Below are 963,048 nucleotides of genomic sequence, written 5' to 3' on the forward strand. Positions count from 1 at the left end.
AGCAGATCATGTGATTAATGTACAAAGAAGATGACAATATGTTAAGGTAAATGAGGAGCCTGGGTTTTGGTAATACACAAAAAAAATATTTTGAAAAAAGAAATTGCATGTAGATTATAATATTTCGCAGGGATTCAAAAAATGCGCATCAGAGCTTCTCAGACCACCAATACAAGTATTGTGTTCTAATATGTGCAGCAGACCTGTTTCCCTCGGCCTCCCATCTGTGTAGTGGACTACATAAAAAGTGACCATTTCAAAAACCGGTTTCATGTCTAATCTTCTGTTTGTATTTTTTGTTGAACGTTGCCGTTTAGAATTAACGGTGAACCTGCCATGCTAATGTACTGCGTTTGTTGTGTAACTTGGGTACCAAAAGAGATGCTGCATATAAGTTATGAGAGAGAAGCACTGAACCTTCATAAATGATCATGAGATAAAGGAGTCCATACATTTAGACAACAAAAACAGACGTATCTACTTCATATAGAGCATTCAAGCAATGCATCAAAGTTAAACAGAATACAAAAGTAAAAAATCCCTAGTGACAATGGAGCTTTATTTAAAAAAAAAAAATATATATATATATATATATATTCCGTTTATCTAAAATACACTGCAATAGTATAAAATAAGACACATCGCACCTTATTTTATACTAATGCACAAAAGTAATATTTCCACAGAATGCAAGCAGTCTCACCTTGGAGCAGTGCTGGGCAAGGTAATCAAAATAATTACCAATGGGAAACTCCGTCTCTGGTGGAGTAATGTGGTCGTTAAAGGGATCCTATAGTACCAGGAAAACAAAATGTTTTTCTGGCACTGTAGGCTCCTGGAGTGCCCCTTCAGCTACTTACCTGAATCTGGCGCTGGGTCAGACTCCGCCCATGCTCCTTCCCCGCCATCAGCCGGTGGGGGAGACCTAATGCACATGTGCGGCAATGGCTGCACGTGCGCATTAGACCTCCCAATAGGAGAGAGCTTTATTCAAAAATCTGATGCTGGAGGTCCGTGAGGACGTTCAGCTTTAGATAACCAACCAAAGGTCAGTTTGGATTCAGGAAGACCTCTAGTGGCTGTCTGTTAGACCACCACAGAGGGCAGACTTAGAGCTGCATTGCTGCATTTACATTGCAGCACTAAGTGCAAAAGGGTTACAGCACTCAGACCACTTCAATTAGCTGAAGTGGTCTGGGTGCCTAGAGTGTCCTTTTAAGCACAGACATCAAATCTCAAAGAATGTAGGTTTTATTTAATACCTGACTTAAAAATAAATTAGTTTTTCCTTAAAGGGACACTCCAGGCACCCACTTCTGCCCATTGGAGTGGTCTGGGTGCCAACTCCCACTACCCTTAACCTCGCAATATAATTACCTTGCAGGGTTAAGTCCTCCCGTAGTGGCTGTCTACTAGACAGCCACTAGAGGGCACTTCCTGGTCCATAGCACAGGTTTTCTGTGCTATAGCATCGCTGGACGTCCTCACACTGTGTGAGAACCTCCAGCGTCGCTAAAATCCCCGTTGAAAAGCATTTTCAATGCTTTTCTATGGAGAGGTCTAATGCGCCTGTGCGGCATCCTCAGCCGGCGGACGGGATCAGTCTTCCCCCGCCGGCTGACGTAAAAAAGGGAAGGAGCAGCGACGTGGGACATGTCGCTGCCTCTGGTAAGTGACTGAAGGGGTTTTCACCCTTTCAGCAATGGGGGATGGGAGGTGAGAGGGGACATGCAGTGCCAGGCAAACGGGTTGTTTTCCTGGCACAGGAGAGTCCCTTTAAGTCAGATGTTTAAAATTTGTGAGCTTTCAAGATGGTGTTTAGTGAGAGAAGAGTTCACTGGATCTTGAATGTTTAGGTGAGTGCTGCTCTCTTAAACAATGCTATTTATATGATCTTTGGGTCAGTATTGGTATTGTGTGAATTACCATTTCCTGGTTTAGTCACTGAGAACAATGGCATCTACCATTAACTGCAGTCTTCCTGATTTTTTTTCTTTGACACTTTAAAATGATTGATATGCAATTTATAAATCCTTTTACAAAAACCTCATACAAATTATACAAAATGTGAATTTGCTTTTAATGTCTAATGGCGCTATTTGTTTCTGTGATGTTGATCGTTCTGAAGTGGATCCAGCAAAGTGTTTGGGTACCACAAGGACTTCTTCAGGGTAGGTCAATACTCCGTGAACTGCATATACTTTGTTCCTAAATTTAGGTCCAGTGGTACATACTTAAAGGTTTGCTGACCTACTGTAGTAATGTACGCTTTATTTTTATATCCTAAAATCTATACCTATACATTTATTTATTTTTCTTGGATTCTTACAGGGTTATTCACTTAAGTGAGATATTAAGGTGCATTCAAATTGCATTTTAAATCTAAAAAATTAAAATAGGAAAATTGGAAAAATTCTCTAAGGTAATTATGCTTTTAAATTCAGTTACTTTGGACTTAAATTTGACTCAAGATTTAAACTTCATGCAGGTTTCTGTATATGCCAGGCTACCTACAGCACATACAATAAGAATGTGGACTGTGTGATCATGTAAATCTTTTTGGCCTGCATTTTACTCCAGGGCCTGGGAGGATTGTCTTGGCGGCTCGTGGGCACAGTTTTGTCAGAAGAAATGGACGATCCTCTGCCCTAAAATGTACCTGATAATTTCTGAGCCTCCCCCTTGAACCAGTGGGGGATATCCTGGTCCCCACTGGTGCATTGCCCTGAACCTAACAGAGTATCCTCAAAAACACGAGAAGCTGACAAAATGAGGCCTACTTGCTAAAATGGCCGCCACGTATGCACACTTATATAAACACACAACCTTTATTTGATACAAAATTATGCTTACCTCTCCAACATATAATGGCACATGATGTAAAGATATGACAAAACAATGTGTCCAATTGTAAAATCGCTGATAAACATACATATCAATGTTGAAAGGACATTAAATAAAAAGGAAACAAGACAATTATTTATATATTTAAATATATTTATTATTTTTCCATAGAAATCTCAACTTAACAGTGCTCGCACTACTGCAAGGAATTCTGGGTAGACATATGCAAATGTGCTCAACAAAGAACCACTTTTATGCCTCATAATTCCACTTTATACATGGACTCCTAGGATTATGTGTCTGCTGTATACAACAGCTTTGAAACACAACTCAGGAAGAGGAGCAAAGCCAGTGAACCACTCATGGACAGCTCTTTTGTTGTTAATGCAACTCTTCAGCATGAGGTTGGCTACTGTCTGAATCCCTTACAGTAGTAAGAGCACTGTGAAAGTGAGATTTCTGCGGGAAAAGCAAGTCTTATGGCTTGACTGTTGTGTATTTGTGTTTAACAATGTATTAACTATCCACTTACTTCAGCTGGAAGGGGTTTTCATCCACACTTACCCCACCACCACCACAACTCTGTTGGTGAGTGTGTGTGTGTATGTATATATATATATATATATATATATATATATATACACACACACACACACGCATCATGTGAAAAAAATATTGTTGTAAACCCAAGTAAGCAGGGGAATCAGTAGTTCTCACAAGTTGCTCAGAAAGGCAAAAAACAATAAAAAAAAATAAAAATATATAAGAATAATGTAAATATGTTATTCATATATTTATAAAGGGTTCAGAATCCTTGCCTGGAAATTAGACTTGTGAGTTCAACTTTTGTGTCTGGAAAAGTATTTGAAAGGTTATTAAGGGATAATATTAAATATTCCTTGAAGAACGTGGTTATCCGCAAAAATCAGCATAGTTTTATGAAGCACAGGTCATGTCAATCAACCAACTTGATTGCATTCTATGAAGAAGTACCGTGTTTCTCCGAAAATAAGACCGGGTCTTATATTAATTTTAGTCACACAAAACACACTAGGGCTTATTTTCAGGGTAGGGCTTATTTATCTACGGTACCGGTATGTACATTGAACCCCCCCTTTAATTAATCCACCCCCTCTAATTAATCCACCCCCCCCTTTAATAAATCCACCACCCCCTTTAATTAATCCACACCCCCCTCTAAGTAATCCACCACCCCTTTAATTAATCCACCCCCTTTAATTAATTCACCCTCCCTCTAATTAATCCACCACCCCTTTAATTAATCCACCACCCCTTTAATTAATCCACCCTCCTTTAATTAATCCACCCCCTCTTTAATAAATCCACCCCTCTAATTAATCAACCCCATCTAATTAATCCACACACCCCCTCTAATTAATCCACATCCCCCTCTAATTAATCCACACACCCCCTCTAATTAATCCACACCCCCTCTAATTAATCCACCCTCCTTTAATTAATCCACCACCCCTTTAATTAATCCACCCTCTCTTTAATTAATTCACCCCCCTTTAATTAATTCACCCCTCCCCCTTTAATTCACCCCTCCCCCTTTAATTAAGTCCCAGGCATAAAATACCGGTATCTACTCACAGTTCAAAGAGTCCGACCACTGGGTGCCTCACCGCCCGGAATGGATCCTTCCGCTGAAGATCCGTGTAGGCAGACTGACGGCGCTGCGCACGTCGTCATCACGCTGCGCGATGCCGCGGCCCGCAACGCTCCTCCCCCTCCTCATAGAAGAAGGAAGTCCCGCCAAAGGTAAAATGCCTAGGTCTTATTTTCGGGGTAGGGCTTATATTGCAGCCCACCCCGAAAATTCGGCTAGGGCTTATTTTCGGGGTAGGTCCTATTTTCGGGGAAACACGGTAAGTAGAAGTATTGATCAGGGTGTTGCAGTGGAAGTGATCTACTTGGATTTTGACAAGGCATTTGATATGGTTTCTCACGATAGGTTAGTGTTCAAACTAAAATAAATTGGTCTAAATCAGTGATGGCGAACCTTTTTGAGCCCGAGTGCCAAAACCGCAATACATGCCAACTTTTATTTTCCTCAAAGTGCCAACATGGCAATTAAACCTGAATACTGAGGTTTAAGTTTAGAAAAAACAACTCATACAGTTGTCTAAACTAATTCTCCTCTTCTTTCCCCCCGGCATCTTCCCTTCTCTACCCACAGCATATCCCCTTCTCCCCCTAGCATCTCCTTCTCTCTCCCCAGATTCTCATCTTCCTTTCCCCTTCTCCCCCCAGAATTTCCTCCTCTTCGCCTCCAGATTCTCCTCTCCCTTTCTCCTCTCGGCATCTCCTCTTCTCCCCCAGATTCTCCTCTTCCTTTCCCTCAGATTCTCCTCCTCTTCTCCCCCCAACATCTCCTCCTCCTCTCCCTTTCTCCCCCAGCATCTCCTCCTCCTCTCCCTTTCTCCCCCCAGCATCTCCTCCTCCTCTTCTCTTCCCCCAGCTTCTCCTCTTCTCTCCCCCAGCATCATCTCCTCTTCTCTCCCCCAGCATCATCTCCTCTTCTCTCTCCCCAGCACCATCTCCTCTTCTCTCCCCCCCAGCATCATCTCCTCTTCTCTCACCCCAGCATCATCTCCTCTTCTCTCTCCCCAGCATCATCTCCTCTTCTCTCACCCCAGCATCATCTCCTCTTCTCTCACCCCCAGCATCATCTCCTCTTCTCTCACCCCAGCATCATCTCCTCTTCTCTCACCCCCAGCATAATCTCCTCTTCTCTCACCCCCAGCATAATCTCCTCTTCTCTCACCCCAGCATCATCTCCTATTCTCTCACCCCCAGCATCATTTCCTATTCTCTCCCCCAGCATCATTTCCTATTCTCTCCCCCAGCATCATTTCCTATTCTCTCCCCCAGCATCATTTCCTATTCTCTCCCCCAGCATCATTTCCTATTCTCTCCCCCCAGCATTATCTCCTCTTCTCTACCCCAGCACCATTTCCTCTTCTCTCCCCCATCATCTCCTCTTCTCCCCCCCAGCATCATCTCCTCTTCTCTCTCCCCCAGCATCATCTCCTCTTCTTTCACCCCAGCATCATCTCCTCTTCTCTCTCCCCAGCATCATCTCCTCTTCTCTCACCCCAGCATCATCTCCTCTTCTCTCACCCCCAGCATCATCTCCTCTTCTCTCACCCCAGCATCATTTCCTATTCTCTCCCCCAGCATCATTTCCTATTCTCTCCCCAGCATCATTTCCTATTCTCTCCCCCAGCATCATTTCCTATTCTCTCCCCCAGCATCATTTCCTATTCTCTCCCCCAGCATCATTTCCTATTCTCTCCCCCAGCATCATTTCCTATTCTCTCCCCCAGCATCATTTCCTATTCTCTCCCCCAGCATCATTTCCTATTCTCTCCCCCAGCATCATTTCCTATTCTCTCCCCCCAGCATTCTCCTCTTCTCTACCCCAGCACCATTTCCTCTTCTCTCCCCAGCATCATCTCCTCTTCTCTCTCCCCAGCATCATCTCCTCTTCTCTCCCCCATCATCTCCTTTTCTCCCCCCAGCATCATCTCCTCTTCTCTCTCCCCCAGCATCATCTCCTCTTCTCTCTCCCCCAGCATCATCTCCTCTTCTCTTCCCCCCCAGCATCATCTCCTCTTCTCTTCCCCCCAGCATCATCTCCTCTTCTCTTCCCCCCAGCATCATCTCCTCTTCTCTTCCCCCCAGCATCATCTCCTCTTCTCTTCCCCCCAGCATCATCTCCTCTTCTCTTCCCCTCAGCATCATCTCCTCTTCTCTTCCCCCCAGCATCATCTCCTCTTCTCTTCCCCCCAGCATCATCTCCTCTTCTCTTCCCCCAGCATCATCTCCTCTTCTCTTCCCCCCAGCATCATCTCCTCTTCTCTTCCCCCCAGCATCATCTCCTCTTCTCTTCCCCCCAGCATCATCTCCTCTTCTCTTCCCCCCAGCATCATCTCCTCTTCTCTTCCCCCCAGCATCTCTTCTCTTCCCCCCAGCATCTCTTCTCTCCCCCCCAGCATCTCTTCTCTCCCCGCAATATCTCCTCTTCTCTCCCCCCAGATTCGACTCTTCCTCTTCTCCCCCAGCATCTCCTCCTCCTCTCCCTTTTTCCCCCAGCATCTCCTCCTCCTCTCCCTTTTTCCCCCAGCATCTCCTCCTCCTCTCCCTTTTTCCCCCAGCATCTCCCAGAGGGAGCAGTGCTGGAACAGCATGTAAATAAGTGCTCCCTCGCAGCCCTCCATCCAGTGGCTTATTAAGGGGGGGGGGCGGTCCGCCCCGGGTGCCACTCAGCAGGGGGGTGCCAGGCTCTATACCTCCTGCTCTCCCACAGCTCCGGCAGACCGGCGCTCGGTTTGTGAGTCAGAGCACAAGGAGGGGATTCCCAGCCTGTGTTCTGACACACACTGAGCTGCAGGGAGGCTATTTCGGAGTGTACCAGCAGGGGGCGCAGAGCCAGGTTGCTCCCCCGCGGTCACTCTGTACAGATCCCCTGCACCTGCTGCCTGCCAGGGAAGGAGCTGCTGCCCCTGCACCCTCCTAAATGGTAAGTAACTATTATACCCCCCCCCCCCCAATTATACCACCACCCTCCCTGCCCTATACCCCATTGCCATTATAACCCCCCCTGCCATTATACCACCACCCTCCCTGCCAATATATACCCCCGCCATTATACTCCCACCTCACTGCCATTATAACCCCCCTGCCATTATAATCCCACCCCTCCTGCCCTATACCCCACCTCACTGCCATTATAACCCCAGAGCAGCCACCAAATGGTGAAACAGACCCTGCTGATCCTGCACCCTCCTAAATGGTAAGGTACTACTATACCCCCCCGCCCTATAACCCCCCCTGCCCTATATCCCCCACCCTCCGTGCCATTATACCCTCACCCTCCCTGCCCTATTCCCCCATGCAATATCACACACGAAGTCCCAGACCCCAATCTACTCCGACCCACCCAGGCACATACAACTGTTCCCCTACTGTCACATAGACACATTACACACAGGCTCACATTCACAAATTACATATGCAGTCACACACAATGCACATACATAAGCTGTCACAAACACATTTTTTTTACACAAGGGACAAGGACAGATATATTCTGGGAGGCAGTGAGGTTAGTGTGCGCCCTGCAGTGAACCGGCAGCTGGGATAAGATGGCATCGTCATCACTACTGGGAGCACAAGTGAGCTGTGCAGGAAGAGCGCCCAGCAGCAACCGTTAATCACCATGGGGAAGATCCAAGAGCAAGGTAGGGAAGCTGGGTGGACATCTTAATTACTAAATGTGTGTAAGAATATGATTTTTGTGTGTGTCTGTGATTGTGTGTATCTCTGTCGTTAAGTGTGTGTTTGGGATTGTGTGTCTGGGATTGTGTGTGTATTTATATACACACAACCACAGATGTACAAGTCTGTGTGTATATAAATGTGTATGTGTTTAGTAGATAGCTCTCTTATTTGGTGTCCTTAAATATGTCAATCCCACAGGATAACAAATACGGGAGTTATCTACTAAACAACTGAAAGATTAAAATTAAGTAAAAGGCTTTTACATTTTGGTCTTTTAGCAGTTTAGTAGATAATTCCCTAAATTAATGCTCTTATGTGAGATTTCCATATTTAAATATGCCAAATTAGGGTGTTCTTTAGATCTAAATATGGCAATCTCACATAGGGATATCAAATAGAGGAGTTATCTGCTAAACAAAGATCGAAGTTTAGAGGTGTCAGCCAGCGCAGAACAGGAAATCTGGGTGGCTAGTATGAATTATATGCAAATGTGTTGTCTGATTGTGTGTATATATTTGTGTATGTGCATACATCTTAGCATTTTGCCAACACTACACACAAGCACACCACTGCATTCAAACAACACTACAAACAAACAAACAAACCTTTAAAACATCACCATGTTTTTGATATAACCACACAACTGCCCTATACTGCCAACACTACACACAAATGCATGCCTGCATTCAAACGCCAACACTACACACCCCTACATCCACTCACACATTTTCCATACAAAAACTCATGCTTACATTTAGATGCACAAACACTGCTCAGTGCTACATTCATTGTAAAAAAAAATGTGGGTGTTTTTTTACATTTTAAGGGGGGGAGGGGGGTGCCATAAGGAGGATCCGCCCCGGGTGCCAAATGCTCTAGGTACGCCCCTGCCTCCATCCCACCCAGTGCCACCTTAACAACATTATGTGCCCCCAGGCAAAGCAGTGCACTGGTGCACTCTCTACACACAACTCACAGGAATATAGTGTTTGTGTGGTGTGTGGTGTGTGTGTATAGTGAATGCAGTGTGTTTGTGTGGTGTGTGTGTGTATAGTGAATGCAGTGTGTTTGTGTGGTGTGTGTGTGTATAGTGAATGCAGTGTGTTTGTGTGGTGTGTGTGTGTGTGTGTATAGTGAATGCAGTGTGTTTGTGTGGTGTGTGTGTGTGTGTGTATAGTGAATGCAGTGTGTTTGTGTGGTGTGTGTGTGTGTATAGTGAATGCAGTGTGTTTGTGTGGTGTGTGTGTGTATAGTGAATGCAGTGTGTTTGTGTGATGTGTGTGTATAGTGAATGCAGTGTGTTTGTGTGATGTGTGTGTGTATAGTGAATGCAGTGTGTGTGTGTGTGTATAGTGTGTTTATATACTGAATGCAGTGTGTTTTTATAATGCAGTGTGTGTTTCTGTAGGTATGTAATTTGAGGAAGGGGGGGGGGGGGGCATTTTTTATTTTCATTTTTTGTTGTTATATATAACAAAAAAAATGTATCCCCCCCCTCCCTGCTTGTTATTTGGCCAGGGAGGGGGGGATATAGTATTCCCTGGTGGTCCGATGGCATGGACTGTGCAGGGGGGTCCTGCAGGAAGCTCTTACTTATCTTCCCAGCAGCTCCCTTGTCTAAATCCCGCGGTTTGTGTAGTTGCCATGGTAACCTGGGTCAAAGCTCTGACGGCCGCGGGAAGGTAAGTAATGGGCCCAGCGGTCCTGGTATGTATTATCGGCAATATCTGTATCTCTATTTACCGATATTGACGAAAATACCGAATATCGGCCAGACCGATAATCGGTCGATCCCTAATATGTATATTTTTGTTGTAGTATCAGGATCCGTGGATTCAGAGTATGTTTAAATACATGTTTGGGTTTTTTTTGTTTGTTTTTTTTCAAATAGGGTTGTATTTATGTGTTTTTGTGTAGCATGGCAGTATGTATCTACAGTCACCAAAACAACTACAGCTTAATTTAGTTGTTCTGGTGTGTATAGTCAGTCTCTGCAGGCATTTTAATGTAAACCCTGCCTTTTCAGAGTAAAGTGCTTACATTGCTGACTAGGGACACCTCCAGTGGCAGTCACTCAGAAGGCCACTAGAGGCACTCCCTGGGTCAGTGATAGCACTGATGTTCAGTGTCTCCATGCTCTGCATGGAGGCGCTGAACTTTCCTACAGAGATGCATTGATTCAACACTTCTAATTGGCGTAAGCAGTGTTTTGCCATGCATGTGCATTAGCTTCCCAATGCTTTCCTATGAGAAAGCAATGGAAACGCTGAGATCTCAGCCAAGGGGGCAGAGCATGGGCTGAACCAGCGCCGGCTGAACTGGAATAAAGGTAAGTTTATTACCTTTTTAACCCCTTAAGGACACATGACATGTCTGACACGTCATAATTCCATTTTATTCCAGAAGTTTGGTCCTTAAGGGGTTAAGAGGGGAAATTATTTGCTGGTGACCTAAACTGTGTTTTTAATACTATAGGGTCAGAAATGCAAAGTTGTCTTCTGACCCTATAGTGTTCCTTTAAATGCATGTGTTTTTTTTTTTGTTGTTTTTTGTTTTTTATTCATTCTAGTATGTCCAGGACATCAGTTTGTATGCGGGGGCATATTTATTGAGAGTCGGTATTTGTGTGTAAATGCAAGACCAAATTAGTATGTAGTTGGTGTGTGAACCCAAGTTTTCATGTGTGGAAGGTCAGTGTACCTGAAAACAGGGTCATGTAGTGGTTATAGTGCGGAAAAGAGGTAATGGGGGCAATAGTGGGTGCAGGGGCTAATAGAAGCCATTAAGTGTTCAGGGGATGGATAGGGACTGTAATATGTTCAGAGAACAATGGAGGCTACAGGGGGTAATAGGAGCTTTAATATATGCAAGGGTTAATAGGGGCTGCAGTGAGTGCAGGGGGTAATAGTATCAGTAGAGCAAGCATGTCAAACTCGCGGCCCACAAGGACCATCTTTGCGGCCCGGCGAGCCGCGAGTAGGCACCTGCTTTCCCCTACTCTGCTAAAACTTACCTGGCCGGGGAGGAGGGCCAGCGAGGGAGCTTGGTGTTCCTGCTCCTCACTGCTCTCTCACAAGCAATAAAGAAAAGTGTGTCTGCGGGAGGATCAGATTTGGTAGAGGGGGGGGGTACTGTTTTTTTTTTTATACTGTACTTTTTAGAATAAACCTACGTTTCTATGAAAAGTTAAGTTTCTTTTGCGGCCCAAATAAACTTAAACCTTGTTTATGTGGCCCGTGCCAGACTATGAGTTTGACATGCCTGCTGTAGAGGGTAACAGGGGCTAAAGTCTGTGCAGGCAGTATAGGGGTTGTAGTTAGTGCAGTTGCTGTAGTGGGTGCAAGGGATAATAAGGCTTGTAATGGGTGAAGGGGTTAATAGGGGTTGTACTGGGTGCAGGGGGTAAAAGGGGTTGTATTTGGTGCAGAGGGTTGTTAGGGACTCTATTTTGTGTAGGGGATAATAGGAGTTGTAGTATGTGTAGGGAGTAATAGGGGTTGTAGTATGTGTAGGGAGTAATAGGGGTTGTAGTATGTGTAGGGAGTAATAGGGGTTGCAGTATGTGTAGGGGATGTAAAGGGTGGTAGTGGGTGATTAAGGTTTTAGTGGGTGTAGGGGGAGATGAAGAGGTGTAGGAAAAAGTGTGTCAAGTTTGTTCATCCACGAAAATGATGTGCCACTGAAGAAATGACTAAGCCTGTTCTAATGGGACTCTTATGTTACCCAATACGAATGGTCAGAGCTCTGCCCCACATAGCCTTTACCACAAGGCTGCTTAATTAAGTACACTACATGATTAGTTTGACAATTTGATATATGAATTTAAACTGCTGTTATAATCCCAAACTTGGATGTGTAAAGGACACAGCCCTCGTGACATTGTTACAGTTGACACACATATACATTCCTTTGGGACTTGTCAACCAACATTCACTTTCATTTTGAACAGTGTTCGCTTTAGCACGTACAAATTTGTCCCTCACGTTCCTGGATTTTTTATGTGCCATTAATTGAGCATTATTAAATACATTGCCCAATTCTTTATCAATACTCAAAATGTGCCAATGTTTTCTAACAATTCGTTGTATCTAATTAGATTTAGTAAAACGAAATTGAATACTGTTTTGCCCTGGCAATTTATTTGATGCAATACAATAAAAATACAAATGATTACAGTACAATACAATACAAATAGATTTAGACTATTATTCTGATAGAAGCCCTATTCCATTAAATATTGATATTCTAATAGAGCATATAGATCTTTAAATTCCACTTCTTCCTCTGCCAATTTTTAACAGTCCTCATCTCTCCATTTGTTGTGACAACACCCTGTCCTTTGCATCTTGTAGTACATCCAGTGGATAAATCTTCTCTCTAAAATCTATCATCAGTTTCCATGGTGGCCCCATCCGAAATAATCCTACTTGGGTCTGAACATTTGTGTAATATGGTAGTCTCACTGTTCAACCTGGGTGGATTAAATTATGAGATACAGAGATACAGCATTCCTATCTGTTGGCTTTGTGTATATGTCAAAATGGAACCTACCGTCTTTCTTCATAACCTATACACCCAGAACACGTATATAGTCGTTTGGTTGTATTCCATAGTAAATTTAATGGATGGATTTAGTTCATTCTTGAATGCACAGTGCATCATCCCTTCCACAAAACAAAAACATCTATAAAGCAAAGCCAAACCCCCACAAACCTAAAAAGGGGATGTACATAAACAGAGCAATTTTCAAAAAATAGCCATAAACAGATTGGCATACTATGGGGCCCTAATTGACCACCCTATCAGTGCCCTGTGACTGTCTATAGAAGTCTTTGTTACACAAAAATTTACTTTCATTAAGAACCACTTCCAAGAGATTGATGGCAAACTCGCAATGTGTATTACTCAACTCAATATTAGACAAATCATGCCTGACTGCGTGGACACCCCATCATGTGGGATAGAAATGTACAAGCTACAGACATGCATTGTGCGAAGATATGTTATGTTCCCTATCTCTTACAAATTGCGTAATTTATTAATATCAGCTGTATCCCTAATTTAGGACTGTGTACTCCGTACAAAATATTGTAACAACTAATCTAAAAAAAATAAAAGGGGTTGAAAAATAGAATCAACACCAGCAACAATGGGTCTCCCAGGAGGGTCCAATAGATTTTTATGAATATTGGGCAGACATAAAAAAAGTCATTGCAACCTTGTCATTTACTCAATAAAAAAAACAAAAAGTGTAAATTACAAATATATAAATACTCACGCACACATTTCTTTTTTTTAGTTATTTTATGTGTGCTAATATTGCCAATTGTACAACATTTTTCAAATTCACAAATGAAAGCAAATATGAGTCTTATGGGGAATAAAATGCCTGCCTCGATAATTTGCTCTAGCAATATATTGGAAAAATGTTGGTTATTAAGGACCCCATAGAGATATTCTCATTTTAGGACATAATACATATATGAAAGCACTTGGATTTTTACTTCACACACAAATGAAGGTCCTAATTAAATTTACTATTAATACCATGAGAACAAAAACAGCGATTGTAGCTCCAGAACACAAGTAAACTGGTATCTTTTGGCCTGGGGGTGTTATGAAAATCAATTGCAATTATTTTTTTTATTAGTTCTTTGGGGGGGGGGGGGGGGGGGGGATACAAAATCGTGGCAGGTCTCCCTCCCCTGGACTGCAGGCCTTAGTTTGCACATTGAACTACACTGACACACAATCTGCATACACTAATACAACGCATACACTACACTGACACACAATCTGCATACACTAATACAACGCATACACTACACTGACACACAATCTGCATACACTAATACAACGCATACACTACACTGACACACAATCTGCATACACTAATACAACGCATACACTACACTGACACACAATCTGCATACACTAATACAACACACACTACACTGACACACAATCTGCATTCACTATACACACAACATCCACTACACACACATTCTGCATTCACTATACTCACACTACATCCACCACACATTCAAACACAATGCATTCATTATGCACAGACACTGCACTAATACACACACACACACACACACTGCATCTAATACACACAGTACACAAACACACTCTGTATTCACTGTTCACACACTACAGCGACTGCACAAACATACACTACACAAACACACTCTGTATTCGCTATACACACACTACATACACTACAAAAACACACACTGCATCTAATAAACACTACACGCATTACACAAATGTAAAATCTGCATCCACTATACACATTGCATTCATTATACACTCACTCTGCATCCATTGCATGCATTCTAATTCTACATCCACTATACACACACCACATTCAGTCCTGCATCCTTGTGGGCGAACCCATAAAGAGCCCTGTGGGCGGAGTTGGGGGTGGGCCCCCGGGGCCCAGACCTTGAACTTTGTTAGGGGCCCCAAACTTTCTGATGACAGCCCTGCTGAGAAGCATCCAAGTGGGAGAAACCAGTAAACAAACTCACACAGTGCTGGGCTAGCAAAGTATTAGCCTCACTCCTGCAGACAATGCTATTTTCATTGTACAGCGCTACGGAATTTGTTGGCGCTATATAAATAATAAAATAATAATAATAATTTGTATATGGATAGTGGGAGGCTGCAGGTCACAATCCATGTATACTAGTAATCCAGGAGTCAATTGTCCCCTGCTCCCCTTGAATGGCCTCCCATGTATCAGAAAATACTTCATGGTGAAATGAGCAATGCCGTCAAAGATCTAGAGCAGATGTGTATATCAATACATTCAACAGAAAGTTTGTTAGCTAAACTTTTCCGAATATGGGATAGGATCCTCCTTTGACCCTAAAAACAACCTAAATTATTTCTGGAATTGATTCAAGAAGTTGCTAAAAAAAAATAAATAAAAAAAATTCTTAGAGATTCTGGTCTCATGATCTCTTCCTGCTTTTGCTGCACAGCTGTCGACTGCATATTCATGCTGCAAATCTCCTGTTAGCACTTCACAAAGGCTCTATATTGAATTACAATCTGGTGACTGTAGAGCCTATTGGCATACGCTGACCTCATTGTCATGTTTTTGAAACCACCTTTAGATAATGTGTGCTTTGTTACGTGGCATATTTTCTTGCTGGAAGTAGCCATTAGAAGATGAGTAGACTGACAATAAAGAGATGCACATGGCCAGAAACAATACACAGGTTGAAATTAGAATAATAGCCCATCTGAAAACATAGCTGACTTCAAAGCAAATATGAATTTTGCTTTGAGCTCCCAACAAGCAAATTAGTATATAATAATGTATATTGAAAATATTGGACATTTATGTATAAAATCACTTTAGTTTCTCTTTATGCAGCCCTAGTCACTCCTCACCTGGCATCAACATAACTTAATTTCCAATCAGATGGTAACTTACTTTAGAAGTTTATATCTCCTTCTCTGCAAATTGAATCACATATATTGATACCGGAGAAACTGACGGAAGCCAAGCACAGAGAGATGGACACAGGTTTCTTCAGGAAGGAAGAGATTCTTTATTGGATCACCGATCGGGACTCAGAGGGACTAACGTCACCAAAATACAGCAAGTTCTGAGCCCCGGACAATAGTGCAGGCTCCTTATATAGGCACATAACTCCTCCCATATTAAGCTCCACCTGCACATTCTCTTAACCAATCAACACAAATAAGAATTAACTTCCTGTTTGACCGCATGGCTTGTCCAGCACAATGGAGGAGGGGGAATACTACATCCTGTATTCTTGCACATGCTCCGTACACTACTGATCGTATCTTGCCTCGTGCAACCAACTGATCGATACGTCAGCATATGCACGTACACATGCCACGTGGTAATCTCGGCCTACTAAATTTATTTTTACCGAGATTCCACCACATTCCCCCCTTTGATGCCTCTTGATATTTTACAATTACTTGAGGCATCACTTAACCTTGGTTTGCATACACCGCAAGTTACCTTGAACCAGACCAGACTTATCTTATGATGTGAATCTTCAACACTCATCTTCCTGCATTGGTTCTCCCTGATCTAAAGCCTTATACTTATAAATCGCCATTATCTGTGCAGCAGCCTTCCTCTCTGCTATATTTCCTATCAGGCTTTGCACAGACCTAACTACTAAGGGTATAAGACACGGCAGGAGTAGACACAACATTAAAATCAGTAGGACTCCACCTACCACTGCCTTAAGCCCTCCAAACCACTCATACCAGCTACCAAACCAACTACTTGGATTATACCCTTTCCATACCTGAGTAGGCACATGCGCTAGTTTAACCATATGGCTAGTAAGCTCAGCTATTGCTTGCCCTTCGTCATCTATTTGAAGACAGCAATTGCTCAGGTTAAACTTCCCACATACACCTCCCTCTACTGCCAAAAGGTAATCCAAGGCTAATCTATTTTGGTAGACTGCTGTCCTCATCCTGGTGTTATGCTTCGCTAGAAGATTGAGCGCTTGTGATGTTTCGTTAGTGATAATCTCAACCACCGCCTGTAATCTTATAATACGGTTGAGCATATAAATAGGGGTTCTGTAACCAAAGGTACCATCCTCAGCCCACGTGGCTGGCCCATAATAATCTATGATACGCTGGGGAGGCCATTCATTATCTTCCCAGGTGCCTATCTCTATGGGTCCCCTTTTCTTCCTATGATTCACATCATACACTTTAACACCTAAAGTCTCACCTGTTTCAATCGGTAACAAGAAGAAGGATGGTTTGAGCATACCCAACACACATGCCCCTTCCCAGTCCTGTGGCAACTCCGAATAGGCTTTCTTACCACAGATCCAGTACAAATTTGCTGGGGCTCTCCAGGTAGATGTGATGAAAAAATCAAACCACACATCCTTTAAATTGGCGTATCTAGCAAACGGGTTAGATGGTTCTGAGACATTTGAAGCCGACCACCAAGTTGTATTCTTTGTATCATCATCATAAGCTTTTTGCCCTAGACAAGTTAATTCTCCTACAGAAGTATTATACATTATTCCTTTCCTTGCTATGCAAACATAACCTATGATGGAGGTCTTTAATCTCCACTCAGATTTACCTCTAACACTCATATGATAATCGGCTTGTGTAGATATTAGTTGGTCAACTGCCTCAGAACCGGACATTACCTCCTTTGCTTCCCAAGGCCATTGGTCTCCCATGTTAGTGCCTCCACACACATAGCAGTTGGTAACATTAAGACTACCGGCAATACTTTCGGCTAAATCGATGAACAGGTTTTTAGCACTATGGGGGATCTTATTATCTATACTCATCTCTTCATAAAAGGAATGGTATACTTGATGAGTTTGGGAGGATACCGTATCAGTCTCTATCCCTATAAACAATAATGTCCCAGGATCTAAACCCGTCCCGTATATTTGAAACCCAAATAAATTGCCATATTTGTCTAAGAACTTATCGGGGTTATTTATAAGTATATGGATGGGATTACATTCCATAGACCTACAATATGGGCTAGTCGGCAACTTAGTCACTATCATGTCTTTATCTACTGTCTGTCCCCAAGTCGCCCACCCCACACAAGACCAATATGGGCAAAAGTTATAGTCTTTATTTGGGCATCTAGGACTCACATATTTATTTTTACTACTGGGACAAATATATTTATCATTAGACCCATACGTCCTCTCCCATCTAAGATCCCCACATACATTCCACGGCTTTCTACCACTCGATATCGCTTTACACGCATCAAATAGCAGAACACCCGAAGAATGTACGGATTCTAACACCGTCTTATTAATTAGGGTCCCCTGAGGATCTCCATTCCTGAGAGTCAACCAAATTGTACGAGGTTGATACTCCGGACTGAAGCACTTAGGTTCTCCTACTCCTAAATGGCACACACTATAGTCTATATTTAAGTATCTACATCTCGATACATCTCCTTTACACTCGTATTGTGAATGCCAGATTAGGGTTTGGGAAATATGGTTACCTGTTCTCGTAGTCTTAATGCATACCTCACAGCTAGGAGTGTCGGTACCTCTACCTTCCTGAATATAAAAACACATATAAATAAACACTATCAAAAGCACATCTTTCGCCGTCATCCTCAGTCTTCGTCCGTGCGAAGGCGCCTCAGCTTCCAGGATGTGAGGGCTGCAGGGAATGGAGTTCTGCTCGTCTTCACAGGTGTCCCTTCGAGACTTTCCTGGCTTATATACTATGTGTTGGTAAGCGGACAGGCTTTATTATGGCCTTCTCACTCACGCACCAAATCCCAAAAATAATAAAATTTGTAATCCACAATAGTTCCTCGTTACTCCGACTGAGTAGTGCGTTTTAACCGGATCTTGCAGGGATTCTCTGGATCTGCTGTAACTTGCCAAGAATCGACTGCTGCTGGCTTAACCCTGGAGTGATGTATCCACGGAGTCACTTCGGCTACTTTTATCGCTGTAGGGGTAGACAAAAGAACAACATAAGGACCTCTCCACTTGGGCCCTAACGGTACATTATTCCACTCTTTAATCCACACTTGATCTCCTGGATGATAACTATGAACAGGGGGATAAATATTCACAGGTAATCTATCTTGTACCCATTTCTGTACCTCCTCCATAGTCTTACCCAACTCTACAACCTGCTGCCGGGTAATTCCTTCTCCCAACTGACTCAAATCCCCCCTTAAGTTACCAAGTACGGGAGGTGGTCGCCCATACATAATTTCAAAAGGAGAGAGGCCCATCCTTCTGGTAGGGGTACTGCGGATTCGCAATAGAGCTATGGGTAAGAGAACGTTCCACTTAAGTTGGGTTTCCTGACACATTTTAGCCAACTGGTTCTTTATAGTTCTATTCATTCTCTCTACCTTACCAGAACTCTGGGGTCTATATGCAGTATGAAGCCTCCACTTTATACCAAGCATATGAGTCAGTTGTTGTAGGCACTGATGAACAAAAGCTGGACCATTGTCCGATCCTATAGAACAGGGTAGTCCATATCGGGGTATTATTTCTCGTAGCAGGAATCTTACAACTTCTCCTGCTTTCTCTGTACGAGTAGGACATGCTTCTACCCAGCCTGAATAGGTGCACACAATTACCAGCAGGTAACGATGTCCACCCGATTTAGGCATCACTGTAAAGTCTATTTGTAGATCGGACATGGGGAGTCCCCCCATAAACTGGACTCCTGGTGGCTTTACTGGTCCTTGTCTTGCATTATTTTTAGCACACGTTACACATCTTCGTACAATGGCCTGAGTCAAGTTGGACAATCTTGGTATGTAGAAATGTTTTCTAAGAGATTCTTCAGTACTGTCTCTCCCAGAATGTGTCCCGTTATGATAATTTTGGACAATTTCTACCGCTAGTGATGCTGGTATGACTATTCTTCCATCTTCTAGCTGATACCACTTGTTCTCCAAATACTTTCCTGGTTCAGTCTTTAACCACTCCTCTTCTTGAGCTGTATAAACTGGAGTCCATTGGGACAGTGGAGTTGGTATAAGAGCAGCTATATGCCCCACATACTCCTGTCTTCCTGATTCAGCAGCACGCTTAGCTGCACTATCTGCCATCCGGTTTCCCTTGGTTACATCACCATCTCCTCTCAGATGCGCTCGACAATGTATGATACCGACTTCTTTCGGCTCCCACACTGCTTCCAATAGTTGTAGGATTTCAGCTGCGTACTTGATTTCTTTTCCTTCTGAATTCAGTAGTCCTCTTTCTTTATACAAAGCTCCGTGGGCATGAGTGGTTAAAAACGCATACTTAGAGTCCGTATAGATATTCACTCTTAAACCTTCAGCCAATTGTAACGCTCGTGTTAGTGCTATTAATTCTGCCTTTTGTGCTGATGTTCCTTTCGCCAGTGGCCGAGCTTCTATCACCTTGTCTATTGTTGTTACTGCATATCCTGCATAGCGGATCCCTTCTTTCACATAACTACTGCCGTCGGTATAATATTGAACATCGGGGTTCTGGATGGGAAAATCACGAAGATCTGGTCTACTTGAGAATACTTCATCCATTACTTCCAAACAATCATGTTGACTTTCAGTAGGTTGTGGCAAAAGGGTAGCTGGATTTAAGGTGTTTACAGTCTCTAAATGCACTCTTGGGTTTTCACACAACATTGCTTGATACTTGGTCATACGGCTGTTACTAAACCAATGATTTCCTTTGTAATCCAACAACCTCTGTACTGCATGTGGGACTCGTACATAAAGTTCTTGACCCAGAGTGAGTTTATCGGCTTCAGCTACTAGCAGGGCGGCTGCAGCTACTGCTCTTAGACAAAGTGGAAGTCCGCTGGCCACTGCATCCAATTGCTTAGACATGTAGGCAACAGGTCTTTGCCATGATCCCAAGTACTGTGTCAATACTCCCACAGCCATTCTTCTTTGCTCGTGTACATATAAGTAGAATGGTCGTGTGTGATCAGGTAGACCTAATGCTGGGGCACTCATCAAAGCCTTCTTCACATCTTCAAATGCCGTTTGCTGTTCTTGGGTCCATAAGAAGGGGTCGTGCTCTGTACCTTTGATAGCTGCGTACAGAGGTTTTGCCAGTATCGCATAGCTGGGAATCCATATCCTACAGAAGCCTGCTGCCCCCAAGAATTCTCACACTTGTCTTCTATTCTTGGGTATTGGTATTTGGCAGACAGCTTCTTTTCTCTCTGGCCCCATAATTCTTTGACCTTCAGAGATATGGAATCCCAGATATTTGACAGTTGGCAAACACAACTGAGCCTTCTTTCTAGACACCTTGTATCCTGCCTTCCAGAGAATGTGTAGTAGATCGTGCGTTGCTTGCTGACAGATTTCTTTTGTAACTGCTGCTATCAACAAGTCATCTACATATTGTAACAAGACACACTCTCCTGGGATGGACTCGAAATCCAGTAGATCTTGACTTAGGGCTGAACCAAATAGGGTAGGTGAATTTTTAAACCCTTGGGGCAGTCTTGTCCAAGTCATCTGGCGTTTTGAGCCCGTTACAGCGTTCTCCCATTGGAAAGCGAAAATACATTGACTTTCTGCGGCTATTCGGAGGCAAAAGAAGGCATCTTTGAGATCTAAGACTGTGAAGTAAGTAGCCCCGCCCGGAATTAAAGCAAGCAGGTTATATGGATTGGGTACAACTGGATGTATACTAACAACCGCATCATTGACTGCTCTCAAGTCCTGCACAGGTCGATACTCATCTGTACCGGGCTTTTGAACAGGCAGCAATGGGGTGTTCCAGGGGGAAGTACAGAATTTTAGGATACCATACCGTATGAACTTATCCAGATAGGATTGGATGTTCTTCTTAGCCTTCTGCGGGATGTGGTATTGTCTTAGGCTCACTGGATAAACCCCAAGTTTCAGTTCAATTTTTATAGGTGGAATATTGCGGGCCAGTCCTGGTGGGTTGTTCTCTGCCCAAACTCCTGGTATGTTAAATAATGTCTCATCACTCCTAGGGTTTTGGCTAGTCAACGCTGTATAAAGTCGCCACTCTTCTTCCTTTGGTACAGATAATGTCATGATACCTGAAGGTCCATTAAACTTTAAAGATGTTGTTCCATTTGGTAGGAACGTAATCTGCGCTTGTAATTTTGATAGCATATCACGTCCCAGCAATTGGACTGGACATTCAGGCATATAAAGGAATTGATGTTTTATTACGTGGCCTCCCAATGTACAGAGTCGACTTTTAAGAACCGTTTTTTCAGCACTTCTTCCAGTTGCTCCTATCACAGTAATAGTCCTTCCAGATGGAGGAGCAACTAGATTAGTCACCACTGAATGTTCAGCACCAGTGTCGATCATGAACGCACTCCTTTTCCCCCCTATTGATACATCGACCATAGGCTCCGCTCGACCAAGGGGGATGGAGCCCGGTCGGTATCAATAGTCCTCCATGACCGTGTCAGCCAATCCTACGAAGTCCCTACCTTCTCTATCGCGGGACCTTTGCGCTGCTGGAATATACCTGTCTTCCCTAACACTTCCTCTGTTCCCATTACTCCCTCTATAACCATTACTCCCTCCGGGGCCTCCTCTACCTCTCGCTCTGCCTCTAAAGTTTCCGTAGCCTGCCCTGGGTTGGTCTCTCTCGTACTGCTCTCTTTGCGGACATTCGTTCCTCCAATGCCCTTCTTCCTTGCAATACGCGCACTGATTCCTACTCAGAGGCTCCCTACTCCATCTACTATCGCCTCTATCTGGGCCCCGTCTATCTACGCCTGCGATCGCTACCGCTAGCATATCAGCCTTTTTACGCATCTTGCGCTCTTCCTCTTTCTTGCTTTCTGTTTCCCTATTCATATAAACCTTATTCGCTACCTCCATTAGTTGGGTGATTGACATACCTGCAAACCCTTCTAACTTTTGTAGCTTGCGCTTAATATCTCCGTAAGCTTTGCTGACAAAGGTGGAGTTCACCATTCGGGAATTGTCTGCGTCTTCCGGATTAAAGGGGGTATACAAGCGGTATGCCTCCAATAATCGGTCATAAAAGACACTGGGCGCTTCATCGCTTTTCTGAATCACCTCAACTGTCTTCGACATGTTAATAGCTTTCTTTCCTCCGGCTTTCATGCCAGCAATTATAGCGTCTCTATAGGCTCTGAGTTGAGCCATATCAGCACCATTTACGTTCCAATCGGGATCGGTGTTGGGATAATGTGTTGCGGCCCATGCTGATGGATTGGCTTGGTTTAAAGTACGGGCTTTATCCTCTAGTGCTTTAATGGCTGCTTGATTTATTCTTGTCCTTTCCTCATTGTTAAACAAAGTCATTAATAACTGCTGGCAATCAGCCCATGTCGGATTATGTGTCTGTACTATTGAGGTGAACAGATCAGTCATAGCTTGTGGTTTCTCAGTATACGAGGAATTGTGGGTCTTCCAGTTTAAAAGGTCGGTTGTCGTGAATGGGACGTATACAAAGACTGGGTCAGCATGTGCCATTTGGCCTGCGGCATCGATATAGGCTGGCCCAGGATTCAGACGAAGAGGCATCTGATAGTGTCTTAATTGTTGGGCACCGGTCAACTGTCGGGTCTGTATGGGGCTACGTGGAGGGGCGTCAGTCATAGGTTCCAGTCGGGGAGAAATAGGGTATGGGGATGTGGGAGCTTGGTTTTGGGAAAAGGTTGTAAATAGAACACTTCGAGTCGAGCTAGATGAAGCTTGACCGGAAGTCTGAAGTGGCGCCAAATCAGGATATTCGTTTTTAATGGGGGTTGGTTCTGATTCCGGAAGGGGAGATTTAGTACGAGGGGGGGTGGATCCTGTACTGGAGGAGGAAGCGGAAGTGGATGGGGGTAATGAGGGGAGGGCTGCAGGACTTCCTGCGTTTGCGTCACTTCCTCTTAACGGAAAGTAAGGGGGCGGCAAAGGGATCTCGGACTCAGGGGGCGTGTCCAAAATGGGCCTAACACCAGTCCTAGTGGACGAACAAGTCCTAGCTACCATGAGGCGACATTGCTCCTCGTGGCATGTCCGGAGCCATTTTGGCGAGTCATTTACGGCCTGTCTCCAACAATCAATATAAGGAAACTGGCCGTAAAGTTCAGGCCTACCTGATACAGCCACGTGTAAGCGCTGTACCAGAGTTGGATCCAAACTGCCACGTGGCGGCCATGCCGCAACCAAAGTAGGCCACTCCCTAGTACACAAAGTGACCAAACGTACAGGAGACATTTTAACCCCAAAATCACAAGTTTTGAATCCCTTTTTAAAATTCTTCACCATACAACCTAAGGGATCCGGGATCGTTGACTGCGACGCACCCATACTTAACAATGGAACGTCGTCGACAACGAATACTATACACGCGTACTATTCAACAGTCACACCCGGTTACCAAGTGAAACGTACACAATAACAATAAACACTCAGGGAATTCCCGTACACACACAGCTGTTACACCAGTCACTAGATAATCAATATTATGCCCTTTGGCGTAACTATACAGTCACCCACGCTATAATTCTCTATATACGAATTACCCGTCTATAACACACCCCAGTAACATCGTCTTTTACAAATAGCGGTTACAGTACGGTTAGCATAGGTCAAAGCACAAGTTAAGGTCACAATACAATTATTAGTGGTTATGGTGTTAAACATGCAATGGACGACAATGATTAGTACTTATATACAGTGTCAGTAAATATACAGGGTTATGGTACCGTGCACTATAATACAGCAACACACTATTAACACTCTCGCTAGACGGCTGAGCTCGCGCTATCTAACAAGATATACACTTTACTAAACAATCATTAACACATTTACAATTCCCAACTAAACTATTGGCCAGTACCTTGATGGACTACCTAAAACTATATACACCCGTTTTGGTTAGCCACACTGCCCGATCACCACATATAGCGAGCTAGAGAACCGAATTTACACAGGCGCCTCTTAGTCGCACTATCAAAAGTCTAGTGGGTTCCAAATTTACACGCCTTCCCACTTAGCCCAGATAGGTTGAGAGCTAGCGAACCGAATTTACACAGGCGCCGCTTAGTCTCCCGGTCCCTCCGACCTAGCGAACGTAATATACACCCTAGAACGCTAGTCTAGACAAGACACCGGTGTCCGGCTAGGGCTATTTACACCAGGACCCCGCCTGACTAACAAAATCAAACGGTCTGACTAAAGAGCGTTCGATCGAGCGGTGCGCCTTCGCTCCTTCCCTCCGACAGAGGGGGCAGATACACAGATTCAAAACCCCTTTGGGCCTACCGCACAATCGGTATACCCCTAGTGGGTCCTGCCGTCTAAAACAGCAGTTGTCTTACCTCCTCGTTCCTGACCCTGAGTTCACACTCATCGACGGGGACACCCCAGCACTTCTCACGTAGAGGCCGATGATCTCCTGGACAACAGACCAGTGGCGCCGAGACGAAGGGAGGTCCACGCAGAAGTTCAGGGGTGCAGCCAAAGAGAAGGTGGGCAAAGATAGACCGTCTCACGCCTCTGCCTCTCAGCTACCGTTGAACGATGAGCTTCCCGGCCAATGCACCAAATGATACCGGAGAAACTGACGGAAGCCAAGCACAGAGAGATGGACACAGGTTTCTTCAGGAAGGAAGAGATTCTTTATTGGATCACCGATCGGGACTCAGAGGGACTAACGTCACCAAAATACAGCAAGTTCTGAGCCCCGGACAATAGTGCAGGCTCCTTATATAGGCACATAACTCCTCCCATATTAAGCTCCACCCGCACATTCTCTTAACCAATCAACACAAATAAGAATTAACTTCCTGTTTGACCGCATGGCTTGTCCAGCACAATGGAGGAGGGGGAATACTACATCCTGTATTCTTGCACATGCTCCGTACACTACTGATCGTATCTTGCCTCGTGCAACCAACTGATCGATACGTCAGCATATGCACGTACACATGCCACGTGGTAATCTCGGCCTACTAAATTTATTTTTACCGAGATTCCACCACATTATGAGGCTCCTGAAGGGCCTAGAAAGTTATTAACAGACCAGCTGCTAATAAACTATAAATTAAACAGAATGTACAATACAGGATTAAATCTCTCTTTACAGGAAGTGTTTTAGCAGGTTGTGGAAACTACATGCAGGGAGGTGTGACTAAGTCATTTAACTCCTGAATGACAGAGAATTAAGCAGTGAGACTGCCGATCCATGATCTATACACCAAAACTGCTTCACCCTGGCGAGCAGGCGCCGCAAAATAAGTATGACAAACAAGAGAATAAAATAAGTCAATTTGAAAAAAAAAAAAACTGCTTCATTAATCTATAGTTGTTTTTTTGCCCATAGTGTCCCTTCACACCAAAATAAAATATAGCTGAAAAGACAATGACTGTCCAGTTTGCCTATTTTGTACTTTTTTTTTTTTTTTAGTCCTCTTGAAAGGTTTATCTTCTAAGACTATCCATAATTAAAAGGTCTGAAACTGTCCCGGAATGTAATTTTTTTTTTAGATTTGCTGTATTTGCGCATGACACTAGGATTTGGGAACTCAAATTCTGTCAGCATTTTTTTTTTATTGGATAAGCTAGGCTTTCAACCATGAAGTCTGAAAGTTGGCTATTCCACAGAAAGATAAGTCAGAAGATGCACTGAAAAGTCTTGTTTTTTTAGTTACTGTGTATCTATTACAAAAGAACACATGGAAAATATGCTACATTCAATCTTTTATTTTGATATCATACTAATCTCATACGACAGTTTTTGTTTAAACATCTATCATTACTTAGTCACTAAAAAAGGAAAAAGAAAGAAAATAAGAAAAGAGACTAGGGAGCTGATACAGCGCAAACCTCCTAAACGGGGGGTAACCCCTATAAATTTGGATATCCCACTTTTAATGTGAGCATTTACCCACTCAAGTCGGTTACAACGACAAACTGCAGTCAGGTCGAGACCCAGATGAGGACAACGAGCATGTAGATGAGCTTCCCTGAGACGGTTTCTGACCGTTTGTGCAGAAAGTATTTGGTTATGCAAACCGATTGTTGCAGCAGTTGTCCGAGTGGCTGGTCTCAGACTATCTTGGAGGTGAAGATGCTGGATGTGGAGGTCCTGGGCTGGTGTAGTTACACATGGTCTGCGGTTGTGAGGTCGGTTGAATGTACTGCCAAATTCTCTGAAATGCCTTTGGAGATGGTTTATGGTAGAAAAATGAACATTCAATTCACGAGCAACGGCTCTGGTGGACATTCCTGCAATCAGCATGCCAATTGCACGCTCCCTCAATACTTGTGACCTGTGTGGCATTGTGCTGTGTGATAAAACTGCAAGTTTTAGAGTGGCCAATTATTGTGGCCAGCCTAAGGCAATAATCATGCTGTCTAATCAGCATCTTGATAGGCCACACCTCTGAGGTGGATGAATTATCTCGGCAAAGGAGAAGTGCTCACTAACACAGATTTAGACAGATTTGTGAACAATATTTAAGAGAAATAGGCCTTTTGTGTACATAGAAAAAGTCTTAGATGTTTGAATTCAGCTCATGTAAAATGGGGGCAAAAACAAAAGTGTAGCGTTTATAATTGTCTTCAATATATATATATATATATATATATATATATATATATTGTGTGTGTATATATAACAATCATCTGGGGTGGCAAGACATAGCCTTACATATTATTGGTTAATTTATTTCTTGTTCTTATAGAAAAGTTGACTGACACAGACATGCTCACTGACACAGACATGCTCACCACAGAAAAGCTCACTGACACACACACACACACACACACACACACATGCTTCCAACAGACAAGCTCACTGACACACACATGCTCACCACAGACAAGCTCACTGACGCACACATGCTCACCACAGAAAAGCTCACTGACACACACACATGCTTCCAACAGACAAGCTCACTGACACACATGCTCACCACAGACAAGCTCACTGATGCACACATGCTCACCACACAAAAGCTCACTGACACACATACACATGCTTCCAACAGACAAGCTCACTGACACACACTCACGCACACTTCCAACAGACAAGCTCACTGACACACACACACACACGTTCACTACAGACAAACCCACTGACACACACATGCTCACTACAGACAAGCTCACTCACTAGCAGGCACACACACACAAGCTCATTCACTAGAAGGCACACACACACACACACAAGCTCACTGACAAAGCATGCACACACACACACAAGCGCACTCACTAACAGGTACACACACACACGCTCACTCACTAGCAGGCCCACACACACACACAGGTCATGTCAAACTAACTTGATTGCATTCTACGAAGAAGTAAGTAGAAGTATAGATCAGGGTGTTGCAGTGGATGTGATCTATTTGGATTTTGCCAAGGCATTTGACACAGTTCCACAAAATAGATTAGTGTTCAAACTCAAGTCTAGATGAAAATTCTTGTTCATAGGTAGAACATTGGCTTAAAAATAGAGTACAAAGAGTTGTCATTAATGGTAAATTTTGAAGCTGGACAGAGGTGGCAAGTGGTGTCCCTCAGGGTTCTGTTCTGGGACCCCTTCTATTTAACATGTTTATAAATGATCTTGGAAAAAAGCATTGAAAGTCATGTTTCAGGGTTTGCAGATGACACAAAACTCTGTAAAGTAATACAATGTGAGCACGATATTACCTTGCTGCCGAGTGATTTAGATAGACTGGGGGACTGGGCACTCAAATGGCAGATGAAATTTAATGTTGAAAAATGCAAAGTTATGCACTTCGGCGTAAAGAATGCACAAGCAACGTATACCCTTAATGGAAGCAAATTAGGGATAACAACACACGAAAAGGATTTGGGGATTGTTATAGACAACCAACTATGCAACAATGTGCAATGTCAATCAGCAGTGGCTAAGGCCAGTAAGGTATTGTCATGCATGAAATAGAGCATTCATTCTCTGGATGAGAATATCACTTTGCCTCTTTATAAATCACATATTGAATATGCTGTGCAATTTCGGGCACCTGTTCTAAAGAAGGATATTATGGCACTAGAAAAAGTGCAGAAGTGGGCTACAAAATTAATAAAAAGGAATGGAACGAATCAGCTATGAAGAAAGATTAACAAATTTAAACCTCTTTAGTTTAGAAAAACATTGCCTGAGAGGGGATATGATAACATTATACAAATATATTCGGGGGCCAATACAAACCATTGTGTGGAAATCTATTCACAAACCGGACTTTACGTAGGACATGAGGTCATGCATTTAGACTGCAAGAAACAAGATTTTGTCTAAGGCAAACAAAAGGTTTTTATTTACTGTAAGAACAATAAGGATGTGGAATTCTCTGCCTGAAGAAGTGGTTTTATCCATAAAGATGTTCAAACCGCAACTAAATGGATACTTGCAAAAACAGAATATTCATGGATATAATTTTTCAATGTAGGGTAATAGCTTCTTGATCTAATGATAAATCTGACTGTCATTCTGGGTTCAAGAAGAATTTTTATCCTAGTTTGTTGTAAAATTGGAAGTGCTTCAAATTGTGTTTTTAGGCCTTTTTTGGATCAACAGCTAAAAACAAATGTGAGGAAGGCTGAACTTGATGGACGCAAGTCTCTTTTCAGCTATGAAACACACACACACAAGCTCACTCACTAGCAGGCGAGTGAGTGAGCTTGTGTGTGTGCGTGCGCCTTTCTAGTGAGTGAGCGTGTGTGTGTGTGTGTGTATCTGCTGTTTGCCCAGCCCCATAGAAATGTCCCAGTATCCTGGTGGGCCAGTCCGTCCCTGCAAGTCACTTGCTGGAAGGTGTGACTAAGGCTGCATAATCAAAGTGATTTGACTTCTAAATGACAGAGAAGTGAGTGTCCCTATAGTGTCCCTTTAAGATTTAAATTTATTTGAATTTGGCGTTTAGTACACCATAAAATTTTTTACAAATAAATGAGCATGATCTAAAATAACAATTAAACCCTACTTGTGTTCATATAAAATGTATATAATATAATTCAATCAACTTACATGAAATAGATAAGCTTGCCTACTACTGGCTCAGCATGTTTGTAAGCCACTCTTGTTAGAATTATCTATCCGCTCCAACTTTCTGACATATTGACATACAACAGATGCCTACAAAACGTAATTACATGCTGGAGATTAACTTGGGTGTCATTAGCCCAGCAGTTAAATCTGTTCCTCAGCTCAGTGCATGGTCAGCGGAGGTGAAATGATGAGAGAAGGTTCAAAATACACAACCTTTATTTTATTTTTACTTGAAATATTTTATCTGTTTAGAATGTAACATAAATTATATTTAGCATATTAACAGTATTTTTATTGTGGCAATAGTGGCATGACATCTAAAATATGACTATACTAAATGTATATAGCGCTAACAAATTCTTCAACAGAGATACAAGTCACACACTCAGTCTAAAGCATCTCATAGTGTGCCATGCACATAATGACTTCATGGCTATAAAAGATTGAATGTAGCCAGCAAAGTGTTGTTGTTTTTTTAACCCCTTAAGGACCAAACTTCTGGAATAAAAGGGAATAATGACATGTCACACATGTCGTGTGTCCTTAAGGGGTTAATGTGCCTATTAATTAAAACTAATAAATCCGTTTGGGTTGAAATAAATTCCACATGTACATGCTGATGGAAACATTTCTCATATTAAAATGAGAATGGGCCCAAGATGTCTTGGAAACCTCAGCTCTAAAGGCAAATTGACATTAAAACAAAAGATATCTGAGTGGAACAGTTTATTTCAGTCTGTTAAATGTAAACTGCAGTAGCAAAGCAAAAATTAAAGGAACACTAACAATTTCATCTCACTTCATTGGCCAAAGTACCTGGAGTCCCCTGGTGCCATAATTCCTTTTAGTAATAAACCTCTTGTGAAAGTTAAACACTAAATAAGAGTCTCCAGCAGAGTCTCCTGCTAGCAAATATTCACATTTCATTTAATCATTCATATATATATATATAGGAAACATGGGGGGATGGTTGCACTCACCTAAACATGCTTAAATGGGGTGCTGCTGGGGGCCATATTATACAATAAATACACAAGATCCAGCGCACTCTCCTATCTACTATATATATATATTTACACTTTTTTTTTTTTTTTTTTACAGTTTTATGTTACGCCAAATGGCCATATTGTGTGAAGTCTACCACTACGTCACAGTAACCCAGTATTAGGGAGTCCTACACTAATTTTATCATGGGAGATAAAAATGCTAAATGCAATACTTACTGCTTACGTGGCCTCTAGAGACTCTTCTGAAATGTATGCTTTCCTGTGGTTACCTCCGAATGGGCACCCATAGTGGATGGGTGGGGTGGATTCCAAATATACACAGTGAAAAGGGAATTGGGACAACACCTGGAACATACATTTGTCAATAGTGGTGCTGCCCAAAATACTAAAATCAATATACAAAATGGCAACTATCAATATACAAAATACAGATAAAAGTATGGAGCAGACACACACACACAAAAAAATACAGTTTTTAATGGCTACTTAATATCACCAATCTTGGCAAAAAATATGGGGATTCAGTTATATAATATGGCCATATTGCGTTAAGCCCACAGTACATCACAGTACCCCAATAACGGGCACCCACAATGGATGGCCAACAATATGGCCTGGATTCCAAATATGATCATAAATAGCATACATTTGAGGAGAGTCTGTGAAACCCATGTAAGCAATAAGTATTGCAGTTAGCATGTTCATCTCCCATATTAAAATTAGTTTAGGACCCACCGATGTTGGGATACTGTGACATAGTGGTGAGCCTAACATAATATGGCCTATGATGTCGCTGAATCCCCAAATTTATAGATACAGTTGTGATCAAAATTATTCAACCCCCATTGAGAATCAGGTTTCCTGGGTAATCATGGCAGCATCGCTTATGGGTAGCTCTGCCTTCAGAACTAGGACATGGCAGGAAATTACATTCAAATGAGACAAAGCAGACAGATAAGAATTCTCCTATTTGAAAATTCTTTTTTTTTTTTTGGTCACCTTCCCATGTGTACCATGGGTCTCACAGACAAAGTTTTCCTCTTTTTGTCTAAAGATCACTGTAAACGGCCTGTTTAGAATAGGACTAACTGGGATAGGTTCAAATTTAGACATTTAAACTACTATATAGGAAATAATATACATTTCATCCAAGTCTGGTGCTCAGTTTTCGGAAGTATGAGTGAATCAGACCAATGGTAGAGTAAATAGAAGAGCTCTACATTCAGGGCAAATAATGGTAAGTCCTAATCTGATCCCCCATCTATGTGTGTCTACCTATTATGAAGCCCGTTTGAACTCCACCTGGACTCAAGAGACCTGGTTTAAACAGGAAAATAAACTAAATTCGAACACCAGAGAAGTAATAACCATTCACAAAGCTCCGAAGGTTTTTCTTCACAGATGGATGTCTATGGAACAAGGCAGTTGCAGCCTATGTATTAATCAGGGACACACACAAAAATGAAAACTCTCCTTTCAAAAATGAATCCCCTAATGAAACTTCCTCAGAAGCACCTGTTGGGTCTAAAAGCTCTTTATCTTCCAGGTATAGACAACACCATAGCAGATTATCTGAGCAGTGACACCATTCAACCAGGAGAATGGAGTCTACACCCAGAGGAATTTGGGATAATTACAAGGAGGTGGGGCAAATCAAAAGAATGCTCAAGTGCGGGCATTTTATTCTCTAACTCTAACATGATCCTCTTTTAGCAGGTCAAGACATGGGATTTCGATCTGGGGTATGTGTTCCCTCTCCTACCTATTATATCTCGTCTGCTGAAAAGTGGACAAGAAAACCCTGGGTCAAAATGGCCATATCCAGTCCATGGAAACTACATCTCAGAATAGACCTACTAGGCCAAGGCCTGGTACTTCATTCAAATCCATCTCAATGGAATCTGGGAGCATGGCTCTTGAAGGTCAACTTTACTAAAACAGGGCCTTTCGGAGAAAGTAATTGAAACTCATGAAAACAAGGGAAAATAATTTCATTCTTACTTCAGAATCTGAGAAACAGTCAAATTATGGGCTTATTCAAAATAATTTGACTCTAGTAATCCATCTCACATTCAAATCCTGGGATTTTTACAGTCAGGTCTAGATAAAGGACTGAGTTGAAGCACTCTTATAGTTCAGTCTTCAGCATAATCTGCTCTCTACAATACATCTTGGACTACACATCCTCTTATTTCAAGATTTATTTATTTTTATTTTTTTGTTATTATTCCCTTAGTGATCAGACCATTTTTCAATTATCTTACCGTTAAGGACCAGGGCTCTTTTTAAATTTCTGCAGTGTTTGTGTTCAGCTGTAATTGTCTTTTTTTTTTTTTTTTAATTCTTTATTTTTGCGTGCATGTGAGTTACAGTCGTTTTGTCAATGCCCCAACAGTAGTGACAAACATACGATTATACAAAGCGTAACATTTAGAGGCATTCGATTATAAAGCACATTTTTAAGTATGATGCGATTAATTGTCGAGGTTATATTTAGGTTATTCTGGTGACAGTATATGTAGTGTAGGCATAGTATACTTGTCAGTTAAACAGGCTAGTGTGGTTTGGCTAATTAGCTATAGTGTTAGTAAGGTCAGTGGTGTATCCTGGTTTTGTGCTGCCCTATGCAGAACAAAACTCAGGCACCCCCCCCCCCCCCCCCCCCACCCAACCTTTACCCCACCCCCAAGTTAAATTGTAACACTGATATCTGTCAGGAATCCCTGAATAACCCTTCACATGTATATATTTTTTAAGAGAAAACAACAAGATATTAAACTTGGGGTATTTTGACTCTTTTCATGCAACTATATTACCACCAATCTATGCCAAATTAAAAAAATAATAATAATAATTGGTGATTTTTTTGACACACAGAGCAATTTAAAAATACATGTACAGAGAACTTTAAGGGTTACTGCCTAAAAACACCCAAATATGTGTTCAGCAACATATCCTGAGTACAGTGATACCCCCCATGTATAAGTGTGTCAGGTTCTCTGGGGGCTAAAATACCTTATTTGGAGTGTGACCTTTCCAGTTTTCCAACTTGGAATTTTCACAGCTGGTCATCATGCACACATGTCCTATTTGGGACATTTTTGAAGCCGGCCAATGTACTTTACCCCCATCAAACCATATATTTTTGAAACGTAGACACCATAGGGTATTTCAAGTTGTGGTATTTTAACATTTTCTATGCACCAATTCTACCACCAGTCTTTGTCAAACTTTGGGTAGTCATTTTTTTGTGTTATTTTTCTCTCACATTGTACTTTAGGCATGTATTTTCAGTTCTTGTTATGTGTTACTGACAAAGAACACCCCAATATGTGTTCAGCAACATCTCCCGAGTACAACAGTGCCCCCAATGTACAGGTTTTATGGGTTTTTGCAATCTTACAGGAGTCAAATGTAGCGCTTTCCCTTTTTCCATGTTTGCAAATTGAAATTTGCCAGATTGGTTTGCTGGGCCTATGTTGCCTTTAAGACCGTATAGCAGCCCAGGAATGCAAATTAACCCCATCATGGCATACCATTTTAAAAAGTAGACAACCCACAGTATTAAAAATGTGGTATGTTCAGTCATTTGTAGTAGCCACGTAGTCACAAACACTGGCCAAAGTTAGCGTTTTTATTTTTTTTTCATTTTTTTAACAAAAAAACTGCACTTTTACTGGTGATTTCATCGTCGTGATAAGTTTTTCTGTTTTAAACACTCATATTTGTGTTCAGAGAAGTCTCCCGAGTATAACAATACCCCCCCATGTACAGGTTTTATGGTGTTTGGGAAAGTTACAGGGTCAATATAGGGCTTGCCCAATTCAGTTTGCCAGATTAGTTTGCTGGGTCTGTGTTGCCTTTTGAGACCATATGGTAGTCCAGGAATGTGAAATAACCCCATCACGGCATACCTTTTTCAAATGTAGACAACCCAGGGTATTCAAAATAGGGTATGTCCAGTCTTTTGTAGTAGCCACTTAGTCACAAACGATGGCCAAAGTTAGCGTTTTTATTAGTTTTTTTATAAATATTTTTTTCAATTTATATATAATATATATCCTAGCCATATCCATGGCAGCACAACGATGGGTAGCTCCTCCCTATCCCTAATTAGACAGGAACTAATTTTAAAAAATGGATAAGTACCTCCTCCTATCCCCTCCTCCCTCAGTCTTTTTGTTCCTGTCCTATCCCTATAGGACATGTGTTTTTTCCTTCTTTTTTTTTTTATATATCTTTTTTTTTTATTTTTTTATATTCTTTATTTTTGTAGTGCGCAAGTTAACAAACGGGCCCGTGGTGCCACAATAGCAGTCCAGGGTTCAACATACGTATACATGTACAAAGTGGCATAGAGAGATTCTGCACATTTTTTATTTGTACGAGTGTGAGTCGTGTGGCTGCCGCTCTAAGAGATTGTGCTTGCCTCACAGGGTGTGAGTTGGGTGTCTATAGTGACTAACAGTCCTATTGTGTGCTTAGTGCCAGTCTTGAACACCGGTTGCGTCTCGCGGGTAAAGCCTATGTACCTATGCTCGTGTTGCATGTCAAAGCCATGGTATCTGAGTGTGAGCCCTTTTGAGCTTCGGTGTGCGGTGAGTTTGGTCTGTCATTGGCACTAGAGGTGCAGCGCCTGGTGTAGGGGCTGCTTGCGCCGGTCAGCTGGAGGGTCGGTCGAGAACAAGTTGGGGGTCATGTAACCTGACTATGGGAATGGGTGTGCGCTGCTGGGTTGCTGAAACTAGAAAAACATCAACAGGGCTAATATAATTTGTCAAGGAGGGGTAACTTAGGGTAGTTGCATATAAATTTAAATAACATGGCAGTACTGAGAGTTCAGGTAGCCCCTTCTGGTCGTCGGGCCGTAGGGGACTGACGTGGGACGAACACGGTCACCTTCGCCGGATCCCAGTGTTGCTTTGCGGTGTCTCTTCTGTGAGGTTCGCCTGACGGCAGTGATTCTATCGGCAGTCCCAGTGTGCGCATTACGGCCGTTGCTTCAGCGATGTCGCGGACTGTATGTTGCGTTTCTCCTTGGAAGATCAGCAGGGTTCTCGTGTGCCGCCAGCGGTATTGTATGCCGTTCAGCCGGAGAATGGTGGTGCAGGGTCTAAGGGTTCTCCGCCACGCCAAGGTACCCCCCGACAGATCTGGGTAGAAGGTAAGCTGCATTCCTTCGAAGGTGTAGGGGTCTTTGTTCTTGAGGGCTACGAGCATTGCTGCCTTGTCCCGTTCACTGCGTAAGCGGACTATTAAGTCTCTTGGGGCCGTTGTTGTAGCCTGTGGTGCCTTCGGGATGCGGAAGCAGTCCTCCACGAACAGGGACTTAGCCTGTCTCGGGGGTAGTAGTACCGCTGCGAGGCGTCTCAGCATATGAGGCAACTCTTCAGATTGTATGGTTTCCGGGACCCCTCTAATTTTCAAGTTGCTTTTGCGTCTGGCATCCTCCATCGTTTCAAATCTGGCTTCATATAAGTCGTTTTGCCTTTTGAGCCCCAGTATGGTTTGTTGCATGGCTGTTATTTGCTGTGTATGTGCACCTGCAGTTGTTTCTACCGCACCCAGCCGGCCTGTCAGGCCCCGGAGGTCCGCACGCAGGTTCGCCATATCTGCCAGTATGGTTTGTTGCAAGCCTGCCAGTAGGTCCTTTAGCACCGCTGTTGTCACCGGATCCTTGTCTGGGCTGAGCGGTGTTACGGCTGGCGGTGGTCTCGCCGGCGCCATGTCCACCTCCTCGTCCAGCGATAGTTCGTCGGACAGGTCTGAATAGGCCCCGGAGTTGTCGGCCATATTGGGCCTGCTGGCCTGGTGAGCCTGTCGGAGGAGAATGCCGATATCCTGGCTAAGATGAGGCTTGTCGGCTTTTATTTTTTTATTTTTCCGACCCATGATGTGGTGTGGATCTCACTCCCGCCTCTTCAGTTTTCTCGATCGGGTTTTGCTTCGGTAAAATATCGAAACCTCTAGCCGTGTCCCGGAGCTCGGATACCATGCGGCCATTCAGTTCAGTTGCTTAGCCACGCCCCCCGTGTTTTTTCCTTCTAAGGATGAGCCTTCCACATCCAGTCGCCACTTCTCTGACCTCAGGAAGAGGGGGCGACTTTTCCAGTCCATGAGACTATAAAAGACCTCATCAAGGAGGAATGGTCCAGATTGGACAGAAAATCCTCCGCGAAAGGAAGATTTTCCAGACTGTATCCTTTTGAGGATGCTGCTGCTGAAGCGTGGGATTCCACTCCCAAGGTGGATACGGCCGTGGTTAGATTGGCCAAACGTACCACTTTGCCTGTTGATGATGCAGGTTCCTTCAAAGACCCTATGGACAGAAAGATGGACTTCAGTCTTTCCAAAGCATATGTGGCTTCAGGTACTGGCCTGCACCCAGCAGTGGCCCTTATGTCAGTATCCATATTAAGAATGGCAGGAGCCGTCCCTCCATACTGGACAGCCTGAAGGATCTGAAATTGGCTGTTGACTTCTCATCTGAGGCTGCGGCGGATCTGGTGAGGTCCTTAGCCAGAAATATGGCTCTTTCAGTTTCGGCCAGGAGAGCACTATGGCTCAGATCATGGTCTGCTTATGCCTCCTCCAGAAGCAGCTTGTGCTCCCTTCCTTTTCATGACAACATGTATTAAACGAGCAGCCGAAGGTAAAAAGGCCTTTCTGCCTCAAGACAACGTGTGGCATGGGAGGAATCCGTAAGCGACAACTGGGTTCTGGATATCTTCTAGAATTTTGCAAACACCCTCCTTCCAGTTCCTTCCAAATCACAAAGTGGCCGGGAGACAAAGTAGAAAGGCTTGCTCTCCAGGTCTTCTTCTCTACAAAAAGGAGGAGTCATTGTTCCAGTCCCGGAGTCAGAAAGGACTTACGGCTTCTATTCACACCTATTTCTGACCGGAAAATTTAAATGGGGGAAAAATTTATATAATTTCACATCCAGAACATGACATGTAATATTTCAACTAAAGAAATTGTACATAACAAATATGCAATTTATATTTGCATGAGTGTTATATATTAAGTGATCTTTTTATTTCAATATCTATATACTGTATTGATTATGCATTATTCATTGTTGAAATGTTGACAAAATATATATTATTATTACTGTAAAATAATAAAAAAACATTTGAAAGAATTTTCATAACATTCTCAGACAAGTCTTTTTGTACAGCTAGTTTTTTGTGATATGATGTGCTTTTTGTGCTGCTTTTTTGTTTGTTTACATTTCTGTATCAATGCTGAACAATAAAAAAAACTGGCTGAAAAAAACAAAACATTTTATTAAAATGACTATGGAGAAAAACATTTATGATCCAATATTTAATCATGCTTTTCTTAAAGAGGTATTAAATTCCTCTACAAAACAACACATCACACACATCTGCTCTTCTCCTTCTTCTCATGAATCTGATCAATAGGTTATTGGTTTAAGCTCATCCTTGGAAACCCCTTGATAGCTTGCTAGGTCTTCCTCATTCACTTTGTGTTTTTGTGCACAAGAAGAATAAATACAAATCATTGCATTTACCAGCTGTCAGAAGCAAGAATCTCGTAGGAAGAACTTGGCAGAAGAGAGATAAACCTGTGATCCCTGTCACTGTATAGAGATCTTTGGCTTTAACGTTTATTGTGTTTACGGTTAGAAAGAAAAAAATCTGTGAAAAGATGTATTTAAAATGTAATGTCTAATGTTTGTGAAAAATGAAATGTAGAGAGAAATAAATCTTAAATCATATGAACAGTAGATATGTGCACCAGTGAAATTTTTGTTTTGTACGAATTAATTAGTACAAAATAAAAACTGAATTTGTCCATTCTAAATTTTGTCCGTAAAACATTTGTTTTTGGATGAAATTCAGTAAAAAATAATTTGTTTTCGCCCATTGTTTTTGCCAATAACACTGCACATGTGCAAAAAAAAAAAGCAATGAGGGATCCGACAGCGCTACCAGCTCCCTCCTTGTAATAAATATTAAAGCGGCACTGTCATGCCGAACTTACCTTTCCCCAATCACTTCCTCTTATCTCCCTCTCTCTGGATCTGTTCTTCTTTACTTCCTATTTGCTCTAGCTTTCTTTAAAACATAAGACAAAGTAGGGACTATTTTGTCTTATGTATTTTTCCTATGCTTGACCAGCTTTGACCCAGGGGAGGAGCAAAGTCTGCTCCGTTTCCTGTGGTCAAAGAGAACGCCGGCGAATCTACCAAATTTCATCCTAAAAGAATTAGAACAGTTTGTCCATTTGTGTTAGGACGCAATTCGGGAGTTTTTGTTCGGATCAGAATTTCATTCAAATGAATGAAACTCCGATCCTATTCGTGCTGCGAGTAGATAGCTCCCTAATTCCCATGGTATTAGGGGGCTATCTACTAAAAGGCTGAAAGACTTAAATTGGTCTTTCCACTAAATGTACTAATACTAAGTAAAGAATACTTAGTATTAGTAATTAAGGGAGATTAAAATCTCCCTTCTGCCCCAACTTGCTATGTCGCGAGGAGGGGCATGTCTACTAAGCAGTGAGCAGCCAGTGGATTAGCATGTTCAACAAAAACAAAATTTGTGCAAGTTTCTCATGCCACTGTTTAACTCATATGTAACTTTATGTAAATGAACGCTGTTGTGGCGTATGACAATGCCCTGTAATCACCTGCACAACAAAAATAAAGAATTTTAAAAAAAAAGTAGGTAAACACCAGAAGTGCCCTGGCAGACCCACTCCCCTTCCCTATTATAAGTCAATGAGTCAAAATGCTTTTTGAATGTTTTCATTTCATTAATTTTTTTATAAACTGCAATAATTACCTTGCAGGGTTAAGTCCACCTCTAGTGGCTGTCTACTAGACAGCCACTAGAATGAACTTCCTGACTCATAGCACAGATTATCTGTGCTAGAGTGTCGCTGGACGTCCTCACACTGTGTGAGGACCTCCAGCGTTGCTCAATTCCCCATAGGAAAGCATTGAAAATCTTTTTCAATGCTTTCCTATGGGGAGACCTAATGCTCATGCGCGGCATTAACAGACACACACACTGTGGCAAACCTAGCCACTTCAGACTATGGAACTAGATCCCTAAAGGTTGTCCTACACACTGCTGATATATTGTATTTGAATGTACTTTGTATTCTGCCTTGAAATGTATGGTTACATGTATTCCTATGGTATTCGTACGCTAGCAGCCGAAAGCCGCTAGCATTTACATGGTCGTTTCACGAACAGCAACTTTACCGGCTGTTCGTGAAACGAATTAGGTACCGAACACAAGCCCACACACTTAGAGGCGTGTGGCACCAATTACCCGATTGCAACATTGTTGCAATCGGAAATTAAGTGGATTTTTAGGTGGCCGTCGTTCGACTACCGACCACGCGGCGGTCGGCCATCTTGGATCCTTTCTCTCCTCCAGCGGTGTTTGGTCGTCGAGTGCATGGAACTAAAAACGGCTACTCGACGACACGAACACCGCTGTACTTCCAGGCCGTTCGGGAGCTCCGGTCTTCTCCTATTGTGGGACCCATCGGTGTTCGGTACTTTTGAAACTAACTAAATAGATGAATGTATTTCGTGCGGCGTTCGGTTAGTTTAGCTGGGATCTGAGCGGTATTCACACGAAATGTACCCTCAGACCCCAGCTATCTACCGAATGCCTGTTTGTGCAAATAAGACAAATATTGTTAAAGTTATAGATTTAAATGTGTAATGCCGGTTTTGCTGCACGAGGGGATAATCCACTTAACGGTATATTTCAGTGGGAGTATCCCTCTCGTGCAGCGGTGCCTGATGGGAGAAATGTACCAAATGTTTTTCGTCCGGTTATTGGGAGAATTGGGGATATTGCCTTACTTTTCAGCGCTGACTGGGATTTACCTGTAATACCAGCGGAGATCGTGGATTCTAATATTGCACTCCGCTACACACACAATTTTTTTTTTTTTTAATATCACTCCACCCAGCCTCCCTACCTTTGGGAGTGCTAGCATGAAGTCTCTTTTTTTCCCTGCGGTCCAGTGGGGCTGCTGGGCTGAGCTGCTGTCGTGCAGTCCCTTGGGTCCAGTGGGGTTGCTGGGCTGAGTGGCTGGTATGCAGTCCCTGGCGTCCAGTGGGGCTGCTGGGCTGAGCTTCTGGCGTGCGGTTGGCGAGGGAGAAGTGATCTTCTTGCTCAGCTCCCTCACGCGCCTCTTAGTGGTGCCGGAGCCGGAGTGATGTCATATTCCGGCATCCGGCATCACTGCTGTGCACACTGTGATAATGGCTCCCGCGATAATTGAGCCGAGCAGGGGAGAGTGCTCCCTCGCCGCCATTTTGTTTCCCGAAATTTTAGCGGAATCCCATGTTCTCGCGGAACCCCAGGGTTTTGCGGAACACCAATTGCAAAACGCTGCCCTTATCCATAGTGAATTCAGAGTATAACATAAACTTACATTTATAAAATATACACCTGCAGTATTAAACCCAGGCATCATCCCTCTGTATTAAAAACTACATTCACAGCAATATCCCTACATGAATAGGGCATTAATGGGGCACTGTTCCAAATTATACAATGGGAGTTAATATTTCTCTGTAAGGGGGTTCAGAGCTATCAATACAATTGTGTCAAAATTATACCCAGGCTTTAGGTCCCCACTCCAGGGTTCAGCCCCAGTCATCCCACTCAAGCAACGCCTCTGCCTTTTTGTACAGTCAAGTAATATAATTGTTTTTGCAGACATTTTAAAAGAACATTGCTAGCTCCTAATACCTCCTCAAGGACTTATCATAGAACAATAACAGTTTACTTATCCCTTTAACTCAGTAAATAAAAACGTAAAACAAAAAAGGCACCACACGAATTTTTTATATGAAAAATGAAGCAAGTTAAACAAAGAATGTTGATCTGTGGTAGAAGAATATGCCTCCTAAACTTATAACAAGGGGTTTAAGATATCATGTTTATTGATAAAGGGTATTTTCGTGAAACACTCATTTTATATAATTTGAGACAATTTGAAGAAAACAGCAAGTATGAAAGTTGTGTTATCAGATGAATCCCTAAGAAAAATTTCAGAATTTGTATGGCTAAATAACCCCATGGAACAATGCACTGTACATCCAAACAGAAAAATGAAAACCATGGCCCGAAAACAATACAGAAAATGTGTGTATTATTCAGCTCTTGTATTACACAGCCTCAAGTGGGACGCTGCTATTTTGGGTGAACAGCATACAAGTGTTCCTTTTGTTCATTTACCCATAGAAGAATAACTAGCAGCAGATGCTGGAGCTACAATGTTAGTTATCTAGAGGGATGCATCTTGTAATTGATAATTAATGAATGTTCCAAACTAAACTTAAAAAAAAAAATGTTTATTCATTTTAATGTCAAAATACCTGAAACATATTTTTACAATGCCTCTGGGTGATAAATAAAAATAAACTTAATTTACTTAATCATATCTCAAAGTATTATTTGCTTAAAATGAAAAATTAGGCAGTATAAAATAAACTATGCATTGTATTCAAATATGACTGTGCTGCTGTTTCTGATGGGTATATATATAATTAATAAAAAATGTGTGTCCTATATTTTTATAAGTTGGTATTCACAAACAACTTGCCTGTATTCTACATATAGCATTCATCTGGAAAAAAAAAACCATCTCACCACTATAGAAATTTTAAATTGTATTACACACTCTGCAATACCGACATTTCTCTACCTATTTTGTAATATGCCAATTGTGGTTCCCTCAAAAGTTTTACAAGATATCTAAACCACTTTGTTCTTCTACATTTGGAAAAAATAACACCGTCTGTGGATTTCTGCAGAGACTTCTTGGCTCTTGGTGCAGCTTGGGTATATTGGAGTACATAACATAAATAAGTATTATATAACACCATCATTGGCAGAACTTATTTTTCTTTCTTCTGGTGGACGTCGACCTCTTTCTCTCTGGACAGCTATAGAATTGTCCCGCTTATGTCCATATTATTTACTACAGTTCCTTGCAAGCCATGGGTCCCTAACTGTTCCATCATATCCAAGAGTAACTGCTTACAAGAGACTTAAAGGGACTCTGTAGTCACCAGAACCACTACAGCTTAATGTAGTTGGCTCAGCGTGGTGTTTTGCTTCGCATGCACAATAGCCCCTTAATGCTTTCCTTTGGGAAAGCATTTGATTGGCTGAGATCATAACAATTTATGATCTCAGCCATATAGGCATAATCGACCACAGCAATGAAGAAAAGGTAATGTTAAAACCAGTTCACTTTAATATCAGGGGGCTAGGAACCTAAACAGCCACTCCAACACTATAGTGTTAAGAATACACTTTTCCCTTCAGTCTCGCCCAATTACTGGAGATGTGTAGGGAGAGTGTGATCGGCCAGCATATATAGTGGAATTGTCCACTTATCCAACCCTTCTGGCAGATTGTTGAGTCTCATAGCCCTTCCAATGCACCAGGTACTAATATTTTAAAGACCCGCCCTGATTTGCATTCAAAAACATTTGCTCCATGTACCTGAGGCACTTACTGATCGACACAAAGCTACTTATGCCTGCCCTCTGAAGACACTCTAAGAATAGAGGAGATTAAAACTGCCAAATGCCTGATAGCATGACTAGCAGATAATCGAGCCAAACACTTAGAACAATGTAAACACTGATGGGCATTATTACTGACAGTTGGGTCCGGTGAAATTCCGTTAGAACAAACCTCTGCCTTCTGTGTTACATTTAATATTCTTTGATTTGCTATGTAATGACCCAGCCTCTGTTCTTCTCCTATTTATTGTATTGTTGTTACCTCTAAAAAGATTCTAAAATACAAATGAAACAAGGACAATATGTTGTCCCCATAACAACAGACGGTGGAAATGACAGAGCTTGAGATACGAAGCTCCATGTTTTTTCATCTTGTCCCTATTTTGACTTAAGATATCTTTTGACTACGTAGACCTATTAATGAAATTCCAACACAATCTTTATGACAATTTCATAAACGTTGTATCTTTAAAAAACGAAATTTAGTGACAGAGCTGTGTTTAAGGTGATCATACCTACTGGGCAATTCCAGAGCATTCTGTATATAAGCAGCCATGAATGACTGCGTGACTCACATGCAAACCAGGATGGTGCACACATTAAATGAAATTCCTTATTAATCTATATGTGGATAATAATGAACTGTGAGGTGTTCATGTGCGTCATCCACGGTGACTGCCCAATCATAAGCATCTGTTTTATGCTTAAACCTACAGACCTCTAATGCAGAAATCAATTCAAGGTCTTTACAGCAAGGCACATGTTAATACATTTCCAAGTTTAAACCTATAGAAACCAGCAACCATGAAGCATGAATTACATTGCATTACGCTGAATATGTTTATTTATATTCTATCATGTATGTCTTGGGATATATTTATATGTTGTAGTATTTAACGTCATGCATATAAAGCGCATCACATTTTAATAAGCAGATCGCCTGAGTACTAAATATATTCATAACTATATTGAATGCTATGCAGCAGTCATTCTTTACATGAATAATGCATTTTCATAGTGGGATGATATTAACTATTGACACTGGTCAGCAGTTTTGTAGATTAGCAGAATATGTCCCTGTCAATTTAAATGTGCATATACCACACCGTACAAAGAAGGGAATGGCTTTTCAATACTCCAAAGGCTGAAACAGTTGTCACTCACCGCCTTTATGCTTTCTATACAGAAATGCTATGTGTGATTATCCTGTGTGACGGGGACCTGTAGAGAGCACTTAGCTATTTGACCACTTCGCAACAATAGACTAAATTGTTACTGTTGTGCACCGATTTTTATTTCATCACTTGATTTGAATGTTGGTATGCCTGTTTAAGAGCTAGTAGTCAAACCTCTACTTTTGTTGTGATTCCGGTAAAAAGGTGCTAATACAGGTAAAAGCAATTTGTTACAAGCATTCCAGTTTGATTACTAATACACCGCTGCCTCATGTTATTTTAAGTGACAAGCCAAGTTGCGGGCCCTTCTCCCACTGCCTGGGCTGGTTTGTTGTGGGACACCAGCGAACTGCCCCCAATAAAAAAAGATGTGAACGCATTATTAGACAAGATTGTGCACAGTCAGAACTAAGTGAAGGTGAATTGTTAGTGTAGAACCCACCTAAGAGGTTTGCCTTGATGTGGCAGGTGGGCTTACATCAAATGGCCATTGGAGTGGAACTAAAAACCTCCATTTATCAAAATATGCATACTGATTTGGGATAGTGCACAAGTAACTTTTATCTTTGGTTTTTATCATTTTGTAAGGATGCAGTTTTAAATCGGTATGCAGAATCCTCTTCAAACTCCGACTTGATGTGCCAGTGTGTTTATCTGAATGTGTGTATGTGCCAGTGTTTGTATCTGAGTGTATGCGTGTATGTGCCAGTGTGTGTATATGTGTGTGTGTGTGCCAGTACATGTATATGTGTGTCAAGGTGTGTATATGTGTCAGTTTGTATATCTGTGTGACAAGGTGTGTGCATGTGTCCGTGTGTTAATAGTGTGCTCAAATAGTAAAACTATATTGTTAAATAAATAGTTGTGTTCTGTAGTAATAAAATGTCATGTTCTTGTTCATACGTTTGTCTGTGCATATGTGTTTTTAGGACGCGCATTAGGGGCAAAGCGCGTGAGAGGGGAGCGTGTGGAGGGATAGGGGGGCGGGGCGCAGTGGCTGTTGAAGCCACCTCCCTGAATTTTGGGGTGTTGGGATGTCTGTGTGAATGTAGTTTTGAGTAATGTGATATGTGTGTGTAACTGTGTGTGATATGTAGCTGTGTATGGCTAGCACTGAGCAAAGTGTGTTTTTGTGTGTGGGTAGATGAGTGTGCAGGGTGTAAATACAATTTACAATAAACAAAATGTACAAAATTATTTTTTAACTGTCCTTGCTTACCTTAGGTAGAGGACACACTATTTTATATCCTGGTGGCCTAGTGAGTCAGTGTCTGGTCCCTGGTGGCCCAGTAGAGCTTGTAAAACTCCTCTCCTATTCCCCTGCCTACTCTTTTTCTCCCCCGTGTGACTCTCTGACAGTACGCAGGGTGGAAGTGAAGTGTATTCACTTCCTCCCAGCACAGTGATTGCACAGACCACTGCTGTATGGAAGGTGAAAGCAGCACAGTTTGGGACTCTTTCCAGGTATAAACATAGCTGCCCCCTGGCGGTCATCGTTAAAAATAAATGATCACTGTAAGAGGCCCACGTGAAGGGACCTTGAACACGGAAGCATGACAGGAGTTTTTTGGGCCCCCTCCCTGGAAGGGTGCTCTCAGGTCCCCTGAATTATATTTTGACTATGAATTTCCTCCTCATACCCCATCTTTACCAAAATCCACATTGTACTGAGGTGTTGGGGGATAAGAGTTGCTGGGGGGGGCTTTGGGGACTGAAACCACAGATGTCAGACTCTTCAGTCTCATAGTTCTACAGATAGTAGACAGGACAGTAGCATATTAGTTTGTTTAATGTAACTTTACCCAATACAGCAAAGATCACTGGTACAGTAGTCTGCAAAGCCTCTAGGGGGGAGGGGAAGGTGTTTCCCAGGTAACTGTTAATAGGGGTTGCTGAGGAGCTTTGCTGCACACCCTTCTATGAATAAGGAAGCATGACCTGCACTGAATACCTGGCTGAGAAGCATGTACCTGTGTTCGACTATACTTTCATTAAGGTCCTGCTGAGCATAAACAGCACACTGTTCATGGGTGGACATATCAAGAAATGGTTAGTGTAGGTTTATTTGAGTTTTCCCTTTGGGCTCAAGTCCCAGGCGTTTCTATAACCTACCAACACCCCTGGTTGGCACTATTAGAAATATCAGATAAATGTTTATTTCCTTCATGTTACAATTAAATTACATTTAATTACAGAATTCATTTATATCAAAGGTTCCATGTCTTCTATCTGTGTATTCCTCATGACCAATTTCTTTTATTGCTCCCACTACTGAGAACATAGATAGCTCAAGATGTTAAGAAGGGGGAATCTGCTTACCAGAGAAAGCCAAGAAGTGCAAGATTCCTATTATAAAGGCCATGCCCATTCTAGAAAAGAATGAGTTTGTCTATATTCCATAAGGGTCCAAGTCTCAGACGGAGAAGTCAAGGTAGATGCATTTACAGAGGAAGAACGGATGACAGGCACATTCATCAAATGCTGCAAATTGGATGTCAGAGCTTTCACTAAAGATAGATTTGGAGGAAATTCCAAATCAAGTAACCGACTGGTCAGGTGTTATGGGTTTCTTTTATGTCATTATTCGTTTTCTTATCTGTGATAATTCTAAACCTGTGAAAATGCAGAATAAACTTTTAAATGTTAAGGAAGGGTATGTAGATTTAAATGTCTTAAAAATACACATGTTGTTTTGGTATATTCTTATAAACATTTAAACAGAGCAAGCTATTCCGCAGCCCTGTACAATTATACAGTGGGGATATATAACAATTGTGACATTTTGGCTTTGATTTTGAAAATATGACTGATCATGCAAAAAAAATGTATTTTCTTGAAGGATAGTGATTATATGAAGCCATTTATTATTACATAGTTGTTTGGATCCTTATTAAATCATAATGATAACAGAAATCATGCAAATGGCCCTGATCAAAAGTTTACATACCCTTGAATGTTTGGCCTTGTTACAGACACACACAGGTTAAAATGGCAATTATAGGTTAATGTCCCACACCTGTGGCTTTTTAAATTGCAGTTACTGTATGTGTATAAATCGTCAATGAGTTTGTTAGCTCTCACGTGGATGCACTGAGTAGGCTATATACTGAGCCATCGGTAGCAGAAAAGAACTGCCAAAAGACCTGCGTAATAAAGTAATGGAACTTTATGGAGATATCCAAAGCCTTGAAAATGCCAGTCAGTACTGTTCAATCACCTATTAAGAAGTGGAAAATTCAGGGATCTCTTGATACCAAGCCAAGGTCAAGAAAGATTTCAGCCACAACTGCCAGAAGAATTGTTCAGGATACAAAGAAAAACCCACAGGTAACCTCAGGAGAAAAACAGGCTGCTCTGGAAAAAGACGGTGTGGTTGTTTCAAGGAACACCATACAGCGTTACTTGAAAAATTAGAGCTTTATGGCCAAGATGAAAGAAAGAAGCCTTTACTGCGCCAAATGCCACACAAAAAAGCCTGATTACAATATGCCTATGAAAATAATACCATCCCCACTGTGAAGCATGGTAGTGGTTGGGTGTGTGTGAGCTCTAAAGGCACAGGGAATCTTGTGAAAATTGGTGGCAAGATGAATGCAGCATGTTATCAGAAAATACTGGCAGACAAGTTGCATTCTTCTGCATGAAAGCTGCTCATGGGACAATCTTGGACTTTCCAGCATGACAGTGATACTAAGCACAAGACCAAGTTAATCCTCCAGTGGTTACAGCAGAAAAAGGTGAAGGTTCTGGAGTGGCCATCACAGTCTCCTGACCTTAATATCATCGAGCCACTCTGGGGAGATCTCAAACGTGCAGTTCACGCAAGACGACCCAAGACTTTGCATCACCTGAAGGCATTTTTCCAAGACGAATGGGCAGTTATACCACCTGCAAGAATTAGGAGCCTCAGAGACAACTATTACAAAATACTGCACACTGTCATTGATGATAAAGGGGACAATATACATTATTAAGAACCAAGGTTATGCATACTTTTGAACAGGGGTCATTTCATTTTTTTATTTGTTGACATGTGTTTTATTATTGTGCCATTCTGTTATAACCTACAGTTGAATCCAATAGGAAATAAAATAAATGTGCTTTATCTACTCACTCATCTTTTATTTTAACATGGTACATATATTACCAATTCTTTAAGGGTATGCAAACTTTTGAGCACAACTGTATATATATATATATATATATATATATCATATTAAATTTTTTTATTTATTTGTTTTTTTAATCCCTTAAGGACGGCGGGCGTTCTATGCCGTCCTTAAGAAACCGGCTCTAAACGCCGGAGGGCTGAATAGAACACCCAAACCGTCCTTTCTACTTCCCCGGTCGCCCAGGGAGTCCCCCTCCGTCCTCTTTGCCCCCCCTGGGCCATGTGATCGCGAGGTCCTTGCGAGGACCTCACGATCATAAGGACAGCATAGCCGTCCAAGGCATTGCCAGCAGGGGGACTGCCTATAATGACAGGTACTCCTCCTGCTGCCTGCAAAAAAATAATTAAAGTTTAAAACAGTGTAAAATTAAATAATATATACTTAGATCATCATAATATATATATGATCTAAGTATATATATACACATATACACACATACACATAAATACACATACACTGTCTACGTGTATTTTAATATTAATATATAGATAATTATAAATAAATATTAATATCAAAATACACGTACAATGATATTGATTAAATATATGTATAATTTTCATTATGTATATAAATATATATAATATAAAATAAATAAATCTGTAAATACATACAAAATTAATTAACATTAATTAAAACAATTAATTAACAATTAAAACATTAATAAAAAAATTATAAATAAATAAAAATATATATAGATTGGAACACACTAAAAACGGGTCTGGGGAAATGGACTCATTTCCCCGACATCACACCTAAGAACATCCTCAACTTACAATACACTCAAAGTCAACTGCTCCCCATGGTTTCGTAACGAGACATGTTCCTGAAAACCACGCACTACGCATACTTCACGCCACATCGACTGCATCTCATGGCAAGGAAGGACTCCTCTACCTGCTTTAAATGCACCCACAACAAAGCAGATATGTATCACTGTCTGTGGGAGTGTCCCATGATCCAGACCAAATGGAGAGAGGTTACACAATACTTAACGAACAACCAGCCGGGCAGTCCAACACTCACTTTTATTTATTCTTAACCAAACTCAAGTTCCTTTTTAAAATGGATTGGCTTTATACCCTAACCAACAAGGAACTTCTGGTAAAAAAAAAAAATTCTCACGTGGAAATGCTAAATTTCTACGCTAGACACCTACTTTTAATCTAGAATTAGAGCAACTTTGGAGTACACGGCATGGTTCTCGACCGAGGTGGTGGCGGGAAGGGATCCATTGGGCGTGCTACCCTGTGCCACTCATCCATAAATCTATATACGGCTCCTGGGGAGCGGGGATGTCCAGTGGACCGGTAATTGTAAATAGTTATTGCTTTGAAAAAATCTGAGGGGAGGAAGGGGGAAAAGGCAAACCTATATAGATTGAGGGGTCGCAGAACAATCAAAGCAAGGTAGACATAAAGAGCATACGATTATTAGATAAACATACCTAGAGCAAACCTACTAAATGTAGTAAAGCAGCTAAATTTTTATGACACCCAATACAAAATGTAATTCGGACATGTAACGCTGACTATATAATCACTCTTTCATTGCTCTACATGGTCCTCTACCAACTCTACACACACACACGGATGTTGATCACACCCCACGCACATGTCACATCCTATGATAAAAAACATGCTAACAAAGCCCCTGAATAACACTGCAACAAACACAACCTCACTCCTACACAACTTGTTGAAAGCAACACTCCCTAAGGTTATTTGTTTTCTGTTATTGTTCTTCTTTGACTATAAAAAACTAAACTCTGGCAGAGAGCGACCATGTCAACCACCACAACAAGAAGAAAAACCTCAATAAAATAACTCTCGACTTTCTTTTCCTTACTGTAATATATAATTGACATTTACTATCATATGTTTTACTTAAAGTGTATACAAAAGTTAGTAAATCGATTATAAAATAATCCAAATACTTTCATATCATTCTTTATAATAACAATAATAGAGCCAATGTATCATGATTCCCAACATTTCAAATCTAATAAGAGGGACACTTTAATTTTAGGGGTGTGAGTTGGGTGTGACCAGGCCGGGCTATGCTGAGACATTTTAAGCGACTTACTAAATACAGTTTATAAAACTAAAATGTAACAAGTTTTTATTTTTTAATTCTTTATTTCAGTTGTGCATAGCGATACAGTTAAGCCGATACAGTTAAGCCTGTAGCAAGGTGAATGGTTAGAGTTAGGACCCATCTAGGGGGGTCTGCCTTGATGTGGCAGGTGGGCTCAATCCTCTCATGGCCATTGGAGGTAACTAAAAGACCTCCATTTGTTTTAAAAATACATAGGGATAAAGGATAGAGCGCAAGTAACATGTTTTTCTTTGGTTTTTACTATGTATTGGGGCTGATGTGTACTGTAGTCATTGCAGCCGCCCAGTAGTGATGGGAGTTGAGCGCAGGACTTTTCTTTCTGCATTTGTAAGCCTGCAGTGCCACAACAGCAATGGCAGGCGCAATATAAAGCATAAACATGTGACAAATCAATTCAACTGCACATTTTTTAAGTATATAGTCAGGTTAAACTTGCATGTCCGAGTATTAGATACAATCCAGAACACATTCAGTAACTCAATAACAGTAACAGGCTTCTGCAGCGCTCGCTGAGTAAGAGCCTTCTGAGGGTGTGAATGTGGGGATGCTTCTTGATGAGCTGTGGCCCAGGGAGCGATCACCTCATGCCTCACAGCCAGATCATGTCGCGGGAATCAGTGCCACTGTAGAGGCTCCTGCCTCTGTCTCCACACCATCCACACTGCGACTCTCGCCCAGCTGAACGTAATACGGCTGTGCTTCGTGGTGGGTCAGGCTGGGGTGGTGTTACAGAGAGAGGTCTCATCGTCGCTGGAGTCGGACGTCTGTAAGCCAGCTAGGTTTGAGGGTGTCGGGCTGGATTCAGCTCCAGTAGGACCCCACACCCATAGGGAAGTCGAGTAGCCTCTATTGCAGCCTTGCTCACCGGAGCGGTAGGGGAGGTAAGCTGGAGTGAACACCTTTGTAAGCAGAGCCAAAAGGGTTGACAGACCTTCTCGAATTTAGCCTCGAAGGTCTCCCTCCATTACATACCCTCCACACCAGCTTGGGCTTGTTGCGGTTGAGGTTTTAGCGTGTCCGCCATCTTAGGTGACCAAACGGATATCCCCCGCCGGTCCAAGGGTGGGGAAACAGGGCTGCACAGACTTTTTTGACAGGCTTAAGCCCGGAGCCGGTAGATCAGCCACCTCTCCCATCCACTGGATTGTCGGCTTCAGCAGGCCTCAAGCTGAGGTATGGTATGCTTCCATCAGGGCATCCAGATTCAGGCTTAGTGTGTAGCAGTGTATAGTAAGGGCAATCCCAAAGTGGTCTAGGGTTGTGGCCTGCTGGATTAACCGAGGTATTTCCACAATTTTAGTTCAAGTTGGCAGGAGCTAGCAGAATACCTGTCTGGCCATCTTAATTGTCAGGCCCCGCCCACATCTATTATAGTTTTAAAACCCAATGTTGTGAGTTTTATCTCTGTGGAGCACTCAGACACATAAACAATATGGAACTCCTAGAAAAGAGGGACATTAGCATAGACAAGAGGGACAGTGGAATTGAGCCCATAATATTGACTGTCCCTCTTAAATAAGAACACTTGGGAGGTATGAGTAGTGAAATAAGATAGCTGTATCTTATGGAGAGCAAAAAAATAATCACAAGAGAGTGAATTTACATTTATTAATTTCCAGCAGTAATGGGGAAGGGCATATTGATTATCACTTAGGGTGATGCCTGCTTGATTTTTACTAGGGAACGTTCATGTAAATAACATTTTGTCTTTTTATTCTTCTTCTCTGATTCTTCGGATCAGTTCAAGTTTCATATTGTACCAAATGTCCAGCATTAGAGCTGTAGCTATAATTACAAATTGGTCATGGATTCAGCAGCAGATGTAAAGTATATTTTAAAGGATAGCAGGATTAAAAATATTTATTTCAAACTTGCACTGCCCCTCCATCTTAGTCTGTTCAAACACCTTTGGCAATAGATTAATCTTTCTAATCACTCGTTATGATGATAATGGTTATAGTCTCTTAGATAGAGAGGAGGGTAGAGTAAGGGACGCTGCCATTTGATTTATATCTGTGAATTGCTGGCCATATAAACACTCTGTCGTCTATGAAGAGGAATGTCACTGCTGAATTCTGAAGTGATGTCTGCAATTTGGGATTCTGTGGTAGCCAATTAATTTTATAGCTTAGTGGTTGTGTTATTCAAGGTCAAACAACTTGCAAAAAGGGGAAAATCTTTTGTTGGTGTGGGCCTGAACAAGTGAAAACGTGCATGATCAGGCTGCCAAGCTGCTATTGCAAACAATATACTTATTGTGTACTGTACTGAAATAACTATCAGGATGTGACATTGTTGTACATTTATGAAACATCTGTATTTATATATATTACTCAAGGATTTCATTTTGATTTTAACATGTTCAATGTAAGTATATCTATTTTCTTTTATGTAGCATACTGTTTGAAAACATACCTGTAACAACATATGTGCATCAATTTGACCACCGTCCTGGGTCCCTTGGTGCAAGTCCTGTAGATTCCATCTTAAAAACATAGCCCGCATCCGCCTCTTTCTTACGCAAGATGCTACTAAGGAGCTTGTCCGTGCTACAGTAATTTCCAGCATGGATTATTGTAACCCTCTCCTAATTGGTCTTCCCAAAAACATATTGCCCCGCTGGAGTCTGTAATGAATGCTGCCGCCAGACTGATTTTCCTCTCTAGTCGGTCCTCTCACACCTCACCCCTCTTGCCAGTTGTTACATTGGCTTCCTGTATTCTAATTCAAAGTGCTAACCCATACCTATAAAGCATTGACCAATTCTATCCCCTCTTATTTCTCTTCACAGATCCATAGGTATGCCCCTTATCGGTCTCTACGCTCCGCCCGTGAACTTCTCTTGTCCATTGCTCACATGCGTACGGCCAACTCATGCTTGCAGGACTTCTCGTGGGCGGCTCCCTTCCTATGGAATAGCCTGCCTACTGCCATCAGACTCTCCCCTAGTCTTCAATAATTTAAGAAGTGCCTTAAAACCCATCTCTTTATAAAAGCTTATGGCCTCCCAGAGTAACCTCTACCTCACATACCTGTCTCTTGATCTATCCTAAAGGGCAGCACTCTACTCTCTCCTCCAGCTTTGCTTCACTCCCACCTTATTTGATTGCTATTTCCGGTCCCATTGGGTTTTACACCCCACCTCCCTTAGACTGTAAGCTTGTTTGAGCAGGGTCCTCTTCAATCTATCGTTCCTGTAAGTTTTCTTGTAATTGTCCTATTTATAGTTAAATCCCCCCTCTTATAATATTGTAAAGCACTATGGAATCTGTTGGCGCTATATAAATGGCAATAATAATATAAGCCTATTTGCGTTTAATGAGAAACTCTGATACAAAAGTGGCGGACCACATACATTTTCCTGGGTCCCTTCACTCTGAATTTAACGTGAGTGCATCAATCCTATCATGAAGGAAGAGCCCTCACTCATATTATATAGACACAGCCACGTCAATCTCTAATACATAGGCACAGCCTTATATTCATTAGGTCGCACTCGTTTAATTCTGTAAAAAACAAACTTAAATGACAATAGGCACAACCTTCAGGCTTTTTTTATATATATATTAATTGGTTGGCATCCTGTCCATTGTCCAATGCACTGCACATGCATCAAATATGTAAATTTGAACAAGGGATTTGACCTACATACTGTTGCATGTCTATGGTCCAGTGTCATCTCTTCATGACCCTGATTCCTGTCCTGTTACTGAATTGGATATGTTTATTGACTCTGTTTTGTATTATTAAGATACCCATGTTTAGACCCTTGCTACTTATTTGCCCTAGTTCTCCTGTTCTTGTTTTGTGTACCAGACCCAACTTGTTCCTGATGTCAAGTTGTTTCAGTGTTCCTGTATCAGATCCAACCCTGGCTTCCACAACCTGGATTTGGGACACTTCCAGCATTGAGACCCACACAGGGGACTTTGAGCACCACACCAAGTGAACCTCCACTCCGCACCAGGCCTATAAGCTCCTGTACTCTTAGACTACCAAGACTGATACATAACTCACTGCAAGGGTATGACACTGGGGCCTCACGGGGCGTCGGCCGATCCTCAAGCCATATATGAGCTGCCACACCTGGAAAAGCGCCTGCTGCTTCCAGCCCATGGACTCAAGAAACACACTCATTAGAGTTCATTACAGACCTCAGCGAATCTACTGTTATGCATAAGTTTACTTCATGCACCACCGCTCACTAGGCCTTAGAAGCAAGGCAAGTGTCCTTGACCACTCATGGGATCCCAGGGGGGCACTATTCCACGTTAATGGACCATTGATCACACACTTAAATAAGCATACTTAATTTATTTAATCCTATTGTCAGTTTGCAAGACTTGTTTCCCTCCATGCTTAATGACCCAACAGGGGTAGTCTCCTGTCTTAGCCTGATACTTATCTCTCACCCAGACTAGCATATATATGTCAGGGACAGGGCCGGGCTGGCCCACCGGGATACTGGGAAATTTCCTGGTGGACCAGCACACTAGGGGGCCTGTGCGCGGCCGCCTAGTGTGCACCAGCCCGGGCCGCAATTACAGGGTGACCGGCAGAAGGGGATGTGCTCCCCTCCTGCTGGTCACAGAATGTAGCGTGGCCGAGCAGGCAGACCGGGTAGGGGAGCTTCTGTTCCCCTACCCGGTCTGACAGGAACCTGCAAGCGAGAACGCTCCTCCCGCGAGCAGGCAGGTTGGAGCGTTGCCGTTCGTTACCATGGCAACGCTCCGACCTGCCTGCTGCTCTCGCGGGAGGAGAGCGATGTCAGCCTGCAGCCAGAGGAGCTGCAGGCTGAACAGCATGCGCCACCACTGGACCACCAGGATTGAAGAGAAGCCGTTCCCCCTCTCCCCTGACCAAAGGTTACGGGGGAGGGGAGTAATATAAAGGTTTTTTTTTTATAAATATATCAATACCCCCCATACGCACACTACACTCCTCCCCCCCACCAACAGTACCCCTCCACACATAAACAGCACCCCTCCACACACACAGAACCCTCCACACACACAGAACCCCTTCACACATACAGAACCCTCCACATATAAACATCACCCCTCCACACTCACAGAACCCTCCACACATAAACATCACCCCTCCACGCACACAGAACCCCTTCACGCACACAGAACCCCTCCACGCACACAGAACCCCTTCACGCACACAGAACCCCTCCACACACACAGAACCCCTCCACACACACAGAACCCTCCACACATAAACATCACCCCTCCACACACACACAACCCCTCCACACATAAAGAACCCCTTCACGCACACAGAACCCCTCCACACACACAGAACCCTCCACACACACAGAACCCTCCACACACACAGAAGCCCTCCACGCACACAGAACACCGTCATGCACACAGAACCCCTTCACACACACAGAACCCCTCCACGCACACAGAACCCCTTCACGCACACAGAACCCCTCCACATACACAGAACCCCTCCACACACAGAACCCCTTCACGCACACAGAACCATTCCACACATAAACAGCACCCCTCCACGCACACAGGGGTGCTGTTTATGTGTGGAATGGTTCTGTGTGCGTGAATCCCTTCATGCACACAGAACCCCTCCACACACACCGAACCCCTTCACGCACACAGAACCTCTTCACACGTAAACAGCACCCCTCCACACACACAGAGCCCCTTCACACACACATAACCCCCCCCCCACACACAGAACCCCTTCACACACACACAGAACCCCTTCATGCACACAGAACCCCTTCACGCACACAAAACCCCTTCACGGACACAGAACCCCTCCACACATAAACAGCACCCCTCCACATACACAGAACCCCTCCACAAACACAGAACCCCTCCACGCACACAGAACCCCCTCCACGCACAAAGCACCCCTTTAGGCACACAGAACCCCTCCATGCACACAGACCCCCTCCATGCACACAGAACCCCTCCATGCACACAGAACCCCTTTACGCACACAGCACCCCTTTATGCACACAGCACCCCTTCACGCACACAGCACCCCTCCACACACAAATGGCACTCTCTCCACACACAAACGGCACTCTCTCCACACACACACACAGCACACACGCACTGTACCCCCCCACACACACTAAACCGCTACACACACTGCACCCCCTCCAAATACACACCGCACCCCCCACACACAGAACCCCTACACACACTGCACTCCCCACACACTGAACTCCTACACACACTGAACACACACACTGCACCCCTCACTGCAGTCTGTGTGTGTGCGTGTATTCACCAGTCTGTGCGCGTTCACCAGTCTGTGCGCATTCACCAGTCTGTGCACCAGTCTGCGCGCGGTTACCAGTCTGCGCGCGTTCACCAGTCTGCGTGCGTTCACCAGTCTGTGCGCGTGTGATCACCAGTCTGTGTGTATATTCCCCAGTCTCTATATGTGTGTATTCAGCAGCTTGTGTATATATTCAGCAGTCTCTATATTGTGTGTGTATTCAGCAGTCTGTGTGTGTTTTTTGCGGTTTGTGTGTATTCAGCGGTCTGTGTGTGTGTATTCAGCAGTCTGTCTGTGTGTGTAAGTATTGTATTTGTTGGAGGTACCAATAAATATAAGCCTAATTTTATTGATAATTTATATTTTTAATCCTTTGAGTGGTTGCGTAGTCAGGGCCCCACTGCATTGGTTTGCCCAGTGGGCTATTATGCTGTTACGATGGCCCTGGTCTAGGGTATGTGTGTGCTCTGATGATCATGCTCCTACAAAATGTAAATGAAAAGACACTCATTTGAGTACTAGGAAGGGCATAAGCTGTAACAGCCACTTCTGGCCAAGAAGAGGTTAAAGACTTATGTATTTCTCTGTTTTTTGGGGGTTTTGTTTGTGATTTTTGTAATGGGCAGTGGCGTACGTACCGCGGTCGCAGGGGTCGCAGCTGCGACCGGGCCCGGCACTCCAAGGGCCCCGGCCACCCTGCGGCCCCCCGCGACCGGGTAGCAGCTGCCACGCTTTGCGGCCCCGGCCCGTGCGGCAAACCGTGTGGCAAACCGCCGGGGCCGCATGTTAAGGGGTCCATCGGGTGGCCCATGCCGTCAGGGCCACTGTCAGGGCCACCCGATGGACATGGATTGTAAGGGGGCCCGGTCTGCGCTGGGCGCTTTAAGAGTGCGACCGGGCCGCCTGTGATGACATCATCACTGCTGGGAGGAAGTGACCGCACGTCACTCCTCCCAGCATACTGAGAGCCTGCGCGGGAGGAAACAGAAAGGAGGAGGGAGTCAGAGTGGGAACTCTGAATCCCATCAGGCTGAGCCACCACTGGACCCCAGGGAAAGTCACACATGGTAGGAAACATTTTGTGTATGTGTGTCTCTGTATGTCTTTGTGTCTGTGTGTATGTATGTCTGTGTCTCTGTATGTGTGTATGTCTGTGTCTCTGTATGTGTGTATGTATGTATGTGTCTCTGTGTCTCTGTATGTGTGTATGTATGTCTGTGTCTCTGTATGTGTGTATGTCTGTGTCTCTGTATGTGTGTATGTCTGTGGATCTGTGTGTGTATCTGTATGTATGTCTGTGTATGTATGTTTTTGTCTGTGTCTCTGTGTGTATCTGTATGTATGTCTGTGTATGTATGTTTGTGTCTGTGTCTCTGTATGTGTGTCTCTGTGTGTGTGTCTGTCTCTGTATGTGTGTATGTATGTGTGTCTGTCTCTGTTTATATGTGTGTGTGTGTGTATCCATATGTATGTCTGTGTCTCTGTGTGTGTGTATCCGTATGTATGTATGTGTCTCTGTGTCTCTGTGTGTATGTATGTCTGTGTCTTTTTCTCTGTATGTGTGTGTGTGTATCTGTATGTGTGTCTGTGTCTGTGTATGATTGTGTGTCTGTGTCTTTTTCTCTGTATGTGTGTGTGCGTGTGTGTGTATCTGTATGTATGTATGTTTGTGCCTGTGTCTCTGTATGATTGGGTGTCTGTGTCTCTGTATGTGTGTATGTGTGTGTCTGTCTCTGTATGTGTGTATCTGTATGTCTGTCTGTGTATGTATGTGTGTGTCTGTGTCTCTGTATGTGTCTGTGTGTGTCTCTGTATGTATGTGTCTGCGTGTGTGTCTCTGTATGTATGTATGTATGTGTCTGTCGGAGGTGTGTGTATGTGTTTGTGTCTGTATGTATGTATGTGTCGGGGGGGTGCCCACAGTCAGGGGGGAGAGGGTCAGGGTAGGGGGGGGCCCACGGATCAGTTTCGCACCAGGGCCCCATGGAGTGTGTGTACGCCACTGCTAATGGGTGTCCCATTTTTACATTTTCAAAATCTGGTCACCCTAGACACATGGAGGGCTGGGAGAGCTATAGGGACACATGGAGGACTGGGAGAGAGGGCTAATGGGACACATGAAGGGCTTGGGGGCTAATGGGACACATGTGGGGGCTACTGAGACACAAGGAGGGCTGGGGAGTAAAAAAGACACATGGAGGTGTGTGGAAAGAGACAGACGGATTGGGAAAGGGGAACAGGAGACACACAGAGGAGCTGAGGAAGACGAACAGGAGACACACAGAGGGAGTGGGGAAGAAGAGAATGAGACACACAGAGGGGCTGGGGCCTGGGAAAGAGACAAAAGGTCTGGGACTGGGAGACACGTGAAAGGGGATTGGGGGAGAAAGACAAACAAACTTCACTTGTGTCTCCTGCTCTCCCTGTAACTCAAAGTCGGCTGGTGAGAGAAAGACGTGATATTAAAGGGACACTATAGTCACCAGAACTACTACAGTTTAATGTATTGGTTATGGTGTCTATAGCCTGTCCCTGTAGGCTGAGCACTGTAAATGCTACCTTTTCATCTCTAGTGACAGTCACTCAGACGACCATGTGCAGCACCTATGTTGAGCATCTACACTCTCTGCATGGAGGTCCTGAAAGCTCCCTGTAGAGATGCAATGATGCAATGTATCTCTATGAGGAAATGCTGATTGGTGCGGTGAAGCACAGCGTTTTGCCACACATAGGCAATAGCCTCCCAATGCTTTCCTATGGGAGATCATCCAGTTGTCGGCCTAAGTGAAGAGCACACTCGTTACTTAAAAATGAGCAAGATAACATAATTTTTTTACTAATGTGCAATAGCATACATTCACAATTTCAATCCAAATAACCAAACATTTCTTAATATATCAAGGTAGTTGGACTGAAACATGGATTATATGCAAATGCACGTCTGCATCTGCATCTGCTTACAATAAATCTGCTCTGCTTTATTTTGAAGCCCTATAAGTGCTTTCTTTCATGTTTGAGTGATAGTTTTCAGTTTTTTTTCCCGGTTCCATATCTGCGCACTATGCTAGCGCGATGCATTACGGGGCTGGTATGGAATTTTTTTCGAGGGCTGCTTTTCATTCCCAGTCCGGCCCTGGTCAGGGAGCAAGCAGTTATTTAGCCTAAGCATGCCACTCTTCTGTTTCAATGTTTATGTTTTTATTTTTGTGACATATGTCTAGACCTTCTCGCAAGATAGCTAACTCATTCAACCTAGAAATACCTGACTAGCATGTTTTCATCTACATTTACCAAAAATGTGCAAGAAATCTGCATGCCGTGTATGTTATTATTTGGGTTTGTGCTACTGTCGTGGTATGACAAACCTGCTTTGTTCACTATTGGCACAATAAAATAAAGATTGACAAAACAAAATAAAAAAATGTCATTGACAGATAGGGGAGGGACCATATTTTTTTTATTTATTGACAGGTAGGGGAGGGACCATATTTTTAAAGGGCTTTACATTAAAATGTGCTAGCATTTCTCAGTCACAATGCACTGATTGAATTTAATGCTTTTTAATAAACATTTGTTTATACACACTTTAATACTAATACACTTTCTTTTTAATAATACATGCACAGGTGTATATACTGTGTGTATAAATACATGCACACATATAGGCATAGTACTACATATCACATGGATTGACTGAAACTACTTTTAATTAAAAATTTTCATCCTTTTAAGCACACACATTCCAACTGACCCATACACACATACATACTCGCCTCCGTGTCATTCATAAAATCATGACTTTACGTCATGTTAATAGTAAAATCTTGGAATTTTATTAAAGACACGGAGGCTCCTATTATGCTCTTTTAAAGCTGAGCTATAACCCTATCTGAGAAATGCTGTATAGGTTTAAAATAAAAATTCCAGAACGTGGACTCTGTAGACCAATCCGCGGCCTTCAAGATGTCTTCCAATCGACATCCTACTGCTGATGCTTTAGAGGCCATAGCGCCCCTGACAGAGTGTGGTGTGAAGACCGTGACATCTATCCCGGCCGAAGCTAACAACCACTTGATCCAACGGGCGAGAGTAGGTGTAGTTACAGGGAGATGTGGTTTCTTCAGTGAAATTAACAAAGGTCCGTCTTCAGACGAACGTAGAATAGAGGTGCGAGATTCGTATTCCTTTAAGCACAGCATCAGGCATAGACTGGGTTGATTCGGAATCCTTGGATAGAAAGCCTGTTTAGTTGCCGATTTTGTTCTCCGTGAGATATGAATGACACTCCTTCCGGAGTGAACACACAGGCTTGCCAGTCCAAAGTCCTCACGTCGGATACCCACTTACAGGATAGTAAACAGAATAGCAGAAGTAATTTAGCCGATAATTGTTTTAATGACAATTCTGTGTTAGAGGGCCATTCGTCTAGGAGCTTGAACACTATGTTGATGTCCCAAAAGGATCCATATCTAGGTTTAGGTGGACGTGAGAAGCGTACACCCTTAAGCAGGCGACAGACCAATGGATTCTGTCCGAGTGGTAAGCCGTCTACGACCTCATGACTAGCCGAGATGGCTGATCGGTACATGTTGACGGTACGGAAGGCCTTGCCTGATTCGAATAGGTGTGTCAGGAAATCCAGTACCGTTTTCACAGAGGTTGATACGGGATCCACCGATCTTTCCAGGCACCAATTGGACCATGTCCTCCATGCCACTGCATATGCGCGTCGAGTTCCCGGTGCCCAAGCGTTTGCCAGGAGTTGGGTAGTCGTTCTTGAAACCTCTATGATTTCTCAAGGTCCCCGGAAAGGAGCCACGCCATGAAGGAGGCCTTGTTCTATCAGGTTGTGGTTCTCCACATCCGGATTGGTTATCCGTGAGGGTTGATCCGGTAACAACCGTGGGCAATCGATCGCCATTTCCAGTAGGTGAGGAAACAAAGGTTGAGATCTCCAGCATGGTGTTATCAGGACCAACGTGCTCTTGTAGCGTCGGATGTACGCCAGAGTCCGAGCAATCAGGTTGAACGGAGGGAAAGCATATGCTCGTCCCTTGGTCCAGTCCTGGAGAAAAGCATCCGTAGCTATGGCTTCCGGGTCTGGTCGCCAACTGAAAAACTGAGGAAATTGAGTGTTCAGTCTGGATGCAAAAAGATCCACACTCAAAGGTCCCCATAACTGATCGATCTTGTAGAATACCGTCGGTTGAAGTCTCCAATCCCCCAGGTCTCTCAGGTATCGGGAGTTCCAGTCCGCGGTGTAATTGTCCAGTCCCGGTATGTGCTCCGCGGTTATCGACACATTGTTCTGTAAGCAAAAATGCCAGAAGTCTCGAGCCAAAATTGCTAAGATGCGTGACTTGGTACCTCCCAGATGGTTTATGTACCGGACTGCCGAGACGTAGTCTAACTTTAGAAGAATCGAGCATGAAATGCCCCTGGGCGAGAGGCTGCGGATGGCAAACGAGGCTGCCAGCAATTCCAGAGAATTTATGTGTAGGAACGATTCGTCTATTGACCATCTGCCTCCTGTGGATATAGAGCCACAACGCGCGCCCCAGCCATGTAAGCTTGCGTCCGACTCTATCACGAGATCCGGGGTGGGACCAAAGATCGCTCGTCCGTTCCACGCTTCCATGTGTGTTAACCAACAGTTCAGTTCTTCCATGGACTCTTCGTCCAAGATGACGGTGGTCTCGTACGACTGACCGTTCCTCAGGCAGGCCGCTTTCAGACGTTGAAGCGCTCGATAATGCAATGGTCCCGGAAAAATCGCCTGGATGGAGGCAGCTAGTAATCCGATCACTCGTGCTAGTTGTCTCAGCGAAATGTCTGGGCGGTTTAATAACTGTCTTATTTCCATTTTGATGTTGGACATCTTTTCTGTTGGGAGGCATAGAATTTGTCGGATGGAGTCGACTCGGAACCCCAGGAATACCATCTGTTGAGAGGGTTGTAGCACCAACTTTTCCCAATTCACCAGGAAACCGAGGTTTTGTAGGAGGTGAAGGGTCCATGATAGGTGAGTTAGTAATAGGCATTGTGTACCCGAGAGTATGAGGATATCGTCCAGATATATAATCAGACGAACCCCGTGTAATCTGAGAAAGGTAACCACTGGCTTCAGCACCTTGGTGAAGCACCAAGGGGCGGAGGACAGTCCAAAGGGAAGGCAGGTGAAACGCCATTTCTTTGTGTCCCACCGGAATTGTAGTAGATTCCTGTGCTCCGTCGCTATCGGGATTGTGAGGTACGCGTCCTGTAAATCGAGTTTCACCATCCAATCCAGGTCTCGGAGGCAGTGTATGCCCTCCATTTTGAAGTGCCGGTACTGGACAAAGGCATTGAGGGGTCGCAGGTTGATTACTGGGCGGACCCCTCCTCCTTTTTCGCACTAAGAACAGGTTGCTTACAAAACCTGGTGTATTTAGAGGGATTTCCTCTATCGCATTTTTGGTCTGCAGGACCAGGATCTCTGCGGATATGAGCTCGTGGTGTGATTTTGGCATATGAAGTACATGTGGTGGGGAGATCTGAAAGGGAAGACCTATTAATTCTAGGTGGTAACCCACTATAGTCTGTAACACCCATTTGTCGGATGTGATCAAGCGCCACGCCTGAGAGAATAAGGCCAGTCTGCTCCCCACATTTATATGGGAAAAATTGTACTAACCATAAGGGCGTTTTCCTGGGGATTTTCCTAGGGATGTTCCTCTGCCACCGTGGGCATTCCAAGAATGGTGTATAGGAACTCTCCTGACTCGGTCTCTGAGTGTTGAAGGAGCCTCTGCCCGGTCTGGAGAAACCTCGGGAATTGCGGCCGGATAGACGGCTCCTACCTCTACCGGCCCCACCGAAAACCTTTTGGCTGAAGACCCATTTGATGGACGATTGAGCTTTGTCCAGAGCCGTGAAGGTTTTCACGTATGAGCCCAGATCCTTTACGAAGGACTCACCGAATAGCAATCCTTTAGCTGAAGCCCCTGGTTCAGTGGATGCCATGCTAGCTAGTTTGGGCTTGATCTTCAGCAGGATAGCTTTCCTGCGCTCAGTAGACATGGCTGTATTGGCATTCCCGATCATACAAACTATGCATTGTAGCCAGCCAAATGCCACTTCAAAATCCAGGTTAGCCTCACCCGACTGAGCCGCTTCTAACAGCTCGTACAATTTAGTGACGGGACCCAGTGTGTCTAGGAACTTGTCCTGACAGTTACGGAGAGAATAGTCGAGTCCCCTTTTAGGTTTTCAGCCGGTCTTAGCCAGAAACTGGACTATCTGTGGGTCCACTTCAGGGGTCTTGGCCACTGCATCTGGTATAATGGGACGTGGACATTCCAACCTCAGTTTGTTACGGCCCTCCTGGGAGAGGGATTTACGTACCCTGAGGGCCATGGGAGAGGGATTTACGTACTGAGCGATATGCTCGGGAGGCTCCCATTCAGCGGAGCGCGGATGCCTTAAGTTGTCCGGGGTCAAACAAAAGTACCTCTTTGGGGTCGCGGGCAGCGTCCGACCCGAGCGCCTCTAGCTGTGTCGTGGCACGAGTTGGTGCCGATGGCAACTGTTTTCCTTGGAGGCTCTCGCTCTCTGAAAACTCATCCTCGTAAGGATCTGAGTAATGGTCATCTGACCCCTCATCCCCCTCGTTGTCTGAGTCAGACATAATATCATGGGCCTGCACCCATTTCCATTCTCTGGCTGCCGTATCCCGGCCAGTAGCTCTAATGCGCGGTTGTTGTGCGCCATCACCGACAGCCTGAGGCGTGTCAATCATTGCAGGGTTCACCTGCGCGGGGGGGGGGGTCTTGAGGATGTTTGCGCTTGCTAAGTGCTTTGCGTCCTAGTAACGCCCCTTCAGGGGTTGTCTGTGGTTGTGCAGGGGCAGCGTGAGGGTGGGCTTGCCTGAGAGCTTGAGTAATAGAATGTGAAATGGTCGAGGACATAGCCCCCATGGCTGATGAGGTGGCTTTAGTGATAGAGCTGGTCATAGTGGCGTCCAGTAGGCTCTGGAAGTCTTCTGAGCCTATGAGGCCAGGGTCAGTTTGGTGGTCAGGGCCAGATGTGTCCACAGAGGGACTAAGGTGGCCAGGGGTTGCATCACCAGCAGACTGCATGCTGTGAATTAGATGAGTGCAAGCAAAGAAAAAACAATAAAAATGACAAGCAGGGTTGATTAACCCTTAGCACAGGATAGGGAAACAGCAGGTGAGAAAATGGTCACAGGTTACCCGGTCCGGAGTGAAGCAGAGGGGTAATGAAGTGTGGTGACCGAGAAAAACTCTGACCCTGCCACAGTATGAGTGTGTAAAATGGCCGCCGGGATAGGGCAGCGTCAGAAACCAAAAAGATGGCCGCCACAAGCGTACCGCGCATGCGCGACGCTCGCGTTTGGCGCGAAAGTGAAAGTAATCCGCCGCGTGGCTGAGCAGCGCCGGCAGCGTGTATGAGCAGAGAGCCGGGAAACGAGCGAGGTAGAGTACTGATAAGTCCTCGCTGCGGATTCCCGGCCAGTAGAGCGAAACTAAGGTAGAATACAGTCAGGTAGCAGGAAGACTTTCACCCGGAGGTGGTGTGAGGGCAAAGACAACCTGCCCTGCAAGGCAAGTTGAGCAGGCAAAACTCAATGTGCAGACAGTAAAACAAACAAAATTAAGAAAAAAATATATGGATAGTATACAAAGATAACACAAGGTCAGTGGGAGCAACCATAAAAACCCCTGTGAATAGGGATAACATACAATGTCCCACAATAAATAGATCACATATGAGGAGCAAAAATAATGTACTTAGCTGGTCTGAGGGAGCAGCGAAGAAAGAGGAAGAGGAATGGAGTGCTACACCTTATATACTAAGGGGGTGGATACCATTGGTAGTACTATGAATATGCTAATGTTATGTTGTTTTTTTCTCTCTTCTTTGCATATATCTCTCTTCGCTGCTGAGGGAAATTAAAGAAAGAGAAGCATAATAGGAGCCTCCGTGTCTTTATTAAAATCATGGTCTCAGATTAAATCTCATGACGAAGTTGCCATTTGAAATGAAATCTTTATTATAATTTAGATAAGAATTGTAAAATAATGTGCCCCTCCAGAGAGGAGGCTCTAGGTCCTCCTCTCTCCAGAAAGCATCTAAATATAATTGTAATACTGTACAATTTCCAAAGAAATAAAAAAAAACATTAAATCATTTTGAAAAATCTTTTCCTACAACATTATGGATTATGGTTCACATCCCTCCTTCTCAAATTAAAGGGACACTTTAAGCACCAGAACTACTACAGCTTAATGCAGTGGTTTTGGTGGGAAAAGTCTGCCCAGTGTTCTTTACAATGTAAACAGTGTATGTTTCATAAACATTTTGTTAAAATTTACTAGCATTTCCTCTGACATCAGTCAGTTCAGGTCCTCTGTTTAGAAGACTGTAAGACATCGGAGTCCTTTATTTGTAAAGAACAAACTCTTATCCATCCACTGTTCATGTTAGTAATGAGATAATTAACCTTTTCTCTCTTGCTGGTACTGGTAGGGTAATTACCCTTTTCACTGTCAGTGATGAATATTGGACAATTGATCTTCAAGGTACTTTGCTACCAGTGCAATAGCGATATGCTGAGTAGAAATGTTCTTGCTAATTGTTGTAAGTAAGCCATTTCAGTAAAGTGTTGAGTTAAAAAAAAAACACAACTAAATACGATAATGCATTTCAGTTAATTAGATTATGTAACACTTTTAATGAAATGAAACAATATTTAGCAAATATTTTTTTTCCTCAAGATGTGAGATCATTACTGATGATCATTAATATAATATATTATTATTAATATAATATATGGAATAAAATCCCATTATCAATTAATGGTGGTAGCAGCAATAACAGTAACCTGACCATTAATACCCTTACCTAGAAAAACATACCGTAGGCAACAAAAGATAACTAATTATATATCTAATATATTAACGAAATAACATCTTGTTATTCAAATCAGATGTATCAGTGATTTATGTATCCTATTGCAGATTAAAGCATCAACTAAGAATTTCTCCTCATGAAATTTAGCCAATTAAAAATTAATTGCAAGACTTGTAAGTGCATAACGTATTTTGATACCTGCAAAATATGATGTCAAGTGAGATATATATTTTATTATTTGATGTTTGGCAAATCTCTCTTTAGGATAAGGATCTGCTTTGTGGCAAATCTTAACTATTTATTATATTTATTGATAGCAGCGTTTCCTGTATGTTTTGATAAATATCAATGAAACATGAAAATACTTCAATATGCTTTGGTACACACTTTAATGAATACGTATTAAAAGAAAACTATTTGGAAAATGAACCTGTAATGGTATGGAACCCAGTATTACATGTTCTATTCAAGGGAAATTTTATGATCTCCTGATCAGTTGATAGTGATAAAGAGGACCTCTTTGAATCGTGTCATTTGCCCTATGATAGTGCTAGTCCTGGTGTTCTGTATGATAACTTCCATGCCACTGCTCTAGAAAAAAAATTACAACAATTTAAGAAAAAATTGCAGATTAGGAATGCCTACAGGTACATCCAGAAAAGTGATAGCATTTTTTGCAGTCAGTCTAAGGACAGGACTAAGAAATGGTTATACAATAAAAAATCCAAAAAAATCCCAGGGCCCTATTTAGCCTTGTACTGTAGAGAACTCCAGATGGATGTTTTCCCCTTTTTCCCCAAGTAAGTAGCTCATGAAGCAGACATTAGGCTGTTATAGTAGACCGGCCAAAGATGGGGTACATTAACGTTGTGGCAGGCTTATGCAATGTATGATCATATAATGTAACTAAATCCTCATATGTATGAAATGGTTATAGGCATTTCTTTGCTCATAGTGACAGGGCATATCTCACTATGATCGGTTGCTGCCTGTATTTGGTCCACAAGCCCAACAAAAGAAGAAAGGGATGTTTCTTTGGTAAAGCTGAAATCAGAACGTTAACAGAGGAATATACTGTCACTTGAGATGCGGATTGACAATGTAAAAAGTTAAATAAAGAAATCAGACAAGACTCTGACTAAAACAACTAATGACACTGTAAGTGTTCTGCAGGCCAAAATAAAATGAATGTGATATTCAATATTAGTGCAGGGTATGTAGATAAAGCCAACATTCTTGCCACCAAATCCAGCTCGATACAACTTGTGGTGACACTCAAAATAAAACATAATTACATAGTAAAGATACAGGAAACACAACTATGAAAAGTGACTCTGATAAAAGGCTGGTCTGGGGAACATATAACATAAGAACTGTAAACATTCTATTTTGTCACGCTATGCAAATGATATGCAAACATATTGGTGACTAGGAACGTTCAACCAATGGAAAGTGTGACGAAGCTCGCTGTACCCCAGTTGGGTACCTCCACCAAGCTCGCTCCCTAGCTGAAACCTGGAAACCTGAAGCGCTTGTGCCCCAGTTGCCGCAGCTTGACTGGAGTCCTTCTGGAGCTTTTCCACTCGACCAGGCTGCAGCTCTCCTTCCAGGCAGGTATAGTCCCCTCTGGGTATATCGCTGCAGCCATTCTTCCAGGCAGATATCGTCCCCTCTGCCTATTCCGCTGCAGCCCTTCTTTCCGGCAGGTATCGTCCCCTCTGACACTTGCGGCTCTCAAGCCTAGTTTTTTTGAGTTGGGCCAGGGCCAGATTAAGAGCCCAGTGGGCCTGGTGCTAACAATTATGATGGGGCCTATATTACAGAAACGTATCGACCAAAAACACTAAAACAGTCATACCTCTCAAGAGTCATGTATCTGATGGAGTTGGTGTTGGAGGGAAACTCAAAGGATGCAGCTATAAGATCTCACTATTTACACAGATCAAAACGAATTAAAAAACAAAACATATTTCAAGCACACTGATTGCAATACAGCAATAAAACATTCCAGTTCCCACCATCCCTTCTGGCTTACCAACATCCCCAAAAGTCAACTCATCCACCTTAGAAGAAATTGTACCGATGATCAAACCTTTTTACAACAAGCTCACATTATGAAAAAACGTTACATAGAAAAAGGTTACAATATAGCCAAATTGGCAGTGATTGAACAAACTGTAATAAATAATGATAGATCTCTCCTTTTAACCCCTTAACGCCGTTATGGCGTGCTATGCCGTCACGGGTTAAGTGGGCTTTAACGCCGTTATGACGGCATAGCACGCCGTAACGGCTTGCAGCCCCAGGAGGTAAGTTATACTTACCTCCGCCGCGATCCGCTTCGGGAGGACTGCCTCACAGCCCAGGCAGCCCTCCCACGGCAAATCAGGCCCCCGGGGGCCATGTGATCGCTCTCAAAGAGCGATCACATGGCCCTCTATAGCTGGCTGTGGATATGCCAGCAGGGGGACTGTTTGAAATATCAGACAGTCCCCCTGCTGGTGGGAAGTATAAAAAAAAAATAAAAGACAAGTGTAAAAATAAATTAAATATATTTTTATATATATATAATATGTATATATATTATATATATAATATATATACATATTATATATATGTAACGTCATACAAAGTGTATTTTAATATTAATATAAGTATATATATTAATATTAAAATACACTTAGAATGACGTTACATATATATAATATGTATATATATTATATATATAATAGATGTACATATATATATTATATATAAATACGTATAATTAAAATAATAAATAAATTAAATAATAAAATAAATAAATAAAATATTGAAACAAAATTTAATATAAATTATATATGCATATGTAATTTCATTCTAACTGTATTTTGTTATTAATATATATATATCGGTAACAAAATACACTTAGACTGACATTCTATATATATCTATATATATATAAAATACAAATAACCGCAAATATATATATATAGATAAATACATATAATTACATAAAAGATTACATTAGTATACACGTAGAATTTAAATACCTATAAATGCATATATATTAAAATGCTACATGTATATTTAAATAATCTTTTAACGTAATTATGTGATTTGATTAATTAAAATTTGATTGACATGCCTGACAACACAGGGAGAAAGTGCAGAGAATTTAATTTGCAAGCACTATATTTGACCCTGTAACTCTCCAAGACACCATAAAACCTGTACATAGGGGGTACTGTTTTACTCGGGAGACTTCGCTGAACTCAAATATTCGTGTTTCAAACTGGTAAATTGTATTACAACGATGATATTTTAAGTAAAAGTGACGTTTTTTGCATTTTTTACAAACGAACGACACTTTTATGGACTATATTATGGTTGTAATATGTTTTACTGTTTTAAAACACTAATATTTGTGTTTAGTGAAGTCTCCCGAGAATAACAGTACCCCCCATATACAGGTTTTATGGTGTTTTGGAAAGTTAGAGAGTCACATATAAGGTTTGCATTTCATTTTTTTCACATTGAAATTTGCCAGATTGGTTATGTTGCCTTTGAGAGCGTATGGTAGCCCAGGAATGAGAATTACCCCCATGATGGCATACCATTTGCAAAAGTAGACAACCCGAGGTATTGCAAGTGGGGTATGTCCAGTCTTTCTTAGTAGCCACTTAGTCACAAACACTGGCCAAATATTCGTTTTTTTGCTTTTTTCACACAAAAACAAATATGAACGCTAACTTTGGCCAGTGTTTGTGACTAAGTGGCTACTAAAAAAGACTAAACATACCCCACTTTCAATACCTTGGCTTGTCTACTTTTTCAAATGGTATGCCATTATGGGGGTAATTCTCATTCCTGGGCTACCACACCGTCTCAAAGGTAACCAATCTGGCAAATTTCAATTTGAAAATGTAATGTTCTATATTTGACCCTGTAACTTTCCAAAACAACATAAAACCTGTTAATGGGGGGTACTGTTGTACTCGTGAGACATCGCTGATTACAAATATGTGCATTTTTTTGCAGTAAAACCTAACAGTATTATGACATTCACAGTTAAAATGTCAGACGGAAATGCAAATTTAAAAAAAAATCTTATTTTCTCACATTTTTTTTACTTTTATTCATAATAAATGATGTTCCATATATGAATAGTTAATGATAGATTAAAGCCCTGTTTCTCCTGAACAAAATGATATATAATAAGTGTGGGTGCATATAATTTGAAAGAGGGGAACTACGGGTGAACAGACATATAGCGCAAATTCCAGTTTTTGTTTACGTTTTGTTTTGATCAGAACGTGCACTATTGACTCCGTCCTGAAGGGGTTAAAAGAAAACAATAATCGACAATTAAAAAATAAACAAAATAGTCATAATAATACATTTCTATTTGCTTTCATAATACAATATAATGCTCAGGCTAAAAAAATTAAAGGGTTCTTCAGAAATATATCATCTTAAATATATATCTTTAAGAAATATTAAAAGATATCTTACCAAAATGTCCTACAGTTATATACAAAATAAACTAGCCCCTAGTCTTCTTCTTATTAATCCTCCCCTTCCAAACAACTTACTCCGTACCCCCATATGCAGATTTTTCCGTTGTAATCATTGTTCCACATGCAAGTTCCAAAAAAGAAAAATTGTACATTTTGTGGGTACTTATACCAAGAAAACATATAACATCAAAAAACACATCCAATGCTCTTCTACTTTTGTTTTAAATATTTTTTTATTGTTTTCACAATATAAATGCATGTATCAAACTGACTTTTAAAATAGAAAAGCAAATGATTGCCCACGCAGGGGCTTAAGCATTGGTTTACAACAGTGTAGACATTTGGTTGCCTGCGCAGAGGACAGTTTAGCTTAACTTTTTCGTTCACGGTACGTGGCTTTGTTTTAAATTGGTTTGATTGTCATCACATTCTGTTTGTGGAATTCAAACGCAGTATTGTAAAAGCATACGGTCGCCTACGCAGAGGCGGTAACTTCGAAACAAGAATATTGAACATGCGTATTTAGTTTAATTAAGTAGGTGCGTACTTCAAGATACATTAACTAGGTGGGTATAGCCCAAAGTAATATTTGTCTGTGTGGTTGTCCTGTTTTAATTGGTTTGCGTAGTTGTTTTGTGTTAGTTGGTTTGCACAGTTGTCTTGTGTTAACTGGTTTGTGTATATCGTTTTTTTTTTGTTTTTTTGTCCTCTGGTTTGGATAGTCGCCTCATGTTAGCTGGTTTGGGTGGGTGCCTTGTGGTAGCTAGCTAGCGGAGCGGCTTAGTGCTAGACGATACTTGTAGTAATCTTGGGTTGGTTAGTTTGTTGTGATTATGTGTGCTTGTCCCCTACGTGGTCCCGGCCTATATGTCGCCTTCAGTGGTTTTGGCGCCTGCCAGAGGTATCGCACGTTGTGTATCTGGTTTGAAATTGTACCCGGCTAGTCAGCAGGTGCGGCCAGTATGTTAGTATATCGTTTCTTGTGTCTAGGCGGTCTATGCTGACTGTTGTTCCGGTGTTAGCGGTTTCAACCGTTCTATATAGCTTGGGATAGTGGGAGCGTGTTTGTGGCTCAGTCCGTAGCGTCTGTTCTGAGTCTTGGTATGCTCGTAGGCAGTGCATGGGGTTGTGCTTTGGTTAAAATTGTAGGTTATGTTGTTAGTTGGGATCTGGTTTATGTTTGTATGTCTGTGTGCCTCCCTCTAGGGGTTGTGGTCGTGTTTGGTGTGGGTCTGGTATTTGTGTGGGGAGGACGGGAGGGTGGGGAAGAGGACGAGGGGAAGAGGAGGAGAGAGAGGAAGAAGAAGAAGAAGAGGAGTAAAAAAAAAAGGGGGGGGGGAGGGGCGGCTTGGCGGCAAGCGGGTATCTTAGTCAGCCGGTCTCTGTGTGTCTCCCATCTCTGTTCTGGGGATCTCCACTCCGCCGGTGCCCCAGATGGCTACCCCCCACCTGTTGCCCATGTGTTCCTCTCAGTGTTCAGATGTATTCAAGAGCGTCACAAAGTCATCCGAGGCGATGTGTCTTAGCCAGTAGAACCATCTTGTACGATATTTTTCTTTGGCGTTTGTAGTCGTTGCCTTCAGGTCCTCGAATCTCCGGGTGTCTTCCACCTCCTCCACCCAGCGCTTGAGTGAGGGGGTGCATGGTTGTCTCCAGAAGATTGGGACTGTTGCTTTCGCTGCATTGAGGAGCCTCGGTATCACTGATCGTTTGTATGCCGGTGTGGGTGTTGTGGTATGGTGTAGTAGAAATGGTGCCGGTGCCACTGGGATGTTTTCGTCTGTGGTTTCGTGAAGTACTCGGCCCACCGCTTCCCAGAACGGACGGATGAGGGAGCAGTCCCACCATAGGTGGAGGAACGATCCCGGCTCCTTTCCGCATCGCCAGCATGTGTTTGGTTTCGTGCTGTCTCTAGCATGTAGATTCGTTGGGGTGATGTACCATCTCGTAAAGACTTTATACGAATTTTCTTGGAGCCTCGCTGACCCTGGGGTCTTCTGGGTGAGTGTTATGATCTTATCCCAGTCTGCGTCCGTGAGCGTTACGTCTAGGTCTTCTTCCCAACGCCTAATGCACGGTGGCGCCAGTAGGTATCGTCCAGTCGTCAGTGTGGTGTAGATCTGGGAGATCGCTCTCAGTGGGGGTGCCTCCAACCGGCACATGGACTCAAACTCTGTACAATCCCGCGTGAGGCTCGGTCGTTGGGGGATCGAGCGTGCATATCTCTGCAGTTGTTCCCTTGCTATAGTGTGGAGGAAGGTATGCCTTTGGTCCGGAAACAGGTCCGCAAGTGGTTTTATAGAGCAAGGGGGCGTGAGTACGTCCATCATTCGGGGTATTGTGGTGTCGGTCCGCGGTCTCAGGGTGGGCCCCATGTCTCCCGCCGGGAACTCTGGGTTTCTCCTGAGTGGGAGTAGAGGGCTCGGGTGTGTTGTGAGGTAGTATTTGGGGCCGTTTTGGTGCCAAATGCGGAGGGTGGCTTTCACAAATGGGTTCGCGTGCGTGGTGCGTCGGCTCGCTTCTGGGGTGATCCACGGTAGGGCTCGGAGGTCGCAGTCGGAGCTATCTGCTTCAAGTCGAACCCATAGCTTATCTCTTGGTGCTGTCGACCAGCCGATGATTCGGGTGAGGTGGGTCGCAGTGTAATACTTCCTGAAGTCGGGAAGAGCCAGTCCCCCTTTGATTTTAGGGAGTGTTAACTGGGAGTGGGCTATTCGGGGGGCCCTGCCCTTCCAGATGAAGTGACGGACTGCCGCTTGGATGGACGTGAAAAAGCTCTTCGGCGCTGCGATTGGTATCGTCTGGAAGATGAAGAGGAATTTAGGGAGTAGGGTCATCTTCACCGCGTTGATGCAGCCTAGCCACGACATGTAGTAGGTATTCCAGGCCTGAAGTTCGGCCTGCGCGGTTTTGAGAAGTGGTAGGTAATTGTGTTGGTAGAGATCCGCTGGGTCTGGTGTGAGCCAGACCCCTAGGTATCTCATCTTGGTGGTGCACCAGCGGAAGGGAAAGCGGTGTCTGAGCGTCTGCGTTTGGGTGTGTCTAACATTAAGGTTTAAGATTTCTGATTTGCTGTAGTTGATGCGTAAGTTGGAGACCTTGCCGTATTTTTCGAATTCAGTTATGATCGTGTGGATTGTCGTGGCCGGTTGTTGTACAATGAAGAGCAGGTCATCCGCGTATGCCAGGACTTTGTGGTGTGATCGGCCTATACGGAGTCCACGGATCGCCTCGTTGCCTCTAATGTTGTTAAGGAATGGCTCCAGGGTTAGTGCAAAGAGCAGGGGGGATAAGGGGCACCCTTGGCGTGTTCCGTTGCGGATGTAGAACGGGTCTGTGAGGGCCCCGTTGATGCGGAGTCTAGCTGTCGGTGAACTGTAGAGCGCCTCTACCCATTGTATGTATTTGGGGCCGATGCCCAGGCTCCGGAGGGTTTCGAAGAGGAATTCCCAGTCCACCCTATCAAAAGCCTTTTCGGCATCCGTGGAGAGGATCAGGGTCTGTTGGTCAGATTGCGCTGCTACGGAGATCAGGTTTGTGGTGTAATCACCAAATTAATATAAATATTACACAAGGTTCGTCTACATTAAAAGGTATTTATTTAGAAGGCAACACACAATACTATAAATGTATAACACACAGCCCAGACCCACGGAGCAACAACCCTTTTAAATCTATCTATCTATATAGTAATCCCTTTCCCCACACGTTTGATCTCACCCACGGTTAGGCCTTCACATCTAGTAATGGCTCACTGCTGCAAGTCCAACATCACATCCACCAAGGAAGAAAAGGAAGCAATAGAGTATAACAGGGTTCACCAAGATAGCACGTGGCGTCTGCACACGTCTGCTCTGCAGCAGAGCCAAAAAGGAACAGAGAGAAATGAAGATAGAGAGGAGTGGCTATCTCTCTCCTGACTTGTAAAGGTATTGAATTACCTACTTAACATATCAAAGGGTAAAGCTTATCCCCCTGTAAGAAAGATCTACATGAACTTGATCACATGACCCCTGGTCACCATGTTAGTTTGATGACAGAATGTCACCACATTCCCTCACTTTTTCTTCTCTTATGTTGAGCACATTTAAAAATAATAATATTTCCCTTTTATCTATCTAAACTATGAGATCTGAAGTAGGAAAGGGGAGCACAGGAATTAGTGTGAGTGAGATGAGTAAGGTAAAAGAAAACAGTCAAATAGGGGTTGCATCACCCCACATTCCCCCACTTTTTCTTCATCTATGTTGCTCCGTTATCTAGTTATCCCTCTAGTACAAGAGAACCTAGTGGGAGCAAAAACCTGATATACAGGAGAAATTCAACCCACCGTCCCTCCGGAATAGTTCCCTCAGCGACATAAGTTCTCCTGTACTTTCCTATGGCTGTCAATTCACATTTTATACAAATTTGTCAAAAAAACAAAACAAACAAAAAAGAAATTTAGGTCAATGTGTGTGTGTGTGTGTGTGTTAAATATGTATGTATGTGCAATGTACTAGTGGCAGAGTTTGTAGAGTGTGTAGGACTGGATGTGATATTTGCGGAATTCCATATTCTTAATCCAGTTCCGACTCCTCCCAGAAGGGCTGCAAATATGTCCAGTTTTTCCTGACTCCCTGCTTTGCCTAAACCACTGCCGCCGTTGTTCCGGACACCTTGGAAGAATAGAAGGATTATTAAAATGTAGACTAATCTTTTTAAACTGACTCCCTTATTTGGAGTATCTTCTGCCCGCATTGCCTGTCTCCCATCCCTACTGTGATACAGCTTATACTTATCCATCCTGTAACAAGGATCCACCACAATCTTCTGTTGACACACATCATCATCCTAATGAAGCTTTGCCTTGCTCTGTGGGAACACTAGATCTCATCATTAGAAATGTATAGCTATATGGGAGACTGGAAAACTCAGAGAAAGAATCAAAACAAAAGAAAAACAAACATACATACAGATGTAGAGAGATACAAAAATTATGAGAGTTATTGATTGCTGGGACCCCCCAATTGAACAATCTTTTCCTCCTCTCTCATCTGTTCCCTCAGTGCTTTCACATCTGCCTCCAATCTTTCAGTCTGTCTCTTTAGGTCCCAGTAGTCTCTATTCCCTTCTTTATTCCTCCAATTATCCCAGTCCCGTCTATTGGTCTGATGCTCATCCCATCTATGGTTCCTTCTCCAATTATTCTCCCAATAACTGTTCCTGTTGTTTCTCCGTTTTTCTCCCCAATTGTGACTATCTGTCCTTTTTAGCCTCTCCCAGGTATTTTTATTATTCCAATTATTATTGATTACCTTAGGCCCCTCCCATCTATTTCTACAATTCTCTCCCATTACATTACTTCCATTAGCACTGTCCCTATTCCTATGGTCCCTCTGTGGATCTCTCCATCTTTTGTCAAAGTCCTGTTTTGGTCTCCAGTTCTCATTATCCCTCTTGTTCTGGGGTACATCCCACCTCTGGCTTCTCCATTTACCATTTATATCTCTACCAGAGTCAACCTTGAATGTTCTTATGGCTGAAACAGAGAAGGCCTGTTCTGAGGAAGGATGCTTGATCCACCAATTGTCAGCTCTAGTTAGTACCATTTCTAAGTCTGCTAATGTTGGATCAAAAAGCCTCACAAATTCTTGACACTCCCAGGGAAGGGCTTCCATTACTTTAGCAATGTGTTCTGGTGAGCCCAAGACCAGAGGCTGCTGAGGTTGGCGTAGCGTATACCAGAACAATATCCTTTGAGCTACCTCTCTAGGACCATCTGCTGGCCTCATCGTAATATTCGCAATTTCTTTCTCAATGCTGAGTAAATAGAAATTTGTTGCAGCAATTCTTCCTGCCTGATCAGACACACTGTTATTAAATCCAAATAGTCTGCTAGCCAAAGGACCCATAGCATATTCTAACAGTTCTGTCCATTCTTCTAAGTTAAGACCTCCTTTTTTCGCTCTATTTGCTCCCCTCATAAACCAATGTGTAAAGGTGTTAAAGTCGTCAGTTGGCATACTTCCCCACCATTTCTGGAAATTATCTTTGTCTGTGATTGACATAGTCCTTGTCTGTCTAGAGAAGCTAGTAGGCATTTCTCTTACATTAAAATGTTCAGTTATTATTATAGGGGCTTGTGGGACACAATTCACAATTGGCACATTTCCATTGTGTTTTGTTCCCACTACTGGTTCTTTAATAAAATAAGACTGGCCTGGGCATACTCTAGGAATCTCCTTATCCAATTTATTTCTGTTTTCTTTAATTTTCATTTTATATTCCATGACTAGGTCTTGGAGTTCAGTGATCTTAGCACTATATGCATCTCTCTGTTGTTCTATTTCTCTTAACTCCTTTTCCAACCCCTCAATCATTTTGTTTGTTCTTAGGGCAGCTATTTTAAAACAATCTCTTTCATCAAGAGCATCTTCCATTTTATTAGTGGTTACTAAATTAGCTTGCTGCAATTCGAGTACCATGCTTGCCAAACCCCTTATTGCAGCAACAACCGCTTGTGCCACCAAGCTTTTCCTTTTCTTAATATGGCACTTTTTATTAGTAACAATCTGTGTCAAAACATCCATAAAACCTTCATATTTTCCACAATTGGGGCCTGCTGGTTCTGGAAGCTCATATGGTCCATCATGTTTGTCAATGTCATTCTTGAAGTACTCTAGTACTTCTACAGAAAAATACTTAGTACCCAGAAATGACATTTTAAAACTGAGCTCTCCCTGAGTCTTTAAAACTGGCTCCAAAGAGATTAAACCATTTGAGAAACTTAATTACATTAACCTATTCAAACAAACTCTTGTCTTTTAAGAAAAAAAACTTCACAGTTTCAATACAACAAATGCCCACAGATAGCAAAACACAAAACCACCCTTCTGCAGGGCCGGCGCTACCATTAAGGCGGACTAGGCAGCCGCCTAGGGCGCCCCTTAGGAAGGGGCGCCACCAGGAGCGCCGGCCCCCCTAATGCTGCAGCCGCCCGAGCGCTCTGCAGAGAGCCTCAGGCAGCTGCAGCTTCGCCCGGGCTGGTGCGTCCATGAGGGCGCACCGCCCGGGCGCAGCATGAAGAGAGGAGCTGACAGGAGGGAAGCGCTCAGCGCTCCCTCCTGTCACTCCCTCACTGTAGCGGGGCCAGCCCTGTATGATCCGCCGGTACAGGGAGCATTTGTCTCCTGTACCCGGACGGACTAACAGGAAGTGAACACTGAGTGTTCACTTCCTTTTAGTCCGGCCGGGTACAGGAAACAAATGCTCCCTGTACCCGCGGACAGTACAGAGCTCGGCCACGCTACAACATAGGTAGGGGAGGGTGGGGGGAATAAAGGGGGGGGAAAGAAATAAATGGAGAGGGAGGGAGGGGGGGGAATAAAGGGAGGGGAGAGAAATAAATGGAGAGGGAGGGAGGGGGGGGGAAATAAATGGAGAGGGAGGGGGGGGGAAATAAATGGAGAGGGAGGGGGGAAATAAATGGAGAGGGAGGGAGGGGGGGGGAAATAAATGGAGAGGGAGGGGGGGGAATAAATGGAGAGGGAGGGAGGGGGGGAAATAAATGGAGAGAGAGTGGGGGGGAGGAGAAATAAATGGAGAGGGAGGGAGGGGGGAAACAAATGGAGAGGGAGGGGGGGAATAAATGGAGAGGGAGGGAGGGGGGGGGAATAAATGGAGAGGGAGGGAGGGGGGGGGAAATAAATGGAGAGAGAGTGGGGGGGGAGGAGAAATAAATGGAGAGGGAGGGGGGAGAAATAAATGGAGAGGGAGGGAGGGGGGGAAATAAATGGAGAGGGAGGGGGAGGAGAAATAAATGGAGAGAGTGGGGGGGAGGAGAAATAAATGGAGAGGGAGGGGGGGGAGAAATAAATGGAGAAGGAGGGAGGGGGGAAATAAATGGAGAGGGAGGGAGGGGGGGGAATAAATGGAGAGGGAGGGGGGGAATAAATGGAGAGGGAGGGAGGGGGGGAAATAAATGGAGAGAGAGTGGGGGGGGAGGAGAAATAAATGGAGAGGGAGGGGGGAGAAATAAATGGAGAGGGAGGGAGGGGGGGAAATAAATGGAGAGGGAGGGGGAGGAGAAATAAATGGAGAGAGTGGGGGGGAGGAGAAATAAATGGAGAGGGAGGGGGGGAGAAATAAATGGAGAGGGAGGGGGGAGAAATAAATGGACAGGGAGGGGGGGGAATAAATGGACAGGGAGAATAAATGGACAGGGAGGGGGGGAATAAATGGACAGGGAGGGGGGGAATAAATGGACAGGGAGAATAAATGGACAGGGAGGGGGGGGGAATAAATGGACAGGGGGGAATAAATGGACAGGGAGGGGGGGGAATAAATGGACAGGGAGGGGGGGGATAAGTGGACAGGGAGGGAGGGGAAGGGTGGACAGGGAGGGGGGGATACATGGACAGGGAGGGTGGGGGAATAAATGGACAGGCAGGGTGGGGGAATAAATTGAAAGGGAGGGGAAATAAATTGACAAGGTGGGGGGAAGTAATTGACAGGGAGTGGAATTGACGGGGTTAGGAGGGGGAATGAGAGTGGGGAGGGGAGAAGAGAGTGACAAGGGAGGGGGGAGAAGAGAGGGACACGCAGGGGAGAAGAGAGTGACAAGGGAGGGGGGAGAAGAGAGGGACAAGAGGGTGGAGAAGAGAGGGACAAGAGGGTGGAGAAGAGAGGGACAAGGGGGGAGAAGAGAGGGACAAGGGGGGGAGAGAAGAGAGGGACAAGGGGGGGAGAGAAGAGAGGGACAAGGGGGGGAGAGAAGAGAGGGACAAGGGGGGAGAGAGAAGAGAGTGACGAGGGAGGGAGAGGGGGAGAAGAGAGTGACAAGGGAGGAGGGAGAGATCGACGTCCATCACACACACACAATGCACCCCTTGCACACAGAAAAACACACAATGCATTACACACACAGACACACACACACAAGCAATTCAACCCTTACATACAATGCATCCCTTACACACACAGAAACACACAATGCATTCCTTACACACACTCAATGCACCCCTTACAGACGCACACACTGCATCCCGTACATACACAGAAACACACATTGCAGCCCTTACACATACAAACACAGATTCACACAATGCATTCCTTACACACATATCAGGACATCCCCTACTCCTGTGAACAAACTATTTGGTGGAACATGAAGGTGGACCCTGGGGCCCAGACCATGAGCTGTGTAAAGGGCCTTTAAAAAAATGGAGCTGCTTTCCGTTCTCCCAGAACACAAACAGCCTCCAGAGAGCCTGTTATACACTAGACGAGTGGAGCCAGACTGCAGCTAGAGCCCATCACCATCCTCATCTGATTGTAAGTAGGCAATCTAGTATATTATTCGTGGCACTAATCTCTAATTTACCTCACATTAAAGGGACACTTTAGTCCCCAGAACCACTGCAGCTTAATGTAGTGGTTCTGGTGTCTATAGCCTGTCCCTGCAGGCCTTTTAATGTAAACACGGCGGCACTGCAGCACTTGCGTTAGTTAACATGGGGCATTGTGATGTCATATGGGGGGGGGGGAGGGGCGGCAAACTTTACTTTTGCCTAGGGCGGCAAAAATCCTTGCACCGGCCCTGCCCTTCTGCCTTTGTTTAAGGGGAGGGGGTGGGTGGTTTACAAATAAACAGAATGATTTAAAGGAACTGGAAAAACAATCTAACATAGGCACACCTTTACTTTATTTACCTCAAATACAAACTGTTCATTTTCTATTAAACACACTCCAGTGTCACAATGCAAATTATATTTACCTTAGTATGGTGAAGGTAATACTTGCTAATTAACTTCACATGGAAGCCTATTATAATGCAGGGCTAGGCCTGTACTCTGATATTCAAAACACAACAAAACTCAACTTGGATATTTGAAACACACAAAAACTGTAATAATATATTCAAAATTGAGTCCTGATGCCCAAGCTTGTATATTAAAATGGAGGTCTGCACTAGGATACAAAAGAATCAAATCAGCATTCAAATACAAATCAAAGCCGCATGGAAGCCTTCTATAGTGTATTAAAATGCAGGGCTAGGCCTGTACTCTGATACCTCAACTCAGATATTTGAAACCCACAAAAACAACCTGTATTATACACCTTTGTTTTATGTATCAAAATAAGCCAGCACAATATAAAGAATTAAAAACAATGTATTCAAAATTGAGGCCTAATGCCTAAGCTAGTATATTAAAATAGAGGTCTGCACTAGGATACAAATAAGCTAGCACAATATAAAGTATTAAAACAATCTCAAATATTTGAAACACACAAAAAAACTAATATATTCAAAATTGAGGCCTAATGCCTAAGCTAGTATATTCACTAGGATACAAAGAAAAATCAAATCAGCATTCAAATGCAAAAATAGGCCGCATGGAAGCCTATTATAATGCAGGGCTAGGCCTGTACTCTGATAGCCAAAAACAAAAAAAAAACAATAAAACTCAATTCAGATATTTGAAACGCACAAAATATATTCAAAACTGAGGCCTGATGCCTAAGCTGGTACATTAAAATGGAGGCCTGAACTAGACTCCAACCACAATCAGCCCTTGATTTCCCTTGCAGAGGATAATTAAACAAAGTACTTTTTTTTTTTTTTTTTTCCTCCCCCCCAAAAAAAATAAATCTGACTATCTATTAATGTGTTATTACCTCATAAATAACCTTTTGTAGAAGTCTAAAATTCGTTGGTCGCCATATGTGGTGTAATCACCAAATTAATATAAATATTACACAAGGTTCGTCTACATTAAAAGGTATTTATTTAGAAGGCAACACACAATACTATAAATGTATAACACACATCCCAGACCCACGGAGCAACAACCCTTTTAAATCTATCTATCTATATAGTAATCCCTTTCCCCACACGTTTGATCTCACCCACGGTTAGGCCTTCACATCTAGTAATGGCTCACTGCTGCAAGTCCAACATCACATCCACCAAGGAAGAAAAGGAAGCAATAGAGTATAACAGGGTTCACCAAGATAGCACGTGGCGTCTGCACACGTCTGCTCTGCAGCAGAGCCAAAAAGGAACAGAGAGAAATGAAGATAGAGAGGAGTGGCTATCTCTCTCCTGACTTGTAAAGGTATTGAATTACCTACTTAACATATCAAAGGGTAAAGCTTATCCCCCTGTAAGAAAGATCTACATGAACTTGATCACATGACCCCTGGTCACCATGTTAGTTTGATGACAGAATGTCACCACATCCACAAGGTTCAGTGCCCGTATGGTGTTGTCTCGGACCTCTCTTCCGGGGATGAACCCAGTCTGGTCTGGGTGGACCAGGTCCGGGAGTAGTGGTGCCAATCGGTTGGCCAGCACGCTCGCCAAGAGTTTGACATCCACATCCAGGACCGATATCGGGCGGTAGCTTGCGCAGGATGTCAGGTCTTTACCCTCTTTCGGGAGGAGGGTGATGTTTGCTGCCGTGAATGGGGCTGAGGGGGTAGCGCCGTCTAGAATTGAGTTCAGAGCTGAATGTAGTTTCGGCAGGAGGTCTGGTAGGAAGGTTTTATAGTATTGTAGCGGCAGTCCGTCTGGTCCTGGTGCTTTCCCCGTCTTTGCTTTTTTGATCGCGTACGCCAGTTCTTCTACTGTTATAGGGGCCTCCAAGTCATCCCGGTTTGGGGTAGATAACTGTTTCAGTCCGGCTGCTTCAAGATATGCATGAATGGCCTCTGTCTTGCGGGGTTCCCTGTTAGCCTGTGCGTCACCTTGTAGATTGTAGAGGTCTTCGTAGTATTGGGTGAACGCCGCTGCGATCTGGTCCGGGAGATGGCACATTTGTTGGTCAGTGTTTTTAATCTTGGGGATATATAGGTGATTTCTGCGCTGTTTCAGCAGGTTTGCTAGGAGTCTGCTGCATTTGTTTCCGTGTTCATATACCAGATGTTGGAATTGTTGGAAGGAGCGTTGAATTGCTCGGTTCAGGTGTTCGGTGAGCTGGGTTCGCTTGAGAATCAGATTGCGGTATGTGGACGGGTCCATTGTCCGTTTGTGGTGGTATTCCAGGTCTGCTATGTCCTTGTTGAGGTATTTTTTATTTGTATGTTGTGTGCCTTTTTCAGTGTCGAGCAGTGCGCAATAAAATGTCCACGGAGTACTGCTTTGTGTGCCTCCCAGCACATCAGGGGCGTTGTGTCTTCGGTTTCGTTGTTGCGAAAGTAGTCTTGGATAGTTTGTTTTGTCGTTGTGACCAGGATTGGGTCTGCAAGGATCGATTCATTGAGGCGCCAAGAGATCTGGCGAGGTCGAAACAGGGGTGACTTGAGTCCTATCCGAATGGGGTTGTGGTCTGACCATGTCATGGGCAGAATTTCTGCTTCTATGAGGAGGGGTAGATCTCTTCTACTTTTGTGATGTATTTGCTACAATGTGGATGTGGAGCCCAATAAGTGGGTCGCACCACCCACAAGCTCCATGTTAGATTGTTAGAGCATTTTAACAATATTAGAAAGGGTACACTTGATCACAATGTTCCCAAACAGTGTAACTCCTGTGCTTCTTTTCGCTGGGATAGTTTGTTGGCATTCGGTATAGATCAAATTGATCTAGGTTGCAGGGGGGGGCAATAAACTACGGGAACTTATCCGACAGGAAGCTTTTTGGATTTATAATCTAAAAACTTTAAAACTAGGACTCAATGCAGAAATAGACCTTCAAGGTCTTATATGATATGTTCTTGTTCCTTTCAGTTCTCTATAAATGTCCTGTATAGCATTTGTATGTAATACTAAGAATATATCTATCTGATAATACTGTGTTGTCCAATATTTTATTCAACTTTATATATATATATATGTATATTTTATATATACACTCTTTTATTATTATTTTTTCATATTTTATATATTTTTCATATTTTTTTTTGCTAATATGCATACATATATATATACATTTTTCTATATATTTTTTTATTTATTTTTGTATATATACTTGTTTTTAATATACACACAGTAAATCAACTAGATCTATTATTGCCTTCCGATATCTCTGTTTTTTGAGCTGTATTGTGTCGTTATATGTTTAAGGCGACTGTTCACCTCTTATTCGATTTTTTTTCTTTAGATTTTGTGTGGTTTGCACCAACAACCGTACGGGCGGTGAATACTTTGATCTGAACGCTACAGTCAATTGAACCACTACGTCATCCATTCCGTTCCTGGCCGCATAGAATATACGTCCTTCCACAGTGGAACACACGCCATCAGGTGAAACTGATCGATTGGAATAGTCAACACTATAAGAAGTCCCCATTACAGTAAACTACTACAGATCCCTGAGGAAGTCCCCCATCGGATGAAACGCGTTGGACTCTATTAGTATTTTCATCATTGGAGACCTCCCACTCTCCTGGTTCGTTTAACCCCTGGTGGGGTGAAAAGCCTGATTCATCACGTTTGTGAGTTTTCTACCAACAGCACATATCCAGTTTTATTTTTACTGTATTACGCTATATTCTGTTTATTATTATCATAGATCTACATTTGATCTACTTATCCTGGTCTTTATTTCCAGGTGGTTCTTTTAAAGGAACACTATAGTCACCTAAATTACTTTAGCTAAATAAAGCAGTTTTAGTGTATAGATCATTCCCCTGCAATTTCACTGCTAAATTCACTGTCATTTAGGAGTTAAATCACTTTGTTTCTGTTTATGCAGCCCTAGCCACACCTCCCCTGGCTATGATTGACAGAGCCTGCATAAAAAAAACCCTGGTTTCACTTTCAAACAGATGTAATTTACCTTAAATAATTGTATCTTAATCTCTAAATTGAACTTTAATCACATACAGGAGGCTTTTGCAGGGTCTAGCAAGCTTTTAACATAGCAGGGGATAAGAAAATCTTAATTAAACAGAACTTGCAATAAAGAAAGCCTAAATAGGGCTCTCTTTACAGGAAGTGTTTCTCGAAGGCTGTGCAAGTCACATGCAGGGAGGTGTGACTAGGGTTCATAAACAAAGGGATTTAACTCCTAAATGACAGGGGATTGAGCAGTGAGGCTGCAGGGGCATGTTCTATACACCAAAACTGCTTCATTAAGCTAAAGTTGTTCAGGTGACTATAGTGTCCCTTTAATATTTATATACATATATTGGGAGTTTTTTCCCACTTTCTCTCTTATTTAGAAGGTGTAGCTGAGGCAGACAAGTCCTCTGACAGGTCCTCCAGGGGCGGAGGAGGCAAGGGCAGGTTGGCCAGGTCAGGGTATATAGGGGAAAATGTTTTTCTTATATATAGTCAAAACATATTTATGTCCACGCTTTGCAACATATAATAATCCAGTATCAGTCCTAATATTAATATTATTATTAATAATAATAATAATAATAATAATAATAATATTAAACTCTCATTCTCATGAATTAAATCAAAGATGTTTAAATCAGTTATATTCTGCTTTGAGTGCAGTTTCTAAGATGGGGAGGGGTCAGCTGGTATCACTTCTTCTGCACTGGGCCTAAAAAAACTCAAGCCATGGTAACCCCTTCAGTTCTGGACTCCCGCATTAAAGGATCAATATAGGGTCAGGAACACAAACATGTATTCCTGACCCTATAGATGTTAAATCCACCATCTAGCCCCCCCCCCCCCCCCCCCCTCGGGCCACTCATGTCTCCATAAATATAGCAAAATCTTACTTGCATTCAAGCCTGAAGCTGTAACTCTGCATGCTGTTTGCCTCAGAAAAACAAGCAGTCTGCTGACATCATCAGAAGTGGTAGTCTGATCCAATCACAGTGCTTCCCCATAGGATTGGCTGAGACTGTGAAGGAGGCAGATTGGGGCAGCCTTGGCCAATAGCATCTCCTCATAGAGATGAATTAAATCAATGAATCTCTATGAGGAAAGTTCAGTGTCTGCATGCAGAGGGAGGAGACACTGAATGTTTGGATGCATTTTAGGCAGCCATGACCCAGGAAGAATCTCTAACAGCCATTTAAGGAGTGGCCAGTGACGTTATCACTAGGCTGTAATGTAAACACTGCATTTTCTCTGAAAACACAGTGTTTACAGCAAAAAGCCTTAAGGTAATGATTCTACTCACTAGAACAAATTCAATAAGCTGTAGTTGTTCTGGTGACTATAGCAGTGGCTGATCCAGAGCCCGATCTTGGGAGGGGCACTTGTAGATTATTTAAAGAAATAATCCAGGCACAATAAACACTACATCTCAGTGTAGTAGTTGTGGCGCCAGTAGTGCCAGGATCCCATCCTAGAGTAAGTAGTCAAACCGTTTAAGAACAGTTTGACAACTTACCTGGGGTCTGCTGGGATATAGGGCATAGGAGCAGTGGTATCTGTTAGGGGTGAAGTGTGTGTGAAAGGTGCAGTGTGTGTGTGTGTGTGCAAGTGCGTCAGTGTATGTCAGGGTTGCAGTGTATGTGTTAGTGGGGAGTGTATGTGTGGGGCAGTGTGTGTATGGGGGCAGTGTTTGTAGTGTGTGTATGGGGGCAGTGTTTGTAGTGTGTGTATGGGGGCAGTGTTTGTGGGGCAGTGTGTGTAGTGTGTGTATGGGGGCAATGTTTGTGGGGCAGTGTGTGTAGTGTGTGTATGGGGGCAGTGTTTGTGGGGCAGTGTGTGTAGTGTGTGTATGGGGCAGTGTTTGTGGGGCAGTGTGTGTAGTGTGTATATGGGGGCAATGTTTGTGGGGCAGTGTGTGTAGTGTGTGTATGGGGGCAGTGTTTGTGGGGCAGTGTGTGTAGTGTGTGTATGGGGGCAGTGTTTGTGGGGCAGTGTGTGTAGTGTGTGTATGGGGGCAGTGTTTGTGGGGCAGTGTGTGTATGGGGGCAGTGTGTGTAGTGTGTGTATGGGGGCGGTGTTTGTGGGGCAGTGTGTGTAGTGTGTATATGGGGCAGTGTGTGTATGGGGTAGTGTGTGTATGGGGGCAGTGTTTGTGGGGAAGTGTGTGTAGTGTGTGTATGGGGGCAGTGTGTGTAGTGTGTGTATGGGGGCAGTGTTTGTGGGGCAGTGTGTGTAGTGTGTGTATGGGGTCAGTGTTTGTGGGGCAGTGTGTGTAGTGTGTGTATGGGGCAGTGTGTGTAGCGTGTCTATGGGGGCAGTGTGTGTATGGGGCAGTGTGTGAAGTGTGTGTATGGGGGCAGTGTTTGTGGGGCAGTGTGTGAAGTGTGTATGGGGCCAGTGTTTGTGGGGCAGTGTGTGTAGTGTGTGTATGGGGGCAGTGTTTGTGGGTCAGTGTGTGTATGGGGGCAGTGTGTGTAGTGTGTGTATGGGGGCAGTGTGTGTATGGGGCAGTGTGTGTAGTGTGTGTATGGTGCAGTGTGTGTATGGGGCAGTGTGTGTAGTGTGTGTATGGGGCAGTGTGTGTAGTGTGTGTATGGGGCAGTGTTTGTGGGGCAGTGTGTGTAGTGTTTGTATGGGGGCAGTGTTTGTGGGGCATTGTGTGTAGTGTGTGTATGGGGGAAGTGTTTGTGGGGCAGTGTGTGTAGTGTGTATGGGGCAGTGTTTGTGGGGCAGTGTGTGTAGTGTGTATGGGGGGCGGTGTGTGTGGGGCGGTATGTGTAGTGTGTGTATGGGGCAGTGTTTGTGGGGCAGTGGGTGTAGTGTGTGTATGGGGGCAGTGTGTGTATGGGGCAGTGTTTGTATGGGGGGAAGGAGGCTTTTTAATATTAAATTTTTTTATTTAATAAAATAAATATAGATACCTTACCTTTAATGGGAGGAGGGGGGACATTTCTGGATCCGTGGTGGTCCGGTGGGGATTGCCTGGTGGTCCCAGTGGTGGTGAGGTGAACTCCACCCCGCGCTCCAGGGCTAGAGTTCACTCTCGCAAGATTTGGAGCGTTGCCATGGTAACCGCGGCAACACTCCGTGCTTGTGAGAGTAGGACCCGGAGGAGCTGCAGGCTGAGCTCCTGGGTCCTCTCTCACCCCCTCCCTCCCCTGCCAGCTGCCAGCATAGTGCCTGCGGACCGGGAAGGAAGATCTCTGATCTCCCCGGTCTGCAGGCACATTACAGGGCGGCATTTGGAAAATGCCAGCCCTGCATTAGCCGTCAGGGAAGAATCTGGGGGGGGGGCAATTTCCCCGTTGCCCAACCCTGGACCCGCCACTGGACTATAGTGTCCCTTTAATTCATGTAGAACAAAGCAACCTCTCACAATTAATTTTTTTATGTTTAATTTTTTTTTTAGCACAAACTCATTGATTAACTGATCTTCAGGAAAATCAGCAATCAGGCTATATGCATTTTCAAATTATACAAGAAAATCAAAAATATCCACATCAATATCTGGGTTTAGTTTTTTTCAACATTTCAATGTCTGCAAAATCATTCCGTGTTAATTTTAATTAACCACATGATTTAATAATCACATGTCCATCAGCATCAAGGACAGGCAGACCAGGTTGGGCTCTGAGGGGCAAGATTTTAGCACCAGACCTAGCCCTAAGGTCATATCGGTGACTAGTGAAGGCTTTGGGGAACGTAAGGATGTATAACCGGGCAGCAGAGAAACAAAGGGGTCCCCTATAGGGGCAGCTCATATGGATCTGAAGGATCAACAAGTATGGGCTGTTTGGTGGTGGAAGATTTAGGGACTGAAGCCAGTGTGGAAAGCATCAAACGGCTTTCCTCTTCTGAACACTTCACCACTCTGGCTACTTTGTGACTACTTGCTGCCAGGCATCAATATAAGGGAACTGATCAAGATGACCTGGGGACCCAGTTACTAGAGCATGAACCTGAGCAATTAAATCCAAGTCCAAACTACCTTCAGAGGGCCAACCAGAACAAATAACGGGCCATTCCGGTTCACACAAAATGATCAACCGTTTAGGATCAACCGTTTAGGAACGCAGCACCCACGTCCAAAGATGCTGCACACCAACACTGTGGTAGGTGCTGGCGGCCATGTTGGCTGGTCTCATTTCATGAGCACGCTGCTTCGGTGGGGAGGAACGAGTCAGAGATCCCGCCGAGTACAGAAGTGGTGGAAGCTTCAGCTTTATCTCTTGTGTCTCTCCTGGCCCGGTGTTAGACACTACATTTCCTGCGGATTCTTGGCCCAAACCGATGGGAATGCGTCACCCACAGGATATGTGAGGGAGGGAGGGCAGGCACACTGCTAGATAACCGAGAGTTACCATCATGGAGGGAGGGGGCAGCTCTCTTTCCTTTAAGGGGTTAAACCGCTCTCAAATGGTTTAACACCAAAGGCTTCCTCCACCTCCAGATCTCCAGGTCGCTCAGTGGTACTCGGCTTCTGAAACAGAGTGTCAGGAAGTGCAGATTGACGTCAGGCATGGGTGCCGCTGATTGACTAGAGTGGTCAGTTGATGCTCTAAGCCAATCGCTAGTTCCTGATTCATAAAAATGTTTTACGTTTTTTATGAATGGGGAGCTACTGATTGACTTAGAGTGCCAGCTGACCAATCAGTGGCACCCCTACCCAGCAGTACTCTGTGCTTCCTGACACTCAGTAAATAAAAGTGAACACATTTACACTGATATTTTTTTTTTTTACCTGGGGAGATGAGAAGGTCCAAAGTTTCCCTGCCAGGCCCAGGATCCAAAGCCTTATGATGTGGTGTCCAGAATAAAGTGGAGGGTTCACTTCACTTGTCCTTCCTGCTCCAATCTCCTTTTCTTCTCCTTCATTTGACACAGTCTTCTTTTTCTTCTGACATTGTCTTCTCTTCTTCTCTGTCTTCATTGTCTTCCTTGGCTCCTTCTGCTCCTTTACCTTTCTGCTACTTTTGCGCCCTTCTGCTCCTTTCTCTTTGTGATCCCTTTCTGCTCCTTGCAGACACTTTCTGCTCCATCTCCTACTTTAGCTTTGTGCTCCTTGCTGCCCCTTTCTGCTCCTTGCTGTCTCCTCCTGTTCCTTTCTGCTCCATCTCCTACTTTACCTTTGTGCTCCTTCTGCCCCTTCTAGCTCATTGCTACCCTTTTCTGCTCCTTCTCCTACTTTACCTTTGTGCTCATTCTTATTCTTTCTGCTCCTTTATCTTTGTGCTCCTTCTGTTCCTTTCCTGCTCCTTGCAGACCCTTCCTTCTCTTTGCAGACACTTCCTCCTTCTTGCTGCCTGTTCCTGCTTCTTGCTGACCCTTCCTGCTCCTTGCTGACCCTTCCTGCTCATTTCTGCTCCTTATCCTACTTTACCTTTGTGCTCCTTCTGCCCCTTTCAGCTCATTGCTGACCCTTTCTGCTCCTTGATGTCCATTCCTGCTCATTTCTGTTCCTTCTCCTTTCTGCTCCTTCTCCTACTTTACCTTTGTGCTCCTTCTGTCCCTTCCTGCTTCTTGCTGCCCTTTCTAGCTCCTTGCTGACCCTTTTTGCTCCTTGTGTCCATTCCTGCTCCTTTGCTGCCCCATTCTGCACCTTCTCCTCCTTCACCGTTGTGTTCCTGCCCCTTCCAGCTCCTTGCTTGAGTATTGAGCCCCCTTACATGTGTCTCATTCTCTCCCACACCACTCCATGTGTCTTATTCTGTCCCCACAACCCCACCCTGTGTCTTTTTCTTCTCCCAGACCCTCCATGTTGTTCTTCCTTTGCAGCCCCTCGATGTGTCTTACCCTGCCCCCACCTAGGAAACAGCGTGTTTCGCCTATCAGGGCTTCTTCAAAATGGAATATTCCATTCTTCCAAATTGAATATTTTTTTGTGTATTTTACTATTAAAGATTTTTTGGTCACTTTACTTGTGCCAATCATCTTTTTATACACATTCTTCTGATTTTATTTCTACCTGGCATCTTATTTCCTGGACTCCAAGGAATCCTAGGTGGGGATCATACCACCCACGCTATCATCAAAGAGAAGTTAGCCTGCTCTTTGCTTGTGAGTACTATTTTATTTATCTTATCACTATTGTTTTAACTAGTGAGCACTATTAGTTGTCTCTTTCTACCCTTCTACCGAGTGTTGAACATACCCCTGACGGAAGAAGTCCGTTATATATCCCATAAGCGGGGATTGTACCACTGTACGCCCTTCAAACTAGAGCTAGCTAAAGCTCTTACAAATGTAAGTTTATTACCATCTCTCTTACCTATTGTACCCATTGGATTCTACTCATTACACTATTTGGATCCTTTTTATGCTTTGTCTTTTCATATGAGTGGATCTGCCCAGATAAAGACAGTGAGGACAATACTCCCGATCAAGCACGTTACCCTTTATTTGATCTAACTGAGATCATTCCATCTAGACTCTTCGGTCTGTTTCTTATTTATTATTTATTGATACTGGACTTTGGCGCAGCCCTTACCTCCTTTTTACTACTCCTTCTGTTTTTTAAAGGGTATTGAGGGATTCCCTTTTATTGGGTTGCGGCCCCTTTCTTATTTAGCCCTTACTCACCCCTCTTGTTACAAATACTATATCACATGCATTCCAAACACTTTCATGGAATACACAGACACACAAACAGATATACCTCACAGGTAAACACAGTTACAGTTGCACACTGCCAGAACCTCCCCTTCCCCCGCCCCAATCTGCAAAACAAACAAACTTAGACACAAACAATACTAAACACACACTTTCATATCTTAACCCCTTCAGGACCGCTGACGGTTCAGGACCGTCAGCGGTAAAACGTGCGTTTGGACCGCTGACGGTCCTGAACCGTCATAACGGTTTTGGGCTACTTACCTGATCGCCGTCGGTCCCACGGCGGCGATCAGCTCTCCTCCCGGTCCAGGGGGACTGCCTGTCTGCCCGGGCAGTCCCCCCTCGGCAGATCAGGACCCCACGGCCATGTGATCACTCGATCACATGACCGCAATAGGGGTCTTTGTATCTGCCTGCAGGGGGACTGTCTGTGCTGACAGGCAGTCTCCCTGCAAGTGTAAAATCATAAAATAAAGTTAAAAAAAAAAACAATCAGTGTAAAAAAAATTATAATATGTGTATATATATATGATATATATACATGTATTATATCTATATATATAATATATGTATATGTATCATATATAGAATGTCACACTAAGTGTATTTTTATATTTATATATACGTATATTAATATAAAAATACACTTATATTTAAATTACACACGAATATATACAATATATATAATAACTATATATATGGTATATATATATTATTATAAAATACAAATAATATGTTAATAAAAATAAATAACAAAAAATAAGAATAATTTTTAATAATTAAAAAAAAATTATATATATGTATTCAATTTTATTCTAACAGTATTTTGATATTGATATATATATATTTATATCAAAATACACTTAGAATGTAATGATATATATATCTATGTATAAATAAATAAATAAAAATAATACGAAATATACATATGTCCACATACAAAATTACATTAATAATTTCATAAATATACACGTAGACGTCAAATATATAAATATGTATATATATTAAAATTCTACGTGCATATTTATGTAATATTTTTACCTAATTAAGTAATTTTAATGATTGCAATTTGAGGGACCTGCCTGCCAACCCAGGCCAAAAGTCCAGATAATTTAATTTGCTAGCACTGTGCTTAACCCTGTAACTTTCTATGACACCCTAAATCCTGTACATGGGGGTACTGTTTTACTCGGGAGACTTCGCTGAACACAAATATTAGTGTTTCAAAACAGTAAAACATATCACAGCGATGATATTGTCAGTGAAAGTGAAGTTTTTTGCATTTTTCACACACAAACAGCTCTTTCACTGAGGATATTATTGCTGTGATATATTTTACTGTTCTGATACACTAATATTTGTGTTCAGCGAAGTCTCCTGAGTATAACAGTACCCCACATGTAGAGGTTTTATAGTGTTTTTGAAAGTTACAGGGTCAAATATAAGGCTTGATTTTTTTTATTGAAATTTGTCAGATTGGTTAGGTTGCCTTTGACAGCGTATGGTAGCCAAGGAATGAGAATTAGCCCCATGATGGCATACCATTTACAAAAGAAGACAACCCAAGGTATTGCAAATGGGGTATGTTCAGCCTTTTTTAGTAGCCACTTAGTCACAAACACCGGCCAAAGTTAGCGGTTTTTGCATTTTTAACACACAAACAAATATAAATGCTAACTTTGGCCAGTGTTTGTGACTAGGTGGCTACTAAAAAAGACTGGACATACCCCATTTTAAATACCCTGGGTTGTCTACTTTAAAAAATATGTACATGTTAGGTGTGTTTCGGGGATTTATGACAGATAACGGTGTAACAATGTCACTATTGATACATTTAAAATATATATATATTGAAACAGCAATTTCCTACTTGTATTTATAGGCCTATAACTTGCAAAAAAAAGCAATAAAGCATGTAAACACTGGGTGTTTTTAAACTCGGGACAAAATTTTGAATCTATTTAGCAGTTTTTTTCATTAGCTTTTGTAGATAAGTAAAAGATTTTTCAAGTAAAAGTCCAAAAACATGTTTTTTTTTTTATTTTTCACCATATTTCATTATTTTTTTTAAATACATATGACATAATATAAATACTGGTATGTAAAGAAAGCCCTTCTTGTCTTGAAAAAAACAATATATAACTTGTATGGGAACCGTAAATGAGAGAGCGGAAAATTACAGCTAAACACAAACACCACAAAAGTGTTAAAACTGCTCTGGTCCTTAACGTACAAACATCGCAAAAACAGGCCGGTCCTGAAGGGGTTAAATAGTAGAGATATTAGCAGGACTTTTTATGGACCTTAATGCTGTACTTTTGTGCATGAGCGTGAGTTCAGCAGTGATGTCTGCTCCTGGCACTGAAGCACCAAAAGCAGAAGACCACCAGCCAAAAGAAGATTAATATTCAATAATTAGCAGGGATCTACATGGAATAAACAGGCCATGCCAAAATAACTTACTTCCATGAAGAAGTTAGTAGTGTGATGGAAAGCACCTTGACCCAAGGCTCAAGCTACAGATGACCAGATGACCAGTCTGTTTTTATTAAATTCGCTAACTGAGATCATGATATGCTTTGAACTTTACCTTAATTTTAGTGTCTGACAAGTAAGCATAATTTCTTTACTTGTGTCAGGACTACAAGTTGATCCAGCACGCAGAACTGTGTCACACCTAGGACTAAGGATAACGTATAACCGGACCTTAGAATGGCCGGACTTAACGTATCCAAGAATAGTCAAGGAAGGAAGTCAGGAACACAGAATCAGACTCAAGGATGAGGGAAAGCCAAAAGTCAAGGATACCAGAATTCAGGGAAATCAAAACAAAGCCAAAGTCAAATACCAGAAAATCAAGATCAGGAACGCACTATCGCATTACCATCAAGATGAAATCAGGACAGGGCAATGAGCAAGAGGAGAATTGGGTTTAATTACCCCTCCTGTGGATCCAATTGGCTGTAACCGGCCTTTAACCCCAAAAGCAATTACCAGGTTTCCATGTGCATGATTGCGGCTCGGCACAACTTTTCCTGTCAGGACAGTAATGTTGCTCGGCACAACTTTTCCTGTCAGGCCATTAACCACATTTGTATGTGCGGTTGAATACGTGACAACTTGTGACATTCTGTGGTTTCGGAGGAGACGATTGCAGCTTTCACCCTCAGCCCCCCTTCTTATGTCCTTACTAACTTCATGTTTTTATATATAACTGTTGAAATTTGCTTAAGTCATAAAGCTATATAAACTTCGATTAAAAAGAGGAAGTAATCTTTGATTCACAAGTGTGTGGTGTGTCTGATTGCTTCACCGAGCACACGCTTGAACCAACAATTTGGCTTCCCCTGAACATATCTTTGGATTATTTATCCATGACAGTAGAAATATAGATCAGGGTGATGCAGTCAATGTGATCTATTTAGATTTTTCTAAGTTATTTGATACAGTTCCACACAAAAGACTACTATAAAAAATGAAATCAGTTGCTCAGAGGCGGCTCTCTAAATAGGCGATTTAGGCGGCTGCCTAAGGCCTCATGCTGGCTGGGGCCTTGCAGCCGCCTAAATCACCATAAGCTAGACTGACATGTCGGGTACTCAGTCCATGACCGAGGGTCTGACATCGGGAGGAGGCCCCGCGGCTTGCAAGGCCCCTTCAAGCAGTCTGCCCTGGGAGAAGAGTACCTACGGTCTGCAGCTCCACCGGGTGTGAGCTGCAGACTGTGAAGTGTCTCAAGACCTCCAACGCTCTGACTTCTGGAGATCACGTGATTCCTATAACATGGTCTGCTATTCAGCCCCCGGTCACATCCTCACTCAGTCCCCTATCAGCCCCCACTTATTCCCTTGTCACCCTCTCACTCTGTCCCCTTGTCACCCCTCACTTAGCCCCCTGTCACCCTCGCCTTACCTCACTGTGCCCCCGTCACCCCCTCACTCTGCCCCTGTCACTTAGCTCCCTCTCCTCCTCATTTAGCCCCCTGTCACCCCCTTACTCAGCCCCCTGTCACCCTCTCTTTCCATCACTGTGCCCCCTGTCACTCCCTCACTCAGCCCCCTGCCATCCCCTCACTCTGCCCACTGTAACCCCCTCACTCAGCCCCCTGTCACCCCCTCACTCTGCCCACTGTCACCCCTCCTTACCTCACTCTGCCCCCCGTCACCACCTCCTTCCCTCACACTTCCCACTGTCACCCTTCCTGCACCTAAAAGGTAGGAAACAGGAGGGTGACTTAAACACCTGTGTCTGTGTGTGTGTGTGTCTCTGTATGTATGTGTGTGTGTGTGTCTGTCTGTATGTATGTGTCTTGTGTGTGTGTGTGTATCTATGTGTGTGTGTCTCTGTATGTATGTGTCTGTCTGTATGTATGTGTGTCTGTCTGTATGTATGTGTATGCGCCTGTCTGTATGTATGTATGTGTCTTTGTATGTATGTGTGTCTTGTATGCGTGTGTGTGTGTGTCTGTATGTGTCTATGTGTGTATGTGTCTGTCTGTATGTATGTGTCTGTCTGTATGTATGTGTCTGTGTGTATGTATATGTCTCTGTGTGTATGTATATGTCTCTGTGTGTATGTTTGTGTGTCTGTATGTGTCTATGTGTATTTCTATCGGTGGATAGGGCATGGATCAGTTTCGCACCGGGGCCGCCTGGATTGTGTGTACGCCACTGCCCTAGGTGATAGCGATATCTAAAGTTGGAAGCATTACCATCAGCAAATGGTTACAACATTTTCGGTTTGTGATTGTATTGAAAACAATTATGCTATACCAACCGTTGTTCAGAAGCCATTACCAAAGAAACACGGATATTCGTGACCATCACAACATTGACCTTCACACACACAGACATATTCACTGACAGACACACACACACTCACTGACAGACAGACAGACACACACTGACTAACAAAAATACACACACAATGACAGACAGACAGACAGGCACACAAACACTGACAGACACACACACACACACTGACGGACACACACATTTTTGCACACACTAACAAATCATTTTATTTATTGCTCCCTACCTTTGGGAGCTGGTGTGGGGCCTCTCCCTGGGGTCCATCTTCACTTTGCAGGTCTCCCTCCTGCTACTCACTGCAACCTCACGTGCGCAATTTAGTGACGTCATATTCCGGCACTCGGCATCACTACAGAGGGCGCTCATGAGGGAGCAGTGAGGAACAGAAATACTGATCTCCTTCCCTCGTGGGTCGCGAGTTTGACATGCTTGATGTAGACTCTAACGCTCTCTTCAGGAGTCCAGCAATTACCATCTGCTGTTAAACATCCATTATCCTGTACATCCTTTGCTGTTTTATTATGTATCAGTAACTGTAAAAATAAACCTGAAGAAACCATAAGTCAGATTGCGTAATAGTATTTTTGGTTAATAAATACGTATATCAATCTGGCGAGCCTTTTACCCAAGAAGATTTACATAATAAGACTTTTTTCAATCAACCTGGAAAAAGACACATTTTTTAAAAAAAATTTTTATTACGCTTTACTTGAATATTGGACAGAAATCCAATATGTTTTGTAATCACCAGTTTCTGTAATACTTCATGTGTGGTGTGCTTGTTCTTCATGCACAAGAATCTATTCCCTTTGGCTAAACTACAGATTTTATTTCTCCAATCCATTTCTGGATAATTAAAATCCTCCATAATTACAACTTTGCATAGTTAAGAAGTCTTTTCCATTCGCTTCAGCAACTTTGCTTTTCAACCTCACCGATGTTTGGTGGCTTACAGCAAATACCTGCTAATTTTTTATAATGTTTGCTTTAAGTATTTTTTCCCCCTTCTCTGTGATTAATTTCCCTAAGCTTATTTTTATTCATGCAATCACTTCTTGTTTGCTGCCCTTGAAGAAAAGTACTTTCTTTAAAAGTAAGTATATGCGATCAGGCTTCTACAGTAATTAGATAGTCATACAGATGAGGAACAAGAAATGACATTTGAAGGGAATACGTTCACAAAGCTTATAAGATGCTTTTCTTAACCTTTCTTTGTTTGAAAGTGCATTCGTTTTAAATCTACGGTATGTGCCGAACCATGTAGATGGAGAAATGGACAGACAGAGAGAGAGGGATGGATGGGAATCCCTTTATACCCTTGCACCCTTAGCAATAGAGTATTGTTTTAAACAGAGTATGGGATGTGATCTATAAGAATCAGTGACCAGAAACTAAATTAGAGAGATTATAACAGGGATCCAGGCAGGGTACAACATACTTTCATCCACAATAAAGTACAAAAGGTTCTGAAATTGATTTCATAGCATATATGCTACAATTTGCCCAGGCACTACAGTTTTTCAAATATAAAAATAAATATTATATAGAGATCTCAATGGTAACTGAGATGACCTCTACATTTGCATAATCATCATCTGTATTTATTTGAGTGGTACAGTTAAAAGTGTGCAGTTTAGATTTACTGATGCATGGGTGCTACAGATTGGCTAAAGTGGTCAGTTGATGCTCTAAGCCAATCGCTAGTTCCCGGTTCATAAAAATGTTTTACTTTTTTATGAATGGGGAGCTACTGATTGGCTTAGAGTGCCAGCTGACCGCTCTAGCCAATCAGCGACACCCCTCCCCAGCGGCCCTCTGTGCTTTCTGACACTCAGTAAATAAAAGTGAACACATTAACACTGATATTTTTTTACCTGGGGAGATGAGAAGGTCCAAAGTTTCCCTGCCAGGCCCAGGTACCAAAGTCTTATGATGTGGTGTCCAGAATAAAGTGGAGGGTTCACTTCACTTGTCCTTCCTGCTCCAATCTCCTTTTCTTCTCCTTCATTTGACACAGTCTTCTTTTTCTTCTGACACTGTCTTCTCTCCTCCTTGGCTCCTTCTGCTCCTTTACCTTTCTGCTACTTTCTGCTTATTGTGCTCCCCCTTCTGCTCCTGTCTCTCTCTGATCTTTCTGCTCCTTGCAGACCCTTTCTGCTCCTTCTCCTACTTTACCTTTGTGCTCCTTCTGATTATTTCTGCTCCTTTACCTTTGTGCTCCTTCTGTCCCTTTCTGCTCCTTGCAGACCCTTCCTTCTCCTTACAGACCCTTCCTACTCCTTGCTGCCCCTTGCAGACCCTTCCTTCTCCTTGCAGACCCTTCCTGCTCCTTTCTGTTCCTTTGCCTACTTCACCTATGTGCTCCTTCTGTCCCTTCCTGCTCCTAGCTGCTATTTTCAGCTCCTTGCTGACCCTTTCTGCTCCTTCTACTTTACCTTTGTGCTGCTTTACCTTCCTGCTTCTTGCTGACCCTTCCTGCTCCTTGTTGACCTTTCCTTCTCCTTGCAGACCCTTCCATCTCCTTGCAGACCATTCCTTCTCCTTGCTGATCCTTCCTTCTCCTTGCTGACCCTTTGTGCTCCTTGCTGACCCTTCCTGCTCCTTGCTGCCCCTTCCTGCTCATTAGTGTTCCTTTGTGCTCTTTCTCCTCCTTTACCTGTTGTGGTCCTTGCTGTCCTTTCCAGATCCTTGCTGCCCCTCTCCTCATTTCTATTCCTTCTCCTTTCTGCTCATTCTCTTAGTTTACCTTCCCCATGCCTCACTTCGATGATCTGTAGGCTATCTCTACACCCCCATGCCTCACTTTGATGATCTGTAGGCTATCTCTGCCCCCCCCATGCCTCACTTCGATGATCTGTAGGCTATCTCTGCCCCCCCCATGCCTCACTTCGATGATCTGTAGGCTTTCTCTGCCCCCCAAATGCCTCACTTTGATGATCTGTAGGCTATCTCTGCCCCCCATATGCCTCGCTTCGATGATCTGTAGGCTCTCTCTGCCCCCCATATGCCTTGCTTCGATGATCTGTAGGCTCTCTCTGCCCCCCATATGCCTCGCTTCGATGATCTGTAGGCTCTCTCTGCCCCCCATATGCCTCGCTTCCCTGATCTGTAGGCTCTCTCTGCCCCCCATATGCCTCGCTTCCCTGATCTGTAGGCTCTCTCTGCCCCCCATATGCTTCACTTCCCTGATCTCTAGGCTATCTCTGCCCCCCCCATATGCCTTACTTCCCTGATCTCTAGGCTATCTCTGCCCCCCCCCCCCCATATGCCTCACTTCACTGATATCTAGGCTCTCTCTGCCCCTCCCCCCATATGCCTCACTTTACTGATATCTAGGCTCTCTCTGCCCCCCTCCCCCATATGCCTCACTTAACTGATATCTAGGCTATCTCTGCCCCCCCATATGCTTCACTCCCCTAATCTATAGGCTATCTCCCCCCATCCCTCACTTACCTCATCTGTAGGCTGTCTCTGCTGGCTGCATGTGTTGCTCCCCTGCGGATTCAGTCAGATAGAAGCAGGGATAAGATGCAGCTTCCTATCCCTGTCTCTCTCCATACACAGCCGGTATTGCACTGTATTTTCAATCTCACACGAAAATTAGCAGAACAAGCTGAAAAATGCAGGAGGGGGCCAGTGCCCCCCCTTGCCCCCTCCTGTGGATGCCCATTCCCCTCACATAAACACACTGCACCCCCACACACACACACACTGCACCCCCCCCACACACACACTGCACCTCTCACACGCACACTGGACCCCTCTCACAAACACAGCATCCCTCACACACACTACTCCCCCTCACACACACACACACACACACACAGCGTCCCTCACACAAACACACTACACCCCTCACACACACAGCACCCCTCCCACAAACACATAGCACCCCTCACACACACAGAACCCCTCAAACAAACACACTGCACCCCCTTACACACACACCGCACTCCCTCATATACACACACTGCACCCCCTCATATACACACACTGCACCCCTCACACAAACTCAGCATCCCTCACACACACTACACCCCCTCACACACACACACACACACACACACACACACATAGCAACCCTAAAACAAACACACTACACCCCTCTCATGCACACACACACACACACAGAACCCCTTGCACAAACACACTACACCCCTCTCATGCACACACACACACAACCCCTCGCACAAACACACTGCGCCCCCCACACACAAACACACAGCACCCCTCACACACACAGAACCCCTCACACAAATACACTGCACCCTACACACACAGAACCCCTCACACAAACACACTGCACCCCCTCACACAAACACTGTACCCTCTCAAACACACACTGTACCCCCTCAAACACACACTACACCCTCACACGCACTCTGGACCCCTCTCACAAACACAGCATCCCTCACACACACACACACACATAGCAACCCTGACACAAACACACTACACCCCTCACACACACACACAACTTATTGCACAAACACACTGCCCCACCCCACACACATCACCCCTAACACACACAAAACCCCTCACACAAACACACTGCACCCCCCCCCCACACACACACACACACTACACCCTTCACATGGAACGCGTAACACAAGCTCTGAAATTTTAGACACTCATCTCTCGCTCCTGCATCACACAAAGTTCCCGCTTTCAAAATATAAAAAGTCCATGACTAAATACCTGATCCCTGCCAGGTGGCAGTCGCTGAGTGTGCCTTCCCTGCAGCAATAGATGGAAAGAAACAAAATAGCCTACAAAGGCAACTGGTGAGTAGATGCATTCCACTTAGGCTCCCCTAAACCACAAATCACCTGATTTCTAACTCCTGGAATTTGCTCAGCTGTACTGGCCAAAGTCCTGCAAATCCAGTCCCATGACTGTTGGGTGACAGCATGCTCCCTCAGCCCCAGGATGCAACACAGCCGGATCCATCTACTTTATGTGTGCAATACCAGGACTGCTACCACAACCCCATACACATCTGTAGGGCTCCAAGTGCCAGGATTGCCACCACAACCACTTACACATCTATAGGGCTCCTAGTGCCCGGACTGCCACCACAACCACTTACTAGACATGTGCAATTCTAGTAAGTGGCTGTGGTGATATTCGGACATTAGGATGCTTACAAAGTGCCAAAGTTCCGAATTGCTGAAGTTCGGTAGTTCGGAAGTGCTGAACTGAACCAAATGCCATTGGTCCAAATTGCCGAAGCAGACACATTTTTTTACTTACCCGAATTTCCAAACTGTACCAGACCGAATTATTTGCCCATGCACATCCCTAATTGTTTCTGTTCCTAGTCCCCATTTAGTGTGCTCTTATTTGATTTTTCTGTATTGAACTTGGCTAGTCTTTGACTGAGTATTTCTGTTACCCTTACCTGGCTAGTTTATATGTCCTTCTGTTATTCCATTTTCCTGACTCCTGCTGGTTTTACAATTGGTCTTTCCATTACCCTGAGCTAGGCTAGTATTTGTCTATGATTTCTTCTTCTTTTGTAAATTTCTTTTCGGAAGTTTTGAGAGAACATTCTCTCTTTTTTGGTAAAATAAAAAAACAAGTCATCAAGGTATTCAATGAGACACGCAGGTCTTGGTAAGTTGATGAAAAGACATGAAACATAGAAACATAGAATGTGACGGCAGAAAAGAACCATTCGGCCCATCTAGTCTGCCCAATTTTCTTAATACTTTCATTAGTCCCTGGCCTTATCTTATAGTTAGGATAGCCTTATGCCTATCCCACGCATGCTTAAACTCCTTCACTGTGTGAGAGAGATACATAAGTAAATTTTCAGGTCTCCAAAAGGAAGAATAAGCACAAGAGACACACAGTACTCTAACTAAGTTCAGTTATGCTTATGTATAGTGTTGATGTAGAATTATTAAAAAACCTGTATTGAACCTGTGTTGAATTTTTGCACTAACTCCATTTTAACCCACATTACCTGACAGATCCTCCATTTTAAACTACATTACATGACAGAATTTCCTAACAGCATTTAGTGTAATGAATAGAGACTGTATTTTCTATAAAGACATGACTAACCCCGGAATTACTGAATCTCCTGTAACATGCAACAAAGTATAGCCAAGGCCATGGGAAGCTGGCCTAATGAAATGTTCTATTCATAAAAAGAACCCTGAACCTGACCACGAGTCTGACATCACTAACTACGCAAAATGACGCCCAAGCCCCCCTGCCCACCGAGTAAGCCTCGTGCTGGGTAAGATGGCGCTTGAGCCATCTGTCCACACCCGTGTCCAGAACAATACCACCTCCCGGTGGGAGGACACCTAGCTAACCACTTAGTTCTTGAGCCAATTAATAATATTGATGGGTGGACATTGACATAGCCACTTAACATTTAATCCAATTAATGATGTTTATTTACTGATATCTTGATATACAGTGATGATGTAATTTTGCTCTTATAAGGGTCTGCGAGCCCGCTTTTAATCAGATGCTAATAAATTTTCTCGAAGTTATTTTAACCTGAACTCCGTGTGTCAGTGTGAACTTACTTCTGCGTATACGCAATTTAATCATCTCAGATTTGGACAGGAACAGATAGATATTTAAACATATTTGTTTATTTCTAAATTAATCTACATCAGTGTCACAGTTGTATAACGTAAAAAAGATTTTTAAAGCATAGGTTAAAATAAACGTATAACTATATCAATGTGACTCTGTGCAGAAACCAGCAGCCATATATTATATCGTGTTTTAACCAAAAGGTTTGTCTCGAGAGCAGGCATGCCGTTATACATTTAGGTCCTCTGTTCTCAAATATGGATTCTCCCATTGCAGAGGGGAGGTAGCAGATCAGTCAATCCCCCATGAAAACCTGTGTCCACTCTCACTCCTGTCCCCGATCCCAGTGTTCCATGACTGTGGGTTAATTATTGTGAAGAAATGACTCTATTATCCGGTATTTCTGCATATTTCTTGCTTTTTCTGTTTATTTTCAATCGGCAGATGGGACTGACGAACAAAGACCACCCCTGGCTCACTTAACTTCAAAGCCGGCATCACTTTCACCCTCTACGTGTGCGGTCAGCGTTCGTACTGCCGAACGCCACGTGGCAGAGAAAACCGCGGCCATCTTTTTTTTTTCGGCAAACAAAGGGGACTTGGTCGTCGAGTGTCTGGAACTAAAATCGGACACTCGACTTCCCGAACACCGGTCTCAATCATACGAACGCTGGAACTATAGATACCGATTAGCTAGAAGAGCACTATTCGGTACAAATGTGCACACGAATGAGGGGAACAATCGCTGCTAGGAGCCAGGGGAATCCATTCGGTACTTTTATTAGTTTTTCTCCTTTTTCTAAAGTGACCGGCAAAACCACACGAACTTCTGGAACTATTTTGGGCAGCCCACCCACGGTGAACCGGTCACAAAGGACTTCCATGGTTTTTGCGAACCCCTGAACCGATCTGGGTGAAATTGGGATATGTTGGTCACCCAGATCGGGGCTATCAGGGGACATAGGATTTGTGGGGATACCCCATGTATAAAGGGGTGTTCCAGAAATTGGGGAAAACAGTGATTTTTCAGCCTGGAGATATTTAGGTTGTTACTGTATCAGACCTGATTATCTCCAGGACTAGGGGAGGGAATTATCTGTTTGTGTTGGGTGTGTTTTATATTTTTACTGTACAGGATTGGATAAATGTTACTCCTCCCTGTGGGATGTCCCCTTGCATGGGGACCTGCATAAAAAAGCCATGTATGGGAATAAAACTTAGTTCTACTTGTATCCTGATCCTGGACTGTGACTGTTATTTGGAATTCGTATGCTTTACCAAGGGAATTATCTTGTGAAGCTCTTTGTATTTCGTATGGATTTCGTTTCCTGTAACTACCGAACAGAGGTCTCTCTACATTAGACTCTGGCATTCCGGGAGGAAACTACCGAAAGAGGTTTGGCAAGACTTGGTTTCCTTACAACTGGTGGCAAGCGGAGGGATTCGAATCCCGAATGGACATTTCAAACCAAGCAAGGGAATGAATGGCTCAGCAGTACCAGCTACTTAAAAGAACCACACTAAAGGACTTACTGGAAGCTCGAGGCAGAGTGGCAAGTAACAAGACAAAAGCCACGTTAATTGCAGAATTAATACAGAGCGATAATACCAGTAATACAGAGATGGATCAAGAGGAAGAAACCGTGATGCAAAAGGACATCCGATGGATGATCAGTCTATTGGGACCCAACCCAACTACAGAGGCGGTTCTGCAGGTCATGGCACAAGCCAGACAATCGCAAAAAGAGCGAGAGGACCAGGACAGACCGTCACAGGGAGATTTACTACACTCCCCGGGAAGTACTGGGGAACTACCAAAGAAGGTAAATTAGGCAGCCTTTAAATCTTTTAATGACAATGAGATGGAAACTGACAGTTACTTACAAGACTTTGAACGTCAATGTGCACTGGAGGGATTAGACTCCACAAAATGGGCTGCAGTCATTAGCAGTAAATTGTCAGGTAGAGCAGCTGAAGTGCTGCGAGCAGTACCTGAGGGGGACATACATAATTATGAAAAGGTAAAAGACATTTTGTTGGCCAGATATGCTGTAACCCCGGAGGCATACCGGAAAAAGTTTAGAGATCTGAGGAAGACGGGGAGAGATTCCCATACGGAATGGGCTTTTCGGCTACACAGGGCGGCCCGTAATTGGATGAAGGGCTGCCAAGCAACCACCCTGGAGGATGCGTTGCAACTAATGTTATTGGAGCAATTTTTTAATCACACTGCAGAGGACATAAAAGACTGGGTTAAAGATAGAAAACCAAAAACTGTGGAGGAAGCTGCCAGGCTAGCGGACGAGTATCAGGATAACAGGAGGAAGGAGCAAGGGGCGAGCAGACCACCTTTTAAGCCTAATTACACGGCTCCAACAACCCCTACCCCTCCTAGACCCTCCATGAGTAACTCCTCACCGAACCCAGCAAGCACATCTCGACCCCCTGCAGTGTGCCATTATTGCAAGCAACCGGGACATTATAAGAATCAGTGCCCTCGCTTAAACCGGGGGAAGCTGGGAAAGGCAACCCCCACAACAACCCAGGTGCTCATTGTGTGCAACAAGAAAGCACAACCTATGTCCCTAACCAAGAAGAACAGTGGAGGTCAACGCGAGGTCAACCCAGTGCAAGCTGGGGGTGACAACCGGGACCACCACCGCCAATGGATTACCGTAGATGGCGTGGGGGCCCGGGCGCTGAGAGACTCTGGGGCTACTTTGACTGTGGTGCAACCTCACACGATCAGGGCGCAAGCTTGCACCGGACGCACAGTCGCTGTGAGGGTGGCTGGGGGCGCTATCCCCAAACTGCCCGCCGCTAATATCCTTGTCGATTGGGGTTCAGGGTCCAAACAGCTGGAGGTTGGGATTATGCAAGAACTACTCGCCGAGGTTTTGTTGGGGAATGATGTGGGATGCTTAACCTCTCAACTAGCCCGAGACACCCCTGCAGAGGCATACCCGGTTACCACCCGAGCTCAAGCCAGACTGGAAGCACCGCTGCACTCTGAGGAAAACCAGGTAGGAGTCGAAATACCCCCTTACCTGATCCCCCCTTTCCTTTTTGGGATACCCCCCAGGGGGTTGAACAAGAGCAGCGTACCGACCCCACATTAGAGGGATATAGGAAGGCAGTGGCCGTTACCCCAGGGAACAACCCGCACGAAAAGTTTGACCGGGGGGGTGGGACAGGGGGCCACCCAGGTCATCAAAAGACAGTTAATTGTACCGCGTAAATTCCGGGCTGAGTTGTTAAAACTCAGTCATGACATTCCCCTGGCAGGACATCTAGGGGTCAAAAAGACAAGGGACAGGTTAACCCAAACATTCTTCTGGCCCAGGGTCACCCAGGACCTCAAGTATTATTGCAGGACGTGCGACGTCTGTCAAAGGGTAGGGAAAAGGGGAGACCTTCGGAAGGCCAAACTCCACCCATTGCCCATTATAGAACAGCCCTTTCACCGAGTAGCGGTGGACTTAATAGGGCCCCTCAGCCGACCCAGCCAGTCGGGCAAAAAGTTCATACTAACGGTAGTCGACTACGCCACTAGATACCCGGAGGCAGTCGCCCTCACCAACATAGAGGCAGAGACCGTGGCAGAGGCCCTTGTTCAGATATTCACCCGGGTAGGTTTCCCACAGGAGATCCTATCCGATCGGGGAACTCAGTTCACGGCAACCCTGACACAACAATTGTGGCAGAGCTGTGGAGTGAAACCCCTGTTCAGCGCCCCGTATCATCCCCAGACTAACGGGCTCTGTGAACGTTTCAATGGCACTCTAAAACAGATGCTAAAAACCTTTACAGAGTCCCACAAGAATTGGGAAAAATTCCTTCCCCACCTTCTGTTTGCCTACCGTGAGGTGCCCCAGGCCTCCACTGGGTTTTCCCCCTTCGAACTCCTGTTCGGGAGAAAAGTTCGGGGCCCACTGGAGCTCGTACGGGAACACTGGGAGGGCAATACAGATGAGGGGGGAGTCCCTGTCGTCCAGTATGTTCTGGAGTTCCGGGACCGTCTGCGGGCTCTCACCGAATCTGTTCGGGAGAACCTGCAGACGGCCCAGGAGGACCAGAGGAAATGGTACGATAGGGGAGCCCGAGATAGAGTACTGGACATAGGGCAGAAGGTATTAGCTTTGAGACCAGTTAAAAAGGATAAGCTGCAAGCAGCCTGGCAGGGACCGTTTAAGGTAGTAGAACGGATTAGCGAGACTACCTACATCGTGAGCAAATGCTCAGATGAAAGGCTGACCAAAGCCTTCCATGTGAACATGCTCAAACCATATTTTGAGAGAACAGAGGATGTGGGCGCCGTGTGTGCCCCCGCCATGGAAGATAGTGAAGGACTACCCCTCCCTGATTTACTAGACACCGCCCCCTGTACTATTGACCAAGTAAGCTTGGGTCAAAATTTAAACCCCATAGAGAAGGGTGAGGCCACTCAACTGCTGCAGGGATACCGAGAGATGTTTTCAGCCACCCCAGGCTATACCTCCGCTGCGGTACACCGCGTGGAAACCCAGGGAGAGACGCCGCTACAGCAACAGCCATATCGGATTCCTGAGGCAGTGCGTGAGAGTATGCTCACCGAGTTAAGGGATATGTTACAGCTAGGGGTAATAGAACCCTCTCAAAGTCCTTGGGCCTCCTCGGTAGTACTAGTACCGAAGCGCGACGGCACCACGCGCTTCTGTGTAGACTATCGGAGGCTTAATGATCGTACCATAACAGACGCCTACCCCATGCCCAGAATAGATGAGCTCTTAGACCGTATGGCGGGGGGGAACTACTTGACTACCCTGGACCTGTGCAAAGGTTATTGGCAGATCCCCTCGGAGCCTGCGGCCATTCCCAAGTCGGCATTCGTCACCCCCTTTGGGTTATACCAATTCAAGGTTATGCCCTTTGGGATGAAGAATGCCCCGGCTACGTTTCAGAGGATGGCCGATAGGCTCCTGGAGGGGTTTCAGGACTTCGCATGCGCGTATCTAGATGATATTGCCATCTACAGCCGCACATGGGGAGACCATCTGGGTCATGTGTCCAGGGTACTCAAGCGAATCCACCTCGCAGGGCTCACATTGAAACCCGACAAATGTCACGTAGGCATGGCCGAGGTACAGTATCTCGGCCACAGGGTGGGCTCCGGTAGACAACGTCCAGAGCCAGCTAAGGTAGAGGCAATAGCTAACTGGCCCCAACCTCGTACCAAAACCCAGGTACTAGCCTTCTTACGGACGGCCGGTTATTATAGAAAGTTTGTCCCAGAGTACAGCGCCCTGGCCAAACCCCTCACCGATCATACCAAAAAGGCCCTTCCCAAACAGGTCTCCTGGACCCCAGAGTGCGCGGACGCTTTCCAGAAGCTTAAAGCGGCATTGAGTGAGGCTCCTGTGTTGGCAGCACCCGACCACACTAAACAATTTCTTGTACACACAGATGCCTCCATGTTTGGGCTGGGAGCCGTGCTAAGCCAAGTGGGAGCAGACGGCATGGAACACCCGGTGGCATACCTCAGCCGTAAACTTTTACCCCGAGAAGTCAGCTATGCCACCGTGGAAAAAGAATGTTTGGCTCTCGTGTGGGCACTCAAGAAGCTTCAGCCCTATTTGTACGGGCGGGCATTTACCCTTATGACTGACCACAACCCCCTGGTATGGCTTAACCGGGTAGCTGGTGACAATCCCAGGCTATTACGGTGGAGCCTAGCCCTCCAACCCTACAATTTTACCATGCAGTACCGGCCCGGCAAACAAAATGGTAATGCGGATTGCCTGTCACGCCAGACCGAACTGGACTCCTAAAAACCTACTTTCTCGGACATCCCCAAGCCAACCCGACAGGGTCTAGGCGGGTATGCCGACCTATGGACTTATAGGGGAGCAGTGTGAAGAAATGACTCTATTATCCGGTATTTCTGCATATTTCTTGCTTTTTCTGTTTATTTTCAATCGGCAGATGGGACTGCCGAACAATGACCACCCCTGGCTCACTTAACTTCAAAGCCGGCATCACTTTCATCCTCTACGTGTGCGGTCAGCGTTCGTACTGCCGAACGCCACGTGGCAGAGAAAACCACGGCCATCTTTTTTTTTCACCAAACAAAGGCAGCGGGACTTGGTCGTCGAGTGTCTGGAACTAAAATCGGACACTCGACTTCCCGAACACCGGTCTCAATCATACGAACGCTGGAACTATAGATACCGATTAGCTAGAAGAGCGCTATTCGGTACAAATGTGCACACGAATGAGGGGAACAATCGCTGCTAGGAGCCAGGGGAATCCATTCGGTACTTTTATTCGTTTTTCCCCTTTTTCTAAAGTGACCGGCAAAACCACACGAACTTCTGGAACTATTTTGGGCAGCCCACCCACGGTGAACCGGTCACAAAGGACTTCCATGGTTTTTGCGAACCCCTGAACCGATCTGGGTGAAATTGGGATATGTTGGTCACCCAGATCGGGGCTATCAGGGGACATAGGATTTGTGGGGATACCCCATGTATAAAGGGGTGTTCCAGAAATTGGGGAAAACAGTGATTTTTCAGCCTGGAGATAATTAGGTTGTTACTGTATCAGACCTGATTATCTCCAGGACTAGGGGAGGGAATTATCTGTTTGTGTTGGGTGTGTTTTATATTTTTACTGTACAGGATTGGATAAATGTTACTCCTCCCTGTGGGATGTCCCCTTGCATGGGGACCTGCATAAAAAGCCATGTATGTGAATAAAGCTTAGTTCTACTTGTATCCTGATCCTGGACTCTGACTGTTATTTGGAATTCGTATGCTTTACCAAGGGAATTATCTTGTGAAGCTGTTTGTATTTCGTATGGATTTCGTTTCCTGTAACTACCGAACAGAGGTCTCTCTACATTAGACTCTGGCATTCCGGGAGGAAACTACCGAAAGAGGTTTGGCTAGACTTGGTTTCCTTACAATTATTATATCCCAACTCTTGCAGAAGCTTCCCTAGGAAGGTCCTAGCCCCTGGCCCACACCATTTCATAACACATTTTTTGTAGTTTAAAGAAACATTACTTTGAGTATTTGTGCTGTGGAGCTTTGTTATACACTCAGACACACAAAAATATGGAGCTCCTAGAAAACAGGGACATTAGAAAAGGGGAACAAAGGGATTTTAGCCGAAATAGTAAGAGTTTGGAGGTATGGTAGGGACAGGGGTAAATTTATAGTCTGGTGTGCTTTAACATCCACAAATGTGCTTCCAAAAATATCCTGAGCAAACAGAAGAAAACCTTCCAGATTTTAGACTTAATGATACAATTAATGCAGGGGATGGATTCTCCTTTAAAAAAAAAAAAAAAAGTATTAAAAAAAATGTATTTAGCGAGGAGTTTTATTGGATCAGAAATGAAATTACTTTTTATTGTTTCCAGAACTTTTGTGCATAAGGAATCCAAAGCCAGCTTGTACATTGATATCCTGCCATTTCATTTTTTTAATGTTTAATCATTAATTTCTTTATTAAGTCTGCTGCAGTTGCTCCTAGTGCTTAAGGGTTAGAGGAAGTATATCAAATAATTGTATTAATATGTTTGCTCTAGCTATTTTTTTTTTCTGAGATTATAACCACAGCTATGGGAGTATCAATAGTTTGAATAGGGTGATCCCTAGAGGCGTAGCTACAAACCATGGGGCCCCAGTCTGAAAATTGCCCTGCCCCCCCACACCCCGGGGCACATTCCCCTGCACCCAGCCCCTCCAGTGTCTTATTCCACCCCCAGGTGTCCCATGTTTCTCATTCCCTCTCCCCAGCCCCTCCATGTATCTCATTCCCACCACCAGGCCCCTCATTCCCTCCCACCAAAAGCCCTTCCACGTGTCTTATTCCCTCCCCCCAGCGCCTCCATTTGTCCCATACCCTCCTCCCTCCCATTCCCTCCATGTGTCCCATTCCTCCCTCTCTCCCACCTTTCCCTCCATGTGTCCCTTTCCTCCCTACTTCTCTTCCCCCTCTCCTCTATTTGTCCCATTCCTCCCTCACTCCACCCTCCCCTTGATACACATACATGCATATGCATTTCTCCCTCTCTCCTCACTCCACTCCACATTTTTCTTTCCTCCCTCTCTCCCCACTCCCCTACATGTGTCCCATTCCTCAGTCTCTCGCCCCTCCCCTCCCCACCATGTGTCCCTTTCCTCTTTCTCTCCCTCATTCTCTCCCCCTTTCCCTCCATGTGTCCCTTTCCTCTCTCCCTCCTTCTCTCCCCCTTTCCTCCCTCTTTCGCCCCTCCCTTCCTGTACCTGGTTCGCCACGACTAATGAAGACTGCCTGATGCTAAGGAACAGATTTAAGATTATCTAACAATAGTTTAGGAGGATTTTTAGGGAGGCATCTCAATTGGACAAAACCACATATAATAGGAAATCAAAGCCCTATATTAAAAAGAAGAAGACAAAAGAGAAACATGGGAAAGCGAAGAGAAAGAAGGGGAGGCTGTCGAGTTAAGAGAAAAGAAAAGAGGGGGCGTGGCCGACTGCCGAGAGAAACAGACGTGAATGTGTGGAGCTCCGTACCGGCACAAACTAAAGTAAGCACTTACCCGACAACCGGCTCCCGAAATCGGCCACACACACACGCCACCCGCACAGAGACACAAATGGGGCGAAAAAATAAAAAAAGTCGCCAGCCAGAGACACCCAAAATGTCCGATATTAGGCTTTCATTTTCAAGGCCTACTCCACAGGCAGCCGCCAAGATGGCGGCCGCAGTCAGCAGCGAGGAGGAACATTCCCAAGATGAAAGGGAAAGCCTTACTTCACCCACAGCAGAGTCTGAACCCCCATGCCCTGACACAGAATCAGAGGCAGAATCATCCCCTGTCACAAAAAGAGACATTAGGGACCTCTTACAAGAAATGAGAGAGGTGTGGAAGGCTGATATACTAAGCACACAGAAAGAGGTGGGGGACATCCAGCAAAGGCTCACAGCACTGGAAACTAGAGAAAGAGCAAGGGACCAGCAGACACAAAACTCCCAAGACACAATGCTGACCCTCTCCTCACAGGTCCAGAAACTCACTCGGACTATCACCACAATGGAAGCTCGACACAGAAGGCGGAATATACGCCTCAGGGGGATACCGGACAATATAGAAGGAGAGCAATTAATACCCTACATCCACCGCCTATTGACTACAATGGGCCTTAAAGGAGGCACTGATCCCACAGCCATAGTATCAGCATTTCGTATCCGGAAGGCTGCAACGGCTCCCGAAAACGCAACCAGAGACACTATAGTAGTCACAAAGGACATGGTGACCCGCTCCGCAATTATGTCCCGTTCAAGAGTCCTGGGCACTGTGCAAATGGAAGGCAGCAAGGTGGCCCTCTATGGGGACTTACCATTCGCAGCACTCGCAGAACGGAGGCAGCTAGCTCCAGCGGCTAAACAACTACGAGACGCAGGAGTAAGATACAGGTGGGGAGCAGATGGATCCCTGGAGGTACCACGGGGAAACCAGACGCTCACCCTGACATCTAAAGACGACCAAAAGGAATTCCTTTGTCAGCTGCACCTCCCAGATCCTGACGGGCCAGACTCCGAAGAAAGAGACACAGTGTCGCAGCGTACTCCCAATAGTAATCTGGGTCCAGTGAAACATATGTACATATCGAAACTGACCAAGAGACGCTCTCAAACCTCACCACACAGCAGCTGCACGCATGCCCTCGGACCCCGCATGGATGACCAGCTGGGGCGCAAATAGTGCAAGAGCCGACACCGCCTGGACACTCACCTAATCTCCACTTAAACTTTTTCAAATGCACCCCCAACAGATGTTTGTTATTATTATTATAATCTGACGTAAAATATAGACTTAGTCATGTCGACACCCGTCATTCTATAGCACAGAAAATTTTAAGCTGTTGTTGTAATTTTACTGATGCTTAAATCTTACTATCACCTGTATATTATGGCAAAGCTATACCATGAATATCCAAACTCTAATAAAAACATAAATTGAAAGAAAAGAAAAGAGACAGAAAATTTAACCCATAGGGATTTTTAACTATGCAGGAATTAATCCAACATCAGACCAAATATCATTGTTAAATAAAGATCAATATTACTAGGAGAAAATCAATATTACTAAGAGAAACGATAACCTAAAGCCCTAAGAAAGACAGGCTCTAAAGGAGAACCCAAAATATAGTGATAAAACCTGCAGATAAGGGGAGTGGATTGTGACCCGTGAATATTACCTGAAAGAAGCATACTCCTTTTAAATGAGAAGACATATGTTCAATGAATGACAATCCTATCTCCATAATGCAGAAAACGCTAGAGGAATATTTGAAGGAAAGATTGGAATTGGGCATTATAAACAAAAAATAATATGATTTATTGAATATAAAGAATCCAGGGATGGCAAGCTTTTATTTTCTACCAAGATCCATAAAAGCCTCACTGAACCTCCAGGAAGACCTATTATTACTGGAATAGGCTCCCTGTTTAGAAAGTTATCTCAGTATTTAGATTGTATTCTTCAACCATTTGTTACCAGAACTAGGTCACATGGGGGGCGGGGCCTGACCATCATGGCCGAGAGACGTGTGCTTGGTGAGCTCCAAAATGGGATGTTGACCCCAAAAAAGCAACCAGCGAGCAAGCACATCGTACCTGACCGATGGGGAACACTCCCAGATGACTCCGGAGACCCGCCAGCCGACTTACAGCCGAGCACCGGTTCTGAGGCCTACCCTCGTGGGGGCACTCATGGGGGGAGGAAACGGCCGATCCTCCGCCCTGGGGCCACCGAATTCAAGCAAGCAGCCCGTTCCCCCCCCCTCTGGACCGGCGGGAGTCATCCCGGTCCCTGCTGGGGATACACAGACACATGAGAACGGTTCCCAGAGACACGCCGCAATCTCCCGCTCCTGGGCCGCATCCAATATTGCCGACGGAACGGAGAACTATCCCACAACGACTTGGGAAGCCAACTTTAACGCAGCCTTTAATAAGATCTGCGAGGCATTCTGGTGCCGGATCGCAGCACGAGCAGAGCATCAAACAGCAGCTCCCTTGGCGACTGGTTCCACTAAGCCAGAAGGCCCAGATACCCGCATGGACGAAGCCGCAGTCTCAGCCACCCACCCTTCTTCTGGGCTGGGTACTCACCTGGAGACAACCCTCCTACGCCAGCCATACACCCGGGGAGACTCGAAGTTACCCTGGGCACATGATCCTCCCAACGGGATCCATGGCAAGACGGCACGAGTTCCCTTTAAGGCCTCAGGCCGAAGACAAGTGGCAAGCAGACTCAGCAAGTCCAGAAACCACTGGAAGCAACCTGCAAACAAGTCAGCTGTCAGAATCTCTGCCAAGGAAGAACTACCGAGTATAGCACTGCTGCCTTTCAACCGTGAGTGGGTTACACAGGCTCCCTCCTCGCTGCCCGACAACAGAGCACCCCGAGACCATCGCGCTGCCTCGCCCTGCGGAGTGGGATAGAGACACTTACCAATGCCCATGCCCAGGTCCACAAGGACACTCGCTCAGCAACCAAGGACCTGCCTGGACCTGAGGGTCTTATCCATAATGGGTTACCCTTGTCTAACATGCTTATTAATCTAAGTTATCTCTTACTTACCTGTCAATCTAATATTGTGTCCTAACATGCAAACGCTTAGATATTAGTTTATCACTGTACTTACACACCTTTCTCAGTAATGTACCTAATAACACACACCCAGTAGCACCATGAAAGATGTATAAGCTATAGCAAACGAGTCACACACTAACACTAGCTATTATCACTTATCATTTATACTTGCACTCGAGTATGCCTCATTGCCTTTGCAACAGGCTTCCTACACTATGTGCCATGCTGAATAGTTTACGCCTGTTTTATCATAGTAAAGTGCAAATCTCCGTGGCGATGCCTTATGTCTATGCTAGTAATTATGCTACAGATTTAATCCCTTTGTTGACTAGTATTGCTATCTCCTACCTTGTTATTAACTACCTGATCACAAGACAATAGTTCGCCTTTCGTTAAGCCTGAATGTTTTAAAGTTAATAAATTGTGCAGATCCAGCCTATGCCATATATATGTCAAATACAAGTTGTCGGTACCTGCTATTGTGGCATTACCTGCATGTATGTAAACCTTTGCACGCAAAAAAAAAAAAAAAGAACATTTGAAAAAATACTGCTCATTTGTTGAAAATTTTAGAAGAGATTAAATGGAAGGAGTGCATGAGATTGGTACCATGTAACGTCAAAACCCTATCTACATACCTGTACAGATCATAGAAAGGGAAGGAGAGCCTGTAGGGAAATTTTGGAGAGAGGGTAAATACTACCTGGAACTACTATGTAGATTTCGTGATAGAAGGAATATGAGTGATTTTAACAATGTTTTTATGCTTGAAGATAACCATTTTATTTCAAAGGTTGTGACCACTATGTAAATGAGGTTTGCAGACACTTATGCCAAACTGTTCATGTCCAGATGGGAGGATGAATAAGTATGGGCAGAACATGGACGGAGTCAAACCTCATTACCTATAAGCGGTTTATAGATTATGTTTTTTATTTGGAATGGACTGGAAGAAGAACTGAAATGATTTTTAAATTATCTTAACTTGATCACTAGGAGGATTATACTTAAGGCCAAAAACAGCTGTGATAAAATTTAATTTTTAGATTTGGAGATTTTAGAGGGGCTCCTAATATGAAAACAACATTAGCTCCAAGTTTACCACCTGAGATACAGAGAAATATAAGCAACCCCTCGAAGATACCTTAAAAAAACAAATCCAAGAACGTGTACATATCATTAAAAGAGGGGGCTATGAAGGCCACAGTGTGTCAGCCCATTTCAGATTGAAGCACCACAAGGACCCCAAGTATCTATATTTTTTAGGGTAGAGAAAGTTAATAAGGATAAAAGAGGAGGCTATATCAAGAAATTGGCTATACAGGAGATCAAATGGATATTAGAATGGGAGCTTTGACACCCTTGCTCTGAATATCGATTTTGAACATGTCTACTTTTTAGGGTTCATATCCAGTTTTACATTATTTTAACAAGATTTTTACAAAATTAAAATTTTCATTTTTAAAAAAAAATGTTTTATTCATTTTTATTTAGTTTGTGATTCATAGTACATGACTATATTTTGACTGGTTATACGGAAGACATTATGGATCTAAGAACCTAGGCATGCCGTGATCGTAATAATTATTTTTGGGATAAATTGAATTTATGTTCTTTTTAATATCTCTTTTATATTGTTTTGTATTCTATGGTAGTTCAGTGTGTAAGGTAGTCCCCCTGAGGGAGTTCCATGTAAGGTTTTAATATGTATTTTTTCAGGTAGTAGTTTGCTAAATGGAAATAACTAATAAGGGTTATCCCTTTTTAATTCTAATTAAGGTCTTCCCAATAGGGAATTTAAAATTTAAAGGTAAATATGAGATAGACAGTACTCTTACTGTTAACCCTTTAGGAGGTTTGAAACCGCATATAATAGTGCCCATAAAAAAAGATATTTTAGAAATAAAACAGTTTAGAATGCAATACAGAAGTATCCAAATGTATCCCCTTGAAAATGATATACCGGTAACTGTTTTAAAGTGTAATGATCTTAGTAACAGTCTTGAGAATGGTGTAAGTACTTTAATGAACAGCCCAGAGATAAAATTTAAGGAGGCTAATTTATTGTGATATATTGCCTTTAACTATTTAATATATGAGATTTTAAAGGTTTCAATTATAAACATTGCGGAGATTGATTCAATTAAATAGAATAACATGTTTGCAATAATCGCATGAAGGGGAGGTATTTCAACAACCCAGCACCCATAGACTTTGAGAAAGCCGTGTCAGGCGAAATGTGTAAGTCACATGGTGCCTTTAACGTTGTGTGCTCTGCGTTCTGGGAGGAGGAGGATCAGGACAGAGCCCAGTGGATGGTGTGCCCAGCCATGATATTTGCATATCCATGAGCCAGCCGCAATAGACAGTCCGTCCTATTGAAGTTTGTTTTAACTACAAATAAAGTTTTATAGTTTGAAAGTGCCTGAGATTTGTGTGATTTATACTGTGAGGCCAGTCTGAGTCCAGGTGGATAGTTCACATAGGGAGGGGATACTGGCTTCTGTTATCCAACTGTGCTGCATGATCGCAGGCTGTTTATGTTTTAACCCTTAGGGTATAGTAGAGTGCACCTACGAGAATACTACATTTGTGAATTATACTGGGGGCAGTGATATGTGCCACCTGTAAAGGTGAGAGCACTCAGGGTTGCTGCAAGAAGGCCTGTTTATGGGAACAAAAACTGCAACGTTTTGGCCTAGAAGCTTGATAAAGGCCTCTATGTAGGCAGAAACGTTGCAGTTCTTGTTCTAATAAACCTCTAATATCAAAATACACTTACAATGATATTGATTAAATATATATATAATTTTCATTATATATATATTTATATATAATAAAAAATAAATAAATTTATAAATACGTTAAAAAGTAAAATGAAAAAATAAATAAAAATAAATACGGTAGATCAAAAATATATGTACATGCGTAATTTAGTTCTTTTTTTTTTGTCAATCTTTCTTTTATTGAGGCATGAGTTAAATAGGGTACAGAATAAAGAGTAGGGGATATACAGTGTTTGTACAGGATGGGATCGCTCTAACACAATAGTGATACCGGAGAAACTGACGGAAGCCAAGCACAGAGAGATGGACACAGGTTTCTTCAGGAAGGAAGAGATTCTTTATTGGATCACCGATCGGGACTCAGAGGGACTAATGTCACCAAAATACAGCAAGTTCTGAGCCCCGGACAATAGTGCAGGCTCCTTATATAGGCACATAACTCCTCCCATATTAAGCTCCACCCGCACATTCTCTTGACCAATCAATACAAATAAGAATTAACTTCCTGCTTGACCGCATGGCTTGTCCAGCACAATGGAGGAGGGGAATACTACATCCTGTATTCTTGCACATGCTCCGTACACTACTGATCGTATCTTGCCTCGTGCAACCAACTGATCGATACGTCAGCATATGCACGTACACATGCCACGTGGTAATCTCGGCCTACTAAATTTATTTTTACCGAGATTCCACCACATTCCCCCCCTTTGATGCCTCTTGATATTTCACAATTACTTGAGGCATCACTTAACCTTGGTTTGCATACACCGCAAGTTACCTTGAACCAGACCAGACTTATCTTATGATGTGAATCTTCAACACTCATCTTCCTGCATTGGTTCTCCCTGATCTAGAGCCTTGTATTTATAAATTGCCATTATCTGTGCAGCAGCCTTCCTCTCTGCTATATTTTCTATCAGGCTTTGCACAGACCTAACTACTAAGGGTATAAGACACGGCAGGAGTAGACACAACATTAAAATCAGTAGGACTCCACCTACCACTGCCTTAAGCCCTCCAAACCACTCATACCAGCTACCAAACCAACTGCTTGGATTATACCCTTACCATACCTGAGTAGGCACATGCGCTAGTTTAACCATATGGCTAGTAAGCTCAGCTATTGCTTGCCCTTCGTCATCTATTTGAAGACAGCAATTGCTCAGGTTAAACTTCCCACATACACCTCCCTCTACTGCCAAAAGGTAATCCAAGGCTAATCTATTTTGGTATACTGCTGTCCTCATCCTGGTATTATGCTTCGCTAGAAGATTGAGCGCTTGTGATGTCTCGTTAGTAATGATCTCAACCACCGCCTGTAATCTTATAATACGGTTGAGCATATAAATAGGGGTTCTATAACCAAAGGTACCATCCTCTGCCCACGTGGCTGGCCCATAATAATCTATAATACGCTGGGGAGGCCATTCATTATCTTCCCAGGCGCCTATCTCTATGGGTCCCCTTTTCTTCCTATGATTCACATCATACACTTTAACACCTAAAGTCTCACCTGTTTCAATAGGTAACAAGAAGAAGGATGGTAATATAATGTGGTTATCTAGTGTTTCCCACGTGCATTACCGCCACCGTTTAATATTGTTTTACTGAATTTCTACGCTAAGACGCCTAATCGGGACTGCACATTGCCCCAGGCGGGCACTGGCTGGACGGGACATTTACCACCTCGGATGGGACAACCGCCCCATACCTCCCATTGCTCCTACTCGGTGTCTGAATGTACAATGTGGCGAACATGTTTTATTCTAGGCCTGTTGACCACTTGCAATACCTTGCTCCTAAACATGATAACTGGCTGTCGACTAACAAAGCGATTGTTTAGCCAATATATATATAGTGTATAGCCTAATTGTACAATATGTTCCAAGCGAAACTTTTAATACAAACTGAGCTGACATTGCATGCCGCAAGGCGTTCTTAGATGCTCCTTTCTTTACCTGTACAGGTTGGTGCGGTGGCTTAAGAGGGACGTTTAAGCACGCTTTACTAACCATTTGCCCGTTTACTTTATGTTACTATAAATGACTATTCATCGTAGTTGAGATCATATTATATCAAAATGCCTTATAGTACTTGTTAACTTGTTAACGGATTTAAAACAACAGTTGCAATCAACTTGTTTTAGTATGTATACGAGCTGACTTTCGTTTACCTAAATATTACTTTACAAAAATTGTGCAGAACTTTCTTCATGCTACCCAAATGTTAAATACTCTGTTTATATGCTGGTCAAGCTGTTGGGGCTTGACGAGCCCACTTGTTATATTTTCATGCACGCAAAAATAAAGAATTTAAAAAAAAAAAAAAAAAAAAAGAAGAAGGATGGTTTGAGCATACCCAACACACATGCCCCTTCCCAGTCCTGTGGCAACTCCGAATAGGCTTTCTTACCACAGATCCAGTACAAATTTGCTGGGGCTCTCCAGTTAGATGTGATGGATAGATCAAACCACACATCCTTTAAATTGGCGTATCTAGCAAACGGGTTAGATGGTTCTGAGACATTTGAAGCCGACCACCAAGTTGTATTCTTTGTATCATCATCATAAGCTTTTTGCCCTAGACAAGTTAATTCTCCTACAGAAGTATTATACATCATTCCTTTCCTTGCTATGCAAACATAACCTATGATGGAGGTCTTTAATCTCCACTCAGATTTACCTCTAACACTCATATGATAATCGGCTTGTGTAGATATTAATTGGTCAACTGCCTCAGAACCGGACATTACCTCCTTTGCTTCCCAAGGCCATTGGTCTCCCATGTTAGTACCTCCACACACATAGCAGTTGGTAACATTAAGACTACCGGCAATACTTTCGGCTAAATCAATAAACAGTTTTTTTGCATTATGGGGGATCTTATTATCTATGCTCATCTCTTCATAAAAGGAATGGTATACTTGATGAGTTTGGGAGGATACCGTATCAGTCTCTATCCCTATAAACAATACTGTCCCAGGATCTAAACCCGTCCCATATATTTGAAACCCAAATAAATTACCATATTTATCTAAGAACTTGTCGGGGTTATTTATAAGTATATGGACTGGATTGCATTCCATAGACTTACAATATGGGCTGGTAGGCAACTTAGTCACAATCATGTCCTTGTCTACTGTCTGTCCCCAAGTTGCCCACCCCACACAAGACCAATATGGGCAAAAGTTATAATCTCTATTTGGGCATCTAGGACTCACATATTTATTTTTACTACTGGGACAAATATATTTATCGTTAGACCCATACGTCCTCTCCCATCTAAGATCCCCACATACATTCCACGGCTTTCTACCACTTGATATCGCCTTACACGCATCAAATAGCGGAACACCCGAAGAATGTACGGATTCTAATACCGTCTTATTAATTAGGGTCCCCTGAGGATCTCCATTCCTGAGAGTCAACCAAATTGTACGGGGTTGATACTCTGGACTGAAGCACTTAGGTTCTCCTACTCCTAAATGGCACACACTATATTCGATATTTAGGTATCTACATCTTGATACATCTCCTTTACACTCGTATTGTGAATGCCAAATTAGGGTTTGGGAAATATGGTTACCTGTTCTTGTAGTCTTAATGCATACCTCTGTCAGACCTTCCGGCATCCGTAATCCGGGGACTTCCGGGTAGACGGAGCGCGGCCACTCCCCCTCCTCTGACGCGGTCGCTCCCAGGATACTTAGGGAGACCGCGTCAACACCACAGTGCTGGATCAATTTGAAAGCCTCCCGCGAAAACTTCAACGCTACGTGCATCTGTGTTTACCTCTACTGTGTATCGGACCCGGACTGTTTATCGTTTACCTGCCTTCTCCTCTCCTCGACCACGGACTTGCCTTTGGATACTCTTTTGTCTGCAGCTACCTTAATCCTCTCTGAGAACAGATCTCACCAACTGGACTACCACCCCTACAAAGCTAAGTAGAACTCATCGGCCTAAACAGGATATAATTACCTTGCATCTCTGCTTACATTTTCTTCTCCCTGCTTCTCCATGCTTCTCCCTAACTAAATATTCTGCTGCAACTACCAGTTCTACATTGGAATCTCATCTCTGCTCGGACTAATAATTGCCTTAACCTAATCTCTCTGCAAATCCTGCTGCTGCTTATTTTTCTGACAAGGAATTAAAGAGACGGCTCAAGTTTAATATTACTTTAATTCAATTGTAACCATTTAATAAACATTTTCAGTTATCTGCAGTTGTGATCCATATTGTCAATAAGTGAACATTACAGATTGATCCAGCCTTCTCTAATGGATCCAGCAGATCTCACTTCTGAAATCACAAGATTAAACCAAAGAGTGGATACGCTTACTCAAGGCATGCAAGATCTACAGGTCACCAATGAACGAATCCTTACTTATGTAAGGGACTTGCAAACACATATTCCTCATACAGTTACACACTCGGCTAGTGACCCTGCTGTTTCCAACCCCGAAAAGTTTTCTGGAGACAGATCCCAATACAGAGAATTTATCAATTCCTGCAAATTGTTGATTGCCTTAAAACCTAGATCATATCCCACCGAAAGATCTAAGGTTTGTTCTGTTATTTCATTTTTAAGAGGTGAACCCATGGCCTGGGCTCATTCCTTTCTGGAAAATGATGACCCCATATTGGATTCTCTGGATGAATTCTTCGAAGCCATGTCTCTCCTTTACGAGGACCCTAATAAACAAGCAACTGCAGACTTAACCATTAGGACACTGCAGCAAAGAAACAGGCCTGTCGAAGATTATATTGCTGAATTCAAACGATGGGCACCAGAAACTCAGTGGAATGACATAACTCTACGTAACCAGTTCCGTATTGGGTTATCTGAAGCTGTCAAGGATGAGCTCTCCAGGACTGAACTACCTACTACACTGAATACTCTTATCCAATTGTCAATCAGCATTGACAGACGACTTAGGGAAAGAAAAGCTGAGAAATCACTCACTAGCTCCCTATGGAAAAAACCCTTCACTCCTTCAAGAGCACCGGAGAAACCTATAACTCCCACAGAACCTATGGAAATAGGGGTTTTGAGAAGTCCTCTTACTCCAGAAGAGAGAACCAGAAGAAGACAAATGAACCTCTGCATGTACTGTGCTTCACAAGAACATGTGGTCCCAGAATGTCCTCTATTGAAACGTCCTAGAGGCGGTAAGCATGGTTCTACCACGAATGTAATGAGTGTACTTCCTCCTAAAACAACCTCTCATTTCACCTCTGTTTCTCTCATATTACAGTGGGACAAAGAAAGGATTACTACTGATGCCATTATTGATTCCGGTGCTAATGGGGTGTTCCTGGACTCATCCTTCGTTACAAAAAATAAAATTCCTTGTGTTCAAAAACGAAATTCCGTCTCTGTCAGAGTTATTGATGGCTCCTTAATATCCTCGGGGCCCATTCGTTCTGAAACTATCCCTTTAAGAACTACTACTAATTATATTCATTCTGAATATCTTGTTTTTGATGTTATAAATTCTCCTCTTTATCCAATTATATTAGGAATCGACTGGTTACGGACTCACAACCCATATATTACATGGGCTCCTTTCTCTCTCACCTTTAACTCTGCATATTGTAAGGGAACATGTCTACAACACATCCCCATTTTACAAGTTACTGAAGAACCCCCCATACCTTCCATCTATTCTGAGTTCGCCGATGTATTCAGTAAAAAGGAAGCGGAGACACTTCCTCCTGTCAGGATCGGGACAGGGATCCAACACGCAGAGTACAAAGAGAGGAAAGGTACGTATACCGGGCCTTAGAATGGCCGGACTAACGTACCGAGAGTAATAGAGAATAGTCAGAGACAAGCCGAGGTCGAGGGAACGAGAAGACAGATAAGCGAGAGACAAGCCGGGTCAAGGGATAACAGAGAAGCAGGGTAGTACAACGAGCCGAGTCAAAACCAATAGAGCAAACAAGAATACCAGAGCGCTGAGTGACTAGACAAGCTAGAACCACGACAGGGCAATGAGCTGAAGTGAGAAGTAAGCTTAAATACCCTGGCTCTGGATGGTAATCACGCCTCTGACAAGTACCGATTGGATATCGGACACTTGAGTGACAGGTCGCTCGTGATAGCGTCATGACGTCACGTATTGAGCGTCCTGCTAGAAAAGGACGTGGATTCCTCGCGGCCGGTGTTTAAGTGACTGGATGAACCGCGAGGAACGGAGGAAACAGCTCGCCTGGACGGATAAACCACCAAGTCTCTACCTCCCTTAGAGGTAGAAGCCTCAGGTACCCTGACAGTACCCCCCCTCTCAGATACGCCCACCGGGCGGAATGAACCGGGGCGAGATGGGAAGCGGAGGTGAAATGCTCTGCGAAGGCGAGAAGCATGAACGTCCTCCTGAGGTACCCAACTCCTCTCCTCAGGACCATATCCCCTCCAGTTGACCAGATATTGCAATTTTCCCCTTGAAATTCTGGAGTCAATGATGGAGCTGACCTCGTACTCCTCCCGACCCTCCACCTGAACAGGACGAGGTGAGGAGACCTTAGAGGAGAATTTGTTGCAAATAAGAGGTTTCAACAAGGAGACATGAAAGGAGTTAGGAATGCGTAAGGCAGGTGGCAGAGCAAGGCGATACGCAACCGGATTGATACGAGTGAGAACCCTGTAAGGGCCTATGTAACGAGGAGCAAATTTCATAGATGGAACTTTTAGGCGAATATTCTTGGTACTCAACCATACCCTATCCCCAGGAACAAAAACAGGAGCCGCTCTTCTATGCTTGTCAGCGTGTTTCTTGAACAGCGAGGAACTATGTAATAGAATTTGCCGAGTCTGATCCCATAATTTCTTCAGGTTGGCGACATGATCATCAACCGACGGTATCCCCTGAGAAGAGGAAACCGAAGGAAAAATCGAAGGATGAAAGCCATAGTTCATGAAGAAAGGGCTAGAGCGAGTTGAATCGCAAACAAGGTTATTGTGTGCGAACTCCGCCCAAGGAATCAGACCGACCCAATCGTCCTGGTGTTCGGAAACAAAGCAACGTAGATACTGTTCGATCTTTTGATTAGTACGTTCAGCAGCTCCGTTAGACTGAGGGTGATAGGCAGAGGAGAAGTTCAATTTGATGCCCATTTGAGAACAAAAGGATCTCCAGAAACGTGAGACAAATTGAGAACCTCTATCAGAAACAATCTCTGAAGGAATCCCATGTAGGCGAAAAACCTCTCTCGCAAAAATCTCCGCCAATTCAGGAGAAGTCGGAAGTTTAGGTAATGGCACGAAATGGGCCATCTTAGTAAATCTATCCACCACCGTGAGAATAACAGTCTGTCTCTTGGAAGCAGGCAAATCAACGATAAAGTCTATGGACAAACAGGACCAAGGTTTCACAGGAATGTCCAAGGGGTGTAACAGGCCACATGGAGATGCATGAGGTAGTTTAGTCTTGGCACAAGTCTCACAAGCTGCGACGAACTCCTCAATATCTTTTCGAAGTGAAGGCCACCAGAAATCCTTGGATATCAGAGAGTATGTCTTGCGAATACCAGGATGACCAGCTAATTTACTTTCGTGAAAGCATTGTAAGAGCTCCAGTTGAAATTCAGGAGGAACAAAGTTTCTTCCCTCAGGAGTGTTTCCAGGAGCTAGATGTTGTGACTTCAAGATCTGGTCAAGTAGCGGAGAATGAATTTTGAGACTGGTATTAGCAATAATATTGCATTTGGGTACAATGGAGGACAACAGTGGTTCAACTGAGGCAGAGGGCTCATATTGGCGAGATAGCGCATCGGCTTTAGAATTCTTTGACCCAGGTCTGTAAGTCAGAACGTAATTGAAATGGGTAAGAAACAATGACCAACGAGCCTGCCTGGAGGACAGACGCTTGGCCTCTCCGATATAAGACAAGTTTTTGTGGTCTGTCAGAATGGTAACAGGATGTAAAGTACCTTCCAATAAATGTCTCCACTCTTTCAAAGCCTTGATAACCGCTAGTAATTCTCTGTCACCAATGTCATACCTGCTCTCAGTACCGGTCAATTTTTTAGAGAAAAATCCACATGGATGTAATGGTTTATCAACACCCAACCTTTGAGATAGGACAGCACCTAAACCAGTCTCTGATGCGTCTACCTCAAGTAGAAAAGGCAGAGAAGTGTCGGGGTGAACTAAAATTGGAGCGGAAGCGAAAAGCTCCTTGAGAGTTTTGAACGCCAGAAGAGCTTCAGTAGTCCAATTCTTAGTATCAGCCCCCTGTTTGGTCATGTTAGTGATAGGTGCGATAATGGAAGAATAGCCCTTAATAAAGCGCCTATAATAATTAGAAAAACCAATAAATCTCTGTACGGCTTTAAGACCTTTGGGTAAAGGCCACTCTAGAATGGATTGGAGCTTATCCGGATCCATCTTAAATCCCTCCCCCGAGATCACATAGCCGAGAAAGGTTACCTGGGTTTGATCAAAGCTACATTTCTCCAACTTGCAGTACAAGCCATGCTGGAGAAGCTTGTGCAAAACCCTCCTGACTTGCTTGTGATGAATCTCAATGTCACTAGAATGAATGAGTATATCATCTAGGTATACAATGACGCAATCTTGCTGAAATTCCCTAAGAACCTCATTTATCAGATCCTGGAATACAGCTGGTGCATTGCATAACCCAAAAGGCATAACAGTATATTCATAGTGACCATATCGAGTATTGAATGCCGTCATCCACTCATGTCCCTGCTGGATTCTCACCAAGTTATATGCCCCTCTGAGGTCTAACTTGGTGAAAATTGTAGAGCCCTTCAAACGATCGAAGAGTTCGGTAATCAAGGGGATTGGGTAGGCATTTTTAATGGTTATCTTATTTAGGCCTCGATAATCAATACAAGGTCTCAAAGAACCATCCTTCTTTTTAACAAAAAAAAATCCAGCCCCGGCAGGGGAGGAGGACCTTCTAATGAATCCCTTGTCTAAATTTTCGTGAATATACTCCTCTAGAACTGAGTTCTCTTTCGTAGATAACGGGTATACATGACCTCTGGGCGGCATGGTACCAGGGAGTAGGTTAATTTTGCAATCAAAGGACCTGTGTGGGGGTAAGGTATCGGCTTTCTTTTTGTCAAATACAGCCTTTAAATCTAGATACTGAGACGGAATTTGTGTCTCTGTAGGATTATCAGAGTTAGCCGCTGTATTGGTTAAGCCGAGAGGTGAGACTTTCCGCAAGCATTTCTCTTGACAATTCTGTCCCCACGAAACTATCTCCCCTGACTCCCAATTAATAATAGGGTTATGTCTCCTCAACCAGGAGTACCCCAGCACTATGGGAATAGACGGAGAAGAAATGAGCAGTAAGGATATGTCTTCTCTATGTAGGATGCCAACAGTTAAGTTAATCGGTATGGTCTCATGGAAAATAACAGGCTCAAGTAACGGTCTACCATCGATGGCCTCAACGGCCAGTGGTGTCTCCTTTAACTGGGATGGAATAGCATGCTTGGCAGCAAAACCCTGATCTATAAAGCTCTCAGCAGCTCCAGAATCGATTAGTGCCATAGTCTTAACTACTCCCTTCTCCCACTTTAAAGAAACGGGTAACAGAAGCCTGAGCTCTTTGTAGTTGTGAATAGAGGACAAAGTAGAAACACCCAAGGCCTGTCCTCTAGAGGAACTTAGGTGCGAGCGTTTCCCGAACGATTGGGACAGTTTAGGCGTAAATGACCCCTGACTCCACAATACATACATAAGCCCTCCCTTCTCCTGTACTGTCTCTCACTCTCTGTGAGATGAGTACTGCCTATCTGCATAGGTTCAGGAATACGTAAGTCCTCGAACTCAGAAATTTGAAAAGTAGGCGCTAGTTTAAAGGAGGGTCTACGGGTCCTATCTCGAGTGTTCAGCCTCTCTCTTAAGCGTTCATCAATACGAGATATAAAAGAAATTAAATCCTCCAAATTTTCAGGGAGTTCTCTAGTAGCGACCTCGTCAAGGATTACATCTGATAACCCATTCAGAAACACATCTATATAAGCCTGTTCGTTCCACTTAACTTCTGCCGCCAAGGACCTGAACTCTAGTGCATAATCCACAAGTGTTCGATTGTCTTGTCTAAGGCGCAACAGTAATCTAGCTGCATTGACCTTCCTACCAGGGGGGTCAAAAGTTCTTCTAAACGCAGCTACAAAGGCATTATAATTATAGACTAGTGGGTTATCATTCTCCCATAAAGGATTGGCCCATCTCAAAGCTTTTTCAATGAGTAGAGTGATAATAAATCCAACCTTCGCTCTATCAGTAGGGTAAGAGCGGGGTTGTAATTCGAAATGGATGCTAATCTGGTTTAGAAAGCCACGACACTTTTCCGGTGACCCGCCATAACGTACTGGTGGGGTAATACGGGAAGAAGCACCTACAGTGGCTACCTCTAGACCTGAGACTGCAGGAGAAATAGAAGGAGTACGTGTCTCCTCAGGTGGATTACTAGCACGAGACAAAAGTGCCTGTAGTGCTAAAGCCATCTGATCCATCCTATGCTCCATGGCGTCAAACCTGGGATCCGAAGAACCAAGCTGACTGTTTGTACCTGCAGGATCCATTGGCCCTGTCGTAATGTCAGGATCGGGACAGGGATCCAACACGCAGAGTACAAAGAGAGGAAAGGTACGTATACCGGGCCTTAGAATGGCCGGACTAACGTACCGAGAGTAATAGAGAATAGTCAGAGACAAGCCGAGGTCGAGGGAACGAGAAGACAGATAAGCGAGAGACAAGCCGGGTCAAGGGATAACAGAGAAGCAGGGTAGTACAACGAGCCGAGTCAAAACCAATAGAGCAAACAAGAATACCAGAGCGCTGAGTGACTAGACAAGCTAGAACCACGACAGGGCAATGAGCTGAAGTGAGAAGTAAGCTTAAATACCCTGGCTCTGGATGGTAATCACGCCTCTGACAAGTACCGATTGGATATCGGACACTTGAGTGACAGGTCGCTCGTGATAGCGTCATGACGTCACGTATTGAGCGTCCTGCTAGAAAAGGACTTGGATTCCTCGCGGCCGGTGTTTAAGTGACTGGATGAACCGCGAGGAACGGAGGAAACAGCTCGCCTGGACGGATAAACCACCAAGTCTCTACCTCCCTTAGAGGTAGAAGCCTCAGGTACCCTGACACCTCCTCATCGACCCTATGATTGTCCGATTGACCTTGTTCCTGGTGCTCCTATCCCTTTTGGACACATTTACCCTCTCTCTGAATCAGAGTTAAAAACCCTCAAGGAATACCTGGATGAGAACCTCCGTAAGGGGTTCATTAGACCTTCCTGTTCACCAGCCGCTTCCAGCATGTTTTTCGTAAGAAACAAGGACCAGACTATACGCCCAATCATCGACTACAGGTCATTAAATAAAATAACTATCAAGAATCGTTACCCTCTTCCCCTGATCAATGAGTTGATCGAAAGATTAAGAACAGCTACCATCTACACTAAACTTGACCTTCGTGGGGCATATAACCTTGTTAGAATCAAGGCCAATGATGAATAGAAAACGGCGTTCAGGACCCGATATGGCCTTTACGAATATCTTGTCATGCCCTTCGGGCTCCTTAACGCCCCTGCAACCTTTCAGCATTTCATAAACGATATCTTCAGAGATCTCCTAGATGTTTGTGTCATCATCTACTTAGATGATATTCTCATCTACTCCAACAACCTTGAGGAACACAGAAAACACGTGAGATGGGTATTATCCAGATTAAGAACACACAAATTATATGCAAAACCTGAAAAATGTATTTTTGAAGTCAATGAAATCACCTTTTTGGGATTCGTTATCTCCCCTCATTCAATAAGTATGGATACCTCCAAAATAGATTGTATTGTCAATTGGTCTACTCCTACTAATACTAAGGACTTACAAAGTTTTTTGGGATTTGCCAACTTCTACAGGAAGTTCATTAAAAATTACTCCAATGTAGCCCATCCGCTTAACCTGCTCAATAGCAGTAAACGTTCCTTTGCTTGGAACGAAAAGGCTCAAGCAGCCTTTGATGAATTAAAACGGAGATTTACAAGTGCTCCCATTCTCCAACTCCCTAATCCTGATTTTCTCTACGTCATGGAAACAGATGCTTCTGACACAGCGATCGGGGCTGTCCTTTCTCAACAACGATCGCCTCAAGATCCTCTCCATCCAGTGGCTTTTTTCTCACGATCTATGTCTCCTGCTGAACGAAATTATCCTATAGGAGAAAAAGAATTGTTAAGTATTAAAGCAGCATTCGAAAACTGGCGACACATACTGGAAGACACACGCACTCCTGTAATTGTTTACACTGACCACAGGAACCTTGAATATCTTCATTCTAACAAAACTCTCTCCGCCAGACAAGTAAGATGGAATCTTTTCTTTGCCCGATTCAATTTTCAAATTATCTACAGACCTGGATCCAGAAACAAAAAAGCAGATGCTCTGTCCAGAATTCACCAAGATCTTCCTGTGATTGGAACTCCCCCACCTAAAATCATTGGTATCATTTCGTCATTAATGGATGATATTAAACATCTTAAGGAAGAAGATCTTGAGCTTCCCAAACAAAAGAAACTATCAAAAAAGGACGGTCTCTACTACTTCAAAAACAGATTATACATTCCACCCTTGTTTAGGAATAAAATTCTCACCTTAATTCATGATTCCCCTCTGGCTGGTCATCCTGGTACAAGGAAAACACTGGAGCTGTCTAAAAGATATTACTGGTGGCCTCGCCAAGACAGAACCATAGAATCTTATGTCAAAACCTGTCCAACCTGTCTGAGATCAAAATCTGACCATCATCCACCATTCGGTCAACTATTAAGCCTACCAATTCCAGAAAGACCTTGGCAGTCCATTTCAATGGATTTCTTGGTAGAACTCCCTCCTTCGCAACATCATAACACCATTCTAGTCGTGGTAGACCGTTTCACCAAAATGTCCCATTTTATTCCTTTAAGAAAATTACCCTCTTCATCTGAACTTGCCAAAATATTAATCGACAACATAGTGAAACTCCATGGACTTCCTGAGGAAATCATTTCAGACAGGGGAACACAGTTCACCTCCAAATTCTGGAATGAGATGTGTTCCTCTCTCAGTATTCAATGTAAATTGTCTTCAGCCTATCATCCTCAAACCAACGGACAAACAGAGAGAGTTAACCAATGTGTTGAACAATATTTACGGTGTTATTGCTCTCACTTACAAGATGATTGGATCACATGGTTACCAATGGCAGAATTCTCATATAACAACTCTGTACACGCTAGCAGCAAAATGACACCATTCTTTTCAAATTTTGGATTCCATCCCTCTTCGTTTCCTGATCAAGGACTCCCTTCTTCTAATCCATACGTCTCCAACCACAATGCTTTCATGTCTGCCCTCTTCCTCAAGTTACGTGATAACCTCAAAAATGCATCATCTGCTCAGAAAAAGTTTTTCGATACTGGTAGACGACCTTCCCCTACTTACAACGTTGGTGATCTCGTATGGCTCTCTTCAAAGAACATTGTCACCAACCGTCCCTCAAAGAAACTGAGTTCTCTCTTCCTTGGCCCTTTTCGTATATTGTCTCTTATCAACGAAAACGTGGTCAGATTGAAACTTCCACCTACCATGAAACTTCATCCTGTCTTCCATGTGTCCTTGCTTAAACCACACCGCTCCGACCCTTTTTTGAGGGATGCTCTTACCACTCCTGATCCCATTCTGGTACAAGGTGAAGAGGAATACGAGGTCCAGAGGATCCTGGATTCGCGAATCCATCGTGGTTCCTTACAGTATCTTATCCGGTGGAAGGGCTACGGGGTTGACGAAGATTCCTGGGTGTCATCCTCCGCGGTACATGCTCGTCGACTCATCAACGCGTTCCATGCTCGCTACCCTTCCAGACCTCGTTGACAGCATCCGGTGGCTGCTTCTTATGGGGGGGGTTCTGTCAGACCTTCCGGCATCCGTAATCCGGGGACTTCCGGGTAGACGGAGCGCGGCCACTCCCCCTCCTCTGACGCGGTCGCTCCCAGGATACTTAGGGAGACCGCGTCAACACCACAGTGCTGGATCAATTTGAAAGCCTCCCGCGAAAACTTCAACGCTACGTGCATCTGTGTTTACCTCTACTGTGTATCGGACCCGGACTGTTTATCGTTTACCTGCCTTCTCCTCTCCTCGACCACGGACTTGCCTTTGGATACTCTTTTGTCTGCAGCTACCTTAATCCTCTCTGAGAACAGATCTCACCAACTGGACTACCACCCCTACAAAGCTAAGTAGAACTCATCGGCCTAAACAGGATATAATTACCTTGCATCTCTGCTTACATTTTCTTGCTTCTCCCTAACTAAATATTCTGCTGCAACTACCAGTTCTACATTGGAATCTCATCTCTGCTCGGACTAATAATTGCCTTAACCTAATCTCTCTGCAAATCCTGCTGCTGCTTATTTTTCTGACAAGGAATTAAAGAGACGGCTCAAGTTTAATATTACTTTAATTCAATTGTAACCATTTAATAAACATTTTCAGTTATCTGCAGTTGTGATCCATATTGTCAATAAGTGAACATTACAACCTCACAGCTAGGAGTGTCGGTACCTCTACCTTCCTGAATATAAAAATACACATAAATAAACATTATTAAGAACACATCTTTCGTCGTCATCCTCAGTCTTCGTCCGTGCGAAGGCACCTCAGCTTCCAGGATGTAAGGGCTGCAGGGAATGGAGTTCTGCTCGTCTTCACAGGAGTCCCTTCGAGACTTTTCCTGGCTTATATACTATACGTCGGTGAGCGGACAGGCTTTATTATGGCCCTCTCACTCACTTACCAAATCTCTGAAACAATAAAATTTGTAATCCACAAGGTTCCTCGTCACTCCTGAGTCGTGCGCTTTAACTGGATCTTGCAGGGATTCTCTGGATCTGCTGTAACTTGCCAAGAATCGACTGCTGCTGGTTTAACCCTGGAGTGATGTATCCACGGAGTCACTTCGGCTACTTTTATCGCTGTAGGGGTAGACAAAAGAACAACATAAGGACCTCTCCACTTGGGCCCTAACGGTACATTATTCCACTCTTTAATCCACACTTGGTCTCCTGGGTGGTAACTATGAACTGGGGGATAAATATTCACAGGTAATCTATCTTGTACCCATTTCTGTACCTCCTCCATAGTCTTACCCAACTCTACAACCTGCTGCCGGGTAATTCCTTCTCCCAACTGACTCAAATCCCCCCTTAAGTTACCAAGTACGGGAGGTGGTCGCCCATACAGGATTTCAAAAGGAGAGAGGCCCATCCTTCTGGTAGGTGTACTGCGGATTCGCAATAGAGCTATGGGTAAGAGAACGTTCCACTTAAGTTGGGTTTCCTGACACATTTTAGCCAACTGATTCTTAATAGTTCTATTCATTCTCTCTACCTTACCAGAACTCTGGGGTCTATATGCCGTATGAAGCCTCCACTTTATACCAAGCATATGAGTCAGTTGTTGTAGGCACTGATGAACAAAAGCTGGACCATTGTCCGATCCTATAGAGCAGGGTAGTCCATATCGGGGTATTATTTCTCGTAACAGGAATCTCACAACTTCTCCTGCTTTCTCTGTACGAGTAGGACATGCTTCTACCCAGCCTGAATAGGTGCACACAACCACCAGCAGGTAGCGATGTCCACCCGATTTAGGCATTACTGTATAGTCAATTTGTAAATCGGACATGGGGAGTCCCCCCGTAAACTGGACTCCTGGTGGCTTTACTGGTCCTTGTCTTGCATTATTTTTAGCACACGTTACACATCTTTGTACAATGGCCTGAGTCAAGTTGGACAATCTTGGTATGTAGAAATGTTTTCTGAGATATTCTTCTGTGCTGTCTCTCCCAGAATGTGTCCCGTTGTGATAGTTTTGGACAATTTCTACCGCTAGTGACGCTGGAATGACTATTCTTCCGTCTTCTAGCTGATACCATTTGTTCTCCAAATACTTTCCAGGTTCAGTCTTTAACCACTCCTCTTCTTGAGCTGTATAAACTGGAGTCCATTGAGACAGTGGAGTTGGTATAAGAGCAGCTATATGCCCCACATACTCCTGTCTTCCCGATTCAGCGGCACGCTTAGCTGCACTATCTGCCATCCGATTTCCTTTGGTTACATCACCATCTCCTCTCAGATGCGCTCGACAATGTATAATACCGACTTCTCTCGGTTCCCACACTGCTTCCAATAGTTGTAGGATTTCAGCTGCGTACTTGATTTCTTTGCCTTCTGAATTCAATAGTCCTCTTTCTTTATACAAAGCTCCGTGGGCATGAGTGGTTAAAAACGCATACTTGGAGTCCGTGTAGATGTTCACTCTTAAACCTTCAGCCAATTGTAACGCTCGTGTCAGTGCTATCAATTCTGCCTTTTGTGCTGATGTTCCTTTTGCCAGTGGCCGAGCTTCTATCACCTTGTCTATTGTTGTTACTGCATATCCTGCATAGCGGATCCCTTCTTTCACATAACTACTGCCCTCGGTGTAATATTGAACATCGGGGTTCTGGATGGGAAAATCACGAAGATCTGGTCTACTTGAAAATACTTCATCCATTACTTCCAAACAATCATGTTGACTTTCAGTAGGTTGTGGCAAAAGGGTAGCTGGATTTAGGGTGTTTACAGTCTCTAAATGCACTCTTGGGTTTTCACACAACATTGCTTGATACTTGGTCATACGGCTGTTACTAAACCAATGATTTCCTTTGTAATCCAACAACGTCTGTACTGCATGTGGGACTCGTACATAAAGTTCTTGACCCAGAGTGAGTTTATCGGCTTCAGCTACTAGCAGGGCGGCTGCAGCTACGGCTCTTAGACAAGGTGGAAGTCCGCTGGCCACTGCATCCAGTTGCTTAGACATGTAGGCAACAGGTCTTTGCCATGATCCCAAGTACTGTGTCAATACTCCCACAGCCATTCTTCTTTGCTCATGTACATACAGGTAGAATGGTCGTGTGTGATCAGGTAGACCTAATGCTGGGGCACTCATCAAAGCCTTCTTCACATCTTCAAATGCCGTTTGCTGTTCTTGAGTCCATAAGAAGGGGTCGTGCTCTGTACCTTTGATAGCGGCATACAGAGGTTTTGCCAGTATCGCGTAGCTGGGAATCCATATCCTACAGAAGCCTGCTGCCCCCAAGAATTCTCGCACTTGTCTTCTATTCTTGGGTATCGGTATTTGGCACACAGCTTCTTTTCTCTCTGGCCCCATAATTCTTTGACCTTCAGAGATATGGAATCCCAGATATTTGACAGTTGGCAAACACAACTGAGCCTTCTTTCTAGACACCTTGTATCCTGCCTTCCAGAGAATGTGTAGTAGATCGTGCGTTGCTTGCTGACAGATTTCCTTTGTAACTGCTGCTATCAACAAGTCATCTACATATTGTAACAATACACACTCTCCTGGGATGGACTCGAAATCCAATAAATCTTGACTTAGAGCTGAACCAAATAGGGTAGGTGAATTTTTAAACCCTTGGGGCAGTCTTGTCCAGGTCATTTGGCGTTTTGAGCCCGTTACAGCGTTTTCCCATTGGAAAGCGAAGATACATTGACTTTCTGCGGCAATTCGGAGGCAAAAGAAGGCATCTTTGAGGTCTAGGACTGTAAAGTAAGTAGCCCCGCCCGGAATTAAAGCAAGCAGGTTATATGGATTGGGCACAATTGGATGTATACTAACAACCGCATCATTGACTGCTCTCAAGTCCTGCACAGGTCGATACTCATCTGTACCGGGCTTTTGAACAGGCAGCAATGGGGTGTTCCAGGGGGAAGTACAGAATTTTAGGATACCATACCGTATGAACTTTTTTTTTTAAATTCTTTATTTTATTTGTGCTTGAAATGACAATAGACGTGCAAGGCCACAACAGCCGTTGCGAGCTTAACATTAGCAGTACAATTTGTGGCAGAATAGACAGCACATTTTTATACGTATAATGTGAGACTATTAAACTTTATGACATCCATAACGAGTGGTAAAATGCTGGAACATACGGTTAACAAACAATGATACTTCAGTATCTTATAAGTAGTAATACATGAGCCAATATATGTAATGAGCGAGTTATGGTACCTTAGTGGGCTATTGTTAATGATGGTTAGACCAGGCTGGAAATGCATATATTCTAATATAGTACGCTCGTGGTTGCGCACCTAAAAGTAAGCGTATAAGTGTAAGGTCGACAGGCCCTCGAGCTAGTTGCCATGGAGGTGGCCAGTAGTAAGCTGTCTATAAGCACAGCATGGTAAAAGGTTAGGACATATCGCTATCTCACTGATAAGAGGGCTAAGTACTAGATTTGAGTTCTCTTGCTTTAGTACTATGGCGGTATTGCGTTAATGTGAAACCCTACATTCTATAGTAATGGCACGGATATGCACAGGTTTAGCGTACAATATTCAAACAGTTCTAACGTAACCATGAAGGCTGCTCAATTAAAATAATATCACAAACTTTAACAACAGAGAATAAAGGAATGATGGTGGTTGCATGAGATCGTTAGGTTATCTATACTAGCAGAGGCGCGGTGTGTGAGCTCTTCATGTCAATTAACAGAAGGTGCCTGTATAGCGGGGCAGCTGTACCCTATCGTTGGGGTGGGGTAGTGTGTAGTCACCGGAGCATTATTATGATAAACAGTCTCATAAGGAAGAATCCCTAGAAGTAGTGGTCGGAATGAGCTAACCTGGTATTACTCGTTAAGGTGTGTATATAAGCTGAGCTTGCGTGTGTGGACGTCTGGTTTATGAAGCGGGCCGGTGTATTCCGTGTGGTGTCTCTAAGTAATAAAGTGTATGTATGTTTGCCCGCCGTGGGCGTGTTGTGTTCCGGACGGCTATTGATTTATTCCCCCTGATGTCTTGCCCTGCTCCTGTACCTAATGTGAGCTCTGTGTGAGCTAGCAGCTATATGAGGTTATAACATAGCAATAAACAAATAACATTAAAACTTGAAAATAAAAATATAACACAGGCATCTGAACACCTTTTAGCCCGTTGTTGGGCGGCACAAGTTCTTGGGTAAGTCTGTGGGTGTCGTGCTCGGAGGTGAGTGGCACTGACCGTCAATGCTCCGTCTAGGCATGTCCGTAAAGTTACCGGGAATCTCTCGCCTGATGGTGTGGGGTTCTGGTACGTGGGCAGTCCTTACCCCGCCTAAGCCAAATAGCCGCCAGCGAGGCCTAGGTTGTGCCGTCGTGTAAATTTAGCGTTGACGCCGGCTTCCGGGCCGATCAGGTCTTTACTGCAGGTATAGTAGGCCGACGTGGAGTTCACCCCGATTGGCTGGGAGCAATGGTGGTTGCTTTCGTGTGTCTATGAGGCCAATGTTCGTAAGTCATCTAGTCGCTTGGGGAAGGTGTTATCTCGTTCCGGGGAGTAGAGGCTGTCAGGTTCTCTGGGGAAGTGGGAACCCCTGAGAGTGTAGATGCTGAAGGTAGGTGCGGTTTGGTTATGATGTGGCATGGGTCGGAGAGGAGGCTTAGCCTAAGTTGTGACTGAGGCGTAGGTGATCGGTGTGGCGTTCCGCGGTATGAATGGAGCGCTCCTCTCCGGGTCCCAGGTGTGAGCCGGTGTGGTGGGGGCTCGGGGGTCCGCTTGTGTGATTGAGTCCTGAGGCAGGCCCAAGGTCTGTAAAAGAGCTGCTGCCTCCTGCGGGCCGTGAATTTGATGAGTGGTCGTGCCCTGCAGCACAAGGAGCGTATGGGAGGACCTCCATCGGTATTGTATATGGTGTCGCTGGAGCGTGGCGGTGAGAGGTCGGAGCGTTCTGCGCCAAGCCAGAATTCCAGCAGACAGGTCATTATAGAAGGTTAACTGTGCGTTTTCGAGTTTCATGGGGGTTTTCCCCCGGAGTGCAGTGAGGACTGCTGCTTTGTCTGACCCATTTTTAAAGGTGAGAATAGTGTCCCTTGTGGCTTTGTCCGGGGCCCCAGCGGATTTCGGGATCCGGAAGAGATCAACGGGTACAATAGGGTTGGTTTGGCCTGGGGGTAGTATGGTAGCCAGCAGGCGCTTGATCGTGTGTGGCAATTCTGTCTCTGGGAGCCCCACCGGTATCCCTCTGACTTTTATGTTACACCTTCTCCTCGTGTCTTCCTGTGCATCTAGGCGCCGTTCGAGCAGTCTGTTTTTGTGGCTTAAGTCTCTTATGTCATTTTGCATCGTGGCGATAGTTCGCTGGTATTCCTGAGTGGTGCCCTCCAGTACCGCCATGCGGCTCGTCAGGCCCTGCAGCTCGCCCCTGAGTGCGGTGACATCCGCCAGGATGTTGGTCTGCAAATCCGCTAGCAGAATTTTAAGCACCCCTGTGGTTACCAGATCAGCATCAGGATTTTTCTTGGGTTTGCCGGGTTTTGTCGTCGGCTTTGGGTCCGGGGCGCAACGGTATTCGTCTTCGGCCTCCTCCGAATAGTCTTCAGAAAAGTCTGAGCAGCCTCCATGGAGCGCCGCCATGTTGGAGTCGCTCGGGCCGCGTGCTTGCCGCCACATGTCCCCAATTGTGAGACCCGGGGCAGGTCTGTCCGAGAGTTGTTTTTTGTTTCTGCGTCCCATGGGTCTTTAGAGGTGCTCGCTAGTGGTTTGCGATTAAAAGGGGGTGATATTTTCTATAATTAGGCTTGTTATCGTCGATTTTGGCCCGGAGCTCTCGTGCTGTACGTCTGTTCTCCTCGGCAGTTAGGCTCCGCCATACCGTATGAACTTATCCAGATAAGATTGGATGTTCTTCTTAGCCTTCTGCGGGATGTGATATTGTCTTAGGCTCACTGGATAAACCCCAAGTTTTAGTTCGATTTTAATAGGTGGAATATTGCGGGCCAGTCCTGGTGGGTTGTTCTCTGCCCAAACTCCTGGTATGTTGAATAAGGACTCATCACTCCTAGGGTTTTGGCTAGTCAACGCTGTATAAAGTCGCCACTCTTCTTCCTTTGGTACGGATAATGTCATACCTGAAGGTCCATTAAACTTTAAGGATGTTGTTCCATTTGGTAGGAACGTAATCTGCGCTTGTAACTTAGATAGCATATCACGTCCTAGCAATTGGACTGGACATTCAGGCATATAAAGGAATTGATGTTTTACTACGTGGCCTCCCAATGTACAGAGTCGACTTTTAAGAACCGGTTTTGCAGCACTTCTTCCAGTTGCTCCTATTACAGTAATAGTCCTTCCAGATGGAGGAGCAACTAGGTCAGTCACCACCGAATGTTCAGCACAAGTGTCGATCATGAACGCACTCCTTTTTCCCCCTATTGATACATCGACCATAGGCTCCGCTCGACCAAGGGGGATGGAGCCCGGTCGGTATCAATAGTCCTCCATGACCGTGTCAGCCAATCCTACAAAGTCCCTACCTTCTCTATCGCGGGACCTTTGCGCTGCTGGATAGTACCTATCTTCCCTTACACTTCCTCTGTTCCCATTACTCCCTCTATTACCATTGCTCCCTCCGGGGCCTCCTCTACCTCTCGCTCTGCCTCTAAAGTTTCCGTAACCTGCCCTGGGTCTGTCTCTCTCATACTGTTCTCTTCGCGGACACTCACTCCTCCAATGCCCTTCTTCCCTACAGTATGCGCACTGATTTCTACTCAGAGGTTCCTCATTCCACTTACTATCGCCTCTATCTGGGCCCCGTCTATCTACGCCTGCGATCGCTACCACTAGCATATCTGCCTTTCTACGCATCTTGCGCTCTTCCTCTTTCTTAGTCTCTGTTTCCCTGTTCATGTATACTTTATTCGCTACCTCCATTAGTTGGGTGATAGACATTCCTGCAAACCCTTCTAACTTCTGTAGCTTGCGCTTAATATCTCCGTAAGCTTGGCTGACAAAGGCGGAGTTCACCATTCGGGAATTATCTGCGTCTTCCGGATTAAAGGGGGTATACAAGCGGTATGCCTCCAATAATCGGTCATAAAAGACACTGGGCGCTTCATCACTTTTCTGAATCACCTCAACTGTCTTCGACATGTTAATAGCTTTCTTTCCACCGGCTTTAATGCCAGCAATTAAAGCGTCTCTATAGGCTCTGAGTTCAACCATATCTGCACCATTTACATTCCAGTCGGGATCGGTGTTAGGATAATGTGTTGCGGCCCATGCTGCTGGATTGGCTTGATTCAAAGCACGGGCTCTATCCTCTAGCGCTTTAATGGCTGCTTGATTAATCCTTGTCCTTTCCTCATTATTAAACAAAGTCATTAATAACTGCTGGCAATCAGCCCATGTCGGGTTATGTGTCTGAACTATCGAGGTGAACAGATTGGTCATAGCTTGTGGTTTCTCAGTGTACGAGGAATTGTGGGTCTTCCAATTCAAGAGATCGGTAGTCGTGAACGGGACATATACGAAGACTGGGTCAGCATGTGCCATTTGACCTGCGGCATCGATATAGGCTGACCCGGGATTCAGACGAAGAGGCATCTGATAATGTTTTAATTGTTGGGTACCGGTCAGTTGTCGGGTTAGTATGGGGCTACGAGAAGGGGCGTCAGTTATGGGTTCCAGTCGGGGAGAAATAGGGCATGAGGATGTGGGAGCTTGATTTTGGGAAAAGTTAGTAAATAGAATACTCCCAGCCGAGCTAGAAGAAGCTTGACCGGAAGTTTGAAGTGGCGCCAAATCAGGATATTTAGATCTAACGGGGGTTGGTTCTGGTTCCGGAAGGGGAGGTTTAATACGAGGGGGGGTGGATTCTGTACTAGAGGAGGAAGCGGAAGTGGATGAGGGCAATGAGGGGAGGGGTATAGAACTTCCTGCATTCGCGTTACCTCTTCCTGTAGGGAAGTAAGGGGGCGGCAAAGGGATCTCGGACTCAGGGGGCGTGTCCAAAATGGGCCTAACCACAGTCCTAGTGGACAAACAAGTCCTGGCCACCATGAGGCGACATTGCTCCTCGTGGCATATCTGAATCCATTTTGGCGAGTCGTTTACGGCCTGTCTCCAACAATCAATATATGGAAACTGCCCGTAAAGTTCAGGCCTACCTGACACAGCCACGTGTACACGCTGTATCAGGGTTGGATCCAAACTACCACGTGGCGGCCATGCCGCAACCAAAGTAGGCCACTCCCTAGTGCACAAAGTAACCAAACGTACAGGAGACATTTTAACCCCAAAATCACATGTTTTGAATCCCTTTTTAAAATTCTTTACCATACAACCTAAGGGATCCGGAATCGTTGACTCCGACGCGCCCATACTTATCAATGGAACGTCGTTGACAACGAATACTATGCACACGTACTTTTCAACAGTCACACCCGTTTCCTCTGGCAACAGCACCACGTGGTACGGTTACCAAGTGAAACGTACACAATAACACAATAAACACTCAGGGAATTCCCGTACACACACAGCTGTTACACCAGTCACTAAATAATCAATATTATGCCCTTTGGCGAAACTATACAGTCACCCACGCTATAATTCTCTATATATGAATTACCCGTCTATAACACACCCCAGTAACATCGTCTTTTACAAATAGCGGTTACAGTACGGTTAGCATAGGTCAAAGCACAATTTACGGTCACAATACAATTATTAGTGGTTATGGTGTTAAACATGCAATGGACGACAGTGATTAGTACTTATATACAGTGTCAGTAAAATATACAGGGTTATGGTACCGTGCACTATGATACAGCAACACACTATTAACACTCTCGCTAGACGGCTGAGCTCGCGCTATCTAACAAGATATACACTTTACTAAACAATCTTTAACACATTTACAATTCCCAACTAAACTATTGGCCAGTTCCTTGATGGACTACCTAAAACTATCTACATCCGTTTTGGTTAGCCACACTGCCCAAGCACCACATATAGCGAGCTAGAGGACCGAATTTACACAGACGCCTCTTAGTCGATTACTATCAAAAATCTAGTGGGTTCCAAATTTACACGCCTTCCCACTTAGCCAAGATAGGTTGAGAGCTAGCGAACCGAATTTACACAGACGCCGCTTAGTCTCCCGGTCCCTCCGACCTAGCGAACAAAATATACACCCTAGAACGCTAGTCTAGACAAGACACCGGTGTCCGGCTAGGGCTATTTACACCAGAACCCCGCCTGACTAACCAAATCAAACGGTCTGACTAAAGAGCGTTCGATTGAGCGGTGCGCCTTCGCTCCTTCCCTCCGACAGAGGGGGCAGATTCCATACACAATTCAAACCCCTTATGGGCCTACCGCACAATCGGTATACCCCTAGTGGGTCTGCCGTCTAAAACAGCAGTTGTCTTACCTCCTCGTTCCTGAACCTGAGTTCACACTCATCGACGGGGACACCCCAGGACTTCTTACGTAGAGGCTGATGATCTCCTGGACAACAGACCAGTGGCGCCGAGACGAAGGGAGGTCCACGCAGAAGTTCAGGGGTGCAGCCGTAGAGAACGTGGGCAAAGATAGACCGTCTCACGCCTCTGCCTCTCAGCTACCGTTGAACGATGAGCTTCCTGGCCAATGCACCAAATGATACCGGAGAAACTGACGGAAGCCAAGCACAGAGAGATGGACACAGGTTTCTTCAGGAAGGAAGAGATTCTTTATTGGATCACCGATCGGGACTCATAGTGCAGGCTCCTTATATAGGCACATAACTCCTCCCATATTAAGCTCCACCCGCACATTCTCTTGACCAATCAATACAAATAAGAATTAACTTCCTGCTTGACCGCATGGCTTGTCCAGCACAATGGAGGAGGGGAATACTACATCCTGTATTCTTGCACATGCTCCGTACACTACTGATCGTATCTTGCCTCGTGCAACCAACTGATCGATACGTCAGCATATGCACGTACACATGCCACGTGGTAATCTCGGCCTACTAAATTTATTTTTACCGAGATTCCACCACAATAGTACATCTCCTACGAATAACAGCCTCATTTTATGTTTTATATTAAACAAGCTTTGCAGTAGATTAATAGCATGCATGAAGTAACAATTATAAAGGTATTTTACACTAAGCAATTGAATCATCAGGAGTTAAATGAAGTAAACAAAAGTAAAACTAATGAAAAACCCATCTGTGCTTGTTGTTGCTAGACTGGTCATGAAAGGTAGATAAATCTAAACACGTAGGTACACTCCAGTTGGCTCGTTGCTGTAATCGCTTTAGTGGTTGAAATGTTAGTTAAGGCATCGATTTAAACTCGCTAAGTTAGGATAGACAGATATCAGGTGATACATGGGTAAATAGCAAGCTAACAATGTAAGGGAACATATGAGTCAAAGAACGCGGAATGTGCTAGGCCAATGCATCAAGCTAAGTAAGATGAAATGGGAGCAGGTAGTCTAAACACACGCCTAATGAGTGTAGGCATAAATTACATTATACTAGATTCACAGCTCACAGGTTACAGGCTTTTCTACTTTGAGTTATACAAGTATGGTTGTAGTTAGTGCTAGTGGTTAGTGCTAAGCTTGACTGTGAAACAAATTAGCTTATATTAATTATGCGATAAATGATAAGTAAGAGTCCCAACATGTAAATTTGTGAAACTTATGTGCTAGTCCTCCGACCTGCCTGTGCCTCATGGTTGAGGGCCAGTGCATCGCTGGTGGGGCGGTTTCAGCCAATTCCCTGCTTGCAAGGGAGTGTAATGGCCGGAGAAAGCGCCTGACTGGGATCCGCTTTGGGCGTCGTTTTGTGTGGCGGTTCGGTCTCTTGGGCATGAGCTCTCAGGGGCGCATGAGTCTCTTGTGTGTTTTCCCCGCCCGGGGAGCGTTGACCTTCTTGAGGGATGCAGGGCTGCGAAGGGGTATGCTCTGCACGGGGGCAGGACGACTCACCGCTGGTCTAGGTCTGTGGTTGACATGTTTGCGTCGGGTCGACCGCTTCCTCCTTCCCTCCCTCTTAGCTTCACCAGAGCCCCGGTCGGGAGCCGCAGGTCTCAGCACGTCCTCTCTTTGGGTCACTGCTGGTGCGTTCTCCTCGTTAGTGCTTCCCTGGTGATATATTTTTGCCCAAAAGGCGGCAAATAGGCGATCCAGCCTTTCTTCAAGGGGCGGCAGCGGGTTACACGTGGTGACTTCCATGGCAGTCAGTGCTGTGCTGGCAGTGTTGCAGGCTTCGGTTACCGGGATATCCCTCACCGGCAGGGGGGGGGAGAGAGTGAACCGGGGAGACCTCCCGATTAGTGGGCTGCAGACAGCGTAGGGATCGGCCGCCTCCCCCGCCGTAGCTGAGCTCAGGTAGGCCTCAGTTCAATCCCCGGTTAGGAGCCGCTGGTCGCGGTCAGGAAGCTATGTTTTGTATCCTGCAGTCTAGGGCTACATACTCGATGTCTTTCAAACGTCGTTTTGCAGGGTTTTGCCCCAATTCTGGCTGGATATGAGCAGTTTTGCACGGAGCTCTTCTCCTGTGCGACCGCTCAGCATGGCTGCTTGGCTCCGCCGCGTAATTTAGTTCTAACTGTATTTTAAAATTAATATATATATATATTGATGTCAAAATACATGTAGAACAAAATAATATATATATCTATATACATAAGTATATACGTATATATCACTATGTATATACCTATATATAAATACAAATAATTGAAAAAAATTATATACATATATATATATATATACACATATATACACACACATATATATATATAATAATTCTACGTATATATTTACGTAATAATTTTACATAATTAGGTCATTTTATTAATTACAATTTGCAGGACCTGCCTGACCACCCAGGCCGAAACTTCAGGGAATTTAATTTTCTAGCACTATATTTAACCCTGTAACTTTCCAAGACACCATAAAACCTGTACATGGGGGTACTGTTTTACTCGGAAGACTTTGCTGAACACAAATATTAGTGTTTCAAAACAGTAAAATGTATTACAACGACGACATCGTCAGTGACAGTGACATTTTTTGCATTTTTCAAACACAAATGTCACTTACACTGACGATATTGTTGTGATACGTTTTACTGTTTTGAAACACTAATATTTGTGTTCAGCGAAGTCTCCCGAGTATAACAGTACCCCTCATGTACAGGTTTTATGGTGTTTTCAAAAGTTACAGAGTCAAATGTAAGGCTTGCGTTTCAGTTTTTTACATTAAAATTCTCCAGGTTGCCTTTGAGACCGTACGGTAGCCCAGGAATGAAAATGACCCCCATAATGGCATACAATTTGCAATAGTAGACAACCCAGGGTATTGCAAATACCATATGTTCAGTTTTTTTTAGTAGCCACTTAGTCACAAACACTGGCCAAAATTTGCGTTCAAATTAGGTTTTTGCATTTTCAAACTTTGGCCAGTGTTTGTGACCAAGTGGCTACTAAAAAAGACTGGGCATACTCCATTTGCAATACCTTGGGTTGTCTACTTTTGCAAATGGTATGCCATCATGGGGGTAATTCTTATTCCTGGGCTACCATATGCAGGGCCGGCGCGTCCATAAGGCGGCACAGGCGGCCGCCTTAGGGCGCACCGGCTCTGGGGGTGCAAGATTTCAGTGACCGGCAGGAGGGAAGCGCTCCCTCCTGCCAGGTCACCTTATGGACCCCCGGCGGGCGGCAGCGTTCTAATGAGAGGCGGCGAGGGAGCTCTAACCTGTCTGCTCTGCTCCCTTGCACGCCGTGTGCTGATTCTGCGGGAGCCGGAATATGACGTCATTTTCCGGCTCCCGGCATCAGCAGACAGCCCGCGAGGGAGCAGAGCAGACAGGTTAGAGCTCCCTCGCCGCCTCTCATTAGAACGCTGCCACCCGCCGCACTGAAGCCCCACTGGACCCCAGGGACACATCCACACCAGCTCTCCAGGTAGGGAGGCTGGGTGGATATTATTATTAATTTGTGTGTGTCTGAAAGTGTATGTGTGAGTGTGTGTCTGTGTTTGTGAGTGTGTGTGTCTGTGAGTGTGTGTCTGAAAGTATATGTGTGAGTGTGTGTTTGTCTGTGAGTGTGTGTGTCTGTGTGTGTGTGTCTGTGAGTGTGTGTGTATGTGTCTGTCAGTGTGTGTGTGTATGTGTTTGTCAGTGTGTGTGTGTATGTGTTTGTCTTTGTATGTGTTTGTCAGTGTGTGTGTGTATGTGTTTGTCAGTGTGTGTGTGTATGTGTTTGTCTTTGTATGTGTTTGTCAGTGTGTGTGTGTATGTGTTTGTCTTTGTATGTGTTTGTCTGTGAGTGTGTGTCTGTATATGTTTGTCTGTGAGTGTGTGTGTCTGTGTATGTGTGAGTGTGTGTATGTGTGTGTCTGTGTATGTGTTTGTCTGTGAGTGTTTCTGTGTGAGTGTGTGTGTGTGTATGTGTGTATGTGTCTGTGTGTGTCTGTGAATGATTGTATGAATGTGTGTGTCTGTCAGTGTATGAGTGTGTGTTTGTGAGTGTCTGTCAAATCAGTGAGAGTATGTTTGTGATTGTGTCTGTCAGTGACGTCTGTGTGTTTGTCATTGAGTGTGTGTGGCTGTTAGTGTGTATACACCACTGAGTGTAGCGTGGCGGAGCGGAGCGCAGTACAGGAGCTTCTATTTCCTGTACCTGGCCAGACTGAGAGGAGGTGCTCACTGAGAGAGCACTTCCTGTCAATCCAGCCAGGTACAGAAAACTGAAGCTCCTGTAGAGGGTCTGCTCCACAACGCTACAAGACAGGTAGGAGGCAACCCAGGAAGGGGAGTGTGACCGCTAAGAGGCTGGGGGGTGCACCAAGGGACAGAGAGGGGAGGGGAGAGAAAAACCAAGGGACAGGGAAAGGAGGGGGGAGGGGAGAGGAACACTAAGGGGAGGGGAAGAGGGAGGGGCTGGTTAGGAGGCACATAGGTGAAGATGTTCATTTTAGAGAGGGGGGGGCGGAAAAATGCATCTTCGCCTATGTACCCAAAAATCCTTGCACCGGCCCTGACCATATGGTCTCAAAGGCAATGTAACCAATCTGGCGAATTTCAATGTGAAAAAAATGAAATATGTAACACGCTATATTTGACCCTGTAACTTCCCAAAACACCATAAAATTTGTACATAGGGGGTACTGTTTTACATGTGAGACATCGCTGAAAACAAATATGTGTATGTTACTGCAGTAAAAGCAAACAGTATTTTGACATACTTAAATGTTAAACTGTCACGTAGAACTAAAAAAATTTAAAAAATAAATCTTATTTTCTCCCATTTTTTTATATATATATTTTTTCATATTAAATTATGTTCCATACCTAAATATTTGATGTTAAACGAAAGCCCTGTTTTCCCCTAAATAAAATGATATATAATACGTGTGGGTGCACATAATATGAAAGAGGTGAATTACGGTTGGACAGACATATAGCGCAAATGCCAGGTTTTGTTTACGTTTTGTTTTGATCACAACTTGTACATTTGGCTGCGGTCTTAAGGGGTTAAAAGACTGATCCGTACAGAGGTAGTGTATATGTTTACACATTGTTTTTTTACACACTGCTGGATTTTGTTTTGAATTATTTTGTTCATATGAATCTGCTTTGTAATAAATATTATTGGAAAACTACTTTTTGGATGAATGCACAAAGCCAGTAGTGGCACCCTTATGCTCAGTTTATCCACTTCTTTTTAGCATCCCTTTATATTGTATACATTTTACACTATGTGGATTTGAATTTATCTTTTTTAGAACCTGGGGGCTCTATCAACAGTATTTGTTTACAAAGTTTCCATAGTCTGTAAAGTATACTTGTTTGCACTATATCATTTAGAGGTGTTTGTGTAAATAGTTGTTCACAACAATTTTTTTATGTTTCTATATACACTGAACAAAATTATAAACGCAACACTTTGTTTTTGCCCCCATTTTTCATGAGCTGAACTCAAAGATCTTAGACTTTTTCTATGTACACAAAAGGCCTATATCTCTCAGATATTGTTCACAAATCTGCAAGAAACGGCTATCTCTAACCAGGGATAGTAAGTGATACTCTAAAGTGCCTAAGTGGTAGAAGCTGCTCAACACAAAAAAGTGGAATACCCTTAAGCCACAATACAATATAGATATAGAAGAAAAAGGTATAGGCTATATACCAACAAGTGGAGTGCTATTACAATATGAATAGTAAAAGGGGTACACTCACCCCATTCGATACAGTGACAATCTTGAAGTATACGCTTAGGTATGCATAAAAAGGGAAATACAAGGAAAAACAATATATAGTGCAGATGGTTTTCAAATGGAAATGAGTGATAATAGAAAATAATAGAACCACTCACATGGACTGGAGCCTATAAGATATTGGCTCCGTAAATGAATCCTTTTTGCTTTTTGGGCAGCAACACACCCCTTGTCCCGAATGATATTCCTCCAGGGATATACAACACGAAAGAGACAAACCAACTGAGTAGTACTGTATGAAGACGTAACCTTTGTTTTCCATCACATTTCTTTTGTTTCAGCCTGGACCTGCAGCAGTATTTCAAGTCTCTGACCTTTCTTGCAGTCCTACAAGTCCTTTCTAGCCATCAGGAACCACATTTGGGGAGTGCTATCCCAACTAAAATAGCACACTGTCAATCAACCTCAGAGCCGGGAATCCAGGGCTCTGTTAAAGGTGAGCATAACCATTACCACCAACACTATATTTACGTCTTCATACAGTACTACTCAGTTGGTTTGTCTCTTTCTTGTATATCAATAGTGCAAATGTTGCAACTGGAAGTCAAATTAACAGAGTAATTAAAAGATAACAAAAAAATTAACTAAATACAATCTGTGCAGCCCTAGTCTATTCAGCAAGATGATAAATCCTGAATGCAGTATACATTTTAATATATAAAAAATATACCTTAAAACTATAAAATGTATATGTAATAAAAAAAAAAAAAAGATTTATATAATATAAAAATGGGTCAATTCAAAATCGATTTTAGGGATACTTCAGCAATAATCTGCACACTGGGAGTAGACATTCTATTCTCCAGATGGACCCCATACATCGAACAAGACACGCTCCACTGCACATCAGGGAGATACATCTTCACAAAGGGCACCATCCACGACCAGAAATACACCTTCGCGAACATATATGCTCCAAACACAAAACAATACCACTTTCTCCGCAGGACCATGACAGCCCTGATGAGGTTCGCGGAGGGCTCCCTGATAGTGGGGGGGGCCTTAACCTCCCCCTGCATGACGGAGACACCTCAGCGACGCACACCCCGACACCCCCCGGCAGGCACGCAAGAACACTCCAACTACTCCACCACCACCAGCTCACAGACTGCTGGAGGGCAATGAATCCTGATATAAGGGACTACACGTTCTACTCCTCAACACACGCCACGTACACAAGGCTGGACTACTTCCTACTGCCATACCACAGCCTATCCCTCCTAGTAGAGGCAGAAATTCTACCAATGACCTGGTCGGACCACAACCCAGTTCGCATACGACTAAAATCCCCGCTATACAGGCCCCGCCAGGTTTCCTGGCGACTCAACGAGTCCATCTTAACAGATCCCACACTTGTGTCGAGGACCGTGCAGGTCATACAGGACTACTTCACCGCCAATGAAACTGAGGACACAACACCCCTGACGTGCTGGGAGGCACACAAGGCGGTCATACGGGGTCACTTCATCGCACATTGCTCGGCACTGAAGAAGACACACGTGAAAGCAGTTACGGACCTCAGCACAGACATAGCCCAACTGGAGAACCAAAACACAAACGGACACTGGATGCCTTGACCTACAGAGATCTCCTTCACAAACGCTCCCAACTTGCTGAGCACATGAACCGCTCCATCCAACGATCCTTCCAGCACTTCAGACACCTGGTGTACGAACACAGGAACAAGTGTAGCAGGCTACTCGCAAATCTACTGAAGCACCACAGGACACACCTCTACATCAACAAAATTAAAGACCCATCTCCCAGACCAGATCTCCACCACATTCCTCAACTACTACCGAAATCTATACAACATACGGCACGAATCACAGGACACCGTAGAAGCCCGCAGACACAATGTCATCCACGCATACATGGCATCAGCAGGGCTACGTCAACTAACAGACCCGGACCGCAAGCTTTTGGATGCACCCATCACCCCAGAGGAACTCTCGATTGCCATCAAAAAAACGCAGATGGGCAAGTCGCCAGGACCAGATGGCCTGCCGTTACAATACTACAAAACCTTCCAGTCCGAACTGCTTCCGAAACTACACAAGGCCCTGAACTCAATCCTTGAAGGGGCGACACCCTCAGCCCACTTCACGGCAGCAAACATCACGCTCCTCCTAAAAGAAGGCAAAGACCCAACATCATGCCAGAGCTACCGTCCGATCTCGGTCCTCGATGTCGATATCAAGCTGCTCGCCAGCGTGCTGGCCAACCGCCTAGCACCACTCCTGCCGGATCTGATACACCCTGATCAGACAGGGTTCATCCAAGGCAGGGAAGTCAGGTACAACACCATACGGGCAATGAACCTGATCTCCGTGGCTACACGGTCCACACAACCATCCCTGCTTCTATCGACAGAAAAAGCCTTTGACCAGGTAGACTGGAAATTCATGTTCGAGACCCTCCGGACCCTATGCATAGGGCCCAGATACATCCAATGGGTGGAGGCGCTATACACCGACCCGACGGCGAGGCTCCGAATCAATGGGGCACTTACAGACCCGTTCCAAATCAAAAAGGGACGCGTCAATGCTGCCCCCTGTCGCCCATACTGTTTGCACTCACACTAGAGCCCTTCCTCAACAAAATCTGAAGCAACGAGGCGATCCGAGGATTGATCATAGGCCAAACAAAACCACAAAGTTCTGGCCTATGCGGACGACCTTCTTTTCCTAGTACAGGAACCCACCAGATCGCTACTTGCAATCAGAACCGAATTCGAGACCTACAGCCAGATATCCAATCTGCGCATCAACGACACCAAATCCGACACTCACAAAAAAAATCGAACTTAGACAACGCTTCCCATTCCGGTGGTGCACGACCAAGATGAGATACCTGGGGGTGTGGCTCACGCAAGACACGGCGGACCTCTACACCCACAATTACTTACCACTTCTGTGGACAGCGCAGACAGAACTCCAAACATGGAGTACAACATACATCTCTTGGCTGGAACGCATAAACGCAGTGAAAATGACCCTGCTCCCCAAGTTCCTCTTCATCTTCCAAACGGTGCCCATAGAGGCACCAAAGTCATTCTTCACCACCATCCAAACTACAATCCGTAATTTCATATGGAAAGTGAAGTCTCCCCGAATCGCCCACTCCCAGCTGACTCTCCCCAAGCTCAAAGGGGGCCTGGCCCTCCCGGACCTTAGGAAATACCACCTAGCGACACACCTCACCCGAATAATCAACTGGTCGGTAAAAGTCAGGGACAAGCCTGGGTGCAACTAAAGGCGGACAGCACCAAATGCGACCTCACGATCCTACCCTGGATCATGAAAGAAGCCAGCAAACAACTTCAACACGCCAACCCATTCGTGAAGGCCACCCTACACATCTGGCACCAAAATGGCCCCAAACACTACCTTACGACCGACCCCAGCCCACTACTCCCCTTAACAGGCAACCCGGACTTCGACAGGGCTCAACCTCACGCACAGCAAATGGCAACACAACGCTCAGAATGATAGATATCATCTCACCCCTATTCATAATCTGCCTGATCGAGGCCATCTTCCCTGACCAGAGACACACTTTCGCACACACGCTGGTGAGGGAACAAATGTCCCACTATACACACTCCATCCCCCAACGCCCCTACCTGACGAGAAAGTCCACAGAGTTTGAAACCATATGTAGACAGGATGAAACCCCACCGAAAGCAATATCCCTGATTTACAATTCACTAGCAACGAACCGGTATCTCTTGGCCCCCCCATTCATCAGATGATGGGAAGAGGAACTTGAAGAAGAACTTACAGATGCGGACTGGTACAAAATCATCATGCACGTTCAAAAGACCCCGGGCTCAGCCAGACTCCAGGAAAACTCATACAAAATCCTCACACGATGGTATATAACCCCTGCCACCCTCCACACCCGAAACGATTCAGTGCTGGCCACATGCTTGCGATGCGGCGAGGAGGATGGTACTTTCCTCCACATTTGGTGGAACTGTGCCCTCATCCGACCGTTCTGGGAAGCGATACATCAAGTCATCCACGCAGTTACCGACGACACTTCACCCATGTCACCAGCCTTCTTCCTCCTACACCACACAACTATACCCACCCCGACCTAAAAAAAATCGGTGGTGCCACGATTACTCAATGCGGCAAAAGCAACTGTCCCCATATTCTGGAAACAACCACGTGCCCCCCCACTCAGAAGCTGGGTGGAGGAGGTGGAGGACACAAGAAAATTCGAGGACCTGAAAGCCACCACGGCAGCAGCAAAAGAAAAGCTCATGACCAGATGGTTCCACTGGATACGACACATCGCCACAGATGAGTTCCTACAATGCCTGAACTCACTCTAAACATGGGACACGCAACTACAAGACAACTGGCGCTTGCACCTGGGGCAGCCCCTGGGCTGGTCGCCCTCATCCATACCCCTACCCCCTTCCTCCACCCTTATTTATACATTTTTAATTTTTTTTCTCTTTCCTTTTCCCACTCCTCTACCCCTCCGCCCCCCCCACCCTCCCCCCCCCCCGGCGTGTGTCGACCACACACAACCCAATCACTGACTGACGGAACATGAACCACGCTACGGACCGGGCCCCGAAAGGCAACAAGGCAACAGCCCCGTACACGGAATGTGGTCCCACACAGACCTGCCCAACACGAGACCCCGACCGTAGCTCCACCGCCACACGACGACATAACCTCATGACCACACACTGTTTAAGAGAAGGTGGCAACACAAGATACTGCGACCAGCCTACCCGAGACGCCTGCCCCCACACGCCCCCCCCCAGCGCAACCGCTGGCGCTACCAGGCGCCGGAGGGCAGTAATGAGGGAAACACACACCCCACACGGAGCAAAGTCAAGCACGTGCACTGATCACGCAGCCACCAGCGACACCGGTTGGACAACAGCCGCCTCTCTAGGCCACCTACACAGAGAATAACATACACAGACACAACAGGCTTCGGGCACTCCAGTGACATGGGCGCACATACTGTATTCCATACCTATACTAAGAGCCTATGCACAGGCAACACAACACTTACCTACACACAAGACAAGTACCTACCAATACACCCGAACGAAACGAGAAACTACATTTAAAGCCTGACTTTGTGCCTCAGCGCCGGCAACGCTATGTCTCTCCTGAAGCAACTTCACCTACTTGTTTATACCTAGCACTGCATCGCTGGATGACAAAAAACAAGTATACTGTAATCTAGCCCAATGTCACAGCATGAAAGAAGTCAACTTGATATATTAAGCACATACCTGTTAAAAGTCCTTGAACCTAATGTAACTGCATATTTTATTTGAACGCCTCTGCGCAGGCAATCATTTGCTTCTCATTAAACAAAACTAACCACATGCTTGTACTTGCAACATAAAATAAAATAAAAAATGTAAAACAAAATCGATTTTCAAGCCATTTGGACTTAATGTATCAACCTCGAATAACCACTTGCTTTCCAGCTTGCTAAGTCTAAACACAACTTTATTACATGAGTTTGGATGTGAGGCAGTTGAACACTTTTAAAAGCAAATGACTTTGAAATGACACAGATCGATTTTATAATGAAGAGTATCAGGTAAATCTTGTGCAATAATTATTTTTAGTTTTAAGGAGAATTTTTCCTTCAGCTGATTGGGATTGCGATGAGAACCAAGTTTGCACATAGTTACGCCAATCTGTTTATGTCCTTTTGGGAGGAATCCTTCTTGGGCCCAGATGGCGTCTGGGTTGCAAACTTGGTTCTCTATCGCAGATATATTGATGATATTTTCTTTATTTGAAAGGGCAGTGTGCATCTATTACAAGAATTTTTTTTTTTTTTTTAATTCTTTATTTTTGCACACGATAGGTAAGGCAAGAGGAATACAACTGTGAGGCTTGCGCAGAAGCCGAAATACAAAGAACAATAGTGTAAACATGATAATTAACATCAGCACACCCGACAAGCCACTCTATACTTCCTGTATCACTTGCCTCCCATCGAGGATTTTTAATTTTTATAATTCTTCGTTTTTACACAAAATAGAAACAGCAAGATTTTAGTAATGTTTAGGCTTGCGCAGAAGCCCTCTTTGAAGAGAATCTTACAATGATGTAGTGAACATATGTACATATAAATAAGCCTCTCTTTGGTTTCCTCATTCCTTGCCACCTATCTAGGGTTTTATAATTATTCCAGGCTACGCAGCTGAATAAGGAGCTCTAACTCTGTATACGCTAGGTCTACCTTTAGGCATCCTCATTTCTCCGTTTGTTGGAACATGCCTGGGAGACAAGAAAAAATAATATAAAAAAAAATACTAAAAAGAATGAGACCTAAAAAAGAAGTATACCCCTTTATACTAAGGGGCCGAAGCCCATACAGGCCAGATCATGGCCTGAAATAGGACTAAACTAGAAGAAAGGAGAAAAGACTAGGAAAAGAAGAATAGGGAAAAAAAGGAAAAAGAGGAAAAGCAGATGGAGACAGGAAAAGAAAAAAAGAGGGGGGGGGCCTGGGGAGGGCCGGTCAAGGCCGACAGAGTCCAGGACACTGTCAGTATCCCGCGGCCCTGGTGTCCAGCTATTCACTCGTTCGTATCCCCTCAATCGCTACTGGAGCCCACCAGACTGTTATCCCATGGTTCCCAGGTCCTCTGAAAAGATATAGCCATCCCCTTCAATCTCGCGGTCAGGTCATCCATGACCCTGCCTTCCCGTATCCTGGATATGACCCCTCGGAACTCTGGTCCCTCGGGAGAGAGCCATGCCGTAGCTATCGCTCTGCGCGCACTTAGAGTGATCGTGTGCACCAGTTTCTGTTCTCTCTTCGTCCATCCCTCGATGGACCTGTTGAGTAGGTAGATCCACGGGTTCAGGACCAAAGGCTTACCGAACGGTTTGTTTCAATAGGTCTTCTACTGATTTCCAAAAACCTTGTATTTTCGGGCATTCCCACCACATGTGGATGTAAGTGCCTCTTAATCCGCATCCCCTCCAACAGTCGTCTGTGTCTACTTTCTGCATTTTGTGTAGAGTCACCGGTGTAGAATACCATCTGAACATGGTCTTCCACGCCTGTTCTTGCATCGTAACACAGATGGAAACGTTTCTGTTCGCTTCCCATATCTCCTGCCACTCTAGGCCTTCCAATTCCTCCCCCAAGTCTGCTTCCCATTTATCAGTGTATTTCAATCTGCCCCATTCCTTAGTTTCATTGCTAAGGTGGGCGTATAGAAGCGTGATCATGCCCTTGGGGGTGGTACCCTCTAGACATAATCTTTCGTAGAAAGACAGCTTACCCTGGGCAGCTGCTTTAATGCAGGGTCTCCTAGCGAAGTCTCGTCTCTGGATATAGCGAAAAATGTCCGCTGGGGTCAAGTGGTTGCCTTGCTGAAGTTCTTCGAATTGTATGAGTTCCCCGTTTTTATAAAGTTGGTGGATACGTTGTAATCCAGTCTTTTCTATGTTTCGGAAGTTTCTAGGGGACATCCCAGGAGGAAAATCTCTGTTCCTGAGTATCGGAGCCATAGGGGAGGGGGATGAAGTAAGCCCATATTTGACGCTGTTAGCATCCCATAGGCAAAGGGAATTAAGAATGGCCGGGCATGTTACCCTTATCATCTGCCTTTTGTCCTTCGGGACCCATAACGTAAACTGGGGGACATCTAGACCCACCATCATGGATTCTATCTCCACCCACCTTCTTTCCCCCATTGGGGAGTGCCACATGGCCACCTGGGTTAGCTGGGCTGCCAGGTAATAGAAGTACAGGTTCGGCAACCCTAGACCCCCTCTATCCTTTCTCCTATATAAGACTTGTCTGGCTATCCTATGTCTCTTATTTTGCCAGATAAAATCGCCTATCGCCCTCTGTAACGGCACCAGTTGAGATTTTGTGACTCGTACTGGCAGAGCCTGAAACAGGAATAGGAGACGGGGTAGAATGTTCATTTTCACAGAGTTAATACGCCCTATCCAGGAGATAGGGTTATCCGTCCACTTGTCTAGGTCCCCTATCAGCGACCGTAACATGGGTTCATAGTTATCTGCGTATAGCCTTCCGGGGTCTGCCGTTAGGTTAACGCCTAGATATTTTAAGGAGTTCGATTCCATCCGGATTTGATACCTTTCCTTTATCAGGGAGATATCAGCTACCGGTAACCCTATTGACATTGCACTGGATTTCTGGATATTCGCTCTGTACCCGGATAGTTCCCCGTAGACACGTATCTCTTCCTGTAATGCAGACAGGGACTCAATCGGGTTCGTGACTGTCAGAAGGATGTCGTCGGCATAGGCGTAGACTGTAAACTCCTTATCCCCCACTCTGACCCCTCTAATATTCGGACGTTTACGTATTGCCTGTAGTAAGGGTTCTAGAGCCAGCACGAATAGGAGGGGAGAGAGAGGGCACCCCTGTCTGGTTCCGTTGTGCAGCTGAAATGGGTGTAGTGGGGCCCCCGTAATCTGTATCTGAGCCCGTACGTTGTGATACATCGCTTTGGTGACTTGTATGTATTCTTCTGGGAAGCCAAGATGTTTCAATACTGAGAACAAGAATCGCCACCTGACCCTATCAAAGGCCTTCTCAGCGTCAATGGAGACCACTAGAGAAGGAACTCCGGTGGCCACTTGTTTCCAAATAAGGTCGACATTCCGCCTGGTGTTTTCGAATAATTGCCTTCCTGGAATGAATCCGACTTGGTCCGCATGTATAAGAGAGTTCAGAAGCGGATTCAACCTTTCCGCTTGTATCTTTGCCAATATTTTCAGGTCATGGTTTATTAACGATATAGGTCTGTAGTTTTCAGGATGGAGCGGGTCCCTCTCAGGTTTGGGCAGTAATACAATAGTGGCTAGTGCCATCTCCGGGCCTAGATGTTCCCCCTGTCTCAAACGGTTGAATAGTGCAGTCAAGTGAGGTACAAGCTCCTCTCTGAAGGTCTTATAGTATGACCCGTCGAAGCCGTCCGGTCCCGGCGCTTTGTTACCCTTCAGGCTCGAAATAGCGCTATCGACCTCATTCTCGCTGATTTCCGCCGCTAGATTAGCCGCTGCCTCTCCGGTCAATTTGGTCAGGCCGAGGTCTTCCAGATAGCGCAAGATGTCGCCCTCCCCCTGCTCCACCCGGGTGCTCTCATCTGGAGTATGATTGTATAGATGTTCGTAGAATTTCTCGAAAACCTGCGCGATTTCCGCCGGATTAGTTTTAGTCGTGCCGTCCGGGTGTCTAATGGCCGTGATGTGGGGCCGGGATTGCCTAGGCCGTAGCGTCCAAGCCAGCAGGGTGTCCATTTTGTTGGCTTTGTCAAAGAATGTGCGTTTCGACCACATCATAGATCTGGCCGTATCGTCCAGCAGTAGGGTACGTATGTTCCTCCTAACCGCCCCCAGCTGTTCGTGTGTCGCAACATCCGGTGCGGATTGGTGTTTCTGCTCTAGATTCCTCAGTTGTTTCAGTAGAGTGTCGAGCTGATGGTGCTTCAGTTTCTTCTTCCTTGTGGCCAATTTAATGAAATTCCCCCGTATCACTGCCTTATGCGCCGCCCATACTGTACTGATGCTCACGTCTGGGGTGATATTTGTGACAAAGTACTCTATTATGTCCTTCCGAATCTGTTCCATTATCCCAGTGTCCCTCAACAAAGATGCGTTTAGTCTCCAGGTCCAAGGGTTCGCTGCACGTAAGTTTCCAAGTGTAATGGAGACATCCGCGTGGTCCGACCAGGATATATTTCCAACCTCCGATCTAACTATCCTGGACAATCCCGTTGCATTGACCAGGAACAAGTCTATCCTGGAGTAGGTGCCATGGGGGGCCGAGTAGAACGTGTAATCCCGATCCATTGGGTGTTGCGCCCGCCAGACATCTACTAATCCTGTACCTGCAATAAATTCTTTCAGTATCCGGTCCTCCCCTCCCCTGTGACCTCGGGCCTCCGTCTCTCGAGCTCCTGTCTGTCGCCGGGCATGGGGTAGCATTAAAATCCCCCCCCATGAGAATCAGTCCATGAGGCAGCGCGGCTACCTTGCCTCTAATCACTTCCCAAAAAGCAGCGTCTGGCTTGTTCGGTGCGTAAATATTAATTAGATGGACGCAGTGTGAGTGTAAAGTGCCAGAAACAAATAGATAGCGTCCCTCCGGGTCGACGTCCTGAGTTGACACCTGGAAGGGGCAAGTACGTTTAATAACAATGGCCACTCCATTACGCTTACGATGTGATCTAGCTTCGAATGAACCCGTAAACGTATGGTCCCGAAGTCTAAAGGCAGCCTGTTTAGGGAGGTGTGTCTCTTGTAAGTAGGCTATTTCCGAGTTCATCCTCCTTAACTCCTTAAACAGGAGGCGCCGCTTCTTGGGGGCGTTCAGGCCCTTAACATTCAACGTGGTGACCTTGAGCTCCATCATGGAGTATGTTCAGCACTACAATGCTACTGATTCTCTGTATATGTCTGGTGAGCCCCAGCTGCGCCCCAGGGCCCTCACGAGGTACCAACCCCCTGAACGCCACCCCCAAGAGAAAGAATATGGGAGAAAAAGAGAGAGAGAAAGATAGGGAAGGAGGAGAAGAGAAAAAATATAATGGCATCTGGACTGAGCCGGATGCAACAGTGATTCTGGACTCACTAATCGCCAGAATATAGTGGGTAGCGCGTGCCCACGTCTCCGCCACGCTCAACGCAAGGAGGAAACTGAGGATCCCCAAAGCTCCTACTCCTACGCGCGCATCTAATATTATTTTGACCTCTAGGCTTCAAGGAGCCAATCCCCATCCCATCCGACGTGGCTACTCTCTACTGCGATAGTTGCTTAGGAAATTCCGGGGTACCAAAGCTCATAATCCCTACTCCCCATAGGGGGAATATAGGGGGATATGGAGGTGAGGTGGCTCTCCAGGCTCCACCTCCACTCCCACGCCTCTATACTCTGTCTCTCCTCACACCTATGGGGGCCACTAGACTCCCACTAGGCAGGTGGTGCGTTAAAGCGAGTAAGGCAGGCTAGGGTTCTAATCTTGTGCATTATCAGATATAACAGTAACAGTGACCATATGCGTGGCTTGAGTACAGTCAAATCAATTCTCTGTCATTAATACAAAAATGGCGGTATAACATAACCCAATAAACTCAGTGAAACAAATACCAAAATGATTTATATCAAGGCAACATTTTCGTTAGAACACATATTACCCAATTCGGGGCAGTGCCCCTATACCATTTTGAGGCGGCTAAGATCAGTGCCGTCCACCTTAATAGGGGTCCCAACAAATAACGTGTGCGTCAGGTCTCCAGTCCAGCCATGCAGGACCTCAGCAAGGGCTGTCATGAGTGTACAGGTGTCCCGCCTCCCAGTGGCCTCCCTTGGAACTGACCCACTCGTCTGAGGGCATCCCAAATCTCCCTTAAGAAACCAAAGGTGCTCCAGCTCAGGGCCGGGCAATAGGGCCTATAGCATCAGACGTTGGGATTAGGGGTGTCTCGGAGTCTAACTTGGAAATAATGGGTAGTAATATAAGGTTAACGCACATATTGGGTGATATATTGTAGGTTTCCACTCCCCTTTGACCCTGTCGGTGCTTAGGCTATGTGTATTTTGAAGCATAGGTAGTTCAAGGTTCTAAAGCCTGTCCTATCTGAGATGGGGTAAAATGGAGTGTCAACAAAATTCGCATATGCCCGTATAACTGCAATTTCAAAACAGTCGTGTGTCATCCCCCCACTAACGTAAGGTGCTACCTGTGGGCGCCCCTCCCTCCCCCCCCCCCCCCCCCGACAACAAAGCAATAGTATAACGTAGTGTTTTGTGTTCATATAAACATTTTATGAAGTAGAGCAGGGTTGCTTATCCCTTCACGGTCTGCGGTGCCTCTGGCAACATTCGTAATAGCGCTGTAAAGTATGTTTATTTTCATTTCGCAAATTGCTTTTTTCGTTTTTCGTATGTTTTTGTTGTTTTTTAATTTTGTCGTTTTTGTGTTTGTCACTTTTTTTATTTTTTAAAGTATTTATTATTATTTTCTCCCCCCCTCTCATGTTTCGTTTTTATGTGTGTTTTAAGGGTCGCCCAACAATGCTAACAAAGCTCAAAAACCCTGCGGGTATGCTAGGGTCCCAATCCACCCGGCTGCACTATTAACTATGGAGCTCTCATTCAAGGTGGGCGAAGGGTAGGAGCCTGCAAAGGCCGTGGCAGACATAAGGACCGCATCCCATGGGGGATCCACTATACAAAACTCGGGGATAAGAAAAGTATAAACAATAACAAAAAACTGCATAACAATGTCAATAGAAAGCTAAAGTCCCACATGGAGGGTCAGTCTATATGTAGCCCCATAGCTCGTGGTAGAGTGTCGGTACCCAGACCGGGCAGACCAAAACACGGGCAGTTTGGGCGGTATCCCCCCGTCCCCCCCACCCCAAATGATCACCACTCCAACGGCGCCACTGCAACCTGAGCAAGACCCCGTATGAAGGCAGTATATAACCTTAGTCCCACTGCAACCCATGTGTATAAGGAATGGAGGCTTCCACCCAGGCCTTCATGGCCAGTAGCCCCTGTGTCCGGATTTTACGAGGTGCATTACTGAGCAAAATCGGGTCGTGAAAAGGCTATGACCCGGGGCTGGAACAGGAGCACCCCCCCACGTATCCCCCTCCCAATAAAACATAACCATCCCTCGGTCACCCTTGGCGTGAGACCCCCTGGTGAGAATAGCATTCTGCGGCCCTATAATACGATACCCTCCGCAATTAGTTGTGTCCTCTCGGTCCTGACTCGCGCCACTCCGTCTGCAGCTGGGGAAGGCCCTCCGGATACATCGCTACGTTGGGGAGGTCGGGTGGCGGCTGGACGCCCAAACCACGGAGCAGTCGATGCGGATCACCTCCCGGGGACAGGATGGGCGCCCTGTCCCCACGGAACACCATTAATTTGAAGGGAAAACCCCAAGCGTATTTGATGCCGGCTCCTCTCAGGGCGTCAGTGATGGGGCGCCAGTCTCTCCTCCGTTGCAGCGTGGAGGGCGCCAGATCATGGTAGAGGGATATCACTCCCCCCGCATGTCTTATAGGCCCCTCATGGCATTTCTTCATTAGGGCCTCTTTAGTCCTGTAGTGCAGGAATCGGAGTATGACGTCTCTCGGGGCAGTTGAATCGTTCCTTTGGCTTCTCAGGGCCCTGTGTGCCCTTTCAATGTGCCAATGATCCTCTGGTAAATTCGGGAGTAATGGTTTGAGGATGGTGAGAACAAGCCCTTGCAGATCATCATCTGGGCCCTCAGGTAAGCCTCATAGGCGGAGGTTATTTCTCCGAGAGCGGTTCGCCATGTCCTCAATGGCTAGGTCCGTCTCAACCAGGTGCGCTGTTACCCGGTTCACCCGCTCAATCACGGCATTGTGGGCCAGCGTGATTGTCTCCATGCGGTCTTTGAGTCTGGCGGTGCGGTCTCCTAAGGCCCCAATCTCGGCCTGGAGAACCGCGGTGGACTTAGCTATTTCACCCGCCAGAAAGGCCTTCACCTCCGCTAGTTTCGCCAGGATGGTGTCTTGGCCCCTTGGGGATGCCTCCCTATCCGCACGAGGCGAAGACTGCGGTGACTGGTCGACGCCATCTTGGGTCCCTTGTCGGCCTAGCCTTTGCGCCGACATTAGGTCGAGGACTGTACCCCCGGATTCAGTGCCCCTCTTTGGTTGTTTCTTGGAGAGTCTCTTCTCCATGGCAGGGATTACCTTGGGGAGTTTTGCGGACAAAAAAGGTCGCTTTTGTAAGCTTTTTATGCGCGGTTGAGCGGAGCTCTAGTGAGACACGTCTAGTCTCATCGACGGTCAGACCACGCCCCCTATTACAAGAATTTTTAACGAGTCTTAATGATAAACAGAAAGGCATTATTTTAACTAGTGAATTTAATATGGTGCACTTTTTAGACTTGGAAATATAAGTAGAGGATCAATGCTTCAAAACAAAAAGGGTTTTCAAGAAAGTCAACGTCAATAGTTACATTAATGTGACAAGTTGTCATTTCCATCCATGGCTACACAATATACCAAAAGGTCAAAACATTAGAATGTGATGGAACTGCAGTGATCTGCAGCAATTTGAAGCCCAAGCTAACGTTTTGACAACCTTTTTTAAAGATAAGAATTATGACGTTGGCACCTTTGAAAAACATATATTGGAAGTACAGGCACTTAATAGAAATAACCTTTTGGTTTATAAAAAAGATGTTGTAAAGAACCAAGGTTTAGGAATTGGAAATAAAGGTATCTCTATCATTCTAGAATCTAGACTATAGTGAAGATGCCAAACAAATAAAATATATTACTAACTATATATTAATATATTAGTAACTAAAAAAGCTAAAATTTCTGGGGAAATTGTGTGAAGTGTTCTTGCCTCCACCAGTACTCTTCAACTGGAGTGGGTGGAGTAACTGTTATTATTTATTTATATAGCACATTTAATTGCAACGCTGTTGCCCAAAGTGCTTCACAGTTACATTAAAACATACAGTTATAAAAACATTAGCAGGTGTACAAAAGGCCTTGTCTATGACATCACTTGCTGCTCCAGCCTGGCACAGGTTAGAGTATTTTGGCGGTTGCCATCTTCGTCGTATTTTAAAAACATCCTACATCCTACAGTGAAGAGCTTTATATTGTGAGAATCACAAGACCCAGACCTACATTTTGATGCATAGTACGTCTCTGTATTATTAAAAATGAAGGCACAGTCGCAGTTTAGAAATTGCCCTTCAAATTTGAGCTGGCTAGAGTGCAGTTTCAATGAATGTCAGGGGACGGCGTGAGTTGCAAACAAATGGTCATATTGTGAAAACTATCAGGACGATGGCTTATCCGTGGACATGTTTAGTGGCAGCAGGGATAGCTGAAAGTTTTGATATAAGATTTGTGTAGGTGGGCTTGAAAATGAGGGAGTGGGGGGCGGGGCCTGACTTGCAAACAGAGCAGCCGCATGGTGGAGGAGCTCCCACCATACAAGCTACTTACAAGGGATAAACCCACAATTCGCAAGCTTGAAATGAAACCTGGGCATGCTACCCATGTGGGGGGCTTCCTGGTGAAGCATCCGATACCGGATTCGAGTGCATCCCGTAACCGAGAGGCCAAGGCGGCAAGCTACGGCCAGCGGCAGATGGGGCTGGGGGGAGACGGCTGCTCTCCTCACCCCTACACCGGAGGTGCAAAACTACTGCATACCCTTTCCCCCCCCTCAGGACCGGTGGGGGTGATCCCGGTCCAACCCCTCCAGGCAGCGGAGCTAAATCATGCACTGCAAGGGGAACCTCTCAGACAACATCTCACTACACGGGCCCACAAGATGGCGGACGCCACATGTGCCCACAATAGTCAAACAGAAAAGCAACACATACACGCTAAGCTTGATGCCTTACTCGAAGCATTTTGGGCGAAACTGGCGAGCACAGGCTGAAGAACCAGGGCACCCACCCAATAGAGAACCCGTGTATACCTACCAGAAACGCACGGGCTCCCGCCCGACAAGACCCACAAAATGGCGCTGGAGAAGGTGACCTCTCCCGCCTGCACATAAACGAGCAAGAATACACCGCGCAAGGAGGTCTGCCCGAAATAGGCCACGAGCCCCCAACAGAGCCGGCATGCACCCGAGACCCACGACACAATCGACTGAGCGCAAGTGCTCCACGGAGCTCAGAACCCGCCCGAAAATACGGAGGGCCCCAGAGTATCAGAGGGGAACACCACTCACCTGCGTCACCAGAACAGGCCTCCACCGCAACACGCTGACAAGCCAGCCGCTGAAAACGGTGACGCGGCAACTTGCTGTGACCCAGCGGGACTCTAACACCTCTCCTACAACTTTCCCTGTGTTGGGTGTGGGTTGATACTGGACTCACAAGATGGGAACCACAAAGGTACACATCCAGAACCTTTTCTACAACAGACACTGAACAGACCACGTTACAGCCTTCTAAATAGAGACTCACCAACAATGTATACAGCCATTATTCTCTCAGTATGCTTTACATAGATACATATCGCTGTAATACACACACCAAACACGCTTTCAAGCAGCCTATCACCCAGTCACATAGAGAAGCTGAGCCCGACTGCCTGGCACTCATGTACTGCACCGGCAAAGTTTATAACCTGTACATTAATCACTTTTCGAAGGCTATCTCGCAAATGCCGATACAACCGTTTTATTTGCAATGACCTCACTAACGTTTACAATCTGTCTTATATAAAAAATGTGCAACTGTATAATGTCACGACCATATCTGCATTAACCTGCCTGTGTCTGCTATCGTGGCACCACGGCCTGTTTGTAAAATCTATTGCACCAAAAATAAAGAATTAAAAAAAAGAAAAAAAGAAAATGAGGCAGTGGTGGCAGTTTAGAAATCATGTCCTGATTTTTCAGTTTTTGCCAGCTCCCACTCAATTTTTAAAAACATTTTTTTTATTAAGCAATTTTTATACACAAACATGCATGACATGTACATTGAATAAGACAGTTGGGGTGCGTCAATTGATAACAATTATCTGTTGTAACTCGGTGTTTAGGGCGTGTTACTGTTACCCTTAGGCTTGCTGAGAGCTGGACCGCTTAGTAGTCTGGATTCCTATTTGCTGAAGAGGGGAGAGCTGCTTTCCATAGTATTCCATATGAGTCCTGTAAGGGTAGAATAATCCCACTAGCTATAGCACAGCTAGGATACCTTTCTGCCCAAAAAACGAGTCGAGGCTGCGATTTGAGGGTCAAGTAAGAACTGAGGTCTGGAACACCCAGCCTGCTTTTTATTACAGTCAGGTACAAACAGACCCCACCCAGGGGGAGGTATAAAATAACCAATAACAGAATAGTACAGCCCCCTGGTGCCCTCCCCTCTGCTTGGGAGATAATTGAGTTTCCTACTGTATCTACTCAATTATCTCCAAGCTAAAACTTATACACTTTTATACATTTTTATAACTTTCTCATTTTATCTAGTACATTAATAAAACTTATATTTTTGTGAACAACATAAATTGTGGAACAACATACTCAAATTTCGTGGGAATCCGTCCAGTAGTTCCAGAGATATTAAAAAGTCTCTTTGGACCAACCGCACGCCTGTTTGCAAGCCCAGAAACAGTTCCACAGATTCAGGCGGTGTGGTCGGTCGATGTTTAGCCGGAAAATCGGTAAAGTTCCCTCCGAAGCCGGTGTTCGAATATTCAAACGCACTTCGGCTTTTGTCGAAGTGTCGAAGTAAATGCGGTTTAAACTTCCGCCACGGTCGCTAGTCGTGTGGTGATCTATTCCCATGAAAAAGACGACAAAGTTCCCTTCGAACGGTTGTTTCGAATGTTCGGCCGGGACTTAGTCTCCGGCTGTGGTGTCGAAGGATCGGGAAAGGTACAGGTTACCGCTGACCCCATTTGACTGTATTAAAATGGCCGCCGCCACGTGTTCGACTGTAATGGCGGCCGCTTCGACTACATCGGTGACTTCGACGGCTTCGGCACTTCGACGGTATTCGAAGTGCCAGTTAAAAGGTTGAGACGCTGCTCCCAAGTAATTAAAGGTACACAATTAAAACTAGTGTTTCTGTAACAGGGCGCAATCCCATTGCGCTTTTCATTGGTTCATTACATGTTGTGGCTTTTCCAAACTAAACCTTGGGGTGGGAAACTTGGTTAGGTGAGGGGGTGGGTGGGGAGGGGTGGGGTGGAGGGGGGGGGGGCGATGGTCCCCTGGGCTGTGAGCCTCTCCAGGAGTTACATAGGTTTGCTTTGTACCATTTTGGACCTTTTCTTCGTTTGATCTTTTGTTTTATTGGCCCTGCTACGGCTATGGAGGCCAGTTCTGTGTGTGATTCTGTTTAGGGAAAGGCCAATCTGAGGCTCAATGGTGGCCTAAGCCTTAGGTAAGCGAGTGCTCAGTGCCATCCCGCCACTTATATGCTTTGTCAATTTTTTTACTTCTTCCATTTTTGTTAATTTCTTTGCACAATTTACTTATGTGAGTGCGGCTGTCGGTGCTGTGGATGGGTCTAGTCTCTTGTTGGTCGGTGTGTTGGCTTTCATCGCCAAATCCCATTTTTCCCAGGCTATTCTCCATATCTTAGATTGTTGATTTGCTGCTATTCTTGCTGCGCATTCCAAAGTTTTATTCTGGTTCACCAGCTGTATGCATTCATGGAGTGTTGGGGGTTCAGTGTGACGCCACTTTCAGCTGATGAGTGTTAGGGCTGCTATGTTTATTTGGTATGTAATATATTCTATCTGTTTTGTCATTTTTTGGGGATATACGTGTAGGAGAAAAGTCTCCGGGGCTTGCGGCATGATGAGTCCCGTTATAGAAGTTACTAGATTGGCTATCTCCTGACAGTATTTTGATAGTTTTGGGCATCCCCACCAAGTGTGGCCATTCTAGTTTTGAACATTTTGCCATTCATTCCTATGGGACCAATTTCGCCACAAGAACGACGATATTCCGTGAACTATTCAGCGAAACGTTCCACAAAGTAATAGCAATCCAATCGGGAACAATCTGCACGGGGGAGGGGCTTGCCATCGCATGGCACCAGACGCCATTTCTACAGTCTCTCAACTGCAACCACTAAATCTGGGCAAAATCCCTGAAACGGGCACCCATCCAACCCTACAACCCACAGAGACGGGTTCAGAAAGACAAGAGGCACCGATAGATGCCGTTTTTACAACCGCAGAAGCTCCCTAAGCGGAAACGCAAAACCGGGGCCTACCTCACACCGACTATCCGGGACCTGGAGGAATTCCTGTTCCGACCACGGACAGAGAGAGAGGGGCACCCACTATTCCCCACACCCACGGAACCACCGGCTCTCACACCGGCAATGGGGCGAAGGTCCCAAAAACCTGCGGCTGACAGCAGAGACATAGGCGCGCTGCTGCAACGCCCGGCGCAGCCACGTCCTGCTCCCAGGCCCACATGAGACAACCGGGAGTCGGACCACACTCCCCATACAGAGCAGGGCAGCTCAGAGGCCCAGCTGGCCATGAAGACCACGCTGACACAGCAACCCGAAGCCCCAGACGACGCTGCACCTGCCACCAAAGGCGATCTCAAACTCCTACTCGCTGATATACACAGACCGGGTAACTGCCACAGAACATGACGTGGTGGAGGTCAAAACACACCTGACAACGCTGGAAGACCAGGTACAAAACATACAGCATCACCAAAAACTCATGGCACTTAAATTGGCGACCATAGAAGATCGACAAAGGTGAACACATATTAAAATTAGAGGAATCCCACAAGCAATTACAGCAGAAGAATTACCACACTACGCTAGGCGCCTCCTGACCAGCATACTCCCACACGCAACTGCTAAGAAACTCACCATAGATGGAGTCTATTGGCTCCCGACCTACACACACCTGAAATCACCAGCAGCTCGAGACGTCATCTTAAGATGCGTAACAGTACAGGACAAGCTCCATATCATGGCGGCGCTTAAAGATCACACACCGCTGTCCTTTGAAGACGCAGAATTTACATTCTACCAAGATCTATCTAGAGCCACACTACTGTGGCATAAGTCATATGGCCAAACTGCCACTCAGTTACGCGCTGCAGGTGTAGCCTACAGGTGGGGAGCAGGAGGCTCCATGGAAGTTACCCATGCAGGGACAACACAAGTCCTCACAACACCTGAGGAAGCAGCCAACTACCTGAAAACCATCGGCTTGTCGAACCAGAATCCGAAACGCCGCAGAGAGAACTGAGAAAACGCGATCGCCTCACCTCACGCCCCGGGAACAAGTGGACTGGGGTCTTAGGTTCCATGGACACTAACCCACTGGCAAAACCCAAGGTTGGACCATGTCGGACTATTTCCCACACTACCCTCACCCCAGTGAAGGAGAAACCGACAGAAGTTAACTTCACGTTTAATATTTTATGTTTATGATGCCTTTCATTATGATTTATTGTTTCTTCTCTGACTAACTCACAGACAGACACTCAGGTACCCAGACCCAGAATAGCACAAAGACCGGACAGCACCGATGATGCCCGAAGGCGAAATTAAACCCCACAAACACAAAGCCGTCACCCCCCCCCCCCGCTACCCACATGGTTAGGGGTAACCAACCTCAATGCCGAGGCAGAACAAGGCGAGACACCCCAAATGACAGCACAACCCAAGGCCCAAAACACCAGCACACAATGCCCATGCAACAGGCTTAATATACTCATAGCATGACAGATATAAGCATTGAAGCCTGAACACATACGACCATCCAAACACATCACTGATACAAGCCACCGTAAAGCTGTTAAGCCACCACGCCTGTCCGGCACGAATACCCTACCAAGTCCAGCTAGTCCCATAGTAGACAGCAACGAATCACACAGAATACATAGCCAAACATCACACAACGCTAAACTAACCTCACTCTGACTAACCTAACTGTTAAAATTTCCTGTTGTTCCTTATTGAAAAATTTGCTTTTTACCTCTATGCCATGTAACTACCTCTCTAAGCATATAATGGCAAAGACTGTCACCACTGGCACATACATGTTTGAAAAAGCTATGCACAACAAAATAAAAAAAAAAAAAAATAAATAAAAAGAACAATCTGCACGTTTCGGTATATTACGGTCTATGTAGTGTAAAAACTGTGGGAGGAGTTCGGGTGGTAAATTTGGCTATAATAATAATAATAATATATATGTGAGATAACATTAAGTGGTCTTGCTATGCAAGAACACGTAACAAATATTGGCATATTTTAAAAACAGACCTGAAATAGATTTTGGGAGATAAACCAAATGTATTGTATAGAGAAGCTACAAAGATGAAAACAAAATTAGTCAAAAGTTTCCTTAACCCCTTAGTGACCAGACTGTTTTTCAATTTTAAGGACCAGGGCTCTTTTTACATTTCTGCGGTGTTTGTATTTAGCTGTAATTTGCCTTTTGCTCATTTACTGTACCCACACATATTATATTCAATTTTTCTCGCCATTAAATGTTCTTTCTAAAGATAACATTATTTTCATCATATCATATAATATACTATCAAAAAATGCTAACATATGCTGGATGTAAAAAAACACACTTTTTTGAACTTTGACCCACCAAAATCTGTTACGCATCTACAACCGCCAAAAAACACGCTTGCTAAATACTAGGGCTGTAGGCTGTGGGCTGCGCGCTCGGAACTATGTTGTCCCCCATGTGCTTTTTATTACTTTTTAATTTACTTGCGGCAGCACATGGTTAACCCTCACAGCACTGAGGGTTTTAAAAAGGACACTATAGGCACCCAGACCAATTCAGCTCATTGAAATGGTCTGGGTGCGTATTCCCAGTTCCCTTAACCCTGCAATAGTAATTATGGCAGTTATTGAGAAACTGCAATAATTACTATGCAGGGTTAACTCTGCCTCTAGTGGGTGTCAACCAGTCAGCCACTAGAGAGACTTCCGGGTCGTTAGGCAGATTTTGGTCTGTGCATGCTGTGCATGAGTATGTCCAGTGTCATCCGAAACTCCATAGGAAAGCATTGTATAATACTTTCCTATGGAGGAAGTTCTAATGCAAGTGTGGCTGACGTCGGCGTGGGAGGAGCGCAGACGGAGTTCGAGCCAGCATCGAGGGACATCGGCACTGGATTTAGGTTATTAACCACTTCTGCATCATGGGGAAAGAATGGGGCACTATAGGGCCTGGAAAACAATTTTGTTTTCCTGACACTATAGATTCCCTTTAACTATTGCTATCAGTGGCAAGAAGGTGGTATTTGAAGCATTTCGATCTGTATTTCACTTGTCTGGCAGCGTTCGGAATGGCTGAATTCAGGACCTAATTAAAGCGGCATTTTCATGCCGAACGTACCTTATCGATATAGCGATATAGCGAGTAGAGGCATTCGGAGTCATATTGACCCCCATAGAGTGAGGGAGGACATGGGGGGCTTAGGAAGTGGTGGGGAGCACTGCTCCCTGCCACTTCTATCTTTACATTTTACAAGGAGGGAGCTGTGAACTGGTAGTTCCCGCCTTGTAATAAATTGAACTAACAATTATGGGGGGCGGGGCCTGACCAGCATGGCTGACAGACGTGTGTGTGGTGAGCTCCTCACACAAACCAAGCTAAACCGGGTACGAACAGAGATGGTACCCCAAAAACAGCAGCAAACGAGATTTCACACTGAAAATATCTGCTTGGGAGCACAAGCAGACGACTCCGGAGACTCGCCCGCCATCCTGAAGCCAAACGCTGTATTTGAGGCCTATTCAGGGAGAGGGACCCATGGGGGGGAGGAAACGGCCGATCCTCCAACCTGGGACCGCCAAGCAAATGCAAGCAACCCTTTCCCCCCCCATCTGGACCGGTGGGGGTAATCCCGTTCCCTGCTGAGGAAAAGAAAGCCGAGAGTATCCCACCAACACATGCCGCCGCTTCCTGCTCCTGTGCCGCAACCAGGGCTGGCCTTAGGTCATTAGGCGCCCTGTGTGACAAGGCTTCATGGCGCCCCCCCGCCCTCCCTCCCTCCCCACCATGTTGCCTGTATACAGTCACACACACAGGCACAGAGTCACACAGTTACAAGCAGACAGTCAGACACGCTCAGTTACAGGCAGACAGTCAGACACACACTCAGTTACAGGCAGACAGACAGTCACATAGGCAGGCAGTCACACAGACAGACAGTGACACACACACAAGCATGCAGACACACAGGAAGACAGTCACACACATGCAAGTAGACAGTCACACACAGGCAGGCGGGCAATCACACACACACACACAGGCAGGTAGTCACACAGACAGTCACACATACAGGCAGACAGTCACACACAAACAAACACACACACACAGGCAGACAGTCACACAGACAGACAGTCTCACACACAAACACAGGCATGCAGACACACAGGCAGACAGTCACACACGCAGGCATGCAGACACAGACAGTCACACACACACACAGGCATGCAGACACACAGACAGTCACACAGACAGTCTCACACACAGGCATGCAGACACACAGACAGTCTCTCTCACACACACACACACACACACACACACACACACACACACACACACACACACACACAGGCATGCAGACACACAGGCAGACAGTCACACAGACACTCTCACACAAACAGGCAGTCACACACACACACACACACACACACAGACAATATAGACTTACCTCTTTCCATTTTGGCTGGAAGGGGGAGTGGATGCACTAGGTTGTTGTCCTTCCTTCATCCTGTGCAGGGGCTTTGGGTATGTATTAGCTCCGCCTCCACCTTGCAACAAGCCCCGCCTCCGCTGGTCATTAAGCCCCGCCCCCGTTGCCGCAATGTTTTTTTTTTTTTGAGATCCGGGTGGAGAATAATTAATCCTCCACCCGGGTACCTGCTTTTCCTCCCCTGACACCGGCCATGTGCGAGCTGTGTCGGCTGTCAGGGCGCCCCCTGGTCCATGACGCCCTGTGCGGCCGCACAGCTCTCACACCCCTAAGGCCGGCCCTGGCCGCAACCAACATGGCCGATGGAGCAAGGGAACACCCTGAACTGACATTGGAAACTAAGTTTAATGCTGCCTTCGACAAGATATGTGCAGCGTTCTTGGGCCGGATTGCAGCCCGGGCAGAGCAAACGCAGCAGCCTATCACTCACACCGCACAGCCCCAGGCAGAAGTTCTATCAGCGACCAGCCCCACCGAACTAACAGACCCAGCCATGCGCATGGAGAATGCTGCAGTCTCTGCCGCATGCCCTTCTTCTGGCCGGACACTCACACGGAGGTACCTCTCCAATGCCAGCCATACACCCATGAATTTACCCCGGGGCTCACGACCCTCAAAATAGGATCCATGGCACGACGGCACGAGTCCTCTTTAAGGCCGCAGGCTGAAGACAGGTGGCACGCAGACTCCGCAAGCCCATGAGCAGCTGGAAACAACCCACGCCCAGGCCGGTCAAAAGACCTCCTGCCGCGGAAGAATGTGAGTGGAACGGACAGGGCCCCCCATCGCAGCTTGAGGACCTGGCCTCCCAAGACCACCGCGCTATCCCGCCAGGCGGAGTGGGCTGAAGACACTCACCAACGCCCTCACCTAGACCTGCACAGAAACACGCACTGTACCTAATAGCCTGATCAGAACTAGTGATGTTACTCGCAGCATATAACTTAACATAGCACTGTAAAGCCTTTGATTTATATTGTAAAAGTACCTTCATTACTACCCAGGCACTATAGTCATAGGGGAACTAGATATGTTTTGCAAGCATGAGATACCTCCCCAGCAAGCTACTTAACCCACTGTTTCCCCTACCTATTTATCTATTCGGTGGCTCTTAAATGTAAAAACGATGCAATATCCATCAGAACCTAATCTCTAAACCCAGCAGATATCTCACACTGCATATATATGAGTTTCACACCTAAGTCATGTTTAAGCCTGACAGCCACTACATATATGTGTACCATCCAGCACACAGGGTAGAATAAAATATTCTCTTATGCATGTTTATATCTTCACATGTTCACCTTGCTAACTATCTTACTTAACATACTTGCCTACCTAACTTGTGCTCCACTTCTCTAGCCTGTACCATTTCAAGATTTATATTACAGCATATAATGAAGCATGTCTCTTTAACACATAAAAAAGTGCAATTGTTTCTCATGTCATGGCACTGAATGCAAATGTTTGTCTACATTAAGCTTGTTGATGCTGTCGTGGCAATGCAAGCCTGTATGTTAATCTTTTGTTGCACACCAAAATAAAGATTTACAAAAAAAATTAATATATTGATAAAACATTATAAATTGAACTAACGAATGAACTCTGATATTCAGTGTTTGTTTGTTCGTCTGACATTTCTTTTCATTCATTCGTCTTTCTGACAAATGAATGAATAGATGAAATTTGAGATGACGTATCCCACAGGGACTTCATCTACCCCCACAAAGATGGCGGCACCCTGAATATAGGTCGGGGCACAAAATAAAGATAAAAAAATTGGTTGTTAGTGGGGCTTACGGGCATTTGGGGGTTACTAGAGGGTCAGTTAGATGTAGTGGAGTCGGGAGGGGGGGGGTAAAAAAAAACAAAAAAAAAACGGGATTCAGCCATGACAGTGCCACTTTAAAGCTCGTTTGGAGCCTGAATTGCAAAATTTGGATTTTGTTAATAGCGTAAACAATATACAGATTTTGCAGTCCAAATGACCCTGTACAGCACAGGATGTTTTTGCCCCATTTGGTACAAGGTCATTCAGACTTTAGTGAATAACCCTGTATGCCGAAACCGCCCCTTACTGCACACCTCCCACACCAACCAGGAGAATATTATTCTGGTCTATGGGGTTTGATATTATTAGTCTGGTTCACTGTTTAATGTTCAGAGCTTTTTTTTTATGGAAGAGCTGCACATCCCTGCTCAGATCTCTCCAGGTAAGAAATAGCCTGCCTTTCTCATGATGGGTGTGGGAGGCTGCATGCTGCAAGAAGAACGGGGACACAATTGATACAAAGCGTCGCAAACTAAGGGTAAAGGGCTGCTTGTTTGGCATGGTTCTTTATTTTTTTACTGACAACCGTCTCCATTCCACTCTCACACACATAAAAAATGTTTTCATACACTTTACTTGTGAACCTAAATAATGAGAAATATTTATGATAATGCCGCATAGAACTTAGAACCATTTCAAAACACACACAGTGCTTCCACGTGGTATCTGTGTGACAAGACTAGAGTCCCGCCCTCATGACGTCGGATAATCGCGCCTTAGCGACAGTGTCATGGCAGCTTCCTGAGGCAGGAAAGTAGCACATGTGTGTCGGTGAGTGCGCCCAGTTTAAAGGCTTGAACTGCGTTCGTGCTGTAAATAGAATAGTTTTGTTATTTTGGGTAAACGTGGCATATATGTGATGTTTTATCTAATTCCTGTGTAGTTGTCTTAGTCGTTTGGCATTAATCGGTCTTTGAATACCGCCGATTAGTGACAGTATTGTGCTAGGTATGTGACATTTCTTACATACATGCCAACATTGCCCATTGTAAAAGGACGACTCATGCTTTCGAGGCGATATAACTTTTTTTAATAACTTCCTGAAATATTCATCTTTTTTTTGCAGAATCCAAGACATCAACAGATCACCTACATCTCTCACCATTCTGTGACAGTCAGATATGTGTTAATCATTTCCAAACATCAAATTTGCTTTGTATGTAAACCTCAGGATGGAGAGTGCCCAATCATGTGAGATATATATATATATATATATATATATATATATATATATATCTCAACTTTGTTTATGTTATGGTGCTTAATAAAGCCGAATTGCTATTCTGTCATTGTGTTTTTAAGTACGTCTGTCAAACCATATACACAATGTACAATGTCAGGAAAATAAGTTCTGTGAAGAAACATAAAATTCATAAAATATGAATATACCTGGTCCTAAAAACTGACTTTCTCTGAGAAATATTTGGTCATAAACCCATTTCACTAGTTTTCCCGTGGCTACTAAAAGCTAGATATGTATTAATTTTAAGTATGTGGTTGAAATATAACTTTGAGTTACTGTTGGCATGTATGTAAAATGTTTAAGAGCCTTCTGCTGTATACCATATGCATTTGTTTTGGGGAGTGTTATTTACTAAACATTGGGTTTATTTAACAAATGATGTTCAAAAGATGAGTTATAGAGATTGTTTCCCCAACGTTTTCTAATTGGGCCTGATTTTTGCAAGCTATTATCTTTTTATTTTAATTTTATTTTTTAATAACTCCGATAAATAATTGACTGTAATTATATGTTAAGTACAGTTCTGTGTATTACATAAATTAAATTATATTTCAGGTCTTTCAGAATTATCATTAACACCCTGTGGTATCTGTCATAAACTACTTGTCAGCCCACATCTGAGGTAATTTTATCTGCTTATCTGCCTACTCATCTGGCTGCAATGTGGGCTTCTCTGGAGCATGATATATTGAGGGGCTTCCCAGTTACATTTCAAGAGGCAAGATCAGAGGCACCGATTAATGGAGGTGAGACAATATAAAAGTGCAAGTCACTGACAGAACAAATATACATAATATGTTCCCTGTTATTGTTGGTTTGTGATTGGTTAAGCAATGAACATATTAAAGAGCAAGATTATAAATGTTTCCAAATAAACCGCTATATGTGGTTGCTGAGATGGTAAACACTTCTTTAATCCCTTAAGGAAAAAGTCTGATGTTGCACAGTAGAAATCATGCAGTCTAGCATGGGTAGAGGTGATACAAGGAGCAGGTCGTTGTTAGCTGGAATAGATTTGTAGATCAGGGAGGACAGGAAGTCAGTGAGAAGCTGTGGATGGGGAAGCCAGTGAAGAGACTCTAATATCTCTATGCAGCGGATACAGAGTGACCGTCAGTATGGTGGATTAGCCTGGCAGAGGCATGAGAGAGGAAGGCCAGCTAGTATGTGGATGAGGTTGTGTTTTATTTTTTTTTTTGCCTTGAACAAAACTGTGCTTTCAGTATTATATCCAGATCTGTATATTTGAAATGGCTATCCCCTGTGATGGCTTTGTAATACTGTTCTTGTGCACTGTAGCTGGAGAGCCAAAACCATTTTTCCTTTCTTGGAATTAGCATTATTATTAATACATTTACATTTTTAGGCAAACTTGCTAAACTGGAAGAATGAGAAAAGTTGGTTATGTGTTCAGTTAAGTGTTTTTATTTTATTGATTTTTTTAGCCTAAAATTTGTAGTTAGGTTCTATTCTTCCAGCATAACTTCACTCCCATCCAGTTTTATTGATCAGAGGGAAAAATGCAAAGCTGTCACTATAGGTGAGTTGAAGAATTGAACTTAGCAGGTTATCTAGTAGTCGACACATCTTAAGTGCTACCTACAGCTCCTGCATGTCTGTATATTCTCAGAACTCTGAGAAGACATGCTATGCTGTATGGGATCATGCACGCACATTAGGTGCAGTAAAAGTGATCCCATCATTATGATAAAATACCCATTAAAAACTATGTTGGAATATCCATTGAAACTCACATAAGCGCCAGAGTACTATAGTGAGGGGTGGGAAATTGCAGCTAGAGGCAACTTGGGGTTTAAATTGTTGTTGCTTGGAGTGTCCCATTAAATCCTGAAAACCATATTGCAGATTCATGTTTTGCTTTTCAAACTGAGTAGTAGTCTATTCATACGTGCTAGTCACTGATGCTGAACAAAGATTAAGTCCAAGTATGGCAACTTGATTAATGGGTGAATAATGTAGCTTAGGTGCTGTCCATTAGACTTGTGTGTTCATTTGGCTATTGCAGCGAGCAGCAATAGTGAGCGAGGCATAAAATACTTTTATAAACACAACAAAGATGGGGGAAAAAACACCTAGTATACAGTCATTTATATTTTATATGTATACTAGGTGTTTTTTCCCATCTTTGTTGTGTTTATTTCTTGTAAGGTGTTTGTGAGGTACACCTGGGAACACTTTTAGTTTTTACGTAGTATATTATTCACTTTAGTGTATATACTTGTTTTGGTTTTCATAAAATACTTTTATACCACATTCATGCTTCCCCATGCCATGCCTCAAGTGGGGAATGTATGCTAAACAGTGAACAGCCTGTTATTTTTAAGGCACCATCCCCTTGTTTTAAATACCTGGTTGATATGCCACCACATTCAGCTTAGCAGGTCAGGGCATAAGGGAGGTCTTCACCCTCCATTATACTATTAGATGGGTCAAATTGACCTCCATTTTTTCCCTTTTCTTTACATTAATGTGACTGCTGTCTAGCAAGTGTTGGCCAGCCACACCATTGTTTGCCCTCACGCCATTGAAGGTTATTAACTATTTGTCTGGTTGCTAATGTTGCATGCAGGCCATAGATATTAATGGTTGGCCAAAATGTGTTGGTCAACCAAACCGACTAGATGTGATCAAAATTTTGTCAGACAATTTTTTTTGATGAATGAACGAAGACAACATGACTTTCCTTTTTAGCTCAGTGACGTCAACTCAAAGGAAAATCATCCTGCATTATAGTCATTGTAAAGGGCAAAACACCAAGGCTTTTAATTGCATTTCCCAACCCCCTGATGCAAAGTAAAGGATTAAAAAAAATAAACCAACATTTAAACACTTAGTTAATGCCAGCACTGAAGTCACTCTGTGCACTCCTCCATCAACGTCAGCCAATAGGGGTACCTAATGTGCATGCTTGGAGAGTGCTGCACGCTCATTAGGCTTTCCCTATAGGAAAGCATTAACTCAATGCTTTCCTGTGGGATTTTAGAAGACACTGCACATCAGACTCTGTGAAAGGCCAGGAAGCACCTCTAGTGGCTGTCGGGTAGACCCACACTAGAGGCTATCTTAACCTTGCAATGTAAACATTGTGGTTTCTCTGAAACTGCAAGGTTTGCAGCTGGTTTGGGTGCCTATAGTGTCCCTTTAAGGCACATGTGCAGTTTGATATGGATGGCCACTGTAAGTCACTCCAAGAGCATTTTAGGTTAATATAATTCAGAATTTTCTTTTATCTTTGCTTTTTAAAACTAGTGTTTGTATAATATACAGTTGTACGAATGGTTCAAGTGGTTTACGCAAATTCAACTATAAAGGAAACTTATAATTTCTTCAGTCTTAAAATTATTCAACCCCTTCATGGCAAGCATCTTAAGTAGTTAGTAGAGCACTCTTTTGCTTTTATGCCCTGCTACGAACTGGGTGCATAGCCAGACACCAGCTTCTGGCAGCGTGCCTGAGGAATCTTAGCCCATTGCTCATGAGCAGTGGCCTCCAGTTCAGTAATATTATTGGGTTTGCGTGCTGCAACCGCCTTCTTCTAATCTCAGCAGAGATTTTCTATGGGGTTCAAATCATGTGACTGTGATGACCACTGTAGAATTTTCCAGGACTCCTGCAACCAAGCCTTGGTGGAATTTGAGGAATGCTTGGGTTCATTGTCTTGTTGGAAAGTCCAGTGATGGCCAAGCTTCAACTTCCTCACAGCTGGCGTGACATTTTTTCCTAGAATTTCTTGATACTTAAAGGACCACTATAGTGCCAGGAAAACATACTCGTTTTCCTAGCACTATAGTGCCCTGAGGGTGCCCCCACCCTCAGGGCCCCCCTCCCGCCGGGCTGTAGGGAGTGGAAGGGGTTAAACTTACCTTTTTCTCCAGCGCCGGGCGGGGAGCTCTCCTCCTCTCCTCACTCTTCTTCAGTCACTGGCTGAATGCGCATGTGCGGCAAGAGCCGCGCGCACAATCAGCCAGTCCATAGGAAAGCATTTTCAATGCTTTTCTATGGACGCTGGCGTCTTCTCACTGTGAAAATCACAGTGAGAAACGCGGAAGCCCTCTAGCGGCTGTCAATGAGACAGCCACTAGAGGCTGGATTAAACCCATTATAAACATAGCAGTTTCTCTGAAACTGCTATGTTTATAGAAAAAAGGGTTAATCCTAGCTGGACCTGGCACCCACACCACTTCATTAAGCTGAAGTGGTCTGGGTGCCTATAATGGTCCTTTAAATGAATCCATCTTGTGTAACATATGCTACAGTTTTCCAGTGCCAGAGGTTGCAGAGCATCACCAAGCCACCACCATGCTTTACTGTAGGCAGTGTTTTTTTTTTTTTTTTTTTCCCAGTGTATGCTTCATTTTCTTGGGTCAGTAGTGGTGTATGTACTGGAATTCTGGCATGGATGCCTTCTGTGTTAAGTATGCACCTTACTGTGCTTACTGAAACCTTAGTGCATGTTGCCACCAAGTCTTGCTGCAGATCTTCTGCAGTCACTCAAGGGTTTTTCACAACTTGCCTTCTCAGATATCTTGTTGCTGTCATTGATAGCTTCCTTTTTCTGCCCCGTCCAGGTAGTGTAACCACTGTTCCTTCAACCTTGAACCTGCAAACTATGCTTCCAGTGGTTTTTCTAGGAACATTTTTTGTATCCTGTTCCTTGTTTGTGAAGGGCGATAATCTTTTCTCTTAAAGGACCACTCTAGGCACCCAGACCACTTCAGCTTAATGAAGTGGTCTGGGTGCCAGGTCCTTCTAGTGTTAACCCATTTTTTCATAAACATAGCAGTTTCAGAGAAACTACTATGTTTGTGAATGGGTTAAGCCTTCCCCTATTTCCTCTAGAGGCTGTCTCATTGACAGCCGCTAGAGGCGCTTGCGTGATTCTCACTGTGAAAATCACAGTGAGAGGACGCAAGTGTCCATAGGAAAGCATTATAAATGCTTTCCTATGTGACCGGCTGAATGCGCGCGCAGCTCTTGCCGCGCATGCGCATTCAGCCGACGGGGAGGAGAAGAGGAGAAGAGGAGGATCGGAGGAGGAGAGCTCTCCGCCCACCGCTGGAAAAAGGTAAGTTTTAAACACTTTCCCCTTTCCAGAGCCGTGCGGGAGGGGGTCCCTGAGGGTGGGGGCACCCTCAGGGCACTCTAGTGCCAGGAAAATGAGTATGTTTTCCTGGCACTAGAGTGGTCCTTTAATTTTGTGGACCACTCTTTTGACACTCCGCTAACCTCTAGCCAGTTCAGGTATTTCTAGTGTTCCAGCTCAAGCAACTAATGAAGCTCTTGGTTAGTTGCATCAGGTTTGCTGGAAACAGAACCTGTTTGACATATTTGTGCTGTTGTGAGGTATTCTATTCAGGGCCTTAAATAATTTTAAGACTGGGAAGTCATTATAAGTAGCATTTTCAGTTTGGGGAAACCACTTGAAGCATTCAGTGTGTTGAGCTCTTTCAATTGCTTTAGTTTGATTTGTTCATTGCAAACCACTGAGTGTACATTTTGATAAGCCTTTTTTTTTCAATGGGGATTGAATCATTTTAATTAGATTCTAAATTGAAGTGTTTGTTTCATCTTCTCTAATACTGTGCAAGAACTGTACTCTGCACAGTGTTGTCTACCAATCTGATACAGCAAGAGAATGAGACATAGCCAAATGTTTATTCTAGAGCTTTTAAGTGTGTTAAATTGTGCACTGTTATAAAAGCAATTATCACATCAATATTAATGTAACATAGCAAGTTCAATCTGTGTTTGATATTTGTTGTAGATTGCAGTCTTCTGGTATTGCAATTGTTGTACCTGTTTTTCACATTTTAAATTATAAAGCAAAAATCATCTGTATGCACTTTGTTAAAAGTTGTTTGTCAAAAGATTATAGGACTGGGTATCCAACTAAATAAAACGCTGTACTTTTTGATAAAGCAGATCTGTCACATTCTATAAAAGAATATTTTTTTTGAAAAATACTTTTATATAAAAGTAATTATTGCTTTACTATTTGATATGTATGGCTATGCATATTCTATAATGTCTGCTTACTAATTTTCTGAATTTACAGTATTATTTGGAACTGGTATTTCATTTATTAAAAAACGTCAAATGACCATTTAATTCCTGGTACCTAAGAGTATCCATGATTACCATTGTGTGAACCATATGGTTAGATTTGTTGGTGAGTTGATGAATGGATATTATAGGAATATATGTTAATGGATGATCAGGCTGCAGAGAGAACCTGGTCTCTGCAATGGAAAAGAAGTTTAAACACAAAACTAGTTTAATTATGGATCGGGCAAGTGTCTGTGTTGCATTCACATTCAATATGTTACTACATATTGAATCAGTGCTGCAGCTTGTTCATCTATATGGCACTATAGCCTTATAACAGGCATTGTACTGATAAAATGAAAAAGTGATGAAGGGGATCTGCAACATTTAGTACACCAAATGGATTATTTGCAGGCTGCTATAACCGCTTGTAAAGCACTGTACAGTGTAGTAGAAATAGAACTGTATCTACAGTATGGTGCAGTCTGCCCTCATACCAATATTAATTTTACATCTTTCTGGCCTTTTTGTGAAACTGTATTGCTTACTTGTGAAAATAAGCACATCGTTTAACCATTTTTATGTCTTTGCATTTGTTGTTGAATATATGTATTAAAAAATATCAAGCTTGCATATCTTAATATAGTTTTGATGTCGGCAAGCACTTTTAAAAAGTTGAGACATGTAGATGTGCAGCATGCTAAACCTTTGGAAGTGCTGTATGCTATTACAATTATTTTTTCTGGAGAAATTCACTTTCTAGAGTAGGTGTTTGACAATACAAACTGGGTGGATAAAATAAGAAAGGAGTGCAGATGGCATATAAAATGTTAAATTGTCATTCTATCTTTTTTTGTTTTTTTTTTTTGTTTCATTACTGTTATTTTAAAGAACATAATTCAAAATTAAAAAACAGGTAAATCCTGATCTTTGTTTCTTTTATTTGTCAAACACAAGCTCATTGATATTTGGGTAATCTATATTGTGGTTAATTCCACTTTATAGCACATAAGATGTATCTTAACCCCTTAAGTTTCAGAAATAAAATGGAATCGTGGCAGACTATTTCCGTCATGTGTCCTAAAGGGGTTAAACCCAAACTTCTGTTTTGCACAGAGTAGATAGATGCTTGTCTACAAAGGAGCAGAGCAGATCTTAGCTACCATAGAGAGAACTTTTTACTGCGCCGGGGAGATCTTCTTACCTATAGCTTGTTAAATCACCATTGAAGCATGAGGATTTGAGCAGAATTACTATATGAAAGTGTTCTATTCTTGAAATTCCCAGGCATTGAATTAAATCATAATTTGTTTTAATGCTAACGAATATAAATGTTACTAATATATGTCAGTACAGATATACCTATAGAATTAGGAGTATCTATCTAACAAATTATGTACAATAATAATAATATTATACACTGATAGTAAGTAAGAAATGGAAGAATTTGGGCTCTGAGGCGATACCCTTCAGTACCAGCTCTACAGGCTCATTCACTTCTTCTGTACTGCGAAAATACTTGAGTGCACATCGAAAGTTATAAAGCATGCACATTTTCAGAGAAACAAGGATTGTGACAGCTTAGCCGAGACCTGAAGTCACCTCAATGTACCTAATGGGAACACTGTAACAAAGTAATATACAATTATCCCTTCTCAGCAAAATTTAAACTAACATTTGTGATTGTCACAGCAAAAGTAAATACCATTCTTGGTTAATATTAGCCCGTGGGACCAGCCCTAAATATATGAAGGTGGATATATTGAAGTATAAATATGCTGTTTTTAAAAAAATAAAAAATTATTTATTTACAGATGACAATATTTGCTGACTATTATATTTATTTTGCTAAATATTCTTTTGAGAATTTGAATTTAAGCACAGACATTGTTTATTGAAATCTGATTTACTAAAAATACACCAAACTATTTTGTGATCGTAGAATGACTTACAGTGATAATATATAACAGCAGGTAGTTTTCAATTTTATTAAGACACGGAGGCGAGTATTATGCTGCACTCTTTCTTTATTTACCTCAGCAGCAAAGAAAAATAACATTAAATCAGTATAAAAGAAACCAGTAAATAACATGAGGTATATCTTCCTAGCAACAGGAACAGCCAATCAGCATCCTCTTTGTAGCATAATAGGCAGTGTCCAGTATACAACTTCCTCTTTCTTTGCTGCTACCTCAGTTAAATGACACTGGGTCCCATGGTTCTTAACTGTGGGATCTTTTACTTTACTTTATTCATATCATTACTGTGGTTAATATAGTTATTATAGTTATTACATTTTAATTGTAATATTTTCATGTTTATAAATATATTTAGTTACTTCATTCTAACTTAATTTGATGTATTTATTTCATTTGCTTCAGTTATATGCTTTATTGTATATCCTTTGATAATTTCTTTCCCCTCTGACCTCCCTGGCCCCAAAATTACCATCAATTGGGGCTCAGGGGCGTCTTATCCCCTGCACAGTGTTATGGTGCTGTTTTTTCCCTTCATTTATCTGTCTGGCTGCTGCTCTGCCACCAACTGCCAGAAATCCAAGTTGGGGTTTAGGTATAGTGGCAGCTCCAGTGTTTTTATATTACAATTGCTATTTTTTTTTCTTAATTTTTTCACTATTGTGAGTACTTTAACTTTCCTTTTGGTATTATTTTACTTTATTCATCCCCTTAGGTTTGTTTGTATATTTATGATGCAGCCTGACAGGATCTTTCTGGGTCTACAGCAAACATGCAGATTAATGTAGCAGCCACTCCAGGTATCTCTGGAGATGAGGCTGAATTTCTGCTTTACTGATCCTGCTGACATGCAGGCTTTAATTGACACTTCCATGGCAAAAGCAATGACAAGGCCCTGGTGTCAGGATGCAATGCCTCATATAAGGCTAAACACTCCTCCAAAACAATAGAGATGGACAGTACCATACCTGTCACGGATGGCGCGATTAATTTACCACCGCGCAAAAGAGCTACTAGTCGGGCAAAATCGACTAGACTTTGGAAAAGGGAAAAAGCCCAACTAAACTCTGAATCTGAGCTCGGTGATATTGAGGATGAGTTCCCTGAGTCCTATATGGAGGATTCAGAGGATATTTCTGATCCTGATTATGAAATTACTGATGAAGAGGATGCTAATCCCGTTTGGGATACATGTCCTGTTAAACCTACCAAGATTTAGGTAGATTATGTGGACTCAGGGACACCAATAGGATCTTGGACACTCAATGTGAACCCCTATTCGAACCTGATGACCTATGTCACCCACTGGTCTCCTCAGACCATGTAGCCAAGTATATTGCATCCAGAGTACGCAAGCCTTTTGAGAAGGCAAAGTGAAATAAATGGCGGGCTGAATGGCCATGCCGAACAGTCCCTGATGACTCATGTAAAACGCTATCAGTCGATCCTAAGATCATTCAAATCCTGAGTAAGACCGGATGGAAGCCATCTAAAGGCTTAGATTCTCATTGCAAAACGGTCGGGATAAAATCCTGGGCATCTTGGGCTCAGCAGCCAAGATCTTTGAAGCAGTAGAGGATGATCTAGAATTAGATTGCGCCATCTTAAGTGGTTAGATCCAGAGAGTGATTTAAGTTGGCAACGCCAACAATGCGGTTGTCACAGAACGCCACAAATTGATCTTGCTCAAGATTGAGCCCAAATGTTTAACTATGGCTCTGAACAAGCCAGATAACACAGGCAAAATGTTTTCTCTGTGGGGACAACTTTGTAAAATAATTGGGCTCCTTTGTCCGGCTAAACAAACAGAAGTTCTTTTAGACAGAACCAAGGCTCTTATACTTGCCGAGCCGATTTCTTTGAACAATGCACTATACCAACCTCCTTCCCACAAAGTGGTAGACCCTGGGTTGTTAGTGGCCTAAGAGGTGCTCCTAAGAAGTCTTCACAATTTCCATTCTTCCTTACTGATAGTGGGGGGCAGGCTCACACATTTTTCCCATGTATGATCCCTCATTTCATCAGATGCTTAGGTTCTTCACACTGTGAAAGGGTATTGCATAGACTTCCTTTCTCTACCTGTTCAATGTTCCCCATCAAGGGAAATTGTTTTTTCCCAATGAGACGCAGACTCAGTGGACAATCAATCGTAGAGATTGCGGCACAAACCCTGGGTTACGTAAGCAACCTTTTCTTGTTTCCCAGATTCGATGGCCAAATTGGATCTGCAGGATGCATATCTCACAGTGCCTATCCCAGTACAACATCAAGATCGGGAACTTCCTGCAATTTACATGGTAGGGCAGTAAATAGAGGTACAGGCGCCTCCCATGTGGACTGTCTTCGGCTCCATGGTGCTTCACCAAGCTCACGTCTTATAATATATTTAGACGGCATTTTCATTCTGGCTCAGTCTATTCAATTAATCCGGACATACCTTGCATGGACTTTGACTCTGTTAGAGAACCTAGGCTTCCTGATCAATTGGGAGAAATCCATTATCGTTCCCACGCAACAAATCAAATTTCTGGGTTATATTGGATTATTGTAGATTCTACCCTTCAAACTCTACACCTTCCGGTGGCAAAATTAGCCAATTAACGAGAAGGAGATAGGCGAACACTAGCAACCTCTCAACTCTCTCTCAAACAACTGTTGAGAATGTTAGGCCTTCTACCGGCATCTATACAGGCCATTTTTCCAGGTCTTCTTGGCTATCGAGCCCTACAACGATTACAAACTTTATCTCAAGGGCAGCGCATCATACACAGATATGGTAACTCTGGACTCAGAAGCGGAGGGTGAACACCAAGGGTGGCTACTTCACATAGAAGCTTGGAAAAAGCGCACCATATTTTGAACAGCTCCAGATTTGATAATCAAATCCGACGCAAGTTTGCACGGTTAGGGTGCTCAATGCGGAAATATTTCCACCAAGGGCAGATAATCAAACCTGGAATCGACACTCCATCAGTCCACAGTTTCTCCCCAACTCAAGCCCAATGCGCTGTCATTCTGAAGATGGACAACGTGTCAGCAGTCCGCTACATCAATCACTTGGAGGCACAAAATAAAAAATTCTGACCTACATGCCTCGTGATTGCTGGCAATTTTGCCTGAGACACAGCATTTCAGTCACGGCAGAATATATTCAAGGTCTCTCCAACACTACGGCAAACTGGTATTCACGCCAACTCAGAGATTCCAGCGACTGGCACTTGGATTCCATGGTCTTCCAAGACATCTGGAACCTATGTGGTCTATTGCAAATAGATCTTTTCGCTTCTCGTTTGAATGCTCAACTTTCCATTTTTTTCAGTTGGAGACCAGATCCGATAACACTTGCTATGAATGTTTTCTCCAAGGAATTACGATTTTTTGCGCTTTGCACTGATTCCCTGTTGCCGTTCCATCGATATCACCAGTCCGACACCTGGTGATCGTGGCTCCTCTATCGCCGTCCCAACCATAGTTCTCTCCTCTTACGAAGAGGGTTATCGACCTTCCATCTCTCAAGTGCCTTCTTCAGGATCGGGACGGTGTAACTCATCCCCTTGTTCTCCAAGGTCTCTTGCATCTCATAGTGTAGTCTATTTCAGGGAACCTTGGTCGGTCAAGGGAGTTTCGCAATCAACTCCCCAACTTATCAAGGGTGCACCCAACACGAGACAGGCTTATAAATCTGCTTGGAGCAGATGGCATAGTTGGTGCATGAAATTAAATTTAAATCCCATACCGGCTCCTTTTATGTCTGTCCTCCATTTTTCTGACTTCTATGATGAAGGTAAAGCCCATCGCACTGTGGACCTTACCGATCGTCCACTTCTGCTGGCCATCAAAGTTTCAATTGGACGCCTGTCGGTTGACATCCTGTCATATATTGACTTCTCTGAGGAATATGGTTTGCTCATCCACCCTTACCACGATACTCTGTCTTGTGGGACGTCTCTATTGTCTCGAATTTTTTTCTTGCAGGAGGTTTTTCTGACGTACGAACTCTTGAATTGGTTGCTCGTTCCTTTACTCCAGAAGGTGTCCTCTTTGACATTTCACGGAGGACAAAAACCTCCTCTAAAATCAATTCTACCCAGTTTTCCCTAATAGTTCTCTCCTTTGCCCTGTTGCATACTAATGGGTGTGTGAACATCGTTCCACTAAGTTACGGAATCCTTTGAAACAGGAACTCTTCATCTCCTTCCAAAAGTCGCATCGTCCTGTGTCTACTCTAGCCTGGTGGGTCAAATACGTTATGTCTCTAGCAGGTATTGATACCTAGGTGTCTGTGCCTCATTCGGTTCGATGGGCAATGGCTTCTAAGGCTTCCTCGATTGGTTGTCGCTTGGAGGATATTATGAGAGCGACTGGTCTTCGGAGTCTACATTCCATGATTTCTACTTTAGACCTATTCAACACTTCACTGGAGACATAATTTCACAGCTTTGAACTAGCATAATAGGAGCCTCCGTGTCTTAATAAAATTTACAGATTTTACTATTAACATGACGTAAAGTCATGATTTTATTAATGACACGGAGGCGAGTATTATCCCTCCCTCCCATCCCTGAAGGTTTGGTCTTCTCTGGGTAAGTTGACTTCACGGTAAGTCTTTTTTGATTACTGGGTTTTATCCTTGTAATGACAGTCAAGAGCTTAAGGTTTGACTAAACTGAATTTCATGTTATGTATATGTGTGTGTGTGTATATATATATATATATATATATATATATATATATATATATATATATATGATATTCCATGTAATGCGAATTTATGCATAAATCCAGTTTTATACTTGGATATTACCATATTCTCCTTTCTCTTCCAGCTTGACTTCGAGATCCAGTTTAAGGCTCGTATACCCTCTAATTGGAGCCCACTTTTTATTTGGATTTGTTGTCCTTGTTCGGGATCGCAAGAAAGAGGAAGTTGTATACTGGACACTGCCTATTATGCTACAAAGAGGATGCTGATTGGCTGTTCCTGTTGCTAGGAAGATATACCTCATGTTATTTACTGGTTTCTTTTATACTGATTTAATGTTATTTTTCTTTGCTGCTGAGGTAAATAAAGAAAGAGTGCAGCATAATACTCGCCTCCGTGTCATTAATAAAATCATGACCTTACGTCATGTTAATAGTAAAATCTGTAAATTATTTGCCTATGATGTCTGCTTGGGGCCATTACCAACAGATCTGACAACCTGCTTGCCATAGGTTGCTGCAACCTGGGCAAGTGGATACATTGAGTAAATTGTCCATTAAAATGGCAGAGGATAATATCATTGTGATTTTGAAATGCAAACCGATATCTACAGAATTGGTCTGTACAGATATAGAACATAGGCAAAGTGGCATTTACGCAACTTAAAATCCTGTATTTCCATGTTTGATGTAGTGAGAAAGCTACTTGCCTGATATGTGTCCTTCTGTAATAACTAATGTCCATCATCAGATATAGGTTGTCAAAAAAATCTCCAAACTTTGAACATCATCCCAAGCACAATTAAATCCATTAATTTAAAAAGTGCATAGGCTTTGATAAATCATTTTGCTCTGCCTAGCTAAGGCAGTCTACCAAACCCAAATAACTAACACTGTTAAAGGTAAACCGATAACTAGATACAGTCATTGTGTATATTAAATATACTAGCTTGTCTCAAATTTATTAATTCAAGACGATTATAGCCAGAAGGCAAAGATTAAAAATAATAATTTATTTGATCATAAAGTGCTTAATGGCTTAAAAACAGACCCTTATGGTAAGCAGCTGATACAGTTATATAAAGTGCACATTGCAAATCAGGGAAGTATTAAAAAGTGATCAATCTGCCACTGATATTAACTATCCCTTTGCATTACAGGTTAGAGGCACAATTGGTTATACAAACACTGTTGCTAGTAGTCCACTACCAGTTCAAAATAAAGTGCCAAGCAAATAAAGTGCATATAAACAAAATTCAAACTGCTAATACCAAATTTGCAGGGTCGAAGTACAGATGGGCTCTCCGCGTTTCGTCGGGGAACCGACTTCCTCAGGAGCTAACTTCTGTTGCCGTCTTACTCCTTTTAAACGTCAATCTTTGCGCCTCAAACTATGTCCGCGCATGCGTGGACCACTCTGAACGTAACGTCATAGGTCATGACGCATGTCCGTTGGCACCGCACATGCGCATAAACCATCGTGAAACGCAAACTAACTTTATTGACAATATGCGCACAGACAACATGGTGTCGGCAGTCTCGGCACGGCACGGAATGAGTACTGTGAGCTCACAGATCATGCTTAAAACAATACTAACATCAAAATTCTGATAACATTGTATGAATAGAGTTTTAATTAAAAAGAAAAAAATTATAGTGTTATTACTAAAAAGAGGTTAGGTAATGGGATGAAAATCATCTAAATGTATGTGTGCATGGAGGAGAAACCATTCATACATATAAATAGGACATGATATTGATACAAAGAATAGGAAATTCTAACATAGTATGCTTGTTGCTAACATCAAGCAAATTAGGAGGAATTTAAACCATTAATGGATACAAATATATATACATAGAGGAAAATTGTCAAATGTATATCACGAAGACGGAATTGGTTAAAACAAGTCATAAAAATGATATTCTAGATTGACTAAAACATAATGGGTCGTGAAAGAATGGACCAAACCCAGCTGCCCGGTAGGGAGGGCATTAGATAAGAAAAAGGCCTCAAGCAGGGCTGTCCAACCTGCGGCCCCCCAGATGTTGCTGAACTACAACTCCCATGATTCCCTGGCTATCTGTTTCATTGAAAGAATCATGGGAGTTGTAGTTCGGCAACATCTGGGGGGCCGCAGGTTGGACAGCCTGGCATAAAGCAAAAGGGTCTCTGAATGAAATGTGGAAATTGCAGCTGATATGGGAGAAACCCATGTGTCAACTATAACCCAGATGTAGGTCTTCATAGTGTGGAAAGAAGAGTTATTGCTTAAAGGGATACTATAGTAACCAAAACAATTTTATCTAAATTAACCAGTTTTTGTGTACAGATCATGCCTCTGCAATCTCACTGCTCCATTCTCTTCCATTTAGGAGTTAAAACAATTTTGTTTCTGTCTATGTTGCCCTAGCCACACTTCCCCCTGGCTGTGACTCACACATCCTGCATGAAAACAAATGGGTGGATTCATTTTCAATCACATGGTAACATACTTTAAAAGTGTTTCTCTCTCTGTAAATTTAACTTGCACAGTAGGCTCCTGCAGGGTATAGCAAGCTACTAACAGAGCAGGAGATAAGAAATCCAAAATTAAACCAAATTTGCAATAAAGGAAGTGTAAACAGTTGACTCTTTACATGAAGTGTTTAGAAAGGCTGTATAAGTCTCTTAATGGAAGAGAATTGTGCACTGAGACTACATGGGTATTATCTATACACCAAATCTGCTTCGTTAAACAGTGACTTTAGTGTCCCTTTAAACATTTTTTTTATTAAGTAATCTAAAAGGCCCAGAGGCAGCAACTATTGAGGAAGGTTTTCCAGTCTGATGACCAGCACTACCCATGATAGGCAGATTATATAAATTCTGTAGATCTGAATATCTGCCTTTTGTGAACACCTGTTGCAGAGATTTAACTTAAAATGCTCACTGTAACTCAAACTTACACTCCAGGAACCACAATAACCATCTAAATTGTTATGTTACATGGAGGTACTCCTATCTCAAGGGATATAAAATGTTCTTTAACAGTTTAACCCAGTGACGTATTTTCTGCGAGACAAGGCATTTGTCTTGGGTGGCACTTTCCAGTGGGCAGCAAAAAATGCCGTCCCCCCATATGCCCAGGCAAATACCTTGTTGGCCTGGTGACAGACGGCTAGCTGAGTTCCAATGCGTGCCGCAGAGTGATGCTTGGAGCCGAAATATGACATCCTATTCTGGCTCCCGGTATCACTCTGCGGCATGCGAGGGAGCTGAGCAGAGCGAGCTCACAAATCAGTGCTCCATCACCACCTGCCTTGGAATTCAGCTAGCTGCCCAACTGCCTACATGCTTGCCTCCCTCCCTGCCCAAGCAGCCTGGCCAGCAGCCCCACTGGACCCCAGGTAAAAATCCACCCAGCTCTCCCAAAGGTAGGGAGGCTGGGTGGATTTAAATTAAAATTAAAAAATAATCTGTGAATGTTGGGGGGGAGGGAGGGGAATGTGTGTGTCTGGCTGGCTGTCAGTGTGTCTGTGTGTAGCAGTGTTTGTCGGTGTCTGGCTGTCAGGGTGTGTCTGTCTTTGAGGGAGCTTGTGTGTCTGAGTGATTGCATGTGTCTGACAGTGAATGTGTGTGTCAGTGATTGTGTGTCTGTGAGTGAGTCAGTGATTGTGTGTCAGATTGTGTCAAATCAGTGTGTCTGTGAGTGTGTGTCTGTAAGTCAACTTGTGTGTTATTCTTTAACAGGAAGGGGTGGGGCAAATGTAAATTAGGGGCTGCCCGAGTTCCGTCATGCCTAGGTTAGCACCGATCCAAAATACACCACTGGTTTAACCCGAAAGTTGCTTTCAGTGGCCACTCCTCCCCTGACAGATCCGTCGCTGATTGGCTGAGAGCAGTCAGGTAACGCTTTCAGATCATCAGTTTCTCCCCATTCACTAAATTGGCTTGGAAATAAACATACCAATTCCAAGCCAGTTTAGTGAATGCGGAGTCGCTGAATGTCTGAGAGCGTCAGCTGACCGCTCTCAGGCAATCGGCGGCGCCTCTGCTAGGCGGCACTCCGCGCTTTCTCTAAGTGACAATTCAGAAGTAGATGCTGCCTGGGTGGTAGTGGAGGTGTCCGCTGGAGGCAGCTTAGGGTTTAAACCGTTCAAAAATTGTTTATCCCCTTGAGGTAAGAGGGCATTATTTAGATGTTGTTTTGGAGCCTAGGCTGTCTGTTTAAATTGCTCTCTCTTATTGCAGCCAAAGGTGGTTCAACAGAGTATTGACTTCAAAGATTATAAACGCCAACACATTTTTTTTTTCTTTTGCATCACAATAAAAAAATGTACCATTTAGAGGGACACTCCGGACCCATAAAGCACTTTAGTTTGATGAAGTGTTTTATGTGTGACGGTATGTTGTACAAAAAATGTATATTGCAATAGAAAATGGCAGTTTTATTAATTAACCTTGATCCAGCTTCATGGTTTGGCTAGCTCAGTGGAGCTAAACTCAAGATGCAGCAATTGCCCTGAGCACCTGCCTTGCACAGTCTTGTCATTGAGTTACATTGGGAAGTCTGTGATTGGACAGCCACAGAAAGTATGGGTGGGTTTAAAAATGGAGAGCTTGTAAAGGAGGCTGACAAAATCTGCAGCTTTTACAAGTTGTTTTTAGATATACCGCCTATGAAAAGGACAAGGGTTGGGTAGTATCTCCATGCAATGCGAACCATCTCCTGCCCAGTGGTATATAACCGAATGTTCACACAGTCGAGCAGCTATCGGAGCCAATAGCCTCTTTTCCAGCAGTACAGTAAAGGGTAAGTCGCTGTAGATTGCCACTGACCAGCCTTCAAACTGGAAATTCCCCATGTCCTTGGAATGAGCCAGGACGGCAGAACAAACTGCAACATCCCGGTGACCACAAACTTGTCTCTAAGTGCTCTTGCTGGTGCTGTTTTCTAAATTTTTATTTATTTATTTAGATCTATAATAAAAAAAAGACAAATCAAACATATTCATTGAATCAAACTATTACATTTGCATGTCTATTGTATCGCAAATATAGCCTAGAACTTTATATGTGTATACTCTGCAGTATTACCATGGTGTGTCTTAATATCATAAAATATTAATATCAATGCATAAACTACTACACATACAAAAAGAAAAAGATATGAGGATCTGGACAGGGGTTCCAGAAAAAAATACAAAATAACTTTGAAAAACATATTGTACTCACTTATGCAGCAAAAAGCCCCGAAAACAACACAGGGCTGTTGGTACTAATGACAAATAGTATACTTTTATATAAATATAAAATATGAGTATTAAGTCCACATATGATAAAGCATATCAGTATGAGGAACTGATTGCTAAAAAGATATATTGCAATATCACAGAAGCGCTTATAAATAGTGAAAAACAGCTGTAAATTTAAATAAAACTAATGAATCACATAATTCATACCGACCCAGTGTGTCTTGAAAGGCTTTTGCGAGACTAACCTGTCTATTACTCCATTCACTATTGCTTATATAATGCTTATCCAAATTACAGTCTGCAATGCAGTTAAAATCACCGCAGCATATAAAGGTTCCTTGAACAAGTGCATTTACTTTTTGTAGGATTTTATTCAGAAAATGTATTTGCTTCATATTTGGAGCATATATATTTAAAATAGAATATATTCTATCGTTGATTTTACAAACTACAAAGGAGAATCTACTCATCTCATCGCTCTGTTTGTATATAATCTCTATTTTTATGTTATTTAAGGCAAGAATGGCTACACCACATTCCTCCCCCCCGTCCCCTTTGGGATTAATGTCCTATAACAGTGTATTTTTTTATTAGGGATGCACCGAAATAAATTCTGGGCCGAAACCAAAAATTCAGGATGCCCTTGGCCGGAAACCGAAAATGACTTTTTTTTGTAACTATATATTACACAGTCTATGATGCCATGTAGTGTTATATTGTTTATCCCCCCCCCACACACAGACACTATACATATATATATATATTATATATCACACAGTATATTATGTTTACTGTGTGATATATTGTAATAATAAATATAATATACTGTGTGATTACATAGTAAAATATTGTATTTATTACTATATATTACATAGTATATTAGATATTACACATAGTATATGTATTACTATATATTATATAATATACTATACTGTGTAATACATAATATACTATACTGTACTCCCGGGATGGCTGCCCTACGAAAGCTTACTTCGGATTCAGTTATCAAGCCCCGCGGCCCGCCAGCCCTGTGCTCTCCCACACTCAACTTGTCCAGCCCTAGGCCGGGAGAGACACTTACCGCAACAGCCGCTGCCATCTTGGATCAACGTTTCCCTGCTGCCTTCAGCAGAAGTAAGTCCCTGACCTGTCCCTCCTATATAACACAATCATTCCTCCCTTGTGTATTGTGATCTCTGGATATTGTGCCCTCTCATACTGCTGGCTACTAACCGGGGGGTTGTAATTTTCTGAAGTTTTTTATTAATGACACGGAGGCGAGTATTATGCATTCTCTTTCTTTATTTTACTCCCAGCAGCAAGAAGGAAGTATGAGAGAATCATAGTAACACTGGCACCAATCAGCATCCAATATTGTCCATATGGGTGTGGTGCTCCTTGACTCCTCCTCTTTCTGTGTAGATCCCGAAGACCATTAATGTAGGGTCCAAAGTATTCCAACAAAAAACACAAACTCCCGAAACGAACACATATCCGGAAGTTTAACTAGGAACAACTTCAACCGCCAACTCTTGAAGATGTATTCAAGCTAAAAGAGAAGAAAATATATAATATCGAAAGCTTGCGACTGTTGGGTCACAACCATCAAACTCGTCAACCATGTTATTCAATCAATATAAGTATCCTATAAGTTATATTCATCGGATACCCTACTCACCTGCGAGTCGTGTGACATTTGTATCTACCATGTCGTGTCATCCAAAAGTTCCAATGAATGATCTGTAAATTAACCACCAACACGGGTAGGGTGGGTGGGAATAATACTCGCCTCCGTGTCATTAATAAAATCATGACTTTACGTCATGTTAATAGTAAAGCTGAGCAACCACCATACTGAAAATATGTTGCACCGGACGAAAATCGAAATTATGAAACGTTAGATTCATTTGACCATTCAGCCGCTCATAGCATGTCTTTCAATCTACAACATATCATGGAAGCCTAAGAAGCCATAGCCCCACGAATGAAGTGTGATGAAAAAAATTGAAGTGTCTATGCCTGCCACGGACAATAACCACTTGATCCAACGAGCTAAAGTAGGAGTAGATACTGGTAGATGTGTACTCGAAATAAGATGAATAATGGATGGAGTTGAACGGAGCGAGATTGTAAAGCACTCGTATTCTTTAAGACGTAACACTGGGCACAGGTTTGGGTTGTCTGGAAACGAATGGTAAAAAACCTCCTTAGTCGAGGATTTCGTCCTACGTGAAATATTAAAGGATACTCCGTTCGGAACAAAAAAGTGTGCTTGCCAGTCCAACGCTCTGACATCAGCAACACGTTTACATGAAAGTAAACAAAACAGCATCAACAGTTTGGCTGATAATTGTTTAAGAGAAAGTTTGTGATTCAAGGGCCAAGACTCGAGAAAACGAAAAATCATATCAACATCCCAAAAGGAAGAATATCGAGCCAGAGGGGGTTGTGCAAACCGAATGCCTTTGAGCAAACGACAGATGAGGGCATGTTTACCTATTGGAGTACCAAACCCATATGTCTCGCTGATATAGCTGATCTGTACAAAACTAGTAAAATCTATCAAAATAGAGATCAATACATGGTCAGACCATGAATTTCTTATATAAAATTTAAGGAAATGGGAAGAAATATTTTTCTCCATGGAAACTTAAGGATTCCTTATTAGCAAAAAAACAGAATATAGAATATATAAAAAATCTCTCTGAATTGTTTTTTGCTGAAAATCTTCCTGAAGCTACATCCAACCAAAATGTATGGTGTACATATAAAGCAGTTATTAGGGGTTATTTGATAAAACTTGCAAGTTATGAAAAAAAAACTGAGAGGGGCTCCATTATCAGAACTCTATTTACAATTATACAAACTTCAAGCTCAAAATAATAAGACATTTTCTCAGGATACAATACTTTTAATTAAAAAATATAAAAATATGATAAATCAAAAGATTCTTGAAAGAATCAAATTCAATTTCAAACGATTAAAAACTAAATTTTATTACCGGAGTAATAAAATAGATAAAATACTAACAAATCGACTTAAAAAACCCAAAATGGAGAATAAGATTTATAAAATTATCGAAGATGGAAAAGTTTTGTTGACCCCAGAAGATATAGGTAATTCATTCAAGAAGTATTACGAAAAGCTATATAACCTACATCATACACCTGCAGAACAGGCTATTGAGAAGTATTTACATAAAATAAAATTTCCTAAAATTACTCCACTCCAAAGAGAAAATCTAAATAAAAAAATATCACAGACAGAAGTAGAAGAAACCATAAATAATTTACAATCATCAAAAACACCTGGCCCTGATGTTTTTTCTAATTTATTTTTTAAAATATTTTAAAAAATTATAATACCTAATATAACTGCAACGTTTAACGAAATTGCCTCTTCAGGCAAAATAACATGAGAACTATTAAGAGCTAATATAAAGCCTATTTTGAAACCTAACAAAGTTCCAACAGAAATAACATTATAGGCCTATCTCTTTAATAAATATAGTTGTTAAATTATATGCTGCAATATTGGCTAATAGACTTAACTTATTACTTCCTGAACTGATACATAGAGATCAAATAGGGTTTGTTAAAGGTCGCCACGCTAGCGATAATTCTCGTAGAATCATTGATTCGTTTGAATATGCTCAATTAACAGAGACGCCCCTTCTGACCCTGTCGATTGATGCAGAAAAGGCTTTCGACAGGGTCGGATGGGGATATATGAATAGAGTTCTGACTGCATTTGGCTTGGAAGGTTGGATTGCACTTGCAATCAAGGCTCTTTACAAAAGTCCATCGGCAAGAATAATAGGATATGATATATGTTCAGAATGGTTCGATATTAACAACGGAACGAGGCAGGGGTGTCCATTATCGCCCCTGCTATACGTTCTCTCAATCGAACCATTCGCTATAACTATTAGAGAAAATTTAGGAATAAGAGGTATGATAATAGAAGAAGTAGAAGCAAAGATATGCCTTTATGCAGATGACGTATTAATCTCAATAACAGATCATGATATTTCACTTTCTAATTTAATGCAAGAGATTAAAAATTTTGGAGAGGTGTCAAATTATAAGATAAACTTACATAAAACCATAGCTTTAACAATTAATATAAATTCTCATATACTAGGTTCTCTTCAAGAGAAATATAACTTCCAGTGGACTAAAAAAGAGTTTCAATATTTAGGAATTATTATTACGGCAAATCCTCAAAATATAGTAGAGACTAATTTTTTAAAAATGTTAAAATACACCAATAAAACTCTAAAGGAATGGCGTCCTTTGGAGATTTCTTGGTGGGGAAGAGTCAACACAATAAAAGCATATGTTATCCCCAAATGGGCCTATCTTTTCAATATGATCCCATTGAAAGTTCCAAAACCTTGGCTAGACATGCTCCAACATTAATTTTCTAACTTTATTTGGAATGGGAAAACACCAAGAATAAAATCTCAAATGTTAACAAAAAAAATTAATCAAGGAGGAATGGCCTTCCCACTTATCAAAGATATATACAATATACAGTGCTAATATAGTTTCCCATATACATACATTTTATATTTCTGATTCAAAAAAACAACCCTGGTATCAGAATCAATAAGAACAAAAGAGAAGGATCTAGCGCTCCTGATTTGGGATGATAAGACTAATTATAATATTCATTTAATGCAATCTAACTCTATGATTGTATCGCATCTTATCGATGAATGGCAACAAATCAAAAAATCACTTAAGATATCAAAAAAGATAATTGAAGGAGCAAATATTCGGGCTATTGAAAGAGTTATTCCAGACATAAATCTCTCCAAATGGAGACTTGAGAAAGAGATCTATATTAAAGATCTCCTTCAAAACAACAAATTGCTGCCATTTAATAATCTTAAATCTAAGCTTAATCTCTCTGACATAGAAATCTTTTCTTATATGAGAGTAAGAGGATTTCTAAACGAGTCCTTATTAAGAAAGGATTGCAGTATTAATAACTTGGTTTATAGGATTTTTGATAAAAAGGAAACAAAATCAATATATTCTATTGCAACTGATTTGATTAGACACATTCACTCAGATACTTACCCCACAGCTAAAAAACAATGGGAAAAATATCTTAATATTAAATGATCTGATAAGGCTTGGTGCACACCTATGAAATTACTTAGAAAACATATACATTGTTTAAATTGAATTGAAACTTTTTTTTAAAGTTCTCCATAGGTGGTACCTAATACCAACAAGGTTGGCCAAAATATCTACATCTAATTCCTCCCTGTGTTGGAGATGTCTAACACATGAAGGAGATATGTTACATATTTGGTGGAGTTGTCCAAATATTTCCAGTTTTTGGGATTCAATATATAGTTTTTTTTAGAGTTTTTTAATATTAAAATAAAAAAATGCCCACAAGTAGGCCTACTTCATCTCAATTGGGATAGATTCCCCAAAGATCAATTAATATATATTTTTTTTAATTCTTTATTTTTGGCATATTTTGCATTGTTTTCAGTGTCATTGGGGTAGGGGTACAGAAGAAAACAAGGGAGTAAGGTTATTGTTACAGAGATCGCAAAGCTTATTTACCATGTGCATGACAGTCATACATAAGAGACAGGTTAGGTATGGTCTATCTTTGGTTACATTATCGGATGTTTGTTGGTACATTTGTACTCTGTATGTAACATTTGTTGCTGCTCTGAGTCTAAGGGTTAGGGAAGGGTACAGAAATAGAAAAGGAAGGGGATACGGGTGCCCTATTGATTTTGCTTTTATAATTACAGGTAAGTGAGGGTGTGGTAACAGGTGGGGAGTCACGGGGAGAGGTAGTGGGATATGTTGCACCCCTGAGCATCTATGCTTTACATTCTGAATAGTTTTCCTGTATAGTCGTACACTTGCCCGTCACATATGAAGTCATTATGCAGCTCTGTGATAGGTTTGGTCTTTCAACAGGGTGTTGATAAAGAGAGTTAGTATTAAGGAAAGGGGGAGTAGGAGGGACAGCGGAGAGATCTTGTTTGCCCCGGTGCGCGTCACAGTCAGTCAGTGTACGCCCGTTTGGTTTGTTGCGTCTCTGTGGATTCTAGGGGGTCATTGTTGCGTTCCGGGAGTAACTATCCGCTTATCACCCTCCCTCCTCCCCGCCTCCCTCTGCGAATCCCTGGGAAGATGTAGTCGGTCGTCGAGATCCGTGGTGTATGAGGTCTGTGTGATTGTATCATGGGGTCAATTATATACCTGGGTCTCAGGCGTCCTTTGTAGCTTGGATTCGCGTGTGTTCGGGCTTGTGTGTCGCGATGTAAAGGGGTATCTAATTGCATGAGCTTGGTGCAGGGGTGAGGTGGTGATGTTCTGGTTGGGGAATGGGTCTCTAGGGAGTTCTCTCCGGTGGAGGTCACTTTGGGTGGTTGGGTAGGGCGGAGCATGGCACGGGACCCCAGCCCGACGATCCCGGCGGGGTCAGGTGGAGGGTATGCTCTATAGGGACCCTATGTTTAGAGGGCCATCCTATTCGTGTGCTTTAGTGGGCCTATGTTCCAGGGGTGGCGGGTCCTTTGTTAGGTATGTTAGCATTACCAGGGTAGTGAGGTGTCTCCCTCGATCCATGGGTCCCAGATTTTGTGAAAACGTCTAGGTGTGTCATGGAGCAAGGACGTAAGTTTGTCCATTTGTATGTGATCTAGTATTTTCTTGGTGATGGTCGTCGGTGATGGGATTCGGGTGGTCGACCATAGTTCCGCTATTGCTCTCCTTGTTGCGAGGGCGATGCGGGCACTGAGTTTATTTTCTGCTCTGGTTAGGTCTTCTAAGGGTCTGGAGAGCAGTAGCGCCCATGGGTGTAGTGGGTACGGTTTGTGCAAGATTTTTGTCAATAGAGCAGTGATCTGTGTCCACAGGGGTTTGATCTTGGGGCATGTCCACCAGCAGTGGAGGAACGTCCCTTGTTCGCCGCACAGTTTCCAGCAAGTGTCGGGTGTTTTGTGTATAATTGCTAGGCGTTTGGGCGTAAGGTACCAGCGGAATAGCATCAAAGATCAATTAATATTGATCATCCATTCTTTTGTTGCATCGAAAATACTAATAGCAAGAACTTGGAAACAAACTACTACACCAGATATAAAAACAATTTATAGCTCAATTGTTGTTCCAGCTTGAGATGGAGAGAGGAGTTGCATGTTTAAATAATGATGGAAAATATATCCATAATTTTGATAACTTGATAAGAAAGATTAAAGAACGTTTTAAATGAATTTAGTTAATTTTTTCTGATATATTAGAAGATAAGGGTCCCTTTTTTCAATCTATAGATTCCAGCAAATAATTGTTAATGATTGTCATGTCTGTTATGTATGTTTTGTCATGTGTTAAGTCTTGTAATTGTTTATACGTATTTACATTGATGACAACAAATGTATATTTATGTATTTATGAATGTTTTTTGAAAAAGAAAAAAACACGGGAAAGAAAATATTCCAATAAAGAGAAAATTTATACTATAGTACGAAAGGCTTTTCCTTCTTTGAAGAGCAGAGTCAGAAATTGCAAGATTGATTTCACAGGAGCAGATGTGGGATCCACCGATCGTCCCACGCACCAATCAGTCCACTTTCTCCAAGCCGACCCATAGGCACGTCTGGCACCTGGTACCCAAGCTCCTGCCAAGAGACTGAGTGTCGTCTGCGAAACATCCTCGAGATTCCATGATCTCCTGATATGAGCCATGCCATCAGATGAAGTAGACCCTGGTCGATCAACTTGTGACTCCCTCCCTCTGGATTGGTCAGAAGGTAGGGCATGTCCAGCAATAAACGTGGGAAATCTATCGACATTTCCAATAATTGTGGAAATCAAGGTTGTGACCTTCATATCGGGGTTATCAGAAAGGTGGAAAAGCGTAATTCCTGCCCTTGGTCCAGTCTTGTAAGAATGCATCTGGGTCCGGTCTCCAACTGAAGAACTGAGGAAGTTGAGCATTCAGCCGAGACGCAAAGAGATCTATGTGGAAAGGCCCCCAAAGTCGAGAGACACATTGGAAAATCATTGGGTGGAGATGCCAATCCCCTGAGTCTCGAAGGTATCGAGAATTCCAATCCGCCATTGCATTGTCCTGCGATATATTCTGCTACTACTTATATGCTGTGTTTCAGACAATAATGCCAAAAATCTCGAGCCAATACTGCTAGAACTTTTGATTTCGTTCCTCCTAGGTGGTTGATATAATGCACCGCTAAGACGTTGTCCACCTTGATTAGGATAGAGCATGAGATGCCTGTGGGGTTCATGCTGCTAATGGTAAAGGATGCTGCTAACCGTTTTAGGCAGTTGATGTATAGCAACGTTTCTTCGTTGCACCATCTGCCACCGGTGGAAACTGACCTGCAATGCGCGCCCCAGTCTTTAAGCTGACGTCCAACTCTATGATCAGATGTGGCGTAGACCCAAATATTGCCCGTCTGTTCCACGCCTCCATGTGGGCTAGCCACCATGTCAACTCCTCTCTTTGGAGTCTTCGCCGGAGCGCAGATATGAGGCTTTGAGTCCTTGTAGGGCATGATAACGTAACGGGCCCGGGAAGATAGCTTGAATGGACAATGCCAATAGTCATATGATCCTCGTAAGTTGTATGAGGGAAATGGTCATACGATGCATAAGTCGTCTGATCTCTTTCTTGATCAAAATTAGGGATCGACCGATATTGATTTTTTAGAGCCGATACCGATACCGATATTCTGTGAACTTTCAGGCCGATAGCCGATATAATTTGCGATATTCTGTACATTTACCATTTTGGAAAATAAAAAACTATTTCTAAAAGGTAAATGCACAAAATATACATGCCACGTGTAGTGGATGCAGTGTGTTTAGACAGGGGAGCTGTGTATGTGTGTGTGTAGTGGATGCAGTGTGTGTAGTGGATGCAGTGTGTGTGTGTATATAATGCAGTGTGTTTGTATAGTGTGTGTGTATATAATGCAGTGTGTTTGTATAGTGTGTGTGTGTATATAATGCAGTGTGTTTGTATAGTGTGTGTGTGTATGATGCAGTGTGTTTGTATAGTGTGTGTGTATATGATGCAGTGTGTTTGTATAGTGTGTGTGTATATGATGCAGTGTGTTTGTATAGTGTGTGTGTATATGATGCAGTGTGTTTGTATAGTGTGTGTGTGTATGATGCAGTGTGTTTGTATAGTGTGTGTGTATATAATGCAGTGTGTTTGTATAGTGTGTGTGTGTATATGATGCAGTGTGTTTGTATAGTGTGTGTGTGTGTATGATGCAGTGTGTTTGTATAGTGTGTGTGTATATAATGCAGTGTGTTTGTATAGTGTGTGTGTATATAATGCAGTGTGTTTGTATAGTGTGTGTGTATATAATGCAGTGTGTTTGTATAGTGTGTGTGTGTATGATGCAGTGTGTTTGTATAGTGTGTGTGTATATGATGCAGTGTGTTTGTATAGTGTGTGTGTATATGATGCAGTGTGTTTGTATAGTGTGTGTGTATATGATGCAGTGTGTTTGTATAGTGTGTGTGTATATAATGCAGTGTGTTTGTATAGTGTGTGTGTGTGTGTGTATATAATGCAGTGTGTGTTTGTGCAGTGTGTATATAATGCAGTGTGTGTATATAATGCAGTGTGTGTTTGTATATAATGCAGTGTGTGTTTGTATAGTGTGTGTATATAATGCAGTGTGTGTTTGTATAGTGTGTGTGTATATAATGCAGTGTGTGTTTGTATAGTGTGTGTATATAATGCAGTGTGTGTTTGTATAGTGTGTGTGTATATAATGCAGTGTGTGTTTGTATAGTGTGTGTGTATATAATACAGTGTGTGTATATAATGCAGTGTGTGTGTATATAATGCAGTGTGTATATAATACAGTGTGTTTGTGTAGTGTGCATTATATATACACACTACATTATATATACACACACTATACAAACACACTGAATTATATACACAGTGTGTTTGTGTAGTGTATGTGTATAATAATAGTGTGTGTGTGAGGGGGCATTTTTTATTAAAAAATGTTTTTTAAATTTTTATATTATTTTTTTTTTTTATATATTTAATTATTATCATTTATTTTTTGTTGTCCCCCCTCCCTACTTGTTGCCTTGCCAGGGAGGGGGGATATGTTAATCCCTGGTGGTCCAGTGGCATTGGCTTAGCTGGGGGAGGGGAGGGGAGGGAAGTGGGGTGAGCAGCAAGCGTTTACTCACCTCCCAGCAGCTCCTCCAGCTCCCCAGTGTAAATCTCGCGAGACCCGCGGCCGTCAGAGCTGGCCGCGGGTCTCGCGAGATTTACACTGGGGAGCTGGAGGAGCTGCTGGGAGGTGAGTAAACGCTTGCTGCCCGACCCCCCCAGGACCGCCAGGCTTGTAATGAGCCTGGCGGTCCTGGGAGGTATTATCGGCAATATCGGTATCCCTATTGGCCGATACCGATATTGCCGAAAATACCGAATATCGGCCGATTATATCGGTAAAACCGATAATCGGTCGATCCCTAATCAAAATCCTTTTGTCTTTGGGTAGACACAACCTCTGTTGTACAGAGTCCACCTGAAATCCCAGAAATTCCCTGCATTGGGAGGGTAGCAGAACTGATTTCTCCCAATTCATCAAGAATCCTAAGTTTTGGAGAAAGTGGGTCGTCCAAGACGGGTGAACACATAGTTGGGATTTATACTGAAAAAGTAGAAGGATATCGTCCAGGTAAATTATTAATCTGACCCCTCGTGTGCGCAGAAAGGCAATCACCGGCTTCAGTACCTTTTGTGAAGCACCACGGAGCAGAGGACAAGCCAAATGGTAGACATACAAACCTCCACTTCATTCCTTGCCACTGAAACTGTAGTAGGTTTTGATGCGCTTCCGCAACAGGAATTGCCAGATAAGCATCCCGTAAATCTATTTTGACCGTCTAATCTGATGGTAGTAGGATGTCCTGAAGGCAATGTATAACCTCCATTTTCAAGTGGTGGTACTGGAAAAACGCATTTAGGACTCAGAGATTGATTACTGGGCCTACCCCGCCCCCTTTCTTGAGGACCAGAAACCGGTTGCTCACAAACCCTTCTGTGTCCCACTGGATTTGTCGAATAGCGTGTTTTGACGCCAAATCTGCAATCTCTGCCGAGATCATCATGTGGTGTCCGTCGGTCATGTTCAGCTCTCGAGGGAACTGCACCTGAATAGAGTGAGACTAGCTCCAATAGATACCCCTGTATTGTATTCAATATTTGAGGTTAAGAGTTTCCAAGCAACCTTTCGCTACTTTAAAATCGAAGTCGCTCTCACCCGATTAGGCGGATTCCACCAATTCATATAGCTGGGCCCCAGTGTGTCCAGGAACTTGTCCTGGCAGTTCCGAAGTGAAAAGTCTAAGCCTTTCCTCTGTTTCCAACCTGTCTTATTTCAAAATTGGACCAACTGAGGATCCACATCAGGGGTTTTCCTCACTGCGTCTGGAAGGATGGGCCGTGGGCATTCTGCCCGCCCCTCCTTGGATAAAGGTTTCTGCACTCCTAGCGTGAGGTATCTCGCGATGTGCTCAGGCTGCTCCCATTCCGCTGAGCAAGGCAGGGCCGTCTTTAACATTGATTGGACCCTGGGCAAGCATTTGCTTGGGCCCTCTGGATCCTGCCTCCCCCCCTACCCCCCCACCCCCACACTTTAACTCTCTGGCATGCAATCACGCCCTCCACCCCAACACAGTGGCAGAACTAATGTAGACAGGGCACTGGTGCAAGACATTGTTTTGAGCCTCCCCTCTAGCGCAAGAGCAGAGAAAAGATAGATCCTCATCTGTTGTACAATTCCCACGATGCTATGCCAGCTGGGGATCTACCATTTGGCCATTCTTGCAGGGCTGTATTTGTAAGCAGTGTTTGTGCATTTGAATGTGAGCATGTTGTTGTATACAGTATGTGTGTGCATGTAGGGTGTGGTATTGGTGTTTAAATGTAGGGATGTGTTTCTATATACTTTTTGAGTTTGAATTCAGGGGTGTGTTTGTATGTAATGTTTGCAGGGGTGTGTTTGCATGTTGTGTTTGATTGCCGTGATGTATGACATGCATTCACAGATATACATACACATTAGCACACCGATACATGCACACATCTGGACACATGCACACACTGACAAAGACTGGCGTATACACACACAGCCACATACATAAATACACGTTCACACACAGAGATAAAAACACTGGCACATCCACACACAGAGACACACACTGACACAGATATGTACACACACAAACACAGGTACACATGCAGGGGTGTATTTGCGTGCAGTGTTAATGTTGGAATGCAGGGTTGTATTTGTGTGCATTGTTAATGTTGAAATGCAGGGGTGTATTTGTGTGCAATGTTAGATGGGATGTATGCATTGCCACACGCATAGATACACACTTACACATACTGACATTCATATACACACACAGGTACAAATACACTGACACGCAGGTACACATACAAAGGGACACACAGGTACACATACACACAGATACACATAAACACTGACGCAAACACAGTGAGATACACACACACACACAAAGTGAGATACACACACACAGTGATACTGAGATACACACACAGTGAGATACACACACATACACATTCAGATACACACACATACACAGTCAGATACACACAGTCAGATATACACACACACACACACACACACACAATCAGACACACACACAAAAACAGATATATACACACACACACAGTGAGATACACACACAGTGAGATATACACACACACAGTCAGACACACACACACAGTCAGATATACACACATACAGTCAGATACACACACACACACAGTCAGATACACACACACACATACAGTCAGATACACACACAGTCAGATGCACAAACACACAGTTAGATATACACACACACACACACACACACACACAGTCAGATACACACACACACAGTCAGATACACACACACACACAGTCAGATACACACACACACACAGTCAGATACACACACACACACACAGTCAGATACACACACACACACAGTCAGATACACACACACACACAGTCAGATACACACACACACACAGTCAGATACACACACAGTCAGATACACACACAGTCAGATACACACACACACACACACACACAGTCAGATACACACACACAGTCAGATATACACACACACACACACACACACAGTCATATCAATTTACATAGTTTAGACACCCTCCTTACCTTTACAGAAGTGTGGCTTCCCTGGAGTCCAGTGGGAGCTGGATGGCTGAGATTGATGGGAGTCTTCTTCTTCTTCTTGGTCTGTACCTTCTCTCTTGGTCACCTTCTCTCCATGTATGCCTCCTCCTCCCAGCGGCACTTTGTTAATTGGGAGGAAGTGACCTCACAACACTTCCTCCCAGCAGGCAGGAAGACAGAGGCCCGGTCTGGAGCTCTCTTAAAGGGCTGGGGGCCCCTGATTACCTAACCTGCCGCAGCCCACCGGGATATTTCTCAGTATCCCGGTGGGCTGTTCAGACCTGGCTGTGGGCAGCTGCTTTGGGCCCCCCAGGAGCAAGAGGGCCCGGGGCAGCTGCCCCGTTTGCCCCTTGTTAAAGACGGCCCTGGAGCAAGGGTGTCGTAGATCATCTGGGTTAAACAACGGTTTACCCTGATGGTCCCGAAGATCGTTGCCCTCGCCCGATCCGGTAGGCTCAGTGCCCCGAGCCGTAACCGTCTGAGTCGCAGTGATTGCTTTCACATCAGACCCGGAATCGGAATTGTCCACACCATATTGATCCATAATTGAATCATCATACTCCTCCTCCAAACTCTGGTCTGAATCGGACGAGTCCTCATGGGCACGTGCCCGCTTCCATGATCTGGCCGATTTTGCCCGGCAAGGGACTCTATTGCGCGGTGGTATCGCGTCATCCTCGACAGCCTGAGGCGTGTCATTCAGTGCAGGCCGAACCTGCAGTTCTGGAGGGGAAATATGTTTGCTTTTAACCAAAGCTTTGCATCCCGGTTGCGCCACATTAGTGGTTCCCAGGTTTTGTGTGCCCTGAGGGCCACTACCCTGAGTCTGGAGCAATGCTTGAGTTATTGAGTGTGTGATAGAGGATAACATGACCCCTATCACGGAGGCCAAAGCCTTGTTGATGGATTGCGCCATGGTAGAATCGAGGAGGGATTGAAATTCCTCCAATGCCATGAGGCTGTCGTCATCTCTACACACTGAACCTGCCGTCATCACTGGGACACACTGAACCTGCAGGTCTCAGTCTGTTCCTGCATTTTAGCTTTAGCAATACTATTTGCCCATAGGGAAATATACCGTATATACTCGAGTATAAGCCGACCCGAATATAAGCCGAGGCCCCTAATTTTACCCCCAAAACCTGGGAAAACTTATTGACTCGAGTATAAGACTAGGGTGGGAAATGCAGCAGCTACTGGTAAATTTCTAAATAAAATTAGATCCTAAAAAAATTATATTAATTGAATATTTATTTACAGTGTGTGTATATAATGAATGCAGTGTGTGTGGGTGTATGAATGCAGTGTGTGTGGGTGTATGAATGCAGTGTGTGTGGGTGTGTGATGCAGAGCCTTGATGGGGGGGGTGGGTATTTTTATTATTATTTTTGAATTATTATAATTTTAATATTTATTTTTTGTTATATTAATATATATATTTTTTATTATAATTAATATTTTATTATTTATATTTTTATTTATTTTTTGTCCCCCCCCTCCCTGCTTGATACATGGCAGGGATGGGGGCTCTCACTCCCTGGTGGTCCAGTGGCATTGGCAGTTCAGGGGAGGGGGCTGGCAGAGAGCGTTTACTTACCGCTCCTGTCAGCTCCCTTCTCCTCCGCGCCGGTCCGGTCAGCTCCCTCTGCAAGTCCCAGTGTAAGTCTCGCAGCCGCACTATGACCCTGCGGCTCTCGCAAGACTTACACTGGGAGCTGACCGGACCGGCTCGAAGGAGAAGGGAGCTGACAGGAGCTGCTGTGAAGGTAAGTAACAGCTTCCTACCAGCCCCCCTCCTACACAGCCCCTTGTCTGTATTATGGCAATATAAACTGCCATAATACAGACATTGACTAGAGTATAAGTCGAGTTGGGGTTTTTCAGCACCAAAAATGTGCCGAAAAACTCGACTTATACTCGAGTATATACAGTACTCCCAATCACACTCAGGGTCAAAATTACTGGGCCCAATAAATCAATGCTACTAGCAGTAGCTCACTAGTTAAGAAAAACAGTACCTCAAGTGACCTGTTAGGGAAAAAATAATACTAGCTAAGGCTAAGAACAAATGGTGTCAGGATAGAGTAATCCTCCACACCAACACTTACAGTTTAAACAGCAATGAACAGCAATAATGCACAGTATGGTTCTGGGAGTGCGCCTGGAGGATAGGAAAGACCGTTATCCATCTTATATAGCGATCTTCAGAAATTTACCGCCGAAACCGCACTTAAAATGGCCACCGCAAGTAAAAATATACACACGCGGCGACATAAACCAAAAAGATGGCCGCTGCACCATCAATGAGGCTGACAGTGCAGGGAAGGTAAAGTGGGAAACAAATACCCAGAAGTATGGGCAGGAGGGAAAACAAGGGTCCCAGAGACCCCAATAGGCAGCACTCCCAGACACCAGCAGGACTTATAAACTATCTGAGCGATAAACATACATTATCACATAAATCTGCACAAAAAAGCACACATATATGTCTAACATTAAAGGAGTAGCAAGAGATAAAGTACTTATCTGAGGGAGCAGCAAGAAAGAGGAGGAGTCAAGGAGCACCACACCCATATGGACAATATTGGATGCCAGTGTTACCATGCTATCGTTATGTTTTTTCTATGATTCTCTCATACTTCCTTTTCTTGCTGCGGGGAGTAAAATAAAGAAAGCGAATGCATAATAGGAGCCTCCGTGTCTTTAATAAAATTGAGTATCTTTCTGACTTATCCAAATCACTCTCAGCTACTCCAATTGAGAGTTCAATAAAAACATGGCAACATTTCATTCTTCGTGTGTTATTAGTTTAAGCAGACTGTGATTGTCTATTGTTGTGACTTAGATGATGATCAGATCACATTTTATGACCAATTTGTGCAGAAATCCATATCATTCCAAAGGGTTCACATACTTTTTCTTGGAACTGTATATGAGTAACTATTTAGTGGATATGTCCCTTTTTTACTTTACTCCACTTTTTCTCCTAGTATACTATGACTCCTGGAATTCACAGCTTACAGTAGATTATGTATCTGGGTAATTACTTAGTGGATATAACCCTCTTTTCCTTCTCCAGTTTTTTTTCTCCCAGTGTTTTATGGCTTCTGCTTTTTACCCCTCTTTATAATTGTCAAGCATTGTATTTCTCTTCAAGTCTCACTGAATTTTTTTTTTTAATATTAAAAAAGAAGAGCTTCAGGTGTGTTACACCCCTCCCACCCAGTGAAACCACGCTCTCCAGCTTCACAGGCTTCCCCCTCGATCGATTCCACGTTCTGCTTGGTCTGCTCACTACCCCACAATACCTCTCATATCGCACTGGCTCTCACTTGCTTCGGGTGTCTGCTACTCTCACAGCCTACAGCCTGCTATCTGCTCAGCGTTTCCGCATGAGTTGCTTGAGACGAGCAGCCCCACCAGAATCTGACTCTCCGCCCCGAACGTCCTATGTCATCGTCCACGCAGGTTTGTGTAGTCTGAATGCGGTTGACAGCAACGTTGGGTCAGCGCCCCTCTTGAGGCCCAGTGAGGTGATAAACCTCTGGACAAAGGGCATCAGTACCTCTTCACCTATCTTCTTTGGAATGCCATGTAGGCAAATATTCTGATGTCTGTGGTGGGACTTTATTACGGAGACCACCCGGTTAAGCCTCTGTATTTTCTGAGCCAGGCTCTTCACCTTGGTGGCCTGCAGCAGTTTATCCCTGGTGCTCTCTCTGCACTCTAACGCTTGAACTTTTTGGCGGAGGATGCCCGGCTCCTCCTGAGTCTCCCTTGGGTCGGCTTTTCACACCTCCCGCAGGTCTGTCAGTAACCCTTTGATACCTCTTTTTGTGGAAGGAGAGGAGTCCTTGTCCAATTCAACCTCCTGGGAGTCTAAGTCCTGTCCTAAGTCCTCTAAGTCCTGGGGAGGTTAGTACTTCGACCTCTTCATAGGACTCCTCTGAGGCCTCTTCCTCCTCACGAGGTTCAGGCACCATCTAAGGAGGTGCCAGTGGAGTAGGCCTATCACACACAATCACACAAACAGCACCCTCACAAACACACAGCACACAAACAGCACCCTCAGACACAATCACACACACAGCACACTAACAGGACCCTAACAAACAAACACACACACACACAAACAGCACCCTCACACACACATCACACTAACAGCACCCTTACACAGACAGCACCATCACACACACACACACAGCATATATATATAAATGCATACATACATATACACGCGGAGTGTGTTTGTGCTTTAGGCTGCTCACGCCTATGACATGTGTCCTACATATAATTTGTCTTTTTTATTTTCTGAATGTAGGCATATTTCATACTTGTACAGAATAACGGTTAACTTTAATTAAATTGCCATTTTGTTATAAAATTGGCATTTTATCACGGTGACCTCAGTAGATAAAATGCCACATTCAATATGCTTTTTAAAACGTTTTCTGTGGAATGACATTTACTTTAGATTTAACAATGTCCTTTGTAAATGCAGAAATAATTGAAAGATCCTCTACAGAAACAGTCTGTGGAATCTGTGTAAATAGTCTGACCATCAGGAGATTAACAGGGAATGTCTGCCTTTGTATTAAAGTGTGTGCCTAATATCTATATCTGTATACATATACGGTTTTAAAAGATTCAAATGTTGCCTTCTTCTAAGCAGACAGTCTTTACAGATGAACTTTATTTATAAAATTTATTAGAATAAGGTTTGGACAGACACCCCATGATATAGGAGTTAAGCTTTGTTGTAATTGAATCACACGTACAAACTTGATACATCAAGCTGCATTGGCAATGAGGGACGATGGTCGCAAGTTGAAGGGTCAGGGATATACAAGCACGCCTCAAGATCGTTTTATTTTTTTTTTTCTTAGAAATAAATCAATGAATAACACGTGAAAAAAATGGAAGTTAGTGACCGCTTTTTATTGATTTCTTTTAATAAATGCAAATTCCAGGGTGTATGTGCCTACGGAGTGTAAAGTACCCTGGAATAACAGTGTGCTGTGTTATAAGACAGCTCCTCAGAGTTAACTAACTCTCCACTCTGGAAAGCCTGTGTTAATTTGGTCCAAGCTGAGTATGTTACATGTGCAAGTTGGACTGATTTATTTCTGTAGATTCCTGCACACAGCCTGGTTCACTATACGGTAAACCAAACTATGTGTAAAACTGGTATCAGCCACAATGACTGTCAAGCAGTTACAATCACCAGGATTTGAACACTACCTGGAGCATAAAATACTTATCCCATAAACCTCTGCTGCACAGGGAGTCTATAAGCTAAGAACAGATTCCAAAGACCAGAAGATGTTCTTGGTGGATGATTCTCTTCCTGGTTGGGTGGGTCTTCCTGCTACTGACAAGTGCTCTAGACCTCCCCTTTAATTTTTCTCCTGCTATTAAAATTGGTCATATATAATGGGGCAATGCAAAACTAAGGGCTTCTCTGATAACTTGAGCCTTTATGATGAACTTGTTTCTCTGTACCTCATTATCTGTCAAAGATTGTGCAGCTTGCTCACTTACTGCTAGTTTGAGACCACTTTAATACAGAACAATATAGCTTCCCGAGTTGACTCTTGCCTTAGGATGTGGCCACTTTATGTGCACTCAAATGGTCTAACATGATGTATAGCTGAAATGTTGCATGTCCCAGCTGTCACGATTGGTAGGGAACCTAACACACAGACAGGACACAACAGACAGAATTGCAATACCAGTCCTTAGAATGGACGGGCTATGCAAAAGAATAGTCAAAGCAAGCCAAGGTCAAAGGGAAATAGAGAGACGGAATACTAGGAAACAAGCAAAGGTAAGGGAGCAGAGAAAACAGAGCAAACGTAAGACAAGCCTGTAACGGACCGTTTCGCTCACAAGGGGATAAAAACCGTTTAGGCGATAATCCCCTTCCAGATAGACCAGCAGCTACTGCAATCACCAATCTCCCGAACTGTAAACTGCATGACTCTTCCAATTCCCGAACTGCACACACTTGAATTCCCCAATCTCCCGAACTGGAAATACACGAACACTGGAATAGCTGAACAGGAAAAGCATACAATCCGCTTACACTCCTGGCAATCAGCATACAATCCAATTCCCCCAAATACGAGACGACACTTCGGTTTGAGGGTCAAGCAGAATCTGAGGTGCTGGCACACCCAGCCTGGTTTTTATTACAGTCTCTTCAAATACAGGACCACCCACAGGGAGGTATAAAACAACCAATCACATCCCAGTTACATCCCGCATATTCCCTCCCCTTATCCTGAGAGGAAACTCAATTACACATACAGTTAAAACATACTTATTACCCAACTTTCATAACTCTAAAACCATACATCCAATTCACATAAATAATATTACATAGTAATTACATAGTACCGTATTTATTGGCGTATAACACACACCTTTTCTCCCTGAAAATAGGGGGGAAATGATGGGTGCGTGTTATACGCCGATATCCCATAATTACTTACCTGTCTTGAAGCGTGGGCCGGTGTTCAGCGCGCAACGCGGTACTGGAACGTCAATTTCAGGTTCCGGTTTCCGGCGGGACTGAAAGGAAGTGTGCACACTTCCTTTCAGTCCCGCCGGAAACTGGAACCTGAAATTGAAGTTCCTGTACTGCGGTGCGCGCTGTGAAGCCGGCCCATGCTTCAAGACAGGTAAGTAATTATGGGACAAGGGAAAGTGCACTATGGGAGGGGGTTGGGGGAGAATACTATGGAAGGGGGGGGGAGAATACTATGGGGAGGGGAGAATACTATGGAAAGGGGTGGGAGAATACTATGGAGGGGGGGGGACACTGGGATGAGGGGGGGAACACTATGGGAGGGGGTGGAGAATACTATGGAAAGGGGGGGGACACTTTGGGATGAGGAGGGGGGGGAATACTATGGGAGGGGGGGCAATTTCCTGGAATTTCCTTCTTAAAATGAGGTGCGTGTTATACGCCGGTGCGTGTTATACGCCGATAAATACGGTAATTAATAATTACATATTCACAATAAATCCATTCAGGGGAACAACATATCAAAAAATGGCATGAATCAGACCAGGGGTTCAGAAGTTAGTAAAATATCTTTTGGGCCCTGGCTGGCACATGGCTATCTGGCCCAGACCAGTTTCAGAGTCTTCTATCCTGGAGATAATTGAGAAGTAATTCAATTATCTACCAGGACAGAGACAAGACTCCATTATGCACATGGTGAGCACAAAGCATTAAAATACTATAAAACACACAAAGTCACATTTTATACATAAAACACAGACATGTCACATATCCCCAGATAGCTGGGATCTGAGCGCACAAAACTACCGAATAGCGCTCAGATCCTATTCACACAGTTCAATTGCCATGGAGCCGAAGTCTTTAACTACACGAATGGGCTCCATGGCATAGCTATCTGGGTTAACACATTCACATAAAGTCGGGTCCATAGTCCAAAGGCAAGAGGCAGGCAAGCAGCCCCCTCCAAGGACACGTGGCGAGGTCGGTTTCGCCACAAAGCCAAAGTTCGGTAACCAATTAATCAGACCGAGTATAACATGCTATTGGGCTAAACAAAGATCACAACAGGGTACTAAGGCAAGGGTGAGGTATTAACCACAACATGTGGGAGGTGTTTCTTCCCTCCCTTGTGGTCTCTGAGGTCATCACTGTGTACCGGGTCACATGACCGGGTCTGGCACACAAATAAGGATGCTGCTCTGGAGCATGCAGCGTCAGAAACACTGTCAGTCTGGAGCACGGCGGTGGGGACAGCCGCACACCGCGGACAGGGACCAGATGGCACCGCTTGCGGTGACGGTGGTAAGCAAGGTCGCCGCAAGCAGGGCGGAGGCAGGGGTCCTGACACCAACAGTCTGAGAACTTGGATAGATAACAAGGAAGATTAATTTCAAGTTAAAAGAACACTATGCACACCATGCAAACTTCTGCAAAATTAAGTTGTTATGGTTCCAGGAGGTCCCTGGCGCTGGCTCATCTTTAAGGGTTAATCCGTTCTCGTACAGTTTAACACCAAGGTCTGTGTTCCAGTGCCGGATCTCTCTGCCCCTCTGTCCTTCCATTTGCTGAAACCCTGGAAAACGTAAGCGTAGGGCTGATTGGCTGAGAGTGGTCAGCTGACAATCTCAGCTAATCACTTGCTCCACATTCATTAAAAAAAAAAGGTACATACTCATGTGGAGAGAGATCCTTCGCTAGAAGACCAGTCCTTAAAGGGATGGGATTTTTTTTTGGTCAAATCACTTGGAAACATTTTAACAAAAAAAATATGAGATCATAAAGAACTTTCACCCATAGATATTTACCATATAATATGTTGTACTTATTTTAGTGCTTTACATTTAAAATATTTTTTTATTTTTTTTTTGCATGTGTGTTCAGAGATTCTATTTAAAGAAAACCGTAATAGAAACTACTCAAGGTGACAATTTTCTTTTCATGCTTTTAGCAGTAAGCGAGTATATAAACCTTTAAAGTACTTCAAGGCATTCTTTATAGACACATTTTTCAGACCAAGCTGTCCAGGGTTTTTGTCATAACTGCACATATGAGTTCTTTGCTCACATTATTCCTCGATTCTATTAATATGTCAGTGTTATATTTATCATTCTGGTCCTTTAGACTTTCATATTGGAATAATGTATCTCTTGTGGGAGCATAAGAAGAATACATGATTAACACAAGACTTTGCTCAGATCCAATAACAAGAGGTCAGTGCGTGACACCCTCTAGGCTTTGATCTAATCTATGTACCATTAAGAGTTATAGACAATTCTATACATTTTTGCAGAAGTACAGCTGTATTGGCAGACATTTTAGGAATTTGCACAATTTATTTTAGAAATCTGCATGGCATACATTTCTATCTAATAATACATAAATAGATACAACATTAGGAAACGGTAGTAACATTATATGAACCTGTTTTAGACAAAACATCCCTCACCCCTCAACAATTAAAAAAAAAAAAAAAATATGTATTTACTACAGAAATGTAAAATATTTGTCCTGTTTCTGGTGAGTGAGGTAGAGAAGGGGCATGAAAACACTACTAGGAAATGAACCTCACAAACGACTGATCCATAGGGGAAATGTGTTGTGAGTATATAAATGGAAATCACAAGCTTATTACAAGTGGCAAGAGATTACCGTTACATATATCTCAGATAGAGGTGAATGTAGTGTGTTTGTTTGTTTGTTTCTTGCTTAATTAGCCATGAGACGGCATAAGGCTCTTTTCTCTTGCTGCTTAGATGGCCTCAGTCTTTGTAGAGTTGAGTTTAGGGATCGACCGATATTTTATTTTTTAGAGCCGATACCAATAATTTGTGAACTTTCAGGCCGATAGCCGACCGATATTCTGTTAATTTACCGTATTTTTTTTTCTATTTTATTTTTATTTTTTATTATTAAGTGGTAAATGCACAAAATATACATGCAAGTCAGATTATTTGTATGTTTAAAAGAATATTTATATATGTGTGTGTAGTGGATGCAGTGGGAGTATTTGATTAGTTAATGCAGTGTGTGTATGTATGTGTTTGTGTAGTGGATGCAATGTATGTGTGTTTGTGTAGTGGATTCAGTGTGGGTAGTGGATTGAGTGTGTGTTTGTGTGGTGGATGCAGTGTGTTTGTGTGTAAATATGTGCGGTAGGAACATATTCCTCCTCCCCACCCCTTATCTGTCTCTTAATGCCCCCCCATTCCCCCATTCCCCTGTTCCTCTCCCTTCTCTTTTAGTGCCCCTCCTACCCTATTGTTCATTTTCCCTTCCATCCCCTGTAATTTAGTGTCCTCCCTTAATGTTCCTCTCTCCCCATAGTGTTCTTCACACCCCTTCCCTGTCCCATAGTGTTCTTCTCACCCCCTTCCCTGTCCCATAGTGTTTATCTCACCCCCTTCCCTGTCCCATAGAGTTCTTCTCACCCCGTTCCCTGTCCCATAGTGTTCTTCTAACCCCCTTCCCTGTCCCCTAGTGTTCTTCACCCCCCTTCCCTGTCCCATAGTGTTCTTCACCCCCCTTCCCTGTCCCATAGTGTTCTTCACCCACCTTCCCTGTCCCATAGTGTTCCTTACCACTCCCTTCCCCCATAGTGTTCCTTACCACCCCCACCCCGTCCCACAGTGATAAACACCCCCCCTCCGTCCCATAGTGTCCCCCCCATCACCCCCCCATGCATAGTGCCCCTCTCTCTTTCCCCTCCTTGGTCCCCGCTCCACGGTGTGTCTCCTGGTAGCGTGGCCAAGCGGAGCAGTGCGCACCGCGGTACAGGAGATTCAGTCTCCTGTACCTGGCTGAACTGACAGGAAGTACTCTCTCAATGAGCACTTCCTTTCAGTCCGGCCAGGTACAGGAAACATAAGCACTGCTCCGCTCAGCCACACTACACAACGTACACTTCAGGTAGTGGCTGGCTGCTGCATATCCTCCCGTAGTCATCCGGCTCGGGGTGAAAGGGATTGCAGTGTCTGGATTCCACTGGTGCTGCTTCCTGGCTGGTGTCCCATCCCGGGGAGTTGTCAGGGCGATTGGAGGTAAGTTGAGTGCGGGCAGTAAGGCTTTCGAGAGGTTGTGGATCAGGTGCTTGGTCTCACCGTGTTGGATCATTAGGGCGTGAGTTAGTCGCCACTGGTACAGTATCTTCTGCTGTCTCAGTAGGGTGGTAAATTGCTTGAGCGATCTCCGCCAGGCTAGGGTGCTCCCTGAAAGGTCTGAGAAAAACATGAGACATGTCAAACTTATATGGCGTGTGGTCTCTGACAGCCGCCAGCACCGCTGCTTTGTCTTTTACCACTTTGCACCTGCAGGACCAAGTCTCTTGGCGCATTGTCTGGGGCACGTGGGGACTTCGGTACTCTGAAAAATCCATCGATCCCCACCATTTTGTCCTGTCTTGGGGCAAGTAAAGCTACCAATAAGCGCCTCAAGACATGTGGGATTGCACCATAGCCTGGCGGAGATGTTGGAGCCCCTTGACTGCTTTCTGCAACATGGCGATCTGTGATGCTTGTTCGCTGGATGTGGCCTCCACTGCCGTCAGCCTGCCTGATAGGCCCTGCAAATCTGCACTGAGTAATGCTACATCCGTCTGGATACTCTTCTGGAGGCCTGCAGAAGCAGTTTTAGCACTGCAGTAGACACCAGAGAGTTGTCTTGTCCAGTGTTCTTTGGTGCTGGGCATGGGTTACAGGGAGATCTTCCACCTCCTCTTCTGGGGACATGTCATCGGAGATTTCAGAGTAGGTCTCCTGGTAGTTGGCCATCTTAGGCTTTTCTGGTTTTATTTTCTTAGTTTTGCATCCCATTATGTTTCCCCTCACGCTTGGGTGTTTTCCTTGCCGTTTTTGTCCCTGTTTCAGGGTCCCTTAAGGGGTTCATACAATGTAATTGGTCAGAGCTCTGGATGTGTGCGGCCATTCAGCTCTGCTCCACACCTTAGCGTAAATCTTTTGACCAGAACTGAGGTCCAGAGAGCAGAAATGGCATTACCCACCCATAAACATCCGTTTTAGCTTGAAGAAAGTAATATCCTGTCCACTACAGACTCTCATGCAGGGAGGGGGTGGCACAATCAGAGAAGGCTGCCAGCAGCTGCCTGGATGCCTCTTTGCAGAGCTGCGCTTTCTCTCCCTGTCTCTCCCCTGCGCTGCTCTCTAGATCACCCTTGTATCTAAATGACTATACTTCCCCCATTGCGGTTGTCTTAATTTAATTGGAAATTAATATTCAGAGTGAGAATTTTAGTGGTCCACTGTCCAATTTTGAAACATTGCTATGGACAATGTTAGTGCGTTAAAGAAATGTGTAGAATTCATTCAAGGTTATTGGAAAAAGAACTGGATATTGCATGGTTATTTGTCTTGACCAATTTTTTGCTTCTGACAGTCTATTTAAATGCAAAAAAGATCTCTGCCTATAGCAGCGATAGAAGTAAAATATTGATTTTCACTTTCTAGTACAGCATTTTTTCATATAACAATTTTCCTTAAGTGACATCTTTTGTGTTAATGGAGGTGTCCATGTAAAATCTACTTACTGCATGTGTCACTTGCAAATTCATGTTTGTGTTCATTATTTTGTAGCTGCTAATAGGTTCATATCCAGTTCAGTGAAACTCTGTTTTTTCTATTGACAGAAATCAATTCCCTGCTCCAGCTGCTGTTTGAAGGCAATTTTGAAGGTGTTCTGCTTAGTCCATTAGTACAGGATATCTTTACAGCACCGGCCCCAGAGGAGAAGATTGATATTTACCTGGAAAGACAGATTTCTGCATTCCTGGATGCCCCGGCTGAGCTTTATAATGACAGGTGATTTGTTTTCTATAACCTCCAGTTTTAGAAATGTCCAGTGTTTGATATTAATTATCTCTCCATTCACTCTCATACATATATACCAGAAGGTAAACTTACCTATAGGCCTATACAGAACTTCATGGTGCTGCCAAGTTCAGCTGGCAAATTAATTACCTAGAATACATTCGGTGTGACAATAATTCATTATAAAAAAGCAAATATTCGCTACGGTGAACTCAAATTAATGAGTAACAACCACCATGATCAATTGCTCATGTTGCTGTGAGTCTTTGGGTTCTATTTTCATAATTTCTGTCAAACCAACTTGAATGCGTTTCACAAAAAATGGGGGTTTACCAAGACTCATAGCCTTGCCCCTCTTGATAATATGCAGTATTCAGTTCTGCATTATCTGATAAATGCTCTCCAACCTTGGATGGCAAAGACAAGCTGGGAGTGCTGGTGTCCAAAACCTGGGAGCCCTCCCAAAAATTTGGTGTCTCAGCGCCCATCTATCTTGATATATTCTGCCGGTAAAATGTGAGCAATTCTTAATTCAACATGGTATAGTCATTAAAACTGGGATGTACGAACTGCATACCTCCCTGCATTTTAAAAGGACAAAAAGTGACACTTTAATTTTATGGGTATGAGTGCGGGTGTGGCCAGGTGTGGGGCTGTTCTAAAAAAATATTAGGTAACAAAAATAACTAAGGACCAACAGATCTGAAACACGTTAAGAAAAACTTTATTCTCCCTACCTGTGTTTTGGACTGTGGTGCTTTAATAAACATTTTAATTTTCCTCATGGTGAGCACTTGTTTGACATTTTGTATATGGATTTATTTTACTTGTTATACACTTAGGCAACAATATGGAGCTGCTTTGAAATTAGGGATATTGGGAGAGAAATGGGAACATTTGGGAGGTATGGACTTGCGTGGCTACTTTTAAAATTCAACATAAATGTAAATTATATTTGATCAAGAGGAAAAACAAGTAGCACGAGAGGTGAGAATGGACAACAGCTCAATTAGCCTGCCCTTCGATTGGTCCCCGCTCAAATCTCAAGCTGGTTTTAGCTCAACTTGTGCCATTACAGAGAGAACATATCTGAAACTTATATCAGACTGGTCCCACCCGTATGGGTTGTCCAGCTCCGAAATGCCAGCAAGTTCCCTTTGCACGAGAGATACGGCAACCCCAGACAATCGTTTCAACCTTGTGAGGTATCATCAGTAAAGTATAGCCGTATAGTCCACGTCTGGATTGCCCTTTAAACTTAAGGAGAGAAAAACAAGTAGCACGAGAGCTTTCTGGCATTTCAGATCTGGACTGCCTGTACTGGTGGGACCAGTCTGATATGCTTCAGATATGTTCTCTCTGTAATGGCACTAGATGAGGTAAAACCAGCTTGAGATCTGAGTGGGGACCCACCAAAGGGCAGGCTAATTGAGCTGTTGTCTATTCTCACCTCTCTTGCTACTTGTTTTTCTGTTGATCAAACATAATTTACATTTAGATAATTTAAATCTTGTTTTTTTTCTCTCCTTATGTTTGATCAAGGTAGAATATATTTTATTGTCTTTTGTTTAGTTGCTGGAAATTTTTGGGATAGGTTCCGCACGTACAAACTTTCCATCTCTCTAATGCAATAAAAATAAAGTTTGCAGCTACCATATGTCTAGTCAGTTATAGAAAATGTATGTAGTTGTTTTCTTGGCAACTGCTGGGGTCTTGAATTATTTACTGGTTTGGACCATTCAATTTGTTTTGCATTGATCTTTTCCGATGCCTGACCGAACATTTGGATTTTTATATTTTAAAGAAACAGGGATACATTTAGATAACATAACAAAAAACATCTAATTGAGCTGTGTGGATTATTGCAATTTATTGCAAATCTACTTTTATGGATGAGCACCCTAAAGCAATTGTTGACAGAAACACAATGGCGTTGAATTAGCCATAGGCCATTTGGGTGGTTGAGCATCAAGTTGATAATAGTTTAAGGTGGCAACTTAATTGCAGAATATGGATATCTCTCTTTAGTGTGTATATTATCCAAATGCAGAAAAGAAAAAGCAAGGAAAGCAATTGATGCAGTATATCTCGGAAAGTTTAGAGCAAATAAATATATCAAATAGCTGTCCGCTCACCTTGCTTTGGAGCCCATACAAGACTGGCTCCAAGTTTGTGTATAAGTTGCCAAATATAGGGTAGCAATACCCACTTTGAGACCAAAACTGGATACAGGAAGGAATCACTGACCTTGAATAAAGTTTAACTTTTATTATAAAAAAAAAAAAAAAATTCAAATGAAATAAAATACATTTAAAATAAAAAATAGTCTTCTCAGTGTCCAACTCCTGACCTCGAGACACGTTTTGCCCTGTTAATAAAGCCTTTTCAATTTATGATACCCTAGTTAGCTTTTTATTGTTTACTCCAATCTGCTCGTCTCTTTAGGGGGTATGTTGCTGCCGGAGGTGATGTGTTACTCTTGGTAACTCCCCACGCTTAGAACCGATCTGAAAAAAGGCTCTTACCCACATATATTTATTTTAATATTCTTTATTTTACTTGTGCATGTGGTTACAAAACACACTTGCAACGCCACGATAGCGACTGCAAGCAATTCCATGACAATCATTGACATAGTTAAGAGGTTGCACATTTTGTATTTGAAATGTATAACAAGCAAGTAATGCGTAAAGTGATTAAAGAAAATAAGTACACATAGTAAAGCAGGGCGAATATGACTTCGGCGTAGTGCCTAATGTGTACTAAAAATGTGCTTTGGACATTAGCTTCACAACAACCGATTGATACCTGATGTGTGAGAGTTTAGTTTGCGCTTTTAGTGCGTGTGCCCTTAAGTGAGCCCCACTGTGTTTTTAGTGAGCTGTTCCAGGGGTTGTGCCCATAGTGTTTTTAGCTGCTTATCACTTTCACAACTAATAAAAATGTATAAGCGTCTATTGTATCAGATATGTATCAGTTTATTTCTTTTTTTTTTTTTTAAATACTTTATTTTTGCATCCTGTCGGACAAAGAGAAATGAAAACATTGCATAGGCTTACGCAGAAGCCATAAAATATATATAGACTTGTAGAAATAACAGCCATGAATTACTGTACATAAACTTCAAAGAAGAAAATGCCACTTGCGGCTTGATGTCATCACTGTCTCAGTCCACCAGGGGGTTTTGTCTTTTTATAAATCCGCAAGCTATCGTGGTGATGATACCATTCGAAGAAAGAAACAACCGTGTAACACAACATATTATACATAACTTCATGCATTGTAACCAAATAGGGTTGCCTCATCCCTTAGTAGAGGGGGTTTACCCTAGTGCACCTTGCCTTGCGCCTATCTTGTAGTGCGATTTATGTTTAAAGTGCGATTAGGGTCATGTTGCGTGGTAATACATCGTTGCTGTGTATTGGAAGTATAAAAAACTAAATGAGATTAAAAGTGGAGAGAGAAGAAAGAAGGGAAAGAGAAGAAAAGAAAGGGGGGGGGCAAGAAGGAAAGGGAGGGAGGGGGGGCACAGGGTACATGGGGAAAGTCGTATGCAACGTCTCAGAGCTGCTTGGCAATGATCGTATTTTTTATCGTTATGTGGTGTTTTAGGCGGTGACCGGGAGTACATAGCCGTGCCATGGTTCCCATACTCTGTCAAATTTCGGTGTGGTGCCTTTCAATCTGGCCGTCAGACTATCCATTAGGTGTACCTCTTTTATGTTGCCTATTACTCTCTGGGTGGTTGGTAAGTCTGTTTGGAGCCACGTTTGTGCCATCGATCTCCTGGCTGCCAGTGTAATTTTATGCAGTAATGTTTGTTCAACTCTTGTCCAATTGTCTACTGGTCTGTTCAGGAGGTATGTCCAAGGATTGAGGTCTGGTGCCTTATGGAATATTCCATTGACTAAATGATGGATTTTAGTCCAGAATGTCTGAGCTTTGGGGCAATCCCATCACATGTGGAGGTATGTACCCTTGTGTCCGCAATCCCTCCAACAGTCGTCAGTGGGTGTCTGGCCCATGTGGTGTAATGTGACTGGGGTGGTGTACCACCTGAACATTGTTTTGTAGGATTGCTCCTGCAGTGTGACACTTATAGATACTTTATGGTTGGCTTCCCATATGTCCCTCCATTCCTCCCCCTCTAGTACCTCTCCCAGGTCTCTTTCCCATGCCTCCGTATATGTCAGTGGTCCCCACTCTTTTGATTCCGAGCATATGTGTGCATACATGGTGGTAATTAAGCCTTTTCATGTATGCTCATTCAGACACATTCTTTCATAGAATGTTAGAGGGGTGGTCGCCGCCTGTCGAATGTCAGTCCGTTGGACGTAGTCTCTGATCTGCAAATAACGGAAGAAGTCTGCTGGGGTGAGGTGTGTTCGCTGTTGAAGTGTGTCAAAGGGGACTAGTTTCTTATGTTCATACATATGGCAGATTCTCTGTATACCTGCCGTCTCTATGTTAGCGAAATCCCTAGCCGCCATGCCTGGGGGGGAAGTCCCTGTTCCTCAGTACGGGGGTCATGGGTGAGTGCCTAGATGTCAAGTTATATTTATGGGCATACGAGTCCCATATGGTTAGGGAATTCAGTATTGCTGGGCAGGTCGTCCTCAGGATAGGCCTGGCTTCTTTGCGCACCCACAGGTGATACTGCGGGAGGTCGGCCCCTGTCATAAGCGACTCCAGGTCAACCCACCGTCTGGCCCCTAGGGGAGAATGCCACATAGCGATCTGTGCCAATTGCGCCGCCAGGTAGTAGGAGTAAAGGTGTGGCAGGCCCAGCCCTCCTCTCTGTTTCTGTCTATATAGCACATTTCTGGATATCCTGTGTCTGCGGTTGTGCCAGATGAAATCGCCTATTGCCTTCTGGAGGTGTGCCAGGTCTGATTTGAGTAGTCTGACAGGTAACGCCTGAAAGAGAAACAGTATTCTCGGTAGGATGTTCATTTTTACTGTGTGGATGCGCCCTATCCAGGAAATGGGTTTGTCTTGCCAATTGTCCATGTCATGTATGAGTGTCTTGATCAAATGGGTATAGTTCAGGTGATGTATATCTTTTGGGTCTGCAGGTAGGCGTACTCCCAGGTACTTAAGATGGTCACGTACTATCGGAATGTTGTGAGTTTCCTGTATGGTCTTTATGTCCTCTGGTGTCATGCCGAGCGGGAGGGCACTTGATTTATCCAGGTTCGCCTTGTAGCCGGAGAAGGCCCCGAACTGTGTCAGTAGGCCTCTGAGTGCCGCCATGGATGCTATGGGGTTCGTGAGGGTCAGCAAAACATCATCTGCGTAGGCGGAGGCGAGAAACTCTTGGCCCCCTACGTTGATCCCTGTAATCCGGGGGTGTCGTCGCATGGCTTGCATGAGCGGCTCAAGCGACAGCACAAATAGGAGGGGGGAGAGGGGGCAGCCTTGTCTGGTTCCGTTCTTCAGAAAAAAGGGTTGAGGTCCAGCTCCAGTCATCCTAATCTGCGCAGAGGCCTGATTGTACATGGCCCTGATTGATGTCACGTATCGTTCGGGGAAGTTCAGGTGTTTCAGTAGGTCGAAGAGGTACGGCCACTCGACCCTATCAAAGGCCTTCTCCGCGTCCAGCGAGACCAGTAGCGTGGGGGTGGTAGAGGCCCTCTGTCGCCATATTAAATTTATGTTTCTCCGGGTGTTTTCAAATAGCTGTCTGTCTGGTACGAACCCCACCTGGTCAGGGTGGATCAGAGTTTTCAACACTGGGTTCAACCGGTCCGCTAGTATCTTCGCCAGAATTTTAATATCTTGATTAATCAGCGAAATGGGCCTGTAGTTATCTGGGAGTAGTGGATCCTTGCCCGGTTTCTGGAGGAGAATTATGTTAGCAAGTGACATACTGCTTTCCGTGTTGCCGCCCTCCATGAGGTCGTTGAACACTCGCGCTAGATGTGGGGACATTTCCTCTTTAAAGGACTTGTAGTACGTCCCATCGAAGCCATCTGGTCCCAGTGCCTTGTTACCTTTCAGGCCTGCTATAGCCCTTTCTACTTCCTCCCTTGTTATAGCTTCTCCGAGGAGCTGTGCTGATGCCGTCGAGAGTTTTGGTAGGTCTAGGTCCCGCACAAAATTGTGCATTTGCCTGTCAGCTTCAGCCTGAGACGTTTGAGACCGGGGTGTGTGGTTGTACAGCTTCTTATAATAGTCGGTGAATACCTGTGCCACCTCTGCTGGGGTATTTTTTATCGTTCCGTCTCTGTGTTTAATCGCAGTGATTGGGGCCCGGTTTTGCCTTGGTCTCAGGGTCCTGGCTAATAAGGTGTCCATTTTGTTCGAGTGTTCATAATATGTTCTCTTGGTCCAATTAAGGGCCTTTATGGTGTCATCCATTAGTACAGTGGTCAAGGATCGCCTGATCTTTTGCACTTGCTCTGTGAGTTGGGGGGTTGGAACGGTTTTATGTCTCTGCTCTGCTTTCCTCAGTTCCCCCAGTAGTCTGTGCACCTCTTTGGCCTTGTGAGCTTTCTTCCTCGTTGCAAGTTTAATGCACGTGCCCCTGATCACAGCTTTATGGGCCGCCCACACCGTGGTGGAGGCAACATCCTCCGTTTCGTTTTCGTGAAAGTAGTTTTGTATGTCGGCGCGTATTTCAGCTTTGGAGTCCTCGTCGCGCAACAGATGTGGGCTCATCCTCCAGTTCCAAGGTGCTGCTGCGCACAGGTGGTCCAGCGTCAGGGTGACTTCGGCGTGGTCTGACCAAGTAATAGAACCTATTGCGGTCTCTTTTACCTTTGCCATGCTTGTATCGTTAACGAGGAAATAATCGATCCTCGAGTAGGTACCGTGTGGAGCGGAATAAAAGGTGTAGTCGAGTTCTCCGGGATGCTGGGCCCGCCACACGTCAATCAGGTTGGTGTTTTGGAGAAAGCCATGCAGCATTCTGTCCTGACCCCCCCTGCCCTGTGACCTCTGGGTGCCCGTCTTGGTGCTTCTGTCAGTTGCTGGGCACGGTGCGGCATTAAAGTCGCCCCCCATGATTAACATGCCGTACGGTAGGGCCTTAATTTTATCTGTCAATGTCTCCCAGAATTTTGCGTCCGGCGTGTTAGGGGCATACACATTGATTAAGTGTATTGAATGGGAGTACAGTGTCCCCGATAGTATGATGAACCTGCCGTCCGTGTCTATGTCTGTGGAACGTATTTGGATCGGGCACCTGTTGTGTATTAAGATAGCCACCCCGTTGTGTTTGCGGTGTGATCTAGCCTCGTAGGATATAGGGTAAGTATTGTCTCTAATGCGAAGCGTCGTGTTTTGCGAAATATGTGTCTCTTGAATGAGAGCTACGTCAGGATTGTGCCGTTTGATCTCTCTAAGCATAAGGCGTCTCTTTCTAGGGGCGTTCAAGCCTTTAACATTTATGGAAAGTAGTTTTAGAGCCATATCTGTTGCGGTGATTGCCGCTCGGAGCCTGGTAGTGGGTTCCCTATCCGACCGTCCCTAGCGCTATAGGATATATCGATCACTAGTGTCATAAGGAGAGCCTCCGCCTCTGAGACTATCGCATACCGGAGGGGGGGGGGCAGGAATGAGGGTACGTAGAGGGGGGAAAGAGGGACAAGGGTAAATAGAGAAGAGAAGAAAAAGGAAGAGAAAGGAAGAAAAATAAAAATAAAAAAAACTGGACTTACTAATCGCCAGTTCTATGTGGGGTGTCGTCCTCGCGTCCACAGATAGTACCCAGCCGGGTACCATACGGACTTCGGGTTACAAAGCCGTGGCAGGACCGCACCGCTTCCAATGCTGTATGTCAGTTCGATGATTGTAACTCTTTTACATGTAAATGCGTCCCAGGGAGGGACCAGGATATGTGATTCCGTAGGGCTGAAAGGCGAGGAGCCGCATCTCGGGGGGGGGGGGGGGGGGGGATCCGCACGTGTGAGGAGCGGAACAGTGATCTAGTGGTAACAATTACGTTTATCCAGTGGGGGAATGCTGTACTATCAATGTAAGCACTTGTATCTTAACTAGTTATTTAGTTAGTTATGGGGCTTAGTGGGCCATCCCTGCTAACACTTCCGGGTGGGGTAGATGTCTGCTGCGGGGCTGTGCCGCGAGTATTAGGAGGCAATCCACTGGGTTCACATGCAGGTGGGTCAAAAATATCGTGTACATGCACTCAACATAGGTATGGTACATACATTACTACCCTCATCCCAACACCATCCGAGCACCCCCTCCCTCTCCTCCGGGCCATAGGGCTAACTCCTAGGCTCGTTCACTTCAGTACCCCTATAGTTGTTCCAAGCTCAGCTGGGGGATGCCCTTTTCGTGGGGCGCACGGGCACAATATGGAGCGGAGGGGGAGGGTGAACTCCCTGCACGTGATCAAGGGCTCAGGGGGGGGGGGGGGGGAGGCTGTCGCGGGAAGCGGGGCGCCGACCCAGAAGCATTTGGGGTCACCCATTTGGGAAGCGCTGTACTTGCAGCATAATCATTTAAACATTGAGAAACCAATTTAGGCAATAAAAGATGGGAGATACCCTTAACCCTCCCCCAGGGTCGTCTACGCTGGCCAGTAGGCCAACCCTCCTTATACTCTTGGGTGGGGCGTTTGGCCACTACTGGGGCACCTAGTGTAGGTCCGTAGACCATGTGGCTTTCAAGCATGCAAATCCTAGTCAGCGAGTACATACATATATCAAAAATACGGTGCTTACATTGTCACCCCTAAACCCGTTCTTCCCGGCCACCCCCTCCCATACACCTGGGCCGGGTCCCGTCCGGGCCTCCCAGGGAGGTAGTCGCAGGTCGCGACCTCTCACTTATAATATGTAATATGTAATAGTGGGGGCTCTGTGGTTAACTGGGTCGAAGGTACTCAAGTCTACCTCGTAGTTTACCCCCCCCTTTTTTTTTTTTTTTTTTTTTTTTTTTGTTATGTGATCGTATAGTTTAAGAGAGAGACCGGGCCTGGGGTCTGGCAGCATGGCTATGGACTGGATCGACATAGAAACACATGGTATACGGGATATAATACTACTCAGAATTCTGGGCCATGATCAAAGACTAGTTCCCCAACACCCAATCTCGGCAAGTCTCAGACCCCCCTTTCCCCATCCCCCGCCCAAACAGTATTATTTTTATTATTATTATACGGGATGTCCAGTGCTCAGAGTCTAACCCCGGTTGTCTGCAAGTGTTCTCCCACACCCCTTGCTGGAATGTAATGTCCCGCTCCCCGTACCCCTCCCAAGTCAGCCGGCTTAATCCCCCCATCCAAACCCCCGTTGAACTGTTCATGGACAGTCACTATCCTTTGACATGTATTGTGCCCCTGTACCTCACTCTCCAACGGTATACCATTCTCTCGGTAGGGGCTGTAGGGCTCCAGACTCCGTTGCCATCTTGGGGATTCCCTCAGGGGCCGGCAATTCCATTGCTTGGAAGAAGGACCGTGCATCTGATCCTGGGTGAAGGACATGTGTTCTCCCCTCCTTGAATGCCAGCAGCTTGAAGGGGTATCCCCAGGCGTACCGGATACCCGCATCTCGTAGCGCCTCCGTAATGGGCCTCCAGTCTCTTCTCCTCTGTAGGGTAGTGGGCGCTAAGTCCTGAAATACAGATAAATCGGCCCCCTGGAAGGTGATTCGGGCCTCCCTGCTCTTCTTAAGGATGGCTTCTTTTGTTTGGTAATGCAGGAACCTTATAATAATGTCCCTGGGGTAGTTGGCATCCGGCCTCCTAGCTCGCAGAGCTCTGTGGGCTCTTTCAATATGCCATTGGTGTTCAGGGATGTCAGGCAGTAAGGGTTTCAGGATTGCAGAGACTATGGCCGCCACAGGGCCCTCTCCCGCGTTTTCTGGGAGGCCCCTCAGTCGTATATTATTGCGGCGTGATCTGTTCGCCATGTCCTCAATAGTCAATTCTGCTGCCTCCATCCTGGCTGTCAATTGGTTAATCTGCGTGATGGCCGTATTATGGGCCTTCGTCGTAGTTTCCAGCCTTGTTTCCAGCCTCGAGGTGCGGTCTCCCAGGGTCTGGATTTCATCCCGTAGCAGCTTGACGGCTCGGTCTATCTCACCGGCCAAGAACGATTTCACTTCGGCAAGCGAGGTGAGAATTTGGGCTGTGTCCGGAGTGCTCTGAGGACCCGCAGCATTGGTCCCGAGCGCTGGCTCCTCACCTCCCTCCTTCCCGCCACCGCCGCCATCTTGGCGATCTGGGGTCGCAGCTCGCGTGGCGAAGAATTCTGCCACGGATGTACCGGATTCCTGGCCCTTTTTTTGGTTCTTCTTCTGTTGTTGCCTCCTGTCCATCTCTGGGAGCAGAAAGAGTGTCTTATAATTGAGTTTGATCGAATTTAATAGCTAATGTTTGCTGGTTAGCGGTGCGGCGGAGCGGAGCTCTAGGCAAACACGTCCAGCTCGCTCCGTGTCCAAGCCACGCCCTCAGTTTATTTCTTTTATAACTTCAGTCATGGCTTGATAAATAAAACTCATCCACATCTTTCATACAGGTTCCAGATCTGCCATAGTTATGTATTGTTCCAAATTGTTCATAGTGTAAATGTGAGTTTTATATAAATAATAACTTGTTTTAATTCATTTATAGGCAATTGTTGGTGTTCCTGCTGGGTGTGGGCTCCCTTCATCTATTTGTTCAAAGTAACTGGACTGGGCCACCTGTCCATTCAGAACCACAAGATTTCTTACCTCTTCCTCTGTTTGAGACATATTCAGAGGTATGTTAACAATATAATTTTCACATGGCTTGCATATTACTTGTTTACTCGATTACATAACTAGCCTTTTTAGATGTTTAACTGCATTAAAAAATGTTTATGCACATAAAAGTTGTATTGTAATCCAACAGCATTAGTAATAAACATTTTATAAGGCCACGCAGGGCCGTTTAGAGATGTGCCAAATTAAGCTTGGATGCGCAGGTCAGACAGAAGACCTCAGAAACAATATGAGCAAAACATAAAACCAAAAAGAATAATAAAAAATAGCCATAAAACAAGACAACCAAACCGTGTGTTAGAGTACAGTTTACAGAGGTCATGATAAAATACATTAAACTTCCATGCTTTGCTTGCCCCTGTTTTATAAAGTGTTAATTGACAGAAATCTAACTTAAATTGGTATGTCTCAGCCTCCTCCCCAAAAGGCCCTTGTTATGAACACTCTCCAATATTTGAAGTATAAAGTCTTCGAATATTGGAGAGTATTCATGAAATGTCAAAATGAAGTAATATGGAGCCTTTGCTCCTCAGTGTTGGCTAAATATTCATGACCAGTGACCTGAGATCACTTCTAAACCTGTACTGTCCCAAGATCGTCATCCTGTTCCTCCCCCAGATTTCCCATCAAATGCCTGTATTTCACTAGTCTCTGAAAGTCAGCATGGGAAACAGTCATCCAGTCTATATAGTTCTTAGAACGTCCCTGAGCTGAAAATGTCAGTTCCTCCAATCGAAGTGCTCCGTTTTGTCAAACTACATTTTTTTATTTTAGTTATTATTTGTATTATTTTAAAAATCTTTATGTCCTTGACATAATTTCACACCAATTCCTTATATACAAGAAAACTCCCTGTCAGCTTACAGTTTATAAGCTACTAGGGAGCATAAGAAAAATACAGCAGTGTGTACACTTACTGATTACAAAACCCAGCAGCATGCATTTCCACAAGGTAAGATAAACTCTATTCCTATTTGTTGGTAACCAGGAAGCATGCATTCACTGAGCGTGGAACCATAGCAGAATGCACTGCTATAGTGTGGAAACCAACTTTAACGCAGGGATTAACACAGCATTGTGCAAGTTCTTCTGAGACAGAAATCAGTAGCATGATTTGTTCTGAATGGGAAACATAGCAAAGTGTAGTCCTAATGAGTGAGGAATTAAACAGCATATATTCCAGTAGTGTGGGGGATCCAGGTAATGGGTGGAAAATGCAGCATCATGTATTTATGATCAATGAGAAATCAAGCTTTGTGTATTCCTTATGAGTGAAGAACCCAGCAGCATTTCTTATTTCTTTTTTTAAAACAATCTTTATTTTAGTTTGAAATTTTTTCAAGAAATAGGATAGTGTATAATGTTACGTACATTGTTGCGTAATAGAGTGGTAAACCACAGTACAATCAGTTAATCGAGCGTCTCGTCACAAGGGTTTTGACCGTTCATCTGTCGAGGCTATATATTTTGTTAATCAGAGGTTTCCAGTTATTCGAGCAATCGCGTGTTTGGGTATCGCCTCACACCCAGCTCAACATAGTGATGAGGGCTGGCGGGTCCCGTCTGCAGTTCGTTAATGGCATTACCCTGCTTCCGAAAGTGGCTTTAAAGAAAGCAGTGATTTGGGTCTATTGGGGGAGGGCTGAAAAGAGAGAAGGGGAGGGAGGGGAAGGAGGAAATAGGACTGGTAAGGAGAAAGATGAGAAACAGACAAAAAAAGGGGGAGTGGATGGTGACAGTCAATCAGTCGTGTGTTGTCTCGGCCATATGGGGCGTGGCAGTTTGTCGTTTAACTAGCTACACTCCACTTTGAGATGTAATCTGTCCATGGGAACCTGGTTGTGGCACATTTGTCTGAGTGGCCTCTCAGAATTTCTGCACTGTAGATTTCCTCTACCTTCGTAACCCATTGCTGGAAGTTGGGGATACCCGACTGTTTCCAAAGGGAGGGGATCAAGGTCCTAGCTGCGGTGAGAAGGTGTTTAGTTAGTGATTTCTTATATGCCGCTAAACTCATGCTTGTGTGGTTCAAAAGCGTGGGGAGCGGCTGAAGGGGAAGATCTGATTCTGTGATCTTGCATATTGTGGTATGCACCATTTTCCAGAACGCTGCTATCTGTGGGCAGGTCCACCATATGTGAGTCTGACCCACATCTCCAGCAGGTTGCAGGGATATTGCCATTCATGACATCTGAAGTTCTATACCATCGTGTTAAGAGTGTGTAACTAGTCTCCTGGGATTTTGTGTTTATTGAGCTTTTGTGAGTCAGTATATATATCTTGTCCCCTCCTGGTCTGTGAGGCTCGTCCCAATCTCCTCCTCCCATCTAGAGGTGAATCTAGGAGGGGTCCTGTCTGTAACGAATTCATCCGCTTATGGTAATGTGTTTAATGGTATTTACCATCCTGATAGGAATAGTTGTGCCCATCTACAGCTGTGCGCCCGGTTACCTGATAAACCCAGCATGTCTAGGGACGCTGACAGCTGCGGATCTATGCCGCCTTATAGCCCCATGACCGCCCACGTTGATGTAACATTTTGGGGTCAAAGGCCGATTACAGCCAATCGGAATAACAGGAGGGTTATTTAAACTTATTTTTACATTCTCTCATTGCCCTGTCTGGGTTTCTGCCTGATGATGATCCAAGAGTGCGTTCCTGATCTTGATTTTTTTTGTATTTGACTTTGGCTTCGTTCTGACTTCCCTGATTTCTGGTATCCTTGACTTTTGGCTTTTTCACATCGCTGTGTCTGATTCTTTATCCCTGACCTCGGCAAGGATTCTGACTATTCTTGGATATGTTAAGTCCGGCCATTCTACGGTCCAGTTAGACGTTATCCTTAGTCCTAGGTGTAATACAATTCTGCGTGCGGGATCAATTAGTAATCCTGACACTGTCTACTCCGAGAAATATCATTGTATAGAGATGTCCCCTACACGAGCAGAACGCCTCAAATTGCATTTGTTGCTGGTGTATGAGGAATTTAAACCTGATGGATGAGTAGTAGGTTTGCAGTTGACAATATCAGAAGCGATCCATGCCACTAAGTGTAACCCCATATGTGTAAGTCGGGTCAGGGCTTGAGTTTTCCATTGGAGCACCAGGTTTGTAGACAGGTCCAACCAGCGACCTGGAACCCCCAAAGCGAGGTTCGGATTGTATAGTACCGGTAGCAGAGGTTTGGGGTTGGTGGTCAGCTGGAGTGTGTCGCGTACGGTGCACCAGATCTGGATGGTTGCGTCTATCAGCGGGTTATTGGTTTTCATCTGCGCAGTCGTCATCTCCCCCAGCCAAAGCTGGGATGGAAGTCGACTCCCAGCCTGCCCCATCTCTAGGCCCACCCATAGTTTCTCCGTTGGGCTGACGTGCCAATCTACTAGCCGGTTTAAGTGTGATGCTTGGTGCTACAATCTTATCGCGTGTAGACCCAGTCCTCCACCTGCTGCCTTGGGTAGCTCCAGCTGACTCTGCCATACCCGGATGTTTTCCCTATTCCAGATGAACCTCCTTATCGCCGTTGACAATGATTGAAAGAAGACTTGTGGAAGAACCATGGGTATAGTGTTGAAGAGGTACAGGAGACGGGGCAGTATGTTCATTTTCACCGCATTGATACGACCAAACCTGGAGACGTACAGGTTGGTCCAGGAGTGTAGGTCTTTTTGCTCTTATGATAGTAATGTCAGGAAGTTGTCATTTTTTTTTTTCCAATTTGAATGTTTTATTTCGTTTTGCGATATTAACATGGGGAAAGGGGGAGGGTTCAGAAGGAAAGAGGGGGTGGGGAGGTGGGGTATTGTCATTTATACAGTTTCAAGTCGCAGTATACAATCCTTAATGAATAGTCTATCACAGCTGGCGCTCCTGTTGGGGAGGCTTTAAAATTGTTCCAAGACCGTATCTGTTCCTCGTTATACATCAACTAGGTCTAACACATTCAAGCATATAGTAACATAGTAGTTTGTGTTTAATTTGCATTCAACTCAGATTAGTTATCCAATAAACCCCTTGTCTTGCCATGGTTTCCATGCTATGTCAAAGATTGCAGTGTGTTTGGCGGATAAAACAGAATTTTTTTCATATACGTAATATTGCTTAATCCCTTAAGGACCAAACTTCTGGAATAAAAGGGAATCATGACATGTCACATATGTCATGTGTCCTTAAGGGGTTAAGTTTATCCAGTAGTTGTGACACGGGTGGGCATTTAGGCTATTTCCAGTACATAGCTATCTGGTTCCTAGCCGCTAGTATAGAGAGAAGGAATGGTTGCCTGTGTGTGGCCTGTATGGTCTTGGGTAATTTCAAGAATAGACCAGATTGTACGTCTAAGGGAGGTAGGTCTGGATCCACTGCTCGGAATAGATCATTTACTGCGGACAACAGTGGTTGTAGGTCTTTACAGCCCCACCATATGTGGGTCATGTGACCTTCTGTTCCCCTGCATCTCCAGCAGCAACTGGATACTTTGGGGTATATTTTGTGTAATCTGCTAGGTGTTAAGTACCAGCAGTAGATCAATTTTTTGTGTGCTTCTACATGTGAGTGACATTGAGTCTGTCCCTTTAGAGCTGTAAGGGAACTGGTCCATTCTGCTTCGGACCATGTCACCCCTGTTTCAGTTGCCCATTGTGCCATATAGGAGAGTGCTGGGGGCGAGATGCCCTGTATAATGGTTTTGTAACATAAAGAGAGATCTTTAGGTTTGGTGGGCATTTTGCGGCACCTATCGTAGACCTCTAGAGCCTCAGTATGACCAGGATGGGACAAATCAGCCTGTGTGTATACATGTGTATGAATAATGCTTTTGAGCTGCAAGTACGAGAAAACGTAGGAATTCGGTAGACCAAATTGCTGTTGTAGCTCTGGGAAGGGGAGAACTTTGTTCTGGTGTAGCATGTAGGAAGTTGTTATTTTTAACTTCACGTCTGCAGACCAGTTCTAGATAAAGAACTCCTGATGTACCCAAACCTAGGTTTCACATTATACTCTTTAAAAAAAAAAAAAAAAAAATTGTTATTCCACTCTTAAAAAAAAAAAAACAAAAAAAAAAAACCTTTAAATGCCACATTGTTTGAAGATATGATTCTCCTCCATTGGCCTGTATTGAAATTGAGATGTTGGCCGTTTATACTCGACACACACAGCTCGCCTGCCAGCACGTAGGAGAGTGACAGTAAGTGTATGATATAGAGCCTAAAGGCGGCGATAAGTATATTTGATGACTTATTTGTTGTGGGAGATAGAACATCCCAGCACACAAACATGGTTTAGCGGGTCTCAGACCATGACGTTTGATTTCCATATGAACCCTGCTGGAATAAAACTGAATTAACCTTATCTGCAAAGTGAATGATCTCCCATTTTGATGAATGCTCAGTGCTTTTGATTACACTTAATTGAAACTTTGTATTAGTGAAATGAGAATGATTTATCACTTTGTTCTTGTGTATATCCACAAGGTCTCTTCTATCTAATTTATTCTGAGCAAGCTCTATCTACGTACTTTGTTTGCGAAGAGTGGCAAGTCCCCCTGTGAATAAACTATCTATAATAAACTGTAAAAATGTCTTTTGGATTAAAAATGAGGTATTTGAATGAGACAGGATAGATATAATCAGCCTTGCCTGAAACATTACATTTGCGTAATCTCCTATTCGGTACAATGGGTTATATGTTTAGCACGGACGTGCCATTTAATTATTTCATGCCGTTTGTGCTTTTGAAATAGCTGTGCCACGTGATAGGAATTTTATTAGCTTACAAACGTCTCCAAGCCGCATTGATGGGTAAAAGAGAGAGACAAAAACTCTTACTCCCCTCAAAATTTACAAATTATGACAATTTATGTGGTGGTAAATACATCCCATAGAATATATACAAATTTTAATAAGAAAAAAATATATTATTGGTTATTTTGCTTGCACTAAAAATAAACATACTTTGTTATAAAATGCTGCAATGTTAAAGGAACACTTAAGCTTCAGAAATACAAATCTGTATCCCCAACAGTAAAGTGCCTCTGTCCTTAGTTAAATACATGTTTGCCATAGCACTGTTCTTTTCTCCTCAGCTCCTCTCCCTCAATATCATTATTGGGAAAGGACTGCATTAAAATAGTAGCATGAGAGTAGTCTGTATGATATCCAGGAGAGTAGTCCGTGTGACAGCCAGGAGAGTAGTTGGTGTGACAAACGCTCCTTCCCACGTACAATTGCCACGGACTCCTGGATGATTGTAGAAGCCGGCCTCCTGCCCACCGACTATGGTCCAGGTCTGGGACACTGTTTGGGAGTTACTCTGCCCAGCCGCCATTAACAGCTGCCCTGGGTGCCCCTGGTTCGGCACTTTCCCTTAATGCGAATGGAACCGAAAGCTGACTCTCTAGCGGCCGTTCGCATGAACCAACACACACGAATAGTCCCAGCGGTACTTAGCTGCTACCGCTATGGAACTAAATTCGGCATGAGGATTTTGTGGGTTCTTGGTCACCTCAGCAGGATTTAGCCGCGAATGTTATGGAACTGTTTTCGGCATGAGGTGAGCGTGTTGTTCCCGGGCAACTTGGTTCGCGGTATTGAACAACTTTGAAATACTCCAGGAGAGCGCTTTTTGGAGGGAAGATACTTGAGACTAAGGGGAACAAATGCCAGGTGGAGCACACCGTATTGCGGCTGCAAGAGCTCCCGAAAGTTGACATGCAAAAGTACCATACACCCTGGAACTATTTTGGGCATAGGACCACGTGTGCGGCCTGTCAGAACTTTAACACGGTGGCGTTTACTCTACACTGCATGGATCTGAGTGCTATTTGTAGAACTTGGGCGCTCAGATCAGGGCTATTTAATGTACTTTTTGTGGGGTTATTTTATGTTTTTATTATGTTTTTGGGTATTTTTATGTTTGTTTGCCTCTCTGTTCCTTGGAGATAAATAGCTTACCGGTCTTTAACGCAATTATCTCCCAGACCCAGAGATTCCTGGGAGGGGCTTGTGGTGAAGACAATGGAGACCTCCTGCTGAGGTCTGTGTATCAAAGGCTTTGTTTGGATGCATTAAACCAGTTGTACTCCCAGAGCTATGTCTCATCTAGTTACTGGAAGGGGAAGGAATATAATCACTGCTCAGCACCTTGTTCCAGCTCATGGAGGATTCAGCGGGGAAAATCCTTTGTAAGGATTAGAGCTCCCAGTACTGTGTGTCGTCCTGTGAGCGAATACAGCTAGCCCCATCCTGTTCCAGGGCGGAAAAAAGGCTCCAGGAGGACCCCAGTTAAGCCACGGCGACTGGGGCAGAAGCACTGAGGTTTTCCCCTGTTCCAGCTAGGAAGCGGTTCTTGGCGGAGGTATCCAGCCGTGGTACAGGGAGCTCCGCTACAGTCGGTTCATCTCACTCACTAGGCAGCATTGGTTTTTCAAAACCTGATGTAATAACTGGCAATACCAAAAAAACTAAAGGACCACTATAGGCATCCAGAACACTTCAGCTTAATGAAGTGGTCTGGGTGCCAGGTCCATCTAGGGTTAACCCTGAAGCTGTAAACATAGCTGTAATCAGAGAAACTGCTATGTTTACATTAGAGTTAATCCAGCCTCTAGTGGCTGTCTCATTGACAGCCGCTAGAGGCGCTTCCGCACTTCTCACTGTGATTTTCACAGTGAGAAGACGCCAGCGTCCATAGGAAAGCATTGAGAATGCTTTCCTATGATACTGGCTGAATGCGCGTGTGGCTCTTGCCGCGCATGCACATTCAGCCGATGGCGGCAGAAGGAGGAGATTCCCCAGCGCCGAGGGAGCCCGGCGCTGGAAAAAGATAAGTGTTCAACCCCTTCCCCCAACTTCAGCCCGGGTGGAGGGGGGCCATGAGGGTGAGGGCACCCTCAGGGCACTATAGTGCCAGGAAAACGAGTTTTCCTGGCACCATAGTGGACCTTTAAGGTTAACATGTTAATGGTTGATTTGAATGCACAGGTACATAACTCCACTTCTTTATTTCATAAAATATGGGACACCTGGTCATAGTTTGCATCTGCCCCATGGGCCATCTCCCCCTTTTTTCTGTTTTTAATTTTTTCATTTTTTAGTAGTTTAATTTTTATTGTCTCTTTTGTGTTGGTCTCCTCTTTTTTCTTTGTTAAATTATAAAACATTACTCTTGACTGGAACATTCTTTTGTCACTACTACATGACATGTGTATATACATATCTTATTGCGTTAAACTCCTACTATTTGTATACCATCATTGCCTATCTGCCTGGTCATAAATAAATAAATTATGTAAATGTAAAGAAATTACTGGCAGATTATGTAGTTGGAGAATTTTAACCTTTTGTGAGTCTTATACTCTTTTTAATATATAATTAGATTAGTCTTAAATTTAATAAAATACATGAATTAGATTTGGGCGTAAATAATTGTTATGCAAATGTGTATATAATTTTCAATAGCAAATGCAGACCGCCATTGTAAAGTTGTGGTTCAGTAATGAGCCTGGGAGTGAATACATATAAACGTTGAGCACACTCTTTAAATCTCTCATCATGTTTAAATATTAGAATATATTTTTACATTGCTTTGCTAAGCCACCTAATGAACATGTATGCCAGCATTATCCATGTGGTATTGCTCAAAGTATTTTAAAGCAGAGCTGTTTGATCTGATTCTTTTTATATCAGCCTGATTGTCCCATCTCATGTTGTTGTAGTTATTGGTTTGGTTTTATATGTTGTCACCTTGCTTGGATTACAGTTTAAGCTCTTTTAGGAAAGTCATTTTCCAGAAATGAAACACGTAGCATGCTGCTTATATCTGAAACGCTTTGAGCTTTTTCAGTGTTCTGATGAAAAGCATGCCACCATAGTGTTAGCTACTAAATGGTAATGAGAGTGAGTTTCCTATAGAATTTTAATCTGAACTCCTGCCATTGGGCCAAGGGTTAATGTCGGTATTCATCCCTGTACATATTTTTCTTTCTTTTAAATTTGAGTATAGTATTTGAAAGAAGCTTTAACCAGAAATCGACAGACCTAGGACTACACGTTGGTCTGATCCTCCTCATTTCTTAACATTGTAAACCTTCATTTAACTCAAACTGTGCCCTTAGTGACGAGTAGCCCATGCATTCCACATACCACTAATTAGGTCCTTTGAGAAGGCAGTAGTAACGCATTATCTCAGTGGTAATAATTCTGCCTTCCTAATCTGTATTGTTTACGTAAAAGCCATCTGTCTATAATAAATGGTTATCTCTTAACTGACGTTATAGCTCTCCGTCATAGGTTGAAAAACTCTTACATGGTTATTTACTAAAGTGAGAATTCAAAGTGAATTTTAAATTTAAGGCCAGAGGAGCACAATGAAAGTGTTGCTGATTCATAGAATGTTTCCATTTAGCATTCTTTTATTTTTTTTACCTTGAATTTGAAATTCACCTTGGTTTATCACTTTACAGAATAACCCTGTGTATCAGAATGAACGTTATAATACCCTTTGTTTCATTCCCTTTGTTCGGCTGTCCATTCCCCCCCCCCCCCCTGTTCGTTTACCAAACCCCATCTGTGTGGTCCCTGGGTTTGCATCATTTAACAAATGACCACCCCTGGTTGTTAACCGCAAATTGCTTGTTAAAGGGAGTGTTTCCCCTGTGTGGCCGCCATTCGTATTACCGAACGCACGTGTGCAAACAAATGGCGGCCTTTTTGTCTCTCGAACGTGGGCAGTGGTACATGGTCGTCGACAACCTGGAACTAATTTCGGCTACTCTATGAACACCCGGTAAACTGATAACCGCTGCCATTCAACTTCCCGAAGCAGTAGGAGAACGGCGTTCGGGAGACCTGAACTACCGACCACGGGGAACATTTATATGCTAGCAGCCAGTGGGAGCCTTCGGCGACATTCGTCCCGAAAGAAGACCGGTTGAAGCTTAGATTTATCTGGAACTGTTTTGGGACTTCACCTCGTGGCCGACCGGTTAAAACTTAACTCGAATGGCGTTCCTAAACCACCGAATGGATCTGAGTGATATTTTGCCAAAGTTGACCCTCAGATCCCAGCTATTCGGTGAGGTAACTTTTGTGGGGTTCTGACATATTTAATGTGTTTTATGCTTTTTATAAATATGGTATATTTTCTGTACCTGAGAGATAATTTAATTAAAGAGTTGTTCTTACTCAATTATTTCTCGGGCACAGAGGAGGAACCTGTAAACTGTTTACTTGTCCCTTGTCCCCTCTCAGGTCCCCCTGGAAAAGGATTTAAGAAACCCATTAAATAAAAGCCAGCTGTGGCTGAATAAAGTTCAGTTGACTCCCAGAACTGTGTGTCGTCCAGTTACTGGGGGGATTTTGTCATGTAGATTGGATTGCTTCCTCAGCTACAAGTATTAAACAGCGGAGATAATTATGCTGAATATTGGAGCTCTGCTACATCCTGTTATACTAAAAACACAGTTTGTAATTATACCTGAGGGACCTGGCCCATGTAGGCCACTGGTAACACCCGCAAGGAAAAGTTATCCTGTAGAATTACAATCCATCAACAAAGTTGTATGCTTGTTTACAACTCCATGGCTTCAAGTTTTGGACAGAATATGCTTGCATTAAATAAACTTTGTTTTCCTAATCAATAATTGTATAGACTTTTTAAAAGTGGTAGGTAGATAATAGCAAAGTGAAAAGATGAGTATTAAAGTTTTAAAAGGACTCTAAACACACCCAGACTACTTCTTCTCAATAAAGTGGTCTGGCTGCTCTATTTATATTTAAGGTTAACATGCTTTTATTGGCAGTCAGGAAATCAGCCACTAGAGGCACTTCTTTTGCTATAACCAAGTAAAACTTTGTTATAGATCACATGCTGCTCCTAGAGCAGCATTTGATTGGCCATCCCATAGGGAAGCATTAAATTTGCTGAGATTATCAACATTGAGGTGGAGTGGCAGCGAGAAAACCAGTGCGGTAGGGCTCAAAAGTAATGTTCACCTTTCAAATCTTCAGACAGGAAGGGGGTGATACGTAGATGTTTGTAGTGTTCCTTTAATCTTTAACAAGGACTTTAAATTGACACCCTGGGCACAAATACTACATTGAGGCATTTGATAGGTTTGGGCTTTGTTAATATTCTATATATTTTTGTTTTTATTTTTTTATAGTTTGTGCACAATTTTTTTTTTTTTAAATTTTGCAGAATGCTGCACCATGTGTTTCATGTATAAATAGAGGCATAAATTTGTGGGATGAAAATATAATTTTGCCTGTTTATAAATCACGGATAAGACCACACCTTGAATATGCTGTGCAATTTTTGGTACCTGTTCTAAAGAAGGATATCATGGCACTATAAAAAGTGCAGAGACGAGCTACAAAATTTATAAAAATTTATTCGAGACTAGTACAAACCATTATCTGGAAATCTATTCATAAACAGGGCTGTACATAGGACACAAGGTCACACATTTAGGCTGGAAGAAAGGAGATTTCATCTAAGGCAAAGAAAAGTTGTTGTTGTTTTTTACAGTAAGAGTAATAAAGATATGGAATTCTCTGCCTGAAGAGGTGGTTTTATCAGAGTCCATACAGATTTTTAAACAGCAATTGGATAAATACTCGCAAAAACATAACATACAGGGATATCATTTCTAATTAGTGGAGTAATAGCTGCTTGATCCAAGGAGACATCTGACTGCTATTTTGGGGTCAAGAAGGAATTTTTTCCTAGCTTGTTGCAAAATTGGAAGCACTTCAGACTAGGTTATTTTCCCTTTTTTTGGATCAACAGCAAAAACATATGTGAGGAAGGCTGAACTTGATGGACGCAAGTCTCTTTTCAGCTGTAGCTATGTAATATGTCTTCTACTTTAGCTATGCCCTCTTATTCCAGAAAAAAAAGACTTCATTATCAAATGTATGCACACAGCTCAGCCATTGACAATACTCAGTGAACTGAACTACTAAGCAACCTGAATTAGAAGGAGAGGATACCCTGGGAGCTATAGAGTAGGAATATCTCTTCCTTTAGTTTGAAAATTAAAAGCGGCTCACTCAGTGATTCTAGGGTCTGAGTTGTGTACATACACTGATAAGGATGTCCTTTGGTTACCCAGAGTATCCCTTTAATGATATGCCTTTAATCTTTAATCTTACTTAAAAACTTGTGAAAATATGTGAGATTTTTTGTTTATTAGAATTATTTATTTTATAGTTTTCTAAGTTTGGAAGTAAAAAAAATAAAATGTCACATCTTATTTCTTGAAGGGTTACTCCAAGCATCATAACCACTCCACTACAGCATGCTATAGTGGCTTGGGTGCCAGGAGCACTCTGGCCCATTTGGTCCCTGCTGGGCAACTACTGTCCTCCTGTGGCCAGTAACGGCATCCAACTTCTGCAGCTCGTTCCTGATGGGATTACATTGACTGAGAGTATCAGCTGATCACTCTTGGCTAATTAATGCAATTCTGTGCATGCGAATATGCACAGCATGGACATTAGCCAGCCCGGAACTCTTGCTCTGTAACAACACCCCAATGACAGGGCTAGGTGGAATTACTCATCCAGCAGCAGAGGGGTTAAACTTAACTTGTTCAGAATTTCAAATGGATTATCTGCACATACAGACTCCAGTCACCATGACCACTTCAAAACACTGAAGTGGTCATGGTGCTTGGAGTAACCTTTTATAATGAGAAAGATCTAATCTATCTATTGGTATATTTTCAGGAAATGACTTGAATAAACATATTTCTGGAGTCAAAGTCACAAAAGCAGGAGTAATATCCCTGATCCGTGTACACATATATTGGGAGGATGCATGAGCATGTTTCCAATGCAGTGTCTATTCCAGCTGTGTTATACCCAAACACGCACTATTCAATAATGTAAAAATGCCCCCCTCCGCTCAAACAAAGCTAAAAAAGAATAGCTTACACAGTAATAAATCCTCATAGAAAATCTTGGTCAGGGGTTGGGAGTTTTCTACTCTCCTGAAGTTGTGGACTGTACCTCCCCTGATGCTTTGCCAGCATTATTATTTTATTATTTATATATGGTCTAGGTCAGGGATAGACAACCTTCGGCACTCCAGATGTTGTGGACTGCATCCCCATAATGCTCTTACACCCATATGCCTGGTCTAGGTAATCTTCATGGTAATTTAATAATCAGACAACATGGCATATTCATGACTTAACATTTGAATTCCTATATTGCTAGCCAGACCTTAAAAGTTACTCACCACTTCAGGTCATTGCTTACCAGGGGTGAGTTTCTACTCGCCAATGGCTAGTGGCAAGTTGTAGGAGCACATCGACTGGACTTTGTAATGCAGAAAAATATGATTTATTAAATCTACAATACACATACTGGTTAATGTTTCAGTCCTCGCAAAGACTTTTCTCAGTCCATGTATTATGTACGTATGTTTTTTGATTAAATAAATAATTTGTTCTGCATTGGAAAGTTAAGATATGAGTTGGCTGGATCTCAGCATTGTAGCCATATCTACTATGGTACGGTACCTCTGGGGGATATGTATGTGTGTGTGTGTGTGTGTATATAGGGATGTACACCTAAACACATTTTTTCTGTCCCTTTAAGTTTCATCAGCCAAGCAATTGGACAATTGCAAATGTTGTAGAGCAGCAGTGTTTTACAGCTTACATGATGAGATGATTGCAACTGATGTTCATGCCAAGTAATAAAGAAACATTAAAGGTACTTAACCTTGAAAGTAAACATTCCATTTCAGTGCATAAATGGAGTATTATTTCTTTTAAACAAGAGAGCGAGATGTAAGGTAGGATCACAGATTTGGGGATAATGTAGATTGTATTTTTTGATGAGTTTGGTAAAGTGTTGTAAAACATGAAAGGCATAGATTACTTAGATATGTCCTACGGGATGGATCCTTTCACTGTATGTCCAATGTAATTTCTGTTAGAAGATTATTGCTTGATAAATATTTTTTGAAGGAACAGGCAGTAAACAGAATATTTGTGAACACTGCTTGCTATTGTTTTTTTGTTTTGTTTTTTACATCATTATAACCCATAATATCCCAGTGCTGCAGAGATTTAGGTCCATGATTCAGTGGTGCATCACACTGTGCGTTTGGGATTTGAATAAATATATATATATATATTATATATATATATATATATATATATTATGTATACAGTCATCCTGGGGGAAAAAGTATACCCTCTTTGAATTGAATTGTATTGTATCTTTGAATTGTAAAACCACTTGTATGGTTTTACATATCTTTTTCATCCATTCTGTTGTAGATTTTCTGATGTTCTTTGAATCATTGTCCTGTTGTGTGACCCAGTTTAGCCAAGCTTTAGATGTCAGACAGATGGCCTCACATTTGACTCTAGAATACTTTGGTATACAGAAAAGTTAATTGTCGACTCAATTACTATAAACGTAGTTTTTCGCACATGGCTTTTTTTGTCAAATAAATCATGACACTGTGTAATATGTCACGTGTTGTTGTTTATCTAAGGTACAGATGATTGTTATAATGTACTTATATGTAAAACCATAGAATTCCAAGAGGTGTACTTTCTTTTTTACATGAAAGTGTGTGTGTGTGTGTGTGTGTGTTTGTGAGATTTTCCCACAAAAAGCTCACATTTGCAGTGTTGTTACTCCTGCAAGGGATTCTGTGTGGACATGTGCAAGTGATTTCAGCTAAGAACCAACTTTTTGCCTCATACATTTCACTTTATAAATAGATTCTTTGGAGTATGTGTCTGCTGTATATAAGATATTCTATACACAACTCAGGAAGAGGTGCAACACCAGATAACAACTCATAGACAGCTGTTTTCTTGTTAATACTACTCACCAGCATGAGGTCGGTTACTGGCTTGCTATTGAGACTTTGTGTTATGTGTGGAAAATAAATATATTGTTAAACACAGATCTGCACACACCAAACAGTGCTGTTATTACTGCAAGGAATTCTGGAAATATAGATTCATATGAAATCCACAAACTTTGCACTCCAACAAAAAAAAAATAGTTACCCGGTACTCAGCAACACTCAATATGGAAAAGCGGTATACCTGAACTCCAGGGTTTTCATCATATCTTCTTTATTTAGTATAAACCGATATAGATAGTCAACGTTTTGGTTCCAAGTGGGAACTTTCATCTGGACAACATACACACATATAGCAAAATTACAGGCTTCATAAAGGACAAAACATTCACTTACCAATTCACCTGTCTGTTAATTGAACAATTGACCGGCGTTCTTCGAGAGCCAGGAGGCATGTGTGGTGTAGCTGGAGATCCCTTCCCTGTCAACAAACGGGCTGCAGCCTTGCATGAATATCACGTGGGACCGCCATGTTTGGATGCCTGGTCGCTTATGGAAGCCACCGGAAGTCAAAACTCATCTCTCTGATTAAGGGACTGCCTGCAAATTGCCGCACATCAAAAATGCGTTTCCATACCTACCTGGGTTTGCCAGACCAGCTAACTTTAATATTGATCTGTAGAGAGAATCAAGCTTAGATTCTGATGCACAAATATCAATCTTTTACAGATGCATATATCATGCTAAGATATTTCCATAGTCTATTCAGGCTAATTCAAACTGTTATGGTTTCACCATCATTATGCCAATTTCCACAAATATTAAGTTCATTATAATATTAACCATGTATTCCAAAAATATTCAGTGCCATACAATATACATAAAATCCATGCTACATTCTGTTAATAGAGTGCACTATTATATTAAATTACGTTATCGTAAAAAATAAATAAAATTTATATGTGTGTATATGTGCGTGCTTTTTTTTTCATTTTGGATTGATGCAGGAGGTAAGAAAAGCTTTAATGAAGGCAGAGGTGGCTGTGCAGTAATGATACTGTGTGCGAATAGTTTCCCTTCGGCAGAATTATTCTGACAAAAAATTACAGGACCTTTTTCTGCATGTGTCATGTAAAGGAGCTATAATGCCTTTTCACATTGACCAAATAATAGCTCTTCAAGAGTTTCCAGGGAGGGTTTTCCTAGTGCTCGGAAATAGCTCATTTAAATGCGTTCGGCTTTGTAAAGAAACCGTTTTCTTCCACTGCATTTTTGAGCTATAATACCGATTTAATGAGGCATCGGTCAGCAGTGGGAATACCCACCATATTACGCAGCAGGAGAAATGCTTCAAGATACATTTTTAATGCACAGTGCAAGCTAAAATTAGAAGTCAGAGAAACATGCAACTGTTGAATAAAGAAAAGCAAAAAGGAATCAGTAAGGGTAATACAGTCAAAGACAAATCGTCAGGGACCAATGCCTTCTCATAGGACTAGCTAAATAGATGGTTAGAAATAATTAGCTTTGCGGCTGACCTGTTGGATAAAATATAGGTCTTGCAATAAATTAGCATGTGAAAAAAGATGGATATTAATGATAATACAGCTTGACACTATAAATAGAAATATATTCATTGAAATCACATGTGCTTATTTTTAAATAGAATATACAGTGAAATCAGACTGAATTGCCTCCCCAGATAGTAGATAAACAGTGTACATGTAAAATGGCTTTGCCAAGTTTTCTCTGTGGCAAATGGAAGGCAACAGACCCACCTAAAATATTTGAACATCATAATTCAGGATACACATTTCTTTTAGTTGAATTTAAAAACATATGTTAAATAATTATAAAAAAAAGTCAACATTTTTTATCGATCCAAAGTAGGAATATTGAAACATTTTATAAAAAGATTGGTGTTTTTTTTTTCTTGTTTATTTTATTTTTATTTTTACAGGTTTTTTTTTTTGTCATTGCTAGGCAGCCTGCAATTTTGTTACAGAGGCTTATGACTGTACACTGTTTGGGTAATCTATATGATTATGCATTCACATGATAACTTTGACATCATAAACATCTGATGGTCGCACAGTGTAAATTACTGAAATTCTAAACCTGCCCTTCCTACATTGAAAGTGCTAAATTGCAAACAGACCATGTAGCACCCTGGGAAATTTCCACTCATAATGACATCATTTACTTACCTCACAATCCACATATAGAAATACAGTGGGCACCAATTGACAAGGTTATATGTGTCTGTGTGAACAGACCAGTTACATCTTCTCGGCAGGGCTGTCATCAAAGAGGTAGGGAGAGAAACAAGTTATTGGTATTGTTTATTATGTAGTAGTTATTTTGATTGCTTTTTGCTTAGGCAGATCAATGGAAAAGTCTTAATTCAGTGAAATTGCAGTCACATTCCTTCCAACCTACATAACATGCAGGATCAGAAATCCTGAATTGGCATTGTTTAAGACAAATTAAGTAGGCATTTCATGCAGTATAATTTCTAGTTCCATTGTAAATTATTTACTAGTTATAGTTTTATGAATAAATGCCGGTGTACAATTTAATGTAAAGTGCCTTTAAGGAACCCAAGGCTTCATTTGTAATACTTAATTTTACTTTATACTTTATAGATAGCTTCAGATTTTACCGTTCTTTTAAACTATCCTTTCAGATCCTTGCTCCATCCCTAAAATTCTGGCTAGTTTTCATGTGATTTGACCAAAACTGGGGGTTTGCTGAAACTGCTGATTTTGAAGTTCTACTATTTGGATGGCATTTATCACCTGACTTACTAAGCCAATGAATGACCTTAAAATGAATGCCTATGGCACTACTAATATGTACGGGGAATGTCTATATTAGTAATTCCAGCATTTTAGTTTCACTAGTGTCAAGTATGCGGAGTGTTCATTTGACATGTGATGTATTTCACCAGGACTCTCCATCATAGTCCCCTGGCCCCTGACGAAGGTGCACTATCGAGGCACCGAAACGCTTGTCGGGTTTTTTCTTTCTACCTTTCATCTACTCTCACAGGGCACCCTATCACTATGTGCAGGCAACCAACAATCTAAGTATGGTTCTGCACATTAACACAATTTAATTCTTGTCTGTCCTTTTCCTCCTTATTGGTCTTGAACCTAGTCCAGGTGTGGAATATTCAATGCTTTTTGCAAAGGTTAGGGGGGGTAACAATAAAAGTGACTCTAAGTTCTGAGAGATCCTCTGACTTCACAGTTTAAAGTCTAACTAATTGTCACAAGTTCAGCCCCTTTTGTAACTAGTGGCAACTTAGAAACATTGTGTCAATTTTGTATTGTAGGAATAACTACATTATCTAGTCTACAGCCACACTGTGTGGTCTTTTGACTTAAAGGACCACTCTAAGCACCCAGACCACTTCAGCTTAATGAAGTGGTCTGGCTGCTAGGTCCAGCTAGGGTTAACCCATTTTTTTTTATAAACATAGCAGTTTCAGAGAAACTGCTATGTTTATTAATGGGTTAAGCCTTCCCCCAAATCCTCTAGTGGCTGTCTCATTGACAGCCGCTAGAGGTGCTTGCATGATTCTCACTGTGAAAATCACAGTGAGAGCACGCAAGCGTCCATAGGAAAGCATTGTATCGGAGGCAGAGATCTCCCCGCCCAGCGCTGGAAAAAGGTAAGTTTTTCCCCTTTTCCCCTTTCCAGAGCCGGGCGGGAGGGGGACCCTTAGGGTGGGGGCACCCTCAGGGCACTATAGTGCCAGGAAAACGAGTATGTTTTCCTGGCACTAGAGTGGTCCTTTAAGTTTCCACACAAGCGCATATCTCCACTCACCCCCATGGGTTTGCCTGTGTCCCCAGATCAACAAGGTAGCTCCTCTTTTCTTTACAAACATATTATTTAAGCTACCTATCTTTATGAGGGTATACAGATTGAACTGGTTCTCGACTAGGCTCTAGGCCTATAGGTGTATATATATATATATATATATATATATATATATATATATATATATATATATATATATATTTATTTTTTTTTTATATTTTTTTTCCAGACATTGACCCTGTAAATTAGAATTAAAGTCTGGAGTCTGAACTATCATAGGTATTCCCAGAGATTTTGGAGGTTAGCCATTTGGCTTCAGTGATTTTCTATCTGTTTTCGACTTTTTAGTTTGGGAGCACGTTTATGTACTGCCATTACTTCTTTATTTATTTTTTGCTTTCTTTGATGTATTATTATTTTCAATTCAATTAGATTTCCAGTTTATACTCTTGTGTCTGGATCTCCTATCCAGCAGTTTGAGTATTCTTTGCACTCTCCATCATAACCTTTCCAATTGCAAACACATAAGTGTTCTTAACAATAAATCTGTAAATTGTCACACAGTTGCTCTATGTATTAATTTTTTTTAAATTTCTCTTTTATTGAAGATTTTTCACAATAGGGAATACTGGAAGAAGAAAAGGGCTGTGGGGTCACATCACGCACATATTGATACAATGCAGACCAATAGTCTCTGTAATACAACAAAACCCTGAGATCTAGTACTGTCAGGATTACTGTTTGATCCAGCACGTAGAACTGTATAGCACAGATGACAAATAAGTAACGTATTACCGGTCCTTAGAATGGCCGGATTTAACGTACATAGAATAGTCAAAAATACTAGCTGAGGTCAGGGAACACAGAAAGAGACGCAGCGATGAGGAAAGCCAGGAGTCAGGATACCAGACTATAGAGAAGTCAATAAACAAAGCCAAAGTAGAAAAAACAGGTAGAAAACTATAAACAGGAACGCGCTCTCGGACAACCACAAGGGAAACCACGACAGGGCACTGATCAGGATGAGAACTGGGCCTAAATACCCCTCCTTTAGTTCTGATAGGCTGTAACCGGCCTTTGACCCCAAAGTCAGTTACCAGGTTTCATTTGCATAATTGCTGCTCAGCATTGACCCTTCTGTGGATTAGGTTGCTGCTCGACACAACTTTTCCTGTGTGGACAGTAAATGTCATTAACCACATTTCTATAAGTGGATGAATACGTGACATTACCCCCCACCTGCAGAACGCCCACCGGGCGGGCAGGACCAGGCTTGAGAGGAAATTTGGCGTGAAAAGCACGGATCTTACGGCCCGCATGCAGGTCAGGAGCCGAAACCCAAGAACGATCAGCAGGACCGTAACCTTTCCAAACAACCAAGTACTGTAAAGTGCTCCGAGAAAACCTAGAATAAACAATAGAAGATACCTCATACTCCTCCTGACCACCCACCACCACCGGAGGGGGAGGAACACAAGGAACAGTATATCTATTGCAGACAAGAGATTTGAGTAAGGACACATGAAAAGTGTTGGGAATCAGGAAGATGCAGGAAGAGCCAGAGAGTAAGACACTGGATTGATCCCACGAAGCACTCTATAGGGACCAAGGAATCCGGGGGCAAACTTCATGCTAGGGACCTTAAGCTTGATGTTGCGAGATGACAACCAAACCCGGTCCCCCACTTGGTACACTGGGTTGGCACTCCTACGCTTATCAGCAAAATGTTTGAAGCGTTCAGCAGCATCCCCTAAAGCAGTTTGAACCTTAACCCAGGTATCCCGAATGGAGGCCAGACGCTCATCCAGAGCAAGAATGGCAGAATCAGAAAATACCGCAGGGAGAACCGTAGGATGCATACCATTATTGACAAAGAATGAACTGTGCCCAGAGGAGTCATGAACAGCATTGTTTCTAGCGAACTCGGCCCACGGGAGTAGTTCGGACCAATTGTCCTGTGTGCTATTAATAAAACAACGCAAATAAACTTCTAATGACTGGTTAGCCCTCTCAGCTGTACCATTGGTCTGTGGATGGTAGGAGGAGGAGAAGGAGAGATCAATCCCCAATTGTTTACTGAACGCCCTCCAGAACCTGGACACAAACTGAGAGCCCCTATCAGACACAATATTGTGAGGGATGCCATGCAAACGGACAATTTCACGTATGAAAATTAGGACCAATTCTTGCGAAGATGGCAACTTCTTGAGCGGAATGAAGTGAGCCATCTTAGAAAATCGGTCTACAACCATGGGAATAGTAGTGAACCCAGCAGAACTAGGAAGCTCAACAATAAAGTCCATGGATAAGTGGGACCATGGAATCTCAGGAACAGGAAGAGGCTGCAACAGGCCACAAGGAAGTGCATGAGTCACCTTAGAAACTGCACACACAGAACATGCCTGCACATACTCCTTTACATCTTTCCTGAGTGAATCCCACCAAAATGATCTAGTGATCGCGGCAGTGGACTTATTGATACCCGGGTGTCCGGCAGTTATATTGTCATGGAACACTTTCATGATATTAACCCTTTCACATAGGGGAACGAACAGTTTCTCACACGGTTTACCACTGGGCGCCTGAGGCTGGGCCTCCAGTATTGTGCCAAGCAGTGGAGAAGACAGTGAGAGGACAGTAGTAGCAATAATACACTCTGGTGGAATAATAGGAGATGTCACCTGTTCCGGAGCTGACTCATTATCAAATTGCCTGGACAAGGCATCAGCCTTGGTATTTTTAGAACCAGGTCTATGAGGAGTAATGAGAAGTAATGAGGAAGTTAAAACGTGAAAGGAACAGTGACCATCTAGCCTGTCTGGAAGACAAACGTTTGGCATCCCCTATATATGCCAGGTTTTTGTGGTCGGTTATGATCAACAGGGGGTCCTTGGAACCCTCCAAAATATGTCGCCACTCTTTGAGGGCAATAATAATGGCAAACAGTTCTCTATTGCCAATATCATAGTTGCAGTCAGCAGGAGACATCTTTCTGAAGAAGTAGCCACAAGGATTCTCTGAGAGAGAACAGCCCCTACCCCTGTCTCGGATGCATCAACTTCCAATATAAAAGGTTTACTGATGTTGGGATGTTTTAGTATGTCCGCAGAGGCAAATCTTTGTTTAAGAGTCTCAAAAGCATTCACAGCCTCTTTGGACCATACCGTGCTACTAACCCCTTTGCGAGTCATATTAGTGATGGGGGCTATTACAGAAGAAAATCCCTTGATGAATCTTCTGTAATAGTTGGCAAAACCAATAAACCTTTGAATGGCTTTTAAACCAGAGGGTAATGGCCAGTGTAGTACAGCCTTTAGTTTTTTTAGGATCCATTTGAAATCCCGATGCAGAGATGTTGTAACCCAAAAAGTGGACTTCAGGCTGGTCAAATATGCACTTTTCTAATTTACAATAAAGTTTATTTTTCAACAACGTCTGCAGAACCTGTTTCACATGGGAGTGGTGAGTTTGAAGAACAGGGGAATACACCAAAATATCGTCCAAATAAACCAAGACAAATGAGTAAATTAATTCCCTGAGTACATCATTTATAAAGTCTTGGAATACGGCCGGGGCGTTGCATAAACCAAATGGCATTACCAGATATTCATAGTGTCCACTACGGGTATTAAATGCCGTCTTCTACTTATGATTCTCTTTAATTCTAACCAAATTGTAAGCGCTCCTAAGGTCAAGCTTAGTAAATACTTTAGCTCCCTGAAGTCTATCGAACAATTCGGAAATGAGTGGGATAGGGTATGCCTTTTTTACAGTGATTTTATTAAGTGCCCTGTAGTCTATGCAAGGGCGTAACTCACCACCCTTTTTCTCAACAAAAAAGAATCCTGCACCAGCTGGTGAGGATGACTTTCTTATGTGCCCTTTGCTCAAGTATTCTTTGATGTATTCCTCCATTATTTTACTCTCCTGTGGAGATAAGGCATAAACTGCCCCCTTGGGTGGCATAGCGCCTGGAAACAGGTTAATGGCACAGTCATATGCTCTGTGGGGAGGCAATACATCGGATTGAGCCTTGTTAAACACCTCCTGAAGTTCTCGGTATTGTATGGGAACTCCAGGAGTTTGGGGAGTGGTAGTGGGAAGGTCAATAGTATCCAATCTCTTTAGTACTGGTTTTATATATCTCCCCATACACTCTTTATCCCATTATAATATCTCCCCATTAGCCCAGTCAATATAGGGATTGTGCTTACTCAGCCACGGAAACCCTAATATGATGGGACATGATGGAGAAGTAATAACCTGAAACGTCATCTCCTCCCTATGGGAGGCCCCAATAGAGATCGTAATAGGGACAGTTTTGTGGGTTGTAAGCGGTTGTGTGAGTGGTCTACCATCAATAGCCTCTACAGCTAGCGGCGTAGGTCTCTCCCTGACCGGTATTTCATTACCCCTAATAAACTGGACATCAATAAAATTTCCAGCAACACCTGAGTCCATTAGGATATAAATGGTTAGATACATTTTTCATGGTTTACCCTATGCGAGGGTGTGTGCCCTGAATCTATTCTCAGTAAGTTGGTGTTCACCCATAGGTTATGTATCCGGGAACCCTGTGGGCTCTTTGTTTATAGTAGTGGTGGTGTGTGAGATGGGTGATGTGGTGGAAATGAAAGGAAAGTGAACATTGTACCCTGTCAAATCTATTTTGATCCTGAGTTCAGTTTATGAGGTATGGGCCCTCCAGGAAGCCAAGGAAGAGAATTGCTTTATTTTTCTTTCAAGTATTACATGATGAAAAAATGTATCCTTAAAGACCCCATCACATAATGAAACATTCTTTCCTTAGTCACTAGCAGAGGCTCTGACTGGATGATATCGTTGTGTCATATTTGCGTAATGCGAAGGACACCAATTAGGTATCCCTGCACAGCCGGGATCTGCATTAAACCTTGCACTAATAGCTGCATGAGAGGACATATCATTTATCAATCATTTTGTGACAGCCTATCACAATCCGATTCATTAGAAGAGAGGGAAGTGTATCCTGTCATTCTGCAATACTACAGCACAGGGAACTCACAGAAATATCTGTACTGTGGAAGGTTAGATGTACGTTTAGTGGCAGGTATAGAATAAGGGGTGTTTGATCAACATAGGGCTAGGGTGCATGGTTAGTGGAGTTTAAGGAGAGAAAAACAAGTAGAAAGAGAGGTAAGAACGGACAGCAGCTCAATTAGCCTGACCTTTGGTGGGTTCCTGCTCAGATCTCTAGCTGGTTTTAGCTCAACTTGTGCCATTACAAAGAGAACATACCTGAAGCAAATCAGACTGGCCACACCCATACGGGCAGTCCAGATCCGAAAAAAGTTCCCTCTGCACGAGAGATATGGGAACCCCAGACAATCGTTTCAACCTTGTAAGGTATCATCAGTGAGGTAAAGCCAATATCCCTCTGGGCACCGTGAGCAAGGGGTCCACGTCTGGATTGCCCTGTTAAATTTAAAGCGGCACTGTCATGCCGCTTACCTTTCTTTAATCGATTCCTCTTCTCTCCCTCTGTCAGGATCTGTTCTTTGTTTCTTCCTGTCTGCTCTAGTTTTCTTTAAAACATAAGACAAAGTAGGGACTATTTGTCTTATGGAGATTTCCTACGCCTGACCATCTCTGACCAGCGGAGGAGCAAAGTGTTCTTCATTTCCAGTGGTCAGAGAAATTTTCCACATTTCTTACCTTTCCTCCCTGTTCCTCCCTGTTCCCGTAATGCTTCCTTTAACTTTTCCCGAATGTCATTTAACTTAGACAGAAACTACCGAATTGCGTCCTAACAGAATGAGAACAGTTTGTTCATTCATGTTAGGTCGCAATTCGGAACTTTGTTCGGATCGGAATTTCATTAGAATGAATAAAACTCTGATCTGATTCGTGCCGCGGCTGCATCTTGCAGTCACTTAGTAGATAACTCCCTAATTCCCACGGTATTAGGGAGCTATCTACCAAAAGGCTGTAAGACCTAAATTGGTCTTTCAGCCAAATTTACTAATAGTAAAGATTACCAAGTATTAGTAAATTCGAGTAGGGGCATGTCTAGTAAACAGAGAGCATCCTGTGGCTGCTCACTATTAAAAACAAAGAACAAAAAAAAAAAACAGTACTCCACTCCCGAGCCCCCACCTGTGCCACACGGGTGGGGGGGATGACATATGACCTATTGAGCCACCCCTGAGCGGCGGGTGGGGGCCATAAAAACAATGACGGGGGGGACCTATTGTCCTGGCCCTGAGCACCAGGTGGGGGCCCTGAATGAGAATGGGGTGGGGGCACCTATTGTCCACCCCCCAGTCCCCACCCATCAGCGGTGGGTGGGGGGCCATAAAAACAATGAGGGGGGGCTATTGTCCTCTCCCCACCCCCCCACCCCTGAGTGGCGGGTGGGGGCCCCTGGCCTTTCCAAAGAACTTTCCCATGCTGTGTAAAATGACACAGAGCACTCTGGTTGAATTCCAAGCCAACCAATCAGAGTTTTCTGAGTCAAATTGCAGGGCGTGGGAAGGCCCTCAGTCTGTTTTTTTATTTTATTTTCTACAAGTTCGATGGGTATTATGGTTTTTAATTGGCCTTTTTTGGGGGGCTGAAAAATGAAGATTTTAGAAAAAAGACATCAAATGGTACGTTTATTTATTTTTTGTACAGGTACTTAGTAGTTTTATTCCCCCATCACTATTTTAGGGTGAGGGGGGTGGGTAGGTGTTTAATATTTTTTCTTTTTTTGGGTGGGGGACGGTAATTAGGGGCTTGGGGACCCCTAGTCACCTTGGGGGCGGGGGCATTTTCATTTAGGGCCCTCACCCGCCACTCAGGGGTGGGGGCTAGGGGGGGAGGACAATAGGTCCCCCCATACTCATTTAGGGCCTCCACCCACGGTGTCCCCCCTCTAACCACCCTCTCATCGTTTTTATGGACCCCACCCTCAGGGGTGTGTGCCGGGTGCAGAGAAAAAAAAACGTTTAAAACTAGGTAATATGGGGGACTTTGTGGCATTTGGGGGTGACTAAGGGGTCAATTAGATGTAGTGGAGTCGGGAGTGGGGGTTAAAAAAAACAAACAAAAAAAACACCTTCCCTTTTTTACAACAGTGAGCTATTCCGCGAGTAGGGGACTTCGGGAGATTTCAGTCTCCCTTATGCTATTATGGGGGTCATATTGACCCCCACAGAGTGAGGAAGGACATGGAGGGCTTAGGCAGTGGCAGCGAGCACTGCTCCCTGATGCTTCGATTTTTACATTTTACAAGGAGGGAGCTGCGCACCGGCAGCTCCCTCCTGGTAATAATCTGAACAAACAAACGAACACCGACATTCGGTGTTTGATCGTCTGACATTTCTATTCATTCATCTTTCTGTTGAATGAATGGATGAAATTCCCGTTCGCATGTCCAAGTGTTTAACTGGGCATGCGCAGTAATCTCACAGCGCTATCTAGTGTGGGCAGATGATGTTTCCCACAGGGCCTTAATCTACCGACACAAAGAAGGCGGCGCCCATGATCTAGGTCGTGGCAGAATTTTTTTTTAAAAAACTAGGTAATATGGGGGGCTTTGTGGCATTTGGGGGAGACTAAGGGGTGGGTCAATTAGATGTAGTGTCGGGAGGGGGGATAAAAAAAACAACAAAAAAAAAACGGGATTTGGCCATGACAGTGCCGCTTTAAGGAGAGAAAAACAAGTAGCAAGAGAGATGACAACAGCTCAATTAGCCTGCCCTTCGGTGGGTCCCTGGAGGAGTTTGTTAATGCTCAGCTGCTCTGTTCACCTAATGGGACTGTGTAGCCCCTTTAAATAAATATTTTTGTCTGTTTCATTCTGCAGGTTAATGTATGTTTTTTTTGCAGGCTTTTAGGTCCAATTTTTAGTAAGCAACCAAAGAACCCTTCTCCCCATCTCCCCACCATGAGACATACTCTTGAAAGTTTTACCGTCGTCATTGATAGTTTGACCAAACGTTGAAAGTAGTGGCGGATGTTTCATAGTACAGCTTCACTGCAGCAGGGAGTGTAACCCTGCTGGGAGGTTGTTTGCAAAAGGTAAAGATAAATATACTTGCATTTAATCAGGCCTGCGATTCATTTTGCTTAGAAAGATTCACATCCTGCGGCTTTTAAAATTGAGCGAAATGGCCAACTGTGAGTCAGATGGAGCTGCTTTAGTATTTCCAGTCTGTCTGCCAATACATCTTTTTCAGTTTCTTGCCAATACATCTTTTTCAGTTTCTGTATCGGTCAAATTGTTTGTTGATATTGCATGGAATATGGAAAAAATTATCATCTGTTATTAATTAATTTGTATTTCCCTTGGTAATTTACTGAAATTTATACCTGCTTTTAATACATGCTGAATACTTATTCCTATATTATAGTATCTTTGCTGTGTTTTCTGAAAATAAAGAAACTGATTCGCCTAGATTTTCGGTCAATTACTGTAATGACCTCTTCATACAGTTCCACAATACTGGGCCTTAAACCTTGTGTTTAGCTGTCTAGTCTTGATTACTGCCAATGCCGTACTTTGCATCCTAGGTTCCACTTCAGTGTAATTATTACATTACCAAGGCCAGGGGTAGGCAACCTTTTAGTAGTACTGTGCCAAAGCAAGGTCTTCAAGTTCCATGGTGTGTCAGTCCTGTTGCCGTATTCTGCTTGTGGTATTTATGGCTACTGCAGTTGTTTTGTAGTGCTGTATTTGTGCGTGTGTGGGCTGTTGTATTGTATATATTCAGCAGTAGTTTGCCGTATTGTGTATGATACCCATAAATGTGGGCAGTGTATAGGGGCTACTTCTGGAATTGTGTGGATGATATGTCACATTGTGTGTTTTTGTTTGTGTATATGTGGGGCTGTTTATGTAATTGCATGTCAGAAGCTGGTTGTGTGCGTGCATGTGTCAGTGGTGTTGTGTTTGTGTTAAATGTGTGTGGGCTATTTATTTTGTTTGTATGAGGAGGAGGAGGCGGCATGTTCTGCACCTCTGTGTATATCTAGCAGTGTGGGTGGCTTCCATGGGTTCCAATGTGGACAATGCAGACAAAGTGAAGGTCAAGGGCAGGAGCTGTGATAGCTGATGCAGGCTTCTCTACTCCAGTATGGAATCCCTTCAGAAGTGCTGGGAGGAGGTTTTCTGAGATTACTTTCACATAGTGTTGCAATGTGTAAATTGAGGATTGTCCCTCACCACCTACGATCACCACTCGATATGCACTAGCACATAGCTAAAATCCCACTGGGACTCCTGATAGATCAGAGCCTGTTTGGCAGCCTTGAATGCTGTGCAAAGGCAACTCAAATGCCATGTGTGGCACACGTGCCAAAGGTTGCTTACCACTGCCCTGGACATTGGAATTTAAAACCCATAGAGCTGGATATAATGTGTGCTAATATGCCAGCTAGAATACTGGACTTTACAAGAGATAAACAGTGCCAGAATATTTTGCAAGTTCCATATTATATTTAAGCAATATACCTACAGCAGAACTTGATGTCCAGCTTTTGAGTCATTATTTGTCGGAACAACTGAGATGCACCATGAAACAAACTTTTATTTTCTGCCACTCTCATTACAGAAACTCATGTCAGCTATTGTTCAGATAAACATGTATCCCCTATAAGATTTTGCACTGTAATTACCTTCTTGCCTACTATGCCAAATTAGGGGCTAATTAGCTCCTGGTCTCTAGCAGTAATCATATGCCACAGGTGAGTAATCTTAACGAAAATGTTTACAACTGAATGATAAGTGCTGTAGATCAATGCCACAGACCCCTTAGAGGATTTTTTAATAGACTTCTCTAAAATGATTGGAGGCACTAGGTAACAAGAACTAATGCTCATAAGCCAATTAGCAAATACCTTTTATATTAAAGGACCACTATAGTGCCAGGAAAACAAACTCGGGGAAACAAACTTTAGGTCCCCCCCTCCCGCTGGGCTGAAGGGGTTAAACACTTACCTTTCTCCAGCGCTGGGGAACTCTCCTCCCTCTCCCAACGTCGGCTTTGAATGCGCATGCGCGCCAAGAGTCGCACGCGCATTCAAACAGTCCATAGGAAAGCATTTCTCAATGCTTTCCTATGTACATCAGCGTCTTCTCACTGTGATTTTCACAGTGAGAAGCGCGGAAGCACCTCTAGCGGCTGTCAGTGAGACAGCCACTAGAGGCTGGAATAACCCTTTTGTAAACATAGCAGTTTCTCTGAAACTGCTATGTTTACAGCTGCAGGGTTAACACTAGATGGACCTGGCACCCAGGCCACTTCATTGAGCTGAAGATGTCTGGGTGCCTATAGTGGTCCTTTAAATACAGTGTATTCCAATGTCTATACCAGTACCTATTCAGAATAATTCATCCTTCAATTGAATGCCATGTCCATTGTTGCCTTTTGGTATCCCCAGCCTCCATATCATAGCCCCTCATAGATTGGACTATTTTACCCTTATTATTTCTTTTTGAAGTTAAACACTGTATCTTGTGTGTTGTTCTGCATCTAGAGACTATACATTATATTCCCACCTTTCTTCATAATCCACTCAAATACTTGATCCATTGTCACCTATGTGGTTGGCATAGATATTTTGTCATTCTATTCATACATTGTTTCTCTAAAAGAAAATGTAGTTCTGTGTATTTTCAGACTCTACCACCCTCTTTAAAATGCAGTACTTTATGTTTAAAGGACACTATAGTGTGAGGAATGCAAACCTGTATTGCTAATGCTTTGCTGTCCCCCTGTCCCTACTTTTGTGGCCCCCTCCCCCAAGGACTAAAGGGATAACCCTTTGTTCACTTATGGCTTTCATGAGCCGAGGCTCCTTCAGTGCAAGCAGGTCTCTTACTCCCGAGTAAGCTAATGTGCATACGCATGAATCAATGCTTTCCTATGGGGATGTGAAGACGTTAGATGTCCTCATGTTTCAGAGAGTAGAACTCTGCTAGGTACCAGGAAGCACCAGTTAGCCCTGCATATCTTTAAATTGCATGGTTAAACAGACAGAGACACTGCACCCAGACCAGTTTATTAAGATTGTGTGGTATGGGTGTAGCAAAATCCACCTGGCTGTCCAGCATATTTCACTTCCATTGTTTTCCCCATAGACTTTCGTGTGAATTACAACGTTCGTCTAATTATTCCCATAAACTGTGCTGAAATACTGTGCTTCATTGAATTGCCCATTGGAAAGCACAAACTCGTTGTTAAAGTCCCTGGGTGGCCGCCATTTCGGGAGCCGAACACGTGGCGGTGGCCATCTTAAACTCCCGAACAGCGGTGTTTTGCCGTCGAGTGTCTGGAACTAAAATCGGACCCTCGACTAAGCCTGAGACCTCCAGAGCTGATAGAAACTCCGGTAGTTTGAATCCCACGAACAACGGGATTCATCAGAATGCAAACACAGCTCTGGATGGCATTGAGTTCGGGACTTTTTAGCCACAAAAAAGAGACCGACCGCAAGGCGAAAACTCATGGAACTGTTTTTGGCTACTGTTGCCTGTGCGGTCGGTCAAAACTTTACACCTCCATAACTCCCGAGCCCCTGGTCCGATATAGGTGATTTTTGAGTATGTTGCTCACCCACCCTTATTTAGGGGTGTACCTTATGTATTTGGGGTACATCTAGAACTTGGGGGAAATTGTCTACCTTTTTAATTATGTTAAATGTTTATCTGAGGGGAGGAGATGTATGGGTTGTACCTTGTACCCGATTGGTTATTGTAATAATTATGGTGGGTGTCTCCCTTGCATGGGAGGATTGCATAAAAGCAGGGGTTGTGGGATTAAAGATCAGTTCTGCTCCTGATACTGTGTGTCGTTCAGTTATTGGGAAAGGTGATGGGATATTCTTGGATTATATTGCTGATTGTGCCTGCTACTCTATTGGATTTACTACTTGTTCCTGATCTATTCTAGGATACCAGCGGAAATAGGCTGTGGGAGACCAGCTCTCTGCTACACTGGGTATCTTTAGAGTCCCTTTAAGACATATTCTTCTCAGGTACCTTAGCTACCATGTTTTAACCCCTTAAGGACACATGATATGTCTAACATGTCATGATTCCCTTTTATTCCAGAAGTTTGGTCCTTAAGGGGTTAAGAGGCTTCCGAATGAGCGATTAGATAATCTTACATTAAAACACTTACTCATAAAGTGAAGATGAAAGTGGTTACTGGGGGAACAGAGGAATTATCCTCCCATCAATATCAGTCTGTAGGCACTGCACATTTTAGTATATGGCTGTATTCTGCTTGGTTCTGTGTAAAAAAATGGTTATTGAACATCTTTTTTCAGTTTTTTTTTTTTAACAAATCTGCTAACACGTAAACAAACTGGAATACTAATTTCATGATTATTTTGCATGTTAGTAATATTTTGATTTAAGTGTGTCTTTAGGTGATTAAATGCTGATGTATAAATACTAAACTCTGTCTGGGTTAGGCTGAATGTTAGAATGCTAGCATTCTTGCACTAGATTACACACTTGCTACAAAGATAAACATTTTGCCTTTACAATTTAGTAGTTGTATGTTGCATATAACATGATGCTTAAGATAAAATGATGCTGAAAATAACACTAAATAAAAACTCTACTTAATATAATGAATTCATATTCTGAAAAGAGAAGTGACTGTTCTAAGGTATTGTATTTCTTTTTTGGTGTATTATTATTGTTAGTTTTTTATTTTTCTGCAATCTTCTTCTGTGCTATAAATTCAGGACATTGCTTGAGGCACCACTCACATTTTATAGGAAGAGACAACTAGAGCTGGGTCTTCCCTCGGAAAACCTATTTTTATATGGCTGTGTTGATGCTTCAGGACACAAAGCAGGAGAGATAGAGGGGAGATGACTCGGGGAAACATGAGCAGAGAGAGGAGTCTTAATCCTCTTGGGTTGTTTTCAAATTAAAGAACAGAACTGCTTTCCAATGATTCTGATGCTATTATACGGTATGCATACATTTGCCTCTTTTCACCCAGAAGTCACCTACTTTCATGGAAGTTTTAAAGCACATTTATTTCAGCTTGAGCCTCAATGTGTAATGCAGAGTTTGTAAAATTCATAGTATTACAGCTGTTCCCATTCATTTACGAACTCTGAAACATGTTGATGACATGACACGACATGTTGATGACCTGTAGAAGAGCTTTACTGTCAAGTCCTTGGATAACCTGCTCGGGCATTCAGTGTCTTAGAACGCATTCCCATTGTGTGAGATTCTTTTCATGCTTTGTGAACAGAATGTATTTTTGCAGGTCCCCTAGTAACCTTGGGAGGTGTCATCCCCTCATTATCCTTTAGGGCCCCCACTCACCGTTCAGGGGTGGGGGCCATGGGGGGAGGACAATAGGTCCCCCCCTCATTGTTATTTATGGCCCCCACCCACCGCTCAGGTTTGGGGGCCAGGGGGGAGGACAATAGGTTTCCACCGCTCAGGGGTGGGGGCCGGGAGAGAGGACAATAGGTTTCCCTACTTTGTCCTTACTAGTCCCTACTTTGTCTTATGTTTTAAAGAAAACTAGAGCAGACAGGAAGAAATGAAGAACAGATCCTGACAGAGGGAGAGAAGAGGAATTGATTGGGGAATGGTAAGTTCGGCATGAACGTGCAGCTTTAAAGGCACACTATAGTCACCAGAACAACTACAGCTTATTGTATTTATCCTGGTGACTATAATCATTTCCTTCAGGATTTCTGCAATTAACACTGTTTGTTTCAGAGAAAAGGCAGTATTTACATTACATCCTAGGGATACTTCCACTGGCCACTCCCCAGATGGCTACTAGAGGTGCTTCCTTGAGCAGTGTTGCACATTACATTCAGTGTCTCCACCCTCTGCATGGAGGCACTGAACTTTCCTCTTAGAGATGCATTGATTTAATGCATCTCTATGAGGAGATGCTGATTGCCCAGGGCCATATTTGGCTTGTGTTGGCTCTGCCCCTGATCTGCCTCATTGTCAAGCTCAGCCAATTCAGTGCTTTCCTATGGAAAGGCATTGTGATTCGCTCAGATCAACACTTCTGATTATGTCAGTCAAGCAGGCAGATCAGGGGCAGAGCCAGCATCAGCAGCCTGGAATGAAAGTAAGATTTTACTATATTTAGGTGGGGCCAGGTGTGCTAGATAGTGGTTTTAATACTATAGAGTCAGGAGTACATGTTTGTGGCACTAACCCTATAGTAATCCTTTAAATTGGTAATTTATCGTATTGTGGACATTTTTGAATATTTGCGTAAAGCTTGCTGTATATGTTTACCTGCTTTGTATTTAATAAATGCGTTGGTGTTTAATCCTACCTGTGATGTCATTCCTGCTAATGTCATTAGTTTTAAAGACCATTCTGTACATTCTGCCTCTGACAGTGATCATTGTTTTCATTTTCACTGAGAAGATGTTTTGACTGCTCTGAGCACAGAGATGCTGTCAGAGCGGAGTTGCTGAAAGATCACAGTAGTGTATTGAAGATCTGCTACATCAATCACTCTTGAATAAGCGACAAAACATAAAGCAGATTATAGAAGGGGAAAGTACAGGATATACAGTGTTCACGGAAAAAAGTGTGCACCACAGCACTTGAACAACTGAAATAAAAATAATGAAATATTAATAACAGAAATAATTTCCCCCGTAAAGATACAACCTAGTATTAGGCACACAACTGAAAAAGAAGTGTCTTTGTTCTACCCTCTGCCATAACATCTCTATTGCATTTTTCTGCTTATGTAAAGCTCTGCGGAACATGTGGTTGTTTTATAATTACCAGTAATAATAATAATGTTTAGGAAGATCACTGGTAGATCCCATTTATATGTATCTGAAGAAATCCGATGGTGTTAAATCGTCCCTAGCCTGGATATCAGTGAAGGGGATGGGGTATGCCTCAGTGCAACTTTGGCTATTTGAGCTGCTAGGTAATAAATATGGTAATAAATATGGAGGTGAGGTAATCCCAATCCTCCTGCTAATTTAGGGTGATATAAGATATTACGTGCTACCCTGTGTTTCTTGTTTTGCTAAATGTACAGTGCCTTGGAAAAGTATTCACCCCATTGTCATTTTTCGTGTTTTGTTGCCTCACAACCTGGAATTAACATGGATTGTTTGAGGATTTGCATCATTTAATTTACAGAACATGCCCACAACTTTGAAGATGATTTTTTTAAAATTATTTTTTTATTTTGAAGCAAACAACAAATAGGACAAAATAACAGAAAAGGTAAATGGGCATAACTATTCACCCCCCCCTAAAGTCAATACTTTGTAGAGCCACCTTTTGCGGCAATCGCAGCTCCAAGTCGCTTTGGATAAGTCTCTATGAGCTTGCCACATTTTACCACTGGGGTTTTTGCCCATTCCTCCTTTCATAACTGCGCCAGCTCCTTAAAGTTAGATGGTTTGCGCTTGTGAACAGCAATCTTTAAGTCTGACCACAAATTTTCTATTGGATTGAGGTTTGGGCTTTGACTAGGCCATTCCAACACATTTACATGTTTCCCCTTAAACCACTCAAGTGTTGCTTTAGCAGTGTGTTTGAAGTCATTGTCCTGCTGGAAGGTGAACCTCTGTCCTAGCCTCAAACCACGCACAGAGTGATACAGGTTTTGCTAAAAAAATATCCCTGTATTTAGCACCATCCATCTTTCCCTCAACTCTGACCAGTCTCCCAGTCCCGGCTGCTGAAAAACATCGCCACGGCATGATGCTGCCACCACCATGTTTCACTATGGGGATGGAGTAATTTGGTTTATGTGATGTGTAGGGTTTGCACCAGACATAGCGTTTTCTTTGGCAGATAAGAAATGGGTTAGGCGCTCTCTATATAACAAAATGGCAGCAGTGAACCGTCAGGATTTCCCAATACCTGCTTTTAGTGAACTGAAATATAAAATAAGAAAAGTGGTACACCGCGCCAAAAAAGTGCTCGAGTGCAAATAAATATATTATACATACATATTCATCTTGATTCATATAGCATAATGAGATCCTCAAAGGAAACAAAGAAAAAAACAATAGGATAATAGTGCAATATGTCAAATTGTAAACACAAGTATATATAAAAAAAATTCCAGATAGAAGGCAAATTCATACTTTACAGAGCTACTAAGAGCTCTGCTGTATAGCACTTGGATGGTACAATCCCCGTTTTAGGATGTGTAGATGTTGGCTGTATGGAATATCCAGACTCAGCAACCAAATATAGGAAGAAAGAAAAAAATACAAAAACCAATGGTACAGTATAAACACCAGAATTGGGATATTAAAATGAAGATATCCTACTTACAGTATCCAGAGCAATGACTTGCTCCGGTATAGTTGGCTTGTGGTGGTATAATCCCCACCAAAGGATATAGGGATGTAACAGGAATCCAGCAGCACCAGGAAAAAAAAAGGATTGAATAAAAAGCTTGACTTTATTAATAAAAAAAAAATATAAAATAAAATGCAGCTTCCAGTGCTTCACTTGACGTGTTTCGCCCGAGTTTGGGCTTTATCAAAACTGTAGATATACTTAATATTCAACCAGACTTATTTAAGAAGACTCATTAATTGAATTCCTATCCGGTGTAGTGCTGTTCTTCCTGTTCTTCCATTTTCCGGTTCGGTCTCGGCGTCGCCCGGAAATGAAGCGCCGCGACTGCTGATGGCTGTTGGGATATGTAGTACATCATATACATTCAATATAGAGTTCGTCCAACTTCCTCATGGGTCGCGAGCGTCAACCGGAATTGGCGAGCCGCAGCAATTTCTGGGATCTGTAGTAATAGTCTCTCAAAGCAGCTATAATAATAGTAAAATGACAAAATGAAAAACGTAATAGCTGTCAGCTAATTGTTATAGTTCATACATTTAAAACAATATGGTACATATTGAAATAGATAATAAATTAAAAATAATTAATTAGGAAAAAATAATACCATTATCATTGTGGAGAATCTGGAAAATGCTCAGATACCTTTTCTCTTTTTTTCCCCTCAAACATTGTTATATTTGCATATAAAATAACAGCCATTTATAGTTTCAACAATAAAATCCCTCCATATTATTTGTATATAAATAACCATAAGGTGACATAAAGTGAATAAAAACATATATAGTATCTTATAAGAACATGCATGTTTAAAAATAACATGAGTAAATGAAATGAGCAGAAAGAAGATTGGAATAAACTTGCATTCAATATATAATAGATATTAATAAAAAAAATATATATATTAATAAATATTTAATTGGATACAAAATTAAATAAATATAAACCCTATATGGGGTACCAATTTAAAAGATAATAAAAACATTGGTAAAAATAACATTTTATAAAAAATATTTTCTATAAAAAATGTAAAAGGTCAAATTCAGCATTTAATCCTTTAGCGTGTAAAGTATCCAAATAGTACACCCATTCCATCTCTTTTTTGCCCAATCTTTTAATCATATCCCCACCTCTCCAATATTGAGACATCTTGGTAATGCCTATAAATTTCAACTCGTGGGAGTCATTATTATGAATTTCAAAGTGCTATGATACTAGGTGATTTTTGAAGCCTTTTTCAATGTTCCTACAATGTTCTCCTATTAGGGTTTTTAAAGCTCTTATCGTTCTTCCTACATATTGTAGGCCACAGGGGCACTCTAAAAGGTATATGACATTTTTACGCATACAAGTAATAGTGTCTTTAATTTCACAATTTCTATTGGTACTATTTGATTTAAAATTTAAGGTATGTATACCTGTGTTTTTGGTTTTCTTACAGGCTACACAGCTATTACATTTGAAAAATCCTTTTTTGTTTTTTAAAAAATTGTTAAGAATATTAGAGTTTTTTGGGGGCCTCGTAAAAATTTTTGTGAGTTGCATCTTTAGATTTGGGGCTCCCCTAAATATTATTTTAGGTTTATCTGGGATTATAGTCCCCAATAAATGATCTTCTTTTAATAGATGCCAATTTTTCTCGATTATCTTTTTGATTTCTTTGTTTTTGTTATAATCAAGGACTACTGGTAATACGAAATATTTTTCCTAATTTCTTGATTTTCCGTAGGTATTGCCTTTAACCCCTTAAGGACACATGACATGTGTGACATGTCATGATTCCCTTTTATTCCAGAAGTTTGGTCCTTAAGGGGTTAATTACCGTATATACTCGAGTATAAGCCGACCCGAATATAAGCCGAGGCCCCTAATTTTACCCCAAAAAACTGGGAAAACTTATTGACTCGAGTATAAGACTAGGGTGGGAAATGCAGCAGCTGCTGGTAAATTTCTAAATAAAATTAGATCCTTAAAAAATTATATTAATTGAATATTTATTTACAGTGTGTGTATATAATGAATGCAGTGTGTGTATGAGAATGCAGTGTGTGTATGAGAATGCAGTGTGTGTGTATGAGAATGCAGTGTGTGTGTATGAATGCAGTGTGTGTGTATGAGAATGCAGTGTGTGTGTATGAGAATGCAGTGTGTGTGTATGAGAATGCAGTGTGTGTGTATGAGAATGCAGTGTGTGTGTATGAGAATGCAGTGTGTGTGTATGAGAATGCAGTGTGTGTGTATGAGAATGCAGTGTGTGTGTATGAGAATGCAGTGTGTGTGTATGAGAATGCAGTGTGTGTGTATGAGAATGCAGTGTGTGTGTATGAGAATGCAGTGTGTGTGTATGAGAATGCAGTGTGTGTGTATGAGAATGCAGTGTGTGTATGAGTGCAGTGTGTGTATGAGTGCAGTGTGTGTATGAGTGCAGTGTGTGTATGAGTGCAGTGTGTGTATGAGTGCAGTGTGTGTATGAGTGCAGTGTGTGTATATGAATGCAGTGTGTGTATATGAATGCAGTGTGTGTGTGTATGAGAATGCTGTGTGTATGAGTGCAGTGTGTGTGTATGAGAATGCTGTGTATGAGAATGCTGTGTATGAGTGCAGTGTGTGTATGAGTGCAGTGTGTGTATGAGTGTAGTGTGTGTATGAGTGCAGTGTGTGTATGAGTGCAGTGTGTGTATGAGTGCAGTGTGTGTATGAGTGCAGTGTGTGTATGAGTGCAGTGTGTGTATGAGTGCAGTGTGTGTATGAGTGCAGTGTGTGTATGAATGCTGTGTGTATGAGTGCAGTGTGTGTGTATGAGAATGCTGTGTGTATGAGTGCAGTGTGTGTGTATGAATGCAGTGTGTGTGTATGAGTGCAGTGTGTGTGTGTATGAGTGCAGTGTGTGTGTGTATGAGTGCAGTGTGTGTGTGTGTGTATGAGTGCAGTGTGTGTGTATGAGAATGCTGTGTGTATGAATGCAGTGTGTGTGTGTATGAGTGCAGTGTGTGTGTGTATGAGTGCAGTGTGTGTGTATGAATGCAGTGTGTGTATGTGTGTGTGTAATGCAGAGTGTGATGCAGAGCCTTGGTGGGGGGTGGGCATTTTTATTTTTTATTATTTTAATATTTTTTTTGTTTCATTAAATTTTTTTATTATTATTATTTTTTTATTTTATTATAATTTTTTATTTAATTATTATTTTTATTTTATTATTTTTATTTTTTTTTATTATTATTGCTATATATACATTTTTTCGTCCCCCCTTCCTGCTTGCTAGCTGGCCAGGGAGGGGGGCTCTCCTTCCCTGGTGGTCCAGTGGATGGGCACTGTGTAGGAGGGGGCTGTGGGGGCTGCAGAGAGATGTTACTTACCTTTCCTGCAGCTCCTGTCAGCTCTCTCCTCCTCCGCCGGTCCGTTCAGCACCTCGGTCAGCTCCCAGTGTAAATCTCGCGAGAGAGCTGACAGGAGCTGCAGGAGAGGTAAGTAACGCTCTCTGCAGCCCCCACAGCCCCTGTCTGTATTATGGCAATGCAAATTGCCATAATACAGACTATTGACTCGAGTATAAGCCGAGTTGGGGTTTTTCAGCACAAAAAATGTGCTGAAAAACTCTGCTTATACTCGAGTATATACGGTAATTTTTCTCTATCTATCTTAGATACTCTCTCTATGGTTTCTTCTATAGTTTTTTTTATCATATCCTTTTTCAATAAATTTCTCTTTCATTTCTCTCGCCTGGATTTGAAAGATTCCTCCATCTGAACAGTTCCTCTTTAATCTTAAGAATTGGCTTTTAGGGATACTATTCAGCCAGCTTCTATGGTGGCAACTATCTATTTTAATAAAATCGTTCACATGGACCTTTTTTTAAAGTGCGTCTTAGTACATAGTCTATCGTCATTGATGTATATATCCAAATCAAGAAAAGTAACATTAGTATGACTAAAATCTGCTTTTAAAATAATACCATCGTCATTCTTATTTAGAAATTCTATAAATTGTTTGGAGTGGACCCTTCCATATAAACAGAAGGTTGTCTATATATCGGAAATAGTCAACCAGGTTTCCCACCCAGCCATGCCCCCTCCATACCATCCTTTCTTCCCACTCGTCATGAAGAGATTGGCATAGCTGGGTGCGAACCTGGTCCCCATAGCCGTCCCATTCCTTTGTACATATAGAGTCCTTGAACTAAAAATAATTATTATTCAGTATTAAATAAATCCCCTCAATTATGAAATCAATCTGTTCAGATTTCATCAGATTATTTCTTTCCAGAATTGTTTTTACAGCATAGCACCCTTTAGTATGTTGTATTATCGAATATAATGATTGAACATCACAGGTTAATATACATTGATCATCCCAATTAATTTTGTCTAGCTTATTTAACAAATCATTTTTTTCTTTCAGATAGGATTCATTTTTATGTATGACTGTAACATTATATCTATATATTCTGACAGGTTTGAGAGGATAGAATATATGCCGGATACTATTGGCCTCCCAGGAGGTTCTTCAGTGTCTTTATGTATTTTAGGCAAAAAATATATAACCAGTATTTTAGGAAACTTTTTGTTCAAATAATTATATTTGTCTGTGTTAAGAATCCTTTTATTTTTGCCATTAGTTAAAAAGCCTTCTAATAATATTTTAATATCTGGTGTAGGGTCTCTAGACAGCTTAGTATATGTAGTGCTATCATTTAGCTGTCTGAAAGCTTCTTTTTCATACATTTCTGCTGATAAAATAACCAGTCCTCCTGCCTTATCTGCCGGCTTGATTACAATTGTCTCATCCTTTTGTAATTCCTTTAAGCTATCCCTCTCTTTCTTTGTGAAATTATTCCTGTCTCTTTTATTTTTTATGTTAATATTTCTTATATTATGGGATACCTTTTTTTCGAACATATCAAGCGCACTAGCTTTAAAATGTGATGGATAAAATTTGGTATTATTTTAAAAAAAACTTTTTACATATATGTCATCTGTTGTGTTATTGGCTGTAATATCATTAGTATTACTATTTTTACCCATATAGAATCTCTTTAGGGTAGCGTTTCGTACAAATTTATTAATGTCTATGTATGCTAAAAATGGGTTAAATTATTTCGTAGGGGCATATTTTAATCCTTTATTCAATACTTTTCGTTGACTGTTAGTAAGAGGTTTACCAGATAAGTTAAAAATACCTGTATTTTGGAGCGTGGCTTGGACGTCGACCGGGATGGAAGCTTAAGCTGCGAGCTCCGCTCCACCGGTCCTTGCAAAGCCCTCCTAATTCGTTAATATAAGCCCTAATGGGACGGAACCGAAGGGGTGAACCTCCTATGACCCCCGGGGATCCCAATCGCAGCAGTCGCTGGGTCCGATGGACGAATTCCTACAAACGCCAGCAGACACATGCGGCGAGGCCAGAGGCCCCAAAATGGCGCCCACTCCCTCCGCATCCAGAGCTCCCTCTACCTCCACATTAGACGGCATCGGGGAAGAAATCCGCACTATAGCGGCCTCCATGGCTACGAAGGCAGACCTCCTGGTACTCACCACCACTATCCAGGATGCCCTGCGGGCTGAAATGGGCAGAATCCGGACAGAAGTGGCAGTGCAGGGTACTCGTGTCCAAGAGCTGGAATGCTCCCATGAGGCCTAAACTGCCAGAATGGCTTCGACAGACACAGCCGTAGCTAGACAGGGTGACCTGCTCCTGCAGCTCAGAAGAACGGTCGAAGATCTTGACAACCGCGGGCGCCGCTGCAACATCCGAGTACGCGGTATGCCAGAAGCAGAGGGCGAGGAAGAAGTCGAAACAGCGTTGACAGCCCTTTTCCGCCTGATTATGCCTGGTGACAACCCGCTGGAGATCAGGTATGACAGGGCACACAGGGCGCTTAGACCTCGATCCCTACAGGAAGGCCCAAGGGACATAATTTGTTGCTTGCATTCATTTGCCATAAAAGATGCCATCATGAAGGCGGCCAGATCCCAATACAGAGGGGCACATATATCATTATTTAACGACCTATCCCCGGTTAGCTTTACGGCCCATCACATCACTCCTACTGCAAACTAGAGGCTGACAGGGGGGTGGGGGGGGGGGGGGAGGAAAAACAAACAAACAAACATAAGAAACAAGTAGGGATGCTACCATAGGTACAATAGGGAGTTATACGATTCCCAAGGGACCCATAGAGATAACATATGTGGCTCACCCATGCCTGGATCCAAGTATAACACATATATTGGGGGACAGGGACATTCTGGCTGAACTTACTCGTTAGACCCAACCTGACTACCCATACAGACATGGGTTTGTACTTCTTCACGGCACAGCCCAAAGGGTGGGTTGGGGATACAAATGCTGCTTGGGGTCTGCTCCGGGGCAGGGAGGTGGTGAAGATTTGCTGGTGGGAAACGCTTGAGGGGGTGGCGGATATATAATACTGCTGGTTGTTACCAATATTGTCTATGTTTATACCCACAACGTTCAGTCTGTTATAATAATGTTTGACCCCCTGCATGTTTGTTCCTCCCACGACTAAACACACTTGGGCTAGGAACTGGTTGGAGCGGGGCGGACCGAATCCTGACTTATCCACGACACATAGGTCGCACCAATCCTGGATTAGACTCCGACCACAGCTCTATACTTTCACTTGCGCAAAACCCTCAGAGGAGCCACAGGCTCGTTCATTCACCGATCTGGTTATCGGGGTGACACCTGGCCACTCCTGCTGCAACGCAAGTGACCCTCCTTTTTCAGGAGACTCCGGGGTGATACTCTCCTCTCACCCCGCTGGGGACGTTCCCTAAAGGAGGGGCCGCCCGGCCCACCCGTATTTTATCTAACATAATCGACAAACTTACAATACCGACTCCATACACATACCTTCTCTACGTACACACACACGCGTTCACTCACACTTGCACCACCCCTTGCGGCTGCTGTACACATCCCGGCCTGACACAGATAACGAGGGAAGACGCCCCCACGGTGACCCGGACTTAGTCGGGAGCTCACGGGACATTCAGTTACCTAACCATACCTAGAACTGAGCAGGACGCACGGGATATTATACCTCATAGTAACACGTACGACCCCACTGGTCTGCACCATCGTCCCGGCTCACCGCCCTGCTCGGACGCTTCCCCTGCGGATCAGTGCGCACAGCCACGGAAGGAACTATGGCATACAGCCACTCTCCCCTGTCCGTCATGACCCTTAACTGCAGAGGCTTGAATATACCGGAACGCCGCTCTCACCTACTGAGAGTCCTGCGACAGAAACACATATCGATAGCGATGCTACAAGAGACCCACTTCAGGGAAGATGCGGCCCCCAAACTCCGAAGTGCTCACTACCCAGTGAACTACTGCAACAAACACCTGACAGCCTGTCGAGCGGGAGTCGCACTATTGCTTGCCGCAGACTTAGGCTTCCAGGAAATAGACAGACTGGCTGATGACCAGGGACGTTTCCTCTTCCTAAAAGGAGTAATAGCCGACAGAGTGTACACTCTTGCGACCATATATGTTCCCAATTCGAAGCAAGCACAATTCCTCCGAGGGACGCTGAATAAGCTGCACGGATTCTCGGAGGGAGCACTGATTGTGGGGGGGACTTTAACGCCCCTTTAGATCCTCTTATGGACTCATCCACTGGCCACAGCTGCCTCTCGCAATCTCGCATCAGGTCCATTCGCAAGTCGCTGGGGTAGATGGCGTTGGTTGACTGCTGGAGGACGATTCATCCCTCCGCCAGGGATTACACACATTACTCGGTAATACACAATCGCTACTCCCGAATAGACTACGTGCTCATCAAACAAGATGGACTCTCCCGCTTGCGGACGGCTTCTATAGAACCGTCCACGTGGTCGGATCATGGCTCGGTCCGGGTTGAACTGGAATCCCCGTTGCTTAAACCGGCAACCTGGACGTGGCGCCTGAACGAATTCCTGCTCCAGGATCCTGGGGTGAGAGGGGAGGTCTCACAGGCACTGGAAAACTACTTTGATGAAAACGGAACAGACGAGATATCTCCGGTGTCAGTGTGGGAAGCCCACAAGAGTGTTATACGCGGCACCCTTATCAGTATCGCAACACGCAAAAGGAAGGACTCGACCCGCGCGATGACAGACGTATACAAATCCATCAGCCTCGAAACCCAGCACAAACGTTCCCAACTAGCCGAGACTTATGGTGAACTGATGGAAGCCAGGCGAACTTTGAAGACCCTCCTCACACAACGATACCATCGCTCGCTCCAAAGATCGAAAACATTTTCTTACACCCATGCGAACAAAGGAGGGAAGTTCCTCGTCCGCCTCTTGAAAGGAGATACGCCACGCACACAAGTAAACAAAAATTATAATGCCCATCATCGGCCAGACTGTCTCCATACCCAGGAGAAATAGCAGGTGAATTTCGGGAATACTACAATTCCCTCTATAACCTTTGCCCGCCGGAGAATCCAGCGCAAAGACAAGAATCATCATTACACATACGGACATACCTACAAGATAACGTGTGGAAACGGGTGAACCCTGAAAAGCAGCAGCTATGCTCGATGAACTGATTGGTGCGGAGGACCTGGCCGCGGCACTAAAGGGCACGAAAACGGGACGAGCACCAGGACCGGATGGGTTTTCCACGGGGTACTACAAACATTTTGCTGCGATACTTATACCATGGCTAACAAAGGCTGTCAACAAAATCGCGGACGGAGGGCACTTCGGCATGGAATCCCTGGCGGCAACAATCACAGTCCTGCTCAAATCTGGAAAGGACCAGGAACAATGCGGCAGTTATCACCCGATATCTCTGCTGAATGTGGACACGAAGCTCCTGACTAAAGTGCTGGCAACTAGAATTCAACGGATACTACCGAGCGTTGTTCACGTGGACCAGACGGGGTTTATCCCCGGTGGAGAAGCACGAGACAGCACGTTACGCCTATTCTCTATACAACATCATACAGCACGGAAATTTCGAAACCACCTCCTGCTATTGTCCACAGATGCCATAAACACTCCGGTTTATGGGCATTGGGCAGAGAACCATGGTGTGGATTACTGCCCTATACAGCACACCAAGGGCGGCGGTATGCGTTAATGGATCATTGACTACAAGTTTCGGAATCGCAAATGGAACCAGACAGGGATGCCCCCTATCGTCTCTCCTGTTTGCACTCTCTTTGGAGCTGCTCCTACAGGCAATCCGAGACCGTCGAGACATACACGGCTACACTTGGCAGGACACGGAACATAAGGTGGCCGCATATGCGGACGACCTTCTGTTCTTTGTTTCCCAGCCTCGGATCACATTGCCTTATATACTCTCGGAGATGGACAGGTTCGGCCAAATCTCAGGGTTTAAGCTCAATCTAGCGAAATGTGAAGCACTGAACATCACTACGCCCACGGCATACTACGAATCCCTCGGCCCACTCTTTCCGTTCCGCTGGTTTACAGGAGCAATTAAATATCTCGGCATCTGGATCACCACGAATCCCCAAGAAATATACCGGCGCAAGTGCTCTCCCAAGGGCTCTCTACCTATTTCAGACTATACCGTTAGCTCTACCGGCAATATTCTTCTCGACCCTGAAATCAGAGGTCATCAAGTATGTATGGAGGGGTGAAAGATCCAGGATACGTCATGAAATACTATGCATGCCCAGACATAGGGGGGGCTTAGCTTTGCCCGTTTTGAAAAAATACCACCAGGCAGCGACGCTGCAACGAATTCTGGAGTGGCACGAGCTGGAGACGACCAAACAATGGGTGATGCTGGACCGGGAGGGGGATGCTGCAAAACTGAAGGCGGCAACCTGGAAAAGACGAGCAACAAGAGGCAACAGGTGAGGAGACGAAGACCCAGTAACACAAACACTTCTCACATGGGAAAATCTCAGGGAAACACCACAAGTCTCTCCGACTCCCTGCCCATTGCTACCGATTGCACACAACCCCAACATAGGAGGCGGATTACCGCCAGACGCCTGGACATTCCTAGGTGAAGCAGACTACATCCCAATACATAAGGTCACTCGGGACGGCGCCCTGAAGACTCTGGACGCACTATTGGAGTCACGTCCACGTTCGCACATGGCGGTTTTTCGATACATGCAACTGAAACATTATTATAACTCACTCCCACATAGGGAAAATTTACAAAGAGACCTAACATTGTACGAAAGCCTCTGCTCCCGTGGCACATCATTAGGGAAAGCTATCTCGAATCTCTACCAATATTTGCTGACCAGTCCCGCCTCAGAAAATAACACCTTCCAACGACACTGGGAACGGGCCATGGACAAAAAATTTACGTCGACACAATGGGACAAGGCCTTGATATGGCAACATAAAAGCTCCTCTAGCTCCCATTATCAAGAGGTGAACTATAAGCTACTCTCCATGTGGTACAGAACACCTGTACTACAACACAAGATTTTTCCCACTACACCACCAATGTGTTGGAGATGCCAGGAAGACAGGGGAACTTTGCAACACATATGGTGGGAATGCAAACACATTGTCCCATACTGGGGCCGAATCAAATCGGACATTCAAATAATCCTGGGAGATGACCTTGAATGGTCAGAAGAACTAGCCTTACTGCACATATCCACACAACCGTTGTCCACATACAAAAAATTTATCATGCGTCACCCGTCACCTATTAAACGCGGCCAAATCGCTCATACCGGTATACTGGAAGAAACCGGACATCCCCACACGGGAGGAATGGATCCACCGAGTCGAGGACATTAGGGCAGCTGAAGCACTGAAGGCGGAACTGGCGGGCAGGGAGGCACAATACGCTGAAGCCTGGGCACCGTGGTATACCTTCTGCGCGATGCCAGGGGGGGGGGGGGGGTGAGGGGAATTCGGAGCCGGGAGATGGTGCGAACTCCACAACATACCTGTGATATAAATTACACTCCGTACCAGCCCTCTGGTGTTCGCAGTTACAGGCGGTACCCCTAGTACTCCGCTCACAACTCACGCAACGACTGGGGGACAAACACTAAATTGACGAACATACAGACACACAAGACCCCCGCTTAATACGACAGCAAGTCCTAAACTTCAATAATTCCACAGGTAAGGGGGGACAAATCAGAATAGAGCCCACACTCTCCCAGAGGCCACAACAGGGGGAATGTTTGGCACACGTCGACATGTGGCGCACAACACAAATGCGAGAAGACACTGACGGACCGACCTACGAACGTGTACGGCAGCCTCAAGACACCACAACACATACACGTACAACGACACTTTACCCCCTCCCGAGGGAACTAGGAACACGCATGATCCGCGCCCCCCACTGACTCAGGCAGGGAGCTTAGCGGCTGTCCTCACCCATTACCTCCGTCATATCGCATCATGACAACGTAATATCTAGCCAGAGAAACAGCTTGGATGCTAGCTAACCTACCCAGCTCGAGAGGGAACCCGCAAACTAGAGGAGGGCACAAGCCTGACATGCTCACCCGAACAAGTACACCTCAGTAGAGATGTCACGACGAGCAAACCCGACTGCACTACGGACGGGGTTACCGTTCGCTAGGTCGGACCATGGGGGGTCCACTGACTGCGCTATAGCCTGGGCACTTACGGATCATATTCCATTGTTCTCCTCACCCCTACATTTTATACTTTACATTATACACACACGGCCCCTTGTTGGGCCACCACCCAACACAATGAATCATCGACAAATTTTGTAGATACTTACCGCTCGCAGAACCGCGTCCTTAGGGTATCTATGGGCGCTACTGTGTCCACATCGCTCTAGCTCTAATCGGATGCACTCAGCTCCATGATATATCGATACGACAACACTCTGCCACTCCCACTATGGGATATAAATACAACTGTACAATGTTACCTGTTATAAACTGGCTCAAGAAGCGTGCACACTTCCTTTCAGTCCCGCCGGAAACCGGAACCTGAAATTGAAGTTCCAATACCGCGGTGCGCGCTGAACACTGGCCCACGCTTCAAGACAGGTAAGTAAATATGGGACATGGGGAGGGAAAGTGCACTGGGGGAACACTATGGGAGGGGGTGTAGAATACTATGGGAGGGGGGGGAGAATACTATGGAAAGGGGGGGGAACACTATGGGATGAGGGTGGAGAATACTATGGGGGGGGGAGAATACTATGGATGGGTGGAGAATACTATGGAAAGGGGGGGGGGGGACACTATGGGAGGGGGGGGAATTTCCTGGAATTTCCTTCTTAAAATGAGGTGCGTGTTATACGCCGATAAATACGGTACTTTGTATCCTGACATTTCCGTAAGTTGTAAGAAGTGGGATCAGGGCCCGAATGGAGTCTAAAGGATTTGTTAGAGTAAGGAGGACATAGTCTGCATATCCTGACATGAATTGTTGGCCATAAATCATAGTATTGGCACACAGTGTTTTTTTTTTCTCTTTTTAATTCTTTGTTTAATGAATTTCATATTCTAAACAATCCAAACAACAAATTAAAGTCAGGATCAATGAATATTACAGAACAGTAATGAAAAGGACCCTAATATATGAAACATTGCCAGCTTCATCACTAATGATTGGGTATACATCAGCACTTGGGAATAACCCTGGTGTTGCTGCTATACTTTATTCAATATTACAAAACAGTATCTATACCTTGAGCCAAAACAGTAGGATATGGGATTGGAATAACGATGAAGTGTTGTAATCTGCAACCCTAAGAATATCCTTACCATATAGCTAGCATGTACAGAAAACACAGGTGGTAATGAAAAGGAATTCGCTTTATGAAGAATCAGCTGGGGAAGAGAAAACATGTCCATTGTTATGTTTTTAGACATACTGTGTGAGGTTCCACTGCAGCTTAGATTAAGTTTATTGATCTTGAAAAAAGCATTGTAATGTTTCAGTGTTTGCAGATGACACAAAACTCTGTAAAGTAATACAATGTGAGCAAGATATTACCTTGATGCAGAGAGATTTAGATAGACTGGGGCACTGGGCACTCAAATGGCAGATGGAATTTAATGTTGAAAAATGCAAAGTTATGCACTTCAGCGTAAAAAATGCACAAGCAACGTATACCCTTAATGGAAGCTAATTAGGGATAACAACACACGAAAAGGACTTGGGAATTGATATAGACAACCGGAGAGAAAAATAGGTAGCAAGAGAGGTGAGAACGGCAACAGCTCAATTAGCTTGCCCTTCGGTGGGTCCCCGCTCAGATCTCAAGTTGGTTTTAGCTCAACTTGTGCTATTACAGAGAGAACATCTCTGAAGCATATCAGACTGGTCCCACCCATACGGGCAGTCCAGATCCGAAAAGCCAGCAAGTTCCCTCTGCACGAGAGATACGGCAACCCCAGATGATTGTTTCAACCTTGTAAGGTATCATCAGTGAGGTATAGCCAATATCCTTCTAGACACCTTGAGCAAGGGGTCCACGTCTAGATTACCCTTTACACTTAAGGAGAGAAAAATAGGTAGCAAGACAGGTTGTTATAGACAACAAACTATTAAACATTGTGCAATGTCAATCAGCAGTGGCTAAGGCCAGTAAGGTATTGTCATGCATGAAAAAGGGCATTCATTCTCGGAATGAGAATATAATTTTGAGTCTTTATAAATCAGTGGTAAGGCCACATCTTGAATATACTGTTCAATTTTGGGCACCTGTTCTGAAGAAGAATATTATGACTCTAGAAAAAGTGTAGAGACGGGCTACAAAATTAATAAAAGGAATGGAACATATCAGCTATTAAGAAAGGCTAACAAATTTAAATCTCTTTAGTTTAGAAAAACGTCGCCTGAGACTGGATATGATAACATTATACAAATATATTCAGGGGCCAATACAAACCATTGTGTGGAAATCTATTCACAAGGTGACGAGGTCATGCGTTTAGACTGGAAGAAATAAGATTTCGTCTAAGGCAAAGAAAAGGGTTTTTTGCTGTAAGAACAATAAGGATGTGGAATTCTGTGCCTGAAGAAGTGGTTTTATCAGAGTCCATACAGATGTTCAAACAGCAACTAGATGCATACTTGCAAAAACATAATATTCAAGGATATAATTTTTCAATGCAGGGTAATAACTTCTTGATCCAAGGATAAATCTGACTGCTATTCTGGGGTCAAGAAGGAATTTTTTTTCCTAGTTTGTTGCAAAATTGGAAGTGCTTCAAACGTTGTTTTTTGTTTTTTTTGCCTTCTTTTGGATCAACCGCAAAAAAGCAAATGTGAGGAAGGCTGAACTTGATGGACGCAAATCTCTTTTCAGCTATCGAACTATTGAAGTTTCTTAAAATGGTTACACAGTTTAGAAATATGTTACTAGAAACTGTTGTTTTTTTATGGTGTATTGATAAGTAAAGAATTTTAATTTTTTAGGTGATCGGTACATTTTAATGAGATGTTATGGATGTGCGGGTTTATTGGGGAATGTTAGGTTTTAACTTAACAATGTAAATACATGTGGGAACTTTACAGTAATTACTTATTGAACAAGCAGTTACCGGTTAGTATTTATATTGTATCTGACACAACGAGTAACCAGTTCAGTGCCATTTCTAATGAGCTATGTATCTGTAAAAAAAAAAAACCAATATTGCTTATGTATATTTAGCTCACTCTTATTGCCAGAAAATTACCAAGAATCTCATTTAACAAATGTCCTGCTCGAGTGCCCAATATTGCACCTCGATAGAGGTGTTTTCACAGCTAGTGTTTTGCTTAATGAACACAATGCTACAAATAATGCCCCATGTTTACTCCAAATATCAATGTAATCACAGGAGGAGGAATTGTGATGCTAATGAGTCTTGTTTTTGGATTCTATCTGAAAGAGTTTTCAGAAAAAAAATAAAATTAAAGTGCTGATATCTATATGCTGATTCTTCATTATTTTCATTGAATGCTTGGAACCATGGTTAAGTATAGTCAAACATGAACCGGCTGCTGTTATTTGACGGCAACTCCAATAAACACACAACATGGTCCAAAAGCTGCTGGAGATGCATAGTTGACAATGTCCCTGTAAATCCATTTATATGATTTTAGGGCAGTCTGACCAGTCAGTGGCTATGTGGCCCCATGTGTAGCAAACTGCAATGCCCTACATGTACTAAATGTGTTCTGACACATTTCTATAATTGCTAGCATTATGTTTTTAACAATTTAATCTACACTATCTCAACTGTGTGATCGAACCAGACTGGCTAGCCTTTGCTATTTATGTTCATGAATGAGTTTTTGGTCGCCCATGACCCTGACGCTGATTCACTTTGTCTTTCATTGCACCACTGTTGATGGCCAATAACTACTGCATACTGGGAACACCCTACAAGACTTGCTGTTCTGAAGATGATCTGGCCCAATAGTCTACTCATTACTATTAGGCCCTTGTCATAGTTACTAAGATCTTTACGCTTGTCCATTTTTTCTTGCTTCCGAAACATGGAATTCAAGAACGCAGTCACTTGCTGCCTAATATACCCCTTGACAGATGCCATTGTAATGATATAATCAATATTATTCACTTCACCTGTCAGTGGTTTTAATGTTGCGACTGATTAGTGTGTATCTGCTTGGGTTCCCCATGACACCCAATAAAACTATAGAAGGGGCAAATGTTATGACCCGATCCAGAAGAAAAGAATAATAACTTGGGGTCCCCAAAAACCTATTCTAGTTACCTTTCCATTGTAGAAAGTTAAAAGGGACATTTTTAAGAACACTTTAAAGAACTTGATGACTGCTAACTGTACTGCAGGTAGGATGAATTTGACATTGATAATCAAAACTCTTAATTCCTCATTATAATGCACACAATGTAGGGGTGGTCTCTGAGCTTAATGTCAAACTTTTCCTAAAGGGTTTTCCATAACATTAAGAGACAAAACCAGGACAATATGAGCAGAATAATTACTACTATGCGTTTTAGTGATTAAAGAACCACTATAGGCACCCAGACCACTTCAGCTTAATTAAGTGGTCTGGGTGCCAGGTCCAGCTAGGTTTAACCATTCAGAGAAACTGCTATGTTTTATAATAGGGTTAATCCAGCCTCTAGTGGCTGTCTCATTGACAGCCGCTAGAGGCGCTTCTCACTGTGATTTTCACAGTGAGAAGACGCCAGCGTCCATAGGAAAGCATTGTGAATGCTTTCCTATGGACTGGCTGAATGTGCGCGCGGCTCATGCCGCTCATGCACATTCAGCCGAGGAGGAGGAGAGTCCCCCGCCCGGCGCTGGAGAAAGAGGTAAATTTAACCCTTTCCCCACCCTAGAGCCTGGCGGTAGCACCTCCTTAGGGCACTATAGTGCAAGGAAAACGAGTTGCTTTGAGTGCCCCTTATAGATTTGAGGACATTCACAAGTTATATATAACAGTATTACTGAGTAACAATCTATATTCTAGAGTGATGTGAAGCTTTCAGTGAATGGGTGAGCATAGCAAGTACCAGGCATTCTTTGTTTCAGCAATGAGAGAAAGCAATGTCCCTGCCATCTAAATGAGCTATTGCTGTGATTTATTCCTCTTGCTATGTCTGGTTGCAGCCAGGAATACATGGTGTGAAATGGTAAGCCAACGGCTACTGTTGAATATAAACTGCCTGCGTATCCTTTACAGAAATAATCTTTTCAAACCAAATGTAAAAGTCGCTTGTCTAAAATAAGATTTATTATTTCACAGCATGTAGTACATGGGGAAAAATACCTCTCAGTTTGTCCTATACATAAATTACTAGAGTGATTTCGCTCCCAAAAAAAAGCCTCCTCTTCCCTTGCTAACATTTCTTCAGGGACACACAATACCACAAGCTTGATTTGGACAATATTTATGCCTTGGCCAGGCGGAAACAACATGTCTCATATCTTTTTTTTTTTTTTTTCTTGTTGGGTTAGGAAATAGTCTATATACTGCTTTCCATTGCTGTCTTTACATTACTACTGTTTTCCTGCAGATGCACTTTATTACTCAAGTTTTAGTGGATTAAATGTTGTTTTTTTTGTTTCAGAGTAAAGCTGTCTGTGCAGCAATACTGAGCACACTTGTTCTTGATGGAGAATCTATCTACAGCCTGACAGCCAATCCAATTTTCTTGCTTCTGGCCAGAGTCATCCTCGTGACCCTAAGGAACAAACTTACAGTATTCCAGGTAAGACTTACATGTTATATATATATATATATATATATATATATATATATATATATATATATATATATACACACACACACACATCCATGTGCCATAATGCTCTCATCTGCCACAATGCTGGGAAGTCCCTGATCCTCTTTAACATGCCACTGTTGTACCCTTCCTAAAAAGTAAATTTGCAGTCTCCTTCATCTAACTACTGTCCCATATATGTACTCTCTTTCTCCTCAAAGAATGGAATGACTTGTCTGTAACCAACACGCTTTCTCAACTCTAACTCCCACCTTGACCTCCTTCTTTTCTCAATCTGACTTCTGCCCCATCCATTCTATTGAGGCTGCTCTGACTAAAGTAATGATCTAATCGAGGCTAAATCCAAAGGCCACTATTACATACTAATATGTCTGACCTCTCTGCTGCCTATGACACTGTTGATCGTGATCTTTCCATCCTTCGCCTTGTCACACTGTTTTTCTTGTGGGGTTTTTTTCCCATCTTTTTGTCCTCATTTCTATTATTTTTGCTTTATACTGCCTCTCTTTGCAGTATTATTTATTTTGGATTCCACTACCACCTTTATGCCGATAACACGCAGGTCTATCCTCTCCTTTCCTCTCCTGTTACCCCATAATACGTCACTGGCTGCCTCTCTTCCATATTCAATTGGATGTCCTCCCATTACTCAATCTCTCTAAAACTCAGCTTCTTATCTTCTTTAATTATAATACTAATCCTCCCTTGTTGCCTTCCCTAAAGAAGATGGCACACGCACCAGTTCATCCTTGTAAGCTCACTACCTTAGTGTTATCTTTGTTTCTGGCCTCACATTTACACCTCATAGCCAGTCTGTTGCCAATTTCACCTTAAAAACTTTGCACCGCTTCGCCCCTTTCTTTTAAGAGATGCTACTAAGGAGCTTGCTCAGTTTCTAGTAATTTATTGCATTACATTGGCTTCCTTACATTGGCTTCCTCAACTAACTATTGGTTCAGGTGTCTATTGCCTACGGTCTTAGCCTTGTAAACACTACCTTTTTAGAGAAAAGGCAGTGTTTACATTGCTGCCTAGTGACACCTCTAGTGGCAGTCACTCAGACGGCCATTAGGGGTTCTTCCACAGTGTGCAGTACTGGCATTCAGCATCTCTATGCTCTACATGGAGGCGCTTAACGTTCCCCATAGAGATACATTGATAGAATGCATCTTTATGAGGAGATGCTGATTGGCGCATTTCTTGTGTTTTGCCGCATCTAATCTGTAGCCTCCCAATGCTTTCTCTGAGATTATTAAGACACAGCGGCATGGCAGGATAGAAAAGGTATGTTTGCAATTGCATATCTTAGCATACACATATGGGGATTCAGTACACCATATGGTCATATTGTGTAAACTCCACCACTACGTCACAGTATCTCAAAACTGTTGGAAGCAGTTAAATTAATTAGCTTTTAAAATGCTGTGATTTTAAGTAACCTTGTAAGTTTTAAAACTGTATTTTTGTTTTTGTGCGTGCTGTACTTTTAATTGTATTTTGTATATACTTACAGCAGCACCAATACATAGAAATGCATGTTATGGGTGTGCCCCAATTCACATTTTTGTCCAGTTACCAGTTATAGCAATTTGGTTTAGCTGTTTTTTTATTTTTGTAGAATAGAGTGAATGCGTGGCTTTAATCATTGAACCATAATTTATGTTTAATATACAACTATCCCTGTCTACTAATAATTATGTTAGAAAGTGGGATAGCAATACATTGTTAAACTGATAACTGAAGAACAATGTAAACCAGTTATTAGCCTGTTTATGGTCTATCTGGGGAATCTGCATCTTGCACTATTTGTTACACATATCAACTTGAATCTTTCACAAGCTTAGTGTGTAGAGAGATTTTGATTTTAATATAATTAAGTACTCTCTCCTGCCACCAAGTGGTCAGGATCTGCATTATTATAAATACTGACAGTCAAGCTCTTGGGACTGAAGAACTTCATGTACATTACGTTAAAAAAAAAGAAAGAAAAATGAAATGCTAGTTGTCAACAACATTAGTTAGTATACCTAGAATAACGACGTATTAAAGCAAGAGCCACACTTTACAAGTAAGGTCTCTTTTAAAATGTAGAGCAAGAGAATATTCTTAAAAACTGTGAACCCCTGAACCGATCTGGGTGATTTTTGAATATGTTGGTCTCCAGATCAGGGATATCAGGGGATATAACGGTTGTGGTGTTTCCATGAGGTTTGAGGTACTTTCTGGGTTTTGTGGAAATGTGTGGGTTTTTTTTGGAGATAATTGAGTTTAGTATAGTGCTTAACGCAATTATCTCCCAGACACAAGGGAAGGATTATATTATTTTATGTAGGAGTGTCCTGGACCTGAGAGCCAATGTAACTGCAGAATGTATTTTGCCATTGTCCCCTCTGAGGTCCAGTGGAGAATGCCCCTGGAATATGTCACCGTAAACCCTGTACATCTGTAACTGCTTATAAACCGCCCAGTTTGCCTGAATAATATCATTCCTGTGGTACCCTTCATCTAGTCTAGGCTGATATTTGGGTATCCGTCTGATTTGCTTGGTGAATATACTTGGAATGCTGTGTTTTGTCTGGAAAACGTTCAAATCAACACCCGAACTGCGAGCTATAATCACTCAGCCTCTAGCAGTTCGGGAGGAAATGGATGAACGGGTATCTGAAATACCAGCGTTCGTTACAACTGGTGGCAATCCGCAGGATTCCTCTCCCGAGTGGATGTCCGGAACTGAAGGAAAAGTGCTACTACCGAAATGAACAACATTAAAAGACTTACTGGAAACTCGAAGCACAGTGGCAAGTAATAAGAGAAAAGCCATGTTAATCGACGAATTAATACAGAGCAACAGCGCCAGTAACATGGAAATGGAGCACCTGGAGGAAACATAATTTCAAAAGGACGTGAGATGAAGGCTCAGTATGTTTGGGCCCAATCCATCGCACGAGGTCATGCAACAGGTCATGGCGCAAGCCGGGGAGAAGCGGAGAGCTTGTGAGTCAAGAGCATGATCACTGCAAGGGGATTTGCTAGCATCCCCAGGATTTACAAATGGACAACTATGGAAGGTGAACTATGCCGCTTTCAAAGCATTAACTGACGGTGAAACGGATATCGACAGCTATTTACAGGTCTTTGAATGTCTGTTTGCTTTGGAGGCGCTAAAAAAGACTAATTGGGCTGCGGTTCTCAGCAGCAAACACTCCAGGTGGGCAGCCGAGGCTTATAGAACAGTACCTGATGAGGAGATACTGAACTATGAAAAGGTGAAGGAGATATTGTTGGCCAGATATGCGTCACACCAGAGGCTTACCGGAGAAAATGTCAGGGCCTCAGAAAAGGAGGAAGAGACTCCTATGCCGAATGAGCATTCCGCCTGCACCGCGCTGCATGAAATTGGATGTAGGGCTGGCGGCAACTTCGCTGGAGGATGCTTTACAGCTATTAATACTGGAGCAGTTCTTTGATCATACTCCAACCGAGATAAGAGACTGTGTGGGGGACCGTAAACCAAAGACAGTGGAGGAAGCAGCTAAATTGGCTGACAAGTACCAGGACGGCAGGCAACTAGATGGAACCCAGCGGAGGGCGACCCACTTTCAGGCCCTCATACAGGTACAGTCCGCACTACCACCACCCAGACCTGCTCCTTTAAACCCAGCACCTGTTCCAGCACCCACACAGCGTCCTGCCTTTGTAGGTCACATTTGCCAGCAGCCAGGGCATGTTAATAACAACTGCCCTAATCGGAACAGAGGAGGTTGGGAGAGATTAGCAGCTCAACCAACCAAGGCAGCCACCAATTGTTTCCACCAGGAGGCCCCCAGTAATACAGAGGCAAATCCAGTCCAGGCTGCAGGTGACAACAGAGAGCACCATCGACTGAATAGATGCACGGGGCTTAGAGACACAGACGCCACTCTCACCTTGATACAGCCGCACAAAGATCGTGCTCAAGCCCGCACTAACAAGACAGTAGCCGTAAGGGTGGCAGGAGGAGCCATCCATAAACTTCCCATTGCCCGGGTGCACCTCAACTGGGGCTCAGGAGACAAACATCTGGAGGTGGGCATAATGAAGAAGCTACCAGCCGAGGTGTTATTGGGGAATTACTTGGGCTGCCTAACTTCCCAGCTCACACACATCTACCCCGTACCAAGACCCAGGTACTAGAGGTCCTAGGGACAGCGGGCTACTACCGCAATTTTGTCCCAGAGTACAGTGCCCTGACCAAAAAGTCCCTTCCCCGACAGGTTGCATGGTCACCGGAGTGTGCGGCCGCTTTCCAGCAACTCAAAACGGCGAGGCACCTGTGTTGACCACCCCAAACCATAAACTAAAAAGTTTCTTGTCCACACAGATGCCTCCATTTTTGGGCTGGGAGCCGTGTTGAGCCAAGTGGGGGACAATGGGATGGAGCACCCGGTGGCATATCTCAGCCGGAAACTATTACCCAGAGAAGTCGGCTATGCCACCGTGGAGAAGGGATGCCTGGCTCTCGTGTGGGCATTAAAGAAATTGCAGCCTTACCTTTACAGTCGTCCCTTTACGTTAATGACAGATCATAACCCCTCATCTGGTTAAACCGAGTTGCTGGAGACAATCCCCGTTTTGCTACGCTGGAGCCTGGCCCTGCAACCCTACAATTTCACCATGCAGTTGATATAGATCCGATGTGATCTTTGGGATATTCAAGGGAGCCCATGGTGTTATTTCAAGTGCACTTGGAGAAGCGTTAATTAGACCATAGACACCTGTTGGTAATCAAAATAAGCCTCTGTCGTTTATCAGTATGTGTTTTTATACATTAAAAAGTAAGTGCTTACATGCAAATACTCGTAGGACAGTAATAGGAAGGGAGTGAAAGGAGTAATTACAGATAAGACATAGGGATGAACGTCACGTACATATAACAGATCAGTTCCGAGAAAGAGAAAGAACAGACTGATTAAGGAGAGACCGCTCAGGTGGGGGCTATCTGCTCCCGGAACTAGACATATATGGTCTTAAGTGTCGTTTTAAGCGTTTAAGGACCACTATAGGCATCCAGACCACTTCAGCTCAATTAAGTAGTCTGGGTGCCAGGTCCATCTAGGGTTAACCCTGCTGCTGTAAACATAGCAGTGTCAGAGTAGCTGCTATGTTTACAATAGGGTTAATCCAGCCTCTAGTGGCTGCCTCACTGACAGTCGCTAGAGGCGCTTCTGCGCTTCTCACTGTGAAAATCACAGTGAGAAGACGCTGACGTCCATAGGAATGCATTGAGAAATGCTTTCCTATGGACTGATTGAATGCGTGAGCGGCACTTGCTGCGCATGCGCATTCAGCGCTGATGTCGGAAGAGGTAGGAGAGTTCCCCAGCACAGAGGGAGCCTGGCGCTGGAGAACGGTAAGTGTTTAACCCCTCTTGAGCCCGGCGGAAGGGGGACCCTGAAGGTGTGGGGGGTTTGTTTTCCTGACACTATAGTGGTCCTTTAAGCATTTCCTGAGTCCAAGTAAGCCAATTTTAATATAGGATATCTAATATGACCTCTATAAGCTTGAACCTTGGAATCAAAGTAAATACTTTCACACAGTACATGCCAGGCAAACAGAACGGCAATGCTGATGGTTTATCACGACAAACCGAGCTGGAACCTTAATCGACTTCCCTGGACATCCCCAAGCCAGCCCGGCAGTGTCTAGGCGGGTATGACGACCATGGAACTAAGGGGGAGCAATGTGAAAAATCAACTCTTTGTATTCAGTTATTTAGATTTTTTCTTTGTTCGGTAGATAAAACTACCGTACATCAACCACCCCCTGGCTCATTAACTACAAAGAAGATTGCAAATTAAGTGCTCTCTCTGTGTGGCCGTCATTCGTATAGACAAATGTGCGGGAGAAAATGGTGGCTATCTTGGTCCCACGAAAGGAGGCAGCGGGACTTGGTCGTCGAGTGTCTAGAACAAAAGTCGGACGCTCAACTTCCCGAACGCCGGTCGATTTCGCGAACGCCTGCTTCTTTTCACCGACAAGCCAGGAGAGCGCTATTTGGTAGGTTTGTTCCCACGAACTAGGGGAACAATCGCTACCTATTAGCCAGGGGAACTGTTCGTGGATTTGTTTGGTTTTTAGACTTCCTGTAAGAGACCGACTGCACAGCAGGGAATGCCCCTGTACCGTAAATCCTGTACATTTGTAACTGCATATAAGCCGGCCTGTTGGCCTGAATAAAATCACTCCTGTTGTACCCTTCATCTAGTCTAGGCTGATATTTGGGTATCCGTCTGATTTGCTTGGTGAATATACTTGGAATGCTGTGTTTTGTCTGGAAAACGTTCAAATCAACACCCGAACTGCGAGCTATAATCACTCAGCTTCTAGCAGATCGTGCGTAAACGAATGGGTATCTGAAATACCAGCGTTCGTTACATGCATGTTTACCTATTTTTTCAAATTCTCCCTGTTTACATCACTATAAAAATAAATATAAAGATTATTTTCAGTATCTTAAATAAATTACTTTTTTTATTAAACACAAGTTGGGAAGAGAAAGAAAAGCAAATGACTTGCATAAACAGGTAATGTCACTCCACCCTCCCCCATTTTTTTTCTAATTAATACCCTCTTATGCCGTGTAGCACCTCTACTGTGCTACTGTCAGCCCCTCTATCCATCTCAGATCCATGATTTTCTTGGATGCCCCAGCTCCTCTCCTCGCTCTTCTCCTCGCTCCTCTCGAATTTCTTTACTTTGCCAGATATACCCTCAAATTCATCTTCTTTAAACATCTTTTAAAACCCACTTGTTCAGAGAAAACTGCTGCTTAACTACACCAAAACTCTGGTGTCCAGATTATGAAGGTGACCAGTTGCCTATCCTGGTTCTCATTGTTCAATTGGATAAATGCAATCTGTCTGTCACCTTCTGTCTTTCACCCCTAGCCACCGGCTAGATAATAACATTGAAAAAGCAGAGCCCTTTTTTGTAGTTGTCTCATATGTACATATTTCATATATTTATATGTCAGATTTTCTGCAACCCTCTTGTATTCTTCGGTTATCAGAATTTGCTGATGCTTGATATAAAACAATAAATAATACTAATAATAGATCTGGATCATTTCCCATATGAACTTATTTTTCCATTAAAGGGATATGATAGTCACCAGAACAACTACAGCTTATTGCATTTGTTCTGTTGAGTATAATTATTCCCTTCAAGCTTTATGCTGTAAACACTGAGACAATGCAGTGTTTAGATTACAGCCTAGTGATAACTCCACGGACCACTCCTAAGATGACTGCTAGAGGTGCTTTCTGGGGCAGTGTTGCACAGTGAGCAGCACTGCCATTCAGTGTCTACACCGTCTGCATGCAGACACTGAACTTTCCTCATAGAGATATATTGATTCAATTCATCACTATGAAGAGATGCTGATTGTCAGGACTGTGTTTGACTTGTGCTGGCTCTGCCTCCTTGACAGTCTCAGTCAATCCTATGGGGAAGCATTGTGATTGGCTCAGACAACCACTTCTGATGATGTCAGCAGACAGCAGGCAGGTCAATGGCAGACAGGGGCAGAGCCAGCAGCTGCAGACTTGAATACAATTAATATTTTACTATATTTAGGAGTCAAGGGGGTGCAAGCTGGGTTAGATGGTGGTTTTAACACTATAAGGTCAGGAATATGTGTTTGTGTTCCTGACCCTACAGTGTTCCTTTAAGAGCTGCGCACTTCCTTTTTATATCACTAAACTCAAGTTATCTCAAATGGACAACACTGCATATTCTAACATGATATATAAGCCATGGAATTTTCACTCTGTGCTTCAAATAAACACTCATAGTATTTATAGGATAATAAGCATTCAAGTTCAGGTAGTTATACCTGTAAAGGGTTATTCACAAAAGTGAGAACTGGCAGGAATTCAAAGCGAATCAATGGGGATAGCTTCATATGGATTCTAAATAATAATTTGTTTATTTTTTTTATGATCCATGTTGTGATCTTAAAATCTCACTACTGTGTCCACATTTGTGTGTAAAAATGTGGCATTACTGTTCAGGATTTAAAATTATGTTGCTACGTAAATCAAATGTGAAAGATTTAGAGTGTCCCATTAAACCTAGATGCAAAAAAATACTTACTCCCAGAGACCAAAAGAGCATCAGACGAGACTAATTTACGCATGTGAAAGATTAAAGATTTCCATTTGCTTTCATTTATTTTTTTTCACGCACCAAGCATTTTGGATTTAAGAGAAAAGTTAAACAGCCAGGCTTCTTAGAAATCTGCTCTCTTTGTAACATTTCTCTGCGATTTTGAATTCGAAAGGTTAAAGTGAAAAAATATATACATAAATAATTGTTACATTCTCTTTTTTCAAATGAATAACTACCTGAGTGTGAAAATGTCTTTAATTGTAAATAAATAATAAAAACTATTTTAAATTACTGGAGGCTTACTAAAACACCTTAAACATAAATTTTTAAAGCCTATTTAAAAAATTTAAATAAAAAATAAATAATTATGGTTAACGCAATAAATATAATAATGTTCCGGATGTCATGCTAATTCCCAGGAATGTGAAACAACCCCTCTATTCTCTCAGAAAACAGAAGCTAGCTGAGCTCTCGCTGCCAGTCCTGGTATCCCATAGTCAACTATGGGAAAACTTGCATACACACACACGCACGCACGCACTCTGGTATTTCCAAGGATTTCTTCTTTATTTGAAAGTTAATCCAGGTCAAAGTTTCAGCCCCTGAACTGTTCTTTCATCAGGACACACAAAAATAAAAAACATACTACAAAGTAAGAGGCTTTATATAGGACTGATATCCTATACACACTCACCAAATCATTCCATTCATTGATTGGCGTGATCCTGATACCACGGTGCATGTGCGCTATTCCAATGGTTACTCGCACGTCAGCGGTTTCGGCAAGGAACGATCCTCATGTCCGGCTATGACACATTACCAAGGAAACCACCAACGCATCGCGGCTATTGGCTATTCATCAGTGTTCTGTTGCTGTTGGGAGAATACCTCCTCTCAGCTGAGCTTGGTCTGCCCACCTCCAGACATGGGTTTAGGTGCGTTCCCATGGCTACCGGAATGCGCCGATCAGGGGAGGGATTTACATGTAAATCAATATTAAGTAGATATAATGTATGTCGCAAATTATTTCATAATCCACAAGGAGAACAAAGCAGAGTCATCCCATAAAATCACCTAGTCCAAATAAAGAGACATATTTGTTATGACAAAATCTAGCAAAACATATATAGTACTACTATCATATTGTCCATCTTGAACAATAAGTGTTTGAAAGTGCAAAAAATGTAGAGGAAGTGCTAGTTGTAATTAAAGTGCATGCATAATAATATACTCAGACTAGTTTGGAATCTCATATAAAGTGTATGATTGTATAAAGCGCATTTAAGCTTAAAGGAACACTATAGTCACCTAAATTACTTTAGCTAAATAAAGCAGTTTTAGTGTATAGATCATTCCCCTTCAATTTCACTGCTCAATTCACTGTCATTGAGGAGTTAAATCACTTTGTTTCTGTTTATGCAGCCCTAGCCACACCTCCCCTGGCTATGATTGACAGAGCCTGCATGAAAAAACAACTGGTTTCACTTTCAAACAGATGTAATTTACCTTAAATAATTGTATCTCAATCTCTAAATTGAACTTGAATCACATACAGGAGGCTCTTGCAGGGTCTAGCAAGCTATTAACATAGCAGGGGATAAGAAAATCTTAATTAAACAGAACTTGCAATAAAGAAAGCCTAAATAGGGCTCTCTTTACAGGAAGTGTTTATGGAAGGCTGTGCAAGTCACATGCAGGGGGTGTGACTAGGGTTCATAAACAAAGGGATTTAACTCCTAAATGGCAGAGGATTGAGGAGTGAGGCTGCAGGGGCATGTTCTATACACCAAAACTGCTTTATTAAGCTGAAGTTGTTCAGGTTGACTATAGTGTCCCTTTAAGTGCATATATAATAATATAATCAAAGATTACTATAAAGTATCATATAAAGTGTATGAAGATCCAAAGTGCATCTAAGCATAACTAAAGTGCACGTGAACAATCGATTAGAGACTGACTAACAGTCTCATATACAGCGTATGTATGTATTTATGTATATATATATATATATATATATATATATATGTATGTATGTATGTGTATATATATATATATATATATATATATTTAAAAAAAATTGGGCTTGCACTCACGGTCTTGTAGCGAGTAGTAGTAGCTTGCACTCACGGTCTTGTAGCGAGTAGTTTATTTGGCGTTATTCCATAAAATATAAAATCGATGTTTCTGCCCACGTTCTGGGCTTTCCTCAGATTTTTACTCATCCTGAGGAAAGCCCCCGAACGTGGGCTGAAACGTCGATTTTGTATTTTATGGAATAACTCCAGATACATTTTTCTACTACCCTCTACAAGATTGTGAGTGCAAGTCCAATTTTTACCTTATTTTTTTGATATTTTGGCTGTGGCTTTTTTAGCACCCGGCAACTACATTAAATGGGATAAATCAAAGAGCAAGGATTAACCTGCTTTTTTGTGTATGTATATATATATATATATATATATATATATATATATACACACACACACACACACACACACACACACATATATATAGTGAAAATAATGCCGTTAAAGGGACCTAGAGGTATCATAATAAACCTCAAATCAAAGATTTTTAAATGACTGTAGAACCCCATTGGCATTATTTCCCCCCTATTGCTGGCTTTGCCATTATATATCTGTTGTATTGAATAGAATTTTTAGGTTAGTGGTAATCATTTGTGTTCGGGTTCAGCAGCGGTAAATGGTTTGGGTTAAGGTATTGTTGGGATTTATGTTTAGTGTTAGTCTTATGTAAGGTATTAGATTAGTAGGAGCTAAAGTTGTGGGCTGCAAATATTTTGACTGCGGTTTTTAAAATGCCGTCAGGTGCCGCTCGGGAGTTTAACTCCTGCTAATCTCAGGCAGACTTGGAAAAGTACATCCTAATTCTGCTTGAGATTAGGGCTCTCAGACTGTATGGGAATGATTTGTGCATTAGTATCTCTTTACTACAGGGAATAATTGTGCAGATGACGGTGCAGCCCAGGATTCTAAAACGTGATCTGCTTGTTGAAATAATGTAAATAATATTTACTATAACTTTACTGACACTTAAAGAAAGCTCAGACCGCTTTGTATGACCGAATCACAGGAGTTTAAAGGGACACTATAGTCACCAGTGCAACTACATGTATTCCTGACCCTATAGTGTTAACACAACCATCTAGCCCCCCTGGGCCCCTCATGCCTCCATAAATATAGTAAAAAATCTTACTGTATTAAAGCCAGAAGCTGTAAATCTGCATGCTGTTTGCCTGCCTAAAAAAAAACAGTCTGCTGACATCAGCAGAAGTTGTAGCCTGATCCAATCACAATGCTTCCCCATAGGATTGGCGGAGACTGACAAAGAGGCAGATCAGGGGCAGAGCTAGCATGATTCAAACACAGCCCTGGCCAATCAGCATCTCCTCATAGAGATGAATTGAATCAATGAATCTCTATGAGGAAAGTTCAGTGTCTGCATGCAGTGGGAGGAGATATTGAATCACAGGATGCTCGTGCACAGCAGATCTGAGTGGATGGAGGCATATTATGCCTCCATCAACTCAGAAGTCCCTCTGGTTCACTCTCAGTTCCTAGCTTTCAATGTAAACACTGTATTTTCTCAGAACAACCTCATTAAGCTGAAGTTGTTCACGTGACTATAGTGTCCCTTTAAGATGTCAATAAATTTCAAATTTGTTCGGAGCTCTTTGATACATTCCATATTATTATTATTTAATATATATAAAAGTAGCTAAACTAGTAATTCTTTGTTAATACCTGCATACCAAAAAAGTGGAAAAATGATTCCTGTTGTTTTCAGTAGATACAGAGAATTTTACTAACTCCTTTAAAGACACTGCTAACATGGAATGTTCACCTTTTAATTCCCTAATCTCTATGGAGACATGCTGTCTGTAGATGAGTTAAACCGTACACATCCAACTATTGTCTCTGTAGACCAGGATCTTGTGATGACAGTATCCTTCGTGATTCTTAAGTATTTAAACATAGTAATGTTGAAATGCATAGTGGTGATGTATATACTCTTTATTTGCTGATTATTATTTAGCCGGAATATATCTATACATTTGTAATGGAAAAAACAAAAACAAATGGAAGGTAAGAGAGGTCATGAGTCCCGGTTGAAGTACTTGGCTCCTCACCACAATAGGTTCATTTGACATTCTTGAAAACACGTGGCATATCATTCTGTGTGACAGTGTAATGAATCTGCAATAGGAGCATGTCCCCATTTACATAAATATTAAAAGCTGGATTTTGCACATGTATGTTTATAGTTTATTAAGGCATAGTGCCTGGAAATATGTGAATCAATATCTCCCTGTAAAGACATTATGTACAATTGACATTTTCTAGGCATCCAGATCATCATAATTCAAGTAATGCTGAAAGCACATTTAAGGTGCTTGGAGACATAAGGATCACATTGAACCTTGTCAATGTTGAATACGTTTTTTAATTATGGATATTGTTGTTTCTTTTCCAGTTGGTACCATGGTGGACTCTAAGATGTGTGAACATTCATCAGCAGTTACTGGAAGAACGATCTCCCGAGCTGTGTGATATAGCTGTATCCTGTATAGATAAAGGTAGGATACCCTTCACAGGCCACCAGTTGCACTATTCTATAGGTTTTAATTTATTATACAATACATAGAACTCATCGTTACATGCTGGTTAGTACCAAACTGCAGCCTTACTGCCCTCCTAACTTACCATTTATTCAAGTATTTAGCAACTGAGCTGCAAAGATAACCCTTCAAGGGTTATTCCAATCACCATGATCACTTCTGCTTTTAGAAGTCGTCTTGGAGCAAGCAATCTGTATGTGCAGCATTTTAGCTTAAAAAGCTGCATATACAGAGATATTCGTAAATTTGTGCCAGAGAGCAATTATACATCCAGCACATGTGACTTAGTCAGACTGACAAATGTGAGCTATGTAAAAAACATAAATAAATAAAAGTCTGTCTGCATCGCACGCTGGCAACGATGTAATGAGCTCTTGTACTTCATGCACTCCTGCAGGGAGAAGTCTGTAGGACTGTCTGCATGAGGCTCATGCGCACACAGTCCAAATCACTTGCTGAATATTTTCATTTCCGCCTCCATTTTGCAACCTACCACCTTTATGTGCATCATCCTTCCCCTCTCTGCCTTACTACATTATATTTTGTGGTCCACCACACTCCTTGTCCACTTGTGTAGACACTTTGCTTGCAGGCACATGGTAGTGCTCCCTATTTCTGATAAAGAAGCATTAGATTCAATGATTCTCTATCACAATGATCTGAATTGAGTTATAGCATTGGATTCAGTGCTTTTCTGAAAGAAATATTGTTGTGGAGCCATGCGATTTCTGAAAATGTGTCCTCTATGAGAAAATGTCTCAGTGAGAAGCATTGAATTGGACAAAATTCATCACAACTGATGACTTCATTGGAAACGGGGGACGATTTTTAATATTATAATGTTCAATTTTAATTTGGTTTTGTGATTTTCCATTTACTGTAACATTTTATATGTTTAATCTTATATTTATTTTTTAAACTGTGGTTTTACTGTCAACATTTGCCCTCCTCCCTCTTGCCCATTTTATTAATTTGAATCACATGCTATAAAATCAGGTTGCACATAGCAAAACCGAAGAACACAGAGATTAGCATTACTGAGACATCTATCCTCTTGAGTCATTATTAAAGCAGATGGAGAGTTGAAGGTGACAGAGATAAACTAAGAGAAACATGATAAAAAATGTACGTCTCAGTCTGCTCAGAGAATGTGGGGAGTATTTATCATATACTGCTGCGTCTGCCTTACTAGAACAATATTTGGTGATGACTTGACTTGTTCTATAGATTACACTTGAATTACTAGCATCTTTTTTTCCTTTCTCTTTCCTCGAGATAATTATGTCCGGAGAAGCTTCTGAGATTTATCGTTCTATTTTCTAGGTTCTGGCAGATTTTTTTTGCCAGCTTTTCTGTAGAATAGTTCACAGTTCATTTTTCCTCCTTTCTTTTAGATGTGTAAATGCTGGCTCACAGCCAAGAACTTGGTTGTTCTGTGCGATGATTTGTTTTTCCTTTAGTGATAATTCTATCTTCCACATAGTTCTTGCTTGGTGTAGGGGGAATGGTATGATTAGAAAGGTAAAAAAAAAAAGTGTGGCGGCCACCCCGATGGGAAGAGGGGTTCCACCGCCAGAGATGTTCTTTTCACCCTGGTGGGAGGGATGTTGTAATGCAGAGCAGGAACAGCTCTTACAAGAGCTAGTGACACACAGCCTTTTATGACAATCCCCATGCAAGGGGCACTTCCACCTGGACCTGAGAGAAGACCACAGTAGAAACAAATACACAGTTACATTGGCTCTCAGATCCAGGACACTCCCATATATAATGAGACAATCCCTCCCCTGTGCTTGGGAGATAATTGAGTCATGAACTGTACTAACTCAATTATCTCCACGCCGAAAACACATATTTCAGCAGTACCCCTAAAACCCATGGAAACCCAACAAGAGTTATATCCCCTGATAGCCCCGATCTGGGTGACCAACATATCCAAAACTCACCCAGATCGGGTCAGGGGTTCGGTATGGTCATGGAGGTCTTTTTCGAGAATACTCAATATAACTCAATATAGTCCAAAATACCGAACGTAATAGTTTGTGGATAGATTCAGTCCCACCAAACACTGTTCAATTCCCATCGTTTAGCCGAACGTTGATGGAAGGGATGTTCTAGTGGTGTTCTCGTCGTCGAGTGTCCGATTTGGGTTCCAGGCACTTGATGACCAAATGCCGCTCTTTGTGTTTGCGGCTAAAGATGGCCGTTGCCACGTGTTCACATGTCGAACGGCGACCAGCCAGCCAATTGCTTAGAACGCTTGCTGTTTAGGAATGTTAATGAGGTGACGGGTTAATGAGTGGCACACTCCTCACACGGGTGGTCCGATTGTTCGGTAGTTCATTCGTTAGGGGAATGGAATAAAGTACAAAACGAAGGTGAATGAAATATCCCGAACACATAGGTGAATGAAACAAAAGGGATTACAATTCCAGAGACAGGGTGAACCATCACAAATAGTTTTTTCCTTGGTTGACGATAGTACACATTTGAAATCACATTTGTTTGTCCTAATGAGTCCTGGACAAAATTTGTGTACAATTTAAAAGCTAACTCTAAAGAGCCAAAAATTGCAATTGATACTATTTTTCTCCAAAATTCAAAGCACTATGTGTATTTTAAATTAGAAGTAAATTTATGTTTTTTTGTTTTCTAACATTTTCTAATAAGGTAACAGGTGTAACATATTTTACTTAGAAATCATAAATAAAAACATTTATGTATCTATTAATTCTATCAGTTGTTTTTACTTAATATATTAAAGGAACACTCCAAATGTTCAAAAGAAATACATTTGTTTTAACATTTGAGTGTTCCTTTTGTTATGTAGATTTAGGGTCCCATGTTATCCTCAAATAGAAATTACTTGCCTCTAATCTAATGTCGGTCATAGGGAAACGCTGTTATCCTACAGTGAATGCACATTTGCCACACTCCCCTGATAACATGATTCTAATAGAGAAGCACTCACTTCCACTTTGAATGGGCACTCAAAACATGTGAGGAACCACTCTCTCCCCCCACCCCTCCACTTCTCTCCTGACTGGAACATCGGCCTAGATTGATGTTCAGACCTCATATTATTATTATGTTGTTATTTATATAGCGCCATCAAATTCCGCAGCCCTTTACAATGGGTGGACGAACAGACATGTAGTTGTAACCAGACAAGTTTGACACACAGGAACAGAGGGGTTGAGGGCCCTGCTCAATGAGCTTACATGCGAGAGGGAGTGGGGTAAAGTGACACAAAAAGGTAAGGATAGTATTAGACTAGTGACAGTTGCAAAAGAGGAATCAGTCGGGAGCTATTAACAGTTTAATTGATATGCTTTTGTGAAGAAGTGGGTTTTTAATGATTTTTTTTGAAGGAGTGTAGACTGGGTGAGGATCTAATGGAGGAGAAAAGCGAGTTCCACAGGAACTGTGCAGCCCTTGAGAAATCTTGAAGGCGTGCATCAGTGGTGGGAGTACGGACAGAAGATAGACGTAAGTCTTCAGCAGATCGTAAGGGCCTAGACGGGACATACTTGTGTATTAGGGAGGATAGATAGGTGTGAGCAGCATTATGTAGAGATTTGAAAGCAAGAACCAGAATTTTAAATTTAGCCGTATATCTTATAGGAAGCCAATGTAGGGACTGACAGAAGGGTGAGGCGTGGGAGGTGCGGGCGGACAGGAAGATGAGCCTCACTGCCGAAATTCATTATGGGCTGTAACGGCGCAAGTTGGGAACACGTAAGACCACTGAGAAGCGGATTACAGTAGTCAAGGCGAGAAAGGACAGTGGAATGGACCAGCACCTTAGTTGCATCTGGCGTTAAGTAGGGTCAGATGCGCGCAATGTTTTTTAGATGGAAACGACAGGATTTGGCGATAGACTGAACATAAGGCTTGAAAGAGAGGTCGGAGTTAAAGAGAACACCTAGGCAGCGAGCCTGCGTGGTGGAGCTGATCATAGCACCGTTGACTTGGAGGGAGACAGACACAGGAGTAACAACACTTGAGGGAGGAAAGATCAGAATTTCAGTTTTGGTCAAGTTGAGTTTAAGGAAGTGGGCAGCCATCCAGTTAGAAATAGCAGAGAGGCAGTCAGAGACACTAGTCAAGAGGGATGGGGAGAGAACAGTAGAGGACAGGTAGATTTGCATGTCATCTGCATAGAAATGAAATTGGAAGCCAAATGAGCTAATGAGTTTACCAAGGGAGGCAGTATAGAAGGAGAACAGTAGGGGATCAAGGACTGAACCTTGGGGGACACCAACAGAGAGGAGTTGGGGAGAAGAAGAAGAGCCAGAGAAAGAAACACTGAAAGAGCGCTGGGAGATGTAGGAGGAGCACCAGGAGAGAGCAATATTTTGTAGACCGATATTGCGGAGGATGAGAAGAAGCAGTTGATGATCAACAGTGTCAAAAGCCGCAGACAGGTCAAGGAGAATTAGGATAGAGTAGTGACCACGAGATTTTGCAGCGAGTAGATCATTGGATACTTTCGTCAGTGCTGTTTCCACAGAGTGCTTAGCGCGGAAACCAGACTGAAGCGGGTCTAGCAGAGAGTTGGACTCGAGGAAGTCTGTCAATCTTGCATACACAATTCTTTCAAGGATCTTGGATGCAAAAGGCAGTAGCGAGATAGGACGCAGCAACAACATGACACCAATATCTTACATGGTGAGGGTATCCCCCCTCCCTCCAATGGGGTCTTAGGCCAAGTATGAACGCAACTAACTCACCAGGGATATAAAGCCTCAACTTGCCAGTAGCACCTGTCTTATAGCATTGTACTTTGTTGTGAACACATATATTCTATGTTACTACCTGAAAGATATTGCAAAGCATGACAAACATGTTAACGATATGTTCAACCAATGTGCATCCTTTCTCTTGCTGTATTGATTCCATAAAGTTCAATAAAAAATGTCAAAAAAATTATGTGAGGAAGAAAACTCTCTTAGCTATCTGAGTGACGGCAAGGAAGGTATAACTTGAGAGATTTATAAAAGCAAACTTAAATGGACTCTGTAGTTACCATAACAACTTCAGCCTAATGTAGTTGTACTGGTGAGTATAATCATTCTCTTCAGGCATTTTGATGTAAACACTGCCTGGGGGGGAGGATTTGCACTGGAAATAAGGTGAGTTTTAACCCCTTCTAATTTATTTCACACTATTTACCTGCCTTAAATGCCTTCTGACTTGTAGCTGCTACAATTTATTCTTTCATCTGAATGGGAAAAACAAGTGGATTTTCTAGGTCTGTATTGCCCCCTCTTGACTCTTCTTTTAGAGCAGATTATTTTAATTTGCAATGCTCTCTTAAATAAATCTTACAAAACCAGAACCAGTTTTGTGTTTCTCCAGGAAAACATTAGACAATTGGGCCCATTGTGCACTCTTAGGTGATTGTCATCTAATTTGCTCCCCTCATTCCATCCCAACCCCACCCTCCAACACTCCCTTAATCTGTGGAAGAAGTGACCCAGAATGATCTTAAACAAGTAGAAATTCGTTTTTTTCCACTGTCCCACTAACTGAAATTTGCTCAGGGCCAGGCATCTTTGCTTTCTACTGGTGGATTGCGAGTGGCAAAAAGGAGGTCCAGCAACTCACACTTTGAGGTTCTGCTTTGTCTTTTGAACTTCCTTAGTGGAGAACTATGATCTTACAGATTCTGAGATATACAGATCTCTTCCTCTTCTTTACTTTGTACACATTAATTTTCAAACGTGAAACATATTATACACTGATACACTTGTACAATGATCAACCACAACATACACAAAATATTAATACTTTTAAAGTTGATTTTATTTTTAAAATGCTATTATATTTTTTTAAAAAAGGAATACAATTAAATAAATAAACCTCAAAACAGCCTACCTTCTTCTTTAAAACTACATTATGATATGCTTGTCCTGGAAAGACCTTGGATAGTTGAGGTGTATGAGGTGTATCTAGCATTCCTTTGTTACACAACAGACTGTTGTGGTACATAATAGCTTATTGTCTGGGCATTAGTCCAAAATGTTTGAGGTAGGTCATGGCCCATGTCTGGCCAAACTACAAGAAATTAGAGGTAAGTAATTGTTGTATTTTTTATTTTTTGGCTTTTTGTCATGAACGAGTAGGAGCTGGAGTTAAATAAGTAAAGCAACCAAAAATTTAATAAGCACGCTGAATAGGACCTTGATTGATTCCATGAACATAACAATCAAGCCCAGATGAGTGTAGCCCTCTTTATAATGGATCATTTAAATTGTTTCCTAAATAATAATATAAAAAATGCATTTAACCTGTAGGATGTTGTTTTTCATGTCTTTGTCTTGTTTGATACATATATAATATAAAACAGTATTCATGTCCCAGTCCTCAAATTATCCTTTTAGACTATGTTAACAGTTTACTGTCTAGAGGTTTACAAGTTTCTACACTTAGTTTGAGTTCATACTCTGGTATCTCTCTTGAAGTAATTATAGATGAAATTCACTAATTTACTAAAGACCAAAGTTTAAAAAATTGGGCTAAGTATCAAATGTAATCAGTTCCAGTACCAGCCCACTCTACATATAAATAAAGGTGTCCCTGTATAATCTACCAGCGGGCACAAATAAAAACAGAGTTGAAGGTCAGGTTGACCCCCTAATAAGCAATTATGTGCCTGGCCTGCCACCTTTTCTGAGCATGTGCCAGGAGGTGAGGAATTAATATAATGTAAACATCCTCGGAATCTTGTAACAGCAGCAAACAGCTGGTATTTCTTTACTTAAAGGACCACTACAGTGCCAGGAAAACATACTCGTTTTCCTTGCACTATAGTACCCTGAGGGTGCCCCCACCCTCAGGGACCCCCTCCTGCCGGGCTGGATGAAGAGTAAAGGGTTAAAACGTACCTTTATTCCAGCGCCGGGCGGGGAGCTCTCCTCCTCTCCGCCTCCGATCCTCCCTTTCGGCTGAATGCGCATGCGCGGCAAGAGCTGCGCGTGCATTCAGCCGGTCGCATAGGAAAGCATTTACAATGCTTTCCTACGGACGCTTGCGTGCTCTCACTGTGATTTTCACAGTGAGAATCACGCAAGCGCCTCTAGCGGCTGTCAGTGAGACAGCCACTAGAGGATTTGGAGGCTGGATTAACCCTATTATAAACATAGCAGTTTCTCTGAAACTGCTATGTTTATAAAAAAAAAAAAAGGGTTAATCCTAGAGGGACCTGGCACCCAGACCACTTCATTAAGCTGAAGTGGTCTGGGTGCCTAGAGTAGTCCTTTAACCCATCCCACACTAAGTGTGCGGTAGCTCAATAAAGGAGAGCAAAGAAATAACTGGCTAACTGAAAACATTGACTAAACCATATAGTTTAGTCAATGCCCCCTATTAATTAGGTTGGAGGGTGGTCACCATCACTGGGAGTATATGTCTGGAGGGCTCTTATGTTCACCCTGTGCCCATTATTGCTACAGGGTGTGTATTGTAATGTTGTTTGTGGAATGGATTGTATAGTCTCCTATATGGGTGTGGGACATGTGCAGCGCCACCTGTTTGTTGAAAATTAGTCTGCATCAGTTATGTACAGTGCTACCTGTTGGTTGCAACAGCTACGTGCATTACCTGAATAGCAAGGCTCTGTGATATGCATATTCAGGTAGATTTGCTTATTATGTTTTATGCAGGCAGGAGACATGTTTCTTGTTAGTCTTTGTCTTCCACTCCTTTATAAGTATTGTATTGTATTATATGATTTCCCATATGATTTTATTATACATTTTGAATTGAGCATGCCATCATAAATGTAATGTAATGAAATATGAATAGGGGCTAGTCCTGAGTGTAAATAAATAATTGTGTGATAGGTACATTGAGAATTATGTATCCTGCCTGGTTTGTTCAGGGATTCCAGTAGTGTAGTTTTTGGACCTGCTTGCTGGTTGCACTAAGAAAGAGCTGGACCTGAGAGCTACAAGTGCCTTTGTGAAGGCAGTTCGAAGCAGGACATGCAGAGGGGTTGATACCTGCCTGGGAGAAACAGGCAAAAGGTTCCATACCTGCCTAGGAGATGGAGACCCTGGCAGAGGAGTCTATATCTGCCTGAGATGTGGAGGCACGAAGAGTAGTCCATACCTGCCATGGAGGACAAGCATTTCCGTAGGCCTGCCCAGCTGCAGTAGCTCTAGCTGCTGGCTTGAACCCTGGTCTTGGTCATGGTCTTCTCTGGTAGACCTACATCCCTGGTGGCTGTTGAAATTCACTTCACCACATGTCTGTTAAGGCAAACAGTATTGTTACTGGGTCAATTGTTTACTTGCTCCTTGTGCCCATTCTTGCCTTATTTAATGAATACAGAGTTTATTTTTATTTTTTACTTTTTTTATTCTGTAAAAACCTAGACCAACTAAATAGAAATTATAGAAACTTTTGACCATTGTGGATGAGAATGGCTTACTGACTGACTGTTCAGATGACCAATCTTTTACCCGATTGAATACCTTAGGAAAGTGTTCTGAAATCTCTGAGCCAGGCCTAAATGTTCACAAGTAGTTTCATATCACACTGATGGTCCCTTTGCTGAATGAAGGAGAATTCTTGCAACCAGTTTCAAACATCCAGTGGAATTTGTCCCCAGCAAAGTGAAGGTGGTTGCCGCAGCAAAGAAGCAGCCAGCTCCAATGCTCAAGATTTTGGAATGAGATGTTTCATGAATTGGAGTCCTTTTATCTATGGCATTGGACTATGGCCTTGATTTAGTAAGCTTTCCAAATGATTCAATACTGTTAGAAAAAATTGCCAAATGATTTATCTGCAGAAATCACAGTTAAAATGTCCATATCAGAAATGAGTATTTCATGAAGATTACATTCTGAAATACTCACATTTACTATGTAAGCATAAAGATAGAAGGTATGCAGTAGTTTATATCCTGAGTGGGGGTTAACCCCTAGTGAAATTAATTCACTAATAATGCACAAAAGTGTGAGGGGAACAGTAGAGAAACGGCTGTGACCAAATTATCCAACGATTTAATCGCTGCTAAATCTCGCGGCCATCACTCTATCCTAATTTTCCTTGATCTTTCTGCTGCCTTTGACACTGTTGATCATCAACAGCTTCTTTGCATTCTCCGTAATTTTGGTCTACGGGATACTGCTCTCTCCTGGTGCTCCTCCTACCTCTCCCAGCGCTCTTTCAGTGTTTCTTTCTCTGGCTCTGTCTCTTCCCCCCAACCACTCTCTGTCGGCGTCCCCCAAGGTTCTGTCCTTGGTCCCCTACTGTTATATACTATACTGCCTCCCTTGGTAAACTCATCAGCTCCTTTGACTTCCGTTATCATTTTTATGCGGATGACACGCAAATCTACCTGTCCTCTCCTGATCTCTCTCCACCCATCTTGACTTGTGTCTCTGACTGCCGGGAAATTAAGCTCTTTCTGTCAGGATCCTGCAGTCTTGCCTGAATCCTCCACAGACCACAATGTTGTATTCTCACACTTGCTTGAGAGCACAGCGCTGACGTCAACATCTGGCAAGTGAAGCGTCAGGAGTTTAAAAAAAGCGACAGGCAAGGGACAGGTTAAGGTAAGTAAATCCCACCTTTCCCTGCCCAATGACCTTTGGACTCCCAGCTGTGATTTTACTGTGGGGATTTTTGCAAATTATGCAAAGACCCCATATGGTGACATGGCCACTTTAAAGTCTATGTGAATTTTTTGTAGGTAAAGCATTTTAGATGTCTTTTTTTACATTAACTTTTTTTTGGTGCAAGGCTAAAAATACAGGTATATTGAGACATTTCAGCCAGAGTATATATAGTGTTAAATATTACAAGATGTTGCATGAAACGCAGAGAATACTGCAACTTTCATAAAAAAACATAGACTTAAACTTCACGTCACACAACCATATCTATGTGACTTGATAAAGGAATGCAAGGAGACATGGAAATGACAAGCTTGACTATTGTAATGTAATTTAGGCAAAAGAAACATTGTGCAAATATTTTAAAATGATAAAAAGAAGAAAGCAAATATATGCACTTAGAGTAAATTGTACTGCTTGTGAAGTGTAGTTGTATAACATTTCTAATAGCTGATACCACTGGCTAAGCAAGGTAGGTAGACAACTGTAGCCATTTAGTAAGAGCACTATAAAATTGGTTAAAATATCAGCCTATGCCAAGAGAGGGTGAGTCCCAGCAGCCGCCACAGTCAGCCACCCCAAGAAGGCTCTTTCACCTAGCCGGCAGACAGTCCGTTAACACTTGTCCCAGGATGGTAACTGCTGCATTTTTGTTGCAGCCCCATGGTTATGTCTACCCAGTGGTATAGTGTATAGGCCTCCGGGCCAAAGAGGCTGTATTTGGGTTTGTATGTCTTCTCCATAGTTAAGGTAAGTTGCGGCAAACATGGAAATCAGAGCGGTATGCAATAGTCATCCGCCTTACTGGCTTCTCTCGCCTACTGTTCCGTAGTGTTCCTCTGGGAAAGCGCTGGAACCAGCATTGTCGACTAGCAGGATGGCTCTGGGTGGCCGCGACTTGGCCTGTAGGAGCGGAGGCGAGTCTCCACTTTCAAAGCTTTCCCAGAATTGCATGCAAATGTATTTGAAAGCCACAAGGAACATTTCCGTATGATTAGATTGTTGCAAGTGGACACCTGTGAATGTAGGTCCCAGTGGGGTGGCCATTTTGATTGCTAGGTCCAAATAACTAGTTAGCTTGCAGTGTAGGCTGGATGACCACTGATGTATGCCAGTGGAGACCAGGATATCCTCCACTGATCCAAAGGTGGGGACAGGGCTTAAAAGTAGCTAGCGCCAAATCAAGGCAGAGGATAGTCCACCTCCCCTCCCTTGATTGTAACTGCAGTCAACAAGGCAGTCTCACAAAGGCCATGTCTGCCTGCTGCAGGCATATAAGTCTTGTTTGAGTAGCAGAAGGCAAGAATTTAGCCAAAAAGTGAGCTGCAATGTGAATGGATTTCCCAGAGGAGCTTCAGTACTATGCAACTGTCTCGGTTTGCTTTTTAGGCTCCACCCCCCCCCCCCCCCCCCCCAGTTTTTCAGAAAATATTTACTGTTTTGGAAAGCTTATTCAGTCGAGACCTATGTTTGTTAGTTGGACTACCTTCTTTGACATTGTGCTTGGTTACTGTTACACACTTTGCTTATTTACTGTACCTATGGTGACTGGTGAATTTGAGTTGAGTAGCATTTCAGATCACTGGGAAAGGTCCAATGAACTCAACGGGAAAGTGCCGCATTCAGAAGCTGCGATCCTGCTTGATCACTCTCGGCTTCGGATCACAGATGATTAAAACCAGTGTGACTGAAGTGTCGTAGTTCATATTTATGTCCAGTGCCACATGTGGCTTCAGTAAAAAAATAACGCTTTTCTTAACTTACTTAACATTCCCCTGCTATGATGCCAGTTTCTTCTTGGGAAACATAAGCTGGGAAAGGATCATGGGTATTGTAGACTTCTAACAATATATCAAAACCATCCGTGAAAGAGAGGAAATTGTATAGTGCAAAAATGTGTATTCAATTTTTGTGCTATTTTACCACAATTGTGGTTTGTTCCTGTTTGTTTTTGCTACTTAATTATAGCAATAATTAATGATCTGGTTTTCTTGAACGAGCATGTAGAACAGATGGGAAACAGGCAAACCATATGAAGCAATTTAAGACGGTAGAGGTATTTTCACCAGAGATTAAGAATATAGCCATGAATCTGTCTGTTTTTTTTTTTTTTACATTTTATTTATTTATTTATTTATTTATGGCAGTGCAATGATATGAATACATGCAACGTCAACATGAGACCAATACAAAGAAATATCAATGTGAGATATGTTATACATGTCAGAGCATTTGCTAATTTTTAACCCCTTAAGGACACATGATATGTGTGACATGTCATGATTCCCTTTTATTCCAGAAGTTTGGTCTTTAAGGGGTTAAAAATGGTAAGTTATTTGTATTTAATTTTTTTTAAATAACGCTTAAGCTAGGCCTATGCTATAGTAATTTAGTTTTTCAACATTCCCATTAACCCACCCTTGACCTCCGTAGCCTCAAAACTTCTTTCTATTACCTCCTCCCTTGGGCTTTCACAGTGGGTTAAGTATCCCACGTCTGAAGCTGGCAATACCCATGATCTTATTTTTTCAGATGCATGCACGGTCAGCCTAACCCCCTCAACTTGACCATCAGCAACTCTCAACTGTTGTCCGTTCTGAACTCTCATCCATACCTACATTTTCCTGTCCCTCTGTGGCTATCTTGTATAACGTTACGCTCACCTCTGCCGTGGATGCTGCAGCCCCGCTACAAACATGCACCTCAAGGAGGACGCGACTCCAACTGAACGCTGAGGTAACCTATCTGAATAGGTGATCCCGTTTAGCTGAACACTGCTGGAGGAAATCTCACACCATGTCTGGCTTTCTCCATGATAAATTAATCTTGCATTCTTATAGCGTCGCTAAACAATAATGCTTTTCCTTTCTTATTAGTTCATGCTGCCACAATCCCAGGTGTCTCTTTGATACATTCAACTCTCTCCTTCGCCCAGCTGCTGTCACCCCCCCAAACTAACTTTCAGCTGATAGCTTTGCATGCTACTTTACTGGCAAAATTAAACAGTTAAATGGACACACCAGACCCCTGAAGCACTTTAGCTTGCGGAAAAGCTTTATGTGTGAAGAGTGTGTCCTCTTTTTTTCATTTTGCAAAAAGTACAGCTTTCAATAGATATTTAAACTTTTAGAGATTATACTGGTTACACCCCCTGGCTTCTTAAGCAGATAACAAGTCCTGTTACTTCCTGGTTTGGTTAGCTTATTTGCAATGAATTAGAGATGCAGCAATTGCCCAGAGTCCTGCCTTAAGCTACATTGGGAAGTAACATAAATTATGAGCAAGGTTAGAAAAGGAGGGCTTAGATCTGCAGTTTTTGCAAGCTATTTTTAGATGTAACTCCAAGGAAAAATGCATAATTAAATGCATGTACTTTTTCATTTGAGGTATATCTACTAAACAGTGTTTTTATTTTTTTGTAAAGATGCCGTGGAGTGGCCCTTTAATGAAATAATTCTCACCCCTTCACTCCTCATTCTAATATCCACACCTGGACCGTACCTTCTCGACCCTTCAGGTCCCAAAACCACTTAAATCTGGCTTCTGCCCCCTCCATTCTACTAAAACCGTGCTGACTAAAGTTATAAATTACCTAATCACAGCTAAATCCAAAGGCCTCTACTCCATACTAATTATTCTTGAGCTGCCTTTGACACTGTTGATCATGTCTTCTTTCTCCAAGCTCTTCAATCCCTCGGTCTCTGTGACACTGTCCTCTCGTGGTTCTCCTACGATCTCTCTCCCAACGTTCACTCATTGTCTCCTTTTCTAATGACACCTCTTCCCCTTGTCCTGTCTTGGTTTGAGTGCTCCAAGGCTCTGTTCTTGATCCCTTTATGTTCTCTCCTTATACTTCATCTCTTGGCAAACTCATTCATTCCTTTAGATTCCGCTACCATCTGTATGCCGATGACACCCAGATATATCTCTCCTCCTGTGATCTCTCCCCCACTGTCCTACAATTTGTCATCACTTGCCTTTCTTCCATCTCTGACTGGAGTCTTCCCGCTTTCTGAAACTCGGTCTTTCTAAAACAGAGCTTCCTATTTTTCCTCCTCTTTCGCTTTCCCTGCAAGTTGATGGTACCTGCATCAGCCTGTCCTTGCAAGCTGTTATCTGTGATCCTGTCCTCTCCTTTGCACCTCATATTTAGTCTCTGTCAATTCCACCTTCGTGAATTTGCCAGTGTCTTCCCATTTATTATGCAAGAGGCTGCCAAGGAACTTGTTTGTGCTCTTGTAATTTCTCGCATGGATCACTGTAATTCTTTCCTAATAGGTTTCCCCAGCAGCCGTACTGCCCCACTACAATTTGTAAGGAATGATGTCGCCAGGCTGATTTTTCTCTCCTGTCGCTTCTCTCACATCTCACTCCTGTGTCGAATCTTACATTGACTTCCTGTATCCTGTAGGTGTCAATTCAAAATACTAACCCTTACCTATAAAGCTCTAAACAACTTTAGCTCCTGTTACATTTCTTCAGTGTTTCATAGGTATGCCCTTTCTCAGTCTCTCCTCTCTTCTGTGATCTTCTCTTTCTGGGTCACACTCCACACTCCCCTCCAATTCTGCTACTTCTCCACCTTGTTGTTTTCTGTTCCTCTTGATGCCCTTCCTTTTGTGTCTATATATTTCACTCTTCTAGACTGCAAGCTCGTCTGAGCATGGTTCTTATCTACCTGTAACACTCTGTAATTGTCTCATTTTTTTGTTTAATGTCCCCCTTTGATATTATTGTAAAGCGCTGTGGAATAAGTTGGCACTATATAAACACCAATGATAACTAGAAAAGCAAAAATTTCTGGGGAAATTGTGTAAAGTGTTCTTGCCTCCACCAGTAGTCTACAACTGGAGTGGGCGGAGTAACTGTTATTATTTATATAGCACATTTAATTGCAACGTTGTTGCCCAAAGTGCTTCACATCTACATTAAAACATACATTTATAAAACATTAGCAGGTGTACAAAAGGCCCTGTTTATGACATCACTTGCTGCTCCAGCTTGGCACAGGTCAGAGTATTTTGGCTGTTGCCATCTTCAAACGGTCGTTTTTTAAAAACTATACATCCTACAGCGAAGAGCTTTATATTGTGAGAATCACAAGACCCAGACCTACATTTCGATGCATAGTATGTCTCTCAAGTATTACAAATGAAGGCACAGTCGCAGTTTAGAAATCACCCTTTAAAATTTTAGCTAGCTAGAGTGGAGTTTCAATGAATGTCAATGGACGGCGTGAGTTGCAAACAAATGGTCATATTGTGAAAACTATCAGGACTATGGCTTAGCCGTAGACATTTCTACTGACAGCAGGGATAGCTGAACGTTTTGATATACGATTTGTGTAGGTGGGCTTGAAAATGAGGGAGTGGTGGCAGTTTAGAAATCATGTCCTGATTTTTCAGCTTTTGCCAGCTTCCACTCTAGTTTTGAACATTTTGCCATTCATTCCTATGGGACCAATTTTGCCACAAGAACGACGATATTCCGTGAACCATTCAACGAAACGTTCCACAAAGTGATGGCACACCAATCGTAAACAATCCGCACGTTTCGGAATATTACTGTCTATCTAGTGTAAAAACTATGGGAGGAGTTAGGGTGGTAAATTTGGCTATAATAAGAATAATAATACGTGAGATAACATTAAGTGGTCTTGCTATGCAAGAACACTTAACTAGAAAAGCTACAATTTCTGGGGAAATTGTGTGAAGTGTTCTTGCTTCCACCAGTAGTCTACAACTGGAGTGGGCGGAGTAACTGTTATTATTTATTTATATAGCACATTTAATTGCAATGTTGTTGCACAGTTACATTAACCCCTTAAGACCGCAGGACGTTCTATGCCGTCCTTATTTAGATGGCTCTAAAATCCGCAGGGCGGCATAGAACGTCCTGCGATCTTATGTACTTACCCGGTCGCCGGCGATCCCACGCCGGCGATCGCGTTATGGGGGACTTACCTGGGAGCCCAGGGAGTCCCCCTCCGTCCTCTTCGGCCCCCCAGGGCCATGTGATCGCGAGGTCCTTGCGAGGACCCCGCGATCACATGGACGGCATAGCCGTCCAAGGCAGTGCCAGCAGGGGGAGTGCCTGCTGTCTGAAATTCAAATAAAATCAGTTAAAACAGTGTAAAAATAAGATTATATATACTTAGATCATATATATATTTATTATATATATGATCTAAGTATATATATATACACATATACACATAAATATACATACACTGTCTACATGTATTTTAATATTAATATATACATAATTATATATATATTAATATCAAAATACACGTACAATGATATTGATTAAATATATATATAATTTTTATTATATACCGTATTTATCGGCGTATAACACGCACTTTTCCCCCCTGAAAATAGGGGAAAAATTGTGGGTGCGTGTTATACGCCGATATCCCATAATTACTTACCTGTCCTGAAGCGTGGGCCGGCTTCACAGCGCGCACCGCGGTACAGGAACTTTAATTTAAGGTTCCGGTTTCCGGCGGGACTGAAAGGAAGTGTGCACAATAGTGTGCACACTTCCTTTCAGTCCCGCCGGAAACCGGAACCTTAAATTAAAGTTCCTGTACCGTGGTGCGCGCTGTGAAGCCGGCCCACGCTTCAGGACAGGTAAGTAATTATGGGAGGGGAGGAAAGTACACTATGGGAGGGGAGGGGAAGTACACTATGGGAGGGGAGGGGAAGTACACTATGGGAGGGGAGGGGGGGGGAAGTACACTATGGGAGGGGAGGGGGGGGGGAAGTACACCATGGGAGGGGAGGGGAGGGGGGGAAAGTACACTATGGGAGGGGAGGGGGGGAAAGTACACTATGGGAGGGGAGGGGGGGAAAATACTATGGGAGAGGAGGGGGGGGAATACTATGGGAGAGGAGGGGGGGGAATACTATGGGAGGGGAGGGGGGGAGAATACTATAGGAGGGGAGGGGGGGAATACTATGGGAGGGGAGGGGGAAGAATACTATGGGAGGGGAGGGGGGGGAGAATACTATGGGAGGGGAGGGGGGGGACACTATGGGATGAGGGGGGAACACTATGGGACGAGGGGGGAACACTATGGGATGAGGGGGGAATACTATGGGATGAGGGGGGGGGGATTTCCTGGAATTTCTTTCTAAAATTGAGGTGCGTGTTATACGCCGGTGCGTGTTATACGCCGATAAATACGGTATATATTTATATTATAATAAAAAATAAATAAATATATAAATACGTTAAAAAATAAAATAAAAAAATAATACAAAATAAATAGATAAAAAATATATAAACATGCGTAATTTCATTCTAACTGTATTTTAAAATTAATATATATATATATTGATATCAAAATACATGTAGAACGAAATAATATATATATATCTATATACATAAGTATATACGTATATATCACTAAATATATACCTATATATAAATAAAAATAATAAAAAAAATTATACATATATATGCACACATATATATATATACACACCTATATATAATAATTCTACGCATATATTTATGTAATAATTTTACATAATTAGGTCATTTTATTAATTACAATTAGCGGGACCTGCCTGACAACCCACGCTGAAACTATAGGGAATTTAATTTGCTAGCACTATATTTAACCCTGTAACTTTCCAAGACACCATAAAACCTGTACATGGGGGGTACTGTTTTACTCGGAAGACTTCGCTGAACACAAATATTAGTGTTTCAAAACAGTAAAATATATTACAACGACGATATCGTCAGTGACAGTGACATTTTTTGCATTTTTCACACACAAATGGCACTTACACTGACGATATAATTGTTGTGATACGTTTTACTGTTTTGAAACACTAATATTTGTGTTCAGCGAAGTCTCCTGAGTATAACAGTACCCCTCATTTACAGGTTTTATGGTGTTTTCAAAAGTTACAGAGTCAAATATAAGGTTTGCGTTTCAGTTTTTTCACATTGAAATTCGCCAGGTTGCCTTTGAGACCGTATGGTAGCCCAGGAATGAAAATTATCCCCATGATGGCATACCATTTGCAATAGTAGACAACCCAGGGTATTGCAAATAGGGTATGTTTTTTTTTTTAGTAGCCACTTAGTCACAAACACTGGCCAAAATTTGCGTTCAAATTAGTTTTTTGCATTTTCAAATATTAACACTAACTTTGGCCAGTGTTTGTGACCAAGTGGCTACTAAAAAAGACTGGACATACTCCATTTGCAATACCTTGGGTTGTCTACTTTTGCAAATGGTATGCCATCATGGGGGTAATTCTTATTTCTGGGCTACCATATGGTCTCAAAGGCAACGTAACCAATCTGGCGAATTTCAATGTGAAAAAACTAAAATATGTAACGTGCTCTATTTGACCCTGTAACTTCCCAAAACACCATAAAACCTGTACATAGGGAGTACTGTTTTACACGTGAGACATCGCTGAATACAAATATGTGTATTGTATTGCAGTAAAAGCAAACAGTATTATGACATTCACAGTTAGAATGTCACGTAGAACTAAAAAAAATTAAAAAAATCTTATTTTCTCCCATTATTGTAATATTTTTTTCATATTAAATTATGTTCCATACCTAAATATTTGATGTTAAACGAAAGCCCTGTTTCCCCTGAATAAAATGATATATACTAAGTGTGGGTGCATTTAATATGAAAGAGGTGAATTACGGTTGGACAGACATGTAGCGCAAATGCCAGGTTTTGTTTACGTTTTTTTTGGATCACAACTTGTACATTTGGCTGCGGTCTTAAGGGGTTAAACCATACATTTATAAAAAATATTAGCAGGTGCAAAAGTCCCTGTCTATGACATCACGTGCTGCTGCAGCCTTGCACAGGTCAGAGTATTTTTGCGGTTGCCATCTTCAAACGGTCGTATTTTAAAAACTATAAATCCTACAGTGAAGAGCTTTATATTGTGAGAATCACAAGACCCAGACCTACATTTTGATGTATAGTATGTCTCTGAAATATTAACAATGAAGGCAGAGTCGCAGTTTAGAAATTGCCCTTCAAATGTGAGCTTTGCAGAGTGGAGTTTCAATGAATGTCAATGGACTGCGTGAGTTGCAAACAAAAACTATCAGGACTATGGCTTAGCTGTGGACATTTTTAGTGGCAGCAGGGATAGCTGAACATTTTGATATAAGATTTGTGTAGGTGGGCCTGAAAATGAGGGAGTGGTGGCAGTTTAGAAATCATGTCCTGATTTTTCAGCTTTTGCCAGCTCCCACTCTAGCTTTGCCATTCATTCCTATGGGACAAATTTCGCCACAAGAATGACGATATTCCGAGAACCATTCGGCGAAACGTTCCACAAAGTAATAGCAATCCGATCGGGAACAATCTGCACGTTTTTGTATATTTTTGTCTATGTAGTTTAAAAACTGTGGGAGGAGTTAGGGTGGCAAATTTGGCTATAATAATAATAATAATAATATATATGTGAGATAACAGTAAGTGGTCTTGCTATGCAAGAACACTTAATAACTAGAAAAGCTACAATTTCTTTGGAAATTGTGTGAAGTGTTCTTGCCTCCACCAGTAGTCTACAACTGGAGTGGGCGGAGTAACTGTTATTATTTATTTATATAGCACATTTAATTGCAACGTTGTTGCCCAAAGTGCTTCACAGCTACATTAAAACATACAGTTATAAAAACATTAGCAGGTGCAAAAGGCCCTGTCTATGACATCACTTGCTGCTGCAGCTTGGCACAGGTCAGAGTATTTTTGCGGTTGCCATCTTCAAACGGTCGTATTTTAAAAACTATAAATCCTACAGTGAAGAGCTTTATATTGTGAGAATCACAAGACCCAGACCCACATTTTGATGTATAGTATATCTCTGAGATATTAACAATGAAGGCACATTCGCAGATTAGAAATTGCCCTTCAAATGTGAGCTTTGCAGAGTGGAGTTTCAATGACTGTCAATGGACTGCATGAGTTGCAAACAAATGGTCATATTGTGAAAACTATCTTGACTATGGCTTAGCTGTGGACATTTTTAGTGGCAGCAGGGATAGCTGAAGGTTTTGATATAAGATTTGTGTAGGTGGGCCTGAAAATGAGGGAGTGGTGGCAGTTTAGAAATCATGTCTTGATTTTTCAGCTTTTGCCAGCTCCCACTCTAGCTTTGCCATTCATTCCTATGGGACAAATTTCGCCACAAGAACGACGATATTCCGAGAACCATTCGCCGAAACGTTCCACAAAGTAATAGCAATCCGATCGGGAACAATCTGCACGTTTTGGTATATTTTTGTCTATGTAGTGTAAAAACTGTGGGAGGAGTTAGGGTGGCAAATTTGGCTATAATAATAATAACTAGAAAAGCTACAATTTCTGGGGAAATTGTGTGAAGTGTTCTTGCCTCCACCAGTAGTCTACAACTGGAGTGGGCGGAGTAACTGTTATCATTTATATATCAAATTTAATTGCAACGTTGTTGCCCAAAGTGCTTCACAGTTACATTAAAACATACAGTTATAAAAACATTAGCAGGTGCAAAAGGCCCTGTCTATGACATCACCTGCTGCTGCAGCCTGTAACAGGTCAGAGTATTTCTGCTGTTGCCATCTTCAAACGGTCGTATTTTAAAAACTATAAATCCTACAGCGAAGAGCTTTATATTGTGAGAATCACAAGACACAGACCTACATTTTGATGTATAGTATTTCTCTGAGATATTAACAATGAAGGCACAGTCGCAGTTTAGAAATCGCCCTTCAAATGTGAGCTTTACAGAGTGGAGTTTCAATGAATGTCAATGGAAGGCGTGAGTTGCAAACAAATGGTCATATTGTGAAAACTATCAGGACTATGGCTTAGCCGTGGACATTTTTAGTGGCAGCAGGGATAGCTGAACGTTTTGATATAAGATTTGTGTAGGTGGGCTTGAAAATGAGGGAGTAGTGGCAGTTTAGAGAACCATTCAGCGAAACGTTCCACAAAGTAATAGCAACGCGATCGGGAACAATCTGCACGTTTTGGTAAATTTTTGTCTATGTAGTGTAAAAACTGTGGGAGGAGTTAGGGTGGCAAATTTGGCTATAATAATAATAATAATAATAATAATATATATGTGAGATAACATTAAGTGGTCTTGCTATGCAAGAACACTTAATAATAATAACAGCTATAAATCTGAAATACTGTGCTGCACTTGCCCTAATATGTATTCACCAGGTAAATTCAGCCTAAGCAATGGTCGTGTTAACAGTTGTAGGCTAGCTATTTTAAACTAGAGTGAGGCTGACAAAAGATAAAGCAATCTTAATACTGCTGTTTGAGCTACGTATCTAACTAGGCACAATAAAGTAAAAATAAAAGAAGAGTAGACTGGCATATTACATTGTAGAGTAATGCAGAATTGCAAATAACAGTCATAAGAATCTGTTTTAAAAGACCGCTGACCCTTCCATACCCAGTGGCATGGTGAAAGTCCCGTGAGACTCCCATATTGCAGAGAGGCTGTCAAAGTTGTGGATAGCAGACTGGATTGTAGTTGGCGGTACACCCATTGCCCTTCCCTGATTTATGTCCTGGGATGTCAGCTGTGTGCTGGGGGATGGCTGGCAGTGATAGGTGGATATCAGATTGTGTCTAGTGAAAGTGGGATGGCGGTATGGGGTGCCAACTGTGTACTGGTATAGGGGACGTGATGATGGCTTACAGTGATATAGGGGTTATCATAGTGTCTGTATTGGGAATGAGGAGGGTGGCATTCCAGTATGTAAGACGTTGATTGCCAGCTGTGTCCTGGTATGGGGGATGGCCGGCAGTGATAGGAGTGTATCACAGTGTCGTCCCTTCTGCAACACTGGCTGCCTGAATAAGTATAAGAAGGGTTAGTTGCCTGACACAGCCTGTGTTTTTCCTCACGTGGGGATTTGGGGGAGGAGGGGAGCAGGCGAGAATTTCTGCAGTTGTTGGTATTGCATGGGAGCTGTTCAGATCTCTGCACCTCATGGCTCTCTTATGCTGTTCAGTCACATTAAAGTTGGTTCACACAGGATGATGACATTTGTACACATAAAGCCCTGCTGTGAGCCTGCTGCAGATCTGAATGTCAGTGGAAGCCGCTCACGTTCTGCCACCTGGAAGTATCTTGGTACCTATTGTTTACAAACATTCAGAAATGCAGTATTGGTTAACTTTGTTCTTTTTTTATTTAGTTTGGTCTTTCAATTCACGCTTTGGTAGGTGCTTAACTGAGCACTTGAACTGTGGACCTACTTTGGTGTACCTTATTCTGCTCCTATTTGTTGTACTAAAAACTGTTGCATATCCAATGACATATAATATTGAATCATTGCTCATAGTTTCTTTGTAACCGGACCTGGTTCTGGTTTAGGGATTAAGATTGTAGTGCTGTTTCTCCTTCCTATGACTTTCACGATACCCATGTTAGTGGGTGAGACTGGGCATTTGCCGTTTACAGGAAGGGTGACTCTAGAGTCTAGAAGGTCGTTGTTAACAACACCTTGGAAACCTCTGTAGTCCTCCTAATGAAAGGGGGCAATACCCTCCTTTCCTCTGCTGGTCTTGTAAAACACCTTAGTGGGCCCATACCCATTGTTGTATAAAATTAAATGTTGTATCCCTTATCCAAACAAGCAGTATCTTTGGAGAGTCAACAATAATTGAGCTCATCGACCACTTTAACCAATTTGGATGAGATGGTATCCTACTGGTAACTGTTCCAGCTCATTTCTTGCTTATTATCACTGACCTATTTGGTATTATAAAACTTTTTTTTTGTTCTGTTTTGTTTCTGTTAGAAAATATAATATTGTGAATGTAACTGATTGAACATCACTATTGCACTTGTCAGTAACCCATGACTGTTTTAAAGCAGTTTTTTTTCTTCAAGCTTTTCTAATGACAACGAAAGATAGAAGGTACTAGTCCTAAAATCTTGAACATTAGGTATGCGTAAGTATATTATGTCCAATTAGGAACACAGGAAGCACATTCACTTCTAATTTCCAACAAGTGGCTCACTCTCCATTGTTGTGTCTATATTTATTGTGGACATCCTTTTACTTCTGTTTTAAAGAGACTGTTGGGCCATGTAATTACAACAATAGGTTTCTTAGGTAGTTATAGAGGAATGTCCTCTTTTTTTAAATTAATTTTTGAAATGGTTATTTCAAATTGTTTATATTTTCTTTTTATCTCCCACCCCCTCTCCCCAAACCTACTATACTCTAGTCTAGACTTTAAGACTAGTACCTTGTATCTTTCGATCCCTAATCTATATAACATAAGACAAAAAGGGCAGTTTAGGAATGAAGTACACATACATGTAGAGCATAAAAGGAGTAGGTACTCCTAATGTATTTTGGCCAGTATTGTGTTTATAAAGGTATTATACAGGTGGTTCATGATAATGTGTTTATTCTATTCAACATATCTATTAAAACATATCACCAGAGTATTTTATATGCGCTCTATTGTGCCTGTTAATGTTATGTATGGCTGTAGTAACCCCATGTGCTATCCTAATTTGACTTGTTCTATCAAACTGTTAGAAAACGCGTTTTACCATACAGTTCCAAGAGAAGGGAAGGGTGTTGGATGACAGACCTTTGGCTGGTCAGTGCTATGTAGCTGCAGGTTTGGCTGTAGGCACCAACATTTGAGTAGACAGATGGGTATGTTTTGGAATGCCTGAGCCTTGAAGCACAGTGTGAGGGAAAGTCACGGAATTATTAACAGCTTTGAATTGTGAGCTGTGTTCTATCTGTGGAAGTATTATTTCACGACCAGACCATTACCAACACTTCCTTTTAAATAATATATTGAGAATCGAGGTTTAACATATTCCATAGGGAAAATACTTGTGTGATATATATATATATATATATATATATATATATATATTTATTTATTTTTATTTATATTTATATTAAGATTAGTATTTATGGTACACCTGTATGTGTTAGTCACATGTTTAAAAAAAATCCATAATTATTTATACTACCTCTTTTTTTTGTCTTAAGGACCAGTCCTCACCCATGAAGCACTTCAGCTTGCTAAAGTGTTTTATAGGTAAGAAGCATCCTATTGTAATGGCACTTTATAAACTTCTTACTTCATTGAAAAATAGGCACTTTTACATCACAATTAGGAAATGCTTCCCTGGCTGTTAATCATACAGCATGGGAGGTTATATTTCTTTCTTTCCATTATTTAAGCTAAAATATGTGACAGGTGCGCTTTGCTAGAGCAATCCTACCTTCTCCCAAGAGTCACTGTGGGGGGAAGGAAACAAGTAAAGGAATAAATTAAGCTCTTGGGCGTTCCGACATTCACTGGTCTTATGATCTCAGCCAAAGTGAAGAACACACTCATAGCACTTCAAAATAAACAAGATAGCTTCATTTGTTTTTTACAGCTGTGCAATAGCATGCATTCACCATTTCAGTCCCATTACCAAACATTTCTTAATATGTCAAGGTAGTTGGACTGAAACGTTGGTTATATGCAAATGCACGTCTCCTTAAAATAAATTTAAGTCCAAAGCAGGTTCTGTCCACTTAAATATGTGAAAAGATGTCTCTGAATAAAAAGGTGCCCCAAGATGATAATTTTCGTTGGGAACGCCTATCAATTCCACCCCACAACAGATGGAGTCTCACAATGTGCTAAGGGTACAACAGAGATTCACCATCATTAACTGGCAGGACAAATAACCGTTGAAATGATACCTTAATCGAAAGCCGCAAAGCGATAGACAAGTGGAACGCATATGCGTTCCACTGTGATCCGAGGAGATCCCCATTGTTACGTACATCCGCCGGAAGCAAAGTGGAGTTAGCCTTTGAGTTTGACATGCTTGCTCTAGACAAAGACTGCCTGAATACTAGTAACTAAGCTAAAAAATAAACTGCAATAATTACCTTGCAGGGTTAACTCCACCACTAGTGGCTGTCTACTAGACAGCCACTAGAGGGAACTTCCTGATTTATAGCAAAGATTTTCTTTGCTAGAGCGTTGCTGGGCATCCTCACGCTATGTGAGGGACCTCCAGCGTCGCTCATTTCCCCATAGGAAAGCATTGAAAAGCTTTTTCAATGCTTTCCTATGGGGAGCGCTAATGCGCATGCGCGGCATTGCCACGCATGCGCATTAGGTCTCCCCGGCCGGTGGGATCAGTCTCGCCCACCGGCCGACAGAGTCATTAGGAGGAGCGGTGCGGAGGAGGAAGCAGCGACGAGGGATATCGTCGCTGCCTCAGGTAAGTTACTGAAGGGGTTTTCACCCCTTCAGCAACTGGAGATTGGGGGGTGGGGGTGGGAGGGAGAGGGAACCTGCAGTGCCAGGAAAACTGATTGTTTTCCTGGCACTGGAGTTTTTCTTTAAACAATAAATAGAATGATCCATGAATGACATTTGAAATAATAAATTATCAAGTTTATATTTTTAGTAATTTTATGGTGGTGATTTATCAAAGGCTATCACTTTGATAATCTCTTCAAGTTTAGAATATGTGAATTTTAAATATATTTAGCAGCAGTCTAAGTTCTATCATCTGCTCTGTAATTTTAATCTTGCACTAAATTGTCATTTTTTTACATTAAATCATACTACTTAATGTCTAAAAGAGGACAGTTTTAAAAGCACATTTAACACTTACTCAAATTTCTAAATATCTCTTTTCATGATCAGTGACATAATTTTAAAATCTAGACTTAATATGAAAAACATTTTCTGTGACACTTCCTAACCATGAAGCCAAGTTAAATAAGAATCATGTTGTCCCGTTTTGCCGGCACTTTGAACATGGTCCATGTTCTTATGGTATGTAGCTTGTTTATGTTAATAAATCACTTTAGAGTTATATTTCAGGCTGCAGAGACAAAGTACACTTATTGCATAGACAATCTGCAGCCATATCATGAGTGGGTTGGTTAGGTTGAAAATAACATTCCCAGGTCCCGTAATATACACTGGAATACCAGAAGGTGTTTTAGATACTGTCACAGCATATCAGCACACAGCAATATTCCAACACAAAAATAATTGTGAACAGTGGTTCAACCCAACAAACATATATTCATAGACTGAACAATTCTGGCACAATCACCATGGAGACCAATGAATACTCCTGCTAGTTGCTTAATTTCTATAACTTACCTCTTGTTTTGCTTTCAAACTCCCACTACTCCTGGGAGGCAGCAATGACCATACTAAACATCAGCCCCAGTTCATACAATAAAACCAAAGAAAAAAAGTTACTTGCAAGCTATTCCAAGCCCCTGTGCATATACATATATATATATATATATATATATATATATATATATATATATATATCAGCACACAGCAATATTCCAATATTTATATATTTAAATGTGATTCATATATATATGTAAGCTCTACAGGTGGGCTTACATCTAATGGCCATTGGAGTGGAACTAAAAACCTAATTTATATAAATATGCACAGGGATTTGCAATAGTGCGCAAGTTACTTTTTTCTTTGGTTTTGCCTCTTGTTTTTCCCTGTCTCAGTAAGCTTAAATGTTGGCCAATATACATTCATGAGCTATTTTGTTTTGTAAAATGAAATGTGTTGAATGGAGCTTAAAGGAGCACTATAGGGTCAGAAATACAAACATGTATTCCTAACCCTATAGTGTTAAAATTATCAGCTAGCCCCCCATGCCACCCTAAATATAGTAAACTCATATTTGTATTCAAGTCTGCAGCTGCTAGCTCTGCCCCTGTTTGCCTGTGAACTGCCTCTGTCTGCTGACATCATCAGAAGTGGTGGTCTGAGCCAATCACAATGCTTCCCCATAAGATTGGCTGAGACTGTCAAGGAGGCAGATCAGGGGCAGAACCAACACAAGGCAAACGCAGCCCTGGCCATTCAGCATCTCCTCATATAGATTTATTGAATCAATACATCTCTATGAGGAATGTTCAGTATCTGCATGCAGAGGGTGGAGACACTGAATGGCAGTGCTGCTTACTCTGCAGCACTGCCCAAGGAAGTACCTCAAGCAGCCATCAGAGGAATGGCCAGTTAAGTTATCACTAAGCTGTAATGTAAACACTGCATTTTCTCTGAAAAGACAGTGTTTACAGCAAAAAGCCTGAAGGGAATGATTCTACTCACCAGAACAAATGTAATAAGCTGTAGTTGTTCTAGTGACTATAGTGTCCCTGTAAACCTCCAACAACTTACTTTATTGTAGATACAAATATGATTGGTGTACTGTTTGTAATGCAGACAGTTTTAAAAAGTTCGGTCTATGTACGGTACCCCTTTTAACATAAAACACAGGATGAGAGTGATAAAGCATCCCTGTTTGATAAGGGTGTACATACCGTAACTTTTTTCTTTTTTACTTTATTAGTGATATTTTGTTCCTTAACAAGTTTTGCTGGAGGGCTTTTTTTTGTGCTAGGTGTACAGAATGAAGACCCTACAAATTCCTATGAAACTGAGGTAAATTATTTCCTTTTCTTTGAGAGAGAGGATTCATCCATGGGCACCCATGACTGTCTGAGTGATCGGGCTATTGGGAAACTTTAAACCCTTTCTTTATTGATAACAATAGTTGACATTATCACTCTTTTTCATTCCTAGCTTAAAATGACTTTAATTATGGATAATCTAGATACATTCCTTTTATTTTTTATTATGTTGTAGTGGAACCAAGTCCAGCTCTTCAATTCATCAGGATCCACTCCTCTCGTAGGGAAATGTCTCTTAAGGTCATAAAATATTGGTGGTTGTGCTCTGCAGACACGTGTATATATATAAAAAGGAAAACAATATACTGATGTAGACATGCCAAACATATGTAAGTGTGTAAGTGACAGACAAACTTGATCTCGTATCTGGCTTAACATTTTGGAATTGTCTGAACTGTTGACATGAAAAAGATTGTGGTTAGTTGAATTTCTGTTTGGGATTGTGCTGTGATTACATCATTTAAATGGAGCTAGTCTTCAACATCCTTGTCTTCCTATGTTATTGTAAGCTTATATCCCAGGGAGCCCAGCCAGTTTGCCCTAGTACAAACTAATTAAGGTGACTGCCATTCACTTCTTGTTTCCAGGTCTGCAAGTTCAAAATACATTCTCCCTCAAGGTAGTCTTAAAATAGGGACTTTCCTATGTTTTTTAATTCTAAAAATGTCTGGCATTGCTTCAGGAGAATTGGATCTGGCCTTCTAGCTATGGTTTAAATGAACTACGGTTATCATCCTGTGACTGACACTGATAAGAGTTGTAGTCCAGGCCACAGCTGCAAAGTTGTCTGACACCATATTAGAGTTGATTGTTTTTATTCATGTAAGCCGTGTGAGCACTGACATAAGGGGGCCATGTGTATAAGTAATTCAGAAAATGGCAGCTGACCTGGGTTAAGTGAAACATTTGTTGTGGAAGTTTAATCACCAGAAAGGAAATCATGGTTTTAGTTATGTCATCACTTGAAAAATGCTAATGCAACGTCTTATAGTCAGAGTTTGTTATTCTGCATATGTTTTTGGCTACATCTAAATCCCTGTATGTAAGCGTACATAACTTACAACAGACTTTTGTCTGTCTCATAGAAGTGGTCCGGGTTTACTGGTCCTGTCATTTTAACCCTGCCATGTAAAACATTGTAGTTTTGTAAAAACTGTAATGATTACATTACAGGGTTAAATATGTCTAGTGGCTGTCATCCAGCAGCCACTCAAAGTACTTCCTTTCCAGAACCCAGTGAAACTCAGTCCAGGAATCCAATGCTCTGATAGTAGCATTTGATTGGAGGAGTGCTGCGTTTTTCAATGCAACACTCCTTATATCCAATCCAACACTCCTTAATGAGAAGCATCGGCGTGTGAGGAGATTGCAGAAGAAAACTGCAGGCATGCTGACATCTTAGAAGGCAGAGCCGGCGGCTTCAGCAGAGGTGTCCCTGCCTCTGGAAGAAAGATAACCTTTATTGAACTAAATTATTATTATTTTTTTTTATTAGCACGGTGGTAGCAATGAGGATGGACAGAAGGAAACCTATAGTTATAAAAATGTTCCCTTTAAATATCTGTGATAAACAGACTATGATTTTATACAGAAATTCTGGTTTGTTAAAAGCTGGGAGTAAATAAATATATATTATTCTATTGAGAATGTTCATCATCCTGAAAAACAATATTCCAGTGGGTTGGTCACACACTCTTACCTTGTTACTGCTTGTAGAAATATATTCTCTGAATACAAGGAAGTCAAAACTTATGTAGTTAAACTGTCCAGTGTGTGAACAGATGGGGCAGCGAGATGATGTAGCGCGTGCGGCTGCGTCCTTCTGGTATGCGGCTGAGGGAGCGTTTGAGGGAGCCGACACTAAGAGAAGGGGAGACAACCCGACCTACCTGTTGTGCCACTCGGTGCCTGTTAGAGCCGCGGATAATTGACAGAGAGGTCCCGATGTTGCGCTGTGAAGAAGGGAGATGCAGGGAGCTACCGTATATACTCGTGTATGTCGATCTCATGTATAAGTCGAGTGCAGTTTTGTGACCAACAATTGTGAAATATGCTATGCCTCGTGGATAAGTCGAGGGTAAAACTTGGGGCTATGAAATTCTGTGATTTTTATAATTATATACACACACACACTGCATTATATACACACACTTATATAAACACACACTCTGCATTACACACACACTCATACAAACACAAACTCTGCATTATATACACACACACACACACACACTCATACAAACACACACTCTGCATTATATACGCACACTCTGTGTGTATATAATGCAGAGTGTTTGTATATAATGCAGATTGTGTGTGTGTGTGTTTGTATGCGTGCTTGTGTATAAAATGCAGTGTGTGTGTTTGTATGAGTGTGTGTGTATATAATGCAGTGTGTGTGTTTGTATGAGTGTGTGTGTGTATATAATGCATAGTGTGTGTGTGTATGAGTGTGTGTGTATATAATGCACAGTGTGTGCTTGTATGAGTGTGTGTGTATATAATGCAGATTGTGTGTGTGTGTATATAATGCAGTGTGTGTTTGTATGAGTGTGTGTATATAATGCAGAGTGATTGTGTTTGTATGAGTGTGTGTGTATATAGTGCAGAGTGTGTGTGTATGAGTGTGTGTGTATATAATGCAGAGTGTGTGTTTGTATGAGTGTGTGTGTATATAATGCAGAGTGTGTGTTTGTATGAGTGTGTGTATATAATGCAGAGTGTGTGTTTGTGTGTGTAGTATGTGAGAACTGGGTGGGGGAGGGCATCTTTATTATTTTTTTATTATTTAAATTTTTATTTTAATATTTCAAAAAAAAATATTTTAGTATTATTTTTTAATTTTAGTATTATTTTTTAATTTTAATAATTAATTATTTTTTTTATTATTTTATTTTATTTTCGTCCCCCCTCCCTGCTTGTTAGCTGGCCAGGGAGGGGGGCTCTCATTCCCTGGTGGTCCAGTGGTGTGCACTGTGTAGGAGGGGGCTGGCAGAGAGCTCTTACTTACCTTTCCTGCAATTCCTGTCAGCGCCCTTCTCTCACCTCCGGTCCTGTCAGCTCCCCTGTCAGCTCCACTGTAAGTCTCGCGGCTCTTGCTGACAGGGGGGCTGACCGGACCGGAGGTGAGAGAAGGAAGCTGACACGAGCTGCTGTAAAGGTAAGTAACAGCTTCATACCAGCCCCCAACAGGACCGCCGGGCTTGTAATGAGCCCGGTGGTCCTTGTCTGTATTATTACATTGTAAATTGCCATAATACTGACATTGACTCGAGTATAAGTCGAGTTGGGGTTTTTCAGCACAAAAAATGTGCTGAAAAACTCGACTTATACTCGAGTATATACGGTACTTCCCACGCTGGATAGAACATTAGCCAGCCACTTCACCGGACAAGAACCCAAGAGAGTCTTACCCCAATACAAGCAGAGCAAAGCTGACCCGGAGTGTACCTCCACAAGCTAAGTACCTAATAAATTACAAAACTGTTTGTACTAGCCTCTGCAGAATATATACAATCACTGGGCCTCCTAAAGAGTAGAGGACTTCTAGGAGAGAGGTGAAAACAACATATAAGCAGCATCAAAGGGCAATATAGGACTTAAAGATTACTTAACCCAATGTAATCTTTGTATACAGCATAGAATCAACTGACGTTGGTCAGTAGTAAATTGAATTAACGTGCCCTAAGGGTCTTTAAGCTTTTTTTTTCTTCTACTGATTCTCTTTCTTTTGTCGCATCATACCACCTTATACTTCTCCCATATTCCTGATTTTTAGCATGGTTAGTTTGGTTATTCCAATACCCCTCAAAGATAGGAATAAGGGAACATACAATAGAATAAAGAGATAAAACTTAATTGCAGAGGAGAAGTCTGGGACAAAGGTGAGGAGGGAGAAAAAAACGTAAAATAAAAAGATACTACACTAAAACCAAAAAAGCACTAGCCCAAAGGGCATACAATCTCAACTCTAGAAAGAGAAAAAAATAATTTAAAAAATGTCTACTAAAAAAACACAAAACGGCAAACTCATAAAAAAGGAAAAAAAGCCTTTCTTTCTTCTCACCAAACCCATCAGGTAATAAATCAAACCTGGAGGAATCTATTCTCTCCAATATCCCATCAGAGGGGCCACTAATAAAGGACAAACGGAGGAAAATCAAGAGGCAAGAGACGGAAGAAAATAATATGACCCCACCTACTTACACACTTACACAATTTGGAAAAGTTGAGAGAAGAAATCCAAGCTAATACTCTGGACATTAAGAAGGAACTACTGACTCTTAATCAATGATTCCAAGGAATAGAAGACAAACTAGACGGGCTGGAACACAAGGAAAAAGTCCACAAAGAAGAACATAAGGTGCTGGGAAAAAAGATGGCTGACATGGAGTACAAATTGATAGACCTAAAGGACCGGTCAAGACGGAACAATTTAAGAATCATCGGAACAAATAAATCCTAAAAATCTGGAGCCATACATAGAAGAATTTTTTAAGCATCTGAAAGTGGAATGGACCCCAGAATCCCTATGATGGAAAGATGCCACAGAGTGAATAAACCTTAGGGTGTCCCAGAACATCTAATAAGGAATAGTGAGTGCGCTTACAATAAATAAAATACAGTGTTAATCACACCTAAAAAATCTGAAGGGCATATAACACATTTGATTACAATGCAATAATACCAAAGTGCTATAGTGCTTTAAGAAATTTACACAATATGTGGAGTGCCAAAGTGCATATATGTGCAGACAAGGGATATCCAATATAAATAAAAAAAGGACTGATATACTTGCAGAGCTTCTGGAACAAATAATACACGGCTCTGTAATACAAATAATACAACACCTAGTGCAATATGTTTGTACAGTGCAAAATTAACAATAATCTCCCAAGAGATGTACTGATATGTTGCGCCTCTTCCAAAACTAAGACACACATTTTAAGAGCTATAAGAAGTAATGCTTGCGCAGAGGAATATGAAACACTGAAAATATTTCAGGATTTGTCATGGCAAACCTTTTCTGATGACACACTAATTCTAAGACAGAACAATATTAATTACAGATGGGGGTTCCCCATGAAAATTATTATATCACAAGAAGGGAAGACTACTTCCATTAATAGTGCAGAAGATCTGAAAGGCTGGTTAATTAAGAAGAAAATAGGAAGCAGCTTCAACCATTAGCCAACTAATAGCGAGGCCCCAAATATATAAAAGAAATGGACATCAGCCCCAATCAACCTCTTAAAGAGGTAAGAGGAAAAGAACCATATTTGGAATTAAGAGGGAAATAATACATGAATATATTTATTTTTATTTATTTTTTTGCTCTTTACCGACTTATAGAACAAGGGGATAAACGGGATAGTCAGGAAAATATACACAACACGTAAAGGGGGGGGGGGGGGGGGGGGAGAGAGATTATAGAGAAATGTAAATTAGATTAGAAACTTGATTAAGTAGACACTTAGCAAGGTAAGTTATGCACAAAGTGAAGGAAAATCACAGACGTAGAGGTTCACATTAATTAGAATGAAATAACATAATGTACACTAAAATTCAAATTAAAATAAAAGGAAGTCACAAAGTCATTGAAAGGTATACACACAAACAGGGAGGAAAGAAAAGGGTAAGGAAAAGTGTTAGGATTAAGAATAACACAAGTTTTTGCACAATGAACAAGAAATAGTGAGTTAATACACTTATTTAACGATTGATTCAACAAAAGCTGAAAGTTTGTGGGGTTTAGATTTATAGGGTCTAACTTTGTCCCTACTTCTTCCCATATTTGAACCCTATTTGTATTTCTGGTTGAGTTGTTTTTTCCCCCCTTTCTAGTGCTTGAAGGTAGGCTTGCCCTGGATCGTACACCCTCAGCATGCTTTTCCCACATGACATGTGGGACCTATATCTCAGTAATGTTTTGTATTACTCGATACTGTATATGGCGTTTTTTGTTTTTTTTGTCATACATCACGTTTGTCTTAGGTTGACACCATTGCTTGGGATCAACCCGTCTTATTGTTATATAATCACAAATAAAAAAGTTTATTTTTTATGACACTTTTGAAGCGATAGAGCCTCGAGAACACAAAAGAAAATGCAATTCTGATCTCAATAAATGCCCGGGGGATAAACACACCATGTGAAATAATTGTGGACTTCCTGATAAAATTGGGTACAAATTTGTGCCCTACAAGAAACCCACTGGATAAGATCTAATAAAAATATAATTAACTCATCAAGATAAGTGCGGCTCTAGAAAGAAAAAAAGAGGCATAGCATTTATGTTTGCAAAAAAAAATAAAAAATTAGACCCAGAATTACATTACAGTATTCTAATAATTCTGTGAAATAAACAATAAGCTATTCACATTCGTTAACATTTATGCACCAAATAAATCTACAATAAAATTTATCACAAATGTGTTTAAGAAAATAAAGCAGATTAAACAAGGGTTGGTACTAATTATGGGGAACTTTAATTGCGTAGTGGTTCCTTTGAAAGACAGAGCCAGAATGACAGAAAAATCTGAAAAACAAATGAAAACAGATTGCAAAATTTACTAAATAATTATAATCTAAGAGATATATGGAGAACATTTCATCCCTCTGACCTAGATTACACCTGCTATTCTAGAACATTCAATTCATACTCCAGAATTGACCTTATTCTGGGTATTGTGACCATGCTATATCTTGTTAAAAGAAGAGATACCGAATATAGCATGGTCAGACCATAGCCCAATCATGTTGGAATACAAAGATAATTTTGATACATTTCGTAAAGAGTGGCGTATAAAAGATTTTATATTACACAAAAAAACAATGTTGAAGAAATTAAAGGACCACTATAGGCACCCAGACCACTTCAGCTTAAAGGGACACTATAGTCACCTGAACAACATTAGCTTAATGAAGCAGTTTTGGTGTATAGAACATGCCCCTGCAACCTCACTGCTCAATCCTCTGCCATTTAGGAGTTAAATCCCTTTGTTTATGAACCCTAGTCACACCTCCCTGCATGTGACTTGCACAGCCTTCCATAAACACTTCCTGTAAAGGGAGCCCTATTTAGGCTTTCTTTATTGCAAGTTCTGTTTAATTAAGATTTTTTTATCCCTGCTATGTTGATAGCTTGCTAGACCCTGCCAGAGCCTCCTGTATGTGATTAAAGTTCAATTTAGAGATTGAGATACAATTATTTAAGGTAAATTACATCTGTTTGAAAGTGAAACCTGTTTTTTTTTTTCATGCAGGCTCTGTCAATCATCAGCTCTGTCAATAAATCAATCAGCCAGGGGAGGTGTGGCTAGGGCTGCATAAACAGAAACAAAGTGATTTAACTCCTAAATGACAGTGAATTGAGCAGTGAAATTGCAGGGGAACGATCTATACACTAAAACTGCTTTATTTAGCGAACGTAATTTAGGTGACTATAGTGTTCCTTTAATCTGGGTGCCTGGTCAAGCTAGGTTTAACCCTTTTTGCTGTAAACATAGCAGTTTTAGAGAAACTGCTATGTTAACCTATGGGTTAATCCAGCCTCTAGTGGCTGTCTCATTGACAGCCGCTAGAGGCGCTTCCACGCTTCTCACTGTGATTTTCACAGTGAGAAGACGCTTGCGTCCATAGGAAAGCATTGAGAATGCTTTCCTATGGACTGGCTGAATGTGCGCATTCAGCCGATGACGGAAGAAGAGGGAGGAGAGTCCCAGCGCTGAGGGAGCCCGGCACTGGAAAAAAGGTAAGGGATTAACCCCTTCCTCCCCCTTCAGCGCCACAGGAGTGGGGCCCTGTGGGTGGGGGCACCCTCAGGGCAATATAGAGCCAGGAAAACGAGAGTGTTTTCCTGGCACTATAGTGATCCTTTAAGAATATAACAAATCTTTTATTTTTAGAAAATAAAAACAAAGGTAAATCGGATATCACGGTCTGGAGCGCTTATAAAAGCATAGTTAGAGGGCACTTGATACAAATGGCAGCCACTGCAAATAAAAAATGATTACCGCCTCTCTTTAAACTATATATAACATTAAGCGAATATAAGAGGCAGAATAAAACAACACCTTCCACACAAATAGCAAGGAAGATTGCCGAAACAGATAAATATTCAGCTAATGAATAAAGCAACCTAACAGCTAGAAGCACTACAATCCAAGTGGTATCTAAAAGGTAACAAGCCAGAAACACTAATGTCTAATAAATAAAAAAGAGAAACATAAAAGAGTAATATTTAAAATAAAAATCAAAGAAACCTATTTAATGGCCCCAGAAAAAATAGGTAGAGCGTTTCAGAGATTTTTTTCAGAATCTATGTAACCTACCAGAAGAAATATTTGGCAGAGAAAAAGAGATTGAGGAATTCTTTGAAAACGTACCCATGCCAAAAATCCTACTCGACCAATTAAAGCTGATAAATCTGCTTATAACAGAAGTAGAGGTCAGTAAATCCATAGATAAGCTTAACATAAAGACTGCCCCAGGCCCAGATGGCTTCATAAATAAATTCTATAAACTAATGAAAGACCAACTAAAAAGGGAACTTACCACCATTTTCAACTATACAATGAAAACAGGAAGCTGTCCTGGGGAGTTGTTGAGAGCAAATTTTATCCCCATCCCAAAAGTAGATAAAGACTTAGAACTGATCTGCAATTATAGACCTATATTACTAATCAACACAGATATTAAAATATTATCTTCTATCCTTTCTGATAGATTAAAAATAGTCGTACCACAATTAATTAATAATGACCAAGTTCAATTCATACCAGGGAGGTCTTCAATCAACAATCTTAGAAAAATAATAAATACATTAGAAGAAATGGAGATTAATGGAACCCCTCTAATGTTACTGTCAATAGACACAGAGAAAGCATTTAACAGGGTTGGATGGGGTTATATGGTTGCCACTTTAAAACAATTTGGAATTACTGGATCAATATTAACGGGATGCTATAGTCACCAAAGCAACTTTGGTGTAATGAAGCAGTTGTGGTGTAGATATAATGCCCTCTGTCTTACTGCTCAATTCTCCACCATGTAGGAGTTAAATCACTTTGTTTATTCATCCCTAGGCAAACCTCCCTGCATGTGACTTACACAGCCCTCCTAAACACTTCCTGTAAAGAGTCATCTAATGTTTACACTTCTTTTATTGCAAATTCAGTTTAATCTAACATTTATCTCAAGTTTTGTTATTAGCTTGCTATATCCTGCAGAAGCCTCCTGTGTGTGATGAAAGTTCATTTTACATAGGAGGAGATAAACACTTTTACATTAAGTTATACCTGACTGAACAATTTTTTCATAAAGGCTTTGTCAGTCACAGCCAGGGGAGGTGTGGCTAGGGCTTCATAAACAGAAACAAAAGTGATGTAACACCTGAATGGCAGTAATTGAGCAGTGAAATTTCAGGGGCATGATCTATACACCAAAACTAATTCATTAAGCTAAAGTTGCTTTGTTGACTATAGTGTCCCTTTAATTGAAATAGGCTTTTATGAATTAATTTTATTTATTTTAATTTATCAATTTTATGCAATCTCCTCAACTCTTCAGTTTCTAATTTTTTATCAGCACAAGAATTAGAGGAGACACTCACAAGGGCCTTAAATGTACTCACACTTTTTATAGGAAGCCATGAAAGAGCAGCAGGCAGGGCAGCTGACAGTTTGAGACTTCAGAGCTGAAATTCATATAATTTTTTGCAACAACAACAAAATGTTTGCACATAAAGGCAAATACCATGAAATCAGCACTGAGGTTGTATCCTCACTCAAGGATCTGTTTTTATTTTCCTACATGTTTTCATTAAATGAGAGCTCTCAAGGGCCCACCTGCTTTGCTCTTTATGGCACCAATAAGTTTCCAGAATTACATGATAGATCATTGTGATAAATAAGGGATGCCAATTATGAGAAATAGCGGAGATTATTATTATTATTGCCATTTATATAGCGCCAACAGATTCCGTAGCGCTTTACAATATTATTAGAGGGGGATTTAACTATAAATAGGAGCTTGGTTGCTTCATCTAAGTGTTGCTTCTAAGTGTGTGTGTGGTTGGAGATATTCTGGAGATAAACTGGAGGTAATCCGAGGTATTCAGGAGGATAAATAAAAAGTTAAGGTTTGTTTGATTTAAATTATTCACCTCATTGGAATGGCAGACTTAGTTCAGTGTAATAGTTGCTTTGCATTTGTTTCACGTTCCACTTTTTGGAGGTTTGGTTGTTGTCTAATCTGTAGACAGTTTTCTATTTTGCGGCAGGAGATTGTATTTTTGAAGTCTGAGATTTGTAAATTATCTGGTAAACAAACTCAGGCTGGAACTTCTGCAAAGCCACTGCCGCAGAGAAATACTAGGAATGGCAGATGGATTACTGTAGGATCTGGTAGACTTGGAGTTGTGGATAAAAGGCATATTGCACAGTCTGTTGCTCTACATAATTCATTCTCTGCACTTTCAGAGTGTAGTGGTGTTGTGCAGAGAGGCACTGAGGCTAGTGGTGTTGTGCAGAGAGGCACTGAGGCTAGTGGTGTTGTGCAGAGAGGCACTGAGGCTAGTGGTGTTGTGCAGAGAGGCACTGAGGCTAGTGGTGTTGTGCAGAGAGGCACTGAGGCTAGTGGTGTTGTGAAGAGAGGCACTGAGGCTAGTGGTGTTGTGCAGAGAGGCACTGAGGCTAGTGGTGTTGTGCAGAGAGGCACTGAGGCTAGTGGTGTTGTGCAGAGAGGCACTGAGGCTAGTGGTGTTGTGCAGAGAGGCACTGAGGCTAGTGGTGTTGTGCAGAGAGGCACTGAGGCTAGTGGTGTTGTGCAGAGAGGCACTGAGGCTAGTGGTGTTGTGAAGAGAGGCACTGAGGCTAGTGGTGTTGTGAAGAGAGGCATTGAGGCTAGTGGTGTTGTGCAGAGAGGCTTGGTGAGGCCTAATAGAAAGCAGTTGTTGGTGGGGGATTCCATCATAAGAGGTGTGGAGATGGACAATGGTGGTCTTGTGAGGTGTCTTCCCGGAGCTACTGCTCACAGAGACAGGAGACGTATCGGTAATATTGTTAAGCAAGCAAAGCAGGAAGGGGAATTGGATGTACTTGTCCATTTAGGGACAAATGACTTGGCTTGCAATGAGGTTTCAGAGGTTAAGGAAGTTTTTAGTGTTTTTGCCAATGATATACGGCAGGTTGCTTCCACATTGTCATTCTCTGAAGTTCTGCCTGTGCATAACACTCAGAATGACAGGCGGATGCGTATTAGGGACTTTAACTTGTGGCTTGGTGAATGGTGTCGGGAGCAAGGATTTGGCTTTATTGCTCATGGTAGCTCTGTTTGGAATGGAAATAAACTGTACAAAAAAGATGGTTTGCATCTTTCTCAAAAGGGAACAAATGTTCTCAGTGAGCAGTTCAGAGGTTTTGCTAGGATGTATTTAAACTAGGAGGGGGGGGCAAAAGGGTGATAAAACATCAATCCAATTGTCCCCCAAAACAAGGACAGAAGGTGCCTGTAGCAAGTGTGTTAAAAAATGATAAGCTTAGAGTCATGTCTACAAATGCTCGCAGTTTAGGGAATAAGATCCATGAACTTGTGGCAATAATGGCAACTGATAGTGTAGATTTAGTCGCTGTTACTGAGACATGGTATAATGAGAAAAATGACTGGGACATAGCAATACCAGGGTACTCTTTATATAGAAAAGACAGGGAAGGCAAAAAAGGGGGAGGGGTGGCCCTGTATGTAAAGAATAGCATAAAAACTAGCCTAATAAAGGTTAGTGAGGCAAACATAGAGTCAGTTTGGGTTACGTTAGAATTTGGTAATCACACAGTAACTCGTGTAGGTGTGATTTATAGGCCCCCAGGACAAATTGAAGAGTTAGATAATCTACTAGTTGAAGAAATAGCTAAAATGACAATGAAGGGGGAAGTTATCATCATGGGTGACTTTAATCTTCCTGATATAAATTGGAAAACAAAAATAGCTACTTGTGCCAGGAGCACACATATTCTAAACTCCCTACTGGGATTGTCTCTAAAACAAGTCGTTGAGGAGCCAACTCGTAAAGAGGCCATACTAGATTTAGTGTTAACAAATGGAGATTTGGTATCAGATATTACTGTAGGTGAAAGTTTAGGATCCAGTGATCATCAGTCAGTGTGGTTTAATATAAGAACAGTGACTGAGTCACACCACACAAAAACAAAAGTTTTAGACTTTAGAAAAACAGACTTTTCCAAAATTAGAATATGTGTAAAGGAGTCATTATCAGACTGGAGCAATTTAAATGGAGTCCAAAAGAAATGGGATTATTTAAAAGTTGCACTACTGAAGGCAACAGAAAATTGCATTAGGCTTGTCAGTAAAAGCAAAAAATTCAAGAAACCACTGTGGTACTCCACAGATGTAGCCAAAATAGTAAAAAACAAAAAGTTAGCATTTAGTAATTATAAAAAAAACCCAGAGTGAGGAAGACAGAATGACCTATACGATTAGGCAGAAAGAGGCTAAGCAAGTTATAAGAGCTTCCAAATCACACACAGAAGAGAAAATAGCACAGTGTCAGGGTACCTGAGGCCTCTACCTCTAAGGGAGGTAGAGACTTGGTGGTTTATCCGTCCAGGCGAGCTGTTTCCTCCGTTCCTCGCGGTTCATCCAGCCACTTAAACACCGGCCGCGAGGAATCCACATCCTTTTCTAGCAGGACGCTCAATACGTGACGTCATGACGCTATCACGAGCGACCTGTCACTCAAGTGTCCGATATCCAATCGGCACTTGTCAGAGGCGTGCTTACCATCCGGAGCCAGGGTATTTAAGCTTACTTCTCTCTTCAGCTCATTGCCCTGTCGTGGTTCTAGCTTGTCTAGTCACTCAGTGCTCTGGTATTCTAGTTTGCTCTATTTGGTTTTGACTCGGCTTGTTGTACTTCCCTGCTTCTCTGTTCTCCCTTGACCCGGCTTGTCTCTCGCTTATCTGTCTTCCCGTTCCCTCGACCTCGGCTTGTCTCTGACTATTCTCTATTACTCTCGGTACGTTAGTCCGGCCATTCTAAGGCCCGGTATACGTACCTTTCCACTCTTTGTACTCTGCGTGTTGGATCCCTGTCCCGATCCTGACATTACGACAGGGCCAATGGATCCTGCAGGTACAAACAGTCAGCCTGGTTCTTCTGATCTCAGGTTTGACGCCATGGAGCATAGGATGGATCAGATGGCTCTAGCACTACAGGCACTTTTGTCTCGTGCTAGTAACCCACCTGAGGAGACACGTACTCCTTCTATTTCTCCTGCAGTCTCAGGTCTAGAGGTAGCCACTGTAGGTGCTTCTTCCCGTATTACCCCACCAGTACGTTATGGCGGGTCACCAGAGAAGTGCCGTGGTTTTCTGAACCAGATTAGCATCCATTTCGAATTACAACCCCGCTCTTATCCTACAGATAGAGCGAAGGTTGGATTTGTTATTACTTTACTCATTGAGAAAGCTCTGAGATGGGCCAATCCTTTATGGGAGAATGATAATCCACTAGTCTATAATTATAATGCCTTTGTAGCTGCGTTTAGAAGAACTTTTGACCCTCCTGGTAGAAAGGTCAATGCAGCTAGATTACTGTTGCGCCTTAGACAGGACAATCGAACACTTGTGGACTATGCACTAGAGTTCAGGTCCTTGGCGGCAGAAGTTAAGTGGAACGAACAGGCTTATATAGATGTGTTTCTGAATGGGTTATCAGATGTAATTCTTGACGAGGTCGCTACTAGAGAACTCCCTGAGAATTTGGAGGATTTAATTTCTTTTATATCTCGTATTGATGAACGCATAAGAGAGAGGCAGAACACTCGAGATAGGACCCGTAGACCCTCCTTTAAACTAGCGCCTACCTTTCAAAATTCTGAGTTCGAGGACTTACGTATTTCTGAACCTATGCAGATAGGCAGTACTCATCTCACAGAGAGAGAGAGACAGTACAGAAGAAGGGAGGGTTTATGTATGTATTGTGGAGTCAGAGGACATTTACACCTAAATTGTCCTAATCGTTCGGGAAACGCTCGCACCTAAGTTTCTCTAGAGGACAGGCCTTGGGTGTTTCTACTTTGTCCTCTATTCACAACTACAAAGAGTTCAGGCTTCTGTTACCCGTTTCTTTGAGGTGGGAGAAGGGAGTAGTAAAGACTATGGCACTAATCGATTCTGGAGCTGCTGAGAGCTTTATAGATCAGGGTTTTGTTGCCAAGCATGCTATCCCATCCCAGTTAAAAGAGACACCACTGGCTGTTGAGGCCATCGATGGTAGACCGTTACTTGAGCCTGTTATTTTCCATGAGACCATACCGATTAACTTAACTGTTGGCATCCTACATAAAGAGGATATATCCTTAATGCTCATTTCTTCTCCGTCTATTCCCATAGTCCTGGGGTACTCCTGGTTGAGGAAACACAACCCTATTATTAATTGGGAGTCAGGGGAGATAGTTTCGTGGGGAAAGAATTGTCAAGAAAAATGCTTGCGGAAGGTCTTACCTCTCGGATTAACTAACACATCGACTACCTCTGACAATCCTACAGAGACACAAATTCCGCCTCAGTATCTAGATTTAAAGGCAGTATTTGACAAAAAGAAAGCCGATACCTTACCCCCACACAGGTCCTTTGATTGCAAAATTAACCTACTCCCTGGTACCATGCCTCCCAGAGGTCATGTATACCCATTATCTACAAAAGAGAACTCAGTTCTAGAGGAGTATATTCACGAGAATTTAGACAAGGGATTCATCAGGAGGTCCTCCTCCCCTGCCGGGGCTGGATTTTTTTTTGTTAAAAAGAAAGATGGTTCTTTGAGACCTTGTATTGATTATCGAGGCTTGAATAAGATAACCATTAAAAATGCCTACCCGATTCCCTTGATCACCGAACTCTTCGATCGTTTGAAGGGCTCTACAATTTTCACCAAGTTAGACCTCAGAGGGGCATATAACTTGGTGAGAATCCAGCAGGGACATGAGTGGATGACGGCATTCAATACTCGATATGGTCACTATGAATATACTGTTATGCCTTTTGGGTTATGCAATGCGCCAGCTGTATTCCAGGATCTGATAAATGAGGTTCTTAGGGAATTTCAGCAAGATTGCGTCATTGTATACCTAGATGATATACTCATTCATTCTAGTGAGATTGAGACTCATCACAAGCAAGTCAGGAGGGTTTTGCACAAGCTTCTCCAGCATGGCTTGTACTGCAAGTTTGAGAAATGTAGCTTTGATCAAACCCAGGTAACCTTTCTCGGCTATGTGATCTCTGGGGAGGGATTTAAGATGGATCCGGATAAGCTCCAATCCATTCTAGAGTGGCCTTTACCCAAAGGTCTTAAAGCCGTACAGAGATTTATTGGTTTTTCTAATTATTATAGGCGCTTTATTAAGGGCTATTCTTCCATTATCGCACCTATCACTAATATGACCAAACAGGGGGCTGATACTAAGAATTGGACTACTGAAGCTCTCCTTGCGTTCAAAACTCTCAAGGAGCTTTTCGCTTCCGCTCCAATTTTAGTTCACCCCGACACTTCTCTGCCTTTTCTACTTGAGGTAGACGCATCAGAGACTGGTTTAGGTGCTGTCCTATCTCAAAGGTTGGGGGTTGATAAACCATTACATCCATGTGGATTTTTCTCTAAAAAATTGACCGGTACTGAAAGCAGATATGACATTGGTGACAGAGAATTACTAGCGGTTATCAAGGCTTTGAAAGAGTGGAGACATTTATTGGAAGGTACATTACATCCTGTTACCATTCTAACTGACCACAAAAATTTGTCTTATATCGGAGAGGCTAAGCGGTTGTCCTCCAGGCAGGCTCGTTGGTCGTTGTTTCTTACCCATTTCAACTACGTTCTGACTTACAGACCTGGGTCAAAGAATTCTAAAGCCGATGCGCTATCTCGCCAATATGAGCCCTCTGCTTCAGTTGAACCACTTATGTCCTCCATTGTACCCAAATGCAATATTATTGCTAATACCAGTCTCAAAATTCATTCTCCGCTACTTGACCAGATCTTGAAGTCACAACATCTAGCTCCCGGAAACACTCCTGAGGGAAGAAACTTTGTTCCTCCTGAACTTCAACTGGAGCTCTTACAATGTTTTCACGAAAGTAAAATAGCTGGTCATCCTGGTATTCGCAAGACATACTCTTTGATATCCAAGGATTTCTGGTGGCCTTCACTTCGAAAAGATATTGAGGAGTTCGTCGCAGCTTGTGAAACTTGTGCCAAGACTAAACTACCTCATGCATCTCCATGTGGCCTGTTACACCCCTTGGACATTCCTGAGAAACCTTGGTCCTGTTTGTCCATAGACTTTATCGTTGATTTGCCTGCTTCCAAGAGACAGACTGTTATTCTCACGGTGGTGGATAGATTTACTAAGATGGCTCATTTCGTGCCATTACCTAAACTTCCGACTTCTCCTGAATTGGCGGAGATTTTTGCAAGAGAGGTTTTTCGCCTACATGGGATTCCTTCGGAGATTGTTTCTGATAGAGGCTCTCAATTTGTCTCACGTTTCTGGAGATCCTTTTGTTCTCAAATGGGCATCAAATTGAACTTCTCCTCGGCCTATCACCCTCAGTCTAACGGAGCTGCTGAACGTACCAATCAAAAGATCGAACAGTATCTGCGTTGCTTTGTTTCCGAACACCAGGACGATTGGGTCGGTCTGATTCCTTGGGCGGAGTTCGCACACAATAACCTTGTTTGCGATTCAACTCGCTCTAGCCCTTTCTTCATGAACTATGGCTTTCATCCTTCGATTTTTCCTTCGTTTTCCTCTTCTCAGGGGATACCGTCGGTTGATGATCATGTCGCCAACCTGAAGAAATTATGGGATCAGACTCGGCAAATTCTGTTACATAGTTCCTCGTTGTTCAAGAAACACGCTGACAAGCATAGAAGAGCGGCTCCTGTTTTTGTTCCTGGGGATAGGGTATGGTTAAGTACTAAGAATATTCGACTAAAAGTTCCATCTATGAAATTTGCTCCTCGCTACATAGGCCCTTACAGGGTTCTCACTCGTATCAATCCGGTTGCGTATCGCCTTGCTCTGCCACCTGCCTTACGCATTCCTAACTCTTTTCATGTCTCCTTGTTGAAACCTCTTATTTGCAACAAATTCTCCTCTAAGGTCTCCTCGCCTCGTCCTGTTCAGGTGGAGGGTCGGGAGGAGTACGAGGTAAGCTCCATCGTTGATTCCAGAATTTCAAGGGGAAAATTGCAATATCTGGTCAACTGGAGGGGATATGGTCCTGAGGAGAGGAGTTGGGTACCTCAGGAGGACGTTCATGCTTCTCGCCTTCGCAGAGCATTTCACCTCCGCTTCCCATCTCGCCCCGGTTCCTTCCGCCCGGTGGGCGTATCTGAGAGGGGGGGTACTGTCAGGGTACCTGAGGCCTCTACCTCTAAGGGAGGTAGAGACTTGGTGGTTTATCCGTCCAGGCGAGCTGTTTCCTCCGTTCCTCGCGGTTCATCCAGCCACTTAAACACCGGCCGCGAGGAATCCACATCCTTTTCTAGCAGGACGCTCAATACGTGACGTCATGACGCTATCACGAGCGACCTGTCACTCAAGTGTCCGATATCCAATCGGCACTTGTCAGAGGCGTGCTTACCATCCGGAGCCAGGGTATTTAAGCTTACTTCTCTCTTCAGCTCATTGCCCTGTCGTGGTTCTAGCTTGTCTAGTCACTCAGTGCTCTGGTATTCTAGTTTGCTCTATTTGGTTTTGACTCGGCTTGTTGTACTTCCCTGCTTCTCTGTTCTCCCTTGACCCGGCTTGTCTCTCGCTTATCTGTCTTCCCGTTCCCTCGACCTCGGCTTGTCTCTGACTATTCTCTATTACTCTCGGTACGTTAGTCCGGCCATTCTAAGGCCCGGTATACGTACCTTTCCACTCTTTGTACTCTGCGTGTTGGATCCCTGTCCCGATCCTGACACACAGTCAGTAAAAAAGGGGGACAAAACCTTTTTTAGATACATAAATGAGAAAAGAAAAGTAAAACAAGGATTAGTTAGATTAAATACAAAAGAAGGAAGGTATGTAGATGAGGATAAAGGTCTAGCTGACTGCCTCAATGAATATTTTTGTTCGGTATTTACAGATGAAAATGAAGGAAAGGGACCTCAGTTAAGAAAAAGGATAAATGAGTCATTTATTACACGTGAGTTTACAGAGGAAGAGGTTCTATTTCAACTGTCAAAAGTAAAGACAAATAAGTCAATGGGACCTGATGGAATACACCCAAAGCTATTAAAAGAGCTTAGTGGTGTACTAGCAAAACCATTAACAGATTTATTTAACCAATCATTGATAACAGGAGTAGTCCCAGAAGATTGGAAGTTAGCGAATGTTGTGCCCATTCACAAGAAAGGTAATAGGGAGGAGTCGGGCAACTATAGGCCAGTAAGCCTAACTTCAGTAGTGGGGAAAGTGATGGAAACCATGTTAAAGGATAGGATTGTTGAACATCTAAAAACACATGGATTTCAAGATCAGAGACAACATGGGTTTACTTCAGGGAGATCATGCCAAACTAATCTTATTGATTTTTTTGATTGGGTAACTAAAATTATAGATCATGGTGGTGCAGTAGACATTGCTTACCTCGATTTCAGTAAGGCTTTTGACACTGTTGCACATAGAAGGCTTATCAACAAACTACAATCTTTGAGTTTGGATTCCAATATTGTTGAATGGGTAAGGCAGTGGCTGAGTGACAGGCAACAGAGGGTTGTAGTCAATGGAGTATATTCGAAGCTTGGGCTTGTCACCAGTGGGGTACCTCAGGGATCTGTACTTGGACCCATTCTCTTTAATATTTTTATTAGTGATATTGCAGAAGGTCTTGATGGTAAGGTGTGTCTTTTTGCGGATGATACTAAGATATGTAACAGGGTTGATGTTCCAGGAGGGATAAGCCAAATGGAAAATGATTTAGGTAGACTAGAAAAATGGTCAGAGTTGTGGCAACTGACATTTAATGTGGAGAAGTGCAAGATAATGCATCTTGGACGTAAAAACCCAAGGGCAGAGTACAGAATATTTGATAGAGTCCTAACCTCAACATCTGAGGAAAGGGATTTAGGGGTGATTATTTCTGAGGACTTAAAGGTAGGCAGACAATGTAATAGAGCAGCAGGAAATGCTAGCAGAATGCTTGGTTGTATAGGGAGAGGTATTAGCAGTAGAAAGAGGGAAGTGCTCATGCCATTGTACAGAACACTGGTGAGACCTCACTTGGAGTACTGTACACAGTACTGGAGACCCTATCTTCAGAAGGATATTGATACCTTAGAGAGAGTTCAAAGAAGGGCTACTAAACTGGTTCATGGATTGCAGGATAAAACTTACCAGGAAAGGTTAAAAGATCTTAACATGTATAGCATGGAGGAAAGACGAGACAGGGGGGATATGATAGAAACATTTAAATACATAAAGGGAATCAACACAGTAAAGGAGGAGACTATATTTAAAAGAAGAAAAACTACCACAACAAGAGGACATAGTCTTAAATTAGAGGGACAAAGGTTTAAAAATAATATCAGGAAGTATTACTTTACTGAGAGGGTAGTGGATGCATGGAATAGCCTTCCAGCTGAAGTGGTAGAGGTTAACACAGTAAAGGAGTTTAAGCATGCGTGGGATAGGCATAAGGCTATCCTAACTATAAGATAAGGCCAGGGACTAATGAAAGTATTTACAAAACTGGGCAGACTAGATGGGCCGAATGGTTCTTATCTGCCGTCACATTCTATGTTTCTATGTTTCTAATTACAAAAACTTACGGGAATAATAGGTTGAAGAGGACCCTGCTCAATCGAGCTTACATTCTATAGGAGGTGGGATGTAAAACACATTAGGACAGGATACGGGTTAGTTGTAGGTCACCGCTATAGATATTGACTTATATGTAATACTATTTTTTTTATTTTTTTTTGTCCCTTGTCTAATGATATTGACATGGTGGAAAGGGAATCGATTGAGACTTTGTTTAATATGTGTATTTTTATATGTTACAGCTTGATAGAACAACATACAGATACAGATGGCATCAGTGCTTGCTTCTATTTCCTCTCTTATGCCGACAACCAAAAATACAGCCCCCAAATTATCACAGAACTGGCACTTTTTATCCTCACACATAACTATTTCAGTTTTAACTATGAGGTTTACCTACAAACCATGTGCACTAAGATGGCACCCCAATATGCTAATCTGTTTATGGCAGATCTTGAACAGCGATTCCTAGAAATACAGCACACCAAACCATACTGATATTATCGCTATATCGATGATATCTTTATAATTTGGACTGAAAGTGAAGAAAAAACGATACAGTTCCATGACTCTTTTAACTCATTCCGTCCATCAATCAAACAAAAAAAATAATATTCCACTAGATCTGTGAATTTTCTGGACACCACTGTGACATGTTTTTTTACAACTTTATAGAAAGTAGACATGCCTTTTTATGTTCAAAAACAAAACAAAAAAACATTTCCGTTAATCTAGAATGCATGGGAAGGCATGTCCACATGCTGTGAGCATCATGACTGTTTGCTTTTTATGTACCAAGCAGTGTGCATTAAATACAAAAACAGTATGCGACGACCTAAGCCTTTGGAGACTGTATATGAGCGTTTTGACAATTTCCATAGACAGTGCTTAAAGGAACACTATAGTCACCTAAACAACTTTAGCTTAATGAAGCTGTTTTAGTGTATAGTAGATCATGCTTCTCGGGTTTCATTGCTCAATTCACTGCCATTTAGGAGTTAAATCACTTTGTTTTTGTTTATGCAGCCCTTGTCACACCTCCTCTGACTCTGATTGACACAGCCTTCATGGAAAAAAACTGCTTTCACTTTCATTCATATGTAATTTACCTTAAACAATTGTATCTCTTTCTCTGGAAATTAATCACATACAGGAGGCTCTTGCAGGGTCTAGCAAGCTATTAACATAGCAGGGGATAAGAAAAGCTAAATTAAACAGAACTTGCAATAAAGGAAGGATAAACTTTAGATGACTTTTTACAGGAAGTGTTTCGGAAGGCTGTGCAAGTCACATGCAGGAAGGTGTGACTAGGGTTCATAAATAGAGGGATTTAACTCCTAAATGGCAGAGAATTGAGCAGTGAGACTGCAGGGACATGATCTGTACACCAAAACTGCTTCATTAAGCTAAAGTTGTTTTGGTGACTATAGTGTCCCTTTAATAGAAAACTACGAGAGCTCTATCATCAGCTATACATTTGCATTTCCGTGCGTAATCCACATGACATATATAAGAATATTTGCACACTTAACCTAGAGTATTCAGTGTATTTTTTCTTTATTTAATTTTTTTCATATAAAATAGCTATATGATTTAGTACACCCATCATTATGGTGTTAATGTGTACTCATATATTCTAGATTATGTACTTCAATATACATGAAGTCAGTGTCTAATGGCCACTCATCTGCTTTTTCTTAAGTATTCCAGAATAAGTTTGTGTATTAAAAAATAAATACAATTATTTTCTTTGGCTTGCAGCCCATATGTCTTGACACTAACAATGATATCATCACAGCTGTATCAATTTAAATGCCTAGCGCCATAGTACGGTATATGTCTGCAAGGCTGGTATTAATTTTATTTCCACTTCATTTTTCAGAGACACATCCATAAAATGAAATAACGACAGCTCTCTCTCTCTCTAATATTTCTGAAGCCATACACCTATGCAATTAGTTTTTTTTCCTAAACCTCTTCCTTTATACTTATTTGTGGGCCTCAGGACCTGTGTGTGTTAAACCAAAATCTTTCTAAACTGATGTTGTTCACTCAGAACATAGAGGACTTGAGTCTGCACCTTTTCAGAATCCAGAATATGTTCAAATTGTACATAATGTACAACAATGTGCTCGTAATTATCTTTGCAATGCACCAGTGGCTAAACTAAAGGGTGAAAAATGTTTGGAAAAATATTTTCCGAATACAAGAAATAAAAAAATATTTATCGTTTCCAGTTAGGAGCATTCACGAGTTTATATATAAAATGAAAATATTAGAGGTGTAATATAATATGTTTTTCTCATTTGATACTTCAGATGCCAAGTGGCTCATCACTTTACTCTTATCAGTTGTTTTACCAGGGACAAATCACAGCAGACTAAAATGACTTGAGTGCCCTGCTAAGATGTAAGAATTGTTGTATTTTAGATTTTGCTGGTATAACCCTGAAGGATCTCTTGGTACTAAGGCCTCCCTATGAGTTGTATTGATTTATTGACTTTTGCTGTGGGCAGGTTAACTCATGAGTAATGTGTAAGTCAGTGGGAACAGAAGAAGGATATCTCAGCTGGAAAGAGAAGAACTTCACAATCAGTAGATTAGCCCACTGTTTACAGCTGCGTTTAGTCTGACTGGGAGAATTCAAAGTGAAGTTAGTAATGCCTTCAATTCCGCTACTCTGGCATTAAATTTGAAATTCACTTTGAATTCTCACTTTAATAAATAGGCATTTAAAGGAACACAATAGTATCAGGAATACAAATGTGGATTCCAGACACTATAGTTGTAACATCGCTATTTAGGGGGCTGGCCCCCTTTTCCCCTCTGTTAAAAAGGTGTTTTACTCTCCTTATTTCCAGCACCATGCCGGTCTCTGGTGGATGGCTAGCCCCTGCTCTACCTCCTTGGCGATCATATTTGATGATCTTAGCCAATCTAATGCTTTCCTATAGGAAACAGTTGTAGGCCGTTGTGCATGCGTAGCAAAATGCTGCGCTGTACTGTGCCAATCAACGTCTCCTACTAGAGATGCATTGAATCAATGCATCTCTGTGGGGAGTGTTGAGAGTCTCTGCTGAACGTCATTGTGCAGCACTGACTCAGGTGGCACCTCTACTGGCCATTGTAGTGATTGCCACTAGAGGTGTCCCTAGGGAGCAATGTTAACACTACCCTGTCTCTGAAGCAGCATGTATATCCTGGAGTCTCTGTTCCAGGCAGCAAACAGCAGACACTGGACAAGAGGTAGGGATGGGGGTTTTAGTAAAGGCAGAGTAAGGCTCCCATCAGGCATGCACATGTCGGCAGGTGCCTACTCTCCATCATGGGAAATACAGCCCTGGTTTGTCACACATTGTTGGTGGGCTTGAGGCACCTGCTTAAAAACTACTGCTCTGAGAGATTAATTTTTTTTGCCATTCTGAAAATGTATTTTCAATGAAAAACTAACTAACTAAGGAATTACATATTTATTTATTTTTATTCTTTTCTTTTTTTGTTTTTTAAAATAACTAACCTTTGTTCCCTTCTTCTTACAGTATGCATATTTAAATATTTAATACACATGGGCTAAAGCTTAGAAAATATGATCAGACACTGTTTAAATGTGTTTTGTTTTGACTAGGAATAATGGACCATATGTTTCTCATTTATTTATTAAATTATTATTTACTGGATAACTTGCTTTCATATTTTTTTTTCATAGTTCCAAAAATTGAGAACTTATTTATGGGAGAAGCTTCCAGAGGCTTGTACGTGCAACTATATCTTGAGTGTGGATACACATGTCTCTATTATTATGACTATAAAAAGGCGAAGGAGCATCTTCACAAAGCCCGAGACATGACTAATCTACAGGTTAATCTAACTGGTAAGTTGTTGTTATTTTAAAATTAAACAGTCACCTTTTTGTTTGTCACACAATGAGGAAGCACACTGCTATTATGGTGTATTTTTCTTTTTTTACATTATAATACAATTTGGGCGGGGGAGGAAAAGAAAATCCGAAATTAATGCAAAGCAGTGTGATCAGGTGGAAGCGTATATCATAGAAGATATAAACATTTCTGTGTCACTTGTACATACCCTAAAATGATGCTCCTATTAGAACATCTTGCACCTTTGACAATTATGTTATGCTTGTGATGGCTACTTTGTCAGTTGACTACCAAGGTGCATCTGAAACCCACTCATGGCCTTTTTACCCAAATGAGCCTGCATAGGAAAACAGAATTCTGGCACTGTGCATGATCCTTTGCTTCAATTATTCATATTAGAATTCAAGATTCATCATCCCTTAGACATTTCTGAATTCTATGCTTTAGCACAGATTAATTAATCAGTGGCTCAGTTATTTTCACTGATATGACTGGTAGGGATATTTTTCACCTGTTGGAGTAGAGATTCAAATGTATGTTCTACATTATTTAGCTACTTATGTTGGCATAAAACAATATTTGAGTTCTTGAAGGGTAAATGCCAATTCCATGGCAAGTACAACATTAAATGAAACACTGAAAATCACATACAACATTAAAGGGACACTATAGTAACTAAAACAACTTTAACTTAATAATGCAGTTGTGGTGTATTGGTCGTGCCCCTGCAGTCTCACTGCTCAATTCTTTGCAATTTAGGAGTTAAATCACTTTGTTTATGCAGCCGTAGTCCCTCCTCCCAGCATGTGACTTACACATCCTTTCCAGAAACTTCCTGTAAAGAGTCATTTAATGTTTACACTTCCTTTATTGTAAATTTCGTTTAATTTAGCATTTCTTTTCTCGTGCTTTGTTAATAGCTTAATTACAGTTCTATCTACAGAGCAGGAGATAAAAACTTTTAAGGCAAGTTACAACTGATTGAAAATTAAATAATTTTGTTTTCATAAAGGCTGCCTCAGTCTCAGCCAGGGGAGGTGTGGCTAGGGCTGCAAAAACAAAAGTGATTTAACTGTTAACTGTGAAGTAGCAGTGAAACTTCAGAGGCATGACATATACACAAAAGCAGCTTCACTAAGCTAAATTTGTTTTGGTGACTACAGTGTTGCTTTAAACAGATACTCCACTTCCAAAATGAATAATAAATACATACATAGATAAATTAAAAATCACTGTTTAGTAAAATTATTCTCAATTACATTTTTTTTTATTGGAGGGTGTTTTTAAAAGCAGCTTGCAAAAACTGCTACTTGTCTGCAGCCTTTGCAAGTCCTCCTATGCCTGACACTGGGCAGAGCAACCACCATCAAGCAGTGTATTTTCCCCAACTGTCACCAGTGACGGCTGCAGGAAATTTGATCTCAGTGCTTGACCTAAATGCTGTACTTGCGCGGATGAGCATGAGTACAATAGGATGACGACACGTGCCCATGTAAATAATAGGCAAATGTAATAATTGTCAAAGAATTGAGGCAAAGGCGGGCAATATTTTAAAAGTGAAAGTTACAGGATTTGGAGACCAACTGGATGTGAGGAGAAAAGTTAAGACCGGAGTCCAAAGTTACACCAAGGCAGTGAGCATGAGGTGTTGTGTTAATAGGTGTCCCAATGACATACATGAAGAGAGATGGAAATGTACTATTTGAGGTGAGGATAGACGAGATATTCAATTTTACAAATATTTAGTTTTATAAAAACTGGAAGAAACCTAGTTAGATTAGAGATGAAGAGAGCACGCTTGTGATGTGTTCCAGGATGGCAGGAGAGAGGTCAGGGGAAGAGAGATAAACCTGAGTATTGTCAGTATATATATATAACGAATAAAGAGGTGCACTCACAGGTCTTCTTCCAAACGTGAAGTTTATTCTGTTATTTCAAGGTTGTCCCAACGTTTTCAAGGTCCCTTGAACCTATATATATTTTGGATTTCAATGACATATATATATATATGTCATTGAAATCCAAAATAAATAAAATGAGGAGCACAAAATAGAGCCTTTAGGTACATCAACTAAGACGAGGAGTGGGGAGGAGGTGGCACCAGAAAAGGAGACACTAAAGGAGCATTCAGAACAATATGATAAAAACTAGGAATGTCAGTGTCTCACAGGCCAAGATTGTGAAGGGTTTTAAGGAGAAGAGAGTGGTCAAAAGCAGCAGAAAGGTTGAGAATGTTTTCATGCAATGCTACATTTTCTTTTAAATGTATATTAAAAATGTATCAATTTACAGTGGAAACAAAAACTTTGAAGGAGATTTATGAAGTGTTGTATTCTTAAAAGTGGGACAATCTCCATGGGGACCGGTGCAATGAGCACCACTTTTATATCTTTGCACAACCTTTTCTGAACATGATGAATATATCCTTTTATTTTTGTTTCTTCTCTTCCATTTACTATGTTTGGAGGCATTAATTGTCAGGGTGCCAAGATGGTTGTGCTCAGTTTAAGGATAGAGTTAAATTACCACGGTGTGTACTGCTACATTTAATTTGTCTTTTCAGACCATAAAAAGGTGCAAAAAGACTGCTTCATTGATGTAGGAGGGGCAGCAGCCTCCCAATTTTTATAGCCATAAATAGATAAATAAAAACAATCTATTGACATGATAAGGACTACTGATAAATGTGTGTTATATAAAATAGTATTCTGCAGTTTCCTCCATCTTTATTCATGGCTGGAGAGACTTTAGTGAGACTAATTTCATGTTAATGATTAACATTAATGCCTAATATTCTTGGTATATGCCCCACAGACATTCTTTGTTTACTATGACAGAATTTGTGACTTCACTCATTGACTTTGCATCGGGTCAGGCAGGGTTTAGGGCCCCACCAGATTTTGCCATCAACTGCCTCCGCTGCTTACACACGTTTGTTACATTTAGAAGTTGCTTTAAGAACAATATTAAAAATATTGGGACGTGAAGCTTACTCAGTTGTTTTTGAAAAATCTAACTATTAGTAATAGGGATGTGGCTTGAATAATCTCTTCAAATGTATGTATGGATATGCATTCTAGCATTGTTTATATAGCAATAAGTACAGTGTATATGTGTGTGTGTGTGTGTGTGTGTATGTATATATATATATATATATATATATATATATATATATATTTATTTTGTGATATGTCTTTGTTGTTGCCAAAACCATGCAGAGTATGTGTATAAGTGGTCCTTGGATGGGTTTCAGAATAGAATTGTGCACAGTTGATTGCTAAAGATAATATGTTTGTGGAGTTCTACAGTTCTAATGAACATAACCAATTCTATAGCCAAGACGTGGTGGTAAATCTTGTGATGTTCTGAATTAATTGAACATGGCAGAATTGAAAAGGAATGTCTGGGCTCTTTGCATTATGTTGTTCCAGAGCCTCCATGACTTAAAAGGCTTGGATTCCGATCTGTAAAACATTTTAAAGAAGTTTGAGGCAAAACACACAGTTAAAGGCATAGAGTTAGTGAAACTTCATATATTTCATATACTAGCGTACTGAAAGCTGATTCTGGGTTTTTCCCCTAATCTGATGTTTTTGGATTGGCATATGATGTTCTTAGTCCGTATTTCTCCTCCGCCACACATGATCATTCTTCTCTTTGTAGAGATATTTATTTTAGAAATGTCCTTTGATATAGTTCCAGAGCCTGAAAGTGATGGCCCATGACACTCAAGGCCAATGTAGAAATTAACAAAATAGACATAACATGATTAAACATAGTTTTCACCAACTATGGTGAAACTTATGGAACACAAGTCAATTCTAATAAATTCTTCCAGTAATCGTATCTATACTACATCCATACTTTTCTATACACATACTACAGTACTGTGAAACGGAGCAGTTAGTTTATACACAGTTATTTGTTACTGTAGCGATGACCATAATCAGGTTTTCAACATTTTTGGGAATTGTTACTGGCTTTCATCTTGGTTAGTAGCTTGGTAATTTCAATATGCCAAACATGGTAGGTGTAATTGTTCCAGATCCATTTTTGTATTAAAATCCATTTCTAGATTCAACCCTTTCCATGAATTGAAGTAGACAATTGGAACTTCTACTTAGCCTCATTTGAATAGCAGTCACATAAATAACACTGCCCTGGCGTACAATAAGGAATATGATAATGATTGTAAAGTATCATGTGTTTGCATTCTGCACTCTTGTTAAAGCGGCACTGTCATGCCGAATCCGTTTTTTTTTTTAAACCCCCCTCCCGCCTCCACTACATCCAATTGACCCCCTAGTCACCCCCAAATGCCCCTAAGCCCCCATATTACCTATTTTTTAATCTTTATTTTCTGCCCCGATCTATATTCAGGGCACCGCCATCTTTGTGTGGGTAGGTGAAGTCCCTGTGGGACACGTCATCTGCCCACACTAGATAGCACTGAGATTCCCGCACATGCCCAGTTAAACACCTGGACATGCGAACGGGAATTTCATCTATTCATTCATTCATCAGACAGACGAATGAAGGAATAGAATAATCAGACAAACAAACGAACACCGAATATCAGTGTTCGTCTGTTCGTTCAGTTTATTACAAGGAGGGAGCTACCGGCACGCAGCTCCCTCCTTGTAATATGTAAAAATAGAAGCGGCAGGGAGAAGTGCTCCCTGCCACTTCCTAAGCCCCCCAGGTCCCCCTCTCACTCTATGGGGGTCAATATGACCCCCATAATAGCACAAGGGAGATTAAAATCTCCCGAATGCCCCCACTCGCTATACCGCGAGTAGGGTCATGTCTACTAAACAGTGAGCAGCCTGTGGCTGCTCACTGTAAAATAAAATTACATAAATTACAATAAGGGGGGGGGCGGACCTATTGTCCTTCCCACCGCCCCCCACCCCTGAGCGGCGGATGGGGGCCATGAAGATAATGAGGGGGGACCTACTGTCCTCCCCCCCAGGCCCCCACCCCTGAGCGGCGGGTGGGGGCCATGAAGATAATGAGGGGGGGGACCTACTGTCCTCCCCCCCAGGCCCCCACCCCTGGGCGGCGGGTGGGGGCCATAATGATAATGGGGGGGAACCTACTGTCCTCCCCACCCCCGGGCGGCGGGTGGGGACCATAAAGATAATAAGGGGGGACCTACTGTCCTCTCCCCCCCGGCCCCCACCCCTGTGCGGAGGGTAGGGGCCATAATGAGGGGGGGGACCTACTGTCCTCCCCCTGGCCCCCACCCCTGAGCGGTGGGTGGGGACACTAAATAAATATGGGGGGGGGAACCTACTGTCCTCCCCCTGGCCCCCACCCCTGAGCGGTGGGTGCCCTAGATAAGAATGGTGGGGGGGACCTACCGTCCTCCCCCCCGGCCCCCACTCCTGAGCGGTGGGTGGGGGCTCTAAAAAAACAATAAGGGGGGGACCTACTGCCCCCCCCCCCCGGCCCCCATCCCTGAACAGAGGGTGGGGCCATAAATGACCCCCCCCCGAATCAAGGTGACTAGGGGTCCCATGCACCTAGTCACCCCCCCCCCCACCCTAATCAAACTATCCCCTACCTACCCCCCTCACCCTAAAAATAGTGAGGTGGGAATAAAATAACTAACCTGTAAAAAAAAATTAAACTTGCCATTTGACATCTTCTTTTTTCTAAATTCTTAATTTTTCAGCCCCCCAAAAAGGCCAAATAAAAAGCCATCATACCCGTAGAACTTAAATAAAATAAAAAACCCGAGCGCAAAAAAAAAAAACCTGACGAAAAAGAAAAAACCCCAGCGCAAAAAAAAATCCATCTTCACCCATGAAGGGCTCCGCGCAGACTGAGCTACACAGGGCGGGGGAAGGCTTATAAAGCCTTGCCCCGCCCTGCAATTAGGCTAAGAACACTCTGATTGGTGGGTTTAAGCCAATCAGAGTGCTCTTTGTCATTTTACACAGCGTGGGAAAGTTCTTTGGAATTTTCCCACACTGTGTAAAATGACACAGAGCACTGTGATTGGATGGCTTGAAAGCCATCCAATCACAGTGCTCTGTGTCATTTTACACAGCAAAGAAAAACGTTACCTGCGCTTTCTCCTTAATCCCTATGTATATTTAGACAAATGGAGGTCATTTAGTTGCTCCAATGGCCATTGGAGGGAATGCCCGCCTGCCAACGTCAAGGCAGACCCCCCTAAGCGGGTCCTAACACTGACCCTTCAGCCTGCTTCCTTGAGCTTCTGGCAAAGATATCTCTAATGAGACAGAAAGGGGTATTTTTTATATACACCCCTATACTTATTAACCCTTAATAGGGAACACATGGGATGGGTAGCAGCATTGTAACCAGGCTGTGTGATACAAAGTTCTTTGGAATTTCCCCACGCTGTGTAAAATGACACAGAGCACTGTGATTGGATGGATTTCAAGCCATCCAATCACAGTGCTCTGTCTCATTTTACACAGCGTGGGAAAGTCTTTGGAATTTTTCCACGCTGTGTAAAATGACACAGAGCACTGTGATTGGATGGCTTGAAATCCATCCAATCACAGTGCTCTGTGTCATTTTACACAGCGTGGGAATTATTTTGTAATAATTTCTTGTCCATTAGAGAGGTGGACCTGGTATATTTTACGGTCTGATGATAGAATAAAGAAATTCTTCTTGTATATCTCTTTATAAAATGTGATTCTTTGTTAAACTAATTTGCATATGCCCGCCCAGAATCCTTTGTGGTAGGAACAGCACTGCAGATTTGTGATTTCTGTGGGAAAAGCTAGTCTTATGGCTTGACTGGTGTGCAGATTTTTGTTTAACATTGTATTACGTAACTATCTGTATAATACAGTAGTCAACTGAATGAGCCTGTAAACGTAACATGCACAGCTGGAGCAGAAAGGGAAAGTTCATCCTAATTGAGGTTTGTATGATTCTTGGAACAGGCACAAAAAGTGCATACATCCCCTCCACTCCCTACCCTTGCCTCGCGCCAGCGCCCAAGGGGACTCGACTGACCCCCCCCCGACCAACAGGACTCGACTGACACCCCCCCCCCCCCCAACCAATAGGACTCGGAATGTACGTTAAGGGCCCCCACCCACACAAGACTAGCCTCCCGAGGCCTGAGCGCAGCCACGAGAGGGACCGATAGGCCCGCGCGAGTAGCATAGCGACACCAGACTCCACAGGCGGACATAAGCGGGTGGGAGACAGAGCGGGGAGAGACACACTCGCTGCACACAACTAGACAAGCGATAGGACATAGCCGGGCTCTAAAACTAGACGGACATCGGACGAGACCAGTGGGCCCCACCATAGTACTGATAGGATCACTCAGGGGGGTGACCCGTACAGGGACCCCTTACCCCCGGCCAAGACATAAGCGACGCAGGCAGCCCAAAGGTGGCTCTCTCCACCCAGGACGGCTCTGGGACGCTACGACACCCATCCCCAAGACACAGATGGTGGGAGACACTGCCCGTACATCAGGCCGACGAGGCCGTGACCCTAGGGAAAGTGACGCTCCACAGGGCAATCCCACCTACCACCCTCCCCCTAGGGGAACGGGCACGACCCACACCTCGAACCGAGGAACCACAACCCAACCGCACATCGAAATGCACCCCCCGGTCTGCCACCCCCCCGCCCAAGACCACGGGGCGGGTGTGGGGGCCGTGGGGTGGGCATTGGGAATAGTGACATCCTTAGTTGACCTCCAGGGGCCGACTCCACCAACCCACACGGACTCAATCACCTGCGGAGCCCCAACAATAGGCCAGTAACTCAACGGAGGGAATGATATGGGGGAAGGGTATACTAGATGGGGTCTTTAGCAAACCATTGTTATGTCAAAAAATGTTTGTACTGTTACCTAAACATAAAACTAAATAAAGAATGTCAAAAAAAAAAAAAAAAAGTGCATACATTTGGCCCAGTATTTTGAATGTATTCAACAGATAATGCAATAAATAAAATATGGCAAACAATTACATTAGAAATAAGTGCAAGAAAGCACAGAGGTTTGGGTGCTTAGATTGATCCTTTCAGTTTATATTTGTTGATATTTAATACAGGGCTCGACGACATCCCAGGTCGCCATGGCGACTAGGAATTTTGTCCTGGCTCCTGAAATTGGTCGGCCTGTTCCCTCCCTCCTCCCACAGGGGAATTGCAAGCTTGAAGGGCAGCATTTAAAGACTGCCAGCTTGCCGCCCACCCACATTGCGCAAAGCTGGTCCGCCCGCTCCCATTCCACAGAGTCGGCCTGGCCAGCATCCCTTAGAGCCGGCCTTCAGCTCGCCCCTTTACATAGAGCCGACTGACCGCCCTTTCCAATGCGCGCTGGGAAGGAAGTAATTACAGTTCCCTTCACTTCCTCCTGGGGCACAGATATCTGCACGGGGCTGAGGAGACAGGAGGAGGGGTAGTCTGGAACAGCGGCAGCTGCTCCCATCAGCCACAGCCAGCCTCCACTAACCTATTGTTATTTGCTCCTGCCCAGTCCCACTGGACCCCAGGGAAGCCACCCGCCTGAGCCCAAAAGGTAGGAAACAGGAGGGTGGCTAAAAAATGTGTATTTTCTTCTTTTTATTTGTGTGTGTATATCTGTTATGCCTGTTTGTCTGTGTGTATCTATGAAGCTAGTACGCTTAAAGCGGCACTGGCACCGTCTGAGGACTTTACATAATTGGAAAGACACGCAACAGTGACATCGCTTCTGGTTGTCTGGTGGCCACGGGGGCGGGAGGTGGGGAGCAGGGATAGGTGAGATTTATTTACCTGTACCTCGCAAGCATTACCATTGTCTTTGGGGGGGGGGCAGGGGAGGTGAGGGGGGGTTACACATAAAACATTATAAAGCTAATTATACATGGTGTCACAAATGTTACTAGGAAATCCTTCTTATCACTTATAATATGTCACACTACTGGGATTGCCCTTTACACTTTTTGAATCTTTAACTCACTTGGCATGTATCCGATTCATAACTATTTAATGCATCATTTTCATAAAACTTAGAAATCATTGCATATACCCTGTGAATAATCTTCTTGTCTGTAATATGTAAGGATTTTCATCTGCTTTGCTTTCTGGTTTGTTGTCCAATATTTATGGCAGTGAAAGAATGGGCCTTGTTTGCGATTGCATGTTAAGAGAAGTTCAAAAGCCTTGTGTTTAGGTTAGATGTGATTTTCCAATTGCAGGAAAATTATAAAATGTAATGTGCCAGGCACTGTACCTTTAATTCCTACGCTCTTCGAGCTGAGTGCTGTTACAGAATATATCCTATTATTGGCTCTGGCTACTTTCTAATATACACCGAAACTGTCATCACCAGTCTCTTCAAAACCACAGGTTCCTTCAATACATAGTTTGTTGAGTAGACAAATGTACAACTGGACTTCACATATTCACATAAGATAATTAAGCTACTATTTATTTAACCTACAAGTACAATTTATAATGTCAGAACAATCATCATCTTATGGAACTTGTTTGAAGAAAAAGCAGCCAGTTAATTTTCCATCATTATTGTGCCAACCAAGGGAGTCAGCGGTGTGTCTTGTATAGCGGTTACCATTTTATAGATTTTTAGCATCTCTGAGCCATGCTTCCTAAAACGTTCATACATTGATGGAATTCACACACACACATATTTACTTTTCATTATTTTTACATAATTTCATCCATTTATACTTTATAGCTAATTTCACCTTTTAATTTCCTATTCGCTTAACAATTCTGCAATTCTTTATTTTTTATTTTTTTATTAACATTATTGAATGTAGCAAAAGCTGTTATTGGACCAAGTACAACGTTCTTGTTCATTGTTGTTATGGAACACACTTTGAATGTACAAATGTTCCTTCTTAACATGCCAGACAGCTGATGAAGGGAGTCCTGTTTTATGCATGGTGATATGGAGAATTTATATGTTAATCCATTGGAAATGGTTAGACGTCTCCACTTTGGTCTAGTTAATGATTACTCAGTTATTCATTTATTCAACCTACCAAACATTCATTCACATGATGCATATTTCCAGTAAACCTTTTATTCTGCAGTTTGTGCTTCTTTCCACTTACACAAGACAAGGGTTTTATGCACATAATTTAACATAATATCATTAAGGAATCTATTCACTAAACTGCGAGTTCTGAGTTAAGAGTCAACTTGCAAAATTAAGGATAAAATGTCCAATTCAATCATGCTGGATTTTTTCCCAGCTCTGCTAGTTTGGCCTTTATTTTGCCTACACTTTCTTAAAGCCTTTTTAAACTACCAGTTTGGCACCATAACAACATCACCAAAATAAAGTTGTTATAGTGCCAGGAGGTCCATGGTGCTCCTTAAGGGTTTAACCCCAAAGTCTGTGTTCCAGCGCTGTATCTTCCTGCCTCTATGTTCTTCCATTTTCTCAAATGTGGAAATCTGGAAAGCTCTTTCAGAATCAGGCAGGGACACGCTCCATTGGCTCACAGCGGTCAGCTAGTGCTCTCAGCCAATAAGTTACTCCCCATCCATAAAGCTGTTTTTTTAGAGAAATGTATCTTTTTCAAGCCAGTTTTATAAATGGGGAGTCACTGATTTGTTGAGTGTCAGCTGACTGTTCTTAGCCAGTCAACGGCGCCGCTGCCCCATTCTACAAGAGCCTTCCAGTTTACCAATTTTAAGAAAACAGAAGGACAGAGTGGTAGGGAGATTTGGCGCTGGAACACAGACTTTGGGGTTCAAGAACAGTTTAACTCCGTAAGGCAGGGACAAATCAAAGGCAGTCCTGGTGCTTGGATGTTTATCAGCCCGTTCTGCACTCATTGAGGCGGCCGCAAGAGAACTGTAATCTTGTGCTGTTAGGTGATGTCTGGGCCAGTGTGACATCATATCCTGGTATCCCTGCAAGGCTTCAGAGGGAAAAGAGAAAGAAGATTACAGGATCATATAAGCCCCACTGGACCCCAGGGAAAGGATCCACCCCAGCTCTTTTAAAGTTAGGGAGGCTGGTTGGAGGTGATATAAAAATAAAATAATTATAATAGTTTCTGAGTATATGAGAAAATGTGTGTGTCTGCCTCTGAGTATGTCTGTTTAGGTGACCATTGTTTATGCTCCCCCTTTTTCCCACGCCATGCCGGTCTTGCTGTGGCTGGCCACATCTCCATGGCTAAGTTAATCAATTTTGATGTTCTAAGCAAATCCAATGCTTTCCCATAGGAAAACATTGGGAAGCTAAGGTGCTGCTCTGATCAGCATCTCCTTGTGGAGATGCTGAATGCCAGTGCTGTACAGATCTAATATAGGGAGCACCGTTTGATGGACTGCTACTAGACAGCAATATAGAAACTGCTTTTCTCTGCACGCACAGGCTTTAGACACCAGATCCACTACATTAAGCTGTTTACTATAGTGTTCTGGTGACTATAGTGTCCCTTTTTATATTTTTTGTTGTTGAAAATAATGCTTTGATAGTTTAATTAAAAAAAACTGGCTCCTATCATTTTTAGTTGGCTCCATGATTTAAAACAAATTTGTCAAGCCCTGCCTTAAGGTGAGCAAGCATCAGGGACCTTTTAACATTTTAAAATGTTAAACCCCCAACAGCTGTAACCTGGTATGAACATGGTTAAAGCAGCACTGTTACCCCCCTTTCTCCCCTCAATTCCAATCATGTCAACAGATGTACTGAGACAAAGTAGGGACTACTGTGTCTCAGTATTTTTCCTATGCTTGACTCTACCACCATGAAGAAGTGTCAGTTCCCCAGCCTCACCAGTGATGGCTGCAGGGAATTGGCTCTATCTATGGAGACTCCCACAGTCGCAGGAAATCCTCTATAGACCTCAATGCTGCATGCGGAAGAGTATAGTAGCCGTCATCGCTGAAGCACCAGGAGCAAAAGATGACCCACTGAAAGGGGATGGCGGTGCATGCAAGGGACAAAATAAGGTAAGTTAAATGAACCTTTGCATGTCCCCATTCAACCCCCTGCGGCATGTTATACAAAATCCCCAGGCTGTGACAGTTCAGCATTAAATCCCAGCTCACAGTGGGGACCCACTGTGAGACCCACGTACACCCAAACTTTCTGATGTGCTTTAGATGTGAAGAGTGCTTTTTTTTTTTTTTTTTTTTTTACAAAAAGTGCAGATATCAATAGAAAGGTTAATAAATTAACCTTGTTACACCCTCATGGCTGTCAAACAGACTACTGGTCCTGTTACTTCCTGGTTAGTTTAATTGGAAATAGGAAATTGCTCAGAGTACCTGCCTTGCAAAGATTTCTTATTGAGCTGCATAGGGAACTCTCTTGATTGGACAGCCACAGAATGTCTGGGCTGGCTTTGAAGATTAGACAAGACACAAGATCTAAGGTTTGACACTGTTTTTAGATATACCCCAAAGAGAAAATGCGTAATTAAAAGCATGCAAGTTTTCATTTAGGTATTTGACAGAGCTCCTGAACTCCGACTTAATATGTCTGCCCAGTTCACTTCCTTGCCACTCTCAGGGACCCTGAACCACTTCAGCCCCAGTTGCCGAGGTTTGACTGGGTCTCTCAGAGATTCTTCAACCCAACCAGGCTGCAGCTTACTCGTTCTAGGCAGGTGTCCTACCTTTGTCTCTTCAGTTCCTTTCCCAGGCCCACACCTCTTTCTGCACTGTGATCAGCAACTGCATTTACAAAGGCACTTGTGGCTCTCAGGTCTAGCTCTTTTGACTTTTCCTGGGATTCAGGGACCAAGCAGCCAGCCAACTGATCTGAAGACTCTGTTACTGGGATCCCTAAATAACAAACTAGGACACAGTTTCAAAAGGAACTAACACACAGTTCTCTATATTGGAAGAGGACAAGCATTTGGAGACTTGTCCTTAAACATGTGGGGACAAGCATTTAAAATACAAATATACAGAACATTGGGGAACAAGCAATTATAATTAATAGATGAACTATTTACTACAAGTAAATAAAATAAAAAATACATTAAAAAGCAACAATATATACATTTAATTAGGTAGCTGGTTGACCTAATTTGCATAACAGCATAATGTAAATGTACACACTTCCATTCAATCAGCAAAGGGCGCTCCAGAGTTCTAAAGCTACAATGAATAGTTTAAATTGCTTATTGCATCATAAGCCTATTTCAGAGGCTATTTGGACCAGACCAGTAGTTTGTTGGCAAGAGGCTGGCCTTCAAGCCTCTCCAAAAGGCCATAGCATGAGAGTTTCTGTCACAAGGTATATCTAAGCAGTGATTTAAAAAAAAAAAAAAAAAATAATGAAGGCAGTGGGGGTGTCCCTTTAATGCTATTTCATAAAAATCAACAGCTGTGTACTAGATCTTATTTGTAGAAGAACAAGCACCACATTCACTGTAAACTGAACTGGATTAAAAGAGCATCACGTATTAAAGATATTTGTGGTAGCCAATGCTTGAAGATCTATACACATTTTTATTGTCTACAGTCTGTGTTCTGTAGCAGAAAATCACACCTTTTTCAGTCTGCCTCACATAGTATGACACATTACTGCAGAAACTGCTCTGCTTTTGAAAGAAGTGTCTAGTGCCAGCTATTGTTTTACTGGATCTATGTGCTACAATGTTATTTGACACAATGTTTTTTGCTCCAACAACCAATCTTTGTTCTCTATACTCATTATTGTCTTTCCAATAAATAAATAAATATATAGAAATAAACAACAACAAAAAAGCAATATGATTCAGTTTTTGTAAAGCAAGAAACATATCCGTAACTGGATATTGTGCAATCTATTGTAGTAGTAAAAAACAAACAAACAGATGAATTCTGTGATGAATAGCATTGGTTGAACTTGGAAGTTTTTCTTCTAAACCTGGAATTCTATTTTTTTCTGGATAGTACACCTATTTTCTAGTTGGACAGTATCCGTAACGATATGGCTTTGGTGTGTAGAGGGAACAGATAAAGCCCTTACATGTTTTCATATTTCAAGGGCAGAATCACAAATAGGACTTGCTGACTCCAGTTTTAGCATTAGCAGTAAAATCCTTATTGATATATTTTCCCTATTGGCTCATATTCTTCAGCACTTTTATAGGGTTACTGTCACCTTCAAACCACTTTGCTTACTACAAAAGGGCTTACAAATAAAGAAAAGATGGCTTGTGTTAAACTGCTTTTAGTGTATGCTTTTGTGCACTAGTTATTTTTCATTTATCAACTACATTATCAATTAATAAGGCAAGGAGACATTTACAGAAAGATTTAGGTTTTTGATAAAGTACCAATATATTGCAGAAACCGCATACTAGTAAGAATATTTCTTGCTTGGTATGGCTGGAACAATACACTTGATTTACTAGTGTATGAGAAACAGTGTAAGGCATAACAAGTGCACTTTTTAAAAACTAAAATATTTGTGAGATGTTCAATTTGACTTAATCAACTAACTTGACAGATCCAGATTAGTAGGTTTACCAGTGTAAACCCTATACAATGGTGGGGATATAAAATCTACCACTTAGATGTATACATGCACACACTATACACTTTACTAGTCATGTCTCGCTTCTTTTTTTCTTAAAGGAATAAAAATGTGTGAATGCTTTTATAGAGCCCTTTCCTGCCTTGGATCCTCAGTCAGTGATGAGCCCTTGAGGGCTCACATGAATTAGGGATTATTCTAGCCTCGGTAAAGGGAATAATCTAAATTTTAGATAGGAGGCAAATATTTGTTTTACCTTCTTTACTGAAACCTCTAGCAGCAAATAAATAGTTAACAGAACTTTTCAAAACAACCAATCAGAACAAACTAACAGCAGTATAAAACCACTTAGGAAGACCCTCCCACTTCCTCTTTCTTTTATGAGGTCGAGCAGGAGAGCATGAAGACCAAACAAAACCAACTGTATCTAGCACACTCAGATGAGAAACCGCCATATCCAGAGCAACTTTAGATTACACTGTAAGGAAAAAGAAACAAGAAAAAAGTAAAAGTCAACTGCCAAAAAGAAACATAGTGAAAGTCAACTGCCAAAGCAGAATGTCACACCATGCACAATTAGTACATCAGTGGAATATGACATAATAAATAAATGCACACGGACAACAAAAATCGCAGTAACCATACATTACAAAAAATATAACAATAACCTGATTAACACAATAGCAAAAAACAAAACCAATTCCAGGGCGGGAAACCATAAGAGGAGAAATATTCGCCTCCTGTCTTTAATAAAATTTCGATTATTCCCTCACCGAGGCTAGAATAATCCCTAATTTTATGGCAAGACAGGAGACTTCATATTTGCAATTTTAACGCCCAGACATAAAGACAGAAGAAACATGAGATCGCGGACAGAAATAAAAAGTACAGAAAGTCATTCCCTAGACTAATCAGCGGCGCCAAGAATATCCGTAAGGCTTCTAGAGCTGCTGAAGCTGCAGCGCCCCGAACCGAATGCGCCCCAAAGGAACTCACCATGCCAGGCGATAAAATAATCTTTCAAATCCAACGAATGATCGTAGGTGCAGAGACAGCCCCAAAACGGTCGAACGTAGGAAATCAATAGCTGCCCATGGACATAATGAAGTCACAGAGAAATACGTCCATAGACAAAGTGCCACACAGAGATACAACACAGAAGACAAATTAGATTTTGTCCTGCGTGAGATAGAAACAGACACACCGTGAAAAAGATTCTATGTCAAAGGCACGGACATCCAAAACGCGACAAAAGGATACAAGACACAACAGCAGTGCCAGGTTAGCGGAAAGCTGGCGCAGAGACAAGTCCCCGTTATCAGGCCATTCCTCAAGGAAACGTAAAACAAGCAAGACATCCGAAAATGAGGAATAGTGAGGAGCAGGTCTAGAAAGGTGCACACCTCTGAGCAGTCTGCAGATCGAGGGGTCCCTACCAACACCGGAATCTTGAGAAGGTACATGAGCCGCCGAGATAGCCGATCGGAAAACATTAATAGTCCTATATGACTTACCCTGAGAAAACAATTCAGCCAAGAAGTTCAGAATGGCCATGATAGGGGCCATAAAGGGATCCAAATGTCTCTCAGACACCAGCCATGCCAGGATCGCCAGGCATGCAGATATGACTGTCTGGTACCAGGTTCCCAACATCCCAGAGTAACTCTCTAGCCGTAGTCAATAATCCCGACACATCCCATGAATCCCGAAAACGGTCCAGGCCACCAGGGACGATCCTCCAATATCAACGGATGTGGATTCCCTGCTGGATCCCGCAGGAGAAACTTGGAGACAGATAGCAGTAGCGGGTCTTTGCATGATAACTCCAACAGTAGAGGGAACCACGGTTGACTCCTCCACAGTGGCATGATCAGTACGATCAACACCCTCAGAAGCTTGATTCGATGTAACGTCCGGAGGCCTTATTTGAAGGAATGCGTCCATTGCCACCCTGAGGGAATCCGGAAGCCAGCTGAAGAACAATTACATCTGATGATTCGCCCTGGTCGCGAATAGATCCAGATGGAGAGGTCCAGCATTTGAAACACTGGAGGGTGAAGTTGCCAGTCACTGGCATCTCTCCAGTGTCAGGAAAACCAGTCCGCCACGAGATTATCTTGTCCCGGGAGATATTCTGCTTCAATAAACAACTTCCTGTCCAGACAGTAGTGGTAGAGGTCCATCGTGAGATTTGACAGAAGTTTGGAACGGGAACCTCCCAGCCAGTTTATGTAGTGGACAGCCGAGACGTTGTCCATGCGAAGAAGCAATGAGCAGCGACTCTTTCCTTTGGTGAAGCTGCAAATGGCAAAAGACCCTGCAATCAGCTCCAGACAGTTGATGTGAAGAACCTTTTCTTCCGGGGTGCAGAGTCCTCCAGTCAACACGCTATTGCAAGTAGCGCCCCAGCCTAGGCAGCTGGTGTCCGATTCCAGGACGAAGTCTGGCTTGGAGCCGAAGATTGCCCTGCCGTTCCAAGCCTCCATGTGTCAAAGCCACCAATCTAGTTCCAGATGGGCTTCGTCTGAGAGCAATACAACTTGGTCGTAGGAGTCGGATGAACGTAGCGAGCCTTCAGACATTGGAGAGCCCGGTAGTGCAGGAGTCCCGGGAAAATTGCTTGAATGGAGGAAGAAAGTAGACCTATTGTCCGAACCAGATCCCATAACATGGCCTTGGATTGCAGAGTAGGCGCCTAATGTCCTTCCTGATGGTGGCCACCGTGGATATCGGAAGGCAGAGCAGCGCCTGAACTGAATCTACCATAAAACCAAGAAACTAGATGATGGTGGATCTGAACCGTGAGGTAAGCGTCCTTCCAATCTAGACGCAAGAACCAGTCGTCCTCGTGGAGTAGATCCCCGGGGAGATGGTTGCCTTCCATCTTGAAATGTCGCTAGACGACATACGTGTTGAGGGCATGCAGATTGATTAAAGGGCGGAAATCCCCTGATTTCTTCCTCACCTGGAAGATATTGCTCAAGAAGCAAGGGGGGCCTGTCACCCTCTCCACCGCTCCCTTGTCCAATAGGGCGAGTATTTCCGAATGGACCAGATCGGATGCCTCTTTGTTCATACGAATAGGTCTTAGAGCAGAGGCCTGCTTCGGAGTTGCCCCGAAATTTATCCTGAATCCGGACACGATACGTACTGGTACCAGGATGAGGAGGAGGAGACGGACTCAGAGTTGCGGGTCCTGTTGCCCATGAAGGCAGCTCTGCTGGTGGCGCAGCCCCTGTGAAGACCAACCCTGGAGGAAAAACAGTCCCCGGAACGGAGACGTGAAGATGGAGACATGCCAATTCAATTCCTTCATGAAGGCATCTCGGAATAGCAGGCCCATGGCATCCAGGCCCAGCTCCTTAGTGGCTAAATCAGCTAATATGCTATCAAGTTTGTAAAGAGCCGCCTTGCGGCGTTTTAAGTTGAGGGCCAAAATGGCATTGTCCAGGAGACAGACAGGTCTTTGGGCCCACTCATGGAGGAGATGAGCAGCAATCGAAGATCCCCCTTGCAGGGCGTCATCTTCCATAAGGAAGATCTGGGTCAGTGGGCCGCTTATATTGAGAGTTTGTCCTGGGCGGAGCGCAGACCCTGTTCCAGGCCCTTGCGAGGATCCTTCCCAGACTTCATCATGAAGGTAGCAAACACCAGGTCAAAGTCAGGGGTAAAGGCCACCTTGTCCAGCAGTGTCGGGTGTGGACACTTGTCCGAAGTTTTGCTCTGACGTCTTTATCCAAGGGGCGGCAAGCCAGTAGCGAAGAAACTCTGCAATGTTGTCCAGGGATGCCCATTCCGCAGAGCAGGGGTGCTTGAGGAGGCATGGGTCGAAGAGCGGAAGACCCAAGGGGTCTAAGATCTCCCCGGGGTCGTCAGCATTAGCAGCAGAGGCTTTTTGCGAGCCGGTCAGAAGAGAGTCCAACACCGTCTCCCGCACATACCGGGAACTATGATCAGGAACACCTTCGCCGGGTGACGTGGCCCCTGAACCGCCAGCCCGGTATTCGTCCAGAATGTTGTAGCCTGGTTCTCCAGAGAATGCATCCCCATTCGGGCGGACCTGGACAACAGTTTCAGGACAGTAGGGGGAGGGGGTCACCCTCACTGTAAGAGTCACAGGACATGGGAGGCCCACCACCCAAACCACAATAGTGCCACTTGCACAGCATTATGGCCCTTTAGAGGGCAGTATAAGCAGGGACAGTGCCCCAGTAATGTAGAGGGGGACACCCTCTGTAATGATAGGGCTGTATGGGATGCTTGTCAGCCCACCTGAGGAGTAGTTTGTTACACCAGTTAGATATAGGTATGGAGCAGTCTGTATGTACTTTAATGCATGAAGTCCCCTGCAAGAAGGGGCAGCAACATCATACAGAGGGGGGCACAGGAAGGCTGGCTACATCGGCAGTAGACAGCAGGATAGCGGGGAGAGTGAGGCTGGACTGCCCGGAACGCACGGAGCCCATGTGGCTCCGAAAAAATGGCCACCGCAGCTCCAACAAAATGCCCGTAGCAGCCGCAAAAATCGAGCGCAGCCTACCGTGAGTTAAAAATGGCTCGGTAAGCGACCAAGGGCAGCAGCGAGCAGCTGGGTAGTGAGGGGAAGAGAGTAGGGGCGGTAGAGCCCAAGAGGGAAACCACCGGAACGCACAGTGCGAGGGCCGGCCAGCCGGCCAGGTGGGAAACCTCAGGGGAAATCCCAGGATGGTGTAACAGGGCAGAGCAAAAATCCACAACCCCTTAACAGGGAGCAGGACACCCACCCCACAGACAGCCAAGCAAATTCACATATACAGTATACATGTAAACACAGCAAGTAAGTACCATGCAAAAAAAACAACCCAGAGCAAAGACAACTCTGAGTTGGTGAGTGCTCACCTGGAGGCAGCAGCAAAGAAAGAGGAAGTGGGAGGGTCTACCTAAATGGTTTTATATACTCTTATGAAAAAACGATTAAAACTACGTTGGAATTTCCTTGAAATTCCAACACTATCCAAAGATGCCATACTACAAAGTAGGGGCTACTGAGAATCTCCTGGTCCATGGGCAGGGCCAATATATTTGAATTACCAGGCCCTAGAGACTAGGAATCTCCTGGGCCTTTAAAGGGACCAGTATATTAGAAAGAGCCCAGGAAACTGGGCATCCCCAGGGTCAAGGCAATAATAAAATCCCAGGAGATTGGGGACCACCAGAGTTCTTTAAGGTGGGCATGATTACAGGTGCCTAGAATTTTTAACATCTTCTGGATCACATATAATTACTCTTGGGGTAAGTATGCCATATGGACCAGTTTGCTTCCTACCTGCTATTATTTTTGGTCCAATTTTCATTATTTTTGTTTATTATATACATATAGAACACCAGTCAGCTCTCAGCTTGTTAGCATGCATAACTAGCTTTACATTGAGTTACTTTCCACTTCAGAATTGAAAAGAGTTAATTGTACCGGCATAACTCGTCTAGTGAATCTTAGTCTTAGGTGTGTAGCATTTACGCAAGAAAAGGGGATTCTTAAAGCCCTTGAAACCACAGTGCCATTTTGTAAATATAAATGGTGTCACTGTTTCTATCGTTTCATACAGCTAATCAGCTTAATAGTTACTTCTGTAAATAGCAATTTGATTGAATTTTGCAGCAATGCCAAAAAGGGAGAAAAAAAAGTTATTCGGCTGTAATAAATCAGTTCTGTAATAGAGCATGGATATCAATGTCATTTATGTCACCTGTCTTCCAATATTTCAAAGGTATTTTTTATTTTTTTTAAACTACATAACTACACCAAAATAAGCTTTATTTAATTTGTTTCTATATAGCTCCCTGTGTTTGAATCTATTTTTTATATTTTTTTTCAAGTGCACTTTACTTTTCAGAAAATACATAAGAAAAACTAGGGACAACATTTCTTTATGTATAGCAGTCAGATTAGCAAAACTTGACATTGGAGGGGGCTTAGAGCAAGGTTCTGTTTCAGTTGCCAATCAATTAACCCACAATCCATCAGTAGAATAAATCCCATAGAAGGATTGATTGTACTGCAGACATAGTGGGAAGAAGATAACAAAAGGTCTGCATCCATGGGTTAACCCCATACCACAGTTAAGGCTTTCTATGCATAACATGGGCTTTAAAGCCGTTGAGAATGCATAGAACGCTCCGGCCAATCAGCATCTCCTTATAGAGATACATTGAATCAATGCATCTCTATGAGGAAAGTTCAGTGTCTGCATGCAGAGGGTGGAGACACTGAATGGCAGTGCTGCTCATTGTGCAGCACTGCCCCAGGAAGCACCTCTAGCAGCCATCTGAGGGATGACCAGTGGGGTTATTACTAGGCTGCAATGTAAACACTGCATTTTCTCTGAAAAGACAGTATTTACATCAAAAAGCCTGAAGGTAATGATTCTACTCACCAGTACAAATGCTAAAAGCTGTAGGTGTTCTGGTGACTATAGTGTCACTTTAATATGATAGAGGTGAATTATGGTTGAACAGACATATAGCGCAAGTTCCAGGTTTAGTTTACGTTTTGATCAGAATGTGTACAATTGACTCCGTCCTTAAGGGATTAAGATCTGGCACATGAAAGAAAAGATTATAAATAAAGGTAAGTGTAAAAGGGTGAGTATTCAGATATAAGGCCATAAGGTAAGAAAAGACAAAAAGCATAAAAGGGCCGCTTTAAATTTGCTTAGATGTGAAATAAATGTATTTTTTCATATTTACTGGGGCTCTGCAGCCAATAATGTATAATTCCTACTTTACATCTAGCTGATGTACGGTTAAAGTTAGGAGGGTTAGTAACTACATCCAACTTTGTGTTCATTTTTGCCATATAGCATGGTGGTAATTGGCATCATCTCCTTATTCTGTATGGCAAATGTTTAAACCAAATGGCAGTTATGAGTCTGTTACAGTGACATTGTATAGCATGGAAACAGCCAAGAATCGCTAGTTTACCATGAGCTGTTTTAGGGGGAAATTCTAAGCATCGTAACTTTTGACTTTTTAACTTAGGGTTGACCAGTTGCCATTCACCACCTCTGCTACCTCAGCCAAAGAGCATGAAACACCTGATTATAAGCTTCCATTTGCTCTCTTGAGCTAAGTCCTACCTTTCTAGGGCTAGCTCAATGGCTGAGAGTGTCAGCTGATTGCAGTCAACAAATAAACGAAGTAATGCACTGCCAGATGTAACTTAGGCAGAGTGTCTGGCTCTCTGGCTGAGGTAGTGGAGACAGAGAATGGCAACCAGCAGACACCTGGCAAGAAATCAAACCCGGCATCATAACCATCACAGCACGCTGTAGTTGTTTTGGTGCTCAGATTGTCTACCAGCGTGTCTGTAACTGATTGCGACAAGCATAGAACCAAGCCTTTGTGTTTTGATATATTGCATTATGTTTAATTACACTCTGAGTGTTATTGATGCATAATATTTCACGATATTTACTGAGGGCTTATTGATTTTGCACTCATTACTTTCTCACATTATTTAAACATAACCATGCAAAGGGTTTGGACGGACACAAAGCTAAAATAGGGTTTATATATTTAATTGTACTTAAAAAGGGTCATCACCAGAACCTCTATGGTAAAAGGCTCCACATATTAGTGGTGCAAAGCAAGTGCATATTAAAAGAAAAGAAAGAAACCAAAACTCAAGCATTCCTTTTCACATAGTATTTTTGTGATGTCATAAGTGAAAATTCCCATTTAATGAAATATCCTTAATTTAATTGGACATTGATGATTTAATTTAGTGGCATATTATGTTCAAACCGGTTTACTTATAGGGATTCTATAGTGATTTTTTAACACTATAGGGCCCTCTGGTCTTTAACTGAGATCATATGTTTGTTACACAACTTAATTCTCTCTTTACCCTAATGGTTCTAAGCACTAGATTCGTAGGCCATATTGTTAAAGATACACTAACTGACCAAATTGGGGAAGGAGGAATGCAAATTACTGTTTAGTGTATATATACCCCGAATAAATGTATTCATTGGGGTTATATTGATACCGGGGAAACTGACGGAAGCCAAGCACAGAGAGATGGACACAGGTTTCTTCAGGAAGGAAGAGATTCTTTATTGGATCACCGATCGGGACTCAGAGGGACTAGTGTCACCAAAATACAGCAAGTTCTGAGCCCCGGACAATAGTGCAGGCTCCTTATATAGGCACATAACTCCTCCCATATTAAGCTCCACCCGCACATTCTCTTGACCAATCAATACAAATAAGAATTAACTTCCTGCTTGACCGCATGGCTTGTCCAGCACAATGGAGGAGGGGAATACTATATCCTGTATTCTTGCACATGCTCCGTACACTACTGATCGTATCTTGCCTCGTGCAACCAACTGATCAGATACGTCAGCATATGCACGTACACATGCCACGTGGTAATCTCGGCCTACTAAATTTATTTTTACCGAGATTCCACCACATTCCCCCCTTTGATGCCTCTTGATATTTCACAATTACTTGAGGCATCACTTAACCTTAGTTTGCATACACCGCAAGTTACCTTGAACCAGACCAGACTTATCTTATGATGTGAATCTTCAACACTCATCTTCCTGCATTGGTTCTCCCTGATCTAGAGCCTTATATTTATAAATTGCCATTATCTGTGCAGCAGCCTTCCTCTCTGCTATATTTTCTATCAGGCTTTGCACAGACCTAACTACTAAGGGTATAAGACACGGCAGGAGTAGACACAACATTAAAATCAGTAGGACTCCACCTACCACTGCCTTAAGCCCTCCAAACCACTCATACCAGCTACCAAACCAACTACTTGGATTATACCCTTTCCATACCTGAGTAGGCACATGCGCTAACCATATGGCTAGTAAGCTCAGCTATTGCTTGCCCTTCGTCGTCTATTTGAAGACAGCAATTGCTCAGGTTAAACTTCCCACATACACCTCCCTCTACTGCCAATAGGTAATCCAAGGCTAATCTATTTTGGTATACTGCTGTCCTCATCCTGGTATTATGCTTCGCTAGAAGATTGAGCGCTTGTGATGTCTCGTTAGTAATAATCTCAACCACTGCCTGTAATCTTATAATACGGTTGAGCATATAAATTGGGGTTCTATAACCAAAGGTACCGTCCTCTGCCCACGTGGCTGGCCCATAGTAATCTATAATACGCTGGGGAGGCCATTCATTATCTTCCCAGGCGCCTATCTCTATGGGTCCCCTTTTCTTCCTATGATTCACATCATACACTTTAACACCTAAAGTCTCACCTGTTTCAATAGGTAACAAGAAGAAGGATGGTTTGAGCATACCCAACACACATGCCCCTTCCCAGTCCTGTGGCAACTCCGAATAGGCTTTCTTACCACAGATCCAGTACAAATTTGCTGGGGCTCTCTAGGTAGATGTGATGGATAGATCAAACCACACATCCTTTAAATTGGCGTATTTAGCAAACGGGTTAGATGGTTCTGAGACATTTGAAGCCGACCACCAAGTTGTATTCTTTGTATCATCATCATAAGCTTTTTTGCCCTAGACAAGTTAATTCTCCTACAGAAGTATTATACATCATTCCTTTCCTCGCTATGCAAACATAACCTATGATGGAGGTCTTTAATCTCCACTTAGATTTACCTCTAACACTCATATGATAATCGGCTTGTGTAGATATTAATTGGTCAACTGCCTCAGAACCGGACATTACCTCCTTTGCTTCCCAAGGCCATTGGTCTCCCATGTTAGTACCTCCACACACATAGCAGTTGGTAACATTAAGACTACCGGCAATACTTTCGGCTAAATCAATGAACAGGTTTTTAGCATTATGGGGATCTTATTATCTATGCTCATCTCTTCATAAAAGGAATGGTATACTTGATGAGTTTGGGAGGATACCGTATCAGTCTCTATCCCTATAAACAATACTGTCCCAGGATCTAAACCCGTCCCATATATTTGAAACCCAAATAAATTACCATATTTATCTAAGAACTTGTCGGGGTTATTTATAAGTATATGGACTGGATTGCATTCCATAGACTTACAATATGGGCTGGTAGGCAACTTAGTCACAATCATGTCCTTGTCTACTGTCTGTCCCCAAGTTGCCCACCCCACACAAGACCAATATGGGCAAAAGTTATAATCTCTATTTGGGCATCTAGGACTCACATATTTATTTTTACTACTGGGACAAATATATTTATCGTTAGACCCATACGTCCTCTCCCATCTAAGATCCCCACATACATTCCACGGCTTTCTACCACTTGATATCGCCTTACACGCATCAAATAGCAGAACACCCGAAGAATGTACGGATTCTAATACCGTCTTATTAATTAGGGTCCCCTGAGGATCTCCATTCCTGAGAGTCAACCAAATTGTACGAGGTTGATACTCTGGACTGAAGCACTTAGGTTCTCCTACTCCTAAATGGCACACACTATATTCTATATTTAAGTATCTACATCTTGATACATCTCCTTTACACTCGTATTGCGAATGCCAAATTAGGGTTTGGGAAATATGGTTACCTGTTCTTGTAGTCTTAATGCATACCTCACAGCTAGGAGTGTTGGTACCTCTACCTTCCTGAATATAAAAATACACATATAAAAACATTATCATAAACACATCTTTCGTCGTCATCCTCAGTCTTCGTCCGTGCGAAGGCACCTCAGCTTCCAGGATGTAAGGGCTGCAGGGAATGGAGTTCTGCTCGTCTTCACAGGGGTCCCTTCGAGACTTTTCCTGGCTTATATACTATACGTCGGTGAGCGGACAGGCTTTTATATGGCCTTCTCACTCACTTACCAAATCTCTGAAACAATAAAATTTGTAATCCACAAAGTTCCTCGTCACTCCGACTGAGTCGTGCGCTTTAACCGGATCTTGCAGGGATTCTCTGGATCTGCTGTAACTTGCCAAGAATCGACTGCTGCTGGTTTAACCCTGGAGTGATGTATCCACGGAGTCACTTCGGCTACTTTTATCGCTCTAGGGGTAGACAAAAGAACAACATAAGGACCTCTCCACTTGGTCCTTAACCTTACATTATTCCACTCTTTAATCCACACTTGGTCTCCCGGGTGGTAACTATGAAGTGGGGGATAAATATTCACAGGTAATCTATCTTGTACCCATTTCTGTACCTCCTCCATAGTCTTACCCAACTCTACAACCTGCTGCCGGGTAATTCCTTCTCCCAACTGACTCAAATCCCCCCTTAAGTTACCAAGTACGGGAGGTGGTCGCCCATACATGATTTCAAAAGGAGAGAGGCCCATCCTTCTGGTAGGTGTACTGCGGATTCGCAATAGAGCTATGGGTAAGAGAACGTTCCACTTAAGTTGGGTTTCCTGACACATTTTAGCCAACTGATTCTTAATAGTTCTATTCATTCTCTCTACCTTACCAGAACTCTGGGGTCTATATGCCGTATGAAGCCTCCACTTTATACCAAGCATATGAGTCAGTTGTTGTAGGCACTGATGAACAAAAGCTGGACCATTGTCCGATCCTATAGAGCAGGGTAGTCCATATCGGGGTATTATTTCTCGTAGCAGGAATCTCACTACTTCTCCTGCTTTCTCTGTACGAGTAGGACATGCTTCTACCCAGCCTGAATAGGTACACACAACTACCAGCAGGTAGCGATGTCCACCCGATTTAGGCATCACTGTATAGTCAATTTGTAAATCGGACATGGGGAGTCCCCCCATAAACTGGACTCCTGGTGGCTTTACTGGTCCTTGCCTTGCATTATTCTTAGCACACGTTACACATCTTCGTACAATGGCCTGAGTCAAGTTGGACAATCTTGGTATGTAGAAATGTTTTCTGAGAGATTCTTCTGTGCTGTCTCTCCCAGAATGTGTCCCGTTGTGATAGTTTTGGACAATTTCTACCGCTAGTGATGCTGGAATGACTATTCTTCCATCTTCTAACTGATACCATTTGTTCTCCAAATACTTTCCAGGTTCAGTCTTTAACCACTCCTCTTCTTGAGCTGTATAAACTGGAGTCCATTGAGACAGTGGAGTTGGTATAAGAGCAGCTATATGCCCCACATACTCCTGTCTCCCCGATTCAGCGGCACGCTTAGCTGCACTATCTGCCATCCGATTTCCTTTGGTTACATCACCATCTCCTCTCAGATGCGCTCGACAATGTATAATACCGACTTCTCTCGGCTCCCACACTGCTTCCAATAGTTGTAGGATTTCGGCTGCGTACTTGATTTCTTTGCCTTCTGAATTCAATAGTCCTCTTTCTTTATACAAAGCTCCGTGGGCATGAGTGGTTAAAAACGCATACTTGGAGTCCGTGTAGATGTTCACTCTTAAACCTTCAGCCAATTGTAACGCTCGTGTCAGTGCTATCAATTCTGCCTTTTGTGCTGATGTTCCTTTTGCCAGTGGCCGAGCTTCTATCACCTTGTCTATCGTTGTTACTGCATATCCTGCATAGCGGATCCCTTCTTTCACATAACTACTGCCGTCGGTGTAATATTGAACATCGGGGTTCTGGATGGGAAAATCACGAAGATCGGGTCTACTTGAAAATACTTCATCCATTACTTCCAAACAATCATGTTGACTTTCAGTAGGTTGTGGCAAAAGGGTAGCTGGATTTAAGGTGTTTACAGTCTCTAAATGCACTCTTGGGTTTTCACACAACATTGCTTGATACTTGGTCATACGGCTGTTACTAAACCAATGATTTCCTTTGTAATCCAACAACGTCTGTACTGCATGTGGGACTCGTACATAAAGTTCTTGACCCAGAGTGAGTTTATCGGCTTCAGCTACTAGCAGGGCGGCTGCAGCTACGGCTCTTAGACAAGGTGGAAGTCCGCTGGCCACTGCATCCAGTTGCTTAGACATGTAGGCAACAGGTCTTTGCCATGATCCCAAGTACTGTGTCAAAACTCCCACAGCCATTCTTCTTTGCTCATGTACATACAGGTAGAATGGTCGTGTGTGATCAGGTAGACCTAATGCTGGGGCACTCATCAAAGCCTTCTTCACATCTTCAAATGCCGTTTGCTGTTCTTGAGTCCATAAGAAGGGGTCGTGCTCTGTACCTTTGATAGCTGCATACAGAGGTTTTGCCAGTATCGCGTAGCTGGGAATCCATATCCTACAGAAGCCTGCTGCCCCCAAGAATTCTCGCACTTGTCTTCTATTCTTGGGTATCGGTATTTGGCACACAGCTTCTTTTCTCTTTGGCCCCATAATTCTTTGACCTTCAGAGATATGGAATCCCAGATATTTGACAGTTGGCAAACACAACTGAGCCTTCTTTCTAGACACCTTGTATCCTGCCTTCCAGAGAATGTGTAGTAGATCGTGCGTTGCTTGCTGACATATTTCCTTTGTAACTGCTGCTATCAACAAGTCATCTACATATTGTAACAATACACACTCTCCTGGGATGGACTCGAAATCCAATAAATCTTGACTTAGAGCTGAACCAAATAGGGTAGGTGAATTTTTAAACCCTTGGGGCAGTCTTGTCCAGGTCATTTGGCGTTTCGAGCCCGTTACAGCGTTTTCCCATTGGAAAGCGAAGATACATTGACTTTCTGCGGCAATTCGGAGGCAAAAGAAGGCATCTTTGAGGTCTAAGACTGTAAAATAAGTAGCCCCGCCCGGAATTAAAGCAAGCAGGTTATATGGATTGGGTACAACTGGATGTATACTAACAACCGCATCATTGACTGCTCTCAAGTCCTGCACAGGTCGATACTCATCTGTTCCGGGCTTTTGAACAGGCAGCAATGGGGTGTTCCAGGGGGAAGTACAGAATTTTAGGATACCATACCGTATGAACTTATCCAGATAAGATTGGATGTTCTTCTTAGCCTTCTGCGGCATGTGATATTGTCTTAGGCTCACTGGATAGACCCCGGTTTTAGTTCGATTTTAATAGGTGGAATATTGCGGGCCAGTCCTGGTGGGTTGTTCTCTGCCCAAACTCCTGGTATGTTGAATAAGGACTCATCACTCCTAGGGTTTTGGCTAGTCAACGCTGTATAAAGTCGCCACTCTTCTTCCTTTGGTACGGATAATGTCATAATACCTGAAGGTCCATTAAACTTTAAGGATGTTGTTCCATTTGGTAGGAACGTAATCTGCGCTTGTAATTTAGATAGCATATCACGTCCCAGCAATTGGACTTGACATTCAGGCATATAAAGGAATTGATGTTTTACTACGTGGCCTCCCAATGTACAGAGTCGACTTTTAAGAACCGGTTTTTCAGCACTTCTTCCAGTTGCTCCTATTACAGTAATAGTTCTTCCAGATGGAGGAGCAACTAGATTAGTCACCACCCCTATTGATACATCGACCATAGGCTCCGCTCGACCAAGGGGGATGGAGCCCGGTCGGTATCAATAGTCCTCCATGACCGTGTCAGCCAATCCTACAAAGTCCCTACCTTCTCTATCGCGGGACCTTTGCGCTGCTGGAAAATACCTATCTTCCCTAACACCTCTGTTCCCATTGCTCCCTCTATTACCATTACTCCCTCCGGGGCCTCCTCTACCTCTCGCTCTGCCTCTAAAGTTTCCGTAACCTGCCCTGGGTTGGTCTCTCTCGTACTGCTCTCTTTGTGGACACTCGTTCCTCCAATGCCCTTCTTCCTTGCAATACGCGCACTGATTCCTACTCAAAGGCTCCCTATTCCATCTACTATCGCCTCTATCTGGGCCCCGTCTATCTACGCCTGCGATCGCTACCGCTAGCATATCAGCCTTTTTACGCATCTTGCGCTCTTCCTCTTTTTTACTTTTTATTTCCCTATTCATATACACTTTATTTGCTACCTCCATTAGTTGGGTGATAGACATTCCTGCAAACCCTTCTAACTTCTGTAGCTTGCGCTTAATATCTCCGTAAGCTTGGCTGACAAAGGCGGAGTTCACCATTCGGGAATTATCTGCGTCTTCCGGATTAAAGGGGGTATACAAGCGGTATGCCTCCAATAATCGGTCATAAAAGACACTGGGCGCTTCATCACTTTTCTGAATCACCTCAACTGTCTTCGACATGTTAATAGCTTTCTTTCCTCCGGCTTTCATGCCAGCAATTATAGCGTCTCTATAGGCTCTGAGTTGAACCATATCTGCACCATTTACATTCCAGTCGGGATCGGTGTTAGGATAATGTGTTGCGGCCCATGCTGCTGGATTGGCTTGATTCAAAGCACGGGCTCTATCCTCTAGCGCTTTATTGGCCGCTTGATTAATCCTTGTCCTTTCCTCATTATTAAACAAAGTCATTAATAACTGCTGGCAATCAGCCCATGTCGGATTATGTGTCTGAACTATCGAGGTGAACAGATTGGTCATAGCTTGTGGTTTCTCAGTGTACGAGGAATTGTGGGTCTTCCAATTCAAGAGATCGGTAGTCGTGAACGGGACATATACGAAGACTGGGTCAGCATGTGCCATTTGACCTGCGGCATCGATATAAGCTGACCCAGGATTCAGACGAAGAGGCATCTGATAATGTCTAAGTTGTTGGGTACCGGTCAGTTGTCGGGTTAGTATAGGGCTACGTGGAGGGGCGTCAGTTATGGGTTCCAGTCGGGGGGAAATAGGGCATGAGGATGTGGGAGCTTGATTTTGGGAAAAGTTAGTAAATAGAATACTCCCAGCCGAGCTAGAAGAAGCTTGACCGGAAGTTTGAAGTGGCGCCAAATCAGGATATTTAGATCTAACGGGGGTTGGTTCTGGTTCCGGAAGAGGAGGTTTAATACGAGGGGGGGGTGGATTCTGTACTAGATCAGGAAGCGGAAGTGGATGAGGGCAATGAGGGGAGGGGTATAGAACTTCCTGCATTCGCGTCATTTCCTCTTAAAGGGAAGTAAGGGGGCGGCAAAGGAATCTCGGACTCAGGGGGCGTGTCCAAAATGGGCCTAACCACAGTCCTAGTGGACAAACAAGTCCTGGCCACCATGAGGCGACATTGCTCCTCGTGGCATATCTGAATCCATTTTGGCGAGTCATTTACGGCCTGTCTCCAACAATCAATATATGGAAACTGCCCGTAAAGTTCAGGCCTACCTGATACAGCCACGTGTACGCGCTGTACCAGAGTTGGATCCAAACTACCACGTGGCGGCCATGCCGCAACCAAAGTAGGCCTCTCCCTAGTGCACAAAGTGACCAAACGTACAGGAGACATTTTAACCCCAAAATCACATGTTTTGAATCCCTTTTTAAAATTCTTTACCATACAACCTAAGGGATCCGGAATCGTTGACTCCGACGCGCCCATACTTATCAATGGAACGTCGTTGACAACGAATACTATGCACGCGTACTATTCAACAGTCACACCCGTTTCCTCTGGCAACAGCACCACGTGGTACGGTTACCAAGTGAAACGTACACAATAACACAATAAACACTCAGGGAATTCCCGTACACACACAGCTGTTACACCAGTCACTAAATAATCAATATTATGCCCTTTGGCGAAACTATACAGTCACCCACGCTATAATTCTCTATATACGAATTACCCGTCTATAACACACCCCAGTAACATCGTCTTTTACAAATAGCGGTTACAGTACGGTTAGCATAAGTCAAAGCACAATTTAAGGTCACAACACAATTATTAGTGGTTATGGTGTTAAACATGCAATGGACGACAATGATTAGTACTTATATACAGTGTCAGTAAATATACAGGGTTATGGTACCGTGCACTATGATACAGCAACACACTATTAACACTCTCGCTAGACGCCTTCCCACTTAGCCAAGATAGGTTGAGAGCTAGCGAACCGAATTTACACAGACGCCGCTTAGTCTCCCGGTCCCTCCGACCTAGCGAACGTAATATACACCCTAGAACGCTAGTCTAGACAAGACACCGGTGTCCGGCTAGGGCTATTTACACCAGAACCCCGCCTGACTAACCAAATCAAACGGTCTTACTAAAGAGCATTCGATTGAGCGGTGCGCCTTCGCTCCTTCCCTCCGACAGAGGGGGCAGATTCCATACACAATTCAAACCCCTTATGGGCCTACCGCACAATCGGTATACCCCTAGTGGGTCTGCCGTCTAAAACAGCAGTTGTCTTACCTCCTCGTTCCTGAACCTGAGTTCACACTCATCGACGGGGACACCCCAGCACTTCTTACGTAGAGGCCGATGATCTCCTGGACAACAGACCAGTGGCGCCAAGACGAAGGGAGGTCCACGCAGAAGTTCAGGGGTGCAGCCGTAGAGAACGTGGGCAAAGATAGACCGTCTCACGCCTCTGCCTCTCAGCTACCGTTGAACGATGAGCTTCCCCGCCCATGGCACCAAATGATACCGGGGAAACTGACGGAAGCCAAGCACAGAGAGATGGACACAGGTTTCTTCAGGAAGGAAGAGATTCTTTATTGGATCACCGATCGGGACTCAGAGGGACTAGTGTCACCAAAATACAGCAAGTTCTGAGCCCCGGACAATAGTGCAGGCTCCTTATATAGGCACATAACTCCTCCCATATTAAGCTCCACCCGCACATTCTCTTGACCAATCAATACAAATAAGAATTAACTTCCTGCTTGACCGCATGGCCTGTCCAGCACAATGGAGGAGGGGAATACTATATCCTGTATTCTTGCACATGCTCCGTACACTACTGATCGTATCTTGCCTCGTGCAACCAACTGATCGATACGTCAGCATATGCACGTACACATGCCACGTGGTAATCTCGGCCTACTAAATTTATTTTTACCGAGATTCCACCACAATATCTTTAAAAAAAAAAAAAGTGCTTGCAAAATCTGCAGTTCTTATGAACTGAATCCTTTGCAAGCCCTTCCTGTTTTCCCCAGAAGAGATGTGAAATTGTGATGTAATTCCAGTAAAATACAAGTTTAGCAGGCTAAGATTGCCACAAGGCATATGTATGTATATGTGTTTGTAGTATCAGTTAGTTAATAACACGTAGCTAAGATACTGTCATCACTGTACTGACCAGGTGCAGGAATGTAAGAACTGGAATTACGCGTCCCTCTCCTTTGTATCAGATGAGCCACGTGGTTAGACCGGATGGATGAGTTTAGACTCTATTCATTAAATAGGTTAAGGGTATGTGTGGGTGTAGTTAATTGTGGGAGGAGCTACAGTGCTATATAAGGAATGTACTCTATGTATTCAGTACTCAGACTTTGCTGTATTTTGGTGACGCTAGTCCCTCTGAGTCCCGATCGGTGATCCAATAAAGAATCTCTTCCTTCCTGAAGAAACCTGTGTCCATCTCTCTGTGCTTGGCTTCCGTCAGTTTCTCCGGTATCATTTGGTGCATTGGCCGGGAAGCTCATCGTTCAACGGTAGCTGAGAGGCAGAGGCGTGAGACGGTCTATCTTTGCCCACGTTCTCTACGGCTGCACCCCTGAACTTCTGCGTGGACCTCCCTTCGTCTCGGCGCCACTGGTCTGTTGTCCAGGAGATCATCGGCCTCTACGTGAGAAGTGCTGGGGTGTCCCCGTCGATGAGTGTGAACTCAGGTTCAGGAACGAGGAGGTAAGATAACTGCTGTTTTAGACGGCAGGACCCGCTAGGGGTATACCGATTGTGCGGTAGGCCCAAAGGGGTTTTTGAATCTGTATCTGCCCCCTCTGTCGGAGGGAAGGAGCGAAGGCGCACCGCTCGATCGAACGCTCTTTAGTCAGACCGTTTGATTTGGTTAGTCAGGCGGGGTCCTGGTGTAAGATAGCCCTAGCCGGACACCGGTGTCTTGTCTAGACTAGCGTTCTAGGGTGTATATTACGTTCGCTAGGTCGGAGGGACCGGGAGACTAAGCGGCGCCTGTGTAAATTCGGTTCGCTAGTTCTCATCCTATCTGGGCTAAGTGGGAAGGCGTGTAAATTTGGAACCCACTAGACTTTTGATAGTACGACTAAGAGGCGCCTGTGTAAATTCGGATCTCTAGCTCGTTGTATAGTGCGACTAAGAGGCGCCTGTGTAAATTCGGTTCTCTAGCTCGCTATGTATATGTGGTGATTGGGCAGTGTGGCTAACCAAAACGGGTGTATATAGTTTTAGGTAGTCCATTCAAGGTACTGGCCAATAGTTTAGTTGGGAATTGTAAATGTGTTAACGATTGTTTAGTAAAGTGTATATCTTGTTAGATAGCGCAAGCTCAGCCGTCTAGCGAGAGTGTTAATAGTGTGTTGCTGTATTATAGTGCACGGTACCATAACCCTGTATATTTACTGACATTATATAATAAGTACTAATCATTGTCGTCCATTGCATGTTTAACACCATAACCACTAATAATTGTATTGTGACCTTAACTTGTGCTTTGACCTATGCTAACTGTACTGTAACCGCTATTTGTAAAAGACGATGTTACTGGGGTGTGTTATAGACGGGTAATTCGTATATAGAGAATTATAGCGTGGGTGACTGTGTAGTTACGCCAAAGGGCATAATATTGATTATATAGTGACTGGTGTAGCAGCTGTGTGTGTATGGGAATTCCCTGAGTGTTTATTGTTATTGTGTACGTTTCACTTGGTAACCGTACCACGTGGTGCTGTTGCCAGAGGAAACGGGTGTGACTGTTGAATAGTACGCGTGTATAGTAATCGTTGTCGACGACGTTCCACTGTTAAATATGGGTGCGTCGCAGTCAACGATTCCGGATCCCTTAGGATGTATGGTTAAGAATTTTAAAAAGGGATTCAAAGTTTGTGATTTTGGGGTAAAGATGTCTCCTGTACGTTTGGTCACTTTGTGCACTAGGGAGTGGCCTACTTTGGTTGCGGCATGGCCGCCACGTGGCAGTTTGGATCCAACTCTGGTACAGCGCTTACACGTGGCTGTATCAGGTAGGCCTGAACTTTACGGCCAGTTTCCTTATATTGATTGTTGGAGACAGGCCGTAAATGACTCGCCAAAATGGCTCCGGACATGCCACGAGGAACAGTGTCGCCTCATGGTAGCTAGGACTTGTTCGTCCACTAGGGCTGGTGTTAGGCCCATTTTGGACACGCCCCCTGAGTCCGAGATCCCTTTGCCGCCCCCTTACTTTCCGGTAAGAGGAAGTGACGCAAATACAGGAAGTCCTGTAACCCTTCCCTCATTACCCTCATCCACTTCCGCTTCCTCCTCCAGTACAGGATCCACCCCCCCTCGTACTAAATCTCCCCTTCCGGAACCAGAACCCACCCCCATTAGAAACGAATATCCTGATTTGGCGCCACTTCAGACTTCCGGTCAAGCTTCATCTAGCTCGGCCCGAAGTGTTCTATTCACTACCTTTTCCCAAAACCAACCTCCCACATCCCCATACCCTATATCTCCCCGACCGGAACCCATGACTGACGCTTCCCTACGTAGCCCCATCCAAACCCGACAGTTGACTGGTGCCCAACAATTAAAGCACTATCAGATGCCTCTTCGCTTAAATCCCGGGTCAGCTTATATCGATGCCGCAGGTCAAATGGCACACGCTGACCCTGTCTTCGTATATGTCCCTTTCACCACTACCGACCTTTTAAACTGGAAGACCCATAATTCCTCGTATACTGAGAAACCACAAGCCATGACTGATCTGTTCACCTCAATAGTACAGACGCATAATCCGACATGGGCTGATTGCCAGCAGTTACTAATGACTTTATTTAACAATGAGGAAAGGACAAGAATAAATCAAGCAGCCATTAAAGCATTAGAGGATAGAGCCCGTGCTTTGAACCAAGCTAATCCAGCAGCATGGGCCGCAACACATTATCCCAACACTGATCCCGATTGGAACGTAAATGGTGCTGATATGGTTCAACTCAGAGCCTATAGAGACGCTATAATTGCTGGCATGAAAGCCGGAGGAAAGAAAGCCATTAACATGTCGAAGACAGTTGAGGTGATCCAGAAAAGCGATGAAGCGCCCAGTGTCTTTTATGACCGATTATTGGAGGCGTACCGCTTGTACACCCCCTTTAATCCGGAAGACGCAGACAATTCCCGAATGGTTAACTCTGCCTTTGTCAGCCAAGCTTACGGAGATATTAAGCGCAAGCTACAAAAGTTAGAAGGGTTTGCAGGTATGTCAATCTCCCAACTAATGGAGGTAGCTAATAAGGTCTATATGAATAGGGAAACAGAAAGCAAGAAAGAGGAGGAGCGCAAGATGCGTAAAAAGGCTGATATGCTAGCGGTAGCGATCGCAGGCGTAGATAAACGGGGCCCAGATAGAGGCAATAATAGATGGAGTAGGGAGCCTTTGAGTAGGGATCAGTGTGCGTATTGCAAGGAAGAAGGGCATTGGAGGAACGAATGTCCGCAAAGAGAGCAGTACGAGAGAGACCAACCCAGGGCAGGCTACGGAAACTTTAGAGGCAGAGCGAGAGGTAGAGGAGGTCCCGGAGGGAGTAATGGTTATAGAGGGAGTAATGGGAACAGAGGAAGTGTTAGGGAAGACAGATATATTCCAGCAGCGCAAAGGTCCCGCGATAGAGAAGGTAGGGACTTCGTAGGATTGGCTGACACGGTCATGGAGGACTATTGATACCGACCGGGCTCCATCCCCCTTGGTCGAGCGGAGCCTATGGTCGATGTATCAATAGGGGGGAAAAGGAGTGCGTTCATGATCGACACTGGTGCTGAACATTCAGTGGTGACTAATCTAGTTGCTCCTCCATCTGGAAGGACTATTACTGTGATAGGAGCAACTGGAAGAAGTGCTGAAAGACCGGTTCTTAAAAGTCGACTCTGTACATTGGGAGGCCACGTAGTAAAACACCAATTTCTTTATATGCCTGAATGTCCAGTCCAATTGCTGGGACGTGATATGCTATCCAAATTACAAGCGCAGATTACGTTCCTACCAGATGGAACAACATCTTTAAAGTTTAATGGACCTTCAGGTATTATGACTTTATCCATACCAAAGGAAGAAGAGTGGCGACTTTATACAGTGTTGACTAGCCAAAACCCTAGGAGTGATGAGACATTATTTAACATACCAGGAGTTTGGGCAGAGAACAACCTACCAGGACTGGCCCGCAATATTCCACCTATAAAAATTGAACTTAAACATGGGGTTTATCCAGTGAGCCTGAGACAATATCACATCCCGCAGAAGGCTAAGAAGAACATCCAATCCTATCTGGATAAGTTCATACGGTATGGTATCCTAAAATTCTGTACTTCCCCCTGGAACACCCCATTGCTGCCTGTTCAAAAGCCCGGCACAGATGAGTATCGACCTGTGCAGGACTTAAGAGCAGTCAATGATGCGGTTGTTAGCATACATCCAGTTGTACCCAATCCATATAACCTGCTTGCTTTAATTCCGGGCGGGGCTACTTACTTCACAGTCTTAGATCTCAAAGATGCCTTCTTTTGCCTCCGAATTGCCGCAGAAAGTCAATGTATTTTCGCTTTCCAATGGGAGAACGCTGTAACGGGCTCAAAACGCCAAATGACTTGGACAAGACTGCCCCAAGGGTTTAAAAATTCACCTACCCTATTTGGTTCAGCCCTAAGTCAAGATCTATTGGATTTCGAGTCCATCCCAGGAGAGTGTGTATTGTTACAATATGTAGATGACTTGTTGATAGCAGCAGTTACAAAAGAAATCTGTCAGCAAGCAACGCACGATCTACTACACATTCTCTGGAAGGCAGGATACAAGGTGTCTAGAAAGAAGGCTCAGTTGTGTTTGCCAACTGTCAAGTATCTAGGATTCCATATCTCTGAAGGTCAAAGAATTATGGGGCCAGAGAGAAAAGAAGCTGTCTGCCAAATACCAATACCCAAGAATAGAAGACAAGTGCGAGAATTCTTGGGGGCAGCAGGCTTCTGTAGGATATGGATTCCCAGCTATGCGATACTAGCAAAACCTCTGTACGCAGCTATCAAAGGTACAGAGCACGACCCCTTCTTATGGACCCAAGAACAGCAAACGGCATTTGAAGATGTGAAGAAGGCTTTGATGAGTGCCCCAGCATTAGGTCTACCTGATCACACACGACCATTCTACTTATATGTACACGAGCAAAGAAGAATGGCTGTGGGAGTATTGACACAGTACTTGGGATCATGGCAAAGACCTGTTGCCTACATGTCTAAGCAACTGGATGCAGTGGCCAGCGGACTTCCACCTTGTCTAAGAGCCGTAGCTGCAGCCGCCCTGCTAGTAGCTGAAGCCGATAAACTCACTCTGGGTCAAGAACTTTATGTACGAGTCCCACATGCAGTACAGACGTTGTTGGATTACAAAGGAAATCATTGGTTTAGTAATAGCCGTATGACCAAGTATCAAGCAATGTTGTGTGAAAACCCAAGAGTGCATTTAGAGACTGTAAACACCTTAAATCCAGCTACCCTTTTGCCACAACCTACTGAAAGTCAACATGATTGTTTGGAAGTAATGGATGAAGTATTCTCAAGTAGACCAGATCTTCGTGATTTTCCCATCCAGAACCCCGATGTTCAATATTACACCGACGGCAGTAGTTATGTGAAAGAAGGGATCCGCTATGCAGGATATGCAGTGACAACAATAGACAAGGTGATAGAAGCTCGGCCACTGGCGAAAGGAACATCAGCACAAAAGGCAGAATTAATAGCACTAACACGAGCGTTACAATTGGCTGAAGGTTTAAGAGTAAATATCTATACGGACTCTAAGTATGCGTTTTTAACCACTCATGCCCACGGAGCTTTGTATAAAGAAAGAGGACTACTGAATTCAGAAGGCAAAGAAATCAAGTACGCAGCTGAAATCCTACAACTATTGGAAGCAGTGTGGGAGCCGAAAGAAGTCGGTATCATACATTGTCGAGCGCATCTGAGAGGAGATGGTGATGTAACCAAGGGAAATCGGATGGCAGATAGTGCAGCTAAGCGTGCTGCTGAATCAGGAAGACAGGAGTATGTAGGGCATATAGCTGCTCTTATACCAACTCCACTGTCCCAATGGACTCCAGTTTATACAGCTCAAGAAGAGGAGTGGTTAAAGACTGAACCGGGAAAGTATCTGGAGAACAAGTGGTATCAGCTAGAAGATGGAAGAATAGTTATACCAGCATCGCTAGCGGTAGAAATTGTCCAAAATTATCACAACGGGACACATTCTGGGAGAGACAGTACTGAAGAATCTCTTAGAAAACATTTCTACATACCAAGATTGTCCAACTTGACTCAGGCCATTGTACGCAGATGTGTAACGTGTGCTAAGAATAATGCAAGACAAGGACCAGTAAAGCCACCAGGAGTTCAGTTTATGGGGGGACTCCCCATGTCCGATCTACAAATAGACTTTACAGTGATGCCTAAGTCGGGTGGACATCGTTACCTGCTGGTAATTGTGTGCACCTATTCAGGCTGGGTAGAAGCATGTCCTACTCGTACAGAGAAAGCAGGAGAAGTTGTGAGATTCCTGCTACGAGAAATAATACCCCGATATGGACTACCCTGTTCTATAGGATCGGACAATGGTCCAGCTTTTGTTCACCAGTGCCTACAACAACTGACTCATATGCTTGGTATAAAGTGGAGGCTTCATACTGCATATAGACCCCAGAGTTCTGGTAAGGTAGAGAGAATGAATAGAACTATAAAGAACCAGTTGGCTAAAATGTGTCAGGAAACCCAACTTAAGTGGAACGTTCTCTTACCTATAGCCTTATTGCGAATCCGCAGTACCCCTACCAGAAGGATGGGCCTCTCTCCTTTTGAAATCATGTATGGGCGACCACCTCCCGTACTTGGTAACTTAAGGGGGGACTTGAGTCAGTTGGGAGAAGGAATTACTCGGCAGCAGGTTGTAGAGTTGGGTAAGACTATGGAGGAGGTACAGAAATGGGTACAAGATAGATTACCTGTGAATATTTATCCCCCTGTTCATAGTTATCATCCAGGAGATAAAGTGTGGATTAAAGAGTGGAATAATGTACCGTTAGGGCCCAAGTGGAGAGGTCCTTATGTTGTTCTTTTGTCTACCCCTACAGCAATAAAAGTAGCAGAAGTGACTCCGTGGATACATCACTCCAGGGTTAAACCAGCAGCAGTCGATTCTTGGCAAGTTACAGCAGATCCAGAGAATCCCTGCAAGATCCGGTTAAAACGCACTACTCAGTCGGAGTAACGAGGAATTATTGTGGATTACAAATTTTATTGTTACAGGTGTGAGTGAGAAGGCCATAATAAAGCCTGTCCGCTTACCATCACATAGTGTATAAGCCAGGAAAGTCTCGAAGGGACACCTGTGAAGATGAGCAGAACTCCATTCCCTGCAGCCCCTCACATCCTGGAAGCTGAGGCGCCATCGCACGGACGAAGACTGAGGATGACGGCGAAAGATGTGCTTTTGATAGTGTTTATTTATATGTGTTTTTATATTCAGGAAGGTAGAGGTACCGACATTCCTAGCTGTGAGGTATGCATTAAGACTACGAGAACAGGTAACCATATTTCCCAAACCCTAATTTGGCATTCACAATACGAATGTAAAGGAGATGTATCGAGATGTAGATACTTAAATATAGATTATAGTGTGTGCCATTTAGGAGTAGGAGAACCTAAGTGCTTCAGTCCGGAGTATCAGCCTCGTACAATTTGGTTGACTCTCAGGAATGGAGATCCTCAGGGGACCCTAATTAATAAAACGGTGTTAGAATCCGTACATTCTTCGGGTGTTCTGCTATTTGATGCGTGTAAAGCGATATCGAGTGGTAGAAAGCCGTGGAATGTATGTGGGGATCTTAGATGGGAGAGGACGTATGGGTCTAACGATAAATATATTTGTCCCAGTAGCAAAAATAAATATGTAAGTCCTAGATGCCCAAATAAAGACTATAACTTTTGTCCATATTGGTCTTGTGTGGGGTGGGCAACTTGGGGACAGACAGTAGACAAAGACATGATAGTGACTAAGTTGCCGACTAGCCCTTATTGTAAGTCTATGGAATGCAACCCAGTCCATATACTCATTAATAACCCCGACAAGTTCTTAGATAAGTATGGAAATTTATTTGGGTTTCAAATATACGGGACGGGTTTAGATCCTGGGACATTATTGTTTATAGGAATAGAGACTGATACGGTATCCTCCCAGACTCATCAAGTATACCATTCCTTTTACGAAGAGATGAGTATAGATAATAAGATCCCCCATAATGCTAAAAACCTGTTCATCGATTTAGCTGAAAGTATTGCCGGTAGTCTTAATGTTACCAACTGCTATGTGTGTGGAGGTACTAACATGGGAGACCAATGGCCTTGGGAAGCAAAGGAGGTAATGTCCGGTTCTGAGGCAGTTGACCAATTAATATCTACACAAGCCGATTATCATATGAGTGTTAGAGGTAAATCTGAGTGGAGATTAAAGACCTCCATCATAGGTTATGTTTGCATAGCAAGGAAAGGAATAATGTATAACACTTCTGTAGGAGAGTTAACTTGTCTAGGGCAAAAAGCTTATGATGATGATACAAAGAATACAACTTGGTGGTCGGCTTCAAATGTCTCAGAACCATCAAACCCGTTTGCTAGATACGCCAATTTAAAGGATGTGTGGTTTGATCTATCCATCACATCTACCTGGAGAGCCCCAGCAAATTTGTACTGGATCTGTGGTAAGAAAGCCTATTCGGAGCTGCCACAGGACTGGGAAGGGGCATGTGTGTTGGGTATGCTCAAACCATCCTTCTTCTTGTTACCAATTGAAACAGGTGAGACTTTAGGTGTTAAAGTGTATGATGTGAATCATAGGAAGAAAAGGGGACCCATAGAGATAGGTACCTGGGAAGATAACGAATGGCCTCCCCAGCGTATCATAGATTATTATGGGCCAGCCACGTGGGCTGAGGATGGTACCTTTGGTTACAGAACCCCTATTTATATGCTCAACCGTATTATAAGATTACAGGCGGTGGTTGAGATTATCACAAATGAGACATCACAAGCGCTCAATCTTCTAGCGAAGCATAACACCAGGATGAGGACCGCAGTCTACCAAAATAGATTAGCCTTGGATTACCTTTTGGCAGTAGAGGGAGGTGTATGTGGGAAGTTTAACCTGAGCAATTGCTGTCTTCAAATAGATGACGAAGGGCAAGCAATAGCTGAGCTTACTAGCCATATGGTTAAACTAGCGCATGTGCCTACTCAGGTATGGAAAGGGTACAATCCAAGTAGTTGGTTTGGTAGCTGGTATGAGTGGTTTGGAGGGCTTAAGGCAGTGGTAGGTGGAGTCCTACTGATTTTACTGTTGTGTCTACTCCTACCGTGTCTTATACCCTTAGTAGTTAGGTCTGTGCAAAGCCTGATAGGAAGTATAGCAGAGAGGAAGGCTGCTGCACAGATAATGGCGATATATAAGTATAAGGCTCTAGATCAGGGAGAACCAATGCAGGAAGATGAGTGTTGAAAAGATTCACATCATAAGATAAGTCTGGTCTGGTTCATGGTAACCTGAGGTATATGCAAACCAAGGTTAAGTGATGCCTCAAGTAATTGTGAAATATCAGAGGCATCAAAGGGGGGAATGTGATGTAATTCCAGTAAAATACAAGTTTAGCAGGCTAAGATTGCCACAAGGCATATGTATGTATATGTGTTTGTAGTATCAGTTAGTTAATAACACGTAGCTAAGATACTGTCATCACTGTACTGACCAGGTGCAGGAATGTAAGAACTGGAATTACGCGTCCCTCTCCTTTGTATCAGATGAGCCACGTGGTTAGACCGGATGGATGAGTTTAGACTCTATTCATTAAATAGGTTAAGGGTATGTGTGGGTGTAGTTAATTGTGGGAGGAGCTACAGTGCTATATAAGGAATGTACTCTATGTATTCAGTACTCAGACTTTGCTGTATTTTGGTGACGCTAGTCCCTCTGAGTCCCGATCGGTGATCCAATAAAGAATCTCTTCCTTCCTGAAGAAACCTGTGTCCATCTCTCTGTGCTTGGCTTCCGTCAGTTTCTCCGGTATCAAAATAGCCAACTTCTCATTGAGAACCTTCCCTCCATAGAACGCGCCTGCTCCTTCCATGTGCTCAGTGGAACTAACTGATGCAGGAGACAAACCTCCCTTGCTGTCTGACAGCCAAGGGGGTGTTTAATTATAAATGAATTATAGAAATCAGCACTCTTATAAAGTGCCTTTGAAATAGGCTAATCCTCACCCATAAAGCACTTCAGCAAACTGAAGTACTTTATGGGTGTTAAACAAGCAGCAAGGTAAAAATCTGAAATAACATTGCAATATTTTCACAGCTTGTCAACATTTCTCTGTTGTAATCTTTACTGTCAGCATTTTTTCCAAAGAAATAAATAATTGTCAGCGTGTTTTCTTAACATGACCAGCACAGTGAACTTTTAGTGCTTTAAATGAAGTGTGAAAATAATTTATCAGTGATTTCTAGTAATATGACAACTAATTTGCAACAAAACATAGGCCAAAACATCATCTTTATGAGTAAAATCAAAACAAAAATCTCAGTCTTGGCTAAATTGGAGTTTTTTCCCCCCAACAGTTAGCAATTCGGTCAGTTTACTGTATAGTGAATGAACCTCTTTGTGTTCCTTAAAGAAGTCCACTTAAATGATGACAAACCCCTAATTTGAAATTGCAGAAATTAAGTTTAATAGACCTTACTGTGCCCTGCAGGAATGCCACTGCTGACTCTCTTATAAATCTGCTGGCGTAGGAGCAAAGGCTTGTGTTTGCTGATGCATTCCCTTCAAATAAAAAAAATCAACACGTCCACATATTTACTACGAGCTTCTCAATAACCTGGATTCACTAATCAGCTCAGTAGCTCCTAACCTCATTGGAGAGCCATTTGAGCGGTCTCTGATGGGCATAGTGATACATTAGTTTTACATTCTCCTGTCACAAAGTGTTTGCACCTGTCTGATCGTAATTAGTCAAGACAAATAGCACCATCAGCTGAATATGCTCGTTATGCTTATTTAATTTTTACTGTAGGTAGATGAAGATTTATAGACGTTACAGGGAAGAAAAGGGGTTTAGTTCTAGATCAGCAATACGAACGCTTGTATGAAGGTTTTGTGCACATGCTGTCCCTTGCAGTGTTCCTGATTTACCATTTCCTGTGCCAGACGGTTTTTGTCCAACTGAAGCAGCTGACGACTTCACATTTAAATCCTCACAATGTCGTGCAATGCTACTGAATTATGTGTCCTTTGTCCTTTCCTACTTCTGTGGGTATCGAGCAAGTCTGAGTCAAAGAGCTAATAGTTGATCTATGCATAGAAACATTCATTAAATTTTAGTGGTGATTGCTCTGCGTTTACCTAAAATGTTATTTGAGCATTTCTTCTTAAAGATAGAACCCTGTGCACTTTATGTGGCCTAATTATTTAACTCTGAGGTCTTACAACCACAGATGCTAATGCACTAAATGCAGAATATGGCAAGCTTTGCCACCCAATCCATCACTGAATAGAACGATAGGTACTTTCAACACTACCAATACAGCTACTGCTTTACTTGGTATCTTTATGTATCTTTCGGTAGCAGACATATATATGCATTTAATATCTTTAGCAACAAAATGAAATGTTACTAACAGCTACCTTACATCACGGTAATTCTCCATTAGCTGTGTTGTGTACTTAACAGTACGGCCAGTAGTGTACTGCACCAGAGTCTGAAATGTTCCATTTTTTTGAATAAAGAAATTGTCCAGCTGTTTCTCAGGCTTGGTGCTATATGTAGAAAGATATGTAAATCCCTTAAGGACTAATGATGGAATAATCAAATCACTATTCCGTCATTAAAGATCCATATTCAGAATGCAATGTCATTCTTACTTAGTGACCGGAGGGCTCTGCAGAGCTGCCAGTGCTAAACCTGGCACAAGGTCTTTAGGGACCAGATTTTGATGACTGCATGAAATGCCTCTGGGGTTTGGTTAAGAACAACAGAAAGTCATAGCTAGCAACACATTCAGTCTACATTGAAAGCGTCTGCAAGATTACATTGTTGTGTGTCATATTCTCAGTTATATTAGTTAGGAACTCTGTACAGATATTTGCTTGAGACAAGTTATCCTGAGCACTCCCAATTAAAACACAATAGTAATATTAACATGCTAAAGTGTATAGGGAGGCTATAATACTATATAAAGGTATTTGTAATTTCTTCCTCTTGCATTTTTGTGTGATTTTATTTCTTGTATCATGTCCTTTTCTGGCATCTGATGAATTAGTAATGGATACTTGCATTGGTTTATGACCTTTCATACAGCTATTCTCTTGTTTATATAATAGATATTTACTCCAGAGCCAGTGTGCATATTTATACATCATTGCTCATGTATTTTGTCTATTGCAATGCTCACCTTTCTAGTATATGCACACACATACATGTATGTATTTCTTGAAAAATGTGAAATGAAGATGCTGTCATGGATTTAGCACACACACACACACAGACGGAAATGTATGAAGACTATAGGGTCTGTAGTGTGCAGTATCTGTTCTGGTCACATGCAGTGACTAAGGATGAATTCAAAGCGTAATTTTGCACCTTCCATTCTCTCTTTGGTTATGGAGAGGTTAAGTATGTCTCGCTGGCGCCGGTTCTCTTCCCGTCTGTAGTAGATTGTTTTGTAGAAAAGCTTGATGCAGGGACTGCTCCCTGACAGCCAGAAATGAATGTGAAATGTGTCTTCATTTCCTCTAGGTGCTTTGGGAAAACGGACACGGTTTCAGGAAAACAACTTGGCTCAGCTTATTTTGGACGTGGAAAGGAAAGGGGACTCCTTCCTACGCAACGAACTGACGCCAGCCCCGACCCCTGCAGAGAGCTTGCCAAAGGTAGGAAAATCCATTTTTGCCTCCAGTCAATAATCCATTCATTACACTGCAAGTTGACTGCCATATTAAATGAGGTCTGAATAACATTTAACCATCAACTGTTTGTTGGATTACAACTCCTATCACCCATAACCATATGCTGGCTCTTTGTTATGTGTTGTGATCCAGTAATACACCCAGGGAACAGGTTCCTTTTCTGTAATAAGGAGTTCTCCAACCTTTTACCTGCTTATCTGTGTAATGACCATGTTTAATATTTATATTTCAGGACAGAATACATAGCTTTTATGTAAGCAACAAAATGTTATGATGTTAAAAATTGGTGTTTAGATATATGTGTGTATGCATCTAAATACAATTTAACGCAGAAAAGGAAATTGGTTGTAGACTGCAAATAGCACAGCGTCGAACTTCCCCAGACACAAAAGCCAGCCATAGGGATAGTGGCACTGATTCTCAAAGACACTTACAAGGAAGAATTACATTTTTTTTTTTTATCACAACAGAGCAATTTCTTATATCTAAATACTTGTGGATCAACTGCTGGTAACAGATGCCCTAAAACATTGCATATGTAATGTAACCCAACACTTGGTTAAAATAATAATATTTTAATGGGGATTTGAGGGATTGTCAAACTTTACTAAGACTATTTGTGCAAAAAATATTTGAAAGCTAAATTTGTATTATTAAATGTATCCATTTAAATGTATATAGGAGACTATAATATATATATATATATATATATATATATATATATACATATATACATATATATATATATTTATTATAGTCTCAGCTCTTTTGTGATAAGAAGTTATGTTCTGCTTGAATCTGTTTTCAAATATCAGTGAATAATAAGACTTCTACACGGTTGCTATGGTGAAAGAAGTGAAATTAATATTTTTGATATCTTCATTACTCCATGGTACACATTCTGCATCACCAACTGTGTGAAAGAAATACTTACAGACTTTTTTTTTTTTTTTGTGTATAGATTCATTTGCCAGTGCTTGAAGCCAACAGATAGTATGCAGTTCAGCACTCCTGGGTCTCTATATGTAAAACTTTTCTTTTATTTGTCAGCATATTAATTTGGAATTAAAATTTTCATCAGGACGTGATGAACGTTTAAATACTAAACTGAAGCAAACCCAGGAGTGCTAACTGTTTCTTTGATGAATCGTGTGTGTGTATACATGCATTTATATCCAGCCTTAGAAAGTGTGGGACGAAACCTCTATCCCTCTAGTCTTTTAAAGACTGGCAAGTAGTGTAATAACAGAAATTATGAGCCAGTATATAGATATATTGATTTATTTTATTAATGATGGACTTTTGTCACTTAAGAAAATACTAATCAATGCCATCATTCTAGTTTTGTTAAAGGGACACTATAGTCACCAGAACAACTACAGCTTATTTAATTTGTTCTGGTGAGAAGAATCATTACCTTTAGGCTTTTTGCTGTAAACACTGTCTTTTCAGAGAAAATGCAGTGTTTACATTACAGCCTAGTGATAACGTCACTGGCCACTCCTCAGATGGCTGTTAGAGATCCTTCCTGTGTCATGGCTGCCTAAAATGCATCCAAACATTCAGTGTCTCCTTCCTCTGCATGCAGACACTGAACTTTCCTCATAGAGATTCATTGATTCAATTCATCTCTATGAGGAGATGCTGATTAGCCAGGGCTTTGTTTGAATCATGCTGGCTCTGCCCCTGATCTGCCTCCTTGTCAGTCTCAGCCAATCCTATGGAGAAGCACTGTGATTGGATCAGTCCACCACTTCTGATGATGTCCGCAGACTGCTTGCTTTTCTGAGGCAAACAGCATGCAGATCTACAGCTTCAGGCTTGAATACAGTAAGATTTTGCTATATTTATGGAGGTATGAGGGATCCAGGGGGGCTAGATGGTGGTTTTAACACTATAGGGTCTGGAATACATGTTTGTGTTCCGGACCATATAGTGATCCTTTAAATATACTTTATAGTGTTTTCAAGTACAATGAAATGTAGTAAAGAAAGGGCAGGAAATCAACGTAAAAGCCTTCTGAAGAATAAACAAGCTTTGGAGAGCATATCTTCATGTTTTACTTTTAAAATTCAAGATGGGTGCAAATAAGCAAAATATAGTTGATATGCCTTTAATCAACCCCTGCACTGCACCGTGAAGCATCTACTAGGTGGTTCTGGAGACATTCATAAATGTGTATCTAGAGCCCCACAATGGCATTATTTTGGATTAGTACACAATACATTATACCTCTGCATTCATAAGCTTACACTGTATAGATAATAGAACAAAAATAGGTTGCACCTGAAAATAATGGTGTTAAAATCAGATTAAGAAGGCAATAGATAGGCAGTGAAAAATAGAAATACTAAAAGGCAATAAAGCAATAAAAGTCCCATAATTTTAAGCAGTAAAAACACAGATAAAAAGTTCCAGCTTTACGGTACAGTGAATAAAATTGAGACCTTATTTCAATGGCTCTATTTTGGGAATCAGGAAGGTGCTGTATTACACCAGAGCTGGTACTAGCTCTATAATATGTGAGTAGACTGATTACGTCTTGATACTACTTATTACCTGTTTGTAGCATACTACACCATTGTAGTTTTTTTTTTCTATTTCTTCTCTTTTTTTCCCTTTTTTGTCTCACGAGTTGAAGAAGCAACACCTTCCTGATTCCCAAAAGAGAGCCATTGAAATAAGGTCTCAATTTTATTCACTGTACCTCAAAGTTTAGACTTTTTTTTCTGTGTTTTTACTGCTTTAAATTATTGGACTTTTTTTTTGCTTTATTGCCTTTTAGTATTGGTATTTCTATTTGTAACTGTATTTTTATTGCCTTCTTAACCCCTTAAGGATTAAACTTCTGGAATAAAAGGGAATCATGACATGTCACACATGTCATGTATCCTTAAGGGGTTAAAGTGATTTTAACACCATTAATTTCAGGCACAACCTATTTTTGTTCTATTATCTATACTTGTTTGTGTGAGCCCCGTCGTTAGGTTTGCTGCCTTTTTTTACTAAAATAAATTTTTTGTTTGGTCAGTCAGCGCTGATCCACGTGTTTTATATTTTAAACACTAACTCTCCATCAAATAAAGCCTACATACACATTCATACTGACTCTTGACACACATATTAGCCTGCATACAACAAACAACTCTGCAAACATACACACTGACCGTCCATGCACATAAACCATGTAACCCTATGAATACTCTGTGCTGCATTAACCTTACATTTTCAGCCCTGTATAGATTTTATTTATCTCAAAATACAAAGTTTTTAATATTAATATATATATATTCTTAACCTAAAAAAAAAAAAAAAAAACTAGAATTTGCAATGTATGTTTGTTTCACCATAATTCAAGGGTTGCTCTTTATAGAGCACTATAGTGTTAGGAATACAAACCTATATACCTGATGCTAGAGTGCCCATCTTCCTTGTTAGATTCTGAGCCCCCATCAAGTATCTTGTGTTAAAACCTGTGTTTTTGTTTTTTGTTTCTACTGGCTGTCTGAAAGATGTTAACGGTGTTTATCTCACTGTTTGGAGGACAGTATGGGAGATTCTAACATCCTTATGGAGTTTATAATCATATATGTTACCTTCAAAGTGTTTGATTGTTAACACGCAAATATAGTGCCTCTGTTCATCAGTTAATTAATACTTTGGATATTATATGAAAGAAACACAAATTAGCGACACTACTGGCAGCTTAATAGTTAAGGAAAAATGAGGCTCTGCACTGAACATTTCATATAGAATGGAAGACAAGTTGAGCCAAGTGACTTGTCAAATGTCCCAATGGCTTTGTGTTACTTCAGTTTATCTGTGCTACTTCTCAAAGTGCATTTTGGGAACATCTTCTCCTTTATTGATAGATCTTCCCAGTCATTGGCTTGTGTCTGTGTGTTAACCCTGATAGCATTTCTCAGAGTACATACAGAACTGTTGGGAAAACTGGGTATAAGCTTCAGTGGATCAGAGTAAGCTGAGAAAATTGTTTTTAAATTGTCCGCGATTGCCATCTTATTCACACCATTACCAATCTTATTATAGAGGGATCATGTTGACTGAATTGCTGTAATTGGATTTTATACCTGTAAGCTTTGCATAATTCTCAGAAGATCTTTTAAATATGGAGCTATATTGTTCTGCTTGACCGTTGCAACCAGTGCTGTAGAACCTGTAAAGCCTAATGATTTCAGCACGTCATGTTCTTGATGTTCAGAATCAGCCGTGTTCCTCTGCTATATAGCATTGAGGCTCCCTGCAGCCAGTCACTCTGGGTAATGATATGCAGATTAGTGCTTGTAGACATTTTATTTATAACCTTTTATAGTAAGCATATCTAAGCCTATATTGATGACTGCTTGTGAACTGTATTTCCCACAATGCTCAGCCAGCTTTAGAATACTATTATACTTATTATGTAATCAAGAATATACAAAACACAACGAGGGGACCGGCTGGTTGTCTAAATAAAGATAAATATAAAGAAATATAGTGTAATACAGTTTTACAATATTAACACTGCGCAATATGAAATGCACTCACAGAATCTTGGACAGTTCAGGCATATATGGTGCCACCCCTGATGATATGAGGGGCTGGGGGAATCCCCTGGACACTTCCACTCAAAAATGCTGGACTCCGGGTGAAGGTATGAAAAAAGCGGCTTTAATTGGATAAAAATATATAAAATAAATAAATACAAATAGAGGTGGACACACATATATACAGACATACACACACACAAGACACATACATAAGACACACACAAGACATACATACAAAGACAAGACACACATATATACAGACATGCACACACACGACACATACATAAGACACACATACAGACACACACAAGACATACATACAAAGACACATACACAAACAAACACACATTATATTTAAGTCACCCTCCTGTTTCCTACCTTTAAAGTGCAGGAGGGTGACTTTCCCTGGGGTCCAGTGGTGGCTCAGGTGGATGGGAGTCAGAGTTCCCACTCTGACTCCCTCCTCCTCCTTCCTCCCGCGCGGCTTTAGTCGCTGTTACTGAGACATGGTATAATGAGAATAATGACTGGGACATAGCAATACCAGGGTACTCTTTATGTAGAAAAGACAGGGAAGGCAGGAAAGGGGGAGGGGTGGCCCTGTATGTGAAGGATAGCATAAAATCTGGCCTACTAAAAGTTAGTGAGGCGAACATAGAGTCCGTTTGGGTTACGTTAGAATTTGGTAATCACACAGTAACTCGTGTAGGTGTGATTTATAGGCCCCCAGGACAAATTGAAGAGTTAGATAATCTACTAGTTGAGGAAATAGCTAAAATGACAAAGAAGGTTGAAGTTATCATCATGGGTGACTTTAATCTTCCTGATGTGAATTGGAAAACAAAAATAGCTGCTTGTGCCAGGAGCACACATATTCTAAACTCCCTACTGGGAGTGTCTCTAAAACAAGTCGTTGAGGAGCCAACTCGTAAAGAGGCCATACTAGATTTAGTGTTAACAAATGGAGATTTGGTATCAGATATAACTGTAGGTGAAAGTTTAGGATCCAGTGATCATCAGTCAGTGTGGTTTAATATAAGAACAGTGACTGAGTCACACCACACAAAAACAAAAGTTTTAGACTTTAGAAAAACAGACTTTTCTACAATTAGAATATGTGTAAAGGAGTCATTATCAGACTGGAGCAATTTAAATGGAGTCCAAGAGAAATTGGATTATTTAAAAGTTGCACTACTGAAGGCAACAGAAAATTGCATTAGGCTTGTCAGTAAAAGCAGAAAAATTCAAGAAACCACTGTGGTACTCCGCAGATGTTGCCAAAATAGTAAAAAAACAAAAAGTTAGCATTCAGTAATTATAAAAAAAAAAACAGAGTGAGGAAGACAGAATGATCTATAAGATTAGGCAGAAAGAGGCTGAGCAAGTTATAAGAGCTTCCAAATCACACACAGAAGAGAAAATAGCACAGTCAGTAAAGAAGGGGGACAAAACTTTTTTTTAGATACATAAATGAGAAAAGAAAAGTAAAACAAGGATTAGTTAGATTAAAAACAAATGAAGGAAGGTATGTAGAAGAGGATAAAGGTCTAGCTGACTGCCTCAATTAATATTTTTGTTCCTGATTTACAGATGAAAATGAAAGAAAGGGACCTCAGTTAAAGGGACACTATAGTCACCTGAACAACTTCAGCTTAATGAGGTTGTTTAGGTGAGTGCTACAGCTACCCGGAGCCTTTTTCTTGTAAGCACTGTATTTTCTGAGAAAATGCAGTGTTTACATTAGAAGCTTGGAACACCTCTTGTTGCAGTCAATCAGACGGCCACCAGAGGGACTTCCGAGTTCAGAGGCCCTAAAAAGGCCTCTCGTCCGATGCATTCTGGGTGAATGCATCAGACGGGCTATCAGCACACAAAGCACTGTGAACGCGCTTTGTGTGCTGACAGCCTGTCAGCACTGCTGTGGGCGTGGCTTCAGCTGACAGCTGAAGCCCGAACCCACAGGGATGCTGTCCGGCCACAATAGTGGTTGAGGGGGGGGGGGGGGGAACCTACTCTCCCCCCCCCCCCCGGCCCCCACCCCTGAGCGGTGGGTGGGGGCCCTAAAAATAAGGGGGGCACATACTGCCCCCCCGGCCCCCACCCCTGTGCGGCGGGTGGGGGCCCTAAAATAATCAATAAGGGGGGACCTATTGTCCCCCCCCGGCCCCCACCCCTGTGCGGTGGGTGGGGGCCTTAAAATAAAAAATAAGGGGGGGACATACTGCCCCCCCGGCCCCCACCCATGTGCGGCGGGTGGGGGCCCTAAAATTCACAATAGGGAGGGGACCTACTGTCCCCCCCCCGGCCCCCACCCCTGTGCGGCGGGTGGGGGCCCTAAAATTCACAATAGGGGGGGGGGGCTACTGTCCCCCCCGGCCCCCACCCCTGTGCGGCGGGTGGGGGCCCTAAAATTCACAATAGGGAGGGGACCTACTGTCCCCCCCCGGCCCCCACCCCTGTGCGGCGGGTGGGGGCCCTAAAATTCACAATAAAGGGGGGGGGCTACTGTCCCCCCCCCCCGGCCCCCACCCCTGTGCGGCGGGTGGGGGCCCTAAAATAAAAAATAAGGGGGGGACCTACTGTCCCCCCCCCGGCCCCCACCCCTGAGCGGTGGGTGGGGGCCCTAAAATTCACAATAGGGAGGGGACCTACTGTCCCCCCCCCCGGCCCCCACCCCTGTGCGGCGGGTGGGGGCCCTAAAATTCACAATAAGGGGGGGGGACCTACTGCCCCCCCCCGGCCCCCACCCCTGAGCGGTGGGTGGGGGCCCTAAAATTATCAATAGGGGGGGACCTATTGTCCCCCCCCGGCCCCCACCCCTGAGCGGTGGGTGGGGGCCCTAAATACAAAGGGGGTGGGGACCCTAGTTAACCCTCTCCCCCCCACCCCCCCTCCCCAAAAAAAAACTTATCTCCCTACCTACCCCCCTCACCCTAAAAATAATGAGGGGGGACCCTTTAACTAAAAACCTGTAAAGAAAAAAAAAATAAGATAAAAACAACTTACCATTCGATGTTTTCTTTCTTCTAAAATCTTCTTTCTTCAGCCCCAAAAAAGGCCAAATAAAAATCCCTAATAACCGACGGAATAAAAAAAAAAAAAAAAAACCCGAGCGCAAAAAAAATAATCCATCTTCACCCATGGAGGGCTCCGCGCAGACTGAGCTCCGCAGGGCGGGGGAAGGCTTATAAAGCCTTGCCCCGCCCTGCAATTAGGCTAAGAACACTCTGATTGGTGGGTTTAAGCCAATCAGAGTGCTCTTTGTCATTTTACAAGCGTGGGAAAATTCCAAAGAACTTTCCCACGCTTGTAAAATGACAAAGAGCACTGTGATTGGATGGCTTGAAATCCATCCAATCACAGTGCTCTTTGTCATTTTACAAGCGTGGGAAAGTTCTTTGGAATTTTCCCACGCTTGTAAAATGACACAGAGCACTGTGATTGGATGGATTTCAAGCCATCCAATCACAGTGCTCTTTGTCATTTTACAAGCGTGGGAAAATTCCAAAGAACTTTCCCACGCTTGTAAAATGACACAGAGCACTGTGATTGGATGGCTTGAAATCCATCCAATCACAGTGCTCTGTGTCATTTTACAAGCGTGGGAAAATTCCAAAGAACTTTCCCACGCTTGTAAAATGACACAGAGCACTGTGATTGGATGGCTTTAAATCCATCCAATCACAGTGCTCTGTGTCATTTTACAAGCGTGGGAAAATTCCAAAGAACTTTCCCACGCTTGTAAAATGACAAAGAGCACTCTGATTGGCTTAAACCCACCAATCAGAGTGTTCTTAGCATAATTGCAGGGCGGGGCAAGGCTTTATAAGCCTTCCCCCGCCCTGCGGAGCTCAGTCTGCGCGGAGCCCTCCATGGGTGAAGATGGATTATTTTTTTTTGCGCTTTTTTTTTTTTTTTTTTTTTTTAATTGCGTCGGTTATTATGGATTTTTATTTGGCCTTTTTGGGGCTGAAGAAAGAAGATTTTAGAAGAAAGAAAACATCGAATGGTAAGTTGATTTTATCTCATTTTTTCTTTTTTTACAGGTTTTTAGTTAATGGTCCCCCCTCATTATTTTTAGGGTGAGGGGGGTAGGTAGGGAGATATTTTTTTGGGGGGGGGGAGAGGGTTAACTAGGGTCCCCCCCCCTTTGTATTTAGGGCCCCCACCCACCGCTCAGGGGTGGGGGCCGGGGGGGGACAATAGGTCCCCCCCTTATTGATAATTTTAGGGCCCCCACCCGCCGCTCAGGGGTGGGGGCCGGGGGGGGGACAGTAGGTCCCCCCCCCTTATTGATAATTTTAGGGCCCCCACCCGCCGCTCAGGGGTGGGGGCCGGGGGGGACAGTAGGTCCCCCCCTTATTGATAATTGTAGGGCCCCCACCCGCCGCTCAGGGGTGGGGGCCGGGGGGGGACAGTAGGTCCCCCCCTCATTGATCATTTTAGGGCCCCCACCCGCCGCACAGGGGTGGGGGCCGGGGGGGACAGTAGGTCCCCCCCTTATTGATAATTGTAGGGCCCCCACCCGCCGCTCAGGGGTGGGGGCCGGGGGGGGGACAGTAGGTCCCCCCCTCATTGATCATTTTAGGGCCCCCACCCGCCGCACAGGGGTGGGGGCCGGGGGGGACAGTAGGTCCCCCCCTTATTGATAATTGTAGGGCCCCCACCCGCCGCTCAGGGGTGGGGGCCGGGGGGGGACAGTAGGTCCCCCCCTCATTGATCATTTTAGGGCCCCCACCCGCCGCTCAGGGGTGGGGGCCGGGGGGGGGGGCAGTAAGTCCCCCCCCTCATTGATAATTTTAGGGCCCCCACCCGCCGCACAGGGGTGGGGGCCGGGGGGGACAGTAGGTCCCCCCCTTATTGATAATTGTAGGGCCCCCACCCGCCGCTCAGGGGTGGGGGCCGGGTGGGGACAGTAGGTACCCCCCTCATTGATAATTTTAGGGCCCCCACCCGCCGCACAGGGGTGGGGGCCAGGGGGGGTACAGTAGGTCCCCCCCCTTATTGATAATTATAGGGCCCCCACCCGCAGCACAGGGTTGGGGGCCGGGGGGGGGACAGTAGGTCCCCCCCCTTATTGATAATTTTAGAAAGCGAGCTGAGCTGTCAGTCAGACAGCTCAGCTCGCGAACGCGCATTCCGCGCACATGCGCGGTAAAGCGCTCAGGTTCTTCATAGGGCGGCATTCAATGCCGCTCTATGAAGAACGCGATTGGTCCAGCGCGAATCCGTCCCATTGGGCCCCGCGATTTCGTCATTTTGACGAAAAAGGGGGCGCGGCCTAGCGGGGAGCTCGGCGCTGGAACGGAGGTAAGTTTTTAATATATCATTGTATCAATGTATTTAATAAATGAAAGTACATATAAAAGCAAGAAGGAAGGCTGGGGGACCTGTCTTTCTTGCTTTTATATGGTGACTATAGAGTCCCTTTAAGAAAAAGGATAAATGAGTCATTTATTACACATGAGTTTACAGAGGAAGAGGTTCTATTTCAACTGTCAAAAGTAAAGACAAGTCAATGGGACCTGATGGAATACACCCAACGCTATTAAAAGAGCTTAGTGGTGTACTAACAAAACCATTAACAGATTTATTTAACCAATCATTGATAACAGGAGTAGTCCCAGAAGATTGGAAGTTGGCGAATGTTGTGACCATTCACAAGAAAGGTAATAGGGAGGAGTCGGGCAACTATAGGCCAGTAAGCCTTACTTCAGTAGTGGGGAAAGTGATGGAAACTATGTTAAAGGATAGGATTGTTGAACATCTAAAACACATGGATTTCAAGATCAGAGACAACATGGGTTTACTTCAGGGAGGTCATGCCAAACTAATCTTATTGATTTTTTTGATTGGGTAACTAAAATTATAGATCAGGGTGGTGCAGTAGACATTGCTTACCTAGATTTCAGTAAGACTTTTCACACTGTTGCACATAGAAGGCTTATCAATAAACTGCAATATTTAAATTTGGATTCCAATATTGTTGAATGGGTAAGGCAGTGGCTGAGTGACAGGCAACAGAGGGTTGTAATCAATGGAGTATATTCGAAGCTTGGGCTTGTCACCAGTGGGGTACTTGGACCCATTCTCTTTAATAGTTTTATTAGTGATATTGCAGAAGGTCTTGATGGTAAGGTATGTCTTTTTGCTGATGATACTAAGATATGTAACAGGGTTGATGTTCCAGGAGGGATAAGCCAAATGGCTAATGATTTAGGTAAATTAGAAAAATGGTCAGAGTTGTGGCAACTGACATTTAATGTGGATAAGTGCAAGATAATGCATCTTGAACGTAAAAACCCAAGGGCAGAGTACAGAATATTTGGAGTCCTAACCTCAACATCTGAGGAAAGGGATTTAGGGGTGATTATTTCTGATGACTTAAAGGTAGGCAGACAATGTAATAGAGCAGCAGGAAATGCAAGCAGAATGCTTGGTTGTATAGGGAGAGGTATTGGCAGTAGAAAGAGGGAAGTGCTCATGCCATTGTACAGAACACTGGTGAGACCTCACTTGGAGTATTGTACGCAGTACTGGAGACCGTATCTTCAGAAGGATATTGATACCTTAGAGAGAGTTCAGAGAAGGGCTACTAAACTGGTTCATGGATTGCAGGATAAAACTAACCAGGAAAGGTTAAAGGATCTTAACATGTGTAGCTTGGAGGAAAGACGAGACAGGGGGGATATGATAGAAACATTTAAATACATAAAGGGAATCAACACAGTAAAGGAGGAGACTATATTTAAAAGAAGAAAAACTACCACAACAAGTGGACATAGTCTTAAATTAGAGGGACAAAGGTTTAAAAATAATATCCGGAAGTATGACTTTACTGAGAGGGTAGTGGATGCATGGAATAGCCTTCCAGCTGAAGTGTTAGAGGTTAACACAGTAAAGGAGTTTAAGCATGCGTGGGATAGGCATAAGGCTATCCTAACTATAAGGCCAGGGACTAATGAAAGTATTTAGAAAACTGGGCAGACTAGATGGGCCCGGTTCTTATCTGCCGTCACATTCTATGATTCTATATAGCAAAACATATTATGCAAAACACTAGACTAAGATGCAATGTCTAATGGAGTCTCCACTGCAGTGGGAAAAACAGCAACTTCATAATAAATAACTTAATCATAGGCGTGCGCACGGGGTGTGCCTGGGCACACCCTAATCCCCGCGGCACGCCTATGGATTGAGTCCTGCAGGAACAGAGTTCCTGCACTTTTTTTGTGCAGGAACGCCGTTCCTGCAGGCACTCAGTGCCCCCCTTCCTCCCCCCATGTCCCCCCTGTCATGGATGGGAGGGGAGGGAGGCAAGAGGTTATGGACCCCGGTCGGCTCTCTCAATATCAGCGCGGGCGAGGTGCTGTGAGCCGCGCGCTGCTTGCTGATGCTGGGAGCCGGAATATGACGTCATATTCCGGCTCCCAGCTACAGCAGACAGCCCACGCGGCGAGAGGGAGCAGAGAGCTCACAGCTCCCTCGCCGCGGCTGATATTGAGAGAGCCGCCCGACCCACTGGACCCCAGGGACAAGTCCACGCCAGCACTCCAGGTAGGGAGGCTGGGTGGACATTTTTTTAATTAAAAAAATAATCATTTGTGTGTGTGTGAATGTGTGTGTGTGTCTGTGTGTGTGTGTCTGTGTGTGTGTGTGTCTGTGTGTGTGTGTGTGTGTGTCTGTTTGTGTGTGTGTGTCTTTGACTGTGTGTGTGTGTGTGTCTGTGTGTGTGTATGTGAATGTGTGTGTGTGTGTGTGTGTGTGTGTGTGAATGTGTGTGTGTATGTGAATATGTGTGTGTGTGTGTATGTGTGTGTGTATCTGTGAATGTGTGTCAGTGTATGTGAATATGTGTGTCTGTGAATGTGTGTGTCTATGAATGTATGAGTGTGTGTGTGTCTGTGAGTGTATGTGTGTGTGTTTGAGTATGCGTGTCAGTGTGTGTGTGTGTATATGTATATATATATATATATATATATATATATATATATACATACCCATATACATACACACACTGGAGTGTATATTATTTTTTTTGGGGGGTGGGAATCTTGGTTCCCACACTTTATTCCCCAGGACTTTATTCTCCCCTGTCGGCTCACGCAGAACCGGCGCTGAGTGTCGGCTCTGCTCTAAGCCTCCATGGGCCGGCGGGGAGATCAAAGATCTACCTCACCGGCCCACAGCAGCATGAAGGGAGGCAGGAGAGGACCCGGGGAGCTCTAGACAGCAGCTCCGCCAGGTTCCTCTGGCGAGATCTGAGCGTTGCCGCGGCAACGCTCAGATCTCACGAGAGTTAACTCTAGCCCTGCAGGCTAGAGTTCACTCTCCACTGGACCACCAGGGATGGCACATGGCAGCAAGGATCCCCCCTCCCTACATAAGGTAAGAAGGGAAGGGGGATATTTACTAATCTGCCCCCACCTCCACAATCTGTCCAAACATACAGCACACACAAACACACATACAGCACCCACACACAAAAAGCACCTACAGACATACAGCACTCTCACACAAACAGCACACACACAGCACCCTCACACACACAGTACACCCTCACAAACACACACAGCACCTTTACAAACACACAACACCCTCACACACAGCACACTAACACCCTCGCAAACACACACACACAAATAGCACCCTCAGAAATACACGACACCCACACACATCACACAAACAGCACCCTCACACACACAGCACCATCACACAAACAGCACCCTCACACAAACAGCACCTTCACACACACAGCACCATCACACAAACCGCACCCTAACACACACAGCACCCTCACACAGCACACTAACAGGACCCTAACACACACACACACACACACACACACAAACACCCTCACCCACATAGCACACTACCAGCACCCTCACACATTTATTTATTTATTTATTTATAAAATATTTTACCAGGAAAGATACATTGAGATTTCTCTCGTTTTCAAGTATGTCCTGGGTCCACAAATCATTGCATTGTTAATACATACACACACACAGCAGCACCCTTACACACACCACCCTCACACAGCACACTAACAGCACACACACACACACACACACACAGCAGTGTATGTATATATATGTGTGTGTGTATGTGTATATATATATATATATATATATATATATATATATATATATATATACATATACATGCGGCGTGTGTTTGTGCTTTAGGGTGCACACCCTAATGCAATAGGCTGCGCACGCCTATGAACTTAATGCGAGCAGATGAACATGGTGTGTTTGTTCCAATAATTGGGGGCTCAGTGATATAGCATCTGTACACAACCCAGTTGTATGTACCACTGATCTATAAGGATTAGATTTTTATAAATATTATATGACCACCACAATATTATATGACACTATAGGAACCCAGACCACTTAATCACATTGAAGTGGTATGGGTGCAGTGTCCTGTTTAGGTCCCCTAAATGATGCTGGATGTCCTCGCGGTCTGCATAAGGACATCCGTCTTCAGTGAAATCCCCATAGGAAAGTATTGATTCAACTTTGTATTCCTAACACTGTAGAATCCTTTTAATATGATTTATTGTTCAATGTGAATCCCTAATTGTACAGAAGGCAGGATGCAATTGTTTTAATATATATGCAAGTATGTATTATGCAGAATAGGATTATTTCAAGATATTTTATAGTGTATCCTTCACATTTATGGGTTTTTCTCTGAATTCACAAACATATTTTTCATCTTCAATATGCAAGAATAGATTTTGTCATTTTTATAACTGTATGAAATGATTGACGCTCCCCTAGTATGAATTGAGAAACATTTGGCAATGTATTTCATATTAACATTTTTGGAATGCATTCAAGAACTTAAAATGTACATAGTAAATGTATCTACCTAATAATACATAGCAGAGAAATAGAATGCTCTCTAAAATTAGTGACTGTTCTGACGTGTAAGACATATTTTTAAAATAAAGAGTAAAATAGCATAGAAGTCCTGCACCAAACACCATATATGCATTTTCAAAATTGTTTAACAGTATTTAAAGTGACATTGTAAGCACCACAACCAGTGCAGCTAATTAGAGTGGGTATGGTGTGAGAAATATTTGGGTACTGTCACGCTCTCTTTTCTTTTTTGTCATACTATTCTCATGGATTAAAAAAAAAAAGGGGGGACGGGGGGTCAGATGGCTGGCAGGAGTTACAAGGGAGGGTAAACGATACAAAAGCGGTACAGGGGTTAAAGGAACACTAAAATAGGGTCTGCTAGACGTTAGCTAGCACCCAAACTCTCTTTGTAAGTTGTAAAACCATTTTTGAATGGTTGACTACTTAGCTGGGGTCAGTCAGGCACAACTCCTTGTCTCCTGTACGAATTCCAGATAGCCAGGAGCTTCAGTTAGCGCTTCTGAGCTAATCTCTGCAGTACAGGCTTAGCTGATCAGCTGACATTGTTGGATGCAGTAAACACAACTTGATAAACAAACAAGTAATTCATAAGTTTCAGAGGGCAGTGAATGCAAGATTTTAAATACAGAGTGTAGGTAAAGACTTGATTGGGAAGGGCATTTGGGAATGTTGGTTCTTGAGTTGGAGATGAGAGGAGTATATTCACTTTATAGGTGATTTTTTTTATTTTTAGCATGGGTTTTAGATGAATTTTATAAAAAAAAAAAAAAATACTTTCTTTAGTGGTAGAAAGAGGATTCAGGCACTCCAAATACCTACAAATGTATTTATTGTAACAAGTGATTTCTAATACATACATTCGAAGATACTTGGAGTGCTTGGATCCTCTTTCTACCACTAACATCTACTCACTGGGGCTGGTTCTGGCTCTTGGTCCAGTTTACCACCAGGATCTTCACATGATTGGAGTGCGGTTTGTTTTTTTCTCTTTTTGCATATACCTTCATTAGTGTCATCTCCATCAGCAAACCCTGGATGGACCCTCCCACTTCCTCTTTCTGTGATAAGGAGGAGAGGAGAACATCCATAAACAGCACCCATATGAATCAACCGTACCAAAACAGAAACCATATAAAACGAATGATCTGGATCACATTGGAAGGAAAACAGAAAAACACATGACAGTAAACTGTAAGAAACACATTGTCACATTAACATAAAGACAGTCCATTTATCTAAATATACAAAATCTATATCAAAACATCTCAAGGGGGAAATTGTTACAATTGTTACAATTGTTACAATTGATGGACCTAGTAACTATGTTCAGAGAGCAATTTTCTCCTATCTTCAAATTAAATTGATACTACACGGCCAAACCCAGACTAGAGACCCACCAGGCACCATGACACCCTTTGAAAAAGCAAGTGTGGCCCATGCCACTCAAAAGGTGGTGATGCCTGCTATAACACCCTACTCAACCGCACCACAAACCCACCATATGCACATCAAACAGCCTGGCAGACGGACTTCCACTGCACATTTGATGAAAGCCACTGGCGACAGTCCTTTACAGCCCATAAAGGCAGGACAGCATGTGCCACACACGTAGAGCTAATCAGGAAAATAGGCTGCAGATGGTACATTGTGCCTGAAAGACTGGCACGCATATACCCTGGAACAACGGAAAGATGTTGGAGATGCAGCACAGACAAGGGTACAATGTACCACATCTGGTGGACATGCACACATCTCCAAACATACTGGCAAAGGGTAGAGAAACTAATCGCAGACCTATTACAGATCGCCTTCACACTTAGACCCGAACTCGGGCTATTATTCATGGGACTAGCGGAACTCCATATTAGTGTTTCATATCCTAATAGCAGCCACCACTTTAATAGCAAGATCATGGAGAGATGCGCATACCCCATCATGGAGCACCCCTTATACAGGAAATCACAGTCAACTTAGATTATGAACATATGTCAAGATCACATCTTAGATTGGGAAAAAATATCTTGGCCATCAAAAAGAAATGGGCACAGTATCTAGCACAACCCATGACTCGAATGGACGTTGTGGAAACAATTTCTAACACACTAAGGTCTTAAGCCACCCTTGCCAAGCACATTACCCATTGCTATCCATGAGGATCATACACACACACAATTTTTTTTTTTATTACAAAACCTCCAACCTGCAAACGCTCCCCCACAGTGGTAACCTACCGCACAGATCCCTAGTCTCATAACTCTTAGCTGATACCCACAGGTCTTGCAAGCTCACATTCTGTGATAACCCCATGTTGTATATAGTGTACATAGTTTCAGTTTACCTTACGGTAGGGGGACACAGGTTATTCCAAGGATCAATCAACAATAGATAGAAATGTCAAAACCTATAACTAGGTTCAGAGTCACATACAGTCATTAGTAACAGAAGTATTACTCCGCTCCACTCTTTATAGTACCCAACCGCAGGGACATAGCCACTTATCCACCATAATTTTATTGGGACAGGCCACATTAGTAGTTGACATGAAAGAAACCACCATGTAACACTTGAAGACCAGCTAGAGGGTGTACGCACCATGTAGAAGTTCTCCATTCCCTTTCCATTTGCCTCCTGTCTTTAATAAAATGTAGATTATTACTTTACCAAGGCTAGAATAATCTTCAGTTTTACAGCAAGACCAGAGGCACCCAGAAACAAACACAAACAAAGCATGAGAGCGAGAAAATAAATAAAACGTCCGATCAGTAGAATCTCAGGACCAAACTGCCGCAGATAAAATGCGGACTTCCTTTTCTAACAGGTGATGGAGGTAGTGTTGCAGAAACTGTGCATTGCGATTGCCAATTTGGTGGGAGCCTTGCCCTTGTTCAGAGAGGCGCTGTAACTATTTCATGGACGCTTGCGGGAGCAACCCGCATCAAAAGAGTGGTAGAATCCACCAGTCAGAGCCTCTGTGCCCTGGTATGTGGGGCTACATCAGATTGGAGTGCGACCAGCGCCTTAGGCAGAAAGTTATCCAAAGCTGCATATAACCGCTCTTGTAGGCCATGGGTACAGCAAATTTTGCTTCTTCAGCCATTCCCCTCAAGTGCAACTAAAGGACACGAAAACGGCAGTATTAGCAGTAAAGAGGTCACCCACCAGGCCAGGACAATAGCCAATGTGTGGGCTTTTGCAATAGAAAGGAATGAAGGGGATAGCCCTCTGCCCAAAATACTGAGGTCAGGGTTTACAGAATGGATCCCAAAGAGTTCTAAACCATGGAGGTGGTCACCCTCTACATAATTACATGCCTAGAGTAACTCCAATATAGGCCACCCAGACAGAGGGCAGGACCACGGATAATGGTAAATGTTGTCATCCAGAGAAAAAGGCAGGGCCAGTCAGGGGTCACTACTCAGAGGGCCAAAATGAGGGCAGGCCTCAGTGGGGCCTAGGCAAGAGGCACAACCCAGGGACCAGCCAGAGAAGGGACAGTACCCTACACCTTTGGGAAGAAAGAGAGACAGGGCATGAGAGGGGGTGTTTTGTCATCACTAATGACAAGCACGCCCCTCTCAAAGTGAGCATGTTGGTTCAACGCGCAGAGCCCCGCTGAAGAGCTCTGGCATTAGAAAAAGGCCCTGAATTTGTTCTGCGCAGCGCAAGCAAATTTAATAACATGTTTGCGCTGTGTTTGCTTTTAAATTGTCTCTGGTTTCTACACAAGTGGGATACCAGAGGACAAAAGGGCCAGGAAAGTGTATGGTGCATGTGTTTGGAGCCTGCTTGTGGGATTGCGTTAGAGTGTGGTGTGGTATTGTGTAAATAGGTCAATTTCATTTGTGTTTGTGGTGTAATATGTGTGGCTAGGGGCTGTAGAGAGTGTGTGTATAGAGGGCATAGTGTTATATGGGATGTAGCGAGTGTGTGCATATGGGCTGTAGTGTGTGTGTATAGGTGACGTAGTGTGTGTAGGGGTTTTAGAGATGGTGTGTTTAGAGAATGTTGTATGTGTTTGCTGACAAGGAATGTAGTGTGTGTGTAGGTGGTGCAGTGTGTATGTGTGTGTGTAGGAGATCTAGTGTGTAAAGGACCCAGAGTGTGTATAGGAGATTGTGTGTAGAGGATTAAGAGTGCATATAGGGTAAGGGATCTAGCGTTTATCTGGAGTGTAATGTGTGTAGTGGTGCAGTGTGAGGGGTGCTGTAGTGTGTGTGTGTGTTTTTATCTGCCGTCACATTCTAGGTTTCTAATTTTCTTTGTTAACTCATTGAGGGTTATTTTACATATTATATATATATATATGTGTGGGGGTGCGCTGTGTGTGTCTGGGGGTGCGCTGTGTGTGTCGTGGGGTGCGCTGTGTGTGTCTGGGGGTGCGCTGTGTGTGTCTGGGGGTGCGCTGTGTGTGTCTGGGAGTGCTGTGTGTGTTTGGGAGTGCTGTGTGTGTCTGGGAGTGCTGTGTGTGTGTCTGTACAGTAAATATGCAGTAAATACAGTAAATATGCAGCCAATACACAAATTCTAGAAATTAAAATCACCATCCGAGCAGGGACAAGTCTGTGAACTCTGAGGTCCAAAGCTGAAAGGGGGAGCAGGAAAACAAAAAAACATGTGATGAAGGATGTAGGGTCCAGTTAAGAGTTTTATATGTCTATCCTCATTCTGATTGGTTGTTTTCTTTTGAATATGTTGACTGTTTCTTTGCTGCTGGAGGTTTCTGTAAAGAAGGTATAAGCAAATAGGAAGCCTCCTGTTTTGCTGTTAAACTAGTTGTAAGACTCTTTATAGAGATGTTTTAGGTATTACTACAAGACTAAAAATGACAGAGAGAGCCAAGTGTTATGCGGATGTGAGTTCCAGTGATAAGAGCTCTGTGGGAAGTCTTGTAAACATTAGAAAGAGAAGGTGATAAGGCATAAGGAGCGATTTAAGCTATGGGAAGAATGTAAAGGCCACTTAGAGGAGCATTTTTCGATAAGGGTGAAATGTATAAGTGAGCAAAATCATACCGTGTTGCCATGAAATCTCTAATCAATATAAAGTGTAATTTACTAACAGATGTGGCATATATTTCATACTGTGTCAGAGCTAAAGTGTTTGTATAATTATTTTACCCAAAAAGGAAAAATACCAGTTCATGAGAATTGTTCTGAGTGTAAAAACTTGATGCGTGTAATGGAATTTTCCATTAATTTTGTAAGGGTGACATTGAAACTGCTATGCCGCCTCATACCAACTAAAAAAAAAAGACTTGCTTCTTCCTGGGGACTATAGGTCCTTTGTTGTGGATTTGAACTGGCCCCTACAGATCCTACAATGAGCTAGCAAGATGTAAAATAAAATTGCCGTTCTTATAAATGACAGGACATATTTATTAGCATTATCGTGAATTCCTATACACACATGCTTGTACTATATGTCTTTGCATGTGGGGTCAGTCCATAGGTAACACACTGTTGGGCTATGCTGTGTCTGTTATTGGCTATGTGGACGTTTCCTTTTCCTGTCTCAGTATTTTACCAGCAAGGTGTTGCCAATTGTTCTAGGAGAGGCCTTCTAGACCAGTTCAAGCTGGCTACCCTGCCACTCCTTTGTCATTGGCTGTAAATAATGTGCTCTGTTTATACCCTTTTATGTTTTATAAAAAAATAAACAAACCCCACAAAAATTATATTTACTGACAATGACAAAGTAGTGGCAGTGCAGCTGGTTTGGAGAACTATTTATCAATCCATCCAAGGTTTGGATGATACTGGTGAAGTACCACTGAAGAAACTTAGCCTGCGAGGCGAATGGTGCTATGGTGCCAGGTACTTTTGGTAATTCCTGGAGGTTCCTGGTGGCATGTAGTTGGGATGGAAGTGACAGAGCTTTCTCCCCAGTGCAGTGGAAACCTGTTTAAAAAAAATGTATTTTAGATGTTATTACAAGTGAAGTAACCCTGCGGAGCACACTACATTGGAACACACTCACTCCTATGGGAGCACCTTCTCTCTACTTGAAGAATGGCATAATTAACACCAACAACCTCCCCTCCCCCCCCCCATGGTTAGGAGTAATACACTCAATTGCATTCTCCCACACCTTACTATCCCACATCTGGGGCAGACTTCTTACCGAGGCTAACTAGGCCAACTGCCTATCAGCATTCCTCACAGAATGCAATTACAGTCCTACATGGACCTTAATATGTGTAGCGGCCCCTTTGGCATAGAGTAAATAACGAGAGGAGAGCTTCTGAAGGGTGCAGCACTTTTATTCTTTTGCATCAAAGTTGTGCAGGAGGGTTGAACACCACCAATGTTAATATCTTTAACAGCTTGAGCACCATGACCCATAAGCACCGTGAAAACTGTAAAATTACATAAAATACATTTGTTTACAGAGATCACTAAAAAGGGGGTTACAACAGAATTACAAATGTGGAGTTCAGTTGTCTGAACACAAATCTAAATTACATTAAACATCTAAGGAAACACACAGCACTCTCCTCCTGCAGTCACTTCATGTGACTTCAGCTGTTAGAGCAAATTGGGAAAGCTGCAAATCAGGCTAACACTTTCATTATTGGAGATTTGAATTACCCGGACTTAAATTGGGATAGAGTGACTAGTACTTCAGCAAGGGGAATCAGGTTTTTGAATGTGTTAAATGACACCTTTATGTCAGAAATGGTACAAGCACCAACTAGAAAGGATGCTTGTCTGGATCTCGTTATAACAAACAATTTTGATATTTTGACCAACATTCAAGTAGAGGAGCATTTGGGAAATAGTGATCACACTATATTTTTTTTAAAAGTACTTTAGTTCTGAAAAAAAATAAAAAAAATAAAGTTGTAGGTACCCTGGAAACAGAGATGGGACTATTAGCTAATGAAATTTTAAATAACTATTTTTCTTCAGTATATATGACTGAAGATCCTATGGCAAGAGATATACAAATGATTGCTGCAAAAAACTTACAGATAACTTGTGATTGGATGACTTGAGACAAGGTGCTACAGCAGTTAAAGAAAATTAATTTAAATTAAGTAAGTATTTGAAGGGCTATTAAAGGATAATATTCAGGAATTAATTGGCAAGAACTTTGTTATTAGCAATAATCAGCATGGTTTTATGAAACATAGGTCATGTCAAACTAACCTAATTGCATTCTACGAAGAAGTAAGTAGAAGTATAGATCAAAAATGTAATTTATTACAAAAATGTAATTTATTATTTGGCAATATTCCTGTTTAGTATGTTCATATTTTTAGTACTAGATTTTTACTAATCCTAGCTGTTGTGTACTGTCTGCGACCATCACGGTCATGCAGCTGTTGTAAGAACTGCCCCTTGGTTTAAAAGATTTATTGAACTTGGTAACTTCTATAATGTGTCATCAGAATATGACAGTTTAATGATGTTGAATTCATGGCTAATTTTTTTGACCATGTAGATTACATTGTGACTTTATTTTCACTAACAGAACCACGAGTTACAAGATGACACCGTCCTCAACAAAGTCAAGCTTGCAGATCCGGATCAGTTCCAGATGCCTGACCTGTGTGCAGAAGAACTGGCACTTGTACTTGGAATTTGGTAGGGAATAGTTTTGTAATACCCCTTATTTGCATGTTTTCTGAAGCATAACCCAAAATGTCAATGGCAGTATTGTACATATTGGAACCATGAGCAATTGGACTAAAACCTTGGCAAATTCTTTCTATTCACCTATTTTAAATGTTTACCTTCAACATAAGCGTGTGCACAGGGTGTGCCTGGGCACACCCTAATCCCCGCGGCCCGCACTATGTGCCTCTCTCCGTGGGCCAGTGATGGAGATCAAAGATCTTCCTCACCGACCCACAGGCAGGGTTGGAGGCAGGACAGGACCCAGGGAGCTCTTGCCAGCAGCTCCACTGGGTTCCTTTTGGGAGTTCGGAGCGTTGCCGCAGTTACCACAGCAACGCTCAGATCTCGCGAGAGTGAACTCTAGCCTGCGGGGCTAGAGTTCACTCTCCACTGGACCACCAGGGATGGCATGAGCACGGTCTCCCCTCCCTACATAAGGTAAGAAGGGAGGGGGGATATTAACTAAACGGCCCCCCACCTCCACACAATACACACACACAGCACCCTCACACACACAGCACACACACACTAACAGCACCCACACACATACACCACCTTTACACACACATACATCACCCTTACACACACAACACACACACATACATCACCCTTACACACACAGCACCCTTACACACACCCACACACATACATCTCACACACACACAGGGCCCACACACACCCTGGGCCCTTACACACAGCGCCTGCACACACACACAGCACCTTCACACACAGCGCCTACATACACACACAGCGTAGGCTGTGCACGCCTATGACCTTCATTCAAAGCCATATTGAAGTTACCCAGGGCCCTAGGCAGGATTCCAGATTGGGGCCCTCTCCTACAGCCCTGGTCTCTGTTCTGTGAATGGGTGTGTGCAGATGGTTGAGGTGTTTTGTCTGTGAAAATGTGCAGTGGCTGAGCGTTGTGTGCGCTGGTTGAATTGTATGTGTGTGGAAGATGCGGAGTTTGCCTGTGTGCTGGCTGGATTTCGTATATGACAATGAGTTAGCGCACGTGCGCTAACTCATTGTCAAATACATTGAAAATCTTATTTGTGTGTGACACACAGGGGAAGTTCTAGGATAGCAGCACATATTATAATTAAAAATTAAAGGTATAACACCTTGGATACATGAAAATTAAAGGCACAATACCCTGAATATATAACACTTAAAGGAAAAGCGCCTCAGATTAGTATCTATTTGGATTTCGTATATGGAGAAGTCTGAGTGTTGTTTGTGGAGGAGGCAGAGTTTGCCTGTGTGTGCTGGCTGAGTATGTTTAGAGCCTGAGCATGTTTTGGTGAGAGTTTGAGTGTGTGGATAGGGTTTTCCTACTTTCTGACTTTTTAACAGCCCTACTGTTCTCTATATCAGTCCACGTTTTTGTCTCCCTTTATCAGCCCCCACTTGTCTGCCCTCCAGTCTCTCTTCCTTTACTCACCCTCTGTTTCTCTCTTGTACTCCTCTTCCACTGGTTTGTCTTTCCTTTGACCTGTAATAAGCATTGCCAGACAGGATGATGCTGCTGCCTCTCCACCTCCTTTTCCTGTCCTGTAGACTCTTCATTAGCTTCTATGTGGTGCAGCTGCTGTGGAGGGGTTGATCTATGATGTAGTATTCTATGACCGAGCCCTCCACACTACGATCTCTTGCATAGGAACTAATTTGCAGCTATTCTGCACAGGGGGAAAGCTATTGCTGATACTTCTCAGCCTGTTGGCTTACAGGTATAGTTAGATGCTCTGAAGAACTATTGTGGGCCTGACTAGGAACATCTGCTAGGTACAGCCTATCTCAGCTCCACTGTCAGAGAGCTGAATTTCCAGACTTAGACAATGGGTCCACTGGGCTCTGTCTGAGTCTGGGCCCTTTGCGGCCCAGAGTAATCCGGCTCTGCCTTTAATAAATGAACAAATTATTCCAAGAGAAAGTGTTAGTCTCTTACTGTGTGTGAATGTTCGTTTTTCTTTTATTTCCAAAATTTGCCTTCTATATTGTTGTGTTTACAAAACAAATGTAGGTGGTATATCTAATAGTGACAAAGGTAAATTGCTCAAAAACACCCGTGTGGAATCCCCTATACCAACAATGAAATATACATACAATACAAACACAATGGATGGAGCAATTATAGTCCTCTCTTCTCAATACAACAGTTCTGTGGAGACAGAGAGGTACACACAATAGTGCAGATGGTTTTCAGTAAATATAAATGGTAGCAATATAAGGAAACACTCACAAAATTAGAGCCAATTATAAACCTGGCTCTGGTGTCAATGGCTTCAGGATCTTTCAGAGGTGATCCAAATCCCTCTGTAGATGATCTGGATATCCAAGGATGGCTTTGTTTCCCACCATAGACTGCAAGGGATTCAGCTTGGTTGAAAATAAAACGTAAATTTATTGGTACATAAAAAATGGAATATAACTTTAAAAGATAAGTGTAAGATAATAGCCAAAACGCGTTTCGCCTCTGTGGCTTCTTCAGTTGGCTGTATGCTAGTCTCTGTGTCCATGTTCATCTTTAAATGCTGGTTTTGCTGTCTTTTTGTTGGTGTAATTCCATTAGACCTAAGGGAAACATAACAAAAAAATATTCAGAAAATGGAAGCAAAATAAAGATCCCTTTTATATGTAACCATAGCGGAGACAATGCCAAAATATGAAATATTATTAAAAAATATTGGCCAATTTTACAAGAGGACCCCATTCTAAAACAGATCTTACCTCCCAAGCCGATGATAGTATATAGGGGATGTAAGTATTTAAAACAAATGGTAGTTAAAAGCAGTTTTAAGAACAAAAAAAATGAACATTTTTTAAATAAAAGCAAAGGTTTTTATGGCTGTGGATCCTGTTTAGCCTGTAGAGGGACTAACCAGGGTAAGAAACAAATCACTTCCTTCCATTACCAAAAAGATAAAATATTTACCATTAAAAATCAACTAACATGTTTTTCCAAAAACGTTATTTATATTCTTAGATGCCCTTGTGGCCATATATATGTAGGCAGAACAATCAGATGCCTGCATGTTAGAATTGCAGAGCACATAAGAAATATTAAAAAGGGTTTGGAAACACATAGCGTGTCGAATCACTTCAAAATACATCATAGTAGTGATCCAAAAAATTTTTTTTTGCGCTATTAAATTAGTACAAAAAGATTGGAGGGAAGGAGATTTTAACAGAAAAATAGGAGAAGAAGAGATGCAGTGTATTTATAATTTTAGGACATTAATCCCATATGGTCTTAATCAGGACTTTGAATTATGCCATTTTTTGTAGTTCTATATAGATCTTTAAAGTTTTACATAGATTTTAATATGAGATGATTTATTAATTTTAGATCATTACATAATATGCCTTTTATATCTGCTCATATTATCTACCCCCCTGGTTATAAGGGAATTCCTAAAAAATAATGCTATGTTATAAGATCAAAACTTACCACACTAATATGATTATAAAACTAAGTCACAGTACTATATTTATTATAGAATGAAAAGAGCACTGTCACTTTAAGAAATCTTAATGAAATTTGCATGGTCACTTTTTTGTATAGACTATGCACTGCCACTTTAAATATAACAATTACCTGTTAACAAACATTTTGTGATTTTATATTGATATGAGAAATGTCTTTCCTTTTTATACATATGTAATAGTGTGCCAACTTCACGGATAGAATATGGACATTTGTGGGTTAACCCACATAGACATTACTAAAGAATATTATAAGGGTGCTGCTCCTTCAGTGGAACGCATATTGCATATTGCGTTCCACTCACGATCGAAAAACGAAAGCAGGAAGTAAACATCAACGCCCAACGTGACCGGAAGCAGGAAGTAAGCCCCGGCCTGGAAATGGAATGCAAGGTGCGTTACAACAACAAAAAGACCGCAAAACCAGCATTTAAAGATGAACATGGACACAGAGACTAGCATACAGCCAACTGAAGAAGCCACAGAGGCGAAACACGTTTTTGGCTATTATCTTACACTTATCCTTTAAAGTTATATTCCATTTTTTATGTACCAATAAATTTAAGTTTTATTTTCAACCAAGCTGAATCCCTTGCAGTCTATGGTGGGAAACAAAGCCATCCTTGGATATCCGGATCATCTACAGAGGGATTTGGATCACCTCTGAAAGATCCTGAAGCCATTGACACCAGAGCCAGGTTTATAATTGGCTCTAATTTTGTGAGTGTTTCCTTATATTGCTACCATTTATATTTATTGAAAACCATCTGCACTATTGTGTGTACCTCTCTGTCTCCACAGAACTGTTGTATTGAGAAGAGAGGACTATAATTGCTCCATCCATTGTGTTTGTATTGTATATATTGTTGTGTTTAACCAGAAGTTAAAAGATTCCTAGCCAAGTACGTCTATATAATCTTGTAATACTACATCATGTGTCCAGTTGAACATGAAGAAATTAGTTCCTTCAGCATCTGCTGCATATATTTGTCTTTTTGCAAGTGCAATAGCAGGTGGGGCACTGAAAGCATTAGAAGCACATTTCACTGACAAAGTACTTTCCATAGCACATGTTATGGAAAAAAAAAGCACATGTTGTGACTTGACTTCCCGTTCAACTGATAGTGACTGGTGCATGTATTTACTTTTAATATATATATATTTTTTAAATGTATTAATTTTTCAACTTCATTTTTCAGAGATTAGATACAGTCTGGTTAAATAAAGGCTTCTTTAACCCCCTCAACACCAAAATCAAGTAAAATGGTTTTATTTTTAAATATTTTTAATTATAAAATCTTTTTCACTCACCATCAATAATACTTTAGTTATGATTACCAGCCTGTAAATGAACTAATTCCTCTGCCAGAAGCCACTATTCTCTGATATAACACCTGCAAACTTGTTGTGGATATCTGCTCACATATCTGCTTTCAAACAGTACAGGAAGTTTCAAAGGAACATTTTAGTTTTACAGTCAGGGAGGGTGATGGAGTGAATTAATCATTTCACTTTTAGCATTAGAATGGCAGTCCTGCATTTGAAAATGGCTGATTATTGCTTGAATATTGATTGCTATAGTAGTCTTAAATACCTTTTATTTTAGAAATATATGGAATGTATTTACTGTATATGGGCATTATGCCTGAGTAAGTTATATTGCTAGTAAAGCCTTCAGCCTTAGAAATACCTATAAGCAGGTTATGGGACTATTTTTTTAATTTATATATTTTTGTTACATCTTCTGTATGTAAATATGTTTTTGCTTTCATACTAACATTCCAGACCCAGTGAGAAATATTAGAAGATAAAATATATTATGTATTATTTAGAGCGTTTCATTTCTCAAATATAATGATGTGAAGTGAAGTGAAAAATAACACATTGTATAAATATACATGAACTAAAATGTTACATTTGTCTGCCAAGCAATCCATACATAGAATTGCTGTTATTATATGTTTATATACTAGCTATGTATCCATTGCTTCCAATAAATGTGATGCTAATATTTTTTTCATTCAAAAAGTGCTCAGTAGTGAATGGGTTAAGGCAGGGCTCGACAAATCCCTGGTGCCAGGTCGCCATGTTGACTAAATATTTTGTCCTGGCACCTTGAATTGGTCAACCAGTTCCCTCCTCCTCGTGTCTCAATCCCCATGCAGCTCTTTGTGCGCCAGGAGGAAGTGATGAGAACTGTAATTACTTCCTCCCGGGAACAGAAGCCATGCAGGGTAATGGCAAGCTGGTGTGGCAGGACACCAGGTAAAGACTATGCTCCCCGCATGCCTCCCACCCCAATGCCGCAGAGCCGCCAGCCCGTCCATTTTCCTGCCTGACCTCAGTGCTGGGTAGTAGTAATTACAGTTCCCTTAATTTCCTCCCGGCGCACAGAGAGCTGCATGTGGCTAGAGAGACATGAGGATGGGGAAGGAGGGCAGTCTGGAACAGTGTCAGCCCACTACCATCAGCCGCAGCCAGCTCCACTTACCTTATGTCACCTGCTGCTGCCCAGTCCTACTGGACCCCAGGGAAGCCAGTACCCTGAAACCAAAAGGTAGGAAACAGGAGGGTGGAAAAAAATATGTACTTTTGTGTGTTTGTGTATATGTCATGTGTGCATGTATGTATGTGTATTTGTCTTTGCGTATGTATGAATCTTTGTGTTTGTGTATGTATGTATATATATATATATTTGAGTGTATCAATAATAAATAATACTTTTTGAGTGTGTGAGAGAATGTGTGTCTGTGTTTGTGTTACTGTGTGTCTGTCTGTATCAGTGTGGTTGTGTGTGTTTGTCTGTGAGTGTGTCTCTATCTGCCACCATAGTTGGAATTATCATTTACCAATTAACATGTCCTCATAGAGATGCATTAAATCAATCAAAAACGGGGGCGGGGCCTGATTGTCATGGAGGACAGACGTGTTTCGCAGGAGCTCCTCCACAATCTTGGCATAGGAAGCGATAAACTGCCCCATTCAGCCTGATTTCTGGAGCCCACTCCGGCGCCTGACATTGCTGGGACCGGTGGTAGGGGTCGGTGACCGAGTGAAAGCCGGGCAACCACACTTGCAACAGCATGCGGCCTAGCATGCACTGGACGGGGGAGGCGGCCGCTCTCCCGCTCCGGGGACACTCAACGACTGCTATGGTAGAGGCCTCACGTGTCCCACCAGCACAAGCAGCGGCAAGAGCAAAGACAGACTCACGGGAGGATTATGCACGCACCCAGCCGAGGGTCTCCGGTAATCCTGGCAACCAACACCCAAGGGACTGTCCGGCCCCACGTGACAAGACCGGAGCCTGAAGGCATGAAGCACATCGCTAAGCTACCCACCCGCGAGCTCATCTGCCTGACCACACTGCCAGAACTCCGCTCTAGACCCGCAACCACGGCCTCCAGAACAGGCATCGGCTAGGTGCCTGTGGACTGCCTCACCATCCGGCTTCCAGCCATAGCCCTTGCTCACACCATGAGAATTTTACATCTGCACAGACGCTACCTTAACTCTGAGCTGAATTCTGACGCACCCAGCAAACATGGACTCAGATATCCTCCCAACACACTTTTTAAGGTTCATGGCGAGTCCCAAAATAATCAATAAGCTTCTACCACTCACATATGTTGTCACTGTAGTTGTCCTGCAATTAATTCCTGTGTATTTTATCTTGAGATATAGGCTTTGCTGGAATAACAAGGCTTAACTACTTTAGCATCTAGGTCTAGACATTAATCAAGGCTTGCCATACATACAGTTAAGAAACTCCCTAGCAATGGAGATTTAGCATGCCGTTACACCATAAGCCTAGGTTATTTCCATGTTATAAAAAGTGCATTATTATCATTGGTTATATAGCCAGCAGCATTAGCATACATGCAGACAGATGACCTAGATATGCATTACCCAACCTAGCATGTTTGTATAGTTATATTGTGTATATACCGTATATACTCGAGTATAAGCCGAGTTTTTCAGCACATTTTTTGTGCTGAAAAAACGGAACTCGGCTTATACTCGAGTCAATAGTCTGTATTATGGCAATTTGCATTGCCATAATACAGACTGAGGGAGAGGGGGCTGGCAGAGATCTTACTTACCTGTCCTGCAGCTCCTGTCAGCTCCCTTCTCCTCTGCGCCGTCCGTTCAGCACCTCAGTCAGCTCCCAGTGTAAATCTCGCGAGAGCCGCGGCTCTCGCGAGACTTACAGTGTGAGCTGACAGAAGAGCTGAACGGACGGCGCGGAGGAGGAGAGAGCTGACAGGAGCTGCAGGACGGGTAAGTAAGATCTCTGCCAGCCCCCTCTCCCCCCCCACTGAACTGCCAATGCTAGACCACCAGGGAAGGAGCCCCCCTCCCTGCCATGTATCAAGCAGGGAGGGGGGACGAAAATAAAAATAATAATTAAATAAAAAATAATAAGAAGAAATAATAATGAAAAAAATATATCAAAATAATAAAAAATAATAAATAAAATAATAAAATTGCCCACCCCCCCACCACTGCAACACACACACACACACACACACACACACACACACACACACTGCACTCATACACACACACACACTGCACTCATACACACACACACACTGCACTCATACACACACACACTGCACTCATACACACACACACTGCACTCATACACACACACTGCACTCATACACACACACACTGCACACATACACACACACACACACTGCACACATACACACACTGCACACATACACACACACACTGCACACATACGCACACACACTGCACACATACACACACACACTGCACACATACACACACAGCACTCATACACACGCTGCACTCATACACACGCTGCACTCATACACACGCTGCATTCATTATACACACACTGCACTCATACACACACACACACACTGCACACATACACACACACACACTGCACACATACACACACACTGCACACATACACTGTAAATAAATATTCAATTAATATAATTTTTTTAGGATCTAATTTTATTTAGAAATTTACCAGTAGCTGCTGCATTTCCCACCCTAGTCTTATACTCGAGTCAATAAGTTTTCCCAGTTTTTTGGGGTAAAATTAGGGGCCTCGGCTTATATTCGGGTCGGCTTATACTCGAGTATATACGGTAAGTTTATTCTCTAAGCTTTGTTAACAAACAGAGAAAACTAACTGTTAAATCCTTTACTCTAAAAAATAGTGCCTGACAAACAAATGTCACAACTCGTATTACATACTGTACTACTACATACCTTGCAATCACTGTTGTGGCGTAACAAAGCTGTCTGTTAATTTTGTGCACAACAAAAATAAAGAATTAAAAAAAAATAAAAAATAATCAAAAACATCTCTATGGGGAACATTCAGCGCGGATCACTGCTGATCTTCTCCCTGTGTAAAAAAATAAATAAAGTTAAAGTTAAATCCCCCTATCCCCTGCTTTAATAAAATTAACCCCTTCCCTGCCAATTAATCACTGACTACAGTGATCAATTGACAGGGACTACATTTTACTGTGATCTGATTTTTTTTTTTTTAACCCCTGAGGGTCAACTTTTATTTTTTGTAACCCTCAGGGGTTAATTTTATTAATTAAACTATATTACAATTATATATTTAGCTTGCTTGGGTGGGTGGAAGTTAGTGGGGAATTGGGGAATTTGTTGTTAGGCTAGCTAGGGGTTAACTTTAAAACAAGTTTTAAAAATAAAAAAAAAGTTTTAATAACTTTTTTTTTTTTTTTTAAAGTACAAAAAAATCATACCCCCTTTACACAATCCTAATAAAAAATGAACCCCTTCCCTGCCAGTTGATCTCTACATACAGTGATCAAAATACATATCACAGTATTATACTGTGATCCGATTTTTTTTTTTTTTTTTTAATCCCCTTAGGGTTAACTTGTTGTTTTTTTTTTTTTAACCTTCAGGGGTTCAATTTATTTAATTAATTTAAATATATTAAAATTATATATTTGCTAGCTGGGGTGGGTGGGAGTTATGGGAAATGGGGGAATTTACAGTTAGTGCTGCTTACTGCTAGGTAGGGGTTAACGATAAAAAAAAAATTTAAATCTGAAAAAAAAAGTTTAGGAAAGTTTTAAAAAAATTAATAAGCAAAAAAAAGTCAAAAAAAGTCAAAAAAAAGTAAAAAAAAATATGTTTTAAAATGCTCATTACCACTACACCTGGAACAAACTAGAGAAAAAATGATCCCACGCTAAGGTTCAAAATATACCTTTTGAATTACCCCAGGGTGTATTCTTTAATAAATAGTATGTGTTTGTGGGAAAGTTTGAATACTCAACCAGCTAAACTACTCCAAAATGAAACATGGACACAACGTAAAACTTAGAAAAAAAAATGGAATGGCTTTGTGTCAAATGTGCCCCTTCAACATCCACATATACCTGGCAAAGGTACATACAGGGGGTATTGCTGTACTCAGAAGACATAGCTGAGCAACATATGTAGTTGTGGCGAAACCAACCTCGCCACTGTGAACTGGGGAAGCCTGGTTGCTTGCCTGCTCCCTTTAGACTATGGCCCCTGTTCTTTTTCCCTGCAGAAAGGCTTGTTTGTGCCTTTCTGCGGACTGTTAAAGCCATGCTACCCCAGATAGCTATGCCGTGGAGTCCATGCCATGGAGCCATGCTTCATTTGGTCACAAAGGACTTCAATCTATCTTTTGAACCAATGGACCAATTTGGATGATTTTGACATATGTTTGTATTTGGAGTATGCTGATTCGGAAAATGTGAATGTGATGCATACTTTCAAAGTTATAAATATTGTGTAAAAACTGTATTCCTCTGCCTGTGATAATGAGATTACCCATTGTGTTCAGTAATCATATCACAGGCAGAGGGGATGATTTTGTGTGGGAGTGTCTGTGTGTATTGTACGGATTGATTGGTTGTTCTGTAAAACCCTGTGGGCTGTCCTATGTTTGTGTATTGGGAATAAAAGAGACTGTATGTGCCAGTACAGTCAGTTCCTGCTTAACCCTCAAAGTAAAGTGTCGTCTCATTCTTGGGGTGGATTTGATTGTATGCCGATTGCCAGGAGTGTAAGCTGTTCGTATGGCTTTTCCTGTTCGGCTGCTTCCAGTATTCGTGGGTCTCTTGTTCGGGAGTTGGTGAAATCGTGTAGTTTGCAGTTCGGGAGATGGGTGATTGCAGTAGCTGCTGGTCTATCTGAAAGGGGATTATCGCCTAAACGTTTTTTATCCCCTTGTGAGCGACACGGTCCGTTACAATTGGTGGCAAGAGGCGGGATCATTCCACAGCCCAGAAGGACTGCTACAGGGCAACACCATTCCTTGGATTACAAATTAAGGGCAACGCCAGTACCCGTACAGCGGCCCTATCTACAAAAGAAGCAACTTCAGGAGAACAAGGATGGCGCCCAGCTACACGCAGGAGGAGTTTGACAAAGAGCTGAGATCACGGCTGATTTTCCTCGGACCCAACCCCCCCGGAGAAATAAGTGCAGCCTGTGAGGAGACACGTGGCAGAGTACCTGCAGGCCAAAGCAGAGTGGGCACGTGGGTTGGCAGGGAGGGAGAGTCCCAAGCGGCAGTGTGGATCTCAGGGAGCTAGAGGTGCAGTCCTTCCTCCCCAGCGGCAGTGTGTACCCCAGGGAGCTGAAGGTGTTGTCCTTCCTCCCCAGCGGCAGTGTGTACCCCAGGGAGCTGAAGGTGCCGTCCTTCCTCCCCAGCGGCAGTGTTTACCCCAGGGAGCTGAAGGTGCCGTCCTTCCTCCCCAGCGGCAGAGTGTCCTGCAGGGAGCAGAGACAGTCAGTGTCGCACCGCAGCCCAAAATATTGAAAGGGGAGACAGTGGGTCCCCCTCTCCACCAGCAGAAAGAGTGTCAGGGAGAGGAGCGGGTTACCCCCTCTCCCCAGGGGCAGTCTACAGTTCAGAGAGAGGAGCTTGTTACACCCTCTCTCCAGCAGCAGCCTAACCCACCAAGGGGAGATGTTATGCCCCCCAACGGTGCAGATGGGACCGTAGTCTCTGTACTTGCAGCACAAGGGGTAAGGCCGGTCGGTCCTGTCCCCCAGCCACAGAGCGGTGTATCCAGAGGGGAGACAGTCGGTCTCCCCCACCCACAACCAGGCTCCAACCAGGCTACATCCGTCGTAGCGCTGGCACCAGGGCAGAGTACCGCCGGTCTCTGCCCACTCAGCAACCCACCAAGGCAGTCTACCAGTCCTCCGCACAGCCGTGGTGAGGCACCTGGACACGGACAAGTTGCTACTTTATCCAGGTGTAGTAACCAGTTATTGTGGGTGGGCTATACTGCCGTTTGTGCTTCGTGGGTGGGTTGCTGGACTAACCAGGGCACTGACCGGCAGGAGGTCAGATACCCTGTTCGTCTGGTTGGTAAAGGGAAGAAGTGTGGTGAAACCAACCTCGCCACTGTGAACTGGAGAAGCCTGGTTGCTCGCCTGCTCCCTTTAGATTATGGCCCCTGTTCTTTTTCCCTGCAGAAAGGCTGGTTTGTGTCTTTCTGCGGACTGTTAAAGCCATGCTACCCCAGATAGCTATGCCATGGAGCCCAACCGTATACTGAAAGACTGTATGAAAGACTTTGGCTCCATGGCGATTGAACTGTATGTATGTGATCTGAGCGCCATCCAGTAATAACGTGCGCTCAGATCTAAGCTATAGAATGTAGAATGTAGAATGTCTGTATTTTATGTATAAATGTAACCGTATTTTACGGTCTTTTTACTGCCATGTGCTTAATGGAGTTTTGCCTCTGTCCTTGGAGATAATTGGATTACTTCTCAATTATCTCCAGGATAGAAGACTCTGTGGAACTGGTTTGGGGCAGAAAAGCAATGCTTCATTTGGTCACAAATGACTTTGATCTATCTTTTGAACCAATGGACCACTTTGGATGATTTTTACATATGTTTGTATTTGGAGTATGCTGATTCGGAAAATGTAAGTTGTTGTAAGTATGTGAATGTGATGCATACTTTCAAAGTTATGAATATTGTGTAAAAACTGTATTCCTCTGCCTGTGATAATGAGATTACCTATTGCGTTCAGTAATCATATCACAGGCAGAGGGGAGGATTTTGTGTGGGAGTGTCTATGTGTATTGTACGGATTGATTGGTTGTTCTGTAAAACCCTGTGGGCTGTACTATGTTTGTGGATTGGGAATAAAAGAGACTGTATGTGCCGGTACAGTCAGTTCCTGCTTAACCCTCTGTCAGGGTACCTGAGGCCTCTACCTCTAAGGGAGGTAGAGACTTGGTGGTTTATCCGTCCAGGCGAGCTGTTTCCTCCGTTCCTCGCGGTTCATCCAGCCACTTAAACACCGGCCGCGAGGAATCCACGTCCTTTTCTAGCAGGACGCTCAATACGTGACGTCATGACGCTATCACGAGCGACCTGTCACTCAAGTGTCCGATATCCAATCGGCACTTGTCAGAGGCGTGCTTACCATCCGGAGCCAGGGTATTTAAGCTTACTTCTCTCTTCAGCTCATTGCCCTGTCGTGGTTCTAGCTTGTCTAGTCACTCAGTGCTCTGGTATTCTAGTTTGCTCTATTTGGTTTTGACTCGGCTTGTTGTACTTCCCTGCTTCTCTGTTCTCCCTTGACCCGGCTTGTCTCTCGCTTATCTGTCTTCCCGTTCCCTCGACCTCGGCTTGTCTCTGACTATTCTCTATTACTCTCGGTACGTTAGTCCGGCCATTCTAAGGCCCGGTATACGTACCTTTCCACTCTTTGTACTCTGCGTGTTGGATCCCTGTCCCGATCCTGACATTACGACAGGGCCAATGGATCCTGCAGGTACAAACAGTCAGCTTGGTTCTTCTGATCCCAGGTTTGACGCCATGGAGCATAGGATGGATCAGATGGCTCTAGCACTACAGGCACTTTTGTCTCGTGCTAGTAACCCACCTGAGGAGACACGTACTCCTTCTATTTCTCCTGCAGTCTCAGGTCTAGAGGTAGCCACTGTAGGTGCTTCTTCCCGTATTACCCCACCAGTACGTTATGGCGGGTCACCGGAGAAGTGCCGTGGTTTTCTGAACCAGATTAGCATCCATTTCGAATTACAACCCCGCTCTTATCCTACAGATAGAGCGAAGGTTGGATTTGTTATTACTTTACTCATTGAGAAAGCTCTGAGATGGGCCAATCCTTTATGGGAGAATGATAATCCACTAGTCTATAATTATAATGCCTTTGTAGCTGCGTTTAGAAGAACTTTTGACCCTCCTGGTAGAAAGGTCAATGCAGCTAGATTACTGTTGCGCCTTAGACAGGACAATCGAACACTTGTGGACTATGCACTAGAGTTCAGGTCCTTGGCGGCAGAAGTTAAGTGGAACGAACAGGCTTATATAGATGTGTTTCTGAATGGGTTATCAGATGTCATTCTTGACGAGGTCGCTACTAGAGAACTCCCTGAGAATTTGGAGGATTTAATTTCTTTTATATCTCGTATTGATGAACGCATAAGAGAGAGGCAGAACACTCGAGATAGGACCCGTAGACCCTCCTTTAAACTAGCGCCTACCTTTCAAAATTCTGAGTTCGAGGACTTACGTATTTCTGAACCTATGCAGATAGGCAGTACTCATCTCACAGAGAGAGAGAGACAGTACAGAAGAAGGGAGGGTTTATGTATGTATTGTGGAGTCAGAGGACATTTACGCCTAAATTGTCCTAATCGTTCGGGAAACGCTCGCACCTAAGTTTCTCTAGAGGACAGGCCTTGGGTGTTTCTACTTTGTCCTCTATTCACAACTACAAAGAGTTCAGGCTTCTGTTACCCGTTTCTTTGAGGTGGGAGAAGGGAGTAGTAAAGACTATGGCACTAATCGATTCTGGAGCTGCTGAGAGCTTTATAGATCAGGGTTTTGTTGCCAAGCATGCTATCCCATCCCAGTTAAAAGAGACACCACTGGCTGTTGAGGCCATCGATGGTAGACCGTTACTTGAGCCTGTTATTTTCCATGAGACCATACCGATTAACTTAACTGTTGGCATCCTACATAAAGAGGATATATCCTTAATGCTCATTTCTTCTCCGTCTATTCCCATAGTCCTGGGGTACTCCTGGTTGAGGAGACACAACCCTATTATTAATTGAGAGTCAGGGGAGATAGTTTCGTGGGGAAAGAATTGTCAAGAAAAATGCTTGCGGAAGGTCTTACCTCTCGGATTAACTAACACATCGACTACCTCTGACAATCCTACAGAGACACAAATTCCGCCTCAGTATCTAGATTTAAAGGCAGTATTTGACAAAAAGAAAGCCGATACCTTACCCCCTCACAGGTCCTTTGATTGCAAAATTAACCTACTCCCTGGTACCATGCCTCCCAGAGGTCATGTATACCCATTATCTACAAAAGAGAACTCAGTTCTAGAGGAGTATATTCACGAGAATTTAGACAAGGGATTCATCAGGAGGTCCTCCTCCCCTGCCGGGGCTGGATTTTTTTTTGTTAAAAAGAAAGATGGTTCTTTGAGACCTTGTATTGATTATCGAGGCTTGAATAAGATAACCATTAAAAATGCCTACCCGATTCCCTTGATCACCGAACTCTTCGATCGTTTGAAGGGCTCTACAATTTTCACCAAGTTAGACCTCAGAGGGGCATATAACTTGGTGAGAATCCAGCAGGGACATGAGTGGATGACGGCATTCAATACTCGATATGGTCACTATGAATATACTGTTATGCCTTTTGGGTTATGCAATGCGCCAGCTGTATTCCAGGATCTGATAAATGAGGTTCTTAGGGAATTTCAGCAAGATTGCGTCATTGTATACCTAGATGATATACTCATTCATTCTAGTGAGATTGAGACTCATCACAAGCAAGTCAGGAGGGTTTTGCACAAGCTTCTCCAGCATGGCTTGTACTGCAAGTTGGAGAAATGTAGCTTTGATCAAACCCAGGTAACCTTTCTCGGCTATGTGATCTCTGGGGAGGGATTTAAGATGGATCCGGATAAGCTCCAATCCATTCTAGAGTGGCCTTTACCCAAAGGTCTTAAAGCCGTACAGAGATTTATTGGTTTTTCTAATTATTATAGGCGCTTTATTAAGGGCTATTCCTCCATTATCGCACCTATCACTAATATGACCAAACAGGGGGCTGATACTAAGAATTGGACTACTGAAGCTCTCCTTGCGTTCAAAACTCTCAAGGAGCTTTTCGCTTCCGCTCCAATTTTAGTTCACCCCGACACTTCTCTGCCTTTTCTACTTGAGGTAGACGCATCAGAGACTGGTTTAGGTGCTGTCCTATCTCAAAGGTTGGGGGTTGATAAACCATTACATCCATGTGGATTTTTCTCTAAAAAATTGACCGGTACTGAAAGCAGATATGACATTGGTGACAGAGAATTACTAGCGGTTATCAAGGCTTTGAAAGAGTGGAGACATTTATTGGAAGGTACTTTACATCCTGTTACCATTCTAACTGACCACAAAAATTTGTCTTATATCGGAGAGGCTAAGCGGTTGTCCTCCAGGCAGGCTCGTTGGTCGTTGTTTCTTACCCATTTCAATTACGTTCTGACTTACAGACCTGGGTCAAAGAATTCTAAAGCCGATGCTCTATCTCGCCAATATGAGCCCTCTGCTTCAGTTGAACCACTTATGTCCTCCATTGTACCCAAATGCAATATTATTGCTAATACCAGTCTCAAAATTCATTCTCCGCTACTTGACCAGATCTTGAAGTCACAACATCTAGCTCCCGGAAACACTCCTGAGGGAAGAAACTTTGTTCCTCCTGAACTTCAACTGGAGCTCTTACAATGTTTTCACGAAAGTAAAATAGCTGGTCATCCTGGTATTCGCAAGACATACTCTTTGATATCCAAGGATTTCTGGTGGCCTTCACTTCGAAAAGATATTGAGGAGTTCGTCGCAGCTTGTGAAACTTGTGCCAAGACTAAACTACCTCATGCATCTCCATGTGGCCTGTTACACCCCTTGGACATTCCTGAGAAACCTTGGTCCTGTTTGTCCATAGACTTTATCGTTGATTTGCCTGCTTCCAAGAGACAGACTGTTATTCTCACGGTGGTGGATAGATTTACTAAGATGGCCCATTTCGTGCCATTACCTAAACTTCCGACTTCTCCTGAATTGGCGGAGATTTTTGCAAGAGAGGTTTTTCGCCTACATGGGATTCCTTCGGAGATTGTTTCTGATAGAGGCTCTCAATTTGTCTCACGTTTCTGGAGATCCTTTTGTTCTCAAATGGGCATCAAATTGAACTTCTCCTCGGCCTATCACCCTCAGTCTAACGGAGCTGCTGAACGTACCAATCAAAAGATCGAACAGTATCTGCGTTGCTTTGTTTCCGAACACCAGGACGATTGGGTCGGTCTGATTCCTTGGGCGGAGTTCGCACACAATAACCTTGTTTGCGATTCAACTCGCTCTAGCCCTTTCTTCATGAACTATGGCTTTCATCCTTCGATTTTTCCTTCGGTTTCCTCTTCTCAGGGGATACCGTCGGTTGATGATCATGTCGCCAACCTGAAGAAATTATGGGATCAGACTCGGCAAATTCTGTTACATAGTTCCTCGTTGTTCAAGAAACACGCTGACAAGCATAGAAGAGCGGCTCCTGTTTTTGTTCCTGGGGATAGGGTATGGTTAAGTACTAAGAATATTCGACTAAAAGTTCCATCTATGAAATTTGCTCCTCGCTACATAGGCCCTTACAGGGTTCTCACTCGTATCAATCCGGTTGCGTATCGCCTTGCTCTGCCACCTGCCTTACGCATTCCTAACTCTTTTCATGTCTCCTTGTTGAAACCTCTTATTTGCAACAAATTCTCCTCTAAGGTCTCCTCGCCTCGTCCTGTTCAGGTGGAGGGTCGGGAGGAGTACGAGGTCAGCTCCATCGTTGATTCCAGAATTTCAAGGGGAAAATTGCAATATCTGGTCAACTGGAGGGGATATGGTCCTGAGGAGAGGAGTTGGGTACCTCAGGAGGACGTTCATGCTTCTCGCCTTCGCAGAGCATTTCACCTCCGCTTCCCATCTCGCCCCGGTTCCTTCCGCCCGGTGGGCGTATCTGAGAGGGGGGGTACTGTCAGGGTACCTGAGGCCTCTACCTCTAAGGGAGGTAGAGACTTGGTGGTTTATCCGTCCAGGCGAGCTGTTTCCTCCGTTCCTCGCGGTTCATCCAGCCACTTAAACACCGGCCGCGAGGAATCCACGTCCTTTTCTAGCAGGACGCTCAATACGTGACGTCATGACGCTATCACGAGCGACCTGTCACTCAAGTGTCCGATATCCAATCGGCACTTGTCAGAGGCGTGCTTACCATCCGGAGCCAGGGTATTTAAGCTTACTTCTCTCTTCAGCTCATTGCCCTGTCGTGGTTCTAGCTTGTCTAGTCACTCAGTGCTCTGGTATTCTAGTTTGCTCTATTTGGTTTTGACTCGGCTTGTTGTACTTCCCTGCTTCTCTGTTCTCCCTTGACCCGGCTTGTCTCTCGCTTATCTGTCTTCCCGTTCCCTCGACCTCGGCTTGTCTCTGACTATTCTCTATTACTCTCGGTACGTTAGTCCGGCCATTCTAAGGCCCGGTATACGTACCTTTCCACTCTTTGTACTCTGCGTGTTGGATCCCTGTCCCGATCCTGACAACCTCAAAGTGAAGTGTCGTCTCATTCTTGGGGGAGGGGGGGGGGTGGTTTGATTGTATGCCGATTGCCAGGAGTGTAAGCTGTTCGTATGGCTTTTCCTGTTCGGCTGCTTCCAGTGTTCGTGGGTCTCTTGTTCGGGAGTTGGTGAATTTGTGTAGTTTGCCGTTCGGGAGATGGGTTATTGCAGTAGCTGCTGGTCTATCTGAAAGGGGATTATCGCCTAAATGTTTTTTATCCCCTTGTGAGCGAAACGGTCCGTTACAGTAGTATTATACAGTTGTAGCCCACATAAGGTTTGCAAAATATACTGTACAAACTCACTTTGTGGTATAAGCTAGCGGAAAATTGATCCCACGATGCCTTTTGAAATACCCTGGGATGTCTTCTCTAAGAAATGGTATGTCTTTATGGCGTAGTTGTAATATGTAGCCTGCTCAAGTGTTCCAAAGTGGGACACGGACGCATCAAAACCCTCCATGAAAATTCACACTTAAAAACCTGAACTTGTCACATCTCTTTTACAGCACTGTAACTTCACAAAATAGTGTCTAGGTCCTACATTGGGCACATTGTTTTACTCAGAAGATGTAACTGAGCATAATTTTGGGATTTTTATGACATTGGTACATATCAAGTGTAAGAAATACTCAGCAAAAATGCAACATATATGTATAAATGCCATGTCCCCCCCCCCCCCCCCCCCACCACAAACATTGACATAAATTGGTGAAAAAATAGTGACAAGTTAAGGCACAATATACACCATATAAGATACCCTGGGGTGTCTGTTTTAGCAAATGAAAGCCCTTTGTGGGGTTATTTGAACAGTCACACTACTATAATACCCTAAAATGAGACACAGGCCTGTCAAATCCATCTACGAAAATTCTTACTATAGAAACTGAAATAGCCATGTCTCTTATATAGCATTGCAGCTTTACAGAAAAGTGCCAAAGGCATACAATGGGGGTATCGTTATACTCAGCAGATGTAGCTGAACACAATATGGGGTTTTGGCAGGAATAGCACACACCAAGTTTACGAAATACACATTACAAAAACCTTGTTATATGTGTATATGCCATAATCGAGAAAAAACACAATTTTACTCCAATATTTAGCAGAGATTGGCGATGAAATGGCTACGTAAAAAGTGTCAAACTAACCTTAGGTAAATAGCTACTTTTGTGTGGCAATTGTGTTTTCTGTGATGGCTACTAAACCTACAAGAAAAACATACCAACTTTTAAAATTGTTGCAAATTGAAATTGTATTTTAGTCCTCGTATTTTGTGACCTGTAACTTTCAAAATAAGCTGAAATCCTATACATATGATGTACTCTATAAATCAAGACACATAAATGAATTTATTTTAAATTACTTTTTCTAAGCTGGACATATTATGCACACACTATTATTGCCAAAACTGTGGGGCCATTTTTTTTTTATTTTGTGTCAATTTTTTGGCTTTTTTTTTTTTTTTTTTTTTTTTTTTTTTTTTACAATTAATAAGAATGTATTTATGTATATGTTCTATCAAATTACAGCCCGGTTTGCCCTCTAAAAAACGATATATAATATGTGTTGGTGAAATAAATGACAGAGATGGAAATTGCGTTTGAACACAAACAGCAAAAATGGCTTGTGTCCTTAAGGGTAAGACAAGATTCTAAAGCTGTGTCCTTAACCCCTTAAGGACACATGACATGTGTGACATGTCATGATTCCCTTTTATTCCAGAAGTTTGGTCCTTAAGGGGTTAAGGGGTTAAGAATTGTATTTTTGTTGTTTGAAGAAAAAAAAAATGGTTCCTAACTTTTTTAGCTGGCTCCTAGATTGAAAGCAAATTTGTCAAGCGCTGGTTTAGAAGTACTGTATAGATTTGTAAATACTAAATAAGCAGAACATTCCATACTGGCACTTGCTTTTAATAAAGCAGAGCGTGATAATGGAGTTAAATATAATTGCTCCTTAAACGTTGAATTTGTATGTGATAACTCTACCTTTAAATATGTTCTTTTTAGTGGGCTGAAAGTCTAACATGCTGCTAACCGGGACATCTCTTTCACCCCGTTACTACCATTTCATTTTATTAGGTATCGGGCCTGACAGCTCTAGGGAATAGCGAACAACAAATAATGTGTTTTCCAGAGTACTAATCTGCTCAGCTGCGACCTTCCTTTTCCACAAGCCTTAAAATCTATGAAGTGTTAAAAGAGGAAAAATATAGCTATCTGTCCTGGGCGAAACATACGTTTTCTGTTCGGAGTTCCCTTTGATTTGAACTTTTCCATGTGTTCACTCAGATGGAATAACATGTGCCTTGGCAGGCTGTTAGGTGTGGATTTAATTATTTAGCCCCTAGTTATGTCATGCGTTCATTATCATGGTGACATATTAGGGTGCTCCGTTAATGCATTGTGTATATGTCAGGCAGAGGAATAAATTGATTACCTGCTCAAAGTAAAATTATTAAATGTTGACAGTCTATCCGTCCAACATAACAAGTCTATTGACATGTTGTTGTTTATTTTTTTATGAACTAATTTTATTGGAATAAAGAGAGTGTGTGGTGGATTTCACCAAACCTGTTCTAACACATTATGAAGAATATATTAATGGAATTGGTATTAGATTGTTGACATCCACTGTTATTGCCTTCTCCACCTATCCCCCTTGAAAGTATCACTAGCGATGTTCTACCAGTTGGTCCAGTTCCATTTCAGTTGTCACTCTGTGCCCGCAATGAGGCTGAGAGGAGCCTTAACTAAGGAATGGAACTCTGTCTGTTTTATAGCTGGGAGGGGTTACCAAGATTAGTTTTAAAAGTACATATTTCTCTTGAAATCAGCACTGGTTTAAAATAAGGCAATAGGGACAGCAAGCTGCACAGCTTTAAGGCCTTGGAGTGTTCCTTTAAGTAGAACCAACAGCAATCCATCAATGCATGAGTTTAACGCCTAACTACCTGGAAATCTAGACAGCTATGAAGTTTCTCTGCATGGTTTGTCTGTTCAGTTGATTCATACTCAAATAGCTTTCCCAGAAACGTACAATTGTAGCTGTGTAACTATGCCAAGCCTGCCATTTGTTGCTTTTTTTTGTTTGTTTGTTTCTTTCAATCAAAATTTTTATTGAGGCACAAAGTTGTCATTCAGAAAGCTACAGTTGCAGCATAATTTGAAACATAAATTCAAAGCGTAGGCTAGCATGACAAAACAATGCAGGACCTTAGCTATGGATAGATATACATATACATATAAATACATACATATAGATTATGGAGGCATTTATATAAAAAGGGGGCAAGGGACTAGGTAGAGATGTTAACACTGTAGGGTCAGGAACACGTCAGTTCTAAAAAAACATGCGGCAGTACTTATATAATACATACTTTCCGGGCTGTGCCCTCATCATTCATATTCTTTTTGAGATATGTTAGGAGTTCTAAAAACCATGCAGATTATGCAACTCTGCTTTATAGAGCTATGACGAATTTGAAAGTGCATAGGCATTGTTGATGTTGCTAACTGTGGGCATCATCAGAAAGTTGCTGGTTGACAAATTTATGTACAATAAAGCCAGGAAATAACCAAATACGCTTAGCTGTTTTTTGTAAGTTGCAATTTGGAAAATTTGACTAAATCCTTTTACTTGGTTGTAACAATAAAAACAATTGTCATGCATTCCTGTTTCACAGAAAACCACATCCGCATCTGATACAATTTATGGTAAAAATCAAAATAATATAACTCAATGTGCAATAATGTTATGTCTTGAAATGTATTGAATTAAAAATCAAATATAATTGTCATTAAAGGGACACTCCATACACCAACAATGTCTATATGTTTTAGGAATTGGGGCCCAGATAATGACTTCTAGCTTTTGCATGGTCATTTTTTTCAGTGAGGCAGTTGTTGATATCTCCAGGAAGCAAACTTAAGATTTCTGGAAGCTGTAACTCAGCTAATAGCTTTTGTTAGTAAGACTTTGATCTACAATGTATAGAAAATCCAAAGTCAGGACTTTGACAAGTGTCACAGATTCCAATTTGGCCCCCTTGAAGCACCTAGTTTCTTGCTTAGGATGAGATGTCCTGCATAATATCGCCCTATGGGGCAGAGAAGCAATTCCAAACTCCATTAACTTCAGGTACCTCTCCCATGTCTCCAATTTTACATTACACATCTTTCCTCGCAAGGAGTCTGGCCACTTCCTTTAGACGCAGTGGTGGCTGGTGAAGTTTGAATGATAGTTGATTGCTGCCCCCTGATTTTTTGGGATCTACCCACTTAACCTTCCATACGTGTTCAGAACCAACTGTATCTTCAGTTATGAATTAATAATCATGAAAAAAATATGTTGTGTTTTTTTTTTTTTTCTAACATACTCTTATCAGTAGTCTTTATGAAGACCATAAATTAGATTTTTTTTTTTTTAATGCAACAAAAACTGGGATGGGTGGCCGTATGGAGGATGAGAAGATCTCTTTTGATTTCAATGGGTGTGGGGGGCTTCATGCACATGGGATCCATTTCTGTTACATCTAGCTATGTAGGCTAGATGACAAACCAGCAGTGGCACACAACATGTGTACAAATAAATCATGCGTGTCTCCAGGGGAATGAAAGGGCTTGTAAAACTATAGTATCACCATCTATGTTTCTCAGGTCTTAGAGAATTACTGACACCATATGTTTCCTTAATGGAAATACATATGAACTCTTCTCTGGATGGAGATAATTGGAAAGCCAAAGCTAGCGTATCCAACTGTATGGTTCTCTATGAACAATTGTAGAAATATTATTAGTGAGGAATGTAATGCCTGTTAAAGTTATTTTTTAGTGGATACAATATTTCTGCTCTGTGCTGCGAGACTGGGTAAATTCAACAACTTTTGGTAGGAATGCTCGAGTGTTCAGGTTCTGTGTCAAAGATATGTTATAACAAATTTTATGCAAGCCAATTGATCTGTCTCAATTGAAATCTAACTAAACTGATTCTCTCACTATCACTCTAGCAATTAGTTGAGCCCTCACTGAATAGTGGAAAACACATTGATTTCCTACCCTGAAAGAGGTTCTTTTTAAAATCAGTGATACATGGTTGGCATTTCCAGCATCTAAACAGGGCAGCTAAAAATGTAACATAAACCGTGCCGGCAAAAAAAAATATTTTGCAATGACACTAGTGAGTGAAAATTTAGATGCTCCTTAGAGCATACAATCTCAGACAACATATCTTAGACCTTGTTATCTTGCTTTTTAATACCAAAAGTTTTCCAGTCTAGACATAATAATCCATTTGTCCGAATAAAATCAATTCATGGCAATTTTTTTATTGAATCGATTCCGAAAATTTATCGATTCCGAAAATTATTATAAAAAAAAAAAAATTAGAAAGGTTTTCCTGCAGTATGTATAATGCTTATTCTGCAGGTTTCTTCATTGCCTAATTACTTGATCTTATACACCTTCTTCTGTATGCTACCCCTTTCATGTGCTGCCCATCCATATATGTACGTGAAATGTGTCCCTGAAACCATGGTGGATATGGTAACCCTGCTCATAGATTAAACTAAATTAATTCATTTACTACCTGAATTTGTTCATCTTTTAACTACATTTTAATCATATATGAATGAAATTAACACATTTTCGGAATTGATTTGGCAATTGGCAGAAATGTTTTATTCAGATGAATTACCTGGTGCCTGGGATTTGTCAAGTCCTGCAGTATATATATATATATATATATATATATATATATATATATATATATATATAATATATATTTTATTTGTTCCTGTTCTCATTCACTCTGAACACAACTTCCCATTCCAGAATTATTACTCCGCAATTTCCTCTGAGGTCACAAATTCAAACACTGAACCTGTCTTGCTAGAGAAGAAGGATCTTCACACATGTAGTAGGAGCATGCAGGAACTTGCTCCAAGACGGATCTACACACTAGCTGAGAATTCTAGGTTGGAACCTCTGAACTCTTTTACGTAGAATCGACTGCTATCTCAACGGGGCAAGAAATGGTATATGAGGTTTTTCTAAAAACGCCATTTTAACATCCAGGACATAATGGATATAAATGAAAATATTTACGTCTTTAAGCCTTTATCATATACATTTCATTCTGTTTTGTTCATTTATATTACTCTTTTTTGAGCGATAGATATGAGTTTTGTTCGCTCATTCCTCTGTCATTTCAAGGGCTGATCGTAGCCCTTGACAATAAAAAGGACTCAGCCGTCTCACTGAATTTTTATTCTAGTCAGGTTATGGCACACAATAACATTTTAGAAACGGCTAGCGAACTGTCTTGACGTTGAGAGATGTGTTTGCTTTTTTGACATTGTTATCTTTGGCTTTGGCTGGGCATTAGAGTACGGTTTGCCTCCTGTTGGTGTTTGCAGACGGTGGCTGCTTTATGAAAATATGTACATAAGGTGAAATTTACAGTCTCATTTTTTCCATTGCAGATTAAGAAAACAAATGATTTTGTTATCAGTGCTTGGACAAGGATGCATGTCTTGTGCAGGCATATTGAGCTGTATGTATATGTATATATATATATAGATTCTAATTTTTTGTTCCTCTGTTGGAAAAATAGAAAGCGCATTCTTATGTATTTGTCCATAAATATGTGTTTAGAGGCAACTGTCCTATTTTGGTCAGGGCAGTCCTAAAAGGTGGATTTAACCCCTTAAGGACCAAACTTCTGGAATAAAAGGGAATCATGACGTGTCATACATGTCATGTGTCCTTAAGGGGTTAAAGGAACACTATAGCATTAGGAATTAAAATGTGTATTCCTAGCGCTATTGTACCCTTGTGGCCTTTGAGGTGGCTGCTCCCCACCTGCAGGAAGTCTTGGTCTTTCTGGCATGCCTTCTTGGCTGAAATCATTGATTTCAGTCAATCCTATGCTTTCCCATAGTAAAGCTTTGGGAGGCTATTGTGCATGTGCAGCAAAGCCATTGCTGCCCCAATCTACAAGTTTTATGGTCTCTCTACTAGTTTTAGTCAACTATTTCCTTGGAAGTGTCTCTAGTGGCTGTCTGACAGACATCCACAAGAGGCACTTAAACCCTGCAATGAAAGCATTGCCTGCAGAAGAGCATTTTATTTGGCTGTGTGGCTAAAATGTGGAGCACATGGCACCCAGTCCACTTTATTGAGGTGAAGTGGTCTAGGTGCCCATAAGGTCCCTTTAATTTCTCCTTGCTTAATCAGTGCTGTTGTGATGTTGCTGTGCATAGAAGCATCTGCACGTCCTATGGAATTACACCATTATGTCACCAGCTGTCTTGACCGATATCTTTACTTTGGCATCGCAATTGGATTTTCACACACCCATCAGTTCTCAGATGCCAAATTGCAGAGTATTGCAGCCTGGATTAACGTTATTTGGAACAAGGAGCTTTCTGGTTGCTTCATCAAGTGCAAATTGTTTCTGGACAAAATTAAATTTATGAGTCCGGTATCAACATATTATCATTCTGCTCAGGAATGCTTAAGCCTTGATAAAGGGACCACCCTCCAAAGTAACAGCAAGTTTCAAATGGCATGCATCGTTAGAGAGACATACTTTTGAAGCTGCATTCATTACAGCTCCGATCAGCATCATTACATTGCTAGTCATAAAAACTCTGGTTTCATCAGCAAGCAGGATCATTGCATCACTGATCATAATTGCCCTACATTCATTAGAGAGCAACTTAATTTGTGGATCATAATGTCCTTACATATGTTACAGTGGATTGTTCTTATAATACCAATTGGAGAGGGTTTCTGAAGTGTGACTGCAATGTAATCCAGTGTCCGTGCAGGTATAATGACACATCCCTAAAATCAGCAAGGATAGTCTTTTTATATTTACCAATCTGAACTCCTACTCAACATGTTTAGTTATGTAACCCTAAACTTGGAAACTAAATATAGCAAAAACTGTAACTTGCATCACTACCATCTAAAAAGATTTGCAATTATGTCCATGAAATCTTGTGTCTACCTTCCAATCAGTATAAATTGTCTCTTAAAGGGTTCTGTCTCCAGATTTCTCATTCTCTGTCAATTTAGTCAAGAAGAATAGTCAGATATGCAAAGCTGGTGGAAAATATCCCAAACTGCTCTGTTGTAATTGTAGCCAATGGTGGTTCTACCAAGTATTGACTGGGAGGTGAGTCAATACTTTATGCTGTCAACATATGTTTTTCGCTTTTCTTTCAAAATAAAAATTAAAGGGACACTATAGTCACAAGACCAACTACAGCTTTTAGTAGCCTCTGTGTTGTAAACATTGTCTTTTCAGAGAACATTACATTACAGCCTAAGGACACCTCCAGTGTTGATTCAATGCATCTCTATGAAGAGATGCTGATTGGCCAGGGTGGCGTTTGGCTCTGTCCCTGACCTGTCTCCTTGGCTGAGATCATCAGAATTGACAACCTCAGACAATCCAATGCTTTCCTATGCGAAAGCATTGTAATTGGCTGAGATCATCACTTTTGATGATGTCCAACAAGGAGTCAGAACAGGGGCAGAGACAACACCAGCCAACTGGAATAAATGTAAGATTTAACTATATTTAGCAGGGGGGAGGCAGGTGGTTAGATGGTGTTCGTAACACTATAGGTTTAGTTATACATGTTTATGTTCCTGACCCTATAATTTTCATCTAAGTTTCACCTTCAAAGTGTAATAGAAGTTGTTTAACTATAATGGTTAACGTCCCAGTAAAACACATATAAAGTTTTAAATCTGTCATATGCAGAAAAGTCCAAAGAGAGACATTCCTCTATTCTTTGTGCAGAAACAATTTAAATAAACAATACGTGCAGCTGTATTTGTTCAAATAATTTTTCTTTAGAACCCCATCTCAGAAATCTTTAGTAATCTCCTACTGTGCATATTCTCTTTTGGCTCGATATTTTCCAGCCCGAGAATCCTTTGAGTAGCCCGAGCTATTGTAGTGACGACAAAAAAGGCATCTTTATTTTCTTCTGCTAATAACGGAACAATGTCCGGTCAAATACAGAACAAGTACCTTTTTCAAGTAATTGTTCCTTGGGAAGAATGGCATTCAAGCTATCTGTGGGAATTTAGAGGTTGCCTGCAGATAACAAAGACTTCCACCAAAATCAAATCCATTTACTGTGGAGTTTTATATTACAAACCTTTAAAAATCGTAACTCCCTAATTTAACTTAAATTGATGTGGCGGAAATGGTAATGAAATGTTGCATTAAAGCAACCGAATCCCATTTATTAGCGTTTTTGAAAGCCACAGCGGTCAAATGCTTTAATGTGCCTCCAATTGTTTGACTTTGAGGAAAAAAAACAAACCATTCAAGATCTGTTCTGTCTTTAGATATTTTCTGAATAGATTAGCATTCAAATAGAATCTGGATCATTTTTAAATGAGTAACTTGGCATTTATAAGACTTAAATGAAAATAGATTAAATTTGTTGAACGTGTACAGCAGGAAAGACACTCAATTCTTTGTTTACTGTTCATAAATGTACAAAATTATTTATGAAAGCTGTATTGTAGCAGTTAGTTATACATTGTTTTGGATTCTACTTTCGTATATTTGTATAGAGCTACCAAGTATACTTGGCCTCTAAAGAGTTAAATGTTTAGCTGTAGTATAGTAAGTGTACTGATGCTCAGTGAATTGATTTCTCAAATAACAACTGACACTTTCCACTGACTAGATCTTTCTTGTCTTACCATATGTATAATGTCTAACCATACACCTAATGTTCCCACATTAATGTTCTTATAGTTCCTTTGCTAAATATTAATCTGTTCACTGATATTCTGTATGCTGTATGTTTTATCATTATAGAACTTTTGCCACCAGCTCTGATGTATTGCTAGAATATTGTTGGTGTCATCAACCCTAACCTGTATGACTTTGTCTCTTCTACTGTACCTTTGGTTTCCTGCCTCGATTTGCCATGTTAGTGTGTGGGAAAAATACTGCCCAACCTGCAGGACCAGTGACTGCTTCAAGTTAAGACTTCTGTTCTGCAAGTGACAGCATTAGGGTTAGTCTTCATCTGCAGCATGTGACCAGCTTACTGCTATGCTATCTACAACATTGAAGGATTAATGGCTATTGCTGAACCTCTGTCACCGGACTTGGCATTTGGCCTTTCTTAATGTGTTGGTTACGGACAAGTGTTTGCTTCAGACCTATATACTATATGTGACTGTATACTGATAAGTCTTCTTTTGGACTCTGGATCCTTTATCTATAACATGGATTGGATAGCACCTAAGACTATAGTTATATGAATCAGTTATATCAATGAGTGAGGATTGGCAGTCATCCACATGGCAATGGTTTGTCACATGCAGAACAGATTTTATTGTAATATTAGAAAGAATGATGGATTTTTACTTTATTTTATGTGAACCTAAAATGTATGGATAGGACTACATTTGAACAGAAAAATAACTAAAAAAACACAAACACAGACAAGGAGACTTAAATGGCATAGGGTATAAAAATGTCAATGATACGCAGTGTGGATTGTGATGTATAAGATTAGTGACTTTTTTGTGGTATTTTGTTGTTTGGTTATATGTGTTAAGCGTATTCATGAAAATGTCAGAAGGCAATGACAATATAGGGTGTTGTATTTTGACATTGTTGTAGACGATGAATAGCCACCCAGTGAATGTGATAGATATTTGTCTATCAAACCCCTATGTCATAAGCAAAAGTAGTATATCTTGACATGTCACTAGGACATTCTACAAAGAGTACAGTGGGTAATATGACAATTTTGGTTGTTTTGTAATTGTTTTTTTTGCTGGAAGTCATCATGGACCTTTCTGAACATACATAACGGTGTAATTTTCTGGAAAATTAGTGTCAGTGCAGGATTGGAAAACTGCTGTGTGGTTTAAATGTTATTGACACCACTAATTCTGTACCTGAATCAGGTGGGGTTAAAAAAAAAATAAGTGTTCACTTTGTTTTTGTGTCACAATAAAAATATTGGATTGATACTATTCATTAACATGCTACCACCAGCTGCATAGTGCTTCTGAAATACACATGCCAACACGTACACTCAGAACTTTAAATGTAGGCAGGCTACATTAGGTTTTCTTCTCAGTGGTGTGGTACAGCATGGGTGCCTCTTTGTAATAGCAAACAAGTTACATTACAGCAGCATCAATCTCTAAGATGTAGGCCCTGTACGATAGGATCACCGTGATAGTGATCCCTGACATTCCCAAGTGATGATGACAGCTTTGCCAGACGCTGATTGCAGCCATACCCCAATTGTAATGAATTGGCTAAAGACTGAAAGCCAGTTTAACATATGAGTGAGATAAGCAAATGTGACGTGCCCTTGAAGTTGAAAAATGAATAGTACTGCAAATGGGAAGTTGAATTTATTTTAATAGGAGAGGGTTGAGGGCCGTTTATGTAGTATTTATTTTGCCATTCATTTTAGCAAATTTTTATTTGCTTATCATATAGGTTTAACATATTCATGTTTTAATCAGCTTGCAGACTGCCTATTAGTACCAAGTATGTCCCCACAATGTTCTGTATAGAGCACAAATGTTGCTACAGTAATCTTTTATTACTTGTTTGTTTGTTACGTGGACGATTTTAACCTTGGCTACAAAAAAAAAATGCATTTTCTGCAGCCATACTTATACCCATTAGATTTCCTACCTTTACAAGTCAGTAAACCAAAGACAAAGATGCTCGGTGTCCTTTTTTTTGTGTATTATTGTCTCCTGCTAAAGCAGGTACTAACATTTTGTCCATCCACATTTCTTCGATAAGCCCATCACCATGATATACATACCAAAGAATGGCACATCATGCACTGTCTAACAAAAGCAGTTACAGTTCTTATTTTGTGTAGATGATTGTTGTCTTCCTCTGCATATTTATATCTGAGTCAGAAGTTCTATGAAGCTGAACAATTCTGACATCTATTGCATGCACTATTTGTATCAAGAAATAAAAGTCCAGTGAAACACATTTTTTGTAATGTTTCATAAAAACTCATAAGTGATCATTCCGCTCTAAAAAACATTAATGCAAATGAAGCCCCAGGACCACATGTTACACACCCTCTTATATTTATGGAACATTTAAATTCACGTCAGTGTTTTGCAGATTACACAAAATTAGATAAAGTCTAAGGTCCCACCATGAAAATAGGATTTTTCCTCTTTGAGAATCCCACCTTGAATACACAGTTTGATTTTGGGTACTTGATTTAATGACATTGTGAAACAGAACAAAAGATGTTGGTTATGGAGAAACATTAGAAATGTTGCGCGTGTTCACATAAAAAGAGAGAGAGAGAAAAAAGCACCTCAAAGGAATATACATGTCTAAATATATATAACGTGCCAGTACGAGCAATTCTTTGGTGACTTCTTCTAACATGACTGTACAAATAAGAATGTGGAGTAATTTGAGTGAAACAAAATAATCACCCATTTATCTCTTTCTTCAGATATTCTTATATTTTATATTTGTATTCCCTTATCATAAAGGTAAGTTATTTTAAATAAGCGCTCCACTGGGTTTGTTTGTTGTGATTCTTTTGTTTCACTCAAATTACTCCACATTCTTGCATGTATTTGTGTTGAGGTTAAAGGTACCGACACATGTGTTGAGCTGCTCATCCTAACTGGGTTCTGTATTTTATTTAATTTAAAGCGCCTTATATTTCACAGTTTATTTGTATTTACCATGACTGTACAAATGTCTAGAGGGCATCCAGTGAGACTTGAGAAATTGAGATTTAACCTGCAGCAAAGTAAGAACAATAAAGATATGGACTCACCTGCAAATAATTGCTTTATATATATATATATATATATATATATATATATTTCCCAAACTATTACTTATGTTACTTTAACAATGTCTTTAAAATAATTTTTTAAGGTCAAAATATACCAAACCACTTTAATATGCTGGTATTCTGTAATATCCTCAACCTCAGGGAAATTGGAGAACTACATTGAAATCAGTGGATCTTAACCTCTGAGTCAGGGCCCACAATTGGCTCAGCATAATATTTTAATAGGCACCATTTGCAGCAGGCATATATTATTTGTCAGGTTCCTGACAGCTGCCTACAATAAATTACTTACCAACAGCACTGCCTTTTCCAGTGTGGTGGAGACTCTTTTAACATCAGTGTGAAATGAATGCCTTTCACATATTTAATGTTGCTGAATATTTCATTATACTTGAAGAATGTCACTTAACTATTCTTGTATTTGAAGAATGGGTCACTAAGTACGTTATTTTGGTTCTCATCAAAAAAGACCACGCACCTAAACAGTTTGGAGTCTTGTTTCCTTTTTAATGTGCAGGACATTTTTCTGACAAATGCCTACCTCTACAATCTGTTAAAAAGGAGAGCAGTGAGGTGCCCACTGTGGATACCTCTCCATGATTGTTACCCACTTGTTTAGAGGGTTCTTAGTGCCTTTACTTTAGGGTGGGACATCAAGAAAATATACATTTTTCATCATGGCGGATAATTTACTCCTTAAAAGTACAAACATAAATCAACAATTCTGTATAAAAGATTAATTTTAACAGTAATAATAGCGATAGTAGACTTCTGATTCCATTGACCATGAAGTCTTTAATGAAAAAAGACAGAGCAGTTTTTGCGAAGTACTAAAATGCATTGCAGCCAAGAGACAACAGTTTGAGTTAGTCTGGCCAAATGTGTGTTTATTTTTTTGTGACTGAATAGTTCAATAAGAATAGCATGCAGTATGTGCCAAAGCTATGAAAAAGTCGGCTTTCACCTTTAGGACAAATTGCTATGATATGTGTTTTTTTTTTTTTTTTTTTTTCAAAAGCAAGGTCAAGCTGTGCAGATTTAACAACATGATTTATTTACTTAAAAAATTGAATGTGGCAAAAACTCAATTCTAGCCCATTTCCTCCAAGGGAATTTATAGTCCAGAAAAAAACATTTTTTTTGGGGGGGGGGGGGGGGGGACGGACGGACTATAGGTTTCCATTTTGGCCACTGTCCAACCCCCTTTGATGGTAGAAAAAAAGTTTAATAAAGTTGCTCACCTTATTTTAGTGCCAAAATTCTTCAGCTGCAGCTGCCTGGTCTGCTTTTGATGCCAACATATCTGCCAATGTCTTCTGTTATCTAGTCCAATTGGGTTGGAGATTCACGTGCAGCCAAATGCTGCGCTCCTCCAGTCAAATACTGTTATGAGCAGCATTTGCTTGCAGGACCAACTTTGACTCGCTCGGTTCTGGAGGAGGAAGTGCCTCTAGTGGCTGTCAGCAATACTCTTCAATGTAAACATTGCTGTGTACATTGATTTAATTTTGCAGGAACTTGCCAATGATTGGATGATAAAAAAAAAAATCAATTTCAAAATAGCACTGCTTGATGATTGGTCCATGACCAGCCTTTGTGTTTGCTGTACTGTAATTGTCTGAATTTGACACCGAGTGTGATTAACTAAATGACAGAATGTTGTTCAAACAACATTTGGCCATTGAGCCATTCAGTTATTCTGACGTTCAGAGAACAGCACTTTATCTTTCTTATTCTCACTAAATGACTGAAAACTATAATTTTCTGTCATTTTGTGATTCTTTCAAAACTGCATGCATATGTCTAATGGGCACATAAAGGGTTTCTGTGTAGTTCAGTTATAAGCTTTCTGCTGTACAACTTTGAGAATATCATGCCATCTTGCTCAGAAGCATTTTTGGAACAAAAAGGAAAACACTGCAGGATGGGTGACGGGGAGTGAAACCGTGGAATAAAACAAATTATGATTTACAAAAAAAAAAAAAAATAGAAAAGATAAATTAACACCCCACTGCAAGGATCCATGGATACTTAGTACTTCATAGGATAAAGGCCACAAATACGTAGTTTAACCCCTTAAGGACACATGGCATGTGTGACATGTCATGATTTCATTTTATTCCAGAAGTTTGGTCCTTAAGGGGTTAAAGGAACTCTCTTAGCACAAGAACTGGAAATATAGAATGTGGCGTATACTGCGCCCAAATATTATACGTACATACACCTCTGCGAGGAAAAGTTGGTAAAATACCTCGGAATAATAAAACAGAAAAAAATAATAGTGCAATACAGTATATAACAGTGCAAATATTTGTGCTAGGTAACTGTAGGAAAAACACTCACATACGGTAGAGCTATATAAGAGCTCTACTTTTTTCAGCGTGGACGGTATAATCCCCGTCTAAGGATGTAAGGTGGTGAAGATGGTACTGGTCCTCCAAATGCACAATGGGGATAAAAGAGAAAGAGACGCTCTGATAGTGTAGTAAGTACTATAAAATCAGGGTGGTAAGATAAAGTAATGTACTTACAATTTTTAGAGCAAGACTTGCTCTAGTTATCACAGCATGGGTGGTACTATCCCCACCTAAGGATATGATGGCACCAGGTAGTTTAACAGGACATAGAGGAATAATATATAAAATAATAAAAGAATAAATGTCTAAAAGTATAAAATAGACTATTTATTATAAAATATCACATATAAAAGTATAGGTACAAATGTCCAAAATATAAGGGGGTCCCACTTGACGCGTTTCGCCTCTCCAGAGGCTTTATCAAAAGTGTGGGGTGGTTTCCTCGATGTCCTGTATAAGTATGGGTGAGTTGATTGCAGAACGCTACCTGGTGGGTCTTTCTTCCGGTCTCGTGGTGCGTACCGGAAGTGATGTAGTCCATAGATGCTGGCCTTGATTTGCGTTTCATTGTGGACCGCACGCGTCACAACCGGAAGTGACGCGGGTGGTCAGAGTCTTTGCGGTCACATGACTTCTGTTTGGAACGCACGCAACGAAAAAAAGGCGTGCGTTGCGTTCCAAGAGTAAAAAGACCTATATCTCCCACATGTAAACATAGGGGGATAATAGAGAAAAACGGAATCAGTATAAATAAGCTAACCTGTGGCATAATGTAACATAAAGACAATATGGAGCATATTCTAAAAACATGGTCTAGGAAGAATCATGGATAAACATACCACTTTGCTCAGATATCTATTAGTGGATAAAACCATATAAATAAGTTATAAATATAATAGAGTTATTAGCAATAGACTCTGGCATTTTTAACATATATCCATAATCAAGAGGACAATATAGCAGCATATATACAGTGCAGATGGATATGTTATAATAAGAGCGGTGGGGATATATTAAACAAAGAAGCAAAGAAGGGTGGAGGCTAAAAAAAGCACATGTATAAAAATGGATGTAAAAAATGAATATATATATAAAAAAATGGATATATATATAAAAAAAAAAAGGGATGTTGATAATAGTAATATAGATAAAAAGTGGATAATTAGAAATGGGGGGAGTAAATGAATTAAATGACATATAGTAAAAAATGACTTTTAGTAAAAAAAGGGGGGGGATAATAAAATGGAATAGATGGGAATTTATAAAAAATTGTATAAATCAAATTCAATATTTAATCCTTTTGGGTGCAGGGTATCTAAATAGTATACCCATTTCATCTCCATCTTACCAATCTGTTTAATGTTATCGCCGCCTCTCCAGTGTTTATTGACAGTTGCAATACCCGTGAAAGTAAGTAATTTGGGGTTATTGTTATGCATGCAAAAGTGGGAGGCAAAATGTGGTATACGCCACATTCTATATTTTCTGTTTCACCAATACACAAGGTTTGGGAATCCTTGTATTGTATACAGCAGCCCCCATTGTTATCTTACGGTATAGTGAGCGCCTATAAAACCCTGTTTTTTCTTTGCACAAGAACTGCAGCTTATAGTGATTGTGGGTCAAAACAAAACTGTTCTGGCAGTTTTCTGAGAAAAGACAGTATTTGTAGTAAAAAAAAAAACACTTTTATAATATATATTTCTCTTTCTTCTTCTTGTTGGGTGGCTCGCTTTGATGTGAATATGCATATTTATTATAATTCTTCTGTGTGTGAGTTTGAAATATCAATACGCATCAGACTTAAAGGACCACTCTAGGCACCCAGACCACTTCAGCTTAATGAAGTCGTCTGGGTGCCAGGTCCAGCTACCTTTTACCCTTTTTTTTTATAAACATAGCAGTTTCAGAGAAACTGCTATGTTTATACTGAGGGTGGCGCTGGAGAAAGAGGTAAGTTTAACACCTTCCTCCCCCCAGAGCCCGGCGGGAGTGGGTCCCTGAGGGTGGGGGCACCCTCAGGGCACTCTAGTGCCAGGAAAACGAGTATGTTTTCCTGGCACTAGAGTGGTCCTTTAAGTTTTCTTTAGGTATACTCTTCTTAAATTGCTGATATATAATAAAGCATCAAAGGATGCTACAGGATGATGGATATTCAACAGCAGATGTTAATTGCTCAACTCAGGAAGGAAGCGATAGAGTCTTTTTCCTTAAAATCAGAGACATTCTTCAACCTACTTCCAACACTACAGTTAAATAAAGGATGTATATGATCAAACCTTTCTTTGTGTAGTTACACCAATCAAATAAGAATATTGATATGATTCCTGTTGGTCCAGAACCACGTTCCAGAATTCTCCACCATGTGACTTATTGATTCCATGTGTTATTTATGCTCAAGCCAGACACCTATAATCTAATGTGATTAGAATATGCAATATTTTACAATTCACATTGATGCCTCAGACAGCCACTAGAGGGGCTTACTGGTGCGATACGGACCATTGTTTAGTGTCATCATGCTTCAATGTATTTCTATGAAGATATGCTTATTAATAATGTGGCAATTTCTGCGTTTTCAAACTAGTTCCCCAATGTTTTACTATTGGGAAGAATTAGATTGGCTGAGATCACCAGAAATGTTCTGGGGAAATAAAGATAATGCCATTTATTGATTTTCCTACTGGTGGGGAGTGTTAGGAATACATGTTTGTATTCCTAACTTTATTATGTTCCTTGAAAGATTAACAAAACAGAATTCATGTCAGGACTGCAATTAGAAAGACATTTGTATCCCGTGCCTACAAACATACTCAGAACTGAAGTAAAAAGCACATCAAAGATTTACAAGTACTTTGGGGATATTATTTAAAGGAATACACCAATGATGAAAGAAAAAAAAATAGTAGATGCATGTATTCTTTTCTTAGCTTGCAATAGTTGCAGATCTGGTATCTGCAGCATCTACAAGCCACCCCCTCCTTCCCTGGCACAGACTTTCTCATCTGTGCTGGGGTATGAGCTATCAGAGGCGTATCGTCAAGAAGCCTTGTGAACCAGCTCCACATGTGTGTGGTTGTCCAATCACAGATTTCTTAGTGAGCTGTAATGCAGATCATTGAGTATTTTTACATGGCAAGCACTCGGGACTAGTGCCTGCCACTTGTCCTTCACTCCTGGGAGCTAAGCTAGCCAGAAGAGAACTGTTAATTAGACAGCCGGCGAGTTGAAACAGAATAGGATTTTAAAAGTGCAGATTTCTATGGAAATCTTTACGTTTATAACATGAGAAAAACAGGACACACTCTTCGCACATAAAGGACTTTGGCAAGCATATCGTGTTCCTTCTGGTATTTGTGTACATATTGCTCACATGATTATTACTTTAAAATTAGTTTATCCTGATGCATCATAATCTTTTTTTTCTTTTTTTTTTTTCTCTTCAAGTAATATATTGTGTGCTGTTATCAGCACAGATCACAGGAGACAAAATAACTTTCCTGTACAAGGGTATATACCAACTATATGTCATGCCATGCTGGCTTTTGGTGTGCCTCCAGCTCAGCTTATTTTTCAGTGGAGTTAGTCACTGAGCGTTGTATGTGCAGGGTACATTAGCATGGGGTGGGTTGATTAGGGAGGCAGTCACGTTTAAACGTTTATTTTTGCAACATCTACAGTATATCAATAAGGCCATAACCTATAAAGTGGATTACAATTATTTTAGTTCCATGTGTGTCCCTTTGATGTTAACATTATGTGTCCAGTTTTAGAGGGTTAGACCTCCCCACAGGAAAGCATTGAATCAATGCTTTCCTATGGGGAAAAACTGACGTGCAGAGCGTGAGGATGTCCTGCGCCAGATAATGGACCAAAAGTCTGCTTCGATTCAGGAAGAATTCTAGTGGCTGTCTGATAGACAGCCACTGAGCGAAGACTTAGAGATGCAATGTAAACATTGCAGTTTTCTGGAACTGCAATTTTTAACATTGCAGCACTAGGTGCAAAAGGGACACAGCACCCAGACCACTTCAATTAGCTAATGTAGTCTGGGTGCCTACAGTGTCACTTTAAGTGATTGTATTGTACTTTAGTCTTCTATATGCATTGTTTTAATTACTAATTTGTAAAGTTACACTTGTGCTACTGAATTAAGTAAAGTCACAGATGAAAAGGACAAGGGAGGTAAGAGTAGTACTGATGTAGATTAATTTAGAAATAAACAAATATGTTTAAATGTCTATCTGTTCCTGTCCAAATCTGAGATGATTAAATTGCGTATACGCAGAAGTAAGTTCACACTGACACATGGAGTTCAGGTTAAAAGCACTTCAGAAAATTTAATGGCATCTGGTTAGAAAACGGGTATGCAGACCCTTTTAAAGGCAAAATGACATCATCATTGAATATCAGATAATAACAAATAAACATCATTAATTGGATTAAATGTTAAGTGACTATATCAGTGTCCACCCATCAATATTATTAATTGGCTCAGGGATTTGAGTGACTAGCTAGGTGTCCTCCCACCGGGAGGTGGTATTGTTCTGGACACGGGTGTGGACAGAAGGCTCAAGCGACATCTTTCCCAGCATGAGGTTTACTCGGTGGAAAGGGGGGCTTGAGCGTCATTTTACACAGTCAGTGATGTCAGGTCTTGTGGTCAGGTGCAAGGTTCTCTTATGAATAGAACATTTCATTAGTACGGTATTCTCATGGCCTTCAAATTATACTATGTTGCAAGTTAAAGGAAATTCAGCAGTTCCTGGGTTAGTCATGTCTTTATAGAAAATACAGTCTCTGTTCATTGTGTTAAATGTTGCTGGGAAATTCTGTCATGTAATGTAGTTTAAAATGGAGGATCTGCCAGGTAATGAGGACAAAATGGAGGGCTTGTCACAGTGTGAGGTTAAAATGGAGTTAGTACAATAATTCAGTACAAGTTCAATAAAGATTTTTTAATAATTCTACATCAGTACCATCCAGGAGACCTATCCACTCAGTAGAAGCACAATGGTAAATGCACAATCAATTGCTGTTGCTAAATCTTGAACAGCCAATCTATATTTTAAAGCTGACCTCTGTTGATATAACTAATGCAATACGTATAAGGTTACTTGGTGCTTAGGTGTCACTTTAATATATTTGAAAGCCTCTTACATCCACCGTTTACAAATTACAGCCATTTATTCTTATGTCTGCAGTTCCCAAACTTGGCATGTCTTGCTACATTCCTTTTTAATGAAGACTAGATGGTTTGTATTTACAGAACAATTGCTAACAAGACAGAATTAAAATAATTGCATGTCATTAGAAGACTGAACACTGTTAAGAAGTCAGTTTAGCAAGAAATGCAAGATGATGCAATGTGCTAAAAGTAAACACGCAATGCATGTCTTGGGGAATTAACCATGCCGTTCTATTGAAGTCAATTTTTTAGAGGTAAATCTGAAAATGTAAAAAATCTGTTATATATGTCTTCTATTTATTATTGTATTGTCCAAATCAATTTTTTTTTTAACTGTTTTAGTATTAATCTTCCCTTTTGAGGGCATGTGCTCGTGATCTTGCTCAGATCACAGCACAGCGCATGTCATCACTGCTGGCATGTTGAGAGAGTGACGATTTGCATTGCTGTAGGACTTTTCACGAGGCTGGGAAGCAGGAGGTGGGTACTCTGTACTCAGTGGGCTTGGAGGTGTGGCTTGAAGCCACACTTTTACGTTTTCTAATTAGTGAAATAAAGAGTTTTGGATGGTAGTACTGGCGTTATAACAACTTCAATAAAAACACAAACAAGTAGTAAAACATAAAAAAAGAACAAAGGAAACATAAATATATAAAAATAGAATAAAAAAAAAATAAGATGATTTAAAGATTTTCTGTACCATATAACACACAGTAAATATGTTTTATTCACCAATATCATCTAATTGATTTCCTCAGCATACAGTTTCACAATTTTCCTCACCCATTATTATCTTGTCCTTTTATCCTTATTTCATTTTTTTTAACCCTTCCTTTTGAAAATATAATTCCCCAAGTATTATCATTTCACATAATTAAAAATAATTTATGTTGTAGTTGCAACATTAGTGATCATATATAGTGACAGTGTTTGTCTGAAGTCTACAGGAGATGAAGCTTTAGGTTGTGTATAAACGGATTAGTTTAAGAGTAACTCCAACCACCATGACCACTTCTGCTTTTAGAAGTGGTCATGGTGGTAGAAATCTGTATGTGCAGCGTTTCTGCTTTAAATTCTTCACATTCAGACATATTTGAACTTTTAAATAAGGGGCACCCCTGGCACACGTGACTTGTGTCAATTCTGTGCAAAACATATAAGCGTTGTTATTGCTTTAAAACTACCATAAATATATGGAATATAATTAGCTATTTCAGTCCCACCAACTTTTATTGAAACAGATCTTTGGATGTTTTTATTGTTTTAAATAAAGGGTAACTCACTATATAGTATTGTTTTATTTCACTTTCACTCTCATTGATTCTAATGTAGAATCAGTTTTAGTAAACATACCATTAATTTGAATTGATGGAATTAACTGCATTCTGCTATATTCAAGTGGATCTTGTGCCAGCAGTGAGATTTGTCTGAGAACAGCTCATGCTGAATGATAAGTAAATGTGTTGGCTATGAGCAAATAAAAAAAAAAACAGAAAGTGCTAAGGAAAGGGTTGGGTGGGGTTGCTTTGGGGGCTTATGCCTGCTCATCCCTTTGTATCTTTCAAGGACATTTGGATACATTGCAGTTCCAGTTGTTTGTGAATAATCCAGTTAACAAACATATAAAGAATGGGGGCGAATTACTAATTTATTTTTTAGACTCCAACAATACACTGATCATCCACATTGCTAAAACCACCTGCCAAATATTGTGTAGGTCCACCTTAAGCTGCCAAAACAGCTCTGATGCATCAAAGCATGAACTCCTCTGAACGTGCCCTGTGGTATCTGGCACTGACATTAGCAGCAGATCCTTTAAGTTCTGCAAGTTACAAGGTGGTGCCTTCATGAATTGAATTTGTTGTTCTAGCACATGCCATAGATGCTTAATTGGATTGAAATTTGGAGTGTGGCAGGTTTCATTATCCTGCTGAAAGAGGCCACTGCTCTCCAACAATCTCAAGGTAGGTGGTACGTGTCAAAGTTACATCCACATGAATGCCAGCAGAACATTGCCCAGAGCATAACACTTCCTCCGCTGGCCTTGCTTCTTCTGATTGTGCATCTTGCTGCCATCCCTTCCCTAGGAACATGACGCACATGCACACGGCTATCCACCCAATCTAAAACAAAAGTTGATTCATCAGACCAGGCTGCCTTCTTCCATTGCTCCATGGTCCAGTTCTGATGCTCACATCCCTAATGAAGGAGTTTTCAGCAATGAATGGGGTAATCATGGGCATCCTGACCAGTCTACAGCTATGAAGCAAACTGAGATGCACTGTGTTTTCTGACACTTTCGTATCATGGCCAGCATTACGTTTTTCAGCAATTTGAGCTACAGTAGCTCTTCTGTGTGATCGGATTAGACAGACTAGCCTTTTCTCCCCACGTGCATCAATGAGTATTGTGCACCTATGACCCTGACACTGGTTCACCGGTTGTCCTTCCTTGTACCACTTTTGGTAGGTACTAACAATTGCATACAAGGAACACCCCACAAGACTTGTCATTTTGGAGATTCTCTGACTCAGTTGTATAGCCATTTGTATATGGCCCTTGTCAAAGTCACTCAGATGAAATTCAAGAACTGACTGTTCACTTCTTGACAGGGCCATAGTAACAATATGATCAATGTTATTCACTTCACCTGTCAGTTTTAATTTTGTGACTGATCGGTGTACAGTTCATCTTGCTTTAACCAGACGTCTCTGAATTAGCTGTTTAATTACTCTGTTACACTTTGGTGTGATCCTGCTCCTCATGTTCTGATTCCAATTACTTTTTTACCAGTAAAGTTTTATCTTTTGCTCTCCTGCCCTTGTTCTTTCAGCAGTGAAATTAAATTCACATAGATCTCTATCTTATAACATATGTGCTCATAGTAGTGTATATGTCATTTGATTCCATCTCATGGCTTCTGTCTCCACAGACCTGTTTATTCTATAGTGACTGGATACCGGTCTCTTGTGCAGGTTTTTTTTTGTTTTGTTTTTATGAGGTTTTGTAACTGTTCAGGTGACTAAATCTTCTCAACAAGCTTAGAGCAGTCGTATATGCTCTTCAGGTTTGGCTTAATCTCGTGTATTCATTGTGTTTGGTTTCAGTTGGAGAAAAGGGAGTGCTGTGGCCAACACGGTTTCAAATAAGTGTTTAATAGTAATAAATGGGTGTACACTTACCTTCCACATTTATTCCCTGGACATTTTGGTTCAAAGGTTGATTGTTCCGCCAAAACCATAAATGCTCTGGCTTTAATTCCATGGCTATTGAACCTTCACGTTTGTGTAAAAGAGCTTTCTCAGCTGGGGCATTTGAAAATCTTCACACTCAAACCATTGCCTAGGTCCTCACTAGGATTCATCCTGTCTTTTGAGCTGTCTTTATGGAGTCTCAATCTGGTCCTTTTCTGAGTTTATGTACCTCTTCAACCTGACTCAAGATATAGATGTGCAACAGGAGCAGGTAAGTTTTTTTCCTCTGTTTACTCCAGTAAAGGCTGAAAGCACAAACACACTCTGTCGTCCATATGTATTTGGACGTTGATAATATTTTTGTGTATTTCGTACATTTCAACAAAATAAAAATTAAAGATGAACTATCGTCACCTTTTTGAGAACAGTTCCTCTTTTAGCAACATTCGTAAATGCTTTTAAAGACTCTACTGGAGTATGATTTGCAGCAGAAACGCATAAAATTACATTTATCTCATCCATCATTCTTTGTGATTGGCACCTCCATCTTCCCATATACACTAGGTTTTTGTTTTTTTACCCGTAATTACCAGAGTTTGCAAAGCTCTGCCATAACAGGAATGCATGTGATGTAAATACATATTCAAGATTTGGAGATATTTTAAATAGATTTACATTAGCAATGAATAAAATCTGATAATGCATTAGCAATGCCAAGAGGATACAATGCAGAGGACTAGCTGTAATTCTAACATATTTACATCCATCAGTTGTAACCCATAACCTATTTATTATTAGAAAGTTAGTAAGTCAAACTAATATGAAACAAAATGGTAACATTTATAACTTTGTTGTTACTTTGTGTTTGATGACTGCCTGAAGTCTGTGAGACACACACATCTCTAGACATTAAACCGGCACTGTCATGCCGAACTTACCTTTCATTAATCGATTCCTCTTCTCTCCCTCTGTCATGATCTGTTCTTCATTTCTTCCTGTCTGCTCTAGTTTTCTTTAAAACATAAGACAAGGTAGGGACTACGGCGGGTGGAGGCCCTAAATGAGAATGTGGGGGAGGGGGACCTACTGTCCCCTCCGCCCCCACCCCCCCTGCCCCAACCCGCCGCTCAGCCGCGGCGTGGGAAAGTTCTTTGGAATTTCCCCACGCTGGGTAAAATGACACAGGCGCGATTCAGTTTTGCCGGCGTTCAGTCTAAGGGACAAGACATTCAGGAAAATTGAAAGGAGGCTTTGTGGGAACATGGAGGATAGGTGAGCATTGTTGGAAAATTGCTCTGACCACTGGAAATGAAGCACACTTTGCTCCTGTGCTGGCCAGAAATGGTCAGGCGTAGGAAACCTCCATAAGACAGTCCCTACTTTGTCTTATATTTTAAAGAAAACTAGAGCAGACAGGAAGAAATGAAGAACAGATCATGAGAGAGGGAGAGAAGAGAAATCGATTAAAGAAAGGAAAGTTCGGCATGACAGTGCCACTTTAATGCACAATGCATATTTAGTGCATAGGCATAAATGTGCATGTTATGTCAGCGTTTGTGATTAACTGATGAAGTAAATCATAAAGCAGGAACAATTTGAAAGCATTACATTGGAGACAAAGAGGTATCTTTTAAACAAATTAGTATTTAAAAAAAAAAAAAAAATTAAGACGGCAGATGTTTGTTTTTTTTGTAAAAAAATCAATACAAATGTATAGCAATATGCATTCTTAAGTGTTAGTGGTTTAGATTTATCAAAATGTTCTGTTCTAAAAAGTAGTATAAAGTAGTGAATTGGGTTTTATCACCATAAAACCAGTGGTGCCAGCAGCTACATCTGACTCCTCCGCTTTTACTTTTTTGCACCACTTTTTTTTAGAACCGAACACTGATAACCACCATGATGACCATTTCATTGAGTTGAAGTGGTCATGTTGGTGGGGACTCTGTATATGCAGTGTTTCAGCTTAAAAACACTGTACATCTAGATATAATCACTTTTGTGCCGCTGGCTACTTGCACCCCTAGCACGTGTCGGACTGCCTGATATCAATTTAAAAATATTGTCTGTTGTCAGTGCTTACTCTCTCGGTGCATGTACCTATTCCTCATTCCCTCCCTCTGTGGTCTCTCTCCATAGCTGGAATATATTTTTTTTTTTTTTTTTTTTTTTTATTAAAGGAACACTATAGTCACCTAAATTACTTTAGCTAAATAAAGCAGTTTTAGTGTATAGATCATTCCCCTGCATTTCACTGCTCAATTCACTGCCATTTAGGAGTTAAATCACTTTGTTTCTGTTTATGCAGCACTAGCCACACCTCCCCTGGCTATGATTGACAGAGCCTGCATGAAAAAAAAAAAAAACAACTGGTTTCACTTTCAAACATGTAATTTACCTTAAATAATTGTATCTCAATCTCTAAATTGAAATTTAATCACATACAGGAGGCTCTTGCAGGGTCTAGCAAGCTATTAACATAGCAGGGGATAAGAAAATCTTAATTAAACAGAACTTGCAATAAAGAAAGCCTAAAAAGGGCTCTCTTTACAGGAAGTGTTTATGGAAGGCTGTGCAAGTCACATGCAGGGAGGTGTGACTAGGGTTCATAAACAAAGGGATTTAACTCCTAAATGGCAGAGGATTGAGCAGTGAGGCTGCAGGGGCATGTTCTATGCACCAAAACTGCTTCATTAAGCTAAAGTTGTTCAGGTGACTATAGTGTCCCTTTAATAATAATCCTGTGGTGGTATACCCACGAGTAGCTGGGTTTTCACCACCAAGTCCTTATTCCCTTGTGTTTATAGTCCAGAGTGATTAAGCTCCTTTCCGCTGTGTTTATAGCTGTCTCACCCACACACTAGCCGAGACATAGTGAAGGGTGAAGAATAACTGATTTTATTCTCACACTTTTATACCTGGAACCCCAACTCGAGGTCCTTAGTGAGAACAATAGAATTGCGACATACTCAGAGCCTTGGTGTCTGTACCTAAGTAGATTATTTAATTAGCGGGCAGACACCTTGGCACAAGGTTAATAAAACAAAGAAAAACGTAGGGCTCCCGTGCCCACATCTGTACAATGATGTCATCCCCGAGAAGCTCTCTTCTGAGCACTCGGATCGGAGGTGTCTAGCCCAAATGAGATGGAAGGTGAGGTTTTCAGTTGGCCACAATCATCCTCTGATCCGGTTCAGAGTAATTGGTAGAAATCGTTGGATGCCTCACCTCCTCTGTCACCCCTTCAAATAGCGCCCTGATTGGTGGCTTTGGGACAGAGCGCACCCATGTCAATGTTTCATCTGACCGCGGCAACTCCGGGATCCAATCAGGAGTTCCAGAAGGTTTGGGGGTAGCCCCCTGTCAGGCGCACAGTGTCTCAGCGGGCGCTCCTGGACCTCGTAGATGGACCGCTGGACTGGGGAGCAGGGCTGGAAGGGTAAATGATAGTAAAATGTGGCGGTTGGGAGACATGTACCAGTCCTAGGTGACCAGGCGGTCTGTCACATTTCGTCTTCCTCTCAACCTCCCCTTGCTGGCTCAAAGTGCGTTACTGTGCTTTGAGCCAGCAAAACTGTCTAATGAAATATTTCTCTATTAGAATCATTTGTTTGGACTTCCAAACTGCAGAGATGATGGAGGAGTGGAGATTAGGTCTGATAGTGCTGAGTTAAGTTTAAAATCTCTTTGCACTTTTTGAAAGTATTTGAGGGGGGGGGGGAGGGGAGGGGAGAGGGTTAATTTACTAATGCCCAACAAGGCAGTGTCATTTTAAAATTATGGTTGTAAACTATGATGTCTCGTATGCTTTCTATATGCAAACACTACATTCTTTTATAATTTTATTATAATTTTTCTTTGGATCTCAAGTAAGTACCAGAAACTGATGCATTTATGTAAAAACAGTGCTGACCATGGGCAACAAATACAGATGTTTAGCCTACAAGAGATAACATGATTATATTACACTTTGCATTACTACCAGCAGGTGTCACTAAGTGACAGTCACCCATGTTGTTTTAATCCCTGCTTCTTAATCATTGCTTATATGTATTTGACTGCCTTATATGCAGCTTTGCTTCCTTGCATTGCCTCATCTCCCCTCCTCCAGACGTGATCATGTCCTTGATATTGTTACCCATTTAAAATCTTTGAGCGTGCTTTAACCACTCCACTTGAATATGGTTGTTTTCTGCCAAACATTATTCGTAGCTTGCCACTGGATCTGCTTGTTTTGACATTGTTGTGATTGTTGTGAATTTTATTTACTAAACAATTATAAGTGCACTTGTTTCCCCCAGCGATTGTGTAGTTTTAGATACATTAATGCAAGAATCACAATGCTTAGGCTGAACGATTTAAACTTTTTTAAGAACCTTGTCTGAAAAGCAACATGTGCATTAACTGTGGACATATTTTACTTCATGCTTTACAATAATGACTTGGGATATCCAGGCAACCTCGGCAGATATCTTCCACCCCCTCTCCTTATTTTTTAGCATGTGAGCTGCTGGCTGCTCACTGTTTAGTAGACATGACCTTACCTGAGGCATAGTGGTTGTGAGCACTAATATCATGGTCTTATTAACACAGAGGCTTTTTAAAAAAATGTTTACAACGAATAGAGTTAGTAATTGGAAAAAGGTGATTAAAAGTCCTTTTGATGCACATTTATCTGTGATTTTATTTGTCAGCTGATCCATTTATCGAATTAAGCTGCTTGAATTTTGGCTAGCTTTAAACACGTCTTACCGAATTAATGATTGACACAATTACTGTGAAGTTCCACATCCATATTGACGTGCATGGGATTGTATTCTTTACTGGAACATGTTATTCTTATGACATCATTGTTTATTTCTTGTAGCCTAGTGACACTTTATTTTGTATGCTTATGTGTTTATGCATTTATAGCTCAACATATATATATAGATATATACACATGCATGTATATATGCAGCTGTTTTGTGTGCGTGTGAATAGATATGTTTATGCCTGGTGACAATGGTAAGTATAGTCCTCTATCTGACCTTATTCAAAGTGCAATATTTTCTATGGAATATATTTTATCTCCATTTATCACTGTGGAGTTGCTGTGTATTCTTGGTGATACAGCAAGTTGTCTCTTGCAATATTAAAGGGACACTGTATTAAAACATATTTTAGTTCATTCTGTTCCATTATCCACTCCTTATCAAGATGTATCCAGACCTTGGTTTAAAAAAAAAAAAAAAAAAAATTAAAAGTACTATTGAAGTTACCTTAATTCCAATACTCAAGACAGGCTGATCCTTCTACTCTTAATGCATCAATCATGATCAAGGGGCTTTTCAAAGAGAATCATTGTGGATGTACGGCACATGCGCGTCAGTCGCTAAACTTAGATTCTGAGTAAATATAAAGCCTGTTGACAAGAATAGAGCAACATGATTTTGAAAATTAAAAACAAAAAGAAAAGGCACATTCAGCTATAGTCAAAACTTTGACCTTTCAAATTTAGTTTTCAGTTTTGCTTTTTTCATAAACCTCATATGTGATCGATAGCTTGGTTTAAATTAGTGTTTCAGGGGTGATTTAAGTTAGTTATTTGGTGCGTTAAGACTTGAACAGGTGTAGATTTATGGCATAATTGTTTTGTTTTCTTTGGATATCTGTGTTAGTGCACTTACCAAAATGTAACTGGCAACACCTCTGTGGGATTTTTGTGCATGTCTCAGAGAGTTTCAAAGATGTAGAGGGCGAGATATGCACAGTGCATCTTCTAATCATTGCCCATTCAGTGAGTTTAATTACAAAATTCAAAATAGCCCCAGGTGACAATTTATAACTGTTTTATTGAGCAGTTATAAACTCAAGAAAGCATATGGAAAGCCTGAAGCTCCTTAGAGAATATTTACATAGTGAAAGGGTTACCGTGACCACTATGATCACTTTTGCTTTTAGAAGTGGTCATGGTGGTAGAAATCTGTATAAGCAGCGTTTCAGCGTAAAATGCTACACATACAGGGAAAAAAATGCTTTTTTTGTGCTAGGGAGTAGTTTCACCCCTGCACGTGTGACCTAGGAATCCCAGAACACTGTTTGGGGCTGCCTATTGTTTCATATGTGCACTGATCCAATCAAATGCTTCTCATTTAACCATGGAGAAGAAATACAAATAGGAGTGTTTTGTTATTTTCAGGGTTTAGAAATAGCTTGTCATTTCTAATATAACAATGGTAATATCTATGTCCACCACCACAGGAATCCATTTTATCAATGGAAGTTTGTGTCTAGTGTTCAGCTACCATGATGATGACATTTGGCAGTTGTAATTATTACATGCACTATTACTATCTAGCATACTACTTGGAGTTAGACACCTATACAAAGTCACAAACACAAGTGGTTATTTTTGAGAAAATGTTCATATTAACTTTAATAGAGATTCTTACCCCCAGATGTTTTCCTATGTCTTAGGGCCCTGTTCTTGAGCCTTACATTCCTGAATGTTAAAGAACCCTATAGGGTCAGAAACAAAAGCATGTGTTCCTGATCCTATAGTGTTATAATCACTATCTAGCCCCCCCCACCCCCTCTTAAATATAGTAAAATATTACCATTATTTAAATTGCTGAAGCTGGCTCTTCCCCTGATCTGCCCCCTTGGCTGACATCATCATAAGTGATGATCTGAGCCAATCTCAATGCCGTCCTATAGTAAAGCCTTGGCTTATTTTAGATTGCCATGGAGGTGGGACAGGGGGCGGAGCCAAACAGCCCTGGCCAATCAGCATCACCTCACAGAGATGCATTGCATCAGTGCATCATAATGAGGAAAGTTTGGTGTCAACATGCAGAGGGTGGAGATACTGAGTGTCTGTGCAACACTGCTCCAGGAAGCACCTCTAGTAGCGATTTGAGGAGTGGCCACTGGAGGTTTCCCTAGGCTGTAATGTAAACACTGCATTTTCTCTGAAAAAACTGTTTACTGCAAAAAGGCTGCAGAGACTGACTATACTCACCAGAACAAATACAATAAACTGTAGTTGTTCTGGTGATTATAGTGTCCCTTTAAAGTGGGACCTCGCTCTATCAGATTAGATTTGTTTTCTAAATGGAGAGTCTACTGTAAAATGTTAAATTGTAATACATTTTCTTTTCCCTTGCAGCATAGATCTCCAGAAGAATAACCCAGTGCACAAGTTAACAGAGGAAGAATTACTGGCTTTTACTTCAGTAAGTTCCTTATTATCTTTAATTTACTAAGATAGAAGTTCTACATTGTGTTGTTGTTTTTCTTCTTTTTTTAACTCAAGTCTGATTGTGGTTTTATATAGTATCACTACACATAAGGAAACATTTACTTAAAGGGACACTATAGTCACTATAGTTATACTTATCTATAGTCACCAGAACAACTACAGCTTATTGAATTTGTTCTGTTGAGTAGAATCATTACATTCAGGCTTTTTGCTGTAAACAATGTCTTTTCAGAGAAAATGCAGTGTTTACATTACAGCCTAGTGATAGCTTCACTGGCCACTCCTCAGATGGCTGTTAGAGATCCTTCCTGGGTCATGGCTGCCTAAAATGCATCCAAACATTCAGTATCCCCTCCCTCTGCATGCAGACACTGAAATTTCCTCATATAGATTCATTGATTCAATTCATCTCTATTAGGAGATGCTGATTGACCAGGGCTGTGTTTGAATCATGCTGGCTCTGCCCCTGAGCTGCCTCCTTGTCAGTCTCAGCCAGTCCTATGGGGAAGCATTGTGATTGGATCAGGCTACCACTTCTAATGATGTCAGCAGACTGCTTGTTTTTTTTAGGCAAACAGCATGCAGAGTGACAGCTTCAGGCTTGAATACAGTAAGATTTTGCTATATTTATGGAGACATGAGGGGCCCAGGAGGGCTAGATGGTGTTTTTAACACTATAGGGTCAGAAATACATGTTTGTGTTCCTGACCCTTTAGTGATCCTTTAAGTAGATCACATAGTTTAATTAATAGGGAAAGAAAACAACTTAATGTGGGACTGATATTAAGTTAAGTCATATTTGGATAAGGTAATAGCCTGCTTTGCATTTTTTTTTTTTTTTTGCCACGCTGAAGAATATCACATCATTCAGCCCACAGAGAAAATTAAAATTGGATTCACTTTAAAGAGCACTTTTATCACCTCCAAATACTTGGATGGCAAACTTTTCATTTTTCACATCTATACATTAGGATAGACAAATGACTAAAATGTATAGCTTAAAGTATTTATTTTCTTGAAGATTCCTTGCAGTAGTATCAACTGGATTGTGTATATGGCAAAATCCCATTAACTAGCTCTCAACTGCATGCCATTGTTATTGGTGGAAGCACACTGTTGTGCTTCCACCAATAATGCCTGTGTATCTGCAGTTTATCTGCCAATTGCTGCTTGGCTAGCACAGGGTATAGAAGGAATTTATTAGCTATAATTTACCACAGTGTTAGTTTTCATTGTCAGTTGTGTAACCTTTGTGTAACCTTTATCTTCACTTTTGCTGTTGAAATGAAAGCCCCGTTATTCTAGCTGATTTCGGATATAGACATACAGCAAGATGCTTTTCATAGGGCAGCTGTATTGGATTGTGTAATGAGAGACCTTTTAAACTCCAAACTCATAGTCATATGAGGATTTATTCACAGCTGAGTTCATTTTCACTTAACCATAATTTAGTATTTTGGAATATACCCTTTGGTTTGAATTTACAGGACTGCCACTACTGAATTTATGAGCAGCATCTTGAAACAGACCATATGTTCAAGACTCTGTGCTTCAAATAATGATTGTCTTATTGGATAACATCTCTAATATGTGTATAGAATTAACGTTGCAGTGATCGGAACCAACAGCTAGACTTCATAAACCAAGGGATATTGTTGTCTGTTTTATAAAGTCGCACTATAATGAATGATGGTGTAAATAGCGGTTTGCCTGGCTTGCTTATGATTGTTATGCAGATCATGATACTACAAAATAATGCCTGTTTAGTATAATTTTATAACCACATGAAATGTTTTTTTTCTTTAGCACAAGTTAGACATGTGCATGTGCATATATCTCTAGATAACTAAGTGTGTATTTATGAATGATTTTTAAATTTATGCCATCTAAACTAGGGATCGAACGATCTTGATATTTTTAGAGCCGATACCGATACCAATAATCTGTGAACTTTCAGGCTGATAGCCAATAACTTGCCGATATTCTGTACATTTAACTTTTTAAAAAAACTATTTCTACACAAGTGTACTGTTATCTGAACATGTTTATTATTTATTGTTTTGCAAATCTTTTTTCATTTTTTTATTAAGGTAAATGCACAAAATATACATGCCAGTCAGAATTTATGTTTGAAAGAATATGTGTGTGTGTAGTGGATGCAGTGAAAGTATTTGATTAGTGCAGGAGTGGAGTCATGGGGGTGGGGGATAAAAACCTACTAACAGATTAATTGATATGCTTTCTTGAAGAAGTGAGTTTTCAAAGATTTTTTGAGTGGAGACTAGGTGAAAGTCTTATGGAGAAGGGAAGGGAGTTCCACCGAAGAGGTGCAGCCCTGGAGAAATCTTAGAAGCGAGCATCAGAGGTGGGAGTACGGACAGAGGATAGACGTAGGTCTTTGGCAGAGCGTAGGGCCTCGACGGGACATACTTGTGTATTAGGGAGGATAGGTAGGTTGGAGCAGCATTATGTAGGGACTTGTAAGCAAGCACCAGAATTTTTAATTAAGCCGTATATCTAACTGGAAGCCAATGCAGGGACTGACAGAGCAGGGAGGCGTGGGAGGTTGTGAGCAGACAGGAAAACGAGCCTTGCCGCCGCATTCATTATAAATTGCAGAGGTGTAATCTGGGAACACGTAAAACCACTGAGAAGGGGATTCCAGTAGTCAAGGCGAGAGAGAACAACAGCATGGACCAGCACCTTAGCCGCATCTTGTGTTAAATAGGGGCAGATGTGCGCTATGTTTTTGAGATGGGAGCGACAGGATTTGACGATAGATTGGACATGAGGGTTGAAGGACAGGTAGGAGTCTAAAAGAACACCCAGGCAGCGAGCCTTCAAGGTAGAGGTGATAGTATCACCGTTGACTTGGAGGGAGACAGACACGGGAGTAGCAACACTTGAGGGAGTAAAGACTAGAAGTTTTGTTTTGGACAGGTTGAGTTTAACCCCTTAAGGACCAAACTTCTGGAATAAAATGGAATCATGACGTGTCACACACGTCATGTGTCCTTAAGGGGTTAAAGAAGTGAGCAGCTATCCAGTTGGAAATCGCAGAGAGGCAGTCAGAGACATGAGTCAAGATGGGCGGAGAGCCACCTACATCGCCCATTGCTCCACCTGGAAAAACTCTGCACGGATAGGCGTCACCTCACCTGGGGTCTCGAACCTATATGCCATGCTTCAAAACAACGGAGACAAAAAAACATTGGGTTTTACGGAACGATGGGAAAGGGACACGGACGTGGAGCTCACAGACAGCGAATGGGAAAAAAATATTCCAACTGACACACAAGGGGTCCATAAGCACCAAATTCCAAGAGTGTACCTACAAAGTTTTGACGCGCTGGTACAGGACACCAGATGTCCTACGGCACATACACGATTCGCTCCCAGGTGAATGCTGGCGGTGCGGCACAGAAGAGGGCACGGGAATACACATTTGGTGGAATTGCTCGCACATCATACCATATTGGCGAATGATTCACCAAACGATAAAAGAAATCACAGGAACAGAGGTCCCCTTCCAGCCACTACCAATGCTGCTAAACCATACCCACACGCCCCTGAAGGTTTACAAGAGAGGCCTTATCATACACCTGCTTACAGCGGCGAAAACACTCGTACCAACGATGTGGAAAAGCCCGACAGTACCCTCATTCCAACAATGGATTGATAGGGTGGAAGTGATCTACAATATGGAAATGATGACGGCCTCCCTGCAGGGACCTCAGACAAATGTGCCCTTACATGGTTCCCGTGGATGGACTACATATCTAAGAAAGCGGCGGGAGCCGACACGGGGGGGCTGGGGGGGGGGGCGCCACCGCGGCGGCACAATCCTACCCTACAGAAGTACACGCACCCACCAGAGCCAACACTCTCGACTAAACCCATAAGACCGGACACCTCCCACATCCCACCCCATCCCGATCCCTTCCCCAGGACTCACAGACGCCCGACAGAGGCTAGCTACTGAAAGGCACAGGAAAGACTTGACAAGACCCGAATCAGAATAGACACCCCTCGACAGTATAAAAAGGAGGGTGGACAGGTGGGGACTCGCAAGATATCCTTGGAGAATGGCGCCACAAATTAATCTTGCAAGGACTCCCCAGGGATGGGGAGAGAACGTTACCAAATACAGCAACCACCTACCTGAAATAGGACTGGGACAACCCAACACACGGGGAGAGACGACTAACACAGAAGAACACGACACGGACAGCCACCAAACTAGCGCTTACACAAACACTTCGGACACGATAATATACCACCGACCCTGTCACCCCCATCACAATTTGGAAAGCAACCAGCGAACACACGCAGACACGCAACGTGTACACAAAGCCACCAAATACAAGCAACACTGACGGTGACCAAAACCTGTCTGAACCGGACTTGACTCTGTCTAGGCATGCTATACAACACAAATAGACCAAGACAACATCACGCCCAGAATCCGTCCTAAAATCCACATACACCTAAATCTCAGTCACACACACTCAAAAAGCCACCGACACAACTAACGAAGGACCCAACTGGGGACAGGCACGCAAGAAGAAATAAGTACAATGTACCAACGACAAACGTAGAAACCTAACAAGGAAACCGACGTAGGTAACAGAGCTACAAACACCCCCCGGTAACACTAGATCACATCATAGCTAGACAAAGAGACCTAAGCTATCCTCAAACCTGAAGCCACCCACACAAATTGGGCTGGGGACATCTCAACACCCACCTGAGTTACCACCCCCCCAATCTCCCCAATAGTTGACACACATACGAATAAGCCAACAGGTGGGATACGGCTGATTCCACTCCTTATTAAATCCCATGGTGACAAAACCCTAATCTAGTAACTAAAAAATGATGTTATTTCCAGTGATCACAGCAAACAACCAATTGTATTGTTTCTCTATGCCTGCATCGACAACCTTGTTCAAAGTTACAACGCATAAACGATGTACCCTTACAACCACGAAAAATAAATAAATAAAGAATGTCAAAAAAAAAAAGATGGGCGGAGACAGATCAGGAGAGGGGACAGGTAGATTTGAGTGTCATTTGGATATAAATGATAACGGAAGCCAAAGGAGCTGATGAGTTTACCAAGGGAGGCAGTATATCTATAGAGAACAGTAGGGGACCAAGAACAGAAGCTTGGGGGATGCCAACAGAAAGTGGTTGGGGGGAAGAGGCAGAGTCAGAGAAAGAAACACTGAAAGAGCGCTGGGAGAGGTAGGAGGAGAACCAGGAGAGAGCAGTATCCCGTAGACCAAAATTACGGAGAATGCAAAGAAGCTGTTGATGATCAACAGTGTCTAAAGCAGCAGAAAGATCAAGGAGAATTAGGATAGAGTAATGTCCGCGAGATGTAGCAGTAATTAAATCGTTGGATACTTTCGTCACAGCCGTTTCGACAGAATGACCAGCGCGGAATCCAGACTGAAGGGGGTCAAGCAGATCACAACTCTCTCGAGGATCTTGGAGGCAAATGGCAGTAGTGATATAGGGCGGTAGTTGGATGGGGAGTTGGGGTCAAGGCTGGGCTTTTTCAGAATCAGGGTTACGGTTGCATGTTTGAAGGGTGAGGGAAATTTGCCAGAGGAAAGGGAGAGATTGAAAATTTTAGTAAGAGGAAGAGCAAGAGAGGGAAACAAGTTGCGGAAGAGATACAAGGGAATAGGATCGAGGTAACAGCTCGTGGGGCGACAGGACCGGAGCAGAGCAGAAACCTCTTCTACTGTAGCTGCTGCAAATGAGTGTAGAATGGTGGAGTTGGGTGATGTATTGGTTGGGGAAGGAGAGAAATTAAAGATCTCTTCTCTGATTGTAGAGATCTTTTCAGTTGAGATGCAACGTTTGTGGCGGACAAGGTGGTAGGAGGGGGAGTAAAAGGGCGAAGAAGAGCATCAAAAGTGTGAAATAGGTGTTTGGGTTGGTGGGACAGTGTACTTATGAGGGTGTTAAAGTAATTTACTTTTGCAGCGGAAAGAGCCAGGCTGTAGGAGTGCAGCATAAATGTATAGTGTAGGAAGTCAGAAGCAAAGTGAGACTTTCTCCAGCAGCGTTTAGCAGTTCTGGAACATTTTTGGAGGTAACGGGTCAGCTTGGTGTGCGAGGGTTGTAATTGGGGGCGCTTGCTGCGTTTAATTGTAAGAGGTGCCATGATGTCAAGTTGAAAGGAGAGAGCCGAGTTGTAGACTGTGTGTGTGTGTGTGTGTGTGTGTGTGTTGGTGTAGTGTGTATATAATGAATGCAGAGTGTGTGTTTGTGTAGTGCGTGTATAGTGAATGCAGTGTGTTTGTGTAGTGTGTTTATATAATGAATGCAGAGTGTGTGTGTAGTGTGTATAATAAATGCAGTGAGTGTTTGTGTAGTGTGTACATAATGAATGCAGAGTGTGTGTGTTTGTGTAGTGTGTATGTATAGTGAATGTAGTGTGTGGTGTGTATAGTGAATGTGGTGTGTGTATCGTGCATGCAGTGTGTGTGTGTAGTGTGCGTATCGTGAATGCAGTGTGTGTATATAATGAATGCAGAGTGTGTGTTTGTGTAGTGTGTGTATAGTGAATGAAGTGTGTTTGTGTAGTGTGTTTATATATTGCAGAGTGTGTATGTTTGTGTAGGTATGTAATGTGTGTAAAATAGGGAGAGGACAAAAAAGTGCAGTCACAAACTCTAAAGTTTATCACTAATACAATATTATCTGTGTTAGATTGTGTAGATTACATATTTTGTTTTTCACTCATGCTGACCATTTATACCTCTATGCAGGTTAACCTTTTAACCATTTTGTTTTGAATTCTCACTGCACATCAAAATAAAGAATTAAAAAAAATATATTAAAGAAAAATATGGGGGGGGGGGGGATTTTTATTTTCATTTTTTTAATTAAATATTTGTAAAAAAAAAATTAGTCCCCCCTCCCTGCTTCTTACTTGGCCAGGGAGGGGGATATAGCATTCCCTGGTGGTCCTGTGGCATGAACTGTGCAGTGGGGGCCTGCAGCAAGCTCTTTCCAGCAGCTCCCCAGTCTAAATCTCGTGGCTAGCGTGCTGCGCAGAGCGTTGCCATGGTAACCTGTGGCAACGCTCTGATGGTCACGGGACTCGCAAGATTTAGACAAGGGAGCTGCTGGGAAGGTAAGTAAGAGCTTGCTGTGGGCCCTCCAGGACCTGGTCTGTATTATCGGCAATATCGGTATCTCTATAGGCCGATACCGATATAAAAAAAATAAAAAAATTCGGAATATCAGCCGATAATATCGGCCAGAACGATAATCAGCCAATCCCTAATCTAAACTAATATCTATTTATATTGTGCTATTTTCTGCAAAGGGTATTTGAAGCACTTTACAATCTCAAAATTAACTGTATTGACAACTAACGAATAAACATCACAGTTACCTTTATTTTAATCGGTGGTAGGATGAGGAAATTTTAATTGTGTCTGCAGAGTAAATGCCACCGTAAGGTTCCACAGGAACGTTGCAGCCCTAGAAAAGTCTTGAAGGAGAGCATCAGAGGTTGGAGTACGGACAGAGGATAGACTTTGGCAGAGTGAAGGGGCATAGACAGGACATACTTGTTTGTGTATTAGGGAGGATATGTATGCTGGAGCAGCATTATGTAGAGTTTTGTAAGCAAGTACCAGAATTTTACATTAAGCCCTATATCTAATAGGTGGCCAATGTAGGGACAGAGGGAGGAGGTACGGGCGGACAGGAAGGTAAAACTCACCGCTGCATTCATTATAGACTGTAATGGGGAAAGTTGGGAACAAGATCACTAAGAAGCAGATTTCAATAGTCAAGGTGAGAGAGAACAACGGCATGTCTGGCATTAAGTAGGGGTGGGTGCCCGCTATGTTTTTGAGATGGAAATGGCAGGATTTGGCGATTGACTGGTCATGAGGGGTAAAGGAGAGATCAGAGTGAAAGAGAACACACAGGCAGCGAGCCTGCAAAGATGTAATGATAGCGCATTTGACTTGGGGGGAGACCGACACGGGAGTAACAACACTTAAGGGATTAAAGACTATAAGTTTTGTTTTTTACAGGTTGAGTTTAAGAAAGTGAGCAGCCATCCAATAGCAGAGAGGCAGTCAGAAACACGCGTCAAGAGGGGCGGAAAAAGATCAGGAGATTAGATATATTTGCGTGTCATTCGCAGAAATTATATTGGAAGCCAAAGGAGCTGATGAGTTTACCAAGGGAGGCAGTATAGATCGAGAACAGTAGGGGACCAAGGACAGAACCTTTGGGAAACACCAACAGAGAGGGGTTGGGGAGAAGATGCAGAGCCTGAAAAGAAACACTGAAAGAGTGCTCGGAGGTGTAGGAGGAGTACCAGGAGAGAGCAGTATCCGTAGACAGAGATTACGGAGGATGAGAAAAAGCTGTTGATGATCAACTGAGTCAAAAGCAGCAGATAGGTTAAGGGGAATTAGCTTAGAATAGTGACCGTGAGATTTAGCAACAATTAGATCATTGGTCACATCTGTTTCGACAGAGTAATGAGTGCAGAATGCAAACTGGAGAGTTGGATTCGAGAAAGCCTGTCAATCTCACAATCACAACTCTCTCAAGGATCTTGGAGGCAAATGGCAGTAATGAGATAGGGTGTTAGTTGGATGGGGAGTTAGAGTCAAGTTTGGGCTTTTTCAGAATCGGTATTGATACCGGAGAAACTGACGGAAGCAAAGCACAGAGAGATGGACACAGGTTTCTTCAGGAAGGAAGAGATTCTTTATTGGATCACCGATCGGGACTCAGAGGGACTAATGTCACCAAAATACAGCAAGTTCTGAGCCCCGGACAATAGTGCAGGCTCCTTATATAGGCACATAACTCCTCCCATATTAAGCTCCACCCGCACATTCTCTTGACCAATCAATACAAATAAGAATTAACTTCCTGCTTGACCGCATGGCCTGTCCAGCACAATGGAGGAGGGGAATACTATATCCTGTATTCTTGCACATGCTCCGTACACTACTGATCGTATCTTGCCTCGTGCAACCAACTGATCGATACGTCAGCATATGCACGTACACATGCCACGTGGTAATCTCGGCCTACTAAATTTATTTTTACCGAGATTCCACCACATTCCCCCCTTTGATGCCTCTTGATATTTCACAATTACTTGAGGCATCACTTAACCTTAGTTTGCATACACCGCAAGTTACCTTGAACCAGACCCGACTTAACTTATGATGTGAATCTTCAACACTCATCTTCCTGCATTGGTTCTCCCTGATCTAGAGCCTCATATTTATAAATTGCCATTATCTGTGCAGCAGCCTTCCTCTCTGCTATATTTTCTATCAGGCTTTGCACAGACCTAACTACTAAGGGTATAAGACACGGCAGGAGTAGACACAACATTAAAATCAGTAGGACTCCACCTACCACTGCCTTAAGCCCTCCAAACCACTCATACCAGCTACCAAACCAACTGCTTGGATTATACCCTTTCCATACCTGAGTAGGCACATGCGCTAGTTTAACCATATGGCTAGTAAGCTCAGCTATTGCTTGCCCTTCGTCATCTATTTGAAGGCAGCAATTGCTCAGGTTAAACTTCCCACATACACCTCCCTCTACTGCCAAAAGGTAATCCAAGGCTAATCTATTTTGGTATACTGCTGTCCTCATCCTGGTATTATGCTTCGCTAGAAGATTGAGCGCTTGTGATGTCTCGTTAGTAATAATCTCAACCACCGCCTGTAATCTTATAATACGGTTGAGCATATAAATAGGGGTTCTATAACCAAAGGTACCATCTTCTGCCCACGTGGCTGGCCCATAATAATCTATAATACGCTGGGGAGGCCATTCACTATCTTCCCAGGCGCCTATCTCTATGGGTCCCCTTTTCTTCCTATGATTCACATCATACACTTTAACACCTAAAGTCTCACCTGTTTCAATAGGTAACAAGAAGAAGGATGGTTTGAGCATACCCAACACACATGCCCCTTCCCAGTCCTGTGGCAACTCCGAATAGGCTTTCTTACCACAGATCCAGTACAAATTTGCTGGGGCTCTCCAGGTAGATGTGATGGATAGGTCAAACCACACATCCTTTAAATTGGCGTATCTAGCAAACGGGTTAGATGGTTCTGAGACATTTGAAGCCGACCACCAAGTTGTATTCTTTGTATCATCATCATAAGCTTTTTGCCCTAGACAAGTTAATTCTCCTACAGAAGTATTATACATTATTCCTTTCCTTGCTATGCAAACATAACCTATGATGGAGGTCTTTAATCTCCACTCAGATTTACCTCTAACACTCATATGATAATCGGCTTGTGTAGATATTAATTGGTCAACTGCCTCAGAACCGGACATTACCTCCTTTGCTTCCCAAGGCCATTGGTCTCCCATGTTAGTACCTCCACACACATAGCAGTTGGTAACATTAAGACTACCGGCAATACTTTCAGCTAAATCAATGAACAGGTTTTTAGCATTATGGGGGATCTTATTATCTATGCTCATCTCTTCATAAAAGGAATGGTATACTTGATGAGTTTGGGAGGATACCGTATCAGTCTCTATCCCTATAAACAATACTGTCCCAGGATCTAAACCCGTCCCATATATTTGAAACCCAAATAAATTACCATACTTGTCTAAGAACTTGTCGGGGTTATTTATAAGTATATGGACTGGATTGCATTCCATAGACTTACAATATGGGCTGGTAGGCAACTTAGTCACTATCATATCCTTGTCTACTGTCTGTCCCCAAGTTGCCCACCCCACACAAGACCAATATGGGCAAAAGTTATAATCTCTATTTGGGCATCTAGGACTCACATATTTATTTTTACTACTGGGACACATATATTTATCATTAGACCCATACGTCCTCTCCCATCTAAGATCCCCACATACATTCCACGGCTTTCTACCACTTGATATCGCCTTACACGCATCAAATAGCAAAACACCCGAAGAATATACGGATTCTAATACTGTTTTTTTAATTAGGGTCCCCTGAGGATCTCCATTCCTGAGAGTCAACCAAATTGTACGAGGTTGATACTCCGGACTGAAGCACTTAGGTTCTCCTACTCCTAAATGGCACACACTATATTCTATATTTAGGTATCTACATCTTGATACATCTCCTTTACACTCGTATTGTGAATGCCAAATTAGGGTTTGGGAAATATGGTTACCTGTTCTTGTAGTCTTAATGCATACCTCACAGCTAGGAGTGTCGGTACCTCTACCTTCCTGAATATAAAAATACACATAAATAAACATTATAAAGAACACATCTTTCGTCGTCATCCTTAGTCTTCGTCCGTGCGAAGGCACCTCAGCTTCCAGGATGTAAGGGCTGCAGGGAATGGAGTTCTGCTCGTCTTCACAGGAGTCCCTTCGAGACTTTCCCTGGCTTATACACTATACGTCGGTGGGCGGACAGGCTTTATTATGGCCTTCTCACTCACGCACCAAATCTCTGAAACAATAAAATTTTGTAATCCACAAAGTTCCTCGTTACTCCGACTGAGTTGTGCGTTTCAACCGGATCTTGCAGGGATTCTCTGGATCTGCTGTAACTTGCCAAGAATCGACTGCTGCTGGTTTAACCCTGGAGTGATGTATCCACGGAGTCACTTCGGCTACTTTTATCGCTGTAGGGGTAGACAAAAGAACAACATAAGGACCTCTCCACTTGGGCCCTAACGGTACATTATTCCACTCTTTAATCCACACTTGGTCTCCTGGATGGTAACTATGAACTGGGGGATAAATATTCACAGGTAATCTATCTTGTACCCATTTCTGTACCTCCTCCATAGTCTTACCCAACTCTACAACCTGCTGCCGGGTAATTCCTTCTCTCAACTTACTCAAGTCCCCCCTTAAGTTACCAAGTACGTGAGGTGGTCGCCCATACATGATTTCAAAAGGAGAGAGGCCCATCCTTCTGGTAGGGGTACTGCGGATTCGCAATAGAGCTATGGGTAAGAGAACGTTCCACTTAAGTTGGGTTTCCTGACACATTTTAGCCAACTGATTCTTAATAGTTCTATTCATTCTCTCTACCTTACCAGAACTCTGGGGTCTATATGCCGTATGAAGCCTCCACTTTATACCAAGCATATGAGTCAGTTGTTGTAGGCACTGATGAACAAAAGCTGGACCATTGTCCGATCCTATAGAGCAGGGTAGTCCATATCGGGGTATTATTTCTCGTAGCAGGAATCTCACAACTTCTCCTGCTTTCTCTGTACGAGTAGGACATGCTTCTAACCAGCCTGAATAGGTGCACACAATTACCAACAGGTAACGATGTCCACCCGATTTAGGCATCACTGTATAGTCAATTTGTAAATCGGACATGGGGAGTCCCCCCATAAACTGGACTCCTGGTGGCTTTACTGGTCCTTGCCTTGCATTATTTTTAGCACACGTTACACATCTTCGTACAATGGCCTGAGTCAAGTTGGACAATCTTGGTATGTAGAAATGTTTTCTGAGAGATTCTTCTGTGCTGTCTCTCCCAGAATGTGTCCCGTTGTGATAATTTTGGACAATTTCTACCGCTAGTGATGCTGGAATGACTATTCTTCCATCTTCTAACTGATACCATTTGTTCTCCAAATACTTTCCAGGTTCAGTCTTTAACCACTCCTCTTCTTGAGCTGTATAAACTGGAGTCCATTGAGACAGTGGAGTTGGTATAAGAGCAGCTATATGCCCCACATACTCTTGTCTTCCCGATTCAGCGGCACGCTTAGCTGCACTATCTGCCATCCGATTTCCTTTGGTTACATCACCATCTCCTCTCAGATGCGCTCGACAATGTATGATACCGACTTCTTTCGGCTCCCACACTGCTTCCAATAGTTGTAGGATTTCAGCTGCGTACTTGATTTCTTTGCCTTCTGAATTCAATAGTCCTCTTTCTTTATACAAAGCTCCGTGGGCATGAGTGGTTAAAAACGCATACTTGGAGTCCGTGTAGATGTTCACTCTTAAACCTTCAGCCAATTGTAACGCTCGTGTCAGTGCTATCAATTCTGCCTTTTGTGCTGATGTTCCTTTCGCCAGTGGCCGAGCTTCTATCACCTTGTCTATTGTTGTTACTGCATATCCTGCATAGCGGATCCCTTCTTTCACATAACTACTGCCGTCGGTGTAATATTGAACATCGGGGTTCTGGATGGGAAAATCACGAAGATCGGGTCTACTTGAAAATACTTCATCCATTACTTCCAAACAATCATGTTGACTTTCAGTAGGTTGTGGCAAAAGGGTAGCTGGATTTAAGGTGTTTACAGTCTCTAAATGCACTCTTGGGTTTTCACACAACATTGCTTGATACTTGGTCATACGGCTGTTACTAAACCAATGATTTCCTTTGTAATCCAACAACGTCTGTACCGCATGTGGGACTCGTACATAAAGTTCTTGACCCAGAGTGAGTTTATCGGCTTCAGCTACTAGCAGGGCGGCTGCAGCTACGGCTCTTAGACAAGGTGGAAGTCCGCTGGCCACTGCATCCAGTTGCTTAGACATGTAGGCAACAGGTCTTTGCCATGATCCCAAGTACTGTGTCAATACTCCCACAGCCATTCTTCTTTGCTCATGTACATACAGGTAGAATGGTCGTGTGTGATCAGGTAGACCTAATGCTGGGGCACTCATCAAAGCCTTCTTCACATCTTCAAATGCCGTTTGCTGTTCTTGAGTCCATAAGAAGGGGTCGTGCTCTGTACCTTTGATAGCTGCATACAGAGGTTTTGCCAGTATCGCGTAGCTGGGAATCCATATCCTACAGAAGCCTGCTGCCCCCAAGAATTCTCGCACTTGTCTTCTATTCTTGGGTATCGGTATTTGGCACACAGCTTCTTTTCTCTCTGGCCCCATAATTCTTTGACCTTCAGAGATATGGAATCCCAGATATTTGACAGTTGGCAAACACAACTGAGCCTTCTTTCTAGACACCTTGTATCCTGCCTTCCAGAGAATGTGTAGTAGATCGTGCGTTGCTTGCTGACATATTTCCTTTGTAACTGCTGCTATCAACAAGTCATCTACATACTGTAACAATACACACTCTCCTGGGATGGACTCGAAATCCAGTAGATCTTGACTTAGAGCTGAACCAAATAGGGTAGGTGAATTTTTAAACCCTTGGGGCAGTCTTGTCCAGGTCATTTGGCGTTTTGAGCCTGTTACAGCGTTTTCCCATTGGAAAGCGAAGATACATTGGCTTTCTGCGGCAATTCGGAGGCATTAGAAGGCATCTTTGAGGTCTAAGACTGTAAAGTATGTAGCCCCGCCCGGAATTAAAGCAAGCAGGTTATATGGATTGGGTACAACTGGATGTATACTAACAACCGCATCATTGACTGCTCTCAAGTCCTGTACAGGTCGATACTCATCTGTACCGGGCTTTTGAACAGGCAGCAATGGGGTGTTCCAGGGGGAACTACAGAATTTTAGGATACCATACCGTATGAACTTATCCAGATAAGATTGGATGTTCTTCTTAGCCTTCTGCGGGATGTGATATTGTCTTAGGCTCGCTGGATAAACCCCAAGTTTTAGTTCAATTTTAATAGGTGGAATATTGCAGGCCAGTCCTGGTGGGTTGTTCTCTGCCCAAACTCCTGGTATGTTGAATAAGGACTCATCACTCCTAGGGTTTTGGCTAGTCAACGCTGTATAAAGTCGCCACTCTTCTTCCTTTGGTACGGATAATGTCATAATACCTGAAGGTCCATTAAACTTTAAGGATGTTGTTCCATTTGGTAGGAACGTAATCTGCGCTTGTAATTTAGATAGCATATCACGTCCCAGCAATTGGACTGGACATTCAGGCATATAAAGGAATTGATGTTTTACTACGTGGCCTCCCAATGTACAGAGTCGACTTTTAAGAACCGGTTTTTCAGCACTTCTTCCAGTTGCTCCTATTACAGTAATAGTCCTTCCAGATGGAGGAGCAACTAGATTAGTCACCACTGAATGTTCAGCACCAGTGTCGATCATGAACGCACTCCTTTTTCCCCCTATTGATACATCGACCATAGGCTCCGCTCGACCAAGGGGGATGGAGCCCGGTCGGTATCAATAGTCCTCCATGACCGTGTCAGCCAATCCTACAAAGTCCCTACCTTCTCTATCGCGGGACCTTTGCGCTGCTGGAAAATACCTATCTTCCCTAACACTTCCTCTGTTCCCATTGCTCCCTCTATTACCATTACTCCCTCCGGGGCCTCCTCTACCTCTCGCTCTGCCTCTAAAGTTTCCATAACCTGTCCTAGGTCTGTCTCTCTCATACTGTTCTCTTCGCGGACACTCATTTCTCCAATGCCCTTCTTCCCTACAGTATGCGCACTGATTTCTACTTAGAGGTTCCTCATTCCACTTACTATCGCCTCTATCTGGGCCCCGTCTATCTACGCCTGCGATCGCTACCGCTAGCATATCTGCCTTTCTACGCATCTTGCGCTCTTCCTCTTTCTTACTTTCTGTTTCCCTGTTCATATACACCTTATTCGCTACCTCCATTAGTTGGGTGATAGACATACCTGCAAACCCTTCTAACTTCTGTAGCTTGCGCTTAATATCTCCGTAAGCTTGGCTGACAAAGGCGGAGTTCACCATTCGGGAATTATCTGCGTCTTCCGGATTAAAGGGGGTATACAAGCGGTATGCCTCCAATAATCGGTCATAAAAGACACTGGGCGCTTCATCACTTTTCTGAATCACCTCAACTGTCTTCGACATATTAATGGCTTTCTTTCCTCCGGCTTTCATGCCAGCAATTATAGCGTCTCTATAGGCTCTGAGTTGAACCATATCAGCACCATTTACATTCCAGTCGGGATCGGTGTTAGGATAATGTGTTGCGGCCCATGCTGCTGGATTGGCTTGATTCAAAGCACGGGCTCTATCCTCTAGCGCTTTAATGGCCGCTTGATTAATCCTTGTCCTTTCCTCATTATTGAACAAAGTCATTAATAACTGCTGGCAATCAGCCCATGTCGCGTTATGTGTCTGAACTATCGAGGTGAACAGATCGGTCATAGCTTGTGGTTTCTCAGTATACGAGGAATTGTGGGTCTTCCAATTCAAGAGATCGGTAGTCGTGAAAGGGACATATACGAAGACTGGGTCAGCATGTGCCATTTGACCTGCGGCATTGATATAGGCTGACCCGGGATTCAGACGAAGAGGCATCTGATAATGTTTTAATTGTTGGGTACCGGTCAGTTGTCGGGTTAGTATGGGGCTACGTAGAGGGGCGTCAGTTAGAGGTTCCGGTCGGGGGGTAATAAAACATGAGGATGTGGGAACTTGGTTTTGGGAAAAGTTAGTAAATAGAACACTTCGAGCCGAGCTAGAAGAAGCTTGACCGGAAGTCTGAAGTGGCGCCAAATCAGGATATTCAGATCTAATGGGGGTTGGTTCTGGTTCCGGAAGGGGAGATTTAGTACGAGAGGGGGTGGATTCTGTACTGGAGGAGGAAGCGGAAGTGGATGGGGGCAATGGGGGAAGGGGTGCAGGACTTCCTGCATTCGCGTCACTTCCTCTTAAAGGAAAGTAAGGGGGCGGCAAAGGGATCTCGGACTCAGGGGGCGTGTCCAAAATGGGCCTAACACCAGTCCTAGTGGACAAACAAGTCCTAGCCACCATGAGGCGACATTGCTCCTCGTGGCATGTCTGAATCCATTTTGGCGAGTCATTTACGGCCTGTCTCCAACAATCAATATAAGGAAACTGCCCGTAAAGTTCAGGCCTTCCCGATACAGCCACGTGTAAGCGCTGTACCAGAGTTGGATCCAAACTGCCACGTGGCGGCCATGCCGCAACCAAAGTAGGCCACTCCCTAGTACACAAAGTGACCAAACGTACAGGAGACATTTTAACCCCAAAATCACATGTTTTGAATCCCTTTTTAAAATTCTTCACCATACAACCTAAGGGATCCGGAATCGTTGACTCCGACGCGCCCATACTTATCAATGGAACGTCGTTGACAACGAATACTATGCACGTGTACTATTCAACAATCACACCCGTTTCCTCTGGCAACAGCACCACGTGGTACAGTTACCAAGTGAAACGTACACAATAACACAATAAACACTCAGGGAATTCCCGTACACACACAGCTGTTACACCAGTCACTAGATAATCAATATTATGCCCTTTGGCAAAACTATACAGTCACCCACGCTATAATTCTCTATATATGAATTACCCGTCTATAACACACCCCAGTAACATCGTCTTTTACAAATAGCGGTTACAGTACGGTTAGCATAGGTCAAAGCACAATTTAAGGTCACAATACAATTATTAGTGGTTATGGTGTTAAACATGCAATAGACGACAATGATTAGTACTTATATACAGTGTCAGTAAATATACAGGGTTATGGTACCGTGCACTATGATACAGCAACACACTATTAACACTCTCGCTAGACGGCTGAGCTCGCGCTATCTAACAAGATATACACTTTACTAAACAATCTTTAACACATTTACAATTCCCAACTAAACTATTGGCCAGTACCTTGAATGGACTTTCTAAAACTATCTACATCCGTTTTGGTTAGCCACACTGCCCAAGCACCACATATAGCGAGCTAAAGGACCGAATTTACACAGACGCCTCTTAGTCGATTACTATCAAAAATCTAGTGGGTTCCAAATTTACACGCCTTCCCACTTAGCCAAGATAGGTTGAGAGCTAGCGAACCGAATTTACACAGACGCCGCTTAGTCTCCCGGTCCCTCCGACCTAGCGAACAAAATATACACCCTAGAACGCTAGTCTAGACAAGACACCGGTGTCCGGCTAGGGCTATTTACACCAGAACCCCGCCTGACTAACAAAATCAAACGGTCTGACTAAAGAGCGTTCGATCGAGCGGTGCGCCTTCGCTCCTTCCCTCCGACAGAGGGGGCAGATTCCATACACAAATAACCCCTTATGGGCCTACCGCACAATCGGTATACCCCTAGTGGGTCTGCCGTCTAAAACAGCAGTTGTCTTACCTCCTCGTTCCTGAACCTGAGTTCACACTCATCGACGGGGACACCCCAGCACTTCTTCCGTAGAGGCCGATGATCTCCTGGACAACAGACCAGTGGCGCCGAGACGAAGGGAGGTCCACGCAGAAGTTCAGGGGTGCAGCCGTAGAGAACGTGGGCAAAGATAGACCGTCTCACGCCTCTGCCTCTCAGCTACCGTTGAACGATGAGCTTCCCGGCCAATGCACCAAATGATACCGGAGAAACTGACGGAAGCAAAGCACAGAGAGATGGACACAGGTTTCTTCAGGAAGGAAGAGATTCTTTATTGGATCACCGATCGGGACTCAGAGGGACTAATGTCACCAAAATACAGCAAGTTCTGAGCCCCGGACAATAGTGCAGGCTCCTTATATAGGCACATAACTCCTCCCATATTAAGCTCCACCCGCACATTCTCTTGACCAATCAATACAAATAAGAATTAACTTCCTGCTTGACCGCATGGCCTGTCCAGCACAATGGAGGAGGGGAATACTATATCCTGTATTCTTGCACATGCTCCGTACACTACTGATCGTATCTTGCCTCGTGCAACCAACTGATCGATACGTCAGCATATGCACGTACACATGCCACGTGGTAATCTCGGCCTACTAAATTTATTTTTACCGAGATTCCACCACAGTATTACAGTTGCCTGTTTGATTACTATAACTGTATTTACCTTACCAGTGATTTGCTTATCTCCTCTTTACTCTTATTCCTGTCTGTATGTGAGATTCATGTTTTATTCTATTTATTATCATCTTGACTAGCTTTAAGTGAGTTTTGAATGTTCACCTTGTCATAGGGGTTTTCTTCACCAACATAAATATCCAGCTTAGGTTTGCCTCTTCTCTGATATCCTATACGACCCGTCTGCTCTTTCATAAGTTTGTTCTTACAATCAGGTCGGTCCTGTACTTTCAGTAGCTGCCATGCATTGCCTAACACCACAATGCTAAAGTGTGTGCTTTTGCCAGCAACGTGCTCAGTAACATGTGCTTCAGTTGACAGTGCGTGTTTATTCATTATTTGTAATAGTGCTGCAGAATATTTTATCACTTTGTAGATAAAACATAGCAGTAATATACACACACATTTTATGCTTTAGTTCCTTGTGTGTTGAGATAAAGAAAATAACACTTCCTGCTCAAGAAATATTGATTATTGAGATACAATCTGCGGTTATTGCTGTGTATTCTAACTCTTAGAGAAAAAGGAAATTGAATTTGGAAAAATATCCTTTTTGAAAAATAGTTTTCGATCGTGGCCTCTGTCTGTATGCCGATAGGCTTTGTATTATCATGGCACATAATTTTTAGTTGCTGCCGAAGCAGATTTCTGCCCCCCCCCCCCCCCCCTTATGAGTAATGTGATAAGTGTAATTTCTTATTGCACTAATCCGGAAACTTCAGTGAATCATTGTAAAAATAACCTATATTGTTTTACATGGACTCCCTGCCTATAAACTCCATAGTTTGTTTAATATCATAGAGTCTATCTGCGTAGTTTCCCCTGGGCCAGCCAAGTCTAACCAGTTATCACAAGCAATTCCATTTCCCTTTATTGTTGCTGATGTGTAAATTTTTCCTTTTTGTACAGGTGTTTGCTTAAATTTTTTATGTATAATTGCATTTGGCCACACATTAATGCTGATTTGTGAATGTTCTAGTGGACCAACTTTTGTTGGAAAAAACATTACAAGCTTTTGCAAAGGTTTATGAATCATTTTTAAATGAGCTTTCATGATAATTATTTTAGTTTATAATGAAAGTAGTGATGAGATTATTTTGTGTTCGTAGCAACTCGGCTAAAAGTAAGAAAAATCATGAGTCGTTGAAAAAAACAAAAAAAAAATCTCATTTTTTGCTACCTTGTAAAAATCATTTATGTACAAAAGAAACAGTATTTTATGTCCTGAGCACTCTCACAACAGGTGGCTGCACTGATACACCAAAGGCCAAGGCTGGACATTTCCTGCCATAGCCACCCAGGCAAATTTACCTCTATATCTCTTAGTTATACAGTATATAGAACAGGTGATTGCAGAGGAGAACAATAGGCCAGCATTTATGGAAAATGAAGAAAAGAAGCCTAGTTTTCAGGTACAAGAAATGTATAATGTATAATAATAGGTATATAATTGTAAATGTTAGATAGCTACACCAACAGTGAAGGAAAAGTTTCCTAGATCCATCGCCACCATTTATGCTGTATATTGAACACAAAGCACATTAAAAGAATATTTTTTTTATTGATGTTTTCAAAGTAAATTTACTGAGGAATAATACAAATGGTGGCATGTTTGATGCACTATATCCAGTGGTGAAGCTTGTAAAGACTAATAGATTAGATGTGTTTCATTCAGTTTTCACACACACAAAATGAATAAATACATTTAAAGTTTATTTATGCATATTACTTTATGCAGGAAAATGAACTATTCTCTAGTTATTATCTCCACGTTTGTGAATCACCCTCTCAATTCAATATTAAAAGAACACTCCAAGCACCATAACCACTACAGCTCACTATAGTGGTTACGGTGCCAGGAGTGCCCTGGTGCCCATCCTCCCATTGTAAGTAGTAAAACCTATTTAAAATGGTATGACCTCTTTACTGAGGTCTACTTGGTGCTTTCCACACCTCTACTACAGCTACAGGAGAGCCAAACCTTCCATTAGCTCTAACATTCACTCTCTTCATTCAAATTCAAGCCAGTGCACCAGGCTTAGCTCAGACAGTTTCAAGCTCTGTGGTAGCTGTTGTGGAGGCAAGGAGTAGCACTTCAGGTCAAAGCAGATTGACTACGTGCAATCGGAGGCACCAGTGCATTCCTGGAACAATTACCACTACAGGATTCTGTAGTGGTTATGGGGCTTGGAATGTTCCTTTAACCCCATTCAGCCTTTTAACAGGCATGCCGTATATGATGTGGGCATGTTCTTTACCAGCCATGATAATTGTAGAAGGAATGTCTTGGAAAGTGGAGGAATCTTTTCCTAGCATTAGGATCCTAGCATTCTGTAGTGGTTATGGGGTTTGGAATGTTCCTTTAACCCCATTCAGCCTTTTTACAGGCATGCCGTATATGATGTGGGCATGTTCTTTACCAACCATGATAATTGTAGAAGGAATGTCTTGGAAAGTGGAGGAATCTTTTCCTAGCATTTTTTTTAATGCCTCTTTAAATATGCATTTAGAAATAAATGGAATCAAGAAGAATCTGCTAATGTGTTAAATCTAGAACAAGAGGTCAATATTTCAATGGTGGGTAAACTGGATAGCTGTGTGTGTGAGCAGTCATCTTTTCAGCCTACATGTGGATTGCCAAATCTGCAGGCTGGTTAGATGGTTGTCATACATCCACCTGACACCAGCTGTGATCTCCGAATGTTATGAAGTGAACGGCAGCAAAATATGAGAGCCTACAGAATAGGTTATACTGAATTTACTGTGCTTTGGGGATAGGTTGGATAAACATGAAATGTGATTAAATTTTTTTCCCTTCATTTTAATGTACTTTTTTGTGCAGTCTATTTAAATAACTATGATATGGATGGATCCCAAGTTATTTAAATTGACTCACCTATTGGCACATGTTAGTGTGCGGGCAAGTGATGCTGGTTTTGTCTTTTAAAATTTTCAGAACAGCTACTTGAAAAAGGGTCATATTGTCAACCTGTTATTACTAGAGTACTTAAACTGGGTTATCAACAGAATAGAATATGGGCAATGGATCAATGCAATTAATTTAGTTCTCTATAAAAGCATCTTAATTAAAGCATTATACTATCAGTGACTGTAAAAGGGTGTTAGAAAACCTATCTTTAGGCATACTTTTATATGATTTTTTAAGGTGTCCATGTCTCTTTGTATATACAACAAATGTGACAATATGTATGACCTATAAAAAAAAAATATATTTTTTATGCTAAATGTAATCTGTACTCTTCATCCTGTTAAAGCATATCCAGCTGTGTTCTATCAATATAATTTTTAGAAATGTGCTTTAATGGTGCATGTATTAGGTGTATGCTATAAAATGGAAAGGATGGATTGTGTAACAGAGAACATGCATGATTGATGGGGCCAATGAAAAAGCATTGTCAATATGTAAAGTTTTCCGTTTTGAAGGGATGACTCACACACAGTGACGTCAGGACTGTGGGGTGAAACAGGTCAGCATTGAAGGTTCTTATAGGACCTTAAGTACCTATGGGACCTACGCCCATAGGTACTTAAGATGTTCTCCACACCACCAAAATAAATTGGGTAAGGAGTAATTCCAACTTTTGAGTGGATTCCAGAAAAGTTAATTGCCTCTGATTTATCGGCATTCAGCTTATAATTGCTCGATTCTCTGTATATGCGAATGTCACTGAGAAAATTTGGGAGAGAAACTGCTGCTCTATGTTAAAAAAAAAAAAAAAAAAAAAAATCATTGTCATATGCCAAGATTTTTTGTTTAACTCCTGCATGGGGAACCCACAAACAGCTGGGTTAGATCTAATCTCCTCCGGAAAAGGTTCTAAAGTTAGTACAAACAGCAATGGAGGCAGTGGGCATCCCTGCCATGTGCAATTCATTATGTTTACTATATTATTGTGAGGACTCCATTGATCCATACAATAGCTGTCTGGACTGTGTGCAAAGCTTGAACTTATTTACAATAGTTTTCACTCAATCCAATCTTACTAAGGGTCAGATGCATAAACATCCAGTCCACCCGGTCAAAAGCATTCTCCGCAACAGTAGAAATGCGGACCAATGGGTCCTTGGCTCCTGGTTTAAGATGTTAGCACCCAGTTGTGTCGACTAAAATCGACTGGAGATTTAGTTGACTAAAATCGACTGGAGATTTAGTCGACTAAAACTAGACAATTCAGATGACTAAAATACAGCTAAAACTAAAATTACTTTTTAGTCAAAAGACTATGACTAAAACTAAATTACAATTTGCAGCCAAAATTAACACTGGTTTGGCATATTAAAATGTATTGCTTTCACTTCTTAAGCAAGTCCCTCTATCTTTAGCCCTTTTCAACTTTGTGAATAAGTAAGTCACTTCCTATTTTTGCTGCAGAGAAGGGCAAATATAAATTTACATTTATTAGTACAATATATACTGTCTGTCAATATATACTGTTTACATGAAAATGCCTGAAGGCAATGATTATACTCATCAGAACAACTACATTAAGCTGTAGTTGTTCTGGTGACTATAGTGTCCCTTTAAATATAAATACATATCACAGACATCCTAATGTGAGTAATGTTGACCCACTTTCTCTACTCTTTGTGTGCTTTGCCATATTCAACTGTTGTATACCAGTAGTTTTTAGTAAGCTTTACATTAACTCTGGTGGTTGTGAAACTTGTGTATTAATACAGGTTTCAACTATATTGATAATTTGAAAATGTAGGTTGGGTATTAGACATTTATAATTTAGTTACGTACAAACACTGAACATATCAATTATAACTTTTTTCTCCTAACCCGTAGTTAGTGTGAGGGCATCCTTTAAAAAAAAAAAAAAAAGAAAATGTCGAAATTTTTCTCCTGTCTGTTTTTATTCCCAGTATGTCACTAAATATTTAAAGCTGTGTACCATAGAGCTAAGGGAACAATTTTACAATGCAGATAGAGAGCTACATTAAATGCAAAACCTGTTGTGTGCCCCTTCCAGCTTGTAAAACGGTTTTGCTTCCTTGCTTTTATAGGCTATGGCCCCAGCCTGCTATTCTGGATGAAATAACACCCATCCCTTAAATAGCTGTAGCTCAATGGGGGAAACAACCAATATCACACCAAATTATTTTTTTTCATACATATGTTATTAAACTATTTTTTTTATTTTTTTATTATAAAGCCTTTTTTTCCCCCTCTCTGTCTAAATAGACATCTACTTGACCTGACCCATAAAATAATTTAAGGCCTCGAGCTCTGGACATAGACATGTTTATTCACCAAACTCTGACTTTTTGCAAATTAAAAGAACTGATCTGGAAAAATGTAAAAAAAATAAATCCTACTCTGCTATACAGAGTGTTATACAATGTTTTTCCATTCAGATTTAATTAGTAAATAAGCCTAAAGGTCTCACCCTCTGACCCCCTATAGTGTGTGTAATATATGTGTGTAGTATGTATGTGTATGTATAGACTGTGTGATGGGCATGCAGTCCGGCTGTCTATTGGTTGGGTATAATGTTTGTGAAGTTTGTGAAATTTTCTGGCTGTGTTTAGTGCGTGATGTTTGTTGGCTGTGTGTAATACCGGTTTGATATGTGAGATGTTTGCTGGCTGAGTTTCATGCTTACTAACTGTGTAATGTGGGTGTGATGTTTTCTGGCTGTGTCTAGTTGCTGGCAGCGTGCAATGTGTATGATGTGTCCTGGTATTGGGTAATTTGTGTGGTGTTTGTTGGCTGTGTGTATTGTGTGTTGTGTTTTGCCGCCGTCCTGCTTAGTTTTCTGTAGGGGGTGTGGCTATGATCCCTGGTGGTCATTTGGGGATTAAAGTATCTGGTGGTCCACTGTTGGAACATGTTGTCGTGCCAGTGTACACAGTACAGCTCTCAAGGAATGCAGCTGGCTGGACTCCCAACCTGTACTCTTAGTCATTAGTGAGCATCTGCGAGGGAGAAATTACTGGGCAAATATAGTCTTTCTGCTTTAGCCATCTCCCCCTCCCCCCACAGCAAGGCTTAAAGTAGAAAAATCTGTCTGCCGGTGCCTGGAAATACATGTCCTGGACATCTCACTACTATGGCTCCTTGTCTCCTCTCCCAGCATAAGCACCCTGAATACTATGAACCGGAACATTGTAAAATGCCAGATACGCACTCTTGGAATTCAGCACTACCGTAGACAAGCCATGTGGAACTGTTTCTCATACTGGCTTTCAGCCATAGGCAGTCAACACTTATATCGGGGGATGTTTCCACTATGATCCTTGGATCAGGGCACTAATTTGCCAGATTGAGCAAAAGGGGACAAGCTATCCTGGAATGCCATATTTGCGGGGGTTCCTAAATGTTCTTTGTGTGTTTTTTTTCGTGTCAGCCGCCTATGTGTCTGGGAGTTAATTAACTTAGCAGTGTTTAATCAGATCACCTCCCAGACACAGAGGTGCATGGGCGAGTTTACTATTGGTCATGTTACCGACCCCATGCTGTGGTTCTGGGTATAAATTTGTGTGTGAGTCTATAATAAAGGATCCTTGTTTTCACCCTTCACCAAGTCTTGACTGATGTTTGGGTGGATATGCTATCATCCCTGAAGACTTTGCTGGATCAGGAGGCTGTCTAACAGAGATACTCAGCTGGATTATCAGGGTTCCGCCACATTGGGCGATAGGAATTTCATATCCTTGTATGTGTACAGAGCAATCCAGTGCCTCTGGGGGTACGCAAAAGAAATCGGCAATAGCGGCGGTGCCTGCCCATGCACTCAGGCGCTTTAATAGCGTGACCGGGCCCTTTCTAACCTGCTCGGAGAGCTGGGAGGAAGTGAGTGAGGCGGGCACTTCCTCCCAGCTCAAAGAGAACCTGCCGCATGGGATCTGCGAGAGGGAGGGTGAGGAGCAACAAGACCATCACACCCATCAGCCCCAGGCATGGAAGCCACCCTCTAGCACCTAGAAGGTAAGAAACTGGAGGGTGGCTAGAATTGTAGCTTGTGTGTCTGTGTGTATGTATCAGTTTGTGTGTGTCTGTATGTGTCAGTGTGTGTGTATCTGTCTGTCAGTGTGTGTGTGTATATCTGTATGTCTGTCAATGTGTGTCAGTATGTGTATCTGTATGTGTGAGTGTGTGATTGTTTGGATCTATTTGTCTGTACATCTGTATATGTGTCAGTGTGTGTATCAGTGTCTGTGCAACTGTATGTGTGTCTGCGCATTTGCATGTGTTTCATTGTTTGTATATGTGTGTCTGTGTACCTACATGTATGTCTGTACATGCATGTGTGTCAATGTTTGGATCTGTGTGTGTATGTATCTGCAGGTGTGTCAGTGTGTGTATCTGTGTGAGTGTGTCATTGTTTGAATATGTGTGTAATTGTTTGCACCAGTGTGTCTGTGTATCTGCATTTGTGTCATTGTTTGCATCTGTGTGGCAGTGTTTGTATCTGTGTGTCTGTACATCTGTATGTGTGGCAGTTGATGCATCTTTATGTAAGTGTGTGTGTGTGTGTGTATATCTGTATGTGTGGCAGTGTTTGTATTTGTATGTATGTCTGTATCTGCATGTGTGGCAGGGTTTGTATTTGTATGTGTCAGGATATGTATTAATGTGTTTGTGCAACTGTATGTGTTGGCAGTGTTTGAATCTGTGTATTTGTATGTGTATCAGTGTTTGTATCTGTGTACCTGCATGTTTGTCAGTATGTGTATCAGTGTGTCTGTGCATCTGTATGTGTCAGCGTTTGTATCTGTGTCTCTGTATCTGCATGTGTTTGAGTGTTGGTATCTCTATCTGTGTGAGTGTCATTACTTGGATCTTTGTGTCTGTACATCTGTATCTGTGTCAGTGTGTATCTGTGCAACTGTATGTGTGTCAGTGTTTGTATCTATGTATCTGTCCATCAGTATAATTATTTGTATCTGTGTCTTTGTGTGATTTTCTGTGATTATTTGCATGTGTGTCAGTGTGTATATCTGTATCTCTGTGAGTGTGTCTTTGCGTGATATCAGTGTCTTTGCATGATGTTGTGTGTCTGTATCTGTATTGGTATTTGTATATGTGTATCTGCATTTGTGTCAGTGTGTCTATCTGCACAGTGAGAAGCAGTGAGAGCCTGGGGCAGAGGAGGAGCAGGGGGAGCCTGGGGCAGAGGAGGAGCAGGGGGAGCCTGGGGCAGAGGAGGAGCAGGGGGAGCCTGGGGCAGAGGAGGAGCAGGGAGAGCCTGCGGCAGAGGAGAAGCAGGGAGAGCCTGGGGCAGAGGAGACGCAGAGGGGGTATGGGGCAGAGGAGAAGCAGACGGAGCTTATAGCAGAAAAACAGATGAGTCTGGGGCAGAGAAAAGCATATACATTTGAAATAACAGCAACTATATTAATAACAAACATTTTGCTAATATGAAGGGGACAATTTAAAGAAATGGGCTGCTCAAGGGGTACTCAAGTGAATAAAGGTTGGGAACTACTGATCTAGAGGAATGTGAAGTCTCAATTAGTACAAAGCTGCCCAATGCCTGTTGGTGTATGAGGTAATTCCCTGTCTAGAGGCCAGCCTTTTAGATTGATGAGCTGACACATAACGTTTAGTAGTTGTGCATTTGGAATGAAATGGCCTTTGTGTATAAAGAAACAGGCTCCAAGGGGGGTGTGAGTACATGTTGTAGAACTTCGCGTGTACACAGCAACCACTTGATTATTCAGACATTTCACTAAGTAGGTGGGATTCCACCACTTGACAGAGGAAGAAGGAAATCATTCTAGGACTCTTGTCCAAATATCTTATTCTGCAAGATCAGAAATATTCTTGTATTCTTTCCAGAAAGCAAATGTATTTTGTTCATACTTTATTGTAATGTTGCGTGTATTAAAGTATGTACAAATAAGTGTAAAATAAATATGGCCACCATGTAGAACTTCAACTCCTATGATGCTTTGCCAGCCGGAAGGAGTGGGAATAGCATGTGTAACGAGTTTGGATCTACCTTTTGAATATACAGAGTTTAGATTGTATTAGTGCATATACAATTTTTTTGCATTGTATGGTTTTTAAACAATTGGAATCTACCCTTTCGCTATCCTTGATTTGAAATTGTATTATACCATGTAGGTCACTCTCAATCTTCTGTATCATTTTTCTTTCTTTTTATACTTTTCTTGCTTTTCATGTTATGTGCTGTGATTACAAAATACAAAAAATGATACATACTTTACCAAGCATATGAAAAAAAAAAAGCTCATTATCTCAGTTGACACTTGGTTTAGTGCTCTGTAATCCCCTAAAATTGCAGTATGAAAATAAGATTCATTATGAAAAGAAAGAGAAAGGGTGGGGGAATCGACAATTCTAACTCAGTGCACAGATATTTTTTAAATTAGAAAACTTAATCTACATCATGGTCCTACTTAGCCATGTAATCATTTTGACAAATGCCAGACTGTAGTCTTTGGGCTGCCCTGAATAATATCACTGGATGCCTCATTCTCCTTTCTCCCCATGGTTGATGCCAAAATGGTTTAGGTGTGCTTTATATACTTCTCTGCTTTAAAAAAAAAAAACAAAATAAAAAGGAACATGTCTAGAGGACTAACAGTACCAAGACCGTACAGTATTTACTAATTGGCAGTACTAAATCTAAATGGAGCTTTTTATAAACCAGCATGAAGTGACACCATAGCATTGGAAGGTTGTTGCTTTGACCTTGGAATCTGTCCAAAAAAAAACACCCATAGATGCATTTAATTCACTGGCTTTTCAGTCATCCCTTCCGTATGTTTTGCTTGACTTGCCCTTTCTCATTTGTAATGAGCATTAAAGTTTTCCAAGAGTTGCAACTGACAACAGTAGTAATCCTTACCCATCCATCAAAATTCTTGATGATTTTATGTAATTAATCCCTTCCCGACCGCGGACGGAAATTTTCAGTCAACCTTGCCCTTCAGTTAAGGACCGTTGACGTAAAATTTCCGTCATTTACTAAAGTTAACCCCAGATCGCTGCGATCGCGGGGTTAACGGTGCTCTGGTCTGCCTCTGTATTAGAGGCAGACCGGGAGCTCCCGATCTCGCTGCCCCTGCAGCAGTGCTCGCTCTGACAAGCTGTCAGAGCGAGCACATGTGCTGTATATACTTACCTTCCGCCTCCCTGCACTTCCGGGTTCTGTGTGAAGTGCAGGGAGACTGATCAGTGCTGCTGATCTTCTCCCTGTGTTAAAAAAAAAAAGTTAAATCCCACCCCCCTTTCCCCTGCTTTAATAAAATTAACTCCTTCCCTACCAATTGATCACTGAGTACAGTGATCAATTGGCAGGGTATACATTTTAATGTCAACTGATTATTTTTTTTCATTTTTTATTTTATTTTTTATTTTAACCCCTGAGGGTTAATTATTATTTATTTATTTTTACCCTCAGGGGTTCAATTTAATATATATATAGCCCTTGTGTGACAGGTACCCTCCAGGCTTGTGGTGGCAGGTACATTTGACCGGCTAGTGGTGTGGAACTTGAAATATTAGGATATATATGAGCTTCAGTAAAGATATGCAAGTAGAAATGGTTATTATTTGATGGCAATTGAATTGTTAATTGCATAGTATATAATTCCAGAGGTTTTGCTTCTTCTGGGAAAGTTATTTATTTATTCAAATCTTCCAACAGAGTGAACCCGGCAGATTGCTATATATATTTTTGTTTTAACCTGCTGAATAATAAAAGTGTACAAACTGTAATACAAGTCTATATATCATGGCCTTTATGCGCTGTGCCCTTGTTTAAAAACTCTGTTTTTATTTGTGAATATTATTACCATGTATCATTATCAAGTCTGTAATATTGTAATGTGTGTTTTTTCTTGTTTTTTTTTGTTTTCTTGCTAATGCTATAATAAAATAAATAATTGAGTGTGTGTATGTTTTTTATTAGGTGTATGTTGTTTTGACATGTGTTATTGCAAGGCTTTTTGCATTATGAATTGTGTAAAATACTTTAACAACCATATTAATATACTATGTATTAAGTTTTAATTGATTTAGCCGTATAAGGTATTTAAGCTATGCATTAGAAGTATGTTTTCTTATGCAATTAATTATAATTATATATTTTTGTATTGTATATTATTACATCTATACTAATATCATGTGTAAACATTAGATTTGTGTCCTGCATAATGCAGCTCATGACCTTATGGCAGTTGTGCGGAATAGAAATTCCGTTTGGCAATTAATTAAAACTAAAGTTGTGCATTCCATTCGTAGGTATGTAAATATATATATATTTTTAATTAAAATGATGTTTGTAAACTAGTAATGAAGGTTAACAAAAAATAAATAGGTTAACGTTGGAAATTGTTCTCTTCTTGACTGTGCTTTAGTCCAAACAGGGTTGGAAACCAGTGTCTGAGGACTGTATGAACTGTTCATTGTTCCCTCTCGTGTGTATTTCACTGCATATAGTTATTAATGATTTTTCACTGTTACAATCAACTTATGTTCTGTATTATAATATTATTCTAATGTGTCATGTTTGCTCTGTGTCCTCTAAGGATTGAGTGGTACGTTCACATCAAGGTATATTTCTTTATATACCATAAATTAACCATTACTATGTATTCTGTTGGTAGTATTTGTGGCCTATGTCAAAACTATGTATTGACATTGATTTTTGTCAGCTGGGAGTTTAAAGGATCACTATAGTGTCAGGAAAACATTGAAAATGTCCATAGGAAAGCATTTCTATAGATGTTTTGCTTGCTCAATGCGATTTTCACATTGATCGTCGTAGATGCGCCTCTAGCGGCTGTCAGGAAGACAGCCACTGGAGGCTGGATTAACCCTGCAACGTAAACATAGCAGTTTCTCTGAAACTGCTATGTTTAAAGCTGCAGGGTTAAAACCTGGCACCCAGACCACTTCATTGAGCTGAAGTGGTCTAGGTGACTATAGTGGTCCTTTAGTTTAGTTTTTGTAAGCTGAATATCCTGTGTGGTTTGGGAAGTATCTCAGTTCTGTTTGTTGGTTGTTTCTTGAACATAAGTCAGTATGATGGGACAACATTTGGTTGCTTAGTAACCAATATTGAAAACAAATTGTGAGGTCATCAGAATCTGACCATGTCATAGTGTAATTGCAGGGAGTGTAACTTGTGTTCATTGAGCTGTTCTTGACTCGAAGATGAAAAATTAGAAATTATCACCTGAAGTGTGTCAGATTGAAACTATATAAGTAAATTCTCTTATATTTAGTTAGCAGTTGGAGATAATGTGATTTTGTATAGGAATTCTGGTGTTTAAGTATTTTATACAGTGGCAACATATCCTACTGAGCTTTAGAATTGTACTTTGGGGATATACATAATAACATTTAAATGACCATTTACTATTGACAGATACAAGAGGAAAATAAGTCCTTGTTAAAATGAGCTTAAAATAGTTTAATGGTAATTTTTCCGTTATTGATGTCTGAAATATTTTATTTAAAAAGTGTTGCATCTCGTCACTAACTTCAAACAAACGCGTGAGTCATAAAATACATAGTGATTGTCACACGGCCGAACCAGGGCGCCCGAACAATGCGGATATATTAAAGGTAATTAAGACTCTTGCCAGGTCTCCCTCCGCTCTCCACATGACACTGCCTGAAGCCGTGTTGGCATTCCTATGAATGCCGGCCACTTTCAAGGGCTGCAATTTAAAGGCACAGCCTCTAATTTTGATGCTGGTGACATGGACGTGCACACGCGTTTTGGTGTCACAAGGTACCTGTTACGAATGGGAGCTCTTTTTGGGCTATTTAAACTCACTTGTTCATTTGTTTGATGCCCTTTCGTGGTGTCCATTTGTTTGGTTAATCCGAGAGCACGTTTATATTCTTGTATTTCTGACAATTTGACCTTGGCTTATCTTTTACTATTCTCCCTTCTGATTGTCCTTGACCACTGGCTTTTCCCAACGTTTATTCTGACTTCTGTATCCCTGACCGTGGCTTGTCTTGTATTATTCTTTTTTGCTTTTAATCCGGACATTCGAAGGTCCGGTAATGCACTTTCTGTTCTTCGAGTATTTACTTCCCTTATCTTTGCCTGCTGGATCCTTTCTGTTCGTGACAATAATATACTATAAAAAGCCATCAAGTAGAAGACAAACCAACATTAGTAAGTCACTTTTAGTTATGCCCCAAAAAGAAAAAAAAATAGTTTTAGACTTTTTGAATAGTATTTACGTTTCTCCCTGGATCAAGAAGCTATAATTAATTATGGCCATATTACCTAAGATAGTTCGATGTCTGCAAAAACAATTATCTGGGCAATTTTAAAGACATTTATTGAATTTGATCCAGGTATAGAACTGAAGGTATGTGATGGTCAGTTCAAATGCATGATATGAAGACTGTCAACACTTTGACAAAGCCAGTCCTACAAAAGAATAAGAATTTAAACATAAAATACATTTAAAAAAAAATGTTTGTTTAGGTTTTCTCTGTTTGTATGTTTTAAAAAGTTAAAAGCAGACTCTTAAAAGGACTGAGCCAAATGTACATGTTGTGATCAAAACAAAATGTAAACAAAACCTGGAATTTGACTATATGTTTGTTCAACCGTAATTCACCTCTTTCATATTAAGTGCACCCACACTTTTTATATATTATTTTATTCAGGAGCAACAGGGCTTTCATTTAACATCAAATATTTAGCTATGAAACATAATTTAATATGAATAAAATATAAAAAAATGGGAACAAATAAGAAATGTGGTTATTTTTTTTAGTTCTACATGACATTTTAACTGTGAATGTCATAATACTGTTTGCTTTACAGCAATAAAATACACATATTTGTATTCAGCATTGTCTCACGTGTAAAACAGTACCCCCTATGTACAGGTTTTATGGTGTTTTGGGAAGTTACAGGGTCAAATATACATGTTACAATTTTCTTTTTTTTCACATTGAAATTTGCCAGATTGGTTACATTGCCTTTGAGACCGTATGCTAGCCCAGGAATGAGAATTACCCCCATGATGGCATACCATTTGCAATAGTAGATAACCCAAGGTATTGCAAATGGGGTATGTCCAGTCTTTTTTTTAGTAGCCACTTGGTCACAAGCACTGGCCAAGTTAGTGTTAATATTTGTGTGTGAAAACTGCAAAAAACTAATGTGAACGCCAATTTTGGCCAGTTTTTCGCCGACGACCGGGTAAGTACAGCAGTATATAAAAAGTAGGAAGTACACTCACATTTGCAAGAGCTATAACCAGCTCTGGAGTGGAAGGCGTACAGCGGTATAATCCCTGCTTATGAGATATGCAGGAAAAGTACCTCCGTCAATGCAGTCTGGATATCCAGGGCTCCAAAATAGGATAAAAAGACAATGATAGTGCTCTCAATATGATAAAATATGGTATAGGAATTTAGTTCATTTACATCCTAGATTGTCATCTAATTATGTAGATATATTTTTGGTTATATAGGAGGCAGGGACAGAGGAGATGCTTGAATTATTACACTAAAGTAGCACTAACATTCATTTATTTTATTTTTTTTTTTTAAAAAAAGGAAAGTATTTCCACTCATTTATAATGATTATCCAAAAGTGATATGCAAAGTAGTGCGTAAATATGTATAAAAAGATCATACTACATCCCAAAACCAGAACGTAATAATATCAGAACTATGGGTGAAAGTGGCAAGACTGTGATTTGTTTTACTAAATTGTGAGTTAGAACATGTGCCAACTCTGTGTTCAATCTGGCTTTATTTGTTTTAGAGCTTTGATGTCCAAAAGAATGTTTAAACACAAGCAGTTTTGTAAAAAAACACAACAAAAAAAAACTAAATAATAAGCTCAGTGAAATCATAAAACTGATTTTAGATTCCTCCCATGTGAAATGTTTCATTAAACCACTGTATAATGTTTACAATTTATGTAAAATTGTGGCACGCAAAGGCTCTATCATATAATATATTTTACACTTTGTTGGGCAGTTTACGGTGGTTAATGAGTAAATGTTTATTTGTAGTTGTGTTTTGGAATTGGAAATATTTCTGGCAGTTATTTATTTTTCTATTGAGGCATCACTTCAATCAGAAGGAAGAAACGTTTTTAAAAAGCTGTCACTACTAACATAATTCCTTAACAGCATTTTCTGTGCATGTTGTGTGTATCTGTGAGAAATATACCGTACCAAAAGAGATTGACACAGCTCATGGGAGTAAAATTAAAAATAGCACATGTTAATGTTTTTGACTTTCTTATTCATAGATTTTATTTTATACCTGTGGACTAATTTTAGCTGGGTAGCGAAATCTAAAACGGTATAGACTTAATTATCAAGATACAGCACACTTTATGAGAAAAGTCCAAGCAGGGGCGGACTGACCACTCGGGCATATCGGTCATGGACCGAGGGCCCGAGGCAGCCAGGGGCCCGGCAGCACAGCCATGCTCCAGCTGGAGAGATCAGAGATCTCTCCAACTGGAACGGTAAAAAATAACAAATATAATTTCCTTTATTAGGTTGCTGGGGCCCCTGATGCAGCGCAGGGCCCCAGCAACCTACCGCTTTGTAAATCACCCCCCCTCACCCGAGACCTGGCAGCTTCACCAGCTCTCTGCTAGGTCTCCTCTTTCCTGTCCCGCGCGCTCTGTGTGATGAGGAGAGGCGGAGCCAGGAAGTGACATCACTTCCTGTATTCTCCTCTCACACAGAGATCACAGCCAGCAGGGGAAGGAGCAGCAGCCTGGGAGAGAAGAGGGAGGAGAGAGACAGGAGGAGAGAGACAGGTAGGCACTAATCACCCCCCCCCCCCCTGTCACTGTCACCCCCCTCTGTCACTAGTCACCCCCCCTCTGTCACTAGTCACCCCCCTCTGTCACTAGTCACCCCCCCTGTCACAGGTCACCCCCCCCCCCCCCCTGTCACTGGTCACCCCCCCCCTGTCACTGGTCACCCCCCCTCTGTCACTAGTCACCCCCCCTCTGTCACTAGTCACCCCCCCTCTGTCACTAGTCACCCCCCCTCTGTCACTAGTCACCCCCCCTCTGTCACTAGTCACCCCCCTCTGTCACTAGTCACTCCCCTCTGTCACTAGTCACCCCCCTCTGTCACTAGTCACCCCCCCTCTGTCACTAGTCACCCCCCCTCTGTCACTGTCACCCCCTCTGTCACTGTCACCCCCTCTGTCACTGTCACCCCCTCTGTCACTGTCACCCCCTCTGTCACTGTCACCCATCCCTCTGTCACTGTCACCCATCCCTCTGTCACTGTCACCCATCCCTCTGTCACTGTCACCCATCCCTCTGTCACTGTCACCCCCCCTCACTGTCACCCCCCCTCACTGTCACCCATCCCTGTCACTGTCACCCATCCCTGTCACTGTCACCCATCCCTGTCACTTGTCACCCCCCCTCTGTCACTTGTCACCCCCCCTCTGTCACTTGTCACCCCCCCTCTGTCACTTGTCACCCCCCCTGTCACTTGTCACCCCCCCCTGTCACTTGTCACCCCCCCTCTGTCACTTGTCACCCCCCCTCTCACTGGTCACCCCCCCCCCTCTGTCACTAGTCACCCCCCCCTCTGTCACTAGTCATCCCCTCCCTCTGTCACTAGTCATCCCCTCCCTCTGTCACTAGTCACCCCCTCCCTCTGTCACTAGTCACCCCCTCCCTCTGTCACCAGTCACCCCCTCCCTCTGTCACCAGTCACCCCCTCCCTCTGTCACCGTGTCACCCCCTCCCTCTGTCACCGTGTCACCCCCTCCCTCTGTCACCGTGTCACCCCCTCCCTCTGTCACCGTGTCACCCCCTCCCTCTGTCACCGTGTCACCCCCTCCCTCTGTCACCGTGTCACCCCCTCCCTCTGTCACCGTGTCACCCCCTCCCTCTGTCACCGTGTCACCCCCTCCCTCTGTCACCGTGTCACCCCCTCCCTCTGTCACCGTGTCACCCCCTCCCTCTGTCACCGTGTCACCCCCTCCCTCTGTCACCGTGTCACCCCCTCCCTCTGTCACCGTGTCACCCCCTCTCTCTGTCACCGTGTCACCCCCTCCCTCACTGCCACAAGTCACCACTCCCTCCGTCACTGTGTCACTAATCGCTCACTCCCTCCCTCCGTCACTGTGTCACTAATCGCTCACTCCCTCCCTCCGTCACTGTGTCACTAATCGCTCACTCCCTCCCTCCGTCACTGTGTCACTAATCGCTCACTCCCTCCCTCCGTCACTGTGTCACTAATCACTCCCTCCCTGTGTCACTGTGTCACCCCCACCCTCCCTCTGTCACTGTGTCACTAGTCACCCCTCCCTCTGTCATTGTGTCACCCCCTCCCTCTGTCATTAGTCACCCCTTCCTTCCCTCCCTCTGTCCTTAGTCACCCCCTCCCTCTGTCCTTAGTCACCCCCTCCCTCTGTCCTTAGTCACCCCCTCCCTCTGTCACTAGTCACCCCATCCCTCCCTCTGTCACTAGTCACCCCATCCCTCACACACTCTGTCACCTGTCACATATGCATTCACACTGACACTATATACAAAAAAGCACATGTAGTCATCCAGACATGCACAAGTGCATTCACACGGACTCAAATACAAACATGCATTAATACACAGGTCTTCACAATATACACATCCAAAGGAATGCTGTATTATATGAGAGTTGTATTTAAAGGGACACTATAGTCACCCAGACCACTTCAGCTCAATGAAGTGGTCTGGGTGCCAGGTCCCTCAGGTTTTAACCCTTCAGATGTAAACATAGCAGTTTCAGAGAAACTGCTATGTTTACTTAGCAGGGTTAATCAAACCTCTAGTGGGTGTCATCCTGACGTGCAGAACGTCTATAGGAAAGCATTGAGAAATGCTTTCCTATGGACTGTTTGAAAGCGCGCTTGCCGCGCATGCGCATTTCGCTCCACTTGTGAGCTGACGTCGGCGGGGGAGGACAGGTCACCAGCGCCGAGGGGGCCCGGTGCTGGATAAAGGTAAGCTGCTGAAGGGGTTTTAACCCCTTCAGCGCAACGGGAGGGGGACCCTGAGGGTGGGAGCACCCTTAGGGCACTATAGTGTCAGGAAAACAGCAGTTTTCCTGACACTATAGTGATCCTTTAACATTTATTTAATGCACATATATTTGAACATTCAAAGGGCCTGCGATCTAATTTTGCCCGGGGGCCCCAAAGGCTCTCAGTCCGCCCCTGAGTCCAAGTGTTACATATTACCCTCTGGGCAGTGCAGAGAACATCTGCTTTACAGGCATGCAGCATATGTCGGTGTGCAAGAACATGTACATATCCATAATTCTTGGAATATATTTGAAATGAGTCATGTTTTGTTTTTTTGTTTTGTTTACATATAAGTAGATCTTTCTTTCTCTATATACATATGTCAATGATTCTGAATCTTGACAAGCTTTGTGGCCCCAGACCAACGGCAAGAATTTATTATATTTTTGTTCTTCAAGCACAATTTTAGTGCTTTAATTTTGCCAAGAAAATAGGTGAGCTAGATTATATATATATATCTGTTGCTAAGATTATTTAGAACACTCGCTAGCTTTAGGGAGCCCAAGTCATTTTGGCACATATAGCCTGTCAGCACAACCCCCAATATCTGCTGCCTGTCTGTCCTCTCAGTCTTTTCCGTCTTGTCCTCTGGTTCTTTTCCACAATGACTCTGTCATTTTGCCCCATAAAACCTGCAGCACATTTGCACACACATGTTTTTGTCTGAAAGTGCTTGTCGCTAACAGCTGCAGTACATCACATTCATTGTAACTTCACATGAGATGTTTCACTGTAATTTAATTACAACATGATAGAATGACATCACTTAATGTACCCAGCATGTTGTGCATTTTGCCATTTTACATTTGTAAGTCATGTCACACATTACTGGAACACTGATCTCTTCATTAGGTTCATCAAATTTAAAGTGTAAATCAAAAGCAGCGTTTCAAAGTGGTCATAGTGCTTGGAGTCTATATGTGCAGTGATTTCAGTACGACCTTTCTCGGCGCTGGGTTGCTGCTCCACCTCTTCCGATGTCACTCTACTTGTGTGCTGCACGAATTAGGCCCCCAATAGGAAAGCATTGAATAAATGCTTTCCTATGGGGAAATAGCGGGCACTGACATCCAACGTCCGTTAGTAGGCCAAAAGTCCAGTAACATTCCGGAAGTACCCCTAGAGGCTTAGTGCTGCATTGTAAACATTTCTCTAAAACTGCAATGTTTTACATCGCACCACTAAGTGCAATAGGTACACTGTACACAGAGCCAGACCACTTAAATCCCTCTCCACATCAGCAGAGGGAATCTTTCTGATACTATTGTAGGTTTAGGATTAATATTAGGTTTAGCATATTATTTTTAGACTGGCGCTGAAGTAAACTTTAGGGTTAAACTGTTCGAGAATGGTTTAGCCCCTGAAGGTGAAAGGACACACGGGGGCCTCCTGGCACCATAACAACTTCATGTAGATAAAGTTGTTTTGGTGCCTGGAGTGCCTCTTTAAGTGTTTAAGATGCATTCATTTTGCACACATTATTATTGCCAAAACTGTAAAAAAAAAAAAAAAAAAGTGTTTTTTTTTTGTTTCGTTTTTGTTTTCATTTTTGTGTATTTTTTTTTCTAATGAATGTGAATTTATACATGTACATATCACTTCAGATTAAAGTCCCTTTTTCCTAGGGGCAGGGCCAAGCAGCCGAGTTGAACGGTTGCTCTTAAGTGGGCTCTAAACAACAGGCACTAATATATATCTTTGTGAGTCTTAATACCACAACTTGGGGTGTTCCCAACAGAAAGAAGTCTAATGGGTCTCAAAACTAAATAGCAAAAATCGGAAAAGCCAAGGATGGACTAAATATTGGGTACTTAATGCGGCAGCCGCAGAGCGAGGCAGGGCCCAAGATGGCTGCCTACACCTTGGCCTATTCTGAATTTTCAGATGATCTGTCCCCTGAGCAGGACCTAGAGGATCCCCCATCTATACAACCTCCGGCTCCTGGCCTTCAGGTACATATACCGCTCCAGTGACTACTGCATTGCAGCAAACACTACTAGTTTACCTCCAAAAAACTATCCAGCCAAATGTGGCATCGTTCCCCCCAACATACAAGGCCTGTGGGGCAGACTGGCAGTGGTGGAGAATACCTCCAGCGATCAAGCATTATAGATCACGTCTCTACAGATGGCTATCAAGGGGCTCCAACAATAGAGCGAGATAAATGACTGTCGCTTGTCTGCCATTGAAGATTTGAGGCTCAAAAATAATAGAAAAGTTCTGGGCCTAAAAGTCCAGCCATTCTAAGGCCCGGTTATATGTTTTGTTCCTTGCTGTCCTAAACTCTGTTGGGGTATTACACCGTGACACCAGAGTGGGAAAGATAAGGGCGCGGTTCTGGCTGCAGTAAGGGTGCACTCCCATCTTAAGTTTTAAGATATGTCGCTTACCTTCTTTGCGGACCCCTCTGGGAGTACATTGGCTTGGCGAAGGTCTCTGCTGCTAGTCACTTCCCTCCTCAGACAGCAGAGCTGACCCTCTACCGCTGGCTGCTGACCCACGCATTGCTGGTCCTCCAGGGCAAAAACAAGCACCATGTCCATAATGTTCGGAGGCAATGGCACTGTTGGCCACATTGTACCTACCTTGGGACTCCCTGACAAAGACTGGTCATGGGATGGCAAACTGGAGACAATCAAGCCTCTTTCATCCCATGTCTGCAGTGGAGGCCTATGCCGCAGCTACTACTTGACTCGCCTATTAGGACTGCCTATACTCACTTAAAGCGGCACTGTCATGCCGAACTTAACTTTCTTTAATCGCTTCCTCTTCTCTCCCTCTGTCATGATCTGTTCTACATTTGTTCCTGTCTGCTCTAGTTTTATTTTTTTATAAGACCATCTCTGACCAGTGAAGGAGCAAAGTGTGCTCCGTTTCCAGTGGTCAGAGAAATTTTCCCACAATTCTCACCTGTCCTCCGTGTTCTCGCGATGCCTCATTTCTGTATTCCCAAACGCCGTCAAAACTACCGGATTTCGTCCTAACAGAATGAGAGCAATTCGTCCATTCGTGTTAGGACGAAATTCGGGACGTTGTTCGATTCAAAATTTCATTTGAATGAATGAAATTCCGAACCCATCGCGACTGCATGTTGCAGCCACTTAGTAGATAGCTCCCTAATTCCCACGGTATCAGGGGGTTATCTACGTAAAGGTAAAAATTACTTGGTATTAGTAATTAATCTGCCCCTACTCACTATATAGCGAGTAGTGGCATGTCTAGAAAACAGTGAGCAGTCTGTGGCTGCTCACTGTTGCAAAAAAATAAAATAAAAAATAAAACCCTCCCCCCAATAAATTGCCCAATAATGGGGCATCTCTTAACTAGCCTGGGGGGGACATAGTGTCTCCCCCGAGCTCCCACCAATGCCCCGCGAGTGGGGTCTATTCAAGTAAACGGGGGCATAGGGTCCACCTTGGCCCCCACCCATGATTTGCGGCTGGGTGCCCTAAATGAAAATGGGGTGGGGGGGGGTGGGAGGACCTATTGTCCTCCGTCTTCTGAGCGGTGGGTGGGGGCCCTAAATGAAAATGAGAGAGAGTTATGAGTCAACTCAATCAGAGAGTTATGAGTCAAATTACACAGCATGGGAACATTCCAAAGAACTTCCCCACGCTGTGTAAAATTACTCAGAACACTCTGATTGGTTTGATTTCAAGCTAACCAATCAGAGTGCTGTGACAGGTAAATATAGAGACTTACCTGTCAGTCTCTTCATTTACCTGTCAGAGCACTCTGATTGGTTGGCTTGGAATCAACCAGAGTCCTCTAAGCCTAATTGCAGGCAAGGGAAGGCTCTATAAGCCATTCCCCACCCTCCAGAACTCTGCGCGGTGCCCTTGCTGGGTGAAGATGGATTACTTTTTTTAGCGTCAGCTTTTTTGTTTTATATTCAAAGTTCGACGGGTATTAAGGATTTTTATTTGGTCTTTTCTGGGGCTGAAAAAAAAAAGAATTAAGAAAAAAGAAGACCTCAAATGGCAAGTTATTTTTTTATTTACAGGGATTTAGTTTTCTCGTTCCCCCCTCTCTATTTTTAGGGTGAGGGGTTAGGTAGGAATTTATTTAAAAAAAAATTGATGAGGGGTTGTCTAGGGGCTTGGGGACCCCTAGTTACCTGGGAGGGGGATTACATTTAGCCTCCACCCGTCGCCAATGGATGAGGGCGGGGGGGGAGGACAATAGGTCCCCCCTGCTTATTGTTATTTAGGGCCCCCACCCGCGGCTCAGGGGTGGGGGCCGGGGGGAGGACAATAAGTTCCCCCCCTTTTCATATGGGGCCCCCACCCGCCACTAATGAGTGGGGACTGTGGGGAGGACAATAGGTCCCTCCCTCTCGCTTATTGTAATTTAGGGCCCCCACCTGCCGCTCATGGGTGGGGGCTGGGGGGAGGACACAAGTTTCCCCCCCATTTTAATTTAGGGCCCCCACCCACCGCTCATGGTCCCCCACGCTAATTAATAGATGCCCCACCATGGGGCCGTTTGTTAGAGAGGGGGGGGCGTTTTTCTTTTGTTTGTTTTTTTACAATAGTGAGCAGCGACATAGCGAGTAGGGGGGCATTCGGAATATTTCAGTCTCCCTTATGTTAATATGGGGTCATATTGACCCCTGTAGATTAAGGGAGGACATGGGAGGCTTAGGATTGCTCCCTGCCGCTTCTATTTTTCCATATTACAAAGAGGGAGCTGCGCGCTTGTAGCTCCCTCCTTGTAATAAACCGAACGAAGAGGTCTTCGTTCATTCGTTTGAAATTTCGATTCATTTGTCTTTCTGATGAATGAATGAATATATGAAATTCCCGTTTGCATGCCCAAGTGTTTAACTGGGCATGCGCAGGAATTTCATAGCGCTATCTAGTGTGCGCAGATGACGTGTCCTACAGGGACTTCATCTAACCACACAAAGGTTGCGGCGCCTAGGACCGGGCAGAAAAAAAGATTAAAAAAATAGGTTATATGGGGGGCTTAGGGGCATTTGGGAATAACTAGGGAGGCAATTAGATTTAGTGGAGTCTGGAGGGGGGGTTAAAAAAAACTGGATTCGGCCATGACAGTGCCACTTTAAAGTGGCCTTGTACTAGCTTACTACACTCCTGGATCATTTTATAGTTTGTTTTACTGTTTCGTTATTTTGTTTTTAGTTGATTTGGCACACTAATTTGAAGCTACACAAGCCATCAGCTTGATTTGTTATTAGAACCAAACATATACCCCCTGCCTTTAGATGGCATAGCAAGTATGTTATTTCTCAAAGATTACCCTCTAAGGGGGTAACACATATATTTTTAACATACATCCTGCATCTACCAATGTTTATAGTATCACCCCTTGTTTCAGATTGCTGTCCATCCAGAGTTCAGCGTGGCCTGTGCTTTCTTAGATGTATATTGTTTAACCTTGTATGCAGCGTAAAATTACAAAACCTCAATTCACAGCATGTCAGGCAGGTGTGGACTCGATATTGGCTATCGTAAATATTGTTGAGTTGATATATGAGCCTAATCATACCTCTACACGTTTTTACAAATAACGAAGAATATAAAAAACAAAAAAAGAAAGTATATATTATGTGATGGTGCAATAAATGAGAGCTGAAAATTGAGTTTGAAAACAAACATAGCGGGGCGGGCTACCAATTGACACCGATGCCCCACGATGGAGTGTACTTGATGCCCTTCAGATGTGTCACTACACAATCGGAGTAGAACCACCGGAAGCTCAAGATGACTCCTCTCTACACAGCCCACACCCACAGCCTGGGTGTTAGTCTGGCTGCGTGGTGGCAGACTCATGTCAATGTGATGGGATTGAGCCTTGCTGGTGGAGGGGAATGAGTGGTCTCTATGTGGGGAATGGGGGTGTCTCTTCATGCCTAACTTGCTTTTACCTTGTTTATTTTATTATTTTTTAGTCATGCTCCTCTGACTAGCTAAACATCTGGATGGGCACAGTGTTCTTTAGCAACCATAGCAAGTCTTCTTCTGATCTGTAGCCTTCTGTTTATTATCTCGTATGCCATATTGTCTAAAGCATTTATCTCTATACTTCAAGCCACACTGTGTAGTACATATGACATAAGCGACTTATCTTTTCATAGAAGAAATGTGCTATGACCTTGAATGCCATTTTTTTCGATGTATATGTGGCTAGCATTACCTGTTGTGGCATTGCCAGCCTGTCTGTAATACCTATGCACAATTAAAATGGAGAATAAAAACAAAAATAGGTCCCCTCTCCCTTCCAACCCCCATCCCAAGTTGCTGAAGGGGTTCAAACCCCTTCAGTGACTTACCTGTATCCAGCGCTGATGTCCCTCGGCGCTGGTTCAGGGTCCGCCCACGCTCCTCCCCCACCGACGTCATCCGGCGGGGAGACCTATTGAGCATGCGCGGCCACCGGCGGGGGAGATCCTAATGCGCATGCGCGGCAATGCCGCGCACGTGCATTAGACCTCCCCATAGGAAAGCATTGAAAAATGCTTTCAGTGCTTTCCTATGGGGATTTCAGTGACGCTGGAGGTCCTCGCATAGCGTGAGGATGTCCAGCGACGCTATAGCACACTTTTCTTGTGCTATAAACACGGAAGTGCCCTCTAGTGGCTGTCTAGTAGACAGCCACTAGAGGAGGAGTTAAACCTGCAAGGTAAATATTGCAGTTTATGAAAACTGCAATAATTACACTTGCAGGGTTAAGGGTAGTGGGAGTTGGCACCCAGACCAACCACTCCAATGGGCAGAAGTGGTCTGGGTGCCTGGAGTGTCCCTTTAAGTATAAAACTGGCTAAATGAAGCTTGGGACTTATGGGGTTAAAATTTACTGGGTAGTCCTGTTTCAAAGGAATATTACAGATCACTGTAGTTCAAGCAGTGACCTATCCTTTTTATTACATACTAACTATTTTGAAGTGGAGACATTCAATTATGGAAGTTATCATGTTGTATTTCCAGTACATGATACCGAGCATAGTAAGTTCTGTTTCATCATGAAGACCGCAATGAGTGACGGATGATGGCAGGGTGTTCCCTTTTAAACTTCCCCAGGGCAATACTTTGCATGGTTATAAGCCTCCTCTTTCATATTGAGATAAATAGGCAGTGCCATGAATCTTCATGCTCTGTACCCACTTGCCTGCTTATTGCTCTTGTCAGTGTTTTCCTTAACGTGTGGGAGGACAAGATGCTTTGTGATTGCATTGCTGGCCTCCAAAAAGAGAACAACAGCTTGACTTTTATAGTGCCACAAGATCTAATAAATTACATTACAGTGCTTTGCGGTAACATGGGCTGCATAATAATTGATAGGCTGAGGTCTGACTTAATTGGCTTTCCAGCAGTACTAGAGTTCAAAGCATATTTATAGTATAGGATTTTAATCAATACATTGTCCTACCATGTACAGAGTTGCATTAACTTGCAAAGTTACAAAATGTATAATTATCCAGTTGCATGTTTCACATTCATTTATTGAACCACTCACTTCCTTGGTGTTTTTTCTATTTTTTTATTTTTTTTTATTTTTTTAATACATTAAGTTTATTTTCTTCTAAACTGGGTCATATTATCCACTAGGAAAAGACAGTCCTATATATGAAGAAACCCCATGGTTACATTGCACATATTTGCAGGCTAAAATGTATGCATATTTCGAAAGTTAAATACAGTCAGTCATGGGCTTATTGTAGTTTACACTTAAACGGATACTAAACGGATACTATAGTCACCAGAACAATTACATAGATTCAATGCATTTATAGGGGGAGATGCTGATTGGCATAGCGTTTCACAATGCTTTCCTTTGGGAAAATATTGGTTTTAGCTGAAATGTATAATTTGATGATCTCAGCCAAGAAGAGCGGGCGTGGGGCCAGCCGTGAGGAGACCTGCACGACACTGGAAAAAAAGTAAGTAAAGGGGGGCCGGACCTAAACGACCATTTTAAACCTATAGTGTTAGGAATACACTACAAAAGATGCTCAAACTACTGGAAGAGTATCAGCTGGAAATCCAGTTACATAAGAAGTAATATATGATGAATGAATGAAGCGGTATAGGTAAATTAGTCCCAAAATAAATGGTCAGAAATGGATCAAGAATTAGGTTCCCCAACACCATCTCTAGGTAGTTGGTACACGTCCAAATGACATCCACATGAATGCCAGGACCCAAGGATTCCTGTTTTTTCAGCAACTTGAGCTACAGTTGCTCTTCCCTTTCCACATGCAGCCATGACCCTGACGACGGTTTACTGGTTGTCCTTACACCATTTTTGGTAGGTACTAACCTCGGCCTACCAGGAACACCCCACAAGACTTGCAATTTTGAAGATGCTTTGACCCAGTCGTAAAGCCATCACTATTTGACTCTTAACAAGAAACATAACAGAAGTGGCGCTAAAGAATCAGATAGGTGGATGGTGCAGCCAAAACCAAGTATATCACCACTATATATACTTAAAAAATCATGTACAACCAAAAAAAAAAAAGTTAAAGCGCACACACACACCAGACAGGAGTGATTACCTGAAATATGGCAAATAGGTATCTCCTCCTTTATACACAATAATTAGATTCACTTATGGAAAATCCCTATACAAAAAATATAAACACAGAGAAGGACATAGTGCAACCTGTATATTATATATGATACAGAGGGAAATTCTGAGATGGAATCACTCACACTTTTATGAGCCGTTTAAAAGTAGGCTCAGGACTTATGCAGCTTTCATGTCACTTAAATGGGACATGCACATTTCCTTGAATCCTCAGGCCGGTTCCCCTTAGGTCTCAATGATCATCAAGTTTGGAGTCAGGAGTCAGGAGCCAGGAGTGTCAGGATAAGTAATTTATTTTAACAAATAGTTAAAAGATAAGTAATAAAAAGCAATATTGCACACACAACGCGTTTCAACCAACTGTCTGTGGTCTTCCTCAGGTGCTCTTCTAAATTACAATGGATATACCACAACTTATATAGGGGGTAGTATTACAGACTTAATTGCTGAATTAACAACACTTGTATAAGTAATTAGCCTTATATGGTCCGGACCGGATGTGGTCTGCCACCTCCAATATGGCTCCACATCCGGTTCGGAAGGACACACAAATAAATCCAATAATACATAAATAACAACGAAACAACGTATAGATAATATATATCCTCCTCCCATCATAGTCAACATACATGATATGATAGAATCATGTGTGACTACGAAAATGGGGGTATTTTAAGTCCTTTCGGTGCTCCGTTGCGTCACTTCCGGTGACGCGTCCAACAATGGAGTCCGTCCGTCGCGTCACTTCCGGTGACGCATATAGCAGCAGAAACCGTCCACGTCACTTTCGGTTTCGTAATCGGACGACGAAAACTCTCTTCCCTCTTCTAAGAATGTAGGGATGTCCATTTTCAAATTGAGGGCAAGGTGGCCATCTTAAGAGTGGGCAAGCAGTCCTCATATACATATAATTCGCAGGGCAAATATTGCATACAAGTGGAAAAAAGCAAAACAAAAAATACATATTAATTACATCATCCAGCATAAATTAAGATAAATGTATCTCTTATGTAGCTCACTAATATAAATGGTAGGGAAACTACATTATTATAAAGTGCATAAACTTAAAATGCTTGATGGACCCGGTACAGAGTCACTATACAAGGATACTAAAATTCCATATTTATAAAAAACAGCTGTCCAGCAATTTCTTGATCCCAACCGACAAGACCAAAAAATTTGACTCTTGTCAAAGTCACTCAGATCTTTTCGCTTGCCCCCTTTTCCTGCTTCCAACACATGAAATTCAAGAACGGATTGATCACTTGCATCTTAACATATCCCACCCTGTGACAGGGGCCCTTGTAATGATATAAGCAATATTAATAACTACACTTGTCAGTGGTTTTTAATGCTGTGGCTGATCAGTGTAGAATTTTTGCTCTATTTTCTGCCGTAATACAGTTCCTTCTAACTCCGGTGACGCATATAGCAGCAGAAACCGTGGACTTTTTCCACCTTACCTTTCCAAATCATTAAGATGATTTTGTTGTCATGTTTGTTTGTTTTTATCTGTTAAACAAAATTTGGCTCTGCAGTGGAGTTCGGATTTTTTTTTTTTTTTTTACACACTAGGTATTTACAAACACTCAGAATTGACAGCCCAGTCTGCTAATGAAACTGTAGGGCCCTATGACAAATATGGGGAGCATAGGAGTTATGTCTTCTCCCACCAAATTTAGCAAAATTATAAGTACTGCCTCATTAATCTACATATTTTGCCTGTGTGGTTTTTTTTTTTGGTTCATGATTTTATGATGTATTTCTTTTATTTGGGGGGGGGGGGGGGGGAGAGGGTGAACCCTGCGAATTACATACTTTTTTTTCTATATCTTTTTTCTTAACTTTCAATTCACTCTTTCGTCTTTTTGTAAATGGGCTGATTTTATGTGTACCTTGTTTTGAGTGGTCTAAATTTCTTAGGTAACCCTTCCTGTAGACTGAGGTCAATTTTGATTTGCTACTTTGATGCTGCTATGTCCTATGTACTTTATTGAGCCTTATTATGTGTTGCTTTTGTTTAGATTTGTTTCTATATTTTAATGTATTTCCACAAAATTCCAATAAATTAGGTTAAAAATATATACCGGTATATATATATATTTTTTTAATTCTTTATTTTTGCAGTGCGTGAGTTTACAACAATTGCTCGTAAGGTACCCCAAAGGTGATCCTCGAGCACATTTCAAACATTATAACGTCAAGGTACAATACAATACTAGCACAATTTTTATATATATGTATACGGTTAAGTCTGGTAATAAACAGCCTGTGGAAAATTAGCTTAGCCTCTGCTGTGACATAGCGGTTACAGTGTATGATCTTATGATTAATTTGAGAGTTGGCAAACACCTACTGATGTGTATACTGTCCGTCTGGTGTACTGACGGGTAAGCCCTCGGTTCCTCCAAAGATTTTAAGCAGGTTGGGCCGCCATAGCATTCCCCATTGATTAGTAAAACAGTGCCTATCGATGTAGCCGTTACTCGGCAATAAATGACGAACTATATACATGTTAAACACAATTGGTAGACAGACAGTTCTAACTAGGCAGAAGAGTAAATACCGTAGTGTAGCGATTACATGACACCTCGTGGGGAGACATGCCGAGGAGAGCCCCGTTGTAGTAATGGGCTTGCGGTGGGTGTATACAAACAAAACAAGCCTTTCGAGGATTACTGGCTACGTTGCCATGCTTGGCCTTATGTTAATACAGCCGATACTACTTTTAGATTCTCAGGGGGGTCAACAAGGCTTAATAAAATAAAATACAATTTGAGAAAGTCAAATTGTGCTGGTACAATAAAGGAATATACAGTTGTGGGTGCAATCAAAACAAAGTGTTATTTTTACGAATCAGGTTAGGTATTATTAGCTCGATTGGAGCATACTAGAGAGTGGATTGGGTCCTGTGGCCCATGCCTGGTATACTATGGAGCCGACTAAAAAGAAACTAATTCCAAGCTAATGGGGTAGTGTAACTATAGAAAAATAAAATGGGAATGCAATACTTAGATATGAGTCCCCTTTTTTGTCGTGTGGGAATCGTCCATAAGTATTCTGTGGCCAGGGTGCCGGTATCTGGTATAGGTGAGCTGAGTTGGCCGGTTCCGTACACCGTAAGTAAAAGTTCCCGTTAGTGGGGCAACAAGTGGTGGGAGAGCAGTTCCATGGTAAATGGTGGGTCAGAGCGTTGTCTCGGCTCCAGTGGCAGAGGCTTGAGTATTATACTTCCGTGTGCTCTGGGTATTGGGCGCACTGTCAGTTCGGGTCCAACATGAGGGACGGGGTCCAGGTGTGCTGGGGGCCAGGGGTTTTTAAGGTGCATCCCGGTTTTGCCGGATTGGTCTTCTGTGTTCAGGACGCGGCTTCAGTCCGAGAGGTGTGGGCCTTGACCCTGGGTACAAAGTCCCGTGTGGCTTCGGGATTCCAGCCGTGTGGGTTCGTGGACGTAACAAGTCCAGTGGCAGTCCCAGCGCCTGCAGGTGATGTGCTGCTTCTGGCAGGTCATGAATGGTGAGGACCGTTTCCCTGTGCGGTATTATAAGTGCCCGGGCTTGGCTCCAGCGGTAGCTGATATTCTTCTCACGTAGTTGGGAGGTGAGGGGTCGGAGAGACCGCCTCCAAGCGAGGGTTCCCCCGGATAAATCCGCGAAGAAGGTTAGAGCCATTCCCTCGAAGTTGTATGGGGTATGTCCCCTGGTGGCCGCCAGCACGGCTGCTTTGTCCTTAATGCTTTGGAACTGGAGCACTATGTCGCCCGGTGCTGCAGGTGGTGCTTTGGCAGGTGTTGGGAGACGGAATATTCCCTCGATTTGTGTCGCTTTGGCTTGCTTCGGCACAAGTATGGCCGTCAGGAGTCGCCTGGCAAAATGTGGGAGTTCGTCTGGCGGTACCGACATCCCCACTCCCCTGATTTTTAGGTTTTTCTGCTGGCGTTTGTCTTCTAGCGTATCAAACTTTATCTCTTGGTTGCGGCTCTGTTGTGTGAGCTCTTCAACTTTCTGCCTCAGTTCTGAGATTTGTGTTGTGTGGGTCTGAGTCGTAGTTTCCATCTCACCGAGACGGTCTGTCAGTCCCCGCAGGTCTTGTCGGAGCAAGGCCACATCCGCCGAGATTTTCGAGTGGAAGTCTGCCATGATCTCCCTGATGGCTGCCAGTGTCACTGGAGCGACATCGGGTGCCTTGAGTGGGGGCTCCGTCCTCGTTGTTGGCTGCCGCTTTGTTGCCTGTATGTGGTCTCCGTCCTCTTCATCCGAGACTCCGTTGGAGAAGTCGGAGCAGCCTCCATGAAGGGACGCCATTGCGGCATCCTGGGCGCCTCGTGCTTGCGGCCATAGGTCCCCGATACTTCGCCCCTGTTGGGGTCTGTCGGGTTTTAGTCTTTTTGTCTTCTTGCCCATTTAAGCTATATTAGGGTCTTTTGGGTGCCCTTAGTCTCGGTTTTTGGGGGTTTAATCTCGTTGTTTCGCCGGAGCTCTGAGGCCATGCGACTATCCGCTCCAGTGGTTAGGCCACGCCCCCCACCGGTATATATATATTATTGGATGAAGTTGTCCTTTACCTACTAGTCCTCAAATTCCAGTGACAACTTCACGCTTTTACAAACATTCTGAGGCTAAGTATATGTAGTGCTTTTATTTCTTCCCCATAATAGGTAACTATGATATACTGTCTGTAGCCTTCTCCCTCTATAATAATATGTTTTGTAGTAATTTTATTTTAAGCTTTTGAAAAGCAATGGCAATTATATATCTTCTCTACTGTCATAAGGGTGTGTGTTTGATATAATTTGATTTTCTCCTACAAAACAGATGCGCTTTCCTTTTTGGGGGATTTTCTAGTAATCATGTTGCAGTGACATAACTATCCAAATTTATCTCTTAGTGACCTAAGTGTCTTTTTTTTTTTTTTTGGTTTTTGTTCTGAGTCTGCATTTTAAAAGTGCATACTGCTGTACGTATGACTCTTTGTCCCATGGGAATTATAATGCAAGGAACAGTTGACACCCTCGGAAGGGCAGTGAAAATCCCTTAACGGAAACCACCCATTGAAAATGAACATATTTGACTGCCAAGATTTCTCTTTATTGTAGATGACAGATAAATTGCAGTACAATGCAGATAAATATAGTTTAGCATGATCAGTCACGTGAGGGCTCCACTAACTGTGAAATTCTGTATTATGCTTCTTGCTCTACTTCTATAGCTGAAAGGTTAATAAAGACAGTGTTTAAGTGTTAGAAGCTGTATACATGTAGGCATTGGGAATATTGCAATAAGGGTATGCCATATTTTCTGACTGTTTGACTGGCATTTGTTTGGCATACTTGTATTAAAATATTGTTGATGCAACATTCAAGCAACCATCCGCACACTAAAGACTAGAGAAAAAAGTTACTTGCGCACTATCCAAAATCCCTGTGCACACTTAAAGAACTAGGGATTTTTTGTTTTTGTATCACTTCAGTGGCCATTTAAGTATAAGCTCACCTGCCTCATCAAGGCAAAACCTCTTATGTGAGTCCTACACTAACAATTCAGCTTGTTTTGCTGTACACGCACGATCATTTAAAGGTCAGTCTAGACACCATAACCACTGTAGCACAGTTATAGAAACTTGGCAATATGCATTTATTATATTTATTTATTAATATAAATGTATACGTTTTGGCAGCAATATTCCTTAAATGCTGGTATAATATTTCAGTTTCAGCATTTTGCATTAATCATTCTGCTCTTTAAAGAGTGTTTGTGAATTAATTGGAAAATGGCTATTTTAAAATGCCTTTACATTTTTATTTATTTATTTATTTTAACTTATTTTGAAGAGATACTCTACCATATTCAGTAATCAATAATCCGTACATATTACAGCTGTTGATGTGCAGTTATTAAGCGGTTTGACATTAAAAAAAAAATTGAATTTCCTGCACCCTGAGCCCATCACTGTCTTCAACATTGCTATGAGGTAATTCCTCCTTATTCTGAGTGCTGGTCTATAGCAGGTGTCAGCTGCCCTAAATAGCTACAGTACTTTCTCTTTCTGTGTGGCTGAATCACAAAAAATGGTTGCCTTACTACAGTCTTGCTTTTCTTTATCATTTATTCAAATAGCTTAAATATCCGTAATGGATGTTACCATCTTTTTACCTTAAAATTGATAAGTATGTCAATCATGTACTGGTACATTAAACAGCGTGTCATTTGTGTGCAGACTATTTATACCTCCATCAGGGTTATTCACTCAAGTCAGACCTGGAAGCATAGTAAATTTGGAGAACTCTACTTCAGGTATTGTTGCCTAAGATTCGTAACTCACTTACATTCCTGAAAATTCTCATGTTAGTGAATAACCGTTATTTATCAGCTCACAATTTGTAGTTGACTCTAAAGCATATTTTTCTCTTTCTGAATGTTAGCAATACAGCAGTATTTATGGTATGGAAGATGTATTATGAAACTTAAATATAGGTTCTTGGAACCTGTCCGGATACCGAAAGATTCTCAGCAAGATCTAAATCAGCAACCTAACAAAGGGATAGTTGGAAGTCAGGCGTATTACTGGACCTTAGAGTGGCTCAGCCTAACACTTAATTATTAATAAGAAATATTAGCACAAAATGCAGGCAGGGATTAAACAAGCAAAAGGATGAACCCTGTCTGATATATAGAACACAGAAGTATGCCAATCCAGAGTCCGGGACAAAGCATAGTCTGGAACACTGGAATAAATTCAGTCCAGAATGTATCCAAGTCAGGTACACAGAAACAATAGTCAGGGACAGCAAAACAATAACCAAAACATAATGCATTGAGAAATCAAAACGGCACTGGTCCAAATGTTGGAAGTGTTTCATTAAGACACAGCCCATGGATCATCTTTACATCAATTTTGTTCAGCCGCAGTGCATCAGATAGGACACAAACTAATTCGATTTTATTAAGACACAGAGGCTCCTATTATGCTGCACTCTTTCTTTATTTCCCTCAGTACCAAAGGAAACTTTAACAATGAAATTAACACAGGAAACCGTCAGTAACATATTTCTTCCATGGCAACCAACAGCCAATCAGGTTCCACTCTCCAGCATAATAGGCGGCATTCCCTGAACTATTTCCTCTTTCTTTGCTGCTCCCTTAGTTAAGTACACTGATCCCATAATTTCTTAACTGTGGGATTGTTATCTTATATATTTATACTTATATATTTATGTTTATATATATATATATATATATATACACATTATTATTGTTTTATTATTTATATAGCGCCAACAAATTCTGTAGCGCTGTACAATGGGTACATAAATATACAGGCAGCCCCTGCACTCCAACAAAAAGAAAAAGTCAAAACCTGGTGCTCTGGTGGCTCAATAATTAATAAAGAAAAGTACCGGCACTCATGGATTTTCCAGAAGTTACATCTCCATTTATTATGGAAGGTTAATTGACGTTTCAGCTCCTCTAGGTAACTTTCATCAGGACACAAAACCTGTATAATTTTGTCTTATAGTTGGTTATATACTTTTGTCTTTGGTTTAAATTTCGTTTGATTGCATTTATGTTATGATTATTTTTTGTGTAAATACATTTCTATGGTACTTTTCCCCTCCCGGTTCCCTTCCCAGTTCCCTTCCTATTTTTTTTTGCATCTGCGGACATGTAGGGGCTCTAAGACGTCTCAGTCTCTAGGTCCATTGCACAGGCTATGGTATCTGCTATGGGTGCTATGTGTCGACTTCTATGTCGCATACTATTGCCCTGGCACTCTTACAAGCCCAACAGTCTGCACAGCAGACGGGTATGTCAACTGAATCTACTCTGACACCGGCCTCTCAAGGCTGTAAGGCTAGGACCAAGACCAAACATTCCTCCAAAACTGTATTGACTAACAGTCTGTCTACTGTCACAGATGGCGCTCAACCACCACCGCGCAAAAGAGACACTAGCTGGGCAAAATCGGCTAGATTATGGAAACGGGCAAGAGCCCAGCTTGATTTGTCTGATTCAGAGCTCAGAGATATTGAGGAAGAAATGGACAAGTCCGATAAGGACGTCTCAGATGGTCAGTCCGAATCAGGTGCGATTGGTGGGGCATCCCTGCTACGATGTCAGGGGGCCAGGTAAGTCTGTTGGGGTCTGGTGACGACTCTAGGATCCTGGATCCTTTGGGTTTACCCCTTTTTGACCCAGACGAGCTTAGACATCCGCGTTCAGCGGAATGGTGTCCTTCTGACCATGTGGCGAAATATATTGCTTCCAGAGTACATAAGCCCTTGGATAATGCTACTCAAAATAAACTACAGGCAGAATGCCCCCATCCCACTGTCCCAGATGACGCATTTAAAACGCCCATTGTTGATCCCAAAATTGCCCAATTCCTAGTGTGGAAGCCTAGAAAGGGCCTAGATTTTGCTTTAACTAATTGTCAAGACAAGGTCTTGGACATTTTGGGCCCTACTGCAAAAATCTTTGATGCTGTCGAAGACGAACGGATCTAGATAGGGATATTATCCGTTGTTGGATCCAAATGATAATTTGCCTAGTAGGCAACGTAAACTCAGCGCTGGCTACCGAGCGCTGCAAGTCCATCTTGCTGAAAATCGAACCAAAGCTGGTAATCTAGCTATTAATGAGCCAGGTGCCCAGGCTAAAGGGCTGTTATTTGGTGACTCTTTTGTGGAAGAGTTGGGGTCTTTTGTGCTCACCTTCACGGCTTTAGATAAAGCCCAAAGCAACATGTGCAAAATCTTTCACCAAAAGATTTATGCCGGAAGAGGAAGGAGCCATCTGTCCGGCCGTATTCAGAGAGGTTCGTATAGGCAGAACCGAGGCTCCTATTTAGGACGAGCTGGCTTTCAGGAGCCAAGGACCGCGCCAGCGTTTTTCCCACAAAGAGGCAGACCCTGGGTCACAAGGGGCAGCCGAGGAGCTTCTTCTGGACGACGACCTTATGGTAAGTGTCTACTCTCCCCTTTCTTCCCTTCAGGTTGTGGGGGACAGACTCTTACATTTTCTCATGTGTGGTCGCATCTGACGTCAGTTGCTTGGGTCCTTCAAGCTGTAACAGGTTATTGCATTGATTTTGTTTCACACCCGATCCAAATCTTCCCTCCCAGAGAGATTGTTTTTTCCAAACACGATACTCTCCTTGTATCCAAGGGAATTCACAAATTGATGCGCAAACAAGCCATCACAGAGATCCCAACCAATACACTGGGTTATGTCCGCAATCTCTTCCTGGTACCCAAAAAAGGCTGAGGGGTGAGACCAGTCATACATTTAAAACAGTTACGTGTCCTATCACCACTTCAAAATGGAAGGCATACACTGCCGATGCGACTTACTACAACCAGCAGACTGGATGGCCAAATTAGACTTACAAGACGCATACCTCATGGTCCCTATAGTGGAATGACACCAAATTTTTCTCCAAATCACGTGGCAAGGAAGGAAATGGAGGTTCACATGCCTCCCGTTCGGCCTGTCATCAACCCCGTGGTTGCTCTGCTACGAAGTTGAGGCAGTCGACTAATCATCTATCTGGACGATATTCTCCTTCTAGCCCAGTCTGCCAACCTTCTCCACACACACCTGAAGTGGACTTTGGCATTACTGCATATCGAATTCCTGGGACTAGTGATCGATTCAACCTCACAGGCAATACATCTTCCAGTCTCAAAATTGCTAAATATCAAAAAAGAAATCAGATGCACGTTGGCCATTCCCCAGCTCTCCTTCAAACACTTGGCACAAGTCATCGGACTCCTGGCAGCTTCTATCCAGGCCATATTCCCAGGCCCGCTCCACTACCGAGCTTTTCAATGGTTACAAGTCTCTTACCTCAGAGGCAGGGCATCCTACGAAGACATGGTGACATTAGACAAAGAGGCCTCTCTGAAACTGTTTTCAGCTGCAGGGTTAAAACTAGGGGGACCTGGCACCCAGACCACTTTATTGAGCTGAAGTGGTCTGGGTGCCTATAGTGGTCCTTTAATTCAACCTATTTTATTTATTTATAATACAAATTAAGTCACGTTGGCTACTTTACAAATGAGTGAGTGTTTTTTTAAGCACATTGAACTATAAAGTATGGGCCTTCTTTCTTGCCTTACATTTGTGTCCTACATGGTTAACACGACTTCTGAAAGTTTCCCAAAAAGCAAACAATTGATTGTAGTGGAAAACGAATGCTAGTATCAACATCCTTTGTAAGTGAACTCTGTTGTTATGTTTTCATTTTGCATGTCAGACTTCTCACAAACAGTTCATAAAATGCAAATATTAATTTACTTTAGTGGAAAGAATTTTGTCCAGTGAGATATTTTGGAGTTCTGGTGTGTGACTAAATAAACATAATAGAGGATACAACCTTTATTTGTAGGTTACTCAAACCATTTTTATTTATTACACATGAGCATAGTTTGTGATTCTAGAAAGGTTTCCAACGTGTATATGATCTCAGACTAGCAAACAGGGAGCAGAGTATTTCCAATAAAGGAATGATCAATGATAAAATGTTATCCAGGTATCGACTGCGTGAACCTAGCCCAAGCAAAGAAGCAACATATAAGAACTACAAAGTTTAATCAATATATATACTGTTAATTTATCAAGAATAATGCTTAGATTACATTTTATTACATACCACCTTGAACCTTGTAATACATCTATTTTTGGCTGACAGATCCACTTTAAAAGCTCCTTTGGTTTTTAATGCATATTGTTTAACACATGAAAATTTGTTAGTTTTTTTTTTTTTTCTTAAAGCAAAAAAAAAACTAACAAGAAAAACACAACTTATTATGTGCTGATTGACAAAGTATTAAAACGACTTTTCTTCTCACTGGTGGTCAGACCTGATAGACATTTGTCAAGACACACATTTTGTAAATTAATGACATGGACTCTAAACTCTCAGATCTTTTTTCTTGTGTAGGAGCTTTCCTCTCTTTGGTCTGTAATAGTTTTAGAAATATACATGGTTAAAATAATCATGAAATTTAAACAAAGTGACATTCATTGAAAAAAACTGTATGGGTATGCGGGTATGCATTAATGAATACCTGAACTCAAACCGGATATGTACCATTTGTTATGTACTTTGATAGTCTTTCTTTAGGTTATGTTGTAACCGTCTTAGGTTTGCAAGATGATGCAATCAGACTTAGATTGCTGAATGTATATTACTACACAGCAGCAGTGGATTCAATGACATATGACACACAAAACCTGCTTAACTAATAATTTTCACTTTCTGAACACCTCCTTCTAAACCTGCTGGCATCATAATCTACTAAAAGGTGTGAATTAAAAAGGAGCTGTATTACCTCAAAAAACATGGATTTCCCTTAAATTAGCACACTTGGCAAGTTCTGGCTATCTCAGAAAATGTTTTAGGATTTGTCTGTATTGACTATTGATTAGAGTTGGAGAATTGTTTCGGACAGAACTGCAATTTGTCCAAATTCTGGACGATAGGGTGATCAGAAGAAATTTTATTTCCGAGATACCATGTGCCAAAATCTCACGGGAAACATGTTTAGTTAATTTGTTGATTCTGAGTGACGTTCCATGCACCAAAAAGAAAAAGAAAATTCACGTATTTTCTATTACATGAGCCCTGCTGCCACTAAGGCATAATTGTGGTTTTTTTTTTGTATGTTTGTTTGTTTTCCACACTGAAGGATGGTCACTAATGTTCCAGACTGGATTTGTGGGAATGCTTTGTTATTATCAGGGTGGAAAGGGTGAGTGTGTGGTCAAATGCCAATATACCTTTTCCTTTCAATTTTGGATAAATCCCCTAATTTTAACTTGAAATTACTCCTGCTCTCAATTTTTCAATAATACAAGATAAGAAAAGGAAAGAGATTACAATTAAAAGGGATACTCTAGGCATCAAATAACGTTTCCTTAAAGGAATACAAATGTGTATTCCTGACACTATAGTGTTTAACTATTGAGGTCCTCAGGCCACCTCTGATCTCAGTAAAAGGTATTTAAACTTACCCTTTTTTCCCACACAGCACCAGTCTTTAAGGACCTTTTCATAGACAATACAATCGCAATTAATTCTATAGCACCAACATATTACGCATGTTAGATATACTTGCATTTTACACTATATCATTGCAACCTCCATCAGTTAACTTGTTAAAGAGAAAATATGCAAACGTATATGATGGATTACCACCATCAAGGAGTTAGATCTTCCATACTTTATCTTAAGGCATGTTAAAAGGGCTGCCATCAGGGGGTGACACACTAATAGGGCCCATCGGGTGGCCCAAGCATTTAGGACCACCCAATGGGCCCTATATCTTTAAGGTCCCGGTCAGTGCAAGGTAATAGCGCGACCAGGCCTCTTTAAAAGAAACACAAGTACTGCTGGGAGGAAGTGACGGAAGGTAACTTCCTCCCAGCTCACTCCGCGTGGGAGGGAGGAGAAGCAGCGTGGAGGCCGTGAAGAGGGAGAGCTGCAACGACTCCCATCAACCCCAGTCACCCTCCTGCAATGAAAAGAAACAGGAGGGAGGCTGAAAAATTAGCTGTGTGTGTTAGTATGTATGTATGTATGTATGTATGTATGTATGTATGTCTGTCTGTGTGCATGTCTGTATGTATGTATGTCAGAATGTATGTGTGTCTGTCAGTATGTATGTGTCTATATGTATGTGTATATATGTCGGTATGTATGTATGTCAGTATGTGTGTGTGTGTGTGTCTGTATGTATGTTAGCATGTGTCTGTAAATGTGTGTATGTGTGTCAGTATGTATGCCTTTGTGTGTATATTTGTGTCTTTGTATCTGTGTCCTTTTGTAGCAGTGTGTGTGTTTTTGTCTGTGTGTGTATTCCTGTGGGTGGGAATTGGAGGCTGGCCCTGAGGGTGGGATTTTCAGGCTGGCGGGCCTCCGGGAACCAAGACCGTGAGCTGTTTTAGGGGCACCAAAATTTCTGGTGGCGGCCCTGCATGTTAAGATTGATCATTAGACTGTCTTTCGCCCAGGTCACCATTCATCTGTAACTTTAGTTCAGTAAAAGTTTAACAATAATGCACATGTAAAAAGGCATATAGGCTGAATGTTTTTTTAACCCCTTAAGGACCAAACTTCTGGAATAAAAGGGAATTATGACATGTCATGTGTCCTTAAGGGCTTAAGGGCTTAAATGAGTATCACATTGTTATTTTTATATAGAAAACACTTAAAAATTACCATATTTGCTGAAATCCTATTTATTATAGTTTGAATTCTCTTGTGTCATTTTTAAATGGCCATCTATCACTATTAAAGGGAAACTATAGTGTTTGTTTTCCTGGCACTATAGCTTCCCCCTCCCGCGGCACTGAAGGGGTTATTAACCCCTACAGTCACTTACCTGGGTCCAGCGCCGATGTCCCTTGGCGCTTGCTCAGGTCCACACACGTTCCTCCCCCGCCGACATCCGCTGGCGGGGGAGACCTAATGCGCATGCGCATTAAATGCTTTCCTATGGGGAAAATCGGACGCTGGAGGTCATCGTACATCAGATAACGGACCAAAAGTCCATTTCAATTCTGGAAGTCCCTCTAGTGGCTGTCTCGTAGATCGCCACTAAAGGAGGAGTTAACCCTCAGAGGTAATTATTGCAGTTTATGAAAACTGCAATAATTACCACTGCAGGGTTAAGGGTGATGGCAGTTTGCACCCAGACCACTCCAATGAGCTGAAGTGGTCTGGGTACTTACAGCTTCCCTTTAAGAAAAGAAGAAGAAAAAAAAATCTAGTCCAGGACAACACACTGAATGATCACAGTGAACAATTTTTGCCCATTTGGGGAATTTTACCTTAAAAACAAGTCTCTCCTGTCATTAGTCCAGTTTTCTTCTCAAGTACAGTTAATTTGTATCCAGCCTGTCTCATATAATTCATTGGCAAATATGTTTCCTTTCTATATATTATCACATTGTTGTATGGTATACATGCACATGGTTTTATTTATGAATATTTATTACCCCTTATCATATTTATTCTGCACAAAACACAAGAGCAATCTCATAAAAATATTAACTTATTAAACTTCTCACAATACATCCCCCTGGATCTATGACATGGTAGAGCCTCCACCCCCTCTCCACACACACAAACAATACCTTAAATCTAAGATATCTGCAATGCAACATAGATATGGCAAATACAGTTCCATCAGCATAAAACAACACAAATGCTGATCTTGCTGCAAAGAACATCTCTCATGTCTTGGATTCCCGTGTGCCTTTATCTTGTAATGACAGTGGGTGGAAGATTTGTCGTTCTGCTCTAAATAGTTTTTTTCTTCAAATTTCCTACTATGTGCTTCGTTTGGGCCTTGGATAAACACATTGTAGTTTAAAAGTGATTTAATGTGCCACAAATTAATTTGACTCCTTGCAGCTTAATGCCCATCAAAGATGAAAGCTGTCTACTACCTTCATATAGTACTCATCCAGTCACTGTGAAAATGGCATTTCTGGTGGTTTACTTTGCCATCCATAATTTCCCCCCACTAGAACTATTCATTGCCTTGGTCGGCAGGTTCTGGATTACACTTTATCTGTGGTCTGTGGATATAGTAACATACCATTAATAAATGTTTTTCATGTTGATGTTACTGTAACACAGGATTACATTCGAATTTTCTTTATTTCTGTTGGACCACCATTAATTAATTCATAAATGTAATTATGCTATCTATTTGCAGTGCTTGCTTTCACAACCCAAATTCTGGGCTCTCCAGACCACTGCACTAATTCTTAGGACCAAATTAGAGAAAGGAAGTTCCCGGCGTGTTGAAAGAGCCATGATGCAAACCCAGGTAAGATTTTCATTGTAATGTTTTAATTGCATGAGACCATTTATATGTTTATTACACAAATAAAGGGATAACAAATCAGTTTTACCAGTTTTAGATTGGAACTTTTTCTACACAGTTTTTTGTGAACAAATTATAAAAATATATTAAAGTTATGTCTGAAGTCACATCAATGTACCGTATATACTCGAGTATAAGCCGAGTTTTTCAGCCCATTTTTTGGGCTGAAAAACCCCAACTCGGCTTATACTCGAGTCAAGGTCTGTATTATGGCAATTTGCATTGCCATAATACAGACCGGGGGAGAGGGGGGCTGGCAGAGCTGTACTTACCTGTTCTGCAGCTCCTGTCAGCTCTCTCCTCCTCCGCGCCGTCCGTTCAGCACCTCGGTCAGCTCCCAGTGTAAATCTCGCGAGAGCCGCGGCTCTCGCGAGACTTACAGTGTGAGCTGATAGAAGGAGCTGCACGGACGGCGCAGAGGAGGAGAGAGCTGACAGGAGCTGCAGAACAGGTAAGTACAGCTCTGCCAGCCCCCCTCTCCCCCCCACTGAACTGCCACTGGACCACCAGGGAAGGAGAGCCCCCCTCCCTGCCATGTATCAAGCAGGGAGGGGGGACGAAAAAAAAATAAAATAAGAAATAATAATAATAAAAAAAAATAATAATAATAAAAAAAATAATAAAAAAAAGGGGGTATAAGGACCACTGTGGGAGGGGGGGGGGGGTATAATGACCACTATTGGAGGGAGGGGGTGGGATAAGGACCACTATGGGAGGGAGGGGGGTATAAGGACCGCTATGGGAGGGAGGGGGGGGATAAGGACCACTATTGGAGGGAGGGGGTGGGATAAGGACCACTATGGGAGGGAGGGGGGTATAAGGACCGCTATGGGAGGGAGGGGGGATAAGGACCACTATGGGAGGGAGGGGGGGGATAAGGACCACTATGGGAGGGAGGGGGGGGATAAGGACCACTATGGGAGGGAAGGGGGGGATAAGGACCACTATGGGAGGGAAGGGGGGGATAAGGACCACTATGGGAGGGAGGGGGAGGATAAGGACCACTATACCACTATGGAAGGGAGGGGGGGATGAGGACCACTATCGGAGGCAGGGGGGTGGGATAAGGACCACTATGGGAGGGAGGGGGGGAGAAAAGGAACACTATGGGAGGGAGGGGGGGATAAGGACCACTATGGGAGGAAGGGAGGGGGGGGATAAGGACCACTATGGGAGGGAGGGGGATAAGGACCACTATGGGAGGGGGGGGGGATGAGGACCACTAGGGGAGGGAGGGGGGGATAAGGACCACTAGGGGAGGGGAGGGGGAAGTAAGGACCACTAGGGGAGGGGAGGGGGAAGTAAGGACCACTAGGGGAGGGGTGAGTCAGGACCACTGGGGGAGGGGGGTGAAGGAACACGGGGGTGGGGAGGTAAGGACCACTGAGGGAGGAGGAGGGGAGGTCAGGACATATGGGGGGGGCAAATATCCTTGCACCGGCCCTGCACACACTGCATTCATACACTGCATTCATACACACACTGCATTCATACACACACTGCACTCATACACACACACTGCATTCATACACACACACACTGCATTCATACACACACACTGCATTCATACACACACACACTGCACTCATACACACGCTGCACTCATACACACACACGCTGCACTCATACAGACACTGCACTCATACACACACGCTGCACTCATACACACACACGCTGCACTCATACGCACACACTGCATTCATTATACACACACTGTAAATAAATATTCAATTAATATATTTTTTTTAGGATCTAATTTTATTTAGAAATTTACCAGTAGCTGCTGCATTTCCCACCCTAGTCTTATACTCGAGTCAATAAGTTTTCCCAGTTTTTTGGGGAAAAATTAGGGGCCTCGGCTTATATTCGGGTCGGCTTATACTCTAGTATATACGGTATATCTGCATCCTTTTATTCTAATCTAGATAGCTTGGAACATTAAACATCAACTACAACTTGCCTTTTCTAGTGGTTGCAACTCCTTAACACACCAAATTAACCGTTTATATTTAAAGGTATTTCTGAACAGCAAATTATGAATGAATGAAGCCTCACGCTACATCTCCTTTATTGCACTGCAAATGTGTGTTTAGCCCTACAGTTTACACCTGTGTATATTATCAACACTAACTTGAACTGTAAAATGCCTCGAGGGATTTTCTTCTTCTTCTTCAATATAATGTTTTTATGTTTGTTTTATTGTACATCAAATAGTGATCCTTTTGTAGAGTAGCTTTGACAGGTTGTACAGAGAGCTTTGGGAAGTGACATTTTATACTGTACATGATGATATCACTTACTATGGTAATGTCAGGTTACTGAATGATCCTCAGCAAGGTGTAATTTAGCAACCTAACCAAATGGCAAAGAGGGAAAGGATAAACCGGTTTATTGACAGACCTTAGATTGGCCAAACTTAATATTCAGGGATGGGGAATTCCTATCGCCCAACGCCAAGAAGAGGCAGTTTTGCACTCCGAGCAAGTAGCAAGCGCACACATGGCACACACATACTAGAAGCATACTAACACACACCAGACAAACTACACACTGCCAGCACACTATAAGGGAGGACAGAGGGAGAAATGCTCTAGGTAGTGGACCCAGTATTTCTAATTAAAATTATTTGTGGTTGTGGGTCATGGCAAGTAGTTCATGAGAGACAAGTGGATTGTGTTACCACTTTAGTCCTGCAGACAAGTGATTTTTAAAATGTCTACACCCCTGACATTAGAATAGTGTAATATCCTATATACTATGTAACAGGAAAAATCTGCACTAATATTTTTTATTATTTTTTTTAATCCTTTATTTTTGACTCAGGTCATGGTCTCAGCATGAAAAAGTTAAATGTCACAGAAGAAAAAAAACATATGCATTTCATAAAACATTTGCAATAATGCATAACAGACATGTAAACTCGCATGTAGTGGCCTTGGGGCATAAGCTAAGGGAATATTATTTTGGGTAGTGTGAGTCCGTGCTTATTCGGAAACCTGGTGTGCCTGGAGGTATGGTCTTATAGCCGATGGGTCCGGCGTCGCTAAGGGCTTTTAGGCTGATTGTGCTACTAACATAACGAGGATGGTATGGCGTGTAATGAATGCAGTGTGTGTGTGTGTTTGTGTAGTGTGTATATAATGCAGAGTGTGTGTGTGTTTGTGTAGTGTGTATATAATGCAGAGTTTGTGTAGTGTGTATATAATGCAGAGTGTGTGTTTGTGTATTGTGTATATAATGCAGTGTGTGTGTGTGTGTGTGTGTGTGTGTGTGTTTGTGAAGGGATGTAATTTGTGTATAATGGGGGGGGCATTTTTTTTAAAAAAATAAAAATGTAATATTGATGTGTTGTTTTGGGTTTTTTTTTGTCCCTCCTCCCTGTTTTATACTTGGCCAGGGAGGGGGGTTTAGCAGTCCCTGGTGGTCCAGTGGCATGTACTGGGCAGTGGGGGCCTGCAGCAAGCTCTTACTTACCTTTCCTGCATCTCCCTTCCGCTTCCTGTGTAAATCTTGTGGTCTGCGTGCCGCGTGGAGCGTTGCCATGGTAACCCGTGGCAATGCTCTGCGGCCGCGGGTCTCGCAGGATTTACACTGGGGAGCTGCAGGAAAGGTAAGTAAGAGCTTGCTGCTGGCCCCCACTGCCCAGTACATGCCACTGGACCACCAGGGACTGCTAACCCCCCCCCCCCCCTCCCTGGCCAAGTATGAAACAGGGAGGTGGAGGAGCTGCAGGAAAGGTAAGTAAGAGCTTGCTGCCCCCCCTTGTAATAAGCCCGGCGGTCCTAGGAGGTATTATCGGCAATATCGGTATCTCTATTGGCCGATGCGATATTGCCGAAAATACCAAATATCGGACGATAATATCGGTAAAACCGATAATCGGTCGATCCCTAGTAGTACATTATGATCTATCTTTACCAGACTTAGGTGCAAATGCAACAATATTGGGAAGTGGACCATCTATTATTATGTAATAACTTTTACTAAGGAAAATAAGAAATGTACATACCTCACTTATTTTCTAGTAAGTCAACAGGACTCAGTGGTATTTTTACACAACTTTATGATAAATTACGTGTAATATAAAGAAAAAAATAGGAAACAGACAATGACAGTTCCTCTTTTACACAGTTTTCTTAGTATGTTTCACACATTCTGTTTTTAGTTTCCCTTAAGTATTTAGTTTTGTCTGAAAGTATAATTTTTGGCATTAGCATGTTATGCAGATCATATACAAGACATATCTGGCTTTAATTCAGTGCACATTCAAACACTGCATTGTTCTACGAGTTGTTTTCAGTTCTTTTTTCTTTTTTTTTCTTTTTATCTCGGTTTCATGCCAAGATCTCTGTTCTCTGTGCTTTGCCTCAGCTTGTATAAGGCAGCTTCATTTTTGTTCATGTTAGAAAAAAAAAAAATCCAACTCCCAATAATTACAGAATGAACATGATATCCGTTATTGTGACATTAGATGTTACAAAGTAACTTTATATTCATGTAAAAGCATAGGCTTTAAATTAAAATGCCATAGAATGCAGCAGCAAGCATTATTCCATTTATTTGTATAGTGACTGAGGAGCTTTACTTTCTCTGAACTGTACATACTAAATGAAAACACTACAGAGCTAACCTTTATTTATATAGCAGCAACGTGCTTAGCAGTGTTAGATACCTTGCTCAATGAGAATAATAGAACTTGGTTTGTTATTAGTAAACAGTGCTGTATGTAGGCTTTGAGAGACTGCCCAATGGCTTCAAATCTAAGTGATAGAAACAGGCAAGGTCAGGGTCGTAGTTGAAACGAGAAATACGTTGTCTAGATATCATGGGACTTTGAATGATGGTGGTTAGTGGAATGATATATATTTCAGATTCTGCTTTCACAGACCCAATTCTTTATTTGTGTGTTCAATTGGCCTACAGATCAGTGTATGTGATTTGAATCCGGGATATAACATGACAACAGTTTTACTTAGGAGCTACCCTTCCACTTCTTCCTTTCGCCTTATTGTTTTTTAAAATGTATTTATTTTTCCCATCTGTTTAATATATGGACAAGAATTATTTATCTCCACTGCCGGAATAAAAAGTGTCACACACACTTTTTGTGTCCATTATTGTGCTATATATGTTTGTGCAGTCCTAGAGAATGCATGTTTAAGGGCAGAATGCATGGAATTATTCCCTTTGATGTTTGAATTCAGTTCTTACCCCAATTACCCGAAAGCCAGATAGATGGGCTATAGTTGCAGCACAGAAAGAGGCAAAGTTTGCATTGGATAGTCAACAATCATATACGATTAAAAGCTGTTTACAGGTGATAAAATGAGCTGACTATATGGGCTGTAGTTGCAGCACAGGAAGAGGCAATGTTTGCATTGGATAATCTACAATCATATAAGATTAAAAGCTGGTTACAGGTGATAAAATGAGCTGACTATATGGGCTGATTAGTCTGCTTGTACTTAAATTCTTTGTTTCTAGCAGAATGGTCATTTGGGCACAGTGCAGGCTGCTGTTGTTAGAAGGCTCTGAAGTCAAATGAAAGGTTTATTGGTGCTGTTACCAGTGCCAACAGTCGTAGATAAACTTCCTAATTTCTACTGAATTGTGACCTCCCATCTCAATGCACACATAAGAATTTTAAATGATATGCCATTCAGAAAACCATTCCCCATTCACTTAAACTTGCTGTGGAGCGAGAAAGGAGTATACATTTTTTTTTTCTTTCTCATGTTCTGACTCACCAAGATAAGTATGAAAAATGGCTTTACAGAGTATTGACTTTTCTGTAAGATGGAAAGCCGCAGCTTACGGTGAATTAATGTCCTTTGTTGATGTATGAGATTAACTGAATTTGCTACAACATGTATGGGCTTAAAAATAAATAACTGAATAAATATATGTGTAGTCTATTCTTATGCTTACTTACCGGTAAATAAAAAGTTTAAAGGTATAGCCCTAAAAAAAAGGAAAATTATTTCTTCCTATCATTAAAGATAATGTCACCCGTATTTGGAATCATAACTTGGATTGACACCTGTTCTAAAGAATACAATCTGGAAGCTAAATATCTGCCAATCCCCATGCATGGCACATAGGCTAAGCTCAGCAACAGGTCAAAATAGACCAGAAACTGTTACCATGCTTCTCATGCCATAGGGGGAATGACGCCGGCATAATTTATTACATGTATAGCCTTCACAAAAATGGTGACTGTTCTCTCTATTATTTGTATGATTTTTTTTGTCCAAGAATGTTCACATATTTCGTGACTGATGCCTTTTTTTTTTTTTTTTTTTTTTAGAATATCTTCTATGAATTTATTTAAAATAATATCTACAAACAGATGGTCAGCCTGCAAGGTTTATTTGTGGAACTTTGAATTGAACATTAAAATGTCTGTAAATAGACTACATATAACAACCACCACCCTTTAATAGGGGGTAACATCTAGTCGATAATTTATAAGTGTAATGGAAGAGTTAAGTGGGGAATATTAAAACTTTTACAACTCATTATAATAAAACCTATTTGTGCATATATATTAAAAAAACCTTAATCAATATAAAATAAAAACAAGTCCTACAGTAAGGAATATAATATTGGCGCTGGAATCAGATGATCTGAAGTGCAATGTGCTGTAAACTAGATCAAATACTCAAATTTTAAGTAGTGCAGATTAAATACATGAAGCAACATTGAGTAAAATTAGTCACCTTAAAACATGCTCATATAAAATGAGAACTAAGTTCACAATCGTAATAGATGTAATATTGTGGTGTTCTAACAAAAACAGGTAAATGATACCCTGTAGCAAAAAAAATGCATACACATAGTAGCAATTAAAAGGTTTGCAAAACTATACCACTGCAAAATTGCACTTACGTGACCTCTAAAAAAATAAAAAGTATAGGGATCAAAGGTACCCTGTATAATATTACACTATTAAGGCCAATGAAACTCTCAGTGAAGTAGTCTGTGTACCATGTCCCTGTCAGTTCAGTCTTGTTTACATTGCAGAGTTAACATGCCTCCAGTGGCTTTCTTCCTGACAGCCACTATAAGCGTTTCTGCCCCAATAGTCAGCATGAACCTGACAATTTATTCAGATGGTCTGATTTGCGTTTTGCTATCATTCAGATGGTCCGATTTGCGTTTTGTTGTCTCCGTCAAGGAGGCAGAGTGTGATTGTGGATTGTGCAGTGATTGCTGAAAGGTAAGTAAAACTCATCTTTCAAACTCTCACATAGAGGAGAGGGGAGATCTAAATAGGTGTTAGGAATACAGGTTTGTATTCCTATTGCTGTAGTGTTCCTTTAAAGCTAATTGAAGTGGTCTGGGTGCTGTGACCCTTTTGCACTTAGTGCTGCAATGTAAAACAGAGCTAGGTCTGCCCTTTGTGGCTGTCTAACAGCCACTAGAGGGCTTCCTGAATCCAAACTGACTTTTGGTCCGTTTTCTCACGCTGGATGTCCTCACGGATCTCCATCGTCAGATTTTCCCCATAGGAAAGCATTAAAAAATGCTTTCCTATGGGGTGGTCTAATGCGTGCGCGTGGCTATTGCAGCGGCTGAGGCGTGTGGGCAGAGCTTGGATTCAGGTAAGTGGTTGAAGGAGTTTTAACCCCTTCAGCCTTGTGGAAGGGTGGCGCGAAGAACAGGGGGACCTAATAACCCTGTAGTGCCAGTAAAACAGGTTTGTTTTCCTGGCACTATAGGATCCCTTTAATAACACTGGAACATGCAATAAAAGAAAACCCATCTTACTTCCTGACTATTAAAATGTATCAAATCACCAGTTTTTAAATTGAATGAAGTGAGCTAAAGCTTATACTAAACTATAATGTCTCAAATCATAGTGTGTGTGTATATTCACCAGAGATTAGAAGTAAAAAAAAAAAGTGTTGGCGACTCTGTTATAAATCTCCCCCAAAGTGTCCATGGACATTTTTTTTCCAAATGTTGCCAATTATGACAATCCCAAAATGCTTCTAGCACTTTTATTTTGCACTTTATAGCTTACACTGCAAACACAAGGCATTACTTCTACACCGAAATAAGGGAAGATCGGTATGTGTTTATGACCGTCTCAAATAAATTGTGACAGTTGGGAACTATAATGCTGAATATTATATGTGCTAGTTGTCACAATTTAGTTGAAAAAGTTACAAGGAATGTACCGATCTTCCCTGATTCCTTTGTTGTACCAAGACTTCATAAAATGTTGGTAGCTATTATTGGAAATGTAACAAATTGTCATCTGTGTAGTGAAAAGGGCTTATTTTATTCTACAGAGGCCAGTTGTCAGTTTCACCGCTTTCAAAGCTTCATATCATATTTTGTTTTCCATTTTTATTCAGTATTATACTGCTTAGTAAATTGCCCCCATGTCTCTTTCTTTTTCTCGTGAGAAAAAGAAAGGAGTGTTGTTAATTGTTGTAGACTGCTGTGTTAGAATGTGCTGAGGCTTAATAACGAGAAATAAATCTAAGCTCCAATCACTACAGTTTAGATAGTTTGTGTAAACCATTAAGTGGCGGATTTAACATTTCCCCCTTGTGTCTTTTATCTCGATCAAAGGGAAGTTAGTTTAGTATTTTGGAAATAATTTTCCTTGTTTGGGTTATTTTGGAGCTGAAGAATGCATTTGAACTCATTAGATGGTAAAAGGTTGACTGTGCTTGGCCAAGCACTATGCTTTAAACCTTGTTTACTGGAAAAGGATTTAAAGTAAAAAAAAATTAAACTGTAACTTTTAAGTGTCATTGTCAACTTTTCCCTACTATGTGTACCCAATACTTTTGTTGTCTTAGAATAATCCACATTCCCTAGGAGTTTATGTACTACCTTACTTGTTATGGCAAATGAGCCCAAAGGCTAGCTAACCTTCTGAGTATGGTTAAAAAAAATACTTTTTTTTTTTTTTTTTTTAATAAAGAATTAAAACATACATACACTAATGCATTTCGCCAAGGGTTACAGGCTTTATCAAAATGTTAGAGGAACCATAAAATGATATATATATTTATATATTTTTTTTTAGCTAAAAATGTTTTTTTTTACCATACTCAGACCTTCCAGATTTTACCCTGAAGATGTTATCAGGAGGATTCTCACATTGAATTCCTTGCTGGGGAATATACCAAAAATGCTATATGGATTGAACAAAACCTCTTTTGCTCTCCACCTCGAAAGTCCCCTAGCGTCTTAAAATAGGGGCCACATATGTATATACCTGTGAGCATTAGTCACGTATTGGCCCTAAAAGTCCTTCACCAAAAGACCATTACAACAAGCATATCCACAGGCAGGGATTGTATCGCCGCATATCCACAGGCATGGAGCTTACATAGTAAAAAAAAAAAAAAAAAAAGGTAATTGGGGGTACATCCGAAACATGCACTTTACAGGAATGATACTGCTGTAGTGACCAAACTGTATACATACTACCGATAAAAGGGACACTCCAGTGCCAGGAAAACAAATTCCTGGCACTGCTGGTCCCCTCTCCCTCCCACCCCCCATCCCATGTTGCTGAAGTGGTTAGAGACGTTATAAGCACAGAAAACCTGTGCTATAAACCAGGAAGTGCCCTCTAGTGGCTGTCTAGCAGACAGCCACTAGAGGAGGAGTTAACCCTGCAATGCAAATATTGCAGTTTATGAAAACTGCAATATTTACAGTTGCAGGGTTAAGGGTAGTGGTCTGGGTGCCTGGAGTGTCCCTTTAAGGAACAGCGTAACACATAAAAATATATTTTTAAATCTTATAAGGCTACTTTAAATCACCTATTTCATGCAAACAAATATTGTCTCAAAGTGAGCACACCTGACATTGAGCTAGGGTGGTATCCTTACACCTTCCCCCCCCAAGACTTGTTGCTTCGTGGTCATGTTAGACCGTTTTACGGCCAAAGCAGTAGTTTGTAGTATTATCATTGTATGACTAACTATTTTTATTTTTTTATTTTCTGTAATACTATTCTCATTTATTTTGGATATGTTATTTTATGTACACCACAAGACCAATTACCTAAAACACTAGGTACATGTATGATGAATCTGTGTCTCAATAGGACGTACATACTCCTACTATGTGTTAATTGCGATATGACATGTGACTTTACACCTGATGTAAATTAATCCAATATGCTCATTGTTTTTATGGTGACATTTCTGAAAATATGAGGATTCAGTCCCACCATGTGACCATATTATGTTAAACCCACCACTTCGTCACAGTACCCCAATATCTGTGGGCCCTACACTAATTCCAACATGAGAGACAAATGCAAATGCATGTTCTGGGTGGACCAGAGGGACTTCGGAGATGATAGAGGCATAATATGCCACCATCCACTCAGATCTGCTGTGCACGAGCATCCTGTGATTCAGTATCTCCTCCCACTGCATGCAGACACTGAACCTTCCTCATAGAGATTCATTGATTCAATTCATCTCTATGAGGAGATGCTGGTGGTGTTAACACTATAGGGTCAGGAATACATGTAGTTGCACTGGTGACTATAGTGTCCCTTTAAGAGTGCGAATAGACAGAGGAGCTGGACGATAAGCAATGAACGCACGTGGTCTGGGTCCAAAAACTCAGAGAGAACCAATCAAATACCCTCACCAACACACACTTGATCGAGGGACCCGCGGGGAAGCCCACCCCCGGAGGGAACCAGAAAAGGAAAGAAAGAGGAGAGGGAGGTGTCCCGTGCCCAGCGCCAGGAGGGGGAAACTAGGGAAGCCGAAAAAGTGTCAAAGAGAGAAAAGAAATACTAATAAGAGATAGAGGAACAGAGGAAGCGAGAGAGAGAAAAGGTATAAAAAAAAAGAGAGAGAAGTACCAAAGAGAAATCCCCCCACTAAAAAATTAAAAATTCTTTATTCTTTAGCCCTACTGCTACCACACATCCATGCCTCCCCATCAAGTAGTGCGTACTGGTGTTCTCCACCTCTGGAACTTGGCTCCAGCTTTCCAAGCACAGTGTCCGCCCATCCATCCGTCCACCCGCCTATCTGTCTACACACACAAATGTTTTGCATGTTTTTACCATTTTTCAGCATACTTGAAATGCTCAATTTAAAGTTGTTTTTATTTTGGGGGGGCAGTTTTACACTTTGCACACTTACATTTCTGTCTCATTAAAAGACCAGCCTAGTTATATTTATTGTTGTTTGAAGACAGCATGCAGACGGATCTGGCTTCCTGCTGAGGTTCAAGTACAGTTGATAATGAGCTAGTGTCGGCTTTGAGCTTAAGAAAAATGGAACAACAAGATGTACAAGGAGAAACCTATAATAAGATTACAGGTCATCCAATTGAACTTGCTTCTAAGATGGCTCATTTTAGAGAAACAGCGCTTCTATTTTGAAGAAATCGCCAGCAAATCTCTCACCATGACACAATAAACCGGATAGCAGTTTTTATGTCTTTAAAGTAAAAAGAAAAGTCTCTGGAATGAGCTCACAAATGGATGTCTAATGTGATTAGCCTAATTGAGCTTGAAAAAAGTGCCCCCTCCTGTTCCTCCAGGCTTCAACTATTTTGTTGTATTATCCAAAGTAACTTTTTATATTCTTCTGCCATTTTGAACAGTGCATAGGATCTTGAAAGAGCACAGCTTGAACACAGACATGACCTTGAAAACAACTTTTCCTTAAATCTTGTGAGCTTTTTCTTTCATACAGTACCTTTTTATACATCTCCAATACATTTCTTTATATATGTTACTGGAAAATAAGGAAAATTCAAAGTATTTTGATGGCTTTCTAAAATGTCATGTGCAGGAGCCGACCTAGCAAAGAAATTTAATTGTTTTCTAGGGAATTGCACAGCTGTATAAATAAATGACTGAAAATGGAATTTGCACTATTGGCTCAGACTCTAAGCAGGCTATTTGCATTCCGTGAGCATATTTTTTGTTTACATTTTCTAAGATATTCCTAAACACATTATCGAAGCTTTATTGGATTTTGTACAGCTTCTGTAATGCTAAAGGGACTAATTCATGCCAAATATGACAAAATCCCTTCTTATATGTTCTTATGATTTTATCTATATATTGCACTACTTGAATTGTCAACAGATATATATAGAGAGAGTTATTTATTTAAGAGGCAGACAAGATCTTAAGGTAAGCATATCTTTTAGCCTATAGATTTTATTGCACAATATACACAAGTGTATACATACTTGAACACAAGCCATCATCATACTGGTGAAGTATCTAGATTCCAGGAGGTCATTTAAAGTGGCACTGTCATCTGAAAAATTATTTCCATAAATCAGCTTAATATAGTAATGTAATATGATCCGTGTCATTTTAACTAATCAAGCTATTTTTTATCAAGAGATCATTTTTATTGTGAAGGCAATGGAAAATACTTTTGTCAAATATAAAATCAGCAAAAGAAATACTGACATAGTAGAGTACTAATGAAGTAAAGTCAAAAGCGTAGAAAAGGTTATATTCAGATTGCATGTAAACATAAAGTAAAACTAAATGAAGAAACATTTTATGCATAATTACGGTAAGTAATTCATTTGTATTTCACAAGAAAAATGTAAAACAAAGATTTTGTCAAGCTTAACAAAGCTATAACATTTTAAGTCAGGACAGCAATAGTGGTGGCTGAAGGGATGCCAGAGAAACAACCCTCCACCACTGCCAGAGAAACACCACCCTCCACCACTAATAATAAAAGTAACATTTTCATCCAACCTTAAAGCGGCACTGTCATGCCGAACTTACCTTTCCTCAATCTCTTCCTCTTCCCCCCCTGTCTCAGGATCTGTTCTCCGTTTCTTCCTGTCTTCTTTAGTTTTCTTTAAAATCATAAGACAAAGTAGGGACTCTTTGCCTTATGGAGGATTCCTCCGCTTGACCAGCTCTGACCAGCGAAGGAGCAAAGTGTGCTTCATTTCCGCTTGTCAGAGCAATTTTCCCATAATCCTTACCTTTCCTCTGTGTTCCTGCGATGCTTCCTGTAATTTTAGACGAAACTGCCGAATTGCGTTCTAACTGAATGAGAACAGTATGTTCGTTTGTTTTAGAACGCAATTCGGCACTTTGTTCAGATCGCAATTTCATTTGAATGAATGAAACTCCGATCCTATTCATTGCCGCGGCTGCATCTTGCAGCCGCTTAGTAGATAACTCCCTAATTCCCACGGTATTAGGGACCTATCTACTAAAAGGCTGAAAGACCTAAATTGGTCTTTCAGACAAATTTACTAATGCTAAGTAAAGAATACTTCGTATTAGTAATTAATATGCCCCTACTCGCTATACCGCGAGTAGGGGCATGTCCAGTAAGCAGCCTGAGGCTGCTCACTGTAAAAAAAAAAAAAAAAAAAACTAATACCCCCCCCCCTCCCCACCTTGCGCGGCTGGTGGGGGCCCCCTAAATAACAATAAGGGAGGGGACCTTCTGTCCTCCTCCCCTGGCCCCCACCCCTGAGTGGTGGGTGGGGGCCCTAAATAAAGATAGGGGGGGGACCTACTGTCCTCCCCCCCGGCCCCCACCCCTGAGTGGTGGGTGGGGGCCCTAGATAAGAATGGTGGGGGGACCTACCGTCCTCCCCCCCCGAGCGTTGGGTGGGGGCCCTAAAAAACAATAAGGGGGACCTACTGTCCTCCCCCCCCCCCTGAGCGGTGGGTGGGGGCCCTAAATAAAGAGGGGGGATCTACTGTCCTCCCCCCCCCGAGCGGTGGGTGGGGGCCCTAAATAAAGAGGGGGGACCTACTGTCCTCCCCCCCGGCCCCCACCCCTGAGCGGTGGGTGGGGGCCCTAGATAAGAATGGTGGGGGGGGACCTACCGTCCTCCCCCCGGCCCCCACCCCTGATTATCTTCATGACCCCCCCTGATTATCTTCATGGCCCCCACCCGCCGCTCAGGGGTGGGGGTCTGGGGGGGGGGGAGGACAGTAGGTCCCCCCCCCTCATTATCTTCATGGCCCCCACCCACCGCTCAGGGTGGGGGACGGGGGGGAGGACAATAGGTCCGCCCCCCCTTATTGTAATTTATGTAATTTTTTTTCTACCACAGGCTGCTCACTGTTTAGTAGACATGCCCCTACTCACGGTATAGCGAGTAGGGGCATTCGGGAGATTTTAATCTCCCTTGTGCTATTATGGGGGTCATATTGACCCCCACAGAGTGAGGGGGAGCTGGGGGGCTTATGAAGTGGCGGAGAGCACTGCTCCCTGCCGTTTCTATCTTTACATATTACAAGGAGGGAGCTGCAAGCCGGTAGCTCCCTCCTTGTAATAAACCGAATGAACAAACGAACACTGATACACAGTGTTAGTTTGTTCGTCTGATTTTTTTCTATTCATTCATTCGTCTGTCTGATGAATGAATGAATAGATGAAATTCCTGTTCGCATGTCCAGGTGTTTCACTGGGCATGTGCGGGAATCTCTCAGGCTGTTTAGTGTGGGCAGATGACGTGTCCCACAGGGATTTCACTTACCCACACAAAGATGGCGGGGCCCTGAATATAGATACAGAAAATAAAGAATAAAAAAGAGGTAATCTGGGCGGCTTAAGGGTATTTGGGAGTGACTAGGGGGTCAATTGGATGTAGTGGAGGCGTGAGGGGGGGTTAAAAAATAAACCCGTATTCGGCATGACAGTGCCGCTTTAAGGACGGAGGCAATTGTCCACGTTCTGAACCAAAACAAAACTTTGAGTTATTGGTTTGTTCCACCATGATTTTTCTTTCAAGTGTCCACATAAATATTTTATAATGCTTTTTTAAAGGATAGAAAGGGCTTTCATTTAACATCCTATATGTATACCTAACACAACAATACATGTAAATAAAATGGTCCAAATGGGAAAGGAAAAACACATTTTTAAAATTGGTTGCTTATAATAATTTTTGGAAAAACTAGTGAGTATAAGTGCTCAATATCTATAATTAGCAGCAAATCACCAACAAGGGGTTCTCTCCACCCTTGTGAAGTGGATAGTAAAGATAACAGACAGGAGGTGATCAGCGCTCAAGATTATCTATACATGCGATACAGATGATATTCTTAGTATATGAATCTATAAGTGCAAAGCAAGAAACAGATTGTGGTGCAGTACAGTAGATGTTTGTGAAGGGAGTACAAATGGGCAGAAGTCCACACACACACTTTTTAGAGCTGTCTCCGCTCTATTATGAAGTCCTGGATAGAATAATCCCTGTCTATGGATATAAGTGAAGGGTCTTTGGAGCTTGTTTTCAGGATGGAGTAGGTATATGTGAAAAAAGACGAAATAGGAAATCCAGTGCTATAGTATATACAAACAATTGGTATTGATGGAGGAATGTGTCACCACGAGCAATGTCCTGCTTTAGTATGAAGGTGGAACAATCCCCACCTTGAGGTGGAACAATCCCCACCTAGGGATATATGCTGGAACCGGAAGAAGGAGGAGGGCTGAATGAAGGATGTATTCCACAGGTGATGATGTATAAAATAGTAGGTTTATTAAATAAAAAGCTGGAAACAAATGCTATATAAGTAAAAACAAATAAACAAACTGTGGATAAAATAAGTCCTCACTTAATGCGTTTTGCCAAAGGCTTTCTCAAAAGTGTATGGTATTCTGCTGTAGGGCAGCTTTATATGTGTTCTCTGGTGTTTGTTAGTGGATTCAGGTGTTCATACAGCAATTTCCTGTAGGATCACTTAAGGTTTTTGGATAGTTGAACATCACAGGTGATGTAAGCAGAAGTTGATATTGCGCCATTTTGTTTAAGGGCAAAAGTCCATGATATACATACAAATGTATTGGCAACAGAGGGAAAAGTTATACTTGTTAATGAAAATAATGATTATGCATTGTTAATATTGAAACCTATATAGGGAGAGGTAATTTATTTCACTAATGGATACATCATTTTTTTGGAGAAAAATAATAGATGGTATTTTGAGCTTAAATGACTGTTCCGATTCTTGGGTAATTGAGCATCACAAGAAGTGATGTAAGCAGAAGCTGATATTGCTCCATTTTGAGTAAGGGCAGAAAATCATTATAAACATACAAATGTATTGGAAACAGAGGGAAAGGTCATAATTGTTAATGAGAATAAGGATTACACATTGTTTACCTGCTAGACACAGCATGTCCATTAAAAATATGTTTGATCTCCCATGCATGCTTTATTTTTCTCCACATTCAAATCTATTCTGTTTAGCTAAAATAGTAAAAGGTTTGCCGCTTCCTGTTGCGTACCCTTTTCATTTCATAAAGCAACTTCCTTAATAGTTGTACTCTGCTTATATACTCCTCTCTGCCAATGAAAGGTCATTGTAGAGATGAGTTGCTGACATCACTCCACACCACAACCAATCACTGTCCTCTTATTATTTGTCCCCTTTTTCTTTAGCTTTACTTAGAAATACTTTACAGATTATAAGAGGACAATGGCTTCCTGTGGGGCTGGGTCAAGACAGCAGCTCAGCTCACACTGATCTTCCAATCAGGAAGTCATTTTGCGAACAGGGGAGGCATGGCTAAGGATGTAGGACTTGCTGCAGAAAACAGCAAACTGTTTTTCTGATTTTAAGGAAAATTAAAGAGAATTAAACAGAGAGAAATGTATAGCACAAATATGAGCCTGAAACCTAATAAATCCACATATTGGATTTGTGTTAATGCTTTGAGTTGTTCCTTTAATAGAACTTTAAAAAGTGAATTTAGGAAACATTTATGATCAAGCAAAATGGAGGTTCAGTGAATAAATGTGTCTTTAATAAAAATCTGTTGAGTGACGAATCTGTTGTAATCTCTTGCATGTCTCTGCCATAGAAATTAATCAGCTTTCATTCTGTGCAAGATTCATGTGTTTCCATGGCAGCAAATATCTTTTGTGTTATCCTGGTTTATATAGGGTATAAAGCTGGTACTTGCATCCTGCCAGGATATTGAGAACAATGCCACTGCTTATCAGTATATGAACTGTTTCTCTTACCTTGGAAACAACATTCAGATTTTTCCATTATACAACAGAATCAGACTTAACTTAGAACCACCACTAACACCTGATCGCCGATATTACCGCAGCTGTCTATTCACCATGTAGCTTACATAACCATGGATAACAAATGTCTTTTTTTTTTTTTATTATTATTATTATTCTGTGACAACAGTCTGCGCACCTTTCTTTGTTTGATGCACACCTCATGAATGGTCCACTAATTGAGGAGCTACTAAGAATAAAAACACCATAACTTGACATATCAAAACTAGTTTTGTTTAGTTATATATAACATTTTAATAATATTTTCATCAATAAATATTTGTAAAATCGCTCTGTGAGCAGTAGTGAGGAATGTTCAAATTAGTTCCACATCCAAAATAGTCTAAAATAACAAATGGTGTGTTTGCTTGCTTGGTTGGTCTGTCAGGATTAATAATTGAGAAAGGCAATTGGTGACACGTTGTTGGACAGCAGGGGAGGCGAGATATATCTGGGTGTCGTCAGCGTACAGGTGGTAGTGGAATCCAAATGAATTAATGAGTTTGCCAAGAAAGGCAGTATAGAGAGAGAACAAAAGGGGACCAAGAACTGAACCTTGAGGGACTCTGGCTGAGACAGGACGAGGAGAGGAGGTGTCTTTGGAAAAAGAGACACTGAAGGAGCGTTGGGAGAGATAGGAGGAGAACCATTAGATAGCTGTGTCACAGAGGCCAATAGATTGAATAGTTAGAAGAAGGAGGCCATGATCGACAGTGTCAAAGGCAGCAGAGAGGTCAAGAAGAATTAGTATGGAGTAGTGGCCATTGGATTTAGCTGCGCTTTAGGTCATTTGTAACTTTAATAATAGCAGGAATTTAGGAAGTAAGTCATATGAGTAAATACACGTCTTTTTCTAGAATTTTTTAGGAAAAAGGAAGCAGGGATATAGAACGATAGTTGGAAGGGGAAGACGGGTCTAGGGACTGCTTTTTTAGGATGGGTAAGACAGTAGCATGCTTAAGGGGAGCAAGGACAACACCAGATGAAAGAGAGCAGTTTATGATGTGTGTTAAGGATGGTATAATTATAAGAATGTGTACATTAGCTGCTTCAGAGGTACGTTTCTCCTCATATGTGTATACCTCTATTAAATAAAGGAAACCTATACCTAAAAAAAGGACATCATTTAATATTGTTGGATAAGCTCTTCAAATGATTTACAATGTTTAGATGTACATTTAAAATTAGTTTTTCAAAATATATACATTTCAAAAGATATATATATATATATATATATATATATATATATATATATATAAATAAACCAATTGCAGTATATTAAAAATGTTTTTAAATAATCAAAATAATACATCATTTTAACATTACATTCAAAATTATTAAATAATTTAAAAAACAAATTCAAATTTTTCTTTATTTTGAGGCCGTAGTGACCTTCATGAAAATGTGTGTATACTTTCTAAAACACTTTATATGTGAATAAAATGAGCAAGAAAATGTCATCTATTTGCAGCCATCTAGGAAATAAGAAGCTGCTTTAAAGGACTACTTCAACCACCATGACCTCTTTTGTTCTTAGAAGTTGTCGTGTTGGTAGGAGTCTCTATGTGCAGAGATATATATGTACTAAGATTTATTCATTTGTGCCAGGGTCTAGTTGTTCCCCGGCACACGACTTGGGCAGACTGTAAGTCTGTTCGAGGTTGTCCAATATCAATTCTGTGCAGAACTTCCGTCGGTCAGCAGTGTGCAGGCAACATCAGAGTGGATGTGGAAAATAGCAAGGGAAGCCTTGCCTGTCCCTGGATATCAGGTAAGTTTGTTTTACGATGGGAGGGTGACCTTATTGTAGTGCTCAAAAAAAAGTTGTATTAAAAAAGCTTAGTTACCCTTTAAGTGTTGTTTGGAATAATACATGTTAAGCCATACTGACAGAAATGGGCAAATGTCTAAATATCCATTTTTTTCCAGCTTGGATATTTTTCCTTAAAATATGCAGTATTTAGTTGTCTTTAAAGTTTTATATCAACAGGATTCTTAATGCAAATATTTTAAGTTTATTCATAAATAAAATAAAATGTAATTTGTTAATTCTTATTGGATGACTTTTGTTGTATATATAAAGATCAAGATGGCTACACATTTCCAAGGATAATACCTACATTTGGGAGAATATGCAGTCTTTAGTCATTCCACTAATGTACAATACAGGCGTATTGATGTAGAGGTTAAAATGTGGGATGGAAAGTGATCTTACAGCAGGATATTTGCTCTATTAGCATTTAATTTTGATTTGCTTGGTATTAATATTTTACATAGAGTCGCCTTGAATGAAGATGTGCAATGTAACTGCCCCCACTTAATGAAAATGAATTCCTCACTATATTATTTGCCCCACTTGATGTTTTTCACATTTTGTATTATTACAACCTTGAATATCAGTGAACAGTATTTGGCTTTTTACTATTAGATTAACATATCATACCTGCCATTTTAAAATGTGGATTTTTTTTTTTTTTTTTTTTTTTTTTTTTTTTTTCTTTTTCAATTTATATTTTATTGAAAGTTTTATGATTGACATTTATAACCATAATATATAGTGTAAATAATGGGAAAGCGCAAATACAATTATGATCAGCAACAGATTTAACCATTATATATAAAGAAAAACATCATATAGTGTCCTGTAATACTGGAGCATAGATCAGCACTTAGTAGCGCCTTGTGTGGACTTTACTCTTCGGCTTAGTTCTTTGACCGTTCAGGCAGGCCGTCTATGTGCCTCACTCTATTTATGAAGTGCTGCTTTTCACTTCTGGGTGCCAGGGTTAGTCTCTTGATAGTGGAGCCTGTTGTCCTTTGTAGGCTACGTTTGTTGCAGGTAGAGATCACCTTTTCTGCACTCGTATCTGTGGGCAGTGGGGTCTCTGGTTGCCGCGATTTCCCCATATCGATGAGCTGCAAGAAGCTGTCGGGATCCCCCTGCGAGGTAAGTGTGTTGCTCTCTCCGTTGGTGATAGTAGTGAGGGACCCATCCATGCCCCATCTGTACTTAATGTCGGCGTCTCTCAGTCTCCGGGCTATGGGTGCCAGCTTTCTTTTTTCTATTAAGGCAGAGAACGGTGTGTCCGGGTACACTGCCACTTTATGTCCCGCATGAGGCACCGCTCCCAGCTCTCTCGATCTGGTTAGTATGGCGGCTCTTGCGGAAATGTCTCGTGTGACTATAATAATATCTCTCGGTGCATCTCTGGGTGCTGCTGCAGATTTGCGCACCCTAAATGCTGCGGTGACCAGTGTACCAGTTTGTGCTGGTTTTGTGCCCATAGTCGCCGTGAGGTCTTGGGCATACGTCAGGAGTTGTGTGTCTGTTACTGATTCAGGTACTCCTCTGAGACGCAGGTTTTTCATTCTGTGTCTTGTCTCCATAGTAGTCACTATGCGCCTCAGGTCTTGTACCTGTGTTGTAAGTGCCTCTTGGGTCTGTTCCGCCGCACTTAGCTTTTTGTCCCTGGAGGTTTCTCGGGTTTCTAGGCCCTGGACTGCACGGCGCACATCTTCCACCTCTGTTTGGACCTTTTGTAGATCCTCTCTCCATATTTGCCGCATTTCAACCAGCAGCCTCCTGATATCCCCTTTTGTGGCTGGGGTCTCTTCATTTTCGGAGTCCGGTGTAGTGGAGCGGACTTCCGAACGGGGTGAGGGTAAGTCTTCCTCCTCAGCCGAAGATTCTGACGCGTGGCAGGCCTCAGGCGCCATCTTGAGACTCGTGGTGGGTGCAAAGGATTGTCTGATATCGGGCTGTCGAGGCATAGCCATGCCCTGGTTCTTCTTATGTTTCTTCCCCATTGTCTCTGTTTGGGGGTGGTAGACTTTTCGGGTGGAATCTCAATTATTTTCCACGTGTATTGGCTAGTTTTGGCTATGTTTCCAAGCGGAGCTCTGCATGGAGACGTCCGCTCGGTTCAGTCGCTGGCCACGCCCCCCTAAAATGTGGATTTTTTTGTATGATACATGTGAATAAAAAACAAGGCACTTAAATAAAGATGTAGAAGTACTGATTTCTACCAAGTATACTTTTGCATAACTTGATCCTGCTATTTTAGATCATACGTTTTCCAATCTTTGAAGTTCCTTTGTTTGCTGTATATCTGCAGATTCTGTGTGGACCAAACAGTGGCTGAGATTTGTTTGCCATTTCATTGTGTTCGTTGCTGTAAATCTGCAGATCCGGCATGGTCCAAGAAGCATCTCTGATATTTGAACCTGTTTAATATTTTCAATATAAGTTTTGCGCATATTCAATAGACCAACACCCAACATGAGACAGACTCTTAAACACTGTCTGGTCTTGGTTGAGCTATTTTCATACATTTGGCAATTGGAATCCCGTGTGAAGGGTATAGCCCAGATGTTTGTAGATCATAATACTCACTGTGCATAGAGAATGTCTGCCATGCCTCACTGATGAGATTGACTTAAGCAGAAGCTCTTGAATAGCTCTGTTTAAAAAAAAAAAAAAAATAATAATAATAATAGCTTTCAGCCATTCCAAAGGACCAGATATTAATGACAGAGACAGTTACAAGCTAGTCTTTGAGGAAAAGTCAGAGTTTACCAAGGGGAAAAAAGGTGCTCTGGTGGAAAAGAAACAAATGGAGCTGGGTTGCATATTATGAAAGGGACACTATAGTAACCAGAAAAGTGACAGCTTAACCCCTTAAGGACCAAACTTCTGGAATAAAAGGGAATCATGACATGTCACACACGGCATGTGTCCTTAAGGGGTTAAAGGAACCCTATAGTCACCTAAATTACTTTAGCTAAATAAAGCGGTTTTAGTGTATAGATCATTCCCCTACAATTTCAATGCTCAATTCACTGTCATTTAGGAGTTAAATCACTTTGTTTCTGTTTATGCAGCCCTAGCCACACCTCCCCTGGCTATGATTGACAGAGCCTGCATGAAAATAAAAACTGGTTTCACTTTCAAACAGATGTAATTTACCTTAAATAATTGTATCTCAATCTCTAAATTGAACTTTAATCACATACAGGAGGCTCTTGCAGGGTCTGGCAAGCTATTAACATAGCAGGGGATAAGAAAATCTTAATTAAACAGAACTTGCAATAAAGAAAGCCTAAATAGGGCTCTCTATACAGGAAGTGTTTATGGAAGGCTGTGCAAGTCACATGCAGGGAGGTGTGACTAGGGTTCATAAACAAAGGGATTTAACTCCTAAATGGCAGAGAATTGAGCAGTGAGGCTGCAGGGGCATGTTCTATACACCAAAACTGCTTCATTAAGCTAAAGTTGTTCAGGTGACTATAGTGTCCCTTTAATGTCGACAGTTGTTTCTAGATTAGTCATATTCAGATACAGGTTGGGAAGATTAAAGGAGCACTATGGGGTCAGGAACACAAATCCACTCCCCCGCTCATTTAAAAGTTAATTAAACTCACTTTATTTCAAGCACCGCGCGGGTCTGTTGGTGCTGGATATGCCCTCTTGGTGACATCATCAGAATTGCCGATTTTTAGCCAATCCGGAAAGCATTGGATTGGCTAAACTTGGCAAGGGGCGGGGCCAGACTTTTTTTGTCCAATCAGTAGCTCCTCATAGAGATGCATTGAATCAGTGCATCTCTATGAGGAAAATTCCACGTCCCCATGCAGAGCGTGGAGACGCTGAACGACACTGCTGCCTACTGTGCAGCACTGCCCCAGGAAGCATCTCCAGTAGCCATCTGAGGAGTGGCCACTTGGTGGTGTCCCTAGGGGCAATGTAAACACTGCCTTTTCTCTGAACAACTACATTAAGCTGTAGTTGTTCTAGTGACTATAGTTCCCCTTTAAGTATTCGTGGAGTCACAACCTGCACACTGAGGAAAGCAGTCAGCTTGCTCTATTATTAGTATGTCTCAAATTCTGGCTTGACCTTGATTCGTTAGTTAGACACTAGGGCTTCCAGAAACCTGAGATTTCCTTCCTAGTAGCAATGCAAATGACATTGGAATTCATCATAAAATATATGTAAGAACTCAATACATAATATTTGTTAGCATAGGACCAGCCACATGCTCGTGTATTTATGAGGGGAAAGACAGCACATGGACCAAATGGCAGGATAATATATTAAAAATAGACATTTCATCCTTGAAATGCGGATATTTTGATGGAGCTCTCCTCTCTACACGGAGATGGTTAAATAAATTAACTCATTTGTTCTTTGTATTGTCTAAAACTTTAAAGGCTGTGCTAATGACTAGTTTGGGCTGCTCACATTTATAATTACAATAGCATATCAACTGCAACCAGACCCTATCAAGTGGTTTCACACAGATGAAAAACAGTCATATGGAAAAAGGAAATAGCTGCACACGCTTTTCTTTAATACACCACTTAAGTATGTAACTCTATAATGCATATAATCAAGCAACTGCATTTGCCAGTTGAACTCTAGCTAGAAATTGGTTCTGTTACAGAGCTGTTAATAGATGTTTCACTTTTCATTATCTGAGTTCTCTAGACGATGTGGACTTGATCTTGAATTACATTACATATTGCAGCATATGTGACTCTATTCTGTATGTATATGTCATTCCAAATGGAATTACCATAATTTTATAAGTGTGTATAATGTATAGGTGTTACCAATGCAGAATAAAAACAAAAATGCTGAAATAGAAAATCTGGAGCTAAAGCTGTAAAATTGATTATTAGAAAAAAAAAAAAAAGATTGGAATCAGAATAAAATATATCGGTTCCAGAGAACACATCTAAAAAAAACCAAAAATATTGGTAAAAACAATATTTTAATGGAGAAATTCCACAGAGTATACAAACCAAAGAAATCATCCAAGTATTACCGTAACGTATACCGTAATTAGTTTTTTCAACAAGTTCCATTAAAAGGTGAAACAGAAATGAGACAAACATCAGTAGCTGGCAAGAAATGTAATCACCTGCTCATAATTTCAGATATATCTTTACACAACTAAGATAGACATGCCTGAAAGGTTAAAACCTTAAAGATGGTTACACATCTTAAAAATAACTTTATTAACACATCTTACATCCTTTCATTTTTGTGGTGCAAATAGTTGCTGTAGTTGTCTAAGTGTCATCAATATAGTAAAAGCAAACACTTGTGAATTGGAAAAACACATCTTAGAGCAGTGGGAATAGCAGTGTTTAGTGTTACAGAAAGTACCCTGTAAACATTTATTGCTACTTCCCCTATATTTTAAAATAACACCTCTTAATTTAGTATTCTTTGAACTTGTTCCCCAGACATTGATTTGTTTCCTACACTTCAAGATGTTTGTTTATGGGCACCTCCTGTTTATTTCTTATTATAGACACTTTCTGATTTCTGCACGTTTTCATTTTTCCATACCAATACGCAATACACGACTATTTGTCATTGCATGTCCTTAGTCCTGTTCTTAATTTGGTTTGCGTTTTTTATTAGATTCATGTCTGTCTCAACCTTGTTGAGCTGAGAAACGAATGTTTTTTTATCTTATAATAATTCTTTTTTGGAGCAGATCCCAAAACAATTAAATACACTACATATAAATAAAACAAAATTTAGTGCATAAGTGGAAAATGTTGGTACTCAAATGATAAAAAGAAGGTAAATATTACTTCTATAGAAGCAAATATCCATGTTTTTATTTTTTTGAATAAGAATTAATGCGGAACCCCTGTTGGTTACTAGCAGTAACAAAAGTATACTTTGTTTATCCACTACGTATATAGGAAATTTACAGTCTAGTTTTCAGACATTATGAAAGCCTCCCTCCTGCTTCCTCTTCCCATGATGCTGAAAACATTATTTATATACTGGAGCCCCATCAGTTAATTCACAGTGAGAAAACGTAGTCATGTATTTACATGTTTGTAAAAATAGCTACAACTTGTTCCCTGAGAACTCTTCCACCAGCATTCCCCCATCACACTGTTATCATTATACCATTCAATATATTCAGTGTGGCTTATTACCTGCTAAGATAACTACAAACTTCTTCTCTATTTCTTTCACAACCTTTATTTTTTAGCATCCTCTGTATGTTTCATTATTGTTGTAAATGCATTTGTTTTGTACATTCATTTTTAATCCATACATTCATTTTTCATACAGTCATATAACAATAGTGCCCGAGTTTAAATACCCCCCCCCCCCAGTTATTTCTTCCATCTCCCCAATATTTAAAGAGAGACTGAATGATACAGCAGTTTTTCTGTTGATGTGATCTAAGCACATAACTCCAGTAACCTCAAGATCTGTCATTACTACGTGAAAATGACCGTTCTAAAGGTGTTTATGAACATTCTCATTCACTCAAATGGGTCAGGACAATTGATTCTCACTGCAGATATCCTGGCTATCTAGAAAACGCTGGGCAACAAACAAGCCATCATGTCCAAAAACCTTTGATTTGTATACATATTGCTCTTATGCAAATAGAATTGGATCTGGTTAGATTGTTTTAAGTAAATTTTGTTTAATAAATTACAAATTAAACTATTAAACATTTGTTTTTTATCTCTATATTATCAGTAGAGATACTGAAATTACTGCTGCAGTTCTCAATATGATAATTGAGAGGTTTAGCAAGCATAATCTTTTTTTTTATTATTATTTTTTTATAACACTGTGCAATATTTTAGGCCATATGTATACGCTGGCTCATTCAGCTATATTAAGAGTTATGTCATCTACAGAGGTTCGCAAAGCTTCCTGGGTTCAAGGATGAAATGCTGTCCCTCTCCCCAAAAAATATTACCCCAACCAAAACACACACACAGTCTCACTGGCAAACACACACTCAATCACTGATTTGACACACACATGTACCCTGTAGCAGAGCTCCGGTACCACGACTAGATATCTCCGCTGATTCTTCTTTGAAGCTACAAGAAGCGCTGTTGTAATTATAACCCTTTCCCCCCAGCAACTAGACGAAACTTAATTCTGGGAGTCAACTGAGGTTTATATGCAAATAAGTAAAAAAAAATAATGGAGCAGTGCAAAAGAAAAAGAAAAACGAGCGAGAGAGAACAAAAAAAGGGAAAGGAAAGGGAAACTATGAGGGAGGCAGCAAGTCTTATTAGGAAAATACCTCTAACCTAAATATGTGGGAAAATATACAGAAAAAAGGGGACTGAGCTTTCCCTAAAATAGGGATACCTTCTTGTTAATAAATATGTGAACAACTGAGCTGCGTGCCACAACCAACTACAAAAAGTAGTAGTGAACTTTTTATATAAAGTTAGCAACCAACCAATAAAGGTTAAAAATATAATTTATTGATCCTTGTATATACAAAAGGCTATTCTTTATAGCAATGTTTGTAATTACTGTTAATATCATTTAAAAAAAAATAATATGGGGGCATGGCTGACTAGACGTGCTTTTGTGGAGCTCCGCTTCAACCCAGCGTCTTTGCCTAAAATACCCTGATTTCCACCACTGAAGAAGCTCCTCCACAACCTCCCCCTCCCCCCCCCCCCCCCCCAGAGACATAGGGGTGCATTATATAAGGCTCTTGTTCGAGCGGCCTACACCGCCAGCGCCTCTCAAAATGGCGCCCACAGCGAGCCACATGGAAGAATCCTTGGAGGAATCCCTGGAAGAGGAGCTAATTACCTCTCCCAGACACGGCGACATACATCGGGAAGCAGATTCTGATGAAGACTCATCTCCCGCAACCAAAGGGGACATAAAACAGATGCTTGTGGAAATGCGCCAAATATGGAAGATGGATGTCCAGGAGATACAGCAAGATGTGGGGGCAATGCAAAAGAAGTTCCAGGAGGTGAAGATAAGAGACACAGCTAGGAAAACATGGCTGCAAACCACCGAAACCCACGTAGATGGATTAATGCAGCAGGTCCATAGACTGAACCGTACGGTGGCCTCACTGGAGTCCCCACACAGGTGCCGTAATATACGCCTGAAGGGAATACCCGAAGAGGTAAAGGGGGAATCTTTACTGCCATACACCCAACAGCTGATCGCAAACATGATACTCATGGTATTCAGAGTCAGGAAAGTGATGACAGCTCCAGATGCAGCGCCAAGGGACACTATAAGACACAGCCATACAGTCAGCCATCATGGCTCGCTACAGAGCGCTGGAGAGCACGAAGTATGAAGGTGCCTCCATAATGTTCTTCAGTGACATCCCCTTTGCCGCACTAGTAGAAAAAAGAAAACTGGCTCCGGTAGCCAAGAACTTAAGAGACCACTTGGTGCAATGTCACTGGGGAGCAGACGGAGCCATGATGGTGTTAAATGGCGACCAAACTATCACACTTACCTCTGACAAAGATCCAGAGACGTTATTACGCTGTCTGGACCGGGGAGATCCACCGACGTGAACAGAAACGAACGGCCACACCAGAGGGGGGGGGGGGGGGGGCGCATGGAGATTCCGGGGAAGGCAAATCACTGACCCAGCTCAAGACCACCAAACTTGGAGTCCGTAGACTTTGAACCAAAGCAGTTTATACATGAGCCAATAGTATAGGCTCACTACACGACAGCCTTCCGAACCACTACCACCACCCCTTGTTCTCTACCCATACACCTGACCACCAGGCAACAACACTGCCACACAGCGAGGCCAGTATCCCCAAGCTTGAGGTGACAAAGGAAACATGACACACATTAATTAAGAAAATGCGAAAGAGGTTGTAACACACAAAGAGTATGTGTCCAGTGTTATGTGTTATGTATTATTTTCAATTAACATACACCAACTTGAATTTCTGCTCTTATGCAAGAAATTCAATAAAATACAAATAAAATTAAAGAAATACATTTAAAAAACAACCCCCCCCCCCCCAAAAAAAGAATTTACATTTTTTTTTATTCAGTGTAAGAAAAAAATACTGAGACTTGCACTTCCCTGTAATACCATCCACTGTCCTATATCAGGCTTTGGAGCCGTTTTTGAGGTAGTTTACTGAAAACAATTGTTTTTTACTTCCTTTTAATGAGTAAAGCAGGATAGTGAGAATGTCTTTTCCAGTAGTAACCTTTTCCCAATGCATTTTGTCTTCACTAGGCTTTGTCAATGATACGCAGTAACAGAATGCAAGTGGATTTATAAATATTACTGCTGGTCACATGTTGCTCAGTTTATTTTTAATTGGTTGGAAGTTAATTAGGCGAACAGGTGAACTGCATAACACTAGCAATTAACTTCCAACCAATTAAAAATAAACTGAGCAACATGTGACTAGTAGGAACGTTTATAAAGACACTTGCATGATGTTACTGTGTATCATTGACTAAACCTAATAAAGGCAAAACGCCTTCCAAAGTAGGATAACTCCATTATCATACAACACACCACAAAAATATATCTAAATTATACAGGAACTTCACAAAAGTCATATCCCCAAATAGCTAGGATCGGAGCGCCCAAGTTGTCCAAATAGCGCTCAGTTCTCTTCCGTAGAACGGAATCGCCATTCAGGTAAAGTTTTGACCGGTCAGCTATGAGGCGATAGCCAAAAACAGTTTCACGGAAAAAGAGACAACAGACGGTCTTCTCTCGGGTGCTCCTGTACTAACACAGACGAATACTCCCCCTGGCTCCTAGGGAGAGGATGCTCCCCCAGTACAGTAATTCCTTTTTCCCGAACACCATTCTCCTAACTGGTCGGGAAGTTGAACAGGCATTTTTCGCGGGATCGCATAGCCGGCATTGAGTTCCATGCACTCGACAACCATGTACTGCTACATACGTTCGGAAGACAAAATGTCCGCCACTCCTTGGAGCACGTGTGTTCGTATATACGAATGGCAGCCACCCAGAGAAAACACTTGAAATAATGGCTCATTTGCGGTTAACAGCCAGGGCTGGTCGGTGCTCGTGGGGCTATAAAAGCTTGTTTCCCGAACACATATTCTTTTCGGGAAACGAACAGAAGGAGCACGGACAGCGGAACAAAAGGGAAATAAGTATTGTATTGCGAATCCATTCCGCTACATACCATACATACATTGCGCACAGAGACCTACATGTACAGTAATATGCCACACACATTTACACCCTCAGGTGTGGGGGGAGCAGTTTGTGGGAGGGTGACCGTGTAAGAGGTTTGCAAAACCAAAGTGAGACACAGAGAAAACATATAGTTTCTTGATATGCAATATGTTTCACTGGTTTTGAATTTAGCTTTTACTTAAAACTTAAATCATTGCCCTTCACGTAACCTCACAATGCATCTTCTGATGTTCCATTAATCTCTCATTCATATCCTTTTACGTACACTCAAGAATATGAATTATACTCTTAACAAAACCATATCCAGGTGTAAATGCTTAATTTAGGACGATGCATCACTTTAATGGGCTTTTCTATTTATTTGTTGGTTCATGCCTGTGGCATAATGTAGAACAGAAGTCTAGTGACAGGTTAACTGAACCAGTATGGGTTTCATTATAAACAGTAGCATTGAGAAAAAAAGAACAAACTTGCAACGTAATAATACAACAATTATGAATGGATTATTGAACCAAATCTCAGAAGTTATCACTGTAGGTGAAGTCTTTTGTATTCATTATTGTCATAGGACAGATATGAACTTAAAACTTACAAAACATTAACAATATTCTCATGTGACTATTGTAACTGCTTTAATAAAGAATTTAGGGGGGGAGAGAGAGGGGCATAAAGAGGGTAGAATGTTGTGCTTTTCCAAGAAACTTAAGCAGAGAGGGTGGAAGCTGATGACAAAAATCAATTTAGTGACCCCTTGCTTTGTAGAAGACAGGTCGCACATGGTGACAAAAATCCATCTGGGGTTCCCAAGGTTTGTGGGTTGCAGGTTGGCTATGGTGAACTATGGCAGATAATTTGTCCACCAACATGTTATCTTGTATTATTACTTTAATTGCCAGCCCTGAGCTAATGCTTTCCTGGCTGCTAGGGAATTTTTGGACAGAGTTGTATTTTCTGCTTTTGTTAATGTTTTGAGTGGATAGCACAGGAGAAAACACCAAGGATGCAGGTCAATACGTTTGCTGGAATCTTGACCGACAAGTTCTTTCATTTTAGACCATAAAATGGTCAACCTTGGATATTGCCACCACATGTGGTAGAAGAGGCATACTTGGATAAGCAATTTCTCTAACAGAAATCACGTGGGGAAACTTCCATTTTGTATGGTTTTTTTTCTTTGGTATTGTACCAACAAAACTAAAACTTGTTGGGTTTAATTCTTCTGATTAGAGGCCTTGATTGATTCACCTCAGTCCCTTTTCGAGTTCACAATGTGACTTGAGGGTTTATCAAGGGTGTCAATGGAACAGAGTAATGTGTACAAGGAAGCCATGAATAAGGGAGCTTTAAGTTTCCAAACACATTGATACAAATCTTCCTGGATCTTTACTTGAGTAGCGGAGCAGCAAAGTTGTAAATGCAAACATCAGTACCCCTTCATATAAATCTATATGCCTCTGTAAACTAAGGTCTTCTAAATTATGAAAGATTGGGGCCTAAAACTGGGGGGCAAGTATTTGTTCCCAAGAAAACTTTCTAATTATATCTAGGCTTATACATATATGAATAAAGTTAAGAAGGGCAGGGCAAGTATGCTGCAGCAGGGCTTTCCTACTGTACCCTGTAACTAATTGACATGTGACCATGTATTTGTATTATAATATCTATTGACATGTACCACTTTATATGCCCGATCACCCTCTGTTTACTTGTTTTTGCAAAATGCAATGTAAAAATAAATAGAAAGTTATAAATGAAAAAAACAACACATGAATTAGTCTACTTGACATGTTCGTAATAGCTACCCAAATACTGTCATGAATTTTTCAATTACCGTATATACTCGAGTATAAGCCGAGTTTTTCAGCACATTTTTTGTGCTGAAAAACCCCAACTCGGCTTATACTCGAGTCAATAGTCTGTATTATGGCAATTTATATTGCCATAATACAGACTGGGGCTGTGGGGGCTGCAGAGAGCATTACTTACCTTTCCTGCAGCTCCTGCCAGCTCCCTCCTCCTCCACGCCGTCTGTTCAGCACCTCGGTCAGCTCCCAGTGTAAGTCTCGCGAGAGCCGCGGCTCTCGCGAGACTTACAGTGGGAGCTGACAGAAGAGCTGATCGGACGGCGTGGAGGAGGAGAGAGCTGACAGGAGCTGCAGGACAGGTAAGTTACAGCTCTGCCAGCCCCCCTCTCCCCCCCACTGAACTACCAATGACATTGGTCCACCAGGGAGTAAGATCCCCCCTCCCTGGCCAGCTAGCAAGCAGGGAGGGGGGACGAAAAAATAAATGAAATAATAATAATTAAATAAAAAATAATAAGAAGAAATAATAATGAATTTTTTTTTTAAATAATAAAAAAAAATAATAAATAAAATAATAAAATTGCCCACCCCCCACCACTGCAACACACACACACACACTGCACTCATACACATACACACTGCACACATACACTGCACACATACACACACACACTGCACACATACACTGCACACATACACACACACACTGCACACATACACTGCACACATACACACACACATACACACTGCAGACACACACACACACACACACACATACACTGCACACATACACACACACTGCACACATACACACACACACTGCACTCATACACACACACACTGCACTCATACACACACACACTGCACTCACACACACACACACAGCACTCATACACACTGCACTCACACACACTGCATTCATACTCACACACACTGCATTTATACTCACACACACTGCACTCATACACACACACTGCACTCATACACACACACTGCACTCATACACACACACTGCACACGCACTCATACACACACACTGCACTCATACACACACTGCACTCATACACACACACTGCACTCATACACACACACTGCACTCATACACACACACTGCATTCATTATACACACACTGTAAATAAATATTCAATTAATATATTTTTTTTAGGATCTAATTTTATTTAGAAATTTACCAGTAGCTGCTGCATTTCCCACCCTAGTCTTATACTCGAGTCAATACGTTTTCCCAGTTTTTGGGGGTAAAATTAGGGGCCTCGGCTTATATTCGGGTCGGCTTATACTCGAGTATATACTTGTGTTTTCAAAAGCTACATAGGTAATTTACAGATAAATAAAAATAGGCTAGGATTGGCAGAGGAATCTTAGGCATTCCAGAATTCATGCAAACGTTTGGGATTTGCAGCAAAGAATATTCAGAAGTATCTTTTTTGTTTTATTGGTGTCCAAAAATGTGTTTCCAAATTTGATTTATATTGGATTTAAGTTAAAAAAAAAAATTACCAAAAAAAAATTACAAAAGTAAAACGAGAGACATGATAAGCCATGCCAAAGACGACAACATAAAGATACAGAGCCAAAAGCAGCAGACGTCTAAAATACATACATTGTTGTCAATACAGGTTAATAAAGCAAAGGTACATCAAAGTCGTAGAGAGATGGTTGGCACCAACTGTGGCAGAGCACGAGCTAGTCTGGACCTTACTGGTACATATCAAGGATGTTGTATACCTGCAGTTCCATGCTCTAGGAATGTGGGGAATAAATGTGAGTCCTATGTTGGGAGTTCCCCCCCCCCCCCCAACCCCCACATTTTTTTGAAACCTGTCAGAAATACCCATCATTCTTTGGGATAGTTCCTCATATGTAGATGTAGAAAAATCAGTGTCCTGCAATACATGTTTTATTATTTCTTACCAAGACTTCAATAAGACTTCATTGCCTCACTTACTCATTATTTACACATTCTCCCTCCACAATGCAGAAAATAGAAGAATCAGCTCCAATTTGTATTAACAGATCCATTCAGTAAAATACGAAGAATTAATTTAACTCTGAAAAAACCCAATCACAGCAGGGCTATTGCCAGTGGAAAATATTTTAAGTGTTTTTTTTTTTTAATTCTCTTTTAGCAGACCTTGAACAATTACAGATTAAAATGTAATACTAAAATGCAAATAATCATTTATACAGTAACTTGATTTGTTTTGGCATTCCTGTTCTTGTATTTATTTTGTAGTTCGTCTAGGAATTAGAAAACTGACACTTCCCAAGTTCAAGCTTTGTTTGTGTTTATAAGCAGTTTGCACTTCACATTCCCAAATGCCACCATTTTCCTAGTGTTACTGGGAACTGAGTATTTGCCAGTAAAGCATTTCATCCCCTTGGAGACTGGTTTAAGTCATCACTCTGTCTTTATATAATTATTTAGCAAAATGCCGAATTTCTCCAGTACTGTGCTAGTGTGTATGACAATCCAGAAATGAACAGAAAGCAAACATTTGGCCGTTTCTAGGAATTAATGTTGTTTGTGTTTATAAAATGGACCTACTATCTAAAACAAACAGTTCACATAAAAATCCCTATTTTATCTGTGTTTATTGGCCACCCCAAAACAATCAGTTAATTACAAACACATTTTCACAACGCTTGCTATAAATGCAGGCCTTTATAGAATCCAACAGGATAAGGAATGCAACTGAAAATTGATTTACCAATATAGCAGGAATTTGGAAATTATATTTTAAATATTTAATATAGAAATGTTTAATATATTTTTATAATTGTCATGAAAGGCAAATTCATACAGCACAACAATTGTATTATTTTCAAATACTGTCATTTACTATGTTCCTTTCATTTTAATTATACAAAGACAATCTCATGGCTGATTTAAATCATGCAATTCCCATATTTTGTGATCACAAAAGAGAAACATGATCTTACTTGATGCCTCAACATAGAGGTCAGCTTGTATAAACACCAGTCTAGATTGGTAACAGTTACCTGTCCTGATCTGCTGTAATTTATATCATCTAAAAATTTGTATCAGTGTTATTTCAGCTGCCTAACCCAGCTCTTCTTTTCCTCTTCAATTTACACTATCCAATCTTCTTTCAGAATTGTATTTTTGCATTAAGAGACCAAGGTAACCTGTGAGAAATATATATTTATTTTTATATTTGGCACATTTTTACAATTCTTGTAATCTCAAGCTATTCAACTCTTATACATGTATTATTGTGTTTTCCCCCCATCTATACGAATCAATTAAAAACAAACAAAAAAAAACACTCCCCACCATGTTTTTCTCAGTGCTTATTGCTGATCTACCTAAATAGGTTTAAAATCTCTCATTTGAGGGGCGGGGCCGGACCGCCGAGCTGGACGGTCACAAGAATGATCAGCTCCTGCAATCTTTTAAACATTAAGCCTCTAAATCTAAGAATATCGACCTAAAAGCAGACCGACAGCAATGGTTCTTGGTGCAAAGGGGGCACTGGATCCAGGGAGAGGCTGGCTCTTCGAGCTTCAGTCCCCTGGAGGAGGAATCTTCGATGCCCCAGTTGGGGCCTACTCCGGCGGTGAGTGGAGCGGACGGCCGCTGCTCCACTAAACTGCCTAACAGTGCCTGACCTGAGGCCCAAACCTGAGTGGAACCGGCCCTGTTCCCTTTGGACCGGTGGGGGTGATCCCGGTCCTCACCCTGGGACCCCGACCGCTGCAACACAACCAAGGCCCAGCAACGATACCACCCTGATCGGCGGCCTGGGCACCTTGTCCAAGATGGCGGATGCCATGTGCGCTGAAGGTAGAGGGAAGAAAAGTTTTCTCCCCACGCACAAGACTGACAGCAAAGTTACCAGGTACCAGCTGGCCAGAAAAATCAACAGCAGCTAGCCACCTGCACGCATTATAGCACCTTAGCAGGCCAGAAGACAGCGAAGAGAAGGAGGCACAGCAAGCCACCACTCGCTCCGCAGTAAAGGCATGCAACACTCTGCAGACAAATTCCTACCTTTCAGCCGAAACAGGGAAATGGTCCCCAACGTAAAGAGCTGCACACCCCTACCGGACTGCCAGACAACTCTCTCCAGAGCCTCCAGGGTGAATATTTTATTTTATCTCCCACAGCTAAGCTACAGTTCTATCCCTAAATCTTCTACTTTTATCAGTAACCAGACATGATAGAGCTCTGTTCTGATGTCTATATTAGTATAAAATGGTGCAATCTGCAAAAAGTTAGGCACCTGCAGAATATTGTTAAATCCTTACTGTGAAAGCCAATCTAAGAGAATGTATTCATGTTATATCACTGCACCAATGTATTTTATTTTTCTATACAATTGAAGATTATATTAGCTTTAGTGTACTAATAATCTTAATTTTAGTAATGACAGGAGGCGAATATTTGCATATCTTTCTTTACTCAAAACTCCAGCAGCATAGAAACAGTAACAACCAATCATAAAAAAGATATGCTGCCCATAAAAGGGCCTGTCTATGACATCACTTCCTCTTTCTTTGAGGCGGAAAAATATAAATAACAATCAAATTACAAACAAGTCATATTAACCAAAAAACAACATGTTAGAACAACGGAAAACTCTGGTATGTCCCTGGTGCCGTAGTAAGGACGACGAAACTTCATCCCATAGGGAAACGTTCACGCTGAAAGAAAAAGGAAAAAGGTGAAAGGACTCTGGCGTGGTAACCTGTCCGCATATCATCAACAAATAGAACCTGAAGTACCAATGACTATTATGATATCTTTAACCTGAGTGTAAACCTATGACTTCTAAGGTAGTAACAATTAACACAAATAAACATAACATAAGTGAGAAAAAACTTGTTCAGATATATACTCTATACATAACCCGACCCGAATCCAGTAGCAAACTATAATACAAACCTGCATGCTTACCTGAGCTCTGAATGTAACTTGAATAACGTGAGGAAACCTGGGTGAGAAACCTATAGGGCGGGAAATATTCGCCTCCTGTCATTACTAAAATTAAGATTATTAGTACACTAAAGCTAATATAATCTTCAATTTTACCACATGACAGGAGGCTTCATATTTGCATTTTTAAAGCTTCGAATTGACTAGAGTGAAGGAAGCATGGGCGGATTGTCGAAAGTAGAAAGTCCTAAAGGTACTCTCTCGCGACCAATCCGCGCAGCGCATAATGTCGGCCAGGGAGGCGCCGGCCGTTAAGGCTTGGGACGCCGCCGCCCCTCTGACTGAGTGTGCTCCGAAACAAGGTTCGACACCTGCTAAAGATAGTATCCATCGAATCCATCTGGCCAGTTGTAGTGGACACCGGTCTGTGCGGTTTCACGTAGGAGATTAATAGTTGGCCCGTAGGGCAAGTACGCAGAGGGTTTGTGATCTCAGTATATCTCATTAGAGTTCTGACTACACATAATTTGGGGTCCGTTCCAAAGTATGGGTATGACACTGATATTGAGTCAGATTTGGTGCGTCTCAATATGTTGAAGGTAACCCCTTCTGGTGTGAGGGAGAAACCGTCCACATCGAACGCCCTGACATCTGCCACTCTTCTGAAAGAAACGAGGCATAGTAGGAGGGCCAGCTTCGCTGAGAGTTGCTTCAGTGATAGGAAGAGATTGTCCGGCCATTCCCTAAGGAATTTAAGCACCACTTCCACCTGCCAGAGGCGTGAATACTTGGGTGCTGGGGGTCTCGATAATTTGGCGCCCCTCAGCAATCGGCAAACCAGCGGGTCCTGTCCTACAGGTCTGCCCTGTACTGGGACGTGCGCTGCCGAAATGGCGGATCTGATCACGTTAAGGGATCTATACGATCGTCCCTGCGTGAACAGATGTGATAGGTAGTTAAGGATCAGAGGGACAGGTGCTGTAAAGGGATCTGAATCCCTTTCCACGCACCAATCGTTCCAGGCTGCCCAAGCGGAAATATAGCATTTCCTGGTGCCGGGAGCCCATGAGTCCCAGAGGAGATCCTTAGTTGGTTGCGATAACCCGTGGACTGTCCAGGAGCCCCTGAAACCGTCCAGGCCACTAATTCCAATAGTCCTTCCAGGATGAGGGGGTGAGGCTCTCCCCGAGGTCCCGTCAGGGTTAGCGGAGAGTTGGGGAGCAGGAGCGGGTCCTCGCACGACATTTCCAGGAGGTCTGGGAACCACGGTTGGCTCTGCCAGAGGGGTGCTATGAGCAGTAGTAATATCTTGTGGGTGCGTGTGTATCGTAGCACCTGTGGAATCATGGAGAACGGTGGGAACGCATACGCTCCATGAGTGGGCCAATTCTGTAGAAACGCGTCCGTGGCTTCGCTTTGTGGGTCTGGGAGCCAGCTGTAGTACCTCGGTAATTGGTGGTTGGTCCTGGATGCGAACAGGTCTATTGTGAGTGGGTGCTTCCACTGTCGCAGTTCTTGGAATATCTCCCTGTTGAGTGTCCAATCGCTGGTGTCTCGCCAGTGGCGCGAGAACCAGTCCGCTGTCAGGTTGGAGACTCCCGGTAGGTATTCCGCTTGTAGCGTGATGTTCCGCGAAATGCAGAACTTGTAAATGTCTTTCGTGGCTTCTGTCAGAGCACGAGACCTGGCCCCGCTTAGACGGTTGATGTACTGTACTGCCGACACGTTGTCCATGCGGAGCAGGATGCAGCAGTTCGATTTGTCCTTGGCCAGACTGCGGATGGCGAAGGACCCCGCTATCAGTTCCAGACAGTTTATGTGGAGTTCGGTCTCGTCCCCTCGCCACGGGCCCCCCGTGGAGGCGTCCGTGCAGTGTGCGCCCCATCCCCATAAGCTGGCGTCCGACTCTACGACGAAGTCTGGGGAAGGGCCAAAGATCGCCTTGCCATTCCATGCTTGAATGTGTAGTAACCACCATCGGAGTTCCATTCTCACCTCCGTCGACAATGGGATCCAGCTGTCGTATGAATGTCCGGTTCGTAAGTACTCCGCTTTCAACCTTTGCATGGCTCTGTAGTGCAAAGGACCCGGGAATATTGCCTGAATAGAGGAGGAGAGAAGTCCCACAATCCGGGCGAGCATCCTGAGTGATATGGTGTCCATTTTCAGTATCCGTCTGATTTCCTTCCGTATCGAGGCCACTTTCGTCTGGGGTAATCGAAGCACGCATTCCTTCGAGTCGATATCGAACCCGAGGAATTGGACTGATTGTGAAGGGGAGAGAGACGATTTTTGTCTGTTCACCATGAAACCCAAAGATTCCAGCAAGCGAACGACAAATTTCGTCTGCAATCTCAGTCTGGCAGCCGATTCGCAGAAGATCAGCAAATCGTCCAGATATATCAGGCCATCACCGGCTTCAGCAGCTTCGTGAAGCACCACGGCGCCGAGCTGAGGCCGAATGGCAGGCACGTGAACCGACAGAGATTTCCGCGCCACAGGAAACGTAGGAACTGGCGGCTGTGTATGTCAATGGGCACTGACAGATACGCGTCTTTGAGGTCCAGGCGCGTGAACCAGTCGTTTTTGATGAGAAGATCTTGGAGGAGGTGGATTCCTTCCATTTTGAAGTGTCTGTATGTCACGTAGGAATTTAGTTGTCGGAGATTGATAACTGGCCTGTACTCGCCAGTTTTCTTTTTGACCAGGAAGATGTTGCTTATGAAGCCCTCCCCTCCTGTCGCGTACTGCACCGCGCCCTTCTTAAAGAGTGATTGGATCTCTTCGTCTACCAGGCGCCTTTGTTCCGCCGACATGTGTATAGGAGGGGGAAAAGTGGTCTGAAAAGGTGTTGCTGAGAACTCTATTTCGAAACCTCTCACCGTCTGGAGTACCCAGGCGTCTTTGGTAATAAGCTTCCAGCTCTGTAAGAAAAGAGACAGGTTGCCTGCAGCAAAATTGGAAACGTTCTGGTATGTAGGTGTACTCACCATTAGAGAAGCGGCCGCGGCCTCGGCCCCTGAATCCTCTCGCTCTTCCAGCCCCTCGGTACGAGGAAGTTCTTTGCGTCGTGGAAGGGAGGAAGCTTGGGGCTTGCGTAAACGGTCTGGAACCTGACGCCCAGAAACGGCTGGTGGCTCGGTTCCTCTGCCGACCAGCCCTCCCAAAAACACCTCGTCCCGGTGTATTGAAAACCTGTTTAAGCGAAGTCTGGGCCTTGTTTAGGGTGGTGAAGAGATTCACATGTTTTTTCAGCTCCGAGATAAAGGCATCGCCAAACAAGAGCCCTTGTGCCTTCGGTCCAAATTCTTTGGCCCCTAGGTCCAGAAGTTTACTATCAATTCGGATCAGTGCCGACCGACGTCTTTCTGTGCACAGAGCAGCATTGGCATTGCCTAGGAGGCACACTGATCGTTGGGCCCATTCCCGTATAATATTCGGGTCGAGTTGAGATCCCTGACTGAGTGCCAGGTCTGCAAAATATAAAATCTTTGCGATGGGGCCGAGAAGGTCTAGCACCTTGTCCTGTGCCGCCTTCATGCCCTTCTCCACACCCTTACGCGGGTCACGTCCGGCATGAGACATGAAGACCACTACTGTGTTATCAAATTCGGGCGTAAGGGCTACTTTGTCCGGTATTAGTGGTCTAGGGCATTCTGCTCTGAGGCGAGCCCGTACATCCTTCTCAAGAGGTTTACGTAGCCAGTAATGTATGAAGTCCGTCAAATGGTCTGGTAGTGTCCATTCGGAAGAGCGTGGGTGCCGAATGGTACGTGGATCGAATAGGGGGTTACCCTGGTCGTCCGTGAACCTTCCGTCTCCGGTTTTCCCGGCTTTCTTGCCGTAAGAGATATCTTCCTCCTGGCCGTCTTCGTCTAGAAACGTCTCCTTGACGAATCTTGAGGAGGTGGGGGGTAGGTCCTGCCACTCGTCCTCCTCCGAAGGCGAGCCGTCCCCGTGCCACTCATCCACTACGTCCAGAGTGTGTGGCACATCTGAATCTTCCTCATCTGAGGAGTGTAGTGCCCGGGGTGCAGGCGGTCGTCTTTCCGGGACCTTACTCCGCTTAGCGGGTAGGTTGCTTTTGGCTTTCGTGGACGGGGGAGAACCCTTCCTCTGTCTCTTCGACTTGGAAGGCTCGGATCCCGATGCTTCCATCGGTTCTGGGGGGCTTGTGCCGCCCTGGCTTTGGGGTAGCGCCCTCAGTAGGGCTTTTTCCACCGAGGCCGCCACAGCGGCGTTAATCATAGCCTGAAAATCTTGGCTAGTCTGAGCGTCTTCCATGACTCGTAGCCTTTTATCTCGTCCTGTAGGGCGAAATGGGGAGAGTCAGTGGGGTAGAGGCGGTTCGTATATATAGTGACAGAAACAACAGGCAATCGTTATGTGTTGAGGTCTGGGCCTCCGTGCTTATAATCGGGGTGCACCCCGGGTGGTGTGCCGTGGAAGACCAGAGGACACCCACATCAATAGTATAGGTCAGTGCTTGACCGAGCATGCATATCTGGGGGGTCGCCCCAGGTGGTGTGCCGTGAAAAATACCCAGAGGACACCCACATACAGTGTACGGTAATGTACAGAATACAGTAAGACCGTGTGTAGGGTGCACAAGTAACTTGTCCCCGGGCAGGGATAGTAATAGCAAGGAATCCCGTGAGGGATGTGGCCGGTATGGCTGGACCTAGTCGGTCTGACAGTATAGTCTGGCCCTGTGAAGGGTATGGCAGTGAACCATAAATCACCCTAGGTAGGGTAAAAGAAGTGCCACTATGTAAAGCACGGAGAGCCTGTATGACCCTGTGGGTCTGGAGACATGAAAAATTGAAAAAGGTATGTGTCTCTTTAAATGCATGCATGTATAAATTTTAAGGCAGGTGATACAGCAAGGTCCTGTGTAGGCAGGCCTGAGTCTTAACTAGGGCTGCAGTTACAATTTTTTATATACAGAGAAATCACCATCTGTCACACAGTTATTAGAAAAAGGGGAAAAAAAAGGGACTGTTTTCGTCCTCTCCCTTTATTATATAACAATGTAGGGAGGGGATGTACATTGAGAGCCCGGCGGTTGGGTGAGTTACCGATCCGCCAAGCGAGCGGGGAAGGCGGCCGCCCGGTATCTCGCGAGCCGCGAGATCCAAGATGGCCGCCGCCCGCGTGAGGAGAAAAGAGTTTCGCGGTCCGCGGTCGCGCGGCACGAAAGGCACAGAAAATAAATTATACAGCAATCCTAAAACCTAGACTCCTTCTACCCGTACCCTACCAGCCCCATCCCCACCTCCCCCCCCCCCCCCCCCCCCCCGCAGCCTGAAATAGCAGTGCCGGCCCGCGAGGTGCGCGCGATGTGGAAAATCGCCGCGCTCGCGGAAAACGGCCGTAAAGGAACAAAAAAAATATAAGGTTCAGCAGGGGGAAGAAGGGAGTACAGGAGGGACAGGATGGTAGGGAATCAGATTGGAAAAAATAGATACAGCTACAGTAAAAATCAATCAAAATACATTAAGTTTGCCAGAGAGGCAAAACACTCTGACCTGATGTTGGCTGGAGCAGCAAAGAAAGAGGAAGTGATGTCATAGACAGGCCCTTTTATGGGCAGCATATCTTTTTTATGATTGGTTGTTACTGTTTCTATGCTGCTGGAGTTTTGAGTAAAGAAAGATATGCAAATATGAAGCCTCCTGTCATGTGGTAAAATTATATGACCAGCACTAGTACTGAATATCTTCAGCTTGTATAACTAAACACTGTACCTAACATGCTTCATGCCTTTAGCTTGTTTAACCCCTTAAGTCCGGAGGGCGTACTATTACGTCCTTTTAAAAGCGGCTCTAAACGCCGCCGGACGTAATAGTACGCCCTCCGGTTTTTAGTAACTTACCCGGTCGCCGGCGGTCCCACGCCGGCGATCGCGGTTGGGGGGACTCCCAGGGAGCCCCCCCGCGGCACATCTTCCTCCTCCGGTGCCTCCCGGTCATGTGAGAGTGAGGTCCTTGCGAGGACCTCACAATCACATGGCCGGGATAGCTGGCTCAGGCATTGCCAGCAGGGGGACCAACTGTAATGACAGTTGGTCCCCCTGCTGGCTGAAAATAAAATAAAAATAATGTTAAAAGTGTAAAAAAAAAAAAATTTATACTTAGATCATATATATATATATATTATATATATGATCTAAGTATATATATACACATATACATACACACACATACACCGTCTAGGTGTATTTTAATATTAATATATATATAATTATATATATATATTAATATCAAATTACACGTAGACTGATACTGATTAAATATATATATAATTATTGTTATATATATATTTATAAATAATATAAAAAAAATAAATATGTAAATACGTAAAAAAATAAAATAAAATAAATAATTAAAAATAAAATATTAAAAAATATATAGATGTGTTTTATTTCGTTCTAACTGTATTGTGATATTAATATATATATATTTATATCAAAATACACGTAGAACGAAATAATATATATATCTATATACATAAATATATACGTATATATCACTATATATATACCTATATATAAATAAAAATATTTAAAAAAATATATATATATATATATACGTATATATACACATATGTATATATATACATATATTAATTCTACACATATATTTATGTAATAATTTTACATAATTAGGTATCCTAATTAATTACAATTAGCGGGACCTGCCTGACCACCCATGCCGAAAGTATAGGGAATTTAATTTGCTAGCACTATATTTAACCCTATAACTTTCCAAGACACCATAAAACCTGTACATGGGGGGTACTGTTTTACTCGGGAGACTTCGCTGAACACAAATATTAGTGTTTCAAAACAGTAAAATGTATTACAACCATGATATCGCCAGTAAAAGTGAAGTTTTTTGCATTTTTCACGCACAAACAGCACTTACAGGGACGATATTATTGCTGCAATACTTTTTACTGTTTTGAAACACAAATATTTGTGTTCAGCGAAGTCTCCTGAGTACAACAGTACCCCTCATGTACAGGTTTTATGGTGTTTTCAAAAATTACAGCGTCAAATATAAGGCTTGTGTTTAATTTTTTTCACATTAAAATTCGCCAGATTGCTTACGTTGCCTTTATGACCCTATGGTAGCCCAAGAATGAAAATTACCCCTATGATGGCATACCATTTGCAATAGTAGACAACCAAAGGTATTGCAAATGGGGTATGTCCAGTCTTTTTTAGTAGCCAATTAGTCACAAACACTGGCCAAAATTGGTGTTTTTTGCATTTTTCACACACAAACAAATACGAACGCTAACTTTGGCCAGTGTTTGTGACCAAATGGCTACTAAAAAAGACTGGACATCGCTTATTTGCAATACCTTGGGTCGTCTACTATTGCAAATGGTATGCCATTATGGGTGTAAATTTATTTCCTGGGCTACTATACAGTCTCAAAGGCAACGTAACCAATCTGGCGAATTTCAATTTCAAATGTAACACGCTATATTTGACCCTGTAACTTCCCAAAACACCATAAAACCTGTACATAGGGGGTACTGTTTTACACGTGAGACTTTGCTGAATACAAATATGTGTATTTTATTGCAGTAAAAGCAAACAGTATTATGACATTGACAGTTAAAATGTCATGTAGAACGAAAAAAATAAAAAAAATATTATTTTGTCCCATTTTTTTCATATTAAATTATGTTTCATAGCTAAATATTTGATATTAAATGAAAGCCCTGTTTCCCCTGAATAAAATGATATATAATAAGGGGGGGTGCATTTAATATGAAAGAGGTGAATTACGGTTGGACAGACATATAGCGCAAATGCCAGGTTTTGTTTACGTTTTGTTTCGTTCACAACTTGTACATTTGGCTGCGGTGTTAAGGGGTTAAAAATATAAAATTGTGCATCTATCTTCGATAACCCCAAATGTTGAGCGGAACTTCAATGATCCCACGCAGGCAAACAAAGTCTTACTTAATGTACCTGTATGGCTGATGCTCTCTGTTGTACCATCCACCAGGGCTACTAATTTACCTACGATACCTACTATATGTTTTTCAGCCATATTATTTTAATCTACTCAGGCCGCCTATATCTAAACTGACTGCTTGGTCTACTCGTAATTGCTATGTTATGTTTTACTGCTTAACAATATCTTAAATATAAAAATTTGTGCTAACCCCTCAAATGATGCAAAGTAATGTCTTTAACAGTTTTCAATGCTACTAAACATGTATCATTAAATGTACTGCAACCCTCCCATTCGCTGTTGTGGCGATGAAGGATCCACTGTAACTTTATGCACGAGCAAAAATAAAGAATAAAAAAAAAATCTCTCATTTGAGACCCAAACCACAATACTGCTTACAATTTCCTTACAAAAACAAAACAAAAAAAAATTCAAGATGGCCAACACATTGGGGGGGATCGGGGGGAGGGGGGGCGACATGTGGGCAGTAACACGATCCTTGACCAGCAGGGGAAACATAAGCAAGAAAGCTCTAAAAAAACAAACCACCCACAAAATCAATATAATAAAAAGTAAGAACAAATGTAATATGAGCACAATAACATGGTATATACAGTAATACAGAGCACTCTGAGTTGGGGAACGCTCACCTGGAGGCAGCAGCAAAGAAAGAAAGAAGTGGGAGGGTCTTGTTGGGAGTCATATATCTATCCTTATGCTGATTGGTTGATTTTTTTCACGTTTTGTTGACTGTTTATTTGTTCCTGGAGGTGTCAGTAAAGAAGGTAATGCAAATATGAAGCCTCCTGTTTTGCTGTAAAGTTACTGCATGGACATCTATCAGCCTGCCTGCTTCATACTTCTCACAGTGACATTCATATAGTAAGGGAATGAAGGGTAGTTGTTCTTGCCCTGGTTAATAGAGGTCATGGAAAGAATTTTATTGTCAGTCATAAGCAATACTGTTAAGAGTAAATACATATTCAAAAGAAAGTGTGGAATTTTTAAATACATATTTCACCTAGGGATGCCACTCAGACGGTGTTATTGTTTCCCTGGGGAAAAATAGCCAATAGGCAAAAAAGTCACCTTTCAGTTCTGAAATGATGATGAATGTGTATACTCTGCAGTCAGTGCTGTATGCTGACACGTGTAAAATAAACTTCTGTGTTAATAGAAATATGATGCACTGCTCTTTCTGTGTTAAGCATACATTGTATCCATATCTTCATGTCTGTGCTTCTGATGATGAAATTAGTCACACATGACCCTTTCAGTATTGGGATATCTCGTTTTGCTCCTTGATTAAAAGCTTAGACGAGTGTCCTGGACTGTTGTACCAGTGAGAGGATCGTTATAACGTCCAGCTAATAGCAATTATGTAGTTCTTTTTTTGTTCAGGCATGCTGGTATCCATATAACAAGCACTTGGACCACCTAGGTAGTCTGCTCCTTGATCCTCCCTAATATGTCAAATCCTGTTTTATACTATAAATTCCAGATGGTTTACTAGCATCTGTAATATGGTTGATTATATTTCTTACTTAGATGCTGGCTGTTCTGACAACCATACCACTTCTCATTTCTCAGTTTGCCAAAAGGACATTTAAAAATCTTTTAGACTTTAACTTGTTAAACTAATTTAAATTCCAGTAGTGATAAAAGCGGTATTAAGGGGTTACTTACTACAAGCAACGTAACCACTAGAGCTTACTGGAGTGCCCTTGTCCCCTTTCAACAGTTTTCCATCTTACCTGGGTTCCTGCTGTGTGCCAAGAGTCTTCCAGTGGCCTTTAATGAATTGGTCATTAATGAATGATAAAAATATGGATCTGAATTATACATAGGGAAACTTGGGAGGTTTGCTACATTGTTTTTATCAGCTTCCCTGACCATCCTTTATGACTTCTCCAGCGCAAACTTCTGCAATCAGCTTCTCTCCCTATCCCTCTTTTCCCTTCCCTGATCCCTTCAGAAAAGCCCTCATCTTGGTCCATATACATTACAGAATAAACCCTTTCCCTCTTATAAACCACTAGTTTTTATTTTCATAACTTTTTTAAATGATAGTATAGAAACACCACTAGTAATAATGCATTCCAGTATATCCAGTTAGTGTAGGGTAATTTAGTAGTAACAAAAAGATACATCATACAGTAGGATAGTATGTAGGTGCCAAAATAAGCAGAAATGATGGTCAATTGAATACAACATGGAAGGGGAGATACAGCGCTCACTCAAATGGCAGCAGAATCTGTTAATTGGATACCCCAACAACTCAAGGAAAAACAATAGGTAGAAAACGAGAAAAAACTGCTTTGCGCCAAGTATAAATTGAATTAAGTATGGATGTATATGTATATACAGTAAAACCAAATAGTGATAGAAATAACCTAGACATACTTAAAAAGTCCCAGAGGAATAAGTCTTTTTTTTTTTTTTTTCTATAAGCCTTTGAGAAGGTGATGCTTTAGTGTAGTTCAGTCAGAAGTCCTCATTGGTGTTCAAATAAATTAGGGTTTGATTGAGGTAGGGAGTTCTGGTATTGGCATCTCATGTAAAATATAAGCAGTAAAGATAACCAATAGTGCAACCCAGTATGTTCAATATCTCAATAATGTGAAGAAAAATAATACTCACAACAATAGAGCCCCCAATTAGCTCTTAGATAAGGCTCTGAGTGGTATATTTTTTTTATTTTCTCTTTTAGTGTTAAGAGCACCTTATGCTCATTGGTATCAGCTTAGGTGGAATGATACCCACCAAGGATATACATGAGTAGAGGTAGATGTTGTGATGGTCCCTGGCAAGGTACCTTGAAGATGATAAAATATATGGAGGATAAAAAAACCCATACTATTTTGAGGGTAAAAACAATATTTATTGTAGTATACCACACAAAATGAAATAAAAGCAAATTAAAAAGTCCCTCTGATTAGTCACAACCGGCTTCATACTTGGGCTTTCTCAAGTGGAGTTACATCCATACTTATTTAAATTAATACTTATATTTATAATTAAACAGATGCAAATCTATTTTTCTTGTTTTCTTTTTTTTTTTAATTCTTTATTTTTCTTGTTTTCTAACACGTGTTTGAAATAGAAATGGTGTATGTGTGTGTATATATATATATATATGTATATATATATGTATATATATTCAACCAAAATAATGTATATGGCTAGGATGCCCTTTATGGGAACATTAATAAACAAGAGAAGGACCATTGTGTGGTGGAAGTGGATTGAAGTTGAATGTTAGTTTAACCCCTTAGTGACCAGACCGTTTTTAAATTTTCTTACCGTTAAGGAATAGGGCTGTTTTTACATTTCTGCTGTGTTTGTGTTTAGCTGTAATTTTCCTCTTACTCATTTACTGTGCCCACATATATTATACACAGTTTTTCTCGCCACTAAAGGGTCTTTCTAAAGATACCATTATTTTTTTATATCATATCATTTACTATAACAAAATTACACAATTTGATAAAAAAAAAAACCTTTTCCTAACTTTGACCCCCAAAATCTGTTACACATCTACAACCGCCAAAAAAACACATGTGCTAAATAGTTTCTAAATTTTGTCCTGAGTTTAGAAATACCCAATGTTAACATGTTCTTAGCTTTTTTGTTTGCAAGTTATAGGGCTATAAGTACAAGTAGGACATTGCTGTTTCAGAAACAGAAATATTTACTCACTGTAAATTCTTTTTTTCCTAATATGGTGGCAGTACATACGTATGGGTTGTGCTTCCTAATTGGGACAAACATCTGCAATATAGGTAATTAAGAAAAGTCCCTCCCCTTTACCCTATAAAGGGCTTCCCCTGGCAAACCCACCTCAGTTGTAGCAAGAATACACACCTAAGCCACACACTGTAAGCAAAATTGTAATTTATAGGGACGGAGATTTGTACTGCCACCGTATTAAGAAAAAAAGAATTTACGGGGAGTAAAACTTTCTGTTTTTCTGAGATATGGTTGTAATACGAATGGGATATAGCAAGATCCCCAATCGGGGGCCAAAGTTAGCATCTATATTTGTATGTAAAAAATGCAAAAAACAATTCTGAATGCTAACTTTGGCCAGTGTTTGTGACTACTAAAAAAAAGACTGAACATACCCCATTTGCAATACATTGGGTTGTCTTCTTTTGCAAATGGTATGCCATCATGTGGGTAATTCTCATTCCTGGGCCACGATACGCACTCAAAGGCAACATAAGCAATCTGGCAAATTTGTGAAAAAATGGAAAATCAAGCATCATATTTGACCCTGTATCTTTCAAAAACACTATATAACCTGTACATGGGGGGGTACAGATTTCGCTAACCTCAAATATTAGTGTTTCAAAACAGTAAAACGTATCACAACAATATCATTAGTGAAAGTGCCGTTTGTGTGTGAAAAATGCAAAAAAAGTCACTTTCACTGACAATATCATCGCTGTGACATGTTTTACTGTTTTGAAACACTAATATTCGTGTTCAACAAAGTCTACCGAGTAAAACAGTACCCCCCATATACAGGTTTTAGGGTGTCATGGAAAGTTACAGGGTTAAATACAGTGCTAACCAATTTAATTCAAGTTGCAATCAAAAAATTACTTAATTATGTAAAAATATTACATAAATATGCACATAGAATTGATATATATATATACATATTTATATATTTGAAGTCTACATGTATATGTATGAAATTATTTCTGTAATTATGTATATGGATATATATATCTCGTATTATTTTTATTTATATATATGATTTCATTCTAAGTGTATTTTGATATAAATAATATATATTTGTAAAAAATCATTTACGTATTTATATATATATATATATATATATATATATACGTGTGTAATTTAAATATAAGTGTATTTAATATTATGTATATATTAATATACAAATATACTTAGTATGTCATGATATCTCATATATATATATAAATAAATATATATTTTTTTAAATATATTGTAACGGGACGTCTGCTTCCCGGTTAACCCGACCGATTAGCTCCTGCTTGTTCCCTTCCTTCAGCCAATCAGGAACTCTTGCATGGCTAGGGGACTTAGCTCTATGCGCTTCCAGGCAGAGACGACACTCAGCCCTGGAACCCCTTAGTCCTCCTGGAAGCTCTTAGTCCTTACCAGGAGATTTCCCCGTAGCATCCCCTGCCAGCTGGAACAGCAGACACAGGGGTTACATCTTCCTTCCCTCCAATAACAGGACGACACACAGTTTTGGAGATTTAATCACTGGCTTCTCACCAGGCTGATTCACAATCTTTATTGAACAACCGCTTCTTTATTGAACACAGGCTTCAGGGGGTCTCCATTCCACACAATACACTTCCCTTAGTCCCAGGCAGGAGGGGGCTGGGTTACAGATAGTCATCTCCCGCTCTGGGAGATACCAAACAGTACACCGGGATACACATAAAATCACATTACATTCAGGGAGGTTACACTTTGGGGCTCGGTGCCCCTGGAAGGGAAGGGGTTACAGGGTTAAAATTACAATGCTAGATAGCCCCGGGTCCTATCTGGGATCCCTGCAAAAAGTGGGCGATCGGATGTACAGAGCCGAAGATATCAGCGTTGAAAGTCTGGGGCTCAAGGCTCTGTACATCCCTGAAATTAGTTCCATGGTGTTGCTTGGTTTAGTCCAGCGAACCTAAACCAAGCAACAACCAATCAGCTGAAATCAGAATTCAGGAAGGAAGGCGTTTCGCCGCCCAATCCGAAGAAAGGGCGCGAAACCCTGTTTGAACAAGCGCTTTTTCTCGCTTTTTCGCCGCTCCCTGCGGCGACCAATCAGCACTTACTCGTGTCGACCAAGCAGGAGGATGATGCAAACCCAGTTTGAATGGGCGCTCCTTCTCCCATTGGTCGGAACGGACTTCCATGCGGCCAGCGGGACTCTGCGGCCGTGAGACTAACTCACAGCCCCAGGGATTCCCTGCTGGCGCTCGTCCCTCTCTCCGGTGGATATCCCCACACCGGTATCCACTAGTGAGAGCACTCTCCTGGGCAGCCACGAGCCTAGCCTCTTAGCTCCCAGGTAGGGGAAAGGGACTAGTGATCATAGCTCTGTTGGGGAGCCGGTAGGATGGGAACCGAAGACAGGGTGCGCAGGAGGTCTGTTCAGGATACGAATGCTGCCCCCTGGTGGCGTTCGGCTATACGAACTGGCGGCCACCCGTGGGAAACACGTGCAGCTTGTTCCTTTGCGGTCTGCAGTTTTCACACCTCGTTAGAGGTGTGAACATTCTAACCACACATTCTAAATGGAGCGCCCCCGTGTGTCTGGAAAGTAAACTGCATTATACAGTGTACAAATACAAGGGGAAACACAAATAAAACAATTCCATAAAGATGTATGGGGAACCATAGAGTACAAGGGGAATTGGTGGGAATTGACACTGGGGACACAAAATATAAGGCAAACACATTGGCATATACAGTGGGTATGTCACTTAGTGGCGGTGTCCCTTTAAGAGAGATCACATGACTAGTGGGGGCCTAGTTTTGCCGAAGGGGGACTGTCTGGACTGTAAGGCAGTCCCCCCAGAGCAGGAGCAACACCGATCGCCGACGGGGGGAACAGCGGCGATTGGGTAAGTAATAAGGACATATCTAGTATGTCAGCGGTCCTTAAGGATTGTTTTTTGTCGAACGTACCTAGTACATCCGCTGTCCTTGAGGGGTTAAACATCTGTACAGACTCTGATAAAACCACCTCTTCAGGCAGAGTATTCCACATCCTTATTGTTTTTACTGTAATGTAACCCAGTCCTTTGCCTTAGACTAAATCTCCTTTCTTCCAATCTAAATGCATGACCTTGTGACCTATGTATAGTGCTGATTATGACTAGATTGACAGATAATGGTTTTTATTGGCCCTGAATATATTTGATTAATGCTAACATAGCCCATCTGAGACGCTGTTTTTTTGTTTTGTTTTTTTACAATTTTTATTGGGTCATGCAGGCAAGTTCTTTATACAGCAGGTTAGTTAGCGCCTTCATCATACAATGTATACAGTAATAGTGCATAACCGTGTCTCATATAATGGATAAATTTGAAGACATTTACATGCCGCATGTACCAATTGCATTTTAATTAACTAGAAGAAAGAGAAACAAGAGAGTTGAAGTGTGGGTTAAGAGGACCAATTGCGCATCTAGAACTGCAAGGGGTATAGAGAAGGTGACCGGAGGGGGGTGAGGAGGACGAAGATGTTCGGTTCTCGGGACCACTTTGCCTATTCCAGGGTTCTCCCGGCATCCACCAATTCCTAAGTCACCCGTTCTGCTAGCGGTTACACTAAACTGTGTTCTCCTCCTTTTTTTTCGTTTATGATTCATGTGTTATTTAATCTTGGGTCTTGGATGAATGTGTGCCACATAGTTTTGGCTTTCGCTAACACAGGTTTAGGTCCAAATTGGTGTTGGTGCATGGCGTCATATGTCCAATCGAGTGTATTTTGATTTAATAAGTGCGTGAGGTCTGGCGGTTTCTTGGATTTCTATTGTCACACCATAAGAAGATTTGCTGAGGTGAGTGTGTGGTAAGTGATTGCTAGGTGGGTTTTGGGCATTCTTTCAGGGAACATAAACAGCAGATATACTTCTGGTTTGAAGGCAATTGGGAAATGAAGTATGTCCAATAAGAGTTTTGTTACCTGGATCCAAAAAGGTCTAATAGTGGAGCACATCCACTAGATGTTGAAAATTGACCTCACCTCTTGTTCATAACCCCAACACATATCTTGTGTATCCTCTCTGGCACCAAGTACCAGCGGTATAGAAATGTTCTTTGGATTTCTAAGTGTTGAGCAGTTGAGTATCATGAATGCTCTTTTCCATTGAGTCGGGCTAATCTTGCCTCCTATATCTCTGCTCCATGCCTCTTTGTATGATTCGTGTGGGGGTGTTTGGCTGTGTAATAGCATGTAATAGCACTGTGAGAGGGTTATTTGGGTGCGCTTGCATGACATGCATGCCTTTTCAAACTCCGAAACAGTGTCTTTAGCTGTTTGTATAGACTTTGTAAGTAAGTTATTTGCTAGAAGCGATTTTACTGGAGGCAAGGGAATATGAGTCTGGAGGGTAGATCATATTGCTCTTTTAGGTGCGGGAAAGTTTTGAGGCATCCATCCTGGTATAGGTGGAGAATGTGAGTGATGCCCCTGTCTATCCATGGTTTGTGGTTAAATGTGGGGATTGTTATGCTAATGGCTTGCAGTGGGGTTGCCATTGCTATTTTGGGGTAACTAGTCAGTGTCTTTCTTGCCCCATCCCATGTGTTTATAAGCAACCAGGTGGTTGGTAGGCAGTCAGATATGCCTGATCTATGTTTATGGTCAGTCCAGACTATAGAGTGAGGTGCATCTACTTTCAGCCAGTACGCCTCAATTTCAGTCCATTTTGGGCAGTAGCTCAGTAGCGCAGCTTTGTGGTAGTTGTATAAGTTCGGTATGCCTGGTCCTCCTTCAACCACTGACCTGTGTAGGATTTTAGTTCCAACCCTGATTTTTTTGTTTTTCCAAATTAACTTCAGAAATACGTTTGTGATAGATCGTAGGTAGGTGGTAGGCATGGATATCTGTAGCGTCCTGAAGAGGTATAAGAGCTTAGGCAATAATTAAATTTTAATAGCCGCTATTCAGCCTATCCATGAGAGGAATTTCCCCTCCCATGATTTGAGTGTGTTTTCGAATTCCTTAAGTAGTTTGGTATAATTGGCTAGGAATAGTTCAGAAGGTTTTTTCGTGAGCTTGATTCCTAGAAATGTTAAGTAGTCCGATCACTAGTCCAGAGGGAACACGTCTTTTAGTCTCTGTTTCCCCTCACCCCCACCGTCAGTGCCTGCGTTTTCGTGATATATGGTTTATAGTCGGAGTGTAGCCTGAATGTGTCAATTTGTTTCATGAGGTTGGGCAGAAATACGATCGGTTGTTTCAGCGTGGCCAGTATGTTGTTCGCGAATATGTTTAGCTTATAGTGTCTGTCCTCCAGTTGAATTCCATGTATGTTTGGGGCTGCCCAAATTTTTGCTAGCGGTTCCAGGGAAATGGGGGCACCCCTGCCGGGAGCCGTTGATAATATTGATGGTGTTAGATAGAAATCCTGCATATAGTGCCTCGACTGCAGATATAAATTGCTCAGGGAAGTTAAATTTGAGGAGCACCCTCATCAGGAACTTCCAATTCAAACGGTTGAAGGCCTTATCCGCATCCAAGGAATACGAAGAGACCTGTGCATGAAGTCCATTACATTGCGGGTATTGTCAGAGCCCTGTCTCACCCCCCCCCCCCCCCCCCACGAACCACACCTGGTCATCGTGTATGCGCTCTGGTAGAATGGTTTTAAGTCGTCAGTTAGCTTGGAGTTTTGCGAACAGCTTAGCATATGTGTTGAGTAGGGATTTAGGACTGAAATTGTGGGAGATTTACCTGGTTTAGGGAGTGTGGTGATATGGGCCTGTGAATAGTTTGCAGTTGTTGATGGCGTGATTAAAGAGGGTTGTAAGTGCAGGGGATAATGTGTTGGTGTTTGTAGTATGCACTTGCGAAGCCATCAGGGCCTAGGGTTTTCCCTGCAGGGAGTGTTCTTATTGTGTCTTCAACTTCATTGTGTGATAGGGGCTGAGAGGGTCTCTCTGTGTTCTGGCTTCAAAGGTGGTAGGTAAATGTCCTGTAAGTAGGCGTCAATGTTCGTAGCTGATGGTGTGGTTATGTGTGGGGTTTTCTTAAGGTTATTTAGCGACTCATAGTATGTCGCAAACGTGTCGCTAATTGCCTTGGGGGCAATAGTTTTGTCTCCAGTGTTTGATTGGATACTGATTAAATATGTATATAATTATTGTTATATGTATATTCATAAATAAAATGAAAAAAATAATTAAAAATAAATAATTTAAAAAATATATAGATGTTATTTCATTCTAACTGTATTGTGATATTAATATATATATATATATATATATATTTATACCAAAATACACGTAGAACGAAATAATATATATATATCTATAAACATAAATATATACGTATATATCACTATATATATACCTATATATAAATAAAAATATTTTAAAAAAAAAAATATATATATATACACATACGTATATATATATATATATATATATACATATATTAATTCTACATATATATTTATGTAATATTTTTACATAATTGGGTATCTTAATCAATTACAATTAGCGGGACCTGCCTGACAACCCATGCCGAAAGTATAGGGAATTTAATTTGCTGGCACTATATTTAACCCTATAACTTTCCAAGACACCATAAAACCTGTACATGGGGGGTACTGTTTTACTCGGGAGACTTCGCTGAACACAAATATTACAAAAACAGTAAAATGTATTGCAACAATGATATTGCCAGTAAAAGTGACGTTTTTTGCATTTTTCACGCACAAACAGCACTTACACGGACAATATTATTGCTGTGATACTTTTTACTGTTTTGAAACACAAATATTTGTGTTCAGCGAAGTCTACCGAGTACAACAGTACCCCTCATGTACAGGTTTTATGGTATTTTCAAAAGTTACAGCATCAAATATAAGGCTTGTGTTTTTATTTTTTTCACATTAAAATTCGCCAGATTGCTTACGTTGCCTTTATGACCCTATGGTAGCCCATGAATGAAAATGACCCCTATGATGGCATACCATTTGCAATAGTAGACAGCCCAAGGTATTGCAAATTGGGTATGTCCAGTCTTTTTTAGTAGCCACTTAGTCACAAACACTGGCCAAAATTGGCGTTTTTTGCATTTTTCACAGACAAACAAATACTAACGCTAACTTTGGCCAGTGTTTGTGACCAAATGGCTACTAAAAAAGACTTGACATACCCCATTTGCAATACCTTGGGTTGTCTACTATTGCAAATGGTATGCCATTATGGGTGTACATTTATTTCCTGGGCTACTATACAGTCTCAAAGGCAACGTAACCAATCTAGCGAATTTCAATTTCAAATGTAACATGCTATATTTGACCCTGTAACTTCCCAAAACACCATAAAACCTGTACATAGGGGGTACTGTTTTACACGTGAGACTTTGCTGAATACAAATATGTGTATTTTATTGCAGTAAAAGCAAACAGTATTATAACATTGACAGTTAAAATGTCATGTAGAACAAAAAAAATAACATTTCTTATTTTCTCCCATTTTTTTCATATTAAATTATGTTTCATAACTAAATATTTGATATTAAATGAAAGCCCTGTTTCCCCTGAATAAAATGATATCTAATAAGGGTGGGTGAATTTAATATGAAAGAGGTGAATTACGGTTGGACAGACATATAGCGCAAATGCCATGTTTTGTTTACGTTTTGTTTGTTCACAACGTGTACATTTGTCTCAGTCCTTAAGGGGTTAAGGAGTGGCCCTTAACAGTTATAATAACAATCTAGCATTAGGAATACATGCTCACATGATAGGTCATAGTTTTGTACTATGTAAGTTTCGTGACTACCTGTTTTATCAAATTATTAGTTTCACACTTACAAGGCTGCTTTGTCAATCCATATGTATAAGGAGTAAGGATTTTACCACCCACTTATGTCTCCTGCTTTTCCATCCTTTTTTATGCCCTCAGTTTATTTGTTACTGTATCTAAGATGAGACTGTGGCTTTACACTGAAAGTATAAAAGACAGTAGTGGCGTATACCGCGCCTAGTGATTTATATATGCAGAAAATACATACATGTATCCTTGAATATTCTGATAAATCATAACCTCGGAAAAGAATTAAGATAAAAAATCATAGTGCAACACAGTAAATATTATCTTAAAGACAGGTGGTTATATGGCTATGTACAGTCCACTCACATTTAAATGAGCTATGACAGAGCTCCGCTGTGAGGCGCTTGGACGGTACAATCCCCGTCTTTGGATTTGTAGTGGTTGTCACAGATGTTTTCAAAGTGCAATGTGCTTGGTAGATATAAAAGAAAGATAGCAGCAATATGGTGAAGTAAGTACTAATATTATATTAAAAAGTATTGTACTTACACTTTCTAGAGCAAATGACCTGCTCTAGTATAAACAGCTTAGGTGGTATAATCCCCACCAAGGATATACAGGAACAAAATGGTGAAGGATAAAATATATAAAATATAGTCCCACTTATAGTCCCTTTATATTTTATATATTTTATCCTTCACCATTTTGTTTGTTTATATTAAAGTATACTTTTTTAAGTTACTTTTTATATATCCACTATTTTTTTTGGTTTCCTGGATCCTGTATATCCTTGGTGGGGATTATACCGCCTAAGCTGTTTATACTAGAGCAGGTCATTTGCTCTAGAAAGTGTAAGTACAATACTATATTAGTACTTACTTCACCATATTGCTGCTATCTTTCTTTTATATCTACCAAGCACATTGCACTTTGAAAACATCTGTGACAACCACTACAAATCCAAAGACGGGGATTGTACCGTCCAAGCGCCTCACAGCGGAGCTCTGTCATAGCTCATTTAAATGTGAGTGGACTGTACATAGCCATATAACCACCTGTCTTTAAGATATTATTTACTGTATTGCACTATGATTTTTTATCTTAATTCTTTTCCGAGGTTATGATTTATCAGAATATTCAAGGATACATGTATGTATTTTCTGCATATATAAATCACTAGGCGCGGTATACGCCACTTCTGTCTTTTCTACTACTCATTCACAAGGTTGGGGAATTCTTGTTTTGTATACTGCTGCCCGACCACTATAGTGAGCGCCTATTATTTCTTCTTTCTTTTCCTTACACTGAAAGTGAAGGTGTCCTATTCAGGATAACATTGAATGTACCAATTATGGATATTATAACTTATTCTCTTTGAAAGTTTAAAACATATTATCTAAACATAGTGGTAGCATATTTCCTGGCAAATGTATAGATTGGGAGAAATATATGAATAGATCTTTCTCCAACCTGTCAGTCATATCTTCAGCATGGTTCCTATGACGAAAAATTGACTGACAAGAGAGAGCAGAAAGGTCCTCTCACAGGCAGTCTTTCTGCTCTCTGCTGCTGCTAATGCTGGATAGTGAATATAAAAAACATAGCGACTAACGTTACTCCATTCAGATCCTGGCAATGGATCCAGCCTGTCTGCATCACACAGGAGGTTTGCCCTGCTTGGGGAAGTATCCTCAAGCAGGGCAAATCAAAGGAGAGAGCAAGAGGTATTTGTATTTTGTGTTATTTACGTGCACTCCCTACATGTCAAATTATTTATGATCATGTTACATTTATGCTTAGTGTCTCCAATGGACCTGTGTTGATTCTAGCGATTGCAAGAGAGTCAGCACAGAGTGCCAGTGGCACAATGCTGGAGTTCAACAAATGACAACGTTGACAAAGGCCGTGGAGTTTGACTAAAGCTCCACCCTTTATCAAATTTTGTCAATCTGAGCTCATACATAGTAGTCCCTACTTTTACGTATGTATAGCTTTAAATATAAGCTTTATTAAAAATAATAATAATAAATGTAGCATAGGTTGGGACATGCCAAAGGGCCAAAAAAGTGACTGCTGTTTTTGTGAGATTCTAAGATGAAAATATTACTTTTGCTTAGATTTTTGAAAACCACTGTTTAAGGAAAAATGTTAACTGAATGTTTATAAATAATCTAGCATGTCATAATTTTAGGTATCGATTGCTTGTATTGTTTTATACTGCTGTCAACATTGAACGTAGCCAAATCCAATGATTAGATATGTCTGCACATATTTTCCATGTAGTGTGTAGTTATGTAACTACCTCCTGGACAACTTATCCTAATAGTTGATAAGATGCATTGATTCTTGCGCTCACCTAAGAGGTTTAACCCTATGTTCTGTAAAAAAACAAAAACCTGAATTATATAGCAGAAAAGCCATTACAACTGGTCTTGGGGAAAATGATACCATCATAAAATGCACTACTCTCTAAATTTCTACACTTTCATATTGTCTAGTGCAGGCAACCTTCGCCACTCCAGATGTTGTGGACTACATCTTCCAGAAAGCTCTTATAGCCATCATGCTGTCAAAACATCATAAATGTAACACCCAAAAAGACTTGAACTATCTCATAAAAGAATCTTCGTGCATTTAGCCAATACTCCAAAACATTTGAAGTGTCTTCCCATAAGCAGAATAATCACCACAAGCATCTCTCCTAAGCTGATATTTGCCTGCAAATATGTATTAGCAATTCTTACGTTTATTAAATTAAATAAATTACAATTAAACACTGTAACACAATAAATTATCCAAATGTATAAAGCATGCACCCAAAATGCCCAATTTAAACATGCTTTAAGGGACACTATAGTCATCCAGGCCACTTCATCTCATTGAAGTGGTCTTGGTGCAGGGTTTCTGTCCCCTTAACCCGGCAATGTAAACAACTGCAGTTTCAGACAAACTGCAATGTGGACGTAGCATGGTTAAGACAACCTCTAGTGGCTGTCCCTTTCTTTTAGCAGAAGGGGAAAATGTTATAGGGTTATTAGTAACCATACGCAACATTTGTATCTCCTTGATTTTCATTAGATAATAATTTAAGGTTTGTCATAACCATCTTTCAGACAAACATAACCAAAATAGATGAATTTATTTGTGACATTTAAAAAGAATATATATACAAATGAAATATAGCCTACAATGACTATTCTAATCTCACTTATTTATATTATTGAAAGGCTGGGAAACACTGTGACACAATGCTGTTCAAGTTATCATTGAATAAGACATGTCAGATTTCTGAAAATGAGCTGTTAACTGCTACTTAATAGCATACAATGTCCATAAAAACTTACATTTTTCATTTTTCTCCAGTGCTAAGCTGCAAAAAAAAAAAAAACTCCCCCTGCTTGCAAAATGAGAGTTTTCTACTTGTGGTTTATTACCTTAATAGTAGAGCTGTCGGCCATTAGAATAATATCTTGCTTGTGTGGACGTTGTTTTAACACGTAATAAACAGCACAGAGCTCGTTTATTATGGGGGAAGTATGTATAATTTGTCCAATTCAAGTAAATGCACTGCTCTGACCTCATTATTCTAACAAGTGTGCATTTTTCCTGTTTGAGTAAGACAATTAAAGTTTGATAATACATTACCTCTCAGAGTCAATGCTATGATAGCTTTTTAATTGCCTTTATGTGGTTTATTACAAACATATGGTATCACCCAGAGATTTGTTAGAAGGAGGTGGGGGAGAGGATTTCAAAAGCAGGCAGCCGACTTTTCATTAACGGCAGATTTCTGTGAAGAAAAGCCAGATGATTGGATCACAGTGCTGTCCACTTTGTGGTATTTGGCAGTCGGCTTAAAGATTCATTTGTCTTGATTGTCGTGGTTTCAGGGGCTCCTAGTCTGATAAGGGCTGATGTCATATATGCTTTGCTCCAACTGCCTGTCTGGAAACACACGTTTTTGGAAGAAAGGCAGTAAAGTTTTTCTGTATAACTCAGAGTGGTTCTATCGCAAAAATGGCTGAGGTAGCTCATATCTACTTGGAAGGGCTATTTCACAAGACAGTTTTCACTGCCAAGGAGTAATTTACTGCCTGTTGAGTTAAGGGTACTGTTATATGTCTTCCAAGAGTAGTGTTTGAAAATGATGCTGTATGTTAAATGAAAAAATGATAATCTTCTGCAAGTTACGTATAAAGTGCATTTTAGTAGCAGTGTAGTACCGTGCATTTTAGATAACTATCTACAGGTACTCAGGAAACAGTCTCCAGTATAACCTTAGTGACTTCACAAAAAAAGACATCCTCATCAGTATTGATTTATGACTCATCAACACAACAAATGGTAAGACATAACTGAATCCAACGTGGATAGTGTGTACAAATAATGGTGACATCAAGCTTCATGGGACAAAACACTTTTAGTTCATTTAACCTCATGTTTCATCATTAGACTCCTGTGTGATCACTAAATGAGCCCATGGAAGGGCTTGTGTGAACTTGCAGAGAGATTCAATTGGTGTAAGGTGCTGTATTAGAGAGAATTTACAGGTTAGTACAATGCCTGAATGTATGTGTGGATTCTTATTAAAACATCCACAGCTGATGTTGAATATTTCAACGTGGCTCCCATTTTATGTGTGCACTCCATTTTATTATTTTCAGAATATGTTTACAGCTAGTGAAGCAAGTATATTATAAAACTATCTAGTTTCTAACCATCTCTTCTGCTATGGATATATAGTTAGGTCCGGAAATATTTAGTTACTGACACAATTTTCATAATTTAGGCTCTGTACGCCACAACTCGGTTTGAAATAAAACAACTGAGATCAGGGCCCACGGCACAATATGGAGGCCCTTAGTGAATGGGCCACCCGGTGGGCATTTCCACGGTCGCACTGTTAAAGGGCCAGGGCGCACGACTGGTTACAAATGCCCACCGGGTGGCCTCTTGCTTTCCTGTAGCCGGCTGGGCGGCACGCGGCTCTCTGTTCTCTATGGGAGGAAGTGACTTGTGACTGTCACTTCCTCCCACAGAGAGCCGAGTGGGAGACAGCAAGGAGGCAGAGAGGAGCGGGGCTGATCCAAGCAAGGTAGGAAACATGTACAAAAGTGTGTGTGTGCATGTCTATCTGTGTGTGTAAGCATGTCTGTCAGAGTATATGTCTCTGTGTGTGTGTGTGTGTGTGTGTGTCAGTATGTCTGTCAGTGTCTGTGTGTGTCAGTATGTCTGTCAGTGTATGTGTCTGTGTGTGTCAGTATGTCTGTCTGTGTCTGTGTGTGTGTCAGTATGTCTGTCAGTGTATGTGTGTGTGTGTGTGTGTCAGCATGTCTGTCAGTGTCTGTGTGTGTGTGTCAGTATGTCTAAGTGTATGTATGTGTGTGTGTCTGTCAATGTCTGTGTCTGTGTTTGTATGTTTGTCAATGTCTGTCAGTATGTCAGGGTCTGTGTGTGTCAATATGTCTGTCAGTGTATGTGTCTGTGTGCGTCAGCATGTCTGTCAGTGTCTGTGTGTGTGTCAGCATGTCTCAGTGTGTATGTGTGTGTGTATGTCTGTCAATGTCTGTGTGTGTGTCAGTATGTCTGTCAGTGTGTGTATGTTTGTCAATGTCTGTGTGTCAGTATGTCTGTCTGTCAGTGTGCGTCAGCATGTCTGTCAGTGTCTGTGTGTGTATCAGTATGTCTGTCAGTGTCTGTGTGTGTATCAGTATGTCTGTCAGTGTATGTCTGTGTGTGTTAGCATGTCTGTCAGTGTGTGTGTGTGTGTCAGTATGTCTGTCAGTGTGAGTATGTTTGTCAATGTCTGTGTGTCAGTATGTCTCTCTGTCAGTGTATGTGTCTGTGTCAGCATGTATGTCAGTATGTCTGTATTTGTCTGTGTTAATATGTCTGAATGTGGGGCAATATGTCAGTCAGTGTATATTTGTGTCTCATTATGTATCTGTGAATGTCTCAGTATGTCTGTCAGTGAATATATGTGTGTTAGAATGTCTGACTGCGTGTGTATTATTTTATTATTATTATTATTATTACCATTTATATAGCGCCAACAGATTCCGTAGTGCTTTACAATATTATGAGAGGGGGATTTAACTATAAATAGGACAATTACAAAGAACTTACGGGAACAATAAGTTGAAGAGGACCCTGCTCAATGGAGCTTACATTCTATAGGATATGTGTCAGTATGTCTGTCAGGGAATGTGTGTTAGAATGTCTGACTGTGTGTTTATGTGTCCGTATGTCTGTCAATGTATATGTCTGTCTAAGTATGTCTTGAATCGTTCCACTGTGTTGGGGTGAAAGGCGTGATTGTGTGTGTATGTGGGGGGGGGGGGGGGGAGGGGTGTTAGATCCAGCGGGCCCAAGATGCTTTGCCCAGGGCCCTATTAATATTCTAGACGGCCCTGACTGAGATGCAATTGAAGTGCAGACTTTCAACTTTCAATTCAAGGGGTTAACAAGAATATTGTATTAAACGTTTAGGAATTACAGCAATTTTCATGAACATTGCCCTTATTTCAGGGGTTCGAATGTAATGTGACTAATTAAAACAATCATAAATAAAAAGTAATTTTTTTTTATAGATTGTTGAGCATACTTTGCAGGCAATGACTGCTTGTAATCTGAAACGCATGGACATCACCTACTTTGTGATGCTTTGGCAGGCCTTTACTGCAGCTATCTTCAATTGAATTAATTAAAAAATGTAAAACCATGTAGTGAGGATATACATATATATATATATATATATATATATATATATATATATATATATATATATATATATATATATATATATATATATATATATATTGATCAGCCACAATATTAAAACCGCCTGCCTTATATCGTGTAGGTCCCCCTTGTGCTGCCCATACAGCTCTGATACATCGAGGCATGGACTCCAAAAGACAAAAATCTGAACTCGTCCTGTGGTTTCTGGCACCCAACAATTAGCAGCAGTTCCTTTAAAGAGACACTATAGTGGCACTATAGTTTCCCTTTAAGTCTTGCAAGCTGCAAGATGGAGCCTTTATGGATCAGATTTGATGTTCCAGCACACAGATGCTCAATCTGGTTGAGATTTGGGAAATTTAGAGGCGAAGGCAACACCTAGAACTCTTAGTCATGTTCCTCAAGCCATTACCATTGCCATGAAGGATTTAACATGGTCTGCAACAATCTCTAGGTAGGTGGTAAGGGTCAAAGTAGCATCCACATGAATGCCAGGACCCAGGGTTTCCCAGCAGAACATTACTTGGAGCATAACACTCCATCTGCCAGCTTTCCTTCTTTCCATAGTGCATCCTGCTGCCATCTCTTCACCATGATCCAATTCTGATGCTCATGTCCCCATTGAAGATACTTTCGGTGTTGGACAGGGATCATCATGGGCAATCTCTTAATGGTCTGCAGCTCTGCAGCCCCATACGCCTTTGAAGGTACTTCCCATCTGGATTTAGGCAGGGCCAGTCTATATTCTATGCAGATGTTTTGGTGCACAATCCCTGCAATTTAGTTGTCTTTCAGTGTATGCTGGCCTTGCTAACATCTTGCATCCAGCCCCTATTTGCTCAATTCTCTCAGAGGCCTCTTTGCACTTGGGCCCTTTCTGGTGTGGTAGATACCAGCTTCTTTTGATCTGGTGCTGAGTGCCTGTTCCTGTGCTGCTTTGATTAGTGCCTCAATGCTGTCTTCCAGTCCTGCTTTTTCCAACCACATACATATAGACACACATATATATGAGTCATTTCATAAAATTAACTTCATAATGCTTGAATGGTTTGTTTGGTAGGGTACACATCATAATTCACTAGCCTACTATAATATCTGAATCACATGTAGGCCCTACCCACTTTTGACATAAGTTACCTTACAAGGTTTAAGAGCATCTGGTTGGGACTGGTTGCAAAAATATATAATAACAACATAATATATAATAACATTACGAATTTGATCATACCAATGAAAATTCATTTATTTTGTTATGGAATTTTTAAATAAAAGCTTGGCTAGAGGATGGTTATGGTACATTGGCATTGCTGACTTGATGGTTTATTTGATTTGCGCTTGCTTGTTTGATGATTTGGAATGCTCTTTAGATTTACGTTGTTACATATGAGAGATGCATTTATAGAGGCCTCTTGAAGCTGTGATATGAACCTGTCTGCATCTGGTTACTCATGACACCAGTAAATATTTTAATTTTCTATGAGGTACTGCTGCACACATTTCAAATATATACACATTAAGGTTGATGTGTTGCCATCAAAACAACTTAAAGAGACACTACATGCACCCAGACCTCTTCATCCCCTTGAAGTTGTCTGTGTGCCATGTCCCTGTTTCCCTTAGCCTTGCAATGTAAAACATTGCCGTTTTAGGGAAACGGAAATGTTTACATTGCAGTGTTAAGACTGCCTCTAATGGATATATACGAGACATCCACTAGTAGTGCTTCCTGCAGTTTCAAGCAGCTTGAAACTTTGCATGAGGACATCTAGCGTGTAGGAAAACCCCATAGGAAAGCATTAATGCAATACTTTCCTAAGGCCTAATGTGCACGCTGCACTCGTCACACATGTTCATTAGGTCCCCCATTGGCCGATGTGGGAGGAGGAAGAGTGCAACACCAGCATTGAGGCATTGGAATTGGTTAAGTGACTAAAAGTTTTTTTTCATGAAGGTGGGGCACAGGGACAATGCCCTACTGAATGCAATACTGGAGACGGTATCTCCAGAAGGATATTGATACTTTAGAGAGAGTTCAGAGAAGAGCTACTAAACTGGTTCATGGATTGTAGGATAAAACTTACAAGTCAATTTTCACCCCTTAGTGACCGTGGACGTACGAATGACAAAAAACGGTTGTTAACGACCTTGGACGTACCTGGTACGTCCGCGGCTATTTTGAGCGCTGGAAGCGGTCGTGATCGCTTCCAGCCGCTCTTAGGGTATTACACGATGCCATATCGAGGCATCGAGGAATACCCCCCTACACTGCCAGGGACCCCCGTTTATATATATATGTATAATATATACACGTGCACGTAATATATATACATATATAGATATATATATATAGATATATATATATATATATATATATATTAAAAACCAAAACATTTATACAAAAACAAATAAAGCCGCTAACTTCGGCCAGTGTTTGTGACTAAGTGGCTACAGCAAAAGACTGGAAATACCCCATTTGTAATACCCTGGGTTGTGTACATTTGAAAATGGTATGCCATGATGGGGTTATTTCACATTCCTGGACTACCATATGGTCTCAAAAGGCAACAAAGGTCCTGCAAACCAATCTGGCAAGCCCTATATTGACCCTGTAACTTTCCAAAACACTATAAAACCTGTACATGGGGGGTATTATTATACTCGAGAGACTTCGTTGAACACAAATATGAGTGTTCTAAATCAGTAAAACGTATTCCGATGATGAAATCACCAGTAAAAGTGCAGTTTTTGTGTAAACAAATGCAAAAAACAAAGAAAATTATAACTTTGGCCACTACAAAAGTGGCTACTACAAAAGACTGGACATACCCCATTTTGAATACCCTGGGTTGTCTACTTTTACAAATGGTATGCCATGACGGGGTTAATTTTAATTTCTGGGCTGCTATACGGTCTCAAAGGCAACATAAGCCCAGCAAATTAATCTGGCAAATTTCCATGTGCAAACATGGAAAAGCCCTACATTTGACCCCTGTAAGTTTGCAAAAACTCATAAAACCTGTACATTGGGGGCACTGTTGTACTCGGGAGATGTTGCTGAACACATATTGGGGGTTTCTTTGTCAGTAACACATAAACGGAACTAAAAATCCATGCCTAAAGTAGAATGTGTGTGAAAAATAACACAACAAAATGACTACCCAAATGTTTGACAGAGCCTGGTGGTAGAATTAGTGCATGGAAAGTGTTAAAATACCACCATCTGAAATACCCTAGGGTGTCTACTTTTCAAAAATATATGGTTTGATGGGGGTGAATTACATTGTCCGTCTTCAAAAATGTTCCAAATGGGACATGGGTTCATGATGACTTACTGTGAAAATTCCAAGTTGGAAAACTGGAATGCACACCCTCCAAATAGGGTCTTTAGCCCCCAGAGAACCCGACACACCTATACATGGGGGGTATCACTGTACTCAGGAGGTGTTGCTGAACACATATTGGGGTGTTCTCTGGCAGTAACCCTTAACGTTCTCAGTACATATATTCTTAAATTGCTATGTGTCTCATATAAATCACCAATTATAGTTTTTTGTTTTTTTTAATTTGGCATAAATTGGTGGTAAAATGGCTGCATGAAAAGATTCAAAATACCCCAAGTTTAATACCTTAGGTTGTCTTCTTTTAAAAAATATATACATGTGAAGAGTTATTCAGGGATTCCTGACAGATATCAGTGTTACAATGTAAACTCAGGACAAAATTTAGAAACTATTTAGCACGGGTGTTTTTTGGCAGTTGTAGATGCGTAATAGATTTTGGAAGTCAAAGGTCTAAAAAGTGTGTGTTTTTTTTTACATTTTTAATCATATTTTATAATTTTTTTTATAGTAAATTATATGATATGATGAAAATAATGGTATCTTTAGAAAGACCATTTAATGGCGAGAAAACCCGTATATAATATGTGTAGGTACAGTAAATGAGTAAGAGGAAAATTACAGCTAAACACAAACACCGCAGAAATGTAAAAAGAGCCTTGGTCCCAGCGGCAAGAATTTTGAAAAACGGCCTGGTCACTAAGGGGTTAAAGGAACTTAACATGTATAGCTTGGAGGAAAGACGAGACGGGGGATATGATAGAAACCTTTAAATACATAAAGGGAATCAACACAGTAAAGGAGGAGACTATATTTAAAGAAGAAAAACTACCACAACAAGGTTAAATTAGAGGGGCAAAGGTTTAAAAATAGTATCCGGAAGTATTACTTTACTGAGATGGTAGTGGATGCATGGAATAGCCTTCCGGCTGAAGTGGTAGAGGTTAACACAGCATGCGTGGGATATGCATACGGCTATCCTAACTATAAGATAAGGCCAGGGACTAATGAAAGTATTTAAAAACTTGGGCAGACTATATGGGCCGAATGATTCTTAACTGCTGTCACATTCTGTAAGGCAGGTGGTTTTAATATAGTGGCTGATCAATATATATCTCCTTTCTGCATGGGTTTACATTTTTTTATTAATTCAATTGAAGATAGCTGCAATAAAGGCCTGGCAAAGCATCACAAAGTAGGTGATGTCCATGCGTTCCAGATTAACAGCTTTCACTAAAGTGTTCCTTTAAGGTACATGTGGTACAAGTTGAGTGCATTTTGTCTTTGTTTTTCTTTTTTGATTCTGGAATGTCCTTTTTTTATTGGCATTGTTTTATCTTGAAGTAATCTTATTCTACAGTTTCAGTGTCTTGGCATCTTAAAGACTATTGATATAGTTTCAAAATATTAATAAAATGGATACTATTTGCCCACTTTTTAGTTTGAAAATAAACGTATTAACTTGAAAGGGGTTCCAATAAACAATGTCTAATTTTTATTTCCCAAGTTATCAGTCTAGACAGTTCTTCATATCTTGCACATTATTCATAAACTATGATTATTAATATATTTTTGATGTTTATATTATATGTGGCAGGCACAACTTTGTATGCTTATTGATCAAAACAGAGGGAGTGTCTGTTGGGAATGATATGTAACTGATTTTCTAGCACTCTGATGTGAGCCAAGCTATTCATACAACTTTTTGTGCAGTTCATTATACAAAACTTCTCAAATAATTATTTACCAATTACATATATTTTTTTTCATATTTTAGTTAATACATATGTACATACACACTGTTGCAGAGACAAGATTGTTGCTTGCATTGTCTACACTACAGTATATCCAGTTTTAAATACACAATCACTAAATGATGCACAGACAATGAAATCTATTCATATAGTTAATCCAACAATGTATTCCTTTTCTAATAGTATAAATAACTGGGTTGATGAATTGCTGCCCTATGTCATATATCCTTTCCACACGATAAACAACAGTGTATGCATGGATTTCTGTTATTGAACGGAAGAGTCCACAGTACCTCTGAGTCGTCGAAAATCTTTTTTTCTAGGATAAGTGGACATATTATTATTTGCCAGATGCAATATGCTTCATAATATGCTGACATTAGGTCAGCATGGGGACCCTGGAATCTGCATCCTTATTCCTGAGCATCGAATTTAAGATGAGAAGCACAAATTAAGGGATTGCTTTTTATTTAGTTCCGCAATATACAGTATAGTATTAGGCAGCATAGATGAATGCAGATAAAAAAGGAATGAAATGCAGCTATACACTGATGAGACCAACATTAAAGGGATTCTCTAGTGCCAGGAAAACAACCCCGTTTATCTGGCACTGTAGAATCCTGGAGTGCCCCCCCAACCCACGTCGCTGAATAAAAAACACTTCAGGCACTTACCTGAATCCAGTGCCAATGTCCCTCGACGCTGGGTCAGGCTCCGCCCATGCCCCTCCCCCACTGACGTCCACACGGCAATGGCTGCGCACGGAGATTTGATCAGTGTTTTCATATGGGGATTCTGGTGGCGCTGGAGGTCCACATGCATAGCGTGAGGACGTCCAGCCTCGTTTAGAAGACCAAAGTTGTCTAAGAAGCCAGAAGTCCCTCTAGTGGCTGTCTTGTAGACAGCCACTAGAGGACGACTTAACCCTGCCAGGTAATTATTGCAGTTTCTAAAAAAACTACAATAATTACACTTGCAGGGTTATGGGTGATGGGAGTTGGCACCCACACCACTTCAATGGGCTGAAGTGGTCTGGGGGCATACAGTGTCCTTTTAAAACTATTGACAGGTGAAGTGAATTACATTGATTATATTGTTACAATGGCACCTGTCATTGAGTGGGATATATTAGGCAGCAAATGAACAGTCAGTTCATTTTAAAGCAGGAAAAATGTGCAAGCGAAAAGATCTGAGTGACTTTTACAAGGGCCAAATAGTGAAGGCTGGACGACTGAGTCAGATCATCTTCAAAATACAGTGGTTAGTACCTACTAAAATTGGTGCCCCGAAAGGACAGCCACTGCCCGGGTCATGGGTACACAAGGCTCATTGATGCATGTGAGGAGTGAAGACTGGTCCAGTCACACAGAAGAACTACTGCAGCTCAAATAGCTGAAAAATGTAATGCTAACCATGATAGAAAGGTGTCAGAACACATATAGGGCTGCATAGCTGCAAACCTGTCAGAGTGCCAATGCTAACCCCTGTCCATTGCCAAAAGTGCCTTCATTGGGGACATAAGCATCACAACTGGGCCATGAAGCAATGGTAGAAGATTGCCTGGTTTGCTGAATCACATTTTGTTTAACCTCTTAAGGACACATGACGTGTGTGACATGTCATGATTCCCTTTTATTCCAGAAGTCCTTAAGGGGTTAAGGTCAGATGGATGACCAAATTTGTGTGCATCATTTACCTGTGGAAGAAATAGCAGCAGGATGCGCTATGGAAAGAAGGAAGACCGGTGAAGGCACTGTTATGCTCTAGCCAATGTTTTGCTGGGAAACCTTGGGTTGGATAAGCTTTCCAAATTATTTAATATTTTTAGATAAACTTTTGAAAATGATTCGTTCAACATATTAAAATATAATATCTATAATAAAGTATATTAATACATAAAAAAAATAATTGTCACATGTTTCATAATATTAAATCGTTGTAAATGTTTATCCAAAATTAATAAATCATTTTGAAAGCATATCCAACAATATTAAATTGAGGCCTAAGTTCCTTATCCTTCTCACTCAAATTCTGTCTCAATTTGTTAATTATTTTGCCTATTTGAACTTTTAAAGACTATAAGAAATTAAAAAAATTCTAGCACCAAAAATACTAAACATTTTGATTTCCTATTATTCTGGTATTTGCGGTTCAATCTTTACAGCCATGTTGAAATGGTTGTAGAAATATATATGTAGCCACACCTGAAGGCCATGTTATATCATGTGAACAGCTATACTAGTAATTATGGGGCAAATTATAATGTTAAGTGAAACTAGACAGCCTTCAAGTATGCTTCGTTAGACACACTGGTGCTAATTGTTGTATGCCCTTAAAGTTACAGTAAAGCCCTGTCCTTATAAAAACCTGTGTCAATTTACATTTTCAAAATTTTTATTTATTTTTATATATTTAGTCAGTTTTTAATGTTTTTTTCAGTTTTGCATGAGAGGAATCATATAAAATAGAAAAAAGTGATGCCAAATACGCGTAGAAATACACAAGATATATGTAGTCACTTATATAAATGCTTATAAACCGATGATATACAAGCAAAAAAAAGTAGAACATCACAAGATTCACATATTAGAGCGTATGTAGATTAGGTACAATATGTTAATTTATCTTGTGTAGTAAACATCATCTGATTCAAAAAGAAAATTGCACTGTTGATGTACCAAAACCATTGTCTCCCCGGCTATCTATCTCTTATTGAGAGAACCTTTTGGGAGTGCAGATAATGCTATCAAAATAAAAGAGAAGATATGAAGGAAGAGAGAGAGATAAAAGAAGAAAAAGGAGGGTTAAGGGGGAAAAATGTATTAAAGGAGGAAGGGGAATACAATTTACCCCCCAGATGTTCCTTTTTTACACAAGAACCTGACATTTTAATTTTTTTATTACTTTGTGTTCATATAACAGACTCTTGCGGATCAGTTTGGAGAAAAGAATCCACCAGTCAATGAGCGTCTGAAAGTGTTCTTCTGCTCACAGATGCCTCCAATTTGGGATATTCAAGTAAGTTGGCACCTTAAATACGTTCTGAGGTATGGTCTCCTTGTCTGAGTAATTGCTTTCTTATTTTGCCTTGTACATCCACCATAATATTGAAACAGATCTCTACTTTACTAAAAATCAAAATCAAATGTACTATGTTGTTTTTTTAGTACAGTAGACTAACTATAGAAAAGGGATCCGTTTAAAACTCAGGTAAGTGTAAAATCGGTGAATATTCAGTGTAGTGACATAGTTAGCATGTTACCTCGAAGTTAAACTTTGGAATTCTTTGCACAGTTTTGAATTATAAGGCTAAAATTATCTTTACAAGGCAAATTCCTTTATACCACGACAACCATATCAAGTCATCTGTTATGAATTGATTAGTGTAACTAAAGAAACTCTTGCAACCTAAGCTCAGATCTAAATGGGCTACAATGAAAAATGTATTATAAAACAAAGTGCAATTATCAAATTGGCATTTCAACAAAATACATTTTGCACCCATTGGTGTGGAAAATACTTATTATGTACTATTGTCTTGGTAAAAGCACCAAACTGTATTGTCCTAGTGGAACCAAATACCAAGTCATTGGTGGTAGTGGTGGTGGGAGTATTTATCAAATGGTCAAGATCTGAAAAGTGATGCAAAATTGTAAAAGTAGAATAATGAACTGGACACTAGTCACCAAAACAACTTTAGCTTAATGTAGCTTGGTTGCTTCATCTAAGTGTTGCTTCTAAGTGTGTGTGGTTGGAGATATTCTGGAGAGTTTTACAGAAGCTTCAACTGTCTAAGATTTGTGCTAAGAGTTTTCTTTTTTACTGTTACAGGTAAGATTCATCTGTAGGAAAAGGTTACTGATTGCACAATGTTTTATTTCCTGTTGGAAATTATAAGGCATTTGATTTGATTAGTTAGCTACTTGCTATTGATTGCTGTTTAAATTAGCTATTGTTTGCAAATAGGCAGAGGCCTACCCAGGTATTAAACATTCCTAGTGGGTGGTGATTTTAGGAGTATATAAGTGTTGTTGTTATTAGCTTGGCTAATATAGCTAGCTTGGTTGCTTCATCTAAGTGTTGCTTCTAAGTGTGTGTTGTTGGAGATATTCTGGAGAGTGTTGCTTCTAAGTGTGTGTTGTTGGAGATATTCTGGAGAGTGTTGCTTCTAAGTGTGTGTTGTTGGAGATATTCTGGAGAGTGTTGCTTCTAAGTGTGTGTTGTTGGAGATATTCTGGAGATAACCTGGAGGTAATCTGAGGAATTTAGGAGGATAAATAAAAAGTTAAGATTTGTTTGATGTAAATTATTCACCTCATTGGAATGGCAGACTTAGTTCAGTGTAATAGTTGCTATGCATTTGTTTCACGTTCCACTTTTTGGAGGTTTGGTTGTTGTCTAATCTGTAGACAGTTCTCTATTTTGCGGCAGGAGATTGTATTTTTGAAGTCTGAGATTTGTAAATTATCTGGTAAACAAACTCCGGCTGGAACTGCTGCAAAGCCACTGCCACAGAGACATACTAGGAATGGCAGATGGATCACTGTAGGATCTGGTAGACTTAGAGTTGTGGATAAAAGACATATTGCACAGTCTGTTGCTCTCCATAATTCATTTTCTGCACTTTCAGAGTGTAATGGTGTTGTGGATAGAGGCACTGAGGCTAGTGGTGTTGTGGAGAGAGGCACTGAGGCTAGTGGTGTTGTGGAGAGAGGCACTGAGGCTAGTGGTGTTGTGGAGAGAGGCATTGAGGCTAGTGGTGTTGTGGAGAGAGGCATTGAGGCTAGTCGTGTTGTGGAGAGAGGCATTGAGGCTAGTGGTGTTGTGGAGAGAGGCACTGATGCTAGTGGTGTTGTGGATAGAGGCACTGAGGCTAGTGGTTTTGTGGAGAGAGGCTTGGAGACTATGGTGAGGCCTAATAGAAAACAGTTGTTGTTGGGGGATTCCATCATGAGAGGTGTGGAGATAGACAATGGTGGTCTTGTGAGGTGTCTTCCCGGAGCTACTACAGGAAGGGGAATTGGATGTACTTGTCCATCTAGGAACAAATGACTTGGCTTGCAATGAGGTTTCAGAGGTTAAGGAAGTTTTTAGTGTTTTTGCCAATGATCTACGGCAGGTTGCTTCCACACTGTCATTCTGCCTGTGCATAACACTCAGAACGACAGGCGGATGCGTATTAGGGACTTTCACTTGATGGTTTGCATCTTTCTCAAAAGGGAACAACTGTTCTCAGTGAGCAGTTCAGATGTTTTGCTAGGATGTATTTAAACTAGGTGGGGGGGAGTGGAGGGGAGGGGGAGCAAAAGGGTGATAAAACATCAATCCAATTGTCCCCCAAAACAAGGACAGAAGGTGCCTGTAGCAAGTGTGTTAAAAAATGCTAAGCTTAGAGTCATGTCTACAAATGCTGCAGTTTAGGGAATAAGATCCGTGAACTTGTGGCAATAATGGCAACTGATAGTGTAGATTTAGTTGCTGTTACTGAGACATGGTATAATGAGAAAAATGACTGGGACATAGCAATGCCAGGGTACTCTTTATATAGAAAAGACAGGGAAGGCAAAAAATGGGGTGGGGTGGCCCTGTATGTGAAGGATAGCATAAAATCTAGCCTAATAAAGATTAGTGAGGCAAACATAGAGTCGGTTTGGGTTACGTTAGAATTTGGTAATCACACAGTAGCTCGTGTAGGTGTGATTTATAGGCCCGCAGGACAAATTGAAGAGTTAGATAATCTACTAGTTGAAGAAATAGCTAAAATGACAATGAAGGGGGAAGTTATCATCATGGGTGACTTTAATCTTCCTGATGTGAATTGGAAAACAAAAATAGCTACTTGTGCCAGGAGCACACATATTCTAAACTCCCTACTGGGATTGTCTCTAAAACAAGTCGTTGAGGAGCCAACTCGTAAAGAGGCCATACTAGATTTAGTGTTAACAAATGGAGATTTGGTATCAGATATTACTGTAGGTGAAAGTTTAGGATCCAGTGATCATCAGTCAGTGTGGTTTAATATAAGAACAGTGACTGAGTCACACCACACAAAAACAAAAGTTTTAGACTTTAGAAAAACAGAATTCTCTAAAATTAGAATATGTGTAAAGGAGTCATTATCAGACTGGAGCAATTTAAATGGAGTTCAAGAGAAATGGGATTATTTAAAAGTTGCACTACTGAAGGCAACAGAAAATTGCATTAGGCTTGTCAGTAAAAGCAAAAAATTCAAGAAACCACTGTGATACTCCGCAGATGTGGCCAAAATAGTAAAAAACAAAAAATTGGCGTTTAGTCATTATAAAAAAAAAAAAGAGTGAGGAAGACAGAATGACCTATAAGATTAGGCAGAAAGAGGCTAAGCAAGTTATAAGAGCTTCCAAATCACACACAGAAGAGAAAATAGTCAGTAAAAAAGGGGGACAAAACTTTTTTTAGATACATGAATAAGAAAAGTAAAACAAGGATTAGTTAGATTAAAAACAAAAGAAGGAAGGTATGTAGATGAGGATAAAGGTCTAGCTGACTGCCTCAATGAATATTTTTGTTTGGTATTTACAGATGAGAATTAAGATGAGGGACCTCAATTAAGAAAAATGATAAATGAGTCATTTATTACACATGAGTTTACAGAGGAAGAGGTTCTATTTCAACTGTCAAAAGTAAATACAAATAAGTCAATGGGACCTGATGGAATACACCCAAAGCTATTAAAAGAGCTTTGTGGTGTACTAGCAAATCCATTAACAGATTTATTTAACCAATCATTGTTAACAGGAGTAGTCCCAGAAGATTGGAACTTAGCGAATGTTGTGCCCATTCACAAGAAAGGTAATAGGGAGGAGTCGGGCAACTATAGGCCAGTAAGCCTTACTTCAGTAGTGGGGAAAGTGATGGAAACCATGTTAAAGGATAGGATTGTTGAAGATCTAAAAACACATGGATTTCAAGATCAGAGACAACATGGGTTTACTTCAGGGAGATCATGCCAAACTAATCTTATTGATTTTTTTGATTGGGTAACTAAAATTATAGATCAGGGTGGTGTAGTAGACATTGCCTACCTAGATTTTAGTAAGGCTTTTGACACTGTTGCACATAGAAGGCTTATCAATAAACTGCAATCTTTGAGTTTGGATTCCAATATTGTTGAATGGGTAAGGCAGTGGCTGAGTGACAGGCAACAGAGGGTTGTAGTCAATGGAGTATATTCGAAGCTTGGGCTTGTCACCAGTGGGGTACCTCAGGGATCTGTACTTGGACCCATTCTCTTTAATATTTTTATTAGTGATATTGCAGAAGGTCTTGATGGTAAGGTGTGTCTTTTTGCGGATGATACTAAGATATGTAACAGGGTTGATGTTCCAGGAGGGATAAGCCAAATGGCAAATGATTTAGGTAAACTAGAAAAATGGTCAGAGTTGTGGCAACTAACATTTAATGTAGATAAGTGCAAGATAATGCATCTTGGACGTAAAAACCCAAGGGCAGAGTACAGAATATTTGATGGAGTCCTAACCTCAACATCTGAGGAAAGGGATTTAGGGGTGATTATTTCTGAGGACTTAAAGGTAGGCAGACAATGCAATAGAGCAGCAGGAAATGCTAGCAGAATGCTTGGTTGTATAGGGAGAGGTATTAGCAGTAGAAAGAGGGAAGTGCTCATGCCATTGTACAGAACACTGGTGAGACCTCACTTGGAGTACTGTACACAGTACTGGAGACCCTATCTTCAGAAGGATATTGATACCTTAGAGAGAGTTCAAAGAAGGGCTACTAAACTGGTTCATGGATTGCAGGATAAAACTTACCAGGAAAGGTTAAAGGATCTTAACATGTATAGCATGGAGGAAAGACGAGACAGGGGGGATATGATAGAAACATTTAAATACATAAAGGGAATCAACACAGTAAAGGAGGAGACTATATTTAAAAGAAGAAAAACTACCACAACAAGAGGACATAGTCTTAAATTAGAGGGACAAAGGTTTAAAAATAATATCAGGAAGTATTACTTTACTGAGAGGGCAGTGGATGCATGGAATAGCCTTCCAGCTGAAGTGGTAGAGGTTAACACAGTAAAGGAGTTTAAGCATGCGTGGGATAGGCATAAGGCTATCCTAACTATAAGATAAGGCCAGGGACTAATGAAAGTATTTAGAAAACTGGGCAGACTAGATGGGACGAATGGTTCTTATCTGCCGTCACATTCTATGTTTCTATAATGATGTAGTTTTGGTGTATAGGTGACCCTGCAGTCCCACTACTCAATTCTCTGCCATTTAGGAGTTTAATCAGTTTTGTTACTGTTTATGCAGCTCTAGAAACATGTCTACTAGCTAGGACTTATACAGTCTGCTTAAAAAGAAAATGCAACTTTCAATCAGATGTTTGTTGTTTTTTTTTTTTTATTTAGTATTTTTGCTGTTCAAATGAATAGTACATACATGCTTGAGGTACCCCGATGGCAATCCCCAGGCTTAAAATCTTACAGAACAATTGGGGTAGTGGATTAAACTGGCACATTTTTTATATTAGGATCAGGATGTGATCTGGTCAGGTCTACCCAGTTCAGGATACAGGCTAGTTGCGGACAAATAATAGTGAGTAGGTGGCTAGGAGACAGGCCAGATTAGATAGTATGAGGTTAACAAGCTAAGCTATAAACTTGCAAGAAACTTAAAACTGCTATCTTCAGAGACAACATAAGATTCAGCATGTCTATGTAGGCATCCGGCTTAAGGGTTATCCACTGGGCTATTCTAGTATAGTACACTGCATAGCTAAAGTTAGGCATGTGAGGTCTTGTGGCTAGACTACTGGCTCATGGCCTTATTGTGAAAGAGAAAAAGACTATAAGGATATAGTAAAGTATAGTATGCATACACTTAACATTTTAGGTTGCTGCTATAACATCTTGTGTTCGGGTCATCTGCTGGAGTGGCCAGAGCTAGAAAACAGGCTGACCCTTGCACAATGCGTTTTTACCCGATCCCCTGGCTGGGAATTGCTCTGTGTTTAAGTCCTGTGAGATTTGCCCAGTTGCTGTTCGCGTGTGCGATGTTCCTCCGCTCGTGGTCGGTGTCACATGGAGCATGGCATAGATCAGATTTGGCGGCACGGTGGGAGCGAGGTAAGTCTACCCTCCAGCCCCAGGCCGACATCTTCGGTCCACGGACCTGGTGTCCTCGAGGAGCCGAGTCCCTCCCCAGTCGGGAGTGGTGGGTGGTCCCGATGTTCTGCCGCTGTCTATGGAGCTGGGTCCTCCGTCTGTGTGGGCGATGTCTCTGGGTCGCGCCCTTAGTTGCCCTTGGCCCAGGTAGGCCAGTAGTAGAAGGCACGGGCATTTGTGGTGCAGCTAGGCCCGAGGGGGTCTCCTTCGCTTTTTATGTCTCTCACCGCTCCAATCTGCCACCCATGGTTGTTGGGGCAATAATGTTCGGCGGTTCACCAGAGCTTCCCAGAATCGCTGGAAGTGTTCATCTATCTGCTATCTACTGCATAAGTTGTTCTGGGAGTTAAGGGTCGGTACGGACTGCACGTATGCGTCCTCTCAGGCCAGTACGCCGTCGCCATCTTATTGAGTGTGAATGGGCCCTGGTTCTGTTTAGGTGCCTTGGTAGTCGAGTTAGGTAGTCCAGTGGGGACCGGGATGACCTCCACTTGTCCGGGGGAAGAAGGGGAGTGATACACAGGGGTCTCAGCTTCAGCTTGTGAGTCCGGGGAGCGGCCGCCTCCCCGTGACTCAGCCAAGTGTAGGCCGCGAGCTTCTAGTGTGTCAGTCTAGCATCTTAGACTCCCGAGAAATGTACCATCTGCTGCAGCAACCTCTCCCGTATTATATCAGTGGAAGCAGCAGTCTGTGTGTGTGGATTGTTAGGTAAGACAGCCCGATTTTTGTCTCCAGACGTGGGAGCTCATGCTGAACACGTCTGGGCTGCTTGGCTGCTAGACTCCGCCCTTCTTCAATCAGATGTTAACTTACTATAGAGGTTTTTATATCCTGCTCCTGTAAATTGAACTTTTATCATACACAGGAGTCTCATGCAGGGACTTTAAGGCTATTAGCAGAGCAGGAGAAAAGAAAATTATAAGTTAAACAGACTGTGAAATAAAGTAAGTGTAAACATTAGATCACTCTTTACAGGAAGTGTTTAGGAAGGCTGTGCAGGTAACATGCAGGGAGGTGTGAGTTGGGTTGTATAAACAAAGTTATTTAATTCCTAAATTACAGATAATTGAGCAGTGAGACTACAGGTACATGATCTGTACACCAAAACTGCTTTATTACCGGTACGTTGTTTTGGTGACTATAGTGTGACTTCCATATTTGGTTTTCTGTCTCATAATTGCTCTTGTAATTTAATAGGATATTGCTCATCCTATGTGCTGCTTAAAAAATCATACTTTATACACTGATGTGCCATTTATATCTCTTGTTTTAACAGCGTCAGCTTGCCAGCTTGTTGTTTGATCTGGGTTGTATTAGTTCCGCTCTGCAGATCTATGAGAAGTTAGAAATGTGGGAAGATGTTGTCATCTGCTACGAGAGAACAGGACAGCATGGAAAGGTGAGAAAGACACCATCTTTTTAGAAGAAGTATAATTCCATGTGACAATGTTCACCCTTTAAGCAATTAAACGTTAGCAGGGTGAACATAATTGTTTGTCTGTAGACATGTCTGTAGACATATTTAATGAAGGTTTTTAATTTCCAATTGAAAATATATCTGGATCTTGTATACCTAATATTTAATATTTTATTCTTTGACAAAATACAGTAAATTATATTTAGTAGTATGGAGAATAAAAAGCATTTTCATTAGTATTTTATTGTTAATAAAATACAAATGACTCACAGTTACCTCCCACTCAAAGTCTCCAAGGATCACTATAGGCACCCAGACCACTTCAGCTCTATGAAGTGGTGTGGGTGCCAAGTCCCCCTAGTTTTAACCCTGCAGCAGGGTTACAGGGTTTGCATTGCAGGGTTAATCCAGCCTCTAGTAGCTGTCTCCCTGACAGCCACTAAAGGCGCTTCCGCGATTTACACTGAGTAAATCGCACTTATTTGATGCTGGACATCCTCACGGTGTCCAGCGTCAAATAAGATCCCCCTAGGAAAGCATTCCGCTCCACTCGGGAGCTGAAGTCGGCAGGGGAGGAGAGGTAGCCTGGCACTGGATTAAGGTAAGTGGCTGAAGGGGTTTTAATCCTTTCAGCGCAGAGGGAGGGGGCACTCCAAGAGCCTATAGTGCCTGGAAAACGGGTTTGTTTTTCTGGCACTATAGGATCCCTTTAAGTAGTAAGAGAGTATAAATAAAAATATAGGTATATGAAACCAAGAGGGCTGCACTCACCTGAACATGCATATATTACATGGTGCTGCTGAGGCCAATTTATACAACATGCGATATCCAGCGCACTTGCTAATTCGCTAAACAACAAGGCCAATACAACACTTACTAATTTGCTAAACAGCAGGTCAATACAAACCATTATCTGGCAATATAGTTCTAATCAGGACTATACATGGGTCACAAGCTCATGCATTTAGATTGGAAGAAAGGAGATTTAGTCTAAGGCAGTGGTTCCTAACCCAGTCCTCAAGTACCCCTTAACAGGCCAGGATTTATGGATTGCTTAGTAATGTTTAAGGTGTTTTTAGAAAAAGAAAAAAAATAAACACTTTAGACACAACATGGTAATCCTGGACAGTTGGGGGACCCTAAATCCTGGACAGTTGGGGGTACTTGAGGACTGGATTGGGAACATCTGGTCTAAGGACAGGGTTATATTACAGTAAAACAATAAGGATGTGGCATTCTCTGCCTGAAGAGGTGGTTTTATCAGAGTCTGTACAGATGTTTATTAAACAGCAACTAGATGAATACTTGCAAAAACACAATATTTTTGGGTATCATTTTTAAAGGGACACTATAGTTACCAGAACAACTACAGCTTATTGTATTTGTCCTGATAAGTAGAATCATACCCTCAGGCTTTTTTGCAGTAAACACTGTTTTTTCAGAGAAAATGCAGTGTCTACATTACCGCTAGTGATACCTCTAGTAGCCACTTTGCAGATGGCTGCATGGGGACACTGAACTTTCATCATGGAGATGCTGATTGGCAAGTCAGGGGCATCAGCTTCAGATTTGAATCAAAGTAAGATTTTGCAATATTTAGGGGGTCAAGGGAGGCTAGATTGTGGTTTTAACACTTTAGGATCAGGAATACATGTTTGTGTTCTTGAACCTATAGTGTTCCTTTAATATGTGGAGTAACAGCATGTTAAGGTCAAGAAGGATTTTTTTAACTTGTTGCAAAATTTAAAAGCACTTCAAACTGGATTTTTTGCCTTCTTTTGGATCATCAGCAAAAACAGATGTGAGAAAGGCTGAACTTGATGGACATATGTCTTTTTTCAGACTGTGTAACTATGCAACTACCGTATGTATTATGAAGAAAGAACATTTATCATTATCTTATGAATTAAGGCGGTTTTTCTTCATGATGGAGATCCAGCAATCCACTTAGATCTAACTTAAGATATTGCAATATTTATAAATTGTCTTGTTGGTGTTAGCTTTTATACTAGAATAGTTGTGGTGGTGTTAATCATTTAATTTTTAAATATCCCAGATCATTTAATTTTTAAATATTACAAATATTGCAAGTAGGGAGCCACAAGCCTGTAGTTCCCTCCTTGTAATATAAATCGAAAGAGCGAATTGCAAGACAAAATTCCAGGCATTACGTTTTTTGTTTTATTTGTTTTCATTTGTATTCATTCATTCGTCAGACGAATAGCCAAAATCTGGACAAAAATGAATGCCCAAGTTTAGTGCAGACAGCTAGTGATTTTTAACCCTGTCACCCACTAAAGCAAGTCACATTCCTGCCTGGGATTGGCGGTGTTCATATTTAATAAGAAATTATATATCTTAGCCATACATAGTTGTAGAGATAGATTGAGAAACGCTCCCTTAGATTGCTAGATTTGCTCAACTTTATTTGTGCAAGATGTGATCCCGAACACATGCATCAAGGATGGCTATGCTTAATGTGCGTATTTATTTATAACATTTGGAAGGGAGTGTATTTCAAGATACAAATATATAATTTAAATCATTATCCAGTTATGGATCCTTATGACCGATCGGTGATTCCTATTCTCGTTAGGCGGAAGAAATTCTGAAACAAGAATTAGAGAAAGAAGAAACACCACACCTCTACTGTCTTCTTGGAGATGTTCTACGAGATCACCAGTACTATGACAAAGCCTGGGAGCTGTCTAACCACCGTAGCGCTCGTGCACAACGTTCGAAGGGCATTCTACATCTTCGGAACAAGGAGTTCCAGGAATGCATTGAATGCTTTGAGAGATCCGTAACGATCAATCCCATGCAGGTAAGAGAGCAAAATTATAATAATATACTGTATACTTTCCTGATTTGTTATATACACTCAGAGATTGTTATCCACCAACAGAATGCCATCGTAGCAATGAGATGTCCTACTTCTTTTTTTTTCTATTTTCTTTAAATATTTAATTATTATTGTTGTATAATATATAGCTGCATATTTAATGCTATACATTTGATGCAATTGTCTTTTGTATGCTCTAGCTGTTTGATTTCACTCGTATATGACTCATAGTATAAAATATTTTATTTAGATTTATCTGAACTTCAAAATAATATGCGTGATTGTTGACTTTCCATTTGAAAGTATTTTTCATGTAGGCATTGCAAAATACGTCAATTAGACTTATAGTTTATATAAGGCATGTCATCTTTGACGACCTTAAATAGTTGAAGATAATATTTGCTTTTCTTCCTTATTGTGTCATAAAGCAAAAATGTTGATGATGTTAAGGAAGAGCAAGTGCAATGTTGTGGATGTAAGAATTTATTTTCCCCAATTATACCACTCCTATCTTCTTTGACATTCTTTGTTTATGCTTCTAATTCTTACCTTCTCAGTCTTTATTTTGACATTTTTTACTTTCATTTTCTTGGGCTTATGTAAGTACACATTTGGGGTGGAAATTCCTAAATGCTGTAGTAATTCTCTGGGCCAGGTGGGTAAAATGAGACAATGATTAGTGAACAGAAAAAAAAAGCCTGATCTATACTTTCCTCCCTTAGCACAGAAAATAAAGAATTGTCCAGATGTTCAGAAATCAGTTGACAAAACCGAAGCCTTCTGGAGATCAAATATGTGTTAAACAAAGAAAACAATAGTTACCTGCGCATTCGCCCAAATCCCTATGCATGTTTAAATAAATGAAAGTTATTTAGTAACTCCAATTGCCATTAGATGTAAGCCCATCTGCCACATCAAGGCAAACCTCTTAGGTGTGTTCCATACGAACAATTCACCTTGTTTCCTTGAGCTTCAGGCAAAGAAATCTCTAATGAAATTAAATATGTGTTGAATTGGTGCAGAGTTTACCGTCTCAAATTAGAGTTTTGGTTGACGTCTGACTCTGAGATCAGTAGATTAGGACTTTATAAACAACATCAGATAATAGTTGTTAGAAATGATAACACCAGGTTTTGATGCTAGATGGTAACATTTCTCACCAGGTGCACCGGATGCAGTTGCTAGCTCACTCAACTTTACACTTGTTTCAGCAACTGCAATCTCAGTATATCACATACTAAAAAAGGCATTTACTGACGTTAAGGCAGTAGTATAGTAGGATGGCATGTGGGAGGAGCAACACAATTCAACCTAGCAGCATCATTCATTAGGGACAGTAGAGAGGCATGGTTTCACAAATTGTGCAATTTTAGGATTGTTAACGCTTTATATTAATACCAGTCCTTTCTGGGGGTGTATGTTTTGAGGCTCCTGTTACGCGGTCTCTGTCTAGTGGATAATATCCAACTATACCTGCAGGAAAAATAAACCTATAAGAATTTTAAGATGTGACACAGCTTGGAGAATACACAGTACTGGAATTTGTCAGAGAGACTCCAGAGCTCCAAACTCCTTTCTACATTTCTCACCTAGTAACTCCTTTGCCTCTAAAAAATATTAAAGCTTTGCTAAAATCCAAATCTGATTGCCAAGACTTTGTACAAAAACAAACTGGGCTTGGTGAGCTGGATGTTAGTCTAACCCCACTGGTAAAAGTGGCTACGGATAAAAAGAACTCTCAAGCTATGGATGCAAAACAGCCTTATCATATTCAAAGCCTGCTGCTCTGCATTTTGTGTAAAACAAAAAAAAGTAAGTGATCTAAGTGATGTTAGAAGGATTTTCTTTCCACATTCTATGGCTTGCAAGACTCATAGCTCTACTACTAGAGGTTTCATTAAATTACATTATTGAATAGTTTATGTCCAAGCTTACGAAAACATGGAACATGCTTACTTCATTTGAGAATGCTACAAGTTCATCCCGCCTATATATTTACCATACCATTTTATACCAAAGGTGTCTTAGAACACCATTAAATCTCTTTTGCTTGCCCAATATAGATGAGTCCATGTCATGCATTCTTGTGGCACTTTTTCTTATAGTCCTTGGCTTGCAACACTCAATTCTTCCGCTGAATACTTTAATACATGTTCATCGCAAGAGACATGACCCTGTCCTAAAGTCCGATGCCTTTTAAGTGACTCCGTTCTCTGCTAAGGAGACATAATTCTTTGGAACAGTTTCCCTTGGAAACTTCCCCTGGCTTTACAGACACTCTTTGGTACCCGTCTCTTTGCTCTGTAAAATAACTTTTTCCCTACTTCACAAATCAATTAGTTTTTTCATAAATTAAAATAGTTTTGGTTGTGCATGCTCATGGCTACTGTGCAAACTATTTAATGGAAAAGCTATGTAAGACCAAATACAGGTCTTTTGAGTTTGCAGTGTACATATGCTGTATGTGTTGTGGATATATGGTGTGGGTTAAGGGATCTGTGCTTTTTGTAAGGGTAGGGTGTGAGTCTATGGCAGGGAGACAGTGACAAGAACTCCTTACACTGTAAGCTATGCAAACAGTGTAAGGGGTCAATAGTCAATATGCTTGCTGTATCTTTTTGATAACTTCTTAAAAAAAATATGAATTACTTACATCTGTTTACAACAACAACAAAAAATCAATCAGTAAGAAATGATTTGGTGCCATTGATCCCTGCAATTTGCTATTCTTGTGACTTTACAGCAGGGCTGCTCAAAATATGTCAGTGGTTTCTATAAGTACATGGGAATACTGCACAAAATATCACAAAACTGATCATTTGAGGGCAGTTAATTTGTATTCAGAAGCTTACACAGAATATATATTTCCTGTAGTTCTATTTTAATTAAAGATATCCTGATATTCCATCAGGACTATCATGACATGTGCTATAAACATCAATGTGGAATTCAAGGCTTCCATTCATGTATTTATTTGAGCTGAATAACATAACTTATCCTTACAACGCACGGCTGGCAGTGATCATAAGAACAGATTGCTGGAAATGACAGTCTTTATTTCCTGACAAATCGCAACAGCAGGACCCTACTTAATCCTGCACTCAGGGTGTTGGAGCAATCATTGTTAAACTTGGTGCCATAAATCTTGACAGCTTCTCATTTGCGAGAGCATTTTCCAAATGGACTGTAACCTCTAGAGTGCTTATTTTAGAGATGCCCAGGATTTCTCACATGCATCTCAGCAAGATATCCTCTGTGACTGGCATGTGTTTCTGACCTCTGAATCCAGCGTTTCAGGGATTCTGTAGCCTCTAGACTTCATTTATTTAGCTCAACGACTTTATTATGCACAATATTTCCATATGTGAGGTGGGTTATTATTTCTATGTATTCTCACTCTAGGAGTCTTCACGCCTGAGTCACCGTATTTTACTTCTTGACATGAAACCCAAATACCACTCAACTTCATTAGGCCCATATGCCGAAGTTCATCTTGGGCACCAGACTTAGTTATGAGAATATGGCAATTATTATTTTGGCACATTTTGTTTTTATTGATCAAACATGCATACAAAGTGTGATATACTGTGAAGTAAAACGAGGGAACTAGCATTTCCAATTTGCGCATGTCACACATTTCGTATACAAAGAAATAGTACTAATTTCAATTTTTATGGTAGAAATAGTGTTATGCTCATATAACATTTTAACAAAATATACACAACATATAAGAGATAAGTCAATCAGTGTGTCGGCACACTGACAAAATGTGAGTGGAGAAAGAGAGAAGGAGAAAAGACAGAGTAGGTTGGTTAAAGGGGAGCTAAAATTGGGTAGCGCTGCACCACGAGGTCCTTTCCAATTAATGTTTTACTCCAGGAAACAATCACCCAATAGGTCTGTAAATTTACATAGGTTATACTTTAACCCGAAGGACATATCTTATATATCTATATTTCCTGGTGAGCTTTAGCCTACTGTGTACTAATTGGAGTTCTGGGGGATTTGGGGCCTTCATACATTGGCTATAGAGGTGAGGGCCGCTGTTATAATATGTAAAATGAGGGCTTTCTTTTATCTGTGGGTTAAACCTATTCATTAAAATGTCCTCAGGGGACAGAAAAAGGTGATGTTCTGTTGTACTACTTTTTAGAGAACAGATATTCTCCCAAAAACCTGGAGACACGGGCATTCCGAAAAAACCATTGCGCATGGGGCATCGTGACAGCACTGTGGATCGGCTGTAGGATAAACAATTGCCAGTCTTTTAGGTACTAAGTACCAACCATAAATAACCTTTATATTGATCGTCCAGTGACCTAAGCATCTAGAGGCGTTTTGCTTATGTTGTGAGCATTATGCCAGGTTTCTATTGTGTCAGCTAAGTGTCCAAAGGGAGGTCTGGAGAAATTAGCTTTAATGCTCTAAGTGGTGCTACATATAGTACCTTACACTTCCCTAGAAGTTTATTTCCCATTTTCACCACAAAATAATACAATATTTAGTCATGGAAAGAGAACCAGCTATTCTCAAAGGGGAGTACGCTGGGGCTCATAATAGCTGTATGATAACAATAGAATGTGTATAGTCCCTCTCAAGTTGTGCCAGGAGTGCAGTTGAGGGTACTTGTAATAGGAAGAGGATTTGAGGCCAAGTAATTCTTCTGAATATCCGGGACACCAAGACCTCCCCTTTGCATTGGGAGCCAGCATGCACTGTGGGACACCAGAGGGAGATTGCTATTGTCTGATAACCTTCCAGTAAACATTAGGGTTCATTCCCTCTTCATCCAAAGCATTGTGTGGGTTTCTGAAAAAGTGAACAAGATTTTCATGAGCTGCAATTAGCCAGGAAGAACCTGGCTCTGTATACAATCCTCTCTGTATACATTAGGGGTTAAAGTAGTTAAAGAAGAACTCCGGATTCAAATTCACCTTTTTTTTTTTTTTTTAAATGTATTTATTTTTTTACATTTTTTATTTGTGCAGTGCATATTAATTTAACATACGCTCGTGAGGTACCCCAACAGCAATCCTAATGCATAGTTGAAACACATGTAACAATGGGGTAGTCGAGAATACGTGCACAATTTTATATTTAAGTAGTATTTAACAAAGTTCAGCAGCTATTGCCAGCATGACTTTCAACGTTTAACTGTAATTATTTAGCTTATCAGGGCATAGCACAAGGTTGCAATCCTGAGTTACACACTGACGTTTATATTAAATTGTAAGGTCTCCAGCTTAACAAAGATTGTCAATAATGCTATGTACCACCAGGCAGAATATCATATACCAGGCTGTCTCTGTCAATAGACAGGTAACACCATCAAAAATAACTATATATATATTATAGTAAACAGAGAATATGCATGTTAATCAACAATTGCAGCTACATCGATATTTGGTGAGGCTATCCGTGGCATACTGTGCAGTGTGCTTCTTTTTTTGTAAATATAATTTTTATTTCTTTTCATGCATTTTAAGTAGAGACTCGCAGGTCCCTGCGTGTAAAACAATCAGTTAACCAGGACGCAACATGCGTCAAACATGAGTTAATAAAATGCTCCAAATGGATCGTGAATAGTCGGGCGCGCAGGCCCACAGTTTTATGCGACTCACTGGTCTTTACCTTACGCTACTCAGTGTACCAGGAGACTCACATGTCACCGTGTTTGTTGGAACTAATCGGCCCAGGTGCTACCTGCTCCTGGTATGAGAGTGGATCACGTTCAAGAGAGACCCTGGTGGCTCGGGCGCGCAGGCCCACTTTATCATATGACTCACAGTTCTCAGTTTCCCTCTAGTCACATTCCCTTTAAGTATCGGTCTCTCTTTGGGGTGGTTTCTGTAGCAGTTTAACTGGGCTATGTCTATCACTGCCTCTTTGTTCACCTTATATCACGTCCTCTAGGTGGTGTCTATTTGTTAGTGTCATCTAAGGTCTTTTTCAACGTCAGATGTTATCTACGTCTCTGATCGGATCTTTTCGTCTGTTCTCATCAGCGTACCTAGCCTTCACTAGTCAGTGTGTAGGAAGGGTTGGGTTATGTAGTTTAGGGGTTGAAGTCAACTGGGTGAGAGGGGGAAGGGTAGTCTTCTGTCTCTTGTGTTCCGTTCCTGTCTGCTGGTCCCAGCCTTTCCGAGAAGTCTGGTTTGGAGGTCTGCAGTAGCCAGTGTGTCCACGTGTTGAGGTATGATTGTTGTGTGTTTGCTGCCATGTGTTGTAGTTCCTCTAGAGCTCGTAGGTCTTCCATGTGGGAGAACCATACTGTCAGCGGTGGGGTTACTGTTTGCTTCCAGTATTTCGGAATAATGGATTTGGCCGTGTTTAATATGCGTATGGACAAGGACTTTTTGTATATTGAGCGCGGTACCTTGGTGTGGTGCAGCAGCATTTCCGCTGGCCTGAGAGGGGGTGGGTCGTCTGAAAAGAGTTGTAGCATCCTGTGTATCCCCTGCCAGTACGGGGTGATTCCACTGCATTCCCACCAAATGTGTAAATGTGTGCCCCTCTCCGTTCCGCATCTCCAGCATTGCGGGGAGTGCGTCGGGGAGATGGCGTGTAGTATCGATGGTGTGCGGTACCAGTACGTCATGATCTTGTATGCTGTGTCCTGTGTCTTGCTGTAACTAGCACAGTGGTGTGTGAGGTAGCAAATTTTCTCCCAATCAGCCTTACTGAGTGTGTGTCCCAGTGCCTCCTCCCATTTTCCCATGAAGCTCGGTAGTGCTGTTGGTGTTTGGGTCAGTAGCATGTTGTATAAAAAGGAGACCCCATGTGCTAGAGGTTGGGGGTCTAAGCATGTGTCCTCAAACATCGTGAGGGCCCTCGTGAGTGGTGCTCCCTGGGGGAGAGTGGCGGTGTAGTGACATAGTTGTCTGTATCTGAGCTGTGTCAGAAAGGTGGCAGTCGTTTCCCCACTGAGTTCCCTCAGGGTTTTGATGCCCCCAGGCTTGGAGATGTGTCTCAGTCTGGGAATGGGGTCAGGGATTAACGTCCTGAACGCTTCCGGGTCCTGCCCTGGTGGGAATTCTGGGTTGTGTATCAGGGGTAGCAGGGGCGAGGGGTGTGTTGACAGGTTGTGGCTCCTCCTCGCCCTCTGCCACTCCTTCAGGGTTGCCCTCGTGTATGGGGATTGTGTTGGTGACTTCCTCCATGACCCCGGTGGTGTCCAGGGCAGCGCTGCTGTTGGCATCCCTGCCTCTGCCTCCTCGGCTTGTTTCCATCGCTTATGTACCCCCTCCTTGGACCATTCCATGATCCGCAGGAGGTGACATGCTCTGTAGTATAAGGAGAAGTCCGGCAGAGCTAGACCGCCCCTGTCTTTTGGGAGTGTCAGCGTGGTGTGGTGTATTCTAGGTCTTTTCCCGTCCCATATGTATCTGCCTAATGCGGTGCGTAGTGTGTTGAAGAATGTGCGTGGGATTGATATGGGGATGGTCTGAAACAGATATAGCAGGCGCGGCAAGAAATTCATCTTGACCACCTGTATTCTGCCCAGCCAAGAGATGTGTGGGTATGCCCATTCCTTCATGTCGGATTGGAGCTGCGCTTGCATCGGTGCAAAGTTCTCTTTGTACATGTCCCCCTCCCGCCTCGTCAGCCAGATGCCCAGATAGCGGATTTTGTGTGCTGCCCATCGAAAAGCGTAGTGTTGGCGCATGGGCAGCGCCGTGTTTTCTGGGACACTAACGTTGAGTATGAATGATTTGGAGTTATTGATCTTCAGGTTGGATATGGCCCCGAAGTCTTGGAGCGCTTTTAGGATGTTAGGGAGGGATATTACCGGATTAGTTACATAGAAGAGCATGTCGTCTGCGTATGCCGCGATTTTGTGTTGTGTCTTCCCTACTGTCACTCCTTTGATGTCGGGGTTATTCCTAATGAACTGCAGGAGTGGTTCCAGCGCGATGACGAAGAGTAGTGGGGACAGGGGGCATCCCTGACGGGTGCCGTTCTGTATGTCGAATGCGGCTGTCGGTGCTCCGTTCACCACCACTTGTGCGGATGGTTGTGTGTACAAGGCCTCAATCCAACCCCTGATCTTGGGTCCCATTCCCGTGCGTGCTAGTGTTTGGAACATATACGTCCAGCTGACCCTATCGAAGGCCTTCTCCGCGTCCGTGGACAGCAGGAGGAGGCCCCCTTGGTCCCGTTTATGGCCGTGCATCAGGGTAAGGGTGCGCATGGTGTTGTCCCGTGCCTCTCTCCCCATCACGAACCCCACCTGGTCCGGGTGCACCAGGCGGGGCACGTGCGTCTGTAATCTGGTGGCCAGCAGTTTGAGGTCGCTGTTGATGAGGGAGATGGGTCGGTAGCTTCCGCAGTGCTCCACATCCCTGCCCTCCTTGGGGAAGACAGTGATGTGGGCCGCGAGGGATTGTTTGGGGAAGTGGTGACCCTCCCTGATGGCGTTGAACGCATCCACTAGTGGGGCATCCGTCAGGACCCGGGGTCTTGACTGGTTTCGTCCGTTTAATCGCTAGGGCTAGCTCCTCGGGTGTGATCTCTTCTTCAAGGAGGTCTACTGCTGTCCTGTCTAAGGTGGGCAGGTCTTGTGTGGTGAGGTAGTCATTTATTTTGCCCATCAGGCGGTCTTTTGCGGCCTGCGTCTGTGGTTGTGGCAGGTTGTATAGGCTAGCGTAGTATGTTTTAATTACGTCTTGTATCTTCGTGGGTAGTCTGTGTAGTGTGCCTTTCTCATCTCTGATGCGTTCTATGTCTGTCTGCGTTTAGCTAGCATCCTTGCAAGTAGTTTGCCACTTTTGTTGCCATGTAGTGCAAAGAACGCTTTGTGTCTCAGTGCGTCCCTGTGATGTCTCCTCAGTAAAAGTCGGGTCAGGTCCCTACGGAGCGCCAGGAGTTTGGTTTGTAGTGCATGTGTCTGTGTGTCTTTATTCTGGTTGTCGGTCTCCTGTATTTCGGTGAGTAGTGCTGTCATTTCTGCCTCCCTCCGTTTTTTCAGTAGGGCTCCCTTTTGTATGAAGTGGCCCCTCACTACGCTCTTGTGTGCCTCCCAAAGTATTGTCGGTGTCGTTTGGTCGGGTGTGTTGATGGTGAAGTATTCCCTTAGGGATGTGCTAATATCTAATGTAATGTCCGGTTGTGCCAGTAGGTGTTCACTTAGGCGCCAATTAGACACCGTCGGTCTGTGTAGTGGGGATGCAATCGTGATAGATACTGGTGCGTGGTCTGACCACGTCACTGTGCCGTGTTCCGCGTGCTCTATCAGCGGGAGGTGAAAGTGTGTCATGAAGAAGTAGTCTATTCTGGTGTAGGTGTTGTGTGGGTGGGAGAAGAATGTATAGTCCCTCTCGTCAGGATGGTGCGCCCTCCAACAGTCCACTAGCTTGTGTTTGGACAAAAGCGTTTTGATCGCTGCTAGGTGTTGCGTTGGGATGTGTGTCTTTCCCGTGGAAGTGTCCCATCTCGGGTCCATGGCTAGATTGAAGTCTCCACCCAGGATGAGCACCCCCTCCGTGAAGTTCCAGAGTAGGCGAAGTGTACGGGATAGGAACCTGTAGTGTCTCTGGTTGGGGGCGTAGATGTTGGCAAATGTGTATGCTTGGCCTGCTATCTTTCCCTTCACGAATATGTATCTGCCCTCCCTATCTGATAGTATCTCCCCCTCCTCAAAGGGGACCCTCCTGTGCATTAAGATCGCGACCCCCCTTGCCTTGCCCTCGTGGTAGTCGCTATAGTAACCCTTCGGGAATCTGTGATCATGGAATCGGGGTCTGGCCCCTTCCTTGAAGTGGGTTTCTTGTATATAGGCTATAGAAGCCTTGAGGGTGTGGATCTCCCTCAAGGCTGTCGACCTCTTTTCGGGTTTGTTAAGTCCCTTCGCGTTGATGGACACCAGTGTAAGGGTTGCCGGTGTGAGTGTCATGATGAATGGCCGTTTGTGTGTCGTTGTCTCCTGTCGTCTGATGTCGGTATGAGACCAGGGGGGGAGGTTGGGGGGGGGGGTAAGTGGGGTGGTAAGTGGGGGTGGGAGGTGGTGTGTGAGGTGTCCGCCACCTAGGTGGCGTTAGGGTCTCGGCGTCTAGGTGTACGTGTGGACCTGGGCTATTGTATGCGCCCAGTGACCCACTCACCTGAGTATGACGCCTGTCCCGTAGGGGAGTGGTAGGAGAACCGAAAAGCGTCGTAACCGTGTGGGTAACGCCTCTCCCAACTGGCGTGTCTTAGTGGTCTGGTTACGTCTGTCTCCCTCCTCTCCCTGCTTAGCGGCTCTTGTCGTGTCGTTAGGTAGCTGTCCTCGCCTATGGACTTTTCTGCGGTCAATTCGTCACCCTGGGCATATAAACAAATAACATTAGAATCAGATTTTCGGTATACTTTAACATATATACATTTTCAGATTATTGCTGACCCGGTGTGTGGGCCGACCATCCTTTCTTCCCTCTCCCTCCCCCTTCACAGTGAGCTGCTATAACATTGAGCATTGTGTGCAATGAGTCCTGCGAGGCTATCATTTGTGTGTCCCCTATCGCGGGATGCCCCTAATGGTTCGCCCCTGGGGAGGCGGGTGTCGTTGCGTCCTGGCCTTGTGTGTTGGGTGGCCTGGGCTTGTGTGTTGGGTGAATACCGTGGGGTGGACCCAGTCCCCTCGTCTCTCCCTACCGGGCTATCAGGCCCGCCCCACAGGCCTCTTGCGCTGTCTCATCTCCCCTTCCCTCCACCCCTGGCTCGCTGCGGGCCCCCTCCCCGCCCCGTCGGGTCCCGAGTGCGCCGGGCCCGCGCCTCCCCCTGCCCGCTCCTGTGGAGGTCATCACGGGCTCTGTGCGGGGTAAGCGGTTGCCCGGGTCAGTCGGTCCGGACGGGGCTCTCTCTTGTCCCGGCATGCGTGTTGGGTGCTATATGGTGTGAGCTCTATCCCCCCCCCCCCCCCCCCCCGCAAGCCAAATTCTCCCACTTGGTGTCTATTCCGGCCCTCCTTATCCCTTCTCCTCCCCCTTCTGTCCCCGGTTCGCTGCTGACCCCCTCCCTGCCCCGCCGGTGTCCGAGTGTACCGGGTCCCCCCCTCCCCCCCCGCCCGCTCCTGTGGAGGTCATCACGGGCCCTGAGTGGGGGAAGCGGTTGCCCGGGTCAGTCGGTCCGGACCAGTCTCATCTCGTTCCCAGCGGGTGAGTTGTGCGTTCACAGTGTGTGCTCACTCCCTTCCCCCCACCCCCTTCCCTTCAGTTCACAACGTTATTTCTGAGATGGGAGTCCAATGAATACTTGCGGTTCAGTCTGCGTGGGGTTTCCCCCCCCCCCCCGATGGTGGTGGGGGGCAGCGATGCAATTTTATACTGTGGGCTTTCATTTATATGTCCTTGCAAGGTCGGCTAACGCCGGGTATGGCTCTGCAACGTTTAGAAGAGTGAGCCGGGTGAGGTCCCCAAATCGAACTGTCCCTTCTTGGCTACGTGATGAGGGCAGGTGTAGTCAGCATAGCCTCTCGCTGTTCTGTAACAAGTCACTGTGTCAGGGGATCGCTATCTGTGGTGGTCGGCCATCGTTGTCCGCCATCTTGGCGCGGAGCTGTCGGCAACTTTAGAGTTGGGCCCCCGAGGGCCGGATCGCCTGTTGCCGCGTAGTCTTCCGGATCTGTGGCCTAGGCGGGGGGTGCATGACCCCTATGGCAGGTGTGTATGGGGCCAGAGGGTCTGGCCACTGCAGGAGTGATGTGGAGCTCAGCAGCTAAGTCACTTAGATCCTGCCTGTCTTTGATGAGGAACGGGCCTTTAGGCGTGTGCACTTGCAATCCGGAAAAAGTCGGAAAGCACCAGCGGTATCGTAGCTTGTTCGCCTGCAGTTGTTTGGTGAAGGGGCGCAGGGCACGCCGATATGCCAGGGTGGCTGGTGCTAGGTCAGGGAAGAGTTGTACTTCCGCGCCTTCGAGGCTTACCGTGCCTGCGTCCCTGGCCCCTTTGAGTATATCTTCTTTGAGCCGGTAGCTCTGTAAGCAACAGATGATATCGCGAGGTGGGCTCCCGTCTGGGCCTTTGGGCCGCAACGCTCTATGGGCTCGTACAAAATCGATGGGGTCTTGCCGAGGGCGGCCTAGTATTTCATTGAATAGGCCTGCCAGTATAGCTTGCACCGGGGCAGAGCTGTCCATCTCCTCCGGTACCCCCCGGACTCTGATGTTCTGTCTCCTGCTCCGGTTGTCGAGATCCTCCAAGTGGCCAGCCATCTGTTGCAGCTGGATGGATTGGAGTCTGATCGCGTCCGTATTCGCAGTCTGCGCCACTGACATGTGGTCGCAGTCCGCCTCTATTTGTGCGACCCTCTGGTGTAGGCCTTGGATGTCTTCCCTCAGCGCCTGGATCTCCGTGGAGATGGACGTATGGAGCTCTGAGTTAGCCGCCTTCAGGTCGGCTTTCGTGGGCAGGTTGCGCAGTAGTTCCATCCAGTCTGGGTTCGGTAATGCAGGGGTGGCTGGAGGAGCGTACGCTGTGCCCTCGCCGCCATGCGGTGTGGGTGGGAGCAGGCCTTCCAGGGCCTCTGGAGCGGTTTGGCCCGGTGAGTCTGTGTCCGCGTGTGCGGTGAGAAATTGCTTCATGGAGGCGTTCTGAGCCCTCCTAGGGGTGTCCGCTTGTTTGGGTGGCTGAGTTGTCCGGTGCGTTTTGCCCATTTTTGGGGGGTGAAAGTATGCTTTAGGCGAGTAGTTAGCTGAGCCGGACAGGGAGCTCTAGGTTTATGCTGCCATCTTCTTCAGCGTCCAGGCCACGCCCCCCGTGCAGTGTGCTTCTTAACGATAAAAGCTGGGGTCCTTGCAAGCTCCAACAGATCATACAGCAAGAGGTGATGGAAATGCAGTCCCTGCCTAGGCGTGAGGAGAGTCCCTGTAGAATACCCCGAGAGATCCATTGGGTCCCAAAGACCTGCGACAAGGCGCGGCGTTCGCTGACCTCTGTCCATAAGCTTCCCTGTTTCTGGGTGATGCTGGATGCGTTACTTTACAAGCCTTAGTGTTCATTTACGTGATGTAGCACAGTGAGGTCGGTGCATGGGGATGATTTCTCTGTGTGTTCTCCCATTATAGGTCAGTGGCTCAGGCTTACTGATAGTTGGCGCGTGTTCTGTCAAAGTTGACCCAGAGTGCGCTTCACGAGATTACCGCTGCTTTATAGGCAGGTGTAGGGACTGCAGGCTATAATGGTTCCTACCTGTCATCGAGCGTGTTCCAGGGTTGTTGCGTGGGGGATCGAGGGCCCACAAGGACCTCCCACTGTGTCAGCTCGGGCTGTGTGATACCTCATCACCGCTTCAGCTTGTCACCAAGGGTGGAGCTGCATCGCCGCCGTCGGCCATTTTGGTGAGACTACGTGGGAGCCTTCCACCTACGGCTTCAAGCCGCCCGGGAGAGATGTGGAGATGGTAGCTTGCCTGGTGGGGACCGGGATAACCCCCACCAGTCCAAATGGGAGGGGGGGGGACGGGACCAGGTAGGCGCCAGGCAAGTGGTAGTTCTCTTTAGTCGGGACAGAAAGCGAGGCAGCAACCGTCCGCCCCACTCTCTTCTGGAGTGTCTTGCACCGGGACACTCCAGAGCATCGTACCATGGACCCCCAGGTTGGTATAAAAACCCATTAAAGTAGGTATTTACCCGAAATTAGATTGTTCCCTCAGGAGCCCTAGTGACTTGCAGCCTGCTGGCATGACCACCTGGCCCCGCCCCCACCTTTTTTTTTAATACATATAATGCTTTATCATAAAGAACAAAATTTTTTATAAAGACTCTAAAATACTTTTTTTAAAAACGGCTTATTTTTCTTCGAAGTTGCTAGTTCAGACAATACCAGAGTTAAGCCATGCTAAAATCACTCCTACTGTAAGAGCAGTCAGCAGTAACACTAAAAGGTCTATAAAAGCATATCTTTTTAGGAAAGCATATCATCTTCCTGGGTAATGTCACATTACAACAGTCCTCCCTACACTTGCATACTTCCCAACTCAATTCTCTGGACGCCGGTAGAAGGCCAGTGTTGCAATTGTGTCACTGGCTTTTCCCCAAAGGGAGCTGACCTGCCCAAATTACTGGCAGGTCATCCTGTTGTGAATGCATGCATGCCAGACAGCCTGTCCAGCCTTCAGGCGAGACCATCTAAAGAAGACCCTGCAGGGTCCTAGTACCCTGAACATACGGCAAGTACGGCAAGTTGATGCACTTGTGTTATGCTTGTTGAGGACAGTTCCCTATTGTACCCAAAAGCAGGGAGATAAGGCAGGACAGGAACTGAAAATTGGGACAGTTGGGATGCCTTCATGTTTACCTGTTCTTCCACGAGACACTCATCTCCCACTATGTGTTTTCTCCAAACTCCACCATTACAAGCTTAACAAGATACATACATCATATCTGTAAATCTGTTCTCCCAATTGACACCTTGTTCTTTTTTTTGCCTTACTTTTCTCCTTTCCCCTAAATTGTTAGCTTGAGCAGGGCCTTCTTCACCTTCTTTATCTGTCAACATTTGTTTTGTCAGTCAATGAATTGCTGTTATATTTCCACTTTAAGATTGTACAATGCTGAGGAATATGTTGGCACTAAATAAATACTAATAATAATCCTTTCCCATCCCATCACTGCAATGAAGCTGCTTTATTCAATCCACAACCAAGCAGCAGACAAACGTGTTCAGTTATACTTACTATGTGCCTGGGTTTCCTCTTCTAATGCAGGCTCCTTGGCTTTTAGCACCTCAGCTCAGCCACTGGAGGGGAGGGCTTGCAAAAGCTACAGAAAGAAGTTAGGATGAATGCTTTAATTAACAAATATCATAGCTGCAGGAAATAACTCCATAAAGATTGGCAAAACACTCTGCAAAAAAGTAACAAACTCTAAAAATATTAGGTGCATTTAATTTCCTGCATAATTTCATGACTATGTAATTGGCATCTGTTTAGCAGGTTTCAGAGCATTATAATGTAACCATTATTTATACCCACGTAATGACATTAAATTTACATAAATCTAAATCTTGGTTTATGAAATCATGCTCCAATATAAAAAAAAAATGTTTTTGTTTTTTTTTCTGAAATTTCTGAAATTTCTTCCAGATAAAAAAACATCTTACAGTTAAATTCCAGAAATACACATTAGCATTGCATAGAAATTAAGCCCATCTCCTATACTGATTCATAGGGATAAAAAGTCTAAATTGTTTACTATATGAATTCACTAATTTCATTTTTATTTATTTTTTCAAGCTCGGAGTATGGTTTTCTCTTGGTTGTGCCTATATTACCTTACAAGGATATGAAGGAGCCGCCAGAGCTTTTCAGCGGTGTGTGTCTTTAGAACCTGATGTAAGTATAAGTCTTTAATTATCTTCCTATGCAGATGAGTGCATGCTATTGAATGTTTTCAATAACTGTTAAATATTTCTTCATCCTGTATCCATCACTTCGAGGGGTCTTCAAATAATTTGCAAGACCTCAAAGGTGATATCTTCACTTAGGGTGTTTCTGAAGGTAGTTATTCTTACCTAAAGCTGTCTACCATCGTCTTCCTGGGGACCTTCTTCAGCTATTGCCTTTCATCTGCCAGGGGCTGCGTCACTGCTGTAATCTCTCAAGAATACAATGCGAATACCTACTGAGGACACTATAAGACAGTGGGAGCTTCCATAGATCGCATCTCAGAATAAGCAAGATCATGCCTGGATCCCACAGCCATCACTTTCAACAGCTGCTGGGATTTGACAAATATTGACAGTCTTTTGTCAACCTCAGGCTTTTTTGTAAGATAAAGTAGCTCCCACTTTGTCTTATTATATCTTTTGATTGCTTAAGAATGTCAAGGTTTTTACCAACCCATATTCTAACAGTATATGTCTAAATTGGCAATGCTCTATGGGGTATTACTATTAGGTTTTCAGCCCCTCAAAGCCTGTAAAAAGATTTTACAACTTGCAGTTCCAGTTCCGGACGAAGCTCCCAAGCTCCTGGTGCTGATCTCCACTCCTCCTACCGACGTCCGCTCTGCAATCATGTGATCCAGTATCAATACTATCATGTTAGTTGTTAGTAGATAAAAATAAATCCACTGGTGAGGAACCCAGCAAGGAGTTAGTATAGATTAAAACAATTAATGTAGTAAAACAATATGCTAACACATTTCTCCAGTTAAAAATACTTTGTCGGGGGCGGAGCCAACAGCCGAAGCGAACAGACGCATGCAAGCACAGCTCCGCCGAAACAAGCCTAAAAAAGCGATATTTTCACCCTAAAAGCCCCATCATCAACCCCAACTACGATATCGCAGGATGGGGAAGAAAACTAAACATCAGGGAACCGTAAAACCAGCTGGGGCCCGCGATATCGGAGACCTTCTCCTCCGTCCCGCAAAGGCCTCAAGCCTCACCGCGCCAAAACAATATGGCGACGCGACCTCGGCCTCCTCCGAGGAACAAGCTATGGACGAGCTGGATGAATTCCCGAGCTCTGGGGGCTTACACCAGGCCTCCTCCGACGAGGACAACGAGTTACCCTCCACGAAGGGGGACATTAAAGCCCTTCTCCGCAACGCTATTTGCCGCAGACGTGGCCGCTCTGCGTGAGGAAATTCAATCGGTGGAGGGGAGAGTCAAGACCGTAGAGGGACACTCCGAAGGCCTAACAGCCCGATGCACACAGCTAGAAGCCCAAAATACTGAGCTGCAGCTCGCCCAGTCACATCTTGCCGGCCGCCTCGACGCGATAGAGGACAGGCACAGGAGCAGAAATGTTAAAATCCGGGGAATCCCGGAGACAGTGACCCCGAATGACTTACCGCAATACGCCGGAAGACTGCTTGTCGCCCTACTCACATCACCCCAAGCAACTCTAGCCGTGATCGACGGGATCTACCGCATCCCGAGGGCTGCAAAAACCCCGGCGGACACCCCAAGGGACGTCATACTACAGCTACAGACACGGGCAGCTCAACAAACCCTCATGACGGCTGTGAGAGGAAAACCTACCATTCTTTTTGAAAGCTCTACCCTGTCCTTCTACCGGGATCTGTCTCGGCCCACGGTGCTCTGGAGAAGCAAATTCAAGCCCCTCACTTCCGCGCTCCGACAACACTCCATCCCATATAGATGGACATTTCCCAGAAACCTGGTCATCTCCCATGGAGGAGCCACAACCCACTTGACGGAAGCAGCAGAGATGGATTCAGTGATGTTAGCTCTAGGATTGACTGCACACCCAGCGCCAACTACCCAAGCCACGAGACAGCGGCACCCTCACGTATGGGACATGACAAAAGTGCGCACATTCCAGCCGATTGGGACCCCCGCTTCACCTTCTACCGCGTTCAAGGCGCAGAGGGTTAGCCACCAACCGATGGGCACCTGAGCCATGGAGGGGCACACAGAAGAACAGGCTACCAGAACTGTCGGACTATACTGCTGAGTCTACATTTTATTTTTGCTGCAAATTATTTTTTTTATTAAGATATGCTATGTTGCTTGTGTAAACAGCCCAGTTACAGCGTGTTACCTTACTCCCAACTCCCCTGAGCCTTAGCTTTCTGCCTTGGTAACAACCGATAACAGACAGGAATAGGCCCCACCACTTTATTACCTTCCGCCGGCAGCTCCTTAACTTTCTGCGGGCAGCGAACTCAGCGTAACCCGGCACACTAAATCCCCGAATATTGGCCACCTAGAGATACCATGTGGGTGACAGTGAATTCATGGGTCTAGCCGCCAGTCACAGATAGTAAGCGTTACCCCCACAATTAGCAAACATACGCAACCCTACACTGGCCACACCACCTGGGCATCCTGATAGGCAAACCACTTAAAACAGAAATATGGCAATACAAGCTTTCCCACCTCGCCAAGTGCCCCATTCTCACACCAAGCTCACACCCTCAACTCGGGATATGCACCGACGGCGAATTGGCAGACTAGGGGGTACCGATGAGGGTAGCTTACCCCCTATGATCCAGGACCACATGCTCTGCGACACAATTATGTCCAACACAGAGAGACACCACCCAGACCCTCATTGACACAGTGAGTTCAACCTAACAAGGCTATCTAGGGCACACACGAAAGACATCATGGTTCCCACACCTTTAGGACCGAAGCATTACTGAACTACTTATGTTTATAAGCTACTTATGATTTACTTTACTTTACAATATACGTTATACTTCACAATGCTTAGTTTGAAAGCGCATGGACACACTTTTTTTTTGAATAAGCTAAATGTTCGATCTAAATGCTACAATGTTATTATTTATAACTAAAATGTGCATCACAATCGTTTTCCATGACATGTAAAACAAATGTTTAATCAAGTACCCAGATGTCGCTGTTGTGGCACATCGAGGCTTATGGTATCTTTCTTGCACACCAAAAATAAAGAATTAAAAAAAAAAAAAATACTTTGTCAAAGGGTGGTTGATGTCTTTGCTTGCTTCCATAATTATGGAACCATGCCATGTTAATTATCCACAGGTTTTGTGTAAAATATTGCAGTATTGGAAATAATGCTTCAACAGAGAAAATGATGAAATTGATATCCAGTTTCCCCCGAACATAGATTTGTGAGACTCTATGCCATAGTGAACTAGTCTATGTTCAGGGGAATTCCCCCAAACGTAAACCTGCTTTCTAGCACATGCTTGCTACAGTTTTTCCCCAAAATCAGACACCCCCCAAAAATAAGCCCTAGTGAATTTTTTTGGGGGAAAATTTAATATAAGACCCGGTCTTATTTTCAGGGAAAGACAATAGTAGTCCTTTGAATAACAGACTATTCATCCCTGCTGATCATTCATGTCCTATCCTAAGTGCAGTACTTTATGATTTGTTATGCTTGTTGATTAATGACCTTGAGTGTGTTATTAAATGTGTAGACCATGACATTTACTGGACAATAAAGAGGTCAGATGCATAGTCGAGATATCTCAATAGAGTCACAGGTTCATTTACTAGCAAATCTAGCTCAGTTTTCCTCCTTCTGAAGTTGATAAAATGAGTTCCATAAAGATGGTAATGGACCTAGAATGTACTTAAATATCTTGGATGTTTAACCTTTCCTGGTTAAACTCTTTTGATATCACTATTATTATTGACTACAGGCCACGTGGGTTACTGTATATAGACTACTAAATTTCACCTTTTGTGCACCAGCGCTTATACAAGCCATATATTCTCAAATGTTTTTTTAACAATTAAACCACCTTGAAAAATTGTGCTACTATCACACTTTGTGCCCAATTTCAGAAAATCAAACTAAAATAGAACATAATTTTTGTAAGGCAAAAAAACTGATAGTTGTGCTACAATTGTGCATATAAATTAATGTAGATTACTGTTTAGAGCTTGGTTTGATTAGAATCAGAGCCGGTGCAAGGAATTTTGGCTACACAGGCAAAGATGCATTTTGCAGCCACTTAAAAAATATATGATTCTTTACTGTGTGTCTTGTAAACCCCCTTTTGATTTTTTTACCCTTTCTAGTGTACTCTCTGTTGTGTCTCTTATAACCCCACTTGGGTATCTTTATCTTTTCCCAGACCCGTTGTGTGTCTCCCCCCCCTCCCCCCTCATTATTATTTTTGTGTGTCTCTTTCTCCCCCCCAGCCCCTTTCTCTGGCTCTCTCCCCTCAGCGCATTTTGTGTCTTTTTCCATGCGATATAGACATAGATTTATAGCAACACACAACCATACAGGCACTCAGTCACATAGATAGGCAGTAACACGATCAAACAAATACAGGCACACAACCATACAATCTACACATACAGGTATAATGTCATACAAACACAGATATACAGACACACACAGAGACATTCATACTCTGTCACATAGACACAGGCATACAAATAAATACATACCCAGGCTTATAGTCATACAGATACAGGCATACAGAGCAGGGGCGGATCCAGAGCCTCATCTCGGGAATAGCACTGATAGTGGGTTGTAGTAGCTGCAATTGAAAAGTTAGGGCTTGTAGTGGGGGGCAGGGGCTGTAGTGGAGGGTATGAGCTGTAATTGGGGGTTAGGCAATGTAGTGTGTGGATAGGGGCTGAAGGTGTGTTAATGGCTACATTTTGGGAAAAGGGGTGTGGTGTGGGTGATATGGGTTGCAATTGGGGGAGAGGAGCTGTAGTGGGGATGTTATGGGGGCTGTGGTGGAGGAGCATGTGGCTGAGGAAGAGGGGCAGGGACTGAGGGGGGGGGGCTGAGAGGGGAGGACATGGGCTGAGAGGGGAGGGGGCAGGGGCAGAGGAGGGGGCACCGGGGCTGAGTAAGGGGGACAGGGACTGAGTAAGGGGGGCAAGGGCTGAGGAAAGGGGACAGAGGCTGAGGAAAGGGGCAGGGGCTGAGGAAAGGGGACAGGGGCTGAGGAAAGGGGACAGGGGCTGAGGAAAGGGGACAGGGGCTGAGGAAAGGGGATAGGGGCTGAGGAAAGGGGACAGGGGCTGAGAAAGGGGACAGGGGCTGAGAAAGGGGACAGGGGCTGAGCAAAGGGGACAGGGGCTGAGCAAAGGGGACGGGTTGAGCAAAGGGGACGGGGGCTGAGGAAAGGGACAGGGGCTGGGCAAAGGGCTGAGGAGAGGGACAGGAAATGGGGGAAAGGGGCTGAGGAACGGGAAGGTGGCTGAGGAAAGGGAAAGGGCTGAGGAGAGGGAAAGGAAATGGGGGGAAAGGGGCTGAGGAAGGGGAAAGGGGCTGAGGAAGGGGTAAGGGGCTGAGGGCGGGGAAAGGGGCTGAGGAAGGAGAAAGGGGCTGAGGAAGGAGAAAGGGGCTGAGGAAGGAGAAAGGGGCTGAGTAGGGGGACTGGGCTGAAGAAAGGTGCAGGGCTGAGGAAAGGGACAGGGGCTTAGCAAGGGAACAGGGGCTGAGGAAAGGGGAAGCTGAGTAGGCTGAGCCATGAGGGGGGGGGCGTGACTTCCTCTGCTCTTCTCCCAGACACCCCAGCGGTCCTGGGAGAAGAGCAATGGAAGTCACGCCCCCTCCTCATGACATCATCAGGAGAGGCTGGCCGACTCCACTGGCTGCAGGCTTCAGGGAGAGGTAAGTTGAAAAATCTGAGTACCCAGCCAGAGGCAGGGGATACAGAGTTTTGCACCCCTCTGCTCTGACGCCCTAAGGCAGCTGCCTGAGCTACTTTATGGATGCGGTGGCCTTAGTTAGAATGGAACACTAAGTCAGTTAATGACAATCATGGTGACTGGTGGTGTCTTTTGTTAGCTCCTAGGGACACACAGAGCAAATCTACTTTTTTTTTGGCTGAGATATCCACAATCGGGCATTAATCAACCTACTTCTAGCTAAGCAAAATTAAGAACCGACCTTGGAAGGCTTCCAGCGGTCTTTTAAGGCATTCCAGACCTAGCGTCAGTGAGGCCTAGCAAGTGCTGAGGAAGGGAGAGGCGGCCGATCTCCCGGACTGGTGCAGGCGAAGTGCTGAGCATGTTCCTGGTGCCCTACCATGCAGTGTGGCAATCACACATATACTGGCTTTAGGACTATTTCCCTTACTTGGCAATCTTCATCCCATGCGTTTTATCATGTTCAGAAAAACAAAAACACAACTCAGAAAACAATAGAAACATTTGCATCAGGACTAGCCTAGTCAAGGATACCAGAAAATCAAAATGGTCACAATCAAGGCCCTGCCAAAAAAAATAAAAATACATTCACTGAACTATAAACAGAGCAAGTATATACAAGCCCAGACCCTTTACGTCAGTTTTGACGCTACCTAGTAATATTAATGCACCTAAACCAATGAGTTTTAGAAAGAGATGTAGCCGTGTAAGAAGTGGAACCCTGATTACTTGTTGGAATTTTTTTGTCAATCTTTCTTTTATTGAAGCATATCAGATTGGGTACAAAATAGAAAGAGGGGAATGCAATATCTGGTACATTACAGGGTGAATACAGCGGTAGCTTAAACAGTTACATTTCCTGATAAAGGATGCTTCATTTTTTCTTTTTTAGTGTTAACAAAAACGTGTTACTGTTAGCAGTAGTGCCCATCCTGATATATAGTTAGAGGGTGACAGTAGATATTACTTGTTGGAATTAATGCAGCTCGCCAATATTGGAGTTAGACCTAAGTCATCTAGGAGTGATTGATGTTATATCAACAACGCTACGGAATGTGATGACGCTATATAAATAATAATATAATAATAATATAATATCAAGCAGCAATTCTAGAACAAAGGTTCTGAATTGATATGTGTGCCCATACTGTCACTTGAACCCTGGGGTTGTTGTCTGATTGATGCAGAAATGTTCTTGTACAGTACATTTCCTAACAAGCATTAATTTAGTCAAAAAAAAAATAGTCCAGATGTGTATCAGTTACACCCGGGCATTTTGGAACTTAATTGCCCTTATGGGCAGGATCAGTCTGATATCAAAATGATATAGGTTATTTCTGTAAAAGCACAAGTGAGTGCAGACTGCGTGAAGGGCAAGCTATTGGGTTATCTCTGACTTTTGTACGTTCTCAGAGTTCACATATTCCCTATTTTTGCTACAGTATATTTAGTTTTGGTCTACCGAAGTCAAAGCGGTAATCCAGTTGTGTATCCCGTTCTCACTGTGCTTAAAATGAATATTAGCTACACATCACTGATGAGGCCCAAAGAAAGCTGAAATAAACACCTGAAGTTCATCTCTCATGCAGAGGAAATTTGCTGGCATTTTGTATCTGGACTGTCCTTATGGCAAATGTTCTACAGTGAGGGGAAAAAGTATTTGATCCCCTGCTGATTTTGTACATTTGCCCACTGACAAAGAAACAATTAGTTTATAATTTGAATGGTAGGTGTATTTTAACAGAATAACAAAACAAGAGACAGAATAACAAAATAAAAATCCAAAAAAAAAGCATGTCAAAAAAGTTATAAATTGATTTTCATGTCAATTAGTGAAATAAGTATTTGACCCCTCGACTTAGTACTTGGTGGCAAAACCCTTGTTGGCAATCACAGAGGTCAGACGTTTCTTGTAGTTCGCCACCAGGTTTGCACACATCTCAGGAGGGATTTTGTCCCACTCCTCTTTGCAGAACCTCTCCAAGTCAATAAGGTTTTGAAGCTGACGTTTGGCAACTCAAACCATTAGCACCCTCCACAGATTTTCTATGGGATTAAGGTCTGGAGACTGGCTAGGCCACTCCAGGACCTTAATGTGCTTCTTCTTGAGCCACCCCTTTGTTGCCTTGGCTGTGTCATTGTCATGCTGGAATACCCATTTACGACCTATTTTTAATGCCCTGGCGGAGGGAAGGAGGTTCTCACCCAATATTTGAAGGTACATGGCCCCGTCCATTGTCCCTTTGATGCGGTGCAGTTGTCCTGTCCCCTTAGCAGAAAAACAACCCTAAAGCATAATGTTTCCACCTCCATGTTTGACAGTTGGGATGGAGTTCTTGGGGTCATAGGCAGCCTTTCTCCTCCTCCAAACACAGTGAGTTGAGTTGATGCCAAAGAGCTTGAGTTTTGTCTCATCTGACCACAACACTTTCACCCAGTTCTCCTCTGAATAATTCAGATGTTCATTGGAAAACTTCAGAAGAGCCTGTACATGTGCTTTCTTAAGCAGGGGGACCTTGCAGGCACTGCAGGATTTCAGTCCTTCACGGCGTTGTGTGTTACCAATTGTTTTCTTGATGACTATGGTCCCAGCTGCCTTGAGATCATTAACAAGATCCTCCCGTGTAGTTCTGGGCTGATCCTCACCGTTCTCATAATCATTGAAACTCCATGAGGTGAGATCTTGCATGGAGCATCAGACCGAGGGAGACTGACACTTATTTTGTGTTTCTTCCATTTGTGATTTATCTCACCAATTGTTATCACTTTCTCACCAAGCTGCTTAGCGATGGTCTTGTAGCCCATTCCAACGTTGTGTAGGTCTACAATCTTGTCCTTGACATCCTTGGGCAGCTCTTTGGTCTTGGCCATGGTGGAGAGTTTTGAATATGATTGATTGAATGATTGCTTCGTGGACTGGTGTCTTTTATACAGGTAACGAGCTGAGATTAGGAGCACTCCCTTTGAGAGAGTGCTCCTAATCTCAGCTTGTTACCTGTATAAAAGACACCTGGGAGCCAGAAATATTGCTGATTGATAGGGAATCAAATAATTATTTTACTCATTGACATGCAAATCAATTTATAACTTTTTTTACATGCGTTTTTCTGGATTTTCGATTTGTTATTCGGTCTCTCACTGTTAAAATACACGTACCATTAAAATGATATACTGATCATTTATTTGCCAGTGGGCAAACATTCAAAATCAGCACGGACTCAAATACTTTTTCCCTCACTGTATGATCTCTCTCTGTAAAGATGCAAGTGAGCACAAAATATTTTGAGACCTTAACGGAAATAACCGAAGTGCAAACTGTTGCAGTTTCTAATTTTCATTGTTTTGCTATACATTCTGAAATACCTGACAGAGTTATTCAATAAAGTGAGAATTTCTATATATACAAAGTAAAATTACACTTACTTTTAAATTGAAGGCCAAAGTAGCCGATCTGGAAGTATAGCTGATTTGGAGAATTAAGCTAAACATTTTGAAGAATAGACCATTTCCCAGCCCTTCTAGCCCCCTTAGGGACGGCGTTTCCTATAAGGCGAACTAGGCAGCCGCCTCGGGCGCCACATAGGAGGAGGCGTTCTGTGCCACCATCGCCGGCCCTTTTAATGCTGCAGCCGCCTGAGCGCTCTGTAGAGAGCCTCAGGTGGCTGCAGCACTGCCTCTCTCTCACCTCCCTTTACCTGTGTAGCGTAGGTGGCCGAGCTTCTCTCCGGTCTGCGGTACAGGAACATCCGTTTCCTGTACCCGGCCGGACTGATAGGAAGTGCTCACTCAGTGTGCACTTCCTGTCAGTCCGGCCGGGTACAGGAAACAGAAGCTCCTGTACCTCGGACCGGAGAGAAGCTCGGCCACCCACGCTACACAAATTTTTATTTTGCCTAGGACGTCAAAAATCTTTGCACCGGCACTGAGCCCCCTCCATATTACTACTCCTGTCCCCTCACCCCACATAGAAGAGAAGAGACTTTCAGTGCTAGATATCTGAATTAGAAGAGGTTATTACTGCTAATTAGATTGTATTTTTTACCTCTATAACTTGTTCTGACCTTTAGATCAGATAAATAAATTAATGATGTCATATTATTACATAATTTGGGACTATATGGCTTTCATATCTTTCTAACTCCAGATATCAAATATCTATTTCACTTCTTTAATAGAGTATAGTCAGTTTAATATTTCCAAAGCCCTTACTTTTTAATACATCTGCATATTTATTTTGCAGCACTTTTTTGTGTTAAGCATTTCTAAAGAACTGGTACTTATTTTGTCTGCAGACATTAACACTTAGGCATTCATTTACTGGACATATCTTGCAGAGATTCCTGTTATAGCAATACCTGCCAGTGTATATTCCTGCAATGATGTGATGATTATTTAGTGTAACATTTTTTGTGTGAAAAATATGCTTCCCCTCCCCTGCTCTGTCAAAATAAAGTTCACATAATTGAGTCATGTGAGAATACATTAAGTCCATTTGGCATATACCACAGATTATATTAAAATAGTTTTACCAGATAGTCTGTGGTTTGGATCAGGATGGCTTGAACCAGTCTCATACCTACAAATAAACAGTTTTTCTGGCTGCTAGCAAAAGTGAATAAATATTAAAACTTTGTTTTTTTTGCAACAAAAAAGAAACATTTCTGAAATTATTGGGGTTTTGGGAGCAAAGTTATTAAGTGGAAGATTGTATATTAAGGTTAAAAAAAAATGAACACAAAAATAAGTCAAGGGTAAAGCCAATAACGAATATACCATGAAGAAGTTTGCGTTGAAACATAATAGAAATCCAGATGACTATCTGGGATGTTCTGTTGGTGCCTTAGATACTGACTGAAAAAATGATGAAATATTCTCTGAATGTACTTACTGTGCTATGTAATTGTGTATATATATGGGTTGTCCAGAAAAAGTCCAGTGATTGTTAATATGATGAGAATGGTTTGCGAGGCATCGATGTACCTGGCATCCATGGAGAGTGGACTGAAATGCGCCTGTGTGAACAATGGTGATTTCACTGTACTAGTCAGTGGGGTCGCTAGACACCATTGAGTGAACATGTGTACTGTGTGGCCGCTGCATTCAAAGTGTGTTATTTTAGTGTCCCTAACACTATAGCGTTGAAGTGGCTGTTTAGGTGACCAGCCAATTCCATGTGGAGATTAAAGGTGATTTTACTCACCTTTTTTCCCATGCTGCTCTGGTCTTGCAGTGGCTAGCTCCTCCTCCCTGGTCAAGAATCATCAGTCTTGATGTTCTCGACCAATCAAATGCTTTCACATAGGAAGGCACTGGGAGGTAATTGCACATGTGTGGTAAAACACAGTGCTGCCTTAATCAGCATCTTCTCATAGAGATGCACTGAATCAACACATCTCTTTGGGAAATGTTCAGCTCCTTCGTGCAGAAGGTGGAGACGCAGAATGTAAGTGCTGAGTGACTGCCACTAGAGGTGTTACCAGGCAGGAATGTAAATACTGCCTTTTCTCTGAAAAGGCAGTGTTTACAGTGTCAACACTGCTGAGACATGCTATAGATACCAGAACCACTACATTAAGCTGTAGTGGTTCTGGTGACTATAATGTTACTTTAATGAATAGTTTAAAATGGGATTTAAAATATTCTATGTTACAATTCTATTTCCTATATTTTGCCCCACACTGCAGGAAAGGAGACTTTAATCATTGATCATACTCTGATCCATTTGCATAGGGAACCTACCTTCCTAGTACAGTATGGAATGTTATACAAGCTGGAAAGAATTACTTCACCCATGTGGCCATGACTTGTTTTTTATCACTTCATCAGGGAACTTGATATAAATACAGAACTTTAAATTTATTTTTTTACAGCTGCCTACTAAAGCCCTAACAAGTAAATCAGGTTAAAATAGTTTAACAGGCCAGTAGGGATATATCCTTACCTACTACAATTTATAGTTAGCTCCTTATATTGCTTTATCTATGCTGCTGATGTCACATGTTAGTTCACATTCGAGTAACACTATAATTTCTGAATGCATTGATGGCACGCATTGTTTCTGTTTGTCAATGAATGTTTAGTCTAAAAGTCTAGATTTTCATCTGTCCAATGCTATATGACCCTCACTTTGAACTATCACTGTGTAGCTTCTTCCGCCCATAGCTGAATCCAAAGTCAATCTCTGGATGGGTAGGACGTATCTTTTCCTGCCATTGACATTAGAGAGACAGAAAAGGAATTCGTAGCACCCTGGGGCTAGTATAATAGTTTATATTATATTCTGGCAGCTATACAGGAGATTTGTTAGTCCAAATAGATTTTAACAGGCTAACAGCTGAACATATTCCCAATATAATATGTTACACAAGAACCCTAACCGTATTCATTGCGATATATTGTGAAATTTCATCCAATTCTGGCCTTGATTTTATTTTTAAGAATTATTGGCTTTTTCGTGCAATTTTATTTTATTGTAAAAAATGGGATAGATATCCTAGTGCCCCCCATAGCCTCCACCCATGTGCAGCCAGTGTGGGCTACTATTTAAAGAAAGGTCATCCTAGTGTTCCCCATCTGTGAGCGGTGGATGAGGCTATTAATTAAACGGGGGGAGGAGGAAGGCAAGTTTATAGCTTAAAGTATAATGTTAAGAAGTGGAGCGATATAAAGTAGATAAGCCCCTTTCACCATATGTAAACAAAAAAGGTTATACTTATACTTTGCTGGATAGGACTCAAAGTCACATAAAGCATGTAGAGGAAAGAGATCAAAAAAAGATCATAGTACAGATCTGCATGGCTTCATATACATGTGTACTTGATATAAAAGTAACAATTTATTGTATACAATGTTAAAAAAACAACTGATAGATAAAATGTAACTAAATAGCAGTGCAAACAAATTACTGCTTACTAGAAACGGTGGTGAGCACAACAGTATATGTTCCCGTTTACTCACATCAAGATTGTCCCACACTGGGTGATGTCTCCTGTATAGAGGGAGTTGGATAAAGCTCTTATCGACAAAGTTCGGGTCAGCAGGTAAGTATATACTGATTACTTCTTTCGTGATCCCGGCTCACGTTTAGGCTCCGCCTCCTCCTTTACGTAATCACGTGTCTGTCTACGCGTTTCGCCGTTCTCGGACGGCTTTGTCAGGACGTAATGAGAGCACATTACGTCCTGACGAAGCCGTCCGAGAACGGCGAAACGCGTAGACACACGTGATTACGTAAAGGAGGAGGCGGAGCCTAAACGCCCTTAGTAAAAAAATTTTTTTAAAAATAAGGGCACAAGGAGTTGTAAATATATTAAATGGCGGGCTTGCAGCGTTGGATACAGATAGCTAGTTATATATAGGGGGCTGCCTATGGCTTTTGTGCACTGTGTTTATGGCAAAGCTATGTTTTATGACTGTGTGTACAATGAATGTCTTCAGTGGGTGACTGTGACAGGGTGAGTAAAGATGTTAACTGTATGGTGTGAATGAGACAGGGTTAGGGGGTAAGTGTGACATGATTAGGGGGTTAATTGACTGGGTGAGTGTGTCAGAGTGAGGGGGCTGATTGTGACAGGATTAGGGGGTAAGTGTGACAGGGTAGATTGGGGGTGGTTATCACAGGGTTATGGTGATTGTAACATGGATTGAGGCGTTAGTATGACAGGGCAAAGGGATTAGAGGTGTTAATGTGACATGGTGAGTGTGGCAGGGTTGGGGTCAGTGAGGCACGGTTGGAGTATGGAATGTGTCAGGTTGTATGATCAGGTTTGGGTGTGTTTAATGTTATTTGACATGGTGAGCGGGGGTGAGTGTGGCGTGGTTGGAGGTGATAGTGTGACAGGAGGTGAGCTTGACCCAGATTAGGGGTGATTATTCTACATGGTGAGTGTGGCATGGTGGGGGCAGGGGGGGGATGAGTGTGACAGGATTGGAGGGCTTAATGTGACAGGGTGAAAGTGGGTGAGCGTGACAATGTGACTGAGAAAAGGTGAGAATTACAGTGGGTTAATGCAAGTGTGACAGGTGTGGGGGCGGGGGGGAGATGAGTGTGACAGGATTGGAGGGCTTAATGTGACAGGGTGAAAGTGGGTGAGCGTGACAATGTGACTGAGAAAAGGTGAGAATTGCAGGGGGTTAATGCAAGTGTGACAGGGTGAGGTTGGGGACAGTGTTTGGGAGGATGACAGTGTGTGTAGGGGACGGTAACCATGTCTAGAGGGCTGACAGTGCGAAGGGGGTGACAGAATGTAAAGGGGGTGACAGAGTGAGTGGAGAGCGATGATAGTGTCAGTGAAGGGGGGTGACTGTGTGTAGAGATTGACAGAGTAGATGTGTGTGTGTGGGGGGGGGGGTGACAGAGTGGTGAAGGGATGATAGATTGTAGATGGAATCATAAATACCTTTTTTTTCCTAAACAAATTCCCTGGTGGTCCAGCGGGCTAGCTCGCTGGTCTTCAGCTCTGCTGGGTGCAGAGCTACAGACCAGGTGATAGGAGACTTGCGATCTCTAGAAGTGTCAGAGCGTTGCTGTAGTAACCCGTGGCAACTCTCTGATTGGCTGATATCGGGAGTCACTAGTCTGCCGCTCTGTGGCAGCTTACTGGCTTATGCCATTATTTCATTGACTGAGCGTGCTCTCATGAAATACGCACAGAATTGGCATTGGACTTTTGTTCAGTGCTGGCTAATGTGGTACTAATGATGTTGCCGGAGGTGGAATTAAACACTGGGTTCATTGTGTTTGAATTGTTCACAAGTTGGAAGATAAATTACCATTCTCCTTTCACAAACAATATACATTGTAATGTGTTGTAGAGATCGAACATAGACTTAAGGAACTCATCCAAGAGCATTTAAATAGTATTGAATGGAGATTACCTTAAAAAGCTACATGCTCACAATGAGTCACTGGTTTTCAAAGAAGATTAGAACATTATTGCCAGCTCATTTATACTAGCATGAATGTTAAATTACAAATGTGTTTAAAATTTAGTATGTAGCACATTTTTCTCAAAGCATATAAGTAATCCTGTGATAATACAATAAAAATAAAAATCCTACATCCTCGCCTAGAATGGTGTAGACTCATTCTATCTAGGTGTGGCACAATGGCATTTTAATTGAACTTGACAAAGTATTTTAAATACGAAATGTGTTGATCTTGAATTTTACGGTGGTTGTGACTTGGATCATACACTGTTTAGGATGCTTGGTATGTGGATATACAGTTGTTCTCAAAAGTTTGGATATCCTTGGAGAATTGGTAATGTATGTACCATTTTTACAGAAAACCTGAGGGAGCAGGCATAACACATTTATTTTATTTCTTATGCGATTCATATTCAACTGTAGCTTATAACAGAATGGCACAATCATAAAAGTGCCATAAAGGTGACTTAAAACCCATCTCTTTAGGAACGCTTATGGCCTCCCAGAGTAACCTTGCTCTCTCCTATAGGGCAGCACTTTACTCTCTCCTCCAGCCCTGCTTCACTCCCACCTTATTTGATTATTTCCTGTCCTTATGTGTTTTATACCCCACCTCCTATAGACTGTAAGCTTGTTGAAACAGCACCTCTTCAACCTATTGTTCCTGTAAGTTTTCTTGTAATTGTCCTATTTATAGTTACATCCCCCCTCTCATAATATTGTAAAGCGCTACGGAATCTGTTGGTGCTATATAAATGGCAATAATAATAATAATAATAATAATAATAATAAAACTAAACATGGCAACAAAGAAAAAAATAAAATGACCCCTGTTCAAAAGGCTGCATATCCTCAGTTCTTAATTATGTCTATTGCCCCTTATAGCATCAATGACAGTGTGCAGTCTTTTGTAATAGTTGTCTATGAGGCCCCTAATTCTTGCAGGTGGTATAGCTGCCTTTCTTGGCAAAATGCTCCCAGATCATGCAAAGTCTTTGGTTGTCTTGCATGAACCAAACTTTTGAGATCTCCCCAGAGTGGCTCGATGATATTAAGGTCAGGAGACTGTGATGGCCACTCCAGAACCTTTACCTTTTTCTGATGTAACTACTGGAGGGTCAACTTGGCCTTGTGCTTAGGGTCATTGTCATGCTGGAAAGTTCAAGAGCCTCACATGTGCTGCCTTCGTGCAGAAGAATGCAAATTGCCTGCCATTTTTTTCTGATGCATTCATCTTACCATCAATTTTCACAAGATACCCTGTGCCTTTAGAGCTTACAGCCACCCAAAACATCAGTGAGCCACCACCATGCTTCACAGTGGGGCTTTTTCACTATATGCCTTGTTGACCCCTCTCCAAATATAATGCTTATGGTTGTGACCATAAAGCTCTATTTTGGTCTTGTCACTCCAAATTACAGTGCCCCAGAAGCTGTGAGGCGTGTCAAGGTGTTGTCCGGCATATTGTAACCGGGCTTTTTTGTGGCATTGGCACAGTAACGGCTTCTTTCTGGCAACTCGACCATGCAGCCTATTTTTATTCAAGTATAGTTGTATTGTGTTCCTTGAAACGACCACAGCCTATATTTTTCCTGAGGTTACCTGTGATTTTTTTTTTTTTTTTTTATCCCAAACAATTCTTCTGGCAGTTGTGACTGAATTCTTTCTTGTTCTACCTAACTTTTGCTTGGTATCAAGAGATCCCCAAATTTTCCACTTCTTAATAATTGATTGAACAGTACTGACACAGGGTAAAGGCTCCCCAGAGGTGCCACACCTAGCCAGAATACAGGCAAAGGCCACGAAGGCCCATGGCAGTGTCTATGTCCAATACCACCACTTTGCTGCCCTACTAATGGTGACATGGACACACACAAAAAAGATGGGTGTGATAACAAAAAATACCAACATAATGCATATCTGTGATAGCAAAATGACACCAGCCTGTGATCATGTAGAACATAGGACCTGCGAGTCCTCAAAGATGTTATATTTGTGAATGCACGCTGAACCCATTAATAAAAGATTCTTTAAACAGTACTGACTGGCATTTTCAAGGCTTTGGACCTTTTCAAGACTGGCCTTTCCCATCTTCATAAAGTTCCATTACCTTGTTACGCAGGTCTTTTGACAGATCTTTTCTGCTCTTCATGCCTCGGTATCTAGTCTTCTTAGTACATTCACGTGAGAGCCAACAAACTCATTGACTATTTATACATAGATACTAATTGCAATTTAAATTAACCTTTAAATGGCATTTTAAACTCCGTGTGTCACCATGTGTGTCTGTAGCAAGGTCAAACATTCAATGGTTTGTAAACTTTTGATCAGGGCCATTTGGGTGATTGCTGTTATCATTATGATTTAAAAAGGAGCCAAACAACTATGTGGTATAAGTGGCTTCAAATGATCACTATAATTCAATAAAAGACATGCATGATCAGTCATTTTTCAAAATCAATGCCAAAATGTCACAATTTCTGCCAGGGTATGCAAACTTTTGAGCACAATTGTACACTGCATTGTGTTTATATATATATCCTAAGCAAGGGGTAGGCATCCTTGAGTACTCGAGGAGTTGTGGACTACCTCTCCCTTAATGCTCTTGCAGCCATAATGCCAGCAAAGCATCAGGGACGATGTAGTCCATAACATCTGGAGTAGCGTTGGGTGCCTACCCCTTCCCTATTGGAATGAATAAGTGTTTTGGATTTTATTGAAGAAGCTCCTTCACCATTAGTTCAGAAGTGGACATTGGTGTTCAATTATTTCATATAGGCATTTAAATAAGGGGGAAAAGACAATCCCTGGGGCACCACTATATAGTAACTACAACATTTAAATACTATACACAGTGTGCATATTGACATTGGATATGTGAAGACCGATAAAAAAAATCGGCATCCCACATGGTTATACTTGGATCCAACTTTTGGCTGTTTTCTCAATCTTTAGTTAATGAAGTCCCACTAGAAGCAGATTACGTTTTCTCATAACTCATACCCTTAGGAGCAGGCTTGTCCAAAGAAATACCATCAACATGTTACGAGTATTCTATGGCATGCACATAGCACAGGTTATGAAGCACTGCTTTAGTTCACAAAACCTAGACAGAGCCACCTGTTGTTGGAAAAATTAGTATGTACATAAAGAGTTGTCTTTCAACAATGTGTAAATCAAGCCTGTGTGACTTATAAATACCCTGTTATTCCTATAACCGTCTGTGTGCTTCCATGTGTTTATAAAATCTTACACGTAACCGATACATCTGGAAAGGTGGCTAAAGAAACTAAACGTATACCTTAGATACTACTGTATATTTAAACATGAAAATTATTTTATTATTCCCAGTCTGCTTGACTGACTTTAAAAATGCCATCTGCAGAAAATGTGTTAATGATTTTTTTTTATTTTTTTTTTTTAAAGAAAATTAGAGGGATTTTCTTTGTTTACCATGTATGAATGGAAGATAAAGTTTTATCCATGTTGATCATTATATGGCATGTGCATAGGTATAACATGTGAAAAAAAGAATATTTCAAGTATTCCACTATTTAAAATCCTCTGGAACTATGTTAACAGCTATACACATCACCCAACATATGTTCTACTAAGTTCAAATTATTAAGACTAAGGGAGTGGGGCGCAAGTAAGGGGAGCACTATACGAGCTAAAATGCCAGGAAAACAACTTTTCCTGGCAGTATAGTTTCCCTGTAAATCTGAAATTTACTTTAAATTCTAACTTTAGTGAATACATTTTAAAATCCAATCCAGTTGCAAATGTCTTCCATTTTCCAATCATTTCATTCCATACCATTTGAGTAGGAGAAGCATCCTCATGCATGCCTTCAATAATAATAATAATACTTTCATGCCTTAGTCAATAACAAGAGCAAAATTAACAGACTCTTGCAATAAAGAGCATGACATTTTGACCTAATAAGAGGTACAGTTACATTATCAGATGGCATTCCACTCACATACCATTCTGGCAATGTAGCTCGTGTCAGGATCAGTGTGGGTGGTGCTATTCAAAATAGAAAAAAAAACGCAGGAGATGTACGGGAATCAGAGGCAGGTGTCAGAGCAAGTGCAACAACCATGAAACTGGCGTGAAAATGACTATAAAATTAATTTAGATGGGGGGCGGAGGCAAGCAGCCCAGACGTCTCTGGACAGAGCTCCCACGTCTGGGAGAGGGAAAACAGGGTACAACGCCGGAACACAACCGCTTACAGCCAAAAGCTCACAGTACCTCTACTCAGGGGGGCTACTGAGTCGAACAGTGCCCCTCACGAGCCCCTGCGTAGCCAATCGGACGATACGAGGCTTGCGGCCTACCTGGGACCGTGCAGCGGGGAGACGGCCGCTCTCCGGGGCATCAGTGGTGACGGGAGCCGCAGCAAGACACTTCTCACCCACCCCCCCACCCCACCCCCCCCCGACCGGTGGGGGTTATCCCGGTCACAAGAAAGAAGCTCGACTCGCCTGTTTCTCCCCACCGCTGCAACATACTCGGACAAGCCACAAAATCAAGATGGCGGCGGCTGGTCGTGAGACTGAGACAGGAGAGCGGCACAAAACATTAGAACAACGCCTGGATGACCTGTTCCAGAAATTCTGCCAAAAGCTCGGGCACAGGGCAGACCAGCACAATCAGGGGCAGTTGGGAAGCGCACATCCTGGGGGCAGACGTCACCAAAGGGAGCCCCCTAGACCGAAACGAGCACCAAGTGACGCACAAGAGACGAGGCCCGCCATCACTACCATGCGCGCCCTGCCAAAGGTCCCACGAGGCCCCCCGAAGGCGGACCACCCTGGCCGACCACAGAGACCCCAACACTCCCTGAGGGCGCAAAAATCTTCCCACAAATGAGCACAGCACAAGCGGCGCACCCACGCCCAGGGAGAGGGGAAAACAAGGCGACCACAGAGTGGGAAGCAGCAAGACCGCCCACGACTTCACTCAACCCACATACTCACCTCAGGGATGACACCGCAAACGCGCCCCACAAACAGGCAGTCACCCACGAGCTGCACCTCCGGGACGCAGGGGAACCGTTTCCAGCTGCACCACCGACGAACCTGCCGGAACCAGCCTCACGAGCGGGCATCGGCTGAATAGGTTTACCTGGACTATGCAAACCGCTCCAATCACACCGCTTATAATTAAGCTACACAGAGCTGCCGTAATGTATACCTTCGACTTCCTCTTGTTATTTTTTACTTTATTTCTTCTGTCTAGTTCGGAACCAGATTGTCAAGGCTCTCATCAGCTACCCATAGTCAGCTTTGTGTCCAATTGCAGTAAAGGAGCAGCAGGTTAGCATGTTACCACATACCCAGCAGCCAAATAGTCTAACCGCAATTGCTTGAGCTACGAATTAGCATTTTGGTACAACATTTATTATTCTGATACAAGCGACACCTCAGTAATGTTTTAATGATGTTTTATAATTACACAAGCGAGAATCTACACTGTTGAAATAATAATCCTAATAACTTAAAAATGTGCCTGACTAACATATGTCACGACCTGTATTGCAAATGTTTTCTAAACTTATCCTGATGTCGCTGTTGTGGCGCACCAGAGCTATATGTTACTATTGTGCACAACAAAAATAAAGAGTTTAAAAAAAAAAAATGAATTTAGATAACTAAAAAATGCAATGCAAATCTAAAATACACAAAAAATATTTATATTTTATATTATCCCTTCACATGTGTAACGTAGGATGCCTACCCCTTCCCTAATGGAATGAATAAGTGTTTTGGATTTTATTGAAGAAGCTCCTTCACCATTAGTTCAGAAGTGGAAGTTGGTGTTCAATTATTTCATATAGGCATTTAAATAAGGGGTGAAAGACAATCCCTGTGACACCACTATATAGTGACTACAACATTTAAATACTATACACAGTGTGCATATTGACATTGGATATGTGAAGACCGATAAAAAATAGCCATCCCACATGGTTATACTTGGATCCAACTTTTGGCTGTTTTCTCAATCTTTAGTTAATGTTTTAGCTTTGTGATCACTGTCCATCCCCCTTTGCTTGGTTAAATGTTCTTAAATAAAATGTACTCACCATGTTTCAGCCCTGGGATTCCTGCACTGCAGCCTCAAGCTCTGGTAATGTCACCATCCATGGTGATACCACCTACGATATTTTTGCGGGATCCTCCTATGACCTCCTAAGACATCTATACTGTACTCTCGTGCATGCGGGAGAGTACAGCAGTGACATGGGCTCCTGGCCAGGGCCGGACTGGGGATACTAAGCAGCCCTGGAAAAAAATCTATGCCAGCCCCATAAGTCATTGTGCTATGTAGGGTGTGTATAATATATATATATATATATATATATATATATAAATATATGCAATTGAAATAGTTGGCTGCACTCTCGGATTTCCTTAAAACGTAACTTTTATTGAAATATTTAAGAGAAGATCAACGTTTCATCCCATCTTGTGGACTTTCACCAGGATCATGATGAAAGTCCACAAGAGGGACTGAAACGTTGATCTTCTCTTAAATATTTCAATAAAAGTTAAGTTTTAAGGAAATCTGAGAGTGCAGCCAACTGTTTCAATTGCCTGGATACTGGAGCCCTGGTGATGCACCCGGTCACACAACTTTGAAGCCTGAGTGCAAGGTACAACAGCATATATATATATATATATATATATATATATATATATATATATATACATATCATTTTTTTTTTATATACATTTCTTCTAATTCAAAATATTAGTTCTTTCAGGGTAATTAAATTATACAGTAAAGCATACGCACATGCAGGCACAGACAATCTTACTGATGCACACAAATAGGCTCATTGACAGACACTCTCAATGACCCACACAGACAAGGTTACTGGCACACACACAAATTTAGTACAGACAAACTGATACACACACAAGCTTACTACAAACAAGCTCACTGATGCGCACACACTCTCCCTACTGACAAGCCCATTGACACACACATGTTCCCTACAGAAGAGCTCACTAACACACAGATTCACTACAGACAAGCTCACTGACACACACAAATTCACTAGCAGGCGCACACACACAGAGACTCCCTCACTAGCAGATGCGCACACACACACACACACAGATGCTCGCTCACTCACTAGCAGATGCACACACACAAAGGCAGACAGTCACTGACACAGAGGCAAACAACCACACATACAGAGACAGGCAGACCGTCACACACACAGGCAGACCGTCACACGCACAGGCAGACCGTCACACGCACAGGCAGGCAGTCACACGCACGCAGGCAGTCACACACGCGCAGACAGTCACACACACAGACAGTCACACACACAGGCAGGCAGTCACACACACACGCAGACAGTCACAGGCAGACAGTCAGTCACATGCACGCAGGCAGACAGTCACACACACACAGGCAGACAGTCACACACACGCAGGCAGACAGTCACACACACGCAGACAGTCACACACACGCAGACAGTCACACACACACAGGCAGACAGTCACACACACACACACAGGCAGACAGTCACACACACACAGGCAGACAGTCACACACACACACAGGCAGACAGTCACACACACACACACACAGTCACACACACTGACCTGCTTCTTACCTCCACATCCTTTGGAGCTCCTGGAGGCTGGTTGTTGGGACTCCTTCCTGCTTCCCATGCTGCAGTCAGCCAGGCCCCCGCCGCCCTGCAAGCTCCGCCCCCGCCGCATGCTAGGCCACGCCCCCGCCGCAAATGTATTTTTTTTTTTTTAAATGATCCCGGCCGGCCATGTGTGAGCTGTGCCGGCCGCCTAGCTCCCCCTGCTCCCATGGGACCCTGTGCGGCCGCAGAGCTCACACATGGCCGGCTGGGATCACAGGAGCCTGATCACTGAATGGGGCTGTCAGCCCAGCCCTAGGTGCCGCGGCCCACCGGGAAATTTCCCGGTATCCCGGTGGGCCAGTCCGGCCCTGCTCCCGGCAGATGAAGTGCCAGGAGCAGAAGAGGAACAGACAGAAGACAAATCTCACCTTTCCCTGACCCCCTTGGCTACCAGATCCCCAGCGACAATGTCACCACCGGGCGTCTTTGCAAATTATGCAAAGTTCCCAGGCAGTAACAGATCCGCTTTAACATTGATCTCTTAAGTTTTATATAAATAGCATTTATATTTATAATATAGGCATTATACTTATAGGATCTCTAACAGTGGGTGACCCATTTGTGCTATGGTTGATGAGGAATGATGAACTGCTCTCACTCATTTTAAAATTGAAAATAGTATGAAAAGTGAATAATTTTTCAAGACTATTGGTAGCCAGATTGTAATTTATTCTGGATCGGTACAAAACATTACATTTAACAAATATTGTTTGTACTATTTACGTTTATTTACTTTATTTGTTTTCTTCTTTTTGTAATTACAGAATGCTGAAGCTTGGAATAATTTGTCAAGTGCCTACATTCGACTAAAACAGAAGTAAGTACATTAAATAAATCCCAGCAGCCAGAATGGCTGACAGACAACGCTGACTGTTGTTGCATTGTATGAAAGACAGATGAAGAGCAACAAGATCATGGCCAATTTTAATACACTCTCTGGAATTACATTGGCTATAATTTGCGTAGTCAGTTTCTGTATTAACAAAGTGAATCCAAACATAATTTGCTCAATAATATTTCATAACCAAAACGTCTTTTAGTATGTGATGTAGTGCTCTTAGGGCTTGTTACCCTATACGGTTTATAATAACAAATACAATCCATGTGATAAGGCTTAACACCCATCAGGATATGATCATTAAAGGGACACTATAGTCACCTGAACAACTTTAGCTTATTGAAGCAGTTTTGGTGTATAGAACATGCCCCTGCAGCCTCACTGCTCAATCCTCTGCCATTTAGGAGTTAAATCCCTTTGTTTATGAACCCTAGTCACACCTTCCTGCATGTGACGTGCACAGCCTTCCATAAACACTTCCTGTAAAGAGAGCCCTATTTAGGCTTTATTTATTGCAAGTTCTATTTAATTAAGATTGTCTTATCCCCTGCTATGTTAATAGCTTGCTAGATCCTGCAGGAGCCTCCTGTATGTGATTAAAGTTCAATTTAGAGATTGAGATACAATTATTTAAGGTAAATTACATCTGTTTGAAAGTGAAACCAGTTTTTTTTTCTCATGCAGGCTCTGTCAATCATAGCCAGGGGAGGTGTGGCTAGGGCTGCATAAAACAAAACAAAGTGATTTAACTCCTAAATGGCCAGTGAATTGAGCAGTGAAATTGCAGGGGAATGATCTATACACTAAAACTGCTTTATTTAGCTATAGTAATTTAGGTTACTATAGTGTTGTGTTTTCATAAAACACAGGATTTGGTTAGAGTATCCCTTCCTGTGCTTCTCACCACTGCAATTAACGAAGAAAAAAAAACTCAATCCATCACTAACACCAAGTTCTCACTGCAGTCCAGTTCTCTGCAACTGATGTCACTCCAACTTGCAGGAGTTAGGAGGGAGATCAGGTAGGATGAGCTGGTGGGAGGGCGTTAGAGGGTTGCTGCCATGACTGGCTGACTCCTGCCAGCATGCTATATGTGCTGACGTCAGACACCAAATTTGCACAGGATTCTTATTAGCCCCCTGGAACTCTTGTTCTGGGCTGGCTAATGTACCCGGAGGCAGAATTACGCCTCCAGCAGCGGAGGGACAAAACTCTGTATCTTCAAAATGTCATTGCAAAATGCTGCCCATACAGGCTCAGGCACTATAACCACTTCAAATCATTTAAGTGGGCATGGTGATTGGAATAACCATTTGAAATGGAGTGTTTAACATTTAATGTAAGGCAATCCCCATGGAAACTAACAGAATGTTTCTGCTGCTTGATGCACTTTTAGAATTTTGCTTTACAATTACTCTTTATACTAATTAATAAAGTCCATCTAAACCATATGTATACCAGCCTACATTATTTTATTTTTTTTATCAACCACTGTTGTAACAATTCTTCTTAGTCATATTCTACCTCAATTAGATTATTTAATCTATAGCTTTAAATTCATAACTCTGAAGAATGATGCGTATGTGGCTTTTTGTTAAGGATATGCACACTGTTACCCTTTTCACTTTAAAACTCATACCAGCAACATCATGTCGAGGTTGTGCATGATTTATCAATGCAGAATCTGTGTGCCTCCATTTATTAGTACCGTTTACATGTTCATATCCATACAGTGGCTAGCCATGTCTTTAAACATAATATGCATAAACTCAGGCTATTCTTCTACTAATTAGCAATTGCCAAGTTGGTTCACTGGTGGCTCGGTTCAACCTTGATTTGTATAGTCAGATTGCTTAAACATTGGCAGTGATGTTTATTTCCCAGGTAAAATGTTCTAAAGGTTCTATATTTCTCATTTGGCTTTCGTTGTGTTTAATTTGCTCAACATAAAATGATAAATTATGTTTGGAATAAGCTTTCTAAACTTTTGAATTCTCCTGCATATTCAACAAAGGAGAGAATGAATAGCTTATGTACCTTGTAATTTGTTGATCCAGAACAATGGATTTTGTACAATGTTCTGCTGTGTTCTGCCCAAACAGCTGCCATGGGGATCGGCACTGTTCTTATATTTATCCTATATCACACATTTCTGCTTTTTGCTATGCCTAATTACTTTTATAGTTTCATAAAGCACAGAATAAGGGAGGTCAGCTCACAGAACTGCTTGCAATAAAACCCAGACTCTCCAGTAGAAAAATGGTTCCCACATTTTCCAATCAGTTAAGTCAATAAACAGTGGGAGCTGCATTCTAAATCAATGTGAAAATGTACATGTACTTTTTATATCTGTTTTAGGTTTTTTACTTCCCTCTGAAAACATTTGTTGGTAAGCCGATTACTGTGGACCATTCCTTGCCTTCCATTGCTAGCCCCAAAGGGAGATTGTTGTGAGAGGGCAATGCTTACCTCCCAACTTTTCCAATTCCGGTGGAGTATTGTTCTGCCATCCCAATTAAATTTCCTGGTTTGTCTCTCATCTGGGGACACCAGTGAAATGCCATCAATACGTGTAATGTGGAAGCATCAATAGACTTGTTGTGCATAGTGCTAGCAGGACATTTAGCCCATTCAGGAGAGCTTCAGAAGTGCTCTGCTTATGGAGATCCCTAGTTGGAATTGGCTAGAGTCGCTTGTCAGTCAAGCTTGGCATGCACACACAGCAGGTAAAACTAGGATACACCGCACCACAATCCTCAGTGTATAAAGACATACATGAACAGTAATATTGGCTCAGGATATATGTTGGTCCGAATGGCAGGAAATCTCCAAACATGGTATTGATTGCAGCGTATGTATGTACAAAGAACAGAAGCACAGAAACTCCAATGGTGAAGGAATTCCAGGAAGCAGGATAATAAGTTGATGGTTAAGAAGGTAAGTAATATATTATAGGGGTTAAAAAAAGCACACTATTATTATATAAATTGAAAATATATAAATAAAAACAATAAATAGTCCAGAATAAGCTGTTGAGGACCACACTAAACATGTTTCTCCTTTCAAGGTTTAAGGCTTATTCTGGGCTATTTATAATTTTTTGCAATATCCCGAGGTGGGGATTATGCTACACAGGCTCAACATACTAGAGCAAGTTCTGCTCTAGAAATTGTAAGTACAATACTTGAATTTCTTTTTTATTTGATTAAATCAGTACTTGCTCCACCATTGGAGTTTCTTTGTACATACTCTGCAATCAAAACCATATTTGGAGATATCCTGCCATTCAGAGCAACATATATCCTGAGACAAGGATTATACAGTCTGCAAGGCCAGCACTTTCTATAAGGCGACCTAGGCAGCAGCCTCTAATTCTGCAGCCGCCTGAGCGCTCTATAGAGAGCCTTAGGCGGCTGCAGCACTGCCTCTCTCCCCCATTTCTCCTCACCCTCTCCCCTTTCCTGTGTAGCGTGGCCGAGCTCTGGTCCTTGATACAGGAACATCCGTTTCCTGTACCCGGCCGTACTGACAGGAAATGAACACTGAGTGAGCACTTCCTGTCAGTCCAGCGGGGCACAGGAAACAGAAGCTTGTGTACCGTGGACTGGAGAGGAGCTCGGCCCTGGTGCTGTGTTAGAGGGGACACAGGGTATGATCACCTAGCCCCTTTCTCTTTAGGTGTAAGGGCAATATCTGGCTGGGATAGATTTAGGCAAGTGTTCATATGGGCCAATATGAATTTGAGTGATGGACAGATGGAGTAAAGTGATTAGAACTGGGGGTGATGAGGAGAATATGGGATCAATATACATTTATTGCTGAAGATGATAATGGAATTAGGGAGTTGGTGTGAGAAGATATGGCTAGGAGAAGGAGATTATGGGCATGGGGATTATATCATTGGGGCAGGGGGTGATGAGGGGATTCTAGAGATTAGGTAATTTCACTTTGACTCATGGGTGGTGGGGGGAGTTAGGAGAATGGGGGACAGTCCACTAAGGGCAGGAGGAGTGTGGGGTGTGGGGAGAATGTGGTGGGGGGAGGGGAAAGCCCACTAAGGGAGAAGGGATTTGAGGAGAACGTGGGAGGGAGGGTGAGGAGAATGTAGGGGGGGGGGGCACTAAGGGAGGGAGAGGGGTTAAGAGAACGTGGAAGGTAGGGTGAGGAGAATGAGGTGGTGGTGGGGGGAGGGGGGGAGAGTTCACTAAGGGAGGGAGGGTGTTTGAGGAGAATGTGGGAGGGTGAGGAGAATGTGGGGGGTGGGGGAGGGGAAGAGCCCACTAAGAGAGGGAGGGGGTTTAAGAAGAAAGTGGGAGGGAGGGTGAGGAGAATTTGGGGAGGGGTGGGAGTCCACTAAGGGAGGAAGGGGGGTGAAGAGAATGTAGGGTGGAGGAGAGACCACTAAGGGAGGGTGTGGGGGGAGGAGAGTCCACTAAGGGAGGGTGTGGGGGGAGGAGAGTCCACTAAGGGAGGGTGTGGGGGGAGGAGAGTCCACTAATTGAGGGTGGGGGGGGGATGGAGAGACTACTAAGGGTGGGTGGGGGGAGAGAAGAGACTACTATGAGTGGGGGGGAGAGGAGAGACCACTAATGGAAAGGGGGGGGGGAGAGAAGGGAGAGGCCACTAATGGAAAGGGGGGGGAGGACAGATGACTAATAGAAAGGGGGAGGGGAGAGAGACCCAGGAGAGACACCTGGGGGATGCACAAGAGAGCAGAGACCACTAAGAGGGAGACAAGAGACCACTAATGGAAAGGGGGGAGAAAAGGAGAGGCCACTAATGGAAAGGGGGGAGAAAAGGAGAGACCACTAAGGGGGGAGAGTAGAGAATACTGAGGGACAGGGGAAGAGAGGAGAGACCACTAAGGGTCAGGGAAGAGCTCTAAGGGACAAAAGGGAGAGCTCTATAGGACAGGGGGCAGCCAGGGACTGGGGGGTAGGAGAGAGCACTAAGGGATGGGGGGGAGCGCCAAGGGGCGGTGGGTAGGAGAGAGCCCTATGAGACAGGAGGGGAGAGCACTACGGGAAAGGGGGCAGGGAGATCACTAATGGACAGGGTAGATCACTAAGGGACAGTGGGGCAGGGGAGAGCACTAAGGGACAGGAGGGGAGAGAGGCTGGGGAAGGGGGGAAAGAGAAGCACAAAGGGGCTGGTAGGACTCAGCCCCCATCCTACCCCAAAAACTCTCTTTCACACTACGCACACAAACACAATGCATCCCTATACATACACAGAAACACACAATGCCTCCCTACACACACAGAAACGCAACATGCTTCCCTTACACACAGAGAAAAACACAATGCAACCCTTACACAGAAACACACAATGCATCCCTTACACACACACGCAAACACACACAGAGAAACACAATGCAGCTCTTACACACACTTACACAGAATCCTTGCACCGGCCCTGAACGTCTGTGTGCATACAAACAGAGCTCTAAGTTAGCTCTGGCAGTGAATTGAGCAGTGAAACCTGAGAAGCATGATCTATACCAGGGATAGGCAACCTTCGGCACTCCAGCTGTTGTGGACTACATCCCCCATAATGCTCTTACACCCATAATGCTGACATAGCATCATGGGAGATGTAGTCCAAAACATCTGGAGTGCCGAAGGTTGCCTATGCCTGATCTATACACTAAAACTGCTTCATTATGCTAAAGTTGTTTAGGTGACTATAGTGTCCCTTTAAGGAAAAGAGCAATTTGATATTAGAGTATACCAGGAAAAGTGAAAGTTTTTGTTTTAGTTTTTAAATGTAATGTTCCAAACAAATACTTTAGAGAGGAGGTAAAGCACAATTTCCAGGTTAAAAAGGAAGACTAATCTGCAACGGCAGGATGTTTAGCTGTGTTAAATAACAATGGGCCATAATGAGGCTTTTAGGCAAGCGTTTGATATTAATATATAACCCAAACATAGCTGAAAAGGCTCCCATTAAATGAATGGCCTCTGTAATAATATAGGCTAAATAGGCCATTAAGAGTTTCCCATATTTAGTTTATTTCTACTACGAATATAATCATATTAGTTTGTGTATTGCCAAAAAGAGAAAGTAACAGTAAAGTAACTGGGCCATCAGAATTTTTTTTTGTCATATAAAACTGTGGTTTTTGCACCGTCTAAATTCCAGCTAAATATCGGTTGTTTTTTTATTTAAGCCAGCTACCAGTGTCTGTTTAGCTTGTATCTCAATCACACTTTTACTCTGCTAACAAGTAGGCACCCACTCCTACTGCTCTCGACTTCTATCCTGGAATTTCAATACCCTCACACTACTTCCAGAGACCCCCTTCAAGTTCTTTATAAAGATACAATAGTAACACTGACATTGTCATGAGAATTAGTGGTAGACTAATCAAAGGCGACTGAGTCTCAGATGTTATGAAATTTGCCAATTAGAACAGAATTTGACAGCAGTTGAGTGGCAGTAGAATGTAATATTGTATAACTTTACACTTCAGAGTATGTTTTTAATTATGCTCAGATGTGTGTTAATAAAGATGTTATTGTATTGAACTGAATTGCATTTTAAAGAGCTGTGGAATGAGCTCATGTTGCAATTTTTTTGTAAAAAGTTTTAAGATCTCATGTCTTGCACTATGACAGGTGAATAGAGAATGACTGTTCAATCTTCAAAGAACGGGCTATTGTTCTGGATCGTCTCTTTATTTCAAATGTACATTCCACATCTACTACTTTATATCTCTTGATATAATTACAGCTTTAATGCCATCACCTCACTTACTTAGAATGTGTAAAAGAACCAAATCAAATTAATCATAGTTTAAAAAAAAAAAAAAAAAAAAAAAGCTTTAGTGTTCTGGTGACATAACAAACCAATGACATTTCTATTTGTAATTTGATTTGACTGGGTTTTTTTCCACCACTTGTTGAAATATGCTCTGTTGAAACACTTAATGCTTCTATAATTCTTAAACTAGCTCACAAAAGTAGGGTTCACAAAAGTATAAAACCCTACAATTGTAATACTACCAAACAAAGATTATGTCCAAATTCCTATTACTCATGTTACTTGCTCTTCCAAATGATGTAGAGTCTAGCATTGGTCCCCCAACAGATTCCATTCCTATCCTTCCAGCTAAAAAAAAAGGCCTCTCCTGTTGTGCACTGTAATATCCACAGCTTACTACCAAAAATCGATGCACTGCAAGCATAGTGTTTACATTACAGGCCTAAAATCATTGTGCTCTCTGAATTGTGGCTAACCGCAAAAATACCTGACTCTGCCATTGCAATACATGGGTATGCATGCCATAGAAATGACAGAGCAGGGGGCGGAGCCTGCGCTTGAGCTGTATGGACGCGTAGAGACGGAGCTCCCCGGCTAACGGCTAATTCAGCATTGATAACAGCGGCTAAACAGCCCGAAATCACGCCATACAAACGGCACCCACAGCATGGCACAAAGAGGAGCAAGGAAAACGGTGGAGACCAAGGAAAAGCACTCCTTTTTCACCGCGAAACCGGCAAGCCAGAAGTCTACGGCCCAACTGCAGCAAGATGGCGACGGCAGTGGAGACGACCGAGATACGTCGAGGCCACACTCTCCACAGGACACCATCCAAATTCAGGGGGAACAATTCCAGAAAATGCTGGACGATATGGCAGTCAAAATCCAGGCCACAGTACAAGCAGCTATTGCAGACCTGAGGAGAGATATCTTAGACCTCGGCAACCGCACAGCCCACATAGAGAACAAGATGGCTGACTATGCTGAAACGCACAACAGCATGGCGACAAAACTGAAGGAAATGGAAGGCCGGCTAGAAAAACAGGAGCTGAAAAACATAGATTTAGAGGATAGGTCCCGGCGCCAAAACTTGAGGGTAAGAGGGGTCCCCGAAGACGTCCTGGCCGCAGACCTTGTGGCCTACCTGACGGGCCTATTCCAAGCCCTAGCTCCTGACATCCCACCCAGCTTGATGCTCTTAGACAGAACCCACAGGGTGGCGAAACCTCAACACCTGCCGGCATCTACCGCTAGGGATGTCCTAACAAAGCTACATTATTACCATGTCAAAGAGGCGATTCTCCGGTCCCAACGCCCTCCACAAGACATGCTGGAAAAATACAGATCCACTCAAGTGTTCGCTGACCTCTCTGCCGAAACCCTGAGGCGCAGGAGGTCCTTCAAAGACATAACATCGGAGCTCAGGAACAGAAACATCCAATACCGCTGGGGCTTCCCAATCAAGCTATTAATAGTCAGAGAAGGCAAAACACACGCGACGTCGGATGTAGACACAGCCACCCGCCTGCTGAGAAGCTGGGGCATCATCACGGCAGCCGTGAACGAAGGATCCAAACGACAACTGGAGATACAACCGGAGTGGAAGTCGGCCAGACACTCCAAATCATCCAGAGCAACGACGGGCAAATAACAAAGATAAGCGGCTGACAAGCATCTTCTATCTGAGACACAAGGAGCCTATCCCAAGTTTGAAACAGCTTACATATCATAGTTACGAAAGACCCTGGGGACTTGAGCGAATTTACTTTTTCGAGAACAAGGACTGAAAATGGGTAATATACTTGCATCTTGTGCTTCACATAGACCTTTATTGCATGTTGTCAGAGGTTAAAAGGGGATAATAAGCGGAGGGAAGGGATAGCAGAGGGGACGAGGGGCCAAGCGATTTTTATACTGCACAGGTGGGATGACTTCCCATCAGGGATCCCTACTAGTCCCGCTTCACCATATGCCATTACACAACATAAACCATCGACTCACATGTCAATCCCCTCCCCCCCGCCCATCACTCAGAGAAGTGCCACCATACGCGGCCCGTAGGGGCTTCAACGCGAATCTCAGGCCATATGCCCTTCAGAACGGGGGGTTTGTAATTATATACCAAGGTCCTAAGACATGCAATGATTTCTTTGAACGTTCTTAGCATATAATTCACAGGGGACAAATGACAGAGCGGGAGGCTCGGGGGCCACGGTCGCCTGGGTATCCAGGGGTCTCAACCTGGTTCCACGCACCCCCACACAAGGTATAGGTAGTGGGAGAAACTAGCAGGAGAAAATCTATCCACGAAATCCCGTAGGGCGCAGTGCCCGAAAACATTTTTTGGGTTATGTTTATATGTTTACTGTTTTTTTTATTTGGCAATGTCTATGATCGCATATGTTACTGTCTATAACAGCCTTGACAGGAGCAAATCCCAGGTGAAACACACACACGGGTACCCCCACACGCACAGTTTAACAGAGGTCACGCAGGAGCCCTCCAGAGACCTAACTTCCAAAAGAGCGATATATTTAGACGACGCGGGAAAGACACCGTAAGGGCATCACATGGGCTAACCACGATCCACAGCATAAGGAAAAAGCGACCGCCAACCGCTCACATTCAGTCTTAAATTATATTCCCATAATGTACAGGGCTCGAATATACCCTTCAAACGCCATGTACTAGAAAAGGAACTACGCAAAAACCAGGCAGACATTGTATGCCTGCAGGAAACTCATGCACCCATCTCTGTGCTCCCGCTTGTATCCCCACCAAATCCACGCCGCACAAATCCAAAGGAGTCTCCATACTCCTCAGCAAAGACGTGACGGTGACATCAAACACACACATTATAGACCCAGGGGGACGGTGCATCATCTGGCAGGGCACTATCAATGACTCGGACTACACCTTGGTCAACATATATTCCCCAAATGCTAACCAAAGAAACTTCCTTCATGGAGTTCTCACGAAAGCAGATTCAGTAAGAAAAGGCACCCTCATACTCAGCGGTGACCTTAATCATGTCCTTGACCCAACAGTGGACTCCACTAGACCCCCCTCCACCCCACATTACAGTACCCTTAAAAAACAAAGCAAAGCACTTAGAGCTCTGGTGGCCATGTTCGGCCTACGAGATGTGTGGAGGGCCCTCCACCCGAAAGAAAGAACATATATCCACCATTCCAAAGTACACAACTCGTTTTCGAGAATAGACGGGTGTCTAATGCACGACACCACCCTGACCTAAGTGCTGGGTTGTGAGATAGCAACCATTCATTGATCAGATCACGCCCCAGTCATAACAACACTTACAAGCTCATACGAATACAAGCACAGGAGCCCATGGCGTCTCAATGCGAGACTCCTCAAAGACACAGAGTTCTGCACGACACTGGAAAAAGAACTTCAGCACTACTTCACCACAAACACCACATCAGTCCGAAACCCACATGTGCTTTGGTTAGCCCATAAGGCTGTGATTAGGGGCACACTAATAAGCAGAGCGTCATACATTAAAATGCAAGCCGACAAGGAACTGACACAAACTAAACAGCAGTTAGAACAACTACATAGGGAAAACCAAACGATCCCAGGGTCAGATCACAAACGACGAATAACAGCCCTACAAGAGAAACTCAAGGAGATCAGGCTACACAAATTTGAATTCCTGCTCAATAGACTAAAAACACACACATACGTACAAGGCAAGCAAGCTCCTGGCCCAAAGACTGAGGGACAGACAACAACAAACACGAATAGCACACATAGTGAATAAAGCAGGTCTTAAACTACACCTACCCGCAGAGATATGTAAGGGAATTCGCACAATACTACAGCCAGCTCTATAATCTCATAGATGACCTAAACACCCCAAACCCCTCAGCCACAAGTATACAATCATACCTAGCAGAGATCCCTCTACCAGAGGTAACGGAACCCCAAAAACAAATTCTAGCCTCCCCGATCACGGAAAACGAAATAATTGATTGTATCGACTCACTTCCTAAAGGCAAAGCCCCGGGACCCGACGGGTACACAAATGAATACTACGCGAAATTCAAACACCTCCTGGCCCCACAACTCGCATTAGCGTATAGCCATGCACAACAGACGGGGTCCTTCCCCTCTGAATTTTTAGCAGCCAAAGTGATAACCCGACCGAAACAAGGCAAACCACCGACACTCTGTCAGAATTTTCGCCCAATATCACTACTGAACGCTGACACCAAACTACATGCCAAGATTCTAGCCACGCGGCTTAAAAACATACTTCCATCAATTATCTCAGATGACCAAGTAGGATTTGTCCAGGGGAGACAGGGCTCGGACAATACCCGGAAGGTAGTAGACATCATACAAACTATTCACGCTGACAGAATGCAGTGTCTCATAGTCTCTATGGACGCTGAGAAAGCCTTTGACAGTGAATTTGTTGTTTCTCGAGGCCGTACTTACGAAATTTGGGATCCCACAACAATACCTAACAGCAGTTAAGGCCCTATATAGCTCTCCAAATTACGACATGGCCATTAATCCTGTAGCACTGTGTCAGCACATAGCAGCTTGCGAGAGAAAGCTAGAGAAGAATGATCACCGCATGGATCCATTTGCCCAGGCTTTCAGTACATTTCTTACTCTAACAGCGCATCTACAGCCTGCAGCTCCTCCAACTATGTCACCACCGCCTAGTGTACCTCCACCTATAGTACATAAGGCACCTACTATTATCTCCCTATCTCCTCCCCCGCATTTTGATAGTAATATTTAAGAATGCTGGGGATTCCTGAATCAAATTGAGTATAATTTTGAGGTCTCAACGGGATCTTTTCCTACGGATAGAGCTAAGATTGGTTACCTGATTAACCAACTTAAAGGTAAAGCCTTAACTTGGGCCAATCCTTTATGGGAGAGTACTAGGAGTATTGCACATAACTACTAGGAATTCCTTGCGGAATTCAAATTAACATTCGAACCATTAGGCAGGGAGGATGACGCTTCCACTGCCCTAATGCATATCAAACAAGGGAACCGGTCTATCTCAGATTATGCTATAGAATTTCGCACCTTGGCTTCTGAGGTAGACTGGTCTAATAGCGGGTTAATCTCTGCATTTAAAAAAGGATTACCCGAAGCAATTCTGGACGAGATTGCTGCCAAAGATCTACCTAAAAATTTAATGAGTTTATCACATTTGTCATGCAAATTGTTAATAGATTAAGAACCAGAGAAACTACCAGAAATAGATAATTAGCACCTCATATTTCCAGATCTATTGTTCCTGACCTCCCTGTTCAGTCCGAACCTTAACCTATGCAGTTCGGGGTCACTAGATTGTCAGAGGCAGAAAGGCAATTTAGGAGAAAAGGACTATACTGCGGTAGAAAAGGACATTTGAGGAGTGCTTGTCCCATACGTCCGGAAAACTACCGCACCTAAGAACTTTAAGGGGACAGGTCTTGGTGTGATGGATACGTCCTCTAGGAATAACAAAAATAGATTTCTCCTTGATATTATGATCAAATGTGACAAAAAAAACTTTTCATGCAAGGCCCTGATGGACTCAGGTGTGGCAGGAAACTTCTTTGATGTACATTAAGTAAAAAAAAAAATGCTATACCTATCAAGGAGAGATTATCACCTTTGGCCGTTGAGGCTATTGACGGGAGACCTCTCTCTCAACCCTTAATTACCCACGAAACCTTGCCCATTAACATTTCCATTGGTGCCTTACTTTCCAAATAATTCCCTCTCCTTCTTGCCCCATCATATTGGGCTTTCCTTGGCTTATTAAGCGCAATCCTCATATTGACTAGGCAAACGTGGAAATATTGGAATGGGGCAAGTACTGTACTGAGAGATGTATGTTGCACATTACCAAAAGTGGGGGCATCTTTAGATTACCCACTAATACGCCTCAGACCTCCGAATTTCCCATACACTACTGGGAGGTTAAGGAGGTATTCAGTAAGACTCAGACCAATATTCTACCTCCTCACAGATCTTATGACTTTTCCATAAATCTGCTACCCGGCGCCATGCCTCCCAAGGGAGCAGTAAATGCTTTATCTCCACAGGAGAGTAGAATAATGGAAGAGTATATCAAAGACTTCCTAAGTAAGGGTCATATAGGTAAATCATCCTCGCTTGCTGGTGCAGGGTTCTTTTTTGTATCTAAAAAAGATGGTGAGTTACATCCATGCATAGACTACAGGGGATTAAATAATATCACCATTAAAAATGGACTAAAAGCCATTCAAAGGTTTATTGGGTTTGCCAATTATTACAGGAGATTTATCAAAGGGTTCTCTTCTGTGATAGCTCCATCACCAATATGACACACAAGGGGGCCATCAGTACGATATGGTCTAAGGAGGCTAGAGAAGCTTTTGAACTTCTCAAACAAATATTTGCCTCTGCTGACATATTGATACATCCCAACACCAGCAAACCTTTTATACTGGAGCACAAGAGGAAAAAATTAATCACCTAAAAGGAGAAAAATTAGGTGGATTGGCGCTAAATAGTGTAGAACAGCACTCAAAGACACTAAAAAATAGTGAAATAGCAATTTACAATGTGGGGGGTGCAAACAAGAAGAAAACAAAACAAATACTTATACTCAATAGTCGTGAGTCTTGTAATTAATCTGAAAAATATAACAATATACACATAGCATAATACTGTATATATGCAAATTGATGTATAACAGAGGTAATGGGTCACTCACGATGTGTAGGTCTTCTTATAGTATCGGATGTCCTCTCCCCAGTATATAAAAGATAAATGCCAAACCTATACTGGGGAGAGGACATCCGATACTACAAGAAGACCGTGTGTATAGCCTGAAAAAGCAGATTTTTCAAAAGTGATCACAGCCAGAGCCTGCTATTCTAGGCTCTACACATTGTGAGTGACCCATTACCTCTGTTATACATCAATTTGCATATATACAGTATTATACTATGTATATATTGTTATATTTTTCAGATTAATTACAAGACTCACGACTATTGAGTATAAGTATTTATTTTGTTTTCTTCTTGTTTGCACCCCTCACATTGTAAATTGCTATTTCACTTTTATACTGGAGGTTGATGCCTCCAAAACTGGGGTAGAGGCTGTTCTTTCTCAGAGGGAGAGTCAGGATACCCCTTCACATCTATGTGGTTACTTCTCTAGAAAGTTGTCTCCTGCTGAGCGGAATTATGATATTGGCAATAAAGAATTGTTGGCCATTATACTAAAAGAGCAACATCTTTTAGAGGGTTCCAAGGACCCTAAGAATTTGGCGTATATAGGGAATTCTAAACGACCATCTTCTAGACAAGCTAGGCGGTCTCTGTTCCTTTCTCGCTTTAACTTTCTGATAACTTACAGACCTGGTCTAAAAAACGTGAAGGCAGGCGCCTTGTCTAGACAGTTTGATACAGAATCAGTACAGAGAATGGAGACACCCCCTATTATTCCACCTGAGTGTATCATCACTTCCACTGTCCTTTCTTTATCCTCCCCTATAATTGGTGCCATCATGGAGGCTCAGTCTCAGGCGCCATGCAATAAACCACTGGATAAATTGTTTGTTCCATTGGGTGAAAGAGAAAACGTCATGAGGGTGTTCCACAACAATGTATAAATTTGTGTTTATGACTTTATAAGATCTTTATAAGATAAATAAAATTAAATGTAGAAATCCACACATATGTTGAACTTTCAAAACAGATCCACTTATTTTGTGCTTCCAATTTAGTATGTATTTTATCTAGATTACACATGCAGCTTTGTTAAATGCCCTTTTGCTTTTTTTCTAAGACTCAAGGCTTTCCGAACACTCCAAGAGGCCATAAAGTGCAATTTTGAACACTGGCAGATTTGGGAAAATTACTTAATAACCTGCACAGATGTTGGAGAGTTTTCTGAAGCTGTGAAGGCTTACCATAGATTAATGGATTTAAGAGATAAATTCAAAGATGTACAGGTGAGTTCATACAGATGCATGAATTATAATGTTATTGATGTAGCCCAGGGCAACCACATTTTTTTTATGTGCGATTTTTCTTTTCTTTTTCAAATTATATAATTGACAGAGAAAAATCCTGAAACACATAAAGGTAGTCTTATCCATGCCAAATCATTGTCCAAAACTCTTACATTTAACTCTGTTGTGAACACTTTGCAATGCAGCTGCCTATCCCAAAGTGATTGGGCGGAATATGTTTCATAATGATCAATGATTTCCCTTTAAGTAAGAGCAGTTATTGAAAATAGCAGATATTTGCAAAGAACGTATTTGTAGTGTAGTAAGCATCGTGATGGCCGCATTTATAAAGCGTACTTCAAAACCATATTGAGAATTTTTTTTAATAAAAAGTGATATTTTCTTGACAAAACCTTACATTATTGTTATATATGTACTTTACTCAAAATATCCTGCGAGCTATTTAAATTTGAAATATTTTTATTGATTTTATTGAGATCACTTAATCTACGTGCTGCAATGCATAAATTGAGGATTTTCCTTCACCACCTTTTCATATTAGCATATATCTAAAGTTTCACAGGGACTCCTGATAGGCCAGAGCCTTGAGTGCCATGCAAAGGCACCTCGAGTGCCGTGCATGGCACGCGTGCCATAGGTTGCCTACCCCTGCCCTAGATTACTCTAAAACATTAAGGATTGGACTATATAAAATAAAAATCCCCTGTAAAGGTAAGAGTTCTGGATGGGTGTTACTGGTCAGAGTTGGAACTGGAATCTGAATTCGAAGTTAGTGTTACTGGATGTTGAATCAGTAGAGTATTTTTATGGTCTACATACCTATAAGTCTATTGAAAAGTTTTATGGATAGTCTGTTTCATTTGGGGCAGGGAACGGCTGATAATACTTTTTTAGGGCCGAAAAGGGCCGATACCGATTATCTGTGGTGTTTTGGGGCGATTCTGTTCATTTGCAGTGTAGAAGAAAAAAACAAAAACACAATTTCTGCACAAATCTGCCATGAACTTAACACGTTTATTAATTTTTTTTTCTTTTGTAAATCTATTATTTCATTGAGATGTAAATGCAGAAAATATACATGCCAATGAGATTTGTAATGTTTTCAAGAATATTTGTGTTTGCGTAGTAGATGCTGTGTGTGTGTAAATATGTGGGGTATGAATCTGTGGCTAATCCATTCTGTGGGCTAAAAGCTTTTAACCCCTTAAGGACACATGACATGTGTGGCATGTCATGATTCCTTTTTATTCCAGAAGTTTGGTCCTTAAGGGGTTAAGCTATTTAATAAATCATTTTAAAAATAAATAATTTTATTCTCCACTCCCTGCCCTTTACCTTTGGCAAAAGAGGACAACACTACACTCTCTGAAGGTCCAGTGGCTTCGTCCATGCTGCCAGGGGGTTTCACATTGTAGAGGGGCGGCTTGGACCCAGCCAACGCTAACGAGCCTGGTATACCTTGCAGCAACCATGGCAACGCTTTGACAGCCGGGGGCTCACAAGAGTTGGAGAGAGCGCCTGCCAGAAACAGAAAATAACTTGTGCTGAGTCCTAGCCGTCCCCACTACAATATGAGTGGCACCCGAACCGCTACCCCTCTCCCCGCCCCATTCTTTACCGATAATTGCCAAAATGCTGAATATCAGCCGATGTTATCAGTCAATCCCTAATGTGGAGCTCTAGGGAGTTAAAGGGGCACTATAGGCTCTCAGACTACTTCTGAAGTGATCTGATGTGTTACCACCTGTGAGTTTCAAACAAAAGTTCACCATTGATTCAGTGATTTCCGATGAGCAAGATATAATGTGTGCACCACACATACGCATTAGGTCCCACCAGGGGGACGCGGCAGGAGGAGACCTTCTCCAAAGGTAGCTTCAGGGGGTGGGCAGACCTACAAAACTAGGGACAGAGACACTATAAAGTTAGAAATAAAGATTTGTATTCCTAACGCCCCAATGCTCCTTTAATAAATGGCTGTCAGGTCTTAAAAAACGATCTTTGTGATTACACGACTCCAACAATTTCTTTCGAAAAACATAAGACAATTGGTGGATAGGTACTTTAAATCCAATTGTGTTGGATGGTTTTCCTGGCCAGTGCTGCTATGACAAGAATTAATGTAGACCTGGCAGGTGCAGGGCCGGATTAACATAGGGACTGATGGAGCTGCAGCTCCAGGCCCACGCCCATGAAATAGGCCCATTGATTTTTTACACACTACTTTTTCGGTTGCCAGGTATTTCTCAGGTATTTCTTAGGGTTGCCAGGTATTTGAGGCTGCCTAGCCGATGCCGGTCTTGCAGCAATACTAGCAATACAAATGTCAGTCTCAGTATAAACAGAGATTATTCTGCAATACCAACGCCGGCCAGTAGGGGGTTTAGAGAGGCAGGGATAAGAAGTTACAGCATCTCCCTCCCTGCGTCTCTCTACTTTCTGATCCGCAGGGAAGCAGCTCTGCACAGAGAGTCCAGACAGCAGCTGTGAGCCTGCAGAGACAGCCAACTGCTCAGGTGAGTAAGGGATGGGGGAAAGGCTAAAGGGAGACATGGGGACACAGACACTAGGGGACACTGGGAGACATGGGGACACTGGGAGACATAGGGACACTTGGAAACACAGACACTAGGGGGCACTGGAAGACCTGGGGACACAGACACTAGGGGAAACTGTGAGAGATGGGAAATGGGGACAGAGAGAGGCTTGGGGACACTGGAAGACATAGGGACACTTGGTGACACTGAGACACTAGGGAGCAATTGGAGACCTGGGGACACTGAGACACTAGGTGAAACTGTGAGACATGGGGGCGGTGAGAAACTTGGGGACATTTTGACACTGGGAGACATAGGGACTCTGGGGAACATGGGAACCCTGAGACACTAGGAACACAGTGGCCCCATGTCTCTCAGTGTCCCCATGTCTCTCAGTCAGTGTCTCAGTGTCATCATGTCTCCTAGTGTCTCTCAGTGTCCCTAGTGTATGTGTCCCTAGTCTCCCAGAGTCCCCTAGTCTCCCAGAGTCCCCTAGTCTCCCAGAGTCCCCTAGTCTCCCAGAGTCCCCTAGTCTCCCAGAGTCCCCTAGTCTCCCAGAGTCCCCTAGTCTACCAGAATCCCCTAGTCTGTGTCCCCCTGTATCTCAGTGTCCCCATGTCTCTGCCAGTGTCCCCTAGTGTCTCAGTGTCCCAATGTCTCTAAGTGTCCGCTAGTGTCCTAGTGACATGGGGACGCTGGGAGACATGGGGACACAGGCTCTAAGGGACACTGGGAGACATGGGGATACAAACACATGGGGACACTGGGCGACATGGGGACACAGGGAGACATGGGGACACTGGGTGACTTTGAGACCTAGGAGACTCCCAGTGTCCCCATGTCTCCCAGCCACTGTCCCTAGTATCTCAGTATCCCCATGTCTCCTAGTGTCCGTAGTGTGCCAGTGTCCCTAGTGTCTCAGTGTTTCCTAGCCTTCCAAAGTCCCCTAGTCTCCCAGTGTCTGTGTCCCAATGTCTCCTAGTGTCTCAGTGTCCCCTAGTATAAAAAAGAAAAATATCAGGCACTCACTGTGATAGATTTAAGCAGGTTTATTTGACACCACAACGTTTCGACCTGTACCCAGGTCTTTATCAAGTCTCCAGTGTCCCCTATGTATCACAGTGTCACCTATGTATCAGAGTGTCTCAGTGCCCCATGTCTCCCAGTGTCTCTGGTGTCTTTAAGTGTCCGTAGTGTCTGTGTCCCCTAGTCTCCCAGAGTCCCCTAGTCTCCCAGTGTCCCCATGTATCTCAGTGTACCCTAGTATAAAAGAAAAAAACATTGCACATTTTTTGGTAAATTAGGTACAACATAAAGTTACATGCAGACAGTATATTCAGTTTACGATTAGCTAGTTACATGCTTAGATATGAGAGATATAGCATCACCCCTTAGACCCCTATAGCTACATATGAATGCAAGTAGTAAGGCTAAAACATTAAGACAGGTAATATTTCGACATAGTTATACTGAGACAGGTGAAGACTATTTAGGTCATATTTAGAGAGTCCCCTTGTGACTGGTTAATTCATGCCCTCTGTGGATTCAGTTTGTTCACGCTGTTGTCCGGTGGTCTGCCTGTGTTGCGACTGCTGCGGGGCTGGTTGACAGGTGCTGTACTACAGACCGGGAGTGATGTGCGGCATCCGGCTCGCTGGACCTGGACCCCGGTGTGTCTAGAGGGTGGCGTGTTGCGGTATGGGGACTGATGGTCCCCGCTGTTCGGGCAAGCGCTGGCTTGGCTTGCTGTGCCCTTTTTCCCGCCACTAGTTGCTGTTCCATCCCCTTACCTGGAGCCGGGAGCTTGAAGAGAGTCACCCGAGGTAGATGTCCCGTTAGGTTGCCAGGATGCATACGTGTGGCTGGACTTTGTGGGTGTCTGATCATTTGGTGCTGCTGAACCGCGTTGGTTGCGGCGTTTGTGGGATGGGCATCTTTCATGCACGCAGATCTTGGGGTTAGGTGCGCGGTCTCCGTCATCTTAGAGTCTGCCTCTGGATTGCAGAGCGTTGTGTTAGTGCTGCTAGGCCTTAGTCTCAGTCTCTGTTGTAGTGGTCGGGGCTTTAGGGTGAGGACCGGGCTCACCCCCGCCGGTCCAGAGGGGGGTGGGGAACGGAGCCGGTTCCGCGAGGGTTTAAGCCCCAGGCTGGACACTGTTCGGCAGGGTAGCGGGGCGGCGGCCGTCTGCTCCACTCACTGCCGGAGTAGGCCCCACCTTCAGCATTGAAGATTTCTCCACCAGGGGACTAATACTCGTCGAGCAAGCCTCACCCTGGGTCCAGTGCACTCTGCCCGTCGAGGGGCGCTGTTGCTGGCCGGTATTTTTAGCAAAAGTCATAGTTTTGTGGCTGAATGGCTTAGTTTTTGCTGGAGCTGGTCTGTCTTGCGACCATCCAGCTTAGCGGTCCGGCCCCGCCCTCCACTGTGATAGATTTAAGCGGGTTTATTGGACACTGCAACGTTTTGACACTGGAGATATGTCTCCAGTGTCCCCTATATATCAAAGTGTCACCTATGTATCACAGTATCTCAGTGCCCCATGTCTCCCAGTGTCACCTCGTGTCTCAGTCACCCAGTGTCCCCAAGTGTCTTTGGGGGTCTTCCAGTGTCCCAATGGCTCTCAATGTCCCCTAGTGACATGGGGACACTGGGAGACATGTGGACACAGACACTAAGGTGCTGGGAGACATGGGGTATGTTCACCCCTTTTGGCAGTTCTGGTTATGAGATTTGCGTCAGTTGCCCACCCTTTTACCCCGTCCATAGACTTCCTGCTTTACTGGACACTGTTGTTAGGGGGTATGGATTTACTTAAAAGATGAAAGCGTGAGATTAGCATAGGGTATGTGTTTTCTCATTGCTGCATCCTATGAGTTTCCCTCCAGCACCATCTCCATCAGATACATGACGCTTGGGAGGTAGGACTGTTTTAGTGTTTTTGGTCAATAAGATTTTGTAATTACGCCCATCATAATTGTCAGCACCAGGCCCACTGGGCTCTTAATCTGGCCCTGGGCAGGTGCTGTATTAGGGAAAATTCCTTAACATCGGCAAATCTGATGAGGGGATAGGAGATGTATAGGGACGTTGAGACAAAGTATGGCATAGATTTCCAAAATATCTGAGGGCAAAATCAGTTGAACAGGTCTGTTCCCTCCCGACCGCACCTCAAACATTTAGAAAAAGATTTAAAACAAACTGAAGTGATTAGCGCACATATAGTATAATTTACCTTAAAAATATATATTTTCTTGGATAGTAATTGTGGTTCAATTCCTTTTTCCTATGTTAAACAGATATAAAACAAATATACATAGTGTAACTTGTATTTAACATGACCTCAAGAAAGTGATTCACACCAGACATCCCAAGAATATTGCTGTACTGAAACAGTTCTGTAAAGAGGAATGGTCAAGAATTACTCCTGACCGTTGTGCACGTCTGATCTGCAACTACAGGAAACGTTTGGTTGAAGTTATTGCTGCCAAAGGAGGTTCAGCCAGTTATTAAATCCAAGGGTTCACATACTTTTTCCACCTGCACTGTGAATGTTCACATGGTGTGTTCAATAAAAACATGGCAACATTTCATTCTTTGTGTGTTATTAGTTTAAGCAGACTGTGATTGTCTATTGTTGTGACTTAGATGATGATCAGATCACATTTTATGACCAATTTGTGCAGAAATCCATATCATTCCAAAGGGTTCACATACTTTTTCTTGCAACTGTATGTTGTGAATAAAAATAGTCAGGGAACTCACAATTTTTTGAGCCTATCACAAGTTTGCTCTGGACTTATGGTGCATGTCATCTCACTAAGGAGATTTCAGGTAGGTTTTCAGAAATTACACCCACTGGAACTCAGGAACGCAATGTTTTTTTTTAAAGCAACGATTCCAGGGTCCAAGGTGAAGATTAAAAGTAAGTATTTAATTAACAAATATTTTAAAACAAGTTCTAGCACAACGCGTTTCAACCTATATAAGGTCTTCCTCAGGTGCAGGTATCTCTTACACTGAACATACATCGTTTTTATACATCATATAATTAGCTTCAAAACATTTCACTTGTGTCCAAAATTAATTGACCGTCCCTCCCACTTCCAAATATGGTCTGAACCGGATGTAATTTGCCATCCCCAATATGGCAAACCATCTGGTTTCAGACTAAGTGCCTAGCCCACCCCAACATGTCTGGTCTGTTCATCTTTCTTTTCGTCCGTATATTCCGTTGCGTCACTTCCTGTGACGTACTTCCGGTTTCGGCTTGGGCGTCATTTCCATTTACACGGGCTGATATTTCAATCTCATGACTCTTCAGATTCAGGGGAAGTGGCGCATAGGATTCTCATTTCATTTAGGAAGAGGGCATTTTTGCCTGTAGTTCCAGTAAAGTGCATATATATTAAAAATATAAATAACATTAAAAATATGTGAATATAAAACATAAAAAGTCAGTTTTAGAAAAGTCTATTTAAAACATCTTTCGATGATAGTATTAATAAGAAAATGGTGAGAAGAAGAAATAGGTAAAACATAAAAACCCAAAAGTTGATATCATTAAACCAATATAGACCTATAGAATACAATCAATTTCAGAGTCTATATTCAGACCTAAGGGAGTCAGGGTTCTCATTTCATATATCCATTTGGCTTCCTGAATACTTAGCTTTTTTGCTAAGTCTCCTCCTCTCCAGTGTGTATTTACTCTCTCTATTGCAAAAAATTCTAAATTTTTAGGGTCTGAGTTATGTTTTTCTAAAAAGTGTTTAGAAACACCTCATCTTTAATATGCACTGTTGATCCGATGCCAGAGAAGCATGATAAAAATGTAAATACATCTATTAATGTAGAGGCAGGTAATAACTTTAGAGCAGGGGTAAAAAGATTAACAAAAAAAAAACCTTTAGAGCAGGGGTAGGAAACATGTGGCTGTGGACCACATCTCCCTTAATGCTCTCACTGTCATAAGGCTAGCAAAGCATTAGGGGAGATGTAGTCCACAGCATTTGAAGTGCCAAAGGTTGCCTACCACTGCTTTAGCATGTTTGACCACATATAAATAAAACGTTAAGATTCAGCTCTGAAAAATGAGCAAGCAGTCTCTTGGGACCTGAGGAAAATAGATTATAATTTAGTTGTTTCCTATTAACAGTGTAAAGTGTATTTAAAAAATATCTCTTGCTCCGAGACAAAAGCATTATAACATCTAGTGGACTGGAATAATCTGCTTATTTTCTTGCTTATTTAGACCCGAGAAAAACTATTTAGAACATCTTTTGTGCATACAATTTGTGAGAGTTTATACAGTATTAAAAATAATAACAGATACAAGTATAATAAATAAAATGAAAATATCTTGCTGTTTGAAAGTATATACAACTTGTAGAAATTTCACTTGAGGACTACATCTTCCATGAACATGTGCATGATGTCTTTCCATTAGTGCTTTTCTGGGCTTAGGAATTCCACTGACTGAGTGTGATAGGGCTTGCATTACAGAAAAACTGGTTAGCAAAGGGTTTCATTTCCTTTTGTCAATAAATATGCTTTGAATTAGAACTGCTACCAAGCTTCCCCAGATGCATCTCTAGTTTTACCCCCTATTCATACATTTTTTTTTTTATTTTTTTTTTTTATTAATCACGTTTTATTGAATTATATATTTATATATATCAGTAGGCAAATTTGGGCCCGCAGGCCCGCAGAAAAGGCGTAATATATTAAGAACAAGGTTAACATAGTAGGAACGTAACACTATACAATACATATCATAGAGTATAAATATTGACTGTTGCAGGCTCAGGTAACAATAGAGCGCTAGTGTCAAGTGATACCTCGTTCCTTCTTAGGAGGTGCAACATCATAGCTCTTGTTAGTTACGTTATTTACCAGGTTCAATCAACCGCGGGCTAGAACTGTGCGGGTAAATCTAAAGGCATCAGAGCCTTGGGTTCATGTGTGATCCAGTGGTTGGTGACAAGAGTCTTAAGTGGGGTGTATGAGAGTGTAGTGTGGTGCAGTGTGTTAGTGTGTGGTATAACCCGAGTGGGTTCGATGTTGTTGGTGGTGTTGAAAAGGAGTGGTACTGGACGATCAAGGAGTATGCGGGGGGCAGAGCAGGATTAACGAGGTTGCATAATAGTGTAAAGGGACTCCTCCGTTTACATGAGTTTCTAATCGAGGTTTCTACGGGCATGTCTTGACTGCTCCTATGTGTCGTGGGGGAGCCAGTTAGAGAGGGCCTCGTCTCTTCGTTTAGTCTCCCAGTTCCCGGCTGGCCCGTCTAATGGTTTTTTGGTTCTCATGTCGGGTCGTGTATTGTCTGAATGCATATATCGCGGTTAGGGCGTGCTAGGGGTATCGTGGTGAGAGGTGTGTGATGATGGGGGTGTGGGAGTCGAGCCAAGTCTGATCCCATATGGTCAGGTGAGGGTTCTATTAGGGTAGCCAGAGAGTGCGAGGTTGTGAAAGTCCCGTAGGTGGTCATCAATGTGTCTCGTGTCGCCCCGAGTGTCAAGATGTGTGGTGTGACTGATTCGGTCTCGTCTGGCCGCTACTATCGTGCCTTGCGTGGGTTGACCACCTGTAGGTACTAGATCAGTACGTTGGGTGTTCCTATTCATACATTTCATTCATTTTGTAAGAAAATGATTCAACACCCAATCAAACAAAAGCAATTGAAATAGCTCAACAAGGCAAATGCTGAACAATAGAAAAATGGTAAACCCAAATACAACTTATAATGACTTTCTCCAGCAAAATGATTCAACCCCTTCATGTCAAGCATCTTTAGTACTTAGTAAAGCACCCTTTTGCTGTTATGGCCTACTGCAAATGAGATGCATAGGCAGCCATCAACTTCTGGCAGCGTTCCTGAGGAATCTTAGCCCATTGGTCATGAGCAATGGCCTCCAGTTCAGTAATATTCTTGGGTTTGCATGCTACAACTGCCTTATTCAAATCCCACCAGAGATTTTCTATGGGGCTCAAGTAAGGGGACTGTAAGGGCCACTGTAGAATACCAATACTTCAAAGAAAATTATCTTGCCTTTCACACACTGCAGGTTTTCAGGGAATGCAAAGCAGACCCAGAGCATCACCGAGCCACCACGATGCGTAACTGTTGGCAGAGTGTTCTTTTCAGCATATGCATCATTCTTTTTCCTTCACACATAATGATCCATTAGGCTGAAAATGTCCAGTTACATTTCATCGCTCCACAAAACAGAATCCCAAAACTCTTGTGGCGTATTTATAGGATTTAAAGCATATTGGAGGTGTCTTTTATTGTGGTTTTGGGTCAGTAGTGGTGTACGTCTTGGAGTTCTGGCATGGAAACCTTCTGTGCTTAGTACGTGCCTTACTATGCTCACTGAAACCTCAGTGCCTGTTGCCATCAAGTCTTGCTGTAGGTACTTGGCAGTCACTCAAGGTTTTTTCAAAACCTGACAAATCTGGTTGCAGCCATTGAAAGCTTCCTTTTCCTGTTCTGTCCATGTAGTGTAATGAATGTTCGTTCAATTTTGAACTTGGAAACTATGCTTCCAACACTTTCTCTTGGAACAATCAGTGCTGTCCTTTTGTATCCTGTCCCTTGTTTGTAAAGAATGGTGATCTCTTCTTTTAACGTTGTGGACCATTCTATTGACTTAGCCATATATCTAACATGCAGTCATATGTGGAACTCAACAAACCTCTAGCCAGTTCAAGTATTCTATGTGTTCGAGCTCAAGCACACCTGGTGCAACTAATGAAGCCGTTGAGCTATTTCAATCGCTTTTGTTTGATTTGTTCATTGAAAACAGCTGAAAGTCTGTACATTTTGACAATAAACCTGATTTTCAATGAGGGTTAAATCATTTTGATTACAACTGTATGTGTAAACCCATTCTTCTATATATTAGGACTTTCTTCTGTGACCCTATATGTATGCATAGTACAACATTACATATAAATAAAATATCCGTAGAATTTGTGCAATTCTCATTCTAGTGAGTCACCCTGACAGGTAAGGCAAGTAATTACAGTGTTCGCTACCAGAGAGATCAGCCAGATTGGGAACCAATCATTGACTGTCACTAGTCTAATACTATCCTTACCTTTTTGTGTCATTTTACCCCACTCCCTCTAGCATGTAAGCTCATTGAGCAGGGCCCTCAACCCCTCTGTTCCTGTGTGTCAAACTTGTCTGGTTACAACTACATGTCTGTTCGTCCGCCCATTGTAAAGCGCTGCGGAATTTGATGGCGCTATATAAATATTGTGGCGGGACATCGCCACTAAGTGCCATGTCCCCTGAGTATTCAGAGGTTTGGTTTTATATTTTGTGTCCAATATGTGAATGTGTGGTATTTGCTGAATTTTGACTTGCAATCTAGTTATACCCCTTTAATTGGCTTTCATTAGTTGAATTTCTTTTGTCCATACTTTTTTTTTTTTTTTTTTTACAATGTGCAATATGTATAATATATTTTAATGAGCTAAAAAAAATCTATAAACTTGCTTAAATATGTCTGTGGGAATATGATCCAAGTGGTTGGGTGTTTAGTGAATGCTCTGCTGATGACCTTTTACTCATTAAAACAAAAAGCTATGTATTGATTGAGGTGAGCTAGTTTATATTTAAAAATCCACTGCATTATTGATCTGAATTTGACATGTTTTATTACTCATGCTAAATGTATACTTATTTTATTAATGTAATTAATCATAAATTTCTTTCTTAACCCTGTGTTATGATGCAGTTTTTTTTCTGAGATTTGAAAAGTTGGGGTGGGGAGGGGGCGCCGGCAGCAACTTGTTTGGCTGGTTTGGGCCGCACCTCTATAGGGGTAAAATTTTGTTCAGCGTGCCGCAGGTAATGGCAATGGGCACAAGGGAGCACTTGAATGACTCCAGACTAGTCAAATAAAAACAACAATAAATAATAGGAGATTATCAAAGTCCGCGGCTATTACAAACTACATTCCCTGTGCGGCTTAGCTTCCGTAACGCGGAAGTGCCGCAAGTCACGTGGGATATTTCAAACGTTTCAAATTACACTTTCTCACCCTCGTTTTAGATTAATAAACATTAGGAACATGTCATATTATTATATATTATATTTTAATCAAGCTATTTATGTATTTTTAGCTTGCCAAATCCGATCCGAATTTGATTGGCTGGACCATTTTGGCGCCAATATTTCAATTACTTATGTTCCTATATAACACTAACTTGCCAGGTATTGTATGTTATTCTATTTGATAAAGTCTGTTGACGAAACGCGTTATGGAAATTTTATATTGTGTATTTTTGTATTAAAAGTATTTTGGTCATTTGTTTGTGCCAATTATCTTTTTTTATATACACATAATTTTTATTCTACCCTGGCTTTTTATCATTCTATTTTTTACCTTTTTTTGGTTTTATAACCCCTGGAAGCTTTCTGCACCCCAAGAAATCCTAGGTGGGGAGTAATCCACCTATGCTGATATCAAAGAGCAGTCTGTCTGCTCTCCACTTGTAAGTACGATTTTAATTAATTTATATTGAGACTGTCAAACAGTGAGCACTATTGGTTGTCTCTTTTATCTTCTCTTTTTTGAGAACTGGACGGAGAGGTACACACTACATATTCCATAAGCGGGGATTATACCGCTGTACGCGCTTTACACCAGAGCTGGATATAAGCTCTTATAAATGTGAGTTCTTTACCATTATTTTCCATCAAGCCCATATTTGAGCTATACATATTGCACTATTGGTTGTCCCTCTCTTTTATCTTCTATATAAGTGGAACCACTACAATATCCGAAGACCTCATCATTGCACTAATCTCCCTAAAGACCAATCGTAAGGACACATAAGTTGGACTTTCTTTTAATTGGACTTTGATAATCTCCTATTATTTATTGTGGCGCAGCCTTTTTATTGTTGTTTTTATTTGTCTTGTTTTAAAGGGTTTGGAGGGATTCACTTTTTAAGGGATGCTGCCTGTTAGTTGACCAGCGCTGTCTCTTCTTCTTATTACGACTCCAGACTAGTGCCCGGTGCCATCATCCTCAGCCAGCCAGAATCACAGATGGGAGGGAGACCTGGGGGAGGGGGATAGATATAGATGGGAGGGAAGGAGACCTGGAGGGGGATAGACATAGATGGGAGGGGGTTAAACATAGATGGGAGGGAGACCTGGGGGGGGGTAGACATAGATGGGAGGGAGGGAGACTTGGGAGTAGACATAGATGGGAGGGAGGGAGACCTGGGGGTGGGGGGTATAGACATAGATGGGAGGGAGGGAGACCTGGGGGGGGGGGGATAGACATAGATGGGAGGGAGACCGGGGGGGGGAGGGATAGACATAGATGGGGGGGGGGTAGACATAGATGGGAGGGAGAGAGACCTGGGGGGGTATAGACATACAACCCTTAACTCCCCTTTTCCACCCCATACCCCCACTATCACCCCTTTTGCACCCATTCCCTGATTGCAGTCTTTACCTCTCTCCCCTAATTGCAGCCAGTATTCCCCACCCTACAGCCCCTTTTCCCAATTGCACCTACTTAAGCAATCCACCTACTTAAGCCCCTACTCCTCCTAATACAGCCCTTATCCCCCACTACATTTCCAAACCCCCATTTATAACTCATACCATAAAACCACACACTAAAGCCCGTGTCCCTCCATTAGAGCCCCTAACTCCTAAATTACAGCCTCTATCCCCCCACTACAGTCCACTACCAGTGCCCCTCCCGAGATTCGTCCCTGCTACATCAGCCTCTCCAGGAAAACACTGGGCTCTGGAGAAACCGAGTAACAGACGTAGTGATAGAATAGCACAGTGCGCTTCCTGATTTTTCAAAGAGGGTCCAATCAGGACGCACGCTCTGTCACTCTCTTACTACGTGTGTAAAGTCCTCCTACCAAGTAGCTTGCAAAGCTGCCTCCCTGAAATTAGGTGACCGCCTCCCTGAAATGAGTTTTGGCATGTTGGGATGCCTAAGTGTGTGTCTGTCTGCTTGGATCAGTGTGTGTGTATGCTTGGATCAGTGTGTACGTATGTGTCTGCTTGAGTCAGTGTGTGTGTATGTGCTTGGGTCAGTGTGTGTGTCTAGATCAGAGCTTGTATGTGTGTATGTACTTGGGTCTTTGTGTGTGTGTGTGTCTGTCTGCTTGGGTCAGTGTGTGTGTATGCTTGGATCAGTGTGTACATGTGTGTCTGCTTGAGTCAGTGTGTGTGTGTATGTGCTTGGGTCAGTGTGTGTGTCTAGATCAGAGTTTGTATGTGTGTATGTGCTTGGGTCTTTGTGTCTCCTTGGGTCTGTCTGTGTGTGTGCGCTTGGGTGTGTGTGTGTGTGTGTGTGTGTGTATGCTTGGGCCAGTGTATGTGTGTGTATGTCAGTCTACATGAGTTAGTGTATGTCTGCTTGAGTCAGTGTGTGCGTGTCACTCTGGGTGAGTCAGTGAATTTGTGTGTGCATTGGTCACTGATTGTAATTGTGTGGACCATTGTGTGTGAATGAGTGAATGCGTGTGAGTGTTTGTGTGTGTGTATATATGTATGTATGCATCTATCAGTGATTGCATTTGAGCAAAAATTATAATTTGAAAAAAAAAATACTTTTAAAGGAACACTATAGTGTTAGGAATCTAAACCTGTATTCCGCATACTATAGTGTGTCTGTCGCTATGTAGATCAAAGTTCCCCCTCCACCATAAAAAATATATATTTTTAAAAAGTTTGGGGTTACTTACATTTATCAAGCAACAAGTCTTCTTCTGTACTGCTTGCCTCCTTACCCTACGCAATGTCACTAATGGGGCAACGCTGGTCCAGTCCAATGTTCCTCATACAGGAGCATTGGGGACCTGGAGCACATAAGTGGCAAGCGCTATGCACTTCCAATGCTTCTCATAGTTACATGGCATTGTAGTGGAGATGTCTCTAGTGGCTGTCAGTGTGACAGCTACTAGTGTCTTGTTTAACCCTTCATGGTAAGGCAATGTTTTATCTTGTGTGATTAAACCTACATGAACACTGTGGGGCGAATGGGGCTGCAATTTTTTTTCCTAGGGTGGCAAAAATCCTTGCACTGGGCCCTGCCTATTGTCTGTTTCTGGTAGATTAGTGTAGAAGGGAACTTGGTAACAACTGCCTCATTTTCCAGTGTGAGGTGAATCTTGATACCCTGTGCATAGTTGATATACTGCATTCTAGAATTAGCATACACAAGTAAGAATTACTGAAAAGTCTCAATCCACAATTTAAGCTTTCATATTTGGTTTAAAAGCAAACCGTTTTCCTGCTTTATTACCTGTAAATAATAAAATTGTCCAAGTTTCTTAAGACAGCGTTCATGAGTTGGAGTTGGGGGAAGTGTAGTCAGGAACACATTTGTAAAACGTAATTACTGTCAATATTTGTTTTGGGCTCAGTTGCTCTGCAAGTCAGTGCTGCGATTTGATTCATTATTTTTTCTTGAGTGAACCTTGCTGGAAGAAGTGTTCTTGAATTTCAGCCTTATGCACCAACCATAAGGTAGTGATACTTTCTAGACTATATATTATTATCACATATTCATCCTCACCTTGCGGTATCTGCGGTAATAATTGCCTTCCTGGCAATAATGGAAGTGCTGCTCAGCAACCCTGCGCCACTATGCCTGACTCCTGCAACATGTTGGTGGATGCCAGCCACTGCGGATCCACGCCATATTATAGCCCTACTTCCGCCCATGGTAATGATGACGTCAACATGCGTGTGACGTCACGCAAAAGACGCGCACGCACCTTTTGGGGTCAAGGGCCAGTTACGGTCAATCGGATCTGCAGGAGGCTTTTTGAAACACATTTCTACTTTTTCTCATTGCCCTGTCGTGGTTTCCCTTAAATGGTTATCCGAGAGTGTTTTCCTGATCGTGTATTTCTGGTTATTGACTTTGGTTTAGTTTTTTACTTCCCTGACTTCTAGTATCCTTGACTATTGGCTTTCCCTTATCGCTGTGTCTCTGACCTCAGTTAGTATATTGACTATCAGGTAGGTTAAGTCCGGCCATTCTAAGGTCCAGTTAGATGTTACCCTTAGTCCTAGGTGTGACACATTTCTGCGTGCTGGATTAACTAGTAATCCTGACAATTATGCACAAAGAAATCTTTGACGTTAAAAGCAATTTTCTGTTTGTTCCTAGAGTCACAAAGTAGCAACAAATCACCAACTTCTAGCTTGATGCTGGGATGTGAATATGGTCAATTTAGGGATGTTATCTGACCAAGGCCCATGTTTAGGTTGATTTTAGCATTGAAACATGTATGGTATGATTATGAACAGGACATCCAGGGTTTATTTTTATTTTTTTGGGGGTGTTTTAAATTTACAGCCAAAAACTATAAAGCATCATTAGACATGTTACATCATGAAGATACAATAATACATACAATCAATAACTGAAACACAATTACAATATCTTCAGGTAATCAAGAAGCCTTTATACATTATTTGTGTTTTGGTAAATCTGTTTTGCTAGGAATGTTAATTGATTGTAATATAGAGAGATACAAAAACTACGTGTCTAATACTGTGTCTGTGTCTACGTAGATGCTGTTAAAGATGGAGGCCTAATGATTATGGAATAGTATTCAAAAGCCTATTGCTTTTGCTTGTAGTTATTTTTTTTCCAAATAGTGTGGAGGAGTATTGAGCCTGCAAATATGGGTGTCTTTTGGAGACATGCCATAGTGGCAGGAGCTATAAGTGTGCTACTGTTAATTAATTAACCACATGCAAGTTAGAGATAAACACTATCGGAGGAATTTTATGGTTATGTAGCTCTGCATTGAGTTAAGCAGATAGGAGAAAGACAATGAAGTACAGTTCTAAAACATAACTGTTTCATAGTGATCACATATGATCCTGCCTGGCAGTTTCTTTAGAAACCGGTAAAACGGATTGGGGAGCTGGATAATCTTTTGCCACAATGCCACTCCTTGAGAGTTTGTAAACATTGTTCTGGTGTCAAGATGGCTTTCATAGCGCCATTTGTCTAGACAAGGTACTTAGATGGGTAACTCTAGTGAAATGCAACATTATTGTTGAAACATTTGGTGATAGTGAAACATTCATGACAATGTGCTATCGTAGTGGCTAAAAATAATCTTCAAATAGTCCCAGTGTGTAGAACAGGTTTGTAAAGATTTGAAGTTTCCTGTGGGGGGTGATTAGGTTCAATCTCGGCTGGAAGTAGTAAAACCAGATGATGATGTCTGAGAAGACTCAAGGCTTTTCAGTAGTGTGGTCTATCAGTTTGCCACTCATAGTGATCTGACAGGATGTCCTTGAAAAGAGACAGGAGGAATCATGGTACTCTGAGGAAGTCTGGTAGACTCCTTTGATGCATATATTGCTCCTTCAAGTATTTTTTTAGTATTGTTATAGGGGAACTCTGAAGAAGCCATGCAGAGATAGTCCGGACACAGGTCAGTCCAGGAAGCAAAGGTCTTTATTTTCTCACCGATCGGGTCTTAGCTGAACTCATGTCAAAATGTCGGAGTCCTGAGCACATGGAGTACAGGCTTTTTATAATCTATTCATCCACCATCTGTACCCTTACACCAATCAACAAACCATATTTACAGCATTACCTTATATGGATAGGTAGTATGGCTCTAGGACAATGAAATGTGGTTTTTCAAATCCAGCACATACTCTGTATATTGACGACAGTATCTTAGCTACATGTAACTAACAGGTACCTGTACTTGTATATGACACATGGAGATTTTAGGCCTAGCTGAAATCCCATCACAGTATAATACAATGTACTTGACACTCTTTTTAAGCTCTATATTTGGTATCCACCACTTTCAAAATCTGTTTTTTTGTGGTCTGCTTCAAGTTAGTTAAATTTATTTGACAACTCGTCCATTTTGCATTTCATGTGGTCAGTGCATTCTCCTAAGGAGTGTTAGTCACAGTGGATATCTGTCCTAAAGTTGTGAAATCTGCTCATAAAGTGGAGCAAAGATCCTATAGCATAGCAAGGATCTTTCTTTCTGAAGCAATAACATGCTAAAAGTGCTGATATAGTAGACCTTTAGTTACTTAGAACTTCTGGTACTTGTGGGATGGCATACCAGAGCTTTAGTAATGGAGGTAGGTATTTTATACTGTATAATTGCCTAGACTGGAACTTTTATCATCACTGAGGCCTGTAAAAGAAAATGTAATGGTAGTAGTAAGTTTGCATAATAGTCTTATAGACTTCTCTCAGGAAAAAAAAAAAGGTTTAGTTGTGATGAGTTCTAAATTTAGCAAAAGTTTGATTTGCTTTATTGTTTTAAAATTATATGGCACTCGGGGGGCGGAGCCTGCTGCTGGAAGCGAACAGACGCACATTTCCTGAGCTCCGGCATTTCACGAGAAAAAAGTGCGATAAAAGCCTACAAAACAACAACAAAGACATCCTAATACCGATCTCAGCAACCATGGGCAGAAAAACAAAAAAACAGAAACCTGACAAGCCCCGGCTGGGGATGAATATCGGCGATATGTTCCGCCAAGGGCACGAGGCAGCTAGGCCAAAGATGGCCGACTACCTGGATGAGTGCACGGACTCTTCGGATTAGGATCCAATCTATGGGGAACCCGCTGACAGACCACACCAAGCGCCCACCCCACGACCCCCACAGAGCCCGGACTCCCAACCGGTCACGATGGGGGCACTGAAAGAGTTACTCACAGGCCTCCAGAGGACTCTCCAAGCAGATGTGGCCTCCATCCACACAGATATCACGGGCCTAGTAGGAAAACTGAGCACGCTGGAGACCTCCTCACACGAACAGTCACAGAAAATTACAACACTGGAGACCATGGTGAGAAACCTCCAACACCGACAAGCAAACACTGAGAAAAGGTTCGCTGCCCTGGAGGACCAGAGACGGCGCAAAAACCTTAAAATACGAGGCATACCCGAGGAAACGCCGGAGGCAGAACTTCCACATCTGGTGAGACGCCTGCTGACAGCGGTGCTCACACCCAAGCAAGCCAAGGCCGTCACTCTGGACGGTATATTCCGCATACCTAAACCGAGGAAGGCCCCAGCGGAGGCCCCAAGGGACTTAATAATACGCTTCCAAAACATGAAAGACAAAGCGGCAATGACAGCAGCCCTCCAAGGGACTACCCAATACCCCTTCGAGAATATGGAACTTATGTTTTATGCGGATATCTCTGGGAGCACAATGGAATGGAGGCGAACTCTCCAGCCCTTAACCTCCCTCCTCAGACACCGCAGTATCCGGTATGCCTGGCGGACACCCCAAACTCTACTAGTCTCACACGACGGATCTACCTACACGATAAGGGAGCTGCACGAAGCGGGCTCTTTACTGGAGGCACTCTGCCTCACACGGGACTGTCTCGGCCCCCCCGGACGGGGGACGGCCCCAGCGGTACCACACAGATGGGACCCCACTAAAGTCACCCCATTCATCCCCCAACGAGCAACAGCCGATGCCGGTGCGGCAGCGATTACCTGAGACTCGCCCTGGACGCAAGTAGAAACAGGACTGTTCCCTGCCAACCCAAACAAAGTTTAACATAGCTCATGTATTTTATTATTTTATTATGTTATTGTTGTTTTTCTCGCAAACCGTCTTACACCTACCCAGACGGATAGGCTTAAGGGTCATTACCAACCCCCCCCCCCCCCCCCCCGGCTCTACCTCACTATAGAACCACACATTGTAGACTCAGCACCATCTTAAGTAACAGGGGCGTAAAATTTTCTTAGATAGCAGTCCCATGCACCTGCAAGTCGGCGGACACGTCAGAGCCTTAGAGGACTTCCCAGAACGAGCGTATACCCAAAAGTCCATAACTACCCACTCATGTACGGAAGAGCATAGCCCAAGCTAGCTCACAACACAATAGGCACTCTACCTAGTTACCACACAGAGAAGCAAATGTACAGATTAGGTATATAACGACTAACAAGCGGAATTTTTATAACACAAATTGTACTGATAATACGTGCCACGAATGTTTATACTGTTTTCCTCTCTCTGCTGGCACCTGTCGTTGTGGCAGCACAAGCGGTTTAGTTTTACTTAGGCAAAAATGCAAGATCTCATGCCACTGTTTTTTTTTTTTTTTTTTTTTTTTATTTATTTATTTATTTTTTTTTTTTTTACGTATATTACTTGACTCGCTAATGTATGCTGTCACTTCCCTACAAAACTCAGAGAGCCTACTTATGATGCCTATTTAATGCATACACTGGCCTAGCAAGAACGTGAATAACTGTGATAACATGCCTACCTTAGCAATGTTAAGCGTTAACCTCTTTCTTTTCATTTAAATTCAAGATCATTACTGTTTACCTTATCGGATGACTGTTATAATTATATAAAATGTGCAAGATTTCATGCCACTGTTTATTTTAAGTACATTCTCAAACACGCTGTTGTGGCGTTTTGTCGCTATGATGTATAAAGTGCACAACAAAAATAAAGAATTCAAAAAATAAATAAATAAATAAATTATATGGCACTCTAGTAAAGCAAAATGTCTAAGGATGAATAAATTCAGGATTAAGGTGTACTGTGCCTTTAAAAAAAACTTTTGCAGTGATCACACTAACTCTTTAGAAATTCACAATAGATAAAATAATTAATGGCAACAGGATTAACCCCTTAAGGACACATGACATGTGTGACATGTCATGATTCCCTTTTATTCCAAAAGTTTGGTCCTTAAGGGGTTAAAGTGTGCTGCGTCTTTAGGGGGAAAAAAAAACAAAACCGATTAATACTCTTATGCAGTGGTTACACCAACTCCTGTGAAATTTACCATAAATAAAATAATTACTGACAATATAAATACTACTGCAACATTTATCATTAATGATTTTATCTATTGTGAATTTCCAAAGAGTTGGATTGATACCTGCTCAAGAGTGTCATTTTTTTTTTTTTTTTAAAGACATAGTGAACCTTAATATTGTATTTATTTAAAAAAAAAAAAAAAAAAGTGTTTTGTGTATTTGCGCTTTATAAGGTTGATGCTACTGAAATATAGGTTAAGTGTCATTATTATTGGTATTTATATAGCACAAACTTATTCCGCAGCACTTTAAAATATTCTGAACTGGGGAATATTTAACAATAAATAAAACATTTACAAAATGATACAGAAACAATAGGTAGACGAGGACCCTGCTCAAATGAGCTTTCAGTCTACTCACTGTTGCACCTTATCACAAGATGAATGTGTTTTGTTTCTTGCCCCATAATTGCGATTACCAAATTAACATTTTAAATGTCTGTCAGCGACAATAATAATATGATTCAATTAATACCATTACTGCCCCATCATGCTCTTAGAGGTTGTCAATGCTGCCTGTAATGCACTGCTTTATTATATAAGAATTGTCCCATTTGTTTGTAGGTTTTGAAGATATTGGTTAGAGCAGTGATTGAGAAGTTAGACGATAGCAGAGGAGAATCCACACATGGCCTCAGGACCAAACTACAGGAATTGCTGGGAAGAGTGACCTCCAGGGACTCAAGTGATGCTGAAATATGGAGAGCATATGCTCAGCTGTATGGAAATGGCGAAACAGAAAGTGTAGAAGACAATGAAAAGGTAAGAGAGCTTTTGGTCCGTATCTCTGGAGCATGAAATTATCAACCCTCTAAAGTATGCAAACCCAATTATATAAAAGACAGAGTTCTCATTAAAGTGCTTCTCTTGAAATGATCAAGTACAAGAGGACTTGGCACACTAAAGGTGTTTTCTTTGCCACCAAAGCAAACCTTTAAGTTCTTCAGAGCATCTCACAACTCTGAAACTTGAACCATTCCCTTATTAATGAGAAATAAAAAGTATTTGTAACACACCCGTTGAATGATGAGTCCATTATTATTTGACTGCTCTAGACAACAATGCACTACAATGTTCAAGCGGTGTGTGCCTTTCAATTTTTGTATGAATCTCTTAGCAATGTGACATGCTTATTCTTGATAGAGCTTATGTTAAAATGTATTTTTATTGTCTATTGGAAATATATAAGTATTGAGAGGGTTTTGTGTTTATATTTCTATGACAGCCTCCCCGGGGCTGTGGTGGATTTCCATGCTTTAGCTATCAACAGGTTGGCTGCTAGTAGGATGTGGAAAACGATCATACTCTGTGACTTGGTGAGACTGCTCGGCAGCATGAAAAGGAGGAATCTCTCGGCCATGTGTTGAATCTTATTTCCAGTAACTGTCGATATGAGATCGTCCACTGTCTCCCAGTATGGGCGTATGACCGAGCACTCCCACCAAATATGCAGCATGCTTCCCCTCTCCGTTCCACATCTCCAGCACCTGTCTGAGGTTTGACTAAACATATGGGCTAGGCGGGTTGGTACTAAGTCCCACCTTGTCGCTATCTGTTTGATGAGTTCTAAATGGCATACACAACGTGTGTATTTCTTGTGTGTTACGAATGACCTCTAATTGTGGGGGCGTATTACGGTCATTAGCGGTAATTGCTTGGTTAAGCACAGTAGCGTCGTAATATAACTGAATGTCAGGCTTCCCCAGGCCTCCGTCAGTCACTTTTCGGATTGTGGTGCACTTGGGGAACTGGCTTTTCTTCTCCCATTGATAAAGCGGTCTATATGGTTTTGTAGGTCAGGTAAGAACTTTTGGGGGGAGCGATCTAAACATAAAATGGAGTTTCGGGAGCGACATCATCTTAGACGCCGGTATACGGCCTGGCCAAGAGATGTATTCATCTTTCCATTTGTCTAAATAAGAGCGAATTGTTTGGGTCAGTTTACTATAATTTGCAGCGAAGAGGTCTTTTAGTGAGTTTTTTAGTGAGTTGTACCCCTAAATATACTACAGGGTCCTCCCTCCAGTCGTATAGGTAAGTCAGTTTCAGCTGTTGGGTCGTCTGGCCATTCAGGTGTATAGTCATGGCTTGAATCTTAGTTGTGTTTGTAGCATGAGTATTTGCTATACTCCTGTATCATCGTTGTGAGTACAGGAAGTGAGATCAGTGGACTTGTGACTGACTTTGGATACCTGAGTTCTAACGCTAGAACATACAGAAGGGGAGACGGGAGGCACCCCTGACACGTGCCGTTTGTAATGTTAAAGAGCCCTGACCGCCCCAGGAAGGCCGCTGGAAACTTAAATATCAGCAGAAAGCGGTCAAAGGCTTTCTCCGTGTCTAGGGAGAGTATGACCCCCTGTCTTGCCTTTGTGCAGGGTCGTTTTAGCCGCGAGGCAAACAAGGCATTTGCCTTTGGCGGCATTTTCCAGGGGGCGGCAAAAAAAGCCGCCCCCAAATGCCCAGGGCAAATGTCTTGTTAGCCTTGCGGCTAACTGACATGCCAGACGGGCTGCTGGGCGGGCGGCTGGCGAGGGAGAACTTCCCCTGAGCTGTCTGCTCAGCTCCCTCACGCGCCGCAGAGTGAGGCTGGGAGCCAGAAAATGACGTAATATTCCGGCTCCCGGCATCACTCTGCGACGCGTGAGGGAGCTGAGCAGACAGCTCAGGGGAAGTGCTCCCTCGCCAGCCGCCTAAGTTTTGTCCTGCCTAGGGCAGCACAAAACCAGGATACACCACTGGCAAGGAGTGCATCAGACCCATTACCGTTCTAGTATTGTCAGTCCCCTGTCTCCCCTTCACAAAACCTGCCTGGTCAGGGTGCATTAGGTGTGGAAAGATTTCTTTCAGTCTATTGGCCACCAACATTGCGAAAAGCTTCGCGTCTGAATTCAGCGAAATAAATGGACCTAAAATTCTTGCAGCTCGTCGGTAGTTTCCCTGGTTTTGGAAGGGTTATGATCATCGCTGTCAACATGTCTTGCGTCGGTTTTTGGTTTTCTACTGCTCCGTTGAATAAACAGAGAAGTTGTGGTTCTAGCACGTCTTTAAATCTTTTATAATAGGCGTTTGTGAGGCCATCCGGGCCGGGTGATTTGTTTTGGGGTAGTTTATCTATAGTGGTAGTGATTTCTTCAAGGGAAAAGGGTTTAGTTAAGCCCTCCTGCTGTTGTGTGATGGCATGAGCCAGTGATGGCATGTCTATGTGGCTCATGAACGAGGATATATCTCCTAGAGTAGCATGATGTAGAGCTGTGTCTTGTTTTAGATTGTATAGCTTGCCGTAAAATGCAGAAAATTCTGGAGCTTATTCTTTGGTCTTTGAGTTTGGACGCCGTATTCTCTTGTGTGAAGTGCGTTAGTTTATTTAGGTAGAAGCTAGCTCGTCCTAAATTTACCTCTGAAATCTTGGATTGTAATTCTAGAATCTCCTGTTTTAGAGATTTGTCTGGTCTGGTTTGGTTCGTCTTGTTTAGTTATTTTAGTCTGTTCTGCCACTGTTGGAGTTTGTGTTCTGTTTATTTACATATGATGCCCGTTTAATCAGTAAGACCCATGTTACGGCTTTGTGTGCTTGCCAAATGGTGTCTACTGTTACGTCCGGGGAGTCATTGGAGGAGAAGTATTGTGAGATATTGTCGTGTAATGCTTGGGTGAATTAGGAGTTTTGGAGTAGCGATTTGTTGAGCCTCCAGTTAGGTTTGCCTTTGGAAGCGAACTTGTAAGCAATATCTATGATTCTTGGGGCAAGGTCTGACCATTCAATGTTTCCAATAGAACAGGCCTCTATCTGCTGCATTGAGGGTCCTTGGACATAATACTTGTCGATCCTCGTATAGCTGTGTACTGATGAATAGAATGTGTATTCCCGTTTAGAGGGGTTTGTCGCTCTCCATACATCATACAAGTCGTGCTCTGTAAATAAAGTGTTTAGTCTTCTTGCCATGTTGTATAGCCGTTTGGCTTCTACTGGTGTCTTTTGCTATGATGTGTCAAGACTGGGATCTAGTACACAATTGAAGTCTCTGCAGAGTATCAGAGTGCCCTGGCGGACCTTTTCAATCTTATTTAGGACTTTGTGAAGAAATTCTGTTTGTCCATCCTTTTGGGGCATATATATTGGCGATCAGGTATTTTGTGTCATTAATGGATGCAACTATGAGTACCTGCTGGGTAATGTGTCTACTATGTGTTTGGTTGGGGAGAAGGCAAGCTGATTACTAAATAGTATGGAGACTCTCTTAGACTTAGAGTCCGCCATTGCATGGAATTGGTACGGAAACTTTTTAATATGGTATTGACAAGGATCGTGTTTTCTGTAATGGGTCTCCTGGAGACAAATGATATCCCCTTTCGGTTGGTCAATTTCTTTATATAGTGTATGTCGTTTAAATGGGGTATTCAGCCCTTTTACATTATGGGACACTAATATCATGTTTGTCTATGAGTATTGTTAGGTGGTGTGTCTCTAGAATGTAACATAGTCCCTAGCCCTCATCCGCAGGCCCTCCCCCACGTGGTCCCCTCTTGTAGGAAAGAGTAAAAAAAAGTAGGAAGAAAGATAGGTAGGTTGTGAGATGGGAGCTCACAAGGATGGCCATACAGTGGCCAAAGTATCGCCCTCCGGCGATTAGTGAGTGAATTTGAGTGTGAAATGTTGGACCTCTCAGCGCCCTTGGGGGTATGCGACTTTAGCCAATCAGGCAGGTGCGTCACCGAGGCCCACTACGCACAGGCGAACCGGCATGTGTACCATGGGTTTTCACTCCGGAACATTATACCTCAGTCATACAGTGGACAATAAACCTATTTACACAAGTCATACAATTCCTGTATCAGTACATTCCTAATAAAAGTAGGGAAAATCTGCAATATCATTTCTCATAGTTATCTCGTGTGGAGGAGTTGCTAACTAAACTAGTGTTGTGAGGTAGGGGTGGACACTGAGCTCCTGTTTTCCGTGGCCTTAGGTCAACGTGTGTCTGTACTGGCTCCGAGTGGTGTAATACGTAGCCGCTCCTCTATCAGAATTCGTGTCTCTCCAGCGTTAAGAATTCTCCTAATGACATTGGCTACTGTATGGAGCCCCAGGCTTATTTGTGTGTCCTGTACGGCTGCGAGGGTATGGGTTCCTCCCATGCTTTGTGTTGGTTTAATTGTGAGGGGTGGTGAGAATGCCCTCCACCCTTCCCCTAAGTCCCAGTGTGTGTAAAAATTGCACAATAAAACATGCTCACAACATTTTGGATATGTCATCTTTCGGTCAGTCGGCCTGAGTAACGAACGGAGGTTAGTAGAGCCGAGTCCTGATCATTTCATATCTTGGGCTCAAAAGCCACTGGGCTATCCATTTGTAAGTCCTTGCGTTGGGTGGTTACCTTTGTGGGGGTCCACTCGTCCATAGGTGGATTACCATACATGCACGGAAGTAGCGCTGCATGTGTGCGTGGTCAGGTGTAAGGTAGAGTTTTCTGTATCTGTTCCCCTTCGGTACAGTTCATTGTACGCTCTGGCATCTGAATTGCGTAGGCATGTGTATCCGCCTATAAAAAAGGGGTATAATAGTTGCTCACGCCAATACACAATAAAAATAGGCTGCGGTACCTAATGCAAGGATTCCCAACCTTGTAACAAAAGGATACAAAAAGAAGGAAAGGAACCGCGCCCCAAATAGTGATTAATATATAAAATATACGTACATAGAAATTATGAACAAATCTTGTTTTCCCTCAGACATAAAAACAAAGAAAAGACATCATAGTGTAGTATATTAAAATAAGGAAAAAATTGTGGAGTAGGTTGAAGTAGTTTGCACTCACATTTAGTAGAGCTTTCCAGGAGCTCTACCGTAATATAGCTGGGACGGAATTATCCCCGTCTAAGGATCTGTGTCACAGCGGATACTTCCAAACTTTCAATAGTGGTGATGTTTGTAAAAGAAATAAAAAAGAGCTCCAATGGTATAGTATATACTGATAAAATGTGTAGAAATCTAAATGGAGGGTATAGTACTCACATTTCCTAGAGCAGAAACTTGCTCTAGTGTAATCAGCTTGGGTGGTACAATCCCCACCAAAGGATATGGTAACCAGGAAGTAAAATATAAAATAGATATATATAGCTTTAAAATATAATTTAATAACACATATATAAATTAAAATGGCTATATATAAAGTAAGAGAGTCCCACTTAACGCGTTTCGCCCATCAGGCTTCTTCAGAAGTGTAAGAGAGGGTCTTCATGGGTGTCCTTTTTATAGGTAGTATGATAAAACAATAACTTCCTGGTGTGTATCCGCCTCCTCGTGGGGAAAATCCGCGGTTGGAGGGAAGGTAAAAATTGCACTCCATCATTGCCTTAACGTGTTACTTGTAATCCTCAAAGGGCGGTTTGTAGTCGGCCACTTCTTCTGGACATCTGTGTCCGTGCTGGTCATGTTGTGAACAGAAATTGTGGGCCCATTTAGGTCTTTGAGCTATATGGCCGGGCTTTAACGTTTCGCTTGTTTCCATTCGGGAGCCAGGGGATTTGGTCTGTTCCTGCTCTGTGCTGGCTGTTCGTGTGGTATTTCCAATTTGCGAAGTAGAGCGTACCCTTCTTCCAGATTTTTTATGTGTATGGCTTGGCCATTTCTGACCACTAGCAGCTTTGTCGGGAAGGCCCATCTGTATGCCACTTGCTGCTGCGTTGTTGTTTGCCATGCAATTTTGCAGTGAAGAAGGAGGATTTGTCACTGTGCTTTTTCCCCCTGTGTTGCGACATAGTTAGGTTAGTATTTGTCCCCAATTGAGGTGGGTTATTCCGGAGAAATCTTTAGTTTAGCCGGTCGCCCGCTTGGAGTTTAGCTCTTTTACGCGGCCATTAAGATCGTTTTGGCTCCACCCCCTCGAGAATTACAGTTTTAACGCAGTCTTTGCAGCTATTTCTTTACTTTTCAGTGCCTTTTCACATCTGTTAGACATATATTCAGGAGCATTATAACAATTACAGCCTGCTGTAGAGCTACAGAAGCTGAATGCCGATCCTCAGCCTCACCGATAGAGCTCTTAGCCAATGATTGAAAATTTGTGTGTGTAAAGTTGCAAAAAATGTACATTAGATAATGACACCCCGGTACTCAGCTGGTGGTGGAGTTACACGTGTGGCAACAGAAGGGTTAATCTCCATGTGTGCAGCGTTTCATAGTGAGCATGGTGTCTTTAACACAACCTATAGGTATTTTATATGGTTCATGAATAGAGTAAGAAGCACAACCATAAATAATTATGTACAAGAAAAATCTTTATTAAATGGGTACATACTATTGGAATATCTCTTTAAATATTAAGCAAAAGATACAAAGTCATAATGCTGTAAAACATCTACCAGAAAAAATTCTGGACATATATAAACGCAAAATGCGTAATATATAGGTGAAAAAAATCTGTAACATAAGCAAACAAATATAATGCTAGTACAATCCAAACCCCCCAAAAAAGAAACAACATATAAAATAATACATAAACCATACCAGACTTAGTGAGAAGCAGGAACAGAGTCAATCAAAAAGCCCCCAACGTTTCTGCGAGAAGCCTTTATCAAGGGAGCTCCCTTGATTTTAAAGAATTAAAACTATCTTTGTGCTATAACTATTGCTTTGCTTGGGAATTATTTTATTTTATGACTAATATGATTGCAGGCACTGCTATTGATCCTTACACACATATAATTTAGTTATCTGGTACCGCTCCATCTCCTGTAAACACTGCTCACTTAGGGGCGTGGCTTGACCGGGAACCAAGCTGGACGCATCTGTCTAGCGCTCCTCACTAACCCCGTTACAGAAAGCTCATAAAGGCAGAAAATAGCACGAATTTGGGTACATCACCTTACCCACCCTACTCCCCAAACACCATGGACAAACGCACGCCTCGCAGACAAACCAAAAAACAACCAGGCGGGATGGCCACGGTGAGAGATCTTTTCGCGGCCTCGCGGCAAACCCGCCAAGATGGCGGCCGGACCAGCCCGAGGGCCTCAGCCTCACCAACGGACAGCGAACCCGACCAACTACAGCATACCCCAACATCGGAAACGGCCCACATTATAGCCAAGATGGCTGCAATGAAAACCTTCCTTGCCCGAGAAATCGAACGCAGCTCTAAAGCGGTAATGGCAGAAATCCACACACTAGGGGCCCGGACCGCTGAACTAGAGCAACGGGTCGAATCCACCGTGGTAGCTCACAACTTGGCCACAGACCACATCAACCGTCTTACCACACGGTTGGAGGCTTCAGAAGCAGCGCTGGACGATCTAGCAAACCGCTCACGCCGCAACAATGTGCGCATACGTGGCCTCCCCGAACAAGCAGATGAAGGCCCACTGTCAGCCACCATCCTCGCAATTCTCCGACCTCTATTGCCAGACATCCCGGACGAGCACTGGCACATCGATAGAGCGCATAGGGCCCTACGCGCTCGAAGAGAGGATAACACGAGGCCCAGGGATATCGTCGTGCGCTTCCTCCATTACCAAACGAAGGAAGCGGTGCTGCGACGGGCCCGGGAGATCCCGGTGAAACACAACAATGCGGAACTGGCTTTCTTTCAAGACCTAACTCCGCTCACCCTCCAACGCAGGAGAGACTGGCGACCGGTCACAGATCTATTAAGGGCTAACGCAGTGAGGTACGCGTGGGGTCATCCCTTCAAGTTACAAGTTTTCAAACAGGGCAGACCCCACGTCCTCCTACCAGGGGCAAATCCAACCCCCTTTCTACGAAGCCTGGGTATTATACCACCCGACAACATCACTCTACCAACCTCTGCGCTCCCGGCCCTGCAAGCACTACCTCGAGATTGGTATGATGCAGCCGAGTAAGACCTCTCCGCCCGCAATCCTGTGCCCTCCCTATGCCTCAGACTTACCTCCAAACTAGTCGTGCACCCACCCCTGCATAGGACTCCAGTCACGCAGACTCTCTCATAGACATTTTGCGACTCAGCAAGACACTCTTCTCCACACATCACAGACGACCGGCAACGAGAGAAAGAGCAGCCCTGATCGACACTTGCCCCAACGCTTCAACTACCCGCCTCCCCTGAGATCCTTCTTGAGACACCTGCTGCAGAATCCCCTGATACTCCAACCCACCATGCGAAAACCACAGCGGTCCACCGCAGCACCCTCTCAGTGCGAGGGGAGTTGGGGGGCTCACCAACGGACAGCGCAGCAGCACAGCCCAGCAGCACAGTTCAGCAGCACAGCGGACATCGACGGACCTTCACTGCCCGATTGATGGATTAGGAAGATGTTGTCACCCATCAGGACCGGACTGATTGGCCTCTCACCGGAACTGTAATGTATAAGGTTATATGATGCACCAGATACCAGACACCACTGATCACACACCTAGATAAAACCGCTAGGCACACACAGCACATCAAACATATGTGCCCCTACCAACGCTAACCCGACTAAGCGTGAGCGAGCCTTTGGTAAAGGCCTCGTACGCTATTTCACTATTCTGGTACGACTCCGCATGGTTTTGCCTTGACGTAACTTACCCCCACGCTCACCTCACTAGTGGGCCCTGGGCACATTACCGTTTCCATATTCGACCACAGACAGAGAACACCTATAATACACCCTCAGACAAAACATCCTGACGATACATTTGGGACACCCATAAATACAAAAAAAAAAAAAAAAAGAAACAAGTATATATAATACTAAGACTGCATGTCTCAGACAATGGGAAAAGGAAAAAAAATAAAAAATAAAACAATATAAAGAAAAAAAAAAGAAAGAAAAAAAAAAAACACTGTAAAAAACAAAAACAAAAAAAACACATGCAAAAGACCTAGCGGATCATATAGCAACATAACGACAAAAGACCTGACACTCTAGCTTGACAACATGACCGAGTGCCAAGAGGCAAGAGATCGAAGACCCGGACTCTTATTTCTACAACAATTCCACACGGACAAGACCGCAGTATTCTGCGGAATGAACGAACGTTTTATATAACCAAATATATGTTGTCCAAATATGCCTTGTATTAATGCATGCTTACGCTACCAAACTATGCCTCTACCTATTTCACACTGACCACCGCTCACACTCAATGAACCGACCCTTCCCCCACTCACCCCACTCTAGTAACAGGCAGCCCGCTCCCCCACCGCCACCTCCCCCCAAAACAAAACAACAACAAAAAAAAAATAATATAAAAAAAAACCCCCCAAAACCCCCCCCCCCCCCCCCCAAAAAAGGAAAAAACTAAATAAACAACACAACATTAATACAAATTACTCTTCTTAGTAAGGGGAAAAACAAAAACAAAAAAAAAAGCGTCGAACGCTGGCACCCAAACCGGCATCTCTTCAGCGGACATAGCGGCTTATCTGCTCTGTTCAGACATATGGTTCCATGATGGGATCCTCTCGTTGCTACCCCGTCCTAGCCAATCTTCACATTCCCACAAAAAAAAATAAATAAATAAATAAATAATAAAAATAATAAAAAATAAATAAAAAATTAAACCCTGCACGACTAGGACACGAAGACCTCTCCCTCCCTACCCCCCTACCCACGATTCGTGAACAACCACCCCAAGCGGCACAATATTGCTAACCTGAGCTTGGCCATAGCAGATCCTGGCCGCATTACACTCAAGACCAAATGAAGTACCAAAGGTAACGGGGATATATCCTTAGTGACGAGGTTCATGTCCCTAACCCCCACGACGGCAGAATCCCGACCGGAGATTAGGGCTCAAGTACCCCCCAGTAGCCTGGCAAGAACTAAGACCAGGCGATTCACTTCCCACTCTCCCCACCCCCTCCTCCTCCCCCCTTCCTCTCTACCCATACCCACATACCAAGATTGGTCATCCCAACCCCACATACCCAGCATCCTGGTCAACCATCGACCTAACAACCTTTTACCGATCACCTATATTAACACCAGCTCAGAACAAGGGAGCAGAGGTGGGAGCAGATCTAGCCCAAGACCCTTCCCTGCCACTAACACCACACCAGAAGACAGCTTCACACCACTAACATGGCCATGAAGATATCCTCTCTCAACGTCAAGGGCCTCAACGCGCCTCGCAAGAGACGTACGCTGTTTAGGGAATTAAAAAGACTAAGCCCGGATGTCGCATTCATCCAAGAAACACACCTACCCAGATCTACACAGGTCTCTCTCAGGGACCACATATACCAGGTAGCCGCTGAGGCTCGTGCCTTTCAAAAACGAAATGGAGTGGCGATTCTAGTCCACAAAAGGTGCCCAATACAGCTCACACACACAACTATAGACCCAGAGGGTAGGTTCATCATTGCAACGGGGCACATACACGCACAACCCATCCACTTAATCAATGTATATGCTCCCAACAGCCCATCGCTACAATTTTGGAATAACCTGTCAGACGCGGTTTTGTCCTTGCCAACAGGAATCCTAATCTTAGGGGGCGACCTGAACGCCACACCAGCACCAGCCATTGACCGAAGCACACGCCCGGGACTCCTGAGATCCCACGGTATGGGTACACAAGACAAACACCTACACCACTTCCTCCAGAAAACCAAACTCATTGACGCATGGAGGGCGCAACACCCTAGCTGCAAAGACTACACATACTACTCACCTCCCCATGACACTTACTCCCGCATTGACCTATTCCTCACCAATCACACCGGATTCGCAAAGACCCAAAAAACTGAGATCGGATCCATAGCATGGTCAGACCATGCAGATATTGCCTTATATCTGGCAGACCTTCGCGGTCCCACACCATGGACTTGGAGACTTAACACTTCCCTTTTAAAAGACCAACAAGTCGTAGACGACATTAAACAACAGATAAATACATATTTCGCAGACAACCTGACTCCAGATGTCCCAATCGCAACGGTGTGGGCCGCCCACAAAGCCGTAATTCGCAGCCATCTCATCAAAATTGCGACACACAAAAAGAAACTAAAAACCCAACGACTTACACAATTACTAGACACCCTACGCACAGCAGAACAACGACATAAAACAGACCCAGACCCGCAGACGTTGCAACACCTGCTAGACACTCGCAGGACCATCAGACAACTATTGTTGGACGAAACAGCCCGCGCACTGACCTGGACCAAAAGGACATACTATGACAAATCTAATAAGATGGACACACTTCTCGCCCGCACACTGAGACCCAGATCACATCGCTCCCACATCACATCCATACGAACCCCAGACGGAAAGCTACAATCCTCACCATCAGAGATAGCGCAAACATTCACATCCTTTTACAAAGCACTATACAACCAGCCCACAACCAGGGACCGTGCTGACGTAGGCCCCCATCAGGATACCTCAAACTTCCTAACAAAGCTGAACCTCCCGAAGCTTCATACGACAGCTATTGCAGAACTCTCAACACCGATCACCATAGACGAAATTAACTTAGCCATATCCTCCCTAAAAAGCAATAAAGCCCCGGGCCCAGACGGCTATGAGGGAAGCTACTACAAAACTTTTAGAGAGGAACTGCTCCCTCACATGGAAACCCTATTTCGGGACCTCATGAACGGAGCAGCCCCCACCAAAGACATGACACAAGCCAACATCATACTCCTACCCAAACCAGACAAGGACCACACCCAACCAGAGGCATATAGACCAATATCACTCATAAATCACGACAGCAAAATACTAGCCAAAATACTGGCCACACGGCTCAATCCTCACCTGACACACCTAATCCACGCAGACCAGGTAGGGTTCATCCCCAACAGGCAACTATTCGAAAACACCAGGCGAAACATAGACACCATCTGGACGCTCACCGCAGCCAAAACACCGTCCCTAGTCCTCTCCTTAGACGCCGAAAAAGCGTTTGACCGCGTGAACTGGCCCTACATGTTCACCCTCTTGGACCACCTACACATCCCCCCTCCGTACATAACAGCAGTTCGTGCACTATATACAAACGTCACGGCACAAATAATGATAACAGGGGCACACAGTCCTCACTTTGACATAAGCAATGGCACCCGACAAGGTTGCCCACTCTCCCCTTTACTATTTGCGCTCACCCTCGAACCCCTCCTCCAAGCAATCAGAGAACACCCAGAAATAACAGGAGCCACGATAGGAAACCAGGAATTTCTGGTCTCCGGGTACGCGGACGATGTACTCCTCACCTTAACCAACCCTATCCCCTCCATGCAAGCTCTACTGCCCCTCCTCCAGACGTATAGTGAGCTATCGGGATACAAAGTCAACATGGAGAAATCCAGCGCCCTCCCTTTACATCTCACACAATCGGCCATACGCCAAATCGCATCAGAGTACCACATTAGCATATCGACCACCGCACTCACATACCTCGGTATAAAGCTACCGGCAGATCCTACAATGCTATACAACCTAAATTATACACCGCTCATAGCCAAACTCATTAAGGACATGGAAACATGGACGGACAAACCAATATCGTGGATAGGGAGGATCCACTCGATCAAGATGAATGTCCTACCCCGCATCCTATTCCTATTTCAAGCCCTGCCCATACCAGTCACTAAACAGGACTTAATACCACTCCAGCGGACAATAGACCGCTTCATATGGCAAAACAAAAGGCACAGAGTAGCCCGCAACATACTTTACCGCCCCAAGCCGAGAGGAGGCCTGGGACTCCCCCACCTCTACTTCTACTACTTAGCAGCCCAACTATCCCAAATAGCGATGTGGCACACCCCCCCAGATACCAGAAGGTGGGTGGACCTCGAATCAGCACTCATGCAATCAGATCTCCCACAATTCTACATTTGGACACCCAGGGAAGACAGGGCACTCCCCAGAACAACATGCCCAGCCATCACTAACTCCATTCACTTGTGGGACAGAACGGCCATAAAATACGGTTTGACAACCACCACCTCACCCCTATATTAAGAAACAGGGCCTTCACCCCGGGTATGCGACCCAGGGACTTTAAAGGCCTTGAAAGAGCGGGCCTCCAAAGGGTCCTTCACCTATACATAGGAGACACGATAGTCCCCTTTGCAGACCTACAAACCAGAACTACCCTAACCCCAGCCGACTTTTTTCGGTATATCCAACTGCGCCACTACGCCACCCTAGAGACCGTGAAAAGAGCCGCTAAAACCAAACAGACCTTCTTTGAAAGGATCTGTCACGCAGAACGATACCAACAGGGCATGATCTCACAGTTGTACTCCCACCTCTGCTCCTCCACCCAAGAATGGGGAACACTCCACTACACTGATAGATGGGAATCTGACTTAGGGGAGACCTTAGAAGGCACTGACTGGCAGGATATATGGGAGGCGAATACTAAAACCTCAATATGTGTGACAATGCAGGAACAGTCCTATAAAACAATGCTCCGGTGGTACACCACCCCGGTGCAACTCTACCACATGAAAAAGACACCCAATGATCTATGCTGGCGCAATTGCGGTGAAAAAGGGACCTATGTTCACATGTGGTGGACTTGCCCCAAGCTAAAACCCTACTGGACAGCAATCCAAGCATTGATCTCTCAAGTCATAGACAGACATATTGTATTAAACCCTTGGACCTTTCTCCTAGCCAGGCCTGTAGATGACTGGCCCATGTCGGCCCAACGCCTGCTCAACAAAATGACCCTAGCAGCCAGAAGGGCCCTGGCCCAAACATGGTTAAAGCCAGACCCTCCCCCAATATCCTCAGTTATATCCAAAATCAAAGACTGCCCTCTCATGGACGACCTTACGGCCAGAGTACGTGGCTCCACAAAAGCTTTTGCCAAGACATGGGAACTATGGGAAGACTACCTAAATAGATAGGCTTCATAACCAGACTGATCTACTGCCATGATCGGACTGGCGACCAGGATGCACCCCCTCTTCCCCCATCCCACTCGACCTCCACGGGTCCGGGATACCGGTACCCCGGCCCAGGTCTTTTACAAAGTTATGTTCTGTTTTCACAAATTTTGTTTAGTTTTATTTTTATGTTACTAAAGCGATGATACTTGGTACATGACACAGGCACGCAATTGAGAGCTGCCCTACTTTGGGCTCATGTATTAATACACCAGCAAGCTGTGTAACCATAACCCAACGGTATATGGGGCTCTTGCATGAGCCAAATCATACAAGCCTTACTATGTGTCATTGCAGAATATCACGTGTTTCTGTCTTGTGTTGTTTTTCTGTTAACAAAACGATGACACCTGGAACTATCATGTGTTTTGTCTCTTATGCTACTAAAACGAAGACACTTGGTACAGGACACACGTACGCAAACGAGAGCTGCCCTACTTTGGGCTCATGTATTAATGCTTCAGCTAACAGTGTAACCATAACCCAACGTAAAATGGGGCTCTTGCGTGAGCCAAACCACACATGTCATGCTTTGTGTCATCGCAAAATATTACGTGTTTTGTTTTGTTTTGTTTTGTTTTTTATGTTACTAAAACGATGATGCTTGGTACAGGACGCAGGTACGCAAATAAGAGCTGCCCTTCTTTGGGCTCATGTATTAATGTTTCAGCAAACTATGTAACCATAACCCAACGAAATGTGGGGCTCTTGCATGAGCCAAACTGTACAAGTCTTGTCTTGTGTCATTGCAAAATAAAGAATTACAAAAAAAAAAAACACTGCTCACTTAGCATCTCCTAAAAGCTTTCGAGCTCTTTTATCAAAATCGTAAAATGCTGAGAAGGCCTGGGTCAATTTAGACTCTACATGTGATGTTTTTGTTTGTCTTGGGGGAATAAACATGTATTGGTTCGTTTCACTGAAATTTGCTCTTTTTTTTCCCAATTAGATCCAAATGATATTTGTATTGTAAATCGGATTATCTTTTAGCATATACACTGCTTATAGTAATATATATTGGGGTGTAACCACATCAGCCAGCATTAGGGCTCTTGTTTTAAGGCTCAGGCTAGTGCTCGTCTCTTGTCAATACTCTTACTTGTTAATTGGAAATTTATGACAAAATAAGCCTTTAACCCGCAATCACCATAACCATTTTCTTGTCATAGTTCAAATTGATTTCCCCATTTATCAGCTCTGTGTAGAGAAATGCCTTTTCTTTTCTAGTTTATCGTTTTGTCAGTGCGGGAGAGCCATACTGACAAAATTATGCTGTCTGACTGATGTGCGTTTCTTCCCCCAAAGAACTGTTTTGATTAGCTCTAATTGTTGAGTAACATGGGTCATATCTGGACGTCTAGACTGCTTTTTTTTTCTAGCAGCAAAGTTATAATCCGCTCTCTGTTGAGAAAAAAAGGAGTACAACATCTGTCACACAGCTGCAATTCCCAATGCCTAGTATTTTATCTTTATTCTTTCTTCCTAAAAAACAAAACAGTGGGGGTATATATGGTCTAATAAGTGCGGAATTCTGGTTCACTAAAACGGCATTTTAGTGAACCTGCGACTGGTTAAGGATTCTGGGAGTTGTAATTCACCAGTTCATTTTACAGCCTTGTTCAAAATGTCAACATTATTTTTTTTCTGGGGGAAACATGTGGAATATTCTCGGCCTAGTGCAATAAAAAGGATGCCCTGCTGTGACATCTAGGACTTGCTCCATTAAAAGTTATAGTTGGAATTGGCAATTGCCGATGAAATGTGCCTGCTGACTCCACTGGTTTCCATAGTTTTTGCCCACTTTTACAACTTTGAATCACTTTTCAGATCATGACACAAAACTCTCACTTTAACTGGATTGTTAACCCACGGTATTGAATACGACTTCAACTTCTTCTATTGTGACATATCCACTCATGCCGATGCCAAACTACCTTTCCTACAGGAAAAACAAGGATTTTTACAATAACGGTAGATTAAGGCATGATTAATATTTTGCTCAACTCCCATTTTTATAGAACAATTGTACCCAAGTGAGCTGTTTTGCACATTTTTAGTACATATGTTAGGTGGGCCTTGAGATTTTCCCTGATTTAGTAACTCTCTTACCTATCAGTGTTTCTTCCAAGTGGTTTATAGACTATATAGAATTAAGCCCTATATATCTGTGTAACTGAAAAACATATCTCTTTTCGTAGGCCTTACAGTTTCTGACCAAAGCTTACAAGTGTGAAATGCAAAAAACTGGATGGGAGCATGATATTACTTCATTCAAGGAAATTGTAAAAAGGGCAGTTGACCTTGCACATGGTGAGTGTATGCTTATTTTCAAGTTTTCAGTACCTACATATATGCTTGCATAGGTCAGCAATTTCTTACATTTTCTGAATTCCCAGACTTGTTTTATACAATCATTTGTAAGACAGTGTTTGAAGACATAACTAGTGTTCATGTTTCATTTCATTCAGCAAGTCCTCTCCAAAAATGTTATGCCATTCAACAGATGTATTTTTTTTTTTAAAATAAAACTAGCATCTGAATGAAAATGTTTGCTACGAAAAACATTTATCCCAGGATATAAATGCAGTTCCTGCTATTTACCCCTTAACAACAGAGGTAATGACCAAAGTTCTGAACCCACACAAAACCTAGAATTTGTATGTCCTAACGGTATTAAAGCCCATGCTTTCTTGGACATCCTAATGTTGTTAAGGGGTTTTCTAAAGTTCTGCAGTGCAGGGCTTAGCTCATTGACTGAGAGCGATCAGCTAATATTCAGGCCATTTAGCTGGCTCTTTACTACAGAGCTTAAAGGGACACTATAGTCACCTGAACAACTTTAGCTTAATGAAGCAGTTTTGGTGTATAGAACATGCCCCTGCAGCCTCACTGCTCAATCCTCTGCCATTTAGGAGTTAAATCCCTTTGTTTATGAACCCTAGTCACACCTCCCTGCATGTGACTTGCACAGCCTTCCATAAACACTTCCTGTAAAGAGAGCCCTATTTAGGCTTTCTTTATTGCAAGTTCTGTTTAATTAAGATTTTCTAATCCCCTGCTATGTTAATAGCTTGCTACACCCTGCAAGAGACTCCTGTATGTGATTAAAGTTCAATTAAGAGATTGAGATACAATTATTTAAGGTAAATTACATCTGTTTGAAAGTGAAACCCGTTTTTTTTTTTTTTTCCATGCAGGCTCTGTCAATCATAGCCAGGGGAGGTGTGGCTAGGGCTGCATAAACAGAAACAAAGTGATTTAAATCCTAAATGACAGTGAATTGAGCAGTGAAATTGCAGGGGAATGATCTATACACTAAAACTGCTTTATTTAGCTAAAGTAATTTAGGTGACTATAGTGTTCTGAATATTCTGCTTATCAGAATCTGACACACATGATCAGAAGGGGGCAGGTTCCTGCGGACGCAAGTTAGCAAGCGGCTTGACTACTTACATGGGGGGGGGGGAGGGTCATTGCTCACATCATAACTACTGTTGTTAGTATTTATAAAGGGTCAACAAATTCCGTAGCACTGTAGAATGGGTGGACTAACAAACATGTAATTGTAACCAGATGACAGGGCCCTCACTATAGCAAGTTGTAGTGGTTATGGTGCTTGGAATGTTCCTTTAACAGTGCAGTGCTTCATCCCATGGATGGAGTTTAAATTTAGATCTAGCCAGGACCTTTCCCAAAATAAATAAATTTTCCTGTGTTGACTAGATATATTATATAATTTCAGAAACAGTTGGTAAGGGCGTACAATGCACTACTTTACAGCAAGTTTAAACCCTTAAGGACGGAGGCAATTGTCCATGTTCTTAACCAAACAAAACCTTGAATTTGAGATATTGTTTGTTCCACCCGAATTTAAAGGTTTCTCTTCAAGTGTCCCCATACATATTATTCTAATTTTTAAAGGACAGAAAGGGCTTTCATTTATAATCCTATATGTCCACCTAACACAACTTTATGTGCGAATAAAATCTTAAAAACTGGAGAGAAAAAAATGCATCCCCACACACATATACACATTTTTGCTTATGATAATTTTTACACATCCAGTGCAACTAATTGACAATAACTCAAAATAGATTCATCTATCAGTCCTGATTGTTAAATGCTGAATATGTTTAGGATCTAATTGGTTTAAATATATATATATATATATATATATATATATATAATACAATTAATGTTAACCCTATACCAACACCACACTAATGCTATTACAACACTTATACTGACTCTACCCATATGACTTCCATAACCTTACACTTAACCTCAACTCTACACTATTTCTAACCCTAAAACAACATTAACCCATACAAACAATTAGCCCTTACCCTAACCCTACAACTAATGCTACTCCAATACGAAGTATAACCCTACCTTACTCCTAAATGTAACCCTAAGGTAACACACTGCTTACATGGTATATTGCCACCATCTACTAGCCGTTTTCAGTGTAATTCTGAATGAGCCTGGTACTCAGCGATTATATAAAAATCAGTGCTGGGCAGCTGTTAAAACCAGTCCCAATTGGCTGTAAACAGACTGGGAGACTTTGCTAGGGTCTATTCAAACCCTGGAGATTCTCGCCAAAACTGCCTACACCCCAGAAAAACAGATTGAGTTCAGCCACAGTTTTATGAATGGAGTTAAAGGGCTCTATGCAGCACTGACTTACAGCGCTGCACATAGCTGATCAATCACTCTGGGGCCACTAAAATGGTGTCAGTTGACTAACATGATATCATTGGATACCTGGTGTTAATGATGTGAGCAAGAATAACTCTGTTCACACCACAATCTATTTTGAGCCATTTAAATGGCTATTTAAAGAGCCACTTTAAATGGCCGCAGCACATTAAGAGGGTATAACCTCTTTAAAGAGCTGTTTGTACCATGGGGCTTCCAAAACTGCAAAAACTTCATCTAAAAGTCTGGGGCCACTAAAATGTCCGCAGCAGACAGATGGGAGCCTCAGGTATCTATTGATACCTTGGGCTCTCTGGTGTGAGCAGATATTTAACCCTTCACACACCATATCTGCAGGGTGTTCTATGCTGCCCTACAGGTTTTTAAGGCCACTTTATGCAGGACAACATCCAATGCCCTAATGGCTTTAAGGGATTACATTTAAAGTATCGCAGTTGCCACTTGGAAGAAAAATGGCATGAAGCTTACATTGTAAAATATACTGAAATATTTTAAAAAATGGGGAATAAAATCCATGTCAGACCCGAGCTGCTACACCACTAGTGTGGGTTTGTTCTTTTACATTACACAAACCAAACCTGCTGAATACCTTGTGAAAATACTAAGTGATAAACAGTATATAAGTGGAGGACTTAAAATAGATATAAAATAACCATAAGCTCAGCCATTATACACATTAAGGTTACACATCTGATGTGTTGTATTAGGAGTCAGTTTATATTTATTTTATACATTTTAAAATGTCCATTTTTTTTTCTCAAACTACTGAAGGCATTCTTTTTTTCTTCTTCTCTAAGAGACCATATGTAAAAACAAAACAGTCAACAGCTTTCATTTATACTGCAACGTCCAATAATATACAATTATATAAAATTATATTCACTTAAATTCTGAGTAAATAACTATAAATAATAATATTGCATATATGCTGAAATATTTATTTAGTAATGCTCACCACCAGATAGTCACAACATTCCATTTTACCCTGTAGTAAAGTGGTCACTAGGTTCATGAGCAAGTATTGGGGTATGAACCTCATAATAGCTAATCTAAGTCATTGTGCCACATTCCATAGCCTGGGGAGAGAGTCTGGCTCTGCCACAGTCACATAACAAATCCATTTAGACAAATATAGAAATGTCATATTTAATTTGCTGTAGTGTGTAAAGCCTGCTATTTGCTTTACTTCCCTATAAGGCTCAATGAGTTTTCTTGCTGTAGTTTTTCTCTGATATAATTGATTAATTAATAGTGCCAGCAAGCATCCTGCAATTACTTTCTGTGTGAGTTACTTCCTGCCATCAGCATTAGAGTTTGTCTGAGTGCCAGTGAATACAATGTGAAGAGGAAGGGACATATTACTTCACTGTTATGGTCATTTAGAAATGATTTAAGGAATTAAGGCATGTGCTAATATTCCTAGGATCTCATGTAATTGATGTGCAATATTGTTCTTTTGTTAAATGTAACAAGTAAGTATAATTTATGATTTGTTCCATATTCTGTATCACTTTAGCGAGGAGCCTGCCTGTGAGGTTCAAATCTAGCAATTACAGCACTCTTATACAAAGTACATTAAACCAGCTTGTGAGTTTATAATCGTAAAGAAACATTTCAAGCACCGATGTAGTAGCCAGGGTGCTAGGAGTGTCCTGGCACTCTACCAGTGTAAATATCCCGACCCTAACCCTAGGCCAGACATAGGCAACCTTCGGCACTCCAGATGTTTTGGACTACACCTCCCATGATGCTTTGCCAGCATTCTGGGTGTAAGAGCATTATGGGAGATGTAGTCCACAACATCTGGAGTGCCGAAGGTTTGCCTATGTCTGGCCTAGGGTTAAGGTCGGGATATTTACACTGGTAGAGTGCCAGGACTGGCTACTACATCGGTGCTTCAAGTGTTTCTTTACGATTATAAACTCACAAGCTTGTTTAATGTACTTTGTATAAAAGTGCTGTAATTGCTAGATTTGAACCTCACAGGCAGGCTCCTCGCTAAAGTGCTACAGAATATGGAACAAATCATAACCCTACAAATCCTGACTACGTTTTTTTTTTTTCCTTACTTGTTGAATACCTTTGACCCAAGCTTCTACACCACTAGTGTTTTTTCCTTTACATTACACAAACCAAACCTGCTGAATACTTTGTGAAAATACTAAGTGATAAAGAGCACCGTCCTCTAGTATATATATGGATGGCTCAAAGTAGATATAAAATAGACATCAAGCCCCAGTGCCACCACAGACTTATTAGGATACTGGCTCCACCTCCAGGCCTCCCCTGGGGGTCGTGTTAGTAAGGGTGTGCTGTTCCCTGCGGTTGAGTTCCACCATCCTAATCAATCACACTAGCTCTCTGTAAGGAACTTTTGTCCAGAAAGATAGACGTGACCAGAGCCTGGCAGACCCCAGATAAGTTGTCAAACTGTTCTTAAATCATTTAACAACTGACACTTGGAGGGCACACCTGGCAGAGGGCTGGCATGGTCATGGTGCTTGGAGTGTTCTTTTAAGATTATGAGGGGGAGTTGAGACAATAGGTTTTAGGTCATTTATAGCATGAGACATATAGGGGGCATTTCAAAAGTTGTTAAATTGTGAAGTTGTTAAATAAGTAATTAAGTGAGATTTAGACACCTGTAGAGGTATGCTATAAAGGTAGACTGTACATAGGGTGTGTGAGATAATGCTTCCTAAATATAAGGGTCAGTTGCTAGTTAAAGTGGAGCTAAGAAGAGAAGGAAAGATAGAGGGTAATATTAGGATGTACTACACCCTAATATTACCCTCTCTCTTTGATGTACACATTTTTTTAAGTGCATTGTGGAGTTGAGCAAGAAAGGGGGAGGGGAAAAACATGTGAAGTGCACAATGTAAATTTTAGCCAGTAATCTCCCTAAATATTAATATGCAAATGTATAAGATTATATTTGAAAACATGCAGGCAAGTTATACGTAATATGCAGTTATTTATGCAGCTATTGAGTACTTTGCTGGTTTGAATGGTACAGTGAATATTGGGATTAGTTGCAGATGAAAATGGAAGAAAAGGAAAAAAATATGTCCAAATCAAAGATTGGTATAACCCAATTATCTCCTGTTTGAATGATTCTTGGTTACCCTAGAGAAAATATAGGCAGGCAACCACAGGATTCAGAGTACTTGCAGGGTACTTTGCAGGATTAACTGGTACTTAGAGTAATATGCTGTGGACAGTAACCCTCAGTCAGGATTGCAGTTACAGTCCATAGCACCTAAATAGGGATCGACCGATTATCGGTTTTGCGTTATTATCGTCCAATAATTTTTGGGGGGAGCTAGATCTAGCGTGGCCGAGTGGAGCAGTGCGCACCGTGGTACAGGAACTTATGTTTTCTGTACCCGGCTGGACTGAAAGGAAGTGCTCACTGAGAGAGCACTTCCTGTCAGTCCGGCCGGGTACAGGAGACTGAATCTCCTGTACCACGGTGCGCACTGCTCCGCTCGGCCACGCTACCAGGAGACACACCAGGGACCAAGGAGGGGAGAGAGAGGGGCACTATGGGATGGGGGGGTGGGTGTTAAGGATCACTATGGGACAGGGGTGGTAGAACACTATGGGACAGGGGGTAGGGTGGTAATGAATACTATGGGGGAAGGGAGGTGGTAAGGAACAAAATGGGGGAGGGGAGATGGAAAGGAACACTATGTAAGGGGGGGGGGTGGTAAGGAACACTATGGGACAGGAGAGGAGAGTGAAGAACACCAGGGGGGAGAGAGGAACATTAAGAGAGGACACTCAGGCACAGGGAGGGAAGGGAAAAGGAACACTGGGGTAGGGACCACTAAAAAAGAAGGGAGAGGTACAGGGGAATGGGGGGTGGGGAGGGGAGTTCCTACCACATAAACACACTGCATCCACTACACAAACACACACACACTGAATCCACTACACACACAACCCTGCATCCACTACACAAACACACACACACACACACTGCATCCACTACACAAACAAGCAGACTGCATCCACTACACAGACACACTGCAACCACTACCCACACTGCATCCACTACACAAACACACACATTGCATCCACTACACAAACACACACACTGCATCCACTACACACACACACATAAATATTCTTGAAAACATGAAAAAAAAAAATCTAACTGGCATGTATATTTTGTGCATTTACCACTTAATAAAAAAAGATTTGCAAAAAAAAATAAAAAATATGGTAAATGTACAGAATATCAGTAAGCTATCGGCTATCTGCCTGAAAGTTCACAGATGATCGGTATCTGCTCTAAAAAATCAATATCGGTCGATCCCTACACCTAAACATGATAAATTGTATAACAATATATGTGCTCTTAATAATGACACTTTGTCCATACCCTGTCCTTTTTCAGTGGCGATAAGATGCAGCAAGAGTACTTCTAATCCTCAGGAAGCAGTGCAGATGCTGTCCTCGTCTCGTCTCAATCTGCGTGGTTTGTCCTCTAAAGCAAAGGTTAGTTGTGGGACAAAATTTGCAAGCAAGGAATGTTTTAGGAACGGACTTTGAATTTGAATGTGAATGTTACACAGTGCTATTCTGCCAATGTGTTCAAAGCAATCATTTTTAAAAGATGGTTAAGCCACAGGAATGCTAGTGCCCATGGCTTCCCATTCAGGAACCCCATTGATAACCTGTTTAAAGCACCAAATCTTTTAAAAAGCAGTGTGAGTGTAGGCAGCACCACCCAATCACCTATCAAAACAAATCATCTCAACTATCCACATAAATAGGTTACATATCCAAAACTTCTCAGTTTGCTCCTCAAATCGGAAGAACAAGATTGGTTGAGAGATTTATATATTGAACTTGCCAAAAAAAACTGATTTTGAAGGCATCACTGCAAAAGCAACAAATACTAGTGATTAATTAATACTAGGATTACATTTCTATTTTCTCTTTCATCAAGCACTGTGACTGGTTGTGTGTGTTATCTGTATTGGTCTGTGAATTTATTGTCTGGGTGAAGAACTCTGTCTTAAGTTATTGAATATTTATTATTCGGCCTTCCAAAGAATGCATACAATAGACTTTACGCTGAAGATAAGTTACTGTTTGATCAGGGTTGTGTGTTTTTGGTTAGTACAATATACATATGATTTTGATTGGAAACCTGCCGCCAAAAAGGTGATTATAACACTCTCTGTGTGAAGTACTTTTTGAAAAAAATACTGAAACAACTTCTTATGTTAAAAGACAAATCAATGTGGGTTCTGTTAACTTACAGAGTAGCTTCATTCATATTTCGATATTGAAACAGCTCACAGCTGCTTATGCTAGAGGTTTACAACTTATGCATGTAGTTTAAAATCTTACATGGGTTAGGGAAAGCCATAACAAATTGAGCTGCATATAGCTGCAGGGATATTAGAAAATCTCTGAGGCATTGATGAATAGGATGAAGGAAAATAGAGACAGGGAGGTCTTTGCACTATCCATAATGCATAAGTGGAAACTGTCCTTGTAGTGACCTTTTTAACCCCTTAAGGACCAAACTTCTGGAATAAAAGGGAATCATGACATGTCAAACACGTCATGTGTCCTTAAGGGGTTAAAGCATCTAGTCCAGGGGTAGTCAACCTGGTGTCTACCGCCCACTAGTGGGCAGTTTGGAATTTCAGGTGGGCGGTGGTGGATTCTGCAGAAAATGCCCAGTGGATCTGGATGGCTGTGGACCAAGGCCGGCAGGGGAGTTCCTTTCATCTCCCCTGATGGCCTATGCAGAGCCAGCCTTGCTGTAAGCCCTCTCGGGCTGGTGAGGAGATCAAAGATCTCCCTCACCGGCCTGCTGGGGCTTAGTTCCAGCAGAGGGAGGGAAGGGCCTGGGAGGCTCTGTGTTCCACCCGCGAGCAGGCTGGTCGGAGCATTGCCGCACGTTACCATGGCAACGCTCCAATACAGTGCTGTGCTCGCAGGAGGGTAGGAGAGTCAACCTGCAGCTGGAGAAGCTGCAAGCTAAAGTGAACATGCCACCACTGGACCACCAGGGCTTGCAGCATTATGTCCCACCTCACTTGTAAAAGGTAAAAAGAAGGGAGGGAGAGACATTTTTTTCACATCTCACCCACCTATGCACCCTTCACACCCCTCACACGCATTGTCCCCCTCCAACACACACAGTACCTCACAGACACACATAGAAAAAAAAAGTAGAATAGAAAAAAGGGAAAAAATAGATACATTTAAGTACTTTTTTTTTTAACTCCTTTCTAAAGAAAAAATGGCACTTGCACTACAAAATTATTTACTGTGGCACTGGTGGGCGGTATTACATTTTACCATCAACAAAGATACAAAAGTGGGTGGTAGGTATTAAAAGATTGACTAGCCCTGATCTACTCAGTAGAGGAAAGTCAAGCCTTGTTTACACCAAGAACAAGTCTTATATTGGCTTTCCATTGTTCAGTTAGCAATTTGCAATTGATGATGCAGAAGCTTAAAGGAACACTATAGTGTCAGGGATACAAATGTGTATGCCTGACCCTACTGTGTTAAAAATGCAGTTTAGGCTCATGACCACCTTTAAAAATTATTAAAACATTTATTCTGCTGGCACTAGCCCAGCCACCAATCTGCCTCCTTGGCTAATATACAGGAAAGCATTGATTTGGCTGAGATCGTCAATTCAGATGATCTCCGCAAAGGAGTCGAGGTGTAGCCAAATGCCACCCTGGCCAATCATCATCGCCTCGTAGAGATGCATTGAATCAATGCATCTCTATGGGGTAAGTTTGGAATCTCCATGCATAGCGTGGAGACACTGAACGTGCAGCACTGACCTTTGAAGCATCTCTAGTGGCCGTCTGAGTGATTACCACTGAAGGTGTCCCTATGGAGCAATGTAAACACTGCCTTTTTTTTCTGAAAAGGCAGTGTTTACAGGAGAAAGCCTGCAGAAACATGCTATACTCTCCAGAACAACTACATTAAGCTGTAGTTGTTCTGGTGACTACAGTGTCACTTTCATTTCTGCACCGAAGAGGGGATGGCAGGAAGACCGAATGTCAAACTGCGACAAAAAAAGAAAGACCGAGCCTAAAGCCCAATGGCATCATAACCACTAAAATAATCAGCAGTGGTCATTGTGCCTAGAATAATGTCAATTTCATATCTAGTGATGCACAACATATAACAAAATAGCAGACTTTGGCTTCATAACAGCAGAATTAAAAAGAGATCTCTGCAGTTAAAACACCAACAATGCCTCGTTTCCACTGAGCGGATCGGTTCGGTTCGGTTCAGTTCGGTACGGTTCGCTATTTTGGGTGTTTCCATTATGAAAGTGGTCCATACATGCGAACGGTACCAATCCATTCAGGGTCCTGCTTCAGATGTAGGGCCATAGAAAATGGAACGGTTCGGTTAGGGCGGAACTACTATACAATCCATTGATTGGTGGACAGGAAGAGCATTTTTTCTAAACCCTGCATGGCCCCGAAGGTCTGACTTGCAGTGGAAACGCTCACCAGAATGGGCTGGTCCATTCTAAACCTTCCAAACTGTACCAACCCGAACCGATCCGCTCAGTGGAAACGAGGCACAAGTGTCAGTTAGTTTGCACTATGTACAGTATGGACCAGGACAATAAATAAAAAGTATATTGTTTAAAACTCCAGCAAGGTTATTTACTAAACACCAAACTTTTGTGAATTAAATCCAAATGGCAAAATTGAGGCTAAAAGAGTCAAGCTGTGACAAGGACTGAGTTAGAAATTATTTCTAGATCAGCTGTTTTAGCTTACGTTTTGCTAATCAGATTTTCTATTGCTACGATTCATAGTTTGATTAAATACCCTGCAGGTGTATTTATTAATACATTGTGTAAAGTGACACGTATAGCACACGTTTCTCACCATGGTGTAACAATATGCATACCAACTGTTTGCTAGTATTAACATAATGGGGTAGGGTAGGCACCATAACTACTACATGCCAATGTAGTGGTTATGAGGCCATTGGGCTTTGTCCACAATTCCCCAGTTCTTGGTCTTTGATCAAAACTGGCAATCCCTAATTCACCCACACCTTGGATATGGGGTATTGTTATAGCAGAAATTCCACTTCTGCATTTGCAATAGCAATTTTGTCTATATATTAAAGCCTTTCAGTGGCTAAATGCATCAGCTTATCCACTCAGCCAAAGAATGGTTTTAAAATGTGGATGAAATTGATTATTGCTAATACAAAAGTGGACATGACATAATAGCAATATCCAAGCCGGGGATCCGGTTGTGGTTGTGGGGTCCTCAGTGACCCATCTGTTTTGGCCAAGCCAGTCAAATATGCTGCCACCTGCAGTTAAATGGCACCATAAACACTATTACAGTGTAGAGGTTATATGCCTGCACCAGAGCCAGATTAAGAGCCCAGTGGGCCTGGTGCTGACAATTATGATGGGGCCTAATTACAGAATCTTATCGACCAAAACCACTAAAACAGTCTTACCTCTCAAGCGTCATGTATCTGATGGAGATGGTGTGGGAGGGAAACTCAAAGGATGCAGCTATAAGAAAACACATACTCTATGCTAATCTCTTTATCTAATTTGTGCTTTCATCTTTCAAGTAAATCCATACCCCCTAACAGCAGTGTCTAGTGAAGCAGGAAGTCAATGGGCGCGGTAAAAGGGTGGGCCACTGACGCAAATCACGTGACCAGAATTGCCAAAAGGGCGAACATGTCCAAAAGGGGGGCATGTCTGTCCAAAGAATTGGAAGGCCAGCCTGGCATCAGTGTCTCTATGTATCAGAGTGTCAGTGTCCCCATGTCACCCAGTCCCCTAGTCTCCCAGTGAGAGACATGGGGACACAGCGAGACATGGCAACACTGAGACACTTGGGGACACTGGGAGACATGGGGGCACTTGCGGATACAGACATGGAGACACTGGGAGACATGGGGACACAGAGACAAGCAGACACAGACACTGTGAGACATGGGGACACTGAGACATTTGGTGACACTAAGACACTAGGCACACTGAGAGGCACGGAACATAAACATTATGGGACACTGGGAGACATGGGGACACTGTGACACTAGGGACACTGGCTGGGAGACATGGGGACACTGACACTTGTGGACACTGGGAAACATGGGGGCACTTGTGGACATAGACATGGGGACACTAGGAGACATGTGGACACTGAGACATTTGGGGACACTGGAAGACATGGGGACACTAGGGACACAGAGACATGGGGACACAGACACTGGCCGGGAGACAGAGACATGGTGACATAGACACTAGGGACACTGGCTGGGACACATGTGGACACTGGGAGACATGGGTACAAATACATTTGGGGACACTGGGAGACTTGGGGACACTGAGACATTACGGACACTGGGAGACTAGGGGACACTGGCTGAGAGACATGGGGACATATGGAGACACTGTGTCCCTTGTGTCTCCCAATGTCCCCATGTTACCCAGTGTCCACTAGTGTCTCAGTGTCCCCATGTCTCCCTGCTGCCTTTCCCCCCATCCTTCACTTACCTGAGCTGTAGTGTGTCTCTGCAGGCTGGGAGCTTTCCCCCTGGAGTCTCTGTGCTGTGTAGCTGCTCCCCCGTGTGTCAGTAAGTAGAAAGGCAGGGAGGGATATGCTGTAACTTCCTATCCCTGCCTCTCTCCACACACAGTGACCCCTACTGGCTGCTGCTGGTATTGCAGAATAATCTCCGTTTATACTGAGAAAAATATCTGCATTTGTATTGCTGGTATTGCTGCAATACCCGCCCGGCCGGCCAGCCAGCCAGCCTCAAATAAATACATAAAATACCAGTCAAGTGGCAAACCTACGAGTAATGTGAATTTTTTTTTTTTAATGGGTCTATTCCATGGGCCTGGGCCTGGAGCTGCAGCTCCATCAGCCCCTATGTTAATCCGGCCCTGGCCTGGACCACCCCTTTAGTGACACTCATTTGATCACATGTGGTTTGACCAGATACATTTCTGGTGTTTTGATTAACTGACATATCACGTAAAATGGCAAACAGATTTTGCAGCAATTTACAATATAGTTGGTGGTATCCTGTCCAGTTTGCAATCAAAAGAACGATATTTTGTATACATTTCTAGAATTATTTTTTTTTTATAAACAGGAAGAATATATATAGTCTTGCACACCATAAAAATCATGTGAAATCAAAAAAAATTTAATATTCTTCATGTACTTCCCATGCTCACCCTGTTAATATGTATATTGGGTCTGTCTCCGTCAAAAGACTTGTTGCATCAGTGTATGTTTTTTACAGATCAGTATAGATGGGGTTAAACTGCCATTGTTAGAGTTGCGTGCGAATTAAGTTTGTTAAACAAAGTAAATTGTGGTATCTCTTGTAGGCATGACACCCTATGATCTTACTGTGCACCAGCCTTAACTCTATTCCCCTGGTTTAATTATTAAGTAACAACAGGAAATTCCATTCTACTGACCATGCTAGGTTCAGTTTCCTAACTATGTTATTGAGCACTGGTTACTGCTACCATGACCCATGCACCAATTCCTGGAAGTCTTTTTTTTTTTTTCTTTTTTCTTTGCATATTAGTATGTGTGCAGCTTTTTAGGAATCTCACTGTAAGACTTCATAATCTGCTTTCCACTCGACACATAAGCAGCTAGTAATGTCCATCCATGGGGTAGGCAACTATTTGTCATGATTTTCATTACCCTTACATACAGGTAGGAAAATTCCCACAAAACGAGGTTAACAGACAGAATCAAAGTCAAGTGTAGCTGAGGTCAGGAATACAGATATACAGATAAACTAGAAACAAACCAGGCAGGATAATAGAAATACACTGGTCAACATAAAGGCCAGGTCAGGTTATTAGACGTTCACAAAGTCAAAACGAAAACAAGGTCAACAACAGGAAATCAATATAGAGTCACTGGAAGCACTAACGTGTAAGCAAACCAGAAACCACGATAGGGCAATGAACAAGGGCCCAAATTACCTTTATTTAGGCTAACACACTTTGTGATTGGTCTAGGCCATGTCTGAGACTCCAGTTTGATACAATATGAGGACGCCCAGATGATGTCATCACTTTAAGGGCAGGTGGGCGGGAGTGTGTGACGTCCCATGATTTGAATACATAGAAGACTTGCCAATATAGCCGGCAGCGTCTAAACCCTTTTTACATGGAAAAACAGAAGCATGGAGGGAGCTGTTCGCAGGGCCGAAGATAAGTATACTCTATTCTATATTCAGGCTGCATGGATCGTTCTGCTCTAGCGGCCCAAGGAGGGAAGCGGCGTGGGCACCAGGTGCAGGTAAGTCTGTGACAGAAGCTTCCTGAGAGGATATGCCCACCGGGTGTGAAGGACCCAGCTACATTCTTCAGGACTATATAACTCCAATGGACAAGGTACCAAAGACTACCCTAAGGAATCTAGAGTCAAGGATAGCAGTGACCTTGTATTCCTCAACCCCCTCAACAAAAACACGAGGCGGAGGAGCACAAGGCAGAGTAAAACGATTGCACATTAGAGATTTCAGCAGGCAAAAAGACATTAGGCATACGCATGGAATGAGGAAAGTCTAAGGCATATGAAACAGATTTGACCTTGCAGAAAGAACCAGTAAGATGAGGAGCAAACTTAATGGAAGGTACTTGGAGACGGATGTTGTTGGTAGAAGGCCACGCCCAGTCACCCACCACATAGGAAGGAACTGCACGAGGTCTCTGAGCAGAATCAACCAAGAGCTGGTGTACCTGCTCCTTAGTGCTATGCAAACCAGCCAAGTGCTTATCCAGAGCTGGCATTCTCCATGACAAGAACGCAGTCATGAGGACAACAGGATGTCTACCATAGACAACGTAAAAGGGCTAGAACCAGAGGATTCATTAGTAGAGCTATTGCGGGCAAACTCCGCCCAATGAAGCAGGTCAACCCAGTCATCTTGATGTTGTGAATCGAGGCAACACAGATACTACGTTAGTACATTCAGCAGCTCCATTATTCTGAGGATGGTAGACGAAGTAGAAGGACAACTCAATACCCATCACTGAGCAGAAATACTTCCAGAAACGGGCTATAAGTATGAAAAAAGGAATGCTAGTGTGTCCATTAAAAGGGAGCAGGTCCCCAATAAAGTCCATAGAAAAATTGGACCAGGGTTTCGTGGGTAAAGGTTGGAGCAAATCACAAGGTAACCTGTGAACAGTTTTGTTAGCAGAACAAATATCATAAGCTTGCACATATTCTTTTATGTTCCCCTTTAGGAATGGCTGCCAGTTGTCATGAGAAATTAGGTTAATGGTTTTGATTATACCGGGATGCCCTGTGGGCTTGCTCTCATGACAAAATTACATAACCTCCATTCTGGCCTCAGGGGTGACAATCAACTTATTGTTAGGGTTGTTATCAAGGGAGTCAGCTTGAGAAAACATGATGCAATTTAACAATGAAGAGAATACAGAGAATACTGTTGTGGGTACAATTCTTTCCAGGGGAATGATGAAACTCTCCTTAGGCCTTTCTTCTTTACTTGCATTAAACTGCCTGGACAAAGCATCTGCGTTGGCATTCTATTTGTAATTATGAAATTGGACAAGAAGAGAGACCATCTCGCCCGTCTAGAATTCAGCTTTTTAGCCTCTCCAAGGGCTTCTTATAATCGGTTAATACCATGATAGGATCTTGGGAATCATCTAGGTCTAGTAGATGGCTCCATTTTTTTAAAACTGCAATAATGGAGAAAAGTTCTCTATTCTCAATATCATAATTGTTCTGCCTGCGAGAGTTTGCTAGAAAATAATCCACATAGGTGCAATGGTTGGTCAGGGGACAAGCACTGTGAAAGAACAGCACCAACTCCTATCTCAGAAGCATCCTCTTCCAATACAAAAGGATGCTTAGGATCTGGATGTCTGAGGATAGGAGCAGAAACAAAAGTCCTTTTTAGGCTCTCAAAAGCCTTGGCTGCTTTAGGGGAACAAGCATAGTGGTTCGAACCCTTCTTAGTGAGGTTTGTAATAGGGGCTATGACAGAAGAGAAATTCTTTATAAATCTTCTGTAGTAATTCGCAAAGCCTATGAACCTTTGTATAGGTTTCAAACCCTGAGGTAAAGGCCATTCCATTACGGAAGACAATTTCTTAGGGTCCATACTGATTTCAGATAGCAAAACACAAGGAATTGACTTCTGATTGATCAAACAAACACTTCTCCAGTTTACAGTACAAACCATTTTTAAGAAGTGTTTGCAAGACCCTAGAGACATGTATATGTGTATTTTCATCAGCGGAGTAAATTAGAATGTCGTCCAAGTACACAATCACAAAGGAATGTATGTAATCCCTGAGGATGTCATTAATAAAATCCTGGAAAACCGCAGGAGCATTACAAAGACCAAAAGGCATGACGGTATATTCATAATGTTTGCTTCTGGTATTGAATGCGGTTTTTCATTCATGACCTTCCTTAATGCGAACAAGGTTATGCACCCTTCAGATCCTACCTCAGTAAAGACAGAGGCCCCTTTTAACCTGTCAAATAGCTGAGTAATCAGAGGAACAGGGTGTGCATTTTTAATCGTGATTTTACTTAGTCCTCTATAGTCTGTGCAAGGGCATAGATCTATGGAAGATCTATGTATGAATCTCTTTTCGAAAGATTCTCCATGATAACGCTCATGGGAAGACAAAGGATAAACTCTTCCTTCCGGTGGCATAGTACCTTGAAGGAGTTCTATGGAACATAAGACCTGTGAGGAGGTAATTTGCCTGCCTTCCTCTTTAATGTGTCTGTAAGGGTAAGGTATGCAGGTAATGGCTTGACCTTGTTCAAATATCTCTCCTGACATATATCACTAAATTAGATTATTTGTCCTTGTCCCCAGTCAATAGATGGGTTGTCAACCACTCCATAGTAGCGACCTGCTGGTAAAGCACAGAAACACATACCTGAGCATGTGCACTTGTGTAGGAATTAGCGGCCGGCAAAAGCTTTCTAGTAAAGAATAGCAACAGAGTCTGACCAGGTAGAAAGTAGGACAAAATAAATAATGGACCATATGTCCCATGTTACACTAGAAAGGAACCCATGGTTCTTGGTTTAATCACCAAGCTGTGACTTTCATATTTCAGCAAGGGTGTATTTATGGCAAAGACCCTAATGGAGGCTGTAAGTGACAAGTGGTGACTGCAAACAGGTCCTATAGCCACCCTCCACATTCTGAATATCAGCAACATAGCCTACACATAATAAAGGAAACAATAAATAAAGCAACCTTTGTGCCAGTTTAAAAGGACACTCCAGTCATACTCTGGGTACTTACACAACCAACAAAACCCACTGCTGAGTAACTCTGACTCCGTAGCAATGCCCCCTCTTTTCACAAAGCAACTTCCTCATTAGACATACTCAGTATACGTACCCAACTCCGTCAATAAGAGATCAGTGTGATATCAGTTGCTGACAAAATTCTAGACTACAGTCTGTCCTCTTATTATATTATATGTTGTTATATTATCTGCTCCCCTTCTGTTTGATATACTACACAGAGACCTGTATAAACTGTTACTTGAAGAACTCTTTGGTTGTGCACTCGTGTGGTGGTGGCTGGTTAGAGCAGTGAGAGCCTTAGAACTGTGAAACTCAGGTTTCAATTCCATTTAGACCTATATTTACAAAATAGTGTCCATTGCTAATGGGATCTGCAGAAATCTAGTATAACGTCTGAAACACAATGGCTGTATATACTGATTTGCATATCAAGCTGGTAACTATGGGATAGTTGTGAAAACATGATTACTCGAGTTTCTGTACCCCAGAAAGACTTCTCAAAGTCCAACTTAAGATATGCAGATGATGCATAGCAGTAATTTTTGTATTTGAACTGTGGGAAGTTTTATTGTGTTTGTCTCACCACAATCACAATTGTTAAAAACATAGGTATGTACACCGGTATATCTCGGCCTACCTCAAATACTCGTAAATTGTAAGCTGGTTTGACAAGGGCCTTCTTCACCTTATTCCCTTTATATAAATGTAGAGCACTGTAGAATATGTTGGTGCTATATAAATCAAAACAAAACACAAAACCTTCAATGAATACTATCCTAGCAACCTTCTTTTCTACCCTACCCTTACCTTTTGTGTCACTATACCCCACTCCTTCTAGCAAGTAAGCTCATTGAGCAGGGCCCTCAATCCCTCTTCCCACTTATCTGGTTACAAATACATGTCAGTCAGTCCACCCATTGTACAGTGCTACATAATGTGTTGGTGCTTTATAAATAAGAATATTATAAATGCTAATAATTATAGTACTGCAATCAACCCGATTTACCACAAGGTCAAGCCAACAGATATGATTCACCACAGGTTCACATAAATTAGATTAAAAGGCAACCTTTATCATAAATATCTTTCTTATTCCAAACATCAAATACCTATTATAACACAGTGATTACAAAATAAAACCACCATTAATAGAATATCATTCAAATTATTAACAACTTTCTGGCTCAAAGCCTTTCTAAAGAGGACATTTAAAGATATTTACCATTAATGTTGCTTTTTAACCTAACTGGTGTGCTCTTGCAGTGAATCATAGATCCTTTTTTTTTTTTTTTTTTTTTTTTTTTTACACAACATATTTTCGCTCTGCTTGCTACCTGATTACGTAATTTCTATCTTTTAAAACACATAGTTTGATATTGAGGTCAGTAGTCGCTATCTCAGTCATTTGTTCAGAAATGCAACTAAATTATATTTGAATGGAAAATTAGTAGGGTAAATAAACCCGTACACAAACAATCAAAAAAAGTTAGTTGCAGAAAAATTCCATGTATGAATGTAGAATTATATAAAATTATTTTATGTCATATATATCTGTGTTTAATGGTATGCTGTTTTAATTTTTTTTACATATTTGTACTTGAATCTGTACGCCCCCGCGTATATACAAAACATACATCATTAATAAAAGTGTATTTTAATATTAATATATATATATTAATATTAAAATACACTTAGAATGAAGTTAATTATATATAAAATAATCAATAAATACATTGAAAAAAATGGAAAAAATAAAATAATTAAAAAAAAATTATATACCGGTTTTAATTTGTTCTAACTATATTTTGATAGTAATATAGTAATATACATGTATACATATATATATATATATATATATAGAGAGAGAGAGAGAGAGAGAAACATTAAGTCTGGCACTCAATCCTCAAAAGCAAACAAAAAAACTTACACCAAGGTGCTGCTCTGCGCTGAATATGCAAAGTATGATAAAGATGAGAGCACTCAATGGATTTCCAAACAAAAAAAATATATTTAGAATGTTGCCAATATGGATCAACGTTTCGACCAAACAGGTGATAAAGACCTGTTTGGTACAAACGTTGATCCATATTGGCAACATCCTAAATATATTTTTTGGTTTGGAAATCTATTGAGTGCTCTCATCTTTATCATACTTTGCATATTCAGAGCAGAGCACCTTGGTGTAAGTTTTTTTGTTTGCTTTTGAGGATTGAGTGCCAGACTTAATGTTTTTCTTAATTATATATAAAATAATCAATAAATACATTGAAAAAAATGGAAAAAATAAAATAATTAAAAAAAAATTATATACCGGTTTTAATTTGTTCTAACTATATTTTGATAGTAATATACATGTATACATATATATATATATATATATAGAGAGAGAGAGAGAGAGAGAAACATTAAGTCTGGCACTCAATCCTCAAAAGCAAACAAGGTGCTGCTCTGCGCTGAATATGCAAAGTATGATAAAGATGAGAGCACTCAATGGATTTCCAAACAAAAAAAATATATTTAGAATGTTGTCAATATGGATCAACGTTTCGACCAAACAGGTGATAAAGACCTGTTTGGTCGAAACGTTGATCCATATTGGCAACATCCTAAATATATTTTTTGGTTTGGAAATCTATTGAGTGCTCTCATCTTTATCATACGTCAGATTGTAATTAATAAAATGACAATTATGTAAAAATATTATATAAATATATTTGTAGAATTTAAATATATATATATATATATATATATATATATATATTTAAATTCTACAAATATATTTATATAATATTTTTACATCATTGTCATTTTATTAATTACATTATATTTGTAGAATTTAAATATAAATATATATATATAATATTTAAATTCTACAAATATATTTATATAATATTTTTACATAATTGTCATTTTATTAATTACAATCTGATGGACCTGCCCGACAACCCAGGCAAAAAATCCAGAGAATTTAGCTTGCAAACCCTATATTTAACCCTGTAACTTTCCAGGACACCATAAAACTTGTACATAGAGGGCACTGTTTTACTCGGGAGACTTCGCTGAACACATATATTAGTGTTTAAAACAGTAAAACATATCACAGCGATGATATCGTCAGTAAAAATTCATTTTTATTTAGCATTTTTCACACACAAACTGTACTTTCACTGACGATATAATTGTTGTGATAAATTTTACTATTTTGAAAAACTAATCTTTGTGTTCAGCAAAGTCTAGCGAGTATAACAGTAACACTATGTACAGGTTTTATGTTGTTTTCAAAGGTTACCAAGTCAAATATAAGGCTTGAATTTCCTTTTTTTCCACATTAAAATTTGCCAGATTGGTTATGTTGCCTTTGAGACCGTATGATTGCGTTCTACGAGGAAGTAAGTAGAAATATAGATCAGGGTGTTGCAGTGGATGTGATCTATTTGGATTTTGCCAAGGCATTTGATACAGTTCCACGCAATCGATTAGTGTTCAAACTCAAGGAAATCGGTCTAGATGAAAATGCTTGTTCTTGGGTAGAACATTGGCTTAAAAACAGAGTACAAAGAGTTGTCATTAATGGTAAATTTTCAAGCTGGACAGAGGTTGCAAGTGGTGTCCCTCAGGGGTCTGTTCTGGGAACCCTTCTATTTAACATGTTTATAAATGATCTTGAAGACCGCATTGAAAGTCATGTTTCAGTGTTTGCAGATGACACAAAACTCATTGTAAAATAATACAATGTGAGCAAGATATTACTTTGCTGCAGAGGGATTTAGATAGACTGGGGGACTGGGCACTCAAATGGCAGAATAAATTTAATGTTGAAAAATGCAAAGTATGCACTTAAGTGTAAAGAACGTATACCCTTAATGGAAGCGAATTAGGGATAACAACACACGAAAAGGATTTGGGAATAGTTCTAGACAACAAACTATGCAACAATGTGCAATGTCAATCAGCAGTGGCCAAAGCCAGTAAGGTATTGTCATGCATGAAAAAGGGCATTCATTCTCGGGACGAGAATATCATTTTGCCTCTCTATAAATCACTGGTAAGACCACATATTGAATATGCTGTGCAATTTTGGGCACCTGTTCTAAAGAAGGATATTATGGCACTAGAAAAAGTGCAGAGGCGGGCTACAAAATTTATAAAAAAAGGAATGGAACATATCAGCTATGAAGAAAGGTTAACAAATTTAAACCTATTTAGTTTAGAAAAACATCGCCTGAGAGGGGATATGATAACATTATACAATTATATTCGGGGCCAATACAAACCATTGTGTGGAAATCTATTCACCAACCGGACTTTACATAGGACACGAGGTCATGCGTTTAGACTGGAAGAAAGAAGATTTCGTCTAAGGCAAAGGAAAGGTTTTTTTTACTGTAAGAACAATAAGGATGTGGAATTCTCTGCCTGCAGAAGTGGTTTTATCAGAGTCCATACAGATGTTCAAGCAGCTACTAGATGCATACTTGCAAAAACAGAATATTCAAGGATATAATCTTTCAATGTAGGGTAATAACTGCTTGATCCAAGGATAAATCTGACTGCCATTCTGGGGTCAAGAAATATTTTTTTTCCTAGCTTGTTGCAAAATTGTGCATTAAACTGGGTTTTTTGCCTTCTTTTGGATCAACAGCAAAAAACAAATGTGAGGAAGGCTGAACTTGATGGACGCAAGTCTCTTTTCAGCTATGTAACTATGTTTGGTAGCTTAGGAATGAGAATTACCCCCATGATGGCATACCATTTGCAAAAGTAGACAATCCAAATGGGGTATGTCCAGTCTTTTTAGTTGCCACTTAGTCACAAACACTGTGACTAAGTGGCCAGTGTTTGTGACCAAGTGGCTACTAAATAAAGACTGGGTATACCCCATTTGTAATACATTGGGCTGTCTACATTTGCAAATGGCATGTCATCATGGGGGTAATTTTCATTCCTGGGCTACCATATGGTCTCAAAGGCAACATAACCAGTCTGGCAAATTTCAATGTGTATAAACTGAAAAATGTAATGTGCAATATTTGACCCTGTAACTTTCCAAAACACCATAAACCCTGTACATTGGGGGGTAATGTTTTACTCGTGAGACATCACTGATTCCAAGTATGTGTACTTTATTGCAGTAACAGCTAACAGTATTGTGACATTCACAGTTAAAATGCCATGCAAAACAAAACAAAAAAAATTTCTTAATTTCTCAATTTCATTTTATTCATATTAAATAGTTTAATATACAAATATTTGATGTGACATGAAAGCCCTGTTTCTCCTGAACAAAATTATATATGATAAGTGTGGGTGCACATAATATGAAAGAGGTGAATTACGCCTGAACAGACATATAGTGCAAATTCAAGGTTTTGTTTTGTTTTGTTTTGATCACAACTGCCTGAGTCCTTAAGGGGTTAATACAAATACTGGCAATGTGATTGTTGTCCTGTTGTTCAAAAGGAAGCAAGGATGAAAACACATACCATTGAGGCTAAGGAGAGACAGAAATTCCTTCCTAAACTAAAATAAAACTCCTCAGATGACTTTAAACAAAGGCTCACACCATTTTTCTTTTCCTTGATTAGACGTTGCATTATTTAGCTCAGAGATGCTCAACTAGAAAAAAAGAAATATATAATTTTTCCACAGATATTATGCATCTTACATAGTTGGTGCAATGTGTTAAAGGGTACTCTCATTATTAATCTTGTTAAATGTTCTTGTTTTTATATATTATTATTATTATACATATATACAGTTGTAGCTGTTAGTTACCTACAGTAGAAATCTGGAAATATAACTACACCTCCTAGAAACCCCTGCTATGCCCGTAAAGCAATTTATTTTATATTAATGAGAGATGGCCGCAGGGTCAAAGTTTGGTGGTCTCATGAGAACAAAGTGAAAAGCGGGGGTAACCCACAGAGAATTGGGAGTAAATAGAGAGAGAAAAAGTCTGTTCCCATTGCCTATATTAGGTTCACATAGACAGTGTAAAAACGGAACTATACTTTAATCATTGGGTTAGAGACACCAATCTGGAAAGAGAAACTCGGCCGTAGCTGTCTAACTAGACCAGGGGTAGGCAACCTTCGGCTCTACAGATGTTGTGGACTACATCTCCCTTGATGCTTTGCCAGCAATATGGCTGTAAAAGCATTATGGGAGATGTAGTCCAAAACATCTGTAGAGCCGAAGGTTGCCTACCCCTGAACTAGACAGTAAGTCAATAGTGGCAGCTAGGGTAGAGGGCATGAAGAAAAAAAAATATAATAATGTGATAAATAATAAAGGAGTATACAAAATACAGAGGACAAGGATAGATAGTAAAAACACCCCTCACAGATTGTGAGGGATAAGAACTAAAAAGTGTGTTGAGACAATTCCCACCAATTAGCCACAGTAAGCTAACGATGAGAAGCCCACACAATGTCTTTAGATAATGTTGTTATATTCCTGTGTATCGACAGGGATATACACTGTAGCGTGTCCCAGGTAGTAGAATTCAGATAGTGTCATGAACTGTGCTCGTGTCAATGTATCAAGAATTAAGATACAGTACAGCGTTTTTGCGTAGTTCAACTAAAGAGGGATACTGCTACAGAAAAAGTACATCAGAATTAATTCCTATCACAGCGAGTGATCATGTAGTAAAAGTTGTATGCGGTGGAGTATGTGTCCAACAAGGCATACAGATAGCTAAGTCCGTACTAAAGCATCATACTGGATTTTTACCTAACTAGCAGATGTAACTGCTCGAAATACCTATATCACGTAATGCCGTAATTGGCTGGTGAACGGAGTATACAGGGTCTAGAAATTCTTAGATAGAGATAAATGTTAAAAGGAATGTTAGCTTAAAGGGATATTATAGTGCTAGGAATACAAATGTGCAATGCATTCCCATGGGGTATTCTCTGACGCTGGATGTCTTCATGCAGATTGACAGCCACCAGAGGCAGGCTTAGTCCTGCAGTGTAATTATTGCAGTTTCTCAGAATGGTTTACATTGCAGGACTAAGGGGGACTGGAAAATTCCACCCAGACCACTTCAATGATAAGAAGTAGTCTGGGTGCCTGTAGTGTCCCTTTAATGAAGTAGGAGTAAATGCAGACCCTTCCACACCTCCTCTGGCTGAGATTCACACAACCTAAAAGAAAAAAAAAAAAAAACGGTTTCAATCTACATAAGGTAGAACATCCCCTATTATCAACATTGCAGGCCTCAGATGATAGGTATGAAAAGGGTGTTTACCAATGTTGTGAAAACAGGAAATATCATAGGACTTTATTTCATACAAGTTTTTCCACAAGGTTACCACCCACATGGGCCTTGTGAAACATCCAATCAAACACATTATAGTACAGTCACACTCCCAGCCCAGACACACAAACCCTCCTCTTTGCCTGTGATATAATTACTGAACACAATGGGTTAACTCAATTATCACAGGCAGGAAAATATACAGTTTTATACAATATTCATAACTTCCAAACCATACATGCAATTCACATATTCTGAACCAGCATAAGCAGTATACAAACATATATGTCAAAACATACAAATTGGTCCAGTGGTTCATTTAGGTGGAAGTCCGATTTGACCGACTGCAAGCATGGCTTTCCTGCCCAAAACAGTTCCACAGATTTAGGCTGTGCAGCCAGTCTATCTTCTCCTCTATCCTGGATATAATTGGCTTAAGTGGGTGTCGTAACTTACCGTGATTATCTCCAGGTACAGAAAATATCTTCGTTTGCAACAACAGTAAAAATACATAAAAATACATAATACCTATTATACTGAACATAACCCCCACATTCAACCTATCCCCAGATAGCTTGGATCTGAGCGCTCAATATATCCAAACAGCGCTCAGATTCCATGAACAGAATAAAATCGCCATGGGGTTAAAGTTTAGCAAGGGCTGATGAGAGATTGAGGAGGGACAAAGCAGCCAGTTTAAACTGGTCTGGCAGTGTCTCTGGGACAACGCCCTGGTGGAGGAACAATAAACAGGAAAAAGGGGAGGGGAAGAGGCACATTTTGGAATTAACCCCTTAAGTCCGGAGGACGTAATATTACGCCCTGCAGGAACCGGCTCTAAACGCCGGCGGGCGTAATATTACGTCCTCGCCATAATGGGCGCCCACGTGGCCGGCGCTAATCGCCCGCTGCAGATCGCGGTCGGGGGGGATGCCTGGCCCCCCAGGCAACCCCCCCTGTGGCCGGTGACCGCGATCTGCAGTCTCTGATCGCAGTGACAGGCTGTCACTGCGACCAGTATTCAGCATGTGTCAGCCGATTTCAAATCGGCTGACACATGCGGCCGGCGGCGTTCCCCTTCTGCAGATCGCGGTCGGGGGACTTACCTGACCCCCCAGGCAGTCCCCCTGGGGTCAGTGACCGCGATCTGCAAAGTCTGAGATCGCAGTGACAGGCTGTCACTGCGATCTCAGAGCTCTCTGATCGCAGTGACAGGCTGTCACTGCGATCTCAGAGCTCTCTGATCGCAGTGACAGCCTGTCACTGCGATCAGTGTTACATGTGTCAGCCTATTGGCTGACACATGTAACTGGCACAGTGATCCCCCTGCAGATTGGAAGGGGGGAGTGCTTGTACCACCCAGGCACTCCCCCCTGTGGTCAATTACCCAATCTGCAGGAGGTGATCACAGTGACAGGCAGTCACTGTGATCACTGATCCTGTGTCAGCCAGTGATGTGAAATCACTGGCTGACACTGTCATTGCCCCCCTGTCCTAAAATAAAATAAAATAAAATATTAGTTAAAAAAAAATACAGTTACAAATAAGATATACTTAGATCATATATATTATATATATATACACATACACACACACACATTTACACATACACGACGTGTATTTAAATATTTATATATATATATATATATAAATCCAATAACAGATGGCTGCACTCACGGAATTTTCAGTTTAAAATATAGCTTTTATTCCATATCCATAAAATCGACGTTTCAGTCCCTCTTGTGGACTTTCATCAGGATTAGTAATCCTGATGAAAGTCCACAAGAGGGACTGAAACGTCGATTTTATGGATATGGAATAAAAGCTATATTTTAAACTGAAAATTCCGTGAGTGCAGCCATCTGTTATTGGATTTATGGATACTTGGCCCTGGTAATGCACCCGGTTTGGACTCATTAAGCAAGGACAGCTTGTGTGCAAGGTATAACTTTTATATTTTATATATATATATATATATATATATATTAATATCAAATTACACGTAGACTGATACTGATCAAATATATATATAATTATTGTTATATATATATTTATATATAATATAAAAAAAAATATGTAAATACGTAAAAAAATATATTGATGTGTTATTTCGTTCTAACTGTATTGTGATATTAATATATATATTTATATCAAAATACACGTAGAACAAAATAATATATATATATATCATAATATATATATCTATATACATAAATATATACGTATATATCACTATATATATACCTATATATAAATAAAAATATTTAAAAAAAATTATATATATATATACGTATATATACACATATGTATATATATACATATATTAATTCTACACATATATTTATGTAATAATTTTACATAATTAGGTATCCTAATTAATTACAATTAGCGGGACCTGCCTGACAACCCATGCCGAAAGTATAGGGAATTTAATTTGCTAGCACTATATTTAACCCTATAACTTTCCAAGACACCATAAAACCTGTACATGGGGGGTACTGTTTTACTCGGGAGGCTTTGCTGAACACAGATATTAGTGTTTCAAAACAGTAAAATGTATTACAACGATGATATCGCCAGTAAAAGTGACGTTTTCTGCATTTTTCACGCACAAACAGCACTTACACGGACGATATAATTGCTGCAATACTTTTTACTGTTTTGAAATACAAATATTTGTGTTGAGTGAAGTCTCCCGAGTACAACAGTACCCCACATGTACAGGTTTTATGGTGTTTTCAAAAGTTACAGCGTCAAATATAAGGCTTGTGTTTCATTTTTTTCACATTAAAATTCGCCAGATTGCTTACGTTGCCTTTGTGACCCTATGGTAGCCCAAGAATGAAAATTACCCCTATGATGGCATACCATTTGCAATAGTAGACAACCCAAGGTATTGCAAATGGGGTTTGTCCAGACTTTTTTAGTAGCCACTTAGTCACAAACACTGGCCAAAATTGGCGTTTTTTGCATTTTTCACACACAAACAAATACTAACGCTAACTTTGGCCAGTGTTTGTGACCAAATGGCTACTAAAAAAGACTGGACATACCCCATTTGCAATACCTTGGGTTGTCTACTATTGCAAATGGTATGCCATTATGGGTGTAAATTTAATTCCTGGGCTACTATACAGTCTCAAAGGCAACGTAACCAATCTGGCGAATTTCAATTTCAAATGTAACGTGCTATATTTGACCCTGTAACTTCCCAAAACACCATAAAACCTGTACATAGGGGGTACTGTTTTACACGTGAGACATCGCTGAATACAAATATGTGTATTGTATTGCAGTAAAAGCAAACAGTATTTTGACATCCACAGTTAAAATGTCACATAGAACAAAAAAAAATTAAAAAATTATTTTTTTCTCCCATTTTTTTATACATTTTTTATATTAAATTATGTTCAATACCTAAATATTTGATGTTAAATGAAAGCCCTGTTTCCCCTGAATAAAATGATATATAATAAGGGGGGGTGCATTTAATATGAAAGAGGTGAATTACGGTTGGACAGACATATAGCGCAAATGCCAGGTTTTGTTTACGTTTTGTTCTGTTCACAACTTGTACATTTGGCTGCGGTGTTAAGGGGTTAAAGGAGCAGAAAAAGTGTGTTACAATCCAATATGCCTAAATAATGTTTTTAAAGGGCCATACACCCCAGGGTCTATAGTCATAAGGCAGGAGGCTGGCAATCAGGCTCCTCCAAAAGCCAGGGGCAAAGGGCAGTTGGTCACATAAAAAGCCAGTGACAAAAGGCAGTTTGTCACAGTATATCTGAAAACCAAAATATCCAGGTGTAAACGTATAGCTTGAATAAGGGGTTCAATGGAAAGGATGAAGAGAATGGGGAAGAAAGCAAACTTTTTGGCGCTGTAAGCATTCCGCACTTCTACGGAGAGAGCACAGTTTATCTGGATCATTGCAGAAGGTGCGCATTACAAAGCCCCAATACATTTAGGTATAGTCTCTACTAAACATATTTTCCTCAAAATGCCTACATGTAGTGGCAATCCACCCAGTCAAAAGCTTTTTAAGCAGTAATGAAATGTAGTTGGAGGGGGTGAGTTGATAACTTAGCCAGGTGCATGTTGTTCAAACCCCTTTGGGTACAATCTATCACCTCCCATCCAAACCAGAAACCTGATTGATCAATGTGGACCAATGAAGGTAAGAATTTCCATATGTGAATAGCAAGTAGGCAATTAACAGAGCAGGAGATAAAAATGTAAGTTAAACACACAGTGTAATTAGCAAATTTTAATGAAGTTTTTTTTTCAGGAAGTATAGTGGGAGCCTGTTTTCACAAATGATTATTAGAACTTTTTAGCTGTGCATGACTTTTTTTTATTATTTTTAAATTAGTTGTGTTTACATATTTTTTTTTACTTGGACTATGTATAAATTTTTTAAGCGTTAGTTTAAAAAGAATGGGCCAATTCCAGGTCATAGTTAAACACCGCAGCCTGGAGTGTACCATTAACACTCTTATAATAAAGAGCAAAGTCTTGTGTCAAAACAATATGTAAATTAAGTTTTGAGGCATTATGGATTCTCAGTGGAGCTTGCACATGTAGTGCATTTTGGTGTTAAATCCTTGCTCATACTATTGAGTCCCGGTTATCAATCGATACCTGGGGCTCATCTCTGTCAGCTGAGACAAGTTTTTGTGGCCCAGTTAGTTTATGGGCTAAATGCAGTGCTTAAAGCTGCAAGCATCTCTTTAAATAGGCATTTAAATGCCTAGAGATATATCACGGTGTGAGCAGGGTTAAGCAAGATTAACTTGGTGTTCTGTGGAACAGGTTTTCCCATAAAGCACCCAATTTCTTCCTATCACACCACTACCCTTATTAAGATGAGCGCTCACTGTAAAATTGTATATGCAACTATTGTACTTAAAACCTCTCTAGTATGTTAGTGCCACCTTGTTCAAAAATCCACATGTTACACTACTGTAACACCTACTCTGTGGTTCCACCTTGCTCCTTCTCCTTTTTAACGCAACTGGCCCAGCCGAGGGACACTTCCTCAAGCAGGACTATACTCCCTATGATGCAGCATGATGGTTTCACTTCTAGCACTCTATTGCCAGTAGGCATGAGAAACACTTGCTGGGGTAGAACACTGTGATGAAGAGCAAGAGATCCGCTTGTATTATTACTATTATTGATAAAGCGACAACAAATTTCCCAGTACTTTCCCCTGTCAGTCAGTTTTCAGGTCAGAGAGCTAACTGACAGGCTGTGGAGGGTCCATATACTTAAAGAGCTTTTAATTCTTATTTGTACATTTGCTAGCATTTCTGCTACGATAATGTACAGTAGAAATTTAAACTTGTATGTACCATGACAGGTTACATTTTAACAAATTAGCTAAAACTCAGCCTTAGTGAATAAGACAGTAAAGCTTTGCAAAGAGGGAACCATCACATTAATAACTCAGTGATTGAATGTGTCATTACATTTTTCCATGGCATGAGCTTGAGTTATACAGAATAGCTGCATGCTCTACTGTTTTCATATTTCTTTTAATTAAGAATGTTGTAAAAAGATACAAAATAAGCGCTCAATAATATTTTTAAATTGGTTCTGTTAAAAAATATACCAAAAAAAAAATCACTACTTACAATTTTTCCTACACTTGACAAAATTTGCCAAAAGGCGTAGCTGCCGCTGTCCGGTTTTGTCATTTTAACCCTCAATAGAACTCAGTATTGTTCACTCGCACATGCGCAAGAGTACAAAACTGACAAGGGATCCTGGTATATGAAGCAGCTTTACAGGACCTGAAGGAAGACCATGACCGTAGTCATGAGGGACCGGTTCAGGTAAGTAAAACTCACCTTCCCCAGTATTCCACAGCTACCAGCTTCCCATCGAAGAAGTCACCGTTGGTGACAGATATGGTGACAGAGCCGCTTTAATCTCGTAAAGCCTCCCAAAGTTCCATCTTGATTTACATTGCTGTTAAATGCCCTATAGACTACATGTAACTCTATGACAATTTGTAACCAAATAACCCATGATGTAACTTAAGGCGCCATATAGAAACGTGACCACGCTTGTCTCCATCTACCATCCCTATATGAAGAATAGAGACGGAGCCACAAACATGGTTACCTGCCTAAGGCACTGTGGGATCTTAATCCTGCTCTGAACAGGTAGAACCGGATACCTACCAATAGTTTGCAGTCCCCTCTTTCAGTTGTGAATACAAAACTATGCCAAAGCAACAGCAGAAACGTGTAAGATATATATCCTCCTGGGAACCGAGAAAATAAATTGTCTTCCAATTTCTTAACATTTTTGATGAAAAAGGAAGAGGATGTTCCCAGAATCCCAGCCTCCCAGCCTATCACATAAAATATTACTGGAAAACTCCGGATGTTCTCTTTACAATACAGCAGGGATTGATAGAGTAGCTCAAAATAACAAAAGGAGATGCATGTGAACAAAATGTCCATTAAAGAGGTACGGTCTCGGGAGGATATAGATATATCAAGGCAAAACTGGAACTATTCTTGGTGAAAAAAATCACAAATGATTGAGACCTGCTATTGATATCCATGGTGATTACTCTTATCTTTATCTAGCACTTTTCTCCAAATTAACACCAGTTGTGCTTTGATAAATCTTAATCAGTAGAAGAATACATCAATAAAGACACTATGCAATAAATCATAATCATAAATCAATACTCAGTTGTTTTAGGGTGAAAAAACTACCAGAAAAACATAGAGTAATCTATTGGGTGCTTATATAAATGTCGTATGAATAGACAGCCCCATATTTCCTGGAAAAATAACAGTATAAATTGTGTGTGTGGGTGCATTAAAAGAGAAATAAGTAGATTGCAACGAATGAATATGTAATATAAAAGCCAAAATGGATTATGGTGAAATATTATCCATGGTTTTCCAAGGGTTAAGAGTACGTGCTTGAATGTTACATTATGGAATTAAATTGACTTTTTAGACAGCAAAAGAGAAAAGCAGTCTGGGAGCTATTATTATTTCAGCTACTTCGAGTAAGACAGTAGCAATGTAACCAAGCTTAATAAGTATTGTAAGCCAACAAACTGTGAGGTTATGAATGGAGAATTAATATCAGAAGGGACCATAGGCGAGAAATCACAATCCAGTGCTCATGCGTACTGCCTAACGTAGAGTGCTATGTGTGTTAAGTTAAGGTGCCAGCTTTATTTTATTTATTTTTGTAATCATGTCTGGAAGTATTTGAACGACACCTATCAGAGTCTTAGATTTGCCCTAGGGAAGATTTTATGGCCAAGGCCCTAGGTGTTGTCTTTGATCGAAAATCATGACCTCCTGGCAACAACTATTAATGTCACAACTGCATTTCAGATGCCACTGTGCTTACAGTTTCTGTAGTGCTGGCTCTGGGATAATTACATTTGAAAGTAATGAACTCTGTTACCAGTGGTCTATCAACTCAGAGGTCCACATCACACAAGCCCACAATGTTGTCAATACATGAAATAACCTCAGTGAATTGAGGGATTTATTTGCATGCTTCCATATTATGAGTCTAAAAAAGCTATATTTGCTCAATGCAATATCACCACATGTGTATCAGCCTTCTACAGGTTCTCAGCTCTACCTACCTTCTCTATGCAGTTCAGCATGCACTCCACAGAATGCCACCATGTGGTTTCTGATGCACTGACATAATGAATTATTGTATAGTTTTGCACAGGTGGAGGTGGGTCTTCCATAGATAGATATGGTCAACTGCAAAGCTGACATATGCCTCTGACCCTGCTTCCTTCCTACAGGCTCTGGGCCTCAATGTTTCCACCTCAGTGGTTGCAGGGGATAAGACTTCACACTACTGGGTTTTTCCCAAATATTGACTTGATTGTCCTGGGACACTTGAATAATTCATGTTGAGGATTTGTTGCCTCCCCACGGAATTTGTCTACATGACTTATAATTTCAAGCCACTGAGTGGCAAATTAAGCTATCTTAATTAAAGTTCCAATATATTTAATCAGCTCTGCCATATTTGAGGCTCTTGGCCATCGGTGAGATATACTTACTTGAAGGTGTCCCCTACAACGCACCACCATCTTATTTCAGCAGTTCTCACTTCATTTGCCAGGACTCATATCAGTGCTGTACTCATGCAAGCACAAGAGTACAACACTGATCGCTATGAAAGTAACACAACTTGATGGTAGGTAACAGTTTTTTTTTATGTCAGCTCTAGGCTTTACCATTACACACAATAGGCCCTAACTTGTCTTATATCTTTTGACTATTATTTACAGTTGCACTCAAAAGTTTGTATACCCTGGCAGAAATTGTGAAATTTTGGCATTGATTTTGAAAATATGACTGATCATGCAAAAATGTCTGTTATTGAAGGATAGTGATCATTTAAAGGCCATTTATTATCACACAGTTGTCTAGCTCCTTTTTAAATCATAATTATAATAGAAATCACCCAAATGGCGCTGATCAGAAGTTTACATACCCTTGAATGTTTGATCTTGTTACAGACACACATAGTGACACACACAGGTTAAAATGCCAATCAAAGGTGAATTTCCCACATCTGTGGCTTTTTAAATTGCAATTAGTATATGTGTATAAATAGTCAGAGTTTGTTAGCTCTCACGTGGATGCACTAAGCAGGCTAGATACTGAGCCATGGGGAGCAGAAAAGAACTTTCAAAAGACCTGCGTAACAAGAACTTTATAAAGATGAAAAAGATATCCAAAGCCTTGAAAATGCCAGGCAGTACTGTTCAATCACTTATTAAAAAGTGGAACATTTGGGGATCTCTTGATACCAAACCAAGGTCAGGTAGACCAAGAAAGATTTTATCCACAACTGCCAGAATAATTTTTCAGGATACAAAGAAAAACCCACAGGTAACCTCAGGAGAAATATAGGCTGCTCTGGAAAAAGACGGTATGGCTGTTTCAAGGAACATAATATGATGATACTTGAACGAAAATTAGCTGCATGGTCGAGGTGCTACAAAGATGCCTTCACTGCACCAATGCTACAAAGCAGCCCCGTTACAATATGCCCCGCAACTCCTTGACATGCCTCATAGCTTCTGGCACACTGTAATTCGGATTGACGAGACCAAAGTACAGCTTTATGGTCACAACCATAAACGCTATGTTTGGAGAGGGGTCAACAAGGTCTATAGTGAAAAGAATACAATCCCCATTGTGTAGCATGGTGGTGGCTCACTGATGTTTTGGGTGGGGTGTGAGCTCAAAAGGCACAGGGAATCTTGTGAAAATTGATGGCAAGATGAATGCAGCATCTTATCAGAAAACACTGGCAGACATTTTACATTTTTCTATACGATGGTTGCGCATGGTACGCTCTTGGACTTTCCAGCAATCTTATACAGTAATCCTGTATAAACGATGAGCATCACTGCAATTTAATTTAGTTTGCAAATTATGCCATAACTACAGTCAGAGAGCTCACAACAGAGCGGCACAGCGAGCTGTGACACTGCAAGCCTCTGAACAATGAATATAGAGAATAGCTCTCCATATCCAGCACTGTAAGCCTGTCATTCAATATACCTGCAGCTCATTATACACACACAATGCAATCCTTATATATTTTTTTCACAATGGGTGTTGTGGGGGCCTCATGTTTGAGTTTCGCCTAAGGCCTCTCAAAGTATAGAGCCGCCACTACTTACTTTATATTTGTCAGGGTACCTGTAGTCTCTACCTCAGAGGAGGTGAGAGACTTAGACGTTTATCCTCCCAGAGGGGTTGTTTCTTCCGTTCCTCGCGGTTCTCTCGGCCATTTACAAGCCGACCGCGAGAGATCCACTTCCTTATATGACGTGACGCTCAGTAGTCGACGTCATGACGCCAACCCGGGTCGACCTGTCAGTCAAGTCCCGAGCACTAATCAGGACTCGTCGGGGGCGTGATTACCCTCTAGAATCAAGGTATAAAGTAAGGCTTTCGGCATCTGCTCATTGCCCTGTCGTGGTTCTAGCCTGTCTAGTCACTCAGTGCTCTTGTATTCTAGTTGTCTCTTTGGTTCTGACCCGGCTTGTTTGTACTACCCTGTTTATCTCTGTTACCCTTTGACTCGGCTTGTCTCTCGCTTACCTGTCCTCTCGTTCCCTCGACCTCGGCTTGTTCCTAGACCATTCTCTACTTACTCCTTACGTTAAGTCCGGCCATTCTAAGGTCCGGTATACGTACCTACCACCTGTTTGTACTCTGCGTGTTGGATCCCTGTCCCGATCCTGACATTACGACAGGGCCAATGGATCCTGCAGGTACAAACACTCAGGTTGGTCCTTCTGACTCTAGGTTCGACGCCATGGATCACAGAATGGACCAGATGGCTCTAGCACTACAGGCGTTACTATCTCGTTCTGGTAATCAACCAGAGGAGATGCGTAATACTTCTATCTCTCCTGTGAGTTCAGGTCTAGAGGTAGCCACTGTAGGTGCTTCTTCCCGTATCAGTCCACCTGTACATTATGGTGGTTCTCCAGAGAAGTGCCGTGGTTTCTTAAACCAAATAGGTATCCATTTCGAATTACAACCCCGCTCCTATCCTACAGATAGGGCGAAGGTTGGATTTATTATCACATTACTTGTTGAGAAAGCTTTGAGATGGGCCAATCCATTGTGGGAAAATGATAATCCGTTAGTATATAATTATAATGCCTTTGTAGCTGCTTTCAGAAGAACTTTTGACCCTCCAGGTAGAAAGGTCAATGCAGCTAGATTACTGTTGCGCCTTAGACAAGAAAACCGAACACTTGTGGATTATGCACTAGAGTTCAGGTCCTTGGCGGCAGAGGTTAAGTGGAATGAACAGGCTTATATAGATGTATTTTTAAACGGGTTATCAGACATAATCCTTGACGAGGTTGCTACTAGAGAGCTTCCTGAAAATTTGGAGGATTTAATTTCTTTTATTTCTCGCATTGACGAACGTTTAAGAGAGAGGCAGAACACTCGAGAGAGAAACCGTAGACCTTCCTTTAAACTAGCTCCTTCATTTCAAAGTTCTGAATCCACAACCTCACTTTTTCCAGAACCTATGCAGATAGGCAATACTCGCCTCTCAGAAGAGGAGAGACAGTACAGGAGAAGGGAGGGGTTGTGTATGTACTGTGGAGTCAGAGGTCATTTACGCCTAAATTGTCCTAATCGCTCGGGAAACGCTCGCACCTAAGTTTCTCTAGAGGACAGGCCTTGGGTGTTTCTATTTTGTCCTCTAATCTTAATTATAAAGATCACAGGCTTCTGCTACCCGTTTCTTTAACTTGGGAGAAGGGAGTACTAGAAACTATGGCATTGATAGATTCCGGAGCTGCTGAGAGCTTTATCGACCAAGTTTTTGTTACCAAACACGCTATCCCATCCCAGTTAAGGGAGACACCCTTGGCCGTTGAGGCCATAGATGGTAGACCTTTAGTTGAGCCTGTTATTTTCCGTGAAACCATACCCGTTAAATTAACTGTTGGTATCTTACACGAGGAAGACAAATCTTTATTGCTTATTCTTCTCCTTCTGTTCCCATAGTCCTGGGGTACCCTTGGTTAAAAAAACATAACCCTATTATTGATTGGGAATTAGGGGAGATAATCTCATGGGGTCAGGGTTGTCAGGACAGGTGCTTACGGACAGTGTCACCGCTTTGCGCAGTTAACACACCGATTAATTCTACCTACTCTACAGAGGTACAAATACCGCCCCTGTACCTGGATTTAAAGGCAGTATTTGACAAAAAGAATGCTGATACTTTACCTCCACACAGGTCTTTTGATTGTAAGATTAATCTACTACCTGGTACTATGCCCCCCAGGGGTAATGTATATCCTTTGTCCACTAAAGAGAACTTAGTCTTAGAGGAGTATATTCGTGAGAACCTTGAAAAAGGATTCATTAGGAGATCCTCCTCTCCTGCCAGGGCTGGGTTTTTTTTTGTTAAGAAGAAGGATGGTACACTAAGACCTTGCATTGATTATCGAGGTTTGAACAAAATAACCATTAGAAATGCCTACCCAATTCCTTTGATTACCGAGCTCTTTGATCGTCTAAAAGGCTCCAAGATTTTCACCAAGTTAGATCTCAGAGGGGCGTATAACTTGGTGAGAATTCAGCAGGGACACGAGTGGATGACGGCGTTCAATACCCGTTATGGGCACTATGAATACACAGTAATGCCTTTTGGCCTCTGTAATGCACCGGCAGTATTTCAGGACCTAATCAATGAAGTTCTTAGGGAATTTCAACATGACTGCGTTATTGTATATCTGGATGATATACTTATACACTCTAGAGAGATTGAGACTCACCACAGACAAGTCAGAAGGGTATTGCGCAAGCTTCTTCAACATGGCCTGTACTGCAAATTGGAGAAATGCAGCTTTGACCAATCCCAGATAAACTTTCTTGGTTATGTGATTTCTGGGGAAGGGTTTAAGATGGACCCGGATAAGCTCCAGTCCATTTTGGATTGGCCTTTACCCAGGGGCCTCAAGGCCATTCAGAGGTTTATTGGATTCTCCAACTATTATAGGCGCTTCATTAAGGGTTACTCTTCAATTATAGCTCCTATTACCAATATGACCAGACAGGGGGCTGACACTAAGAACTGGTCTACTGAAGCCCTTCTTGCCTTCAAAACACTCAAGGAACTGTTTGCTTCTGCACCAATTTTAGTTCACCCTGATACGACTCTGCCTTTCCTACTCGAGGTAGACGCCTCAGAGACAGGTATAGGTGCTATCCTGTCCCAAAGGTTAGGTGTGGATAAGCCCTTACATCCATGTGTTTTTTTTTTCAAGAAACTATCAGGCCCTGAGAGCAGATATGACATTGGTGACAGGGAACTACTAGCAGTTATCATGGCTTTAAAGGAGTGGAGACATTTATTGGAGGGCACCTTACATCCTGTTACTATTTTGACAGACCACAAGAACCTGTCCTATATTGGGGAGGCCAAGCGCTTGTCCTCCAGGCAAGCTCGTTGGTCTTTATTCCTCACGCATTTCAATTACGTGCTCACTTATAGACCTGGTTCTAAGAATTCTAAAGCCGATGCTTTGTCTCGACAATATGAACCTTCTGCGATATCTGAGCCGGTTTTGTCTTCTATAGTACCCAGGTGCAATATTATCGCCAACACGAGTCTTAAGATTCACTCTCCGTTGCTTGGTCAGATCATGAAGTTGCAGCATCTGGCGCCTAGACAGACTCCTGGGGCAAGGCATTTCGTTCCTCCTGAACTCCAACTGGAACTCTTACAGTGTTTTCACAACAGTAAGGCGGCTGGGCATCCGGGTATTCGCAAGACATGTTCCTTGATCTCTAAAGATTTCTGGTGGCCTTCTTTACGGAAGGATATTAGGGATTTCATCGGAGCATGTGAGGTCTGTATGAAGACTAAGCAACCTCATACGCTTCCATGTGGGTTGTTACATCCCTTGAACATTCCAGAGAGACCATGGTCCTGTTTGGCTATGGACTTCATTGTAGATTTGCCTGTTTCTAAAAAACAGACTGTGATCCTCACGGTGGTTGATAGGTTTACTAAGATGGCTCATTTCGTGCCCTTAACTAAACTCCCGACTTCTCCTGAATTGGCGGAGATATTCGCGAGAGAGATTTTTCGCTTACATGGGATACCTTCCGAAATTGTTTCCGATAGAGGTTCCCAATTTGTTTCACGTTTTTGGAGATCCTTCTGTTCTCAACTAGGCATAAAATTGAATTTTTCTTCTGCCTATCACCCTCAGTCTAACGGAGCTGCTGAACGCACCAATCAAAAGATTGAACAATATTTGCGTTGTTTTGTTTCTGAACACCAGGACGATTGGGTCGGTTTGATTCCTTGGGCGGAGTTTGCACACAATAATCTCGTTTGTGATTCTACTCGTTCCAGTCCCTTCTTCATGAATTATGGCTTTCATCCTTCCATTCTTCCCTCGGTTTCTCCTTCCCAAGGGGTACCGTCGGTTGATGTTCATGTTGCCAATTTGAGGAAGTTGTGGGATCAGACTCGACACAACAGCCTTTGTTTGAACTACATGGACACACTCTGACCACAGCTAAATTCATGTTATACATACGATTACTGTTAACAAGGCTCGGCCTAAACCCAAATCAATTTTGCAGGTCACTCTTTCCGTATAGGGGCAGCATCTTCGGCTTCCGCTAACCACATACCCGCTCATATCATTAAGGCTATGGGACGCTGGAAATCCTCCGCCTACACGCTTTACATACCTAACCCGTTAAAGAATTAAGACAAGCGTTTTGTGACTTATCTCAATAAATGAAGTTGTTAACGATTAACGTTTCCTGGTAATTTCTTTTTGCCCACTTTTATTACAGGCCTACTGCTTTGTTGGTTCCGGCACACCACAACCGACTAGTGCTAACTTATGGTTTATGTTTATAATATGCTAAGATTTCTCTGTTCGGCTATATTGCCCCGACTACAAATTTGAAGGCTTGGCCTGTAGTTGTGGGATGGGGCTTGGTTCCCCTTTAAAAGGGCTGCCAATCCACTCCCACCTTACCGTTGCTGGTCTGGCGAGTCAACCCTCCCACCACTCCCTCTATTCACAACACCATCTAAGGTAGGCCCACTTTTATTACAGGCCTACTGCTTTGCCGGTTCCGGCACACCACAACCGACTGGTGCTAACTTATGGTTTATGTTTATAATATGCTAAGATTTCTCTGTTTGGCTATATTGCCCCGACTACAAATATATATATATATATATATATATATATATATATATATATATATAAAATGCATTATCGTAGCGTTATAACTAAATAAGTATGAAGTATAAGTATACTTAATTTTCATTGTGTTATGCACTACTGTCTTATGTAACTTAATCATATAACATATTGGGGGGAAAAAAGGTGTTTTACTTGAAATAATACATTTAAATTTATTTTGCTTTTAAGTACGTCCTGGAATGAATTTGTATAGCCGATTAAAATATCCAGCACAATAGCACGTTACAGAACATCAAAGCGTTCCCAGATCTACAGAAGCAATTTAATCTACCGAATTCCCATATATTTCAATACCTCCAACTGAAAAGTATCATAGCCACCCAAGTATCATGGCAACATTCGATCTTACCCCAGCGTGTAAACGGTACATTCGCTATTATCTCCAGGTGTCAAAGCGCACCACTAAAACCTAAATTCCTTTCACTATGCTATAAAACTATACTAGACTATCATACCCCCTGTTCTTTTAGTTTCATACAACAATGGGAAAAAGAGGGTGTCCCTACCCTACCGAATGAACAATGGCTCTTAGCTATAAACGCCCTAAAAGGTCTTACATCTTGCTTCTCACATGTAGAAGCACATAAAAAGTGCTTTACAGATGGTACCTCACCCCCCAGAGGCTGCACCAAATATACCCTAGTACAAGTCCCATATACTGGAGATGTTTGACTGCCATAGGTACCATGATGCACATATGGTGGGAGTGTTCAGGAATTAAGCCACTGTGGACACGAGTCCAGCGAAAATTGCACCAAACAATAAGACACACAACGCCCGTCACACCTGAACTAGCACTTTTGCTCATCTTCCCAACACATTGGAAGCAGACAGATAAAAAGATAGCCTCCCTTGTACTCTTAGCGGCCCGTCATTTACTGGCCCAAAACTGGAAGAGTACTGTTTGCCCCTCCCGAACAGAATTAATAGAAAGGGTAAATCTATACTACAAATATGAGTTGCTCTCCGCTGACTCCTACATAAAGAAAAGCCAAACAGAGCAAATATGGAGCCCCTGGGTCGATCTACTCGACAGACATAATACCCACAATATACCCCTATGGTTTTGAATCACGCCTATTAGAGTCCTACGATCTGGTACATACGTATAGGCTACATGAATGCTAAATCGCAGTATTTCACGGTAGTATAGAAAGCATAACTGTCTAACTTGCAACTATTTGTGGAACTTGTGCATGACTGTGATGTACTTCCTTACACGACCACTCCCGGTTGGCTGTCCAAGGGCAGTACACTGTATATAGTTCATTTTATACAATACACAGTATAGAGTACATTGTATAAATCATTGTAATTATGTTGTGACTTATCGCCTTGGATGTATACTCCCACCCCTGTACCCTTCCTTTTTCTTTATTCTGTACCCCCCATCCCTTTTGATCTTCTGAAAATAAAAAACCTTAAATTAAAAAAAATATATATATACAGCACAATAGCCCAGCTCATGTTTTTTCCATGGTGCTCGAGCCACACATTGGGAATGATTGATCTATCTGTTTAATGTGCTATGGGTTTACTTTAGAGGATCACCTCTCCTAGTAGTCAGTTTACCTGTGTGCATGATTATTTCTAGATTGTAATCTTGTTTAACTAAGATTAACAATGGAAAACATATTAATGCTCAGTCAAGAATATACTTAATATGTACATAAGTATATTTTCAAGAATATACTCTAATTTCTTGTGTTTTTCTCTAGCAACTCTTTACAGATCCAGTGACTGCAGAGGTTTCTACTGAATTAACAGATGAAGTCCAAACGATGAACAATCTTATCGCTGAACTACAGGAAATCAGCAATCAACTGCGGAATCAGTATTGAAGAAAATGTTTTTCTTGGAAAAAGAGAAACCCTACGAATTGTTTGATAATAAATCTGCCAAGCACCAAAATCCAGTTTAATAAAACTTTTCTTTAAGAAATCATTTTCAAAGCCATGTGTTTGGTCTGTATGTAATGGATTTAGACACTGTAGAATGAATTCTATTTTTTATTTATAAGGCACTGATTTAAGATTAGTTTTACATGAGCGCATCAAGTAATTGCCTCTAGTCTGTGAAATGAAACCTCTGTTGATGGGATAAGCTTAAAATGTCCAACTCATGTCACCATATAGAATAAAGGGTGCAATTGTTGAATATTCAGTATGTTAGAGGAATGGGAGAATACACTTACTGCAATGTAGAGTGTATGTATATTTTCCAATCCTGTTTATATAGAGTATATTATATTAAATTGTATTGAAGCAGTGAACTAGAGTATGATTGCTAAGTACTAATATATTAAAGGTCAAAACAAAGACTGTTCTGGGGATACCGTCATACATAGAACTTCAAAAATGACTAGGGGACATCTTCTAAGGTCAGAACTAGAATGTTAAGCATTCAATGTTAACTATTTTAGTTTGAACGAAATAGAATATAATTTATTTAAAACAAAGAAAATATAGAGTCCCTAACAGACGCAGACTGGGACAAAATCATCACCCACGTACAGAAAACACCGGGCTCGGCGAGACTACAGGAGAATTCATACAAAATCCTGACCAGGTGGTACATCACCCCATCGAGCCTCCACGCTAGGGACAACCAGATCCCAGACACATGCTGGCGATGCGAAACAGAGACGGGCACATTTACCCATATCTGGTGGGACTGCGCCCGTATTCGGCCCTTCTGGGAAACGATACGCAAAGCGATACGGGACATAACAGACGAGACCCTACCGCGGACACCAGCCGCCTTCCTCCTCCATCATACTACCACACCGACGCCAGCTTACACCAGATCGGTCATCCCGAGACTCCTTAACGCGGCCAAGGCCACGATCCCCACGTTTTGGAAACAGACAAACACGCCACCCATAAGAAGATGGGTAGAGGAAGTGGAGGACATAAGAAAATACGAGGACGTGAAGGCAACTACCCCGAAACAGAGGGAGAACTACACAAACCGTTGGTTCTACTGGCTACGCCACATTAACTCAGACGACTTTCTACCACATCTTGCAGAACCGTAAGCAGAGACGCGACGAGTGCAATGGAGGCCCAGAGGTCCCCCGAATATGGCCCCGGAGAGGGCGGCTCTGGGGCGGCGATGGGGGGCATCACCCTTCCCTACCCCTTGGAACCCCTCCCCCCCCCACCCGAACAGACACACGACCACTTAATATAACCCAGACACACCACGGCATTACCCTGACTACACCTCGGTTGACCAGATCACTGAACCGAGCAGACGCGCACCGCCCACAGACGACCCACAGGCCACTGAAACCGAGACACATACACCCAAAACCCGAAGACGACCACAGGACCACACATACACCTACTAAACAGCCCATACACCCACGAGAGACTCGGGCACGGCACCCACAAGGAGAGCCACGTAACAGACCAGCCATACACAGCCCAGCTACAGACCTTGACACGACCCTAAAATATAACGAGACGAGACACTGACCGACGCCAAATCGACCACACAATACACCGTGACACACAAAGGCACAAACACCCGCACACGGCCAGCATAACCCACACCGTTTATCGACCCAGACGAGACAGACACCCAGGACGGATGCATGCCACCCACCAGGGACTCTCGAAAGAGATAGAATCTAATATACTACACAACTTCAGAAGGAGACCCCGTGATCGTATACCCACTAAACAGAGGACACCAAACACCGAGAACACACACTACAACACATAAGAACCGACCACAGTACAAGCAGACATAGGCCAAAGCCACGAACAACCAAACCGATTCGCAGATAGCACACACAAAGATACAAACTGAGAAGTATTGCAATAAGTTAGCCTCGACGTAGGCGAAATGTTAGTTACCTTAGTTATATAAGCAGAGCATCTACATAGGCGTTTTTCTCTTGATGATATTTTACCATAACAAGCAGAGCCTCTGCGTAGGCACATTTCCAAGTACTTGGGATATACGAACAGAGCCTCTGTGTAGGCGGTTTCCTTCTGATTATGTTTTGCCATACCAAACAGAGCCTCTGCGTAGGCACATCCCCAAGTACCTGAGATATACGAGCAGAGCCTCTGCGTAGGCAATGATGCCACGAAAGTATTCATATATGCTTTGTGAATGTTTAACATAAGAGAACGTAATAAAAACAATTTAACACAAAGAAAATATAGTTAGCATATACATGTATAAAATAACAATTGTTAGGTTGCTGCTCTGGCATACCAAATCGAACAAAGTTCTGTGTAGCTTGGAGGAAAGACGAGACAGGGGGGATATGATAGAAACATTTAAATACATAAAGGGAATCAACACAGTAAAGGAGGAGACTATAATTATAATAAGAAAAACTACCAGAACAAGAGGACATAGTCTTAAATTAGAGGGGCAAAGGATTAAAAATAATATCAGGAAGTATTACTTTACTGAGAGGGTAATGCATGGAATAGCCTCCCACCTGAAGTGGTAGAGGTTAACACAGTAAAGGAGTTTAAGCATGCGTGGGATAGGCATAAGGCTATCCTAACTATAAGATAAGGCCAGGGACTAATGAAAGTATTTAAAAAAAAAAAATTGGGCAGAATGGTTCTTATCTGCCGTCACATTCTATGCTTCTATGGATTTCAAGATCAGAGACAACATAGGTTTTCTTCAGGGAGGTCATGTCCCTGATTTTTTTGATTGGGTAACTGAAATAATAGATCAGGGTGATACAGTAGGCATTGCTAACCTTAATTTCAGTAAGGTTTTTGACACTGTTGAACAGAAGGCTTATCAATAAACTGAAATCTTTCAGTTTGGATTCCAATATTGTTGAATGGGTAAGGCAGTGACCGAGTGACAGGCAACAGGTTTCAGTCAATGGAGTATATTCTAAGTATGGTCTTGTTACCAGTCGGGTACCTCATGTACCCATTCTCTTTAATATTTTTATTAGTGATATTGCAGAAGGTCTTGATGGTAAGGTATGCCTTTTTGCTGATGATACTAATATATGTAGCAGGGTTGATGTTCCAGGAGGGATAAACCAAATGGCAAATGATTTAGGTAAACTAGAAAAATGGTCAGAGCTGTGGCGACTGATATTTAATGTGGATAAGTGCAAGATAACCTCACTTGAAATATTGTACGCAGTACTGGAGAACGTATCTCCAGAAGGATATTGATACTTTGGAGAGAGTACAGACAAAGGCTACTAAACTGGTTCATGGGTTACAGGATATAACTTACAATGAAAGGTTAGAAGATCTTAACATGTATAGCTTGAAGGAAAGATGAGACAGGGGGGATATGATAGAATTATTTAAATACATAAAGGCAATCATCACAGTAAAGGAGGAGACAATATTTAAAAGAAAAAAAACTACCACAACAAGAGGACACAGTCTTAAATTAGAGGGGCAAAGGTTTAAAAACAATTTCAGGAAGAATTATTTTACAGAGAGGGTAGCGGACGCATGGAATAGCCTTCCAGCTGAAGTGGTAGAGGTTAACACAGTGAAGGAGTTTAAGCATGCGTGGGATAGGCATAAGGCCAGGAACTAATGAAAATATTTTGAAAATTGGGCAGAGTAGATGGGCCGAATGGTTCTTATCTGCCGCCACATTCTATATTTGTGTTTCTTTACAAAGCTTCCAAATCCTTTACTTCGTATAGGATTCAAATGAGAATGCACTGATTTTAAAATGCACAAATTCGCTCAGGCTGATTGATTTCTGACCGTAGTTGGCATGAGTAAATGAGAGAATTGCCATTGTGGTTGAAATTCAGTTATTTTCGCAGAACAATGTCCATACAACCAAATCCAGTGTTTAATGAACAATTAAATTTAAAGTATTAGATGAATCTACCATTATCAACTCCACACCAGCTGCATTCAAAATTCACCCCACTGCATTAAAATCCTGCACCCATAGCAATGCCACCATGATTTGCTGTATAATTAAAGGAAACACCAGTTTGATTCAATATAAATCAACACCCCAGGCTGTAAAGCAGAGAACAGTAGTTTGACTTCATGGAGCTATATTAAAAAGCCCCTCTTTGCACAGATTTCTTAATGAGTTGTAATACATCTTATTGGAAAGTCTGTGATTGGGCAGTCAGAAAGTTTGCGCTGAGTAGGAAGGGGAGGGCTGGCATTAACTGAAGATAATAAACATGCAGATATTGCAAGCCAAGGTTTCATATACCCGCACAGAAAACATGCCAAACAAATTATATGCATATTTTATTTCTGGCATATCTGCTATGTTTTTTTTACATTTCATTTTATGTTTTAATGTAGTTTTCCTTAGACTTCAAATATGGTTAACGTCACACTGTCACAAATTATACAATTGAATGTGTTTTTTCTCTCTATTACAGGGCACTTGGCACTCATAATGAAATTATGCCAGGTTTAGACCCAGGGCTTTTCAGGACCTCACACGTGTCTTCCACCCCTGTCAGCTCCCCCACCGGCAATGCCTCTGTGTGTAGAACTGCTCAAAATAATTTGTGATCAACTGCTGCTCCCCACAAGCAGTGAGCTTCTAGATTTTTTTAAAGTTACTTGAAATGTTCTCATTATCAAGCAAGGGATTCATTGGTGGGCAGCGGGGCAATTTTCTACAGGGTCTATAGTACATAGAAATTATGTGCTGCAGTCTCACAACAGCAGGCTGTGACCAGCCTTTCAGACTATGATGAGTAGTATGATGTGTAGTTGTTTTCAAGTGGCTGCTGGTTAACATAAAACATTGATGTAAGTGGAGTCAAGGAAAACAGTCAATCACCTAGGCATGCACACATTTCTTGGAATGCTCCCTCCAGGTCTCTTTGATGGATTATGCATAGACATATGATGTCACAAACTGCGGCTCAAGCAGCCTCTATCTGTCAAACCCATATATTGAATGCAGGTTGTGAGTAGGTCTATTCATTAAAGATATTTACGTTTGTGCTTAATAAAAGGCCATTCAATTGTACTTGCCTTCTAAGTCAAAAGCTGCCATCCCTCCCCTGCTCTAAACAGTCTCCAGACTTTACAGAGGCCATGTTTCATTTTGGATAGTGTAATATACCACCAATCTAACATATCCTTGGTAGAAAAAGCAGATATTCAGGAAGAAAGGCACTCCAGAGAATTTCCATTACTAGGGCCATATATAATGTGTTAATAAGCTTGCAATGTGTTAGTGATTTAGTCATTTAGTGATAGATGAGTATATCAAATTATGAATCATTATGAGGCAATTCGTATTTAATATCAAATTTTAAAATATTCCATTCATAATGTAAATGTAATAGAGCTCAAAATAATTAAAACATTATTTATACCATGATTTGAAGTTAAACGTTTCTGCTGCTATTGAATAATACATTATTTAGGTAGACAAAGTCTAAAAGGAGCACTATGGGCACTATAACAACTCCATAAAAATTGAGTTGTTATGGAAACAGCGGGTCTCTGGTGCTGGCCAAAGTCTTCTGTCCAGTGCCAGATTGCTCTGCCCCTCCAACATCCACTTGCTAAAAAGTTTGAAAACGGAAGCATACCAATGCCACGGGCAGGGCTGCTGCTAATTGGCTTAGAGCGATCAGCTAATGCTAAGACAATCAGTGACTTTTCATTCATAATAATGGCTCAAGAAAATAAGGTTTAACGTTAGAGAAGTAACACCTTTTGCCACATGTTGTATGCATATGCTTTAAATGGGATTAAAATTTCCATTCTCCTGCCTGTTGTCCAGTGTTCAATGGTGAAATAATTAATGACTGGTTGTGTATCCAATAATAACTTTTGGCTTGGCCTTTAGGACCCGGCTTACAACATTTTTCTTTCTTCTCTGTATGGGACGATTATACTCCTTTAAAAAAAATTACATTTTCGAGACGTTATCAGTCAAAAACTCTTTCCTGAAAGACCAGCAGCAGATGTGTTAGAAAATATGTCTTGTCGAGTTAGTGAGGAAGTCTACAAGGTCTTCAGGGATCGGAGAAAAATAATTGTCAAGACAATCTAGGTAGTGTAAATGGTGACAGGGTTTGAGATCAGTAGTTCCTCTCAAGCAATTCCTTAATTGTGATTGGGCTCCTCAGAGGCACATGATCAGTTTGTCCACTACTGAAGGATTTAAATGGTTTATAACATTTTCATTATGCTTCCATTCTGTCTATTATTAGTTTACAATATGTAGCTCAGGTAAAATTAATTTTGTATTCTTACATGAACAATGTAGTGTTAGGCATACAAACATGTAGTGTCCTAGTGACTACTAAGATCCAGGTCTACCTACTTTTGCCTATAAGAACACTGTGAAAAAAAAGTTTGGCTTCCCTTTATTCCAGTGCCGAGACTCTGTGCAGCCCACTCCACCAGCAACATTATCCAGGAGGCATCGCTTGCTATGTTCATGTCCAATCCAATACTCCTGATAGAGGAGCATTAGGGATGAGATGTATGTCCAATCAAATGCTTGTGAAAGAAGAGCAATTAATCTAATGCTTACCTATGAGTACATTTGATCATATTCAAACTCCTCATGGATGACGAACGTCACATGACGAGTGATACTCATTGCAGCACAAGCACCTCTAGTGGCTGCCTAGAAGGCCGCTGCTAGAGGCAGGTTTAACCGTTTAATCAAAACCTTGCTGTATCTACTAAAAGGGCTAAAAGGACAGGGTCTTTGCATACAGGAGATTGTGGTCCTTCTAAAGAAGAAAGTCTTGGCATATAAAAGTGAAAAAACAACCCTGACTACCACCTGTTACATATGTGTACAAGCTATAGTCTTCTCATTAATATGATGCCTGACTCACCTTTTACCTGCCTTGTATTGTGTGATGCATTAAACACTCAATAAAAGAGATAATAAAAAAAAATGTTTTATTATATTGACAGTAATACATAATTTTTGAGTGTGTGCAGATCATATATGTACATTAGTAGAAACAAATATTGTTTTTCAGAGAAAGATTTAGAAAGTGTAGTTACTGTTTTGGGGCCTCCCCTTTATGCTTGGTGTAGGCATAAAGCATAGGTCACCTTATAAGTAATCCTGGTGTTGTGTATTAGCAGCATTAGTTAAAGGGCATCTTTGCTTTTTATTTGTGGCTATGCTGGTTTGCATAAGCAATTAGCCAGAGAAAAGCATGTGCTTATGAGGGATAGCATATTCGCAGCATATGGATAAAGGACCACTATAGGCACCCAGACCACTTCAGCTTAATAAAGTGGTCTGGGTGCCAGGTCCAGCTAGGTTTAACCCTTTTTTCTATAAACATAGCAGTTTCAGAGAAACTGCTAGGTTAAAATAGGGTTAATCCAGCCTCTAGTGGTTGTCTCATTGACAGCCGCTAGAGGCACTTCCGTGCTTCTCACTGCGATTTTCACGGTGAGAAGACGCCAGGGTCCATATGGACTGGCTGAATGCGCACGCGGATCGTGCCGCGCATGCGCATTCAGCTGAGGAGGAGGAGAGTCCCCCACCCGGCGCTGGAGAAAGAGGTAAATTTAACCCCTTCCACCCCCTAGAGCCCGGCGGGAGGGGAGCCCTGAGGGTGGGGGCACCCTCAGGGCACTAAAGTGCCAGGAAAATGAGTATGTTTTCCTGGCACTATAGTGGTCCTTTAAGTATGAGACCTAAGCACTACCATGAGTGGGGGACACAAAGATCCGCCCCTTATATTACAATAGTTCCCACCCACTGACCACGAGTCATATATATTATAAGATAAGGGGGGGGGGTAACCTATATAATTTATTAAATAGCCCCCAATCATGATGAGTACAGCCCCCATGGTTGAGGGGTTGGACTATGCCCCCTCATTATTTACCAGCCCCACCATCACATGACTTCCTAGTTGTTTAAATCAGTATATATGCTCCCAGTTGACACATGGCAGGTGGGGGAATAGGCATGTTCCAAATCGCCCCCATATGTTTATTCACTTATTTATTTATTTAAGGCTATTAGGACTTTAGTGAATATACCGTTTGATGTCACAGTGTGATACATGAAAAACATTAGGGTTTACTGTTCAATTTAGAGCATTGTACAGGGTTGAACACCCCTGGTGGTTTGGTGGCAAATGTAACTTGTTTTTACAAGGCAAAGTGAATAATGGTTCAGGTGTTGAGTACATAGGTTCAAGTGGTTAAAACTATAGAAAGGGTGCAGTAAACCAGTGAACATAATTTTTAAAACATCCTAATTAATGCATCTTATAACACTCACAGGATGTTTAGGCTAGAAAGAACAAGAGTTTAAATAACTAGAAAATCACACAATTTAGGCCCCCCAAAAATCCCAATTTGCAACTTTTTACCTTGTCTGTGTTTGACAAGTAATTGAATATTCTGAGTCACTTCTCCAGAACTCCATCTTCAACATTTATCACCTTCTTAATCTGGATTCTGCATTTATGTGTGGGCTTTTTTGTGTTTTAAGTCAAGTATAGACTGGCTCAGTTCCAGATTGTGTTTGTTAGATATCCATAGGCTTGGTCAATGACATCATAAGACCAGTGTGACATCACACTGGAACAAGGAGACCTAACTGGAGCAATTTTCCTTAATTTTGCAAAGGCCGTTGATACAGTGGACCACGACATTCTACTGCACAAACTAAAAAACTCCGGTATTGGTGATCGTTACAATATGTTTCCATTTCTGACCGCGACTCCCTCCCTCTTCCAGTCACATGTGGTGTTCCCTAAGGTTCTATTCTCGGCCCCCTATTATTCACATTATTTATAAATGATCTGCCTAATGTCTGCAAGTCCTCAAATGTACACATGTACCTAGGCGACACAGTAATCTTTGCAAGCAAATCCAATCTACCGCAACTCGAGGCTGTGCTCCAAGACCAGTTCACAGAGGTAGAAAAATGGATCACAAAAAACAAACTCTTCCTAAACACTGACAAAAGTGTCACAATGATCTCTGGAACAGTACCTACATAACTCAAATTACAAAATTCCCATCTATGCATAAAAAAAACACAAAAAAATAGCACACTGAACGCAGTCCACTCTTTCAAATACTTGGGTACGTTGTTAGACCAAAATATATCTTTTGGCCTCCACATAGAAAAATTTGCATCTAAACGTTATCCAAAACAAGGTGCCCTGTACAGAAACAAATCCTGCCTGAGCCATAAAGTAAAGGAAAGGATTGTACAGCAAATGCTGATGCCAATCATTGATTATGGGGATGTAGTATATGCACCTGCACCTCAAACTCACCTAAATAAGCTTAATACATTGTATAACTCGTTCTGCTGATTTGTACTACAATGTAATTGCAGGACCCACCATTGTGACATGCTTAAAGTACTAAACTGTCTGTCGCTGGAATCCAGACGCACCCTTTATCTTTCCAGCCTTGTGTTTAAGAGCTTTTCTGGGAAGCTCCCACCCTAACTGAACAGAATGCTCTCCTCGGCTGTTCCCACCTCCTATAACCTCCGATCCAGTACCAGCACTTTATTTAGTCTACCTCAATACAAAAAGAAAGAAGCTAGATCCTCCTTTTCTTACAGAGCACCATAATTATGGAACAACCTCCCACACACTTTCAAATCTTCCCAAGCTTAAAGTCCTTTAAAGGGACACTATAGTCACCTGAACAACTTTAACTTAATGAAGCAGTTTTGGTGTATACAACATGCCCCTGCAGCCTCGCTGCTCAATCCTCTGCCATTTAGGAGTTAAATCCCTTTGTTTATGAACCCTAGTCACACCTCCCTGCATGTGACTTGCACAGCCTTCCATAAACACTTCCTGTAAAGAGAGCCCTATTTAGGCTTTCTTTATTGCAAGTTCTGTTTAATTAAGATTTTCTTGTCCACTGCTATGTTAATAGCTTGCTAGACCCTGCAAGAGCCTCCTGTGTGTGATTAAAGTTAAATTTAGAGATTGAGATACAATTATTTAAGGTAAATTACATATGTTTGAAAGTGTAACCAGTTTATTTTTCATGCAGGCTCTGTCAATCATGGGAGGTGTGGCTAGGGCTGCATAAACAGAAACAAAGTGATTTAACTCCTAAATGACAGTGAATTGAGCAGTGAAATTGCCGGGGAATGAGCTATACACTAAAACTGCTTTATTTAGCTAAAGTAATTTAGGTGACTATAGTGTTCCTTTAAGAGATCCCTCTCTACATATCTCAAAACAGAATGCACCTGTTATGGTTGATTATATATTTCCTACCTGTTCTATGTTGCATTTTGTATATATTGTGTATTAATATTGTTTTTGTATTTTATTGTACCCTATTGTATCAATGCGATGTCTTGTGGACCCAGGACATACTTGAAAACAAGAGATTTAACTAGAACATGACAATTGCTGTACATGAGCCATAGTGGCCCAATGCTTCTATTGGCTTAAGATCATTGATTGCAATGAAATCACAATGAGCGGTAGATAGGTGCAATTCGTTTCGGTACAAATTTAAATTCGGACAAATTTCGACAATTGGGACATTTGGATGCTTCTGAATGTCTGAATCGCAGACTTGCCAAATTTCAGAAGTGTTGAACCGAATTGCCAAATTTTTTTCCCATGCACGTCCCTAGTGAGCGGAGCAGCTGCAGAGCTAAGACCAAGACTGTGCTAGAGTAAATGTGAGTTTAACCTTTTTATTTTATTTTAGGGGTACCTGTAATCTAAACATGCATCATAACATTCTAATGTTATAAATAAACAGGTTTATTTATAATCTCAGAGTGTTCCTTTAAGGACTAAATGGCCTTTCATGTCATATGCAGTTTGAGTATTTAATATCTGGGAATGGTATGGAATATTATAATTTTAAGTACTAGCATGGCTAGACCCCTGCTGGTAAAGGAGGAGGTATCACTTGCCAAATAATGAGCTGTTTGCAGTGCTCAAAGTGAACTTCTGTGTGCAGTCATAAACCAGTGACATAATTAAGAACATTACATCCTTGGAGAGAGGGAGAGGAAAAAAAAAACTAAGGCACCGGGAAAAATACCCCCTCAAAATACACCATGTGTGTCTATATTTTCAAATTATATGTGCTTAGGGGGCAATTGGAAGTTATGAGGTACTAAATCTGATGTATAATTTAGTATAATTTTGTCCTGTTACAGTATGCCTCCATCAACAATACGTTCCAATGATTTATTAACCCCTTCACTTTTTTGATTGAAAATAAATAAATATTAGCATAACATTTAGTTGACGCATAGAATGCATAGGTAGTATATAAACACACTTTTGTGTATAGATTGCTTTGCAGACAAACGTAAAAAGTACAATTATGTAAATTTACAAAAAAAAAACTTTTTCTTACTTATTTATTCAACCTTCATAAAAATAGGTTCATAAAAAAAGGTCTGAAATGTTATTAAAAAAGAGTAAACATTTTTAATACATACAGTAGATCTAACAAAAATAGATAACTAAAAGTGTTCAAATACCTTTATTGTGGATATTTGCAAATACCCTGACAACATTATTAGCAGTACAGCTTACTAAAAATGGCAACACAATATACTAGTGTCTGCATCTGAGCATAATGCCCATATACAGTAAATACAGCTAAATTATAGATCTCTAAAATAAAGGTATTTAAAACTGCTATAGAAATATGTATCACTATCTGGAATGCTGACAGTAAAATGGTTGAGTCCATTCACTACTCCCCTCTCCTTGACTGTAGGAATGCTATCACCAACTGATAAAATCCATACTGTTTGAAAATGAGGGAAGGGGTGGAAGACAGGGGGAGAGTTTATATTTTCAGCAAATTTACAGTTTTTTTTTTTTATATATCAGTAATTAACTAGTGCCTTCGGCAGAAAAATGTGTTCCTCTACTAGGCTTCTCCAAACTCCGGCCCTCCAGATGTTGCTGAACTACAACTCCCATGATTCTCAGCATATCTATTTCATTCATGGAATCATGGTAGTTGTAGTTCAGCAACATCTGGAGGGCCGGAGTATGGGGATGCTCATGGGTGTCCAACCTTTTGGCTTCCCCGGGCCGCGTTGAGCGCAGAGAAATTGCCTTGAGCCACACATAAAATCTATAACATACATAATTTATATAATAAAACCTTAAAAGCCCTTTTCTTAAATTTGTTTATTAGATAACTCACTTATTTGTTATCCTTATGTGGAATTGCTGTCCTTGGTCCCCTACTCTTCTCTATCCAGGGAGTCACCCTTGGTAAACTCATCAGCTCCTTTGACTTCCATTATCATTTATATGCGGATGATACACAAATCTACTTGTCCTCTACTGATCTCTCTCTGCTAATCTTGACTTGTGTCTCTGACTGCCTTTTTGCGATTTCCAACTGTATGACTGCTCACTTCCTCAAACTCAACAAGTCCAAAACAGAACTTCTTGCCTTTCCTCCCTCAAGTTTTTCTACTCCCGTGTATGTCTCCCTCCAAGTCAACGGCACTACCATCAGCTCTACCTTGCAGTTTTGCTGCCTAGGTGTGCTCTTTGACTCTGACCTCTCCTTCACCCCTCATGTCCAGTCAATCGGCAAATCCTGCTGCTTCCATCTCAAAAACATTGAGCGGATCCGCCCCTATTTAACACTGTGAGCTAAGGTATTGGACCATGACGTTGTTCTCTCTCGCCTTGACTACTGCAATCTCCTTCTCAGTGGTTTTACATGTTCCCAGCTTGCACCGATCCAGCCTATAAATAACGTGGCCGTGAGGTTCATCTTCCAGACTGTCCGCACCTCCCACGCCTCCCACCTCTGACATTGGCTTCCAGTTAGATATAGGGCTCAATTTAAGATTCTGGTGCTTGTTTACAAGTCTCTACATAATGCTGTTGTAACCTACCTATCCTCCCTAATACAAAAGTATGTCCCGTCTAGGCCCCTGCGCTCTGCCAAAGACCTACGTTTATCCTCTGTCCATACTCCTGCCTTTGACATTCGCCTTCAAGACTTCTCCACGGCTACACCTTTTCTGTGAAACTCCCTTCCCTTCTCCGTTAGACTTTCACCCAGTCTCTATTTCTTCAAAAAAATTGAAAGCTTTCTTCAGGAAAGTGTATCAATTAAACTGTTAACAGATTTTCATCCCCGCACCCTGAATCCTCTCCTACAACCAGGGCTGGACTGGGAAGAAAATTTGGTCTAGGCTTTTTTTTATCACAGCCACCCACTAAGAAGGGGGCAAGGCAGAGAGGGTGTGTTTTGTCATCACCAATGACAAACACACCCCCTCTCAAATGTTGGTTCAATGCTCTTCTAGGGCAGACCATGTGCAGAGCTTTGTTGAAGAGCTCTAGCATGAGAAAAAAAGCTCTGTATTTGTTCTGCACAGTGCAAGCAGATTTAATAACATGCTTGCACTGTGTTTCCTTGCAACTTGTCTCTGGTGTCTCTATAAATGGGATACCAGGAGACAAAAGGGCCAGGAAAGAGTATTGTGGATGTTTTTGGAGCCTGCCTGTGGGATTGCATGTGTGTAGAGTGAGCTGCTTGTGGTGTGGTATTGTGTAATAAGGTCGGTTTTAGTTGTGTTGTGTTTGTGGTGTAATGTAATGCAAATGTGGCTAGGGGCTGTAGAGAATGTGTGTATAAGGGATGTAGCAAGTGTGTGCATATGGGCTATAGTGTGTGTGTGTGTAAAGGTGATGTAGTGTTTGTAGTTGTAGAGACTGTGTGTTTAGGGGTGTAGTAAGTGTTTGCTTACAGTAAATCTAGTGTGTGTGTATAGGGGATCCAGAGTGTATATGTTAGGAATGTAGTGTGTGTAGGTGGTGCAGTGTGTGTGTGTGTATATAGGAGTCTAGTGTGTGTTTGAAGGACCCAGAATGTGTATAGGAGATCTAGTGAGGGTGTGTATATAGCTGATTCAGAGTGTATATGTGTGTAGATGATCCAGAGTCGGGTAAGGGATCTAGTGTGTGTCTGGAATGTAATGTGTTTAGGGGTGCAGTATGGGTGTGAGGGGTGCTGTAGTATATATAATATAAATATGTTTGGAAGTATTGTGTGTATGTGTGGTGCAGTGTGTGTGTGTGAGGGATATAGTGTGTATGTGAGGGGTGCAGCATGTGTTTGTGTGAGGGGTAAAGTGTGTGTGTGTGTGAGATGGATGCTGTGTGTGAAAGTGCTGTGTGTGAGGGTGATGTGTGTGAGGGTGCTGTGTGTGAGGGTGATGTGTGTGAGAGTTCTGTGTGTGAGGGTACTGTAAGTGCTGTGTGTGAAGTGCTGTGTGCTGTGTGTGCTGTGGGTAATGTGTGTGAGAGTGCTGATGTGTGTGTATGTTAGAAGGGATTGTGTGTTGGGGGTAAAAAACAAAACAAAAAGGCATTATATCCATGCCGGTCCCCCCTCCTAGGCTAAAGGTATAAAGGTAAAATGGGAGGGGGGGACCGGCACGGTGGTACCACGGTCTTACACCATCCCTGGTGGTGCTAGTGGTGAGTGAACAGTAGCCTGTGGCAACGCTTCAGATTTCACGGAGCTGCAAGATAGAGCTTCTCTGGGTCGTCCTCTTCCTCCCCAGCCGCATGTCTATGCAAGTGGACCAGTGAGGGAGATCTTTGATTTCCCCACTGGCCCATCATGGAAAACGGCTGACCGGCGCCCGGATAGTGCCGGCCCTGCATGGACCGGCTGGGGAGATCCTGTGACCTCCCCTGCCGGCCTCGTCCATGTATATCGAAAAAAGCGAACAAAGCCCTCAGTGAATACTTTTCTAGTAACCTACTTTGATACCCTTACTTTTACCCTGTGTGTCACTACAACCCACTCCCTCTAGCATGGATCTCAACCCCTGTGTTCCTGTGCATCCTACTTGTCTGCTTAAGATTACATGTCTGTTAGTCCACCCATTGTACAGCACTACGGATTTGCTGGCACTTTATAAATAATAATTACAATATGTAAAATAAGAAAAGAGCATCCTAGATTGAATACATATGTTCCAGAATATTGGGCTAATACTGTTGATTCCCAAACTATTAAATAAACTCTGAGTTTTAGTTGTAATTAACATAATTATGACATTATTTATGCATGATGTATGGTACCACAACTGTCTCCATGTAAGAAGAAAAGTTGATGTTAAAGGCTGCTGAGTAAAAAGTGTAAATAATCTGTTTTAAGTGGTTTGTGTTTAGTGATCTGTGTTTATTTTTTAAATGATCTCAGGGTGCAACCCAGAAATATGTTTGCTAAGTGTTGGAAAATCCCCTTAGGAGGGCATCACATTTAACTGCAAGACGTGCTGTCTGTAATTTGTCTGACTTGTCAAGAAAATAACATAGGATATATTTTTTCCCTATCATCTCTCCGCCCTGAACAAGTCATATTTATAAATTAAGAGAGTTGTAGTGTCTTAAAGGACCACTATAGGCACCCAGACCACTTCAGCTCAATGAAGTGGTCTGGCTGCCAAGTCCATCTAGGGTTAACCCTGCAGCTGTAAACATAGCAGTTTCAGAGAAACTGCTATGTTTACACTAGGGTTAATCCAGCCTGAGTGGCTGTCTCATTGACAGCCGCTAGAGGCGCTTCCGCGCTTCTCACTGTGAAAATCACAGTGAGAAGACGCTGACGTCCATAGGAAAGCATTTAGAAATGCTTTCCTATGGACTGATTGAATGCGCGCGCAGCTCTTGCCGCGCATGCACATTCAGCGCTGACGTCGGAAGAGGGAGGAGATTTCTCCAGCGCCGAGGGAGCCCAGCGCTGGAGAAAGGTAAGTGATTAACCTCTTCCTCCCCCTTCAGCCCGGCGGGAGTGGGACCCTGAGGGGGGGGGGGGGTCTAAAGTCCGTATAGTGCCAGGAAAACGAGTTTGTTTTCCTGGCACTACATTGGTCCTTTAATAACTATTGGATTTGGGCATTCAGTGTTAAGAGAATTGTGATTTGGCTACATGTTGGCCAGTCAGTGATTCTTCTGAATTCCTCATCTCTAAAAGATCATATGGACATATAAAACAGATTAAAAGGAGAATGGATGAGCCATTTTGTTTGTTTTGTGATAGGGAATGGGGAATAAGCTGTTTTTTGGGGTAACAAATAAACAGCTTAGTTTGCCATAATGGACAAAAGGTCTGTCTAGTGATGTGGGTAATATAAAAGGTGGACAAAATATTATTACTAACTGTTGATTTTATAAAGTAAAAAGTAATCAATACATGTTAAAAAAGGAGCCCTAAAACATCTATGTATTTCCAAACAGGATTCCATATCTCCCAAGTGTGGGCAGTCTCTATTATGGATTCAAATCCCTCTGCTCCTCTTTTCTATCCTAATGTTCCTGTTTTCTAGGAGCTCCATATTTTACGCGTTTGAGTGTATAACACGGTTTCACAGCAATGATACTTTTAATAATGTGTCTTTAAGCTCCAAAAAGAGATAGTGAGATAGTGTGGGAAAGCCTATATACCGCTATCAGTGCTTATTATGCGGCAAGCCATTCATGGGTGAAGATGGTATATTTTTTATTGTTGTGCTGTTTAGATTTGATTTTTTTTTTTTTTTTTTAATCTACCAGGTTTCATTTTATTTTAATTAATGGCGTCGGTTATTGAGGATTTTAACTTGGCCTTTTTTGGGGACCTGTATTGGGAGGGGGGGCTTGCTATTGTTTGGGCGGAGAACAATGGCATGTCTACCACTCTTACTTCATAATTAGTGAGGGTTTACCACCCATCGCAATGCAGTCTACACTTGATCCTCCTTGTAACGGATCACCTGGCACCCCGACTGGGTACCTCCGTTGAAGGATGCTTCTAGCACCTCCTGAGGGCTCCAAGCACTCCAGCCGACACCATAACCACCGTGGACTCCAGAGAGCAGGACAGGAACAAGCTCTTACAAGAGCTTAGCAGTGAATATAGCAAGAGAGTATGCAGAGCATAGCAATCCCTTGTAGCGGATTCCCCCAATAAGAGACGGCACTCCAAATTGAGGGTGAAGTAGAACTGTCTGTACTGGCACATACAGCCTCTTTTATTCACATTCTTCACACATAGTACTGCCCACAGGGTTTTGCAGAACGACCAATCAATACGTACAATACACTCAGATACTCCCACACAAAATCCTCCCCTCTGCTTGTGATATAATTACTGAACACAATTGTCTAACTTAATTATCACAAGCAGGAAAATACACAGTTTTACACAATATTCATAACTCTAAAAGTATACATCACATTCACATTTACATTTTCAGAATCAGCATACTCCAAATACAAACATCCGTCAAAATCATACAAATTGGTCCAGTGGGTCAAAAGTTAGTTGAAAGTCCCTTTGTGACCAAATGAAGCATGGCTTTTCTGCCCAAAACCAGTTCCACATAGTCTTCTATCCTGGAGATAATTGGGAAGTAATCCAATTATCTCCAAGGACAGAGGCAAAACTCCATTAGCCACATGGTAGCAAAATACAATAAAATACATAAAAATATGCAGCTATTGTGCAGCTATTGCATAAAACAGGTACATTCAACATATCCCCTGATAGCTTAGATGTGAGCGCACATTATTACTGAATGGCGCTCAGATCACATACATACAGTTCAATTGCCATGGAGCCAAAGTCTTTCACATAGTCTTTCGTTATACGAATGGGCTCCATGGTATAGCTATCTGGGGTAACACTGCTCACATAGGGAAAGTACCGATTGACCCGGCTTTCTGGTCTTTGCAGGGGAAAATCAAGCATTTCAACATGGGGCCATAGTCACAGGGCAGGAGGCTGGCAATCAGTCTTCTCCAATGCCCAGTGGCGAGGCTGGTTCCGCCACACTCCTCTTTATTATTAATATTAAATCACCCAAACTTTATGCTTGTGCTTGTTTAATGTGGTGGCTAGCTAGCAACTATGTGTACATAATAAAATATTTCTCTTCATCCATGGGTTCCAGAGAAAGTCCACTTGCCGTGCCTCTCCTTGATTTTAGGAGTCTCAGGGTATCCTGCAATTTTACTTATTTGTTTATTTTGTTTTGTAGAGAGATTGTTCTTTCTCATATTATATGTATCAAATCCTTTACTTTCACTTCCAGTGCCACAAGGGAGTGCAGCTATTGCATTGAAAATGTTCATATTCCAGGTGTAGCGCGCCTGGTCTCACTAGACATATAATTTCTGCCAAAAAAATGGGCTTTTGTGAAGCCCTTGAAATCAAAGCTATTTAAACAACTGTAAATGGCGTGGGTTCTATAGTTTCCTGTGGAACACTTGCTCTCAGGATGGAAGCCATTACTAATTGACACAATTAGTAAATATCATTTTTGACGTCCATTTGCTGTAACATTTAAAAAAAGCTGTTTTGCGCTAATAAATAGCCCTGTTTGTTAGTCTATCTTTATATTTTGGATAGGCAGTTCTATAAACTCTCCTTTTATGCTATCCATGTCTACGCACTATCATCTTACAGTGAGATATACTTTATACAGGAAAAAAATCCTAATTGTATATTTCCTTTTGACTGGAAGAATAAACATTTTATAAAAATATGTGATTGGGCCCTGGAATCTACTGCTATAAAAATGATGAAAAAAACAATAGAGCAAAGATGAATAAATCTGGAAGATATTGACAAGGTTATCAGTGAGATACGGAGTAAATTGCAACCGTTTATTGGGACTGAAGATTTTGAATCTCTTTTCAGATTAAATAAACTGGAAACGTCAATCATTAATCAAAAGAAGAAAAAATATGAGAAATATGATCCTTTCATCTCTCCTGCCGGCCCATGCAGAGCCAGCCTTGCTGTAGGCCCTCTCGGGCTGGTGAGGAGATCGAAGATTTCCCTTACCGGCGCGCTGACACTTAGTTCCAGGCGAGGGAGGGAAGGACCTGGAAGGCTCTGTGTTCCTACCGCGAGCAGTGCTATCCTCGCAGGAGGACAGGAGAGTCAGTCTGCAGTCAGAGGAGCTGCAAGCAAAAGTGAACATGTCACCACTGGACCACCAGAGCTTGCAGCATTATATCCCCTCTTCCTGGTAAAAGGTAAGAAGAAAGGAGGTGGAGACAGACTGCTCCCTCACACACACAGACTGCTCCCTCACACACACACAGACTGCTACCTCACACACACACAGACTGCTCCCTCACACACACACAGACTGCCCCCTCAAACACACTACACCCCTCACACACATTCCACCTCTTACACACATTCCACCTCTCACACATGCACTGTCCACTCACACACGCACTGCTCCTTCACACACGCGCTACCCTTTCACCCACACACTGCCCCCTCACACATGCACTACACCCTTCACACACAAACACACACAGCACCCTTCACACACACAGCACCCCACAGACACACGTAGAAAAAAAGTAGAATAGAACATAGAAAAAAGGGAAAAAAATAGATCCATATAAGTACATATTTAAAAAAAAAACTCCTTTCCATAAAAATAAATAAAAAAATTGCAGTTGTGCTATAAAATTAGTTACTGCGACACTGATGGGCGGTAAGGACATTTTACCATCAGCAAAGATACAAAAGTGGGCAGTAGGTATTAAAAGGTTGACTACCCCTGATCTAAACTATCCTATAGTTAACACCAAAATTATCTTATCTGCGATTACTAACCTAAGTGCTCATCCACTAATCACCTAACTCTAGTTTCTAAACAGAACTGAAAAGAAAGGAAACAAAAAATAAAACTCAAACCAAAAGTGAAAAGGGGTTAGGCTTTGGGATGAAAGGTGGATAAGGGTGTTAAAGGGAAGTAGAAAAAATAAATGTGCTTGTAGTGAAAACATCATGGGATAAGGGAAGACTATCTACTAATTGTGTAGTCAGTGGAGTGTCACCTTGAGACACGCTTCACAAATATTTGTGGAGGCTTTTTCACGCCCCTATTCCAATTGAGTAATATTCAGAATATTAGCAGAAGTAGCAAGTTGTAAAGGATAATCTGCACTATGGCAGCGTCTTCCCCGAGCTCTGTGAAGGAAACCCCCAAAAAGCTGTATTGACGTGAGATAATTTGCAAAACTGAAGATACCAGACACGAGTCGACATGGGTTGAATAAAATTGAAAACCCAGAACAGATAAGAGTCTGCCAGCCCGGGACATCGGTGATTTATTCTACAGCTCACAGAGGGCCGCAATGGACAATATGGCGCACCTCAATGGGGGATCCTCATGCTATTGGAAAATCTTCTGGACCCAGAAGTGGGGATTACTCACAGCTTGAAGACGGGACCCCAGCTTCCTCCAACAGAGCATAGGGAACCAGTCACTGCATCCAAGTTAAAGACAATGCTGGGGATATGGCCCAATTCCAGAAAGTGGTTGACGGTGAGCATGCAAAGATTATCATTCTGGAGGCCTCTCAAAGTATACAAGACACCAGACTCTCCCGGGTGGAGAAGCAGCTGGAGGAGCTCCGATGACAGCAGAAGGCTACTCCGGACAGGGTTGATGCCCTGGAAGACCAACGGAAGCAGTACAATCTCAAGGTTAGAGAAATGCAGGAGGCTCTAAGCCAAAGGTTCCTTGCTGCTACCCTGCCACCAAAACAGGCCAGGCCAGGCCAGTACGGGTCCAGCTTTTGTTGGCTGTGAAAGAGAAAAGCCCATTGATGTTAGCGGGTGCTACCCGGCAACTGTTCTTGGACTTAACCAGGAAGTCATACCTTGGTCTGGCGCTCTCCTCCAGCTCATGCGAGCAAAGGACATTCTCCCCATCACTGGGAACTACCAAGAGCCGTGATTTACTGCCCAGGATGAAATTCGCCATGTAGGTACCCTACAAGAACTTGAAGAACACTTATGCAAGCTAGGCCTCATCACCCTGACCGCAATGGCTGCAACACCCTTGTCTCGCATAGACCCAACGACAATATAGGAGTTTACTCCTTGATCCACACAGGTTCCCTCAACTTCACATGCTATGACCTGAATACCCGAAATGGACTTGGGGCTGACAAGCAGGTCACCAACACCACAGGGACTTACTTTCTTTTACCACCATTTTGTTTAAGTTTTTGGATACTGATGTCTCGTCCCAGATGCAGGAAAGATAGATGGTAGACCAGAATATTGTAACTTTAACCCCTTAAGGACACATGACATATGTGACATGTCATGATTCCCTTTTATTCCAGAAGTTTGGTCCTTAAGGGGTTAAAAAAGTATTTCCTTGAAATAAAAAAACAATGTAGATAAAATATAGAAGATAATCTTATTATTATCTTAATGTTATTATTAATCTTAATATCTTCTATATTTTATCTACATTGTTATTTTATTTCAAGTAAATACTTTTTTTAGTTGTGGCTCGTGGTTTCAGTGCGGCTGTACAGGGTCTCCCGATGGTGCACCAAGCCTGCGATGGTGCACCAACCCCCACCGGTCCAGGAGTGTGATTTGCTAGCCTGTGGCTCGCAGCAGTACGGGGAAGCAGCCGTCCTTCCCCCCTGCTGCCTCCTTTAGGCCTCCACGTGTGGCAGCTGTTCTCTGTCGTTCCGGGCGTCGAGTTTGGTATCTGCAGGTACCTACTGGCTTCCCCCGTCCATGTAGTGTCACTACGTGGGGTTTCCAGCACAGTAGCCCGAGTAGTCGTCGAGTGTGTAGCCCGGCTAGCAGGAGCTCATGTGAAGCATGTGTTGTCTGCTTGCTGGCTTGGCTCCGCCCCACGAAAATATATTTTAATTTAACGTCCTGCGTGAATGGTTTTGCTGTCATGATATTTCTCTTGGAATTACCTAAATCCCCATGCTTTACTGTCAAGAATCCTTTTGAACTAGACAGATGGAAGTGTTCTAATTAAGCATAGGATTAAATGTGTCAATCAATTTTTATAGACCCTGGAATACTCAGGTCAGAATGAATTTCTAGCTCCTGGTGGCTAAAGAGGTTTATTTCAGCTTTACTGTCAAATTAATTGTTTCTGTAAAAATGCTTAAGCTTATTGGTAGTTCTTGGGTTTCCCTAGCCTCTGCTTCAGCTAGATAATGATACATTCTTGTTTTTTTTCCAAAGGAAAAAGGTTTAATCTCCTTGTCTTGTCCAAGGTGAAGCGTACAAAAAATAGTACTATACTAAAAATTAAGACCATAATCATTAACAAAGAATTTAGTTAAAGATGAGTCTTGCCTCTGGGATCACCAGCATCTGGTTATAACAAAAACAATAATAATTGCTGCTTCTGTATGTCATTAGCTTATACAAAGCATGAATGTAGAGACTACGTTCATAAATCAGGCATATCTGCATTCAGGAGGCGTGATGTGAACCTATGAGTAATAATAAAAATATTAACATTACAATAATATTGGAAAGGTTGTGATAATGTGAAAGCATGGTCTGCTAACAAAGTTATCTTTTCAGTGGTATGTGAAGGTGCTTATGTGGAACACTTCCCAGTAATGGCTCTGATGATCAGTACATTTCAATGATGGGATGCATTTACCTACCGTCTTTGTACCGTATTGTACTTAGTCACATTTTACTGAAGGTATGTAAAAAAAAGAAATAGAAAGTGACATTAAAAAAACATGTAAATACACATAAAGCGTTTGCAGAAAAAAAGCAGAAAGAAGTAGGACAGTGACTGCAAAGACCCTTACTCAACTCCATGATCAACTATTCATCTAGTGTCTGCTATCAAAACTAGGGATGTGCATGGGAAAAATATTTGGTTAGGATCGGCATTCCGAAATTCGGGACTTCGGCACTCCGGTTCGGTTTGGCACTTTGGAACTTCAAGACTTCTGGTAAGTGTAGAGTTAGGGATGGTTTAGGGTTAGGGGTAGGGTAGCTGTAGGGTTAGGGTTGGTTTAGGAGTAGGGTTAGGGGTAGGTTTAGAGGTAGGGTTACCCTACCCCTACCCTAACCCTACCACTAACCCTAACCTTACCCCAACCCTTAACCCTACCCCTAAACCTAACCCTACCTCTACCCCAACCACTAGCCCTACCCTAACCCCAACCCTCTCCTGTTTTACAACTTTTCAGAAATTGAAAGCACTTTGACACTTCCAAAATTCAGCACTTCGGCACAGTTCAGCATTCTGGAATTCGGCATTCCGTCAATTCAGCATTCTGGCAATTCAGCATTCCAGCACTTCGGACATTCGGAAGCATCCGAATGTCCGAATTTCCGTAATTCATCTGAATTTGCATTCGGAACGAAACGAATTGCACATGTCTAATCCTGAACTTGACTCTCTGGAGGAAGAGAGGTTCACCCACTGGAGCCTGGAGCCTTGTCGTGGGTCCAGGGTGGGTTGGAGACGGTGAGTTCCAAACCAAGCTGTAATGCTGGATGTGGGTACTGGGGTGCTGATGGTGTTTGGTGGAGTCCTTGGTGAGCACTAGGAACATCTGTCGGCGGAGGTACCCAACCGGGGTACAGGAAGCTCCGTTACAGTGACTATGACATCTCTTGTGGCCGTGGGTGGTGCTCTCGCTGGCTTGGGGACGCTGAAGAGGTCTTCAGGAGTAATTGCCTTGGCTTGTCTGGGTGGCGATATAGTCGATAGTAGGCGCCCCATGACCCTCGGCAGCTCAGCTTCTAGTACTTCTTCTGGGACCCCTCTGACCGCGAGGCGGCGTTCATACTGCTGGGTCTGCAGATGCAGGTCCTGCACGGCCTGCTGGAGTGTGGCAATGCTCTGGGTGTTGGACTGAGAGGATCCCTCCAGTTTGTCAATGCGGCCTGTCAATCCTCGTAAGTTGTCTCGTAGTGCAGTGACATCCGCGTGGATGTTTTTTTGCAGGTCTGTCAGTAATGCTTTTAGGACCGCTGTTGTTACCGGTTCGGAGTCTGCACCAGTTTTACTGTGTTTCGCCATCTGTATTGGGGCAGGAGTCGGTAGGTACTTCTCATCTAGATCTTCAGATAGCTCCTCTGAAAAATCAGAGCAGCCTCCATGAAGCGCCGCTGTCGCCTCGTGCTTGCCTCCACATCTCCCCGATCATGAGCCCTGGGGTGGGCTTGTTTGGTATCATTTTTTTAGTTTTGCGCACCCATGTGGCTTCAGGGTACCCTCCTGTCGTTTGGGGGGGGTGTATGGGGTTAATCCAATTGTTAATTTCACCGGGTGAGGCTCGGAGCTATAAGCTCTTGCGACCGTTTGCTTCGGCGTTCAAGCTCCGCCCCCCGCATCTTATACTTTTGCTAGCCTTATGTCATGGTTTAGATCAGTGGTTCCCAACCTTTTTTTCACTTAAGTACCCCTTGGCAGCCCATTTCCATAAATTGTACCCCTCATATTCGCGAAATGTTTGTTCTTAATATAGTTGCTATTATTTCAAATGTATAAGTTTTTCTTTGCCCCAGACTCCCCAGTTCTTCTGCCCCATGCCCCCTCTGCTTCTCCTCTGCCCCATGCCCCATCTGCTTCTCTTCTGCCCCAGGTTCTCCTTGATCCTCCTCTGCCCCAGGCTCTCCCTTTTCCTCTGCCCCAGGCTTCCCTGTTTTTCTGTCCCAGGCTCCCTCTGCTTCTCCTCTGCCCCATGCTCCCTCTGCTTCTCCTCTGCCCCAGGCTCTCCCTGCTCCTCCTCTGCCCCAGGCTGTCCCTACTTCTCCAGGCTCCCCCTGCTTCTCACTGTGCAGATAGACACACTGACACAAATGCTGGTACACAGACACATACACTGACACATGTGCAGATACACAGAAAAAAACACTGATACAGACACACAAAATCACACAAAGACACTGATACACACACTGACACATATACAGATGTACAGACACACAAATCCAAGATATGACACTCACAGAGATATAGATATACACACTGACACACATGCAAATACATATACAGAAAATCACACAAAGACACAAATACAAACAATTATACTGATGGACAGATACATAGATACAAACACTGAAACACATACAGATGTACAGACACACAGATCCAAACAATGACACTCACACAGATACAGAGATAGAGGTACCAACGCTCAAACACATGCAGATACAAACACTGACACATACAGATGCACATACACATACTGACAAACATGCAGGTACACAGATACAAACACTGACACACAGACTGACATATGTGCGTGCAGATACAGATGCAAACACGCACATACAGATTCACTTACACACACACAGTTGCATAGACACACTGATACATATTGTGACACACATACAAATACAAACACTGCGACACATACAGATACAAACGTTAACACACATACAGATGCATCAACTGCCACACATACAGATGTACAGACACACAAATACAAACACTAACACACACAATACACAGCCACACAGATACAAACAATTACACACATGCAGATACACAGATAAAAACACATACAGTTACACAGACACACTGGTGCAAACACTGACACACATACAGTTGTACAGACACACAGATACAAACAATGACACACTCACACAGACACCCATGCAGATACATAGACACACTGACACACATGCATATACAGACATATAGGAAACATGGGGGGATGGTTGCACTCACCTAAACATGTAGGTACACAGACACATAGATACAAATACTGAAACACATGCAAATGCACAGGCACACATACCGTTGCACAGACACTGATGCACACACTGACACATATACAGATGTACAGACAAACAGATCCAAACAATGACACACACACATAAACACACATACAGATAATGACACATATGCAGATAGTCTCACATGATGACACATGTAGATATACAGACGGTCACTAGAGGTGGTACCTACATTCAGCGTCTCCACGCTCTACATGGAGGCGCTGAACATTCCCCATAGAGATGCACTGATTCAATGCCTCTCTATGAGGAGATGCTGATTGGTGCAGCGGTTTGCAGCCAATCCTATGGCTAAACATTGGATTGGCTGAGATCATCAAGTTTGATAATCTTAGCCATAGAGGCATGGCCAGTAAAGAGGAGACCTCCACAACCACTCAGCATGCCACCCTCCTCCATAATCCCCCAGCTTGCCACAGCCCGCCTCGGATGTAAGGGCATATCCCAGGCGCCACGGCAATATTCCTAGCGACCTGGTGCCTGCAATTTGTCGAGCACTGAGATACACACACATTGACATGTACAGACACACACACTCACACACACACACACTCACTGACATACACTCACTCACTGACAGACACACACACACTCACAGGCAGACACTAACTCACTGACAAACACTCACCTCCCTGGAGTCCATTGTGGAACAGCTCCTCACTCCTCAAGTGTGCTGTTTAGTATGTCGGGGGCCGGAATGACATCATTTTCCGGCTCACGGCATTACAGAGGGTGCGCGGGGTAGGAGTGAGAGGCTGCAAGAACAGCCTCCCTCACCGCCTGCCTGCTACATGGCTGGGGCTGATGGGTGTGAGGGTCTTGTTGGTCCTCCCCCTCCCTCTTGTGGCTCCCGCACGGCAGGTTCTCTTTGAACTGGGAGGAAGTGCCCACCTCACTCACTCACCACGGGTTGGGAACGCCTGGTTTAGATGGATCCAGGCATGTGCTTGCGGGTTACATACAGTGCTACCTCACACTATTAGGGATGGATCTAGCCCAACAAATTATACAAGGAAAGGTTTAAATCAAAAGACTTCTAATGACAATGCAGTTGGGTTGATAATCAGTAACTCTATATTTTAATAGCAAGTTTTTGCAACTCATAAAATTGTTCAGCTCATATTTGTCTGACTCAATCTTCTCTCAATCAGTTTTGTACCAGGATTTGTATTGTATTGCATACATCATAATTTACTTCTCTCCTGTGATTAATGTACTTGATGAGTGTATCACTAACGGAGATATGAGACAACAGTACATGAAATACTTAAGAGATATACGCAGAACATCACAATGATGGCAAATTGTTGTAATTCATCTGCTGTGCTTATGGAAACAGGCTCAATGTGGCCAACAGCTTCTGGACTTCTTGGCCATAGCTGAATAGGACGAAACCGGCAACTCTTAGGCCTTTCATATATCGAAAAAGATGCTTAGTGACCTACTTGCTGATTACATATACACATGATCACATTATTAACTGTGTTCCTGCACTTTTTCCACAGCAGAAACGCCGTTCCCGTTTGTGGTCCTGCAGGATTTGTTTGCCCGCGAGGCAAACAAGGAATTTGCCTTGTTAGCCTTGGGGCAGGCGGGCGTCATATTCCGTCTCCCTGCATCACTCTGCGGCGAGCTAGGGAGCTGAGCAGGGAGAGCTCACAGATCAGCACACCCTTGCGCCCGCCTGGAGTTTAACCGCCCGCCTGCCTTCCTGCCCTCCCACAGACTGGTCAGCATCCCCACTGGACCCCAGGTAAAAAATCCACCCAGCTCTCCCAAATATAGGGAGGATGGGTGGATTTTAAAAAATAATCTGTGAGTGTTTGGGGGAAATGAGAGTGTGTGTGTGTGATGTGTGTGTGTTTCTGGCTGTTAGTGAGTCTGTGTGTGTATATCGTCAGTGTGTGTCTGTGAGTGTGTGTGTTTGTGTCTTTCAGTGTGTCAGTCTGTCAATGAGCCCCCTACCCACTAACAGTCCCTCTACCCACTCACAGTCCCCCTACCCACCTTACAACCACCCTACCCACCTTACAGCCCCCCTACCTACTTCACAGCCCCCCTACCCACCACACAGGCCCTCTACCTCCTTCCTACCCAAACCTTTGCAGCCTTCCTACCCAAACCTTGTCACAGCCATCCCAACCCTGTCTCTCCACACACCATCACAGCCTCTCCCCCACAAACACTGTTACAGCCCCCTCACACTCCCTGTCACCGCTCCACACACACACCCTGTCACTACCCCCATACACACACCCTGTCACCCTCCCAACCAAAGAAGAAAGTTACCTCCGCTCTTCCCAAATCCCTATGCATATTTAAACAAATGGAGGTTATTTTGTTTCTCCAATGGCCATGAGAGAGTTTAGCCCACCTGCCACGTCAGGGCCGGACTGGGGAAAAAATTCGGCCCGGGCATTTTTTATTCACAGCGGCCCACTGAAAAGGGGGCGGGGCCAGATAGGGTGTGTTTTGTCATCCCCAATGACAAGCACGCCCCATCTCAAAGTGAGCATGTTGGTTCAATGCTCTTCCAGGGCATGAGAAAAGGGCCCTGTATTTGTTCTGCACAGTGCAAGCAAATGTAATAACATGCTTGCGTTGTGTTTGCTTTAAACTTGTCTCAGGGGTTTCCATAATTGGGATACTCACGGTATCCCATTTATGGAGACACTATGTGTTTGCTTAAATGGAATCTAGTGTGTGCATAGGGTATCCAGAGTGTGTATGTCAGAAATGTAGTGTGTGTGTAGGTGGTGCAACGTCTGTGTGTAGGGGATCTAGTGTGTGTGAAGGAGTGCGTATAGGAGATCTAGTGAGTGTGTGTGTGAGTGGTGCAGCGTGTTTGGGGGCTGCTGTGTGTGTGAGGGGTGTAGTGTGCATTTGTGAGGAGTATAGTGTGTGTGGGAAGGTGCTGTGTGTGTGAGGGTGCAGTATGTGTGTGTGAGGGCGCTGTGCGTGTGGGCGCTGTGTGTTAGGGTGCTGTGCGAAGGTGATGTGTGTGTGTTAGGGTGCTGTGTGAGGGTTCTGTGTGTGTTAGGGTGCTATGTGAGTGAGGGTGCTGTGTGAGAGCTAGGGTGCTGTTTGTGCTAGGGTTCTGTTTGAGCTAGGGTGCTGGGTGAGTATGTTAGGGTGCTGGGTGAGTACGTTAGGGTGCTGGGTGAGTACGTTAGGGTGCTGGGTGAGTACGTTAGGGTGCTGGGTGAGTGTTAGGGTGCTGGGTGAGTGTTAAGGTGCTGTGTGAGTGTTAGGGTGCTGTGTGAGTATGTTAGGGTGCTGTGTGAGTATGTTAGGGTGCTGTGTGAGTATGTTAGGGTGCTGTGTGAGTATGTTAGGGTGCTGGGTGAGTATGTTAGGGTGCTGGGTGAGTGATAGGGTGCTGTGTGAGTGTTAGGGTGCTGTGTGAGTATGTTAGGGTGCTGTGTGAGTGTTAGTCTGCTGGGTGAGTGTTAGTCTGCTGGGTGAGTGATAGGGTGCTGTGTGAGCATGTTAGGGTGCTGTGTGAGCATGTTAGGGTGCTGTGTGAGCATGTTAGGGTGCTGTGTGAGTGTTAGGGTGCTGTGTGAGTATGTTAGGGTGCTGTGTGAGTATGTTAGGGTGATGGGTGAATGTTAGGGTGCTGTGTGAGTGTTAGGGTGCTGGGTGAGTGTGTTAGGGTGCTGGGTGAATGTTAGGGTGCTGTGTGAGTATGTTAGGGTGATGGGTGAATGTTAGGGTGCTGTGTGAGTGTTAGGGTGCTGTGTGAGTATGTTAGGGTGCTGTGTGAGTATGTTAGGGTGCTGTGTGAGTATGTTAGGGTGATGGGTGAATGTTAGGGTGCTGTGTGAGTGTTAGGGTGCTGGGTGAGTATGTTAGGGTGCTGGGTGAGTATGTTAGGGTGATGGGTGAATGTTAGGGTGCTGTGTGAGTGTTAGGGTGCTGGGTGAGTGTGTTAGGGTGCTGGGTGAGTGTGTTAGGGTGCTGGGTGAGTGATAGGGTGCTGTGTGAGCATGTTAGGGTGCTGTGTGAGTATGTTAGGGTGCTGTGTGAGTATGTTAGGGTGATGGGTGAATGTTAGGGTGCTGTGTGAGTGTTAGGGTGCTGTGTGAGTATGTTAGGGTGCTGTGTGAGTATGTTAGGGTGATGGGTGAATGTTAGGGTGCTGTGTGAGTGTTAGGGTGCTGGGTGAGTATGTTAGGGTGCTGGGTGAGTATGTTAGGGTGATGGGTGAATGCTAGGGTGCTGTGTGAGTGTTAGGGTGCTGTGTGAGTATGTTAGGGTGCTGTGTGAGTATGTTAGGGTGCTGTGTGAGTGTTAGTCTGCTGGGTGAGTGTTAGTCTGCTGGGTGAGTGATAGGGTGCTGTGTGAGCATGTTAGGGTGCTGTGTGAGTGTTAGGGTGCTGTGTGAGTGTTAGGGTGCTGTGTGAGTATGTTAGGGTGCTGTGTGAGTGTTAGTCTGCTGGGTGAGTGTTAGTCTGCTGGGTGAGTGATAGGGTGCTGTGTGAGCATGTTAGGGTGCTGTGTGAGTGTTAGGGTGCTGTGTGAGTATGTTAGGGTGCTGTGTGAGTATGTTAGGGTGATGGGTGAATGTTAGGGTGCTGTGTGAGTGTTAGGGTGCTGGGTGAGTATGTTAGGGTGCTGGGTGAGTATGTTAGGGTGATGGGTGAATGTTAGGGTGCTGTGTGAGTGTTAGGGTGCTGGGTGAGTGTGTTAGGGTGCTGGGTGAGTGTGTTAGGGTGCTGGGTGAGTGATAGGGTGCTGTGTGAGCATGTTAGGGTGCTGTGTGAGTATGTTAGGGTGCTGTGTGAGTATGTTAGGGTGATGGGTGAATGTTAGGGTGCTGTGTGAGTGTTAGGGTGCTGTGTGAGTATGTTAGGGTGCTGTGTGAGTATGTTAGGGTGCTGGGTGAGTATGTTAGGGTGATGGGTGAATGTTAGGGTGCTGTGTGAGTGTTAGGGTGCTGTGTGAGTGTTAGGGTGCTGTGTGAGTATGTTAGGGTGCTGTGTGAGTGTTAGTCTGCTGGGTGAGTGATAGGGTGCTGTGTGAGCATGTTAGGGTGCTGTGTGAGTGTTAGGGTGCTGTGTGAGTGTTAGGGTGCTGTGTGAGTATGTTAGGGTGCTGTGTGAGTGTTAGTCTGCTGGGTGAGTGTTTGTCTGCTGGGTGAGTGATAGGGTGCTGTGTGAGCATGTTAGGGTGCTGTGTGAGTGTTAGGGTGCTGTGTGAGTATGTTAGGGTGCTGTGTGAGTATGTTAGGGTGATGGGTGAATGTTAGGGTGCTGTGTGAGTGTTAGGGTGCTGGGTGAGTATGTTAGGGTGCTGGGTGAGTATGTTAGGGTGCTGTGTGAGTGTTAGGGTGCTGGGTGAGTGTGTTAGGGTGCTGGGTGAGTGTGTTAGGGTGCTGGGTGAGTGATAGGGTGCTGTGTGAGCATGTTAGGGTGCTGTGTGAGCATGTTAGGGTGCTGTGTGAGTATGTTAGGGTGATGGGTGAATGTTAGGGTGCTGTGTGAGTGTTAGGGTGCTGTGTGAGTATGTTAGGGTGCTGTGTGAGTATGTTAGGGTGATGGGTGAATGTTAGGGTGCTGTGTGAGTGTTAGGGTGCTGTGTGAGTATGTTAGGGTGATGGGTGAATGTTAGGGTGCTGTGTGAGTGTTAGGGTGCTGGGTGAGTATGTTAGGGTGCTGTGTGAGTATGTTAGCGTGATGGGTGAATGTTAGGGTGATGGGTGAATGTTAGGGTGCTGTGTGAGTGTTAGGGTGCTGTGTGAGTATGTTAGGGTGATGGGTGAATGTTAGGGTGCTGTGTGAGTGTTAGGGTGCTGGGTGAGTATGTTAGGGTGCTGTGTGAGTATGTTAGGGTGATGGGTGAATGTTAGGGTGCTGTGTGAGTATGTTAGGGTGCTGTGTGAGTGTTAGGGTGCTGGGTGAGGGTGATGTGTGTGTTTGCAAGGATTGTGTATTGGGGAGGCAGGTAAATGCCAATATTGAGTTGTTTTTTTTTTTATAAAAATAAATAGATTATATCCCCCCCCCCCTTTCCTTCTTACCTGTAGCCTGGAAGGGGGGGGGAGCGCTGACATCCATCCCTGGTGGTCCTCGTGGTAAGTGAACTCTAGCCTTCGGGCTAGAGTTCACTCTCGCGAGACCGGGCCGGTTGCCATGGCAACGGCCCGGATCTCGTGAGAGAAACTCGGCGGAGCTGCAAGTTAGAGCTCCGCCGGGTCCGCTTCACCAGGCTGGCTCCCTCCCTCTCTCTCCCATCCGGCGGCCGCATTTAAGAGCATGTGGGCCGGTGAGGGAGATCTTCGATCTCCCCACCGGCCCTTCATGCAACACAGCGGGGCCGGCGCTCGGATAGCGCCGGCCCTGCATAGACCGGCTGGATCTCCCCGGCCTCGGCCCGTGGCCATCGCGGCCCACCGGGCATTTGCCCGGTTTGCCCGATGGCCAGTCCGGGCCTGTGCCACGTCAAGGCAAACCTCTCAGGTGGGTCCGACACTAACCTTTCACCTTGCTTCCTTGAAAGTATCACACAGCTATGTTACAATGCTGCCGCCCATCCCATGTGCTCCTTATTAGGAGTTACCGTAATAAGCATGTAGGGGTGTATATAATTTTTTTTTTTAAATACCCCTTTCTGTCGCATTAGAGATATCTTTGCCAGAAGCTCACGGAAGCAAGGTGAAAGGTTAGTGTCGGACCCACCTGAGAGGTTTGCCTTGACGTGGCAGGTTGGCTAAAGTCTCTCATGGCCATTGGAGAAACTAAATAACCTCCATTTGTTTAAATATGCATAGGGATTTGGGAAGAGCGCGGGTTACTTTCTTCTTTGGTTTTTACATTTAGAATAATGTTACCATTTTTACCAAAAGTCTAATGCAGCAATACTACTGTAATATTTTGTGATTGTAGTTACATGTAGTTAGTAATATTGTGGCTGATTGAATTTGGTTAGGAAATATTTAAATTGTATAAAATTAATGTCTGCTTTGTTCTATTCTCCTCCCCTCCCCCCTCTATTCCTGGCCCATACCAGCTGTAAACTGCTTCAAATAACCATTTCTATCTATTCCTTAGCTCCACAAAGCAGCTAACAGACAGAAAGCCAGTTAATTTCCACTAAGCATTGACATTACAGTCAACAACAGCATTAGATATTGGCTGACGATGGCAAAAAAAACGTTCCCAGTGGTTGAAGCAAAAGAAGTAAAAATAAATTGGTTGTATACAGGGTTATCCACTAAGAGAATTGAGTGGGAATTCAAAGTGAATTTCAACTTTGCAGTCAAACTATACTTTCAGTTCAGTTGTTTTGGGCTTACATTTTAAATTCACTTTGAATTTTCTATTTAGTAAATAGTATATCCATGATAGTATGGCAAGTGCAATAGTTGTCACACAAGAGAGAAATGTTGGGGGCGGGGCCTGACCGCCAAGCGAGCAGGACGCAGGCTGAGGGGGATCCTCTGATAAGCCTGTAATAAAAGCAGATTAAGCACAAAATTATCACCTTGAACGGCTGAATTTGACCCTTAATCGAGGGGACCAGCTGTGACATCCTCTTGGACTCACCAACAAGCTCTGCTCAGCTTCTTTGGGGGCCCGAAGCTTACTGCGGCCTGCTACCACAACGGGGGTGGGAGACACGGCCGGTCTCCTGCCTATTAGCGACCAGACAGTGGTTTGAGCCACGTTCCCCCCCCTTCAGACCGGCGGGGGTTATCCCGGTCACCGCTGGGGCTGCAGACACTGACCCACTAAGTCAGCTCAGTAGCAACCCTGAACTGAGACCTAGCCCTGCAAGATGGCGGATGCACGTGGACTGGCTCTACGGAGCAAACTACACCCGACCAGCTTACCTCTCCGCCACATGGCGACATTGGATGAATTCCTCGAGCGCTTCTGGGCTAAACTTGAAGACCGCACCAGATTATCGCCATCAGCTGCCCAATCGGCACAGGAGGCTCAGAGAAATCAGAGAGAGGAGCTAGAGAGGTCTTTACTAGGCGAGAAGACTCCCCATGCGGCAGTGAATACGAGAGCACACCCACAGGGACAGAGAAAGAACAGGGGCACAGCTCCAGCGCAAGGCCCCTACAGGCGAAATACCACAAAACACCATAGTCGGCGACACAGGCAGAGGGCTTCCCACCACTTCCTCCACCTGAAGAAATCAGACACCTTGTTGCCACAACCCTGGGAAAAAAGCCGGGGATGCTCGCCCTGGCCAAACACCCGCTACAGGGGACCGAGAGCGGCCACTGCACACCCACTGACTACCCCTCAGCATTCCAGCAAACCGCTGAAACTACACCTCCACACCAAGTCTCCATCTCAAGCCTCCAGGGTGGGCATTGGCTGACACAAGCAGACGGCCACGGGGACTTGCATTACCCACCGCTGCCTGGCTGCATAACCCAAGGTCCATATCCCCGACGATCATTGTTGAAATGTTTTAAATTTTACTTGTTAAAGCCTGTAGCCCTTGCACCCATAGATTTCAGACTCCCTCATTTAAAATAATGGACAGCACCAGTGGTCGCTATGTTACTGGACATTAGTCAATAGGGAGTTCAACAAAACTGCTTACATCAACCATCCTGTTTCTGCGCCCAGCGGTACATTTACGTGTTTAAGGCATGCACTCCGTGAAGCATGACATCTTAAATCACCAGCATAGCATATTGCACCTCCATGTATACAGTGAGATTTGCCCTGCACTTACTGCTAGTCCTACACATCAAGAGGCACATCATAACGTACGCCCTTTAACTTCAATGATCCCACGCAGACCACAAACAAAGCCTTACTTAATGTACCCTTATGGCTGATGTTTTCTGATGCACCAACCATACCTACTCTGTTTATGTTTTTCAGCCACATTATTTTAACCTATTCATGTCACCTATATAAAATGGCTGCTTGGTTTACTCGCAATTGCTGTGTTATGTTTAACTGTTTAACTAGCTACAATACCTTAAATATAAAAATCCGTGCTAATCCCTCAAATGATGCAAAGTAATATTTTTAACAGTTTTCCATGCTATTCAACATGTATCATTAAATGTACTGCAACCCTTGCATTCGCTGTTGTGGCGATGCAGGATCCACTGAAATTGTATGCACGAGCAAAAATAAAGAATTTTAAAAAAGAGAGAGAGAGAAATGTCATCTACACCAATATATGTGATGTTAAAGGGGCAAAAGGATTAAAATGTTGGTTTAAATAAACTGTATACAGGAGAAATTAGACATGTACATAATAATGTCATCATTCTGCTTTAAAACATTAGCTTTTTTAAACTGGTGATAGCCAGTAGTGCAGGAACCCTTACCCAGCCAGTTCACATTTTGCATTGTGAATGTGAATGCAGCTAATCAGGATAGATTAACAGGGTTATTAACTAAAGTGAGAATTCAAAGTGATTTTCAAATGTAAGGCCAGAGTAGCCAAACTGAAAACATAACTGACTCAGAGCAGGTTTCCTGTTCAATGATTTTGGCCTTACATTTGAAATTCACTTTGAATACTCATTGCAGTGAAGCCCCTAACTGTGAGCTCAGTGTACCAGTAAGTTTACTTACCTTGAAGGACCTCACTGACCAGCCTTTTCAGACACAGTGATTCTGAGGGAGCAGGAGTTCAGATGCTTGTAGAGGTGTAAGGGGAAACGGATTCTAATGGGAAACTAAATTTAATAGAACACCAGATTACCTACTGGGCAGAGTAGGCACATGCCTACACTCAAAGAAAAAAAAGTTCCTCTGGCACTATTCAAAATCCCTATGTATATTTAGATAAATGGAGTTTAATTTCACTCCAATGGCCATTTAGATGTAAATCTACCTGCCACGTCATGGCAAACCTTCTAGATTAACCCTGCACTAACAATTCACCTTGCTTCCTTCGAGCTCAGGCAAAAAATATCTCTAATGAGATAGAGGGGTATTTTTCCTTGGCATGGGCGACACTCTCCTGTCCTGTAGGGGGTGCCTACAATGCCTGTAGCCTGACCTGTGCATGACCCCACCCCACACAGTGCTACACAAACGTCTTCACATACTGCTACCCACCTTGTTACAAACACACACTCCACACAAACACACAGAAATACATGCCTACTCTGTGTGTGTATGTACAACAATTTGTATCATGTTTAAAATGGTCAATCTTGTTTTAAATAGTTTGGAAGCTGAGAGGGGGCTTGGGGGCACTTGAGAATTTTGTGCCTACAGGCGCTCATGATATAAATCTGGCCCTGGCTGTCTGGTTTTGTAGTAATTGAGTCTTACTCATGACAGTTCATTGAAAACTATGAGCGTTTTTGTTAGAGGCAGCTGGAGTGTCAAACATTTCCCATCTTTGTTTACTGAATCAACTAAAAATAAGATAAACCTTACAAAGCCTTATGGCCAGAAGTTAAATGTTCTGCCATAACACTATAAGGCCTACTGTTTTGTTTTGTTTTTTGTTACATTTTTTATGTTCCCAATGTTATATTTTTGTTTTCAGTTTACATTCTTTATGTTGTAGCACTTGTTGCACATACAATATATCACTGTAGCATGCGGCCTTGTTTGACACCTGTTTCTCAATTGTGCAATACATTATTTAAATTGCTCTTAACTTTCTGTGGGAGTCATTCTCAGCAATTCCTTTCATGATACGGCATTTGAAGGACAATATGTGAGAATCCAAACACAAATCATGAGAAAGATATGACAAATATGGACACCTTACAAAATGCCTGCCTTGCTCAGCATGAGAGAGAGGCAACAAGTGCTCTTTGCTGCTGTGAGCTCTGCTTGTTGTGCCAGCAATAGATGCCTTGGCATTATGAAAGTCTTATTTAAAAAGGCAAAGAGCAATACATGTATCAGCAGAGGTTAGACCTATAAACTGAAGAAATAATGTTGGAAAAGTTTGTTTCTTTTCCTCCAATATAAAATGTGCCCTGAATGTGCCAAATTGATTACTACTACTATTATCATAACTAATCTATTACTGCTAATAACTAAAACATAAATAATAACAATTATAATAAAAAGAAACAAATAATACATGGAGTTTGGGAATTAATGTAATTAGACTTTGCTAAAAACAGTCACATGCAGTATGACTTTACTCATACGCAATTTAATAACCACACTATATTCTACCATGAGCGGCAAAAATGCCTGTGCTTTGATGCTTAGCAGTGATTTCTGGAACTTATCCAGCAAGCGTTTCTTTCAGATGGTCCAATGACAGGTGCAAAAAAACACCATCCCGAGTGTTAAACGGATTGAATCATTGGTATGCAGGCTGAAACCCTGCAGTACCATGATACAGGACAGCTGAAAATAGACAGAGCCTCTGGCCTGCTGTCTTTGAAATGAGATTATATCATTGCACTTCCCTTCCTCTATGCTCCAATCTATTGATCTTACACCATTTCACCTTTCACATATTTTGCTACCCGAACACTAAAAAATAGATTTTCTGTTAACAACAAATTCTAATGTCTGTATGATACTTTAAACCTTAACATTTACAAACTGTATTAAATACAGAAAATATACAGAACCAATACAGATATGTCAGTAAATCAGCAAATGGAATCAATTCATGAAAGCAGAATTATATGTAATGTAAAAAAAAAAAAAATGATATTGCCCTGTGGATAGCAATATATAAATATATATATATATATATATATATATATATATATATATATATATATATATATGAGAAATTGCTCTTGCACTCACGCTATAAAGTCCCTTAATGACCGGATGCTAGCAAACCATGGCCATTAGTATCCATCTTTGCAATCAGGTATTTTGATCCTGATGAAAGTCCTCTGTGCAGGACTGAAACGTTGATCGTTTCTTAACCTTATACTAATACATTTTGGACTTTTAAAATCCGAGTGAGCTGATACCTGATTGCAAAGATATATAAAGTTGCAAGAAAAAGTATGTGAACCCTTTGGAATGATATGGATTTCTGCACAAATTGGTCATAAAATGTGATCTGATCATCATCTAAGTCACAACAATAGACAATCACAGTCTGCTTAAACTAATAACACACAAAGAATGAAATGTTGCCATGTTTTTATTGAACACACCATGTAAACATTCACAGTGCAGGTGGAAAAAGTATGTGAACCCTTGGATTTAATAACTGGTTGAACCTCCTTTGGCAGCAATAACTTCAACCAAACGTTTCCTGTAGTTGCAGATCAGACGTGCACAACGGTCAGGAGTAATTCTTGACCATTCCTCTTTACAGAACTCTTTCAGTTCAGCAATATTCTTGGGATGTCTGGTGTGAATCACTTTATTCAGGTCATGCCACAGCATCTCAGTCGGGTTGAGCTCCTCTGTGCGAGTCCTGCGGCCGTTAGAGCGCTGCCACGGGTTACCATTGCAACACCCCATACAGCACACATATCGGTCTTGTGAGACCGAACTTTCTGGGCCCCCTCTGCAGTGAACAGCGCCTGGCTCCGAGCACCATGCCTTTGGACCACCAGTGAATGTGATTTTCCCTCACCCTTGCTACAGGTAAGCAGCAGGGAGGGGGCGATAAAATAAAATGTTGTTAAAAAGAAATGTTAAAAAAATGTAAATGCTCCCCACTCCACCAATTGCAGCTACTATTTTACACACACTACGTGCCTATACAAACACACACTCTGCGTTCATTATATGCACAATACATCCCTACACACTATATTCACTATACACTACCTCCACTACACAAACACACACTGTACATCTAATACACACAAACACTCCACCAATTGCAGCTACTATTTTACACACACTACGTGCCTATACAAACACACACTCTGCGTTCATTATATGCACAATACATCCCTACACACTATATTCACTATACACTACCTCCACTACACAAACACACACTGTAATCACTATACACACACTGCATTTACTATACACACTATCTCCACTACACAAACACACACCATGCATTCAGTACACACACACTATGTCCACTACACAAACACACACTCTGCATTCATTTTATACACTACGTGCATAAACAAATACACACTACATTCACTGTACACATACTACATTCCTACACAAACACACACTCTGCAGTCACTATACAAACTACATCCCTACACAAACACACACTCTGAATTCACTATGCACAAACACACACTCTACAATAACTATACACATTCTGTATTTATTATACACACACACTATATCCACTACACAAACACACACTGTACATCTAATACACACAAACACTCCACCAATTGCAGACACTATTTTACACACACTACGTGCCTATGCGAACACACACTCTGCGTTCATTATATGCACAATACATCCCTACACACTATATTCACTATACACTACCTCCACTACACAAACACACACTGTAATCACTATACACACACTGCATTTACTATACACACTATCTCCACTACACAAACACACACCATGCATTCAGTACACACACACTATGTCCACTACACAAACACACACTCTGCATTCATTTTATACACTACGTGCATAAACAAATACACACTACATTCACTGTACACATACTACAATCCTACACAAACACACACTCTGCAGTCACTATACAAACTACATCCCTACACAAACACACACTCTGAATTCACTATGCACAAACACACACTCTACAATAACTATACACATTCTGTATTTATTATACACACACACTATATCCACTACACAAACACACACTGTACATCTAATACACACAAACACTCCACCAATTGCAGACACTATTTTACACACACTACGTGCCTATGCGAACACACACTCTGCGTTCATTATATGCACAATACATCCCTACACACTATATTCACTATACACTACATCCACTACACAATCACACTCTGCATTCACTAGACACACTACATCCAATACACAAACACACACTTTGGGGGGGGAGAGGCTGTGGGCAGACTCAGAGGCAGCTCGGTGGCTCAGACCTGTGTCAGGGGTCCCAAAATTTCTGATGGCAGCCCTGAGTATATTTATGTATATCCCTGTATGTATATGTGCATGTGTGTCAGTGTATGCATCTGTACATGTATGTCAGTGTTTGTGTGTATTGGTGTATGCATCTGTGCTTATGTCAGTGTTTGTGTATCAGTTTATGCATCTGTGCATGCAAGTCAGTATGTGCTTCTGTGCATGCGAGTCAGTATGTGCTTCTGTGCATGCGTGTCAGTTTTTGTGTATGTCAGTGTAAGTATCTGTACATGTGTGTTGGTGTTTGTGTGTGTCAATGTATGCATCTGTGCATATTTGTCAGTGTATGCATCTATGCCTCTGTGTCAGTGACTGCCAGTGTTTATATCTGTACATGCATGTCAGTGGGTCTGTGTGTGTGAATCTGTGATTTTTTTATGGTGTATGTGTGTCAATCTGTATCTCAGAGTGAATCTGTGTGTATATTTGTCTGTGGGCATCTTTGTGTGGCAGTGTAAGCCCCATATGTGTCCCTGTGTATAATGGCAATGTGACTGTGTGTGTGTGTGTGTGTGTGTGTGTGTGGCAGTGCATATGTATTTGTGAATACACATTTGTATGCAATCAATCAACCAATCAATCAACCAATACTACACACAAAGACAACACTGCATTAAAACGCCAACAGTGCACACAAAAGCATTCAAAATGCCAACACTACACAAAAACACACTCATTCTGCATTCAAATGCCAACACTACACACAAACACATCCCTGCATTAACATGCCAACATCACAAACAAGCACATCCCTGCATTCATACACTAACACTACTTAAGAAATCTTGCATTCAAACACCAACAATGCAAAACCCCTGCGTTTAAATGCCAACACTACATATAAACGAACCTTGTGCATTCAAACATCAGCATTATACACAAATACACAAACATTCACACAGGTATACTCCATACAAAAACATGCCAACATTCACAGATACTGCATGAAAATAGAACCCCTCAAGAATATGTAAATAGCAGATCCAATGTTGGCAAAGCATAAAAGGATTTGAGGATCTACCTATTGGCCACCTCTGCTCTATGGCTGATGTGGGGCCCTTAACAGATTCTTGCAGTAGGGCCCTGATGTTTCTAGTTACGCCCCTAGACTAAGAACATGGTTACTATATGTATTGCAGTGTGATGTTGGTACTAGGCCAGATACGAGTCAACATGATGACCTTCTGGTACCTTAAATGGTGTATCGGTGCCAAGCTTAATTAAGAAGTCATCTAAGAATTAGATGATTTGGTTTCCTTTGCATTAATCTGTGTGATGAACTTGTGGGTCCTACTTGTTGCCTTAATTTATGGAAATCAGTTAGTAAGGGTTAACAGCTCACATTTTACTCTATGGAAGTTGTTAAAGGCAACATTAGTTGGTTATGTACAGTCCCTAATGTTACGCTTCTGCAGTTGTGACAGAGCTGGCATTCACTAAGGTTAGCAACAGCTGCTTTAGCGATTAGCAGCCGGCTGGTAAAACGATTGGAAATTGACCCTTAGTTGCCTACCTGTGGTTTCCATTTCATTTTCTTTTGTAGATTTTTAGAAGTTAGGTTATTCTGCCAAAAATAATCTTAAAAACTCAATTTGTCCTGTTTTGTTGCTTGTGTTCATTTGGTTCTGCAAGTTGTGAAGATGTGATTAAATGTTCTGAATTATTTCCTGTGTTTCTGAACCTGTAACTCCTATAATGAACTTGGTCTGCAAGTATTCAATTGACACATTGTGTTACGTTCTGTTTTGTTAATAGTCAATTAGGCTAATTGAGAAGAACATTCCAACAGTCCCTAAATCCAGTCATTAAGAAAGTCAACATTACTTCTGAAATTAAATTAAACAGGCTTCCTTATTCTTAGTGATTTGGGAACCGTTGCTAAATCTAAGGGATTAATTAGAATATTAGAATATGCCATATTTACTCAAACCGAATGTGCCATCGAATCTAATGCGCACCTCAATTGTTTAAACCTGGAAGCTGAAAAATGTTTTTGCTGGCAAATGTAATGTGCATTTGGATACTACTATACAATAAAAATGTTCATTGCCATATACTATAGCAACATAGATGGTAATTCAATTTTAGTGTTACACGTTTACATGTTAAGTCTATCCTTTCTTAAAGGGACACTCCAGGCACCCAGACCCCTCCGATATAAACACCACAAAATAGTGTGAAATTACTTAGCTTTGATTAGTGTGCAGCCTCCCGGGATCGTTATCCACAACAAACGATCTTTGTTTGTATAAAAAAACACAACCAAAACGGGATATGGCTGAAAATTCTATAAAGGGAACATATAGGAAAAACACAATAGTGTAATACAGTAAATACAATGTATCTTGCGCTGATACTAAATGCACTCACTAGATGATGTAGATAAAAGCGCTCATAAGGTGCCTCCCCTGATGGTATGGGGGGCTGGTAATCTCCCTTCCAATATGAAATGGCTGAAAGGTACACAGGACTCCAAGTAGGATCAAACTCCAAATCTTTTTATTGTATAAAAGGTGAAATCAACACCATTAAAATCAATATTAGAAATGCGGTATTAGGTCCCACGCCTTTCATTCAAATCATGAACTTCATCAGGGACCGCAGTAAAAAATAACCACATACAATCTTACAGGCAGTAAAATCATACATCCTACTCCCACCTTAATACAATCCCTTTAAATAGGGCTAGTCCCAATGTTCAATTAATCAATATTGTGGGTGTTTCCATTCTTCACATTCTCCATTGGTCCTAGGGTAAATCCTCTCAGCTGATAGTATTTTCGGCATTTAGATCAATGAAAACAAGCGCCAAGCTAGGAGAGCGCTGTTCAGTAGTTTTGTTCCCACGAACTAGGGGAACAGATGCTGCTATGAGTCAGGGGTTACTGTTTGTGTATTCGTTTGGTTTCAAGACTTTTCTGAAATAGACAGACAGCACAACCTAAACTCATGGGCAGCAGCCTCGTGTGAGGTTGGTCAAATTAAGACATCCATAGAATTCCAGAACCCCTGGACTGATCTGCGTGATTTTTGGAAATGTTGGTCACCCAGGTCAGGGCTATCAGAGGATTTAACATTTATGGGGATTTTATGTGTTTTGTGGTACTTTTTAAGTTTTATGGAAAAAAAAAAAATCTGCCTGGAGATAATTGAGTTATGACAGTTGTTACAGAGAACCCCTCTGTCGGATACCTACAGATATTTTGGTTTCACTTTGATACTTTGTTTTATGCAAACCCATTTTACCAGTCATTCGTATGTATGAATGACTGACCACCCGGCTCTTGGCGTGTGCTGCTAGTTAACCCCATTGACCTCGAAAACACCGAAAGAACCGACGAACAGCAGGCCACCCTTCCCCCAGGACTGTGCCAACAATTAACCTCCCGGGAGCTGCGGTTTGTGGTTAACCGCACCCTAATTGGCAGGCATCAGGGTGGTCACCATTCGTATAGAAATAACCGAACTGAGTACCGAACCACCGCACGAAAGAACTGTCGAACGGCGACCACCTAGATACTGGCGTGTGTCCTCAATTAAGCTGTGTTTTTTGCGGTTAACCGCACTCTAAGTACCTATTCCAAGGTGTTTACCGTTTGTATGACGAACACGAGGCGGCGGCCATCTTTGTGTCGGCGAATGCCCAGCAGGACCTAGGGCTAAAACTCCTGGAACTATAATCGGCTACTGATTTATACAAATCCCGCTGAAGTGCCAGTTATCCCATCCATTCGTACAAAAACCATACAAACAGACTTTACTTTCGTGACTTTTGCACACCATTCGTGAGATCTGAGCGCCATTCATATATTTTGTGCATTCAGATCTAAGCTATCCAGGAAATGGTTGAATGGGATATTGTAATGTTTAAATGTAAAAGTAATATATTTTTATGTTATTTTCATGTGTATAATAAAATGTGGTATTTTCATGTCCTTGGAGATAATTAGGTTAGTGTAACCATTGGGATTAATTATCTCCAAGGTAGGGGGGAGTGTTTCAAAGAATGCACTTTGCTCTTATTGGTTGGGACATTATTGGTTGGTCCAGTGTTCCATCAGGTCCAGAGGCGGCTGTCTTGAACTATCTTGGAAAATTAGAATATCGTGAAAAAGTTCATTTATTTCAGTAATGCATTGTAAAAGGGGAAACTAATATATGAGATAGATGCATTACAAGATAGTTCAAGCCGTGATTTGTCATAAGTGCGATGATTATGGCTTACAGCTCATGAAAACCCCAAATCCACAATCTCAGTAAATTAGAATATTGTGAAAAGGTGCAATATTCTAGGCTCACAGTGTCCCACTCTTATCAGCTAAGTAAGCCATAACACCTGCAAAGGGTTTCTGAGCTTTTAAATGGTCTCTCAGTCTGGTTCAGTAGGAATCACAATCATGGGAAAGATTGCTGACCTGACATTTGTGCAGAAAACCATAATTGACACCCTCCATAAGGAGGGAAAGTCTCAAAAGGTAATTGCGAAGGATGTTGGATGCTCCCAAAGTGCTGTATCAAAGCACATTAATAGAAAGTTATGTGGAAGGGAAAAGTGTGGAAGAAAAAGGTGCACAAGCAGCAGGGATGACCGAAGCCCGTAGAGGATTGTCAGGAAAAGACCATTCAAAAGTGTTGGGGACTTTCACAATGAGTGGACTGAGACTGGAGTCAGTGCATCAAGAGCTACCACACAGACAGATCCTGGACATGGGCTTCAGATGTCGTATTCCCCTTGTCAAGCCACTCCTGAACAACAAACAACATCAGAAGCATCTTACCTGGGGTAAAGAAAAACAGACCAGGTCTGTTGCTCAATGGTCCAAAGTCCTGTTTTCTGATGAGAGCAACTTTTGCATCTCATTTGGAAACCAAGGACCCAGAATCTGGAGGAAGAATGGAGAGGCAAACACTGCAAGATGCTTGAAGTCCAGTGTGAAGTTTCCACAGTCTGTGTTGATTTGGGGAGCCATGTCATATGCTGGTGTTGGTCCACTGTGCTTCATTAAGTCCAGGGTCAACGCAGCCGTCTACCAGGAGATTTTGGAGCACTTCATGCTTCCTTCTGCAGACGAGCTTTATGGGGATGCTGACTTAATTTTCCAGCAGGACTTGGCACCTGCCCACATTGCCAAAAGCACCAAAACCTGGTTCAATAACTGTGGGATTACTGTGCTTGATTGGCCAGCAAACGTGCCTGACCTGAACCCCATAGAGAATCTATGGGGCATTGCCAAGAGAAAGATGAGAGACATGAGACCGAACAATGCAGAAGAGCTGAAGGCCGCTATTGAAGCATCCTGGTCTTCCATAACACCTCAGCAGTGCCACAGACTGATAGCTTCCATGCCACACCGCATTGAGGCAGTAATTGCTGCAAAAGGGGCCCAAACAAAGTACTGAGTCCATATGCATGCTTATACTTTTCAGAGGTCCGATATTGTTCTATGTACACTCCTTGTTTTATTGATTGCATGTAATATTCTAATTTATTGAGATTGTGGATTTGGGGTTTTCATGAGCTGTAAGCCATAATCATCGCACTTATGACAAATCACGGCTTGAACTATCTTGCTTTTCATGTAATTAGTTTCCCCTTTTACGTTGCATTACTGAAATAAATGAACTTTTTCACGATATTCTAATTTTTCGAGTATCACCTGTAGATTTTGACCCTGACGGGATTTGAACCTGTGACCTTGCATTTTTTGAACAGGCTCTGTTGTCATGAAATTTACCAACTAACCCTGTGTGTTACCATTTTTATATAGACTAGGCACCACAGACTAGAAACACAGTGATTTTATTAAAGACACGGAGGCTCCTATTATGCTTCTCTTTCTTTAATTCTCCCTCAGCAGCGAAGAGAGATATATGCAAAAGAGATAAAAAAGAACAAATAACATTAGCATATTGACAGTGCTATCATGGGTATCCACCCCCTTCGCTGCTCCCTCAGATAAGTACACTCTATTTTATTTATGGTGTGCTCTGGTGGGTTTAACTTGTAACATATTGTATTGATTTACTCTACTGTTGGGATATTCTCTCTGTTATCCCTTTATCCCACCTTTACATACTTTTCTTATTTATTTACTTAATTACTTACTTAGGTATTTTACCTTTATTGCTGTGTTTCTACCTATTCACTGTGTGACCGGGCTGCCCTCAGTTCACCCTCTGTGCTTTGCTGTTTTTCCTTTCCCCTCGCCCCCCCTCCGGGTGGGGCTCTCCCCCCGGTCACACACTACCGGGTTTCGCCGGTGGGGCTCGTCTGACACCCCCGCGGCGCTTCCCGGCACTATTTGCTTTACCGTCGGCCGGATCTACTTTTATCCGCGCGGCGGTTTCGTTTCCCGCCGCTCGCGAGTGGCGCGCATGCGCAGTTTGCTCGCGGCGGCCATTTTTTCGGTTTTCTGTCGCCGATTAAGGCAGCGCCCATTTTCTGAACCGTGTTTCACGGATTTTGTTCCTCTCACACGCTGGTTATCGTTGCTCTCTCCTCTCCAGACGGGTAAAGCCTTTTCCTACCCTCTCTGCCTTGGAATTAACCTCCATCTCACTGTCCTTTCCCATCCTGTATCTGGGTTAATCAATCCTGATACTGCCTGTCACTTATATTTCATTTATTATTTTCTCACTTGCACTCATTATCTACCATGCAGTCTGGTGATAAATTCCCTGGCAAACTTAGCCCACCTATGACCAATACTAATCCTGAACCCCAGGTTGACCCTGGACTGATGGGCTCGGAAGAATTCCAATGCCTACTGGACACCACCATGTCCAACTCTATTTCTAAGGCCATATCATCAGCCATGGGCGCTATGTCCTCTACCATCTCAGACTCCATTGCACTCGCACTCAGGCAAGTACAGCCTCACACTACTCCGGCCTTGACCCAAGCCCCCCCTGAAGGGACATTACCGGGGCGCAAATCATTAAGCGAACGCAAGCACTCACAAGACCCCCCCCCCATGCAGGTTGAACCTGCTCAGATTGACATGCCTCAGGCTGTCCATGATGGCGCGCAACAACCGCGCAGTAGAGCTTCTGGGAGAGCTACGGCTACCAGAGACTGGAAACGGGCAAGAGCCCAAGATATAATGTCTGACTCAGACGAGGATGGGGATGAGGGGTCTGATGTCCCGTACTCAGATCCGTACGAGGATGAGCTCTCAGAGGGCGAAAGCCTCCAGGGAAAACAATTCCCCTTAGCACCAACACATGCCTTGGCACATTCAGGGGCACCCGGGGCAGATACTGAACGCGACCCTAAAGAGGTTCCGCTATTCGATCCAGACAACCTGAGACACCCACGCTCTGCTGAGTGGGAACCCTCCGAACATATCGCCCGATACCTGGCCCTCAGGGTACGTAAGTCCCTCTCTCAAGAGGGCCGTAATAAATTGAGAGCAGAATGCCCCCGACCCATAATTCCTGATGCTGTGGCAAAAACCCCAGAGGTGGACCCCCATATAGCCCAGTTTCTGGCCAAGACAGGCTGGAAACCTAAGAGGGGACTGGACTATTCCCTCCGTAACTGTCAGGACAAGTTCCTCGACACCCTGGGTCCCGTTACGAAACTTTATGAGATGCTGGAGGCAGCTCAGTCGGGTGAGGCAACTTTAGACTTTGAGGTGGCATTTGGCTGGCTCCAACGCTTGGTCTGCATGATCGGCAACGCCAATACAGCCATGTCTACGGAGCGCAGGAAGGCTATCCTGCTAAAAATTTAACCAAAACTGGCTAGCATGGCCTCCTCGGAACCAGGGGCCGCAGCTAAGGGCCTGTTATTTGGCGACTCCTTCGTCAAAGATCTGGGCTCCTATGTAAAAACCTTCACAGCCCTTGATAAAGCCCAATCTTCTATTAAAAGGGTCTTCCACCAAAAGGTTTTCGGTGGGGCCGGGAGAGGTAGGAGCCGTCTACCCGGCCGCAACCCCCAAGGTTTCCCTAGACCGGGCAGAGGCTCCTTCAACACACAGAGGCAAAGCCAGGAACGTTCCTATACACCATTCTTCCCCTCTCGAGGAAGAGCTTGGAATGCCCGTGGCGGCAGAGGAACAACCCCAGGAAAACGCCCTTATGGTGAGTACTATTTTCCCCCATTTTTCCCATATAAATGTGGGGGGCAGATTGGCTTTGTTCTCACAGACTTGGGCCACAATCACATCCGACAGCTGGGTGTTACAGACTGTAGAGGGCTACCACCTAGAACTGACGGGTCTTCCCTTTCAGGATTCCCCTCCACGGGTACCAAACATGCCACAGTCCCACCGCGACCTCATCTCCGCAGAGATAGAGGTCCTTCGCAACAAAAATGCCATAGAGGAGATCCCTCTAGATACCCCAGGTTTTGTAAGCAACCTGTTTTTGGTGCCAAAGAAAGGCGGGGGTGTCCGCCCGGTTATCAACCTAAGCCCCCTCAATGCCTTTATCCAATATCATCATTTCAAAATGGAGGGCATTCACTGCCTCCGAGACCTCCTTCTGCCAGGAGACTGGATGGTGAAACTCGATCTGCAAGATGCGTATCTCACGATCCCGATAACTCCAACACACAGGAATCTACTACAATTCCAATGGGGCACAAGGAAGTGGCGCTTCCGCTGCCTTCCCTTTGGTCTATCCTCCGCCCCCTGGTGCTTTACAAAAGTATTGAAACCAGTGGTTACATTCCTCAGATTACACGGAATTCGTCTCATTATCTACCTAGACGATATCCTCATACTGTCGGGGACGAGATCCCTTCTGCTCTCGCACCTGTCGTGGACTCTTCACCTCCTACAGAACCTAGGCTTCCTAGTGAATTGGGAGAAATCGGTGCTACAACCCTCTCAACAGATGGAATTCCTGGGATTCCGAGTCGACTCGGTACAACAAATTCTATGTCTCCCTGCGGACAAGATGTCCAGCATCAAGAAGGAAATCAGGAAGATAATGAACCATCCAATTATATCCCTGAGACAACTGGCTCGAGTAATCGGATTACTAGCGGCCTCCATACAGGCGATCTTCCCGGGACCACTCCACTATCAGGCGTTACAACGCCTGAAAGCTTCTTGCCTACGGAACGGGCAGTCGTACGAGTCCAACATCACTCTAGACGAGGAATCCAAGGAGGAGCTGGACTGGTGGTTAACCCACATAGAAGCATGGAACGGACGAGCGATCTTCGGTTCCACTCCGGATATAATAATAGAGTCGGATGCGAGCTTACATGGCTGGGGCGCGCGCTGCGGCTCCATTTCCACAGGAGGCAGATGGTCAGTAAACGAATCGTTCCTACACATAAACTCACTGGAACTACTGGCAGCCTCATTTGCCATCCGCAGCCTCACTCCCAGGGGCGTCTCTTGCTCAATCCTCCTCAAGTTGGACAATATCTCGGCGGTCAGATACATAAATCATCTAGGAGGTACCAAATCACGCATCCTGGCGGTTTTGGCTCGAGACTTCTGGCATTACTGCTTGCAAAACAATGTGTCGGTGACCGCGGAACACATACCAGGCCTAGACAATTACGCCGCGGTCTGGAACTCCAGATACCTGAGGGATCTAGGGGATTGGAGACTCCAACCGAAGGTCTTCTCCAAGATCGCGCGGCTATGGGGTCCATTGAGTGTGGATCTCTTTGCGTCCAGACTGAACACGCAACTTCCTCAATTTTTCAGCTGGCGACCGGACCCGGAAGCCTTAGCAACAGATGCCTTTCTTCAAGACTGGACCGGGGGACGAGCATACGCCTTTCCCCCGTTCAACCTGATTGCTCGGACTCTGGCGTACATTCGACGGTTCAAAGCAACATTGGTCTGGATAACACCATGCTGGAGATCTCAACCCTGGTTCCCTCACCTTCTGGAAATGGCAATCGACTTCCCACAACTACTGCCGGATCACACGTCCCTGTTAACCAATCCGGATGGGGAGAACCACGACCTGATAGAACGGGGAATCCTCCGTCTCACGGCATGGCTCCTTTCAGGGGACCCTGTGAAATCACGGAAGTTTCGAGAACAACTACCCAACTCTTGGCGAACGCATGGGCACCAGGAACACGGCGCACATATGCTGTGGCATGGAGAGCTTGGTCCGATTGGTGCCTGGAAAAATCAGTGGATCCCATATCAGCTCCTGTGAAGACGGTACTAGACTTCCTCACTCAATTATTCGAATCGGGCAAGGCGTTCCGTACAGTCAACATCTACAGATCGGCTATCTCGGCAGGTCACGATAATGTGGACGGAAGTCCTCTCGGACAGAACCCCCTGATCTGTCGCCTACTCAAAGGCATACGTTTCGCACGCCCTCCAAAATCCAGATACGGGTCCTTTTGGGATGTCAACGTTGTGTTCAAGTTCTTAGAAGAGTGGCCCGACAACTCGGCACTCTCACTTAAACATTTGTCTGCTAAATTGCTCATGATTTTATGCTTACTATCCTGTAAACGAGTATCAGATGTACGAGCCTTAGACTGGCAAGCCCGCACATTCACTCCGGAGGGAGTGTCATTTGATATTTCACGAAGAACTAAATCAGCGACTAAACAAGTTTTCTATCCACGCCTCCCGAATCAACCGAAGCTGTGCCCAGTACTGTGCTTGAAAGAATACGAATCCCGTACTTCTTCCCTCCGACCATCAAACGAAGGCCCATTGTTTATTTCACTAAAGAAACCGCACCTCCCGGTATCTACACCTACGCTTGCCCGTTGGGCCAAGTGGTTATTAGCTTCAGCCGGGATAGATGTAACAGTTTTCTCAGCCCACTCGGTGAGGGGCGCTATGGCTTCTAAAGCATCGACGATAGGATGTCGATTAGAGGATATCCTGAAGGCCGCAGATTGGTCTACGGAATCCACATTCCGGAATTTCTACTTTAAACCAATCCAACATTTTTCGGAAAGAGTTATTGCTCAGCTTTGAAAGAGCATAATAGGAGCCTCTGTGTCTTTAATAAAATTCCTAGATTTTACTATTAACATGACGTAAAGTCATGATTTTATTAAAGACACGGAGGCGAGTATTATTCCCTTCCCGCCCTCCCTGGGTGGAGGGATTGGATTTAGCACGGATATCGACCACAGAGCGGATGTAACCTTAAGTTCAAACTACCTTTTGCAGGTTTCATACATCCCTCAGGTAAGTGAATCTAACGTGATACTGTGAACATAATCTGATAGATATCTTAAGTTTGACGACATGACAATAATGCTGTACACATTAAGTTATAACCTTTGTGGGGATATATGATACAACTAGTTACCAACCGAATATTACCATATTTTCTCCTTTCATTTTAGCCTGAATTATACTGTCAAGGTGTCGAAGTGCCGATACAAAGTTCTACAGTCCATCATCAAAGAATGGAATTTTGACTACCGCCCACTGTTCCTGTTCGGGCCAAGTTTATCGTTCAGTTATGGATCTGGTCTTCGGATGGCAGAAGAAAGAGGAAGAAGCAGGAAGTGCTACACCTTATATACTAAGGGGGTGGATACCCATGATAGCACTGTCAATATGCTAATGTTATTTGTTCTTTTTTATCTCTTTTGCATATATATTTCTCTTCGCTGCTGAGGGAGAATTAAAGAAAGAGAAGCATAATAGGAGCCTCCGTGTCTTTAATAAAATCATGACTTTACGTCATGTTAATAGTAAAATCTAGGAATTTGCTAGAAGGCATTTTGAGAGAGTTATGTAAAAATACAGTAGTTGATGATTTCTATGTATTGTATGATAGACCAGTTAACTATTTAAAAATAATGATTGAGACTTACTATCTACAAAACACAATGGTTAGTAACTGATGCAACAGTTAACTAAAACTATAAATTATATATATAAAAATATTTACCATGAAATTCTATTGAATGTTTATACTGCAGTTTTGAACTTTTCATAGCAGTGAGTGAAATTATATGTCCCAACCTAACCGTTAATGCATTTACCTTCTGTCTAACATAGCCCTACTAGCTATAAATTGAACCACTGCCAGATGAACTATAGTAATGAAGGAACAAGGTGGAAATATGAATAAGCCAGATAACATTAACAAAGGATGTCACCTATGACCCTTATTCAATATAATGTTTCAGTGTTGAGTTTTCAAACTCATCAATTTAAATTATATACTTTTTTTTTTGTGGCAGAATTGGAAGTTATGATTAAACTGTTTTTTTTGTGCTTATTTTTCAAACAAGGGCAATTCAAAAGATGCATTCAACATTGTGTTAAAGAGACACGCCTTTGCCTAAATAAATAGAAATCACTGTTTAGTAGTTATACCCCAAATGTAAACATGGATGTATTTAATTATGCATTTTTTTTCGTTATGGTATATCTAAAAACACCTGGCGCAATTTATCTTGTCTGAAGTCTTTGCAAGCCCTTCTTTTCTAACCTAGCCCTGACACACTGTGGCTACCCAATTACAAACTTTCAAATGCTGTTCCATGAGAAGTCTTTGCAAGACATGTTCCCAAGCCCCTAGCCACCCATACAAAACCTGCCTACACCCTCATGCCAATAATAGTGAGGGCCCAATTAATACCTGTAAAATATATGCTAATTATTAGATGTAGTATTCCATCTTAACTGTTTTCTTCAGCCCAAACAGATTCAAAAACAAAATCCATTTAAACTTGAAATAAGTTTTAAAAAAAAAATGGTCCAAGACAGCAGGTGGGCTGGTACTTCCAAATCTATATACTTATTATTTGGCAGCGCAACTAACACAAATCGTTATATGGTATTCACCTCATGATGCACATAGGTGGGTAGATCTGGGGTCCATCATTATGTGCTCCGACCTACCATAATTCAGAATCTGGGTGCCAAAAAAAGATCATCCGCAGGTTAGAACCTCTTGCCCGGCATATTAAACTCCATAAGAATCTGAGACCTTACACAGTTGCCATCCCCACTCACTTCTTACCTGCGTAACAACATGTTTGAGCCCCCCCCCCCTTTTTTTAATTCTTTATTTTTGTTTGTGCATGAATTGAACAATCTGGCTTGCTACGCCACAATAGCTGCAGGAAGCCTTTCAATAGCAGAACATAACATGGCATAAAATACTGTGCACATTTTGTTTTTTTTTAAAAGGTCGGGTGAAACTAGGTTTTGTCGGAACATATTATAGTATTCAGGCTTTTTCTTTTCATCTGTGATATTGGTACATTGTGCATTACTTACTTAAATTACACACTAAACAAATTGCCCGCTAAACAAATTAACTTTTCTATATGAATGCTAGGCTAGGTAGAATTATGAGATTATTAGTAACGCTTAAAGTTATGATAAGGTATGTGATATTGCAGTTTCGAGAGGGGTATACAGTATGCTTATTTAACAGGTTAAAACAGGTCTCTAGTATGGTGTGACTATATGATCCTGAACATGCTAGGTGAGTATACCCCTTAGCTTGTAATGTCCAAAAGATATAACGCTGTACCCGTTTGGATGTGCGAAAGTCCCCTGGGGTTTCCCAGATGTGAGTCCCTCTCTGGGTAAGTTGGTGTAGGGGGGATCATGTTCCCAGAATCATGATGTGGCGTTGTGAGCCGTGTCAGGTCCCCCTGCTCCTGGACCGTAGTGTCGATGGATCCCCCGCGGTTCACCCGATGCCGCATTGGGGCTGTGCAGAGCCTTGTTGTGGATTCTCGAGGGACTCCGCTGTGGTGTGGTGAGTGCACTGGTGTAGCTGGGTAAACGGATGTAGCTGGGGTCGGTTAGTAATGCCGCTGAGCCCAGGCAGGGTCGCCCTCCGGGTGGTGAGTGGACGGGGTGAGCCAGTGCTTGGTTTCTGTCGCTTCACTGCCCTACACGGGCGTGGTGCAGGCTTGTTCCTCCGCCACCTCTGTATAGTGTGAGGCCCCGTCTGGGCTGCAGGCTGGTGCTGAGGGTTAGGTGGCTGCTGTCTGGGTGGACAGTTTGAAACGAGTGGACCTGGAGCCCCTTGTTGTAGTCTGAGCTCTAGCTTGAGCCAGAAATCTTGGAAGATTTTATCTATGTTGGACGTGGGGTGTCTTAATGTCTCGTGGTTGACTGGTGGCCGCATGGTCTCCGCCATCTTAGGTGGGCCCCTCGGCTCTCCAGCCATCTCCCCAGTTATTTTCGCCGTGTTGGGGGGGACCCCCAGGGGTGGACCGGGAATCCGGGATCACCCCCGCCGGTCCAGAGGGGGGGGTTGCGGGGCATGCGCTTGTGGCAGTTGGTTTCCATGTGGCTCCAGGCTGGGGGATCGGCCGCCTCTCCTGCCCGGTGCGCACCAGGCCGCATGCCCTTGCAGGTATTGTCTGCTGTCCCTTCATGGGCCGCATCACCGGTTCACCATTAGGGTAGAGGGCTGTTATGTTGCTTGGGGTCGTGTGTTGCTGTTTGTTGTGATTTAGAGGTGCCATTTTAGCCGTTTTTACAAGGGTTTGTGTGGAGCTTCAGTTAGGCACGTCTTCCCTCCATGACAGTCAGGCCCCGCCCCCATGTTTGAGCCACTTTTAACAGCTCAAGACATTAGGGTACTCTAAACCACAGGCATACAACACTATATGGAACTCTATCAATCTGGAATGATTCACTTATTCCAAGATTTGGTGTATAAATTATGCCCCTGCAGTCTCACTCCTCAAATCTCTGCCATTTAGGAGTTAAATAATGTTTGTTTCTGTAAAAAATCTGTAAAAAAAAAAAAAAGAAGAATCAATTTTGTGAGCTTTGAAGTTGCTGTTTAGCGTGTGAGTGCGCTGGATTTTGGATATTTTATTACGCAAGTGGGATGTTTTTTTTTTTTGTTTTTTTTTTGTTTTTTTTTTAAACAAAGCATGTAATCCATACAGGAAGGATTCCAGGTTACTGGCAATACACAGAGAAAGACGGGGAAAAAATGACTTGTCAATGTCAATTAGCAATAACCAGAGGATACATATTAATTACAAAATATGCTCTGTCATTTAAAGAGCAATAGTGTGTGCATTTCAACTTTATTCAGAAGTAAAAAGGGTTTTAGTAAAAAATGATATTATGCAGGACATTAGGTACTAGCATGGAATAATATTTTTACTGGTCAATTTACATATCAGGAACCTCTACAAACAAAATCCAACTGTGCATCTCATTACAAACTTCTGTTTTGGATACCAATCGATTCTCTATATATACTTAAGAGTAACCCGCTAGACCTATTAATGGGATATTCAGTTTAGTCATTTAGTGAGCTCAGGTATTTTTTTTTTTTGCATCCGAAAGTTATTCCATAGCAAGTATCAACCATATGCTCTCTATATAAGCTCAAAAAAACACTTAAACGTGTGATATAGTAATCATATATAACAGAAGCATTATATTAGTCTGGCGTCTTGAGGCATGCCTATTGACATTTTTGCACAAGAAAAAAAAAAAAAAAAAAAGTCCCTTCTTTAAGCAACTGATGATTGGTGTAGTGTCCAATTGCTGGATCAATATAGTGTATCCTGGTCTAGTTCTGTGGAACAACGACCGGTGAGTCTCTCCACTGGATGTGGCTTTGTAGTGCCTGATGGGAAGCAGTGTCCAGCGTGGGGTAATGGCACCCTCTGGTATAGCTGTGCGGGCTTCTCTCTGCCGTGGCCTCTTGCAGGCTTGTGCCCGGGGTGCATATTTTTGCCAAGCTGGTGATTCAGTGCAGGGTCCCTCCAGCTCCCCCAGTGCTACCAACCCCCTCTGTGTTCCGCTCCGGGCCTGCTCTGGCCGGTCGGCCGAAAGTTCTGCAGTGCTGTGGGCACTCAAGGACTTCAGCGGTCCGGCAGACTCCCACCCCTGAAAAGTCCCCGGGCCCCCGTCCCCTGCACCTCCCCAACATCTGCAGTACCCCGCTGGAGCTCCAGCTCCATTGTGCCTCACCCTTCTCCGGTCACATGCATGTCGCCGGTGTTCGCCTCCCCGGCCACCGGTCCGCCGGGGGTCCAGCTCGCCCCGGCTCCACAGGGCTCACAGAGTTGGGGGCTGGTCTCCCTGGACCACCACCAAATCCAGGGGTTAGAGCCGGCTCCACGCCGACCATTCTGCTGCCCGGAGGGGTCCATCTGTGGGATCCGTCTTCCCGGAGGGCCAGGGTGACCCCGCATGACTTCAAGTAGTGTGCGCATATAGCAGCCATCTTGGCTCCACGTGGGAGAGGGCTCCCCAATGTGCAGGCCTTCTGCCTCCAGTCTCCGGAGATTTGACTCGCGGGCCGGGATCACCCCCGCCGGCCCAAGGGGGGGGAGCGGGGCCGGGTCCGGTCCCCCCTCTCTCTCTCAGCCATCTGGTCTTGTGGCTCCTGCCGTCGACGAGTGCGCGTAGGCCTCATGGGCTCATCTTGCTCCGGTTGTGCGGCGGTGGCTTAGTAGGTGTCCCTGCGTTTTGCTCCTGTGCCTCTCCCCTGCTCCAGGTGGGCTTTTGGTGCTTAATTTTGGTGTGTTGAGGTGAGTTTTAGCATCTCATAGCCGGAGCTGGCATGGATGACTGCCGCTCGGCTCGGCGGCCCGGCCCCGCCCCCCCAAGTGGGATGTTTTATATTTGATGACTTAAAATGTCCTACAGAGACGTAGAAGACTACATTCCATTGGATGCACCTGGTGCAAACAGTACAATTTACATTCTCCAGTCAATAGATATCAGTGTTCAAGCTTAGTTGTTTTACCTCCATAAGTGGTGGGTTCTAAATGGGGAAAAAGGATGATGCAATGTACATTTGGTCAATCCTTAAACACCTGTTGGGTTTTTCAAGTGGTGAGAAAGAGAGAGTAAATTCCCAGTTTGGGAGGAAAATGACAAGTAATTCTTGCTCTCGGGTGGTCTACTTCAAGAGATCAATTGAAGATCAATGACTTGAGATCAATTGAAGTTTATGGTTACAGCTAAAATTGATCACTAGACAATAATTAAACTAAAACTCAGAGCAAGAATGGTGTTCATGCGAAGAATAAGCAAAGATACACTAAAACACTAAACACATTTTATAGTTCTAGCTGACAAAATGGCATAGGGGCACCATTTATTTCTGGATGTAAATGTTTTAAAGCTCTGAATAGTGAGTACAGTCATTTTTACTTTGTGTATTTGACCACTTTTATTATATATTACCAATTATAAAATGTGCTTTATTGGATTATTTATTTTCATTAGTAATGACTATTAATCAAAAATGTAGCTATTATTAACGGAATGGAATGTCGATGTATTCTGATGTTATGTTTATGATATTCAATGTCACAGGGTATCTACATTAGTAATGTATCGTGCATACTTACTGTATGTAAACAGTCCATAGTAAATTTAGTGAAGACAGCTGTTGCTTAGAGCTGCCAATATTAGACTTCTCATAAAGGGCATTAGCAAAAATGTATGTGTCCCAAAACAGGCACATAAATATGCTCATCCTCACTCTGCTCCCTTTATTCTTTTACTGAGCTTAGTAGTGTGTAGTCAAGAAATGCAAGACTCACTGCTCTGGAGAGCCGTTTGTTAGACATTCTCTTGTATTTGATAATTCTGTAAGATTTCCACCTATGAATGAAAACTTTGTTCCTGGATTTCAGTGCCCTCTAACAATCTCTTTGTGGAATGGAATGTCTTCAGTGATTTCAGATAAAACCATATTCGAAAACCACAAATCCTTAACTCTTCATAGAACCATAGAGCTTTACCGTGACCACATGTTTGAACTCAACTACACATCTAACATACATTTATTCTCATCTTGTCAACTACTTTACAGATAGAGAATGCATTTACATATTTGTACAGATATATGGCCTATCTTAAGATAAATTGGTCTACTGTAAAACATTACGAGATTGATTATAATTTAAAGTGCATGACTGACATACGGTTGTGACTTGTATCAAGACTGTACAATGTATGATATATATATATATATATATATATATATATATAGCTAGAATTAAATAAAATATCTTTCAAATAAATTAAACAAAAGATTTAAGCACTTGTACAGTAGCTAAAACGTTTTCTCGTTTGTTAATCTGTCGTTACTGACATAGATGAAAACAATGGGCTGTCTCTGATTCTATAGTCTATAGAAGAATGAACTAACACAGTGGTTCCCAAACATTTTAGATTCAAGGCGCCCTTCATATTTCAATATTTTTCTGAGGCACCCCAAGTCAAAATTTTTAGGTTGTATATCTGTACAGCACTGTGGCATTTACTGGCGCAATAGTGTAATGTACACTGTTGGTGTTTGAAGGGGCGCTTATATATATAGTTTTAGTGTTTTAATACAGGGATGTGTTTGTATGTATTGTTTGCGTTTGATTGCAGGGGTGTGTTTGAATGTAATGTTCACTTTTAAATGCGGATGTACATTTGTGTAAATTATATGTGTTTGAGTGCAGGGGTGTGTTTGTATATCCTTTTGGAGTTTGAATGCAGGGTTGTGTTTGTATGCAATATTTGTGTTAGATTACAGAAGTGTGTTTGTATGACTGCTTGGATGTATGCACATACACTACCACATACATACATACTTACACAAATATATGTACACACAAATTTATATAGACACCACCACATATACACACATAGATACACACAGACACACCTTAACACACACACATACACTGACCTATACACACACATTGAAACATGCACACACCATTATACAGATACACACACTGACATAAAAACATATACCCTGACACACAGATACACATACACAGGTGCAAATCCTGACACACAGATGTGTACGCACACACACACACACACATATGCACATCCTGACACACACACACATATGCACACCCTGACACACACGCACACACACACACACACACATGCAAAACCTGACACACACACAGATGCACGACCTGACACACTCATATACACATACACACACACACACACACACACACTCTCAAGTGATATTTTTATATATCTCCAGCCACCCTCCTGTTAGCTTACCTTATGTGTCCAGGAGGGTGGCTTGGGGTCCTGGTTCTGCTTGGGAGTGAGGGGTTTGGAGCAGCTCCAGGCAGCCCCTCATGTTGGGGCTGCCTCCTCTCCCTCCCGCGCAGGGCCCGAGCAAGGATTTTTGGCTACATAGGTGAAGATGCATTTTACTGCCCCCTCTACCCCCCCCCCCTGCCTTGTAACCAGCCACTTTGTGTCTCTCTTTCCCCCCCCCCCCCCCCCAGCCCCTTTGTTTTTCTCTTTCTTCTCTCCAGCCCCTTTCTGTAGCTCTCTCTCCCAACCTGTTTTGTGTGTCTCTCCCCTCAGGGCCATTTGTGTGTCTTTTTCCTCCCATGCCATATAGACATAGATATATAGCAGCACATAACCATACAGACACACATAATACTTCAGGCACATAATCTACACATACAGGTATAATGTAATGTCATACAAATACAGACACACACACAAAGACATTCAGGCACGGTCATATAGAGACATACAGACACAGGCATACAAAGACATACATACACAGTCATATAGTCATGCAGATACAGACATACATAGCACAGGCAAATCCAGAATCTCGGGAAGGGCAGTGGTAGTGGGTTGTAGTGGCTGTAATTTAAAGCTTAGAGGGCATAGTAGGGGGCTAGGGGCTATACTTTGGGGGTGAGACAAGGGCTCTAGCGGAGGGTATAGGTTGGAATTCGGGGGCCAGGACATATAGTGGGGGGATAGGGACTAAAGTAGGTTTATGGTTACAATTGGGGAAGAGGGATTGTAGTGGGGATGATATGGGCCTGTTGTAAGGGTATAGGGGCTGCAGTGGTGGTATGGGGTGTAAAAGTGGGGTTAGGGCTGCACGTGGGATGATAGCGGTTGTCGTTGGAGGGATGTGTCGTAGGGGAGTTAGGGGCTGTGGTAGAGAGAGCCAGGAGCTGTAGAGGGGGGGGGGGGGCAGGGGCTGAGAAAGGGGGGGGTGGGCAAGGGCTAAGAGAGGGGAGACTTGATCTGTAGAGGGGGGATTAGAGAGGGGGTGCAGGATCTGTAGGGGGGGGGGCAGGAACTGAGATGGGGTATATGGACTGGGAGGGGGGACAGGATCCTACAGGGGGCAAGGGCTGAGATAGGGGAGGCAGGTGCTGAGAGGGGAGGCAGGGGCTGAGAGAGGGTAACATGAGCTCTAGAGGGGGCAGCTATTGTAGAGTGGGACACAGGGGCTGTAGAGGGGGGCAGGAACTGTCGAAAGGGCAAGGACTGAGAGGGGGGACAGGGAATGAGGACAGAAGATTTAGAGGGATGCACAGGTGCTGTTAGGGGTAAACAGGAGCTCTAGGGGGGGAAGTACATAAACTGTAGGGGGGACTGTTGCAGGAGAGGGGGCAGGAGCTGTAGAGGGAGCTCTAGGGGGGGAAGTACATAAACTGTAGGGGGGACTGTTGCAGGAGAGGGGGCAGGAGCTGTAGAGGGAGCAGAAACTGAGAAGGGGGCAGGAGCTGTAGAGGGGGACAGCTACTGTAGAGGGGGGCACAGGGAATGAGGGTGGCAGGAGCTGTAGAGGGGTGCACAGGGACTGAGAGAGAGGAGCTCTAGAGGGGTACACAGGGGCTGAGAGAGGGGGACAGGAGCTCTAGAAAGTGGACAGCTGCTGCAGAGGGGTGCAGAAGCTGTGGTGGGGGGGCACAGTGTCTACTTAAAAAAAAAAAACAACCACATATTCCCCCCCTCCCTGAGGCTTACCTTGTGCCAGGGAGGGTGAGACAGGAGCTGCAGCCTGCATCCAGTATACAGGGAAGTCGGCCAACCTCTCCTGATGATGTCAGGAAGAAGGGGTGTGACTTCCACTGCTCTTCTCCCAGACTCCCCAGCGGATGGAAGAAGAGCAGTGAAACAAGTAACGACCCTCCACCTGACATCATCAGGAGAGGCCGGCCGACTTCACTGGCTGCAGGATGCAGGAAGACAGGTAATTTGGGAAATCCGAGTCCCCAGCCAGAGGCAGAGGAATCAGATTTTTGCACCCCCCTGCTCTGGCGCCCTAAGGCAGCCATCTGTGCCTTATGGATGTGCCGGCCCTGCTCCCTTGCTGTCTTCCTGCATGATGCTGGGAGGAAGTGACAAGCTGTCACTTCCTCCCAGCCAACCAACGTCACAGGGGCCGGTCGCGATCTTAAAGGATCACGGCACCCAACCAGGCCCCTGTTCATCAGTAATGTGTCTTATAATCATAGCACCGGGGAAACATTCCGCGGCACCCCTGTGTGCCTGTTGTGGCGCCTCAGGGTGCCGCGGCACACAGTTTGGGAACCTCTGAACTAAGAGATTGAATATCCATAAACTTTGCTGATAGTTCAGTGCTGTTCAAAAATATTGTATCTTTTCTATATAAATTCACTGTTGTGCTAAATCCTTGAGATATTATTTACAGGTCTATTAATATTACTAAGCTATTTATATGCATATTCATTTGGCAAACACACAAATATCCAACACCTCTGTGTCAAATAACTTATATATACATCTAATTCGTATACAATCCTTCTATTTAATCATTTCATTCTCACTTCTCTCAGTGCTCAAAACTTTTTTTTAACACCCCGGCCTCAGTACCTTGCTCTATATATGCATCAGTTTCAAGTGCAGCTCCCTCTTGTCAGTCATGTCATTCTCACTTCTCTCAGTGTTCCAACATTTCTAAAACCTATGCAACATATAAATTCTGTGTATATGTGACAATTTTTTACATGACTATTTACATGCATCACTTTCTTTAATAGCATAAATTACGTTACATAATCCCTGTTAATATTTAGTGATGCTACAATATTACCAGCTGTACTCAGTTTACCAACTGTGAGTAATCAATGAGTGCAATCAGTAAAGTCAAAATCTAGAGTTGCATCATGGATGCGATGATCTTCAATAATCTCCTTTCTGGGTTAGACACTACAAAAGCAGGATGCAAATTAAGGTGACAGTGTACTGGCATAGGCCTTGGAATCTGCTACAATCAGTGTTACAAGAAAAAATGCATTGTATTGAAAAATGCACGTATTGAAAATATATGCACTTCATCATAAGAAATATAGTAAAATTGTGTTATTGAAAATTTGTGGGGTGATATGTAAGTATGTTGTAGCTGTAGTTCTAAGCCAAGAGACTGCATTAGCTGTCTGAAAACAGTACCCACAGTGACGAGTCATGCAACATTCTTAAGAAAATGTAAGGGTTAACATTATACATGATGCCTATTTATGGCAAGTTGGGATCACTGGCTAGAATTGGTATGATGCAAATGGATGGAAGAGAGAATTTAAAAACATATTTTCTATAGCATAGTAAAATTTGAGTAAATACACTGTGTAATGAAAACCAAATCACCTATTAGTAACCACTAAATTATCTCACTGGCCTTATGTCTTCAAAGCAGCATTGTCACCTGTCTGTAAGTGATTGCTCCTCATTCATTCCCAGGCATCTGCAGGGAAATGTCACAAACATTTGTTCCACAATGGTTCTACGTGGACCCACTCTTACAGCACCATGGGGTTACGTTTTTCTATGGTGTACTCTGGCTGTGCAATGACAGCCAGACATACGACGTAAATTAAAAACATAAAGAATAAAAAAATAAAAGCAATATGCATTGCTAAGTAGTAATAGTTCCACCTTAATTTCTCCACCTCATAATTTGAAATGCTGCACAAAGTAATTAACACGCAAAGACTATCTCTACTGTCCTGATTGCTTGTGGGCGGGCACAAATCACAGTTTGAAATCATCAAAAAATAAATACTTAAATGTAGAGGAAAAGATTTATGGAACATAAAAACTAATATTGACATGAGTTACCACTCGTAAACTACAAATAATATCCCAGTCAATAGTAATTATTTCTAGATTCTAGATTCTAGTTACTAGCAAAGGGCTCCTCAGTGACATTAAAGATGCTGTATTAAAGTTCAGACATACAGGCATTTTATAATGTATAAATAAAAAATACATAATATAAAATGAAATAAAAAATAAAATAGAAAAAAGGCAAAATTGGAACAGGCGAGTGATGTCTAAACACAATAAACTGATTCTAATCCAAAAAACACCATAAATCAATGTCTAAATTAAGTCCCCTTGGTTGTAGGGTTTTAAGTGTATTAATCCAATATGTTTCCCGTTGGGCCAATTTTTTAATGAGGTTACCACCTCTCCAATACTTATCTATTTTTTCTATCCCTAGGAAGTAAACATTTTGCCAGTTAAATTTATTACAGGTATTACAATGAATTGGAACTATGTGTTTATTAAAAAAATGTTTTCGAATGTTGTTTTGATGTTCCAAAATACGTTCTTTTAATTTCCTGCAGGTTCGCCCTACGTATTGTTTCCCTCAGGGACATTTCCCTGCGGGAAACAATACGTAGGGCGAACCTGCAGGAAATTAAAAGAACGTATTTTGGAACATCAAAACAACATTCGAAAAAAAAATTGAATAAACACATAGTTCCAATTCATAGTTCCAATTCATTGTAATACCTGTAATAAATTTAACTGGCAATCTACCCCTACCCCTAACCTTACCGCTAACCCTACCACTAACCCTAACCAGGGACGTATAAGCCACGAGGCAAACAAGGCATTTGCCTTGGGCGGCATTTTCCAGGGGGCGGCAAAAAAAGCCCAGGGCAAATACCTTGTTAGCCTGGCGGCTAACTAAAAATCCGGTCGGGCGGCGCTGGCGATGGAGCACTGATTAGTGAGCTCTCTGCTCAGCTCCCTCGCACGCCGCAGAGTGATGCCAGGAGCCGGAATATGACGTAATTTTCCGGTTCCCGGCATCACTCTGTGGCGTGCGAGGCAGCTGAGCAGAGAGCTCACTAATCAGTGCTCCCTCGCCAGCACTGCCCAGCAGCCCCACTGGACCCCAGGGAGAGGGAGAACCCCCCGCACCCCACCGCATTCCCAAAGGTAAGGAGGATGGGGGGATTGAATTTCAAAAAAGTGAGTGTGTGTGTGTGTGTCTCTGTTAGTGTGTGTGTGTGTGTGTGTCTGTAAGTGAGTGTGTGTATGTCAGGGAGTGTGTTACTATGTGTGTGTCTGTTAGTTTGTGTGTGTCTGTTAGTGAGAGTGTATGCATGTCAGTGAATGTGTGTGTCTGCTAGTGACTGAATGTGTCTGTTAGTGAGTGTGTATGTCTGTTAGCTAGTGTATGCGTGTCTGTCAGTGAATGTGTGTGTGTGTGTGTGTATTTAGAAGGCGGGGCAGGGGGGAAGAGGGGGGGTGGTGCGAGGGGGGGGGCATCTGAGTTTTGTCATGCCTAGGGCAGCACAAAACCAGAATACACCACTGACCTTAACCCTAGATGTGTAAATGGTTGTGGTGGTTAGGATTAAGGGTAGGGTTACGGGCTAGGGAATTGTCGAAGTCCCAAATAGCCAAATTTCAGAAGTCCCGAATTTCAGAAGTGCCAAAACTAATGTTTTGCCCATGCACATCCCTATAGTCTGGCCTTATGTATTCACAATATCAAGCATTTAAATGCCACTTCTGGGTTGCCTAAATTAGATTTTTATGAATCTGGATAAAAGACAAAACAACATAAAGTAAGAGAATTTAATTTTATATTGATTGATTGTAATATTTTCCTCTTGCTATCTATTTGTATTGTATTTGCAGCAGCAATTTTATTAATTAATTTATTTTATGAGGAACAAACGTCCTCAAACTAGCATTACTCTGGCTCAAAATTTCTGTCACTTCCTTAAACGGAATATGTATTGCAACTAGATGATGCACTATTATTGTCCAACCCTCATGCCTCAGTGGGAAATCAAATCCATTGGGATGGTGGGAAGATACCTTATGGTTTGTTCCCTCTGGTGTTCCAAAATCTTTTCCACCATGTCTAAAGTGGAGTTCCACCATGTGTCATAGACGGTGTGTGGGAAGCTCTGTTTTCTCTTGCTCCTGCCACAGGAGTTGGCTAGCAATCACACTGTGGTGGAAATGCCCAGTAATTCTCCTCCACCACACCAAGGCAACACCAGTGTGCTGTCAATGAAATAAAGATATCCTGGCCAATAGGAGCACTCCACAAATCTGGGCAATCAGGTGGGTGATTTTGTTAGCTTGCTGTTTTGACATGGCCCTGGAATAAAAGCCAACAAGATGTCCAAGAGTAAGCTGGTGGAAACTTCCCTGGGATAATAAGTAGTCCAGCTGTCCCTGTCCAATCTATCTCTGTTTATGACTGGCACTATCCTCAACATCCAAGAAATCTGTCTCTCACATAAAACAGAAAAAACAAATCACAGTGTGGAATCACTGCCCTATATGCTTCTACCAGTTGCATCTGTGGAAACAACAGGCATAGCCACACCGCAAGACTCAGCAAGGCAGGATGAAACTACTACAATGAAGTACTACTACAAGCATTTGAAAACATTCAGCCACCACATTTTAGAATACTTTTTTTTTCCTATTAAAACTTTTTTTTAAAAACCTGCCACATTCAGTCCAGAAGAAGCTCACTTGTGCAGTAAACTTCCACACATTGTATATATTATACTGAGATAATTCTGTATCTTACTAGAAATAGAAAATAATAAAAAAAATAAACAAATCAGTGAATTAAAGTGGGTGTAAGTGGCACTGACAGCTAGGTAAGATAATCTTTTTTTAGTCTGTCCTCTTTCTCCCAGGCAGGGTTCATTCCCTCTGCCTGCACTGCTTCCAAATACTGCCTTTACAAAAGCACTTACAGATCTCAAGCCTAGTTTATTCCCCAACACATCTCAGGGACTAGTGACCAGTGCAGCTAGCAAGCAGGTCTAAAAACTCCTGAAATCCTAAAAAAAAAAAAAAAAAAACACTGAAATCCTCAAACAAACCAGACAGGACAATAGTCCCTAATGAAGCTAGCATACTACTTAATTTTGAACATGGACTAGCCTTTGGTGATTTGTCCTAGAACATGTGGTGAAAACCATTTAAGATACAAATATACAGAATCATTGGAGAACAGGCAATTATAATTAATGCATTACATATATAATACAATCACAACTTTCTAACCAATGAAAGAGCACAGATATATTGATGTAAATGGTTACTTGTTTGCTATTTCCTAATTTGCATATTGCAATTACACAAATCAACGTATTTTTCAGTTTCATCAACAGATGGCACCGGAGAGTCGTCACAATGACAAACACATAATTTATACCAACAGTTAAAAATAAAAAGAAATTAACAGAAAACTTGAAATTTAAGAACACCCCTGAGGGATGAATATACATATACAAAGCAGGATAAAGTACCACTTAAAAATAGATTTATTGATTTATTGGTTGTCTCCCAAGAGGAGTTTTTTGGGGGGGATATATTCCCAAGACCCAGACACAAGTACTCCACCCCCTATCAAATCAGCTGGAAAAAGAAGGCAAATGTAGGGTGTTTTTTTCTTCTTACTTTTATGCAGTTTGTAGTATTATTTAGGTGATTTGTTTCCTTTAGAATTCATGGATATATAACATATATTGATGTATGAAGTTACTAATACATGAACTGCAAAATAAAACAGTTTACTTATTACTTTGTTTTTGGTACTTTGTACCCTCTGATAGTGATGAGTTTCTATGCCAACAATGGAAGTCCAAGCCCAACCTCCTCAATGTGGTGAAGAACCTCGGCCCCAAGACGGAAGCACACATGAAAATGGTGGAGGCGTCTGGACTGTCGCGGCATGGTGAGAGCCAAGCACAATTCTCAGACAGGTCAGCTCCAGCAGTGGACTTACCTTGCTTTTTTTCCTGACCTGGTCTTCGAGACTACAGCTGGGTATGACTCTACGCATCACTTTTCTACTCTTGCGGCCCCTGCCAGATGATTGCATTGGTTGAGAGGCACTGGATGAGAGGCATTGGTTGGTTGAGTTTACGTAGGACTCCTGCCAGCTGCCACTACCCCATCTCTGATGCAGTTTTACTTTCATATGAGCAAATCCTGTGTATGATTTTGCTTCTCTTGATGTGTATTAAATTGTCTTTTTTGTTCATTTATTTGTTTGTATGTTTGCTTGCTCTTTTGTCTCTCAGCATCATTTATCACTTCGGGTGGCCTCTTAGGTGTTATCTTACGTACCATATCTGTGTCTAGGACACATTCCTCATCTACAAAGCATAATCTCTGTATATAAGATGTGTATGATCAGCTAGTCTGTTTACTATGCCTTATCAGCAATTCTTATGTGAGTTAGCCTAGTATGCTCATCACAACCTAAAATCTTCTTGTAACCACCAAGGCTAGTATTTTTTTTCTGCATTTGGATAGTCTGTTTCAGTAGATTCCTCAGACATGTTTGTCTAGCCTGATCTTACATATTAATCCCATTGCTACAGAATCTGATGGCGCTTTATAAATAATAAAATAATAATAATGTAAAATAGTGCTGTACAACCACAATTCCAAGTACCATGCTGTTCTCTAATGTAAACAACATTTTGCTAAATATTATCCAATGTACCTTACTATGCTAAAATCTTATTGCATTGAGTTACCCCTGTTCTCTTTTATTTTAAAATGTGTGCAGTTTATTGGATTATTTCATGGATATTATTGTTTCTCTCATTAGACATCTTTTACACGCGCAATATCCGAAATGCATCAATGCACAACAAAAATAAAATAATTATTTTTTAAAAAAGCAGTAAATCTCAGGGATCACTACAGGGTATTTATTACAGGTTTATCAATTCAAATGTAAATGTCAAAATATGAGCAAAAATAATCACTTCTAAGAAGAAAAAAAAAATACAGCCAACAACCAGGTTTTTGCATTTCGACCCAATAAAAGTTAATACAACCTGCAAAGTATTACTGGGAGGAATTTGTAATTAGGGGATGCAGAGTTTTACTTTCTTTTCAAAAGAGAAGGTTGTAAATGAATAAAATAAAAAAAAATGTGGAGTCTCTGCCAGACAAGGGAACACCAAAAGGGTTTTATGACTCATGAACATTATGCTCCCAAAGAGCTTCTCTGTTAAGGCTTTCTACTCAGTTTCCTGAAGATTTTAAGGTAATTTATGTAATAATTTTCTGTCCCTTATGCATAATGAGTACAACACAAACACACTATAGAAAAGGAATAGAAAGGAGTAGAAAAGCAATTTAAAATAATATTCGGCCCACGTTTCTATGGGTTCCAGAAGACAATAGAAATCAAAATAGCTATCAAAAAAATAGATCAGCTGGTCCATAGAACATTCAACCTTTTGCTTTAGTCTGAAAGTTGCATGTAAGTAACAGAATGCTGCTTATCGAAATATGTGCGTGAGTAGACTAATTGTTTTGATAGAAAATTAGATGCCCACAAAGGCACAGCCTAGAACTCCTACCGAATCACTATCAGCTCCATCAGACAGCTCTCCACCATTTGGATTAATACTATTTAGACTACCTAATTTTTTTCTGTTGCTATAGTATAATTAGCTATCCACATCTCTGGACATAACCTCAGACTGTTTATCTATTTAATGACAATTTGTTATTCCTCAGCAGAAGCAACAATAATATATATATATATATATATATATATATATATATATATATATATATATTGCCATTTCTATCAACAGTCTGGCTGCCTGCCAGCTCAAGGGAACCTTTTTCCTGGAACTATAGGGTCTTTAGGTCCCCCCCACCCTCAGGGTCCCACTCTCACTGGGCTGAAGGCGGAGGAAGGGGTTAACCTCTTACCTTTCTGCAGCACCGGGCTCCCTCGGCGCTGAGGAACTTTCCTCCCTCTTCCGACTGCCGTGGGCGCATTCAATCAGTCCATAGGAAAGCATTTCTCAATGCTTTCCTATGAACGTCAGCAGGTTCTCACTGTGATTTTCACAGTGAGAAGCGCAGAAGCGCCTCTAGAGGCTGTCAATGAGACAGCCGCTAGAGGCTGGATTAACCCTATTGTAAACATAGCAGTTTCTCTGAAACTGCTATGTTTACAGCTGCAGGGTTAACCCTAGATGGACCTGGCACCCAGACCACTTAATTGAGCTGACGTGGTCTGGGTGCCTACAGTGGTCCTATAACTAGAGCACAGTTGTATATATACCCACCCCCCCCCCCCCCCTATGCTCCCCCTGTTTTCCCTTTCACTATATGGTTTAAGAAATCACTAGTTTTTCACAATATCACTTTTCTTTCATTGTGTGACAATAATCCTTTTCCTTTATTAATGTATGAAATAAATGATAAGTTTTAACCTTTACATTTACCTATATATATAGTTTCTGTGGGTAAATCTTGAATTTAGCAATTTACATACATCCACACGCAAGTACCTGTATCACAACTCAACTTTTAATTCTTTGTGTCGTCTTTGCTCAGAAATGCTTTAGACTTGAGGTTTTCCCGAAAGCTTGTCATTACAAAATTCTGTTAGTCCAATAAAAAAGGTTTTCTTTTTTTATATAAATTTTATCGTTTTTTTATTTCTATTTTTGATATAGACAAATATGTCTATCTGTATATTTTTGTAGTTTTATCCTACCTTCAGCCAGGGAGGTGTGTGCCGCGAGGCAAACAAGGCATTTGCCTTGGGTGGCAATTTCCAGGGGGCGGCAAAAAATGCCGCCCCCACATCCCCAGGCAAATACCTTGTTTGCCTCGTTTTATGGGAGCCCAAGAGCTGGCTGGCTGGCCACCTTTGGGCTCCCCCGGGGCAGCAGGCGGTTGTTTCTCGGGTGGGCAGCGAGGGAGCACTTTCCCCTGAGCTCTCTGCTCAGCTCGCTCGCGCAACTCGCAATAATGCCGGGAGCCTGAATTTGACGTCATATTCCGGCTCCCGGCATCACTCTGCGGTGCACAAGGGAGCTGAGCAGAGAGCTCAGGGGAAAGTGCTCCCTTGCTGAAAACTGCACGTCCGGCCGCCTTCCTGCCCAGCAGCCCCACTGGACCCCATGGGGAAAAATCCACCCAGCTATCCCAAACGTAGAGAGGCTGGGTGGATTTAAATTTAAAAAAATAAATAATAATAATTGTGAGTGTGTTTGAGTGTGGGAAATGTGTCTGTGAGTGTGTCAGTTAATGTGAGTGAGTGTGTGTCAGTGAATGTGAGTGTCAGTGAATGTGTGTGTGTGTGTCAGTGAATGTGAGTGAGTGTGTGTCAGTGAATGTGTGTGTCAGTTAATTTGAGTGTGTGTGTGTCTGTCAGTGAATGTGTGTGTGTCGGGCAGTCAGTGTGTGCGTCTGTCAGTCAGTGCGTGCATCTGTCAGTCAGTGCATGCGTCTGTTAGTGAATCTGTCAGTGAGTGTGTGTCCGAGTAAGTGTGTGTTTGTCTATCAGTGTGTCAATTCAGTGAGTGTGTGTATGTCATTGTTTGTCAGTGTATATGAGAGTGTGTGTCTGTCAATGAGTGTATGCATCTATCAGTGAGTGTGTGCATCTGCCAGTGAGTGTGCGTCTGTCAGTGAGTGAGCGTTTGTCAGTCAAAGTGCGGCCTTGACAGGAAGGGGTGGGGGAAATTTAAATTAGGGGAGGGGGGGGGGGGGTGCCCGAGCACCGTCCTGCCTAGGGCAGCACAAAACCTAAATACACCACTGCCTTCAGCCAATGGAGATTATGGGCCAATAGCCCAATTCCTATGTCCTGCCTCACTCATGCAGTGCTCTCTTAACATTCATGTATGCTAATGTCCAGGGGCAATTGCTCCCTGCCTCGTATCAGCCCTCCAATGCTAGAATTTAGATACTAGAACTCCATTGACTAAAATCAGTGAACACAACTTGCAGAGTTTAGCAGACTGCAAAAACTAAACAATTAGTCTACATTTAATCACTGCTAATGCTACATTTAATCACATGACATAAAAGAGTCAGGGGACAAAGCTGATATAAGCAAAACAAACATAGTTTAGCATGTCATGTATTAATGACATGCAATATAACCTTTCTTTTTAATGGTGGTCATCAGTGATGTGCTCTACTGCTAGGGTAATGCCCTTTGATCTGCATGCACTTGTAAGGAATGATTGGTATAGCCAATTGGTCATTTGGAACACTGGGGCATGGTTGACACAAAATCTGTTTGTTGTGTTAAGAAATTCTTTGATCATACTTTCAGTTAGAAAAAAGTTCCAGGTGTTCACAAAGGTGCAGTCATTGCTCACTTGTAAAAGCTTGGGACAATGTACAAAATTAAAGAATCGTGCTTCCCGTAATCTGGTCTTTGGTACAAACTTAACATTTTATCATTTCAGTTGGTAGGATTAGTAGTTCAGAGAGGTTTTACTGAAAGATCTGAAGAATTATCCATTTATTGTAATTCTAGATAGAAACATAAACTTTTCTTCCCACAACTTTTAAGAAAAAATAATCATCACTGGCATATCTGCTTATAGTTCAAATAATGCTTTACAGTATTATGTTGGAAGACAAATAATGCGTGCTCTGTTAAATGATACCTATAAGATTCTGGAATCACAGCGAGAAAATTATAAGTGGAGGCATTGAGGACATGCATATCATGTACACTGATCCGTAATATTTCATCACTTATTGGCACAGGAAACAAATAATAATCCGGGAGCATATAGTAATCTATAGGCAAAATGATACACTATCCCTAGGGAGGCAATTAACAGAATGTGAAATAGACCTATTTATGTCCATCTTTCAATGTCTACCTATACATATATAAGTATGCAATTTATATTATAAATATTCAATAAAGATGTTTCCACTGATATTTTTGCATTTTCCTGTTGTCATGTAATTTTATAACTTGACAGGAGGCATCCTCTTTGCTTAAGTCTCTCTTTACTAGAACTCCACAGCAGCACATTAACACAGAAAAAAAAACAACCAATCAGAAAAAAGTTAGGTACAATAAAACCCTCCCCACACATAACTTCCTCTTTCTTTGCTGCTCCACATCAGTACAGGTCAGAATACCACTACCTCCTGCTCTTGTGGGTGGCTCTGGAATGTCATCTAACATTATTTTATTAGTTTATTGCTAGATTACTTGTTGATTATTTTGGGGGATTGTTTTTTGTCTTTATCTATTCCGTATTCCCCCCTGCCATATTCTGTTTTCCTGTTACTGCCAGTGGGCCTCTCTGGGGTTCTTTCGCTTAACTTTTTGCTGCTGTTTTAATATACTACTTTATATTATACCACTATATGCTGCCTTATGACATGTACCTGTTTTACACCATTGTGCTGTTTTTTATGAAATATGTTACATATGTATACTTTTAATTTCTGTATATGCTGGATGTTAATCTTTTTTTAAATGGTATTTTGGACACATATATTACTGAATTGCATACACACATCTTCTCTATCCCCCCTTGTTTTGCCTATTAGACACTTCCACATCGTTTAATGTATGTGCCCAATGTATTCTAGAATTGGGACAGCGATCTCTCAATGGGAGAATGCACGCTGGTCCCGAGTGCTTAGAGCAAATAAAGTTTGTTTGCATTCCAATCTGGAACGCACATGCGCGACGAACGCCGGTGGTGTGATGTCACCACGGAGGCTGAACGCCGCGCATGCGCAAACGCACTTACGGGAAGCCAGCCAGCATATTTAAAAGCTGAAGTTAGAAGACGGAAGCAAGCTCCTGAAGAAGTCAAGAGGCGAAACGTGTTGAGCCCAATAACATTGATACAGAATATTGTATCCAGTCCCTGACGGTGAACATCTTGGTCCATCCCTGTATTGGTGATCGTATCCAGACCTACACCTCTGACTGCTGCAACTGGAGATTCAGCCCATTTTGAGGCATCAAGCTTTTAAGGACATATTGATTTATTCAATTGTGCCACACTGTCTGTCAGTGTTACCTTTAATTTTCTTTTAACATTTTGTTATTAAAGTTTTGCCCTATGATGTTCTCTCTTTTTTCTTCCCTTATATGAACTTTTATGCCATCTAAGTGGCGCCCTATGTCTGTATCTTAACTAAGTTATTTTACAGTTTTGTGTGCAATGTTGGTGCTGGTTCATGTTACCACTACTTACTTATGGTTGGGATCTTTGTATATTTAGGTAATTTTGGTTGTTACACAAGGGGCCTGCATGTCTTATCCAGAGTACATTTCATTCTCTAACCAGTCCTTTCTATTCTGTTTTCTCTTGTTTCAGTTTGCATTCCGCCCGTGGTCCCATCTTTGACGTCACTGCATTCATTTAATTCTAGGACTTTGGTTTCTCTACATAGTTTTTCTACCTTTTGTTTCTGTTTTGTCTCAGCTTGAAAGAGGAAGTTATGTGTGGAGAGGGGAGTTTTATTGTACCTAGCTTTTTTCTGATTGGCTGTTTTTTCTCTGTGTTAATGTGCTGCTGTTGAGTTCTAGTAAAGAGACACTTAAGCAAATACTTGCCTCATGTCATTAATACAATTAAGATTATAGGTAGACTAAAGCTAGCATAATCTACAATTTAAAAAAAAAAAAAATCTATTTGGAGAAGACAACCGACTCCTTTAAAATATATATATTTTTTTTATTTTTTCTAAAACAGTAACATATATGCTTTTAAAAGCCACCATGACTGAGTGGGGGAGAACTTACCCCTCACATTCCACTAGATTTTCTGGGGGACAATGTTGTCACCATTTTCCCACACCCATAATGAAGGATGAAGTGGTGCTGTTAGTGTTTCGTGAGAAATGAAGCACAGCAGTTAGAGTTTTGGCAGTAGGAATAAGCATATTTTGATTCTCTGTTGTACCATTTTTAAGCTAGGCAAGAAGGCACTGGGTAACATATTTCACAGAGTGGTCACAGAACAGGTTAATCTCGTAGAATAACAAGAAGTTATGTCTGAGAAGAATCATACTGTGGTGGAATCTCGGTAAAAATAAATTTAGTAGGCCGAGATTACCACGTGGCATGTGTACGTGCATATGCTGACGTATCGATCAGTTGGTTGCACGAGGCAAGATACGATCAGTAGTGTACGGAGCATGTGCAAGAATACAGGATATAGTATTCCCCCTCCTCCATTGTGCTGGACAAGCCATGCGGTCAAACAGGAAGTTAATTCTTATTTGTATTGATTGGTTAAGAGAATGTGCGGGTGGAGCTTAATATGGGAGGAGTTATATGCCTATATAAGGAGCCTGCACTATTGTCCGGGGCTCAGAATTTGCTGTATTTTGGTGACGCTAGTCCCTCTGAGTCCCGATCGGTGATCCAATAAAGAATCTCTTCCTTCCTGAAGAAACCTGTGTCCATCTCTCTGTGCTTGGCTTCCGTCAGTTTCTCCGGTATCATTTGGTGCATTGGCCGGGAAGCTCATCGTTCAACGGTAGCTGAGAGGCAGAGGCGTGAGACGGTCTATCTTTGCCCACGTTCTCTACGGCTGCACCCCTGAACTTCTGCGTGGACCTCCCTTCGTCTCGGCGCCACTGGTCTGTTGTCCAGGAGATCATCGGCCTCTACGTGAGAAGTGCTGGGGTGTCCCCGTCGATGAGTGTGAACTCAGGTTCAGGAACGAGGAGGTAAGACAACTGCTGTTTTAGACGGCAGGACCCGCTAGGGGTATACCGATTGTGCGGTAGGCCCAAAGGGGTTTTTGAATCTGTATCTGCCCCCTCTGTCGGAGGGAAGGAGCGAAGGCGCACCGCTCGATCGAACGCTCTTTAGTCAGACCGTTTGATTCTGTTAGTCAGGCAGGGCGCTCTGGTGTAAAATAAGCCCTAGCCGGACACCGGTGTCTTGTCTAGACTAGCGTTCTAGGGTGTATATTTTGTTCGCTAGGTCGGAGGGACCGGGAGACTAAGCGGCGTCTGTGTAAATTCGGTTCGCTAGTTCTCATCCTATCTGGGCTAAGTGGGAAGGCGTGTAAATTTGGAACCCACTAGACTTTTGATAGTACGACTAAGAGGCGTCTGTGTAAATTCGGTCCTCTAGCTCGTTGTATAGTGCGACTAAGAGGCGTCTGTGTAAATTCGGTCCTCTAGCTCGCTATATATGTGGTGATTGGGCAGTGTGGCTAACCAAAACGTATGTAGATTGTTTTTAGGTAGTCCATTCAAGGTACTGGCCAATAGTTTAGTTGGGAATTGTAAATGTGTTAACGATTGTTTTAGTAAAGTGTATATCTTGTTAGATAGCGCGAGCTCAGCCGTCTAGCGAGAGTGTTAATAGTGTGTTGCTGTATCATAGTGCACGGTACCATAACCCTGTATATTTACTGACATTGCATAATAAGTACTAATCATTGTCGTCCATTGCATGTTTAACACCATAACCACTAATAATTGTATTGTGACCTTAACTTGTGCTTTGACCTATGCTAACCGTACTGTAACCGCTATTTGTAAAAGACGATGTTACTGGGGTGTGTTATAGACGGGTAATTCGTATATCGAGAATTATAGCGTGGGTGACTGTATAGTTACGCCAAAGGGCATAATATTGATTATATAGTGACTGGTGTAGCAGCTGTGTGTGTACGGGAATTCCCTGAGTGTTTATTGTGTTATTGTGTACGTTTCACTTGGTAACCGTACCACGTGGTGCTGTTGCCAAAGGAAACGGGTGTGACTGTTGAATAGTACGCGTGTATAGTAATCGTTGTCGACGACGTTCCATTGTTAAAAATGGGTGCGTCGCAGTCAACGATTCCGGATCCCTTAGGATGTATGGTTAAGAATTTTAAAAAGGGATTCAAAACCTGTGATTTTGGGGTTAAGATGTCTTCTGTGCGTTTAGTTACTTTGTGCACTAGGGAGTGGCCTACTTTGGTTGCGGCATGGCCGCCACGTGGCAGTTTGGATCTAACTCTGGTACAGCGCTTACACGTGGCTGTATCAGGTAGGCCTGAACTTTACGGCCAGTTTCCTTATATTGACTGTTGGAGACAGGCCGTAAATGACTCGCCAAAATGGCTCCGGACATGCCACGAGGAGCAGTGTCGCCTCATGGTAGCTAGGACTTGTTCGTCCACTAGGACTGGTGTTAGGCCCATTTTGGACACGCCCCCTGAGTCCGAGATCCCTTTGCCGCCCCCTTACTTTCCGTTAAGAGGAAGTGACGCAAACGCAGGAAGCCCTGCACCCCTCCCCTCATTACCCCCATCCACTTCCGCTTCCTCCTCCAGTACAGGATCCACCCCCCCTCGTACTAAATCTCCCCTTCCGGAACCAGAACCCACCCCCATTAGAAACGAATATCCTGATTTGGCGCCACTTCAGACTTCCGGTCAAGCTTCATCTAGCTCGGCTCGAAGTGTTCTATTTACGACCTTTTCCCAAAACCAACCTCCCACATCCCCATACCCTATCTCTCCCCGACCGGAAACCATGACTGACGCTTCCCTACGTAGCCCCATCCAAACCCGACAGTTGACTGGTGCCCAACAATTAAAGCATTATCAGATGCCTCTTCGCCTAAATCCCGGGTCAGCTTATATCGATGCCGCAGGTCAAATGGCACACGCTGACCCAGTCTTCGTATATGTCCCATTTACCACTACCGACCTTTTAAACTGGAAGACCCATAATTCCTCGTATACTGAGAAACCACAAGCCATGACTGATCTGTTCACCTCAATAGTACAGACGCATAATCCGACATGGGCTGATTGCCAGCAGTTACTAATGACTTTATTTAACAATGAGGAAAGGACAAGAATAAATCAAGCAGCCATTAAAGCATTAGAAGATAGAGCCCGTGCTTTGAACCAAGCTAATCCAGCAGCATGGGCCGCAACACACTATCCCAATACCGATCCCGATTGGAACGTAAATGGTGCTGATATGGTTCAACTCAGAGCCTATAGAGACGCTATAATTGCTGGCATGAAAGCAGGAGGAAAGAAAGCCATTAACATGTCGAAGACAGTTGAGGTGATTCAGAAAAGCGATGAAGCACCCAGTGTCTTTTATGACCGATTATTGGAGGCATACCGCTTGTATACCCCCTTTAATCCGGAAGACGCAGACAATTCCCGAATGGTTAACTCCGCCTTTGTCAGCCAAGCATACGGAGATATTAAGCGCAAGCTACAAAAGTTAGAAGGGTTTGCAGGTATGTCCATCACCCAACTAATGGAGGTAGCAAATAAGGTCTATATGAACAGGGATACAGAAAGTAAGAAAGAGGAGGAGCGCAAGATGCGTAAAAAGGCTGATATGCTAGCGGTAGCGATCGCAGGCGTAGATAGACGGGGCCCAGATAGAGGCGATAGTAAGTGGAATGAGGAACCTCTAAGTAGAAATCAGTGCGCTTACTGTAGGGAAGAAGGGCATTGGAGAAATGAGTGTCCGCGAAGAGAACAGTCTGAGAAAGACAGACCTAGGACAGGTTATGGAAATTTTAGAGGCAGAGCGAGAGGTAGAGGAGGCCCCGGAGGGAGTAATGGTTATAGAGGGAGTAATGGGAACAGAGGAAGTGTTAGGGAAGATAGATATATTCCAGCAGCGCAAAGGTCCCGCGATAGAGAAGGTAGGGACTTCGTAGGATTGGCTGACACGGTCATGGAGGACTATTGATACCGACCGGGCTCCATCCCCCTTGGTCGAGCGGAGCCTATGGTCGATGTATCAATAGGGGGGAAAAGGAGTGCGTCCATGATCGACACTGGTGCCGAACATTCAGTGGTGACTAATCTAGTTGCTCCTCCATCTGGAAGGACTATTACTGTGATAGGAGCAACTGGAAGAAGTGCTGAAAAACCGGTTCTTAAAAGTCGACTCTGTACATTGGGAGGCCACATAGTAAAACACCAATTCCTTTATATGCCTGAATGTCCAGTCCAATTGCTGGGACGTGATATGCTATCAAAATTACAAGCGCAGATTACGTTCCTACCAAATGGAACAACATCTTTAAAGTTTAATGGACCTTCAGGTATTATGACTTTATCCGTACCAAAGGAAGAAGAGTGGCGACTTTATACAGTGTTGACTAGCCAAAACCCTAGGAGTGATGAGACATTGTTTAACATACCAGGAGTTTGGGCAGAGAACAACCCACCAGGACTGGCCCGCAATATTCCACCTATAAAAATTGAACTGAAACTTGGGGTTTATCCAGTAAGCCTAAGACAATACCACATCCCACAGAAGGCTAAGAAGAACATCCAATCCTATCTGGATAAGTTCATACGGTATGGTATCCTAAAATTCTGTACTTCCCCCTGGAACACCCCATTGCTGCCTGTTCAAAAGCCCGGTACAGATGAGTATCGACCTGTACAGGACTTAAGAGCAGTCAATGATGCGGTTGTTAGTATACATCCAGTTGTACCCAATCCATATAACCTGCTTGCTTTAATTCCGGGCGGGGCTACTTACTTCACAGTCTTAGATCTCAAAGATGCCTTCTTTTGCCTCCGAATTGCCGCAGAAAGTCAATGTATTTTCGCTTTCCAATGGGAGAACGCTGTAACGGGCTCAAAACGCCAAATGACTTGGACAAGACTGCCCCAAGGGTTTAAAAATTCACCTACCCTATTTGGTTCAGCCCTAAGTCAAGATTTATTGGATTTCGAGTCTATCCCAGGAGAATGTGTATTGTTACAATATGTAGATGACTTGTTGATAGCAGCAGTTACAAAAGAAAAATGTCAGCAAGCAACGCACGATCTACTACATATTCTCTGGAAGGCAGGATACAAGGTGTCTAGAAAGAAGGCTCAGTTGTGTTTGCCAACTGTCAAGTATCTGGGATTCCATATCTCTGAAGGTCAAAGGATTATGGGGCCAGAGAGAAAAGAAGCTGTCTGCCAAATACCAATACCCAAGAATAGAAGACAAGTGCGAGAATTCTTGGGGGCAGCGGGCTTCTGTAGGATATGGATTCCCAGCTATGCGATACTAGCAAAACCTCTGTACGCAGCCATCAAAGGTACAGAGCACGACCCCTTCTTATGGACCCAAGAACAGCAAACGGCATTTGAAGATGTGAAGAAGGCTTTGATGAGTGCCCCAGCATTAGGTCTACCTGATCACACACGACCATTCTACTTATATGTACACGAGCAAAGAAGAATGGCTGTGGGAGTATTGACACAGTACTTGGGATCATGGCAAAGACCTGTTGCCTACATGTCTAAGCAATTGGATGCAGTGGCCAGCGGACTTCCACCTTGTCTAAGAGCCGTAGCTGCAGCCGCCCTGCTAGTAGCTGAAGCCGATAAACTCACTCTGGGTCAAGAACTTTATGTACGAGTTCCACATGCAGTACAGACGTTGTTGGATTACAAAGGAAATCATTGGTTTAGTAACAGCCGTATGACCAAGTATCAAGCAATGTTGTGTGAAAACCCAAGAGTGCATTTAGAGACTGTAAACACCTTAAATCCAGCTACCCTTTTGCCACAACCTACTGAAAGTCAACATGATTGTTTGGAAGTAATGGATGAAGTATTCTCAAGTAGACCAGATCTTCGTGATTTTCCCATCCAGAACCCCGATGTTCAATATTATACCGACGGCAGTAGTTATGTGAAAGAAGGGATCCGCTATGCAGGATATGCAGTAACAACAATAGACAAGGTGATAGAAGCCCGGCCACTGGCGAAAGGAACATCAGCACAAAAGGCAGAATTAATAGCACTAACACGAGCGTTACAATTGGCTGAAGGTTTAAGAGTAAATATCTATACGGACTCTAAGTATGCGTTTTTAACCACTCATGCCCACGGAGCTCTGTATAAAGAAAGAGGACTACTGAATTCAGAAGGCAAAGAAATCAAGTACGCAGCTGAAATCCTACAACTATTGGAAGCAGTGTGGGAGCCGAAAGAAGTCGGTATTATACATTGTCGAGCGCATCTGAGAGGAGATGGTGATGTAACTAAGGGAAATCGGATGGCAGATAGTGCAGCTAAGCGTGCTGCTGAATCAGGAAGACAGGAGTATGTGGGGCATATAGCTGCTCTAATACCAACCCCACTGTCTCAATGGACTCCAGTTTATACAACTCAAGAAGAGGAGTGGTTAAAGACTGAACCGGGAAAGTATTTGGAGAACAAGTGGTATCAGCTAGAAGATGGGAGAATAGTTATACCAGCATCGCTAGCGGTAGAAATTGTCCAAAATTATCATAACGGGACACATTCTGGGAGAGACAGTACTGAAGAATCTCTCCGGAAACATTTCTACATACCAAGATTGTCCAACTTGACTCAGGCCATTGTACGCAGATGTGTAACGTGTGCTAAGAATAATGCAAGACAAGGACCAGTAAAGCCACCAGGAGTCCAGTTTATGGGGGGACTCCCCATGTCCGATCTACAAATAGACTTTACAGTGATGCCTAAATCGGGTGGACATCGTTACCTGCTGGTAATTGTGTGCACCTATTCAGGCTGGGTAGAAGCATGTCCTACTCGTACAGAGAAAGCAGGAGAAGTTGTGAGATTCCTGCTACGAGAAATAATACCCCGATATGGACTACCCTGTTCTATAGGATCGGACAATGGTCCAGCTTTTGTTCACCAGTGCCTACAACAACTGACTCATATGCTTGGTATAAAGTGGAGGCTTCATACTGCATATAGACCCCAGAGTTCTGGTAAGGTAGAGAGAATGAATAGAACTATTAAGAACCAGTTGGCTAAAATGTGTCAGGAAACCCAACTTAAGTGGAACGTTCTCTTACCTATAGCTCTATTGCGAATCCGCAGTACCCCTGCCAGAAGGATGGGCCTCTCTCCTTTTGAAATTATGTATGGGCGACCACCTCCCGTACTTGGTAACTTAAGGGGGGATTTGAGTCAGTTGGGAGAAGGAATTACCCGGCAGCAGGTTGTAGAGTTGGGTAAGACTATGGAGGAGGTACAGAAATGGGTACAAGATAGATTACCTGTGAATATTTATCCCCCTGTTCATAATTATCATCCAGGAGACCAAGTGTGGATTAAAGAGTGGAATAATGTACCGTTAGGGCCCAAGTGGAGAGGTCCTTATGTTGTTCTTTTGTCTACCCCTACAGCGATAAAAGTAGCAGAAGTGACTCCGTGGATACATCACTCCAGGGTTAAACCAGCAGCAGTCGATTCTTGGCAAGTTACAGCAGATCCAGAGAATCCCTGCAAGATCCGGTTGAAACGCACTACTCAGTCGGAGTAACGAGGAATTATTGTGGATTACAAATTTTATTGTTACAGGTGTAAGTGAGAAGGCCATAATAAAGCCTGTCCTCTTACCATCACATAGTGTATAAGCCAGGAAAGTCCCGAAGGGACACCTGTGAAGACGAGCAGAACTCCATTCCCTGCAGCCCTCACATCCTGGAAGCTGAGGTTCCATCGCACGGACGAAGACTGAGGATGACGGCGAAAGATGTGCTTTTGATTGTGTTTATTTACATGTGTTTTTATATTCAGGAAGGTAGAGGTACCGACACTCCTAGCTGTGAGGTATGCATTAAGACTACGAGAACAGGTAACCATATTTCCCAAACCCTAATTTGGCATTCACAATACGAATGTAAAGGAGATGTATCAAGATGTAGATACTTAAATATAGACTATAGTGTATGCCATTTAGGAGTAGGAGAACCTAAGTGCTTCAGTCCGGAGTATCAGCCTCGTACAATTTGGTTGACTCTCAGGAATGGAGATCCTCAGGGGACCCTAATTAATAAGACGGTGTTAGAATCCGTATATTCTTCGGGTGTTCTGCTATTTGATGCATGTAAGGCGATATCAAGTGGTAGAAAGCCGTGGAATGTATGTGGGGATCTTAGATGGGAGAGGACGTATGGATCTAACGATAAATATATTTGTCCCAGTAGTAAAAATAAATATGTGAGTCCTAGATGCCCAAATAAAGACTATAACTTTTGCCCATATTGGTCTTGTGTGGGGTGGGCGACTTGGGGACAGACAGTAGATAAAGACATGATAGTGACTAAGTTGCCGACTAGCCCATATTGTAAGTCTATGGAATGCAACCCAGTCCATATACTTATTAATAACCCCGACAAGTTCCTAGATAAGTATGGCAATTTATTTGGGTTTCAGATATACGGGACGGGTTTAGATCCTGGGACATTATTGTTTATAGGGATAGAGACTGATACGGTATCCTCCCAGACTCATCAAGTATACCACTCCTTTTATGAAGAGATGAGTATAGATAATAAGATCCCCCATAGCGCTAAGAACCTGTTCATTGACCTAGCTGAAAGTATTGCCGGTAGTCTTAATGTTACCAACTGCTATGTGTGTGGAGGTACTAACATGGGAGACCAATGGCCTTGGGAAGCAAAGGAGGTAATGTCCGGTTCTGAGGCAGTTGACCAACTAATATCTGCACCAGCCGATTATCATTTGAGTGTTAGAGGTAAATCTGAGTGGAGATTAAAGACCTCCATCATAGGTTATGTTTGCATAGCAAGGAAAGGAATAATGTATAATACTTCTGTAGGAGAATTAACTTGTCTAGGGCAAAAAGCTTATGATGATGATACAAAGAATACAACTTGGTGGTCGGCTTCAAATGTCTCAGAACCATCTAACCCGTTTGCTAGATACGCCAATTTAAAGGATGTGTGGTTTGATTTATCCATCACATCTACCTGGAGAGCCCCAGCAAATTTGTACTGGATCTGTGGTAAGAAAGCCTATTCGGAGCTGCCACAGGACTGGGAAGGGGCATGTGTGTTGGGTATGCTCAAACCATCCTTCTTCTTGTTACCGATTGAAACAGGTGAGACTTTAGGTGTTAAAGTGTATGATGTGAATCATAGGAAGAAAAGGGGGCCCTTAGAGATAGGTACCTGGGAAGATAATGAATGGCCTCCCCAGCGTATCATAGATTATTATGGGCCAGCCACGTGGGCTGAGGATGGTACCTTTGGTTATAGAACCCCTATTTATATGCTCAACCGTATTATAAGATTACAGGCGGTGGTTGAGATTATCACAAATGAGACATCACAAGCGCTCAATCTTCTAGTGAAACATAATACCAGGATGAGGACAGCAGTATACCAGAATAGATTAGCCTTGGATTACCTTTTGGCAGTAGAGGGAGGTGTATGTGGGAAGTTTAACCTAAGCAATTGCTGTCTTCAAATAGATGATGAAGGGCAAGCAATAGCTGAGCTTACTAGCCATATGGTTAAACTAGCGCATGTGCCTACTCAGGTATGGAAAGGGTACAATCCAAGTAGTTGGTTTGGTAGCTGGTATGAGTGGTTTGGAGGGCTTAAGGCAGTGGTAGGTGGAGTCCTACTGATTTTACTGTTGTGTCTACTCCTGCCGTGTCTTATACCCTTAGTAGTTAGGTCTGTGCAAAGCCTGATAGGAAGTATAGCAGAGAGGAAGGCTGCTGCACAGATAATGGCGATATATAAATATAAGGCTCTAGATCAGGGAGAACCAATGCAAGAAGATGAATGTTGAAGATTCACATCATAAGATAAGTCTGGTCTGGTTCAAGGTAACTTGCGGTGTAAGCAAACTAAGGTTATGTGATGCCTCAAGTAATTGTAAAATATCAAGAGGCATCAAAGGGGGGAATGTGGTGGAATCTCGGTAAAAATAAATTTAGTAGGCCGAGATTACCACGTGGCATGTGTACGTGCATATGCTGACGTATCGATCAGTTGGTTGCACGAGGCAGGATACGATCAGTAGTGTACGGAGCATGTGCAAGAATACAGGATATAGTATTCCCCCTCCTCCATTGTGCTGGACAAGCCATGCGGTCAAACAGGAAGTTAATTCTTATTTGTATTGATTGGTTAAGAGAATGTGCGGGTGGAGCTTAATATGGGAGGAGTTATATGCCTATATAAGGAGCCTGCACTATTGTCCGGGGCTCAGAATTTGCTGTATTTTGGTGACGCTAGTCCCTCTGAGTCCCGATCGGTGATCCAATAAAGAATCTCTTCCTTCCTGAAGAAACCTGTGTCCATCTCTCTGTGCTTGGCTTCCGTCAGTTTCTCCGGTATCAATACATTATAGAAGTAGTGAGAGGACCACTCGGGGTGTATTTGCTGATGAGGAGAGCGATATAGTGAAGAGTGTAAATGGGTTGTTTGTTAATTAGAAACAGGGTTTGGCCTGGGTCAAGAAGTATATAAGAGCTGATGTAGAGTGGAAAAGCAAATGATAATGGATGGTTGAGATAAATGATTTTGTCAAGAGTTATGAACAATGGACTGCAGTGCGAGTCTGATGGGATACTCATTAGGAGATAATTGCAGTCATCAAGTGTTTGGGGGTAGGAAAAGTGAATAAATTAGTGTTATGGTTAAGTCTTGAGCGAGGACCAGATTATATTTGGTGATGCTCTAAATGATAAATAAGTAAGAGTGGAGCTAATGTAACCCCATCATGAGGGGATGTGGAATTAGTGAGTTATTGTAGAGAACTTTATAACTGGCATATAAAATATGGTTCTGAGAAGTGGTGACTGGATTGTGGCTCCCTGGTGCTGGCAAGGTTTATGTGTTCCTAAAATGCTCATTCTGCAAAGCTCCTTAGAGTTCTTTGCTAAGCAGTGACCTCAGGAAATGGGAGTAATGCGGCTGGAGCTCATTGGTAACTATATTGTTAAAAGGAACACTACAGGCACCACAACCACTACAGCGCACAAGTGAGCCTTTGGTACCAGGAGTGACCTTACTCTACCCCATTGTAAGGAGTGAAACTGTTTTAGAACAGTTTGACTTATTACCTGTGGTCATCAAATGCCACTCCATGCCCTTTTTATTTCCAATGGAGAGCTAGAAGCTCTCCATCTGAACCAAGCATGTCAATTTAGGCCTTAGCTCAGGAACGTTTACAGAAGCTTCTGCCTTGTAACTTCTGGTATATCGAAGGAAGTAGTAGAGGTAGGGTAGCCTGGTGAGACCCGGTTAAGAACTCACAGAGTACAAAAACAATTTGGTTATTAACCCCTTAAGACCGCAGCCAAATGTACAAGTTGTGATCCAAAAAAACGTAAACAAAACCTGGCATTTGCGCTATATGTCTGTCCAACCATAATTCACCTCTTTCATATTAAATGCACCCCCCATTATTATATATCATTTTATTCAGGGGAAACAGGGCTTTCGTTTAACATCAAATATTTAGGTATGGAACATAATTTAATATGAAAAAAATATTTAAAAAATGGGAGAAAATAAGAATTTTTTTTAATTTTTTTAGTTCTACGTGACATTCTAACTGTGAATGTCATAATACTGTTTGCTTTTACTGCAATACAATACACATATTTGTATTCAGCGATGTCTCGCGTGTAAAACAGTACCCCCTATGTACAGGTTTTATGGTGTTTTGGGAAGTTACAGGGTCAAATATAGCGTGTTACATATTTCAGTTTTTTTACATTGAAATTCGCCAGATTGGTTACGTTGCCTTTGAGACCATATGGTAGCCCAGAAATAAGAATTACCCCCATGATGGCATACCATTTGCAAAAGTAGACAACCTAAGGTATTGCAAATTGAGTATGCCCAGTCTTTTTTAGTAGCCACTTGGTCAAACACTGGCCAAAGTTAGTGTTAATATTTGAAAATGCAAAAAACTAATTTGAACGCAAATTTTGGCCAGTGTTTGTGACTAAGTGGCTACCAAAAAAACTGAACATACCCTATTTGCAATACCCTGGGTTGTCTACTATTGCAAATGGTATGCCATCATGGGGATAATTTTCATTCCTGGGCTACCATACGGTCTCAAAGGCAACCTGGCGAATTTTAATGTGAAAAAACTGAAACGCAAACCTTATATTTGACTCTGTAACTTTTGAAAACACCATAAAACCTGTACATGAGGGGTACTGTTATACTCAGGAGACTTCGCTGAACACAAATATTAGTGTTTCAAAACAGTAAAACGTATCACAACAATTATATCGTCAGTGTAAGTGCCATTTGTGTGTGAAAAATGCAAAAAATGTCACTGTCACTGACGATATCGTCGTTGTAATATATTTTACTGTTTTGAAACACTAATATTTGTGTTCAGCGAAGTCTTCCGAGTAAAACAGTACCCCCCATGTACAGGTTTCATGGTGTCTTGGAAAGTTACAGAGTTAAATATAGTGCTAGACAATGTAATTCCCTGAACTTTTGGCCTGGGTTGGCAGGCAGGTCCTGCAAATTTTAATAATAAAATGACCTAATTATGTAAAATCATTACATAAATATATGCGTAGAATTATTATATATATATGTGTGTATATATATATGTGTGTATATATATGTATATATTTTTTTTTAATTATTTTTATTTATATATAGGTATATACATAGTGATATATACGTATATACTTATGTATATAGATATATATATTATTTTGTTCTACATGTATTTTGATATCAATATATATATATTAATTTTAAAATACAGTTAGAACGAAATTACGCATGTTTATATATTTTTTATCTATTTTTTTTAATTATTTTTTTATTATTTTTTTATTTATTTTTTTAACGTATTTATATATTTATTTATTTTTTATTATATATAAATATATATATAATGAAAATTATATATATATTTAATCAATATCATTGTACGTGTATTTTGATATTAATATATATATATAATTATGTATATATTAATATTAAAATACACGTAGACAGTGTATGCATATTTATGTATATGTGTGTATATATATACTTAGATCATATATATAATAAATATATATATGATCTAAGTATATATAATTTATTTTTACACTGTTTTAACATTTTTTATTTTTTTTTCAGACAGCAGGGGGAGTACCTGTCATTACAGGCACTCCCCCTGCTGGCAATGCCTTGGACGGCTATGCCGTCCATGTGATCGCGGGGTCCTCGCAAGGACCTCGCGATCACATGGCCCTGGGCGGCTGAAGAGGACGCAGGGGGACTCCCTGGGCTCCCAGGTAAGTCCCCCATACCGCGATCGCCGGCGTGGGATCGCCGGCGACCGGGTAAGTACATAAGATCGCAGGACGTACTATGCCGTCCTGCGGCTTTTAGAGCCACCAAAATAAGGACGGCATAGTACGTCCTGCGGTCTTAAGGGGTTAAGGACCGGCCTGTTTTTGCGATGTTTGTACGTTAAGGACCAGAGCAGTTTTAACACTTTTGTGGTGTTTGTGTTTAGCTGTAATTTTCCGCTCTCTCATTTATGGTTCCCATACAAGTTATATATTGTTTTTTTCACGACAAGAAGGGCTTTCTTTACATACCATTATTTGTATTATGTCATATATTGTATTTAAAAAATAATAATAAAATATGGTGAAAAATTAAAAAAAAAACCATGTTTTTGGAATTTTACTTGAAAAATCTTTTACTTATCTACAAAAACGAATGAAAAAAACTGCTAAATAGATTCAAAATTTTGTCCCGAGTTTAACCCCTTAAGACCGCAGGACGTACCATGCCGTCCTTATTTGGGCGGCTCTAAACGCCGCAGGACGGCATGGTACGTCCTGGGCGGTCTTCAGCCCCACGTGGCCGGCGGCACATGGCCGCTGCAGATCGCGGTCGGGGGGCATGCCTGGCCCCCCAGGCAGCCCCCCTGTGCCTGGGGACCGCGGTCTGCAGCTTCCGATCGCAGTGACAGGCTGTCACTGCGATCGGTATTTACCATGTGTCAGCCGATTTTAAAATCGGCTGACACATGGAGCCGGCCGCGTTTTCACTGTGCAGATCGCGGTCGGGGGACATGCCTGGCCCCCCAGGCAGTCCCCCTGCGGTCAGTGACCGCGATCTGCAGAGTCTGATCGCAGGGAGAGGCTGTCTCTGCGATCTGAATGCAGAGACAGCCTCTCCCTGCGATCTGATCGCAGTGACAGCCTGTCACTGCGATCAGAGTTACTATGTGTCAGCCTATTGGCTGACCCATAGTAACTGCAGGCAGGATCCCCCTGCAGATCGCGGTGGGGGGCATGCCTGGCCACCCAGGCACTCCCCCTGTGGCCAATTACCGCGATCTGCAGGAGGTGATCACAGTGACAGCCTGTCACTGTGATCACTGATCCTGTGTGTCAGCCAGTGATGTAAAATCACTGGCTGACACTGTCTCTGCCCCTCTCCTCCCCTATTAACCCCTTAAAGTAAAAAAATAATAAAAATTAAAGTTAAAAATAAAATACACTTACATCATTTATATATATATTATATATATGATCTATATATAATATATATATATATACGCACACATTTACACATACACTAAGTGTATTTTAATATTTATATATATATATATAATATATATATAATTATATATATATATATATTAATATCAAAATACACGTAGAAGGATATTGATTAAATATATACATAATTATAATTATATATATATATATATATATATATATATATATTATAATAAAAAATATGTAAATACGTAAAAAAAAAAAAATTAAAAAAAAAAATTAAAAATATATATGTGTGTAATTTCGTTCTGACTGTATTTTGATATTAATATATATATATATATATATCAAAATACACGTAGAACAAAATATATATATGTATATACCCAAGTATATACGTATACATCACTATATGTATAACTATATATAAATAAAAAATAATAGTAAAAAAATTATATACATATATATATACATATATATATACACACACGTGTATATATAATAATTTTACATATATATTTATGTAATAATTTTACATAATTAGGTCCTTTTATTAATTACAATTTGCAGGACCTGCCTAACAACCCAGGCCGACAGTATAGGGAATTTAATTTGCTAGCACTATATTTAACCCTATAACTTTCCAAGACACTATAAAACCTGTACATGGGGGGTACTGTTTTACTCGGGAGACATCGCTGAATACAAATATTTGTGTTTCAAAACCTTAAAATTTATTACAACAATGATATCGTCAGGGAAAGTGAAATTTATTGCATTTTTCGCACACAAACGGCACTTACACTGACAATATTTTTGCTGTCATACTTTTTACTGTTTTGAAACACAAATATTTGTGTTCAGCAAAGTCTCCTGAGTATAACAGTACCCCTCATGTACAGGTTTTATGGTGTTTTCAAAAGTTACAGAGTCAAATATAAGGCTTGCGTTTCAGTTTTTTCATAATGAAATTCGCCAGATTGGTTACATTGGCTTTGAGACCGTATAGTAGCCCAGAAATAAGAATTACCTCCATAATGGCATACCATTTGCAAAAGTAGACAACCCAAGGTATTGCAAATGGGGTATGTTCAGTCTTTTTTAGTAGCCACTTAGTCACAAACACTGGCCAAAATTGGCTTTCAAATTAGTTTTTTGCATTTTTCACACACAAACAAATATTAACGTTAACTTTGGCTAGTGTTTGTGACCAAGTGGCTACTAAAAAAGACTGGACATACCCCATTTGCAATACCTTGGGTTGTCTACTTTTGCAAATGGTATGCCATCATGGGGGTAATTTTCATTCCTGGGCTACCATACGGTCTCAAAGGCAACGTAACCAAACTGGCAAATTTCAATGTGAAAAAACTGAAAAGTGTAACATGCTATATTTGACCCTGTAACTTCCCAAAACACCATAAAACCTGTACATAGGGGGTACTGTTTTACACGTGAGACATCGCTGAATACAAATATGTGTATTTTATTGCAGTAAAAGCAAACAGTATTATGACATTCACAGTTAGAATGTCACATAGAACTAAGAAAATTTAAAAAAAATCATATTTTCTCTCATTTTTTTATATTTTATTCATATTACGTTATGTTCCATACCTAAATATTTGATGTTAAATGAAAGCCCTGTTTCCCCTGAACAAAATGATATATAATAAGTGTGGGTGCATTTAATAGGAAAGAGGTAAATTATTGTTGAACAGACATATAGTCAAAATCTGTGGTTTGTTTACATTTTTTTTGGTTCACAACTTGTACATTTGGCTGCGGTCTTAAGGGGTTAAAAACACCCAGTGTTTACATGCTTTATTGCTTTTTTTTGCAAGTTATAGGCCTATAAATACAAGTAGGAAATTGCTGTTTCAATATATATATATTTTAAATGTATCAATAGTGACATTGTAACACCGTTATCTGTCATAAATAACCGAAACACAACATGTACATATTTTTTTAAAGTAGACAACCCAGGGTATTCAAAATGGGGTATGTCCAGTCTTTTTTAGTAGCCACCTAGTCACAAACACTGGCCAAAGTTAGCATTTATATTTGTTTGTGTGTTAAAAATGCAAAAAAATGCTAACTTTGGCCAGTGTTTGTGACTAAGTGGCTACTAAAAAAGGCTGAACATACCCCATTTGCAATACCTTGGGTTGTCTTCTTTTGCAAATGGTATGCCATCATGGGGCTAATTCTCATTCCTTGGCTACCATACGCTCTCAAAGGCAACCTAACCAATCTGACAAATTTCAATAAAAAAAAAAAAGTAAAATCAAGCCTTATATTTGACCCTGTAACTTTCACAAACACTATAAAACTTCTACATGTGGGGTACTGTTATACTCAGGAGACTTCGCTGAACACAAATATTAGTGTATCAGAACAGTAAAATATATCACAGCAATAATATCCTCAGTGAAAGAGCTGTTTGTGTGTGAAAAATGCAAAAAACTTCACTTCACTGACAATATCATCGCTGTGATATGTTTTACTGTTTTGAAACACTAATATTTGTGTTCAGCGAAGTCTCCCGAGTAAAACAGTACCCCCATGTACAGGATTTAGGGTGTCATAGAAAGTTACAGGGTTAAACACAGTGCTAGCAAATTAAATTATCTGAATTTTCGGCCTGGGTTGGCAGGCAGGTCCCTCAAATTGCAATCATTAAAATTACTTAATTAGGTAAAAATATTACAAAAATACGCACGTATAATTTTAATATATATACATATTTATATATTTGACATCTACGTGTATATTTATTAAATTATTTATGTAATTATGTATGTGGACATATGTATATTTCGTATTATTTTTATTTATTTATTTATACATAGATATATATATATCATTACATTCTAAGTGTATTTTGATATAAATATATATATATCAATATCAAAATACTGTTAGAATAAAATTGCATATTTATATATAATTTTTTTTTTAATTATTACAAATTATTTTTATTTTTTTATTTATTTTTATTTATTATTTGAATTTGATAATAATATATATATACCATATATATAGTTATTATATATATTGTATATATTCGTGTAATTTAAATATAAGTGTATTTTTATATTAATATACATATATATAAATATAAAAATACACTTAGTATGACATTATATATATGATATATATACATATATTATATATAGGTATATATAGATATAATACATGTATATATATCATATATATATACACATATTATTATTTTTTTTACACTGATTGCTATTTTTTTAACTTTATTTTATGATTTTTCACTTGCAGGGAGACTGCCTGTCAGCACAGACAGTCCCCCTGCAGGCAGACACATGGACCCCTATTGCGGTCATGTGATCGAGTGATCACATGGCCGTGGGGTCCTGATCTGCCGAGGGGGGACTGCCCGGGCAGACAGGCAGTCCCCCTGGACCGGGAGGAGAGCTGATCGCCGCCGTGGGACCGACGGCGATCAGGTAAGTAGCCCCTGAACCGTTATGACGGTTCAGGACCGTCAGCGGTCCAAACGCACGTTTTACCGCTGACGGTCCTGAACCGTCAACGGTCCTGAAGGGGTTAACAATAGGGGGTCTAGCGAGGTCTAGGCTTTATACCAGTCATAGTGGTTATGGTGCTTGGAGTGTTCCTTTAAACTGGGTCATGCACAGGGCCATTTAGTAGGAGATACTTTGGCTTGCTTAAAAGGGGCACAATATTTTAACAAAGTTTACTAACAAAATAAAACTCATAAAGTGAAAAAGAAGAACTCCTGCTGCTGTCACATATTAAAAACATTTCCTTTCCTTTCCTCATCCAGAGAAGAGTTATTAAGCCATTAAAAGACTTAGCAGCCTTGCAAGCAGCATTGATTTCTTGCTATGTGGTGTACTTCCTTTTGACGTCAGTGATGCTGCACTGTAGTTATTGGCTGCTCTACACGGTATAATGGTATTTTAAAAATATTTAGTTGTAGGCATTTTGCTATGCACCGAAATCTGTGCTGCATTTGTTGTAGATAGTTTTTTCCTAATGTTTCATAGGTAAATCACTAAAGTGAATAGTATTCTTCAACAATATTGTCCCATAGTTATGTGCTTTCTTTGCAATAAAATCACTTTTGTTTTAATGAACATCTTAGATGACTTAAAACTATTCATACTTATTCAGTTTAATACAATTAACTAATTCAATGTCAGCAGCCCTGTCAGCATTACATAACATTGTTTATGTTGTCCTGGTAGCAAAAGTGTTGTTAACCTCATTCTTGCACCATGAATAACAACACACACAACACATCAAAGTGAGAATTGCAAAAACTTCCAGTTAGTGCTAAGCCTCAGTGTTAAGTGATTATTTTTTGTTGACTTTCACTCTCTGGTCATTCAGGTTAATGACTTACTAACCCCAGCTCTCTGCATGGAGTTGGAAAGTGTGACAGGAGGTCATCCATGTTGATTTACTTATCCAACAATTGTCAACTGTGTCTGATTGAGAACGGCCCTCTTTTTAACGCCTTTCAATATAATTGAAAAAACTTGGCATATTGCACTGATGCCCCTAATCTTTTGAAAGACGTTACATATAACAAAGGGTTATTTTGCTAAAATTGAGCAAGCCTATAATAGAATGAAAGAAACTGTGACTAATATAATGTCTAACATTATCACTGCAGTCTATCTCTGAAATCCGGATACTGGCGTCCAAAAGCAGCTGAGTTGTGGGCCCGTGCATTGTTTACATATTGATAATTGAATTCCTTGCAAGAGGATGAGCCAGAGTTAAGTGGAGCTAAAACATATTACAGTGTTTTCCATTTTTTCTATGGTCTATCAACCTTTTCACTACTGTATGGTAAATGTGAGGTTACTTGGCACTTCTAGAGCTATTTTTGTGTCAATTGACTTCTTCAGAGTATTTTAGGTTGAGAAGACAATTTACCTTTACATTAGAAAGACCAAAAGTACTCTTTAGATATGGCCACATGCATTTTGTATACTATTTGTCCTTGGCGTTGTGCTACTACTGAAAATGGCAATAAAGCTTATTGCTATATAGATGTAACAGACTGTTATATTTTGCTGTTTTTACTTTAAGTTTTGAGGTATTGAACTTTGCCCTTTCCCCTGTCATGTGAGGAGGAGGGGCTAGGATGGCAGGAAGAAGAGGACAGGGGAGAAGCCATCTTCTCTGAGTCTGCTTAAAAGAGTGTTCCTACCTGTTTCAATGGTCTATTCCTGCTGAGACAGTGAAATAATAACAGGGGAAGGCTATTGCACTGCAACTACAATAAGTTGGAGACTGTCTACTGCTGTGCTAGGAGAATTAGAAGACTGTCATTTTATGTTCAACTCCCTGCAGATTCTGGAACTTTCTGCAGGAGTGTGAATGAGCTCTTGCATCCTGCCAGCAGAAGGGAGAGAAAGGATTGCCATTGCTGCTCTGCTGCTGTCCTACATTCTGCTGGATCTCTCTGGAAATATCTGCAGTTACAGAAGTCACTCAAAGGTACTGTCTCCAGAGATTGCTTCAGGATTCTCCCTTATAAGTAACTGTACTTGGGTAGCGCTACCTACACCTAAGGGCCCCAACGTTGTGCACATAATTTACCTGCAGGTACCTAGAAGTTTAACTGTTCAGATGTAGTTATTAATGTTATTAAGAGAAGTTTGTTGTCTGCATTCCTGCTGCTAAAGACTCTTGTGACTGTGTTTAACCCCTTAAGACCGGAGGGCGTACTATTACGCCCTATTTTAAGCGGCTTTAAACGCCGCCGGGCGTAATAGTACGCCCCCCATTTTATTTTTACTTACCCGGTCGCCGGCGATCCCACGCCAGCGATCGCAGTTGGGGGGACTCCCAGGGAGCCCCCGCGGCACGTCCGTCCTCCAGCAGCCCCCCCGCCCAGTGAGAGTGAGGTCCTTGCAAGGACCTCACAATCACATGGCCGGGTTAGCTGGCTGAGGCATTGCCAGCAGGGGGACTGCCTGTAATGACAGGTAGTCCCCCTGCTGGCTGGAAATAAATTAAATTAAAGTTAAAACAGTGTAAAAAAAAAATATATATATATATACTTAGATCATGTATGTATATATTATATATATATATATATATATATATGATCTAAGTATATATATACACATATACACACACACATATACACGTCTAGGTGTATTTTACTATTAATATATATATAATTATATATATATATATTAATATCAAATTACACGTAGACTGATACTGATTAAATATATATATATAATTATTGTTATATATATTTATATATAATATAAAAAAAATTTAACTACGTTAAAAAATATACATATATACACACATACGTATATATATATATATATATATATATATATATATATACACATATATTAATTCTACACATATATTTATGTAATATTTTTACATAATTAGGTATCTTAATTAATTACAATTAGTGGGACCTGCCTGACAACCCATGCTGAAAGTATAGGGAATTTAATTTGCTAGCACTATATTTAACCCTATAACTTTCCAAGACACCATAAAACCTGTACATGGGGGGTACTGATTTACTCGGGAGACTTCGCTGAACACAAATATTAGTGTTTCAAAACATTAAAATGTATTACAACGATGATATCGCCAGTAAAAGTGATGTTTTTTTTGTTTTTTTTATTCTTTATTTTTGTTGTGCTGGTGGTTACAGGTTTTTTTTTTTTTTTTAATTCTTTATTTTGGGTGTGCACAGAATAAACAGGCAGCCGGTATGCGCCACAACAGCGGCATCCTGTAAAATCGGTAAACATAGGTAATACAGGTCATGGCATACGGTATACAGGCACATTTTTATAGTTATTATAGTTTTACGATAGTTTAGGTTGGCGTTTAGTTTTCAAGGTGGTAGCATAATGCACATTCCATGCAGGAATAGGTAGGAGAGGGACAAAAGAGAAAAAACATGGCTCGTGCAGTAAACGTACATATAAGAGCATTTGAACAGTTGAGTTATTAGCATTAAATCACGCATGTTGCCTATGCAGTGAGAGACTGGGAATTCGTATATTCCGTATAAGTTTAACTAGCCTAGACAACTAGAGTGTTAGAGTGAGTGCAAACAAAACATGTGAGAGCACCCGATGGCCAACAGCTATAGCCTAGACACCCCATGATATATAAGTCTGCTCACTGTTACAGCAGAGCAGACAACGCTTATGATTGAACAAGATCACATTAATAGGAGAGGTGGTTGCCAACTGGTCAGGTCTGACTGCTATTCCGGACCTTAACTGAGTAATTTAAACAAGCAACTCTATAAGGTGGAACGTATTGAACACTAACAGATTATTTGTGAACATTATAGATCTGCATACTCATCAGTATCATGGTGTAGTGGGTTAGGATCAGTGTAAACACTAGTCTTCAGTGTTACACAAATTATAAGCAAGTTGCTTTTAACATAGGACAAAGTCCCCTGTGACTGCAGGTTCGTAGTTGCGTGGCCACAGGTCGGGTCACCGTGTATCAGTGGGGATCATCCTACTCCTGCGGTCGGTATTGGTACGGCCCAGCCCGGAAAGTCTCTTGGGATCCCTTCCTCTGCTGGCTGAAAGTGGGCTCTTTGCCGGTTTAGTCCGCCGGGCCATGGCCCTGGAGCTTTGTGGTCTGCTCTGAAAGCTGCACCGATGTCGCTAGTGTGCTTCAGGGGGTAGTTCACTCTATAACCCCACGTGATGGTTTGCGGCAGGTTCCAACTCCTCAGTTTTCGGCCCTCCGGTTTATGCCAGGTTTGAGTGAGGGCTGTGATCTTGCTGTGCTGGCACCCGGCTTGGTTGTGAGCGGTGGTCTTCCCCGAACAAGCTGTGGCACGTAAGTTGCCATCTTCAGCGGTTGCCGGGGCTGCTATGCAGTGGTTGAATTGGGTCTGCTTGGTGGACCCGTTCAGCGAAGCGTGAGGGTAAGAGTGGGTGCCTGCAGAGCTTGTTCTCGTTTCCCACCGTCTGGGTCGCCAGTCCGTTCTCCGTCTGCGGGCTGCTCTGGGGACCCGGTCTGAGTAGCTGCACAAGCGGCGCCGGGTGGCTGGACGAATCCATGCCGCCAACCCCTTCATAATTAACTGGAACGACTGACCCTTGAGGCGGTGTTTTGCCAATAGGATGATGCAAAGCCGATTAAAGGATTCAGGGGTTAGTGTGGGCGGTTTCGTGAGGGTGCATTTTGTCGTGGGTCTCGCTCGAGCCGCCATCTTGCTTGGGCTCTGGCAGGCTTGGTTAGCCGTTGGTCTATCCGTTTGAGGAAGTCGAGTGGTGGGGGTAATCGTCCCCAGCGAGGACCGGGATATCCCCCGCCGGTCCAGAGGGGGGGGCCGCGGGGCAGCGTCCGCTTCTTGCTTACAGGTGGGGTCCGTGCAGGGGGATCGGCCGCTTCCCCCATGCTGCAGGCCCCATTTCTGTGTAGGCCGCATGGCCGGTTCAGGCGTTTGCTTTGCTTGTCGTTGCTGAAAAGACATCAAACTGTTCCTTGTGTTGTGCTGCATCCCTCTATGGGCTCCGTGTGCTGCTTGCATTATGTGGTTGTATGAAAACCTTGTTTTTATGCCCGTTGGTGCAGGAGCTCACAGAGAGCACGTCCGGCCATCTTGGCTGTCAGCTGGTTACAGGTTTTTGACAGACGCCACAACAGCGTATCTCAAGCTTTCACAATGGTTGTTTGGTATTTAAGGCAGTCCATGGTATGGGACCAGACTATCTGAAGGATAAATTCACACGCTATGCTCCCAGTCGATCCTTGAGATCGGCTGATTTAGCCTTATTGAAGATTCCAAATTTTAAAAAGAAAAAGTGCGGAGGGAGAACGAGTGAAGTTCAGGGAGCGCAATTTTGGAACTCCCTGCCTCTGACATTAAGACTTGAGAATGATCTACTGAAGTTCCGCCGGAGCTTAAAAACAGCTTTATTTGCTCAGGCGTACGGGATGACATGAAAATTTTTAACCTGGTCCAAATGCATGTGATTATAATGCTGTTGTTTGCTGGATATTTGTTTTTTATTGCTGGTATGCGCATCGAGACCCTATGGGTAATAAGACTGCGTTTCTTAAGAATTTTTAATAAATAAATAAATAAATAAATAAGAGTGAGATTAAATAAAATATAACAAAATAATGATGCTGGTTGCTTGATACTGCTAGGTTATCTATGCTAGTACAGGTATGATGTGTTAACTCGTGTTGTAGAATAACAGTAGTTGATTGCACAGTGGAGCAGCTGTGCCCCATTTTTAGTATTATGCAGTGTGTAGTTTAACAAAGCTTTTTAGAAACAGGCGTAAGTGATATGCTTTGTGTGGTATGTAGTTTAACAATGCCTTTTAGAAGCAAGCGCATATAATATGCACTATGAAGATTATAATGTAATCAGTCATATGCAAACTAAGGCAAAAAACAGTAGACAGGTCTGATCAATAACGTAAGGATACAAAGCTATAATAACAAAGTACTGTCCCGCGACTAACGTAACTTAAAATAAATAATACAGATTGCCCTGTTCAATGCTAACTCGCTGCTCATGTTAATTAACATAGGTGCTTCTTAAGGCTTTTTTCACGCACAAACAGCACTTACACGGACGATATTATTGCTGTGATACTTTTTACTGTTTTGAAACACAAATATTTGTGTTCAGCGAAGTCTCCCGAGTACAACAGTACCCCTCATGTACAGGTTTTATGGTGTTTTCAAAAGTTACAGCGTCAAATATAAGGCTTGTGTTTCATTTTTTTCACATTAAAATTCGCCAGATTGCTTACGTTGCCTTTGTGACCCTATGGTAGCCCAAGAATGAAAATTACCCCTATGATGGCATACCATTTGCAATAGTAGACAACCCAAGGTATTGAAATTGGGGTATGTCCAGTCTTTTTTAGTAGCCACTTAGTCACAAACACTGGCCAAAATTGGCGTTTTTTGCATTTTTCACACACAAACAAATACTAACGCTAACTTTGGCCAGTGTTTGTGACCAAATGGCTACTAAAAAAGACTGGACATACCCCATTTGCAATACCTTGGGTTGTCTACTATTGCAAATGGTATGCCATTATGGGTGTAAATTTAATTCCTGGGCTACTATACAGTCTCAAAGGCAACGCAACCAATCTGGCGAATTTCAATTTCAAATGTAACGTGCTATATTTGACCCTGTAACTTCCCCAAAACACCATAAAACCTGTACATAGGGGGTACTGTTTTACACGTGAGACTTTGCTGAATACAAATATGTGTATTTTATTGCAGTAAAAGCAAACAGTATTATGACATTGACAGTTAAAATGTCATGGCCCGGGGGGGCTGAATAGGGCAGACGTGCCGCGGGCGGCTCCCTGGATAAGTAAATAAAAACCGGAGGCCGTACATTTACGTCCTGCGGCCTTAAAGGGTTAAGGGGTTAACATTAGCCAGGGACTGCATTGTTATTTCTGCTGCTATATGTGTATCCCTTTAACCACAATAAAGTGTGTATTTCCATGTCTGTATTTATTTCATGTCTCTGAGTTATTAAGTGGAGTGTACTCATCTACTTAGTGGGGTGGGTTCCCAATAAATAGAAGTTGCACTGAGTGGAGGCACTGCGTCAGAACAAGATGTCCCGATCTCCCAACTATAGCGGAGGCTCAGGATCCCTGTCAGCGACAGAAGAAGGTGTAGCTACGGCTTGTTGCCAGGAGCAGGTCAAAAAAGGGTTACATAAAGATGGAGTGGATATTGTTTGAAAAGAATTAGCTGCCTGTCTTCTGTGCTGTGCTCTTTGCTTATCATGACAGTAGGGGTAAATAAGCAGTTTTAATCGATGTCCTACCATCATGAATTCCTTACAACACTAAATACAGAATGTACTAATGAAATTACACAATATAGGAGGGAAATATATATGGACCACAGTTTTGTAAACTGCTTTGTAAGTTTAAGGGAGCTCTGGGCCCAACTTTTGTAAGAATGTAGTATCTCCCAACAGACTGCTAAACTAAAGTTGTCAGTCACCATTGTTATCAATTGGAGTGGGGGAGGTTTAACATCTATAGGCAATATTGGAAACGATAAATGTTGCGATTGTCCGGGGAGCTTTTAAAGTGGACCAACATCAGTATATATGAAAAGTGATAATATACTGAATCCCCATATTGTTTTGTTTTGATGATGATTCTGGTGATTTTAAGTAGCCTTGTAAAATGTAAAACTGTATTTCTGTGTTTTGCATTGTTCCTTAATCTGTATTTTGTATAAATTTTAATCTGCATGTTCCGGGTGTACTCCAAATTCATAATTGTTTTGATGTTATCAATGGTGTCCATGCATAGTAACATCCTTTTTTAATTTTTATATATTTTTAATTTTTTTGCAGTGCATATCAGTTTAACATCCGCGTATAAGGTACCCCAACGGCATTCCTCCAGTGTATTTGGAGGTTGGGTCATCTATAATACATGCACAATTTTATAATGATGTGTTAGGTAAAATCGTTAGGTTGTTTTGTTTTGTTTTAGAAAGAATATTGACAAGATTAGGAACATGTTTAGTAGTACTGTCTAGAGCTATGTTGTAGCATAGGGTCTCAGAGCATGCAAAGCTATCTTAGGCTCTATAGCAGTAATGGCGAATCTATGGCACGCCGGGCCCTTTCTGTGGGCACGCCGGGCCCTTTCTGTGGGCACGCGGCCATAGGTTTGCCATCAATGCAGAGTACGCATCTGCCTGCCCAAAACAGAAGGCACCTACTCTGCTTCCGTGTCGGGAGGCAGGGGGAGGGATCTGTGAAGCAGCTCCCCTGTCCTCCTGCGCGATGCTGTGCCGACACGGAAGCAGTGCTTGCCACCACCGGACCACCGGGGATGGCTAAGTCCCCACCCCTCCTTCATTAAAGGTAAGAAGGAGGGGGGGGGGGAATAGTGATTTAGCATACTTTTTTTTTTTAAACACCTTTACCCCGACCCCCCCACAGCACCCTACCCCCCACACACAGTACCCCTACCCCCCCCACACACAGTACCCCTACCCCCCGCACAGCACTCCTACCACCCTACACAGCACCCCTCCCCTCCCCTCCCCAGCACCCCTACCCCCCAGCATCCCTCCCCTCCCCCACACCCAGCATCCCTCCCCTCCCCACACCCAGCTTCCCTCCCCTCCCCTACACCCAGCATCCCTCCCCACACCTACCCCCCACACACAGCAGCCCTACCCTCCCACACACAGCACCCCTACCCAGGGCCGGACTGGCCCACCGGGATACCGGGAAATTTCCCGGTGGGCCGTCGGCACCTGGGGCCGGGGTGACCTGCGGCCGCATGGAGAGCTTGGATGGCGGCCGCAGGGGAAGCTCTTCATGCGGCCTCTGGGGGAGCAGGCTGTTCTGTTTCTGCTCCCTGACGTCATATTCCGGCCCCGGTCTCATTAAGCTGCGCGCGAGGGAGGGGGAGCAGAGACAGAACAGCCTGCTCCCCCAGCGGCCGCATGAAGAGCTTCCCCTGCGGCCGCCAGCACAGCTATCAGTCTGCCCACCCACAGGTACCAAAACGTATGTATGTCAGTGGGAGTGTGTGTGTGGCATGCTGTGTGTGTGTCTGTCTGTCATGGTGTATGTGTCTGTCGGTGTCATGGTGTGTGTGTGTGTGTGTCTGTGTCATGCTGTGTGTGTCTGTCTGGGTCATGGTGTGTGTGTGTGTCTGGGTCATGGTGTGTGTGTGTGTCTGTCTGTGTCATGCTGTGTGTTTGTGTGTGTCTGTGTCATGCTGTGTGTGTCTGTCTGGGCCATGGTGTGTGTGTGTGTGTGTGTGTCTGGGTCATGGTGTGTGTGTGTGTGTCTGTCTGTGTCATGCTGTGTGTCTGTCTGTGTCATGGTGTGTGTGTGTGTCTGTCTCTGTCATGCTGTGTGTGTCTGTCTGTGTCATGGTGTGTGTGTGTGTGTGTGTGTGTCTGTCTGTGTCATGATGTGTGTCTGTCTGTGTCATGGTGTGTGTGTGTGTCCTGTGTCATGCTGTGTGTGTCTGTCTGGGTCATGGTGTGTGTGTGTGTGTCTGTCTGGGTCATGGTGTGTGTGTCTGTCTGGGTCATGGTGTGTGTGTCTGTCTGTGTCGTGTGTGTTTCTGTGTCACAGTGTGTCTGTATCATGGTGTGTGTGTGTCTGTCTGTGTCACGGTGTGTGTGTGTGTGTGTGTCTGTCTGTGTCATGGTGTTTGTCATGGTGTGTGTGTGTCTGTCATGGTGTGTGTGTGTGTGTGTGTGTCGTGGTGTGTGTCTGTCGTGGTGTGTGTGTGTGTCAGTCGTGGTGTCTTTGTGTGTTTTTAAAAATAGTGTTTTACTCACCTTTATTTTTTTCCAACGTCGTGCTGGTCTCTGCCTCTATGACTGAGATCATCAAGCTTAATGATCTCAGCCAATCTGCACTGACACAGGAAGCGCCGTCTGAGTGTCTGTCACTAGAGGTGTCACTAGGAAGCAATGTAAACACTGCCTTTTCTCTGTCGAGCAGGGTATGATTATATGGCTTTTAATGTTTTTTTTTTTTTAAATTCTTTATTTTGGTTGTGCATTGTTGAGTACTTATGAAACATAAACATGTCAAATAAGAGCTTTACATCTTGTATCAGGCAATAAAATTATACATGTTGAGAGTGCTGCACATTTTTTTTTTTAAAGAAGAGAAAAACATTAAGGAATAGTGGCGTTCAGTGTGTTGGGTGTAAATGAGTGAAGAGTATATTCTCATAGGCTACGCACTGACTATGATTATGAGGTACATAGATGTAAAGGTAAGGTGATGAGTCTATTACAGCTTACTGGTGAGTAGGAGATCAGACCTTTAGATAAACATGCGTGCAGTCTGTAGATGCGCGTTATTAAAGGCAGGTATAGAAGCTGGGAGCTGTAATTGAGTATGTTGAACAGTGCGGAGAACCACGCTGTAGGGTATATTAAAAGGTGGTATCACCGTAATGAGACCTGATTTTACTTAATATAAACTCAGGGCTGGGTATAGGTCTACAGTTACATGTAACGGTTTCCGCGTTAGGGTGTTCGTAGTGTGGGTGGTGCCCTCGTCTTTTCAGGGAGGGGGTGCTGCGTGCCTTCGTGGAAGGCCGACCTCTCAGTGGAGGTATTGCCCCTAACCAAGGGGGTAGCGGGGGGGGAGGGTATAAATGATTCAGAGGTTGCGCATGTGTGGCTAAGAAGAACCGGACTAGGTTTATAGGAGGCATCTCTTTATGAGTGCCTGGTGTTGTGGTAGAATGCCTGATCTCCCTACTCCTGGGTGGTACAAGTCGAGGATCTTGTCCTCGTGTGGGAGATTCTGCAGTGGTAAACAAAAGAAAAAAAAAAACATATGTATAACAACATTTGGTGAAAATAAGCAAATAAAATCAAATAAAATCATAGCGATAAAATTTTTGCAACTTCGCAACTGTGCGACTTAGAGCTGCTGGTCGAGTAAGGCCCCTCAGTGGGTATAGGTCGGTCTAGGAATGTCTCTGCCAGTCAGGTGTCCAGCTGGCTATCGCTTGCTGATCTTGGCACAAATGGTGTCACATTGGATGGGTCCCATCCGTGGGTGCGATTTAGGCCCGTCGGGGCCGCCGTCTCCTCCTGGATATCCAGAGCTGCAAGGAACGCAGGAATATCAGTCCCTGTGGTTATTTTACGGATAGTCCCTTTATGTGTAATAAGAAGTGATCGTGGGGGTCCCCACCTGTAGGGCACTCCTGCCGCCCGTAGTTGGGCCGTGACGTGGGTCAAGGATTTTCGCCACTGCAGGGTGGCTTTGGATAAGTCCTGGTAAAAGAACAATTGTGAGTCCTCAAATGTAATTGGGGTCTTGTTTCTTACCGCTGTCATTATTTGCCCCTTGTCGTGAGGTAGTGCGCAGCGGAGAATAACATCGCCCGGTGTTGTAGTGTTGGTAGCATTGGACGTCGGTAGGCGATACATCCCAGCGATGTTTACTTTTTTGGCGGTGGCGGGTGGCAGCACTGTGGCTAGTAACCGTCTTACATAGTGTGGTAGTTCCTCCTGAGGTATGGTGGCTGGTATGCCCCTGATTTTAATATGGTTGCGGCGGTACCTGTCCTCCTGTGTTGCCACTTGTATTGATAGAGCCTGTTGAGCTGCCTGTAGTTGGGCTATAGAGGTCTGTATATTGGAGGTGTCTTGACGGAGCTCTTTGACCTCTGCTTCTGTAGCTGCCAGTCTGCCTGTGAGCTGCTGCATGGAAGATTTCAGGATGGGCAGGTCAGCAGCAAGTAGGCCTTGAATGTCCTGTAGCATAGTAGATAGGATTTGGAGGTCCTGTTTAGTTGCAGGCTCAGTGTTGCTAACAGAGGCTGTGGACTGTGGCTGTGCGTCTTCTTTTGGGCTTTGCAGCTGGGGTGCTGCAGGGGCAATTGTGTGGGGAGGCCCTGGTGAGGGTGGGTGGTCGGGGGCCGCCATAGTGGCTGATGTGTGTCGTTGGAGCATGACACCTATGTCCCTCTGTTCGGGTGCGTTACCGGGGGTGGATTTCTGAGTTCTGCGCCCCATGGATGTATTGGCAGACGTTGTTTGGGGTGACCACAGCTCCGCTGCGTTTTCGTCAGGATCCCCGCCCCAGAGATACTCGAGGTCGCGGTATGAAGGCTTGTGGTAGGCCCCGGTTTTGCGTTTTGCCTTCAGATGCTTCGGGGAGTACTGGAAGGGCATCTGTGGATTCAGCAGGGTGTCCCCGGGCTGTTTAGGGCGTTTGCACTGTCGGATGGCTGCTTGTTACCGAGATATTGTCGGGATTGCGAATTAGATTTGCAGAGCTGGGAGAAATGGCGTCCGGTCCAGTTCAGTGCCAGGCTCCGCCCCAATATGGCTTTTAATGTTTAAGCGAGTTGGGTAGGAGATTAATTGCGTTAGCTGCAAAGTCTTAAACAGTGAGCAAGAACTATTATTTTTAGAATTCAGCCAATCAATAGTAACATCTCCAAAGACCAACATTTCACTTTTTGGGTTTTTAGCTATGGTTTCACTAAGGAGATGGGCTATGTCAGATAGGGAATGCACTGGATATATTAAATAAACTGATTAATTAAGGGGCGAGTCCTCCAGAACCAGCATTGATTCGCTGAAAAGTATACACCTATTTTTAATCAGTGGATCTCATTACAGCTGACTGAGGAAGCTCATCATTTGAGTGAAACGTGTTTTGGCAACGTAAGGAGATTTTCAAGCAAGTGCAATATTGGATTTTTACTTTTTTCTATATTCAATATTATTTATTTATTTATTAATTCATACAATATTTTACCAGGAAAGCATCAATTGGCTCAAAAGTGCTCTGATCACTCTGGGTACCAATCACAGATAATTCCATTTATGGTGAGTTTTGAATTACATTTAGGGTTAGAACTAGTATTAAAATAATATTAACAATCATACTCAGATTTGTATTTATTTAGTTAGTTTTAGGACATTATTTTGTGGAAATTATTAAGTGGGTTTAGTTTTTAGTAGTGAAGATAAAACAATAAAAGTAGAAGAGCAAGTAATACAGTATGTTTATTTATAAGGTTTCGATTTTTTATTTTATTTTGCAGATTATATTCCATTATATGCCATGATGCTTTGCATATGGATGCATTTCACTTGGAGACTGTGTCAAAATTTTACTTAGGTTAGTGTAAAGACACCGATATCTCACTTCATTAACCCCTTAAGGACACATGACATGTGTGACATGTCATGATTCCCTTTTATTCCAGAAGTTTGGTCCTTAAGGGGTTAAACAGCATCTGTTGGAAGCAATTTAAGAGACTTGCCACAAACAAAGGCATGTCTCTAATTTAAACAAATAATCACAAAAAGTTATGCATGGGAGTACAAACGGGTTTTGGCAGTCGCAGAACTAATGCAGAAAGTTTTTTGGGCCCCCTCTAGTGCAAGAATGGGCAAAAAGTAGATACACAGCCATCCCTTTTCTCTTTTCGGCCCTCTATGCCATCCTATTTCATCTACATACAACACTCATCACCATTCAACATTTTTTTAATTGAAAATATTTGTTTCCTGGATGTGTATGTTTGTAAATGTGTATCCAAACTTGCTCCTGTCTTAATAATTTTCTTTAAGTGGCAAGTGTTTGATGTGATTGGAGTCAAATTATATGAAATTCACAATTCGTGTTTGGCGATTTCCCTTCGATCCCAATATCTATCACACACGTTGCACTGGCATAACTGCGTAGTTGTGGTTTTTCTACACTCCTGCTACAACTTTATTTACCCTAACTAGCTAGATATGACCATGAGCAATGTCAGTAAATATCAATGAGATTTACAAGTGAAATTCATTTTCTATGTTCTATAGATTATTTTTTCTGACAAATAGCATATCAAGTAAACTGACAAATATGTCAAAATAAGAAAACATCTGAGGTGAAATCTTCCACTTTTGGGTATTTTTCTCTATAATTTGAAGGTCCCTTGTGTGTTCGCCACAATTTTCATTTTAGGGAATAAAGCTGGTCAGTAGTCAAAATATTAATGAATAAACTACAACAAAGACAACAAGTGTATTACGTGGTTAGTTCTAGTAATATCAGCTGAGTGTGATTAATAATTAAAAATCTATCTGTATTAGTTCATTTCTATCTTCCAAGTGAAAAAACTACCATTTGTTAGTAGAAGTTGACTTTTCTCCCCAAATATTCCAGATGATCTGCTTGTTAATGTATACATAGGGTATTCTTGTGTGGTCTGGAAGGAAATTAGCCAGCTCTGGAGAATCCTTTAGAAATAACTTCTAATAATAAAACTCCTGAATTGCATCAGCTGATGTCTGTGACCTCTTTTTGACTATATAGTGGTGTTGTTTTAGTTTTAAGAATGCCAAATGAAAGCGCCTTTCATGAGATTAAGGGAAAGCTGACAAAGAAATAAGATTTTTTTTAAAGCTTTTAAAAGATATAATATCTACAAATGCTGACAGTCAATGGAGTGTGCACATTCCATTAACCCTTCTGGTTGACGGTAATGCAAAACAGAGCCCAAAGATACTCACCCCTACTGAACATTCATGTAGGGTGAATGATTTAACTTTTTGCACTAAAAGCAACACTTCTTTCTTCAAGAGTTGGATTATTTTTTTCAGACTTAATAGGGTTAATGGGTGACACGTGAGCACAAAGATGTGGCCTCACTACACTACAGTTGCCTTTTTTGTTGGTAACAACTAACAGCTCCCTTTAAGTTTTGGCTATAGCAACTAACTGAATGATCTGAGTGGAGCTGACCAATGTGGCTGTCCACCAGAGGATCAAAAGTCCAGTCTGGTATGCCATATGAACCCTGCAAAGCCGTTACACCTTGGCTGTGTTTCATGTTACATGAACTAAAGAACAGTGCTAAGGAAAGGAGGACCGTGTCAGTAACAGCAGAGGTCAGAAAGAAAGTAGAAATACAATTTATTTATATATGTGCCTTTATGCCCAAAATGTGCCAAAAATAACCTCAGTTTTTATGTTGCTTCTACTGCAATATGAGGTGTATTTCTCTAAAATGTTTTATCCCCTGATGTTAAAAAAAAATAAAAAATTGTACCCTGTATATATATATATATATATATATATATATATATATATATATATATATATATATATATGTATGTATGTTGCCATGTTTTTATTGTTATGTTATTGAATATTGTTTAAGATTTTCCTTAAATTATCTCTTCACATCCATTTCCATATGATTTGTCTATTGCGTATTTGGCCCTTATTTGCAATATATTTATTTCTATGCTTTGATATTAATATATAATTATATAAAATAAAAACATAATTTTATAAAGTTCACCTGCTAGGGGCCAACTAAGGGGAAAGCAAGAGAGAAAGAAAGAAATAAAGTGGGATAGTTAGATGGCAAAATACATGTGCAAAAAGATTCTATAATATTGCAACACAACTAAATAAAATAAGTAAAAAAGTTCAAAATCACAATAAGGATTAGAAATGTAAACTGAAAAAAAAAAAAAAAGCCATCTTTGTTCATCTGACTAACCAGCATCCAAACCAACTGTTGGCGATATTATTCTTTTTTTTCCCAACTTATTTTTTTATTTTTTATAATTCTTTCATTTATTGAGGCAAGGATAGGTAGGTTACAGAAAGGAAAAATAAGTTATAGCAAATGGTAACATGGCAAATGTGCAGTAGCATGTTCAATTTGTATTTACTCCTGTGTTTGACAGCCTCATTTTTAAATTAGAATTAAAATTAGAATTTTACATTAAACATGTAAAACATAAGACATAACTATGCTCGGTTCACAAGTGTGAGAGGGCATCTACATACAATGCAGACAGAGACATTATTAGAGAGGCATACATATGTGTGAACACTCATTAATACAATACATTTTGTGTGATAAGTCCTGTGATCTGAGGATTTATTTTATTTATATTTAGCTAGTAATGGCTTCGGTTGGGACCTACCGCTTACTGGCCCTTAGGGGCTACTCAACATGCTAATCGCAAAGGTGACAAGGTACAATCAAGTTATTCTGAGGTGTCTAGTGGAGATGAAGTGAGTGGCTCCCAGGTACAATCAAGTTATTCTGAGGTGTCCAGTGGAGATGAAGTGAGTGGTGCACCACAATTATTTATACATACTGCTAGAACGGTATTTTAAAAACGTAATGACGTTTTTGTGGATATTAAGCCCTTTACCTGGTTGAAAAGTAGCACTGTTGGGTTAGGGGTCTGAAGACAGCGGGCCTAAGTATGTACACCTTCCTACCTCCAGTGCTATGTGTTGCTTGGATAATACTCGTACTATGGAGCTGGAGGGAGGTGATTGAGGGAACTCAGCATTAAGCCGGGGTACTTTTTTGTGTGGTACCTCTTGGATGTGGGCGTCATCACTGTCATAAAATAAACTAGAAGGATTACGAAAATAAGAGAAAATTAACTTCGAACCGTGGTAAACATGTGTCCCTGAAAAGTGAGGATTATTTGCCAATCACAACTTTAAGAGTCTCAGGTGGTGACCGCTGTGTAGGCAAATGGTGTGAACTTCACCGGGTCCCATCTGTGCTTTACAGAATTTGTCTCCCGATGTCTAGTCAGAGAGTCCTCTGGAAGATTTAACTTGCGCAGTAGAGCGGCTACTCCCTGCATATCCGAGACAGAGTGTTCCCTTTCACCATGTATGACTTGGAGAGCCCGTGGTGTTTGCCATTGGCAACGAATGTTATGGCTCCTGGTGTCAGGGTCTTACCTGAGTTGGGAGTCTGTAGCGCAGATATGTTGCTCACCCTTGCAGATAGCCACAGGCCGAGGTGGTCAGGTAAGAATTCACCTGGCCTGTGGGTCTGTGCACGGGGGCTGTGCAGGATGCAGTACCAAATACGCAGGACAGGCAAGGACAGAACCAGCAGGATAGTCGAGGGATAGCCGAGGTCAAAGGATGCCAGAGGTCAGGAACAACGAGGAGTAGCCGAAGTCAAGGGATGCCAGAGGTCAGAATAAACGTAGTCAGAAGCCGAGGTCAAATATACGAAGCAGATAAACTGGAACACTGGTACGACACAGGAACACTAGATCAAAGACTTGACACTGAGCACAGGGCAAGGCTGGGTTTAAATACCCTGCTGATGATCGATCAGAGTCAGGTGAGACACAGACAAGTCAAGGTGCAGCCCCCGGTGTAGTAGCCATGCCAGGATGAACAAGACCGGAATCAGTAGTCTCTGTGTAAAGCTGCTGTGGCTCAGAGGCAGAAAGCAGGACTAGGATTGATAAGTTCCCCGGTTCAAGTCCCCTGTTGGGAATTCCAGGAGCGACCACGTCTGGCTGTCTGTCTCACAGGTGAGAACCCTGACACCTGGGCAGTGTGGTGAAGGGCTGTAGCGAACTTCTCCACTGTAGCGTGTAAATCCACCTAGAAAGATAGAGTCATGGTTTCATAGTTGTAATGGTTAGTCCCTTTCAGAGCATTCTGCACTGCTGCCTTGTCTACGCTGTTGCGGAATCGAACCACCAGATGTTGGAGCCGCTTCAGGTGCCCTTCGAAGCTTCAGGACCTGAAAGATTACATTGATGGTGACACTTCGGGCCTGCTTAGGCGCTAGTAGCATGCCCATCAATCTCCATATTAGATGAGGGAGTTCCGCTGTAGGGATGTCTTCCGAGACACCTCAAACCTTGAAATTGCTGCGGTGCTGCAGGTCTTCCATCGTAGTGAAGCGTTGTTCAGACAGCTGTTTCTTCAGTGTTTGTATTTCAAGTTGAAGCTCCTTGGTGGATTGAGCTTGTTTGTTTGTGGAGGCCTCCACTGCACCCAAGCGGCCCACCAGGCCGTGAGATCTGTGCAAAGCAAGGCTACATCTGCCTGTATTGTTTTTTGCAGATTGCCCACCATGTTTTGTGACATCTCTGCCATTACTGGCCTGGAATCTCCATTCTTTAGGGCAGTTTGTGGTAGCAGAGACTGCAGCATCTCTCCTCTAACTCTTTCTAGTGTTGAGTCTCACGAGGAATCCGCAAAATCCTCATTTTGGGCCCATACGCGCCCTGTGCCCCGAGGAGGAGAGCAACGATATCCATGCCCATCCTGGGCTTATCAGGCTTTTGTTTTTTATTTTTCTTTGTCCATAGCTCTTGGTAGCCTGAGATCTGGGGTTTCTGAGGTCGGAAAGGGCTGAAATTCGGCTGCATGTCGGGTATATGCCCGGAACCCATCGATAGAGCGTCCGTGTAGATCAGCCGCTAAGCCCCGCCCCCGGGGATATATTTCTAAGGTGCCCTCAATGTGTACTTTCTCCATGCTAAAAGTTGCAAACCTGCCTCTTCCTCTGTTGGGTGTGGAGCAGTGAAGCACTAAACACGTGTGTGGTATGGTTTTTCAATTATTGTTTGCACTTGTCAGAATGCAGATTGCAACAGTTTATGGGTCCAGAAGGAATGCTGAAAACCGATTAAGCAGCTGACAAGAACAACGAGTTATGGGAAACAAAGTTCTTAGGACATCAGCGATTAATGAACCTTAAGGAAAGCATACTGAATGAACCAAATGAGAACAAAGATAGCTTGTTCAATTCTTAGAAGATAAGAGTCTGTTTTTAAAGCAGCACTGTCATACCGAACTTACCTTTCTCCTATTGTTCCTATTCTCTTCCTCTCTCAGAATATGTTTTTATTTTCTTCCTATCTTATCTAGTTTTCTTTAAAACAAGAAATAAAGTAGGGACTATTTTTTCTTATGTATTTTTCCTATGCTTGACCTTCTTTGACCAAAGGAGGAGCTTAAGCCACCCTATTTCCTGTGGTCAAAGAAATGTTCGCACAATACTCACCTCTTCTTTGTGATCTCTAGTTGTTTCATTAGTTGTTCAAACGTCCTGTTATTTAGACTGGGTGCCGGCGAATTTGCCGAATTTAGTTCGGTCCGGAATTTCATTTGAATGAATGAAACCCTGATCCGATTTGTGCCACGGCATGTCTACTAAACAGTGAGCAATCTGTTTGTCATTGTTGTAAAAAAAAAAAAAAAGTCTCCCCAACCACCTAGTCCAATAAAAAGCCCTATGGTGGGGCAACTATTAAAATAATTAACAAAGGCCGAGCCCCCACCCGGGCGATTAAACTAAATGGGGGACTAAGGATTCCCCTATGGCTCCCACACATTAAAAGCAGATGGGGTTCCTAAGTGACAAATTGGGGGAGGGCGACCTACTGCCTCCCTCCCCGGCCCCCACCTATGAGCGACCGGTGGTGCCCTAAGTGACAAAAAGGGAGGCTACTGACTTCCCACCCATGACTGGCAGGTTGGGGTCTTAAGTGACAATAGGGAGGGACCTACTCATTGCACTTTGATTGGTTGGCTTAAGCTAACCAATCCAAGTGCCCTGACAGGTAAATCTTGAGTCTTGCAGGTAAGGCCTTTGCCACATAAGGCTCCCACCTGCCACCCATGGATGGAGCATGGGGAACAGGGAGATGAGGCAGTAGGTCCCCCTCTCCATTTGTCACTTAGGGTCCCCACTCACAGCTCATGGGGGGGACTGTGGGGCCCCCCTTTTTGAGTTTTAATGTCTTAGTGTTTTGTGAAACCAACACTTTATTAAAACAAAACCACTTACTTGCTGTGCCTCCATTTAAAGAGAGTTTTTTTTGTTTGTTTGTTTTGTTTTATTTTGCAGTGTCCGAATCAAACATCCTGTAACACTGACCATACATAATCCAAAACCATACACAAATGATAATGCATATTGAAATAATTAACACCACCAACAGAATATAATTAAGGGGAGATATTCCATTACACCAAGAGGAAACCTAGTTCTAAGATTGAAAATACTGAACATTTCCTTCTTGAAACGTGAAAGAGTCCTTCGCCTCATAACAGAAACATGACTATATATATCTTTAAAATAAAAATAGGTATTCCCATTTATAATAATAATAGTAATAATAATAAATGAACTGCTTGATAACTGATTTTCTTTTTCCACTACTGCTACTATTCTCAATGTTATTGAAATTTATTTTTAATCCTCACCTTAATGGAACCCTCAAGCACCATAACCACTACAGATTCCTTTTATTGTATTTGATTACATAACATCGGATGAGGGCACCAGGCACTCCTGGCACTATAATTACTGCAGTGAGACATAGCACGTTCACACAAGTAATCTTTGACCATTTCAGAGGCACTACACACCTTTCAACTCCTTGCTGATTCTATGTATCCCTCCAAACTGCCAAGAACCTCAACCTACACTGCAATGTGAAGCTCTCTTGTGTTGAGATTATGCTGCCAATGCTGCTGGGAGTAGCACCCAGTGACAGTATGTTATGCCAATTTGCAAGTCTTTCTCAAGCAGCATGCCTCTCTTTAAGTGCAATCTATGGACCATATTCATAAATCTGTCCCTCCGGTATATCAGGCTGTAGCGGAGTACCACTTTCACCTTAATTAAAGGATCACACATAGAAGTTAGCATCAGTTCAGGGCAATTATCAACTTGATTGTGAAGATGAGTAGATATTTCAGTTATCTGACCTCTGTTGCTACATTGCTGTGGAGTGTGTTGCAAGGAATTACTTTTTTGTTTTCTAGGAAGGCACCCATCTTGTTTATATGGTGGGTGATCAAGGTGATGTCCCAAACTGGCATTACTGTGACTCAACGTGTATGTTATATGCCAAAATTTATTGTAAACTGCAACTAGCTGCTCTATTATTGTCCAATCTTTATGACGCGATAGGATGTTTAAAGAGTATTTCTATTGTGTTCTGACAACCTCTCATAGAAGGTGTGTAGGAATCTCTGTTTTTTCTTTCTCCTGCCTCAAGACTTGGCTAGCCCTCACACTCAGGGCCAGATTAAGAGCCCATTGGGCCTGGTGCTGACAATTATGATGGGCCTAATTACAGAATATTATTGATAGAAAACACTAAAACAGTTATACTTCCCAAACCTCATGTATCTAGTGGAGGTGGTGCTGGAGGGAAACTCACAGGATATAGCTATCAGAAAACACAAACCCTATGCTAATCTCTCACTTTCATCTTTCAAGTAAATCCATACCCCCTAGTAGCAGTGTCCAGTGAAGTAGGATTTTGGTGGGCGGGGTAAAAGGGTGTGCCACTGATGTGAATCACGTAACAAGAACCGCACAAAGGGACAAACATGCCCCAAAAGAAGTGTGTCTGCACGAGCAAAGAGATGGACAGCCCGGCGTGAATGCACTTCAGGCTCTGCAATCATGCAAGATGACCAACCAAGGGCATACTGTGCAGACAGCATACTTAGCTTGACATAAATGCGTCTAATGATGCGCTAGCTCTACACTTTCTAAGTTACTTGGCCAGTCAATGTAATGACAAGAATGAATAGCACTTCGGAACTTCGGCACTTCGGCCTGTGGCTGCTCACTGTAAAAAATTAAAATAAAAATAAGTCCCCCCCCCCTCTGAGCGGTGGGAGGGGGCCCTAATGTAAAATTATGGGTGGGGCGACCTATTGTCCTGCCCCCGGGCCCCCACCCCTGAGCAGGGGGGGGCCCTAAATCAGAATAAGCGGGGGGACCTAATGTCCTCCCCCTGGCCCCCACCCCTTTTTATTGGGGGGGGAGGGGGTAACTAGGGGTTTGGGGACCCCTAGTCACCTGGGGGGACATTTATTTTATGGCCCCCACCCGCCGCTCAGGGGTGGGGGCCAGGGGGGAGGACCTTAGGTCCCCCCCTTATTAGTATTTAGGGCTCCCACCCACCACTCAGGGGTGGGGGCCAGGGGGGAGGACCTTAGGTCCCCCCCTTATTCTGATTTAAGGGGGTGGGGGCCAGGGGGGAGGACACTAGGTCCCCCCCTTATTACAATTTAGGGCCCCCACCCGCCGCTCAGGGGGGAGAACATTAGGTCCCCCCTTATTAATATTTAGGGCGGCGGGTGAGGGCCAGGGGGGAGGTCCTTAGGTGTCCCCCCTTATTTTACTGTAGGGCCCCCACCCACTGCTCAGGGGTGGGGGCCGGGGGGGAGGACATTAGGTCCCCCCCTTATTTTACTGTAGGGCCCCCACCCACCGCTCAGGGGTGGGGGCCAGGGGAGAGGACATTAGGTCCCCCCCATATTATAATTTAGGGCCCCCACCCACCGCTCAGGGGTGGGGGTCAGGGGAGAGGACAATAGGTCCCTCCCATCATTTTACGTTAGGGCCCCCACCCGCCGCTCAGGGGTGGGGGCCGGGGGGTTGCTATTTTTTTTGTTTAAACAGTGAGCAGTCACAGGCTGCTCACTGTTTACTAGACATGCCCCCTACTCGCGGTATAGCGAGTAGGGGCAAAATTTACTAATACTAAGTAATTTTGATTTGGTATTAGTACATTTGGCTGAAAGACCAAGTTAGGTCTTTCAGCCTTTTGGTAGATAACTCCCTAATACCGTGGGAATTAGGGAGTTATCTACCAAGCGGCTGCAAGAGAAGTCCAGAGGTGCCGAAGTCCCGAAATTCCGAAGTTCTGAAATTCCGAAGTGCCGAAGTTGCCGAATTTCCGAAGTGTCGAAGTGCCGAAGTGCTGAAGTGCCGAAGTTCCGAATTTCCGAAGTGCTGAAGTGCCGAAGTTGCCGAAGTTCCGAAGTCTTGAAGTGCCGAATTGCCGAAGTCCCGAATTGCGAAAATCCTGAATTTCGGAATGCCGAACCGAACCGACATTTTTTCCCATGCACATGCCTAAAGAGCATGTGAAGAGCAGCCCCCAAAAAATCCATAGGCATGGGCCTGGAGCTGCAGCTCCATCATCCCCTATGTTAATCCGGCCCTGGGTACAATAACCATGCTGTAGTGGCTCTGATGTAGAATTATTAAAAATCTTTATTGAACTTGTATTGAATTATTGTACTAACTCCATTTTAACTGCATACTGTGAATCCTCCATTTTGTCCTCCTAACCTGACTTCTTCAATCCTCCATTTTGTCCTCATAACCTAACTTGTTCATTTTAAAACTACATTACATGACAGAATTTCCCAGCACATCTAATACAATAGACAAAGACTGTATTCTCTATAAAGACATGATTAACTCAGGAACTGCTGACTTTACTGACTTTCCCCTAACTTGCAACATAGTATAATTTGAAGGCCACGAGAACACAGTAGTAATGAAATGTTCTATTCATAAGAGACCTTGCACCTGGACATGAGGCCCGATATCACTGACTGTGTAAAATGACGCTCAAGCCCCCCTTTCCACCGAGTAAACCTCATGCTGGGAAAGATGGCGCCTGAGCCTTCTGTCCACACCCTTGTCCAGAACAATACCACCTCCCGGTGGGAGGACACCTAGCTGGTCACTCAAACCCCTGAGCCAATTAATAATATTGGTGGGTGGACACGAAGTTAGTCACATAATGTTTAATCCAATCAATGATGTTTATTTGTTATTATCTGATATTCAATGATGATGTCATTTTGCTTTTAAAAAGATCTGCACAACTGTTTTCCAACCAGATTGTATTAAATTTTCTGAAGTGCTTTTAACCTGAACTCCATGTGTCAGTGTGAGCTTACTTCTGCGTATACGCAATTTAATCATCTCAGATTTGGACAGGAACAGATAGACATTTAAACATATTTGTTTATTTCTAAATTAATCCACATTAATTTGGCGCATCCAACGTGGGGCATCGGGCTATGTCTGGCCGGTGAGCCGTCCTAAGGAAGATGCTGTTGGACGGGGGAATCCTGGGGGTAGGAAGGGAGACTGATCACCTCCAAGTACACGGTAGAGACTTCTGCAGAGCCACCGGTATGTTCCGGCCCCTTTGATTGACCCGTCCACGTGTCTGTGACTGCTTCCCGGGAGGACATCAAAGACAGGTAATATCTTGCCCGGTGTCTCGTTACTCATTTGTTTACCTGCATTTTAGTCTATCTGTTGCCTGGGTGTGTTTGAATTGTTTGCCTGTTTCCCCATTTTGAGATAAAGGGGGGGTGGACCTGCAGGGGATTTGCCTGGGGTTCTGTCTTGCTTGTTTTCCCCTTTTTGGGATAAAGGGGGGTGGACCTGAGGGGACTTGCCTGGGTCTTCGGTTTGTCTGTTTATCTGTTTGTATTTTACCTCTTTTGGGATAAAGGGGGGTGGACCTGAGGGGATTTGCCTAGGTCTTCTGTTGCCTGTTTTACCTCTTTTAGGAACCACGGTGCTGTGGTTGTAAGGAAAAAGGGGGGTTGACCTGTGGATTCGTTCCTGGGGGTCTTCTGTTGCCTGTTTTACCTCTTTTAGGAACCACGGTGCTGTGGTTGTAAGGAAAAAGGGGGGTTGACCCGTGGATGTGTTCCTGGGGGGTCTTCTTTGCCTGTTTACTTCTTTTAGGAGCCTCGTGGCTGTGGCTGTAAGGAAAAAGAAGTTTGTGGAACTGTGGGATCTGTGTAGAATCATAGTTTCCTGTGATCCAATTTTGTGTCACTTTGATAGCCTAGCTAGCTTCACTGTGCGCGTTCGGACTATCCAGCTCTAGTTGAGTTGGGGACGTCCTGACCCGGACCCTTCGGCTCTAGTTGAGCTGAAGGTCCACTGATTATTTAATTGTGGTAGGAGACTTAGCCTTGTGGCAGGGGACTTTGTTTCCTGGGGGAATTCAGGCAGGCATTGCTTGTTTTTCGCATCACGTGGTAGTGAGACTTATAAAGTGGGTTTTATAGGGGCACTACGGGAGTGAGGATAGACGTGGCCACATTCTTGTGGACTGCAGAGTAGAGGGAGGCTGACGGAACTCGGACCGGTGTCAGTTGTTTTCCGTGGCCGCTGGTAGTGAGACTTATGAAAGTCGTTCTCCGAGCGGGGACACTACGAGGTTGAGAAAGGTGACTTTGGAGTAAGCACATGTAGAAGGAAAGGGATTATTGTTGATTTCATTTGAACTGTAATGCATGCACTGTATTTCAATTGTATTGTTGTCTTGTCTGTTTTATTAGGAGTCTCATGAACTCCTGTGTCTGTCTCTAAGGATTTTTCCTTGCCTTTTCCCTTTTCTATACTTCCTATATTATTATTCTATCCTCTCCTATTTCTATTGTGAGAGAAGTGATTGGTCACACACTTCTCACCTCCAATTAGTGACTAGTCTACGTTTTGGGAAGACGCACTGGGGGGGACCCACCCCTCTCGAGTGTCAGTCCACCATTGTAGACACTGTTTAAAACCTTTTCCCCCTATATCTGGGACGCCTGTATAGGAGGGGAATGGAACAGGGTTAGAAAAGCCCAATAAGGGCTGGCTAGCGCGTGTGATCTAGTTGAAGATAGAGATTGCTAAAGTGTGTAAAATTGCTGTGCCTTCATGTGGTAGATTACTGACAGAGAAGAAAGCAAGCTTACTGGTACAGAGTAACAATGCTATTCAGCAGGAAGGTAGGGTTGAGGAAGAACTAGATCACAAAGGGTTAAGAATGTATGTATATTATAATAATTGTTTTTGTATTTTGTGTTAGCCATTACCCTGGTAGAGGGTGGGGGTTTTGTATTGAGTTTCACTGAAGAGTATTAAATGTTGTGTTTTTGTGTCTCTTTGCTTTTGCAATAATTGTAACGTAACTGTCTTTCCAGCGCTGACATGGTTAAAAAACTTCATGCTGGCTCTCTCCTTGCCTTCTGTGAGACGCGAGGGGGGAGAGGGAGGGGTGACATTCCTGGTTTTTCAGTTCTGCGTTCAGTAAAATTATTCAGAAACTAATAAGATTTAGCAATGGGACAAAGTATTTTCTCCAAGACTGTTGTATAAGATAAGGAGTCAGGGATGTAGCTCAGTGTTTATTACAAAGGTTAGGAAAGTGAATCTGATGCAGGAATAGAGAATTATTTGGACGAGTTAAAAATGTAAAGGCAAGTGTGATTTGTTGCATTGCTATGCAATGTGGATAGAGGGAATATGCAAAGTTGTTAAGCTAGATTGTGAAGAGGAAAAGTGATTAATGGCTGTAGGTATATTGTTTGCATTCCGTGAGTTTATTTATTTATTTTATTTATTTATTTATTTTCCGCCCGTGTATTGTGTCATGCTCATCCTATCTTAAAGACATGCTGTCTTCCTTAATTCCCATATATTATGAACAAAAAGGTTACGGTTACTAGGATTATCCTGCTATTAGTTTCCCTGTGTCAGGAAGGTGTCTGTGACAAGTATTGGTTAATATGTAGATAGAATATATATGTCTATCGTTTCACGTATATGTAACAAGTGTGTTTTAGCTTTGTGTACAAAGATTGATAACATGCTGAAAGAAGGGTTATCTTAAAGAACATTTACTAAAAGAAAGTTCTAATAAACCAAGATTTCTTGAACAAATGAATAAGCCAAGTTTAAAGACTGACTAACATAATTTTTGTTGTAAGCCCAGATATTTTATTATTGCATATGCATAGGAATTGAGACTTTGGGCATTATAGTATATTAATTCTAGATCTGTTACTAGCAGCAAGTGCTTAGCCTTATGCCTATCCCACGCATGCTTAAAACACTTCTACTGAGTTAACCTCTACCACTCCAGTTGGAAGGCTATTCCATGCATCCACTACCCTCTCAGTAATGTAATACTTCCTGATATTATTTTTAAACCTTGGTCCCTCTATTTTTGAGACTATGTCCTCTTGTTATGGTAGTTTTCCTTCTTTTAAATATAGTCTCCACTTTTACTGTGTTGTTTCCCTTTATGTATTTAAAAATGCTTTTATCATATTTCCCCTGTCTCGTCTTTTCACCAAGCTATACCTGTCAAGATCCTTTAACCTTTCCTGGTGAATTTTACCCTGCAATCCATGAACCAGTTTAGTAGCCCTTCTTTGAACTCTCTCTAAGGTATCCATATCCTTCTGAAGATATGGTCTCCAGTACTGTATCCAGTACTCTAAGTGAGGTCCCACCAGTGTTCTGTACAATGGCATGAGCATTTCCCTCTTCCTACTGCTAATACCTCTCCCTATGCAACCAAGCATTCTACTAGCATTTTCCGCTGCTCTATTACATTGTACATTGTCATCAACAGCCAGAAACTGGAGAACAAGAAATGTGAATTAATGTATAGCCATTTATAAGCTTAACAAAATCTCCATTATCTTTTCCATTTATTTTGCAGAAGGCAATGTTATTTGTCTATTTTGTATGTTTTAAAAATACATTATCAGTGAAGAGTAGAATAAATTTTATCCCATTTACGAGACATAAAATTGTGATAATGTATATTTGTGATATAAGTAGAAATTACATTTTGAGATGTTAGATATAAATTATTAAATTAAGAACTAGAGTCAGGGATAGCGTCTGTCTCCGCGGGCACAAGACCCCGTGTGGAGAAGTGGTGGGCAAGCCATCATGGGCCACCCATGGGAGTGAAACGTTCGAGGCTTGTGGAGACAAGATGAGCATGTTAGCCTTTTATTATTTTTCTCTAGGGAAAGCATAGGGCCAGTTAATAGTTGTTGTACATGGGCTATTTGCAGCCTCCATTGCATTTCTACCTAGTCTTGATTTCTGATGTCTCCTCCATTGCTACATCACCTGTCTGCTCCCTTACCTGCCCACCCCCGCTTATTCCTCCCACCGATCCCTCCCCTTCATCTGCAGTCCCCCACTTTCCCCTACTACTCCTCCCTCTACTCCACCTTCTCCTCCTCCTACTCCTCCTTCCTGCTCTTACTCCTCCCCCTCTTCCTACTCCTTCCTCTACTCCACTTTCTCCTCCTACCCCTTCCTCTACTCCACCTTCTCCTCTCTCCTCCTACTTCTCCTCTTCTCCTCCTCCTACTCCTTCCTCTACTCCACCTTCTCCTCTCTCCTCCTACTTCTCCTCTACTCCTCCTCCTACTCCTCCCTCTACTCCACCTTCTCCTCTCTCCTCCTACTTCTCCTCTACTCCTCCTCCTACTCCTCCCTCTACTCCACCTTCTCCTACTCCTTCTTCCTGCTCTTACTCCTCCTTCTTCTTCCTACTCCTCCCTCTACTCCACCTTCTCCTCCTCCTACTCCTTCTTCCTGCTCTTACTCCTCCTTCTTCTTCCTACTCCTCCCTCTACTCCACTTTCTCCTCCTACTCCTCCCTCTACTCCACCTTCTCCTCTCTCCTCCTACTTCCCCTCTACTCCTCCTCCTACTCCTCCCTCTACTCCACTTTCTCCTTACACTCCACCTTCTCCTCTCTCCTCCTACTTCTCCTCTACTCCTCCTTCTCCTCCTCCTACTCCACCTTCTTCCCTCTCACTCTATCCGCTACTCATTCTTCCATCTCCCCACCACCATATCTGTATCCTTTATATGCTTCCTCCCTTCTTATTCCTTACCAATTTCCTCCACTCATAGACGACTCTGCCTCTACCTGACAACATTATATTTTGAAGAAAAGTTGCTCTGGCCACTCTTCCGCCACTTCCCAGGGGGGAATACCACACTAACGAAAAATTAAAATTATTCAGACATGAAAGAACTGTTTTGGGCACTCTCAAGGAAATAGTGCGGTCCTGACCCAGATTCCCATGGAAGTAAGACACCTGTAAGGGAGGTGGCTGTCCCTCATGTTTTTTCTACACTAAGTCCCCAGAAATCTCATGAAAGGAACCTGACTCATTAGAACAAAACATGAACATTCAACTTACAGATCTCTACAGAGGGGGGTCAGCAAGAGAACTGTGAATAGAAAGACAAATACCCCCCCAATCTCACACAGAAATAGGTGAGGAAACCTCTTCTACTGCTCCTTATGGTTGCTTTGAACAGATGAAAGAAGAAACAAGACACCTTTCAACAGAGCATGCAGTAGCTTTACCAGATCCTGACTCCACTCTGTTTGCGGATAAAGAGGAAAGGTACCATACTGGATTTGCTGTTGCTACAGAAGATCAGGTACGTCAAGCACCTTCACTTTCCTCACTCACATCTGCTCAAGACGCTGAATTGACAGCCTTCTCAGTGGCATACAAAATGCCTGAAGGAAGACATGCCAATATCTACACTGACTCAAGACATGCCCTGGGTGCAGCACATTATTTTGGATCAATCTGGAAGATAAGAAGCACCACTCAGCTGACTAAAAACTGCCAACCAAGCCACAAGTGCACCAAGGGAAGTGGACGGAAGGGTGTCCGCTAAAGAAACTTCTATACTCACCATGTAGATCCTACCCACAGATTTCAAGCTTCTGAAAGAATGACAAGCAGCTGCTGACCCTGAAGAAATACAAAGCTGGAAAAACAGAAAGGGGCAACCCTTGAAGACGGGCTGTACTCCAACGCTCTTAAGCTCTGTTTACCCAAAAACATGTACTGGGCAGTGAGCCCATGGAACTTTATACCTATCCAAGACCCTCATGAACTCTTTGATCTCTAAAATACCCCTAAGAACCTAGCTAACTCTCAATATCCCTTTCAAGAATCCAGATGACAAAGAGCTACTGGGTCAAATATGCACTAGTTATCATAGACATTTTGTCAGGATGGCCAGAAGCCTAGCCGGTCATCAATGTGACAACCAAGACCATATACCCAATAGTGCATTGTGAAAGTTGCAGAGATCACTCAGTGGATTCATTGTTCCAGATTCAAGACTCTCTCTGCAACATGAGAAGTGACATTTGTTGATTTTGACACACTTTTGACTCTAAAGAAAAAAATGACTTGTTAAATAAAAAGATACCAGCAAGTAGGTGTTTGATGGCCATAATAATGCCTGACCACCTGCCATCGATGGAAAGCCGAGGACCCCAAAAGGAGACCTCGTGAAGCTGAAGGGATCCAAATGCCAAGCTTCCTCAGGATTATTTGCCCATCCTGAGTTTGTGGTGATATTAATATTGACTAAATGATCCGAGTCCACCTACGCTGATGTAGCGTGGGACAGGTTTAATACTACACCCTAGCCAAGGTTATTATGTCAATACACATAATACATGACAAGGTACTCTTGACACACCACATTCATGCTTCAGAACATAAAAAGGAGCACCCCTCTAAAGGGAAAGTTTGATTGATATATATATATATATATATTGATGCCATAGGTGTGCCAAGGGGGGTACCAGATGATTTTGCAGTAAAAGGAAAGTTTGAGTCCATTTTCCCAACCGTCACTGCTAATAATAATAATAATATTTTGATTTGCATTTATTATACCTATTGCAACCAACAACGTTTACCTGTCACCATGACTACTTGTGCCTATATTCCAGATAACACAAGTCCATATGGTAATGTAAGCTTGTCTATTTATGATGTCCCTCTGAAGAACTAAGAAGACTTTAAGAACCGTTACTTCATAGGGTTTCTGTGCCTTGGGTTAACACGTCTTCCTGATACTAACTTAATAAAGTTTTTATCTCTTAGAATATTAACATTTCATAGGGGGGACTGATGTAGAATTATTAAAAATCTTTATTGAACTTGTATTGAATTATTGTACTAACTCCATTTTAACTGCATACTGTGAATCCTCCATTTTGTCCTCCTAACCTGACTTCTTCAATCCTCCATTTTGTCCTCATAACCTAACTTGTTCATTTTAAAACTACATTACATGACAGAATTTCCCAGCACATCTAATACAATAGACAAAGACTGTATTCTCTATAAAGACATGATTAACTCAGGAACTGCTGACTTTACTGACTTTCCCCTAACTTGCAACATAGTATAATTTGAAGGCCACGAGAACACAGTAGTAATGAAATGTTCTATTCATAAGAGACCTTGCACCTGGACATGAGGCCCGATATCACTGACTGTGTAAAATGACGCTCAAGCCCCCCTTTCCACCGAGTAAACCTCATGCTGGGAAAGATGGCGCCTGAGCCTTCTGTCCACACCCTTGTCCAGAACAATACCACCTCCCGGTGGGAGGACACCTAGCTGGTCACTCAAACCCCTGAGCCAATTAATAATATTGGTGGGTGGACACGAAGTTAGTCACATAATGTTTAATCCAATCAATGATGTTTATTTGTTATTATCTGATATTCAATGATGATGTCATTTTGCTTTTAAAAAGATCTGCACAACTGTTTTCCAACCAGATTGTATTAAATTTTCTGAAGTGCTTTTAACCTGAACTCCATGTGTCAGTGTGAGCTTACTTCTGCGTATACGCAATTTAATCATCTCAGATTTGGACAGGAACAGATAGACATTTAAACATATTTGTTTATTTCTAAATTAATCCACATCAGCTCTGTTGTTTGAATTATGTAGTAAATAGGCCATGGAGTTGTTTTACATTGAAAGAACATGATCGACAAAAAAATAGATTCTTTTAATTTAATTAATAATTTATTTATAATGAAGAAAAATAAACCTTTTATAGAAAAGGAAAAAAAAATCTTCATGAACAGTTTTAATCATTAAATTTTGATTTGTAGCAAATTAAAGTCTGATGGCAAAATGTGGGCAGAGTAAATAGTCACAACTTGGCTGTTTTGAGTGAATTTTAATATTCACAGGATTATTTATTACAGTATGGAGACCATGTTATAGAACCTATCTGTGATAAAATAGGCTCTTGGAAACAAATAATGAATAACAGAAATATACATAGAATAAGCTGCTACAACACTTGGATTGTTTTGTTCCTTACACCACACCAGAACTGTACAAAAAAGATCTTTTTCATTGTGTGACCTGATAGCTCCAACATCAGTAAATGAGTGGAGCGCTGGCTGGTAAGTATATATTATCACTACGCAATCACTCACCCTTGATATGCACTGGGTGTACAGGTACAATTGGCTCAGTCACCCAGCTTTCTATTACTGAGGGTATTGACCTCTTCTCTGTCTCCAGGACTGTGGTATTCAGGCAGCCTTTATACAACCAGGATATCCATTAACAGCACTCTTTTGTAAATTGCATTATTAGCACTCTTTTGTAAATGCATCATTGCATTATCAGCACTCTTTTGTAAATTGTATTATTAGCACTCTTTTGTAAAATGCATCATTGCATTATCAGCGCGCTTTTGTAAATTGTATTATTAGCACTCTTTTGTAAAATGCATCATTGCATTATCAGCACTCTTTTGTAAATTGTATTATTAGCACTCTTTTGTAAAATGCATCATTGCATTATCAGCGCGCTTTTGTAAATTGCATTATTAGCCCTCTGTTGTAAAATGCATCATTGCATTATCAGCACTCTTTTTGAAAATGCATTGTTGCATTATCAGCACTCTTTTGTAAATTGCATCGTTGCATGTATAAACTTTCCTAAATGCTCAATGTATGGACCGCGTTCCTCCTCTGAAGGAGCGAATTGGGTCAGACCCCGGGTCACTAGCGGGGTTTACCTAGGCTAGCAACTCATATACATATTCTGTTGCTGGGTCTTCAGGGATTAGAGGCTGAACCCTGGCATGTATGTAATGGACTGTTTTCATCCCCTGAGGGAGCAATTGGGTCTGTCCCTCTGGTCATGAAAGGAGGTACCCAGGCTAGCAACTCATAGTGATGTAATGTTGCTGGGTCTTCAGGGATAAGAGGCTGAACCCTGGCATGTATAGAGTGGACCGCTTTCATGCGTGAGGGAGAGAGTCAGTCTGACCCCTGGTCAGTAAAGGAGGTACTTAGGCTGGTGACTCAGAGATGTGCTGTTGCTGGGTCTTCAGGGCTTAGAGGCTGAACCCCTGCAGGGACACAAAAATACTGGCCTGGTGAGCATAGAAGAAAAATCTAGGCCTGCATAAGCAGACTCCTTCCAAACTGCTGTGAAGGACAGGAAAAAAAGACTGCCTGTTGGGGAGGGCATCAATCTATTTTTACCAATTTCAGAGTTCTATTTCCTGTCCTTTCTGCTGTGAGGGGGAGGAGCTAACTCATGAGTAAATGCTGCCATCTTCAGAGTTCTATTCCCTGTCCTTTCTGCTGTGAGGGGAGGAGCTAACTCATGAGTAAATGCTGCCATCTTCAGAGTTCTATTCCCTGTCCTTTCTGCTGTGAGGGGAGGAGCTAACTCATGAGTAAATGCTGCCATGTTTGATCAGAAAAAAATGTATAGTGCAAAGCTGTGGTTTAAAATGTGATGAGATGTGGTCAGAATGGACTTATTATTATTATTATTATTATTATTGTTATTAGAAATCATAATATGCTTTTTTCCTACTATTGGGACATGACACTATATTTGTGACTGCATATTTACAGAAGCATGAGGATAATATATATTTAGTGTCAGTTATATATGGCCATTCATCAATGAAATATTATTTCCCCCTTTTTAAGGTGTTTAACATTTATTTTGTTTATCTTTGTATTTTTGTAACCTACGTAATTAAAGGAACACTATAGTCGCCTAAATTACTTTAGCTAAATAAAGCAGTTTTAGTGTATAGATCATTCCCCTGTAATGTCACTGCTCAATTCACTGTCATTTAGGAGTTAAATCACTTTGTTTCTGTTTATGCAGCCCTAGCCACACCTCCCCTGGCTATGATTGACAGAGACTGCATGGGGGAAAAAACTGGTTTCACTTTCAAACAGATGTAATTTACCTTAAATAATTGTATCTCAATCTCTAAATTGAACTTTAATCACATACAGGGGGCTCTTGTAGGGTCTAGCAAGCTATTAACAGAGCAGGGGCTTAAGAACATCTCAATTAAACAGAACTTGCAATAAAGAAAGCCTAAATAGGGCTCTCTTTACAGGAAGTGTTTATGGAAGGCTGTGCAAGTCACATGCAGGGAGGTGTGACTAGGGTTCATAAACAAAGGGATTTAACTCCTAAGCAGAGGATTGAGCAGTGAGGCTGCAGGGGCATGTTCAGGTGACTATAGTGTCCCTTTAACAAGTTCTGTAACTATATAAGAATCCAGTCTTCTAATTTTATTTAGAGTGTTTGTCTTTAATACATTTGTACCAAGCTTTTTTTTTTTTTTTAATTCTTTATTTTTGGCAGTGCAGTAGTAAGTACATCTTTCAGTAATGACAAGGATAAGATACATTAACAACAGGTAATAGACAGTATTGGTGTGTACATAGTTTAAAGCATACTGCACTGGTATTTTAAGGATAAAGTAGTGAAATAACAATATTCAAGAACAAAGTGGTAACATATCTCAGTTTGTACATCAGTTGGTCATAATCTTTCTGTGATCGTGGTTACTGAGACTATGACGGCGGTCGGCGCCGCATTAGCTGAGGCAGAGATAAACCTAACATATTAATGAAAAGGTAATATAAATAAAAACAATACTGGGCATAATGGCAGCGCAGTAGTAAATATATCATTCGATAATGACAGGGCTAAGATACATCAACAGCAGGTTATATACAGTATTGGTGTGTACATAGTTTAAAGTATACTGCGCTCGTATTTTGAGGGTAGAAAAGTGAAAAACAATGTTCATGAACAAGGTAGTAACATGACTCAGTTTGTATATCAGTTGGGCTTAATCTTTCTGTGATCGTGGTTACTGAGACTACGGCGGTAGTCGGCGCCGCAGTAGCAGGGTCAGTGATAAACCAAACTTATTAATAAAAAGGTAATATAAATAAAAACAATACTGGGCATAATGGCAGCGCAGCAGTAAATACATCATCAGCATCAGGTGATAGACAGTATTGGTGTGTACCTTGTTTAAAGCCTACTGCACTGGTATTTTAAAGGTGAAGTAGAGAAAAGCGATATTCATGAACAAAGTAATAACATAACTAATTAATAAAAAAGTAATATATATAAAAACATTAATGGGCATTTAAATGTATCCTACATTCCGGGTAAGGACGTATTATTAAGAACATACTTGGTGTTCGACCGTGAGATCCTATGTGAGTGTGCAGACAGAGTAGGGTAAACATGTGTGTCCTTACATAGGAGAGATCCACCCCTGCGTTGCCGTTTGGAGCTTATGCTTGCCCGAAGGGGCTAAACTATGTCCCGGCAGGGGGGGGGGGAGGGACGCATTGATAGTGTCAACCACTGGGGGGGTATCGGGAGTGAACTACTGAAGCATCTAAATTGAAACAAACTAAACCATTTCACATCATATCAAAAGTTTGTGTTTGTAGGAGTCTTAGGTAACATAAAGTAAGGTTATCTTTGATGGTGGGTCAGCGGGTCAGGAGAAAGCATTGAACGACTCAAGTCGGCGGACTGGCCGGTGATGATCTCATAGTTTCCCTCGGGGTGAACTCCTTTACGGTAGCCGGGTTGATTCTGGACAGTCCCGGCCGCTCTGCAGGTGCAGCTTGGAGTAAACCCGTGGACGTTAGGAGTGAAGCCAGTTCTTGATAGCTCTGTGCTTTATGTGTGGTCCCTTGGTAAGTGAACGATACCGCTCTCGGGTTCCCCCAACGGTAGGGTAGCTCTCTGGAGCGGAGGTGGTGCAATAACGGTTGTAATGATTTCCGCCAGGTAAGGGTGTTCTTGGTAATGTCCTGAAAAAACGTTAGACTGCTGCCCTCAAACGAGAAGGGAGTTTTGCCCCGCAGTGCGGCCAGGAGTGCTGCTTTGTCTGACATGCCCTGAAATCGCAAGATGAGGTCTGCAGTGGCAGTTGCTGGAGCTCGGATCGGCTTCGGCAGTCTGAACAGCCCGTCAAGCCTTAGGGACTTCGTCTGTTTTGGCGGGAGCAGGGCGCCCAGAAGGCGCCTGATGTAGTGGGGTAGCTCGGTGAAGCTGACTGAGTCCGGTATGCCTCGGACTTTTAGATTGTGGCGTCTCCTCTGATCCTCCATGACATCCAGGCGGTCTGCTGTGCCATGTTGCTGTTTTGCCTGTTCAGCTACTTGTTGTTCCACCTTTGTTAATCTGGAGTCCTGGGTGCTCGTACAGGCCTCCAACTGGGTGATTTTTGTCTTTGCCCCTTCTATGGCCGCTTTGTAGCAGGCCATGTCAGCAGAAAGGTCCTTGCGCAGCTCAGCCAGCATTTCCTTAATTTGGCTCACTGTGACCGGGTCTCCGGGTGTCTTGGGCCCTGTAGTACGGCTTGGCGTTGGCCCGAAGGACGCCGCCTCCATGAGGTCTGTGTCAAAGTCGCCCGATGAGTACGAAGCAATATCTTCCTCCAGCGCCATCTTGGACCATGCGGCCTGCTGCGTGTTCCGCAGCATTTCGCCGATATCTCGGCCGGGAGGGCTTCTGTCAGCCTTTGGTTTTTTAGACTTTCTGCCCATATTACTCCTTGCTTTTGCTGTCGGGTTTGCAGATATTTTGCAGGTATTTTCCCCCCGATTAAGGTCAGTGAAGGTACGTTGGAGTCGGAGCTCATAAAGATGCGTCCGCTCCGTTGCTCTGCTGGCTCCGCCCCCTGTACCAAGCTTTTATATATATATATATATATATATATTATTTTAAGAGTTACAAAAATAAAAAAATACATGTGGATAAAATTTGGTGTTTAGTGAATAAACGGGTCAGATAAATTTGCTACAATTCAATATTTAGTGAATTAGTGATCCAGGGGAAGGCGAAAAAACTTGGACATACAATGGGTGAAATATCCAAGTAAAAAATGCCTTCCTGACCCCATATTAAGGCGATCGGTTACAAGTCTGTCCCTGGATCTGTATTCAATGTATTTCAAATGAATCATTTACACCATACATTACCATCCTCTTCAGATCCTGTTTAGGTCCATGCAGTATATTATCCAGAAGGTTTTGGTTTGTTCTGATGAGTTTCTGTTTACCCTGTAGTCCCAACTCCACACTGACTGGCTTCAGATTGTTCAAACTCCTGTTAGATACTCTCAGATTATTATGATGCATGATGACATCACTGCTTAGTGGTATCCTTATAAAGTAAATAGGCACATCAAATGTTTTGGGTTTATTTATCCTTAATAGTTGTCTATAACTACAAATTGTATATAAAAATAAGTCTGTACAATACAATTTTTTTATTTCATGATTTTATTTGTCAGTGACAATTTAATCAAAATTACTCTAAATGGTTTGAAATGGTTTGGGAGAGGAACACTGCTTTACATATTCAAAGACAAATAACTTTAACTATTCAAACATAAACCAAAGATAATCATCTGTAGTCAGGGCCAGATTAAGACCCCAGTGGGCCTGTTGCTGACAATTATGATGGGCCTAATTACAAAATCTTATCGACCAAAAACACTAAAACAGTCCTACCTCCCAAGCCTCATGTATCTGATGGAGATGGTGCTGGATGCAGCTATTCGAAAACACATACCCTATGCTAATCTCATGCTTTCATCTTTCAATTAAATCAATACTCCGAACAGCAGTGTCCAGTAAAGCAGGAAGTCTATGGACGGGGTAAAAGGGTGGGCCACTGATGCAAATCACATAATCAGAACTGCCGAAAGGGGTGAACATACCCAAAAAGGGGGCATATCTGTGTCCCCATGTCTCCCAGTCCCCTAGTGTCTGCGTCCCCATGTCTCCCAGTGTCCCCATGCCACTATGACACTAGGGGACATTGAGAGACATCGGGACACTGGGATACATGGGGACACTGAGATACTAGGGAACACTGGGAGACCTAGGGACACAGAAACTTGAGGACCCTGGGAAACATGGGGACACTGGGTGATTTTGAGACATGAGGGGACACTGGGAGACATGGGGCACTGAGACACTGTGATATATAGGGGACACTGGAGACTTGATAAAGACCAAGCTACAGGTCAAAACATTGCGGTGTCCAATAAACCTGCTTAAACCTATCACAGTGAGTGCCTGAGATTTTTTTATTTTATACTAGGGGACCCTGAGACACTTGGGGGCACTGTGAAACATGGGGATACTGGGAGACTAGGGGACACTGAGACACTAAGGACACTGAGACACTATGGACACGGAGAGACACCAGGGACCCTGGGAGACATGGGGCACTGAGACACTGTGATACATAGGGGACATTGTGATACATAGGGGACACTGGAGACTTGATAAAGACCTGGGTACAGGTTGAAACATTGCGGTGTCCAATAAACCTGCTTAAATTTATCACAGTGAGTGCCTGAGATTTTTTTCTTTCATGCTAGGGGACACTGAGACACTGGGAGACATGGGGACACTGGGAGACATTGGGACACTGAGACACTGGGAGACTAGGGGACTTTGGGAGACTAGGAAACAGTGAGACACTAGGGACACTGGCACACTACGGACACTGAGAGACACCAGTGACACACGGGGACACTGAGATAGTAGGGACACTGGCTGGGAGTCATTGGGACACTGGGAGTGCCCCATGTCTCCTAGGTCTCAAAGTCGCACAGTGTCCCCATGTCTCTCAGTGTCCCCTAGTGTCTCAGTGTTCCCTAGTGTTTGTATCCCCATGTCTCCCAGTGTCCCTTAGAGTCTGTGCCCCATGTCTCCCAGTGTCCCCATGTCACTAGGACACTGGGGGACACTTAGAGACATTGGGACACTGTGAGACATGGGAACACTGAGACACTAGGGGACACTAGGGGACACTGAGAGACTAGGGGACACTGGGAGACTAGGGGACTCTGGGAGACTAGGGGCATAGACACCAGGGACACTGAGAGACTAGGGGCCACTGTGTCCCTTGTGTCTCAGGGTCCCCATGTTCCCTTAGTATCTCAGTGTCCCCATGTCTCTTAGTGTCCTAATGTCTTAGTGTCCCCAAATCTCTCACCGTTCCCATGTCTCAATGTTTCCCCTAGTCAGGGCCGAACTGAGGATACAAAGCAGCCTTGGAAAAAAATGTTATGCCAGCCCCATAAGTCATTGCGCCATATATTGCCGTATGTAATATGTACGGCTATATTTATATACTGCTTTTTCTAATATAAAATATTGGTCCTTTCAGAGTAAAATGTTTAATTATACAGTAAGCATACTGACATGCAGACACTGACATCTCAATGACACACACAAGCTCATTGATACACAGCCTCATAGACAAACAATCTCACTGATATACATCAGCACATTGACATAATAGCACAAGCTCACTCACTAGCAGGCACACACATGCAAGCAAGCTCACTCACTAGCAGACGCACACACACACAGCTTAATGTAGTGGTACTGGTGTCTATAGCATGTCTCTACAGGTTTTCAATGTGCAGTGTTTACATTGCTTCAAAGTGACACCGCTAGTGACAGTCACTCAGACGGTCACTAGAGGTGCTTCCTGTGTCAGTGCACCTACATTCAGGGCCTCCACACTCTGGAGGCGCTGAACGTTCCCTATAGAGATACATTGATTCAATGCATCTCTATGAGGAGATGCTGATTGGTGTAGTGTTTTGCAGCCAGTCCTATGGCAAAGCATTGGATTGGCTGAGATCATCAAGCTTGATGATCTTAGCCATAGAGGCAGGACCAGTCGAGGGGAGACCAGCACGCTGTGTGGGGGAAAAAAGGTGAGCCAAAACACTATTTTTAAACACACATATACACCATGACAGACACAGAAACACACATATACCATGACACACACACACCATGACAGAAACAGACCCCCACACACACCATGACACAGACAGACACACACACCATGACACACACACATATACCATGACACACACACACCATGACACAGACAGACACACACACCATGACACACACACATATACCATGACACACACACCATGACACAGACAGACACACACCCCATGACGGACAGACACACACCCCATGACAGACAGACACACACACACCATGATGGACAGACAGACAGACACCACACACCATGACGGACAGACAGACACACACACACCATGACAGACAGACACACACACACACACCATGACACAGACAGACACACGCACCATGACAGACAGACACACACACCGTGACAGATAGACACCATGACACAGACAGACACACACACACCATGACACAGACAGACACCGTGACACAGACAGACAGACACACACACCATGACACAGACAGACACCATGACACAGACAGACACACACCATGACACAGACAGACACACACACCATGACATAGACAGACACCATGACACAGACCGACAGACACATCATAACAGACAGACACACCATGACACAGACAGACACACCATGACACACATTACTCCTACCTGCCAGGGGGTCGTGCAGTGCAGTGACTTCTGCATATATCATCACATTGAATAAATCTAATAAAAATAAATAAAAAAAACTTTGCCCCTCCTTCTACAAAACCCATGTCACCCCTTTCCACAAAACTCTGCCCCTCCTTCTACAAAACCCCTGTCACCTCCCTACAAAGCCCGTCACCTCTCTACACATCCTCTGTCTCCCCCTTCTACACAAATCCATGTCACTCCTTTCCACAAAACCCCTGCCTTCTCTACAAAACCCCTATCACGCCTCTACAAAACCCATTGTCACACCCCTAAAAAAACCTGTAAACCCCTTCTACAAAATATATGTCATACCTTTCCACCAAACACCTGCTCCCTTTACAAAACCTGTCACCATCTACCAAACTCCTGTCCCCCATTTACAAAACCCCTGTCACCCCTTCTACAAAATCCATGTCACCCCCTCCCACAAAATCCTCTACAAAACCTGTCTCTCCCTTCTACAAAATCCATGTCACCCATTTACACAGAACTCCTGCCCCCTCTTCAAAGCCCGTAACCCCTTTACAAAATTCCTGTCACCTCTCTACAAAATCCATTTCACTCCTTTCCACAAAACCCTGCCCCATTATTCAAAACCTGTCACCCCTTCTACAAAATTCATGTCACCCTTTTGAAACAAAACAGCCTGCCCCCTTTATAAAACCTCTGTCACCCCTCTACAAAACTCCTGCCCCCCTTTACAAAACCTATCCCCTTTTACAAAACCTATGTGACTCCCTTCACAAAAAAATCCCCACCCACTCCCTTTGCCCACCCCCTCTAGAAATATTGCTGCCCAATTCCCCTTATATAAAACCAGTGCCCACCTCCCTCTACAAAACCCCTGCCCACCCCATTACAGTACTATCCATTAAAAAAAAACAAAAAAAAAAACAATATCAGCAAGCAGACACCCCACTCACAGCTGATGGTCTGCTTGCTGCTACCTGCTGCTGGCTCTGACCTCAATAGTCTACAGCCACTGTGTCGTTCGCACAGGGCCGGCCTTAGGCATTTGGGCGCCCTGTGCGAAAAATCTTCACAGCGCCCCCCCTTCCCGTCCCCCCTCCCCCACTCCTTCCCACACACCCTGTCACACACACACACACAGGCAGACAGCCATACACACACACAAACACACTCAGGCAGTCATACACAGACAGCCACACACAAACACACACAGACATAGAATGTAACGGCAGATAAGAACCATTCGGCCCATCTAGTCTGCCCAGACAGTCACACATAGGCAGTCACACACACACAAACACACACAGGCAGACAGACACACGCAGACAGCCACACACAAACACACAGGCAGACAGCCAAACACACAGAGGCAGACGGCCACACACACACACACACAGACAGCCACACACAAACACACAGGCAGACAGCCAAACACACAGAGGCAGACAGCCACACACACACACAGACAGCCACACACAAACACACAGGCAGACAGCCAAACACACAGAGGCAAACAGCCACACACACACAGTCACACACACACAGACAAACAGTCAAACACATAGACAAACAGTCAAACACACACAGGCAGACAGCCACACACAGACAGTCACACACACACAGACAGCCATACACACAGGCAGACAGCCACACACAGACAGTCACACACAGACAGTCACACACACACAGACAGCCACACACACAGGCAGACAGCCAAACACACAGAGGCAAACAGCGACACACACACAGTCACACACACACACACAGACAAACAGTCAAACACATAGACAAACAGTCAAACACATAGACAAACAGTCAAACACACACAGGCAGACAGCCACACACAGACAGTCACACACACAGGCAGACAGCCACACACACAGGCAGACAGCCACACACAGACAGTCACACACAGACAGTCACACACACACAGACAGCCACACACACAGGCAGACAGCCACACACACACAGTCACACACACACAGACAGTCACACACACACACACACACATACAGACACACTCACACACACACATACACACACACAGACAGTCACACACACAGTCACACACACACACACAGACACTCACACACACACAGACAGACACTCACACACACACACACACACACACAGGCAAACACACTAACAGACACACACTCACAGACACACACACTAACAGACAGACACACACACTCACCCACATTAACACATTTTTTTAAAATTTATTTAGACACCCCTCCCCCCCAGCCTCCTTACCTTTGGGAATGCTGGGGTTGGGGGTTGTCTCTTCCTCCCTGGTGGTCCAGTGGCTGCTGGGCGAGCGGCACTGCCTGGCCGGCGGGCGGCTGGCAAGGGAGCACTTCCTCTGAGCTGTCTGCTCAGCTCCCTCGCGCGCCTCAGAGTGAGGCTGGGAGCCGGAATATGACGTCATATTCCGGCTCCCAGTCTCACTCTGCGGTGCGCGAGGGAGCTGAGCAGACAGCTCAGAGGAAGTGCTCCCTCGCCAGCCGCCCACCAGCGCCGCCCGACAGCCCAGCAGCCCAGCATGTCTGTTAGCCACAAGGCTAACAAGACATTTGCCTTGGGCATTTGGGGGCGGCTTTTTTTGTCCCTGCCGTGTGAGCTATGCGACCGCAGGGCGCCCCCTGCTCCATGGCGCCCTGTGCGGCCGCACAGCTCGCACACCCCTAAGGCCGGCCCTGCGTTCGCACACAGGACTTTCTCCGCTGCCAGGAGTCACTGGAGGGTGGAGGAGCATGTCGCCGTCAGCGTGCGTTGTGCAGCTCCACAAGCAATCCCGCTTCTCCAGGGTCAAGTAGTGCTGCTTGATGTGATCTACCAGCATCGCCTTTGCGATTGATTGGTAGATCACAATTGACGTATTGGGCAACCCTGCTCTAGGGGAAACACTCACACCCATCAAATGGTCAAAGATATGTAACTTGACCCTACACCGTGCTGTTTTTAGTGGGATACAATCTATCTGCTTTAATAGTTGCAGTCAAAGTATTTAAAACAATCCTATTGGGAAACGTATATTTTTTACTGTTACTCCTTTCTATACTCTGTTTGTCACTTCTCAATTCATCTGCAAATAAAATCAACTTGTAGTGGCTGTGTTTTAATCATAAATCAACTTTTTTTCAACCTCTTGATTAGACAGGAGATGCAGCACACATAATTGAGCTCTGGTCTATCATGGCAAACTAAGCAACTTATTTTCCCTCCCTTAAAAGAAAAGAAAATATTCTGTCCCCCTTATTTTTTGGTGTGAAATGCAGAACCATTAATCCCAAAGAAACCAACATATTGGGGCATTGATTTATCGCTTGCTTGGTTATATGTCAGCATGGTGTTCCAGAGATAAGAAATTCAGCAGAACAACCAAATAATTAACTATTAATGTAATTACAGTATCTCACAAAAGTGAGTATACCCCTCACATTTTTGTAAATATTTTATTATATCTTTTCATGTGACAACACTGAAGAAGTAACATTCTGCTACAATGTAAAGTACTAAGTGTACAGCCTGTATAACAATGTAAATTTGCTGTTCCTCAAAAATAACTCAACACACAGCCATTAATGTCTAAACTGTTGGCAACAAAAGTGAGTACACCCCTAAGTGAAAATGTCCAAATTCGGCCCAAGTGTCAATATTTTGTGTGGCCATCATTATTTTCCAGCACTGCCTTAACCCTCATGGACATAGAGTTCACCAGAGTTTCACAGGTTGCTACTGGATTCCTCTTCCACTCCTTCATGATGAAAACACAGAGCTGGTGGATGTTAGAGACCTTGCGCTCTCCCACCTTCTGTTTGAGGATGCCCCACAGATGCTCAATAGGGTTTAGGTCTGGAGACATGCTTGGCCAGTCCATCACCTTTACCTTCAGCTTCTTTAGCAAGGCAGTGGTCGTCTTGGAGGTGTGTTTGGGGTCGTTATCTTTTGTAATACTGCCCTGTGGCCCAGTCTCCGAAGGGAGGGGATCATGCTCTGCTTCAGTATGTCACAGTACATGTTGGCATTCATGGTTCCCTCAATAAACTGTAGCTCCCTAGTGCCAGTAGCACTCATGCAGGCACAGACCATGACACTTCCACCACCATGCTTGACTGTAGGAAAGACACACTTGTCTTTGTACTCCTCACCTGGTTACCGCCACATACGCTTGACACCATCTGAACCAAATAAGTTTATCTTGGTCTCATCGGACCACAGGACATGGTTCCAGTAATCCATGTCCTTAGTCTGCATGTCTTCAGCAAACAGTTTGCAGGCTTTCTTGTGCATCATGTTTAGAAGAGACTTCCATCTGGGACAACAGCCTTGCAGACCAATTTGATGCAGTGTATGGTCTGAGCACTGACAGGCTGACCCCCCAACCCTTCAACCTCTGCAGCAATGCCGGTGTAATGGGCCGTTCACCAGAGGTTAAAAACCGTTTAGGCGATATTCCCCTTTCCAGATACACCGACAGCTACCGTAAGCTCCAATCTCCCGAACTGAAAACACATGAACTCTGGAAATATGAAAGGGTTACACTCCTGGCAGTCAGCATACAATCCAATTCCCCCAATAACGAGACAACACTTCGTTTTGAGGGTTAAGCAGAATCTGTATTTAATTACACAACCCCTGCTTTTATGGAATTCTCCCATGCAAGGGAGGTACCCACAACAATTAATACATTAACCAATGCAGTATAAGGTACAACCCACACATCACCTCCCACTACATTATCTGTTAACGTAATTAAAATGTGCACAATTTTCCCCAAGTTTTAGATGTACCCCAAGTGCCTAGGATACACCTCTAAATAATGGTATCCCCTGATAGCCCTGATCTGGGTGAGCAACATACTCAAAAATCACCCAGATCAGACCAGGGGTTTGGGAGCTATGGAGGTTTAAAGTTTTGACCGACCGCACAGGCAAAGTAACCGAAAATAGTTCCCTGAGGTTTGGCCTTGCGGTTGGTCTCTGTTAATGTTATAAAAAGTCCCGAACGGCTTGCCATCCGTGGGTTTCCTTGTGTTCGTTAGACTCCCCATGTGAGCATTAGTCTTTCTACCGAACGGCGGCTTGTTTGGTAGTTTCGGCACAAATCCACGGAAGTCTGGAGGTCTCAGCGGTGTTTGCCTAGTCGAGTGTCCGATTTTGGTTCCAGACACTCGACGGCAAAACACAGCTGTTCGGGAGTTTAAGATGGCCGCCGCCACGTGTTTGTTCGACGAACAAAGGCCACCCAGCGTTCGTCAATTAAGCTGCGGTTAACCGCAGCTGCTGGGTGGTCAATTGACGGCACACTCCAGTTCCCAGGTGGTCCCTAGATCGGTACTTTGTTCGTTAGATTGAATCTACCGAACACCCCGGCAGAGAGGCACGAATAAGCCTTTCTGCAGGGAAAATAAAGGTTCGAACTGCAGGGCCATAGTCTAAAGGGAGCAGGCGAGCAACCAGGGTTCTCCAGTGCACAGTGGCGAGGTTGGTTTCGCCACACTTCTCCCCTTTACCATCCAGACTAACAGGGTATCTGACCTCCTGTCGGTCAGTGCCCTGGTTAGTCCAGCAACCCACCCACAGAACACAATCAGCAGTACAGCCCACCCACGATAAAGAGTTACTGCACCTGGGTAAACGTGCAGCCAGTCTTTGTCCAGGGGTTCCATCACGGCTTTGTGGGTTACGGGTACTTCGGATCTGTGGGTTGCTGAGGGGGCAGAGACCAGCGGTACTCTGCCCGGATGCCAGCGCTTCAGCTGGAGTAGTCTGGTTGAAGCCCAGCTGTAAAGAGGAGTTAGTAGGCTCCTCTCTCTGGACCCAGTACTGCTGCTGGAGGGCACGGCAGGCGGTCTCCCCTTTGGATGAACCTCCCTGCTGCCAGGGGACAGGACCGACCGTCCCTATCCCCTGTGAGGCATGTGCAGAGACCACTGTCCCATCTGCACGGGTGTGGGGCTTATCATCTCCCCTTGATGGGCTAGGCTGCCGCTGGGGAGAGGGGGTAACGAGTTCATCTCCCTTACCCACTTTCTGCCGCTGGGGAGAGGGGATGACAAGTTCCTCTCTCTGACACTCTCTCTGCTGGTGAAGGGGGGGACTGACTGTCTCCCCTTTCAATATTTTGTCCCGTGGCTGGGGTGCAAGACCGACGGTCTCTGCTCCCTGCAGGACACTCTGCCGCTGGGGAGGAAGGACGGCACCTTCGGCTCCCTGGGATACACACTGCTGCTGGGGAGGAAGGACGGCACCTTCAGCTCCCTGGGATACACACTGCCGCTGGGGAGGAAGGACGGCACCTTCGGCTCCCTGTAATATACACTGCCGCTGGGGAGGAAGGACGGCACCTTCAGCTCCCTGGGATACACACTGCCGCGGGGAGGAAGGACGACACCTTCAGCTTCCTGTAACACACAATGCCGCTGGGGAGAAAAGACGGCACCTTTGGCTCCCTGGGATACACACTGCCGCTGGGGAGGAAGGACGGCACCTTCGGCTCCCTGGGATACACACTGCCGCTGGGGAGGAAGGACGATACACCTTCAGCTCCCTGGGATACACACTGCCGCTGGGGAGGAAGGACGACACCTTCAGCTCCCTGGGATACACACTGCCGCTGGGGAGGAAGGACGGCACCTTCAGCTCCCTGGGATACACACTGCCGCTGGGGAGGAAGGACGACACCTTCAGCTCCCTGGGATACACACTGCCGCTGGGGAGGAAGGACAGCACCTTCAGCTCCCTGTAATACACACTGCCGCTGGTGAGGAAGGACAACACCTTCAGCTCCCTTGGACTCACACTGCCGCTGGGGAGGAAGGACGGCACTTTCAGCTCCCTGGGATACACACTGCCGCTGGGGAGGAAGGACGACACCTTCAGCTTCCTGGGATACACACTGCCGCTGGGGAGGAAGGACAACACCTTCAGCTCCCTGTAACTCACTCTGCCGCTGGGAGGAAGGACGACACCTTTGGCTCTCCGAAACGCACTCTGCCGCTGGGGAGGAAGGACGACACCTTTTGCTAGATCTGTTATGACCTGTAGGTACTCTTCCGCTAATTTCCTCGCGAACTGCACGTGTTCCTCAGCGGGGTTGGGTCCAAAGTAAGCCAGCCACATGGCAACCTCTCTGTCAAACTCCTCCTGAGTGTAGTCAGAAGCCATGCTTGCTCTGCCGACGTTGGTTCCTTTGTAGATAGAGGCGCTGTACGGGTACTAGCGTTGCCCTCAATTTGTAATCCAGGAATTGGTGTTGTCTTGTAGCTGCCTTCTGGGCTGTGGGAATGATCCCGTCGCTTGCCACCAATTGAAACGGGCCCTAGCCCCTGTGAGGCATGTGCAGAGACCACTGTACCATCTGCACGGGTGTGGGGCTTATCATCTCCGCCTTGATGAGATAGGCTTCAGCTGGGGAGAGGGGGTAACGAGTTTATCTCCCTTACCGACTTTCTGCCGCTGGGGAGAGGGGGCGAGCATCCAGGCTTCTCCTGCCATGTGAAACTGCTGTATGATCTTGCCCACCATGCTGCAGCTCAGTTTAGGGTCTTGGCATTCTTCTTATAGCCTAGGCCAGGGATAGGCAACCTTCGGCTCTCCAGATGTTGTGGACTACATCCTCCATAATGCTCTTACACACATAATGCTGGCAAAGCATCATGGGAGGTGTAGTCCAAAACATCTGGAGAGCCGAAGGTTCCCCACCCCTGGCCTATGTCATCTTTAGGTAGAGCAACAATTCTTTTTTTTTAGATCCTCAGAGAGTTCTTTGCCATGAGGTACCATGTCGAACTTCCAGTGACCAGTATGAGAGTGTGTGAGAGCGATAACACCAAATTTAACACACCTGCTCCTCATTCACACCTGAGACCTTGAAACACTAAATAAGTCACATGACACCAGGGAGGGAAAATGGCTAATTTGGACATTTCCACTTATGGGTGTACTCACTTTAGTTGCCAACAGTTTAGACATTAATGTCTGTGTGTTGAGTTATTTTGAGGGGACAGCAAATGTAAACTGTTATACATACTGAACACTTACTACTTTACATTGTAGCAGAGTGTCATTGCTTCAGTGTTGTCACATGAAAAGATATAATAAAATATTTACAAAAATGTGAGGGGTGTACTAACTATTGTGAGATACTATATGTTAATATGTTTCCACACCAATATCACATGAAGTCACTATTACACTCACTGTGATATCAATTAACAGTGCTGCATTGTAGAAGCACTCCTATTTAGTATGAACACTTGTGCGTCAATTATGTCTTATGGAATAGTTTATATACTGCTATAATTGCCAGAGCTTCCAAGAATGCCCCAGAAATCAGCACTACTAAGCAATGAACTCAGAGATTTATGGTGTATTAGTTAGTATGCTGAGCGACTGCAGCCAGTGTTTTATCTATAAGTCAAAAGTATTAATTCACAGGAAATAAATGTAAACACATAGTATAGAAGACTTTCTGAAAATAATATTTTACCGACACAGGCTTCCTCATCATGAAGTGAAGCCTTTATATTTTGAATTTTTGGTCATTTAATGGAGCTTACTAAAGACTCTTTAAACAATCTGCCAATTTAAGCTTCAATAGTCTAGCCTGTGATTGCCAATTGCCAAGATATGAGGGTTAGTATCTGAAGTGCTTAGGGAAAATGTATTTCTTCCTTCCCATTTGGACAATACACAATCAGTAGCATTAACCAGAAACATAAAGCAATAAAAATGAGTTCTAGATTTATGTAGAAGCGCAAAAACTCAATGCAGTCAAAATATGTTCTCCAATTACTGTTATTTTTACTATTAGTTTTACCAAGCAATGAGTTTTATTATCCCTATAAAATAACATGAGTTAGAAGGATTTTGATAAATCATCTCATGTTCTGAGGACCCCTACTGATTGCACAATATAGACCTTTTCAGGCAAAAGTAAGAAAAACTGGAAATATAACAAACACTCTAACATTATAACTATATATATATTACATAGTTACAGTTACATAGCTGAAATAGACTTGCGTCCATCAAGTTCAGCCTTCCTCGTATTTGTTTTTGCTGTTGATCCACAAGAAGGCAAAAAACCTAGTCTGAAGCGCTTCCAATTTTGCAACAAACTAGGAAATAATTCCTTCTTGACCTCAAAACAGCAGTCTCCTTGGATATATATATATATTTGTCAAACTTGATGATCTCAGTGTGACGGACCGCCTGGTACCCTGGCCGGGTACCTCCGTCAATCACTGCTTCGTACTACCATAAGCACTGCACTGGACACCATAACCACCGTAAACCACACGAACCGCCGCAGCTTGGTTGGGGTCTCGCTGTCCTACACCCACCCTGGACCCAAGACCAGGATCCAGTTTTCATTGTGTAGTCCTCTCCAAGTTCAGAGAGCGAAGCAGGCTGCTCTTACAAGAGCAATCGTTGTGATCCAAGGGAGTATAGTGATTATAGCAATCCCCGAAGTGAATATAGCTCTCCAATCCCCCAAACATGAGACTAGACTTCATGAAGGTTAAAACGAATCTCACTTTAACGGTAGCCACACTACTAAGCCCTTTTTAGTGGGATACAAGAGACAGCTTATAAGTTAATGTTCTTTTAGTATAAGACCCCTCGATTACTGCCTGACTTTGACCCAGCTATAGATGACAAGTGCTGGAAATGCAAACAGGGGATAGGCACAGTGTGTAGTCCTCTCCAAGTTCAGACCTTTTATGACAGTCCCCATGCAAGGGACACTCCCCTTTGGACCTGAGAGTAAACCACAGTAGAAATAAATACACAATCACTGAAAAAATAAACAACAGGCTGGAAAAACCAGACTAGTTGAATATGTTACTGGAAATAATAATAATCGCTATACAAACTGAAACAGTAATAACGTAGAAAACAAATAGAGTAGATAGAATCACATCTAATTCAAAGTGCAGTCTTGCCTTAGTGGCTCACCTCCAAATGTGTCTCTCTAATGGATACCGCTATCCCACTAGACCCAGCGCTAGCTACTGTCTAATGACTTTATTGAAAGCTAAGTGCAGTGTCAAGACTAGTGGCTTGTGGATCTATTAGTAGGTCAAACGTCATGCAACTGACGTGGGTATTTAGCATAAGGTTACACTCGGTCCTATAAAACTTACTCCGAGCTATAGCTGGTTAGAGTATTGAATAATCTGTAAAAATTGCAGATTGAACCGTCCTAAGTTCAAGCTAGCGACTAAGTGGAACGGCATATACAGGATAGCTAGGATAAATGCATATATCCCTCTCAATTTGTCGCTGTGGAGGTTAATGATATGCTTATCAGAGCTACAGCCAGACAGTTATAACTTAAGGCATAGAAATTGTGCCCATTTAGCGAGGGCAAAAAAGATATGCAAGTACGCTGGGTATCTTAATATACCCCCTAACAGATAAGTTGGGGATAATATATAGGTAATATCCAGAGTGAGGTATTTAGCCACTATAGAGGGCAACCAGGTACCTCTAGAAATATACCTCTCTCTATACTTGGACTTCCACAAAATATAGGGAATAAACTGCGAGTTAGCAGCTAATTGACATATATACAAAGTTATTCAAATAGGCATATCAAGTGTAACCAACAAGAGAGAAGGTGGAGGTGAAAAAATAAATAAATAAAGTTTAGAGTGCCTCTATGTGCAGAACCATACTTAGAATGTTGGTTGCCTGCACATAGTGATAGATAACCTAGTGAGGAAAGCACACAGTGAAAAGAAAAATGAGCCCAAAAGAGCCCGACGCGCGTTTCGGTGCTGGGATGCACCTTCGTCAGGGGCTAACTGGAGACTGCGTCTCGATCTCCTTTTAAGAGGGTTTAGGTCCCAGTGTCTCAAATTCTGTCCAATCAGAGGGTTGCTGTCATGCGCACTACAGGTCCCGGCCATCACGTGGTTATTATGCAAATAATGGTATTGAATGGGCTTGTATGAGCCGTTTTAACCGGCTCGGTGCTGGCAAACTTCGAGCACGTCCTTAAACCTCCGTAAACTAAGGGGGTAAGGGCTGTTTGCGTACTGCCAGGGTACAAAGTATCGTGAGGATACGCCGTGGTCACGGCTTTAGTTAACTCATTGCGTGCTGGGAAGAAGACTGAGCGGCTAATGTACACATTTTGGGGCTTAGCGTAGGTAGCGATCATGCCCTGTATTTGGCTCATGTCTATCCACAAATTGGGAAATGGATATCCCTAGTTTGGTAGTAAGTTTGGGTATCCTGACCACGGAGAATTGGTGATTTAGGATAGTAGTAGGTTTGGGTATCCTGACCACGGAGAATTGATATTAGGGATGGAATCGAACATGGATATTGGATAATAGGACAGAGGATCCATATACCCATAGAGACTTAATGTAGGAAAAAGGATCAATAGATAAATCAAAAAGGGAAAAAGAGAACTAAAAAAAGATACAGATTCTATATATACATATTAACATATTTACAAAAATGTACAGTTTGCATATAATGCTTAATGCAAAAATGAGGTAACGCTTGCTCGAATGTGTATGGCATTAATCAATTGTATTCTTGAGGGGGAAACATCCCCAAATCATAGTAATTGTGACTAGAGGGATGTGGTACACGCTATAAATCATAGAGACAGGTTATAGCTCTTTAATGAATAAAGTAGACTAATGTTGTTTAGGTTGGTTTATATGAACGAAGTATAGGAGAATCCTTCATTAAGGCCAGAAGGGGAAAGGGTTTTTAATGTAAAAATCCAATAACTCTCTCTTTGGAGTAGTTTAGTATCTATATCACCCTTCCTCGGGCCTAATTTCATTTTTTCGATCCCATTAAACCTTATACCCTGGGCTGTGCCTCCATGTTTAAGTTTAAGATGTCTCGAAATGACAGTGTCTAAGTGTCTAGAGGGATTTACCGAATTTACGTGTTCAAGAATTCTTTTCTTGAACGGCCTAAAGGTCTTACCCACATACATGAGGCCACAGCTGCAGGTTAGGAGATAAATAAGACCTGTTGTTTGGCAATTAAAGAAGGTATTGACTTCATGTGTCTGTGTATTGGTGGAATTTGAAAATATTTTGGATTTCCTCCGAATATACCTGCATGCCTTACAGCGGCCACATTGAAATGTGCCTACTGCTGGTGTTCTTAGCCACGTGTTGTCTACTTTGGGTGATGAAAGATGACTAGGTACCAGTAGATCTTTTAGATTACGGACTCTCCTGGCTGTGAGTGATACGCTTGGTGACAGGACTTCCCTAAGGTGCTGATCTTGGTAGATCAGTGGCCAGTATCTATTCAGAATGCCCTTGACTGGGTCCCAGCCTGCATCGAACGTGCCAATGCATCTAATCAGGTTTGGGGTCTTGTCCCTGAGAGGGTTGTCTTCTAGTAGGTCTTTACGCTCAGTCGTAAGTGCTCTTGAGTATGCCGCTTTGAGACATCTATTTGAGTATCCCTTGACCTTGAACTGCGATCTTAATAGCTTGGCTTTAATTTTAAATTCCTCAATGGTGGAACAATTCCTTCTAACGCGGAGATATTGTCCCACCGGGATTCCATATTTTAATGGTGTTGGATGGTGGCTTTGCCAGTTTAATAAATTGTTGGTCGCTGTGGGCTTCCTGAAAAGAGTGGTGGAGATATGTTTATTGTCACTTTCCATGATTTGTAAAGTCAAATCCAAAAAGTTAATTTTGTTATCTCCCACCTCATGAGTCAATTTCAGGTTTTGGTCATTCAAATTAAGAGCCTTGACGAAATCTTCAAACACCTCAGTTGGTCCTGTCCACACAATCAGTACGTCATCTATATAACGTTTCCAGAGACTGATATAGTCCTGGTAGGCGGCAAATTTGGAACTAAATACTACATTCTGTTCCCACCACCCCAGGTGGAGGTTGGCGTATGATGGGGCACAAGTCGTCCCCATCGCAGTCCCTCTCACCTGGTGGTAGTGGGTGCCCTCAAAGAGGAAATAGTTATGTGTTAAAACGAATTGTAGTAATTGCAGCACAAACTGATTATGGTCATGGAGGGATATGTCCCGTGTTTGAAGGAACCATCTAATATTGTTGAGACCTATCTCGTGGGGTATAGAGCTGTATAAACCCTCTACGTCGAGACTACATAGTTTAGCCCCAATGGGTATTGTCAGGTCGTCCAGTATTTTCAAAATTTGCTTTGTATCCCTGACGTACGAGGGAAGTGCCCTAACCAGGCCACTCAAGATTTGTTCCACATACATACTGCAATTTTGGGTAAGATTGTTGTTCCCTGATACTATAGGCCTCCCTGTTAGTATTTTCTGTTGCTTATGTATCTTGGGCAGCGAGTAGAAGGTAGCGATGGTGGGTCTCTTGTTGAACATATACTTATATTCATCAATGCTAATCAGGTTGGTTTGGAATGCCTGATCCAGAATCTTTTTGAGCTCAAGTAGGAATCTGTTAGTGGGATCTGAGGGGAGTGCCACATAGGTGTCCTTATCTTCAAGTGTGATGTTCACCATTTGGACATACTTGTCCCTATCTAGTATTACTAGGTTCCCCCCTTTGTCCGAAGGCTTTATGATAATTGTCTCATTGGCCCTCAATTTAGCTAGTGCTCTGTTCTCTTGTGCCTTCAAGTTATTTGGATGGAACCCAGGCTCTGAGTTAATATCCATTGCTTCAATTTCTTTGCACGATAATTCAACAAATTGGCTCACATTCAATCACATTGGCTCTCAGGTCCAAGACACTCCCACACAAAATCAGATAATCCCTCCTCTGTGCCTGGGAGATAATTGGATCAGGAACTGTACTAATCTAATCCAATTATCTCCAAGCACAGAAAATACACTTTTAAACAACGCCCCAAAAGTACCCCCCAAACCCCACAAAAGTTACATCCCCTGATAGCTCCAATCTGGGCGACCAACATATCCAAAAATCACCCAAATCGGTTCAGGGGTTCGGGATTTCCATGGAAGTCATAATTTTGACGAACCATGCACATGGTCCTATGTCCCAAACAGTTCCAGGGAATCAGGGCTAACGGTCGGTCTCTCTGTCTGGAGTAAAAAAGTACATAACTCACATGAACAGAGCCTTTTAAAGCGCATTGGTCAAGGTATATTGCAGGGCCCATAGTCCTGAGGCAAGAGGCTGGCAAGCAGCCCGCTCCAAGAACCCCTGACAAGGTTCAGTTCATCACACTCAGCTAATCCAAAGCATTGGGAGGCTATTGTGCATGCGCAACTGTGGCAGAACCAGCCACCTATTTGTATTAGAGACGGTCAGATTCATGTCAAAAACATAGCTGGTTTGACAAATGGGGTTCACGAACAGACTACAGCTATATTGTTCATTTACTGAACCATCTACCGAACAGTTGGACCACCCAGGGGAGTCGTGTGCCTCCAATTGACTGTATTTAACACAGACAGTGGTGTTTGGATGTCGAGTGTATGGAACTATAATCAGACACTCGCCGACGCGAACACCGCTAAACTACCACCCCTTCGTATGTTCGGTTCAATTCACCTAGAAAGAGGGCACACAATCCCCTGCTTTACAAATGGTTTCATTTGTTATTTTCTACGTTTTATATTCCTGAAAGAAGACCGTTCAAAGCCTAAAACCCTCTGGAACTATTTTGGGGCTTCACCGAGTGATATTTCGACAAAGTAGGTGCTCAGATCCCTGCTATTCGGTGAAGTAACATTCGTGGAGTTCGGAACTATTAAAATATGTTTTATGTGGTTAAGAAATATTGTATATTTTCTGTACCTGGGAGATAATGTAATTAAAGAGTTGTTCTTACTCAATTATCTCCCAGACACATAGGAGGAGTCTGGGAAATGTTAATCATCCCTGTTAAAACCCCTGGAATGTAATTAAGAAACCCCTTGCATGGGGAGTTGCATAAAAGCCAGCTGTGGCTGAATAAAAATCAGTTGACTCCCAGAACTGTGTATCGTCCGGTTACTGGGGAATTGGGATTATATTGCAACACTGCGCTTCTCTTTGATGTTCTACCATCTACCAGAGGAGATATTGATTTTAATATTGCAGCTCGCTACAGCAACAAAACTCTTAGGGATGCATTGAATCGATGCATCTCTATGAGGAAAATTCAGCACCTCCATGCTGAGCGCGGAGAAGCTGAACGTCAGTGACTCAGGGAGCACAGTTTCTCTGAAAAGGCAGTGTTTACATTGAAAAGTCTGCAGGGACAGGCTATAAACAGCAGAACAACTACATTAAGTTTTAGTATTTCTGATGCCTATAGTGTCCCTTTAATTACTGTCATGGCCATCTTTACTACAGGCTTAAAAGGGAGCTGCCTGTGGTACATGAGCCTAAACAGTGCCTAAAGTTTCTGACTGGTAGGCAAAAGGCAAAGGCTGCTACATTTTTAAAAGGAATATAATTTGAGCCAAATTGAACATTGCCTTTGAATTTACCAGAAAAAAGCAAAAACTGACACGTTGAAATTTGCCTCTAAGCAGTTGGATTCTAAGGAAATGTGGGTACAGTTTCATGTTCTAGCATTTTTTAGTTTAATTTTTAGCATTTTGCATATTTTGCGATTAATCTCTAAATGTGTATCCAAATGAATGAATTCCAAATTAAAGCGGCACTGTCATGCCGAACTTACCTTTCCTCAATCTCTTCCTCTTCTCCCCCTCTCTCGGGATCTGTTATTCTTTTCTTTCTGTCTTCTTTAGTTTTCTTTCAAATCATAAGACAAAGTAGGGACTCTGTCTTATGGAGGATTCCTCCGCTTGACCAGCTCTGACCAGCGGAGGAGCAAAGTGTGCTTCATTTCCGCTGGTCAGACCAATTTTCCCATGATCCCTAGCTTTCCTCCCAGTTCCCACAATGCTTCTTGTCAGTATTGCCGAACGTCCTGTCACTTAGACAGAACGCCGGCAAAACTGCCGAATTGCATCCTAACAGAATGAGCACTGTTTCTCCATTGGTGTTAGGATGCAATTCGGTACTTTGTTCGGATCGGAATTTCATTCAAATGAATGAAACTCCGATCCTATTCATTGCTGTGGCTGCATCTTGCAGCCGCTTAGTAGATAACTCCCTAATTCCCACGGTATCAGGGAGCTATCTACTAAAAGGCTGAAAGACCTAAATTGGTCTTTCAGCCAAATTTACTAACACTAAGTAAAAATGACTTGGTATTAGTAAATAATATGCCCCTACTCGCTATACCGCGAGTAGGGGCATGTCTAGTAAGCAGTGAGCAGCCTGTGGCTGCTCACTGTAAAAAAAAAATAAAAAAAATATTGCCCCCCACCCCTAAACGACGGGTGGGGGCTGTAAAGTAAAATAAGGGAGGGAGACCTATTGTCCCCGTCCCCCCCGGCCCCCACCCCTGAGCGGTGGGTGGGGGCCATAAAGATAATGAGGGGGGGGGACCTACTGTCCTCCCCCCCGGCCCCCACCCCTGGGCGGCGGGTGGGGGCCATAAAGATAATGAGGGGGGGGACCTACTGTCCTCCCCCCCGGCCCCCACCCCTGGGCGGCGGGTGGGGGCCATGATAGTAGTAGGGAGGGGGGGAACCTACTGTCCTCCCCCGGCCCCCACCCCTGGCCGGCGGGTGGGGGCCATAATGGTAATAAGAGGGGGGGGACCTACTGTCCTCCCCCCCCCGGCCCCCACCCCTGGGCGGCGGGTGGGGGCCATAATGGTAATAAGAGGGGGGGGACCTACTGTCCTCCCCCCACGGCCCCCACCCCTGGGCGGCGGGTGGGGGCCATAATAGTAGTAGGGGGGGGGACCTACTGTCCTCCCCCCGGCCCCCACCCCTGGCTGGCGGGTGGGGGCCATAATGGTAATAAGAGGGGGGGGACCTACTATCCTCCCCCCCCGGCCCCCACCCCTGGGGGGCGGGTGGGGGCCATAATAGTAGTAGGGGGGGACCTACTGTCCTCCCCCCCGGCCCCCACCCCTGGGCGGCGGGTGGGGGCCATAATAGTAGTAGGGGGGGGACCTACTGTCCTCCCCCCCGGCCCCCACCCCTGGCCGGCGGGTGGGGACCATAATGGTAATAAGAGGGGGGGGGCCTACTGCCCCCCCCCCCGGCCCCCACCCCTGGGCGGCGGGTGGGGGCACTAAGTAAATTCCCCCCCCCATCAAGGTGACTAGGGGTGCCCAAGCCCCTAGTCACCCACCCCCCACCCAAATAAAAAATGCCCCTACCTACCCCCCTCACCCTAAAAAATAGTGAGGGGGGAATAAAATTGCTAACCTGTAAAGTAAAATTAAACTTACCATTCGACGTCTTCTTTTTTCTAAAATCTTCATTTTCAGCCCCAAAAAAGGCCAAATAAAAAACCATCATAGCCGTCGAACTAAAAATAAAATAAAAAACCAGAGCGCAAAAAAAAATAATCCATCTTCACCCATGGAGGGCTCCGCGCAGACTGAGCTCCGCAGGGCGGGGCAAGGCTTATGAAGCCTTGCCCCGCCCTGCAATTAGCCTAAGAACACTCTGATTGGTGGGTTTAAGCCAATCAGAGTGCTCTTTGTCATTTTACAAGCGTGGGAAAGTTCTTTGGAATTTCCCCACGCTTGTAAAATGACACAGAGCACTGTGATTGGATGGCTTGAAATCCATCCAATCACAGTGCTCTGTGTCATTTTACAAGCGTGGGAAAGTTCTTTGGAATTTTCCCACGCTTGTAAAATGACACAGAGCACTGTGATTGGATGGCTTGAAATCCATCCAATCACAGTGCTCTGTGTCATTTTACAAGCGTGGGAAAGTTCTTTGGAATTTTCCCACGCTTGTAAAATGACACAGAGCACTGTGATTGGATGGATTTCAAGCCATCCAATCACAGTGCTCTGTGTCATTTTACAAGCGTGGGAAAGTTCTTTGGAATTTTCCCACGCTTGTAAAATGACACAGAGCACTGTGATTGGATGGCTTGAAATCCATCCAATCACAGTGCTCTGTGTCATTTTACAAGCGTGGGAAAGTTCTTTGGAATTTTCCCACGCTTGTAAAATGACACAGAGCACTGTGATTGGATGGCTTGAAATCCATCCAATCACAGTGCTCTGTGTCATTTTACAAGCGTGGGAAAGTTCTTTGGAATTTTCCCACGCTTGTAAAATGACACAGAGCACTGTGATTGGATGGCTTGAAATCCATCCAATCACAGTGCTCTGTGTCATTTTACAAGCGTGGGAAAATTCCAAAGAACTTTCCCACGCTTGTAAAATGACAAAGAGCACTCTGATTGGCTTAAACCCACCAATCAGAGTGTTCTTAGGCTAATTGCAGGGCGGGGCAAGGCTTTATAAGCCTTGCCCCGCCCTGCGGAGCTCAGTCTGCGCGGAGCCCTCCATGGGTGAAGATGGATTATTTCTTTGTGCGCTCGGGTTTTTTCTTTTTCGTCGGGTTTTTTTTTGCGCTCGGGTTTTTTATTTTATTTTTAGTTCGACGGCTATGATGGTTTTTTATTTGGCCTTTTTTGGGGCTGAAAATGAAGATTTTAGAAAAAAGAAGACGTCGAATGGTAAGTTTAATTTTACTTTACAGGTTAGCAATTTTATTCCCCCCTCACTATTTTTTAGGGTGAGGGGGGTAGGTAGGGGCATTTTTTATTTGGGTGGGGGGTGGGTGACTAGGGGCTTGGGCACCCCTAGTCACCTTGATGGGGGGGGGGGAATTTACTTAGTGCCCAGGGGTGGGGGCGGGGGGAGGACAGTAGGTCCCCCCCATTATCGTTATGGCCCCCACCCGCCGCCCAGGGGTGGGGGCCGGGGGGGAGGACAGTAGGTCCCCCCCCCCCTTTTATCATTAGGGCCCCCACCCGCCGCCCAGGGGTGGGGGCCGGGGGGGAGGACAGTAGGTCCCCCCCCCTATTACTATTATGGCCCCCACCTGCCGCCCAGGGGTGGGGGCCGGGGGGTGGAGGACAGTAGGTCCCCCCCCCCTTATTACTATTATGGCCCCCACCCGCCGCCCAGGGGTGGGGGCCGGGGGGTGGAGGACAGTAGGTCCCCCCCCCCTTATTACTATTATGGCCCCCACCCGCCGCCCAGGGGTGGGGCCCTGAGGGGAGGACAGTAGGTCCCCCCTCATTCCCATTATGGCCCCCACCCGCCGTCCAGGGGTGGGGGCCGGCGGGGGAGGACAGTAGGTCCCCCGTCCCCCCCTTATTACCCTTTTTTTTTTTTTTTTTACAGTGAGCAGCCACAGGCTGCTCACTGTTTAGTGGACATGCCCCTACTCGCGGTATAGCGAGTAGGGGCATTGGGGAGATTTGAATCTCCCTTGTGCTATTATGGGGGTCATATTGACCCCCATAGAGTGAGGAGGGGACCTGGGGGGCTTATGAAGTGGTGGGGAGCACTGCTCCCTGCCGCTTCTGTCTTTACATATTGCAAGGAGGGAGCTGCACGCCGGTAGCTCCCTCCTTGTAATAAACCGAACAAACAAACGAACACTGATACACAGTGTTAGTTTGTTCGTCTGATTTTTTCTATTCATTCATTCGTCTGTCTGATGAATGAATGAATAGGTGAAATTCCCGTTCGCATGTCCAGATGTTTCACTGGGCATGTGCGGGAATCTCAGGGCTATCTAGTGTGGGTAGATGACGTGTCCCACAGGGACTTCACCTACCCACACAAAGATGGCGGCGCCCTGAATATAGATCGGGGCAGAAAATAAAGAATAAAAAATAGGTAATGTGTGGGGCATAGGGGCATTTGGGGGTGACTAGGGGGTCGATTGGATGTAGTTGAGGCGGGAGGGGGGGTTAAAAAAAAAAAACGGAATTCGGCATGACAGTGCCGCTTTAAGTTAAAATTCTAGAGTTATTTATTTAATTTTTACAGCTGAGGTAAATTAATCCTATATCATTTTTGATTTGCCTCACTTTTTTTTTTTTAATCTGTTTTTATTGAGGTCAACATAATAAGCAGTTTTCCCACGCAGGGGATAAAGCGTAAACAATGTATTCGCTATGGGAAAACATGGATAGATTTGTGTACAAGTTTATCATAGCATATTATATCCCTATAATGTGGTACACTTTTCATATGTTTTTTTGTTTTTTTTTCTGCATTGGCTGAGTTCAAAATGAGGCCTCATATGTCACTATGCAGTCAAGTTGTGTCTAGCTAAGCATGTGGTAAAGCTTTCAGTATATGTAGCCTTATATGTAATTAAGTAAACTTTGCCTTTCTATTGTAAGCTTAATATGGGTCGGTAGATATAGAACTAATTACAGCAGCGTACCAGATAGCCTCTGGGTACTACAGGGCACCAATTTCGTATGTGCTTGTTAATGCCTCTTGTGACGTCCTATGGATACTTTCACTATAGGTTGTGCCACCTGTCATATTAGCATTTGGTTTGCCAGTAAGTTGATTACCATGGCATGTAGCCTATGTCCGCTGAGGCCATGTAACGTGGAGAACATATTCAGGTTTAAGTCGCGGTACACACATTTACATATACAGTAGTAACTGACTCTAACATGGATATTATGAATGCCTATAATGTATGCATTAATAGTAGTAACTTAAACGTTGCGTCGGAGAACAGACGGCTTACATGTAGCATAAAAATTAAACCAACACTGATGCAGCATGTGTATAAAAAATTATTGCCGTTGGCCTGCGAGATAGGTGACAGCCCTCTAGTGGAGCTTATGTGATAAAGTATACTTCGATGCAGAAAACGCTTCCATATCATCCTTGCAAATATAGTGAAAATATATAGGGCAATCAAAATGAACAGCAAAAAAGAGGGGAAATAAAAAGGGGGGGGTGAGTGAATAAAATCAAGATGACCATAGCCTGGGACTCTGTGGTGATCAGATTAGGGCCGTCCATGAAACAGCTACCGTGTGACCCCAGTGTGCCGGGCCTCCATCCGTCCTCCCCGTTCCGGACTCAGTCCACCGGCAAGGCTTTCTGTGGCCCTGTGGGCACTCAGAGGCAGAGACTGTTCACAAGACCCCCACACCTAGAGTCCGAGAACCATCCGCCCCCTGCACCTCCCCAGCGCCTCTCAAGCCTCAGCGGAGTGTGTGCCCCCCCGTCCCTTCTGGCGCCGACCACATACTTGGGGTGGGGGGTGCGCGCCCCACCCGGCCACCGGTCCGCCGGAAAGGCTGACATCCCCCCAGTCCACCGGGCTCGCAGCACCCAGGGCAGGTCCTACCGAGGACCACCACAGACTCGGCAGGTCAGGGCTTCCACTCCTCCAGTGGGCAGGTAGTCGGGGGAATCCATCAGGGTGCTGGCCACATCTTTGGCCACCCACGCTGTTCAGGTCAGCACCTTATCTTTACCCGGGAGCAGGCAAATGTGCGGTTGTGGTGAGTTTGAAGCCAGTAGGGTGCAGCTGCACCTATTCCTTATCCTCTGTAGCTCTAGTGATTGCCCATGTCACCATAGTCCCTGTCTGGGGGCCTGCTCACGTCTCTTCAGCCCTGTTTGCTGGCGGGCTCCGTTTCGGCAGCCCTTGCCAGTCCAGGAGGTCGGCCTGGGCCCAGCACGAAACCTCCGTCTCGGCCCGTGTCTCCTCCATGAGGTCGGGATTACCCCCACCGGCCAGGGGGGGGGGGAGCGGGGCCGTGCCCCAAGCCAGCAGTATCCGCCACCAGGGTAGGTTTCAGCTTTGTGTCTTCTGTTTCTTTTTTTTTTTTTTCAATTCTTTATTTTTGAGGTGCAAGGAGCCTCAGATTTTGCATCAACATGTTATAAACATTACATCAAGACAATTCAAATACAGTTCCAGTAACACATTGTATAAAACTGCACCATTTTATGTTTGTTTAAAGGAATCATAAAAAGGATCATAAAAAGGATTATGCATGCTGACATGACGTAGTTAGTAGAGCAGGTGAGGAATATATACGCTTCCAACACATCTTTTTGTGAGAACAGTTAAGGCTTGCATAAGCTTAAGGTGTACTATACTTCGAATAGGTAAGGTGCGTATCGCCGCTGTTACAATCGTTTAAGCACAGATAAGGAGTATATATGCAGATACGATAGTATGAGCTGCAAACTGTGTTCAAAGGAGCACCTCACAGGGATTTAAGTAAATTATGCAAACACGTGTGAAACATTTAAAGAAAATTAAAAACAAGAAGGAAAAAAATACTTAAACTGCACGAATTTTTAAATAGTATTGCGAGTAATTGCAGACAGTTCAGGACCCCAGGGTTGACGATGGATCTCCTCGTTGAGCCGCAGGTATGAACGGGCAAATTCTCGCGGGATCCCAGTGAGTGGATGTTGAAGGTGTCGTCTGAGATGGTACTGCGGCTACAGTCCAAGGGTCTGCTCAGCCTATTCCCACCAGCGGCAGGAATAGTGCAGGCGTGTGGGCGATATTGCTCAGAACGTCCAGGCGGTGATGATGGGAGTAGCAGTCCCGGGTATCTGTGGGTCCGACCAAGTGCCTTCTTTCTGCCCCTGTCTGCCGTGATGAGCGGGTCTGCAGGTACTGACCCTTCCGTTTCTTGCCATTCAGTTTGCGCCAGGCTGGGGTGAGGGCTGAGGTCTCGTTTTTCCGGCGGTTGGCGTGGGTGCGAGCAGTAGGCTTCACTGTGCATGCTGTGGCTTGCAAACTGCTGTGTTCGGAGGCTGCTGGAGCCGTTGAGTGGTAAGTGGGTCGAGTGTGCTTGGCGGTTTCGCTCGGTTGTGTGCGAGGGTGAGGGATGATGTTTGGGGAGTCTGCTTGCATTTCCCGCCAACCGGCTCTCCGGTCCGAACTCAGTCCGGAGGCAGCTCTAGGAGCGCGGTGTGAGTGTCTCCCCAGGCGGCGTCTGGTGGCAGGACGGATCCATGCCGCCATTTCCTTCACCACTAGATGGAATGCCCGACCTCTGATGCGAGATTGTGTCCATAGGTTGGTACAAAGCTTATGGAAAAATTCCTGGACATTCTCAGGCGGCTTTGTGAGGGTGCTTCTTGTCGCGGGTCTCTGTCGGGCCGCCATCTTGCGTGGGCCCTGGCAGGCTTGGTAGGCCGCTGGTTTTGTCGCTTGATTAAGCCGATTTGCAGGGGAAAACGTCCCCAGCGCGGACCGGGATAACCCCCGCCGGTCCAAAGGGGGGGGTAGCTGGGCCATGTTGGATGCTCGCTTGTGAGCGGGACCCGTGCCGGGAGATCGGCCGCCTCCCCCAGGCTTCAGGTTCCGTTCTGAATTAGGCCGCATGGCCGGTTCAGGTGATTTCCCAGAGTTTCGGTGCGGGACAGTTGTCATTCCGTTCCCTGTGCAATCTTGTGTCGTTTTCCAGGCACCTCGTGCTGCAGGCATTAATATTTCGTTTAGGATTAGCAGTTTTGTGCCCGCTGGTGCAGGAGCACTCAATGAACACGACCGGCCATCTTGGCTGTCAGGCCCCGCCCCCTGTGTCTTCTGTTTCTTGGCGCAGGGGATCGGTATGTGTACTGACCGACTCATGGTCATCCGAGTCTGGTCTTGCGGTCGTTGGTAGGCCTTGAAGGTCGTTTGTGATGCTTCCAGCCTGCTTTTGGGCTCCGTTTGGTAGCATCTTAAAGCTGGCGGTATCCTCCACCCTGTTTCAGCGGGTAATCAGGTCTTTGTGCCTTCTGTGGTCATTTTAAAGCCTTTTCTTGTTTATTGAGGCCTGGACCCACTTTAGTTTGCTTCTGGGCAGCTCGGCGGCCCGGCCCCGCCCCCTGCCTCACTTTTCTTATGCATACACACACTAGCACACAATGCTATCGATATAATGTGTGTGTATATATATATATATATATATTTATTTGGAAGCAGACTCTATTAAGTAGACTCTTTCAAGTAGGAGTTAAAAAAACAGGAGTTGCTTGGAGTGGTTTGTATACTGTGGAGAGTGGTTTGTATTTTATTTTGTTTAATTGGTTCAGTCTGTAAAGTTTAACCCCTTAAGGACAGAGCTTCAGAAGCTTGTCTTTCACTTAATGACAACGGCATTTTTTGCATTTTTTGCTATTTGCGTTCAACTGCAATTTGCTTTTTACTTATTCATTGCACCGACACATATTATATACCGTTTTTTAAAGGACAGAAAGGGCTTTAATTTGATGTAACACATATATATATAAATGCTTATTTATTATTAAAAAAATACAGAAATATGCAAAAAAATGAATTTTTGTGTGTTTTTTTTTTACAGTTTTTGCCATAATAATGTGTACATAATTAGTGCAGGTTAAGGAAAGTAATTAAAAATAAATTCATTTAGTTGTTCTGAATTACAGAATATATAATGTGTCTGGGATTTTCAGTTTTTTTTGGTAGTTACAGGTCACAAAGCACAAGGAGTAAAATACACTTTTTATGTGGAGCGATTTTAGAATTTGGTATGTTTGTCTTGTAAGCCTAATAGCCATAAAAGAAAACAAAATTGCCACACAAAAGTATATATTTATATAAAGTAGACACCCCAGGCTATTTACCTAAGGTTGTTTTGACACTTTCTACGTAGCCATTTTACCGCCAACCTCTGCTAAATATTGGAGTAAAATTGTGTTTTTTGGGGGTTTTCGCACACAAACTTATAACAAAGAACTTCTCATGTGTATTTTGTAAAGTTGGTGTGTGCTATTCCTGTACAAAGTTTTATTATGTGTTCAGTTACTTCTGCTGAGTACAACGGTACCCCCATTGTATGTCTTTGGCACTATTTTGTGAAGCTACAGTGCCATATAGGAGACCTGTCCTTTTCAGTATTCACAGTAGAATTTTGAGAGACGGATTTAATGAGCCTATGCTTCCATTTGGGGTATTATAACAGTCTGTCTGTTCGAAAAAAAAACCCAAAGGCCTACCATTTGTAAAAGTAGACACTCCAGGGTATCTCATAAGGTGCATATTGTGCCTTAACATGCCCCCATTTTTTTACCAATACATGCCAAAGTATGTGGTAAAAAATAATTTTGTGCATTTTTTACATATGGATTGCATTTGTGCTGGGCATTTTGTATATTTCACATGTGCCACTAAGTTCAAACCCCCCAAATTATGTTCAGCTAAGTCTTCTGAGTAAAATGACACCCCCATTGTATGTCTTTGGCACTAGTTCGTGAAGCTACAGTGCCATATAGGAGACCTGTCCTTTTCAGTACTCACAGTAGAATTTTGAGAGACGGATTTAATGAGCCTATGCTTCCATTTGGGGTATTATAACAGTTTGACTGTTCAAAAAAAACCCACAAAGGCCTACCATTTGTAAAAGTAGACACTCCAGGGTATCTCATAAGGTGCATATTGTGCCTTAACATGCCCCCATTTTTTCACCAATAGTTGCCAAAGTATGTGGTATAAAATAATTTTGTGCACTTTTTACATATGGATTGCATTTGTGCTGGGCATTTTGTATATTTCACATGTGCCACTAAGTTCAAACCCCCCAAATTATGTTCAGCTAAGTCTTCTGAGTAAAATGACACCCCCATTGTATGTCTTTGGCACTAGTTCGTGAAGCTACAGTGCCATAAAGGAGACCTGTCCTTTTCTGTACTCACAGTAGAATTTTGAGAGACGGATTTAATGAGCCTATGCTTCCATTTGGGGTATTATAACAGTTTGACTGTTCAAAAAAAACCCACAAAGGCCTACCATTTGTAAAAGTAGACACTCCAGGGTATCTCATAAGGTGCATATTGTGCCTTAACATGCCCCCATTTTTTCACCAATAGATGCCAAAGTATGTGGTAAAAAATAATTTTGTGCGTTTTTTACATATGGATTGCATTTGTGCTGGGCATTTTGTATATTTCACATGTGCCACTAAGTTCAAACCCCCCAAATTATGTTCAGCTAAGTCTTCTGAGTAAAATGACACCCCCATTGTATGTCTCTGGCACTAGTTCGTGAAGCTACAGTGCCATATAGGAGACCTGTCCTTTTCAGTACTCACAGTAGAATTTTGAGAGACGGATTTAATGAGCCTATGCTTCCATTTGGGGTATTATAACAGTTTGACTGTTCAAAAAAAACCCACAAAGGCCTACCATTTGTAAAAGTAGACACTCCAGGGTATCTCATAAGGTGCATATTGTGCCTTAACATGCCCCCATTTTTTCACCAATAGATGCCAAAGTATGTGGTAAAAAATAATTTTGTGCGTTTTTTACATATGGATTGCATTTGTGCTGGGCATTTTGTATATTTCACATGTGCCACTAAGTTCAAACCCCCCAAATTATGTTCAGCTAAGTCTTCTGAGTAAAATGACACCCCCATTGTATGTCTCTGGCACTAGTTCGTGAAGCTACAGTGCCATATAGGAGACCTGTCCTTTTCAGTACTCACAGTAGAATTTTGAGAGACGGATTTAATGAGCCTATGCTTCCATTTGGGGTATTATAACAGTTTGACTGTTCAAAAAAAACCCACAAAGGCCTACCATTTGTAAAAGTAGACACTCCAGGGTATCTCATAAGGTGCATATTGTGCCTTAACATGCCCCCATTTTTTCACCAATAGATGCCAAAGTATGTGGTAAAAAATAATTTTGTGCGTTTTTTACATATGGATTGCATTTGTGCTGGGCATTTTGTATATTTCACATGTGCCACTAAGTTCAAACCCCCCAAATTATGTTCAGCTAAGTCTTCTGAGTAAAATGACACCCCCATTGTATGTCTTTGGCACTAGTTCGTGAAGCTACAGTGCCATATAGGAGACCTGTCCTTTTCAGTACTCACAGTAGAATTTTGAGAGACGGATTTAATGAGCCTATGCTTCCATTTGGGGTATTATAACAGTTTGACTGTTCAAAAAAAACCCACAAAGGCCTACCATTTGTAAAAGTAGACACTCCAGGGTATCTCATAAGGTGCATATTGTGCCTTAACATGCCCCCATTTTTTCACCAATAGATGCCAAAGTATGTGGTATAAAATTATTTTGTGCGTTTTTTACATATGGATTGCATTTGTGCTGGGCATTTTGTATATTTCACATGTGCCACTAAGTTCATACCCCCCAAATTATGTTCAGCTAAGTCTTCTGAGTAAAATGACACCCCTATTGTATGTCTTTGGGACTATTTTGTGAAGCTACAGTGCCATATAGGAGACCAAGCCATATCAGTTTTTACCGAACTTTGAATTTTGACGCTGGGCCTATGTGCAATTTCCAAGCATCTTAGCATGTTTTAAATTCAAACTACCCCACAAAGGCCTACCATTTCTTAAAGTAGACACTCCAGGGTATCTCATAAGGTGCATATTGTGCCTTAACATGCCCCCATTTTTTCACCAATAGATGCCAAAGTATGTGGTATAAAATTATTTTGTGCGTTTTTTACATATGGATTGCATTTGTGCTGGGCATTTTGTATATTTCACATGTGCCACTAAGTTCATACCCCCCAAATTATGTTCAGCTAAGTCTTCTGAGTAAAATGACACCCCTATTGTATGTCTTTGGGACTATTTTGTGAAGCTACAGTGCCATATAGGAGACCAAGCCATATCAGTTTTTACCGAACTTTGAATTTTGACGCTGGGCCTATGTGCAATTTCCAAGCATCTTAGCATGTTTTAAATTCAAACTACCCCACAAAGGCCTACCATTTCTTAAAGTAGACACTCCAGGGTATCTCATAAGGTGCATATTGTGCCTTAACATGCCCCCATTTTTTCACCAATAGATGCCAAAGTATGTGGTATAAAATTATTTTGTGCGTTTTTTACATATGGATTGCATTTGTGCTGGGCATTTTGTATATTTCACATGTGCCACTAAGTTCATACCCCCCAAATTATGTTCAGCTAAGTCTTCTGAGTAAAATGACACCCCTATTGTATGTCTTTGGGACTATTTTGTGAAGCTACAGTGCCATATAGGAGACCAAGCCATATCAGTTTTTACCGAACTTTGAATTTTGACGCTGGGCCTATGTGCAATTTCCAAGCATCTTAGCATGTTTTAAATTCAAACTACCCCACAAAGGCCTACCATTTCTTAAAGTAGACACTCCAGGGTATCTCATAAGGTGCATATTGTGCCTTAACATGCCCCCATTTTTTCACCAATAGATGCCAAAGTATGTGGTATAAAATTATTTTGTGCGTTTTTTACATATGGATTGCATTTGTGCTGGGCATTTTGTATATTTCACATGTGCCACTAAGTTCATACCCCCCAAATTATGTTCAGCTAAGTCTTCTGAGTAAAATGACACCCCTATTGTATGTCTTTGGGACTATTTTGTGAAGCTACAGTGCCATATAGGAGACCAAGCCATATCAGTTTTTACCGAACTTTGAATTTTGACGCTGGGCCTATGTGCAATTTCCAAGCATCTTAGCATGTTTTAAATTCAAACTACCCCACAAAGGCCTACCATTTCTTAAAGTAGACACTCCAGGGTATCTCATAAGGTGCATATTGTGCCTTAACATGCCCCCATTTTTTCACCAATAGATGCCAAAGTATGTGGTATAAAATTATTTTGTGCGTTTTTTACATATGGATTGCATTTGTGCTGGGCATTTTGTATATTTCACATGTGCCACTAAGTTCATACCCCCCAAATTATGTTCAGCTAAGTCTTCTGAGTAAAATGACACCCCTATTGTATGTCTTTGGGACTATTTTGTGAAGCTACAGTGCCATATAGGAGACCAAGCCATATCAGTTTTTACCGAACTTTGAATTTTGACGCTGGGCCTATGTGCAATTTCCAAGCATCTTAGCAGGTATTAAATTCAAACTACCCCACAAAGGCCTACCATTTCTTAAAGTAGACACCCCAGGGTATTTCAAAAGGTATATTCTAAACCTTAGTGTAGGATCATTTTTTTGTTAGTTTGTACCAAGTCTAGTTGCAATTAGCATTTTTTCTGCCTTTTTGACACACACTTGGAGATGTTACTGTATATTTTGCTATCCTTATGTGTGCTACGGCAGTATAACACCTAATATGTTGCTCAGCTATGTCATCTTAGTGCAATGATACCCCCATATACAGAATAGTTGGGGTAAACTTATCCGGGGGTAGTACACAGTTATCTGCGTCCCGGGCAAAGCTGTCATGGATTCCGAAACCAAAACACAGACAGACCACAAAGAGAGAGAACACAGAGAGAGAAACTTGTAATACCGGTCCTTAGAATGGCCGGGCTATACAAGCAGAGAATTGTCAAGGTACAAGCCGAGGTCAAAGGAGTAAAGAGAAACGGAACAACGATAGGACAAGCCGAGGTCAAGGATCAGAGAAGACAGGATAAACGGTAGACAAAGCCAAGATTCGGTAACCAAAAATCACACCCCAAAACTGGTCTACTTATTCGGCCTGGGTGTGAAAAATTTTAAAACAATGGCCAATACATAGGCCGGGCTGAGAGGGGCAATCAGGGCAGTAATAGCTGGTCTCAACTCTTACGCCCCTCTTGTAACACACCCTGCACCTTTTCTGGGGGTTTTGTTTTTTAGGGGTTGGTGGAATCTTAAAGCAGAAGTGACCTGCCTCCATTCTTCTGCTAGGCTCCACTGATGGTCTCCTTGTGTGGCATTCTAGCAGCTTAGAAATTAGCTCAAACTGGAAAGAAAGAAAAGTGCTTTTCAGCCCAGCATTTGCCTTTTTAAAAATAACAAAGGCATTGTGGATTGCCATCTGCAAAAGGTATATGCCCACTTTTTTATACCATGCCCTGGTCTTTCTCATGATCAAATATGGCTGCATCAGTTGATCGGACAGGTCAACGCCCCCCATATGCCGATTATATTGCCGTATGCAGACTGGCACCCGTTTATATTCGTCTCTGCCACGAACTGCGACCCTCCGAGTGTTTTCACCATGGATGGTGGTTAAGATGAAAACATCCTTTTTATCCCTGTACTTGAGTGCCAGCAGTTCATTCTGGCAGAGAGCTGCTGTTTCCCCCCTTTTCATTTTTTTGTTCGCTAGAGCCTTTGGGAAACCTGTGCGACTCTTCCGAATAGTGCCACAGGCCACGGTCTCGAAGCAATACAACATTTGTAACAGTGGGATGCTATTATAAAAGTTATCGATGTATAGATGATAACCTTTATTAAGTAGTGGCATTATTAAGTCCCAGACAATTTTTCCACTTGTCCCTACTGTATCTGGGCAACCTGGGGGATCAAGGTGGCTATCCCTTCCTTCGTATACACGGAAGGTGTATACGTAGCCACTGCCACTTTCACATAGTTTATAAAATTTGATCCCATATCGGGATCTTTTGGATGGGATATATTGTCTAAACCCCAGTCTTCCCTTAAACTTCATTAGGGACTCGTCAATGGAAATGTTTTTATTGGGGGTATATATAGCGGCAAATTTACTGTTAAAGTGGGCAATTAAAGGGCGTAGTTTGTAAAGAAGATCATACTGCGGATCACCTTTTGGGGGGCACTTGTTGTTATCACTAAAGTGCATAAATCTTAGTATGTCTTCATATCTTTCCCTTGTCATTGTCTCGGCAAAAATAGGAGTATTGAAAATAGGATGTTTAGCCCAATACATCCTAATTGTGGGCTTTTTAATTAGCCCCATTAACATGGTCAGTGCCCAGAATTGTTTAAATTCTGGCACACTGGTTGGGTACCATCTCTCTTTCCTAGAGATAAGAGAGTCTGGATTGCGTGCCAGATATTGCTCCGCATAGAGATTAGTCTGGGTGACTATCTCCCCAAAAATCTCATCCCCTAAGAACAGCTGCATAACATCCAGCGCATTATAGGCAGACAGGTCCGCCTGTATGCCAGGATTGCCTGTAAACACTGGGATGTCTGGGGAAAAATTATTAGGGGGTACCCAGTCATCTGCGCCATGGTCAGCATTAGGGGAATCGTCGATTTCTCCTGATGGTCCTGCAGTATCTGGCACATAGTCCATGTCCCCTGCATCCCCTGCGTCACTCCCTGCTTCACTCTCTGAGGCAGTGTCAGTCGCCTCTGAGTCTGCCGCTAACAGGGCATAAGCCTCCTCCGCGCTATACTTTCTAAACATTGTTAATACAGCTAACACAGCTAACCAAACTCTAACAAAAAAAAAAAAAAATTGTTTTTTTTTTTTTTTATACCCTAATTCCCACTAAATTCCACCCACCAAAATAACTAAATCACAAATTAATAAAATCAAATAATAAAATTTAACCCCTTAGGGTTACAAAAAACCTAAAAATTAACCCTTGAAAGTAAAAAAAAAAAATAGATCACAGTAAAGTACTGTGACCTGTATATTGATCACTGCTAGCAGTGATCAAGCAGCAGGGAAAGGGTTAATTTTTTTTTTAACTCCACAAAAGTGAATTTTATACTTAAGTATAACTCTGCAATAAATCAGGGACACAATGTAGCACCGATCCGTCTCTCTCCACTTCACAAACCCACACGAGGTGGAGGGAGGCGGATCAGATATCCCAGCAGCATTGTGACCGCTGTGACTGGCTATCACAGCGATCACATGGGCTGGGATATCCGGATTTGCTGCTGCCGGTCTGCCCCTGACTCGGAGGGACCCAGCAACAGCATTAACCCCGCGATCGCCGGCACTGCGCGATCGCGGCGTTAATTTTAACGCGTGACGGACGAGGTCCGTCACTCGTCATTAACGCATTCCCCCGTGTGACGGACCTCGTCCGTCACTCGTCGTTAAGGGGTTAAAAGAAAAAAGGTTTTTTTTTTTTTCTTTTTTTTTTTTCCTGGTGTTCTGGTTTTTCCCCCTCTTTTGTGCTGCTGCTTGATTGATTGGGGGGAGTGTTTATTAATTGCACCTGTGTGGGATTTGTATCCCTATAAAGGCACACCCCTAACTCACTGAGCTTGCTCACATTATTTGGAAGCAGACTCTATTAAGTAGACTCTTTCAAGTAGGAGTTAAAAAACCAGGAGTTGCTTGGAGTGGTTTGTATACTGTGGAGAGTGGTTTGTATTTTATTTTGTTTAATTGGTTCAGTCTGTAAAGTTTTTTTTTTTTTTTTAAATTCTTTATTTTTGAGCAGACGGTTTTGAGATTTACCGTATAAGCTTTTACATTCATGCATATGATATCACATTTGCTGGTACAATTTTACAGAGTGTCAGCGGTAGGAGTTACATTATACGTTTTATATACGTTTCTTTTCCTGTATACATTTTCGTCGTCTGTTTTTTTCTATTTTGTTGGCAAGCGAAATCAACTATGTACAATAGCATGTAGTTAGAGGGTAGAGTTGGGAAATAGTATATCGGTCTCTGGCCCCGGAGGGTGCGTGACCGTTTACCCGCTTCCCTTTAGTTGTTACTGCTGGTAGATGTTGTGCTTTATTCCCTCATTTGCAGTTTATGAGTTACTAGAGCTTGCATTCAATAAAAGAAAGTTAAGAGGAAAGTAAAAGTAAAGTAGTAAGAGACAAGTACCTAGATATCCGTTGTTGCTGAGGTTGCGTTTTCTTAGTGTTTTTCGAGTTTGATCCCTCACACGTCCGGTGGTGGTGCCGCTGCCACCCGTCCGGGTGATGGGGTGATAGTAGGTAATAATCGTGTTTTTAGGTTTCCGCTTTTTGAGCCGCGTGGATGCTGCCCTGCTCCCCGGGTTGCTCCCCTAGGTGTCGTATTGTTCCCATAGGTCCCATACTTTTTGGAATTTAGGCATTGAATTTCGTACCTGGGCGGTTAATTTGTCCATTATATAGTTATCTCGCATTTTAGTTTTGACCAGGGATATACACGGGAGGCCCGGACAAGACCATTTTTGTGCCAAGGCTCTGCGGGCCGCTAGGTAGAGCATATTGAGTAGCCTTTGTTCATGCCTGGGGAGGCCTTCAGTGGGTCTCGAGAGTAGGCATGCCCAAGGGTCCATTCCCATTCGCCGTTGTAGGATTTGGGAGCTAAGTTCTACTATATTGCGCCAGTAGTTTGCTACCTCTGGGCATTCCCACCACATATGAATATATGTTCCTTTCCCCCCACATCCATGCCAGCAGTCATCTGTGGGGTTCAATCCCATGTGTTTCTGTTTTACCGGTGTCATGTACCACCTAAATAGTGTTTTATAGGATTGCTCTTGGAGTGTTATGCAGATTGTGGTTTTGGTGCATGCTTCCCATATCTCCTGCCATTCCGTGCCCTCTAGTGTCTCCCCCAGGTCGGTTTCCCACTGTTTGGTATAACGCAGTGCGTCTTCTCTGTCTGGGGCCCCTATGAGATGGTTGTACATTAGCGTGATGAGTTTGGTTTGTGTTGTCTCGTTGTAGCATAATTTTTCGTAGAAAGTTAATGGTGTTAGGGCTGCTTTCCGTACGTCGGGTTTGTGTGCAAAGTCTCTGATTTGCATGTACCTAAAGTAGTCTCTGGTATGCAAGGTGGCTTTGGTGGCTAGGTGTTCATATGTGACCACTTGTTGGTTTATATATAGGTGGGTATATCTTTGGAGCCCTGTGGCTTCTATCCCCTTGTAGTCACCTGCCCTCATTCCCGGGGGGAAGGCCCTGTTTCTAAGGATCGGTGTCATGGGGGATAATTGGGTACTGAGGGTGTATTTTGTTTTAGTTTGGTCCCATATCTGAATGGAGTTGAGTATGGCTGGGTTTGCGGTTCTTAGCATGGCTCTTTGGGATTTGGGTGCCCATATGAAAAATTGTGGGAGGTCCTGACCTGTCATCAGTGACTCCAAGTCCACCCATCTTCGTTTTCCTGGTGGTGTGTGCCACTGTATTATCTGTGTCAGTTGTGCAGCTAGGTAGTAGGCGTAGATGTTGGGCAGTCCCAGTCCTCCCCTAGGTTTCGGTCTATACATGAGGGCGCGCGCTATCCTTGGTCGTTTATTATGCCAGATGAAGGCATCTATCGCTCTTTGGATGCCGATCAGGTCCCCTTTGGTTACCTGTATCGGGAGGGCCTGAAAGAGGAACAAGATCCTCGGTAATACGTTCATTTTTATAGAGTTTACTCTTCCCATCCATGAGATGGGTCTGTCTGTCCACTGTTCTAGTTCCTTAAGGAGAGTTCGGAACAGAGGTGTATAGTTGCGGGTAAATAATGAGGAGGTGTTTGCTGTCAGTCGTATCCCTAAATATATGAATTCATCAGTGGCTATCTTGAAGTGATACATGTCATGTATGCGGGCTACGTCTGTGGGTTCTAAGTGGAAGGGCATGGCCACGGATTTGGAGTGGTTTATTTTGTACCCCGCAATCGTCCCAAAGCGCTCCAGTACTTGTGTGAGGTGTCGGAGAGACTGTATGGGTTCCTGAAGCGTTAACATGACATCGTCAGCATAGGCTGATACTGTGAATGGTGTGTCTCGTATTACGATGCCCTGTATGTTTGGGTGTTGTCTAATGGCTTGTAGTAGTGGTTCTAGGGTCAGGGCAAAGAGTAATGGGGACAGCGGGCAACCCTGTCTGGTGCCGTTCCCTAGCGTGAAGGGTCTCTTGCGGGCCCCTGAGATGAGTATTTGCGCTTTTAAGTCTGTATATAGTGCTCGTATTGCTGTGACAAAGGCCTCTGGGAATCCTTGAAATTGGAGTAGTTCAAACAAGTAAGGCCATAGCACTCTGTCAAACGCCTTCTCCGCATCTAAAGAGAGTGCCAGAGAAGGCGCCTTGGAAGCCCCCATGTGCCAGATCGTGCTAACTCCCCTGCGTGTGTTTTCATATAGTTGGCGGCCTGGCATAAAGCCCACCTGGTCTGGGTGGATCAGGCGCGGGAGCAGGGGGGTCAGTCTGGATGCCAAGATTTTAGCGAATATTTTAAGGTCGGTGTTGATTAATGAGATGGGCCTGTAGCTCGGGGCCAGTGTCTCGTCTTTCCCTGGTTTTGGCAGAAGGACAACGTTTGCCATTGCCATGTCACCATCGGGTGTCCCTCCCTGCAGAAAGTGGTTGCTGAGGGTTGTGAGGGGTGGGGCTAATACGTCTTTGAATTGTTTGTAGTAGCTAATGTCATAGCCGTCTGGTCCTGGTGCTTTGTTGCCTTTTAGGGATGCTATTGCTGCCTCTACCTCCATCTGTGTGATTGGTGCCTGCAGATCATCGGCTTCGGCTCCGCTCACCCTTGGAATGGTGAGTTCGGAGAGGAAGCGGCGCATGTTTGCCATATATGTTGTGTTGGTGGTCTGAAGTTGGGGGGAGTGGTTGTAAAGGTCGGAGAAGTAGGACGTAAACACTTCGTTAATAGTTTCAGGAGTTTTGGCTAGTGTGTTTGTTGTTGTGCGTATTTTTGTTATAATTTTGCCTTGCGGTCTCGGGCGAAGGACTCTTGCTAGGAGTGTATCTGTCTTATTGGCCTTTTCATAGAAAAGTCGTTTTGACCATAGAATAGACCGTGAGACCGTCTCCAGAGTGGTGTCCCTGATTGCGTGTCTGATGTCATTGAGTTCCCTGAGGAGTGTGTCTGTTGGGTTTGTTTTGTGTTGTTGCTCCTTTTTGCGTAGGGCAGATTGTAAGTCAAGTAGCTGTTTCGTTTTGGCCCTCTTTTTCTGTGTGGCCAGTTTTATGAAGTGTCCACGTATTACTGTTTTATGTGCTGCCCACACCGTGGTAGGGCTAACCTCGGGGGTAGTGTTTATGTCAAAGTATTCTGTGATGGCGTGTTGGATGGTTGTTCGTGTTGTGTCATCCTTTAAAAGGCTATTGTTGAGCCTCCACGACCAGTTGGATTTGTAGCACAAATTGCTGAGTGTGAGTGTGATGTCTGCGTGATCTGACCATGTGATGTTATTAATTTCCGTGTGGATTGTTTTGGCCATCCCTGTTCCGTTGAGAAATATGTTGTCTATTCTGGAGTAGGTGTTGTGTGGTGCTGAATAGAACGTGTAGTCTGTTGTGGTTGGGTGTTGCAGCCGCCAGGCGTCAAGGAGGCCTGTGTGTGTCAGGAATGTGTGTAATTGCTTGTCTTGGCTCCCTCTGCCCTGTGATCTGACGGTGCCTGGTTTCGCGCTTCTGTCAGCTGCTGGGCTGGGTACAGCGTTGAAGTCACCCCCTACCAGGAGGACCCCTCCCCCTGTTCCCGCCACCAGCATTTCCAAGCTCGCCCAGAACTGCTGGTCTGGCTCGTTGGGAGCATAAACATTAATAATGTGTATTTTAGTAGTGTAGAGTGTGCCCCCTATGTATATAAATCTCCCCTCTGGGTCAGTTTGAATGGTGGTAATGTTTAGGGGACAGTTTTTATGTAGGAGTATTGCTACTCCTGCCCGTTTCCGTAGTGCTCGTGCTTCGTGAACTGTCGTGTAGTTTCTGTCCGTCAACCTAGTGGTCGCCGACCTGGGGAGGTGTGTCTCCTGTATTAGTGCTATGTCTATTTTTTTGGCTTTTAAGTCCCTCACCAGCAATCTACGCTTGTTGGGGGAGTTAAGGCCTTTGACATTTAATGATAGTACCTTAAGGGCCATTTGGAGATGTATTCAGAGCATTGAGTATGGCGGGGTCCCCCCTCCTCCGGGAACCATGGGCTGAGGTGTGCGCTGAGTTGCTTACGGGGTCCCTCCTCGGGGTCGCAGGGAGCATCCAGGCAGCGAGAGCGGCTGAGGAATCGGTACTTGTCTTAAAGAGTAGAGTAGGAAAAAGAAAGATAACTTGAGTAATAAAGAACATTTGCATTACATATTCACTTAAACAATTGACATAAACATTTGTTAACCATCTGGTCTTAACCTGTGCCAGATGAGATTGGGGGTGTTCACCCCCTCCGAGTGGCGTAAAAAAAGTCACCTCTCGGAGTCGGTGATTGCCCCGCGTTAATCCACTGTGGTGTGAGTTACAACTATCTTCGTGTTGTCGCCCCTGGGGCCTGTGGGACCTCCCCTGTGAGTGTTTGCTCTAACTTTCATACCCTCCTGGGTTAGTCTATAGAGGGTGTAATTAAGGTTTACTGGATTGTTGCGTGTCTTGCTGTATGACCTCCCGTTCTCCCTCCATCTTTGTTTCTCATTAGTGCATGAGGAAAACATTTCAGCCCTGTGTGTTAGGCGTATGAGTGGAATGGTGGAGTGAGGTGTAGTTGGGAGTGTTTCAGCGTGTCTATGAGTGTCCCCCTACCTGTGTGCAATATTTGCCTGAGAGTCACCCCCCCCTCCCCCCTCCCTCTTGTGCTCGGGTGACCATCCCGGCTCCGTAGTAGGGAAATGTATTAAAGGTGTAATATATTGAGTCGTGATGACATGGGATTTGAACTGTCTTAGTGCATCACTCCCAGTGCAAACAGCACCCTTGCGTTAAGTCCATTCAGGTTGTGTTCGTGGTCTGTGGTGCTGTTGGTGTCAGTGCCGCTGTGCAGCTTGTAGTGAGGTCGTCTGCTCTCTCCTTCTTCTCACTCCCTCTTGGTTTACTGGAAACAGTTCCATCCAAAGGTCTTGATCAAATTGAGGAGAGGGTTGTCGGGGGTTTAAGGGGTGTGTGAGTCCAGGTGTCTGCTCTCAGAAGAACTTAACTGTCCAGAGTGTCAAAGTTGCTGCAATAAGTCTTGTGGGCGCTCTTTTGATGTTGCGCCTGGCTGTTTGCGGGTCTCAGTCCTCTCTGTCCGCTTGTGCTGCGATCGTGTACCACTCTCTCGGGAGGGGTGTAAGGGCCGGTCGTGTAGGCCCAGGTAGGGCGAAGTCTTGCGGTGGCGTGATTCCCAAGTCCCTGAGGAACTTGTGTGGGTCTCCTCCCGGTGTGTAGGCTATTGTTCTACCAGCTGTGAAGGCCACAATTTTGAATGGGTGTCCCCAGGTGAAGCGGATTTCATGTTGCCGCAGTATATCTGTCAGTGGCCTCCATTCTCTTCTTCTTTGCAAAGTGCTTGGGGCGTGAGTTCATGTTGCCGATTATACCGCAGTAGGGCCTCTTTGGTTGAGAAGTGATGGAAGCATATAATGATGTCTCGTGGCACATCTGTGTTCGAGCGTCGGGCCCGCAGGGCTCTGTGCGCCCGGTCCATAGTCCATTGGGTCTTAGGGATTTCTGGTAGGAGGTTGCTGAAATATGCCTCCAGGATTGGTGCCAGGGGGCCCTCTTGTGTTGCTTCTGGCCATCCTCTGACTCGGAGGTTATTCCGCCTCGTGCGGTTTGATAAATCCTCCACTTGCATTTCCAGGTCGCTGATGTAAAGGTTTAGGGACGTGGAGTGCTGTATCACTGTGTTATGGCCTTGCACTATGGTTTCCACGCGTTGCTCCAGCACAGCGGTGCGGGCGCCTAGGGCCTGAATCTCGGCCTTGATATCTCGGGCGCTACGGGTAATCTCTCCCGCCAGATAGGTTCTCACCTCCGCAAGCTGTTTCGAGATTTGTGCGGCGGTATCTTCACTCTGTTCAGGCTGTCCCTTATCCGTGTTGGAGGATGGGGAGTGGGAGCCTCGTGTGCCTGCCCGGCGGCCATCTTGTGCGGCCTGTGCGGATCTTGAGGCCGCGAACATGTCGGCCACTGTGGGAGAGGATTCTTGCGGTCCCCCCTGTTTTTTCTTGCGTGGGGTGGCTCTGGGACCTTTGTGGGGCATGTGAGTACCTTTTAGCGGTTGCGATGCTGTTTGCCGGTGCTGGATTTAGTGTGGATTCGCGGGAGCTCCCTTGTTAGGCTGCCATCTTCGTCGGCTGCCAGGCCACGCCCCCCAGTCTGTAAAGTTTAAAAGAAAAAAGGTTTTTTTTTTTTTTTCTTTGTTTTTTTTCCTGGTGTTCTGGTTTTTCCCCCTCTTTTGTGCTGCTGCTTGATTGATTGGGGGGGAGTGTTTATTAATTGCACCTGTGTGGGATTTGTATCCCTATAAAGGCACACCCCTAACTCACTGAGCTTGCTCACATTATTTGGAAGTAGACTCTTTCAAGTAGGAGTTAAAAAACCAGGAGTTGGAACTAACTAGGGGTTTAAACTATCAAGGTAATTTTTAATTTTTTTTTATTTATATATATATAGATTTTTTTTTTTTTTTTACTTATTTTTTTTTTTTATCTGTATCTGGGGAAATGAGTGTTAGCAAGATTGTTAGTTTAACTCAATGCACATCTTGTTGCATGTATGGATGCCTGGATGTACCCGTCCATGGTCCATACCTCTGTGATGGTTGTGTGCGAGTGGCTTCTCTGGAAGCTCAGATTGGAGATCTTGAGAAGCAAATCGCAACTTTGAGGGAGATCGACAATCTTGAGAGGAGTCTGCTGCTGACTGAGCAGAGTTTAGTGGGGACAGGTAGTGGAGAGGGAGGAGATATGACAGATGGGGAACAGGCATGTAGCTGGGTGACAGTGGGGCGAGGAAGCAGGGGGGGAGGGAAGAGGAAAGGGCTAGCTAGTCCTGATTTGGTGCAACCTAGCAGATTTGCCCGTTTGAGGGAAGATGTTGGGAGCATCAGCTCAGGAGTAGCTGTATTAGAGGAAGCTGTTACTTCTAACAGCCGAGGTGACAGCCCCTCTAGTACGGGTGGGGATCAAAATGTAAGGAAGGCAAGACAGGTTGTGGTGGTAGGGGACTCTATCATTAGGAGAGCAGATAGGGCAATCTGCCACTCTGATCGGCTCAACCGGACAGTTTGCTGTCTCCCGGGTGCTCGGGTCCGGCATGTTGCTGACAGAGTGGATGGATTATTGGGAGGGGCTGGGGATGACCCAGCGGTCATGGTCCATGTTGGTACCAATGACAAAGTAAGAGGAAGATGGAAGGTCCTAAAGAATGATTTCAGGGAATTAGGTAGCAAACTCAAGAAAAGGACCTCCAAGGTGGTATTCTCTGAGATATTACCTGTGCCACGTGCTACAGTGGAAAGGCAGCGGGAGATTAGAGAGGTTAATGCGTGGCTGAAGTCTTGGTGCAGGAAGGAGGGTTTTGGGTTTTTAGAGCACTGGGCCGACTTTGCGATTGGGTACAACCTATATAGTAGTGATGGATTGCACCTAAACGGAAGGGGGTCTGCAGTGCTGGGGGATAGGATGGCTAGAAGGTTGGAGGAGATTTTAAACTAGTAGTAGGGGGGGAGGGTCATAGCAATCTACAAAATGGAGATAGGACAGAAAGGAGATGGGCTTTAGAACAGTATAAGGAGGGTGGAGACGGGGGGAGGGGCAAGCTCAGAACAGAGAAGCTATGTAATGTTGGTAATTCACAAAATAAACAAGAGACGCATGATATTAAATGTATGCTTACTAATGCAAGGAGCCTAAATAACAAAATGGGGGAACTAGAGGCATTAGCATACACTAAACAATATGATATAATAGGCATAACTGAAACATGGTGGGATGAGACACATGACTGGGCAGTTAACGTAAATGGGTACACATTATTTAGGAAGGATAGGAAAAACAAGAAGGGTGGTGGGGTATGTTTGTATGTCAACCATGATTTAAAGCCAAATCTTAAGCAAATTGAATGCAATGAGGAAAATGTGGAAGCTTTATGGGTAAATATCTGCTTGGGGGAAAAGAAGGGAAACCAACTATTGGTTGGGATATGTTATAAACCACCTAATGTTAATATTGACGAGGAACAACAGCTGTTTGAGCAAATTGAGAAAGCTGCAAATCTTGGTAACACTTTAATTATTGGAGATTTTAATTACCCAGACATAAATTGGGACATAGGGACTAGTAGCTCAGCAAAGGGAATTAGGTTTTTAAACTTGTTAAATGACAACTTCATGTCACAACTTGTACAAGCACCAACTAGAATGGACGCTTGTCTGGACCTGGTTTTAACAAACAACGTTGATCTTTTGACCAACATTCAAGTAGGTGAGCACTTGGGAAATAGTGATCACAATATAGTGTCCTTTGAAATAAACTCAAAAAAACAAAAGCACATGGGGTATACTAAAACATATAATTTTAAAAAGGCCAATTTCAATAAGATAAGGGAAGCTTTACAATATATTGACTGGCATAAACTCTTTAGTGAAAAGAACACTGAGGATAAATGGATCATCTTCCAACAAATATTAGAAAGGTACATTTCTCAGTATGTACCATTGGGAAATAAGTATAAAAGAAACAAATTAAAACCAATGTGGCTTAGTAGAGAAGTAAAACAAGAGATTAAAAATAAGAAAAGGGCATGTTACAAATCGCTATTTGTAACTGGCCCTTTAAATGAGAAATTGCCCTGCTTCCCTGGATTGTGGAGAAGCATATTTGCCAGCCTCCTGCCTCATGACTATGGCCCCTGGAAGATTGTGCCCCTGAAAACTTATTAACATTTATTGGGTGTGTATGGCCCTTTAAGAACCGTCTGGGGACATATTGTGACTTTGCTGAACAATGCCCCTTTAAGACTATGTCCCCAGACCTGTAAAATAACTTGTTCCTGGCTTTCTCCCACTTGGTTCAGTAAATAGGGCTTACTGAACCAAGTACCACACAGGCAGACCACCCAGAAGTTAAAGTGTGCAGGCAATTTACCTCCCAGGCTGTGAGGTTACTGCCGGTCAATTGCACGTGGCGGCGGCCATCTTGGTTTCCTCGAATGCGGTCAGCGGTGTATGCTAAAGATTCTGTGGAACTAAAATCGGCTACACATTCTGCCGAACACCGCTGACCCTTACCTTCTCCCATACGGAACTTGCAGCTCCAGAGACTAAGTCCCGTTCGAAATGGGACTTAGTCGTTTTTTCGCATGAAATTGACCGACCGCACAGCCCAAATCTATGGAACTGTTTTGGGCAGGAAATTGTGCTTGCGGTCGGTCATAAAGGACTTCCAGCTAACTTTTGATCCACTGGAGGGATTTTTGGAAGGGTTTATGTTTGATGTATGCTGAGTCTGAATATGCAACTTTTATTGAAATTGAATGTATGGTTTTAAAGTTACAGTGTGTGTGTAAAAACTGTATTTTTATTGTATGTAATAATTGGTTTAACTGTTTATCTGAGGGGAGGGAATGTGTGGGCTGCACCAGATGTGTGATTGGTGATTTTATGCCTCCCCCTGGGAGTGTCCTATATATATACAGTTGCAAGAAAAAGTATGTGACCCCTTTGGAATGATATGGATTTCTGCACATATTGGTCATAAAATGTGATCTGATCATCATCTAAGTCACAACAATAGACAATCACAGTCTGCTTAAACTAATAACACACAAAGAAGGAAATGTTGCCATGTTTTTATTGAACACACCATGTAAACATTCACAGTGCAGGTGGAAAAAGTATGTGGACCCCTAGACTAATGACATCTCCAAGAGCTAATTGGAGTGAGATGTCAGCCAACTGGAGTCCAATCAATGAGATGAGATTGGAGGTGTTGGTTACAGCTGCCCTGCCCTCTAAAAAACACACACCAGTTCTGGGTTTGCTTTTCACAAGAAGCATTGCCTGCTTTTCACAAGAAGCATTGCCTGATGTGAATGATGCCTCTCACAAAAGAGCTCTCAGAAGACCTACGATTAAGAATTGTTGACTTGCATAAAGCTGGAAAGGGTTACAAAAGTATCTCCAAAAGCCTTGCTGTTCATCAGTCCGCAGTAAGACAAATTGTCTATAAATGGAGAAAGTTTAGCACTGCTGCTACTCTCCCTAGGAGTGGCCGTCCTGTAAAGATGACTGCAAGAGCACAGCGCAGACTGCTCAATGAGGTGAAGAAGAATCCTAGAGTGTCAGCTACTTACAAAAGTCACTGGCAAATGCTAACATCCCTGTTAGCGAATCTACGATACGTAAAACACTAAACAAGAATGGATTTCATGGGAGGATACCACAGAGGAAACCACTGCTGTCCAAACAAAACATTGCTGCACGTTTACAGTTTGCACAAGAGCACATGGATGTTCCACAGCAGTACTGGCAAAATATTCTGTGGACAGATGAAACCAAAGTTGAGTTATTTGGAAGAACCACACAACACATTGTGTGGCGAAAAAGAGGCACAGCACACCAACATCAAAACCTCATTCCAAATGTGAAGTATGGTGGTGGGGGCATCATGGTTTGGGGCTGCTTTGCTGCTTCAGGGCCTGGATGGATTGCTATCATCTAAGGAAAAATGAATTCCCAAGTTTATCAAGACATTTTGCAGGAGAACCTAAGGCCATCTGTCTACCAGCTGAAGCTCAACAGAAGATGGGTGTTGCAACAGGACAATGACCCAAAGCATAGAAGTAAATCAACAACAGAATGGCTTAAACAGAAGAAAATACGCCTTCTGAAGTGGCCCAGTCAGAGTCCTGATCTCAACCCGATTGAGATGCTGTGGCATGACCTCAAGAAAGCGATTCACACCAGACATCCCAAGAATATTGCTGAACTGAAACAGTTCTGTAAAGAGGAATGGTCAAGAATTACTCCTGACCGTTGTGCACGTCTGATCTGCAACTACAGGAAACATTTGGTTGAAGTTATTGCTGCCAAAGGAGGTTCAACCAGTTATTAAATCCAAGGGTTCACATACTTTTTCCACCTGCACTGTGAATGTTTACATGGTGTGTTCAATAAAAACATGGCAACATTTCATTCCTTGTGTGTTTTTAGTTTAAGTAGACTGTGATTGTCTATTCTTGTGACTTAGATGATGATCAGATCACATTTTATGACCAATTTGTGCAGAAATCCATATCATTCCAAAGGGTTCACATACTTTTTCTTGCAACTGCATACTGATACTTACACATGCAAGACAATGCACACCCATTTTTTCAAGATCACTCATACTCTTTGTACCTGCTCCCCATTTCTTTGTCTTCCTCTAATTCTCTCTCTCCCACCCAATGCATTTCTCTCCGCTCAGTGTCTTCCCCAACTTTTTTCTATATACCCCTTTGGTCTACCTGGTATTTAACACTCCTAGAACATTAAAGACAGCCCTTGGAATTTTATATGCTAGATAGGACAATTTTATGGCAAGACAGGAGGCTTCATATTTGCTTTATCTTTCTTTACTGAACCTCCCAGCAGCAAAGGAACAGTTAAAAGTAATGTAAAAAGTTCAACCAATCAGATCGTATAACAGTATTATATGATGTCATCAAACTCCTCCCATATCCTCTTTCTTTGCTGCTTGCCTCCCAGGTGAGTCTACTCCAATTATATTGCTGTATCATTTAACCTTTAATAAGATATTTCAACTAAAAAAATTATTACAATGGTCATATACCTTTAACACTTTATTCACTTATCACTTTAACAACACTTTCTGTGGAAACATTTATGCTCTATTTATTTTAATTTCATTCTATTCAATCTTGGACTACTTTGTCAATTTCCTATTAAACTTTATTTAGGTTTCCCCTTTAAATCGCAGGAGGTTTTTCCTCCTGCGACTCATTACGGCTTTTTACTATTCTCAGTTTCGCGCCCTCGCGTTACCCCGCCCGTTCGCATCAGCACTTAGCAAGTGCATTATTTCCCGCACTTTTGCTGGCGGCGGCCATTTTATTCGCATTCCAGTCACCAGAGCAGCGATCAACTCGCCTGACTTCGGATCTGGTAAGTACTATTTTCCTCTTCTGTTATAGCACCTTAAAGTGCTAATACCTGAATTTCTTTTAGTGATTTTTTCCCCCCTTTTATTTCCTTCTCAGGATTTTTTCCAACACCTGCTGTATTATCATTGTTGTTACTAAATAAAGGAAGGCGTTGTGGGTGACCCCCACCATTTTATTATCTGCCACTTCATTATATTGAGTGTCTTTAATATCAATTCTTAAGGTGTTTTTAACACCAATGTTACTGTTCAGGGTGACCCCCTTATACAAATGCACTATAATTAAAGTGAAACAACACTTTAATATCAATTCTTAAGGTGTTTTACACCAATATTACTGTTAAGGGATATCCCCTTATACAAATGCACTATAATTAAAGTGATACAACACTTTAATATCAATTCTTAAGGTGTTTTAACACCAATATTACTGTTAAGGGTGACCCCCTTATACAAATGCACTATAATTAAAGTGATACAACACTTTAATATCAATTCTTAAGGTGTTTTAACACCAATATTACTGTTAAGGGTGACCCCCTTATACAAATGCACTATAATTAAAGTGATACAACACTTTAATATCAATTCTTAAGGTGTTTTAACACCAATATTACTGTTAAGGGTGACCCCCTTATACAAATACACTATAATTAAGTGATACAACACTTTATTACTACTCAGTGGTGAACCCCACTGTCTATGGTTATAATTAAGTGGTTAACCCCACTGTTTACTATCATAGTGGTACAACCCACTTGTGTATATTTTAGTGGACAACCCCACTAAATATTGAGTGCCGCCTACGTATTAAACTACACAAATATTTTGGGTGACACCCATCTATACTCTGAAATAATTTTGGGTGAACCCCATTCAACTCCATTCTTTCAAATTACTATACTTAACTGTTTGGCAACCGCTCTAAGACATACCATGTCTGACAATAATGAGCCCGCTATATCCCAGGTACTCAGAGCCTGGTTGGTTTCAACCATTGCAGATTCCATCCCCAAGGCATTAGCAGCCTTTCATGAGAAGACTTCGGCCGAAGTCACCCCTACTGCACGTCAACTCTCTGATTCCGAGGACTCTCAACCCTCGGATCAGGAGGTTACACGCAAACGCCCCTGGAAAGGGGAGAGTAGGTCTGCGGGCAAGGGCAAGGCTCCTGCCAAGTCCCAAAAATTGATTGCCACTCGCCCCGTTCAAGCTAACTTTAACCCCTTAGAGGGTCTACATCCCACACGTTAGACGGGGTTGACAATTATTTCCTTGGATATTCTGGTGAGGACCCCTCGGCGAATGCGCTAGGGGATACCCCATCGGAATTTGTCAAGGAAACCTTTCTCACACATAAAGATCTAGATGCTATACTACCTAATCAAAAGGACCCGATTCAGACATCCTTCTGGATGCTTCGGGTGATCCTTCATTTGACCCCAGGGTCATCAGACACCCACGGTCGGCAGAATGGGCTCCACCAGAGCACATTTCCAACTTTTGTAAAATGTGGTTATGCAAACCACTGGACAAAGAAATTAGGGCAAAACTCAGAGCCGAGTGCCCTCGACCGACCATTCCAAACAAGGTAGCTCTCACGCCAGATTTGACCCAAACACAGTTAGAGAGTGGGCCCAGAGAGCCTTATGCTTACTAGGCAACGCTAATGTGGCCATGTCCACTGAGAGACGCTAGGCGGCACTGTACAAACTTGATGCAAAATTAGCCGATCTGAGCTCCCGAGAACTGGGACCAGAGGCAATGGATTACTGTTTGGGGACTCGTTCATGAAAGACCTTTACAAACATGTAGTGGTGTTCACCACCCTAAATAAGGCTCAATCCTCCTTGCGCAGGGTTTTTCGTTCTCAGTCAGGCCGTTTTTCTGGGAGAGCTGGACGTTATAGAGGCTGAACGAACAGCAGAATCGCCTTCACAGGCTACAGGCCTCGCCCCTCTGAAAACTATTGGCAATCGGGACAACCCCGACCCTACCACAGGCAACTATTCACTAATAGAGGGTCTATCCGGGGACGTGGATCTGCCTTCCTACGCGGAAGAGCTGCTCCAGGTAATAAATCTCCCTTCTTTCAATGTACCTATAGCAGGTTGATTAACCAGTTTTTCCAACAGTGTTCAAATAGATTTCCTTTCCACCCCTTCCAGGACACCCCACCTACACCACTGCAGATGTCTGCAGCAGACAACCTGACACTACAAACCGAACTGCGCAAGCTAGTAAAAAAAGAGCCAATAGAGAAATCCCCTTTCCCGCATACTTTTCTAAGCAACATTTTTTTTTGGCCACAAAAAACTGGAGATCTACGCCCAATAATCAACTTAAAAAAAAAAAAAAAACCTGAATCACTTTGTCAGGTATCGCCACTTCAAGATGGAGGGCATCCATCTACTCAGGGACCTTCTTTGCGTGGGAGATTGGTTCTCCAGCTTCGATCTCAAAGACGCATACCTCACAGTTCCTATTGCTCGCAACCATCGAGCTTTCCTTCAATTCCTCTGGCAAGAGGAAATCTGGCAATTCACATGCCTCCCGTTCGGACTATGCTCCGCACCATGATGTTTCACGAAACTGATGAAACCAGAGATGGCGCTACTCCGATCACAAGGGATTTGATCCATCATATATTTGGATGACATCCTGATAATGGCACAAGACATTCGCAAATTGTTATCAACCCATCAGATTCGCTTACGCGATCTGGCCCATACTATAGGCCTACTGTCCGCCTCTATCCAAGCCATTTACCCAGGACCTTTACACTACCGAGCCATGCAACGGCTCAAGACATACTACCTACACCGTTCCACCTCCTACGATCAGTACATCCAACTGACAGACGAAGTTCGTATAGAACTTCACTGGTGGCTTCACAATATGGAAGCCTGGAATGGCAAAGCCATCTTCGGATCACAACCAGATTTCATTCTGGAATCCGATGCCAGTCTCCTGGGATGGGGCACCACATGCGCCCAAGGGTCCACAGGGGGACTTTGGTCCCCATCCGAACAAGCACTGCACATCAATTGTTTGGAATTGATTACAGGATCTTTCGCAATTCGCAGTTTCACGAAAGACTGTTTCAACTGTAGTACTGCGCATGGACAATGTCTCTGCAGTGCGCTATGTGAATCGGTTAGGAGGCTCCCGATCCAAGCTACTATCCGATCTGACCAAAGATCTTTACCAATTCTGTCTAGAACGGAACTTATCTATCAGAGCAGAATATCTTCCGGGCATGGACAACCTAGTCGCGGATTGGTTCTCTCGCCATTGGAGGGATGTAAGCGACTGGCAATTAGACCCCCGCGTGTTCCACCAAATTCATTGCCTTCGCGGGCCCCTTACACTGGACCTGTTTGCATCCCGTCTGAACCGCCAGACGGAAGCCTTTATCAGCTGGCTCCCAGACCCCAGTCATGGGCAGTCGACGCCTTTCTACATCCTTGGCCGGAGACAGGAGCCTATGCGTTCCCACCTTTCTCCATGATCCAACGCACCCTCTACCGGGTCAAAACCCTAATAGTGACGATAGTCATTGTCACTCCACTAAGGAGAACCCAGACTGGGTCAGCTGGTGTTTTTCAGCACCTCTGACGATCATCCTAAATTTTCTGTCTACCCTGTTTGATCAAGGTAAATCCTATCGATCAATTAATGTCTATAGATCCACTATCTCTGCGGCCCATAATCCCATTGACAATGCGTCAATAGGGAAACATCCTTCAGTCTGTAGACTTTTACGAGGGATCAGGTTAGCCAGACCCCCTCTTCCTAAATACTCCTGTTTCTGGGATATCACTCAAGTCTTTTCCCTTTTAGAATTCTGGACCGCTAATGAAAATTAGCGAACAAAACTAATTCTTCCTCCGTATTCTACCTTACTTTCCTAATAGAGAGTCACTCTGCGTGGCACTCTGCGTAAGGCATTATTTAGATGCCACCACCACTCTACGCCCCCCTACGGGACCCCTCCTCGTGTCTTATGTAAAACCACACAAACCGGTATCCGCACCCACCGTCGCATGGTGGATCAGATGGATACTAGCGCAAGCAGGCATTGACTCAAATTTTGGCGCATATTCAGTCAGAGGAGCAGCCACATCCTCAGCCTTTCGCGCGGGAAGCTTCCTCTCAGACATTTTGTCATCTGCAGATTGGTCCAGAGAGTCCACATTCCGTACATTTTATTTCAAACCTATGACACATGCTGCATCTTCTATCATATAGGAGCGTTAAAACAGCAAATATGAAGCCTCCTGTCTTGCCATAAAATTAGGGATTATTCTAGCTTTAGTGACTGAATAATCTAAATTTTATTAACGACAGGAGGCGAATATTTTCCCCCCCTTCTTTATTTTCACTTTTTAACACCCGCCCAGGTAAGTTACTATGCATTCCAGTCTACTGGTTACACACACTTTATACACCATCTGCCATAGGTTCACGCCATAACACTTCTAATCTAGTGTTTGAAATATTCAATATTATATTCAAAGAGTAACTACAATTTGTTCTTAACATACATGCCATAAATTGCATTCACCTAGTATGAGAACCTATACTCTCACGTCTCTTCTCTATTCCCTTAGTGTGAAAAATACCTACCTTTGTATATACGGCTCCTTCAAGCACGCTGAAGATTCCACATGTTGACTACTTCAGGACTCCAACTTACAGTTTACACGGTTGACACAGACATATCATCGACCACAGCAAGAAAGAGGATATGGGAGGAGTTTGATGACATCATATAATACTGTTATACGATCTGATTGGTTGAACTTTTTACATTACTTTTAACTGTTCCTTTGCTGCTGGGAGGTTCAGTAAAGAAAGATAAAGCAAATATTCGCCTCCTGTCGTTAATAAAATGTAGATTATTCAGTCACTAAAGCTAGAATAATCCCTAATTTTATACCACAAGCAATATTCACCCTCCTTTCTGGAAACTAAATTGTTAATACCTCATGAGCTACAATTTTAAAATCTGTACATCAGCAGTTCTTCTTATGAAACAGTAAACCAATTTTGTTCTAATGTTGGTGAACATACATTAACGATAAATAATTCATTGTAGCTTGAAATTATTGAGCCAAGCTACCACTGACTGTAGCTTCATACCGTAGTCCTCTTATTCATACAATTAGACAAGACTTGGTCTTTTAACTCAAATGAAGTGTTGGTGGTATATGAGGTGTTGGTGGTATAGTGGTAAGCAAAACTAACTTTCTTGCAGGTTAGGCCAATACACTGTCTGTTAATATCCATTTGCTGGAGGAGAAGTCATAAAGGAGTCAATAAACTGAATGGCTTTGAACAATATTGCATTGATTTGGTTTACTATTATCCTGTTGTAGAAATGCAGACATTTTTGACTGCAAATCTATCTTTTCTGCCAACTCTCTGGAGTCTGTTCCAGTTTCCAACTGCCTGGACTTTTATCCAAATATGTCGACAGACAGCTCTCAACATGCAAGCTAAATGTACATTCATAAAAGAGTTACTGTTCTCTTCGGTGTTATGCTTTTTCATTTTCTCTTCTTTTGATGATATCTGTATATATTCTTTTGGACCTGTATCACAAAGCAGTTTTATAACTCAGAGCCATCACAAATCTATTAAGAAAAGTCTTGATTTGGAGCCTCAGTTCTCTAGTTAGTCCCCCTGCTTTTTTTTTTTTTTAAAGCTGTATTTTATTGGTTTTTCTTTTTTTGTTCAAGAAAATCGGGGTACATAAAATAAGAAGAGGGGAAGGGATACAAAAATGAAAAGCAGTTCCAATATTGAGGCATATTAGTAAAGAAGGCATGCATATTACATGACAGTACATTGGTATCACCATATTATAAAGGGTGTAGGCAAATGTTTGTGGGAGGTCCGGTTGCACTTGAACCCTTTGCAGTGCCCGGGATGAAAATATCACACTGGTTGGGGTTTAGATATGTCCGGAGTGTGTAGGTATTTCCTGTCATGAGGAACAGGAGTATGTACAGACTATTTGTTAAGTCAGTCAACAGGCTTGGTCGTGCCCCCTATCTACTTCACTCCAAGCTTTAGATGCCGGGGTGATCGTCTGGTGTTGTCGAGTATTATGTATTGAAAGATTTTTTTATTTTTTTTTATTTATTTATTATACTCTTCATTCCCTGCCTCATAAACCTGCTCCATGGTGGAGGTTGTATAGGAACATGAACATAGGGGAGTGGGGGTAGAGAACTTTCGAAGTAAATGGTTTTCTTATGTTCAGGTGTCCACACTTTGGTTAGCTTCAGTGGAGAAAACTACTTTGTTGTGTAGGCAGGTAGATTGTAATTGCTCTTCTTTACTGAGTACTCTAAGACATTTGCTATGGAGATGAGTGAGCCGAGAATGATGTAGGGATTGTTGTGGATTCCTTATATGTTGTCCAAGTTTGCCAAGATTGGTGTATTGGTATTGATTTGTTTTGTAGTCATGGCAGATAACTTTACGCATAGGAGATATTGATGCACTTTATCTTCTAATTGTGTCTATGATGGACAGTTAGTTTGTTTCCAATGTTCAGCAATCAAATTGTGAGCTGGAAGTATGGTGATTGCTGCTGGGCAAGCAAGTACGTGTTGGGAAATAGGAGGAAGAGGCCCATCTTCGGTGAGAGTGAGTTATCATCAATCTGAGTGGCAGTAAGTAGGGATTGGACCCCCATTCACAGTGGGCTGATGTCTGGGCACTGCCATCAGATATGAAACATGTGTCCCTCTCTGTTACCGCATCTCCAGCAGCTAGCTGGTGTGTTGGGGTAAACCTTGTGCAGACAAACGGGAGTGAAGTACCACAGGTATATACGTTTTTAATGTGCCTCAACATGGGTGTAGCAACTTGATAGGCCTTTGAGGGCATGTAAAGACTGGAGCCACTGTTTGTCTTTGGGAGAGTCGGTTTATTCATTTGCCCATTGTGATTTATATTTATAATCCCATGTACGGAGGTGGTCTAGTAGGGCTGTATAACATACTGATAGTGTCTTGGGTTTTACAGGTAAATTCCAACATCTTTCATAGAACTTAGTTGTATTGGCGAGGGAGTCAACCGATGATCTCACACTCTTGTGAACTTGATTGACTATACCGTATATTCTCGTGTATAAGTCGAGAAATTTTAGCCCTAAACTTCATTTTATCCTCGGGTCAGTGCTAATTTTGATAGAACTTTGTACATTGAATGTGGGGCAATGTCGACTCCCGAACGCAGCTCAACTCCTGAACGCCATTCTTCTAGCTGGTCGGGAAGTCGAACGGGCAGGGGTACAAGTTTCAGTGGGGTTCGCGGGCTTGCAACCCGACTCAGATATCCAGGCTGTCGAGGACCATGTACCGCTGCGTTTGGGAGACGAACACATGCATTCGTATATACGAATGGTGGCCGCCCAGGGAATGCTTGTTTGCGGTTAACAGCCAGGTGTGGTCAGTGCTTACTAGGTGTTAACCAGGGGAACCACACAGAGTCTGTTCAGTAACCAAACAGAAGGGGAACTGAATTCCATTTGAAAATCGTACCCTCGACTTATCCATGAGTCATAGCATATTTTACAATTGTTAGTCAAAAAAACTGCACTCAACTTATACACGAGATCGACTTATAGACGAGTATATATGGTAATACTTTTAATCTGTAGGTATTGGAAGATGAAATCAGATGTGAGACTGTATTTGGTCTGGAGATCAGGAAAAAGGGAGTACCCTGCCTCTTTCACAGAGGTCTCATGTCCGAGACACCCAGATCTCTCCAGCGTCTTAAGGATAGCCATGGTGAGATCATCTGGAGTGCCGTAATATGTGCCTGCAATGAAAATTTACGAAGGGACTTTTTTGTTTGATGAAATTGGTCCCAAGCCCTGATTGTGTACATTATGATTGGCAATATGTTGGTGGTTTTGGGGTTTTTGAGCCTCCATAACTATGATCATGTTCTATGTCAACCCATTGTAAAGTGTGTCTTGGGGCATGACGTTTGACTGTTGCTTCTAAAAGTGCAGCTCTATAAAAAACCATGAGGTTGGGAAGTCCAAGACCCCCATCCCTTACAGGGGTTTGTAAGAGAGTTATAGGAAGGTGAGGTCTCTTATTATTCCATATACATGGAGTCAGGATCTTTTGGAGTTGTCTGCTTAAAGAAAGGTGTTATCCGGAATGTATAGGATTTTAGGGAGGATTATCATCTTCACTGTGTTGATTTTGCCTAACCATGTAAGTTTGACATGTCTCTAGTTAAAAGTCATTTGTCTGCATATCTGTACAAGGGGTGCATAATTGAAATTGATTTCAGCTATGTTAACTCCTAATTATGTGATATGTGTGTGTCTCCAGTAAAACTTGTGGAGCAATTTTAGGTATTGTACCGTTGTGCGCCTTTGCTTTGTTCAGTTTTTAGTATGAGATGGTACTATATTCGGCCAAGGAGTCTATAAAGTTTGGCAGATAAGTAGTGGGGTTTGTGAGAGAAATCAGGATATCATCTGCAAACATGGACAATTTACATTCCATACCCTACATGTGTATTCCTGTTATATTGGGATGGGTTCTGATGTTGTATGCTATGGGTTCAAGGGACAGTATGAATTGGAGAGGTGAAAGTGGGCATCCCTGGTGCCATTCGTTATTTTAAAGAGTGAGGATTAAAAAAAACAGCTTTCCATACTTGTGCAGAAGGGTGATTAATCCCTTTATGAATGATGGGGGGAAACCGAACTTGAGGAGGACCTGTTCCATATATGACCAGTTTAGGCGGTCAAAGGCCTTCTCGGCATCAAGTGCCAAGAGAAGGCCCCCCTGTCCCTGTGCTGCCATATGTGCTATAACCTGTAGGATTTTCCTTGAGTTATCAGAGCCTTTAATAAAACTTGATTGGTCATTATGTACGATCCTCGTTAATAAGGTGGCTAGTCTGTTGGTTAGAATTTTTGCATATAGTTTTATGTCGCAGTTTAGGAGGGAGATCGGTCTAAAATTTTGGCATGACGTGGGGTTTTCCTGGTTTAGGTAAAGTTAAAATGTGAGCTTGTAACATCTCCGATGGCATGGAGCCTTTGGTGTAACACTTGGTGAAATGAGGGGTTAGTGTGCTTGTGAATGTTTGGTAATAGAGATTGGTGAAGCCATCAGGGCCAGGGGATTTCTGACCCGGTAATTTGTGGATTGCATGGAGACTTTCGGCGTCTATGAATGGCTGGGTAATGTGGACAATTTCCTCTTGGGTTATTTGGGGGAAGGCTTGTGTGTGTGTTTTCGAGGGTGTTGAGGTGCTGGGGTCATCTTTTAAGTTGTATAAGGCAGTGTTTCCCAACCCAGTCCTCAAGGCACACCTACCAGTCCAGGATTTAAGGATTACCCAGTTTTGTCTAAGGTGTTTTTAGAAAAAAAAGAAAAAACACCTTAGACAAAACTGGATAATCCTTAAATCCTGGACTAGTAGGTGTGCCTTGAGGACTGGGTTGGGAAACACTGGTATAAGGAACCATAGTATGTTGTGAATTCCTGAACTATGTCTTGAGGGCTCATTATTTTCTGTTTGTCGGGTGTATGTAGGTAAGCAATCCTGGATGCCGCAAGTCGTTCATTCAGTTGCAATGCTAAAATTGACCCTGCTTGGTTGCCTTGAGCAGGGTCAAAATGGATGTCTATATCGATTGAGGATATGATTGATTTTTACAAGTTCCAGATTTTTCAGCTGTGTATGCAGCTCTCTAAGTTTCATTAAGTGTGTTTTTGAGGGATTAGTCTTGTCAGCGTGGGTTAGGTCAGTGATTTTTTGTATGAGTTTGGTAAAGGCAGCTGTGCATTGTTTATTTGTATAACTGGGGTATAGACCCCTCATGACCGCTTTATGAGCTTGCCATACGAGTTCTGCGGAAGAACCCTCGGTTGTGTTAATGATAAAATAGGAGGCAAGGTCCGTTTTGATTTGGGAAATCAGTTGAGGGTCCCTTAGTAGGGTTTTGTTTAATCTCCACAAGTCCATTCCTTTACTATGGAACTGTTCTTTGAGTATGAGTGTAAAGGGTGTGTGTCTGACCAAGATATGAGGCCAATGTGGGCGGCTTGTATATTGGGCATGAGTGAAGTGTCTATCCTGGTGTATGTATTATGTACAGGAGAGTAGAAGGTGTAGTCAATTTCAGTTGGGTGTAGTACTCGCCAAACATACAGGAAGCCACTGTGAAGAATAGTTTGACATAAAGTCGTGGTTATTTTGTTATGTTTTACTGCAGTGGTGCGTGTCACCCCAGCAGAGGAGGATGTGTCTAGAGAGCAATCTAGATACACCAATGACAACACTGCCAAACCTGTGTGTCATTGTCAGTGGCAGTATCTTATCCAGATAAGATCATTGGTTGTCATGAGGTCCGTGTACATTGATTAGTATGTATGGTTCATTACTAACTTAGCATTGCAAAATTAGATAACGACAATCTTTGTCAAACACACACACTAACAGACACTCACTCTCTAGCAGACACACACACACACTCACTAACAGACACACACACTCACACTAACAGGCAAACACACACACAGTCAGAGACACACTAACAGACACACACACACACTAACAGGCACACACACACTCACACTAACAGGCACACACACACACAGTCAGACAGACACACACTAACAGACACACACTAACAGACACACACTAACAGACACACACTAACAGACACACACTAACAGACACACACTAACAGACACACACACTAACAGACACACACACTAACAGACACACACACTAACAGACACACACACTAACAGACACACACACACACACACTAACAGGCACACACACACTCACTAACAGACACACACACACACTAACAGGCAAACACACACTCACTAACAGACACACACACACACTAACAGGCAAACACACACACAGTCACACACACACACTAACTAACAGACACACATTAACAGACACACAGTCAGACACACACACAAAAGACACACACACACACACACAGTCAGACACACACAGTCAGACACACACACACACTAACATTAACATATATATATATATATATGTATATTTTTTTTATTTAACCTCCCCCCCAGCCTCCTTACCTTTGGGAATGCTAGGGGGGGGGGGGGGGGTCTCTTTCTCCCTGGTGGTCCAGTGGCTGCAGGGCGGGTGGCACTGGCGGGCTTTCTGCTGGTCAGGCAGCTGGCGAGGGAGCACTTTCCACTGCTCCCTCGCGTGCCGTAGAGTGAGGCTGGGAGCCGGAATATGACGTCATATTCCGGCTCCCAGCCTCACTCTGCGGCGCGCAAGGGAGCTGAGCAGACAGCTCAGAGGAAGTGCTCACTCGCCAGCCAGCCAGCCCAGCCCAGCATGTCAGTTAGCCGCAAGGCTAACAAGACATTTGCCCTGGGCATTTGGGACGGCTTTTTTTGCCGCCCCCTGGAAAATGCCACCCAAGGCAAATGCCTTGTTTGCCTCGCGGCTAAAACGTCCCTGAGTATAAGACAAGAGCATGCTGAACAATTTTTAAATAAAAAAAATATATATGGCGTATACTGCGCCTCAAAGATCATACATACATAAACCTTCAGGAAATACAATGTTGCAAACCTCAGGATAAAGAAAAGAGACAATAATAGTGCAGTTCAATATGGTACAGTGCAAATAATGTAGGTAGTAGCCATAAGAAAACCACTCACATTTACTAGAGCTATATTAGAGCTCTGCTGTACAGCCGGTGTATCCGACTCCTGCAACATGTTGAAGGCCGCTGGCCGCTGCGGATCCATTCCTATTTGTAGTCCCACGTCCGCCCACAGTATTGACGACGTCACGTAAAGGATGCGCACGCACGTTCTGGGGTCAAAGGCCGGGTATGGCCAATCGGATCTAATGGAGGCTTATTTAAACTCCTTTTTCCTTTTCCTCATTGCCCTGTCGTGGTTTCCCTTAGTGGTTGATCGAGAGTGTGTTCCTGAGCATTTATTTCTGGTTATTGACTTTCGCTTATTTTGACTTCCTTGTATTCTGGTATCCTTGACATTTGGCTTTCCCTCATCGTCGTGTCTCATTCTGTGTCCCCGACCTCGGCAAGTATTCTGACTATTCTCTGGTATGTTAAGTCCGGCCATTCTAAGACGTTATCTTTAGTTCTAGGTGTGATACAGTTCTGCGTGCTGGATCAACTAGTAATCCTGACATTACGACAGGGCCATAGATCCTGCAGAACGGTGTCAGCACATAGCAGCTTGCGAGAGAAAGCTAGAGGAGAATGATCACCACATGGATCAAATTGCCCAGGCTTTCAGTATGCTTCTTATTCGAACAGTGCACCTACAGTCTGAGGTTTCTCCAACTATGTCACCTCCGCCTATAGTACATAAGGCACCTACTATCTCCCTATCTCCTCCCCCGCATTTTGATGGTAATATCCAAGAATGTCGGGGATTTCTGAATCAAATTGAGTACCACTTTGAGGCGTCACCGTGATCTTTTCCCTCAGATAGAGCTAAGATTGGTTGCCTAATGAACCAACTAAAAGGTAAAGCCTTAGCTTGGGTCAATCCGTTATGGTAGAGTAATGGGAGTATTGCACATAATACCAGGAATTCCTTGTGGAATTCAAATTAACATTTGAACCATTAGGCAGGGAAGACGACGCCTCCACTGCCCTAATGCATATCAAACAAGGGAACTGGTCTATCTCAGATTATGCCATAGAATTTCGCACCTTTGCTTCTAAGGTAGACTGGACTAATATCGGGTTAATCTCTGCATTTAAAAAAGGTTTATCTGAGGCAATTCTAAATTAGATTGCTGCCAAATATCTACCTAAAAAGCTAAATGATTGATAACAGACTTAGGTCCAGAGAAATTACTAGAGATAGAACCAGACGTATGGCTATGACAATGGCACCTCGTTTCTCCAAACCTGTTATCCCTGACCTCTCTATATAGTCCGAACCCGAATCTATGCAGTTAGGGGTCACTAGACTGTCAGAGGCAGAGAAGTTCTATAGTAGAAAGGATGGTCTTTGCTTGTACTGCAGTAAAAAGGACATATGAGTCTCATACGTCTGGAAAACTTCCGCTCTTAAGAACCTTAAGGGTTCCATCTTAGGTGTGATGGATATGTCCTCTGGTAATAATCAAAATATATTTCTCCTTGACATCACTGCCCTTTGCAACAAGAAAAGCTTTTCATGCAAAGCCCTGATCGACTCAGGTGCGGCAGGAAACTTTACTGACCTACATTTTGTAAAGAAACACTCCATACCTATCAAGGAGAGATCATCACCTTTGGCCGTTGAGGCTATTGACGGGAGACCTCTCTCCCAACCTCTAATTACCCCCAAAACCATGCCTATTAACATGTCTATAGGAGCATTACACAAGGACGACATAACATTCCAGATAATTGCTTCTCCTTCTTGTCCCACCATATTAGGATTTCCTTGGCTTATTAAGCACAACCCTCATATTGATCGGGCTAAGGGTGAAATACTGGAATGGGGTAAAGACTGTATAGAGAGAGATATGTTACCAATTACTAAGAGAGTGGGCATCGTTACTTTGCCTACCACAACACATCAGACCTCAGAAATTCCTGTACAGTACTGGAAGGTTAAAGAGGTGTTCAGTAAGAGCCAGACTAATATTCTACCTCCTCACAGATCATATGATTGCTCCATAGATGTAACAGTCACCTGGGGACTTATGTAACAGTTTACCAGGAGTTGGAGCCCAATTGCAGGAGATGGCACAGGAAGGAGGCAAAAACCAAAAGAGCAGTACAGATTAAGGGGAAATGCAAAGGCAGGGTCAGGCATAGCACCAGGTGGCAGATCTATTGTCAGGGGAATAAATAAGGATATCATCCAGGTACACAAGAACAAAATAATAATTATAGTCTCTGAGCACATCATTTATAAAGTCCTGAAATACAGCGGGTGCCCACTTCTAGTGTTAAATGCTGTTTTCTACTAAGGATTTTCTGTAATCCTTACCAAATTGTATGCACTTCTGAGGTCAAGCTTAGTAAAAATTTTAGCACCCTGGAGTCTGTCAGACAATGAGGGGAATGGGATAGGCATGTTAATAGTGATCTTGTTTAAAGCCCTGTAATCAATGTATGGCTGTAATTCACCATGTTTTTTGGAGACAGCAGGCGAGGATGATTTACGTATGTGGCCCTTACTTAGAGAATCTTTAATGTATTCTTCCATGATTCTACTCTCCTGTGGAGATAAGGCATAGCCTCGGCTTGGCGCTATCATGGAGGCTCAGTCTCAGGCACCATGCAATAAACCACTAGATAAATTATTTGTTCCATTGGGTGAAAGAGAGAATGTCATGAGGGTGTTCCACAACAACGTGACTGCTGGTTACCCAGGCATTAATAAATCCATATCCGTGATCATGAGATAATTTTGGTGGGATTCTCTCAGGAAAGATGTTAAAGAATATGTGCAGCCCTGTTCAGTTTGTGCAGTTTCTAAGGTACCTCATAAACTTCCATGTGGATTGTTGCATCTACTTCCTAGTGTTCATGCTCCCATTTGTCCATGGATTTCATCGTAGAATTTCCTAGTTCTAATGGCTATACCACCATCCTTATGGTGGCTGACCGCTTTTCTAAGATGGCTCATTTTGTTCCACTCAAAAAATTGCCATCCTCTCAAGACCTGGTTCTTATTTTTATACGGGAAATTGTCCGACTACAAAATATTGTATCTGACAGAGGTTCTCAGTTTGTGTCTCGGTTTTGAAGGGCTTTCAATAAACAGTTGGACACTGAATTGTCATTTTCTTCCTCTTACCATCCCCAAACCAATGGCACAGCTGAGAGGGCTAACCAGTCATTAGAATTGTATTTGCATTGTAGATAAGGGGCAGGGTGCTAACCCTGTTTACCAAGTGGGTGAGAGGGTGTGGTTATCATTGCGCAACATCAAACTAAAAGTTCATAGCATGAAGTTTGCTCCCAGATTCCTTGGTCCATTTCAAATCCTTTGTAGAATTAATCCTGTTTCATATTCTCTGGCTCTCTCTGCCTCCTTATGTATTCCTAATACACTTCATGTTTCTTTGCTCAAACCACTTATTTGAAATAAGTATACTGTCCAAAGTGTTCCACCTCCCCCATTGGTTGTTTCTGGACAGGACGAGTATGGAAGTCTCTTCCATAATCAATTCCAGGTTTTCTCGTGGTTTATTACAGTATTTGGTTGATTGGAAGGGTTATGGGCCTGCCGAACGTTCTTGGGTTCTGGCCTCTGATATGCATGCTGGTCGCAAGATTCATTATTTCCACTCCAAGTTTCCAAATGTTCATCCTCACCTTGTGGTGTCTGTAATGGCAAATGCCTTTCTGGCATTAACAAAGGTGATCCTCAGCAACCTTGTGCCGGTGTATCTGACTCCTGCGATATGTTGAAGGACGCCGACCACTGCGGGTCCATTCCGATTTGTAGCCCCATGTCCGCCAACGGTATTGACGTGGCTGCTGGCTCTTTAGTGGACATGCACCCTATTGGCTGCTGTCTCTTTAGTGGACATGCCCCCCCCCCCCCCCCCCCCCCCCACCTGCAGCATGTCAAGTTAGGGAATGGAGTGGTTTAAAACTTTCTAGTACTAATATGTGGGTCATTGTGGCCCTCCATAGGCTTTTATCTATTTAGTTTTTTCATTACTGCGACTCATAATCAGGGTCGCCTTTCTAATTAAAATAAAAAAAATCTCTGTAAGGAGTTTTGATTGAAAGCATATATTATTTTGCTTTAGTTGGGCCTCTGTAACATTTAACTGAACTGCTTGAGAATGGAAAATAATCTGTTTAAGTTGCTGATGCTGCAATACATTTTAGATGAAAACAATTCTTGTCATAGTTGAGGATTGCATATATTTTGTTAATATCTAATTAATGTTTTGGACATTCTTCAGTGATTTATGTGAGGTTCTTAAATTATACCTATGGTTGTGCTTCCACACAACAAGCTACAAAACAAGCTATGAGTGATGTCATACTCAAAATAGCAGTGGAACACCGCATTAACTGCTGTAAGGAAATTAATATCAATTAACATTGCCATAACATCCACATGTACAGGCTTAAATACATCCATCTAGTAGCAAAATGCATGGTCCATGGTCCAAAAAAATAAAAGATTTGACATCCATTTGGCATATCCATACTGAAAAATATTCTGAAAATGTTACCCTAATTTCTTCTTCCAGTTTCTTCATTTTTTTTTTCATACAAAAGACATGAAAAAGTACTGGAACTGCCATGGACTGTTCTAATGTAGACTGTAGCAGAAAAAAAAAAAAAAGTGTGAAAGTAGCTTCATATGCAGTAAACTACGATGCACCTATCTATCATGGCAAGTTTTTAAGCCTAGCTTCCCCGGCCCAAAACATTCTTGCATTAGGACCCTCTCCACATAACCGGGAAGAAGGCAGACACACCTACATTATTATTTCTTGTCCACCCACTGCACATTGGTGGGGTCAATTGCTTCCCCCCTCCATTATTTCTTAACCTTCACGCCCTTACCAATGGCTGAGGGCAATGGCACAATCTCATGCTCCCTCTCTAACACCCTTGGTTGCAACACAGTGCAAAATGGGCCAGACAGACTGAAATCTGGATTACATTCAGTCGAATTTAGAGGCTGCTTTGGAAAATACAAATATCTTGAACAATGTAGGAATTTTGAAGTGCAAAAAACACTGGTGGACAGTTCACTTTTTTCTCTACTCAGGACCAGTCTTAATTGAATAATCCTTAAAGTCTTATGGTAGAAAAGTGTGGTCTATCAGTAATGAGCCAACACTTTGCAAACTGCTGTGTATTGAAAAAAGATCATTCACAGGAAGCTTGAAATAAAATGCATTGCCACCGCAGTATATTGCGCGCTTTCTTTACCTATTGCAGTGAAATAATTTAGTTTACTTTACTTTTATAAGACTGGCATTATACATGCGCAGGGCCAGATTTACTAATGAGACCAAAAAAAAACAAACAAATAAAATGGTCAATTATTAGTTATTCCTTGTTCTACCTACATATATATATTTTTTTTTTTTTTTTTATATATAGCTATGCTAATTATGACAGTTATTACAACATAGTAATAAAATGTTTTAGGAAATTCTAATGTGAACTTCCTGAAACATTTCAGTCTTAGCAGTTGTTTTCGGAAACTGAAACATTGTCTGATATAAAAATGCACATCTCTCCCAAGGTAAGCCAGTAAGGCCATATATTCACTGTTCCAAAAAAAAAAAGGTACAATTTTTTTTAACTAAATTTCAGTTTTGCAGTGACATTATTATCTAGGCACTATAAATATTTAATCTCATTAAAGTGGTTATAGTCCCTTGACACTGTCCCTCTATACAGTTTTAAATCATTGCATGATTGTCCCTAGCCATCCTCAGCCTGTCCCCCACTGGAGGTTTGGCTAAGGCAGAGATTCCACCTGTTCCATAGTGATGACAATTCAAACCAGCTATGAGCAGCTGTTAAAAAATAGCTGAAAGTGGGGGAGGGGCTTGGACGCCATCCTGGAAGGTCGCAGGAAGACTGAGCTCCAGCCAAAAACCGACTTAAAGTGTCTTAAAAGGGGGAAAAACACCCCAATCTTCACACAACAAACCCCCTCCCGCACCACCGGAGAAACCTAGCAGTGGACTAAACACCCACCGCGCTTGTCATCCGGCAGCTGCGGCCTAAACTCAAAAGAGGCCTGGTGTTGCCCCGACGGGAGAAACGGACGATCTCTGTGCCGGGGGTGACGCGGGCTTTTATCCCCGTGAATAGTCTGAGCCTCGTACTCCCCTCCCCCCCCCCCCCCCCCCTGGGCCAGCGGGGGTCATCCTGGCCTCCAACAAGCGAGAACGAACCACTAAGCAAAAAACTAACCCCCAGAAAACTCCTAGAACGACACTTGTGAAAGCAGCCTACACGCGGTCCCCCAAAATGCGGCACTGGAGCGCCTGGGAGAATCGACAAAAGCCACCAGAAATGCCTGCACCCGCGGCTCAACCTCCGGAGAGAGCTCCGGCGTGATGCCTCACTCCTGAGCGGAAGACCCAGAAGGCCCAAGGCAACACCCGCAACCCACGCTCCAGAATGCGCCGTCGCCACCCGAGATCCTGCAACCTTCCACCAAAATCAGTGAAAACAGCTCATAGATATGAGAACTTGTAATGGGATCCTAGCCTCCCCTCCAATCCATTGTAGCAGATCATTCATTCATTTTAACTGATGGCAAAATGGTATAAAGATGGACTCCTAAAGAAAGCCCTCACTGAAGTGGAGAATGAGGACAGGACAACATTAATAGAATATAAAGGAACAAGAGAGAATACAGAACAACAAAACTTGAAATTTATTTGTGATTTTAATTATAATAGTGGGCGCCTAAAGAAAATTATTTGAAAATATTGGCCACTATTAAAAAATGACCCCATACTGAACTCGATACTTCCAGATACACCCGATATAGTGTATAGAGGTGTACCAAATCTTAAAAGGACGCTAATAAAGAACCATATACACTCAAGGAAATTGACAAATCAATTCTTTAAAGAGAAAACTGGTTTCTATGGATGTGGCATGTGTGGAGCATGCAAGGGTTCTAAAAATGGTAAAAGGATAATAAGAGAATTTTGCCATCCGCAGGAGAAGAATAAAAGTTTTAAGATTAAACAGATAATCACCTGCCATACAACCAAAGTAATGTATATGATTAAGTGCCCCTGTGGGTTAGCCTACGTAGGAAGGACCAATAGGACTCTAAATACTAGAATCCAAGAGCATATTAGGAACATCAAAAAGGGGTTTCTAAATCATAGCGTATCCTTGCCCTTTAAGAACCAACACAATAGTAATCCACAATTGATGGAATTTATGGGAATTCAGAAAATAGTTGGAAATTGGAGAGGTGGTGATCCTATTAAATTAATTGGACAAACAGAGATGAGATGGATTTTTAATTTAAACACCATGCAACCTTATGGTCTTGATGATTTAGAATTATGCCACTTTTTATGATTTTTTTTAGTTTTTTCTGATAGTAATAGGTTTTTGATAAATTTTTTATAAAGTAAATTTTATGTTGTTTTTAATATTTACACCTTTTTTTCCTATTTTAATATTTATGATAATTTATTGGTAATAATGTATACAATTTTATAGTGGTCAAAACATCATTAATACTTTGCACTATCTCTAGATCATCTTTTGTTTGAAATTATATATATGGTCCTTTTATGTATGCATTACCCTTGAAAAACATGTAAACTAATTGATGCACTTTATTGTCTATATCTGAAATGCTCAAATATGAGCATATTGTCTCAGGATTGAAGATTAGAAACAATACTATGGACGCTCCCTTGATTGCCAGCACTTTTGCCATCAGTTAAAATGAATGAACGATCTGCTACAATGGATTAGAGGGGAGGCTAGGATCCCATTACAATCTGTGAAAATGGGAAGTGATGTCAGCTAAATCGAAAGAAGAGAGACCGGATATAAAGGACTAATGAGGTGAATACTACCCTTTCACATTCCCGGAAGTGACGTCACCCGCACGATCGCATGTACGTGCGTGATGACGTCACCGTTAAGGGATAAAGCACTTCAGCTGTAATACCATACCCTCCCTCGCAGGGACGTCCGTGATTGGTTGGTTTTCAATCTTTTTCCTCCAATCAGGACGGAAGGCGGGGATTATAATCAGGAACAGAATAGGATGGAAGCTACCAATTGAGAAAGCCGAATGGAATCGGTGAAACGCGTTTTGGACTCACCTATATACTGTATGTATCATATTGATTTTAGAAGTGTATGTAATAAATCTTATTTTTATTTGGAATACATATATTTGGTGCATCTTCTATCCTGCTAAAGAGTGAAGGAGTCATCCCAAAAGGACTCATATGCCTATTTACTCAGAGCCAGGTCACAGGCTCTTACTCAGGTGAGAAGCAATCTTCACCTTTATATGCATGTTTGTGTATTGCCATCATAAGGATTTCAACACCAGGGCGAGTTTTCCTGTTCTCTCTCTCTTTATTTTTGAGGAGTACATCCTATTTGGATTCAAAGGTGTGTGTCACCTTAAGGACACAAAGCAAGAGTGATTAGAGCCAATCCCCAATAGGCTCTGAACCACTTACCCAAACATCTTCTATACCCCTAAAGAATTCTGGGGAGTAAGTGAATACTATCTAGCGCTACACACTCTCACTACTGCATATTGGTTATGTAAATAGTGTGTTTTTCACAATAGAATCATTAACTTACCACTGAAACATACGGGAGGATAATGAATTGCGGGATTGTAGTTTCTGTGCCTCTCCTTTTACTCTTGTTCTGTTTGCATACGCAACTATTTGTACATTATTTATCGCAAATGCATGTGAAGTGCTTTTATACCTTATTTGACACTATGTAGAATTTTTATCATAAAGCATATATTATCCATTTAACAATGGATGGATATTTTTCCCCTGTTTCTTTTTTTTTAATTTGAAGATTTTTATTGTTTCTCCAAAGTAAAGTGGGTTAGGGTACAGAAAGTAAGAAGGGGGGGGGGGGGGGGGCATATCATTCATATTAATAACTAGATAGTAATAAAGACTATCTATTCATCTGGTTGCGGCCAGCTTTAACTTATTTGGCAGCTTACACTTTACTATGTCACAGTGCAACAACTGTTTACCTCTATATGGTATTGCCATTTAACAATCATTTACAGGTGGCTTGAGTTACTCAATCTCCATGTGTCCCAGATACTCCACGTTTCCCTAGTTAGTTTATTGGGAGGAAATATGGATGTGATTCTCGTTTCATAATTTTTCTGTACATTGATGTCAGCCTTAATCTGATGCATGGATGGTATCGAGGTAGTTTCCCATTTCCTTGCTGTTAGTATAATATGTGTAATCAGCGTTTGTGTTTTCTTGGGGATCGACCTAGAGAGCTCCAGTAGGAGATATGTTAAGGCTGTGTGGTTTATGGTGCAGCCCGTGATATCCTTTATTAATTTTTGAACCTCTTCCCAGAAGTGTGCTAGCGAGGTGCATTGCCACCATATATTTAGCATGGTTCCCTCTGCAGTTTGGCATCTCCAACAAGAGGTGGACATTTTGGGGGTATGTAGCTTGGTGGGCACTAAGTACCACCTCTACAGCACCTTTCTTTGTTGTTCTAAGAGTGTGGAGAATTTAATTAATCCAGTTGAGGCATTGACTATGGGTCCCACCGTTTGGGAGGAATAGAGCACCCCATATCGCTCTCCCAGTGTTTGGCTGGTTTGGATTCCGAGAAAGGTATATGGTCTGATAACAATCTATACCACATGGAGATTGGTTTACATTGTTTAGGCGGTATCCCTTTGATACACATTCGTTCCCACTCTGTGTTTTCTGCGTGCTTGTGTGGGTCAAGTAAGTGTATTAAGTGATTCCTTCGCAGGAATGATCTATGTTACATGTAGGAATACGCTGAGGTGGGAGAGAGTGCATATTTGTGTGTCAAGGCACCCAGGTTGATAAGGGAGCTGTGTTGGTACAGATGGTATAAATGGGTTATACCACAATCATTCTATGATGTCGCATGGAAGGTGGAAATGCATTAGGTTAATGCCTTTAATGGGGTCGCCATTGACAAGGGGCTACATTTGTGTCTGTATTTCTCCCAGGTTCGTAAGAGCAAGGCCATATATGGTGAGGGAGAAGGCAGTTTGGTGGGTGATTTCATGGGGTTCAACAGTCGCTCTTTCCATGGAGACCCATTGTGCTTGAGTCATTTGTAAAAATGTGGGAAAGGCAGTAGCCAGGATGGTAGAGTGGTAGTAAATCTGCACATTGGGTACCGCAAGGCCTCTCTGCTTGGTGGGTGCTTGCGTTAGTTTTTGTGACACTCTGGGCTTACCCCCTGCCCATATAAATTTGTTCAAGTCAGAGCTGACCGTTTTGAAAAAGGAGAGGGCCGTTGGGAGCGTGCCAAAGAGATATTGTATTCTGGGGACTAATGACATCTTAGACGCTATCACTCGTTCTGTCCAAGTGAGGAACAGAGGGTCCAATTTTTCAGTAGTTGTTGACGTGATTTCCATATTGCTATATAGTTTGCAGGGGCCAAATCAGCAGGGTTCTTGGGAACAGTTAGCACCAGATATTTGATATTGTCTCGCCTCCAATCAAAACCATAAGTGAATTTCAACTTCTGCAGTGTTATTGTTGAAATACCTATGGGCATTGTCTGTGTTCTGCTGGAATTTAGTGAGTAATAGGACATTGTCCCATACAACTTGATGAGCTGACTTAGCGCTGGTAGTGATTCTGAGGGATCAGTAACGTACAGTAATATATCATCCGCAAATGCGCACATTTTTATCTGTTTGTCCTGTATCTTTACCCTGTGTGTTTGTGGATGTGCCCTTATGAGCTGTAGGAGTGGTTCCAATGCTAGCATGTAAAGGAGGGGGTATAGTGGGCATCTCTGCCTCGTATCATTGGAAACTCGAAATTGGGAGAAGAGGAACCCTGCTTGTGAGACCTGTGCGGTGGGTGTGGAGTACAGTGCGAAGATCTTTTGTACTACCTGATGTGGAAAACCGTAACCCAGTAAAGCCTGCCTCAGGAACGTCAGACCTCCTCATCTGCGGCAGCGACAGTTTCCTTGTATTGTCCAGGCCCTGTCTACCCTGGTCTGTGATTAACTTGGGAAGGTGTGCTGAGTTAAGAAAGGTCTCAATATCCTTGCTATCAAGGCAGCTCAGTGATGTGTCTGAGCACAAGTAGTATAATTTGGAATAGAAGCTGGCAAACTCCTGACTAATATCTTGACAAATCTACGGATTTGTTGCCCTGATCTCCTTGGATATAGGGGATGTGCGATTGCACCAATTTTGCACGCAATCGATTGGCTAAGGTTGCAATTTTGCATGCAATCGATTGGCTAAGCCTTCCCTGCAGTATGGTATGTAGTCGCTTTTAGCTTTAGCAACATCCTATCCGCTTTTATAGCTTGCAAATTTTGAATCTGCTGGTGTAGGGAGTTTATCTTAGTCAGCAGAACCTGTGAGGGTAATCTCTTGTTTTGGGAAGAGGCTAGCGCTAATTGTTTATAACAGTCTGTCTTGTGGGTCTATCTGTTTGCGCTGGAGTGTAAAAGCAACATCTCTGCTAATGAAGATAGAGGCCCCTTGGGATTTGGATTCTGATAAAGTGTGGAACTGTATAGGGTAAAACTTTGTAAATATTGCCGGAGTACGAGGCTTCTTCAAGTGGGTTTCCTGGATACAGGCTACGTCAATGCGATGTTTCCTCATATCTTTAAGCAAAAGCCTCCGTTTACCTGTGGAGTTCAACCCCTTTACATTAAAGGTTATCAATTTCATAATTGATAGAGTGATTGAGGGATTGCTGAGCTGACAGCCTAATCGGCCTTAGTACGTGGGTCAATAGTCAGGCTTCTTCGTGTGTGGTAGGACCTGATTGCCTGACTAGTGCCTCCTGCACTGCCCCAACAAGGGTGTGTAGATTGCCATTGGTTGGGGTGCTTGCCCCTATTGGGGGTTTTGGGGCCACTGCCCTTCGAGTCAACATTATGGTATATGGTATAGCCATGGGGTGGTATTGCATTTACGTGTCGATGTGGGAGGGGACAGGTAGTTAAAGGGGGAGGGAGAAACATCAGACAAGGATTGATAGGGAAACAAACTTGAGGTGGAAGTTGTAAGAAAAGCCCATAAAGGAAGGGCAAAATCGTGCACTAGGGAAACCAGCCACGAGAGTTGGGGGTGGTTGCACTTCGCATGTCCTATAATGGAGCTGCAAAGTTTGAGGCCTCCCGGGAAGCCTATTGTTTTCAATGGTTGGCAAGAGTTGGGTCTCGGTATGCCTATAAGGGTTACACAAAGGGGTAATCAGTGTAACCAATAAAAAAAGTTTTTGTTTTTTTCATACTATCTTTAAACCATAACAATATGGTACATAGTCCCGTCCATGACCCAGTGCCAGGGCCGGACTGGGGATACAAAGCAGCCCTGGAAACAAAAATCTATGCCAGCCCCATAAGTCATTGCGCCATATATTGTCGCATGTAATATGTAAGGCTATGTCTTGCCACCCCAGATGATTGAGTAATATATATATATATATATATATATATATATATATATATATATATATATATATATATATTGCTTTTTCTAATATAAAATATTGGTCCTTTCAGAGTAAAACATTTAATTATACAGTAAGCATACTCACATGCAGACACAGACAATCTCACTGACACACACAAGCTCATTGATACACAGCCTCATAGACAAACAATTTCACTAATATACATAAGCTCATTGACATAAAAACACAAGCTCACTCACTAGCAGGCACACACACACATGCAAGCAAGCTCACTTACTAGCAGGCGCACACACACACAGCTTAATGTAGTGGTTCTGGTGTCTATAGTCTGTCCCTGCAGGCTTTTGAATGTAAACACTGACTTTTCAGAGAAAAGGCAGTGTTTACATTGCTTCCTAGTGACACCTCTAGTGACAGACACTCAGACGGTCACTAGAGGCGCTTCCTGTGTCAGTGCGGATTGGCTGAGATCATCAAGCTTGATGATCTCAGTCATAGAGGCAGAGACCAGCACGACGTTGGGAAAAAAAAAAAAAGGTGAGTAAAACACTATTTTTAAAAACACACACAGACACCACGACTGACACACACACACACACACACACACACACCATGACAGACACACACAAACCATGACACACACACACACACACCATGACAGACAGACACACACACAGCATGACACAGCCAGACACACACACACCATGACACAGTCAGACACACACACACCATGACACAGTCAGACACACACACAGCATGACACACACAGCATGACACACACAGCATGACACACACAGCATGACACAGACACACAGACAGCATGACACAGACAGACACACACACAGCATGACACACACACACTCCCACTGACATACATACTTGTTGCTTACCTGTGTGGGTGGGTGGGCAGACTGATAGGTGTCCTGCGGCCGCAGGGAGAGCTTGGATGGCGGCCGCAGGGGAAGCTCTTCTGGCGGCCGCTGGGGGAGCAGGCTGTTCTGTCTCTGCTCCCCCTCCCTTGCGCGCTAAAAAGAGACCGGGGCCGGAATATGACGTTATATTCCGGCCTTGGTCTCATTAAGCTGCGCGCGAGGGAGGGGGAGCAGAGACAGAACAGCCTGCATGTCTCCCCGGCCCCTTGTGCCGACGGCCCACCGGGAAATTTCCCGGTATCCCGGTGGGCCAGTCCAGCCCTGCCCAGTGCTTATTAGGTGCATGTGGCATGAGTGTCAGGACCTTTAATTCTCTATGATACTTGGGCAGAGACAAATTTAGCCATCGTCCACATGTACACCTGGTTCGTAATTCAGTGCCCGTCATGGTGTTTGTTAGCAAAATGGTTAGGGGTGACTAAGTGTCCACTCAACGTGGTTAACCCATTGAAATCAACCGTTTACAATATATTAAACAGTATTTAACCGGTAGCATTAAGCATACAATACCCAACATGAACAGGTGTGGTAATTTAAGAATGAGTCCATTCTTGTGTCAGCCTTGGAACTTTGGCACGGTCCTGCCTCGCCAGTTTTGGCATTGGGATACCCCGGTCCTGCAGCTTGCGGGTTCCGTCTTCTATTGAAGTGATCTGGTGAGTAGTACCTTGATGCTGAACCAAGAATTTAGCCGTATACCCCCATCTGTACTGGACCTCTTGAGCCAGCAGCAACGTTGTGACCGGAGCCAGGGATTTTCGGAATTGCAGCGTGGCCGCTGAAAGACCCGCAAATATTTTCAAATCTTTGTAGGGATCAGGTTGGTTGTCTTTTCTGCATGCATTAGTGATTCCCTCTTTAACGTGGAATAAATGGACTCAGCTGATTACATTGCGGGCCATTGATGTTGGCAGGTGAGCAGGCCTCCGCAGGTCAGTGTGCCCTGTCGACCAATAATTGGTCAGGGTCTATTTAGTCTACAAACACCTCAATCAAGAGTATACATGTCAGTTCATGAGCTTAGCATTATATTAAGACTTGCTAGAGTGTGCATATTAAAAACATTGCTGTACTTGTCCATAAGGTGTGTCTGTTGTTGTGATTTGTGCATGAGTCACTAGCATTTACAAGGATCCCCAAGGCATACTTGGGATAATGAACAACACACATTGTTTAAAGATTTTGCTTTGATTTTATGCATGAAAAGTGAAAATGAACACATAGATGCTAGTGACATCTGTTTGACATCCTTGTTTTTGGATTGCACTTCAGAAAATGCACAATTTGCTTTTTTGTGTTCTCCAATTAAAAATTAAGACATACACGTAAAAAAAAAAAAGTAAGACGTGCTTACACATCTGATGTATCCTGAATATATTAATAAGTTGTATTACAGATATGTTGATTAATTTGTTTACATTTTTGTACAAGTGATTGGACTACATTTAACAACTTAATTTACCAGTTTTGTGATTGAACATTAATTGCTGTGGTGTAAAATGTATTTGATAACAGACCTAGTGGAGCAGGACTGTCCTTAGCATTTGTGGGGGGCGTGGGCATTAAATATTTTGAGTATTCCACCATATCTGTCATAGTGAATACACCCTAACATGCACTACTTGGGTAAACCAAATAGAAGAGACAAAATAGACATATCACCAGACCTCAGCGTGGACAGACTTAATGTATACAACAGGAAAACGTGTGTTTAGTAGAAAAGCCAAGTTCAGGATAACGGATATATGGATCATCCAAAGTACTAGCTGGGTCCGGATTACAGAGTAGCGGAAAAATCTGTAAGTAGCTGGGCTGGTCAGGTACTCAGAATCCAAGAAACAAGGCAAGGTCATACTAGAAAATAGAAAGACGGAATGTGCTAAATCGAAACTGTAACAGAATACACAAAACGGCACTAAACTAAGGGCAAAGTAGCCTTAAATATGGTTAGTAAGGTTGTTATCGGTCCATATCACCCTTGCAATCACGAAAAGTGTGAACTATTTGGCCTGGGTGACGCGACCAATCATGGACCAGAAGTGGCATTGCACATTGCAGGTATAATTGAAGAGTTGCCCCAAGAGTGGGCAGCATTCGTTTTGCTGCATGGAATCCGTACGATCGATGCAAGCAGCCAGCGCGGAGTTCCGGACCAGCAGCACCGATTGGGTAAGTCCCTCGACAATATCCCAGTGTCCTATTTTCACAAATCCTTGTCCATTTTGCCCTGGGAGGTTGTTATTAACCCACTCTGGTCCATCTGTTGCAGTGGGAGTCGGTTGCATTTTTCTTGCTGCTATGATGATGTTACTCGGAGTACAGAATGGCAGAAGGCATGCAGCAATAAAGAGTGCAGGGCTATGATCATACATTAATTCTGTGCCCTGTATCATCCAAACACAATTGCACATTTCCACTGTGGCACTGTTATGTCATGTACAACAGAACCCTTGAAAGTGCAGGGTCTGGGGCAGGATCTTCTCTACCCTGTCTAAGTCTGGAACACATTGTTGAACCAATGGCAGATTGAATCCATATACTCATTATACTTAAATACAGTCCATTCCATCAGGAAATTTGATAGACTCTGACTATGCTGGTCATAGCTTTCATTTTCTTCTCAATAGAACACTCAGGAAGAATTTGGCTAGACACTTTTGCATTGTTTTCAATAAGCCTAAAATTAGTACAAAAGATAAAAAGACAAAAAAGTGATAGAAAATCACCCTGTATATGGCAACTGCAAGCCAGCAATGTACGGACAAAGTGCTTTTATCTTGAAAATCTCTAAATAAGAAATTAAAGGAACACTATAGGGTCAAGAACACAAACATGTATTCCTGACCCTATGTTGTTAAAAGCTCCATCAAGCCCCCCTGAATCCTCCCTCCTAAATATAGTAAAATCTAACTGTTATTAGTCTGCTGCTGGCTCTGCCCCTGTTCTGCCTTTTTGGCTGACATAATCAGAAGTTGTGATCACAGCCACTCACAATGCTTTCCCATAGGAGGACGTAGACACTGAATGGCAGTGCTGCACACTGTGCAGCACTGCCCAGGGAAGCACCTCTAGTAGCCATCTGAAGAGTGGCCAGTGAAGGTATCCTTAGGCTGTAATGTAAAAACAGCATTTTTAAAAACAGCATTTGCAGTGTTTACTGCAAAGCCCGAAGGGACTGATTATATTCACCAGAATAAATACAATAAGCTATAGTTGTTCTAGTGACTATAGTGTCCCTTTAAAATAGGATGTTGTGAAGATGAATAATACAAAATAATAAGGAAGTTAAAGGATTAAAAATTGATGGAAAAACGCATAAAATGCATTATACCTTCTTCAAAATATACTTTATTTTCTAACTTTTGAATATGGCATTTAGTATGCAGACTTTATTTTAAGCATGCAGAATAGTGTTCCACTGTATTCTAGAGAGACAGATGCTGTCAACAGTGCTAATATTATTAACGGTGATTCCGAGAAAGCTACAGAGAAGAGGTTAGGCTAAAAGTACTAATGTCATGGTCTATCTTTATAGAAAAAAAAATGGAATTGGGCACACCCAGAACATGAATTTCTCAGCAGTGATGCTGCCGTAGAGTACAAAATGAATACAAAATACAGATTAAGTCACAGCGCACACACAAAAATATAGTTTTAGAGTTTACAAGGCTGCTTAAAATCACCTATCTCAGCAAACAAATATGGGGATTTAGTTCCACCATATGGCCTTATCATGTTAAGCCCACCACTATTCCACAGTACCCCAATATCAGTGGGTCCTACACTAATTATAACATGGTAGATATATTAAATAGTGCAAGTGTTAAATAAAGTGTATTTCATTAATCTGTTGTAAGATCCATGTGAATATATAAATGCACAATAAATGTGATAAAACAATAAACTAAAAACTAAACAATTAAAGTGCTTTGATGTTTAGATTCACAATATGTATCATATATCTGCTCTATATAAAATAAATAGTATTAAAGTGACATTAAAGCAGAAACACTGCACATACATACTCCTACCAATATATACACTTTAAAGGGTTAAGAGTAGGGTTAGGGATAGGGTTAAGGTTATGGTTAAGGTTATGGGCTAGGGTTAGGGAGCCCTACAGATGTCCTGAATTGCTGAAGGCCCGCATTGCTAAAGTTCAGAATTGCCGAAGTTCTGAATTTTGGAAACTAATTGCCGAAGTGGCACATTTTTTTACTTACCCGAATTTCCGAACCAAACCAATTATTTTGCCCATGCACATCCCTAACATAATTGAATGTGTTCATATTTTGCATTGCAATGTTTTTCATAGAGAAGCATGAATTCAAGGTGATTGTCATGTATGGCCTATTCTCTAATTATCCAATCTCCAATTCTAGTTTGTAGCATTCCAATTAAACCCATCAAACCCTGCCAGTCACACCATTGTTAAAACAATAAAGCACAGGTATAAATGCTTTATTTTACATATTTAGTGTCATTTTTAGGCTGGCAAAATGTAAAAAAAAAAAAATAAGCGAGAGAACTTGTTTATAATGATGACTGTTTATTCCTTTTGCAATCTTGTATTAAGGAATAATGGGGAATTATTAGCATTAATACATATAGCATATAGCTTTTTCATTATCTGAATATCACAGAATAGACATAAATCAAAATACTGGGTATGGGTGTAGAGTAACAAGTAACTCGCACAACTTAGAACATTTTTTAAAAGCTCTCATCAGGTGCATTATATATGGCAGCAAGTAACTAGCGATATTGAATGGCTCTGGTGCCAAGGTCCCATTAAGGCTTGGAAGACAGCCTATGCATAGTTCCCTCAGACAGTCTTTTGTTAGGTCTTGAACTGCCCTCTGTGGAATCAGTGGTCTTGGGTGGTGCCTTCTTTTGGACTGCTGTTTCCTCTGCGGTTGGCAGGTCCAAAGCCCTTAAAAATGGTTCTGTTACTTCACTGGATGTAAGGGTAAGTGTCTCCTCCTTTACCAGGTATCCCCCCGCTCCCTAGCGGTATCTGATAGACAGGTCACAGTGTCTCTTGGCGACTGAAGCTAGCTTTCGTTTCTCAAGGAGAACTGAGAGTGGGAGGTCACTATATAGTGTTGCTGTGTACACCTCAAAGTGTACTGTGCCTATGTCTCCGGAACGATTTAGAATGGTGGACCTTGCCATTATGTTTCTGGTGACTGTAATGATGTCTCTGGAGGCCTCCGCTGGTGCGGTAGCCGACTTAAGGATTGCTAAGATGACATATGGAATATCTGAGCCCCCTGTGAGAGCCATTGAAACAATCAGCCTCTGTACAAATGGGAGCAATTCCACCCATCCAACCTCTTCGGGTATGCCCCTTATGCATATATTCTGGCTGCGGTGCCTAGCTTCCAAGGAGACCACCATCTGTTTCAGCTGCTGGTTCTTGCTGGAAAGCTCTGCCAGCTGTCCCTTAGTCTCCTCTAGCTGGGCATCTCTTTAGGGTCTCCCTCTCCTCTACCGACTGCACCCTCCTCTGTACCTTCCCTATCTCAGCCTGAGCCTGTTGGAGGTCTGCCTTCCAAACCTGCTGCAGATCAGCTTGGAGCCTCTTGAGGTCACCCTTTGTGGATGCTGAGGATTGGTAAACTTCGCCTGGGCGAGGTGAGTCAGGGAGCTCCTCATCCTCAAAAAAAAACGGATTTATTAAAAAGGGTTATATAGTTAACTAGCTGAAAAGAAACATGCATCAAGTTCAGCCTTTCTCGCATCTGTTTTTGCTGTTGATCCAAAAGAAGGATGAAAAAAAAAGCATTATGAAGTGCTTCCAATTTTGCAACAAACTAGGGAAAAAATCCTTCCAGTCAGATCTCACCATGGATCAAAAAGCTATTACCCCAAAAATGAAATATGTCCCTGAATATTATATTTTTGCAAGTATTTATCCATTGCTGTTTAAACATCTATACAGACTCTGACAAAACCACCTCTTCCGGCAAAGAATTCCACATACTTATTGTGGAATGGGTAAGTAGGTCTTCACCTATCCACTCTATGATTTTTTGAATTATCCTGTTTTAAAATTGAATTACACTTGTTGCTGCTCCCCCACTTTTTAAATGCCATTCATTGCAGTGCTTTTGACCTGCCTGGCTGAGTTTTGTGGTGTCTGCTACCTTTACAAACATAGTTGAGAGAAACAGTTTTTTTTCCCACACAGAAGGACGGTCATTACAGACTCAATGTGTGGGAATAGCTTCAATCTTCTGAGGGTGAGTGGTGAGTGTGTTGTCAACTGCCCATGTCCACTCACTTTTACCTGAGAAAAAGAAGTGACCGTCCTTAATTGTGGGAAAGAACTGTACTTTATCAGCTTCTCCCAACTGCCTTTTGTGAATGTAATAGCGTAGCTTCCTAGCAAGGCTCAGTCGAGCAAAATGACTACAGCGAAAGGCATTTGAAAAAAATGGGGTTGCCACAGCAGCATCAGGAGAAATTTTATTTAAAATATGTTCCCTTTCATTTTATTTCCGCTGCCAGATTTCAGAACATATTTACTAATTTTGAAACAAATTTGAAAGGAGAGGTAAGTGTCCACTGGCCAATCGATTCTCAGCTAGCAGACGATGATGCCTCACATATCAAAGTGAAGCTCATGGTACCCTAACTGCTATGATGCAGGTGGTTTTATCAGAGTCTGTATAGATGACCATCTCACATGTATACTTGAGACTTGGACTAAGGTCCACACGGCTTTAGAAACAGCTACTGCTTGTTTCAAAATGCATGATGATATGAAGCGTAGTGCCAACCCTGGTTACCAGGTGGATGACAAGGTATGGCTCTCCACACGTAATATTAAACTCAAGGTTCCTAGCATGAAGTTTGCACCCAGGTTTATTGGGCCCTTTAGAATAATTTGCAGGAATAATCCTGTGTCTTATTCTCTGGTTCTCCCCAGCTCTCTGCGTATACCTAACATGTTTCATGTTTCCCTACTGAAACCCCTTATCTGTAACAGGTATAGCACCCCTTCTGACCCTTCCCCTCCTTTGGTTATTTCTGGACAGGAGCAGTACAAAGTCTCCTCTATACTCAACTCAACTATTTCTCGAGGGTCTCTGCAGTATTTGGTTGATTGGAAGGGTTATGGGCCTGCTGATCGTTCTTGGGTTTCTGCTTCAGACATACATGCGGGCCGCAAAATCCTTTCCTTCCATGCCAAATTTCCCCTCAAGCCTGGTCCTGCCCACCTGGTGGGTGGTCTTCAAGTGGGGGGTACTGTCACGGCTCCCCACGATTCTGTCAGCGTGGCCCGCACAGAAACATAGCAGCTACGCCGACAGAAAAAATAAAATACTTACCTTACCCTTCCTGCTAATTTCTGTTCCTTCTCCTTTCTGCTCCTTCTGATTCTTTCAGCTCCTTTACATTTGTGCTCCTTCTGTCCCTTTGTGCTCCTTGTTGCCACTTCTCCTACTTTACCATTATACTCCTACTGATTATTTCTGCTACTTTACCTTTGTGCTCCTTGCTGCCCCCTTGCAGACCATTCCTGCTCCTTTTTGTTACATACTGATCCTACTCCTACTTTACCTTTGTGCGTCTTCTGCCCCTTCCAGCTCCTTGCTGCCCCTTTCTGTCCCTTGCTGCACTTTCCAGCTCCTTGCTGACACTTTCTGTTCCTTTGTGCTCCTTCTCCTACTTCACCTTTGAACTCCTTGCAGACCCCTTATCCCTCACTTACCTGATCTATAGTCTACCCCCCATCTCTCACTTACCTGATCTGTAGGCTGCCTCCCATCCTTCACTTACCTGATCTGTAAGCTGCCCCCCCATGCCTCACTTACCTGATCTGTAGGCCGTCCCCCATCTGTCACTTACCTGATCTGTAAGCTGCCCCCCATCCCTCACTTACCTGATCTGTAGGCTGCCCCCCATCCCTCACTTACTTGACCTGTAAGCTGCCCCCCATGCCCCACTTACCTGATCTGTAGTCTGCCCCCCATGCATCACTTACCTGATCTGTAGGCTGCCCCCCCATCCCTCACTTACATGATCTGTAGTCTTCCCCCCATCCCCCACTTACCTGATCTGTAGTCTGCCCCCCCCCCCATGCATCACTAACCTGATCGGTAGGCTGCCCCCCTCACTTACCTGATTTGTAGGCTGTCTCTGCAGTCTGGTAGTTGCTGGTTGCACACGGTACTGCTCCCCTGCGGATTTAGTCAGTAGAGAGAAGCAGGGATGTAGCTTCCTATTCCTGCCTTTCTCCATCCTACTGGCTGGTGCCAGTATTGCAGTGTATTTTGAATCTCAAAAGAAAAATATCAGCACAAGCTGAAAAATCCCCCTTGCCCTCCCCTGCGGATGCCCATGGCTCCGACGTAAGGTATGCTATTCTCAGCTACACCTCAGAAGCATAGTGGCAAAGACTTATGTTCACCAGCCCTGAGACTCTCCAACCAGGTGACAGCGCTCAAGCAGAAAATACAGACAGCATGGCAAAGATGCATGCATGACACCCATCTTTTCACCCTTAAATACATTTAACATCAGACCGAAGCTAGAATCTCCTGATTCAGTAGTTCCAAACCCTCTCACAAAGTACCCTACCTCGTACCCTTTACTTCCACACTCTTTGGTAACATTGCCTATTAAAAAACTGCATATTCTATCTTCTCACATTCTTGTTATAATACATTTAATTCCCCTGTACACAAAGAATGACATAGCTATGCAGATTTGTGAGTAGTGAAGCTCGGTACCCCAGACTGAATATACTGACAGTACTGTATTTCTTCTGGCCTTTTGTCGAGTCCTGTGGCTTTGCACTCCTCCCTGTCAAAGGTGTCTCATTCAAGGGCCTTATTTAGCCTTGACCTGAGAGAGTCCCAGGAGGAAGCATTTTCCAAATAAGTGGATTAATCTCATAAGAGCAGGCATCAGGTTGCAACAATAGGACCTGCCAAAAATGGGGTACATTGACGTTGTGACAGCCTTGTGTTATATATATTGGAATATTATAAATGCACATTCATGTAGCAATGTTTTATCAGTGCCTATTGTGTTTTTTCTACCACTTCACCAATACCCCAATGAGAACTGGACACTTTGCCCACAAACATATATAATAAGCTGAAGGGATTTTGGGCAGGAAGTTCCTACATGTTCTTACCCTTGTTACCATTTAGTTATGCTACAGCTGCATTGACTTTTTTCCCAACACACAAATCTAGGAAGGGACCACCAAATGCTAAACTGAATAGTTAATACAGAAAATAAAAGAAGGAAAAAAGCTAGCTGAAATAGAAATGCAATAATTTGATTTAAAAAATAATATTGCATTTTTTTTTATTCCAGCATGCAAGGTCAGTGAAGGATATGGGAGTATTAATTTCATTTCACATTCCTCCATTCTCATTCTCATCATTTTTTTTTCTATTTTTTTTGTGAGAGACTCAAGCATCGGTTACTGGTGCAGTTCCCTTGTAAATTCAAAATCATTTCCATAAAGCAATTCAATTTCACTGTATATGCCCTCTGCAAAATGTAGATTGTTTAAAAAGTCTGACTGTTCAGGATCATCTCTTTTGGAACGATTATCTTGCAAAACAGTGGAAAATTTGTCTCAAAAGTTATATTAGTCTCATTTACAGACTGACAATCTGCCATTTCACAAGTCTTTAAATATTTCCCGCTTTCAGTAACAGCGGATAATGCAGAATGGTCGATAGCAGATCATCAGAAAATCAGTCATCTGCTGCCTTCAATTTATTGCTAAAATTATCCATGTAGCTGGAATATACTCTGTAACATTATATGTGTTCATTTTGAATGGACGGCGCATTAATGGGTACATGAAATAAAAAAATAGCCCTATGTGTGAGTGTTCATTCTAAATAAATGTAGAACACAAGCTAATGGATACAGAATTAAAATCTTTATTTTGTTTTCTGCAAAATAATTGGATTGGATCAGTTTGGATTAATGTGTCTTTAGGGAGAATGTAAAAAATTTGATACTGGCAACAAGGGAAATTAAAAATAGGGAGTCGTTTCCAGGAACCCTCCTGGCTAGTGTATGTTTGGGTTAATACTGGCTTATAAAATCCTGCTTAACTTCTCATTGGATTAGTTCACTCCCGAGTTAATTGTACATATTCCACAAAACACATAGGACTTGCCACACCACAATTATTATTATTATTATGTTGTTGTTATTTATATAGCGCCAGCAAAATTCCATAGCGCTGTACAATGGGTGGACTAACAGACATGTAGTTGTAACCAGACAAATGGTCGCACAGAAACAGAGGGGTTGAGGGCTCTGGTCAATGAGCTTACATGCTAGAGCAGTGATGACAAATCTTTTGGAGCCCGAGTGCCCAAACCACAATACATGCCATCTTTTTTTCCCTCAAAGTGCCAACACAGCAATTAATCCTGAATACTGAGGTTTAAGTTTAGAAAAAACAGTTGTCCGAACGAATTCTTCTCTTCTTTACCCCCAGCATCTTCCCTTCTCTACCCACAGCATATCCCCCTCTCCCCCCAGCATCTCCTCCCCTTCTCCCCCCAGCACCTCCTTCTCCTCCTCCTCTCCCCTTCTCCACCAGCATCTCCTCCTCTCCCCTTCTCCCCTCAGAATCTCCTCCTCTTCTCCTCCCGATTATCCTCTTCCTCTCCCCCAGATTCTCCTCTTCCTCTCCCTTTCTGCCCCAGCATTTCCTCCTCCTCTCCCCCAGCATCTCCTCCTCCTCTATCCCAGCATCTCCTCCTCCTATCCCCCAGCATCTCTTCCTCTCCCCAGCATCTCCTCCTCTCCCCCAGCATCTCTTCCTCTCCCCAGCATCTCCTCCTCTCCCCCAGCTTCTCCTCCTCTCCCCCAGCTTCTCCTCTTCTCTACCGCAACATCTCCTCTCCTGTCCCCTCAGCATCTCCTTTTCTCTCCCTGCAGCATCTCCTCTTCTCTCCCCGCAGCATCTCCTCTTCTCTCCCCCAGATTTTCCTCTTCTCTCCCCTAGGCATCTTCCCCTCACTACCCCAGCATATCCCCCCTCCCCCAGTATATCCCCCTCTCCCTACCAGCACATAATGTTGTTGTTTCTTTTTTTTGTGCGGGTGGGAGTATGAAGTCCTCCCAGGCTCCCTACCTCCTTCCCGCTGCTGTAAGGGTGTGTGGGCGCGAGGGAGCACTAACTTACATGCTGTTCCAGCACTGCTCCCTCCGCTGATGCTGCCGGCAAATCAGGAAATTACGTCAATCAGGCGGCGGTGCCTGATTGAAGTCATTTTCTGTCTCCCGGCGGCATCAATGGAGGGAGCAGTGCTGTAACAGCACGTAAGTCAGTGCTCCCTCGCAGCCCTCCATCCCACCCACCCACCAGTGCCACTTTAAAAACAACATTATGGGCCCCCGGGCAAAGCAGTGCACTGGGGCCCTGCCTAAACACAACTCACAGGAATAAAAATTTAAATTATAGATAAAATTAGGCTTATATTTATTAGTATCTCCAACAAATGCAATACATACATAAAATACATACACACACACTGCTGAATACATACACACCGACACACACACATTCCACTGAATACATGCACACAGTCCGCTGCATACATGCACACACAAACATATACAGACTGCTGAATACGTACACACAGTCCACTAAATACACACACAGACAGACTGCTCAATACATAAAGACTGCTGAATACACATACAGACAGACTGCTGAATACACACACACACACATAGAATGCTGAGTACAGACAGACTGCCGAGTACACACAAAGTGCTGAATACATACACACAAACACACACATGCTGCATTGAGGGGTGCAGTGTATGTGTTTGTGTGTACGGGAGCGGAGAATGTGTGGAGTGCTGTGTGTGAGGGGTGCTGTGTGTATGTGTGTGAGAAGGGCTGCTGTCTGTGTGTGTGGGTGCTGTGTTGTGTGTGGGGGTGTGCTGTGTGTGTGAGGGGGTGTTGTGTGTGGGGGGGTGCTGTGTGTGAGAGGGGTGCTGTGTGTGAAAGGGGTGCTGTGTGTGGGGGGGGGTGCTGTGTGTGTGTGAGGGGGTGTTGTGTGTGGGCGGGTGCTGTGTGTGAAAGGGGTTCTGTATGTGGGGGTGCTGTGTGTGTGGGGGTGCTGTGTGTGTGTGAGGGGGTGTTGTGTGTGGGGGGGTGCTTGGTGCTCTGTGTGAAAGGGGTGCTGTGTGTGTGGGGGGGGAGGTGCTGTGGTTTGTGTGGCGGGGAGTGCTGCAAATATATTATTACAATCTGTGTGTCCCCCTCCCTTCTGCTTACCTTATGTGAAGGGGGGGGGACATAAATCCCATGTGGTCCGGTGGTGGTAAGAGGGACAAGTCCTGCAGTTCTCCAGTCCTCCCGCCCGCCCGCACAATGCTGTGTGGAGCGTAGCCATGGTAACGCGGGGCAACACTCCACACAGATTACTCGCAGGAGGACGGGTGAGCTGCTTCTCAGATCCCTCCCCCCTGCTTCCGGTCCTCTCGACACGGAAGCAGAGTAGGCGCCTGCCGTTTTGGGCAGGCAGGTGCCTACTCTGCATTGATGGCGAGCTATGGCCGCGTGCCCACAGAGAGGGCCAGGCATGCCACCAGTGTCACCCGTGCCGTTCTCCATCACTGTGCTAGAGGGAGTGGGGTATAGTGACACAAAGGGTATAAGTAGGGGTAATGAAATAGGTTGCTAGAAAAGTATTCACTGAGAACTTAGGTTATTTTTGACAGTTGCAGGAGAGGAGTCATGGGGGTGGGGTGCAATTAAAACCCACTAACAGTTTAACCCCTTAAGGAAACATGACATGTCATGATTCCCTTTTATTCCAGATGTTTGGTCCTTAAGGGGTTAAATGATATGCTTCGCTGAAGAAGTATGTTTTCCAAGATTGTTTGAAGGAGTGGAAACTGGGGGAAGGGAGTTCCACAGAAAAGGTGCAGCCCTGGAGAAGTCTAGAAGGCGAGCCTCAGATGTGGTAGTATGGACATCACATTTGGTTGTCAATCTCTACAGAAGATGAGAGGGTGCAGAAAAGTAGAGATGTTTGCCATTATGTATTTTCAAGGAAGTTACATTTTGTGAGTCTCAACAACAACAACAAAAAAGAGTATACTGCAAAATTACAGCCAAAATAATGACAGCTGAATTTTCCCATTTGGATATTTTAAAGAATTCAATAATTTGGCTATGTTGGCCTAAAATTCCATGTTCTCAGTTTAGTGAACAATCCTAACAGAATATGTAAACTGTGCTTTTACTCCTTTTAGGGTATTGTTACTCTAAATCAGAGTAAAATGGTGTTCTTCATTTTAGAATGGTTTATACATATCTAATATTTCAAATTTCCTTTTTTTTCTCCTGTATTAGAGGATATTTATTAAAAATATAAAAATGTATATATTGTATTTATCTTAACTAAGATATAAAAATATATACCTTATATTTATCTTATATTTTATATGTAATAAAAAAAATTCTATAATTTCTACCCATAGGGAAATTTGTTTTTGGCAGTGTTTTCCCAAATGTCCTTGTGTTCCAACGTTCACATTATTAAGAACATATGATTTTTTAATAGTTTGATTTTTCTTTCTCCTCTAAAAATTAATCACTTTTTAACAAACTGTTGTTTGTCACTGCCATCGCACAGTCCAGGAAAAGTTACTAGTTAGAAAGAAATAGGATATATTTTAACGTCAATATTCCCCTGTTAGGAAGTCTGAAGCACATTTGTAGCCCCATGTAGCCAAAGCGCAGCTTAAGCGGAACAGGGCCTTGACAGGGGTTAGGAGGCGGGCCCAGGAGGAACAGACAGGACAGGTGGGTTATGGGATATGTGGGATTGGCTATTTAAGGGAGGAGCCATTTTGTAAGGTTCACTTCTAATTTCCTACCCGGTTCAGTTTGTGTGCATCCCGGTGCTCTCTAGACTTTCTGGGTAGGGTTTCTCTTTTGTCTCCTCTGCAGGGCCATGGATATCGTGGAGAAGCTTTTGGAGGGAATCAGGACAGCGGCGCGGCAACAAGGAGCGGATTGGGTGCAGGCCCAGCTGGGCCCGGTCCTTGCTGCGGCAGCAGGACAGGAGGCCGGAGACTCACGCCCGGCGAGGGCCAGGAGGCCCCCGAGGCGTTTGAGCCCGGGAGGAGAACCGGAGGTCGGTGGCACGGGAGTGCAGGAGACAGCCAGTGGAAGTCGTAGCAGGCCCAGGAGCTGCCTGGTTGAGGCTCTGCCTCCCAGTGTGCGGCCGGGGCTTCGGCGTGGTGAGTCGAGACGGGCGGCTGCCCTGGACATCGATGCACCAACCCCTAACACGGAGGGGGCCGTGCGCGGAGCAGGATCCAAGATGGCGGCCGGACGGCCTAGTGCGGGGCCTGGCGGGGCGGGGTCTCGGCCCAGGAGGGCACCCCCATCGGTCTTGGCGGTGGACTGCAGCACGCGGACTGGGACGGTCCACGACGGGCCCAACGTACAGCAGGCAAGTGCAGGGGCTCCTTCCGGGGGTCCCCTTGGCGTGGTGGGCAGGCGGGGAGTGAGGCCCGATTCCAGGGAGCGGGCGGACGGGGAGGCGGGTAGGCGAGCGGCCCAAGGGGAGCAAGGGTCGGGCGGAAGGCCCCTGGGGGGGGTGCGGGATACTGCGAAGGGGTCCCGCGGAGTGCAGACTGGGCGGGCTTCCGTGGGAGGGGATGGGGGGTCCCTCGGTAGTTCTCTTGCGGGGCGGAAGGTATTGCCTGCGGGTTCGATGGATGTTAGGAGGGTGGTAGAGGGTAAGGGGAAAGGTAAGGCCCCGAGGTCCGGTCGGTCGGGGATAACTGTCTCGGGGAGCAGGGTGTCACCATCCGCGTCCGTTGAGGGCCCCGGGGGAGGTGCCCCTGGTCTGGGTTCCGTAGGTGTAGTGGTAGGTCGGGCTGCGGCGGGGTTGGGGCGCGGGGCGGGAAGCGGGGAGGGTGGGCCTAGTTCGGAGTCGGGTAGTGCTAGCCCCTCGCCGGTGAGGGCCCCCAGGACACGCAGACGGAGGCCCCGGCGCAGGCGCGCAATGTCAGGGAGTTCGGCAGGGTCCGGGTCCCCCAGGTTGTCTCAACGGGGGTTGGCATCCAAAGGCGATGGTAGGAGTCGTAGTCCACGTGGCAGGGCTCTCAGGGCCTTTGGGGCGCGACGGCGGGAGGATACCCGGCGGGAGGCTTTGGCGGTTAGCAGGCGCTCCCCGGTTCGGGACGGGAAGGTGGTGGGGGAACAGTACGCCTTGCCCAGGACTTCTTCTCCTCTTTCCAGGTCCCGGAGTCGCTCCTCATCTGAATTTTCCAGGCACCGGGTGGGATCCCTGGTTGGCGGGACATCGGCGGATGGCGTTCATCCTGGACGAGCAGTGACGGACTGCGCAGCCCCGGGTGTCCTCGGCCCCAGGGGCTTGGCCGGTGAGTCTATTGAATCGCTACAGTCCAGTGCACTAGTACAAACACTGCAGTCACTACTCCACTCACTGGGGGCGGGGGGTGGCACACAAGGTAGCGTAGGGCAGGTGTGGACGCAAGGGGGAGGGGAGGTGGGGCCCGGTCCAGGGACCCCGGCGGTAGTTGCGGGCGGGGAAGCTGTGTCGGCTTTCAGCGTGGGTGAGGCGGGAAGCGAACGGGCGGAGTTGACGGGGGGGGTGACGGAGGCAGCGAGGCAACATGCGTATGTGTCCTTCGCGGGCCCGCTGGGGGTGCACCTCAAGCAGGAGGTGAAAGATAAAATCTGGAAGGGGGAATTTTGCGAGATTTTCTCGCTTCTTCCCTTGGAGGACTTTCTTGACCTCAAGGAGGAGGACAAAAAGGACGAAAAGAAAGAGGAGGAGGAGAAACGGCGGAGGTATCGCAAGATACCGAAGTCTTTTGGTAACTGGCTAAGGGCATTCTGTATCCTAGCCAGCGTGATCGGGGAAAAATCTCCGGGCTCCTGCTCGTCCCTGTTTTGCTACTTGGACGGCATATGGGAGGCATACCGCACCTATGGCGGATTGGCATGGTGGCGGTATGATGAGCAGTTCCGGCAGCGGCTGGCGGCGAATCCGGGCATGCGGTGGGACCAGATGGACCTGCCTCTCTGGATGAAGCTCATGATGGCACAGAAGGCACAGCCCTTTCAGCACGCGGCTGGCGCTAAGGGTCAGTCCTCCTCGTCGGCCGCCTCGCAGAAGGGCTTATGCTGGCTCTTTAATGAGGGCCAGTGCAAGTGGGGCGCAGCCTGCCGCTTCAAGCACGAGTGCTCGGGTTGCGGTGGGGCTCATGGGCTCCAACGTTGTTTCAAGAAAGGGAAGTCCGGGGGGACAGGAGCCTCTGCCGCGGTTGGCGGCGGAGGGTCTCCCACTACCTCGGGGGCTAACCCCAGTGAAATTAGACGCGATGGAGCCCTGGCTAAACCGCTACGGTAACAGGGCAGACGCGGAGCTGCTTAGAGCGGGGTTTGGGCAAGGGTTTGTCATTCCGTTTCGGGAGAGGGGTGGCACTGCTTGCCCTCATAATCTCAAGTCCGTGGTGGAGTTCCCAGAGGTGGTTCGGGAGAAGTTGGACAAGGAAGTGCGGTTGGGTAGAATGGCGGGGCCTTTTGTGGCCCCGCCACTGGCGGGCCTTCGGGTCTCTCCCCTCGGGGTGGTCCCCAAGAAAGAAACAGGGAAGTTTCGGCTCATTCACCATCTTTCCTATCCTAAAGGGGAGTCGGTGAACGACGACATTGACAGGGACCTATGCTCGGTCTCTTACGCATCATTTGACCAGGCGGTCGAGCTGGTGAAGAGAGCGGGGCGTGGTGCGTTGATGGCCAAGGTGGACATCGAGGCTGCTTTTAGGTTGCTTCCGGTGCACCCGGCGTGTCATCACCTGTTAGGGTGCTTCTTTGAAGGGGGCTACTTTGTGGATTTGTGCCTTCCCATGGGGTGCTCCATTTCGTGCTCTTACTTTGAGAAGTTTAGTTCATTTCTCGAGTGGGTGGTGCGGACGGAAGCGGGAGATAAAGCGGTGGTGCACTATCTGGATGATTTCCTGTGTGTGGGGCCGGCCGGATCTCCCGCGTGCCAGCACTTGTTAGGTACCATCCAATGGGTGGCGGGCTGCTTTGGGGTGCCGCTGGCGGCAGATAAAACTGAGGGCCCGACTGAGTGCCTTAGTTTCCTGGGTCTGGAGATAGATTCAGTGCGGGGGGAATGTCGGCTGCCGCTGGCAAAGCTGGAAGGTTTGCGCGGCGTGGTGGCAGAGGTGCGTCGGGCACGAAAAGTGACCCTGCGCCGACTGCAGTCATTGGTTGGAATGCTCAATTTCGCCTGTAGGGTGATACCCATGGGTAGGGTGTTTAGCCGCAGCTTATCGGCGGCTACCGCGGGGATTAGGTCCCCTCACCATTTCATCCGGGTATCTTCGTCCATGCGGGCGGACTTGGGGGTGTGGGATACTTTCCTCAGGGACTTTAACGGGACGGTGTTCTTTCGGCAAGGGGGCGTGTCGACAGCTGAGCTAGAGCTGTACACCGACGCGTCGGGTAGCGTGGGTTTTGGGGCCTACTTCGGTGGGAGCTGGTGTGCTGAAAAATGGCCGGAGGCATGGGGGCAGAGCCCCCTCATGCGTAACCTGGCGTTTCTGGAGCTGTTCCCACTGGTGGTGGCGCTGGCGCTGTGGGGGGACCGGTTGAGGGACAGGAAAGTGGTTTTCTTCTCGGACAACATGTCCGTGGTGCACGCGGTTAATAATCAGTCTGCAGCATCGAGGCCGGTGGTGACTCTGCTGCGGCGCTTTGTTTTGTTGTGCATGTCCCTGAATGTGGTTTTTCGCGCGCGCCATGTGCCTGGGTACTTGAACGAGGTGGCTGACGCTCTGTCTCGTTTTCAGTGGTCCCGGTTTCGAACGATGGCCCCGGAGGCCCAGGACAGGGGTCAGCCGTGCCCGATCGAGATGTGGCAGCTAGGAGCGTCCTGCTTGGCGGACTCGTGAAGGCTTCGCTGGCACCGGCCACATGGGCCGCATACAGTAAGGTCTGGAGTTCATGGGAACGTTCCTGGGGCGGGCTGGGCCGAGGGGTACGAGGGGAGCCGCCTCTGGATGCCTTCTTGTGGTTTACCTTTCAATTACTGGCGGGGGGCGCCTCCCCGGCGGTGATTGACCGGAACATGGCTGCAATGGCGTTCTGGTTCAAGCTCCATGGTGGAGCGGATCTTACCAAGGCGTTTATTGTCCGGCAAGCACTCAAAGGGTATCGGAGGGCTCGGAGGGCCCCCGACGCTAGGCGCCCGGTGTCGGTGCATGTGCTGGACGGGCTTGTTCGGGCGCTGCCCTCCATTTGTTTCAATGCATTTGAGGTGTCGCTATTCCGTGTGGCATTTCTTTTGGCTTTCTTTGGGGCGTTCCGCGTCGGGGAGTTGGTGAGCAACACCCGGGCGGCCACGGGGGGCTTACAGGTGTCTGGGGTACGTATACTGGATGGGAAGCTGGTGGTACACTTGGCTAGGTCCAAGACGGATGTGGAAGGCAAGGGCCGGGACGTTACGCTGGGGGCCCTGCCGGGCTCGGCATTGTGCCCAGTAGCTGCGGTGTCGGAGTATTTGGGTCAGAGGCCCGCGGTTGGCGGGTCCCTGTTGGTCCATGCGGATGGCTCGTCGCTCTCTCGCTTCCAATTTCAGAAAGTTTTCAGTCTGAGTCTGGGTCGGATGGGACTAGATGCCAGCGCATACGGCACCCACTCCTTTCGTATTGGGGCGGCCACGGAGGCCACACGTCTAGGTTTGGGGGATGAGGTAGTCAAGCGGATTGGGAGATGGGAATCTGTTAGGTTCCGCTCATATGTACGCTTGGGTATGTTGGAACACTAAGGGACATTGGGGCGGCCTGGGGGGTACGGGTGGTTTTATCCTGTGTTTTTCTTTCTTCCCCAGGCCGGGTCGCTTGGATCGTGGGTCATTCCTTCATTTTCTGGGCCGGACGGAGGGCTGCAGCTCGAGCTCAAGGCCAGCAGCTGGGCTTTCCGGAGGACCAGCTCGTAGTGCGCTGGTGGGGGTATCGGGGCTTCTGCTGGGGGGACGTCTGCAGGACAATATTTGGTATGGTCGCAGGCGGGGCGCGGCCAGATATGCTAGTTTTACATGCAGGCGGTAATGACCTGGGCCTCAACCCGCAGCGGAGGCTGGTTAAATGGATGAAGCAGGATCTTAACCGGTTGGTTGATCTGCTTCCCGGGGTGATGCTGGTATGGTCGGAGATTGTTCCGAGGCAGCGGTGGCGCTACGCCCGGGACCCGGTAGCCATTGATAGATGCAGGGGTAAGGTGAACAGCCTGATGGCAAGTTTTGTTAGGAAACTGGGGGGAGTGGTGGTAAGGCACCAGGAACTGGAGGAGGGGTTGGATGGGTATTACCGCTCGGACGGTGTACACCTTTCGGCAGTGGGTTACGACCTGCTAAACTTGGGTCTGCAGGAGGGGATGCAGAGGGCGTTCCTTCTCCGGGGTGGCGGAGCTCAGACGGCTTAAGGGGTCAAGGTCTGAGCTTGTGGCGGGATAGGGAGCTGAGAGAGAGGACATAGGCTCCCTATGAGGAACGTGAGGAACATGGAAAAAAGTGGAATTATGGTCAATGGTGGTTTCGAGTCCTGGAGGTGGCTCAGAACCTGGTGGGGCAGGGGTATCCGGGTATACCCCTGCCATGGTTACTTATGGTTGGCACTTGTTCGGTTCAAGTTGGCGAGGTTGGAAAATGTCGTTACATATTTGTATTTGTTATGTTGGGGGTCATTGCCCTCTATTAAAAAGAAGGATACGGATGAGAGGGGCGGAAGGTGGGGGCAATGACCCATGTTTATATGTTAATTTATTTAAAGCAATATTATCGTTATATATTATTTAAATTATTTAATAAAGCTGTGGACAAATTTTCCCATATACCAGGTGTCAGTGTGTTATTGGGTTAGGTATGTGGGGGGTTTTTTGTCCAAGGTTCCGCCAGCCCATATGGCGACTATACACCGGTCATGTAGCCCCATGTAGCCAAAGCGCAGCTTAAGCGGAACAGGGCCTTGACAGGGGTTAGGAGGCGGGCCCAGGAGGAACAGACAGGACAGGTGGGTTATGGGATATGTGGGATTGGCTATTTAAGGGAGGAGCCATTTTGTAAGGTTCACTTCTAATTTCCTACCCGGTTCAGTTTGTCCCGCCCACCCTCCCTATATTTTATGTTTAGATAGGGGTTTCCCGTTTTTTCACAGCGGCGGGATAGGGAGCTGAGAGAGAGGACATAGGCTCCCTATGAGGAACGTGAGGAACATGGAAAAAAGTGGAATTATGGTCAATGGTGGTTTCGAGTCCTGGAGGTGGCTCAGAACCTGGTGGGGCAGGGGTATCCGGGTATACCCCTGCCATGGTTACTTATGGTTGGCACTTGTTCGGTTCAAGTTGGCGAGGTTGGAAAATGTCGTTACATATTTGTATTTGTTATGTTGGGGGTCATTGCCCTCTATTAAAAAGAAGGATACGGATGAGAGGGGCGGAAGGTGGGGGCAATGACCCATGTTTATATGTTAATTTATTTAAAGCAATATTATCGTTATATATTATTTAAATTATTTAATAAAGCTGTGGACAAATTTTCCCATATACCAGGTGTCAGTGTGTTATTGGGTTAGGTATGTGGGGGGTTTTTTGTCCAAGGTTCCGCCAGCCCATATGGCGACTATACACCGGTCATGACAAATCACTAAATTACAATCATACATTCCTCATATTTTCAGCTGCTACATTGCGTAAAATATATAAATATTTGTATTGCATACATATAAGTATTATACAAAACACATGTTACTTTTTATGGGAAATTAAATGGGGAAATTGTTCATTTAGAATTTTTATTGCTCTATTATTTGTCATCGTTTATTTAGGAACAAGCAATATAAAGGTATTATAATATTCAGAGTTAACGCTTCATCACAGAAATGAGAAAGGCGGATGTTAATTGCAAGAAAATAATATAAAGTTAATTTCCCAGTGTTGGCTGATTACGAATTGAAAATGAACATGGTATCAGTAATTTATCAAGCAGAATGTATGATTTTACTTATAAAAGTTCTTAATAATCGGTCAATTTTGCAGTGAAAAAACAGAGCTAGTGGTACCAACACAGGTTCAGAGATATGTTGGAAATATAAAATTTTATCTTGTGAGAAAGAGAGAGATTGCCACTGTCGGAAGACTTGTTTGGAGAAGTGGTCCAAATGTACACTACAGTGACAGGAAAACCAACATGTATATCAGTCACTAAAGATGTAAAAACATAATTTAGGTGACTGGCCCCCTTTCAGTAAAGTAAAATGTGATTTTACTCTCCTTTTTCCAACGGCGCTCCGGTCTTCTCAAGGCTTGCTCTGCCTCCTTGGCTGAAATCATCAAACATCTCAGCCAATCCATAGGAAAGCACTGGGAGGCTATTGCGCATGCACGTCAAAATGCTGCGCTGTGCCAATCAGCATCTCCTCATAGAGATGCATTAACTCAATGCATCTCTATGAGGCACATTCTACTTCTCCATACTGAACGTGGAGACACTTAATGCCAGTACTGCACATTGTGCAGCACTGACCCATGAAGTACCTCTACTAGCTGTCTGAGTGACCACTTAGAGGTGTTACTAGAAAGTAATGTAAGCACGGCCTTGCACCTGGAAAGGCAGTGTTTTAATGAAAAGGCCTGCAGGGAGAGCCAGTAGACACCAGAAAAACTATATTGAGCTGTAGTTGTTGTGGTAACTGTAGTTTCTCCCTAAACATTCTGCATGTGAAGAGATTCTAAACTTCCCAGAAGCTAGCATGCAGCAGGAGACACCTGTATGATCAATAAGTATCATAGGCGTGCGCACGGGGTGTGTCAGTTGGCACAACCTAATCCCCGCGGCCCACGCTGCGTGTCTCCATGGGCCAGTGAGGGAGATCAAAGATCTCCCTCACTGGCCCACAGGCAGGGAGGATCCTCTTTCGAGGTCGGAACGTCGCCGCGGCAACGCTCAGATCTCGCGAGAGTGAACTCTAGCCCTGCAGGTTCACTCACACCAGGACCACCAGGGATCAGGGATGGTAGCAAGGATCCCCCCTCCCAGGCAGAAGGTAAGAAGGGAGGGGGGAAGGCAGGAGAGGACTGGGTAGCTCCGCGGGGATCCTCTTTCGAGTTTGGAACCGCAACGCTCAGATCTCGCAAGAGTGAACTCTAGCCCTGCAGGTTCACTCACACTAGGACAACCAGGGATCAGGGATGGTAGCAAGGATCCCCCCTCCCAGGCAAAAGGTAAGAAGGGAGGGGGCTATTTTCTAATCTGTCCCCCTACCCCCACACACAATCCCTCCAAACAAATTCACACACACAAACAGCACCCTCACACACACACACACACACACACACACAGCACACTACCAGCACCCTTACACACACACACACATACAGCACCCTGACACACAGCATCCAACCAGCACCCTCACACACACAGCACATTAACAGCGCCCTCACACACAGCACACTAACAGCACCCTCACACACACAGCACCTTCACACACACAGCACCCTTACACACAGACACACACAGCACCCTCACACATACACGTACAGCACCCTCACACATAAGGCACCCTCACACACACACAGCACACTAACAGCACCCTCACACACACACACACACACAGCAGTGTATGTATGTGTGTGTGTGTGTGTATGTGTGTATATATATATATATATATATATATATATATATATATACACATATACACTGCTCAAAAAAATAAAGGGAACACAAAAATAACACATCCTAGATCTGAATGAATTAAATATTCTTCTGAAATACTTTGTTCTTTACATAGTTGAATGTGCTGACAACAAAACCACACAAAAATAAAAAAATGGAAATCAAATTTTTCAACCCATGGAGGTCTGGATTTGGAGTCACACACAAAATTAAAGTGGAAACACACACTACAGGCTGATCCAACTTTGATGTAATGTGCTTAAAACAAGTCAAAATGAGGCTCAGTAGTGTGTGTGTGTGTGACCTCCACGTGCATGTATGACCTCCCTACAACACCTGTGCATTCTCCTGATGAGGTGGCGGATGGTCTCTTGAGGGATCTCCTCCCAGACCTGGACTAAAGCATCTGCCAACTCCTGGACAGTCTGTGGTGCAACGTGACGTTGGTGGATGGAGCGAGACATGATGTCCCAGATGTGCTCAATTGGATTCAGGTCTGGGGAACGGGTGGGCCAGTCCATAGCATCAATGCCTTTGTCTTGCAGGAACTGCTGACACACTCCAGCCACATGAGGTCTAACATTGTCTTGCATTAGGAGGAACCCAGGGCCAAAGACACCAGCATATGGTCTCACAAGGGGTCTGAGGATCTCATCTCGGTACCTAATGGCAGTCAGGCTACCTCCTGATTCCCAATATAGGTGAACAGCGCTCAGATCCCACGAACAGAGTAAATTTGCCATGGGGTTAAAGTTTTGCAAGGGAGATTAAGGAGGGACAAACAGCCAGTTTAAACTGGTCTGGCAGTGTCCCTGGGACAACGCCCTGCTGGAGAACAATGGACAGGAAAAGGGGGAGGGGAAGAGGCACATTCTCCCATTGAATCAAAGGGGCAGAAACAGTGCAATAAAATCCAATATGCCCAAATAACGTTTTTAAAGGGCAAACTCTCCCAGGGGCCATAGTCACGGGGCAAGAGACTGGCAATTAGTCCTCTCCAGGCACAAGTGGCGAAGGGCACTTTGTCACAGGGGTGTCTTGCTAATTGCCTATAATTTCCACCTGTTGTCTATCCCATTTGCACAACAGCATGTGAAATTGATTGTCCCTCAGTGTTGCTTCCTAAGTGGACAGTTTGATTTCACAGAAGTGTGATTGACTTGGAGTTACATTGTGTTGTTTAAGTGTTCCTTTTATTTTTTGAGCAGTATATATATATATATATATATATATATATATATATATAAAAAATAAACGGTAAACGGAGCACTCCTTAGGAAATTTTTCAACCGTGTATTAAGTAAATAATCAACGTTTCGACCCTCAAGGGTCTTTATTCTTGAGGGTTGAAACGTTGATTATTTACTTAATACACGTTTGAAAATTTGCTAAAGAGTGCTCCGTTAACTGTTTATTTTATTTTCGCGCTGGAAGCACCCATGTATTATCTAAAATAAAAATCCAAAAGGTGCACATTGCACACCTGCACCTTTTGGATTTTTATTCTTGATTTATTGGAGGTTATTTATATCAGAACTCCTTGTAGGTTGCTGCATCATTATAATATTATTTTATCATTATTTAGCTGATTACCTATTGCGCCAACTTATTCCTTACACAATTTTTTTCATGTATTATCTAAGCTATATTTTTTTCATTGATGGTGAGTGCCAGAGGTTGGAGCATATATATATATATATATATATATATATATATATATATACATACACACATACATATACACGCGGCGTGTGTGTTCCTGCTTTTATATATATATATATATATATATATATATACATATATTCATATATATATAATTTCGTTCTAAGTGTATTTTGATATAAATATATATATATATATATATATATATATATATATTAATATCAAAATACAGTTAGAATAAAAACATTACACACACACACATATATATATATATATTTATTTATTTTATGTAAAATTATTTTTTACATTTTTATTTATTTTTTATTAATTATTATTTATTTTTTATAATAATATATATATACAATATTTAGTTATTACATATATTATATATATGCATATGTAATTTTAAGCTAAGGTGTATTTTTATATTAAAATATTTATATATTAATAAAAAAATACACTTAATATGATGTTATATATAATATATATATATATATATATATGTATTAAGGCCGTTTGGCCTGTATTTGTGGGAGGGGCTTAAATTAATTCACTCCCCTATATAAGGGACACCCCTTACCTGACTCATATCGCTTGAGGTCAGCATCAGAATGATTTCCACTTCTGGGTCATCCAGACGCCATTTTACCTGATTACTGCATGAGGTTTTCTAAGCTGAGCTGTGTCATGAATCCAGCCACAGGCTTTTCCGGCCTACCCCTTCTTTCTTCAATCCATCGCCGTGGATGGTGTCCAAGTGACTCACAAACCGTAAGTCGACCTACCCGTTACGCCGGGCATCAGTCCCACGGCACCATGCACGGGTCAGGTCCTCACTTTACGGCTGTATTTTGTCTAAGTCTGTTCTAAAACCATTGCATGTTCATGCATATCATTCGTTTAAACCCCCTACCGGTCTTTGGGTGTACTACAGGCTTCTTAGACATTATCGCATTTCATGTACAAACCAACGAACCATTGCATTTTCGCCTACACACTGACCCCTACCGGTCATTCGGTGTACTACAGACTTCTCAGACATTATTGCATTTCATGTACAAACCAACAAACCACCGCATTTTCACCTACACACTGACCCCTACCGGTCATTCGGTGTACTACAGGCTTCTTAGACATTATCGGATTTCATGTAGAAATCAACGAACTACTGCATTTGCGCCTACACACTGACCCCTACTGGTCATTCGGTGTACTACAGGTCTCTCAGACATTATTGCATTTCATGTACAAACCAACAAACCACTGCATTTTTCACCTACACACTGACCCCTATCAGTCATTCGGTGTACTACAGCCTTCTTAGACGTTTTTGCTTTTCATGTACAAAACCATAAACCACTGCATTTTCACCTACACACTGACCCCTACCAGTCATTCAGTGTACTACAGGCTTCTCAGACATTATTGCATTTCATGTACAAACCAACGAACCACTGCATTTGCGCCTACACACTGACCCCTATCGGTCATTCGATGTACTACAGGCTTCTCAGACATTATTGCATTTCGTGTACAAACCAATGAACCACGGCATTTTCGCCTACATGCTGACCCCTACCGGTCAATCAGTATACTGCAGGCTTTATTTCACTTCATAAGCAAACAAACTAACTACAGCATTTTCGCTTTTATACTGACTCCTATCTGTCAAAGGGTAGGATTAAAGGGTATTTTTACCATACAATCAGCATTTCTGACCCCTACTGGTCAACAGCAAAACTGTCTTCACATGTCATATACAATTTACCAGCCACTATAAATTACACATAAGATTGTTTTAAACATAACACTAAACCATAAATTAAACTCCAGCACGGGCTCAACTTCAGGTTTAATTCACAATAATTTAAATTTCACATCAAGACCAACAGTGGTTCTATCAACACTGCCACCTACAGGTCTGTCAAGTAGATTGACAATTTTCATGGGGTTTTACAAACACCAAAACACTGACACCTATAGGTCAATAGACAAACAACATTTCACATACCAATCAGTATCCAACTACACTGCCACCTATAGGGCACTCGGCAGATCTCCAGTGCACTTGCATTTTGCAACACCATGTTCACTGACCGCAACCATTTAATAAGACATACAAAATTCACATAGCAAGTACTATATCAAACATCTGGTATAAATACATATATTATTACACAGTAGCAGACGCATCTGTAGATACGTAACTGGTAATATAGTTCACATGCATTTTTCACAGCACGCTGCTCACACAACAGACTTTCCCCTAGCAAGGGGACATACAACATACAAGGTGGGGACAGACCACTTTTTCACTTGTACATACGGCACTTAATGGGTTAAGATTGATACATATTTAACCAGTATGGCTACGATGTTTAATATTTACACATCACGGCACTTTACTTTTCACATATACTGTACGTATTAAGATAAACTTGGTTTATGCCATATTTCCTTATGCCATACGGTTTTATCCATTCAGGTTACAGTTACTACTAAAAAACCTATACGCATTGTCAGGTTCAATACCATACTACCAGGTACCTTCCCTGGAATAGTAATAGTGTACTGGCAATTAGGGTTCTAGGGCACAATAGGTATTACCCCCTTTTTTCTCTGCATTATGCTTTGGTTAGTGGTCCCGCGAGGCCAACACCCCGCCTCACACTCGGAGGCATACACCCCTCGGGCCACTCGTGAGCTAGCCGCCTTGCATTGTATCATAGAGAGGGCCTCACCTGTCACTCCCCTTCCTATTTTCTGGTTTCTGTCACCGAGAGGCCAACATCCTGCCACAACATTCGGTGGCCACACAAAATCCCCTTGCGCCAAGCATAGATAGAGCCTCTCAAGCCACTTGGCAACTAGCAGGGCCTCACCAGTCACCAAAAAACACCAAGCCTAATCGTTTCGCCTTACGGCTTAGTTAGCAAGCCAGTACAAGACCCCTGGGTACAAATAATAATTGCAATCTTTATTGTTATTTAAGTATTTCTCAAAAAGATGGTGAAGAATCACCTCTTCCTAGCACCCCGGCTTATGACAGACTGGCAATCTCGAGTCGGTCACCACAGCCCTCACATGGCTGGGACTCACGCTACTGTACAACCAGCACCAACCGGAACTCGGTTACCTGGTACAATCAGTTCTTATGACACACAAGACGTTAACCCTGCACGTGGAAGCAAGGCATATATATGTTTGATGATGTATCTGTGATGGTCAGATCCAGGGATTCCAGGTAAATTAGGAACTGACCATCCCTTGGTTGGGTTGGCATTTTGAATATGTAGAGATGTTTATTTGTGCAGGTACCCATACAGAAGGGATTTTGTCCCAAACAAATGGACGAGCACTCTCAGGCTCCAGGTACCAGCACCTCTGAACTACCAGAGACAATTGATATGAGTAGTTGCATTGCATATAGACTGTTGCATATATGTTCAAATGGTTCAGGGCACATGACAAACCATGTGTCCCAATACAACTTACAAATAACGTACTCACCATCTGTACACACCAGTGCATTTTCAACACTCCTGCCTCATCACCCTCCCAGACTGGTAGTAGATTTACTAAAGCTCTGGAGCTTCAAAGGGCTCCCTTACAGGTATCATAAATACACCTTCAAGGAATATAGCATGCCCTCACTTACAGTCAGCACAACAGAACCATTGGCTGTAAACACACTCATAGCCAAGATTTGCAGAGGGGTCTTCCAATCTCCACCATTTACAGATTGGCACCAAACACAAACACATTGGTATTGTCACAAGGAAATCTTCCCTTAAACAAAGACTAACCATAGACTTATTGGCACCACACATCTCCACTACCCCAAGTCTCAACTCCCTCATACCCTCCGAGGAGTTTCCTTAGTATACAACACCATTGATCTACCTTTACAGCTATAACTCAAGCATGGGTTGAAGCTTGGTTAAGTAAGACCAATTTCATCAACGCAGTAAACGGCTACCATCTACCCTACACACTGGCACTTACATGGCATAAAATGGGCAATCCTTTCCCCGCTCAACCTTCGGGCTACAGATTAGCCTACTATCGATATTCACAGATACTCTGTGCTCGTTATGATAACATATCCAGAGGCTTTACAGTCATACACTATCTAGAAGACTTCTTGTTGATCAAAGATACATATTTATCACTAGAAGCCTCACAGCAGCTTAGTCTGGTTGACCACTTGGGCGTCCCAGTACCCCATAAGAAACAGAAGGCCCAGACACTATCATCACATTACTTGGCATACGACTTGAGTCGGCATCCATACAAGCAAGTTACCACAAGACAAATAGGGAACATTCTCAACTACATCAATCACTACCTCCTGCTTAGTACTTACAACTGCAAGGAACTACAATCCCTTCCAGGTTCCTTAATTTTGCCATGCCAATCATACCACAAGACCACACTTTCACATCCAGAGTACTTTCCCCTTTTTTCCACACTTCCAACATGACGATCAGAGGATGTCCCTAGACACCCCAGCAACAGCAGTCCTGCACATGAGGGGGAATTTCTTAACCACTTGGCATGGTAAAAGCATGTTCCTTTCAGGATTGTCTGACACTTCTCCAACCAGATGGTCAGACGCGGCGTCTACCACGGGTTTGGCAGCGATCTAATGGGAACCATTACTTTGGAGCTGTTGGCCATGGCATCCAGGTTTGGAAATGTTTCCACCACCTCAGCCCCTTTGGGGAATCTACCCCATTGTAGCAGCTGCTGTGGCATGGGGTAAATCATGGTCAGGGTCATCAATCCATTGTTACTCAGACAACTAAGCACATGTCATATCATCAACAAACGCCACTACTCATCCATAAGGTCATGATATTTCTGGGGAACTCACTTGGTTGGCAACTTATCACATTTCTTTTACTTTCATGTACCAGGCGGGGGTATACATCCCTGCCGACAATTGTCTCATTTATATTCCAGGCATGTTAATCATATGCTTCCCACAGCCGCCCATACAGTCATGGCCACTCTTTCGTTCCAGAGACAAAATCATGGATTAGACATACTCATGCAGCATAGCATGCACTATCCCACCTAGCACTTTTGTTTCATACTTGTAGAACGCATAACACAGCTTTTCACCTGGCTTAGTATCTCATTGGAACACGACATAGCTCAACCTGTGTCATAACATTTCTCCTAGGTTTTGCTTCTTTTTGCCACCTTAAACTTAAACTATCTCACACACCATTAATTATATATTTTACAG

General features: G+C 42.7%; 1 protein-coding gene and 1 non-coding gene across 4 annotated transcripts; one reads left to right on the forward strand and one right to left on the reverse strand.

Annotated features, from left to right (window-relative positions):
* Window positions 1-173,455: 173,455 nt before the first annotated feature.
* Window positions 173,456-732,824, forward strand: TTC27 (tetratricopeptide repeat domain 27). Of its 3 annotated transcripts, XM_063443110.1 has the most exons (22): window positions 173,456-173,511; window positions 173,807-173,896; window positions 174,539-174,729; window positions 217,384-217,555; window positions 228,149-228,278; window positions 280,267-280,407; window positions 293,083-293,185; window positions 343,908-344,072; window positions 389,223-389,356; window positions 411,315-411,427; window positions 460,365-460,431; window positions 520,546-520,659; window positions 590,695-590,790; window positions 598,221-598,343; window positions 600,958-601,185; window positions 616,411-616,509; window positions 639,636-639,688; window positions 654,290-654,455; window positions 675,438-675,635; window positions 691,945-692,056; window positions 698,871-698,971; window positions 732,599-732,824. In XM_063443110.1, exons 3-22 carry the CDS (start codon window positions 174,645-174,647, stop codon window positions 732,719-732,721), a joined length of 2,523 nt encoding a protein of 840 aa, XP_063299180.1. In that variant the 5' UTR covers window positions 173,456-173,511; window positions 173,807-173,896; window positions 174,539-174,644; the 3' UTR covers window positions 732,722-732,824. The 3 variants fall into 3 exon arrangements, with proteins under 3 accessions (XP_063299180.1, XP_063299181.1, XP_063299182.1); XM_063443111.1 differs by lacking the exon at window positions 173,807-173,896; XM_063443112.1 differs by lacking the exons at window positions 173,456-173,511; window positions 173,807-173,896 and adding an exon at window positions 174,022-174,041.
* LOC134593905 (small Cajal body-specific RNA 11) lies at window positions 349,236-349,370 on the reverse strand. Its single transcript, XR_010090315.1, has one exon. It is a non-coding gene; the product is annotated as a small Cajal body-specific RNA 11 (non-coding RNA).
* Window positions 732,825-963,048: the final 230,224 nt, after the last annotated feature.

This window comes from Pelobates fuscus, chromosome 2 (genome assembly GCF_036172605.1).
Source record: "Pelobates fuscus isolate aPelFus1 chromosome 2, aPelFus1.pri, whole genome shotgun sequence".
Taxonomy (NCBI): domain Eukaryota; kingdom Metazoa; phylum Chordata; class Amphibia; order Anura; family Pelobatidae; genus Pelobates; species Pelobates fuscus.

Coding starts and splice junctions, on each gene's coding strand:
- TTC27 (XM_063443110.1), top strand. CDS start 174,645: ATGTGGGCTTCTCTGGAGCATGATATATTGAGGGGCTTCCCAGTTACA. Junction 460,432..520,545: donor AATTACTGGCTTTTACTTCA/GTAAGTTCCTTA, acceptor ATCTATTTGCAG/TGCTTGCTTTCACAACCCAA. Junction 520,660..590,694: donor GAGCCATGATGCAAACCCAG/GTAAGATTTTCA, acceptor TTCATATAACAG/ACTCTTGCGGATCAGTTTGG.